The sequence below is a fragment of the Phaenicophaeus curvirostris genome, chromosome 2 (genome assembly GCF_032191515.1).
Source record: "Phaenicophaeus curvirostris isolate KB17595 chromosome 2, BPBGC_Pcur_1.0, whole genome shotgun sequence".
NCBI classification, from domain to species: Eukaryota; Metazoa; Chordata; class Aves; order Cuculiformes; family Cuculidae; genus Phaenicophaeus; species Phaenicophaeus curvirostris.
Genome location: NC_091393.1, coordinates 118,588,830 through 119,742,262, shown reverse-complemented (window position 1 = coordinate 119,742,262; position 1,153,433 = coordinate 118,588,830). Strand labels below are relative to the sequence as shown.

The 1,153,433-nt window shown below is 43.8% G+C and overlaps 9 protein-coding genes across 34 annotated transcripts; 5 read left to right on the top strand and 4 right to left on the bottom strand.

The window, feature by feature from the left end:
* The first annotated feature begins 9,128 nt into the window (after nucleotides 1-9,128).
* PINX1 (PIN2 (TERF1) interacting telomerase inhibitor 1) lies at nucleotides 9,129-73,200 on the top strand. 2 transcript variants are annotated; one of them, XM_069850719.1, is made up of 7 exons: nucleotides 9,129-9,167; nucleotides 15,643-15,752; nucleotides 18,186-18,278; nucleotides 19,010-19,088; nucleotides 22,645-22,737; nucleotides 24,759-24,835; nucleotides 71,822-73,200. In XM_069850719.1, exons 1-7 carry the CDS (start codon nucleotides 9,149-9,151, stop codon nucleotides 72,425-72,427), a joined length of 1,077 nt encoding a protein of 358 aa, XP_069706820.1. In that variant the 5' UTR covers nucleotides 9,129-9,148; the 3' UTR covers nucleotides 72,428-73,200. The 2 variants fall into 2 exon arrangements, with proteins under 2 accessions (XP_069706820.1, XP_069706821.1); XM_069850720.1 differs by lacking the exon at nucleotides 18,186-18,278.
* Nucleotides 73,201-81,857: 8,657 nt separating this feature from the next.
* SOX7 (SRY-box transcription factor 7) lies at nucleotides 81,858-86,460 on the top strand. Its single transcript, XM_069850575.1, has 2 exons — nucleotides 81,858-82,092; nucleotides 84,222-86,460. Exons 1-2 carry the CDS (start codon nucleotides 81,873-81,875, stop codon nucleotides 85,124-85,126), a joined length of 1,125 nt encoding a protein of 374 aa, XP_069706676.1. The 5' UTR covers nucleotides 81,858-81,872; the 3' UTR covers nucleotides 85,127-86,460.
* A 29,225-nt stretch (nucleotides 86,461-115,685) lies between these two features.
* RP1L1 (RP1 like 1) lies at nucleotides 115,686-159,098 on the top strand. Its single transcript, XM_069850914.1, has 5 exons — nucleotides 115,686-115,955; nucleotides 132,640-133,297; nucleotides 151,147-151,312; nucleotides 153,139-158,244; nucleotides 158,437-159,098. The coding sequence occupies exons 2-5, from the start codon at nucleotides 132,659-132,661 to the stop codon at nucleotides 159,096-159,098; spliced, it is 6,573 nt and encodes a 2,190-aa protein (XP_069707015.1). The 5' UTR covers nucleotides 115,686-115,955; nucleotides 132,640-132,658.
* Nucleotides 159,099-208,234: 49,136 nt separating this feature from the next.
* LOC138717264 (serine protease 55-like) lies at nucleotides 208,235-223,539 on the bottom strand. Its single transcript, XM_069850725.1, has 6 exons — nucleotides 223,480-223,539; nucleotides 222,865-223,051; nucleotides 221,744-221,991; nucleotides 219,976-219,984; nucleotides 219,259-219,398; nucleotides 208,235-208,537 (listed from the first exon to the last, which is right to left on the bottom strand). The coding sequence occupies exons 1-6, from the start codon at nucleotides 223,532-223,534 to the stop codon at nucleotides 208,235-208,237; spliced, it is 942 nt and encodes a 313-aa protein (XP_069706826.1). The 5' UTR covers nucleotides 223,535-223,539.
* Nucleotides 223,540-226,342: 2,803 nt separating this feature from the next.
* MSRA (methionine sulfoxide reductase A) lies at nucleotides 226,343-519,994 on the bottom strand. Its single transcript, XM_069850727.1, has 6 exons — nucleotides 519,862-519,994; nucleotides 405,209-405,277; nucleotides 379,786-379,905; nucleotides 340,794-340,898; nucleotides 322,418-322,524; nucleotides 226,343-227,197 (listed from the first exon to the last, which is right to left on the bottom strand). Exons 1-6 carry the CDS (start codon nucleotides 519,992-519,994, stop codon nucleotides 227,033-227,035), a joined length of 699 nt encoding a protein of 232 aa, XP_069706828.1. The 3' UTR covers nucleotides 226,343-227,032.
* Nucleotides 519,995-623,370: 103,376 nt separating this feature from the next.
* KIF13B (kinesin family member 13B) lies at nucleotides 623,371-768,104 on the top strand. 3 transcript variants are annotated; one of them, XM_069850600.1, is made up of 41 exons: nucleotides 623,371-623,482; nucleotides 637,250-637,343; nucleotides 682,387-682,402; nucleotides 684,375-684,435; nucleotides 686,345-686,437; nucleotides 687,095-687,275; nucleotides 687,675-687,762; nucleotides 689,423-689,557; nucleotides 690,826-690,938; nucleotides 691,369-691,480; nucleotides 697,133-697,345; nucleotides 701,118-701,228; nucleotides 704,285-704,419; nucleotides 706,421-706,551; nucleotides 707,936-708,022; nucleotides 709,026-709,216; nucleotides 710,048-710,258; nucleotides 711,724-711,886; nucleotides 712,970-713,116; nucleotides 713,617-713,766; nucleotides 714,569-714,697; nucleotides 716,516-716,686; nucleotides 717,629-717,786; nucleotides 719,460-719,592; nucleotides 721,431-721,577; nucleotides 724,059-724,088; nucleotides 725,848-725,947; nucleotides 726,262-726,388; nucleotides 727,937-727,992; nucleotides 729,354-729,478; nucleotides 730,582-730,758; nucleotides 733,133-733,225; nucleotides 734,145-734,297; nucleotides 735,280-735,357; nucleotides 736,016-736,069; nucleotides 737,035-737,055; nucleotides 744,550-744,667; nucleotides 745,224-745,357; nucleotides 756,906-756,968; nucleotides 758,483-759,503; nucleotides 763,008-768,104. In XM_069850600.1, exons 1-41 carry the CDS (start codon nucleotides 623,428-623,430, stop codon nucleotides 763,298-763,300), a joined length of 5,868 nt encoding a protein of 1,955 aa, XP_069706701.1. In that variant the 5' UTR covers nucleotides 623,371-623,427; the 3' UTR covers nucleotides 763,301-768,104. The 3 variants fall into 3 exon arrangements, with proteins under 3 accessions (XP_069706701.1, XP_069706703.1, XP_069706702.1); XM_069850602.1 differs by lacking the exon at nucleotides 737,035-737,055 and having other exon boundaries at nucleotides 682,390-682,402; XM_069850601.1 differs by lacking the exon at nucleotides 737,035-737,055.
* Nucleotides 768,105-771,771: 3,667 nt separating this feature from the next.
* Nucleotides 771,772-908,704, bottom strand: HMBOX1 (homeobox containing 1). 17 transcript variants are annotated; one of them, XR_011336835.1, is made up of 12 exons: nucleotides 908,445-908,704; nucleotides 854,655-854,738; nucleotides 839,803-840,282; nucleotides 837,792-837,877; nucleotides 826,955-827,065; nucleotides 819,816-819,969; nucleotides 797,801-797,883; nucleotides 794,343-794,438; nucleotides 792,406-792,500; nucleotides 792,072-792,203; nucleotides 787,078-788,280; nucleotides 771,772-786,712 (listed from the first exon to the last, which is right to left on the bottom strand). XR_011336835.1 is itself a non-coding variant. In XM_069850690.1 (12 exons), exons 2-11 carry the CDS (start codon nucleotides 854,675-854,677, stop codon nucleotides 788,143-788,145), a joined length of 1,398 nt encoding a protein of 465 aa, XP_069706791.1. In that variant the 5' UTR covers nucleotides 854,678-854,738; nucleotides 908,445-908,704; the 3' UTR covers nucleotides 771,772-786,712; nucleotides 788,113-788,142. The 17 variants fall into 17 exon arrangements, 16 of the variants coding, with proteins under 16 accessions (XP_069706791.1, XP_069706787.1, XP_069706795.1 ...); XM_069850690.1 differs by having other exon boundaries at nucleotides 788,113-788,280; XM_069850696.1 differs by lacking the exon at nucleotides 771,772-786,712 and adding an exon at nucleotides 791,377-791,457 and having other exon boundaries at nucleotides 788,146-788,280.
* Nucleotides 908,705-909,008: 304 nt separating this feature from the next.
* On the top strand, nucleotides 909,009-997,066 carry INTS9 (integrator complex subunit 9). Of its 3 annotated transcripts, XM_069850657.1 has the most exons (17): nucleotides 909,009-909,032; nucleotides 915,178-915,305; nucleotides 921,627-921,687; nucleotides 924,433-924,495; nucleotides 928,879-929,018; nucleotides 930,625-930,711; nucleotides 937,807-937,927; nucleotides 940,968-941,102; nucleotides 948,273-948,384; nucleotides 956,477-956,657; nucleotides 960,416-960,476; nucleotides 970,616-970,787; nucleotides 979,024-979,148; nucleotides 981,177-981,344; nucleotides 993,020-993,118; nucleotides 994,797-994,934; nucleotides 995,809-997,066. In XM_069850657.1, the coding sequence occupies exons 1-17, from the start codon at nucleotides 909,024-909,026 to the stop codon at nucleotides 995,983-995,985; spliced, it is 1,977 nt and encodes a 658-aa protein (XP_069706758.1). In that variant the 5' UTR covers nucleotides 909,009-909,023; the 3' UTR covers nucleotides 995,986-997,066. The 3 variants fall into 3 exon arrangements, with proteins under 3 accessions (XP_069706758.1, XP_069706759.1, XP_069706760.1); XM_069850658.1 differs by lacking the exon at nucleotides 924,433-924,495; XM_069850659.1 differs by lacking the exon at nucleotides 993,020-993,118.
* Nucleotides 997,067-1,002,045: 4,979 nt separating this feature from the next.
* EXTL3 (exostosin like glycosyltransferase 3) lies at nucleotides 1,002,046-1,132,909 on the bottom strand. Of its 5 annotated transcripts, none has more exons than XM_069850633.1 (9): nucleotides 1,132,756-1,132,909; nucleotides 1,103,562-1,103,636; nucleotides 1,057,475-1,057,574; nucleotides 1,033,542-1,033,656; nucleotides 1,026,879-1,029,502; nucleotides 1,008,448-1,008,575; nucleotides 1,005,350-1,005,494; nucleotides 1,003,643-1,003,771; nucleotides 1,002,046-1,002,610 (listed from the first exon to the last, which is right to left on the bottom strand). In XM_069850633.1, the coding sequence occupies exons 5-9, from the start codon at nucleotides 1,029,024-1,029,026 to the stop codon at nucleotides 1,002,401-1,002,403; spliced, it is 2,760 nt and encodes a 919-aa protein (XP_069706734.1). In that variant the 5' UTR covers nucleotides 1,029,027-1,029,502; nucleotides 1,033,542-1,033,656; nucleotides 1,057,475-1,057,574; nucleotides 1,103,562-1,103,636; nucleotides 1,132,756-1,132,909; the 3' UTR covers nucleotides 1,002,046-1,002,400. The 5 variants fall into 5 exon arrangements, with proteins under 5 accessions (XP_069706734.1, XP_069706735.1, XP_069706737.1 ...); XM_069850634.1 differs by lacking the exon at nucleotides 1,132,756-1,132,909 and adding an exon at nucleotides 1,130,553-1,130,633; XM_069850636.1 differs by lacking the exon at nucleotides 1,057,475-1,057,574.
* Nucleotides 1,132,910-1,153,433: the final 20,524 nt, after the last annotated feature.

The following is a 1,153,433-nucleotide window of genomic DNA, read 5'->3' as shown; positions in this document are numbered from 1 at the left end:
CTCGTGGAAAGTGATGAACTTTCCTTGCAACCATTTGCAAGCTCAAAAATATTTGATATCTGGGGCAGGAATGCTTTTTTATTTCATAGAATCATAGAATCATAGAATCATAGAATCATAGAATCATAGAATCATAGAATCATAGAATCATAGAATCACAGAATGGTTTGGGTTGGAAGGGACCTTAGAGACAATCCAGCTCCAGCCCCTCTGCCATGGACAGGGACACCTCCCACTGCATCAGGTTGCTCAAAGCTCCATCCAACCTGGGAATTAATTTTGAAATCCGAATGAGCATCTGCAGGAAATCCTTTCTGTTTCCTTTCCCATCTCATTCTGAACAAAGCAAGTGAATGTTTCATAGGATTAAATGGGGCACTTGAATATGCAGAAGAGTAAACTGCACTTTACGGAAGAGTAAGTAGCACAGGATTGGTTTTGTGGTTAAGACGTTACATTGGATCTGAGGAAAGATACGTTCTCATGAATCAATTCCCAAACTGATTCATAAAGTTTTAGACTGGAGGAAGTCACTTAGCTGCTCTCTCCATCCTGTCACCAGGTCTAACAGTCCATCTGTGACGAGTTTGACCATCATAAAGGCCAATTCCAACTCCCCTTACTCAGTCCCAGGTGTTCTGGTACTCAGCTTATTCTCCAACATGCTAACTTATGTTGATTTCTGTTTGTCCAGATGGCAGGGGACAAGGAAACCAATTGCTCACCCTCATCCCTAGCAGTCTACGCTTGAGTGCCTGTGTGCTTTTTACTTCTGGACCAAACATGTCCAGTCCCTCCAAGCGATTCCTCAGACTGTCTTTCCTAATCATCTAGTTGTGTCAATTCCTCTTCTTTGTGCTCTGTATCTGGCTCAGTCCTGATTTCCTTAAGTGCAGTGGCCAGATATAGACGTGGCATTACAGCTATGGCTTTTCCATCTCCAAGACAGGGAGCAATTATCCCCTTTCATCACAGACAATGTGGTCCACAAAGAAACTGGTCCTTTTGAATCAGCATTTTACTACACGTTCTTATCTCATCGGTTCTGTTTTAGCTGTGCTCTCTCCTCCTTTTTTTATTTCCCCACCAATATTGGTGCCTTCTAATAATTCCCAGTTTGCCTACATGGACCTGCCTGGAGGCTGGAGCACCTCTCATAGGAGGACAAGCCAAGAGAGTTGGGGTTGTTCACCCTAGAGAAAAGAAGGCTCTGGGAAGACCTTCAAATACTTAAAGGGGTCCTATAGGAAAGATAGGCTGGGGGGTTTTGTTAGGGAGTGCAGGGACAGGATGAAGAGGAATAGTTTTAAGCTGAAAGAGGAGAGATTTAGATTATATATTAGGAAGAAATTCTTCACTATGAGAGTGATGAGGCACTGGCCCAGGTTGCTCACAGAAGTCACGGATGCCCCATTCTTGGAGGTGTTCAAGGCCAGGTTGGATGGGGCTTTGAACAACCTGATCTAGAAGAAGATGTCCCTGTCCACGGCAGGGAGGTTGGAACTGGGTGATCTCTAAGGTCCCTTCTAACCCAAACCATTCTATGATTTCCCTGGTTAAATCCTATCCTACTGCTTTCTATCTTGTCTTTTTCAGGCTATTCCTCCACTCCAAAGTGATTGGTTGAGTTTTGATCCTGCTTTCCACACCACTTGCAGCCCTTCTACGCACGGTACATCAACAGATGGTCCGTCCCACACCAGGTCCTTCACAGAGTATCAATTAAACACATTGTGCACCCGTGCTATGGGGAAGCTGTCTGGAACATAAGTCTGCACGTGGGATGGTGCTGAAAGTCTCCTCAAAGACATTTTTTTCCCCTGGGGCTTCAGACCAGATTCATCCCATCACGGAGCCAGGGGACCATGAGGCACTCCAGACCTCTGCCATCTGTAGATGACTGCCAAAGTTCCCCTTATTCTCAACATTACGGTGTGCACCGTTCATCTGTGGCTCTTGGCTACACGAAAAAATCTTGCTCCCTTAGTCACCGAAGCCAGCTTTCTGGTCAGAGACAAAAATTAAATTGGTTTGTTAAGAATTATTCCCAGCAAGTCTTGTAGGCAGTTTTTCATCACTCTGTTGTCCTCCAGTGGCCAAGTATTGAACGAATTACATAAGAAATTCTGCAGTGTTTTCCTGGGGACTGGATTCAAGGTAACTGTCACAGTTTAGCCCTGGCCTGGGCAATTTCAGCAGCTAAAACTGAGCTATCGGGCTCTTAATTCCCTTCCTCCCCATCCCCAGAGAAAGGGGAAAAAGAAATCAGAGGAAAAGACTTTTGAGTTGGAAACTAAAATTAGAAGAGCTTTAATGAAATTATTATAACAATAATGAAGAAAATACTAATAAGAAAATAATAAAATATGTAAAATATACAAAATGCATCCCCACCCCTCAGTGACTACACGCGACCACAAATGCTGCAGAGCAAGCACTGTGATGAAGGTGAGTGGCAGTAGGGAGCTTGGCTCAGGAACCGGATTCAGGAATGCACAGATCTGGACAAGACAAGATTCTCACTGGACATCAGCCATAGAGAACATGGTGAGACCCTCGTGATCTCTCAGTTCAAAGACTGTTTCATGACATTTCTCAAAATTTCCAAGCTAAGTTTTACCCAAGTCGCAAACCTCCAAGCAGACGCATCAGCCTTTCTTCCTACCTTTGAACCTGCACTGTTAAATTGCGCTGAATATTCACTCAGGATTTGGGGGAATATTGAAACAAGAATCATGCAAATCCTTCAGTCTCCTGACACTGTTTCTCATGGGCTTTTTACCATCCCACCTACATTACAAGCCAGCCCAGACTGGCTTGTTCTCCTCTTACCTCTCCTGCACTGTATTTATAAAGCCTCTGTTTGCTGACAGTTGCACCCTTTCCTGCTGCTTTTGTCTGTAGCTGATGGTTTCTGAGGGTGCATCTGTGCAAGCTCTCTTGACCAGTTTGTAGATCTTGCAGTCCCTTCCCTGATCTACTCTCCTAGGTGAGATCAGGTTAGGTGACCTGAACCCAATCTGAGAGTGCCTGTCTCCCCATCAGCTCAGGTCAGCCTGGTCCTTAATGGTTTCTGAGCCTGCCTCCCGTTATCTCTTTTAAATTGACCTGTCCAAGGCTGTTCGCATCCCTGACCTGCTATCCGTGTTCTTGGGATCCTCATCTTCATCCCACCCATGGATTACACCCTGGCTTGCCCTTAAGGCCTGCTGGCTCTGAATTTTTGCTTTCTGACCTTCTTTGGACTGGTCCTCACCCTGCCTTGAATGCAGCTGAGCTATGCTTCCAACCCCAAAATATCAGTCATGACAATAAAATCCCACCAAAAAATCCATCCTGTGCCCATCAACATGAGTCTAATTCCTCAACAGCATCCAACTCTTTAGCACTCCTTTATATTTTAAAATATCTCCACAAGAAATGCAAGCTGTTAGTGCCTTAACTTTCACACCATGCCTGTACCTCAGTTTCCCTCTCTACAAACCACTGCTGCCTTTTCATCAGCTCCCTGCCTCCTCTGTTTGGATAACAACCTGCTTCAGTCTCACATCCCATAAAGCCCAGGCTGATGAAATAACAACAATGACAGCAGTAATAATAAAAATGCACTGTGCTCATGGAATAGAAGGAAAATTATCTGGATTTTCTGTCTGCTGCCTCCTTTGCCCATGCTCCCTCCAGCATCCCCCACCAGGCACTGCTGAGCTCTTCGCTGGTAGCACTTCTAGGAACATCACCCCCTTGCCTGGAGCCCATTTTCGCTCCTCGCCTGCCCCAGTAGCTGTTCTTTGAACCCCGCATCTCCTGGCTGCGGGCACTCGTTCTGACATCTTTTGCTCCATGGGTCAGACGTTGTTAATCTCTTGCTCCCTGCCTGGCACTTGATGGGCAGCTTCTCTCCTCCACTAATACAGCCTTATACCAGAGCTCACCTCTAATCCGTGTGTTCTCTCAAATCATCATCCTAAATCAAACCTGTCTTTTCATTTTAAGCTTTCCAGGCAGTCCTTGTCCCTAGTGCTTCCATCACACCTCTCCCAGGATTAGCTCAATAAGCATTTCCACTCTGCCCTCAGGCCATTATCGCACAACAGAGTCTGATTTGCCTCACAAATGACCTGTTGCACAGCCAGGACTCACATTCTATTTCATTACTTGCTTTACTTCTCCTATTTTCCCACTTCTCTTTTTCTGGCTGCCTCTCTTCTCCTTCCTAACATCTCCCTTGTTGATGGGGTATTTGTATGGGGTATAGAGAGGGAAAAATGGGTGTGTTGACTAACGCTGCTTCTTCTCGATTTGAACTTGGGCAATGCACCCAGATCTAGACATCTCCTGCAGGCATCTCGTGTTAGGAAACCTGAACCCCACCTGAGAGCGTAGGTCTCCCCATATCTGCTCCAAGGGGGTTATAACATGCTTATGGATCCCATCCCACTGTCTTCAGGGAGCAAGTGACTGGTGTAGACCTCTCTGTGGTGTTAGTCCATCACTGGTTCTCTTGGCTGCCCTTCTGCAGCTGCCGGATAGACAGGAAACCTAATTCCCCCTTCCATGGGTCTTCTCTGGTAGAGTGGTATCAGCAAGATGGGCATCAGGCTCAGACATGCTTGCAACCCTCCTCCATTTATCTGCTGTTTCAGTTTCTCTATACGGTTGGCTCTGTTCATCCCAGCTGGATCACTCCCTAAGACCCAGACACTTCAACCTGTGAGTGGCATCAAAGGAATTTCCCAAAGCCTGTGAGGACTGTGGAGCTGAAGCTGACAACACAGCACAGGCAGCAGCCACCCCGTGATTGATAACGATGTGCCAGGAGGAAAATACCCTGGTCAGACCTCTGAGTCCTAAATGATCTTTGCAGTGCTGGCTGTCAGGAAACACCTCCTTTCAAGTAAGACCCTTGGGAAGAATCACTGAAGAACTCCAAATGTAATGCCCACCAGGCATCTTTATCATTTTATTTTTTGAAGAAGAGCTACACTTCAACCATTCTGAGCACATTGGAAATAGGATTATAGGATTTTTTTTTTGAGGGCTATAATAATCCATATCAGCTGTTCTTTCTCTTGGAAGAAAATATATAAAAATACACTTATATATACACATACATTTTTCTTTCCTGTCACATCAGCTTTTACTTAGGTCTCTAACTGCTAAATAAAATAATTGCTTCTAGGTGGAATCTTCCCCTTTTGTGCCTATTACCTAATTTCACTGCCTCTGTGCACATTCATGTACTTAAATGTTTCTAGGATCAGTACCTTAGACTACTAATCTGCAAGAGTTGTGTCTATATCTGTGTAGAATAATTTGTACCTTGATCTCAAGCTTACTGTAAAGTAAATAGTCAGCAGGTATGATCTCATTTGTGTTTCGAGCCACGATCCTTTGCGAGCAGGGGAGTAAGACAGCTTTGGAAGCAGAAGTGCTCTGATGCAGTCGAATATTAAGTTGCAAAAACAAACAAGAAAAAAATCTCAATCTCAAGGCATCCTTTTAAAGAAATTATTTTCAATCTTCCACCTTCAGTTATGTCTTTATAGCATCTGACAACGGAAACGTGTGCAATGCTGCTACCTATTGGAGTGATCAAATACTGCACCCAGTTCTCAGCTAGAAGACATACACCTCTCCAGAAACAAAAATGGAAGCAGAATTTGGCTGGTGTGAAACGTCACACTCAAGTGAGCATTCCAACATTTAATGCATGGATGACACCACAATTTAGTTGATTGAGAGACCTAGAGACCTCAGAGGGATAATTCGTAAAAATGGCTATTACTGCCAGGAGGAGGACTTTGTTCAGAGAACACAGGTAGAAGGATGATTGAGGGGAGGATAATATCAATTTTTATTTCAGATCCAGTTGACAGTAAAGAGCAGCCACTGCTGAGAATCCTTGGGTGGTGATGAAAGGGGAGGAGGATCCTGGTGTGTGACTTGGGAGCACCAGAAAGCAGAGGGGGTGTCAGCTTGATAACTCACATAATCACAGAGCTTTTGGTGACATGAAATCTCATCTGGCCTCTCCTCCCTTAGGAAGAGAGCGGGCCTGATGGGATTCCACTACAGCTACGTGTAGAACCAGCTGGATATGGAAACTCCCTCCAAGAAAGATGGGCACCAGGAATTCTGGTTACTGACCTGCTTTATAGAATCACAGAATCATTAAGGTTGGAAAAGACCTCTAAGATCATCAAATCCAACCATCAGCCCAACACCACCGTGCCTACTAAACCATGTCCCAAAATGCCATGCCAACATGCTTGTTGAACACCCCCAGGGATGGTGACCCCACCACTTCCCTGGGCAGCCACTTCCAATGTTTCGCCACTCTTTCAGTAAAGAAATTTTCCCTAATGCCTAAACCAAACCTCCCCTGGTGCAACTTGAGGCCATTTCTTGTCCTATTTTCTTGTTAACTGGGAGAAGAGACCAACACCCACCGACCTCCCTACAACTTCCTTTCAACTGTAGACAGGATAAGGTCTTCCCTCAGCTTTCTCTTCTCCAGCCTATCCACATTACAGGAGGTGTGTTACACCCTGTTTAAGACCATCCCAGCAGGTCTTTGCTGTGTATGGATTTTCATAGATCATAGAATGGTTTGGGTTGGAAGGGACCTCAAAGACCATCCAGTTCCAGCTGAAGCTGACAACAGTAACCTTCCACTGGATCGGGGTGTTCAAAGCCTCATCCATCCTGGCCTTGAAAAACTCCAGGGATGGGCCATCTACAACTTCTCTGGGCAACCTGGGCCGGTGCCTCATCACCCTTACAGAAAAAAAATTTCTTCCTAATATCTCATACCTAATATCTTCCTTCTTTCAGCTTAAAACCATTCCCCCTAGTCCTATCCTTGCATTCCTTGATAAAGAGCCCCCACCAAGCTTTCCTGTAAGCAATTTTGTTAGGACAGGAAAAAAGAAAACAGAATGAAGGCTGTTGATTCTGATCTCCAGGGATTTCCTCTTGCAGAAAAACATTAAGTGAAAGCTTGAACACTCCTGCATACCTGGATATTTCCAGGTCCAAATTACGGTTCCTCTTCCTAAGGTAGGACAGCAGAGAAGCCAAAAAAAAAAAAAAAAAAGACAGATTTCAGGAGACCTCAGTAAGCTCAGAGCATGGCCAGGCAGTCTCTTAAATGGTTTATCAGTTAAGAATAGTCATTCCTTAATCTAACACTATTAAGCATGTCAATGCCTGACACCCAGCTGCAAGCCAGGACACAAGAAGTTAAAGCAAGGCCAACTAAGGCAGAGCCCATACAGGCATCAGGGTGAGCATGAGACAAATGAACAAATTGAAGGCACTGAATGAGATACAACCTGCAGCTGCAAAGCTTTATGCAGCGCAGCAGGCGTAAGAGAAAGACCAAAGGCAAGGCTGATCCGCTACACAGCAGAGGGGTTGGTGTGTGCGTGTGGGGGTGGTTCATCCAGTCAGTCTTCACTAAAAGGATTAGGTGCAACCAAGTGGCTAACACAATTAACCAGGGAGGCAAAGGGAAAAGATCTCTCTCCCAGGTAGCAAAGGATTGGAAAGTATTTACATGTTTTCATGTCAGTCAAGCTTGACAAATGTGACTTAGGAGTACACAGAGAACCGGCAAGAACACACACTGTGAGGATTTCTGGTGGATGGATGGGGGGTAAAGACTACAAAAGGACCAGCTTGGTAACATAGAATCATCACATCCCTAAGGTTGGAAAAGACCTCTAAGATGATCAAGTCCAACCGTCAAGCCAACACCACCATGCCTACTAAACCACGTCACAAAGTGCCACATCTACATGGTTTTTGAACACACAGGGCTGGTGACTTCACCAGTTCCCAGGACAGATGTTTCTAGTGCTTAACAACCCTCCCAGGGAACAATTTTTTTCATAATATCCAATCTGTACCTGCCCTGGTGCAACTTGAGGCAATTTCCTCTTGTACTAACATTTGTTACTTGGGAGAAGAGTACAACACCTGCCACACTACAGCCTCCTTTGAGAGAGCTGTAGAAAACAACGAGGTTTCCCTTCAGTCTCCTCTTCGATAGACTGAACAGACTCAGGTCCCTCAGCTGCTCCCATAATCCCTCTGCTCCAGACTCTTCTCCAGCTCTGTTGCCCTTCTCTGGATGCTCTCTCACCCCTTGATGTCTTTCTTGCACTGAGCTGACCAGAACTGAACACAGGATTCAAGGTGCAGCCTCACCAGTGCCAAGTACAGGGGTACAATCACTCCCTGTCCCTGCTTGCCACACCTTTTCTGATCCAAGCCAAGATGCCATTGGCCTTCTTGGCCACCTGGGCCACTGCTGGCTCATGTTCAGTCGCTGTCAACCAACACCCCCGGGTCCCTCTCCTCCAGGCAGCTTTCCAGCCAGACTTCTCCTAGTCTGTATTAACCTGCGTTGTACCAATCTAACTTTCCTGACTGACAGAACAGGCCTTCCAGAAGAAATTGTTTTAATTTCTGTTTTCTTAGTCTGTAAGTCCTTAGAGCCGGTCTTGCACTGTGTTCTCATAAACAAACAGGGAAACACAATCTAAATAAAAAAATAGAGAAGCAAAGCAATTTGAAAAGGTGAAATGCAGGCCTCGTAACCTGGTTGTCACCCAAATGGAAAGATGGATCCTCAAGAGTTGCGGGCAACACGTTCCGACCCTGGCAGGACTCAGTGCTCCCATTAATAACCTGATTTACTCCTCTCCCAGGATTCAGCTTGCCTATATCCCGCTGTTCTCAACCGCACACCGTGAGGCGACCGCAAGCGCTGCTGATCCCATCCCCTCAGTCCTTCCTCTCCCGCCATAACCCGCCCCACGACAGGCTCTGCCTGCGGGCCCCGCAGCTCCGCCCAGGATCAACGCTCTTCGGCTGCCCTCAAAACTGCCTGAGAAATATCCGCCTAAAAACGCCGCGAATAGCTCACATGCAACGTCTTACGCTTTTCTTGAACATTTACTTGAATATTATCAGGTATAAACACTCTATTTCTACTCGGCTGGCCGCTGCGCTCGTCTGGTTTAAGACTTTTAATCAGGCGTTTATTTAACGTCCTTTTTCTGCGCCCGGAGTAAGCAAAGGCCCCAAGGGGGGTGGGGGCGCGGTGCTGCTAGCGCGCCGCGGGACGCGGGAGGGCCCCAAGATGGCGATGCTGGCGGAGCGTGAGTGCTATTCCCTGCAAGCAGGAACCGCGCCGGCGGGGCCGAGGTGATCGGGAAGGAGCCGTTTCTCTGGGAACGTTCCTCCCCAGCCCTCCCCACTGCCCTTGGTGTCCCCCCGACACCGCCCCGGGGCTGGCGGCTCCGCGGTTGCGCGTTTGCGGGGTTCGGTCGCTTCCCGGCGCGAGGGGAGGCGTGCGAGGTCGTCGGGGAGGTTTCTGTGGCGCTTTTGGGGCTGGAATTTCTCTTTAGCCACGATGCTACTTTTCGTTGGTGTGTTAGAGAGCGAATCCCCCGAATCCCAGGGCAGGACTCGGCGGAGCCGCTTTAGTCCGCGCCCAGAGCGAGTATTTCTGGTCCTGCGTTTGGGCCTGAGTGTGAGCTAACAGCATCCTGGCTCGGATCAGCAATGGGGTGGCCAGCAGGAGTAGAGAAAGAGTCGTCCCCACGTACACAGTGCTGGTGAGGCCACACTTCGAATCCTGTGTTCGTTTTTGGGCCTCCCTGCGAAAGAAAAACAGAGGGACTGGAGCTTGTCTAAAGAAGGGGAAGGGAGCTGAGAATGAGGCTGGAGCTGTTTAGTCTGGAGAAGAGGAGGCTGAGGGGAGACCTCATCACTCTCTTCAACTTCCTGAGAGGAGGTTGTGGTGAGGTACGTGCTTTTCTCTTCTCCCAAGTAACAAGCATTAGGATGAGAGGAAATGGCCTCAAGTTGCAGCAGGGTAGATTTAGATTGCATGTTATAAAAGCGTCCTTCACTGAAAGGGTTGTCCAGCACTGGAACAGGCTGCCCAGAGCAGTGTTTGAGTCGCCATCCCTGGTGACATTAAAAGATGTGTGGTTATGGTGCTTAAGGACACAGTTTAGTGGTATACTTGGCAGTGTCCTAAGCAATTCTCCGATTCTGTGGTTGAGTTTAGCTCAACCTCTGGCCTGTATAGGGTACTTCAGAGATTAGCTAAGTTCTGGTTTGGGAGAAGTGAGAGTACAGGTGCTTCAGGTAAGGCAAATAAATCCACTGAACTCACAGGAGAACTCCAGGCAAGGCCATAGGCGTGTCTTATGCCTTTTGTGTAAGGGTGTTGCCAAGTAAATAATATTTGGATGTTTTATTATATGCAGCAAGATAATTTTGTTCAACCTTTTCTTGATATTCGCAACTTGTCATACTTAAAAAGGACCTACAGGAAAGCTGGGGAGGGGCTCTTTAACAGGGAGTGCAGGGATATGGCAGGTTGGAACAGTTTTAAGCTGAAAGAAGCGAGAAATGTTTTCCTGTGAGGGTGATGAGGCCCTGGCCCAGGTTGCCCAGGGAAGTCGTGGCTGCCCCATCCCTGGAGGTATTCAAGGTTGGGTTGAATGAGGCTTTGAGCAATGTGATGCAGTGGAAGGTGTCCCTGCTCATGGCAAGGGAATTGGAACTGGATGATCTTTAAGGTCCCTTCCAACTCAAATCATTGTGCAATTCTATGGTTCAAACTGTGCTTCTCTCTTAGCTCAGAGGTGGTGACTGAGGACTTGGGCTCCCTGTATTTAAAATAGCTGATTTAAAGGTTGGATGAATGTCGTGACTGACAACTCTTTCTCAGGCAAAGTTCCTCAGGTCAGGAAACAGAACTGTCTTGGAGCTGGCCAAAACAGGAACTAAAACTTTGCCGTCGTGTTTTCCAAGTTAAAGATGCATTCCTGCAAAGCAGCCTTTTCGAGTGAACGTTATGTCTAGTCTAAATCTGCCCCTCCAGCTTATACCCATTGCCTCTAGTACTATCACTACAAGCCTTTGTAAATAGTCCCTCCCTGGCTTTCTTGTAGGCTCCCTTCAGGTACTGGAGGGTTGTTCCAAGATCTCCTTGGAGCCTTCTCTTTTCCAGGCTGAACAACCCCACCTCTCTCAGCCTGAACACTCCAACCCGGCCTTGAAGACCTCCAGGGATGAGGCAGCCATCACTTTTCTAGGCAACCTGGGCGAGGGCCTCCCCACCCTAATCGTGAAGAATTTCCTCCTAATGTCTAATCTAAATCTTCCCCCTTCCAATTTAAAGGTTGAGTAAAAAGGCCAAACTTCTTAACTGTACCTTTGTATGCAGTGGGATTAATACACTTCAGTCTGAGTATGGTTAGTGGTTTGGGGAAGCTTTCTGGGCATCCTTAATGTGAGAGCACAAGGTCTAGTGAATTTATTTGCTTGACTGAAGGAAAGATGGACTTAAGTATAATGACTGATTAGAAAATGCAGTTTCCAGTGGAAGATACGTGTGTGAATGGAGGAAAACAAAATTGCATTTATATATGTAATTTTCTGATTGTTTTAGATGTAAACTTTGTTGGTATCATATTTCAGAGTTTGTTAATTATTTGAGTTCAACACTTCACATTTTAGTATGTGATGCTGTGTTAGGTTCCCTTCTGAATGTAAGGAATTCTGCAATCAATTGACTTAAAAACAAATCTAGTTGCCAAGAGCCGCGTTTGCAGAGCTGTGTGCCTTTGTTCATTGCCTTCTTCTGCAGTTAAAATTGTGAAGCCATTACTTCTGATGCTTTTATTAATACTCATCCTAAAAAAGAGTTGAGGAGGGTAAGTGGTTTTACTGCAGCTGTTTTACTGCACACATTTCAGGCTCATAAAATAACAAGAAGTATTGAGTGCAAATTTTAACACTGGAAATTCCTTTTTTTTTTTTTTTTTTTACTGTGAGGTGTGGCCAAACACTGGACCAAATTGTTTGGAGAGATTGTGGAGTATTGATCCATGGAGATAGAATCATAGAATAGTTTGAGTTGGAAGGGACCTTAAAGATCATACAGTTCCAACCCCCCTGCGATGGGCAGGGACACCTCCCACTGGATCAGGCTGCCCAAGGCTCACCCAATCTGGCCTTGAACACCTCAAGGGATGGGGCAGCCACGACTTCCCTGGGCAACCCGTGCCAGTACCTCACTATTCTCATAGAGAATGTATGGGTAAGTTTGCCTGTTGCAATGCCTTTCATGTAGCTGTTCCTTAGAATTCTACAGATTAACTGATGTTTTGACCCGATTACGTTATGTTTTATGATCTAATGAAAGCAAATTGTACGAAATTTCAGGAAAAATATGCCTATGTACACACTATTAGACAGTACAAACACACTGATGCCAACTATTTAAATGATTTAATTTCTAAACCATGCACTCCTCCCTGTATCCTGCAAATCATTATCCAAGCAATAAGAAATAATTTAAGCACACCAGGACTACTGTCTTGAGCTAGACCAACATACTCTGAATCTAGAGTTTATTTAAGACTTATCACTTTACAATTACAGCATCAGGTGTTGCCCATTTTGAGGAAAGACACAGCTTCCCTTCTAAGGAATATACAAATCCATTCTCAATACATTTAATCTTTGTCAGAGCTCAGTGCCAGACTGGACATGGTCCTGGGCGACCTGCATGGGTAGGACGTTGAAGCAGATGATCTGGAGAGATCCTTCCAGCTTTTGTGATGCTGCGGACTAAACTGAGAAAGGACAAAATTGATTTTTCTGGGCTTGTTTAGTGTGAATTTAAAAAATGTATCAATTACAGAAATGATTTGCCTTTTATTTTTCACTTATTTTTAACTCTTTTTAACTTTTAATAAACTTTAACTGCCTGTCTTACTGGTGCTTATTAGGAAAAATGACATATGTTAGTGATGGGTTTCAGAGCTTGTGTTAAATATAAAATCTCTTCTGTGGGCCATGTATTTTTTTCTGTTCATTAGAGAAATTTAACCTGTTTATAATTACATGTGTTATCACTGCATGTGGGCACACAGCAGGGATTTGGGTAGAACTGGTAAGGAACTTTTAGAAATTATGTTAAACTCAAATCTGTAGGCACAGACTTAGTCTGGGTAAAATGGTTCAGCAAGCAATCTTATTCAAGTTTTAGGATATCTAAGTGAGGAAGTATCTGTAGGAATGCTGCTTTTCTCCACTGGATGGTGCTGCTTGCCCACAGTTTCCTTACTATCAGAATCATTTTATGAGAGCAGCCCCGAAGATTGCTGTTAACTTCTGAGCTGAATTTTTTAGCTACATGGTGGTGTATTGTTTCCTGTCTCACTTTTAAGGCATCAGTGAGCAAATATTTCTGATAAATAGTTGACTAAACAGTCTTTTGTGTTGTTTGGAGAGGAGAGATGTTTTCATCGTTTGGGTGTGGCTTGAAGTTGTTCCCGGTTTTCTTGAACACTTCCCCAAAGTTGCTTTATTTTCATGCATCTAGCTTACTATATTTGAAAATAAGAGTGCATTAACCTGGCAGAAACCTGAGGATTAATCCCACAGCGGTGGTCAAATACCTGGACTGAAAGAGCTGGGAAAGGGGAGGTCTCTTAAAATTTCAAGCTTGAGAAATTAGGTGTCCTTGCATTTTGTCACTAGGGGTCTCCTGGGAGTGAAACATCTTGGAGCTTCTCTGCGGAGAGATTCAGAAAAATTAATAGAAGATAACTTCTAAAGTGGATTAATTGAACTACATCAAACAACTCCCGTTGGAAGTTAATTTAGATTCACATATTCAGTTGGCATGGATTTCCTTTACTCTGTAGACAAAACCTTGGAGACAAGGGGTGGCTTTGCAATTGGAAGAATTGCGTTGAATTTGTTTTCTCAGCGTTTGCAAAGTCATCAGCTGGGGAACTGGTTACAGAGAGCATCACAGAATATGGGTGCGCTTAAAATGTTTTTATGGTTAGTGTTAGAAAAAGGCATCGGACGCTTGAGTTGTGGTCGCTGAGTGGGGGGAAGTTGATGTTAATTGAGAAATTTTTAAACAAAAGGACAAATTAAGAAATGTAATTATAAAGGAGGGGTACTGCTCAGCTGGGTGGCATAACCTCTATTAAATTACTTCATTTTATTTTCATTTATGCTGTTTGCTTCACTGTTGGCTACTGACAAAAGTGACAGCCAGGGTGTTTCCTGGTTTTATAGGACTTAGCTTTTGCAGCCAGCTTGATAGCTTTTTAATTCTTTCACCTCACAAGCTGCTGGAAACTTGGATCCTTTGCATCTTGGATGAGGGAAGATGGCAAAGCACATTAATTGTCCCAGATTCCTCGTCAGTGCTTTGAAGACTGCAGTAAATGAGTGAAGTGAGCCATGCATTTAAAATTGCCGTCCACAGTGGTGCTTCCCCACCTTTTGTTAGTGGCACAGGTAGGGCTGGTAGGAGATGCTTCTCTGAAGGCTGCCTGCTGGAAATGAGTTGTTGTTTTCCTAGAGGGAAGTGAGCCAAAATGAGTGCTTGTCAGTTCCTCTCACAGTACTGTAAAATCTTTTTTTTATGGACTGTTTGGGATTTTATGGAATTTTTATCAGAGTATTATTTGTATGGGGCTGCGACACAGCACCTATTTTGAGCTTCAAAGCTTTGGAAGTATGCTAAAAAAAGCCACCATCATGCATAGTGACAGCAATGGTTCTTCTTTAAGAACAAAACAAAACTGGGCAAAAAATGAATCAAATATTCTGCCCCTCTGGCCCAAATCCTAAGCGCTGCGTTAGGGAAAGATGACTTCCTGATTACATTGAAGGTTCCTCAGTGGACTTGGCTTCTCCCTGGCTTTGCATGGCCTTGGGTTAAGTGGTTGGTTTTGATCCACAGTTTCCTATCGTGTTTAATGAAGTTTTGTAATCTTCCTGTCTCTCGTTCTTTGTTTGTCTTGTTTATTTAGGTTGTCTTCCTGCATGGATTATGTGCACGCTTAAAGCAACTGGTTAACAGTGCTAGCATTTCTTCCTTGATTTCAATGAAGTTGTTCCTGATGGTAGAGTCCCCTGCACGCATGTGTGCTGGAAGACTGTAGTTTCTGTAGCGCTGTCCTTAGGACAAAGGAACCTTGATTCTTGTCTGGATCTCTTACCACCTGCAGTAATTTCCGCTGACTACAGTATGTGAATAAACCATTCTGTGTCAAATCCCACTGGTTTGTCTCCTGTGATTTAGTTTCTTTGGTGACTTGTTTGAATTTTGACTTCGCTTTAGTTATGAAGGCAAATATTAAAACTTCTGTGTTCTGGTTAGAAGGAACACTGGCCAGTGGATGTTGTTCAGGACTGGGAAAGCCAGCACTGAAGTCTCATCCCCTGTAGATTTCATGTTGAAGCCAGATGTAAAACAAAATTGAAATAAATATGGAATTTATGTCTGTGCACCTAAGCGGTAATCCTTAAAGCCTTCCCTGAATTGCGGCTCATCCTTTGGGAGGACAACTTCCATAGCAATTTTACTTCGGCATTCTTCAGATTAATAGTTATAATTATTACTGGAATTTTTTTTTTTTTTGCAGCGTAAGGTTTAGTGAAATTAAATCTGGAGAATGTGTTTGCTCTGGCACAGATTCTGGGTTTTTCTTGCAATGAAGAGCTTTTCTTGAACTGATAAAATGCTGAAAACACTGTGGAAATGTAAAAAGAACTTGTTTGAATTTTTCCTCCCTGCTGTAGCCCGTAGAAAGCAGAAGTGGTCTGTGGATCCGCGAAATAGCGCTTGGAGTAAAGATGATTCTAAATTTGGCCAGAAGATGCTGGAAAAGATGGGCTGGTCCAAAGGAAAGGTATGTTCTAAAGGAGGGTTGTCTATCTGGAAGGTGGAAGACTGCAAGGGGACTCTTGACTCAGTGTTTAAGACAGCCATGTTCTTCAATATGATTTATTCTCTAAACTGCACAAAGAATTTGAGCAATAGTAGATTTCTACATTTTGTTACACAAGTACTTGCTTGCTTGTGCCTGTCTTGCTTTCCAGCTTTTCCCCCCTCTCTTTGACAAGGTGATGTCTCCACGTAAGAGCAGGGATTGGCTCTTTGAATCAGATAGTGGTTAGACAAGTTGCCTTTATAGAATCATAAAATGCTTTGGGTTGGAAGGGACCTTTAAAGGTCATCCAGTCCAACCCCCCTCCAGGGGCATCTTTAACCAGATCAGATTGTTCAGAGCCCCATCCAACCTGACTCTGAATGTTTCCAGGGACGGGACCTCCACTACTTCCCTGGGCAACCTGTGCCAGTGTTTCACCAGTGTTTATGCCTCCAGTTGTCTCTCTGGCTTTTGGTACGGCTTAAAGAAACTCCAGGGCCTGCTTTAATGTTTCGCTTGTTTTTAAAGGTTACTTCCGATCTGTTCCCTAAATGGCCATAATGCAGTGTTTTGCGAGCTGTGTTATTACTTCCCAGCCTGTACCTGTTGGGTGAGGTGTCCATGAACAATCTCTAGGTCAGTGCAGAGAGCTGCAGACTGCTCAGCTGCCTCTTAAAAGCAATTCAGCTTCCACAGAGGCACCTTAGAAAAGCTGAGATTTGGGCCTTAATATCAGCATCTTTAATGAAATGAAGGCATGCCACTTCCCACAGTATCTCTGTAATTCTTGTCCTTGATTTCCACTCCTAGTCTTTTTTTAAAGAGGAATAAAATTAGGACCATTCTCAAGTGTGGATACACTCAAACTTAGAAAAATAAGCCTACTCTTGGATTTCTCAGTGTAGCCTGCTGTTGCCCGAGTTGACTGACAGCACAGATAAATCTGGTTTCTAATTGCCTCTAATTTCATGAACAAGCAGTACTATCTGATTCAAAGACTGCTCAAGTGAAGGAACTGGCATTGGTTTCACTGGGCTTTAGACCAGGTTGTTAATAGTATGGAGCCTTAGTACTTTTTTGTGAACTTTATGCTTTAGCGTTTTATGTGTCCAAGATTAAAATAAAGTGTAAACCAGAGTAGAAAGAATGCCATTAAACGTTCTGATTGGATTTTAGGCAGCCAGCTTCTCTGTCCGTAGGTAACACCTTTGCCATTATGAACACTGTGTCAGGGTGAGAAAGCAAGACCTTATGTCATTTTATATGTCATCCGCTCCTCATCTTCACAATATTGTTTCCTACTTGAGTTATGGGGCCTTCCTTTGCAACAGTTACAGCTGTAAGAGAAGGATTTATATCTCCGTTCCACTACAAACTCAGACAAATGGAACCTTAGCTTGATGAAACTAATGGGAAAAGCCCATCTGTGCAGTGAAATTAAGCTGCTTACACTAGTCCTGTTATTAGTTGCGTTGGAATTGGGTCATGGCAGGATGTGTAGCCAAGTGTCCTGCTGGGTTCCATACTTTTTGGTTAGCAGAAGTTTCAAGGTAAATTTTCCACCCCACTGACCAAATAAACTCTAGTGTATTCACAATAGCAACAGCATTTTTCAAATGTGCCTAGGATATATCCACAGGGGTTCTCTCCTCCACTTCACCACATACGTGTTCGTTACAGCCATGTCCTTCAAGGATGGTTTGTTACTAGTGACAGAGTATGGAAAAAAGCAGGTAGATCCAGGAATACAGCTTTAAACCAAATGCTTTGTCTTTTTCCTCCCCTAATCGTATACTGAGGAAAGATAATACTGGGCCTCAAGATTGCTTCCCAGATTTAAATGATTATGGATTTTAGGATAGACAAACTCAATGTTTGTTCTCTCCAGTATCTTCATCAAATTGTGAGTGTGAACGAAGTGTAAGAAGTCCTTAGTGTCTTGCTAGCTCCAGGCTGATCCTCCCCATCCTCTGCTTCCCTCCCATATAACTTCGTTCTTTGTAGTACATTCCATGTGGCATCAGTCTTACAGCCGTCACACAGCTGCCTTCCCAACAACAGAGGTATTTGTGGTGAGAAGCATGTTCTTTTTATGTAGTGTCTTGTTTTAAAACTGTAAACACTTTGGACTTGCCTAGGAATGTGAACTGGCTTCCTGGTTAATCACTCAACTACTTAATGTTGTTGCTATTTAAGTGTTTGTAATACTTTGCTGGAGGCTTAAGTATTAAATCAAAAAAACTTAATATCTCGTGTGCTAATGCCTGTGAATGAATTCAGTTACAGGCAAGTAAATAAATAGCAAGTTGTAGTTTCTTGCTGTATTTCGTTGCCAACTGTCTTAGAGTACAAAAGCTGTAGCTTAGTCACTGCTGTAAAACCCTTACGTTTTTACCCTTAAATCCTTATTAGGGTCTTGGGGCTCAGGAGCAAGGAAACACAGAACATATCAAGGTTCAGGTGAAAAACAACATGCTGGGGTTAGGAGCGACCGTCAAGCATGAGGTGAGCTCTAGACCCAGGTAAGGAAATGGCTCCCATTTCAGCTAAGGCACTGCCTGAGTAATGGGATGTTAATGAAATCCGTTGTCCCATCTGGTGGCAGTATGCATCTCTGCAGACATCTCTGCAGAAACTCTTGACCTGGAGTTTAATTCTACTTTATTGAGTGTTCGAGGAGCAAGCACCTGCTTCAAATGTTACAATGAATTCTAGGAGCAGGCTGCTCAGGGATTTTTATGCTTCCAAGCAAATTTCCAAAATACTTTTTCTCCCTGTGTCTTCTGCCCAGTTTAGCTGTATACCATCTGTCACTCTTCATGATACACCTTTCTGACTGGAGTTTGGGTACATAGGCAGAGGAAAATGTGATTCTAAAGGTGCCTGAATCATATTGACATTTTAAATAACTCTGTTGCAAAAAAAATCACACTAGTATTTTCTGTCTGTTTTTGTAAACATCTTGCACAGACAGGGGACATATGGAGCAAACAGCAGCTCAGTTGTTTAAGGACTTGGGAACACAACTCTCATCGTTCCTATACTTTGTGGTGGCCGTAGGGAGCTGTTGTTAGCATTGCCACCTGTGGAGCTTCTAAGGGTCCCTCCTGCCCACAAGGATTGAGTATATGTAATTAAGCAACTTCCTAGATTGCAGAGCGTTAATATCTGTCTTAGCAAAGCTTCTGTTAGTTCTGAGATCTTTTGCCTTGTGTTTATGTGGGTGATATTTACAGGACAACTGGATTGCTCATCAGGATGACTTCAACCAGCTTCTGGCTGAACTGAATAATTGCCATGGACAGGGTGAAACAGGTAGGTTCATGCTTTGCTCAGTCAGAGGCTGGAAGTTTAGCGGAGTTTCCATTCTTCATTTTAAAAGGCCAGCTGGGGCCCTGTCCTTTGGGCTGCTGATAGCTGAGGCTGACGACTCCCCCTTCTTCCCCCAAATTAGTGGGAGCTGAAGAAACATGTTGCCATCAATGACCATGCTTGAGATTGTCTGCCTGGATGTGTGGATATTAGTGGATTGATTCTGCTCTCAATCAGGACTCTATTAAAGGCTTTCGTTGGGGAAAGCAAACATAAAATTTTGAACTTGTTCCTTTTATCCGAGACCATGATATAGGACACCTTTGCTGGGATGTGCCGTAGCAGTGCTTGTTTCTTTATAAAGCAACCAGAGCCGATATGAAGGCTGATAACATGATCACTCACCATTGCGATGCATTTGCCTTGCTTTCACTAATGAACTGTCACACCTGGCTTCCATGCTCTGGTGGTTTCTTAAATACCTACTTTTCCTGTCCTCAGACTGCTGCTGCTTGGCTTTTGACTCAGAGTTATGCATCTCTGTTTTGAGTGTGGTATGATGTGATTTATGTAGCCCTGATGTAAAGCACACCAGTGTGGAAACCACAGAACTTTCCCAAAAGGGCTATTTATAAAGTCACTTAATTTTGAAAAGCTTTGTACAGTTTCACTGTGATTTGTAAAAATAAAGTTATGCTAAACTGGCGATTGTGAGCTTACAGAAAGAATTGTACAAATCAAATGGTCTGTCATTTCTCCTTGAGTTAGACTGATGCGTGTCTCATGTTTAAACTCTTCTTGTATATCTAAACAGCTCTCTGTGGAGTGTTGTTCAACCAAGTCTTCTGTTTGAACACAGCAAGTCTGTCCGCGTGGTGCTGGTGGCAGAGTTGTCAGCTTAGTGAATTTAGCAGCTTTCATTCGTTCATTCTTAACATCTGAGCACAGGACGTTTTCTAGGAGAGGAAAAGGAGAAAATCAGTTAGCAAGAAGGATCAAATTCGGTTTCTAATCTTAAAAAAACTAGGATTAAAATTCTGAACCTGATGCCTTTTTTTTTTTTTTTTAATTCCTGTGTGAGCTATCCTTGTGCATCGGTGCCCTAATCATGGCATGTGCTAGGTACAGTAGTTGAAGTCCTCAAGAGGTAGAATAGCATATCGTAGGGAAATTCCAGAAGTTCCTTTCTACTTTTGTAACCAAATACTGCCAAGTTTCAACTTGAGCTATGGGAAGATCAGCTTGGTGTAACTGGTGGGAAACCTGCAAGCTGATGAGCAGAGAACTGAAAGGACTTGCCCAAGGACACAGTGAGTCAGCACAGAGGCAGGTTCATTTAGCGAAGCTGTCTTGTTTCCTAAATCTGTGCGGTATTCCCGAGGTCATCTGCACTGATGCAAAGTGGCCCCTGAAAACTGCATTTCTCCCTATTGTACTCATTTATTTTTACTTGATCTTTTTAGGGGCTGGGACAAGAGTTTTCAGTGACTGAAGACAAATTTGGATGCATGTTGAAAACTCTCAGTCAGAATCACATTTGGTGGTTTGCAGACTTCAAGCCATGCTCTGGAACTTGTTTTTTTGGCACTTGGTTAAGCTGGCAAAACTCATCCAGATACCTTTTCCTGCAACTGTGCTACAGGATCAAATGTTGCATTATTTGCCATCATCCAGTTTCAAATTGCATTAAAAGTCAGCAGGAAAACTTTGCTGTCCTTGAACAACTGGCATAGTTGCCAGAGTTGGAGGAGTGTGGTTAAAGATTGGGAAGGAAGGGTCTCGTGGTGGTTAGTATGCCAACATTCAACTACTCTTGATCTACATAACTTTTTTTGTTTTCTAGCTGAGCACCTAGTGAGGAGTTTTGATTCCTGACTCTTTTACTGGGATATGAAGTGATGACGACTGTGTCCCTTTCCCGTTTGTAAAACAGGATGCTTCGGAATATTCATCTATATACAAATCTGTATAGATTTGCTGTAGAAATGACACGTAGCTTTATTGCTATGACTAAATAGCTTTTAAAAAGCACATTAATACTCCTGCAGTGCTTGCTCAATTTGTCAGAGGATTTACCAGTCACTAGAAGACACAGGGATGTACCTACCTGTCCATTGCAAGTGCCTGCACGTTTCAGCAGTGAATTCCTCCTTGAAGGCACGAGGTGGTGCTGCTGCCCCTTTTGCTGTAAGAATAAAACCCTGTGGAAATCCTTTGCTGTGTGATGTTCTCTCCCATACAAGTGGATTGGCATCATCTTTGTTCAGGGTATTTTAGATGTGGTCCTTACTTTCCCCATAGACCATTTTTATTGAGGATTTTCAAGTTGACTGCTAACTCTAAAACTGGGTTTTTTAGTCCTTCTTCTTCTAATTAGGGCTTAGTGGGTAAATGGAAGAGTAGATCTGTGCTTTCTGGTAGTCAGCTCTCCCACTCCAGGCTGCGAGTTTCATTTTTAGGTCAATGACTCTCATCAGATGTCACTACCTATCAAGCAGTGAAGTGCTGTAATTCCAGTGTCAGAAAAGCTTGGTCTGCAGAGCTTTTAGGGGTGGGATTATCTGAAAAAGGTGACTCAACTTATCCCTCAGGGCATGGGTTCATTTCCGTACCCATCCCAGTTACCACTGAGAGGAAAAAAAACCACCTTACCAGAGTAGCCTTTTCTGAGGTTGCACAGTGGAGAATCCTGTGGTGCCTCTCTCTTGTTGGGACAGGACTAATACTTATTGACCAGACAGCAGATTACCTCCTCCTGAGAACTTCTTATAATTCCTGAAAATTTCTTACACTCTATGTATACAAAGAGTACATCTGTACCAGTAAAATAACCTGCCACAGCACAGGAACTTGATATCTCTGTTGTGAAGTAGTTAGACTAATCCTTCATGTGGTTGTGACCTGTACAAGCTAACATTTCTCCAAACAGCTCCTGAGTGAATTTGGGAGTCAGCCAACCCCACGACCATTCCCAGTGGACAGTTTGGATGTAGCCCCTCTTCTGGAAGCTAGGAAAAATAAATAATATGGATGTAGCTATTTGTAATACCTGGCCTTAGGGACAGAAAAGCTCTGCCACTGTTTAATTTCCTTACACAGATGCATCAGACTGTGTCCGGATAGAGGCACTTTGTGTAGTGTTAGAAGTGAAAAGCCTGTCTGTGGGATTATGTTTTCCCTTTTTTTTTCTACCCAGTCACGTTCGGTGTCTTATTTTGTACTATTTATGACATCTATCTCAGACTTTGGCATTGGACATATTTTGTAAAAAACAACACAATAAATCATGACCTGTTATTCTTTTCTTAGTACAGAAATGGTGTTAAATTAAACTTTGCCATTGACCTGGAGTACCTGTATCTGTCTTTTTAAATTATAGATTGGAAATGGGAAGGGAATGTGGCAAAAAAAATCAAGCAGTAACATGCTTCCTTCAGTAGGCAGTTGTGATACATTGTTGAGACTTAGTTTTGAGAGAGAAAATCAAATACACTGACGTTTGAATTTGGTGGTTTCAGTGCCTATAATAAAAGTTGTAATCTTTTTGGCATTTTCTTAGAGTCTGCTGTGAATAATCAGAAGGCGACATTCAGTCTTGAAGAAAAATCCAAATTGTCCAAGAAACGTGTCCATTATATGAAGTTTGCAAAAGGTAAGAGGAATTTTGTTGTTTCATAAGCTCTAGCCAAGATTAGGAAAAAATCCTGTGGGTCAAGGTGATCTGTTGCCTTCTGTGATCTATATTTGGCAAGTAAAATCTGGGGTTAGAAATACTCCCTGCAGCAACTTACTTAAAGCTATAATACACTGTTCCTCTTTATTTTGGACAGTTTTAGATGGTTTTAGGCTGCTGTTGAATAAAACAATTCCTGTCTGAAGGGACTGAAGGAGCTGAATAAAGAAACAGTGACTATTCTAAATGATCTGTGTGTGGGCAGGGGATAGGAGGGGGAGGCAGAGGTGATAACAGTTACTTGGGCATCCGCACTGTGCTATCCTCCACAATCTCCAGTAACCCCTGCTCAGAGATCATGTGGATAAGATCAGTGATCAGATTAAACCTGAATGCAGGAGGAGGAAAGCCCTCTTACATCTATCAGGTGCTTTATTGGATAAATCAGGACAGTGGTTGGTAGCCGCAAAAACTGTATCAAGAAGTCATGGAGTTTAGTGATTTGTTCCTTTCTTAGAATGACAACGTTATTTCAGCCACTCCTGGGTTTTGGCTCTTGACTGTTGTTTGATCCCTTCCTCTATTTCTCTGTTGGTTGCATTCCCCTTTCACATACCCATGTGCATGCAGTGTCTGTATTTGTGTGTTTCAGTGTATGGATGGGATTGTTTTCCAAGAATGGCTGATTTATTGTACTTAAAGCTCTGTGTAATGTTTTCTGATAACGAATGCCTCTGCTCAAACAGAAGTAATTAATGTCTCAGTTAAGGCCAAATTCTCGTATTGGGGATTTGGGTTTTTTGATTAAATAATTCAGGCTAGAAATCAAATGTGTTAACATGACCCTGCCACTTTACGCCATTAAGCAATTAAATTTGTTTCAGGGCTTGCAAGTACACAGGCCATGGCCTGTTTGAGGTAGTAGCAAAGAGGATTTTTCTTTTTATTTGGATTTAATCTTTTATGAAATATAGAGGAAAAAAAAAGTGTCTTCTGAGCCTATGAAATGTGGAACAAAGCTTCCATATTAACAATATCCCTTATTTGTTTGACTGCAGTGTTTCTATAAGGCAGGCCCCTGTTCATTTGTACCCTCTGTGGTCTAAACAGAGAAATTGTCCTTTTTCAGGGAAAGAGGAAAAGTTATTTGAGAAAGGCTGATGTTGTGGTGGCCCTTGTTGTTTGAGTCCGATCCTGCTTCCTTTCAGACTAAACAAGACGAGCTCACACAAAAGCAGGAGAAGGGAGCAGCAACGATAGAAAACGCGGCTTCCGTTTCTGATGCTATTTTGTAGCCTCACTGCTGGAGAAATGTAGGAACCACACATAGCCTTAGCAGCCACACTTGGGTCTGGGAGCCACGCAGCAGATGGGAATAATGGTCCTTCTGGAACTCAGAGGAATCTTTGCTTCACCCTTGAAATTGTTTTAAGCTGGAATAATCCACTGTGTTGCAGAGGTGGAGGTTTTGCTATTCAGAAGCAATTTCATGCGTCAAAGAAAAGCCCCCACTGAGTAAAGATGGATTCCATTTTTCGCTGTATAGAGGAGCTGTAACTCCCTAACTCTGTCAGAGGTGGAGAACTCTTACGAGAATCCCAAGATATGCACCTTCTCCTTGAACTTTTCTTGTCTGTAGGATGTTACAACTCTTCTTTCCTTTTAGCGTAGTACAGACTGCTTTCCTCGTCTTGCTACAACAATTGCAGTGTCAGGTGGGGAAAAACAAGCTGTTATGTGTTTCCTTGTGGGCATCCTCCAGCAGGCTGTGGTTCTCTCCTCACAGGCTTTTCCCCCTGCGCACACACACTTCCTCCTCTATGTGGGAGCCATGGTCAGCTGTGATTTAGTGTCTTTCATGTTCTTCTCCTGATTATTTTTTCACCTCAAAACCCAATTTCTTTATCTCCATGCGTCAGAATTTATGCTTCCAAAACATACCTGTTACCACCAGTTGTGAAGATTGTAGCGGTTTTTTTTTCTTCCCTTAATCCTTTCAGGTAAGGATCTCTCTTCGCGCAGTGAAGATGATCTGTCCTGCATCTTTGGGAAGCGACAGAAAAGTGTGAAGACAGAGGTAAACGTGAGGCTTCACCTTTCTCTTGTTTCCTTGCATAATTTCCCTTGTAACTGAACCATACTTGAATGTCTTCTGCTGAGATCACCACGTGTGCATCAAAAGCAACGAGTCTTCCGCCTGTGAAATTACTGTTGTTTCTGTGACAAGGCTGGAAGTGGACGATTGTGCTGTGAATCTGTGATGTAACTTCTTTGGAGTTAGGAAACTTCATTTTTTTGAAATTTTTATACTTGTTAGGTTATATGCATCACGAAGCAGATACATTTTCCTTGATTTTGGATATTTATGGATCTCTCAAATAGAATTTGGCATTCAGTAGCAACTGGCCAATCTCAGCAAATGCCCCTGTTTTCACAAGAATTGGGAAGGGCTGAGCAGCTGTGAAGTCTTGCTCATCTTTGAGCAAAGGATTCATAGAATCATAGAATGGTTTGGATTGGAAGGGAACTTCAGAAGGGACATAAGCAGGGACACCTCCCACTGGATCAGGTTGCCCAAAGCCCCATCCAACCTGGCCTTGAACACCTCCAGGGATGGGGTATCCATGTCTTCTCCGGACAGCCTTTGTCAGTGCCTCACCACCTTCAAGATGTCTTGGACACTGCTAAATACAATACTTAATGAGAAGACTTCTCCCCGGCTTTGTGTAATGAGATCAGGGTTTGTAGTGGCATTTATTTTATTTAATTTTATTTATGTAGCCATTAGCATTTTACACTTGCAGTGAATAGGCATCATTGAATATCAGTGTATAAAATATCAGATGTACACTGAAACACGACTAATGTACTCAGAAAAATTCTTTGGAAAAGGTAACATCAGGAAAAATCACAAATGAATAGGTAGCAAGAATTGCCCTGTCAATTCAAAGGTCTCCCAAGTTTCTTGTAGTTAGAGGGAAAGATGGAAATTGAAGGGAAGTTTCTGAAATACCCAGTTTGTATTTGACGTTTTGCTCCTTGTGCACTACACTTGAAAATTGGTCTGTAACGTCACTGTAGGTTACTGTGAACTGTGGGAGGAGAGGAATGGTGGGAGAAATGTGCTAAGAAATCCTGAGTAGTACTGAAAGTAATGTAAGGTTTCTAGCTATGTAAGTGCTAGGTGGAATGACAAGGGGGCTTGTGAAGAGCAAACAGCAATCCACTCGAGATTCATCACTGGAAAAAATATCACTGTAAAATAATGAATACTTCAGTGAGGTGCCTTGAATTGAGCAATCTGAAGCATTTGGTCTTGCCATTATCTACTAGTGTTTAGTCTGGAGAAGAGAAGGCTGAGGGGAGGCCTCGTCATGCTCTACAGCTGCCTGGAAGGAGGTTGTAGCGGGGCAGGTGCTGATCTCTTCTCCCAAGGAATAAGCAATGGGACAAGAGGAAATAGCATCAGGTTGTGCCAGAGGAGGTTTAGACTGGATAAGAGGAAAAATTTCTTTACTGAAAGAGTGATGAAGCACTGGAACGGGCTGCCTATGGAAGTGATGGGGCCATCATCCCTGGAGGTGTTCAAAAAGTGTGTAGGTGTGACACTTTGTGACATGGTTTAGCAGGCATGGTGGTGTTGGACTTGATGATCTTAGGGGTCTTTTCCAACCATAATGATTCTATGATTCTGTCCTATATAGTGTTATAATTTCAGTGAATATGCTGTAGGTTTTTAAGTTGTTGGTATGACAAAGAAAAATGTCAAGTGTTTTTATTAAGTATTGTTCTCTAAACTTCAAAGATACAGTTAATTAAACTGGGAGGTTAGAGGAAATTTAAATAAATGAAGAATTGTCCTGTCTTGTCTGCCACTGAGAAAAACTGTGAACCTTTGTTACAAGTCACATGGTTTGCCTTGAAAGGTAAGAGTTGGGGATGAGGCCATCAACCACAAGAGAACCCATCTTCACTTATTATTGTCTTGCAATAAGCATTTGGGGACATCTAGTACACGAGAGCTGTTAGAGGTCTCAAGTGCTGTAGGTAAACTTGCCCCATCAGAACCACCTTGGTGGACACTTCTGATCACCTAAATAAGCCATGGATCTACTTCTTAGATACCTTGTTGTCAAATCAATTTGAAGCAAGATAAACTGGGATTTAATGCAAATCAGCAGTGCTGTGGTTAAGGGAATAGCGTGTGTCCACCCAGGAATGGTTGGTCCTGTTTTCTCTGCATATCCTTTGTCTTTCGAAACTGAACATAAGTTTAGAAAATGCTGTTATTTTTTCCTACTCCTGCAGAGCATTTATGGCTGCTTGTGAAGGGTATGTAAGCTTGTGGATGCTTTTGATAATTCTGTCTGATGTACTAGTTTGATGGCTACACTGCAGATTTACTGTTTTCCCCTCACTGAACACTAAGCTCATGGTTCAAGGTTCTGGCAGAAACTCGATGAATGCTCCCTCTCAAGCACCTAGATTTCCACATGCAAATTGTGGCAGGGGGTAATGTAATTTGTTGAGCTGCATTGTTGTCTTCTAGCTTCTTTGAAGCACCCACAGGGAGAGAAAACTAGAGGCAGCACAACCGCTTTTTTATTTTCTTTTCCTCCTGTTTTTCCATGAATCAGAGATCTGTGGAGTTTGCATAGAACAAAAATGCATTGCTCGGGCCCTCTAGCTCTGAGGAATTTCATTTCATTGCACCCATGAACTCTCACGATCCCTTTCTGTCGTGTTGCAGAGCCTGGTCCTTAAGGTGACACAAATGCAACTGCCCCGTGAGGATTTGCAGTACTCTGTGTGTGTTTGCTTTCTGCTTTGAAATCCCACTGCTCTGGGCATTTCCATGATGTGGCAGAGAGCACAGTACAGGAGCAGGAAAGTGCTGTCATTCTCCTGGAAGTGAGTTGCTCATATCTGTCCTGTCTCTCTGTAGAGATAACGTAGAAAGAGTCCTGGTGTCCATCAGAGCCCTGGGGTATGCCTTCAGGCTCCAATCCCTTTTAATTGCAGCTCCTACAGCTGTTAGTTACAGTTGTATGTTGCTGCTCCTGTTCGAAGTAGATGAGAACAGCATCCCTGCTTCCTTAGGTGCCAGAATTGGTGGCCACCAATTGGTGGTAGCTGACCACCAATTATGATGATTGCAAGTTCCCAGCTGTGGTTGCAACTGTGATGACATATGAAAGTAGCTGTTACATATTAATCCTCTAGCTTGAAGTCCTATCTTTCAGGTTATTTCATAGGCTCAGGATGGGCTGGATTGGAAGGGACCTTAGAGCCCATCCAGCTCTGACCCCCCTGACATGGGCAGTGATACCTTTGACTGGATCGCATTGCTCGAAGACCCATCCAACCTGGCCATGAACACCTCCAGGGATGGGGCAACTGCAACTTATTTGGGCAACCTGTACCAGTGCCCCACCACCCTCACTGGAGAAAATTTCTTCCTACTGTCTCTCATCTAAATCTTTCCTCTTCCAGCTTAAAACCATTTCCCCTTGCCCTGTCACTACATTCCCTTACAAAGAGCCCCTCTGCAGCTTTCTTGTAGGCCCCCTTTAAGTACTGGGCGGCTGCTCTAAGGTCTCCCTGGAACCTTCTCTTCTGTGTAGGCTGAACAAGCTCATCTCCCTCAGCCTGTCCTCATAGCTCACTTCTCTCAGCCTATCCTCCTGCTTTCAGAGGTGTAAGATTCCTCCTCTTTTTTCAGAGCTACATTTTGAGCAGCATTCAGTACAGATTTGATTTGGACTGAATGCCCCATCCTCGCCTCGCAATGGAGTTGTCATTCTAATCTTGATCTTTTGACAAAGATATTCAGCATAATTCCATTTCCCATATTTCTAGATGTTTGCACCCAGGATCAGAACCATCTTGAGTATAACTTGGTGGAAGGGTGCTTTTTATGGAATCGCAGAATTGCTGAGATTGGAGGAGACCTCTGGAGGTCTCCAGATCAACCATCCAAGGTTGCAAGCACGGTAATCTACGGCAAGTTGCTCAGCACCTTGTCCAACTGAGTTTTGACTATGTTCCTCCCTTAAAACCTCCAATTTAAGCCTGTGGCAAAATTTAGTGGATGGATGAAAGAGAGGAAGGAACAGAATGTGGGAACGTTTTGGAATAAAACCCTTATGCTGTAGATGAACTCAGTTGGGTGGTCTTTTGCAATTCTCTAGGCATCAGAGACATGGTATAAGTTACGGAAATGTTGAAGGATGTATGCCATTGATAGCTTTATGGCTGGTTTTTTCATCTGAGTGAGTTGTGGAGCTTCTCTTATTCCTAACAGCTGTTGTACCCAAGGTCTCTGAGCTTTTCTGTTCCTGCATGTGGCGTAACATGCAGTAGATGATGGCAGGGGTATTACAGTGATGCTACTTGCCCCCCTTGTACTAGGTCTGGCTGGTTGGTTATTGTAATACCAAACTGTTCTTAAAGATTAGGAAAAATGAGGGGAAAAGCAAAACCCAGGAAACTCCATCTGTGCTTACAGTCAGATGGAAGCTAGTGGAAGGGCTCAAGGCTAAGAGAATGGTCTCTGGACCAGTAAGATAATCTGGACTCTACTGAAGTGCTTGTCAAAAATGCATCACCTCTGAACTGCTGCTGTGATAAATGGTGTCTCAACAAATCAGATATGTCACAGAGACACTGTTCCAATTAGTTGTGTTCAGTCTTTTCTAGTATAGTCATTTTATGATCTTGACCTGTGGAACAGCCTTTGGCAGAAGGTGTTTTGTGCTAGCTTAGTCTGAGCTGTCTTAGCTGTGGAGCTGATCTCAGACTCTCCTTTTAACTATCTCAGTAGCCTAGGACTGATCTGGCTAATGGATCTTTTCTTATTTCACACTGACACTACTCCTGTAAGTGGGGATGTTGAAATTTGGATTATCTCCCTTATCAAAGGAAGAGGGAGTTGGCTAGAGGATTGTAAAGATTGCAAAAGAGTAGAATTGCAAAGGATATGGAAGGAAATGCTGTTTGCCCCTAAGGGTCAAAAGGAGTTTCTTGAGAAGTAAGAAGACGGAGACAGTAGTTTAAGCTGTTGTTTTGATGGTTCTGGGATATGTGTTACTAATCATAGGCACTTGCAACCTTTAATTCTCCTGAATGTTAAACATAACGGTCCTTCTTAATTATTTTTGATAAATCATGTGTCCAACTAAAACCTCCTTAATAAACTACATGGGGACCTTTGTTTAAAAAAAATACAAATAAAAAAAAAAAAACCAGGGTGAAGAAAACAATGGCTGGGCTTCAGATTGGACCTAAATTGAAAACGTCTGCAGTTTTTCCCAGGGAGAGTAAGTAATCGAAAATATTGAATTGTAATTATGATGCTCTCTGGAGACCTGCAGTGAAGACCTGTTTTGCAGGGTAGGAGCTGCCACACTTCTTTTTTTCGCCCCCCTCCGATTTTCTTACTTAGGAACAGTGGGAGCTGGGGAGACAGAAAAACAAATTCCATTAGTTCCTATCTGGTTGAACTTCCTGGAACCCCCACTATTTTTTTTTTGCTTCTCAGAATTTCCTTCCTCCATCCAGCTGTGTTTCCTGATGAAGCCTTATCACTGGAGAAAATGCTCCTGAGTGAGCCTGAGGATTTGGGAATGAGTTACAGACAATCCCAACTTGGTTGCTGAACAACATGATTCTGGCACTGATTTTGCTTTGGGGGTTGGGGAAGCAGTTCTGAGCTACTGGCACATTTGTAATAACTCCGTTTGAGATGCATAGAAAACGGAATGTTTTGCATCCATCTCACTTCCACGTCTCAGGCCATTTGATGAGTAATCTGCTTCCTCCAAATTTTTGTAACTTGGATGTAAACCTGCGTAAGTTCCCTTAAGCCACCTAATCCAAGTAGCCCGAAAGTCTTGAGTTTGCAGTGATTTCTTCCGTGTTAGTCATTAGAAATGTTACTATCCACCCTGTTGCTTTTTCACTTTTATTTTTTTAAATCAGGAAATTGTCTTCTGACACATTTTGCAGAACTTCCTCAACTGACTTACATTTCCCAGTGCTTATCAGAAAAGCATGTTGGCTAATCTTAAGGGACATAACTGAAAATCCATTAAAGTCTGGCTCTGCCACTGGCCTCACTGAAGCTACGGGTAAACTGATGTCATTCCCTTCACCTCAACTTTCTCTGTGCAAAATACCGTTCATGATATTGATGTTTGTGTGGTTCATAATTGTGACTTTTAAGTAACTTGCTTTTTACTTTGTGTTTTTTTCACCTGTGACAGAAGTGTCTGTTGCAGAGGTAATGTAAAAATTAATTTTCTGTTCATTTTTTCAGCATTGTTGGGGAACAAAAAACTGCTGAAGAGAAAAATCAGTTAAAAATTAACTTAGATTTTACACTGCTTTGGAGACTGCAGTGAGCATGATGTCTTTAGGGCTGAGAAGCAGAACAGCAAAAAGACATCAAAAACCTGGAGAGAGTCCAAAAGGATTTAGTAAAATGGGCAATGGGGTTAGAGGGCATGTCCTAGAAGGAGAGAGTGGAGGAACTGGATACATTCATCTCAGAAAAGAGGCAGAAAAAGTTGACCTCTCTGCCTATAAATATCTAGGAGTCAGGGGGAGGGAGGAACAGAGGAAGGGAAGGGATAGTAATCAGGGTAGGCAAAAGCCAAGAATGGTACTGGGGGTGAGGACTTCAATTAGAAAAAGGAAGACACAACCTTACTTTTCGGCAGGCTTCCTTGCAGTGATGTCATCAGGGCAGTGGAAGAGTCTCCTAAGGGAAATCCCAGCTCCTTAGTAAATGACGCCAAGAAAAAAATGAATTTAACACTTTGAGACCCATTGGAATGGGCAAAGATGAATTATTTAAGTAAAACATCTCCCAACAAGTTGTTTCGTGAGTGGCTTCAGTAGCGAAGCTTGGTTTCCTGTTGTTGTGTTATGCTTGGATTTTATGTGACTAAAGGAGATGAGCTCATTCAAAAATCCCTGTCCATGTGCATGTTGATCTGTTGGCCTTACCTGTTCAGATGAATTATTTGAGAGTCTTAATATCTTGAAACCTCTGAGCTTCCATTGGATTGGGTTAAAAAGTCGTTGGAGAGAAAGACGTGCACGATGTACACGAATGTCTGGGCATAATGTTTGTTGAAACTTTGCTTCCTTAAGAAATCAGAATAAAAATGTAATTGCTGTCAGTGTGTCAGAGAAAGACAGTAGGAAAACACTGAGATAGTGTCTTTTAACATATTTCTTTATTTTTTTTGTTATACACTTATTATTCTCTCTGACAATTGCATTTTTAGAGACACTGAGTATCTTGTGCCTAGGTATTATTCCTAGGCTACAGAGTTTGTCAAATTTGTGATTAAAATGTAGAACTGCATAGTGCTATGATTTGACCATTTCAGCGCAGAAGTACGTAATGTGTTTTGTGTCTTTGGGAGGAGTGAATATACCATTTTACCAAGAATTGGGCAAATGAAAATATAGGTAACAGAAGATGGGATTTAATCCCATCTAACTTTATCGGTAGAAAATCTAGGTGTCTTCTTCAGACTCAAAAATCTGGAAAGGGTCCAAAAGGATTTAGTGTAATACATGATAGGGTTCACTGCTACTTTGACAAGCATGGCTCACTGAGGATTTTTAGATGCATGATCTAGGTAATCAAAGAATGGTTTGGGTTGGAAGGGACTTTAAAGATAATCCCCCTGCTATGGGCTGGGACACCTTCCATTGGATGCGGTTGCTCAAAACCTCATCCAACCTGACCTTGAACACCTCCAGGGACAGGCTATCCACGACTTCTCTGGGCAACCTGGGCCAGTGCCTCACCACAGTGACCTTACAGTGGCTTAGTTCTTGACCAACAGGAGTTTGCTGTGTTCTGCAGCATCAGTATTGGAGGATATCAGCAAGTTTTTGTGTTCATCTATTTTGGGCTGGTGGTTTTTTTCTGATCATTTGAATTAGATGTAGTAAAGTTACCATTAGAAGGGGCGTTGACTAGCATAGCATCATTTAGGACTAGCATTTAGGACAGGAGGAAATGGCCTCAAATTGCACCAGAGGAGGTTCAGATTAGATAGCAGGAAAAAATTCATCACTGGAAGGGTTATCAGGCACTGGAATCAGCTGCCCAGGCATGTAGTTGAGTCAGATAGACAAGGTGCTCAGGGATATGGTTTAGTAGTGGACTGGTAGGGTTGGACTTGATGATCTTAAAGGTCTTTTCCAGCCAAACAATTCTATGATTCTTAAAACCCTGTTGCTCTGAGCTGGTAACTTGTAACACCATGTACAGGAAGTCAGAAAAACAATGAATTAGGCTCAAGGTGTTAATTTGGGCTGTGTTTTTAATACTTCTCCATGCAGATCAGATTGTTCCAGGAGCACAGGTAAAAATCACTTTACCCAGCATGGCATCCTACTAGTACTTTTGATAAAAGGAAGAAGAGCAAAGTATTGATGTTTTGGTACCTGTTCTATAAGTACCTTGTTTATCAAGTAGGGATAAATTATTGCTGTTGAGTTAGCAGCAGGGAAACATCTCCTGATATGGGAGAAATGGTGCTTTTTCTTCTCTCTCCATTGGAGAAGAGCCTTGCCTCCAGTGTTAGTTCCTTGAGGGGGTTGTTAGGAAAAGAAACAGAACTGGGGGGAGCTCCTTTGATTTATCTTCTCTCCTTCCCTTTTGGTCACTTTGGTAGGCTTAAAGAGCCGAGTTGGCTTTAATGTGTTACCATTAGAGACCACGCATTAGCTGGAATAACCCATCATGCCTCACAGTGAAAAATATCCCTTGATTGGCTAATTAATCAGTCAAAGAGGAATGACATGGCCCTCGGCTTGAGGGACTCTGCTGCACAGGTAAACAGGTCATTGATAAATGGTTTACCCACAAATTCATACATCAAGAAAACTTAGTCATTTTTTAACTGTACTTTGTGTGAAAGCTGCATTGCATTTTTGGTGTGTTTTTGCTGCCCTTGCGTTTTGCAATGTGGGAGCTTTAGGTTGTGAAAGTTTTCAAGAGGAAAAGCCCAAACAGAACTTTGTTATAATTTTAGTTCTGTTTTCTGAATTGAAAAGAAAAACCCTTGGGAGTTTTTTTTTTATAGCCAAAGAGGGAGGGGAAGATCATTGTCATGGCTTTGTCTTGAGATTATGTGGATCTTTAATCAGAAAGACACGTAGCTTTTTGCCATTTTGCCTGTTCAGTGGGTTGTCTTCAATCCTTGGGCGCTGTGTGAATGAAGCTAGGACAGGCTGAGAGAGTTGGACTTGGTCAGCCTGGAGAAGAGAAGGCTCTAGGGAGACCTTAGAGCAACCTTCCAGTACTGAAACGGGAGCTACAGGAAAGCTGGGAAGGGGCTCTTTATGAGGGAGTGCAGGGATGGGATGGAATGAGCGGGGGGAACAGTTTTAAGCTGAAAGAGGGGAGATTTAGATTAGGTAGTAGGAAGAATTTTTTTCCCGTAAGGGTGGTGAGGCACTGGCACAAGATGCCTAGGGAAGTCATGGATGCCTTGTCCCTGGAGATGTCCAAGGCCAGGTTGGATGGGTCTTCAAGCAACCTGATCCAGTGGAAGGTGTCCCTGCACAGGGCAGGGGAGCTGGAACTGCCTGGGCTTTAAGGTCCCTTCCATTCCAAACCATTCTCTGTGTTCATAAGAGAGTTCATCTTCCCAATTCACTTAATGGTGGCTCTTGGCATCCATGGGCTGGATCTTGTCATCTGTATACTGTGTAACAATTTATCCTGAGAAGATGGTTTCCCAGTGGGATTCTTCGCTGAGAGAAAGAAAAAAACCCAAACAAAACCCCAATCCAGCTTTAGCTGAAATTGCATTAAAATGTGATCCAGAAGCACTTCTTGATGTGGGGTGTATAAATAGGGTTAAAGCAGTGTAACCATCTAAGGAACTGTAAAACAATGATGTTTGGCATAGCTGGGTGCACAAAACAAATCCTAATTGTGATTTTTTTTTCTTTTTTTTCTTTTTTTTAACTGTGTGAATGCTGTGAGAAAGTCACATTCCAGTACCTAAGAATATGAGCTTGGGTGCTAGAGGATGAAGTTAACCTCATTTTTGTCATATGTAATCCTGTCTTTCCAAAAAGCCCTTGTCATGGGCCTCTACTTTTATAGGACAGCTTTGTTTTGTTTGTCCTTTTAAAAATATTTGCCTGTTCAAAGAGCTTGCCTTAAAAAAAAAACCAAATTCCACTGCAGTAGTTCAAAACAAGGAAAAGTACAGTTTTTGATCCTATCATAACAGGATTTGTATATGGAAGTGTGAACTAAGCAGGTGGCTTCCTGTTGATTTTAAAGCCAGGTGGACAAGTTCTTGACAACAAGTTGATCTCGCAGGCTGCTACCTGCCCTGCTTTCTGTGGTGCCCAGGTATGCTGCATGCTCCTTCTGCCTGCTGGGGTAGCACAGAGCCAGGGTGATGGTCCTTTGCACGAAGGAGCTCACACCTCTGTCCATGAGAAATAGGAATGGTGTGAGGTGGCATTTGGGGACTGGTACCTTGTGGGAATAATACTGCTGTGGGAATGGGTGGAACATAGCAGTGTGTGTTCTCTCTCAGAAATCAGGGAATAGAGTACATTTTATAACCCTCTAAGAAGGCTGCTGGATCAACTCTAATGGCCTGCAGGACTGGATGTTCATAGCACAATCTTATTTTTGCTGACTTTTAGTTATTAAAGGGTGTCTAACCTTACTTCAAGTTTGTGTTCTGATTTTTGGCTCATCAAACTGATTACGAAACTGCTGGTTGGTTCAGGTGGTTTAAGCAAACCAGAAGTTGGAGGAAAAGAAATGATTCAAAGAAACGAGCTTTTCCACTTCCAGTCCAGTATTTTGAGCTCTCTACTGAATTGTTCTTTCTTCAGCTGCAAGCACTTGCTTTTTTTTCTCTCCTATCAGGAGAAATATCCAATGTTGGAGTGTAACTTACTAGTAAACTTCCCCATCGAGGTAACCCTGAGCGTGGGTGAGGTGGTACCTTCTCTCTGTGACCTCAGTTTATCTACCTGATGTGTTTGAGAAGTTTGGCAATTTGAAGTTCATTTGGGCTTATATGATATTTTTTTTAATGCAGTAAGACAAGGTCAAGAAATCAATTGTCTGTGTTTTTCCCCTATATCTAACAGCCTCACTCTGCCAGCTATCATCAATCCCTGTGTGTTTCCTTTGAACTGCGTGTATCCCTCAGTTAAGATAAGAGTAAGAGTATGATGGAGAAAATGATCACGCGTGGAATAGTAGGTACCTTCCTTTAGTATTGTCTTTAAAATGATATGTCAGTTGCTAGTATCTTAATGATTGTAGAATTATAGAATGGCTTGAATTGGAAGGGAACTTAATGCCCATCCAGTTCCAACTCCCCCACCATGGGCATGGACACCTTCCACTGGATCAGGGTGCTCGAACCTTCCAACCTAGCCTTGAACATCTCCAGGGGTGGGGCATCTATGAGTTCTTTGGGCAACTTGTGCCAGTGCATCACCACCCTCACAGGAGCAAAATATCTTCCTGTTCTCTAATCTAAATCTTCCCTCTTTCAGCTTAAAACTGTTACCTCTCGTCCTATCTCTGCACTCCCTGATAAAGAGCCCCTCTCCAGCTTTCCTGTTGCCCTCCTTTAGCTATAAGGTCTCCATGAAGCCTTCTTTTCTCTAGACTAGACAATCCCAACTCTGTCAGCCTGTCCTAGTATGAGAGGTGCTCCAGTCCTCAGATCATCTTCATGCTCAGTGTCTGATGATGTATTGGGGAGAGCACTTCAGATGTAGTGTTAAGGATCAATATTGTCCAGTTTTCATTGCTGAACCAGGTTCCACATTGTCTGTTCTTGAGGGGAGAGAGCAAGGAAGCAGGGATCTAACAGCTGTAGTAAAAGGGAACGGAGGGGAGCTCAAGCAAACCTGAGTTCTGCTGAGATGGAAAGTGTTTGGGTACTGTACCACACAGATTCTGAATTTTCTGTGTGGCTTCTGCACTCTTACCTGCACTGGATTAGGGAATGTGATGCCTATCGTGTGTAGATTGTTCTTTCTCTCCTTGGGTGAAATCGGTTGTGCACTGAAGTGTTCTGGTTTGGCAGCCTCTCAGCAATGTGAACCCAGTGGGTATTACTGAAAACAAGTTGAAGTGTGCTCTGGCTTTGGAGGAGAAGGTGATGCTGTTTATCCTAATTTGTTTTTATGGAAGTTTGTTGCACAGTCTGCAGTGGACCTCCAGGTTTTGCATTGATGAGTTTTAAGTGTAAATTTTCTGGGTAACCTGTTCCAGTGCCTCCACACACTCATGTCACTCGGTATCCAGGTTCACCAAGGCTTTTTTGGTGACCAGCTTTCACATATCTCAGATAAATTTAAGCACTAATACTCTTGTTGCATGGTCCTTACACTGAACTTTAAGCTCTTGTGAGAAGGACAAGACTAGTGTTGACTTGACTAGGGCTAGTAGACAGGAGAGAGTGGGAAGTGTGGCTGTCCACAAGGTTGAAGACTTCTAATAATTTTGTTCATTCTTATTATTTCTTTTTTTTTTGCTGGGGTTTATTTTAAATCTGCTCTGTTTCTTACCATGAGCCGCTTTCTTCTGAGTGCTGGGATACGTTGACAGCAGCAGAATTGAGCCCAGCTCAGGCTAACTAGATCCTATGTCTCCTGTGTTAGAGGTTGTTTTTTAACAAATGAAGAGAAGATCAAAAATATTGTCTGCCCTAAAATCCTGTTTTTCAGAATATTGGAGAATTTAAATGTCACTCGGTGCTTCAATACTTGAAAGGAAATTATTTATTCTCAATACTTTTATACAAAGAAATTTCTTTAAGCTTGGAAGTAGAAGAAAATTACTGTAGAACAGTGAGTTAGACAAAGGCTAATGCTAATTAGGAAATGTTTTCTGGTTCACAGAAAACATGATCAGTTTTCTTTGGAAGATTCCTAAAAATTGGTTTTTTTCATTTCAAATAGTCAACTATGTTTTGCAATGAATATTTGCTTTTGGAGAAGTAGGATTTGCTACAAACGCCTTGTTGTGGTTAAGTGCAAGCGTGCAGCTGCTTCTTTTGTTATTATTCCTGAAACCACTATATCTCGTAGTGGAGTAGAAGTCTTAGATGTGGAAAAAATCATCCAATTGTAGTTATTTCAGATAACCCTTTGTGTGTATATATATATATAATCATAGAATGGTTTGGGTTGGAAGCGACCTTAAAGATCACCTAGTCCCAACCCCTCTACCATTGGTGGGGACACCTTCTGCTGGTGAGGTTGCTCGAAGCCTCATCCGACTTGGCATTTATTTCTTTGATGTTTCATTAATGTGAATATGGTTCATATATTTCTTGCAAAAAAAAAGGGAAACAGTGTAAGTAATTAAGCAGGAGTTTTTTTTTGTCGATCCTCACCACTTCTCATCCACTGCCTTAACTGGATTCAAAAAACACTTTGGTCTGTACCAAACACTCGAAGGTACCTGGAACACTTTTTAGGTTTAGCTGTTATTCAGTAAAATGTCTATAAAGTCCACTATAGCAGCAGATGTGAAATTTCTCTGCAACCTCTATGTATTAAGCCACTAAGAAATTTGGTATGAAAAATGTCATAGCAAGCAACAAAGACAACTTCTTGAATTATGTTTCGATGCACAGCATAACAGGGGTTACTAACTATGCATGCCCCTCCTGTCGCATTCAAACAAAAGCCATTTCCTCCAACAAGTCTCAAATTATTGTAGAGCTCAAAGTCTTTATATACTTGCTTGGCACAGCTCATCCCAATGTCAGTTCCTTGAGCAGTCAGAAATCAACACATCCCAGTGGGTTATTAAGTTTTCTAAATATCTTCCTTCACTGCGTTCTCAATATGTCCAGTATTGGCGTCAGTTCAAAACTCAAATTGTTTCACGCAGACCACCATAATAGTCTGCTTATATAAAGCGTTCCATGCTACTCTGCTTGAATCTGGGGCAGTGATATAATGAAGCACATGACTGTCGGGTTATCCAGTTCTCAAGTTTGCTTCTACCTATAAAAATGTTTCTCCTCCTCAACTGAAGAATGAATGTTCTGTGGAGAGCGCCTCAGTGTTGGCCAAAGAGACCTAATTCCAGCCTCTTAATATCTGACTGTGTCAATGCTGAAAGCTTAGGCATTCATTTACATTTCATCTTAAAACCAGTGAGAACGTTGGGCCAAACTTTGAGGTGATGAGAGAAAATTGTGCAATCTTACACGTCAGCAAGCGACTGGAAGAGGAAGATTTTTGTTGTAACTTGCACAGTAAGAAGTTAGGAGGCACAATGTCCCTATTTCAATGTACACCTTGTTAAGCCTTCTGTTAATCACTGCTTTTAAACTCCTTTCTCCCGGCCCCTTTGGATTTGAGCATGTGCTTTGTCTGTAGAGGACATCACCCCTGCAGTGGATCCCAGGAATGTGGTTCAGGTGAGGCACAAGAAACCTGCAGTCAGGATTCTTCGGTTTGCTTATGCTGCTGATATGTAGACTTGGGTCAAGTTACTTCTCTGCATCCCAGTTTCACAATCACTAAATCTGGGGGTGATTTGCGGACCCCATGTAGGTGGTATTAGCCTAATTTGTGTTAAATGTCCTATGCAGGGACAGGAGTTGGACTCAATGATCCTTTGGGTCCCTCCCAACTCAGGACATTGTGAGATTCTAAATGTGTGGTTCTTTACAAAGTGCATTGCAATATTTAGATGATAAGTGAGATTCTTTAAGTGCAAAGTGTATTATATGTGTTCAGTTTCTCCTGATGGTTATCCCTGGAGAACTAGTAGAGCTGTTTGAAGTGTACTGTATGTGCTTACCCGTTTGCCTTTTGAACTTTACAGCCACAGTGCCTATAAAAGCTATATTGTGGGTTTGGGACATTGTAACTTAATTAAACTTTCAGAGATTCATGAAGCATGACTGTCCCTGTTTTTTTCTGAAATCCCTGCAAAAGCCAGGCTGTTTACATAAAATCTGAATGGGAGGGGGTTTCATGCTCCAGAACACTGAGTTACGTACACAACCCAGTGTGAGAGTATGTAACCCTGCAGACTTGTGAATCTTGAAAAGCTGAGGTCAAGCAAGGAGAAGAAACTATCTACCTGCAGGAGTGTTTGTTTAAATGGTTGCTTCTGGTCAAGTGAAGTAGCAGCCCTTGTTTTGACAGCTAGTACTTAATGTATCATTTGGGCTGCTGGTTCTCTGACATCCATTCATTATAGCAGACCTCCTCTGACCACTGCTTACCAACTACAGCACTGCAGGGTTGAGCTTTTTTCTTTTTTTTTCTTTTCCTTTTTAATAAGCCAAGTGTTTCTCAGTTACCAAATGGCAAAGGAATGCTGTGTGTAGCAACTGCAATGGATACCATCCAAAGGCACAAAATATGGCCTGTTTCTTTTTCCTTCGTTGTTGTAGGGAAGTGGGTGTCTCTGAGAGACACCCATCAGTATAGCCTTTGCTCTTCAGCAGCAAAAGTCTGGGTGTTCTGGTTTTAGCGCTTGCTACTAGAAAACAGAAATTTGTCACTCCTGGCAACTGACTTTACAAAAACACTGATAACAATAAAGGGCTTCATGCCCAGTCCTGGCTTGTGCTTGCTTTCTGGGAATCTTCCAAGGTAGTGGTGATGTTGCCCCTCTGCTTTAACCCACAGAGCTGTCCCTGGATGGCAGAGCTCACAGTGTGGTTTGGAGAACCTGTCTGGTCACAGATGCCTTCTGTACCTCAGTGTGGCACCTCTTTAGGCTTGATAGTATCTAAAGCCTTGCAGGGCTATTGCAGATACTGTTCAAATCACAGAATTAAATTTCATTTAGTATTGAAGCTACTTGCTTTCCTGTAAGTATTAGTGAAAGAAGCTGTTCTTTGCCTGAGCACAGAAGAGCTTGAGTAAATTTGTGAGGATATAAGATGTTTCTGTTCCCAGTAACCTGCCCTGCTGCAGTCAGCTGAAGAAAAACAGCATATGTATAACCCTCAGCAAAGAGATAAGGCAGTGAAGCTGGTGAAGGGTCTGGAGAACAAGTCTTATGAGGAGCAGCTGAGAGAACTGGGGTTGTTTAGCGTGGAGAAGAGGAGGATGAGGGCAGACCTTATCACTCTTTACAACTACCTGAAAGGAGGTTGTACAAGGTGGGTGTTAGTCTCTTCTGGTGTTAGTCTCTTCTTCCAAGTAACAGGGGGTAGGACAAGAGGAAATGGCCTCAAGTTGTGCCAGGGGAAATTGAGATTGGATGTGGTGAAAACTTTCTTCACCGAAAGAATGTTCAAGCATTGGAACAACTGCCCAGGGAAGTGGTGGAGTCTCCTTCCCTGGAGGTGTTCAGAAAACATGTAGACTTTGCACTTTGGGACATAGTTTAGTAGGCACAGTGGTGTTGGCCAGGCTTGATCAGGCTTTGAGCAACCTGATCTAGTGATAAGTGTCCCTGCCTAGAGGTCCTTTCAGAAGGTCTTTTCCAACCTTAATGATTCTGTGAGATGTGTAGAACTGGGTTTGATGGCATCTTCAACAGCAGGATTTGCCAGCATTGTCCCTCTGAAAGCCCTTGAACTAGAACTGAGCCCAGACCATTGTGGGGCAAAGTCAAAAAATACAGGTGATATTCCTGAAAGAAAGAGCATGGGAACATGGCAGGGATGCCTAAAGGGATGGGAACTGGTAGTGTCCTCAGAAGAAGCTTGCAAGGTTAGCAATGAGGAAAAATTATCTCAAGTTGATGTCAGGCAACAAAATATTAGAATTTTGTCATGACATCTGTAAATTTTTTTTTATTTTCCTCTTTAAAAATCTGAGGTCCTTGAAAGAAAACATGACATTGCTCTCAAGAGAGGATCTTGGGGTTTAATACCACTTAAGGGCCCTGACACACGGTCATACTCAGGGTGTCATGCAAGAGGTACCCACTTATCTTTCTTGTTTTGTCCTTCAGGATATCTTGTTGCTGTGGAGATTTGCTGTTAATGACGGAGTCAAGACAATATTCTGCACTTGTTTCAGAGTTAAGCTAGATGCCTAAAGTAGAGAGAGATTGATCCTAGCTGAGAGGTTAAATATAGTGATGTAACATGTAAGAAGCCGGGGAAGAGAAGTAAAGGGCCATTTAACCCACTTAAAGTATGACCCATGCATTTGAGGGTGACCTCGCTCCATTGAATATGATGATTTTGTCCTCCAGATTTAAAGCTTCCACTAAATATAAATATTTGGAATGGTTTGAGGTTTGGGTACAAAGCTCCTCATTTATATGCAAATATTGCAAATGCACAAAAGCTTAATATTATTTTCCTTTCCATATGGATTCTTAGGTAAGGCATTACATTTGGGACAGTTGCTATCTTGCAGATTTGGTACTACTAAAATGGTTCAGTACACAGAATGCTTATATAAGACCTTGAAGAACCTTGGAAGGAACCATGTGTATACAAATTATTCTGTAAATGAATGCCACTTCCTAACTTTACCATTGTCAAATTATCTTTTTCGCCCTCTTTCTGAATCACTTTCCTTAATCAAGGACCTGCGTCTGGGTCAGGGCAATCCCAAAGACAGTTACAAGCTGGGTGGAGAATGGATTGATAGTAGCCCTGAAGAGAAAGTCATGGGGATCCTTGTGGGCGAGAAGCTCAATGTGATCCAGCAATGTGTGCTTGCAGCTCAGAAAGCCAACCATATCCTGGGCTGCATCAAAAGAAGTGTAAATAGTAGGATGAAGGAGGTAATTCTCACCCTCTGCTCCGCTCTCATGAAGCCTCACCTGGAGTTCTACATGCATTTCTGGAGTCCTTAGCACAAGAAGGACACAGATATGTTATAGCAAGGCCAGAGGAGGCCGTTAATATGATCTGAGGGCTGGAGCAGCTCCCATACAAGGACAGGCAGAGAGAATTGGGGTTCTTTAGTCTGGAGAAGAGAACGCTTTCAAAAGACCTTCTAGCAGCTTTTCAGTACTTAAAGGGGGCCTACTGGAAAGCTAGGGAGGGGCTTTTTATCAGGAAATGTAGGGGCAGGATGAGGGGGCACAATTTTAAGCTGGAAGAGGAGAGATTTAGATTAGATATTAGAAAGAGCTGTTTTCCTGTGAGGGTGGTGAGGCACTGGCACAGGTCACCCAGAGAAGTGGTGGATGCCCCATTCCTGGAGGTGTTCAAGGCCAGGTTGGATGAGGCTTTGAACAATGTGATTCAGTGGGGGATGTCCCTGACAGTGACAGGGAGATTAGAACTGGATTATCTTTAAGGTCCTTTCCAATCAAAACCATTCTATGATTAATCAACTTTTGCAAATGAAAATATCTCTGTGTAGGAGATGGAAGCAGAAAGCTTTTGTAAGGCAGTAGCTTTGTATGTCCAGTAATTTATAGACACCTTTTCCCCAGCATAGCTGGTTCTTATTTAGGAGGGCATATCATTCACTTTTCTCTTAACATTTGGGAAAGCAGGACATGCTACTTATTTGAAAATCATACCCAGCTCCTTTATCACTGCCAGTCAGTCAGCAACGCTACATTCCCTGCTTGACACAAAGCAGGAGATTTGCCCTGAATAAATATAGTAGATAAATGGTCTTTCTGTTCCTGAGAAGAATTTGGGCCACTTCTCAAAGTTGGTGCCAGAAGTACAGTAGCAGAGTGGCATGGTTAAAGTTAATTGCACTCAGATTTTAGTTAAAAATCTAACTAGCTTGTCAGCTTTGAATTTATATTTTCACAGTTCACTAGGGAGTGATAATAGGGAGGCTTTGATGTAGCTTGCTGGTTTTTGCTTTGTACTGAATGCTCCAAAGTTTATTTACTAAACTTTTTATTATGGGGTGGGCATGAATGACAGCTTGAAGCCAGCCGGAAGAATCATGATGTACCCACACCAAGGGGCAGTGGGGACATTGTAGCTACATGGCTGGCATCTTCAGGAAAATTTGCATAGAGCACCAATTCTGAGCTCTCTAAGAAACAGCTCATCGGAGATTTCTTAATTAGGCATTACTGGAAACTTGCTGAAACAGTGAAGCTGTGGATGCACGAAGCATTACCTAATTAACACTTTAATATCTTTGTAATATATTTGCTACTTCTCTCCTGTCAGGGAAACTGAGGCATGCTGTTTTAATTTCCCACGCTTCCCAAGGCTGTCCTGAAAGGCAAGTGTTGAGACTGATTCAGAGCTCATAACATGGAACTGTGGTTTCTAAACCAAGAAAAGCCTCTATAAAGCAATTGTTTTGAAAGACGGGGGTTTTTGCTTTAACTGAAACCAAAGTATCTTTTAGGTATTATTTTTTAGAATTGCCAGAGAGAAAGGTTTGTGATGTAGTGAGCTGAATACTTGTTCTGCTGCTCTACGTGTTTTACCTGGTGGTGTGCAAGCAAGCTACTGGCTGTGGTTTTCTTGCAACTGTAGCCAGTTGTGTTTTCTTGGAGGGATGGATTCCATTGCCACGATCTCATTGCAACAAAGACCTTTGGCAGAAGTTTCCATCTAGCAGCAGCTAGTGTTTCCCTGCTGCAGTAGATACTAGCTGCCACAAATCTCCCCAGGGAAGTGGTAGATTCTTCTACACTGGACACTTTTAAGGCTCAGCTTGACAAGGTTCTGGGCCATCTCATTTTAAACTATATATTACCTAAAAGGTTGGACCAGATGATCCCTGAGGTTCTTTCTAACCTGGCATTGTGTGATTCTGTGAATGCTTCGCATTGGAAATCAATCTCTAAAATGCTTGTCTGATACTAAGGAAAGCTATGGAGTATCAAGTCAACAACCTTCAACACTCTCTTCTGTGGGCTACCGTTCCTTGGAAATCTGTTCACTGAGCTGCTCTTTTCAGTGCAGGTGGTTTTGCAAAGCAAGCTGGCTGCAGTCAGACGTGGAGATAAACTTCTGCCTTTGTACCCGAGGTTACACAAGCGTAGATTACCTCGGCCGGAGTCACAGGAATGTGGTCTAATCTTGTTCTGGCTAACCTCAGTGAAAATGGAGATGTGTGTTGCCAAAACTATTGGAGCATCCAGTTGATCCAAGGAGTCTTAACAGGCTACAGACAATTTTTAACCACCTGACTGGGAAGTGACTTTCTGTTTTGCAAGCCTCCCCCACACTGATTGCAGCAGTTGTCTGGATGGTTCGGAAGCAGCGTCATCATCTCAAGGAAGAGATGGCTTCTTTTTGAAAGAAAAGTTGAGTTTTGTCAGTTCTGAAGTGGAAACGATAAGACTAAAAGTTTCACTGCCTTCAGAAGATTCTTGAAGGGGCATTTGACAAAAAGAATCTGCAACAATAAGGCAAATGATAGTACATTTACTTGTAAAACCCATTACTCCTTTAACATAACATATAGAATGGCTTCCTAGATTTCAGTGCAAGCTGAGATATGTTGATATTTAACAGAGTGCTCTGACCTTCTTTCTATTTATAGAATCACTAAGGCTGGAAAAGACCTCTAGATTGTCAAGTACAACTGTCAGCCCAACACCACTGTGCCTACTAAACCATGTCCTAAAGTACTACAGCTACACATTTTTTGAACACCAACACCTCCAGGAGTGGTGACTATATACAATTCAAATGCTGCTCAGAAAACAGAATTTTGAATATTCTTTCTACATTGTTTTCTACAGTAATATTTACATCCTTTCTTTTTAACTTTTCCTCTGTGACCCGGGGAAGAGTTCAGGTACTTGTAGAGGACAATTTGTTACATCCTGAAGAAGGATTAGTCAAAATCTGGAGGAGTCTGCTAATTAAGAAGTATTTCCCCCTTACGTGTTCCAGTCCTCACAGTGTTGCTATGAGATGCAGAAGATAAAATCCCAATCTTTTGATGGACCACGGAGTGCCGAAACTGTATTTTTTATTAGTAAACTTAACAGGCTGGGATACCAGCCTACATACTACCCTCTGATTCTCCATGCTGTTAAACTGGAAGCACAGTCCCTGGCCAAATGATGGTTGCATAAAATGCCTTGGCCTGATTTAGGGAACTCGCGTGTCTCGGGATCTCTTCTGAAGAAGTAATGTGGGTAGTTTTGTAAGGTGCAGTAGGGATGTCTGATGTTTGGTTTTGATGTTTGCAGCTTGAGATAACTGTGACCTTAGCTTTATTTTGTTTTCAGGTCACTTCATGTCAGAGAGTTGCATGTATCCACAGTACTGCTACTCTTGACTTAAGAAAATCATGGAATGGTTTGGGTTGGAAGGGACTACGCAGTTCCAACCCCCTGCCATGGAGCGCAGACACCTCCCACTGGATCAGGTTGCTCAAAATCCCATCCAGTCTGACCTTGAACACCTCTGTGGATGGGGCTTCCACAACTTCTCTGGGTCAGTGCCTTACCATCCTTGCAGTAAAAAATTTCTTCCTGATATCTAATCCAGATTTCCCCTTTTTCAGCTTAAAATTGTTCATACATCTAAAGCTGAAAGGTCTTAGTTTTTCACTATTAGTTTCTGGCAAGAATAACTCTGAAGTATGAAAGAACAGCGAGTTTTCGATGTGAGCCCTGCTGCTTTGCTGTTCATTTGTTATACATAGAAATAGTTTTTTATCTGTCCATGTATTCCTGGATTAAAGAAATACACATTATTTCAGGTGATACTATTCATGACTGCATAGTGGGAAGTTATTGTTTTATTAGAGAGGCAAATTATGCCTCAGGGAAATATGCTGGTCAAATCACCTTTCATTTAGGAGGCTATTCTGCATCCGACATGTCTGATATCAAACATACAAATCTGGAATTTTTTTCCTCTTTGATTTAATTTTTGATACATTGACACATCTGCCTTTTTTGGGTTACAGCTTCTTATATGAGTACAGTCAGCTCACTCACAATGGAAGGTGATATAAATACCTGGGTGGAAACTCATCTCTGAAGTTGCTCTATTAATCCATGCCATCAGGATGCTTCTTATATATGTCACCTTGTGAACGATGCAGGTGAGAAAATGAGAGCTTTCCCTTCAAATAGCATTTTCTGTAAAAGCACTGGGTGATATTTTTAGATGCCTTTGGCTCTCTAACTCTTTATACGTGTTGTCCTTGTGTGTAAATGCACACATACCTGGTGCTTGCCCACCACTGCATCTCTGCCTGTGTTTGCCTGGAAGTGATAGTGAACACAAATATACAGACAGTCCAGATCTTGCTAGCATGGTTTATTAATTAGGTCTAATTCATTGCACTCATTGGGAATTCCCTCTGAACACTTCAAAGCACTCAATGCAGATATTTGCTTGCTAGCACGCGCTTCCCGGTGCGATAGTTACTGTCATGTGGCTGGAAGACTTCTTGAATCTGCAAAGTACCTCATTTGTGATGAATAAAGCTACACAGATACCAGAGTGTTTAGACACTGATAGCTGGTTGAGAACTGTGTTAATTGCTGTGTTACACTGGGGAAGGCAGTGCTTCTCAGAGCTCTTAATCAAAGAACCGTGGCCCCTTTGAGAGAAACATCCTGCAGACTCTCTTACCTCCAAGTGTTTGGCAGCTAGAGGGGAGAGAAGTACCAAAGCAGTTTATATTGAAGTAAGCAAAACCATATTATCTTACAAAACCCTCATTTTACTGTTTCAGTTAGCTTTTTAATTAGGTACTGACTGCTGTGGGGAATTGGTTCCTGCCTGTGTCTGCCTGCGTGCAGCAACTCGTCCCTGTCAGCTGAGTGTGAATGGATTGCATGGGGGCGTTACAATCGGCCAGTGGGCCACCTTCTAGCATGCTGGCAGTTTGGTTACAGAGCAAGTAAGGAGTCAAGCTCGTATTTTTATTCTGTTTTCATGAAAGATCTTTTAGAAGAATAAAAAGGAATACCATATGAAAGACAAGACTGGTTAGGAAGGCAGCAGCTTTTTTGGTGCAGTTGGGTTGCAGAGGGGAAGGTGTGCGTGCATGTGTGTGGACAGAGTTAGGAGCCTCTTTATACTCCAGTTTACATGGTTGCAACCAAAAACTTTTTCCAGTTTCCTACCTTCCCCGCAAGTGAAATGTTCCAGTAGTTTCTGACTTTTGCATTTAGTGTAAAACATGTCATATTTGTAGTTTAGCAATAAAATATAGTTTAGACCTGTCTGAAATACCTCAAAATGTCCTTGCTTGTGTATGCAGAAACCATTTACACATTGTTACTGTGGAGTATTTTAAGAGTAACAGAAAGAGGAGTATTTACAGGTTAGGTAAAAAGGTTTTGTGCTAAGACGCAGAAGCATCAATAGTACGTTAATGCTTTTATATTATGAGGCGCTTCTCCATCATGTCACATTGCTGTGACTTAAATTATACATTCACCCTCAGCATTACCGAGTCTACAGTATGAACTCTGTTTTGGGGGTGAGTTAGGGCAGAGAAGGAAAGCTTTGTGTTTCTTGGAGAGCTGTTATAGTTAATCCTGGAGAGCCAGAAGCTGCTCAGGTTTTCTTCCCTTCAGAGTGCTTCAGATATGTGTTATCACGCATTAACTTATCTTGATTAATTCTGCCAAAGATATGGAAGCCCTTCCCTTGAGTTCTTGTGAAAATGAGAGGGACGTACTATCTTGCCATCATCCTCTCTTGGCGTCTGAGTGTCTGTCTACTGGCATTACTTTAAGCCAAGGGAAATTGCTTGACATCACTTAAATTTCTGAATATCTAGACAGCAGGAGTTTGGCACTCTGAGGGCAAATTCTAAAGCCAATTTTATCCATTCGATGGTATAGATCATGTTGACACACATTCTTTAGTGCTTTTATGTAATTCTCAAGGTAGACTTCCCTAGGTGAAGCAGCAGCAATTTCAAGGCTAAGTACAGGACCTGCTTTCTGCTCCCTCCACCCCTTCTTTTTTTTTTCACAGAGATGGGCAGGTGCCACACTCCTATCTAAGTGCGTACTGTTTCTAAGCATAAGTTTGCGATTATGGTTACTGTAAGAGAAGAGATACAGATGTTTTTCAGAGTCCAAGGTAAATCCTCTTCTCCTTAATGTAGGCAAATTAACCTGCACTGTACAGAAAGTTATACAATTTCAACCATGATTTCAGTACACTGGTATCACATCCAGCTAGTAGGTCTAGAACTATATAAACTGTATGTCTTTAAGACAAGTTATTAAAATATGTCACCTTGGGCTCATTTTATTTTATGGAAACTTCCTTTTTTAAAAAAAATTAAATTGAAATAGCCTAGTTTCTGCTAGGGAAACTTTCTTTTGAGTTGAGCGTAATTTTTTTTTCCATTTTTTCAGAAAATCTTTCTCAGATGTGTTTCAGATGTGACTTTTCCTTTGATCAAGAAAGAAGTTGCCAGTCAGACTATTGAAATCTGCAAAAGACCCTATACTGCTTTTTCAAAGGAGACCAAGAAAAAATTGATTTTAGGAAGTTCATTCTGAGTTTTGTTTCTTCAGACACCAACTCAAAGCCCGGCTTTGCCAAACAGTTTCCCCCTGCAATGGCTGTTGTCTGTCCACTTTTTTTTGTTTTGCTTTTCATTTTTGTTGTTCTTTGACAAGACTATCTTAGCAGTGTCAAAAAGAACCTCACTTAACCAAAACAGCAGCAGTTAACAGTATCCAGTCTCTGATCAGTCTTTTCCTCTTGAGACCTGCATAAGTTTTTTTTGCCATTCTTGAGAGGTGGCTGCTTTTACAGTCAGCTCTGCCTTTGATATTACAGCTAAGTAAAGCTGCTAAATTTGTCCTGGCTGTGTTTGCTTTTTGAGGATTTTCTGAACAAGTGGTTCAGTTCTTCCTTTCCTGTTCTGTCTGATATCTAGGGATAAACACACCCGGACACATGCACATACACACAGAGGCTGTTTTAGCCAGAATGCTGTGCATAATGCGGTTTCATGTCATTAAGAGTTTTAAAATACTTGTCTAATTCCCATTTGTTTTTCAAAGGAATATTTGACATGTGTGATGCTATCACCATTGTTCTTGTCTTGCCCAAGGATCATTTCAACCTCTGAACCTGTGAGTGCACAGGCAAAATCTGTATGTGAAATGTTTATGTCTCATGAAGGCTTTGAGATTTGGTTGTGGGGACAAGTTCCTCTGCTAAACATCACCTTACTGTCTTCTTGAAGTGAGCTAAAATAGTTAGGATGTATAGAATGTATTTAAAAAAAAAAAGCGTAGCAAGATTTTCTTTCTGATAAACATTTTAACCAAATAATTAATTATTTTGATTTTATGTACGACCTTTTCCACATTTTCATATTGCAGGGGATTCAAACTAGTAAATTTTTCTTTATTGTAGTAGAACTTAAAGAGTAATGGCAGAGTGACTTAGGGAAATGCTAATGTATCAACATCTTCTTTTGACAACGTTACTGAATAGCAGTAAGAGTAACAAACTAAATTTTGGTGTTCTGTGGATGTAGGGAAGCATTTTTATCACTTTAATGAGGATACAGAGTCAGGTTGAAGGGTAAACACATTAATTTTAAAAGCAAAACTTTAGAAGCTTATTTGTTTACCTGACATGAAAGTCCTGCTTAGACTAAAGAACTAACACATGGATGATGACTTCAGTGGTTTGTGTTCATTATGGATCTCCAGATGTAGGTCTTTAAGTCACCTGGGAAGTTAATATATTTGAGAATCTTGGGTGCTTTTTAAAAAGAAATTGGACCATTCATCTAAACTTTATCCAAAATATCTTGTCTTAGAAGAAATTAGTAGCAGAAGTGAGTCTAGAAGTCAGGAGTCTTGAACTACCCAACAGCTTCCTTGTGGCTCCTTTCAGCGATAACTTGCACATCACTGAACTTCCCCCACTTGAATTTAAGGGGAGTTTGGGAACCACTACTGCGTCTTCCACAACACTAGAAAGAAACTTTTAACTTTTTAAAATTCCTTTATTGGAACAACATGCTACTGTGATGTTGAATCCCTGATATGTGTGGATGAGAATGTTTTAACAAGAAGTAACACCAGTTTTATACAGGGTGGAGACTGAAGTACCCATAAATTAAATCATATGTGGGCAGGTGATGGAAAGATAGGAGGAGATAAACCAAGGTCCTTGAGGAGGTTCTGTCTAGCCTGTACTCTGCACACAAAGAAACTGAGGCGGGAGGACAGAAGTAACGTAGAGAGAAGGAGGGAGCAGCAGAAAAAGAATGAAGTGCAAGAGATAGTGTGGAAGAGAGATGTTATAGTATCAACATAATTTCTGTATGCAAGATATGTCCTTTTGCCAGCTAATTGGTTTTATTTGCAAGGGGAATATTTCTATCTTTCTGTAGGAAAGACTACTGTTTAACTAATGAGATACATTTTAAAATATGTTACCCTGGGCATGTCAGAGGAGATCAGTTAATACTGAGGATACAGAAGATTTTAGGTAGTTTTCAGTGCTTCTGAAAATCCTAACATGGATTTTTTCCCAAACTTTGACCTTTTGTATTACAGTTATGAGAAATACTTGAGTCTTTTTTTTTTCTGTTGTCTTTTTTTTTTTTCCTTTTGCTTAAGCAACTTTAAATTTTACTGCCAGTCTTGGTGGTGTCTGTGCTGGAGAGTAGCAGGAAAAGCTGATAAGGGCATAGGACAGAAATCTTTGTGCTTATCACGCTGCAACACATGGAGCTGAGAGTGCATCCTTTTCCTGTCCTAGGACAGGAGACGTAAACTGACCATCTCCTGACAGCAGTGACTTCAAACAGAGCCTCTAACGTCTAAAGGGTATGAATCTTCTCTCAACTTCAGAGGCCAGCTAGGTGAAAGTGGGTCACTGGCTGTTTAGAAAGCTGGTTTTGTGCCAGCAAAAAAAAATAAAGCAGCCACATTTCTGATAACTGCTGGGTCAATAGACATCTCTGTAGACGTTGCAGTGTGGTGGGTTTTTTTGCAAAGGGCATAAATTCAGCATGACTCTTAATTATTTGTTTAGACTTCTACCAGAAGATTAGTTACATTTTTGCTTGTGTTTTTTTTTTTTAAAGAAATTAACTGTATTTTCTAAAACAGTTTTATAAAAATCAGGTTTGTGCTATCAGATTTGGAACAAAGGTCAGACCAAAGTTGTCCTCAAAGAAGGGGTTATTTAGACAGTGAGTGTTTTTATAGATGGTCATCAGAGGTTTTCTTTTATGTGTTGTCTTTATGTGACCTGGAAATGAAAGGTCTAAGTCAAAGGGAATGTGAATTGGAGCAAAGAGAACTTTCCACCAGGGCTACCTGAGCCTTAGTGTGACTGGACCTCAGGATCTTAGCCAAGGTCTGTGCTGTGACTTTAGGTTAGTAACCAATTCTTGGAAAAATATAAACAGAGTTTGAATTGTTGACACCAGCTCATTTCAGTTACACTGAATAGTTAGATTTAATTTCTAATTATCACCTTTAAGACAGGACCAAGAAGCCCCAGCTTGCAGCTGTCCTTCTGGCCACATGTGGAAATGTATCTCAGTGGCAGAAGCCCAGGACTAGAAATCCAGGAACAAACCCAGAGATCTCACATCAAACTTCGACGGTATACAGTTTGGGGCAAACTGCTTCGCTGCTTTCTGTTCCTATTGGTAGAACAGCCCAAGAACTGCATGGTAATGCCAAGTTCAACACAGAAGATCACAGTGGGAAAGAGACTTTAGAAGTGCACAGTATTTCTCTTTTAATTAACTGCCTGGCAACTTAGTACCTAATATAGTGACTGTGATCTGGAGTCTACCTTCAGGAAAGTGTGGCGCCAGGTCTTCAATTACCCAAAAATCCTGGGACGAAAGCAGTTTGCCCAGATTTGACGGCAGTGTAGTACGGTGCCACATCAGCTGAAGGTGCAGCATTTTTATTTGAACATTTATTTATTGCTGTGAATTGGCATGCCTTGCTAATGCAAGTCTCCTCATCTGTTTCATACGTTAACTTTGAGACCTCACCAAGGCTGAAGAAATAGGTATGATCTCATCCTTTCCCTTTGTTTCAGGATGCAGAACGGCTCCTCTGGATTGATTGATTTTTTTTTTAGCAGTCTTGGTAAATGTGAGAGCTGTATGAATTATTAGCATTAAATCTCAAAGCTTTTCAGCTCTAGTCTGGAATTTGAGGTTTGCTCCGGTCCTTAATCTCAGCTCATGGCCATGTAACTTTGATAAAGGTTGGCTTAACTAGAAAACCAGCAAACTTTTCTCTCTTCCCTCCTTCCACTCAGGTATGTTTCTGCCCCAGCAAACCTCAAAGAACTTCCTAAATGCAGCCCAGATAGTACAAAGCAGCTTTAGGACCCTTCAGCAGAAGGATGAATGGGATCCCAAGAGTCATATGATTAATCTCATTATAATCTCAACTTTCTAGTTCTCTTCCAGTCCCTATGAATCAGATGCAAATTGCACCCTGCAGAGTTGGCTAATCTGTCATCTCTAGCAACTGTCAGCTACCTATCCAGACTTTCTCTTGTAGTATTTGAAAAATCATCTTGGAATTTCATGTTATCTTTCTCACATGGTTTTCAGCTCTCCAAGATTATTGTTATTTTCAGCTCTGCTTTAAAGACAGAAACACAACTGCTGGTGAAAGCTGCAAAATATTTTCTTGAAGCTCTTTGAAGCTTGAGACTAGATTAAATTCGTTGAGACTAAGGTTTTTTTCTTCTGCTTTCACACTAGTGGTGGACTAGAGGCATAAATTATGACAGTTTTGGGTTCAGACTCCAAATATTGGGGTAGCGAGGCTGGCCATCTGAGAAGCAGAGCAGCTTGAGCTGGGAGTTCAACTCCAGGCTTATACCCACATCCCCTTTCCTTCAAGGCAGGAAAACTGGGAGGTAGTCTGAGCACTGGGTGTGGAGATGGCAGTCTGCAAGGGAATGTACTGCACCTTGTGCACGGCTCACCCTTCCCCTAGACTTTGCAAAATTAGGTCAGCTTCCTCTTTCTGAATCAATTTTACCTTTTGCAGCAGCACAGAGTGACACTGTATCTGGCTCGATGGTGTGCTATCAAGTGGGGCATAAAATGCAGAGACAGAAATTTGGGTGGTAATTCTACCCACCCTTTATTACTTGTACCTTTTTACTTGTATTTCTTTACAGGTTTCCCTTATTCGCAATAGTTCAGTCTTGTTTAGATCTAACACTGATAAAGCATTTTGATACTTTTCCATGGGAGGGATATAGCTTTGAGTTTTGAACTGGTCAATAACTCTTGTGTAAAGGAACTTTGCCATTTGCTTTCAAGTCTAAAGAAAAAATCCAAGTAGCTGTTTGTTCAGCAAAAGTAGCTGTCGTCTCCTGAGGAGCCTGAGCTGCAACTGTAATTTATCACCCATCATTCACCTCATTTGGCCACTGTCCGAAAGGACACGTTACCAATTTTCAGTAATTCCTGTTGCATATTGCACAGCTCTGGAAGGCTGTCACTCACCTTACAAACTACCCAGGCTTCAGCAATGTGGTAGGAACTATTGTTACGTGAGTCGCATCAGCTTTTCCGTGCCCCAGGACATTTGGGAAGCTAACTCCACCACCTTCCACCCGCCTGCCAGAGATTTCATGAGTGTCGGTAAATTCCTTAGTTACTTGAGAAGCCGTTGCTATAGAAAATGTCCTTTTATGCATGTTTGTACTGGCTTGTCTAAATGAGTGTCAATAACAGCATATGAGTGGGCAAAAAAACCTGTCAGTATCTGCCTTCCAATGTTAACATTGGCAGCAGCTTCTTGTAACTGTTGCAGGGAAGTAGCTCTGGTGGCCAAATTCTTTCAAAATTCAGATATTACCTTTTTGAATATTTAACTCTTTCATGATGTCTCTAAATCTCACCCTTTTCTGTTACCAAGCTGCTGTCCACTGGACGGAAGGAGATCTGGAACTGTTTTTGACTCACAGGATGCAGTTGTTAATTCCTCTCTTCTGTGTTTCTGTGCATTAGGTTTCTTTTTGTAGGAGGTAATTTATGAAAGGACGTCGAGGGCCCGTCAAATCCATCACCTTTTCTCTTAAGAGGGATCAGCTGTGGTCGCATGAGTCTTGACAGATAAACCACTAAGTGTGTGCCTCTCTTACATGAATTCCACAAACTCTGCAGTCTGCTATGTGCTTGACTAAACATGGAAAGGCTTTTCCAACTCTTAAAATTCGATCTCTCTTGCTAATATTTAAGGTTATTATTTCTTTACCATGGAGAACAGAACATGGAGATAGTACTACTGTTCTTTTCTGACCTTTGACATTGAAGTTGCTCTAGGAATTGTAAACCCCAAATCATAGATTTGTACTTGTATCCTTGAGTAGAGTTTTAATAGCTTCTGGCATGCCAGGGAGAGATGTGACTGGCATATTTTCAGGTTTTTTTAGTCGTGAGTCTAAATTACTGTCTTTCTATTTATGGCAAGTACAACCAGGCCAGACCTTAGTCTGAATCAGGGGAAGGTTCATATTTTCATTCTCTAGTACGGCATCTTAACCATTATCGTGATCCTAAACCACTGATTTTTGTGGTATCCAGCCTTCCTTCTGAACGTATTTTAGGGCATTGAATGATATTAAATGGCTTTTCCAGTCTAGAAACTGTGTGTGGGAAGTGGAAATGGGAATGTTGTATTGGGTAGGGCAGGTTGAAAGGGAACCTTGTTGTGGCTTTAGGTTAAGTTCTCTCTTGAGTTACTGCGTATGCCTTTGCTAATATGATTTGATACGCTCCCTCCTGGATTCCGGTGACCAGTCATCCATTGGGAGAGCTGGAGTTTTTCAGCCTAGAGAAGAGAAGGATCTGGGGAGGTCTTAGAGCAGTCTTCCAGTACTTAAAGGGGCCTACAGGAAAGTTCGGGCTTGGCTCTTCTTCAGGGAGTGTGGGAATAGGACAAGGGGGAAGGGTTTTAAACTGGAGTAGGGGAGATGTAAGTCAAATGTTAGGAAGGAATGTTTTCCTCTGAGCGTGGTGAAGCACTGGCCCGGGTTGCCCAGGGAAGTCGTGGCTGCCCCATCCCTGAAGGTGCTTAAGGCCAGGTTGGATGCAGCTTTGAGCAACCTGATTGAGTGGAAGTTGTCCCTGCAGGGGTGTTGGAACTGCATGACCTTTAAGGTCCCTTCTGACCTAAACCATTCTATGATTCTGTGTTTAAGAGGGTTCTGGGTGAGCTTTGCAGCTTGCAGAGAACTCTTCTCCTGCTGTTAATACTGTTACTATTTTAAAGATGGCTTGAATATACATACAGGAAAAGTGTAATAAGAAATCCCAGAGTGGCATACTATGGTGAACTCCTCCTGAACCAAAGCAGAGACATAAATCAAAGTTTGTGCTTTTTAACTACTGAAGCCATGCAGCATTCGTGGACAAGACTATTAGAGAAAAGAGAGTATGGTGTCTCTCTAGAGAGTTGAATCTGGCCTAGTGACTCCAGGCATAGCAGGATATACAAATGGTTCGATTTCACTGCTTTGTTTTAATGTTGATTTGTTTGTAGTCTGCCCAAGATACTAATTGCTGTTTTACAAGTATAAAGACAAAGGTGTCTGCCCTGAAGAACTCACTAACGAAAAACAGTACTCCACAGTGTTAATACACAGTCAAATTTTCTGCCTAATGAACCAATCGCTTTGATAAAATCTCTACCTCCTGGTGAATTCTCTGCTTTGATTTTCCCCTCGACTCCCATCTTCTTTTACACCTCACTTTATATTCTTTTTTGCTCTGCTTTAAATTTCAGGGGTAGTTTGTGCTTTAATCAACATTTTACAGTGTAGCTCCTTGAAAGGAAGTGAATCACCTCTTTCATTAGGAGGAAACAAAAGTTGGTTTGATGTTGCAACTATATGGACATTTAAGCTGAGGAATTGGAAGACCCCAGCCTGGCACAGGGTTTTAAGAGGAATGGTGGTGCGATGTTAGCTTTTAATCCCTTCAACACACTGTGGCTGATAACAGGTTGTAACATGGATGTTAGTGCCTGCATTTGCAATGTTCATATCCAGAATAATAATTGAACAATTCCTCTTTAGTGATGTGTTGGCTTCTTACCATCTATGACTTAGCATGGATTCCTTTTTTTCTTCAAGAGGTGTTGATTGCTGCAAAAATAGTCATGTTAATGGTTTGTGTCTGCACCTTACCCTCACTGCTTCACCAACTTGTGTGTTATTGCCCCTATTCCAGAGCTGATTTCTGCTGCAGCAGAGGTAGTGGAACAGACTCTGTGACCACTTTTCATCTGCTTCAACACAAAATCAGCTAGTTACTCTAGAATGTCTGTAGTGGTGTATTATGCTGTCATTGTTTTCCTATTTCTTATTGAGCTTCACTTCCATCTTAAATCAACACCTACCTTTTCGCACAAGTCATGTTCTTGTGTCGGAGAAACTGGTTTAAAGCTAGTATGAATGTACATTAATGGTAAGCACTGCTGGCACACTTTACTGTTAGGGACTTTGTGCTTCCTTAATCAGGATTACATAGATTTTTCTTCTGTATCTGTGTGGCATGCTGCTTTTAAAGTTGTCCAGCTACTGGTGTACACCACATTGTAGACATGCAGAGCTGTCAGTAGCAGGCTGGATGGTCTGCTGAAATATGTCCTAATTCTTATATAATATTGGGTTATCTTTCACCTAAGTGGATCACTTTATCAACACTGAATTTCTTCTGCTATCATTTAACTACTTATAGAGTACTACCTCATGTTAGCTTGATTTCCAGGTCAATTAATCATAGAATCATAGAATGGTTTGAGTTGGAAAGGACCTTAAAGCTCATCTAGTTCCAATCCCCTGCCATGGGCAGGGACACCTTCCTCTAGAAGCAAATATGAGTATTCCATTTGTGTATTCCATCCTCTCTCACTGATTTCAACCAATTTACATAGGCAGACAGCAAATTCACAAATAATAAGTTCCTACTCGTTGTGAAAATAAGTGGTCGCATAAAGAGCAAAGACAAATTGGTTTCCTGGCTAGGCTCAACTGTATTATTAGACATCAGAGAATCCACAGAGGAAAGTCGTTATGAATACCGTAACCACAGGAACAGCTTCTATCAGAACTTGCACTTCGTTAGATATGGGGTCATCGAGCCACAAGATGCAAAGCCACAGGAAGCCAAGTTGCTTTGCTTAGAGTTACTACAACCATCCTTTTTTTAAATGAAAACTGTAGCTCGGATCTTGGAGTAGCTGTGACCTTCATCTGGGCTTGGAATGACTTCTTTAAAATCTCTGTGGCTCCACTCCCCTGCTTTTCTTGTGACGTAAAGTGTGGGGTAATGAAGGGAAGAAATAAAACTGAGCTGGCATTGCTGAGTCACTGCCACGTTTTGAGACTTGTTGACTTGATGGTGAAGCTCTGCTCAGGATCAGGCGACCACCCAGCTTTTGCAGAGAGCAGACAAGGTTAGCATATGGCTCACTTGATGAGAGGAGTGGTAGGAAGATTGAAAGGAGGTAAAGCAAGAGTAGAAAGCAGCTTTTAAGGGTGGGTTGTTAGAGTTTTAATTGGAGGTAAGCAAAATCTTTTAAAACTCCTGTGCTCTTGCTAAATGCAAGGCCACTCAGGAGTGTTGGGCAAGGGTCTTTTTTCCTTTTCTCTCTTCACCCTTTTTGTGCTCAACATAAAGCAAGGATTTCCACGGTGTCTGGCATCTAGTTTCTCTCTGTTTCAATACACTTAGGACATCCAGGTGAACTGGTCAAAGCCTTCCACTAAGGATTTGGGACTCCAACCAGCACCACTTCTCTCTCAACAGAACAGCTTCCCATGACACAGCTGAGGGACTAGAGAGAGCAGCTGTGGCTTACTCTGTTTGCCTCTGCTTACCTGTAGACAGCAGTTTTAAGAGCAAATGAGACATTGGGAACAAATTGGTCTTTCCTTTAATCTAGCATTTCCTCCCAAGTCTTCTCTTCATTTTGCTGCTTATTCTTGGAGCAGTTGGCTGTTAATCTGTGATAAGCATCCCATTCCCACTCCTTTTTCAAAGCTCCTATGCCAGGAGACATTCTGGCTTGGAACACGCACGCTGCCTGCGGGATTGCCTGCCTGGCAATTATTTGTATTATTTTGTACCCACTGATAGCTTTAACCTGCAAGTCCCTTGAGGCACAGGTTGTGTGTTTTGTGTGGTTCACTGGGCAACCACAGAGCACTTCACTCCCCTTAGGGCATTACATAAAGTGTTAATAATAAAATCCTAGGAAATTTATTTGGAGTTACAAGCACGGGGATTTTCTCATTGTCATTTTTTCACATTACCACTAAATCTTTGTGCAGGACCATAAAGCTAGTACTTATCATAATGAAAGACATGTGTGTCTTTAAAATTCACCCAGGTCAAAATTGCAGAAGCAACCATCACAATAATAAATAAATAAATGGAAGATAAGGAGGGAGGGAAGTAGCCAAGAAGGGTGTGAAATGAATGGTGTGGTTTGCAAGGTGCAGAAGTCGAAGGGAAGGAAGAAAAGCAGAGCAGAAACACAAAGGTCATCTATGGAGAACAAGCCAAAGGAAATGAAGTCTGAGGAGGGTGTTGAAGGTGGAAAGTGAGGCCTTTTACTCCCAGGGGATGAAAGCAATGTAAACCCGAGAGCTGTCTGGATCGATACAGATGTGAAACACAAATAAACGAACTGTTTTCACCTTTAATACTTGGAAGATCAGAGCTGGATTGCCTCTGAGCAAAAAGCTAAAATAAAAGCCTGACTGTGAGGGTACAAACTGTCTCAACTTCGTATAGCTCTCTAGCAGGTTTAAAGCATAAGACCTGTCTTCTTTACTTGGATCGTTAAGATTTTCTTTGACATTGAAGCAGGCCTTGGTGATGTAGGTACTGTGCGTGCTGATCTCAGCTATTCTCACCTCAGATGGCTTGCTTGCATAGTTTAAAACAGATTAGTTGTTTTGCAGGTTGATAGAGCCAGAGTTCTGATGAAGATTGGAGATTTCACAAACTGACCATGAAAAGCCCACATTTTGTAACAGGTCACAGCATACACACTCTGCATAGGTCATACTGGCGCTTGTAGTCTCCAGGGAGTACCCATTAAATAGTGCTAACTGCTTAATGACAAGTTTTCCACCTGCCTTGTGGCTGAAGTAGTCTACTTACTGTCATGTTCTCAGTAGGGACCACCTTAATTTGGTGTTTCAAGACAAGATCAGCTATTGCTGGATCTAAAATCAGTGCAGCGTTTCATAGAATTATAGAATCATGAAACGTTTTGGGTTGGAAGGGACCTTTACAGGTCATCCAGTCCAATGCCCCTGCAGGAGCAGGGACGTCTTTAACCAGATCAGGTTGCTCAGAGCCCTATCCGACTGGACCTTGAATGTTTCCAGGGATGGGGCCTCCACTACCTCCCTGGGCAACCTGTGCCAGAGGTTTTCAGAATACAGTCACCATTACTAATATACTCAAGGGTAAGAAATGTGGAGATGTAATCACATACTTTCTCCCTCGTCTTTCCTAAGCGTTATTTTTCCTCTGTGCATCCCAAGTGCCATCTTCATTCCAATAACCACTCTGAGCTGATCCTTTCTCCTTTTCTTCCCTTCTTTCATCCTTCTTTATGCTTTGTTAGCTCCCCTAGGGCCCCATGAATTGGGAAATCTATTTCAGGCTTATTAGAAACCTTTGTCTAATTGCTATGGCACCTAATAGTCAGAGTTAGTTTTCAGTGCCAGGGGAATAGAGACAGCATTGAAGGGGTGCCCCAGACTCTTTACAGTTTCTTGCAAGTGTGCAAGAGGCTGAAATACCTGTTGTACAGTATGAAGCCTCAGGAATGAGAAATACTTTGTTTTCTGCTGAAATAAGAGGGAGTCTAGGCTTTCCCTGCTAGAAGAGCAACAATTGCTGCCATTCTGCAGTAGCTGTTGTGGAGTGTAGGGGTGAATACCCAAGAGAGGAGGTTCTGTCCTTGCCTTCTCCTCAAGCAGTTTTTCTGTACTAAATGATGTCACTTAGAAAGTTTGTGTTGCATCTTGCTCATGGATACAGTCATCCTGTCTTTCCTTCCTTTGATACTCTTGTTGCCAAAGTTAATTTGAAACCAAATAATAAGCCTTTTGCCTCAAATTCTGAGATTTATTAACTGTAGTGTTCTGTGTAAATACTTCCTACTGGTAATATTAATGAACGTGGAAAAATAGCAGAGCCTGCAAATCCAAATAAAGTCAGAACATCTTATGTCTCCTTTAAAGCACAGCATTCACCTCTGCTTTTGTGCTGCTTGGAATATGATATGTGCCTTCAGGAACTTGGAAGCTAACGCTGCAAGTGAGTACAGAACAATACAAGTCTCTGCAGAAATGTTGCTCTGATAACTTTGCCTTTTTGGCCTACATTTCTCAGTGGTTATTATTTGTTAATTATGTTATATAGTGCTCACATGTGGGCTAATTGCTTCCCCAGAGAGCTTACAATAAAATGATGGACAGAACAAGGGCAGGATGTTACACATATCAGATAGAAAAAGGGTAAGGTAGGACATGGGCAATAGTAACTCTAGTTAAACACTTAACGCCTGTGTTTGCACAGCATTGTGAAGCATAGCGTAGAAGAGTTGCATTGGTTTATGGGGGGAGAGAATGGGTGCTAATTTTAATTGATCTGCAGAGTTGATTTATCAAAATAGTTGTGCAAGGAAGCTCCAAAACTAAAGGCAGAAATGAAGAAAGAAATGTATAAAAGAAAGCTGCAGGGAAATTGTACCTGGCTCGATTATAGTTGCAGAGCTGGACTGTGTGAATTCTTGAAAACAAGAATCGAGTCTCTATGAACGGTGTGTACACTGCATGAGTGATATTCCTTGAAAAAAATAAAATCCTTTCCTCAACCAAACTCTTTTCTTCAGACCCTTCTAGATGGGAGAGAAGAAAAAAATATGCATACACATCCGTTCCTTTGTATTTCAGACTTCTCATTCTTGCTGTTTGTCTTGTTTTTCTACATCTATCTTATAGTCTGCACGCTTTCAGGTGGGAGGGCTCTGCTGGTGTTTTTGCTGCTCTAAATTGTAACACTGATTCATTTTCCTGTGCTGCGAATACTTCTTCACACCTGCTTGGAGAAAAGGAACCAAGTCATGATGAAAGCACACTTAAATAAGTGAATAAAAAGTGACACAAGGTATTTCTCAACAGTTCCTCAGCTACTGCTTGTGCTGAAAAACAGGAAATGTCTGTACCCTTGCAGAGAGGTCTGACTTGATTTTCATATGCGGATCAGCTCTCTAGCATGTTACGCTTTCAGAGCAAAGAAGCGGAAAAGTTTCAAGTGTGTGTTTTCCTTTTGAGAAGCATTTTCTAAGGGGAAGGGGAAAGGAGCGAAGGTTTGGCCGTTTCAATTATCTGCTTCAAATGCTCCTAGAAGCACTTTATTTATACGCAGAAACTCTTTTCTCCATTTATTATTAGGAAAGAGATAGAAGTGAAGCTTTACATAGACAAGTGTTATTTTCAGATTTCAATGTACATGTAGTTTCCTCTGCCAGAAGCCAAACTGTGCTGCTGACTGTGTTTGCTCTCAGAATTGCTACCAGAACTGCTTTCTGTCTCTCGGATACTTCCACGGATTTTTATTGCATGCTTTCTCTCAGTGGATTATCCCAGCGTCTTAAATCTTAAGAGCTCTTGCTGCTCCTCGAACCCTGCATTTGGTTTTAGGACCCTCACCTTACAAGAAAGACATTGACATGCTGGAGTGCATCCAGAGAAGGGCAACAGAGCCAGTGAAGGATCTGGAGCTCAAGTCGTAAGAGCTCTTGAGTGGCTGAGAGACCTGGAGTTGTTTAGTATGGAGAAAAGGAGGCTGAAGGGGAGACCTCATTGCTCTTTACAACTACCTGAAAGGAGGTTGTGGTGAGGTAGATGTTGACCTATTCTCCCAAGTCACAAATGATAGGATGAGAGGAAACAGCCTCAAGTTTCACCAGGGTAGGTTAAGACTGGATATTAGGAAATATTACTTCACCAAAGAGTTGTCAAGCACTGGAAGAGGCTGCCCAGGGCAGTGGTGGAGTCACCAACCTTGAAGGTTTGTGAAAAATGTGTGGATGTGGTGCTTAGGGACATGATTTAGTGGTGGACTTGGCAGTGTTAAGGGTTGAACTCAACGATTTTAAAGGTATTTTCCAATCTAAACTATTCTGTGATGTTACCTTTGCTTGTATTCATAATTCGACTGGCTAAGCCCGCTTGTTACTTCTCACATAGTCCACCCAGTTTCTTCTTTATATGTGGGGTATAGGAAGAAATCCTGAACTTGAGAGTCAAGGAGGCTTTAGTCTTCTGAAACCTGATTTGAAAAGATTAACGGCAGCTGCCTGTTCCGCACACATTACAAAGAGATAATGAAAAATGCCCAGGGAATGACAGGACAGTAGTAAACTACAATGTGAAGAAGGCTTGGCGTGCTTCTGAATGTGCCTTGCAGAACTACTGCCATGTGAAGACGACCTACATTACTGGGATGACTGTCCTGGGCATTTGAAGGCATTGATGCTTAGAGTGTGGATACAAGACGCAAAGACCATTCTGCACTGATTTAATTGTAGTCATGACCGTTCTTTTAGAATAGTAAATTTGAGAGTCTCTTGATGATTTGATTTCATATTATATCACAAAACAGACAAAAATTGTGATGCGTCTGTAAGCGTCATAGCTACATAGCACTGTCAGGTGAGTGGAACACCAGGTTTATTTCAGTACTTGCATAGTGCCCTGTACACCTGTGGTTCCTCTTTGAAAGATCTCAACCACTTAATGAAACTCTTAGCCCTGCTGTGAGTTTCGTACAGTTGATAAGGCGTTTTTGCGCTTCAATAGCCTGTGCCAGAGCTGGAGGGGATAACTTCTTTGCCAGGGTTTCCCACCAGCTCTGTTTTGTAGCTTGGAAGAGAACTTGGGAAACGTGACCTTCCCAGTCCTGTGCTCGCTTTGCCAGGCCATACTTCCTCTGTTATTCAAGGTGAGAACAGAACGGTTAGGATTGATTTAGGTGCTTCTGGGAAGATGAAGTCATTATGTTTGGATCTCTGTATCATGCCAGTAGAGAGATCCTAGGGGAAATCTCTTCCTTTATTTTTCTTTACATTCAGTCTAACGCACAGATGTAATTTGCAAGGAAATGCGAAGGAAGAGATGTTTTGCTGGCCTCAGCAGTGTAGCTAGAGTGAAATGAGACGTCACAAGGATATCTCAGTGTCTGTCTTTCAAGATATGAAAAGGATTTTTGTTCTCTCCAGTGGGCTGAGTTTTTTAACTCTTTCCCTATGTGCCTTCAGTCTTCTGCAACTCCTGTGCTCGTGGATTATACTGGCTGCCTTTCTTGGCACTTTAATAAATGCTTTATTTTTTTCCTCAAAAGTGTAAGAACAGTAGGAGGAAGTTTGTGCGCTCTGCGCGATGCGGTATCAGGGTTCCCAAGCTGACATTAGAAATACAGGTGTCGTCACTGCTAGTGCTGTAGGACTGACCAGGATCTGATAATGACAGCTGGAATGAATCCCCATGACTATCGTTGTAATCAAGTCTCTGGACAAAATTTAATCCCTTGCACTTTTGCAACCCTGTTGCTTCCTGCTTCACTGTTGTTTTCAGGCTGAAGGCAAAACCCGGCTGAGTATCACAGCTTGTTGTACAGCTCCCATTTCACTGATGGAAACAGGCTGGGATCCAGTGTATTGTAAACACTAAAAATGTATTGCTTATATGAGAAGCAAATGGCATTTTGGATACCTAGAGATTCCATTCAGCAAGTGAGATGCTGGCTTTCTATTCTAGCAGTGTGAATTACAAGAATAAATGAAAATGCTAAAATTGGCCACTTGTTGGGGGATGAGCTTTTGGCAAAAATATAAAATAGAATTACTAGACAGCCTGGGAGAATTTGAATGCAGTTTTATATTAGCACATCACCATGGAATTTAAAACTAAAATAAAAAGCTAAGTCAGCAGATACTATGTAAATGTACTTGAAAACCAAGTACCTCTAGATTTATCCAGTAGAATGAAATAGGTGCTATTATGTGGTAATCGTAGGACAGAATCATAGGATAGAATCATTAAGGTTAGAAAAGAGCTCTATCATCAAATCAGCCCAACACCAGCTGATTTACCAAACCATGTCCTGAAGTGCCACGTCTACCTGGTTTTTGAACACTTCCAGGGATGGAGACTCCACCAGTGCCCTAGGCAGCCTGTTTCAATGTTTCACCACTCTTTCAGGAAAGAAATCTTTCCTAATATCAAATTTAACGCCCCCTGGCACAACTTGAGACCATTACCTCTCATCCTATCACTTGTTATTTGTGGGAAAAGACCAGCACCCACCTTACTCCTGCTCCTGGCCAGAGACTGGCCTGTTGACCTCCAGAGGTCACTTCCAGTAAAGAATTCTGTGCCTAACCTCAGAATTATTCAAAGCAGAGGTCTACTACAATAAAATTCCTTGACATTTCTAATTGCAAGAGGAGCAGTCTGACTGCTTTTTCCTTTGTAATTGCATTAGTTATTATATTTCCTCACCTCTCTCCTTGTCCTTGCTGGTTAAGAGATAGAGCTGATAGTTCATGTGCAGTGTAGTAGTAAACATCCAACTGCAAGATAGCAGCTGATTTTTCAGTGCATTCTAGCACGTAATTTTTTTTAATGGAGATAAACAGGAAAGTGTTTCTCTATAGCGTTTGGAACTTGTGCTTTTAAAAAGTGCTATCATGTCGTACAGCCTAGCCAGGTATTAGACATTCAGGATTTTTGTTCCATTTCCCAGAATTGGATTCTTTGCTATATTGGCTCTCAGAATAAATAGCAGTACAATTAAAACTTGCCATGGTTATGTGAGGTATCCTGGTGATTAGAATACCAGGGTCCACAAAAGACGGAAATTGCGGGTGACCTGAATTTTTAGCATTTCTTCTTTCCAGGTTTTGTGCTTCTGCCTTTCAGCTCTTTCATTAAAAACCTTTCTTATTGCCAGAAGGTCAAATTATAGCTCTCTGTAAGGTTTTAAAGCATTGCAGGGCTGGAAGATGCTTCTAGAGTACACATCTTCCATTTTCCATTCCAAACAAGGATTAATTCTACCTAAGTACTACTAGTACTTAACGGGGGCCTGCAGGAAAGCTGGGGAGGGGCTCTTTATCAGGGAGTGCAGGGGTAGGATGAGGGGCAATGGTTTTAAGATGAAAGAGCAGAGATTTAGATTAGATCTTAGGAAGCAATGTTTTCCTGTGAGGGTAGGGAGGCCCTGGCCCAGGTTGCTCAGGGAAGTGGTGGTTGCCCCATCCCTGGAGGTGTTCAGGGCCAGGTTGGATGAGGCTTTGAGCAACCTGATCCAGTGGGAGGTGTCCCTGCCCGTAGCAGGGGGAGTTAGAACTTGGTGAGCTTAAACGTCCCTTACAACCCTAATCCTTCTATGATTTTAATGCTTTCCTGGTAGTTGTCTGAGTTGCTTTCAGTGGCTGAGACTCTCAGTGGTTGTGGAGGCTACACATATATACTGATAGATTTGTCCTGCTAACAAAGTTTCATGTTGTAATTTACATTTGCTTGTTCTCTGCCTCAAAAGCACAGGGAAAATTGTTCCCTTTTTACTTTGCAGCCCTTTCTGGATTAGAAGCCTGTTATCATTAGCTCTTCTTATGAGAGTGTATGCAATGTACCAATCATAATCAGGTAAATTGAAAGCTTAGAGCCTTCTGGGTAACCATTCTGATGCCAGGATTGACTTCAGAACTGATGGCCTTATTTATGCATGTATTTATTTTAATCCTGCTTAAACTCATCATGCTACAAGTCTTTGTTCACTCTTCTCTGTTTTATCTCAATCCAAATGTTTGTGTTCATATTTAACTTCAAGTTGTCAGCTCCTTAGAGCAAGACTCTGTTATCCTTTATGTCTACAAAGCTCCAGAGTGACTCTTCATGAATAGTCTGGGTTAGAAAGATAGAGGGATGCTCTCAGTTCTTGCCTGGCAAGTTTTGTGCACTGCATGGGGGTCAGACGAACACACCTCTGCAGTGAGGATCTGAAGTCGCAGAGTCAGAACTGGGTTATGTTAATCTTACTCTAATGGATTCTCAGCAAGAAAGTAGCTGATCACTGTGGTTCAGTCAGGCTGCAGAAAGTGGTTGTTGCATTTTAATGCTATGAATGATCATGTGATTGCCTTGTAACACAGGCTAGAGGTTTAGCCTCTGCTTACCTTGTCTAGCCCATTTTCTGTAATTTAAGTGGGAATCTACTGAAAATAGTTTAGCTTTATTCCTCCTTTATGCTCACCCCTTTTGTATGTTTCATTTTGTGCAACTTTTTTGAATTTAAGCTAACAAAGTTGTTTGTGAATTTGTCCCCCCTCATTTGCAGATGAGGAAGTAAAAGCATGTGAAATTACTTAAGTAACGGTAGTTCACATGTGGCAGGAATGGGACTGTATACTAGATTTTTTTATTCCCCTATTCTAAGCTTTAAGTGCTAAGAAAAAAACACTTGTAGTCTGAAGAGGAGGGAGACTTCACTGAATTAATCCAAGCTGCCTCTGCTGCTTGTGTGCTGGCACTCTTCATCTTTGTTGATGCATTGAATATCACTTTTCCTCCCGGAGTAACATGGAGATGCAGGTTTTCTTTGGGGATTTTAATCCTAAAGCCTAAGGTCTTAAATCTCCAAAGATTTCAAAGTGTTCTGTTCTGGGCCCCTCGCTACAAGAAGGATGTTGAGGTTTTGGAGCGTGTCCAGAAAAGGGCAACGAAGCTGGTGAAGGGGCTGAAGAATGAGTCTTACGAGGAGTGGCTGAAGGAACTGGGGTTGTTTAGCCTTGAGAAGAGGAGGCTGAGCGGAGACCTTATTACTTATTACCTGAAATAGTAATAAGGTAGAGAGGAAGGAGCTGGCCTCTTCTCCCAAGTAACAGGGGACAGGACAAAGGGGAACAGCTTCAAGCTCTACCAGGGGAGGTTCAGGCTGGACATCAGAAAAAAAATTTTCACAAAAGTGGTCACTGGACACTGGAACAGGCTGCCCAGGGAGGTGGTTGAGTCACCTTCCCTGGAGGGGTTTAAAAGATGGGTGGATGAGGTGCTGGGGAACGTGGTTTAATGGTTGGTAGGAATGTTTGGACTCGATGATCCTATGGGTCTTTTCCAACCTAGTGATTCTGTGAAGATGGGTTTCAAGCACATTGGATTTCATGAAGTATCTAAATACTTTCCACTCTGGGCTTCTGCTGTTGCCCAGTTGTTCGCACAATGCAATGTAAATTATTTTTATAATTGACCATGATCCTCTATTTTTTTCTTCACTAAACTGTGGCTGAAAGGTACTCTGAGAGTGTGATGCCTTAGAGATACAATCCTGATCCTTCAAGAAATCAAAGGAACCAGGATTTCATTCTGCAAGTTTAGTGTGCTAACGTAATGATTAAATCAGCATTGTATGTCTCCAGTGAAGAAATCAACCAGAAGAAAACCTGGTGGTACTTAGAGTACTTTCTGCACTTCAAATTATTTTCCATACATTTAACTAATTACATAAACAGATGATATTTACTGGAGATTTCTGGCTATAATTGACCTTCGTCCTTTCCTGTGCATTTCCCAGCCTCTCCTTGAATTTTCTATTGTTTCCTCTTAATCATTCCACATTTAACACCTTGTTTCAAGCAGTCCTTTTGTCTTGCTTGGGACCATCCTACCAATTCCCTGGAGGCCATCATTCCCTTATCTTTTTAACTTCATCTTCTCAGATTGATTTTGTTGGCAATTTTGGAACTCACAGTGTGGACAAACATATCTGCTCCCAAGCATCTGCTCTTCAGGCATCCCACCAGTTCGGGCACAATCATTCTTTTCCTTTTTCATCAGTTCTTTGGAGAAGAGGTGTTTCTTTCTGTCTTTTATATTGTGTAATAAGTTGGTTTTCAGAGGTTGCAGCAGCACAGTACACATTTAAGTGTGTGTGTATATATATATATATATCTTATTTGTCTTGGCAACTTTTGTATCTGTGTGTTGGGGCAAGCAGGGGAGGAATTGCATAAACTGTGAGACTCCTCTTGAGAGGTTAGAGAGAACCTGTGTTTAGAGTTCAGCGGTGTTCCCATGGCTACTAGGACAGGTACATCACAGGAGGGGGAACACTCCTGCCGTTTACCAGCCCTTCCAGGTGATTTATAGTTTCACATAAGCTTTTCCTAAACCGAGAGGTTTTCCAGAGTTGGCACCTCTTTGCTTGTCACCATGCCCTGTTAGTTCTGTGTTCAGTGGCCCGTGGTTATTAAAATTCTTATCAATAAAGGAGTTTCGGAGCAAGGTTCTTATTTTCTGGGATCATGCATACCTTGTGAACTCCTCAACTTAACCAAAGGAACTTTTTTTTTATGCTTAATGTATTTTATAAAAGTAATGTGTAGAGTTCAAGTAATATTTGCCTTCAATTACAGTAATTAAGTTGTCAGGACTTGAAGTCACCAAGGGAATGACAGAATCCTTTCCTGGTTGGCCGGGGGTAATTGGTGTTCTGGTCACAAGTACGTTTTACATATTGGGGTGGGGAGGGAAACTGTTCTGGTTGGCATCTGTGGCAGAAAGCCTGGGAGACTGTAATTTTGCAATACAAGGTGTCAAAATCCTGCTGTGGAGAGAAGGAAAAAGGAAAAGAAAGGGACCTACTTAACTCTGCTTTAGCGGGGCATCTATTTTTGGTTTGCACTAACACTGTTTCCTTGGATTGGGAGGTGTATCTTATTAAAAAAGCAGCAACCACAAACATATCTCAATCCATTTATTCTGTGGATTCTGTCTTGTCAACCTTCTGAACCTTCTGCTGCAGCTTCCCTTTCAGATGCAACCTATGTATATAGATGTGTGTAGACAGATACTTTTTCCCCTTCATGTTCAACATAGAATCATTTAATCATAGAATCAAGGTTGGAAAAGACCTATAACATCAAGTCCACTACCACCATGCTTACTAAACCATGTCTCGAATTGCCTCATCTACGCATTTTCTGAACACCTCCAAGGATGATGACCCCACCACTTCCCTGGGCAGCCTCTTCCAGTGCTTCACCACTCTTTCAGTAAAGAAATTTTTCTTAATGTCCAGTCTAAACCTTCCCTGGTGCAACTTGAGACCATTTCCTCTTGTCCTATTCCTTGCTACTTGGGAGAAGAGAACAACACCCACCTCGCTACAACCTCCTTTCAGATAGTTGTAGAGAGCACTGAGGTCTCCCCTCAGTCTCCTTTTCTCTAGGCTAAACAATCCCAGTTTCCTCAGACATCACTTTGCAGACTTCTTTGCCAGATGTCAAATAGTTTCAGTGACTTTTTAAACTTACCTGAAGGTGCACTACAAGGTATTCCTACAAGAAAAGTACCTAATTTTCCTAAGTGCCCACACAAACATTACTGGAATCTCAATTGTAGTGTTAACTTTCGTTCCACTGGAATAGCTCTCTTGAAAGCTGATGTATGAGGAAATCAGTACTGGTAATGTACTACTATGACACAGATTTTTGCATTCCTGCTCATGTGAGTAAAGGTTATGGATGCATAAGGAGTCAGACCTGCAAAACCTTCCTCACAAACCCTAATAAAGCCCACTTCAACTAGCTGGTTTAATGATGCCTCTGAAGAGAGCCAGATCACTTATCAACATCGTCATGCAATAACTGTAAAGTGTTGAGATAAGTGGTTTTGTATCTTCCAGTTTGCTGTTGGCCTTTACCCTGTGTATCAGTTTGGCCAGTGGAAGTGGGTGTGAAATATTGCTGCTCTGATTTGGTTGTGGTTTGGAGTCACTTCGGTTCACATATAAGATGCACAGGTAGAGAGGATGCTCTTATCTGTGCATTTATGAATGGCAAAAGAAGCTGAGGAGGGGCATTTTACAAGGGCCTGTAGTGATATGATGAGGGGGAATGGCTTTAAATTGGAAGGGGGAAGATTTAGATTAGACATTAGGAAGAAATTCTTCATGATGAGGGTGGCGAGGCCCTGGCCCAGGTCACCCAGGGAAGTCATAGATGCCCCAACCCTCAAAGTGTTCAAGGCCAGGTTGGAACCTTGAGCAGGCTGGTCTGGTCAGAGATGTCCCTGCCCATGGGACAGGGACATGGCAGGGAGGTTGGAACTGAATGATATTTAAGGTCCCTTCCATCCCAAACCATTCTATGATTTGTGACTTTTGCCAAGCACAAGGGTATGCCACAAAGGGTTATTTTTGTTTCAATATCCATGTAAACAAGTCTGAATTTCAGCTGCTTTTCCAGTTTGTTTGTTTTGTAAGTCACAGATTATTTAACAAGTTATGTATTTTCATCTTCTTGCATTTGTTGCTTTTTCAGAGTCAATTCTCTTCATACCATACATAATATCCAGCTCCAGAGCCATACTTTGCTTTTTGTTTTATATTTACTTTCCAAGTACTAGACTCTTTTTATAGATATTCACCTGCATCTGGAGTTCAGCAGCTATTTATTTTGTGTATGCATAAGCCTTGTAAGATCTAACCTGTGATGTTTTTGCCATCTGACAACATATGATCAAATGGAGCACGTTTAAATAACAACATCTAGGACACAATGACAGTAAACCAGCTCCGAAACAAACATTTCTAAAGATCAGATAAGATGGAAGAGATGTATCAATGCTGGATTGCTCCGTATATCATAAGTTCTTGCAGCTTGCTGTAGAGGTGTTCCAGGCATGGGATTTCCTTTATGCCACAGGCTAATAGATCGTACTGCGTTATTTTTCATGTTGCTTTATATCTTGTAGAGACATGTGCCTTTGCAAAGTGAGCGTAATACACCCGGTATGATAGTATTATACATAATCTGCGTGAGTTGCACAGGAATATGTAAACAGTAAGAAATTCAAAGCCATGGAGAATTGTCTTGATCTGTATTTTCTTGCTTTCTATACTGCTACCTCTTCCCCTGAACCTACACTGCCTTTTGCTTTAAGGGCTGCCTCTCGCTTCTGCCCAAGTCTATACTTTTACAATTAGTTTTCAGAGCAACATTTTTTTTGAAATATTTTTCGTATCAGTGTGCAAAAAAAAAAATTATCTTTAAAGCGGTTACTTCTGACTCTCACTTTTACTTGTCTTTGTTCACCTGCAGGAGGATATTACTGATCCCAGGACTCACGAAGAGAAGAAAAGAAACCAGTGTCTATCTGAGCCCGCAGGCGGTTACAATACAGTGAAGAGTGTTCTCACAGTACATGAATATTTTGCTAAGCGCATGGCAAAGCTGAAGGGATCCCAGAATGAAACAGAAACAGAGGTAGGCAATTCTTGCCCAACAGCTGATGAAGTTTTGGAGCCTGCAGAAGAACTGAAAACCAAAGTCAAAAAGAAAAAGAAGAAGCAGAAGAGAGATGAGGCAGAGAGTGCAGATAATTCTAAGAAACCAAAAGTGAAAGAATCTAAGATAGGTAGCCTGAATGGAAAGGAACTGGATGTTCCATTAAATGAATGTCACTCAGGAAAAAAGAAAAGGAAACAAAAAGAGCAGCACGAAGGAGAAAGCATCATTTCTGATGAAAATATGGGCAATGGAGAAATGTATACAGGAACATCTGATAGGGAAGATCTCAGCATAAAGGACTCTGAAGCAAAACAAAAGAAAAGTCATAAGAAGAAACATAAAACGAAAAAAGAGGAGACAGATGAGTGTATCGAAGGAGTACAGAGAAAGAAAAAGAAGCATTGCAAACACATTTAACCATTTAAGAGTCAGGCTGGGACTTCGAAGTGACTTGAACTTGAGTGTGTTAGAGGAGAAGTCTGGGTAAACACACCAGCCAGACATCATGTTGTAGTCCAGTCTTGAGCACACTGCTCTACCTCCAACTGCAACCACAGACTGTGTTTAAATGTAGCTCTTCCAAGGGAGAAAGTGGTGACAGACAGCTTCAGGGCCCTGTTGAAAAGGTCTCCGTGTGTAGGGACAAGGCTTGTATGTCTGCAAAGCAAGACATGATACAAACCAATTTGCCTCTTCCAGTATGGCAAGCAGTTTATCTTTGTGCCTTTGCAAGAGCTATGTTTGAACACCGCAGACCCTGTGCTGCCTTCAGCTCCGATTCACACTGGTACAACTCCATTCAAGTCAGATAACAGCAAGTGAAATCAGGCCTGGCTTTAACTGCTGGGGTTCAGACTGTGAAAGCCAGTGAGTTACTGTCTGCCACCATACTGACTGGCTTTTTTCTAAATCCAGGAAGAAAAAAAGTCACCCTACCAGTGCCTTTATTATTAAAGCCACTGTGGTTTTCACTTCTGATATCCCAGCTCTGCTTCTGCAAACAGGAGGGGTTTTGCAAAGCTGTATGTATTTTTCCATTGGTTTTTGCAGTTGATTCTAATGTTTTCATTGATCTCCTTCTATATATCCTATGATTGTTGTTTCTTTGCAAAATACTTAGTCTAACTAAAAGTTTACAACTGAGTGTCAGTACTAAAGAACGAAATAAAAACAACTCCCTTTGTTTCCTAGCCAGTAGGTGACTACTGTTAAATGATTGTAGCTTTGCAACAAAGCTAAAGGAACTGTGCCTTTACTAATCATATCTAAATCTTCAGATCCCAGGCAACATTCACGATACCTTTAGTGATGCATCTGGAATTCAAAAAGTTGTCCCAACTTAGAGCTTGTTTCTATTTGTAAACCTGGAAATCAGTAGTGCTGGAACTCAGCACTACCACTAGCAGTTTTGTATGAAAGCTTAAACATTCAGCATGGATTTTGTCATCTTGCTCGGCTAAGTGTCGTTGGAATAGATGAACTTAGAAGTGGTGGAGTGGGAAGAAGCATTCACCATCCTTGAATCTAGTTCTGATAAAGCTTTGCCAACAGCAAATGGATGGCTTAGCGCTGAAAGCCAGACAGTTATCATGTCATAATCTAGAGTAGCTGACCAGAATTCTGATCCATTAGCTGTTCCTTTGACTTTGAGCCTAGCTGCCTTTCACCAGTGTACATCTAAAACATCCCATTGGCCTGCTGTACTGAATGAAATGGGTACGGTTTTTTTCATTGTCTTAGCTCAGTTGAGTTGCTTAACGTGGTTTGAAAAGCATTGCCAAGATGCAAATGTTAATATGAAAAAAATTCCTTAAACAGCCTTTCTTGTCCAGCAGAAAAAATTTAGTCAGCAGCACAGTTCTTAGCCTTTACGATGCTGCTATGGCTGGGCTTGTTCCCTGGCTCCCTTAAGTGAAATAGCAACTAATCCCATGAGGTTGCTGTAGAGTTGTGAGTAAGCTTCTTGCTTGGGGTGGAAAAAATCATCTTTTCAATGGAGGCAAAATAATTTTTCTTGTTTTATTTGAAGTATCCTAAGTTCTCCAAAAACAGCCTTTGTAATTTCACCCCAAGTCTGGATTTTTGTTTGTTAGCAGATCCCAAAAGTCTGACTATTTCCAGTGATTTTTCTTTTTAAGTCTTAAGCTGCTAAACTTTACGGTGTCTCTGGGATTTTAGTTTAAAAAGGTGCTAATCAAGGAATAAGGTTTCCTTCTCCAAATACTGCTGGGCTTGTTTGTTTGTTCTCTGTATTAATCTTCCGTGAGTTTCTATGTGCTAATTCTTACAAGTGTTTGGCCAGATTCCAGTCTTAGTTATAGAAAAAGAAAACCAGGAATAAATCTTATTTATGGTGTTACTAAACTTAAGTACAGTAAACCTAAGCAAATCTGGATCAGATTGAAATATCAGCTACAAATAGAAGATTCTCAATTTTATGCGAGAAGTGGGATTTTCACTTTATGCCAGGAAATGTGGGATTTTAACGTGCCTTAAACTCAAAGAGAAATAGCAGGTGCAGAATAGGGGTTCTAGGAAAACAAAAATTCACAATAGACACATATTTGAAACAAGCAATTCCCTTAGCTGCTCTACTCTATGTGTGTCTGTGGTTGGCCAACTTTGCATCACTCAACAAAAAGATCTTCTACTGCTTTAGCAAAAAGGATGATTAAAACAACAGGAACATGTCTCAAAGTAATAATTTATATTTTTTGTTTATAATGGGTTGTGAGTCCAGTTTTAACCAAACTCTGGTTTGGCAAGAAGGTCTTCTTTCGAAAGCATAAAATAAAGAATTACATCATTACCCAAACAGTGAAATTAGCAGAATATAAGCACAAAGAAATTACTTAGTTTCATTTCTGTGGAAATAAGACTTTCGAACAGCAGGATCTTTTGTTATCATAGAATCATTGAATGGTTTGGGTTGGAAGGGATCTTAAATGTCATTGAGTTCCAACCCCCCTGCCATGGGTAGGGACACCTTCAACTGGATGAAGTTGCTTGATGCCCTCACCAACCTGCCATCAACATCTCCAGGGGTGGGGTTCTACATCTTCTCTGGGCAGCCTATGCCGGTGCCTCACAACTCTCACAGGAAAACATTTCTGCCTACTGTCTAATTTAAATCCCCCTCTTTCAGCTTAAAACTATCCCCTCTCATCTGTCCCTACACACTGTGATAAAGAGCCCTGCCCCAGCTTTCCTGTGGCCCCCCCTTTAAGTACTGGAAGCCTGCTATAAGGTCTCCCTGGAGACATCTTCTCAAGACTGGACAAGCCCAACCCTCAGCCTGTCACCCACAACATAGATATTGAAATGTTTTCAGTTTCAGTAATCCCAGGTCACCAGTGACATAGAATTTTCCTGTTCACACTGGGAGCCTGATGCTGGTGATGGTTTCTCATTACTTCCATTCTTTGTGGGTATAGTGGTGGTCTTTGCTTTGAACCTTGAAATTAACTGCTGGTGCAAAGGCCGCTAAGTGCCAAGCAATGTGATTTGCAATTGCAATTTCTGAACAGCAATATATATGCTTGACTTTTGTGCTTGTAATTACCTGCAAGCTCAAATCTGAAAGGAGGGACCACAAAAGAGTGGTCTGTTACCAGCACAGGACCAAAATCTGCATGAGCTTTATGGGCTTCAGCTGTTTTGATCTTGCTGTGTCCAGCTGCAGAACCTTTCTTGGAGCCAAGGAGGGGAGACAACATTGGTGCACACTATGTGACAGTCTGAATGTGCAGAACAAGCACGGTTCCTTCAATTTCTGTCCAAGACCTACTAGTTCTAGTGCTATACACACAACCAGTGTAAAGCAGGAGAAGTAACAGCCATGGTTCATTTAAAGGGGGGGGTTTAATGGGGGCTTCTGGTCAATGGCAAGTTGAACATGAGCCAGCAGTGCGCCCAGGTAGCCAAGAGGGACAACTGTGGCCTGGGGTGCATCCAGCACGGCATTGCCAGCTGGTCAGGGGAGGGGATTGTCCTGCTCTGCTTCACTCTGATGTGGCCCCACCTCGAGTACTGGGTGCAGATTTGGGCACCACAGTATAAAAAGGGTATAAAGCTGCTGGAGAGTGTCCAGAGGAGGACACGAAGTTGATGAAGGGTTTAGAGTGGAAGTTGTATAAGGAGTGGCTAAAGTCACTTGGTCTGTTCAGCCTGGAGGAGACTGAGGGGAAAAATCATTGCAGTCTTCAGCTTCCTCATGAGGGGAGGGGCAGGCACTGATCTCTTCTCTCTGGTGACCAGTGGTGGGACCCAAGGGAATGGCAGGAAGATGTGCCACAGGAGGTTCAAGTTGGATGTTAAGAAAAGGCTCTTCACCCACAGGGTGGTGGAGCACCTGGAACAGACTCCCCAGGGGAGCAGTCACGGCACCAAGCCTGACAACATTCCAGAAGCATTTGACCAACACCCTCAGACACATGGTGTGAATTTTGGGGTTGTCTAATGCAGGGATAGGAGTTGGACTCCATGATCCTTGTGGGTCCCTTCCAACTCACGTCATTCTATGATTCTATGAATGCATAGATCATGGAATGGGATGGGATGGGATGGGATGGGACGGGACGGAATGGAATGGAATGGACCTCAAAGCCCACCCAGTTCCAAGGCCCCTGCCATGGGCAGGGACACCTTCCACTTGATCAGGTTGCTCAAAGCATCATCCAACCTGGTCTTGAACACCTCCAGGGATAGGGAATGCATGCTTCTCTGGGCAACCTGTGCCAGTGCTTCACCACCCTCACAGTAAAAACTTCCTTCTTAAAATCTATACACATGATAGATGCATGATACTCTTCAAGTAGAGGTTTCAAGACAACCCGTTAAGATTTCAGAACCGCCTGTCCTTACATCTATGTGAATGTTAGTCCTTGAATATCTGAGGTGCTGCTGCTTTGTGAAATTTAAGAAATGCATCTGGGAACAGTTCAGCATCATGTTCAAATAATGCAGTTTTCTTTTAAGTGAAAGGTAGTTGTGGTGCTGACTCTTTCAGATAAGCAGGTCTTGGCAAAGAAAATTAGCTGAATGCACCAGTGTAATTAACAAATTTTTCTCCTGTTTAAACATACAAGATTGAAGTTCTTGAAGCATCCATCTTCAAAAGGCAGAATTTACGTCATGAAACCTCCAACTATGCCAGCGCTGAGAGGAGGAAGGAAGCTCCAAGAAGAGAGGAAAACCACACAAAGTCTATTGGAAACACTGCCTAGCATCACGCCAATCTTAAACCAAGATCTTATAATAGCGTGTCGTCAAATAGTGTGAGGATTGCAAGCATCCAAAGCCGCCCTTTGCTGAATTCCTGCTTGTTCCTGGGCAGTATGAAGTTTGCAGCGTGAAGGGTTATAAATCTCATCCACGCAGCGTAAGTGGGCGAGGATCTGAGCTCACAGAATCCTTGGACAATAACCAAGGCTCCATACCTACCCCATGCAGGGATAAGCAAAGTTTTCCTGGGATAAGCAAACTTTTAGTGATATGGGACTGGTCAATATGGTAAATGTCAAAAACTTAAGTGGTGACAGAAGTGAGACGATTGTTGCAATTGAAACTCAATTTCTCAGCAAGTCAGAACTTAAATTCTGGTTTGGGGTGACTCAAAGATTTTTATTTTCTTATCGAATCCATTTTTAGGAATTTCACTGTGTAGAGGGACTGGGTTTAGTGTAGACTGTGCTGGGACAATTCTGCTTTTCCATTTTAGCCTAAAGGACAGAAACGTATTTTTTCTTTTTTTTTGTAACTGTTAAAGCTGCATTTTAAAAATAGTAAGAGCAGAAATACTCCGCACCGTGACAGTGTGCGTGCTGAAATATTGAGCATCTTTTCTTTTTGTCTACATTTTTCCCTACCAGGTGTATAAAGTAAAAGCTCTGGTTTCTCCCTCTACCAAATAAATGCTCCCAGTAGTGGTCCCTGGGGAAAGGCTGGTGAAGCCAGCGAGGACGGGTGGTGAGCAGGGTTCTTTCTGCTGTCCTGTTGGCAAAGCAGCGGGGACCTGCAGCGCCGAGAGGCAGCTCTTCAGCTGGGAGCCCTCAGCTGTCTTTGCAAAAACTGCCCTCAGGAGACAAGTTCCATCAATAATTAAGGAACATGTGAATATTGAGCTAATTTAGGATTTGCACTTTCTCACACATTTTAATGTCTCTGAAGGGGTGGAGTGGGGATGTTACTTGGTGAAAATAGACCGAGTGAAAAGCCAGATGTCAGATCTACGCCAGAAGGGGATGTTTTTAAAGACTGGGGATGGTCTTGCCTATACGGGATTCAATTATGGATTTTCTGTGTGACCCACGGGAGTTGCTGCCACTGTTCCCCATCCGTGAAAACGGGGAGAACAAAGCTTTCTTCCACCCTTTGTCTCCTCGGTCTATTTTAGCTTGTAGCTTTTAGCCGTAATTTCCCTGTTCTCCAAGCCCTGTGAGAGCTCTGCTTCTTCCTGTGCCCCAGATACAGGTAAGCGTTGCACCAAAATCGGGAAGGTAAGCATAAAAAGTAAAGATGAGCTTTTCCAGACTGCTGCTAATTGCCCCGATACGGTCGCAATTAAAAGGTGGCATTTTCACATGGCCCCAGCTGCCTTTATGTAATTCAGAGCTTCCTACAGGACAGGTTTAACCAGCATTTTAGGTAGGGTGCAGAATGAAACCCATCTTACTAATGCAATCAGAATGCTAAAGGAAAGGGGGAGAAAAAAAAAAAAAGTGTTTATTATAGTTTGCACTTCAAATGCGGGGTGGGGGCCCTAGGAAGGTGCTGTCTTCCAGCGTGGGAGAAAATCCAAACGGGAAATATCTTGGAGTACTTCTGTGCTGCAACCGCACGGGAGTCTCATGGGGGTTTCTGAAAAGCCACTTGAGTTTGCCCCTGCAGTACCTGGGGGAGAGCAGGTGGTGTTACCCCCACGACCCGGAGGGAACAGCGAGGACCAGGAAAAGCCGGTGAGTTGCTCCAGGAGCCTCCAGGCAGAAGGTGGGTGCAGGTCCCGCTCCTGCCCAGCGCTTTATCCTTACCCAGGCTTTTCCTTCTGTCCTGCAAACCACACCTTGGAAACACAGTACAGGATGGAGGCACTGCCCCGTGGCGCGCCAAAGGGCTGGAGTGGAATTCAGCAGCTCCTTTTCCCTTGAGGGGATATATTGTGCTGCTACTAAAACCTTCTGGTTTCTGGGGCCTCGAGTATGAGAGCCGGTATTTTAACACTAACGAGAATATCCAGGCCCTGTGCATCCCGAGGGCTGAAAAATAACAGAGTGGTGTAACATCGCGTTCAAAATAAAACCTTTTAACTTCAGGCAGTCTCTTTCTCTGTGCACTTCAGCCCCTACTAAAGGGAAATAAGAAAGGACGTTACTTTTAATTCCCAACCTCTGCATCGACTCCTGCCTGCAAAATGCACCCAGGAGGCCCGTTGAGAGCAGGATGGAGGGACTGGCATCCTCTTGTCCTGCCCCATCCCGGCACTTCAAGGCATGAGACGGAGCTTGCGGAGAGAGCCGGAGCCCGCTGTGTAAAGCCTGGGACAGCACGAGCCGTCCCCAGGAGTGTGCACAGCTCCAAAACACAGATGAAAGGCAGTTGCTATGTGCTCGCCTGCGCGTCTGTGTATCTAAAGGGTTTATAAATCTGTCCTGAGACCAGGAAATCTCCTGCGCCTTTTAGATTTAAGAGAAGTTGCCTTCCTGTCGTATTCCCAGATAACGCAGCTCTGATCAAGCCCACTTGTAAATAGCTTAATAGATTTAATCAGTTCCTTTGGAAAATGTTGTTGCTTCCGCAGGGTTTTAATTCGGTCCCGGGGAAAAGCTCAGAAAGAGCACTTGCTGCTCCTGCTGCAAGCAAAGTTGGCAGCTTCCACCTATCTGATCCCTCAAATCGCTGTAACTGGTGAGAAACCAGAACCAGTCCTGCGCAAAGCAAGGGGAGAGACCAGGAAACCCAGGCGGATCCTGAACCCGCACAGCTTACATTTACATACCACGCTCTCCATCACTTGTAATCTGACAAGAGTCAATAGGAACACCCAGGCACGTGGTAAATCACTGCCTTACCTGCACAAACACCTCAGCCTGGGATCTGTGCTGGGTTTTTCCCCTCTGTGCGTGGATTAGATGGGATGGCAGTGGCTGACCCGAGGAAATGCCTTTCCATCTTGCGCCCCGGCTCGCCGGCTTTCTGGTAGGGCAGAGAGGAAATCCACAATCAGTCAAAGCCAAGTCGCTGCAGCCCCGCAGCCCATGTCAGGGGGTCAGAATCATAAAGGAATCGAGCAACTAAATATATTCCTCTGGGCAAGTTAAGGGGATGAGATGGGTGAGGGGGTTCGAAGAACGATTTTTGGTCACATCGCCTTCCTGGAGGTCCTTTATCCAAGCTGGGGGAATGCTTCTTGGGACTTTCTTGCCCCTATGAGCACCAGTCTGGGGTTGGTGGGAAATATTGTTGTGTGACAACGGTGCTTCCATAAGAGCCAGCCTAGGGCAGCTTTGCAGGACGGGGCAGCACTCCATAAAACGCAGTAGCAAGAAAAAAGCTGTAGAGCATAAAACCAGCCCTTTGCCTCCTGATGTTCCAGGGCTGGGCAGTGGGGACCGAGGTGGGGATGCTGCAGCCCCTCTGGGCTGTGTCCAGCCCCATCCCTGTCCCGTGTGGCCCCTGCAAAGCTCACTCAGGAGCCCAGCCAGGCAGGACAAGCACCCACCAGCAGGTTCACTGCATCCCAGTTTCCCTCCCCTACACGGACACCTGGGAATTTGGGGTGACTGGGTGGAACAGGCTGCCCAGGGAGAGGGTTGAGTCACCTTCCCTGGAGGTGTTTAAAGGACAGGTGGATGAGGTGCTGGGGGACATGATTTAGTGATTGATGGGAATGGTTGGACTCAATGATCCAGTGGGTCCTTTCCAACTTAGTGATTCTATGATTCTCTGATTCTATGAAAACACACACTGGGTGGCAAAGCACAGTGGTTAAAGCCAGGGGGTTGGGGTGGGGGCATGGGGGAAAGAAGCATCTGCCTGAAGGACTCGTGCCTTGATTTCCCCTTGTGAACAGGCACACTGCAGCTTGCCAAAGCCTGGGGCGGGGGGGATCACACCTTGTGTGGACTTGATGACCTTGGAGGTCTTTTCCAACCTCAATGATTCTAGGGAGGTTCAGGCTGAACATTAGGAAAAAAAATTTCACAGAAAGGGTCATTGGGCACTGGCAGAGGCTGCCCAGGGAGGGGGTTGAGTCACCTTCCCTGGAGGGGTTTAAGGGACGGGTGGACGAGGTGCTGAGGGACATGGTTTAGTGATTGATGGGAATGGTTGGACTTGAGGATCCGATGGGTCTCTTCCAACCTGGTGATTCTGTGATTCCATGGTTCTATTTTGCACCCCGATAGGGACTTTCTTTCTGGGCCTTTTTTTCCTTTTTCTTTCCAGACAATTCCCAAAAAAATCCCAATGCCCTTCTCTCTGCCTTGAAGTTTCAGGGGGTCCGAGGTGTCGGGGGCAGCTCGGGCGGCAGGGTCGCTTCCAGCAGGCAGAATAATAATAATAAAAGGGGAAGGGAAGCAGAAGGGAGGGGTTGGGGGGCGCTGCCCCCTTTCTTCTCTCCCCCAGGGGGTGCCGGGGCAGAGGGAGGGGAGAAGTTTTCTCCCCTCGCCGCCTTGGCCGGGGCTCAGGAGTTTGCAAACAAGGAGGAGCAGCGAGCGCCTTCGGTGTCATTGGAGGAGGCTTTTCCCAAGGAGCTGATAAATACGGGGGAAGGCCGGGCAGGAGGCTGGGACTGCGCGGGGACCCCGAGGGCAGCGCGGAGGATTGGAGTGGGGGGGTCGGGTCGGGGTGGGGGGTGGGGGGTGCGATGGCTGCGATGCTGAGCACCTACCCCTGGCCGGAGAGGCTGGAGGCGGCCGAGGGGCTGCAGCCCGGGCCCCCCCCGCGTTGTCCTGCCGGGGAAAAAAGCTCGGAGAGCCGCATTCGCCGGCCCATGAACGCGTTCATGGTGTGGGCGAAGGACGAGAGGAAGCGCCTGGCCGTGCAGAACCCCGACCTGCACAACGCCGAGCTCAGCAAGATGCTAGGTAGGTGACGGGCTGCTGGGGGGGCGGGGGGGGGGTGATGGATGCTCAGCCGGGCAGCTCCGGGGCTGCGAACCCCGCTCCGAACCTGGCACCGGGCGCTGTGTGCGCCCACCCGGGTGTCCCACAGGGTGCAAACTTTGCCCCGATCCGATAAGCCGGGGGGGCACCCATGCACCCACCCAGGCATCCCATGGGGTGTAAAAGCCTGTCCAGATTCACTGTCCCAGGTGGGCACCCATGCAAAAAACCGGGCATCCCCTGGGCTGCAAACTCTGCCTGGATCTAATAATCCAGGGGGGGCACCCATGCACCAACCCAGGCACCCCATGGGCTGCAAACCCTGAGCAGATTCACTGTCCCAGGTGGGCACCCATGCGCTACCCCGGGCATCCCATGGGCTGCAAGCCATGTCCAGATTCACCGTCCGAGGGGGAGAACCGACACACCAACCCAGGCATCCCATGGGGTGCAAACTCTGTCCTGAACCGATAACCCAGGGGGGCACCCACGCACCCATCCAGGCATCCCATGGGCTGCAAACCCTGAGAAGATTCACTGTCCCAGGAGGAGAACCGATGCACCAACCCAGGCATCCCATGGGCTCCAACCCCTGCCTGGATGGGGACCAGTGCCCCCTCCCTGCCCCGCTGCAGTTTGTGAGCCCTGCCCAGGTCTGGCACTGGCCCCCCGGCATGTGTGCCCCCTCCCAGCCACCACAGGCAGGTCCAGCAGGCAGGGAACCGGCGCTCACGCACCCCCATGGCCGTGCTGCAGCCTGCAAATCCTGCCTGGGTCCAGCATCCTGGGGCAACATCCCCTGGGCTGCCTTGTGGGGTGAAGAGACTGATGGGGCCCTGCATCCCAGGGAGCAGGCGCCCATGCACCCACCCCAGCACCCCACAGGGTGCAAACCCCAGCAGCGACCCACAGTCTGGGTGTGTGCACCCACCCTGCCAGCCCCCAGCATGCAAAGGCTGATGGTGTCCCCTACCCCAGGGCACAGGCATCCGTGCGTGCAGCCTGCCGAGCTGCAAACTTCTAGGCTGCCAGTGGCAGGGATCCCCATATGCCATGCAAGGAGGGACCCTTGGATTTCCTTAACCTCTCTTTGCTGTCCTGCTTTGTCCCCAAACTCGCTAGCCCACCCCAACACTGCATGGTCAAGCGGTGGAGAGGGTGGTGGTTGTGTTTCTACTTTCCTTTTGGTATTCACAACCCATTTTGAATACACATTCGTTTCCCACTCCCCATCCACTATTTCCCCTCTCTCCCAATCCCTATTTTTTTATGTGAAACCAAAAGGGCAAACAGAAATAACTCAGCCTGAGAAAAAGCTGCCTAAATTGCAACACAGCTTTGGAGTTCAGCCTCTTACCCAAAGTCAGTGTTTCTCTGGATCGTTTTGCGGTGTTTTCTTTGGTGGTTTGGGTTTTCTCCTTGCTGCTTTGCCATGCAGCATCTCAGGGTTATTTCTACTGTCTCTTTGGCAATGGGAAGGCATCAAACACTTTGATCCATGTCCTTATTTGATCCCCTTGCCCTGAGGAAGAGCCTGGGGTAACCTCACCGTGGAATATAACTCCCCAGGCTTGGGCGCTGCTTCTTTGTCCTGTGTCTTGGGGTCATTTTGTCTGTCTCAAGCAGGGAGCAGCAAGGTCTTGGTGCCCTGGTTCTCTACACCTCAGTGCAAGCCCCAGCAGGGCAGAAGCTGGGACTTGTCCAGGGCTGCCATGTCCTGACCCTCTGCTCAGCCAGGCATGGCCTCAGCCATCCCTGCTCTGCAGTGAGGTTCTCCCTCACGGAGAGGCATTGCGGGATCAGGCCATGGAGCTGGGGGAGTTTATTTGTCCTGATTTGTTTGCAGCGGGGCTCAGCTAACGCTTTTCAGGGACTTGCGATGGGCTGATGAGCTGATGGACCTACAGTGGCTTCAGTTCTCCCCTTCCTCACTTTCCCACAGCCATCTCGTCCTCCCCTCCTGCAGGGTCTTCGGGCTGCACCTTCCGCAGGTGCCAGCTCAGATACAGGGAGCCCCTTGGGTTTTGTGCTTGCAGACTTTGGCTGACAGCTCCCTGTACCCCTGATACGGTTGGTGCAGGTGCTAAAGGCAGCATCATTCTCCATTTCAGGGAAGTCCTGGAAGGCTCTGAGCCTCTCGCAGAAGCGACCCTACGTGGAGGAGGCTGAGCGGCTGCGGGTGAAGCACATGCAAGATTATCCCAACTACAAATACCGGCCCCGGCGGAAGAAGCAGGTCAAGAGGATCTGCAAGCGGGTGGATCCTGGTTTTTTGCTGGGCAGCCTGACGCGGGACCAGAACACGGTGCCAGAGAAGCGGACCTGCAGCCGGGCCCGTGGAGAGAAAGAGGGGCCAGGTGAGTACCCATCTCACCCAGGGCTGCCTTCCATCCGGGGATACCGGGAGGGCCCGGGCAGTGGCAGCAGCAGCAGCACCAGCGTGGACACTTACCCCTACGGGCTGCCCACTCCCCCGGAGATGTCTCCACTGGATGCCATAGACCCTGAGCAGAGCTTCTTCTCCTCGCCCTGCCCCGACGAGCACCACTGCTCCCACCTCACCGGAGCCACCTACTCCCCGGAGTATGCGGGCAGCTCCCTCTCATGCAACCACCATCCTCTCAGCCCCATGCCGCAGTCGGCCGCCTGCATGATCCCTCCAGCCTCCAGCTGCCCTCCCCTTCCTCCTCCTCCTCCTCCCAGCTACTACACGCCTGCCTTCCCCTCCATGCACCCCTCCAGCCTCCATGCCCACCTGGGCCAACTCTCCCCACCACCCGACCACCATAGCTTTGACACCTTGGACCAGCTGAGCCAAGCTGAGCTCCTCGAGGAGATGGACCGCAACGAGTTCGACCAGTATCTCAACAACCCCAGCCACAGCGACCACCACAGCAGGGTCTTGGTCAATGGACACGCCCCAGCAGCTGGCGGCTCCCACACCTCTGAGACCAGCCTGATCTCCGTCCTTGCTGATGCCACGGCTACCTACTACAATAACTACAGCGTCTCCTAGACCCCCAGCCAGGGCCACCTGGACTGGCTGAGGAAGGACCTGGCACAGTATTACGAGGCGTCGCTCCCTGGGGACATCGCTCAGCACCCCTCAGGGTGACCGATTCCGAGCTGCGAGGGCCGCGGAGTCTCCTCGGTGGTGTAGGTAAAGGATTTCGGTCATCAGTTTGCTACTGGTGCAGAACCTTGGGTGCTCTGCTCCGAACGAGGTCGTGGGGGATATTTCCCAATGCCAAAGCCCCTTGGCCAAGTCCCTCTTCCAAAGCAGAAATGCTCCTGGGAGCATGGGAAGGCTGCCCCCCCAAATTTGGGGCACCCCCAGCTGTATTTTGGAGTCAAGAGGGCAGCAGCATCCCACAAATGGCAGGTCTGAGGTTCTGGCAGGGGCAAAACCCCTGCAAGGATGGAGGGGAAAGAGGAGGTTTTGGTAAAAGGTCACACAGTCTGCAGGTGTGCTTTTCTCTGCTCTCAGCTCCCGGTGCTGGCATTGCTGTGGCTGCCCTGACCTGCCTGCCTGCTCCAGCATGGCTTGAACTCCCCCATCCTCCTGCCCCTCAACCATGAGTTAGGGGCTTCATCCCTCAGGAAAGAGGACGGGACCCAAGGGATGCTCCTGGGCTGGCCCTGGGGATGCACAGGATGGGATTAGGTGCAGGGAGGGGCAAGCCAGCCCTGAGGCGTTTCAGAGAAGGGTAAGATTAGGGTTTGGGAAGGCAGGATCTGGCCAGTATCCACCCCCTCCCATAGCTTCCCCTTGGCCTCCCAGCAAAAACATTCCCAAAGGGAGGCTGGTATGAGCTGCCTTCTCTGCCAGGCTGGGAACCATCCTGGGAGGAGCACTCGGGCAAAGAGATGATAATGTAGCAGACGTTTTTTTTATCAAACATCCTTTGAAGGCAAAGACATCACTTTTTGAGCCACAGCGCCCAATGACTCTTCTATCTCTGGCGTATTATTGCTTGTAATAAAGCTGTACATTGATTTATTCCTTCCATTATTCCTCCCCTTGGATTTTGTATTGCTCGAGTTCTCTTCCTTTTCATAAAGATGAAGCTTTATTTTAAATCAGTTATATGACATGGTTAATCTTAGTGTTTACTGTATGGCACTTGGTAATGATTAGTTAGTAGCGTGGCTATGATTTTCTGGTTTCAGTCTCGAACATGTATTAATAATAATTGCAAATAATACTTAACAACTCCCCCTCCCCCCAACTTCACAGGTTTTTAAGCTAATACATTCCATCTTTTTTTTGTGTGACTCTATGCATTTTGAATGAGTGTAGATATGAGTTTGCATAAAATATTTAATTTAAATAAATATGTTTTTATACAATGATTGTTTTATGGTTTAAATTGCTGTAGCTATTGACAAAGTTTTCAAAACAGAAACATTTCCTGTGTGAGTGCTATTTTTTTAAATTGTTGTTGGGGTTTTTTGGTATTTGCAGCCAAACTTTTCTATTTCCATTTTTTTTAAAATAAAAAAAGATCTGTGTTTATCTTTACAACTTGTAGACTGCTTTCTAACAAAACATCTCAAGGCATGATGTGTGCGTGCCTTCAATTTTCATGGTGTATCTTAGAGGCAGCAAATCACTGCGATGGCTTTGATCCCTCCTTCGCCACCTAATGAATGTGACCTTTGATATGTCAGTGAGCACAATTGATGTTGAATCGTAGAATGTCCTGAGTTGGAAGGGACCCACAAAGATCATCATGTGCAGCTCCTGTCCCTGCATAGGACAACCCCCAAATTCACACCATGTGTCTGAAGGCATTGGTCAAATGCTTCTTGAATATTGTCAGGCTTGGGGCCGTGACTGCTTCCCCAGGGAGTCTGTTCCAGTGCTCCACCATGCTCTGGGTGAAGAACCTTTACTTAATATCCAACTGAAACCAATCCTGGCACATCTTCCTGCCATTCCCTTGGGTTACCTATTTATGGAATGAGCGCCAGTGTCTGAAGCATGAGGTTTATTCACATTAAGGCTGTCTTTCACAGTTCAGGCTGATGCACTGTTTAAGATGCTCCACAGTGTGGTGACCACATCAAGGGTCCTTGGTGCAAATGCAGATCAAGGCAATGAGGTCTCAGAAATGTCATGTGTGTCGAATTTGGGATGCTGCATGATGGGTGATCTTGTTGGTGGATATTGAGTGGTGGCCTTTAGGTATTGCAAGCAGTGAGAAAAGCGTAGTCTTTCTTGCAGTCTGTGGACCAACATCACAGCCTATTCTTGCTAAACGTTAAAACAGGCTGTGTCTCTGTGGTCCTTGAGGTTGAGGCATGCACGTCTCTCGGAGCAGTGTCCTCTCAGCAAGTGTCCTCCTGTTTGGCCGCAAAAAGAGGAGGAGTGAGCTTCCTAATGCCCAGCAGCCCTCCTGTGCATGTTCACTGGAAAAGGTCTACAGAGGTTATGCAACAAATGCAACTCAAGCCTGCTGGGCTGGCTTGTCTCCCATAAATGATTTATATCTGACTCAGAGAATCATGGACCCAGAAGGGGAGAGGCTGTGTGAGTATTTGGGGAGGCACAAATATGCCCTTCCTTCATTTATACCAATTTCTTCCTTTGCCCATTGCTTAGGCATCCAAACCTACCCTTGACCATGCGGAAATGGTTTCCCCTTTATGGGAAGTAAAACAGATACCTCTGGATGTTCTGCTGGCACCATGGACTGTGGTGGCTGTGCAGCAGCCAAGCTGGAGCAGCATTGCTCTTCCAAGAGGATTTGTGAATCAACCCAGCGTGGCTGGAGGGAGGGAGATGCCAGGCGTATCCCATGTGGGACCGTGCCAGAAGCAGGATTAGGGTTGGAGAAGTCCTGCTCCATCTGTCTCTTGCTCTGCCCATGATCCCTTTGGTGCCCCAGGCTCATAACCTGCCGACAGCTCCATTCCAAATAGGTTCTCGTTAGAGGGGCCCCAACCCATGGTGTTAGCGGGGCACCCACCCCAGGGAGGTCTTCAAATGTCCCTTTCTGCCAAGTCCGCTGCAGAACAGTGCAACAAATTTTTAACTGCCTTAGTAAGGAAGCAGAGAGCTCAGCTGCCCTGGCCCCACAACAGGACCAGCTCTGGTTATTGCCACCAGCATGCCTGATTTGTGCTGTTGCATCCATCTACCCCATAGGACACTCTCTCTGGGACTCTGGCTGCTCTCACTTGTCGTGCTCATTATTCCCATAGCCCAAGCAGTGATGGGATCACCTACAATACTCCTTGACTCTTTTCATAGAATCATAGAATCACCAGGTTGGAAAAGACCCACCAGATCATCGAGTCCAACCGTTCCCATCAATCACTTAACCATGTCCCTCAGCACCTCATCCACCCTTCCCTTAAACCCCTCCAGGGAAGGTGACTCAACCCCCTCCCTGGGCAGCCTCTGCCAGTGCCCAATGACCCTTTCTGTGAAAATTTTTTTCCTAATGTTCAGCCTAAACCTCCCCTGGTGGAGCTTGAGGCCATTCCCTCTCGTCCTGTCCCCTGTCACTTGGGAGAAGAGCCCAGCTCCCTCCTCTCCACAACCTCCTTTCAGGTAGTTGTAGAGAGCAATGAGGTCTCCCCTCAGCCTCCTCTTCTCCAGGCTGAACACCCCCAGCTCTCTCAGCCGCTCCTCATAAGGCCTGTTCTCCAGCCCCCTCACCCCCTCCTTCCCTTCTCAGAGACAGAGTCACATTGGGAGTGTTGGAGACAGCCCACACCAGAGCTCCTGGCAGCACGTGTGATGGTGACCAGAGGCTGGTTCCCCCAGGAAAAGGAGGTTCTCTCTGTATCCCAGTCCCTAGCAGCTCGCCAGGCTGGGATGCATGGAGACTCCCACGAGCCAAGCCTGTCCCCACTTGCTCAACCTGGAGCCACGTGAGGAGAGGTGGGAGCGTGTCCCCATGCTCTTTGCACGTCAGGAACAGCTACAGGCCCCAACCAGGAGCTGGGGCCCCCCGAGGGCGTTGGGAGCTGCAGCCAAGTCGAGGTGCGGCTCCCTGGGAGCCAGGACTCGCCAGCCGGATCTGGGCACACGCCCAGTGCCGGGAGCAGCCAACTTCCACCTCCAAGGACACTGGCAGCTGAGATGAAATTCGGGAGCACAGCCATCCACTCCTGCTCTAAGTGGGATGGAAAATGCAGTGCTAGAGGTTGCCCCCACCTGTAGCAGCAGCTTGGTTATGGGATGCAGGGCTTGACTGCACCATCAGCCAGCAAACAAGTTCCGGACAGAGGTGGGAAGGAGCATTTTTCACTGGAGAAGTGGATACCCCTACGGAGGGCTGGTGGCCTGGGGTAGTTTGTGGACACTGGGAACCTGAAGGAAGATCAGATCAGGGTTGCAGGAAGGGATGAAATGACCTTACACCACGTTTTGGCTCCACTCAGGGGTGTCAGGTTCAGCCAGGGCAAGGGTGTCTCCTTCCCAGGAGGTGACCAGGGTGTGAGTCCTCTGCCCCTGGTGTCCGGTGGCCCCAGCCAGCCCTTGTCCCCCGTGGCTGTGTGGGTCACGGTGCTGAGTGTTAAGAGCAGGGATGAGGTCACCTTCCCGGATAGGGCTGCAGTTCAGGCTGGCCAGGAGCTGCAGCGTGTGTCATGCCCTGGCGCTCCCACGATGGGTGATTTCCTTTGTCTCCCTGGAGCAGGTGGTGGCTCCTCTCCATCCTCGCTACACCGGCCATGGCCACTTGTCCCAGTGTCACCAGGCAGGAGTGGACCCTGATGACAGGCAGCCAGGTGGCTGCTCTCTGCCTCAGTTTCCCTGTTTGTAAGACAGAGGTAAAACTTCCTTTCTCCCATTATATTTCCATCCAACAGACTTAGAAGGGGATCTTATTCATGATCTTAGCAAGACTGTGAACAGGAGCGAGTGCTTGTGCTGCCCTTCTTTCAAGGGGTCTCTACCCCATGCAAGTGCTCTGACTGCCAAAAATAGCTAGGAGATCACAGAATCATAGAATAACCAGGTTGGAAGAGACCCACCGGATCATCGAGTCCAACCATTCCTATCAAACACTAAACCATGCCCCTTAGCACCTCATCCACCTGTGCCTTAAACACCTCCAGGGAAGGTGACTCAACCACCTCCCTGGGCAGCCTCTTTGACCCTTTCTGTGAAAATTTTTTTCCTAATGTTCAGCCTAAACATTATTATTTTCCCTCCATCACTCTCAAAGCAGAAGGCATGGGAGGGAAGCAGAGGCAGAAAAGGAGGCAAGGAGACTTGAAATGAGATCACCCTACAAATCAGAGGTAGAGTCTCGAGGAGATCCTCAACACTGCCAGCTGCCATAAACCCTCTTTTGCTTCCATTAACCTCTTTCTGCTCATGAGCAAGCACCTTCCAGTTCCATCTTTCTTTGCTGGCACCTCACCCTGACTCCAAACCCCCCCAAATCCCACAAAGAGCCATGGTTTCTCCTGCAGGCAGTGGGAGGACAGGATCAGTCCCTCTCTCCAATCCCTCCAGAGGAGGGAATGAGACAAGCTGCTGAGTGGTTTCCTGCCCAGCATTGCCAATGGGAGCTGCTTGGGGTGCTGGGAGCAGGGGAGGATGTATCCGGAGCTGAGTGTTTCCTGGCAGATAAGGCCAGCCCCTCCTTCCGGATGTTATGAGTCCAGGTCCTACCTCCACGTTTCAAGCAAAGGGGCCGAGGAAAGGCTTGGATGTTTATGTCAAAGAAAAATAACTTCTCCCTCTGTGTACAATCCTCCAGCTCCCTCAGGGCTACGTGCCGGAGAGTAAATGCTGGGAATAGGAAAACAGGGGTGAGGGCATTGAGGTGGGTGATGGGGGAGAAGCGTTTGGGCCCAGGGCAGGGGGGCTGTGGGTAGCCTGGAAGGGCTGGGGTCTCGCCCTCCCTGCTGGGGCTGGGATGGTGGGGTGACAGGGATGAGGCAGGGGGAGCTGGGGAGAAGAGCGCGGGGCTGGATAGTGGCGGCTTGACCCTGTGCGCTTAGGCTCAGCATCAAGCCAGAAGCTCCTTGGTGGCAACGCTCTTGGCTGAATGCAGAATGCCACCTCTGGTGCCCACCTGGAGGAGATCCAGCCCCCAGTCAGGACCTGCTCAGGAGAGCCTCCACGAGCCAGGAGTTAAAACCACTCACGTCAACATTTGTGGCTGAAGATCCAGGATTGGCTCCAACCCACTCTGCCATCCAGGGACTTAGAGATGTTGAAAGAGGGAGGAGGATGGAAGAGCTGGGTCTAACAGCCCAGCAGCACCTAGCTGGCCAGGCAAGAGGGAGAGTTGTGCAGTGGTATGGAAGGAATAAGGTAAACATGGGTCTTCTCCCAGGGACAGATTTCTGTCTTTTTGCAATAAATCAGTAAAGTCCAGTGCTGGACCCTACTCATGTAGGTGCAGCTTGGGTTCTCCTGCAGCTTTCCTGGGAACATCCACAGTCTCAAGCCAGAACTTCCACAATCACTGAAGGCTGCTAGATCTTCAGGGAAAGGAAAAGGATACGGAAGATCCCCAGCCCTCAACAACAACTGTCCATACTGTGAAATTATCACAGAATAGAGTTGTTTAGGTTTGAAGAAAACTCTTAAGATCATAAAGTCCATCTGTAAACCATTATCCCAGTGTCCAGCGTAGTGATGCCCAGGCCAACAAGTCCTCTTCCTGCTCTGTGGTGGAGGTAGCGAAGGACATCCCCAGGCTAGTTTGGATGTGGCCACCTGATTTGAATGAGGTCAGACCAACCCAGGGACCTCAGGGCCAAGCAGGTCAGTCTGGGCACTACCAGAGAGTCTACAGACATTTTTGTTTTGCTAGCATTGGGCAACTTCTGGCTGAGAGTTTTGTCTTTGGCATCAACAGAGAGAAGTCTGATAACAGCCAAAATCTGGCAATCTCCTGTCCAGGTTGGTTAAAGAGAGCTGAGCTGTCTCCTCACCCCTGTTTATTCCCATGTCAATGCAACAGGGACTGCTGAGGATCCCCTGTTCCACCTGGTGGGGCAGAGAGAAGACTGGAGGACACCCCAAGAAGAAAGGAGAAAGGGGGAAGCCCCTTCCTTCTCCTCAGAACCCATTAGTGTCCCAATCTGCAGCTGAAGTGCATCCAAGGAACATTGCTGCATGCAGGGAGAGTTTGGGGTTAAAAGAGCTCATGCTGGAGACCTGACCCTTGTCCTCCTTCCAGCTCTCCCACTTGTTTTCTCTCAGCACCCTGTGTGCCCCTCCACTAACACTCCCAGCCAGCCGGGACGCACCCCGCCTCAGCAAGCCCTAGATGTTGTGCTTTCCCTTTGATTTCCAGGAGCTCCTGCTTGGCCCCCAGAGCTTCATGGCAAACAAAACATCAGAAACACAGGCTGGCTGTGCAGGAAGGAAACCTGCTCACGTGGGGGCTGAGTCATGATCCCACTGCTCCCTCCCAGCATCCTAAGGAGAGGGCGCCATCAGATACCGAGGAATAGCAGGTCACACTCCTCCCTGATCATCTAGGGCATCAAAAGTTCTTCTCCACCACCACATTGCCTCTCCCCACACCCATTTTCTTCTTTTGAAAAGCGAAACACTAGGTGTTCTTTTTTTTCTTTCTTTTTTTTTCTTTTTCCTGCAGCTTGCTTGGGAAAGGCTGCATTTACTTTCCTGGCAAGTGAAGGGCATTCTGCCCTTTTGGGCTTAGTCCAAAATCCAGGGAGGATGCTTAAAACTCCAGTTCTCAGTGCTCCTGACCTCAGAGCAACTATTTGGTTTCTGCTGTCAGGACCAGACTTCTTGTCTTGAGCATCGTATGATGCCATAAATATTATCACCACTTAGACTCATCTGGAGTAGCAAAGGTCTGAGGTCTAATTTGTCTCTGAAGCTAGAAGCACGATAAGGTCAGGTCTGGAAGCGCTGGTATGCCCAACTCCACTCCTCTGATCTACAGGAGAAATAAGATATATATGTATGTATGTGTATGTGTATATGTGTGTGTATATATATATATGTCTATGTCCGTATACATGTATATACACACACAAAGAAGAGATACATGACACACATGTATACTGTAGGATCATAGAATGATTTGAGTTGGAAAGGACCTTAAGAATCATCCAGTTCCAACCCCCCTGCCATGGGCAGGGACACCTCCCACTGCATCAGGTTGCTCCAAGCCCCATCCAACCTGGCCTTCAACACATCCAGGGATGGGGCAGCCACCACTTCTCTGGGCAACCAGTGCCAGTGCCTCTCTATCCTCATAGGAAAAAAAATTCTTCCCCAATCTGACCTAAATATCCCCTTTTTCAGCTGAAAATGTTTCCCCCTCATCTTATCCCTGCACTCTCTGATAAAGAGCTTCTGCCCAGCTTTCCTGTTGACCCCCTTTCAGCACTGGAAGGCTGCTCTAAGGTCTCCCCAGATCCTTCTCTTGTTTAGATTAAACCAGCCCAACTCTCTCAGCCTGTCCCCATATAGGAGGTGCTCCGACACTTGGATCATCTTTGTGGCCTCCTCCAGACTCACTCCAACAGATCCGTGTTCTTCCTGTGTTGAGGGCTTCAGAGCTGGACACAGGACTCCAGGTGAGGTTTCAACAGAGCACAGCAGAGGGGAAGAATCTCCTCCCTCACCCTGCTGCTTGCACTTCTTTTGATGCAGCCCAGGATAAGGTTGGATTTCTGGGCTTCAAGCACACATTGCCAGCTCATATTGAGCTTCTCATCCAACAGGACCCACAAGTTCTTCTCTTAAGGGCTGTTCTCAATCCATTCTCTATGTGTATATATACACAGGCTCCTTCTGCCCAGACCTACAGTCGATGCAGCTCATGATGTTGTTTCTGACCAGGTAAGGAAAACATGCTGGAAGTTGAGCATAACGATGAGGGAAATAAAGCAATCCACCCCAGCACCTCTCCTTCATCAGACCATCTGCAGCTCAGAACTTTGCAAGCTTTTTGTCTTGAGTTGCCCTCAGTGTGATTTTCTTCCATACATTTGCTCGGTTGTGGGTTTAAAATTTTAATACCCTTTACCACCCCACTCAGTGTGAAGAACCACCTCCTGCAGATTCTTTGAACCTTCCAGGTCTGTTTGATGTCGTATTTCTCCAGTTGTGTTATTCCCTATTTACCTTCTCTGGGCCACGTGTGATTTTGTAATCGTTTATCATATCCCACCCCTATAGCCATTTCTTCCGTGGTGTGGAGACCTCCAGTCTCCTTGTCTGGGTATCAGTCTGCCTTGGGAGTGCTGAGACTTGATTTGCTCATTATTCACATCAGGAATATTTGTCAACCACTGAGGGCAAGAGCTGCAGATGGACACTTATGTGTTGTGGAGTTTCAATAGCTTTAAACTATCATTATGCAGGGGGAGACTGGGTGGAGGAGACACCGAGGGATGGTAGGTGGGTGTGGGAATGGTGGCACGCACTGTGAGCAGTGAGTGGGAGGCTGGGGTTGGGACCCAGTCTAAGTGAGATCAGAGACAAAGGAGTTAGGGTGCTGCGGACAAGAGCGGATGGTGAAAGAGGCTGGAAAAAGCAGCCAAAGAAGGAGAAGGTGGGTGTGTGTTCCTAGTCTGGCAAGGAAGGGTAGGGCTGGGGAGAACATCACATGATTAAAAGGACAAAAGTTGGGTGGGGATCCAGAAGATGGAGGAGAAAAGGACCAGAGTGGAGGTCAGAATAGACATGTCTTAGAGACATGTCACTTGGTCTCCTTTTCCACAGATATCAGCACAGATCAGTGAAAGCCTCAGCTGAGTGCACGTCCCATGTGTCCTCTTCAGAACTGGCCCAGGAGAGGTGACAGCCTCCTACTGTGTCCTGGTGACTCATGTGGATGCATCTGTGCATGAAAATAAACAGGTCAGCTCTGAGACCAACTGGTCCATCCTTCCTACTAAACCCTCTGAGCCTCCAAAAAATGGGGGGGAGTTGGATTTTCTTTTTAAGTATTTTTCCACATTTAAACCTACTGTGAATGGCTTGTGGTCTTCACTCACCTTAAACTTTACCTGGGCATTTGTTGCACCAGCGCCACCTGACTGAGGTCAAAATCACACCAGGGAGTGTGCTGCAAATAATTTGAGGGTCATTCTAGAAATGTGTGTGCCCCTGGTCCTGGTGTTATTCATTTAGGAGAATAGATGCAGACCAGGAACCTTGGGTAATGCTGGACTGTGGGATTTTGGTGAACTTGGCTGTTGGGCTCTTACAGCCTTGAAAAACATTCCCGCTTCTCTCCCCAGTGCACAGGAGGATGGAAGAAGTGTTGCAGCTGCAGAGTCAAGTGCTTCAGGATTAGGAAATGCCAGGCTGGAGCAGGTTTGTGCAAACTCTGTGCTCCTTCCAGCTGCCAGGCATTGCAGAAGACCTGGAGTTGCAGGAGATGCACTGATGTGATCATGCAGTGAAAGGCACTCGTTGCATGAACACTTGGCAGAATCGTATGTGAACTTCCCCGCCTACCGCCTTGGACCACTGCCTCTTTGAGCTCACAGGCAGATTTGGATGCATGTACTCAACTTTTAACATTTAACTGAGCCTGCCAAGTCCCTCCCCAGTGATTGAACAGATCTGGGCAAGTCTGATCAGTGATTTAAGGTGGGATTTACTTCCCAAACATGCCCAGCTGTCTCCAGTGAGATCCTAGGGTAGCAGGGCTCCCAACTGGAACACTGCAGCAGAGGTATCATTTAAATGGCTGAAACTAGACCACAGTCTCTTGGTAACGAGAAGGTGCTGGATTCACATGTTGTCCAGCTTTGGGCCTTATTTTCTTCTTTATCCATATGCACTGCTGCAAAAGAAGAGGATTTGGGTACAGATGCACAAACTAAGCCATTTTCTTGGACCCCAGTGAAGCAAGGTGTTAGTGAGATGAAGTAGCCTGTCAATTTGTGATGCTGGATGCCCGCTAGCCAACCTTGCCTCAGCAACTCAGATCTCAAGACTCTGGTGTGCGGTAGCCTGGAGAAAAGGCAGATCAGAGATGTTATCCCTCTCCACAACTACCTGAATGGGTTGTAGTGAAGTGGGTGTTGGTCTCTTCTCCCAGGTAACAAGCAACAGGGCAAGAAGAAATGGCCTCAAGTTGTGCCAGGTGAGATTTAGATTGGATATTAGGAAAAATTTCTTCACCTAAAGGCTTGTCAAGCACTGGAGCAGGTTGTCTAGGGAAGCAGTGTAGTCACTGTGCCTGGAGGGATTAAAAAAACATATGGATGTGGTGCTTAGGAACATGGTTTAGTGGTAGGCTTGGCAGTGTTAATGGTTGGACTTAATGGTCTTAATGGTCTTTTCCAAAATAAATGATTCTACGTTTTTATGACAGAGTTCCACACAGCCTCACCTGCCTATGGAGTGCAGAAGTTGTATTGTCTGCTGAAAAGAGAAGGAACAGCCACAACTTCCTTGGGCAACCTGTTCAAGTGCCTCACAACTCTCACCGTGAAGAAATTCTTCCTTATATCAAGCCTAAATCTGCCTCTCTTCAGTTTATACCCATTCCCCCTCATCCTATCACCACAAGCCTTTATGAACAGTCCTTCTCCAGCTTTCTTGTAGGCCCAGAGCTTCCTGATGGAGCAAGGATTAACAAGTTCTTTGTGAACCCTTAACACTCAAGTCTTCAAATATACACAGTCGTCCTTCCAGGAGCCTGTCTTGATAATGAATGATACAGGTGAGGCCCAGAACTCATCATGACTGTCCCTTCCACACCTCTGAGGAAGACACTGCCTGGTCCCCCTCCTATATCTGTTGATTATAACCCTGACATGACTGAGTACACAGCAGGACTATATTTCTAAACTAGGATCTCTAGGGTTGCCTTGAAACAGATGGCTTCAAGTCTAATATTTTCTTCTGGAGTCTCAGCTCTGGGATCTCAAAGGCAGTCTGGATCTCAGCCTGGAAAATGTTATGCATGGATTACACTTTGCCACTGAACTCGTCTTTCATGAATCCTCCAACCTCTAAATGAGCAAACAGAAATGCAGGGAGGTTGGGGCTTCTCTTTTTGGGGTTTCTTCTAGCTGACAAACTGACATAGGCCCAAGAAGGTCTTTTCTGGTGACCATCTTTAAATTTACGTATGTGGGGAGCCTGAGATCTGGGTTTGCTCAGATTGGAGAAGACAAGGCTCAGGGATTTTTTTGCTGCTTTCAGCTACCAAAGAGGGGCTGGGAGGGGACTGTAGATAAGACAGAAAGTCTCTTGTGAGAGATGTGCAGAAAAGGATAAAATGCAATGAACACAAATTGCAGCAAGTGAAATTCTGGAAGTAGTTAAACCTGGGAAAAAGGTCTTAGAGTGACTATGGGATCTGAAGATAGTGAAAGTTCAACTCATCAAGTCACCTGTTCTATCTATGATTCTCCTTTGTAAACCTTGCAACTCTGTTCTCTCCCAGCATGTGGGACTTACTTTCCTGGATGCCTACGGAGGAGCGTCCCTTTCAAAAACGGATCCTTTCCATAAGGGATATCGTGTGGTAACATATCTTGGTGAATGCACAGTGTTGCAGTCCCTTTGGGACCCTGTTCGACAAGGATGGGTGATAGTCACATCCAGCACGGTGCAGCAGCTTCTCACAGAAATGTTTAGGTTGTAAGATGTCCTGTATGAGATCTATGACAGATCTTTTCTGAGGCAGAAGCCTAGTTTTGAGGCAGAAGGAGGTGGGACTCTCATGAGCTTGAATGGCCCTCTCCAAACCAGCATTACATCACAAAACAGCCTTTCCCTGGTGGCTGAAGAGAGCTTGGACAGGCCTTTCCTTGAAACAGAAGCCACATCTCTGCTAGGAACAAAATAGTGCCTTTCTCTGGCTGGTGGGTATCTGTGCACCAAGGTCCAATGAAGGATCCATGGAAGTCCCTGCTCACCACCCAGCTCTCCCAGAATCTGCCATACCAGAGCTCCCTCCAATCCTGGCTCCTGCCAGGAAAGCCACAACACAGACCACCACCACCACCCTGCCTACCTTCCATTCCCCAACCTCCTCATAAGTCCCAAAAGTGACTTAGAGAGAGTTTCTTCAATGTACGGGACTCATGTAAAGGACTTGAGGTAGTTAAATGACCCATTAGAGCTTCCTGGTTGTTCTTCCCTACTGCTCTCCTGAGTTCAAAAGGTGATTTAGGATGACATGCTCTGCTCTACATGAACTTGCCAGCTATTGCCAGAAGCATGATGAGACACCCCTTCATTGTACATTAATTCCACTAGGCATACGGCCCAGCAATCAAAGTGCCTCATTAAAGTTTAATTAAATTTCCCAAGTGATTTGCTCCTGGGCTGAGAACCTGTAATGCAAGCTGAGGCAGGTCTGCATGTGTATGTATGTGTGTGTGTAGGTCTGGGTTTTCTTTTTATTTATTATTTGAACATGTGTGGGGTTCCCCCCCCCAAGCATTATCAACAATTCATGTCAACAGAAAAACAAAAGTGGCCATTCGGTCCAGACTCTCTGCATCCACCACTCCTGTGGAGGGTGCTGTTCTCCTGGAAAATTAGCAGGATTTTGGACTGAAGTTCCCCCCAGGGATATGGAGAGGCAGTGCAGCGATCAGGAATTAGAAGTCACCCTCATATAGGTTCATTTCCACTATCAAATCTTGGCCAAAAAAAAAAAAAAAACAGGGACAAAGGAATTCCAAATTCAGCAGCTTTGGATGGCAAAGAAAACCACATCTCTTTACAGTAAATATAGGACCCTTAGTCTTACAGGTGAATAATGAAGAAGTAGAAAGGTCATAGAGTGAATTGGTGGCAGAGGCCTGGAGCCATCTCAAACTCCTTTAGTCTTCCCCAAGTCCTGTATCAGTAGCATCTCTCAGTGCAGGGCGGTTTTACTTCTTCTCTGGGTCTTCTAATGTTGTGAATGCTTTCTCCAGGATGGTGTCCTCCGCCCTCACTGTCTTTTCCAGAAGCAGCTCATAGCTGTGAGTTTGGGTCTTGGTGTCCAGCAGGGTAGCAATGTTCTAATGGCATTTTCCACCTCTACATCTATGCCATCATACAGTGGGAGGGCACATGAAGGCACACAGACCTCCAGGCTGGCACAGCTCTGCCACCACCGCTCTCTTGTGCCACAGCAAGAATTTTTAGAGTTGGAAATATTTGAAGTACATGTTGAGAAATTTACCACACAAGACACATCTTGAGTGGTCTCAGCTTCAGCTCACAGGGTGAGACTTCTTCTTAGAAGACTTGGAGGGTTTGGAATATGGTTAAACTTGGAAAGATATTCTAATGGCTCCTGAGGCTTGGATTCAGCCCAGTGAAGATAAACAAAGCCTTCCAAGTTTGGTCCTCCTGCTTTGAGTCCTTCCCAGCTTTCCAGAGGAGGTCATCTCTTTCCACAGGGTCCAGTGAGAGACTAGTCAGCTAAAATCCTTTAGGAACCTTAGCTATGTGACCAAAGTTGTGTGAAAGCAGGCCTAAATGAGCCTGCAACAATCCTGTAGTTATCAACATCCACTATTATGGTATTCTGTTTTTGAATAAAATAAAATATGCAGCTATTACCATCAACTGATGTTCGTGCAACTGGAAAATGTAGCTCAACGTCCTCTTTCCCATTATTATTACTGGCTGAGAGAGTTGGGCTCGTTCAGCCTACAGAAAAGAAGGCTCCAGGGAGACCTTCCAGCAGCCTTCCAGTACTTAAAAGGGGGCTACAGGAAGGCCGTGGAGGGGCTTTTTATTAGGGAGTGCAGAGACAGGATAAGGGGGAATGGTTTTAAGCTGAAACATGGATGCCCTATCCCTGGAGATGTTTAAGGACAGGCTGAATGAGTCTTTGAGCAACCCGATCCAGGGGGAGGTGTCCTACACGTAGTGGGGGAGTTGCGACTAGATGGACTTTAAGGTCCCTTCCAACACAAATTCTATTATATGATTCTATTATTCTATTATTATTATATGATTCTTTAAGTATTATTATTTCCTGCAATTCCTACCTGATCTAGAGTGAGATGGGTGGCTGCTGGTTCCAAAGAACTATAAAACCAGTTCTCGTTTGAGTATTTTTGAGGATAACCTAGTACCCTCTGCCTAGAGGATTTTGAGAAGTAAAGCAGATGGACAAGGATTTTGGTAGGACAACATTCACCAAAGAACAAGACCCTTCTGCTCCTTTATTCTGTGATATAAAGATACACTTGAGTCATTAATCTCAGAGAATGAAAAACAGTCTGTGATCATAGAATCATAGAATCACCAGGTTGGAAAAGACCCACCAGATCATTGAGTCCAGCCATTCCTACCAAATACTAAACCATGTCCCTCAGCACCTCATCCACCCGTCCCTTAAACCCCTGCAGGGAAGGTGACTCAACCCCCTCCCTGGGCAGCCTCTGCCAGTGCCCAATGACCCTTTCCGTGAAAAAAATTTTCCTAATGTCCAGCCTGAACTTCCCCTGGTGGAGCTTGAGGCTCCAAACCCTTCACCAACTTTGTGGTCCTCTGGGTCTGAGACAGCACACTCAGGCCAAAACCAAGCCAAAGGCTATGCTAACAACAGTGCAAATGACTGAGCTCTGATGGCTGGTCCATATCGAGATATATCCAGGTTGTCTCTGTTATTTCCTGCAAGTTAATCTCCATACTAAAATTCCCTGAAGACAAAAGGAGGAGCCAAGACAGAGGCCTTGTTCAAGGGACTGCAAAAACATCAACAGGCGTGGACTTAGCAGATCCCTGCACAGTGATCATGCCCTATAACTGCAAAAGGGGAGATTTTCCTGTATTTTTAACTTGGACTGGGGTAGGTGGATAGCAAACAAAAGCAAATAATGAAACACTTACTCATACAAAAAGAAGCATGAGCACAAAATCCAGTCAGCTCCTTGAAACTTCAAGTGAGGTGGGGATTTCCATGTATTGCATGTGTTTCCAGATCTAAAGATATGAGTACAGCTGGTCAAACATTTTCCATTGATGATTTCCTCGCAGAAAACATCCTTCTAAGGAGAAAAAAAAAAAAAAAGAAACTTGAAGAAACTTGAAGTAAATGCTGGGTTTAGCTTAGTTTCCCTTAAACACACTTAAAAAGAAAATGCATTTTATGCTACTTTTTCACTTTTCTTTCCTCTTTAATGGCCATCATGCACAAAGGAAAAATAAAAGTGATGACTGACCAGTTACAGCGAGATTGATTTTTTTTAAAGACATGACACATATATTTTAAAAAATAACATTTTTCATAGCAGCACCCAAACTCCTCCCTAACATCTATAGAAAATTAATTTATTTATTTCCATTAGCTATAATTAACAGTTTCTTAGTGAAGTTAGGCTGTATTAGCATCATCAGTTCTAACAGTCTGAAGGCCTATTTAGTTTTACTAGATTGAAGAGAGTATAATGAAAATACAAAATATCCAGACCTGAGCCTTTCTAGTTCAGAAGAAAATCTCAGTGTTAAAAAATAGTAAAAGTCTGAAGTGCTGTGGAAGTGTGACCTCTGCAATCGGACTATTTATCTGCATCTATTGTCCCCTCTCCTTTACTTGTTTTGGCTAGTCTCAATCTAATCCGAGGGCATGGAAGGAGTCTTGAAGATGCGAAGCTCAGATAGTTTTCATAGAATTGTAGAATCATTAAGGTTGGAAAAGACCTCTAAGATCACCCTGATTCTATGATTCTATGTATGTTTGAGGGCTGAAGGGAAAGAGGGACCTGCTTCCTAACCCTACAGTTTGTCTTATGTTAATGGCAGGCAGTAATTATGAATGAAGTGAGTCAGGACTCTGCAATTCCAGTCTTGCTTCTGCCACTAAATCACTGCAGCCCTTTGCCAAGTCCCTTAATCTCAGTGAGCTCTGGCTAACCTGTCTGCAGTACTGGAATGGTAATTCCTCTCTTAAGGGAGCTGGGAACACCCGTTATTCTCCGCAGAAACCTAAAAACCTGGTGAACACATGCAGTTCTGAGTTTCCTCCAAGGTGAAATTAATGAATTGGAGAGAGACTGGTGTCTTTTGGGAGAAATGTCTGTAGTAGTGGGCTGAGCGTTGAGATGTAAAATTGTTAGCATGAAAGTATTTGGCTGGGAAGGAAGATCCACAGCAACACATGGCAAAAGCACAGCCAAGCCCATTGGGGAACTGAGGTGAAGAAGTGTTGAATAAACTGATGCGGTGATTAAGTACAGAGCTCCCTTGATGCTTTTTCATGGGAAATATCTGAAGGAGTTTAATTACTTAAGGATGTAGGACCCCGATGCCCACTGGTTTTACCTGGAGGCACATCTCCTAGGCTTTCTTTAGGCTCGATGTCCAAAAATTAGTCATGTCGTGGGACTGTTGTTAGAGGGGTGAGACCAGGAATTGACTGTGTATGCCTCATCCTGCCTAGGCATGAAAATCTTTCAGGATCCTGTAGGATGAACACAAACAGATTACTATTATGCAAAGTGCCTGATTACCACACCAACCTTTTGAAAATACAGGTTCACGTGTAAAAGTGGAGCCTGCATCCTTTGTATCAGGGAGTGCAGGAATAGGATGAGGAGTAATGGTTTTAGGCTGAAAGCAGGGAAATTCAGATTAACTATTAGAAAGAATTTTTTTACTGCATGGATGACGAAGCACTGGCACAGGTTGCCCGGAGAAGTCGTGGATGCTGCATCCCTGGAGGTGTTCAAGGCCAGGTTGGATGAGGCTTTGAGGAACCTGATCCAGTGGAAGGTGTCCCTACCCATGGCAGGGGGTTGGAACTGGATGGGCTTTAAAGTCCCTTCTGACCTAAACCATTCTATAATTCTATGATCTGCTGGGTAGGGCGAGAGGGAGAGCACAGTCTGCTTCTAACTCCACACTTCCATGTCTTCCTTTAAACATTCAGTTAAAATGTGCTTAATCGCAGAGACGTATAACCCTACCTTTTCTTTCAGAAAGGCAGAAAAGGAATGAGTGAAGGTCAGGGAATGAACCAGAAATCTTATGTATCCACTAATTCAGACAGCTGCTTTTCCATGTCCTTACAGTGAGGCGTTGGCTGCTGTCAAGTTTAGATCTTTATGTGCTTTAGCTGGCTTTGCTTCTCTAGCCCCTGTGCTGGAAACGTCTTGCAATGAGGCAAGGCAGGATGAGCCTTTCTCAGTTCTAAGTAATTTAGGGTGGTTTAAAATTACAATTTAATCAAAGCTACACATTGTGGTTACAGCCATTAATCTCAGAGTTTCTCTTAAAAAAAAAACCCCTTCTAATCAGGGATAATTTCTAGGTTTGCAGAGGCAATATGAGAGAAAGTCCTCTTCATCCTGCATCTCCCAATATCTCATCACTCCTTATCCTCCATATCTTCCTCTCTCTGTCTCAGTTGCTCACATCTCAGATTTCCACCTTCATTGGGCTGGTTTGGGTTATGGAGGACCACAAGCTGTCTCAGGACTTACTTTCAAGTCTTAGTACTTCTGCTGTGGAAAGAGTTGGGAGAAAATGTAGTAATAGTGTAAGCCTAGAAGGCAGTTAATGAAATACCAAACCCCAATGTAACTCCAAATATTTGTCAGTAATTCACAAAGTCCTCAAAACTGTGTTTTCCCTCCATGCTTCTTCAACTGAACTGAGATTTGTTTTTATCTCCCTCTCCACCCTTCCTCTTTAAAAAAAAATGGTAGTTGTACAAGTACAGTTTGGCTCCTCCTCAGTACTTTGGACTGTCATTAACATCTCCTGCATTATTCCTTGGGCTGATTATGAATGATCATGAGCAGAGATCCCTCCTCTCTGAAAGCTGAGGAAAGCTGCAACTTCGCCAGGATGCCCCGTGGCCCTTCCTGACCTGTCTGACTGCAAAGGGAAGTTTAATTTCATAGTGATGTTTAATTAAAATGTAATTTATTTGTTAAGAAGCAGTAGTGTTCTGAAAAGATTTTTATTTAAAAGAGAATGCTTGAAAATTGATCTTCTAATCTTGTGTAGCATTGGGAAAGTAATAAATGGAATGTTTTTTGTAAGGAAGGTAGACAGATTCTAAGATGTGTGGGGCAAGAAGCACAGAAAGTTTTGGGGTGAATGTTCGTTCCATGATCAAAGTTGTATTGTTTACAAATCAAATAAGGAATTAATCATTATTAAACAACCTCTAACCATAAGGGTCAGCAAGATACAAAGACCCCCTTCAAATTATAAAGCCTGGGCTAAATTCTGCCTAAACCTAGCAATCTGGGAGCAATCATACAGTAAAGTCCAGCTACCTTTCTGGTTGTGCTTCTGGGGTGGGTTGGCCCTGGCTGGACACCAGGTGCCCACCAAAATTGCTCTGTCTCCTCCCTTCTCAGCAAGACAGGGGAGAGAAAATATAATTGGATGCTCGTGGGTTGAGATAAGGGCAGGGAAAGATCATTCACCCATTAACACCGTTACCAAGCTGGCTCGACTTGGGGAAATTAATTTGACTTTATTGCAAATCAAAGCAGAGTAGGATAATGAGAAATAAACGCAAATCTTAAAACATCTTCCCATCTCTCCCTCCTTCCCAGGCTCAACTTTACTCCTGATTTTCTCTACCTCCCCCTCAATGGTGCGGGGGTATAGGGCATGGGGGTTGTGGTCAGTTGATTACACATTTCCTCTGCTTCTCCTTCCTCCTCAGGAGGAGGAATCCTCACTTTCTTCACCTGCTCCAGTATGGGGTCCCTCCCATGTGAGACAGTCTCCACAAACTTCTCCGACATGGATCCTTCCCATCGTCTGCAGCTCTTCACAAACTGTTCTAGCATGGATCCCTTCCACAGGGTGCTGCCCTTCAGGAGCGCGATGCATGTCCCTCATGGGGTCACAAGTCCTACCAGATAACCTGCCGCAGTGTGAGCATCTCTCTATGTGTCCACAGGTCCTGCCAGAATTTTGCTCCAGCCCAGGCTTCCCATGGAGTCACAGTCAACTTTGGGCATCCACCTACTCTAATGTGAGGAACTTCATGGGCTGCAGGTGGACACCTGCTCCACCATTAACCTCTACAGGCTGCAGGGACATCCTGCCTCACCATAGGTCCCAGGGAAAGCCAAGCTCCAGTGCCCAGAGCACCTCCACCCCGTCCTTTTTCACTGACCTTGGTGTCTGTAGAGTGGTTTCTCTTACTTATTTTCACTCCTCTCTCCTGGCTGTAGTTGCACAGGGCTTTTTTATCCCAAAGGCACTAGAACCATCACTGATGGGCTCAGCCTTGGCCAGCACTGGGTCCATCTTGGAGCCAGCTGGCATTGGCTGTATCAGACACAGAGGAAATTTCTAGCAGCTTCTCACAGAAGCTAACCCCGTAGTCCCCCAGCTACCAAACCCTGTCACACAAACCCAATACAACTTCCCTTTTCCTCCTTCCTTCCTCTCAAATTCCACCCTTCAACAATTTCATCAGACTGAGATCTGATCCCATATTGAATGTGCTGAATGGATAAAACCTGCAGTAGAAACAAGTTGTCTGTGAGATTAATTCACCTCTGAAATCAACATTATGCAAACGGGACCCACCCTAATTTGTGTGAACAGGCTCTGCATTATCTTGTGATTAAACTGCTTTGGAAGCATCAAAATACCTAATCTCTCAGGCTTCCCTGTGCAGGGTCTTATCCAGGATGGACTGGTACATTTGCTTCAGCTCTGCTCTGCACCTTTGATATGATGCTTAGGACCCAGCGGGAAGAGGGTCCAAGCACTATTCAGACACAGGCACTGGCTCTGTGTGGAGTTGTGCATTACTGGCATCTTAATTTTATTTCACAGGTACCCTCAAAATCCCAGTGGGCAAACAAGTTTATTCCAGCATCAGTACCAAAGCTTGTTATCTCCCTTTGGTCGTGGACCACCTCCAAAACGTGAGTGAGGTGGGAAGCCAGCCAGCATATCATGCAAAATAAATGGGTGCTATAGTACCATTCCCTTTTCTCTCCCAAGAGCAAGAGATAGGCAGATAACTGTTTTTTCACCCAACTGTTACATGGATATTTCCCGCTGAACTGTGTCAATGTGGCTTTGCTGATGGTTTCTGTTGTTACTGGTTCCATTATTCTCTTTTCCAATGGAGTCTTGGCAGAGAAAGTGATCATCCTCACCTGTCTCTTAGCTTAAATCCAATTCTTGCCTTATATGCATTAATTCAGGTAAGAAAGAATTTCAAAATACCAAGTAGCTGGATGTAAAAACAGCCCAAGAGGAGAATAATACGTATTACACCTTTAGGAGTGTAAGAGAGTGTAATAGAACAGCATAATAGTACCACAGGACACCTGTTCTCCTTTGCATGGAAATATCTAGTATGTATAAGACACATCCAGAATACCGTGTCTGGTTTTGGGCTTTCTAGTTTTGTGGTTTTCCACAAAGAGGAGATTGACAAAGGGCAGAGTGTCAGGCAGGTCACCAACATGGTTAGGGGGCTATAGGGCAGAGCCTGTGGGAACTGGGTTTGTTCAGTCATAAGTGGAGATATCTAAGGGGGATATTATTGCTGTCTTCAACCACTTAATGGGAGGGTTAGAGAAGGTAGTGTCAGGTTCCTTGGATGTTCACAGTGGAAAGAATAGAAGCAAGGGGCTTTGATTGCAAGAACAGAAATCCTAGTTGGACATTGGAGGGAGGAGGGTGGTGGGGGTGAATCCACCATGGAGACAATAAAAAATGAAGGAGCTACGCAGAGAAGCTGGGAGACCTCCATCCTTGAGGATACACAAAACATTGCTGAATATGACTATGAGCAACGTGTTGTAACTTTGAATTTGAATCTAACTTCAGACTCATCCTGCTTTGAATAGGGGGTTGGTTGGACCAGAGATGTCCTGGGGTCTCTTCTAAACTGCATTGCTCTGTGCTTCTGGGAAGAGCCCAGAACAAGGTCCCAGCTGCAGATATTCTTCCCAACACTGGATGTATGGTAAACTTTAAGGAAGTTCACACCGGGTTCCACAGCCAAAAGTGACTGCCCATCACTGCTCAGAGCTGTGCTGAGTACACATCGGTCACACCCAGCGGTGTGAAGTGACTCTGTTATCTCATACACAAACAAGGGAAGTATTAAGTCTAATTTATTTCTTGGAAGCAAGTGGGTACAAGAAAGAAACAAACTGATGATGTTTATAAATGGCCATAACGATGCAGATACTTCAAAGCACTAAAGCACTGAGTGGTTTTGCCTACTCTGAAACCACTAAGACAATGCAAACTCAGGTTCTTGCAGGGTAAAGCCCTCAAGATACCTATATTTATATCCAACAAAACCACAAGCAACAGAGAAAGCATAAAGAAATTTATTGAAATTTCTGTAAATCAAACAGTGCCTTGTCCATTTTCTGGGCCTTGGCTCACCTGAATCCATTTGGCCATGTCCATAGTATCATATCCAGCCTTCAAAACAGGTTCTGTGCTAACTTTTGAACCATGCCTGGGAAACTGCTTTCATGAAAGCAGTTCAAGTTTGAGCTGAAACCCTGCCAGGGGGTTTACATTAGTTTTAGTAGCAGCAAAATGGCCAGTGACTTCAGTCTGAATTTCCATTTGCATAGAATCACAAAATCATAGAATCACAGAATGGTTTGAGTTGGAAGGGACCTTAAAGATCATCCAGTTCCAACCCCCTGGACATGGGCAGGGACACCTCCCAGTGGATCTGGTCTCTCAAGGCCCCATCCAACCTGGCCTTGAACACCTGCAGGGATGGGGCATCCATGCCTTCTCCAGGCAACTTGTCGCAGTGCCTCACCACTCTCAGTAAAAAATTTCTTCCTAATATCTCATCTGAATCTCTCCTCTTTCAGCTTAAAACTTAGCCCTCTCAACCTGTCCCTGTACTCCCTGATAAATAGCCCCTCTCTGGCTTTCGTGTACGCCCCCTTTATATATTGGAAGGCTGCTATATGGTCTCCACAGAAGCTTCTCTTCTCTAGGCTATACAAGAACAACACACTCAGTCACTCTTCATTCACGCCTTTTACTCACCAGTGCGTTCCTTTTGTGCAGAAAATGTCCCATTAAGAATCTTCACACCTGTCATTAAAGAGCTTATGAGGCCACGTCAGTGACGAGTCAGAGCTGGACAAGGCAATAATATGCCTACAGCAGCAGGAGGAGAGGATTAACAAATTGATATAGTGGTTTGGAAAAAAAAAAAAAGTTTAAAGCCTATGCTTGTTCACCAGAAAAAAAAACCCAAACCAACACCTGCACTGGGGTTTGCAGAACTGGCATAGACAGGTTTCTGCACAACTCCCTCCAGCAGAGCCAGTTTCTCATTCCTGGCTTGACTGTCATACCCAACATGACTGTAGTACTCAGCAGCAAGTAAGGGGCTGAATTCTGGATTCATTTAAATCTATAAGGCTGTAGTAGCTCACTCAAATTTAGTCTGATTACTCTAGATTAATACTATTGTGATGGAAAATCTGTATCTAGACCTTATGCCCAAATACATATATAAGAACAAAGCAGTATAAGATACAAGTAAAATCAGTAGCAATATCTTTTTCTACCATGCAAAGGACAGAAGTCTTAGTTTTTCTATTTGACACTGGCCAGGACCCCTTCTTACCTGCTGGCCTCAGGGGAGCATAGGGATGTTTACCATCTGCATTCAAATCCCTGCTTGGCATGGGATGGATGGATGTTGTCATCTTTATTACAAAACAGGGAAGCGCTTCAGCAGCTCACAGGGAGGTAGGGTGAGGGCATGATTTCATACCAATCACATTGGTATGAATACGCCAGCAACCCTACTAGACTTGTTCTGCCAGGCTATGCTCCCAAACATTTTGCCCAAAGCATATCAGAGCATGACTGCTCCTGGTGTCCCCAGCAACCACAGCTCTAACAAACCCTTCCCTCCTGGGCTTTTCAAGCCTGGGTCACCTCTAAGACTGCCATGGACTTTTCTGCCTGCGTTTACACACAATGCAAATTCTACTCCCTCTCTGAAACAACATCCACCTGCTGTGGCTCCCATGATCTTTATGGAAACCCTCTGTGGAAGCATCTCTTCCTTCCCATTGGCAGCGAAGACCCAAAGATTGCGATATGCCTTAATTATACACGCTGGGAAGGTCTTAAGTGTATGTGGGATGAACCTGGGGATGACCAGGTTGCAGAATTTAGATGGAAGTGTTGCAGGAAGCCCAGCTGGGGGACTCATGACAAGCTAGAGGAGACTTGGTGCTGGGCTATGCATGGGCTGGGAGGTTAGTTTTCATGTGCTAACCTAAAGGCATTCACCATTGCTTTACCCCAGAAGGGCTTGAGCTGAGGCCATTCCATGGGCTGGATCTGTCCCATAAGTCACCATGCTGTAGGAGTAAAAAAAATTGCTAAGTACTGAGATAAAAACTGTGCATCAAAAGTGCACAATTTGGGTTATTTATTGTCCTGCTGGTCTTGGGGTTCTGGTCTCCTTTCAGCTTCCCCTTGGCCAGGGAGACAGAATAGACAATCAGCTCATTCTGGACCACACAAACTCAGTCCTCCATTTCCTACCATCTCTTTGAGGAGCTCCTCTGTCTTCCTCATCACTGTTGCAAGGATGTCCAGGTGGACATTGTGCTGCAGATCTCAAATTTGATTGCAGAGATTCCGCCCTGGAGGCTCCTACGGGAGTTGGTACCCTGTCCCTCTGCAGTGGCTCCTTTTGTGGTCATGAGGGGTCTTTGGGTTCAGCAGGAGGGTTTGGGAAGCCAGAGTCAAGATTTTGTGCCGTGTTAGAAAAATGCTGACTCCCATTATTGGCTGTTTCCAGGGGAAAAGAGAGTGAATCAAACCTGTCCTTGAAGGTGGAAAACAAGGTTAGATGGAGGAAAAAAGAGAGAACACCTGAGAAGAGCAGAGCAGAAGTTTGGTGAAGTAGCTAACAGGGTAGATTTTATATCCCAAAAGGACATATGGCGTATCTTGTAGTGTTGCGTTGTTGGGGAATTTTAACACATTTCCATCTCTAAAGCAGTCTGGACATTCTCCAGCATGAGAAGGTGCATTTACCCAAAAGTTGCCTGGGATGTTCAAGTCCTACATCCTCTGGTTAACCAGGTGAACCAAAGCAAGAATTCATGTGCCAGTTTCAGAACATGTGCTCGAGCATTCAGAGTCTGTGGCACAGCCAACGAAGCACTGAAGATTTTGGTTTCCTACTCAGCAACATAATTTCCATCATGACTTTTTGGAGCTCAGTGTACAAAGTAACAAGTGGCTCCTGGGGTGAGTGACAGAGATCTCCCCATGTGCTGGTATGTCTGGGGCCAAATCTTCAGTTTCAGATTGAGAGAAAGATGCATCATTCCTCAGAGAGGAACCTACAGGAGCTTTCCATGTACAATGTCCCACCACCTCTACCTCTTCTGTGTGGTCTGAATTCTTCCCAGCAAAGATCTTCCTTAAGGAAGACCTCCATTTACTCTGTAAATGCCTACAGCTCAGCTGGATGATCGGTTGATGCAGCCGAAATTGTGGAAAAAAAAAAACTAGCCATGAAAGGTGTGCTTTGCAGAAAATACCTTTGGACTGAAGGCAAGATCTCGAAGTGGAAGTGTCATGGTATGGCTATAGGAATCAGTCAAAACTGCTTGCAAAACAGCTGATCCCTGCTAGGAGCTTGCATCACCTAAGGAGAAGAAGAGACATCAAGCCTGTTGGTGACATATGGCTGCATTTTAGTGTAGCTGCAGAAAATGATGAATGGTTGTTGGAAGGAACAAGGACCAGGCAAAAATGGAGCTGTTTAAAGCATGGTCATGTGGTGGGTGGGAGGCTGCAGTACTAATCAAGTCCCTAATGCTCTTAGTGCTAATACATTAATACCTTCGCATATAAGGCAGTTCTCTCTCATACAGATTTTTAGCACAAGGAGATTAGTAGAAAACATCTATCAACTCTTGCCCTTGTGTTCTGTGTTGCACTCATCATTTTCTGCATTGTACAGTCTGTGACAAGAGATGGCACCTTAGAGGGTGAAAAAATCCAGTCCTGAAAACCCTTGCCATAACCCACTGTAGGTGCAACTGCTGTAAGGCCAGAGACCATCCCCTCAGCCCAAGAAGGCTTGTGGTACTTCAGCTGCCTCCTAACAGCAACCTGAGATCCTAATCTCAGAGACCACTGCTCAGAAGAAGCGTGGTATAGGCAGGGGTGTTGGGCAAAGGCAGCGATATCACCCTGTGCATCTGCTAGTAGGCTCTGCCGGGTTGTGTCCCAGCTCTAAGATTTGAACCTGTGAAGATATGTCAGAGGCTGCCCTCCAACTGAGATAAGATAAGCACAGAAAAGTCTGGCAAAGCTCCAGCTCTCCTTTTGGTTCACTCAGAAGAGCTGCTGCTGATGGAGGGTCCTGCTCAGACCTCGCACCGTGGTTACGGGCCCACGAGAAGCCTTGAGCTGGTCTTAGAAAGGGGACCAAGTAGAAGGTGATGTCTGAGGAGATGCTCAAGCATCCTACAGCCATCTCTTATCTCTGTAACGAACCAAAGCAAGGCAATCTCACTGTTCTGTCAGTCAAATGCCTCCAAGGTGATGAGAATTTCAAGACCTGTGGTTTTGGCCTCCCCACTATGGACCTTTATGGGTCTAGTCTTTTTGGTGCCACTGGGCAGCAGAAGACAGTACAGCCATTCCCTGTGGCCTGGCTCGGAAGAGCCAGCTAGCTGGGCTCAGGAAGGTGCTTCCCACCTTAGGAGTAGCAATACTTTTGTAACGAACTTCATAGAATCACAGAATCACAGAACGGTTTGGGTTGGAAGAGACCATAAAGCCCATCCAGTTCCAGCCCCCTGCAATGGGCAGGGACACCTTCCACTGGATCAGTTTGCTTGAAGCCCCATCCAACCTGGCCTTGAACACCTCCAGGGATGTGGCATCTACTGCTTCTCTGGGTAACCTGTGCCAGTGTCTCACCACTCTCACAGGAAAACATTTCTTCCTAATATCTAATCTACATCTCCCCTCTTTCAGCTTATAAGTGTTCCCCCTTGTCCTTTCTTGGCACCCCCTGATAAAGAGTCCCTCCCCAGCTTTCCTATTGACCCCTTTCATCCAATGTGCTTCCCTTTACTTGTGCCCTTTTAACAATTTAATTTCTTCTGTCTCTATCCTGAATTAATAATATTAATCCCTTCAGAGGCTGAAGGCTAAATTCCTCCATCACCCCCAACAGTGCAAATCCAGAGCCATTTTATGAAAGTATGCAGAGGGGGAAAGAGGCATCTGTGGTATCTAGGACAGAGATCTGCCTTCAGTTGTATTTCCTAAGTTTCTAGACTCTTTTCATACAGTCTCAATAACACCTCAGCTTCATAGTCCTCCTAAAAATTGGTCCTCCACAGTTGGGATCATCTGAGCAAACCTGTCCTTCAGTACAGCCTGCTAAAATTATACGATATTGACGTATTGCCATACGTATGTGGACTGCAATGAGCATTATTAGTTCTGGGTATTATTTCAGTAAAGAGCAGTAAATGATAACTGAGACAAACAGGGAGGTCTACGCTCATTCTCTTCTGCTCTGCAGGCTGAGCAGCACAATTACCTCTTGATGAATACCTCTGGGAGGTCGGGACAAAGATCTGTTCACTATATGTAAAATTATGCTATATAGAGAAAACAAGGCTCTATTTAGCAGTAGGCAACCTAGGAGGAAGCTAAACACCTCCTGGAAACAAGGTACTGGCTTATATTCCTTTATGAACAGGGAGTAAATGATTTGCTCAAAGTAAACCCAATTGTACTATACTCAGGTTTTCTGAGTGAGACCTAACACCCCTGGCAATTTCAGCTGCTAAACATAAAATCTTTAAATAATGGATTAGAAACAGGTGCTAAGAATACCCAAACATAAGCTGGGTTTTACGGGAGTCAAAGAGCTTGGATTCTCCCTGTCTTTCAGTCAGAAAATTTTTCCTCTCTTTTGCTAAATGTCTCCTTGTGGGGTAAGTGGTATTTATTAATGGAGGAGGGGGACAAGAAAAGGGGACCCCTGGATTTTTTTGCAGGACCTGCTGCTGTGTCACGTTCAGTATGCTATTTCATCTGCCTTTCTCTGACTCTCAGCACCTGCTTCCTCACAAGAGGAATCTCCCTATAAGTATGAGCATCACTGCTCCTTCTTGGGCTCAAGAGCTTATAGGATTCTATATTCAGGGAGGAGACAGGGTCAGGACAGGCACTGTGGTGTGGGCATGGTACCTACAGCATGATTCTTAATTTATTACAAAGGCTGGTGTCTGGATGAATAGATATCCACCCTGGGGGCTTTCTCAGCCCTGAATTTGAGAAATGTTCCCAGCAGGAGTTTTCTCAAACCTAACATATTTACTAAAATGTCTCCTCCCTGACCCTCGTATTCTCCCCTAACACTTAATTGCAAAAATTCTCAGCCACCTCTACAGCTGAGTCCATTTTCATTAACGCCTTGAAGATGCATAGAGATTAAGATGCAAAACAGGCAAAGGAGTCTGCCAAAATGCAATTAATGATAATAAACAATTAATTATTAAGACAATCTTCAAGGAGAATAGTGCTGGGAATCTCACTCTGAGCGACTCAATGTGTAATCTTCTTTTGGAAAAAAAAACCAGTCAACAACAGCAGCATAAGGTCAAGCTGATCATGTGCAGCTTTAACAGATGAAACCATTGCACAGGGTGAAGCTGGAGAGATTCCCCTCATTCCCATGAGAACAGCAATCAATCCCTTGAGAGATTTAACATGACACCTGCCTGAAGTTACAGCCTGTAACATGTGGAGTCCTCACACATGTCTGAGGTGAGCCCTGTTTTCAGCTCCAGTCTGAACATCACTGCAGGTGTGATTTAAGTTTCAGATGGGACAGAGTGAGGAAGGAGGAGAGAGCATAACACACAACAAGAAAATCATTTTACACCTCTATTCTTGTGGCCTTGTGACTGCTGTTTTGGGCAAACCATGCAGAATTAGACCCTGCTCTAGTTACAACTGTTGAATAATACATCGCAAACAGCCTCTGGTCTGTCATCAGTGTGGCAATAGTCATTTGCAAGGATAATTCAGAGCTGGCTGGGGTCTCTGCCCATCTCCCTTTGTGCAGAGGGAACAGAAGCACCTGAAGGTAGGCAGTAATTTCTAGGACTATTTATTTACAGCTCATGTGGGGTGAGAATGTGATGCACTGTATAAACTCAGACATTGAACTGTTTATCCTTGTACTGTATGTGTTTTGTATATGATGTTGTTTCTCCTAGATGAGATATGGTCTACAGAGTCTGGGAAATAGTTCAGCTTATTTTGAAGTAGAGGGCCCAGAGGTGTCTGTCTTTCCCTGGGTGAAATTCCAAAATTTGCTGATATGTTCCCTAATGTTTTTTTTCCCCAAAATAAAAAAGTGTGCCAACTTCCAAGTGGGACAATATAATTTCTCGCCTGAGAACAAATCTAACTTATTTCACAGCACAGAGTGTCTTTTGCCTCACTTGTAAGAGAGCATTGAACCCCTCTTTGAGATGAGTGAGTCCAGAGGAGAGCCACAAAGATAATTAGAGAGCTAGAACACCTCCCAAACAAGGACAGGCTGAGAGACGTGGGGTTGTTCAGTTTAGAGAAGGCTCTAGGGGGACCTTAGAGCAGCTTCCAGTACTGAAAGGGGCTACAGGAAAGAGGAAAGACATGGGCGTCACCGAAGTTTATATTGGTAAAAGATAATGGAAACCATATTTGCAAATAGGATTCCTAGCCTCAACATGTGCTGAGATGATCATTAACAGGGGCTGCTGAGGACACCAGCTTTACTGGCCAGGCAATATTTTTCTATAAAAAAACATGAGTCTTTTGGCAAGAAAGCATGGTCTGTGGTGAAGGTTTTGCACTAGACATTAGGATATTTGCCCAGAGAAGTCATGGATGCCCCATCCCTGGAGATGCTCAAGATGAGGTTAGATGGGGCTTTAAGAAACCTGATCCAGTGAAAGGCATCTCGGCCCATGGCAGGGGGGTTGGAACTGGATGGGCTTTAAAGTCCTTTCCAACCCAAACTATTCTGTGTTTCAATGATCTGCACCTGGTCTGTCTGTGGAAAAAAGTACCAGAATTTGAAGATGCCTCTCTTCCCACCAGAGGAATACTATTTCCCCTCACCTCTCTGGGCTTATAATTTTTAACATTCCTTATCATTTATAGATGTCCTTTGATTGCCCTGATGGAATAGATGAAACCATGTCCTGCCTTCTAGGTTTTCCTTTTTGCTGTTCATGAGGGTCCTTTTCAGGCTGGGTGGGATCTTTGCAAGCATTTAATCTAATTTATTTGCTGCATGTCACAGGCTGGAGACTTTAAATATGGTCTTTGTCATCAGAAAAGGCAAGAAAGCCTTTGCCAGCAGGAGCTAGCTTTTCCCCTTCATTCAAGCTCATGTTGCAAATACCTGTGTACAGAGGAAAAGGAGGCATGAGGTCAGGTTTGTCAAGCAGCAGAGACCACGATGCACAGTGATGCAAATTTCTCAGGCATCAGATCCGTCTGACGAACAAGGAAAAAAAATCTTTAAAACCTCATTACTTAATTATCATCACCACAGATGGTGCCCAGATGTAAGCTCCTTTCTGCTGTTCTTAATCCCATTCTAACTGACTACTCTAGGCAGAAGAGTCCATTTGGATTTTTACCAGGAGAAGCAGTTGAGTACAGGAGTACATGGTGGAAAAGAAAGCTGCAAGAAGGGAAGAGATGTAAAGCTTTAGGAAGGGACATGGGAGCCCATGCCCCTGTGTAGTCAGTGAGTGAGTATAAGTGTTCTACCTTTCATTTGTAGGGTTGAGAAACGTAAACCAGGGAGATTTCTCTGCCTGGCTCTTGATCTACACTGTGAGCGCTCAAGGGAGATCTGACCTGAAATGGATTATTGATTTGAGCAAAGCTATGTACCTGGATTACCTTCACTGGGGTGAGTTGAACCTGCCTCTCTTTATACATTTGTGAATCAATACAGGGAAAAGGAGCAACAAGGGAGATAGTGGAGTGATGAAAAGCAGGCAGCAGCGGGACATCTAATGTTAGTATTGATTGCCTTTTCTCAGTAACTCTGTTGTCCTTCTTTCATACATTTTTGTTTCTTACTACAAAAGTGAGACGTGGTTGATGTACATGTAGGAAAAACAGATGCTTATGATAAGTAGGAGTTATACTTCAGCGAGAAGGTTGCTGATGTGATTAAGCCATAGCTGGTGGCTGTATTTTGCTCTGTTAAGCAATGCAGATGTTATTCCTCGAAGATTTCCAACGGTTGTTCCTGTGTTTTCCTGGGAGGCTTAGCAGTGGGCTCAGGGTCTGTCCTTATTGAGGCATTTCCCAAGGAAGTAGGTCTCCTGCTTGACTAGAGCTGGATTCCAGCTTTCCTGATATGACTTGCTGCAGACGCTTAAAGTCTCTGCTGCTATTCAGGGACAGCAGGAGATTGAGTCTATCAAGCCCATTAGAAGATACACACTCCTGTGCGTGGAGAGGGTACTCCTGCTGATTTAAGTCGTGCTGCCCAGGCAGGGAGCCAGGCTGGTCACAAGCTTGTTCCAACATGGGTCCCAGATGGGAGAGATTGTGACTTTCACCACAAACCCAATTGGAATCTAAACCAGAATTTCCACTCTGATTTACTCTGTAAGTTCTCAATAGCTCGCAAGACCACATTTTTTCTATCCTTTTTTTTCTTTTCCTGTTGTTGGCAACCCTTCAGTCTCCCTAAGTATAAGCTAAAAGGGGGCCTTGTGTTTTCTGGCTAATACAACCCCCAGGTCATTAACCCTTGACAGTTCTTCAGTGAATTGCTGTTTAAAAAATGAATTCATTTCTTGGGCTGAAGAGGGTTCATGAAGTTGATAACATAAGGGTCATTTAGATCATCAGATTTGACCCTTCGAATAGTATGGGGCACTGAACTTCATCTCGTTGTTCCTGACCTTTTATTTATGGTCTTTATACACCGCATTCGGAAACTCGTAATGTTAAGACTGCATCTCTATAGGGGCTGAATTAACACAAAAGGGAAGAAGAATACTGATAGCATTTTACCAGGAGGTCATAGATCAGCAGGCCAACCCATGTGGTTCCAACTGTCTGTTATGGAAAAATATTGCCTCGTGGCCATATTACTGATCTGGGAATTACTGCATCTCTGTGACTCTTCTTGTAGGTTAAGGACCAAGATTTGTATTTGCTTTAGAACATTTGAAACTACAGTAGGTTCTGGCCCGTCTGTTGTCACTGTGAATTATTGGTTATGATGGTGATTGATTGGTATTTATCTTCTATGTCTTCTACTCCCCCAAATTGCTCATTACAGCAACTGAGGGGACAAGATGATGTTTCCCTCTCTTGCTGTTTTGTTCAGCTGGTTGCTTTTTTTACCCCTGCTTCACTGGATCTCCCTTAGCTCCCTTTTGGAGGTTTAATAGTCTTTTCATCGTATCTTTAATTGGTTTCTTGTAATAATGGCTCTCTTCTTATTGTGCCTTGGAGAAATATGAATCATTGGCCAATAGGTGAGTTTTATTGCTATCAATTACTTTTACTATTAATTTGTGCCGATTAATGCAAAAGAGCGACAAACTAGAGTCAACTGTAATGTGTCACTTATACAGCTCAGGTGGTTTAAATATAATTGAAAATCAGTTTGGAGAGATAAAGGACAGATCTCTTCATCTCTTCCATTCACAATGCAATTTTTTCCCCCTAAAGTCTACTGTCCCTTAAAAAAAGAAAACAACTTTTTTATTCCCAAGTTTAGTTTTAAATAACCTTTGAGAAGGGACTTCCACTACTTCATTTGAGATTATTCCAATCTAAATGACCTCACTTGCTCTTTTTTTCAGTTTTATCCCATCATATCTATTTATACCGTCTTGCTCTACATTAAGTGGTTCTGCTGCACACCTGGGGAGAATTAACACCTCAACTTTTCAACCACATACAGAATGAAAAACGTAAGAGAAAATCAAGACCAAGGAGCAGCTAGTGCCAAAAATGTTGTTTCAGAGAGTACTTGATATCATCTATTCGTGTAGTGCCTCCACTCATCAGCTGCCCCTCAGTCTAACTTATCTCCTGGCTTGCAGCACGTAGTCATTTGTCATTGTTCACTTACAAGGGTGAGAGCTCTTAACAATGGAGATCCTACTTCTCACTTGGCTTTCAGTTCCCTCCTGCCTGCCAGCCCTTTTATTTTCCCTTGGGCATTAGTTGGCGAAGCAATGTATATTTAGTGCTTTCAATATTTTTATTCTCCCTCTTTCATCTAACCAACCCTCAATTGTTTTGTTGCTTTTCTCCAAACCCTCTCAAAATTGTTGGCATTCTGCAGGCTTGTGGCTCTCCAACATCGCCCTCAGTCTTCCTCCTCCTGCAGAGTGTGGAAGTTAAGTTTGCTGCCTGAATTTCTTAGGTGTTTCCACTGGTGTTGGTGCCCTGGGTTGTGTGAAAGAAGTCCCCTGTGTACTTAAAGGCTTAGTGGGAGAATTGGGCTACTGAGATGGCAATTTAACTCCTTCCATGATTGTTTGGGAGCAGCTCTCCCAGAAACAGTGCCGGGTCCTGCACTTGGGGCACAACAACCCTGTGCAGTGCTACAGACTAGGAGAAATCTGGCTGGAAAACTGCCTGGAGGAGAGGGACCTGGGGGTGTTGGTTGACAGTGACTGACCATGAGCCAGCAGTGGCCCAGGTGGCCAAGAAGGCCAATGGCATCTTGGCTTGGATCAGAAACGGCGTGACCAGCAGGTCCAGGGAGGTTATTCTCCCTCTGGACTCGGCACTGGTGAGACCGCTCCTCGAATCCTGTGTTCAGTTCTGGGCCCCTCACCACAAGAAGGATGTTGAGGCTCTGGAGCGAGTCCAGAGAAGAGCAACAAAGCTGGTGAAGGGGCTGGAGAACAGGCCTTATGAGGAACGGCTGAGAGAGCTGGGGGTGTTTAGCCTGGAGAAGAGGAGGCTGAGGGGAGACCTCATTGCTCTCTACAACTACCTGAAAGGAGGTTGTAGAGAGGAGGGAGCTGGCCTCTTCTCCCAGGTGACAGGGGACAGGACAAGAGGGAATGGCCTCAAGCTCTGCCAGGGGAGGTTTAGGCTGGATATTAGCAAAAAATTCTTCACAGAAAGGGTCATTGTGCACTGGCAGAGGCTGCCCAGGGAGGGGGTTGATTCACTTTCCCTGGAGGTGTTTAAGGGACGGGTGGATGAGGTGCTGAGGGACATGGTTTAGTGATCGATGGGAATGGTTGGACTCAATGATCCAGTGGGTCTTTTCCAACCTAGTGATTCTATGATTTGTCAGAAGCTGGTTTTCTCTCTTTCTCTTTGCTTTAATGAGGTAGTGTTAAACACTGAATTGGGACCAAGGAGAAAAAGGCTGCATTCTTAGCATTGTCCCAGTGGTACTGGGCAAGTGACTTGGTCTGTCAGTACCTCAGTTTCCCTTTTGTCCTCTTTTAGCATCTGCCTCTTCTCTCTGCTGCTCTGGGAACTGTGACTATCATTTAGGTTTGTTTCTATATCGCTCTGAGATGGAGAGAGAGCCTAAGCACTGCGGGCTTCCCAAGCTGCCTGCTTTCTACCCACCCTCTGTGCTGTCTGCAGGGGTTCAGCTGGGGCTTGACATCCACAACATGCTTGGACGGAGATAGGCTTGGAAATCTGGTGATGATTTAGAACCACAGAATCACCAGGTTGGAAGAGACCAACCGTATCATCGAGTCCAACCATTCCCATCAAACACTAAACCATGCCCCTTAGCACCTTGTCCACCCGTGCCTTAAACCCCTCCAGGGAATGTGACTCAACCCCTCCCTGGGCAGCCTCTGCCAGTGCCCAATGACCCTTTCTGTGAAAAATTTTTTCCTAATGTTCAGGATATATGCAGGACCGCCTGAATGTTGCCCATCAAAGTGAGGTTAGCTTGTGTTACAGAATCCAGAGAGCAGAGGTGACCTCCTTGTGCATGCATGCCTGATCGGAGTATGGTGACGGGCAAGTCTGTCCCTGAGAGCAAGCCTGGACCTGTGATGTCTGACAGCGTGGATGTCCTAACATGCGCGTTTCCCATCAGTAGCACTGCTGGAATCCAGAGGAGCAATGAACCTGTAGAAACGATAGCTGCTTACTCAACAGACCCAATGCACATCCCAGAGCCACATTAACAGGCTGCCCAGGGAGGTGGTTGAGTCACCTTCCCTGGAGGTGTTTAAGGGACGGGTGGACGAGGTGCTGAGGGACATGGTTTAGTGTTTGATAGGAATGGTTGGACTAGATGATCCAGTGGGTCTTTTCCAACCTGGTGATTCTATGATTCTATGATTGTATCAGCTCTACTCCTTAAGCAAATGTGGTTTTAGTCTTAGTTAGCCTAGTGTAGTCAGTAAAGCTGTGAGAGTCAGAACTGGATTCTTTGCTGCCTTATGGAGACATACAGGCAGGTGCCAGTTAACGTCCCACGTTGCACTGGTGGCACTGAGAGTGATAAAAGAGAAAAGCATTCCTCTTGAAGCCCAGAAAGCAATAAGGCTATGACAGGTAATAAAAATAACCTGCAGAGTTGTAAATCTAGAATATTTCAACTAGAGTTATTAGGAATAAGCATATTTACAGTAACTTTTGGTACTAAAAGTGCACATAAGAGTAATGAGATATATGCTAAACATGAGGCAACTGACAGCCACTACAGTTGGTTCCATAAATTACAAGTGTGGTGGAAATTTTTTTGTGCTACTTGAGGGAACATTCACTGTTACATCAACGTTTATTCGGCATTATCCCACACATACTGCTCAGAGGTTTCTTTCGCTCAGTGGCTTGGTTTCTTCATATTTGCATTCTTTTTGCATTAGCTGACCAGGCTTAGTCACCTGGTGTCATCCTTGTTGCTTGACTGCACAAGCCAATCTCATGTCACTGAGATTTGGCCATGAGGTCTTGCAAGGAGGTAGTTCTGACTTGCCCTCGGTGAACACCTCAGCAAGCCCATAAGCATGTTTGGCAGATGCCCTTGCCATTAAAGTTCAGGCAAAGTGAACAGCGAAGTCGGAAAAACGTGGCATTTGGCCAATCCACAGGAAAAAAACAGCATAAATAATCCTAGGTTTGTCTTGCAGTACTTTTCCAGACCTATTCCCTTTCTGTTGGGGATTCAGTTCCCCATTTCAACACGCTATCACTTTAAGCTTCCTCAAAGGCATGCAAAGCCTCTTAATAAATAATCTTGCTATTTCTTATCGTATCTGCCTTTGAGTGAGAGACAGGACAAATGGGACAGTGTTCGCATCTGAATCCAGGTCAGGATCAGATGTAAGCTGGGAAATGGTGGTGATGAAGAGCTAAGTGATGACTGTGATGTTATGTAAGTTTTGCATTAGCTCCTACATGTTTTAGAAGAGCTGTCATTTTAGGATGGGTATCAAGCCAGGGAACAGAGGTGCACAGCAGCAAGGGGCATTCCATCTCTCCCCACACTTTCACATGTCACCTTTTACCATAGTATCTGGATGGCTTCTGCTCCATGAATTGTGAGGCGTGAGCTGAATTGGCCAACTCTGGCAATCTTCAGGAAAGGAAGGAGAAAGAAAGGAGAAAATTAAGATCTTCATTGCTGCTGGGGGTGATAAAGGCAAATGTGAAAACATAGGAAAACAGGGAAACAACTAGACTGCGGAAGTGAAGAATCTTATAGGCAGGATTTTAAATAGACCTTGCACAGCATTGTGAAAGCTGTTGAAGTTTATAAAGGTTGAGATAGGTAACTCAGAAACAGGTGTTTTAGCAGGAAGGAATGGCAGGAGATTTTTGAGAGAGTCAAGAATCTAGGATTTGGCAACAACCCAGATATGAGTGTTTGGTGTGAAGGAGACGTAGGTGTTGGGCATGACATGGAGATTGTGAGTTTGAGTGTTATATGAGGTTATTTGCAGCAAGGAGGGCTGGGGGAGCGAAGAGTTTGTGGTGAAAGATAAGGAGGTGTTCTTTTAACCGTGATAAAAGTGTTGTCAGATCCACATCTAGAAAAGTTCAGAGGAAGGATAGGAGAGACCCAGCAGTGGAACCTTTGACCTGCTACCATGAATGTGGAGAACGATGTTGCAGACTGACATCACAGAGAGTACGATGACAACAGGAGAGAGAATTAGGATGAGGAAGAATTACCAGGGAATTTGGGGAAGGTGTGGAGGGAAGGCAGCAGAAGGTGGCCTCTCTCACAAAGTAGACTGAGGCTAACAAACATGGTGTCCATTACTGCAGAAGAGAAGTGGATCTCAACTGCAGCTCAAGTAAAGGAGGGGCAGTAGTTGCCTTTTTTATCTGTTTAATGCTAGGTTCAAGTGTTGAGTCTTTTAAAGGACCCAAACCATTCTATTCATGAAGTTTTGAATGTTCCAAAGTGATATTTCTACTTTTTTTTAACATTCAACTACTTTGAAAGAGTAAAAGGAAAACTAAGGTGAAGCTGAATTTTTCCCTGGATGTAAAACAGCTTTTTTACCTTCTCATATCTCAAAAATATCAAAGGAATGCTATTTGAAGGGTCAGTCTACGAGGAAATGTGGCAAGCTTTTTTAGCTCCCTCCACCCAGTATTTCAGGTTTCCATTTCTGGTAATTATTTTCTATCCAACTGAAAAAAAAAAAAAGCATTTTTATAAAAAGTTCTTTGAAGAGCCAGCCAAGGAGATTCCCCTACTTCCCCCTTCTTTGTTAGCAATTAAAATATTAATTTCTGGTAATTTAGAGCCAGGACACAAGGATTGGTACGCATGTGATAAAATAATCTGATTGTCATCATCTGTGTCCATCACCTTGATCTCCTTTTCTAGGCATTAGAAAGAAAGAATAGTTTCAAAATAGAGTTAGCTGTAGCCTGAAAGATGCTATATCTCTCTGGTGAGTCTGAAGAAAGGCTGGAGTAACAGTTTCAAGTACAGATGTTACAGACATTCCCATTGAGCATGAAGTATTCAGCTATGATACATTTGTCCCATGGTGCCCAGGTTTTGGCTGATCCTTGTCCCTCCTCCAGGTTGCACGTGATCTCTCCAACCTTGTTTGGAGTTGAACAGTTGAGTAGTCACTTGACTGTTCTACCCCACCACAACTTTTTGTTCTTCCAGAATGGCCCCAACACATCGGGGAAAGACCATACATGTAGGAAATACCCACTATTATCATGCAGCTAGTCAGGGAGAGAGAGCATTGTCCCTTCTGTGCCCAAAAGGAGCAGGTGTTCAGCAAGCACTAATCCCAAGAGATCTCATGAGCTCCAGTGGGTCCTGCCGCCTCATCTGATCTGTGGCACTGGCAGTGAGGTTCAATGGATTGGGAAAAGAAAGAACAGTTTATTGTGTTCCAAGTAACAAGTGAAAACTGCAAGGAAAAACTGCAGAAATCACCAAATTTAGACTTTGGCCAGCGTACCAGTATTACTAATGCTACCCTTGATGAGAGGTCAAAGTTCTGCTGACATGAATTAAGATCAAGAATAAGGAACACTGGAAAGGATGTAAATCTTGAGGGTAGAGCAAAAGTAGCAGAAAAAGCAGGACATTAATAAATTAAAAATGAAGACAATTATTCAAAACTGGCTAGGTTATTGAATACCTTAAAAAAAAAATCTCCTGAAGAAGAAAACTAGAGAAAAGCAGTTTGGATAGGATTTAAAGTGAGGGAAGTAGTCACTATAAAAAAAAAAAAAGGTAAAGAATCCTTGAAAATATTGCAGAGCGCACAGATTGACTTTGCTGATCACATTGGTGCATTGTACATTAGACAATGAATAGAGAAATCCACTGCATGACCCTCTAAAACAACTATTGCTAAATGGGATGAATAAAGGAGAAAGTTTGAGATTATATATGCCTGATTTTATTTTCCCCCTACTATTCAAAGCCAAAAGGAGATAGTCATTCCAGGTGAGAGCTTGTGTCTTCCAGTATAGCAGAAGAAATGTTAAAGCAGAAATAAATACACAGCTGTATGGCACAAGAATTTTAGAGACAAGGCCAAATAGACACATGATGACAGAAAATCTTGACTGCTTTGAACTTGGCTTGAAAAAATTATTTCAAAGGATTTTAGAAGACACAACGTTAGATGAGTAAAAGCTGTCCACAGATTCAGTAATCAACATATTGATAAAGTGAGAGAGTATAGCTGTTGAAATATAAAGGTATCTATATTTAATATATTTTAATATTAATTTATATTAATATTTTATATATTTTAAAATAGTTTGAAGAGTGCAAAATCCACATTATGAAACTCACAAATGATAATTATTTGGAAGGAACTGCTAGAAATGCGCCTAGAATTGGACCTAGAATTGTTAGAAAAATGAGATCCACACTGGAAAAAAAGTAAATGTCACATACTGAAGATTGAATAATATCAAGAAAATGTTTTGTTCGAAATGTGAAATTGGAAAATGATGGTGATATATTAGAAATTAACTTGTGCCTAAAGGAGGATGGGAACATTAGGATGCAATTCATTGTTTTATTGCACGTGTGGATATCCCAACATTGAATTTGGGAGGCATGAGCAGCGTCTGTGTATTTGCAGAGTTAGGTGCAGTCTTGAGGAAGAGGGGTTGGAGTAGGTTAGCATGGAAATTGGAAAAGAAAGCTTCCAACACCTGCAGTAGCTGGAAATTACAGTGAGTTTCTTCTACTCACACACAGCCTTTAGCTGCCATGTCCAGATTCAGTTGGAGACTGAAACATCTTCCAAGCTCGTAGTGGCTTTCTTGGTTAATCTCGCAGTAGCTGGCTCCTGGGTATCATGTTTTTTGGCTTGCCTTGCCTCAGGTCCTGTTTTTTAGGCATATTCCTAGTTCTTCAGCTGCTTCCTCCCAAGTGACAGGGGACAAGACAAGAGGGAATGGCCTCAAGCTCCGCCAGGGGAGGTTTAGGCTAGACGTTAGGAAAAAATTCTTTACAGAAAGGGTCATTGGGCACTGGAACAGGCTGCCCAGGGAGGTGGTTGAGTCACCTTCCCTGGAGGTGTTTAAGGCACGGGTGGACGAGGTGCTGAGGGATATGGTTTAGTGTTTGGTAGGAACGGTTGGACTCGGTGATCCGGTGGGTCTCTTCCAACCTGGTTATTCTGTGATTCTGTGATTCCTCTAGTCAGCTGGATGCTCACATAATCAGTTTTGTTCGGTCTTTTTCTTCATAGAATCATTAATGTTGGAAAAGACCTCTAAAATCATCAAGTCCACCTCTCAGCCCAACACCACTGTGCCTACTAAACCGCGTCCCAGAGTACCACATCTACACTGGCTTTGAACCCCTCCAGGGATGGGGACCCCACCACTGTCCGGGGCAGCCTTTGCCAGGGCTTCACCACTCTTTCAGTAAAGAAATTTTTCCCAATATCCAATCTAAATCTCCTCTGGCAAAACCTGCATCCATTTCCTCTCATCCTATCACTAGTTTCTTGGGAGAAGATACCAACACCCACCTTGCTCCAACATCCTCCCAGGTAGTTGTAGAGGGCAATAAGGTCAAAATGTTCAACCCCCCTTAAAGAGAGGAAGATGAAGAAGCAAAGCTCAGCTTGTTAAAGGGAATGTGTGCATATGAGTTAACTGGCCTAGGAAATCTCAACTGCTTCTCTATAAAACAACTTCTGTACCTGAGCTTTTACATCCTTCTTGGAGATCAAAACAGACCTGGAGTGAGAGATGGAAGGTGGAGGAGCCACTTTGTGTGACTGTGATCACATAATCAAGGGACATGCATACCAGACAGTCTTTATAAGAAAACAAAAGGACTATTAACACCCTGCTCAACCCACGCTTAATTCTTGTGATAAATATATGTTTCTGTGATCTTGTTCCTTTCATGTAATTAGTTGTGTCAGTTCTAGGTTTGAGTTTGGCAAGCTGCTCCAATCTTGTCACGTTGCCTCCTCCATCTGATGTGATAAATAGCACATCTGTTTATCAGTTTCCTGGCATAAACATGCAGATCAGCTTGAACATAAAACTTTGAGCTCACCTCAAAAGAAAATGCAAAGTTATTTTCCCCCAGTATAGCCAGAAATGTGAGCAAAGGGCTGTGAAGGTTACCTAAAACCCTGAATCTTTAAAACAGCAATATTCTTAGGAAATGCATGGCTACGGCACTAGAAATCCCCTCTGAAACAAAGCATTATCCCCAGCTTCTGGGGATATTTCTGAGCTGTTGCTGGAGCTGAACTGTGTGCAGTCTGAAACATCCAGATGCAACAGGCTCCAACAGCAACAGTCGCAGAGACGTGTAATCAGAGTTGTTACTATGAGAGATCACAACTGGGTGTGAATATGTAGCAGAACTGGCCTCTGGTTTTTTTAAGACCTTGGTTTCACTTTAGGAAAGACATATCCTACATTTCTTTAGCAAAAGAAAACCAATCCTCTGTGTTAGGGCTTTTCTGCTACCTTCAGTGGAAGAGTGCTTTAATTTCGCAGTGGCTTTTGACTAATGGCATCCCAGGGGAGCTGTCACAGTACAACTATATGGAGAAACTCAGAGCACTGATTGATGTGAGACAACAGGATCTGTAGGGGAAGGAATAACCAATGGGCACCATCATGTCCCTGTCTCTTTCTACTCACCAAGAGAACCTTACAGATGCTCCATGTGTCATTGACAATCTTGTTTTATTATATTGTACATGTTTGAGTGACGAAGCTGGTGAAGGGCCTGGAGAACAAGTCTTATGAGGAACGGCTGAGAGAGCTGGGGGTGTTTAGCCTGGAGAAGAGGAGGCTGAGGGGAGACCTCATTGCTCTCTACAACTGCCTGAAAGGAGATTGTAGAGAGCAGGGAGCTGGCCTTTTCTCCCAAGTGACAGGTGACAGGACAAGAGGGAATGGCCTCAAGCTCCGCCAGGGGAGGTTTAGGCTGGACATTAGGAAAAAAATTTTCACAGAAAGGGTGATTGGGCACTGGAACAGGCTGCCCAGGGAGGTGGTTGAGTCACCTTCCCTGGAGGTGTTTAAGGCACGCGTGGACGAGGTGCTGAGGGACATGGTTTAGTGTTTGATAGGAATGGTTGGACTCGATGATCCGGTGGGTCTCTTCCAACCTGGTTATTCTATGATTCTATGGTCTGTGGTCATGATCTTGTGACCAGATCTTTATGGCTCAGTCTCTACTCTCTGAACTGCTACAGATGCCATGAGCTTTGGTCTTCAGCTTCATAAATGCTCCTGTTATTTGCATGCGAGGGTGACTCTTGGCAAAGTAATAACATTTCTCAACTGTATTCTATCTCATATTGAAGGGATTGAAGTTCATAATTTGAGTCCATGAAGAAGATGGATGTAGCAGGTGTGGAGACATTGTCTATGGAATAAATGCTTTTAAAAATAAGAAACTTCGAAAGAAACTATTATTTAGCAATTCCATGGGATTTTATTTCTCTACATCTGTGCTTGATTGCTGAAAACTAATTAGATAACGCATCTAGAACGCCACATCTTAGTGCTTTACTATACACCTCTGGGAAGAGCCTGGCTCTCTATATACCATATATGTACCATGTCCTAGGTACTTATAGACAATTATATGAATGCCTCCAAGTCTCTTTTCCATGTTCAAGAGCTCTAGAGCTCTAATCCTCCCCCTCTCACCACACACACTGTGCTCCTGTTTTGTCCTGTCATCTTGGTGGCCTTTGCTGGACTCACTCCATTATGCCAGTATCTTTTTGGTACTATTGAGTGCAATCCTGGACACAGTGTATAAATATTCTCTCAAAAGAGGCAAACAGAAGGGAGTTATGACTTCTGTTGGCCTGCTTAGGGCGCTTTTGCCAATACATTGCAGTATGTGAGTGGCATTCTTTGCCATGAGGGTTCAATGCAGACTCTTGTTCAACTTCTCGTCCACAAGGACCCCTACATCTATTCCTTCAAAGCTGCTGACTCTCAGACTGTGTTGCTGCATGGAGGCTTATTGTCCCTTACACATGGTCGGTGTTTTCTTCTCTTGGGGGCCTTTTCAGCTAATTTCTCCAGACTTTCAAGGTGCTTCCAAGTGATGGTCCTGCCCTCCAGCATCTGAACTGCTCCCAGCAGTTTGGTGTCCTCATTGGTTATCTTTTCCCATACAAGTACTTGTAGCTACCATTTTTACCAAGTTATTTCTTCCACACAGAAATAGGTCAACATTAACATTTGGAATGGAGCTACTTAAAGAAATCATGAACGAGATTTTCATTTGAATTTTTGTCCCAGAAAAGGTTGGAGTTTCTGGCAAGAAAGATAAATCAATGTTTTGTAAGATGTAACTATGTTTCTCTAAAAAGTCTCATTTCAATTTGTTCTGTGCCCTTAAATGTTAAAGTGATCTTATTAACAAGGAGTGTTTCTGGTCTAACCGAGCCAAAATATTGTATGGAAAATGACAGAAGATGAGATTTTTGATTCATAAAAAGAGAAAAGCATTGAGTTGGAAGGCAACGGATCTATTTTCCTGCTCTTTGCCACTCAAGCTTTTGTCAGAGCTGGTGTTAAATACAAGCAAAAGCACCTCTTGGTAGGGACTTCTCTGGGCAACCTGTGCCAGTGTCTCGTCTCCCTCACAGTCAAAAATGTTTGCCTAATATCTAATCTAAATCTCTCCTCTTTCAGCTTAAAATCAGTTGCCCCTCATCCTATCCCTGCATTCCCTGATAAAGAGCTTCCCCCCAGCTTTCCTGTAACCTCTCTGTAAGTACTGGAAGGCTGCTCTAAGGTCTCCCTGGAGCTTTCTTTTCTCTAGGCTGAACAAGCCCTATTCCCTCAGCCTGTCTTTGTACTGGAAGTGCTCCAGCACTCTCTTATTTGCCAAGAGGAATTATGAAAACATGAAGGCTCACATAGGTCAATTATGACAAACAAGTTATTTCCCATTATTTCTCATTCAAAGGTTGCTTTCCTGTTCCAATTTCATGCTAAAATCTCAGTGATCCAAGTGTTAAACATTGATCTGAGGCTCTGATTTTGATATATGCCATGAATTCAAAAATATTTGGGTTAGGAGTCACCAGACTTTCCTGTTAAGATAACATTTCACTGAAAAATCGTTATGAATTTCACTCATCTATGTCCTGACTAAGTGACTATCAGCCAGCTGAGGACTAAGAACTTCTACACGTATCCTTAGGAGATACCATAATCTTTACTGTAGCAATTTCCTTGGAGTTACCCAAAAGACAAATCTGATTCCAAAGTATTGTTGAAGAAAGGATGGACTGATGAGATGACAGGTAGGGTGGCTCAGGAAAGTTTTCCAGACCTCTGCATGCTTTTATGCAAGAGAAAGATATTACCTCTTCGGCCTTGAATGCATTTTCAGTTATACTGGTGTGATTTGAGAGGAGTGGCACTGAGTCAGATTTATACCTGAGTTACATGGGCGCAAGCAAGAGAAGGATTGGGCAAACTAAAACCCTTTTCCAGCAGCTTAGGTAGCTTTTATTTCTATCCTTAGCAACACAGTCCTGATTAACCCTCCAAGCTGTGGTCAGTCATTTTGAGGACAGTTTGATTGACAGCATGTAACCTGCTAATGCTTTTTCCTGCGGTGTCTAATACATTAGATCCTGGAGGTGGTTGGTAGACTGCGTTGGGTTTTTTCAAATTATTTTGTTGATTTATTTGTAATCTCTTGGATATTCTATAAGAAAAAGTCATCTTGAGCAGGATGCATGAAGTATTTCAATGTAAGTACAAAAATATGCATTGAGATTCCTCTCTTATGTATCTATAAAAAGATGTATTTGGGTAAGATGACCATTTTTGTTGCCTTGCCAGATGTGTAGTAGAATACCTTTCCCATTCTGAATTTTCAAATGGATAGTGCAAAAATTCTCTCTGTGAAAAGTGTTTATATTTCATGCAAAGCTTTTGTGGAAGGCTCTTCCTTCATGTTACATACTGCTTCATAAGAGCATGACTTGGGTGGAAAACTGACTCTGTCACCCTGAAATTAAGGGACAAAGTTCCTTTACATTCATGGTCCCTTAACAGTCCTGTGAAACTATTCCCCAAAAAAGTTAGTATTGGGAGAATGTGTTATGATTTGTCCCTTATTTTAATATTTTGTGCTTCTTTCAATACGATTTAACAGCTTGAAAAAAGTAGAAAAAAGTCCTCGGGAAGCAATTAGGTTTCTGGGAGTGCAACCAGTATATTGGGGACCAGCACTGGTCCAGGGATTACAGTTTGGATAATGGGTTTATTTGGAAACTATGCCGCCAGTGTTTGAAAGCTCTAACGTGGGACTCATAGAGAAAAAGTTAAAAACGCCTTTCTGAAAGCTGTTGAAAAATAGAGAAATGAGATATTTTCTCCTGGAAGATAGAGTAATGGATTGACTTTAAAAGGGAAATGAATAAGTGAATAATTGTTTGGTGAAGTATGTACGTGAAATAATAAATCGTCCTGAAATCTTTGTCAGTGTGCATGGATATAAAAAAGCAGAGATTTGTCAAAATAATAATCTTTCAAATTGTGCCTAATGTTTTTTCTCTCCTAGCTAACGTTAAACTCCCATTTATTGCAGGAGTGAATTTGCTGCAGTACAACGTGTACAACTATTTAACTTGAGAGTAGAATAGTAAGAAAATATTGGCTTCATTCTGAAAGGTGGAGAAAATCAGCATTTTCAGAATTTTGAATGCAATCAATGTCAAAATTACTATTAATTACAATGGTCACCAAACCACACCTCCAAAGAAAAATTTGTCAGTAGCACGAGTATTTTCTTGAAACTAGAACTTCATTCAGCTGTTGCAAGAAGTGTAACCAGGAGCAAACTGAAGGAAACATGTAATTAGAAATATTTTTTGTTTGTTTTTTAACTCATTTGTTGAACCATAAAAAAACGTTTCTTACTTGTGAGGTATTTTTTAAAGTTGCCATAGAAAACAGTCAACTAAAAGCATCATTTGGAAAGTAATTTTGATGCAGGTGCTTGTAGCCAGAACAACCTTCTGCAAGCCGAAAGACAAGCTACTGCATTTCTTACTAAAATTCAAATGGTTTGCTGCCTATCTATGTGCAGTAACTTCTGATCAAAAGGTGACATATCTAAATGCTGGTTTGGGGGTCTTTATTTAAGTTTGAGTAATTAATTCAAAGTGAACTGTGGAATAGCTGTTCCTATTCATGAAACAGACATTTGTTGTACTCATTGCAGCCAATATTTCAGCAGTAGTACCTAGTGCAAGTTAATTTTTTTTCGTGTTAAAACCAAAATATCTTCTTATTTTGGCATAGGAGTTTCATTCTGTATGGGGTCTGAAGGACACGAATCTGTTAGAGCAAGTCCAGAGGAGGCTATAAAGATGATCTGAGGGCTGGAGCACCTCCTATAGGGGGACTGGCTGAGACAGTTGGAGTTCTTCAGCCTAGAGAAGAGTTCAGGGAAACTTTCTAGGATGAAGGGGAGATGTAGATTAGATATTAGCAAGAAAAATTTTCCTGTGAGTGTGGCGAGGCACCGGCACACCTTGCCCAGAGAATTCATGGATGCCCCATCCCTGGAGGTGTTCAAGACCAGGTTGGATGAGGCTTTGAGCAAACTGATCCAGTGGATGACATCCTTGCCCATGGCAGGTGGGTTGGAACTGGGTGACCTTTAAGGTCCCTTCCAATCCAAACCATTCTGTGATTCTATGAATTTTTTAGTGACTGGCTTCCAAGACAATACAATTGAGAAGGGCAAGCAAGCAAAGGTAGAGTCTAGTCTTTTTTCCACTTGTCTCCACCATGAGAAAGATATTAAAAACATTTGGGTTCCAAAAGGTGGTGTTATACTTAAACACCAAACTAATTTTAGCATTAAAAGTGAAGGACACCAACTGCTCTCACACAAACTGGGAGTATCATTTTTGCACTGTTTTTACCAGGCTCTTCAGCAGAACCTAATTTTGTAGTTCTATTTGAGGTCTTGTGCTATATCATACTGTTTTCTGTTTGCCTAACTAACACTGAGTTTCATCTGGACCTTACTTTAGCATGCTATGGTGTGACCATTTGCAGTGTTCTGAAACCAGGCTACCCTGCCTCTCAGTACACTCAGGACTGGTTGCATACTGTGATGTGCGATCACCACACGAACAAATTCAGCTTGGCTTTGTTTTTTTTATATGCTGCTTCATGAGGTTGAAGGGTTACATGAGAATCCCAGTGCTCTGCTTGCAAAAATAAAACCAAAATAATCACTGGCTCTGATAGTTTAAGAGAAAACCTCAAAAATATAAGCAAGGAAGACACAAAATTCAGAAGGACAACAATAAACAAATATCAATTTTTGTGGGTTTTGCTTGGGGTCTGACTCAATTTTTGTGCCTTAGAGGAGACCAACACTGACTGAATTCTCATTGGCATCTGTAGGACAAGGCTGGTTTAACTGCAAGGAGCAGGGTTATGGCTATGCTCCCTGTTGTGTTTCCTTGTATCTTCTTGAGCCAGTGAGTTCATAACAAAATGTTCGTAGAATCTGCTCTTGATCAAGCGTAGATGGCAAAACTCTTGTGAGGAAAACAAACTTTGCTCCCATGCTGGTCAGGCGTTGATTCTCCGTGACTCTAACAAACTCTACTCTTTTTTTGCTTTTCCTGTAGTTACCTTTAAGCAAGAGGGATGACTCAGGTGCCTGCTGACTACCTGTCGACCACCAGCTCCTTTAACTATGAGCAGCCCTTTCCCTCCGTGGCTCGGACAAGCACTGTCACCAAGGTACCCCCAGCCAAAAAAATAACCTTCTTCAAGAGTGGAGATCCTCAATTTGCTGGCGTCAAGATGGCCATCAACCAGCGAAGCTTCAAGAGCTTCAATGCTCTCATGGATGACCTCTCTCATCGGGTCCCACTGCCATTTGGGGTACGGACCATCACCACCCCACGAGGAATACATTGCATCAGCGAGCTAGACCAGCTGGAGGATGGGGGATGCTACCTTTGCTCTGACAAGAAATACGTCAAGCCTATTAGCATTACTTCTGGAGGACACAGACCAGGCCCTCCACGAAATGGCCGTCCCTCCAGTACCTTGAGAAGAGCAGCTCAGGAGGGCAAGATTGGAGATTATTCCACACCTTTCACTCATCATGGCCCCAGAATACCCAAGAAAATCACTCTAGTTAAGAATGGAGAAATCGGGTTTCGGCGCTCAATTATCTTGAACCGCAGAAATGCCAGGAGTTTCAAAACACTCCTGGATGAGATTTCGGAGATCCTGCAATTCCCAGTGAAGAAGCTCTACACTGTTGATGGGAAGAAGGCAAGTATCTCTGGTACTAGTTGCTGGTCAGATATTTTAACAAGCGTTATCACATCAGTGTTTGCATTCCCTGTGGAAAGAAATAGGCGCTTCAGACAGCTACTTTCCAAATTTCTGTCTAAATGACAATGGATATCTGAGATGAATTTGTTTCAGATTCAGCTACCTGAATGGCAGTGTCTAAATGTTTCTTTAAGTGACGTGACTATGCTCCTATATAGCTGTTGAGACTAAGCTGAGAGAGCATTGTACTTGGGGCTGGCCAAAGATAGGTTTCTAGAGGCCTCCAGAATCAGTTAGGTTCCTTTTTTCTCCAGGTTCCATCAATTTATTTGCAAGGTGAAGTCCGCTGTGCACCACAGCTGCAACAATACCGTTAATTAAAAAGTGCTAGAGTGGTATCGCATCCTCTTTTTCTCTATTCTGCTAAATTCTTAACACCTTCCCTGGTTTGGTCTTGAACCAGAGTGACAGCATTCCAATAGTTTAGATTTAGGGTCTAGGTCCACTCACCACAGGTTGTTTGGATGTGGTCAGCTTGCATTTCAGCAGCCAGGCTGCTTCAGTTGACCCCCATTCTAAAGAACAGGGTCCAGCACTGCTTGCTTTACTGCTAATAGTGCAGTCAACATGAATTATGAAAAAGCCTCAACAAATCCAACCCTGCTACCAAGATATGTTATAATCTATGGATAAGTATTTTATTTTGTCACTAATTTCTCCAGCTTTCAAGACCTGAACTCCAGTTCAGTAAATAATCTCAAGTTGTAGTAGAAACTCCCTCTTCGCTTTTTCAATTTTGCAGATTTTTTTGCCCATTTCTCTAAAGCAAAGATTTTCCTCCAACTACTTAGTGCGGTCTCAATGTTGTCTTTGTGATTCTTAAATGAGTTTCCCATAATTTTTGTTCCAGTCATTATAAAGCTTTGCCTCCATAGTCATTATGAACACTGATATTTTAGCTGCGATATACAATAAATATACTCTTAGCAAATACAATATCTTCACTACTATTCAACCTTTACCTTTCTTTCCATCTAAAGATATGCAGTTGTCATTTACCTTTTCAGCTCTGCAGTGGTGATCATCCTGCCTAAAGGTCTCTAATCTCCCAGAGCCTGATCTCATCCCAATGTGCCACGACCTGGCAAGATGCAGCTGGAATGACATGGATACTAACTGACCAGAAGTGGTCACTGTGGAGTATTGGAAGCTGATGGCACCTACTAAGTTTTGCATGCTAAGATCTTTGCTGACAGTTTAAGTGATAAGCTACGTAAGTCTCTTCAGGAGCCAATATGTCAATAGCTCTCACTTGTTTTGCATCTCCACTCCCAATTCAGTTTTTCTTTCAGGAAATGGTTCAGCCCAAGCTTCACACAAACATCACTTGAAAAGATATTGCTGATCTTTATCACAGCTAGTTTATCTTTTCTGGCATGCCACAGAGTTTAAGATTATCCTTTAAGTAGCAATAATGATATCTTCCACAATAAAAGCCAGGATTCTTTTTTCTAATATGAAAATTTTCTTTACCTTCTTGTCAATAGACAGTCTATCTTTCTTACTTTATTCATTTAATTTGCACTCCTTTTATTCTTGTCTAGAATATCATAGCGATATGTGACTAGGAATCTAACCTGATCAATATTATCAGCTTACACATAGCTTGGAAACATATGATTATTAATGACTTTTCTGAGAAATCTTTTATTTTGGGGGCATTCTTAATTTCAATCATTTACCTCTTTCTTTTTAATTGGTCATTACTGCTCATTCAGTGGTCGTTCCAGTTAAGACTTTCTGGAACTGTTGCCCTAATCTTGGGTGCAAAGCACTTAAACCAGAAAAAAAGTCACTCTGTCTAAATTTCCAATCTTTTCCTTTTATAAGGATTTTCTAAATAATTTCTGCTCTTCTGAAAGCAAAAAGAACTTCGAAGCTCTGTCTAAGTTTTCTTGCCATACATGTTCAAGAACTATGTTCCCTGTGCACAACTGGTTGTGTCCCGGAGTTTTCATCAGATATTTATGGTTTCTTTGAGGACTGAAAATAATGAATTTGTAGCACAGTCTGTGGTATTTCCTGAAAAACCTCCTTCCTAGTGTCTAAGTTTAATTTTGATGGTATATCTTGCCTTTATACTTAGATTTGCATTTTTTGTTAGAGACAATGAAATCAAGCCTCCATTATTTCATAGCTATTCAAGGGTGTCTGGATGCTTCATATTTCTTGGATGTTTCTTTGTTTCTCTATTATTCTTAGGGAATAATAATTATCTTTTAATAATTTTGTTAATTTCTTCTATCACTTGTCTATGTCAAGCCATATTAGAGGCCACTATTTCCTGGAAAGAAGATTGGGGGGGGAGGAATAGTAACTTTTGACATGTATTTTCAAGATTTGACAGATTAGAACAGTAAGATTCATTCCGAAGCAATATATCTGGACTACTGCCTAATTGACTTTGTATTTGTCTGTCTTAGAATAATGTTATTCACAGTGTGTAATAGCAGGGTCACAATGTCTCTTTTGCTGGCAGTTTTTCCTTGATCTCTTGGAAACTGAATACAAAAAAGAAAAAAGATCTCCTCTCCCACAGATGAATTGATCTCTTCCATCGGTGAAAGTGCTATTCATAAAGCTGAGAGTGTTGCCCCTTCAATCTGCTTTTGTTTTCTTCTACTACTACAACTCCAGATCTTAACTTGACTCTTAAGACAAACTAAATCACCTCTACAATATATGTATGGTTGACATAGACTGTCCTAGTGCCTCTGTTTTCATTTTTTTACCATTTTTTGTTGTGTAAATCCAGAACAGTTCAAAATTACAAGCCTTGTTTCCTATTATACCTTTATGTGTGTATAAACTTAAGACATACATGGAGTAGGCTTGTTGTTTCATATTCCTTTGGTTTAGAATTGATTTGAAAAGGCAGAGAAAAGTGGGGTTTTTTTCCTTTTGTCATTCGCCTAGTCAGCAAATGTTTCCAGTAAACCTCTAAATTCAGTTGTAACTCACAGGGAATTAAACTTTTTGCACTGCAATTCTCACTGGTTTTGCACAACAGCACGTTGTTTGTCTTCTCCAGGCAAAACTTGTATCATTTATTTCCACTGCCCTCATTTTGTCTCATTTTTTTCAGATTGGTTTTAGTTTAAAGTTTTACCTGAAAGGAAGAAATACAAGTGATTTCATTAAGTCATTGAACTGAACATTTTGCGCTTTTTTCTTGTTCATGGGAGAAAGTCAGAGGGTGGTCATGGGCAGCTATGCAGAACCCTAATACAGATGAAGTTCATTGTGAGGTGGTGTTGTAACATCAAGATCCATTGGAGGCCAGCAGAGCTCTTGTTTTTGTGGTCACACTTATTTTGCTGTTATTTTGTCTTTTCTTGCTCTCAGTTGTCTGCTTACTTTTGTCTCACATATTTTAAAAATTGTACTTTATGAATTTCCAAGGAAAGGTCAGTCTATACACAGGTCGTTTCTTCTGTGGCCCAGATCATGGAGCATTCATTGCTCTTGGACCAGAAAGCCTTTCAATGCTATGAATTCAGAATTAGCCTATAATAATTATGCAAAGCTCAGGTCCGTGGAAGCACTGATTGAACCATCTTGATACCAATATTCAGTATAAACCCTGTGTATTTACAAATTTGAATTTTCATTCTCACACCTGAAGCCCTGAGTGTGGTGAAATCAGCAGTTTTACTCTTAGGCTTCAAGCAGACAGTCTGCTAAGAAGGAAGAGTTATTTCAGTTGCAGCGATTTGGTATTTTAAGTACTTGGACAGGCTTAAGTGCTGTTTTCAGCAGTACCACAAGTCTCTCTTGCCAAACTAACCATGATTTTCTGTTGTCAGTTTCTAAAACAAAATAGTAATTTGAAGGCTATGGAACTGGAGAGAAATTTAACTTGATTTTAGCATAGAAAAATCAGTTAAATATTCAGCAAGTAAAAAATGTGAATCATAAATTTCTTTTAAGGTCAAGGCACTAGTTACTGTTTTCCACGCAATTAACTGGAAGTAGAGACCAAGTAGAGAAATTTATTATTTAGGTTAACATTAACTTGTCATTAACTTGCCAGTGAAACTCTTTGTGCAAATTTACGCACTAAGAGATAGTCAAGCCTGGATTTAATTAATCTAAATCTGATCAGCTTATGGGGCATTTATGGTGGGGGATCATTTTGCTTGTGGGAGGTGATCATCCCTCTTCATTGATTATAGAAGAAGACTGAAAGACCAAGACTAGTCAATTGAAATCAGGCCAAGATGTTCATACACTTGTTTTAAAGTACTACAGATATTTAAATACTAGCAAATGTAAGATGTGGGACTTTACATCTGAAGATCACTTAGTTGATGAGAAAATGACAGCTTACCTAGTTTTCACTAAGGATATCAGTTCTACACTGAAAAAAAATCCCAAGTGTACTACTAAAAGCAGGTATCTCAATCAAAATACCCCATCCTTGGAGGCGTTCAAGACCATGCTGGATGAGGCTGTGAGAGACCTGATCAAGTGGAAAGCGTCTGTGCCCATGTGAGGGTGGTTGGAACTGGATGATCTTTAAGATCCCTTCCAACCCAAACCATTCTATGATTCTGTTAAAAAGGTAGAGCAAAAATTTGTAGGTTATCTTCTCCATCAGAACGACTTTCATCTGTGTTCTAGGAAGTTCTTGTACAACCCAGTGGATTTTCTTTCTCCATGCTCTAAACCAGGGAAGAGTACACCTATTGCAAATTCCCACCACCTGCCTCTGGAGGGGGAAGAATGCTTCTAGGAGTAAAGAGGCAGATGATATAGGATCATGTGACAGCAACCGCACAGCAACAGAGAATTTCCTTTACAAATGGCAATAATCCAGGGTCCACCAGCTGAACGGTCGTTAAAACTTTAAGTCACAGGAACCCAGGAACATGACTGCTGTCCTGATTTCTGCACTTACTCTTGAATCACTAAGCCTTGTTTTACTGACTGTTTTAAACTAAAAAAAAAAAAACAACCCAAATTCCTCCTTAAAGTCCAGTCCTCCTCCTTGTATGGCATTTGAAACCACATTGTGTTATGGCAAATAGTCTACATAGTTTATGGCTACTAGTGGTAATTACTATGAGCTTCTCAAATGGGATTTATCAACCAACAGAAGAGTTTTCCAAGGGATGTGGCTAGTTTTATGTTTATTGGAGTCAGGCCAAGACTTAGATGGGTTTTTTTGCCTAGGCACACTCAAGGGTGACTGTAAGTTGTTATATTTAATGAGTGAATCTGATCCAGTCTGTCATGTACAAAAGCAGAGTAGGTGACCAGAAAGACTTTCTTTTGCCTTAGACTCTACCAGTGAGAACGTTGCAAAATGAGCAGTATACGCAACCAAATTTCCTTGAGGGATCAGGGAAATTTCTGTGTGAGTTAATCAGGGGAGCAATCATGAGTTAAGGAATGTCTCTTAAGGAATGCCTCCTGCGGAGTGCAAAGGATTAGTCATTAGAAACTCCTTGGGTTAAGGACCTTCATTTTTATTCTGTATTTGTGTACACTTTGGAATGAGACACAGTAGATGCTGTGGCAAGACTAACCATTGTGGGTCTAATCAAGACATCTTTGGCAGTGGCCAGTTCTAACAGTCTTGGAGAAAGACAGAAAGGCATATATGATGTGATTATTTTCCCCGTGTATCTTCCTAGTCTCCAGCAACCTGTAGACTAAGATCTTCCTCAGCCAGAAGCATTCCATGGGCTACAGTTATTCTAGTAGACTGAATAGGATCAAGGAACATTCATATTATCATAGAACCACAGAATCGTTTGAGATGGAAGGGACATTAAAGCCCATCTAGTTCCATCCCTTGCCATGGGCAGAGTCACCTTCCACTGGATCATCTTGCTCAAAGACTCATCCAGCCTCGCCTTGAACATCTCCATAAAAGGAGCATTCATGACTCCTCTGAGAAACCTGTGCCAGTACATCATCACTTTCATAGGAAAGTATTTGTTCCTCATATCTAGTCTAAAGCTCCCCTCTTTCAGCTTAAAACCATTCCCTCTCATCCTATCCTGATAAAGAGCCCATCTCCAGCTTTCCTGTTGGCCCCCCTTAAGGAGTGAAAGGCTGCTAGAAGATCTCCCCTCAGCCTTCTCTTCTTCAGGGTGAAAATTCTCTCAGCTTGTCATCATAGGGGAGGAGCTCCAGCCCTCGGATTGTCTTCATGGCCCTCCTCTGGACTTGCTCAAACAGATCCATGTCCTTCCTCTGCTGAGGGCTCCAGAACTGAATGCAGTACTCCAAGCGAGGTCTCACAAGAGTGGAGTGGAGTAGAGGGAGAAACTCATCTCCCTCAACCTGCTGGTCAAACTTTTTATTGCTGCCCAGTATGCAATTGGCTTCCTGGACTACAAGTGTTCATAGAATCAGAATGGTTTGAGTTGGAAGTGACCTTAAAGATCATCTAATTCCAACCCCCTGCCACAGGCAGGGACACCTCCCACTACAATGGTGCCTCATGTTGAGATTCTCATCCACCAGCACCCACCATTCTCTGACTTCAACATCATATGGCACTATCTAGACATACCTGTATTATGTAGCTTCCAAAATAGGGTCTACTCCCTGCAGCCTCCAAAACTGCACAGCCACATTCAAGGCTGCCTCTTAGTAAGGATCCCTGGGGTGTGCTGACTCTCACATCTCCCCAGGATTTTTCTAAGAGAGTGCCCGATGATCCTGGCTTTAAATACACCAAAGACCATTCTAACAATTTAACAGCACAGGCAACTCTGTTGCAGTTCTCTGCATCCAAAATTTTTTTAATTTAGTAGTAAAGGCAGAGCTTTTATTTTTGGTTGTTATCAGTAAAGGTATAGGCTCAACCATCATTACACAATCATTCTTGATAATAATGAATGCATTTACAGTGACTTTAGGGTGCAAGGCCAGGAAACAGGCTTGTCTGACATATTTCCTGACTAAGATTTATAAATCCATATAACCATTTCTAGGACATCTGTAGCCTGCCCGCAGGCATCCTCTAGGCCACTCATGTTTGGGCTGTCCACCAAGCTCATCTGTCTTAATGACAGGTGTCATCAAGACTCAAATAGAACTGTAAGATGGAAATGGCATGCAAAGAAGCAAAGAAGCTTGTTTAAAATATGGTGTATACAATAAGAGAAGAAAGGTGATAATTTCCTTCCTTGGGATAGTTCATTTTTCTGGTTCCATGTTGACATATTCACCATGACACTTGGGTTTGTGCCGTGTTCAAGTATGAATAACTGCCACCAATTCCAGCCTCTCATGTGGCGCAAACTGTTGTTACCAAGTGAGCTGCACCACTTTCCACTCACCATGTGTGTGACTCACAGGCTAAAAACAAACCACAGATTTCAGGTTCAATATTCTCTGATTCCATGCCAAAACCACAATGACTCCAATGAGATTTACATAAATGAAGTAAAACTTGTGTGAACCTCAGCAAAACTTTCCATGAACCTGATCCATAAGAAGACTCATATCCAGGTGTGTTTTATGAACCTTTAAAATGCCCTGAGATCATTTGGCATGTTGCCTTACAAATGTAGTTAAATGGACTCTGTGTGCTAGCCACTTTCTTATCTAACATACACCAAATCTAATACTTTCTTATCTAACATATACCAAATGCAAACAGTTCCCTTAGCCTGAGGAGATTTTGTTCTTTCAATAATAATGTAGGAAAGTGTAATCACTTTCTAATTCTTTTGAATTTAATTCAGGGCAAAGACATTTCCAATCATCTTATTGAGTATATGCAATAGTATTTGTGAACATGATGCTTCTATTTATCCATTTACCTAGAGTACAAAGAACAGCAGACTTCCACCCTCTCCTGGAAAAAATGTGAATTTTCTTTACTTTAACAGAAATTACTGTTTCTGCAAAGAATTTTTGCAGGAAAGGTTGGGTTTTTTTCATAGGGAAATACGGTTTTCCATATGCAAATTTTGGAGCTTTTACCAATAATAGGAGAGGAAAAGATAGGATGTTTTGCATTTTCATCAATTTGCTTCTTCCTTTTGGGCCCTGAGCTGAGATTTCAAAGGATTCCGCTGCAACTCTTAATAAGGTGTTCCAGAGAGCTACTTTTACTGTGTAGAAATAAGCAACTCTTCAGCTTTCATGTTTGTACTACGGACTTTGCAAATTGAGAGTGAAACCTGAAACACAATAACAAGAAAACTCTTCAATTAAACCAGGTTTTACAGAAAAAAACATATTTCTCCCTATGCTCTGAGCCACAACATACAAATGTTTAGGCTAAGAGACACATGGAGCAGTAAAACTGTGGAGCAATGCCACGAGGATCTATAAGCTTGATCAGGAAGCAGCAGGGTTTATATACCCAGTACAGATAGTTGGAACTCATCTATGTCATGCTTCCCTCTTTCCTCAACAGCTTCCAGCTACAGTAACTTTTCACCCATGATGTAGATATTCAGCGTGGGAAGGACATCGAGTTATTGGAGCAAGTCCAGAGGAGGCCACGAAGATGATCTGAGGGCTGGAGCACCTTCCATATAAGGACAGGCTGAGAGAGTTGGGCTTGTTCAGCCTGGAGAAGAGAAGGTTGCAGGGAGACCATAGAGCAGCCACTCAGTACTGAAAAGTGGCTACAGGAAAGCTGGGGAGGGGGTCTTTATCAGGGATAGGATGAGGGGCAAGGGTTTTAAGCTGAAAGAGGGGAGCTTTGGATTAGATATTAGGGACAAATATTCTTCTGAGAGGGTGGTGAGGCACTGAAACAGCTTGTCCAGAGAAATAGTGGATGCCTCATCCATGGAGGTGTTCATGGCCAAGCTGGATGAGGCTTTGAGCAATCTGATTCTTTGTAATGTGTCCTGGCCATGGCAAGGGTGTTGGAATTGGATGATCTTTGCAGTCCATTCCAACCCAGACCATTCTGTGATTCTGTGATTCCCTATATAAAAAAAAGAGTAACTTTCAAGAATTTCTGGTCACAAGGAAAAGCTTGAACTCATGAACCGTGTCCTTCCCACTGACTCAGTCACCACAAACTAATCACAAGAACCAAATGCTTAGTAATTTTTCAAGACTTGTCAGTTTCTAAGCTAATCCTGCCCTCAGAGAGGATAAGGGTAGGCTCTTGTTGAGGGGAGGATGTTAGCTGGACTCATCATTTTCAAATGCTGATGTTGGATGGACCAGATATAATGAACCAGGTGCCAAAGGAGCAGGTGGTGGACTTGGATTTCAGTGAGCAACTGGTGAGTGTCAGGTGGGAAATACCTGCAGCAAAAAACTTCCTGAGAAGTGCCTTCCTCTCTTCTATGTCAAAATTTGCACTCTTAATGGCAATTTTCTGTTTTTCAGAACTAGAACAGTCTCAGACCTCATTTTGAGCTGACAGGGTGACTTTGTAGGGAAAAGGCCATCAAAAGCTTACATATGAAGTCAGTGTGACGTGGGCATCTCCCCAGCTGAATACAGCTTTCAGTGGAAGTCCTCAGGAAGCCTCTCATAGACTTCATCAGAAACCAGCTCATATTCCAGAGAGGTATTAACTCTGGCACCCCTCATGTGATCCCAGCAGCCTGTTTTCCAAACTGAATGAGGCTGTGAGTAAGTTTTTCTCCTGCCTTTGTCCACTTCACCTATTTCTCAAAACCTTTTCTACTTTCTTCACACCTTTTTTCCTAGTCTTTCCTCTTCCTTCCCCTTTTTCCTTGCAGTGTTTCTTTCCTTCTGCTACCCAAATGATTTCCAATGACCACTGAACTTCTGATTGTAGTATTTCTCCTGGACTGCTGAAAGTCATGTTCATCCAGATTGTTTTTAGAGCCACACTCAGAACATTCTCTTTATGCATGTGCAAAGTGTCACACATGGGGAACAGGGATCTGTAAGTATTCTAGGAAAAACTGCCAGCAGTGCAACAGCTAAACATGATCTTTGCCTGTGGTTGACTGAGAAAGTAGTCCAGTGAAACATTCCTCTTATCTTTCACATATTTTTCTTGGCTGTTTGGGTGCTTCATGGCTTGGTTTCCAGATTACAACTCCCAAAGCTATTATTTTTCATGCAGCTTTACACAGTGGCCAAACCAGAAAACTAGACAGATCATGTTTGAAGAGATCTAGAAGATACTGATGTTTTTAGATGTGTTGGTGTGACAAATCATCTCATAGTGATGCATTTCAGCATCTGGAGCAATGGACTGCCCCGTATTCTCATGGCATAAGCATTGAAAAAAGGTAGTGGTGTGTAATTTAAATTTAGTGGATTACCTACTATTGCAGGAGCCTAGGACACTGGCATCTATCCTGCTTCCTGTGTGTGGGTTTGGGGACCTGAAGTTTGATATGATGTGTAGGAGACCGTGTGAGTTGTGGTGCGTTTTGGGAGAGGGAGGAAAGTTGAATACTCTTTTCTGGATTGAATGTTTGAGTGCTACAGTTTGCAGAGGATTAGGTCCACTTCCATTCAATAGTTCCCTACTTTAACTTCAACATTAGCTCTTGCTCTGCATTCCTTCTAATGTGATGGGAGAGCCTTCTGGCTGCTCATCAAATACACACCCTTGCCATGTCCACCAGCCTCTCCACAGTTGAAAAAAGGGGTGTTCCACTGCGTAGGGCGTAGGCAAGGTTGCCCATGCTGATGTTAGAGAAAGTGAAATCCAATAACTCACTTTCTTATACCTGCCACCTTCTTTTTTTTCCACTAATTTGCTAATATGTCTGTGGGCAGGGAGTGGCAACACCCAATGATTCAACGGCTGACCAACAGATTAGCATAGCTTTAAAAACAATGCTCCCCGGAATAACCACTCTCTAATTCCTCCAGTGTAAAGTTTTGGGGAGGGAAAGGCAAACGGGTTCTTTACATGAATGAAATACAATTTTTTTTAATTGTTAAACTGAGATCCCCCAATTCAGTGCCTGGAACCCCATGGACTGAAGGTAGTATGACTACAAAACTAAAGGTCTGTTTGTGCTCCAAAGAGTTGTAAATATGATTGAAAGACAAAAGAGAACAGATGAAAGAGCAATGAGTCAGCATGATAGACGATGAACTCAACCGGTTAGCCTTTTCTTGAACATGTCTGTTACAAGCTTTTCCTGTTTCTTTCTTGCATCTCTGTACTTCTTTGGGAGGTGGATTAGCTGATGGACTTGTGATCTCAACTACGTCTTGCTTTATTTCCCCATTCTGTCTTTCTCTCCCTGACTCTCAAATGTCTTCAGTTGGCTGGTAGCCAGCAGAGGGAAAAAGAAAAAATGTATCTCCTGATACTTTACCTTCATCAGAAACTGGGATCTATATTCAGCCTCTGAGGTGAGTAACATTTAGGAAGGTTCATTCATCTATGGGAAGACACAGAGGACAGTGTGTTCTACATAAGAAGCAAAGACATTCCTTATTTTTGAGACAGGATCTTTGTCTTTTGTTTAGGTGTTGATGACACTTCATTATTAATTGTGTTACAGTAGCACCTAGAGGTCCTTGGTGAGATCACACTTCGTGCTAGGTATTGAATAGCAACAATCCATCCGCCAATGGATTGCACCCAAACTGACAAAAGAGACATAGTTCAGAAGAGAGGGCATCCTCTCATTTCCACCCTGCACATGGTGAGCCTTACAGTAATGTCTATGAAACAATTTTAGTAGAAAGAACATTAAGAAATTTTTGAACCAGCCCATACGTGATGTATCCTATTTTGACCAGGAGTCAATGAAGCAGGGAAGTAAGCAAAGGTTTTACTGCTTTAAAAAAAATCACAATTTCTTCATCAAAATTATGAAGACTTCAATGAAACATGAAGGCATTGCTGACATTTCCTTGGAAAAGTCTCTGCATAAAGGTTTAAAGCACAGCAAACTGCATCTTTTTTTCACAAGGCAGCACACAATCTTGAAGGCATCATTGTTCTTTGTGGGCCAGAAGTTGGTTGATACAGACAAAAAATACTTCAACAGAGGCAAATATTGGCAAGAAATTTCTGCTTTCTGGTCCAGAACTTCACTCACAGCGTCCGTAACTCTTCTGGCTCATGACCCAGAGTTTGAAGATGTCAATAAGTTTCTCTCTATTGATTACAGTGAGATTTGGATCAGGTCTAACAGTAAGACTGAGTATTTAATTTTCAGGGATTACACAATAAAACTTTAATGGGAGTCTATCTCAGCACACTGAGTATAAACTAGTGATTGTTCACTGTAAATTTTGCTTGGTGGATTTTTTCTCTGAATTTCAAGCGATTAACTGTGAGAAACCCTTCACGTGAGTTCATATAATAGCATGATTACATTGAGAAAATTCAAAGGACCACTTGAATGGGGACAGAGTGATCCTGATGAACTGTTTCCTAACTCACCAAAGGTCTTTATCTTAAGTTGTTCATTTTATTCTATTTTATTATTGACTGTTCACTTATCATAGATTATAATGTTCCTGAAGCTGCCAGGTTTTGGGATTCAGTTTGCAAACGAAGACAGTTTTCTGTCTCTGTGTGAATATTCTAGATGTTTCAGGTGATATCAGGTGGGACACAGTCTTGTATTCTGCTGACTATCCTTACACGATACCCTAGAACACCTCAGATTGCTCTAGGTATCTACATTCAGACAACTACAATGAAATAATTTAGTTTCTCTCTAGTAAGTGAAAGAAGCAAGTGTGTCTGATGGAGGATTTACCACCTGTAGCAAGTGACTTTCCTGGGGTGGAATTACCTATCCCCCAGAAATATTGATTGTCCTCTACCAATATTCAAGAAGCCTAGATTGTAAAAGATGAGTTAGTTAAGTGTGATGAGTTAGTGGAGAAAAAATAGGGCAGGGCATTCCCTTTTCCACCACAAGTCCTTCAGGTGATCACTGGTTTTCAAGTATTCACAGTCAGTTGCCTCTGGGGTTTGTGGCTACTTTGGGCTAGGATGTGAATACTGTTTTGTAATACAGTATGCTGGCGTTAGTACTCAAGGATCTTGCTGTAGCAGCCTGAGGGAAGTGGGGAATCTGTTTACCAGAAGGACTTCCTTACAGGCTACTGCTCGGAAGAGATAACGATGTCTCTCAGCAATCAAAGAATACTTAAATGTCAAAAAAAATCTGTGCTGACCAACCAGTAACCACCATTTTATTTCACCGGGGTATTTTCAGATCTAACACCCACCTTAAAAGAAAGCACTAAATACCTGAGTTTTTATTGCTGCTTTAGAATGAAATACATCCCATCCTACTGGCATTTATTTTTCTCCAATGATTGTGACAGCTAAGGCAGATAAGATCATCTGCATTGGCAGTCAGGCAAATTCCCCGGAGACTGGAAAACAGGTAACATTGCACCCATTTTTAAAAAGAGTAGAAGGGAGGACCCTGGGAATTACTGACCTGTGTGTTGGGAATGATAAGGAACAGATCCTCCTGGAAGCCATGCTAAGGTACTTGGAGGTCAGGGAGGTGATTCAAGACAGCCAGCAAGGCTTCACCAAGGGCAAGTCCAGCCTAATCAACCTAGTGGCCTTGTATAGTTGAGTGATTACATCAGTGGACAAGGGAGGAGCTACGGACTATCTGGACTTCTGTAAGGCCTTTGACATGGTCCCTCACAACATCCTTCTCTCTAGATTGGCATGTATGGGTTTGAAGTGTATACTGTTCAGTGGATCAGGAATTGGTTGGACGGTTGCACCCAGAAGGTAGTGGTCAATGGCTCAGTGTCCCAGTGGAGATCCATGAAAAGTGCTGTCCCTCAGGGATCTGTACACGAATTGATACTGTTTAACATCGTCATCAATGACATAGACAGTAGGATCAAGTGCATCCTCAGCAAGTTTTCAGATGACACCAAGTTAAGTGGTGCAGCTGATGCTCCCAAGGAACAAGATGCCATCCAGACGAACCTCAACAAGCTTGAGAAGAGGACCCACATGAACCTCTTCAGGTTCAACAAAGCCAAGTGCAAAGTTCTGCACCTAGTCAGAGCAACCCCTGGTATCAATATAGACTGGAGGATGAAGGGATTGAGAGCAGACCTGCCAAGGGCTTGACGATGCTGGTGGATGAATACCTGGACATGAGCCAACCAATGGTATCCTGGGCTGCATCAAAAGCATTGTGGCCAAGATGTTGAGGAACATAACTCTGTCTCTCTACCCTGCTCTAGTGAGACCTCATCCGGTGGCCTGCATCCAGTTCTGAAGTCCTCAGCACAGGAGGGACATGGACCTGTTGGAGCAGGTCCAGAGGAGGCCATGAAAATGATCAGAGGGATGGAACACCTCTGCTATGAAGACAGGCTGAGAGAATCGTGGTTGTTCAGCCTGGAAAAGAGAAGGCTCCAGGGTGACCTTATTGCAGAAGGATTATAAGAAAGAGAGAAGGTGGGGAGACATTTTAGTAGGATCTGTAGCAATAGGACAAGGAGTAATGGTTTGGAACTAAAGAGGAGAGATTTAGACTAGATATAAAGAAGAAATTTTTCATGCTGAGGGTGGTGAAATAACCTGTTTGCTGTGCTGAGCAAACTGAGATAAACCATTATCCCACTCCACAGGGCAGGTAGTGCCCTGACCGAATGGATGTTGCATTAAAACAAATCAACATAAGAAAATTTATTTATTTAACGCTTAGGAAATATTTAGTTTTATTTAAAACTAGCAAAATGTTTCTAATAATGAAGAATTACAAAATGCTGATTTCCCAAATGTAGATGCATTTCTACAATTATTAATTTAAAGAGATTAATCCTGCAGGATATTAGGAAGAAAAGCTATCATAGAATCATAGAATGGCTTGGAAAGGACATTAAAGCCCATCCAGTTCCAACACTCCTGCCACAGGCAAGGGCACCTTCCACTCGATCAGGTTGTTCAAAGCTTCATCCAACCTGGTCTTGAACACCTCCATCAATGGGGCATTCACAACTATGTTATATATAAACACTGCTAAAGAGTTGATGATGTCAGAAATACTACGTGACAGACCCTTTAGTTTAAGTCACGTAACACAAGTGTATTCCATAAGAAAGGATTTGGTTTGTACAGTATATATAAATTAAATAACTCATCTAGCTCCGGTCCTTTGATTCCTGAAGCTGTGTCATTGACACCATCTATTTTCTGCACATACAACACGGCGGTGATGAGTGTGATTGATGTATCTATATACAGACACAGTAACATGTGAGGAAATGTCCTGGGAGAAAAACAGCTTTCACTGAAAATATGTCCTTTGCAAATAAGAATAGTTCCTAAACTTCGTTTTACATTAAGATCAGAAAGGATTTCACATCTATTTTTCTTTCTTCTGTCCTACTTTCCTTTTTTCTCTTTCTCCTTTTATACTCTTACCTTTTTATGTACTTGTATGAGGACACAGTGAAAGATATCACAAAAGGAATAAAAAAAAAAGAAAACAAACAAAAAAACGATTAGGAAAATAAAGAAGGAAAAGAAATATACAGGTGGCAAAACCCTACTCAACATATTGTTATTTATTAAATTATAGGTTTTCTATAAGCTTTTTGAGTGAGCTAGAAAGATGTTTCCTTTAGAAATATATGGACTAAATGTGGTTTTATTGACAAAGGACAAGCAGTGGACATAGACTGAGATATGTGGGTTATTTTCTGTTTCTATTTCATGGTGCTTATCACATCGACTCAGAAGTTTCTTTGCTTTACACACAGTGGTGCTTAATGTGAGCTTTAGAGAGCAGAGTCTTACTTACTGGGGAGGGGGGTATAGCACCAAACTCAATGGGCCTCATGTTCCAAGCATTGTCATAGTGCAAACAATAAAGTACAATGGGAAGATGAATGGATTTTAGCATCTTCGCACTGAGAAGTCAATGGTCTATGCTTTATAGATTTATAGTGTGATTCTGACTGTCTCTGTCTTGTTCTTTCACCTTCCACGTTTTTGCCCTCCTCTTATTTGCACAACATTCAGCACCATTATCTTAGTGTCTCTCAAAGTCCTAGTGGTGCTAACTAATCTCAGAAAAGCCCAAAGGTATTTCCCAGACTAAGGGCTTGGACTCTGAAAGGGGTCTGATTCTTCATTCCTTTGCTACAGCAATACTTAGAAAATGAGGTCCTTTCTTCATGCTCTGTTATGCCAGGCACATGTGACAACTGCAGAAATATCATCACAGCTCCCGTGAGAGCTGCTCTCTTCCATACTCAGTTCCTAGTTAAAGGGCTGATGATTAAGTGATACAGTGAGGTCAGGGTGGTCCTTACGGGTGAGACAGTGCTCAGCACACCACAAGCAATAGCTAATATCTTGGTAGCTTATTGTATGGTAACTTCTCATTGGTAAGTATCCATATGCTCTAAAGATATTCTGATACAGCAGTCTGAGGAGGAAGAGACATCCTAGATGGATTGTGGAGAACTCTGGTAGGACAAAACTGCCAGATGCTGGCTACTCTACAGTCTTCTCAGACAGCAAGAAAGCCCTCTAAGTCCTTTAGAAGACATCAAGTTTAACCTCAGTGTCACAAATAAGGGACTGCAGAAGCAAGATGTAAGAGGGATCAAGGCTTTGTCTAGTCTTTGTCTAGACAAATAGACTTTGTCTAGTCTATTTTCTAGACAAATAGAATTTGTCTATTCCTCAATTTGAGGAATTTGAGTCTTCTAGACTCTTTGTCTAGAAAAGTCTTGTGTCTTCCTCAACACAAGACTCATTCCTGCTCCTTTAGATCGTAAATAAATGATGCATTTGGGTAAAATCATAGAGTCATAGAATCATTAAGGTTGGAAAAGACCTCTAAGATCATGCAGTCCAACTGTCAGCCCACCACCACTGTGCCTACTAAACCATGTCATGAAGAGCCACAGCTACACATTTTCTGAGCACCTCCAGGGATGGGGACTCCACCACTGCCCTGGGCAGCCTCTGCCAGTGCTTCACCACTCTTTTGGTAAAGAAATATTTCCTAATGTCCAATCTAAACCTGCTGTCTTACAACTTGATGCCATTTGCCTCAAGTTACTTGGGAGAAGAGACCGACACCCACCTCACTACAACTTCCTTTCAGGTGTTTGGAGAGGGTGATGAGGTGTCCCCTCAGCTTCTTTTTCTCTAGACTAAACAGCCCCAGTTTCCCACAAGAAGTTACATTCTTCGACATCTAACTCTGCTCCCTGTTACTAGCTGCAGCTGATACAAAGGACTAGATGTGTAATTCAGAAACATATTATATGATGAAGATGAAGAAGCAGTGTGCAAGCCTTGGTTCTTGTGGATAAACAGAGTCCTTCACAGACACACTGTCACACACTGTCTAGCATTGAGGTAATTATTGAGGTAATATTTGGGACAGCATATCAAGTATTACTAGGGGGGAAAAAGTTCTTGTCCCTGCCTGAGCAGAAGAAGGAAGAGAACAAATGATCAGTCTGGAATGAGACACTTACCAGCTAATAATTGCTGTCCCATACAGGAATTAGAAGAATTAGAGTATAATTCTCTGTAACAGAAACTGAAAAGCCTTCAGTTGTACCCCCTTCCTCACTACCGCATTTATTATGCTTAAATCTTACCCAGAGAATGTAAGAACTTGTAATAAATGACGTATCTCCCCCCTTAGGCAATCTCTCCCACCCCTTCCGTATCATAGGAGATCTGATTAAAACATAGCAGGGTTTCTCATCAATGGTCGAATACTGCAACAGGTCCAGCCAACAGGCTTTGGTACATTCTCCAGAATGATGGTGTTTTTTATTTTAGCTGACAACTAAATGTCAGTTGATTCTGGGCCTGAAAGAGTCTAGCTCTGCTCTATCAGCTCATGGTGATTGACTTGCTTTTCTCTTTCTAGATCGACAGCATGCAGGCTCTGCTTCACTGTCCGAGCATGCTGGTGTGTGTCGGCCGGGAGCCATTTAAACCTGTGTTGATGGAGAATTTGAGGAAACACTCAGTGGAGAAGTTGCCTGACCTGGCTCCCCGTTCCAACGGCAACAATGCCAATGGAAACAATGAAAGTAAGAAAAACTCTGGGGCACATTGCACAGTCGCCTCCAGGCCTGTGTCCCGTAACATGGAAATTACAGACATCTATTGTGCAGCCTCAATGTGTAGATTTCATGTGGAAAATGGACTTCCCTCTTTCTGCCTCCCAGGCCTTTCCATCCTCCCCTTCTTTTTCTCTGGTTTCCTTCTAGGATTTCCTCCCTTCACCCTCCAGTCTTTCTTTTACATGTTCCTTGTGTCTGGCTGACTTCCCTTCCTCTTTTATATCTCTGTATCTCCTTTTCCTTCCAGAACTCCCTCCTTTCCTGTGTCTGCCTCTGAGACTCCCTAAACCCTTGAGATTTCCCACGGATTCTCTATTCCTTTTCTCTGTCTGTCATATAATGCCCGCACTTGTGCATTTGCCCGCATCAGAGGATGCCCTGGTTTTGTCCTGCAGGTTACAGCTGCAGTTCCAGTTGGAAACAAAACACCTTTTTATGGAAAGGTTATGTTCAGGAAGGAGTATATTACAGGTTACTCAGGATGATATTTCTTAGGCACTTCATCAGGAGTTATTTAAGGTCACAGGTAATTAAACCAGACACTTTTGGTAGACTGTGAAAAGAAACTTCCCATTTCCAGGGGGCAATTCATCTCACTTATATCAGGGACTTGATTTAGGATGAAATTGTGTGCTCTGGCGGTGCACCTCCTCCTCTCCACTGTCAATACCAGGAGCCAGGAAAGATTCACTCGTGTGTAGACAACTAGGTGTAGAAACTTAAGGACACTCATTGCCTGAGACACCAAAAATGAGAGGGAGCAGTGGGAATGAACTGAAGCTTTTTGTCTATTAAAAGAAACAGCAAACGTGTCAGTTCAGCTGCATAAGGTTGATTAGATAGAAGCTATTTCATGTGTTATTGATCTTGATTCACATGCTCTGTGTTCAATAGTTTCTTCCTAAAATGCCTCCCATTCACCTGCATGTCCATTTGCTTTGAGGCATGTGGTTGTCTAGATATATCAAAGTAAACTTTGAACTAACATATGTATTGTGAACAAGATAGATTCATATCTTGCAAGACAGCATGATAGCAATGTACTCCGCTTGAAATGAAAGGTCTACGACCTCTATAAATCTATGCATGTCACTCCATTGGGCCATAGATATGTGCTTTGGATTACAATTCTTATAATTCCCTTTCTATCACTAAGTTCCTCTGTAACTACCACCATCTCTCTTTGTAACAATCTCCAGCTTACAATTCATTTTGCCTTTATGTTTTAATGAGCATTATAATTATTTATGGTGGTACATCCCAGGGACTGAATGCTGTTGTGCCCTACATGGCCACATGTGTGTTTCCTGGCATGTGAGTCCAGAAATAGATGATGGACACTAAATGTGTGACACTTGACCTCTGCCTAAGGAAGAAGGTTACTTTTCCCTTAACTAAGTAAGAAGAATGAAAACGTGCAGTTAAATAAAACTATATATTTGCAATGTGATAAAATACAGAAAATTTGAGAGAAAGTTGCTTTGTGTATATGTATTTCCTTTTCTTCCTGGCATGCACATAATACAACAGAAAAAGTGTGTTAGAATTTCGATTAAAAAAATAATAGAATTAAGGTATAGAAGATTTTAACACAGGCTATTCATTCAAAACAACATTTATGGCCCTAAGTCAAAACTAAATTTTCAAATTATGCCAACTGACATAGGCTAAGGTTTAAAGTAATAATATCAGTATTCATTAATGTGAGGGTTTGATCTATATATATTGTGTCAACTTTATATGAGTTAATATTTCTTTCCATCTTTCTTTTCTTTACTAATTTCAAACTCCAGTGGACTTTGGACTGAAAGCCAGAAAAAGTGTTATCCATCCACGGTCAGCATCAAGTAATAGGTCCATGAGATTTTCTTTATCATCAGAAAAGTCTTATCCTAATGGTCTTGCTGCCTCTCCAGATAACGGCGCACCTTTCTCAAACAGTTGTTCACATCCAAAACCTGGGGACCTGGCCCATTCTTTGGTCAATGATGACATAGAAAAACGGGTACACGTGAACAAGGATGGTAGCTTGTCCGTTGAGATGAAAGTCCGCTTCCGCCTGTTAAATGATGAGACTTTGCAGTGGTCTACCCAGATCAAAAAGTCCAATCTGATGAACCAGATGCCTTGTGAAGCTTTAGGCGCAGAGGAAGACAGTGGAGTAGACCCCATACAGAAAATGAACCCAGAAGCCAGCTCAGAGGCAGATGAGTCATTATATCCCGGTGACATTGATTCTTACATGTCAAAACTTGAGGAATCAGAATGTGATGAGGCTCATTGTCATAGCTGCGGCAAGAAACATCAGGACTATGACATCTGGAAGAACCCCATGCACACCTCCCAGAGGGAAGAGCCCAGTGTACGAAGCACCTGGCACACACGATCATCATGTTCCAGCACATCTTCCCGGAGGAGAGTAGTCCACAAAAAAATGGCTTCTGTGGATAGCCTCCACACCACATCCAGTGAAGAATATTCTGAGCACATTGTTCAAGAGTCCTCATCCTACTCAGAGACTATACAGAACAGAGTGTCGTATCGATCTGTTAAAAAGTGTATGTGTCGAAGTGATTTGTCTACAGGTGCTTCCAATGGAGAAGACCAGCAAGAGTACACTCGGACAAGCACGAGCCATAGTAAGAGACCTTCATCCTTGGGTTTAATGTCACATTCAAGCTGTGAAAACAACCTGGATACTCAAGATGCCCCTGAAGACCATGAGGCCAGCAAAACAAGTTCACAAAATGAACAAGAAAATTGCTTTGAAGTTTCCTCTGTGAAGTGCTTAAAGGATGATGTGGAAGAGCTGGAAAGCAGCAGAGCTGGGAGTGCCATGTCAAGGTCCTCTCTGCAGTCCAGACAGAGCAAGAAGAATGGAAGTGAGGAAACTAATAGCGGGCGTAGGAGCATGTCCTCCTCCAGCCTCCAGAAGGCAAATCAAGAAGATAACACTAGGTGCTCCACTTCTACCAACAGTGCGCACAGTAAGTCTAGTAACTGTACTACACCAAAAGCAAGGAGTGAACAGAATGACCACTCTGATGACAATGCAGTGGTCTCCTCCTTCTCCAGTGAGTCATGCCCTAAGAAAGAGGCTGAAGAGGTTGAAGTAGAACAAGAAGAAAGTGAAATAAATGAAGTCAGCTCAGTGTCAGCAAAAACAAAGCCCAGCCAATCAGTTAGAGGTGAGAGCAGTGAAGGTGAACGATGCTCTACACAAGGAACTTCCCGTTCCAGAGCTAGTGACAAGAATAGCAAGAGAAGGGACAGTGATGAGATCATTCTGTGCAGTGCCTCTTGCTCTTCCAGGGGATCCAAAAAGAGCAAACACAGCCATGTTCATTTGGATGCAAAGTCCGAAATATCCGTGTCTTCACTTGAATCCACTCCAATTAAAAAGAAGAATTCCCTCCATGCAGATGATCTGAGATCAAGCAGCAGGGCATCTAATTACTCCAAAAGTTCATGTGAAATCAAGAAAAAATCTGTTGGAGACCCCACGTCTCATAACTCAGGATCTTTTCAATCAAATATTTCGTCTACTAGTGAAGCAGAGGCAATTGCAGGTTTCACTGAAGAGAAAAGCTTGAAAAGTACCACCAATGGCTATAGTGAATCTTCAAAAGGCTCAAAGAAGAGAAATCATAGAGAAGAAACTAGCAAGCCATCATCCGTCTGCTCAAGTGTTTCAAGCCCTAATGGAAAAGCTGGAGAAGGTCATTCCAAGATTAATTCAGAGACCCCTTCTTCAAGACAAGGAAGTATGAGTGAAAGTGTATGTTCAAAAGGAGACCACTCAGCTGAGACTGGGATTAGGAATGGAAATCCTGCAAGTGTCTCTTCAAGAGTCTCCTCGAAGTCTGAAGTAAAAGATAAATGCTTGTTGACCCAGATATCCCAGGGAAGTGATGACCGGCGTTCACAATCAAACATATCTCAGTCTTCAAAATCAAGGCGGATTAAAGCTAGAAATCTTCATGTGAAGATGTCAGACTCTAGCCAGGCATCATTGCCTGACACTCTGTCAGTACGTAGTCTGCATTGCCCTGCTCCTCCAAAAGGGAAACCAAAAAGCAGAAAAATACAGACAACCATGTTGAAAAATTCCTCCATTAGCAGCATGGGTACTGAATCAGTGTTGACCACAGGAAAAGAGGCAAAAGAAATCATAGATTCCTCCAAAGCAACTTCTTATGGGTCTAAATCAGCTGCAACCGAAGTAAATGATCAGAAGAATAAAGAGATTGATGACGCTTGCAACACAAATGTGGAGGAAGAGTTAGAAGGCACAGGCACACAGGAAAAAGGGAGTGATTTGATGCCATCTACTCTACCAAATACATCTCCAGAAGAAGTTGTGCAAGAATGGCTAAGTAAAATCCCTGCAGAAACACTGCTTATGAAATACGAAATGGAGGATGACGCAGAAGAAGAATGTGCAGAGGCAACCGCAGAGGTATCATGCTGTACAAACGCTGAGGAAATCTCAGAGGATGAAAAAGCTGAGCAAAAGAATGTGGAGGAGGCTGAAAATGAGGCAAAGGATGAAGCAGGAAAAGAAACAGCAGAAGACGCTTCTGTCAATGAAGAGACTGAAGAATGTACGAATCAGGAACAAGTCTATGAGGCTGTGTCTGAAGCTGCCAAGGCTGACCAGGCAGAATGCAGCCAGTCAGTTACCTCCAGCCAAAATAACAACAGAAGAGACCTGCCAACCTCTGTCCAGACTTCTGTCCAGATCATGAAGGCCTTGCTTAGTTCGAAACATGAAACAAAATTTGACCGATCAAACAGTTTGCCTGAAGTGTCCCCCACTATGGGGAGAAAATTAAGTAACTCTGCCAACATTTTGATTACTTGTCTTGCCAGTCTCCAGCTCCTTGATGAAGGGTCAGATGATCCCTCAGATAAATCAAAACGTTTGAATAAGCCAAGGTATATGGAGCTGCTAAATATTTTTCAAGCCCTGTGGTTTGGATGCACAGCTGAAAAAAGTGGTCCAATTTTAGGTCAAGAGGCAAGTGAGAAGGTAAAACCAGCCTCTGGGTTTAAAGCCCCAAAATCTATGGATTACGACTTCACTCCCATGTCCTCCTCTGGGGTTGACGTTAGCAGTGGTTCTGGTGGCTCAGGAGAAGAGAGTGCAGCCGGTGCCAGGGACTGCACTTTAGTGGCACAGAAAACTGCTGAATTCAAATCACCTGGACAAGTGGGAAATGTAGAGACTGGTACTGAACTAACTGAAGATAAGGAGCAAATTAAAGAGGAAGAACAGTCATCCCGACCTTCGACTGCCACCTCAAAATCAAAAGGTGAAGAAAAAGTACAGTCTACTAGAGAGGAATCTCCAATTCAGGAGGCAGAAGGAAATGAGGATCAGTGCAGTGACTGTGGAAATGGTCAAGAGGAAGGTGAAGAAAATGAAAATGAAGAAAATAGCAAATTAACTGAACAAGAAGAAACTGAAGCTGTAAATGATGAACTCACAAAAGAAAATCTTAATGAGAAAGCCGATCAGATAACCTCTACTGATGCTACAAATGTCAATGATGCCGATTGTGGGACAGAACTGAAAGCTGATTTGGAAGAGCAACTTGAAAAACAGTCACCAAATGACCCAAAGCCCAATGTCAATGTGGCCACCAGTGTAGGCACATCCCTTGTCCAGACAAACTCAGTGGATCCAGATCCAATATGGGTCCTGAGACTCCTCAAGAAAATCGAGAAAGAGTTCATGACTCACTATGTCAGTGCCATGAATGAGTTCAAAATCAGATGGAACCTGCAGAATAATCAGCAGATGGATGAAATGATACTGGAGCTGAAGGAGGAAGTGAGCAAAAGGATACAAAAAAGCATAGAGAAGGAGATGAGGAAGATCAAAACTAGAGCAGGGAAGAAGATTCCAAGACCTCCAGATGAACCACTGAAGCGTGAGTCAACCCTCCAAACTGAGCAGAGGAGACGACGATTGCAGACTATGCGTAAAAAGTCACTCTTTAGCGACAAGAATGGAACTCAGAGTAGGCTAGAGGACACAACAGAATTCTCATTTGAAATAGAGGAAGACACAGCATTTAGTGCAGCTTTTGAGGCCAGTATCAGTAAACAAACAAGTGAGGAGGAATACTGCCCGTGTGACTCTTGTGTGAGGAAAAAAATGGCTTCCAAGCCCACAAGAAACCCAGTGGTGGCCACAAATGCCCCAGTCATGAAAGCATTTGATTTACAGCAAATCCTGAGGTTGAAGAAAAATGATGAAGAGGCCTGTGTCTCAGAAGCAGCCCAGGACATCAAAACAACTCCCAGCAGTTCTGTGAAAGAAGCAGCAGAAAATGGCCATCCAAATGAGGAGAATGAGGAAGGTGAATTCCAGCCAAGTGAAACTGAAATGGAAGGCAATGAAGAAAAGGAGCCAGAATTAAATGAAGTGGGCAGCTCAATGTTGAATGAAGATGGAGAAGGACATGAAATATCAGAGAGTCAAAACTGTGACACAGAGGATGAAGTTAAAGATGAAGAAGCTGAAGAAGTGGGGGAAGATTTGAAAGAGAGACAAGAAGAAGAAGAAGCAAAAGAGGAGGAAGAAGAGAAAGAGGAAGAAGAAATCACGACAGCAGCTGAAGAGGAGGAAACAAAAGAGGAAGCAGAGGGAGAAACAGAAGAGAAAGATGATGAGGAAGTAAAAGAGGAAGCAGAAGAAGAAACAAAGGAAGAGGAAGTAAAAGAGGAGGAAGAGAAGGAGGAGGAGGAAGAAACAAAAGACGAGGAAGAGGGGGAAACAAAAGAGGAGGAGGAGGAAGTGGATGAGAAGGAGGAAGATGCAAAAGAGGAGCAAGAGGAAGAAGTGCAAGAAGAGGAAGAAGTAACAAAGGAGGAAGAAGAAGCTAAAGAAGGTGAGGAAGAAACAAAAGAGGAGGATCAGGAAATGGAAGAAGAGGAAGAAAACCCAAAAGAGGAGGAGAAAGAAGCAGAGGAAGGGGAGGAGGAAGCAAACAAGGAAGAGGAAGAACAGGAAGAGAAAAGTCAAAATGAAGAGGAGGAAGCTGAAGAGAAGTCCATAGCTGCAGATGAAGCTGACAATGAAGCTGAAGAAGCAGAGGAGCCAGAGGGTGAGGATATTGAGGCTGATGATGAAGAAGAGACATCTGAATGCAGAGGAGATGCTGATGGCTGTGGAACTGACAACAATCCTGAAGGAGATACTGCAGAAGGAAATGAAGAAGCTGAGCAAGATGAAGCTGAGGCAGTGGAAGGTGCAAATCCAGAGTCAGAACAGGAGGCATATTCAGTTGAGGAGGAAAACAACAGTGAAAGAGATGAAAAAAATGATGAGCAAAATGAGGAATCTACCAATGATGACCCTCACAAGGCACATGAAAAACATGAAACTCTGAACAAAGCAGCCGCCTTCTCTTGTTACTCTTCTGTGGGAAACTTCTCACAGGAATCCCAGAAAGGATCTGAAGATGAAGGTGATGAGGAATGCAAAGATGACAATAACCCCACGAATAACCACACTGATGGAGAGGTTCGCAATGATGAGAGCAGCAAACCCTCACAGATGTATCCTGACAGCGAGGAAGAAGAAGAGGACAAAGGTTCTTCGTGCACTGATCCTTTGGGAGATGAGGACCAAGCAGATGCTGCAGATGCAGATCCAAAGGAGGCAGAACACACTGATGAAGTCCAGGCTTCTAAAAAGAAAGAAAACTCTGATGAGATTGATCAGGAAGATCTGGACTTCTAGAACTGCTTATCAAAAACTGCTTTTTTTTCTTTTTTTTTTTTTAAGTATATTTTCATTACATATTGCAGTTTCTTCAGTGAGTCGAGCCATCATAACTGGCTTTTCTTCTGACTTAAGTATGATAAACTTGATCTTGAATCCTGTAAGTAACATTGCAATTACCTGCCCTCATTTCTAGAGGGCTAGTAAACTCATTAAGATTTAGCGGCTTCTATAGAAAAGTGGTACAAAGAAAGGGAAGGCTGTTGTAATTGTGATACTTTCTTGCTCTCACTCTTTAAGCTATTCTATTTGCTGCTTGAGTGGTCTGTGGCTCTGCTGGGCATCATCTCTGAATGACTTCAGGATGCCTTTTGTCTGTTGCATGCCATTTTCCTGGAAAGATTGCCAATCCACAGAAACATGAAAAAATCTGGATTCATTGCCAAAGTCTGGTCAGAGCCCACAGAGATGTATATTCATTTTCTCCCTACCCTACCCCACCCCACATGCTTTGTACCCAGCAAAGTGGTCTGAGATATGAAAGTCTTTCCCTGAATGTGATGGGTTGACCTTGGCTGCATGTCAGGTGCTCACCAAGCTGTTCTGTCGCTCCCCTCCTCAGCAGAACAGGGAGGGGAGAACATAAGATGGAAAAAACCCACCTTGTTGGACAAGATAAATGCAGTTTAATAAAGCAAAACCAAAGGAAAATGAAAGATTCATTTGCTACTTCCTGTCAGCAGCTGATGTCCAGCCGCTTCCTTGGAAGTATGGCATCGGTACACATAGAGGTTGCTCCAGAAGGCAAAAGTTGTAATAACAAATGCCCCTCCCGCCCTTTCTCCTAGCTTTTATTGCTGAGCAGACATCATGTGATGCTACCAACACCTTTCTGGTTACCAATACAAAGGACAACACTATGAGGGGTACTATGGGGAAAATTAACACTATCTCAGCCAGACTCAATGCAATCTCCACTCACTATTTCATAGCATCTGCATCATACTCAGGTCCTACATAATTTAATACACACACACACACAGAGAGACAGATATATACACATATTAACCACCATGTTGTATTTAATTCTCATTATTGATTTTTTAAAAACAATTGCAACTTAAACCATCTTTATACCCAACATACAGACTTATACATTCTCATTAACTACTATCTCCTGTCCTTTAATAGATATTACTCTCCCATTCTCTGGGCTTCCTCCACTCCTCCACATGTTTGTAAGAACAGGCTATGACTTGGACCCCATCTGTCAGGATGGATGTTCAGGTCAGGATAAGTATGTTTGGTTCAGGTCATCCATTGTTGCACTCATCTGATTGCTTGCGAAACAGTTCAGGTCATTCCTGTTATATTACTTCTTACGACATACAACTCACATCACAGCTTATTTTTCCACTGAAGTTTCTATCTCCTTGAGGTGCACACTGGGTCTCCCCATCCTTCTGCACTACCCACAAGGTACATCCAGGTCCTTCAGAAAAGAAATGTGTTTGCCTTTTCCCATGGGAGGAGAAATCCACACCACCTCCCCCAGCCATTTCCCTGCGTGCACAATGAGGCCCTTCTCTCTTCCCATGGTATGTAGGGGGGTTGTTTGGACAGGACCAGGACAGTTAGCAGATCCCCAGGTGTTAGCCAGCCAGATGGTTTCTGCTAAGTTTGCATCCCAGTGCTTCAATGCCCCATTGCTCAAAGCTCTTGACATAGTCTTTAACAGTCCATTGTATTTATCAATTTTTCAAGGGCCTTGTGGATGTTACGAGGTGTGAAATATCCACCCAATACCATGTTCCTTTGTCCAGGAGTTTATGAGGTTATTTTGGAAATGAGTCCCATTTTCTGATTCAGTTCCTTCAGGGATACCATGTCACCACAAAACTTGCCTTTCAAGGCCTAAGATGTTGTTCAGGGGACAGACATGGTTTACAGGATGCGTTTCTAGCAAAAGAGTAGATGCTTCCACCATGGTGAGTACATAGCACTTGCCTTGATGTGTCAATTTGCTGGGGCTCACCATATCAAAAATCCAGCCACTACACTCTATTCTAGGTATATTTCACTCATGTGGCTTGCTTGATTGCTGCACATTTCAAATTCATGAGTGACCTGTGTGATAGCATCCACGGTCCACCCCTTGATCACGAGCCCACAATCATTTAGATTATCATTATCATTTAGGTTGGAGAAGACCTTTAAGATCATTGAGTCCAACTGTAAACCTCACACTGCCAAGTTCACCACTAAACCATGTCCCTAAGCACCATATCTACATGTCTTTTAAATGCCCCCAGGGATGGAGACTTCACCACTTCCCTGGGCAGCCTCTTCCAATGTTTGACAGCACTTTCAGTGAAGCAATTTTTCCTGATATCCAGTCTAAACCTCCTCTGGTGCAACTTGTGGCTATTTCTTCTTGTCCTGTTTCTTGTTACTTAGGAGAAAAGACCAGCATCCACCTCACCACAACCTCCTTTCAGGGAGCTCCCCTCAGCCTCCTCTTTTCCAGACCTAAATAGCCCCAGTTCCTTTAGCTGCTCCCCATAACCCCTTGTGCTCCAGACCCTTCCACAGCTCTGTTGCCCTTCTCTGGACACGCTCTGACACCTCAATATCCTCCTTGTACTGAAGGACACAAAACTGAACCCAGGATTCAAGGCGTGGCCTCAGCAGCACCCGGTTCGCAATCCCTTCCCTGCTCCTGCTGGTCACCCCATGTCTGATCCACGTCAGGATGCTGTTTGCCTTCTTGGCCACCTGGGCCACTGCTGGCTCACGTTCAGCTGACAATCAACTAGCACCCCCAGGTCCTTTCCTGCCAGGCAGCTTTCCAGCCACACTTCCCCAAGCCTGGAGCGCTGCATGGGGTTTCTGTGACCCAATGCTGAGCCTTGCTGCACCCCATCCCATTGGCCTTGGCCCATCAATCCAGCCTGTCCAGACTCCTCTGTAGAGCCTTACTTCTCTCAAGCAGATCAACACTCCCATCCAACTTGGCATCAACTGCAAAGTTACTGAGGGACCACTCAATCCCCTCATCCAGGTCATTGATAAAGATATTAAACACGACTTTTCCCCAACACTGAACCCTGGGGTACACCCCTTGTGATGGTTGCCAACTGGATTTAACTCCATTCACCACAACTTTTTGGACCTGACCATGCAATCATGTCAAGAAGATGGAGCCAAACTCTTTTCAGTGGTCCCCAGCAACAGGACAAGGGGCAATGGATACAAATGACTATAAGAAGGTCCACCTTCCTCTACAAAAAACCCGTCTTTGCTGCAAGGAAGACAGAGCACTGGAACAGGCTGCTCAGGTGGACTGTGGAGTCTCCTTCTCCGGAGACAATCAGATCCTGCCTGGAAACATTCCTGTGCAACCTGCTCCAGGTGAATCTGCTTCAGCAGGGGGGTTGGACTTGATGATCTTGGAAGTCTCTTCCAACCCCAACCATTCTGTGATTCTGTGATGTTTTGTGATTTTCTTTACTATGTCAATGATGGTGTCTAAGCACTTTACAGTTATCTGGGATCCTTCAAGTAATTTTGTACGAGATCCTTTTCTGAAGCAAATAGGCTTTGTAATTGCTCAGTGGCTCGCCCTTGCAGACAACCAGTATTATTTAAACTAAGTTTAGCTTTAACACGGAAAAGGGTTGGGAATTTGTGCTGCAGCAAACAACTGGAAGAGCTCAAGCACTTATTGGAGAGTTGGACTTGATAAATCATGATAGAACTGTGAATATTATTCAACAACTATTTTCTACATGTTTACATCTTTTTTTTCCCCTGGAGTAATGTATAAATTTCTGAATAAATGCCCAACTAACAGCAGGAGAAGTCTGACGACGTCCCAGCTGTATACATGGGTAGACCTCTTTGGAAAACAGTCCATTTTATCAATAAAACTGCAAAAAACTAAGAGAGGATGAAAACAAAATGCCTTAAATGGTGTGGTTAAAAGTCTTTGTGTAGTGTTGTGCTAGACTTATGAAGGTGAATGCAGACAATAAAATAATTAATATAATTATCATTTTAAGAATTAATTTATTATAATCATAGAATCACAGGATTGTTTGATTGGAAAACACCCTTGGGATCATTGAGTCCAACTGTATTTGTCCACCGCTAAACCATATCCATAAGCACCTCATCACCCATCTTTAAAGTACCTCCAGGGATGGTGACTCAGCTGTTTCTCTGAGTAGCCAGTTCCAGTGCCTGAGATCCCTTCCAGTGAAGAATTTCTTTCCTAATATCTAATCTAAACCTCCCTTGGTGCAACTTAAGGCCGTTTCCTCTAATCCTATCATTTCTTATTTGGGAGAAGTTCTTAAATTCTTGGTTGACCTGTTGATTTCCAGAGATAGGATTTATTTCACTCCAGTTAAGAATTGGGTTGAACTCCAGATGTTCATATTTACTTTTAGGTGCTGAGAAATGGTAGCCTATGTGGAGTAATCAGTGGAGAGCAAGATCTCAGCTGAGGTGCCCTCACAAAGGCTTACGGTGCCATCTGAGATCCTCCAGGGAGTCCAAGTCAACCACGCTGTCCTCAAGACACAGAAGTTAAAAAAGACATGGGCCTTCCTAAAAAAAGGTCAACCCAATCTGCTAGCCTCATGTGGACACCTTGGGTTTCCTAGACATCTCAGGTGGGACTACGTCTCTTTCTAGATGCAACTCAGTGGAATCCTGAACCTACCTCAAAGTCTGAGATCTTGTCTTATCTGGCAGTTCCATGTTTTCTCTGTAGACTTCTCCAGACCTAAGACTACTACCTTTCAAACAGCTTCTGGTCTATGTAGTTGTTTAAACATGAAAAGTTAGTACCAGCTGAGAGAGCCTACGAGCTGCAGTATCACACCCCAGTGTTGCTCTGAAGCGGTGCAGATCTCTTGTAGGTCCAGAGTCACATCACAAGCTCCTTCTAAATGCCAGGGTTGCTCCAGGCCATCTTAAACTGCATTAGTCATGGCTGTGAAAAGCCCAAATCATAGGATCCACCCCTAAAATTGTGTAAAAGAATTTTGTCTCAAGAAACTGAACTACAAAGTTAAATCTAAATGTTAAAACTCAATTTGATTAGACGTATGGGAAAAAAAAATATTGTCCTCTGACACAGCGATACTTACGCATTTTCTGTGGTCTCAGTCTTGCACTAGAAGTCTAACTCCCATATCTAGAGTACATGATGAACACTAACCCTGCTCCAAGTCCTGTAGCTTCTGTACCATTAAAGCTCTTCAAGGTGATATTTGAAGGTTCAAGCAGAAACTGTTGTGTTCAGTGCTGGGCTTTGCACTTAAGTGAACATTGCTTGTATGAGCTGGATTTGACTGCAAATGCACAAAGCAGCCTGTTATTCAGTGCTTGTTAGTCCCTGCAGGAGGAGAACAGCTGGCTCAGCACGGCAGCTCAGTGGCCCTGCAGCGTGTGTCTCACCATGTTAGCAGTGACTGGCAGGTACAGAGTCGTGTGTAGAAGCATTTTCATTTCATAGGGAGCAGTGTGAAATGTCTTCTTTTTGAAGCGTCGATTCTTGCAGAAATGCACTGAGCTGGGTAGTCATAGCTCTGATCTTGGCATGAGATACACACTGGAAGAGAAATGCATTGACTTTAAACATTTCTGGTGAAGATGTCTCCTTCTGAGCCCCCCATCCAGGCTCCCATTATAACCAGCAGAGAGAGAGGCAAAGAAGTGCGTGATTCATCTGCTGTAGACATCTATGTTAGGAGGAGATGAATTACATTCTCCGCAGGTCTGTTTCTGCTGAGTGCACAAGGAATCTAGGCAAGTTGCTCAGATGGAGATGCCTCATACAGGAATACTTCACCCCTGCATGGCTATCCAAAAGCATTTTACAGTGCTTACAGTGGTGACCTCCAGACTCCACCAAGCAACAACTCAAAACAGTCATTTCACGGAATTTTTCTGAAATGTTTGTTGGCTCTAAGATCATCCTTCTCTGCTATTGCTAAAAAACACGGCTGGAAGTTAACAGGTTGGTGAAAGAGCAAACATTTCCCAGAATTTCTCCTCCAGCTGTCGACTTTGCTTATTTTAAAGCTGCTGGTGCATAGTCAACATCACACATCATCTGTGTTTAGTCAGTAAGTTCTCTGCTTGCACTGCCAGTAAGGAGAAATCAAATAAAACAAAAAAAAAAATGCAATCATCAAACCATCAAAACCATGACACCTGTCTCACTCATGTCTCTGTCACCTTCTGTGTTGGGACAGTGGCTCAGATGTGTGCCCATCCTTGTCAGGTCAGTGGGGCTTCTGCACCCATACAGTCTGCTCACAAAAAGTCTGATTCCAAGGGGCTGGGGATCAGTCACAGTGTTGATCCAGAAGACAGATGTTGCTGTTGCCTCTACTCTGCTCTCATCAGCCATATCTGAGAAATACAACTAGGGAAAATCTTGTATTTTCCATAATTTAAAAGAAGACTGAGAGCAGCAGTGTGAAGGAAATAATTCTACCTCTCTATTACACTCTCGTAAGACCTCACCTGGAGAGCTGCTTTCAGTTCTGGAGTCCTCAGCACAGAAAGGACATGAATATCTTAGAGCAAGTCCAGAGGGGTCATGAAGATGCTCAGAGGGCCTGAGCACCTCCCATACTAGTACAGGCTGAGAGAGTTGGGGTTGTTCAGCCCGGAGAAGAGAAGAGTCTGGAGAAACTTTTGAGCAGCCTTCCAGTACTGACAGGGGCTACAGGAAAATAGCGAAAGCTCTATATCAGGGAGTGCAGGGACAGGAAGAGGGGGGACATTTTTAAGCTGAAAAAATGAAGATTTAGAGGATATCTTAGGAGGAAATGTTTTCCTGAGAGGGTGGGGAGGCACTAGCACAGATTGCCCAGAGAAGTCCTGGCTGCCCCATCCCTGGAGGTGTTCAAAGGCAGGTTGGATGAGGCTTTGAGCAACTTGATCCAGTGGCAGGTGTCCCTGCCCATGGCAGGAATGTTGGAACTCAATGATCTTTAGTGTCCCTTCCAACCCAAACCATTCTATGATTCTATGTATTTATGAAGTAGGTATTTCTTTTCTCCATCAGTCTCTCCCAGGATCACCCACAGCATCTGTGAACAAAGCATGCAGCTGTAAAGAATCCCTCACAATTCCACCTCTCACACTTGCACTGCTTCCAAAGTTTACATTTCCCCTTGGCTGGTATGACTCACATGCCTGTTTGGTCTTGCAACTTCCCTCTCCCCTTTACAGCTCAGGAACACATGTTACCAGCCAGCTCCAGAGCTGTCACATTTTTACTGGCTGGGAAGATAATGCTTGTCACCACCTGGAGGGGATTACAGCTGCTGTCTTTCAGCAGAGATGAGGAGGAGGGTGAAGAGGCAATGTGAGACCTGCACAGCTGTACAGCGTGCTTGACTCTACGTAGCTGTATGGCATGTTTTGCTATGCATCTCTCTCTTTTGGTTTGGTTTTTTTTCAAATCAGACAAATTGTTTCTTGGTGTATGTTGGTTTTGTTTGTTTGTCCCTTGAATTGGAAATATTCAGTGAAAGATGATGAAGAGCGTGGTGAAAACAAAATTGTAAAACATTGAAATAAAAGAAATGAGCTTTCTAAAGCTGAGGTCTTTGAACAGCAAGCAGACACTCTTCCCACTAATGAAAAGCAAAAATCCTCCTTTTCTGGTGGGTCCTTGCTGACCCAGCACCATATTTACCTCCACTTGAACCCCAGCTACCTCACAGGAGGTGATCATTTGTTGTTATTTCTGACCTCAGACTCCTTTGTTAGACTTTACTCTGGAGGGCAGGGAGATTTTCCAAGCAGGCTGTGCATATGCCCTACAATGTCCCTGTTTTCTTTAATTGGAAGGTGGAGCACTTGCTCTATAGAGCTTAGTGGCTCCTTGATGAGTGGCAGGAATAAGTGGTCCTCCTAACATAAAATTAGGAATGGGATGGGAAAATTCACATCCATGCACACATCAGGCTCCAAAATCAGACATTCAGGAGCTGCATTATTTTGCTCCAAAAGCGCAACACTGCTTTCCTGCAGCAAGACTGACCTTGGGGGTAAGTCCATCGGTCCCATTAATCCTCTAGAGAGGTACATCCTCTTGGTTGCAGAAGGAGTGAACTGAGATAAGGACTACACAATAATGGTTTAAAGCATTGCAGCGAGTGTTTCATATGACCACGTCTTCTATCCTTGGCAGTAGTCAGTCTCTACAATTTCTCCTCCTCCAAGGTAGATAGATACCTTGAGTACATGGAAGATTAACAACTGGATAAAGGTAGCTAAGGCTTACAACAAACACAGGCTGTCCGGGGCTGTGGAGTCTCTCTCCATCTCTTGTGTTGAAGCTGTCCCACTTTAGGGAGAGCGGGTCAGAAAGACATGCAGGACGTACTCAACAGAGAAAGGGGTTCAGGTTCTGGGTTTCTGAATAGTGAATTATTCAGTCTTTTATGCCCCAGAAAATTGTCAGACACAGAGACATCTTCTGAGCTGTGACCACCCAACGTAGCCTTTCTGGGAAATAACTCAACTAGGGATTCCCTTATTGTTTCAGTCCCTGTTATTTTGCTATGGATAGCTAGGTGTAAACACATCCTCCATACGCCAGGGAAAGGGAGGAATTATTTAGGGAGGAATTCCTGATATCCCAATCCTTGTGTCTGAGACGGAAGGAGTGGTATTTTCTGTGGTCCTCTAGAACATGTGCAGGCTGGAGATGTTTATTTTCTCATGCCCCTAAGTCACAGACCCCATCACTATGTCAAGCTGAAGGAGCGATCTGTGTAACCCTGCAGTCAGTTCTAATTTTAACTCCATGCTTTCTGAGCTGAGCATCAGTGTTCCTGCAGCTCCAACAGGAAGCAACCCTGGTGACCTTTCTAATTTCAGAAGCATGATGCCTGCTTATCCCTGCAATCCACAGGAAAACACGTACCTAAGAGCAACCTGCACAGCCTCCCCCAGTTTGTACTGCATTGAATGGCATTTTGCATTTGCTGCAACTGAGATGAAACAGCCCTGTTGAGAGAAGGATATATTTATTCTAAGACTTATACTATGAAAATGGGGTTGAACCGTGAAGGCTGAAAGGGCAGGCTGTGGCAGGCTTTTGTTTCTTTTTCCTCAGCCAAAAGGGCTGGCTCCTCCTTGACCTATTGCCGAGTCCCAGCCAGCAAAAGTAACGTGTATTAACCTCTCAGCTCTTGCATAAAGGATGATGCTTGGGGTTCTTTTCCAGTCTTAAAAGAGCTGAGCAAGGCTCTTTCAGTCCTGTGACAGAGAGGGAGTAGGCGTAGGAGCAAGGTCACGACAGTGTTTCCTAAGGAGATGGAAAAGCTTCACCGTGGTGGCTAATTAGTCTGTTACAATGCAGAAATTCTCTCCCTTCACAGATCCCCAGTCTGGGACTTCTCTGCGGTCTCAGGTGGCAGGATTGCCTTAGGACAATGACTAATTTGGCTCCTGTTTTGGTATTCCTGATCCCTTGTGCCATGATACAGAACAGACTTACTCTAGGATTCTTGCTATAGAACCCAGAGGGGTAATAATTTTAAGCAGAAAAAGGGAGATTCAGATTAGATATTAGGAAGAAATTCTTTACTGTGAGAGTGATGTGGCACTGGCCCAGGTTGCTCAGAGAAGTCATGGTTGCCCCATCCCTGGAGGTGTTCAAGACCAGGCTGGATGGGGCTCTGAGCAATGTGATTCAGAGGGAGGTGTCCCTGCCCATGGGACACCAATCCAAATCATTCTATGATTATATAATTCTTCACTTTCCACTGCAAATGCTATCTTGAAGCAGTGGCTCTCCTGTCCACGACAGCAACAGTAACTGCTTAAGGCTAATTTGATATTTAGCATCACGAATGACGTGGGTATTTCTCTGGAATATGCAAAAATCTGTTTGTTGCACAAGAAAACATTTGAAGAATAATTTGCTGGTTGCTAAACATTCGTATTTCTTTATTTCTCTTTTAAGCATCAATTTGTCCTCAAATCTTTCAGAGCAGAGACTTTACTGAAGTGCAAAGGACTAATCCCTGATGTTGAGAGCATCATTGGTCAGGAGAAGAGTTGATTTCAGGAGAAGGCAAGGGATGCAGCCAGGTCTGGCTCTCACTGGTTTGTTTGTCCTGTGCTGCAGTCACTCCCTTGTCGTGCCCCCATGGGTCAGAAAACAAGATTCACCAAACTTCTGCACAACAGAGGGCGGTCACAGCCCAGTGCTGCAATCCCTGCAGGTCTTCATAGAATCATAGAATCACCAGGTTGGAAAAGACCCACTGGATCATCAAGTCCAACCATTCCCATCAATCACTAAACTATGTCCCTTAGCACCTCGTCCACCCGCCCCTTAAACACTTCCAGGGAAGGTGCCTCAACCACCTCCCTGGGCAGCCTGTGCTAGTGCCCAATGACCATAGAATGCACCAAGATGTTCTGGGGAAGAGCACCCAACCTGGGTGCTGTTTCACCCTGTGGGCTCCATGATGCTTGCTGACCCCATGCACCAACCATGGTGTGAACTGGGGAGTGTTAAGGCTTCCCTTCTTCTTTATGGTGTCATTAGGCATGCAAGGTTGGAATGGGCTGCTAAATCTCAAAGCCAGTCAGATGATGGAGTAGGCAAAAGAACAGAGATTCAACATTAACTTCTACAATGATTTGAAGAAAAAAGACTTTGCTGTTAATACAAGCATCTCTGTGCTTCTGAAAAACCCAGTTCATACTGTATAGCAAAAGCCTTGATCTCTTCTCTTGTCCCCCACGTTGTCTCAAACCTAACTATGAAAGAAATCCTATCATGCTGTATTTTGCTTGGCCTCCGAAGAAACCTGGAGAGTAAAAGCAGGACCCTAAGGAGTTCTGTGGAGACAGATCCACAAACTTGTCCCCAGAGCGAGGAAAGCTTCATTTAGATTTGGCACCATATTTCACACCTGAGAATCCCATCCCAAGAAGACAAGTCCACCGCAGAGAAGTAATATCTTGGAAGTTACCCATGAAGCAACTTAATTTTCTGAGCCACAGCCCTGGCAATGCATTTAATAAATATAGGAACTACAGGGATGAGATCAAATCAGCAAGGACAGTAATTCCTGGCAACATCAGTCCACAACAGCAACATGGGCAAGAAGGGAAGGAGAATGTGGGGAAGAAAATGACCTGCTGTGTGAGATCTTTATTAACTCCCACGGTTGCTGCCTACGCTGAACAAGTATTTAGTTACATCAGATGTCTTTTGGAGCTGACAGCCAGTCACAGCCAGGTACCTCATCTAATCTCATCAAGTTTCACCTTCCTGTGACATCCCTTGAGCAAGGAAAGAGGATTGTGCATCTCTGGCGACACCCTGGATTCATATCACGTGTGGGAGTGCTGCTGCTGGAGAGGAAGGGCAGAAGATGGGAAAAAGCTGAGCTTCCCTAGCTCCCCTTTCCCTCACTTTCCTGTTGCTCCTCCCAGTCTCTTCCTTTCTGGTGGTCCTGGCAGAGACTGCCCCTTTCTCAACAAGATGACAGGAATGCAAAGTTGCTCTTGGGCTTAGTGCTGTTCCCTGCCAGGGAGTCAGGGAGGGCACCAAGGGAAGGTGTGAGATCCCATGTCTCTCAGCCACTAAGGAAAAGAGGAGGAACAGAACACCCTTCCTCATACAGGGTTTTGGATATGTGAACGTGTACAGGTGTCTTAGAGTTTCTTTACTTAACCAGAGTGGTTCAAACAATTGCTGTGTTTGTTTTTGCTGGAACAGACCAATTTCCAGAAAAGGAAAAGGATGGGTTTGGATTAGTGTCACTAACAATCAAGAATTAGAATTCAAGCCTATACTAATTACAGCTGCAGATGATAAAATGGGAAGACATTTTACAGTGTCTCAACCCTCAGGACCTTAAGAGACAACTCCATAACCCAGGTCTCATAGAATCATAGAATGCTTTGGGTTGGAAGGGACCTTTACAGGCCATCTAGTCCAACCTCTCTGTAGCAGCAGGGGTATCTTCAACCAGATCAGGTTGCTCAGAGCCCGACCTTGAATGTTTCCTGGGCCAGTGTTTCACCACCCTCACTGTAAAAACTTTCTTCTTTATCTCCAGTCTAGTAGCTTCTTATCATTCTCTGTGGATCATCTGTAGAGAAAGGAAGACCTGCTTCCCTCTAGCATGGATTTTACAGACCTGCAGAGGAACTTTGAAACAACCATGCTGCCTTTCCAGGCAAAGACATGTAGGCATGGTGCTTGAACCACAGCTCTTCCCTTAAAATTTACAGCTGTCAAGCTAACTCTGCAGATACCTTTCTGGCTATTGATCATGCACAGTCATCCAAACCCTAGTCACACTGAGAAATGCAGTGTCAACAAGCTGGTATTTCTCCAGTCGTCATGCTCATTGATCTCAATCTGCTCAGTTTTCTCAGAACAGGCGATGCCACACGCAGTCAGCAAAAATACACACAGAAATTCTTTTTCATGTTCCGCTAATTTCTTTCAGTCAGGAGCATCAGTAGGGAATGAAAATCTCGAGTGATTTCAAGATCTCCCATGAGGAAGCTGCTTTGATTTGCATAGCATATCAGTGGAGAGAATATGGATTTTCAGGGCAATGCACTTACTGCTGAACTATGCAATCATTGCTATATACTGGTCGGGTAACTGTAATGGAAGGGAAACAGAAAACCATATTTAGTGTCCTTTCCTATAACATGCAAAATATAAATTCAAGCTCCATATGGATTTTTTTTGAACAAGGGTCTCCTGAAAGTTAGGGGAGAGGTTCTAACCACTAAGCAGGGAAGAGGTTACTTCTGCCTTCTTCTGCAATTTGTGCAAGGAACGGGTTGGAATCTTCTGAACACACTCACTCGATCAATCCCCAAAGCTAAGCAGGTAAGGACATGCTCAGCTGGTGAATCCCAACGAGGTTTTGAGGTGAGTAAGCACCTCACTGGTCATCGCTATTGAGACTAAGGCAGCTCCAAACATGTCCAGTAACAGAGAAATTCATATGCTGTGAGCACTGGACGGATGGGAATAAAGAGTGCCTGGTGCATCCTGGGATAGGGGTCTGCAAACTGAGTGTTTGGAGGATCACAAATGAAATGCATTAAAAGCAAGTTCAAAGGCAGAAGGTGGATTCATAAATGGTAGTATACTAAAAAAATTTGATTCATAAATGGTGGTGTACTAAAACAAGTAATCATATTAGAAAAAGTATAACACTTCAGTATGAACTGTGCAGATTTAAATTTTGATATAAGTAATTGTTTTCAGCCATTTATGTGCTTTCATCCATTGTGAGGCCAAAACTTTCCTAGATTTCTTACTGATGAATCAATATGAAAAATATTGATTGAGGCACCCAAATCATTATTCCTGCTGACTACTACTTTCTCCTTTGACTTACACCACTGTGAGTTCAGGAGAGGGTGGCTAGGGCTGCATCAGCGATGTAGCTTGAATAATGGAGTGAAACTTGTCTTATGGAAACAGGGGAGGTTGTAAAAGTGTTTTCAGAGATGATACTTTCATTTGGGCATGAAAAATTCACCAACCAAGACCTGGGTTTGTTAAATGCTATTAGAAGCAGGTGGAACAGGCAATAGATGTGGTCTCTGCTTGAAGCTTTTTGATATCATAGAAGCATAGAATCATAGAATGGCTTGGGTTGAAAGGGACCTTGAAGCCCATCCAGTCCCACCCCCCTGCTATGGGCAGGGACACCTGATGGTGTCCAACACTGATCCAACACTGGATCAGGCTGCTCATAGCCTTATCCAACCTGACCTTGAACACCTCCAGGGATGGAGCAGCCATGACTTCCCTGGGCAACGTGTGCCAGTCTCTCACCATCCTCACAGTAAAAAATTTCTTCCTAGTATCTAATCTAAAGCTTCCCTCTTTCAGCTAAAAACCATTACCCCTTGTCCTAACCCTGCACTCCCTGAACCCCCATAAGCTCCCTATACACTCCCGTTCAAACACAGAAGCAAGTTACTCCATGACAGTAAGATGAGGCATATGGATACTCAGGGAAACATTTTGGTGGTGCTATTCTTGGCACTCCCATAGATATCCCTATATGATTTTCAAAATCTCCATCACAAGGTCTTCCTAGCACACAGCTCTGTCTTTTGGAAATTAACTATTCTACAGATTTGCAACACTATGAAACCCTAAGAGAAATGGATAGTGCAGAGACCTTGTTAAGCTCAGGGAATCTAGAACAACCGTTTTTTTTAAAAGTCAGGCCACTGATTCTCTTCATCTCTAATGCAGAAGCAACTTGCTTAGTAGAACTAAGCAGAATTCAAAGTTTTGCTGTGGAAGTGCAGCTTTTCTTCCTGCACATTTCCCTGGTTGCTGTGAATACACATCAAGCAGAGTATGCTAGATGTTAACTTGGTAGAAACTATAGTTATAAGCTTATTATGTTCTTTGAGACAAGTATCATGCTGAGCATCTCTGGTAGCTTTCCACAGAAAATAAAGGGAGTATCTGAAATAACAAGCCTTTCCCTGACCCAGTAATTGTACAGCCACACTCAGAAACATGTAGGAACCTAAGTCCCACAGAAGTAAGTAAGACTTTGGACCCTACATATTTTTCTTAATATAGGTACCTCATTCCAATATTTCATAGGATCATTTAAGTTGGAAACAATCTTTGAGATCATAAAGCTCAACCATAAACCTAAAACTGCCAAGCCCACTACTAAACCATGTCCCTAAGTGCCACATCTACGTGTCTTTTAAAGACCTCCAAGGATGGGAACTCATCTGCCTCAGTGGGCAACCTGTTTGAAAATTTTCATCACTTTCTCAGATGGCTACAGAAAGTACTACATCAAATTCTCAAGAGTGCCATGGTGTTGAATGGACTGGACTTTCCTGTGGCAATGAAAGACTGAAGAGGTAGATAGAAGGGCCACTATAAAGGCAACTGAAGTCTTAAATGAAACCTAAGAATGCCTCCCAGTTTGGGGAATACTACACACAAGCTTGATGGCTGCTGAATCAAAACTTAATCATACCTTGTTGGGGACCTAAACAGTCACACTTCTGCAATCAACCATCTGCACATGCATACAGTAAGAAAAGAACAAAACAATCCTCTTCCTTGCCAGCTGGAAGGATGTGTGTCACCTCAGTACTATACAAACTCAGTACTATACAGACTGCAGCAACATTTCACCATTGCCTTGTACCCACAAAAGTGTGCATCCCATCCATTTCACTTCCATCCAGGGCTCTTGCTTAATGCCAAAACTGTAATAGCATGTATCAGAGATTCATTTTTTTGACTTAACTTGTGCTGCATTTACAAATCACAACTGTCACATTACGGACATGATGCCAAGCAGACTTTCTCCTGATACCTAATGGGTTTTGATTTCAGTGGACTCTGAGAAGTCCACACGTGATTGACGGATAGGATGGAAGACCCCTGCAAGACATTCTCCTCTGGAGTAGGAGGTGGGAGCCAGAGAAGATTATTTGGGACATTTCAGATGACATTTCATACCTCTTGTGGGCATGTGAACAAGTGAATGGAACTCACTTCCAGATCATGTGTATTTCTATGCAGATATCTCTGTGGGAATGAGACAACACTATAGTCAAAGAAGATTTAGTCAGTGCAGAGAGCAGAACCTGGAGAGCTGCCGAGCTCAATCTAAAGCAAACAGTGACAATTTCTTTTCTGAATATTTGTCTAAATCCCATTGACTAGATCACGTTTGCTAACTTCAAGTGGGTAGTTCAGATACCAAAGAGCACCTCAAGTTCCATTAGACTCCTATGCATGGGCAACGGACTGAGCCACCACTTCTCACTGTCTATATCAGGTGTTTAGATGTGGGGTACACCTGCAGATGCCATAAATTCAGGTACCCAGAAACTGAAGATATCTGTAAAGCAAGGTGAGGTGAATCCTGCCCTAAGCATTGAGGATAAGAGTCAGTTACTCACATAGTGAGAAGTTTTACTGTTACTGTGCCAGTCCATCCCAGAGCACCGGCAGAGAACTGTATTATGCCATGAACAATGTAATAGTTGCAGGAACTCCCAGATATATGAAAAAAAAATATATCCAAACATAGAAAATGAAGTTCGGCCCTGGGGTGAATTCCCTGCTGGTTTTGCCTTCTCCAGAAAAAAAAATGATTCATTTTGATCCAGCGCCTAGTGGTGCACCTCCCAGATGGAGGAATCCAGCTCAAGACCACCTTGTCTCCATGTTTGCAGCTCCTTCCTCCTTTGTGAGATCTATGTCACCATTCTCCCTTCATTGCCCCCAAAGAGGTAAGATATAAGCTCATATGATGGGATAGAAGAGCAATCAGGTAGCTGGACTGTGGTGTCACGGAAGGAATACCTGTTATCACATCCATTGCTTTTATTAATGGGAAGATGCAGATATACTAATTATGATAACCTGAAGGATTCACCTACACTAAGCACAAACAGGATCTTATGGCAGCCTTCCAGTATTTACAGGGGGCCTACAGGAAAGCTGAGGAGGGGCTCTTTATCAGGGAGTGCAGGGGGTAGGACAAGGGGGGAGGGTTTTAAGCTGAAATAGGGGACATTTGGATGAGATATTAGGAAGAATTTTTTTGCTGTGAGGATGGTGAGACACTGGCACAAAGGTTTGAGGGAAGTCATGGCTGCCTCATCCCTGGAGGTGTTCAAGACCAGGTTGGATGGGTCTTTGAGCAGCCTGATCTAGTGGAAGGTGTCCCTGCCTGTGGCAGGGGGGTTGGAACCAGATGGGCTTTAAAGGTCCCTTCCAACCCAACCCAAACTATAATACTACGAAGAGTAATGACAAGTTGTATCCCAACTCTTCAGAAATGAAAGACAGACTGAGATAGTGAAATGGGCTAAGTGGATTAAACCAAAAGCAAAAAAGAGAGTGTGACAAGACAGGAAAAAAATGCATAAAATGAAATGTTCCACTGTTGCAGATAGCAGCATAAATAAATCATGTGTGCCAGAAATAACTGTTACTACCATATGATTATCCAGTTCTGCTCCCTGCCTTGAAAGGCAGTTTCTGCCAGTCTTCTTGTCTGTGCATGTTTTAGATCTCCTAAGCAAATGGGTTTAAACCGTGGTGTATGTGTTTTCTTGGGTTATTCACACCTCCATTTAGTGAACTGCAGAAACAAATGCAGGTGGACAAAGCACAGGAATATGGTAGCAGGGAAGATGGGAAGAAAGAGTGGTGTAAAGGGAGGTAGAAATGTACACAGCAATGCAAAAAGGCAGCTGGGAATAGCTGGGGATCAGCTGTAAGAGGAAGGTTTCAGTTTGATATATGGTGCTGGAGACATTATTAATGGTTTGCTAGTTTTTACCTTTAAAAACTTTAGGTGGATTATTTATTATGTCACCACAGTGCTTATATGATCTATGAAAGGGGCAATAATATGTATCTGTTCCTGGCCTCTCAGATTCACTGTGATTTTAGAGCCTTTAATTAGGATTTAATTCTGCACTCCCAAACCAGAGAAAGAGTATCTGTTAGACTTGCAGCAAAAGGCAAAGAAGAAAAACACTTCTTCCTTACTTAAAATATCTGATATGCCTTTCTGATATGAATGATCAGCTCTGATGATAGTCACTGCAGCATATTCACAGACCAAAGGATTTATTTGCCTAGGAAAATAATGAATAATCCAAGGAAACCCAACTCCTGTGAGAGCCCCGACATATGCATCCTTCCATGAAGTCAACAAGTAAAGCACAATTTAGCTGGTTACTGAGCAGGGATCTCTGCAATAGGTGATTCTTCTGCATTTGGGGAAAATTGTCTGTGATATGGACATGGTGAATTGTTAGAGAAGGACAACTCAGCACTGGCACACCTAAGGGGGAGCTGCTGTTGATGAAAGCCAGTGCAGAGAAGGTGAGCATGGAATGCTTCTCCAAAAGCTTTGGGATGGCGTGTGGCTGGATCACAGCAGCTCTGGCTGGCACTGGGATCTGAGGTGATTTTTGAAGCTGTCTGATTGAGAAACACAGATTTTCTGTCTCCCTTGTAAACTGGGACAAAGGAAGTACCCCATGGTTCTCTTCACCCACTGAAAAATCCTGTAACTACTGCAGTATGAGGAACCTGCCCTTTGGTCAGGAGGAGGTTCAGAATTTGGAGGTCTAATGTAACCATGGTGCTAAGGAAATTGATACCTCAGCTGTTGTATTATTTTGTTACTTTTCTCCTCCGTGAGCAGAGCATCTATTCCTGGTGGTTTGGCAATAATAAAACAATCAGAATAAATATTCTGAATAGTGGGAAAATGCACTTTTAACCTGTTCTGTAGGCACACCTTCTGGTCTGATTCTTCCTCCCTTCAATGCTTTGCTGCTTGCCTTTCTTTGTCGATAGTTTTAATGCATGAGTGCGGATGTGAATGTTCTTCAATACTCAGCGCAGCTGCAAGGGGCATGTTTCTGCCTAGGAGAACCCTGTCCCCTCAATTATAGTTGCTTTGCATTTGGATGGGCTGAGACATAGGTGCTGGTGGGGTTAGGAGGTGCGTTATCTGGAGATTGTTGCATCATGATGATTGCAAGATTCTAATAGAGACAAAAGACCACTGTTCTCTGGTCTGAGTTTCTACATTTACTTCTCAGGACATGGGTTGCGTTATTCTTTCCTGCACTTGTGGATGAGATCTGCAAATCGTCACCCTGTGTGATCCCAGCATGAGGCTATGAAGAAAAAGGAAAAGGGATGGCCCATAGCAAGTGTCCAGCACTCATCTAAGTTGTTCCTTTAGCAGAAGAGTGGAGCTGCAGACAACAAATTGTGAGGAATAAAGCCCAGGACAGAGCTGACATGAGCTGTGACATGAATAGAGCCACGGGGAGATGGTGAGAAGGTGACAGGCAAAGGGAAAGATCAGCGCATGATATTATTATTGTATATTTTATATTTTTATATGCTGTCTTTATATATTATAGTATTATTTCACATGGCAGGGAGGTTGGAACTGGACAGCCTTTAGGGTCTTCTCCAACCCAAACCATTCTATGATTGTACGATTCTGTGATTCTATGATTATGTATTAATGATGCACACAGGAAACTTCATCTTGGGGAGAAACAGAAAGCAACATGCACTGCAAAACAGGAATGGTTATGTTTTACCGAAGAGTAATGGCAATTGGATGAGGAATCATTTATTACAGCATCTGACCAGAGGTCCTTCTAGCCCCTATTGTGTATGTGAAATGTTTAGCCATTTTTAGGAAGAGCATATAAGAAGCGTGCAGCATACAGGACACTTAGCAGCAAACCCAGCTGGAACCAAGCTAGAACTCATGGTCTTGCTGAGCCATTGCTGTAACTTTGTGTTTAACCCCTAGCTGCTCTAAGGATCTTTCAACAACAACGCAAGATGAGGTGGTTGAGTCACCTTCCCTGGAGGTGTTTAAGGGATGGGTGGACGAGGTGCTGAGGGGCATGGTTTAGTGACTGATGGGAATGGTTGGACTCGATGATCCGATGGGTCTTTTTCAACCCAGTGATTCTATAATTCTATATGCTTGATATTCTTTCCATTAGACTACAAGGAGGCATTAAGGAATCACAGATGCAATTTCTTTCCCAAACCAATGCCAGACACATCTCAATACCTGTCTTCCAAGTTGAACAGCCACCGTTTTCCACCCTATCTATAAGCTAAGCCTGATATCAACACAAACCCCAGCAGCTTCCAGGAAAACAAATAAACAAAAAAGGACTGTTTAGAAAATCTAGCTGACCTCAAGCAAAGCAAAAGCTCACTGGTACCCTGATGGAAAGGCTTCAACATTGACCTCAGCTGATGTTAAAACAAACAGATAAATGAGGCCTGATCCCAGTTTGCTTTAAACAAACATTTGCCATTTAATCATGTATCAGTTATTAAAACTCCTCAGAGAAAATAAACCAGGAGCTGCCTGAATTCACTTCAGTAGCTCTCTTTGGACCATTTACCCAAGTCAAGAGACTGTGAGGCTCATTTTTCAGTTTCAATCAGCGATGCCTTGCTGGGGATGATATAATGCTCTCCATAACCTCTCTGTCCTGGAAGAAGCCACGATCAGTCAATAGCCCATGAGGGTGACAGCTCCCAAATCCCATTGCAAGCTGTGATGGATTGTTTTGGTGTGAGATTTCATATATCTGCTGCTTTCAGAGGGGAGCTGACACAAATAATTGGTGTCACTTTTGCTGGGTCAGTGCCAAGTGCTGACAAAACAATTCCTAATCAGAAGTGCTGGTGATCTGCACTGGGCTTTACACTCTGGATAACAGGAAGGTGTCATCATGCAGCAAGCACGAGGGGCCTCAGTTTTCTGGGACACAGTGGCCTTTTGGACATTACAGAATCTCAGTGTTGTGAGGAGGGTTGGTGGCACAGCCAGCTTGGCAAGAGCTGTGGGGGGGCCTGGAAACATATGTTAAGGGTTCCCCTGAGCCCTGGAGAGCTCAGGAACTCAGAATAAAGGTTCTCAGACCCTTATCCTTCTGTAAAGCAACTCTTAAGGCTCTGCTGAAAAACCTGCAGGACGCTGCCAGGTAACAACATCCAGGATCGTGACAAGTTCCTTGCATGCATGGATGGGTGCTAGATGGTGCTATATCACCCTATTCGGTTCCAACTCTAAAAATCGGACTATTTCTAAAGTCATTCAGGAGTGAAGAGGGCCTAGTGATTTTCTCAATATCTGCAACCAGGGCATGAACCTGTATCTCCTACATCCCAGAATTCCTTTTCCTGCAAAACTCTTCCCTCACCTAACTCCCTGATGCTTTGTTGCAGTTACCTTACCCTATGTGCCTTTCACTGAGAAACATTTCAGGTTGCAGGCTGGAACCCTAATCTTAACTCTACCCCCAGCATTACAGAAACATAGCAAGGATATGTAGTGATGACCTGGGAAAATGATCCATCCTGATACAGAATCATAGAATGGTTTGGGTTGGAAGGGACCTTAAAGACCATCTGGTTCCAACACCCTACTGTGGGCAGGGAGACCCTCCACTGGATCAGGTTGCTCACAACCTTATCCATTCTGGTTTTGAACATCTCCAGGGATGGGGCATCCGTGACTTTCTGGGCAATCTATGCCAGTGCCTCCCCACCCTCTCAGGAAAACATTTCTTCCTAAGATCTCATCTAAATCTCCCCTCTTTCAGCTTAAAACCGTACCCCCTTGTCCTATCCCTGTACTCCCTGATCAAGGGCCCCTCCTCAGCTTTCCTGTGGGCCTCCTTTAAGTACTGGAAGGCTGCTAGGTCTCCCTGGAGAGACTGAACAAGCCCAACTCTCTCAGCCTGTCCTAAAATGGGAGGTGCTCCATCCCTTGGATCATCTTCATGTCCCTCCTCTGGACTCAGTCCAACAGATCCATGTCCTTACTGTGCTGAGAACTCCAGCAATGAACACAGTACTTCAGGTGAGGTCTCACAAGAGCAGAGCAGAGGGGGCGAATCACTTCCCTCGATCTGCTGGGTCAATGTAAGCTCCTGGGATAAATCAGATTTAACTCAACTAAGCCAGTGGGGGGAATGATACTGCAATACAGACCAGGTCTCATTGAAAGATTTCAGGTTATAAGGGAGATTTACCTACTAATGACACCTACATTTCTATGCTTAAAAAACTGGACTTGGTGACACATGAATAGAGGGAGGGTATTTTACATGTCCCCCGGCTTTCAAAGGCTGGTTAATTGTCCTTCTCCTCTCCCACTTTTCCTTTGCTGCATTGTTAGTGTTATCAACAATTCCCATGTGCTATACCACCATGCAGGAAAATAATTCAACACCTGGCACTGTACTTGTATCCTGTCTGCAGGGGCGGCAAGGCGAACAATTAGGTCTGGATCTACCGTATGGCACGGCACACGGCGAGCAGGGAAGGAAACCTGGAGCAACTGCACAATTGACGGGGAAGCATCAGCTGTGCTTGAAGGAGCAGTTGGAGGAATTGTTGGCGGCTATCAGATTTGCTGTTCCAACTCTGCGCTAGGGCTAAGAGACATGTGTGCATTGGACGCCCTCTGCTGCCTGCATGATAAATTCATCATATTTCTTTTTGATGCTGTAATTCATAGAATCATAGACTCATAGAATTACCAGATTGGAAGAGACCCACCGGATCATCAAGTCCAACCATTCAAGGCCAGACCCAATGTCTCTGGGTCTCAACACGTCTTCTTACATGAGCATGAAACAAAAAAAATATGGATAGAAAGGCCTTCCGGGCCATACCCTACTGCAAAAAAAAAAATCAGCTTTGTTTGAACTCTGATTGTTGTGATTGAGTCCACCTCCTTCTTAAAACTTCTTTTCAGAGACAGTTTCTTCCCTGCTCCATTCTGGCATTTGTTGTTCCTCTGCCAGTTTAACAGCATGGTCAGTTGACTTCAAGTGTCTGCATCCCAGCAGCACAGATGCAGCCATCAGCTCTGAACTTCTCAGGAGAGGGAAAGTGGGAGTTGTGAGGTCCTGACCACTGCTGGCATGATGTGTCACAGAGTTTCATAGAATCATAGAATAGTTTGGGTTGGAAGGGGTCTTAAAGATTATCCAGTTCCAATCCCTCTGCCATGGGCAGGAGCACCTTCCACTGGATCAAGTTCCTCAAAGCCTCATCCAATCTGGCCTGGAACATCCCCAGGGATGGGGCCCCCGTAACTTCTCTGATCAAGCAGGAAAATATTTCTTTCTCATGTGTAATGTAAATCTCTCCTTTTTCCGATTAACACTGTTTCCCCTCATCCTATTTCTGCTCCCCTTGTTAAAGGGTCCCTTCCCAGCTTTCCTGTAGACATTTTAAGTACTGGGAGGCTGCTCTAAGGTCTCCCTGAAGCCTTCTCTTCTCCAGGCTGAACAATCTGAACTGTCTCAGCCTGTCCTCATATAGAAGGTACTCCAGCTTGTTGATCATCTTCGTGTCCTTCCTCTGGACTCACTCCAATAGGTCCATGTCCTTCCTGTGCTTAAGACTCTAGACCTGGACACAGGGCTCCAGAGGAGGTTTCTGAACCTCTGAAGAGTCTGTTCCAGCTTTGGCTCCTGGGACCATTAGTTCTCCATCAGCAGAGAGCACAGCTAAAGTTGAGGAAGTAGAGCTGACCTCTCAGGCTGAATCTTCTTCCAAAAATTCTCAAAATCTAAATAAATCTATTCTTTCCAAGTACAGATATGGCAATTTTCTCCTTCAAGAATTATCTCTTTCTGCTCCAAGGGAGAATATATCTTTCTTCCTGCAGAAGAGCAGTGAGAGGGAAACAGCATCACAGGCTGATGCCCAGTAGAGGAGTGACCAGTTGGTTTCTTACATAATTTTGAATTAGAAAGCAGGTGTAGTGACTTGCCGAGCTTTTCTGCCAACAACTCCTGCACCAGGCTGGCACCCTCATGAGGTCACCAGGTCACTGGAGAGAGGGAAAATTCTCTTTACTAGGTATTGTGCTTTGTGCAAAGTCTCAGAATTACCTGAGTTAATAATTCTCCTTAGAGCAGAGGGTGATTTTACCCAAGCTGAAATATAATTATGTCGATACCAAGTGATATATGCAGATACAGAAAGCACACTACATTGCTAGAAAGATTCTTTAATTTGCAGAGACTTTTAAGAAATCCCTTTGCTAATTCAATATATTTTGCTGTCTGGCTGTGGCATGATCATGTAGCTTGGGCAGCAATCTGAGGGACCGTGTGTTCATGAGAGGCACCTTGAAGGTCTCATGGGAAGTCACATGTCTTGGGGACTGAATTCTGAAGACCTGGAGTGAGAAGCTGTGGCCAGACTGTGCTCTGATGAACTTTCAGAAGAAAAATGACCCTGTTTCAACACCGTGATAACTGGTGTCTGAAAAGAAAATGCTTGGGAAACACAGACTCCATGCCCAAAGTTTAGATACCACCTTTGTCTCCCTCTGAGCTATTTCGCTTTTGTAAAAAACCTTTATTGTTACCTCTGACTATCAATTAAAGCAGACAGAGGGACTAGGGAAGGCTCAGGTTGAAGCTCCTCATCCTAGAGGTGCTTCAGACCAACATCTCTTAACTGTGCTAAGGTATCGGGTACCTTAGAGCGAGTCAGGCTGTGATCAGAGGTATGTTACTTCACATACAGTGCTTGCACGGTTTTTGGACCATTCAGAGTGACTATCACTTGGAGGGTATTTGTGTAGGAGCTTCATTATTGTGTTGCTCTAAATAAGAGTTTAGGCGTCTACAGGGGACAATGGTTTTAAGCTGAAAGAGAGTAGATTTAGATTAGCTATTAGGAAGAAATAATTTCCCGTGAGTTTGATGAGGCACAGAAACACATTTCCCAGAGAAGTCATGGATGCCCCATCCCTGAAGATGTTCAAGGCCAGGTTGGATGAGGCTTTGAGCAACCTGATTTAGTGAAAGGTGCCTGTGCCCATGGTAGAGAGTTGGAACTGGATGATCTTTAAGAACCCTTCCAACTCAAACCACTCTATGGTTCTACGTTTCTATGACTGTGGACAAAGCTGCTTAGGACCTCCTCTCACTCAAATTTCAATACCTTGTGCCCAAACAGACCAACTGAGATATGTCTGCCCTTGCAAATGGTATCACCTGGATTGTATCTTGAGGCAGCTCACATGCGTTACTCATGTCCCCCAGACTTGATCCTTGTGATTTTGATGCTCAGGGGAGTCAGGAGATATTTGAGTCATTTGTTTTGCAGGTAAGGAGAGGCAGACACAGTTTTCTAGTAAGAAGTCTGAATTAGCCATCCCCTCTCTGCAGTGCTCAGGGGAAGCCGGATGCCTAACTTCATCTCACAGGGATGAAGGCACTTAAAAACTGGGTCCCACGAGGCTTGGTGTTGCAATGACTAACTAACTCTTGTGCTGCTCTCTCCCACGTCCCACCTGCACCCGAACATGGCACCTCTCCAGGCTCCCAAGCACTGATGAAAGTGTTGAGATTTAGTTTTAGCATTGGGAAATATTTTCATCTTGAGAAAACAACAGCCATATTTCCTGTATCTTTGCACAAAAGAAATAACAGGCATATGTGTATCAAGTGTATTTATCTATACAGGATTTTGCTTTACAAGGAACAATAGAAACTTGAATCTGTGCAGGCACCCAACCACAGTAGAGTGTTTATAATTTTTTTTTTGAGTTGTTTTGGAAAATATTGTGCATGCAGGAGTTCCTTAACACAGCAAGACAGCAGGCAGCTTCCTGTTATGAAAACAGCCAACAATCTGACATTCAGCAATCTGACATTCCCCGCACCCAACGTGATAAACAGGGCCGATAAAGATCTGCCACAATAGGTACAATAGCACACCCCCCCCCATAAAGGAATAGGACGTGGAAAGAGACTCAGTACACAAATATCCCAAGCGATCTCTTCCAGCTTCTTTTATACAGTAGATAATCTCATCCTGCTTTCCATATTTTCCCAACATTGATTCACTTCCCCTCAGGCAGGGGTCAAAGTAGGAGCGGGTGTTTGATACCACTTTCTCGTAGGTCTTTGTAGTTCAGAGGCAACACTCAGTTGTGTTCTGAAAACTGTTTACTGGGTTTCCCTTCCTCCTGCCATTTATGATCCATGCATCTAAACGCCACAGCTGCTGAACTCGTCTAACTTGTCCCCAAATTCACCTCCTTGATCTGAATTAAATTCCAGAAGCAAAGCAGAAAACAGTGGGAACCTCTTCCCCCTTCCTTGACCTTGGTAATGGATGCTGGTGCTCCCTCATTTCCTCCCTGATTCCACACAGTGCCCACCACAGTGGGGCTTTAAGCCTCTCTCTTGAGGCTGCAAGAGGAATATCAGATAATGTTAATTATTTCCCACCATCACCCTCCCAACACATAAGTGCAGGGTGCAGACTTGTTTCTCATTTGAGAACTGACTGCCAAATAAAAGAGGGTCATCTCCTTCAATGGTGCTCAGCTCCTCTCTTTTATAAGGTCTTTAGCCTTTTCCAGCCCATCCACAAACCCTGACGATCTTCAGTGGAGCATCTCCCAGCTTTTCTCCGTGGGCTGTGCTTCTTTTTCTGCATCCTATAAGAAAGTAGCACAGACTCAGCTGCTTTGTACTAACAGCCTTTTGGGTACCTCCCAAATAGCAGAGGCAGGAGGAAGACAGCTTAATCTTCATCTTTTAGCTCTCAAAGAAATTACAAGCTCTCCCTGTCTGAAAGAAGCCTTTGTGGAGATGAGGATACGCTCAGTAGCATGGAAAATTTTGAAGCGCTCCTTGGAGTCATGACTCAGTCCCTCTAGCCCTTGCCTCCGCAGCTTGCTCACAAAGAAGCTTCCTTTGAAGCTTCCTTTGAAACCAGCATCCCCATCTCAGCAGCACAGCTCAAACCACACTCTAGGAGGAGATGTGGAGGATGGACATTGTCCCATGCAAACTGGGTACAGGAAGTTTGCCTCCCACATACAATGCCTGACCAGAAGTAGCATTTATGACCCTAGAGGTGGCATTTATTATTTAATATAACATAATGTTTATTGCTTTTGAAAGGATTTGAGTTCTTTCTGACATTCTTTGGTAGAACAGCATATCTCAGGCTGGACTTTACGGTAGCTGGTGCACACAAGGCAAAGAGTTTGGATCAAGGCTATCAAGAGCATCAAGGAAAGAGCTTGTGTAGTGCCACCAGAGAGCTGAGGAGTGCCAATGAGATGGGAATGCACAGCCTAGAACTCCCATGATCTGCACTGCATGTGCCCTGTCTCCTAAGGGAAGCAAGACCCATTGTTTTATGTGAAAGTGCAGTCAGAGGAGGCACACCCTACCCTCCAAATAACAGCTTTGCAACCACACACTTGTTCAGCAGGTAACTTGTGTGCCATGAGGGCACTGAAGCACCTTCAGCATTTCACCTCGAGGCCAGAGCCTACAGGAGCTCTGCTCTGTTGTTAAGGCGCCTTTCCCTGACACTCATACCATGTTGCTTTGCCTGGGCTGCCAAACAAAACTCTGTTGCAGGAGGGATGGACTCAATGATCCGGTGGGTCTCTTCCAACCTGCTTATTCTATGATTCTATGATTCTATGTGGTCAGGCTAAGACATGAATGAAGAGATATGTAGGTCTCAGCTCCTTTTGGCAGAAAGGTGTACAAAGTTCTGTGCTTCTTGGTGCCAGCTGTTTTATTCTTTATCCTTTCTCTTTTAGAAGTGATATTATATTGCGCTAAGCCTGTCTGATTGCAAAATGAATATCTCCTTTCGTTTATTTTCCCCCTATCCAGAGTCCCTCTGGCATTAATATATATGAGATGTAAAAATAGACCAGAAACAGAGGAACCATTTAGAAAGTTGCACAGCAGCTCCACATGGTCACGTTTTTACTTTTTGATTAATACAAAGGTGGGATGGAGGGGAACTGTGTCTGTCGGTGGGATTCAGCTCCAGATTAGAGAAAAAGACTCAGTTACCTTAACATAATATTTTAGATCTCATTTGGGTCTGATGTCTAAACTGGAGGATCCCCCACTGCTGTTCCAGAGACGTGTACCTCTGACAGGTCTCAGGGCCTGTCATTAGGCAACTGAAGTCTTATCAATTTAGGTGTCTGTGTGTGACATGAAAAACAGGATTCAGTTATCTACAGAGAAGTGCCTAGTGCATTATGACATCTCTCAGGATGTCCAACCCATCTCCACAGGTCTAGCAATCATCACAAGCAGCAGTAGACATCTACGTGTGGGGAATTGAATTAGGTCCCCTCTATGATAATCCTAAGAGCTGAAGAAGCAAAGTACAACATATGCATTTACTCACCACAAAATGAATCCCAAACTGGCTATTACAGCTTCCTGACCAAGAGCTCAAGACATCAAACAGTTGTAGAGCAGGAGAATGTGTGGGAATGGAAGCAACTATGCTTCACAAAGGGCTTCTTTTGCAGGGTGTGTTTTGAGGCCACTATTTCAGGCTCCTCGCCAGGTGGGATAGGTGGGGATTGCCTCACTTTCAAGGCTAGCCAGGATGGTGGTGACTCTGGACATACCCAGAAAGAGAAAACAAGCACTAGAAGAACCATCTTGGGTAAATTCTGAGTGCCTCAAGCACTAAGTAAGGACAGACTGATGACTGCTCCTTTTCACTGGTGCATCCAGGGAAGGAAATGTAGTCAGACTGGACTAAAAAACTATTTATCGGAGTATCTTTCCCCTTGGAGTAGAATTATTCCTAGCCACAACTCTCCTGACACGTGTGACTACTAGCTTGGTTCTACCTCAATGGGCGGGTACTAGCTTTTTCATTTGCACACGTGGCCCTAGTTCTTGTCTGCACCATCCCATCTGTGGAACAAGGATGGGTGCTGGTCAAACACAGGTGCACATCAACCTACGCTGATGTTGCTGGGCAACAAGTTCTGAGATGGAGGAAAACCAAAAAGTCTGAAGTACAGATATCCTTTTTGACAGTGTAGTGCGGCAAGAAGACAAGCCAGTTAGAGGGTAATCCATGAAGGACCCTGACCTCCTGTGCTGCAAGGAGAAATGGGATTTACCAGCTGCCCAAGTTCAGGTTGCCCACAAACAGAAATATTAATGCAAGGCATCAGATCAGAAGCAACCCAGACTTCAATCTCTTCCCCAGCCTGGCCAGCAAAGATACAAGTTGCACATTGGCTTTCATTCTTACTTTTTGTATTGCTTTGTAAAACAGTGTAGCTGTCTTATGGTAGGAGTAAAACATCTTGTCAATGTAGAAAATGAGCTGTATATTCAACAATGTTCACTACTTATATTGCAAAGTATTAGGTGACATCTGGAAGTAGTCTTACCACCTAATAAGATCAAACAACAACATTCAGAAAACCATCCTAAAAGCCAAAGAAAGAAACGGGGAAAGAGAAAAATCAATCCCATCTGAACAGAGAAGTTCCTGTTGTGCCGTCATATTGCAGAAAGGACTTTCAGGGCTTTGTGTGTTGCACCTTCCAATGAGCTGAAATCGCTGTGTGCGAGGGCGAGAGCTGTGTCGTACCTCATGTCAGGGTGACTCAGTGTGTGACACCACCTGGAAATCACAAAGACCAACAGCTGGACCCTGGGGCAACACCTTCAAAAATCCTTAGCTAACACCCTGCGAGGGAAGAAATGTGACAAGCATCAAGGGCACTGAAAAAAGCAATGACAATCTGGCAACCAGAGTGCATTCTCCTTGCATAGAAATGTTATCTCTGTGGTAACAAATTCATTAAAAACAGGCTGATGCTCATTAAAAAATGGGCTGCATCTCTACCAACTAGTGCCAGGAGTTGCTGCCTGGCCGTTCCTCTGCAGTGGGTGCCCTCTAATCCTTCAGACAAAGGTCTCACACAAGATGGCCAGCAAATCTCTGGCCCGTGCTCATTCCCAAGCCGTTCCTGGGGTCAGTGTCACTGGTCTGGGCCAAAATGATGTCAAGAAATGCTCAGACAATTTAGCAGTGTGAATGAAGGAATTCCTGTCTGAGGTAATTTACTGGTATGATGCAGCCTTTGAGTCCTCTGTGACCTCATCTGGTCACGGTTTCTGATTTATGCCACTGTTAATTGCTGCAATTTACTATTTCCGCTGCAGTAGCAACATGGAGCTTCAGGCTGAAGAAGAAATACTTGCGCTGGTTACTGCTTAAAAGCATAGTAGGCCATGTCCTCTCTTAAAAAAGGGCTCCCAATTAAAATATAAACTGTGAGAAGGAGAACCAGCACCCAGAGGGGCAGGGGAAGGTGGCAGCAATGACAAGCTATGCTCAGGGCTGTGACCTCCTCATGGTGTAGAGGCAGAGGGATGGACAAAGGCATTTAAAACCAAGAAGGAGACTTTTAAGGACAGACCAGAAGGAGAAGGAGAAAAGGCTTTGTGTGCATTCACTGCAAGCTCCTTGCACTCACGCAGTGCAGGATGTTTGTTAAACAGAGGGCCCAGTGCTGCTTTGTAGGCAGCCAACCCAGTGCAGAAGCGGGGAAAACCTTCCCAGGGTACTGGGGGATCAGGTCACATCCCTTTTGCACAGGTGCAAAACGACCTGCTAAAGCAAATGTGTTAGTTCACAAGTGGCTTATTCGTTACACTTGGATTGTTTGCAAGCTTTTATGTACTTTGTACCTGGAAGATGTTAAGCTGAGCAGCTGTGTTTGATAAGCAAACTCTTCAGTGCCTCCTGGGAACCTCATCACTGGCTCAAACAGTCCCAGGATCAAACCCAAAAGGAGCTCTTAACACAGCCGTTAGCAACTAAAAGGGGTTTTCTCTCTCCTTGTTTTGTGCAGCTACAGCACATTAGCAATGGAGCAACTGTCATTGGCTTCTGCGTGCATCGGTGTGGTAAATGCATCGTTAATAGAAGTCCTTCTAACACTTCGCGGGTTTAGTAGGAATTGCATTAATATTTTGCATTTGTTCCCTGTAGCTGAGCTCCACCAAGAACCTCACTTACTTCCTTTTGCTCCTGGTTCCTTGAGAGGCACATTTTGTTAACACAGCACAAGCAGGATCTGCCTTTGTGCCCCGTCCAAGAAAATGAGGGAAAAATAACCCTAAACAATTGTAAAGATTTCATTTGAGAAATTAATCCACAAGGGAGTAAGGTTAAAAATAAAATTCTTTGGCCAGCGCCTTTATAAGCTCCAGCTATATTCTCTGGAATATAATTCATAAGCACAATATGTTTTTTGTTGTGAATGAGTGTGAAGTACCAGAAAAGGAAAGAGGAAACCCCTAATGTAGTCCTGAATAGACCTGTGAAAAAGGATAATAAAACTTGTCCTGGATTTCCTTTAGCAGCAGGTGCTTCCTTTGGAGTTTCTATTCATTCAGACTTTGGACAGGCACAGCCTGCCAATTTTTTTTTTTTTTTTGTAAACCCAGAGTTCAGTTGATCTGAGCAAAGGTGAATTTGTTTCCTTGACCACTGTCAAACTCATGGTCCCACAGCATGAACAGCAAAGCTTCTCCAAGGTTTTGTGGTAGATCCATTTCTGGCTCTTACACGCAGAAAGATGCTACCTCACCACTCAGAGTGGAAAGTTTCCCTGAGCATCCAAGGCTTTAAGGCCTTTAATTTGCATTTTAGGTAGACCGACCTTCCTTCTTGGTTAGCCACTGCTGAGACACCCATTCTTGCCCATCCACAAATTTCCAGCAAGATGCTACCTGCAACTGAGGAAATGCAGCTACTCAACCTCATAAGGTAGAGTTCATCTCTGTGGAAAGAGTGAGCAATATTAAGTGCTAATTGATGTCTATTGATTAGCCAGAGGGTTGAAATGCTATGTGCCCCTTCAGGATGTGGTTTGGTAGGCATGGTAGTGTTGGGCTGACGGCTGGACCTGATGATCTTAGAGGTCTTTACCAACCTTAATAATTCTATAATTCTGTGCTGTCCAGGGGGTCAAAGACACCCTTCAACTCTCAAGAGCTCTCCAGATGACAGCAGAAGCCAGCTTCTCCCAGTAAAACATGACTTCCCTCATAAACCTTTTCCCCATCCAAAGAAATGCCAACCACCACCAAACCTCCCCATCCCCGTCCCTACATCTTATTGAAGAACACAACTGCAATATTCCTTTTGGCCAGCCATTGACAGCTTCCACCTCCTGTGCTGGCTCTTGTAAACCCTCGTTATTCCAACCTCTGCCATGCACTACACACATCTCCCATGCTTTTTGCTCAGATTGCATCAGCCTTTCTTAGAAGTCCTCTTTGTTATCCACAACTTCAAGTTCAAATTCATCATCCTTGCCTTTAGAGCCCTGCAAGACGGTGCCCCTTTCCTGCTCATTCATCCTTCTTCCTTCCTTACATACAAGTGGTAAATGCCCTCTCTGAGCAGAAAGCTGCTGACAATGTCATTTTTGAGGGAAGGAGGCGACAAGTCTAGGAAACAACCACCAGCCTCTGCAGGCCTCTCATGTACAATTTGGACAGTGGTGTTGGCTTGAGTAAGAACTAAGCAAAAAATATGTTTATTTGTCCCATTGTTTGTAGGAATATTAAACACACAGCATGGAACGAAGTGAATCCCTGGGCAAATGCAGTCACCGTCAGGTGTTCCATGCCATTGTTACCACTGCTGGTATAAATCTGTGCCAGGTTTGGAGTGTTAAATATAGACAACTGGATGAGCTGATATTGCTGTCTTCAGTAGAAATGAGTTGAAACAGGCAATAATAATGTCTCACAGGACACAGAAACAACTGAAAAAAATAAGTATTTGTTAAAGCTACCCCATAAACAGCACTTTAGGTGCTTTTTGTATTCTCCCTTCCACCCATTAAGAATTATGGTCAATTTGGTACCTCGTGTATCTGTCAACTGTTTTGGTAATTTAGAATCGTAGATTCATAGAATGGTTTGGGTTGGAAGGGACCTTAAAGCCCATCCAGTTCAAATCCCTTTCCACTGGATCAAGGGTACTCAAATCCTCACCCAGCCTTGCCTTGAACACCTCCAGGGATGGGTATTCACAGCTTCCCCATGCAACCTGTGCCAGTGCTGCACCGCCCTCACAGGAAAGAATTTCTACCTAATATCTCATCTAAATCGGTCTTTCAGCTTAAAACCATTGCCCCTCATCCTGTCCCTGCACCCTCTGATAAAGAGCCTTTTCCCAACTCTCCTGCAGGTCCCCTTTAAGCACCTGAAGGCTGCTCTAAGGTCTCTCCAGAGCCTTCTCTTCTCCAGGCCGAACAAGCCCAACTCTCAGCCTTGGATCATCTTCATGGTCTCCTCTGCACTCAGTCAAACAGATCCGTGTTCTTCCTGTGCTGGAGACTCCAGAAATGAATCCTAGCTTCCAGGTGAGGTCTCACAAGAGTAATGTAGAGAGACAGAATCCCCTCCCCGAAACTGCTGGTCACACTTCTGATGCAGTCCAGGATTTCATGTGCGTTGCATGCAGACTTTAAGCTCCTTGAAGACTGCTTTTCTACTGTCTTTATACACATCTCTCACAGTCTTGATAGAAGTGAGAAGGAAATTATGGTATAAGCAATAGTACAGAGCAAGATACATCACAGAAATTATGTCTGGAATCAACCCCTGCTCAGCCCTAAGCAAGACTTGCGGTCCAGGTCATAAATGAGTTCACAGATACTTCTCCTCCCAGATACATTGCATCACGTCCCAGTCCAGCCTCCTCACCCCAGCTCAACACTTACCTCCCCAGACTATAAGCCTCCCTCCATCCTTTCCCATCCTGTGCCAGCCACTGTCTCCAGAGTAAGACTCCAAACCTACCTGCTGCCCTTACCCTCCCTTTGTCTCCTGTCCATGGATCCATATGCCCCCTAAACAGCGTCAAGTCTCTGGTCACGGCTGCTCTGAACCTCAGCAAACACAACACATCAGCCACAACATGGAGATATGTCACACACAGGTCTTATCACCACAAGGGTCATCATTTGAGGTGGCTCAACCCTTGCTATATAGCAGAAAAGGCATCCTACAGCTATACTGAAACACCTCATACAGCACAGTTGGTGATGGATAAGGTTGTAGGATGACCTGGTCATGTTGGACCTCTCAGAACCATTATCCTTCACTGCATGAAAAAAACCACGTTGTTCTGGGTCATCTATTCCCAGGGTTCAGCAAAGGTTTGTTTCCTACAGCCCAACCTTGTTACCGATATGATTCACACGATGATATTTCAATCACTTCCTCTGGGAGACACTTTCCAACAATGAGGATTTCTTGGCTTTAGAAGAATTCCCAGGGACTCAGCTTAAGTTTTCCTTCGCCCTTGCAATGCATCCCCTCAAACAGCTTCAAACTGGGAGCTACCTTGCTTTCTCATAACCCTGTTGAGGGCCACAGATTACCCCAAGGGCAGGTGCCAAACCCATGGAAAACCTGTGCTGTAAATCTTAAAAGAATCAGACCTAGAATGATCCTGTTATGGCTCAAGGGGAAAACGTAGCATGTTTTGTCCTTTTCATTATTTTCTAGCTGAGGGGTATTTATTTTGGTACTGATATAACCAGGGTGAGACGAAAAAAAAATTGTGATGGAACAACAGGATTGTCCCATTGCCTAACTTTTCTGTATATGCAGCCAAGTTCATACAGGAAGACTTCTGCTTTCAATCTTCTGTTGTTTGATAGGATGAAACTTTGATATGCTGAAGTTCAAGATGGTGGTGCTGGCTGCAGCTGAAATACGCTCTTGTACAGCATGAACTTAGAAATGATACCCTGCTAAATTTCTCCCTTTTTTCCCTTCCTGCCCAAGAGCTACATAGATCTTTTAGGCTGAACATTAGGAAAAAATTTTTCACAGAAAGGGTCATTGGGCACTGGAACAGGCTGCCCAGGGAGGTGGTTGAGTCACCTTCCCTGGAGGTGTTTAAGGGATGGGTGGACGAGGTGCTGAGGGGCATGGTTTAGTGATTGATAGGAATGGTTGGACTCAATGATCCGATGGGTCTTTTCCAACCTGGTGATTCTATGATTCTGTGATCTTACACAGAGGTCTCAAAACTCTTCCTTTTCCTCTGAAAAAAAATGCAACTTCATCAAAATATTATTCTTTTGGTCCTGGGCAGACAGGTCTTCTCCATTTTGTCAGAGCAGAGCTGAACACCCAGTCACAGATCTGCTCCTGGAAAGAAGAGACAAAGCTGCGGCAGGAAGCTTGGTGACCTCAATTGGATGTCTTTATGGAGGGGATCTCCCAACAAGGATTGCATTTCACCTGCAGGTGAAATGAGAAGTTTTTATAGTGTATGTGAGCAGCTGTGTGAGAGAGGGAGGAAGGGAAGTATTTGCCTTGCCTGAAAGACATGTTTATGTTATGCAGGTTATAATTGAAGCAGAAAAGTTCATTGTAGCTGGCTGAGTTTTCTTGCAGTACATTTACCTAATGATTTGGCCCACAGTTTTCCTCCCTCTCACAGTTCAGTCTTCCACAGTTTGTATTTCAGAGAATTTTCTCTCCCAGGAAATGGTCAAGCATTGGAATAGGCTGCCCAGGGAGGTAGTGGAACATCCTTCCATGGAGATGTTAAAAAAATGTGTAGCAGTGGCACTTCAGGACATGGTTTAGTCGGCACGGTGGTGGTGTTGGGCTAACAGTTGGACTGGATGATCTTAGAGGTCTTAGAATCATAGAATAACCAGGTTGGAAGAGACCCACCGGATCATCAAGTCCAACCATTCCTATCTTTTCCAACCTTAATGATTCTATGAAATATGAAACTGCTTCTCCCAGAAAGAAATTGTGGAAGGGACCCAGCAGACAAACAAAAATTAAAATAGAATTACATTGGTGGTGTTGTGAATACTGAACTGCAAAAAACAAGCTTTGTATTAGAATTATTTGTTCGTACGCATTGCTTGAGCATCTCTGAAAATAGCCTTCCTCCCCTGAGAGAGAACAACTCATTCCTTTTTATTATTTTTATTATTACTGCAGAGCTCAAGACACCATTGTGAAAGCCTTGTGGTATTAGATAAATTGTAAAAGATAAGCTCTTTTCCATTGTACTAAGTGATGCAGAAATATCATGAGCCAACTCCTGATGTTGCAAATCTACAGTTTAAGTAAAGTGAGTAGTTGAACACTGAGAGAAAAACAAGTAGGAAACTGAGGCACGGGGAATGAAGGTGCATTGCCCCAGTGTTGTTTTAGTGCTTTTGTGTAGGAAACCAAGGTTCTTCTGAGGTGTTGGATGGTTTGAGGTCATATATAGAAATCTTGTGGTGGATTCAAGAGAGCAAAAGCTGAACCAGCTTTTCCAGAGCTTAAATCCAGTGATGCATCCAAGTTGCTGAGACACGGAGAACAAAAATGCATGCGTTAGGAGAGTTACTGCTAATTTCTCTCTGTTTAGACCAAAGCATGAAATGAAGTCTTCTATGTGTCATGTGCATACTGCGATCTAGCTTCCTGCATCCCACCATCCCCTGCAGACCCTGAAGTCATTGCAAGGCACTGGAGGGAAACGCAAGGGTAGGGGAAGCTTCTGGTGAACAGCTGTAATGTGAGATATTCCCACATTTGAGGCAGAAAGCTACAGACGGGACCCATAAGTGTCATCCCAGCATGTGTAGATGACACAGGAGACTAGTAGGATGGATATGCCAGATGGGGATGGTTTGCTCAGCACCCGTTTAATGCCATCTGCCTTCAGAGCGCTCAGACTCTCCAAAAGGATCTTTCCTCTACGTCTCATCCCCTACATGCCACAATCCTATCATCACCCACAACACACAACCATCCATCCTCCAGGAACAAACATACAGCAACATATAGAAAACCCCTGTAACTCCAGTAGCCTCTCCCAGTGCAGGCAGAGGCACATGGACCCCCTGGACCTCATCTCAGGCTGATCCTTCTACACAGCTCCTTGCACAATCTGTAGCCTTTCTGTGGTGCTATTTCTCCACTGGTCGCACCAACAGCAGCAGAACCTGTGGGAAAAGGAAGCTGACCACAGGCTTTTGGGATCTGCTCCCCATGGGCCAAGGAAGGGGATGCAAATCCATTATTGTTGGATCAGGTTTGGTTTATTTTCTCTCTCTCTCTCTCTCTGGATCAAGAGCCCGCGATGAGGCAGGGCTGCTGCCGGCATGAGAAAGTGGGGCCATCCGTGCAGATGTTGCCCGGAGAAGACGAGGTTCCCACACCAAGTAGGAAGCGGGGCCTCCCGGAGCAGGGACGTGGACGGCAGAAGTGGCAGAAGGGCTGGACACCCCTGGCTGCTGATCCAAGGATGATGGGAGAGGAGAAGCAAAGTGGGGGGGGACGGGGACCCAGCTTGCAGGGAGGGCATCTATTCTTAGAGAATAAGGGGGGCCCTGGTGGGAGGAATTTATTGTAAGACTTTGTTTACACCCTGAGCTGAATGAATCAAATGACCTTGTTTATTGTCGGTCTCCTGAATGGACGACAGAAGGAGAGGGAGGAGGGATGGGGGGGAGGGCAGTATATTATTGTTAATTCTGCCATTCACAACTTCTTCTTCTTCTTTTTTTTTTTTCCCACCATGTATTGTTGCCAAGATAAAAGAATAAAAGGTGAAAATCTATTCCTTCCTTTCTCCATCTCCGCAGTATTCTCCAAATCCCCAGACAGGCATCTGTTGGGATGAAAGTGCCAAACCACGGAGCCACGTACGAGATGCAAGGCCTGATCCTGCTTATTCTGATCCTTCACCTAACCAGATCTGGTTTTGCATGGTGGGGTGAGGGAGCTGAGATTTGCCTCTCCAGGGCTCAGAGGGCAGGAAGGACACAAGGACACCAACCAGAGTCTTTTACCACCACCACTGGATGGATCCCTCTTTGCCCCTGGATCAAAGCAGCAGCTTGGCCACATATCTCACACACAGGGTCATTATCCACAGGAAATAACAACATCCAGGCAAAGATCGCTTGCGTGCCTGCAGTTTTTGGGAGCTGAGCTGAAGCCCTCTTTGCAGGACCGGGCTTTTCAGCTAAGCTCTTGCTCTTGATGCCGGCCGCATGAGGGTATTTTAGTGCAAGTCCCGATTACGGTTTGTTTTGCCTTTTAATTGGCCCCTGATGATCCCCATTGCTGCCTGATAACTTCTCAGCAGGAATCAAGAAGTTTTCAGGGCATTTTACTTTACAGAGCTATGAAGGTCCCTGCTTGAGGGGACTTGCATGGAATGGTCATTTTGGTTAGAGTTACAATAACTCTAACAGAATGACATAAGTTTATGTTGGTGTCAAAACGACAGTTTTTGCTCCTTGTCACCCTTAATAAAGCCTAGGATGGAGAAAAAGAGTGTAACATTTCATAAGCTCTGCAGCCCCTCCAGGGGCACTGGTCTCTTTCCCTTGGGGTGCCCTTGGTTCCACAGGGAATCCAACTCTTCTGCTGGGCCTAGTGTGGGTGATGCCCTCTATCCCTTCGCCACACTTCTCTTCACCTTCAGCTCAAGGCACTTTAATTCCTTCAGGATCATATTTTCATTTATTAATGGTTTTTGAATTTTATTAGCCTAGTGCCAAAGACTCTTAGCTGGGACAAGTCAAAAACTCATTCAGGTTTCTTCTCTCTGTCACACAACTTGCACATGTTGGTGGAATTTTCCTTACAAGAGAAATGAGTGCAAGCAGCTTTGATTCAGAAGCCATCCATGGATTTGATTTGGTTTTGCACAAATTCCCCTTTGCCACAGCAGAAACAATTGCAGTCAAAATGGCAATCCAGGCTCATCGTCCCGCTGAATTGTAAAATGTGTCTGACTTTTTAAAAATCTAACTTTTTCACCTTTTTGTTGTCCTTGATTTTAACTTGATCACTGTTTCAGCCAGAACAAGGCAGGAGTGGATGGAAAGAGGGGATAAAGCATGTCCAGTGGCCATATCACTCATCTTCAAATACCCTCTGCTCCACTGAAGAGCTAAGTAAGAGATGGAGCAGCAGCAGAATGGGCTGACTGTATTCCAACACACTCCACTTTTGCGGCTCCACTGTGTGTACACAGTGTCACAAGTGGGAATTAAACCTGTGTCTCCCATGCAAGCATTGTAGATAGTTTATTCAATCAGTCTGCTGGGAACTCATTATTGGAAACCTGATTTTTTAATTTGGTTCTTTAGACACCTATAGACAACTATAGACACCTCATGCTACGTGAGATGACAAAGCTTGTCCCACCTGACCTCCGTGTGCTGACACAGAAGACAGAGATCTCCCATGTCATGCTCACAAGGGGATGTAGATGTCTCAGGTACTGCAGAACAACTCAAATGGCACTGGGTGCCTGTGTGTGGGCAGCTGAATCAAGCACCTCATGTCTATAGTATAGATGTCTACATCCAAGGTAGATGTTTAGTTTCCCATTAACATCAATAGAAACCCAGCCAGCACAGTCAATGAAGCAAGTCTTCTGACCAAAAGTAGGTTTCTGGTATAGGGTGAGGTGAATTACTAGCTGGGATCATTTGTAGGGCTTTACAGGAGCCTGGAGACCTGATCAGCGTGTGCCATAGGCATCTAAAGAACAGTGAGATGAACTGTACTCAGCAACACCACAACTATCACTGGGCTGTAGCCCTTTTCTGTCTTCCCCATTGAGTAGAGGACTCCTTCTTACAGCATGCAGAGACCCACCACACAACATGGACAAGGGTCGTGTTCATCCACAAGAGCCCAAAGTGCTCAGACACTGAGGGCTGTAACACCTCAGGATACAAACATAGCATCTGTCTTGGGAAATGTGTCTTTTCCAAAGCAGATGTTCCAGGGAAATCCTGCCTCTGTGCTGGAACTGGGCTTAGCTGAAGTGAGCCACATCCTCACAATGTACGTGTTTCACTGTTGCAGCTTACAGAGAAGTAGAGAGATTTTCAGGAAACTCATGAGCTGCATCTACAGAGGAGCTCAGATGACAGTGAAACATAAAATCACAGGATGGTTTGGGTTGGAAGGGACCTTAAAGACCATTTGAATTATAATGGTCCATTCTGGTCATCAAAACAGTGGACTTACTAAATAAGCCAGCCTTCAAAAAGGCATTTGGTAGCCCTTTCCATACCTGCTTGCTCAGCCACAGGTAGAGAATGGATGGAGTCATCATCTGAAGCTGTTTGGCCATTCTTGTGTTCTTCCATCATATTCTGCCCTACAAACTTTCCCCCTGTTATTTATTCGCCTACCTAATCCTTTCTTGAACATGGACTCCTCACTAATTAATATCAAGGGTTATCTTTGGTTATTTGATTGATGCTGGGCTATAGTCACAGAACCACAGAATCATAGAATGGTTTGATTTGGAAGGGACCTTAAAGACCACCCAGATCCAACCCCCCCACCATGGGCAGGGACACCTCCCACTGGATCAGGTTGCTCGAAGCCCCATCCAACCTGGCCTTGAACACCTCCAGTGCTTTATTAAGGGTGACAAGGAGCAAAAACTGTCGTTTTGAAACCAACATAAACTAAATGACTCGTCACCAAAAAGCACTTGGACTTGACTGGCCAAGAGGACAGACAGTTGCAGTATGGCATAAGGTTTGCAGTACAATACGCATAAAGCAAATTCGTGGTGGCTTAGAGCTGGATGATGCCACACCACATGCTATAATATCTGCAGGCTTGGGTAAGGCTCAGTATTTATCAATTGATCTACGAGCAGGAAACAAAACCAAAAGAGGGAGTTCCTGCCATCTAGAGGTCATACTTTTAAATTACAACCAAAACTGAAAAAGCTAAACCATAATTTCATGTCTCTACCATATGCATGTAAACCTATACGTGTACACATATGTATATATATTTTTTTCCAAATAGAAAGCTTTAGAAGGTAAAAAGATAAACAACTCCATTTTCTCTATGAATTTGCAGCAAGACAATCCATATAATGTTATTCTTACTGCAATATCTTAGTATTTTATGTGTTAGAAAGGTGCTGGATAAAGCACATGCCAAAACTAGGTTTATTTTTTTTGTTTCATGACAAGGAGAAAAGTTTTTAGGCAAAAATCACAAAAAAAAAGGGGGGGGGGGGATAAGATAGCCAGCAGCATCATTAGTTGGTTTTATGCTTAACACTCACAGCTAAGCTCAGCCTTTAAAATAAATCAGCTTCTGTTTAAACAGTAAAGCAGTAGGTTGATATCTCAAGTGAGCCACACTCTTCATTGCTCAGGCATTATGGTGCAGTTTTTAGAATCTAAATAAGGTAGTAACAGAATAATTGTTTATTTCTTTATTATTTTTTGCTCTGTGCTATGCAGACAGACAATTTATATAAGAAGAGTTGCTTTGACCTGAAATTCCCTTAAAGTCTGGCTTTAAAATTCACAAATTAATTCAACTTCAGATCACCTCTTGCCATTGGGAACCATGCAGAAGAGTGTCTGCGAGTTTTCTGTGGCCGGTTGCAGAGGATAAACTGCTCCATCTGCCAGATAAGCCAAGAATTGAGATTGCCTCCTACCTAATAACATCATTGTTTAGACACAAAACACACATACAAGTTTTATGATGCAAGTCTGTGCTTTCTACAACCCTCTTTGGGGTCTGGTTCAGGTTTCATGAGCAGATGTCTTTGCTGCCCCTTCACTGCTGCAGCTATCTTAGGATTTTCCAAATTTCTTTAAAAACTGTATTAAAAATATGTCAGTCTCTTGCCATTTTATCCTTGCAAATAGTCATCTATATGAAGCAGAACAGCTCCCACAGAGACTCCCACCACCAAACAACCTACACTCTAGTGTTCCAGATCATAACTGGGGTGGAAGGTGATGTTCTTCTCACCAGACTGCAGTAAGTGAAAAAAGGGCTAAGAAGGCTTGAATCCTGCTTTGCAGCATTGTGCTTGGATAATATACAGTGGGTTTTTACCTGTAAAAAGCCTTAGTTTAACCACAAAGGACAACAAGAAAAATTCTCTGGGCTTCCAACATGCTCCCATGATAGGACACTCCTTTTCTACCTGTTTCTAATTGGGATTTCTCCTGCTGAAATCATTATAGGCTCATTATACAGCAAGGTGAAAAACTATTTACCTTTATTAAAGAACAGTTCTGTGGTTCTCCACAACACCACAGTGGGATGGTACCATTCCCTTTTTTTTTACCATATAGTTAGCCTGTAATTGTGCAGTGATTGCTTTGAAATCCTGGCAGCCAAGCTGGAATGTAGGTGGTATTGAAATTTTGTGATGCAATCCCTTCCCATAACGGCAGGCAGCAGGTTGGTCAAGGCCCTTTTCAACAGTGACTCAATGTGCCTCTAAACACGGTGGGAAAAACAAAACACCAAAACATATTTTTTTTTTAGCCCATTTGAAGATTTGAATAATGGCTTCATGACTCAAGTAAGCCTGCCAGGCTGGTAGGAGGATGTTTGGGATGGCTGCAGAGCAGGAATCATTGGCAGAAGAGCCGGGAAAAAAGCAGGGTTTGGAGGAGTGAGCGATGTACAAGCTATGGAGTTGCACGAGTAGGTAAAAAAGGGTCGAGCATGTACAGGAACTCTGAACCTGCTGGCCACGCTTTTAATGCAGCCCAGGATGCAGTTGTCTTTCTGGGCTGCAAGCGCACATTGCTGGCTGATGTTGAGCTTCTCATCAATCAGTACCCCCAAGTCCTCCTCCGCAGGGCTTCTCTCAATCACATCATCCCCAACCTGTATTGAAGCCCAGGATTGCTCCAATCCAGGTGTAGGACCTTGCACTTGGTCTTTTGAACCTCATGATGTTCACACAGACCCACTTCTCCAGCTTGTCCAGGTTCCTGTGGATGCCATCCCATCCTTCTGGTGTGACAACTGCTCCACTCAGCTTGATGTCACTTGTAAACTTGCTAGTGGTGCACTACATCTTGCTGTCTGTATCATCAATGAAATATTAAACAGCATTGGCCTTAATATGGACCCCTGAGGGACATCACTTGTCCTTGTCACAAATCTCCATCTGGACAACGAGCTGATAAACACTATTCTCTGAATGCAACCATTCAACCGATTCCTTATCCACCAAATGGCCCACTCATCAAATCCATAACTCTCCAGTTCAGAGAGAAGGATGTTGTAGAGGACTGTGTCAAACGCTCTACAGAAGTCCAAATAGGAGGAAGTCCAAACATCCATTGCTTTTGCCACATCCATTGATGTGGTCACCTCATCACAGAACGCCACTAGGTTGGTTAGGTAGGACTTGCCCTTGGTGAAGGTTGGCTGTCTCAAATCACCTCCCTGTTGTCCATGTACTTTAGCATAACTTCTAGGAGGATCTCTTCTGATCTTTTATTGTTCTTTGTTGGCTGCTAATCCAGTATCAGAAGGAGGCAGATCTTGATCAGGACCATCATACACTGCATACGGGGTCTGGTTGGGATGAAGTTAGCTTCCTTCATACTAGCCCATATGACATTGTGTCTTAGATTTGCGGCCAGAAGAGTATCAATAACACAGCAGGATTTAGCCTTTGCTGAGTGGTGCTTGCACAAGGCGTTCTCCGTTTCTCACACTGCCTCACCAGCGAGTAGGCTTGGGATGCACAAGAAGGTGGGAAGGAACACAGGTAGAACAGCCGACCCCAGCTGACCACAGGGATATTCCATGCCATGTGTCATCAAGTTCAACAATAAAGTCTTGGGGAAAGAAGGAGGGATATTTGGAGTTATGGCATCTGTCTTCCCAAATATCTTTAAACATCACTTTTATCTTGAGTCTCTGGCCAGTAAGTTGCAAAACAAGGGAAATTATTAGTGCATCCTGAAGTAAAGGAATATGTAGATCCATGATTCTGTTCAGACCAAGGTTGCTTCCAAATTTTTTGCTTAAGATGACATCTTCAGTGGAAACTCTTCCTTTCCTGCATTTTATCCAAATTCTTATGCATTCCAGACCAAAGCAATGATTTTCACCTTGGTGGTGAGAAAATTCATTCCTATATACGTCCAAGGCAGAAGCCCATTCAAATTATCTCCCATTGTGTTCAAAGGAAAGAGGACAAAGAGCAAAGCTTTCTTCTCCCAATAGCTCTCCAAAGGAATTTCAAGTGGCTCACAACTGATTGTCTCCATTTTCAAGAGCTCCTGCTCTTCATATGCAACCCTACGCAGCTCCTCTAGGGTCTCACAGGGTTGCTGCAGAATTTATGCTCCTCTGTCTGCATTCAGTGCCTAAGCCATCGTATCATCCTTTCCCTTCCAATTTCCCTAATCTGCAGGTACATGGGTTAGTTCTGGAGTTGCTTACATTGTGATTAATGTCTGCAGAGTTAGTGTTAAGACATAAATTCAAAAGCTTTGAGGAAGAAGAACTTTTTACTTTCCAGTGGTGTCTTGAAGCCCACCCTTCCTAGCAGAGGAGCCAAATGCAGTGCTTTTCTCTGCAATGACAACCTAAATCATTTAGTGGTCTGGGCTGTGGGAACAAAGTGAATTGCATATTAAAGAGCTCTTGAAGCAGTGAGTCACGATGAGACACGGAGAAAGCAACCAGTTGTGAATACAAAAAGTATTGGCAAGCACAAGACACGTTTCAGAAAAGGATATGGAAGGCAGATACTTTTGAACACAGATAAATGAAAATATGCAGTCAGAGGATGTTTCATGATACTGCAGGATGTTGTAAATTCAGTTGCTGCCAGCTGGTTGATTTTGCAAGCCGTAATAACTACCCGGAGCGGTGCACACCAATGTCAGAACAGCAAAGAAGTATGATCTGCCCAGAGGTGGCCAGGCTGCTGCTCTTAAAATACATGGGCAGCACAAGCATGACTCACAAAAGCTGCTCATGATCAGCAGTGTGGGCTGTCACAGGGCTGCCAGTGAAGCCAAAACCATAAGGGTTTTTCTGGCAATGAAAAGCTCAAAGAGCAAAAATGGCAACAGTGAAAAATCCTTTGAGCAGAATATGCGTTTCTTTAAGGTCAGCAAGCACAACCACTACGCAAAGGGTGGGCACCGCTCGACACAGACCCATCATGCTTGAGATTTCCCACATTGCAGGGAAAAGCGTGGTTGTACTTCTGTGGGGCATTTAGGGATGTCAGCAGCTTGGTTCGGCATGTCAAGGGCTGCCAGCCTCCATTCTGTATTCATCCTGAAGCCAAGTTCTCCTCCATACCACAATCCACCTACTTAAAGCAGATCTTCAGCTTAACACCAGAAGCGTTCAGTAGTTATTCAACAAATGAAGTAGTTCAATACTGTCAGTCCTGTTTTCTGTTCCAGAGCTACACTCACTTCAGTCAACAACAGTGATTAATCACTATTACCATTGGTGCATCCTAAGAAATGTCTCTGGCTTTGAATTATTCTTCTTACAGAAAGATAAACTTATTGTGAAAAGTGGCTTCTCCAGCAAGCCACTTGGGAAGTCACAGGGAAATGTGGGAATGGGTGCTGATCCTCTGCAGCATCCCATCTCCAGCTCTACTTTATTATCAACAAAAGACACAATTAAAGAGCTGACTAATGTTTTTTACCACATCCACAGGTGCTTTTTCACTCATCACCTGTTAGGCATCAAAAAATATGAGAGAGAAATAAACCCTCTGACATCTTGCTTGCATTGAAGGCAGGCAGCTACAGACACATAGAGAAAGTCAGAACACTGGATGCCAGTGAGAGCTGGATGCCAATGGTCCTGATCACAGCCACATGTACCATCTGCCTTCTCCTCAGAGGGACAGAAAGGTGACCAGGATACTAAACGGAGCAAAAGAAGACAACCCTATGCTTTTCATTGTGCCTACTCCTGAAAGGAAGCACAGGCTGGAAACAGAGAAAATGTGAAATCTCAGTCCCTCTAAAATGATACTACTGGGAACTGCTTTGTCCTCAGATCACCCATGTCACATCCTTGGAGAAGGAGCTTGGGGAGAGAGGTCTGGGATCATCACGCTGAATAAAGTTTGGATTTCTATAACAGTAGTTATCCGTGACCTTGGATTTATGACCTTCCAACCTTCCTTCTCTGAGGTGGACCCACATGACTCTCCTACTAACCTGGAGCCCTCTCAACCTGCAACCAGCTCTTGCTGCCAAAGTTACACAAACACCATCATCTTCAAACCTTCTATCTCTTTGCTCAAGCTTGCATGCAAAAACTCCTGCTGTGACATGAGAAAGAGTCATGGTTTTAAACTACAAGAGGGTAGATTTAGGCTGAATATAAGGAAGAATTTTTTTACAGGTTGCCTGGCACAGGTTGCCCAGGGAAGTAGTGGAAGCCCCATCCCTGGTAATATTCAAGGTCAGGTTGAATGGGGCTCTTAGCAACCTGATCTGGTTAAAAATGTCCCTGATTCTGCAGAGGGGGTGGATTGGACCTTTAAAGGTCCCTTCCAACCCAAAGCATTCTATCCAGCTGGGATGGGGCAGGCAGAGAAACACACACATATACACAGCCCTTAATTTCTGCAGAACTAAGCCAAAATTATTTTGGTATATTGCCTTTTAAATCATTGCCTTCGTTGCTCATGGGAGGTGCTTTCGGTTTTATCTCCTTAGCAAAACAGGCAAGCGAGGCCTGACTACCTCTTCTGTGTCTCCTTGAGTACCCGTATTTTCATACTTTTGTCCCTCGAATCTTCATATGGATGTTTCCATGGGTTCCTAAGCATTTCCATTGCCTAATTCTCTTCTGGTATTTGCTGCTAAAGCTGTAATGCTGAGAACAAGATCTGTATTTTGGTGAAATGCTTTATATCATCATGCTTCATACAGCAGTCTCTTGTTTTATATTGGCCAGCTCTGCTCACTGAGCAAAGGATATTGCAAGAGACGCATTTCTTTTGTCAAGATTGCTTAATACTCTCTATTGGGCTGACTGGATATGAGGAAGAAATATCTGGAAAGAGAGAAGGAAGTGAGCTGCAAATTAAGATAAAAATTGAACATCCCAAGCTATAGCCTGAAGCATAAAAGTTGAGGTAGTTCCATTTGGAAACTTTTCACTCAGATGATCTAACCCCACAAATACAGAATACAATACATAAGAAACATAGAATACCAATGTTATAAAGAAAATTAATTGAAAGCATGATATATAGCAAAGCTGATATAGTATATTTGTGACTCCAATATATTCCCATCAAATCCATTATCGAGAGTGATGAGCTGTCTCAAAACATAAAAGCCTTTGAAACAAAATACAATATCAACAGGTTGTCATAGAATCAGAGAATGGGTTGGGTTGGAAGGGACCTTAAGGATCAACCAGTTCCAACTCCCTGCCATGGGCAGGGACACCTCCCACTGGATCAGGTTGCTCCAAGCCCCCACCCAAACTGGTCTTGAACACCCTCGGGGTGGGGCAGACACAGCTCTGGGCAACCTGGGCCAGGCCCTCACTTCCCTCACAGGAAAACATTTCTTCCTAGGATATAATCTAAATCTCCCCTCTTTCAGCTTAAAACCATTCCCCCTCAACCTATCCCTGCACTCCCTGATAAAGAGCCCCTCCCCAGCTTCCTTTAGACCCCCCTTAAGTACAGGAAGGCTGCTAGAAGGTCTTCTAGGAGCCTTTTCTAGGCTGAACAAGCTCAACTCTCTCAGCCTGGCCTTGTATGGGAGATGCTCCAGCCCTCAAATCATCTTTGTGGCCTCCTCTGGACTCACGCTAAGAGATCCATGTCCTTTCTTCACCATACATACTTACAGCATAGAAATATTAAACACTCTGTTTCTCACCTGAATTACCGAACAGTGTAGCAAACCCAAATTCATTTTAATGAATTCTCTTCGCCCTATTTATTACTCTGCAGCTACATAGCTGGCCGTAATTTGCAGAACTGATGTTTCCACATAGCACTTTCATTATCTCAGTTTACAAGTAGGGAAACTGAGGCACAAGGCACAAACTTTCTTTCCCCAAGGCCATTGAGTAAATGAGTATCGGAATGGATTAAAACCCATAGCAGCAGTGCCCTGCTGTAACCACTTTGCAGCACCACTTCGATTTAACACAGACCATTATCACTTTGCAAATGCTAGTGATGGAAAAGACCTGCTGGGTCCTTTTGCACTTCCCTCTAAGTGCAGATGTTTTCCATGCCATGTGCTGTAGACAAGAGTACTTCATACAATCCCTACATTAAAATAATTCAAGCAGGAGGACATCTCTCATTTCCTTTGGGGGAAACAATTTTTTAGCTGAATAAATTGCAGCATTAGGAAATATTTCCTGATGTCCAGCCCCTGCCACAGCTTCTAGAATTTGTTGATATATTATTAATAGAAAGGAAAATAAATATAGGTATTAATGCCAGCAGACACTGTCTACTACTAATAGCTCCTAAAGTAATATATTCCCCTTGTTTTTAGCTTTTATTAGTCTTTTTGCAAAGGGTTACAAGACCCTTATGCATCCATTAGCCAGTCAGCCATGTGAAATTAATGTGGAGCAATTTTCATAAGCATTACTCAGAACTAATAATAATTAAGCATTATTTTCTGCTCAGATAACACAGAAAATAAAGTCTGACTTTTATGCCAAGATGGGTTTACATTAGCTTAAGGTAGATGAATTAATTCTCATTTACAAGGCTTCTCCACAAGCTAGCCAGAAAATACCAAGGTAATTAAAACCAATTTGTGAGGTTCTGTCCCATTGTACATTCACTGAGTTTTGACATTGCTGCAAATTACAGGTGCTTTTATGCTCTTCCAAAGGTGGAATATGAAGGATATCTTGCTGTTTGCTTCCTTCCACATCACTTCCAAGGAAAACAACCTCTTCGTGAAGACAAGAAAACATTTTTCAATGCACTTTGATGCTGGAGAAGCAACAAAGGACCATGCGTTGCATGAAAAAACAGCTCAGTCCCAGCTCAGGGTGGGATATGGATCTCTGAGCAAGACATGTAGCAGGCCTTAAAGGCAGAGAAAAAAGTGCTATTTACTTCTGATTTACTATTTACTTGCAAGGGTTTCATTTTGGCTAATTACTGAGCCGAGAGATTTCTATGGAAAGCATATTATGGATAGCTTAGAAACAGTTCTCTTCAGCTAGCCAGATTTTTCTCTCTTGCCTTTAACAACCAAAACCCAGCACTTACAATCCAAGTTAACAGTTATATGATGCCACACCTTCTGACACTGGCTAAAAGATTCCTTGCCTGTTTTCTATCTTAAGGAGATACTGAATTTAACAGGTAGTCATGACCCAGCAGCTTGACATATCACCTGGGCAACCACTGTGGTACCTATAGATGTTCTTATCTTGGCCAGCTGCAAGGTAGAAGATACATTAGTCCAGCTAATAATTCGCTGTAAGATATATTAACCCAGAGCTATCCTAACAACAGCTAAGGTTATATGCAACTAAACAAGCTAAGACCTCTCTTAGGGTTTCAGCTTTTCAAGGAGAGCAGCAGCTTCAGATGCCACTTCTTGACTTTGCATCTTAACTTACCAAATAACTGGGCCTGATGTGACCCACCAGTGTGGAAAATCTGTGTTTTTCAGAGGATTATGACCTCTCTTGTCTCTGTCCTTGATCTCTCATTTCTTCTCTTTGTCCTCTCCATCACTGCCCTGTCATCTCACTGTGGCATCTCATTTTGGCATGTGTCTACATCAGTGAGAATGAGCGGGTTGACCTGAGACATGACTTTAAGGGTCAGCAGCAAAAAAAGAAATGAGACAGTAGTTCTGACTTTATTATGTTTTGAAAAATATTCCCTAGAGTAATCTAATTGCTATTAAAGAGATAAATAAAATGAGACAATACTCAAAAAACACCAGCTGTGTCTCAGCCCTAGAAAAAAGCAAGTAGGCTTTTGGACTGTTATCCACACCTTCAAAGAAGAAAGGTTTCCCCCTCACGGCTGTCTCATTTTCAATCCAGTCACGGTAGTTGTAAACAGAGATTACGATCTCATGGTTTGGTTTTTCTATGCAATCTTGTCCCCAGATGACGATGCCAACCTGAAACCACCTCATGGTATTCCAGTAGCTGCAAACCAGAGGTCCCCCGCTGTCCACCTGTGGGATAAGGAAGATGTTATAGCAGGATCAAAGCTCAGTTGTCTCATAGCATCTGCATCCCACAGGCTGATTGGCAAAACCAAACTCTATCCCAAGTCTGTGAGGATTTGAGGAAGTAAGGAAATTTTGGACTCAAAATTTCACAGCTCAGCCCTGAGATCCTTGCAGAATGAACAGATAGAGAAGGTAAGAGGAGAAGATCGGTCACAAGCTCTGGATCAGAGCACAATGCCCTGTCCTTCTCAGCCTTTTTTCCATGTGTTCCTGTGGACCAAGGAGGATACCTGAATCCTGTCACTGAGAGACAACATCCAAGAGTGAAAAGGGACATCTGCTCTGTTTATTCAGTCATTGACTACTCTGCAAAACTGGGACACGTAGTTACTGGGTACCTGCCACTGCTAACTTTAGGAGCAGTAACCAGACAAAAGATGAACATTAATCCTGACAAATCCTTCTTGTAACCACGCCAACTGCACTGAAAACTTCCCTCCTGCTGCAAGGACAGCCTTCGCTCACCCAGTGCATGCAAGACTTCAAATACCCATTGCAGCCACCCTGCAAAGAGAAGCACCCTTCTGTTGGCTGCTGTAGCTTGAGCACAGAGAGTATGCCCAGTTGTCTCTACAACCTCTGTGTTGAATCTCTGAACACAGCCTGAGAGAGAAGAGAAACCATCGTAAGATCCAGATACAACACTTCTCTGATGTTTATGTACAGCTTAAGTGCTGTGCAGCCCCTTCTCTAAATAAAACAGTTCCTTTCCACAGTGGGTTTGGATCTTTTTTCTATCCTATCTCCAGCACGTCATGTAGCAAATAAGAAATTCAATACAAACCCATTTCCTGAGACAGTCAGCTTTCCTGGGAAATGCTGTCCTTCCCTTTTCATATGTTACTTTGGGAAATGTCTCTGTCATTAATGTATGAACCCCCTTCCCCCAGCAGCTACCCTGAGCTAACGCACATTAATTAATGAGTAAGGAAGTGGCTGTAGTCCCTTGTGCAACTCATCAGCACTCACTAAAGTTTATGGCAGAATTCCTACTCATTTCATTAGATGGAGGGGCCAGACCCATTTGTTTATCTTTTATCTATTTTTCAACTTGATTCGACATGCATAGAGAAGGGAAAAATTAAGATAAATACAGAGCAAATGTAGCTTCAGCATTCATAGAATCATTTAGGTTGGAAAAAAAACTTTAAGATCATCAAGTCGTACTGTAAATTCAATAATGTTTGCACTGCCATGGTGTTACTGTAGCTTTGTGTCTGCATCTCAGTCAGTGCTGCTAGATCCTCTTCAGACTCAGGATCTGAAGATGTTTCCCAAACCTTTTTCAACCAAGGATTTGAGTGAATCACACAAATGACCTTGCAGTGACCTTGGATCCATGTGTTATCAGTGTTCTTGGCGATGGCATCCTGTTTGAATGAATGAACATCCCAGCTGTAGGCACAATTAAATTACTGGGACTTTTACTGCTAATTCCCTCAGGGCAGGAACAGACCAAACATTATCCTGGTAGCGAAAGGCGCTTCAAGCCTCCTACACAAAGAAAATAAATGAAGTTGAGAGAGTGGGAGCCGTTCGCAAGCCAGTGACGCAGTCACAGCTGACGATCGGTGATATGTCACAGAATCACAGAATCACAGAATAACCAGGTTGGAAGAGACCCACCGGATCACCGAGTCCAACCGTTCAACCGTCCAACCGTTGTCGGGATGCATCGTGCTGGCATTTCCCAATAACAAGAGGTTTTCAGCAGTAGCGGAGCCCCTGCTCACCATCAGGGCAGATCAGGTTCAGACTGTCCAATTCGGAGGCTATTCACTCTTACAAAGGACCTTTCACCCACTACGCTTAGAAAACAGTTAATTCCTAATAACTTGCGACTATCCTTGGGGGAAAAAGTCTTATTGTATCTGATAGCTGAGAAAATCACAGCAGAAAAGGGATGTGATTTGCACAAGGCACAGCAGAACCAGGAATCCCTTCTAAAACTATGCATCATGTGATTTTCCTTTCAAATCATATCTGCTTTTCCTTGTTTGCCTTTAACCATGGTTCATTTTGTTCTCTGCCCAGTTGGTGAGGGAAGGGAGAGTTGTCTGCAGGGCTTGAGGGACTGTAAGCTAAGAAAAGTGATTTAAAACCTAGGCAGAGAGTGAGTTAGGCGATGCTGTGGAAACTCAGGCAGCAGTGGCAAATCCATATCTCTGATCACAAGCCCCGAGACCTAAATCTTGATTCAGATCACTTTCCGCAGAGGCTGAGTTTGTCTGCTCACAAATGCAACTTCTAACATGATGTTTCTCCTAACTTCAGCTATTTAACTTGATAATTTTATCACAAAGTGGGCTAAATCATGCTCTCCATGTGATAATCTCACTCACATAATTATATCAGCAGCTCAGATGAATCAGTAGCCTGTTTTTTACAAGGCTAAAGATACAAAAAATAAACTCAGTTCTTGAACACTTCTGAATATCCCCGTATCAACCTTAAGCTCTCAAAAACATTAGCCCAATGGTTTCCATCCTCGTGTAGGAGAGGGTGGGGGAGGAGTGAGTTTTTTAGCGCTGGTATAATTATCTCAGCTCTGTGATGTTTCCAGTAGCAATAATTTAATGAATGTGCAGGTTAATGACTCTGAAGATCCAAGAACTTATTAAGTGCTGCTTTGAGCTTCCTATGTCCTGGTGGTGAAATACTTCTGGTCAGCAACACACACTAGATAGCTGCTCATGATTTTCAGTCTCAGTGTCAAGGTTTTGAACAGAAAAAAACTCTTAAAATAGCATCTTGGCTTCTGCTGTCTGTTTCTTTGCAACTGGAGGGCAAGTGAAAAGCAACCACATCAAATGAGATCTGGTGCTGAACTCACGCCTTCCACATGCTAATCCTCCCATTAGGAGAGTTTGAGAGTAATGATATATTTGCTGATATATAGTTCTGGGTTATACAAAAACTGTCACTGACTAACAAGGGCTTTGTTCACTGAAGCTGATCAAAAGTTTCATCCTTTTCAGCATGGCCAAATCCTTTTGTTGAGCATGAGGAGTCATTCTGCTGACATTATTGGACTTTGAATCAAGGGTGTAATCGTCTTCATTTTGTATTTGTATTCACATCTGTAACATGGTAAGTAATCAGAACAAACATGTTTAGCTACATAAATCTTCTTTGGTGGGAGAAGCCTTAGGGGAGGGAGAACAACCCATCTGATAGTCGTTAGGTGGATATACGGTCCTTCCAAGTTATGACTGGTTTCATTTTCACGCTGATAATGTCTGTGCAAATTGGAGCAAATCAGCATGTGAATAACAACGTTTTCCATTAGAGCTGCCCTGGCTGCAGGTAGGAAAGGCCTTTGCAAACAGCTGATTTCTTCAGTTATTTCACTGTGAACAAGCTGTCTTTAGAGAAGGGTGGAAGGAAGGAGGCTATGGCTGTTTTTAGCATGCAGCTATCAAAAATGAACTAGGTAACAGAGTACCTGGACTCCGTTCACAGGACCACTTTAGGATCTCAGGTGAGAGCCTTCAGCTACTCTGTCCTTGCTGGAAAATAGGAGAATACAACCACTCTACTCCAACCACGTAGGTGTCAGCAAGGTCCACTATTAACTATGCACAGACTTAAGGGTGGCTATAATGCATCTGTCCATTGACCCATGTGGCCCAGACTCATGTCTCTGACAGTCATTTCTAGCAAGTACTCAGGGAAGGAGAATGAGAAACAGGACAAGTATTTACAGAGTTGCATTTACATCACAGTGGTTAATAGTCTTAGAGAGATCCTCATCCAGGAAGTTATCTAATTGCTTTTTGAATCCATTTATCCCTTAGGATGAATACCCACAACATCCTGATCAGAGACTTCCATAGCTTAATTGAAGAAAAATATCTTCCTTCTCTTTGTTTTAAGTCTGCTGCCCGATATGGCCATCTGACATCCTCACTTTAATAATGTTTTGAACAGTGAGGACAAGAAGACAGCTCTGACTGTCCTCTCCTTGCTGTTCCTGACTTCAGCAGTCTGTGTCAAATCCCCACCAGACGTCTCTTCTACAAGACTCAGAGTCCTGCTCTTTTATTCCCCTTTCTGCCAGAAACCATTCTGTGTCCCTGTTCATCCTTCTTACTCTGCTCTTCACCTTTTCCAAAACTACTGTCTTCTTTCTCAGGTGGGGTGTATGGGAATTGCACAAGCACACAAGATGTGGGCTCCCAAGAATAGTGCCCTGGCACAACATGCATTTGCTCTGCTATCTGTTTCTTTCCTAATAATTCATAATGCTCTCGTTACCTTTTTGACATCCACAGATCCTTGTGTTGATGTTTATGAAGGACTATCCACAGTTATTCCAAGATCTTCTTAAATGATAATAGCTAATTTAGAGCCTATTAGCACATGTGCACAGCTGAAATAGCTTCTCCCTATTTTCATTACTTTTCCTTTATCAACGATGAATTGCATTTGCTGTTTAACTTTCAGGATCTCAAAATAATGAGATCCTACTTCACCTCTGCACGGCCAGTTTTAATTCTGACCACTGTGAATAATGCTACGGCATTGGCCAACTCGGTCATCTCAGTATTCATCCTCCTTGAGCATCACAATTCCTTGCACAGGCTCCCTTTGTGAGCCCTTTCTCTGCTCAAATCCTTCCTCTATGTTGCCTCCCTTTCAAACCAAAGCCCTTCTACTTCATGCCAGTTCAGTTTCTCCATGAGCCTTTGGTAGAAATCTTGTTGGAAGAGTTTTGGAAATCTCAGCATGCTATATCAGCTGGATCATCCTCTGCTAGTTGACTCCTTCAAAGAATTTAAATTTGCCCATGAGTCATGACTTTCCCTTAAAGCTGTGTTGACTCACTGTAATTGAATGAGAAGCTGCTCCTCTGAGTCATCACACCCATTCCCCCACTCCAAGTGCAAGCACACAGGAGTTTTTTGTGTTCAGCTGGATCCAGAGATGTTCTGCTCCCCACAGCTTCGCTCACCGGGCACACACAGTAATGCTGGACCCTCTTGCTGCAAACAAAATCACTTCTGTTTGAGGCACCAAGAGCTACCACCCAGAGGAAGAAAGCAGGAGATATGCGACATCACCAGCATTCCAGGTCCTTGCAATAGGAGGAATGTTTTTGACAGATTAAAGAATTAAGCCACCACAGCCTGAATCTATTCACTTGTCTGCCCATATCATAAAATGACAAAATGATGAAAGCTCTATAAAACCACGGGACACGGGAAAGATGTTATAATTCTTACGAGTTGCACATCAAAGTACTCCTCAGAAGCAAATTTAAGAGACTGTAAATGCAGAAACGCCTCTCTACTGCTTTGTTCTGGGGCATCCCAGGATGCCTTCCTATTTAAACCAATAAGATCCCTCAGGGAAAAAACCCACTTATCGTGTTAGCAATAGTTCAGTGATGGAGAATCCATCACAAGGATGGAGAGTGGATCACTCGCTTAGATATTAAGATAAGGTAAAACAGTGATTTCGTATAGTTGGAAAGAACTTTGAACTGAAATGTACTTAGCTTTGACTCCTGGCCACCAGGAGACCTTTGTCTGATAGGCAGAAGGGCCTGTAACCTCAGCTGCTACAAACTGCAATCACATCATCATCTACCCACCTCCATTCAGATATTTTGAACAGTCTGAGGACTTGATCAGGCTTTGCTGGTTTGTGACCTTCGCCTTGATATATTCTATTCCACAGGTCTTCCTTTGCAGTTTGGAAGACACATTAGCAACAGTAAAAGGATGCAAGAACTTGTAAAAGGATGCAAGAACTTGTAAAAGGGTGCAAGAGCTTTTGTCATTTCTGCACGGTTTTAGCACTCATACACAGATGAAGTGAGGTTGTGAGGGGTGAATTCATCTCCAGACTGATCACCTCTCCCAGGTATTTCCAGTGCAAATGTCAAGCCCCCATTGCAGTCACATTACTGGCACTGGGGTATGGATTGAGGTGGGGGTGGTGGGATGCCTGGGGGACATCCTGGGGTATCTAAAACAAGTGCTTGAGACTTAGATCATAGAATCATAGAATGGTCTATGTCAGAAGACACCTTAAAGATCACCTATTACCGAACTCCAGCCATGGGTAGGGATGCCTCCCACTGGGTCAGGTTGCTCAAATCTTCATCTAACCTGGCCTTGAACACCTCCAGGGATGGGGCAGCCACAGCTTCCCTGGGCAACCCAGGCCAGTGCTTCACCAGCCTCACAGGAAAAAAATTCTTCCTAATATCTCATGCAAATCTCCCCTCTTTCAGCTTAAAACCATTCCCCCTTGTCCTATCCCTGCACTGCCTGATAAAGAGCCCCTCTCCAGCTTTCCTGTAAGCTCTCTTTAAGTCCTGGAAGGCTGCTCCAGGGTCCTCCTGGAGCCTTCTCTTTTCTAAGCTGAACAAACCCAACTGTCTCAGCCTGCCCTTGCATGGAAGGTGCTCTAGCTCTCTTTGTGGCCTCCTCTGGACTCACTCTAAAGTTACATTAGATGTAGGCAACTATCAGGTCTCAGAGCCATGTATCTCCCTGTGAGCTAAACACCTTGGACTTGCTATTACTTAATGGGGAGCAATTAGCACTCATGCATGGATTTATCTAGATTTAAAATAAGTGGTTAAAACATTCTCAATGAATCACTTCTCTGAAGTAGTTCTTTTCTCCCCACTGATAGAAAGATTATTTAGTAGATGCAGATGGCTGTAGGAGACACATTTGTATCTGGCCAGATAAATCCTGTCCAGGGCTGTGCAACTACTGTTGTCACTCCAGCTATGAGAGGTGAGAGCCCTGAGCATCCCAGATGCTGTAAAGGGCATTTGCCCTTTCCAAACCACTGACAGTATATGTGGGCAGGACGTATTACAGGTTAAGGAAAGAGGTCCTTCTCTGCTTTTTTTTTTTTTTCACAGAACTGAAGAAATTAAACCCCAGAGCCCTAGATGCCTCCTAGCATCCTTTCAGACATTTATAAGAGAGGGCCAAGATCACTTCCTATTACAGGTGAGGGAAGGGAATAGACACCTTCAGCCTGTTACTCAGATTATCCCTGAAGTGGGTGATGGTGTAAGGCACAGTGAAGCTGATCTAGAATCATCCCACTGCTTGTTTGTGGCCGTGCAATGATTCCTTCCCCTGAAAGTCAGGCCAGGGACTGAGCCCCCCTTATCCGCTGCTGACCTGAACTGTACGTGAACTGTGACTCCCAGCTGAACACACTCTGTCCTAATCACCACAGCACCGAGCTACCCCCACAGACCTCCTTTGCAGAAACTCTCTGAAATATAATTGGGCCATTTACTGAATATTGTCTGGACAGGCAAGACACTGAAAAGGCATTAGCTTTGTGAGTCCCTTATACTCTAATTATCGTTCAAGTTACCATTGCATCAGAGCCTAACAAAAGATGCTTAAGAAAGCAAGGAATTAGACATCAATTGTGCTTCATGGGGTCACGGAAGAAATGTACCACAGAAAAAAATAACACGTAGGCCATCTCTAGTGTCTGTTCTTTAGCACTTGTACCCCATGAACATCCATTAATGCTAATGTTTATGACTAAATAGAACTATAAGTCAATTACAGATCCTGTTAGTGTTAATTCACAGTCAATCTATATATTTGTCTGCAGAACCTCTAGGGAATTGGTACACAATAGATTTTTCTTTTTAAGTGAATGGATTTTTTTTTTAAAGGACAAATACTCAGGAGCTCTGCTGTTCAATTGAGTTATTGTAGGAATATGGTCAGTGATCCACAAATTAGACATCTGGTATGTGTATGATGGTAGCTGGTAAAAAGTCTGAGCCTTTCTACTCATGTCCACATGAGTGGGCGTACACACGGTGGTCTTAAGGCAGAGGTCAGCAGAGTAAAACTTGTATATGATGCACTTGCTCTAGTTACTCACACGAAACAGCTTGCTGCAACAAGAAAAATATAGCACGCAAATATCACACAGGTCAAAGACCCAGTAAAGGCTAATGTAAGGCTTTTGTCTACTTCAAGTCCAGGCAGATCATGCATCAGGGTGATGCATGGCTTCCAGGTTTACTGTGACCACATCTACACCAGCAAGTTCAGCACCTTCAGGGCTTGCTCCCTGACCAGGGGTTTCTGCCTTACCTGTTCTGCTGTTTCTTCCTGGCCTCTAGATTGGGGTGCCAGGATCCAAAACAATCCTGCCCCATCCCTGGAAAAATTCAAGGCCAGGTTGCATGGGCCTCTGAGCAACCTGTTGTGGCTGAAGATGTCCCTGCTCACTTCAAAGAGGTTGGAATAGATATCTCTGAAGGTCCCTTCCAGCCCAAACAATTCCGTGATTCTGTTGTGGTGGCTCCTGACCCATGCAAAAGCTTAAGCTGTGTCTGAAAATCATCCAGGAGACAGCTGGCTGGCGTAGACAAAAACTATGCCCAGGGCTGCTCTACCTTCTTGACAGTGCTGACTTTGTAGAGGATTTAGGTGTTTTGAAATCTGGCCTCATTCTCATTTGACACAAACCCCACTATCTTTCTAGACAAGCACAGCTCAACAGATTGCACTCTTTATAGTTTGCCCTGTAATTTGCTCAGGGAAAATTAATTAGGTGGTCCATGCTGCAGAGCAAACATCAAGTTCAGATCTGGCCTCCTCGTTCATTACCAAGCAGCCCACTATGGGCTCACAACCAGATTTCTGAACCAGCCTAGCAATGCCAAGATGTGCTCTACCCAGCTTCAATCGAGGCTTCCCAGAAAATCATCCATCGGCAAAATGCTTTCCCTGCAGTAAATTAGCAATTTCTGATGAAAAGTCGTGTCACCTTTTTCTCTTCTGCAGAACTCCTGGAAGACTCTAGGGTACAGTTTAGTCTTGCTGTCATTATTTCAGTTTGCAAGACATTTCTGGCTGGCCAAGCTTCCACTAAAAGTGGGCAGTTGCTGGTTTATGAGTATTATCACACATGCAGTCGATCTGTGCTTCTGCTGCTTGGAAAGCTCACATTTCTAGTTCATTTCTCAGATGACTCTAACATTATTGCAGATCGAAACAGCACCCTCATCAGCTTTTTGAATACAGGAGATTCATTTTTGCTGGCTACAAGTACTCTTGCTGTTTCACCAACATAATTCAGCTGCAGAATTTAAGGCTGAGCTGGGAAGTGCATTCTTTAATCATGTTAATGCTACCCTGTGGCAGTTTTCTTCTTAAAAATTTTGATTGAATTTAATGGAGGTGAAAGTCACTAGATGAATGGGTTTGGAAGCAGATGCTCTCTGTCTAATCAAAAAATGATTTTGCAAAGCAAGCTTCTCCTCTGCTGCCCAGCTACAGGCGCAGCTTTCAATAGCTCAGTAGAGGATGGAGACCTTTGTCCTGAAGAGGAGACTATAGGGAAAGTTCAGCCCTTACCAGGCACTCAGGGCAGAGGCTGGAGGTTGGGTGCTAGGAAAGCAAAGGTGGATTTTGGCTTCCAGATGTTATATGACATCTGGACAGTGGTCCTGCAGATGGAATGTGTTCTAAGGGCACAAGTTCTCATAGAATCATAAAGGTTGGGAAAGACCTATGAGATCATCCAGTCCAACTGTCAGCCCAGCACCACCGTGCCTACTAAACCATGTCCCAAAGTGTCACAGCTACACGTTTTTTAACGCTTCCAGGGATGGGGACCTCACCACTTCCCTGGGCAGCCTGTTTCATGCTTCACCACTATTTCAGTAAAGAATTTTTTTCTAATACCCAATTGAAACCACCCCTGGTGCAACTTGAGGCTATTTCCTCTCATCCTAGTGAGGTCTTCCAATATCTGAGTGAGGTTTTCCAATCTCTGGAAGTTCTTGATTTCATCTGCTGCTTGAACTTCATTATTTAGATTTAAAAGTCATCATCCTGCATCACTGTCTCCTCATAATAACATGTGTTTTAGTTCAGGCACCCACAGACCACCCTGCCGTATTATCCAAGGACATTTGGATTGGGCCAAGAACTCACCAAGAAAGGTTTCTAAATTAAAGATCCCTGGACTTTATGTCTCACCCAGTTCTTTTGCTTCGACTCTCCTGGACAAACTTTCCTGTCCCCTTTCAGTATTTAACCTGGCAGTAAGGGAGCACAGCCAAGCCCAGGGCTGAGGGAATACCAGGCAGGAGAATGATGCTGTCCATGTCACACTGAGCCCTCTCCACAGGGATGTGAGGCTTCTCCCATCACCCCCACCATCGCAACGCTTAGCCAGAGCAGACACAGTGGGGTTTAAATTGCTATGAGAGTCCAAATTCCTCTGCCCAGCACCACCCAAAACTGTTTCCTATCCAGGGGGACTTGTTGGGAACTGCTCTTCCCCTTACACTCTTTTTAGCTCACAGTTCCCCTTGCAGAGCTGCCGCCTGTCTTGCTACAGGGAGGGAATCAGGGCGGGGAGAGCATAAGGAGAAGCTCATTCACTGAGTGAGATGTTTTGTTTTCAGTATCCCCACTGCTTTCTGACCCCATGAGTCCTGCATCCCTGCTGCCTGGGTCAACATGCCTTTGCAGGCAGGTACTTGGCCCCTGGGCATCCTGCTCAGGCATCCTGCGGAGAAGCTCTAGCAACCCCAGGAAGCCATTGGAAGGACTGATATTCTTTCCCGAAGCAAAGAAATATCTCCTCCAACGCATCTGTGCCCCCACAGGCAGCATAGCCATCCAGCAGCCTGTTTACTTTACCTGGCAGGGCCCTTTCTGTCCTCTCTCCAGCTCAGCACACAGCATGTTCTCATCCTCTTCTACCTGTGGCATCTGCTCCAAGCACCGGTCTCTGCCGATGAGCTTCATCTGTGCTTTCTGCAGCACATGCGATGCTGGCACTGCAACCGTTAATCAGCAAGTCAGAAGAGAACAATTAACAAACCCACAGTGCAAACTCGTAGAGGTGAAACCACAGCCCTTGAGACTGCTCTCAGCTGAATTTGTAAAGCATCTCAGGGCAAGATGATCTCAGGGCACAACCATATATGATCTTGGAGTCATGGGTGCTTACAAGTGCTCTCCAAATATTAGCAAAGATAGGTTTGTGCTCTTGATTTTATGTCACAGGTAGGCAGGTAGGTAAAGAGAGGTGAGGTATCAAGAGGCAAAGCTGAAATCCTGGGGAATGGAGGCTTGCTAAATAGAACTTTTAAACAATCACTTATTTATATGTTTTTATACATCTGAAAGACTCCCAAAGGAACAGCTTATCCTGTTGGTCTTGGTGATGACCTGAGACAAGCTCCACTGCACTGGTTGGTTTCTCACTCATGGGGAACTCTGTTTCAGGGACTCTTCATGGGGTCCTGTGAGAGCCCTACAGAGGAAAGTCTACTGAGCTTTCCACAGAACAAATCCTCTTGTTATCCTCATGCCCTTTTTTGGGTCTACGAGGCCATGCCTCACCCAGAGGACCAGCAGCATCTTCCATAAAGTGCCTCTCAGAATGGCATCACTGGTTTATTCTTCCCTTGAGATGGAAAAACTGAGAAATCACAGCAAGCAACAGCAAACAACAAAAAGACTAAAATTATGAAGGGCTACTTGGAACCCCCCCTAATTTCACCCATGTTTCTCTTCAAAGTGAACCCGAGTCTGAAGGATAAAGCTGCCTTTTGGAAGATGTTGCTGCTTGGGAGGAGATCTACAGATTTCCTGAACCTCACTCTTCCCATATTTCATTGAGTTAAATCCCCCCAACACCTTCAGGAAGGCAGGACTTCAAGGTAAGATCTAAAACAGAAAGTTATCAGGTCCCTTTCCCAGCTGATACGGGGTCACTCTGTGGAAGTGCCCACACATTAAAAGGCTTAAATGGCTGCATCTCTGAGGAGGTGGCTCCACTTGAGGTCTAATTGACTGCAGTTGAAAGTGTGTGAGGCTAGTGCTGCCTAAAGTGCCAGCTGAGAGGTGTCCACCAAAGGCTGATAGAGATGAGAAATGTCCTGTTTTCCCCTGTCGAGGAACGGTGCCTTATTCTTTTTGGTCTGGCCCACATGACACTATTGCACATACCTCTAACCAAACTCAACTTTTCCTTCTGAAAAGACCCCATCCCTGGAGGTGTTCAAGGCCAGACTGGATAAGGCTATGAGCAACCTGATCCAGTGGGAGATGGGCAGGGAGGTTGGAACTGGATGGGCTTTGAGGTCCCTTCCGACCCAACCCATTCCATGATTCTATGATTCTAGGAAACATCTCCCAGACAGAAGGGGTGTATTGAGACTGAATGCATTCTCCTCCCAGTATGGTGCAATTGGAGAGCAGAGGCGATGTCAACTGAGCCCACAGCAGCATGAGACTGATCTTTGGAGGCACAACGTGCTTTTTGCAAAAACTGTAGGTAAAGAGAAATCCTGCCAAGCTGCAGAGTGACTCTGCATCAACTCCCTAGTTTTCTGTTTCTATGAGTACGTTACCTTGGTGAAATGGGAGAGTTTCACAACTATAACTAAGTGTTATATTGTATATTGCTGTTACTTGAGGCTAATGAAGCCTAAGAAGGAAAGTGCACGGTTTCAGAGAGGAGACGGTAACCCAACACAGCAGAAGAGCAAGGATTAAGTGAGACACTTACTACATCCTAGGAAGGACTGTTAAAGTCCCAAGGCACTACCCTGTCCACGCCATCCTGATTGCCTCCTTCCAGTAATGAAAACACTCATTAGCCATTTAGTGACATTTATTCAGGATAGACATTTTGGGTCACAATCATTGCTGGAGCTACTTTCATTAGGGCAATTAGCTGTTGCAATCTGCTGTTCTACATGAGTAAAGAAGACGGGTAGTTAGTACCATTGAATCAACCTGGATCATGGAGGCAACAGGGCAAAGACTACCCTAAATCACCATTTCCCTCATTCCAAACCACTTTAGACTTCACCTAACTTGCCCGCTAGGGTGGAGCTTGTCTTACACTGGATGCCAAAAAAAGGAAAGTGAGAGGTGGGCTCTAAGATTTCAGCTTCAACATACATTCAACGTACCAGGGACCTTGCTCTGGGGATTGGTAGGTAATGTGCAAGGTTGGCACTGAACAGAGAACTGGTGGATGTGCAGAGACTGTGAGGGCCTGGTTTATCAGGCTAGTAGCGAGTAGAAGTCAGTATGGATAAGCCCTCCTGGGAGAGAACACCTACTTTAAATGGTTAAAGTCAGCCTCCATCTCCCAACAGCATCTCACCTGCACGTGTGGTTCCCCAGCCAGCAACCCAGCAGTTTTGCCATGTATCAACGTCATGTATGAAGGGCAAGCAGATGGGGATTTTCTCATTGCTGAAGTTGATGGGAGAGCTGAGCAGGATCAAAGCAATATCATTTTGCATGCTCATTCTGTCAAAGTTTTCATGGAGAATCAAGCTGTCCAGCTCATATTCTTCCAGTGGGAGGCTGAGGTCAGTTCCCCCCACTACAACAGTTAGATCTGGTGGCCTTCTAAACAAAACAGAAGCAGTACAGACATAAGCAAATGTGAAGGCTTTGTGTTTCAAAGTTTGGTTCCTCATCTCACTAAGCAAGGTTACGGCTCAGCAAATTGCAGAGATAGGTTAGCTATAAAGATCACAGAAATCTAGCCTTACCCCTAGGCAAAGTTAATTTTGCAGAGGTAGAATTGAATGAAATCAAGTTATAAACAGCCCAGTCACTAACAAACAGAGTGGGCTGGGCCTTCAAGTCTGCTGTGTCCCACGCTGGATGCTCTGGACCATGTTGCCCCCAGCCAGCTGCTGCAGGTTGTGATGCCACAGGTTATTCGTCACTGAGTAGTCTCAGCTCTTGGACTTATCGAATTTTGGTGGGGGCTTGCAGAGGGCTGGACTCTATCCCTGGGCATTGCCTGGTTATGCAGATTTCTGCAAATTTCTATTGTCATAGTTAACCTCTAATAAAAAATGGGCCTCTTTTCCCAAAATGAGAAAATTCCCTTTTTTTTCAGGGCACTCTTTCTGGCTCAGCCACATATATAGAATCATAGAACCACCAGGTTGGAAAGGACCCACTGGATCATCAAGTCCAACCATTCCCATCAATCACTAAACCATGTCCCTCAGCACCTCATCCACCCGTCCCTTAAACACCTCCAGGGAAGGTGACTCAACCACCTCCCTGGGCAGCCTGTTCCAGTGCCCAATGACCCTTTCTGTGAAATATTTTTCCCTGATGTCAAGCCTGAACGTCCCCTGGCGGAGCTTGAGGCCATTCCCTCTTGTCCTGTTGCACTTGACTCCAAGGACACACATCTCCTACACCCATGAGGATCAATATTATGAACCCATTGTGTCCTCGCTTCCCACAACTACTCACACTTCTTCAAAGCAATGGGCTGCAGTTAAAATCCACAATGCACTGATTATGGTGCCTCCGCAGATATGGTTCCTGTTGCTCTGGATGCTCACATGCCATGGAAACTCCCCAGCCTTGGCATATCTTCCTGCTGTGATCCTTTTGCCAGTCCCCAGGAAGGACTCATAAGATGGTCGGAGGCCACACTCTGGATACAAAATGAGATACATCATCGTTCACGTACAGCAGTGCCACTGCCTGTGCTACTAATCTAGAGGGGTAGGACATCAGCTAAAGCACTCATCTATAATTACGCATGCTACTTAATCTCTACTAAAGCCCCTGGTGTTGCTGTAGCCTTTCCAAACCCACACTCTAACGAGCAGTGTCTAGGCAGTTTGGGGGCTAGCAGGGTCATAGACTGTTTCCCATAGGCAGGTTGGTTAAAATCCTTGTTTAAGCTGGATGAATGGAAGAGTTCAGCATCAGGCTTAGTAAAAGCCATATGTATATGCTCTCAGATACAAGGAGTAAGCCCAGGCCTATTTAATTTACTGGCACATGCATATCATCTAGGGCTACTAGTAGTCCTGCTCTGCTGGTCATTTCTGAACATAAAAAGTTGAGAAGAAAAACCTGCATGGATGCTGCTGATCAGAGACATCAAACAAAAGAGGGTAAGGAGATGCATTTCAATTCCAGTCCCGAACCAGCGCTCTTCAACAACATTCAGGCAATGACGCTTCTGCAAACACCTCAGGACACCTTCCCCACTCCATGTTCACACCAAAGTCAGCACACGTCTCTGCCAGGGGCAACCAGGATGTTACATCACACAATCGATCTGTTTCCGCTGACATCACATCTGGATCCTGTCCTTCCTAAGGCAATGAGAGAAAGCTCAGCAATTTCCAAGAGGTTTGGCATTTCCTTTAGCTAGGACAGGGGTATGGCTGCAATGAAATTCCTGCCCATATCTTAGTCTGGCTTTCACAGGGTATTGCAATAGTGGACTTCATGAGTAGGTTGTCACAGTCTTTTGGGGATCAAACAGTGTCAAATCAAGTATAGTATCAAACATGTTGAGTTACTCCCTTCTTCCCTGTGGACAAGTGTGTTTTATAAAACCAAATCCTGCTTAAAAAAACCTAATCCATAAGGTAGAATCATTATCATTTCACCTTTACAGTCCCACCCTGATAAGATGGGAGCATAATATTTGGGGGAGGGTCAGTTTTAGCATCAGCAGACCTATCCATGTGGATTTCTAAACTGACATATTATTTACATCAGGATGGGACTTTTAAAAAGCCTCAGCCAGCTTCAGACCTGACGTTGACTATATTAAGGACAGGATAGTGCTTTCTCCAAAGATTTTCCAGTTTGTGTTGAAACAATAAACACGGAGTAGGAGGGGAAGGAGGGGGAAGGACAGAATGGAACCAAGCAACATTCCATGAGCACCTAAATGATTCAGCATATGAAATGTTTTGCCTTGTACATTGGAGCAAATCAGGAGTTATCCTACTGAAGTCTGAATTGCACAGAGGTTGAAAATGCACAGGATGAAAGTCAGACTTTATTTTCCTCTTTGCTTTTCTGTCACCTCATGGAAAACAGATGAAAGTGCTGGTTTCCTTGGCAGTGAGCACTGGAACAATTCAGCGGCACAACACTTTAATGACAGGCGATCAGTTACCACAGCAACTGGAAATCTTGAGTCTGATGGGGACACATTTTGGGGCATCTCCAGAAAGAGCCTAGCATGGCAACCCTGCCAGAGGTAGCTCCTCTCAAGCTTGCCCCAGGTATAAATCTGCTAAGGGGACAAGTTTCCTCTGGCTTTTGAGAGTGGAATGAACTCACCATCAGTTAAAGAGCAAGGGAAGATGGGGAGCTAATTTCTCTGGCATAGTCTGTCTTTGGATAAAGACCTCTGCATGGATTTACAAGCCCGAAGACTCATTATCTTTTGCTTGTTTTCAGTTCCTCCAAGCTTAAATAGGATCTGGCCGGCAAAGTAGTTATAGGAGATGTTCGTGGAGCTGTTTTGGGCCTTTCTGAGTCTGAAACTTGATCTGCTGAGAAGAAAATCACACCAAGTGAATATATGGAGAACTATCCAAAAGGAAATGCTGTGCATGTGTGTCTCTGGGTGCCCACCATCTAGCTTTCAAAAACGGCTTTAATGTTCCTCTGCCCAAAACCATTACATCAAGGTGGACTCCTACAAGCTGTTCCTGAAGAAGAGCAAAGTTGCTCCTTTACACATCTGAAAGAGGGCACATCAATGGCACATGTTCTTCAAACTTCGTAGTTAAGACAGTTTCCAAAATAAGAAACACATGAAAGGCTCAAGCCCACACCTCCCACTGCTTTGGGAACTGCAAGGAGCAAGTCGGATGGGTGGGACAAACCCAACCCCATCTCTCCTACTGAAGCTCTTTGTCCTAGTAGGATAACCCATAGCATATATACAATTCCTATGCTCTTCGGCTGTAGCTTTTAGTCTTTACTCCAAGATCCCCATATTAAAATAATCCCTATGCTCTTTGGCTGTAGCTTTTAGTCTTTACTCTGAGATCCCCATATTAAAATTACGGATTATTTTACATCTTTCTGGCCGTCCTGCTGCTTTGATTGCACAGGCACTGGGGCCAAAACTGCCTGACACTACATTTGCACAGCACCTGTCATAATGAGCTCTGGTCTTGGTGGGGGCTCTACAAGCTATTGAAGTAGAATCATAGAATCGTTAAGGTTGGAAAAGATCTTTAAGATCATAAAGTCCAACTGTCAGCCTAACACCACTGTGCCTACTAAATCATGTCCCAAAGAAATGCCACATCTACGTGGTCTTTGAACACCTCCAGGGAAGAAGACTCCACCGCTGTCCTGGGCAGCCTCTTCCAATGGTTCACCACTCTTTCAGTAAAGTAATTTTTAATAATGTCCAATCTAAACCTCCTCTGCCATAACTTGAGGCCATTTCCTCTCATGCTATCACTTGTTAGCTGGGAGAAGAGACCCACCTCACTCCAACCTCCTTTCAGGGAGCTGTAGAGGGTGATGAGGTCTCCCCTCAGCCTCCTCTTCTCCAGATTGAACAGTCCCAGGGCCCTCAACTGCTCCTTATATAACTTGGTCTCTAGACCCTTCACCAGCTTGGTTCTCCTTCTCTGGACATGCCCCAGATCCTTAACGTCTTTCTTGTGGTGAGGGGCTCAAAACTGATCACAGGATTCGAGATGTGACCTCACTGGCACTGAGCAGAGGGGCATGATCACTTCACTGGAGCCACATTGCAGAGATAATAAATCATAGGAATAATTGTGTTACAGTGAGGCCAACATGAATTCTACTCCTCTGTACTGTTATGCAGGTTAACGCAGATTTAAAAGATGTTTAAATAACAGTTTTCAGCTTTTAATAATATTTGATACTTTTTTAGATCTACCCAGATATACACTTAGAAGCATGGAACACATCACAGACAACATTTTTCTTTTTTTTTTTTGTTATAATTTATTTTTACTGCAGGAAACAAGATTGATTTCTTTTTGTGCTTGTACACATTTTGGAACTGTCAAAAAGAAGTATCACATCATAATTTATACTTTTTCGTACTAAAATTATTTCTGAAAATAGGCACTATAGGTGATATTACATGTTACAGTGGAAGTGGAATTGTAAGACAATTGCTGATTTTAGAAATTCACCATTCTCAAAGACATCAAATTACAGGGTTGTGATAGTTCAGATGAGCCCAACCATGGCTCCGGCTCATAACACAAGCAAATTCATTAACCCAAGAAAATAAACATGTCTGTAGGCATTAGCTATGCAAAGCAGTTAGCAGGTGCAACCACCTCCTAATTCTTCCCTTTAATAGCATTTCAAGCCCAGCTTTTAGAATTTTCTTTTTTCAGATTACAAGATTGCAAGGAAACTCAGTGAGCTACACAGAGCAAGAAGCTACATTGGCCAACAGGTGCAATTTCTGCCTTTACTTTGGCTTCTAGTGTAGGTGGATGGGAAACTGCTCAGATTAAGGAAAGCTGCCCCAACAGGTTCCAGATCTTTATGCACGGATGCTGGGGGCATATTCTAACACCTACTGGGGCTGTTGGCCTTTTTTTTTTTCAAACCACTCCCTAAAACAAAGTGAAGGAGGTGGAAAAAGCACAGGCTATTTCTTGATCCCAATAGGGCAGGAAAGCCCTGTTCCCCCGAGGCCACAGTATCCACCAGGGTTCTTACTGAGGTACTGCTGATGATAATCTTCAGCGTAATAAAACTCTGGAGCCTCTCGGATTTCTGTTGTGATGGGACCAAAACCGCCCTCTGTCAATACCTGTCAAGAAACATGATAGAAAGCCATTAGTGGTTTGCTAACTTCTCTGTTGATGAATGACATTAGGTTTTTCTCTCAGCAGGAGACACGGACTTCTCTCAGCACTTGGACAATAGCTACAGCATATCCCTGAAAGACCTTTATCCTTGCCTGCTAGGGGAGGTTTAGGCTGAACATTAGGAAAAATTTTTTCACAGAAAGGGTCATTGGGCACTGGAACAGGCTGCCCAGGGAGGGGGTTGAGTCACCTTCGCTGGAGGTGTTTAAAGGACGGGTGGACAAGGTGCTGAGGGGCATGGTTTAGTGATTGATGGGAATGGTTGGACTAGATGATCCGGTGGGTCTCTTCCAACCTGGTGATTCTATGATTCTATGATTATTTTGTTAGGAGACACTGTGGGCACTGAAGTAGGCTGTGAGGAAAAGAGGTAGCGCACCCTAATGTTTTAATGGCTTGTTTGCTTAATTTGCTATGGCCACACATTTGTTCTCTCCTCTTAGTTGACCACACCAGACAAGGATGTGGTGCGACCAATGAGAGTGAAAAACAAACATGAAAGGAGCAGAGCACACTTTGATCAAGCCTGGACAGCTGCCTTGCAATGTCCAAGAATTTCCCCTGGCAGATGCCTCAGCTTTGGATTGTGATAACCACCCCAATGTCCTTATGCCAAGAACAATTTCCAGGTGAAATTTTAGCCCCGCTGATGTCATTGAGAAATAAGAGCATTAGTGTTGCTGTGATTCCATTTTTCAAAAAGATCAGTTCTATCATGACCAGAACTGTATTTTTAAGGCATATTATAACTCATTTCTGAAAGATTTCCCAAGAAGTGGACCACGAACAATAATCACTTAGCAGGAAAGGAAAAAATGTGGGTGGGGATTTTAAATTAGACTTTAATTTCTTTCTGATATCCCCTAACTGAGTTTGAAACTCCTGTAAAGCATCTGGCAGAGGGAATTACTTTTTAACATGAATTGCCATAACATTTTTCTTACTCAATTTTCCTTTTCTAAGGAAACTGGTAAGCACCAACATTTTGCAGCCAATTCTCATCTCAGTGGGTACACGACTGTGCTCACTGAAGACCGTGATAACCTCATAAGCACATTAATTGGTGTCAGACTGCTGCTGCAAAGTGTACTTGCAAAGTAGTGGACATAGATAGAATGATACTTCTATCAGCCAGACTTGACAATAAGATCAGCTGTAAGAACAAAGGGTCAGAATGTTCTCTCATCATACTAGTAAGTAAAGCCAATAAAAGGAAATGATTGCACAGAACCACAGAAACAGAGCTGGTAGACCTGTTGCAAGTCGTCAAGTCCAATTCCTTTCATTGTGATACAACAAACAATAGCTGCCTTACTCCCAGCAAACACTTGTTTAACCATTCCTGAAAGATCATAGAATTATAGAATGGTTTGGGTTTGAAGGGAACTTAAAGCTCATCCAGTTCCAACTGCCCTGCCATAGGCAGGGACACCTTCCACTGGATCAGGGTGCTCACAGCCTCATCCAACCTGGTCTTGAGCACCTCCAGGGATGATCTTCGGAGATGGAGATCCTCCAGTTTCCTCAAGAAGGTCATGCCAATACTTACCATCCTGCTAGAGAGTTTCTGCTAAAGCCTAACCCAGTTGAGCACGATACTTTTATTTAAAGCCACTGTTGTGGTTGTACTCATCATGGATGTGGAAAGGAAATCATTCCCATGCTAGGAAATAGTCTTCCACATACTTGGTGGCTGGGCAGAGAGAAAGACAACACATAATGGAAATAAGGCTTCCTACAGCATTAGCTAACACTTAAATAGCGGGTGACTATTTTAGATCAAGAAGTCTCAAGATTTCCAACAAGAATGTTTCCTAGATCATGCCTCAGCACAGCTGCATACTGACCCCATCAGTTGTTGGACTTTGTAGAGCATTAGTCTGATTTATTCTGGTAATTTCAGAATACATTTTGCTGTACTCAGTTTTCAGTCAGGAATGTAGTAATAATATTGACACAAAATCCATGACTAACATTTTTGAGGAGCCCCTGGGTTCCCAATCCTACACCAAAACTCTCAGTGCGGGTTAGGAAGAAGTTGACTAGTTAATTCATGGTATTTGAACATGGCAGGGTAACAAACCCAAGTTGACAGCAACCTGGCCTTGCTTCCCCATGTAAAGTCACCAGTGTTTTTCATCTTTGGGACAGGCTTTGTTCTGAAGGAGTTGGATTATTTACCCATCAAACGTATGAGTAAAGAAGATAAATGTGAAGGTATTTATCACAACACACTGGCAACAACTACCATAGAGGTAGCAACAGACCTGCTTTTAGAAAGCAGTTTTTCACTTACTTCCTAACCTTCCTAGCAAAGAAAAGCACTTTTAACATTATCTTCACTCCAGAAAGGTGGCACAAACTCTGTCATCATGGGCATTAGTCATTTGCTTGCTGCTGGAAATGCATGTAAAATTGGCTTCCCCCTCCTTAACTGAGTCATGAGGATGCTGCTGGAGGGATAGAAATTTTTCTACTGTGCAAACCAGTATTTGTTAAAGATTTTTACCTGGGACTTTTCCATCATTGGCCTAATTTAGTCAGTTAGAAAATCCATTCTGTTCAATAACATACCACAAGAGGGCATAAACATCATTTATCCCTTTCAGAATTACTAACAGTCTATTAAAACACTGCATGCTGAATAAAGCAGAAGCCCAAGACAACTCATTATATTGCACTTTGGTCATTAGCAAAAGATACCAGCACTGTTGTCAGAAGCAGCAGGAACCCCAGGCTCCAACACTCTGCCAAACGCTACCTTGAATGTTTTGATTTTAAAGAGGAAAATATTTTCCTCGCACTGACTGTGTTGATATGAAGATAAAAACAACGCTGGGAAAGATGATGAAGATCATGATGTGCTGGCTCCAGCAGGTGTAAATCAGCCCACTCTTGATTGATTTCCTGCCGCCGAGGCAGATATAATTTGATGGTAATCCTGTTCTAGCAGACTTCTTAGTCCTGGCTGTCTCAAAATTCCTGACCCATCCAATTTGATCTTCTGTAGCAGGACACCGCATTTTCATTCCTTCAGTAGCAGGGACAATTTAAATCACAGATTACCTGTGATGCCAGTGTAAAAGTAATTTCCAGTTTAAGTTCTTTTCTTCCAGGCAGTAAGCCAACCATGTTCTGGGCTGCATCCATGGAAGTGTGACCAGCAGGACAAAGGAGGGGATTCTGCCCCTCTGCTCTGCTCTCAGGAGACCTCACCTGGAGCTCTGCGTCCAGTTCCAGAGTACTTAGCACTGGAAGGACATGGCTCTGTTAGAGCAAGTCCAGAGGAGGCCACAAAGGTGATCTGAGGAGCTGGAGCACCTCCCATATGAGGACAGGCTGAGAGAGTTGGGCTTGTTCAGCCTGGAGAAGAGAAAGTTCTGGGGAGACCTTAGAGCAGCCTTCCCGTACTTACAGGGTGGGTACAGGAAAGCTGGTGAGAGGCTTTTTTATCAGGGAGTGCAGAAACAGGATGAGGTGGAATAATTTTAAGCTGAAAGAGTAGATATTTAGATTAGATATTAGAAAGCAATGTTTTCCTGTAATGATGGTGAGGCTCTGACCCAGGCTGTCCAGAGGTTGTGGATGCCCCATTACTGGGGAGGTGTTCAAGACCAGGTTGGATAGGGCTTTGAGCAACCTGATCGAATAGAATGTGTCCCTGCCCATAGCAGGGGGGTGAATGATCTTTAAGGTCCCTTTCAACCCAAACCATCCTATGATTCAATGAGTCTATGACCACCATCAGTTTGCACTGTTCATTTCAGTGATTTGCTCTGAATCGCTTCTGCTACAGCTGTTTGAGTTGAGACAGCTTCTCAAAATCCTAAACATGAATTGATGTGTGACTCAGCTGTGAAGAGAGACATGAGGAATTATGCAGCTTTCTGCTATGGTATTACCTAAGTCAAGTCCTCCACGGACAGCTCACACTTTGCAGATGCTTTATCTCCAGAACTGATTCTTAAAATGCCAGCTGTCCTAGGGAAAATATATTAGTGAATTGGTGAACTGGAGCAATTATTTTGGATGCTGATTTTCTTTTATATTTGGACTTGTGCAGCAGATACAAGCAAGAAGCAATATTCCTCCCTGTGGCACCAAATCTGGAGTTGTGCTGTGAGGCACTGTCTAGAGAATCCACTTACACTGTGGCTAGCTGGCCATAAAACAGAGCTATACACATGAACTCTGCATGTGTAGGACCAGGAACTGGCATAAATATCACTGTTAGATAAGATGTGATTTTGGATACACAGGCTTGGGTTCAGTTCTGGGTCCCTCACTACATGAAAAACATTGAGGTGCAGGAGCACATCCGAAGAAGGGCAATGGAGCTGGGGAAGGGGCTGGAGAACAATTCTTATAAGGAGCAGCTGAAGGACCTGGGGCTGGTTAGCCTGGAGAAGAGAAAGCTGAGGGGAGATCTTATTGGTCTCTACAATTACCTGAAAGGAGGTTGTAGTGAGGTGGGTGTTGGTCTTTTCTCCCAAGTAACAAGTGATAGCACGAGAGGAAATGGCCTCAAGCTGCAGCAGGGGAGGTTTAGGCTGGATATTCGGAAAAATTTCTTTACTGAAAGGATGGTGAAGCATTGGAAGAGGCTGCCCAGGGCAGTGGTGGAGTTTCCATTCCTGGAGTTGTTCAAAAAACATGTAGATGTGGCACTTTGGGACATGCTTTTGTAGGCATGGTGGTGCTGGGCTGATGGTTGGATTGGATGATCTTATAGGTCTTTTCCAACATTAATGATTCCATGATTCTATGATTCTATGACTACCAAGGAATAAACCTAACCAGTGTGACCACAGAAGGCTGCTCTTCATTTACCCCCAAGCAACTGTATTAAACATGCTCTGCTTCTGTGCTTTGGTTTGCCACCACCCTCCAAAATGACAGGAATTGCTGCTTCAGCTTTTTGTAGCTGGCTCATTATATTGAGCCAAAGTATGTCAAAATATTTAATCACTTGACATTACAGCACGGCAGTAACACATTCAAGGTGTTTGGCTTCTTTTTAATATTCAGATGGAAGTAGCTAATACTTGTGAAGTGCTTTAAGAATTTGGAATGAACTCTGCCAGAAAAGCACAATTCCCCTGTACCTCCAAATACTTGAAGGAACAGACTGGAAGCCACTGACACTTTGGTACGTTGTGCTGAAAACACATGGTTCATGGAAATTTAGAGAAAGAGTTGAACCCACTTATAAATTTGACCAAACACAAAAAGGGTTTAAAATTGATTTTGTTAAATGAAACTGATTAATCTTCTGAGCAGAGGCATTAGTAAAGCAGTGGAGTATTAATTGGTTTCAAACATTTCATGGCTTTTAATAAAAACAGCATCATCCTGTGCTTGATTCAATGTGTACTTTAAAAGCCAGCTTCCAGTTCATATTCCAGCTGCTGCAATGTCCAGCTTGCCTCGTGTCTCAGCAAGTTACATGAGGCTATGTTATTTCTAACGGCCTCTTTAAAATCACTGATGTTATTGCAGAAAATCTTGATGCTTGTGACAGCTACAGCTTGTGCTTCTGTATCATCATTCATCCTTGATATAAAACTGTAAGGCAAGTAATCTCACAATTCTAAGTGCCTATTTAAAACCTCTAGGGCTACCCCTTTATTATATTGACTATTCAAAATTTAATACCATCAGCAGCAACACTGAAATTCAGTTCTGTTTCCAAAAGCATTAAGAGTTCAAGGAGCTGCACTGTTTCAGGAGAGTGCCTGACTGCATGGACTTGATCCTATGAAGGATGGGAGTATGCATACCTTCTAGATACATGATTATTGGGACATTTTTCACTGGAAAACAAATTAACTGACTTTGCCAAGTCTGTGGATTAGTTGCTGGTAGACTTGGGAGCAGAAATCCAGCAATACATGCTCGCTTGTACTGAGGACAATCTATTTCCTACTTTGGTGCAGAAGAGCTAACATAATGAGTAGCATGAGGTCTAAATAATGTGTAATTAATCACAGAATGGTTTGAGTTGGAAGCAATCTTAAAGCCCATTCAGTTCCCTCCTGCCATGGGCAGGGACACCTCCCACTGGATCAGGTTGCTCAAAGACCCATCCAACCTGGCCTTGAACATCTCCAGGGATGGGGCAGCCACCACTTCTCCAGGCAACCTGTGCCAGGGCCTCCCCACACTCACAGGAAAACATTTCTTCCCAAGATCTAATCTAATTCTCCCCTCTTTCAGCCTAAAACCATTACCCCTCATCCTATCACTACACTCCCTGAGAAAAAATATTTTAATTTCTCTTCCATTTGCTAGGTGTCCTTTTCTGCAAGACCCCTGCTCTGCAGTATAACATCTCAATGATATGCTACTTTAAATTGCTTCAGTTGTGCTGCCTTCAGTTACCTGGAAGAACCTCACTGGTAAACACCCAACTGTTATTCTAGAGAATATTAAAACTCAATTTGCTGTGCTGAGTCCAGTCTCTCTATTACACTTACTGATGCCTGCTTTTCCAATCTAGTTGATGCCAACGAGCTCTACAGAGCCCTGGAATGGGCTGAAGTCTTGTCTAGCTGATAAATCTGGATTCACATCAATGCAGGTGCCATCCTTTTGGAAATCATGTGTTTATCCACAGCGAACCAGATGGGAAGAAGGATCCTGCCAAAGAAAAAGTGAAGGCAGTGGCTGGCAAGTGCTGAAGTCTACCACATTGGGCAATGGCATGGACTGGGACCAGCTATCCGCATTCTCCTCTTTCCATTTACCTGTCTGCACAATGGATTGAATGGTATTGATATATTTGATAGGTGCTGCAAGAATTGATTAGCTAATGTTTTGCACAGGACTTTGGAGTTCTACACAATTAGCTAATGCTTGCACAGGGTCCTGGAGTGAAGTGCTATCTAATTTCTAAGTATTATTAATAACCTTGCAGAGGACCTATCGAGTCTCGGAACTCACTTTGCAGCGTCTCCTGCAAATTGTGCAAGATTGAAACCAGAAATTATTGAACTATGTTGGTATAAACTCTGCATCCTGCATGGAGTAAGCATATGAATCTAAGAGCAGGAATGGTGAAACCCATTGACTGTAGAGCTTTCTTTGGTCTTTACTGTTCCAGAAAAAAAAGCTATGTATGTGACTACATTATAAATCTGAAGACATAAACATCCTACTGGGACTACAGAGAATGTGGTCAAAGAGGAGAAATGCTGTTACATGAGCCTGCTGGAATTGTTCCTACAAGTGTATTCTTTCAGTGCAGCACAGTGACAACACAGATAAGAAGGAAATACAATAGAAACTTAAATGATCTCGGTGCAAATCTTGATTCTCATCTGTAAAACTGCAAAATTGATTATGTCAGAGCTTTTGCCCATTGACAAAACTCCCACACACAACAGAGCACATCAGCTGAATTGCGTAAACTGAACCTTACTAGAGACACATCTTCATGAGCCTTAGGGGAAAGCTGTGTGTATATAGAGAGTCTGTTACGCTGGTTTGAAGATGTGCTTTCTCTGAAATGCTTTTCTCTCAAATAGTTAGCTGGAAGGAGGCTGTTTGGTCACTCATTCCTGCCAGAAGGAAAAGAATTGCTGGGCTCAGATATAAATCAGACCTGCCAAGGTAAATCGCAGTTGGCCAATAGCCTGACTATTAACATATCTGAGGCCCCAAGAGACTGTGCTCAGAGGGTCTATGAAGGATCAGGAGTGCAGTTAGTCTGATATTTCCTATTATTTTACATCTGAGTGTACTTCCTCATTGCCCACAACAATGAACTACGCCAGCTAAAATGGCATATTTATACAGACAGACTTCTTTGCACCTTCTAGCAATGGGGAAAAATGAACATTGTATTAATTTGTATTCAATGAAACTGACAGTGGAATAAAATCTGCAGTTCTATTTTTTTCCTGATGGATAGTGATCCTATGAACATGCATAGAAAGGAAGTTGTATCCTGCTCTTCATTATATCAATCTAATCCAGACTCAAAGCTTTTGCTCCAGATACTGACTGGTATAACAGGATCAACTTGACCCACAGTCTTTACAATCTTGACCTTCAGAACAGAGCTTCCTGAACACCTATCCTGTCTTCTCTTGAGGGAAGAAAGTTGAAAGTGGGGAATGACACCAGGGGGCATTTAGGAGGTATAGGAAGATAACATTAGCAAAGATAAAAGACATCTCGCTCAACTAGCATCTGGGAACTAATTAAGTGTTGAAGGAGCCATTGAGAGAGATGGAAATTCTGTTTGTCAAGCCAATTTTAACGTAGCCAAACAGCCTTTTACTGCACATCCTGCATGGATAATTTATGATGGCTAAGAAAAGATATGCCCTGTTCTGACTTTCAGTGATCTAAAGCTAAAATCTATTCCGTGGTTTGAGACAGCAGACTGTTCTTCAATAATCATCCATCCATTACTCTCATATTCCTGAAATGAAGTGAATGGTTGGGTCCAAACTGAGGCGGGGCCACTGATAACACCTAGTGCAGAATCTCCCAAGCCACTGAAAACCAGAACTGCTGTGTCCACATGGTGTGCGGTCCTGAATGATGCTGAGAAGCTAATTCAGGTCCAAAACCAGTGTAATGATAAGAGCAGGCAAATGCATGCTGCCTGTGAGGAGAAGAAAACACTTCATCTGTAAATACTGTATTGACAAGATTTTAACACTCTCATTAGGTCAGTTATCTCTGAATAGTGCTTTGTTGCAAAGTGCAGACTAGCATATTTTTCACATATTTAAGGTAAAGAGCTCAGTTCAGCTCTAGTATTACACTGCAGTCATTTTACTTTTCTAACTGGAGTCAACATATCAAATAGTTCTTCCATGATATATAAGCATGATAGTTTCTCAGGAAAACATATGATTTTTTAAGAGGAATACACAATGTATCTTTTCCTAAACTCATCCTGAAAAATCCAGAAATTAATTCTGTTGTGAACAAAGGGGGAAACTTTCAGACAGAGACCAAGCACTAATATTTACTTCTGAAATCATAAGAGCTGCTATACTGGCATACCTGAAAGAAGACCCTTATAATGGAAATTGTTGGGCAACATGTCATCTCTGCCACTTATTTTGCCTCTAATAAAAACCTCTTTTTTTCTATTCAACCTCTCATGACCATTTGTGTGTAATTCTAAACCATCTCACACCCAAGAAGCTGGGAGATTATTTGCACTGTGCTGTCAACCCCCCTTAGAAGACAGAGTTGTTTGTGGTGAAAGCCCAGAGACTACTTTTTAGAGCAGAAGGATTATCACCTGGCTTGTCTCAAACGTTCGTGGTGACTTTCAGCAAAACGAGTGTTCCAAATCTCTCTTTCTGCTTCTGTTTCTCATTCTTTAAAACAGCACTAATGCTACTCATCTCTTTTTTTCTTTATTCCAGCTCTGCAGGGCACGTGCTGTTTCTTACAATGGGCGTACGTGCACCACTCAGTGCAATGAGGATCCTGAACAAAGTTTCAGGCTCCAGTTGCCATAGCTATCACAAATATTAGTCAAGTTATCATACCGCATGCCTCGCAGCTCCTAGGTCAGCTGACACCACAGGGAAAACTCAGGCTGCACTGAGGTCAAGGGCACTTCGTCAATACTCTTCATTCAAAAAAGTTTCACGCAGCCACAGGATATTCTGGAGTGGAGAACGACTAAACTTGAATGGCTACCACTAGACTCACCTACTAAACTGGCTACTCTCAACACTAAAGTATTTACAGTCTCTATTGCTAGATTCTTACATAATGAAAGATCTCAGAGGGTTCTAACATAGGCCTAACACTCCCAGAAATTTGGAGCAAAACTATTTGTCATGCTATACATTCTTCCCAAACCGAATCACAGAATCATGGAATTGTTTAGGTTGGAAAAGACCTCTAAGATTATTGAGTCCAACTGTAAACCTCACACTGCCAAGTCCACCACTAAACCATGTCCCTAAGCCCCACATCTACATGTGTTTTAAATACTTTCAGGGATGGTGACTCCACCACTTCCCTGGGCAGCCTGCACCAGTGCTTGATAACCCTTTTGGTAATGAATATTTTCCTAATATCCAGTCTAAACCTCCCCTGCCACAACTTGAGGCTATTTCTTCTCATCCTATCTCTTGTTACTAGGGAAAAGAGACCAACACCTGCCTCACTACAACCTCTTTTCAGATAGTTGTAGAGAGCAACGATGTGACTCCTTAGCCTCCTCCAGACTAAACAGTCTCAGTTCCCTCAGCTGCTCCCCAGAACCCCTGTACTCCAGACCCTTCACCAGCTCTGTTGCCCTTCTCTGGATGTGCTCTGGCCCCTCAATCTTTTCCTTGGAGTGAGGGGCCCAAAACTGAACAAAGGATTTGATGGATGGGCTCATGAGATATCTCTTGTGCTCAAATGCAGCTTAAGGCAATAGTGTGAGAAAGGACTTAACTTGTCCCTGGGAAAGGAAAGAATCAACAATGTGCTCCTCTGGTTTTCTTGAAAAGTAGGATTTCAGCTAGGACAGGACTGTGTGCAAAACAGCATAGTAAAGTGTCTATAATTTCCTGGGTAGTCTTTGTCTTTTCCATGGAGATAAGCACAGAATGGGAGAAGAAGAGCAAAGAGCCTTGGCTAGCTCCCCTAGGCATCGGCAAAGAGAGAGGTGATGGATCCAGCATGAGACTGATGTAGACACCATTCATGGTCTGAAAAAGGCAGGGGGGGGACTTCTCAGTAGTAGATCTCAAGGATCAGTGCAGTTAAAGTTTTGTGGCATTTCCAACAAAAATCCCCGCTCTGTTTTGAAATGGAAACCTTACCCTATGGCGCTAAAACGTGTGTTGTCGGGCAACTGCTGCATTTCCAGCCTGGCTCTTTCTGACATTTGTTTCTGACCATCTGAGTTCAGTGGAATATTTTCTGAATTTTCATCCATGTAATAGGATTACAGATAGGTCGACGACTTTAAAGCAATTTGGATCCTTCAGGATGACAAATTGTTTCTGTTATTAAATATATGCATAATTACTACTAAAATTATATTTGAAATGCTTACTGGGGAATACAATTTTAGCCAATACCAAGGGCTGAAAAGTCAAGAGAAAATGAACAAAGCACATTTTAATCAGATGATAAGTAGTTTTCCAGCTGCTATAAATAGAAAAGGCTGGAAGAACACATTCGGCAAGCAGAAGAAAGTGTGAAGAGGGTAAAATTCCACAGTGTTTTGGCTTTGGACTTCAGAAGGTAGTGAGTATGAGATAGTGTGAAATACAAAGAAGCCTTTGTTGTTTACATCTGAAGTTTAAAAGTGGCACAGTGTGAATAAACAAAGGATGTTCCATGAAATACTGCAGCAGTGATGTACTCGCTCCATTTGAGTTCCAGAAACAGCATGTAAATAGAGGCATTGCCTTCTTGTTTAAAAAGAGAAGGAGGTAAACTTTAAAGCTTGCCTTCCAGAAAATCTCATTCATCCAGATCTTTAGGTTTTTGATAGGTTTTTAAGTGGTAGAAAACTCTTAAGCTTCATAAGACTAGGATCTGCATCATTTAGCATTTACTTTCAGGTTTGTTATCTTCCTGCCAACAATAAGAGTACACATGCTTTTGGAAAGCTGAATTAGCTATTTGTTACTTCTTCTGGAAAAAAAAATTGCTCTTAAGTACTAGGATAATATCAAGGAATTTATTTGTTGTGCAGACATGGAATAAACCCTACAGCCATGATAGTTCCATGAGTTAACTGATAATTTTGCAGGAGGATGCATTGTGATGCCATGGATAAGGACACAATCTACAGATACATAAGGCATAGATTGTTACATATTCAGAATTATATTTCATGTTGACTAGTTGTGTAGCATCAAACATGATTCCAGTTAGTTACCAGCATCTGTACATAACTTTCAATGAAAAGATCTCCTATATTTGACAAATCATTGATCAAATATGATTCTAATTCAAAATATTCTACCCTATTCCTATAGTATAGATAGAGAGTAACTTTTTATGAAGTTAAAAAATAAAAACCTTTATGGTTTGAATTTTTTGTGTGTAAGATCTATCTACACTGGTGCTAGCAGATGAAATCACCTTTTGAATAAGCATGGACAATCCTGAGAATTTCCATACAGATGAGTTTGGTTTTCCTTATTTGATGCCGACACCAACAGATTTCATAGCAGAAGGCAGGGTGATGCTGTCAGCTATACATTTCATTTGTACTGCAGTGAACTCTGTGAATGCAAGGCAGCTCAGGGTACCAGAGACATGCTCAGGAGGTTGGCAGTTCTGCTAAAAGATTGATAGGAACCTCTATCCCACTGGAATGGAATCTAAAGGCGAGAAGATGCCTCTCCAGGACATCACGAATGTCACCATGACACTTCCGCATCAGGGAACAGCCTTAAGCTCCAAGGAGTCAACCCACATCCCAGAAGACACAAAATTGACAAAGTACTACAGGGAAATGGACACAGCTAGGGTCAACCACAAGCTGGGGATCTACTATATCCAGTGTCACTCATTGCATCACCCTGGTAGGACCAGAGCTAAACATACATTCCTCTGAAATCAACTCCACAAAAGCTACCAAGGAAGATTAAACTGCTGGTGAGTTACTAGCACAGTTGCACATGACAAAGTAAAATACAATTAATCCATTTTCTCTAACACTTATCAATCTACAGATAGGCAAGATGCCCAAGACAGTTGGGCTTGTTTAGTCTATAGAAGAGAAGGCTCTGGTGAGACATTAGAGCAGCTTTCCAGTAACAAGTGAGATGAGGAGGGGCTTTTTATCAGGGAGAGCAGAGATAGGATGAGGGGGAATGGTTTTAAGCTGAAAGAGGGAAGATTGAGATGAGATCTTAGGAAGAAATATTTTCCTGTGAGGGTGGGGAGGCCCTGGCACAGGTTGCCAGAGAAGTGGTGGCTGCCCCATCCCTGGAGGTGTTCAAGGCCAGGTTGGATGGTCTTTTGAGCAACCCGATCCAGTGGAACATGTCCCTGCCCACGATAGGGGTTTGGAAGTGGATGATCTTTAAGGTCCCTTCTAACCCAAACCATCCTATGATTCTGTGAGTCTAACATCTGCAAAACCATTGATAGTTGCCTCCACAGAATCATAGAATGTCCTGATTTGGAAGGGACCTAGAAGGATCCTAGAGTCTATCTCCTATTCATGCATAGGACAACCCCAACATTCACACCATAATTCTACAGTACAGACTCTTTGATGCGGCTTTTGATATAGACTGTGGAAATCAGAAATTGGTTTCACAGCAGGCTGGTTCACCAAAGACAACTTAAAAACATTTGAGTTTTTCTTCAAGCTTTAATATCCACTTCTTGTGTGAGTGCCCTTGAAAGCAGATGCCTTCTGCTTGCAAGCCCAGAGACTGAAAGCACAATGATACCCCTGAAATCTGCAAATATGTGGCGAAGAAGTCAAACTTTGGATGCTAACTAGAAAGCTAGAAATATGACTTGTGCCCTTTGCAAAGCAGGTTCACTTCAGCAAGCCAAGCTCTGTGCATATTTATTCAACATAACTATTTTCCTTCTACGATTTTGAAAGCTGGTTACTTTTGCCTGCAGCAAAACTATTTTACCAGAAGAGGGGGAAAAGTGCATCAGCTGCAAACCCAGCACAGTTATTTCTTTCATGCCCTCTGGCAGCTGCCAAAAATGCTGAGAGTACAGCAGCATGCAGGGAGGGGTGAAAATAAAAAATCCTTTGTAAGGAAACAGGGTGTACCCTACGGTTCCAGCTCCATCACACACCACCCCTGAAGGAGCTTCCCCTGCGTGGCTCTGATCAAACTGCTTCTGAGCACAACAGAGAGTAATGTATTACAAGGGACATAGCAAGCTACCTTTTAACTCCATTTACCTTTAACTGACGATAGATTTCTTTCACAAGCTACAGTGCTTTTTATCACAAGCTATAGTGATTTCTTATTAAAGTAATGCACCTTAGACTTACAGAAAAAGACTAGTGAAGAAGACTTCTAGAGCTTCTTTATCTTATCCACCTGCCCCAAGCTCTACTTACTCCTTCCTGGAAGAGTTTAGATGTAAACTGCTCTCAATTTTGTGATTAGCAATCCCTACCACAAACCATCCCCACTGGACAGGCTTGGATGTTTGATTGAGATTCACAATCAACACGTTAATTTGTCAGTAAGCTTAGAAAATGCAAGACCACGTTGGACTTCAGGGTCAAATTCCACTTGTCATACGAGCCTCCCAGCATCGATGAAATGGATTTATGTGGCTGGAAAGGAGATTTGAATTTGGCCATTAGTAAAACAAAATACCGAACTGATTGTGGCTGGAAAGGAAGCAAAGAAAATGCAAGGAATGCACTTTACATTTCAGCGAGAACCTGGCATTTGCAGCACATCGTCTTCCTGCCAGCTACAGAACAGCAGTGACTTGGCAGAGGTTTGATAGCCAGATGTCATCCTCATCTGGTTGTCTTGGCTCAGGCTGTTTGTTTGAAATGAACAGCAAAACAGAGCGAGTCGGGGTCTTCCTGGTGCTACTTGCACAACAAGAAATAGAAGTAGAAAGGTCTTTTGGGCGACGCGTCCCGTCCTCTGAATCTGGCATTGCTTTGCATCATTCTGTCAAATTTACAGCCCTCACCAGGCAAAATATGGGAGGTGGAATCAGAGTTAACAGGCCAAGAACAAAACAGGATATAAGGATTTGTTTGACAGCTGCCTCTCTTCGGGTGATGAATACAGAACAAATGATCTTCCTGCTTACTCCCCCAAGGCAGCTTTGAACACATTTCGGCACTCAGAGTCCTGGGTACCTTTCTTGGTGATAAAGGGCTGCAGTTGTATTTCTTTGTTCAAATCCATTGCTACATCTCTCCTCCACTGTAAATTTTCAAGTGGTGGTTTTAAGGAGAGAGGTTCTGTAATTCTATTATATTACTCTAAACAATGACAAGGAGAATAACATCAGAGCCATCCCCATCCAAAACCTGCTGGCTTTCCAGTTCATTGTTTTTTAAACTAGTACAAGCTATTAAAGATGCACTGATAAATACAGAGGTATGCAGTCTAACATTACATGTCCCTCTGACCACATGGTCCTTTCGATGCAGCAGAAGAGTTGAACTAATAGGCAAATGTTTGCCAGGGTTTTGATGTGGCAGCTAAGTCACAAATGCCTTTAGATTCAAGACAGAGGAGACAGAAATACATCCTAGTCTCTTTAAGACCCCACGTGCCTGACCTTATATCAGAAGGAGAATTACATTTTAAACTGAAAGCCTGATAGCACGCGTGTATGTTTGTATACACATCAATATGTGTGATAAGAAGGCTGCTTTGTGGCAAAACCTGCCAACAAATCCATTTTTTCATCGCCATCTGCTAGGAAGAGAGCAAGCACCTGTTCGGAGCAGCTGCCTGAATGCAGAATGTAGGTAAGAGGAAAATCAGTTTCATTTTGGAGTTGGCCTGCTGCAGGTAGCACATGGCTCTCACCAACAAGGATGCCAAGTGGTCCTTTTTAAGCTTGTCCTAATTAGGAAGTGGCTAGCATTATGAACTCTCAAAACTGTTCATTTAGGTTATCACAGTAAGTAAAGAGAAATAATGGGGCTCCCCTTGCTGCCCCTGAAAACACCTCCACAGCCTCCTTCGGGGTCTCTGACCTTACCTCTGCCTCTTCCTCTTTTTTTGAAGCAAGGAAAGCTAATAGACCATTTGGAAATGTCACACATGACTCTGTGCCTCTCTTGGCACGGCAGGTTGCAGCAGGACATGTTGCTTTGAGGAATCGCAGCGTTAGCAACACCCCTCTACTCCTTCCTTTGGAGAACAACTGCTTCCTTTTTGGTGCCCTTTTACGTCCACCTCAGTGCGGGTCCTTTGAGGATGTTACAGAAAGGAAAAGAAAGGGCTCGGTCCAAGTGCTTGCTGCGATCAAGTCTACAGGCACCAACAGATGCCAGTTCTGCCAGGCTGTCATTTCTCCAGGGGTCCTACTATCTAGGCAACTTGAAGTGGGCAGGAGAGATGCATTAAAAGATTTCCCATACTCTTCCAAGTGATACATCCAAGATCAGAAGTCAGTGTGGCCTCTCCCACTATGCCTGACACCATGGATAGTCTCAAATCTGCTGCCCTTAATCCATGCTTATGGTATCTATGTTTCCACTGAAGGAATAAGGTCACCCAGTTAATTCTCTCCAATCTTTCAAGCATAGACTGTTTCTGTCTCATTTTCTCCAGATGGTGAATATAGGACCATGAAGATGATCCAAAGGCTGGAATACCTCTCCTGTGAGGACAGGCTGAGAGAGTTGAGGTTGTTCAGCCTGGAGAAGGCTCCAGAGAGATCCTATAGCAGCCTTCCAGTACTTAAAGCAGGCCTATAGGAAATCTGGGGAGGAGCTCTATATTGGGGAATGCAGGGATAGGACAAGGGAGAAAGGTTTTGTCCCTGCATAAGTCAACCTCAACATTCACACCCTGTGTCTGAGGGTGTTGTCCAAATGCTTCTGGAATATTGTCAGGCTTAGTGCCGTGACTGCTTCCCTGGGAAACTGTTCCAGGGCTCCATTACCCCCTGGGTGAAGAACATTTCCCTAGTATTCAATATAAACCTCCCTTGGCCCATCTTCCTGTCATTCCCTCAGGTCCTATCATTGGTCATCAGAGAGAAGGGATCAGCGCCTGTTCCTTCTCCCTTGTGAGGAAGCTGTGGATCATGATGAGGTCTCCCCTCAGTTTCCTCTTCTCCAGGCTCAACAGACACTGTCTTGAGAAACAAAGAATATTCCCAAAGTGGTTTTGAGGCTCCAGGCTCTGCAGTCTGCATTAGACTTCAGCTGGGCCAAATGATGGTCAAAAAACTCCTGATTCCTAGATGGAAAAAACACCTCTCCAGCTTGGGTTATGGAAACCAGAGCAAGTATGGGAGGCTGACAGAGAAATAACATTTCTTCTCCTCATGAAGGAGCAAATTTGGTCTTGATGTAATGAAACACATAAAATCACACAAAGCCATCCCACAGAGTCACTTCTCAGTGCAAAGCCACACTTTAAATTGTGTGTTTTAGAACAAATACATTCGGTCAAGCAGGATTTTTTTTTTTGCTTAATGCAGATTTATATCTGTAAGCACAAGTGTAAACATATAGTTTCATGCCTCCTGGGATATGCCTAATGGGCTCTGAATTCACTCTGGCTCATTTCTTTGTAAAGCGTTGGCTGTACAGTGGGAGAATTGAATAGGGTTTCTCACTGATGGATGTTTTTTCATTTTGAATTTAAATGTACAAACTGAGATCGTGGGTTATTATTGCCATGAGAAACAACAACAGAAAATGAGTTGTAGATTAAGATTTGTAGATTGAGAGTTGTAGATTAAGAGTTGTAGATTAAGGAGTCGGTGACACAAAAACATTCAAGAACAGAATGAGCTAATTAACTTTACCCTCTGCCCTCTAAATTAGTTATATATTTACTTAAGTGCTTCTGCTCGCCACTAGCCGAAGGGCAGCGATGCAGGAGCATGCAGAGCGGGTAGGTCCTGCTGTCCTAGCTCCTTTCAGCCAACAAAGCCCATGTGGTAGCAAAGTACATCTCCTTATGTTTTATATGCTGTGATTCATTGCTGGGTCTGGGCTGTCAGAGAGGAGACGGTGATGCTGAAAAGCTCAGAGCTAGCTTAGCTGTAGCATATAGAAGAGAGGGGGAAGAAGGGCGTTGAGCTCAGTGATACAGTTCATGAAAGCAGAAATCAAAGGTGTCTGTGCCCAGTCATGAGAGTAACACACCAGAGAAGCTTTCCTCTAGCTACAGTTAAAGAAATAGCTAAATCCATCCTTGCGAGCAGCCCAGGTGCCAGTGGAGCTCTACTACAAAGCAAACCCACTTGGGGCACCCCAAAATATTAAAATATTAATGTTCTCCACATTTTTACCACTCACATGCACCCAGGTGAAGAACCATCAAGTCAAGGAACAGCTCAGTCTTGCAAACAATCTGGTGCAAAGCCTTAACTTCCCTCCCTTTTCAAAAAAATTCCAGTGACTGAAAGGGAAAAAAAGAGGAAAAAAAGCCTTGTTCATTTGTTCATGCTGTTACAGTTTAGGAACTGCTGGCATCCCTGTCTCCGAAAGGAAAGGGAGCAGAGAGCTGACTGCTCAGCAGCTGAGAACGTGTGTTCTGGAAGCAGCACGTCTGAGCAGATGGTGAAATGATTACTGCCAGTAAATGTTAGAGTCCTTTTTTTTTTCCTTTTTTTTTTTTTAAAAAAAAAACAACTTGAATTCTGAACAACAGAGAAAAATAATTACAAAGAATCATGAAAGCAGCTTGATTTCTTTTTCCTCTTTGAAAGCCTGTGTGTCTTGTTCCTTTCTAATACCTAATGTTGCAAAAGTGGATGTTGACTGGGCTTGCTGGATTAAAATCTAGCAACAAGCACTTTGTTCTGGTGAGTTTAACACAGCCGTTGTCTTTAAAGCCATGTGTTCACCACGAAATAAAGAAGTGCAGGATCATGAGCTGTGTATAGGACCTTAAACATGACATACAGGGAAAAAGGGAAAGGCTGTAGCTGTATATTTTGCAGTCCGTGTATCAGCCTTTAGCTTCTGTGCTGGCTTGTGGTTTTATAGATAGTATTTGGGCTAAGCAAGAGGAATCACGCTTGGGCTATGCCTCTGCCTCATATCATCAGGTGGGTTTGATTTCCCTCTGAACCCTTTCTCATCCCTGTATCCCTTGCCAGCCCCTATCCAAGCTCTGCAGGCTGCAGACCCAGGTATCAGGGGGGTTCTTCCTGTCACGCTCTTGGTCCAAGCTCTCTCTCCAATGTGTCCGAGACATCTTTAATCATAGAATCATAAAATGGTTTGGGTCAGAAAGCACCTTAAAGCCCATCCAGTTTGAATCCCCTGCCATAGGCAGGGACATCTCCTACTGGATTAGGTTGCTCAAAGCCCCACCAAACCTGGCCTTGAACACCTCCAGAGAAGGGGCATTCATGACTTCTCTGGGCAATGAGAAGCTAATCCAATTAGCTCTCGTTTCCCCTCTCTGACCCAACTTATTCCTTTCTTTTCCCCTTAAAATCTGATTTATTTCATTTTTGCCTTCTAGCCAGGCAGCCTGTCCTTCCTCATTGCACTGGCTACCGTTGTTTTAAAATCTCAGGAGAATTCACTTCCCCAGTTTGTGAAGAACAAACATCAGCTGTGAAGGTAAGGAGCATCCCTGTCAGTCAGGTAGTAGTGGAAAGCAACCTGCGACAACAAGGTGTGCACAGTCACAGCAGCACAACATTTAACCTGCAATGTCTTTTGAAGGTTTCAGCTGTTAAATGTTGTGACATCTTTCCCAAATGTGCGGAATTTTTAAGAGCAATGCCTGTAAATTAAGAAAGCCTAGGGAAATTTCCAGTGGAAGGTGAAAAAATAAGCAGAACATGCACAAAAGACATTCCCTTACCAAATCTCAGAGCTCTGCTCTGCAGCAGGAAGGCACCAGGGCTCCTCATAGACGAGCTGGGAGAAATATTTTAGTATTGAAAACAACATGTTTTTCTCCAGCTTCTTTCTCTGAACGTTTTTGGCTGGATCTTTAAAAATATCCGTCTGAGGAGGCATTAAATTGGCATGGAAAATTTCACCCCCAAAATTAACGTTTGCTAAATTATCAATCAACCAAGGAAAAGACTACTGAGAGGAACTGTCAGACATGCCTAAAACAGGGAGCATCCAGCTTCACCTGCAAGAGTGAGGTTGAAATGATCTACTTCTCTTCTACCCATTTACTAGTTTAGCAGTCAACTCCTGTTAATACAGAAATGGTTTTTTAATGTCTCTCTGAGGAGTCAGTAAATGGTGACTGGCGGAGGGATGACTCCACCCAACTCCTCCACAGGAGACGTAGAAGCAGCTACATGCTCAGGACCTTCCACATAACCTGAACTTAGGAACATAGTCCACTGCACAGACAAAGTCAACAGATAATTACCTCCAGAGAGTTATTCAGTTCTTCTAATACTTGCCTTGCCACACAGAGGTGCCAATACTACTTAGCTGACTATAGAAGACCCCATCATTTCAAGATGGCACTGGAACAGGTTGTCCAGAAAAGTCGTGGCTGCCCCATCCCTCGAGGTGTTCAAGGCCAGGTTGGATGGGGCTTGGAGCAACCTGATAGAGTGGGAGGTGTCCCTGCCCATGGCAGGGGGGTTGGAACTGGACGATCTTTAGGGTCCCTTCCAACCCAAACCATCCTATGGTCATTATTATTATTATCCATGAAACTCTCATCTTTGAAAGTCAGGCATGATTTTTCAAGGTGAAACCTAATAGTAGTTAAACAATAAGATTTTAATTTCAGTTACAATAAATTTGAGGCTTTGCAGGGATATTTTCAATTACAATCACACCTCTTATCCTTTGATGGTTTCCAGGAAAGTAGAGAGAGGAATAATTGAAATGTTGCATCTTCGTTCAAAGACTGCACCACTTACCAAACAAAACCGAAATGAAGGATGCCAAGGAAGTCAGCAGTGGATGACTGCGTGAATACTTCTCTCCTTGAGATACAGCACTTGTATCAAGGACATGCACCATCACTAATGACAACAGCGGTATTTGTCTTTGCAATTTAACTGTATTCAGAGCCCGCTACTTCAAATGCTTGCTTAAATAGTAATAGCATAAATGGAGTCGGACAGATACTGGTCCTTGTAGTTAGGCGATACGAGCTTTTGAGTTCAAAGGCTGAGCTTTTTAGCTGTTTTTTTAATAATGGATAGTATTACAAAGTATTGCGTTGAAAAGCAAATACTCCTATAGACAGGAATACCCTGTTCCCACAGACCATTAATCTGCCTTTCTCTTTCTTCTGTAGTATATCACTGTGGCTTGAAGAAAAACACTTGTGACACTTGTGGGATAACACTTTGTGCTAAGTTACTAGGGAACAGGACAAGTTGGGATTGTTTTGGGTTTGGTTTTTTAATTTGCTATTTCAGCTAACTGAGGACATCTAGATTTAAAATTCACAGTGCGAAACCAGATAACATGGGAATACTTTAAATGCATATCTAAAATACCTGAGTATTTGTTGGCTGATCATTAAAATAAAAATCGATAGCAACTGAGGAAGGTCTGTTGAGCAACCTGATCCAGTGGAAGATGTCCCTGCCCATGCCAGGGTGGTTGAAACTGGATGGTCTTTAAGGTCCCTTCCAACCCAAACCCTTCTACAATTCTATAATCCTAATTCTAAAACAGATTTCATTCTGTTTGAAAATCCCACATTTTCAAGGCGATTTCCACATTCACTAGGAGCAGCAAAGAACATAGCAGGCCCAGAAGCAGCTCTGAATATCTGTTTTGTTATCCTGTCTTAAAGCACACCTGCTGCAAGCCCCTTCTCCCTGGCTATTAAATGCATTTTCCTCCAGCTACTGAAGGTTTCTCATTATTTTCTCCAAGCCTGGCTTTGCAAAAGGCAAATACCCCACAGTTCTTTCTTTATAGGGTTTATAAAGTGGTATCATGTTCATCAAAAAACAAGGCCGAGCTGTACTCTATGACCTCTGTATAACCCCAAAGGTGCGATATTGTTTTCATGATTCCCCTGAGTGCGTTCAGAAGCCATGTAAAGTAAATGTGCCTGCTATGGCTGTCTTTACAAGCACATGCTGTCTCGTGCCTATTTCATAGGATTACAAAGCAAAGATTACAGATCTTTAAAAAATCACCCCAAAAAAGTTTCTGTCAAACCCTTCATGGTAAAAATTAATCCAACAAAGTCAACACGATTTATGAGTCTGCACATCAGAGGCTGAGGCAGATCCCTTCTATGCCTGCACCTCTACTTGTCCACTTGTAAAGTAGATGTTACAACATCTCTACCTACCAAAGAGATGCTTCACAGCTAGATTGCATAACGTGAGAACTCTTGGGATGACCCTGGCTGGATGCCAGGTGCCCACCAAAACCGCTCTATCACTCCCCTTCTCAGCAGGACAGAGGAGAGAAAACATAATGAAAGGCTCATGGGTTGAGATAAAGCCAGGGAGCTCACTCACCAATTATTGTCATAGGCAAAGCAGATTCAACTTTGGGAAATTAGTTTGACTTATTACCAACCAAATCAAACTAGGTAAATGAGAAATAAAGCCAAATCTTAGAAACACCTTTCCCCTACCCTCTCCTCTTCCTGGATTCAACTTCACTCCTAATTTCTCTACCTCCTCCCTGCCATTGATGCAGGGGGCCGGGAAACACGGTTTGCAGTCAGTTTATCTCATGTTGTCTCTGTCGCTCTTTCCTCCTCATGGGGAGGACTCTTAACACTTCCCCTGCTCCAGTGTGGAGTCCCTCCCATGGGAGACAGTCCTCCACAAACTTATCCAATGTGAGTCCTTCTTACAGGCTGCAGTTATCCATGAACAGCTCCAGCATGGACTATTTCCACACGGTGCAATCCTTCAGGAAGAGACTGCTCCAGTGTGGGTCCCCCTTGGGGTCATGAGAACTGCCAGCAAACCTGCTCCAGCATGGGCTCCTCTCTCTCCTCTACATGTCCACAGGTACTGCCAGGAGCCTTCTCCAGCATGGGCTTCCCATGGGGTCAGGGCTACCTTCAGGCATCCATCTACTCCTGCATAAGCAGGCTAACTGCTGCAGGTGTATACCTGCTCCACTGTTAACCTCCATGGGCTGCAGGTGGATACCTGCTCCACCATCGACCTTCATAGGCTGTATGGGGACAGCCTGCCTCACCATACTCTTCACCACAGGATGTGGGGGAATCTCTGCTTCAGCACCTGGAGCATCTTCTCCTCCTTCTTCACTGACCTTGATGTCTGCAGAGCTGTTTCCTCTCACACATCACAGAATCACTAGGTTGGAAAAGACCTCCAGGATCATCAAGTCCAATCATTCCTATCAACCACCAAACCATGCCCTTGAGCAATATCCTCACTTGTCTCTTCTGGCTGATGTTTCACAGCACTATCCCCACTCCCCGTTCCTAAAAGCATTATCCCAGAGGTGCTACCACCGTCACGGATGGGCTCAGCCTTGGCTAGCTGCCAGTCCACTTTGGAGCCAGCTGGCATCAGCTGTATTGGACATGGGGGGATCTTCTAGCAGCTTCTCACAGAAGCCACCCCTGCAGCCTCCCTGATACCAAAACCTTGCCCTGCAAACCCATTAGAAGTGCACTGCTTGACCACACAAGTGCCTCAGCATTGTATGATCTGGTAAAGAGTTTCAGGAGATGATCAATAAGCCCATACACCTTTTTGCTGGAAAAAGTGATGATTCTCATGCCAACTTCCCACTCCCCTTCCCTCTAGTTAGGATGCATCCCATCTCCCATCATGACAGAAAACCAGAAAGGCTGAAGCTGAGCGAGCTGTGCATTAGAAAGGATAATCCTGTTACCTCTGCAGCTACGACTCCTAAGCAGCAGCTCCTGGGAACTTAAGGAGATATTTTAACTTTCAGTAGAGCTTTGCTCTTCACCTTTATCTAGTTTAGTGCTTCTGAAGTGCTTTGACAACCTAGGGCAAAAAGTACAAGATGAAGCGTAGACTAATTCCATGTTGGCCTGTTGTATCTGGCCTCTTAATGAATATAATTTATAGAATTCCACTAACATAAATGCATTCCAATCATCCCTGCCCCCCAAAAAGGAATCAATTGAGGGAAAATGGTCCATGACAGGAAAGAAAGAGAGATCGTTTAAATATTTAAAGTGTTACTGTAAATGAACAAGACGCACAAGCCAGGTCAGTAATGAGTTTCCATCTAAGCCACTGGGAACTTACATTAACGCTGCACTTGACTCCTGCAGGTCTCTCCCACGTGCCAGCAAAACTCTCACAAGTTGCCAAGCAGACGTGTCCTATAAAGTGGTGTGTTGGGCTACGTGTGTGTGTACGTGTGCAAGATGGAAATACAGAGACTTAACTGCTTCTGCACTTCCAGTGTAATAAAACAGAATAAGACAAAATCAGAAATAAGTTTCCTTTGGATCTGGGGCTGACTTCTAGCAACAAGGTAATTGAGTTCCCATAAAATATTCTGATTCTGTTAAAGGAATTCCATAAAACATAGAATCATATGGTTTGGGTCTAAAGGGACCTTAAAGACCATCCAGTTTCAACCCCCATGTTGTAGGCAGGGACACCTCCCACTCGATCAGGTTGCTCAAAGCCCCATCCAACCTGGCCTTCAGCATGTCCAGGGATGGCGCATCCACAATCTCCCTGGGAAACCTGTGTCAGTGTCTCACCACCCTCACAGGAAAACTTTTCTTCCTAATATCTAATCTAAATTTCCCTTCTTTCAGCTTAAAACCGTACCCCATCATCCTATCCCTGCACCCCCTGATCAAGAGATCCTCCCAGTTTTCCTGGAGACCCTTTCAGTACTGGGAGGCTGCTATAAGGTCTCCCCAGACCCTTCTCTTGTCCAAGGTGAACAAGCCCAACACAGAATAGAATCATAGAATCACTAGGTTGGAAAAGACCCACTGGATCGTTGAGTCCAAGCATTCCTATCAATCACTAAACTATGCCCCTCAGCACCTCGAATAAATGGATTATGTAGGTTGAGACTCCCTACCATTTGGAAAGAAGAGATGCTGGAATCAACACTCATTTCACTATATTTTTCCAAAGAAATTCATTACTTTTTGTGTGTAAACTGTGTCTAGACACAGAGGAAAGGTCACAAGAAACGCAAAATGCCCACCTTGTTACAGGTGATTAACATAGTGGCCTTGGCTGCTGTGATGTTTGTGCCTAAATCAGGCTACCAAACTGAAGAAACTACCAAATATAGGAGAGGTGGTCCTTGATACCCTAAATATTGAGCATACATAAGCAGACCTAACATATCTGATAGACTGTTAAAATACATCACTTTAAGTAATGTTAGCATCCATGGGAATTTCCAAGAATGGACAGAGGTAATAGCAGTTCTTAATTCTCTGGAACATTTCAGCTGAACAGCCCTGTTGTGACTTCTAATACTAGAAATTCTTAAGTATTTGATCCCATGCCAGATGGGAAACTATTTGTGATAACAGTAACGATGCTAATTAGTACAAAGACTCTGGCTAAAAGACAGATGACAGAAAAGCACTGGAGAAAGATTAAAACTAGAGTTCCTCAAGGAATATTCTTAGTGCTAATCCTGTCTCATATGTTCATTCACTGCTTTGACACAGAACAATAGAAATGAGTTGACAAAAGCATAGAATCACAGAATGGTTTAGGTATGAAGGGACCTTAAAGATCATCCAGTTCCAACCCTCTGCTGTGGGCAGGGGCACCTTTCACTAGATCAGGTTGCTCAAAGCCCCATCCAACCTGGCCTTGAACACCTCCAGGGATGGGGCATCCACCACTTCTCTGGGCAAAATATGCATATGCAGAGAGCCACCGTGGTATCACACGGTTTGCACAGACTTTTGCAGGTCATCCTACTGTCCTACAACAGAAGCAGCCACATATCCAGCTTCCTGATGGATATTTGCCGAATCTTTTCTCATCCCTGACCAAACTCTTATTGCTCTGCTCTACATCCGACCAGATGATCTCTGTTTTCGTTGAAGGATGTCACCCAGAACCACGCATAGCAAAACAGCTGCAGCTTTCTGAGAGCTGAATAAAGCAGATTTACTGTATATAGTGTGAAGGCTAACTTCATAAGTATACATCCTAGGATTTTTTTGCATATTTTTCCAAGAACACAGCATTATTGGGTCTCATTCTCACACTTATGCTAAATCTATTCCTATAAAATAGCTTCTCAGCCTTGCCATTTTCCACTCCAAATACAACCAGTTAAATTCGCTTGCCTAATCTGGAGCCCTGTGCCACTCCATTCCATGCATCTTTCTACTCTGATACAGAATTAATGTCAAAACTATTGCTAAATTCTCTGACTGCAGGTTTTCAGCATATTTCATATAGGAACTGCAGTATTTTTATGTAGACCTTGTTGCCTTAGCTTGCTTACAAAAGCGTCACGAAGGGCAGAGTCGAGAGCTTTCTAGCACAAGGATATATCACACCTACTACTTCTTGTCTGTCCACAAGGCTTTTTTATCCTGTTACAGAAGGAAATTAGATTAGTTTGATGTCATTTGTTCTTGACAAGTCATGTTCCCTGTGACTTCGCTCCTCGTTATCTTCTGGGTGCTTGCAAGGGCTTTGATAATTTGTGCCAGTATGTTTCTAGGAACTAACTTAGAGTGGTTGGTCTCCTCACTGTCAGGTTCTCCTTTCCCTTTTAGTACTAAGACCAAATCTGCCTTTTTCCAGTCTCCTAGTAGCTCACCTGCATCCTGCAAGTTCCAGCCACTTGTAACTGCTAACAAGTCTGAGATCAATACAAAGAGAACTGGAATATGATAGAAAAACAACCAACTGATCTTGAAGAGAGGCGCACTTAGAAATGGATTAAAATGGAAGCCTTCAAATTCAGACATGAAAAGCAAGATTTCTAGCTATTAAAAAAAAAGCTAAGGATAGAACCCCCTTTTTCTGTACCATTTGGTATGACAACCATGAGGTTATAACCACTCCCTTTGTCATCAGCCACATCTTCTCTAAGGAAACAAAGCACCCTTCTTTTCTATTTTTCTAATTAATTAACATAAAAAGTTACACTAAAAGATATTGTTCTCAACCTATACTTACCCTGAAGCACAATGTGTCAACCCAAAGAATCCCATTAGCCCCTGAAAGACTTTTATTCAATTATATCCGCAGAGCTAATAAAACATAACACGGCTACAGCCATACTAGTAAATTAAACCATGCCAGGGCATGGGCAGAGGAACTCAATCATGAGTATTGTTAAGCTTTTATAGCAGTGCAGGGCATGCTTTTATCCCAGACTGACTAACACTCTTTCCTACGCTTTCCAAGCGCAGTTGCAGAGAGTGCAGGCCAGGGATCATTCGCAAAGGCAGGCTGGAAGTGGCCACCCTGTTTCCAAAAGTAAAGGACTTTATTAGTATGAACGCAGACCCCATAGCAGGGCTGTTGGAACTAGATGATCTTTAAAGTCCCTTCTAATTCAAACCATGCTATGATTCTACAAATGAAGCCAGACTGCCCTTCAAGCTTTGCCCCGCTAACACAATGCACCTACTAATAAGACAAGTGCAATCCAAGGATGCAACCTTTCAAGAAATCTAGGAGAGAGCGAGGCAGGTTAATAATTTTCTCCCATGACATGCTAGTGTGATGGTCTAGAGCATTTCCTACATGGGTTATTCACATTACACAACTTTTACACAGCGTAATTGCAGAGGCTATTTTTGACCATCTCTTAATCCATTCCACATTAGCACTGCTGTGTTTTTTTTTTTCTTTCCACTTGTACATTATCAAGCAGCTTAAAACATTATTCCATTAATTTATCTGTGCTGATGACACGAGCTTGGGTAACCATTCTTAAGTAATTTTTCATTTTGATAACACATTGAGTCTGGTATTTACATCCCTCTTCTGCCATTAAATGATATTTGAAGCTAAGCCCTTCAAAATTACATGATTTCTACCTCCATGGTAACTATAAGTCTTATGAGCTGATGATCTCCACTGTTAATGGGTGCTGCTGAACCACAATCTGCATGGAATGTTGCTGACTTGCCAAGACTGGCTAACAAATTAGCTTTTTTGGCAAGCCAGTTGGACCTATCGAAGGATCTCATGGACACAGATCTGTTACAGCAAGTCCAGAAGACAGCTACAAGGATGCTCAGAAGGCTGGAGCACCTCGCATACAAGGACAGGCTGAAAAAGTTGGGGTTCTTTAGCCTGGACAACAGAGGGCTCTGGGGAGACATTAGAGCAGCCTCCCAGTACTGAAATGGGGCCTACAGGAAAGTTGAGGAGGGGCTCTTTCTCAGGCAGTGCAGGGACAGGGCAAGGGGAACAGTTTTAAGCTGAAAGAAGGGAGATTTAGATTAGATTTTAGGAAGAAATGTTTCCCTGTGAGGGTGGGGAGGCCCTGGCACAGGCTGTCTAGAGAAGTTGCGGATGCACCATCCCTGGAGGTGTTCAAGGCCAGGTTAGATGGGGCTTTGAACAACCTGATCCAGTGGAAGGTGTCCCTGTCTATATTAGGAGGGTTGGAACTAGACGATCTTTAAAGTCCCTTCCAACCCAAACCATCCAATGATTCTATGACCACTTCTCCACAGTGTTCTGACACTGACTCTCTCCTTCTGCTCTTTGGCAGCAGAACGGTTACTTTATGCTAGATCACTTTGTCCCATCTTGTTGGCTACTCATTGTTCCGTTCAAATATTTGAACTGTCTCAGGAAATCTGCAGCCTCACTTCTGCCCCAGCTATCAACAAGGCATAGAGCATCCTACCATATATTTGGACATGTTAGTTAGTGCCAACACAGATGAAAAGCTTACTCAAACTCCTGATATAAGTACATCTTTAACCCTCTGTGGTTTCAGCCTCACAAATTGTCTAGGATAGGCTTTGCTGTTTTGTGATTTTGTAGTCTTTGGCATAATGAATTAACCCAACAGGCAGTGATTGACAGCTTCCTTCTAAAAAAATTGCACCATCTGGCAAAGAGGAATTGCCATACCATGTTATCCTAGTCCTCTAAAGTGCTTTCGCACTCTGTCCGAGGCCAACAAGCACCAGCAGATGTGGACAAGGTTTGTGAGAGAATCTGAACACAGATGTGTCTAAACTGACCATGAAGAAATGCAGACTGTAAATCTAAAAAAAAACCCAAAACAATAAAATCTTTAACTCAGATAAATTAAGTTAGGAAATAGCCTCCCAGTGGGAATAACTGAGTGACAAACCTCACTAGATGTTAAATGGGACTCAATTCATTTGTGGGAAGGATTTGTTGGGATGCTTGCCCAGAATAACAAGACACCAGATTACAGGACCTACAAAATCCTTTCCAGGCCCAAGTTTCTGTTGTCTTTAAACTATATGCACAAAAAATGAACGTTTCTGTGAGGAAAATGTGTTTTCCTGTAGCTTTGACATGCATACAGGACTCTTTTTTCCCCATCTGCAGCAGTTCAGAGAGTTATTTAATGTGTTAAATGCTGCTAAACTATGTCACCTATGGCATTTTTTCTGCTTTCCAGTAGATGAAAAGGCTTCTGTTCAAAAAGAAAACTGCAATATGTGCTGCATGAAATGCCAGCTGGGGGTGGAAGAAGAGAATGTAGTGATGGCAGATACTTGATTTAGCTCTGCATCAATAAAACATCTAGATTTATAAGAGAGAATGTGATGGAAAATGTCTTAATGGAACAACATTTGTAAGAACACCTTGTTCCACTCACCTGTAATTACTCCAAGGATGCTCTGCTCTATTCCTTGTGACACCAGGAAATTTAACGTGGCAGCCTCAGTCATTCTTATTTAGCCACTAGCAAGTTCCTATATGAGATACATGCACAAGCTCTTCAACATAATAATGACTCCTTGAGCATCAACTTCATGAAATATCACAGTATCAATACTTACGCTCTGTGAATGCATAAGATTTTTTCTGAATATCTGTGTTAAAAAAATGGCATTTAACATTTATAAGTGATGATTATGGTGCTGGATAGTGTGCATTCTTACAAAGGATTAAGGGCTAAATCTTAGATCTTACCCATTCAGAGCTGTCACTGAAATCAGTATGTCCAATAACGAAATTAATGGTTTTCAGGCAAACTCCCATTAGATTCATTTTGGAAATAAAACCTGTAAGGTTTGGCCCAGAAACCATTTCGCTACAATAAAAGCTTGTCAAGAGCTGAGTGAGGTCTTTCATATTTGTCCCAATTAATTGGGTCAAATTTTCAAAATCTGTACTCATACTTCTGTATTTTTGTTCTTATTCACACAGTTACACTGAAGCCAAATGGGTTACATTCAGCTGGTTTTTTTACTGTTCATAAATCTGCTCTTAATCAATAACAACTATTATCAAGTCAACTGAATTGACTCTGCACCCTGTCAGTCAATGTGGATCAAAGGGCAGATAATAAATTGTTTCCTTTTGATAAACTCTTCCTTTGCCTGTACCCTAAGAATGATTGTTTCTCTTAACCACTGTCTGTTACCAAAAGCACATTTTAAACTTAAAACTTCTAAAACCTAATTCAGCCTCGATATCATAAAACAATAGAACGGTTTGAGCTGGAAGAGAACTTAAAGATCATCCAGTTCCAACCTCCCTGTCATGGCCAGGGACATCTCCCAGTGGACTAGGCTGCTCAAAGCCTCATCCAACCTGGCCTTGAACACCTCCAGGGATGGGGCAGGCACCACTTCCAAGGGCAACCTGGGCCAGGGCCTCACCACCTTCATACGAAAACAATTCTTCTTAATATCTCATGTAAACCTCCCCTCCTTCAGCTTAAAAACTGTTCCCCCTCGTCCTATCCCTGCACTCCCTGAGAAAGGGCTCCTCCCCAGCTTTTCTGGAGCCCCTCTCAGTACTGGGAGGCTGCTCTAAAGCATCCCCAGAGCCTTCTCCTGTCCAGGCTAAACAACCCCAGCTCTCTCAGCTTTGATCTCGTACAGGAGGTGTTCCAGCCCTGGGATCATCTTCATGGCCTCCTCTGGGCTTGCTCCAACAGATCCGTGTCCTTCCTGAGCTGAGGACTCCAGAACTGAATACAGGGCTCCAGGTGAGGTCTCACAAGAGTAGAGGGAATCACCCCCCCTTAGCCTGGAGGGTATCCTTAGAGATTAATGATGCACATTATGAGACACCACATTACTCTAAAATAAACATGTCTGTAAAGCAAGCTGAGCTGCTAACATTAGCTGAACAAAGTTGCAGATGCTGCTGTAACGTGCAGTCCTGCTCAGACCTCTCCCCATCACTCTTGTTCACACGCTCCTGATTTCTTCAGGTCAGTGTTTTTGCATCTTTTCCCTTCTGGTCAACTCAACCAGGGAACTGTATCAGTGGAAAACTAACCCACAAAAGAGTACAAAATATACTGCCAGTTTAATTCTCTGAAGTGGCTCAGCACAATCTCACATGAGTGGTGGTGAAAATGAAGGGGTGGAAGGGGAGAGCATTAGACTGCAGAAGTCACCATTGCCTCTTCTAATACCTGACGGTTGTGCAAGTTGCCTAACTGCAATATGTGACTGCACCTGAAGTATCTGTTCCTCCTCCTCTCTTCACCACAGCTCAGATGTGGGACGTTTGATGTTAACAGAGTTATTTTGGTGCTAACTAGGCATGAAGGGAAAAGAAGGCATGGTGTCCTACATAGAGGTCTTCTGGCAGAGGCAGTGATAGCACTGAAGAGTCCTGACTCAGAGACTCAACATTTCACATTCACAGAGATTTCTTCTCCAAGGTTTATATCATATGACAGCTTCTTGGCCTGATTATTTTGATAGCTGGCAATCAGTCTTTCCAGCTGCTGCAGCTACCCTTTTAATTGAAATTGTTAATGTAGCAGAAGACAATATCCAAGATTCTACCACTGACCAGAAAATAACTATAGCTTTATAAAAGAACTATTACTTTGTTCTTACTATATTTTAATAAAATGAAGTTATTGACAGTAGGGTGTTTACTTTGTTGTCACTATAGGGGTTTTGAATGTTTATGGTAGCAAAGTAAGCCTAAAACCTTCCTTTCTCCTCTACTGGCCACAGTCACATCCAAGCAGGGCTCAGAGCAGATGTTCCTCCTCTGGTTTGGCCAAGCTTCCCTAATCTAAATCTCTCCTTTTCCACGTTGTCAGCCACCATGGGGTCTTGTAAATCCTGCTGTGGAGTGGCACCAAGCTCCAGGTCCTCAGATTATGGAGGTTCCTCATCTTTAGCAGAAGCCTTGGACCTTGCATGTCCCAGAACATACTGTAAGACACCACAGCAATGTCCTGAATGGCTGTGATTTGCTAACGGGCACTTAGGCTGAGGGCTTATGAGTTGAGTACTTGGCCTGGGCAAGAGGTCTCCAACCCAACCTGGTCAACTAGGTGAGTACTCAAAGCCTGTTCCACTCTGCCTGAAAAGTGCTGGGGTCAATAGGATCTATGGAGAAGAGTCCTTATGCCTTCTTAACACTGCTCCAAATCTCCAAGAGAAGACCTCTTTTCTGACAGAAAGCAGGTGCTACATTTCTCAGAGCTGCCTTCCTCACCAAGGTGTGGCAAAAGGATGTATTTTGACCCACCTACTGAAGGAGTAGAATATGCAACTCAATGAAAGAAGAAGGGTGATAACCCAAATTTCACAATCTTCCAGTGCCTGGAGCTCATTCTTTTCCTCCTAATACCTTTGGGAAAGGAAGGATTGGCAGCCTGGGCATTCAGGCTCCCTTCCTAACGTGAAGATATCATCTCACAGGCTGCACCTTTAATCCTCTGTTTAGTTTTGGGTCCCTCACTACAAGAAAGAAATTGAGGGGCTGAAGAACGTGCAAAGAAGGACAACGGAGCTGAGGAAGGGTCTGGAGCACAAATCTTATAAGAAGCAGCTGAGGGAACTGGGGTTGTTTAGTATGGAGAACAGGCGCATGAGGTGAGACTTTATTGCTCTCTACAACTACCTAAAAGGAGTTTGTAGCAAGGCAGGTGCTGATCTCTTCTCCCAAGTAACAAGTGATAGGATGAGAGAAAATGGCCTCAAGTTGTGCCAGGGCAGGTTTAGATTGGATATTAGGAAAAAATTCTTTACCGAAAGGGTTGTCAAGCATTGGAAGACAAAGGGTTGGCACTCTGATAGGATCTTCATGGTTGCCTGGTACACAAAGGTCTGGAGGTGAAGAAAAAGCCCTGATGCTCTGAGAGCACAAGAATGAGAGTGTTTAACCCATTAAAAAAAGGAACATAGCTGCCACTGTAACTCGCAGTACCCAACTCTTCCATGTTCCAGCAGAGAGTTGCTCATGCAGCTGCTCCCCCCACAGCATAGAAAACAATTCACATCCCCAAGCTCAACTTTACAAGTCTGCCAGCGAGCACAGGGTAACAGACACCAAGAGTGACAGTGCTGCCATTATGTGGAGCAACACCTTGGTACTCCACCTCTGCCAAGTGCTGTGCATTGATTTCTGAATTTATTATTTAATGTGGATCTTCCATCTGCAAAGCTGTGCACACTTGTGACTTTTACACCTGAGGTGCTGGAGACAGAAGACAGTAGCACAGCCGGCAAAGCAGATTAAAGAGCAAGCTGGAGATGCTCCACCTAGGATGTCTGCTGTGAATTCACTTTTTTCTTTTATGAAGTTATAAGAGGAAACATTTGCAGTGTGTCTCAGCGACAACTCTGGGAATAATCCCCAATGAGCCTCTTCCCACTGCTTCTTAAAAAGCCGCTACCTACCCTTATGTTTGGAAATCTGTTTCTAAGCAGCTTTTGTAAGATAAGTCTTACTTTAATGGAGCTCCAGCATCCCCAGCAGCAAAGTTAATTCATTCTAGGTTGCTTCCCCAGATCATGTTTACTTCCCCATCCTAACCATTTGCTCCATGCAATCACATGTTCCAAAGCAGCAAAACAGCCTTGGCCTCTTTTTGTTTCCAAAGAGAACAGCCCTCTATCATATTTAGTTCATGTCTGCCAAAAAGCAGCATGTACTCCAACAATAATGCATGGCCCAATTTGCTAGTGCGATATTATAAATCAGAATTATAAATGCGGATCACAGCTGATGTCACTTCAATTCACATCATGCAGATATCATCAAAACAATGCATCTTCCGTGAAATAATTCAATAACCTCAAGTAGCAGGAAAGGGACTATTTGCTTATAAGATGCACCTCTCCTTTATTTTAATATAAGATTCAATATGCACAGTTAAGCACTCAAAAGTCAGGAAATGAGAAATGCAAGGCTCATAGAGCTTTAACTCTGCCTCCTTGAGGGTATTAATTATGTTGTCATCTTTTATCAGATCATTGCATACTGTTTCTTAAATAATCTTTTCCGCAACCTTTCACACATCTGTACATTCCAGAACAGCCTGGGATGGCTTTGCTGGAGACCACAGCAAATTGTAATGTTGAGAGGACAGGCTGAGGGATCACAGAATCATAGAATGCTTTGGATTGGAAGGGATCTTTACAGGTCATCTCGTCCAACCCCTCAGCAGGAGCAGAGACACCTTTAATCAGATCACGTTGCTCAGATCCCTATCCAACCTGACCTTGAACGTTTCCAGGGATGGGGCACCCACTACCTCCCTGGGCAACCTGTGCCAATGTTTCAACACCCTCACTGTAAAAAAAATTCTTCCTTATATCCAATCTAAATCTACCTTAGTTTAAAACCACTGCTCCCTGTCCTGTCACAACAGGCTTTACTAAAAAGTCTGTCCCCATCTTTCCTGTAGCCCCTTTCAGTACTGGAAGGCTGCTATTAGGTCTCCCCAGAGCCTTCTATTCTCCAGGCTCAACAACCCCGACTCTCTCAGCCTGTCCTCTTAGATGAGGCTCTCCAGCCCTTAGATCATTTTCATGGACTCCTCTCAACCTGCTCCAACAGCTCCATGTCCTTCCTTTCAATTCTGCCTTTGACTTCCATGGCTTCTCAGAGTTAAAACAAAAATGTGCAACTTAAAATACCACTTGTATGTTACTTTTGTTTATCCCGAGATCAAAGTAGCATTTCTTGTGCTGCAATCTGTTAATGTCTGATCTTAACATTTCAGATGTTGCGTGATTCTGAGAGCTGCAGTCCCTCTGCTCACACCCTGAGAAAGAAACGCTCAGAAACCAGTCAGGAATTTGAGTAGCACTCCTGGACAGAATCACAGAAATACTAGGGTTGGGAAGGACACCTAAGATCATCAAGTCCAATTGTCAGCTCAACACCAGGGCTGCTGTTGTAGAACAGAAAGCTGTGAAGGCATCAGTCCCTTTTTGTTTATGAATCTCCCTGTGTGTTGGGGAATGGACTGAATTTAGGATTATTTGTTATTTCGGAGTATTTAAAGAAAAGTAATTTTAAGGTTTCTCTCAAAATATTCAAAGTAGTCATCAGTTATCTCAGCATCGCACACACATAACGACGTATTTATTACCTTCAGTTGATCTTCCACTGTTATACCAGTAGGACAACATAATAAATATAATTCAAGTTACCAGACCCTTTAAAATCTCTTCTCTGCAATATTTTAGGCATTTCTCCACAACTTCTTTTTACTGTTGTGCTGTGCAGCTCCCAGTGAGAGGCAAAATGACTTATTTAGGTTGACCTTTTTCTTTTAGAATTAATATGACTGAAGACATGCCTCCAAGTACATTCAGGCTGCATCTAAATTGCCCTGCGATAACATCCTCATCCTATGTGCAACCACACTCCTCCGTCATCCACCCAGACAATTTCAGGGTGCTTGTAAGAGTACAGTAGGACCTTAGTCATCCCGTACCATGGGAACAAGGGCTCCAAGGCCTAAAGGCATCCCACAGAAAATTCACCTGGACCAAACTGTTACCTGAACCCTGCCTGAAATGTCCAGGCTATACCTAAAGTAGTAAATTGGGTTGGATACGGAAAATCCCAGGAATTCCTCTAACACCTCTAGCTGCTCATAACTGAGTCTGTAGATTATGGATCTGGTAGTTTGCACAACAAGGACACTTAAGTCTTTAAAAGCTACCTCCAGAGAAAATTAAAATGTCACACATGGTAGGTCAGTCTTGGAGTGGCCTTACTTGCTTTTGATACGACTTCCATCAGCTAAGAGATCACAGTCAGATTCATCACAATAAGCTGCCTCTCCCCCCTGGTAGAGACACCCATAAATAAACAGACCCTCAACCACCCTCACAGACTGTCTATTAACTGGGTCTTCAACAGTTCTCCACTTCTCTGTGGCTCTGCTCCAAAACTGATCTTGTACTCAATCAAGGAGCTTTCACGTTCCCCAGGTATCAGCAGCAAAGCAGAACATCAAGAATGGCCACTGGGGACCATCCTACATGTCATCCTGTATATAACCTACACATCCTACCCACGACACCCAAATATGATGTTCTCAGTAAGCACGTCCATCAGAATCACTTCCAGCATGAAGCTAGCCTGGAAATAACCTTGGTGTTGGATCTCAGGAGGATATCAGTGCTACCTCCTGCTATGCTAAGTCTGCTTACTTTCGACCTCTGTTGAGACTCCTGCTGCCTTTTTTCACTTTCTCACTCTTCACATGAAGCAACTTGGCAAAGCATGCAGAGACAAGGTCAGAGTGGATGTGGAGGAGTCATAGCTGATGTCCCTGATTCTCTGGGACAATACCTGGAGCTGAGGGCTACACCTAAGCATACTGAAAACCCAGGTGTGGAAATAGGGTACAACAGAACTGTTGAGTTCTGCTGCAGGAGTTTGTAGTGATAGATCACATCAGCACGTGGGGCTTTATCTGTGGTGCAACATGGAGAAGATTGAGGACTTCTGAATCCAGTCTTCAGGTCATTCAGTACAAATGCAGAGGTTTCCCTAACACAATTCCACTGACAATCCCTGGGGATACTTGAAAAAAAGCAGTGTAGACCTTGCTCTAAAGTCACTGCTTACTGCTGCTTGGTCAAATAATAGCCAGCTCTTATGCAGGAGAAACAGATTTTCACTTTCTGGAACAAAGATGATGAAGAATCTGAATCCACAGACAAGGCAACCTTTAGAGAACAGTAATTATAAGTAAGCACTTTCCTGTTTGCTAATAGCACATACTCATAATAAGCCTCCCTCAATGAGATTAATAAGCCAGAGGCATGTGTCTGTCAGGCTCAGTACTAAGTAAAAGAGAAAGCACTTAGCTAGTTAAGAAAGAAAGGTAGGGCATGAAAGCTTTACAGTTCGGTAATACTGTATATATAGTAACAAGGGTTAGCAAGCAATAAGCAAAGAACAAAGGCGAGGAAGGTAAAGGCAGAAGAAGATATGCCAGCCAACAAAAAAAAAAAAAGAAGTATTTTAAAGTGTGGAGAAGAAACAGAGGAAAATATAGTCCAGTCCTTGCATCATACTACTTTAAACAAATGGTCCAGGTTTCTACCGGTAAGCAAAATCATCCCAGAGGCCAGCTAGTCCAACTAAAAGAGATAAACATCCAGACCTAGCTTTGGGCCAAAACCATGACAAGGAAATCTGATAACAATTTCACAGCATGGCACATGTTAGGACACTCAACAACCTCAGGTACAGAGTAAGCCACAAAGTCCAGCAGGGTAAGGCACATCAGATGAGGGAGCAGCAGCACAGAGGGAAATGGTATCTGTATGCTGCGTGCCTCACTGCACTGCAGAGTTCTTTTCTCTTGGTTAATCATAGAATCATAGAATGGCTTGGGTGGAAAGGGACCTTAACAATCACCCAGTTCCAACGCTATGGCAGGGACACCTTCCACCAGATCAGGTTGCTCGAGGCCCCAACCAACCTAGCTGTGATAACTTCCAGGGAGAGCTCATCTACAACTTCCCTGGGCAACCTGCTCCAGTGCCTCACCACCCTCATCACGAAGAGTTTCTTCCTAATGTGTAATCCAAATCTTCCTCCTTCCACTTTAAAGCCATCCTCACTCATCCTATCACTACAGGCTCTAGTGAAAAGCTCCTCACCAGCTTTCCTGTAGAACCCTTCAGGTACCGAAAGGCTGCTCTAAGGTCTCCCAGGAGCCTTCTCTTCTCCAGGCTGAACAACCCCAACTCTCTCAGCCTGACCTCATAGCAGACTACTGTAAAGTTACTCTTAGGATGAAGTAATATTTCATTTTCTGCTGGTACAAATTCCTTCAGACTGTGCAATATTACTTGGGAACATTTCGTCCTTATCTACAGAGTTTCCATACAGATGTGGAAAGAAATGTATATTTTGCACATAAGGATGGATACAGAAAGGACTATCTTCAAGAAAGTCCTGGAAAATTAAATATTAATAATTCTACCTCCTTTTTGTTTCACAGTGACTTCTGAAGACCTGATCCCATCCCACTGATTTCCATAGGAGCTGAACTGTTCCCTGTGGAGCATCTCTATGGGAGCAGTAAAATTAATCCCTCTGTCATTTTTTTCTCTTCTGGTTGTCTCATCATTGAATATTTAAAGAATATACCACACGGAGAAAACAGTAACTTCCCACCTTTGTGTTGAACTTCGAGGTGTCATTAAGAATTATACACAGGCTTTTCCTCCATGTGGGTCCCAAACCCCAACATAAAGCTATGATTTGTATTTTGTAAAATATAAATGAGGAGGACTGTTTGCATGGTTGTAGGAAAAGCTGACAGCATCTGGCAGCCAGGTGAGGTCAAAAGCAGTTAGATACTCAAAATATCACTCCCTGCAAAAGACAGCTGCACAGCCTATGCAGATTTTTTGCTCCCTAAGGGGTGGGTTGGATGCCATTACATATAAGGTGACTTGTCATATGGCTGATTTTAAATAAGTGTAGATATGTGCATAAGATTAACTGCATTACAGCAAGCTTTCAGGGAGTTTCAAGTCACCATGACAACGCTGTTTTTATATGCAAGAGGATTTTTTATATATAGCAGCAAGGATGTGCACGGCTCGTGTCAGGATAATGAGGGCTGATGGGTCTCTGCCCCGAGGAACTTGCAAACTAAACCAGGCACCACAGGGCACAGAGTATGTACATGAGGGGCAGTTAGGAGGGTGCAAAACAAGGGTGCAAAACAAAATAGTTTCTCCAACAATTTAAAAACCTTAGCCAGATGAAACAACAGCATGCAGATGTGATTTCTTAGCTTTTACCAGGAAAAAACCCTACTCTTCCTCCAAATAATGCTGATCAATGACATTTGTCTCCCACAAACCCCACATATGCAGCTGAGTCTTGCAGCATGTTCTGGAGATTTGTTTATTGCCCCTGAGAGCAACATTTGGGTGGAGCACATTGCCTGTAGCTTTCTTCCAAGGGGCACACAGATGGGGAGCACCACTGGCCTCCGCTCTAGGTATGCAGCACAGATAAAAAGAGGTTATCTCCCAGGCAGGGAAATCCCAGGCCATTTCAATAATTTATATAGGAGCTCAGCTGAATGCATCTGATACGAAATTGTCACCGTCTGTTGAACAAACTGTGTTGAACTGTTGAACAAAGGGATATTTTCGCATCTGGCATTACACGTCAGAGGCCCCACACGAGCATCTGTGCAAAGCTGGGATTTGTAATTGTGTTTCATAGCAAGCATTTCTCCTGCTATTTCACTGCGCAAAGTATGTACATTACCCAGGCTAATGCTATTCTTGTCAATACCATGTGTAAAGGTAATCTAATATTTTTTTTCTGCAAAGAATTATTACAGGAAACCTTCTTTTGTCAGGGAAATCATAGTCCTTGTGCTTATCAATTCTAGTTCATAAAATGCACCTGAGACTGCTCTGTGGCCCAGAGGCTAAATGTTATGACACAGCTCGCATCCATCCTATTAACCATTCTTAGGCTCTAAATATGGGTTTCCATGTGCATATTACATACTGGGAATGGTTCTCGACCTGTGTTAGTTTGCATATTGTGGCTAGGAATTGCCCAGGCTCATGCCAGCTGGGGTGAGCTCCATGTGTGCCAAGGATGTGTGAACTAGTGACCAGTGTGGACAAAGGAGTTTCTGCACCTGCAAACGTTGCACAGCACGACTGAATACAAAAGAAGAGGATCAGGCTCTACTTTATGCACTAATCTACACTGGTCTTATTTTACACTTCTCACGCACAGCCAATTTCTGGATATTATAATTAATAATATCTGAATTCCTCTGATGTCTTTTCTGGGTGCTATTTTTTCCACTAATGTGTTAAACTGTTGAAACATTGCTGTTAGGGTGGGAAAACTGGGAGTAAAACTAGTTTAAAACTTAGCTATCATCTCTTTTATTTGCAATCATGGATCCGTTTTGCTTTTCATTTCTATGTACATCTCAGTATCCAGGCAGTTTGCCTACCCATCTGCCATGAGAAGCTGCAATTCAGAGAACGATTCTCATTTAAGATGGTTCCTTGCATAGGAAAGAAACACATACAATGTCTTACCCTTACGTTTTGACTTTCTATGTCCTTTCCTTTCAGATGAAAGCAAAGTCCTTCACCCTCAAAGGACACGGTTGTTCTTTATTTGTGCACAGACGAAGGATCTGTGAAAGGATCGTGCTCCAGCTCTGCCAGAAGTCATTTTTTGGCTGAAGGGACTACAAGGGGAAAATCTAAGACTTTTTTTATTTATAGACTTACTGGTCTTAACATCTTGGGAACATTTGTGCATTTTTTCCCCTCAGAAGACCCTGACCACAAATATGGAGACAACATCTGCATTAGAAGAAGTGTGACCGACAGGTTGAGGGAGGTGATTCTCCCCCTCTACTCTGCTCTCATGAGATCTTACCACGAGTACTGCATTCAGTTCTGGCACAGAGAAGTCATGGATACCCCACCCCTGGAGGTGTTCAAGGCCAGGCTGGATGGGGCTTTGAGCAATCTGATCCAGTGGAAGGTGTCCCTGATCCAGTGGAATGTGTCCAGGTTGGAAGTGGATAAGCTTCAAAGTTCTTTCCAATCCAAAATATTCTATTATTCTGGTCAGTGTTTCCCTTGACTTTCTGTGGTTGCTGTAAAACCTGAGAATACAAAAGGTTCTATAATGTTTGCAGCCTGGTCTGCCCAACCCTTGGACTTGATAGGGCACACAGTACTAAACTTAATATATTTTACTGCACTGCAGGTGCAGGTTGAAAAGGCAGAGCAATTCAAACTGCATATCCAATGTTGCAACATGGAAACGGCTCCTGAGAGACAGAGAAACTCTTCAAAATAGCTTCTTGATTCATTAGGAACAACAGCGAAGTTGACACATCCCCCACATTTCATCCCACCCATGGATTCATTACAGACGCAAGAGAGATGCAGGCTCTGAAGAACCAAACTCCTTCCCCCACCTTTCTTCCCCACAAAGCCTCTTGCTGGATTTTATCTGTAACTTCAGCAACAGCTTGAATTACTGTGTAACTTGACAAGGTGATTTATCATAGCTTGTTGCATTTTTCTCAGAACATCCCAAGCAGATGATATTATGATAAAAAGGGGGAAAAAAAATAAGATGTAGGCATTGTACATGACAAAAGCTCATTATTAGGGCATCACAAAAATGAAAAAGATGATTTGGGGCAGATAATGACATCCAGTGCTGAAGATAAATAAAAAAAAAAAAAAGAAAGAAAAAAGAGAAAAAAGAGAAAGAAAAAACCAGGCAACTGAATAAGCAGAATATTAAGGTAGGACTGGGAAAGACCTCTAACTCATCCTTCCACCTGAAGGCAGGCTCAGCTCTACCTATGTCAGTCCTGATGGATGTTTGTAAGTGATCGTCCACGGTAATAATAATGCACGGCGCTAAGTAATCATTTGCAGAAACATCAGTAGAATTACGAAAAGCCACACACTGTGCCATAACTGCTGATTAAACTAAATTTAAGAAGGAAGAAATGGCTTGCCATATTGCAAAGGAATAAAACCCCCTTGGTGATATAGAAAGAGCTGACTACATGCATTCAGGGGGCTTGGGGAGGGGGACTAGGAAAGAAGGTATTTGCTTTCTCTCCGAAGTATCTCTGTATTGCAATATTATTCTTGTCTGAGCTTGCTTGGAGACAGCACATGCTCATTACATCAGTTTGCAGCAGTACTTAGAGATAACAATACTGAAGATGAAAATGTTTTTTTCTGTTTTACACATCTAGAAGAGCCTCAGAATATGAGAGACAAAGACAAGAATTCTGAAAATGTCTTTAGAATCCCAGAAGTGAGGAGGGCAAGGTGGATTTGAGCTTAAAACTCAATGGGTTGGCTTATTTATTTCAGGCATTAGCGTAAAAGCAAGTTTCAGCTTCATCTGTTAGATCAGACACGGTACACAATGGTCTTCACTTTATGACCCTGACAGATAGCTTGAATCTATCTTTTATGAAAGCCTGGGAAATTATAGAGCTACAAGTGAAGAAGCACTTTAAAATCTGTAAAGCAGAAGAGTGGGTAGGTGACCTACAGTCTTCTTCTAGTGTTTATTACACCAATCAGTAGGAAGAGAAAAATAACTCTTTTCTTGAGCCAGTGATGAGTCACGATGAAAGAAAACAAACCCACCACCCTACAGCCTATCTAAAACCCACAGTGCTTGAAGATTAAGGTAGCCCTGTGTCAGGGTCAACGTGCCACCTGAATTCAGCTTCAATCCTCAATGGTGTCCACCACAGCAAGATGATCACAGAGCTACTGGTATGATTGATTTAAGACTGCTCATAAACCACATCCTCCATTTCATCATACCAATTCCATGTTGGCATTATCCACTGAAGCCAACGCAGCTCTGCAAAATGAAGAAAGAGGGCAGAGAAATAGCTAATCCATGGCTAGCAGCATCTCCTGTTGGTTAGGGTTGGCCTGCCCTGATATGCCAGAGTGCAGCTAGCAAATGTGAGGGAAGACAAACGTGGCATCTCTTTCTTACTGAAAGTATCTAGAACATCTTTTTCTAAATGAGGAGGACATGATCGGACACTCGTTAAAACAAAAGCAACATCTTTGATATTTGCACTGGGTGCTCAGTACTAAGAAGCTCTATCACCCATTTTCAGTCGTATATCTTGCTTTCTGTCTTTATCATTTGACTAGACCCACATTCCCATGCTATCTTTGACCTGCCAGTTCTTGTTTGGAGATAATCCAAAGGTTGGCTGACCTATTTCTGCACCTGTAGGCAGCTATTCAACAACATCAATGTTTCTTTTCTATCCCTTTCTGCAGGTATAAAGTCACAAACACTTCCTCGGGGTTGTCAGTGGTTCTTCAGGCAGTTCTACAGCAAAGAAAACACACTCCTGTGATTCAAGTCAGCAAAGAGCTGTAGTACGCTCACCCGGGGAATGCCTCCCCTCCTAGCCACTAAAAAAAAGACATGTTAACACTCTGTAATAGGTGCTTAGGAACACAGAAGTCTAGATAGGAGATGGTTTTTGTCCTACACCAAGCAAATACTTTCACTGAAGTGTTGGGTTATTATAAAATACGCTTTTTCCCCCTCTTGCATCTTATACACCTGTCCCTAAGCTCTTTAGGAGGATTTCTATACAGGATAAAGTTCTGGTCTGTGGCCTAAAGATCAACTCTCATGATCCTGTTTAAGTAAATACAACTAAATATGCCAAAACGAGTGCCCACAACCAATCTTCAATTTGGTAGCTGGCATGTGCTGACTCTCAGACCAAATTGGGAACGGCATAGCTAATGTGGCCAAAACTGTGTCAGAGGCTTTACTAAAGCACTTGAGCCAACATCTGAGCCCATGCCCTGGCTGTATTTAGTTTACTAATACAGATGTAGCTCATTAGGCTACAGCTAAAGCATATTAAAATGCCATGGGTTTCTAAAATTCAGCTCTGCCAGGACACACACACTAGGGTGGATTCACAATTGGGCTCAGCTCACTACAGCTGGAAATGGGTGATCCTTCCTGATTGTCAGCTCAGCTCATTTGGGTCTTCATGTCCATTTTATTGGAAGTGGAGTGCCAGTATGTGCTGCATATGCTGAACATATAATTATAGCCTCCTTCTTCAATTAAACCCTTTGTTTAGTAAGGCAGATTCCAGTCAAATCTCAGTACAACGCCGAGAAATGCATCTGAAAACGGGTAATAGAATTCTTGCATAAATGTAGTTCTTGTGAATTTGATTTCTTTCCCTTACACTTCTCCATTTGTACAGTATTCACCTCTAAGCCATGCCAGTCAAGACTGCTGTAGTCGAGCCAAGGCAGTGTGCTAGGTGTTAGACACATGCTGCACTCGCAGCTGAGATGCTCTACTTTTGTCTTTCTCCGTTCTTATTTTCTTTCAGATCCTCAGTACAAGAAAGACATTGAGGGGCTGGAGCATGTCCAGAGGAGGGCAACAAAGCTGCAGAAGGATCAAGAGCATGAGTGTTATGAGGAGTGGCTGAGGGAACTGGAGAAGAGGAGACTAAGGAGCAATCATAAAGTTCTCTGCAACTACCTTAAACGAGGTTGTAGTGAGGTGGGTACTGGTCTGTTCAACCAAGTAACACGTGACAGGGTGAGAAAAAATGGCCTCAAATTGTGGCAGGAGAGGTTTACATTAGAAAAAATTTCTTTACTGAAAGAGTGGTGAAGCATGGGAAGAGGCTGCCCAGGGAAGTGGTGGAGTCACCGTCCCTGGAGGTGTTCAAAAAACAAGTAGATGTGGTGCTTCGTAACATGAGGCATGTTTATATTGCGTTGATGGTTGGACTTGATGATTTTAGAGGTATTTTTCAACCTTAATGATTCTATGACTCTAGGATTCTTCAACTCTAAAGGAGACGTGCAACCAAAAGAATCCTACACCTTTCATATAGAAAATATCACATTGTTGACTGCAGGATACTGGGCACTCTTTGAGGCTCATGTCCTCAGGCCTTCCTCCACTTTCATTTGATGTCTTTATGATTTGGTACCTTATCACTGTTAACAGAATGGAATCAAAATCTCTTAATTATGGAATGTGCCTGAATGAAAATACCATGAACAAAACCAGTTTAGGAAAAGCCAGAGGGAGCTGTGTCCTTTAATCAGCCAGTGTATTAATAATGTAATAAATTCTCTCCAAGTACTCTCAGGGCTCGTGAGTCTCAGATGGAAGATTTTGCTAGAGTGGTGTGAAAGGATCTTGCACTCAGTCAGCCAAATTATGCTCAGGGCACTAGTGGGATGGCTACGGAAAAACATTTAAACTAGTATTTGTGTTACCTTTGGGTTAGAGATATTTAAGCCAAACAGAAATAAATTATTGCAAAACCTATGAGAAATGAAATCATAAAATAAATACATTGTGGGAACTAGATTTTTCTTTTGTTCCACCTTCAGATGCAGCACACTTTCAGGGATGTTCATGAAGCACTTCTGAGTTGCCCTAATTAAGCAAGATTAGGATGCGGCCATCTGTAAAGCTATTTTGTCAAGATCACAAAATGGGGAATGGAAAAGAAAAGAAAAAGCTTGAAGGAAGCACTTGCCTGAAAGCTCACTACATATACACCTGTTATCGTAAGGTTTTCTATAGCAACCATGCAAAAAGGGTTTAGAGCAATAGCATCACTGTACATAAATGCTAGAAATCATTATATTTTCTTGGGAAAAACGGGCTATGTCTGAAAATAAAAAATTCAGCATCAAAGCTGCATTTTATTGGCATATGCTAGCATATTCCTAAGAAACTACTAATTTTAAACTCCACTTTAGGGTTCTTCTGGTCTCCTGCATGTATCAGAATAATGTTCACCTTTGTCTAGCTCTTTTTTCCCTCTTTTTTCCTCCCATACCATCAAAAGCAAAATAAAGGTAATAAAAGATGGCAATGAAATAATGGAAAAGTATCAAAAAACTACATCCTTTTTTATTGTCTTACAGGGCAAAAGGTGGGAAAAAAAAGACTGTAAAGACGTGGTGATATCTAATTTCTCAAAGAGAGTTCTATGAACATTTCAATGGAAAGATTAGAAATTCCATTTTATTTCTGGAAAAACGCAACTTTGAAACACCAACATCTTCGTAACTTCTTCCTTTCCACCTCCCTCCCCCAAAACAGCTCAACTACGAACTCCTGGATCAAAAAGTTTTATGCTACAGAATATAATGTATATATGGAAAATATATATATGTGTGTGTGTATTTGTGTGTGTTTATACATATACACGCACTGAACATTTCTGACCACCTCTGATCATTTATGGTCTTCATCACGTTTCTCGCTATGAATTTTCTCTTTCTGTTGTTAAATTAGTTTATTTTAATTCAAGAATTTAATGGCCTTGAGGAAAGCATGGCAGATAGCAGGTGTCCCAGTTTTTCAAGGAAAGCATGGTGCAAACCATCTCCGAGAAGCAAGGGTTGAACCAGAGTTTCCCGAACTCTGAACCATCACGGAATTATTTCAAATTAAAAAGAAACCCAGTAATAACCCGTCAAAACTCTTTCTTTACAACAAGTGGAGTCTTCTGATCTGATTTCTGGTATGGCCTAATCAGCAACTTTGTACTGTAAACCCAACACTTAGCCATGGCATACAATTTACCTTGACAAACTACTCAAAAATGGGGCAAAATCTATGGCTGTCCCATAGAAGACATGGACATGAAAGCGTATTCCAAGTTTCTACAACCTTGAAGTTCAACAGTCTTCACTTACAAGAAGCATCATCTCAGATTTTGCCCAGTGTTAACTTCCAACCATTCTCTCTTATCAAGTCTTTGTGAGAAGGACTGGAATGGATCTATTAGAGCGAGTCCACAGGAGATAATCGGAGAGCTGGAGTATCTCCCATATGAGGGCAGGCTGAGAGAGTTGGACTTGTTCAGAATAGAAGAGAGAAGTCTCTGGGGAAACTTTTCAGCAGCCTTCCAGTACTTAAATGAGGCCTACAGGAAGGCTAGGGGTGGGGTTGGGGGGATGGCGATGACACACACTCTTTATCAGGGAGTGCAGGGATAGGATGACGGGGAACAGTTTTAAGCTGAACACGGGGAGATTGAGATGAGATCTTAGGAAGAAAGGTTTTCCTGTGCAGGTGGTGAGGCACTGGCACAGGTTGCTCAGAGAAGTGGTCGCTGCCCCATCCGTGGTGGTGTTCAAGGCCAGGTTGGATGGGGCTTTGAGTAGCCTGATCCAGTGGGATAAGGCCAACACAAACCACTACATGATTCTAGGGATCGTCCCTTATATGAGACTTTTTCCATGGTTAAAAATTTATGACTAATGGTAAAATTACCACTTCCCCTCATCTGCCCTTTTCTTTAAGCTGGAAACATCGAGTTTCAAATCCCTTTGTTTATAACCACTGCATGTGTCTAGGTAGTTGAACTAGATGATCGTTGTAGGTCCCTTCCAACTGAAAAGATTCTATTCTATTCTATTCTATTCTATTCTATTCTATTCTATTCTATTCTATTCTATTCTATTCTATTCTATATAATTTCCATTCTTTTCATTTTCAAATGTCTTTAAAATCACACGCAAACACACCATCCTTTACATGTTTCTACTCAGTACATGGCTCATACCATGTCTATTACCTCTGTGTCAGACACATTGAAGCACCTGGGTACACTAAAACATTTCTTTTAGATTCTGACCATCTTTCCAGGAGATTGTCCCCATAACCTGTCTTTTTTATTGAATCATAGAATGGGTTGGGTTGGAAGGGAGCTTATAGTCCATCCAGTTCCAACCCCTGTGCCATGGGCAGGGAATCCTTCCACTGGATCAGGTTGCTGAATCTCCATCCAACCTGGCCTTTTCTTTAAGAAAGCATCTTCCAATACCTGTACAATCTTTGTCTCAGCAAACTTTACTTGACATCAACTCTATTCACGTGGAGGCCAAGCTCTGTCAGATACAAACAGCACAAAACCTCTTGGAACCACTATAGCTACAAGCGAAGGTGGAATTTAGTTCACAGCCCTTGTTTCCATACAACAGTCAAACATTTACTGAATTCCACCCTTCCCACAGACAGCATCTTATGTGGGATGCAGACTCTGGGAGCATGCATCTCTCAGAGACAGATAAACTAATGGCTTTTCTCAGTCTTCAGAACATTCCTCTCTGCACATAGCAGAGATGTTGTCTAGGGTGAAAAAGTCAAGCAAGTTTGCATCAGGCATGAAAATGTACATGGGGAAAATTCTAGCGTCAGCTCCCAGGAAACATTTGCTTTGGAAAAATGAATTTTGTCTGAAAAATGAAAACTTCAGTGGTAAAGCTGCATTTTATTAAGATATTCTAGCTTTCCTAAGAAATTACTAATTTTAAACTCCACTTGGGGGCTCTTCTAGCCTCCTCTATGCATCAGAATAATGTTCCCCTTTGTCTAGCCCTTTTTATCATAGAATAATAGACTGGTTTGTGTTGGAAGGGACCTTAGAGATCATCTAGTTCCAACCCCCTGCCATGGGCAGGAACACCTCCCACTAGACCAGGCTGCTCAAGGCACCATCCAACCTGGCCTTGAACACCTCCAGGAAGGGGACATTGTTTCCTCACTTCTTTCCTCCCTTACCATCAACACTAATACCAAGGAAATAAAATATGGCAAAACAGAAACAACAGTACAAACGGGTAAAGATGCTTTCACTGGGAAGTAGTAAGGAGTGGAAAAAGAGTCGCACTGAACTGTTCAGAAAGCAATATGTATCCCCCACCTGCCTCACTCCTTTTTACAGACCTCTCTTTGCCTGCTGTCCTCAGGAGGCACAAGGAGCAGAGGACCTCCCAGGGCTCCTGATCCATAAGTACTTTTTCCTTTATCACAAACACCACTTTCCTGCTCCAGGAGCTGCTTTGCAGCAGGGGGCAGTTCAAGCACTCCCAACCGATGGATCGTTACAGCTCTGCGGACAAGGCATGGATTCAGCCCAGGTGCAAAGGTTCACTCAAGGTATTGACTCATGCCGAAGACAGATGCACTTTGGGTTTCAGACACACACAGATAGAGCCTGGAAGTCAGGGCTGAAAGCCACATCACACATCATCTCATCTGTGCCTATTTCAGGTTTGTCCTTCAATGATCCTTTCTCAATCATTTTAATGAACGTTTCTCCTGACTGCTTCTCAGTAACATCACTAAAGGCTCCATGCCTAAATCCAGCCTCAGTAGCTTCACTATTCCTTTGCCTAAGTATTATCTATTTTAGTCTTACAAATGGCCAATACCAAGATCTCAAATTCATTCTGACGTGCTTTTCTTTTTTCTTTTTCAGAAAATAGAAGAAACCATTTATATAAGGATAGATTGATCTTCCTAACAATTACATCCTTTGCAGCACTTCCTTCAAAAATGACATAATTCAGATGACAACACAGTCTGAAAGTCTTCCATTAATTAAGTTGGGAACAACATCAGGCACAGTACATAGTTGCTCATTAAGCCTTTTTCATAGAATCATAGAATGGTTTAGTCTCAAAGGGACATTAAAGCCCATCCAGTTCCAACCTCCCTGTCATGGCAGGGACACCTTCCACTGGATCAGGTTGCTCAAAGCCCCATCCAACCAGGCCTTGAATAAAGCCTTTTCTTTAATAAGGCATGTTTTTTTAACTCATCCACTTATCGTCCCTGTGTTTCCTTGTTTTCCTATAAATAAATAGTACAGGGATTATGAACAATAATATTTATATCTTGAATGTTTTTGTTTGTAAATTTCTTGGGGCTTTAAAAGATTTAAGTTATTTACAGAATCAGAGAAAAAAAAAAAAAGATGTCTGCGCTTCTGTGGGTGTTCTCAATCCTAAAGGCAAAAATATACTGTGAAAATACACTCAACCTCACATTTTTTCTCCCTAGAAATGTTTCCTTAATAGAGGAATATTAAGGACATTAGGAGTCAAAAAAGGATTTATAAAATTTCCCACAAACCTGAAATAGTTGGGTCTCCACAGTCTGAGCCCACCTAGAAAGTCCAGAGCAAGTGACTCACACCAAGAAGAGTATTTTTTGCCAGCTGCTAATTTTTATAGCATCTTTTTTCCTTTTCTGTAAGGCTGTATGATGTCTGATAATTCCCATGGTATCCTGTGAACAACATTTTGAGGTGTCTAAACTTCAACTAAGGCACAAAGGAGAAACCACACGATTTGCCAGTAAAAGCATTTACTGATAAATGCAAATCACAGAGCATGATCTAGTTCTTCATCCTTGATTTTCCAAAAGGTGACTGTTTCAAATGTTTCTGTGAGAGCTTAAGAGCATTGGATAGTTGGAATTCAATTCTGAAGAAATGTCTCAGTGACCTTGGACAAGTGGAAACAGTTTCTTGCTTCTACTTAAACACAGTTGTCAGGTGAAAGAATTGAGCTTCTCTGTGTGAATGAGGAGAGATGTGAAACATTAACAACTAGAAAAATGAAAAGTGTGTGTTAAGGCACCTCAGATAGCTTTCAAATCTCTAGTTTGCCTATGAGTAGCAAGTTGAATGGGCAGGCGTGAAGCTCAACCTGGGTAATTTTCCCTGTTCATGAATGATTTTGAAAGTAATTCAGGTATCAATATGCTCCACTAGTTTTTCTGGCCTGCAGTAAAGACATATCTACCAGCTTGACCCTTACCACCCCCAAGCCCTTACTAAAGGTATTTTCTTGAGTTTTACTAGTACTTTTATCATAAACTGTCCTTTGTGAGACCTTTGGGAGAAGAGGCAATGAAGGAAATTCATTGAATACCTCTTGTAATGGATCTCTGTTATCCTGTGTTCCCACCATCTGTCTCTTGACAATGCTTCTTACATCTCATCCTATTCATGAATCATAAGTGGTTTTGGAGACAGGATGATCTTGCTCTTGCATGTCAGTGTAACACTTTGCATAAGTGAGTTTTCGGCTTGTAGTGGCTAGTAAAACACAAGTATATAAATAATGCAGAAAGAAAGCTCCCAAAACAGAATCTGGGTCTTTGCCCAGTACTGAGCAAACCAAGGCACGTGCAGTGAGATTCAAGCTGCTTCAGGTCCCTACTTAGATTTTATAACACCTAAAATGCAGGTGCCTGGCATTAATTCAGAGTACTTCAATTAAGCACTCTGCAGATAATGCAGAGACTCAAGCTGCCATCCATACTGGCAAATAAAATGTGCCAGGTCCCATTTTCTGCCCCTGAGGCCCAACTAACACAGCACAGCTACATTTTCTTACTTCCCAAACACACCGGTTGCATCCATAGTGCCAACTGGGAATATTTCTTTGTCTATCCAAGCTTTCTAACCATGTCTGCTTACTATCCGGGACAGTTTCTGTTGCACCAGAACGGGCCAACTGAACTGGGAACCCTTACAGTGTTTTAAAAGTGTGGAGAATCTTTCCCATGCAAGTGCCCATGCCACGGCTCTGCTTACCTCTTCAACAAAATAATACTAACTTAACCCCAGGTACTCCAAAAGACTTATTTATAGTTAGCCCATTTGAAATCCTAGGCACAAAGATGGGTCAATCCACTTGATTTGAGGCTTAAACATCTGAATGAAGGGTTCACACTACTGGTGTCCAACCCAGCTTCAGAATATGAAGTGGTCTCCTGAGGCCAGACATTTAACTGAGAAGAGCTCAGTCTTTCAAAAATCAATAAAAAATAAATGATTTTCTAGAGCAGCTGTTGGGTTCTGGCAGAAGAAAGACCTAGTGTGCAGTTTCTGTAAAATAAAAACCAAACAGGATACCAAAATAGTAGGTGGAATCTATTTTAGTAGAATTAATCTAAAATATAGACGTGTAGTTTTAGCTAAGTCTTATGTCTCAAGAGAAAGGTGGGGAAAATTGCCATTGAGGTACGCTGACTCCAGACCTGTACTGGGGCTATAGAATTATAGATTTTTAAGGTTGGAAAAGACCTCTAAGATCACCCAGTCAAACCATCAAAAAACCACCACCATGCCTACTAAACCATGTCCTGAAATACCGCAACAACACATTTTTTGAACATCTCCAAGGATGGTGACTCGACCACTTCCCTGAGCAGTTTGTTCCAATGCTTCACCCTACTCTTTCAGTATTTTTCCCTAACATCCAGTCTAAACCTCCCCTGGCGCAGCTTGAGGACTTCTCTCATCCTATCACTTAAGACTTGGGAGAATGCATTGAATTGTTCCTGGAAGCATTCTTTCCACTGATAACGGAGGCAAACTACATGACAAGTTTAGGTTAAGGACATTAAAGCTAAAGTAAGGTAACAGTAATCTCCCTCTAAGTACTTAAGTAATCAAACTTATATGCTTCTGTTCTCTGGCACTAAACATATGTTGCATCTGAGTTTACAGATCCTGGAGGAGATGCTGCTGGAAAGAAGCATGGCTGGATATTTAGCATGGATTAAGCACCACAGATAAGCAGCCTGACTCTTATTCGGTGCCTTAGGCCTAGATGCAGACTTGTGATGATTACATTTGAAAGAATTAATGTGCTATTAACAGAAAGATATTGCTCAAAATACACCTTCCTACAGCCCTGGAAGATCACAGAATCATAGAATGGTTTGGGTTGGAAGGGACCTTAAAGACCATCTAGTTCCAACCCCTTTGCGATGGACAGAAACTTCTATTATACTGTATGCTGGAATATGCACTTATTTTCCCCTTAACAAGGAACTAAATAGACTGGAGATTCATCTTGTGGGATGATATTTCAACACATTTATTGGTAGTCTGTGTTCCCGCACCTTTCATTACTAAAGGCAACTAACCTAATTGGGCTTGTCACTGTAAGTGCATCCACATCATCCAAAATTTCTTCAGCAACGGAGCTATTTGCAGCATGTTGCCTAAAAGAAATCATCACACTAAAACATTTTCTAAGGCTCAAGATATTTCATGTGGAAGGTTTCAGAAGGAGAGAGTAAAATTAAAGTCTGTTGGTCTGTTTTACTTCTTTTCATAGCGGGCCACAGTTTGGATATACTGATGGACTATTCTAAGTAGAAATACATTGGCCAATATTATGTTTTAGATCACAGGAACAGAGGGACTGAATCAGTCAGTCAGATTCCTCTTTTATTCAGTGTTAGAAGAAAATATCACCTATGGAGACCTTCATCATAGGTGTACAACAGTGGGTGTTGCTTGAGTTCAGAACACCCATCAACTGCCTGACATAGTCACTGAAATCACAGAATTCTAGGATCATGGAACGGTTTGGGTCAGAATGGACACCAAAGCCCAACCAGTTCCAATCCCCTGCTTTGGGCAGGGACACCTCCCACCGGATCAGGTTGCTCAAAGCCTCATCCAACCCGGCCTTGAACACCTCCAGGGATGGGGCAGCCACCACTTCTCTGGGCAACCTGGGCCAGGGCCTCCCCACCATCACAGGAAAACATTTCTTACTAATACCTCATCTCAATCTCCCCTCTTTCAGCTTAAAACCATTCCCCCTCATCCTATCCCTGCACTCCCTGGTAAAAAGCACCCCCATCTTTCCTGTGTATCCTAAAACCTCATGACTAGAAATGTTTAATATCAAACAGCAGAATGTGTTTCTCATTTTTAGGAAACCTATTATTTTTCATCTTAATGACTGGGAATAAAGAGTAAGGCAAATCAGATTTCCACAAAGTTAATAATCCACTGCAATTGACTCATTAATCTACAAATCTCAAAAAAGAAACACCCAAAGAGCAGATCCCAGACCAGGGTACTCCAAGAACTTGTGAATACTTAGTGTGAAGTGTTTGAAGACAAGAGAAACTGAGTCTCAAGGAGTATTTGACTCAAGAAAAAGTCAGAGAGTACCATGTTCTGGATAGATTTAGATGAGATATGAGGAAGAAATCATTTCCTGTGAGGGTGGTGAGGCACTGGCATAGGTTGTACAGGGAAGTTGTGGCTGCCCCATCGTTGGAGGTGTTCAAGGCCAGGTTGGATGAGGCTTTGAGAAACCTGATCCAGTGGGAGGTGTTCCTGCTCACAGCACAGGATTTTGGAGCTGGATGGGCTTTAAGGTCCCTTCCAGACCAAAACATTCTATGATTCTATAATTCTATGCATAGAAACCAGTCCCCATTCCCCCCACTCCACTCCACCAGCTACCCTAAAAATTGCTTCCGAGTTAAGGGGATTGCGTTTGTTAGGTTAAAATTATCAGCCTTATCATCTCACCCAGATCAGGTAAATAGCAAATTAACAACTTTACCTCGCCAACTTTCCCCTCCTTCCCCACACCGATCCTTTTGGAGGCACATTTGGTACTTGTTTTTAATCCTGGCTGATTTTCAGTTTGCAAAACCTGATGCAGAGAGTTACTTGATATTCTGAAGGCGTTATTTTAAGATGAAACAATGTAAATTCTGATTCGGATGGCAGATGGCTGGCAGTTCACTGTTTGGCAAACCAACTGGTATGGTATGTTAGAAAGTCGGAGCAGCAGGTAGTACAGCTCAATTTGAAACGACCACAGATGCTCGGAGAGGCGCGGGGGAAGGGCGCAAGCTGGTCAGGAAATTAAGAACAGTAGTCAGAGCTTGCAGGGGAAAAAAATGGAAAAAAAATTAAAAAATGACAGTAATTAGCTGAAAGTTTTCTTCTCCCAATCAGCACTTTTTGGACACAAGTTATCAGAGATGAGAGCAAGGCCACTGTGATTCATGAGAATGCATTGCTTGGCCATTGAGGGCACATTTCTGAGCTATGCCCACACAGCTTGAAAGCCTTTGAATCACTCACATCACATGTGAGCAGACTGAGTTTATACAAGTCTTGTGCTGCTCTTTACAGAGGGATGAACTTCATTTGTGTTGTCCAAGTTGGCCTGGTGCTTGCATCCTTGTTGCATCCTTGTAGTGCACCCACCTCCATCCCCATCAGCTTCCCGCAGCAGGTATCTGCCCTCCCACTTGTTCCAGTGTGAAAGGGGAGTGTTCATCACCCACTGTCAGTCTTTCCCAAACTGGTAACTAAGTGGGATGAATTTGGAGGAGCCCAGATTTTTGCACTCCTGCAGGTTTCTGGTTTGGGAGCTTAGATGAGATGTCTCACTTTGTGGTGGCTAAAAGTGCTGGACCCTACTCCAAAGGATGGGAGCTCTAAAACAGAACTTTATTCAAACTGTGGACCCCAAGTTTACAACTCCACAACTCGCTAACCCAGTGCTGGAGACCAGCTGGCACAGTCTGGCTGTGTCCACGCTCTCCTACGCTCCAGAACTGGGTAGAAGCATCCAAACTGCCTTTTGGGAATGGTCTCTGGCAGGTGCCAGCTCCCAAACTGTGCTTGAGAAGTGCCTGAAAAGTTCATCAAGGCCAAAACTGCACCAGGACCACCCAAACAAGAAGAATGGCAGCAGTCTGGTGCCTGGGCCTGTGCCCTGGCAAAGTTTATCAGCACAGATATGTTTAGATATGTAAAGTTTATGCAGCACAGGCTGCATCCCTATAAGGGCCTCCAGATACCTGCAAATGTATATCCATAGCACCATGTTTCAAGCCTGAGAGGTGGATGCCTACAACTTCTATCCTTGCAGCAAATAGCACTGAAGCCCTCCAAGGAAGGATCTGGCTCCTCTAATTGCAAGATTAGTTGGGTAGACAGAGGCTACACACACGGCATAGGACAGATGATAATCAAGCTGTAACACAGAGCTACTCTCTCCTGCGAAAATACCTGCAGGGTCAGTTTGCTGTCAATCATTAGTCTTGACCTAACCTCAGTCTTCCCACAAGCAAACAATAGAAACTGGTTTTGAACACACACTTCGATTGTTCCCATCCTGCAGTACAGAAGCATTATTATTGGGAGAACAGTTCATTGCAGTGCACTACATGAATTAGCTGATCAAATAGTGGACTCAGGACCAGGTTTTCATATGTGATCACTTCCAGTCCTGATGCTTTCTCCAGGTATTACCACGGTAATCACAGAGTCATAGAATGGTTTGGATTGTAAGGGACTTTAAAGATCATCCAGTTCCATCCATCCTGCCATGGGCAGGGACACCTCCCACTGGTTCAGGTTGCTCAAAGCCCCTTTCAGTCTGGTCTTGAACACCTCCAAGGATGGGGTATCCATGACTTCTCTGGGCAACCTTGGCCACTGCCTCACCACCCTCACAGGAAAACATTTCTTCCTAATTTCTGATTTCCAGTTCCCCTGTTTCAGCTTAAAACCATTCTCCCTTGTCCTACCCTTGCACCTCCTGATAAAGACCCCCTTTTCAGCTTTCCTGTCAGCCCCCTTTAAGTACTGAAAGACTAATGCTGACTCTGGCATATCTCTGGGTGCTAATGAGCTCTGAGTGGTGTTCATTTAAGAAATTCCACTCTGAAACAAGTGTATTGAGAACATTACAATTAAGCAATCAACAAAATCAGGAAATGCCACAACTAGAGCTGCACCTGCACACTTACCCCTGCCCCCTTAGACAGTAGAGTGCACGTAGACAAAACCTTCCTTCAATCTTGCACAGATTTGATTCTGGTCTGACTCTTCTGAATTTAACCAAGTTATTTGTAGGAGGAGAGTTTGGATTATAAGGCAATTCTGCTGTTTTCTGCTCACTCTCATTTACATCAGATGCCCCATCCCTGGAGGTGTTAAGGTCAGGCTTGATGAGGCCTTGAGCAACCTGATGCAGTGGAAGGTGTCCCTGCCCTGGGCAGGGGGTTTGGAACTGAATGGGCTCTAAGGTCCTTCCAACCCAAACCATTCTATGCTTTTATGATTCTGTGATCCTATTTTTCATTTCACAGACCTCCCTACATTCCTTCATGGTATGCTTATTCTCCTTAACATGACATTAATCAACTTTAAAGGATCTTTCTTCTCTCTGAGCTACGCATTTCATTATTTTAGCGAGCAGCATTGTGCTACACAGAGCTCTACAACCCCTTTTTTGCATACAATATATGGAAATGAAGCAGTTAAACACAAAACCAATATACCTGTGAACACATGCAAATTGCAGACTGGCAGATGAGGCAATTAGATCCATAGTTAATTTATATGACAAAATGCCGGAGAGCTAGATATTTCCTCAGATGCACATGGTTACTTTACAACACTGTACCAGTCAATTGCATAGGAATATTCTATTGCTTTGCTTATACTGTGCTATAGAGTTTCTAAGCATTGTAGAAAATATACAGCACATTGCATTATTTGGAAACCAGTGTGCAATCAGGAAACGAAAGATGACTGTAAAACAAATGCAGCCAGGGGAAGCATTAGGGCTGCTTGTGAAATGTTAGCACTGTCACTACTCTAATGCCTAAAATGGCTCCTGACTGTTAAGATGTTAATGCAAGTTCTTTACGTTATTTATCGAGGGAATTTCATGGGGGCTTGGCACCTCAAAGTAGAGAGCCATAAAAAGTGATGATTATTATTTAACAGCTGGGGGAAAGGAGTAATTCACATCCCCCAGCCTCGGGCATGACATCCTTCAACAATCCGCAGAGAAAGGAGGCAATTCCGTGTGCCCAAGTCCTAGCCTTCTCTCTCCATTAACTACATTGGGAACAGGGGCAGACCAGCTGGCTAGGTCAGCTACAAATATTTGCCTCCTTTTTACCCTTAAGATGCTGCTTTTTTTTTTTTTTTTTTGAACTGGAGGCAAAGCAGGAGTTTATTGCACCATATTGACCATTAATAAATACCACAAGCCCTGCTACTCACCGTTCATCTGCACCACTGAGACTTATTCCTGACCATGGCTTGTTTCCCATTGGCTGTAAAGTAAACCATTTGAGCCATCTCCTTAGTGTTGCATTACCTCTTAAAGGCTCTGTCTTAGGTCTAACACTATTAAATATTTTTTATGGGATCTGGAAACAAATATAAAATTGTTGCTGATAACATTTGTGAATGACACAAAGTTTGACATCATAATAAGTATTTAGGAGAGCGAGGTAGTCATAAAATCAGCTTGGATTCCGTAGTACATTAAGCTCAATCAGCAAAGCCATATTTTAATACAGACATATTACTCTGTGTTCAGCAAGGAAGAAGGAAAGCAGGAACAGAGAGAACAAACGATTACATAATGGAAAAAAAACATCTGAAAGTAATTTAGGGGTCACAGTAGCCAAACAGCTTAGTCCTAACTCCCATTAGGAAGCCGTGATGAAAAGCACTAATGCAATCCATGGACGTGTGCATAGCAGAGTAGGAGTAGACACTGACTTGATTTTCATTTACAGCAGCATTGAGACTAACATTGGAATATTGAATCTGCTTCTGCCAACCACATTTTTAGAGGGCATTGAAAAATCGGGTATGGTGTGAAAAGGATGTACAGTAGTAATTTCAAGACTGGAGAGCATGTCTGTGGTTTCCAGGTGATTGGCTTCAAACTCTGCATATCCAGGGAACACTAACTCTTCTTAAGTGAAAATCATCATGTAGTCAAAGAGCTGTAGTGGCCTATGGATTTTTGTCAAGAGCTTCTTATTAATATGAATAAAACTATGGATTTTTTAAGAATGCCTAAAATGTGGTATGCTGCTTGGGAAGATAATTATACTAGCTCGCATGAGATCAGAAAAAAGAAAAAGTTTGATTCAACAGCCATCAGTGATTTTCAATGTCTGGGTTAAACCAATAAGCTTGAATATCGTCTGGTGGATACGAAGCTCACTATGAGCCATCAATGTGTGCTTGCAGCCAAAAAAAACCAACCGTATCCTGAGCTCCATCCAAAGAAGTGTGACCAGCAGGGAGAGGAAGGGGATTCTGCCCCTCGGCTCTCGTGAGGCCTCACCTGGAGCCCTGTGTTAAGTTCTAAAATCCAGCACAGGAAGGACACGGATCTGCTAGAGCAAGTCCAGAGGAGGCCACAAAGATGATCACATGGCTGGAGCACCTCCCATCTGAGATCAAGGCTGAGAGGGTTGGGCTTGGGCTTATTCAACCTGGAGAAAAGAAGGCTCCAGGGAGACCTTATAGCAACCTTCCAGTACTTAAAGGGGGCCTACGTGAAACCTGGGGAGGGGCTCTTTATCAGGGAGTGCAGGGATAGGATGAGGGGGAATGGTTTTAAGATGAAAGAGGGGAGATTTAGATGAGATATTAGAAAGAAACATTTTACTGTGAGGGTGGGGAGGGCCTGGCACAGGTTGCCCAGAGAAGTGGTGGCTGCCCCATCCTTGGAGGTGCTCAAGGACAGGTTGGATGGGGCTTGGAGCAACCTGATCCAGTGGGAGGTGTCCCTGCCCATGGCAAGGAGGTTGGAACTGGGTGGTCTTTAAGGGACCTTCCAACACAAACCATTCTATGATTCTATGATTCTTAAGTCTTGAGACATTCACCTTCTGAAATAAGAAAGCAGACCCGCAATAAACTCTGTACCAGTGGCCTGATTGTCTCCACCTCCAGAAATATGAAAGCTGTTCTGTTTTTATAATCTTCTGGGAATTTTATTCCTTTGAACTGATTCATGCAAATGGAAACACATATGAGACAAACCTTTCAAACCGGTATAACCTACAAAATGAATTTTAGCATGCAATGATTTTCTGCATCATTATCCCAATCACAGAAAGTACAACTGACTTAGAATTTGCCTTATCCCATTATGTCATGTTCATTTTCTACTGGGTATTAAAACCTAAATCCTTCATTTACTCAGCAACAGTAAAACTGTATGAAGACTTCACATCTGACTGGAGGTTTTCCTTCTTTAGCAACAATGAATACATGGCCCATACAGAGCTCTCACCCATAACTGAGTTTTTATAAGCCCATCTAAAAGTATCACATGTCTTCTGAGATACTTTTAGCTAATGAAATCAAAAACCTTTCATATAATTTTCTTCATTAGCAATGAACAAATTCTGCAACTAAGATTTATTTAAAGAAAAACACATCATAGGTTAGCAACATCTTTAAGCCTCTAGGACGGTGGCATTTTCAAGCCAGCAAGAGAAGGAATCCCAGAATGACTGAAACATCTTATCCTTGCAGCCCTGAGCAGCTGTGCAGAGCTCTCAATAGAATACATCAACCAATGTATATACTTGCTCAGTAAGAGGCCAGAGAACATAGAGCAGATGTTTGCTAGCATTTTAACTAGAACATCCACTTTTTTAATCTGTGCATTGGCACAGGTTGCCCAGAGAAGCCATGGAGGTGTTTAAGGCCAGCTTGGATGGGGCTATCAACAACCTGATCCACTGGAAGCGTTGTACCTCATGGCAGGGGGCTTGGAACTGGATGATCTTTAAAGTTCCTGCCAACCCAGACCATTCTATAATTCTGTGATGATATTTTCATGGAAAACACAGCAACTAGGTGGTCCTGTTAGGCCACATAACATTCTGGTTTCTTTTGAAGATACATTTTAAAAAAATGTTGAGAAACATTCCTTTTAAGAAACATTTGGTTTCTTTTTAACTTCTTTTGTTATAATCCTTTATCTGAAAGGATGGCATCCAGAAGCAAGACTCTTGTTTACTAAGAGTTATGTGTAACTTCTCCAATGACCACAAGTGGAACCAGGGACATAGATACTATATATTTTGTTCCCAAATGCCTCAGAGGGAAAGCTTCCATTGGCAGGCAGAGATATTGCCCAGGGTACAATTCTGTTGCCTGAAGACAAGCATCTAATGCTATCTGAGATGCCTTTACAGCATCCAAGACATCAGCAGAGGACAGAGAGAGGGCACAGCATCTAGAAGAGACACCTCTTCTGGAACACTAGTGCGGGATGCTTTGTGACATTTGTTTGCAGCTATTATAAATTTCCCTCTGGCAAAAGGAAAAGTGATTGATCTGTGCATACAAAGAAACTGATAATTTATAAGATTAAAAATCCCCACAACACTGTTGAATGTGGTGAATGATTATATGATCTGTCCCAGAGCTTGGTACTTCATCAATATCTGACCATCCAAATTCTAAAGCAACAGTTAATGAGGCAAACGCAAAACTTAATGTTACATGTATAAAGATGATTAGAATCAAATTATGTTCATGAAAAGAAACTGCCTCTGAAATGAGTTCTTTAAATGCCCTGAGGAAACCAGGGAGTCTCAGGAACGTTGTCATCTACTATACTGACATATGCTTTGCATTTTTAGACTGGCTTCCCGTACACTCTGTAGCTCTCAGGATTCCATGGACTGTACTGAGTACATAGGTAGCCCTTACCTGCAGGGACTTGATGCAGAACCTGCATATCATCATAGATATTCTTTCAGTTCAAAAGGAAAACATCCCAAACGTGGTGCATAATCAGATTTTATAAATATGGACAGTGGTTAAAAACAAAACTAAACCCCAGGACATTGCACCTAAAGGGAATCAAAGGTAGTCTGAGGAGAAGTACACACCAAAGGAAGCTTGAGATGGCAAAAACCATTTGGGTCAAGGATTCTGAAGGACCCTGGATAGAAGATGTGAAGGAAATGTACAGTAAAGAACTGGTGCCTGATTCACTTTGTTCTGTTAGGTCAAGCCTTCTCTAGTAGTAGATTCATACTGACAGCTTCCAGTAGCACCTAGAGAAATCTGACTATATCCACTTGCTTTGGTAAATAGTGTCAGTCATTCCTGGTTCAGCATTCTCAGATGCCACCCAAAAATACTTTGATCTGTTTATAATTTTGCAGTGAGCAGGTATTTTCTCTGAGCATATGAGTCTGCTGAATCTTCATTGCAAAGTCTGTCTGAGGTTTCCTCCTCAAGTTTGCTGAGAACCACTACAGCAGACCTGTGACAAAATGTTGGGCACCTCTGTGGGAAATTGATGCTGCAAAAGGACTCCATGAGGAGCTCCCAAAACAAGATTTTTTGGCTTTAGAGCCTGTACAAACAGTAATTTGTCATGCTTCATATCTTCCCCCTAGCAGTCCTGTGCTGTTCAGAAACTCTGAATAATGGAAGAGTAAATTTAGCTCCATCACGTATTTCCATAATCAGCTTCTTTGGAAGCAACATTCTGATTTCCTCTTCTCTTAGAAAACCTAAGATTTTAGAATCATAGAATCACTAAGGCTGGAAAAGATCTGTAAGATCATCCAGTCAAACCATCAGTCCAACACCACCGTCCCTACTAAACCATGTTTCCAAGTGCCACATCTACACATTTTTTGAACCCCTCCAGGGATGGGGACTCCACCACCGCCCTGGGCAGCCTCTGCCAGTGTTTCACCACTTTGTCAGCAAAGAAATCTTTCCTAATATCCAATCTAATCTTGTAGAGCTGTCTGTCAAGAGACTCACATGTGGAAGAGAAACTGGGGAAAGGATGCACTGCTAAATAAAGTCTGATCATCTATAGAAAAAGGACTAGATGACAGAATATTGTCTGCCACAACATAAGATTGAACTCAGAAGACATGAGATATCCCTTCCAATTCTACAGCCGTATTTTTTATTGGCCCATTAATAAAATCTTTCATAATAACCTAAGAAATACAGGTAATCTGAATAATATGCCCAGAAAGCACTGGGTTTTGCCATGAGCTTCTACCTATTTTAAGTCTTATTTGCAGGTCCTATGAGATTAGAAAACATTTTATAAGAACACGAGTATTCGCTTATCTTTCCAGGACTTGTACAATTTCAAAACTGTCTTACAAGATCTAAATTAAAATTGTTTGTCAAAACTCAGGATCCTCCTTGTTCATACAGCCACCTCTAGCACAGAAAAAACATCCATTTGGTTTCTTCCTTCCCATCTCTCTAATGCCATGAGCAAGCGAGCACCACAGAACAGGAACTCATGTCAAAGAGAGGCAGCACTACTATTTCGAGAACTGTTTCATACTGTCCTTAGCATAAATGGAAGGAAATACTCTTTTTTTTTTTTTCAGATGTATGCACTCAAAAGTAAAGAGAGGCTGAAAACACAAAGCACTGGATTTGTTTTCCCCAGTTATATAAAAAGCATCGCTTCTGGGCTTTGCAGAGTGCAGCTACCATGAATGGATGACACTCTGTGACATTTGTAGTTGGCAAAGTCGTTTCCTAAGGGGCAAAGACTGAGGAAGGGGATGAAGAGAGAAGGCAGTGGAAAGGATTATGTAAAAAGGATTAAGACAACAATTTTGTATGGGAAAGGAGCCCACGATTTTTCTGGTGAGACAGGGTGAACAACTTGTATTCCCATAAACTCACTACTCACTTTTGCTTTGATATATACATAAATGAAAGGTCTGATCATCACCAGAATATTATTGTTTAATCATAGAATGGTTTGGGTTGGAAGGGACCTCAAAGCCCATCCAGTTCCAACCCCTGGCATGGGCAGGGACACATCCCACTGGATCAGGGGCTCCAAGCCCCATCCAATCTGGCCTTGAACACCTCCAGGGATGGGGCAGCCACAACTTCTCTGGGCAACCTGGACCAGGGCCTCATCTCCTGCACAGACAGCGCACACCTATCTCGTTTAAAGAGACCCAGCACAACCCTCTGCATCCTGTGTGTTTCAAGTCCCCTTTCCCAGTCCAAACTGCAGAGTACAACTCTGCTGCACCCCCCAGTCAGGACACAGGTTTAGTTCAAGCAGTAAAGGCTCAAAACTCAGTAGTGACACAGGTGAGAACTGTTTAAGTAACATATGGGCAGGTAATACAGAAGAGACATTACTAGAACATAGAGCTAAGCTTCCATTTCAATTTTCAGCTCCCCGTGTACCCCAGGGAATGTATAAATTACCTACCCTGCTGCTAGCCATGCTAGGCACTTGCAAGAGATTTTTCTCTTGATTTAGCCTATTAGAGATACACAGGATTTAAAAGTCCAGAGTCAGCAGCTGGCTTTTGCAATTGGGCATTTATAACACACAGGCAATGGCCAGAAGGTAAGACTTAACAGTTAAAAGTAGAGCTAGTAAGAAAATTCTTTCCTTTTACAAAAAAAAATCAAATTAACTAAAAGAGGATCTTTGCATTTTAATCTGTTCTTACCACACAAGGGTTTTTTTTAACTTCTATGAAAAAAACCAAAAATGCAGATAATGGCTGTTTATATAGCACATACACAGATACATACGTCAAAATATATATACAAAATCAACAGCCTAAAATGGATTTCTTTAGATGCTTCATTATCCAAAAATAAAAAACCCTCATCTTCCTGTGAAAATTTTGCTTAGCTAAAATCACATTTTTGGTAAAGAAATATTTTTGTGCAAAAATTTCAGGGAAGTCTAATTTAGGCCTCTCATTTGCTGGCAGTTCAAATCCTTTTCAATCTCATTTCCCTGGAAATCATGGTTCCGTATGTAAAAGGGATAATAAGCCTTTTCTTTTAAAGAATATGTGTGGAGCTGAAAGGTTTAAATTTACATCTCAGTAGCTGTAGCACTACTCCATCCAAGAGATGCTCATGGTGCATGTAGCAATATGCAATTAGCATTTATCTGAGTAGGATACAGTGTCGACACTGGTTCAGCATTTCTTGCTTGTGACAGAGGTACAGAAAGAATATGATGCATAGAGGAAATGCGACACTTCCAGTGCAAATCTTCCCCAGCATCCTCTGATAGCGCCATATGATTTTAACAAAATAAAATAGCTGCAAACTGCTACTTAGAGGTGATGGTCAACTCCTACAAGTGCTGCGAAGCTATAGCACAAATGTTCAGGAGTCCTCAACACAGAAAAGACATAGATGTGTTGGAGTTAGTCCACAGGAGACCATGTAGATGATCAGCGAGCTGGAGCATCTCCCATACGAGGACAGGCTGAGAGAGTTCTGGTTGTTCAGCCTGGAGAAGTGAAGGCTGAAGTGGAGGTGTTCAAGACAAGGCTAAATAGGGCTTTGAACAACCTAATGCAGCAGGAGGTGTCCCTGCCCATGGCAGGTGGGTTGGAACTGGGTGGTCCTTAAGGTCCCTTCCAACCCAAACCGTTCTATGATTCTGTGATTCTGTGACCTGCCACTGAGCTGCAAAAGTAATCCATTAAGAACACAAAAGGAGACCTTTCTTTTTTTCTTGTTTTTTTATGCTTTTGCAGCTTTTATTTTTAACTTTAGAAAATGAACACAGCTTATATCTATTCCTGTAAGGATTGTCCAAGCACAAGAGTATGTACTCTCTCTTTGAGAAAAAGTCTGTATGCTTTTTTTTATTTTTTTTTTGCCTGTAGAGACTTCTGGGTTATTGATAATGTGAAGTAAGGTAAGAAAATAAAAGGTATTAATGCACCCCTTTGTATATGGAAAGACACAATGCATACCATGTTCTCCCTCTACACAAAAAATACACCCTGGAAAGTTCTGGATATATATTTCTACACATACTCTCGAAAAATAAATGAGACACAAATGCATTTTCAATGACTTTTGGACTTGATGTCACAAAATCAAAGTGAAAATTAGTTCAATAACATAGCCCATAGCCTTCTCATTATGTTGGTAGGGAACCATCCCTTGTTAAAGGACTTACACAGAGATGAGTACCCATTTAGACACCATTGTAAATGAAGACAATGCATTTATTTCATTGCTATGGTTACTAAATCAAGTATGAAGTATAAAAATACGATTCACAAGGAGAAAAGGATGAAGAAAAATAAACAATATACTGCTTTAGAAATGCAGAAGAAGGATCAAACAAATAGGCTGCACAGTTTAAGAAACAATTAATTATTGGAACTTTCACAACGCGTTTGATATAATCTCATTGTAACCTGATTGCAGCTATTCTTATACCAGTGCTATCTCACTTTCTTTATTTCTACCCATCATGCCTTTTACATTGCTGCTGTGGCAGGGGAAAAGCTAGTACCTTTTATCTGTGATACTGGGGAAAAATAATCTATCACCGCAAGCCTAAAGGCTCCATGCAGTGGCTTCTGCTAGGCATAAAGCTGGGTTCGGATAGACCCATCCCTCTTCTCCAACACCTTCTCAGGACCTGTTTGACATAAACAGGCTGGCAGCTCTGCTAAATGGTTGCTCATATCCAGCAAACTGGAGAGCAAATGATCACCTCAAATCTCTGGACACAGAATCATAGAATGTCCTGAGTTAGAAGGGACCTGATGCAACATGGATCATCGAGTCCAACTCCTGTCCTTGCACAGGACAACAACACTCACACCACGTGCCTGAGGGCATTGTCCAAATGCTTCTGGAATATTGTCAGGTTTGGTGCCGTGACTGCTTCCCTGGGGAGCTGTTCCAGTGCTCCACCAACCTCTGGTGGAAGAACCTTTTCCTAGTACCCAATCTAACCCTCCCTGGCACAGCTTCCTGCCATTCCCACGGGTCCTTTCATTGACCACCAGAGAGAAGAGATCAGCACCTGCTCCTCCACCCCTTGAGAGTAACTTAGAGATTGCGAGGAGGTCTCCCTTCAGTTCCCTCAGCATACACATAGCTGACAACTGACTCCTGCCCAGCAGGTTTGGTTTGGACTGTTCCCCACCAAAGGAGCAGATTTGGACTAGTGAGGTGATCCAAAAGTACCAAGATCAGGAGAACAGCCAACAGAAATAGTCAGCAGCACATTCTATTGCTGGGAAATGTTGTAAAGCTGCAGTCTGTGTATCGTCCAGTCAGGCTGTTTAAAAGACTTTGTGACCCAAAATGAAGAAAACTAATGGCTCAGACTATAAATCTCTCTCTCCTTTCTTTAATAACACATGGTCAACAATTTAATTCTACTCACTTACTGACACATCACTCGCTCCAGAGGCACCAGTCAAATTGAATTTGGTTCATGTGAGCCTCATCAGAACTATTCAAAATCCAGGGCTAAAAATGCTGCCATCAAACTCCTGGGCAAAGTGAATGGGAGGCAAAAGTAAGACACTCCGGGACAGGATGTACAAAAGCCAAAATTAATCTACCTGACATCTGCTGCCGTCTCAAAGCAAATCCAAGCAAATTCAGCACAATAGGTTCAGAAACAGTCTCTATCATATTTAGGCAAAGCCAGCTATTCAGTCACTTTATGCACTTGGCACACTTAGAAATCACTTTGCCATAGCCAATTAGGAAGAGATCTGATTAATTAGGACTTCATCATCCTTTTCTGACCAACACATAGCAATGGATTATTTAACTGCACTAAATGGAATTCTTCAGATACACTGTCTCAAAAAAGACCTCTTCTAGAGTCACAGAATAGAGCCAAGAAGATCCAGATGGAATTAAAGTATTTAAATTAATACTGTTCCCACATATGCAAGTGCAAGTGCACAGCTGTACTGCAGTCGTATTTATAAAGGGAGACGGGCTGGCTCTGCCCTGTCAGTTAATATTGTGCCATAGCTTCATGACACAGTGCGTTGGCATCGCTCTAGACGCAGTACGTTGGCATCGTATGTGACAGTCATTGCCCCTGTTAGCTTTCAGCGTAACATGTTTGAAAGCCCCAAAGTGACTGAGGAGCCTGAACTTTGCTGAGTTTATTGGGACTGAGCCTATTAAACCACCAAGGGGCTGTAGCAAAGGCTATGTCCTCCTCTGATAGGTATGCACATAGCTAAACAAGACAGCCAAGGGTAGAAAAGAGGAAGGCACAGAATAAGAGTAATAACAAGGAGACTAGTACTGAATAAAATTCCTTCTTTTTATTCTGTGACATGGGATGCAATTTCTGAAAGGAAATTTGAACAGAAAAAAAAGGCAAGTGCAGGTCTATGAAAATAACTTTGTTTTATCTGCTATGGCCTCCCGAGATCGCTGGTCCTAGAGATTAGGTAGTTATAAAGTCTCTCTCAGAAAATACAAGTAAGCCTAACAAAAAACAAATTGAAAACTGCTTTGCTGTGGTGCTTCTATCTCACTGAAAATTGCATCTGACCACATAATTTCCATGAAACAGCAAATAACTGTCTGGCAGATCGCAAAGAGGGGAAGTATGAAACTCAAATACCAAAACCTAATGGTTTGGATAGTGGATGAACCACAATGCGCTTCAGTGCTGGGAGCTGTGCTAGATCAGGTTTTGGTGTGCTTTGCTGCTCACGTTAAAGGCTCAGGAAGCCTTCGACTTCTTCTCAAGGTAATGCAAAGTCAAGTGTTGTAACAAAAAGAACCTTTAGTTCTTTTTGAACAAAAACTACTAAGCTGTTCCTCATCTCTGCTAAGACTTGCTGTGAATTTTGTGCACTCACTGTGCAAAGAAGCCATAAAGTGAGCATAAAATCATTAACATCATCATAGAATCATACAACGGTTTGAGTTAGAAGGGATCTTAAAAGATATCCACTTCCAAACCCCCAGCCATGGGCAGGGAGACCTACCACTGGATCAGGTTGCTCAAAGACCCAACCAGCCTGGCTTTGAACACCTCCAGGGATGGGGCAGCCACCACTTCTCTGGGCAACCTGTCCTTCCTGTGCTGAGGACTCCAGAACTGGATGCAGGGTTCCAGGTGAAGTCTCACCAGAGCAGAGCAGAGGGGGAGAATCCTCTGCCTCACCCTGCTGATCACACTTCTTTGGCTGTAGACCAGGATACAGTTGGCTTGCTGGACTGAAAGCGCACATTGCCAGCTCATAGCTTCTTGTTCACCAGTACCTCAAGTCCTTCTCTTCAGGGCTGCTCTCAACCCATTCTCTTCCCAGCCTGCATTTGTGCCTGGGTTTGCCCTGATCCAGGCGCAGGAACTTGCACTTGGCCTTGTTGAACTTCATGAGCTTTGCACAGGCCCACCTCTCAAGCCTTTCAGGGTCCCCACTGGATGACATCCCTTTCCTCCAGCATGTCAACTGCACCACACTGCTTGTTGTCATCGGCAAACTTGCTGAGAGTGCTCTCAATCCTATGTTCCATGGCTAAGATGTTAACACCAGTACCAATACTGACCTCGGAGTAATGCCACTTGTCATCGGAATGATGAGGAGCTTAAGTAACAGGCATGTAACGCAAAATGAATCACAATTCAGAACTTAATTAACATCCAAGGTCCAAAGACTCAAACTCAAATATCATAAAACTGAAGGGGGGAAAGCAATTCTACAGAAAAAGAAATCAGTGCAACTTTGAAACATCCTTTAATAGAAGATGACAAAGAATCACCTTGTCCTATGGAAAAAGTTACTCAAAAAATGAGCTATTAGTCTGAAAGTCACCTGCTTTCTTGCGCAAATGAGTATGAAAGTGTATTTCGCTTCCTCGAGGTGGGAGAAAGGAAGAGCCAACAAGCCTACCGAGAATTTTGCAAAGGCTCCAGTACAAAGTACAGAAAAAAGAGACTTCTTTGGAAGGTAAACTTCATTTCCCAAAGGGGATGAGTAAGCAGTCATTTCCCTCGAAGGCAAATGAAAGCAATGATGAGCTTTCAAAGATGTCATTCACAAAACTGCCCTTAATGGGAGAGCAGAGTGACTGAATCCAGGCAGGAAATTAAGAGACAGAGTGGGGACGGTCATTTTGATGAGAAGACTCAAAGATGACAGAGAAAGGAAACAAGGGGGCTGTGCAGGGCTGTTAGCTCCTTTGACTTGGTCCCATTAGCACAAGTCATTTAATAGAATAATGAAAAGAGTGAGAATCTTAAAAAAAAACCCCAACATTTTCAAAGGCCTAGCCCTGTTTGAGTTTAAGATTTTTTCTTTCCAAAAATGCCAAAATACATCCCAGCAGGACAGACAAGCTGATGCTATATGGATTAGCTGGTGATAGGGGTATTGTCATGGAAACATGATCTTTGCTCAGAAGTGATTACTTTCTCCTGCTCCCATTCCCTTCATATATTAATAATAGATTTTTTTTTTTACTTTTTTTTTTATTAAGTTAGTGATAGACTTTAGACCCAAATCTTCTCCTGTCTCATGTATGGATTCCATCCTGGTTTTCAGTTGTGTCATTTCCCATTTACAGGCAGACTGCAGAGGTGGCCTACAAGCAGTGCCACATCCCCAAGGAAAAACTAGCACAATTCCCCACCCAGGGACTGCACCTGGCTTAGTGAGTAGAGGCTGTACTCTGTCTTTTACAAAGATGGACACAACTTTTAGACTACAAGCCACTGTATACATTACAGATACGGAGAATAAGACTTCATACCTGCCACCCCAGGACATGTAACGAAACAGGTGAAATGGGATTCTCCTCTGGAAACTTTGACTTGAACATTTAAAAGAAGGTTTCTAAGATCACTTTAAAGAAAATAAAGTCTTACTGCATGATATAGTTGCCTCAACATAGGCATCCATAGGCATTATTGAAGATACCACAAGGAATCTTGTCAGTCTCGGACTACCATTCCCATGGCTCAAATATCCTGTGGGTACCAAGTCATGTCTGCCAGCTTGACGTGGACATCTCAGATATCTGAGATCGTCTTTAACAGCACTTTACATATATGTGCGGGCAACTTAACTGAGCCCAGTGGGGTCCAGAGAACAATTCAATTCCTCCTAAAGTAAAAATCTATCGATAGTCAGCAGAATTGCTCTAAAGTGGGTTGATGAGGGCTCAATTCAGTTGCCTGCACACAGACATCCAGCATCCAGGAGATACTCAGGAGAGTGACTGCTGTGCTGGGCATAGCTACTTCTGAGGTACCACTGAAGTCTACAGGAAAGCTGGGGAGGGGCTCTTCATCAGGGAGTGCAGGGATAGGATGAGGCAAAATGGTTTTAAGATGAAAGAGGAAATATTTAGATGAGATATTAGGAAGGAATTGTTTTCTGTGAGGGTGGTGAGGCACTGGCCCAGGTTGCCCAGAGAAGTGGTGGCTGCCCCATCCCTGGAAGTGCTCAAGACCAGGCTGGATGGGTCTTTGAGCAACCTGATCCAGTGGTAGGTGTCCCCTTCCTTGGCAGGGAGGTTGGATCTGGATGGTCTTTAAGGTCCCTTCCAGCCCAAACCATTCTGTGATTCTATGAAACAACTCAAACAATAGGGACAGTGGCTGCGGCACTGCCTATTTTATGACTCTGGATATATGTTCTTTCAGCAAGCTCGCAATAATTTCAGTTCCCTCTTGCAGATTTTTCCCCTCCTGATGTTAGGAAAAGAAAAATTTACTGAAGTTAGGAATAAGCAGATGTTTGCAGTGACACAGATGGCCTATTCAAAACAAGACAACCTTATATTAAAATTGTGTAATACGTTATTATAAGGATTGAGGCTGGAAAAAAATAAACAAAGCTTATATGCACATCCATTTTGACTGTGCAGAGTACCCTTTAGCCCCAAAGGTTATGTTTATATAAGTAAACCAAGCAGTGACAGGACACGGTGTCAGGCACTGGTGCAGCTGGGTAGCCCGTGGCATCTTGCAGTCCTCAGTGCCTCACCAAGCACTGCCTGTACCAGGGGACACAATGCGCCTAGGATTTACTTCAGAATACAATATGGACTTAGCCACCATAGTTTCTTTTCACTTGAGCAACTATAAGAATGTGACAACTTGGCCTCAGGTTCAGAAAATGTGCCCGTTACTGTTTTTTTTTAACCACATGTGGCCAAAGTACCCTGAATTCAAACCTTCACTTTCTCCTAGGCAAGAGGCTTCCTATAATTTAATAACAGTTCTTTTTCTGCTACTTTTTCACATTCAAACTTTCCTGGATTTATGTGTCCATGGAATTCCCATGGACTGCAGCTGCAATACCCATGTATGATCATAGAATCATAGAATCACCAGGTTGGAAGAGACCCACCAGATCATCAAGTCCAACCATTCCTATCAAACACTAAACCATGCCCCTCAGTGCCTCATCCACCCGTCCCTTAAAAACCTCCAGGGAAGGTGACTCAACCACCACCCTGGGCAGCCTGTTCCAGTGCCCAATGACCCTTTCTGTGAAAAATTTTTTCCTAATGTTCACCAATCTGTCATCATTCTCTCCCAGTAACATCATTCACACTGGTTGTCTTCAGCCCAGTCACACCTGCCTGGCCTGTACCTATCACTTCACATCATTTGTGGGGAAGAAAATCACCCCTCTAGACTTTGCAGATCCCAGTGGAAAGGAACAATATATACATAGAAAAGAAAAAGTGTTCCATATCAGGAACCATATTCCCAGCATGCTTCTCCATGCTCCAGTCTATGTGATTCTCAAGCTTATACAAGGGCTAATAGATGAAAAATTATGAAAACACGATACAATGCAGATGGAAGGAGCCAAAGGAACACGACAATGAACTCATAAGGTTATACAGGAGGAGCTTGCTGACTTGCAATCAAATCTCAAAATATGCGTGGCCTTAAAATTGGCTCTTCCCTCCCTGTAGGACCACCCAGCTACCACTGCAACCTCTGACAGATATGAGCTTGGAGGACACGAAGGTAGAGCCCGTGAATAACATGTACAGAAGAGGCAGGAAGAATGAACTCTGGAAACATTCAGGTGAGAAACATAAAAATATCATAGAATCATAGAATAGTTTGGGCTGGAAGGGAACTTAAAGACCATCCAGTTCCAACCCCTTGCCATGGGCAGGGACACCTCCCATTGGATCAGGTTGCCCCAAGCCCCATCCAACCTGGCCTTGAACACCTCCAGGGATGGGGCAGCCACCATTCCTCTGGGCAGCCTGGGCCAGGGCCTCCCCACCCTCACAGGAAAAAATGTCTTCCTAATATCTAATCTAAAATCTCCCCTCTTTCAGCTTAAAACTATTACACCTCAAATAAAGGCTGCCAGGTTGGTAATCAGAGTAGATTTCAGATGGAATCAAGGTCTCCAATTACAGCTCCTTCTTGTTCAAAGTTTTCTATGAAACACAACAAAATCTGACCAAGTCATGTTGAAACAAATGAAAATGCTAATGAATGACATCATTGCAAACCCAGAAAAAAACAAGAAAGGCTGCTTAGATTTATTTCCTATAGACAACTGTGTAGCTGCATGCTCAAAAATTCAGAAAAACAGAGTCCTATTTAGTCGTTTGGTACACAAAGTGGTTGGGATGACAGGTACAATGACTTCAACGGCAGGTGAGCACCCTGAAAGTTACTCACATGGTCACTGATGAGCCTGGAACCGAGTTTTACAATATTCTGATATTAAACTCCAGAATGTGTTGTAAAGCAGAAGTAATGTTTAAAAGGAGTTAAATCTATAGTAAACTCCTCTCTTCCTTCTCCCTCCACCCCCAAGCCCCTCAAACACTGGGTCTGGCGGTTATTCTGATCCCTGGAGTTTGATGCATGTTTGATTCACAGACTGCAACATGTCTGCACCAGATGGCCCCGAGTTAATGAACACAAACTCATCACTTTTACTCACGAGGGAAATGCACAGCTCAATCTGATTTGTACTCGACAACTAAAAATATTTTAGTATTTTTAGTGAGCATTTTACTGTTGCAAAATGGCATTTGAGGAAAGCATTAAAAGAACACAGCCTACCCAACAAATGTACTTCCACAGATGAAGACCAGCGCTGCTGCCTTTTCCCCTTCTCATCAGAGCTAAGTTAACGTATTCCCAAACCTTAAAACTACGAGCAGCACATAAAGAAATCTATAAGATCTGGGGCCTTCTCAGGCACCATTAAGCCGTTTGCAAAAAGTCTCCTGAGCTTGCTGAAAGCAGGACTGGGCTCTGAGGTTGTTATCACTGCAGGTTTGAAAGGATACAGGTCATATTCTCAGCTAGAATAAAACAAAGTGGATGCTTGGAAACCACCAGAGCTGTGATTATTTATACCAGCTAATGATGGGTCTGCATGGGGTCACTGTGATTTTCACATGTAGCGCACAAGATGTAACCGCACAAGAAGATAAAATGCATAAAAACCCAGCATTACACTGCCATGATATATGAAAGATTTTCCCTTAAGGACCAAGACACATTTGTTACAAGATGAAAACCATATCTCCCAGTCTACAACCCAAAATGGGATTAATTACTTCCCTTGGAGTCAACAGGCACAAAGTCATGATTGCAAATGCATGGCAGGAGCCACATTCCCAGAATTTAAAGGACTCTCAATCTCGCTTTTCACTCAAAAAGCTGTTGGGCATGCCCAGATTTTAATGCCTGGAATGTGAATTACTTCCCACTCTCAATGATATTACATGCTTGAGTGTGATACACACTACAAGATCATGAGATGCAATTCTTAAAGAAATAATATAGTTTACTTAACTGAAAACTTGTTCGAGGCATTGCATGTTGATGTAAATATGCAATATAGTTGAGTTTTCTGCTCATTGTAAACAGTTTTTGTGTTATTCTTCGACTACAGCGATGCATTCTCTACCCGGGAGATTAAGTAAAGACTGCAAAGAATAAATCAGATATAAAAACAAAAAAACAACAACAACAACAAAAAAAAAACCAACTGAGAAGAAAGTAATGTGCTAACCATAACTCAACGCAGCATTCTTCAAGAAGCAAGCCTGGTCACATAAGAACTGACTCCCAGATGCCACGGATAAAACAGTCAGAGATGGGCATCTGGGTCTTACAGCTGCCAAAGTCGTACCAGTGGTAGCACCTGCCAAACCAATCTACTGGAGGCAGAACACATTTCCCATCCCCTCCAAAAGAAAGAGGCAGTGCCAGGAGGGAGTATTATTGTATAATGGCTTATTTCTTACAGATGTAGAAGGCAAACACATAATGTGTGCAGTACAAGCTCCACAGAAGTATTCCCACAGAGCACGTGGACTGTTTGATGGCCTATTTACCTCTCTAACTACAAATTTTCACAACTGCACCCATCTCCACCACAGAGTTACAATAAAGCTATTCATTATTAAATAGCAAAGTACCAATACAACAGCACCTCACACAAAGATCAGTTCTCAATGGTTAAGTTGATAAAAAGGAGGAAAACCAGAGGGTGCTGAGATGTCATTGTGGCCTCCTAAACCACAGAAGAATGAGCTGCGGGAAACACTCAGCAATCATAGAATCATTAAGGTTGGAAAAGACCTCTTAGATCATTCAGTCCAACTGTCAGCCTAACACCATTGTGCCTACTAAACCATGATCCAGAGTGCCACAGCTACAATATTTTCTGAACATCTCCAGGGATGCTGACTCCACCACTTCCCTGGGCAGCCTCTTCCATGCTTCACCACTATTTCAGTAAAGAATTTTTTTCTAATACCAAACCTCTAAACTTCTCCAGGATCAACTTGAGGCCATTTCCTCAAGACCTGTTACTTGTTACTTGGGAAACAAGACCAACATCTGCCTCACTATAACCTCCTTTCAGGAAACTGTAGAGAGCAATAAGGTCTCACCTGGGCTCACTGCTAGCTCATGATCAGCCACTGTCGATCACCACCTCCACCAAGATTGCATTCATCACTAGATGTTGGGAAGAAATCCCTGACCAAGCTTTGCTTCCTGCTCTTAGGACTGCTTCCTCCCTTCCTCCAGCTCTCCACTAAAGCACCATTAGACCAGAACTGAAATACTTGCTGTTTGCCACAAAATCTTCTGATCTTCAAGATCTTCTGAGGATCACCTCCCATCAGGTGATAACAGCATGTCCCTGCAACGTGGCAGAGATCTCAACTCACCTGAATCATCAAGTAATTATCAAACAGGTGATCCCCATCCCTGGGAAGCAATCTCATAGCCATCATGAACTAGGCAGCATCCACAAAGCCCCCCGCTCTCAGGATATGTCTGTTCTTTCAAACACACACAGAAAAACCAAATAATTTTTTGATTTGTTTAAGTGTGAAACAAAAGAAAGCACATAGACCTTGAAAATCTTGATGTTTCCTAAGAAACAGAACTTGTTTTCTGCCCTTCCCTACATAGTCTTTAAAGTATAATTGAAATGTTGGAAAGAAATCTGTTTTACTTAACTGAAGCAGTCAAAATTCAATTAGGAATGAAATATTAATTGCAACTCTACCTCTGCAATCACTCTTGTTTATATGTATTACTACGTACTGAAGCTACAACCTGAACACATCCTCTGCTTGGAAATCTTTCATTCAGACTCCTGTAAGGATCGAAATAGCTCTAGCAAGTGTGTCTTCAACTCATTAATCTCCTCTCCAATACAAACTTTCTGATGTGCAAGCTGTTCACTCTCCCCATCCTTTACAACTGAATATAAACAAGGGATGCGCAAGGTCTTTGATGGGGAAGCACGGGCCATCTATCACCCATGACAAGCCAGCACAGTGGGAAAGACATCGCTTCTTTCCATCTGATGTTCCAAATTGTGACTTTCAAACCAACACGAAGAAACACACGCTCCTCTTCCATGCTGCAAGGGAAAATGCTGCTCTGATCATGATTGCTTCTGGTTTGCTTCTGTAGGGGTAATTAATACGTAAACCATTTAAGTATACAATAATAGAATGCTTTGGGTTGGAAGGGAACTCTAAAGCCCATCCAGTTTCAACCCTTCTGCAGGAGCAGGGACACCTTTAACCAGATCAGGTTGCTCAGATCCCCATCCAACCTCATCTTGAATGTTTCCAGGGATGGGGCACCCACTGCCTCCCTGGGCAACCTGTGCCAGTGTTTCACCACACTCGCTGTAAATAATTTCTTCCTGACATCCAGTCTAAATCTACCCTCCCTTAGTTTAAATCCATTACTCCCTGTCCTGTCACAACAGGCTTTGTTAAAATGTCTGTCCCCATCCTTCCTGTAGACACCCTTTAATTACCAAAATGCTGCTCTAAGGTCTCCTTGGAGCCTTCTGTTCTCCAGGCTGAACGAGCCCAACTCCCTCAGCTTGTCTTTATGTGCTCTCGTCTTTGGATCATCTTTGTGGCCTCCTCTGGACTCACTGTAGCAGATCCATGTCCTTGCTGTGCTGATGACTCCGAAAATGAAGGCAGTACTCCAGGTGAAGTCAGGTGAAGTCTCCCAAGAGCCGAGTAGAATGGCAGAATCACCACTCTCAACCTACCGGCCTTGTACAAATTAGGATTGAGGAAGCCTACTGTTAACGATGCCTTGTCCTGCAGCTGTAATGCCATATTATTAGTGATGGTGACAAAGGTGCCACACAGTTACTAACGTTGTATATGCACCAGCTTTAGTTCCTCACAGAGCAGTACTGCTCTGCAGTGCTGGACCGATGCAATCAGGAAACCTCAGCACATGCTTCTAAGGTAGATTTCCCTGTTCACCTTCTCATTCTTCCTTATTTTCAACCCTCTTAAACATAAGCCAAGGTAACAAATAATATTTCAGACTATGTCCATGCACCATTAAAAATAGGCAAGCAGCATTTCCCATGCATAATTCATTCTTCCTGTATTTCCAGTCAAGACGTCTTCACTTTGCAAGCGTAAAGTGACAATTCTTGCAGATTTGGGAAATAATCTTTCACATCTGTTACAAGCTAGCAGAGACCATTTGGCAAGTGTTAAAAAATACCATATAGGACCGGGAATATGGCGTTCTGTTTGGTTAGAAGCATTCTTCAACTAAAAGTCAGCAAGAAAAAAACAAGATGACTTAAATGCTCTTTCCTACTAACAGAAATATTCTAGCTTTTTAGCCATTTATCTGTTGCCTTTGTGGCTTATGTCCTCCTTCCTCCCTACTCTTTTCCTTTTCACATGCACCCTTTCACTGAATTATCTTGGCTTGCAAATATTGGGGGTTTTAAAGTTATTTTTTCTTTACTGCTGATGTTTCAGCCATCTTTATCATGAATAAGCTTCAATTGCCCTCCTGCTCAGGTCTCTCATGCCCTGGTTCACATAGCCTGGGGCCTCTCCCCGTCTACATTCACTCTCTCCCAGCCTTTTCCACCACACGACTCTTTTCCATCAGCCCAGTTCCGTCTCTACCCCTGCCTCCATCTCTCATCCACCTAATCTAGCTCTCTACTTTTAAGACTTATTAGTCTTGGATCAGAAGCGCGAAGAGTAGCGCTGTCATAACAAAGAGAGGGAGAGCTTGTAGGCCCACTTTACAGAGTGATTTAGCAGGGCGAGGAGCACCTTGCTGCATACTAATGTTGTTTTAATAATGCTGCCCAAACACCCCGATGACTGTGCTAACAGTATGCAGGCTCCAAATAAGCTGGGAATGTAATTTATGTGCACATGAGGAGTTAAGATAATGGGTGAATGCACATTTCAACCAAGTTTGCCATAAGCAGTTATATCCCCAAGACTCAATTCTTTCCTCTGCGTTTCATTTAGATGTTTTCTCATACTATAATACCATCCTCTGCTCTCTCCACTTAAACACGCTCCATTTGCATTCCTGCCTTTCATTTAAAGAAAAAAATTCAACTGTTGATACCCGTATAGCTAAAGAAAGCAATATATATTTGATTAAAATTATGCTGACAAGGCAGCTATGTTCACAATTCACCACTGCTTTCGCACCCACTTGCAAAGATGGTCAACAAAAACATCTGCAATGCTGCAGGGACCCAATCCTGCCACTTCTTCTGAAATTGCAAACCTCCTTGAGTATCTCCCTCAAAAAGAGCTCTGGCATGCATCGGGACTTGCAAGTGCTGCCTCGGGCATGGCTGGAGGGCATCCTCCGGAGCACGCACAGACAAATGTGCTCGAGTGTATTCGACACATCCTCAGCACCACTGCACAAGGAAGAATTTGCTTTTACTGGGCACATGCTGGCAAAAAAATCTAGCAGAAATACACACACAGAGTAATAACCAAGTGTTTATTTAATCTGTGAAGGAGAGGAAATCAAGTTCCCAAGTTTGTTTCAAGTCGCAGAGGCGAGAACCTAAAATATCAGATTTTTAACATTATTAACAAAACAATAAGAGGAAAAAACACTGTCAGTGTGTCTTTTTTCCAGGCAGCATTTTAGCAACTTTAGAAATGCTAGATGAACTGTATTGATTTTTCTATTTGTGGCTTTGATGGCAATTTAATTGAAAAAGCTCAGTAAGTTGGGTTTTGAAGCTTGTTTCCACAGAATGTTCCACAATAAAATTTTGAAAAAAGGTAAAAAAAACCCCAACAGCACGGTTTTGTTTTGTTTTTTTTTTCTGGTCAGTCAGAAGAGGCAGTGACAAGAGACCTGCTACATATTTTACACCCTTATCTCCTGGAGTTTGAAATCACATGCACTTTATTCATTGCAAATAGACAGACATCACATTTTGTCAGTACAGCTCATCATGAAAACTAGGCTGCTGGCAATTCATTTTTCTTCTTTTCTTTTCTTTTCCTCCTTTTTATGCGATTAGAAATGGTCATAAGGATTTCCATCAGGATCACTTCAATAAACTCAAAAAGGAGGTGACACCCTGGCCCTCTCCTTTATGGTCTAATAGCTTCATATTGAAAAAATCCGATAATTCTGAAGTTGTTACGTATGCATCTTGGGTTCAAATATCTTTTATTGTTTCTGGATCAAAAAAAAAGCCTTACGGAGCAATAAGTAAGTGACGGGGTGAAATGGCATGTGAAGACATAGAGGCTTCTTTTTAGGACTTAATAAGTGAGAGTGACACATCCTGCAGTTTTCCTCTACCTATTTTTCAGGGAAAAATACCTGCAAGAGGCTTTGGTAGTGTCATTATATTAACTTGCCAATGTGTAAAATGATCCTTTAATTCAGTTCTAGCCCGAAATGTGAGGTTTTCCCCAAACTTTACACAGCAAGGATCTTGAAACTTTTCCCACTGGCTGCAGCCCTCATCATAACTAAGCTGGTTATGGCAATGTATTTTGCCATAATTAGAGCTCAAGCTCAATTAAGGCTCAAGCAATTGCTAGTCAGTCAAGAAAGGTGATTGTCTTGCTCTACACCACAACTGTGCAGCCCCACCTTGAGTACTGGGTGCAGTTTTGGGTGCCACAATATAAAAAGATAATCAAGCTACTGGAGAGTGTCCAGAAGAGGCCACAAATCTTGTGAAGGGTTTAGAGGGAAAGACGTATGAGGAGCAGCTAAAGTCACTTGGTCTGTTCAGCCTGAAGAAGAGGAAACTGAAGAGGGACCTCATTGCAGTTTACAGCTTCCTCACAAAGGGAGGAGGAGGAGCAGGCACTGATCTCTTCTCTCTAGTGACCAATGATAGGGCTTGAGGGAATGGCAGGAAGATGTCCCAGGGGAAGGTTAGGCTGGATATTAGGAAAAGGTTTTTCCCCAGAGGGTGGTGGAGCACTGGAACAGCTCCCCAGGGAAGCAGTCACGGTACCGAGCCTGACTATATTCCAGAAGCATTTGGACAATGCCCTCAGATGCATGGTGTGAATGTTGGGGTTGTCCTATGCAGGGACAGGAGTTGGACTTGATCATCGTGGGTCCCTTCCAACTCAGGTCATTCTATGATTCTATGATACATTTGCATGTTCATTTAGTGGTATTTCCACAAATTTGTGGTTTCTCACCTGGAATTATTTTCAGGATGACAGTTAAACATTCGCCATTAACTTTGAGGTGTTCAGGGCCAGGTTGGATGGGGCTTTGAGCAACCTAATGCAGTGGGAGGTGTCCCTGCCCATGGCAGGGGGATTGGAACTGGATTATCTCTAAGGTCCCTTCCAATCCAGACCATTCTATGATTCTACGATCTGCAAAGATGCATTTATGCCATTTTCCTTGTAATACAGCAACAGCAGCCAGCACCAGAAGACTTGATGTCACAGCTTCCCAATGCAAAGAAGAAGAGAGTTGTTTCGTGGTAGATCTGAGGAGAATCCTTAACAAAATGTGTGTATTTTAATCTGACGGTAACACTCTATTTTTCCAAGTGCTCTCAACTTTCAAAAAACCTACTGGCTAACTGCTGGACACTCATTACATGGAAATAATATTCATTAAACAGGTGAGATATGTCAGTCAGATGCACCATTTTTGTCTATTTGTGTCACAACTCTAAGCTATGCACGAGATAATATCATGTAACTCACAGCCTAATAGAGTGGCACATGAAGATGCAATTGCATTACAGTGCAGTACAACAATATGAGTAAAGTCATCACATGACAAGTTGTCCCAGGATGATAGTATCTGTCCCACACTATATTATTTTGGGAATAATAAACATTACATGTAGGAAAATAGTAAATGAAAATCAGCTTGGTCATCCCACAGAGCTTGTGACAGATGGCAATTCTAGCTCCATAATCAAAGCAATAATTAACCTAGTATTTTAAAAAAATAAAATCAAACTATGGTTGCCATCCAGTTCTACACATCAGGGATATGCTGCAATATTTGGTAGTACTTTCAGATACACTGATCACTTGAATTAAACATGGTTACTGACAGGAAACCTCTGGTGCTACAGGAGACACTGTAAATCATCAACATAGAATCATAGAATCATGGAATCACAGAATCATGGAATCATAGAATGGTTTGAGTTGGAAGGGACCTCATAGAGTATCCAGCTCCAACCCCCTGCCATGGGCAGGGACACCTCCCACTGGATCAGGTTGCTCCAAGCCCCATCCAACCTGGCCTTGAACACCTCCAGGGATGGGGCAGCCACCACTGCTCTGGGAAACCTGGGCCAGGGCCTCATCACCCTCACAGGAAAACATTGCTCCCTAATATCAAATCTAAATCTTTCCTCTTTCAGTTCTGGAGCCCTCAGCACAAGAAGGACATGGAGCGAGTCCAGAGGAGGCCATGGAGATGATCTGAGGGCCAGAGCACCTACCAAGGTGTCCAAGGACAGGCTGAGAGAGTTGGGCTTGTTCAGACTAGGGAAGAGAAGGCTCTGAAGAGAATTTATGCTAGCATTCTAGTACTTGAAAGGAGCCTATGGGAAAGCTGGGGAGGGGCTCTTTATCAGGGAGAGCAGGAATGGGACAAGAGGGGATGGTTTTAAGCTGAATGAGGGGAAATTTGTCTGATTTAGATTAGATACCAGGAAGAAATTTTTGACCGTCTGGGTGGTGTGGCACTGGAACAGGTTGTCCACAGAAGTCATGGATGCCTTATCCCTGGAGGTGTTCAGGGTCAGGTTGGATAGGACTTTGAGCAACCTGATCCAGTGGAAGGCGTCCCTGCTCATGGCGGGAGGGGGGTGTGTGTGTGTGACTAGATCTTCAGAGTCCCTTCCAATACAAACCATCCTGTGACTCAAGATGGCTCAGCCAGCCCCAAGCACAGGCATTTACTGTGTTTCTACACAGAAATAAAGGTTTTGGGAGTTTCACTTGGAGGCAGCATGGTTAAGGCTATGGTGTTAACAGCAAACACAGCTTCATCAAAGGGATAAGACAGGACGTTCTCCACTCCATGGACAATATCTCAGACTACAGTGGAAATGAAACCTGCTTACCAGTATAAATAGATTTTGTGCTTTTCTGATCAGATACGGAATTATTTCATTTTTGCGGTTTGCATTGTGAGCAAATTCCACATTAGGAAAATAGGAAAAATAAAGGCATTTTATTGCAGGCTGTATTTTTATATTGAACCAGCAGCATTAATAAACACTGTAGAGCCCTGTGAGGGGAAGATTTCACAGGCCTTCCGTGCTCTACCTCATTACCTTTTCATTTTGTTTTGTTTGCTTCTTCTGTCAGTATAAACATGACGCATTGTCAGGCATACAGCAGGTCAGGTGATGACATTTTTTAATGTTCACATAACAGCCTGACCTCCTGCCCACATTCACTACAAAGAAAATAAGGAAGCCCCCTGTTTTAAGCTTTAAATGCTAACTAGGTTCTGTATTTGATTTGTTTTTCCTTCTCAGCAACACTAATTTCAAATTGAACTGCTGACTCAATTAACAAAATGTTGAAGTTGGTAAGACCTTGTATAATATTATGTTCCATTAACAAAAATGAAGCCAGTAGTGTTTTTATGCCAGTAACTAAATCCAGCACCAGCATTTTAATGGGCTATTTTAATTAAACAAATTAAATTAATGGTGGCCTCTGCAGTATGATGAATTACACTATTTAATATATCACTGCTATGTGCTAATCCCATTTTTATTATTATCCTTAAACACTGATCAATGCGTAGACAAATAAGTCAGAAACTGACTGATCTAAAGACAAAAAACCAAAACAACTGCTGCAAAAAAACCCTTAGAAAAATGTAAATATAACAACACCTCACCTGCAGCCAAGATGTCATGGGCTCTAACAATGATAAGAGACAACCTTTCAGTATATATTATTCTATTAGCAGCTGTATGAACTATATATATTGAAGTAGTAGCCAAAAAAGCAATGGAAAATGCATGTAAAATGAAAGCCATGCTAGGCCTGAGGAACTTATTATAGAATCATAGAATCATAGAATGGTTTGGGTTGGAAGGGACCTCAAAGACCATACAGTTCCACCACTCTCTCACTTGATCAGGTTCCTCAAAGCCTCATCCAACTGGGCCTTGAACATGTCCAGAAACAGGGTGTCCACAACTTCTCCAGATAATCTTCATCAGTGCCTCACCACCCTCACTGGAAAACATTTCTTCCTAATACTTAATCGAAATCTCCCCTCTTTCATCTTTGTCCCATGCTCTAACCCTCAGATCATCTTGGTGGCCCGCCTCTGGACTTGCTCCAACAGATCCACGTCCTTCCTGGGCACAGAACTCCAGAGGGGGTCTCATCAGAGCATAGACGACTGGCAGAATACTTTCCCCTACCTTACTGGTCACACTGGCTGGCTCATGTTGAGCTTCTCATCCACCAGTACCCCCAAGTCCTTCTCTTCAGGGCTACTCTCAATCCATTCTCCTGACACGACCATAGCGCCATGCATGTAAAATGAAAGCCATGCTTTGCCCGAGGAACTTGCAACAGCATATAACTCACAATTTGAATAAATCAGGTGTGTGCACAATTGCAAGTAGCCCTTGACTTTGGGATATTTGTCATTTGTCTTACACCCTTACTAATCACAATCATTTTCTTTCCAGCACCATGGTAGAAGATGATCTTAACCTTCTCCAAGTAACTGCTCAGGCCATCACTCCTCTCTTGATGTGGCCTCTTCTACAAGCAGAATTCATGTTCCATCTCTCCCAAGTGGACTACAGGATCTGTGACCATTCAGGGCCAAATACTGTAAAACATGGGATGATCCATGCAATGACAGCCACTTAAAACAGACCAAGTGGGATCTGAGATCTGGCAAACTGATCAGGAGTCAAGGAAATATTATATAGGGAATAACAGACAAAATGGAAAAGATTCAAGGCACAAACAAAGGTAGATGATACAACCGCAGAAAGTATAGCAGGCATGCCTGAAGATGTAGAATGTTGTTCACATAAGACTAAACACTTGGCCTCAGCTTCCTGAAATTCTGAGTATTAAAGAAAACGGAACAAAAAAAAGAAAGGAGTTTTCAAAGAAAAGAAGTAAAAGCAGCACAGACATGAAAAGGATTCATTCATCTGCTATAAAAAACACTGTTCAGAGTTCTCTAAAGCACATCCAACACTAACTTCAACCCACCAAGCTAGTAGCTGTCTCTCTGAAGACATGCCAAAGCCTGGTGTCATCCATGAACTCACACCACACGCTGGCATGTGACACATGCCCTTCGTTACACCAGACACAAGAAACAGGAGTGATATTAATCCCTGTCAACCTTTCCTCTCACATTTGCCAAGTTAATATTAATTTTACTAGAGACTCCTAGCTCCTGCAGGCTTAGTCTCCCACGTAGGAACAGCAGTAAAATAAATACATCTTTATAACAGTAGAACACAAGAACATGGATTCCAAACACAGGATGGTTCATAGCAGTAATACCTCGCAGTAAATGGTGCCACAAGAGCCATGACATTGCAGCCTGAAGGACAATCCTCATGGTTTTTTCAACTGAGAAACACAAATCATATTCTGATTCCATTATGTAATGTTTTTTTTAAAATGAAGAAGTGGGCTCTCTACTTTCTTCAACCTCACTGTAAGCCAGCTCAGAATGCCAGTGTTTATACCTGGGGGGACAGAGGAGCAAAGAAGTCACAGACAATATAGCCGGATGCTAATTCAGGCGTCTTAATGAAATCAGAGCCAGAACAAATCAAAAAATTGTGCTAAAATAATAATAAAAAAACAGCTACAGGTGTAGATTCTGAACTGGCACTATCCTCTCTTGTTTAAAAAATGGCATGGTAATTCTAATGACAAACTATGTTAAAAATAGACACTTAATTATAATATCTTAGGACTAGCATCTGCATTTTCACCATATGAAAGGCAGAAGCTGAAGACTGTTTGCTGCAAAGTTGGAGACCTTAATCAAGACAAAAGGAAATAAGAAGTTCAACCAAACTCCGCAATCTGCTGTTCTTCACATCCTCCATTTGACTACTGTCCTTCAGCCACTTGACACTGGAGGAGAAAGCAAATGCCCCTGTCCCTGGATGCCCCAATCGCTGGCTATTGGAGAGACCTGCTCTTGTAACACCCTCTCTGAATGCATCCCAGCCTACCAGCTGAGGGCTAACAGCTGTGGTGCACCCAAATCCAGCCGCTTTGGACTTTTTCTTCCTCCTCTCCCCATCCCAGTCCATGGGTCCACTGGCTACAGCAGCTACCATAGAAACCAAAGTGCTGCTCTGCAGCACACAGAGCAGATGTCACACAAAGCAAGATGAATGAGATGTGGTGAGGGGGGTGGATGTAAGAGGAGGAGGGAAAGCAGCATCAAACGTTCAGAATTAAATGTTCCCACCAGAGGGAGTGAGTCATTTCTGAAGTAAGTGCAAAGCTGCAGTACTTTTTTTCCTATGCTGTCAATGCGCATCCGCAAACACAGACATACAAATAAATGTGCTTTCATCTCTTTTGCACAGGTGCTCAAGTTGCCCGTGCTTCGCTCTTTAATGAAAGCTGTGATTTTCTTGTGATACAAAATTAATGCCCATCCTAAAACAACTATCCGAGCCAGTGCTGTCATTCCAGAAGTGCACTGTAAAGCTTTTTTCCTTCCTGTCCTTCCAGGATAGCACAGAAATAAAACATCGTATAAAGTCAATATATATCAGACAGGCATATTTCGGCAAGAAGTCACTCCATTTTTGAGACTAACAAGTCATAATTCAGAAGCGCACTAACTGAAAGTAAAAAAACAGTAGCAACCGGTCTGAAGCAGTGATTGATTTCCTCTGATCTTACTGTTCAAAATTAATATCTTTGCCTCAGATTTTGTTTGTGGTTTGGGGTTTTTTCCACAAAAGGTCATTCTTATTAATAAGATTTTTTTCCTAAAATAATCATTATTCCCCCTTCTTCCTTCACTCAGTATGTCCTGTACATATCTAATTCACCTAATGCACCTTACTAATATATTTGTTGAAACATCATCTCGCAATTAAACTGGGGGAAGGGGAAGTCACATTCTTTCTCTTTGCAAAATGAGAATTAGATCCCATCAATTTCTGTGGTTTCTGTCTAGTGTCAGGCAATGAGTGTGACAACTCTGAAGATCTCACTCTGAAAAGTGCTGAGTACTCATGATTTCTCTGGCTATCAATGTGGTTGAAGTTGCTCAGCAAGTCCAAGGCACCAAACCATGAAATCTCATGGACCTTCAACATCTCTGCACCTGCAAGTGGACCCGTATGTACCCAGTGATCAGCTCCCATGGGTGCCAATGAAGATTTCCATTCCAAGATGGAAGGATAATTTTCATATAAATGGGATGAAATATTTGCCAAGCCCTCCTTCAGCTGGACTGAGTGATAAATTCACAATTATACTCAGCAACGCAGCAGAAAATAAAGTCTAAACATGATATCTGCTTCTGTGGACTGTATATATTTAAATCATGGGCCGGGATAAATGAGTGTGCCTCCTAAACTCACTTGGTAGATAATGTTCATACATCCTCTTCTTCTTTTCCATAGCAAAATATAAAAGCCACAGAATCCTCAGTTGTCATCATTTACAAACACCAATAAGATAATTCTGCTTTATCAAATATATAAAATACTGCTTTGTCGTTTACCTAAATGTGGACAAACAACTTCAGGAGCCCCAGATGACGAGAAACCCGACAGTTTGTGTTGCACACAAAGAGAATGGAAAACGAGCTCCTGCGTTTTATCTCATTGCAGGCGTAGTACGAGGCCACTAGAGGGCAATGAAACAAATCAGGTTTTCCTCCAGCCCTGTTAAAACCCCCAATTTCCCACCGAAGATTTTTCCTATAATAATATACCATGGGATAACGGGGAAATTTATTTCCTATGATTGTTGGCAGATAAAATAGCAACAACATATATATACACTAGCAAATAGTTCTGGATGGAAAATAATCATCCCTGGCATAATCAGCTGATTGAGATAAAAATAAAAAATATTACAGAAAGTAAAATGAGGGAGATGGCATTAAAAGCTCACATTTGTGTGTGTATGCGGGGATGCCATCATCATAGTATCACAGACTGGTTTGTGTTAGAAGGGACCTTAAAGCTCATCCAGTTCCAAATGCCCTGCCATGCCAGGGACACCTCCCGCTGGAATAGGTTCTCCCTGCAGGGAGACCTTAGAGCATCCTTCAAGTACTTAAAGAGGCCTACAGGAAAGCTGGGAAGGGGCTCTTCATCAGGGAGTGCAGGGATAGAATGACGGGTGAATGGTTTTATGCTGACAGAGTACAGATTTAGATTAGATATTAGGAAGAAACATTTTACGATGAGGGTGGTGAGGCACTGGAACACGTTGCCCAGAGAAGTGGCGGCTGCCCCATAACTGGAGGTGTTCAAGGCCAGGTTGGATGGGGCTTGGAGCAACCTGATCCAGTGGGAGGTGTCCCTGCTTATAGCAGGGCGGGTGGAAATTTAAAGGACTTTGAAGTCCCTTCCAACTCAAACCATTCTCTGATTCTCTGATTCTATGACATGTTTTCTTTAAGGAATGCAAAACCTGAGCCTTGAAGTTGACTGCTGAGGAGTTCTAATAAACACAAAGTTGTCTAATTCTTCAACTTTCTACAAAAACACAGTTTTCACAATCAGTGGATGGTATTGCAAATTTGTAAAAGAGGGAACCAGAACCAGTTTCCTGCACCACTTCAAAAGAAACAAGACAACACATGCAACACTGTGCCAATTTGTACTTGGTTAAAAACAAAATCAAATGGAAAAAACAAAGCGATGTTCAAATGATAAGGAATCTAATTAGTGCCAATCAATATGATTTGGTAGAAAACAGGTCATATATAGACACAACATCTTTCTTTGATGAGATTACAAGTTAAACTGAGAAAGGAAACTTTGTAGATACAATACAGATAAAATTTCATGTTTGATTTAGTACCTTCAAACTATTTTAATAAAAATGTGCTACATGTTATCAATACAGTAAATGATAACTGGATTAAGATGGACTTTCACCAGAATTCTGATAAAGCACATTGATCATTGATTCTGTCTAGAGAAGGGCAACAAAGCTGGTGAAGGGGCTGGAGAACAAGTCTTACGAGGAGCAGCTGAGGGAACCAGGGTTGTTTAGCCTAGAAAAAAAGGAGACAGAGGGGAGACCTCATCACTGTCTACAACTACCTGAGAGGAGGTTGTAGTGAGGTGAGCGTTAGTCTCTTCTCCCAAGTAACAAGTGATAAGATGAGAGGAAATGGCCTCAAGTTGCTTGCACCAGGAGAGGTTCAGGTTGGATATTAGGAAAATTTTCTTCACTGAAAGGGTCCTCAGGCACTGGAACCCTGGGAAGTGGCTGAGTCCCCATCCTTGTAGGTATTTAAAAGATGGGTAGACAAGGTGCTCAGGGATATGGTTTAGTAGTGGACAGATACCGTTGGACTTTATGATCTCAAAGGTCTTTTCCAACCAAATGATTCTATGATTCTAAGAATGAAGGCCACATCTACAGAAACACATGCATATCAACAGCAATGTGTCCAGGGAGGTAATCTGACCTTTATTTACGTCACTGATTTAGATCATTCTGGGTTATTCTATCCAGTCCTAGTATCCATGTTTTAAGAGAAAAAAAAAAAAAAAAAAAAAGAAGAAGCTGAATTTTAAAAGAAAAAAAGTTCAAGAAAGTTCAAGACTATACTAAAAAATCTTTTAGGTGAAAGTCACTGACACAAGAACATTGGTGTGTGAAGCTATGATTTTGACATTTCCTGATGCAAAATAATAATAATTACAATAATTATTATAATAGAGTAATACTGACTATTCTCCTGAAGAGGTGGTGGATCCATGGCTTTCACCATCAGTCACCTGCTGTTAAAAATATATGCCTTCACCAAGTTGAGGCTTCTGGCTATAAGTCTCCATTATGCCTTTCTCTGCCAGCTTAGAAAGTGCCTATACGTGTAAAAGAGGTTTTTCTTTTATGAACACCTTAAACACAGTCACTTTAAAAATTTAAAAAGACATGTTTTAACTGAGTCACTAAAAATATCCAAAGGAAAGGAGAAAGGCCCAGCCAGAATGGAAACATATTAACCTCAATAATCCATAGGAAGCTAGTTGCTTGGGGAAAGGTCAGGACCAAAAACTACAGAGCAAAAAGTCCAGGGGACTGGGAGCATGGTGTCACGAGATAATTTCTCAGTTCTGAAGGACACATCCTTACAATAAAAAAAACTCATACCTAATATCTAATCTAATTCTCTGTTCTTCTTGCAATCTAGCTCTTACTGAAATCAGCAGACATCCTGGATCTAAAAGAAAAAGGGATTAGTCTACAAGCAACCTGTCAAAGACCATAAAGGGGAAAAAGATCTCAATGCAAAAAGATCACAAGATCAAAATAGGCATGATAATACTGCTTGGTAAACCATGCTCTGATATCTTTTTCCTGAAAGTATTGTTTTCCCAAAAGCTAAAAGTGATCTTTTACTGAGTAGCACACTTCAAGCAGCAAATAATACACAGAATTCTTCAACAATTTGTTGGGGAACATGGGAATAAAAATGTTGAATTTAAAGAAACTCTTGGGCCAGATTTTTAACTCAATTGTATTACTAGAAATTCAGAGTAATTCCATTGATTCTAATTGTGTCTCTCTGGATTTGCAGCTGCACAGCTGATCTTCATTAGATCCTGCAAGAAAATCTTCAGAGGTATCTAAACAAGCTGGGCTGCATCAAAAGAAGTGTGACCAGCAGGATGAAGGAGGAGAATCTCCTCCTCTACTCTGCCCTCACAAGACTTCACCTGAGTTCAGTTCTGGAGTCCTTAGCACAGAAAGGACATGGAGCTGTTGGAGCAAGTCTAGAGGAGGCTAGGAAGATGATCCAAGGGTTGGAGCACGTCCCATTCAAGGACAGGCTGAAAGAGTTGGGCTTGTTCAGTTTGGAGAAGAGAAGGTTCCTGGGAGACCTTAGAGCAGCCCTCCAGAACTTAAAGGCGGCCTACAGAAAAGACAGGGAGAGGCAGGGACACCTTCCACTGGATCAGGTGGCTCAAATCCTCATCCAATCTACCCTTGAATTCTGGACAACCTGGGCCAGTGCCTCACCACCCTCACAGGAAACAATTTCTCCCTAGTATCTAGTCTAAGTCTCTTATCTTTCACCTTAAAACCATTCACCCCTCGGTCCTATCACTGCACTCCCTGATAAAGGTCCCTCCCCAGCTTCCCTGTAGAAACTATTAATGGCACCCAACTTCATGCCATTAAAACTTTATTCTTGTTGCCAGTGTCGTGAAGAAATGCAGTCAAAAATGTGTCTTAATTTTTATATATCTTTATGCTGCAAGGTGAGCAAATTTTCCTGGAGTGACAAGGAAGTCAAATTTTCTGCGGTTTAAAGTAAAATGAAAAGAGGTAGCAACTGTTCACGCAAAACCTCCTCATCTGTAGCTGAATGCAGCTTTCTTAGAGAGGGATGAACATAAAAAGAGTACCTCTGTAGTGCAGAGGAGTGATTACAAAATAAATAATGGCTTAGCCTACCAGAACAGGTTTGCTTATTTTCATAAGAACTACCACCATCAATCAGGAATCAAGTAGCTACTATTCACATCAGAGTGAAGCAAAGATAATTTGATACGTAAAGCTCTGAAGTAGGCATAATTTGAAGAGGAGTAAGCAGGTGGGTTTTTTTTATCAACTCTATTGTATTGCTTTAGTAACAACAATCTACTTTTTAAAAGAGCTATTTAACTTTTCCTTGTCAAAAAAACATATGAATCTCCCAGCCAAAGCATGTTCTAAACTCACTCAGCACACTGCATAAAACCACAGATGAATGTTGTGAACTCAGTCCACAAGGCATTTCTTCATGCAATTTAAACCTCAGAACGGTTGATCCTGTAGGTCTATGAACAGTCTTGCCTCCCATCTTGACAAATACAATCCCAACCACTGCATTTCCTTGCAAATTGCTGCCCCAGGACTCATTGCACTGGCCAGGAAAGTCCAACTCTTAAATCTCTTTTCACAGAATCATAGGATAGTTTGTGTTGGAAGGAACCTTAAAGCCCATCCAGTTCCATTGCCTCTGCCATGGGCAGGGACACCTCCCACTGGATCAGGTTCCACAAAGCCTCATCCAACTCGGCCTGGAACACCTCCAGGGATGGGGCAGCCACCACTTCTCTGGGCAACCTGGGACATGGTCTCACCACCCTCACAGGAAGAAAATTCTTCCTAATATCTAATCTAAATCTCCCCTCTTTCAGCTTAAAATTATTCCCCCTCATCCCTTCACTCCTGTCCCCTTGATCTCTTACTACTCTCTCCAGATTACAACTATGAGAGCAAATGACAGCAACACTTGCCACCAACTTCTCTTGGCTATAACAAATCAGGACCCACTCACATCACCCAACATCTCAGTCAAGAGCTCAAAACTTAATTCACCCATAATTATTCACAGGGGCCTTTTAGTTGCTATGTGGAAGAATTGTCTTTTGCCAAATATTTGCCTTTCTAACAAAGTAATAGACCCATGTTTTAATCTCTGTGCACACTATATTCATTGTCAGTGCTGTCTTACACAGGGCTGCAGAGATGCTGGAAATTTTGGGATACTTTAATGTAAGAAAAACGTGGGGTGAAGAACTCTGTATTCTTGGAGCCTGAAAACCCAGTGTTGGTGCTTGACAAAACAAATGCAGGCTCTGATTCAGAAAAAATGCACACAAAATTCCTCTCCCCCTGATTTCACTATTTGGATTATTGCCTAGATAATCCATTTGAAAACCAAATCCAGCCCAGCAATTGTCTTGAAAATTGAGTAACCTCAGGTTCAACTGTATTAAAAAACCTCAGCTTCAGGCAAAACTGATGGAACAACTCATTCACAGTACTTTCACCAAGCCCTAGCCCTCATTTTATGTTTTTCTGATTACACTTACATTGTGTTACAATTTACCGCCAGCATTATTGTATTATAATATATATAACCACTAGCTGACTCCAACTGTACACATTCAGCTTCATCAACAGCTAAAGACGTATGGCGCAATGCATATTCATTGCTGTATTGCCACTCCTCAGCTGTTAAAACAGCTGCGCGAATCAGCAACAAGTTTCACAACTTAAAATAGATATAACCCTGCAAGATACTTGGGCTCAATGCACTTTACAATTCTCACTCATAGCCTAGCAGGATTTAGGGATGTGTAGCGCTTAACTACAGCGCTTGTCCACTGAAGCATAGCTCTACCCTAAAAGTTTAAGCTACGTTAGCATTTCAGTTTGGAGCAGAAGTGTGCTTTTGTAATAAATCTCCTGATCATTGTCACTTATCAAGCTTTGGTTCACTTCACCGCATGGTCTCGGGATGAATGAACCCAATTCCTTTTGATGGAGCTAAACCAGAAATGCACCACTGACTTCCATCTGCTGGTGGCACACGGTTCAGAGGACCAACCTACTGCTGCTGTAAAGCAAACCCTCTTAAAATGCACACAGTGTGTTCTGGGTCCTCAACACAAACTGGTTTGTTCTGCAGATCTGCTCCTCTCAGCCCATGCTGCTCACTAAAAGTAAACAGAGCTGAGCGCAGCTACCTGGCTCGTAGACAGGAACAGGCACTTCAAGCTAGGCTGTTATGGAGACAGGGATTCATTATATATCCTTGGGGTTGGATGGCTTCAATCTTTTTTTAGGATGAGAGGAAATGGCCTCAAATTGCACCAGAAGAGGTTCAGATTAGATATCAGGAAAAATTTCTTCACTGAAAGAAATCATGCATTGAAAAAGGCTACTCAAGAAGGTGGTTGAGTTCCCATTGTTGGAGGTATTTAAAAGATGGGTAGATGGTATGCTCAGGGATATGGTTTAGCAGTGGGCAGGTAAAGTTGGACTTCATGACCTCAGAGGTCTTTTCCAAGCAATTATTCTATGATGGTATGATGATCCTCAGTGAATAAACATGTGTCCTTTGAGTTAAGAATCTTATCTGGCTTTATGAAAAAAAAAACCAAAAGCAAATAACATCTAGTAAACACATAATTTTCTGTTTGGAGGACATTCTTAACTGTCTTGCAGGCCCTCAGCTCAAAAAGACATCTAAGAGCATATTCAGTCAACAAGTAAATAAAATAACTTTTCTTTTATTCATTTGCTGTACCAAAAACCTGTACAGTCATTCATATGTATTGCAGTTATTGTGCTTCTAATATTTGTTAGTCCTTCCCCTGTTTATGCCATCCCCACATGCTTTGATCTGCTATTACTGGGCGCAAAGATATGGATGTGTCACTGCCAAAAGAAAATCATAAAATCACAGAATGTCCTGAGTTGGAAGGGACCCACAAGGATCATCAAGTCCAACTCCTGTCCCTGCCCAGGACAACCCCAATGTTCACAATGGTGTTTGAGGGCATTATCCAAATGCTTCTGGAATAAAATCAGGCTTGGTGCCATGACTGCTTCCCTAGCGAGCTGCTCCAGTGCTCCACCACCCTCTGGGCGAAGAACCTTTTCCTAATACCCAACCTAACCTTCCCCTGGCACATCTTCCTGCCATTCCCTCGGGTCCTATCATTGGTCGCCAGAGAGAAGGCATTGGTATTTATTTTAAATTCCTGAAACAATAAGGAAAATGGTTGCATTACATTTACACTAAAATCATGTCACACAAAACATTTAATATGAAAAGGGATTCCTGAACATGTTGTTTGCTCAGCATGTTTCCCATACAACCATTCTACTGCCACTGCAGTACCACAGCAGATAATATTGTAGATTTGTTGTTAATAACACACAGAAACCACATATCCTCTAGGAATTTCAGTACATGTTTCCTTAGTTGGCATCATTCCCTTCTTTCCCCCCTGCTTCAGTGCAAAAACAAACTCTACATGTGATCGCTTACAGAGTTGTGCGTAATTATATAAATGTACTAATTATATCCACTTTTTAAATGGCGACAGACTTCAAAGTAGGTAAATTTTAAATTGTGCCATTAAAAAACCTATTTGATGATGGAAATGTCTGTAATATCATATTGCAATCTCCTACATCGTAATTTTGCTTTCAAGTCAGTATTAATTTAATGACAAATAACAGCAGAGAATAATAGAGTTGGGAAAGCAAACTGAAAGCTGTAAGACTTACAGAGTGATATTGGCCAGCAGATTCTAACAGAAAGGATCAAAAACACTTGGGAAAGGCAATGGATCTAGGGTAAACAATGAGTAAGAAGTTCTGCATGATAGAAGTTAATACCAAACATTCAGAAACTACTCTGTTAACAGATAAACACCTGCAAGACTGACTTATCCCCATGTGTTCAGCTACTCATGAGAAAAAATATATTTATGTCATTGAACACTTAATTTACATGCACAGTTATCACACTGCTAGGAACGAATTGCAAATTAGTTACTTGCAGTTCAGAGCATCTCTTTGCATGCAAAATAATGCCAACTGCATGTTCAAACCAGCCCTATAAATGCACACATAGCTCAGCCCACCAATGTCACACATGCATTTATGAAAACCAAACTGCCACACAAGACTTCAGCACGTACACCTCCTTTTTGGACCTTGGGACACACCTCTGACAGATATACCCTCACTCTTCAAAACACAGGTATTTACCTTTAACATTAGATATTAGCCAAAATACCTGTTTCTTCAACATAACACCTAGGTGAAGCCATTGTATAAGTGAATACATGAAAGCTCATATTCTTTTAGCACTTCTTAACAGTTACTCTATTGCCCTGGTATCCTAGGTAAGTGGTTTATTTCATACAAGTTATAGGAATTTATATATCTCCGCTGTAGAATCTGAAACTTTCATTTACAAAACCACTAAGCAGATCAGACAGCAATTACAATGCAGCAACACTACAGGACACTAATCCCTCTGCCTTTAAATAATGGCTTACATGGCAGGGAAGAGGCAGAATGCATCTGACTGAAAAACAAGACTGTATACAGAAAGAGAAATGGTCGATCTTCTCTCACGCAAATCCCAGTGTCAAAACACTCTTACTAAGCTACTTTTAATGAAAGACATCTACGGAACAGGAATGGCTTGACAGAAGCATCTTAGAAGCAGCAGTTGGATGATCCTGAGTTATAAAGCTCAAATATTTATCAGGACTCTCCCCCAGGGGTCAAGAATTCCTAGGTCTCAGATTTTGGTTACACCCTTCAGAGTATGGGGTCCACATACACTTGAATAGCTTTAAGATCACAGACTTCTGCTCTGATGCACCCACATAGATATATCTTTAGAAGAGCTTAAAACTATCTCTGCATAAGTAACTGTTTTTCTTTCTGCATAGTTATAAAATGACTCACATACAAAAAGAACATTTTACAAAAGCTGGAATTTAAAGGAAATATGATGCAAGTTCAGTATTGGAACACGGAGCTCCAGTAGCAATGTGGAGACAATGCACAGCACAAGAAGTGACTTTGTGCTAATTGGTGTTGTCTTTGACCTCCACTCACACGTAAAGCAATTCTATGCCCTGCCCAACATTACCTTTTGATATTCCTCCTTAGATCTCAAGGCAGCTTCCATCTGTTCCTGAGAATAGGTGTAGATGGCTGAGCGATACTGTGTGCCGAAGTCATTACCTTGTCGCATTCCTGAGGAGAGAAAAAACACAGTACATCATGATTAAGTTCAACAGATCTGATTTTAGGACATTCCATACACCTGGATTAATGTGGTGGCTTATGTGCATACCCAGTAGGTATTTTTGGGAAGTCCAAGTCTTCCTTTTGTTAAATAGTCCTGAAGAGATTCAACTTTGATATCTCCTTTTAAGTAGTATAAAAATGAAATGTGAGCATTTTACATCTTGGTAAATCACACAGTAGTAAAATACAGATGTAAAACCCTAAATAAACAAGCAATTGTTACTGTAATCAAGGTAGTCTTAAAATATTTATTTTGAAACATGCAAATGGCTAAAAAAACAGTTGATTTTACCAAGTGCTTAAAGATTTTCCTGTGCTGGAGGGGTATATCTTAATGGAGGAAAGGTTCAAAGTCTCCTTGGAGATAACTAGCTCTTCTCTCTTCACAAAGCAACGACTTTGCTAAAAGACTAGTATGCACATTGTACTGAATTAACTCTGAAGTTATCAGTTCCTACCACCATCACTACTTGCTGAGGTGCTGGAGTAGGTCCAGAGAAGGGCAACAAAGCTGGGGAAGGGTCTAGAAAGCAAGTGTTATGATGATCAACTGAGGGAATGAGGATTGTTTAGTCTGGAGGAGGCTGAAAGGAGAGCTTATAACTTTCTACAGCCCCCTGAAAGGAGGTTGTAGTGAGGTGGGTGTTAGTTTCTTCTCCCAGCTAACAAGTGGTAGGATGAGGAAATAACCTTCAGGTTGTACCAGGTGATGTTTAGACTCGCCTGGATTAATAGGAACACTTTCTTTACTGAAAGGGTGGTGAGCCAGTAGAAAAGGTTGCCCAGGCAACTGGTGGAGTCACCATCCCTGGAGGTGTTCAAACACGATGTAAATGCGGCTCTTCAGGACATGGTTTAGTAGGCGCAGTGGTGCTGGACGGACAGTTGGACTTGATGATCTTAGAAGGCTTTTCCAACATTAACGATTCTATGATTCTATAATTCTAGTTATGGACAGAAGCAATGACTCTTGTGAAGCTCTTAAATCTAAGCTCCAAAGAGAATTCTGATAGATAAATAGGCTAAGGAGAAGGTTTGGAGAAAGTCTTGCTGCATTAATACTGTAACAGTGTGAGTAGGCTTAGGAACAGCAATCATTTCACAAAGTTCTTGAATTTGGGAGAAGTAGAAAACAAAGATATGTATATAATACATCTATATACATTTGAGTTTAAGCATTAGCATTCTACAAATCTATTTGTTGCTGAACAAACTATTTATAAACCAGCAGAGATTACAAAAATCTCTTTAAATAGAGGATCACTATAAAGTATGGCAATTTCTAACCTGCCCTTCAAGAGCATGAGTTTAGCATGAGCTCATGTGCATGGTGCTCTAAGTGAGAAGACAAACAATGTAATTCAATATACCTACGTGCCACATATACATATATAGTAATAGGGAAGTGGGCAACTTAATTAATTTATTTAAGAGAAGGTTAAGAGGAGAACTGACTGATTTACAGAAAGTTATATAGAGAAATAACCTGAGAAATAAGGCTCTTTAGTCTTTCTAAAATCTCTTAACTAGATACAGCAACTGAAAATAAGACGTGTACAAAATCCAGATGGGAAATATGGCTGTGTTCAAATAGCAGAGAGCACTTTGCTCTGGAACAATGCACCTAAAGCCACATTCCTTTCCTGAGGGGTTCACATCATAGAATTGCAGAATATTTTGCGTTGGAAGAAATGTTAAAGCCCATGCAGTTCCAACCCCCTGCCATTGCCCAGGGACATCTCCCACTGGATCAGGCTGCTCAAAGCCTCATCTAACCTGGCCTTGAACACCTCCAGGGATGGGGCATCTGTGACTTTTCTGGGCAGCCTGTGCCAGTGCTTCACCATTCTCACAGGAAAATATTTCTTCCTCATATCTAATCTAAATCTCCCCTCTTTCTGTTCCCCCTTGTCCTATCCCTGCACTTCCTGAGAAACAGCCCCTCCCCTGCTTTTCTGTAGCCCCCCTCGATGAACTGGAAGGCTGCTATAAGGCCCGAAGGATACACATTTTCTACCAAGATATATCAAAGTTCGAAGACCTGTACAAGATCAGTGATGAAATTACATAGTTAAGGAGGAGTCAGGTTGTGTGATAGTAACAGCCTCTCCTAGCACTCAAACGTTCACTTGCAGTGCTAAACCCTCCACTAGCTGAAATAAGACTCCCTAAGTATTGTAAGCATTACCCCAAAGTGTAGCTTTAATGCCATCAAGCACTGAAACTAAGATGTTCTTTATTTTTACTTATATCAGTTTGCACGTAAATCTCCCACAATAAGTAGCTAATACATTATCTAAGCCACAAGGACTACAAGATAATAAAATAAAATAAATTACATGTGTATAGACATAATCAATTGCCACTGCTGCTGCTGTTATTTGTAAGGTACTTTACATGTGCAAACTTACTTCTTAAGGATCCATCACTGATTTTTTAAAACCCTCTGGCAAGTCTTACTTGTTGAGATTCACGAACTCAATGAGAAGCAAACAAGGCAAGAAATTTAATTTACTAAACAAAGGTGGTAGGATAACTGAGCTTAACAATTCTGTCTTTGTCTGAAAAAAGAAATAAGTCTACGAAATAAAAAATGATCTCTGCTTGGCTATCTAAAAATTCCACAAAGTCATCTGTATTTAACTTCCCTTAATTCTCTAACTCGTCTTTCTTATCTTGTCTCTCATGACATTCTGTCTCTCTCTGTTAATATGACACCATCATTATACACATTAGGCCTCAGATAAGAACGAGAAAATATACATAATGCAATGAAGATGCTAGAGATATTGTACACTGCTAAATCAGAAGCCATTCTTACAAGGGATTGTCAACATTGCTGCTGTTGATCTAGCTACACTGGATGCACATTGAACTCTAAAAAAAAAGGCTTCTGCTGAGAAAACGAGCCAACCTCTGATCTTCAGTGCACCAAAATGGTTCCACTACAGCCAAGGAATCTCTTCTAAGTTTATAATACAAATAAAACCACAAATAATCTCCACAGGCTTCATGTCATTCACCCTGCAAGTTTCCAGGTAATTAAATAGGACTTGCACACATTTGGTTAACACCCTTCAGCATCTATTGCAAATCAGACATAATAAAAACACTGAGATTTGGAAGCACTTTGAATTACCATTGTCTTTGTTACATTTACACAAAAAAAAAGAAAAAGCTCTTGGCATTCCGGACTGGACAGATTAAAGCAATATTTGTTACCACTAATGGACATACTTCAGGTTCAGATTTCTAGTAAAAAATCTATACAAAGAATTTTATCAATATAAGATTTTTTTTTAAGAGGTGCATTTGATTTTGCTTAAGTTCCAAACTAAACCAGTGAATCAGGTTTGTCTAAATCATAACTATTGGAAGAAGAAAGAATTCCTACAGAACGTCAGCTGCAAATCTTCAGAGCAGCTGGATCTTCTAGACAGGAAAACGCAGATTGCTTACAACTGTTCTTCTCCAAGATACCTTAAAGCCACTCTCTGTGTAAAATCTGCCAAGTTAGGGGTAGAATTTAGGGTAGGTCCAGAAGATAACTTCTCTTCAAGGCTATAATACATAGGGAAGTCTGTCTGTAGGGCCTGATTCATACAATCATAGAATCTTATAATCATAGAATCATTAAAGTTAGAAAAGACCTCTAAGATTAACAAGTCCAACTGTCAGCCTAACAACACCATGCCTACCAAGTGCCATGTCTACATGGTTTTTGAACAACTCTAGGGATGGGGTCTCCACTACTTCCCTGGACAGCCTGTTCCAATGCTTCATCACTCTTTCAGTAAAGAATTTTTTCATAATACCCAATCTAGATGTCCCCTGGCACAACTTGAGGCCATTGAACCTCCTTTTCATTCTAGGCCGAGATGCTAACCGAGATCCCTCTTAAAGCTGTTAACAAAGTATTTTAACACTGAGGAATGAGAACTCTGACAGGAAGAAAGACGTTCACCAACTCTATCAGGAACTTTCCACAGAATGAAACAACATATAAAAAGCCTCCTGTACAGCTGCAATGCCCAGCAGACACACTTTGAGTGATCTCAAGCCCATTACTCTCCAACAAGTAGTTTAAGGAAAAGCTTCCAGAGGCCTAAAAGCAGAATGTCATCTTGCATGGCCCATCAGCCCTGCTCCACTTTGTCGCAACAGCACACTCATAGGACTCTATCCCAGTGTTGACCAGAATCTCTATAACTAGAGACAACCAGGCAGAGTTTCAAGTGGTACCCACTGTCTCTGCCACAACACAGAAGAAGCCAAAGCCTAAGTTATTTCCATGATTTCTACCTGGCGTTAGAAAGTTCAGAGTAGAAGCAGTTCCTTGAACTTCATTCAGGTCCTCCGGGATTCTGACACCAGAAGACCCTTGGCCAGCCCAGGGTCTGCAAAACCACCCCACTTCATCTGGCCGTACTTCACTAACATTAATGGTGTGAGGCAGTAACAGTCAAAAAGGCAAATAACTGCCTTCCTGATGAGGTGATCAGGAACACATCTAACAGTTACAGGAACAAATATGACCTGGAGTCAAAAGGGTGGCACTTGATGTTAATGCCTGAGACAACAAAAATGGTCTACGACATTGATAACAACCATACTTAGATAGAGAGGCTAACTTCAGAACTGATAGAAAAGCATAGAATTTTCACCTATCTGGCAAGAAACAAAAATATGTGGTTTTGAATACGCTGCATAGGGCCGAAGAGTATAAGCCCAAAGCCAGTCTTTGTAATCTCTTGTTTCTGAGGAACAAGTGAGAATGAAGCCATCTGGAACACTAAATATGTTTAGATCTTTGGGCATGGATCATATTTAGGAATTTCACTTTGGCCAACCAAAGCACCTCAGGGGTTCTCAGCCTGGATCACTCTGGACAACAGAATTTCCTCACTGTTCCAGCAGAGGCCGGAACACCAATCAATCAAAAAATGCCCTCAACAGCTAAGCACTTGCTCTGACTTACATGAAATAGAAATTTGTAGCCACAGAATGGTTGATGGAAAGAACAAGGAGCTGTGATGCTTTCTGAGATCCTTCAAGAGGTACAATTCCCAGGTGGAGCTTGCAATGCAATAGAAACACAGTGCCACTGGAAAAACTATTATTTGCCAAAATGTAGATAACAATCAAAGAAAAGGATGTACAAAATCCTCTAACCAATATTTTCATATTTTCTGATTTACCTGGGTTGGAATTACTTAGTTTTGGCCTCCCTCATATCCTTAGCATCAAAATAGTAAATACTAGCTCCACTTTGACTGGAATTGGTGGATGAGAAGCTCAACCCAAGCCAGCAATGTGCACTTGCAGCCCAGAAAGCCAATCATATCCTGGGATGCATCAAAAAACAAGTGTGACCAAAAGCTCAAGGGAGGGAATTCTGCCACTCTACTTCGCTCCTGTGAAACCTCACCTGGAGCCCTGCATTCAGTTCTGGAGTCCTCAGCACAAGAAGGACATGGATCTGTTGAATCAAGTCCAGAGGAGGGACATGATGATGATCAGAGGGCTGGAGCACCTCCCGTATGAGGACAGGCTGGGACAGTTGGGCTTGCTCAGCCTGGAGAAGAGAAGGCTCTAGGGAGACCTTAGAGCAGCCTTCCAGAACTGAAAGGGGCTCCAGGAAAGCTGGGAGGGACTCTTTATTGGGAAGTGTAAGGATAGGACAAGGGGAAATGATTTTAAGCTGAAAGAGGGGAGATTTAAATTAGATATTAGGAAGAATTCTTTATCCTGTGAGGGTGGTGAGGCACTGGCACAAGTTTCCTAGAGAAGTCATGGATGTCTCATACCTGGAAGTGGCTAGGTTGGATGATGCTTTGAGCAACCTGCTTGAGTGGAAGGTGTCCCTGACCACAGCAGGGGAGTTGACACTGGATGACCCTTAACTTCCCTTCTAGTCCATAACATCACATAATTCTATGATTCTACAAATGAGGAGAATATATTAAATCATCCCTGCTTCTGTTCATCTGTGTGCTACTTCTTCCTTCATAGCTTCCATAACTTGTCAAAGCTCCAATGTCTTCTTGACCAGGGCAAAGAGTTGCCTCTTTAAAGCAATTACACAATTATTATGCTACAGTTTGAGTTTCTGTTGAGATGCATCTCAGATAGGTCACTGTTCTGCCTAACTCCACGGTATCTAGAGGTCAATGAGAAATCAGAATAACCACAGCATGAATAAAAACACATTTTTCCAAGTGCTGTACTTTTGTCTTTCTTTAGAAATTGCAAACAAGCAGATTTGTTTCAAAATGGTGATTGTTTAATATATGACCCACAGAAGGCTAAAAGAAAATACAATTTATTTTTTTATTGGCCAAATCAGGGATTTCTTTTGAAGACTCGACCATCTAATGACTTGAAAGTTGTACTTGAACAACACTCCTTACCTTCTCTCCATTTAAAAATAATAATAATAAAAAGTAATGGCATTATTTGTCAACCTTGCTATTCTCAGAGGACCCCAGGCTTAATGGAGACAAATGGCTAAGGTCTGTTAGACTTTTCCGTGCCACCCAGTGATATTTTAAAGGGCAGTTCATAGCTTTTATTTTTATCATATTTTTTTTTCTGTGATTTATGGACTTTTCTTCAGTTGTCACTTATTTTCTTATACCCGCAGAAACCTGATACAGTGATTGGTCATTAGCTTTTCCCCAATCAATCCTTGCTGAGTTCAGACTAATAAAACTCCTTTTTCCAGCTCATCATATAATTATTTAGTAAAAATCAATTGCACCACGTTACCCTGGTTTGATGCCATCACTCACTGTAATGATTACATCTATACTGCTTAAAAGTTGCCAAGGGAAAGTAGAACTCTTTATGGCATATGATTAAAGGAAAAAAATGTTAATAGAAAAGTTAAGGTGCTGTGGATTGAGAGTTCTTGCTGATTTTCAAGGTGTTGGTGTGAAGGGGGGATAAATGAAATATGAAAGAGTTTCTTCAGAAGGCTGCAATACATTAATGGGCTTCTATATATTAAAGAAAACTTTTATACTGTCAACAGAACAAAAGGTTTACGAAGCTTTCAATATACTTGGTTTTCAGTGTCAAGGAGGAAACTACACTTTTTCTCTTCCCTTTGGGATCAAGGCAGCAAATACTAGCTTTCCCTATAATTTCTGACTTGCACATATACTTTAAAACATCATAGCAACAGCAATGTAGCAGCTGAAAGAACTGAAGTTGTTTAGCCTGGAGAAGAGGAGGCTGCGGGGAGACCTCATCACTCTCTGCAGCTCCCAGAAAGGTGGTTGTAGTAAGTTGTGTGTTGCTCTCTTCACCCAAATAACAAGTTATAGGATGAGAGGAAATGGTCTCAAGATACTCTTGAGGAGGTCTGAATTGGATTTCAGGAAAATATTCCTTTACTGAAAGAGTGGTCAAACATTGGAACAGGCTGCCCAGGAAAGTGGTGGAGTCTTCATCCCTGGAGGTGTTCAAAAACCATGTAGACATGGCACTTGATGAGATGGTTCAGTAGGCACAGTGGTGGTGGGTTGACAGTTGGACTTGATGATCTTAGAGGTCTTTTTCAACCTTTATGATTCTATGATTTAATATTTTTAATAATTTCCTTCAGAAAAAATGTCAGGTGAAAAGTACTTCTGCTTAAGTTTTTTTGTCTTTATTCACCAAACTACCAGATTATAGGTTTTCTCGTGTGGCTTTGAAACTAAAACAGAATCACAGGTTGGCTGAGGTTGGAAGGCATTTGTGGAAGTCTCTAGTCCAACCCCACTGCTCAAAGTAGTGGCAGCTACAGCTGATTGCCCTGGGCCTCATCCAGTCCGGTTTTTATATCTTCAAGGACAAAGACAACACAAAATACTTCCTTAAGATTTCCAGTGCTGGTGTAAATGAGCTTGTTGACAGTCGTAGGAGCTGAGACACTCTATGCCTATGCAAATACCTAATTTTGCATGGCTTTATTTCAGCCTTTATCCTGCCTGACACGACCATGCTAGTGAGACAAATCTGACTGAAGATTTTGATAATTTTCAAAACCAAATAAATGAGTAGAGCAGGAGTGTCTGGAAGAGACTGGAGGACATGACACAGGGTAGAAGGGAGCCCCATATTTTCTAAAGCACAAATGGAAGACTGGCAAAATGCGCAAGAGGATCTGACATGGCAAAAGATGTTTCTGTTTAGGCATCTGAACTGAGCCTTCACAGCCTCTGTTCTTCATGGACTGGCTGTGTCGTGATGCTTACAAAAAGCTGGACAACTACTGATCATGCGAGAAAATATACTTAAGAAATAAAGCAATTCACATTAGCTACTGCACAAATCTCAGCTATGGAATCACATAGATTTGGTGTTCTTTTCTTCATGTACCTTCTCCTTTCTCATTTATCTGCTGCTTACTAGTGTCTTGCCTACATTTAGGTATGTGTTAGTGCTATGTGTCTATACCTAGTATGATCCACTAAGTGTAATTGCAATAGTAATAAAAATCATTTGTGATAATAAAAATAACAGTGTTGTCATTTATTTTTATCAGCAAATAAACTCATGGGATACTGTTTTCTCAAAACGCAGACAAGTATGTCCTTATAAATATGCAAGAGGAAATTGCAGGCAGAGGAACACAGTCATTCACTGAAAATATTGTTGTTTAGAAGAGAGTCGGCTTTGACCTCTTGTACCTAATTATACACGAAAACAAAGATTAAAAGCCTACTAATAATCACCATAAACTATGATTAATGATGCCATGCTTTAGCACCTCAGATTTCACTAGTGGGTTATTTGAAGAAGAAAAGAATATTTGGTATTACTTTGTTTTGACTTTGCCTCTTGCTATCCTTGTAAAAAGATCAGGAACAGTCCATCAAAAAAATCTGCAGAAAAAAAACTTCTAAGGTTGCACTTTCCTGATTCTATAAACACACATGAACATCTAGATGCTGTTATTCACACCACTTATCCATTGGCTTCATGGATATCTGAAAGCTACTGAAGGCAGTCCTAAGCACTGAAGTCCAGATTTTCCTTTGGAAGTTATAAATCCACAAGCCTGAAACAAAATGAAGATTCCTTTCCGCATCCTTCCTTCTTCCTCTCCTCAATTACAAACAGAGCTATGCTATAACTATAAAATAACCCAGAAAGCAAAAACATCTTCCAATGTTGTTCTTAGCAGATACAGGCATTATGAACAAAAGGAATCACAGAATGGTTTGGGTTGGAAGGGACCTTAAAGCCCATCCATTTCCAGTACCCCTGCCATGGGCAGGGACACCTTCCACTGGATCACATTGTTCAGAGCCCTGTCCAACCTGGCCTTGAATGTTTCGACCACCTGTTTTGGAAAACTGTGCAAGCCCTTACCACCCTCATTATAAACAATTTCATAGAATCATAGAATAACCAGGTTGGAAGAGACCCACTGGATAATCGAGTCCAACCATTCCTATCAAACACTAAACCATGCCCCTTAGCACCTCATCCACACATCCCTTAAACCCCTCCAGGGAAGGTGACTCAACCACTTCCCTGGGCAGCCTCTGCCAGTGCCCAATGACCCTTCCCGTGAAAATTTTTTCCTAATGTCAAGCCTAAACCTCCCCTGGCGGAGCTTGAGGCCATTCCCTCTCGTCCTGTCCCCTGTCACTTGGGAGAAGAGCCCAGCTCCCTCCTCTCCACAACCTCCTTTCAGGTAGTTGTAGAGAGCAATGAGGTCTCCCCTCAGCCTCCTCTTCTCCAGGCTAAACAACCCCAGCTCTCTCAGCCGCTCCTCATAAGGCCTGTTCTCCACCCCTTTCACCAGCTTTGTTGCTCTTCTCTCGCTCCAGAGCCTCAACATCCTTCTTGTGGTGAGGGGCCCAGAACTGAACACAGGATTCGAGGAGCGGTCTCATCAGTACCGAGTACAGAGGGAGGATAACCTCCCTGGACCTGCTGGTCACGCCGTCTCTGATCCAAGCCAAGATGCCATTTCTTTCTTATAGCTCATCTAAATCTGCCCTTCCTTCAGGTGAGTGGTGAGTTCATGTTTCCCACAGCATAAGAGCCACAGCATCATCTTCAATGGCACAAAAGATTGATGCCATGGCTTTGTTTTTTTCCCTGTCTTCAAGGAACTATTTTATAACTGACTGTAGCAATACTGAAAGACAAAGTCAATTTTTTAGTAGTTCTGGAGAAGTGGTTAGCACATCATTCTCAGATATAAAATAAATAGGCTAGCAGTAGTTTAAAAGTAAGAAGATATTAGAGCCCAGAAGGGCTTTTGCCTTTGAGCCAGAATTGATTCAGCACCACTCACTTCATAATGCAAACTATTCAGCCATCTCAGCAACCACTGCACTGGCTAATAATCTCCTTCATTAAAAAAGATGCAGAGTCAAATCTCTGTGATATGGAAAAACAACATCTCCTAAATGGGAAATATAGGTCAGAAAAAGTCTATTCTAATTTATATGGATAAAAAGAGTCTAATATGCAAATTGGGTCATGACAGCTAAAATTCCTGGGGACGCAAATCAGCCTAATAATATGTATTTATTTTTAATGCATATTTAGTTCCCAAGAAAGGACAAAGAATAAGAACAACATAACATTAGGCATTTCAGCTCATGAAAGAAATGAAGCTGCACTTTCAAAGCGCAGGATTGGTTAAACATCACTGGCAAAGACTATCTATCTTTGCTGCTTTGCAAAAAGTATAGACTGCAAGTATTTATGAGGTGGTTATGGGCAAGGGACCACTAAACTGATTGCTGGTGGGATGGGTAGACATCAGTCAACTATGTCCTACTATTGGTATTTCGTTGGAAAGAGCAGGAATTAGAAGAACCTGAAAGCCACAGAAGACAGTCTCCTATCAAACTACTCACATAGTGCATATTCCTATTTTTGAGTCACAAATCCTGCATGAACCAATATATATTTATCTTTATTGTATCTCAACATATAGATTTCTGTGTTTGTTTGTTCTTTTTTTAATCTATCAACACGGAGCTGTGCTTTATTCATTTTTTCCAAGAGCCTCCCAGCAATGTCTTTACCACAGATTTAATTAGCATCCCCTCCACTGTATCCTCCAAGTCATTAATGAAAATATTGAAGAGCATTGGACCAAAGATGGCTCCCTAAGGGGTCAGTAATTCTATTTTGAATATATTTAATATGTCTGGTGACAACAGATTTTGTATTTCTACTGTTCTTTTGTTACACCTTGTAATAATGCTGAAAACATCAGGACTCTTAATAATCTTTGAAACAGAAGACAAAGGTGCTCTAAGCTTTAATCTGAGACTTGCAAATTTCATTCAAATTAAAAAGGGAAGAGAGTTACAGAAATGCAAAGAAAAAATCAAAAATGATTATATTTTCCACGCAGACATTACTTTTTTCCCTTTAATCTCTAAATGAAGTCAGAGGCCCGTAGCAGAATACATAATGCTGGTTTAGGGTCGCTGTAGCGTTTTTTATGTGTACAGCTGTTCTTCCACTGGTATAAGTAGTCACATCTGCTCATTAGCAATACAATGTCATTTCTAGCGTCTAATTTTAATTATTTGCAGATGATAGATTCCTTATGCAATGTCTAAAAAAAGTACAGTCCTTCAAAACTGGTGAGAAATAAATATACCCTCTGCCACTAAAATGGGTCAGCACAATGGAAAACAGATATTAATCTGGAGAATTCACATATCAGCACTAACACCAAACACCAAAATGTTTGGAAGGTCACAGAGAGGAGAAACAACTCATAGATCTCTTCTTTATTGTGGATACACAAGACATATGGACTAAGAGATGTTCTGAACAAATCTGGCAGGTGATGAGTTTGTTGTGGCACAGACAGTCTTCAACGGCTGGAAAAATATCAGTTCTGCTTACATTTCCTGTGCAAACACAGGCAAGATAAGGCCTTCTTCATGACAGAGAGGAGGAGTGAGATTACTTACCAGTGAGTTTGGTTCTCTGTATACTCCTACTCAAAGAATTAATAAGGCTAGAAGCAGATTTACAGAAGCTCCTGGGCAGCTATGGCCATGGGTGCTTTTGCCCTTCACCCCGCTATCAGAGTACGACCAAAGCTATGGAGTGTTGGCTTCTTGTCAGCTCCTTACACTAATTCAAAAATCCAAACAGAAAGCCAGAAGAAGCAAAGAAAAGGATGGGGTTTGTGTACAACAGGATCTCACACAAGTGATTGGTGGTTGTAGCTCAGTTATTTCTTATGCGCTGGAAAGGATTAGGTACTCTTGACAAACGTAGGGAGAAGAACTACCAGAAAAATCATCCATTTTGTATCATTTTCAAGAGAGAAAAGAGCTAAAGAGGGTGAGTGGACTTTTTTCATTGCCCTAAGCATGTTCTAAAGAGAAATAAATAGTATTGCTGTTCTTATCTTCTGACCCAACCAACAAGGAGCCTTTCTTTAAAGTTGCCTTGGACTGGGCTGAAATCTCTGACACACAGAATCACAGAATGGTTTGGGTTGGAAGGGATCTTAAAAGCCCATCTAGTTCCAACCTCCTGCTATGGGCAGGGACACCTTCCACTGGATCAGGTTGCTCAAAGCCTTGAACACCTCCAGAGATGGGGCAGCCACCACTTCTTTAGGTAACCTGTGCCAGTGCCTCACAACCCTCATAGGGAAACATTTCTTTCTAAGATCTAATGTAAAACTCCCCTCTTTCAGCTTAAACCTGTTCCCCACTATCCTGTCCCTGCACTCCCCAGTAAAGAGCTCCTCCTCAGCTTTCCTGTAGAACCCTTGATGTACTGGAAGGCTGCTAGAAGGTCTCCTTCTATGAGAAGCCTTCTCTTCTCTAGGCTAAAAGAAGCCCAACTCTCTCAGCCTGTCCTCCTATGGGAGGTGCTCCAGCCTTCTGATCATCTTCTTGGCCTCCTCTGGACTCGCTCTAACCAATCAATGTGCTTCCTGTACTGAGGACTCCAGAACTGAACACAGGACTCCAGGTGAAATCCTGTATAACTTCAACCACATACAGGGTCAGGAGAATTATGAGCAGCAGTTTGCTCTACAGGAATGACATTTGCACAGTGAGAGACTCCTCTGGTAACGGACAGATTTTTCCAAAGGTTGTGAGAAATACTTTCTGACACCACACTAAGAGTGGCCAAAATTTCTGATTAGATAAAATATGACATTTTCCTCCCTGAGCATAAGCACAGTTGGGTTTTGCAATTGGCTCACACATGTTAGGACAAAGCTAATGCCAGAAGGGTGGCCCCACTAGCAGTCATGCTTCTGGCAATTTAAGTCCTGGCCGAAAATTACATTTCACTTTGATTCATGCAAGGTTAATTTTCAGCTTGATCAGAGAATATTGTGATTGCCAGCGTCAACACAAAGAAAGTTTGTCCCCTGCAAAGATGTCAGGGAGAAAGAAGAAAATTACCCTTCTCCCTAATAGCTAAGTCCAATATTAGCTATCAGCGATCATGAAACTACAGGCTGAGGCACAACACAGACAAACAATGGTCTGGAAGTCCACATCCCTCTAGACAGACAGCAGAGGCACTGGCAGAACCATTCTCAGAGTTCAATTCTAAGGAGAGAGTCAAACTTATATCCTATAAATCTGCAAGGCTGTAAGGATGGCCCCTTTAGTGTAAAAACAAGGCTATATAGAATCTAGCCTATACCTCCATACACTTTAGAAAAATAAAATCATGCACAAAGTGAAGAGCCATAATATTCTTTTGCGGTGTTTTCAGCATATCGCATTCATACTCTTTTTCTGTCTCAATGACAAGGAAGCAAGCACCTCAAGCACTTATAGAGTTGCACAGAGCAATCCTCTTATAGATAAGATCATTCCTAGGAGAGAAGCAATGCTGATCCTTGAGTTAGAGGCAGAACAGAGATGACAACTGCATGTCACTCGGTAGAAGTCAGGGGCTTGTTTGTTGCTTTTTAAGTATCTCGAATGTAATGAATTATAAAATAGAGCCAAAATTAACAGTCAAGGAGGACTTTATCAGGGCCCCACACTTTGGAGATGCTCATCTGGGAGAATCTCTTTTAACTCCTAGACTGGTTGACTTGATCAAAGGTTCTTGCTTTTCAGTAGTCTTCTGTATAATACTCAGACTCAAGAGCTTCACATTACAAGAGCCAGGCTGCCTCTCAGAGAAAATTCGAATCCCAGTGATAAGTCAGTCTTATCTTGAAGACAGGAGGCCCAACTGTTTGGAAAGCAGGAACTTTTGAATATTAATATGCTCAAATAATAACAAATGATAGGACTGCCAGCAACTCTTTAGCAAGTTGGTACCATCTAGATAGATATTTCACAGGTCTGTAACTACAACAGAATGTACATATTTGACATTTAATGACAGAATAATTAGACAAGCCCATTATCTCTGCTGGGGGTGGGAGATCTGGGTGTTAACACAGCTTCTGGAGAGAAGGTAAGACAGTGTCACAGACAAAGCTCTTTTGAGTGATGACTATACTCAAGAAGTCCAGCAATTGCTGATTTCATCCAAAGAGTGTGCTGAATTTAATGAATAAGAAATATTCCTAATTTATCTGCTAAGAAAAAAACTTCCACAGACTGAATCGTGCATGCCCGTAATCCTGGCTAAATAAGACTTACTGCACGCAGATAACTGAACCTCAGCAAAGCTGAAAAATATCATAGGTTAGAGAGATAATTCCCACTTTCTGTATATTCACAAAGGATCATACAATCATAAAACAGTTCGGGCTGGAAGGGCCATTAAAGCCCATCCAGTTCCAAACCCCCTGCCACTGGCAGGGGCATCTTCCACTGGATCAGGTTGCTCATAGCCTTATGCAACCTGGTCTTGAACACCTCCAGGGATGAGTCGTCCATGAATTCTCTGGGCGACCTGGCCCAGTGTCTCACTACCCTCACAGGCAAAAACCCCATTAAACCATACTAAAAACCTAATAATACCATAAAAGCATAAAGCCGTATTTACCATAGCAAGCTAAAAGCAGGGAGTAGATACAAATCAAGACAGATAAACATTTCCACCACAGAAATCATCTATGGCTAACTGCTCAGACTTGAAAAGGTATCTAAGCATACCGTCCCTATCCTACAAAACACAGAAACTTGAAACTAGGACATTGTGGCTTAGATTTTCCTCAGATCAAGAAAGATGGTAGAGATGTGATGAGCTTTGCAAAGTTCTTGAACAGCGATTAGCATGAAGCAACCATAAAAATACATAGGTAAAGCATCCTATGCAAGTCTGGGTATGCAGAGTCTTCAGAGAGGACTGCCATCTTCTCTGAGGATGAAGTCACTCTCTCATTTCTGACAAATTGTTATGGAAGAACCATTTGGAAATTCTACTGAGCCAAGCATAAATGAAGGCTTGTGTGTGTTTGCGCCAAGCACTGCAGTGCCACGTAGACCAAGATAACTGTGAATGACTTGGGTATCTACACAGCGCAGTGTCATGAAGAGATATTAGCTCAAATCCCTGAAGGAATACAGGCACATTAGCGTGGCTCTGTGCCCGGGCTAATTAAGTGATGGTTTCCCAGTTGCCAGAAATCAGAGTGAATCATACATCTGCCAGCATCCAACCTTCTTCTGCAAGCACAGACTGGAACTATTTTGAACCTCAGTTAAGTGAGAATGAGAGGCAAATATAAAGACATAATGTCATCATTTTACTTTGTATTAAAGCCAGAAGGAATCATAAATTCATCTGAACCGACCTGTTATCACAACTACTACACTTCACCCACATCGCATTGTGTCCTGCATATGAACTTCAATCAGCCTAAAGTAGATACTGACCTACTGTAGGTGTGTCATATGCAGAGTCCAACCATACGCTATCACAGCCAGAACCACAGACGTGGCAGACAACTGATTAGGCAGTAGTTGTCCAGATTATTTCAGCAGAAATCCACTCCTCATACTGCTGTATCCACTCCTCTCCTGTCCTGCCCATTAGCTCCCAGATCTGGCAATCAGGATGAATCCCAACATGGAAGCACGACACAGGGCCCAATTATCCAGAAATAGGATTCTCTGCTGTATCAAAACAACCAGTACATTGAAAAGAAGCCAGCGTTTGATCATGGCCAGTCTCTCAGAATCCAAAGGAAAAAGAACAAAAAAAAAAAAAAGAAAAAAAAAGACCTAAAAATACCTACTGGTAGGGCAAGGGGAAAACCCTCCTTCCTGACCCCTACAAGCAAATCTTAAAGGTCCTGGAGCAAGATTTGAAGATGGCTACTGTCTTAATGTAGAGCTGGAAATTTTTCAAGGATGGTGCCATCAAATTGCTCTGAACACAACTATAAAGGAAGGAACTGAAAAGGGAGACTCATAAATCAACAGATCCCAGTATAGGCCACAATTTCCGACACACAGACATAGAATTTCTTCTCATGACTGGAATCAAGCGCCTCTTTTAAAATGATAAATGATCTCATCGTAAAGACTCAGAAGGATAGTGATGGAAAAAGACTCCAATATTTAATTACACTGAAAGCTGTGAAACTATTTTATTCCAAGGTAGAACTTTTCAAACTTTAGCTTCCATCTACTGGAGCTTGTTATAGCTTACCAAAGGCTGGATTGTCAATCTCACTGTGAGATCTCTGCTCCTCATATTAAGTACCTGGAAAGATTACTTCATCATATTGTTATGTCTCTTCAAAAAGATGAACATGATTATTCACAGCACCAGGTCAGTCTTCTAAGCTCTATATCCCTAAGCTCTGTCCCTCCCTTGAAGCCCCAGCAATATCTCTGTATAATTCCTGGTATGTCAACACAGAAAATGTGCAAAATCTCTGACTCATAGAATTATAGAATGGTTTGGGTCAGAGTGACCTTAAAGATCATCCAGTTCCAATCCCCTGCCATGAGCAGGGACACCTCCCACCGGATCAGGTTGCTCAGACCCTCATCCTGCCTGGCTCTGAACACCTCCAGGAACGGGGCAGTCACCACTTCTCTGGGCAACCTGGGCCAGTGCATCACCAACCCCACAGGAAAACATTTCTTCCTAATGTCTCATCTAAACCTCTCCTCTTTCCTCTTAAACCCATTCTCACTCGTCCTATCACTGTTTTCCCTGATAAAGAGCCCCTCCTCAGGATTCCTGTAAACCCCTTGCAGTACTGGGAGGCTGCTCTAAGGTCTTCCTGGAGCCTTCTCTTCTCCAGGCTCAACAAGCCCAACTCTCTCAGCCTGTCCTTGGATGGGAGGTGCTCCAGCCCTCAGATCATCTTCATGACCTCCTCTGGACTTGCTTTAACAGATTTATGTTCTGAGATTTTTACTGACTGTGCCTACAGAAAAGAGCTTTCATGCTCCTGACTAAGGCAGGAGTTGCAATAGCCATTTTTGTCTTTGTGTTGTGCTCTGGGCTCACTGGAAGACGCGTATCCACAATAATCTCTGTATCTTTCTCAGAATTACTGTTCCTTTGGTATCATATTTTGAAGGTATCATCATCTGCATTTTTTGTTCCCAGATGTAGTAGAGAGTGGCATAATTATGATAGCTGTTAAAATACTGAAATTAGCTACTTCCTGTAATATTTCTGGGAAATGGTAGAAAGGGTGATGTTTATTGAAACTATATAAACATACAAACTGTTTTCTCAACACAGTTTCACATTTATGTTTGCACAGATGTGTGTAATGTCATCACGAAGCGTCTTCCAAGAAAGATAAATTAAAGGAAAATTTTGGATAAGGCAAATAGCATGAATGCTTTGCTGGTGACTCTACATGCCATCTCCTACCTCATTATGTTTTTCTAATCATAAAAGATATTCCCTGCCACTGAAAAACATAAAAAAACACCCCAAAATTATATGAAAGGTAAAGGTCCTTATAAAAAATAAAATGACCAGCTCTAAAGTTGCGAAGAAATATGCTTTAATTTAGGAGACAAAAGATAGCATTACAGAAGAAATTGTCACAATCAAAGTTGAAAAAAAATGCTCTATTGTCTACTATGTCACTCTGTGGGAATTTTCCCAGCACAGACAGCTGTAAAGGAGGAGGGGGACTGTGAGTTTCTGTACTCTCATTCTCTCTCTCCCTCTCTTTCTCTGTCAATAAATGTCTGCAATCATATTCTCAAGCTCCGGTGTGATTTCAAGGTTCATCTCTTCCATGCAGCTCCAACACTAATTATCCCAGCTGTAATTAGTAAGGTAATTAAATACTGGCTCACTCATCACTCTACCTTGTGTCGGGTCATGGTTCTCCCAGAAGACCTTGAGCAGTTTCTCAAAGCTGATGTTTTCTGGCTGATATACCACTCGAACAGCCTCTGTGTGGCCAGTTTTACCTTAAAAGACAAAATAAAATCAGGTGTCATTAGTGAGAATTAGCTTATGCATATCTCGTTTTTTATACCTGAGATTCAACGCATGATCCTTTGTTTTCATTTTCTTTCCCTAAAGGTCTTTTGATTTGCCATCATTTATACTTAACACTTTTCCCACAATATTTTATATACATACCAACTCTACAATGACGGCTACTTTGGACAAGGCCATCAGAAAATAAATTATCCCAAGTGGCAATAAGGTAAGATAGTGAAGTTATTACACTAGTTCATCTTCTTAAATATTTGTAACTGAAAACTAAAATATTATACATTCAACATTTAAATACAAAAACTTGCATGTCTAAGTTGTCTTGACAGTGTAAAAATGGGCTTCATTTCCATGAGTTAAGATATGGATAAAACAATTGATATAAAAACAAATTTCAAGGATCACAACAATAATTTCAAACTATCTCACGTAATCCAAACCACTGATGTCAATGGGCTTCTAAAAGAGTCACAGGGAGCCCTACTGAACTTTGTGACAGGAGGCAAACTCCAAGAGGATTAGCAGGTGTTAAAGCCCATTAAAACATATTATTCCTATTTTTTAGTTACATTATGGGTAGGATTTTTTCATAGAATTCTTTGTGTTGGAAGGCACATTTACAGGTCATCCAGTCCAACTCCCCTGCAGAAGCAGGGACATCCTTATCTAGATCAGGTTGCTCAGAGCCCCGTCCAACCTGACCTTGAATATTTCCAGGGATGGGGCCTCTTTTTCCTTCTTTATGTGTCTAATCACTCACAACATTATTGAAAAATCCAGATGCACAAAATATAAAGTATCTGGCCACGTAATTCACTTTGATTGTACTAGTTAGGCATCCTGTAACAAGGCAGGCTGAAAAAGTTGGGCTTGTTCAGCCTAGAAAAGAGAAGGCTCTGGGGAGATCTTAGAGCAGCCTCCCACTCTCATCAGGGAATGCAGGGATAGGACAAAGCTATCACTGAGCTAAAAGAGGGAAGATATAGATGAGAACTTAGGAAGAAAAGTTTTCCTGTGAGGGTGGTGAGGCCGTGGCCTAGGTTGCCCATAGAAGTCATTGATGTCCCATCCCTGGCGATGTTCAAGACCAGGTAGCATGAGGCTTTGAGCAATCTGATCCAGTGGGATGTGTCCCTGCCCATGGCAGGGGATTTGGAACTGGATATTCTTTAAGTTCCCTTTTATGATTCTATGATATGAGTGCTCAGACATCTCAAGGTGGAAGTCCACTGCACTGAATGCCACACAAGCATTTCATATTTTATATATATTAACTGTCTTACAATTATCATCACATGTATATGAATGGGGGGAAAAGAACTTCTACTTCTTAGGTAAATCATTATAAGTAAATACTAAATAAACGTAATAAGCTCCTTGATCACAATAGACAAGGTTTTTATTTCATTTATGACAGCATAAAGTTCACACTTACTCAACTGACTTCAACAAAACTGTTGAACTTCATGCTGTGCTACAACCATCTGAATCTGGCCTAGGGATGGGTTCTGAATTAGCTGTCACCAAGCAAGAAAATTCAGAGTCTGTGAGTAACTGAGGAGTGTTCAGCAGAAACACCAATTCAGTTGCAAGAGAAGTTTTAATTAGAAAAAGTACAAAGAAATAAAAAGATGTTATGATATATTAAAGATAATAACAGAGAAAAGTATGGCAGCATTATATCAGTTAATGGGGTGCCTGAAATGAAGAAAACCTAAATGAGGCACAGAGGGGTAGGCTAGCTATTCAGAGGGATTTAAAAGCCTGGGATTAAATTTAGTCTAGAATGCAGAGAAGAAAAAGGGGACACATCTGGGATATATGTAATGAAAATTTTGATAAAATCAATTTGATTCCTATCTAGTATGCTTCACAGAATCATTCACAATACAACAAAGATAAGCTAACTGAGATTAAAAGACAAAAATGTGCAAGTTTCATATAACCTATAGCTAAAGCCAAGCCATCCTGTCCACCAGGGTACTGTCCAGGCAAAGGATGGCCCAATTCCTCTTTCACCTCCATCCACAGAAGCGACTCATTATCTGAAGACAAATTCTCATGGTAGGTTAACAGAAAGGGTTCATACACTCAGTAGAATAAAAATACAAGACACAGATAATTGGTTTGATAATGAAGTGAAATGGTCTTTCTGTCTTATGGCATGAACTGATGTCCAGCTTAGATCAGGGGTGGAGTTTATTCCAAATTTCAGAGAATCATAGAATGTCCCGAATTGTAAAGGATCCAGAAGGTCATCGAGTCCAATTCCTGTCTCTGCATAGGACAACCCCAAAATTCACACTAATATAGGCTAACAGTCAAAATAAAGGAGTTTGCCCCAGCTGAAGCCCAGGTCGGGGATTTTATTGTTGCTTGAGATAAGGAAAAAGAGCAAATGGACAGCTGTCTGCCCAGCTGCTGCAAACCTATATCTTATAACTAAACAGAGCTTAAGGAGTAGCTTCTGACTTTTATTCTTTACTTTAAGCCAATGTGAACCTTATGAAATGTCCTTATCACTCAGCAGCAAATTGCTTGTATAAAATGACTGGCTTTAGATCACAAGAGAGTTTCTTAAAGAACTTCAAAACAACAGAGGCATTACCTTTCCTCTCTACTGAAGCAGCAATTACATCTTGTCAACACTGTCTGCTCTGACTAATCCAGAAGTTCAAAGAATCGGCTTTCTTCTTTCCCTCTGAATAAGGAAATAATGGGGCTACTCTGAGAACTACAGCCTGATCTCAAGAAAAAAATCATCAGATGTGTGGCTAACAGACTGGTTGAAGCGAGAGCAGATTTAAAATCAATATTCATCCACCAAGGAAAAGCAACGAGGTAATGCTGCTGGTCCTATCGGATTCACCTCTAATTTTCCTCAAAGCCTTCCCACAATCTAGTGGATTTTCTTTCAGAATATGGTTTGGGTATTTCTGCAAAGAACAATCTTAGTAATTTCCGGTGAGTGCTCCTATTTTCCAACAATTTTAGTGGAAATGATACCAATCAACTGGGTACATATCAGCAAACAGAAAGGTAGAAGACTATACACAAGATTTCCTAGAAGAGGAACAGAGAGAAAATAGCAACAGTGACAGGAAAAGAACCAGAGCAATCTCTCTGCAGGTGCAGTGTGCCTCACAACAAGGAATCCAAAAACGTCATGAGGTTACCCTACGGAAACTACCAGCTCATCGGTGACAAACATGACTCAGCTGCAGCCGAAGTGGCAGAAGGGAACTTATATTGGCCTCTCATTTGAATTGGGAAGGACCTTAAAGCCCATCCAGTTCCAACCCCCCTGCCATGGGCAGGGGCACCTCCCACTGGTTCAGGTTGCTCAAAGCCCCATCCAGCCTGGCCTTGAACACCTCCAGGGACGGAGCATTCATGACTTCTCTGGGAAATCTGTGCCAGTGCCTCACCATCCTCACAAGAAAATATTTCATTCTAATATCTAATCTGAATCTCCCCTTTTTCAGCTTAAAACTGTTCCACCCCATCCTATAACTGCACTCCCTGATAACAAACACCCTCCCCAGCTTTTCTGCAGGTCCCCTTTAAGTGCTGTAAGGCTGCTCTAAAGCCTTCTCTTCTCCAGGCTAAACAACAACAACCCTCTCAACCCTGTCCTTGCATGGGAGCTGCTCCAACCCTCAGATCATCTTCACGGGCTCCTCTGGACTCGCCCCAACAGATCCATGTCCTTCCTGTGCTGAGGCTTCCAGAACTGAACTCAGTGCTTCAGGTGGGGTTGCATGAGAGCTGAGGAGAGGGGAAGAATCCACTCACTTGCCCTGCTGCTCACACTACTTTGGATGCAGCTCAGGATACGATTTGCTTTCTGGGCTGCAAGTGCTCATGTTGAGCTTCTCACCTACCAACACTCTTAAGTTCTTCTCTACAGGGCTACTCTCAATCCATTTTCTTATTGCACTTTTCATAGTAGGCTTAAGTTAAACTTTGAAAACAGAATAATCACATTTCAGTGTAGGTTTCGCACATTTGATATAGTGCCACATCAAAAGAACAGAGCAGGCACAGAACTAGCTGACCACTCCTCTGTATTGTAAAAAATATCATTGAAATATTTCTAATCAAATCTTTTCTGTAAGATTTCTTAAAATGGTGATGTAGTAATCAAAGAGAAACAATAAACCTACTTGTTCTCAAGAAAGCTGCATGTCTTTTAAGGAGAAATTTAACAGGCTAGCACTTAACAACTGAAACCATTTAAAATGATCAGTGATAGACGCTATTCTTTCAGTGATATTCAGTTCCACACCTCAGTGCTTCTTTCAGAATTTCTCATGAAAGATCCATCTATATTAAGTCAGAGAACACTGGTGTCCTCATTTCACCTACTGCTTTTAATTAGCTGATTTTTAATATTCCAAAGCAAAAGCTCACTTCACTTTGACTTCCAAAAGTTTTAACAAGTATGAACATTTCTAGAAGCTTTCTCCCCAGAAAAGCTCAAAGTCTGAATCACTTTTTTTAAATAATTTATTGAATCACTAAATATAATTTCATTTGCTGTTAACTGTGCAAATAGAAATCCTTTATTTATAGGTGCCATTATCGGATTTCCAGTTATGGTGCTCAGTTCTCCTTCAGCTTTAGAAGGAGCTTAGCCATTGAAGAACCTCGCTGCAGATGATAAGACTTTATTACACCCTGGCAGAGAGGGCTGTGTGCCAACAGCAGATTGTCTGTTTATCCTATATCCATTTCCCACTTAGAAAACATAGACACTCGCGGAGGATTAGCTACAGCGAGCTCTTTCATTGTCGATTCAAACTCTGGCAAAAATGTTCCTGTAAAGAGCAATAGAAAAAGACATCTGAGTGACACCTCAGTTCTCTTTTTCAGTTTTTTTTTCTTCCTAATAGTGTTTAGATTTTCACCTTCTTAATCACCTCCCAGGTGAGTGCCTAAGATAGCAGATTAGAGAAGGGAACTCGTTTTTTTTAACTTGCCGTATCCAGTAAGCATTTAATTATTTCTGGGAAAGTGGAACAACTTCAAAGGGTTGGCTTGAGAGCACCTCACCTGTGAACATCTAGCCACCCAGCAGCTCCTACGTGATATGTGGGCTCCATCTGTAGCTAGTCCAGCCCTGGGAGACTCAAACTATAAAACTCAAGCGATGCCATAACTATTCCCTCATGCCTCACATTGATAAAAAGGGACATTTTACTCATGGAAAATAAATAGCCTAAAGGACTTCCTGAAGAGAAGGACTTGAGGGTTTTGGTGAATGAGAAGCTCTAATGTGAGCCAGCAAAGAGCACCTGCAGTCCAGGAAGCCGATCGTATCCTGGAATGCATCAAAAGGAGTGTGACCAGTAGGGTGAAGGAGGGGATTCTACTTCTCTACTCAGCACTAGCGAGACATCAAGTGGAGTCCCGCGTTCAGTATTGGAGTCCTCAGCACAGGAAGGACATGGATTGATTAGAGTGAGTCCAGAGGAGGCCACAAAGATGATCCCAGGGGCTGATGCACCCTCCATACGAAGACAGGCTGAGAGAGCTGGGCTTATTCAGCCTGGAGAAGAGAAGGTCCCAGGAAGACTGACTAGAAGTCTTACAGTACTTCAAGGAGGCCTACAGAAAAGCTGGGGAGGGGCTCTCTATCAGGGAGAGCAGGGACAGGAAGAAGGGGAATGGCTTGAAGCTGAAAGAGGGGAGATTTAGATGAGATTTCAGGAACAATTTTTTTTCCTGTGAAGGTGGTGAAGCACGTGCTGCCCAGAGAAGTTGTATCTGTCCCATCCCTGAAGGTTTTGAAGGTCAGTAGCCCATCTCTATGCATTTGCCTCCTGCAAGTCATGGTTTCCTGACTGCTTTTCAGGGTGATTTTCCCAGTGTTCATAAGAGACAGTAAAATACTTCACGTATACAAGGGCATGAACATGTGGCTACTCTTTTTTCACATTCTGCTTTATATTTTCAATAACTTTAATGACTTTGTTAGCATTGAACTAGAAGATAATGCGTGGTTTATTATCCACTGTGAATTTCTGCTTTATAAAATATAATGCTTTACCTTCTCAGTGTGATTCACACTCTTTTTATACACTTATATTAAAACATGTCAATCTTATACAGCAAGAAGCCAATTTATCCCTATGGGCCAGCGAATCCTGCAGCTGTTAATCAAAATAAAATTTTCCATAAATTCTAGAAATTTCTCTTTGAAAGGCAGAAACTTCTGCCCAGACCACAGTAAATCATGCCTCTTCTAGTGCCTGCAAAAAGCAGCACATACCACAGCTAAAATGTGCTGCATAGATCTAAAGAATTTTCTTCAATTGTATTTATTTGTTTTAGTAAAGGACAGATAAATTACACAGTAAATGAAAATTTAGAAAAGATGAGAAAATTTGCTTATTGAACCATGAACTGCTATAAAATGCATTTCTGCTGACTGTTAGAATCACTTAGGGTTTTACCCCATCAAATCAAAATTAAGAGAACAAAGGTGACAATGATAAATGGGGTACAAAACGCTGTTAGCTATATTTTCACAGAAGTTGAGTCATATTTTTCAGCAAAACTAGCTGAATGAATATAAAATAAAGCAGATTATCAGTTTTAACAAAGAATATTGTTTAAGTTTTCCTAAAAATCTCCAAAACAAAACTACTAGATTAACTTGTTTCTTACTTGCAAGTATTTGAAATTTCTATGGAACAGATATAAAAAATTCTTACTTTTGTCACTAAAACCCTATGTATTCTTCTTAAGCTGAAAGACAGAAGACTTAGATTGATATGAGGAAGAAATTGTTTATTATGAGGGTGGGGAGGCCCTGGCCCAGGTTGCCCAGAGAAGTGGTGGCTGCCCCATCCCTGGAGGTGCTCAAGGCCAGGTTGGATGAGGCTTTGAGCAACCTGATCCAGTGGGAGGTGTCCCTGCCCATGGGAGAGGGTTGGAACTGGATGGGCTTAAAGTTTCCTTCCAACCCAAACCATTCTATGATTCTTCAGCAGCAAATTGGTTTTGAGAATCAGATGCTGAACAGGATATCTGAAAGTAAGACCACTACTATTGACACTTTTTCTATTCCTGTACACTGAAGGACCCATAAAAGGAAAAGAAACCAAGATTACATAGTCTATAGGACAAAAGGAGACAGCAAAACTTCACTGTTTTGTTCATGGGTTCTGGTCTCGTTAGGGTGAATGTCCCCACCACAAGCACTTTGGGAGGGATTACTTTGGGCTCACACTGGAATGACTGCTTTCCACAGTTGGAGAGCATTAAGTGTGCTCCTAAAGAATATATTCTGATTTAACATAATTCAAAAGGATTCTCTGGTTCAAAAAACATCCCAGTGGATTTATTGCAGATGTCAGTGGAAAGGTGCTTTAGCAATCATTTGGGGAGAAATATCTGCATCCTAGGGAAATCAGTTTGGTGGCGATATGTGATACTAGATATTTCTGTGTTGAGTTGTGTCGCTTTGCCAGTCAGGGTACAGCGGAGATCACAAAACTGGATGAAGCACATACTCCTAAGGATTAGTCTGACATTGCTCCTGGACAATACAAGAGAACATCTCATGCAGCATTCAACTGAAGAAAAACTGTTGAAGATAGGCATATAATTAATGCCAGTCAACATGGTTGTATGGAATATAGGTCTTGTCAGCCAAACTCGATTTCATTCTCTCATGAAATTACAAGTCTAGTTGTAATAAATGGAGGATGTAATAGCATGGATGTAATAGACTTAGAGTTTATTAATGCATTTGACTCTTACTTCATGACAGTCTGATTAAAAAATTAGCACTATACAATATCAATACTGCACATGTTAAATGGATTAAGAATTATCTAAATGACAGTTCTAAAAAAATTGTCTACAGGGAACAAGCATTGAATGGCAGCATTTTTATCTGTCCTCTGCAGGGATTGGTACAAAGTCTTTTGCTGTTAAAGTCTTCCATAACTAATTTTAGAGAAGCAAAAAGTCTCAACTTATAAAATTTGTGGATAACTCCGATGAGAAGGCTGATAGAATGGTCTGTAAAGCAATTACTTGCTGTGCTGGGCTCAATCAGAAATGTATTAGAAACAGTCGTACATAAAATCTCTAATTATGGGGAAAAGTGACACGCACCATATCCATGAACAGGGAACAATCTCTGAGGAAAAGGCAAAAGTGATACTAGACAAGTAAGCAAATACATTGCACTAAAATGGAAAAGTGACTGAATGGGGATGCCTAAATAAAAGAAGAGGTTGATAGGAAGAGCACTGGAGAGATCTATCCTGACATGGATTCATGGCTGCCCCATCCCTGGAGGTGCTCAAGACCAAATTAGATGAGGCTTTGAGCAACCCAATCGAGTGGAAGGTGTCCCTGTCCATGACAGAGGGGTTGTCACTGGCTGATCTTTAAGGTCCCTTCCAACTCAAACCATTCTATGATTCTGTGATTAAGCATTTCCTCAAAAACAGTTTCAGTGACAGCCACAATGAGCATGGTATGTTTAGCCTTTCAGAAAAAAAGACCTAGAGGTTTTTAATTAAAGGATATAAGCATCTTCTCAGGAAGAGATTGACTAAGTGCAAAAGAGCTCTTTTAAGAAGCAATGAAATGGCATATTGAGGCGTTGGAACTGGGTGATCTTTAAGGTCCATTCTAACCCAAAGCATTCTATGATTCTGTATCAAGGGCTCGGGGTAGAAATGGAAAACAAGGAAATTCAAATGGAAATGCAGCCACTGTTTAGTTATCTGCTACAAATCACTACACTGCTCAGTTACACCACTGGATCATTCCATACTCCTATAAACCTATATGTCCTATAAACCAAGGCAAGTGGTTGATCCTTCATCTCCCAGTGTTTCCAGATTAAGTCAGATTTCTTTCTGGGAGAGACACGTCAGACAAACATCAGTTAAACTTAAAGGAAAAATTTATAGTTCTTAATAAAACAGTAACTGGATGAAACTTAATGACCTATGATATAAAAGATGTCAAATTAAACAATGCACTGAGCCCTTACCAGACTAAAATGCTGTGAAGGCATGAGTGAATTCCCCCTCTTTTTCCTTTGTTCACTTTGCTTTAACAAAGCCTTGCAATCCCAAACACTGTTCTCCGTACAAAGAGTTGAGACTTCCGTATTATCTTCTTTTAATCATGATTGATGAGGTAGACTAACCCAACTACAATTTTTATATTATTTTTATATAAAGATAAAGTGAGTTACAAACTTTCAGCTACAGTGTTGGGGACAGAAAGACACGGTATTGCCACATCTACAAAGTCTTCATTTAAAAGCTGAATTTAACCCTAAACTATACATAAGATGGAGTGACTCTTTACCTCTCAACAAATCATGTTTACCGACAAATCAGTTATGCTTGGCACCATGGAATCTCTTAGAATGGTTTGGGTCAGAAGGGACATTAAAGCCCATCCAGTTCCAACCCCCTGACATGGGGAGGGACACCTCCCACTGGATCAGGTCACTCAAAGCCCCATCCAACCTGGCCCTGAACACCTCCAGGGATGGGGCAGACACCACTTCTCTGGGCAACCTGGGCCAGGGCCTCACCATGCTCTCAGTCAAAAATTTCTTCCTAAAATCTAATCTAAACCACTCCTCATTTAGCTTAAACTCATTCCCCACAAACCTATCCCTGCACTCCCTGATAAAGAGCCCTCCATTGCACTGGAAATGTAACATCTGGCCTCTCTGAATCTCAACACTAGAACAGGACAATACAGTACAAAACAAGTGCTCATGCAAGTGAGAAATGGTAGCTATAGGCTGGATCACATTAATTATGAAGTTAATTAATTAAATGAAGGATTAAATATGGAAGAAGTAAAAAGAATTGCAGAACCTTAGCCTCATCACTAACTGCAATCTTGTATTATTGACAGCAGCCTACATTGCCATGGATCCATGAATTTGAGCGTAACTGGTTTATAATGTATGTTTTCTGTTAAACTGGCATGCTAAAATAACTGTTGCTCTTAAAAAAACTTTAAGCTTGGCTCTTGGATACAAAAAATAGTATCAGATTATTCATATTACAGGAAAGATTTAGTGGTCCACAATTTTAGATTTCAAACTACTCAGCTTAGATTTCTATTGTATACTTTGGATTGAGTGAATTTGTTTTCCTCAGAAGAAGAAAATGTTGTCATTCAGAACTTAAGTCCTTGTATTCTGCAGTCCTATCCGTTCACTTCCCTTCAAATTAATTCCTGATCTGACATACTTTTTTCTTGTTAGGTTAGAGACAAAAATCTCTATTAAGAAATGTAACAAGGCTACTTTAATAAAGCTGTGGCAAACAGAAATAACATAAAAGACTGCCTTTTATTGATATGTATGCTTTTTTATACATTAGAAACACACTGATTCGTTGATTAGTATTAATTATACAGGTCACTCTTGGACAACATAAAGAAGGAGTATGGCAATAGAAGAGAAGCAGGGACAGATCACAAAGTGTAAGACATTGGGGTGTCTGACTTAGACTCAATGCCCTTTGCTTAGAGCATAAGACCGATATGGAACTGCAACTCAAACTGTGGCCACTAACTAGAGCAGAGAAGTCATTATCCCACTGCATTACATTCCACGCAGCATTAGTCTACTTCTTGTATCATTGATTTCTGCTGTCTTTCAGTTACGAAGTAGGTAGCTCGGAAGTTTGTTTCAAGACAAATCTCCTTTGAAAAATTAAATTGATGAAATTATGTTGATATTTTTTATCAAAACAGATAAACTTTGCGAATAAAGATCTGCCCAGAAAATATATCCTGTTATCCATGGGAACAAAAAACGTGGAGGATAAAAGATTAATACCATGTCACAGTTGCACCATGCCTTTGTCCTAAAGGCTTCAAAGTACTTTCTAAATTTGGATTTCATTATCCCCATTTTGCAGAGCATAAGCCACTATTACATTGTGTTTGTCATAATTGATTTGCCACATATTCAACATGATTTCTCTAAATACTACAAGCCCTGGGATGACAGCGTTTCTGTCCTTCTAAAACCCAAACACAAACATTACCTAATACAAATATTTAGGGAAACAATATTGGCACACTTAGAAAATAAAAAATTCAGTTTTGTCATGATATGTGGAATTTATAAGGTGATGCAATTTTGATTTCCGGTAAGAATTTCATATGTTAAAAAACTTGGCTATACTACTTACGATTTATAAGCAAAAAAGTCTTTTCTGACAAGCTCAGTAAATATGGCACTATCTTCAGCAGCGTGAAATAAAGACACTAATTCAGTTGTGCCATGAAAGCATGTCATTTATCTGAGATTGCTTAGGACAAATAATCTGGACCTGAGTTACACTCCAGAAGGTAACTAAGGTAAGATCTCCTGCACACCTTGTGAGAATTTTTCAGCCCAAATGGATGTCTCAGAGCATCTAAACGTTTGTCCTTTTAAGAAACTAAACCATTCCTTACATCTCTGTTTACTTAGTTGTGAAATCCACAGGCACAACAGGTTGCCCAGAGAAATCATGGAAGCTCCGTCCCCGGAGCTCTTCAAGGCCACGCTGGATGAGGCTTTGAGAAACCTGATCCAATGGAAGGTGTCCCTGCTCATGGCAGCAGATTGGAACTGGATGGGCTTTAAGGTCCCTTCCAACAAAAATTAATCTACAATTCTATGATATTGCAGCCTTCTGGCTCTTTTGGACCAGACACTAAGATATATGAAGTTGTCTCCAAATACAACCCATTGCCATAGGTGAGGTGGCAGACTGTGATCATTTCAGAAATGGAACCATCTATGACTTAATCCAGACTGAATTATAAAAATGCTGCCTCAGTTACTGCCTTGGTGGATGTGATTTCAGACAATGCTTTAGGACTTGTGTCATTTCCTTCTCTTGCCAAAGACAACATGAAGTCATAATACAAATCACTTGCAAAGTGAAGTACCCCAGGACAAGATGACCGCAAAATGAGAGAAAGTGGCTGAAACATTGACATTGTCCATAAAGAGCAGTCAATAAACCAAATGTTAACACAATCCCCAAAAATCTCTGAGACAGGGCAACAAAATACAAGCCTTTGAAGAGCAGGAACCTTCTTATCACTGCATCTGCCCCAGCTGGAGGCAGCTTATTGCAGAGAGCAGAGAGTGACTTGAGAGGGATTGTCCAGAGCCTGTCCTAGGAACAACCTCACAAATTATCAGGAAGCTGAGACTAGATTGCATTTTAGTTTGCTTGAATATTTATACCTTTTGTAGCTCCTAAAACAAAACAAACAAACGAAAAAAACCCAGTTGTGTTTAAAAAAGTCAAAGAGTAAAAACAATGTCAATAGCCTGAATATTGCTGTCACATATATAAGGCTCCAGGGACACCTTATAGCAACCTTCCAGGACTTAAAGGGGCTACAGGAAAGCTGGGAAGGGGCTCTTTATCAGGGAGTGCAGGGATTGGATGAGGAAGAACAGTTTTAAGAAAGAGAAGAGATTAGATGAGATCTTAAGAAGAATTGTTTTCATGTCATATTAGCAGAATATATGTCCAATATTTTACTTAAAGGTTTACAGCTTTTAGTTGTAAAGTCTCTGTACTGCAGTTATGCAACACAAAAATTTCCTTAAACAAATGACCATAATGAAAGACATAGGATAACAAAAATGGGAAGAATATGCCTTGAACTGAGAACAACTCTGAAAAGGGATAAACAGAGGTAAATAGGATACCTGGGGACATCTATTCATAGCAAGATCAATGTAAGGAGCTAGAAAATGTTGAATAATCTGGAATATTAAAAAAAAGAGGAAATAAGAGTAAGATATTCTAATATCTAACCTTTTGCACTAGAATAGCTACTGTAGTTTTATCCTTTTCCCTCTAGAGTGATTTCAGTAAGAGGTTACCACTGTGAGGAGATGTCTGAATGCAAGGTTAGATTTCTGAAATATGCCAATTCTCAGTCTTTGTGAATCTGAACACCAGTGTAGGGCTTGAAAGAAAACTGTGCCTACTGTAATACCTGAAAATTATAGTCTAGAATGAAAAAAAAAAAAGATAATAGATTCTGTATTTGCACTCTGGAAGCTTCTCTTTCCTACTTAACTTCTATAAAACTAATCTGACAGCTAGCTGATATACACAAATGTGATCTGGATCATTATTTACATCATGATTTCCTTGATTTCACCAGAGACCTCTCACAGACATCAAACTGAAAAGAGACAGCACCAGAGCAGAGAACTGCACAACAACAGACAGACATTCATGAGCTTCCAGTAAAAAGAGGACTAGAATGAAAATTCAGAATTTATTTGTACTAGACAGTTTGAAGTCCACCAAAACTAATAAAAGATTTCCAGAAAGTTCTAAAAATGCCCAAGCAACCTTTTTTTCCTGCAAAAGTCTTTAACAGAAATAAACTCTGTAAGTGGGTATAAGCTTAAAAAGATAAAATTTTGATCATTGCCCATGAGGGGCATGGTTTGACAGGAATGGTTGGACTCAGTGATCTGGTGGGTCTCTTCCAACCTGGTGATTCTATGATTCAAAACACAGCCATGAGAAAGATGGGGAATGAGTAAGTAGACATTGCATGGGCATGATGAAAGACCAATGGCTGGGCACAGACACAAGGAGGCATCTTACAATAGGAAAGCAGACTACAGAAATGAGAGAGGAATTGTGGAGAAGTATCTTTCAGCCTAGAGAAAAGAAGGCTTCGGTGAGACTTTATACCAGCCTTCCAGTGCTGAAAGAGGTACAGGAAAGCTGGGGAGAGGCTCTTGATCAGGGAGTGCAGGGAAAGGATGAGGGGGAAGGGTTTTAAGCTGAAAGAGAGTATATTTAGATGAGATTTTAGGAAGAAATGTTTTCCTGTGAGGGTGGTGAGGCACAGGCACAGGTTGCCCTAAGAAGCTGTGGATGCCACATTCCTGGAGGTGTTCAAGGCCAGGCTGAATGAAGCTTTGAACAACTTGATCCAATGGAAGGTGTCCCTGTCCATGGCAGGGGGCCTTAAGGTCCCTACCAATCCAAAAAATTCTGTAAGTCTATGATTCTGTGATATTGTGAAGAATAAATCAGTAGCTGTTCTGGCATTAAGCTGGCTCAAGGCAACTCTTTGTCCACCATGAGGGGGCTAGAAATTGTTCTTCATTAACTGTAGATGGTATTGAGGCACACTTAGGAAAAGCTTTTATTTTCTTAGTTTTAATTTCTTAATCATAATTCATAATAAATTCTTTTCTTTAATCATCAACTAGGTAATTTTTAAGGTCCCTTCCAACCCAAACCATTCTACGAAGATAAATCCAGTGACATTGGTAATGGGCTTCTTGCAGTCCCAGCTCCTCCGGGGGACCCTACCACATGTACAACAGAGCAATGAGTGGTCTTCAAGCTGTAAAATAGAGTCTACTCCCTTTCCTGCCTTATTTCATTATTATAATACATGGATATTACATTGCAAATTGTAGCTGCCATCTCACTGTGCACAGTGCTGTGCAAATACAGAATAAGAGACAGCCCCGTCACCTGCTCGATCTGCTGGAAAGAATTAACGTTTCCTTGATTGCAAGTTTATTTTTCACAGCTATCCTCATGAAGGTCCCTACACTGAGAAGAGGGGCTCGTTCCATGGCCAGCATCACCTGAGATTGCATGAATATTTTAGAATATCTCATTTTTTATGATGGTGAGTCAAATTCTTCATTCCTAGAATGTCACTTTCGGCATAAAACCCCACGTAGCAATGACAAGCATGTTCTTAAGGATACCCTAAGAAATATGCTACATAGTGTCATAGGTTTGCCAAAGACCATTAACCGCTAGGAACAGATCAAACACCAGCTATTAGTTTTCTACAGCTGCACAACCCATATCTGAGATCAGGTTTAAAAAATAAAGGCAAGTAGACCAATCATCACTTTTTGTGGCAAGCCTTTTAGATGTTATTAATTCTCACCCCAATTTTAATGAATGGCTGTGCTGATGCTTAACCTCAAGAAGTCACATAAAATTAATTATTACTCATGATTAATTACGCTGTAATAGGCCAGTAAGAGTAACTTTTATTTCAGGCAGTGATGAAATTAATTAGAACTGACTCTAGTAAGCAGTTTACTGTTTATACTGCTACAGGCATATCACAAAAAATATTGTTTTGCTGAAATGTAAGCTATACTTCACATTAGGCTACTGAAAACCTTTACCTGCTGCTTAAACTTAATGAACATTCATTGAATCTGTCTATCCATTATTTCTGTTCAACCAGTCACAACTGAAGAGTTTTAAATTACAGGTCACTCACATCTTTTCTAAAAGTCCCATTTAAATGGTAGCATTTAAGATTATAATTCAAGCGAAATGAGTGTTCCTTTATATTAATTCATCCTAAAAGAAATGTCCAGTTTGGGTGCCCAAAAATATTCAGAAGAAAATGAGAAAAAAACTAATTGTTAATTTACTTAAAACAGAAAACAAACCCAAACCAAAACTGAAGGAAATACTATTTATTTCAAAATAGCCCCAAAACTGAAGGAAGTAATCTATTTAAATAAAGTGGACCACTGTGCTCACATTTATGCTTGTTGTACAGCACCTAGTACTGTGAGATACTTTTGCATTTAATAACACCAAGTCTGGCAAAACGAGGGGAACAAATCTCTTTCTAACAGATGTCACTCCTTGGAGATACTGTTTTCTCATATTGGGAGGAGCTCCAGTCATCCTGAGAGAAAAAGGTACAGCAGGACGCTGTGGCTAAAAGCTGAGGTTACATAAATTGGACCTGTAATAAAACGAAGTTTCTTGACATAGAATCAGAGAATGATGGAATGGTTTGAGTTCAGAGGAACCTTAATGAGCTTTCAGTTCCAACACCCAACATGGACAGGGACAACTTCCACTTGATCAGCTTGCTTAAAACATCATCCAACCTGGCCTTGAGCAAACCCATCCATGAATTCTCTGGACAACCTGGGCCAGGGCCTCATCACCATCACAGGAAAACATTTCTTCCTAAGATCTCATCTTAATTTCCCATCTTTCAGCTTAAAACCGTTACCCCTTGTCCTGTCCCTGCAATGCCCAAAAAAGAACCCCTTCTCAGCTTTCCTGGAGACCCTATCAGTACTGGAAGGCTGCTATAAGGTCTCCCCAGAGTCTTCTCTTCTCCAGGCTGAACAAGCCCAGCTCTCTCAGCCTGTCCAGCCCTTGGATTATCTCTGCGGCCTCCTCTGGACTTGCTCCAACAGATCCATGTCCTTCCTCTGCTGAGGACTCCAGAAGTGGATGCAGGGCTCCAGGTGAGATCTAACCAGAGTGGAGCAGAGGCTCAGAATCCCCTCTCTTCAACCTGCTAGTTACATTTCTGACGCAGCCCAGGATATGGTCCACCTTGCCAGCTCATAAGGAATAAAAACATAATACTATATATCTTCTTAAGGTATTATCAATCCAAGCTTCTGTGCTGAATTTTATGGTGTGCAGATGTAGGAGGTCAACAGGAATGGTCATGGTGATCGTACACAGCACCAAAATCAATGAATCTATGGCTCTGTCCATCATTCCTTTCCTTCACAAGCTTTACTGAGAATATCGCCTTTGTAAAGCCCAGCACCCATAATAGTTTTCCAGCTTTCATTAAAACAATTATTATAGTCAACTCTAACACTATGAAACTTCCACTGCTCAGAGAATAATATCTCCCATGTTCCTCTCTGTAACCATAGAGAGGTATTTTCTGTCTTCGTCCCATTTTTGCCTTCCACACGTTCATTTGCAGTGCGGACGTGATGGCCAGGTACTCTGCATCTGCCTTAAATAGTCCACATTGCAGATGAAGGAAAAGGAGGAGATATTTCTCTATGACAGATGGATGACTAAAAATTTTTGCCTTCATCTCTCACTTTATCTGCAAAAAAAAAGAATAGCTTTTATCTGTGATCTTCTAAGAATATTTAGTGAATTCTTCAGTCACTACTGAGACCTTTCACATTGAGTGAACTTTTCCATTGCCTGCTTCTTGTTTATGGCATGCAGTACTACAGTTACTTGAGCTCCAACGTGGAAATATGAGTGAATTTTAGAAGCGTTGTCATAGTCTGAAGATTAGATTATTTGGCCATTAACTGTGAGGAACTGTAACTACACACAAGATGACAGTGACATTTACGTTGTGCTTTTTTTCTGCATGAAGAAGGCCAGATTGTTCACCAGTTGAAGGCAGTTGAGAAACTAAGTTGGTCCCCACAAAGCTACTACAACAGCTAAAGGGAAAGCTAATTCCAATCTAGAATATTTGATGGGAAGTTACAGGGATAATGTAAATAAATAAAGTCTTCTTTTTTCAGCAGTGATAGACAATATAGTTCATCCTTGTAGCTTTTTCTGACTTAGCTAGATAAAGCCACAGATGACCTGATTAAGTGTTGAAGATGGTCCTGCTTCAGATGAGACTTTGGAGTCAGGATTTCTGTATGTTCCTTCCAACCAGTGTTTCTATGATTCTACACCTTGACTATAATCATGGTAATAAATGACAGGTATTTCTCTTCATAGAGAAGACATTCTGGATGAGACAGCATAGTTTGAAGATGCAAAGGAACTTCAGTATGTTTGTTACCTTTAGCACAATTTAAGACTATGTCTACACTAGCAAAACAGTACAAAGGAACATTTCCAGGGAGCGAGATGATATCTCTTCTATGATAAATAGTTAGAATAGTCACCTCCATGGCACTGGGTGATACCGTAAATGTCTCTCTCCTCTGCCAATACATGTGTGTGCATGTATACATTTTCACATATATAACTACTGAGTTGGGAAATAAATAAGGACAACCTGAATCGCCCCCAAAAATGAAGTTTAAGCATGTGAGCAACGGATTCCCTGCTTTATAGGTGATATGTGTGCTAGCACACACTCTTTTATACCTATAATGATTACAGGATAAGCAATATGTGTCGTTGGAGGATGCACAGATATATATACCCACATAAAATTAAGTTCTGTCACATCTTATCTTTTCCTAAGCCTGACAGAAGTCTCAACTCCACTATGTGCCGGACCAGCTGTTATTATTCACATGAGAGACTCTCCTTTATAAACCCACTGATCTTGTATATCAAATGCAGACTTAAAGACGGGATTAAAAATAATAAAAAAAAATTACTTTCATTTAGCAAGCTTATATTAAAAATTAAAAGATGTTAATAAATACTGTGTCTATAAGCTGGTCTAAATCTATCTAAAATGCCCCACAGTGAAGTCTTACATCAGTTATTATTGAAACATTAAATGCTTTTCTTACAGGCTTACAGCAATCAATTTAACTTTCAGTCATCTTGTACCCATATGCGCTGCTCCTGTTGATGAAATGGCTATTAATAAAGGAATAGATGGCTATGAATTAAAGCAAGCTCTACTTAATCACATTAATCCAGAGTATGTTAAAGGCTTCAATTTTCTAAATAATTTTGGGCTTAATGCCTCTGAGATGGGCAGACTGTTCTATTGATGCAGCATCTGGTCCAATTTAAGCTGCATTGTGAAGGAGGAATTGTTAGGCCCTTGCAAAAATAAGGAAGACTGACAGTTTTAAGGATGCAACCAAAACTGCTACAGCTGAGACAAAAGATACTGCAAGATATTGAAAAAGACCTACAACAATTAAAAGGCAGCCCACTGCTCTGCAAATGCAACTCTACTGTTCAGTGAATTGTATATGATTAACTTACTCTTACTGACGGGATGAGTACTCCATACACTTAACCATCACTGTATTTTCCAGTCATTGAACATCCAACAGCTGCTGCTGTGAAATATGTTCACTTACCCATTACATTGGGTTACCAATTAGAGAGGAATTATTTAAAAGGGGATGGCACAACCACTAACACTACCCTTGCATAAGCAGTAATTTCTGGCTTTGAGGTTTTTTTCCCCCAAGGGTTTTTTTTTATTATTATTTTGGTTACGTCAAGGAAGTTGTTCTACAGTGAAAAGATTTACCTTGGCTTGTAGCAATGAAATACTACTGCATGCAATTAAAGAGATACAGAAAAAGTAGTTTAAATGCTTCTGGGGGAATAAAACCTTCATAGGAGAGCTAGGGAGTTTTAGTACATTTCTGCAGGAGATTTTTTTTTAAATCCAGTCTGCATAGGAGACTTTTAATGGAGGAGACAACATGGAACAGTCCATCAACCAGAAAAAAAACCGCCTAATATTACCTTTGCTATTACAATTCTGCTACATATAATATGTCAAAATTAAAAAAGTTTAAGATCTTTTTGTCAGTAACTTCATTATTAATGAAAACATTAACTCCAATCAATTTAATGTGTTTGCACAATACTTAATAAAGCCATCGGGTCACATTCTGCAGAGCTGTAAAAAACTCTATCTAAAAGCTTATTTTGATTAAAAGTTATGTTTTCGTGAAATTAACAGACTAGGTCTGGGGGAGCGATATTGTGTATAGTACATATTATCACATATTGTAACATTCGGGCAATTATAAAGTGCCCAAAGAAGATTTTATATGATACATTAGAGTACCTACTTCTGCATCCTACAGGGCTAGAAAGGAATCAGAATTTTAAAATGGAAATTAAAAATCATGTTTAATGTAAAATGTCCAGATACGTAGTTCCTTTGCAGCTGAATAATTTATATATATAAATACCTAACTATATCAGCTGAAATTCTCCACGACTGCAGGAGATAAAAGAAAACTTTAGATTTCCTCTTGTTACCTATGCTTTCCTCCTACACTCAGTACAAGAAAAGTTCACAGAGCTGTAGATTTCAAAATGCTTTACAAGATAAGAAAAAGCATCTCCTCTTTTATAAATGAGGACAAGAGGCATGCAGAGCTGAAAGTCATCCAAGTCAGCCTCGGAGCCAGGAACAGAAGGAAATCAGCTGAATCTCAAGGTAACAGCCCAGCTGAGGTGCTCCTCCTTTCTGCAAACATTCTGCTCCAAGGAGTCACCAGACAAAGTCCAGCATTAAAACCACTGCTGAGGAATACGAAAGGCAAGAGCAACAAAAGGGAAGAAAGCACCCCAAAGCCAAGACTGTGGGGCTGCATAATAGAAGGTTCTGCTACCTATTTTGAGTACAAGTGTAACTAAATGGGAAGGATCTTCCCCTACTGCATCCTGGGAGAAGTGTCATTTCTAGGAGGGGTTTCAAAAGAGGAGAGGAAGGTTGCAAAGCTGGTGTGACAACTGCAGTTGTAGTTTAAGGATTCTTGGAAAAGGTGAGAAAACAGGGAGTTATTTTCTCTTGACTTTCTGAAAAAATGTTACCTGAAAAAGTTTTACCTTTGCTGGAGCACCTCCCCTTTGAGGACAGGCTGAGAGAGTTGGGCTTGCTTAGCCTAGACAAGAGAAGGCTCTGTGGAGACCTTAGAGCAGCTTCCCAGTACTGAATGGGGGGCTACAGGAAGGATGGAGAGTGACTCCTTATCAGGAGTGCGGGGATAGGAAGAGGGAGAATGGTTTTCAGCTGAAAGAGGGGAGATTTAGATTAGATTTTAGAAAGAAATTTTTTTCCTGTTAGGATGGTGAGGCACTGTCAGAAGTTGCCCAGAGAAGTCATGGAAGCCCCATCCCTGGAGGTGTTCAAGGCCAGGAAGGATGATGCTTTGAGCAACCTGATCAAGTGGAAGTTGTCCCTGTCCATGGCAGGAGGTTGGAACTGGATGATCTTTAAGGTCCCTTCCAATTCAAACCATTCTATGATCTTTATCAAACACAATGGAAGCAGTAGTTCTAACAGTTAAGTAGTTCCTCAAACTCTGGGTCATTCCTCTAACAATGAGCTATTAAATAGACCTAAGTACAAATAAATAATCACTTAGCTTGACAGTGATATAAAAAGAATTCATATCTAGGCATAACACTATGTCAACAGCTTTTGTAAGACACTCTGACACTGCAGCAGAGCTCCTGTTTGACAATTCAAATGCAGAAAGATGAGAATAAAGGAGGCAAAAAGCAACTAAGTGATATCCCTGCTCATAGCTCAATTGTTTTGATTAATTCTGCCCTCACACGTTATATGAACATATCATGTGTAGACAAATTCTATTTTGTGGTAACAATGAGTGTGCATGGAGAAAAGTCTATTATCATATTGGAAATAGAGGAATTAGAAAAGAATTGAGGGTGGTAAATAGATGAATATGCAGTAAGGCATTTGGCTTTTTACTCAATTGGTCTGTAGAATTTGCCTTCCGTATCTGTTCTGACAGTATTTCTGCACCTTTAGTAGAAGATCAAAACTCCCTATTTCAAGAACAGTATCAACAGATGTAGTTATGCTGCAAAATTTTTCCCTTTTTAAGTAATTATTTTCTATTCCATAGCTGCCTGAAATAGTCATCCTTCAAGCAGGCTTTAGAAATAATTCTCTTTATTATGCAAAGTTCCTTAAATCCCCACAGTATCCCCAAAAGATACTGTTAATCATTGGAGACTTTGGGGAAGTTCAGAGTGTGTGAATCTCTGGGAAAGACCAGGAAGAATATTTTCCTCTTCGTAGTTAATTAGATCTGAAGCAGTGGGAGGTGGTACCAACATACTGCACGCCTTTGGTGTGATAGCCCTCGGTTCAAACACCTGCTCAGGAAGTTTGATGCTTGGATCTCAAATGACTCTCAGAATAAGAGACATGCATCCCCAGACAGCATCCTGACTATGAGGAGAGAGGATACGCTCAGGAAGTACATTCCTGTTTTGTCCTGATGAAGCATGGCTGCTGTGTAGCCACAAATGCAAGATTCATAAAGCCAGACTGGAATCTTGTTTCCTTCTGCTGGGGCAAGAAGGAGAAGGGGAGAAAGAAGGGCAAGGTCCTGGAACATATTCTTAAGGTTAACATCTTTTTATATAATTTGTAACAGTTAATCACATAATCATAGAATGGTTTGAGGTGGAAGGGACCTTAAAGATCACCCAGTTCCAACCCCCTGTTGTGGGCAGGGACGCTTTCCACTGGATCAGGTTGCTCAAAGCACCATCCAACCTGGCCTTGAACATATCAATATGGTTTAGTAGTGGACAAGTATGGTTGGACTCGATGATCTCAAAGGCCTTTTCCAACCAAACAATTCTATGATTCTATGATCTCCAAGGATGGAGCAGCTGTGACTTCTCTGTGAAACCTGTGCCAGTGCCTCATCACCCTCACAGGAAAATACTTCTTCCTAACATCTAATCTAAATCTCCTCTCTTTCAGCTTAAAACCATTCCCTCGTACTATACCCGCACTCCCTGACAAAGAGGCCCTCCTCACCTTTCCTGGAGACCTTTTCAGCACTGGAAAACTGCTCTAAGGTCTTCCCAGAGCCTTCTCTTCTCTAGGCTAAACAAGCCCAACTTTCTCAGTTTCATGCCGAATACACTATGGAAAGGTGATCTGGCATCTCTGTCTTTTTCCTGTGCAAGAGTCTCATCTTGTTTGTTTCTGTACCCACTACATTTCCATTTTGGATCACAGGTGGCTGCACATTCAGAAGCAGAAGGAAGAAGAGGCTACCTCCCCGTCCCAAATCAGACCTACTTAATTCATGAAAAGCGGATTCTACTTCATTTGCACTTTCAAGCTAGGTGCCCAAATTCAGCTCATAGACTAAGGACACCAGATGCCAGTCTATATTTTCTCATTTAATTTTAGTTTCACTCAAAGGCTTCTGAATGGATCACAAAGGCAGGCTGGGACATTGCACTGTGACTGGAGAACTCATTACAGATTACTCCTGTCTTTGAACACCTGCAGAAGGGCTAAACTGTCCCTGAACAGACAGGAATGAAGCAAGAAATAAAATGAAGCCATTTGTTAAACCAAAATAAATGAGGCGGTGAAAAATAATGGTCCCAGCTGCACTTAATACTGGTTCGGGGTCAGTTCTGCTGAAGACAAGTGCATTGCCAAAAACCAGTAGAAGAGTAGAAGAAAGAAATAGAATCCTGACTATTTTCCTCACTATACACAGTCCATTCAGAAAATCATAATAATAACAACAATATTTAGCACTCTTGCAACATTTTGTAGGTTCAAGACATTGCACAATCAGGGCCTAATCACTGAAGACCTGTTTGCTACTTGGTAGTAATTTTTCTCTTCTATCTTATCATTGTATTAACTAACCAAGACAAATTTCTTCTTGATGTAACATCATTGACATCAGCAGAATTATGTCTAGGATCAATCTGGCCCAATTTCTTACTTTCTTAATACATGAGAAGAGGATTATAATGGTGTTCCACTTGAGTTGGAACAAAGAATTTTCCCAGCATTCAGCACACATAATGACATGATTAAACTTTGTATCTTTTCCAGGAAACCTAAAACACTATAATTATAACACAAAAATAAAAAAAAATAAAAAGGGGGGGAAAAAATAAGTAAACAATGTGTAATCACAGTAGTTGATGGTAATACAAACTTTCAGCTGAGAACATAGTACCTGTCACCCTTCCAGTATGAATAAAGGAAAGTTATGGCCAGAATAAATTATGACCTCCTTAATAACAGAAGTCAGATCGCCCCCTTTAAACTAGAGTCTCCTTTTGAGGAGGAAAGCATCCTTTCATATCAGTGAGGCAAAAAATTCATGGCTAAACTGAACATATTTTAGAAAGTTAACCAAATCCTAATGCAAATCTTCACAGTGACGGCAAATTTTTACCTTGTTTTGGAATCTTTTCTAACCTTTATAATTAAGGAGATGCATCTTAGTCAAGGCTGCCAGCTCTAACGCATATTTTAGCCTCAATGAATGTTTCTTGTGTTTAGCTCATTCCTAAGCTGAACAGAATGGTTGCTCTGCTTGCAGAGAAGAAAAATAAAACAATTGCTACAGCTCCCTGCAGCAGTCTGATGCATGAGTACCTCTAAAGTGCTTGAAAGGATCTCCATTTCTTCTGCCTCCAGAAGGATTGAACCTAAAAGAAGGCACAACAGGGGAGGTAGAAGTGTTACGACAGGGACATGAAGAGCTCAACAATGCCTGTGGGCCATGAAACTTCCTTCCCAAACAACTCTCCAGAGTTGTAACCTGCCTAATGTACATAACTACTTGCTGCTTCCAGCAGCCTCCCACTTAAGATGAAAGGTTCCAGCCATCTATATCTAGTTGATCCTGAGAACTTTCTAAACTAAGCAGAGGCATAGATCACCATCCCATTCACAGAAATCTGTCAAGTCTCACCCATTAAGGCTGATCTTGTTCCTTTGACTCCTTCAAACTGACACACTGCTACCTAACAACAGCAACAGTCACCTCTCCAGAGGGACAGCGAGCTGTCCTTGTGCTTCTGGTGACCTAAGTCCTCTTCTGCCTACCTCTCTCAGAGGTGCTACGATGGATGCTACCATATGTCTTACTACTAGGTAACAGGAGCGCCATGCTATTATTCATGGCTGATGAGATTCCTGAGAGGGACCATCACAGCCTGCATCACACACCTGTTTAAAACCCAATAACAGAATCATAGAATGGTTTGGGTTGGAAGGACCTTAAAGATCATCCAATTCCAATTCCTATGGGCAGGGACATCTTCCACTGGATCAGGTTCCTAAAAGACCCATCCAAACTGGCCTTGAACACCTCCAGGGATGAAGCAGCCACGACTTCTCTGAGCAACCTGTGCCAGTGCCTCACCACCCTCACAAGAAAATATTTCTTCCTAAAAACCATCTCAATCTCCCCTCTTTCAGCTTAAAACTGTTCCCTGTTTTGTCCTATTCCTGCATTCCCTGATAAAAAGCCCCTCCCCAGCTTTCCTCTAGCCTCCTCTAAGTAATGGAGGGCTGCTATATAGTCTCCCTGGAGCCTTCTCCAGGCTAAACAAGCCCAAATCCCTCAGCCTGTCCTCCTATGGGAGGTGCTCCAGCCCTCAGATTATCTTCATGGCCTCCTCTTGCTCTAACAGATCCATTTCCTTCCAGTGCTGAGTAACTGCTCTCTGTTCACTTACTTTCTACTTAAAAACAGGCATGTACGTACTGGTATGCTAGGATGATGGCTTATCATATAAATTAAAATTCACTTACAGTTTCTTTTGATTTCTCCAACTGTTTGCAGCAATCTGCTGTCTTTTCTCTAAGTCTTATATTGAATGTTTTAGGAGGAAAGGACCTGATTTTTTCTGAGCTTTACCCAGGAAGGTCACAGTCTACACCAAGTGTAAAATTCAAAACATTAATGACATTCTTTTAGTATTTTTGTTCTACTGCTGTACTGTATTAGCAGAAAGCAAACTGTATAGACTTTATGGAAATGTGACATTAGAACAGAATCACTTGAAGGCATTTCAGCTACAATTAACATTTTTCACTCCTCAGAAAGAAAATAGAAATAGTTTCTAATTGAATCACTTCACTGAACAAACACTGGATAAGAGAAAGTGGGGAACTAGCAGACAAAAAATAAGGTTAGCCACATGTCGAGGTTGGGGTTTTTTTCCAGGCAGATTTGATCTGGGTGCTAGCACTGTGGGCATGTGTATGCAAGCACTACCACGACGTATTTTTCCACTCAGTAATAGTTAGAGAAGTATCTCCAGGCGTGCACCACATGCAGAGTTGAGAAGGCAAAGCTGGTAATTCCTCCTTGCTTCTTCTCAGCCTGAGAAATCCTAGGATCCATCGTTTTAAAGGGCTGATTGTGAATCACAGAATCACAGAATAACCAGGTTGGAAGAGACCCACCGGATCATCGAGTCCAACCGTTCCTATCAAACACTAAACCATGTCTCTCAGCACCTCGTCCACCTTAAACAACTCCAGGGAAGGTGACTCAAACACCTCCCTGGGCAGCCTGTTCCAGTGCCCAATGACCCTTTCTGTAAAGAATTTTTACCTAATGTCCAGCCTAAATCTCCCCTGGCGGAGCTTGAAGCCATTCCCTCTTGTCCTGTCCCCTGTCACTTGGGAGAAGAGGCCAGCTCCCTGCTCTCTACAACCTCCTTTCAGGTAGTTGTAGAGAGCAATGAGGTCTCCCCTCAGCCTCCTCTTCTCCAGGCTAAACACCCCCAGCTCTCTCCGCCGCTCCTCATAAGGCCTGTTCTCCACCCCTTTCACCAGCTTTGTTGCTCTTCTCTGGACTCGCTCCAGAGCCTCAACATCCTTCTTGTGGTGAGGGGCCCAGAACTGAAAACAGGATTTGAGGAGCGGTCTCACCAGTGCCGAGTACAGAGGGAGAAGAACCTCCCTGGACCTGCTGGTCACGTCGTTTCTGATACAAGCCAAGATGCCATTGGCCTTCTTGGCCACCTGGGCACACTGCTGGCTCATATTCAGTCGGTTGTCAACCAACACACCCAGGTCCCTCTCCTCCAGGCAGCTTTCTAGACAGAATGTTAGTATAGACAATACACTTGGAAAAAAAATCAAAACAAGGACAGGGCAGTCCAAAGAATCCACTGAGTTTCTCAGTGCAAAATATTTGTTAGTAAATACAACAGGCCTAGGATTACTCTCTGGCTGTTCAGCAGTACAGAACATATCTAGCAACTAAACTAAACAGGGTTTGTGCACCACACTGCTTATTGAGTTTGGATATCGGTCCCATATTACCCATCAGTTGTGTCTAGGAATTGTACAGGATAGGCTGCTGGCCTGGCTACAATCAAATCACCTTACATCATATACCAGGACTTGTGCAAAGCGTTTGGCACTGTCCCGTGTGGTATCCTTGTCTCTGTCTTGGAGAGATATAGATGTGATGGATGGACAACTCAGTGAAATGGTTGCACTCATAGTCAAAAGCTTGATGCCCAAGAGGAGGCCAGCGATGAGTGGTGCTCCTCAAGGGTCAGTACTGGCATCAGCACAGTTTAGCATCGTTGCTAGTGACACAGACAGTGGGATAGAGGGCACTCTCAGCAAGTTTGCTGATGACACCAAGCTGTGCAGCGCTATCAACACACTGGAATGGATTAAGAACAGTCCTGAGGAGAAGGACTTGGGTGGTGTACGAGAAGCCCAATATGAGCTGGCAATGTGCACCTGCAGCCCAGAAAGCCAACCTTATCCTGGGCTGCATCAAAAGAAGCATGGCCAGCAAGTTGAAGGATAGGATTCCTTATCTCTTCTGCTCTGGTGAGACCTCATCTGGAGTCCTGTGTCCAGCTCTGGGGCCCTCAACACAAGAAAGACATAGACCTGCTACAGCAGGTCCAAAGGAATTTGAAATCCAATACAATTTGAATCCAGATGAATGAAGATGAATGACAGCAACTATTTTACCTGTGGGGTAAGAAAAAACACCTCCTGCCAGCAGGATTGTGCGTGAAGCACGCCAGGGAGGCTGATGCCATATGATGTGCAACCATGAAGAAAAATATCCTTCCTGTTGCAAAGTGAAAGCCTCCAAAGATGTATTACAGAAGCGTTTCAAAGCAGGAACTGTTCAGAAGAGAAAAAAAGAATCGTATAGTTTCAAATCTCCTACAAGGGATCTGCTGTTTGCTTTTTCCACATTATCTTGTGTGTTCTCGAATTCCCAGCTTACCTGTTTCTTTGAGCTCTGTTGATGATACAGCACGTCACTATGGAATACTCATTAATAAGGCAAGCTGTCAGTAAATCAAATGAACCTCTTTTTACTTACTCCTCAGAATACTTCATTCCCAGACAAAGAGATATCTACCTGCCACGGAAAAGCCTTTAGCAAAACATTGTTTAACTATAGCAAGTCTTGAAACGTTCCACACAGGCTCAGCACTAGACTTAATGAAACCATGATTTTCTCCTCATATTTGTGAATGCAAGAAATAAAATAACATTTAAAAAAATAGACAGACAAATTAATACAGAAAAGATCATCTGTGATTGTTAAATACTAAATCATAAATACCTGGAAGCTGTGAGGTACATGAAAACAGAAATGACACTAATTTTCATAGAAGTAGATTGTTAGGCTAAATGTATCCTCAGTGAGAAACTACTCAGCAGTTACATTTGAATTAGCCAAATATGTTCCCTTTACTCCTACATTTTCAGGGGACTGTGTATCTCAGAAATTTTGTGGAAGATAGCTTAAATAAAAAGAGGATTAATTTCCTGAGTGGAGACCCAAATAAACCTTTGACTGTCCCTGTTAGTCAGCAAGGGCTAACATTTCTCATTAAACAAACCTTAGATTTTGGAGTCAAGAAAACAGCCCCACATGAGAAGACTCTTGTTTTTTTCAAGGATCTTGAACCATAGAATCACAGAAACATAGAATAGTTTGAGTTGGAAGTAATCTTAAAACTCATCCAGTTCCAAGTCCCCTGCCATGGGCAGGGACACCTCCCACTGGATCAGGTTGCTCAGAGCCTCATCCAACCTGGCCTTTAAGGTCCCTTCCAACTCAAGCTATTCTATGATTCTATGATTCCTATGCTGAGGATTCCAGAGCTGGATGCAGGACTCCAGGTGAGGTCTCATGAGAGTGGAGTAGAGGGGCAGAATCCCCTCCATCACCCTGCTGTCACTCTTCTTTTGACGCAACCCAGGATATGGTTGTATTTTTGGACTATTCATAATGAAGTCTTTTTATTCTTTTTTTATTTCAAGCCCAAATGCCTTTTTTTATATGGTTCAATTACCTTAATCCTTCCTAAAAATTCAGGAACATTTGAAACAAAGTCAGTGGTCTGCTTGGTCCCAATCTCTTAATTTCTTTTGGTTTTCTATTAGCCAAAATTCATCAGGAAAAAAATTGAATTGACCCAAGCATTCTCTCTATTTATTTTTTTCAGTGTATCCAGCTAACTGAAAAAAAAAAAGTATTTTGTTAGCAACTGTCTTCTCTTTGTAATCAGTAATACAGTGTAGTTGCCTCATCCTATGTATTATACTCCCAAAGGGATTTGTATGATATTTCTCAATTTTTGTAAGCAATTCCATGAACTCCATTGAGCTCTGGGTTTCCCCAAATCCCTCTCAAAGCATCCTTTATCCTGCTGTTACTTTGCATCAAATGCAGAAGCTCTCGCAATAGTGCACTACAGCCATGAGGACCCCAAAGGTTCTGCCTCTCCTATCACTGGACCAAATTCTTGTCTCACTCCTGGAGCTAATTTTCCTCACCTGGAGAAACTCATATGAGATTGCATGAGTCTGCAAATGGAAAAGCAGAACTTGACCATCACAATTTTGTTTATTATAAACTGAGATAAAATACTCTCCTTGGGCACAGCTAAGCAAGAAGAGGGAAGTTAAAGTCTTGTAATTAGGATTTTCATCAGTCATTCAAGGCATAGAAACCATGCAGGTCACTTGTAAAATTATTAAAAATCTTAATTGTCTTGGTGAGAGAGTATTCAATTTAGAAACTTTTATATGCTGGCATCGGAACACGTTGCATAAAGGGACTAAGTCAAAATGGGTTCTGCGAATGCAAAGTAATTTCAGGAAAAATATATTCCTAGAAATATCTATGTTACCCCAACAGCATTTCAGTCATGTGCCACTAAAGGAATGAAGATTTCAGCTTGGGGAATAAGCAGCAGGAGAAGCAAAGTAACACAAGTACATCATAATAAACAAGAAATACAAGGAAAATGCAAACATGTTCTATCATTTACTTCGAGAGCAATGCTCTCCCAACAGTCATAGCCTCTCCCTAGTTTCTTCCTTCTCCATTACTTAGCCCTCATGGCATTCTTTTTGTTTGTCATTTTTCCTCTTTCTTTTGACTTGTAGTATCAGTTTATGCATACTTCAAAGAATACATACCAAGAATAATACAATCATAGAACATCTTGAGTTGGAAGGGACCCACAAGGATCATTAAGTCCAATTCCTGTCCCTGCACAGAACAACACCAACTTTCACCCCATGTGTCTGAGGGTCTTGTTGTTTTATTTTCTTTTCAAGTGTCTCCAGTGTAAAAAGAAAATGTAAGAAAACCCCACTAGCCATAATAACAACAGTGAGGCCCTTGGTAATATCCTCTTTGTCGCAAATATACCATGATCCCCTGCCTCAAATGAGAAGCAGCTTCCTGCTTCATCTTCTTCTGGTTTCAGATGCAGTGACATGATGAACAACACAGTCTAGCCCTGCATGGAGTCTCTTCTGAAAATTAAGGTCCTTTGCGAACTTAGGGTAGGCTCCAGGTCAGAGGATTTTGTCTTTGACTAGTTCTGTAATGGTTCTTTCAACCTCCAGGGCTATCACATTTTCATCTTATATATATCTCTAATAAAACCAGGAGATGAGAAAGACAGAAAGAACGCATCTCAGTGGAATACAATTCAAATAAAGTTGTTAATAATAAATAATACATTTAGTATTTATACTGCTCCTAACACCTAAGCCTGTGATTACAGGCAATGCTGAGATAAATAGATAAGAAGAACAGAGGACAGCAGTGAGGCTATTAGGATTTCAAATTTGCCAGAAGGCACAATCAGCTATCTAAATAATAAATACCAGTTTAATTTCTCCAAGCCTGAATTGGCCAAGATACTAACCCTGAGAAATCAAATTCTGGAATGGAAACATAAAGGTAACCTTGATTAAAGATGTAGCAGAATCCTCTAAGCAGAGCAGCTACCATCCCTTGTGGACAGAGAGCTTTTTGTTTTTCAGACAGTGGTTGGTAAAAATATTTATTCTGTCATTTATTTTTAAAATATTAATCTACAGAACATATTTCTGTACCCTGGTGTTCTAATGTATAATGAAGTTTTCTTGGTCAATGAGAAGCTCTTCTGTTGAAAAAGAACATGTCAGTAATGTCAACGTAGACAATTTTCTAGGCAGAACTGCAATATAGCAGGTAACTGAAATTCAATGTGTCTGTTATATTTCTTGTCGCCAAGGTTTTAGTGTTGCAGCAGCATCTGCTATCACCTTTCCGAATGATTTTTTTGAAGAGAAATTGGTACATTCATTTTATTTCATGACTTAGCCATTGCATCAAGGGCAAATTACAGTTTATAGGGTTACATCAAGGTTTTTTCTGTGCATCTAGGAGGATTCTGAAACTATTGTCTCACAATTACAGAGACACAACTTATTCTAACTCTCGTCTAGTTAATAAAAACTATATATTTCCTAAAAAATGATATTCAATTGCTACAAAAACGTAAAAAAAACCCACTAATATTCACAGTACATGACATGAACTGTGATCAGTACACTATTTTGTACTTAGACTGGCTGACCTTTCCTTTCTTCCTCATGGGTCAACTTGGCAAAAAAAAAAAGGGGAGAGGTGGAGCAATTGGCCAATTGTATCAAGGCATGTTGTACAGATCAAGGGCACAGTGAATACTGATATTCTTCACAGAATCTATAAGTCATTAAAATTCCTGTATCCTGTTCTTATCAGAAAAAAAAAGAACAGACAAAGGCACAACAGGAATCTATTCTCTTGACAGTGATTTAATAATAAAAGAAAATGTTCTGAGACATTCTCACTACGGCTTGGAAACTTTAATCTTATGGACTCAGTTTCTCTTCATTAAAACCTTCAGATCCCTTTATAAGCTACAGAAAATGAAGAGAATATTTGTAGTTTAATTACACATTTAAACATTTTGCAGAGTCAGACCCACTTTGGAATAGTGTTGTGATGTCTAAATGATGAACATCCATAGAATCATAGAATCATTAAGGCTGGAAAAGGCTTTACGATCATCAAGTCCAACCATCAGCCCAACACCACCATGCCTGCATAGCTCAAGTTTGGGACTGAGTGGACTTTAAGATACTTTGTAACTGAAACCACTCTATGATTCAATGATTCAATGATTCAATGATTCAATGATTCTATGATTCTATAATTCTATGATACTATAATTCTATAATTCTATGATTCTATAATTCTATGATTCTATTCAGAAGTCATAGAATCATAGAATCACCAGGTTGGAAGAGACCCACCAGATCATCGAGTCCAACCATTCCCATCAAACACTAAACCATGTCCCTCAGCACCTCGTCCACCTGTGCCTTTAAACACCTCCAGGGAAGGTGACTCAACCACCTCCCTGGGCAGCCTCTGCCAGTGCCCAATGACCCTTTCTGTGAAACAGTTTTTCCTAATGTCCAGCCTAAACCTCCCCTGGTGGAGCTTGAGGCCATTCCCTCTTGTCCTGTCCCCTGTCACTTGGGAGAAGAGGCCAGCACCCTCCTCTCTACAACCTCTTTTCAGGTAGTTATAGAGAGCAATGAGGTCTCCCCTCAGCCTCCTCTTCTCCAGGCTAAACACCCCCAGCTCTCTTAGCTGTTCTTCTGAATGGCCTTTGGAATCCTAGACATTTTAGGGAGAACTGTATTTCTACAATTAAGAATCAGTCAAAAGACTAATTGGTATGCAAGAGGCAATACTATCTCTCAGTAAAACATGAGTTTGTTGAGCAGGAAATGTGAAACAACTTCACAACCAAGTATTTTATGTAACTCCATGCAGAAAGTAAGTCCACGTGGCATACTTTTATATTGCATTAATTATTAAGAAATGGGACTCGTGTACAAGATGATAATCTTCAGAATGGTACTGAGAATTGACTAGATTATAAATTGATTTAAGTAACAAAATATACTATTACATTCACTATGCCTTCTAACTAATATTGAATAATAAACAGGCTTTTTCATTTATTTTCCTTACATTAAAGTCAGTGAAGATAAACAAAGGAAAAAAACCCCAAACAGAATAAAATGACCTGCTTAGATGTTAACAGCTTGAACCATAAGCCTATAAACTACCCTGTTTTTAAGAATATCATCGTTAGCTGCATATTTTATATGGTATTTGTACATAACCAGTTTATGAACAACAACAGCAGAGTTTTTCCCTTCTGATTTCAGTGCCACTTGAGCTATGCAGATTTCAAAATGCTTATGAATATACAGATAAACAGAATTGTTCTGAACATCTGTAAGCAATATATGAAAAGATGTTTCATACTGAATGAATATCCTGGGTTGTCTAATGCTGGCCGAAACCGGTGTATTAATGTATTAAGCTAATCCACCCAAAATAGCTCCAAACCCTTCATCTCCTCCAGAATACCTTTTCAGATTTTTATCTGTATGGTTGTCACCAAAAAATGTAAAAAATATTTTCCAGCACTCTATCCCTAAGCTTCAAAGTGATTCAAGTGTCTCTTAAATATCAATCAACAGGAGAATCTTCAAATGACCTGCCCCACATCTAAACAGGATTACGGTAATTGGACCATTTCAAGTAGAATCATGACCTCCTCAACAGAGAGGTGAATCATGCTGCTCTTCAAGGCTTATAAGGTTGAAAGTTTGCCTTTACAGGGTTAAGTTTCTGTGGGGTACCAACAAAATTTTGTGACAGTAGAGCTATCACCTTGGTGCTCTAAGAGAAACAGTGCCCCCTTACACAGCTTGATATTATGTCTGTAGATTATATTTGCTTCCCAGTAAAGTTCATCCAATGGAGATCATGGTGAAGACTGAAACACCATCAGTATGGAAACCAGACCTGCATTCAAGTGAATAGAATCATAGAATCATAGAATCATAGAATAACCAGGTTGGAAGAGACCCACCGGATCATCGAGTCCAACCATTCCTATCAAACACTAAACCATGCCCCTTAGCACCTCATCCACCCGTGCCTTAAACACTTCCAGGGAAGGTGACTCAACCACCTCCCTGGGCAGCCTGTTCCAGTGCCCAATGACCCTTTCTGTGAAGAATTTTTTTCTAATGTCCAGAAGAGGTAGAAGAATTAGGAACAAAGAAGTGAAGTAGATTCTGGTGAGAAAGAGTGGGGTAAGAGAAAAGTGTTTTCAGTTTTGCCTTTGTTTCTCTCTATTGTAATCTAACATTTTTTTTTTAATTGGGAATAAATTAAATTAATCTTCTGCACATTAAGTCTGTTTGGTCTATGACGGTGACTGGTGAGTGATCTCCCTGTCCTTATTTCAGCCCACAAGCTTTTCAAACTAATTTTCTTCCCTTTTACCATTGAAGAGGGAGAGTGAGAGAGCACCTAGGCGGCCACATGACACTCTGGCAAGATCAAGACATCACAGAAGTTCATAATTTTGTCACATCATATGAGTCCCTATTCCCAGTTCTGCTGTATTACCTGCCAGATGAAGAATACATATTCTTCATACTAAAAGTATGAAGAAAAGAAAGAAATATTATTTTCTTGTTTTCTATAGAAGATATTCAGGTCTAACAGATTTAGTGTGAAGAGTGAAGTAGGATATCAAATTGCAATCAATATGCTCCAAGCCTCCATCTCAGTAATTCCTTAATTTACAGGTGTTTAAATACATATGTTGGTGCCATGTTACTGCAGACTTTAAGATCAATGGTATTTAAGGCAGTATTATCCTCAAAGGTCTCCAAACAAGATATGATTTTAAATCATTACGGAATATCCTAAACAGACAAAAGCATTTGTGGGCTTTATGACACAGTGTACATGGAACACATTCCTGCCCCTATTGACTACTGGTACATCAGTGAGCAGGAACTTGACTTCTTGCAGTGTGAGAAAGATCAGCTTTCCAAGCAGAACACCTAATGATTAGTCACCTGACCAGTCTGGTGGCCTTCTCACACCACGGAGTGACTGACAAAGTAGATAAGGGAAGAGCATCTGATGTCATCTGTGTTGACTTCTGTAAGGCCTTTGACATGGTTCCACGTGACATCCTTGTCTCTAATTTGCAGAGATATTGGACTGCTGGGTAAGTTATTCAATGGATAAGGAATTGGCTCCATGGTCACATCATAAGTGTTGCAGTCAACAGCTCAATGACCAAACAGAGATCAGAAACACATGGGGTCTCTCAGGGGTCTGTAGTGGGATCGGCACTGTTCAACACCTTTATTAATGACATAGACAGTGGGACTGAGTGCACCCCAGCAAGTTTGCAGATGACACCAAGCTGAGTGATGCAGATGGTGCCTGAAGGACAGGATGCCATCCGCGGGGACCTTGATAGGCTTGAGAGGTGAGCCTGTGCGAACTTCATGAAGTTCAACAAGGCCAAGCACAAGGTTCTGAATAATCAGGACAATCACCAATATCAGTGCATACTGAGTGACAAATGGATTGAGAGTAGCCCTGCAGAAAAAGATCTGGGGATACTGACAGATGAAAAATCAGACATGAGCAAGTAATGTATGTTTGCAGTCCAGCTAGAAACCAAATTGTATCCTGGTCTGCATGAAACGAAGCACGGCTAGCAGGTCAAGGGAGGAGATTCTGCCCCTCTACTTTGCTCTTGTTAGATTCCACCTGGAATACTGGGTCCAGGTCTGGTGTCCTCAGCTCAGGAAAGACATGGACACATTGCAGCAGGTCCAGAGAAGGGCCACAAAAATGGTCAGAGGGATGGAACACCTCATCTATGAAGAAAGGCTGAGAAAGTCACTTTCAGCCTAGAGAAGTGAAGATAAATAGATTTCGCACTGTGGATACTGTTTAGGTGATTCTGATGTCTTTTCTAGACCTGGATTTAGAGGACATGACTGTTAAGTGTTTACCATAGATATGATCTTGCCAGAACATATGAGAAATGAAGTGACAATCACAAAGTGTGTAACGGAAGTCCACTATTACATAAGAAATGTTCTTCTCAATGAAAACTATGGCAACTTGAAGCAGTCACGTGGCAATATCTTAGGGGAGCATGTAAGAACTCTCTTTAAAGAGACTTCCCAAAAGTATGTTAAAAGATTAAAAAAAATTTGCCAAAAAAGGCAGAACAAAATCAGAATAAAATAGGGCTAGAAGAAGCTAAATCTGAAAAAAATAGCATGCCAAAATGAGGAAATTCTCCAGCTCAGCTCAGCTGCACAACAAGAACAGAAACATGTAGTATATACACATTCCATTTACATTCTCATAGATGAGGCTATCAAATATGTGCTTATGCTTCTGGATATCTCACAGCAAAAAAGTCCTCCTGTGTCCAGCATCTGGAGGCGTATAAACATCCATAATGCAAATGTGTACAAAAACAAGCACTAGAAAAATAACCTCAGCTGTGTTTTTGCACTACAAATCTAAATAAAAATCTATCAGAAAAGAGACTTCAAATTTTTTTCCCATTTCATTATTCCAGGAATCTTATTATGTAATTACCTTTTTTATTTTTGTTCACTGTAGTTCACAGCTACGAAAAGCATTGAAACTATCTCGATCGAACACAAAGCCCACATTACTTGGGAGGTACTCTGAAATATAAAACCACCATGTATTGCACAGAACTGAAAGAGATGGCACCATTTTTCTACTCCCATGGCTACACCATCTTGTCCTGTGCTCACATATCTCCTTGGCCAACAGAATCACAGAATCATAGAATGGTTTGGGCTGGAAAGGACCTTAAAGCCCATCCATTTCCAACCCCCTGCCATGGGCAGGGACACCTTCCACTGGATCAGGCTGCTAACAGCCCATCCAACCTGGCCTTGAACACTTCCAGGAAGGGCACAGCCACAATTTTCCTGGGAAACTTGTGCCAGTATCTCCCCACCCTCATTGTGAAGAATTTCTTCCTAATGTCTAAATCCTCCCCCTTCCAATTTAAAGCCATTCGCCCTCATTCTATCACTCTGTGCCCTTGAAAAAAGACCCTCCCCAACTTTCCTGTAGCCCTTCAGGTACTGGAAAGGCACTATAAGATATCCCAGAGCCTTCTCTTCTCCAGGCTGAACAATGCCAATTCCCTCAGCCTGTCCTTGTAGCAGAGGTGCTCCAGCACTCAGATCATCTTTGTGGCCTCCTCTGGACCCGTTCCAACATTTCCATATCCTTCTAATGTCGGGGTTTCCAGAACTGGACACAGTAGCCCACGAGGGGTCTCACAAAAGCAGAATAAGAGAGGGAGGATCACCTCCCTCAAAACAGCCGGTATGTTCGAAGAGACACTCAACTGTCCATCACAACTTCCCTCAGTGAACCATGACTGCGTTAGGAAAGAGAAGTTGTGCTGCACATTGCTATTCTATATAAATAATCTAAGTGTTTAATACCCAGACATTAAACAGAGTGGACAATAATTATCAGACAGAACCATATATGCTTGTAAAAATTACAGATAATGCAGGCAAATGTTGAAAGTACAAAATACAAGATCGCATAAGTATTAGGAAGTAATGGATCATTTGTACAAATAAGACAGGCATCACTGACCCTTCCAAAGATGATGCTTCTCATTGCTGTTACAGGAGTTCTGGGTACCTATGCAGCAGCTAATGCTAAAGGCCTGGTGCCCTTTATTTTGTTCTAGATATTTTAAAATCTCTATACACTAAACATTTGCAGTCAGGAGCATTTCTACTGCTATATGTTCTCACCAGAAATTCTCCCCAGTTTATATTTTCTTTACCATTTGTAAGGAAATTTATAATTAGTACAGAGTTGTCTGTAAAATAGAGACATTTGGACAATGTCAGTCGTACTATGCTTCAACTTTTTGTCAGCCCTGAATTGGTCAGACAGTTTGATAAACAAAGAGCAATGAAGCTGGTGAAAGGTCTGGAGCACAAGTCTTACGAAGAGAGGCTGAGGGAAATGGGATTGTTTAGACCAGAGAAAAGGGGCTGAGAGGAAACCTTATCATTGCCTACAATTACCTGAAAGGACGTTGTAGCAAGTTGGGTGTTGGTCTCTTCTCCCACATAATAAGTGATAGGACATGAAGAAATGGTCTCAGGTTGAGCCAGGGGACGTTTAGACTGGATATTCTGGATATTAGAAAAAAATTCCTCACCAAAAGAGTGGTCAAGAATTCAAATAGGTTGCCCAGGGAGGTGGTTGGGTGACCATCCTTGGAGGTACTTAAAAGATAGGTAGACAAGGTGCTCAGAGATACGGTTTAGTAGTGGACATACAGTTGGACTCAATGATCTCAAAGTTATTTCCAACGAAACGATTCTATGATCCTATGACTCTATGAGACGACCATTGTAGGTCCTTTCCAACTGAAATAGTCTGGTCCAGTCTATACCACCTTAAAAGACCTCTTTTCACATTTTTAACTATTTCCAGAAACTTTCTGCTTTTTGGGGGGATGTCTTGCAGCACTTTTCACAGTTGCAATTGTCCATTACTCGTCTATGCTATTGACTTTTTCAGACACTCCAGATGTGACAGATTGACAGTGAGAACAGCTCAACAGCTTCAGTATTTGGTGAAAAAAAGAGTTAACAAGAAAATAAACCAAACCAAAACCTCCAAGCTGTTATCCACCAGGGAGGAGAGGAAAGTAAGAATTTGCCTTAGCAGCAACATTAGTCAGTTGGCTGCCAGTGGGTCTATGTTTTAGATCACGGAAAGAAACTGTATTGGGTTATTAGCACTGATGAAGGATCAGTATGAGTGCAATGAAAAATAAATGCAAGGGTTTGACATGGAAATGATAGGTTGCTCTGCACTGAAGTGTATAAAAATTTTAAAAGTTATTAGTAATAACGCAAAGGTGAAACCTCTTCGTTGTATGAAAAGAAAAAGCAAGAATGTGTGTTTCCTAATTCTTGTTCATACTCAGATACAGACAAATGTAAATTCAAAACTCATGCTTTTCCTAAGATACACATTTGCATACTTTGAAACAGAATTCATTTCCTGAAGAAATTATTTTTTCTTTTTGCTCAGAATATTTGCACACACATTAACTCATTAATCATCAGGAGATGACAATGGGATAAATCAGGAGCTAAATTGAAAACCATAGTTTTCATCACAGTTTAAGATGCACAGCTGGTACTATTGTTGACTAAATACACAATCTCCTTAGCTGCTATAGTCACTCATTTTATGCATCATTGTCACTGATGATCTCACAGGATTCTACTCACAATCCTTAAAAACGAAAGAGAAAGACTTACCTGAACAGACCTCTTTGTAGGTAGGATTTGGAGTATGACCTCCTGCATAACCCACTTGAGTGGAGTAGACTCCCTTCTGTCTCCAAAACTTCCTCTCAGCTCCCCAGAAACAGCCCATACCTGAATATTGCATAAATTACATAGCATGATGTCAAAATCTGCTCAATACAAAATCACTTCTGCATTAATTGACGGAGTCCATAGTGGAAGTAACACCAACAGCCAGCACATCATAGTAAATTCTTTCCCAAGATTATACACAGAGAAACTATACCCAGAAATCTATTCTGCATCACAGCACAACTCAAGCAAATCTTTATTTATGCTTCTAAATAGTAACATATCACAGAGGACAAATCCTACAAGGGTTCAAAGACCCAAACAAGAATTCATGCACATTAAAAAAAGTTACTTAAAAGGCCATTGCACTGTTTGTACAGCACCATTTCACTATAGTAGATTAGCAAGCTGTCAAAACACAATAATTTGTATTAATGGCAAACAGTTATTTAATTTTCTGCTTTCAGGCATATGCAGTCTTTAAAGGTGGCAGTAATAATGGATTGAATAATATGCTATGGAGAAGGAAAAATGCTTTGGTTTAACAATTTGTGCGTGCAGATATTTGATATTTGGACAAAATTTTGGCAGTCATTTCCCCATGCGGCCGTTTATCAAAGGGCAGCAGCCTGTGTACAGGTGTAAATTAGCAAAACTCTCCAGGAATCAAGCACATTGTATGAAACCCTGAGGGAAGGAACAAACGAGAATAACATTCACAATTCCCTGATGGCTTAAAGAGTTAAGATATTAGCTGCAATTTGGAGGACCTCTAAAACTAGAACATACCATGTACACTTTAGTATTACTTAGCTTATCCTTGATTTTCTCTTTCAGTGATAACATATTTGCTTTTACTATTCACTTACTAAAACATTTGAAGTAAAAAGCAGTAAAAAATAATCTAAATATTAAATACACTTAGAGATCAATGATCCACGATGGGGTTTCTATTGATAATGCTATAGATATGATGAGTTTAAAAGTTATAGAAATGTTCCTTCAAAGTACAACTAGAAAAACAAAGCAGTCCCTTCTGTCAACTATGATAGCTCGCAAAGGCATTGTCTCTCTTTGAAACTTAGGAGATAAACTTCAAGTTAAAGTTGTAATGCACGAAAAATTACAGAAATAATGACCCAGATTTCTCCTTCTAATCAGGTGCACAAGCAAGCTGCATAAACTAGGAGGCCAGTCTGCTCCAGGAGACCATGGAAAGGAGCAGACATCTCCTGAAGACAATTCAGCCCCCAGAAGATCTAAATTGCTGGTCAACTTACAACCATTCTCCCTTAACTACAAAGACAGCTATGGTTATTAGATTTGGGTTCCTCAGCTAAATTCAGCTGTTGGCAAACTGCTGTAGGATCTCTCTTGAAATTCCCTCCCAGTTTTGCAGAAATATATCAACTATATCAAGTCTATCACAGGTTCCAAAAAAAAGTTCCATTCCATTGCAACATAGTGAAAAGTTGGGAACACAGCTTTTCCACAGCCATCCAGTCTGCTCTAAAAGACATTGTTCCTTCTAATAATCATAGAATAATTACGGTTGGAAAAGACCTCTAAAATCATCAAGACCAACCTGTAGGGAGCAATGAGGTCTTCCCTCAGCCTCATCTCCAGACTAAAAAGACTCAGTTGCCTCAGCTGCCAGCTTCTTCGGGAGAATGGTATGGGAGACAGTGTCAAATGCTTTACCAAGTCCAGGGAGATGGTCTTTAATAATAATGTACTTTGTCAACCAAAGAAAACTTTGTATTTAGATATGCAACCCCAAAAGAGAAAGGAGGCAGGAGCCACTTAAATCTCATCCATCTTAAATTTAGATATTCAACCACACACACTGCCCAGTTATTCTGCTTATTTTTAAGACTGTCTAAACTTGGAGGTCTCGTGAATCATTGGGTTCTTCTCTACTTCCAATGACAGTGCTCACCAAACATGTTGTCCTAAAAAAACCCTGCCACTTTTCAGTAGTTTTCTGGTGGCTGGGTTTAGGCGTAGAGCAGAAGAGGGCATCAGAATTTACACAGAAGTGGGCAGGCAGGCTATATTAGGCTGTTTCCAAGGGTGCTCTTAATTTATTTTGTGGGTTGGTTGTTAGATCTGAAGTCTGGAACTGTATGTGAAGCACAGAAAATAAAACTCAGCCCAACAATAGTATTTCAGTGCTGAGCATCCTTAATGTTATAAGGGAAGTTTGAGTTCCAGCTGCCTAAAACCCCAGCTGCATCTGCAGCAGGTGATGCTGAGACCCTTGCAAAAAGGACTCTGTAGCCAGTTTATCAAACTAATATTGACTGGAAAAGCACATTGTGATGTGCTGAATGAGCTATTTCATCTATGCCACAGAATAATTCCGACCCAACACTTTCCCCGCATCATATTCCTAGGCCCACATGTGAGTGCCAATGAGTAACTCCAAGTTAAGAACACAACACAAATCCAAGTTTGAATCATAGAATTGTTAAGGTTGGAAAAGATCTCTAAGATCAAGTCCAACCATTAACACAACACCAACATGCCTACTAAACCATGTCCTGAAGTTCAGATAGAGGCCTAACTTCAAATGCAATGTAGAAATGTTCACACTTTTTCTTTTTATTTCAAGAATTTCAATGCTTGATAAATCCCTAACCACGCTGCCTGAAAGTACTGGTTACCAGGATAGCTGTTTCCTATCAAATACAGTAGTCCTTGAGTAGGCAATAGTTTATCTGTAAAATACAGGAAAGAACAGTAAAATAGAACACTTTCTTTTTATTAGTGGCTGAAGATTTATTTTCGGGAGAAAGAGAATTCAAAGATGTTCAGTAACTTCTTTAGCGTCTGGATGATGCTCTTAGTCATATGGTTTAGTTTTAAGTAGTCTTATATGGAGCAGGGAAGTGGACTCAATGATCCCCTGGGGTCCCTTCCAATTTGAAATATTCTCTGATTCTCTGAGGAAATGGCCTCAAGTTGCACCTAGGGAGGTTCAGATTAGATATTAGGAAAAATTTCTTCACTGAAAGGGTTCCTAGGCACTGGCAGAGGCTGCCCAGGGAGGTGGTTGATGCACTGTCCCTGGGAGTATTTAAAAGATGGGTAGATAAGATGCTCAGAGATACGGTTTAGTGGTGTACAGGTATGGTTGGACTCAATGATCTCAACGGTCTTTTCCAACCAAACAATTCTATAACTGTTATTTAGGACTCTTTCATTGATAGGCCTCCTGACCTGTTGATTTGACTGAGTGATCTACAACCTTGTCACAGTTTCTTTTACTTTTTCTTCTCCCACTTTCTGTCTGAATTCATTCTACTCTCCTTCCTCTGAGAGACAGACATTTTATTCTCTCAGTGAGCTATTCTCATCAGTCCTCAAGTACACTGGCACCTTGCGCAAACGATAAATCCTCACATCCATGAAAACAGCTAGAATTGAAATCTTTGTCATAATAAAATAACCTGCTAGTAAAGGGACATAATTTACAACAATACAATATTAAATTGCTTTCCATAGTATTAACACATTCCGTGGTTGATGTTTGTTATTCTGCTAAAGTGGTGCCACATTCCAGAGAGAAATCGTCACAAGGAGAGAAATATTAACAATAAAACCCCACATCATATTCCGGAGTTAAGAAAAATCAGCTCATGGAATACCTGTTCTTCAGAGCATTGGCTGCCTTAAGTCATGTTTAACATGAGCAACAACTGCTAAAATAGGGAAATAACTGCAGCTCAAGACCTCAAATGCTTTTGTAGTACAAAAAAAATTTACTTTCTCTAAGTATTAATACTCTCCTTAATTATTCCTACTCTCCACAATTACTATTACTCTGGTGAGAGAAAAACAAAGGAGTAAAAAGATAAAATAATTAAGTTAGTTAAATAATTAAATAAAACTCTGAGGGAAAGACTTTAGGAAAAGAAACATAAAAGCAAAATAAGCAACCCGTATTATAACTTGAAACTTGAAAACAAGAATGTGATTTTAAACTATTCATGAAATAATTAGCATAATCCCCAGTACTGGTGAAGTGAGTGCAACTATGCAGTCAGATAGAGAGCATCCAGAGACATTCCTAAGAGAAAGAGAAAAAAAGGAAATACTGGGGAACATACTCATGCTCCCAAAAAAAGTGTTATTTGAACATAATGGGTATTACAGAAGACTGTTTAAGCATTGAAGATATTTGTCACTTTTTAATTGCTAATTTGTAAAACAAAAGCTATTCTTTCAGCGACGGGTTTTGACTGATTCCTAATTGGAATTTCAAAAGGCATTTAAAGATTTTTTCACTTTTAAACTTCAAAACCAAACAGATTCAAATGGCAATCTTTAAAGGTTCATTCATCACTATAAATAATATTAATCATACAATTTGGGAATAAATGCTACTATCGCTATTCCTTTCTAGCATCCATATCTATTTTCTGAAACTATTCTCTTTACATATCCATACACTTAGATATCTTCTGAACAACTCTTTTTGAACACAGCCTTGCGCTCAACTAAGGAACATGTGTTTCCATAGGCAACCCAGATCATTTGCATATTTGTAAAAAATAGTTAGCACAAGTAGAAGTATTTTTCTAAAATAATGAAGGCCAAGTGTTGCTCTGATATGAGAGATAAACGTCACATTCTTAAAGATAACCTGTAATAATTCTGAAATATCCACAGGGCAATCCCAGGTTTTTCCTTTCCAGCAGGATGAGCTCCTTTGCAGTTTATGATAACTGCATTTACTGGGTCTCCCTTGACTGCAACAGGAGCTCGGGGATTAATTTGTTTGCCTAAATAGAGACAGCCGAGGTCATCTGAGATGCCTTGAGATATCCAAGGTAAAAATGATGCCGGATCCAAGAGAGGCACGTCCATTTTGAAAGGCATCATGTAGCCAGGATGCTCCTCAAAATCTTAAATATAACTGCTTGCATGTTTTAAGGCAAGAGAAACAATCCCATACCACATATGCAGACAGTAGAAGGACAAGGAAGTAATGGTTTTAAACAAAGAAAGGGTACATTTAGACTGGGTATAAGAAGAAATTCTCTACAATGAGGATGGTGAAACACTAGAACAGGTTGCCCAGAGAGCCCCGTTCCTGAAAACGTCCTTTCCAGCCCAAAACATTCTATGATTGTATGGTTCATTACAAAAACCTGGAAGTCTTTGAATCTGTAGTTGAATCAAATCTCCAAAAATACAGTGATTTGTGTCTGAAACTTGCCTGCTTCTCTTCCACAAATATAAAATGAGCCTAGCATTACTAGCTCACTTGTAGAAGTCTATGCTGCAGCATAAGCTAGATGAGCCCTTAGCCAAATTACTAATTACAAAGTTCTTGATCCCCATAATAATATCTGTAGCTTGTAATATGCTTAGATTCTTTATTTTTTGTACTGCATGAAATAGCCATCACACAGAAACAAACAAAACAAACAAACAAAAAGACCGGAAAACTTGTTTGAAAATTCTGCAACGATCAAGACATGTTCTCCACTTCTCCACTCCTACACCAATGTCGTCTCCTGCATGATCCTGCTAAGGTAACATTTATTCATCATAGAATCATAGAATAACCAGGTTGGAAGAGACCTTCATTCTGATCCTCTTCTCCAACATCTGTTCTTATTACATCTTTGAAGAATGATAGAATGATAGAATCACAGAATGGTTTGGAAGAGCCCTTAGGTAACATCCAGTTCCAACTGTCCTGCCATGGGCAGGGACACCTTCTACTGGATCAGGTTGATCCAAGCCCCATCCAACTTGGCCCTGAACACCTCCAGGGATGGGGCAGCTACAGCTTCTCTGGGCAACCTGGGCCAGGGACTCACTACTCTTGCTCGTAAAAAAATGTTCATAACACCGAATCTAAATCTCCCATTGCTCAGCTTCAATCTGTTCCTCCTTATCCTATCCCTGCACTGCCTGATCAGGAGCCCCTTCCCAGCTTTCCGGTAGCCCCCTTCAGGTACTGGAAGGCTGCTCTAAGGTGTCCCAGGAGCTTTCTCTTCTTGAGGCTGAACAAGCCCAGCTCTCTCAGCCTGGCCTCACTGAGGAGGAGATCCAGCGCTCAGATCATCTTCATGGCCTCCTCTGGACTTGCTCTGACAGATCCAGGTCCTGCCTGCGCCGAGGACTCTAGTTTCTCAGTTTCCATGCAGGTTCCCTAATGTAAATTCCTATTTATGACTCTGTTATGTAAATTGGCACAAGCAGTAAATTTGCATCAGAAGGACATTCCTGATTCTAATGAAAACCTCACAAGATGCACCCTTTCTGTACTAATTAGTTGCTAAAGGAGGTTAATGCTTCAGGGACTCTCAGCTTTCCATTTAAAGATCACAGCAGGTATATCAGTTTTATATATTAGCTAATTTTATTGTTTTCAGTCAAACACGTACACATATATGGTATTTTCGTGTGTGGAACTTTTTTTTTTACTGCCTTTGTCCTTCACCTTTGTGGCATATCCTTCTCCACTGGGCATCAGGTGTGCATACAACCTGACTTCTGCCTGACTACCCAACGACCTTTCACTCCTGCCAGCTTTATTTACAAGCCCTCTCTCTCCCCTGCCCTCCCAACAGCCCAACAGGACATTCAGAAGACTCTTTTTGTCATATTCTGAAGAACGAATGCATTATTTCATTGGCATGCCAAGTGTCTTCTGGCCAACCGCCGGCAATCCCTACACCCACACTTCCAGGCACTTTTCCATGCAGCGGATTAAGAAGCTGCTTCCATGCCAGGTCAGTAGGAATGCTTCACTGCAGAAGATGAACTGCAAAGGATATGGATCCTGCTCCTCCTTCTCTTAGCAGGATTTTAGAATGTATTTTTCCACTAAGGAGGGGGAAATGTCAGGTTTAAATATACATTCAGAAAAATAAAATGTGCTGGTATGCTGTGAGAACAAAGACCAGCGTGCCCTGGAAACCTCTTCGCTAACCTCAGATCAGAGTAAGTAGCAGGATAGGATCTATCCAAAGCTCAGGAGCACACTAGCAAGAGGAGACCAGCTCCTGTGCCAGCTTATGTTCTGAAACCCTAGAAATAACGATTCTGCCAGCTGCTCAAATGCGACAGTACCCAGCCAAAAGTAGCTGGGGGCGCAGGCTGCTCCTATACATCGAAGCAGTAAAGGACAGCCAGCAGTACATCCCACCGGCCTACCTCAATGCATCTTGCTCTAGCCAGCATCTCTCTGGGAGCTGAGGACACAGCTGCCAGCATTCCCGCTTCTCTTGGCCAGTATAGGACTTGGCCCCGATTTTGAATACGATTTAGTTACCTCTATAAAAGCTGGAGAAGGAAACGTTCAGCTGCTTTGAACTGAAATGATTTTTTTTCCCCCCAACTGGAAGGAATGAATTGAACCTCACCAAGTTATATACCTATATAATAATGCACATTTCATACATTTCCACCAAATCCTGAGTGTGGTTGGCACTTTCCTCTTTAAAAACTGTGTGGAGCAGTTGGTACAGCTGATTGATTGAAGTCAGTCCAAGTACTCCTATTCCTAAGGACTGAGCCAAAGAGAGATTTATTTATGCTGTGTGCTCCAAAAATGTGGGGACCATTAATTTTTAGTACCTCACAGGTTAGAGTAGGTACTCTGGCTTCACCACAAAAGGTCAGGATGAGATCTCGGTAGGCACCATTGTGTTCCCTTCCCTAAAGAGACAGTCAAGCAGGTAACAAGGAAGCTGCGATGGAACCCAGCAGATCTCCCTGTTTGGACAATCGGATCACGATGTCCTGGGAGCCCAGGAGAATATCCAGCCTATACACAGTAGTTGTATGCCTGGTTATAACAACGTTTCTTGACTTTAAGTAACTCAGCACTAGACGTCCAGAAAGTTAAATTTTGTTCCTTACAGGGAAATATGCCATTGCCTTTGTCTTCACTGTGATTTTGGAGACAAATCCAAAAGTAGAAGTGGATCTCACAGTCACATGTAAAGTGAGGGAATACAGCTTTGGGGAACACTTTCACACTGCCTGTGCACTTCCACCACAGTTAATAAGGGCCTGAAAACCTAAAATGATCAAAGCCTTGTCCTCATAGGGGCTAAAATAAAGATAGAGCATGAATTACTGAAGAAGCTTTGTTCTGATTTTTTTCAAATTCTTGTGGGGAATCTGGAAAGAATTCCAGATTCAGATTGAAATGCAGTATCACCTTTTACAGAACACTGCAATATGTAGGGCGCTTTGGTGAGCCATCTGGATGCATATAGGATTAACATTATCAATCAGGATTTAAAGTAAAATTGTATTATTGATGTCTTCAGGGGTTTAATGCGCAGCAACCATCGAATATTTGAGCAATCACAGAATATTTGAGATCACTGGAAAGCAATCAACTAAGAAATGGTTGGGAGGAATATAAAAAAACCTGAAATGGAGAACAAGCTCAGCTGAAAGAAATAAAACTCCTGATGACAGATGGCATTAAGCGGATGATCTTCCTAGATAAGCGTTGGCTCTAATGCTACAACAGGGTTGATAAATATGTTGAACAGCTTGCCTGGGGCAAGTCAAACAAAGCCCTCGGCAAGAAATTTAAAATGCAGTTTGCCTAACAGCGCAACTAAAGAGGAATTTCTTGGCTCACCATTTTGCCAAGATGTGTTCTGTTCACACTGCATGAATTCCCAAAGAAACTGTTGGATTTGCTTCTTTTTCCATAGGAGAAGCAGAAGCCTCATGTTCATTCAAATTAACAAATGCCCAGGCAATTCATTTATGCCCGTATGGAAGCTGCTGACATCCAAAGTGCATGTGGGCGCATGTTTGTGTATGAATGTATGTTTGTATAAAATCTGCACAACAGATTAGAATTATTGTAAAAGGAAAAGCAGACTATCATAATAGAAAAGGAATATTTTACTGTAAAGAGAAAAACTGCCATGTTTTCAGCATGAAAAGTATGCATAACATATCATAAGTATGACTTTTGAAAAAGCCTATAACGCAACAGCAGTCAAACTGGGAAAAGCAACAAAGATAGAGAGAAAATTATTCTTAAAAAGTGTTTATTCAATATATCATAAAAGCATGTTACTAGGTATAAATAATACAAAATCTACTGGATTTAAATAAATCTGAAGCCACTAGCAAGAATACTAATAAAACACAAACTACAGTTGCTCTAAAGTTCACTGTTACAGTGCAAGAGGGTGCAGATATTCCTATTTAAATGCAATTTTGATCTTAACCAGCAGAGAGCAGGGATATACACGAGTCAGTGTATCAAAATACTTTCAAAGACGGCCTTATTCACTGCCTCAGTATACTTTCCCCCCCCAATAAGCAGGAATGTATCAAGAAGGTCAACAAAACTGTTGACTGGTGAGTCCCCATAACAAAATTCTATCATCAAAATCCTCTGTTAGAAAACTTAGAATCATGGAATGGTTCGCGTTGGAAACCAATGAACACATGTTTTGGGAATGCAATTGAATCAATGCTCATGGCTGAGAACAAACAACTGAATCATATAGAGAAGAATACTGCAACAAAAATGGATCTGACCTGTAGAAAAAGTGCAGTGTTCACAAAGTAAGAACAATTAGTCCTTAAGTGCAAAATATTTGGATTGAAATTGCAAGTTCTTCATGTCTAATCGATCAAAGGACAGTCTTAAGAAGTACTGTAGGGGCCTGCTTTTTCTTGGCCACAAAGATGATGACTGAAGTGTCCCAAGGAAACAGGAAAAAAATGTCAGGGTTTATGGTCAAAATTCTGTTTCCTTTAAGTATTTACTCTTTTTGTTTTCTCTTAGAAAATAAGCTATTGGATCATGAGTATGAATAAAAGCATCAGAAGCTCTTTGCACACATCTCAAGTGTCCAAGAACAGAACCAAACCTTAATCTCAATTAACACAGCAGAATGCTCAAGGATACAGTCAATAAAGAATAAATTATGCCAACTTGTGCACAGATAAATTCAGTCCAGCCACTTTTCTATCTCCTCTGAAGAAGGGAGTAGTTTGTTAATATATTACCTTTCAAAAGCCTGTTAAGGATAAAAAGAACCTCTGGTACAACAATATGTGAAAGAGATTGAGATAGAGCTACATGGTCCTGCCACCAGTCTGATTATTTGCTTCATTGCAAAGCATCACATCTTTAGTTCAGTCATTGATTTGAGGCTTTCAAATCATTTTGTGATCTTCCGTTGCTCTAAGCATTCCAACACTTTTCAGAAATTCATTTTAGATCATCCCTGGTCATTTGACACACTTTAGTGCTCTGCTACTCAAGTAGAACTTGATGTACACATAAAATAAGAGATGTCATCAGGGCTGTGTAATCCATTTGATTCTCTGTATCTTTCATACAAATTCATCTCTGCAATAATAGCGAAGCCTCACCCTTGTCTTCTGAAAATCTCTGTAATCTCTTGGCAACCTTAGGGAGCGTGAAATATAGAGAAGCAAAACAAAATCTATTCGACTGTTATAAAAGCAAGGCACCACAAACATTTTGTTACTGGCAAAGTAAGAATCACTTTTAGGGCTATGCTGCAGAAAATAATCACTTGTTTACAAAGTTTGTTTACTGCAAGGAATAGACATCTTGCCTTTTCTTTCTGGTTTTTTTTTGATAACTATTGCTAAGTTAAATTAACTGCCAGACAAAGTATTTTTATTACTTAACACATTCAGAAAAAGTAATCTCATATTACTTATTTTATTTATAACCTTAGATTTTAGACAACAATAGACAGCTGTTGGCACCCTGGCAATTATTTAAACTTACAATCTATAATTGCTCAGGAGGAAAAATAATTACATTCAAATAACAAACCAATTCAACAATCAGCCTTTTCGTCCTCCTTTCCCCAGCTCCACAGAAAAATATCCTTAACCCTTTTCCATTAAAAGCCCAAACTAATAAATGCCTTCTAAGTGTACTTAGAAGATCATTAAAATTTACCTATTTTGGACCACAGTTGTCCTTAATGGAAATACAGAATATCTAATATATATTTTCTCATCTGTTAACAGCCAATAAAATTATGGCATGAAGAGAATAACTCTTTCCTAACCACTCCCAAAAAGATAATTACTCACAAAAATACCAGAAGAGATTGCTATAGGAAAACTGATTTCTATCCAGAGGAACAGGCAGAGGCCAAACAGCTACGTGGTTACTCATGTACCATTCATGCCTTACTTGACATGCACTCATTCCAAAAACATGGTTTGTCACTGTTGAAAATAAAGTAACTATAATAAGTGCAGAGGCAGAGAGTCTGCACTGCGCTGACAGCTTGACAAAGGAAATGCCATTATGCACAACAAAGCCCGTGATCAGCTCAGTCCCCAACCCCCTGGCTTTCTTAGACTCCCTCTAAATGTCCTGTGCCCTCTGTCCGCGGTTGGCAGAACATCCAGCCAGAGAGCATCAAGAGGCACAGAGCCTCTGGCTGTTCGAAGGGCTGGAATAGCATGCTCCTGCTCATACAAATCACCTCCCTAACCTTGAAGGTGGCTTTTGGAAGAGCATAGTAATATGCTATAGACATCCACGATGTCTTTCATTAAAGCAGCACCACGACAGCTGTACAGCTGCCATCTCAGGTAGAAATTCCCATCTTTACTAAGCAGCTGGATGCGGTCATTGTGCATCAATCCTTTGAACAAGCAAAGATACACTTATTTTTGTGTGCAGCAGCACTTTTTCTTCACAGGCTTCAAATCAGCAATTATAAAAAAAATTTAAAAGCAATACAATATGTATTACTGCTGTCCACCACATTTAAGAATAATGCAATAGTCTAAGTGATACCTGACAGACAAGCCTGAGATGCAACAGCATGAACACTGAACCAGATAATAAATCAGCTTATACAAATCATCGTCAGAGATCTTTGTACAAATGGATTTTGAACAACTGTAGCCAGCCAACCAGGCTTGGATAACTCAGGTACTGCAGCCACAGAGATGGAGCTGTGCTGCCATGGGGCCCAAGCAGTAAGAGGTCCCTCCATGCTCTGCCTTCAGCCCACCAGCTTCCCAAGCACAGAGGGACATCTCTTATTTCCATGCAAAGCTAGACAGTGAATGCAACCAATCATTTTGCCTTCTTTAGGGGCTGGGAGGGCAGGGGATGGATGGACGGACTGACAAACAGCTTTAGAATCACAGAATGATTTTGGATTAGAAGGGACATTAAAGCTCATCCAGTTCCAACCCCCCTGCCATGGCAGGGACACCTCCCACTGGATCAGGTTGATCAAAAACCCATCCAACCTGGCCTTGAACACCTCTGGGGATGGGGCAGACACGACTTCTCTGGGCAGCCTGTGCCAGTGCCTCACCATCCTCACAGGAAAACATTTCTTCCTAATAGCTAATCTAAATCTCCCCTCTTTCAGCTTAAGAGTATTACCCCCTGTCCTGTCCCTGCACTCCCTGATAAAGAGTCCCTCCCCAGGTTACCCATAAGTCCCCTTAACTTCAAAGCAGGTTAGGTGCAATTACTAGAACGCATATCAAGTTTGCAAAACCTGCCCAACTTTGTTGTCCAGCAGAAAGATTCACATGAATCTTTAATTTATTATTTCTCATTCCAAATTATTCTCCATGGGGAGCTAATCACAGCTGCCACTTGCATTTGCATGGTTTTCAACACCATTTTCAACAATGACTCCTTTATTTTCAAATCAGCACACAGGTTCCAGTTATGTGAGTCCCCCAGCTTTAAGTAATTAATAAGAGAAAAGCAGTTGATGTGAACTGATAGGTGACATACACATGATGTATGCGACCTATGACATACAGTATACAGCATAATAGGGATCCATCTCATAGCAGACAAAAACAGGCACTCGGGGAAGAAGTATAATAGAATCATAGAAAGTCCTGAGTTGGAAGGGACCCACAAGGATCATTGAGTCCAACTCTGTCCCTGCATGGGACAACTCCAACATACATACCATATGTTTGAGGGCATTGTCCAAATGCTTCTTGAATATTGTCAGGCTTGGCACCATGACTGGTTCCCTGGGGAGCTGTTCCAGTGCTCCACCGCCCACTGAGCAAAGAACGTTTTCCTAATATCCAAACTAAACCCCCCCGGCACATCTTCCTGCCACTCCCTCAGGGAAAAAAACAGATACACACGATATTTGCCAGTACTATGGTCCTAGTCTCTGACTTGCAGGATTTTCTGAGGCTGCTACAGTTGGAATTACTCTCAGTGGATCTCTCTTCCAGCTATTTCTCCTGGCCTGATTTCAACCTGAGAAATCTTCTGTTTGCAGAAAATCCTTTGGCAAGGAGATGAACAGTCTTTTATTTTATTCCAGCTCTTCCAATTTATTCTGAAACCAGCTCCCACTTGCATCCTTTTTTCTGGTCCCTCTTTCTTAAATGGGGAAATATTCTGCAAAATCAATTCCTTTTTACATTTCCCATGCCTATCATCATTCTGTAGATCTCTCTCATGCCCCCTTGAGTTATCTCTTTTTTGCACTGAGTAGTCTTAGCGTATCCTGTTGTTCCTTCTACAGAAAATGCTCCACAATTTTGCCCCCCAATCTTTTTTAGTTCTGCTAGATCTCTTGTGACCTCAGTGGCGCAGAAATGCATACAGTACTCACCACATGGGAATATCATGAGTTTATATGCTGGCATAATGATGATTTATCTCTGTTCTTGTTCTCTTTTCTGTTCCTATTCCACTTTGCAACAATGAGCATTGACAAAGAAAGGAATTGCATGCTTAGGCATTAGTTAAAATCCATGTATTTCCCTCCTCCTAAAACTATGTATAAGAAGGGAGTCTGGGAGCAAAATATGACTGATGGAGTTATCAGTAAAGCGCCTCAGACTCCCAGCAAGTTTCAGCCAGGGAGAACACAACTGGCTGAGATACAAGATATGCTTACAGCCCCAGATTCCAAACAACATAGAACTTCTGTAAGCTCCAGTACATGCTTCAAAACATTTTGGATCCATGCAGTACCTTGAATTCTTGGGAAATTATTTGTATAGAGTCAAGAAGTCTGTTAAAGCAACAAAACTATGACAAGATTATAAACATCTTTGTTTTACCCCTGGGGTTGTTCTACAGCATTGTAAAGTGTAAATAATTGTAATCTGGAACAAACAACTGGAGGAGACCAAGATTAGTTTTAAAAGGAGGCAAGGCACAGTACGGACCTGTTAGAGTGAGTCCAGAGAAGGCCATGAAGATGATCCAGGGGCTGGAGCACCATCCTCCCCTCTGATGAGCTGAGAGAGTTGGGCTTGTTTAGCCTAGAGAAGAGAAGGCTCCAAGGAAACCTTATAGCAGCCTTCCAGAACTTTCAGCACATGAAAAAATCTAAATCTTCCCTCCTTCAACTTAAAACCATTCTCCCTCATCCTATCCCTGCACCCCTCCAGTTTTCCTGCACTTCCCCTTTACGTATTAGAAGGCTGCTACAAGGTGTCCCTGGAGCCTTGTGTTCTCTAGGCTAAAAAAGCCCAACACACTCAGCCTGTCTTCATATGGGAGGTGCTCCAGCCTCTTTGATCACCTTTGTGGTCTCCTCTACACTCCAGGAGAAGAATCCAGGTGTGAATTTCTGTAGTAGACTAGAAATAATGACTGGAGCCAGGCAGCACACCACACAGTGTTTTGAAGAGGGACCATTTTAGCTACCAAAAGACCTTCTCCATTCAAAAACCATGTCCAGATCCTTAATGTAGCAGCACAGGAAAATGATCTTGGGTTTACTGGTCTCCAGAAAGAAAAGCAGTTGATAATCTCCTTATTTGCCACAGAGATAAACACCATCACACTTGATGAGTCTGAGTATAGCCATTTTGATACTTAAACCCCTACGTTTGCCCTCTCTTGGCTTGTTAGGTCCATTCCACTGAATACTACTGAGTTACTCCCAACCTGCTGTGCAGCTAGACTATATTATCGTCAAGAGCTTTGGGTCCTATTGAGCTCTTATCAATTAAGAGTCAAAAGATGGTGCTAATAGGATACAAGAGAGTGATTCAGAGGACAACATTCAATCACATCAGACTTTCTATCCTAGAACAATCTGTCAATAAAGAGCTGGATGACCACTAGCCTGAGTCTGCAGCGAGGTTCCATGTTACACCTTTGGATACACAGAAAGACACACCTTGTCCTTTCTGCAACCGTGCGTCTTTAGATAGCGTACGCAACTGCAAATATATTTCAGCATTTCACTCAAGTTATATCCTTTGGACTTGAATGCGTGACTGCTACTACATAATTCATAACATGAGTCTCAATGCTTTTCAGTCAAGGTTCAAGCAGAAATGTGTCACACTAGGATTATATTATTTATGAGCATAATGTTGGATTTAAGCCAATGACACACCAATAAATTTTATCTCAAAGCCTGACATATTGCATGCTGTTTTCCCTGGCTCACAAACAAATAACTATGGCTGTTTCAGAATTACTTACAGTTCAACTCAAATCAGATTTTTTTCATGATTAGTTCTTATCTGATTTGAAATACTGATCATATTATTTCTTCTTTTTAGATGTTGAAGAGTATTTTTTCCTTCATTTCTAAAGCGCATTCTGCACAGAGAGCAGAGCCAGGTGGTATTCCAGAAGAAAAATCTCTAACGAAATGCTGTCTGACTGTCTTAAAAGGTGGAGTTTTCACTCTCTTCTAAAGACAAAAGACTTGCCTGTGTGTCTCCCAGAATGGGCAGAGAGCCTGTACTAGCTCGCATAATTTGCCACTGAAAGTAACCTTAATAATGTGGACATTACCCTAACCACAAGGGTAACTAACGTGCCTAGGACATACTGGAATGTAAGGGCAGAAAATACAGAAGTTATTCTTCCCAGCTAACCTCAGACACTAGAAGTAGAGAGCTCTACAGTGTGATTCAGTACATGAACTTGAGCAACTACATTTAGACCTCAAATTTAGATGTACAAATAGGTGCTTGTGTGTGGCAAAAGATGCCCAACCTCCCACGACAGTCAGCGGAGATCTGGGGTACAGTACTAACGAATAAATAAAGTTATTTGGAGTTACCTGACATGCACAAGAGGGACACGCTGACAAAAGGCAGACCTATGTCCTTGAAAGCTGGAGATCAAGGATAATGTCACATACATGTTACTTTAAATGTCTTTATATGTGCATTAAATCCCTAAAGAAAGGCTTCTAATATCATATGGGATGTCCTAGATAAACCTATCTGGCTTTCATCTCCTAGATCAGAAGAGTATATATCTCCTGTGAGACCTGCATCATCCCTCCCAGCCCCCTGCGGACGTTGCAAATGCCCTAGGACACCTCAAATGGCATTCAGCATTTGCAACATATTTATGCAAATGAATTGGTTCCCCCTAGTCTGAGCTGGTTGTTTAGATAGCGTTTGACAGAAGAAGGCACCTACAGAGGGTGATTCATTCCTTTTTCAGACAGCTGTAATGAACTGACCTCCAAATGTGTTTTCTCTGACTAAGAAGAAATTCTTGAAGACCTCTTTAGATTCCATGTCTAAAACCTCTTGAAATTAATTCCAGCCCAATGAGTTGAAAACACCAATATAAAGATTCTTTGCCCCCCAAGCTTAGGGAGCATTTCTGAGGAAGTATTTTAAAAGAAGATGAAGATTTTTGTATCATTGATTTTAAGCAAGGTATCTAATGATACATTTTTTGAGATCACCAATAACTTCATCAAGTGAAAAAAACTCCTGAAAATCAGGAAAATCACTCTAAATCATCTCATACAGAATAACCTGATAGTAATTAATTCATATTTTTTTTAATACAGGACCCTATTCACTCTGTCTTATGTCCTCCATTCTAATATTGTTAGTCTGTGACCGCAGTGCTGTAAAGGTAAATCCATTAGGATGTTTAAGACACAGTGACAATATCTTCTGAATGTCACAGTGTGTCTAAAATTATCAAAACAACACCATTTTATCCCTCAAAAAAACTCCTTATATGTTTTTTTCTCTGTTGTTGCAACTAATTCCGATTAGCACTGCATTTTTCATGGCTGGATAGAATAAATCATAACCCTTCTGTATGTTTTATGATGACATACCACGCTCTGTGCTTTCTTAACAGGAATCAAAGGATGAAGGCTGATGGTAAATGCGTATGTGTGTATATCCTATATCCCAGCACATAAACACACACACATCTATCTCCCACAAAGCAGCATAAATCTGAGGAGGGCAGCCTCTAGTCATTAACAGGATAATTTACTTCTATTTCAAACTTAAACTACCTCAGAATGATGCCAAGCATATGTTCATCCTAGTCACTGATACATCCCTATTTATCACTGGCAAGAAATTACTTCTCTGCAAGGCTTTTGCTTTGCTAAAGTAATCCAGGTGCTCTCGCTGGCTCTTTGCAAAGAAAACAAAACCTATGTTAGAGACAATTCCTGCCACTGGAAATCATTGAGCCTTATACCAAACCCCACAAAAACTATGTCCCTTCTACTCTTTTCAGAGGGCAAGTCCCCAAAACATAATTAATAGCGAATGATGTTGACTGAAAAGCTGTAATCCAATTTACTTTTGAAAACCTCAGGATCTTCACTAATGTCACTAATGTTCAATGCACAGTCTAAGTGGAAAGTCACACAAAGCTAAATTCTTCATTACCTCAAGAAAGCTAAATTAACATTAAGTCCTTGATGGAGAAGGAGAGATATTGTGTTTGAAGGCCACACTACTTTTGTTTCCAGAAGCAAAAAAGAAAGAGAGATGTGAATCCTTTGAAATAAAAGAATGTTATGAAGGGTTGTGCTGATCAAGGACAGCTTTCACTTTGCATTAGGGATATTTTATTGTCCCTTATTAGTGTTTATAAATGTCAGGAAATGTCCTTGGCAAAGACCAAGCAGACTGCAGCATTTTGTGTTTATCTGGCTCTGTCTTGCATAGTCCTCTGCAATTGGGCCACTTACCCACTATGCTGATGCACAACTCTATCAAATCACATCACCAGCATTTAATGCACGATGCCCATGAGATGCTATAGGAAATAGATATTGAATATTAAGATATTTTATTTTCAAAAGGTCCTGGAATTAGATTTATTTCTGTGTTTATCACCATATTTTACAACAGCCTTAGGGGAAACTTTTCAATTCAGGGGTTCCTTGGTTACTCTTAAATCCTAAACAGAAAACGTTCCCTGGTAATTGCTTGGAGCTGACATCATAACCCCTGAAGTTTGGACCAGTAAACCAGAGTATCAGACGTCAGGCAAGAAGAGAAGGTTCAGGCACTGGTGCTAAGTAACAAGTCATAGGATGAGAGGAAATGGTCTCAAGTTGTGCTCGGGGAGGTTTACATTAGATGATAGGAAATATTATTGAAAGAATGGTGAAGCATTGGAACAGGCTGCCCAAGGCAGTGGTAGACTCACCATCCTTGGAGGTATTCAAAAAGCATGTAGATGTGGTGCTTCAGGACATGGTTTGGTAGGCACAGGTGATGTTGTGTTGATGGTTAGACTTAATGATCTTAGAGGTCTTTTCAAACCTAAATTATTCTATGATTGTGTGGTGACAATAAGGATCAAACAGGACCAGAGAGCAGAGGCAGGGAACTGAGTTGTGTTTCAGTTCTCTGGAAAAGGCACCAAAAAGACACCGGCAATAAGTCAGTATCTGGAAGATAAGAAGGTAAGATGGGAAATATGGATGCATTTCTTCAATAAGTATACTGCAAAGGTAAGAATATGAACATAATGTGGTTTAGGGGTAGCACCCTTCAGACAGTCCCTTTTTGCTTTGCAGTGTCCTCATAGATTTATTTTCTCATTCCAGAACCACAGAAAGTTCTCTGTCCATTTCTACATCACCTTGGGAACACAGGACAGCATTAACACTTTAGTATTTAACAAACCCAGGCAGTTAGTACACCAACTTCCAAGATGCTGAGATAGAATTAGCATGAGAAACAGGAATCCCTTCTGAAAGACATTCCCTCTGGCTCTCAATGCTTCCACAACGTGATCCTTTTAACATCTGGTAATATTGCTGTAGATGTTTCTCCTACAATTTGGGTCATAGAACTCACACCTGTTTCAACGAGTCTTATATTCTCTTCTGATAGAGATATAATATCTACTGACACATAGCATGGTTTAAAATTTTCTTCCTTTTCATTGAGCAAAAGGGAAAAATTGTTTGGATTTTTTTTACTGTTTACAAAAATAAGCGTTTCTCTTGGGGCCCAAACTTTGTTTCTTGTGGTTTCCTTTTCCCAGTGGAAAAAACAGAGCTCATCATAAAAACGCAACTGAGTCAGACCAAAACATTTTCCAACAGATTCACAGGACATAGAATCATTAAGGTTGGAAAAGACCTCTAAGATCATCCAGTCCAACCGTCAGCCTAACACCACCTTGCCTACTAAATCACATCAGTAAGTGCCACATCTACACATTTTTTTAACACTCCCAGGGATGGGGATTCCACTACCTCCCTGGGCAGCCTCTGCCAGTGCATCACCATTCATTGAGTAAAGCAATTTTTTCCTAATATCCAATCTTAACCTCCCCTGACACAACTTGAGACCATTTCCTCTCATCCTTGTTACTTTGGAGGAGTGACCAACACCTGCCTCAGTACAACCTCCATTCTGGGAGCTACAGGGAGCAGTGAGGTCTCCCTTCAGTCTCCTTTCCTCCAGACTAAATAACTCCAGTTCTCTCAGCCGCTCCTCATAAGAATTGTTCTCCAGACACTTCAGCAGTTCCATTTCCTTTCTCCAGACATACTCTAGCACCTCAATGTCCTTCTTGTACTAAGAGTCCTAAAACTGAAGACAGTACTCAAGGTGCAGCCCCAAATACTCATTCCTGAAACAGCTACTGGTAGCCACATCAGATAAGAAAATTTGAGGCTGCACCTTAAGTTTGAGGAGCTTAGCTTTTCATGAGCATAAGCCATGTATAACGGTACAGTGTGATGCTGCACTGCAGAAGCAGATGAATGGGCCACGTGCAAAGGCAAAACATCCCCTCGCTCTGCTGGGGCCAATCTCAGTGTAATCCTATTTTAGTTTTTAAATAACCTTTGGAAGCAGTGGAAAACATAGGAATGCATAAGGTACATCTGAATCTCAATGGGACATAACAACTCCGGCAAAGTACAACAATAAAATGACTCTATGGAGTTACCAGAACATGCCACCATCTAATAAGTGCAGAGCAAAAGGTGAACAAGCTTGGGTCTGCCTGCCAACCCAGAAATGTCTGTAATTAGATCCTATTAGTTACTTAACATTCTGCTTCTGTCTATATATTGTTTACATCAAGAAACCAATTACCGCATTACTAGCCAGTATGTCAAGCAAATGTAACACAACTAAGTCGTAACAAAACCTAAGCCCACTTTAAAAAGTGTTGTAATTAAAAATCTGAACTACCGCCGGACTTTACTCAAGGTAAGAGCCCTTCTATGAAGTCCACATGCGCAATGCTTCCTCTTAGAGAAATAAGGTAGCATTTAAAGCATGGTGCATACTTCGATACTCTGGGATACACTGGAGTCTTGCAATAGCAGCAGTTGTTTAAGAAAAATTACACGCTTAACATTCAGAAACATTGACCAGAAATAGATCTGAGCATAATACAGCAGTGTATTTAAATGTGTTTAAAATATGCAAAGCATTACAATGATAGTCATGGAAATACTCATTTATTGAAAATTGCCTATATTCTGCAGCTTTGAACCATTTCTTTTCATTTTCTACACCTCTGTGACAAAGGTGATTTTAGACCCTAAATTGCTTCATTTCAAAACATTTATTTTGACTTTATTGTTCTCCGCAGTTCCCTGAAAGGAGGTTGTAGTGAGATGGGTGTTTGTCTCTTCTCCCACGTAACAAGCGATAGGATGACAGGGAATTACCTCAAGTTGTCCCAGGGGAAGTTTAGATTGGACATTAGGAAATATTTCTTTACTGAAAGAATGGTGAAGCATTGGAACAGGCTGCCCTGGGTACTGGTGGAGTCCCCTTCCCTGGAGGTATTCAAAAAACATGTAGATGTCGTACTTCCTGACATGATTTAGTAGGCACAGTGATGTTGGGCTGACAGTTGGACTGGATGATCTTGGAGGTCTTCTCCAACTTTAATGATTCTATGATTCTATGATTATAAACCCCGTAATATATGTTCAGGTTTTGTCTTTTGGTTTGATTTTTGATTGAAATCAATCACTACAGGAAAATCTCTTTTAACTAAAAATAATCTAGAGCCACAAAAACTACAAGAAATCTTTCCAGAAAGGCATTTATTGAATAACTTCACTGTCCATAACCCAAAGGCATAACATCTGGAGTTTCATCTGTTTCAGTCACTGGACTTAGGAATACACCCCTTTCTTTAGTTCAAGGGACACAATGATTTTTGACACAGCATTCTAGTGTCTCCAGCAAGACCATAAGCAGTGCCTACACATCTCCTGTGCTCTTAGTGCTTCAATATTAGCTGGATTAAGAGGTCACTGGATGGTTAACATTAAACATTTCCATTAAAGAGTCACCCTCACACTTGAAATCTAGGTTTTTCACCACTGTAGAAACAAGGACACATTTCTTTATTCTGATGAACAATAGGCGTATCTTAGGCAGCTGGATAATGATAAAGAGACAAACAGAGAATCTCAAGATCATTTAAATAGTCTTTTGAAAACTGTGAGGTTCTGTTATAAATGGGAAAGCAGCAGGAACAATGACCCGTGTACATTCACCCTGTTCCTTGATCAAAACAAGAAGTCATATCATAAAATAAATAACGCAGCATTAGTAAGAGCATCTGAAAAAAGGTTTTGGAGAAGATGGAACTATGTAATGCAAGCTAACTGCATTGTGCAAGCAGGTAAAAGGATTAGTGTTTACAAACCAGAATTATATTTGATACTGTTATTTTCAGTGGTGAATCTAAAACTATCCAAGCAGCAGGAAAATTCATGGCAAGCAGGCTGTATCTACAAAATCACAAGGTTATTCACCATCATTTAGCTGTTATAAATGTTTCTAAGGAAGAGGGATTACTTCTTCACAACTACTGCTCTTCAAGAGACCTCATGCAATCCCAATTAAAGGACTAAAAGATGCTTCTGGAGTAGAGGTTTAAGGAGCCATCGCTTGCTAAGGTAGAGTCAGAGATACTGCTAAGACAAACAACTAGCTCAGTAGTTTCCAGAGTCCAAATATACAAAGGACTTGCTGTTAACAGGAGTATACATGGATAGGATGAGTAATTGTCTGAGGAAAAGAATGATTAACAGATAATCTTTTCCTTGAGTGCTTCCTTTCATTCCCATTCACACGGGGCCAGCAAACGCCGCCCCATTGGAGGCAGCAAAGCTGAACTATCACTCCATTTTTCCATACGACTTATCAGAATGGGATGCCAATGCCAACAAATGACAACAATTGTCATCAGAGTCATGTTTGTATACTATTATCTTTCAGGTCTAATAGTAAACCTAAGAAGATGCAGGTTTTCCATTTATTCACAGCACAGATGGCAGCAGCAGGAGCTTTTGCCACATATCCCAACATTTGCAATCACAATCTTGTGTAAAATCTAGGGCAATTTAAAAATTATGGAAGTTACCAAGCTTGATAGGAATATAACAGAGTTCCTCAGGAATGATTCAGAGTAGGATGTTTAATAAGATTTTGTGCTCTCCCAATTAAATTCTTTACATAGGATATTACTTTCTGTGAAATGTTACAAATCATGCAGAATCATCACTGACAGGATCAATACAACCACTCACACAACACCCACCTCAACCACTGGAAAACTGATCCAGCCATTACAATAAAGGAAATAAAGAAGAGGCTTTAACAAAACATAAACACTGAAGACCGTATCAATATCAGATTGCACCAAAACTCCCTGAGTCTGTCTGCTGTAAGAAATTGAAAGAAGAATGTCAACATCCATCGTAACCTTGAAATTCAAAAGATAGCATGCCAATATTTCCTATTAGAATCATAGAAACTGTTGGAAAAGACCTTTGAGATCAAATCCAGCCATACCTGTCCACTACTAAACATATCCCTGAGCACCTCATCTACCTGTCTTTTAAACACTTCCAGGGATGGGGACTCAACCACTTCTCTGGGCAGCCTCTTCCAGTGCCTGATAATCCTTTAAGTGAAGATTTTTTTTTTTCCTAATATTCCATCTAAACCTTCCTGGTGCAACTTGAGGCCATTTCCTCTCACCCTATCACTTGTTAGTTGAAAGAAGAGACCAACAGCTGCCTGGCTCCAACCTCCTTTCAGGGAGCTGCAGAGAGCGATGAGGTCTCCCTTCAACCTCCTCCAGATTAAACAACTCCAGTCCCCTCAGCTGCTCCCCAAAGCCTCCGGGCTCCAGATCCTTCCCCAGCTCCTCTGGCCTTCTCCAGACATGCCCCAGCCCCTCAATGCCCTTCTTGTAGTGAGGGGCCTACAACCAAACCCAGGTTTCAAGGTGTAACCTCACCAATGCTGAGTACAGGGGAAGGATGACTTCAAAATTAGCTCAAAACAAAAATATCAAACCAACTCCCATTCCACCACTTCAAGAATTTCTTTATGTTCCCAAAATTTGAAGAACTTGAAGAAATCATAACAATACGGGGACAGTCACCCACTATAAGAGGCTGATACTCATAAACCATATCTCCTCTTCAGCCATGGTAACTACAGAAACATGAGCTCCACCAGAATTTTAAAACTTATTAGGACTTTTCTCAATAATCAGTTGAAAAGATAATTGTTGGAGTAACAAATGAGTGCCCATGGATAACTTAGCCCTTTCTGTTCTACACAGGATTGCAAAATAGTTCAGATGCAAAAACAGCTCTGCTTGGAAATAGATTAAGATCAACAATTTGTTCCAGACAGATATGTGAACTGTTACTACAAAAGAAATTTCAGACACTGCTCAGGTTTTTTAAATACTTATGCTACGTCTTTTGTTTTTATATATTAAACCAAATCCCCATTGCTAAGCTCAATGACGGAGATAATGCCATATTGACATAGCTGTGAAACACAGATCCTTAATCTTTAACCTCTGAAGGGATGATTAGGGAAGGGAAGCTGTGGATGCCTCCTCCCTAGAAGTGTCCAAGGACAGACTGGATGGGGCCTTGAGCAGACTGATCCAGTGGAAGGTGTCTCCATCCATCCAACCTCACCTTGAACACCTCCAGGGATGGGGCATCCTACATTAATTATTTTTGTTATACCATGCTGGGCATTTATATAGCTTTGCTTCTCGGAATCACTGCTTTACAGGGAACATCCTCTGGTTTTACATATTTGTTGTTACACACATTGGCTTGTGATTGCCACCATTTAAATACGTGTTATTAGAGCAGGCCCAGGTCAAAAATACCGATGGCAGCTTTATATAACTGACCTGCACTTACTATGATTTGCAACTCCATCAAGCTAGATCATATAGCAGGTATATCAAGAGCAATATAATATTTATTTCAACATCCCAGACACATAAAAATTTAACAGGATATAATAAATTTCCTAAGGCACTTCCATACCATCCTGTAGAATTTTGTAGGCAATTATATCCTTTTTAAACAATCCAATCTTATGTTTCAAAACAGGATTAGGAAAATTTTCATTCTCTGGAACAATAAGTTTTAAGAATAATTGTCATAGAAATTGACTTTTTTCTTCCCTAGTAAATTCCATAGGCTTGGCCCTAAGGATTAACATTAGCACGTCCTGGAATGACAGCTCTAATGATTCCCAGATTTCGGTAATGTCCGTATCTTGGTAAAAAGCTGGTGATTCTGATTTACTTTAGGATGTCTGCTTCTTCCAGAAGTGATTCATTTCTCTAGAGAAACAACATCCAGCACGAAGTCTTCGGGACCACTCATAAAGGGAAGTTCAAACCAGCAGGTTTGGTTTGGGGAACGGAAATGGCAAAAACTCTGCAAGAACAGCAGATAAAGCCTTCCACCCAACAGTCTGAGATTCTTGTATGACTTCAGGTCTGGACAATCTATGGATCATCTCAGATTTCCTTTGAAATAATTAATAATTTTACAGGAATTTTCATAAATAAAAAGCTACTGTTTTGGAATTAGTATGGAACAAAACAAGGGTGTAAATTCTCTGTTTGTATAAGTCAGAAAATTACTTTTAGTATGCTTTTGGGGTATGGACATCTCTCAAAACAATCAGTGGCTTTTGCTGATTGTAGTAATTAGAAAATGGCAAGAGCTGCCCCAGTTCTAAAACTCTAAGGACTCGGGCTGAAATAAGAAATTTGGCATTAAGTAACACTATATAGCTTAGAGCTATTACTTTAGAAGTGATGTCTTACCGAATACAGCCATCTGTGTTCCCTCTGGGAAAGGTTCTACCATTCTATTTCCATTGACATGGTGTTTATCTAGAAGGGAAAAAAAAAAGTCAAAATGTATTAAAATATACACTTTGCATGAAATCAGTTGGGTTTTTTCTTACAATTTATAGAATCACAGAATCATCAAATGGTTTGGGTTGGAAATTACTTTAAATCCCATCCAGTTCCAAGCCCCTTGCCATGCGCAGGGACATCTTCCACTAGATCAGGCTCAGAGCCTCATCCAGACTGGTCCGGAACACCTCCAAGGATGGGGCAACCATGAATTCTCTGGACAACCATGACTTCTCTGGACAACCTCGGCCAGTGCCTCACTACCCTCACAGGAAGACATTTCTTAACTAAGATCTCATCTCAATCTCCCCTCTTTCAGCTTCAAACCATTCCCCCTTGTCCTGTCCCTGCCCTCCCTGATCAAGAGCCCCTCCCCAGCTTTCCTGTAGCCCCTTTCAGTACTGGAAGGTTGCTATAAGGTCTCTCCAGCGCCTTCTCTTCTCAAGACTGAACAGCCCCAACTCTCCCAGCCGGTCCTCAGATGGGAAGTGCTCCAGCCCTCAGATCATCTTTCCTCACTCCTCACTGCTGTGGCATGTTTTGCCCTTTCTTATATATATTTTGCCTAATATTTGCTACCACCAGCACTGCTGAGTGGATCACCTGTGTCCTGTGGTGGGGCCATTGCAGAGCTAGCTGGAAGCTGCTGTGTCCAGCATCAGGGGCAACCCCTGACTCTCCTCAGAGAGGCTTCTGCACCCTCCTACTACCAAAACCTGAACATTTAGCCTGTAGAAGAGGAGGCTGAGGGGAGACCTCACTGCTTTCTACAACTACCTGAAAGGAGGTTGTGGAGAGGAGGGAGCTGGCCTCTTCTCCCAAGTGACAGGGGACAGGACAAGAGGGAATGGCCTCAAGCTCCACCAGGGGAGGTTTAGGCTGAACTTTAGGAAAAAATTTTTCACGGGAAGGGTCATTGGGCACTGGCAGAGGCTGCCCAGGGAGGTGGTTGAGTCACCTTCCCTGGAGGTGTTTAAAGCACGGGTGGATGAGGTGCTAAGGGACATGGTTTAGTGTTTGATAGGAATGGTTGGACTCGATGATCTGGTGGGTCTCTTCCAAACTGGTGATTCTATGATTTTACACTCAATACAATCATCAAATCATAGAATCTCTATGGTTGGAAAAGACCTTAAGATAATAAAGTCCAACCATCAGCCCAACACCACCGTTCCTACTAAACCATGTCCCAGCAGTGTTGGCTAAAATGAATATTTATCCAACAGAGTGATGCCACATCCACTCACAACAGACCACATAGTTTTTCCTTCGCAACCATCACACCTGGGACTGTTTTAGCACCACTGAATTACTGCTGCCACTGGAAGCCACTGTAGGAGATCAAATATAACTGCTCTTACATTGACCCACACTGAATCAAGAAGGGGAAAGGAGCATGAAATGCAAACCAAAATCCATTGTGCAATTTCCTTCAGTGACTTGCAGTTGGCAGTGCCAGCACCTTCCAGCTCCCATCAGGTCTCCATAATGGAAATGTTTTTCATACAGGACATTTCTACACTATGACCAAATTTCCCCCTTTTTTTTAGAAAACTTGATGCATGACACAAAATTAGCAAAACTACATCTGCTGTTCTCATGGAAACTGAAAATCTAGTCTATTTAACTAGTGACAGGACAAGAGGAAATGGATCCAAGTTGCATCGGGGAGGTTTAGATTGGATATTAGGAAAAATTTCTTTACTGAAAGAGTAGTGAAGCACTGGCAGAGGCTGCCCAGAGGAGTGGTGGAGTCACCATCCCTGAAGACGTTAAAAAAAAATGTAGCCATGGCACATGGAGACATGATTTAGTACGCACAGTTGGACTTGATGAACTTGGAGGCCTTTTCCAAATTTAATGATTCTATGAGTCTATGATTTGAAGCTTACTTTCTTTAAACAGTCCTTTTCTTTCCACTATGGCTACCCACTCTCAGATGAGAGACTGTTTTCTCTAGAGAGGTGCTGAGGAAGCAGGCAGATGAGCCACAGCTATCATGAACTGCAGTTGAATACTAAGTCATGCATCCTTGCACAAGTATACAGGAGGACATAAGCAGAACACATATACAAAGCCTTTGCATGAAAGCCAAATCAACACTGAGGCTTTCAGTCTCAAGTAACACAAACAGGACAGTGCAATATTACAGCATCACACGTGCTCACATGGATTATTTCCACACAATAAATACTAGAAGGCTGGCTTTACTCCCTCCATGACAAGATAGCTCCCAAGGGCTAGAAGCTGCTCCATTTCCAAGCTAAACAATATATTCTTCACATCCTAATGTATGTCTCTTTCATCCCAAAGAACCTTCCTGGGCATAAAGAAAAATCTATTCATTGTGATAATACAGGCTTGTCACTGGTGTGTAACCAGAGTTGTATGTATAACCAGGAAGGGTTGCACATATAACCTGGAAATGAGCTCTGCAAACTCAAATAAAATAGAATACACAGATCCCAGACAGAATATTTCCAGTCTCATTCACTTGCATCCCCACATTCATTTGTTGATCTACTAAGACTCATTGTCAACAATGGTGGAAAGAAATAAAATTGCCTGAACTCAAATATACAGGTTTCTGTTCACAAAATACTTTTCAGGGAGAAAGTTAAGAGAGTTTCTCCCTACATGCATTATTTTACTTCCTGTAGTACAGAACCTGGTAAGGAATAAACCATACCGTATTAAGAACGTGGGACTGCCTCTCTGAAAGCCGTATTTTTGATTAGCAGGAAGGCACAGCACAGTACTAATCTCAGCTGGCAACAAACATCTATCAACAGTCAATGAGAAGGGAAAACCAGGGTTATCTGCAACTGGAGTGAGAGGTGCCATGAAGTCATTTGTTTGCATTCGGGAAGACTGAACGCCCTGTGCCCCGCAAGTGAAGAGCAGGGCATTGTTGGAAATTGTTGGGAGGTTCCAGTGTGAGAGTAATATGACCACTGCGGTACAAGGTTTCAACCTCATTAGCTACAACTTGTGTGACTAACATGATCTACAGCCACCAGAGACAAGCCAACAGGAAGAAAAATTAGAAAACATCTAGCAAGATCAAATAAACCAACCCTGCTCTACTTCTGATATCTTTCTTTATTTAATGAGTGAATGACATATATGATGTATGAAGTGGTTGTCATTTCAAATGGTGAGGCTTTCTATGTATTAAAATTGAACTTTTAGAGGTGAGATGGGCTTAAGGAAAGCAATATTTTCACAGTGGTCAAGCTGTCTTCCAATGCCTTCCTACTTTTGTCTCGAAGATCTTAGTCAAATAAAATAATTCATTTTCTTTCATAGTTCGTCTTATACCCACCTAAATGGACTAAATTGTAAAAAATAAACAAAATTTACAGGGACTTTGACAAAAAATGTATTCAACTTTAGGAAGAAAGTAACAATGTATAGTAAGTACAAAGAGCCCCTCCATATATATGTTATCCCAAGAACATTGCAGTTTGGGGCTTTTTAATGAACGCTTTTTCTTATGAAAACACAAGCTTTAATTCTCAGCTACAAATTGGACTGAGTAGCTCCAGAAATTCAGAAATACTTTGTCCCCATGGAATTAGAAAAAAAGAATTAGAAGGACTCTCCCTGTAACCTGCCGACAGAAGGAATACATGACTGTTTGAAGCTCACTGTTATTCCAAGGGCAAGGGCTTGCTTAACATAGGATAAAACCTGTTGTTACAGAGACATGGAACAATTATTAGTGAACACTGAGTTGGCTATGAGAGATTAACTTCAGCATCCTAATGGTGAAAACAATGTTTCACCTTGATACTGTCACTCATAGAATCACAGAATCATAGAATGTCTTGAGTTGGAAGTGACCCACAAGGTTCATCGAGTCCAACTCCTGTCCCTGCACAAGGAAAACATTCACACCGTGGGTCTGAAGGCGTTGGCCAAATGCTTCTGGAACAGTCAGGCTTGGTGCCATGACTGCTTCTGTGGGAAGCCTGTTCCAGCACTCCACCACCCTCTGGGTGAAGAACCTTTTCCTAATATCCTACCTAAACAACTCCGGCACATCTTCCTGCCATTCCATCGGATCCTATCAGCAGTTATCAGAGAGAAGAATCCTTCACTGGACTACAACAGCATTCAGGCACTTCGAAAAGTAGAATTGGGAGGACATGGATGTCTTTATGTCATCTTCTTGATCTTCCTGATCTTTGGGATTTCAACGGAGAGCCAATCGGTAAGGAATAAATTTTTATTGCTGTTTTATGGATATTCAAGCTGTCAGCATTTTCATGAACATAAATTCACAAGCAAACAACAGGGGACTTTCTCTCAGAACTGACAAATCCTGCTCCATCGTCGACTGCAAAAACTCTCAGTCATTTTTCAAACTAAGCAGGAGGGAGATCTTAAGAATACTTTGCTCCCTGCTGAACAGAACTAGTATGCACTGAAAGCAACACCTACCCTTGAGGTCTTGACATTCAACTTTAGCTTCAGGCAAAGTCTACTTAGACAGGTGCCATGCCTGGCCTGTTCTCCTTTGATTCCCTGGATTTTTATAGAAATAATCCTTCACAGATCCTCTGTGAAAAAGTGGAATATATGGAAGTATAATCAAAAACTGCTAAAGAGGCCCTCAATATTTCTTTGGCATTATTCAATCTATCACTCAATAGCTTCTAACATGGCTCTACAATTGCCCTTCGCTGAACATGCACTAACTTCAATTAATGTTCAATCCACACATGGAATAGGCTTGATCGGTGCTGGTAAACCACTAAAATAAACAAGTCCCATCCAGAAACTACTTCAGAAAGCGTTAATGAGTCTAGCTGAAATCACAGTAGATCCTATCCTAGCAATCTACCAGCGCGAACAACCATGTTGCAGTGCCTGGACCTGTTCTTTGGCACATTTTAATTTATTAGTATACATTTAATTTATCTTCACAGTTCTATGTATGTCGATGTTATCACACCTGTAATAGATAAATTTAATAATGAATGATGTTCAGATGAGAAAGTTTTGTAACAAATGTTTCCTTTCAAACTAGCCTGACTTGGTTCTAAACAGATTTACTGTTCTGCTATAAGCCCAGAGGAAACTGAAAGCTCAGCTAAATAAAAACTCTCTGCCATTAAATTAGATTCCTAATAAAGTCATAGAAACACGGAATCACTAAGGTTGGAAAAGACATCTAAGGTCATCCAACCCAATCATCAGCCCAACACCACCATGCCTACTAAACCAAGTCCTGAAGTGCCACATCTACACATTTTTTTAACAACTCCAGGGATGGGGACTCCACCACTGCCCTGGGCAGCCTCTGCCAGGGCTTCACCACTCTTTCAGTAAAGAAATTGTTCCTGATATCCCATCTAAATTTCCCCAACATAACTTGAGGCCATTTCCTCTCATCCTATCACTTGTCACTTGGGAGATCAGCAACCACCTCACTATAACCTCCTTTCTGGGAGCTGCAGAGAGTGACAAGGTCTCCTCTCAGCCTCCTCTTCTCCAGACTAAACAGCCTGAGGTCCCTCAGCCACTCTGTATAACACCTCAGCTCCAGACCCTTCCCCACCTCCATTCCTCTTCTCTGGACACACTCTAACCCCTCAATGTCTTTCTTGCAGTGAGGGGCTTAAAACTGAACACAGTGTGCGGCCTCACCAGAGTCAAGTCCAGGGGAGCGATCTCTTCTCTGCTGCTGCTGGTCACCCCATGGCTGATCCCAGCCAGGATGCTGTTGGCCTTCTTGGCCACCTGGGCCACTGCTGGCTTAAGTTTAGCCACTTGTTGACCAACACTGCCAGGTCCTTTTCCTTCAGGCAGCTTTCCAACCACTCTTCCCTAAGTCGTTGCCACAAAATTTATGGTACTGATCAGACCTTTAATGGTATTGACCTTGCTTTTATTAGAGGCTGAAGTCTGTGCTTCTTTTTTAAATATGCAAAACTGAAGCACTGGTCTAACACAGAGCAGCCAGTCACTCAAAGGCAAAATCCTCAGAAAATGCTGACCCAGTGTCAAGTGAAAATCAGAAATTTTCTGGTCTCACAATATTCAATCTCAAGCAATCATTGTAAAGATTTGAGAACATTTATTTTTTATTAGTAAGATATTCGCATGTTCTTCATGTTTATCTTTTGATTTTCAAACCATTAGGGAATATTTAGACTACATATCCAAACTTGTTTTATCAGAGCAGCCAGAAAGTTATTATTTTTAAATGAAAACTGAGATTCTCACATAATTAAATTAATCCAGGAGTAGGGGTCATATTTATACACAAGGACTGTTAATTTGCCAGGGTAAGCACAGCCAGGAATTGAATTGAAAATAGCTGATTAGCCAATTACCATGAGCCTCCTCCATCTCCTACCAGCACAAACATGATGGGTACATAGGGAGAGGAGAAAGAAAAGGGATAAGGAGTGATGAGGTGAGGGAGAAACTCCCTAAAGCAAATCAGCTATTGCTCAAATGACTCTTTTCCCCTTTCTGTTTTGTTTTTGACACCTTTTCCTACACCTCCCATCACACTCCCATGGTGGAGGCTTCTCCACCAAACACTCACTGTCAAAGCAGTCACAAGATCACGAAGGGGCTGGGAATTTCAGACAGACGGAAAAGAAAGCAGGTCAAGGGATACAACAAGTTTGTAAAACAGTTATAAAATTAACTCAGAGGTTATTATTTCCAAAAGTGGCATACAATGGCATGTACTTTCTGTATGTGACAGTCACGTAATAGTACGTGGCTTTGTCTTCTTGAAAGCAGTAAGTCTGGTATCGTAGTTTCATCGAATCATAGAATGGTTTGGGTTTAGAGGGACCTAAAAGCCCATCCACTTCTAGTCCCCCTGCCATGGGCAGAGACACCTCCCACTAGAACAGTCTGCTCAAGGCCCCATCCAGCCTGATCTTGAACACTTCCGTGGAGGGAGCAGCCACAACTTCCCTGGGCAACCTGGGCCAGGGCCTCGCCACCCACATCATGAAGGATTTCTTCCTGATGTCTCATCTAAATCTTCCCCCTTCCAATTTGAAGACATTCCCCCTCATCCTATCACTACAGGCCCTTGTAAAAAGTCCATCCCCAACTTTCCTGTAGCCCCTTCAGGTACTGGAAGGCTGCTCTAAGGTCTCCCTGCAGTCTTCTCTTCTCCAGGCTGAACAACCCCAACTTTCTCATAATATAGACCAGAAGAGTTGCAAGATGGGCCCTGAAGAATCATAAAAGCACTCCTCCCTTTGTAGAGTGGTAGCTGTGTGTGGCATGTTCATATAATATTTAGTGTAGTCGCCATATTCATTTTAAATAGAATTTTGGAGGCCATAAAGGGATAAAAAACTTAGAGCCAGGCTCTAAGTGACAAAGGCTGCTTTCATCAAAATAAAGAGGGGTGAAGACAAACGTTCAGCATTGGTAAGTTATTTAAATGCCTCCTAAATTTTGGATGTGAGAGGAGGATGTCATCCAGTCACAATCCCACCTCTCTAATGCAAAGTAATGAAAAGCAGGATGACAGACACCATTTGAAAACTCATAACATGGAGACAGCCTGACAGCATTTCAGTGTTACCGACAGCTGCTATGTTCTTTTATTTAAATATCCATTGAATGTGAAGTTTAACATCGGTGTTGGAGTTTGCGCACTCCAGAAAGACCACAATAAAATGAATGTTAAAATGAAAAGACATCGGAGTCGTGTTCAGTGATGGCTGAGAAAGTTTTACTGCTTTAGAAGAAGAGAGGATTATCAGCAGTCTTAAAACTGATGTAACAACAAATCTAACCCATAGCGCAAGGCAAGTGAAGTGCTTTGTGAGAAGCAAGGCGTTCAGAAAAAGCTCCTCGTGACATGATTGGTAACCCACTGCGAGATGCACGGGCTATCAGGGCTGATCATCCCCTACTGCTTTTTCATATAACACTTTTTACTGCTGGGCTTCATCAATATCCAGTACATAATTGAAGGCCAGTGGGTTTCTTTTCTGTCTTGTAAACAAGAAATTATCTAATTTTTGTTTCCAGTAAAAGACTGCAACATTTAGGAAAAATATGGTGCTGGTGGAAGTTTGGCAGTGCAGTTTTACCATTTAATACACAATGAGTAAAAGGTCTGTGAGTGTCACCAAAGAGAAGAAATCCTAAACTAACAATGGCTAAGTAGTGAAATAAGGAATACATTCCCCTCGGGTAAAAGTTCAACACAGGGGACACATGAAACCTCAGTTCAAAGGCAGTAAAATTAGCCTTACTTACCAGTACTTTCCAAATAAATATTTTCCTTTTAACGTAACCATTTCATTTAATCAGTAGATGTCAACAGGCAATGAACTAGGTACCTGCTCATTTTTTCAAGTAGTCATATCCTTTATAGTAACTCTATTGAAGTCTACAGGCAACACTTCATACATTAACAGTGAACTAACTCTACTAAAATCATAGAATCATAGAATGGTTTGGGTTGGAAGGGACATTAAAGCACACCCAATTCCAACACCCCTACCATGTGCAGGGACACCTTCCACTCAATCAGGCTGCTCCAAGCCCCATCCAACCTGGACTTGAACACCTCCAGGGATGGGGCAAAACCCACTTCTCTGGGCAACCTGGGCCAGGGCCTCATCACTCTCACAGGAAAAAAATCTTCTTAAGATCTCATCTAAATCTCCTCTCTTTCAGCCAAAAAACATTCCCTCTTATCCTATCCCTGCACTCCTTCATAAAGAGCCCCTCCCCAGCTTTCCTGTAGGCCCTCTTTAAGTACTCTTCCATCAGGGTATGTGGCCTGCAGAATTAAAAGGCTGTAATAAAAGTGTCATTGATATTTCAAGTGTAAAACTTACTCAGTATCTTTAACACATAACTCCATTTTGCTATATTTACATGGTATCTGATGAAAGCTACATTGCACTTCATCCACCTGGCTTAGAAAACCACTATCTGACCTTTATTGTACTTGTGCCTAAAATAAGGCACCTGAGTAAACTACATGATTCTAAAAGCTTCTGAGCCTTCAGAATTCCTATTAACTTCACTGAAAGCCACAACTGGCCAGTACTTTTGAAAAATAGGTCATTCATTTATATTCCTGAGTACAAATCTTGACGTATAACTTTTTAAACCAAAAAAGGTAGGGTTTTTCCCACTATATCTTACCCTGTTAATTCTTCCAACAGTAACTGTTAAATCTTTTTATTTTTTAAAAAAATGCCAAATCTGTGATAAATCTTTTAACTATTGATTCATCCAATTCAAAGTTAATCTGATGAAATTCTGGTTTGAAAGCCTAATTGTCACAGAGCGATAATATCTTCTTTTTTTGTCCTCTCATTCTCAGTAGGCACGGATTATACTTTGATCAAAACAGTTCTTTGGATTGTTGTCTCAGTTACTCTAGGAGGAAGCTTGACTGTTCTTTCTGACAAAAGCATAAATGGGAAACTTTTCACCACTTACCTATTTCATAACCTTGAAAAAAGGGTTTAGTTCTCTAATGTCGCATCTGATGTGCATGCCAAGAGTTATGCCTGTACTACGTACCAAATCACATCATATATGAGCATATTATGAATTGTACGAGTATAGAATTGTTCCAGTCATTAATATTGAAGCAGATCCTTACTTCTTCAAACAATGAGAGGGGAAATCCTTCACCTTATTTATAACTGTCCTTTCTCCCAAGACATCCTAGATATCAGAAAATGCTTTTGAGATGGTTTCAGGGTAATCCGGAAGGGACAGAGTGGGGAAGACTGACTGTTAAATAGAAAACTTGTAGTTAGTGCTGCTGAAGAAACAGAAGTAGTACACCAAATACCCCCATTTTAAACCTAAACTGTCTAAACCCACCCATTTCATCCTTGTTCCTAAAAGCGGAAACTCTCCACATAATCTGGAGGATTTCAAAAAATGACTCAATAGAAAAATCCATGAAAGCAATAGCTTCACTGGGGGCACACTCTTAAGGGAGGGCTACAGAGCGACACAGGACTGGGGGTGTTGGTTGACAGCCGACTGAACGCGAGCCAGCAGTGGCCCAGGTGGCCAAAAAGGCCAATGGCATCTTGGCTTGGATCAGAAACGGCGTGACCAGCAGGTCCAGGGAGGTTCTTCTCCCTCTGGACTCGGCACTGGTGAGACCGCTCCTCGAATCCTGTGTTCAGTTCTGGGCCCCTCACCACAAGAAGGATGTTGAGGCTCTGGAGCGAGTCCAGAGAAGAGCAACGAAGCTGGTGAAGGGGCTGGAGAACAGGCCTTATGAGGAACGGCTGAGAGAGCTGGGGGTGTTTAGCCTGGAGAAGAGGAGGCTGAGGGGAGACCTCATTGCTCTCTACAACTACCTGAAAGGAGGTTGTAGAGAGGAGGGAGCTGGGCTCTTCTCCCAAGTGACAGGGGACAGGACAAGAGGGAATGGCCTCAAGCTCCACCAGGGGATGTTTAGGCTGGACATCAGAAAAAAAATTTTCACAGACAGGGTCACTGGGCACTGGAACAGGCTGCCCAGGCAGGTGGTTGAGTCACCTTCCCTGGAGGTGTTTAAGGCACGGGTGGATGAGGTGCTGGGGGGCATGGTTTAGTGTTTGATAGGAATGGTTGGACTCAATGATACTGCAGGTCTTTTCCAACCTGGTGGTGATTCTGTGAAGAGGGAGAAGATTGCCCTCCTTCAGGCCTCTGCAGAGCTAATACTGAGATTAGATGTGTAATTTATGGCAGAATTTTATCCATAAATTCTTTATTGCTGGTGATGAAATAGCAGCTCTTCTTTATTTTCAGGTCTTTGAGCAGAACTGTCAGTTCTGCAAGCTCCTGTGTAATAATAAAATCTAATGTCATATCAGATGAAACCCAAAGTGTTATCTTTCAAATCACTTTGACTCCCAAAGGATATTTTCAGCACAGGGACGTTACTGCCCAAACCCACCCATTTACGTTTCCAACTCTGACAAGGCAGTTTGGTTCTCAGCACCGGCAGAGAGGTGGCGTACATGATCTACTGGGTTTCTTTCACCTCTCAGTTCTCTGGTTCCATCCTCTGTCAGTCAGTAAAGATCAGCTGTCAACTCATTACCAATTAAAAAGAGATGTCAGCTACTTAACAGTAATTCACTACCTACAGCTACTGGTTGTATTGTCTTATTGTTCTCACATAGTGGTTCCCAATTACTAAATTACTTTTTTTGTTACTAAATACACATGATATCATCAAACGAAAGTTATGAATTTTGTCAAAAAAATATTATTAAAATAGGTCAGGAAAGGAAGAGCAGTGGCTGAAAACAGTTTTGAAATGTATTCTGGAGGTGATGTCTCCCAATGTGACACACTGTGTTCTGCTGCATCCATTCTATCAAACAGATTACAGCACAGAAACTGATTGATGCTACCAAATGTGATGCGTCCTAGCACAGCATGTCAGTTCAGACCCCAAAACCCACAGACTCCTCCAAAAACACAGGCTCTGTTTAATGAACAAAGGCGGGATTATTGCACACTGATTCTGTTCTGCAGTTCTTACTGGGAAACACACCAACAGGAATGACAGGAGAATAAGTTTTTGAGAACGAAAATGAATTTATTTCTTAGAAGAGGGTAGGGGAAATGCAAAGGAGGAGAAATAGCGGGTTTGAAATCTCCAACCTACTGGGGTTTGCAGATCTGTGGCTGAACAGCTGCGCCCGTGGCTGTGTGACTGTGCTAATAGGAAGCTGTATGTCATCCAGCTCGGGACCATGAGGGACGCAGGCTGCGCAGCGCGGAAGGGAAGACAGGCTGCAAGGTCAGAGGAGACTGCGTGGGTGAGGGGTAAGATAGGCTACAGGAGTATGTGTAGGTCAAGAGGAAAAGCTGGCTGCAGGGCTCTGCACAAAACCAGAGAGAGAACAGATGCACATAATGATGTGAGATAGTTGGTTCCTGGCAGCTGGAGCAGAGGATGGTGAGGGGTGGGGGTAAAATATGGGGATCAAGGATATACTGGCGGTATGGTGAGAGGAAAGTATCCTAGAAACTTGGGAAACTTGAAACGTATCCTTCCAGTACTTAAATGGGGCCTACAGGAATGGGGAGGGACTTTTTATCAGGGAGTGCAGGGATAGGAAAAGGGGAATGGTTTTAAGCTGAAAGATGGGAGATTGAGGTTAAACACCAGGAAGAAATTTTTTACTGTCAGGGTAGTGAGGCCCTGGCCCAGGTTGCCCAGAGAAGTTGTGGCTGCCCCACCCCTGGAGGTCTCTAACACCAGGTTGGATGGGGCTTGGAGCAACCTGATCCAGTGGGAGGGGAGGTGTCCCTGCCCATGGGAGGGGTGGAATTGGATGGGCTTTAATGTCCCTTCCAACCCAAACTATTCTATGATTCTATGAAACTACAATAATGGACTTACTGCTTTCAATGAGAGAAAGCCATGTACCATTATGTGACTTTCACAGAGAGTACGAGACCTAGATGACACTTCTCACATCCTCAATGTACCCACAAGTGCTGCTTGATGTGTTCGACCAGGCATTTAACTTTCGAATTCTGGAGTAGATAAACTAAGGTTAAATTAAATACACTTAAATTGGATTCATGCCACTTGGCTTTAGTCATTCACAATGGATACCTACATCTGAGTCCTCAGCCTTGGATCCTTCTGTACTCTGGAAAGAACCAGACACTTCAGTAGTGATTCATCTGACATATTTGGGATGTTTTCTTCAGGATAAAATGAATCATATTTTTAAATGTCAGTTTCTGAGCACTGATTATAAAGAAACGAGTGACAAACTCAGATGAATTCCACCTATATCACTTGCAGTAATATCACTGAGATTTATGATCTGTTCACTGGGAGGTTTATATGTAGCTGTGTGTACATACAGATTTATTAAAATATGGCCTTGATAACAACAGAGATTCTGGGTTATGAACCAGGACAAATGTTAACAGTAAAACATACAACCAAAATAGCAAAGGAAACAATAGCAGAGGAAAATACTAATCCTGTCTACAAGGGCTACCAGAAGGTTGTCTGTTTCAGAAGCAGTTTTGTTGCTGTACTGCAGTAACAGAGCTCTAATCAATACAGTGTTTACCCCACTCAGACAGGTAACACAGACAGAAACACAGTAGGTATAGAGAGTAGTCAAGTCCTGAGGCACTTTCGGTATCATCACATCATTTCACTTCCCAAAGTACAAATTCATGGAGTTATGACATAACATGAAAATCTCAGTTTTCATTTTTAAAACCCAGAAGAGCTTTTTAACCTGCATATTGAGAGATTTAAAAAAAAAAATGAAATTACCTACACTCAAAAATTAAGATTTAAACAAGAAATACTAATACAATTTCTCCTTCTATGAAGATGCACAGTGTTCAAATGTTCAAGACTTCATCTTCGTAATACCTATGCACTACGGCTCCACTACCTACACGTACATATAAATCCTTTGATTAGGTTCTTATCTCACACCTTGATTGCTAAAACACATTTTGCTTGAGACATGAAAAAGCCTCTCTGGAACACTGAAATCCCCCAAAATATTGCTGCAGAAAGCACTGTTATAGTCCATCAGTTTGACAATGTCAATCTCCTTTTCACGTTCCTTCTCTACTGCACCAAGTAGAAGTTGCTCATCTACTTTCAAGGACCTCCAGGTCGAGACTACACTGCCACCCATCTTCCATGCACCCATGCACATTATGTCCCACCTCTGACCACTCAAGAGACAGCAGCCATCACTCTTCACACTTTCTAGCAAGTTTCCTCACTATTTCTGTGGTGCTCCCCCTTACAGAAGGGAGGAGACCTCCATAAACAAAACCAGAGCTACCTCCTTATCTCCTCTCCTTTATGGAAGTATAGATTAAACACCTGACACTAGCGAATCTGCTTGCATGTGATGTATAGTCGATTTGTCAGTATAAGGTCCGACATGAAAAAAATAAGATTGCCTCTGTAGCTCAGGAACCAAGAGTGGGAAGGGAGAGATAAAGAGAAAGTTATAGAATATGTTCTAATCTCTCATAATGAGACAACTCTCAACTTGATTGCTTCACTCAGTATGAGTGGATGCGTGTTCAAATGTATGATGTCCAACACAAAAAAAACCCCAAGACTGGTGCCTGTAAGTCTTTTCATTTGAGAAATCAAGAAGATCAACAACCATCATCTTCAAAACAGTTCCCTTCTGAGCTGACACACAGCTGCATATGATGCTGCCAACACTGAAAGCAATTCCACCAACCATTTTCTGAATGGCTGTTGAAGATCTCTGCCGGTTTTGCTTTCACATCTTCTACTAACAAAAACATCATTTTGGGGGTCTCTTCACCATAAGTCTCAGCCAATAACTGAAAACTTTCCATTGCTGATTTCTTCAGTTTCACAGGAAACTTGATGTTAGCTCGCTCGTTCATTCTTCAACTCCAACTGAGGGTAGGAAAACATCTATAAGTATAGCAGCTTACGACCTTATTTTGACTCCCTATAATAATCGTCAATGCACTGAATGCATAGAAAAAGCCCTAAACTTGGAACAAAGTGTGGCATTGAGTTATCCATGTAACATGAATAATCCACACCACCTCTTCCATCATTGCTTCTCAGGCAGTGCCAGTAGCATCTGGTTGTTAGTGTATTCATTGAATGAAGGTGATAAAATACACCTAGACTTTATTTCAGAATTAGAGACGGTACCTTTCAAACCCCATTTGAAACGTTTATTTAAATCAGTTTGGGTAAGAATACTATCAGACAGGCTGGAAAACCAAGAGATCCAAACAAAGGAGGATGATAAACACAGTGTGACTGAGTTGGGAAATGTCCACTGGGGTGTGGCAAGGAGGATTGTTAAACCTGGGTTTATTTAGCAGCTTTATTAATGATCTCAAAGAAGGTGTGAAAAGCACATGAATAAAACATGCATTGGATGCTCAACTGGGACATCGTGTGTACACCATGAAAAATGGAAACTAGCACAAAGCTCTAGGCAGAAATTCTGCAATGAAGCATGGAGAGATGCAAAGTAGCTCCAGGAACACTACTGTTTTCTGATTATGTTAACAAGAGCTTGTGGCCTCATTTTTTTCAGGGAAAGAGAGGAAAGAAAACTACCTAAAAGGGCAGGAACCACGGCCTAAGGAAAGGACAGGAGATTCACGGAAGAAATAAACCCTTACAATGGCCAGACTCCGGAAACACATATGCCATCAGCTTCTGTTACAAAGCCTGCTGCTGGGGATATAATCTCTGTTGGTAGGCTTCCTGGCACCGCTTGGCTCAGCATCTCTTTGCTTGTGAATCAGCAGTGCAATCCAAGTGCCAGATTCTAGGCTTGCCTATGCAAAGAAAAGCAAGGTACCAAAAGCAGTGCAGGCATCATGGTAAAACCCCCAAATTTCATTTAAGTAAATTGCTTTTTAATAGTAATTTCCTTTTACACATTGATATTTACATAATCTTCTAGAGTGGCTTATGATTTAGGATGCTCATTTCTGAGGGTTCAGCCTGAGAACATTTAGGTTTTGCATCAATCGACACTGGCTAACTTAACACCAGCAAGTTACTACTGACTTTTTTATATTCGCAGCTTCTCTTTGGATATTAGGAAAAATTTATTTACTGAAAGATTGGTGAAGCGCTGGCAGAGGCTGCCCAGGGCAGTGGTGGAGTCTCCATCCCTAGAGGTGTTCCAAAAGCATGCAGACATGGCACTTCAGGACATGGTTTAGTAGGCACGGTGGTGTTGGGATGACAATTGGACCTGATGATCTTAGAGGTCTTTCCCAACCTCAATGATTCTACGACTCTATGATTCTATGATTCAAAACCAGACTGAAGATAATGTTTGCTGGATATCCACATACACATTCAGAGTGGGAGAGTCTCTTTTAAACCCATGGCTGGCCATAAATTTGTAGAGAAAGATGAGAGCAGTGCTTTTTCATCTTTAAAAACATAACATAGAGAAACGACTCACACATTTTTTTTTTCCCGAGGAGAGATTACTAAAGAAACACTGCCTCTCCAATGTAGACTTCTTTGTGTAATACTATAGTATGCACATACCGCACTAATATATGCCAGTCAGGCTGATCTGTTCACCCTACATGTAAGTTCCTTTATTTTTCTGAAATACATTATGGAAGAGCTTGACCCAGGAAAAGATCCTCTTAAATAAAGCACCCGGACTAATGGGTGGAAATAAAGACTAGTGAGTGATTCACCCACTTTCAGGCACCTGCATACAGAAGAGATTAATCTGATCCTACAGGTAAGTATTCTTCCCCAATTACCATGAAGGATCCCACAATGGTTTGCTCAGATAAAGATATGGATACTGGATTAATTCCAACCAGACTGTCCCTTTTCAGTCACTTACAGAAGTAAAGAAAAGCCACTTTCATACTTTTCCCTGTCTTCTTGTTGATACTCTGCACTTCTAGGGTGCTTAATTTTTCCTTGCACAGATGGCCTGTTTTATACCAACTTTGTATTTATTCTCCATGCAAATGGACAAAAATCATTTTGAAGATCCAAGCCAGCACATAATGAAGCCTGATGTGATTTTTTTACATAAATAAGTCTAACCAACACGTGATATTAAAATTTCACAATATCCCATAAAAAGTGGTAAGGACCTGGCCCAGGTTGCCCAGAGAAGTGGTTTTTGCCCCATCCCTGGAGGTGTTCAAGGCCAGGTTGGATGGGGCTTGGAGCAACCTGATCCAGTCAGCAGTGTCCCTGCCCATGGCAGAGGGGGCTGGAATTGAATGGGCTTTAAGATCCTTTCCAATCCAAAGCATCCCAGGATTCTAGGATTCTAGGATAGCAAAATGACAGGTTAAAGGACTTCACAACATCACTGGTAAAACATGTCTTGATTCCCAGTCTTTTTGCACCAAAGTGTTTGACCCATTCCCTTTCCGTCTACTTGGAAAAGGGTGGTTTTTGGGCTAACAAAACCCCACAAAGAGAATTCAGCAGTCACTCTCTATTAATGCAATAACATCACTCAGTCACCTACAATTTAATTTTTCTAAGGCCCTGAGATTTTAATTTGAGTAATGCTTCTATTAATTACAATGTCTAATAACAATGTCTAATTCAGACATCTGTTAAAAGTATGCAATGTTAATTTATTGGAAAATCTCCAGCAGTGCTCAATTAAAATGTTCCTCAGTTAAGTTAATGCATATGATTTGTAAGGAATAGCAAACTTAGACACTGTTAATAAAAATATCAGCAAATTAAAAACAATAAAACCTTGAGTTTAAGATTGATACAATTAAAGATGCAGAATTTCTCCGTAGGCAAGAATTTTTGAAAACAGAAGATTCTCACATGGCTTTGGGAGCCTCTGTTGCTCTGAATTAGAATGACAGAATCATAGAATTGTTTGGTTGGAAAAGACCATTGAGATCATTGAGTCCAGCCACACTTGTCCACTGCTAAACCGAACCTCTGAGCACCTCGTCAACCTATCTTTTAAATATCTCCAGGGACTGGGACTCAACCACCTCCCTGGGCAGCCTCTGCCAATGCCTGAGAAACCTTTCCGTGAAGAAATTTTTCCTAATGTCTAATCTGAACCTGCACTGCTGCAATTTGAGTCCATTTCCTCTCGTCCTGTCTCCTGTCACTTTGGAGAAGAGACTGGCACCCACCTCACTACAACCTCCTATCAGGCAGTTGTAAACAGTGATAAGGTCTCCCTTCAGCCTCCTTTTCCCCAGGCTAAACAATGCCTGTTCTCTCAGCTGCCTCTCATAAGGTTTGTTCTCCAGCCCCTTCACCAACTTCACTGCCCTTCTTCGGATTCACTTCAGCACCTCAATGTCCTCCTTGTAGTCAGGGGCCCAAAACTGAACACAGGATTCAAGGGGCAGCCTCAAATTAGCACCTACAGGAAGCATTTGTTGCACAAAACACTTCAGGAAATAGTATTAAACCTTACTTATTTGATCTTTCTTGCTTTAATTTCAGTTTTCCCTCACAAAATGTTTTCCCCATTCCTTAAATATGGAGTCTCACTCCAAGGTCTACATTGGGCAGGGTGGATTTTGCTATTTTTAAATCATTATGCTGCTTTGCAGCGTATCTGCAGTCCTGCGAATTAAATTGAGAGGTGAAACAAACAGCGCTTTTTCTCATCTGAACATTGTCATCACATTATCATTTCTGTGCCTGACTGCATGTCTCCACTACGCCGTTAATCTGTTTTTAAAAATGGATCTACATGAAACCATGGAAATGAGGTACAGCAGAGCTTTCGCGGAGCTTCACAATACACCCCGGTCCCTTAAAGCCCAACTGACATTTCTTTTTTTGCCTTGTGAAGATGTCAGTCTCTTTGAGCACGAAGCAGCGTGCAGGCTGTGATAGAGTATCTCTCGCACGCACATTCCCCCTCGATGGCAGATTATCTGCTCGGAGGTTGCATTAGGCTGCAGTCAGCTGTCAGTCAGCAGATGAGCAGCAACGGTCCAGCGCTTCTTCCCCCCCCTTTGCCCATCTGACAGTGATAAATGACCAGACCTAATGCTCAGCTAAGCTTGACAGGTCCAGGCCTCCCCTCGCAATCTGTTTCACACGAACATCAGCCTTTTTCTGGTAATATCCCCTGTCGGCACAGCAAAGGCAGCATCGGGGAGCACCAAAGTGAGGCCAACCTGCTTTGCTCTTTCAAAATAATGGGGATTGTGATTTTACTGCTTGAAGAAGCTCATAATCTGATGGCAAAAATAAAGATCAGAACAGCGTTCTAAAGCACCACAATGCGCACAGCCATCAATTAACATCAATTGTGTCTCACTCAAAGCTTCAGAAAGGCACCTTAAACATAGAATCATAGAATCACAGAATCACAGAATGGTTTGGGTTAGAAAGGACCTTAAAGATCATCCAGTTCCAACCATCCTGCACGGGCAAGGACACCTCCAACAGATCAGGTTGCTCAAACCCTCAGCCAATCTGGCCTTCAGCACCTCTAGGGATAGGGCATCCATGACTCCTCTGGGCAGCGCAAGAGACTTTAGCTCCCTTATGCTAAATTCAGCTTCTTTATGCTGACGTTAACTTCTATATGCTAAAGCTTGTTTCTATGAATAGCCCTGCAAATCACAACAAATTTCAGCTGCAAGCTAGAATTTAGTTTGAAAATCATCAAAATGAACATTTTAACCCATTATAGCAAGAGATACAAACAAATAAAGCATGTAGTGTTGCAGGCTGGTAATTTGAATATGATTCATTTCATCCTAAAGCCACCTTCTAAAATAGTTGAATCATACCTTGAGGACCTTTACCTCCTCAGTGCCTGTTACAGTCAATGGTGACTACCTCAGATAGCAACCCCTACACTGTAAGCACCTGAATTTTGGCCAAAGGAACCTAACATATTTTACTATTTGCCAAGAAATTATATGTTATCTCCACTGTAAAACTTAATTTCAATATAATTTTTCAGGGAGTGCTGTATTCCTAAAGAATGTCACTCTTGTGAGTTAAAAAATGAATACATCAAGCTCGGTGGAAGGGCAAACTGTGTTATTACAGAAGCGTTAGTTGTACCCTGATATTTATTCTGCTAGCAGATGCAATTCCATAATTAACAGCAAAATCCACTTTCCTTATGTAGCAGGAATTGAACTTTTCTTCCAATTAAGAAAAATAAATTATACGTAATCAAGATACACAAAACATTCTTTTGAACTCTATGAGGGTGGGGAGGCCCTGGCCCAGGCTGCCCAGAGAAGTGGTGGCTGCCCCATCCCTGGAGGTGTTCAAGGCCAGGTTGGATGGGGCTTGGAGCAACCTGATCCAGTGGGAGGTGTCCCTGCCCATGGCAGGGGTTGGAACTGGATGGGCTTTGAGGTCCATTCCAATCCAAACCATTCTATGATTCTAATATAGAATTAATTTTCTAAAGATTTCCTCCTCTTTCTACTAATAAAGCTCTAATTAATAAACTGCATCTTTTTAGAATTTTAGCATTCTTTCCAGTCCTCACTTGCTTTGAACAATCTTAATAATAGAATTTGAATCTTCAGATCCATTATGCACTGAAATTAATTGACATATTGAGCTTACATTCTAATTGAATAAATTAGGGTGTAATGAATTTATCCAATATTGTTTGAACTACTACATATAAACCACCTCAAGCTCTCATCCACAGCTCAGAGGATGGTTGCACTATGTGGTTTTAGTACGACACACAATTAGGTGAACCACTATCATTCCTTTACAAGTCACTTACAGGTAACAATTTACAAGTTTTAATGTATGAGGGATATGGGAATATTGCCTGTGTTGCATCCCTTCCTTCCTGGATGAGTTTGCTTGGCTCTCATTGATTCTGAAACATCCCATGTCTGTGTATCTTCTGCTTCAGTGTCTGCTCACAGTATTCCTTCCTCAGTTAAATTGTGAAATAAAAGAGAACTGCTGGGGAATCCTGCCTTAGAATTTTGCCAGTCACTCCTCACAGAATCTTATGAGTAATGCATGCAAATGTTTGTCATTTCATGGTAGATAAAGCAGATTTTTGGTGGCTAAAATGGATGTGGATTTTTGTAACATTTTTTCCCTTCATAAAATGACAAAACATAATCACGGTTTTAGTACTTTAATGTGTCTTGATTTACCAGAAGTAAATATAACATCAAGTATCCTGAGTTTATAACGCCTCGTTTGCAGAAAACTACAACACTCCAACAGTATTTTTATCTTTGTATGCTGAAATAGTGTTGCAAATGTGACTCCAATTTTGCACTGCTTTTTCTTGCCACATGGCTTACAAGCAGCTGCAGTTTATGGTGCTACATAATCAAGGACAGCTCTTCAAAATTATTCAATAGCTCCCATCGAACTGATGCAGATTTTCATAACAGCTCAGCACTTAATACTGTAAGATTGTCTAAAACTCTGACTCCTGTGTATTATTTCAACTAGTATTCAACAAATATAATTAGGTTATAGAAGAGCTGCTGTGCATTTAATCGCACAGCCTGAGGAACCCGTCTCATTGCCTCTTTGTCACCAACAAATCTGTGCCAGTTATTCAGCCTGTGTGAATAATACACTGGGTTTGGGTTTTTCTCTGGAGTGTCAACTCAAATACCAGCCGATTCCCCTGTTTGATGCATTTGACGAATCTACCAGGAGAGTAAGAACCAACAAAAGATTATTAACTTCTAAGGCTTTAATTGTGATAACAAACTAAACTGTGGCAGAGTCGCATGCGCTGGACCACAATGCTCCACCTGATCTTCAGCATGATTTCATGATAGTTCTCTAGCACTGTCCCAGGGAATTCACAGCGAGGTTCAGGAGCTAGAGCAGGTCAAGGCTGTAGCAGGGTGAGTGTTGGTCTCTTCTCCCAAGAAACAAGCAATAGGAAGCCAGGGTAGGTTTGGGTTGGATATTAGGAAAAAATTCTTTACCCAAAGTGTGGTGAAGCACTAGAAGAGGCTCAGGGAAGTGGTGGAGTCACCACCCCTGGAAGAGTTCAAAATTGTGGATGTGGCACTTTGGGACATGGCTTAGTAGGCACAGTGTGTTGGGCTTATGTTTGGACTTAATGATCTTACAGGCCTTTACAACCTGAAGGATTCCATGATTCCTGCCAGGCAGTCTGGACGTGTCTGTGATGCTTTGGAAGATAAAAGAGTTTAATAGCATGAAGGTGGCCAAACCATCCCAGGCACCTGAAAGCCAAAGAATAGGCCTTGACTCTGCTCAGTTCACTGATACAGATGTTGCCTGAAGGCTTAAAAGGTTGTGGAGGTTTTCCAGTTGTCATGTGCTAAAGGAATTTGGACGCTGCTCCTCAGGATCACCACAGTAAATCGATTTCATGAGGTTCAAGCAGCTTTCTAAGAGGCTACAAACTGTCATAAATGTAGCCATATGCAAATTTTTACATCAAGAAAATCACAGGAAGAACTGAGCCTGGAAATTACAGTTCCTATTTATTTTTTAAATGTTACACCTGGAAACAGAAGTAGTCTTTGTATTTATGCAAATGTAGATGGAATAGAGTTGAGATGTTGCTAAAATTCTGGTGGCAAATTTTGCCTACTACTGTCTATCGAAAATTAATTTGTAACATCCACAAATGAAAGGTTCCATAGGACATGATCAGAACTCAAGTATCATAGAATCATAGAATCATGGAATGGTATGGATTGGAAGGGACCTTAAAGATCATCCAGATCCAACCCCCTGCCATGGGCAGGGACACCTCCCACTGGCTCAGATTGTTTAAAATCCCATCATACCTGGCCTTGAACACTTCCCAGGCTTCCACGGCTTCTCTGGACAACCTGTGCCAGTGCCTCATCTCCCTCAAAAATATCAAGTTATTCAGTGAAAAAAACCAAATATTAAGTTTCTCTGACATTCTCACATTGAAACCTTGACTATTTCCAATAACAATAACTAATTATGTTTTTCTCAACACTTTATACTACCTTTCAAAGTAAGATAATGTTTATTGCTCTAGATCCATAAAATACTCTAGATTCAGTTTAACAATCAGTGAGGGAAAAATGAAAACATAATTGCTGTCTTTATTAAAGAGGTTACTGCTTGACTTTATTTAGCATTTGAAAACTGGAAATATAAGTCATGTGTAGAATATATAAAAAAAAATTCAGATGATGATTTACCAGGTAGGCTAATAAAACAATGGTGAGGTCAGTGGTGACCTCTGGGGGATTAGGACCTCTCAAGTAGTTCATCCAAAATAGGGTGGTCAAGTGGAGAGGTTAAAGAAAGCACATGTAACTTTAATTATTATAACAGTATGTAGGTACCGCTCTTTACTTCAAATATCACTGCCTTCCTCAAAGTGAAACAAAACTGCATTAATATTCCCAAAACAGTATTAGATGAATACTTACTGGCAATAAAGCAAAAGCATTTTCTAATGAATATCATGCGTATTTTGAAATTAATTTGCTTTGACCATGTTTGTTTCACTTTTGCATTTGCCTTCTACAAATGCTCAGTGATTGAATTTTCCTGCTGTAACAGTTCATGGGAAAACAATTTTAAAAATCAGATAAGCAGGCATTGAAGAAGCAGGATTTAAAGCACATCCTTCCACTTGTCTCAGGTACTTCAGAAGCCTCCATATCATCTCATAATTCATAGCTTTTAATGACATTATTCTTGCCACCCTCAGAAGGGCACAATTACCTGACTGCAAAAGAAGCCAGCAACAGAGAAGGAAATCAACACGCATGTCCAAAGGCCTAAGCGACCTGTACTAATGATACCATCAACTTCAGCACAGTAATAGAATCATAGAACCATAGAATGGTTTCAGTTGAAAAAGACCTTTAGGATCATAGAGTCCAACCATCAATCCAGCCCTGCTAAGTCCATCAGTAGACAATGTCTCCAAGAATGACGTCTACTACATTGAACAGTAAAAAAACCTGAAAGATGAAACGATCACAGCTAAGCACTATAATTTGTATTCCAAATTATTGTAAACAGCAGGTAAACTACTGGAAAGGGGTCAACAACTACTGTCCTACAAGGACAAAAGTATTTGGTAATGCAAGTACAAACAAGACTACCTTGCAAATTCAAATTAACTACCCTGCAGATATCCATATATCTACATTGATGTTAGACTGTAAAAGTTCAGTAATTAATCTCAGTTGCAATTTCCAGACAGAAATATGATTAACTCTGTAACTTTGAAAATAAGGTACTGATTTACAGTGTATTGTTTAGATCTTATTGTATAGTCTGCATCTACAGATACTTATCTACCCAGAGGCAGCTCAGATTTCTTGGCATGAAGGAAGTTATGGGAGGAGTTAATGTAAACTGAAATGCTTGGCTAAAACCTTCCCAACCCCCCCACACCCCCTAAAAAAATAAATAAAATAAAGCAGGAAATATTTCTTGATACAATAAGCAATAACCACCTGCCACAGCAGGCAATGAATGGCCTTCAAATATCAAATGTGGCCTGATATGACAACTCAATAGGGAGAGAAGAAACCAAGTTAGCTGCTCAGTTTCAGGCTAGGATTATCAGAAGTGTTATAAAAACAAAGGAGGAAAAGAATCATAGAATTATAGAATCATAGAAACACTCAGTTGGAAAAGACTTTTGAGATCATCGAGTCCAACCACACCTGTCCACTGCTAAACCGTATCTCTGAGGACGTCATCTACTCCACCTCCCTGTGCAGCCTCTGCCAGTGCCTGAGAACCCTCTCAGTGAAGGAATTTTTCCTGATGTCTAATCTGAACCTGCCCTGGTGCAACTTGAAGCCATTTCCTCTTGTTCTACCACCTGTCACTTTGGAGAAGGGACCAACAATTTTAACCTATTTCAGTCAGAAAGCACTCAATGTAGCCTTGATGTGAAACCACTTTTTAAATTAATATATGCTATTTGAACAAGACCTGTGTTACAGCTCATTCAACATTTCCATAAAGATGTTGTACAATATCTAATATTGCCTTGCAGATCCCAGCAACACAGCAGACTTGAATCTTGATATTAATTCACATCTACTGCATAACCATCATTGAAGGATTCGTCTGTTTGCAAGATGAGAAAGGAATAAGGTAAAGAATCCTAGAATGAGTTGAGATTCCCTGGGATTTATTTGACATTAAAAAATATTCATGGTCATAACAGTGGAAAGGACCTTCTGAATTCCAGCACCACTAGACAAGTCCAGTCAGGTATATATAATGTTACCCCAGCATGAGGGTGAATTTTAAACAGGGTGAAGAGCAAACCTTAAAGGATCAAGTAACACAACACAAATCTGCTCTTGGCTTATTTGAAGGGAAGTTTTCTCTTATACTCAGAAAAACTATTCAAGAGTCTTTCAGACTTGATCTAAGAAAATGACATTTCAAATACTGTTTACTGAAAACATGAGATTCAAAGAAGCATTTATTGTTAACTGTTAAAATAGCTCGACAGCATCATCAAAATGAGAAGGTAGAGAAAACAACAGGCTCTTTGTTTCAGAAAGTATTATGTTGAGCTTTTTGCGACACTGGTGCTCAAAACATTATTTCATATTTCAGGTAAAGATCATGGAAACAGAGTCTCCAAACCATCCTCTGTGGTAAACCACACAGGCACAGCAAACTGCTTCCCCAGTCACCAGGGCTTGCCATTGGGCTGGGTATTAACAAGCTGTCTCATTTGTTTAAAATAACAGCACATAAGGATCTAAAGCAATAATGGAGTTTCTCATTTTAGTTATAGAATCACAAGATCACTGCGGTTGAAAAACATCTAAGATCATCCAGTCCAACCATGAGCCCAACACCACTGTGTCTACTAAACCATGTCCCCAAGTGCCACAGCCACATGGTTTTTGAAGACCTCCGAGGATGGGGGCTCCACGACTGCCCTGGGCAGCCTCTGCCAGGGCTTCACCACTCTTGCAAGAAAGAAGTGGTTCCTAATATAAAATCTAAACGTCCCCTGACACAACTTGAGGCCATTTCCTCTCATCCTATCCCTTCTCAAGAAGAGACCAACACCCACCTCACTACAGCTACCTTTCAGGGAGCTGTAGAGAGCAATAAGGTCTCCCATCACCCTTCTCTTCTATAGACTAAACAGCCCCAGGTCCCTCAGTCGTTCTCAATAAACCTTGTGCTCTAAACCCTTCCCCAGCTCTGTTCCCCTTCCCTGGACACTCTCCAGCACCTCAATGTCTTTCCTGGAGTGAGGGGCCCAAAATTCAACCCAGAATTCGAGGTGTGGCCTCACCAGCACTGAGTCCATGGGGATGATCCCTTCCCTGCTCCTGCTGGCCACCCCACGGCCGATCCAAGCCAGGTGCTGTTGGCCTTCTTGGCCACCCAGGTCACTGCTGGCTCAAGTTCAGCCAGCTGTCAACCAATACCCTCAGGTGCTTTTCCGCTGAGCAGCTTTCCAGGCACTCTTCTTACATAGCATCATTACACTTCCACTTTGGATGGTTTTGTCACAAAACCTTTCTTCTTTTACTAAAGAAAAACACATTGCATACAAACGTATGCTTTCGTATTTGTAGTGATCGTGTAAGTTTTACTTCATTTGTTCTTGGTTCTCATTCTCTCTTTGCTCTGATGTCTTGCTTATGACTGTATTTATACAACTGGTTCACTAGGAAAATGAATATTGTAGCAGGACCTGTTAAAAGTTCAGGGAAAACATGAGGCTGTGAGCATCTGCAGATGACAGGTATTATTGCAAGTATTCTCATCCTTCTACTCTTCCTTCCTTTGCTTTGCTATTCACAGTTGTTATAGCTACTCTTAAAGAAGTTTACAATCCTGAGCACAGAGTCATGCCTCTTTAGATGTTCTACGTTAGCCTGAACAATAGAGCACCACTTCCCTGATTGGGCTTGTCAGGTAACACAAATTGTTATTGTTACTTTATTTAGCAACACAGCTGCAGACCTTTTAATAAGGGACTTTTTGTGATGATTAATTAGAAAATTACTTCAGTGGCTCATGAAAGGAAGCCAAGTCTTCACCTGCAACAATGCACTCAAGTTTAAAGACTGGAAAATGGAACGTTCTATCAATTTGAAGAGAAAAAGAATAGAAAAGAGCAAAATATCAGTGGCCATTTCATACAGGTTACGTTCCCTTACACCTTTCCATCCAGGCACTCAGCCATCTGAACTATGGGAGGTAAAAAGATTTAACAGGGCTCCAACCCAGAACGCCTGCAATTCTGAAACTAAATTGGACCTGGTCCTGATCATCCCAGTGTGGATGAGGGAGGAATAGAAGTGTTTCTGAGGATACTTTCAGACAATTTAAAGGTAACGCTTGTCTGGAAGACATAAACAGGTTGCATACATTTCTTGCTAGGGAACTGAATATCTTCTTTCAGATTTTCTCATAAAAAAAGGCAGTTTCAAAACCATTTTCCTTTTATCGTTTTGTTAGGAAAGACCACAATCAGTGCATTTTTACTATGTTTACCTCTTGCGATGTCTTCTTTTGACAACATGATTCATATAACTCATTTTAAACCTTTCTATAACAATATTTTATCTTCCTGCATGAAAAAAAAATGATAAATTCAGACATATTTCTTTTAGACTCTAAAATTTCTGCATTAAACACAGATTTCCATTATTACTGATCTAATAAGTCCTATTCTCATCTGGGCTATCAGAAACTCAATAAGTAATTACCATTCACCTTAGGCTGTTCCAGTCCATTAGACCAATACTGATGACTCAGGGGAGGCAATAAATGAAGAGCACAAAGCTGATGAAAGAACAGAAAGTGATGTGAGAAAATGCTGCAGCTGTAACTCATGCCCCATTGCTGTGTTTACTGAGAAATGTTCAGATAATATAAGATTGATGCAATCAAACATAGAATAAGTTTGTAAGTTCAATGGTTTATTTCCTTGCATGGCTAAACATAAAAGCTGTTCACTCTGATGTTACAGAGGAATACATCCTGAATTTATTACCAATCTAAGCACAATAGAGACTACTGGAAGCAAATAGCACAGTTTCATATGTACAAATCACAGGCTCTTCTCTCTCTCTGAAGTTTAAGAGCTGCTTTGTAAGTTAAGTTGACTCCAATTCTTTTCTCACCTAGTCCAATATAAAATAAAATCACAGAATCATAGAATCATTAAGGTTGCAAAAGACCACTAAGATCATCCAGTCCAACTGTCAGTCCAACACCACCGTGCCTACTAAACCATGTGCCAAAGTGCCACTACCACACGCTTTTTGAACACCTCTGGGGATGGGGACTCCACCACTGCCCTGGGCAGTCTCTGCCAGGGCTTCACCACTTTTCTGGTAAAGAATTTTTTCTTAATATCCAATCTAAACCTTCCCTGGTGCAAATTGAGGCCATTTCTTCTCATCCTATCACTTGTTACTTGGGAGAAAAGACCAACATCCACCTCATTACAACCTCTTTTCAGGCTGTCGTAGAGCACAGCAAGGTGACCCCTCAGCATCCACTTCTCCAGACTAAACAGCCGCAATTCCCTAAAAATCCAATCTAAACCTCTCCTGGCAGAGTTTTTATGTAGCTACATAGTATACAACTAATACAGAAGAACAAACTTTATAATACAAAGTTTTTACACCTTGCATCTACTAAGATTCATAAAAGCTTGGATTCACAAATGTCATACGTAGTGTCTCGTTCTTTAAACCTGTTCAAGCAACAAGTGCAGCTTCCCAAAACCAGTGAACTTACCTAGACATCTTTGCAACTCTACATGTACCCCAGTTTCAAGACTTTATCAGGCTATGTAAGAACTCCCAAGTAAAGGAAATATTATATCTCCATTTTACAGACAAAAATCTATGGAAGTTTACAGGACCAGTCAAAAATACTATACAGCCTTGCTGGTGACATGCACAAGAAAAATTTTAATGAGCTGATCTGTAAGGAAAAATGTCTTTATTAAGATGTGTTGTTCCTCTCTCAGTGGCTAAATGACTGTTTCCAGAAGCAATAATCAGCTACTGATATGAAAGCATCCAGTTAATTAGCTAGGGTTATACTATTCGAAGAAGCTACATTATTCAGTCAACCATGGGAAATAGTTTTATTTTACAATATTATTAAATGCAGCTTTTGTAATTGTTTCGCTGGTATTGCAGTTCTTGAAAAATGCCTTTCACTAGAAAAATATCTTTGTTGGGTAATAACTGCAAAAGAAAACACACAAAATCTAGCAGCTATGCTGTTGTGCAGCAGGATTGCTTCTTTTTATTGCTTTTCAACTTTTAATTATCATAGTAGAGACTACAATAATCTCTAATAAGCAACTATATAAAATTATTGGACACAGAATTGAAAATCAAAATGCAATTAAAGTATTTGCCTTGTTATATTTCTTGTAGAAAGTGGTGTACAAAGTGTTTTTTAACATGGAGACTTTGGAAACTACAGCAAATCACTAAGGTGTGCCAAAGATCAGTAATAAAATTTGGTTTAATTACACACAGAGAAAGTGTACACCTGCTAAGTCATCACTGCCATATGTAAGGGGGAGTGTTTTGTTCATTTACTCAAAAAAAAAAAATCTAGATCATCAACTGATTGAAAAGCAGGAAAATAAGACCTGTAAATTTTAACTATGAGATTTATCTAATCTAATGTACCAAAACGTCTCTAATGAACACATTAAGTACTTTCTGTGGGCAATGAGGAGAAAGTAGCATCCGAACTGAAGAATTCTCCTTATCTACTTGAAACTGTTTAGTGATGGAATCTAAAGATGCCTTTTGGCAGCCAATTATATTGACTTTACAACCAGCCTGGACGGTAAGTTTAGCTTGGACGCCTTTTATACTAAAGCTAGGGAGGAACTCCAAAGTGGAAATTTGTCTGTATAGCCTCTATTTCAAACGTAAAGATGGATCTCACCCACTGTGAAGAGTACGTTTGGAAGTGAAAATGATTTTACCAGCTGTTGTTTAAAATACTGGCAAAAGAGTTGGTAGACAGCCTGAACATTGAAAATTGCTTGACTCATAGAATCATTAAGGTTGGAAAAGTCATCTAAGCTCATCCAGTCCAATCGTCAGCCCAACACCACCATGCCTACTAAATCATGTCCCGAAGTGCCATGGCTACACATTTTGAAACACCTGCAGGTATGGGGACTCCACCACTGCCCTGGGCAGCCTCTGCCAGTGCTTCACTACTCTTTCAGTAAAGAAATTTTTTCTTCTGTCCAATCTAAGCCTGCCCTGGCACAATTTGAGGCCATTTCCTCTCATCCTATCACTGGTCACTTGGGAGAAGAGATCAGCAACTACCTCACTATAACCTCCTTTCTGGGAGCTGCAGAGAGCAACGAGGTCTCTCTCCTCAGACTCCTTTTCTCCAGGCTAAACAGCCCCAGGTCCCTCATAATACTTGTTCTTCAGACCCTTCACCAGTTCCATTGCCCTAGCTGAGACCTCTGTCTCAAGGTTCTTTCTAAGTGACACTCCCACGGAAAACATATCCTGCAAACAAACCTCTTAGAAACTGCTCTCTGTAAACACTGATTTCTCAGGAAATCAGTGGAACAGGGAACTGCTGAAAAGGACAAAAAAACCTGTTCCAACAAATTAGCAAAGAAATTTTCGTAACAGATGTTACAATTTGGGCCCAGGCTGGAGAAAATTATCAAAAGCAGAAAAAAAAAGTGTGAAAAGGGGAGTTTGGTTCCTTGATCAGCAGGAGAAAATTTTGCATTTAACTTCACTCAGGCCGGGACCATTTACACGAGGTGCCCTGTCATCAAGCACAACAGAAGCCTCATTTCTTGCAGAGCTATTCGGGAATTGCCTAAGAAAAATTAAAAATAATGGAAGTTTCTGCTCTGGAGCTCACCAAGAGAATGCCTAACACAGGACGTGAATTCTGCAAGGGGAGATCTGAAGGTACAAAGGTAAGTCAGTGATGACACAGACAGACAAGTTATTTCCCTACTGCAGTGGCATGACAGCAAAGAGAAAAGGAAGCATTAAAAAGGCAGAAGTGAAAAAATATCATAATCTCATACCATACACCAAAGGTGGCTGGTAGTTTGACTGACAGTTTCTGAGATCTCACAGTTCAACAAGTTACTGGGAGTAAAAGAGGAATAAAAATAGGAAAGATGAACACGAATAGACATTATGTAAGTTCCATCTTTTTCTGTCCTGCCTCCTCATCCACATCAGACATTTCTCGTGAATTTCACTAAATGTAATACATGAAAAGATAAAGGAAATGTAAGAAAAGATGTTCATGGAGAAGTGAGGATGAGGAAACTTTTGCATACAGACTCTAAATTTGGATTAAGGAAGCAGCCCTTTCAAACACAACACTTCCAGACACCGGTAAGAAAGGATCTATAGTGACAAAATTACATTTTGATTACAGTTAACTGAGAAGAAGAAGGATCTCAACACAGTTCATGGTAGCAGGAAAATGTAGGTATTGGAAAAATGCCAAGCCATTTAATTTTGAGCTAGATTATGCCACCTTCCCCTTACAATACTCCACAAACAGCAGAGCTAAGATAAGGGGCAAAGTACTACTTAAACTGTGAAGGGTGACTTGATTTATTTTAAAATTCTGGGAGGTTTCCAAGTCTGAAACAGTCTGTCAGCTTGTTGATGAATTACAGAACATGATGGGCAATGTTTAGTTTGGGACCTGTTCTCAAAAATGCCTCCTCCTCTAATCTCTCTCCTTCCTTTTCACTAATTCTGCATCACCATTACCAGAGGCATAAAGAGGTTTTAAGAAGCTTTCTTTAGGGCCTTCATTTTAGGTATCAGTCAAAAGAGTGTCTCAAAAGCAACTCAAGGCATCGTCAGAAACCTCCAAGAGTTTTAGATAACCTTCCAGTTTAGTTTCTTCTGAAAAAAGTCAATGGATTGACTAGCACATTCAGAGGAGTGCTGAGTAAGCTCTCCTAATGCAAAAAGAAAACTGAGATCAACTGGGGAACTCACATGTATCCTGTTCAGAAACAGCAGTCACATCTAAGAGGTGCTGGGCATGGGCACCTAACCTTGGAAGATACAATACCAGATGGAAGAAAGAGAATTGCCAGAATCATGAAGTTAAATTATGTGCTGCAAGCAATTGTTTTTCAGTGTTAATTCAGAATTTGGGCAAGATGCTCAATGCTGCTGTGCCAAATTAAAGCACCAGCAAAGACCCCACCCTGCTGTTTGCATGATTCAAAAGAGCCAAGACTCAGGCAATTGGTATCTATATTTCTAAATGCATATTTAATATACTAAAGCAAATCATAATGCAAAGGAGTCACTATGCTCTTGTGACACATCTGGAAATATTCAAGTAGTTAAATATAGCTAATGCTACTTTAGATGCCTAAGGTATCTGAGATCTCCTGCACTAAATGGTAGAAGGAGAGTGACATCTTCGTAATGATGTTGTGGTTATTATGGTTCACTGCACGCATACAAATTTTATATTCCCAGTACCAAAAAGCCACTAGAAAGAGGACAGGCTTACTGAAGAAAAGTAGAGTATAAAGGGACACTATTAAAAGCACCAATTTAATGATATTCAAGCTCAAGAAGAAAGACCATGAATGAAAGAAGTCCTGTTTAGGAAGAAAAGATCCATAAATTTGTAACCATGAGAGCATCTAGACTGATTAATTAGTAGACCATTACATTATATTCATTTATTCACGCAGTCTCCCCCCTATTAAACCCAGCAGCATAATTTTTACTACCATCCAAATGGTATCCATCCACCTTCCCAAGGAGAAGTCCACGGGTAAAGTTAGGACTGATGAAACAGGAGGGAAAAGTGTGGACAGACCTCAAAGTTAATGAGTGTAACTGGGAAGAGACAGGGCTCGCATTACCATAAATAAATCGCTGTACCACCAGCAAGGAACGACTTTGAGAAACAAAAGAAGGAAGGAAAAAAAAACCATCCACCCTTTCCTCATGCAAAATTGCTGTACTAGGAACAGGTTGTGCCCTGAGAACATCTAGGCCATAGCAGATCCATAACAGTTGGACACAATGATCCTTGTGGGTCCCTTCCAACTCATGACATTCTACGATTCTGTGATCCACAGTGCTTACAACCTCAGTCAGAGGAAAAGCTGCAAAACAGAGCCATTAATATTTGTGCTTGATTAGTGGGTTTGATGTTCAAATCAGTATTAAATGTTAATGACATAATCAGCAACGGAAAGAGATATAATTTGAATTAGTGGTAGTTCTTGACAAGTCAAAAAAATTAATACGGGGAAATTAAGTGACTTAAGAAGTCACAGTAGGTACAGTCATGGATCCAAATTGTGTGAACCCTAAGTTGGCTGAAGTCAGATTCATAAGATTTGGATTCAGCCGTTAAATTTGCCACAAGCCTTCTGAACCAGGAAAGGCAAGTTATTCTCAGATTAACACTTTAATATGGGGATAATATTTCAGAAGCGTGAGAGACAAAAGCCCTGGAAAGCAGAGGGCAAGATCTCCGAGACACCTTTGACTCAGAAATGCAAATCAATGGGCTGCACACCCCAGGCTTGTACACATGAACCAAACCAAACCATTTCTCCAGTCTAGCTGAACTTCATTATAAAGCACACGTAATTGATAACAGGTTCAAGCCAAACTCATTTATCTCATTATAAATCTCAAGACAGTAACTAAGGATGGAGAAATATGGCCACAATAGGTATTACTCCTGCATTCTTTTATTGCGTGTAACACATGTTAATGTGCAGGTTCTCAGCTGGGTGAAGGACACCGAAGAACAAACAGGCTCCTGGGGGTCAGAGTCACCCTCATTAGCGCTGCTGGGCAGCCTGCGTTAGACAGAGCTGATCTCAAAATGTATTCCTGCAAAAAGCTAGGCTGAGATTTGAGAAAGATGAAAACCCAAGAAGCTGCTATATTTATGCCTAAGCAGCACTTATTCTGCAGAAACGTGCTCATGAACTGTGCTCGCACAGTACTACAAATTAATCACCCAAGATCTTATTCAACTGTACAATCTGCCAGGAAAAGGTGTGTCACATGAGTAATAGTTTGCAAAATTAAGGTCTGTATTTGCTGACCAAACTTCAAACTATGATCAAATAGCAAAATATTAGAAATCACTCCGAGAAATCAGAATCGTTCATTAAGAGGGAAATATGAAAACAATGACCAGGATGTTTTCAATTAGAAACTCAGCGTGTGAGCTGCTCTGTTAATACACTTATAATTATGCTTGCCCATTGCTCACAGTAGATGTGTTTCACATTGACTATGAAACTGCCAGACTTCCATTGCTGGGAGAGAATTTTCCCAAAACAATCTCTATATCAATTCAATCTTTAGAAATTCCAGGTAACTTTAACTCAGCCACTTGTTAAAACAACTTTAAGATAAAATAACTTATTTCTTTCACATAAATATGCATTTGTTTAAAATAAAAATCTTTGCAATCCTTTAATTATAGAGTTCCAGTTCCCGCTCTGTTGTGAAAAAGGAATCTGAATGTAGATCTTGGCTTCCTCAATACAACATTTCATCCTTCGGACCTCTCAGTCTGGAGCAGCAGCCTCAAACAGTGGGATTCAATGACCTCAAAAGTCTTTTCCAACCAATGATTCTATGAAAGCTCGTTGCTTTCCTAAGTCAAACAAAACGCTGTCAAAATCCACCAACAGTCTGTTCTATCTTAATGAAGTAGTGGATGCTCATAATACACAGCGATCTAATACCTCTACCAGCTATTTCAGTTGGCTTGCAAAGCACACGTAGCATTCCCTGAACCTGCACTCCTTCTTCCTGACTTCCATCACAATCAGGTGTGTTCTTTAGGTATTGCCTGGGCTTAATCTCAAAGCACAATATTGGCACAAGTTAGAAAGTAAAAGTTTGTCTAAGACATTTTCAAATCACAGAATCACAGAATCACAGAATGCTTTTGGTTGGAAGGGATCTTAAAGCCCATCCAGTACCAACCTCCAGCCATGGAGCCTCCACCTCCCACTTGACCAGGCTGCTCAAGGCTGCATCCAACCTGGCCTTGAACACCTCTGGGGAGGGGACATCCACAACTCCCCTGGGCAACCTGGGCCAGGGCCTCACCACCCTCATCCTGAAGACTTTCTTCCTAATGTCTAATCTAACTCTTTCCCTGCCCAGTTTATAGCCATTCTCCCTCATCCTGTCACTACAGGTCCTTGTAAAAAGTGCCTCCTCAGATTTCTTGTAGCCCCCTTCAGGTACTGGAAGGCCACTATAAGGTCTTCCTGGACGCTGCTCATCTCCAGGCTGAACAACTCCAACTCTCTAGGCAATTCACATTGTTTTAATCTATGTAATGAAATGAAAGGGGACCAGCTGAAACTAACTGGTAGGGGGCAACTAGGATAGAGCTTGGCAAATTCACGTCACAGCTCAAGCATCGGAATCTTTTATCCTTCACTGGCAGATATAACTTGCGCTTACTCATGTGTCAGTGTCTTACCTTAACTCCCAGAAACACCCGTCTCAACCATTTGACTTGGGAGATTTTAAACAACTAAAACTCATAATACACAGAAGATAAACAAGTTTCAAGTTTAAGCTGATGGAAATTCTTGTCTTAGACAGAACTATGTAATTGAGTACACACAAATAGCTTTAGAATTAATTTTTATACAATCATAGAATGGTTTGTGTTGGAGGGGACCTAAAAGATCATCCAGTTCCAACCCCCTGCCATGGGCAAGGACACCTCCCACTAGATCAGGTTGCACAAAGCCTCATCCAACCTGGTCTTCAACACCTCCAGGGATGGGGAAGCCACCACTTCTCTGGGAAACCTGCACCAGGGCCTCACCACCATCACAGGAAAACATTTCTTCCTAATACCTAATCTAAATCTCCCCTCTTCAAATTTAAAACCATTTCCCTTTGTCCTATCCTTGCACTCCCCGAGAAAGAGCCCCTCCCCAGCTTTCCTTTATGCCCCCTTTGAGTACTGGAAGGGATTATAGTAGTTTGATATGACAGCTTTGCAGTTTCTCTACATTATTTTTCAAAAGGAAAAAAAATATAACAGTAGCACTTCCCAGCGCTTCCCTGAAGGTTGTTCTGTTGTGGTTTGTTTTATTTTGGTTTTAATTTGTAAAAAGGTTCAATTCTTTGTACACTGTAAATCAAATTAAGGCCTGCCTGGGGACTCATCATCCCAAGCATCTAATGAAGAAAATATATCAGGGCTGATGCAAGTTTATTGCATGACTTCTGCACAAAGGAAACAACAAAATAGCCAAGAAGAACCACATATTAATGAGGAAACACAATATTTAATTAAATATATATTCTCGGCAATGCTCCAAGGATCGAATTATATGGGTGGGGGACAGCCAAATTTTGAAGCATGTTACTAAGATTTAAACTACATTGCTCATTGTTTTTCTGTCTACATATAGAGCAAACATACCTCAGAGACAAACATTTCTTAGAAATCAGGCATCTAAAAGCACAGTACTATCACACATTCGCTACTGATGTTTAATTAAGAATTTCCTTGAAAAAACATCTATTTTTGTTAACTCTATATTTATGCTTATTACAAGGATTTTCATTCCTCCCATTAAAATAATTAATCAAGTTAAGTATTATGATATTTATTAATGCAATCTTAAATACTACACTGAAAATAGGGTAGAGAATTTTAAGAATTACTTATGTGGAAGGCAAATTGGGGGAGGGGGGCTTTGGTTAAGAGGCACCCTTTTTATTTTATTTGGGAATATTTTAGGAATAGCAAAGCAAGGTAACATGCTGGCAAAGCACCTGGGTTGTATGTAGGCAAGACAGAAGAGTAATTTTCTGTTTCAGCTGACTATGGCTGAGTCTTGCAGCCAAGAGGTTACAGATACAGACCCATGTAAAGGTTCATTGAGGTGAACTTGCACAATAGCAACTGAAATTCTGTTGGTCCTCATCTGTATCTGTTTCAGTCTTGGACTCCCAAGAGGAAGCAGTTGTAGCAGAATCATCGTCTCCACAAAAAAAAACCCAAAATGTTTAGTATAATTAGTATAAATGGATCTTTGTTATGTTTAGTGGGTTTTTTTAGATATTGTTTTATTTTAATTAGTGAGATGGAGGAAGAAGAAACCTTTAGTCAATGACTATAATGACTGACCTCATTGAAGATAGTGGGATTTTAGTCATGGACTTCAATTAAATCCTACTTTATTCCTAAAGCAAAACCAATAAAAGCACAATACTATTTCTACTGAACTTTCACCGCATGCCTGTACCATGTGGTTTCTCAAATCACTTCCAAATTGTGAAGAGCATGAACCATCACAGATTCATAGAATCATAGAAACATTAAGGCTGGAAAATACCTCTAAGATCATCCAGCCAAACAATCAAGACAACACCACCGTGCCTACTAAACCATGTCCCAAAGTACTATGTCTACGCACTTTCTGAACACGTCTGGGGATGGAGACCTTGCCACTTCCTTGGACAGCCTCTTCCAACTCTCAACCACTCTTTCAGCAATTTTTTTTTTTCTAATATCCAATGTAAATCTCCCCTGGTGCAACTTGAGGCCATTTCCTCTTGTCCTATCAGTAACGGCTCAACAGCTGAAGAGTCACCTGTGCCCATTATGGCAGCCAGTCATATAAGTAAAGTGACTTCTTTAGTGCAATTAACATCTCAGGGAATTCTCCAAAATGCCTGTTTCACTTCATTGCTAAAACATGCCTTTAACAGAAATCAATAATATCTTCCATTTTCTTTTAACTGAGTTAGTAGTTGGGAATCAGACTGAACTCAAGTCACCCAAGATCATTATTTAACATTTTGAAGTACATACTTGCAGTCAATAGCACTCAAGTGGTACCTAGATACTGTTACGAAACCTCTACCTTCTAGGACTTCTGACTTTATGTGCAAACTGTGGCCTCAAGGAACAAAGGTCACAAAGACAGAATGTGACTTTTTTACATCCCAAAACCCACTGGTTAAGTTTACAAGAGCAAGTAATTTAGTTTCACCAAAATAAATCAGTAAACAAGCAGTGATGGCTGAAGTCCCTATCTGTACATAATATGCAGCAAAAGATGTTAATTAGACTAGGCTTCCTCTAGTCCTCTGACTGCATAATTGTACGAAGTTGCCTGAAGGTCAGTCACGAATTCAGACTTTATTTTTCAATATGATGACTCGGTTTAGTTTCCTCCAAAAGGAGTCTTAGCACGTACATGCATCCCAACTGATCCACCAAAGAGAGGGACAACAGGAGGATTCAGCTGAAAACGACACTAATGCCACAAACAAATCTTAGCTGTTCTTTTCTCTCCTCATTCATCTGACAACCATTTACCAAGAGACAAAAATCCTTTTTTCATGCAGATGAGCAAACTTTTACTATTAGTTTCATCCTAAGTTGCTTACGTGTTCATTAGCAGATTCGTGTTTATGAGTCCTGTCAACTAAAAAAAAAACAAACTGCAGTCCGTCATGTGTCATGAAGATTTGTTACAGTAACTCACTGAAGAAACAGACTGTATGTGTTAATTGTAGATAAAAGGAATCTTGGAAAAGTTATCAATAAACTATCTAAGAAAATGCAAATTCTAGTTTTCATCAGTATTAATCATTGATGTTGGGCATGCTCTTCCTCAGAGCTAAGCAATCTGGCTCAGTCAGTAAAGCATTTAAGCATTTTCTGATCTCTGTGCATTGAAATCAATATTACTATTCACACAGAATCATAGAATTGTTTGGGTTGGAAGGGACCTTAAATCCCATCCAGTTTCAACCCTCTTCCACGGGATCAAGTTGATCCAAGCCCCATCCAACCTGGCCTTGAACACTTCCAGGGATGGGGCATCCATGACTTCCCTGGAAAATGTGTGCCAGTGCCTCACCACCCTCAACATGAAGAACTTCTTCCTAATGTCTAATCTAAATCTTCCCCCTTATGATTGTTAAAGTTGAGCATGCGTAAAAGAGCAGCATGTTCAGCCTCACTCCAGACTGAACCTACCAGAAAAGCACAGTTAAAAGAATACAGAAATATAAGAATAAAATCCTAGGCCAGAATGTTCTACAGATTGAAATAACATTCTTTTTTAAATAGTTCTGTTCCTCCAAGATCTGCTCCATTTCATCAGGATGACAGTATGATGGTATGTGTATGTCCAAGACAGGAGAAAGATTAGAGGATTACAACTCAAATATTATCTTATAATATTTACCCCTATATCATATAAAACTATTAAATGCTAGGGACTCACTTCATGCCTGATGTAACTCTGGCTGAAATCAAAGAGTTGCAGCAGAGATGAAATTGGCCTCACGCCTGTGAGAGAGTGTGCTTTTTCAGTAGATGTTGCCAGACTTCAGGATGTTAAGCTTTTGTAAACCTCCATTAAAGAGCTTTTATGAACTACTGTTGCAGTTTCCATAGAAACAAGAGATCATAATTTCTGTGAGAATATAAAACCTTTTTCAACACTTTTGATAGTAGTTTTCTCCAAATGACCTCCAGGTAATTAATGTGAGAGCTTGACCCCTGCCTTAACGTTATTTTCTAAGAAACAAGCTGTATTGCTCCTTTACAAATCTGAATGCATTGTTCATACCAAGCCCAAAAGACCTTGAAAGTTTGGGATCTACTTAAGCAGGTATTGTGTATGTGGCCAGTTCATGTTTCTGCTGCTTTTAACACAGACCTTGTGGAAGATTACATCTATGTGTATGACCTCTGTGCCTTTCAAAATTAGCAATGAAACCAAATAAAAACTGGGTTGTCCACCTGTCTGACTCACATCAAGAAACCCTGCTAGAATACTGTCAGGCTTGGTGTCATGACAACTTCCCTGGGCAGCCCATTGCAGTGCTCCACTATCCTCTGGGTGAAGAAACTTTTCCTAATATTCAAACTAAACCTACCTTGGAACATCTTCCTGCCATTCTCTCAGGTCCTATCATTTGGTCACCAGAGAGAAGAACTCAGCGCCTGCTCCTCCCCTTGGGAGGAAGCTGCACACTGCGATCAAGTCTCCCCTCAGCCTCCTCTTCTCCAGGCTGAACAGACCAAGTGACTTTAGCTGCTCCTCCCACAACTTCTGCTCTAAACCCTTCACCAACATTGTGGCCTTTCTCTGAATACTCTCTAGTAGCTCTAGATCCTTTTTCTCCTGTGGCACCAAAAACTGCACACAGTATCTGAGGTGGGGCCACACCAGTGCAGAGTAGAGCAAGACCATCACCTCTCTTGACCAGCTGGCAATGCTGTGCTTGATACACCCTAGATGATATTTGGCCCTCTTGGCTGCCAGGGCACTCTGCAGGTTCATGTTCCCATCAACCAGAACCCCCAAATCCCTTTCCTCAGAGATGAAAGATGAGAAGAAACTGAAGTCAAACAAGACTTCACTTTAACCCCACATACCCAGCTGAGAATGAGTACTTCCTATCAACTTCAAGAACTGATGAGAGTTTGGTTCAGGTGGTGGCATCAGACAATCACCATTGTGGAAAAAAGTTATCAAGCTTTGGAATTTAACCTTAGAAATCTGTTGCTGAAAGTCTTCTCTGGTTGTATTTATCCCAAATCTTTGTTTATCCTGATCTACTCTCTTAAACTGTAGGACTGCATCATGTTTCTTTCTCTCTGGAACAAGCTATCCAGAGAATTCATGGATGATCCATCCCTGGAGGTGTTCAAGGACAGGTTGGATGGGGCTTTGACCAACCTGTTCCAGTGGGAGGTGCCCCTGCCCATGGCAGGGGGTGGTGGAACTAGATGGGCTTTAAGGTTGCTTCTAACCAAAAGCATTCTATGATTCTGTGATGGTTTTCAATATCGCGGTTTTGTTCTCCTTTCCCAGCTGAAGCATTTTACTTGATGGTGCTCTCCTTGTTTGCTCACAGTTCTGTATTTGTAGTTCTATCATCTTTTTGTTTCCATGAGCAGACTTCATGGATCATCTGTCAGTTTTCAGAGACCCCTATCCTAGTACTATCCATATGCACTTCCACATTTTCATTTTTGCACAGAATGGCATCTTTGTTCAAACATGAGTAAATGTAAAATAATTGAATTAAAGGACACTGCTTTCTATGACAAAAATATAAAATCCTTCTCCAAATGGGATTACTTGCATATGCTCAGCAATATCTGAGCGTTCCAGCTGATTAAAAGTATCATGGAAAATATATTGAACAGAATATCTCCTCAAACAAGCTGGACTACTTGTATATTTATTTAGACATATATATTGAAGTACAAAACAGACATCACTGTTTCTGAGAGGATTAAACTGTGCAGAGAAGCAATCAGACTCCAGTATCAGACCCACTAACCGTTCAGTTCACATGAAAGCTTATTTTTCGTTAGGTTCTGTTACTATTGGAAATGCTGCTGTTCTCAAGGCCAGAATTTTAAAATATAGGTATAAGTATTTGCCACATATCTCTGAAATTTCTGTCTAGTAAAGAAGGAATTTTCTTCATGTGGAATAGAAACTGTTGGGCTGCTCTGGATTGTTTGTTGCTTGCACCAAGAACTGACTATTTTTTGCATAAACTCCTGACCACCTTTCTCTTTAACTGAGAAGACTTTCCTTTATGTACAACTGTATTTACAAGGAATAAAAAGACACTCGTATGAAAGCTATAAAAGCTATTAAAGCTATTGCTGTTCACTCCTGGGCAGAAAGAATGTTTCTCTTTTATAAACAATTCAGTGTTTTTCCCGTGGTTCTCAGGATTTGACCAAAGTTTCCAAATATTCAAATAGGTTCTTCAGCCTTGGAGTGTAAACCAAATGTACAACCTCAAAGTGGCAGTGTGACCCTAGGGTGATGCTCGTAGGAAACCAGTAGCAGCATGAGTGAACAAATCCAGATTTGCCTCTCTCACACAACAGGGTTCGGTGTTGTATTTCCATGGAGAAGGCAAAAAAAAGACAAAACAAACACCCCTTGCCTTTTCTTCTTGTATTCTGCATGACCTTGTCAGTCTGCATTTAACTTCATCCCTTAGCTGAAATTACTAACATAATTCCAGTTTTTTCAAAGAGGCCCTCACCACTGTCTTCAATCCGCTCTTATCTCATCTGAATATCCACTCTTTTATTTACTTCTTTTTCCCCACTGACTATTTTAAAAAAAAACAAAACTGGTCTTTCCTAGAACTTTACATACTAGAAAAATCATAGCCTCGAGTTTGATACTCAAGGTATTATTGCTAAAGGATACAGTATGGTTGGACTCAATGATCTCAAAAGACTTCACCAACCAAGCCATCCTACAATTCTGTGATATTGGATTGGGGGAATTGGCTGCCAAAAGCTGCCATTATCCTCTCCTACGCTGAAGGATTGTCCTCTTACCCTTGAAGAACTGCAATAGGCACAGAAGTCTTGTAGAACCATGAAATCACAGAATGGGCTTGGTGGGAGGGGACAGTTAAAGGTCATCCAGTCCAAGCTCCCTGCAGTGAGCAGGGGCATCATTTTATTTCTCATTCAGGAATATAAAGCAAAACATGCTGCACACACATGGACACAACATTTTGGTTAAATATCACTCAGAAGTCCTAAGCAAAACCTGATAAAATTAGAGTCAACAGTCAGAAATAAGAAAAAAAAATAGGTTTGCATAGATGGATTACTGTCAGTGTGCAATTTATATTTAAGGATTAGCAGTTGCGATGCAGGGTATATTTGAAGCTCTGACAAATTTAAGCCTTCTGACGAATTCATCTCATCGCACGGCTAATATCTGGATTCAACAGGCTGAAAGTTTATCCTAAAGAGCAGAATTTCAAGTCCACAAAATAACAATATAATTTTGTAATAAAATTTCTTTATGTGTTTTCTATAGACTCATGTACTTCAGCTTCCCTTTTACCTTGCTGTGTATCTTTGAAGATCTACACCCTTTTTTTCCTGCTTGCTTTCACATTCCTGATCATTGGCCTGCAAATTCTCATAATTACAGTCACTAAAAAATGTATTTTAGATCATCTAGTAATAACCTCTTCTGGCATCAAACTGTAGAGCACTGGATTAACAAGGCACAGCTTAGATTGATTTTAGGACACTTGGAGTGCTCCTATGGAAATGGGACATTTGGGTTTCTTTCTCTGCTACAGTGAATGTTTCTTTATAAAATAGACAAAGGGTCAGAGGCCTGAAAATTACCTGAAAAAAAATGTTTCTTTCACCGCTTGAAGGTGAAGTGAATCTCTTAGAAAGCAGTGGAAGACTACTGAAAATCCTGTTATGCAAAGGGAGGAGCTGAAAGATGGATTTCATACATCCAGTGAGAGCATCCACATCCCTAAATTCTTGGGTAAAGTTCAGCTTCTTCTTGCTTTATATCTTCTAAGAGGTGTCCCAAATGGAAACATTTGGTTTTAAACCAAAGGACTAGTTTTACCCAGTTTCCTTGGTTTTCAACAGGAAAATTCTAAATTCTTTGAGGAATCTGATCCAGGGGAAGGTGTCCATGCTTATGGCAGCAGGGTTGGTACTGGATGCGATTTGAGGTCCCTCCCAACCCAAACCATTCTATAATTCTGTGGTTTAGTAGTGTACAGGTACAGTTGGACTTGACGATCCCAAAAGTCTTTTCCAACCAAACAATTTTATGATTCTATGATCTCTAAAGCCCCTTCCAACTCAAACCATTCTGGTTTTATGAGTCCATGACAAAATATTCAATCACACCCTCTAAGAGGAGATGAGAGCAACAACATTATAAAAATGAGATGGATTTTGCAATATCATCTTGAGGGCACCCTAGAACCAGGATACAGTAAGCCAAACATTAGATAGATATATCTAATAATAATAATATATATATACACACATACATATACATAAACATGCACATAAACACACAGAAAGAGATGAAGTCCATATCCTTACTAAGAAAATGTTGAAAAATGGCAGAAAATTACCACTGTTTCTTGATAACCTCTTTCCAAGATCATTTGAAATGATCATGATGAACATGATTACTTCAAGTTTTTTTACCTGCTTGAATATGATGTAATGTATCAACACATTAATTGAAATTTTGGTCACAATTAGCATGTATTAAACTCCTGATTAGTTGTATGCATTTAAAGCACTTTAATTGGTTTGTTTCCATTGATATAATGCAATGTATTTCCAACTATGTAATTTAGAGGTGTGTATTTAGTTATCATTGATTAGCTAATCAATAGTATTGTCACAAGTGTATGAATGCTGGGTTAATTATGTCTGAAACTCACATTTCTCAGGAAACAAGTGATATAACAATTTTCCCTCTGGCTGTATTAGCACATCATTTGCTTCTTTTATTAAGACATGTGGATACTCACATGAGTTTGCATCCTCTCACTTCTTTTGTAAAGCACTTGAAATGTCTAACAGTTCTATTCCTCTGATTAACTTCTTTTAAACTTGTGACTCAGTGTCTTATAAGGTACTCAGGAAAATATTTACAACCCCAGTGAAATTTATAATTCTAACACCACAAACAGGAAAACTTATCATCCTCTCTAATTACAAATTCTGGTTTGCTTCCTTACTACCAACTTGTGAGATCTTTATTCAGACGGAGGAACATTTGGTACCTACTGTCATCAACAGCAAGGATGCCAACAGCCTCAGCATGCCTGATGTGGCTGCACTGTCATTATTGAGAGGAACTTCAGCTTCAAATGGGTCAGTAGAACTAATCCATGTAAAACATGAATCATCAGGACATGCCACGTAGCCCTCGCGTAAGTATGTTTAGATTTTTGGAATTTGGAAATGTGAAGTTGAATTTTTAAGATTCATTATTCATTGGATTAGGATTCTCTAAATGACACATAAGCATATTAATATATACATATATATATAAAGACCTACCATATGTTTTTCTCTCTCTTTATCTGAGCTCATCTCACAATTCAAAATCCAAAACTGCTTTCCTCTGTCAATTTGTCCCTTTCCATTTAGTAAGCTTGCTTTTTATTCCGGTTTCAAGGGAACTTAAAAGTTGTTTGTTTAATAGTAACTTCAATTGTTTGAGCTCTATGTCATTTCAAGATGTTCTTAAACATCATTTCAAAAGCGATATTCACCTGTGAGAGATGCGTTTCTTAGAAAACTGATACAGTGACAGTACAATAAGCATCTCAAGGTTGTACCAAAATATCAGCAAGAATTCACTACAATGGATATAAAAGGTGTATTTCAGAACTACCAAGTTCACTTTGCAGACCTCAGGCATAACGGAGAACCAAACCATGCTGCGTTATTTTCCCTTTCCCCATGGCTCCTGTGTCATAGCCAGTACAGAAGTGATTACAACTGTGAGTTATAACCCAAGAACATACTAAATATTCCTCAAAACCACCACAGTAAATTTTCAGGCATTAAGTTTAATGTTTTGGCCTCACAGTCATATCACAGGCCACGGCAGCTTAGAAATTGCAAAATAAATGTTACTCAATGCCAGATATGTTTCCAGTGGGAGACCACAAAGTTATATCAATTCATCTGACTACCAAGGGCTTTTTCCAAGTCACATAGCAAGGCAAGGGCTTAATCATAGAATCACTGAGGTTAGAAAAGACCTCTAAGATCATCCAGTCCAACCATCAGCCCAACACCACCATGCCTACTAAAACATGTCCCAGAGTGCTACATCTACATGTTTTTTGAACACCTGTATATATGGAGACTCCACCATGTCCTGGGCAGCCTCTTCCAACACTTCACCACTTTTTCAGTAAATAATTTTTTCCTAATATCTAACCTAATCCTCCCCTCGCACAATCTGAGGCCATTTACTCTCATCCTATCACTTGTTACTTGGGAGAAAAGACCATCACCTACCTCACTACAAACTCTTTTCAGATAATTGTAGAGAGTGATGAGGTCTCCCCTCAGCCTCCTTCAGACCAACATCCCCAAAGCCCTCAGCCACTCCCATAACCCTCGCACTCCAGACCTTTCCCCAGCTCCATCCCCTTCTCCAGACGCTCTGCAGTCCCTCAATGTCTTTCTTGTCATGAGTGGCCCAAAACTGAACCCAGGATTCGAGGTGTGGCCTCACCAGAGCCAAGTGCAGGGGGGGCCGCAGGGGGTCGATCCCTTCCCTACTCCTGCTGGCCATCCCATGGCTGATCCAAGCCAGGTGCTGTTGGCCTTCTTGGCCACCTGGGCACACTGCTAGCTCATGTTCAGCCACTCTTGACCAGCATCCCCAGGTCCTTTTCCGCCAAGGAAAAAAAAATAAAAGGGTTTTGTTTATTTCAGACCATCAGGAGACTCACGTTACAGTTCACATTTCCTTCCATGCTCCCGTATAGCACAGCTAAGTGCCTCGTTCAGGCTAAGATTTGGAAGAGAGTTAGCTGGCTAATCATGGATGGAGCATCTCACCGTTTTGCTAGAAAGAGGTGTTCATGCTCACAGTTAGTACTGGGCACAGGTGGACATATCAGGTTTAATCTAGAAAACCCTTTGGTTCAAGACCTTCTGACACTCCTCCCTCTTTCTCCCTCTATCTCCATTACTGTCTGCACTGAGTACTGCAGCACTAAAACAATTCAAACAATGGAAATGGGTAATATCTATTTTAGTAATAGCTATCTTTCAAATTGTCGTTTCATCTCTACATGGAACTATTCAGGAAAGTCCAATCAACTTAAATAGTCCAAGACAAGCTTTAGAATTCAATTTCAACCACCTGGAGTAGATGAAGAGACAAACTGTAGGTAAATGGTGGAGTTACCATCCCTGGAGTTGTTAAAAACATTTGTAGACATGCCACTTCGGGACTTGGTTTAGCAGGCACAGTGAGGTTGGTCTGACAGTTGGATTTGATGATCTTAGAGCTATTTTCCAACCTTAATGGTTCTAGGTTTCTATACTAACTACATGATCTATACTAACTAGTAGTATAGATGATCTATACTAACTAAAATACAAGATAGTCAATATTCCATATAAACCTAAGAATATCTACACTGGATCTAACCAAAAGTATATGTGAGTCCCATTCTTTGGTAGTGCTTTAAATCATAGAATCATAGAATCATAGAATAACCAGGTTGGAAGAGACCCACCGGATCATCGAGTCCAACCATTCCTATCAAACACTAAACCATGCCCCTCAGCACCTCGTCCACCCGTCCCTTAAACACCTCCAGGGAAGGTGACTCAACTGCCTCCCTGGGCAGCCTCTGCCAGTGCCCAATGACCCTTTCTGTGAAGAATTTTTTCCTAATGTCACTCATATTTCCTCATACATTCTCTCACTTCCTGTTATCTGCAATAAAAACCACTCACAGGAGTTATATTTACTTTTTAAGACCTCTTCATGGATTTATCTTCTCTAAATTTCTCTAAGCACCTCCTGAGCTCCGGCAAGCTCCTGATAACAGTTTTTGCCAATGTGGTCCACACAGGCTGTGTCAGCCACTGAATCAAGGGACCAACTTTCTAACAAAGTAAACAGTGCTGTTTTCAAGTATCAAGAGGTCTCTGAAACATCAGATGTCATAACTGACTTTTTAATAAATAAGCAAGATATTTCATTCCATTTTAGGAGCATTTCAGATTGAATTAGTTGTACTTACCATGTCCCTCTGTGGCTGATGCAGTTATATTAATTTAAGTAATAATAAAATGCTCAGCATTTCAAATTAGGAACATAAAATGTGCAACACTTCGGTAAGAACTTTCTGCATGGCAAGTGTCATCTAGCAAATTCATGCTGTTGTGGTAGAAATCCATTCTAAATGCTTGATATGGATGTCCTGTGCATCTCACCCACTATTGTGCCACTCAGAAAGAACATGGCCAACTCGAGTTCATGCCAGTAGAATTGTTATGTATCATCACGCACAGCTCATGCTCTCTTCCCGCCGCTCTCAATTGTCCCTGCAAACCCAAATGAATCTTGATCTTTTCCAAACTCCAGGTCGATTGTTTTAAGAATCAGTCAAAACAATTCATATTTATTTCCACCCCACCGAAACAGAGGCAGTTAAAACAACGCATCTGTGACTAATAAAACTCCCATCCTAGGAGTCACAGATACTGAAACATTTAGAGGTTCAGGCACTCAGAGAATACAAAATGAAAGATTTTCAAACTAAGCGAGCAATGTGTTCACATCATCAGAAATTGTAAACAACAAAAACACAACAAGGGCACTTGCCCTAGACATTATCTGATAATAAGCATGCATCATCGGAGGATGCACAGTAGCTGAAACTGGCAATGAGCTATGAATTATGCAAACAACTAATAAAAAACTAGTATATTTTCAACTCCAAAACACAAACGTACTGAGTGAACTGGATGCTGCATGAGGATGGATTAAGTACGCGGCAATTTGCTTTTGAGATGTGTTTATTAAACTCACAAAGAATAGCATCTAACCTGACTGTTTTGTTCAGCAACATGCCGGCTTTGCCTTACCTCCCAACTAATAATACATTTTGGCAGAAGATATTTATTCATTTAATTTTTTGGTTTTAACCACTGATAACTGAAACGGGCTAAAGAACAGTTGCTGAGAATTACATCATTCACTTCTTGTATATGATATCCCTTCCCCCTCCAGTGTCACTTGATTCTTGACTGAGCTAAAGCACTGAAAAATTAGACTTCATTTCAGTATGCTAATAGCGATCTATCCAAAACAATGTAATCAAGGCCTCATGTGCTCCTATAATTTTATTCCTGACAGAAGTCTGACAGCTATTTATTGTTGGAGGGAACTGTGGGGAGGGGAGAAATTCCTGTAATTTCCCCTCCCCCAACAAACACAACAGCTTTGCAGTTTAAAGCAGTATCTTTGTGAAACGCACAAAATGGTAATAATCATGGGGTTTACATATGTCTTGTCTTAAGCAATCAAGGCAGGGAGTTAACGGAGAGGCACATTCAGATGTGCCAATTCCCAAACTGGCCACCTCTGATGAGCCAGCTGTGAGCTTCAATTGTCACATTATAATTTAGGCAAGGAGGAGGAGGGGGGGAGAGAAAGGCATCCAGCTCCACACTGGATGAACATAATTATTCACAGCAGGATGCTGCAGAATTAATTTAGCCAATCAGAATTATAGTGGGGGTTGGGTATCAGCAGCAGCAAATGTGTACAAGGAGAAAGAAGGGAGAAAGAATATCAGGAAAGGGATCAAAAAAAAAAAACCGTGACTAGCACCTTGCTAATATTTTGATATTGCATCCCTCAGCGTATTTGAGCACAATTAAGTGAAAACAAAACTGTTACATAGATGTTCCTGGCTCAACGGGGAAGCTGTGAATTTGGCACATCAGGAAAAAGCCAACAGTCAGAGGGGATTTGTCAAATATCACATAAAATGCTACCTGGCTGTATCATATGGAATAATATACTGTCAGATAAACATAAATCTGGGGACAATGCTCTCATAAGACCCCCACCTGGAGTACTGTGTCCAGTTCTGGAATCCCCAGCATAAGAAGGATATGGAACTGTTGGAACAGGTCCAGAGGAGGCCACAAAGATGATCCGAAGGCTGGAGCTCCTCTGCTATGAGGACAGACTGAGAGAGTTGGGTTTGGTCACCATGGAGAAGAGAAGGCTCCGTGGAGACCTTAGAGCAGCTTCTAGTACCTGAAGGGGCTACAAGAAAGCTGGGGAGAGACTTTTTACAAGGGCATGTGGTGACAGGACGAGGGGGCAGGGGTAAGATTTATATTAGACATTAGGAAGAAATTCTTCACAATGAGGGTGGTGAGGCACTGGCTAGGGTTGCCCAGAGAAGCTGTGGCTGCCCCATCCCTGGAAGTGTTGAAGGCCAGGCTGGATGCAGCTTTGAGCAGCCTGTTCCAGTGGGAAGTGTCCCTGCCCATGGCAGGGGGTCTGGAACTAGATGGTCCCTTCCGACCCAAACCATTCTATGATTCCAATTCTGCATTGTTCTGGAATGGCCTCAAGCTGCATCAGAGGAAGTTTAGATTGGACATTAGGAAAAATTTCTTCATAGAAAGGGTTATCAAGTACTGGCAGAGGCTGCCCAGGGAGGTGGTTGAATCACCATCCCCAGAGATGTTTAAAAGGCGGGTAGATGAGGTGCTCGGGGATATGATTTAGTAGTAGACAGGTATGGTTGGAGTTGATGATCTCTAAGGTCTTTTCCAACCTAATGATTCTATGATGCTATCATTTGGCACTTCAGAAATTCTGACAAAACTCCACTTAAACAACAGAGGAGCGATGAAAATAACCCCCAGCCCAGTCTGTACTTAAATGACAATATCCACAGAATTTTGTGTGGACAACTTTTCATTGCGCAAGCTAAAGGAGGTGACCAGGGGAGTCAAGAACTGAAGCTGTGGCATTACAGGTCAGAGCTTGGGACAAGCATTTTGTTTAATGATTCCACGAAACCTATCACTGGCGAGCACTGAACAACATTGGTCATCACTGTGCTTCAGCATAAAACATCCATTGAGATGGATGTTTTTCAGGTTTTCTTTGAATTTCGAGTGCAGCATTTCATCTGTTTACAATTCACCAACAGCATTTTTCAGAACCTGAATGGTATTTTTGGTAGCAATGAAACTAGTAAGATACACAGAAAAAAAAAACAAGCAGAAATGAGTATTTTGGTTACTTCAAGCTGTACAAATACTTCAGCCTAGATCTTCAGGGCTCGCAGAGAGTATATTTGGAGAGAAAGAAATTCTCCTTCCCATTTCTACTCACTTTACGGAGAACAGACCAGGACCACAGAAATCAAGCTCCTTGACTCTAGTATCCTCCTTTAACCTACACAGCATCAGCCCCATTGTCCCTATTCCTGCCACAAGTCCCTTTGCAGAGACAGCTGTAAGACTAGAGGGAAGATTGAAACAATGCAAAATATTTACACTGCTGAGAGAACTAAACTTCCAAGTGTTGAATCCACCTTCCATACTTGTGGAAGTCCGGTGAGGTTCCCACTGACTGGAAAAGGGGGAAACATAAATCCCATCTTCAAGAAGGAAAAAAGTGAACCTGCAGGGAGTTGGAGGCCAGTCAGTCTCACCGCTATGCCCAGCACAATCACAGAGCAAATTGTACTAAAGCATACAGAAAATAAGGATGTGATTGGTGACAACCAGCATGACTTCACTAAGGGCAAATTGTGTCTGACAAATCTGGTGGCCTTCTGCAATGGCTTTACAGCATTGGTGGATAAGGGAAGAGCATCCGAAGCAGTGGGACCAGCAGGCCAAGGGACGCGATTCTGCCCCTCTGCTCTGCTGAGATTCCATCTGGAGTCCTGAGTTCAGCTCTGGAGTCCTCAGCACAGGAAGGACACAGACCTGTAGGAGCAAGTCTGGAGGAGGCCATGAAGATGATCTGAGGACTGATCCACCTGATCCAGCAGAAGGTGTCCCTGCCCATGGCAGGGGATTGGAACTGATCTTTGAGGTCCCTTCCAACCCAAGCCATTTTATGATTCTATGATTCTACATTTCTATAATTTTATGAAATGCAAATCCCTCTGTCTTTTCATAATACAGGGACAAAAGTTCTTAAGTTTCGATGACCTTAAGCTCTAATTCTACCTTAAGAGATGGCTAAAGAAACAACATGTAGAAAACGTATCTCCACAGTACTCGATTCATTTCCACTTAAATGAAAATATTGAATGATTATAATGCAAGGCAGAAGCTTCCTTATTTTTTTTAATCTTTTCCTGGAATTGTACAAGCACGACAAATGCAACTGGAGCAGAATCCTCGAGTTCCTGTAAAAGTTAACTTCAGCTTCTGCTCTCTGACTGTGGTAATGGTGAGAAAAATGACAGGAAGGTTGGTCAGGTTTTATTTCGGGCAATAATGTTTGATGTACACCACTGTCAGTGAGAACCATGATTTAATCTGTAACGATGTAAGGCCTTGTGGTAAAAATGGTACAACTACAAATCCTGACTAACAATCACTGCAAAAGTAAAACTGGTTCCCATAGCAACAAGACTAAAATTATACAACAAATGGCAATGCCATATCAGATAAATCACTCTATGAAATGTCCCTTTCTGGAAACCATTTGGCTTTCTGCTACCTTCCTCTTTAAGGACCTGCAAATATTACTTTCGGTCTCTTGATCTTCACTGCTCATCCTCTAAATTCCATCATCATTTGTTCTTCTAATAACCAAGGTAAAATTATGAAAGAAGTAAAAGGACAATATGGTATTTAACACCTGAAAGCTCAGTCCAGATCCTGGCAGTTTAAAAAAATACACATTCCTATGTATGTTTTTTTCTCTTTTCATTTACTCTCTGTTTATTTTATAGTATTTCCATAACTTCAGTTTCCAAAAGCAAATATTCATTTTAGATCTTTTGCAGTTGCAAAGCATAGGACTGTGGTCACCCTCTTTGTGTGCACTGCTTATGGAGACAAACTGTAACCAAGGAAGACATGGCTATAAAAGAAGAAAATAGCACTTAGATAAGGAAGTTGAAATTATATATTAATCACTTACGAACTACAAAAAATCTCTTTCAAACTGCATAAAGAATGACTCTTCGATTTTAAAATTATGTGATTCCATCTACATAGTCCATGTGCTGTCCCATTTGGTGAAGCTGTTATTACAAAACTGCTTAAAGAAGTTGCATATTGCCTGCTGCTTTAGGGAAGCACATGCTATAATGATTTTTTTTATATATGTGTATATATATATATACACACACACACAGGGCTACCAAAATATAGATAGATAGGCAGGTAAGTACATAGGTAGGTTGGTAGGTAGGCAGGTTGGACAAAGTCATATATAGTGTATCAGAATGGTTAGAGGTCTGGAACATAGGACACATGAGGGGGTGCTGGAAGAATTCAGTTTCATGACATTTGGAGGAGAAGGCTAAAAGTCAGTCTTGCTGCTGTGTATCTAACTGAAGACTGTAGGGAGGATAAAATCAGCAGGTGAAAACTCAAATGACAAAAGGCAACAGACTGAAGTTGAAATACGGGTAACTGAACTCCAAATAAGAACAAATAATGAATTTATCTTAGACCTAGTCAAATGCTGGGGAAGGGCTCAGAAAGACAGTGGGACCTGTCTAGCCCTTTAATTGTCAAAGCCCTGAATAATCTGTTCTAAAGTGCAGGATGTTGAACTGAAGACCTCTGGAGGTCCCTTCCACCCAATGGGGTCCTAGGATTCTGTATCCACTGGGCCAGGGACAGCACTCATCCCTTAAATTTTAATGATGCTTCATTCAAACAAAAACGTCTTGAGTAATTCTTTGAAAAGAGCTGGAAGAAATCGGTCCATAAAAAGGTGAAAAGCCTCTTGAGTCTCTTACAGTCAGAAAACAAAGCAAGACTATTATAATAGAGCTGAGAAAGGGGTTTCTTTTCTAACTGAGAGGCCAGCCAAGACTAGACATGGCTGTACCAAGACAAAGAAGAAACAGCATCTTTCAGATAACAAAACCAAAAGCTGCAGAAGGAGGACCCTGAAAACTTAACCTAACCTCAATGAAAATGAAGAAAGTGAGATTTGAGAGGGTGATCAGAATTTACTGGCTTCTTCTGGACTTGTCTACCTTTCAGGCATGTAAACACTGTCTCTTTACTTAGACCATCACAAGTCTCTGAATTAGAAATGTACAGCCCTGACATGATGGAAGTGCTTGAAGATGGAGAGTTTACATGAGTGAAGTTCAAATAACTGAAGATTTAAATCACCATGTCTCGGCTCTTCAAAGAGAGAGAGAAAGAGCAGACCTGCTACCCCAGACTATGCATCAGCTTCCAGAAGCAGTTCCTGGGATCAATTTAAATCCCAACCTTCAAGATGTATAAAGCGGTCTCATGTAGATCCATTCAGGTATGACAAGAATCAAAGAACTCGGCAGAAAACAATGCTGTTGAAAAGCAAAGTTTCACAGAGTGTTAACTAGGAGTTAGCATCAAATAAATAAACTTAAATGGCAGCCAAACAACTTTCAGCCTCCTAAGATAAGAAGACTTCAAAGTTTACTTTGTCCAGCTATTATTATAGCTGAACAGGTATGAATAAAAGAGAGACAAAAGCTTTTGAAAGAGATATTTATTGCAACTTGTTCTGAAAACCAGCACCATCATCTAAGCTTGAAATGCTCTTAACATTTCTGTGCAGTACTACTAGTGCAGAACAAATGTCACCAAAACCTGGAACATATATATTCAGGTAATCTTTTCTCTGGGGCTCATTTGGGTACTAGAATATTTAATCAAGAATTTGATGAACATAGACTGCAGTTTATAGACTGAAGTTTAGCACAAAAATATTTTCTGTTTATTCCTCCCGATGCTGTAACTTGAGTCAAGAAAGGAGGCTGATAAGAAAGATGGGAAAAAACTTCTATCAGGACCTGTAGAAACAGGACAAGGGGTAATGGATTTAAACTAAAAGAGAAGTTTAGACTAGATATGAGGAAGAATTTTTTTACGCTGAGGGTGGTGAAACACTGGCACAGGTTACCCAGAGAGGTGGTGGATGCCCCATCCCTGGAAACATTCAAGGTCAGGTTGGATGGGGCTCTGAGCAGCCCAGTCTGGTTGAAGATGGCCCTGCAGGGAGGTTGAAATAGATGACCTTCATGGTCCCCTCCAACCCAAAGCATTCTAGGATTCTATGAACTCAGGAAGTAATTCAGAGAAGTATGAGCAGAGAAGTGACCGAAATAATTTATGTTGGTCAAAGTAATCTGTGAGAATTATGAAATATAAAAGGTACTTTATTTTGATGAGCTATGTGAAAACGGCACCAGAGTTTTCTGTCCATGATGAAAACTGGACTTCTCAAGGAATCATAATTATGTGGTAGTTGTTTGTTTTATTAACTAAGGTCTTCATATGAAACTCTAGTGATCACAAATTATTTCATCCAAGATGTCTATCATAAGAAACAGAATTTATGAGCATCATTGTCTACACAGGAGACTTTTTGAACATATACGTTCCTTGTTAGAACACTGGTGATAAGAAGAGATCTCTATGACATCGCTCATGCCCATCATCTCTGCTCCTCAATGGAGATCAAATTAGAGGAAATGATCTTACGTGTTAATCACTGTTATTAACCAAAAAATATCCTTGATAAGTCCACAAGCCACAGAGCTTGCTCAAGAATTGACCTGTTTGGACTTCAGCAGTTGCAGTCAGGATAATCAGGCAAGCTCCTAAGCTAGGAATCAGTTGATGTAAATCAGTGCAGCTCCATAAAGTTAAACATGGCTATGCTACAGTATACAGAGCATGAGTTTCAGCTCTCAGCAATTTAATTTACTAGCATAAGCACTGCCTGCTTATTATTTTTTATCTCTTTCCATTCTCATACTTCTGCTTCCCTTAGTACATCCGATTTGCAACAGCAACCATTTCTCCTCGTATAGATATATATGCAGCATACAGCACATCAGGATATTGCACCCATACTGATGTATCATTTCTAAAATCATATTTTCAGAAGCGATGCTTATTCACAAAAATAAATAACTCAAGCAGGAATGCAAAGTGGTACAAAAGTTTGACTCAGCTAAGCAGAATAAATATATTGACAAAGTTCTGCCTCTTTTCCCACAGTTTTAATGCCATTTTCCCTGCTCAAACTGACTATCCTAACTCCTTCAAGAACATTTTGTCCTCTAGTTTGGAATTCGGTAGTTGTTGCAGACATTGAGACAGAAAAGCACATGACAGAATGTTCCTTATTGACTTCTGCCGTGGAAAAAGAGTCCTGCAAATAGCATTTTAAAGCATTAGTCCAACATAAATCTAATTAAAGTAATTCAGAAGATTACATTAAAGCACTGAAAAGTGAAAATAAAAATTGCAGAGAGCAATGAAGTGATACCAATTTATACCCCAAATACTTCATCCTTAAATCATTACCTTGCATATATTTCCAAGTTATTTATTTAGGTTTACAAAAATAATATTGCTGCATATTCATTTGCTCCTCTTGTCTGGGACAGAACTCAAAATAAGTACACTAAAAGATCCCCTCATCACGACTTTACAAGTGTTCTTTCTGTAAAATCCATCAAATTAGGGAATCCTGCATTCATCTGTTTACCTGTAGCAATTAATTTCAATCCTAAGACTCGGTTTTTTTAAAATCTCCAACTGGTTTAAAATGTCCATCCCCAAATTGAAAGGAATCTCAGATGCACTGGCCCAGTCCTGTTCCCATGAGAATTAAAATGAAACTTTGCCTTGACTTTATTGAAGTGAGATTCAGTTTTAAAGCATTCTTCAGAAAAATAAACATTTATAGGCACAACACAGTATATGAGAATAAATGTGAAACACTATAAAAGAAGACGATTTGTTTTTCTAAAAGGAATTTTTACATAAACAGCATATAAATAATTTTGTCAATACAACAGAGTGATTAATTATCACCCTATATGGAATAATAATGTTTTTCACATCTTTAAAATATAATCATTTTTCTCCCACTTATTTCTTAGGCAAACTAAACAGAACATGCCAACAAAACAGAAAAGCAATACACATCACATACAATACAGTATTTCCCTATAATTACACTGGGTCAAATTTAGAGAATGATGTGCTCAGTAACACAGATGCACTGTAAAAGCAATAGAAAATATATATCTAAGAAACTGAACTTCAAATTTCAGTCTATTTTTAGCAGAAGGCACAAGTCATTCTTCATTCTACTAACATTAAATCTTCTAATATGACTTTGTATCTTGCTGGTACACCTATCTCCAGCTTTAAGCCTGCAAGCTGTCAAAAACTCACAACTGATAAAAGGAAGAGTCAGATCAGATCCGTGGTCCTGGAAGTTACGCTCAGATTTTTTTTTAAGTCATAACTTGTACTGAAGACAGGATTATTTATTATGTCATATCGAAGAGACACAGACCTTTATACAAGCTAAAACCACTGAAGTCAATGAAGTCACACTGGGCTTGCCATCTTCTAAACATTCTGGTTATCTGGTATTTCTTTTCATGTTACAGTAGCTATCAAAGTTCACGTGCTTTCGCTGTCACCTGTCTATATCAGCAGTGTCACTCATGAGTTCACACTCACAGTTTTTACTACAGAAGAAATCTAGTACTTTCTCTGTTGTTTAAAAAAACTACAGTCTTCCCCTTGCAATTGGGAGGGAATGTGTATGATTTTCTTGATTCTTTTTAACTGAGGGAGGGAGGCTTTTATAACATACAGGGACAGGCTTTTTAAACAACAGAGTGTAGAGAGAGAATCATAGAATCAGAGAATCATGGAATGGTTTGAATTGAAAGGTACCTTAAAGTCCATCCAGTTCCACCCCCACTGCCACGGGCAGGGACACCTCCCATTACAGCAGGTTGCTCAAAGCCTCATCCAACGTGGCCTTGAACAATTCTAGGCAAGTAGCATCAGCAACTTTCCTGGGCAACCTGTGCCAGTCTCTCATCATCCTCATAGTGACGAATTTCACAGTAGAACAAGGGGGAATGATTTTAATCTAAGACAGGGTAGATTCAGACAAGATATAAGGCAAGAATTGTTTCTGCTGAGGGTGGTGAAACACTGGAACAGGTTGCCTAGAGAGGTGATGGATGTCCCATCTCTCAAGATGTACAAGGTCACATTTGATGGCGCTCTGAGCAACCTGATCTGGTTGAAGATGTCCCTGCTCACTACAGGTGGCTTGGACTGAATGGGCTTTAAAGGTCCCTTCCTAACCAAACCATTCTGTGAATCCATGAACTGTGTTATTCTTTTGCTTTTTTTGATACTAACTGCTTTGCTGATCCGCAGCTTCCTTTTTGCCTCCTGTAAGAACCCTAACCCTAGTGCAGCTTGTACTGCCCTGTGACTCCAGCTTTAGGGGACACATCATTCGCTGAGCCACCAATGTTCAAAAACATTCATATGCAGCCGAGCAGAAGCTCAACCCACTCACTACAGCCTCATGGTAGACATTTTATATACAGAAATGAAAATAGTTTTATAGTGCTGTATCATTTCCTGGGGCCAGCGTGTCTGCAGTGCAGTTTATTTTGCATCGGCAATATGACTTTTATGTATGACTTAAAACAATGCTATTGTCATGTTGATACTTGGGACTCCAGAAGCAATGAGAAGAAACCTTAGGCAGGGTTTCTGCACATCAACAATAAATTCTCATCTTGCTATAGACTTTGGATGGCTTTTTGCTACTGCATAAAGAATCTGACAGTGCTGATAACGACACAATCCTGTATCTTGTGGTGCCTTTGAAAGCTCAAAAAGAAACTGTCAGTTCAAAAAGAAAGAGAGAAAATCATCTTCTGACTTTAAATCATCGAATGAAATCAGTGCATCCACTAAAATAGAGGAAAACACCTCGAAAAGCCTTTGAAGGAACAAAGAACTAGCAATAACAACAAAAAAGAAACAAAACTCTTGCTGCTTCTTAGGTGACATACACAAAATCCAGCAGTGCAGAAGTCAAAATGTTAAAATTTGTGCTAGTGCCACAGAGAACCCTGAGGGAGCTCACATTAGCACAACAAAAGTTTGCATACATAAGCTTTGATGAAATGAGTGCGCACTGTTCTGCACTGAATATAAAGTTACAAAAGGTGTCAAAACTGCTGTGAAGACTCTCCTGATGATGCCTTTAATGGAACAGGGAAAAAAATTATTTGCTAACATTTTATAGCCTCGTCATGTTAGAGAGAGCTGCATGGAAGAAAGAACAATAGCAGATCTTCCTATTGGATAGAACAAAATCTAAGTACAAGTCACTAACTCCCCAAATCAGCATGGAGATACAAAAAAGCTCATTAAAAAGAATGCTTAGGAATAATTCACATATACCTGTGCTATTTGGGGCTTGGCTCAAGTTTGGCTTGTTTAGCCTAGAGAAGAGAAGGCTCCACAGAGACCTTAGAGCAGCCTTCCAGTACATAAAGGGACCCTACAGGAAAGCTGGGGAGGGGCTCTTTATCAGGGAGTGCAGGGATAAGATGAGGGGGAAGAGTTTTAAGCTGAAAGAGGGGAGATTTAGGTAAGATATTAGGAAGAAATTCTGTACTGTAAGCACCCCCTATTCCTGCTGGCCACACCATTGCTGATGCAAGCCAGGACGCTGCTGGTCTTTTTGGCCACCTGGGACTGGTAGGGACTGGCTCACAATAGTCAGCTTGATCCACCCAGTGCAAACTGAACTCTGCATCACTTAATGGTCAGCAATGCAAAAAAAAGTATTCCATCAACTTTATTAAAAGTAATAGCTTTGTGAAAATAAATAAATAAATAATTGTATTATATTTATTATTCAAGCTGTTTTATCAAACAGCTTGTTCCCACAGACTTCCAAGATCAAAGTCACTTGCAAAACTTTTCTGAGCACAGGACGCAAGCCAGGCTCCACAAACTACTAATTGGATCACACTGCAGATACTCAATAGCTGAAATGCAAGCAACATTACATTTTATCTTGCTAACTTCTTGACAAATACTTGCCAGCATCCAGCAGCCTAAGGACTGAGTTCAACAGAGAATGTGAAACTTAAAGATATCAAACTGGGTTTCTTTCTTATTTGCATCTTATATAGAATCATAGAATCACCAGGTTGGAAGAGACCCACTGGATCATCGAGTCCAACCATTCCCATCAGTCACTAAACCATGTCCCTTAGCACCTCATCCACCCGTCCCTTAAACACCTCCAGGGAAGGTGACTCAAGCCCCTCCCTGGGCAGCCTGTTCCAGTGCCCAATGAGTTGAAAAAGTGCCGTTCATTTTGATTCAATGAATAAACAGACATTCAAGATTCAGCAAAAGTGGGGTTTAGGGCAGGACGGAAGTTCAAGGCACTTACACAGCACAGTTCCATACTCCGTGTTTGAGAAAGGAAGATGTCAGTAAGAGAAAAGGAGACTCAAGACTGTCAGATAGTCTCCTTTGAGGAGAGGTAGGTTAGGAATGGTATCATGGTATTGGGGCAGCTGCCAGTCCCGAATGCAGGACAGCAGTAGTTTGAAGCACATGCTATGACTCCATCCAACCACCCCTTGACTTCTTTAAAGTTGTCTACAGGACTGGAGGCAATTAATGAGAATTGTCATCGTGTTCTCAGAAAATTATAGGTATATTATGAAACAGCCTCAAGTTGCATGAGGGGAGGTTTACATTGGATATTAGAAAAAAATTGTTAACCAAGAGTGGTAAAGAATTTGAACAGGCTGCCTAGAGAAGCAGTGGAGCCCCCATCCCTGGAAGTGTTCAAAAAGCATGTAGATGTGGCACTTTGTAACATGGTTTAGTAGGTGTGGTGGTCTTGGGCTGACAGTTGGACTGGATGATCTTAGAGGTCTTTTCAAACCTTAATGATTCCATGATTATATGAAAAAAAAATATATAAAACCATCATGAGCTCCAGTCTAATGTTAAACGTGCAATCACATTTTAAATGCATCCACTTTACAGCAAATGCATAAATATGCAACGTAATCCATTTTATAAGGTAGGTGGCAATGTACAAGTTTGCGTCTTAGGAATGGTTTTCAAATTAACTTGTCATTTTTTCAAATTACAAACAGTTGTATATGCCATAATTTAGTATACTACAAAGAAGACCAATAGCATCTTGTATCAGAAACAGTGTTGCCAGCAGGACCAGGGAAGTGATTCTACCCCTGCACTCGGCATTGGTGAGGCCACATCTTGAATCCTGTGTTCACTTTTGGGCCCCTCACTACAAGAAAGACACTGAGGGGCTGGAGCACATCCAGAGAAGGACAACAAAGCTGGTGAAGGGGTCGGGGAACAAGCCTTATCAGAGGTGGCTGAGGGAAGTGGGGTTATTTAACCTGGAGAAAAGGAGGCTGAGGGGAGACCACATCAGTGTCTACAACTGCTTGAAAGGAGGTTGTAGTGAGGTGGGTGCTGGTCTCTTCTCCCAAGAAACAGCCAATAGAACAAGAGGAAATGGCCTCAAGTTGCACCAGGGGAGATTCAGATTAGAGATCAGGAAACACTTCCTCACCAAAAGTGTTCTCACGCACTGGCAGAGGCTGCCCAGGGAGGTGGTGGAGTCACCATAATGGAAGGTATTTAAAAGGCAGGTAGATTAAGTGCTTAGGGATATGTTTTAACAGCTGACAGGTACAAGTTGGACTCAATGATCTAAAAGGTCTTTTTCAACAAAGTGATTCTATGATTCTATGATTCTATGATTCTATGATTCTATGATTCTATGATTCTATGATTCTATGAATAGGGTATCTAAATAAACATTTGGTTCCTATCTAAATATGAAAATAATACTTTTCCTATCACATAAAACTAATTACTGTGGTTTTGCACGGCAATTTTTTTCAAAATTGCATCATTAATTATTCATGATATTAATACAATCATTTTAACGATAATATCTTATCAACAAAGTTTTTTAAGAAGTATTAAACACATCTTTAAACAAAAGAAACAAAGACTTCCTAGTTAAAATAATACTCTCAGTGGGTGTAGAGAGATTAAAGCTACAAGCAAATAGAAACTTAGTCTCTTCAAACCCAGGCAGTTATTTGGATTCAGGGTGACACTTCCAGCCACAGTAAATTAACATGTAAAAGCCATGCTACAACAAATGCAGACAGTGTTTGAGCAGAAAAGTTTCCTTGGAAGTACAATGTCGAACGGTCTGGGTGTCAACTATTTTTACTTCCACTTTCCCAGACTTTTTTACTATTTTGTTGTACAATGTATGAGAATAAGGGGGAAGTGGGCATTTGGGTGAGTGATGGTGAAAGGGGGCAAAGAGAGAAGAATTCCCCTATATCACAACGAACTTTCACAGCTTTATTAGGAAAACACTAACAGAGAAAGCATGGTTTGACTTCACGCACATGGAATGAAGCAAACCCTCACACCTGAGGAAACCACAACTTGTCCACGCTATGATTGGATCACGTGCACATTAACACACTAAGTCAGTATCTTTTGTGAAGAAATGAAGCCAGCAAAATCTGGTTTCTTACAGATTTGTAAACTGTGCTCCCTCCATTTTCTCACTGATGACAGCTCCTCTCCAAATGTCATTTGACTCTGTTCTTACTGCTGAAGCGGCACATTGAGGCTAGTTTGAGGCCATGCTTCTGCTGATTAGACAGCCACAAGGACCTATCAATGGGCTTGGCAACTACCACTAAAGCAGAAGAAATGAATTTCCCTGTGCCTCTCCATCAATGTGAGCACTCACTGATCTTTCTCCTTCATCCTTCCTTCAAACTGCCAACTGATTCAGAAGTTACTGTGTATAGCACAGTCACAGAAACTTTGTTCAGTTATAACACAGAGATATTGGCTGGAAGTCTTTTTCCTTCCTTGGGCAGAAAGAGGTGCAGAAGAAATACAAGACAAACATATGTCTAAAATGCTCTCGATAGCTAATGTCTTCTCCAAAGTCTTCTCAGTCTTCAACCAGCAAAATAACTACAGGACAAATTAATAGTTTTCAGGACATCTTACCAAAATGAATCTTCCATTAGGCTCCAGTGATCAGTGAGAGAACGTTACCATTTCCCCGCTGAGAGGAAAAGAGGGTCAGATGGTCACACGTATTCTCTCCTCCTCTGCAGCAGTGATTCAAGAAAGCTTTCTGTAATCAAACTGTCTAGTGTTTTTTTTTCTTTTAATAAAAAGCCTTTTTCCTCTATTATTCCTGCAGTTGAATATATATAAAAGATCAAGATACAAGGATAGCAGATTGTATATTATCTTCTGTGTCATTATACCAGATCTGTCTATCAAAGTTCTTCTTCACCTCTCCCTTGTCACAGTTCATTATAAGGACCTGTTCTTTTATGACTAAATGATAGAGTAATATTAATCCTTACCAAATGTAAAAAAAAAAGAAGATATGATAACATGAATTTAATAAAAAAGCTTTCATCCACCAAGGCATTTTTCTGAGAACATAAAATGGAATAGCACATCTCAGGCTCTGTATGAATGGAAGCATATTTTCCTGAATGAGTTCAAATTTTATCTTCAGCCCACAGTTGTAGGATTCGTAAAGGCTGGATAGTCAAACCATTTTCAAAAAAAAAGGCAGATATTACGATAAACACAATTCACATTCGAAGCTATTTAGTATTGTAAGTTATAGTCTAATCGTTATTCCGTTAGGAGGAACCATCTGGTTCACTGAGCTCAACCCCAAGCTCTCAAAGAGACAACGCTCATTTAATTCGTACAGCACTTAAGTGATTTGCCTTATTACTGCCATTAGAAGGCCATTCCAGGACTTGATGTTTCTAATTTTTAGAAATGGTCTTCTAATTTTCAGGTAATCATACCCTTGGTCACATTATGCCACAAACAGTGCCTGTGTCCCTAGATCAAGCTACAGATATCCAATATCACAGAATCACAGAATACTTTGAGTTGGAATGGACTTTATAGCCCATCCAGTTCCAACTCCTCTGCCATGGGCAGAGACACCTTCCATGGGATCAGGTTGCTCAAAGTCCCATCCAGCCTGGCCTTGAACACCTCCAGGGATGGGGCAGCCACCACTCTGGGCAACATGGGCCAGGGCCCCCCCACCCTCACAGTACACAATTTCTTCCTAATATGCAGTCTGAGTCTCCCCACTTTGATCTTATAACCATCCTTCCTCATCCTGTCTCTGCACTCCCTGATCAAGAGCCTCTCCCTAGGTTTCCCGTAGGCCCCCTTGAAGTACCAGAAGGCTGCTCTAAGGTCTCCCCAGAGCCTTCTTTTCTGTAGGCTGAATAAGTCCAATTCTCTCAGTCTGTTCTCATATGGGAGGTGCTCCAGCCCTCAGATCATTATTGTGGTCTTGCTCTGGACTCATTATACTTGTTACAGTGTGTATAATATTCCTTATAATATCTTCTCTCAAAAATTCTTTGCTTCTCTTCTTGAATAATTACTGAGTAATTAATGTGGACCTACAATGGCATCATCCCAAGGCTTTAGTTATACCCAAGAGTGCAAAATTTCAGCTTAGCCTGTTCCTCTTCAGACGATATAAACAGTTACCTTAGTGATTCTTCTCTTCATGTCGTCCATGTGACATTTCCATGAAGTAGCCAAAACAGTGATTGCACAGGTTTTGTGGGTTAAATTTTCTTGTGTGCTTTTAACAGCATTAAAACTGATGTAAAGTAACTTTGTAGAAAGAACCTCCTGGAGTTTAGAATTCATTAGCATGCCAAAGGAACTTGTTCCAGCAAAGATGATTACACACATGCCCCCTGTGAGAAGGGGAAAGTTCTTTGAAATGTCTCTCATGGTTCAAGACAGCATCTTATAAAGTGTAGATAGATTTCTGAACTGCCCAGATATGCAGAACGAATGGATTCTCATATAGCTTGTCCCAATTTTAACAGTGTAACTTGGTACCCTTACCTAAAATATCTTTAGAAACTGCAATTTTTTACTGGTAGAGAGAAAATCAATGTATAACATGTAAATAAGGACAAAGTGAAATTCCATTAATTAAAAAAATTTCTCTCTGAATCAATAAGTAGTCAGTGTGTCTTTATTTAAAAGAACACACAAACGCAAACCAAGACCAACCAGCCCGACTAACCAAGCACGACATGAAATGATATGAAGCTGAGATCAAGACAATGTTGCTAGCATCCCAGTTTATCAACAGTTACTTTTTAATTATCCTCATATACCAAAAGCTTGCACTAACTACAGCTAACAAATGAAAAGGTTATGTCATCTTAGGTGTTTCTTCTGCTTAGCTTAAAACAGTATTTGCTTTTAAATGCAAGTTTTAATATTAATGCTTACAAGCATCGATGATGCTGGGATCATGTATGAGTTAGGAGGCAAGAGTGAAAACAAATGAGGTAGATTGGGCCAAACCTAAAATCCTAACAGAGTAATGGAGTAGTAGAAATCAATCAAATAAATGAAAAGATCCATAGCAACAGTGAGTCAGAAATAAAATATACAAGGACATTAAAAGTCACAGGCTTCCCGATACTGGAAAGCTGGGAGGGGCTCTTGATCAGGGAGTGCAGGGATAGGACCAGGGGAATGGTTTTAAGCTGAAAGAGGGGAGATTTGGATGAGATCTTAGGAAGAAATGTTTTGCTGTGAGGGTGGTAAGTCCCTGGCCCAGGTTGCCCAGAGAAGTGGTGGCTGCCCCATCCCTGGAGGTGTTCAAGGCCAGGTTGGATGGGGCTTGGAGCAGCCTGATGCAGTGGGAGGTGTCCCTGCCCATGGCAGAGGGCTGGAACTGGATGGGCTTCAAGGGTTCTTGCAACCCAAACCATTCTATGACTCTATGACTCTATGATTCTATGACACCTAGAAGCTTTCTTTTAAAAAGTGATACTGGAAAAGAGGCTCTTTAAAGCCATGCAGTGGTGTGGGAAAAAGAATTCTGGAGCTGTGCATAGGTTCATTTTTTTTTAACGCATTTTATACTTTAAATACACTTTTTTGACTCTCTAAGAGTTGTGCCATTACAACAGAGACAAACAATGCACTGGTAGCCTTTTATCATTAAAAGCAAAACATGGTAACAGTAAATGGCTTTGATTTTTTGCAGACCCATGGGCTACAGTGCTGGCAATGTAACGTGCCACAGGCAGCATCATCCCTCACTCCTCTTGTCCACTTCAGTCATGCTCGCACAAACTCCAATCATTGCTGCGAGCAGTATCAGAGTCTCAAAGGCAAGATGTTCCTTATCAGCTATAGATTAAGTACTTTACGTCCAGTGGAAGGGGCACCTGAACAGAGGCATGGAGACCTCAATGCTGTTTCCAGCTGTGAGGGTGATCTCTTAGATAGCTTTGGGGAAGGAACTTCTTGTCGATACAGAGCATGAACTCATCCATCACTGACCCAAGTTACAACCATCACCAAGAGAAAACACAGCGAGGGATGAGCTGACACATGATCAGCACTGACCACTGAAGATGGATACTCCCCAGCACAGAGGGAGTGTTTATTCTTGGAGTTTGTTTCACCCTTTACAACATTAGGATGACCTGACAGCATGGATGACTTCGTATTATGTTGTCAAAACACTGTGCTTAAGCTCAACCTTGTTAGCAAAATTCACCATGTCTTCCTGTACAGCTGGACTGCAGGGATCATAAAACAGAAACTTTGATCATTTCTCCACTAAAAAGTATTGCGAGAAAATACATAAAGTAATAAGGAGGAAAGACTTGTTTAAAAATTTGGCTGCACTTTTTTTCAGTTACTAAGAGCTTGAAATTAGTAAGTAAGTAGGGAGAAGTAGATTTTTCCACACTTAACCACTTTTTTTCAAATTTTCCTCTCTTCTGTTGCTAAGAGACTACAATCCCAAAGTATTAATAATGAAGGACATTATATTAAATTCATCTTATTTTATTAAAGAATGGTCAAAAGAATTTGCACCTTAACAAAAATGCAAACCAATCTCTTAACTCAGAAAAGTTCTAACACAGTAACTCAATGTCTTCAAGGCTTGGTAACCACTTAAATGCTTAGCAATGTACAGCTGAGCAGCATTTCAAAACAGGTCCGGCATATTTATCATACAAAAATACAATAAAAGAGATAATAAAAATGGGTGAGAGGTCTGTATCACCCTTCATCAAATAAAGCTTCTGCTTTTGCCCGTTAGAGATGGACTGAGTCAGATGATCCTTGTGTTAAACTGTCATCTAACCAATCCAACAGGATTATAGGATCATGAAAATGAGATGTAAGGGCACTTAGAAATAGGCAGCAATGAAAAATTGTCACTCTGAATCCCTAAGGGCACAAGAAACCAAGCTGCTAAATAATCTCAACAAATGCAACCTCAAGCTGCACCAGGGCAGGTTCAGATTAGACATCAGGAAAAACTTCCTCACCAAAAAGGAGATCAGGCACAAGAAGAGGTTGCCCAGAGAGATGGTTGAGTCACCATCCCTGGAGTTATTTAAAAGTTGGGTAGACAAGGCGCGCAGGGATAAGGTTTAGTAGTGGACAGGAACAGTTGGAGTTGATGATCTCCAAGGTCTTTTCCAACCAAGCGATGCTATGATTCTAAGAAGGATCCAACAGAAGCTTTGGTAAAACAAACTGCAGTGCTATAGATCATAAAGCAGAAACACATAAAATGCTTTTCTGAATATGATACAGTACTGATATTATTTTTGCAACCAACATACCTCACAGGATTCTTTATTTCTTGGGTGGATTAATGTTGTAGTAAAGTTTCATTTTTAATAACAATACATAAACCTAGACTTCTGCATTTTCAATCTAAATGCACAGAAAACCCAAAAGCTATTAAATTGTGCATACCTATATTAGAATTATGTATGCAGCTGTAGCATTGAAACTAAAATACTTTTATCATCCATTTCTGAAAAGTTGGTTTCTGCAGCTAAACATCAAAAAGATTTTTTTTAAAAAAGGCACATAGAGGCATGAGAAGGATTACAGGTATTGGGGAAATAGAAAGTAAAAATGAGAAAAGTGGTGTTTCTTGGGGTTTAATGATAAGTCTGTGAAGATTTCTTTTAATTCAAACTAGAAGTTTCTCTTACTTCTAGTCAGGAGTCTTTGATCCAACTGAAAGCAATTAAGGCTAAAAGAAAGGATGGGTTGATGTTTAAATTTTATCCTGCTTTTTTCTAGCAGCCAAAACTACTGTGGATGTGTGGCAACATAACACTATACAAATACAAATCTCAGCTAAACAAATAAAAACTGAGAAACAACACCACGAGATTTCGATGTGCTTGCCACTCTAAGTGAAAACCAGAGGGAGTAATGCAAAGTACAAGCCCAAGCCCAAAACAAATTGGGTGATTTCAACTTACTCTTTTCTCAGCCCCTGCAGAAGCTGATAAGCATATTTGTCACGTAGAAGCATTAAGTCATTCTCCAGAAATATCTACCTCCAAGAAGGAGAACCAGACATTTCAGTTAAATTTGCTGGCATGGTCCCTAAAGGTCTTCAGAGGTGACTGGTTCCAGTGATGCTGTGACACCTGGCTAGGGGGCACCTCGAATCACAGTGGCATGGCCACCTATTTTCTTTGAAGTGAAGTCACATAAAATTCTCAGAGCAAGGAGTTTGCTTACCATCAATGCCTCATACATGTTTGATCCATCATTCCTGAAAGGCAGGGCTCCTGAAAACTGGGGGACTGTATGTACTCAGCTACTACTATCACCCTAGACTGCGACAACTTTTTGCCAAGGATTCATAGAATCATAGAATGGTTTTGGTCAGAAGGGACCTTAAAGATTCCAATCCTCCTGCCGTGGGCAGGGACACCTTCCACTGGATCAGATTGCTCAAAGCCCTTTCCAACTTGTCCTGGAAAACCTCCAGAGATGGAGCACCCATGACTTCTCTGGGAAACCTAGGATTCTAGGGTTCCTAGTAGACAGTCTGGGAACCCTTACTAAGCTCAAATGCCAACAGCTTCCTATTCTCATCTTACACTTTGAATATTTTCATCTTTATCTTTGCCTGAATTGGCAACACATGACAAATCTACCAGAGGTCCCCCTTGCCTGCATTTTCAGGATGCACGTTCAGGGGAATTGAATATGGTCTTCACTGCGTTCAAGCCTGGAAAAATTATGTGAGTACCAGTATAACCAACTACTACACCATCACCAGGTAAATGTCAGCATTACATTATGTTATGGCACCTGTACTTTTGCTCCCAAAAGTAACTCTGGCAGAAGGCAAAGTTCCAAAGCTCATTTCAATACAAACAAAGCTCCTACATGGCTGTGTTTTTCACTCTAGCAGCTTTTGGACACAACTTACCATAGAATCACTAAGGTTGCAGAAGAACTCTAAGCTCATCCAGTCCAACCATCAGCCCAACACCACCATGCCTGCTAAACCATGCCCCAGAGTGCCACAACTGCATGCTTTTTGAACACCTCTAGGGATGGAGACTCAACCACTGCCCTGGGCAGCCTCTTCCAACACTTGACCACTTTTTCAGTAGAGAATTTTTTCCTCATACTCAGTCTAAACCTCCCCTGGTGCAACTTGAGGCCATTTCCTCTCATCCTCACTTGTTACTTGGGAGAAGAGACCAGCACCTACCTCACCACAACCTCCTTTCAGGTAGTTGTAGAGACTCGTAAGGTCTCCCCTTGGCCTCCTCTCCTCCAGACTAAACAACTCCAGCCAGAGTTGTGGAGGCTTATGTCTCTCTGATGACCCTAAGGTATTTTGAAGATACTTAGAAACATCATGGGCTTTTATCAACAAATGTAGCAGAGAAGCAGGCCTGAGCCATGGTTGTGGGTTCTTGAATAGTCCCATCAAGGAGAGGTTGTGTAGTGAGCTGTGTAGTATAGCTAAAACCCCTCTGGAGAAGAAACAGCAAGAACATTCCTCTGACCAACGAATCATAAGCTTCTCTGGTGAAAGACTGAACTAGAAGCATAAGCATCTCAGCATAAGCAAGAACAGAATTAGATCTGGCAGATATCCACCAGTGAAAATTTTTAGGTAACACAGCATATCTTTTGCTGTCCTGATGGATATTATCCTGATATATATCAAGGGGACAATGGTCATTTTAAATACAAATTACAGCAAGGTGATGAAAGAATGGTTTTGCCATTTACGGATAAGATGAAGCCACTTCAAGGCTGTTTAAATTGTCACAACCTCTATATCATAACTGTAGGCAAGGAACTGTGTGCATTTCACAACAGAAGAAATAAGGTGGGCTAGCTTGCCAACAAGGATAAATCAAGATGTATATACAGGTAATGAAGAAATAGACCTCTTAATGCCAGAGGCTTCACTAGAGCAAAAGCCATAGGGGATGCCATTCGTGCTGTGCATGACTGTTCTTGGGCTGAATAATGAACATCCTTGGTGCAATGGAGCTGGTTTACGGTTCATGGAAGCAGTTGCTTAGTATTCAAATGCAGTATTTTACGCAAGCCTTAAAAGAGTAAGAGTCTTTTCTCTTCACTTTTACTCAAACTTCTTGATGTTAAAAACATAGGCATATCATGTCCTGATTTGGTAAAGCTCTGTACTAATGTAAGCTATAAAATAAAACCTTTCTGCTCATTAGGATTACACAACCTGTTAGTATATTCATTCTCTCCCCAGCATGCTCGGTGCAACGCGCCGGGAATCTAGGGATACTGCCAGCATGGAGACCCACAGAGGGTTAACAGCCTCCGCTGGGAACCACTCTGCTTGTTTGGCAGTCAATGGTAATGAGGCAGTTTGCTGGTCACCTTCTTTTGGGGGGTCTCCTCTGTGACTCACGACCTTACAATGAGTCCCCATGAAATTCCATGTCTCAATCCCTCTCTACATAGCCATGTCATAGTCACCTCAAGAACCATAATTTCTCATGCCTCACTTCAGTTCTCCTCTGCGAGTCATCCTCCTTCCATCCCTTCTCTGACTCATACATTCCAGTTGCCTGGGGATTCATTTTTATTCCTCTATTTCTGGTCCTGTTGGCCAGCCGGACCTTTGGACAGTAAAATACTGTTGCTGAACCTTTGGAGAGTATAAAAGTGTTGCCTTTGTTCTTGAAAGAGGAAGAAGAATTATCACAGCTTAGCCATAGTCTGCATAGCCACACAGAAAGTGCACTTAAATTAAGTGTACTGAAAAATACTTCTTACCATTTTTTCATTCTGTCATTGAACTTCTGGCCACCAAAACCTCTTTTAAGAGTGACAGCTCAGAAAAAAAGTGAGTGGCAATCTGGTTTTACTTCTCAATCAATAAAGCACTACATGAGCCATCTGTATTTTGACAGGCAAATAACGTGACCTACCTCAGCTGACCCTGTTTAGAGTGGGAAGCTGGACTACAGACACCCAGAGGACTCACCTAAACTACATAATTCTACAATTATACAACACAAAGCAAACTTTTGCATTTTAGTTTTGATTTCAAAACCTACAGTATTCTTCCGCTACACTGACATTAAATCATAAAATTACAGCTGGATAGGAATCGATGATCTTCTTCAATAGCAACCACCTGTATGGCTTACATTAAAAATGTGCTGGAAATAATTAATAGATTGGTTTTTGTTTTGAAAAAGAACTGCAAATATTTCAGAAGTATTGAAACATTTAGTTGTGTATTTTTGAAACAAAAACATCAGCAGCAAACAAAAGTCCAGCTCCATGCAAGGAAAAGATTTTTCACAACAGAAGCAGTTAAGCAGAGGAACATGGTGCCTAAAACTGTGATGAAAGAATAATAGAAAGGTTTGGGTTGGAAGGAATCTTAAAGACCATTCAGTTCCAAGCCCCTTGCCATAGGCAGGGACAGCTTCCATTGGATCAAGTTGCTCAAAACCTCATCCATCCTGGCCTTGAACACCTCCAGGGATGGGGCAGCCACAACTTCTCCAGGAAACCTGGGTCACTGCCTCATTACCCTCACAGCAAAACATTTCTCATCTAAACATGTCTCATCACAATCTCCCTCTTTCAGCTTAAAACCACTCCCCCTCGTCCCATCCCTGCCCTCCCTGATCAAGAGCCCCTCCCCAGCTTTCCTGGAGCCCCTTTCAGTACTGGGAGGCTGCTCTAAGGTCTCCCCAGAGCCTTCTCTTCTGTGCTGAGGGACATGGTTTAGTGATTGATGGGAATGGTTGGACTCAATGATCCAGTGGGTCCTTTCCGACTTAGTGATTCTATGATTCTAGGAAGTCCAACACAAAAAAAAACCCCACAAGACTATGCCTGTAATTATTTTTTTTAACAAATCAAGAAAGGCTTCTGATAAGCTGTTGAGGATCGCCATTGGTTTTGCTTTCACATCTCTTACCAACAAAAAATGTGTTCCTTTAAGCACTGACTTGAGTTTTGGGATCTCTTCATTGTAAGTCTTAGTCAGTAAATGACGTTTCCATTGCAGATTTCTTCAGTTTCACAACGAACATGCTGTTAACTCACTGTTCACTCTCACACTCTGACATTTTCTGACTCAGGGTAAGAAAACGTCTGTATTTGAACACACATCCACTCATACTGAGTGAAGCGATCAAGCTGAGCCTTGTCTCCCTGTGACAGGCTAGAACATGCTCTATAACTATCTCTTCGTCTCTCCCCTCCCACTCTTGGTCCCCGATCCATAGTGTTAGTCTCGGGTTTTTTGTGTCAGACCTTGTATAACGCAAAACAACTACTACAGGCTGAAATAAAAGTCAATTCAGAGCCTGGATCTCCCTCCAGCTGAAGAGCACAGAAGCAGTGCAAGCACATATCGGCAGCTGTCTAGAATATCTGTCCAGCTTCCAGGGGCTCCCTGGCCCAAAGGTACTGCATTCAGTATCCCTCAGTGGAATTTTCTTCTATGATTTTGTCCAGTCACTTTTAGGAACGTGTACATTTCTAGCTCTATTTGAGATTCACATCCTCTGTCCTTCACAACTTCAAAGAAAATGTGTACTAGGTTGATTTTTACAAATACTAAATAATAACTAAATAAAAAATAAAAGCTTTAAAAGAATATTTTTCTTTAGTACTAATTTAGTGGGTGGCTTAATATAAGGAGGTGTAAGATCATTTTCCCTCCAGCAGTGATGTCATTTACACTCTTCAAAAACCTATTCTAGAAACCTGCTGTTGGAATTTCTCTCATTAATTGAGCTAAATAAGTCCCTGAAAGCCTTTGGTAAAACAGACACTAGATTACATTAATTAATCATTTAAATTTTCTTCTGATTTTTCCTCGACTGCCACAGGCAACCCTGACTCTTCAAAGATAACTGCAATGCAAGAACAATAACTATAGTTCACAAGGGCAGCAAGAGATTTGAAGCAGGGGTACATGAGGTGAAAATTTAAGCCAATTTATTTGCATCATATATCCTACCAATTAAGTTGCTGACTTGTGTTCTGACTTCATTTGCACAAAACAATAACAAACTAGGGGGTGGGGGTGCAGAAATATATTTCATTTTTAAGGAATACCTCTCTTGAGTATATGTAGAGGGAAGACATTTATTAACCTGAATGTTCAAAATGCAGGTGATAGCCCATGAGGACTCCTCTTTGTAAAATTAAATTGGCCCTTCATTGTAAATCTTTTCAACCAAACCCAGCCTTTCAGCTCTCTCAGTACACAGTGACTTCCTCCTGCTTCTAAAAAATCATCCCCCTACGTTCTGTGCTTTTTCCTTTTAATTCTATTCATAACTAAATAAGCTGTCTGATAGTTAAGTATGTTTGTCCATTATATTCTAAATTTAGTAAAAATAAAAATGCACATTACAAATTATTAAATAATTATTTTCCATGCACCATCTAAATACAACAATGTTCATCAGTATGCAGTGATAATAAAAAATCCTTTTTATATTATAGGTGAAAGAAAGGAGATCTAGGTTAGATACTAGGAAGAAATTTTTTACTGTGAGGACGGTGAGGCACCAATACAGGTTGCCTAGAGAGGTGGTGGCTGCCCCATCCCTGGAGGTGTTCAAGGCCAGGTTGGATGAGGCTTTAAGCAACTTGATCCAGTGGGAGATGTCCCTGCCCATGGCAGGGGGTTGGACTGGATGGGCTGTAAAAGTCCCTTCCAACCCAAACCATTCTATGATTCTATGATTCTATGATGCATAGGTAAAGTGAGAGAGTTTCTTTTATTTTATGCACTTTTGTTCATAATATTCAAGAATCGAAGACCAACAGCCGGCAGCATTGATCACTTAAATCCAAGAAGTGAAAAAACTAATTTCTTGGTTGAGCACAACTGTTACCATTCCATACAAAGAACTACAGACTCCACTAAGCTTTCAGTACCCAAAGCATTACAAATTTCAAGAAGTATCATGGTTTCCCCAAAAAATTAGATTGTCAACCAGGCGCCCACAATTCACTGTCACCATCGGGTGGTGAATTATCCACATGCCTGATCTCAAACAAAAGGCACCAGTGGGGTGCAGTGATTTGTCTCGTTTATTTGCCTATAGCATATATTTGTTACTGCATGTATTTATAAAAACTATAAATGCAGTTCATAGAACTTCACAGTGAAGCCTGCAGACTTCCTTACTGGGTGAGAAAGAGGAGCTCATCCCACTAAAAGTTAGTAACTTCCTTGTAATTCATGCAAGCGCAAGAGAGATTCTTGCATATGGCGTGTCAAAAAAAACCAGCATCTCTTAGCATGTAAGGTCACTTAGCTGTCACGAAAAGAAGCAGAAGCTGCCTCCTAGACAAACAACAGACAAGAAATAGTGAAGCTGAGTAGGAAAGGAAAGTGAGGAACATCTTAATTTAAGCAGATTTAAACAGGATGTAGTGTATGCACTGAGCCAGCAGTGGCCCAGGTGGCCAAGAAGACCAACAGCATCCTGGCTTGGATCAGCCATGGGGTGGCCAGCAGGAGCAGGGAAGGGATCGTCCTCCTGCACTCAGTGCTGCTGAGGCCACACCTTGAACCCTGGGTTCAGTTTTGGGCCCCTCACTCCAAGAAAGACACTGAGGGACTGGAGCATGTTTGGAGAAGGGCAGCAGAGCTCAGGAAGGGTCCGGAGCACAAGGATTATGGGGAGTGGCTGAGGGACCTGGCGCATCATTTATAAGAATACGATTCAGAGTTTTCTTCAGCACAGAAATTACAAATTATGCTGTAAATCCTATATTGGACAGTGCCTATCAATCCATAAGCCTATTTGACAATAATTATGCGCTGACTGTCCATCTAGAATACCTGCTTTTCAGAAAACGTCATGCCAGCAACCACACAGTCATGGCTGTGTCTGGATCCTTGCTATTTCAGGTATTTCTGGACTATTCCTTACCATTCCCAGAAAGTCTCAGGAAGAAGAATAAGACTTAACAATTCTCTGGAAGAGCCCAACAAGGTCTGTTAACAATAGGCAGAGGGATCAGTATATGCTGAAGTGCTGATAAGGACAATATCTTGATGGTGACACTATGAGGTAGCAGCCCAAATTCCCAGATCAAGCCTAAGAAGATCCCAATCTTCTTAAAATTCATTTGGGTGGTACTACTTAAGTCACTTGCTAACATCTACTTATTACTGACTTACACGTCCCAGTATAGAAAATAAGCGGATATGTGACCTAAAGTTGAGCAGACTCCCGTGGGGAGGAAGGGGATGCTCACCAGCACTTAAAGACTCTACACCCCATTATCTCAGACTGAATTAATTCAGTGAAATTTAGGCAGGCTGAATCTCACTCAGACGCTGTTCCCATGGAGGGCACTGCGATTCACATTCACTTAAAGAAAATAAATGTATAACATGCTTATACGGAAGCTCCCAGAACGGAGATGAATGTTAGAGCACCACAAATCAGGCAGAACTCAGCTTTTAGCTGTGAATTCTCTGAACTCTAGGTGAAGCCGTGAAGTAAAGGAACAAGAATGCTGTAAACCAGAAAATACTCTGTGACTCATGATAGGCGAAAATTTATAATTAATCAACAACAGGAATGCAGCACTGTTTTACAAGGCAATAATCCAGCTCAATTCCCTAAAGTAAAGCCTAGGAGAATGAAGGCCAAGTAGTTTATTCAAACAAGGCAACTGGATTATTGCCCCATAAAACAGCATGGCACTGTGATTATTACCTTTGTGTTACATGCCCTTTTAAAATGGTTCTTTCCCATAAATGTTTAAAACCTAAGAAGCAAAAAGATCAGGAGACAAGAAGAGGACACAGGGTAGTAGGTAACACTTTTAATATTTTCTTCCATTTTCATGAAAATGTATCAAGTAAGAAATGTAAAAGAAATGGTTTCTATCAGGGTTAATATAAATAGCAGCAATAAATCCTATTAATAAGCAGCACACTAAGATTTTCTGTCTCTCTTATTCTTCACATGTATGTTGCTTTCCCCTTCTGCTAGTGTCCTCCCTTTTCGCTCTCACAAGTGCATAAGTAGTTTTTGTTCACCTAGAATTTTTCCTAAACCATTTAAATTTCCCATTTCACTGGTACAACACATTTCACCAAACCCAAAACAAGGCAAAGACTCAGATTTATTGGAGGATCTTATTAGTAATAGCTCATCAAACCATATCCAGCCTTCATCACCTCCAAAGGTATTGGCTTTATTCATGGTAGCATTAAATATATACAATTCAGTGAATAAGAACATGATCAAAGCAAGAAAATTCAGCAGACTCTTAAATCATTTGTTTCTGGTCTTATCCTTAGATGCACCACATCTGCCTCACAAGTTTAACATCTATTCAAAGTATTGAATTTAAAAGAAAATAACAAATGGAACTTTTATAAATATTTCATCTCTAAAAACTCTCCTTTCTTCCCTTCTAAAAACTTTGTGATTCCTCTAATAAAAATTTCTTTATAAAGGCAAACAACCAAAATAAATATGATTTCAACCGATGTTGTTTTGAAAACATTAAATCGAATCCCACTGGGAAATTAAATAGAAATGTCATCTCTAATAATGGCAGAGAATGATTCATGGATAGAATCTAACATTTTAAAATATGTTACCTACGTAATTAGAGGCGCCTGATTTTCCAAAGGGCCAGTTGCTCACACCTTCCAATAAAATCAAAGACTAAATACAGACATTGAAAGCCAGTTTCAACATATGCGCTTGAAATATTTGGCCACGCTGCAGAAATTAGATCTGCAAAGACCTGAAAGCACGTTCCTGCTACCTAAGGCATGGAACTCGCTGGGTTCCAACTGCTTCATGGATGTCTTTTCAGAATCAGCAAGGGCAAAATTACAGCTTGATTTCAAAATATTTGAACGACAAAATTTCTGTAATCGATTTCCGTCTTAAAACAGCTTAACCATAAGCTGTCCATTTAAAAGTACTGGGACTTAGGAATATGCAATAGATTGGCCAAAAAGTCTTCAGATAAGGAATTACAGGAAAGGTGATGCTTCTGAGGCTGTGAAGGGGAGGAAAAGGATTTACTTTCACTTACTGTCAAAAAAATAAAGTCTGGGTTTTGTGTAATACAGGCAGAAGGAAGCAAGAAACTGTGTGCGCACAGCAAAGGTTCAAGTCCCAGGATGACTTGTGACGTGGAAAGTTTATCCTTAGCCAAAACAACATATGCAAAAATTTCTATGGGCTACTTCAATTGTATATAAAGACAATTTTATCTGAAACTGCTAAGCAATATTCTTGGATTACTAATAAAACTATTTCAAGGACACTGTAGGGAGCCTGTTTATGAATTTTGAAGTCAGTGTAGCATTACACTGCCAGATAAAGCAGATATTTAATAAAAACTCTTAGCGAGAGTCATGCAATTTTTTGTGGGACAGGTTTCCTTTAACACCTAAACAATGAAAGAGCAAATAAAAGTAATTTAAAGTGTGTGGACAGAAATACATGGCTACATATTGTGTTTGGTACCATCAGCACTGGTTTTGTTCCTGATGTCACAGCAGCAGGCACCAAGCCTGTGGATCCACATGGGAGTAAAGTAAATGCTTCTGAAAACGGAAAGATGTAAGCAGGATGGAAATAGTGAGCTTTATGCAGAGCCTCACAGCTACTCAGCAACATGAAGTAACTTTACATGCTCCTGGCATCTCAGGGGAGCTCAGGGAGAAGGACAGGAGCTTTGAGATGCAGGTGTTAGCGGGGTATTACATGAGATGAAGTTACAGATGAAGAACTACAGCCAGAAGTCTCCGATTCAGGCACACCAAACAGCACACTCCTGTGTAGAAAAAGGCAGGAGAAAACCTGAGTGCTCTAGCAGAAAACCCAAATAAAAGAAATGGTATTGGTCTCCTTCAGGGTAGCAGAAGACACTATTTTAGACAAATCAAGGTTCTGCTTTTCAGCTCATTGGTGTTTCAGATCATAGGAAGCACACTCCAAGTTTTACATCAGATGGTTTGACATTTGTGCCTCAGAAGACTTCTGGTCTCATCCTGAAAGATATGCTAATACCATACCTTATTTTTACGTGTCTCTCCAAAAGGCAAGTCATGCATCCCGCATGCCCTTCCCCTGCATACATAACTGCATTACGCAAAGGACTGCCTGAAGCCCAAAGGCACATTTAAAACCAATAACTGTGTTAGCTACTAAATCTATAAACTTCTCATACATAAAAAAGAAGTGACTTGTAAAGGAAAAACAGTGAATTTAAGGCAACATAAGAAACTCCAAATCCCAGCACAGGCAGTGAAAAGGAAATGCGTTACTACAGGGCAAGCAGATGAGGACTTTCCACACTCATGCCTCTGCTTTATCTATTACAAATGAAATTAAAAGCACAGAATCATAGAATCACTTGTTTGGAAAAGAACTTCGAGATCATCGAGTCTAACTGCACCTGTCCACTGCTTAACCACGTCTATAAGCACTTCATCTACCTGTCTTTAAATACTTCCAAGGATGGTGATTCAACTGCTTTTCTAGGCACTCTCTGCCAGTGCCTGAGAACCCTTTCCATGAAGAAATTTTTCTTCCCTTCCAATCTAAACGTCTCCTGGTGGAAGGAGATTTCCTCTCATCCTATCACTTGCCACTTGGGAAAATAGACCAGCGACCACCTCACTACAACCTCTTTTCAGGTAGTTGTAGAGCCCCATAAGGTCTCCCCTTAGCCTCCTCTCCTCCAGAGTGAACAACCCCAGCTAGACTTGCGTAGGCTCATGTCTGTCTGACAATCCTAAGGTATTTTCTTTGTACAGGCACTCTTAGGAATAAGATTGGCACAGGCATGCTAGATCTGTGTTAAGGGAAAAGAAAGAAAGAGAGAAAAAGGAGGAAAAAGAGAGAAAAGTACAAGGACACCACCTGGGCTCCCTACCTGCTCTTCTCTCTCCCAGGACAGTGCACACACTGCTGCAAATGGCCCCTCTTCCAGAGTATTATTTACAGTTTTTGCTGGGCTGGCACAGCGCTTCTTCTAGGAAAGTTCTGGAACTGAGTTTGGGGGAGCTCCTGGGTCCAAGGTGAGTGCAAGGTATCATTCTGTCCCCACCCTCCCTACGAGCAAGACAGCAGCATAACTTCTCTGGGCAGCAAGTGCAGCTGGGCTGCTTGCATGAATGAGATAACATTGAATGACGCTGTCTCTGCTGCAGTCAAAAATAAGTAGTTTAAGGCAGGAAAACAAATGGTATAAGGTAGTCAAAAGAAATAACTCTCTTACATCCCCCTTCTATTACTTGTTTTTCCCCCTACTGTTTCCATCATTTTCTTTGGGTTTTTTTCACTATCTGATTATGTTAAAAATATTTTTTTATTTTAAAACTACATTTGGCTGCTGAATACCCAGAAGATTCACTTCAATTAGCTCCTCATAAAGGAATCCACAAAGCAAACACAAGCCTGGCCACTCCAGGGCACAGTGCCATGCCCTTTCATTACAAGACACGGTCAGCTGTAATGTTTTTTGGTTAATAACACGTATTAATTCCTGCCAGTGGGAATGTGCCTGATCCCAGAGGATGAAACAGCTGAGGGAAAATACCACATGCAAAATTCACCACTTCTAACACACAACTCAGAAGCAGGCAACATATGCAGTAGGGACCAGAGACTGTGGTGATAATAATAAACAAGCTATGCATGGAACATGCAAAGGACAACAGAAGATCCACTTTCCTTTTCCTAAGCAAAAATTAGAGTAAGAAAACACGTTGAGAGTTCACAAGGGAAAGACTGGCCAGAGCATCATGAACTTCCTTGCACTACAATGCCATAAAATCCATTTCATACAGGCAGACGTGCTTTTCTTCCACACAGATGGCACACGGGTTAAAAGATTTAACCCACCTCTCTTTTCTGCCACAAAACTGCTTCAAAACAAGAGGAAAATTAGGAAAATAAGGAAAAATATTGAAATATTAAACAAGACCTTCCATGGATCAATCGCCATCCCTGCTGAGTGAAACTCAGGCCATGGAGCTGCTCCAACCTCATCTCCATCTCACTAAGGATTTGGCAACCATTACCAGTCACCATCTATATTTGCACCCTCATGTTATTCAAATTTTGTTAGCCGTCCTAACCAAAGGGATCAGTTTTGGAAGTAGAACAGACTGGGAGTCCAACTAATGGAATGTTGTTTTTAGAGATGTTGGGGTGTTCTGTTGAAACATCATCCTCCTGTTTGGGACATTTTATCTTTCTTTCTTCATGTATTGCATGAATAACCATAAAACCAGATTTGGAGGCCCTGAAGAGAAAATGTAGTCCCTCAGCCTGTCTCAAGTCAGGACTGTCAGTTGTCACCTCTGAAGGCTGTTTGTCAAACCTGATTTTAAAGACTGGTACAGCTGGATACTCCAAGACTCAAAGATCATGTATTCCAGTACTGCTCTATCTATACCTTTAGAACAAGCTAACCCAAATCTCTTCTGACACAGTTTAAACCCACTATGTCTTTTCTGAGCCACCACAAGCATGGAGAACAGATTACACACTCCCATTTTGCATCAGCCTTTTATACAGGTTGTCCAGAGAAGTTGTGGATGCCTCTTCCCTGTAAGTGTTCAAGGCTAGGCTGGTTGGGGCCGTGAGAAGCCTGGTCCAGTGGGAGGGCATTTGGAATTGGATGGGCTTTAAGGTCCATTCCAACCAAAACCACTCTATGATTCTATGATTCAATCACTGAATAGTGTTATCAAATTCTACTTCAATCTTCTCCTTAGGCTAAACGACTCAAATATGCTTTCTCACTCATTATATTTCCTAGACCTCCAATCACTACCATTACTGCCCTCCAGACTATTTCCAGTTGGACCATAGTTGTCTTGAAATGCAGTGCCAAAATCCTAAAATGTGCATGACTCCAGATTGCACCATACCATGAGAATGGCAGGGCAAATGATGGAGAGAATGCGCCACACGGACTCGGACAGAGCCTCTTCTGAAATACCTCCCATGGGACAGAGCAACATGATGGCATCACCCAGAAGATACATACACATGCACAAAGTGCTAGATGCAATTATGAGCTAAATACAATTATGAGCATACAAAGAATTATTCATACTGCTAGTAATTTCCAAAGAACATTTATCTGCTCAAGATTAGGACAGCTGTGCCAGCAGTGTGCCTATGTAGCCAAGAAGGCCAGCAGAATCTTGGCTCATATCAGCAACAGTGTGGCCAGCAGCAGTAGGGAAGGGATCACCCCCTTGCACTCAGTGCTGGTGAGGTTTAGTAGGCACAGTGGTGCTGGGCTAATGGTTGGACCTGATGATCTTAGAGGTCTTTTCCAAACTTAGTAATTCTATGATTCTATGATGTTATGATTGATACACTCACTGCTGATGAGCACTCAGACATAATTCAACAATGCTGCAAGCAAATGTATTAGAAGATACTGCGTATCACTAGAAACTATTCCACCTGAGGCCCCAATAGCACTGTTTTATATAAAAAAGAAATTTGCCTTAAAGTCCCTACCTCTGACTGCTGACTGTGAAGGAAAATGGGAGTACTGAGTCCTACATACCTACACTGCAGATATTGATCTTCGCCCAGTTCTCTCATGAGAGTCTAAATAGATTGTTTCAAGTCAAAATCTAACTGTATAACAGCCAAGACCACATGGAAATGAATTCTAGAAGTTGTTAACTGATTGTCCATAAAAATATTCTCCCTTTCCATCAAAACACATTGGGCAGACAAACTGCATCACTCTCAAAATTGCTGTCTAAAATGTTATAAGGGCTAAAGAGAACTGACAAGATAGTTGGGCATTTACATTAGCATAAACACATCAAATATTCATTACAGCAGAGCACTCATTATGTCAGCATCTGTACTAAATAACAAGAAAAATGTTTTCCAGCTATAAAAGTAAGCACCATGATAGCCTTCCACAACACAGCAGTTATAAAGAAGAGACAGTGAGACAACATTGCAGGGAATAACATTGCTCTCTCCACTAAAACTGGTTCATTCAGTACAAATGCATCAGCTTTCACCATCGCCCTTTCAGATGAATTTACACAGAAAAAAAAAAAAAGTAATTATATTGTACAGCATGAATCTATATGAAAGGAAGAACATTACACTGGGGCAATGTGTCATATTTCAGTAGCACAATGTATCCTAAATGCAAGATTACACCAGTGCTATAGTTTTATGAGTTTAATCGTAGCAAAAAAAAAAAAAAAAAACCAAGAAATACAACAGACATCAGATAATTTAATATATAAAAATTTACTACACCAGTTGCACAAAAACAGAAAACAACAGCCATAAGTGTAACAGCACCAGAACAAAACATCCCAAGTACTTAAAAAGCATCACAACTGTGTATAACTAATAGAAAGGCAGATGTATTACATACATGGAATTTCATGTCTTCTGGGGACCATAAACCTCTTACCTATCAATTATAAAGGTGGGTTCCCAGGTCGCTACCAAGTGCCCATGCATTAGATCCTCGGACAGTGCCACAAGTGGATACACAGGTCAGACCTATGGGATTACTTTTACAATGTTCTTGCTCACTGGACAAATCTATGGACAAAGTAATAAAAGTGCTGCCCACTTTGTAACTGCAGATATGAGCCAGCATTAGTTTTATTTGCAAACAGTGCCAGTTTTCTTTCAAAGAGCAAAGTACCTGCAGTAATCCACTGCCACTGACAGCACTTTGATTATGGCACTTGCGTGTACCTCACTAATGAAGCCACCTCTGCCTTCTTATCCTGAAGCATCACAACTGTCCAGCTGCCAGACACCCTCAAAGACAGACCTGCTATCGTCACTGACTCTCTTCCAAAATATCATCTGGCTGGAGTCAAGAAGTGTGGCTTGCTGTGACTTTCACAACCAAGGATTAGGTGTCTGTTTCAGTCTCAGAACCACACACATCAGGGCACTGGGTAGTGGGTAGATTCATGCAAGACAATATCATCTTGTATAAAGACAATACACAAGTAAATAAAAAAAAAAATCAGGATATCACACTTGCTATTCCAGCTTCCAAACTGCAGATACCTGACATCATCTAGAACTCCAACTAAGGAGAGAACAATGCAACACGCTCCAACTAGGAACAGGATAAATATAAACTGATGGGCAAACACCATGCTGTTCTTTACAAATGGGAAAACCACCTAAAACGAGCCTCCAATGCAGTCATAAACTTCTTAGAGAAGATTTTATCAGTGGATATTGCCTACTTCAGTTCAAAACATTCCACCTTATAATGTTCAATTACAAGTATCTCTATCAATATAGTACAAACAAACTATTAAGATTTTTCTGAACATGCTTTTCCTGAACATACACACATATACTTTTTCTCTTTTCATACACTCTCCACAAAGTCACTGCAGATGTGTTAGTCTGGGCTGGAATCCGTATTACCAACATCCCTCCCTGTGGAAAACAAAAAATCGAAGCATCATATCACTGTTCTATCTATGCAGAAGTAAGGACTCCAGAGACTTCTTTGATTTTACTTGCCTGTGTATTAGATGAACAAGCAAACTAGACCATATTTCTATTCCTATTTGTAGGAATGGAAAAAAACACAGCTATGGGGCATCCAAAACAAAACCCACACAGAAGCCTTTCATCCTGTACACACACTCTGACACTGCACATTCAGCAATGCGCTGAGATGTAAAAGAGATGACGGCGTGCTCTGTAAAACCCAACACAAATGCAAACCTATCAGTGCTGAAACCCAAAGTCAGTGTTTTGCAGACAAGGAACTGGGCCTAAAACCTTGTTACATATCAGGAATAAAGCAAGAAGTGTTCAGTGCATTATATAAGAAGATGGTCAAGGAAATAATCCAGTTTGATGTAATCTCAAAGACAATGTTTTCTGTATGCCTCCTCTCTTATTCTACTAATTTTAATTTCTACAGAAGATTAGATCAGTCATAGTACAATATATTATTAGCCCAAATAACAGTTTGCAAGTATGGAATCCCCACCTTTTGCAGCTGTCTAGACAAGCAGCATGCGTACTACCCACATATCAGCAGAAATATGTGATTCTATATCCTTACGTGGAGGCAATAATGGTGTAGAACAGAGAAAACCTACTGACTAAAGATAAATCAGATCTGTTCCCAGATACGCCATGCCACCCACACTGCTCTTCAGGAGGAACTACATCCTAAAGCACTTAAAACATCAGGGAACCAATCCACTTTTTAAACTGCTTGTGACAGGCCCACTCTGTCTTACATAAGGATAACATAATCCTAAAGAGCTTCTGTGTATTAAATCAAGAGTTCACTAATAGCTTCTTCAAGGATCTGCATGGCATCTATATATCTTCTCACTGTAGTTTAGTGAAGTCAAAGAAATCCTTTCTTCAGATCTTCCAAATTTCCTTTCAAATTTCATAAATGTATTACTAGAGAGACACTCCTAGAATCATGGAATGGTTTGGGCTGCAAGGAACTTTAAAGATCATCTGCTTCCAACCCCCTTGCCATGGGCAGGGATACCTTCCACTGGAAAAGGTTGCTCAAAGCCCCATCCAACCTGGCCTTGAAAACCTCCACGGACAGGGGCATCCACGACTTTTCTAAGCATTCCTCCTGGGAATATGATTACCTCCTAAGTTGTGGAACTTTTTATAAGCATCTTATAATTGGTGAAACACTGACACAGGTTGCCCAGGGAGGCAGTGGAGGCCCCATCCCTGGAAACGATCAAGGACATGTTGAGTGGGGCTCTGAGCAACCTGCTCTGGTTAAAGATGTCCCTGCTCCTGCAGAGGGGCTGGATTGGATGATCTGTAAAGGTCCCTTCCAACCCAAGGCATTCTACGATTCTATCATTCTATGATCTTCCTGAAGTGTCTGAAACATTTATCTGTCACAACTGACTGACTTCCTTACAGCAGTGTACACATGTGGACAGAGTGTACTCTAAAGTCTTCACAAGTGTTCCATCCAGTCTCATCATAAATAAGGAATAAGGTGAATATGACATCCATTTCAGGACTATGCTCTAATTTCTCTCTAATCAATATGTTTCATTACCAATTTGTTAGAACACACGAGGCAGTCAGTGTTGTACAAACACTGTCTACTTCAGCCTGGAGAAGAGGAGAATGAGGGGAGACCTCCAGGCAGTCTACAGCTTCCTCACAAGGGAAGAAGGTGGAGGAAGCACTGATCTCTTCTCTCTGGCGACCTATGGTAGGACCCAAGGGAATGGAACGAAGATGTGCCAGGGGAGGTTTAGGTTGAATATTAAGAAAAGGTTTTTCACTCAGAGGGTGCCAGAGCACTGGAACAGGCTCCCCAGGGAAGTAGTCACAGTGCAAGCCTGACAATATTCAATCCGCATTTGGACACCGCCCTTGGACACAGGGTGTGAATGTTAGGCTTAATGATCCTTGTGGTTCCCTTCCAACTCAGGACATTCTATGATTCTACTTTCTATTTTTAAAAACCTAACAGTTCATGCTACAGAGGTTTCAGCTTCAGACAAACCAACGGTTTTCTACAGGCTTAAGAGGTCAGCAGCAATAAGAACTTAGGAGAAAAGATGGCATCAAGACAGTCATCAGTTCCAGCCAGATATTTTCCCTAAGCAAATCAGCTGTCACACTGATAAGAAATGGTCAGATCTTGCTGTCGTTCAGAATCCAGCTTACCAAAGCAGAGAGAAAAAATACACCTCCTGGTATCTAACTAATGCCAAAAATTGTACGAAATATGTTTCCTACCACACCCAGAAAGCATATCCTTCACCCAATTAGAACCTTTGCTCTAGGAAGCAGTCACGGCCTTGGTTGAATCAAAATAGTTTGGGGAATCAGAGTCCACACTGTGCTGTTCTGTAAAGTCTTTAACACAGCCCCCACAACATGCCTCTCTCTAAATTGGACAGATACGGATTTGATGGGTGGACTGTTTGGTGGAAATGGAACTGGGTGGATGGTCACATTCAGAAAGTAGTGGTCAATGGCTGGATGTCCAGATGGATACCTGTAACAAGTGGTGTCCCTCAGGGGTCAGTACTGGGACTAGTGCTGTTTAATATTTTCCAGCTCAGGAATCGCCAACATAAAAAGGTTATGGAACTCTTGGAACAAGTCCAGAGGACTGGAGGTGTTCAAGGCCAGGTTGGATGGGGCCTTGAGCAGCCTGGTCTGGTGGGAGGTGTCCCTGCCCATGGCAGGGGGGTTGGAACTGGATGGGCTTTAAGGTCCCTTCCAACCCAAATCATTCTGTGATTCTATGATTCTGTACTATTTCCTCATTTTCCCGTGCCACAAGGATCCTAGTCTACACACATGCTAACACGTATGTTTCAAGCCTTATTTTATTTTTGTGCTTTCACGTACTACACCATGAATTGCCCTGGAACCACAAATATCTCTGGCGGGTGGCAAAGAATGGCTTCAGAATACAGAGGTCCTAAATCAAGTCCAGTGAACTCAAACACACTTTATCTACCTTTTGAGATTTCTGAAGAAGAACAAACTTAAACGTTAACTCTTCATGTGGAACAGGCAGTAGCAGGATGCCTTGGTAACCCTGTGTCCCTCACTGAGAAAGAAATAGTTTTCTCAAAAAGGACTCGTTCAGTGTGGAATCCCTGAGAAATAGGGAAGAATGGAGACATAGCAGAAAAAGGCAAAACAATTAAAATAAACTAAATCAGTCATCTTGGAAATGAACATTTTAGGGATTAGAGAAAATGAGACAGGTTCATGAGAGAAAGAAAAAGGACCTGGAGATACTTCGAACAATAAATCTTAACACACTAGTGTTAATATGCCAAGATTTAATACTACAAGGACATGTCATAAGGCATCCAGACCCTGTACTCATGAGTTTCTTTGTCATTACTCAGGAGACATATTATTTGTAGGGCCTTTGTCCTTTGCATGACATAATCTGACTTTGGAAATCAAATACTTGATAGAAAAACAATCTCTGCAGAATGTCTCTAGTCTTCATCGGTGAAATGATAAAAAAGAAAGCAATTCCAAACGTCCGATACCTTTTCTGATGCCCCCACCTGGCTGCAGCTGTGACTCCCCCAGTTCTCCTGTATACCCTGTCTCCTGCCAGAATTATCAAGGTAACTCAGACAACTTCTAACGGCTGAAATAGTACGTATATACTGCATTTTGGCACCAAAACTCCCCAGGTGTTCCCAGAAAATATATTCTATGTCCTTAAAAAGCTGCTTTCCTATCCACCACTATCGGGAGAATAATGAAGATGGCATCAATATGAACCTCTGGTAAGCAGCTGTTTTATGGTTCATGAAAAGAAAATTCATAGACTCTTCAAACAACTACTGAGCAAAGATTATCCTCTCATATAGACCTGGGAAAACTAGTTTGTATATGAATAACTAGAGAAAAAATCAAATTGATTTATTCCAAGATACTTATGAATGTGGGAAACATAAGTGTCATCAAGCATCTTCAAGGATATAGAATCATAGAACGGTTTGTGCTGGAAGGGACTTTAAAGATCATCCAGTTCCAACACCCTGTGTGGGCAGGGGCAACTTCCAGTGGATCAGGTTGCTCAAAGCCCCATCCAACCTGGAGACCTCTTACTTTCACTGAAAAAATACAGAGGAATTTCATTTTTATTAGGAGGTGGCAAAGGCAGAAGTCACTCTGCAATTTAAAACACTAAACAAGATTCAAGTGTCTTTGTCTTCACAATGTTTAAAACCAAAGCAGACGCAGAAGAGAAGTTAACCTTTGTTTTACTGTGACATCAAAATGAAGCCAGCTAGGAAATTATAGCCTTGTTCTGCTTGATCCTGGTAAACTTACAAAAAAAATAGTTGATTTAACAAATGTAAAGAAGGGACAGTAATGGGAATTCCTTGCAAGACCTATAATTCATCCACTTGTAATGAAAACAACACCAAATCCGGTCATATTTCAATCCCAACTTCTCCATGACTTCAATGAGAAAATGCACAGTAGCAAATTCATTTGTGTTACTTTTTCTAAACACAATAAATGCCACCTTTATGAACATGAGAGGATGTGGCATACTCAATAAGACCACTAGAGCTTTCAGCTACAGTAAGTGGGTGGTCCCTGTCTATTCCAAGGAAGAAACACACAATTTAAACTTCCCTAGCATCAGCCAAATATGGAAAAAATGCTATAGTGACTCAGGGACACAGACATCTACTGGCTGTAACTTACAGGAAAACAACTGGAAAAATATGTCCATAATAAATATGTCCATAATCAACAAGAACTTCCAGAAGTTTATCCTAATCTGTCAGGCCCTAAACCACTGTGGATTATTCCTTACCTATAAAATAAATATGAATATAGAATCATAGTATCATAGAATCATTTGGTTGGAAAAGACCTTTGTGATCATCAAGTCCAACTGCACCTGTCCACTAAAAAAACATAACCCTTAAGCACTTAATCTACCTGTCATTTAAATACCTCCAAGGATGGTGACTCTATTACTTCCCTGAGCAGCCTGTGCCAGTGCCCAGAACCCTTTCAGTGAAGAAATTTTTCCTGTCTAATCTGAAAGTGTGCTGGCACAACTTGAGGCCATTTCCTCTCATCCTGTCACCTGTCACTTGGGAGAAAACAGCAACACCTACCTCTCTACAACCTCCTTTCAGGCAGTTGTAGGCAGTGATAAGGTCTCCCCTCAGCCTCTGTTTCTCCAAGCTGAAAGAGCCCAGTGCCCTCAGATACTCTTCATAGCACTTGTTCAACCCCTTCACCAGCTTTGTTGCTCTTCTCTGGATGCCCTCCAGGACCTCAATGTCTTTCTTGCAGTGAGGGGCCCAAAATTGAACACAGGATTCAAAGTTTGGGGAGGGGGACGACAATCACTTCCCTGGTCCTGTTGGCCACACTGTTTCTGATACCGGCCAAGATGCCACTGGCCTTCTTGGCCACCTGGGCACACTGCTGACTCATAGCAAACAATATAGTTATCTTAAGACAACTAAAACCACTACAAATTAATGTTCTTATCTCCTTATCATTTGTTGTCCTGTTTTCCTATTTTCTTAATCTTGAAATTGAATATAGCAAATACTGCACTGCAACAGAGTACAACCCTGCATAAGTAATCACTGCCATTTTGCATTTTAAAACTTTCTTTTTGTAAATTATCTCATTAAGAATTTGATGTTCATAGAATCATAGAATCCTAGAATCACAGAATAACCAGGTTGGAAGAGACCCACCGGATCATCGAGTCCAACCATTCCTGCCCTAAGCCAGCTGACTTCATGGTCAATAAAGAGACTGAGTCACAGGATCGAAGCGACAGCCATCTAAATCACCTTCTCAAGGTGTTTATTCCTCCACAATGATCACAGAAGTTACTTAGCTCATTTGCATGCAACTTTAACAGTTATGCTGGACAAATACTATCATTCTTGCTTACAATTTCTATTGCAGAGATAAAGATTGTGGCCTGTACCTCCAGATGGAATAAAGGAGTGAAATTCCACCAAAGACAATCCTTCTATGCCAATCTGCACTGCTAATCATCACATGAACACAAAGTACTGGACAAATTATTTTAACCAAAATGAAGAAAAGTTCTATGTCTGTTTTCATGAGCGAGAAGAAATTAACGATGAATTATAATAAGTTATAGTTGATAATAAATAAGAGAATACTACTTCTTCCTTTACTTTCTCAGGCAGGTTTCCACCTTTGACTAGGTTGGACTAACAGACAAAAATATTCGGAATGCACTTATGGTTTTATACACATCATTGTGCACAGAAGCAAGATCTGAAGAAACATGCACTACAGTTTATAGAATAAAAAAAGTTGCTATTCAGAAATAAAATACCTCACCATGTAGCAGGATACAAAATAATCAGCTCCATCCCTGGAAGTGCTCAAGGCCAGGTTAGAAGATCCATTGGAAGATGTCACTGCCCATGGCAGGCGGTTGGAACCCAAACCAAATGACTCTTATGAATTGCAAATGGTAAATGGTAAATAATGGCAAATGTTAAATGGAAAGAGCCCTAACACAGCTTTTTAAAAACAACACTGGATACAGAAGATGATGTTACCTCAGCAATGGCAGAATCCAGAGTTCTACCATGTGTAGCATATCAAGGTAATCTTCCACATTTTCCCTGCATATCGGCATGCGAAATAACATGCAAAATCTGCCTACACTGTATTTTATAGTATTGTCCTACAGCCATATTTGGGAAAAATCACACTGAGAACTGCTTATCTCTTCCTTGTCCAATGAACTTATTGCTTCACAATAAGCGCTCATTCAACCTTTGTATACATCTGTGTTAAAAATGGTTTACATATATAAATATAAAAGGCACAAACTAAGCCATTATAGCCCCATTTTGATCTCAAGCCACTTTGATACTGCTAAAACCAGAAGAGTAAACCTCAATTTATGTATTGTTAATAAATACAAGTGAGATCAGACACAGGCCCATCACAGCATCAAACACAACAGTCTTATGCGAAGTAACATTATGTCTCTGTAGTTTAATGAGAAAAATCAATTTAAACCCTAAACACTAATCCTCACCTGCACTTTGAAATACATCACATTAAGGAATGGTCCAATCCGATAGAAAATATGCATTAATGACTCATTAAGTATTAAACACAAATTGCCCATTTATGAAGTTGTTGAACATCACCAGTAACTCAGGATCATAAATGAATGGTGATAATGAATAATCTGACTAAAGTATGCAGAAAACTCCAAATTATTATACAGGTTTCAATTAAAATATATAAATAGATAAAACACATCAAATTACGCTTAGAATTTGCATTTTCACACAATCCAATCAACATTCTGGAACCAACCGTTTCAACCACACAATTCAAATTTTATCTTAACTTGCCAAGTTGGGATATTTTCCAAAAATAAGCACTTAGACAAACTCTTAAAAGTGAAGTGTTTAGTAAAACGAAAAAAAGACTTTCTTTTTTGTGTAGGCCAGAAGAAATCTGCAGTGGAGTCAGTCTCATTTAGGAAACCAAAATCATTTCAAAATTTCAAAGATAAATATTTTCAAAATTGTAGTAACTGCTTTCAAAATAACTTCAGTGTCAATATATGTTAAAATATTTGTACAAATATTTCTATCTGTAAATGTACTGCAAGGAGCCACATGTTGCTCGTGTTTAAAACCTGAGAAAACATTTATGAAATTATGTAAGCACTCAGGAGAGAAATATGGTTATTCTGACATTCAGAGCTTGTTTTCACTTAGAGACACCACGATAAGTGTTTTCTGTTGTTTTCTGATATTTAACAGGGACACCCATTAAAAATTTGGTTTGAAATGCCGTGGTTAAAGAAAACAGCCTATGCTGTGAGACTGCACGGTATTTCTAAGGAATACAGGGCACTCATTCAGAAGATGCACACAGACAGACAAACTTACTACACTGTTGTGACTGCAAACTCACACCCATCACCTCCCTCTGTCTCTGGTCACACCACATGTTAATGCCTGTGCAGGAATGAACAACATACCAGCTAACTACACAGAAAGCACCACTGAACTCCTTCCTTCAAATGTCTCCTTTCCACTGGGGATCACTCTGTAATCTGTTGCGGGATTCCTATTTTACCACATAGCCAGTGAACGCAATTTTTAATGAATTAGATAGAAAGAGTTGCTATTTTTGTAATATCATTTTCAAAAATCACTAACAAACCATACTAAAATGTTAGCACATCAATGGGAATCACAACAGCATCATACCCACGACTTCACTACAGCATCTTTCGAAAGGCTCACCGATGTAGCAAAAATCTGACATATTTTGCTACAAAACCAATTTAATGTAATATTAAGTAACTCAAGTTCTTTTACAGAATCAAAAAGGCCAGTTATTTCTCAATCAAAATGCCACGATGTACAGTTAAAATAAAAACACATTCCTGTTTAAATGCTTTTCATTAATATTGTTTGTTACTTTCCTACAGCATGTAAGGATTAGGGAAATTTACTTCTACAGCATGCCAGAAATTACATGTCTTACAGGCTGAACAATCCATTCTTTAAGGATAGTATAATACTTACTATAAGTGAAGGCGATCCATAAAAATCTATGCTTTACAGTTACTCTCTGAAATAATGATGCTGATATTGCCACAGCACAAGCATAATCCAACCATATCCAGGCCTAATAGGCAGCATGATCGTATTTGTTCCTATGAAAGCAGAAATAAGGTACCTGTCTCACCGAAAATCCAGGCACCCTTGGAGAAAACAAACAATGGATTTTTAGGTCCTTAATTTTATTGAAATCATAAGACATCCACGCTTCAGTCGGCACAGGTTTTTTTAATCCACGTCTGAGAAAAGAGCAGGTTTTTTTCACAATTTACAGCAAACAGGTACTGTGACTACAAATAGAAGTTTCTAAATCCAGTGTCATCAGTTCAAATCCAGCTCTGACATCTTCAAACCTTCCTCGCTTGGCAGAATTCCGTATTTTCCCATGCATTGTTTTCTCCAAAAGTAGAAAGTTTAGCAATTTCATCTGCTTTCTAGTGAGATGCACTGGAAGAAATGTTTCAGAGCAGTAGCAAAATAATCATGTCCCATTCCTTGTTTTGCCCTTCAGGCGTAGTCGGGGTGTCTTCGGCTTGCCCTGCTGGTCTTCAGTGTTGTCACTAATAGCTGAGAGATGGAGCTAGGACAGCACAAAGCAGCAAAAATAAAGATTGTTGCTTTAAGAACATACTTACTTTTATGTTAAGATGCCACAACTTTCTACTCTTACTTCATTGCTGGGTCAGATGAAATCTTTAAGCAGGTTCCATTAAAAGTTCAAATCTGTACCACATATGAGCGAAACGCTGAAATTCCCATTCAGAACATATTTCGAAGGAGGTCAGGTTTGGTTTTAAAGCATATTCATGTCGATGAAAACTTTTTTGTTGTTGCAAAAAATGAAAATTCTCCTTTTTATTTAAGTATCCCCTCTGTAATCCTCCAAGTTACTCGGCTCCCTCACAGTTTAATTAGACATACGAAAAAAAAAAAAAGCAAATATCGTATTTCCCATATGTATAAACTGACATTGTGGAGGCTTCATTAAAGAAGTCTTTTATTTCTCTTATCACTGGTAACTGAATGCCATTTAATGTACCACCACTTTCAAACAGCCCAAGAGACTTAAAAAGCTATCTAAGTTTGAAAACCAAAAAGTTGTGAGTTTTTCTGTACCCCAGGACGGTTTTCTTTCCTGAAGCTCAAGCCGAGAAAGCAGACAAAAGAAGCTGATTTGACTGAGCCGTGCCAAGTCTTGCCTTTTTTTCTTTCCTCGTCTCTCTCGCTCGCTCTCTCTCTCGCTCGCTCGCTCCCAGCATGGCAACCTTCCCGAGCAGTCTTGGCGGAGCTCCAGCCTGTGCCAGTCTGTCTGAGTTCTTGTTTTCCAAAAGATGCTCTTTGCGAATCAATTAATATATTTAAAAACAGGAAGCTGTGGGTCAGTAACCAAATCTTGGCACCAACAACCACTTCTTCTGCCAAATCGGCTTATAGATTTCATGGTTTCCTACCTTTTACAATGGATATAACGTTTTTGCTCACCGATCGTGGAGCACTGGAAGCCATTCACTGTTCACAGTGATAAGAAATCTGTTCTCTAAAAATGTCCGCATGCGACACATGAACAACCTGCAGTAAATCAAGACTCTTTTGAAGGCGGGCGTATGTGCAATTTTAATAAGCACCAAATACTCCTTAAAATAATATGTTTTCCTTCTCTCCTCCCAAGAATCGCGGGAAGATGCCAGGAGCAGGAGACGTATAGATTTGAATTAAGATCATATTTGAATAACATGCACATTTTAAATTTCTAAATTCCAGCCTGAAAATCAGCAGTTCTTATCAATTCCACCATTATTAAAAATCAGCTGAAAATTAATAATAACTCTGATACCAGCTAAAACACAAAAAAATCTTCATCGATCTCCACACATCCATAGATGTCAATGATGTCATCCATTAATTCAAAAGCACAAGTTCTGGTTGTGGTATTCACAGGAGAAACGGCTCATCTTTAACAGTTAACTTTGGTGGAAATGTTTTTGATATGCTGCAAGACTTTAAGAACAGGAAATTACATGTGGAACTTCATTCAGGAGATTCTAAATGGCAGGACTTCATATGAGGAGAATTAGAGGAATAAACTTTCTTTTATCTTCAAGCTATTTGCCAAGGCAAAATGCCAAATTTTTAAAACATATGCATTACCTTAATGAACAAAATAGATTATTCAGGGGGAAAAAAACTTCCCTAAGTGTATAATTCCACAAGCTGATGGTTACTGCTGTTTTTTGATAAGAGATCTAAAATAGAGTCCCAGATGTTTTCAGGCTAAGTTGTTATGTGGGACTTTGTGATACAACCTTCCCAAAGGCTTGATTCAGGGACAAAGTTGGCTGAACAAGGAGGCAAAACATTGTTCTTCATTCTAGCACGCTTTGTTTCTCAGGCTAAGCAAGCCTCGGAGTTTTGAAAGTGTTACTTTAAGATCCATGTTTGTCAAAGGTCTCTGGAGAGCAAACTAATACCCAACGAAACAGCCAGGTGAGACTGGTTCATCCAACCTGGCCTTGAACACCTCCAGGGATGGGGCAGCCACCACTTCTCTGGGCAACCTGGGCCAGGGCCTCACCACCCTCACAACAAAACAATTCTTCCTAAGATCCCATCCAAATCTCCCCTCTTTCAGCTTAAAACTCTTCAGTCATTCAATTTCTATCTGTCCTGCCCCAACTTTCCATAAGATACACATACGGGAAAACCTGAGCATTCCATTCCTGAATCAGTATTTCTTCCTAGCATATCCATCCACAAATTTTGTTTCCCTCGCTCTCCCCACCCATTTTTTTAGCCTACAACAGAAGCTCTCCAGGATTATGATTCCATGGAATATAGTTGAACCTCACGCACCCAGAGTGCACTGGGATACTTGTAGGCAAATTGTCTAAGTTTCAGGTCTGAAACCAGCACTAAATCCCACGCTAGAGCTATTTAGCCAAGAAGAAAACAGCCAGCAGCCTTCAAATACCTAAAAAGATAGTACTAAAAGGGAGAATATCAATTGTTCCATGCGACTACAGTGAATAGGACAAGAAATCAAACAAGTTAAACCAAAATTATGAAGAGCTAACCTACGTCTTCAGAAAAAACTGTCTAAAGATAACAAATGCTACAATCTGCGAGAGATTGTGTAATCTTAACTACAGATTTTTTTTAAAAACAGGTTAATTATCTGACCTTCAGACAGGTGGATAAATTCAACATACTCCCAAGGTTCCCCTTGCCTTGTTTCCAGTGACTGTAACTGACCTACCCATGTTTTTCCCAACAGTCTCCCAACTCCAGAAGAAACACCAATAGTTTAAACTCAAATTTTTGCCTCAAAATATCACACATCCTATCATTTCAGTTAGCATCAAGCATCATCATGACAGGCCAGCTTGGGAAAAAAAACGCACCTCTGTATAATTTTTCTATTTCTTTTCTTTGTGCACTTGACAGAAAACTCTAATGTCAGTTTTCCATTCCTGAAAGACCATCAGGCATCAGCATGGGAACAAAAAAGATGTCCTAGAAATTGCTGTCAGTGGAATTACCTCTGAAAGCCTACATGACTTCAGCAGTTGTTATGAGAAACTCATCTTTTGATTAGTTTTCCTCCCAAAACTGTATGTATTGAGAACAGAGTATTTCAGCTATATTCTATATATGATTCCAACAGGGATGAACAATTTTTCACTATTCCTTCATTACCCTTACTGAAAGTAAGTCAGGAAAAACAAATATATTCCCCAGCAGCCAAACGCTTTCCTGAAAGATGAGACTTGCTAACAGGATGAAGAGCCTTATTTTATCTCTCAGCATACACTGTTCCAAATACAGTGGATCTCATTTGCAGAAATGAGTACCCTCTTCTCATTGTAAGGCATTTTTTTTAAATGTGCAGTTTACTGTAGCTCTCCTAATTCCCTCTCTCTTCTCTTAAATATGGGGTAATTGCAGTTCAGCTCCACTCCACTGAAATTGCTTACACCACCCTCAGCGACACCTTCCAAGATGCCTCTTCTTCCAATTTGAGCTGTCAAAATCTTTCCATGCAACCAATTTCTCCTCCTTCCCATAAATAAGTTTCCAGCTCAGATCAATCTAGCATTCCACTTAATCCAATATCTTCCAGATTGGAAGAAAATACAAAACTTTCTCCACACATTGTGTTTGGGGATGTTTTTTCATGTTCTCTGTCTGTTTTTCACCTTCCTCCCCTACTGGCTTCTCCAATTTGCTTTTCTCCTTATCGTCGCCTGGATCTCCCACAGTTCTGATGTCAGTCCTTTCCTTTTTCCTTCTTGCACCAAGACCGTGGCCTTTCCATGGGAGGCTGCAGTAGTCCAGCACTCAAATCCCCAGTAACCTGACCCCTTCTCACAACGTTAGGCTCTGTATCTATAACTCGATAAAGCACTTTTTGACTCTTAACATTTTTCTCTTGAACACCCTCATATCTCCAGCCATCCTCCTGGTATTTTTTTGCTGTTATTCTCTTCCACTGCACAAAACACAGAGAGTTGAATTCCTCACCTTTCTCTCTGGGTATTCTCCTATCCGTCTCCAGTCCAAATAAGACCATCCTCATCGCTGGCAGGTTTGCCATCACAGAAAAACATGGAAGTCTCTCCTTCAACACTGTCTACCACTCTATGCTCATAGAAAAATCCACACATTTCTTCTTTTTCAATATCTTAAGACATCACTTTGATCTTCCTTTTATGAATTAGGAAAAAGATAATAATATTTAGCTGTGCCCCAGTCATCACTCAATTCAAATTCTTTTTTCCATCTTTTACATAGTTCACCTTGATGCTCCTCCAATTTGTTCATTTAAAATTCTCCATACAAAAGCCTCTTGATGTCTACTTATTCTGCCTTTCCTCAAAATCTTTTCACCTCACTCAAATGCACCTGAGTCTCGCAAAAATAGTAAACTTGTCAACTAAACATGATTTCTCACCTCACAAGTGGAAAACATAGAAATAGAAGAGGTAACTCATTCATTTAAGCCATTATATCTGGAATCACACACAGACAAGTTCCGCAAGACTGGCTCCCCTTTCACACACAACCACAGCTTATTTTCTTCACTTGCAGGGAAGGCAAATCTACCAGGCAAGTTTTATGAGAAGAATTAACATAAGAAAATGATGTAGAAAACGCAGAAACACTTACAGGCCTACAGTTGCTCATGAAAAACAGTAAATGCATGCCTAAATACAGAAAACATAAACTACAAATTTCAAAAAGTATTTGCACATGTAAAGGGCCTTTATTCACTGGAAAACTCACCAAGGAGTTTCAGCCCCAAATAGATACTTCTAAAACTTTAATGTCAGCTATACTTCCCACTTCCCTTGTGTTTTCCTTGACAGAACATGAAAATGCTACAGATCAATGAAAGGTGTGTAACACTTCATCCTGACCACCTGGTAGGAGAATATTGTTCAAAAGCACCGTGCACATGGTATTCCCCAAAGCATTTAATTCTTAAGAATAAACACATTCTTGACACGGCATGTGTGGCATGTCAGGGCTAACTCTATGAGCTTTTCTGCTATCACACTCCTATTACCATGTCTGGGCATTCCCAGTAGAGACAGGTGAAGCCAATCCCACTAAGAACAAGCCACAGGTGTTTTAGGTGTCAAATTTTGAGCCAGATGCTTTATTGATTTATTATTTCAGGGTGAAAGTACATTATATGACCAAAAAAAGAAAAAAAAAAGGCTACATTTACTTGAGCTGTTCTTACAAAAAGATGATGACAATGAATTCCTAGAATCATAGAATCAGAATGGTTTGGGTTGGAAGGGACCTTAAAGATCATCCATTTCCAACTGCCCTGCCATGGGCAAGGACACCTTCTAAAGGATCAGACTGCTGCCTAATGATGCTCCACTTCTCTGTTTTTCATTTATTACTAAACAGCCAAACACTGGTGAAGCTTCAAGAATCCATGAATGAGTGAACATAGCTCTGACATAAAGATTAATATAAAAAAAGTGAATATATATGAAAAAGTGAAAAAATAGGAATATTGCAGTCACACAAATGAAGCAGAGGAACAGCTGACATGGACATTCCAAGATTCAACCTAAAAAAAGGAAGAAAAACATAGAACAAAACAAGAGTAAAGGCCTATAAATGCATGTTCAGTCTGAACATGAAGGACTACATCTGCAAGGACCTCCAGTGCACACCTCAGGTGCCCCAGAGGCTGAGAGTGAGCAATCAATAGACTGATGAGACATCTCTAGCAGGGACCACCTACCACAGCTCGGTTTGTGTAGTTGTGTATGTAGCCAATTAATTTTCCTACAGGATGGACTGTCTTTTCCTTGGCAGCTGACCACTCACCACCTTCATTTATCATTTATCATTCTGACAATATAATGTATGCATGACTGTGGCCTGTTCCGTGGGAGGCTGCAACAGTCAAGCAACGCTGAGGAAAAGGATTAGCACCAGAAATGGATTGTTCCATTGAACCCTGTTGAAAATCAAATCTGCATGCCTGAGCTATGCCGCAGTGCAGTGGGTTTAGAGCTACCACACTGACACATTGTTGAGTGGAGTTCTCAGCTTTGTGAGGCAAACAAATTGCAAGTCCAAACCCTATGGGAAGCTATCAACAACTTCCTAAATATTCCACGCTCAAGGTCAGGTTAGATGGTGTTCTGAGCAACCTGATCTGGTTGAAGATGTCCCTATTAACTGCAGGGAGGTTGGACCAGATGACTTTCAAAGATCCCTTCTGATCCAAACAATTCTATGATACTATAACGAGACAATAGAATTTGAAATGAGGAGCGGCTGAGAGAGCTGGGGGTGTTTAGCCTGGAGAAGAGGAGGCTGAGGGGAGACCTCATTGCTCTCTACAACTACCTGAAAGGACGTTGTAGAGAGGAGGGAGCTGGCCTCTTCTCCCAAGTGACAGGGGACAGGACAAGAGGGAATGGCCTCAAGCTCCGCCAGGGGAGGTTTAGGCTGGACATTAGGAAAAAATTTTTCACAGAAAGGGTCATTGGGCACTGGAACAGGCTGCCCAGGGAGGGGGTTGAGTCACCTTCCCTGGAGGGGTTTAAGGCACGGGTGGATGTGGTGCTAAGGGGCATGGTTTAGTGTTTGATAGGAATGGTTGGACTCGATGATCTGGTGGGTCTCTTCCAACCTGGTTATTCTATGATTCTATGATTCTATTCTATGAAATTGCAAAACATGTGGGTTGGTCTCCCTTAAATGTGTTCTTCTTCAGTTTTTTGAGAACCAGATATTTTTCTGAGTATATCAAACTGAATTTGCATTCATAGGCTAAAACGTTTTTCCATTCTCTTTGTCCAGTACCACCCTGAACACTTTAGGTACATGCTTTATATCTGTGAAGTGCCACGTTGAAGTTTAAACACTAGTTTGTACCCTTAACTGCCTGTAATTTCCTTTTAGATCTCAGGAGAAAAACAGATGCTTACAAAAATCAAAATGTTAGGAATCCAGCTTCACAGGCATTTGTGGCTGTCATTTAGAAAAGCGCTTACAGCGTGCAACATGAAAAATATATGCATAGCACTTTAGGTAGAAGTAGTTACTCATAATGGGATCCACTTACAGTTAACTTGGGTTGCATGAAAACAGACTTGTGATGAAGTGGATAGAAGCTCTCAAATATCTTCAGTGATTATGAAAAAGGATGCTTTGAAAAATCAAAAAACTAAGAAAGAGATTTAATCCAAAATATGATCAGGTTAGCCCCTCATATTTGTCAGTCCATGTGAGAGGAATAAGAATATATTCTTTATTATGCCTCTGGCAAGGGCTTTATTGTAAAAGCCAGGTATGTAGTGCTTTATTTTGTGTTCAACATCCTCCTCAACAATTACATTTTCACAAATTAAATATTTTAAATGGTTCTACAGAGATTAATATCTCAGAATTCCTCACCTGCATCCAGTCATCAGCCCAGGGAGTGCAATTTTTCACTCATTTTCCACTACCATTATAATTAATAACATTTTTACAACAGTAGTACCTAGGAAATGTCTGTGCACAGATACCCACATGTACAGGATACATGTTTGTTGATGGCTTTTTTTTCTCTCTCTTTCATTCAAAAAGCTTGCTTTTAATTGTTGTAAATCAAATCAAACACTGAGTAGGTCCCAACTGGTGTGCAAAATGCTCAGCACAAGGATGGCTCCTTAATGAGGACTCAAGGAGAAATTTAGTCATTTAAATGCAAGAGGGCACGTCTGGAAGTCTGTGATTCTGCACCACCAAGGGCTGGAGAGACACTCGAGTTCTGCTGATGGCTAATTCATGACCACTGGTCCCATCCTCTTGTCCCATCCTCTGGACCTGTGTCAACAGCTCAGCCATAGCCACATCCAAAAAAAGGATGGCTGCATCAAATTGTAGACCAGGAACAGTTCCCAATTTGTGCAAAATTCTGAACCATGTCACAGAATTTCAGAGTACTGGTTGATCAGGGCAAAGGCAGACCCAGGATCTCTCTAACAATTAAACAGAGATGACCTGAGCGACCAGCACCTATAGAGCTTGGTCCCTCATACAGCTCAGGGTACTGGCACAGAAACCACCTACTATGCTCATTCTGGGTACTTGGTGATAGAGATTGAATCCAGCTTTTCCTGAGTGGGATAGCATCCCACTCCAGTAAAACAGAAGATCCCACACATAGTTTGAAAAGCAATTTGATGACACAGAATGGCGCAGGGGACCAAATTAAATCAAATAGCAAGTAATACAGACAACTTGGTAGGAAAACAAGTGCATTAACCCACTCAACACTAAGATACAATGGATAAGTTCCTACCCCAAATCCCTTCACTGATCAACAGTGTTTTAAACAGGAACCATGTTCAGCTGCCAACAACATCAGAAGACATGTTTCAGAAGCAGAATGCTCCACTTCTGAAGATGTGAATATGGCAAAGAGGTACTCCGTTACCTACTGCGTAATTTCAGAAGGTGCTGCTGCACTCCAGAGCGATTATACCCAAATCACTGAATTTATGATTGGATTTATGAGAGAAATGATAAAAAATGGAGGAGGGTCAGAAAGTTGTAGAATCACACACACAAGAAAGAAAAGGATCATTACAGAATCACAGAATTACTTCAGCTGGAAAAGGCCTTCAAAAACATCGAGTCCTACCATAAACCTAACACTGCCAACTCTACCACTAAACCATGCCCAAAACAACTGTAAACATATCTCTGGGTCAGCTTATTGATATTTCTCTTCTTCATATAAAAAATATTAGTACATTGCGCTTGAGAACCCACCCTCTACGTCTGGTTTGCCTGCTAATATCTTCTCTTTCCCATTCCTTTTCTGAGTAGAATCTTTGAAAATTGTCACTAAAGATACTACTAGTATTAAGTATTATTACTCTCTGAGCAGTTTTTTTCATTAAAAGTTGTCTGAGTGTGAGGTCCTGCATGTGGGTCAGGACAAACCCAAGCACAAATACAGGCTGGGTTGAAAAAGGATTGAGAGCAGCCCTGAGAAGGAATTGGGGGTGTCAGTGGATGAGAAGCTCAACGTAGGCCAGCAATGCCCAGAAAGCCAACCACACCCTGGGCTGCACCAGAAGAGCGACCAGGAGGACGTGGAAGGGGAGAAGCCTCTGCTCTCGTGAGACCTCACATAGTCTTGGGTTCAGTTCTGGAGTCCTCAGCACACTGATCTGTTGGAGTGAGTGCAGAGGAGGCCAAGAAGATGAACCAACGGATGGAACACCTCCCATATGAGGACAGGCTGAAAGAGTTGGGCTGACAGATGAACAGAGTGAAAGAAAAGACAGCTTTTGATTCAGGGCAGCCAGAAAAACTCTTTGGGCAAGAAGAAATCTTCAAGACTTTACACTGAATACCAACTACAGAGATAGGTCATTAAATTACATTATTGCCTCAATTAATTCTGGTTGCGTTGTTCTGGGGAAAAAAAAAACAGAGAAGATACAAATCATTCACAGAAACAAAATTCTGCACAAAGAGGAGAAAAGAACACCTTTTTGGTTTAAGTGCACTTTTTTACCCTGTAACACAGCTTACTTCAATGAAACTGAGACAGACTACTTTGCATTCACTGCACAACAAAGGCATCCACATAGGCAGCTACCTGGAGCAGTTATGATGCTGTAAATCCACACCTGGCTTACACTGAGCTAACCTGTGCATGTAACTGTACTGTAAAACCTGATCATGTCTAGTTTGGATGAGTCTGCCTAGCACTTACCCTTTTCTTTAAGAATCCTATATGTAACAGAGCTCTGCCATGCTGAAAAGTAAGGTTATATTTTTTTTAAAGTCATCTGTTTTATGAGGAGATATTAAAACAGCTTTACTCCTTAACAGAGCACAGAAGAAGGCAGCATGAGACTGCCGTACCATTTCTCCGAAAATGGAGAGATGCTAAATGACTATGTAGACACAAAAAGGGATAAGAAGAGCAATAACTTACGGAGTCAACATTAAAAGAGCATTCTAGGTAGTCAAAGTAGTTCAAGCCAGGGGAGCTTCAGGCTCGACATAAGGAAAAAATTCTTCCCTGAAAGGGTCATTAGGCAATGGAACAGTCTGCCCAGGGAGGTGGTTGACTCGCCTTCCCTGGAGGTTTTTAAGGTGCGGGTGGATGAGGTACTGAGGGGCATGGTTTAGAGATTGGTGGGAATGGTTGGACTCGATGATCCGGTGGGTCTCTTCCAACCTGGTGATTCTATGATTCTGTGATTCTATGATGCTAAGCCTGGAAAAGTATCCCAAATGGAAGACTGGGATAGACGTGTCAATGGTATAAAGAACATCAAACAGCTACATAATTGAAGTACAAGTCAGTGGGCCCATGGAAGATTGTAGAAGATCTGCTTAAGTCCACAAAAATAACCAGAGGGCTGGAACATCTCTCCTATGAAGAAAGGCTGAGAATGATGGGCTTGTTCAGCCTGGAGAAGAGAAGGCTCTGGGGAGACCTTATTGCAGCCTTCCAGTACTGAAAGGGGACTGATAAGAAAGATGGGGACTGATAAGAAAGATGGGAACAGACTTTTTGGCAAGGCCTGTTGAAATAGGACAAGGTTTCAAACTAAAAGAGGGGAGATTTAACCAGATATAAGGAAGATATTGTTTACACAGAGGGTGGAGACACTGGCACAGTTTGCCCAGATAGGTGGTCAATGCCCCATCCCTTGAAACATTCAAGGCCAGGTTGGACGGGGCTCTGAGCAACCTGACCTGATTGAAGATGTCCCTGTTCACTGCAGGTGGCTGGACTGGATGGGTTTCAAAAGTCCCTTCCCACCTAAACTATTCTATGATTCTCTGGTTGCCTAAGACAGCAAAGACAGGCTTCCTGTCATAATACTTTAGCTGGTTATAAGACCAATGTCTTCATCTGAGCTGATCACTGGACACTCCCCTTAAAGCCAGTGGAAGAAACAGGCATTTTAGGGCACCATTCACCTGTTTTAAATGTCTTTTGACATTTACTGTGTAATGAATTAATCATGCAACTGCATGTCTTATCTGTAAAAGCAAAACTCTGTGTATTGTTGTACCAGTCCTCACTGCAGCAATTCAACAGCACACATTCCTTTCCAATTCTCTATCCCAGCTCTGCACCTGGTAAAATGAAAAGCCAATACAAGGTGTTTCGCCCAGTACTTTTCTGTCTGCTGTGGAAAGAGAAGGAGAAATGGGCAACCATATCCCATGTTTCTACCTGTAATATACTTTGATCAAATGAGCGTTACTGAGGCACCAGTGCAAGCTGGGGCACAACCTGATCTACACCTGGGTTGGGACAATCCCAAGAAAAACTACAAAAAGTAGATTGGAAGCAGCCCTGACGAGAAGGACTTGATGGTGCTGGCAGGTGAGAAGCTCAACATGAGCCAGAGATGTGCGCTTGCAGCCAGTAAGCCAAACCATGTTCTGAGCTGCACCCAAAGCAGCGGGACCAGCAGGGCGAGGGAGTGGATTCTGCCCTTCTGCTCTGCGCTGGTGAGATCCCACCTGGAGCCCTGCATTCAGTTCTGGAGCCCTCAGCACAGGAAGGACATGGATCTGTTAAAGCAAGTCCAGTAGAGGCCACAAAGGTGATCCAAAGGCTGAAGCATCTCCCACATGAGGACATGCTGAGAGAATCAGGATAAGACCTTATACCAGCATTCCAGCACTTGAAGGCACCTACAGAAAAGCTGGGGAGGGGCTCTTGATCAGGGAGTGCAGCGATAGGACAAGGGGGAACGGTTTTAAGCTTAGAGAAGGGAAAATATAGATGAGAGATTAGGAAGAAATGTTTTCCCATGAGGGTGGTGAGGCACTGGAACAGGCTTCCCAGAGAAATCATAGCTGCCCCATTCCTGGAGGTGTTCAAGATGAGTTTGGATGGGGCTTGGAGCAACCTGATCTAGTGAAAGGTGTGCCCACCCATGGCAGGGAGTTGGAATTGAATGGGCTTTTAAGGTCCCTTCCAACCCAAAACATACTATGATTCTATGATCTCCTACACAGTATTTTAGCGATGCCTACTTTTAAGTGAATATCTGCAACAGCCCATCATATAAAACTAACTTAAAGTCTTCCCATATATACTAACTTTGTGCTACTGTGACTATGTTGAAGTCAGGCAAATATACTGAAGAAGAAGAACATTTGTTCATCCAACTTACACAGACACAACTGAAGACACAGCTGGTGCCACAGATCTTCAGCATCTAAGCACCAAAGGCTTCTACATAATAGCATGGAGGCCAAATAAACTGAAATGTTTCTGTCAACCTTCTTGTTTTCTGAGCCAAAATCACAACACTACCTAAACATCTGGTCAATGTCATTCATGCAAGAATTGCATGAAACATAAAAGGACTCCATTAGGCAAAGAAGTCCAATGTATCCCAGGATTCACACAAAATAATATAAAAAATTCTCTAGTGAAAAAAAATTACCTGTGTAAATATAACCCTTGTGTTTAGTTCTCATAACTGACAGGTTTGTTTAACAACACAAATTTGGCAAATTCAGACGTTACATCCCTTTTCAAGAACCAGAAGCTATTGAATCGCGTGTACCACGCCGCTACCTTTTATTAGAAATAATTATCCTCTTTTATTACACAACTTTGAATGATTCCTCAGAGCAGCATCCACACATAATCCTCTGAATAAAGAGCCTCTGGATTCATTTTTCATTTCAGAGAGAGAAATTACAGTATCAGCAAGAGGAGTCTCCTTCAAGCCTTATTTGCATTCAAGAGGCTGCCAGTTGGGTAAAGTTTCTCCCCATTTAAGTAATTCTGTTTCCCAGCAACCCGCGCTGTTGCCAAGAGAAACCCCGGGGAGAGCTTCCTCCGCACCCGCCCCGTCGCAGTCCTGGGGGTACAGCTTTGTGCAGCGCTGCTTCATGCCAGTGCACACACCCGACTGTGAGCGGCATGCTAAGTAGCCTGCCAGCAACTCCAGGGACTCGAACAAGAAATTTTTTATTTTGGAGAGGGCTTAGTGATGAATGACATAGTCCCTTCTGTCGCAAGGTAGTCAGAGGTGATAAGGCAGTGCAGGGTTTTTCAGCGGGGTGGTGTTACCTTGGGAGCAGCGTTTGACAGCTGGATGTGCAGCTCTGTAAACATATTTCCTGCATGCTCTTAATCTATCAAGCATCATGTGTGCATGCTAACTTCCTTTTTGTTGTTGTTTTCCAGCTGCCACGAGCAAAAAAGCACGTGCAAACAACAAAAAAGAAATCCCTGTAGACTGACTTAACCTTTGCTTCTCCTTGCAACACCTCTGAAAATGTAAATGTAATGGGTGGTTAAAACGTAATTCCTGTTTTTTCCAATGACAGAACAAAATTAAAGTTGTGCACTTGGCTTGAAAATCAGCTGCTTAGAGTTGAGATATAAACACCTGACAAGATGCAAAAAGAAGAGAGAGAGAGAAAAAGCCATGGCATGTCAGTTCAAACGGGATTTTCAAGGAAATTCATCTCACACCTACTTGTAAAGATGTTGTAACCACAAAGTTCAGAAGTTGTCTTTCAGATAATAAACAATTACTGGAGGTGAGGTGCTTCTGCAAAGAAACGTATTCTGCTTTACATCCTTTCTGGTTTGAATCTTGCCATATGCAAGGAAATTGTAATGAAATTTAATAATGTAAGGAAATCGATGGCACGAGGGCATTTGATGCAAATATTGCCTCTTAGAATGAAGACGTGAGTAATTAACTCTTGTGAATTGGAAAGGTAAATTGACATTTGAGAAATGCTGGACCACATATGACATTGCTGCTAAACATGTTCCTGAACTGTAATTCAGTGGAAGGCAGATCTGACTTTTTGTGGCCCGTATTCCATATAAATGTCAGTAAAAATGGGAAAATAGTTAATACTTTATGAAAAACACAATATCAGGTAAATAAAGTGACGGAAAACTTTAACAAATTAATCCTTCTAAACCTTAAGAGAAACTGTATTTCTTTCATAGGCTTTGTTCTGAGTCATGATCTCACTCAATAATCTCTGTTTTAGACACATAATACATCGATATTAAATTCATGCCTGAAAAAAAAGGTTTATATTTGTGATTAATATTTTAACATTTAAGGAAAAATATCTAATATTTTTAATTTTATTCCTTATACCCTACTGAAAAAAATATGTTAGAAAACATTAAGCTTACATTTTAGCTGGCAATTCTATTGTGAAATCTTGTGGCTTGCACAATCCAGCAAACTGTCAGAATATTAGAGAAAACCTGTTTAAAACTTTTCAACCTAATACTGCGTACATATTTTGGCACGGCATAAGCATAGGGTACCAGATTTTTTCCCTAATTCTGCACAGCACGAAGTGGCTACAAACCCACGGAGATTCCCATAAGGTACTAATTCTCCAGGACCCAGGAATGGGGCTGTTCCATTCTGCAGTTCACCATGTTGCATTCGCTCTTGGTAGGGATGTGCTGATGATTCAAGAATAAGTTATTCAGTGATCACAGCTCAGTGGTATCCAGCACGCTTTGTCAGTGCAATGCCTCTTATAGAAGTCAGCATAATTTAAATTTTAATGACAACATGGATTCATCAGCTGTTGAGAACATTATTGGATAATGCCCATGCCTGCAAGGATCAACTTCCACCGGGAAGTCTCTGTATCAGGCCAAGAACATGCTTAAGAAAAGTTGCGGTCCTACAGCATCAGCTCCTTTCATGTGCTCAAGGCAGCCTACGTAGACCAAGCAGACGCCTCTTCCAATAGTAAGGAATGAAAAAAATGAACGTACTAGACCACAGGCCATGAGTTTGATCACAATGTTTTTTGTTTGGTGCTGTAAGAATGGTAAAAATGACTAGCATGGACAGAAATTCTACTAAAACAGGCACAGAAGCAGAACAATTTAAAGAGGTATTTCTGCTTCCAAATGTTTATTTATTTCTACTGTATTTGGAAACTATTATTGGAGGAATGGCCAAGAAGATGATTTGAGGGTGCAGCACCTCCCATATGAGGACAGGCTGAGAGAGCTGGGCTTGTTCAGCCTGGAGAAGAGAAGTCTGGGGGGAGACCTTGTAACAGCCTTCCAGTTCTTATCCTGCAGGGAAACTAGGGAGGGGCTCTTCATCAGGGAGTGCAGGGATGGGATTGAGGGGGAATGGTTTTAAGCTGAAAGAGGGGAGATTGAGATGAGATCTTAGGGAGAAATGTTTTCCTTTACGGGTAGTGAAGTACTGGCACTGGTACTGGTAGTGAAGTTGCCCAGCGTAATAGTGGCTGCCCCATCCCTGGAGGTGTTCAAGGTCAGGCTGGATGGGGCTTGGAGCAACCTGATCCAGTGGAAGATGCCCCTGCCCATGGCAGGGGTTTGGATCTGGATGGGCTTTAAGGTCCCTTCTGACCCAAACCACTCTATGATTTTATGAGACTGCTATACAGGCAGAAATGCAAAAGGAGCACGGCCAAAAAGAGAGCAGACTGGAGGGTCTGACCCTAGCCTCCCGCAGTCACTTAAACAAGTACCAGCATCCCAGGAATGCTTTGGCTGGTCATTTCGATATATCTGCTTATGATACTAATTCAGCCACAGAGGAGGATCGTTAAGAACCTGTGGGAATTCTATAACTGCTGGAGCATCCTAGAAAACACGGACATGCTGATATCCCCACAGTTACAGCAAAGAGAATTTACAGAGCCACAGCACAGCTGAAGTTGGAAGGAATCTCTGGAGGTCAGCTGCACCACTGAGAGCCAGATCAGCTGGAGCAGGGTGCTCAGTACTGCATCCAGTCAGATTTTATATCCAAGGATGGAGAAGCTACAACTTTTCTGGCCAACGTGTTCCACAGTTCAACCGACCTCTTCTCTTAAATGGAATTCCCTGCATTTCAGTTTGTGCCTGTCACCTCTTGTCCACCCATGGGGCACCAAAAAGATGAATCTGTCTCCATCTCCTTCACTCCTTTCCATCAGTTATTTATACACATTGATATGATCCCCCTGAGCACCATGCCCCAGATTCACTGAATTCAGGCAGAGCCATCCTTTCACTGAAAGACAGTGTATTTGTTTTAACAATACCAAGGCAACTGATCCTGCTACATCTGAAGACAACACTAATAATAAAGTAATGACAGTGAGACCTATCAAAATCTCTATTTCCTATGCTCAGTAGCCACATTCTTCTCTAGATGTCTCAGCAAAAATATGCAGTGCAACTTTTTCTTGATTTCATAATGCCAAGTTGAAGTATTATACTAATTCCACACAGAACTGAAATGCATTGTTGTGTGAATTTAATGTAAAATATATAGTCTTGGATTAAATCAAATAGCAGAAGCAAATGCAGATCAATTCCTAAAGTTAAAAATCTATTTTTAACAGATACTATTTTTAATCAGACACTGTACCAATGACCTGCAAAGCTCTTGGGTATGCAAGAGATGATCACTTAAACACAAAGCTCCCAGCGCAACACTTCAACCCAGAATGTTAGTTATGCTTTAGTACACAAACAGGAAAATACTGGGTAGGAAGAAGACTAGAGCTGACGCTAACACTGTCACTAGTAAAATCCTGTGCCTATTTCTGATACCCAGAACTCAAGGAAGACATTAATTAATTAATTAATGGCAGTTTAAGGAAAAGAAACAAAAATGAATAAGTGCTTGAAAATGTGACTTCTGCTGACAGAATAAAGATTCACTTTGCTTGGGTTTTGTCTGGGTAAAGTCTTTGGTATTTTTTTTTTTAAAAAACGGGTAACCATCAATTTAATTATGATTTAAACGTATTTCCTGAAAACTAGAAAACACAGACCCGTGGTTTGCCTCTTTGTTAAGGAAACTGTTCCAAGCTGCAATAGTTGGAAGTTGAAACATAACAAAGTGATTCAAAATATGCACCTTTTCAGTGGAGAGAGTTGGGAAACATTGGAACAATTTGTGAAATTCTACAATGGATCCTCTGTCAGATGACAATTTTAATCAATGTTTTCTTTAAAGAGCATAATCTGATTCAATCAAGAATTAATTCATGGAAATGCTGTGTTCTTTCTTATACGGAAGGTCAGACTAAAGTTCAGCATGACCTCCTCCACATTCGTAATTATTTCCCCATTAATCTCTAAATATAAAGCTAAGAGGCTTAATAGGTTTAAGCAATTGTAAGACTGTCTACCCATGAGCTGTATCTTTACTGCCTAAAAAAAAGTTAGCCCACTACAGATCTGTATGTCACAATGTAAGTACCTCTGCTAGGAACATAGCTGAGATCACAAAGAGGTTTTCTCACACTACTCCGTGGAACAAAATACCCTTTTAATTTACTACACACTGCTATCTCAGGCTATCTACCAGAAAAAAACTGTATGTGCATATATGTGTTATTATACAATGTCTTGCATAGAACGTTCCCTCTACAGTATTAGGGCTCCTTGACTAGTGCTCCTACCACTATCATAAAATAAAATAGTCAATTAAATATAAGCAATATATACTCACAATCTCATAAAACACAGGCAAGTTTCAGCACTAATGTAACCAAAATTAATTCTGAAAACTAGAGTTATAGTAGAAAGGTAGAAGCAATAAATGTGGTTTTACTATAAAGCATGCATTGCATCATTATACAGAAATCACAGGAGGGAAATTATTTTCCAAAATTAATGCTGGTCTACTACAAGGAAGGAAACAGCACTACAAACTCTAGTTCCCAGATTACGGAATTTGTTGAAGATTAGATAAATCCAACTTGATTGAAAGAGCAAGCCAAGCTTACTGATGTTTGCGTTGTGTTCAGCTCACACTGTATTATTTTATCCCCATTTAACTGACTTCCACAAACTCAACCCTTTGTAGGACAAAACAAGTTCTTCCAGTCACTTCACAGAAATCCATGTAAGATACATGGTTTAACTGCATCATTTTCTTAGATTCATATCCTAAACCAGTAATAACTATACAATAAAACAAAAAAGAGCTACACAGACAAGGTCAAGTCCAACATAATTCCGTGGTCAGCAAGTTAGAAAGTAACAGGAATGCAATTTAGCTTTTCACATGCCTAGGTTAAATGTAGCTTTCAAGTTGAAGTTGTCACTCAGCTGCCTTTGCCTCTCCTTTGGACTGCAGCAAAGGAGGAAGCAGTCTGAGCTGGTCTCTGTACTCACAAGATCTGTGAACGACGATCAAGAACCCTCAGCATGAGAGGTTCCCTGCCAAACAACAAATGTCACTGAGCAGCAGAACACATTCATGCCCACTTCACGTCCAGAAAGCATCAGGAACTTGGAGGGTTGAGACCAGGATGCACAAGCAGGTGCAATGCAATTAACACAGTGTGCAGGAGGCACAAAGAGAGCCCAGAAGTGCCACTCACTGAAGAAAAAACCTTCAGCTAATGAAAACACCTTCCAGGACACACAGACCCGACCCAGACAGCACTGCCATCTCTGGTACTTCCAGAATGAACTCCTGCGAGTGGTCTCAGGTTGTGGGGAGAGGCAGGTGCTCCTCCACAGGGATGGCAGCAAGGGCAGCAGCCTCACCTTTGAGAGCTGCGCTCTGGCAGACACAGTCACTGAAGAGCAAAGGAAGGAGCTGCAAGAAGGAGTGAGCACATTATATTGCATTGGAAATGAGGAGCAGATCAACAGGATCTTCAGAGAGACCACAGAGACAGGAAGCTAAACACCCTGCAGCTCAGTTAGAGGCCCTCAACACCATTGAAGATGGACAGGGTGGACATCTTGGGTCACTGGACTAGGATCAGCACTAGTTACCACTTAAAAGAAAGGTCTGGCTGATGTTTTCTTCAAGTGTCTGCACACTCAAGCAGAGTTTAGTTCACAAAAAAAGACAACTCAGATGTCCAAGCGTGGTCACAGACCTATAACATGATCAGAGCTGGAGACCAGGCACAGCACACATAACTCAAGCAGTGTCATGAATAAAAACAGGGTATGTAGGAAGGATTAGCAGAGAAGAACAGGATGGGGAGCTGCACTCTGTGGAAACAAACTCCTTGACAGAACAGAGCTCTAGTGTGAAAACGAAGCCATGTCTGCTGAGAGCCTCTGAGTCAAGGTCAGAGGGGAAACACTGGAGATGGTGTGATTTGGGGTCTGCTATTCAGCAGCTATACAAGAGAAGGTAAGTGCATGAGGGCTTCTACACAGCTAGTGAAGTCTCCAGACTGCAGGCTCTGGTCCTCCAGGAGATTTCAGCTCCAAGACAACTTCTGGGAGGGTAACGTCACTTGTCCAAGCCATTCGGGAAGCTGCAGTAATGACATTTTTATATGGGAAGTGCCAGAGGGACCAACCAGGGGTAACAGCTGGTTGCTGACTGGCTGTTCAGAAGCAGGGAAGAGCTGGTGGCACTGCAGTAGCAGATGGCAGGGAGCCACAGTGACTCCAAGATGACGGAGTTCAGTATCCAAAGGAAGGCTAGAAAGGTAAACAGGCAATTCATCGTGGACTTCCATAGCGCGGATTCTGGCTTACTTAGGGAACCTGTGAAAGCCCCCGCAAGCCTGTCAAAGGGAAAAAGTGGTGGTGGAAATTCAGGGTGGTCTGAATTTTGGCAAAAACTTTCCGAGAGAAGTAAGGAACAAAATATCATGCAGAAAACCTGGGAACTTCACCACAGGCACAGAGCTGCTTAATGAACTAAAATGCAGAGAGCATACAAGAAGCAGAAACAATAACAAGCAACAAAGTGTATCAAAGCATCGCCTAGGCATTGAGGGACACAATCAGAAAGACCAAAGCTGGAGTTAAAAGTAGCTAGGGACATAAATGGTAATAAGAAATGATTCCATAAAAGCAATATAAAGAAGCTCAGAGAAAATCTAGGTGCATTGATGAATACAGAAGACAGCTGAGAAGTAGTACAGAAAAGAATAAAGCACTCAAAACCTCTTTTGCCTAAGTCTTCACAAAACCTCTGCAGGCACAGACACAGTCAGAAAGCAAAGCAACAAACAATGTGAGGAAAGATGGGTTATGACTACTTAAAAGAAGCTAAGCCACATGGAGTTTCTTCAGGACTGTGAAGCAAGCTTGCTGGTGCAACCATCAGAACGCTGTGACAGATCTAGTTACAATGATATCTAGAAAAATCTCAGGGATCAGGTAGATCTCTGATGAGGGGATATGGGCTACAGTAACAGGCATTTTGAAGGAAGGTAAAAAGAGGACTGAGGAGAGGAACCACAGGCGGCTCAGCCTTGGCTCAATCCCAGGAAAGATTATGGAGTACATCCTCTTAGAAATCATTTCCAAACACAAAGAGAACAGGAACACTCAACACATTCACCAAAGGCAAATCACAACCAGCCAGGTTGCTTTTTATGATGGAACTCGGCCATGCAGATGAGGGCAAAGCAATGGATGTAATATATGTTGGCTTTACCAGGGCTCCTGACGCCATCTCTTACAGCATTTGCCTTTGGAAGCTGAGAAAGTACTGGCTGGAAGAGCAGGCTGCTAGACACTAGACACATCAAAAATCGGCAGGACCACCAGAATCAAAAGGCAGTGATCAATATCTTGATGTCTGCTGTGTAGCAGGTTACCCCAGGGGCTGATGCTGGGGCCAGTATCATTCAATATCTTAAACAATAACATGAACGATGTGACAGAAAACATGCTCAGCAAATTTGAGGGCAATGCTAAACAGAGGGTGAGACAAGCATGCCAAACAACAGAGCTTCGGTCCAAGAAGATCTGGAAAAATTTCAGCTCTGTGTCACCAGAAACCTCAGGAAGGTCAACAAGGAGAAGTGCAAGTTCTGCATCAGTGCAAGATAATCACAGAATAGTTTGAGTTGGAAGGGACCTTAAAGATCATCTAGTTCCAACCCCCTTGACATGGGCAGGGACACCTCCCACTAGATCAGGTTGCCCAAGTCCCCATCCAGCCTGGCCTTGAACACCTCCAGAGAGGGGGCAATCTCAGCCCTGCTGGAAAGGACTTGGAATTATCACAGCTCCATGTCCTTCCTGTGCTGAGGACTCCAGAGCCGGATGCAGGGCTCCAGGTGAGGTCTCACCAGGGTGGAGCAGAGGGGCAGAATCTCCTCCCTGGCTCTGTTGGTCCCACTGCTTTGGATGCAGCCCAGCACATGGTTGGTTTCTGGGCTGCAAGCACCCGTTATCAACTCATGTTGAGCTTCTTCTGCCCTGGCACCCCAAGCCCTCCTCCTCAGGGCTGCTTTAACAGGAATACAACAGGAAAATTCATACGGCAAAGGGGAAAACAGGCGCTTGGCTGCTCCAGGTAGGGATTTATTCCTGCTCTGACAACCACCAGGTTGCGCAGGACAGGACACTGTCTGGGGTCACCAAACAGGTCATAGAATCATAGGATGGTTCGAGTTGGAAGGGACCTTAAAGATCCAGTCCCAAACCCCCTGCCATGGGCAGGGACACCTCCTACTAGATCAAGCTGCTCAAGGCCCCATCCAACCTGCCTGTGAACCTCCAGAGATGGGGCAGCCACCATTTCCCTGGGCAACCTGTTTCAGCCTCATGGTGAAGAAATTCTTCCTTGTGTCAAGCCTAGATCTGCCCCTCTCCAGTTCATACCCATTGCCCCTAGACCTATCACTACAAGCCTTTGTGAGCGGCCCCTCCTCAGCTTTCCTGTAGCCCCTTTCAGGTATTGGAAGGTGACTTTAAGGTCTCTCTGCAGCCTTCTCTTCTCCAGGCTGAACAACCCCAACTCTCTCAGCCTGTCCTCCTACAGGAGGTGCTCCAGCCCTAGGATTATCTTTCCAGCCCTTCTCTAGACTCACTCCAACAGATCCATGTCCTTCCTGTGCTGAGGACTCCAGAACTGGACATGGGGCTCCAGGTGGGTCTCACCAGAGCGGAGCAGAGGAGCAGAATCTCCACCCTCACCCTGCTGGTCCCACTGCTTTGGATGCAGCCCAGGTCACGGTTTGGCTTTCTGGGTTGCAAGCGCACATTGCCAGCTCACATTGAGCTCCTCATCCCCCAGCACCCCAAATCCTTCTCCTCAGGGCTGCTCTGCCCTGCCTGTGTTTGCGCTTGGGATTGCCCCGACTCAGGCGCAGGACCTTCCATTTTGATAGGAACGGTTGGACTCGATGATCCAGTGGGTCTCTTCCAACCTGGTTATTCTATGATGCTATGACCTTGCACTTGACCTCGTTGAACTTCATGAGTTCCAAGTTCAAGCCGTGCAATCCACCTCCTCGGAGGTTTGCAGCACTGAGCTGGGCAAGGCTCTAACTTTGAAAGCAGCTGCGCTTAGAGCAAGGAACCAAACTGGATTACATAGTTATCCTCTACTAGATGGGAGGTGCTGCAGCTCAGCCCCCCCCCACCTCCAGCCTCCCCCACCCCGCCCGCTCTGCGCATGCGCACACCGCGCCCCCCCGCCCCCCCCCCCGGGAGCGTCGCGCGCCTGCGCACGTGGCCGCCCGAGGCACCGGCTTCTCCGCCTCGCCCCCCCCCACCCCCCACCCCGACCGCCACCGGGGGCCAGGGGGGTATAGTGGGAGCGCCCCCCCCCCGCACACAGACAGAGAGCTCGTTACCTGCCACCGGGATGCGCTGGGTCCTGCCGGGCAGCGCGTCCTCCTTCCGCGGCAGCCGGGAAGCCGAGTCGCCCATCCTGCAGGTGGAGCTGCGGAGCGCCAGGAGGAGGAGGCGCCGCGCGGGGACCGGCATCGCGCGGGGGGGGACGGGAGCGGCGCGCGCCCGGGGCGGGGGGGGCAGCGGCACGCGCTTCCCGGGGCTGGGCTGGGGGGGGGCTGGAACGCGCTTCCCCGGTGTGTGGGTGGCGAGGAGGGGGCAGCCTCCTAGAATCGTAGAATAACCAGGTTGGAAGAGACCCACCGGATCATCGAGTCCAACCGTTCCTATCAAACACTAAACCATGTCTCTCAGCACCTCGTCCACCCATCCCTTAAACACCTCCAGGGAATGTGAATCAACCAGCTCCCTGGGCAGCCTGTTCCAGTGCCCAGTGACCCTTTCTGTGAAGAATTTTTTCCTAATGTCGAGCCTGAATCTCACCTGGCGGAGCTTGAGGCCATTCCCTCTTGTCCTGTCCCCTGTCACTTGGGAGAAGAGCCCAGCTCCCTCCTCTCCACAACCTCCTTTCAGGTAGTTGTAGAGAGCAATGAGGTCTCCCCTCAGCCTCCTCTTCTCCAGGCTAAACACCCCCAGCTCTCTCAGCTGTTCCTCATAAGGCCTGTTCTCCAGCCCCTTCACCAGCTTTGTTGCTCTTCTCTGGACTCGCTCCAGAGCCTCAACATCCTTCTTGTGGTGAGGGGCCCAGAACTGAACACAGGATTCGAGGAGCAGTCTCACCAGTGCCGAGTACAGAGGGAGAAGAACCTCCCTGGACCTGCTGGTCACGCCGTTTCTTTTCCTACGTGCAGGTGACTTGGGAGGGGCACCTGCTTCCCAGGAGTGCATCCCTTGGAAGGGGCACCCCTTTCCCAGAACTAGGTCCCATAGGAAGAGGCACCCACTTCCCCAGTGTGCAGAAGCTTTGAAAGGGGGACGCACTTCCCACATGTCGATGGCGAGGAAAGGGCACCCACTTCCTAGGGGCGAGTGCCTTGGAAGGAGCAACCTCTTCCCAAATATGGATGCTGCGGAAGAGGTACCCGCTTTCTGGAACTAGGTCCCATAGGAAGGAGCACCCACTTCCCCAGTGTGGATGGTGAGGAAGGGGCACCCACTTCCCAGGAGTGGATCCCTTGGAAGGAGCAACCTCTTCCCACATGTGGATGCTGCTGAAGAGGTACCCACTTCCTGGAACTAGGTCCCATTGAAATGGGCACCCACTTCCCCAGTGTGGATTCCTTGGAAGGGGCACCCAGTTCCCGGGGCTAGGTCCCATAGAAATGGGCACCCACTTCCCACATGTGGATGGTGAGGAGGGGGCACCTACTTCCCCACTGTGGAGAAGCTTTGAAAGGGGTGCCCACTTCCCATGTGTGGATCAGCCACTTCTCACATGTGGATGATGCGGAAGGATCACTCACTTCCCACATGTGGATGCTTTGGGAGGGGTACCCACTTCCCCAGTGTGAGTGTTGTCGAAGGGGCACCCATTTCCCACATGTGGATGGCGTGGAAGGGGCACTCATTTCCTGGTATGGGTGCTGTGGAAGGTCATCCACTTCCCCACTGTAGCTACTGCAGAAGGGGCACCCTCTTTCCAGATGTGTGTGCTGTGGAAGTGGCACACAGTTTCTTGGAGATGGGCGCTGTGGAAGGGGCACCAGCTTCCTGGAGCATTCTTCCCGTGATGTGACTGGGCATGTGTGCTGTGGAGAGGCACCCACGTGCCGGTGTGTTCCCCCCACGGCTATACCCAGGGGTGGGTGCTGTGGAGAGGGCAACCACTTCTCAGTGTGTTTCCTCCACCAATGTCCCTGGGGGTGGGTGCTGTGAAGGGGGCACCCACCTCCCTGTGCCGCAAAGCAGGCTGCCTTCTGGCCCATGTGCTCCCAAGGATGCAACCACCTCTTGGTCACACTGCTGTCCCTCACTCAGGGTTTGGCTGCTGTGATTTGCATGTGCCCTACCCAACCATAACCCATAACTCCGCCTGCTGATCTTTGTCCCGGGCCTTGCTCTTTGAGCTGTGACGTCTCTGTGCTGTGCTCCTTGCCCTGGGGTCGTCTGCACCCAGTATGTTTTTCTATGGGTTCTGCTGCTGGAGGAGTGTTTGTACGCAAGCAACCCCTCGGAGTATTTATGCATGTTACTTCCACCCTCGCTTGTTGTCCGTGCTCCCAGGTGTGATGGGACAAGGTTGTTGTTCAGCAAAACATGCTACACAGATGCCTCACTCAGTAATATGTTTTATTATACAATAATCTCTTCTTTTTTCCCACAGAGTTTTTTGTTGATCCGTGCAGCCCTCCCCAATGTTAGGTTTATCCAATATATTGCATCATGCCAACCTTCTGGAGTGCTTTTTGTTGGAAGATGCTCTAACTAGCATACATCTCCAGAGATCAGTGTCTCTACCGATTAAAGGCATCTTCCAACCTAAACAATTCTGTATGTTTGCAGTAAAAATATAGAAACAAAAAGTGAAGAGAATGTAAGTACTTGCGGAAAATACCCACCCACTTTGGAGGTAATGCAATGCATATTGAACATACGACAGTACCAGGTTTCTAATGGAGAAGATATAGAGAAGCTAGAACAGTGGTGGTTTGTGTTTCAAAGAAGTGAAGCTCATTCTGGGCATAGAGTCATGGTCAACAGATGGAACAGAAATGTGTACAAAGCTGTCACAGTTTAGTCCTGACCTGGCCTGAATTGGCAGCTAAATGCAAGCAGTTGTGGCGGTCCCAATTCTCTTCTCCCACATAAAACATAAAAATTAATTCGTATTTATAAAGGAGTTGGATATTTACAGCAATACTGGGAATTCTCAGATGTTCCTAAAAGAATTTGAAGAAACGGGAATTTCATATTTTAGGACTTAGGCTTTCTTTAAAATTAAGAATTCAGATGGGAACCTGAGGCGCAAGCTGTCCCTTTGCTGTTTTCAGATTCACTGTTCCTGTGTTTGAAAAGTGAACAGCAGATCTTTGAGCACAACTTGTCCCAAGATTGCAATCAGTTTCTCAAGTTTTGTTGTATTTTGATACAGTAAGAATCACTGTGATCAGAACCTGAGAGGACCTCAGGTGGCCTCCAGAAAAATTCTAGCAAGAACCCAAAGAAAATATGTTAAAGAAAGAAAAAGCGAATATAGCAAATGCATATGATAAATAGCTGTGATATTTTGACAGTACAAGTTAGTAAGAATCATAAATGCTCGATAACAAAATGTAAATTTCATTTAACACGTTCACCTAATTAGCTGTTCTCTCGTTTACAATCAGGCTGACATTTCCCAGTTCTTTCTTACTCCGTTAGAGGCCACTGAAGACAGTGACATCAGCTGGTTTGATACTGACCGGTAGTGAATAACTGCTTTCCTTTTTTTCTCTTTCACTGTGTGTATCGGCACTCACTCTGCTGTCTGTCCAGAGTGTGTTTCTAAGAAACACGCTGGTTAATGACACAGTGGATAGCAGTGCAATTTTCCTGTAAGAGTTGACGCATCTACCTGTGAGCCTGAATGCCCAGCCTGAGTCTTTTACTGCAAACATCCTTGCTGCCGCTTTGTGAACTGTTACTTTATCATTGCCGTCTCCTTTGCATGAATCGAGGTCGGGCAGAGGTGAAGGGCAGAAAACCAGGTTGCTGTTTGGCTCTTCAGCCTTATGGATGAAGTGGCCGAGGTCTTCCAGAGCTCCAATGTTCTCTGAAATGCCAGCTGCTGAAAAGTCAGTATTGTCTCCGCTCAGATGATCCCAGTGAACCTCCGTGCCATCCACGCTGTCCCCATGTATTTATATTGTAACTCTTAAATCATAGATGTCCTTGCCAGTACATCAATTCTTATGGGAAAAAAAAACGCTTTGTCACCTATTGCATTCAGCTGCTTCATTTGTGAGGCTGGTAACAACAGAGCAGGGCACTGCAAGGTTGGTGGGGGGACTCCAAAGCAGTGATTAGAGCGAGGCTGTTGATGCATTTCAATTACAGCTATTACAGGCAGGAAAGAGCCTTTCATTCTGTGTCCGTATGGCACTTCACACACTGTGTTCCTGCTTCGTAACTGAATCCAAAGTATTAAACAGTAATAAGCCATCATGACACTTAAATAAAACCTGCTGATTTTCAGAAGTGCTTATTGCTTCTTGGCTCCATGGAAACAGAATACTTTTAAAATTAGATAAATCCCACTTACATTTCAGGAAAGTGTTGGACCATCCTCTTTTCCTGACCCATGGGTTGGGGTCTGGGTGGGAGAGTCTGAAAATTACATTCCAACTTTTAAAAGTTTTCTTCGTACAGGTTTACCTGTGCAAGCAAGCAGCAGGACCTGATTATCTTTTTATTTATAAGGTACTGCTTCATCCTTAAACGTGGACTTTATACGTACTAACACATAGATTGAATTAAGAAGTCTAACAGGAAAAAAACATAAAGTAAGGCACCTACGCCATGTTTGTATTCCCATATAATAATCACAATATTTCAGGAAAAGCAGTTTTAGAGCACATGCTAAAAATCTTCAGGAAACGAGCATGAAAAAGTAAAAAAGAGAGGCACAAGGGAGAGAAAGCAGGCAGCAAAGGGATGTGGCTTACCTGTGTCCTTTCAGCCAGGAGTTTACACAAATTCTTGGTCATCTGGTCCGAGGAACTCACTCAGAATGTGCACAGTTCTTTCCAGGTCTTGACATTTGCTGTACATAAGCCTTTCCTAAATTTCCTGGTCTTTGTGGTTTAGGATAGATGTGTTTTTCCCACGTAGTGAAATTCGCTGTATCTTGAAAGCCATAAAGCTGTAGGTAACCACCTCAGTAATGACAGACTGATGATGAAGCCAAGTTCGGGCTGCAGCGTGCATCTCCTGGAAAAGCAATCGCTGTTTTTATTCGAAAATATACAGTGAAAGAAGATCCTCTACAGGCGTCAGTGGATTGTTTAGTGATTGATTACTGTTAAAAATATCCACCTGATTTTCAGATTAGCTTCTTCTTTCACCCATTAAACCTTAGCTTATCTTTACTAGAACTATGAGATTTAAAATCATTAAGGTTGCAAAAGAATTTTAAGATCATCTAGTCCAATTGTCAGCCCAATACCACCATCCCTACTAAACCATGTCTTGAAGTGCCTTGGCTGCACATTCTTTGAACGCCTCCAGGGATGGGGACTCCACTGTTTCCCTGGGCAGCCTGTTCCAGTCATTCACCCCTCTTTCAGTAAAGAAATTGTTACTAATAACTGATCTAAACCTCTTCCCCTGGTGAAACCTGAAGCCATTTCCTCTTCTCCTGTCACTTGTTACTTGGGAGAAGAGAGTGACCCCTGCCTGGCTCCATGCTCCTTTCCAGGAGCTGCAGAAAACAATGAGTTTTCCCCTCAGCCTCTTTTTCTCCAGCCTAAACAGCCCCAGGTCTCTCAGCTGCTCCCCAAACCTCTGTGCTGCAGACCCTTCCCCAGCTCTATTTCCCTTTGGACATCCTCTAGCCCCTAAACCTCTTTCTCGTCTTGAGGGACCCAAAACAGAACCAAGGGGGACAATCCCTTTCCTGCCTCTGCTGGCTACACCATTTCTGATACAAACCAGGATGCTGATGGCGTTTCTTTTATCCAGTTTTTGTTATCTGCTCTTATTGCCATAGAGTGTGGTCATTTCTCAGATAAGATAAACAAGACTCTAGAAGTTCATCACCAGGAAGTATGTTTTCTGATTCTGTGTACCCTCTCCAGGCTTTCAACTGATGTATTTTCTCTTTTTTTTTTTCACTTTGTGAAGATGTGGTGATGAATTGCAGTGTCCTGGTGCTGTTCACAGCAAATCAAGTGCCAGCGTAACATGGTTTCCTCATTCCTGCTTGCTTTTGCATTCATCTGTCCAAGGGCAGTATTGCACCTCCCAGCCTCAGAGGTACTGTTGTGCTTCCCAAGGGCTTTTGTATTTATTGCAAAGGTACTGAAATATATAGATGATTATGGCAGGTAGATAGAAAATGGTGTTCTGTGCCCAGTCCTTGGCACCATTTAAACCTCTAGTATAGATTTGTACCAGTCCCTTATCATTGTCTCTGCCACTCCTGCCGTTCTGGGGTCAGCTATTAGCAGTTGGAAATCATTTTCCATGTTCTTCTCCATAATTGATAAAAATGTCAAATAATGATGCTTAGGACTGATGCCAATGTGACTTCACTGTAAACACTCTGACCCTATGATGATTGCCTCCTTGCAATCACATTTTGTGACTGGTCAGGTAACGCGATTGCTGAAAGAGCAATTATTTTCATCAGAACAAACCCACTGCTTCCCCAATTTTAGCAAAAAGGCATGGACTGGTTCTAAGCATTTTGAATCCAGGCAACCAGAGACTTAAAGTGCCACAATTTGTTTTGGAAAGAGAGAGACCTGAATTCCTGTGTCAACAACTGTATCTGTTACCCAGAAGGACAGCAAAGAAAATAATACAGTAAAGCAATCTAGACGAGATGTTTTTCTAGAGAGAGGCAGGAAGATCAGTCACTCATTCATCTGCTTTCCATTTGGGCTCTAGAGCAGCATTTAGATACAGATTAAGCTACATAAATTACACTATAAATGGAACTGACGTAGAAGAGCTATCAGCACTGTACCTCAGAATAATGCAGTGGTTGGGGATTTTCAAAGGGATGGGTAAAACAATGGGCAATTCAATGGAACAGTGCCAGGGAGAAAGCGGAAATGCAGGATATGAGCAGCCTCTTAACAAACATTATTTATTTTTCTGTTGCACTCTAACAGTTTCAGGGAAAAAAGCGCGAGTGCAATGAGCAAGCTACCTGCAAATTTTTTAAACGGTAGGTGTAACCCTTGGTTCTTTCTTTCCTTTGCTATAGCTTCAAGGTACATCTTTATAACCAGTCCCTGCAGGTTCACACAAGCCAAGGGGATATAGACACCTGCATTCCCATCCATCTGTGTGAATCAGGTTCCGAGCTTTCACAATAGTCGCTGAAGAGCTGGTCAATGCGGGACTTGTTCTTTCTGCCTACACAAAAGAGTGTAGCACTATTTGTGGTGTCCTGGGGTGCATCATCTGCAGTTCAGGTGTTCCTCCAGGTTGACATTGGTCTCACAAAGATCTTGTGTCATGTCTACAAGCTCCACACAGATGTCTCTGATGCTGTAGAGCATTCAAGGGGCTTTCAGAACCCTCGTGGGTACAGCTGAAAGAAGTCCGACCAACAATGCGAGGAGAGCAGTTCAGCTGCAAAATGATCACTGGTTTAGGAGGTCACCCACTCCAGTTTCCAGTGACCATAGAATCATGGAATCATTAAGGTTGCAAAAGACCTTTTAAGACCATCCAGTCCAACTGTCATCCCAACACTACCATCCCTACTAAACAACGTCCCCACGTGCCATGGCTACACATTCTTTGAACGCCTCCAGGGATGGGGACTCTGCCACTGCCCTGGAAACACCTACTAGAACTGAATAAACTCTGTGCAGCCAGGTAGCTGGGACCACAAGAGTCAGCAGACGTCTCCTTCAAACAGTGAGTCTCCTCACAGCTCCATGAACTTCCTCAGCCTGAGAGAATTTATCAGCAGCTGAGGCTCAGCCCTGAGGTTTTTGAATCCAAATTTCCCACTGTGGTACCAAGTAGTCTGTAGAAAGGTTCCTGTTTATAAGAGGACAAATTATTAGGCATCTGAGTGGCTGGTGCTGCATGCGTCAGGTTAGATTGTTGTTAGCATCAATCCCTGTCTAAAATCTGAAATTTTCACACAGATTTCACCGCTTGTAAGTCATTGTGACTCAGCCCTTTTGATAAATCTGTAACTTTGGTAATAAATCTGTAACTTTGGTAATAAACTTTTCAATAAATATTTTCTGTACAGTTGACTTTGGGCTTTCTGAGTTTTTATCACCCTGAACTTGTTCTGCAAGATGGACTGGATGGATAGAAATACATCGCCACAGTGACAGCAGAAAAAAAAACAGGCTTGGGTGAGACTGGTATCACTTAACTTTAGCTGTTTACAAGTAGAATGATAGAATCATTACAATTGGAAAAGACCTCTAGGATCATCAAGTCCAACCATCAGCTCAGTATCACTGTGCCTAATAAACCATGTCCCGAAGAGCCATGTCTATACACTTTTTGAACACCTCCAGGGATGTAGACTCCACTAGATATATGGGCTGCCTGCTAGTTCCCATAGCAAACAAAGGAAGAGTAGTATCTTCAGAACATAATTCATCCAATCTTAAAATAGGAGAGTGGAGCAGATAGGTTGGACTGTTCTCCAGGGTGGTTTATTTCATTCAACTCACATCAAGTGCCCTGATGAGTAGTTTAGAGTTGATAGCCTGATTTCTTTAGATAACTGAAATTGGGCAAAAATTGTTTCCTTTATGTACCTAGGAAAAACTGCAGAATTTTAAAGCAAATTTCAACCCCATGAAAATTTCACACATTGCCAAGCCATTCCAGAATTCTCTCCAGCACAATGTCTTTCATATTCCCCATCGTAACTAGTATTTTACATTCCCACACCAGATTTTGCTTACTGACCTCGGAATCCTCAAATTTATTCTCTCCCTAACTAGGACCCTTTCTCTTCCCGAACCCCAAATTTGTACGTGCTACAGTATTTGTCTTTCACAGGTGCTTCCAAGTCATTGAAAGTCATAAGTAGTCTTAGAATTATAGAATCGTAGAATGATTTGAATTGTATGGGACCATGAATGTCATCCAGTCCCACACCTTGAAGCGAGCAGGGACATCTTCAACCAGATCAGGTTGCTTAGATCTCCTTCCAGCCTGACCTGGAATGTTTTCAGGGATGGGGCATCTACCACCTCTCTGGGCAACCTGTGCCAGTGTTTCACCACCTCAGCATAAAAAGTTGCTTCCTAGTATCTAGTCTAAACTTCTTTTCCACTTAAAAACCATTACTCTTTGTCCTTTTGCTACAGGCCCTGCTAAAAAGTTTACACTATCTTTCTTATAACCCCCCTCTAAGTATTGAAAGGCTGCAATAAAGTCTCAGAGTCTTCTCCAGGCAACAACCCCAATTCTCTCAGCGTCTTCATCTCTCCCATAAATCCATACAAGCAGCTAAACTATATTAAGGACTTTTATTTATTTAAACTACCTACAGTGGGGAAATGAGCAATGATAACATGTAAACTGTCCCTGTACTTTGGGGTAACGTTTCACCAAGGCAACTACACAGCATGCTGCTCTGCTGGAGAGACTGATACAAATAGGAATAAATTTCGTATAAGTGGATTTCCTTTATAATCTCCCGTAATAAATTCTGCAGATGACACAGAATATCTTCAAAATCTTTAAAAACATCACTTCTGTAAATAAAGCAGGGTTGTTTTTTGCCTAGCAGGCTGACTTGTTAAAGATTAGATAGTGGGAAAAGTATTATCTGATGCGAACATGTATTTTTGACAGCGTGTTTTGCTTGTATGCATAGGTACACACTTGATGAAAATACTGTGCCTTTCTTTGTGATTCTATTTTCAAAACTGAACAATAATAATAATAGTAGTAGTAGTATTAATAATAATAATAATATTTACTTGAATCAATTAAGTTTTTTGGTGGAAAATTATGCAACATGAACCTGCTCCACTGATGGTTTTAAATGCATTATGCAGTGTCTGGTAGATTCCTTGGCTTTGTCAGTCAGCACGGGTTTGTATGCAGTGGCAGTGATGACTTTACAAAAACAAATGACAGAGTTGTTTACACTGCCCTACTTAAGGAAATAATCATATTTAATAGCGCTGGCTTCCCATCCAGGGCTAAAAAACAACTCCTGTGCTATGTGCTGTAATAAGCTTTTTATAAATGTGCTCGTGTGGTGCTCAGCAGAGCCTGCTGTGCCGGTGCTATAAAACTGAAAGGGACCTTCATAAGCCTTAAGTGCTATCGTATATTATCATACAGCAACATTCCCCGTTATTAATAAAGCCTGTAAGAAATACATCGGCAAAAGATTAAAAATATGTGTATGATACTGTCCACGCTAATAGCAGCTGATGTTCTTCAGAGAGCTTGTTTATTTACTTGCCCTATCTGAGATGTTGTAAGGAGTACAGTGAATGTGATTGAACAGATGAGCTTTCCCTCCGGGCCCTGCTTCGCCCTGCCCTGCATCTTCCCAAGGATGCTGGTCCAGGGATGCAGGCTGCTTCCCTGAGCCCTCTCGTGGGCTCCTTCCTCCACTGCAGCAGGCAGCTCCCCTGAACCAGGCAATTAGCCTGCTTCGGGATGATCATCTTTATGAAACGTGAGCTCTCTCCTCATCTCCATGCATGCGAAAATAAAATAAGACTGGTGTTTCATTAAAGGCGACGAGGAATTTTCGGGGCTGTGACCACAGATATCTTATTTTTGCTCTGGCATCCAGCAGTAACAGCGATTTGGAATTACAACGCAGACAGCTCTTCTGGGAATAGATACACAGCACAGCCTGTCATCACTTGGCAAAATGCACTCAGGTGCTGATGTAAGGGGAAAGGTTGTATATTTGAGGTAGTTTCATTGGAGAAGTCACAATAAAATGGATTAAGAGACACCTGAAATGCTTCTCGGTTTTAAACAAAAATATCAGGACATTTCCTGACAGCATCTGAATTCTTAAGGGAAATTAAATGCCAGGTAATACTCTGTTTGGAAGAAAATAAATGAACAGCATATGTAAAATATATCTGACTGCCTGTTAAGTTACCTTCTTTATCATCCAAATGATGCACTGACTTTGATTCCATTCTTTATTGGAATTGCTGCGCAGTATGTTGCTCTGCAGTATGTACAGGAAAGCACAGCTCCAGATCATCAAAGATACTTTGGTATTGGCATTCTACTGGATATTTTAGATATTTTAGTCCCAGGGGAATCAGTGGGACTTTTGTCGCCTCTTCTGCCCCCCAGGAAGTTACATTCCAAATGAGACAGAATATTCCAAAGCCATAAGGAGCCCAGCACGGGTGCTATGTTTTGAATATATTTTTTCACCATGATGGAGGTAGAATCACTAGGCTACTTTAGAGAGAGTAGTGTGAAGAGGATTATAGTACAGATCATGCACAGAAGAGTGTCTTCCGACAATTGTATGGTATAAGATATCAAAATGAGTGTAAGAGGGTTGCAAGCTACACGGGTTGCAAGCAACACAGACGAGTGATCTATTGTAGAACCATATTATAGAGAGGAGTAGAACAGTGGAAAATGAGATATGGATAGCTACAAACCTGGTGTAAGTTTTTAGGTAGTCAATAGCAACACTTTTTATGGACAGAGCATAATTTATAAACAACGTACATGGATTAAACCAAGGTTATGACTTTCAGCAGCACTGTTCTTGGACGATGAAGTGTCCTACAGCTGGAGTCATTAAAAATTCAACATTTGTCAAATCTCTGTAATTGCAGTCCCTTGGTATCCTCTATTCTGAGGTGGGAGGTTATAAATATTGTTGATGACTCAGCATTTGCTTTAGACGGCTTGGTCTTTACTAGTCATGTTTGCACTACTTATTCGTGTTGTCACCATTCTCAAGGTGAACCTTCACCCAAGTGGAGGAGATTTATAATGAAGCCTGGGGGACATTTACCGTTAGTTCAATTAATGCCAATCTGGACCTTTCTTTTATAAAGGCAATTTGAATAATTCCTTTCCCTTTTCATTAAAAGATGCAAAAGAAGAACACGATGGTACAGTTTTTACCTCTCTTTGGGATGGACGTGTTCTTTCAAATATTTTCCAGGATAGCTCAAAGGATACAAAAATCCTGGTTTGGGGATGAGCAGTTCTGGCACAAATACCAAGAGACGACACTTCCATCCTTAAAATAAGCCCCCCGACATAAGTGATAATTTAATATACATCATGCCATCTGCTTGCAGAAATTTGCAAGCTGCTCCCAGAGAAGTCAATGGGAAAAAGTGTTTTTCCTATTACATTAAACATTCCAAGATCTAACTTGTTGTCACAGAAGCATACAATAGTCACCTTTCCCCAAAGACAAATACAGCTTGTCGCTAGAGACAATAACAACCGCTGCAAAATCCACCATTTCTCCTCCTCCCTCTGCCCTTCACAACCTGCTGGATGAAAATACAGGCATTGCAGAGCCCTCTGCCAGTTTTAAAAAGCAGATGGGAAAGGGAGAAGGTTTCAGAGCTACAAGGCACAGGGGCCCTGGCAGCAGCTTTTCTCTTTATCTACCATGAGCTTCCATCTTGAACACTTTTACTGATCTTGACTTCACCTACACAAATGTGTCAGCAGGCAGGATAAGCGCTAAAGCATGCGAGCAGCGTTGGAGGCCAGAGAAAGGATTGAGCTTGCTCTTTCCCCTGTATACCAGTTTATACAAAATACTAGGCTGGGCCAAGCTTTGCAAGGGTATTTTTACGTCTACCTCTTGTACAGCTTTTCTCCAGGCTCACTGGAGCACAGGTCCAACTTTGGCAGGACAACACGGACTCTACTAACAAATCTCCTCTTTCCAATGAGGCCACTCACAAGCACCTGCAGAGGCACCATGGTCTATAGACGTGCAAAGCAATCCTAGAATTGTAAGTGAGTTTGGTTAGAAGGGATCTTTGGATATCTCCACTGAAATCCTATGCTTAGAGTAGGGGCAGCTTAGCCCAGGTTGCTCAGGGTCATGTTCATTTAGGTTCTGAATACCTCCAAGGATGGCAGTTGCACTGCTTCTCTTGGGTCATCGTCCCAAGGTTTGGCCACCCTCATATGGAGATCTGCTTCCCGTATGTCTAGCCAGAACCTCCCTTGTTACAGCTTGTGAATATTTGAATCTTGTCTTTTCCCTGTGCACCTCCAAGAAGAGTTCTGTTCCATCTTCTCAACATCTTCCTTTAAGATAGAATCATAGAATGTCCTGAGTTGGGAGGGACCCATAAGGATCAAATTTGACTCCTGTCCCTGCAGAGGACAACCCCAAAACTCACACCCTGTGTCTAAGGGCGTTGTCCAAATGCTTCTTTAATATTGTTAGGCTTAGGGCTGTGCCTGTTTCCCTGGGGAGCTGTTCCAGTGCTTCACCACCCTCCAAGTGAAGAACCTTTTCCTATTATCCAACCTAAACCTCCCCTGGTGCATCTTCCTGCCATTCCCTGGGGTCTTGTCATTGGTTGCCAGAGAGGAGATCAGCACCTACTTCTCTTCCTCCCCTTGTGAGGAAGTTGTAGGCTGTGATATGGTCTCCCCTCAAATAGTTGAAGGTGCCAATAAAACATCCAGCCTTTTCTTCTTAACACTGGACAAACCCAAATCCTTCAGCCTCTTTTCATATTCCATGTGCTCCATTTTCCTAAGAATATTGACGGTGTCAATGGATGGACTCACTCCAGTTTGTCAGCATGTTTCTTGCTGACTGGGTAGTCTAGAAACTGGAAACAGTTCCCTATATGTGATTTTATATGTAGGTGAAATGATTCTTTTTCACTTCCTAGCAATTCCTAATATCCAATTGTTCATTTGGAGGGGAAAAACATTTTTTTTTTTTATTTCCTGCTGGGCAGTGGGTTTTCTGACATTTTTGTGGTCCATTTTTGTGCTATAGGTCTAAGGTCTCATCTCCACTGACAACACCTCATTTGGCTTCAGTAGCTGTCAATGACTTAGAGTTGGGTTTCCCCCTGTACTTCAGTTTGCTGTGGTAGACGCTGAATCTCAACTCCTGTTTTATTATCTAGCCTCTCAGTGCTATGAGGTTTCTTGCAACTGGTTTTCATTTGCACAACTTCAAATGATCCAATATCATCAGCAAACACGTCCTCCAGCAGCATGAGATTTGCTCAGCAGTCCGCTTCCCAGCACTGGGATCCCGTTAATGATCCCCCACTCCTGCAGAATGCTTTGTTGCTTGTCCTTTCATCAGTGAAATCCACACATCCCTTACGCCACCTCGTGCGCTTGGCAGCTCGCTCCTCTTGGCAGCCTTTGGAAAGGGCCTTTGAAAGGTGACTTACACCACACAACTGGATTGATGTACTAGTTGGTGCTGGTGAAGAGCTCTCACAGTTCCGTTAAGACTCCAACCTGCAAAACCCATGTGGACACTTCCCCAGCTTCATGCACTTAATGTTTCTGTTCTCTGTTATAGCTACAAGTCATTTCCTCTGCACAGACAGTTCAGATTCAAGTTCCTTTAGTGTTCTTTGATGCATACGCTACGGCTTGCAGATCTGCAGTTATTCACCTGGTCCTCTGCTGGCCCTTCGTGCTGCCTGGCAGGCTTCTTAATCCACTCATGTTTGGAAAAGGATTGATAATTTGTTCGTGCTCTTAGCAAGTTCTTCTTCAAATCTTTTAGTCTACCTTTTTAATAGAATGTATGTTCTCCATTTTTTCCTTGTTTGAACATGAAGTTTTCTTACTTGTAATAGCCTCCTTCGCTCTGAACTTTAATTACAGTAGCTTTCTTCTGGTCTTTTTAAAGCCTTTTTTGATACACTCAGTATATGTTCTCTGAGCCTCTAATATGGTGTCTTTAAACATCTCTGCTGCTTGCAAACATTTCACCCATTCATTGGCTCTTACTAATTTCCTTTTAACAAGTTGCCTCGTTTTTCATAGGGCTCCTTTTTAAATCCAAGACTGCGCTGGTGATATTTTTGGCTTTCTTGTTCCTATGACAGTATTGAAGCTACGTTATGGCTTCTCATACAGACTGTCTCTTTGATTATACCATAGTGAAGCTGGGCTGCATCAACAGTTCCATCTCGACTGTCATCCTCTCCAAGAAGCAGTTGTTCACAGGTATCTCAGCATCATGTTTGGACATCATATTTATCCAGTGTCCGTGACTCTTCCCCTTTTTATGGCATCTTGTACACCCACAGCATCTCTGGTCCCCTGTAGGACATCTCAGGCAGTGTCACTACCCTGGCTAAGCTCTCCTATAGTTCTCTTAGATGTGATATTTCAGCCTGTTTGCATTGGTGTTAACTGTTGATACATTTAACTTAAGTATCTGATATGACTCTTTTCTTTAACTGTGGTTTTATTTATATTCTCTGCAGTAATTTGCTGCAATGCCTGTTACATTCATATCTGCACTCAAAAGCAGACTGTCCATCTCATCTGTCTGGTCTTTTATACCAATTGTATTCATATGGGGAGCACATCAATGTACGATGAAGTCTGACACAAAATAAATGAGGCTGCGCCTGTAACTCTTTTTATTTAACAAATCAAGAAAATTAACTACTGTCACCTTTAAAACAGTTCCCTTCTGAGGTGACACACAGCTGTGTACAACGCCACCAACATTCTAGGCAATTCTGCACATCGTTTTCTGAGAAGCTGTTGGGGATCTCCATTGGTTTTTCTTTCTCATCTTCTACCAACAAAAAACGTATTCCTTTGAGCACTGATGTGATCTTTGGGATCTCTTCACTGTAGGACTCAGTCCATAACTGAAAAGTTTCCATTACAGATTTCTGCAGTTTCACGAGAAACTTGATGTTAACTCGCTGTTCACTCTCGCACACCGACATTTTCTGACCGACAGTAAGAATATTAACGAATTACTAACCTGATCGCCTTCTATGACAAAGTGACCCGGCTACTGGATGAGGGAAAGGCTGTGGATGTGGTCTTCCTGGACTTCAGCAAAGCCTTTGACACAGTTTCTCACAGCATTCTGCTTGAGAAACTGTCAGCCTCTGGGCTGGACAGGCGCACACTCTCCTGGGTGGAAAACTGGTTGGCTGGCCGGGCCCAGAGAGTGGTGGGAAATGGTGTGAAATCCAGCTGGAGGCCAGTGACAAGTGGGGTTCCCCAGGGCTCAGTGCTGGGTCCAGCCCTGTTCAATGTCTTCATCAATGATCTGGATGAAGGCATCGAGTGCACCCTGAGCAAGTTTGCGGACGACACTAAGCTGGGTGGAAGTGTCGATCTGCTGGAGGGTCGGGAGGCTCCAAAGGGATCTGAACAGGCTGGACCGCTGGGCAGAGTCCAATGGCATGAGGTTTAACAAGGCCAAATGCCGGGTCCTGCACTTGGGGCACAACAACCCTATGCAGTGCTACAGACTAGGAGAAGTCTGTCTAGAAAGCTGCCTGGAGGAGAGGGACCTGGGGGTGTTGGTTGACAGCCGACTGAATATGAGCCAGCAGTGGCCCAGGTGGCCAAGAAGGCCAATGGCATCTTGGCTTGTATCAGAAACGGCGTGACCAGCAGGTCCAGGGAGGTTATCCTCCCTCTGTACTCGGCACTGGTGAGACCGCTCCTCGAATACTGTGTTCAGTTCTGGGCCCCTCACCACAAGAAGGATGTTGAGGCTCTGGAGAGAGTCCAGAGAAGAGCAACAAAGCTGGTGAAAGGGCTGGAGAACAGGCCTTATGAGGAGCGGCTGAGAGAGCTGGGGTTGTTTAGCCTGGAGAAGAGGAGGCTGAGGGGTGACCTCATTGCTCTCTACAACTACCTGAAAGGACGTTGTAGAGAGGAGGGTGCTGGCCTCTTCTCCCAAGTGACAGGGGACAGGATAAGAGGGAATGGCCTCAAGCTCCGCCAGGGGAGGTTTAGGCTAGACGTTAGGAAAAAATTCTTTACAGAAAGGGTCATTGGGCACTGGAACAGGCTGCCCAGGGAGGTGGTTGAGTCACCTTCCCTGGAGGTGTTTAAGGCACGGGTGGACGAGGTGCTGAGGGATATGGTTTAGTGTTTGGTAGGAACGGTTGGACTCGATGATCCGGTGGGTCTCTTCCAACCTGGTTATTCTGTGATTCTGTGATATGTCTCCCTTTGAACAGGCATCCGCTTGTACTGAGTGAAACAATGAAGTTGAGCCTCACTGTGACAGGTCAGAACATGTTCTACACCCATGTCTTTGTCTCTCCCCTCCCGCTCTTGTTTCTCAAGCTATAGAGTTAGTGTGGGGGGTTTTTTGTGTCAGACCTTATATGCCCAGCTACCTGTTTTATGTGCCCACTGAAGTAGGATATGAATTGTCCAAAGAGACCTTCAACACTTCCAACTGTATTTTTCTCACCTTCAGTTGTACTCTTCACTCCAGAACACACAATTCTTGGCCTAGAATCAGTTTCCAGACAACTATCATCCTTTATATTAACACTGGTAGAGCTAGAACAGACAAGCTGAATGTCAAGAGAGCAAATTCACAGCTGGGTGATTGAGTTTGGACTTGAGGTGGGGAAAGAACATTGCTTTGAGGGTGGGTGCTCCTGTTTCTAATGCTGTTTATGCTCTTCATTTAATGACCCTTAAACTGGATAGGCAGAGGACTTATCTCCCACCTGGCAGCACCCACCTTTTAGAAGTCTGCGTTCTCCAGTGATAGCCCTGTAGCTACACCTGCACATTGCTTCTTCATCATGCCCGTAGTGCTAGTCAACACGTTATCTAGACCTTCCCCATGGAAAAGTTGTTTTAAACCATGTTCCTCTATGGAGCAGAGACATCTTGTACAATTCTGCAGGACTTTTCCATACTCTTGTGGTTTGCAGGCTGGAAGCTCCCTCATATGCAAACACAATGCACTTTCATCTAAACATTGAGGAAAGGCACCCTTTGAAAACACAAGAAGAGCAGTGCTTACTGCTTTTCGTTAATAGTCGATGGGGTAGAAGCATCAGCCAGCTCACAGCAGACCCACGTTCACTACAGTTTCAGAGGACTTGAGATTACATCTGTGTCTTGAAACCTTCCTCCCAGACAGAGCCCACTGGGAGAACTGGAAGCACTGGAACAGGCTTCCCAGGGAAGCAGTAATGGTGCCAAGCCTGATAATATTCAAGAAATACTTCGATAATGCCCTCAGACACATGCTGTGAATTTTGGGATTGTCCTGTGCAGGGACAGGAGTTGGGCTAGATAATCCTTGTGGATCTCTTCTAACTCAGCACATTCTGTTTCCATGATATTATAATAACTCAAAACTTGTTTTTCCCCCAATCCACGTGAGATTCAGACACAAGAAAGGTGCTGAGATGATCAGCCCTGCAAAGGACACTTTAAATCACTATAACATTTACCGAAGTCCCCCTTTCCACAGCTTGTAGGTGGTCTTTGGACTTTTTATACCAAACAAAGACGTGGATGGCCATGGGTTGATCCAGATCACGAAACTGATTTGGATTAAAATAAACTCAGAAAATATATATGCTCATGGTTTAGGCGGTTAAATCTTTTCTCAGTCCTGTTCCTGAAAGTCTTTGGAGAAGACAGCCACCAAAACCCAGAGGCACTGTGAGTCTGCACGTTCTTGACCAGCATAAGGCTCTGATGGGGTCTGGGCACTGTCTTCTCCCTCCCACGAGAGTGGAGCTGCTGATCTGGAAATGGAGTTGGAAAACATTCAGATGCTGGGTGGTGTGCATGCTTGCTGCAAAGCTCTTACAGGTGCACTAATGAGAGGCAGCGCTCGGCTCATCAAAAGCCTGAGACCTTGGAGAATATTAGTAAAAATGCCAATTTGTATGTCTTGGGGTTAATTGAGGAAATCTCTGATGGAAAATCTTGCTGTCACTTCTGAAGCCTGTTCTGAATACAAATTGTGTGTCTCCATGGGATATTGTGAAAGCTTTTCAACTTCTCCGCAGACCTGTAGAAACAAGGCAGATTGTTAGCTCCCAGAGCTCACAACAGAAGTTTTCCTAAAAATTTCATACTCACTTTTTATCTGTGGTGACAACATGGGACTATTAGGCCAACGCATGGAGAATACGTGAGATCCTCTACCAAACAAAGAAAAAGGACATAAATATTTCCTCAGGTATTAGTTAAGCCACATGTTTTTTCTAAGGAAAAGAGACATTTCTGCTTGCAAAAATACTTCTTTTCAAGTGGGACAACTCCTTTACTTTATGCTTTTACTCTATGCCAAAATGAATATGGTTCTATGGTCATTGAGTCACAGAACCACAGAACCACAGAACCATAGAACCATAGAACGGTTTATGTTGGAAGGGACCTTAAAGCGCATCCAGTTCCAACCCCCTGCCATGGGCAGGGACACCTCCCACTGGATCAGGTTGCTCCAAGCCCCATCCAACCTGGCCGTGAACACCTCCAGGGATGGGGCAGCCACCACTTCTCTGGGAAACCTGGGCCAGGGCCTCCCCACCCTCACAGAAAAACATTTCTTCCTAAGATCTCACCTCAATCTCCCCTCTTTCAACTTAAATCTTTATATATCTTATATTAAGCTGATAAGTTGTTTGACAACATTCAGTTGTCTCCCTGAGAAACTTAGGAAAGTGTTGAAGAAAAGAATCAGTTAATTCGCCTGATGCTGATGAAGAATCAATGGAGATTTCTATTATTCCAGGCTTACAATGTGTTTCTCATGACCTGATCTTCTGGCAGGGGGGGATTCTTTCCTTTAACAACTCATTTATTATATGCCAGTAGAAGATTACCACCGACAGTGCAATTCACAATTAGAAATCCAGAATATTTCAATATTTTATTGAAAATGCTTTGTGATTCTCTGATCATTCGATCAGCTGTTAGGGGATTTTATAAATGTCTTGCTCCACGTTATCTCTGTATAATTAACTGCCTTTGTTGAAGCACCTAATTTTCTGAGGAGGTTATGGAGAATACTAGAGAGAGGCATTAGTTTGATGCTGATTTAAAATGAATTATTACTTGGTTTTCCAAGTTAGCTTTGACATTCAATCCTTTTTTTTTAAAAACCAGCATGTCCCATGGAACAAAAAAGACAAAAAATAATTAAAGAAAGCAAGAAAAGAGCCAAAAGACTCAATTTTGCCTTCAGCAAGAGTTCCATCAAACCAAACTGAATTCCTGAATCTCCATGAGAACAGCAAAGTTCTACCAGATTCCTCTCACTCACATTTTTCCAGTTTTCTCCTTCAAGCATTCAGACATGTCTGGTTTCAACATGTCGCAAAGGGTATAACTAAAAGCAGAACTCTGCCTTGATTGTTGCACTTACTGGCAGTCAGAAGATGATGAGCTGATAAAACCATAGAGCCATGCGAACTCTTACAGGTGATGTGCCCTCGTTTGGGGTGGCTTTCTTATTAGCGTCACGGAGGCACCGATGAAGGGAGATCTTAAAGTGGAAACCCCAAGGAGGATGATGAAGCCATGTGTGTGTTTGGTGGCATCATAATACCTCTCCAGTGCTTTCTTGGGTGAGTACCAATTTGCCACATCAATGAAGTGCGGACAAGCCCGCACTTATACTTCCTTGTGCAAAAGCAAGGCACGTAGAGAGGATAAATTAAATCAATTAGTGCCTGAAATAGTAACGATACATACTACAATGGCTGAACAATGAGCACAGGTTTTAAGATCTGTCACAAGCTGTGGAAGGAGAAACAAAAATCTATTTTTTTCACCAGTGCCAACAGGGGAAAAGCAACTCAGGCAGTCAATTTTGAAGTGAAATTAGGAACAAAAGAGAACACGTGTGGTAAAATGTTATAATAGTCAGAGTCAGAAGACCCTGTAGGAGGAAAGTCACTAAGAATTGGAAAGGGGGAAGCCCACATGATTAAAAGAAGATTGTCTTCTCTCTGACTGACTGTGCATCAATGCTATTCGCTTTTAAGACAGTCAGGTTTGCAAGGTAGTACAATCAAGCCAAATGTAAAGCAGCAGAAAGGAACAATGACTGGCAGAGAGAACATCAAAGATTTACATACTGGTGTAAGAAAGTCACAGAAAATTGAATCTCAAGCGGCAAACATGGTTATGACCCTTGCTAAGGCTGATCAGAAAGACCAGACCTAACTATGAGATAGAAATCAGCAAGTTTTCTTTCTCAAGGGCCTGGAGAACAAGTTTTATGAGGAGTGGCTGAGGGAACTGGGATTGTTTAGCCTGGAGAAAGGAAGGCTCAGGGAGACCTTATTGCTCTCTACAACTACCTGAAAAGAGGTTGTAGCAAGGTGGGTGCTGGTCTCTTGTCCCAAGTAACAAGTGATAGGATGAGAGGAAAGGGCCTCAAGTTGAGCCAGATGGGATATTAACAACAATTTCTTTACTGAAAGAGTGGTTGAGCATTGGAACAGGATGCCCAGGGCAGTGGTGGAGTCTTCTTCTCTCAAGGTGTTAAAAAAACATGTGACCATGGCAGTTTGGGACATGGTTTAGTACAGACAATGGTGTTGAGCTGATGGTTGGACTGGGTGATCTTAGAGCACTTTTCCAGCCTCAATCGCTCTATAATTCTAAGTGCAAGACTGGAAAAAAGAGGATGTTGTGGGTGCATTTAACATGTGACATACGTGATTCTCACAAGGTGTTGGGCTCCATTTCTTACCTTAGTCACAGGGCGGGTATAAGCCTGGTAAGACCATGGCGAAGTTGCTGCATCCTGAAGTTTTATGTTATAATAAATGTTTTGAAAAAGACGTGGTTCCCTATTTACTCTTTTTTGTGGAATGACTTTGCTGCTTCAATGATTTTTTGGGGTGAAAAGTGTTTATATAGATGTGTTTACATATATTCATGTAAAAATATGTATAAATATATACATGTACTCACATCCATATATACTCCTATATACAGCCTTGTCACAAAAGCGTATGAAACATATGGCTGGGACATACGCACTGAACTCATTCCCTTGCCAGGCCGTGACCTCCTTTGACCACAGATCTGTAATTAAATTTTCTAACATTGAAACTAGATTTTGAAAAAATGCTTGGCATGTTTCAATACCATAAAGCCATGAGCAAGGGCTGTCTCAGCACTTTAACGAGCTCTGTCTTCTGAGAGCTGCAATGGCTCATACCCCTCCAGCGGAGTGGAGCTGGAATGGGCAGCACCAGCCTCTGCAGCCTTCTCCATGGCATCATAGAAGTGCTTGATATTGCATATATTTTATAAGGGCCACCCTCCCTTATAGGTTTCATAGTCCTGCTCCTACTCCGGGTGCTCAAGACTTTGCTTTCAAGAAAAGGAGGGGTCTTTCTTGTCAAACTCACCGAGCAAGTGCTGTTACAGTGCATCCACCCATCAAAGCATTCACAGCATGTGGCATAGACAAGCAAGACCTTTTCTGCTTGGAGCAGACCTGTCCTCCTCTTTCCTTTTCTCTGGACCTAGTCACCTGTCAGGGAGGAGATCATAGAATCATAGACTCACCAGGTTGGAAAGGACCCACCGGATCATCGAGTCCAACCATTCCCATCAATCACTAAACCATGTCCCTCAGCACCTTGTCCACCCGTCCCTTAAACCCCTCCAAGGAAGGCGACTCAACGCCCTCCCTGGGCAGCCTCTGCCAGTGCCCAATGACCCTTTCTGTGAAAATTTTTTTCCTAATGTCCAGCCTAAACCTCCCCTGGCGGAGCTTGAGGCCATTCCCTCTCATCCTGTCCCCTGTCACTTGGGAGAAGAGCCCAGCTCCCTCCTCTCCACAACCTCCTTTCAGGTAGTTGTAGAGAGCAATGAGGTCTCCCCTCAGCCTCCTCTTCTCCAGGCTAAACACCCCCAGCTCTCTCAGCCGTTCCTCATAAGGCCTGTTCTCCAGCCCCCTCACCAGCTTTGTTGCTCTTCTCTGGACTCGCTCCAGAGCCTCAACATCCTTCTTGTGGTGAGGGACCCAGAACTGAACACAGTATTCGAGGAGCGGTCTCACCAGTGCCGAGTCCAGAGGGAGAATAACCTCCCTGGACCTGCTGGCCACACTTTTACCTCCTGCTGAAGCTGTAGAGATGGATCCCTAATGCGCCATATGCTCATTGAGCTGCTGTGAGAGACCTGTGACCCAGACCTTGCTCCATAAATTAATCCCTCACTTTCACACTAACAAACTAAACATGGTTTAGTGAAGACAAGAGAATGGCTCTTTGCCCAGAGGCCAAGCGGGATGGCTAAGCTCGCTGTCCCGAAACAAGAGTGGCCATGTCCACACTATTCTCTGGGAATGACCCCTGATTCAGGCCATACCCTCTGCTGTACCTAGGGGTTATTTAGGTCAATGTTTGTTGGTGCAGATCAAAACTCTACCAGGGAACACACTGGCAACTTAACACTGCCCTTACACTCTTACAGCTTAGCACCATGGGCATAACCTGAGCCTCTTTGCTCTTCCTCTCTCTGCTACAATTAATATTTAAATGCCACGTGAAGCTGTAGAGCTTCCACTGAAGGAATATAACACACCTACACCTCATCCTGGGTTCACAGTCTAGAAGCTTTGCAGAGAGATGGGGCTCAAACTTCAGAGGAATGAGGGCAGAAACCGCTGGTATCCAGCATCCCAACAGAGAGCCCCATTGCCAGAACTAATGTAGAAGAACCAGCCCTTCATTGCTGTGTTTTGTGTGTCCTGGCTTGCTAAAACTCTTCTACCAGATTGAATCTCTGAAATGGAATTAATGGAGGAAACATAAGATATGAATCATCACAGGTTCAGTGTCTAATAGCAACCCCTAGAACTGTTTAATACACTGGTATAGAGGCCACTTACATGCTTGGGAATGCAAATATTCCTAACCTGAGCTTCTCTAAACATCAGCTACCTCGTAGGTTGTACAGAAACCTGACTGGGACTCTGATAAACCACATTTAGGAATGGCACATCTGGCACAACCATTCGACCCATAAGACCTACCCAAATCCCTTTGTGAGTCTTGCTTGTAATGTTTCTCTGCCTTTTTCTTGTCTATAGAAGGAGCCTCACATTCCCCCTACCTCTTACACACACATACACCCCTCGCCCCCATAAGAGTGTCATGAAAATAAAGATCTGGAATTGCTGAGATGTTGTATAAGTAGGCAAGTGGGTAGGGGAAGCTACTTGGATGGAGAAAGGAGGTATATTTGAAAACAGAGGAATGAATCAAAAAAAAAATGACAATTCAGTGCAAACAGCACATAAATCATCTCCTTTATTACTTTTTTATTTTCCAATACCAAGAGATTGCAAATGGGTTGGAATAAAGCCAGAGCGGCTGCTGATTCTCGCCGGGGGCAGTGAGGATCAGCCAGGATGATCCCAGCATTGTGACCACTCTCATGAACCCTGGTGACACCAGTGGCACCATCCCCTGTCACAAGAGCAGCTCACTCTGGCTGCCCAAGACTCCGCTGACTCCACTCTCCACAGCTAGTGACTCCCCTATCCCCTTCTCCAGGGGTAACACCCCTTTGGCGGCAAGTCAGGGCCAATGAGTTCAAGAAGGACTCACGGATACAGAATCACAGAATTATTTCAGTTGGAGAAGACCTTTAAGAGCATCAAGTTCAACTGTAAACCTAACACTGCCAAGTGCACCACTAAACCATGTTCCTAACCTTCACATCTACGTGTCTTTTAAATAAAATAAATACAATTTAAAAAAATAAATAAAACCTCCTTTCTGGAAGCTGCGGAGAGCACTGTTCAGCCACTGTCAACCAGCACTTCTTGGTCTTTTTCCAATAGGGAAGCTTTCCAGCCACTCTTCCCCAAGCCTGGAGCACTGCATCATGCTGTCGCAGCCCAAGTGTAGGACCTGACACTGAGCCTTGTTGAAGCCCATACGGTTGGCCTTGGTCCATCAATCTAGCATGTCCAGATCCCTCTGCAGAGAACCCTTGCCTCCAGCACATCAACACTCACACCCAGGGGGTGTTGCCTGCAAATTCACTGTGGGAACACTCGACCCCTTCATCCAGATAATTGACAAAGATATTGAACACTGTTCCCAACACTGAGCCCTGGGGAACACTACTTGTGACCAGCTGCCAACTGGATTTAGCTCCATTCACCACAACTCTCTAGGCTCAGCCATCCAATCATTTCTTTACCCAGTGAAGATTAGGGTCCCACAAATAAAGCAGTGCTGATCCTTGCAATCCTTGCCTACTTTGGGGCTTTAGTGGTACCTGCTCTTCATGACCCCACCAATGGCCTCAAGCTCCGCCAGGGTAGGGTCAGGCTGAACATTAGGAAAAGCTTTTTCACAGAAAGGGTCATTGGGCACTGGAACAGACTGCCCAGGGAGGGGGTTGAGTCACCTTCCCTGGAGGTGTTTAAGGGACAGGTGGATGAGGTGCTGAGGGACATGGTTTAGTGATTGATGGGAATGATTGGACTCGATGATCTAACGGGTCTTTTCCAACCTGGTGATTCTATGATTCTGTGATATACCAATGTATCCCACTGCAGCCGCGGAAACAGCTTCTCCAGGCGGTCCTGGAGCAGTACTTAAGAGGGGCAATAAGCCACGATGCCTACCTGCCATATGGTAGAGGCAAGAATGTTGTAGGGCACCATATCAAAGGCCTCACAGAATTCCAGGAAGATGACATCCACAGTTCTTCCCTTGTCCACTGATGCAGTCACCCCACCAAGGAGAAACACTAGATTAGTCAGGCATGATTTTCCCTTGGTAAAGCCATTCTTTCTCTCTCTAAAGAGGCTGCTCTGCTGTTGTCTTTCTATTTTCTAGCTCTGCAGTCACCAGTCGTGAAGCATTTATGGCTCTTGGTCACTATTAATTTACGAAGTGGTAAAAATGAGCTCCCTAAAGCAAAATCATCTTTCTTGGTAAACTGCTTTGGCATTTTATTTGAATCAGGTTTGCTTTTCCTGCTTATGTGCAAATGTGCTACATCTTGTGCTACAAGATGTAGCACAAAGACGTTCAAGTTCCCGCTTGCCTGAAATCACTTTTGAATTCAGTCTCTCCAGTAACACCACAAACTGATTCACTGCACACCAGATCTCCTACAACATCTCTAAGTGAAAACTCTGCCTTTGGTCTTTTTCAATGTGCCAAGCTATTACCTATTGTTTTGTTTCACACTTCTCATAATACCAGGGAATGTGCAATGCTTTTTTTTTTTTTTCTTAATATATTGCTGCCTATTGTCACTTCTGCAATAGTTTCACAGATCATAGCATCATAGGGTGGTTTAAGTTGGAAGGGACCATAAATCCCATCCAGTTCCACCCCTGCCATGAGCAGGGACACCTCCCACGGCATCAGGTTGCTGATAGCCTCATCCAAGCTGGTCTTGAGCACCTCCAGAGATGGGATTCTGACCCTATACTCTGCTCTCCTGAGACCTCACCCAGAGTACTGCGTTCAGTTCTGGAGTCCTCAACACATGTTTTCAATGTTTCTGTCACTATTTGTTATAATCACCAGATTTTCTACAGAATAGCCCATATACATCGACAGAATCACTAGGATCAAAACTGTCAGGAATGCTCAACAAGTTCAGACGTTCAAGTGTGCATAACTTACATTCGATATCCCCCTACCTAGTCTGAAAATCTGATTCCACATGAGAAGCCACATGCTGAATGAACACTACTGAAAAAGTTCATTTTGTACAGAAAATTCTCTGTCTCTCTTGAATAGCTTACACTGCAGACCTAATGTGCCTTATACCTTATGTGATATAACTCGTCTGTTCTTGGTGTCCACAGTCATTCTCACGTGTGATGGAGAGCAGAGAAAAATGTTGTAGCCTAAGACCAGAACTGCAGAGCTTATGGCATAGGCACAGGAACCAGCATAACATTGTTTCTAGGATGATGCAGCTGCTCCAGGACCCTTCTCATTAGGAGTTTTTGCTCAATTGATTGGTTGTTTTATCAATTTATATAACTTTCAGCAATGTTAATTCCAATGGTGAGAAGTCATGACATTAGTCCCCAGTATTATATGGTTACCTGAGGTAAGGACAGTGTTAGTTTGAATGGCAAACAAATGTTTTTTATTCACCCCCTGGTTCTGCAACCTCCAGGAAATAAACACTTCCATGAGAAATTAAAGTTGGTTTACATACTTGATAGTTACTGGGCGATGACTCAGGATTATCTTTAAAATTGTGAGATTTGAGATAAAATCATGACATTTGTGACAAAGTCATGAGTGATAATGACCTCACATTTCTGCCTGGGTGTGACAGAATCACAGAATCATTTGGTTGGAACAGACCTTTAAGAACATCAAGTCCAACCATAGGCCTTGTGTATTTTATATCCTAAGGTACAACAGTCGAATATTTCCAAAAGAAAATATATGTAATGTATTCATAATTGCTAATGTGATTGAGAATGTACATTTAAGAAATGTAATGGCATAAACCTGAAGAAATCTAATTCTGAAAGGAAGCTGTCTAAATTTAGAGTGATGTAGTACTAATTAATCCATTTAGCATTCCATGCTGCTTTCAGCCCCAGGAATGACTAAACATAGGACTGCCCTGGCTTAGGAGGGGCAAGGAAAATGAAAAAGGTTGGATTTTTTTTTTTGCTGTCAAGTCAAAATTGATCAACTCCAATCATCTCAGTGACAGAGGTATTTTTTTTCCGGGTCAGTTTACACGTGCTAAGGTTGGATGGAAATGCTTTCTAGCAAAGTGAGGGCCAAACTTGTTGGATTTTATGCAAGTAAAAGCCACGTCTGCTTCAGTAAGCATTTTATTTGCATCAAGCCAGCAAGGCAGAGCCCTGAAATGATCATTGGTCTAGAGATGTAGATACGGTATGTAGTGGTGTGTATATAGAGTGGGTTAGAAGGCACGTTAAAGCCCATCCAGTTCCATCCCCCAGACATGGGCAGGGGCACTTTATGCTGTATGAAGGTGCTCACAGCCCCATCCAACCTGGCCTTGAACACCTTCAGGGATGGGGCATCCACCACTTCTCTGGGCAACCTGCGCCAGTGCCTCACAGACACCCAAAAAATCCAGGGACTAACTAGACACCATGCCAACCCAAATATTTCCATCAATGCAATATGCTTGGGATAAAGATCTCCAGTTACCTGCTTAAAACCTTCTTATTGTACCTACATGGCATAAGGTTGAGCATCATATCGAAGGTTCAAGGGTGGAATGGGATTTTTCCCTCCAAAGATGGGTTCACTGCACTAATCTCCAGGCCCAGAAAGGTATTGGCTGAGTTGTAGCTTTCCAGAAGAGAGAGGCAGTAAATCCATGTGGTGGTGGCATGGGGAGGACAGCGTCTGGCAAAGCCTCTGCAGCAAATAGCCCCAGGGAGTCCATCCTGTCCTCTTCCAAGAGCGGGTCAAGGATTAGAGGGTTTAGGGGTTTCACTCTTTAAGCAAGAGGGAAAAGATATTGAGATTATGTGACATGGGGACAGGACTAAAATCCATGAAAAAAACCTGGTATTTGGACCATAACTTCCATGTAAACAATACAGCAGAGAGATTCTTATTGCTGAAATAATGAGCAATGATTAAATTTTCTCAACTGAACTGTTATTTAACTAATTTTGTTCTTATTACTTGGTTTTAGACTTTGTTTAGTTTTCCCTATGAGAAACGTTACAATTGTCTTCAAAACCTACTTAAAGAGTGAACTGTGAAGTTAAATCAATGTGAAATCTCATACATCTCTTAGGTTTACTCATACAGCTTCATTTTCCACGAAGGATGCTCTGAAAAGTCACAGTATTTGTCAGCTGTTGCCAGTGTTGCTGGTCACGGGTCCATACTACTCTGCCTAAAAGACAATCCAGATTTCTTTATTATTATTGCTGCTATTAAGAAGGAAGGAGTCAAACCACAGGACTGAAGATAGTGCATCTTTTGAGTGTCTTGGTCCAGAGAACTTGGTGGAGACTTCACCTGACTTAAAAGCTTTAGGAATCAAGGGGCATTACACTGAGCTATTCCAGGCAAGGATCTTTTCTTTCCCATATTGGTCAGACATGGATAACCATGATGCCTTGGTCCAGGCATGCAGGACGAGGTGGTGCATAGCAGTCGAGCTACACTTCAGCTTTCACTGTACCTGTATGGGAGATGCCACACCATGAAATAAAAATCTTTTGGGATCTAGGCATATGCTTGCATGAAATACCCACTGGGAATTCCCAAGACTAGGATCACGTTGGACAGTGTGTCTGGGAGGTCCCTGGGGAGCTGTGATGCTCCCTTGGGCACGGCCCTGACAGAGGAAAAAAGAAAAAGGCTTCTAAAACCAGAAAATAAAACACAGACACATGCTTCCATATCACTCTGTTTGTATAAATAAGGTATTTTTTTTGTGCTAAGCCCTTATATCATACCTGGCTTGGCCTTCAGGTGCTCTGAAGTGATGGGGAGACCTTATTGCTCTCTACAACTACCTGAAAAGAGGTCATAGTGAAGTACGTGCTGGTGTCTTCTCCCACGTAACAAGGGATAAGGTGAGAGGAAACGGCTTCACGTTGCACCAGAGGAAGATTAGGTTGGATAATAGGAAATATTTGTTCGCAAAAAGAGTTGTCAAGCATCGGAAGAAGCTGGCCAGGGCAGTGGTGGAGTCCCCATCCCTGGAGGTGTTCAAAAAACATGTAGCTGTGACACTTCGGGACGTGGTTTAGTAGGCATGGTGATGTTGGGCTGATGGTTGGACTTGGAGGTCTTAGAGGTCCAAAATTAATGATTCTATGATTCCATGTGCCATGGTTGAACAAGCCCTACTGGTTTGCACCACCTCAGGAATTTACAGTTGCATCTCTCTGCAAGCAGCTGAGCACATGAAGCCATAGGGGAAAGGAGCAGCAACCAATGCAGCTTCACTTCCACAGATTCACTGGAATTACGTAATTACTTTCTTCAAGCTAAAAGTATTTCAAGTGTTTAATTGCCAGTGCTACATAACAATCTGGAGTAATTATATAATTAGCAAGAAATTGCAGCTCACGTTAGGTACTTAGAACAAGTCAAATTTAGGACTGATTTTTTAAAAAGGTGGGAAGTTGTGCACATGTGGAGTTTTGCATAATGATATGACCTCGAAGAAGTGAGGGAGTAAATTTTTTTTCCTTTCCTTAAATGAACATTTCAGTATTCATTTAGAAAGCAGTTTGAGTAAGACTCGATTGAGAAATCTGGTGAAACTGCTGTTTGAAAAGTTTACTGGGATTAATTGTTTCCTCACCAGAAATCTTGCCAGGATAGGTAATACTGGATTTCAGGATCACTTTGAATGGACAAAGAGAATTGGACCAGCTCCAGGGACAAAGTCTTGCTAGGGAGAAGATGGGTGAAGGAACCAAATCTGACACTCGGATCACAATTCTTCCTCTCTCATGAGAGTTGCCCTCTGACACAACAGTGTTATCTGGTACTTTATAACCAGGACTGGAGAAAAGGGTTATCGCATCCATGCCATATTGCTGATCCTGTTGTTCAAGTGATCAACATTGCATTCATTAAAGCCATTGGAGTCTTGCCATCCATACCAGCCAAATTTCCTCCCCGAGTGAGCTTCCAGCTCTCCCAATGATAAACATTTTTATCAAAGAAACAATGCTGTGAGCCATTCGGACATATAGGCAGGGGGAAAAAAATGCCTATGCATTTTCCACCCACATGTGTAAAATGAAGATCCTGCCTAACTAACCTCTTTTAAAGTCTTGAGCAGGGCCCAGGAGATATAATTGATTTGGATTTTTTAAAAGCTGTTGCCAATTTCGTCAGAAAGATGTCTTGTGCAGCTAAAACCCACTGGGAGCCGGCATGAAATAATGGAATGGTTAAGTAACTTATTACAGGCAGCAAGGAGAAATTGTAGCAGAAACTGTAGGCATGTCATTCTGGTGCCAGGTCAGAGAAATCACTTAAAAAATTGATTTCATTTGGTGGTGACACAAAAAACAAAGGTGCCAGACAAAGGGAGATCAGGCAAATGTAATATTACTGTTGCGACACCGAGCCTCTGAATGGAGGGAGCAGTAAAACAATGGAAGAGGGGGGAAAATGGTACAAAGAGCTGCGTATGAAGACTGAAATTATACTGCAAACTTTGGAAGCTGCTTTGTCACGTGGAGAAGTAATTTAATAGCCAGGCAGACAGATAGCTGTGTCTCAGCTAAATGCAGGGCTGAGCAAACCTCATTGATTTCCAGAGAAGGCAGCGGCAGTCGGGGGCAGATCCTGCACCAGGGCCACAGAAATACCTTGGCACAGTGACAGGGAGAAAAGCAGCATCTCAATGCCATTCAGGTGTCATCAAGCCTTCGACCCACCAGCAACCTCCCTCGTGCGGCAGCTCACGGCAGGGACGTGTCCGCCCAGGGCTGCAGGTATCCAGGATGGGAACTGCCGCTGCTCCATGCACCCAGTGCTACAAGCAAATTTTACAGCTGCCTCCTAAGCAGATAAAAAGCAATAAATTATCAAGAGGGACAAGGAATTTGATGGTGGAGATGGCAAAGTGGGGAATGGGTTTTGGAGATAACTGGTGTCACGCCGTAGTGGATGTAAATCCCTACAGTCGGGTCTGGCCATTTACACCACGAGGATCCAGCCCTTTGTTCCCCACAGACTCTGGGATTAGTGGAAATGAAAAGGATAAAGAACAGACCTCATGAAGCTACGATTCACCCGAACATTAATGTATGCGCATAAAAGGAATGGCCACCCGAGCCAGGCTGCGGGGAGAAAAGATGCTAAGGTCATTCAGGAGCAGATGTCACCTTAGCAGAAAACAAAGCAGTAAAATGAACAAGCCTCAATGGACCAAATGCCTTTTCAGGCAGGCTCCAGAATTCATGTTCCAGTAACAGAAATAAATGTACAGGGAAATGTGTGTGTTTGTTTCTTTCTTTTGCGGCAATATAATCACATACCCGCGTCTGTGCAGGAGCTACTTGAAATAAAGCTAGAACAAGGCTTATCTCTTATCAGCACTCGGGATTTGCAATAATGAAAAGATTTGCATAACAAATGCTTCTTCTCCTTGTTCTGGTCGGGATGGAAATATTAATTTCCCCTACCTTCCTACCATATTTTTTAAAAATACATCCACCTTAGAGTCAAAACCACAAACCCTTCTTCTTTTTAACTACTGCCTAAGCCCTTCTGTTTGCTACTTTCTCCTGCTGCTGTCTGGGGATTGAAATAAATACGTTTGTGCCCTCATTTGTATCCTTACAGGCTCCTTATGGCTTTTCTGTACTTTCAGAGAAAATAAAGACAAAAGGCCTCACTCATCCCTTGCATGGCTCAGTTTTACACCCTTGTCATTCTGCAGGCTTCTGCAGCCCTATTTAGAGCAAAGAACGTGAGAGAAGGATCTGCCCCACATAGTCAATTAATTATGAAGTCAATCAGGAGGTAAATATATGCATTAGCATCAGCAAGGGCTGGAGGGGATCTCTTCTGCTGCATCAGACCCTCTTTATGCACATCAGCCTGCTCTGCCCTTTGATCATTTATGCTCACAGCCATGGCCCCTCCTGCATGCTCGTGTTAGATCTCCTGAGCTTTGTGCCTTGGCCGGGTAGCAAGGGGAAATGCTTCGTCGTGTTCTGAGCGATGGAGGCCAGAGGGATGGATGGACCTCCAGAGGGATGGATGGACCTCCAGAGGCTCTCCCAGCTGGCACTCAGCCTCCCCTTGCACTGAGGTGGGGTGAAGTAGGCTCAGTCTGCTCCTGGCAGATATTTGACTCATCCCTCTAATCCAACAAAGGCTCTCAGAGACCTTCCCCAAGCCAAGCATCAACATAAAAACAGGACAAAGCGCTCACCTGCAGCGAGGACCTGTATGAAATGTGATGTGAGTCACAAAGGGCTGCCCAGGGCAGTGATGGAGTCATTGTCCTTGGAGGTGTTCAAAAGAGTTGTAGATGTGTTGCTTAGGGACATGGTTTAGTGATGAACTTGGCAGTGTGACGTTTACAGTTGGACTTGATGGTCTTAAAGGTCTTTTTCAATTTAAACTATTCTGTGATTCTGCATTAGACCTGTGAAGTTCCCTGTTCAAGCCAAAAGTGCTCTTATTGAAGAGGTTACCATCATACTGATGCATTATTTTTAACTTCCTTTTCTGTCTTCCAAAAGGTCTCCTTCCACTCTTAAAGTGAAACAGTTTTCCTATTATTTAGCCAAAATCTTTCTTCCCCCAAATAAAGCCTGTTTCTTCCAGTCCTCTTATTGTGGAGCAACCTACATTTGCTTTGGAACAGTCTTTCACAAAAGCATGTTCTTCTGACATTCCATCATTGTATTTTCTCTTTGGCAGCAAAAAAAAATCCAACCCAAATCCAGCTTTCTTCTGTTTTTCCCTTTATCTTTACACCTGAGGCAGCAGAAAGCACACAAAACACACCAGAGCAATCATCAGCCCAAGTGCCTGACTAGGTCCTGTTTGCAGCTTATCCTGTCTCTTCAGGGTGGCTTCAGTTCAGGGTTTGGGGAGGCTGAGGAGAGACCTCAACTACCTACAACTACCTAAAAGGAGGTTGTGGAGAGCAGGGAGCTGGGCTCTTCTCCCAAGTGACAGGGGACAGGACGAGAGGGAATGGCCTCAAGCTGCACCAGGGGAAGTTCAGGCTGGACATTAGGAAAAAACTTTTCACGGGAAGGGTCATTGGGCACTGGCAGAGGCTGCGCAGGGAGAGGGTTGAGTCCCCTTCCCTGGAGGTGTTTAAGGGACGTGTGGACAAGGTGCTGAGGGACATGGTTTAGTGATTGATAGGGATGGTTGGACTCGATGATCCGGTGGGTCTCTTCCAACCTGGTGATTCTATGATTCTATGATTCTATGATTCTATGATCTCTGTCCTTGCTGCATCCATGCCCTTGGCTGGAGGCATCGCAGCAGCATGATGTCCAGCTCAGATGTTGGGATAGGCAATTCTTCTTTCAAGACCCTGCCATGAACCACTCATCCTGGCTTGTGTGGAAGAAGTGTGCTTGCTCTTTCATTTCTAATCCTCCACTGAAACCTTGCAGGGCAGTAAAAGGCTTTTTTTCAGCCTAAATAATTCCTTGGATAAATCTTCCTTTTTTTTTTAATATAACAAAGAAAGATCAAACAATTATGTGTCCATGGGTGGCTGAAAAAATGCAGTGTGTTACTTACAGTGTGACTTTCTGCATATAAACTAAACTCCAAGCTGTTTTCCTTCTCTGCTTTGAAAAGACAAAGTGTGGAAATAAGGGTTAGACCAGATGCTTTCAGTCCTATAGCAAACAGCATGTGCTCCTTTCCACAGCAAGTGTCAGATGGGACTACATAGCCCACAAGTAGAAGGCAGAAAAGAGAAAAGACACATCAATTTTGTTGTTATTCTTGCATTCGTTCTGTAAGATGAAATATGGGGGCTGGAACTGGATCCAGGGGGCTGGAACTGGATGATCTTTAAGGTCCCTTCCAACACAAACTATTCTATCATAGAATCATAGAATCATAGAATCATGGAATCATGGAATCGTGGAATCACGAATGGTTTGGCCTGGAAGGGGCCTTAAAGCCCATCCAGTTCCAACAACCCTGCCATGGGCAGGGACACCTTCCACTGGATCAGGTTGCTCAAAGCCTCCTTCAACCTCACCTTGAGCACCTCCAGGGATGGGGCAGCCACCACTTCTCTGGGCAACCTGTGTCACTGTCTCACTACCCTCAGAGTAAAACATTTCCTCCTAATATCTCATCTAAATCTCCCCTCTCACAGCTTCAAATTCTTGGTGCAAGGGGAGCTTCTATGACTCTAACATTATTAGCAAAATAAATTTAAGCAGGAAAATGAAAGGCTGAGAAAATGAGCAAATTCCCTTGCAAACTTCTGAGTCCATTTTGCTTCTCACTTTCACTTGTGCCCAGTTTTAGGATCACTAATCAATGAAAGCTGGGCTAATATCTTTTTTCTAACTCATCAGTGTAATTTTCATTTCTTTGTAAACTACTCTTGGAAAAAACAGTGGCAAATTTGGATAAAGTTGGGCTCATCATCTCATAAAAAGCTGAGTTACATTTGTAACTTACTGCAAAATCATGGGTTTGCTACCATATAGAGACAACTGTTTAGTAGGCATGATGGTGGACTGGATGATCTTAGAGATTTTTTCCAACTTCAATGATTCTATAATTCCATGAAGTGTAGATTTATCGCCCAAGCGCCTGTTTTTATAACCAAGGGTGACCAAGCTGCCCACTGGAATTTTGAGCCATTGTTAGCTCCAGGTCATTTGGGAAGAGCCTCCATGAGTTTTCTCTGGAAGACTCGTTAGAGTTTGCTGCATGATATTGTTCCCCGAAGTAATCAGCCTCTGTTCTGACATGCCCACAAAATCCAAGATAAAGTCCCGTTTCATGTCAGCCAGAAGTCAGTGCAACATTAATATGGTAAAGCAACTATTTCTGCCGAAGAGAGGAAATTAAAAATATTACCATTATTTCCAGTTCATTGTGCTGGAACAGTCCGTATTAATGATATCCATGGGTCAAAAAGGAAGAGTAGGATGTTTCCTCTTTCATGGGCATTATGTAGAAAAATTAACAGGCCCCTTACTTCTTTTTCTTTATTTAGGACATTCATGCACAGCATCTCTTATTTCAGGGCACTGTGCTTTTTAATTAGGACATAGGCTTTGGAATAAGCACATTTAAGAAGAATTGCTAAAGAAATAAAACCTTAGGACATTAAACTAAAATGACAAGGAATTAAAAATGCATATGATTTTCCTGATTTCTCCCCCAGGAATCATTTTGAGATTGTTGGGTCACCAACAATGGGTTTTTTTGAAACTTAAAATAGAAGAAATTTTGGGTTCTTTTCCCTATTATCTGCAGCATAAGAAATTATTCTCAGATCTCAAAATTCCACACTTATGTAAAGTCTAATTTAGTTCAGTCTCCAGCCGCCATCATGCCGTGACAATGTCTATAACTGACTTCAACATTCCTAAGTACTTGGGAGAAAAAAGTCAAGTATTGCATTTTCATTCCAGCTCTTTGGTCATAAAGAAATGATGCTTGCCTTCCTCAATTTCTCCTCCTGACAATGAAGCACTAAATGAAAAGCAGGAACCAAAAGGATAAGCACAAAAAGGTAATGCCATAGGATTCGGCTTTTGCTTCTCACTCACAGGGGAAGAATTACAATGTCAGGTGAATTGATCTGGTTTTCCTGCCCAAAGATGGGTGACAAGTGCAGGGAAGCTATGGGCAGCCTAAGGATCTTCTTGCAGAGGCCTTTGGAGTATCTGCCTCTCTGCCCTAAGCAGGTAAAAAGAACAAGTGTTTTAGGAAAGAGGTAAAATTTAGATGTGGATCAAGTGTTTGTATTGGGTAGATTACATCACAGACTCCCAGAATCATGGATTGAGTTGGAAGGGACCTTAAAGCCCAACCATTTCCAGCTCCCTTCCATGGGCAGGGACACCTCCCACTGGATCAGGTTGCAATTAGGTCTAAACCCAGGGCTGACCCTGCTTTGAGCAGGTCGTTGGACTATAGGCTTCCTAAGGCCCCTTCCAGCCCAAATTCTCCTACAGTCTAGTAAGACAACGCTACCTTGTTAATTTTCCTTTTCTTGGCTTGAATTGCTCATTCTCAGAACTGTTCCCACATTTAAACGAGGGTCTCTGTTTCTGGTTGATGACCTGGGACATCCCACTTCAGTCCCTACCTCAGGCAGGTTTCCCACACGTCTCTCCGTGCCTCTGATCTCAGTCTGCAGAACGGAGGCATCTCTCTGTCTGCAAAAGTCAGCTGTGAGATTAAATTAATTAGAGATCACAGGACCCTAAATTCAGTGGTAATAAGGGACGTAAGACAGACAAAATACAGGGTGGGAAAAATCTGACAAGCTTTTGATATCTGGTCTAGTTGCCTGGATACTCTCTGCTGGCACAGAAAACACATATGCCACTGCCACCATCACATGGCTTGAGCTCAGAAGTTGATTCACTCCAAGTCAGGATGAATAAACAGAAAATAAAATGCCTTCCATGATCATTGCAGGGCCAGAACATCAGCAGTTATAAATTGCTGGAGATCTCTACCTTTCACACCTAAGAGTACCTTGGTTGATGTAGATAAAAATTTTCTTCTTGTCGCAAGGTTTGGAGCATCCTGTGGTTGTGTTGTGTCAGGAGCATGATTTGGGAACTGGAGTGTGTTAGACAGTCAAGATCTGCAGCCTACTTCCATATGGTCACATTAATTTCATGGCTTCGCCAGCAACGATGCGGAGAGGAAGACAATGTGCCTCCCACTATCCTTGTGGAGGAGCAGTGCTCCTGCCAAGCAGTTTGAACAGGACGACAAATCCAAGTACTCGTCCCCTCCACATGGGACACCATAGGAGCTTTGGATACGGCTGCTGAATCCTCCCAATGCTTCTCCAAACCACAGTGACAGAGTAAACCCTTGTAAACCTCTTAAGAACCCAGTGAGTCTCCTTTCCCCACATCACAGCAGAGTGGAACAAGAAAATAAAGAGAAATAACTTCCCTTTGCTGAGGAAGGAGAGAGTACATGACTGTGGGACTTGAAAATCTTAATGAGCACCCAAAACGTAAGATCTGGAAGTACAGAGAATACAGAGAGACCCTTTTAAGGATGTTATCATATTTCATGAGCAAGAAAAATAAATGTAGGTCTAACTTTAAGACCTCTCACTGCAAGCCGTGGGACAATAATAGTTCTGGAGCACCACTATTATGGAGGCTTATTCCATCTGTAAGTTGGTGCACACCTGCTTCGGCCAAGGAGAGATACCAGCACACCATATCTCATGAAGCTATTGGGTTTGGATGATTTGTTTAGTTAGGAAAACCTTGCAGGAAATGGGTTATTGGCACAGCACTTTTCCTCTGGCAGGCTGGTGCTGTGGGCATTTACCTGTGAAGAAATTAATTCTTCACCAACTCTTTTCTTCCAATTTATTCGGTTAGGATTTCTTAGCGAAAATTTTGATTCCCATCAGCTTGGCTCCAAATGTGAAGCTTTAGCTTGGAGGTTTAAAGTTTGGGATCCACAGTTAGTGCAAATATCCTGAGAAAGTCACTCCCACTTTTGATGACTGAACAAGAGGATTTAACAAAAGTATTTTTTAACAAAATAAGTTTATTTAGTATAAAGGTCATAGAATCGTAAAATCGTAGAATGGTTTGGATTGGAAGGGACCTTAAAGCCCATCCAGTTCCACACCCCTGCCATGGGCAGGGACACCTCCCATTGGATCAGGGGCTCCAAGCCCCATCCAACCTGGCCTTGAACACCTCCAGGGATGGGGCAGCCACCACTTCTCTGGGAAACCTGCACCAGGGCCTCCCCACACTCACAAGAATACATTTATTTCTAAGATCTCATCTCAGTCTCCCCTCTTTCAGCTTAAACCCATTCTTCCTTATCCTATCCCTGCATTCCGAGATAAAGAGCCCCTCCCTAGCTTTCCTATAGGTCCTTTCAGAAGACTTTGTGAAGAAGTCACTATTGCATACAGCTTGGCTTAAAGTTTAAGGTCCCACAAAATACGTGCCAATTAATATCAGCAGAGCAAAGGGTGGGCATGAATGCCCATAAATATGATGCTCTTGGAAATATTTAAAACTCCAAAGACTGATCAATTTAATAAGCTTTAAGGGCTATACCTAGAGTGCCAGCTGCCAATCTGCGGGCACTGCAGCGAGCATTAGATGCTAACGTGCTTGTGCTTGACTGCTCGGGGTTACAATTGCAAATGGACTATTCTGCTGTTTCACAACATTAGCCTAGCAACAAATGAGCAAGAAAAAACATTTACTCTGTAGCCCATTTGAAAAGGCATTTCATTTGCATTTAACAAACTGCCCAATGCAAACCTTACTCACAGGAGCTACCTGCTGTGTGGGAGATGCTCTGAAACCACAGACACCCAAAACATCACAGAGGGTGGCATGAGCACGTCTGTTTGCTCCCTGGAGTCCGCTCTTCATTGTGAGACTTGTCTTTTGTAGATGGATGGATGGATGGATGGATGGATGGATGGATGGATGGATGGATGGATGGATGGATGGATGGCAGGAAGACAGAAAGTCAGGAAGGAAGGAAGGAGAGGAAGGAAAACTCATGTCAAAACCCAGGTTTCAGCTTCTGAAGTTAAATGCCCAGGGAGGTGGTTGAGTCACCTTCCCTGGAGGTGTTTAAGGCATGGGTGGATGAGGTGCTGAGGGACATGGTTTAGTGTTTGATAGGAATGGTTGGACTCGATGATCCGGTGGGTCTCTTCCAACCTGGTTATTCTATGATTCTATGATTCTATGAAATTCTACACTAATCTTCCTTAGCTCAAGTTAGATCTTGTTTAAGGGAAAAAAAAAAAGCAAGCAAAAGGAAACCCCTGTTCCAGGTAGTTTACCATCTAAACCAGAAGGTGATATTAGTCTTTTAAGAGTCTGGGTTATCACTAACTGAGATAGCAATTAATTTTCTGGCAGACTACGTGATAATAAAGTGTTAGGTGCCCAAATTAGACCTGGCTCTTGGTAATGCTAAACAATGTACTGATGTTATTGAAAGGCCGGTTATCATCGGGTTTGTGTTCCCAGATGACAGCACAGGACAGCAGGAGCAAGAAAGTGGAAAGCAACCAAGGGATCATAACGACAGGAGAAATATATTCTTGTAACACTAGTGCTGGTTACAGCCCCTGCCCAAATAATTGTTCAGCTGTAAGAGCAGCTCTGATTAAGAGGTTTATAAAAATTTTTCTGACAAGGAAGGAATTTGTCCTCGTCTACTGATAGATGCCTTGCACCTTTCTCTGACATATTTAGTAGACAACATTGCAGGGGTCAGCTTCAATCAGATAAGATAGCAGATATTCCTAAATTGAAGTCCAAAATAAAGTAGAATGTTTCCTCTTGATGTTCACCCAGCGGATAAAATGAGGAGAATAAAACAAATGAAATTCACTCCAGCTCTCAAAACACTTATCTCTCCAAAGTTCTGTGAAAGCAATGGGGTGGGGGGTGGGGGGAAGGTGGGATAATAAACCAGCCCATCCTCTGTGGGACTAAAGTCAAGGCTTTTCTTTGTGTCAGACCTTGTGGGAGAGCCAAGAGGCCTGGATACAGAAGAGCAGCAAGTGCAGGCAACGTGGTGTATCCCCATCACTGTCGAGGTCTTCTGAGGTGTTGTGATCCTGAGCTCAAACTGACAGCTGGACACTGTGAATGCCGCCACCACAGCCACTTCTCTGCCTTTTCCAAACACATTGTCCCAGGCATTTGTGGCAGAGCAGGATGCTCACCCTGCCGTGTGTTTCCAGTGGCTTACTGGGACCTGTGGGACCTTGCCCATCCACCTGGCACAAGAAGCAGGCCAGTAGTTTGCAGGACCAAGAGACGTGTTTCTGCCATAAACCAGTTTATTAATGAAGGCTAAACCCATGTTCCCATGGGGACTGCTCACAGAAGAACCACAACCCCACGTTCTCCCTCGTGACTCCCTGGAGTTCAAGCCTGACCATCAGCCATGGGGTTTATAAATCAAATCTTCATGAAAGGCCTGTATTGGGTGGACGTACCTCCTTCTATAGACAGTCTCACAAGTCCTGGCTGGACGTTATTTGGATCTGCGTCCTCTGGCTGACAAAAAATGTCACAGATGGACTTTCCCTTCTGTGGTTGAATGGTCCTGGGTAGGTCCACGCTGCTGGTGGCAATATCCTCCAGAGGAGGAACCGAGTTTGGCTTGTAACTATTTGTTATCATTTATAGTGCCAGCACACGTTTTGATTAACAGAATTAAGTCCAGTGCTCTGGCCAAGCTCCAACCTGAATAATTATGATCTGTCCTAGAATTTCTCTATGACACTTGAACTCAGTTTGCTGCTCTCGTGAAGAAGCTGTTTTTCATGAGCATGTGGAATCCCGTCTCATGGCTGTTCATACGTACCTTCCCATCATGAATGACCACAAGCTTTCTTTCAAAACTGTATGGAGATGGTAGAGAAAAGAGCTGTATTTTAGCCCTAAGGTAGCAAGGAGTCTTTATATCTGTCCGCTATGTATCAAACAGCACTTTCTAAGTCACTTGCTCATTTGATGAATGCAGATCTCTGAGGGAAGGGGGGGTGGAACGGGATAATCTTTAAGGTGCCTTCCAACACAAATAATTCTGTGATGCTATGATTCTAAGGTCCAGGAACTACAAGAGTATAAGTGAGAAGACACTTCAATGCACTTTCTTTGATTAATATTTGTGAAGGACTTTGAATAAAGGTACAGCAAGAGTGTGAGGCATGCAGCACTGAGGATGGTTATTCTCCCAGTCATCTGTTATTTGTATCTTGAGCTTTGATTGTGTTGCTGTGCCACAAAATCTGCAAGCATCTTATTGAGCTGGACTTGTCAACTAAATGAAGCAACGCTGAGCAGCCCCAGATTGTTTTGAGCTTCTTTCCAATGAATGTGGGAAAAAAAAAGGATAGAATCATAGAATGGTTTGGGTTGGAAGGGACATTAAAGCCCATCCAGTTCATCACTCTTGACTCACTGTCCCATCCTCTAGTCATCAGGATGGGACCTAGCATGGAAATCAGAGTTGCATCTGCTCAGCTTCGGGGTGGACTGAGGAAGGTCACCTTGATGCTGAAGGTTTGTTTCCTATTTTTCCCTCTAACGCTCTAACTGTCCTTACTGCAATTCAGTGCTTTCATTCCTATTCATAATTTCTTGGCCTGTGGAAAAGAGGCACTGATCTGCCTCTATCCTTCTCATCTTCTCTGCATTTTTCTTAAAAGCAAAGTCATAGAATCATAGAATCACCAGGTTGGAAAATACCCATCAGATCATCGAGTCCAACCATTCCCATCAATCACTAAACCATGTCCCTCAGCACCTCATCCATACGTCCCTTAAACACCTCCAGGGATGGTGACTCAACCCCCTCCCTGGGCAGCCTCTGCCAGTGCCCAATGACCCTTCCTGTGAAAAATTTTTTCCTAATGTCCAGCCTGAACCTCCCCTGGCGGAGCTTGAGGCCATTCCCTCTCGTCCTGTCCCCTGTCACTTGGGAGAAGAGCCCAGCTCCCTCCTCTCCACAACCTCCTTTCAGGTAGTTGTAGAGAGCAATGAGGTCTCCCCTCAGCCTCCTCTTCTCCAGGCTAAACACCCCCAGCTCTCCCAGCCGTTCCTCATAAGGCCTGTTCTCCAGCCCCTTCACCAGCTTGTGGTGAGGGGCCCAGAACTGAACACCGGATTCAAGGAGCGGTCTCACCAGTGCCGAGTCCAGAGGGAGAAGAACCTCCCTGGACCTGCTGGTCACACTGTTTCTGATCCAAGCCAAGATGCCATTGGCCTTCTTGGCCACCTGGGCACACTGGTCCTTCTCAAGAAGCAGCTCGTGCTTGCAGGATGTCCTAAAAAGACACACTTATCCCCAGAAGCTACTCAGCATGCACAGGCTGGAGACTGTCTCCAGGATGCCACATTGCTTGGAAAAGCCCAGCTGGGAAAAGTCCACATTGGGACCTTGCCCCGCTGGGGTGAAGGTGTTGGGTTCACTGGGAGTACTGGGGTGGCTGCCATCCCTGGCATGGAGCAGGGCATCAGCCGCCCGCTGCTTCCCGCATGCCAGGGCTCAACATGCCGAAAAGAGGAGAACGAGCTGCTGCCGCCCTCTGGGAGAGCCGTCAAAACATCTGTGATATTTGGGACTGTTCCAGGATGAGGGAATCAGAAGTGGATCCTGGAAATCTGCCTATTATCCTAATGAGGACGTTTCCGTATCGTGGCAGACCATTCACACACAAGCCGGAGAGGTGGGTGAGGGGGGAAGCTTGGTCCAAGTGACCTTCTGCTTCCCCAAAGGGTAGCCAAGCACAAGGGCATTTCTGTCCTCCCCATAAGGGATTGGTTACTGGTTAGTGTTATTGCTTGTGGAACTTCAGTTCCCAGGAGGATTTTCCCATTAAGAAAAGAAAAAAAAAAAAAAGAAAAAGCTTTGCACGGGCTTTTAAGCAAACAAAATGTGGAACATGTGTGCACACAAGATTTCACACCCACGCACAATTTCCCTTCTAACACTGCAAATGGCTCGTGCGTGAGGACCTGGCATAGTGCAATGGGTCAGCGTTGCAGGCTGGGTGCGGTGGGAAAAGCAGGGGGAAATGAGAGTAAGAGATGGGCACCTTTCAGTTATCGCTGCATCTGAGAGAAATCGTGTAGGTTTTTAGCAAAAACAACCCCACAGTCCTGCTTTATCTGATGTTTGATCAAGTTGAAAACCCCTCGGCATTCCCTTCCTACACACTGCCATGAGGGTACTGTAAAGCAAATAAGGATCTGAAAGAATAATAACAGATCTGGGGTAGCAAGTGACTTTATTTAGCATTTATTGCCATCAGTCATTCTGGGTTTGCTAACCCTTTTTGGACTCCCAAGTGAGTAGGGAGGACTTAGAGTTACAATCGTAGCCTGGATTGTAAGGCAACAGCCTGAGAAAGCTCCTGAATCATGTTTAAAAGCTACCAAAGACTTAGCGAATGGCAACAAGGAAGAAAAATCCTGCTATTCTGAAGATCTTGAATGAAAAAAACCCCAAGCAATATAAAGAAAATCACAGTTTTGCCATTCACATCTGACAGAGGGCAATTTGCAACCTTTCTGAATCATAGAATCATAGAATCATAGAATCATAGAATAACTAGGTTGGAAGAGACCCACCGGATCATCGAGTCCAACCATTCCTATCAAACACTAAACCATGTCCCTCAGCACCTTGTCCACCCGTCCCTTAAACACCTCCAGGGAAGGGGACTCAACCCCCTCCCTGGGCAGCCTCTGCCAGTGCCCAATGACCCTTTCTGTGAAGAATTTTTTCCTAATGTCCAGCCTAAACCTCCCCTGGCGGAGCTTGAGGCCGTTCCCTCATAAAAAAATACCATAAAAATTCCATCATAAAAATACTCCAGTGGACCCTTTTTGTACTTTACTAGTGAAGCTGGTCACACAGTAGAGATGACTTTGCTCACCTGTTCACCAGCAGTAGCTCTTGCAGATATAATGCCCTGAGCTTCAGGATGCACATCCCTCAACTCACAACTGCTGCTCTAGAAGCAAAACCATCCCTGCACACAACCCTCATGTGCCTCTCCTCTCTTCACTCCACCTGTACCTAAAAATCTGGCAGACTCACCAAGACTGGTGGTGATTTATTCCCACGGCCTTTTTTGTCAGTGCAGGTTTTCCATCAAATTATACACAGCATTTGGAGAAAATCATTGTGGTGCAATCCCATTTGCAGACAACTGTCTAAAACAAAGTCTTGACCAGGATTCAGGAATCATACAAGCAGGTCAAGAGCATGCAGTGTTAATATTGATACAAACATCTACATGGTGTCACACTGAATCTGGATGTGTTGTCTATCACCTGGTCTATTATGATGGCCACGTGGACACCGCTGACTGCATTAGCAGGGGACCATCAGGACACACAGGCATGCTCTTCGACACTAGCTTTCATAGAAGCATAAAATGGTTTGGGTTGGAAGGGACATTAAAGATCATCCAGTTCCAACCCCCTGCCATGGGCAGGGACACCTCCCACTGCATCAGGTTGCTCAAAACCTCATCCAACCTGGCCTTGGACACCTCCAGGGATGGGGCAGCCACCACTTCTCTGGGCAACCTGGGTCAGTGCCTCCACACCCTTGAAGGAAAATTTTTCTGCTGAATATCTCTCCTCTTTCAGCTTAAAACTGTTCCCACCCCATCCCATCCCTGCATTCCCTGATCAAGAGCCCCTCCCCAGCTTTCCTGTAGGCCCCATTAAGTCCTGGGATACTGCTCTAAGGTCTCCCCTTTCCTGGCACCAGCTTGGGTCACTGTCAAAACGTTGCAGTATTACTCCTTATCTTCTCAAAATCAATTTCTACTACGTTCATTGAGTGTCCGAGTGCCTCCTCCCCACTGCATCGGAAACACAAATGGGAAACACGTGCTCTGCTTCATTAAAAATTATGCTAATAGGAGGCATCATTTAAATTGCTAATAGGGTCGGCTGTTTCTAGTAAGACATGACAAACTGTCTGGAAGGAATTTTTGCATTTTTAAAGATCCCCTTTATTCCCAAAGGGAAGTGAGTTGTTTCAGAGGGGAAAATATATATATGTATTTATATATACACATGTGTGCGTGCACATAAACACATACACATATACAAATAATTTTTTTTCTCCCTAAGATGCAAATGCTACAAAACAGCTTTTCTTTTATAGGTGGGACTCAGAGCACCAGGTTGAATCCTTTTTTGGCTTTGACCTTGGGAAAGTGGGTCTTCGGTGTTGCTGGTGGCAGGAGCCTGGGTAGGAGCTGCTGGGAGGGTGCCGCTTCCTCACCCCAATCACCTCCCCACACTCCACATGCACAAACTACAGATTAGCAGCTGCTCTTTGAGAGAAATGCTGATTAGCAGCAGGCAGGGGATAGAAAAGCCACGGGGATGGATAAAAGATGAAGCCAGAAGTGGAACCAGGAGATTTGGTCTTCTGCTCCCTCCTGGGACTAGATCATCTTGGAATAAGTTATTTTTATGAGAGACTGGAGCAAACGCTCCAGCAGAGGGGAAGCCCCACTCTGTCCACTGTGTCTTGACTAGGCAGGACGCTTGGCTGTCCAATGGTTGGGCACGATTTTCAGGTGCTTGCATCCTGCTGAGAGATGTTTGCTCCGCTCAGCAGCCGTTAGAGGGAAAACCTGACCCCTGGGAGTGCTCAGGAAGCCCATCCCAAAGTGGTGGTGCCTCTGGGTTGTGCCAGTGGGAGGGGGGACAGATGGCACAGTGGCCGCTGGGGACAGCCCCCATAACACCATCAATCTGCCAAAGCAAAAGGGATTCCAGCGGAGAGAAAAAGAGTACAGAGGAGCAGTCAGAGGCGAAGCCAGGAAATAATGTCAACTGAGGACCGCTGGCAGGAGCAGGCAGCTGCCAGGGAACCACAGCTGATTTTCTCCAAGGGATCTGGGTAGTTTCCACAAACTTCACAGTAGCTCTCCAGCCAAGAGCATCTCTGTGTTGTTGAAGTTGCTGACATCAGTAACTGAAGAAAATATGTTCTTTCTACCTGAAAAAGAGGGGTTTTTTTTCATCATAACCTAAACCATCACTTCCCCCAAGCCTGGGTCAGGCTTCTCAGTGGCAGGTCACAAACAGTCACTGCTTAAACAATGCTGTTGGTTGTCACTTCGTAGTTTCAGCAGTTATTAATAAATCTGAGCAGTAATAGGGATAGCCATGTATTTACTTTTATTTTTAGTGGCGTTTTTTAAAAGGCATTTACGCTGAACATATCTGATTCTGCAGTGGTTCCTTTTAATCCTTCAATTTAATCTGTTCTGACTGAGAGCTATATAGTAAAAGCAGGAGCAGTACATGGGTTTTCCTTGTGATTCTAACTCTCTATGCAGATTTGGAAAATGCACCTTAGCCTGGTTTTTCACTATGTGGCTTCTTGCGGTTTCTATGAGTATTTCAACAGAAATGAGTGCAGACAGATGTATATTCATCACTGCTCTGAGCTGATCTGAACTGGGCAGGAAGTCTGGCTATGGACAAGGTAGAATCATAGAATCACCAGGTTGGAAAAGACCCACCGGATCATCGAGTCCAACCATTCCTATCAAACACTAAACCATGTCCCTCAGCACCTCGTCCACCCATCCCTTAAACCCCTCCAGGGAAGGTGACTCAACCCCCTCCCTGGGCAGCCTCTGCCAGTGCCCAATGACCCTTTCTGTGAAAAATTTTTTCCTAATGTTCAGCCTGAACCTCCCCTGGCGGAGCTTGAGGCCATTCCCTCTCATCCTGTCCTCTGTCACTTGGGTAGTGTGGACAGAGGAGTTGCCCCTAAACAGGGTAGTTCTATTAAGAACAATCTCTAACCCGTGTTTGGGGATTATTCCAGAGAATCATCAAAACATAGAATGATTTGGGTAGGAAGGGACCATTAAAAGTCATCTCGTCCAACCGTGTTGCAATGAACAGGAACATCTTCAACCAGATCAGGTTGCTCAGAGCCCTCTTAGCTCAGCCCTACTTGTTTCAGGTCAAAAACATACCAGGGTCATGCTGGCAACAACCATTGAGCTCCAATATCCATTAAATTCACTGTTTCTGACAGAACGTAACACGAGATGCACGCTAGTCCCCAAGGATGTGACGCTTGGGTCTTACATCCAATTTGTAGCTGCTGGAGGCAGAAGGCAATGGAGATGGAGGTTCCATACCCACATGAGCCTGTAGGTGACGGAGGAGTAGAGTCAAGTGGCAGTGAACTCAAACCGATGGCTTTGGGGAGAAACACAGGCATTGACAGTTAGGTTAATCAGGCCTTTCCACTTGAAAATACACCAGGGTTCATTTGAGTGTTATGGAAAGCACTGAGAAAGGCCTTGATATATGTTGAGAGGTTTTTCCTATATGGAAGGTATACATTAATGTCAGTATGAATATGATATGCACTTCATTAAACATGTGAGAGTACTTTACTTGCTACATTTCAAGGGAATTTTGTAACAAAATGTATTTATTTATACAAAGAGGCTGTTTGGGAAGATCTTGTAGCCTGTGTTTCTCATGAGAGAAAAGTGAAGTGTCAGAGCCAACTGCAAGGTTCACAATAGGAGTAACATGAAGATGGGAACATAGTGTTTAGCCTCCATTGCACGCAGAGGTGAAATAAAGAAACAGCATAGTTCCAGGTAAAGATGGTACTCAGTGTTTTATAAGACTGAGCTCAAAAGGATTAACTCAACTTTGGATTTATTTCAGGTGCTAGGTTGTAACAATACAAGCTTATACCAAGAGTAGGTCCCAAAGGAGTGGCTTTCTGCTATTAAAACAAAAAAAAACCATCCAGCTGCAGTCCTTTAAAAAGATTTTTGGAGTCACTAAGAAATGTGCACCTTCTCAGCTCCTTTTTTCTTCTTTTTTTCTCTATTGGCATTTGGAGATGTTTCTGAAGTGTAACTGTATATAAAGGCTGCAGCAGCACAAAAAGTGAATCGAAGAGATCTTTAGGCAGAAAGACAGAAGGGAATCCCAGTCGTAAGGGACAGCACAGGAATTCAGGAACAGATCCTTCAGGATGTAGCTGGAAAACTCAAACCCCACCTCTGTCCTGGTAGGTCTTACAGAGGCAGAACATGGGCTTGCTCAGAAGGACAAGCACCAGTCCCAAAAGGCAGCTGGGATGTGTCCACCTGGTTTTGGAGACTCTAATATGGACATGGCACAACTCTGCCAGCTGGATCCTGTGTTTAGTCATGATGTTACTAGTAAAGAGGTAGCCAAAAATTCAGAGTGCAGCTTTTCTCTGCCATGGAGTGTCTGTATTGCATTGTTCAGGTCACCTCCTCCACCACTTTGCAGTCCACTTAGATCGCACCATTACATGGGGCTAGGGTGCCTCAGGATTATTTGGGAGGGGGAATAAAGCATTAATACACTAAACTCTGATTTCGGGGGGGCTCCTAGTCGTGGAAGTGATCTCATGTTGGGTGGCTCCACAGACGTGGATGAGGAGCTTGTGCCTAGTGTGGAGCAAGATAAGACACTTCTATGGGTTTTAAGCTAGATAGCTTCCACCTGATCCAGTGGAAGTTGTCCCTGTCTGCAGCAGGGTGGTTAGAAGAGGATGATCTTTAAGGTCCCTTCCAACCCAAACCCTTCTATAATCCTATGATACCATAATAGACACAGAGGAAAACATAATTGTGCTTTGTAAGTAATAGACAGAATTTGTGGATGCAAAGGAGAACTCAGCAAGGCCAACAAGGGACACCAGCAGTGATCAAAACAAGAGTCCTCAGCATTTTTCCATGGCTCTGCCTCCAAAAATAACCTTCAGCATGCCACGAGGGCTCGGCAGCTGCATCCATGTTCAGCCAACTTGATGCGGCGCCTTGAGCAGCAAAGGGTTGCGTGACATCTCATGCCCCTAGCACAGAGTTGCCAGGAAGATTATGCTATAGCTGGCTTTAACAGGACCAATAAGCATCTAAGTGCAGCTGCATGTGACCATCCACACGTCAGCAGCAATGGGAGGCTCTTGCTCTGGCTTCACCAGAATCAGCAACTCCGTCAGTCATCCAGGGCCACTTGCCGCCCCTCTGTCTAAAACTCAGAATCAGGTAAAACAAGAAACAACATCAATTGGAGCTGTTTGCATATGGGCCGTGCAGTAATGCTTAAATTAAATGTAAATTAAGTTTAAATGAGAGTCAGTAAAAACATGATTGTCTTTCAGCCTCCACCAAGCTCTCACCATATGTTATAGACCCTCCCTACGACAGTCTGCAAGGAAAATTCAGCCACAGATGACAAGCACTTGGGGAAATAACCCTCTGCAATTCAGCATAGCCATTGCCTGTGGAGTCTGTCAGTGGTCCTCAACCCAATCCAGCAGCTGAAGATCCATATGGTGCAGGAATCGTTTTTATCTTGCCGTGAGAAAGGCCAGGATAGACTGTGTGGCTGTGACGTCCTCTAAGGTAGGGAGAAATACTCAGCTCCCAGCACTGGATAGGCTGAGGGTAGCCACATGTGGGAGCCAGGAATCATAGAATCATCAGGTTGGATAAGACCCATCGGATCATCGAGTCCAACCATTCCCATCAGTCACTAACCCAGGTCCCTCAGCACCTTGTCCACCCGTCCCTTAAACACCTCCAGGGAAGGGGACTCAACCCCCTCCCTGGGCAGCCTCTGCCAGTGCCCAATGACCCTTTCTGTGAAAAATTTTTTCCTAATGTTCAGCCTGACCCTCCCCTGGTGGAGCTTGAGGCCATTCCCTCTTGTCCTGTCCCCTGTCACTGGGGAGAAGAGCCCAGCTCCCTCCTCTCCACAACCTCCTTTCAGGTAGTTGTAGAGATCAGGAGCTTCAAAAAGCTGGTGCCCTCCTCTTAGGATTGTTTCCTCTTCCCTTCCCCTCAAATTGACAGTTTTTTAATGCATCCTTAGGAATGATATCAGTGTTCATCTATAGATTTTTTTTTCCTTCAGGAGGTCCTTTAATCCCCAAAATCAATGGAGCAGCTGAGGCCTGAGGAGCAGCAGTTCCAGCACTCATCTCCACAGAGTACCTCATGTGGGGATGATTCTCTACTTCATCTTCACCTCCCACCTCATCATGACTACGTGTTTCCCTGAGGTCTGGATACCTCATCTTGTGACTCCTGACTGGATTCAAGAGGGAGGAGTGGGCTGGCAGAAAACAGTTTGAATAAGTGACTTTTCACGGAGTGTTAAAAATGTGTTAGGAGGAATATGAGTTGTTGTGACTGATATCAAAGGGGAATCTCTGCTTCTTGCAGTGATACTCAGCTCATATCAGAAGCAGACTGATGTTCATATATTATATTAATGGGCCAGTATAGGAACCTAAATGGGATTAGCTGAAAAAATGAAAAATTTGGGTCCAGATGAAGGAATCCTGCCATATCCCATGTCTCTATGGATGACAGACTTAAGCTGCTTTGTTTGGCTACGTTTATTTTCAGAGCTTGTCAGAAATGCTCGGAAACATATTTCCAAAGATGTGTTAAAAGGAAGCAAACTAAAAAAAAATACATAAATCTATATTATCTTTTGAAAAAGGCTTTTTTTTTACAAAACAGAAAAGAGATTGGAGGGTTTTTTTCATATGCAGTTTCTCTTTCTCTTTTTGCCCAGCGTCTTCACTGAAGAATGATTTTTTTTTACTAAAATATGTATTTTCTGTGGAAATTTGCCCTGGGTCATTAATTTTAAACATACATATATAATAAATGCAGTCTTAGTGGCAGCGCTTTGGCTGACTCAGTCTTGCTCACAGTTTGCATGACAAGGTGAGGTTTGAAATCAGATATACATCTTAAGCTACCGTAACTGCCCCTCGCAGCTGTTTACCAAGGCACACGAGTATTTCTCCGTCACTCACCAAGATTACTCAGGATATTTAGATTTGACCTCAGCAGACCTGTAAAGCTGCAGGCGGGCTGCCCGGCAGGATGACACAGGGATAGCTCAGTGCACAAGAGATCATGGATTTACTCAAAGGAGCTAAAGAAGCAGCTCCCTTCGTGCTTGCAGCTCATTGGCTCAAGCACAGCACAGATGAGTCGCGGTCTACATGATGCCTTGGGTGTGTTTGTTCCATACCCACAGTGGCTCTACAGCGACTTGTCACTACAGGCCTTTTCTAGGGTTTTCCCAAAGCACCAAGTAGCCTCATGGGCTTGTTCCGAGTTTTCATATAAATGGCTAAAAAGAAATGTCTCATGACCTCAGAAGCTGGTAGTTGTCAAAGGTGCTCGCTTGGAAGGAAGCTGTTTCGTGCAGAAGACAGGCAATGCCAGAGGTCAGCTCACCCTATCCTATGTTAGCTAAGAAGAATTTCACTGTGTGAGACAATCTTTCTCTCCAGAGGAGTCCTGAATTCCTAGTTTGTAGCATCGTGGAATCATAGAATGGTTTGTGTTGGAAGAGACCTTAAAGATCATCCAGTCTCAACCCTCCTTCCAACACCTTCCACAGCATCAGGTTGCTCAAAGCCTTGTCCAACCTGGCCTTAAACAACTCCAGGGATGAGGCAGCCACACCTTCTCTGGGCAACCTGGGCTAGTGTCTCACCACCCTCACAGGAAAACATTTCTTCCTAAGATCTCATCTAAATCTCCCCTCTTACATCTTAAAACCATCCCCCCTCATTCTATCCCTGCACTCGCCGAGAAAGAGCCCCTCCCCAGCTTTCCTGTAGCCCCTTTCAGTACTGGGAGGCTGCTCTAAGGTCTCCTCTGAGCCTTCTCTTCTCCAGGCTGAACAAGCCCAACTCTCTCAGCCTATTCTCATACAGGAGGTGCTGCAGCCCTCAGATCAGCTTTGTGGCCTCCTCTGGACTCGCTCCAACAGATCCATGGCCTTCCTGTGCTGAGGACTCCAGAACTGCATGCAAGGCTCCAGGTGAGGTCTCATGAGAGCAGAGCAGAGGAGGACAATCCCTTCCCTCTTCCTTGTAGTCACACTGGTTTGTGGGCCATCGGCCCCAGAAGCCCTGGACCATGTCAGAACTAGTGTAGGGCACGAGCTGGTGTCCAAGTTGGACGGGACACCTCAAGGCACAGCACAAGGACCACTCTTGTGGATGGAGAGGATGAGTCCAGGCTCTCCTGGAGCAGAGGCGGAGAGGTTAACTAACCCAAGAGTGCATGGCGTGTGGCTCACTTGCCCTGACTGCTAAGTGCACTCTCCTGGCTTCCTTTTTTGTTGCATCTCACACTAATCCTTCCTTTTGCATGCCTTGCATAATCTCTTCAAGCTTTTCCCCTTATTGGTTGGTCCCATTTAATCCTATTACAGGGATTGCTATTTTAAAAGTTTGGCTAACTGATGCTCCAAGCCCTGGCCGATGTTTCACCTGTTCCTGAGGTTTGCTGAGGAAATCACTGACCCGTTGGCAGTGGCGGCAGCAGTTCATTCAGGGTGATGCATTGCAATACTATTTCTGAGATAAAACCTAAATCACCCAGCTCTTCTTTAGCCCTGGCTCAACACATCTCCTCATGGGGCTTGTCCTTAGACACCTCTGCGTCACTGGGGACATAAAGAAAGAATTTAATACTGCACAGTCAATTGTAGGCTGTTTTACTGCGATGGGAAAGAATTACGTATAAATACGAATCAGGATCTCTGATGGTAGAATCATAGAATCATGGAATGGGTTTGGTCAGAATGGACCTTAAAGCCCATCCAGTTCCAAGCCCTCTGCCATGGGCAGGGACACCATCCACTGGATCAGGGGCTCCAAGCCCCATCCAACCTCATCTTGAACACCTCCAGGGATGGGCCATCCACAGCTTCTCTGGGAACCTGGGCCAGGGCCTCCCCACCCTCACAGGAAAATATGCCTTCCTAATATCTCATTTAAATCTCACCTCTTTCAGCTCAAAAGTGTTGCACCTCATCCTGTCCCTGCATATAAAGAATCCCTCTCCAGCTTTCCTACAGGCCTCCCTTGAAGCACTGGGAGGCTGCTCTAAGGTCTCCTCTGAGCCTTCTCTTCTCCAGGCTGAACAACCCCAACTCTCACCGTCTGTCCTTGTACAGGAGCTGCTCCAGCCCTCAGATCATCTTCACGGCCTCCTCTTGACTCACTCCAACAGATCCATGTCCTTCCTGTGTTGAGGATTCCAAAATTGAATGCAGGGCTCCAGGTGGGACCTCACAAGAGTGGAGCAGGCAAAAAAACCATCCTAATCTATTTTTGCATTTTGGGTTAGACCCATTCTCATTGCATCTGCTTTCCCCAGAACTGGAGAGGGCCTTGTTTCAGCTGTCATACCAGCCACTATGCAGCTTACATGATGAAAATGGCCTTATGAGAAACGGCTGAGAGAGCTGGGGGTGTTTAGCCTGGAGAAGAGGAGGCTGAGGGGAGACCTCATTGCTCTCTACAACTGCCTGAAAGGAGGTTGTGGAGAGGAGGGAGCTGGGCTCTTCTCCCAAGTGACAGGGGACAGGATGAGAGGGAATGGCCTCAAGCTCCTCCAGGGGAGGTTTAGGCTGAACATTAGGAAAAAATTTTTCACAGAAAGGGTCATTGGGCACTGGCAGAGGCTGCCCAGGGAGGGGGCTGAGTCACCTTCCCTGGAGGTGTTTAAGGCACGGGTGGACGAGGTGCTGAGGGACATGGTTTAGTGTTTGATAGGAATGGTTGGACTCGATGATCCAGTGGGTCTTTTCCAACTTGGTGATTCTATGATTCTATGATTTTTCATTTGAAAAGTGATCTCCAAATCTATTGCCCTTTCCTGCCTGCTCTATAGGATGTCAGGAGATAGAAAGCTGTGAGACCTATGCCACATCTTCTAGCTTGGCCCTGAATCTGGGTACTTCACAGTTTTCTTTCACTTTCCTGTTGCTTTCTGGGCAGTTAGGGATATTTCATTTACATTTGGAATACGCCAGACCCACCCGTAAATACCTGTGTAGGTACAAGTCTCATCTAGGTGAACCTTGTTTGGAGATATGTAGTAAAGCCTCCTCATTACCAGCCTTTTTCACGTACGTAATTATGAACAATTCACAGGCACCCAAAATTTCAATTCAAGAAATACATCTGTATTTGGAGACATTAGGTTTCGTGTGAAAGGCGCTGCTGTCACATCCCACACAAATTCCCTTCCAAAAAGCCACTGATTTCTCCCTGTTCTGTGGGGAACTGTAGAAGTGAAACATCAACTGCTTGAATTTCCCTGTGTGTTTTTCAGCTAACAACTGATTTCCAGGGCAGAAATAAAACCCCAAATACTCACCAAATTTACCTCCCACGTTGACTAATTTTCTGCTGACATTTCTTACTTTTTCAGATTAGTGATACTGAAAATAGTAAAACTTCTAATCATATAATCCAAACAAGACAGGTTTCATCTCCTCTTGCTATAGATTTTCCTCCTGGTCTCTCATTAGAACCTGAATTTTAACTAGTTTGTTTGCTGGAAAATTCATTCCTACTTTAAAACCTTGATGTGATGCTTGTTTGGGCTCACAATGGTGGTTTGTTCATTATCCTTCTACATGCAAATAAACTGACCTGTGGTTAAGAATGGCAGCCAGGAGAATTTCCTCCTAAAGCAACAGTTAAAGTGTTTTTCAAGATAACCTAAACCAGAGCAAACTTAGGTGAATGCACCTGATGCAGTTGTAGCCCACCCTGCCCCAACAGAGCCCATGCGGTCCCCAGGAATCCCGTATCCATAACTCAATGCCATGTTCTCTCTCACCCCCTGAACCATCCAATATCCCGCCCCCAGCCCTGATTCTCCTTCCAACTGCTGAAAAAAACAAAGCAAGGCTGGAAACCTTTTCCTTTGAGCGTGGACATCTGCTGCAAAGCTTTTCCAGCTGCCTCCAGGGGCCAGGAGTTTTCCACAGTGCTCAGAGACATGACATGTCCCTCCATGCAGAGCCATGCAGCTTAAAAATAGGCTGAATATATTACTGATCAAAACACGTTGTAAATATTAAACTCTCCATGTTCTCTGCTGACATATTGAACTCCGCTGAACCAGCACAGCATAGCGAGGGAGTCTTCATTTGCAGGTCCACGCTCCATGGTCCACAGTTCAGCCGCAGGACTGGAGGATCCCAGCTCAATTCCAAGGTATTAACAGCTTTACCAGAGTGGATTTCTGAGTTTCTTCTCCTTCTCCTCAGGCTTTAGAAGAAAGGAGAGAGAAGGAGCACTCCGTCTGCTAATGAGCTCCTTCTCTTCTCTAATCTCCTCTCTGCTTTCTTCTCTCCTGTCCCACCAGAGAATCCAGAGAAGTTAAATCTAAGAGGTCCTATGAGCATTTCAGCTGCAAAAAATGATGCCTCTTGCCACTAAACTTGGCTCCATTAGCAGAAGTGCTGCACACAGAGGACGAGGATCTGGAGAGACAACATGGTCCAAACGCATCTCCCCATCCTGTTGGAATGGAACTACTTTTCCTTTCTGTGTCACTACAAATCATGTACAAAGCCATGAAAGAACATTAATTTCAGATGAATGAGGTTGTGTAAGTTCATTAGCATCACCAGTGGCAAACACTATCTCTCTTCTTTCTTCACGGCTCATATGATTGACTTCAGCATTCCTTCTTCCACAAGCACAATGCTGCTCCTGGACACAGTCTTTCCTTGGTCAGATACAGCTTCTGCTCATGCTTTGACCCAGCACAGGCACTGGAACAAACTGCACATTGCAAACGTTCCTCAGACATGCTACGAGTTACCATGCATGACTTCTGGTCATAGGGCCAAAGCAACCAGCATTTTGCAAAATCAGACTTCAGGAACTTCTGCTCAGAAGAATGAAAATATGAATAAGTCTTGATAGAGAAGGAAGAATCAATTAGGGTCTCTCCTGCTTCAGGAACCAGCACTGGTGATTAAATTCTGACAACCAAACTCAACCTATGGCCTGGAAGAGGCAGAAAGAGAAGAGATTTTGATTTCCATATGATCTGAAGGGGAGCTTAAAGCCTTGTAGCTATAAAGGGGCTTCTTTGAATTCAGCTGATCTAGAACTATTGGGGACCATCACCAGGAAACCCCATGATGCCTTTTTAGCACCATTTCAAACTCCAGCAAGATCAGGCTTCCCATGCGTAATGAATACCCCTGGATCCATGGAGTGCCAGAGGCTGCTCCTCCACCTGCTCTTAACCCATCGTGAACCCAAAGCAACCCCAAAGCACTTGCCACATTGCCCTGAACAAACATGCCCACACCTATGCAGAGCGCACAGCCACGCTGCTGCTGTTCCTGCTGAACCAGCAGAAGAGATGCCAGATCATAAGGAAGAATTTCTTCATTACAGGAGTGGTGAGGCATTGGAAGAGGTTGTCCAGAGTTGTCTACAACTACCTAAAAGGAAGTTGTGGAGAGGAGGGTGCTGGCCTCTTCTCCCAAGTGACAGGGGACAGGACGAGAGGGAATGGCCTCAAGCTCCACCAGGGAAGGTTCAGGCTGGACATCAGGAAAAAAATCTTCACAGAAAGGGTCATTGGGCACTGGAACAGGCTGCCCAGGGAGGGGGTTGAGTCACCTTCCCTAGAGGTGATTTAAGGGACGTGTGGACGAGGTGCTGAAGGGCATGGTTTAGTGATTGATAGGAATGGTTGGACTCGATGATCCGGTGGGTCTTTTCCAACCTGGTGATTCTGTGATTCTATGATTCTATGAAGTTGTGGCTGCCCCGTCCCTGGAGGTGTTCAACGCCAGGCTGGATGGGGCCTTGGGCAGCCCAATCCAGTGGGAGGTGTCCCTGCTCATGGCAGGGGGTTTGGAACTGGATGATCTTTAAGATCCCTTCCAACCCAAGCTATTCAATGATTCTATAATTCTATAACTTGATGACACAACATTTTCTACCTGTTTAGAAATGCTTTCCTCATTTTCCATGTTTTTAGTGTTTCCCGCTTTGCAGTTTTGTTACACAGTCTCTCCAACACGCTTCACTTCTCTTGGAGGACATGCAGGCTTCTAGTCCAGCTTGCAAGCCACACCATGGGCCTGCTCCTGAAACCCACCTGGGGATGGAAATGCCAGACAGGAAGCCAAAATATCAAAGAAGATTTTAACTGCATACCTAGGGTGAGATTTTTGAGCTTGTTTTCTGAATTTTGCCATTTTATATCATTCCTTAAAATAAAGAAATGTCCTAACCACCGAGAGGTGAAGGCCAGTATGATCCTCAACCTGAACTTGGATGAGCCCAGTGAGAAGTCACCTCTGTGACATCTCCACGGCAGCATCTCTGTAATACTTGAATGGGGACAGTCCAGAACAAAACCAGCTTTGGCTGCATCTGCTAACAGGGAGAATATCTGTGGGGTTTTTTTTCTCTCTGGCACTACATTCAAAAGCCTGGAGCAAAGGAGCATTTGCCTTGTTGCAGAGTGCTCTGCACATGATGCTCCTCTTTGACCAGCTGCTCCCTTGCCATCACCACCCTCAGAAGGAAAGCTCCTAGGAATGGATGACAAAAAGCTGTGATTTCAAAAGAAAATGCAAGTTTTGCAAGAAAGCTCGCAGAGCCCACAGGCATGTCCTATGTCTCCTGGTATTTCTGCCTATGGGAAGAAGATGGAGCTGCTGGAAACAAAAAAAGCCAACCTCATTAGCAAAAGATGGGTTAATAATGTAAACTTACATTAAAAGAGGGGAGATTTAGACTAGATAGAAGGAAGACATTTTTTATACTGATGGTGATGAGATTGTGGAGCAGGTTGCCCAGAGAAGTGGTTGATGTCACATCCCTGGAAACATTCAAGGTCAGGTTGCACGGGGCTTTGAGCAACCTGACCTGGTTGAAGATGTTCCTCCTCGCTGCAGGGTCTTGGACTAGATGGCCTTTAGAAACCCCTTCTAACCCAAACCGTTATATGATTATACAGCTGCATGAATGTAATTAAAATATGGAATATACTGAACCTTTCCCATGAGCTAGTGACCATGGTCCACCCTTAGGGTAAGAAAGATGTTTCCATCTCCCTTCTCCATGTGGGAGCAGTGTCAGTGTGCTGTACCTTCACAGATGAGGCTGCGGTGACACACTCAGCCCTGGCTTATTCCTCCTTTAAGTCCCTTTTATATTGACAGTATGGAGTAAAACCTCCTGACTGTTTCTGGTGACAGGAAGAAGGGGTTTAAACCACCTGGGTTTAAAACCAGCACAGCTAGAACAAATATTTATTTTTTAAAATCCAAACGTTTCAAGGTCAGGAGGTGCTGAGAGACTCAGCACCATTAAGTAACACCATAACCAGGAGCCTGAGATGCTTAGAAATTCACTTGTTTATGTCGGTGATCACCAAAGTTGATCTCACGGAGGAGCACAAAATATGCCACCTACATCTCCAGCAGAATGCTTGCACAACATGCTGTTAAATTTCTTAAATGCTACGTTCCATGGTGGTGGCATAAATAGCTTCATAGATTTGCATCTGGGGTGAGCAGCCAGCATGGTGTGGTTGTATGGAATTGTAGAATCTTTGAGGTTGGAAAAGCCCTCTAAGCTCATCCAGTCCAACCATCAGCCCAGCCCCACCATGCCGACTAAACCATGTCACAAAGTGCCACAGCTACATGTTTTTTGAACCCCTCCAGGGATGGAGACCCCACCACTTCCCTAGGCAGCCTCTTCCAGTGCTTCACCAGTCTTTCAGTTAAAGCCTTTTTTCCTAATACCAAATCGTAGCATGGGAAAGCAGCCCCAGCTAATTCAGTTTCCTGTATGCACCCAAATCCTTTAGGTAAAGTAAAACAGGAGGATAAAGTCAAAGACATGCTGCCCTGAAGAAGAGGTATTCCAGGTTTGCTAATGGTGCTTCTGGAACATTGATGTGAAACTGGAAAACGAGTCAAAAAAGCCCTATATTTTGAAGACTGTAAGGGTTAAACAGCTTGTGCTGAGCCTCAGTAGCTAGAAAAGAGTGATCATCATATACAGCAGACTGGACCAAGGGCTTCCTCAAGGAAACTGGCACAGTTGTTGGGAGAATACATGGGATGCTCTGCTATAAAAGCTGGCTGGGATCTTGCGAGGTGTCTCTGCATTAGCGGGAGAGCACAGTTAATAGTAGAAACAAGTGCTGGTATTTGAAGTTTGGCTGTAAATTGGTTAAATAAACAGGCCTGCTTTATTGGGTTTGTCTTTGAGGGGTGTAACGCAAAAGCGCGCTCAACAAATGGTGGAGGAATAAACCTGTTAGAAAGAATTAATGTACTTCACACCAAAGCTGCGCGTTTCAGAGCTCCGTCTTGCACTGCAAGAATTGATTACTGGAGAAGTAAGCATTACCAATCATGTAAATCTCAGATTAGACTGTTCGATCCAGCTGAATTATGTCTGCATAACACTCTTTAAGCACTCAGAAAAAAATTACAGCTCTGGGATAGATCTTGCCATTAATTTTAAGATGCTTTAAGGAATCTGTGTGTTACAACTCCTTCTGATTAGCCTTGGCTATGCGAGATTTGTCTGATCAATTGGCAATGGTTTTATATAGATTTTCAGATTTATTTCTAGGTTGAAAGCAAGCCTCGTGAACCAAATCAGTCTGCTGAATAGGTGAGTCTTGAATAATATCTCATGCTCTGCCTTGTGGAGGCTACATGCCACAGTCCCCTCCCGTTCAGCAGCAGCAGATTTTCATTTGCTGCACTCAGCACTTTCGCACTGGTGCAGCAGTCGAGGGAGGGACCATTTCTGCTTCATGCAGTGGCATCTCAGCCCCGAAGAAAGCAGTGCCCAGGTCTCAGAATCACGGAAGCGAAGAATGGTTGGGGTTGGAGATCTCTGGAGCTCACCCAGACCAACCTCCCAACTAAAGCAGGGTGACCTCAAGCAGGTTGCACAGGAACTTGTTCAGGGGAGTTGAATATCTCCAGAGGAAGAGAATCCACAACCTCCCTGGGAAGCCTGTTTCAGTGCTCTGGCCCTCTCACAGGAAAGAATTTCATGTTCAGCTGGAACTTCCCATACTCCAATTTGTGCCGGCTGCCCCTCATCCTGTCCCTGGGCACCACTGTCTGGCCCCATCCTCTTGACACCCACCCTTTAGATATTTATAAGCACTGATGAATTCCCACTTCAGTCTTCTCTTCTCCAAGCTAAACGGACCCACGTCTCTCAACCTCTCCTCATAAGAGGGTCCCCAGGGTGATGAGGCTAAGGGGGTGCATAAGGCAGCAGAGCACTCAAAGCGATATGGGGTTTTCCAAACCGTATCAAAGTGTGGGTGCATCAAGAATGGGAAAATATTCACATGCAATCTGTTTTTTCTCCTCCAGTTAACTGAGCCAAGATGACATTGAAGTAGGAACTGGAATAAATATATGCAAGAAGTCTTTTCACAAAGTTATTTAATTCAAGAGAAGGGACACTTAAACATACAGCAGCACCTTATGTACGCTGAACTACTCTTTATGCATCCTGTAAACATCAGAAGCAATTTCTAATAAATCATAATCCAGGGAGCAGCAAATCAACAATATCACCTGAGTTGCTTAAACGAATTCATTACAAAATATATTGCCTCTTTCCCCGTGACTTTCTTTACACTGTGTTTGAAAGCATTATTCTTCTGAGTTTTCTTTTCAGAATATATATGTGCAAAAATACCTCCAAGCAAGAAGAGACTGTATTTTAAACTTTATTGCCCTTGACCTCAGATCCTTTTGAGTCTATTGTATCACAGCCTTTCTGGTATCACCATCGCCGGCGACATCTAACAACAAGCAGCCCAAACAGCAGGTACCAGCTAATTCAAATTGAGATCACAGGTTCAGCCATGTAACAGTTTGATAAAGAAATCTTTAAAATTTCTATAACCTCTGGGCTTCTCTTTACCAGAAAAGATGTTCTCTGTGAAGTTATAGGAAAATGTAATATTGTTTGCCAGTTTAATTGGATGTGCCCCTGCCCTGTTATGAGAAGGATTGTCTCTTGCTGACCATGTATAAAACATAGGATTGAGAGCTGATGCTGGTGGTTTAAAATGAAAAGAAACCCAACCCAAACCAGCAGTGATATGATGTGACAGCAACTGGGATATTTTCCTGGCCTCCATTTCAAACACGTAAAGAGGTTCTTCAGAGTGGATGTCATTTTGGTGGAGGATGGCTCCATCATACCCAAACCTCTGCCTTATCGACAATGTGGTCCAAGGCAACCACAATATCACAACTCATAGAATCATGGAGTGCTTTGGGTTGGAAAGGACCTTTACAGGTCATCCAGTCCAACCCAGGCACAGGAGCAGGAGCACCTTTAACTAGATCAGGTTGCTCAGAGACTCATCCCTTGCATCCTGCTCTGCTGGCAACACAAAAGCCACTTCAGAGTGGGACACGGATTTTGGGGGTATGATGGAGAGCAAAACAAGAGGCCCTGTGGTTCTGTTTTTGCTTACCCTTCCCACACCTGGCTGCTGTTTGTTATGAAACCAGGAGTTGGAAAAGAGGTTCTAGGCAGAGAAGGTAAAGAAGCGGGTCCATCCGTAGCAATAAAACCTCGTCCTAGTGGTCCCACAAAGCTCTTGTAGGCTACAAATCTCTGGTTGGAGCAGTTCAGGCAGCTACCATCTGCCCTGCTTTCTCTCTCCTCATTTACAGAAAGCCATGAGAAATATTTCATCCTATTTGCTGAAACAGTTTCCTTGCACTCAGGAAGCCAGGATGTGCGCATTTATGCCCTCACTCCAGAGCTTGCTGATGCCTGGAGGAGGCAGTCAGGGGCTAGGATTGGGCTTTTTACAGCTTCAGAACTCCAATGGTGAAGGAGCTTTCAGTTGGGTGAGAATGAGGAGAGGTCTCTCATCAAACAGCAAAGTGCTGTCTGACCTCAGCTCTCCTCCAGAGCAACCACAGTCACAGAAGGCTTTCTGCCATGGTGAGGTGGCCTTTCATTACTTTGGAGATGTGAAGCTACAGGTGCGTGAAGCCTGGGGAGACTCTGGACATGAGAGCAGATGGAAAGATTTGCTAACGCACCTTGGTGGTCCCTTGGGGCTTGCAAAACCCTGACTGTGGTGACTATCTTGGTGATATCCCTACTACCAGAACGTAGGGAGCTGAAACAGAATAAAGATCCAGCTGAGCTGCTGAGGCAGCACAAGCTAAGAACCAAAAATGTCCCATCCCTGACCTGAAAAAGCTGGACTGCTCCGTTTTCCATCCCTCATTCACGCTGCCCAGGATCAAAGGAGATATGCAAACACTTTGCAGTAAATTGTAGAATTTAGCTATGCATTTACTAATAAATAAATCTGTGCTGGAGCCTCTTTCTTTCACCTTAAGGCCATGTTTTTGGGGTGGGAGCTGTGACCATGTGGAGCTTGTGCAGTTTCAGCCTTTGCTTGGTGGCCTCAAATTGCTACCAGCTTCAGAGTCACCTCAGAGCAGGTCTGGGCACTGGGCAAAAAGCAGCTGAAGTTTGGAGAGGTGAATCCCACCCCACTGTGAGCAGAGACCTGGGTGATATGTAGGTCTTGCTCTTCCCCTCTATCAAAGAGACGAAGCACATTCTATTATCTATGGTCTAGCCAGGGATTTCTCTGCTCTCTCATGCGATGCCAACAGCAACAAGCCTAGCCTATACTCCACAGCGTTGATGTAAATTCAGAGCCAATCCACCAAATCCAGTAGGGTCCCTCTTGGTTTCTTCAGCCATAAAATGCTTTACGTAGTCGCAAATAGTGGAAAAACCCTACAGTTTGGTGCATCTCTGCAGCCAGCCTTCCCTTGAGACAAAAAAGTAGACTTTTCCTTGGATACAATTATTTCCTTGGCCAGACATCCCACGGTAGACTGGCACTTTGCTCATCTCTCCAGTTCCTGCACCAACTGCACGTGTTGGCACGTCTCCTGATTTTTGGAAAAGGTACCATTTGTTCCACCAATCTTTATTCGCTATGAATTGTTGTGTTTCATTAGTAAACTATATCGGATCACCAGTGGTTTGATTAAGGAGAAGACTGGATAAGGCATGGCCAGAGAGGAGGGCTCAGACTGTGAAGATGGGGCTCAATTCTCAGTGGACTCCCTGAGCCACCCTCATTAAGGTGCTTCTCTCCCCGTGCCTCAATTCTGCATATGCAAAACAGAGCTAATTCTCTGTACTTTACTCAGCATGAGAGTCTTAATTAACGTTTTTGAAGAAGCCCTGGGAAGACCTAGGACGGGGAGTGTTTTTTTGCCATATCTGAGCAGGCATCCTTCCAGGACTGGACCGGCAGCGGCAGCTGGCTGCCATCCAACCTCCTTCCACTCACTGTGCTCCGGGTTTGTTAACATCCCAATCAATAACACCATGACATAAAATTCAGCTTCAACTTTTCTCTGCAGATTCAGCTGCAGTGCAGGGTTTGTTTTTTTTTTCTCCCCCGAGCTCGCACCCTAAATCCTGTTTTTCCAGCTCCTTTGAACTGGGAGGTATTAAGGTATTATTATTATTCCCTATTGCTACAGGGAACGAGGTGAATGCTAACGAGGGAGATGCACATCCCGTCCTTTCCTGTAAATCAGTTTATCTTTTCTTACGCCACCTCTCCCACCACTACGAGCTTTTAAAAGTAACAAATTGTGGGTTATTCTTCCTTGCTTTGGGAGATTGACCTTTAGGGTTTGCATCGCACGGCTCTGATGGCTAAAAAGAAAAGGAACGCTGCAATTGTCTCATGATCACATGATGTTAAGAATTGGACCTTTAGGGGAAAAAAAGAAAAGGCTGTTGAGGAACTTGATAAATTTAAGAGCTGGCACTCGCCCTCCTCTGGAACGTGAATTCACCGTGTGCAGGTTAATTCCTGCTGTGCACTGGTGCAGAGGCCAGTGGGATAAGGGATGCGGTCTAAGGCGGGCTCGTGCAAATATTATCCTATTAATAATCAATAACTGCTAGCAGGGCGCGATGATTCAGGCCAGATTGGTATATAATTGCTATTATTGCTATTCCGGTTTAAAACCAGTTCCTCTTCGCTACTGCCACAAGTGATCTGAAGCGATGTATTTTTAATTCGTTCGCAGGCACGGCGCAATCCATCACCCAGCGTTACACCGGCTGGAACCAAATGCCAGCGCCGAGCCGTGAAACATTTTTGTTATTTAAGTTACTGTATGCTAAGTTTATGTTGATTGCTCTGAGTATCATCTCCGAAAGTTAACTAGCGTTAAAGTGTTGATAATGTCCCACTTCCGCAATCATATTTGCATAGTGCACAACAGAGTTTAGCAGAAAAAAATTAGCTTAAGTGCTGTTTTTCATCAGCCCTGTCAGTCTCATACTGTTTGCTTCATCTCGGTACACGGGGCATTTGGTGACAAATGGTTATGACATTTTTCATCTAAGCATCACGTTATTATATAATCGCCGTCTTCTGTCTCATGGCTGTATCCTTGCCACACAGCAAGAGAGGGAGAGAGGAGGAGATGAAAACAGGGGCAGGGGAGAAAGAATTCGAATTTCTTTTAATTATTATTTAATATTTCTGTTCTCCTCTTGCCAAAAAGAAAAAAAAATTATTTTCAACCTCTCTCCCTTCCCCCCTGCCCAAGGCAGCATCGCCAGATATATTCCCGTGGGCAAATGGAAAGCATCCTGTTCCCATTGAAGTCAGCGGCAAATCGCTCGATATCCGGGCCCCGTATACAAATAGGGGCAACCTCTCTTTGTTCGGGGTATGCGCGGCAGAGCGAGGAAGGACCACTCTGCCCAGAGGCCTTCTCCTCCCTCCCAGCATCAATGCAACCCTGGTTGAAGCACCCCCCACACTCCGATTTAGTCCTGGATAAATGGTGGAGAATCTGGCTTTAGATTTTTACTGCGGCAGTATTTTTAAAAGATAATTGAAACATTTCCTTGACTCAAAAATCAAATCCCCAGAGTTCAGGAATAAAGCAGGAGTAAGAGATCTCAGTAGCAATTTTGGGTTGGTTTTGGGGGGGAGGGCATGTGCCAACCCCCCACCTCCCCCCATTTACTTTTCATCTTGGTTTTGTAACCGAATTTAGGAGAGCAATTTATTCCTAACCTGGATCGTTCAGAAGTTTTAACCTGCGTTTTGCAGGGCATTATGGTGGCAATTTCTCATTCTGGGCTCTGTCATCTCGTGTGCATGACAAGCTTTACACTTCTATGGGTAAATACAGCAATAATAAAGCTTAGCATTATTACATTGTGTTTTTAGCCTGAGCACCCCCTCCATACGTTAAGTAATTCATCCCTATTGCCATTAGGAATTCAGATGCTATTTTACAGAGGGGGAAGGGAGCGATGTGTGCAGAGTGCAGCTTATATTTTGCAGAATGGGGTTTTTTTTTGCTGTGCAAGTTGCTGATTTACGCTAAGAAACCTCCTGGAGAAAGACTTGAAGGGAGCTTTATCAGGAAAAAAAGAGGGATTTTTAGTATCATCCAGGCTTCTCCCTGCTAACGTGCAGCTCTTGCTGCCTGCCTCGCTCTCTGGGTGTGCAGTGCGGTATAGGATGCGTTCGCCTTTGCATTAATAATAGTCCAATAAAACCAGACAATATCCTTGCTTAAATGCATTGAGTTATGTAGATCCTAATTCTAGCACATAAGCAATGAAAGAAAAGCAGATATTTTGTCCTCGCAAAAAAACAAATTCAGTGATACAAATGCAAGCCGACATATGGTAAAAATTGCCTGCAGCCCTGCTGATTTACAGAACTGTTTTCGCTCACAGATAATTCATTAAAAATCATTTCATACTGGCTGTATATACATAAAAAATATTTACTTGTGTAAATATCAGTCATGAAGGTATTGCTTTATTTTTTTTCTCTTTTCTCTTCTTCCTCTTTTTTTTTATTTGACAGCTGATGGGGGGTGGAATCCGAGGATATACAATCGATGTAGGGAAAGCAGAGGTATGCATACACCCTGCAATATAGGTCAGGACTGGGGGCTGGCTGGGACAGCCTTGAAATCCACTACCTGGACCATCTGCTGTTCAAAGCCAGTTGAATCTGCGTATGGGAAACGCGCACTAGGCAGACATTTATATTTGTGGCATACGGCACAGAAGGGGCTAGGAAAGTGCTTCTACCTGATTCAGGGCTCTCATGCTGACCTATAGAACAATAGGAGCCAAGATAATGTATACGCCGGGAGATGGCACCGTAAAACGGGAGCTGCAGGGATTTCAAGGCTGTTGCTGCTCTAGCAGAGCAGCTCGGAAAATAGAAAGCAAATTCCAGCAAAGCAAGGCAATTTTTGGGTTTTAATCTGCTTTGCAAATCCTCATAAAATGACAGAGGCACAGAATGCGAAGGGGACAAATGATACAGTGGGGTTTGGGGCTCCCGAACACAAACAGCCTGGGTATATTTGAAATGAACCCTGAGATCTCACTACTATTTATTCTCTAAACTATATGTTCCATTACTCAAAAATCTTAACAAGGCTCCAGCCTGGCACTACGTCTTTCCTCTGTGCTTACTCCAATATAATTTGCTTAAATATGATGCATTATTTTAAACCCTCAGCTTGGAGACCTTCAGATGATTTCTCCCCCCCTGAGGAAAATTCTGAAATAAATCACAGAGTACAAGAGATTTGGGATTCTTTTTCCCCCCTATAGCCAGTGGATGAAAAAAATACTATTAAAACTGTGGAAGGGAATAAATACTTGGGGTAGGGATCTAGTGCATCAGCTTGGATTCTGCACAAAACCCAGCAGTAAACAAAGCAATAATATTTGGGGGCTTAGAAAGGGCTGTTTTGAGGGAAAAAGTGGGGGGTGATTAAGATGAAATAGCTACATGAGGAGGGTGGAGGACAGCCCGGCTTGTATCCCATGCCTGTGCCTGACAAGGCATCAAGGGAAGAAAGTTTAGGCCTATTTCCTATGGAAATCAGAGCGATGCCGCATGCTGCAGAGCGGGAGCTGCTACCTCTATGGGAAATTTTTGTATTAAGCTGAACCTGAAGGGGACGATAAGATAAACTCTCACTTCACTGTCGGAGCGTCTACATGGAGAAAGCTTCTCCTGCTCTATTTATATGCTGTATAAATCAGTCTCCAGACTGTTACCATAGATAACAGAGCTTTTCTTCTGCTGTTGTCTCTAACAGCTTCTTTTTTCCCCCACTATATATTGTGTGATTCCTACCTATCACCTCTGTGAGTAATTTTCCTGGTTTAAAGCAAATTAGGACTTGGGAGCAAGCCGGGTTTTTCAGAGAGGTTTTTCATCCCCCCTCTTGCTGAATTTCGCTCCCAATTCCCTGTGTAGGCACGAGAAATCCTGCAAAATGGGGAGCAATAGGTGACTACATCTGATCCCGATACGTATTTAACCTTCTTCCAGTCTCCAGGAATTAACTATTTAGGAGGTGAGCAGCCGACACAAGCATCACACCAGAATAACAGGGTCAGGCTGCACGGCAGCAATGCCGATGCTTTCTACAAAAACCATCCTTAATACTTCTTGCAGAGCTTCTGCGGGAGATATTGCCATGGGCTGGGATTTTTAGTTGAAATAACTAACTAAATAAAATGCAGAGGGTCCCTATTTCGGGGACTAGTGGATGTGGAGTTTCCCCTCCCAGGGATGGGGAGTTAATGGGATTTGTTGCTTCTGGTTGGGGGATGAGGGGAGTTAATCCCTTCCTTCATGTATATCCCGGCTAAGCTGGTTTAGGTCGTGGTTAAAGTTATTTGGGGTGGGCTCTGTCCGTTGGTCTTCGCAGTGCGGGGCACAGGGCTGGACCCAGCAAGGTGCTGCCAGCTCTGGCTCTGGGAGCTTTGCCCCCTCGCACCTCCCGGCGCACAGAAACTCAGGTGAGCCCCAGAAAAAAAAAAATAAAATTAAAAAAAAACCAAAAAGAGGTTTAAATTTCACTAAAGTGGTGAAAAACCTTGTAAATGCTTTTAGCAACACTGCCGTTGTCGCTGAGGGAAAGCTCCCAGTGAGGCCCAGAGCCTTTTGTTTGCTGCAGCGTGATTTATCGTGGCGTGAGGAGGGCAGAAAAGGGCCTTTTCCCCCTAGCCAGTTGCTCAGCCCCCACCTGCAGGGACCCATTTCCCCAGAGTCACCTCTGCCATCAGTTCCAGCAATTGTTAAGCTGATGGTGGGGATGTAGCTTTGGGATTTGGGCTTCTTTTAGGACGCCATCCTGCAAAACGTTCAATAGCCTCGCCTGACCTCCTCCAGCAAAGCTCTGCATCCTTATTTTGGGGCATGCATCACCTCTACAGTTTTTCCTCCGGCGCTGGAGGTGGAGCAGAGAAGTGAAATGTCATGGAAAAAAAAAAAAAATCAAACCAACTCTAAACCCATCTGAATTTGCCTTGAAATCCTTTCCCCATCCCAGGCGATCCCGAGCGGGGCGCGCAGGAGGGCCGGACACATATGCCGTGCCATATGGAGCAGCGCGATTCTGGTCAATCGGATCTTTAGGAGTTTTATCGTTTAATTTCTTAATGTGCTAATAGTGCAGAGGGAGGGAATGGATCATCGGTTAAGTCCAAGGATCTATGTTTTTAAGGGAGCATGATATATTTTCAAGCACGTTGGAGTGGGCTTTAAATACCCCCAAGAAATGTGATGGGGAGTGGGAAACAGTGTGAACTAGGAAAACCCTGAAAAATCCCCTTGGGCGTTAATCAAGCGCAGGTTCATAATGCGGCATCCAGCTCCTGAGCATCAGGCTGAAATTCAGGCTGAAAATCCATTTTGAAAAGACCTTTTGCCCAGCACTGAGGGCTGCAGGCAACACGAGCCCTGATCTGGGTTTGCATCTCCAACTGTCCACAGAGTTTTCAGTGCCTTCATCTCCACATCGTGGCTCTATGGGCACCCCACTTGCATTCAAAGCCGCAAAGAACGGACAAGAAAATGTCCCGGAACCCCCTCAATCTTTAGTTTCCCCATTTGGGAAAAGGGGGAATTGCATCTACCTCCTTCAAATGGCCAGTTTGGATAGGTGCTCAAGGGTATTCCCAAAGCGCTTTGGGATCCTCCAAAGGAAGGTGTTCTGAAGAGATAAAGCACTGTCACTTATTTAAAAAAATATATAAAAGTAATTTAGCAGGGATGCAGAAATTACAACTTTTCATCTCCAACCACGCCACCTCCCATGAAACACGTATATTTATTTTCAGCTCTTCATCAATCTCCAGGACAAGGAGGAGATAAAGAACGTGACGCTGCTGCCGGTGTGGTCCCCATCGGGCAGCTGCCTGCCGGGCAGGGGCTGCTGCTCCCGCATCCCGTGGCTCCAGCTGCGGCTAGAAGCGCGGTGGTCTCCGAGGGATGCTCTGCCTGTTGGCTTCTGTCAGCGAGACCTTTAAAATCTGTGCTATATGAGTCCTTATTTGAATTGCAAACCGTTTTGAGGAGGTATAGGAGAAGTTGCTCATTCAGGGTAAATAGGGTTTGATTTCTTTTAAGCAAATAATATTATGGCATCTGGGTTTTTTTAGGGGGGGGCGTTGTAAAGGGCAGGCGGGGACATTTTTGTGCTTGAGACGGTGACTGCCCCAAACGATTTTTGACGTCTAATTTCCAGTATTTCCTTGAAAACTCCTCGAATTTGGTGCATCAGATGAAATGTCATTAACGGAACGGAAACAAAACGGTACTAATGTTAAACAGCAACGAGAAGAAAGGTCCAGGGCTCTCGGGCGTCTCAGAAGAGTTTGAGAACCTCGGGAAGGGGGGGCCCGATGCGCACAGGGCCCTTGCGCTTATTCCGAGCTCCTGTCTGTCTCTGAACACACACACACACATAGAGACACACACAGTCTGTGCTCGGGGTACAAACCGCGCTATCGTGCTTCCACGCGGGTTCTTTTCCCAGCTACTTCTGGGCCTCGATCACGGGGTGGGGGGAGAGCAGCACGTATTTATTCGCCTCTGTGCAACGGGAAGGAATCTACGTGCGATTGCGGCGCGAGACGTCGCTGAAATGATCTCAACGGCACGGTAGCCGCAGCTTGTGCAAAGGGATCCCGGGAGCGGGACATGCCCTTGATATAAAACCGCTGGGTGAGTAGAAATAAAGGGTTTCCTGCCTTCAGAGCCTGCTCCAGCCAGGGGTTTGCTTGCATTATGCTGCACAGGGCCCTGACAAGGTTACAGGGTCTAACCGGGTGCGCAGTTAAGGATGGGCGATGCTGGGAATATATAGATATCCCTGGATATAGGTTTATAGATAGCCATGGTGTGCGTTTCTTACTGGCGATGCTGGGAATATGCGGATATTCCTGGATATAGATGTGTAGATTGCCCCAGCGTGCGCTTCTTATCACCAGTATCCACCAGAACCTCACCATAAACAAAAAAAAAAAAAAAAAAAGCGCGCCCTTCTCCTTGAAATTCACCTTGAACACAGTGAGACGGGGTGGATTTGTTGGGGTGATTTTTTTTTTTTTTTTTTTTTATTATCTCACACACTCCCCCCTCCTTTTTCCCTGACAATTGTCAGCAGAGAGCCTGCAAAAAAAAAAAAGCTGAGGAGCCACTGCAGCCCTGGGAGCTGTCAGCTCCACGCCACTGCAGTGATGTCAGCCGCAAAACACAGCGGCTGCCACCCCCAGCCCCTGCTCATACGCACACACACAAGTCGCAAGAAGAAGAATTTATAATTACAGTAGCGTAGCCATGAAACCAGCAGTATTTGGGGGGGGGAGGGTGAAGCTTTATCTAAAATTGGTCCTTTATTATTTTTTTTTCTCTTTTTTTTTTTTTTTTAATTGCAAAAGCTCTGCAGCATCTTTTCTCCGCAGCAGCGGGGCTGGGGGAGGCCAGGGCAGGGGTTTCCCCCCCCTCTCCCCATCCCTAAACCAGGTGGAGGATGCGGGGGGGGCTGCGGGCTCTCTCCCCGCGGGTCTCTCCTTGTTTTAAAAGGCAGCATCGCTGCGGACAAACACCCGGAGCATCTCTGCGGGAGCGGGGCTGGGGGGCCAGGGCTGCAGCCGCCTTGTTTTCGGAGTCAGCAGCTGTGATTTCTTCTTTTTTTTTTTTTTCTTTTTGGCTGAATAATCCTTTACGGGGAGGGGAAAAAAAAAAAAAAAAGGGGGGGGGGGGGAGCTGGGGGGAGGAGGAGGAGGAGGGAGGGAGGGAAAGTGGATCAACATCACCGAAGGAGGACAGCGAGCAAGATTAGGGCTGGCTAATGATAAATGAGAAGGCGCCGCTGACAGCTCCTCTCTCCGCGCAGAGACCGCCCGGCGGCTCCGCGCTCCCTCCGCACCCCTCCAGCCGGCCTGACTTTATCCCCCCCCCCCCCCCCACTTTTATTTCCTTTTATACATACATTTTTTTTTATTTATTTTTATATATATCTATAATTTTCGCCTCTCTCCGCGCATCGCGGGGGGCACCGCATCCTTCTCCAGCGCCTCCCGCGGGGATTACGCGCCGCCTGCCGCAGGAGGGACCGCGCAGGGGGTATATCGCCTTCGCTCCTCTTCTCGGGGTTCGTTTTTTGATGGGGTGTCGGGGTCGGGAAGTGGGGGGGGGGACAGACGCCGAGGAGGAGGATGCTACGCGGGGTGCGCACCCCCAGCCTCCTCCAAGGCTTTTTCTTCCCCTCCTTGGAGGGATGGGATGGGGGGGGGGGGCTCTTCCAAGCTTTTTCTTCCCCCTCTTGGAAGGCTGGGGGGGTCTGTGGGGATGTGATGGGGGGTGAATCGGTGATGGGGGTTTCTGCCCCCCCCCATCGCACCCAGGTGACCTTTCCCTGCTGGTACCCAGCGAGGTGCCTCGGCCAGCAAAGGGCTGGGGGGGGGATGATGGGAAGGGGGGAGGATGATGATGGGGATGGGGGGAGGATGATGATGGGGAGGGGGGGAGGAGGGTGATGAGGAAGGGGGGAGGAGGATGATGGGGAAGGGGGGGAGGATGATGATGATGAGGAAGGGGGGAGGAGGATGATGGGGAAGGGGGGGAGGATGATGATGAGGAAGGGGGGGAGGATGATGATGAGGAAGGGGGGAGGATGATGATGAGGAAGAGGGGGAGGAGGATGATGGGGAAGGGGGGAGGATGATGATGAGGAAGGGGGGGAGGAGGATGATGAGGAAGGGGGTGAGGATGATGATGGGGAAGGGGGTGAGGATGATGATGGGGAAGGGGGGGAGGATGCACCCGGGCTCTCCCCCTCCCTCTGCCTTTCCCCCTCCCTCCCTCCTCCCTCGCTGCTCCCTCCCCTCTCCCCTCTCTGCTGCATTTTGCATGAGCTATCTAGGTCATTAGCATTTTAGCGTATGCAAGACTTGACAAAGCTGATGAGAAGCCAGATGGGCCCCTCTCTCTCTCCTCTCCTCTTTTTTTTTCTTTTTTTTTTTTTTTTTTTTTGCACCACTTGGGATCTGAGCGCAAGGATTGACTGCAGCAGGCGAACGGGGGAAGGTTTATTGCGCTCCTCCAGACACCCCCCCCCCCCCCGCCCCCCATAGCATCGCGGAGGAGCTCGGGGCCGGCGGCAGAGAGCGGGCAGCGCCGGGCGGAGACGGAGGGCAGGTAACGGGCCTCCCCTCCACCCCATCCCGCACGGATATTTCCCTCGGAGGGGGGTCAGGTTGCAGTTTTATCCTTCACCCTCTTACCCCCCCCCCCCCCTCCGCCCATCGGAGAACAAAGGCTGCGGCTCCGCGGGGGCGACCCCCCTCCCACCTCCATCCCCAACCCTTTTCTTTCTTTTTATTTCCGCTAATTTCTCCCCTTTTATCATTTTTTTTTCTTTTCCCTTTTTTTTTTCTTTTCCCTTTTTTTTTTTATCTTTTTTTTTCTTTTTTCCCTCCCGAGGAAAGGCCCCTCTCTCCGTGTTCACAGCGGACCTTGATTTAAATGTCCATACAATTAAGGCACGCGGTGAATGCCAAGAACGAGGCTGACCAGCATCGAGCCGAGGCCGGAGGAGGCTCCGAGGCTTCTCCGCACCCGCGGAAACCCCCGCAACCCCCCCCCTCCCCCCCTTCTTTCCCCTTCCCCATCCCCATCCCGGCCCGGGGAGCGCAGGCACCGCGCAGGTGGGACCCGCAGAGAGGATGGAGGGGGGGGGAAGCATCTTCTGGGGGGTCCCTGGGAAAAGGGAAGGGGGGAGGGAAGGAAAAAGGGGGAGAAAAAGGGAGAGGGGAGGAAAGGGGAGAAGGGGGGATAAGGGAGTAAAGGGAAAGGAGCGGGGGGAAGGGAAAGATGGGGGAAAAGGAGGAAGATAAGGAAAAAAGGGAAGGATGGGGGGAAAGTGGAAGGATGGGGAAAAAAGGGAAGGATGGAGGGAAAAAAAGGAAGGATGGAGGAAAAAAGGAAACATGGGGGGAAAGGAAAAGATGAGGAAATAAGAGAAGGATGGGGGGAAAGGGGAAGATGAGGAAAAAATGGAAGGATGGGGAAAAGGGAAGGATGGGGGGAAAGGGGAGAGATGGGAGAAAAAGGGAAAGATGAGGGGGGAAAGGGAAAGATGGGGGGAATGAGAAACATGGGGGGAAAGGGAAAGATGGGGAAAAAAGGAAAGGTGGGGGGAAAAAAGGGAAAGGTAAGGAGGAAAGGAACGGGGGGGGGGGAAGAGGGAAGGAAAAGGGAAAGAGGAAAGGGAAGAAGGGAGAAAAGGAAAAGGGAAAGGGGGATCCCAGCACGCACACGCACCCCGGGAATGAAATCTGGAGCTGTCACTCCAGGGTGACAAGGAGGGGCTGGGGGGGGCGCGACCAAGGCTGCTGCCCCCAGGGCTGCTCCGCTTTGTGCTTTGCCCTTTTCTCTCTCCTTTTTTTTTCCCGCAGAGCGATAGGGCTCCCCCCCACCCCCCCTCCTAAAATCAAGTGCAGGTCTTGGGGTCACAGGAAGGGGGGGGGAAGGCTGGGGCAAATCCCCTTTTTGTGTTTATTTTTTAAAGCTTTACTATCTATATATTTTTTTTTTCCGGTGGCTGTGTGTCTTTCCCCCACCCCCCCCACCCCCCTTTTCCTTTAATCCTTATAATTTAAATCAAAAGTGCCGGGGAGAAGCAGGGGGGCAGCGCTGTGTCTGCAGGGCGAGGCCGGGCGTAAATCTCTGGGAGGGATAAACATGTCATTTGTTCCCTTTGTATGGTAATGCTGCCCCCCCCTCCCCAGCTGCCCCCCCCTAGCAGCTGCCCTGGCCATACATCCTCCCTACAAAAGATCCCAATTACCCATCGGCTGCCTCATTATACCCCTAACACAGCCCCGGCGAGAGAGGCGTGTGTGTGCGGGGAGCCGAGGGGAGGGGGGCTGGGGGGAGAGGAGGGGGGGGGGACTGGGGGCGAAACAGCACCTGAATTATTCAGAAAATTAAAATAAAATTCGAGGAGAGGCGGGAGGGGATGGAGGGGATGCTGCGACCCCGCGGCCTAAGGCAGAGCGGGTGAGCGAGGGATGCTCCGCCACCACTGCACCGTTTCGTTCCCCCCTCTTTTTTTTCCCCCACGCTTTTATTTTTTATTTAATTTTTTTTTCTCCATCTTTTTAGCCAGAGAGGTGCCTGGGAGCCCACCCCTCAGCGCTCTTCTCCCATCCTTCCTCCTCCTTTCCCTTCTCTTCGCAGCCGGAGGCCAACCTGCCTCGCATCCCTCCATTCCCGTAGCATCTCTCCATCCCTCTGCTCGGCCCAGTGCTCCCAGCAGGTGCCTCGCACTGGGAAAGAAGGGGCTTTACTGGAGGGGACGGTCCCTGACCCAGCGGAGCTGTGCCCGGGCTGGGGGACCCTTTGATGATGGCCTGGGGGGTCCATCTCTCTTTGCAGCTCTGCGCGCAGACCCTCACCTACGGGACAGCGCCTGCAGGATCGCTGGCAGCGGCTCGGGGGCCCTGGGACGCAGCTTTGCACCCCCCATCCCGGGGTGCCGCAGGTATTTCTGGGCAGCCCTCCCTGGGCTTGCATCCCGCTAGTGCAGATGCCGCAAGGATCCCGTCGGGTCATGCCAATAAAGCTCTTTCGCTGCGGGCTCACGCATCCTCTCCTTTGTTCGCGGAGGTTTCTTGCCTGTCCCCTTTCCAGCAGCGGAGACAGGACCCCCCACCCCACTTTGAAGGACTCGCACTCAGCACCAGGTGGGGGGATGAATATTAAAACCACCCCAAAATAAAACCCTCCGTTTGGCACCCGCTCAACCCTGAGCGGGTGTCTTCGCATCCTGGACCTCCGGGAGAGCCTGTACTGCCAGAGGGCCCCCGTGTAGTGAATAAAAAAGGGAGAAAAGAAAGAGATTTGGGGTCCCATCTATTTGGGATCCTCCAGTCCCGCAGGCAGATCCCAGCCCCTCCGCACCCTGCGCAGAGCATCCCTCTGCAGTGCCGCCAGCCCTCGCCCGCAGAGCCAGCCAAACGGCTTTTTCCGTTAACAAACTGCGGCACAGGAGAGAGGAACAAGATCTAAATAACCCCAAATAAATAAACAACCCATATACTGCTTGCAAAACAGCTGGGATGAAGAGATGCCATCACCTGGTACCTGAAGGCCTGGTTCCCCGCCGGGGCCTGGCTGGCTCCCTCGTGCTCAGCTCAGAGGGATGGAGAGGAGGGGGGCAGGAGGCTCTTATTAATATTAATCCCAAGAAATATTGCTATGCTCTGAATAAATCAGGCCAGGGGTTTCTCAAAGACCTTTGCCCCCATGAGATGAGCTGCAGCACAGCCCCTCCTCTTCAGGGTGGACGCTTTGGGTAGGGATATGGTGCTGGGGGGTGGGGGGGTGGACAGATGCGTTTGATTTTTTCGCTGAGGGATGGAGGAGGAGGTGGCACAATTTTATTCCAAGCACGTCAGCTCCCCCTGGTCCTTGTCCCCTCCTTCCTCCCTCCACCCGCAGTCTGATGTAAACATACCGGCTAGGAACCTGCCAGGCTCCATCCCCCGTTGGATTATACGGGGGGAATTAAGCAGCTTGTGCGAACGTTTGATTAAGACAGTGATGCCCCCGCACAACCTTCAGGCGTCTGGCCTCAAGGTCATGCACTGGAAAGGGCCAATGACGCCGAGGAGAGGGACCCTCGGGTACCCACGGTGCGGGGAGAGGAAAGGGATGGATGGAGCGGAGAAGCAGGATGCGCAGCTCCTTCCATCTGCAATTTTATGCCATTTTTATTTCTCCCCGCCCACATCCACCCCCAATCGATCCGCTTGCGACTGCAGTGCTGGTTTGACTGGAGATGCTCTGGCGCTGGTGGGGAGACAGGAAGGAAGATGTGGGAAATTCCTCTATTTCCCTCATTTCCCGGCTCTCTGTCGAGTCCCGGCCCTGTCCAGCTCTGCTGCTCACCCAGACCCATGATGCATGATGGTCTTCGCGCGGAAAGGTCTTTTCCTCTGCATCCCTGCAGCATCCAGCTCCTTTTTTTCAGTTTATTTTTATGCTGCGTGCCTCCTCGAACTACAAACCAACGTCTCCTAGCAGCATCAGTCAAAGTGGGCATCTTATTGGGAAATCTAATCAGGATTCGAGGGGAAAATCCTTTCGTAATATCTTGGCTAAGCAACAAGCTTGATTAAATTGCTTAGACTATGAAAAGGACCGAGAGCCTCATTTTTTCCTTCCCCTCTGCTCTTCCTGGACAGAACTGTCATCTCCACACACCACTTCACTCTCTTCAAAGCCCTAACAAGCCTCAACGACAGAGGATTCACATGTCATTCCTCAACATCCCCACTCCCCACCTTCCCCCAGCAACAGAGTCACAAATCATCTCAAATGCTCTAAATTTAGACCACCTGCAAGACCGCAAACTGGGATTTCGGTGACATCACTGCTGGAAATTAAGGGGTCAAATAGGGAAGCTGAACGCAGCGCCCCGTGGAGCGGGAATGGTATTTGATTGATGCTTGCGCACATTACAGCCATTCCATTTCTCCTATTAAGACATCTCAAATCAGCCCCTCAAAATGTATTTGTCCCATCACCCAAAATATCCAGAATCAGACCAGTAATTAGATTAATTCCAATCCGGAGCTATGCTTAAAGACCTTGGGGACCCAATGGATCAGCACTGCCGAGACGCTCGCCGTGACCGGGTTTGCTCCAAGCCCGCAGGCGATGAGCAACCAAATGAGCAAAGCCAACGAGCTTTGCCTGGCGCAGAGGCTGGGGAGGAGAGGCAACTCACATCCTCTGCTGCCCTGGAGCTGGAAGGCAGATCCAGCCTTTGCTATGTGGCTGGTGAAGATGGAGGATACGCCGTTATCATGGCACTTACACAGTTGTGCGTGCGTACGGTCCCCAGGTCGTGCTGCAGTTACAGGGCAGCGATGCTCCTATGGTACCTATAGTGCTTTCAGCAGGCTTTGCTCTGCAGCCAAGGGTCAGAGTCAAAAAACACTGGATGTTGGGAAAGGAAACCACGGTTGGAATGGGGCTGTTGGGAAGCAAGAGGTCTGGTATGCCAGGGGCAAATAAAGGAGAGGGATTGTTATGGCTCCTTTTGAGCTACAGCTGGAGAGGCAGATACTGACATCCTTAACAAGATCAAGTGGATTGGAGCGCAAGAGTTTGTTAAGAGGAGCTCAAGAGGCACAGAGCATGCAGAACCTCATCCAAAAGTTTAGCAGTGACATGATACCCAGGGAGATCACAGTTCTTGAATCACTATCAATGCCAGGAAAGATTTGAATGGTACCACCCACTCTTCACGTGAACTTAGACATCATGCTACATAAACACACCTATACTGGTCCCAGAAACCCTGATCCCCCAAATGTCCATCATATTGCTCAGTACAAACATCCTGATTTGGGGACGTGAGGCTATCCCAGCTCTAAAAGTCACATAACCAGGAGCCTGCACCCTTCCTATCCTACATCAAAGACGCTGTGTTTTCAAGTGATAAGGGTCTCTCTTAGGGTGTTTTGGGACCATTTCAGTGAAAGTGGAAGATGGCAAGAAGATAAAAGGTGCCAGCAGTTGGTTACTAAAGGTGGCCAGCAGCAAAACCCCTCCCTAAACCCAAGGCAAGCTCTGAGCAGCCTAGCTAGAAGATTTATCCCCCTCTTGGTGTCTCTCCTGAGGGTGTCTGTGGAGACAGGGACAGGCTAGAGGTTCAGTGGAAGAAACTCCTCCTATAAATTGTGGTATTTTAAGTAGAGTCTGGACCTCAGCAAGTTTTTTCCAAGGGTCCTAACCTCTCTTCAGCAGCCTTTAGGTTAGGGAGGCAGAGCAGATGCAGAGGTGGGATTCACCCTACAAAATGCCCCATCCCTGGATGTGTCCAAGGCCAGGTTGGACGAGGCTTTGAGCAACCTGATCCAGTGGAAGGCGTCCCTGTCAATGGCAGGGGCTTTGGACCTAGATAAGCTTTAAGGTCCCTTCCAACCCAAACCATTCTATGATTCTAAATCTCAGCTACCCAAACTTCCTCTCGTGCCTGTGAATCACATTGTGTGAACGCCTATCACTGACCAACAGCCATCCCTCTTCTCCAAGACAAACCACCCCCTAGAGCTACCTGTCTCTGCCCATCTGGAAAGCTGGCCAGCAGATACTATCTATGTGCCTTTTAGATGGCTGAAATGAAAAGAGATGATCCCCAGAATATGAATATAAAGATTGTTTGGGCAAGCAGTAGAGACCAAGAGCCCCAGGACTGCCAAGTGAGATACTCCTGGCACAGAATACTGCTTAGGGGGCCCTAACCTCTTACAAAACCTGGTGACATCCAAGAGAGGCTGAGATGATGCTTTTCAGAACCTACATCCTTTGGTGGCTGGTGTCTCTTCGCTGCCCTCCTGCTTCTGCTGCGCTTTTCAGCAGCACAAAAAGGTTGGGAAGCGCTGCCTTTGCCCTTTGCATTTCACCTTGCCCCAGTGGTGACAAATAAAAAATAAACCAACAGACTGATCTCCCCTTTGGCATCATTTCCTCCCACAGGCACAAAATACAACGTGGTGGGAGAGAGGGAGGAGTTTGGGGGTGGAGAGACATCAGCCACTAATGCCTAAATCTGATTTAAATTGCTTTGACCATGGCAGCATGGGAGGATTTCTCTATTGCCATTACATAGTGGCAGTTTGGTGAACGTTTGCTTATTTGGATGGGATCTTTTTTATTTTAAAGGAAGATGGGCTGAAGTGTTTCCACGTGGCACCAGCTGCAGAGATGAGTGAATGCAAAGCTCAGTCGTTTCCTTGCTCACTCAGGTTCTTCCTCTGCAGTCATAGTCACACTGATAATATCTCGTATAAGGAAAGACAAAAGTAATGCGTACGCATGTGTAATTTTCAATGTCAGTGTGTTCAACTGTGAGCTGGAATCATAAAAGTTATTTCATTTATTACAATCATACATAAAGCCTCTTAGAGCTGCAGACTTGGAATAGGCAATTATGCCCATAGGTTAATAACATACAGTGATTTGACTGACAACTGGAAGTAGTTTTAAACACGGCAGAGTGGCATGCTAAAGGCACTTTATTAAAACTGTGGCTGGGGATTTGTTCAAAATATCAGTCGCATACCTTTCTTGGTAAAATATTTATAGATAGCACTATATCGTGGCCTATTATATTGCGTTTTCTTCTCCTTTTCCCTACTAGTCTGAGTTCCACCTTACAGCAAGGGATCGAGCTGGTCAGATTTTCCTGGAGGGAAGTTCAATGCCCTGGGTTGCTTTGCGCAGGGTGATGGGATGGGATGTGATACGCAGTGGGAAGGGGCCATCCGCCAGTGTTTGCCTCTGTACCTACAAGGGACCTGAATTTACCTCTCCACACCATCTCCATATACAATCCCCAGCGCAGCATCCTCTTAACTCTGCCCTCCTTAGCACGAGGTCAACAATACTGATAGCCCAGACAAAACCAGGAGTCAGTTACCAAGACAGTAAAATAAATGTTGTTTGATTCAGTTGATAGTGTGCATTTTTCTCATTCTGCTATTGGGAAAGTTTGCTCTCAGGAGGTTATTTTAGTGTGAGGATGGATTGCCTGCAGCTGAGGTGGACTTTCGCTCCTAGGAGGATTTAATCATAGAATCATTAAGGTTGGAAAAGACCTTTAAGATCATCAAATCCAAATGTCAGCCCAACACCACCATGACTCCAAAACTATGGCCCAAAGTTCTACATCTACACGTTTTTGGAACTCCTCCGGGGATGTTCCTCCTCCTCCTCCACCACTTCCCTGGGCAGCCTCTTCCAGTGCTTCAGCACTCTTCCAGTAAATGTGTATTTTCAACTATCTAATCTAAACCTGCACTGGCACAACTCAAGGCTATTTCCTCTCACCCTATCCCTTGTTTCTTTGGAAAAGAGGCCGGCACCTACCTCACTACAAACTCCTTTCAGGTAGTTGTTTCTCCCAGGGTAGAAAAGTGTGTGTCAGGAAAGACATAAAAAATACTTGGCCCTGCCTTGGGAGTTAGAGCCCAGTATTTCACACTTTTTTTTTTAAAAAAAAGGACCAGCAAAGCTTCTGGGGCTGGACCAAGTGACATCCAAAGGTCTCATTCCATGACTGCAGCTGAGTTCTAAATCAGGATTAAAATCCCTAATGTTCTTTGTGTACCATTGCCATCACTTGCAGCCAACAGAAAAGACAGGTCGCACCTGAAATGCCAACATGAACTTTTACTTTCCCTTTCTTGCTTTCTTGCCTTATTTGCAGTGTTGAAAATCTCTATATAACAAGGGCTGGTTTACAGCATAGTCCAGAGCAGCAGCCGTCCAGGGGCCTCCTGATCCAGATGTGCTGTGTGTTTAATTATCTTTAAAATTAGCAAGACAAAAGCCAACAGAGGAGAAAGGGCAAGATGTTCTCCGGAGAGAGAAAAGAGACAGTCCTTGCTTTTAATCCACTGAAGTCAGATGATCTCCAAGTAGATCTCCAAGCTGGTGGCCAAATTCCACAATGTATTGAGAGGGTTACAGGTGTGTTTGACAAAAGGAATAAGTTCTCATCATTGGCAAGCAAAGTGTATAGTCCAGATCTCTGGACTCCCTTTCTTCCAGAACAAAACCTAATTGGGTAAAACCAGACATTAACAGAGAAGGTTTTCCTTAGTTTCAAGCAAGGGGAAGCTGGAGGTTGCTGAAAAGGGAGCTGGAATCCACCCCTCCATCACTGCTCCCTGCTGGCATGAGCAGGTGTCCTTGGTGTCCAGGATGAGGAATGGGTTCCAGCAAAGCTCTAGCTCCAGATGTTGGTCCCACAGAACTCTCCTACCAACCTGGACACCCAAGCCCTAACTTCAAAGCCCTTATCTCGACAGTTAAAGAAAAAATGAAGCCTGAGAGCACCACTTATAAAAAGATTAAAAAGATCATCCCGATGCTGCTTATGCATTAAATATGAAGGCTCAGAGCCTTCCTGTGATGCCACGGCAGGCAGGCGAGCAGGTCTCAGGGCTGAGATTACCCAGCAGTGGTCCTGATGCTGCAGCCTTTTCTCAAAGATCAGCCTGTTGAGCAGCTCCCCACGGGGTCAGCAGTGCCCCTGGCAGAGATGGCACAGTCCCCGAGCACACAAACACCCGCACATGCTCTCCCAGAAGCTTTTTCCAGCAGATTTATGGAGCCAGGGTGCGGATGGCAGCTTTGGAGGAAGAAGTGCCAAGAGATGAATTAACCAGAGGCGTGTGCGGGGGCGTGAGTTGGGCACAAACTCAATCCCGGGGCAACTCGCTTTGTTAAAATGCCCATGGGAGAATGAGCTGGGGTTTTTTTAAGCTGTGAAAGATTTATAATATTTTATGTCAGGTTCTCCCTCCTATCACTGATAAAACTCATCCTGGCATGACTTCAGCCCAAGATCAGCTTTTAAAGCATGGCAGAGGAGACCGCTGTGATTTAAAGCAGACATTCAGTCCTTGGCCATAGCCCAGTCCAAATTCAGGGAGGCACCTAAATATTTCAAAGGGGAGGGAGGGGGTGCGTGTGAAAACCTCCAGCAGGTGACATGCAGGATCAGGGCTGACAGGGCTCGATGTAGCTGATCCAATGTTTGGCCTCTCATCTTAGTCCTGGGAAGACAAATCATGGTGCATTGGGTGTAGGTGGTTTGTCCCCCTCTCAAAGAGATTCTTGTGACAGTGAGGTTGTGTTGCCAGCTCATGTAATTTTACCACGCATCTCATTTTATGAAGGTATAAATATATGTAGGAATACATATACATACATATATGTTGTTTTTCTTAAAGCCTCAGGCCCTGGAGGCAACTGATTTTTTTAAAAACCTCAATTTTCAAAAGGTTTGGAGGATGAGCTGAGTTTACTCTAGCAACTAAAAACCCAGAAGGTAAATTCAAAGCACATTAGGAAGAGTACTAAAAATACGATCAAGAACTTCGAAACAATTTTGTGATCTATGGGTTTCTGGCTGTGATTTCTGGGCATTTGGGGTTGGAGATAATGGAACCGAGAGTGGAGGGAGGCATGGTTTTATTTCAGGATCAATATCAGGGTGGAGCAAATGGTGTATTTATCTGCTAGCACACACAAGTCTTAAAAGGTCTAATTGTGCCCTGCTTTACACTAATGCAGCTCTGTGGCACTGCCAGTGAGTACCAGGGTACCCAAAATGTGCTCATTTTCCAGTCCTCCCCTGTTTTTTGTTGTGTGTTGAGTCCTTCTCTGTTTCACTCCACCATGCCTATCATGTTTTATGGCTTACAGCGAGGATCCCCAGATCTGCGCTCCATCCCTCAGTCATCCCTCAGGGTGAAAAAGGGACCAACATCACCTTGTAGGAGTTCCCCTTAGGAAATAAGGCACAGATGGATGATCTTCATTGAGGGGAGACTTCAAGGACGTACCTAGACCAGCAGAACTGTCCAGGAACACTAATTGCTCAAGGAGCCAAGATTTCCAGGGAGACCCAGCCCAGCCCCACAGACACAAAACCACAATTGTCATCTGTGATAAACAACAGAGAGTGGAACATACAGGAAACAGCAATTAAACCATTAAAGTCTTGGGCAGCTTCCCAGCAACCGGCAGCCTTTATCTATATAAATATCTCACATGGCATAAAAGGACCTTCTCTCCCCGTTCTATGCTCCCAATGACCTTCAGGAGTGACAAACAGGTAGAGATTGTCTCCAGATGCACTGAATTGGAATCTTCTGCTGCATCTGAGGACGGACACAGCTGGAAGGGCATTTAGTTCTCTTTGAATGAGGATCTCCTGCTCCCCTCTGGCAGTGCTTGGCAGTCCCTGTCTAAGTTAAAATTATCCTCTAGACTAATTACTGCCTAGATCTTCTACCTATAGATGCGAACTTCCCACAGCATAGGGAACCCAACACCTGTTTATGCAGCCAGTGTTGGGTGGTATCAGCTTCACTGGTGATGGAAAGCATGAAGGAAGGCAGTGGAGTTCCTCTGTGAGCTTGAGAGGTGGCAAAGGTGTTATTATTAACATATCTCAGTGTTAAGACAGGGATTTTCAGTGTCAATCTGAGTAGTACATATTCCTGTTTTGTCTCATGTCTCGAACACCCTGAACCTCAGCTCATCCCAGCCTGGAGCAGATATCATAACACCTGCTATAATGTACATCATCATATATATCCATCATATAGTTACACCCATGCACCAGCGTATAAGGAAATATTCATAGACTCATAGACTCATAGAATCACAGAATCACAGAATCATAGAATGGTTTGTGTTGGAAGGGACCCTAAAGATCCTCCAGTTCCAACACCCCTGCCATGGGCAGGGACACCTTCCACTGGATCAGTTTACTCAAAGCCTCATCCAACCAAATATTTGTAGAGCCAGAAAGAAATGACAGCTTTCATTCCTCTCTTACCCTGTGCCATGTGCAGAGGCCAACTTGTTCTCCTGCACTCTCCAACAGAGACAACTCCAAAGAATCTTCAAGGACAGGGTCATGCCACGCGTATAACATCAAAACCCCAGCTCCTGGATTCAAGGGATAATTTCTACTCCTTTATTTTGCTTTTTTAAGTTTCCAGTCCCTATCACAGCAGGAAAAAGATGCAATAAAGGGAGATGCAATAAAGGTTCCTCAAGCAGAAGCGGAAGGGAAATCAAAAGAAACTTCTTTTCAAATAGATAGTAAAAAGCAGTTCCTGTGCAGGAGCAGGGGCAGCACGGGCATGGGGCTGTTCCCAACAGACATTTTAGATGCAGCTACACTGCTAGGAGGGGAGAAAGTTTAATAACCTCATCCTGGGACTGGTTAGTTTATTGGTTGATAACTAACTAGTGTAGATGTAGCTTCAGGAGAACTAGCACTTGGGCTTTGCCCTACCTGCTCCTGAGCAAGGCAGAGGTACCCAGAGCACAGAAGTTTGACTCATTTTGAACCTAATTCTTTTCTTGACACTAAACAGAGAACTCTCTCATAAGAAAAAAATACGTAGGTATTATTTTTTTAAAAATTTGTGTGTTCCTTGCAGCAACAGACACTCAAGCATAGCTTTTTGCTGGTGTCTGAGAGTCAGCAATAACTAGGAAGTTTTTCAGTTTATTTTAATAGTAGTCAAGCAAGCGAAATACAAAATAATTTGATGACTGCTCAAAAGTTTGGTCAGTACTTACAAATGTTGGTCCAGGGGAACAGTCCCCAGACCATGACTGGAAATGAAATAATCCAGGGAGGAACCACGATCATAAAAGACAACTACAATTGAAGTTTTCCGGAGTCAGAAATCCTTCGTGTTATTTATCAACATGACCACACGTTCTACTTGTTGAGAGTGCAGTTTTGGGGATAGATATCAAGACTGAATGCTTCATTCGATTTGGAATGGTTTTGTTAGAATCATCAACAGAAGGTTTAGTAGTGTTTAAATAGTCATCCTGGGTTTTTGAGGTAACTATGACTGTCTGAGATGAGTGATACTACGTGCACCTTTGCGGCACCATCCAGGCACCAACAAGACCAGGCAGATACTTTCATACCAGGTAGTGTCAGATGTGCTGTGCTGCTTGTACCTGAGCCAGGAGGAGTAGCTGCCTTGGACCCCTGCATTAGTCTCATCTTCCCAACATCTACATGGGATGTTCCCATTGTCCAGAAAAAGCCTATTAGGGATTATAGGTACCAGATTTGGTTGTTTAACCCCAAGGATGGCTGCATCTACAGTTATATTGACTGAGCTTCATGGTAATGGAGAAGTAGAGATGTTGATGGGAGTCCTGCATGATGGGTAGCAGCACTTTTTCATCCGCACCAGTCTTGGAGGTATTCACTGCAGTTCCTCTTGCTGCAAGGAGTCTCGCTGCAGCAAACAGCGTGTCTGCAGGATGACGAAACACAGAGGAACTGTAATGAGATCTAAAATAAAACCAGTTTTTACCCTGGCATGCCTGGTCTGGACGAATCCAAGATGTTAGCAGTACAAAATCCACGAGAGGGAGAAGTGCCCTTGAGCAGATGCGCGGTGAGTTCCAGACGAGAAGCCTGTCACAGCTCTAACCAGTCACTGTCTTCTCTGCCTGGTCAGGAGGACAAATCCTGGTGAGGGGACAAATTGCTCTCAGCCCATCTAAATCAAGGCACAGCAGGGATCAGTGTGGCCAAAGCCCATGCAATGCAGCCAGGGCATGGCACGAGTGGTGCTGAGTCTGGCTTCCCAGCCTACAGGAACCGTGATGCTCTGGCAGATGATCTGGTTTTGGCATTGCTGTCCATTCCTGAGCAGAGCTGAAGCATGCAGCGCGCCTCTTGACATTGCAGTGCGGCAGCCACTAGAGGGAGGGTTCAGTGCCGTACATCCGCAAGCTCAGTCCGGGAATGGGACTTGGAAAATCCCTGCAGCCTTTCGGAAGGAGGAGCAACGCAAAATTCTGCTTGAAGGAAGGCAGAAGGCCTGCAAAGAAGGACCGGTGTAAGCGATGCACAAAGGAAACCACATCAAACTGCCTGTATTTTTCACCATCGCGCTGTCTCCAAGCAATACAGCCATTTGTTACATATTCGCGTGCGCCTTGGCAGAAAGCAATACCCCTCTAACATCACTGAAAAGCTGCACTGCTGGGAGGAGGAAGGAGAACGAAAAAAATGAACACATTTTGACAAGCTGAGAGGCTTGGGGTTGTTCAGCTCTGCAGAGACCTTGTAGCAGCCTTCCAGTGCTTAAAGGGGGCCTGCAGAAAAGCTGGAGAGGGGCTCTTGATCAGGGCATGCAGGGACAGGATGAGGGGTGAATGGTTTGAAGCTGAAAGAGGGGAGATTGAGATGAAATCTTAGGAAGGAATGTTTTCCTTTGAAGGTGGTGAGGCACTGGCCCAAGTTGACCAGAGAAATGGTGGCTGCCCCACCCCTGGAGGTGTTCAAGACAGGCTGGATGGGGCTTTGAGCAACCTGATGCAGTGGAAGGTGTCCATGCACATGGCAGGGGGCTTGAATCTGAATAAGCTTTAAGGTCCTTTCCAACCTAAACCATTCCATGATTCTATGAATTTTTCAAAAGAGAGAAACCCAGTAATGATTTGCTAGTTTTAAAGCCATGACTACATCCCTTTAGTCAAGTCTTTTGTTTTCTATGGAAAAAAAAAGAAGTCTCAGCAATGAAGACCTGCCAGGTCAGCCCCGTGTTTAGGATGCTGTAATTGAAAAGCCTGGATGGACACAACTAACATCTCAGCTAAGTCAAGTGAGGTCCATCTGCCTGAGAAGAGCCCATGCTGGAGGGTTTGTGGGGAGCTGAGCAAGGTGATCCCCCCTCCAGCACCCACCTTGTCCCTGACTGACCTGCCCCATGCACTCCCCATCACCCCAGACGGCCGCACACCCAAACCCTGGGTGTCATCCAGAAGCTGGACCTACAGATATCCCATATTGCTCATGCTGATGAAAATCCATGCCATGCCCAAATGACCTGCTGTGAGTGAATGCAGTGGTGCTCCATATAAAGACCAAGTCTGTCCATCATTTATCTGCTTATACACCTGCGTGTCTGTGCAAAGCTGTGGACAGTCTGGGCTAGAGGGTTAAGGATGGGTCTTTCTCAGGTGCAATAGCTGCTGCAGGACACAATGGTACCCGAAGGATCCACACCACATTATGGTGGTGATGCTGCTGGCAGCTAGATGGATTGAGGTTGCTTAGCAACTTCTTAGCACTCAGAAAGAATGCAAGAACAGGGCTGGTGTAGAGGCAGTGCTGTCTACCTGAGGGGTTGGGAAGAAAGGGAGCACCACTACCACTATTGTTTGTGGGGCCAAACACCAAGTTCCCCGAAACATCTAAGACCTTCCTACCAAAAGGCTCATGATATTGTTGTGCAGCATCCAATGACTACCCTGACAGTAACTTCGTTCTTAACATCTCGTCTAAGTCTCCCCTCTCTCAGCTTAAAATCATTCCTGCTCACCCTATCCCTGCACCCACTCCCTGATAAAGAGCCCCTCCTCAGCTTTCCTGCAAACTTCTTTGAAGTGCTGGAAGGCTGCTAGAAGGTCTCCTTGGAGCTTCCTCTTTTCCAGGATGAATAACCCCAACTCTCTCAGCCTGCCCTCGGATGGGAGGTGCTCCAACCCTCGGATCATCTCTGTGGCCTCCTCTGGGCTCGCTCGAACAGATCCGTGTCCTTCCTGTGCTGAGGACTCCAGAACTGAATGAAGGACTGCAGGTGAGGTCTCACAAAATCAGAGTAGAGGGGCACAATCCCCTCCCTCGGCCTGCTGGTCACACTTCTTTGAAAGCAGCTCAGGATACGGCTGCTCTCAGCGCATTCTCCACCCTGCCTGTAATTGTGCTTGGGATTGCAAATCACTTACAGCCATTCTTAAAAACAACTCTGTAAAACTTTGCTGGCTTAGCTTAGAGTCTTGCCCACACAGCTCTGAATTTCCTAAAGTGAGTCCTATAGAGCTCTGCTGCTGTAACCTCCTGTTGCAAGTGCGCTAAGGGTACAAGCAGAAGAAAACGTTCAATATAACCTGCAAAGCTGCAAATTGTTGGGTAATGGAGAATGGGGTATTACTGTGCTGTTAAAGAGCTTCCCCCTCTTTCAGGAGAAACCTGAAAAACTGTAGCACAGAAATTTTAAAACACACCCAAGAAAATGCTCAGCCTGAATCTTGTCTGCTTCTCCAAGTCTTCCACTGCCCAGGTTTTTCCAATTTTTCTTGAGTAGTGAAAATCCAGCTCTTCTTCCTCTCCATGTGGGAAATGTCTCTCACTTTCCCAACCCATTGAAGTATATGCATGGTAATCATACCTCCAGACTGGGAAGCAGGATGATATACACATGCACTGTTCTTCCACTCTTACCAGGACACCACTTACCAACACTCTTGGAGACAGAATCCCGGGCTTGATGGACCTCCAGCCTCCTCTAGGACAGCCATCGCCCTGTCTAGTACCTATCCTACTGGAGGAAGAGGCAGCTCATCTATAGGCTGTTGCTCTTTTTTACTTACATTTTAATATCATGTATACATTATTCTAAGGCTGTGAAGGCTTTAAACCATGCAGTCTTCTCACAGTATACATTTAAGTATTATTCATGATGTTTAGGTGAATCCCCAGGATCTCTCTTTCTAACCCAGAATTAATACACATTTTCTAACAGCAAAAGCAAATAAATTTATGCCACTCCAGACCAAAAATCTACAGATTTCTTAAATATATTTACCTTCACAACATTAACCTATGCTCTTTTTTCCATTTTTTTTTCTTTGATACAGTTTTTCAGATTCCTTCTGAAAGTGGCAGAAGCTCTTTAACACCCCACTCTCCATCACTTACCTACCAAATATTTTGCAGATTCACTGTCAATCATTTGATATCCTGCTCTGCTAACTGCTGTAATTAGACTGTTTGTCTGTCCTTCACCCTCCTATCACCAAATTATTTTGGTAAATACATTTTTCTGTCCAGTATTACATCTGTTTGCATTAAAATTCCTATGATACAGCTGTTGTATAGTTGTATAAAATACCTAAAATACAGTTGTCTGCAGCACATTTTAAGTAATTCAATATTATGTTATTTGAGTATCACACCAACACTATCATCTCGTGCCTTTATTTGCAAGTGGGGTTTGGATATGAATTATTTTAAGCTGCAGGATAATGTCCCTGTACATTTCAATTGCTCTATTATATTAATTCTTAAGGGAAAAATTGTTTTCCTGTCCTCAAACCACTAATCGGCACACTTTTCAGGACCGCTATCTTGCTGTTCAGTGGAGTTCCTCCATACTAAAGTTTTCATATAATCATAGAATGGTTTGGGATGGAGGGGACCCATGGGCAGGGACACCTCCCCCTGGATCAGGTTTCTCAAAGCCCCATCCAACCTGGCCTTGAACACCTCCAGGGATGGGGCAGCCACCACTGCTCTGGGCAAACTGTGCCATGGCCTCCCCACATTCACAGGGAAACATTTCTTCCTAAGATCTCATCTCAAACTCCCCTCTCACAGCTTGTAACAGTTCCCCCTCACCCTGTCCCTGCACTCCCTGATGAAGAGCCCCTCCTCAGCACTTTTTGAAGGCCCCTTTCTGTATTGGAAGGTTGTTCAAAGGTCTCCCCAGAGCCTTCTCTTCTCCAGGCTGAACAATCCTAGCTCTCTCAGCCTGTCCTCGTACGGGAGGCCAAATGTATGGTCTGTTTTCTATCATAAATTTTGCCTTTCAAAACTTTACCTTTCCTTTGCTGTCTCTATACCTACATGTAGAGCTGCCTTTTATTTATATTTTTTCCTTTCTATCTCTCTGAATTCTGGTTCCTCTGCATCTAATCTAATCAGTACAATAGACTCGGACAGATTTTCAGCCTTTGAACAGACATAGCTGATTATATTTTGTATTCTCCAAATTCTCACTTACAGTTTTAAGGGCGTTCCTACCAGTGTCTAGCTGAGATTGCCATCTCCAGCTCCCACTACAACCTCAGACTCCCATAACTCTCCAAACCTATCGTGAACAAAATTTATAACATAAAGTTGACGTCTCTTAGGAGTATCATTCCTTCCAGTGGTGTGTTCTCATTGCATTTCTGCAGCACAACTTGCTCTTTTTCATCTAAGTGGAAACTATGAAACAAACTAATTCCTTAGATGTATAATTGTTTTCAAGTACAACATTTTTGCTCATCACCCATTTCAGCAGCACAATTTTCCCTCTGGAAAAGATAGGATTCTTGCTTGGACATTCCCTCTCTGTGGATTTTGGCTGTGTCCATGCTGCAGTGAACTCTCCCTTGTGTTGTCCATTGAAGAGGGCAGAGCAATCAGCCAGGATGCTCTGAGCTGCACAGTGTTCAGAACAGCCCATGGGCATCATCAAAATGCTCCTCTGTTGGCTCCATCCTTCCATCCTCACGAGGACATCAGGCAGGAAAAATAACCTAGGCTCCTTCCTTACATGAACCACATAATCACTCTTAGAAGATCCCTGATGTTGCCTTTGGCAAGAGCAGATGAGACCTGGGCACAGTCTGAAGGTGAAAGCAAGTGCAAGATAAAGCCAGTAATGAAGTTCATCTCCCTCAGAGCTCATAGAAATTCAGAAATAACCAGCAGATTGTGTGAGGACTTCCAGCCCAGGTTAGCTTAACGCACACTGTTAGCCACTTCCTTGAACACAAGGAAATTCATGAGCAAAGGACTGCTTTAATGTCATCACTGCATCTAAGCAGTTTTATTCGCACAGCTAGGAGAATAGTATAAAACCACAGTTATGACTAATAAATCTATCTAGGCCAACATATACAGGATTCAACACAGAATCAATTAGCCAGGTGGGAAAAAAAAAATCACTTGTACATATGGTGTGTGTTAAATCTAACCTGAGCTTATATTAATGAAACATCATGCTATCACAAGTTTTAGAGCCAGAATCTTTGCTTGTGTCATCCTCGAAAGTATTAATGGCAGCCAGCAGGTAGGTAATGCTGCTAAAGGATAGCACAGATGGTGTTAAAGCCATGAGTTAAATGTACCTGCTTGCTTTCAAACTCATCAGAAAGAGGAATCAAAACCTTTCTTGGAGGAAAAGTAACAAGAAACTCATCCACAGTTGGATATGATGATCTTCAAGGTCTTTTCCAACCTAAATGATTCTGCTATTCTGTAAACTGCGGAGGTCTTCAGAGCTGAAATGGGCTTGTGAGTTTCCCTGGATGCATGTGAATAGACCAAAATGTTGGTTCTAGGATGGAGAAGGTGCAGTGATTGAAGGACATAACGGTGGTGTGCCTGGGAGCTTCTGCACTGAGGAGGGCGTTTGGGTATTGACAAAAAAAGACTGTGCAGTGTGTTTTTTGAGTTTCTCATCCTGATGGAAGTAGCTTATAAAAGCCCAAAGCTTGTTTAATGGTGTAACACTCATATGCACCTTAGGAAACATCTAACATGCTACTTCTACACAAATAAGCATAGCAGAACCATACAGATGACTGACTTAGTTTCCCAGTGGGTATGTAAGTAAATTAGCAAAAATAAATGTCATGCAGATATGACTTATTCTGTTTCTCAGGGGTTTGTTTTCCCTCTGTATTTTTGTTTGTTTAACCAATTGTTCATTAAATTCAGTTTTCTAGCATTTGGAGTAACATGATGACATATGAGAAAGTTGTTTAGGACTCAAATCTTCCTTGATTTCTTATTGTGGTAAAGGAATAGATAACAGTAATCTGGACTCTATGAGTCTGTTTTCCCCTCGTTGTATGCATCTGTAACACGAACTAAGCAGAAGCTCTCACGTTCAAAAAATTCCTGCTGATTTGATGGCTCTGTATCACTATTTTGAGATGTCGACACACAAAAAATAATGTATGGGCTCCCCCTTCTGCCTGAGAACATCAGTGCATGAAAAGGAAGGGCCAGGGTGATCTTCTGAAGCGCTAAGTACCGACAGTTCCTGTAAAATACACCGAGAAATGTGTTCAACAACTCTGGGAAGCAGGAACAACCTGTTCCCAGAGTCACACGCCTCTTTGTTAGGCATATCAATGCTGGCAGGGTAGGGGAAAAGCAGCTCCACTGATTTCTGCAACGCTTGGAAAGACAGCAGTGAAGAGAACATTGCAGCTCCCCGACCTACAAAAGGAAAAGAGCCACCAAGGTGTTTGAAGTGGGATCCTAATGATATCCTTTTGATAGGAACGGTTGGACTCGATGATCCGGTGGGTCTCTTCCAACCTGGTTATTCTATGATTCTATGATTCTATGATTCTAACTAAAAGTTAGGTCCTCAAAGTCTTCACCCAGCAGTTCAACTCTCCCTACCCAGTCCAGAAAGGGGCGAGGTCCAGCAAAAATGTGATTTATTCCATGTATCTGACATCAGTTCTGGAAAAGGAAAACTGTCTTCCAGGCACGTCTCTCTCAGCTGCAGAGACAGGATAGATAACTAATGTTGATTGGATGCTATATTTTTAGGAGATGAAGTAAGTGAGAAAGGTGCTCTCCGGTTCCTATGCAAGTTTCAGAGCATCCCTGTAGAAAAAAAGCACAGTGTGGGAAGCAAACAATCTCATCTATTTAAAATACAATTTAGATCATGAGGGCAGAATGATCTGAAGACTGGAGGGGAAAAAAAAAATAAAAGGTGACTGGAACTGGACATAAAGCACCAGCAGGTTTAACTACAGAAAAAATTGAAGATTTAGGGACAGAATCAGTGTGCATATTCATGGTTTATGTGGTGTAGAGGAGCTGGAGACCTCAGTGGTCTCTCCTGGATGTAGGATATATCATTAAAGGCAAATTCTGATATGGAATAAATGTAGTTGTGCCCTGTCAAGTCTACAAGCAACCACTCCAGTATCTCTGGTTTTGCTGTGAATTAACGTAAGCGTGCTCCTTGTGCGGGGTAATTTGTTAAGCTAATTCCTGTGAGTATTTAACTTATAAGGGTCTACTTTAATCCCAGTACTGCCTCAAATATGCGTACTGCATCACCCATGAACTCAGATGACTTGGACAGGGGGGAAGTAATGGATTACTTCTCACACAGCAGAGCAGTTAAATAAGGGTTGAGAAAGGGATGTGAAAAGTTGAAAGTAGAAGATCTCCCATGGGGAGGCAGTGGAAAAAGATCACGGAATCATTTCTTTTGGAAAAGACCTTTAAGATCATCGAGTCCACCCATAAACCTCCTGCTCCCAAGTCTACCACAAAATCATGTCCCTTGGTGCCACAACTACATATCTTTTAAATCCCTCCAGGGATGGGGTCTCCACCACCTCACCAAGAAGCCTCCTCCAGTGCTCAACAACCCTTTCCATGAAGGAGTTTTCCTTAGTATCATATTTGGAAATATTTTTATCCATATAAAGAAGAAAGCAGAAAGAAAAATAAAATGGACATCAGAAAAATCACATTACTGAAATACATCACAATACTGAAATCCCTGGCCATGGATCCTTTGCTTGTTCTCCCCAGCTTCTGTTTCAATATCAAAGATCCCACTAATCTTGTGGTTAGCAAGACGGCTTTCCTTCATTTTTTTCAATACTGACAGTTATTTGTCCATATCCCAGGAGCAGTTTAGCACTCAGAGCACATACAGTGAAATGTTTAATGTTACATGAGATCCCTGAAATCATTTGAGACAGCAAAGGCTGGCTGCGTCTGGCAAAGCCCCGAGCACATAATTTCGATGGGAGTCCCCAGACACAACCATCATGAAACATCTGTATCAGCCTTAGGACTTGTTAAGCGGTTGATTTTTCCTGATGCTGTACATTTTGATGCCTTTATTTGGCTTTTCATTATTTTAATCTCATAGAATCATTAGGTTGGAAAAGACCTCAGAGATCATCAAGTCCAACCGTACCTGTCTACTACTAAATCATGTCCCCAAGCACCTCATCTACTCACTTTTTAAACAACACCAGGAGAGGTGATTCAACCACCTCCCTGGGCAGCCACGAGGGAAAGAAAGAAACAGAAAAACTCAGAGAACTGAGGTTCTATATTGAGTCTCAGACAGGATTTCTGCATGACCTTAGGACTGTGCATTTCTGAGATAAAGATTCTAAAAACTCATGTTTTGCTACATCTTCATCAGTAACAATGAGGGGGGAAAGAGAGATGGAGGTGGAGGAGGGAATGGTTAAGAAGAGAACACCACAGGGCAGCCTGTTGCAGAAGAATCATAGGATCATTGAATGGTTTGGGTTGGAAGGGATCTTAAAGCCCATGTTCTTATTCCAGAACCACGTTCTTCAGATGCATTTTTTTTATCCAATTTTTGCTAAATATGAGAAACAACATTGTAGCTACGAAGGTGCTTGACCATGGAAGAACCTCTTTAAGAGACGACATCTACTACAGGGAAACAATAAGCTATGTGCTATACAAAGTGATTTTCTTCATATGTCTGCAAAGAGCTTGCCTTTGAGATGAGATACGGTGGAAGAGGTGGCTTGGTCCTTCTGGCAGCTATATGCATGCTTCTTTGGTTGCAACGGCCTTGTCCTATGCTCTTTACTCTTAATGTGATTCCTTGCCTTTAGAAAACTCTAAAAACATGTTGGCACAAAATCAATGCTTCCTTCCATCCCAATTATTCTCATTCAGGAGAGATGTTCCCAGATTTTAAGAGAACATATCATAGAATGATAGGAACATAGAATCTTAGAATCATGGAATGGTTTGGGTTGGAAGGGACCCTAACGCTCATCTGATTCCAACCCCACTGCAATGAGCAGGGACTCCTCACACTAGACCAGGCTGCTAAAGGCCCCATCCCACCTGACCTTGAACACCTTCAAGGAGGGGGCATCCACAGCTTCTCTGGGCAACCTGGTCCAGGGCCTCCGCACCCTCAGCACGAATAATTTCTTCCTAATGTCTAATCTAAATCTGCCCACTTGCAATCTAAAGCCATTCACCCTCATCCTATCACTTCATGTCCTTCTAAAAAGCCCCTCCCCAGCTTTCCTGTAGCCCCTTCAGGAACTGCAAGGCCACTGTAAGTTCTCCCTGGAGCCTTCTCTTCTCCAGGATGAACAACCCCAACTCTCAGCCTGTTTTCCGTAGTAGAGGTGCCCCAGCCCTCCGATCATCTTTGTAGCCTCCTCTGGGTCTGTTCTAACAGTTCCATATCCTTCTTTTGTTTGGAATTTCAGAACTGGACAGAGTACTCCAGGTGGGGTCTCACAAGAGCAGAGTAGAGGGGGAGAATCTGCACCTTGACCTGCTGGCCACGCTTCTTTTGTTGCAGCCCAGGATACAGCTGGCCACCTGTGCTGCAAGCACAGGTTGGTGGCTCATGTCAAGCTTCTCATCAATCAGCACCCCAAGTCCTTCTACGCAGGGCTGCTCTCAATCACATCATGCCCCAACCTATATTGAAACCGCAGATTTCCCTATGCAAGCGTAGGACCTTCCACTTGGCCTTGTTGAACCTCATGAAGTTCTCACAGACCCACTTCTCCAGCTTGCCCAGGTCCCTGCCAGCACTTGACATTTTATTAAAGCTTCTGAGTGATGTAATTACCTGGGCACGTCCATTTTCATTTTTAGTAAAGTCCAAATAAAGTACACTGAAGATTACTACCTTAATTTTTTTTTACACTTTCCTTGAGGTAGTTAACCATCCATAATATCCACCAAAAATCACTTAGCTGAAGGTATTAGGATTATATCCACAGTGGTAGTCAAAAATGCTGTTTCATTCTTTTTGCCATGTAATCTTTGGCGTGTGCTAAGCAATACCCGGTAGGCACATAGAAAAAAAGGACACACATCCCACAGTATTTACCTCTCTCTGAAAACCTGTGCTAATGAGTTTTTTTGCCATTTTAGCTGAAACATCATTAAAAGAAATACCCCCTCGTGCCTTAATGTGTGAAAGCCCTGAGTGTGGGCAAGCCCTGACCCTAGACAAGTCCTGGGAAGGGCCACATAAGGGCTGTGACAGGATCACTGGAAATTCTCTGCCCAAATGTTGGGTGCAGGACCACACCTGCGCCTCTGTTCTTCGCTGCGGTGTTTAGGAGCCATGGGAGGGCTGCCAACATCCCCTTGGTCTCCTGATGTCACCCCAAAGGAGCTGGTCCAGGGGAATGGGTGCCATCAGGCCATGGGTCCTCATGCTGTAAGGGGTGGAAATACTTCTCTGTCCCAGCTCTTTCTTTGAAAGCAGCAGAAGAAAATAAGGAAAGGACAGGAAAGGGGAACATGATTCGACCTAATCTTATTTTGCTCCTTAGCCACCGGGTGTCACTCTTGACTGTAGACTCAGAAAATAATTTCTGGTTGCTGTTCAAATCCTATTTCATCAATAAATTCTGCAGCTCCCAGCAGTGATAGCAGCATCTCCATTTATCACAGTTTCCCAGGTTTCAACATGAAATCACCAACTCATTAAATCTGGGGGTATCTGGAGCTGGTATTTTAGCCTGCGGTGCTGTTTGCTAAACACAGGCAAAACAAATTAAATTATTATCATGTAGTAATAATAATTATCATTATTATGGCAAATGCAGCTGGAAAAATTGGTTCTGGGTTTGGCTTAGGAGCTCAGCCAGTATCTGGCAATTTCTGGACCACTATGACAAGCCTTGAGGCTGTAGAGCTTCTGGAGAGAGAGAAGGTGAAGAGAGAAGGAGTGAATGGGTGGAAAAGCAATAAAATGTGGCTTTTGCAGAGGTCTCCTCTGCAGAAGTGGAGTGAGAACAACATGATTCAGCAGATGAAGCGATAACGTATTTCAGTCTTTGAAGTCAAAGCAGTTCAGCTTTCACAGATCATGTATCTCAGAAGTACTAGGAGATAAATGCTGCAAACGTGGCACAACTCACTATGCATTCTTCAGAGTATCAGTCACTGCAATTGTACTGGGGTTTTTTTGCTTTTCTAGGACTACAGACTTGTCTTGCAACCACTAAACATATTCTTGGGCTAGCTTTTTATTTTTCAAATTCTCTAGAGATTCTCCATTTTCTCCAAAGACAGAAAATCAATTTCATTTTCAAACAAATGAAAACCAACGTCAAACTTCTATCTGAAGAATGATCTGCTCAAATGAAATGCAACACAGCTGGTAAAACCAGTTGCTTTGAAACATGCTGTATCAGCAAGCTGAACAGCTGATAAGAATAATAAAACTTTTTAGTCAATAGGTCTGTATCCTGGGCTGCATCAGAAGTGCAACCAGCTGGGCAAGGGAGGGGATTCTGCCCCTCTGCTTAGCTCTTGTGAGACCTCATCTGGAGCCCTGGGTTCAGTTCTGCAGTTCTCAGCACAGGTAGGACATGGCTCTGTTAAAATGAGCCCAAAGGAGGCCATGAAGATGATCTGAGGTGGCTGGAGAACCACCCATATGAGGACAGGCTGAGAGAGTTAGGCATGTTCAATCTGGAGAAGAGAAGGCTCGAGGGAGACCTTAGAGCAGCCTCCCAGTCCTGAAAGGGGCTCCAGGAAAGCTGGGGAGGGGCTCTTGATCAGGGACTGCAGGGTTAGGATAAGGGGGGAAGGTGTGCAGCTGAAAGACGGGACATTGAGATGTGATATTAGGAAGCAATTATTTCCTGTGAGGGTGATGAGGCAGTGGAACAGGTTGCCCAGAGCAGTGGTGGCTGCCCCATCCCTGGAGGGGAGTTCAAGGCCAGGTTGGATGGGGCTTTGAGTAACCTGATCCAGTGGGAGGTGTCCCTACCCATGGCAGGAGGTTGGAACTGGATGGGCTTTAAGGTCCCCTCCAACACAAAATTTTCCATGATTCTGTGAGGAAATTCTCATTGGGAGCCTCATCCTCCCAGCACGTAAATTGAAACGTTACCTGGCCCTGCGTTACTGCTGGAGGTACGAATTTGTATTGAAATCCCTCTGTGGGGGAGATGAACCTCAGCCAAAGTGTAGCTATAGGAAATCTCACTGCCATAAACAGGGCAGGTGTGGGACTTAGGGGGTGATCAGAGCCTGGCTATCAATTTGGGATTCTCTCTGGGTAATATAGGAAGGAATGTTGTATTCTCCAATAGCCTCAGATTTACGACCAGGATTTTGACCTTTGGAATAACTTTTTTTTTTATTATTAAAGGGTGGGAGGGGGTTATCTCTAATTGCAAAGTTTCTTCTAGGCATTACCCTGTGTTATAATTGGAAGTAGACTTCAAGAGTTCATTTATTTGCCCAGGGATGGTCTTCAGAGGGAGGGCAGGAGGCCACACTCAAGTACCTCTAAAAGACCATTCTGGGGTCAGTAAAACGCAGTTACAGATGACTCTGAAAATGATCAGCCTTTCAATTTTACAAAATTCCTATTAAAACAGTAGGGCATAGAATGTGTTTTGTTAAGATTAATCCAATTCTCCTCAACCTGTACATTTGTACAAAGTGTTGCGTGAGGATTTTTAGCAATTCCTTAAAAAAAGAAAAATACAAAATAAAAAACTCCACAATTTTGAAAACAAGCAGAATTTTGACACAACTGATTTGGACAAATTGGTTTTCTGCTTTGTCCAGATTTTTTGATCTGTTCTTGATACTGATTTTCCTTTGTGCTTTCTTTCTCAATTATAGCTGAAATAAAGGTATGACAAACCTGCCTTCTGTTTTTGCCTGTTAGTTACAAATTTCTACTACATTTACATATGTGTATCTTCAGAATGAAAAGGAAGATAAATCCAAAGATAAGATTAGCACATCAGAATAAAAGTTTTTACCCCAGGGACTGGCGAAAACAAAAATCTATGGAAAAATGTATGACAGTAACAGGTCTTATTAGTCAAATACTTTTGTGCTGAGGGCCTGATCACTGAGGATGTGAAAGAGCTGCTGAATTCCCTGAATACTTCCCAGTCTCTGACTGGGACTGTCCCAGTTGGTGCTCAGCTTCTTGCAAAAGTGGACCCCAGTGACGCTTAAGAGTTTACATACAACTAGCTAAACACTGATAAGATCCTCTGTTTTCATTTTCCAATGCCTGAATGATTTATGTGCAGAAACTGGGTCTACAGCAAATTCATAATTGATGCACATCACTTGATAGGCAGTCTAACAAATTAAAACATTAATTTGAGATATGCTTGATTTGTTGTTTGTTATGGTTTGGAAGAAGACACATCCAAAAGACTGTTGTGTTTTCTGGCTTGCCCTGAGATTAATTATATCTAGACGATCTGAGATCTAAATCATTTATACCTTCATCTAGATAAAAAAGAAAGCCAACTTATTCCACTCTAGCCTCGTGATACACACACACACCAGGCATCCCAGTTATGCAGGACACGTGAAGTCCTTTTGACTTGGTAACTTCCAAACAGTCAATAGTATTTAACTTCTTATAAAAAATAGACGAAGGACCTGATTTTCTCTCCTTCTCATCACTGCTTTAATCCCTACTATGACCAGGTGGGTATAGAAATAACTGTGACTCCTCAACCTAATGAAAATATTGTTGCATTAAGAAACTCGAGAAATGAATGGGAGGGACAAGTAAAGCCTCCCCCCACCAAGTATGTTTTGTTAATTAAATTAGCATTTAAATAGCCAGAGCTAATCTAGGAAGTCAGCCCCTCATTACAGTAACTAGGAAGGGGGAAAAGAGCTAGAGACAATTCCCTACAAGATGAGGTTAAGTTGGCGTTTCACAAACTGTTTGCCCAGCCTATCCCTCCCAAGTGAAAGCTGCCACCCCCCTCCCCTTTCCTCCCAGCATAATTAGCATGTTCCAATGCTGTGAATGGAAACAATATCCTCCCTCCAAGCTGTGCCCCTCCAGGGAGATGCTTCCCACAGATTGTGGAGCACCGAGCCAGGGAAAGGGCTTGTTGAGGAATTCACAGTGGGGTAATTACACTGAGGTAGCTTGTGCCAGTGCAAGAGAAGTTACATCAGTGTAATTTATTGCAGGAGACAGGGGCTTGCATAGAGGAAAAGTCCAGAGGCAGGACTGCAGAGAGCCATGAGAAGTTATTGCTCCCGTGTGCTTTCCGGGAGCCCTGATAAAACCCGATGCTGAAGCTGAGCATGGTTCTTTGGGCTCCAAGGATGTTTCCATTTTCGAAGAAGTTAGCAGAAAGTAGCAATGATGATCTGTGAATGTGGTTTCTCTTTGGCAATTAGAACTGAAGTAAGGCTAAAAGGGTGATTTTTCAGTTTTTTTAAATAAATTCTTCATTACGACTAGAAAACCAGAGCAAAGATGACAAGAAATGTATGCTTAAGTTTTTCTCCATGTTCATGGCACTTAAAACACACTGGCACCTCTTCCTATCAAATAAAAACGTGGTATATGATCCTTTCCCCAAAAGACTTATTGTTAAATTTTATATATAACGGAGTGATAAATGATAACCAATACCAGAGGAGAAGATGCAGGAGGAAGGATTGGATTTGGGTGACACCTGCTCTCCCCAGCAGTATGCGCATGTGGCAGGTTTCATTCCATTTATTTAATTCAGATTCCAGGTGACTCAACATGACATAACCTCCCCACACCCTTCACCTGCTGCTCATCGTGCCCAGCTGTAAAGTGGGGATTATATTTATCTCCATCACGAAGTCCTCAGTTTCAGAAAACGCTGGTGCGGTTTGCCAACGCCCCAGCTGTAGGATACCACAAGAAGTTCAAAGCCTGGTTTCATCCTGTAATTGGATCCTCGAGTTCACAAGTGTGAGAACCAACTGTGCAGGCTGAAAGCTGGTCATGCCCTCTCCTGAGAAGAAACCCTCCACAGCACAGGACCACAAGTACAGCATGGCGTGGACCCAATGCTTTCTGGTGCTACAGATAAAAACTCCAGTTTTGTTTCAAGCTTTTGCCACCCTGCTTGAACTGACCTGCTGTTATTTAATTTTTTTTAACTTCAAGACAACTTTCTAACTCAGGATGCTCTGGTGTTCTTCTTAGGAACATGGACGTTAATCCTAGTGTCACTTAAATGCCAACTTAATATTTGTTTTCTCTCTCCCTTGACAAGATATTCTTCAGGTCAGGCAGGCATGAAATGATAGATATTGAGTGCAATTCTTCTGGGCAAGAAGTGCTACCTTCTGAAATCTTATCTCAAACTCACTTGGAAATGTCTTATTTATTTATTTCTGTCATAAAACCCCAGTCAATATTAAAGGACCAAAGGAGTACAATTCTGAATTTGTTTTTCTCCCCTGTCCTTTCAAAATAACGGAGAGAATCCTTGTTTTGAACTAAAACAGCATCTACAAGGGTTTTTAACCGTGACCATTTAAATGAGAGGGGGTTTTTGCACCTTTGTATTATAGTTTCATTCTCAGTCTTTGCAATTTGCACCTGCGGTTGAGCAGTTGAGTCGTCAAATGAGGATAAATTGTAATACTGTTCAAACCGTCTTTGATTATTACCCTTGAGATTTCACTGAGCCGCCCTCATTAAGGAAATTGCACTGGGCCTGTTAATGAAGGTGTGTTAACAGAATTGGAGGTGCTCTGTGGATCCAGTTGGTGCCCGAAACCATGACCTATACATTGAGTTATGGTTCATGATCATCATAGGATCATGGAGTCATAAAAAGGTTTGGATTCAATGGGATATTAAGGCCCACCCAGTTCCAACTCGCCTGCCATAGGCAGGAACACCTTCTACTGGATCAGGTTGCTCCAAGCCCCATCCAACCTGGTCTTGAACACCTCCAAGGATGGGGCAGCCATCACTTCTCTGGGCAACCTGGGCCAGGGCCTCCCCATTCTCACAGGAAAACATTTCTTACTAAGATCTCATCTCAGTCTCTTCTCTTCCAGCTTAAAACCACTCCCCCTTGTCCTATCAATGTCCTCCTTGAAAAAGAGTCTCTCCCCAGCTTTCCTGTAGGCCCCCTTCAGGTGCTGGAAGGTTGTTCTAAGGTCTCCCCAAAACTTTCTCTTCTCCAGGCTGAACAAGCCCAACTTTCTCTGCTTGTCCTTGAATGGGAGGTGCTCCAGCCCTCAGATCGTCTTTGTGGCCTCCTCTGGACTTGCTCCAACAGATCCATGTCTTCCTTGTGCTGAGGACTCCAGAACTGAATGAAAGACTCCAGGTGATCTTATGAAAGTGGAGTAGCAGAGTGGAGTAGAGGGGCAGAATCCCCTTCCTCATCCTGCTGGTCACATGTCTTCGGATACAGCCCAGGACACAGCTGGCTTTCTGGACTGGAAACACCCATTGCCTCCAGTGTGTCAACTCTGCCACGCAGCTTGTTGTTGTTGGTAAACTTGCTGAGGGTGCCCTTAATCCCACTATCCATGTTTGCGACAAAGATGTTAAACTACACCTGTCCTAATACCAGCCTCTGAGGAACACCACTCGTTACTGGTCTCCACTTAGACTTTGAGCCACCAACCACAACTCCTTGAGTGCGATCATCCAGCCAACTCCTTATCCACCAAGTGATTCATCTGCCAAATCCATATCTCTCCAATTCAGAGACCAGAATGGTGTGCAGGACAGTGATATTTATCGTGATGTGATCTTTAAAGTGATTTCTAACACACAGATGCCGCAGACTGTGTTGGTTTTTACTCCCAGAGTAACTCTTGTGGTGATGTGAGGATTTTAGTCTTAGTGGTGATGCTGCTGTCTGCTCAGCATGACATCCCTTTGTGAAAAACACCTCGATCCTAGGAGACTACATATCTCGGCATGCGAGATCATGCACCGGGGTTGGGGCAACCCTCAGTGTTGGTACAAGCTGGGGGATAAAGAGATTGGGAGCAGCCCTGCTGAGAAGAACCTGGATTCCAGTTGGATGAGAAGCTGGACATGAACCAGCAACGTTCACTTGCAGCCCAGAAAGCGAAACCATGTGCTAGGCTCCATCCAAAGAGTGGGACCAGCAGGGTAAGGGAGGGGATTCTGCCCCTCTGCACTGCTCTGGTTGATCCTACCTGGAGCCCTGTGTCCAGTTCTGGAGGCCTCAGGCTCCTTCCACATCCAGGAAGAACGTGGATCTGCTGGAACGAGTTCAGAGGAGGGCTGGAAAGATGATCTGAGGACTGGACCACCTGCTATATGAGGACAGGCTGAGAGAGTTGGGGTGGTTCAGCTTAGAGAAATCTTTGCGCTGAGATTGTTTAGCCTGGAGAAGAGGAGGCTGAGGGGAGACCTCATTGCTCTCTATAACTACCTGAAAGGAGGTTGTGGAGAGGAGGGAGCTGGGCTCTTCTCCCAAGTGACAGGGGACAGGACAAGAGGGAATGGCCTCAAGCTCCACCCGGGGAGGTTCAGGCTGGACATCAGGAAAAAATATTTCGTGGAAAGGGTCATTGGGCACTGGAACAGGCTACCCAGGGAGGGGGTTGAGTCACCTTCCCTGGAGGTGTTTAAGGGATGGGTGGACGAGGCGCTGAGGGACATGGTTTAGTGATTGATGGGAACGGTTGGACTCGATGATCCGGTGGGTCTCTTCCAACCTGGTGATTCTATGATTCTATGATTCTCTATGGAGACCTTATTGTGGCCTTTAGATACTTAAAGTGGGTCGATAAGAAAGATGGGGAAAAACTTTGTGGAAGGGCCTGTATCAACAGGACAAATGAAAATGGTTTTAAACTGAAAGAAGGGAGAATGAGATGAGATTTTAGGAAGGAATGTTTTGCTGTGAGGGCGGGGAGGCCCTGGCCCAGGGAAGTGGTGGCTGCCCCATCCCTGGAGGTGTTGAAGGTGGGGTTGAATGACGCTTTGAGCAACCTGATCCAGTGGATGGCGACCCTGCCGGGGGTTGGAACTGGGTGTCTTTGAGGTCCCTTCCCACCCAAGCCATTCCTTGACTCTATGACTACATATCCCAGCATGCCACAGAGGGGCCGGGACCACGCCTCCCGGCGTGCACCGCGCCGCGGTGCGTTCTGGGACTTGTAGTCCGGGGGGTTGCACTGATGCCGCGAGGCCCCTCCCTCCCTCCCCGCGCCCCGCCCCGCCCCGCCCTGCCCCGCCGGCCGCCAGGCGGAAGCCGCGCCGGGAGCCGCGAGCGGCGCGATGGGCGACTCCAAAGTGAAGGTGGCGGTGCGGGTCCGCCCCATGAACCGCCGAGGTGAGACCTCGCCCCTCGCCGCGGGACGGGGACGAGGGAGTCCCGGGGCGGGGGTCCCGCGGCGGGGGTGGGCTGGGGGGGGACGGGGGTCCCCGTGCCCTGGGGGGGTGTTTACAGGTGTCTGTCTGTCTGTCTGTCTGTCTTTAGGTCGGTTCAGCCGCTCCCACGGAGCGGCCGTGTCTTCCTCTCCCCCCTTCCCTGCTTCTTCTCCCCCCTTCCCTGCTTCTTCTCCCCCCTTCCCTGCTTCTTCTCCCCCCTTCCCTGCTTCTTCTCCCCTCTTCCCTTCTTCTTCTTCCTCTCCCCCTTCCCTTCTTCTTCTTCCTCTCCCCCTCCCTTCTTCTTCCTCTCCTCTCCCCCTTCCCTTCTTCTTCCTCTCCTCTTCCCCCTTCCCTTCTTCTTCCTCTCCTCTCCCCCCTTCCCTTCTTCTTCCCCTCCTCTCCCCCCTTCCCTTCTTCTTCCCCTCCTCTCCCCCCTTCCCTTCTTCTTCCCCTCCTCTCCCCCCTCCCTTCTTCTTCCTCTCCTCTCCCCTCTTCCCTTCTTCTTCTTCCTCTCCCCCCTTCCCTTCTTCCTCTCCTCTCCCCCTTCCCTTCTTCTTCCTCTCCTCTCCCCCTTCCCATCTTCTTTCTCTCCTCTCCCCCTTCCCATCTTCTTTCTCTCCTCTCCCCCTTCCCTTCTTCTTCTTCTTCTCCTCTCCCCCTTCCCTTCTTCTTCCTCTCCTCTCCCCCCTTCCCTTCTTCTTCCTTACCTCTCCCCGCTTCCCTTCTTCTTCCTCTCCTCTCCCGCTTCCCTTCTTCTTCCTCTCCTCTTCCCCCTTCCCTTCTTCTTCCTCTCCTCTCCCCCCTTCCCTTCTTCTTCTTCCTCTCCTTTCCCCCCTTCCCTTCTTCTTCTTCCTCTCCTCTCCCCCCTTCCCTTCTTCTTCTTCCTCTCCTCTCCCCCCTTCTCACCTCTTTTTTCTTAAACTCATCTTGTTTCCATGGCTTTTTGTGCCCCCTCCCTCCAGGCACACCCCTCTCCACACCCCTTACACCTGCATGACAGCTCTGTGCCCTCTGCCCTGCTGGGGCAGCTTTTCCTTCTTCCTTCTCTCAGGGTTCAGGGGGAAATCGCCTCCCTTTCGGTGTCTTTTTTCCAGCGGTGATTCAGCCCTCAGCTCTGTAACCTCTCCTTCTGAGTGGGACAGACTTAATTGGGTAACAGAGAAGAAGAGAAAAGAAACGGGCAATAAAACATGGAAGAGGAAGCTTGAATTGACAAGAGAAGACTTTTTATCGTTGGGTTGGGTTTTTTTTTCCTGTCAGCGAAACCTGCCTGAGGGTTATGTTAATCAGACTGTGGTTCGGGCATCTGTTTAAATGTTTATACCTGTCTTAATTAGAAAAACTTGCTTCAGATTAAGAGGAAGCAAGTAAGAAGGAAGGCAACTCGAGCCAAGAAATTGGAAGTAAAGAAGGGCAAAAATCCAAGAAGCATGTACGGTGGTTTTTTTTCCCCACGTTCTCACAGGAGCATAGCAATAATTCCTTCTGGGGAAAGGGAACCAAGTGAAGTCAGCTGAATAGGTGAAGCCCTTTATCTACCATGTGATTTGAGACAAAATAACTGTTTAATTCCTTTCAGTAAATAAGGAGAAAACGGATTGAATACAGTATTTCTGTATCCTTTAAAATTAAAGAGAATGTCATTGTTCCTCCAGCTCAGGAATGGCATGGATCTGTTAAAGTGAATCCAGAGGAGGCCACTGAGGTGATCTGAGGGCTAAGGTGATCCAAGGACAGGCTGAGAGAGTTGGGCTTGTTCAGCCTGGAGAAGCAAAGGCTCTGGGGAGACCTTAGAGCAGCCTCCCAGTACTGAAAGGGGCCACAGGAAAGCTGGGGAGGTAGTGCAAGGAGAGGGCAAGGGGGAATGGTCTTAAGCTGAAAGAGGGGATATTTAGTTTCGATCTTAAGAAGAAATGTTTTTCTGAGTGAGTCACTGGCACAGGTTGCTCCAAGAAGTGGTGGCTGCCCCATCCCTGGAGGTGTTCGAGGCCAGGCTGGCTGGGCCTTTGAGCAACCTGATCCAGTGGGAGGTGTCCTTGCCCATGGCAGGGGGATTGGAACTGGAAGATCTTTAAGGTTCCTTCTGACCCAAATCATTCTATGACTCATTGGGTTCAGAAGAGCTCTGAAGTCCCACAATCGAAACAAAGGAGACAGAGTTGGCATCCTCACATCCTTGACTCTTGGTGGGTTAGGGCAATTGAGGACATTTTGACCAAAATCTGCATTTTCTTACAGTTCAGACAACAGTTCTCAAAACTGGGGAGGACCCATCCTTGGGCAGAGATTGAGGGATAGTTTGGAGGAACTGAGATGGAAAAAAGCTGAAATGTGGTACCCTGTGGGTTTTCTTCTTGCTTATGTCTCTTTCCTGTTGTAGGTCATTTCCTTGGCTGTGTCCCAGACAACTTCTGACTGTGTAGTGCTCTTTACCCCTGGGACTATACAATAATTCAGGTTGGAGGGACCTCTGGAGGTCTCTAGTCCAACTCGCTGCTCGGAGCAGGTCAAATTAGATAGGGTTGCACAGAGCCTCATTCAATGCAGCTTTCAGTCTCCAAGGATGAACAATGCACCTCCCCCTCCTGCCGTATATTCTATGTATGTTCAGCCCCAGTTTGTGTGTGCATAGTGGTCTTCAAGCTGTTTCCAGGTGGAGACTGAATTCTGCAGAAAATATGTTTCGGGAAGAAGGGGTGAAAGTAAAGGGGAAAAAAATAATGGGAGATAGTAGATTTAGAGCAGTACATCTGTTTGAAGCTTCTGCTTTACTGGGAATATCCTAGCACTGAGCTGCATGACTCTGTGAGAATAACTTTGTTATCAAAGCTGTTTTATTCTGCATAGATTTAAAAATGTTATAGAGTGGAGAGGATGGCTGTTCCCTGGTTGTTAGGAGGCTCACTGAGGTGTGAGCAATGTTTGTGTATTTTTCCTTGCTGTTCATCAGAGAGAAGAGGGACCTGTGCTCCTGGTGTGTAGCTTGGCAATTGGGGGCCTACCTCCCTCTATAAGAATTGCTTTGCAGTTATTAACCATCTTGTTGTTTTGTGAGTGACACCTAAACCCATGTAAGTCTAGCCTAAAAGATCAATGTCACCTTCTCCCTGAAAAAAAATGTCCTGGAGTTGGATTTTTTTTTTGAGTGTGTTGTTTGTCACAGTCCAGATGTTTTGGTGAGTTCTAAACAATTGATACCTGCATTCTCGTGCTTCTAGAATTTATGGGAACAGTGATATGAAGCCTAGTATTTTTCTTACCTACTTAATGTTAAATTTAAGAATCTATGTAACTGTTTTTCTTAAGAGTCATCCAGTTGAAAGACTTCCACAGCTTTGCTTTTTTAATAGGCTTTGAGGCAGGAGGTGGCTTTCTTGGACGCTATCTAACATGCACTTTGTTCTAAGCAGTATTTGTATGAAGTTCTGGGGCTTTGGACCTGAAGCAAGTATTTGTTTTCTTCAGGATCACGAGTAAAGTTCCCTCTGTACCAAAGGGCTTAAAACTGCAAACTCGTCAGATGGTTACAACTGTTGAAATTTAAGCTTTGAAATGTTCTCAGTGTTTACTTGTGGTGGTGGTGGCTCTCTTTGGTGTTTGAATTATTAATTTCTTAAGGCGAGGGTTTATTGGGTTAATAAAAGCAGTATGTTTAACTGCTAGTAATTTATACAGCTTATAAAAGCATAGGAGGTTTCTTGCATGCACATCGAAGGGATTTCTACAGCGAATAGTTGGTTATTCATAGTGCCAGCATTCCAAGGGGGTAGTATTGAGGGTCCCACTTCACTCTCATGCAGTCACCATCTATAAACTGAGCTTCTAGTACTAATTTTTAGTAGTGAGGGGAAGCATTATACGTAGGTTTTTGTTTGCATCTAGGTTACTTTTCTGCATCTTGCTTCAGATGAGACCCCAGTCCCGCACACTGTGTGGAAGCCAAGCTTCTGTAAAACAGCTTCCACATCAACACGCAAGCAGCTTTGCGTCCACAGTCACAGGCTCTGCTGGGTAGCAATAGTGGGGTTGTAGCAAGGTGGGTGTTGGTGTTTTCTCTCAGCTAACAGGTGATCGAATGAGAGGAAATGGCCTCAAATTGCACCAGAGGAGGTTGAGATTGGATATTAGGAACAATTTATTTACCAAAAGAGTGATGAAGCCCTGGCAGTGGCTGCCCAGGGCAGTGGTGGAGTCCCCATCCTTTGAGGGGGTCAGAAACCCTGTGGCCATGGCACTTTGAGACATGGTTTAGTCGGCACGGTGGGGTTAGGGTGGCAGTTGGATAGGATGAGCGTAGATGTCTTTTACAACTTTAATGATTCTATGATTCCTTCTTTGAAGGTTTTCTGCTTTGCAAACTAGAGTCTTGATTAACATGCTATTATGAATTAAGTAATTGAGCACTGCTTTGTTAAGACTCTTGTTTGTTTTTTCTTGGGTTTGTTATTCAGGAAAGTATTTCCTAGTGCACTGCGTTTTCAGATGGGTATTTGATAACAATCACTGAGTTAGTTTGCTGTTGTATTTTACAGTTGCAGTGGATTTGCTTTTACAAATGCTGTCAGTGCTTGACTTCACTTAGAGAATAGTCATTGTATTTCAGGTAAAAGCTGTGTGAAGCTCAAGCCCTACGGCTGGAGGCTTTTATTTCTGTGGACACCTTATAGCAGCTTTCCAGGGGGCTACAGGAAAGCTGGGGAGGGGCTCTTGATCAGGGAGTGCAGGGACAGGACAAGACCAAATGGTTTTTAGCTGCTAGAGGGGAGATTGAGATGAGATCTTAGGAAGAAATGTTTCCGTCTGAGGGTGAGGAGGCCCTGGCCCAGTTTCCCAGAGAAGAGGTGGCTGCCCCATCCCTGGAGGTGTTCAGGGCCAGGTTGGATGAGGCTTTGAGCAACCTGATCCAGTGGGAGGTGCTCCTGCCCATGGCAGGGGGGTTGAAACTGGATGGGCTTTAAAGTCCTTTTTAACCCAAATCATAACATGGTTTTATGCATTAAGATTTGTCTTACTGAGTATTTTGTTTTCAGGTGATGTTGGTGTACAAGCATCCCATAAGTATGTTTAAATCCTTGTGTTTCTCTGTGCCTTTTGAATCACTTCAGTGATTCAGTTAATTAAAATATAAAATCTCAGTACTAAAAGAACCTGTCTTGTGCTCAAGGGTATGGCTGATGACACCTCAAGCCAATCAAAACTACTGCTGTGGTGTTGCTACATCTCATTCGGGTCAGTTCTTTTCTGTTTGAACAAGAAAGGCAGGAAATAAACTGCAAAAAAAAATCATGTGTTTAATGTCTGGAATTAATTTATTGAGGAGAAATAAGCAATAGCGGTGCTGGCACAGGGCTGGGCAGGGTGGTGGCGGTGCAGCTCAGGTGGGGACCAGCGATGGGGGTGTGCTAGGTTAGGGGTAAACTGTACAAGAGCACAGCCTGCATCTTGGCAACGCCGCCCAGTTGCACTGCTGGTGGGATGCTGGTGGGATCCCTGTGGCTTCCAGTGTAAATATCTAGGCTGCCTGCAAATATACATTGTGTTAATATATTGATCCAGAGTGGGTTTTGTGTTCAAACAGGGATCTTATTGTGCTTTAGTGATGAAGATTCTGTTCCCAGTGCTTGTAAGGAAGGAATTTGCTCATGTATCTGCGCCAGTTTCTGACCACAGTATTGGGCGCTGATGTTATGTTCTCCTGCTCTTCGAAGGAGGCGATGTTTCCAGTCGCTTGAAATGTTTTTGGGGTTGGGGTGGGAGCTGGGGCTTGTTCTTGTGGTTTTGTTTGTTTGTTTTCTACTGGAGATTACAACAGAAACAATTTATCAACTGGCGTTTGTGCAAGCAAGTCTTAGAAGAGTAGTTATGGTATTGGAATGAATGAATCATAGAATAACCAGGTTGGAAGAGACCCACCGGATCATCGAGTCCAACCATTCCTATCAAAATTTTGAAGTTTTTCCTGATGGCAGTATTCAAAGCACAAGACTTCTCTTCACCATTACCCCTGTTGTACATGAGTGTATAGAGTTTTCAGTATTTCCTGGTGATTGTTGATACCCTATGAAACAGTTTTTGTAAAATGAGCAAGGGTAACCTAGAGATACGGTGACAAATGAGGAAAGCATGTATGGGCAGTGTTTCACCTGGTGTTCCTCATCGAGGCAATTGTGTTTTAAGAGCTCCTATGGTGTTAGGAGCTTACTCCCCACTGCCAAAGAGCTAGCCAGTCAGTCCTACGTGGATGCCGCAAAGGCAAGCAATTCTTGTGCTAATTACATCTTCAGAGCTAGCCTAAAGCACGGTGTGAGGTTACCTTGCTGCTCTGGTTTCACGTGTACTTGCTCCTCCTCAAGTCGACAGAAGATCAGATAAACGCACTGTGAGTAGTTCTGCCTTGGCTCTTGGGTGGTTGGAGGCAGAACAAATACTATCGCATTTCATTACTGTTAACTCTGAAGCCTGAAACAAAGCACAGAGCTGCGTGTGTGGAACTTTCTTAGAGCTCTTGGCTGCATCAGAAAGTCACCAGACTGATGAATTTACTCAGTCTCTGTAAGCTGAGCAGCACTCGCAGCAGCAGAACTCTGAGTAAGGTTAATGTCCAGCTACATGGAGTGCTTTTACTAAAGCCATTTGGGAAGCTCTTTTCTTGCAGAAAGTGAAACAGAAGACAGAATGTATTTTTTTACTACTTAGACCATGTAGTGTTGCATGTGAGGAGAGCTTGCGTTCAGCGTGCTCATGGGTTTGAGTTGACATGCGCCTCATTAAGATTAGACAGTATTATGTGCTGTGCCTGATGCACTCGTACATATTTAATGATCTTTAATTGCTGCAAGCTGAAAATTTAATGAACGATATTTGTGCAGTTCATACATATAGCAGAGGAGCTTGAAAGATGCCTGTGTAGGCTTCATGTTGGTGAACTCAAGGGACAAGTCAGATTACTGTATTTTTGTATGTCTTATAATTAATGCCCTAAAAGTGCTGTTACACTTACTATTTTTTTTATTTAAGCTCTTAGCATTGTTATTTGGGTGTAAGTTATTTTCACGCTATCTCATATAGTAAGTTAGTTTTTCCTTGACTTCTGTTGGCTTCTACATAGCATTAGGAAAAGTCACTCTAAGGTGACAAACATTGGCAAGGAGAACATGAGGACCTGTTCTGTTTGAATGTGCTTTCAGATTTCTTCCAGCTTTTTTTAGGTATTATTTGATTAATCTATGTGATAAATAATATTTAAAATATTTTCAAGTTACTATTAGCAGGGATTGTTTAGTCCAAAGAAAAGGAGGCTGAGGGGAGACATTATTACTCTCTACAGCTGCCTAAAAGGAGGTTGTAGCAACATGGGGTTTGGTCTCTTCTCCCTGGTAGCCAGTGACAGGACAAGGGGAAATGGCCTCAGGATGCTCAGGGGAGATTTAGTTTGGATAGTAGGAGGAATTTCTTTACTTGAAAGTAAAGGGAGGTGGTTGAGTCACTGTTTGTGGAGGTGTTTAAAAGATGGGTAGACGTCCTACTTGGAGACATGGTCTAATGGCGGACTTAGTGCTGGATCCATGATTGGACTCGATGATCTTAAAGGTCTTTTCCAGCTGAAACCATTTTGTGATTTAAACATTTCTCAGTGTTATTGCCATTTGCTTTTTTAGACCAAGAAAGGTGCAAGAAAGCAACTGTAATTACTCAGAGTAGTTGAAGGCTCAGGCCTCAACATTCCAGTTCTAACCTTCATGGGAATGTTAATCTCCTGAAAATCTACTGGCAATTTAAAATATAAAATGTCTATCGTCTCAGTCTTTACAGGAGATTATTTTGAGCTTTTGTATTTGGGGCCAATTTTGGCTTATGAGCTTAGCACATGCACTTTAAGCCTTTCACATTTTATTTTTTATACTTCAGTTAGCTTTTCTGAACTCTGCAAGAGCAACTGTGCCGGTTCCCAGTCACGCTGTTGAACCCTACGTTCTGGCTCCAAGGGGGCCTTGGATGTTGATGAAGTTGCAGCTGCCTTAATCATAGAATCGTAGAATAACCAGGTTGGAAGAGACCCACCGGATCATCGAGTCCAACCATTCCTATCAAACACTAAACCATTCCCCTTAGCACCTCATCCACCTGTGCCTTAAACCCCTCCAGGGAAGGTGACTCAACCCCCTCCCTGGGCAGCCTGTTCCAGTTCCCAATGACCCTTTCTGTGAAGAATTTTTTCCTAATGTCCAGCCTAAACCTCCCCTGGTGGAGCTTGAGGCCATTCCCTCTTGTCCTGTCCCCTGTCACTTGGGAGAAGAGGCCCCCACCCTCCTCTCCACAACCTCCTTTCAGGTAGTTGTAGAGAGCAATGAGGTCTCCCCTCAGCCTCCTCTTCTCCAGGCTAAACACCCCCAGCTCTCTCAGCCGTTCCTCATAAGACCTGCTCTCCAGCCCCCTCACCAGCTTTGTTGCTCTTCTTAAGCCTGGTGGTGGGACCAGGAGGAATCTGTCACAAACTTTATTGGACCTGTGTTGTAACACCAGGTTCATATCTTTGTTTCAGTAGCGTTTGGGATCAAATGGTGTTTAGAAGGGCTGGAAAACTGGCAAACATTGGAAACTAATTTCTTATAGCAGACCTCATAGCAGCCTTCAGTACTTAAAAGAGGATGAGAGAAAGCTGGGGAGGGGCTCTTTATCAGGGCATGCAGGGATAGGACAAGGGGAAATGGTTTTAAGCTGAAAGAGGGGAGATTTAGACTAAGTAGTAGGAAGAAATGTTTTCTTGTGAGGGTGGGGAGGCCCTGGCCCTGGTTGCCTGGATAAGTCATGGATACCCCATCCCTGGGGTTGGATGAGGCATGGAGCAACCTGATCCAGTGGGAGGTGGCCTTCCCCATGGCAGGGAGATTGGAACTGGGTGATCTTTAAGGTCCCTTCCAACCCAAACCATTCTATGATTCTACTCTATGAAATTGAAATCTAACGGGAAAATTTATATGGAAATAAATGGGCTTGATGAATTGGGAAATGCTTTCCCTTGTACAATGTGGAAAAAAAGAAGAGTGTATAAACAGGAAAATATGGAAGGCCAAGTAAGTTGAGTAAGTAAGTAAGACTTTTTAGCTTCTGTGGCTATTGTACTTAAAGCTACTACGATGCCACAGTCCCAACCACTGATATTAATAAGTCACAGACAAACTTGTTTACCGTGTCATCTTTCATTTTACGATTATTTCGAACTGCCCTGTAAAAGCTATCTATTAGGATCTTTTGTTTGCTTCTCAAATACAGTAACCTTAAAGATGCGGTGACTTTTTAGGGTAGTGGCTGGAAAAGCTCTGGTATCATTGCATGGCAGTTCTGCTGTTTTTGTTACGCCACCTGATGCTGCTGGGTTTGGTTCAATTCCCTATGAAACTGAACAAGTTTGGAACATCATTATGAAGTCATTGTTGTCGTTACTTGCAGCTCATCTATGAAGAGAGTTCCCAAACCGATCCATAAATGAAGGTGGAGGTTTCCCAGCATTGCAAACATTGTGACACTTTTCAAAATGCTTCTACTCTTCCCTTCCTCTAGGATTCATGTACACTCTTTGTCTCTGCCCCAAACCCCTTCAGTACATTTTAAAATTACATCTCTGCTGGTGTTTCCTAACACTGTTATGGAAAGTCTGCTGTGTTGAGTTTATGATTACCAGAGGTGTGACTGCTATTACAGAGGGAATGCCTAACAACTCCTACCTGTTAGGAGTACAGCAGTGCCTGCTGAATCCACCATGGCATGCGGTGGTACGCTGCTCCTGGTTTTGCTTTTCCTGCTGTCTGTCTTACTGACTTCTCCACTCTGTTTGAAACACGCTGAATCTCTTAGGCTAGTGGAAAGCCCAGAGCTTATATGGATGTTGTGAATTCTTTTTGCAACACCCATAAGTCCATTATCAAAGACACAATCATTTAGGGTTTACACAACTGTGGCTTCAGCTAAGATCTGCACTGTTTGAGTCACAGACTTGATTGTCTCAGAAAGCTTTTGTGCCGGGTGGTAAAGTCAAGGGAAGTGGGAAGGGCCTCCTTCAAGCCCCGTCTTCCAGTTTCACAAGTGAAATAAGAAAACATCCAAGAGAGTCTTTATAAGTAGCTTGGATGCACGTGACTTAATGATTGTTGTTGTGCTCAGCCCACCTTTGCTTAGTGCTTCTCCAGCTATGAAGTGTAAATGTGGAAAAGCTACCAAGATATGTGTTACCCTCTTATGATGGATGTCACAGCATGCTTACTCCACAGCCAAGAAAGAAGCTTTCATTCCCTCCAGTAAATGTTTCTTGTTGAGAGTTTGAGTTTTAATTTTTCAAAATTTCACCTCAAACCCTGGGTTCAGTTTTGGGCTCCTCACTCCAAGAAGGACGTTGAGGGGCTGGAGCACGTCCAGAGAAAGGGCACAGAGCTGGTGAAGGGGCTGGAGAAACAAGCCTTAAGAGAACCAGCTGAGGGGGTTCGGCTGTTTAGCCCAGAGAAAAAGAGGCCGAGTGGAGACTTTATCACTGTCTGCACCTCCCTGAAAGGAGGTTGGAGCAAGCTGGGTGTTGGTCTCTTCTCCCACGTGGCAGGCAATAGGGCAAGAGGAAATGGCCTCAAGTTGCACCAGGGCAGGTTCAGATTAGACATCAGGAAAATTTTCTTCATGAAAAGGGTTCTTGGGCACTGGCAGAGGCCCCCCAAGGCAGTAGTTGAGTCCCCATCCCTGGTGCTGTTTAAAAGACAGCTAGATGAGGTGCTCAGGGATCTGGTTTGGTAGCGGAGAGGTATGTTTGGACTCAGTGATCTCAAAGGTCTTTTCCCACTAAGCGATTCAATAATTCTGTGGTTCTATGAAACAGCAATTGGCTGATTGGTTTCCTGGTTTGAGATTTTCAATCTTGTTGAGCTACAAGATTTGTGATAAATTTCCAGAGTTTGATGGTGAGCCACTTTTATCATCTTTTAACTTCTAAATGTTTCACTGCCTAAGAAAAAATACTGTGTAATGGAAAGAGTAATTCCAAGCCTCAACAAATGATTGCTTCTGGATGTGCGTGCATATTTTCTCTTGATGCATCCCAATTTTGCTTGTTGTTCAGGAGCAGCGAGTATACTGCTTACCTGGGAGATACTGAAACTGCTAAGAGTGAGGGTGGAGTACTTTTGCGGTCCTGTCCAAAAGAGCAGGAGGATAATTTGTCCGTAAGGCTAACCTGCTTTAGTAATATTAAACACTTAATGAGGTGGAAATAATGATGGTATGATTTTCAGAAGTGGCTGATATAAAATTCCTCTCATTCTACTGGAAGCATTAAAGAAATCAGTCAAAGAACATGGTTTGTAATACAGCCAGTACGTGTATAGTTGAAAATGTATGATGGACTGTTAAAACAGAATTTAAACTATTTCTTCAGCTAAAAGGAGATGAAGTCTTTTGCCAAGGTAACTGGAGTCAGTAGCCTTAAGGCTGTCGGGATACATAACCCAGGCTGAACATAACTGGTTTTTAGGGGGTTTATTTCATGGGACACCATGAGCTGATGTAGCAGTTCATCTCTGCTGAGAGGTCTCACTCCTCCGCCTCCTCTCTTCCCCTCTCTACAGATCTACCCACTCATTTTCATGGCCTTTGATGTTCTTCAGAGCTTTGACTGGGCCGATGTGACTTTCTGTAGTGTCTGAATACATCAGTTTTTCATGATGGGTAGTTCTCTGGCATTGAAGTGACTTTGAGGAGTCTGCTGAGCATGGTAGTGGTGAAACGTGAGCAGCAGGCACAGGTAGCCCGAAGGACAGACCAAGATTGCCCTGTTTGGCCTTGACTGTTAGGTTGACTCAGCACATCTGAAACAGTGTTGTCCCCTGTCTGCAGGACCCCTAGGTGGGGGATTTTTAACATTACCTTTGTGGTAATGGTAATCAGACAAGGTGTGTTGTACATGACAAATTGGCTTTGAGGGCATATGACTTTAAGGAACTCTTCTATCCTCTCTGTGTGCTTTCTTAAAGGCCTTTCACAAAGAGCAGTTTGATGAATACTTGGAAGATCTTGAGTTCACTGGGCACCCGTGGATGCCAAACCTGCCACCAACATTCACTCACAAGAGAAGGATTAAAAAAACATGAGGGAGACCGTGCCGCTTATATACCGAGTGTGCGTACCTTGTGCTTTGCATGAGGGGAGGTAGCATGTAAAAACCTTCAGTAGTTGAGGAAAAGCAGGTCACTGCAATTCAGAATGTTAATCACTAACCAGCCCGACCAAGATAAAGAAGCTTGTCGGATATGGGATGTAGGAAGAATATAATTTCATCTAAGCAAGCATTTAGCATATTAATGATAGGTAAATTGACTTTCAGGGTGTGGAGAGACATTAAAATAAACACTAGCTTCTGAAACTTGTCTGTCTCTTCCTTAGGCAAATGCACGGTTTAATTAAACAGAGGAGTAGTTTTGTTCCGGAGGATTTCAGTTTTGTGTGACTGCCTGCTTGAGCTTTGGCTTTCTTTATTGTGTCCCAAGTAGCAAAAGACTATAACATTTCTTTCAAAAACTGTAAAATTAAGAAAATTCCTCTTATTATGTTATTTAACAGCAGCAAGAAGCCTGCAAGGTGCTGGGCAGTAATTAAGATCTGCAGTCTCTGCCTGAGAGATTTTCAGTTTGAGTTTATAAGGTTCTGTAAGGTGAAAGAGCAAGTACAGGTGACAGAGAAGGAAAGAGCAGGGTTGAAGGAGGATGAGGATTATAATTAATGTGATTAGACAGGAGCATGTTTGGGTGATTCAGCTGAGGTGCTGAGCCCTGTTTGGAGGTTATTCAGTGCAGCCCCTCGTCATCACTGCATGCGAGAGTGTTGCAGAGTGCATGCTGTGTGTGATTGGTGTGTCATGGTTATAGGTATCTGCATCTGGGGGCACTTTCCAGGTTTAGCATTAGAGTGTGAGAACACAGGACTGGACGTGTTCATGTCCCAGCCGTGACTTTGATTGCAAGTGACTGCGTGCTTTGCTGTATATCTGACTCCATTTGTCATCGGGCGGATACCTTGGATGGTTGTCAGTGTTATCTGAAGCCTTTATTTTGTTTTCCCTGCCTCTGCAGCTGAGATTTCTCATACATTCCAAATATTCTTATTACTCATAGTATATACTCAATTGCTTAGCGTCATTTGGAAGAGCTAGACTTCCTAGCTGACTGGGAGCCTGTGGGGAAGGGTAAGCCTTTTTCTGCACTCTTGCTCCTAAATTATTTGCGATGGGACTGGAATTTCTTCAAGCAGGTGCCCCAGGACTGGCAGCTGGCATGGCGTGCGGCAGTATCACCACAGCGGCTGGGGAAAATGTGCTGCAGATGGCAGGGGCAGCTTTCCCTCTGAGCGTGTCAAGCATTGAGGGAGCAATAAGAAGAGCTGTCAAAGTGGTACCATGCCTAATGGTTCTTTTCCCCAGAAGAAATTTCATACTGCCTTGTGTATGCTGATTGTCCTTCAGGAAATCCAAAGTGCTCTTTCTTGTTTTGAAAAGAACGCATGTTTCAAAGCTGGACAGGATCCATCCCATCAGAATATCTCTAGAAGGGGAATTTGGCAATAGTCCCGTTTCTATTCTCTTGCTGATGGGTGGCTGTCAGACCGCATGAATAAATTTGGTGTGTGGAGGAAGTAATGGTGTGTATAATCCTACTGCTTTAGGGGCAGCACTTGACACTTTCTCATTTCTTTATAGAGCTTGATCTGCATACAAAATGTGTGGTGGATGTGGATGCAAACAAGGTTATTCTTCATCCTGTAAACACCAACCTTTCAAAAGGAGATGCCAGGTAAGATTTTTTTTAATTAGGAACGTCAGGTTTCATAAATTAAATATGAGGCTAACAGCTGGGAAATGCAGGCCTTCATATATGGCTTTCAATTTAAAAAATAATATATATTCTTTTTGCAGTATAATTGCCATCATCTATAAAATAAGGCTGATTTTATGATGTTGGGAAGATGCTTTGAAAACCTAGTGCTTACTGTATTTGCTTCCTGCTCTAAGCAACATGTTAGCAATTAATGAATCTGTGAACCGTTTGATTTCTTCTTGTATGTTATTGCGGAACAGGAGGAATTTAAATCTGCAAACTGATTTGCACGGGGCACGGATTGTTATTCTGGAATGAAGTTAATTTTCACAATTATTTTCTCATAATAAGCTTGTATACATTGTGTAAGAACAGGAATGGGAACGTGCCGAAGAGGTGTAGCTCTAGGAGTGTCTTGACAGTGGGGCATTACATACATCAGAAATACTTGCAGAGGTGGATGAGGGTTGGGACTCGTATTAATTTGTTAAAATGTTTTGAAACTGAAAAGTCCTGTAATAATTTATAGGGTTAATGTTGTGACATCTTAATTTATTGCTTTTTTGCAAGGAGAGGGGAAATGAAAAAAATGTATGCATGAAACAAAGTAACAGGTGCAGGAAAAGGCAAAAGCTGTTACTGGACATTGATAGTTAGTCTTGATCAGTTTTCTGGAGAAAAAGAAGTGGTCTTGAGGGTGATGGAAATGAGAAAAAATCAGTTAAACACATAGAAGACTTTAGTTTAAATACAATTTATCGTAGCTTTTTTATGTCAAGCTGAACTGTATGACAGTGGTCCTTGGAAGTATTCTCTACCTGATTTCTGGTAAGTTAAACTCCTCAAACCCAAGTGACAGTAAATGGGAAAGCAAAGAGCTTGTCAGGTGCAACACATGCTTTCTGCTGTCATCACCTGAAAGGCTGGGGGACTGGAGTTAAAATGATTTTAAGTGACTTAAAATCAGCCAGGCTGTGTGTGGTGGGGTGGTTTTTTTTGTATCGGTATCTGCCTCCTGCAGAAACACATGTATTGTTTAGCTGCCAAATACCTGTGTTGATTTGAGCCTTTAGAATTGCTAAAAATGGCAGGGGATTGAGATTCTCGGGAGCCCAGTCAGCCAGAGCTGCATTAAGAATGTTATGAATAACTTCTCTAAAACATGGCAACCGATCAAATGCTGCATGGTTTATAGTCCCAAATACACGTTTAAAAAATATGTTTGTACTGTAGCCATGAAGGAATACATCATGCAAATCTTCTGCTGCCTGGCAAGGGAGGGATCGGTTGGCAATTGCGGTGACATCCCAGACAAGATGGTGAGCCCAGTGTGAGAAACCGGAGTGCCAGACGGAAGAATACTTCATTTGCATTTTCACAAATACCCATTGCTAATCTGAGCAGGAAGCATAGTAAATTTATATGGGGTGATCTAATAGGAGAGGGAAAAGTGGAGGCCCGCCAGCTGTGGTAAAGATTTCCCTGCAAACAGTGAGACAGCAGATCTCAAAAACATAGTTGGAATAGTGAGGATTTGGGAGAGGGTCCTATCTAGAATGTAACATCCTTGAGAGAGGCTGTCACTGAATTGTTTTGGCTTCTGCAGCTCTATCAGAAGAATCTTACCCATCAGCTCAAGGAAAAGGTTAGTTTTAGTTGTATTTTTTCCTAAGTTTGAGGGTTAGTTTATAGTCAGGCTCTGCTTCTGCTTGCAATTCCACCATCAACAACTTTGCCTTGTGCTATAAAATCATTCATTTTGATTTCAGACTTGTCTAGTGCCTAAAGTGAGCTGAAGGAATTCTGGCAAACCTAGACTGCTTTTACTTAACAAGAGAAAAGAAAATAATAGGGTAAATACACTCTTGAGATGCTTGCAAAGCAGGGTGAATTTGAAAATCTTAGGAGCTTTGCTGCATTTCTCATTAAAATGCCAGGTCAATTTACAAACTTGGAAAAGAATGTTAGAAATCTGTGCTGTCACATCCCCACTTGGTGTGACTCAGTCGTGCTCTGGCAGGGAGTGACATTTGGAAAAACAAAATGATGACTTTTGGAAATACACATTTTTTTTCTACTTCCCTCCTCTGGTAAAAAGCAAGTCTGAGAGATGGATAGATGCAGGCTGGAGAGATCTACATGATGTAGGTTGCCTACATGGAAAGCTCAGGAGGGGCTCTTCATCAGGGTGTACAGGGATAGGATGAGAGGGAATGTTTTCAAGCTGAAACAGGGAGATTTAGATGAGATATTAAGAAGAAATTGTTTACTGTGAGGGTGATGAGTCACTGGCCCAGGTTGCCCAGAGTCATCGTGGAACACCCCATCCCTGGAGGCGTTCAAGGCCAGGCGGGATGGGGATTTAAGCAACTTGATCCCATGGAAGGTAACCCTGCCCATGGCAAGGGAATTGGAGCTGAATGGAGCTTCAAGGTCCTTTCCAACCCAAACCGTTCTATGATTCCGTCTATCTGTCCATTTGCAGAAAATTTCTGCCAGTCAGAGCAGTTAAAAGGTCAAATACCTGACCTGTTTTCAATTTGTCTCCGAGTTAAAGAGGAGAAGCAGGCTTTGGAGTCCCTAGGTGGTAAACCCACCTATCCTTCTGATTTCCCATGGGACCTGGGAATGCATGTTGACAGAAAACGTCAGAAACTTCCACTGTATGTGTTTCTTATTTTGACAGATACACAACTTGAGGTGTGTGGGACCTGACTCTCGGAAAGAGCAGACTGTATTCACATAATTGTTGCTGCAACATGTTTGGTATTCAGAAAAAGTGTCTCTAGCTGTTTCAGATTTTGCATCAAGTAATGTTTTGAAATTCCAGGTAATAGAATCATAGAATAAAATAGAATCATAGAGTTGTTTGGGTTGGAAGGGACCTTAAAGCCCCCAACCCCCCTGCCATGGTCAGGGACACCTCCCACTGGATCAGGTTGCTCAAAGCTCCATCCAACCTGGCCTTCAACCCTTCCAGGGATGGGACAGCCATGACTTCTCTGGGCAACCTGGGCCAGGGCCTCACCACCCTCACAGGAAAACATTTCATCCTGAGATCTCTTCTAAATAACTGATCAACCTCGCTTTCTCCATCATCTAGAAAAAGAATGTAGTATTTATGTGTTTCGCTACAGACTTGAGTATTAATAAATCTGTGTAAAACACTTGCTCTCAGAAAAGAAAGTCTGTTTTCATGCAACTTCAAAAATCTGGCATCCTCCTGTTAGTTATTCCTTAACCAAAATATGACCTTTCCTGAGACGGAGAGATGTAGCAGTTGTTTTACTGAGCTATCCTTGAGGGGGCTATGCAGGTTTCAGTAATCGAGTTGTGTACAAAAGATCAATTTTAAAATCTATCAGATGACTTCTGAGCTGGGTACGCCTTGTTACTGACCCTGGGAAGTGGGTTTGGTTGAGTCATGGCTTCTTCTATTAAAATGAACAGTGTGAAAATGGGCAACCTTTTCTTCAGTCACTTTCATGAAATTATTTGCTACAGAGACTTGAGTTTCATCACAAATTGCCCCAAATGACCTCTTTAAATCCAAATCTCCTCTTTCAAGGATGTGTGAACCTCCAGGGATTTGCTGGAAATGACTGGTGCCCTTAGCAAGGCTTGTTGGCGTTTTTACTTGCATTACGTAGCTGTCTGTTCTCTCTGTTGCAAAGGTCAAGGCTGAAGTTTCTTTATCAACACATTTACCGTGTGCTGCAAAGATTAGTCATAGTGTTATTACTTGGTGGCCTGGGCTTGAAAGAGGGTGTGAACTCATTTTGATTGAAGTGAATAGATAAGTCCTAGGCAACAATTGGAATGTTTATAGGCATTAATTTTTTGGAAAACCTCCAAATAGGCTTTAACTACTTTAGGTTCCTTTATAGCCCCCTTTTTTTTTTAATAACTATCAATTTGCTTGTGCTGGCATTTTACATTTCCCAAACAAGACCTATTGAAAAGACTTCTGAAATTATTGCTTTTTACAGGTCATACAGAGGAGTTTTATTATAGACTGCAGACATAACTGTATGTGATATGTAATGCTACAAGCTCAGAAATCAGTTGTGGATTAGTCAGGCACAGACCTACGAATGAGCCATAATAGTTGTAAAACAAAGTGTTTATAATATTGCATATTATGTTATGTAGTAATGGGAAGATCATGGAACAGATCCTCCTAGAAGCTATGCTAAAGCACATGGAGGACAGTTAGATGATTAATAGCGGCCAGCATGGCTTCCCCGGGGGTAGGTCCTGCATGACCAACTTAGTGGCTTTCTATGATGGGATAACCACAGCAGTGGACACGGGAAAAACAATGGATGTGATCTATCTGGACGTCCGTGAAGTCTCTACTTATAAAGGAATATTTTATAAAGTATATTAATTCCTATTTTCTTTCTGAGGTGATTGACAGCCCTGAAAAAGGTGGTTGGGAGAAAGGAAACTAGTCCAAAAAACTTCTCATTAAATCAGGATCACCTTTCAGAGCTGTAGGTAAATGATGATTACCTTGTTGTGGCTAGTACTAATAATATTTCCAAAGAGAAATTCCTACCATAATGAATTTAAAGATTTTTGAAACAATAAACCAGATACTTATATAATTTAGTGAAAAAGAATGAAAGAAAAATCCTACTTATGCAGTGAGTAGGTAACAAATTGCTGATTTCAGATGAATGATGGTCTTCGGGCAGTGGTTGTGTTGAAATAAACAGTCCAGCATGTTAAAATTTTCCATAGCTCATCTTCGGACTGAAGGGATTTTTTTCTTCTTATAAAGCTGAAGAATCACTTAGTCCTTCTGAAGAAGAAATGAAGGTCAGGCCAAAGACAGATGGGACGTTGTCAAAGATTTAGCTATTGAAAAAATGGTACTGGAAAACAATTATCCACGTCTCGAGGATGAAGCAATGTTAGTTCACCCCTTTTGAAGGGTTAAATGGGAAGAGAACGAATGGTAACAAACAAATGCAACTTCTAAATTTAAAGAAAACCAAAGGATTGGAAGGGCTCACTGACTGTAAAACACTAACTGTGGTCCTGGGAACAAAAATGTATGTACTGAGCCAGGTTTTGTATTCTGCAACACTAAGCACCCTTATGGGAATGAAAATGTATCTACCCAGGCAGGTTTTGTGTTCTCCTTTAAGGTGGAAGTTTACAAAATGCTTAGATACTGTGTTAAATAATAGGTAAAGTGCCCAGAGCTTTTGCCAACCTCAGAGAGTATATTTAGAACTAAATATGATCTTATCAGATTCTGTTTTCATTTATTCTTTGCTCATTTACTGAAAACTAGAATTCAAGGTTTGTGCAAGCCCCTAGAAGATCCCTCTGCCTGCTCTCATTTCACCATAAACCTGATGTGGAGGCAGCACTAGCGAGCGTGCAGAGAGGCTGGATAAGCTCCTGAGCCATTACACAATGTCAGGTCTGCACAGAGTGCAGGTGAAGCCGGCTTTCATGTGGCTACTCTGTGTGTGCGACTCCTTAGTGTGACTTTAGAGCACCCCTTAAAGCTGGCTAAAAGCTGAAAATAAGGTGTGGCTTATCAGCTCTTGCTGTGTGGATATTACGGATCTCGTGCTCTCTTGATGAAATGAAAAATGCTAATCTTCCTGTAGCTGGCTCCATGGGAAAAGCCTGGATAATGAGGTGGTAAAACTTGCACATAAATCACTTTCTTTTTGCTAAAGTGTGAATAGGGAGTGTGTTGATTGGGCAAAATGTATGTTAATTAACCAGTGAAAAAATGCATTAACCAATTGTAAATAAATAATCTCTTTGTGACGTGAAGAAGCGCAGGTATTATTTGTAGAATTCACTAAAACATGGGATATCTCTGAAATGGTAAGCAAAAATCCTGGTTAAAGGAAGGTTTGGTAAAACTTGAAGATACCATGATCCTGTTTATCTAGGTGATATTGGCTTACAGTTTTTACTCAATTAATTGATTCTCCTTGTATCTTCCAGAGTAGCTTGCGGACAGTTGGGATGCCTAGAGATGTAATGCTGATGTGTTTATATATATATATATATATATGGGCCTTTCTTAAGGTTTAGCTCTGGCCTGGCCAATTTTGGTAGCTAAAACCCAGCAATTGGATTCCCAAGGGAAAGGGAAATGAGAGGAAAAGACTTGCAAGTTGGAGAATTTAAACTACAGTTCTATTGAAATAGTAATAATAATAATAAAATAATAAAATATATTCAAATTAATGAAATCACACCTCCCACCCCTTGATGACTATGTCACCACAAATGCTGCAGAGTGGACACGAGGAAAAAGGTCCAAGGCTAACAGGGAGCTGGACTCGGGAACTAGATTTGGGAATGCACAGATGCAGGATCTGGGGCAAACATCCTCACTGGATGTTGGACATCGAAGGACAGAGCGAGACCCTCGTGATCTCTCACCTTTACACAGAGTATGACATGTGTGGCATGGAATACTGTTAGTCAATTTGGGGTCACCTGTTCTGTCTGACCCTCCCTGCAGGTGCAACCCTTCTTAGTCTTTGACTTAGAGCATCCACCAATTCAAGGATGATCTTGGTTTCTACAGGAATAAGTATAAGCATTGGCCCTTCTGCTTCCTAGTGCCATGTGTTATCACTTCTAGAGAGAAACACTGTCTGAAAACCATGCAGTTAACTTGCAGAAAATGAAATTACTTAGACAAGACTGAGCTGAAGTTAGAAAATTATTCTACTTTAGCTCAAACCAGAATAGCCTTCTTGTATGCATGTATAAATATGAACTGGAAAAGCAGACTTATAGGAGTAGCCAAGAGGACTTTGACTTTTGAAAATAATACCTGATAGCACATAGGGATGCACAGCTCACGTTTTCTACCTTGGGAAAGAATACGCCTGATCAGAAAATGAGGAAAATGTTTGAAGCAATGCTATATATGGAATTAATCTACAGAACTCCTTGCCCCAAGAAAATGGTGAGAGGCAATTACTGAGATATAGTCATGGAAAAATGCACACATTTTCTTGAAAATACACCAGGATCCTGCCTGATGTTGGGTTAGAACTGCCTGAGGAGCTGTCATGTCTTGGGCAGTGTTTTATGTATGTGTCCCCAGTTGTTCATGCGTTTTACTTAGAAGGATCAGCTGTTGGACACAGCCAGAAATTGAATATTGAGCTTGGTGGCACATTTGCAGGATGTGGTGCAGTTGCTATTTGACAGCAAAGCAATTTGAAGGAAGAAATATTGTTATCTTTGGAGATGGGTGAAAACAATTGGATCGCATGCGCCTTTGCTTCTCTGTGCTTCTTTCCTGGCATTGTATTAATTCCTGCTGTGTTAAACTGCTTAGGAGAGGAACAATTCAGATTTGGGTGTAAGTGTGTGGAGATAGCAGTAACTGCACAGTTGACTGTGTTATCTGCTTATGCTGAGAAAAAAAGGCTTGCGCTGTGGGTATGGGTTCGTCCTGACGTATAAATCTCTAACCAAGGGTGAAATTTCTGGGCTAGATGTTAGTTCAGCTTTGTCTTACAGGGAACGCATTTATGCAACACTTCAGAAATGTTCCTGTAAGTTGTTGGGGGAGGCAGAGAGCGTGTTTGTGTTCCCAAGACTGATAGCTGACATTCAGGAGAAAGGGAAGCCTGCCTCTCAGCACCCATATGGGGATTTTGTGGGCACAAAGCAGCTCACAGGAAATTCACGTTTGCAAAACCAGCGCTATGAGATTTTCCTGTATTGCCCATATAGCTCTGTTGCATCTCTGTATGCAGCTCTCACTTCAAGCATGACCTTCTTCTGTAAAATGATGATTGTTTCTGGTGGGCTTCCTCAGCTGTGTATTGCTGCTTTTTATTGATCAGGTTGCAGAACAGCCTAAATAAGCTTAGAGAGGAGAAAAAAAAAAAAAAAGCCTTACCTAAAACGGAGAGAGTAATTTAATTGGTTGCATGAAATTATAGAATCCTAGAACCATAGAATGGTTTGGGTGGGAAGGGACCTCCAAGTCCATCCAGCTCCAACAGTTCCAACCCCACTGCCCTGTGCAGGGCACCTCCCACTCGATCACGTTGCTCAAGGACCCATCCTACCTGGCCTTCAACACCTCCAGAGATGGTGTAGCCACAGCTTCTCTGGGCAACCTGGGACCTCCCTCACAGGAAAGAACTTCTTCCTAACGTCTACTGTAAATCTTCCCCCTTCCAGTTTAAAGTTATCCTGTCACTACAGGCCCTTGCAAAAAGTCCCTCCCCAGCTTTCCTGTAGCCCCTTCAGGTACTGGTAGGCCATTCTAAGGTCTCCCTGGAGCCTTCTCTTCTCCATGGTGAGCAACCCTAACTCTCTCAGCCTCTTCTCATAGCAGAGGTGCTCCAGCCCTCAGGTGATCTTTGTGGTCTCCTCTGGACCTGTTCCAACAGTTCCATGTCTTTCTTATGTTGAGGATTCCAGAGACGGACACAAGGCTCGAGGTGCGGTTTCACAGGAGCAGAATAGAGGGGGAGAATCCCCTCCCTGCACCTGTTGGCCACATTTCTTTGGATGCAGCCCAGGATACAGAAGGAAGTCAAAGTAAACCTATATCACGGAGCACGCTCTGTACATATGCATTAAAGCTGGCCTGCATCCGGCTTTACGTTTTATTAATGTTTTACTGTAGTCATTAACCTTTTACTGCAGTACATCTTGTGACATAAAACTTGTCTAAGTACTTCTGTTGAGCTGCTGTAATGCCTAGAAATCATTTTATTTCTTAACCGTTTGAAGGTGGTCTGTTTGTTTGTCCTGGAAAGGTCTTTGAGAAGAGTCAGGAGAGGCAAAGGATGGAGTTGATGTCTTGAGGACAGCAGGGTGAGCACACAAGGCACTGGTAATGTGTGCGTCCTGAGTCTTTGATCGCACAAGTAAGGGATTGTATTGCACAAGGAGGTGAATGCTTCCCATAATAAACACTTGCGTAAAACTGAGAAGCAGGAGTTCTGCCAGGGAAGAAGGAGGTTGCTGCACTTCAAGTCGTGATGTTGAGGAAGTGTATTTGCTGCAAGTCGCATGCATTGACTTGAGCAAAAGTGAAAATGCAAGATAGAAACCCTCCACAAATTCTTGTCAGGGACAAAAAAGTCAACAATACTTTGAACTGGGCTTATGTGTGTCAGCATCCTTAAAAAAGACCCATATCCTATTCTGTATTGCTTAAGGAACTAAAACAGTGAGACTGTGTTAACAATGTTTTTTTGTAGACAATTGCCTTCTCAGCAATTCAGTTACACCTATTTACTTCTATCCTTTTTATGGCTAACTTATCCATAGTAAATTAGAGTAAGCTGTTATTTATAAACTCTTTGTCTATATTGTAAGTGCAAATTACTTTTAACATGAGTCATATCCTTTTGAAATGAGAACTGAATGGCCACGCCACCACTAGAAATTGTCCTTGGCCACCTTATATTCCTTAGCTGATCACAGACTTATAGAATGGTCTGGGTTGGAAGGGACCTTAAAGCCTATCCAGTTCAACTTTTCTCACAGTCTTTTCTGACTTTGTTGCTGATCTGGCCAAGTTGTTAATAAACTACTGCACATGAGGGAAAGAGTAAAGATCACAGATGAAGAATTAATTTATTTCACATGGAACTGGATGGGGGGAAGGGGTAAACTGAAAGAGGGGAGATTGAGATGAGATCTTAGGAAGAAATGTTTTCCCGTGAGGCACTGGCCCAGGCTGCCCAGACAAGTGGTGGCTGCACCTTGCCTGGAGGTGTTGAAGGCCAGATGGGATGGGGCTTGGAGCAACCTGATCCAGTGGGAGGTGTGCCTGCCCATGGCAGGTGGCTTGGAGCTGTATGGGGTTTAAGGTTCTTTCCAACCCAAACTATTCCGTGATTCTGTCATGCCATCTGAAGTACAACCTTCACATTCTGTGTTGTGAACTCCTAATTTAAGGAAACTTCTTAAAACCTGCTACGTTTGTAAAGTACCTGCAAGCTTAATTCTTTGCTAAATTGAAAGCGTTTAATAGACTACGTAATCTAGTAACAAGTTCTGGAGTACCCTTAACATGGTTGACCTGCTCGGGAGCAGTGTTTGGAGGTCGGGAGTGACAGTTGCTAAGCAGCCAGTCTTTCCTGCACACTTCTCTGGAGTTGGCAAAGGCCTCCATGGGGCCTTATCTAAGGAGTGGACTTGAGCTGCAAATAGAAAGTAATTTGTGGTTGCTTCCCACGGCAAAGCAGTACCAGCAGTATGGGCCAAACCCTCTCTTTGTGACATATTGAAGCCATGAGACCGAACATGTTAAATATTTGAGTGGAATGTAGCTTTTATTTAGATCTCTATAGCGATTTTGAGAGTGCTGTCAGCAGTTCTTTTTTTTAAAGCCCACCTGTGTCTGAAGCTGAGAATACCAGGCTGCCTAAGCTTCAAGGAGACTGTGATGTGTTAATTGTTTCCTTGTCTTATTAAATCTGCAAATAAAAAGAGACAAATCCATTTGCTTTAAGAAGAGTTGTTTGGAATTTGACTCAGTGTCGGTCTTTTTCTGGACTTCAGTTTCAATGGAATTAGGGTTTGACCTGGTGTTTTCTGATTTAGCCCAATGGCTTTTTTTGACTTTGCTGCATTATAGGTTGATCTCTTATGAAAGTAGTTTAAAAGAGCATTACATTTAATTTGATGATGGTAGTTCTTTGAAATGGTAGAAGTCAGGTCAAAACTCTGTCTGAATGTATAAAAATAAAGAAATTACACTAACAAATTACCCCATCCTGTTCTGACCATGTGAACAGAAAGAAACAGTGGACATGTAATGAAAGCTGAGCTTTAAGTTTGAAATATTTATTTCTATGTTGGTTGAATATGTTAAGAGAGGAGTTAAAGGCTTTGAAGTACGTTTCCTCTTAACAAATTAAGAGAGATTGGGACTTACCTGTTGGCCATAAAGCATGGGAAGAAGTGACCAAGGGTATGGGAGCAAGCTTGGTCTGAAGATCTATCTTCAGTATTTGGCATAAAAGTTGCACAAATGAGTACTTAGATGAAATTATTCCATCTTTATTATTTAAGAGTTGAAAATCATGCTTCCTGAGGTAAGACTATAAAATAGATTTAGTGGTCAGGATGATTTTGAATAATGTTCCTGCAGGCTGAAGGATTTTTTCAGTGGCTGGAGCTGCTGGATTCTGGGGACGGTTAGAGGACAGTTCAGGATAGCTTTTTTTTCTAGTGCGAGGTTTCCCAGCCCATGGCAGGTGCTTTGGAACTGGATGATCTTTAAGGTCCCTTCCAACCCAAACTATTCTATGATTCTGTCTCTGAAACTCATTTGAAATAAGCGAATCTGAGTGTTGGGTTGTTGAGTATCTCTGGCAAGACAGGCCTTGATGCTTTCCTGAGGAGGTGGTTAAATGCCTTGTGATGTTATTACTGATAGAAACACACAACTGGAATACATATGTAGATAATACCACTTCTCTTCTGAATTCCTTAGAATTTAGAAAATGGAATATAAAATCTGTCAGGTTTTGTTCCCTAAATTATTTATGGGCTTGTTCTGAAAAGTGAAGAAGAAACCTTGTATCTCTTATTGGCTTATAGTCATTGTCCTGAGGAACTTCAGACAAGTTTTTGGAGTGTTTTGTGTGCATCAGTTTGCTGTAACTTGTCCTAGTTTTGTTGTGGAGATAATTTTGGAAGTTCAAAAGATGACACTGTTACACTTGACGCACCATTTCATCTGAAGGGGTTAGCCTGGTTCTGCCACCATCTTATAACTCTGTAAAGTCAGAAATAACATTACTGAATGCAGAGGAAATTGGTTTTGATCTCTTTCAGTAAGAAGAGAAACCTGTAATTGCTGCACCATGTCATGATTTGCTTTAATATTTGATATTCTTTTACACGTTTTAATTTCAGTAGACAGGAAGGAGGTTAAAGGACTGTTTTGTTTCTTCTCCTCTGAGGAGGAGGAGAAATCAACAATCAACATCTTGTAGGTATTTTGGGGTTTTTTTTGGTTTGCATGAGCTAGGTCTGCAGGAATGCAGCATCTGCTGTATTTGCATGGGCAGCACCCTTCCCTCAAGGCTGGAATGTCTGTCCTTCATGGAAAGAAGCTGGGGAGGGATGGCCGCTTAGGGCCTCCTTCTAAAAGACAAACTGAATTTGTTGTTGCAATGTGAGAAGTACCGACCTGTTCTCTCCTGGTTCTAATATACATTAAAATAACTTGTGTCTTAATCCATTTTTTTGGTACAGAGCAGGACAGCATCTGGTCACATAAACCTTGGCATCCTGAGCGCTGCTGTGGTGATGGAGTATGAACGCTGCATTTGGTGCTCTGGGAGCGTGTAAAATCAAATAACAGCATTTTAATTAGTACTTTGTCGTTCGTGGCAGCTTTGATCAGCAAAACTGTTCTACAAAAGTGCGAAGTCTAATTGTTGGATGAGTGCTCCTTTGAAGAGAGAAGCAATCAGGTTGAGTAGTGATTTTTTTCTTGATATATGAATGTAAAGGACGAAGGCTGAACTTAAAAGGTGCCTGAGGAGACTAAGAGTGGACATCTGGGAAGGGCAGGAGTAGGGAGGTTGAACTGGATGGTCCCTTCCAATGCAAACCACTTTATGAGTCTATGATTCTATGATATGACTGGAACTAGGAAGGATGTAGATCAATTAGAGCAAGTACAGAGGAGGCTACAAAGGTAATTCAAGGGCTGGAGCACCTCCTCTACAAGGACAGGCTGAGAGAGTTTGGCTTGTTCAGCCTGGAGAAGAGAAGGCTGTGGGGAGAACTTAGAGCAACTTCCAGTTCTGAAAGGGGCTACAGGAAAGCTGAGGAGGGGCTCTTTATCAGGGGGTGCAGGGATAGGACAAGAGGGAATGGTTTGAGGCTGAAAGAGGGGAGATTTAGATGAGATCTTAGGAAGAAATGTTTTCCTGTGAGGGTGGGGAGGCCCTGGCCCAGGTTGCCCAGAGTAGTGGTGGCTGCCCCATCCCTGGAGGTGTTGAAGGCCAGGTTGGATGGGGTGTTGAGCAACCTGATTTGGTGGAAGGTGTCTCTGCCTATGGCAGGGTGGTGGAACTGGGTGAACTTTAAGGTCCCTTCCAACCCAAACCATTCTGTGATTTGGGTTTTGTCTCAGCTCTGCAATTCACTTCTTGTCTGACTGTAGGACAGTCACTTCGAATTCATGTTTGCCATTTGTAGCCTCTGAAATAGCATTTTCCTCATGTTTCTGGTTGCTGTCTACTGTAAGAAGGGGTTTATTCTTTGGGGAGAGTGGGGTTTGGGTTGGGTGCTTGTTGTTTTCTTGAGGTTGTCTTGTGTTTGGTTGGGGGATTTTGTTTTGTTTTGGTTTGGTTTTTTAAGCAGGAAGCTTCCTGTGCTGGTATGTAATTATTGAGGGCACGCAGCTCTGTTGTACCAAAACTTGTGGTAGTGACAAAAAGATACCCTATATTTTACTGTGGTTCTCTGAGGTTCTTAGTCTGCTTACTTTCATTTTCAGCCTCTTGAAAGCACAATAGCATTTTCTTTCTTTCTCCTCAGGGTTTGTAGGCTGTTGCCAGCATTTTTGTTCTGTTCATTTTGTTCTAATCAGATAAATGAAGAAACAGGATATGTGAAGCCTTTTCTTCCTACTTTACTGAGCCCTTTAACCAGTGTTTGCCACCAGCAGCCTTCATCGTACAGTTCTGGCTTCCTCCTGAAAGTGCAGCTAGAGGTAATGACTTTGCAGAGTTTGCAGCTGTGATACCACTGGAAGGGAGGAATGCAAAGTGCTGAGAAGAAACACAAGTACTTCAGAGGTGTGAAGGAAAAAAAAACCACAAACTAACAAAAAAAACATAAGACAAAGAAAAAGCATATGCAAATTCTGTGGCGGAGAAGACAGAAATGCAAGGGGTGGTTTGGAGAGGAAGCAATTATCTGGTGGTTTTGCTCGTCTGCTGAAGCCACATATGTACCAGCTGAGACTTGCAAGCATTTCTACCACTTACAAGCCATCTTGATGCTTATGCTGCCCACAACAGCAAATAAGTTGTGCAGTAACTTCGTGTGAAAACCTTACATCCTTGCTTCGCTCCAGCCTGTGCAACTGCTCTCTGTAAAGTTTTCACACATCTCTCTTCCTGGTCACCACTAAAATATCTTTTTTTTGCTGCTGCTAAGAGTTTAGTGGAACTGGAGGAAGAGTGCTGGCCAGTCATTTAAAACGTACCTGATGTGGGAATTATGCCAGGTTAGTGGAACCATGACCGGTTCACACTGTAATGCGGGAGTATGAGCCACACTCACACTTCTGCTACTGAATCATCGCTGCAGTGCTCTGACAGAGGTGTGAAAGTAGGCAAAGGACAGTCCTTCATGACCAGTCTCTGGTGACAATAAACAGTCTCCTGGTTACATAATGAGCCATTTTACTTGTGAAGGTGACAAAAGATGGAATTGAGAGCACTCAGAAATATCACTGAGGGAGACCTTGTTGCTCTCTACAACTACCTGAAAGGAGGTTGGAGAGACATGAGTGTTGGTGTCTTCTCCCAGGTAACAAGTTACAGGATGAGAGGAAATGGCTACAAGTTGTGCCAGGGGAGGTTTGGGTTGGTTATTAGAATAAATTTCTCTACTGGAAGAGTGGTGAAGCCCTGGCAGAGGCTGCCCAGGGCAATGGTGGAGTCCCCATCCCTGGAGGGTGTCAAAACCATGAGGCCATGGGACTTTTGAGACACGGGTTAGCAGGAACACTGGGGTTGAGCTAATGATTGGACTGGATGATCTTGGAGGTCTTTTCCAACCCTAATGTGATTCTATCATTCTGTGTAATGTATATCACAGCTTCTTGTGAAATGGTGCTGCCTTTTGAGCTAAGAATATTGCATAGTTTGTAAGCAAACATTTCCTCACACTTTTATCTTTCTAGTCTGTACTTCTAGTCCCTGCTCAGGTTACCTGGGTGATATCTTTTCCCATGTAATGTCATGCCAGCAACCCCCTTCCAGAGGACACGGCAGAGATGCTGTGGGCTGTGCACTGGCCAGTTTGCTCCGTAGGGGTGTCATATGCCTGCCTCCACACTGGAGATTTGAGAGGCTATGAGCTCCCAAAATATTTTGGAATTGCCCTTGTATTAAGAGAAGGCTTACTCATGGCAGACTTACATGTAGTAATGTATGTGTAGAGTCAGTCACAGGCTGGTGGAGGCTGGAAGGGACCTCTGGAATCTTCAGGTCCAACCCTTCTGCTCAAGCAGGATCTCCTAGAGCTGGCTGCCCAGCTCTGTGTTCTCATGGTTTTTACTATCTCCAAGAATAATTCATGTAGCTCTGTATGTGAATAAAATCATAAGTTGTTTGTGTGCTGTTGGAGAGTGACCTTATTCAGAGTGGTAGAATTTGGAAAACACCTCACTGAGATGTGGTAATTAAGCTGGCAGTGTTCAATATAAATACTAGCTGTCATTGTATAATTGTATCCATAATTAATAGGTTTGAAAGCGAGAGACAGGTTCATTTTCAGACAGCAGTGATGTCAGCAGTGAGTTGGAAATTAATTTGTGAGAGGTTCTTGGCAAGATGCAAGTCTTTACTTTTTAGTATGTTATAGTTAATATAATAATAATAATGTAATGTATTCCAGGGGGTTGGAACTGGATGACCTTTAAGGTCCCTTCCAAGCCAAACCAGTCTATGATTTAGCAGAACATCCAGAGAGAAACCAAAAAAAAAAAAAAGTCAGTTATTGAATGCTAATCTTGAATAACTGGATTTTAAATGCAACCTTAGTTTGTATCTCATACTGAAACGGGACCTAGAGATACCGTAACTTGAGCTGAATGGTTTTGTGTTGCTTGTGTTTTAGCTGTTGGCTGCTTTGGCTTCTGTATAAACAAACTTTGAAAGATGTCAAAGGTTTCAGCCTCCCTAAGCACTGGAGATAGGGCATAGATCCTTTGCTGTTTTCATCATGTATCCTATGACCAATGCCTTTGTGGCAATGGTCTGGCATTGCAGTATTCTGCAGACTTGGCTGTGGAAGCATCATGAAACCTGGTTTTCAGAGGCTGGACAAGACTGGGTGCTCTGGATATCATGTATGGTAACCCTGTGGTGAAGAGGCTGAGTTTCCACATGGGGAGTAGGTGGAGCTGTGGTTTTTTCCTCTATCAGTAAATGTAGATGTACCTTCAATTTCTGGAGGGCAAAAATAAAATTTCTTGTTTCTTCACTGCCTCAGTTCTTGAATTCAGTTGACTATCCCTCTGCTAAACAAAAATCATCTTCTGTAGCACTTCCTGTAAACGGCAAGTAGTCTACTCTAATAAAAATCACCAGCTGTGAAATGGTTAATCCAGGTGTCTTAAATCTGCTCCTGAGCTTCCTTCAAACATTTGCATTTGGAATGATGATATTGCTGATGGTGCCATCTGGGTTGGGCATTAATGACAGGCATCCAAGCTTGCCTTTCCTATGTTTATCTCATCTGCAAACCCGTGCTGCCCTGCTGTGTTCTCGCTTATGATTTTACCCTTGCCAAGGTGTGTCTGGGGTAACTCCCATCATCCTTTGTCCTAAATAATCAAGGATTATTTTATTCCTTTTAGTCAGTTGCTGTTCGGGGTATTTCTGGGAGGTTCTTCAATACATTAGTGATTGCAACCTTTAGCACTCCAGGTTACCATGGATTTTGAAACACTTCATGTTTTTCTTTGAATTTTGAACATTAACTGCTAGTTGGATCCTTGAGCCTTGACAGTGGCAGATGATGGTAAAGTGTTTTTCAAGTGATAGAGCCGCTCAGATGGATCTTGCAGAGTAACAAATACATCACATGACAGATTGAAACTGCTTCCTTTGTATGAACAGCTAATTCAGAGGTCTGTTCAGCCTGGAGAAGAGGAGATGGAGGGGAGATCTCATCACAGTTTGCTGCTTCCTCACAAGGGAAGGAGGAGGAGCAAGTGCTGATCTGTTTTCTCTGGTGACCAAAGATAGGACCTGAGGGAATGGCAGGAAGGTGTGTTGGGGGGCAGGGGAGGTAGGTTGCATATTAGGAAAAGGTTCTTCACTCAGAGGGTGGTGGAGCTCTGAACAGGCTCCCCAGGGGAGCAGTCATGGCCCCAAGCTGGACCAGTATCCAAGAAGCATTTGGACAATATCCTCAGACACATGGTCTAAACGTTGGGGTTGTCCTATGCAGGGACAGGAGCTAGGCTCAATGATCCTTGTTGGTCCCTTCCAACTCAAGTCATTCAATGATTCTAGTCTATGATTTATACAGGATTTTACGCTTCCTAAAGTATCCAAGCTGAACAACCCCAACTCTCTCAGCCTGTCCTCTTAGCAGAGGTGCTCCAGCCCTCGGATCATCATTGTGGTCTCCTCTGGACCTGTTCCAACAGTTCCATCTCTTTATGTTGGGCATTCCAGAACTGGACACAGGGCTGCAAGTCGGGTCTCACAAGAGTGGAGCAGAGTCGGAGAATGACCTCCTTTGACCTGTTGGCAATGGTTTTTTTTGTGCAGCCCGCAGTATGGTTGGCCTTCTGGGATGTTGTCCCCATCTGTATATGGTGGTTTATAAAATAAAATGTCTTTGCTGTTTTGCAAATGATTGTGATTAGGATCATAACTGATTTTTTTGAGCAAGTTTTTAATCTGTGCATTTGAATAGAACTATAATGAAATATGATGAGGTTATAATGAGACATGAAAATCTGTTTGTGTGAACTTAAAGCAGAAAAAATCTTATGCTGAAACAATTACTAAAGAGGTTTTTAATTGTGATTTGAAGAATGCCATTTGAAGGCCTTGTAAAACCTGTTTTACAATTCAGACTCTTTTAGACTACAGTAACAAAGGCAATGTGTAAAATGTGATCATAGTACAGTACAAGATCTTTGTCCTTCCTTAAAAGGAGATCTCTGTTTTATTACTGGAATTCCAAGCTGCTGCAGCCTATTCTGATGTGAGTCTTTCCATTTCTGCTTTGTAGAGCATCTTTTTCATTGATAAAGGAATTCAATTTATTCAAATTACAGCTTCTCTGATAAGGGGCCTTTGTAGCTTTTTTTCTATTAAAGCTAAACATGAGGGGGAAAAAATCATGCTGACAGTGCATCTGAATTTGGGAGGAGGGAGGATTTCCTCCTTGTCTCAAACCCTCCCTCTCACTCGCTTGAGAGTGACCTTGTACTGCTGCCATGATTTTGTCTTTGGCCAGGAAGAGCATGGTGACCCAGACATGCTCTCAGCACAAGCAAACTTATTGAAATGGGCAATTATCTGTGGCCACATGTTCTGTAGAGATGGAGAGCCTGTAGTTATCACAAAGGATAAAGAAAAACCCGTCGTAAATTATTTCAGTGCTTGCAATGCAGACGCTTGTTCAGAAAGTACCTCTCTTTCTCTTCCCAGTCTTCTCCTTTCCCTTTCATCCTGGTGATGTGATGTGCAAACATGGGAAAACAAACTTGTTGGCTTGATCAGCGAGGAATATGGAATTCTTCGCATTGCATTTGTGCATAAATCCACGTTATTTGAACTTGTGAAGATGTGGGAATTGTCAGGAAAGGCAGTAGATGGTGTTAATTTTTTTAATACTGCTCCTGGTGTGCATCAAGTACATCATTGCCAGCTGGTCAAGGGAGGTGATTGTTCTTCTCTGCTCTGCTCTGCCCTGGTATGGTCACACCTTGAGAACTGGGTGCAGTTTTGGGCATCACAGTAGAAAAAGCATCTAAAACTGCTGGAGAGTGTGCAGAACAGGCCACAAAGTTGGTGAAGGGTTTAGAGGGGAAGCTGTAAGAGGAGTGGCTAAAGTAATTTGGTCTGTTCAGCCTGGAGAAGAAGAGAATGAGAGGAGACCTCATCATGATCTACAGCTTCCTCACAACGGAAGGAGGAGCAGGTGCTCTCTGATGATCAATGATAGGACCTGAGGGAACGGCAGGAAGATGTGCCAGGGGAGGTTTGGGTTGGTCATTGGGAAAAAGTTCTTCACCCAGAAGGTGGTGGAGCACTGGAACAGCTCCGCAGGGAAGCAGTCATGGCACCAAGCCTGACAATATTCCAGAAGCATTTGGATAGTGCCTTCAGACACATGGTGCAAATGTTAGATTTGTCCGATACAGGACAGGAGTTGGACGTGGTGACCCTTGTTGGGTACCTTCCATCTGAAGTCATTCTGTGATTCTATATTGTGTGTCACTGATTTCATGCTGGCAGTATTTATTTTTGATGAGCCGAGAGCAGTGGTATGGATGATGGTGTGGGGTACTCGCACTGCGGGTATTGAAGATGAACGACTTACAGATTTTGCAGTATCTTGGGCAGCATGGTTCTCATTCCTACTGAAAGAATGTTCTTATCTGGTAGATCTGTTTGCTGAAAAGCAGCTGAGTTAGATGAATTACTAATTTTATGGGTTACAGTCAGTAGTTGCAACACCAGGCTGGTGTGTGAGGCTGTGATTGGGAGGTTTGTACATCCCCCAAACTTCAATGGAAGCAAATGGTCTCCTCTGTTTTTTTGTGATGGTGCTGGGGAAGATGCCTGTTGAGGGATGTAAAGACTGAAAAGAATGTTCTTGTTAGGTTTTGTCTTACTCAGCATCAGCAGTTCTCTGAAGTCTGGGTTCTGTCCATTCCTGTGCTGTGTGGGATGCTCCACGCTGACTGAGAGACGTTGCTGTCGGGGGGTGTATGCACATGTACACTCACTATATCCCTCCAGATCCTGATTTATGGTGCATCCTGCAAATATGACAAGCTTCTTTGTCCTTAATTGTGTCACTGACTGTGTTTTTCCACACTCTTCTGAGTCAAAGCCAACCATGTCCTGGGCTCTGTCCGAAGTAGTGCGATCAGCAGGTCGAGGGAGGGGATTCTGCCCTTCTGCTCCACTCTGGTGAGACCTCACCTGGAGTCCTGCATTTATCTCTGGAGATCACACCACAGGAAAGATATGGATTTGTTGGAGTGGGTCCAGAGGAGGCCACGAAGTTGGTCTGAGGGCTGGAGCACCTCCCACGTGAGGACAGGCTGAAGGAATTGGGGTTGCTCTGCCTAGAGAAGAGAAGGCTTTGGGGAGACCTTATAGCAGCCTTCCGGTACTTAAAAGGGGCTTATAAGGAAGAAGGGGACAGACTTTTTAGCAGGGCCTGTAGGAACAGAACAGGGGGAAATGGCTTTAGACTAAAAGAGGGGAGATTCAGACAAGATATAAGGAAGAAATTGTTCATGCTGAGGGTGGTGAGGCACTGGAGCAGGTTGGTTAATCACTGGGAGTTCAGATGAGTCTCTGAGCAACCGGATCTAGTTGAAGATGTCCCTGCTTGCTGCTGAGAGGTTGGAACTGGTCCCTTCCAACGTAAACTGTTCTGTGGTGCTCTAAGTCACCATCTTTTGGGTTTTTTTTCTGTCCAGTTGACTCTGAGCAGCACTTTTCCACCCCTGAATGCAGCATAGGGATTTATGTTACAGAAGGCCAGCCATGCCCTTGACCACTTCCAAGGAAGCATCAGAAAGCAGTGTCTCTTCTCTTCCTTGGTGACTCTGTTTTTGGAGAGCACAGTTTCTCTGCAGGCCTGAGGTAGCTGCCTTATGTGACCACAAATGCTATTGATTTTGTAACAGTTTTGAGGTCTCACACAGCTATGAGTTCCTGCTTGGAATTCATAACTTGGAGTATTTGCTGGAGTCAGTGGTGCAGTGATTATGTGACAGTCTTGTCTGCTGGCTGATATTTCTCTCTGTGACCCTAAAATAGCTGCAAGTCTTGGTGTTTTATTCTACCCCCTGGAAGGTTGCTGTTGCCCTTTAACAGTTGAAACAATGCAGCTATGGAGGTTCAAAGTGACTTTACTTCAACAACAGTGAGATCCAGGCAGAGCAGGTTCCTTCCTGTAAACCTGCACTTTCATGGCTCAAATTCTTTGTTTTTAAGCCTTCTTTATTAAGAATTTCCCATTAATGCTCTACCCAAGAGTTTGGCAGTGTGTGTTATCCTCCTGGGTTGTGCTGTGGATAAACTGAACTCATCTTTCCTTGTACTTAGAAAATTGGATAGGCTGGATTGAGTTGTTTTTACATTGATTTTTTTAAGGTCTGTGTTTTGTGTCATCTTATTCCTGGTAATCAAATGTAGGCCTTCCACACAGAACCAACAACGTATCTAATGTGTTTATCTCATAAATTGCTGCTTCAGGGTAGCTTGTTCTGTTTCATCAGGTGTTTAGTTAGCAGTGGTTGAGGATGTGATGTGGGTAGGAACCTTATTTGTTATTATCTACAACTGCTTATCACAGTGGAAGATTTACTGCTGACCTCTACTGTGGTATTAGCAGCAGAGTGATGCTGGTTTAACATTGCTCACGTGAACTGTGAATCTTGTGAGCTGAAAGGTAAATATGGGGCAACTGCGTTGTTTGAAATACAGAGGTGGTTTTTAGCAGTCTAAGTGATGTTGATTAATTATATTCTGTTTTATCTGATCACATTCCTGTACTGATATTGTGTCCTGATCTGCTGGCGCTCAAGACTGTTTTGATGCCATGAAGACTTTGGCTCAGGATTTGGGCTGCTCTCATTTGGGGTTCTCTGCTTACATGGAGTGTTAGTGTTGCAGTTTCCTTGATAGACGTGTGGAGTGCAAGTTGACTGACTAAGGCTTTCTATTTAGCTAAAAAGATGTAATTAAAAAGAATTTTTACTTCTGTCCTTTGGTATTTGAAAATGAGGGTGTTTTGGTTTCTTTTGCAGTAGTCATTCTGTAGGAGCAAGCCCATTTTCCATGCTGTAGCCTTGCTCTTTCCTGTGGTGTTTTTCAGCCTGGGATTTTATTAGAGTCACTCAGCAAAATATTTGTTCATCTGATGTAAAGCAGATAGTCTTTATCACATGGTCTTAGGTTAATAGTTTGAAATGGCTTTAGATAGTTGTCCTTTGTTTATTAATTTCCTTTGATTTGCTTGTTGATGTGGAGAGTTCAGGGAAAGGTTTGGAAGTGGAAGACAGTATAGAACTGAGTATAAATTGTGATAGTTTGTGTGTAAGATATACACCACCAGCAGGTATTTGTCTCATTAATTAAATGACTTTGGTTTGCTCAAATACATCTTCATGCCATAGACATTAGAGACTGAAGGATCATAAATGAGGAAGTACTTCACATGCTGGAGCTACCACATGACTGCCGTGCATGGTAGAAAGTGCTGTCATCATCTTGGAAACTTGCATTGTAAGAAGGGAAGAGGATCACAAGGACTAAGGGTATGAAAGCCTGGAACTAGAGAAATAAAAATCAGGGATTTGTGTGTACGCTTTTTAATGGCAAAGGTTATGAACTGTTGAAGCAAACTATGACAGATAGTGGTGGGCTCTTGTTTTCAAGTTGTTTTTCAGAAGGTGCTGTGATGGCCCAACACACGTTGATGGGTGTGATTGTGTAGCTGCTGCTACAAAGTCAGGTTAACGGTTCTTTCTAGCTTTAATATCTCTAAATATCTAGAGGACATGATGGTAAGACTTAAAGTATGGTGCGTGGTTGTATTACAGATATAAAGCATGAATGATGTGTTGAATTTATTCAATTTTAATGTACTCTACATTGTTTGCAGTTGCCTTTAATTCAGGTTTTGCTGTGTGACAGTGTCTGATAACCTCCCTGCAGTCTCTGTTTATCTGTATTGAATTCACAAAGCTGGTTGCATTGGCATGAGCAGCTTCGAGAACAAACCTCTGTTAATTTGGTGGCTGAAAGGAAGGTTTGATCTGGAAAAAGGCAGGGCAATACATTGCTATGAGGTCTTAAGAAATAGTCTCCCTCCTCTTGGCTTCTTTCAAACCTCTTAGATGCTGGACAAAACAGCTTGTGTGGTGAAACCCTCTTGCTTAGGTTGGTGTGACAGGCAATAAAACATGGAGCAGGAGGGGTATAAAGAAGGCTCTGAGCTCTGCCTCTGCTGCCAGCTCATGCAGCCTTGGATAAGTCACTGTTCCCCTCGATCAAATCCCTACAGTGGGAACAATGCAAGGATTTTAGAGAGACTTTTGATGCTTTTATCTTATTTAAAAAGAAAAAAAAAGAAAAGCTTCCTATTTAAGTAATCTTTTTTTGAATCATCTGTGTGGATTTTGTTGATAGCAGAAGTAGCTGGGCTAATGCCATTGCATCATGTGACAGATGGTCCTGATCTAAGGTTTATAAAATCTTAATGTCTGTATGTTTTACGGCTCTATATGCTGCAACGGGTCAATAGGACATGTTTAAGAGTGTAATGCATTACATGACAAGCAAGCAGGCAAGCTCGCTGGGCTTGAAGGACTGCCTGCCTCATTGTATGTTGCTGATGGATAAACACAGTCTCTAGGCTCATTAGTTAAACGAAGCAGGGTTATTTTTAATGAAGGTTTTCTTCACATGATGTGCAGGAATGTTTAGCTGTGCACTTGCCGTGGGTTTCTCTTTAATGAACTTGTGCTGTGAAGGGTTATACGTTATTTGGAGAAAATACATTTAGCAGTTGACGTTAGAAACCATTTTCATTGGAGAAGAGTAAACAGCTTGGGGAAGATGTTAAGGTATCTGTGGGTTTGCTGTTGATTTGTATTGGTTTCGCTTGGTGATTCTATGCAGATGAACTCCGTTGCCTGATTTCTGAATGCAGAAGCCACACAAGCCAAGACCTTTGAAAGTCTTAAAAAAAAGTTTGAGAGTTTTAAAATCTGTCTTTTGGTAAGCTAAAAAAATGCTAAAACTATGGCAGCTAAAGAATAATAATGGGTATTCCTCAAGTTTATAATGTGTATTTATTACAAAGAAGCTGCGGGGAATGCAGCTTTGGCAGCCTTTCAAGCCATCTCTTACAATACAACTTTATGCTCATAACATATTTTGTCTTCCTTTCTTTTTGCAAGTCATGTTTTAACCAGATTTCCCTTTCAACTCTGGAAGGCAAATGTAATGTTTGAAATGCTGTGTTGTACTTGGAGAGGCTCGATTTTCCTCTCATTCTGCGGAACAATAAATGGAAACTTTAATGTTTGGAACTGCAAAACCTGGCTCTTCCTCTGGGAGCATTCAGTCATTAAATTCTTGATGGGAAAATCAAAGTTCAAGGGGGAAAAACAGAGGCGTAAGGAGGGAGATGTAAGCGAGGGAGAGTCTCCACAGGTACTTGATTTTAACACACAACCAAAACCAAATTGTATTCTGAAGCTTTTCTGCGCGGGGTAAGTGTCGGAGCTTTTTCCAACTCCAACCTGTGAGAGTTTGTTTCATAAACCCTTTTCCATTCGGTGTCACAGTTCTACCCGAATTCCTATGGCACTACGTGCCTGCACAGTCATACCAGCTGAGAAGGTGAAGCTGCATTCCTACCTGCTGCTCCGATCTTGTGTAAATGCTAATTCATGGATTGTATTCTGAGGGCAGAGGAAGAGAACTGTACGGATGCTCCCTCTCTGCCCCTTTGATTTATAACTGTACCACTTCTATAAAGTGTTTTATTGACTGGAGACAATTTCCTGGTCGCTGTAACTAGCACAATAGCAGGAGTGTGTTTCTCTCTCTCTCCCTCAAACCAACACTACAATAACTGGAGTCAGGACATGTTGCAAGGATAAAAACCCTCTGCTCCTTTTATACATATTCTAGCCCTGAAAGACTCATGTCGGTAGCACAAATACTTCAGATCAGGACAGCAAACTCTGCTTTGTGCTGCTGTTAAGCAAAGCACAGCTAGACGCTGGTATTGATTGTTACTTAAGCAAAAGAAATTGGGTGTGATGACTTAACAGTGACATTTGAAATATCCTTTCTTCACCCTGTGCTTAAAATAGTGCTTTAAATTTCTGTATGACTTTATATGGGAGCCAGTTATGAAACCATGGATTACATATGCGAAGAGCAAGGGCAATTCTAACATGGGAATAACTGTTGTGGCAATACCTGTATTGAGGAATTTTGCTGGTGTGTCCTCTTTTTGCAGCATCAAGTGACAAAATTGAATATCCAGCATCTTTTCTGTGTTTGTGGTTATGCTTGGGCAGGCTCATTTAATCAGCTGCATGAATGAGCACTCTGGGATTTTATGAGACAGACTGGCCAAATTATGGTAATTAGACATCTTGTCTCTGTTACGCTGGCTGCAAGACAGTAATGAGGTTAAACGAATACGGACAAGTTGATGAAGGTACAAAACTGTCATACCTAAAAGCTGCCATCATTCTGCTGTATTTATCTGAAGACTGTGATTTTAGGGTGTTCTTTCTGCAACATATTTAGCTTAGAGGCAGGCAGAATGGTGCAAATGTGTGGCTTACTGTGGAAGCTTATTTCTCTGATTTTTCATTTTTTTCTCTTTTAAAAGGTGACAGTTTCTATAGTTCAGTTTGTACAATAGGTCACCAATGCTGGTTCTCGAAATGCAGCATTTCTCATTCTACTGGTTCTAGCTATCACAGAATCATAGAATGAGTTGGGTTGGAAGAGACCTTAAAACCCATCTGGTCCCAACCCCCCTCTCTCAGCCTGTCCTTGTATGGGAGGTGCTCTAGCCTTCGAATCATCTTGGTAGCCTCCTCTGTTCTCTCTCTAACAGTTCCATGTCCTTCATGCATCTCATGTTACAGAAAACTGAGTGCATAGAGAAATGGATAATTTTTTTAGAGTATTGCTGCTTGTGCATGCTGTTGTCATGTATACGCACTTTGCTAAATGTGTGCACAACTGTCATAAGACTAGTTTTATATGAAGAAAAATAATTATTTTTATGTGGGTGAGAATTTAATGCTCATAACTAATGGTGCTGCCAAAAAAAAAAATACCCACAACAAAATTCCAGCTGGAAGAATAAAAGCAAAAATGGGTAAATTAGGTCATCTGTTAAAATTAAGCCTGTGTTCTAACGGAGCTTGTACTGAGGATGAAAAGGCAGTGTGCTGAAGCTTGATTTTTGAGGAACTCACTCAGCTGGAACATGTGATCTGATCTTTATATGAATATCCCTTTGCTTCTCTTCCCTCTTATGCAATTTGTCATCTGTTATATTTAGTTCAGTGATATCCGTGGGCTTTTATCTGGAAGTCTGATATTCATTTCACATGTGCTAAGTGGGTTTTAACAAAGCAAGCTCCTAGGTCTGTTCCCATTGCAAATAAATGCTGAGGGGAGGCCCTTCTTTACCCAACACCTTCAGGTTTGTGTTTTGAGGAAAACAGCTGTTAACAAATTGTTTCTTTCATAACACAGGCTTCATACTAGATCAGCTGACCTTGGAGAATCTCCCAACCTGCATCCGACCAGCAACTACTTCTTTCTCGATTCCTGTGGGCAGGAGGAGTAGGATAGACTTGCATATCCAAAGGGGCTGTTGCAAGCCGTGTTTGTAGGACTGACTGAGAAAAGACTGAAAAGCATTTTTAAATGGTATAAGAGTTTAAAAACTATTTCTCACTATGGCTTGCATGACACTTTTGCCAGCCAGAGCAGAGAATCTGAGAAAGGGAAGTGTGTGCAGGGCTGTTTGAAGTGATTTTTCCATGTTGTCTACATGTCTATTCAATCTCAGCCCCAAGCGCCAGATGAAATAGGCAATGTGGTAACTCTCAGAGATCATTTTGGGGGTTGATTTTCTCTCGCCTGTTCAGTTAGGAAATAGGCGCTACTTGTCTGTCTTTTCCCTTGTGCTGCATGTTTTCAGTTTGTCTCTTTAAATATATGCTATCTCGGGATGCAGAACGAACTGCTTTGTAAATGAATCATAGTTTGGGTTGGAAGGGACATTAAAGCCCATGGAGTTTTAACCCCCTGCCATGGGCACGGACACCTCCCAGTGGATCAGGTTGCTCCAAGCCCCATCCAACCTGGCCTTCAACACCTCCAGGGATGGGGCAGCCGCCACTTCTCTGGGCAACCTGGGCCAGGGCCTCATCACCCCCACAGGAAAATATTTCTTCCTAAGATCTCATCTCAGTCTCCCCTCTTTCAGCTTGAAACCATTCCCCCTCATCCTATCCCTGCACTCCCTGAGAAAGAGCCCCTCCCCATCCTTCCTGTAGGCCCCAGTTTGGGAATTACTTTTTCCCTTTCAGTTATTTCATTTATGAATATGTGATAGTTTATAGGTGTCAGCAAAGCATGAGCTCTGTGGAACAGCTAATCTGCAAATACCCTGTACTTTATATTTAACAGCACTACTAGTACATTTTAATGCAATGATTCGATGATCCGGTGGGTCTCTTTCAACCTGGTTATTCTGTGATTCTATGATTCTATGATCTTCTCTCAGAGAGCCCTCTTTCCTGTTCCTGCCACTAACTTGCAACAAAACAGAGGTTAACCGTTGTGGACTGTGTTTTTTTAAGCAACTTAAATGTATGGGTTTGGGTTTTTCTTGTTTTATAAGGAAATAACACAACCGAGTTGATACATCTGCACTGTTTGGGGGAGTCATAGTCAGGAAAGCATCTGCATGGGAAGGAAGGCAGTTCAGTTTAACTGATGTGCGTGGTCTAACTGTAAAGAATTGCAGCTGCTGCCCATTTGAGTTTCTCTGCTTGCGCCATGTAGCATTGAAGCTTGAATATCATCCCTCTGCTTCACTGGGAAAGGGGTGCAACCATTTTGGTTACAACTGGATTGTTTGTTGTTGCAAAACATTTTATATGATAATGATAAAACAGGGAGGAGAACAGCTGACTTTTAAATTCCCTGTTGAGTTCTGTTCCCAGTCAGATCATTGGGTTTTCTCAGTGTAACTATGAAACTGCTTTGTGATTTTGCATGGAGTATGAAGTAATCAGGGAATCCAGCAGTGACATTTTTGGAAGAAGAGTACGTTTGATTAATGATTCTTGATTTGTCATCCCATATGAAATGTTGTGTTTTAGGAATTAGATGTAGTATTAAACTAATAGAGAATTTAGTATTTGGCTTTCAGCTTCTCAAAATGATCTGATGTCTTTTAGATTTAGTGAAACAAAGTATAGGTGACTGAGGACAGTTGTTTCAAACTGCTTGAGAGTAAGTCAGATCTGTTCATCTGATAAAATTTCTTCCTGTTCCTCAGCATAGATATTCATAACTGCTTTCTGTGGTTCAGGATTAAATGCAGGTATTGTTCAGCGTGTTTCTAACCTTTAAATTTTGTTTAGCATTAGCAAAAATAATGCTTTTCTTGGTCATGTGTGTGGTTAAAATAATTAAAAGGGGTTCTTGAGATACATGTAGAAAGATAGAATGCTTTGGGTTAGAGGGGACCTTAAAGTTCACCCAGTTCCACCACACTGCCTATGGCAGGGACACCTCCCACTGGACCAGGTTGATCCAAGCCCCATCCAACCTGGCTTTGAACACCTCCAGGGATGGGGCAGCCCCAGCTTCTCTGGGCAACCTGGGCCAGGGCCTCACCACCCTCACCGGAAAATATTTCTTCCTAGGATCTCATCTCAGTCTCCCTCTTTCAGCTTCAAACTGTTTCCCCTTGTCCTATTCCTGTACTCCCTCATAAAGAGCCCCTCTCCATCCTTCCTATAGGCCCCCTTGAAGTACTGGAATTATTGAAACATCTTCTTTTGTTGTTTCTAGGGGTACTGCTGTGTGCAGCATTAAATCATGGTTGAGTCATATGAAGCGCCTTTGCATCTGCTGTTCCATATGAATCGCAGTCAAGCAGGCAACAAGTTGCATCTAAAAGCAAGATGTTTCAGTTAGAAGAGACAACCAGCAGGCAATCTGGAAGTTCAAAGTTAGGATTCAGCAGGAACCATCGTTTGGCTCCTTTCAGGACACATGAAAGCCTTGCATCTCATCTCTGATTATGGATACCAGCAAGAGGCTGTGTAGCCTATATTCACAGACTTAAAATAGCTTCTCTGCACTACGCACTTGGCATCGGGAACAGACAAGTTTGTTTGATATCACCTTGATGTGTTTTCTTCAGGAAATGAATGGCTTATCTGTGCATGTGAGCTATCATGGAAATAATCACTGAGATCACAGAATATTAAACACTTTTCCACATGGGATGTAATACACTTTGTCTCTCAAATCGATTGTTGGAAAAGGAAAAGAGCAGTTTGACTGAAACCAGCTGCCTGCTGCTAGCAAGTGTCTAGTGCTGGTGGCTACTGTGGAACAAAAGAACAGTGTGAGGAGGTAGACACGAGTTCCAGTTTTAGACTGGAGTTTCTTTTTTTCCTCTTTAGCTTATTTTAGGTTTTTATACTTCCAGAATTTCAACTTTTTGGAGAGAGCACTGTGCCCAAGGTATAACAGAACATACATTGAACATAGGCTACATCTGCATTCACTTCATAAAGAAATTACACAGCATTTCCTTACAGTTATGGTCTTCTGGTGACGGTAGAATATTTTTAAAAGTTGCATATTTAGGTAGAGAATTTAGAAGTATGAGCAAGAAATTTCATCAGACTACAAAGAAGAAGTGTGATTGCTTTTCTGAGTTATTAAGTTCGCCCACCCCTTTAGTTACAGTGCTTTATGACAGAATTGACTGGTGACAGTTCACAGAAACTTTTGCTTTCTAAGTTTTATGAAAGTGAAAACTGCTCCTGTACCACCAGGCCATGAGCTATGCTGAGAGCAAATTCTTCCAGAACACTGGTGTGACTTTAATAAATTAATATTTTTACGAGGCTACAGCACAGGGTGAGTGATGAGATCGGAGCTCTCCAGCTCTCCATTCCAGCACACGAAGGACATGGATCTGTTAGAGTGACTCCAGAGGAGGCCACAAAGATGATCTGAGGGCTGGAGCACCTTCTGTACAAGGGCAGGCTGAGAGAGTTAGGGTTGTTCAGCCCGGAGAAGAGAGGCTCTGGGGAGACCTTAGAGCAGCGTCCCAGTACCAAAAGGGGCTCCAGGAAAGCTGGAGAGGGGCTTTTGATCAGGGAATGCAGGGGTAGGATGAGGGTGAACAATTTTAAGCTGGAAGAGGGGAGATTGGGATGAAATATTATGAAGAAATTTTTGATTGTTAGGGCATTGAGGCCCTGGCCCAGGTTGTCCAGAGAAGTGGTGGCTGCCCTGTCCCTGGAGGCGTTCAAGGCCAGGTTGGATGGGGCTTGGAGCAACCTGATCCAGTGGGAGGTGACCCTGCCCTTGGCAGGGGGATTGGAACTGGCTGGAATTCAAGGTCACTTCCAACCCAAAGCATTCTGGGTTCTATTTCTACGTTACTGCAGTACCTGAGTGTGCATTTTGTATTAATCATTCCTGACAGTGGGAAGCAGCACAGAAGTCTCGTCTCTGGGTGACTGATGCTCTGTTCACTAGGACTTTCTATAAAGCACCAGTGCATTATGGATAAACTTGCAGAAACACTGAATAACTGTTGTCATCCAGAGTGGACGCCATGGATGCTTTAGTCCAGAAAAAAGGTGCTGAGCTTTGCATTTACAACTAACATAGGATCTGCCCTGTAGTTTTTAGACGTTTATTCATGGTGGCTGCGTGAAGACTCATTCGTACACAGAGCCTCCAGCACAGCATTTCTGATTAGCCAGCTCTGCGGTTCCCTGCTCTGTGGGCTCTTTTCCCTATTTTGAGGTCCTTTATCTTGTATAAGTGAGGGGGTAGGAACTTAAATTACTAGACAGGTGCATTCTTGCAGCACAGGACACTTGAACGTACAATGAACTGGCCTGAACTGCCTGTAATGCAGCACGGGTATAGTGTCAAAAAAAAGACTTTTTTTAATATCTACAATAGTTACAAGATTTTACTCTAGAAACAGTGTTGCGAAAGGGCTTTAGGCTGCTTTTGGGGTTGCCTTTTGGGGTTTTGTTTTGAAGGGAGAGGCGTTGAAAGGGATTTCAAAAGAAAAGGCTTGCTGGGGAGATAAGCAGCTCTGTGTTGAAGAGCCCTGCAGGAAGCGAATGGATGGCGTTAGTTGTGGGAAGCTCTTAGGAGCAATTAGTGATAAGAGTCAAGAAGGAGGAAATCTGTTTGGCAGCTGCTGCGCATTCGGCAGAGCCTCTGACCTTGGCCTGGAGGTGCTTCGGAGCTGCTGGGGAAAGGTTGGCTCTGGAGCTGAATTCCTCTTGAAATAGTTACTGAAAACCTGCAGGGTGTAAGTTTGCATTGTGTCTGAAAGCCCTGCATCCCTTGTTCAGACGTGGCTTAATATACGTGGTATAAGCTGGTGACAGACTGGAAGACTCGTGCTAATAAGAGTGCTAGCAACAGTCTCCTGTTGGTGTGCTGTAGGGTGGGAATTTTATCTTTCTTGCAAACGCCTCTTTGCGCTGCCATGGGACAACAGGAGAGCTGGCAAGAGCCAAGGAGACCTTGGCCAGAGTCCAGAGCCCAGGAGATTGGATGGCAGGGAAGTGCATGGTGGGATTTAGCCTGACAAAATTTATTTGGATAGAAGGGATAACTGAGGTGTATGGAGCGTGTTTCACCTTGCTAAATATCTGAATTCTCTTGCCAGAGCTGGGAAATGATCACTTAATCCTTGATCGCTCCTTACAGTGCTGCAGGCCATAGTCTCCTGAAGAATCTTTTGTCAGCCAAAATATATCTATAGTTCTACCAACCAACCTCAGGTACAATGCCTTTTCCAGCGAGCTAATTTCTAAATTAATTTGTGGCCAGATGCTTGTAAACCATCTACATTTCTGCAGTTGGTACCAGGAGTCATATAACTCTGCTAATGCTTGTTACTGATTCTTAACTTTTTTTCCAGCATGAATAAATTACCAACAGGAATGTAAAAAATGTTAAGCATCTGCCAGATTTGGTTTTGGAGGTGATGTGTGTTGGAACAAGTGGTTAATGAATTTTTTTTTTTTTCACAAGAATAAATTAAGGTCATTGGAACAACAAGGGAATAAAAGCTGATTCAAAATGACTTTCCTCTCGAGGAGGGCAAGGAAGATGATCCAAGGGCTGGAGCACCTCTGCTATGGGGACAGGCTGAGAGAGTTGGGGTTGTTCAGCCTAGAGAAGAGAAGGCTCCAGGGAGAACTTAGAGCAGCCTTCTAGTACTGAAAAGGGGCTACAAGAAAGCTGGGGAGCGAATTTTTACAAGGGCACATAGTGATAGGACAAGGGGGAATGGCTTTAAATTGGAAGGGGGAAAGATTCAGATTAGACATTAGGAAGAAATTCTTCACCACGAGGGTGGTGAGGCCCTGGCCCAGTTTCCCAGAGAAGTGGTGGCTGCCCCATCCTTGGGGCTGTTGAAGGCCAGGTTGGGTGGGGCTTTGATCAGCCTGGTCCAGTGGGAGGTGTCCTTGCTCTTGACAGGGTGGTTGGAACTGGATGGCTTTATGTCTGGATGTGACATACATAAAACTAGTATTTAACGACTCGTTTTATCATTTAGACCTTACAGATATTCAGCCAAGTGCCAGCATGATATGCTCTTTTCTCCCCTCAAAAGAGATAATAGCATCCTGTATAGCACAGAAAATTAATTACCTACTCGTTTCATACGAATGATGGACTTTAAAGTCCCTTCCAACCTAAACCATTCTGTGATTAAAACCCTTGAGGATTATCTGATTCCCTAAATGAGAGCTTTTAGCTGGAACACAATAGGCATGACAGAACTGCAGTTTTTTAAAAATGTTACATGGTGCATTGACTCAAGAATAGCTTTCAAAATATTTCCATTTAAAAATGGCCACAGCGATTTGCTGAGGTGTCAGGGAGAAGAATAGACAAAGCAGATGCAAAGTTTGTCATGTGGATAAAGGATAGATTTCGGAAATGGAAGGGCACAGAGGAATGCTGCAGCAAATCAGCAGCACTTCTTCAGGCAGCAGTAGTTGACACTTTACTGAAGAAATCGGTATTTTGCAGGGAGAAGGAAATGGAAGTGCTGAATACGCAAGCAACGTTGCAATCCTGTAGCCAAGGTCAGGTGCTGCATCTTCAGGCTTGTCCCTTGTAGCTGTACATTCAGTTGCCTCTTGGCTTTATGATTTGCATGGTGTGCCCACAAGCTTTCCTTTTCAATCCAGAGATGAGGTTTTTGCTCAGAACAAGTTCTTGATGATGCAGATCTATACACTTTCATGCAGTTCTAGGTTTAAGCAAATATTTCATTCTGCTTGGAGTGCTGTGGCATTTTTTCAGCAGTCCAGAGCCATTTGTAGGGCGTATATGGGACATGGGAGCTGAGCTGTCATGGTGAAGGCTTGCCTGTAATTTTCATAATATGCTGTATTTTCGCTTTGCTCCTAAGCAAACAGGTTAATTATAGCTTATTTCTCATCCGCATGCTGGGAAAATAACAGCTGATTTGGATGGAACAGTGAGGAGAGGGGTTTCTTTTCTAGGTCAGGCAAAGGAGCAGCTTGGGGCAAAAACATTATCCTGAAAAACAGCAGACAGAGGGGCTGCAGTGGGATCTTGGCTGCTTGACTTAGTGGTTCTTTATAGTCTTAGTTTCTGTGGAAGAAAGATTTTATTTATTTCCTCATGCCAGCTACTCTGCTGGTAAGATTTGAGTCCTTAGAGCTCATTATGGCTTGGAGAAATGACAACAGAAAGGAACACCTGCTTTCTGTAGCGGGGGTATGGGTAGGTGAGGAAAGAGTCTCTTCTCAGCATTGCTTGTAATAGATCTTGCAGCTGCTGAACTGCTTGAGTGGGTTTGCATAAATATAGTGCTGGGTAAAAAGACTTGAAATAATTGTGAAGAAAAAGTCATGCATCAGTGTATGCCAAAATGCTTCAAATTTCTGTTGACATTCAGCATACAGCAAATGTCAAAGTGGGTATTGATTGCTGCCTGTTTTCAAATCTTCATATTATCAGCTGAGTTTGCTGAAACAGGTTGGAGGAATATAGATAGCATTGAAAGAGTTGATGGGGGGAAGGTGTCATCTGTGCTCTTGGGAAGAAAGAGAGAGACAGCATAACACATTTTTCCCTTTTGAGAGATATCGGTGATTTTATTATGGCTGAGTGCTTGAGGCTTCTAATATATTTCAAGATATTTTTGAAGTGCTCTTTTTGACAAGCTGCCATTCTTGGATTCTTTTCTTACTACAGTGGTTCACAGGGGCTGTGCTGTTCTTTCACCTCCCAGGCTCCTTGGACGTCAATGGGAAGGTTGAGATGAGAGTAAATAGGTATTGTGCAACAACCTCTGGTTTATCGCTGTGATCATGAGACGTGTACATGCTGAATTAAGGAAATTCAGGAAGTTATTGAACTGTGGAAGAAAGACGAATAACATCTATGCTAATGACCAACCCTTCTTGCCTGCAGCTCTTGTCATTCCTCGCAGTACGCAACTAGATCATCATCGTTTGTGGTTTCTAGTCTGCATGTAGTTTTAAATACTGCTTGAATTCCTAATTTGGAGTTGGATCCCAAACAGGCCATGAATAGACTTGCCATGTGAAAATAATACTTTGATTGGCAGCTGCCTAGTTCTGGAGGCACCAAAACTGACTCTGAGGTAGGGAGTTTTGCACTATGTGCCCAGCCAAGAACTTCCCTCTTCTCAGGGATGCTCGGTGATGCTGAAATTGCACTGAGATTCAGAAAGTAACTGGACACTGCATCCAGTGACATTCCCAACCTTGTAAATACACTGTGTGTACACAAAGCACAATATTAAGATAGTTTTCTTTACAAAATGTGGCCACAGCAACGTTCTTCTTTGAACTGCAGCTGTTTCAAGTACTACCTCCTTGCTTAGTGGCCTGTGGACTTACAGGTCAGAGAACTTGAGTCCATGCATCTCCCCAAACCAACATCACCCTTTACAAAGAAAGGAGGATGTTACTCTTCACTTGAAGACAAGACAAATTTGTGGAACCAGAAAACAAGGTGAAAGACATAGTTTCACTTATTTAGAACATCAAGCTGGAAGGTGTCTTCCCAGCTGCTGTCTTTGTGATTATCTAACATAAATTGCATGGACAGTCATGAGATAAATCACTAATTTCTTTGGGGATGTAGTCATTGCAGAAAATATATGGTAGCAGGTATTGTAATGTAGAGCTTCTTTATGGCCGAAGTTATCCATTGGGAGGAGGCTTAGGAATAGGGAATTAGCAAGTACTCAGAGACAATTAAGCAACTGAGAGGCACATCTTCTGTGCATTATGTTTTAAGGGAGTTAGGGCATATTAAAAAGAAATAGAAAATATTACTAGATTTTTAATGCTCTCAAAAAATTACTTGTTCCCTGGGTTGAAGAGTCCTTGGAGTAATTTCTGTCTCTTCCAGTGACTGCCTGCTTAATTATGAGGTTGAAGGGCCTGTGGACTCCTCTTAGGATTTGGAGCCTTCACAACTGCAGATTCTTTCATACGAGATGCTCTTTATCATGGACTAATCATTTTCCCTCTTCCTTGTTTGAAGCAGAGAGGTGCTGAAGCAGGTTAAATTTTTTGTTGGCTAAGATTGCGTGCATGTATTTGTGTACGGGTACAGTTTGTAAATATAAGCCAGTCTGCAGGGAAAAATCAGCTCTCCTCCAAAATGATTGAGTGATGTATTTGTGTTTCCAAGGGGTCAGACAAACTCTTACTGGTTTAAAGTAGAGAGTCTAATGAGTTTATGAATTGGATGATGCTACCTGGAGTCCTGTGTTTGGTCCTGGAGTCCTCAGCATGGGAAGGACATGGACCTGTTAGAGTGAGTCCAGAGGAGGCCACAAAGATGATATAAAGCCTAGAGCATGTCCTATACAGGGACAGGCTGAGAGAGTTGGGGTTGTTCAGCCTGGAGAAGAAAAGGCTGCGAGGAGACCTTAGAGCAGCCTCCAGTACTGAAAGGGGCCCCAGGAAAGCTGGGGAGGGGCTCTCGATCAGGTAATGTAGGGATAGGATGAGGAGGAATGATTTGAAGCCAAATAGAGGGGAGAGTGGGATGAGATCTTGGGAAGAAATGTTAGATACCAGGAGGAAATATACGATGAAGGTGATGAGGCCCTGGCCCAGGTTGCCCAGAGAAGTGGTGGCTGCCCCATCCCTGGAGGTGTTCAAGGCCAGGCTGGATGGTGCTTGGAGCAACCTGATCCAGTGGGAGGTGTCCCTGCCCACGGCAGGGGTGTTGGAACTAAATGAGCTTTGAGGTCTCTTCCAAACTAAACCATTCTATCATTAAACTTGTATGACAGTGGCTTGGCTTTTTAGCCCCTGCCTTAAGTTAGAGGCTATACTGGATGAGACTGCTGTGCGAACAGACACCTACTTAGCAGATGCTGTTGAATAAGGTTATTGTACGTGTTTGTGTACAGCTATGCAGACACTCACATGCTGCTCTACCTACCTCTTCAGGAGCTCGTCATGCAGCTCCTGGGCTGGCTGGAGATCACATTTAACTACAGCAAGTCACGCCATTCTCCCAGAGGCAGAGCAGGTTTTCTGCCAAATCCCAGGGCTAAAACCATCGTGTTTCCATCAGGAGATCTGTCAGCGGAGTTAATAGGTTGGAGAATCCTAAGTGGGCTTTTTTTTCCTCCTGCTCATGGTTGTAAAGTGATAGCTACTTTAGGATCTATTAAAATATATTGCAATTCACAATAGCAATAGAAAGTTTGGGTACTGGCTGTTCACCAGACATTCTCTAGAGAACAACAGTATCCCCACATCCGAGTGTGTACAAACAAAAGGATAAAGCTGTAATCTTCTTGTCATAACACGAGCTTTCTGGGATACATACACTACTAGAATGTGGTCAGGACTAAGCAGATTATTGCACTGGGACCAACAATACAGAAAATTGAACTCCAACTAGAAAACAGCCCGAACCCACAAAGCTGCTGTTCTGCCCTTGTTTTTCTGGGGGGGGCTGTATTTTTGGGTTTTTTTTTAATTTGAATGAGCTGGCAAAAATTGTTTTGTCAGTAGAAACTAAGTAACCACCAACTATGCCTGGAATGCCTTGGAGCACTGGAGGAATTTTCCAAGTAACAGTGATTACTTTTGTTCCTTTTAGCTGTACAAGTTTCATCGTTGAACTGTGTATGCTCTTTCCCACTTTTTGTGATGTATTTGAGGATTTTTGTTTTAAAGAGACTTTCTGCTAGCGAACAATTTTTTGCTCTAATAGGAGCTCAGGATTGCTGTGGAGGTAAAAAAAAGACTTTGTAAGAACAGTATTAGTGGGAGGATGATGGATTCTGGGTGATAATCCAGAAATTGGAGCCTAGTAGAACCCAGCATTTTGATAGCACTTGATATACATGTAAAAATGGGAATCATAGAATCACTTGGTTGGAAAAGACCTTTGAGGTCATAGAGTACAACCGTACCTGTCCACTGCTAAATCAGATCCCTGATCACCTCATCTACCCATCTTTTAAAGAATTCCAAGGATGGGGATTCAACCACCTCCCTGGGCAACCTCTGCCAGTGCCAGAGAACCCTTTCTGTGAAGAATTTTTTTCTGATGTCTAATATGACCCTCCCCTGGTGGAACTCGAGGCCGTTTCCTCTTGTCCTGTCTCTTCTTCCTTGGGAGAAGAGACCAACACTCACCTCACTCCAGCCTCCTTTTAGGGAGTTGTAGGCACTGATAAGGTCTCTCCTCAGCTTCCTTTGTTCCAGGCTAAACAGCCCCAGCTCCCTCAGCTGCTCCTCATAAGGCTTGTTCTCCAGCCCCTTCACAAACTTCGTTGCCCTTCTCTGGATGTGCTCCAGCTCCTCCATGTCTTTCTTGGAGTGAGGGGCTCAAAACTGAACCCAGGATTCAAGGTTGTGGCCTCACCAGTGCTGAGTCCAGGGAGACAATCACCTCCCTAGTCCTGCTGGCAACACTGTTTCTTATACAAGCAAAATGAATTAAAAAAAAATAATAAAAAAAAGAATATTTATAAACTGTTAGACCAAACAACTTTAAGTACCTTATCTTCTGAAATATGCTGCGAAAATGGATTTCTAAGTATTGTAGGATAAAGAGCCCTGAAGTGATCAAACTTGATTTAGTTGGCATTTCCTCTCATTGTCTACCTGCCAGCAGCAAAATGTGTTGCAAGTTGTAGTTGAGAGGAAACAACCCCTCAATGAATTCTACTGTTCCTTATCAGTTGTCATACCGCTGTCTTTCAATTCTGTCTGTGCCAGGGAAATAAAGAAATGTATTGTCTACATTTTACTTCATCATTGGCTGGCTTGCTTCTATGCCAGGAAAGAAATTCTTTAGCTGAAATTTAAACAGTAAAACGCTGAACATTGCAGTGTCTCTTCTGACTAACTGCCAGCTCTTCAAAACACCTTATTCTGGATCTTTCAGATAGAAAGAAAAATGCTGCCAGTTAAAGGACCTGCATCAGAAAGATTGCAGGGCTCCTGAACTTCAAACAAATGCAAGATCTTCCTGATAGGTTTTTTTGTGCCCCCATCCTTATCTGGCATGCCTGAAGATGTCTCCTTCAGACTTGCTGGTGCTAGAGCTCCTCAGGAATTCCTGTGAAACATATCAGCTTCTCCCCAGTTGGAAGCTCCTCTGGTACAGTGGAAAATTTACTTGCTTATTCGCAGTGGAATAGAAACTGAAAAATTGTAAGTCCTATTATTTCAAAGTGAAAGACTGCAAAGGAGTGGTTTGTTGAATCCTGCCTCCCATTACAGGCAGGTATCTGCTGCTGAGGCAGAGGAATCGATGCACACATCCTTTCAAAATTATGCTCTACACCAAGTATTTGCCCTCCAGGATACAGCTGGGGGTTTAACTCAAAAGTCTTGTTTGAAGGCTGAGTTTACTTGCACAACCCTTCAGTCCGTCCATCGCTCCTCAAACAAAGCTGCCTACATTTGCTGAGTAAAGCTCTGCACTAAGTTTATATGAATGTGGTATTTGGTTTTTCTGAGGTGCTCCTAAGCATCGTTATCCTGCTGTGTCTTTGGAGGGTTTCCCCAAAGGTGATGGTGAGAGTTTGAGTGGGGAAGCTCATGGCAGGTGAGTGAAAAAGGAGCACTATGCAAAAGCCACAAAAGCAATTGAGCATTATGGTTGGAGCACCTCCCATGGGAGGACAAGCTGAGACAGTGGGGTTGTTCAGCCTGGAGAAGAGAAGGCTCCAGGGAGACCTTAGAGCAGCCTCCCAGTACTGAAAGGAGTCTATAGGAATGCTGGAAAGTGGCTCTTTATCAGGGAGAGCAGGGATAGGATGAGGGGGAAGAGTTTGAAGGTGCAAAAGGGGAGATGGAGATGAGATCTTAGGAAGAAATGTTTTCTTGTGAGGGCTGGGAGGCCCTTGGTGGATGTCCCGTCACTGGAGGTGTTGAAGGCCGGGTTGGATGGGGCTTTGATCAACCTGATGCAGTGGGAGGTGTCCCCGCCCATGGCAGAGGGGTTGGAACTGAGTGATCTTTAAGGATCTGACTCAAACCATTCTAGAATTCTGTAATAGTTCAGGATTTTTCATACAGGTGCTGTTTGGGGCACACTTAAGCAGGGAAGGAAGGAGAGAGAGATTACTAATTCTGCTCAGTGTAGCATTAGTTATTTGGTTCCAGGGAACAGCTGATATATGGCGCAGTAGTTATTGTACTGCTTTTGTCTTCAACAAATCCTGTGATGCTGTGGCTTCATTAATAGTGGCTGAGGTTGGAAGGGAACTCTGGAGGCCATCAGATATTAGTCCTTTTGGTGCTACACAGAAGTTTCTTCCCATTGACACGGTATGGAGCCCAGCTCTGGGGCTGCCTGTCCCCTTGTGCTGATTGACATATGTGTTAAGTGACAATGAATGTGTAGTTACAGCATTGAACTTCTCTTCCTGATTTCCTTGGAAGTGTGGAGCAGGCATCGTGCTTGTGAGTGTTGCAACAGACTCTGTGAATGTGGGCTGTGAGCTCTGTACACTTGATACTGGATTTAAGGAGTATCAGAGGCACAGTGGTTGGCACTATATCTCAGCCTTGAGAGGAGAAGGTTTAGGGGAAACCTTATTACCATGTGCCAGTACATAAAGGGTGTCTACCCAAAGGATGGAGGCTCCCTTTTTACAAGGAGTCACGTGGAAAAGACAAGGGATAATGGGCCTAAGTTGCTCCTGGGGAGATTCCAATTGTATTCCAGAAGAAAATTTTTCACTGTGAGAACAGTTAAACATTGGAATAATCTCCCCAGGGAAGTGGTGGATTCCTCTACACTGAACGTTTTTAAGACTTAGCTTGACAGAGCATCTCATTGAAACTATAGATCAGCTAAAAAAAAGTTCGGCCCAGATGATCCTTGAGATCCCTTCCAGCCTGGCATTCTATGATTCTAGTATTCTGTACAAAGAACATGCTACAAAGTGGAGTTGGTCCTGTATCCAAAGGATAAATTGCTGTGACACATGATGCGAACTTTACTTTTAATAAAGTATATGTGAATACAAATGGACTTAAGGTAAGCTAACTCATCTGGGAGCATAAAGATGTGGTCGTACAGAGTGATCGCTGGGAGACACCGATGCCTTTATGCTGCTGAGCCTCAAGTTTTTCTCCATCGGTATCTTTTTCTAGTTGGGTTTTTAGCTACTTCCAAGGGTTTATGCTGAGCAGTTCCTCCTGAAGGGCATAAAATAGTGCTAATTACACTGGAATTTGATATATATTTGGTTTTGCAGTGGTTGTGGAAGATTGGAAGTGGAAAGCAATAAACATTTCTGAGAATTTGCTGGGACCTCCCTAATTCATAGTAACGGTTGCAATTGTTCCCTCTCTCGTTTTTTTGGGTTTTTTTTATTAACCCACACATTCTTTTAATATTTTGCTTTTCCAGAAGATTCTGCAAATGATAAAATTATATGTTTCAATTCCATATATCCAGCATAGCCTTGTGCCGTTGAGCAGTATCAGCAAAATGAATAGTTTGGATGATGTTGTGGTCACTGCTGGCGCAGTAGATGTTCTTTTTAAGAAAAAAATTGCCTGTCTTGTCAGATCAGCTGCAGTCTCTGGACCTCTATTCCCTGCTTTCTGCCTCGTTGCCTCCCACCTTCTCCTCCTGTTTGCCCCAGCTGCCTGTTTCTGACTGAGACAAGAAGCAGGATGCACTGTGACTGATTTAGAGCATGTGCTGATTTGCCAGCTGGCTGCTATCTCTGTGCTGTGGGGCAGCCAGACAGAACAGATAAGGCCAGATAAGGCCTGAGCTCTCCTCACCTCTTCCTAGTTTCACCTCTACTCGTTCGCTGTGGTGTTTTCCCCACAAGATTTGAAAAATCGATAATATATTTAAGGTCAGTGTCCCTTCCCTCTCCTTTTGAATCTGGAAAGCCGGAGTAAAATCTAATCTCAGATGTTATTAAAATAGCGATAATAACTTGCTGAACAGAGTGGTTTATTGCGCTTGAATAGCTTCATCAGGGGGTGCAGGAATAGGGTGAGGGGGAGTGGTTGTAAGCTGAAACAGGGGAGATTTAGATTAGATACCAGGAGGAAATTCACAATGAAGGTGGGGAGGCACTGGCCAAGGTTGGCCATAGAAGTGGTGGCTGCCCCATCCCTGGAGGTGTTCAAGACCAGGCTGGATTGGGCTTGGAGCAACCTAATCCAGTGGAAGATATTCCTGCCCCTGGCAAGGGCTTGGAACTGGGTGGTCTTTAAGCTCCCTTCTAACCCAAACCATTCTATGATACGATTAATTGTTAGCAATTCTATTATTTTTAATGAAATAGAAGCAGTAGTGATGTTGGATATGTACTGATGGTCTCGGCTGGGAATTGCTCTGGTTTTATCCAGTGTTGAAATTGTGCATAAGACCTGTGAAATCACAAGCATTTTTATATGAAAGCAAATACGTCCTCGTCAAGAAGCTTGTAACATGTAAGAGCTAGCTTAAAAAGAAGTGATTACGCAGGGCTACATGTCTTCTTTCATTCTTGAAACAGCTTATATATTCGCTTGGCTGTAACAAATAAAATAGTAATAAATGTAGGCAGTTGTTTTAGAGTATTTTATTCCTCCTTTTTTAATTTTAGAACGCCTAGATACATTAGATTCCCCCTACTGCTGTTTGACATTGAGTTGAAAAGAGATAAAAGAGGCGAGCTGGCGAAGGGCGATCCTGTCAGTCTGGATTCCAGTGCAAATCTGTAGCTGAAAGCATCTTGGTGACACCCTTCAGTAGCTGAAAGATAATTTTTCCCTTCGTGTTTTGGACCGTTCTGCTGCATTTGAGATGGATGGGACTTACTGGCTGTCAGCCAGGGAGAGACAGTGACTCCTGCCTGCACCTCTGACATGGCAGCGTCCTCAAGGACCCTATTGTGTGGCTTCTCTAACACTACTACTGTGTGCTCCCTTCCACTCATAGAGTGGTTTGGGTTGGAAGGGACCTTAAAGCTCATCCAGTTCCAACCCCCCTGCCATGGACATGGACATCTCCCACTGGATCAGGTTGCTCAAAGCCCCATCCAACCTGGCCATGAACACCTCCAGGGCTGTGGTGGCCATAACTTCTCTGGGCAGCCTGGGCCAGTGCCTCCCCACCCTCACAGGAAAAGATTGCTCTCTAATATCTAATCTAAATGTCCCCTCATTCTGCTTAAAATTGTTCCCCCTCATCCTACCCCTGTTCCCCCTCCCTTGTAGACAGTGGCTTGGACATGAGGTTTGGTGTCAGCCGTTTGCAGGTGACACAACTGGATGTGTTTTTTCTGCTTTAGAACTACTCATGATTCATTCCAATCTGTTGAGTTGTCAATATTGGGATCCACTGGTGGGGTTTTTTTTGCAAACACTAGCCTTAACCGTAGGAAATGTCCTTTGCATACTTTGCCATCATCCATGTTTTGTTGTAGGAGATACTTCGATGCTCTGTAGGAGATGCTGTTGCTTGGCATTTATGATTTTATCACCTCTCATACTTTGGCATGGAGACTCCTCTAAACACCCGGCACTGTCGGTGTGTGCTTGTAGCTGCCCAGGCTGCTCTGGGTGCTGCGTCTCCATATCTATTAATTTCCCAAAGGATTTCCGATCAAGCTGAAAACCTTCTGATGGGTTTCTGGGCTCAGCTGTCGCAGCACACGGCTGCAGCGCTAATGGGTTTGGATGTGCACAGCACAGTGCTGGGTAATATTGTATATACCCTTAATGTTTTCCTTAGGGAAGCATTTGTCAGATTTATTCTCCTCTTGGTCCAAAGGTCACAGATGAAGCTACAGCTCTACGTACCTGTGCTGTATCCTAAGCGCTGTGCGCTATGTTTCTTGGATGTAGGTTTTCCATTTGCAAATGTTTGTATTAAGTGAGGCTGCAAGTGAGACACAGTTTTGTGTGTTTGTGCAGCTCTTTACCAAATGAGATACTTATGTTAAGACCTCTAGTCTCACCTAATCTTGAGGATTTAAGTAGCCTAATATATAATCCATCGTCTTAACATTGTACATGTGATATGACTGCTGAGATGATGTCGTTGTTGCTGCTTTAATCTAAATACTTGATATAATAATATGTGCTGTATTGAGGGCTGGAAAGGTCATCTGCACTGTTGTGATATAATCCTGCCTTGGAATGATGCTGGGGAATATGAGCATAACTGTGTGCTGAATTAAGAGCAGTGTCACATCTCTGGGTGCTAAACTCAGACTTAGGATCCAGGTTTGCTGTTTTCTTTAGTTTACAATTAGGATGATCTTCCTGTAGGAACAGGAACAAGCAGGAGAACCCCTAAAGGCCACTGAGCATTTTCTAGTGAAGTCCTTCAGTAAAAGGTTCCAGTAGCATTTCAGACCAGAAGGAGCCAAGAAAATGCTCTTGCGTCTCTCTTGGAGTAAACCAGAAGAGCTGTCTGCTCTCTTCTGTGTCTGGATCAAAGTCCTGGGGAGGGAGGTTCCCTCATTACGCCTCCATCTCTCTGACCCACCCCAGACCAACAGCTGCCACAGTCAAGAGTATGCTCATGAGGACTTTGGGAGAGCTTTTATTCAGACTTAGCCAGGTGGCAGGGAGGAAAGGGGTCGTGTTGTTATTATTGCTTGAATGACCCTGGAACGTGGCTGTCATGGAGTAACCTTGGCTTAAATAACCCCCCAGCGTAGCAAGTCGTGCCGACTGCTGTGGTCCAGAGGCACTGTTGTTCTCTTGCATCACACAGATATGCGTGTTAAATCTAAGCCCGAGTAAAAAGAGATGGTGGAGGCTTGTTTAATAAATAATTGTTTTTGAGAGGCAGTGCTGAGAAGTTACTATTTTAAAACTTACTTCTTGACCCGTATGAGCAGGAAGAACTCAGAGAGTGGTCTTACACGGCTCCCATGTCCTTCTCCTGCTCTGTTCAACAGAAATCAGTGGTGCTTGCCGCAAGGCTTTACTTGTTACTGATGTCAGGAGATTCCTAATCTCATGTGGAAGGTCCAGGACAAGGAGAATATTGGTTCCTTGTCGTGAGTTTGCATTTCTCCAGTCCTGTCTACATGGGAAGGCCGTGTAACCTGCTGGTGGGGCACTGACTCGTGCTTCCTCATTGTTTTAGAGTTCACACCAGTATTTACTGAGTTGTGTAAAAGAAACTTTTAAATTATGCACATAACAGATTAAAGGAATTGTTATTCTTCACTCGTTCTTTTAGGGACACAAATGTTTGCTCTGCTGTCCCAGCAACCATGAGGGAACTGAGTTGGGCACGTCCGAGGGCTGGACTCTGAAATTTCCTCTTGAATAACTCTCCTGAAGTTCCTGTTTGAGTGGTTTTGGAAATTTTTACGTTGCTTGAGTACTTTGTTTTTAAGAGACAGTGACACCAAACTGTAGAGAGTGGTATGTCAGGAAAAACAAACTGGGAGAGATTGAGCAAGAGCTGGTGGCAGAATGAGGAAAAACAGTGGCTTTGAATTAAAATCAACTTGTTCAGGGCAGCATCTCAGATTTTACCCTGAAATAAGATAACATCAGTTTATAAAATGACTTGGGATCTGTAAGCAAGGGGAGGTCTGAGGAAAGAAATGAACATTTTAAGTGCAGCATTCCAATAAGAAGGTATTAATGACGGAGAATTAATCTCAAATCACTACAGCTAACAGTGTTTTTCTTTTGTCTTTCTTTTTCTGACTCCAACCCTTACAAAATCCTTTCTGCTCCTGATGCTTTGTGGAACAGCAGGACTCAACCGAAGGTAAGGACTTCTATTGTGTGTTAAATCAGAGTGAAAAGTTGTCCTATCGCTTATTCAGTCTTGAATTATCCAAATATTAAAAGCATTTTGCAAAACAGCTCTGTAGTTGATCAGCTGTTGAGCAAGAAACTTGAAGAATCTCCTTGCTGCAGAAGAGCACTGTACAGCCTGTGCCAAGAACTGAGTCACAGGAACAAATGAGAACACACATACTCAGCATTACAGGCTGCAAGTGGAAAACTGCTTGTTATTTGTGGGCCTTTAAAAGCATTTTCTGGTATTTGGGATAAGGCAAACTCATTTTGTTGTTGTGGCTTATGATCTTGTGACTCTGGTGCACAGATATTTGTGTCTATCCTGACTTATCAGTATTCAGCTTTATTGGTGTGTTCTTAGAGCCCATGATGATTTGTTAAATGCTCTGTTATAATAACGTGCTTAATTGTATAATAAATTTGAATAACCAGAAAACCTTAATTTTAAATAAGCAGGCTGTTGTTTTCTTGATCAGAGGGTGTAAAATATCCACTTTTATCTTTTGAGGCTGAGACATTAATGTGGTATATCAGAAAAAAAACCCAACAGTGTATTTTTGAAGAAAAGCTATTTAGATTTCAAGGATTTTGCTATACTAAGCACTTTTGTAAACACAGATAGTAAGCTTGGATGTGTTGGTAGTATGGATTTTTGAGTCTTGCATATTTTTTCTAATTATTTTAATATAAATAATTGAGGAAGATTTGCTTCACTGCTCCTTAAACGATTTTTCAGATTCCATTATATGATCTGTTAGGAAATGTTATAATTGAGGTAATTCTTTAGAGACTCAGTATTTCTTTTTGGGGTTTTCTCATTATCATTATAGATACAATGCAACACTTTTTGTTCCTGCAGTCTTTGCTGGTTAAGAAATGTTTGGTTGGGTGTTTGTGCAGATGCTAGTTCAGGATTGGTGCCCGTAGCACAGAGACAACAGACTTCACTGAAATGGAACATAGAATCACAGAATGGTTTGGGTGGGAAGGGACCTTAAAGCCAGTTCCAGCCCCCTGCCATGGGCAGGGACACCTCCCACTGGATCAGGTTGCTCCAAGCCCCATCCAACCTGGCCTTGAACACCTCCTGGGATGGGGCAGCCACCACTTCTGTGGCCAACCTGTTGTGTCACATCACCCTCATCGTGAAGAGAAACTTTTGCCTTTGTGAATGTAGGTCAGATATTACACTGTATAGTTTGGTTTTTTTCTTACGTATCCAGGGAAGTTGTTTATGCACACACCTGGTTTTGCAGCCTGAGGCCCTGAAATGTTCATTGTCAGCTTTGAAGGGTATCTGGGGACCTTTAAATGGATTTGCCACAAAATTAAAAACCTCTCTGTTTAGAAAGGTTATAGTGCTGCACTTCTCATGATAAAACTGATTTGCTTTGTGTTGTTCTTTACCAGTATTAGACTTCGGTGATGACTGCTGTTTGTCAGCAGTCTTTAAAGACATTCACCTCATGGACGAAAAGAGATGCCTATCCTAAGGCATGGGCTTGATTTATGGAGATGGGAGACACCGCAGATGGTAGGCAGGAACAGCCAGGGGACATCTGGCAGGGTGCAAAGTAGAAAATGTTGCAAAACAATTGAGTGCAAAGAGGGATTTAAAGGAAGATAAGGAGAGCTTCTTGACATGCACTCCATTGCCACGTGAAGAGCTTTTGGAGAACACAGAGTAGGATTCACAAAGTAGAAGGAAAAAATGAAAGCAAGGAACAAATAAAAGCCAGGAACAGGCTTATATGTAGGAAGATGCAATGTTTGTTTAGGTTTCACACAAATTAATAACTCTGTGGGCACGTGTGTTATGTTCAGAATGGCCGCAAGGCGCGTGATGTTAACCGATATAACACAGAGCTGTCAAAATTTTGGTAACGTGTTTGATTTGGCAACAGGTTTTATAAGGTGTTCTGCTTGTCTTCCTGCAGGTGTTTGCGTACGATCACTGCTTTTGGTCTATGGATGAATCGGTCAAAGAAAAATATGCAGGTAATATTTACTGTAGCTTTGTGCTCGTTGTCTCCAAGTGCAAATGATCTGATTAAACTACAGTATTTGCTACAGGGGACAGACCATCTGGCGCAAAGGGCCTTCCACTGCATGACTGCTTGGTGTCAAAAGCAAGAGGAAAAGCTTCCATCATTCCCGTTTCTCCTTTCCATAGATAATGATAATAGTGTTAGGCATCACTGACCGTTTGCAGCATGGGAAATGGAGAAATTCATAGAATCATAGAATGGTTTAGGTGGGAATGGACCTTAAAGCCCATCCAGTTCCAGCCGCCTGGTCATGGGCAGGGACACCTCCCACTGGATCAGGTTGCTCCAAGCACCATCCAGCCTGGCCTTGAACACCTCCAGGGATGGGGCAGCCACCACTTTTCTGGGCAACCTGGGCCAGGACCTCACCACCCTCAGAGGAAAACATCTCTTCCTAAGTTCTCATCTCAATCTCCCCCCCTTCTTTCACCTTAAAACCGTTCCCCCTCTTCCTGTGACTACAATGGGTTACTCGTATTTACATCTTTATTTAAAATACTGTTCCAAGTCCATTATTTTAAAATAATCAATTTCTTTTCAGGATTTGTGGAACATTGCTATATGTAATTTCATGTTTCTCGGTGCTGATGGGAGTTTGACATCATATTAGAACTTAATTATGGAGTATTACATATAGGGGTATGTGAATTCCTGTGGTCTGGTGAGAATGTGTACTGTATTTAGTTAAAAGTTTTGTGTGTCTTGTTATGACAGATTTTGGCAAACGATCATGGCAAAATATGAAATATAGTTGAACTCTCTGCTCTTGTGATTTATTCCTTTTATGCTAGTTGTCGCTTAAAATCGGGAATCAGTTAAAGCTTGTTTACATTTATTTTTTAAAAAAAAATCAAGAGAAAAATAAAAGGTTTTAGTGTCTCTAATAAATAACCGTTGAATGGTAATTTATGGAGGAACTGAGAAAACCATGACACTTGCAGCTGTACACATTACAGGCAGGTAGAGTTTTTGTTTCCCAAACTGATGGATACTCATGTGTCACTTATATTCTGGCCTCTCATACATAGGAAGCGTTGGGTCCAAACCTATTCTGCTGTGCTTAGTTATTAGTAGTATTAATTATATTCCTATTAATTAGTGATTTTCATGAGGAATTCTAAATTCGGAGTGGACTTGAATGCGAAAGGGAAAGGTTTTTCAGGAACATTAATGTATTTGAGAGAACTTTTCAGTCCATGAAGTTCTTTCATGTGTTGCTCAGACTTTAGTTTCTCTGATTGATTTTGTTTAAACAGAAAGTACCAAAATATATTATGCTTTTTTTCCTCCGCTTGGAAAAGGAGCCAAAAAGCTGTTCCTACAGATCAAGTTCAATTACAAAAGAAGGGATATACACTGTGTTTTGCCGAGGTATGTCTTGTGCTTTACTACCTCCCACACAGTTCTGATTCCTTCTCTGCAAAATCTCATTGTGATATTAGTTAATACCTTGTACATATACAGTAAAATTATCTAGTGTCTACTAATTGCTCTAGATTAAAATCAAATGGCAGTTACTGAAATGTATGGGTTGGGTTTATTTTGAGGCAGTGTCATTCACTGGTAGATTTTCTGCTGATAAAACTTCTCGGTGTGACCATTGATAGGACATAGTTTTAGTCACATGCAAGCATATGTATGATAACCACAGCACGTGCTTCTTCCAGCAGCGTGAATCTGGAGGACGTCTACTGGGTGATGGCCTTGCTGTTCTAGAGGGAGCGAATACCACATGCTCTTTAGGCAACGGCAGCAGGAAAGCACAAACTGCTTTTACATAATTTTTGAAGAGTCCGAGTCAAGTTAAAAACATCTCTCTTGCTTTGTTACAACATTAACTTGTGTGTTTTATTTCTTAGGTCAAGATGTTGTTTTCAAGTGCCTTGGAGAGAATATTCTTCAGAATGCCTTTGAAGGCTACAACGCTTGCATCTTTGCCTATGGGCAAACTGGTAAGTCCTTTCTGGACATAAGAGAAAAAAAATCTTGTTGATATGAAAGCTTTTACGTTCTGCCCAGAGATTCTTTTCACAGCTGTTGTGGCATTGTTTTGGGAGAAATGCCCTGTGGTGCAGATAAGAAGTGTTTTTCTTTTATAACATGAGAAGTGAGGTGGATGGGATGAGAAATAGGATTTTTCTGTTGCTGCTGGCTACCCGTATTCCTCACACCTTAGATTATAATCTTTAGAGTGATTGTGATCGTCCTTGAGTTGAGTGCATCACGTGTACTTGCCGCTCTGCAGTTAGAATAATATTTAATTGTCCTTTTAAATGTAATATGCAAAAAGCATATGCTTGTGCAATTGATTTTTCTCGTTGTGGCACATATACGGGTGTTAGTGAGTTGTCTTCTGCAGCCCTACTGCGTCTACCTGAAAAAGTCTTCTCTGTCAGGTTGAACTAAATTCCTTGTTTTACTTTTCCTTTTAATTAAATAGTCTTTAGCTAAATCGTGTTTTGGCTCCTTTGAAATAAAAAACTGCACAAATATCTTTCACTGAAATGCAAATTATGGATTTTATTACCTCTTCTCTCTAATTCCTTGCCATGTTCTTCAAAGCCAGGTGCTTTGTTGCATGAACACTAATCATAGATTGAATTGCACAGGGTCTGGAAAATCGTACACGATGATGGGCACCGCTGACCAGCCTGGGTTAATCCCTAGACTTTGCAGTGGACTCTTTGAAAGAGCACAGAAAGAAGAAAATGAAGAGCAGAGTTTCAAAGTGGAAGTATCCTACATGGAGATATACAATGAGAAAGTCCGAGATCTTCTTGACCCAAAAGGGTAATTTATGCATCAACAGCACTGTAATATGTTGTCGTAGACTCTTCCTTTCCATAGCCAGTTTGCTTTACTGGATCCCGCCCAAGGCATTTGCATAAAATGGCTTTTGCTTCTGCCTGATCTCAGTGTCCTTTTTTTAAAATCAAAATGAACTAGTAGGACTAAAAGCGTGGAGTAAATTTGCCCTAACAGTAGCTTTTATGAAGTGACAAAAATGTCTATGTCAACATTTTACGTGTAGACATAAGGCTTTTTGTTTGCATTATAGTCCTTGTGCTGTGCTTTATCATGGCATTTGTTAGACCATCGTGTCTAAGATCTGTCTGTGAGATACAGACTTTCTATAAATGTTGTCTTAAGTCAGTCATGCTTATAAATAACCTTTTTTTTTCCAACCAGAAGCCGTCAGTCATTAAAAGTTAGAGAACACAGTGTTTATGGTCCTTACGTAGATGGCCTGTCCAAACTAGCTGTTGCTAGCTACAAGGTAAGGATCAATTTCATGGAAGGCTTGTGTTGACCTTTTAAACACTAGGTTCTGTCCCTGAAACAGCACAAAATTATTCAGCTGCTCCTGATTGCCATAGTAACATGGACTTTAGAGCAAGAGAGCTATATGATTGTTGTATTGTGATCATTGGGAAGAACAGTTAAGAGCAGAAATTCATCTTCATCCCGTACCATTAAATAATTGTGGAAGTATTCAATATAAATATAAATATTCAATCACAGAATGGTTTGAGTGGGAAGGGACCTTAAAGCCTATCCAGTTACAAACTCACTTCTGTGGGCAGGGACACTTCCACTGCATCAGGTGGCTCGAAGTCCCATCCAAGCTGGCCTTGAACACCTCCAGCGAGACTTCTCTGAGCAACCAGTTCCAACCCCTAGCCATGGGCATTGCAGGGGAATAGCTTTCCTCCCAGACTTAAGATGAATGTGTGCTGTACCCATGAGAAAGTGTTCCATCATTAATTACAGAACCAGGATTTAGCAAAGATGGGCTTTTAATGCTGTACCTTGCCACTTTTTGGCTGTCATGCTATTGCCTGGTAACTTCACTGAGCAGTGGCACACAGACATGCTGGAAATACAAACTCATGGTTTTTTACAAAGCAGGTACTTGAGAACATTGCATGAAACTTTCTTGCTGGGTAGTGAAGGTTTGTGTATGCATTTACAAAGTGCCCTAATAGCACCAATAAGCTGCAGGACAAATGAGCAAATATGGGATGAAGTTCTAGCATCTTAAACAAAACATGAAAATGGTGCAGTCCTTCATATTTAAGTTTCTCTAGGTGTTCGTCTACCTCTCTTTGCTGGTTTCTGTTAAGACAAGACACATCGCATGCTTTTCCGTTACGTGTTGCCCAGCAGCTTTGTGTAATACAGCATGCAGAGTCCAACTGGTCTTGTGGTGGTCTTCTGTTTGATTGGAATTCTTAGCATCATCCAGCTAGAGATGCATAAATAAAAGTTAAGCCCAACACCCTAATATTTTAACAGTTTACAGGATAGGTGTAAAACCCTGAAGCAAAGGAGCTGTATATTTCTTAATATCAGCTTAACCAATCAGGCGACTTTATAAGCTTTATGTAGGAGGAACATAATGACCTGTTCAGTGTGTTTCTGTTTTCTAAAGCTTTGGGCCTTTACAGTTCTCAGAAGGTGTTTTTCACAACTGAGGCTAAAATGTTACTGTGTCCAAACATGAATTACTGTTTCCTCACTTTTTAATGTGCCTTTGAGTGTTGCTCTGTGCAGCCAGGTGTGTTATTTTTGTTGATAATTTAATACCTAAGTAGAAGTAATGGGTGAACATGGATGTCACAACATGGTGCAATTTCTAGTCTTTAAAGGGGAGATAACAATTTTTTTTTCTCACACTGTTTATAGAATCATAGAGTGGTTTGGATTGGAAGGGACCTTAAAGCCCATCCGGTTCCAATCCCCCTGCCATGGGCAGGGACACCTCCCACTGGATCAGGTTGTTCAAAGCCCCATCCAGCTTGGCTTGTTACAAATAAAGAGTGGGAAACTTAGTGGGGAAAATACTTGCTGTATTTTACCAAAATGAGATTATTTTGGTAGATAATTGGAAAGCATGTTAATGCAGATGTGCTTATGGCTGTGAAAATTGTATCTAGGACATCGAGTCCTTGATGTCTGAGGGCAACAAATCTCGAACAGTGGCTGCAACCAACATGAATGAGGAGAGCAGTCGGTCCCATGCAGTCTTCAAGATTATCCTCACCCACACACTCTACGACGTACAGTCAGGAGTAAGTAAAACAAGTTACAAGGTCATTAGCAGCAGTTAATGAGCTGTCCCAAAATATTGTTCAGGTATGATGACTTTCAAAGCCAACAGCTGTAGAGAGCCTATACCAGGAAATGAATCATAGAATAGTTTGGGTTGGAAGGGATCTTAAAGATCATCCAGTTCCAAGCACCTGCCATGGGCAGGGACGCCTCCCACTGGATCAGGTTGCTCAAAGCCCCATCCAACCTGGCCTTGAACACCTCCAGGGATGGGGCAGCCACAGCTTCCCTGGGCGACCTGTTCCAGTGTCTCACCACTCTCATAGTGAAGAAATCCTTACTTACATCTAGCCTAAATCTGCCCCTCTCCAGTTTATACCCATTGCCCCTAGTCCTATCACTACAAGCCTTTGTGAACAGTCCCTCCCCAGCTTTCTTGTAGGTGCCCTTCAGGTATTACAAGGTTGCTATAAGACCTCCTGAGAGCCTTCTCTTCTCCAGGCTGAACAACCCCAACTCTGCCTGTCCTCATAGGGAAGGTGCTCCAGCCCTCTGATCATCTTTGTAGCCCTCCTCTGGACCCATTCCAACAGTTCCGTATCCTTCTTATGTTGAGGATTCCAGAACTGGACACAATACTCCAGATGAGGTCTCACAAGAGAGGAATAGAGGGGCAGATTCACTTCCCTCGACCTGCTGGCCACGCTTCTTTTGTTGCAGCCCAGGCTATGGTTGGCCTTCTGGGCTGCGAACACACACTGCCAGCTCATGTTGAGCTTCTCATTGATCAGAACCCCAAAATCCTTCTCTGCAGGGCAGCTCTCAATCACATCATCCCCCATCCTGTACTGAAATCTGGGATTGCCCCAACCCATATGTAGGACCTTGTACTTGGCCTTGTTGAACCTTATGAGGTTCTCACATCCCCACTTGTCCAGCCTGTCCAGGTCCCTCTGGGTTACATCCTGCCCTTCTGCCGTGGCAGCTGCACCACTCAGCTTGGTGTCATCTGCAAACCTGCTGAGGATGCACTCAATCTCACTGTCTGTATCATTGATGAAAATATTAAACAGCACTGGTCCCAATACAGACCCCTGAGGGACCCCACTTGTCATGGATCTCCATTTAGACTTTGAGCCATTGACCACTACTCTCCAAATACAACTGCCCAACCAACTTCATATCCAGCTAACAAACCACCCATCAAATGAAGCTTGATTCTGATTTGAAAATATGTTAACTATGTAACAGTGAACTAATGGTAGCTATTCTCTGGTTCCTCCTGTAGACATCGGGCGAGAAGGTGGGCAAGCTGAGCCTGGTGGACTTGGCAGGTAGTGAAAGGGCAACTAAAACTGGTGCTGCAGGAGACAGGCTGAAAGAAGGAAGCAACATTAACAAGTAAGACTTGGTGATTACTGATTTCACTTTTTTTCATCAGTAAAGTCATGACTGCTAAGTAGAATACACTTATTAAATAGGATAATATCAGCATAAGCTCTCATAGCCAGTTTTCTTCTTCCCTTCTATCTACTTTTCCTTCAGACATACAGTACTCTTACATGTGTGAATGAAATCTCTCCCTGTTTAAAATTATTGACGATTTTCATTCAGTACTTGTGTTCCCACAACTACAACATAATTGCATTAGGAAGACATGATTATTAAGGCTGAAAACAAGGAGCAGAGCTTTTGTGACAAAAGAATGATCAAAACTGTACTGAGATCTTTCTCCCTGAAGGTCATATTTGGAGAAAAAGAGACTGTCTAAATATGCATTTGACTAATGAATATTTGCAGATGTTAATGATTGCTTGTGTTCTCTGCACAGATCCCTCACAACTCTTGGTCTGGTTATTTCTGCCCTGGCAGATCAGGCTGCTGGCAAGAACAAGAACAAATTTGTTCCTTATCGTGATTCTGTGCTCACTTGGTTACTTAAAGTAAGTACTTGGTTCATTTTTTTTTTTTAAAGAGAAATGAAAGAGACGAAAAGGAGAGAAGAGTCCCATTTAATGAAATAAAACACTGTTCTTCTGTCTCATTTTCTGGTTTGGATGCTACCACAATTGTCTTTGAAAAATTAGGTGGATATAAGCCATTAGTATCTCTACAAACTAAATCTGCTCCCTGTCTTCTGCTGACCTGTAACAGCCTAAAAAATAAGGACCTTAAAAAAAATTGCAATAGAACCCCCTCTATTTTATGGGTCAGTTTGATACAGCTTCACACACAACCTTGGAGCTAATTTAATTTGGACTGTTGCCACATGCGACTGAATTTTACATGCTGGCATGGTTAGCTTTGAAGATTTTGATTAAGACAATTACCTTTTCCTAATTGTCTAATATATTTGCTAATATACTCTGCTTTTGTCAGCTGAGTATAGTTGCAGAGCATTATCCCAGTTGCAGTCTGAGGAACAGGTCAGAAGACTTTGTACATCATATTCATGTGAAGTGAGCAGTTAATTAATTTTCTGTGCTGCATAGGATTCTATTATCTGCTTTGAGGAGAGAAAAGAGCGTATCGTGCTGGCACTTGGATGAAGATCTGTAAGGTCTAAATGAAAAACAAGTTGTTAAATAGGAGTTTTATGTATGTCACATTATCACAGAATCATAGAATGGTTTGGGTTGGAAGGGACCTTAAAGATCATCCAGTTCCAAGCCCGCTGCCATGGGCAGGGACACCTTCCATTAGACTTGGCTGCTCAAAGCCCCATCTGACCTGGCCTTGAGCACTTTCAGGGATGGGGCAGCCACCACTCCCCTGGGCAACCTGGGCCAGTGTCTTACCACCCTCACTGTGAAGGATTTGTTCCTAATGTCTAATCTAAATCTTCCCCGTTCTAATTTAAAACCATTCCCTTGTTGAACTTTATGAGGTTCAATTAAAAGGGAGGCTTTTGGTTTTGTTGTTCTTTCTACTACCTACATGAGTGGCCATAAGGTGCAGTAGCATGATGACAAAAAATATCTTCAGAGTACAAGTCTGGTTTTAGGTGTAGCCGTCACCTGGATTTCTCCTTCTTTCTGAATGAGGAGCAAACACACATGTAGCCCCTTCTGTCTGTAAAATACTCATCTGCTAGTAAAGGTAACTTTTCTTTCACTTTCTTATCTTGCCTGGCACAGTTTGGGTGGTCTGGGTTGACTTGGATTTTAAAGAATTATCAAATTAGGTGTCACGTGCAGCTGAGTTCTGTTTCATTTTTGTAACCTACCATTTTATTAAGATTTATCTCTTTCATCATTTGATTGCCAGGATAGTTTGTAACCATGTCTCACAGAAATACTGTCTTACCAAGTTTTCATTTTTCCCCTATGCTCTGTTTTATTGTTATCAAGGAGCAACTAAAATATTTGTTAGAAAGTATAATTTGGGAAGAAACTGACTTTTGGCATCACCAATCTTATTTGTCCTCTTACTTTTGTAGACTCTCTGTCTGGATTTTGTTGTCTTGAACACTGCTTTGCCTCCTCACCCATTCTTAGCAATGTTTTTAGATGTTGTTTGAAATTTATGCCCCTATTTCCATGTGGAAAGGAAGAGTTACCTGCAGGTTATACAGATGTGTGGAGATTTAAAAAATATATTTTCTTTTAGGAGATTTGGAAACAGCGTTGACTTCAATGCTTTAAAATAAAATCTGTACTCATGTAACCCCTTGACACCACAAGCCTTCATTTTTCTCAGTGCTGTCTTTTAATGAAGCTTTCAGCATGACTACTGCGAAACAATTTACCCCTTCTTCCCTGTGCAAACACCACAGATACTGGACATCAAATTGTACACTCACGAGGGCTGCATAAAAATCAGTATGGCATAACAGAAATAGTGTCTAGGCTTTCCCACAGTAGAATAAATCCTTCTGTCAGTGTTCCTTGTGCTAGGGCTTTTTTACTGTTTAAATATATTTTTGCCTCTTTATATTTACACTGAGTTTTTAAAACAAGGGCTTTCTGGCTCTCTGCAAAGAAGGGAACAAAACCAGCATGCAGTTTGCTTCAGTTTCTCCAGTGACGTTTGTGCTTTGGCTTCTGGTGCAGCTGAGGAAGCAGAGTGGAAAGTTTCCTAACGAATTTCTAGTGTTATTGATAGAATTAGTTATGCTGTTCTATTTCTAAACAAATCTAGCAAGCAGACTGGAATTCCTGGTTAGCACCTGTCCAACGCATTTTAGCTGCGTTGACGATGGCCACGCACAGCACAGGCGTCAGCTCATAAATAGAGGCCCACTTTTGTTCTGCCTTCTTTCAAGCAAACCTTCTTTGTGTCTTTAACATCCAGCTATGTTAAGTGCAAACAAAAGGCTTGGGGCTTTTGGAGTTTTTACAAACACACTCACTGAGGAGAAGCTTTATTTTGAAAGGGGAATATTGAAACATTTTTTTTAATTAAAGATCAAAGGAGGGTTTTATTCATTCAAAGAGGCGTGTTTGTGGAAGCCATGAGATGGTGGGCTATCTCGCTCTCTAGCTTTCAACATCTAATTATGATGCCAAATTGGAGTAAATGTGTTCTAACACGAGGAATATCTGTCATATAGAGTCTCTCTAAAAATCTGAGAAATCAGGGGAGTCAGGAGACCTCAAGATGCAACACTTCATGTTTAATTTGTTGAGGACCTCTATATGAAAGCACCAGGTGAAAAATACTATTGCAAGAGGAGGCTTAAGAGTGGTATCGAGTTATGCGTGGGAAGCAAAACAGCGTATCAGCTTTCTAGCCTTTTCATAGGATCCTAAGATGGTTTTGATTGGAAAAGATCTTTAAGATCGTTGAGTCCAACCATCAATCCAGCCCTGCTGAGTCTGCCACTAGACCATATCCCCAAGTACAACATCTACTCATCTTTTCCAGGCTTCCACAGGTGGTGAGTCAACCAACCCCCTGGGCAGCCTATTCCAATGCTTGACAACCCTTTCAGTAAGGAAATTCCCTCCGACAACCAAGCTAAATCTCCCCTGGTCCATCTTGAGGCCATCTCCCCTTGTCCTGTTGCTGGCTACCAGGGAGAAGAAAGAGACTCACCCCCATCTCACTACAACCTCCTTTTAGGTAGTTGTAGGGAGTGATAAGATCTCCCATTAGTCACCTTTTCTGGAGACTAAATAACCCCAGCTCCCTGAGCTACTCATAAGGCTTGAGTTCAAAACCCTTCACCAGCTTTGTTGCTCTTCAAAAACTTTTTTGGTTTTATCTAATTCTCTTGATACAAAGATCTCATTTTCTCATTTTAATCAGAAGTCCAGTGTGCTTTGCTGATGGCTGCTTTAAAAAATAGAATTACGGATCTTTACACTGCAACTTCTTTTCACAATAATCTTGATGCTAGAGAAGACTCTGCCAGTTTAGTCTTAGAAATAAGTAAACTTATTTATTTCCACCCTTGTCTCTCTCTATCACGTGCAATCCCAGCCTTTACAGGCAATTTGCAGATGCTGTCTTCGCTAATGAGAGGCTGGCTTAGTATTCATCCACCTTTCTTGTTTAACATTAAAGAAACTGGTGAAATCAGCCCAACCGTTTTATACATAAAACTTTTATGGGACAGTCTGCCACTGGGCTTGAATAACGACAGCACAAGAGGAGCTGTACCCAGCTTATAATGGGTGTTTTGTGAATTACGGTGTGTCACTGTAACGGCCTTCTCAGCTGTTTGTATAGTGGAGTTGCAATTCACATAATGAATTAATCCTATTTTGGAGCTAATTAGTGCAGTGAAAGAGGTTTCCAAAGTGCAAAACTGTTAAGGTTTGATTTGGAACTGAAGTACCTGGCCAGCTCCCTGATAAACTTTGTTTTATGCAGAACAGGGATTATGGCTGCAGAATGTTGTTCCTTATTTTCAAAACCCGTTAACAAATGGAAGAAAGCTCCTCGCTTCTGTAGAGCCAGAAATGAGTCATGTGCTCTTGTTACTGTTTTTAAAGTTTTCAGTAGATGCTTTGGAAAAACATTTGTGTGTTAGAAAGTGGATTCTCCCATGCCATGTGATTATTAGAGTAATAAACTCTAATAAACTGGCTGGTCCTCAGATGAGGGAAAAAGTCAGGGCTGTTATTTTTTACTGACTTCTCCCCTGCAAGTGCTAACCATGCTGGTGTGCCTCACTGTGCCAGACACCATACAAATGAAATTATATCCTCTACCCATTGTCAGGGCAGTCCCAAGCACAAATAGAGGCCGGACAGAGAATAGATTGAGAGAGAAGCCTTGAGGAGAAGGACTTGGGGTAGTGGGGGATGAGAAGCCCAACACGAGCCAGCGATGTGCAGTCACGGTCCAGAAAGCCAATCGTAGCCTGGGCTGTATCTAAAGCAGTGGGACCAGCAGGTCTAGGGAGGGGATTCTTCCCCACTACTCCAATCTCATGAGACCTCACCTGGAGCCCTGCAGCGATGTGATCCAGCGGAAGGTGTCCCTGCCCATGGCAGGGGCATTGGACCTGGATCACCTTTAAGGTCCCTTCCAACCCAAACCGTTCCATGATTCTATGAAAGAGCTGCAGCCCTTTTGCATGACCGGAGAGCAGAGCCCTCCCAGTGCAGCAGCGAAGTGGCTGCATGGCTGCAAGGTCACTGTTTGACCACTGAAGCAGACAGGCTACTGTCAAACTGATTTTTGGCATCATGCAGCAACAGGGAGAGTCTTAAGGAAATACTTAATACATTTTAATGATTGCTGGGGAAAGCTGCACGTGTGCCTTGTAACTGAAATGGTTAGAGAAGCAGCTAATGTAGTTGGATTGTTGTAATGGTAGTGCCTGACCTAGATTTCATGGGTTGTTGAAGATGAAAGTTAATAGCATGGTTTGTCTCAGAAAGGGATTTTGGGTAAAATACAAACAAACAAAAAACCCCAACCAACCAAAATAGATTTGCTGCGATATTTAAACCAGAATATTATAACTTTTGCAATTAATAAAAGGATTGAACGCTTCCTCCCTTCCTTCCCCTGCCTTGCAGGAATGTGGTTGCACACCCTTCTCCTGTCAACCAAATTCCAAACGGGTAATTTCTTACATAACTCGATTTAAATTTGCAAGCTGCGTAAGTGGGGGAAGGGAAGGCCCCTTGTAAGAATAAAATCACCTACATTGCTTATGAGGAGATCTTCAAGTAATTTAAATTAGGTACTTACTGGAGACACCTTGCTTTCAGTCTTTAAAATAACGTACTCAGAATTCATCATGTTCTTTCCTGAGGATCTTCAGTAATATCTGAGATATTTAATGTTGAAATGCCTATTTATCTGGTTTATAAACCTAAGCAGAAAACATAAAGTAAGCCTTTGAAGCCCTTACTAAGCACCAAAAAAAGGATTGTTTTCATTCTTATTTAAACTAAAACTGATTCTGAAAGCCAAGAATGATGTTTCCTAAGTATGCTTTTAAAAAAACAACTTTCCTAGATTTACACAGCTTAACATATAGATTTTGAACTCTGAAGCTCTGACAAAACTGTTTCTGTTATTAGTTGTCAGCATTTACTCCCAACTCTAGATTATTATTATTTGCTGCCTAAGTTCATTGGCTGGGTACAACGAAAGAAACCTATTTTAATTTTATCACCTCTATCGCTTTCCAGGACAGCCTTGGTGGTAACAGCAAGACTGCCATGGTAGCAACAGTAAGCCCAGCAGCAGACAACTACGATGAGACCCTTTCAACACTGAGGTATGCAGACCGGGCCAAGAACATTGTTAATCACGCTATTGTGAACGAAGACCCTAATGCTCGCATTATTCGGGAGCTCCGTGAAGAAGTGGAGAAGCTGCGGGAACAGCTCACAAAAGCAGAGGTACAAATTTTAATCTTTAACAAGCCAGTAAGTCCTATAAACCCATTGTCAGGACTTTCTTTTCTGGCACTCAAAAATAAACACCACAACGATATACTGCATGGTATCTATGAGAAATCTCCCTTCTTTCCTTTTTTCTGTACGTCAGCCTTGAAGCACAGGTGATAATGTGCTATACCAGGATCTGTTTGAACACCTGGTGGAGTAATCTTGTTTTATTGCAAGATAGAGATAAAAAGCAGGAGGACATGGAGGCAGGAGTAACTGTTCTCAACTGAGTATCATAGAATTGTAGAATTGTAGGATTGTTTGGTTGGAAAAGTTCTTTGAGATCATCGAGTCCAACTGTACCTGTCCACTAATAAACCATGTCCCTGAGCACCTCATCTACCCACCTTTTAAATACCTCCGGGGTGGGGAACTCCAGCACTGCCCTGGGTAGCCTCTTCCTGCGCCTGAGAACCCTCTCAGTGAATAAATTTTTCCTGATATCCAATCTAAACCTCCCCTGGTGCAACTTGAGACCATTTCCTCTCATCCCATCACTTGTTACTTGAGAGAGGAGACCAACACCAATCTCACTATAGCCTTCTGCTTTCAAGTAGCTGTAGACAATGATGAGGTCTCCCCTCAGGTTTCTTTACTCTAGACTAAACAATCCCAGTTCCCTCAACTGTTCCTCATAAGACTTATTCTCCAGCCCCTTAACCAGCTTCATTGCTATATATGGACACGCTCCACTGCCTCAATGTCCTTCTTGTGGTGAGCCCAGGATTCGAGGCACAGCTGGTTTCACCAGTGCAAAGTACAGGGGCATAGTCACTTTCCTGCTGGCCACGCTGTTTCTGATATAGATCAGGATGCCATTGGCCTTCTTGGGCACTTGGGCCACTGCCGGCTCATGTTCAGTTGCTGTCACCCAAGACCCCCAGGTCCTTCTCTGCCTGGCAGCTTTCCAGCCAGTCTTCCACAAGCCTGGAGCATTGCAGGCTCTAGGCAATATTATGTGTATCTGCATTGCTCCCTCAATGAAATTGTGAAAGGAGCATGGTCTAAATGTTAGATGAAGGCCCAGAACTAGTGTAATTCTGAGTTCTGTTCTCAACTGTGGCAGAGGAATGGTGATATAATCCATCTGTTCTGCAGTTAAAGAAAAAATATGATTGCAGTATTTGCCTCATGAGGTATGCAGGGAATGCTGGCTATGCTGTTAGAAATGACTAGTGAATTTTGGACTGTTCTCATTTCAGCTGCCTAAGCTAAGCATCCAAAAAGTGTATATCAGCTTCTTTAAGATATCTTAAGTTAAATACCTAAAAATTCCTCTAAAATAAGAACCACGATACTCTGAGAGATGCAACTACTCCCCATTTGTTTCATTTGTGAGCATTAATGCCAGAATAATGGCAACTTTCCAAAGAAATGAAGTCGTGTTTCCTAAATATGAAGTAATAAATATTTCCTTTGCCAAGTGTTAAAATCCCACCCTAGTTGTCATCTTAGTGGTGTTGACAAAAAGTATGGAAAAATGGTGTAGCTGGCCATTAAGAGGCTATGCAGTAAAGGTCACACCTCACATCCGTTGTCATGTGCTCCTCTCAGTTCCTTACATTTGTAGCCCATCTAATTGTTCTTACAGAAATGTGCATAAATAACTTTTAAAGTGAATAGAAACATTGACCTGTTATGACAGTCAGGTTACATTTTCAAAGCTCATGTCTGAATATAGAGGTAACTAAATTGTGGCTTTGGGTTTTTTTTTCCTCTTGGTGTCTATATCCTTTTCTCTCCTAAGCCACCAAGGGAGAACAGAACCTGACAGCTTATTTTTCACCTCCCCCTCCCAGAAGAGTAAGGGGTTATCCTCTTTTCCCCATTTTTGTTTTAGTCCATACATTTTGATCTTTTCTTGTCAAAACTAATATCACATGTTTTAATTTACCTGTGCCAAGAGCACTAGCTCATCCTTCCTAAGCTGGGAATTTAAACTAACTGTTTTCACAGAATCGTTTAGGCTGGAAAAGACCTTTAAGGTCATTGAGTCCAACTATAAAGAGAAGCACACCAGCTGGTCTGGTGGGTGTCTGAGCCCACACAACTGGTGATCTTAGAAGCGTCGTAGGGAATGAGGAGAATTACTTACCTTATTTTGCAGTTGAAGCATGTGAAGATGTTCAGTAATTTTGCCCCAGGCCCAAATAAAATAGCAAATAAGACTTAGACCGGTGAGTAACTGGGCTTCATCTTTCTGTCCTGCTCCGTGGAGTCCAGTGCCTTTGAACTGATCATGTTTTATGAGGTATAATAAATCTTTGTTCTGGAGATTGCCTTGATTTTGCTGTCCTTCTGTGGTGGAATTCATATTCCCTTTTACGTTGTATTTAGGTATTTGAGATATTCAACTAGAAAAAGACCTCATGGGATACATCAGCTGACAGTTCCTAGACTGTTGTGTCTCGAGGCAGAGGAAACTCCTGTCTTAAAACAGGATTTTCCACTACTGGCGCTTGCTCCTTTTCTTGAATGAGCTGCAGTGTAATGATTTGGATTTGGATTCCAGTAAAGACTTCGGGGTTTTGTGGTAAGGAAATATCTGATGGAGAACGATGCTCACATTGTTTAATTGACATTGCATAAGTCCCTAGCAGCCAAAAGCATTTTCTTCATGTTAGCAGTAATCATAGAATCAAGGAATGGTTTGGGTTGAAGGGACCTTAAAGACCCCAGTTCCAACCTCCCTGCCATGAACAGGGACATCTCTGACTGGATCAGGTTGCTCAAAGCCCCATCCAACCTGGCCTTGAACCCCTCTGGGGATGGAGCATCCAGCGACTTCTCTGGGCACCCTCTTCAAGTTCCTCACCACCCTCTCAAGAAAACATTTCTTCCTGAGATCTCATCTAAAGTAATGGAGTAACGATATAAGGAGAGACCACGGGGTTACTGTTCGGGATAGTACAGGAGAAACATGACAGTACCGAGACTGGAGGCAGTCCACATGTGTGGTATGAAAATATTGATATCTCTTCAGTTTTTGGAGCATCTGAGGGGTGATGGTGGGGGTCTCTTCTTCTTCTCAAGTTGGTCCTTTTGTGGAACATGAGCCTTTCACTATTTCACAAAAATAAATTAGAGATGTGATGGATTAGAGAGAAAATCAAATTCCTATGTCCAGCAGCACATCATTAAGCTTCTTCTACTACTTCTTTTGTAAAATGCATATGCAGAGGTTGGGTAATCAGATATCAACATCTCAGATGCTTTGATATTTGCAGTAGAAAGGAAAAATCACACCTATCAGACCATGTCCAAATGTAAAATAAAAATATTTTGGTGACATGGCAGCTCAAGTGATGGAGACATTAACTGTTATTTTGAGGGACAGCAAGCTGTGATGATGGTGGCAAGCCATATCAGCAGCTGAGAAACAAGCTTGGTTTGCATATGAGTTCTTTGGGATACTTGTATTGATATAGAAATGAGGTTAGTTTGCATTTGAATATCTTTGTGCACATCTGCAAGCATCATGTAATTGGTTAGCACTGAAGTATATAAACTCAACTTTAACATCTGTACTTGAAACTAATTAAACTAACTTTTTGATGGATTCAGCATTTATATGCAATATGTATTTTAAAAATCCCTTTGCTTACTGGTAAGTATGCCTTGGAAATGAGTAAAGTTATATTTCCTTTTTTCCCATCTGTGTGTCAGCAATGTGAAAAAAATAACGCAACAAGCTTTCTTGTTTAATTTGCTTTTCTTTCTGCAGGCTATGAAATCACCAGAATTAAAAGAACGATTGGAGGAATCAGAAAAGTTGATTCAGGAAATGACTGTGACCTGGGAAGAAAAATTAAGGAAAACTGAGGAGATAGCACAGGTTTGCTGCTTTCTTCCACTTCCTTCCCCCGCTTTTTATGAAAAATAGGTTTGTTTCCTTTGTCTCTCAGTTCCTAGCGATTGTCTGAGTCTCTCTCCATGTTTATGTGTAAGTAGGTCAAGCTTACTGCCCTTCTGAAAAGCTTCACTTAATTCCTTTGATAGCTGGGTGCCTCCCAGATTGCTGTTCCAGTGACAAGACTAAATTGTCACTGTATGCAAATAGAGAGGTAATTTAAAAAAATAATAATCTGTGGATGAGAGGATTACATAGATTTTATATTCTTCAGACAGTGAGATTGTTGTTTGTGATGAAAGATGAAATTCGAGAGCATAAATGCAACGTAATGTACAGTGTGCCTTGACAGACAAGGCAAAGGGCATTTGGAATTTTAAAGAATAGAACTGTTCGGGCTCCCTGTGCTTTTTAATACCTCTTACACTGATATTTAGGGTCTTAAATATGAGGGTTGTATTGAAAAATTGTACAGGTCATCATGGTTATCGCATGACGCTTTCAGTTCTTATCACACAAATGCTGATGTGTACATTTGCAGTACGAATCTTTTGAGAGGGAGGACAACCAAGAGGTTATGAATAGTGTGTAATAAATAAGAAGAAAGCAGAGCATCCAATACAAAGCGCTCTTGTAGATGACAATCAGAATAGACTGTTGACTTTTGTTTTAAAGATCCGTTGTCAGAAATGCTGCTTGTGTCTATGAAGGCTTCCTGGCTTTCAATGCAGATGCATAGCATGGGCTTTCTCCCTGTGTGTGAGGGTGAATAGTAATCATAGAAGAAATAATAATAGAAGAAATAGTGATAGCAGTAGTAATTATAATAACAATCAATAATAATAATAATTTGTTATTGTTATTATTGTTATTATTGTTGTTATTCTGCTCTCATCGTACACAGTAGTTTCTCAGCACAGAAGCCCCGAGTCATAGAATCATGGAATGGTTTGAGTTGGAAGGGACCTTAAAGCCCATCCAGTTCCAACCCCCTGCCATGGGCAGGGACACCTCCCACTGGATCAGGTTGCTTCAAGCCCCATCCAACCTGGTCACAAACACATCCAGGGTGTGTGAGGAGGTTGAAAAACTGGAGTAATAGGCTCAGTGCTAAAGACTAAATCTACTTTGATGTTTGCACGCAGCTGCTCACTTTAGCTCTCTTCCTCTTTATCTCTGAATTCTCTGCATGTTATGATGTTTTAGAGCTGGGAGTTTCCTGATCCTTGCAGGTGTAGAAAAGATGACCTTTTTCAGAGGAGGGGCAAGGAGTGGCATTTATGCAGTATAAAGCTGTTTCAGGACCACTTGGAAGCCAGTGGAAAGAACTTTCTGCCATCTTCAGTAGGTTTACAGAGGCCCAAAGTTAAAGGCACTTCTGTCATGGCTTGTCAAGTGATTTTATTATTGGCCAGCATCCATCTGTCAAATTGTAGCAGTGGGTAGAATGGAGAAGTAATTGTGACTCTTGGAGGAAAGGATGATTCCTCATAATGAATTTGGGCCATCAAAGAGGCAGTTTATGTAGATGGAAGAACTGTAAGGGTTCAAAGCCTTAAAGACTATGTGAATAGGCAATTTTCCACATTTTCTGTGAGTGTTTGACATACCTTTAATGTGTTTAGAGTGTTTAAGTAAATCAGCGGTATGTCTTGAGCAAAACTTAACAGCAACTGGCTCATTTTCTTTAAGTTGATCTTATGAGATTTAGACTGCGAGCCAAGTCCTCCTTTTGGCAACACATTCCCTATTCTGTAGATAGTAAGGAATTGCGTGAACTTCAGAGCCTGGCACAGAGATCTTTGACATCACACTGCCATTTTTCCCGTTTTATTTGGTTTTTTTTCCTCTCTCTCTCTCTCACACACACACACGACTTCTCCTTATGAGAACGTTATGTTAGTTTTGTAAGTATGTGGATTGAGAAAATCAAGAGTGAGTTGTGCTTGCTATTATTTGCAATTTTAATCTTGATTAGACTTTGTACAGCTCCAACCCTGAAGAAAGAAATGCACTAAAGAGTATGATGTGCTAAGTTTTCAAATTCAAAGCAAACTTGTATGTAAAGGTCAGAACCTTAAGAAACGTTCCAGCATTATTCCTCCATGATCTCTGCTAATTTTTTTCCCGAAGTCCCAGCATCACAGGGAAAGTGCTGTAGGGCTCTTCCATTTTTTCACTTACTTGTTTCGCCCTCCCTTGCTTCTCCTTCCCCCTGGTAATTCTAAGAGAGGCTGTCCATATTTCTTTTAAAATATTTTTTTATGTTGTGGATAGTGAGTCTTATTTCTGTGTCTGTTTCTGATCCTGGGAACAATCCTCAGCATTTTTATCCCAATGTTTTTCTGTAGAAGAATCCCTTTCTGTTCTTAAGTCAGAAATGTTTAATGTTCCTCTTTCACTGCTCTAGTCTTCACCCAAGCACTTGCCTTTGAAAGATGTACGTTTTTACACAGTGATGCTTTGTTGTTGGATTCTATGAAGTCTATTGACAAGAACAAAACACCATCCAAAACACCACTATTCTTGTTCAGCAGGAAGTGGTATTTGCATTACTTAAATAGCGGGTTGCCAATATTTTGTCATTTTGATTGCTCTGGAATAAAAGATAGACATGGAGCTTGACTTGGCAGGGATTTAACTTTAACTTGTTGCTTTTTAGCTCAAAAGAGAAAATAAAGGCCTCTAGAGATGTCTTTGTGGTAGCGTTTTGCTGTTCCAGTGAGGTCATGGAGAAGCTCCTACAGTGCCACAGTGTGCTGCTCTCCGCTGTTTTCCTTTTTAACTGGGAAGATGCAACTCTGTGAGACCACGGCACGTAGCCCTCCGAGACCAGAGGTGGAAGAAGAGAAATTACGGCTCCCATCACCAAAGCTTGATATAACTAAGGCTTTTGTGTCTTATCTGTCACAGAAGAGAGAGTTACCTTTTTCCGAAGTAGCTGACCGTCATTTTGTCTTGTGGCTTTGGCAGATAGGAATGCGTTTCCGAAGGGCTGTACATCAATCAGCTTCAATTTTTTGATGGCTACTCTCTTGCAGGAGCGTCAGAAGCAGCTGGAGAGCCTTGGCATATCTCTTCAGTCTTCTGGAATAAAAGTTGGGGATAATAAGTGCTTCCTGGTTAATTTGAATGCAGATCCAGCTCTCAATGAACTTCTGGTATACTATTTAAAGGTAAAATAAATATTCTAATATATATATATATAAATAAAATTTATAGTTTTTAAACAGAAGTGGGCCTCTCATGCCATTGACAGAGGTGTACTTAGGGGATTTTATAAAAGCTGCATATCTAAAGCATTCTCCGATATTCACTGCTTCATTAAAAATAATGAGTACAACATTTTTATTTCAAATTTAATTCTTCATAGCAGACAATGGCTTGGGGATTTCATGGTTTGGTTTTGTTTTGAAAGAAATTTAGAGATGTTCCCTTTGAGAAATTGTCTCCTTTTGGTTTTGGTTTGTTTTTTTAATGCCCACTTTCACAAGGTTTTATCCAGCAAATTGTTTTATACGAGGATTGGGCATATCAGTAATCAGCTTGCTTCTACTTCTGTAGTCCAAATTCTGACTACTGTCTGCAGTTTCTACAATGCATTTTTATTTCTCATGATGCAACTTGCCAGGAGTGAAAAGCAAGTTCTGTTCTGCCTTATCACTTCTGCCGATGTGCAGTCCCTGGTACAGATTTTAAACATAAAACACGTAATGTGACTTTTGGACTCTGTACTGAAACTTTTGAGCTGTTTACTCTGGTTTAACAAACTGTAGATGTGATCTATAATCCGGAATAGAAATGAGATTACAACTCCTTTTAAGCCACATTTTAGAAGTCCTAAAAATTTAGCAGTGTGAGAACGTCGGCAGTTTGAGCTTCACCTTGTATCATTTTCTTCTCTCTGAGGTCATCTATAGTAACTCCCAAAACAGCCACAGAATTGGGTTGAAAGGTGGTTTTGGGTTAGTTTGTCTTAGGAAATAACGTGATTTTCTTTTGTATCAGACATTGTCGCTCTGTGATATCTCAATGAAGGCAAGGGAAAGAACGCTTTTCGTTGTTTCAGAATAGAAATAGAAATGTTAAAAAGTAATAGAAATATTAAAAAGGATGGAAAAAAGGCTGAGCTGAGGTTTTGAGAAAAGAATGAAATCCTTGCACGTAGGTGTCCAGAGTGTGACTGAAGTTGCTGAATCAGCCCCAGCACTGACAACTCTTGAGGCAGAGCTGACTTCTGCAGTGTTCATTGCGAAGACATGACTGGAGTACGCTGAAGATTACGCCTGCTCTGAAAGCAGGCTTTGGCCTATCGGTACCAGCAAAGCGCTCTCAGGCAACACTGAGCTTTTGTCCTGGTCTGGAGAAAGCTCCGTTGCATGGGACAGGTTTTGTGTGTTTCAGTTAGTCTTTAATTGCTATTATTTTTTTATAATGCGAATTTGTTTTGTTAGTTGAGAATTTTGGTGTAGAAATCCCTGTGCTTTGAAGTTCTTTTGAACTGACTCACACCTGTTTTGGCTAAAATCCTGAGGTTGATATCTCTTGCTTCTCAGAGTAGATACCTTGCCTGTGTTCTCTTTAACACTCAGCTGCTCACTCTGGCTCTCACAAGTACCAAAGTAGCAGTTTTTGTAAGTACAGAAGGACCGTTTCATTTGACTTATCCAAACTATTGTATCTGCTCCTCAGAAATTGCTCAGAGATGCCTAAAAAAGGAAATAAATGAACTGGGGTGTATGTGGAGTGATCCTTCCTCTGCCAAATCCCTCAGGCCTTGAGTACTTCAGGGATTTCCTAATCCATTGGATGATCTCGATGGAAGCTGTGTAGCAGCCACGGATCTAACCACGGCGAACCTCTCTTGATCCCTCCTTATACTTCGGCTTGTACAACACCCCGAGGCACTGAATTCCACAATTAAGTTACACAGACCTCTTCATCTTTGGATTTAGCTGTTGCCTGTAAAATTTCCTGAGTGCTCCCAACTTATAAAACAAAAAGCTGAGGATTTGCTTGCAGTGTTTCATTCACCTTTTTCCCCCTCTGAGGGAAGCATTGAACTGCTTTCAAGTTTTGGAGCTAGATGGGAAGATCTATCTAGAAGGCAAATGGATGTGTTAGAACTAGAGAACTTCTGTAATCCATTGCTAACATCTTGATTATTTTTTTCCCAGGAGCACACTTTAATAGGCTCAGACAACTCTCAAGATATCCAGCTGTGTGGAATGGGAATACTTCCTGAGCACTGCATTATAGACATCACCCCAGAAGGACAGGTTATGTTAACACCTCAAAAAAATACCAGGTAAAGGAATCAAATACAGCTCCAGTTGTGTAATAGTTGTAGTTTTATCTAGTATTTTATGATTAGTGGTGCAAAATGAACTTTTTTCCAAAGAGACCTTAGAGCAGCCTTCCAGTACTTAAAGGGGGACTACAAGAAAGCTGGAGAGGGACTTTTTACAAGGGCCTGTAGTGATAGGATGAGAGGGAATAGCTTTAATTTGGAAGGTGGAAGATTTCAGTTGGACATTAGAAATGCTTCACGCTGAGAGTGGGGAAGCCCTGATGCAGGTTGCCCAGGAATGCTGTGGATGTCCCCTCCCTGGAGATGTTCAAGGCCAGGTTGGATGCAGCTTTGAGCAGCCTGGTCTAGTGGAAGGTGTCCCTGCGCGTGGAACAGGTGAAAGTTAGAACTGGATGGGCTTTAAGGTCCCTTCTGACCCAAAGCATTGTATGATTCCATGATTCCCGTGTAGTCTGAAGTAAGAAAAATTCTACTTCTTATATCCTCCTTATACGTTTTGTTTTAATTGTCACCTACTTCTCCATTAACTCCTATCTTTCAATCTGAAGATATTTCTCTCAGTGGTAGTATTTGTAGTCTAAGTTGTCAAAGAGCCAATCAGTAAATTGTGTGTGTTTTCAGCAAGTCGATGCTCACTGATTTGCAGCTGTTACTATCAAAATTCAAATTAATTTTCTAGAAAATCTGTTGATATGCAAAGAGCTGCTGGAACATTTGTTGCTTTATTTGATTAAGTAGCAGTACTTGAAAAGCAGATGGTATATTCAAATTGAGCACAATATGGCATGCATCATCAGCATCTCCAATAATTTATTGTTAGATACACCGGATTCAAGAATTTCACATTTACCCTGGTTTGTAGTCAATCCTGCTTTGAGCAGGAGGTTGAATATCTGAGGATGGCATCCTGAGATTCTCTGCAAATTTGAGTTATCCTGTCATCCTCTTTTCAAACTTAATCTGACTCTGAAATAGAAGTAGTTTATGGTTATTCTAATTAGTTTGTCTTTACGCTATTTACATAGCAAAGTTCTCTGATGCCGGATTCAAATGTTTCTGATTTATATCTATTTCAAAGCATGTGAAAAGTGTTTATTTCCAGTGACACCACCTTTATCAGGCCCCTCATTTTTAAGGTCTAATTATACTCCCCGGCCATAGCTGTCATAATATCTGTCCAAAAGTACTGAACTCAATAAGCTTAAGCAATCAAAAAAAGCTGCGTTTGCAGAAACAGCACAGGGTAGGTGAATGAAGTTCTTGTGGCTATTTTGCCTGTTGGCAATCTATAAACCTGTTCTCCTACCTTAACTGGTTACAATAAATAAAAATATTGAGGCCTGTATAGATGGATTTGCTTTATATTTCTGCCTTTTCACAGGACGTTTGTAAATGGTTCTGCTGTCATGGGTCCTATCCAGCTACATCATGGAGACAGAATACTGTGGGGAAACAACCACTTCTTCAGGTACAAAAGATATTAAAGAAACTCTTAAGTTTGTGCCAAATTTCTTTTATTTGAAGGTATAAGGAAAATGACAGAGGAGCCTTTAGGCTGCAGGAGAAGATGATTTCTTTTCCATTGGGATTATGAAGGCAACGCTGATGTTAGGCTGTTCTTGAATGCTTGCTGTCATAGTGACTCTGCCTAATTTTAATTTCAGAGCAATAGATTGACTTAACTTCTTGTGTTTTTCAAGGGTCTGCACCTTTGCTTATGCAGTCCTTGCTGTAGTTATCAGTACTGTTATCTCACTGAAGAGATTTAATTTTTAAGCCGGTAACTCTAATGTGGTTCAGTACCCCATTAATACTAAGTACTTTCTCTTCCACAGTGAGGATATTACATCCAAGCTTTGACTTGGATAAGTTGCTTTTTAGATTTTACAGCTAAGGTGTTAGATTTTTTGACCCAAGTTATACAGTGATCTGGGTCTTACAAGGGCACTGTGTTCTCTCTTCCCTGGAGTTCCAGCTCGAGCCATATCTGTGACCTTCCTGTATCAGGCGGAATCACTGCGCAGGAATGTTTTGTGAATGCCTGTGTTCTTGAAACCCTCTGTGTCTGCTCTGAAATACTTCAGAGATAGTGGACTTAGATGATAATCTAAAAATTAATTGTCTTCTTTTGTGTTTGAAAGAAGAATCTTCCTAAAAAGTTGGATATAATTTCATGGTTGACTCTAAATTATTTATATATAGAATGACTGAAAAAACTCACTGTTTTCTAAGCTACGTGATGACTGATATCAGGTACTCTGTATTATTAAAGCATAGAATGAATTAGTTAGTTTGCCTTGAACTCCCCTGTTTACCCTGAGGAAAACTACACTCATGGGAGATCAACAAATTTCAAAAGGAGAAAAATCTACCCATTTGGATAATCTTCATTTTAATAATCTTTGAAAACAACTCATTGTTTCAAAGCTGAGCAATTAATAGTTCTTTTAAAGTTTTCTCCTTCTTTAAAGGCTGAATTTGCCAAAGAAGAAAAAGAAGGCAGATCATGAGGATGAAGAGCGAGACAACTCTATGAAGTGTAGTAATAGTATTGAGCAGCTGGACACCGATGGAGACAATTCCAGTGAAGTTTCCAGTGAGATTAACTTCAGCTATGAATATGCCCAAATGGAAGTCACTATGAAGGCACTTGGTAGTAATGGTAAGAAGCAACAGAAATTTTTGGAAATAGGGACAGAATATAAGGTTATATCTACTCCTCACCACAGACTTTTTTCCCTTCTAACTCCCTACTGGAGAATATTTCTTGCAAATGACTCATTTTAGCACTTGAGGGGGGAAGAAAATACCGCAGAATGTTTTCTTTGGCGGTTCTTGTTGAGGAAAAAGGCAAAACTGGAATATTGGTGGAAGTGCAGCCTAAAATTGCAGTGTTCTCACTTTGTGGTTTATTTTCCTTCTGTTATGTCCCATTTGGGCTTTAACTGCAGTGATTTCTGTGTCTGAAACCACGTTCCTTAGGTTTAATAGTCTCATGTAACTGTCCTAGAATGATATCATAATTTTGGGAAACAGGAAGAGGGTTTTTTCAGCTTTGTCTTTCTGTTTTCCATCCAGTCTGATCTGTAGATGTTTATTTTACCCCACAGTTCAAAAGCTTTTTCTTAACATGCATTACAGCAAAAATATAACTTCTTTCTCCTTTTATCTGCTATGTTTACTCTCTAGGACATTTCAGTAGCTGCTGCAGCCCCTAATCTGGGTAGCTGCAAATAGCATAGAATCATAGAATGGTTTGGGTTGGAGGGGACCTTAAAGATCATCCAGTTCCAATCACCCTGCCAAATCATGGTAATTTGTGCCTTGCCCAAGGTCATATGGCATATCTGTAGAAGAATGTGGGAAACATCTTGTATTTCTGAGTCCACTGCCTCTGCCCCATATATGTTACTGCTTGTTTCCATTTAATTTTATGGTTACCTGGTATTTGACTCCAGAAGTACTAACTACTTTGTTTTCAACATCTTCTTAGATCCAATGCAGTCAATCTTGCAAAGCCTGGAACAGCAACACGAAGAGGAGAAGAGATCTGCACTTGAACGACAGAGGCTGATGTATGAACATGAACTGGAGCAACTGCGAAGGCGATTGTCACCAGAGAAGCAGCATTTCCGCAGCATGGATAGGTTCTCCTTTCATTCTCCCAGTGCTCAGCAGCGCTTACGGCAGTGGGCGGAGGAGAGGTGGGTAATCAAATCTGACCATCAGGAGTGTTCATTTAAAATTCTTCAGTGCTAATAAATTTTGCAGGATTTTAATTGCATTGCACACTTCTGCCAAATTTCTGAGAAGACCCTTGTGGCGGGTAGGGAGAACATGACAAAAATGTCAGTCTAACGACAATCAGACCTGTAGAAGGAATGAGTGCCGGCTTTGTTGCTAAGGAGAAACTCTATCCTGATCCACAACAAATTTGCCTAAAGACAAGGTGATTGCATCAAATTTTGGGACTCCTACTTGAGTTTGCTTTGTGGATCATCAGTCTGCTGCTGGACAGGGGTGAGGCACTGGCACAGGCTGCCCAGAGAAGTCTTGGACACCCCATGCCTGGAGGTGTTCAAGACTAGGTTCCATGAAGCTTTGAGCAACCTGATACAGTGGGAGGTGTCCTTGTCCATGGCAAGGGGTTGGGACTGGATGGGCTTTAAGATCCCTTCCAACTGAAGCTCTTCTATGATTCTGTGAAGGTTCCTCTTCACTCACATCCTTCTAGTCTGACCTGAGCAGGTCCTGGCAACCAGCAGGGTACAGAAAGAAAAGGGAGTAAGAGGACGAATCAAAGGATTTTGATACAGAGCATTGCAAAAACTGTTCAGTAACCACAGAGGGGCCATTATCCTCTTTCTGTCTTCATAGACAATGGCATTAAGGTTATTTACATCGGCCTCTAAATGATCTTTTCCAGTATTACTGTCAGAAAGAGCAGATTCAGGAGGAAGATGACAATATAACAATGAGTATGGCAAAGACAATGTAATGAGAAAATACAAATATATATGGCTAAACAAGCAGCTTTTGAAATAGAAAACATCTGAGACAGTTTAACAAGCTGTTAGCTATGTGTCTGGAATATTCTGTGGTACCAGATTCCTGTGCTCTTTGACACTTGTCAGGGAGGCCAGTGAGCAAGTGGGTCGTGGTGTTGGAGTAGACCTTTCTCTGTAAGAAATCCACATCTGTGGTGGGGAGACTCTGGAATAAGCCACACAACACCAGAGCTGACTTTTAAGCAGATGCATGGAGAAATTTCCATAGCCAGCAGTATGCCCATGTTTGTAATCTTAAAATTCATTCAGATAATATGAATTCCAGTACCTTAAGGGGGCCAATGGGGAAGCTAGGGAGGATCTCTTTTGTCAGGATGAGGGATAATGAGATGGAGCTTTGAGCAACCTGATACAGTGGAAGGTGTCCCTGCCCATGGCAGGGAGGTTAGAACTGCGTGAGTTTTAAGGTTCCTTCCAACCCAAAAGATTCAATGATATTTTTTTTTTCCTCCCAGAAGAAATGCAGTGTAATTCACATGATTTTTGTGTTAAAAAGGTCTTAAGACTCCTTCCTGTCAAGTGATCATTTGTTTTGCTCTCATTTTCAATGCTTAAATGCTGTAATTTTTCCTGTCTCCCCTTCCAAATACCCTTCTTTTAGAGAAGAAATGTTGACCCACAGCCTGAGAAAGCTGCGAGAGCAAATTGTTAAAGCAAATTTGTATGTGAGAGAAGCCAATTTTATCGCAGAGGAACTGGACAAGAGGACAGAGTATAAAGTTACCCTTCAGATCCCAGCTTCAAGCCTTAATGCTAACAGTAAGGTAAGGTGGCCCTAATGGAACTACATCATTATTCAGTAGGTTTGCTCCTTGGTGTTCCTATTTGTTGTATTCTGACTTTAATGGTCCTAGGTAGTTCGCCAGTCTATTTGTGTGCATTACATATGGTTCCATTAGCACATGCTACGTCTTTATCTTATTTTTTTACCATAAAAAACTAATAATGTGAATGTTTTCGCAGTACTCAGGCTGTTATCAGTACAGGAGAGGTATTCTATTCCAGGATTAGAATTTTTATTACATGCTTTCAAGGTTTCTCTCATCTGCGTGTTTTTCTTGCGATCTTCTGGCACAACCTGAAACAGGGTGTAAAAGAGGGTTAAATGTCTGCACTAGTCAAAAGCTGCAGACAGCAGAAACCTAAGCTGAAACTTCAGGCCTGCTGTAATGTGAGAGAGTGGGGATTGTTCAGCCTGGAGAAGAAAAGGCTTTGGGGACACCTTAGAGCAGCCTCCCAGCACTGAAAGGGGCTACAAGAAAGCTGGAGAGGGGTTCAGGGGGCAAGGGGTTTTCAGCTGAAAGTGGGGAAATTTAGATGAAGTAATAGGAAGAAATAATAATAATAATAGGGCGGGGAGGGCCTGGCCCAGGCTGCACAGAGAAATGGTGGCTGTCCCATCCCTGTAGGTGTTCAAGGACAGGCTGGACTGGGCTTTGAGCAACCTGATCCAGTGGGAGGTGTCCCTGCCCATGGCGGTGGGTAGGAACTGGGTGGGCTTTCAGGTCCCTTCCAACCCAAACTTTCCACGAGTCTAATATTCTCTGGTATTTGGGAAAGGCTTAAATGTTCCTATTTCTAACACTTATATAAAGTGAAAATCCATGGAAACTAGTGCCTGTTGTTGTGATTAGACTTCTTAGTTATACTGAACATGAATGTACTATGACAGCCTAACTCAGTCGTTCATGCTTAAATTTGGTTACTTAAGCTAGAATAAAAAAAAAAAAAAAAGAACAAAATCGAGACTTTTTCCAAAGATGTTTCCAGTTTTGTGTTGGCTTTAAACTATGTTTTTATTGTTGTTAACACAATTCCTTATTGATACATCTTTAATTGTTTCACAGAGAGGTGCACTTCTCAGCGAGCCTGCTATTCAGGTGAGAAGGAAAGGAAAAGGCAAACAGATTTGGTCACTGGAAAAGCTGGAGAATCGATTGGTAGATATGAGAGATCTTTACCAGGAGTGGAAAGACTGTGAGGAAGACAACCCAGTAAGTAAAAATTACCCCGGTTTTGTGCTGATGGAATTACATCCCTGTTAAAGTTTTTGTTCAAGTAGATGCGAGAAAATCTTCTGGTTCAGGAGGCAGAGGAGGGAGCGAATATGTAAAGAGATAAGTTTTCCTGAGCTTTTGCTTTTTGTAGTACTGAAGTGATATTCACCTTTTCTTTAGCACTTATCTTGTCACTGGTGCTTGTTTGCATGCACAGTTTGCTGATGGAACCAAGCATACAATAGGAAGCACTAAGTAAACACAACAGGAGTTTACATTCAAGCTGACTTGTCTGAATCTGACAACTTTAAGGAGGACTCGCTGAGGACAGGCCTTGTCCTCAGTCCAAAGTTAAATTCAGGTTTTCATTCATTTTGTAATCTAATCTGACCTCTTGCTTGAGTCCGTTTTTCTTGCACTGGGCTGCTTGTGCAACACTTTGAAAACAGTTTCATGAAAAGTTTGTTTTTCTTACATTATCCTGAATTTGATTGAAGGTGATGAGAGCTTACTTCAGGCGAGCCGATCCGTTCTACGATGAGCAGGAAAACCACAGCCTTATCGGCGTAGCCAATGTTTTTCTTGAGTGCCTGTTCTATGATGTGAAGCTACAATATGCTGTTCCAATCATCAATCAGAAGGGAGAGGTTTGTCATTCTTCTCTAATCTGTCCTTACTCAACTGTCTAATTGCAGGCTGTGGATCTTATTACCAGTATAGGGTATTTTCCAGTTATATGTGCACAAGCTCTTTGCTAACAATTTGGAATTATGCAAATCCCATAATACCTTACTGGTATTGTTTAGACAGCTCTGAATCCCAGCATAGTGATTGTGAAAGGAGAAAGCTTTGTGAGTGAAGCAGCCCGAAATACTTAGTAGAACAAGTATGAGCTGTAGCTCCACTGCCTTTCACTGACTGCCGTCAAGAGCAGGCTCTTAAATTTATATATGGTAAGAACAACTACAAATGCAGGTTAAGCATTCCATGTAACGTTCTCTGTGCTCTATATCACATCTGCACTTCACAGACTCTCTGAGACTGCAGTGTGCTGTTCCCAAAGTTGCTGTTTTCTGTATGTTTTTACAACATAGGCTCTTAAGAATAGTAGGATCATTAAAGTTGGAAAAGACCTCTAAGATCATCAAGTCCAACCTTCAGTCCACGCCCCTGTGCCTATTAAACTGTGTCCTGAAGTACCATGTGTACACATTTTTTGAACACCTTGAGGGATGGTGACTCCACCGCTTCCCCCTGGGCAGCCCATTCCGGAGATTCTTGCTCCAAAGAATTCATCTGCTTCAACAAATGCACATTGCAAAACAATAAAAAGAAATAAAACATTGTCTGCTTGCAGACTGGAAGCAGCAGTAGTTGTAGTTACCTGAAAAGGGATGAACCTGTTGCTGTTTTCTGGTACAAAAGTGATTCTTAATCCTTTCTTATTAGGTATCAGGTCGTCTCCATGTTGAAGTTGTTCGAGTGAGTGGAGAGATAGATGACAGGTTGGTTGGAGGTGAGGACAGTCCAGACTGTTCAAGTGAAAATGACACTCAGGAGAGAAAACTTGTCTGCCAGGTGAGTTCAGATATGTTTCAACCTTCTCTCTTTCCAACCCAAGTCTTAAGATAAAGAAGTTCCCCCGTGCATTGGCTTCTGGATGTCTCTTTGTAACCTCGTGTGCTGTGTTCACTTCTAGTATTCAGCTACCCAGGCAGAGTCTTATCTTTAAACTCATTGATTAATTGCATGAAACTTGGTTGATGGCTCAGGATTTTATTTTTAAAAGTAAATAATTTGTCTGTACCAAATCACTGAATTGTATGTACAGAGTTTAGTATTTTTGCTGTATTTGTTTTCATGGCCCTGGGTAGTGTCTCGGTGCCCAGTATTTGTCTTGAAACACTGCTATGTTGTCTTTTCTCATGATATTTTGTTTCTTGAGTGTCTGAAATAATGCAAGAAAACTAGATGGGGGTTTGTTCCTTTCAGTCTCCATGATTTATTTTTTAAAGTTTACAAGGCATTCATTAAACTATATATTTGTTTGCATACAGTCCTACCCTAGACAGTTTATTGTAGTCTTGGAAGATATGGAAGATCTGTGTACTATGATTGGAGCTACAATATCTAATTCAGAAGGAGTCACAGAATCTGCTAAACTCCTGTTGTTCTATGGATCATCTTCTCTCAATATTTCTCTTTAAACATTCAGTATTTTATGAAATATAAGCAGTTATAATAGAAAGAAAACTATAGAGTCATAGAGTCATTAAGGTTGGAAAAGACCTCTAAGCTCATCCAGTCAAACCATCAGCCTGACATCACCGTGCCAACTAAACTATATCCCAGAGTGCCATGACTACATGTTTTTTGAACAGGATGGGGATTCGACCACTGCCCTGGGCAGCCTCTGACAGGGCTTCACCACTCTTTCAGGAAAGAATTTTTTCCTAATATCCAGTCTAAACCTCCTCTGGCACAACTGGAGGCCTTTGGGTTTTAGTTTCCTTCCAAGTTAGCAGGAAGGATTTACTAGCAGTTCTGTGGTGTAGTAAAATGCAAGATAGGCCAAAGCCACAGAAAAAAAAAAGAGGGAGGCATAAAGCACTAGAGGGAGTGGAACCCAGACTTTGCTGGCTTCTGGACAATATGAACAATTTAGGAGCAGCAGTATTGATTTTTAATTTTTATCCTGCCCCACATAGCTCCATGTGCTTGCAAGAAGCGCAGGGCTTTGCTGCAGGAAACATTCTCCAGAGGATCTTTAGTGGTACCTTACCACAGGAGTCTAATTCATTAGAACTTTATTTGACAAATGGCAAATAGAAGTTTATTAAATGATATTTTTAATATATTGGCTGTGTTTAGATCAGAAAGTGCATTCAAAACATTTTGTTTCTATCTGGCATTGATTTTGAAAAAGAGGAGACAAGCTACTTTTGTATTGTTTGGGTGATGTTTGTATTGTTTCTAGAGTAAAGAGAGAGAGACAAGAGCTTTGCAGAATAAAGGGGCCAGTTTTTGTAGAAGTATGAAATTTTTATCGTATTCCTCTCCACTCATAAAGTCTTTTGGCACATCTGACTGGTAAAAATTAACAAAATGTTTTGGTGCACTTGTAAAATCCACACCAATTCCACTCCCAAGAAATGTGTGTATGGTGGCATCTAGTGGCAGTGTTCAGCTGATGCACTCAAAATACCGTCTCCAATCTGTATTGATGCAGAAACACATATTTTGTAAAGTTTTTGGTTTGCTTCTTTCTTTTTTTTTTATATCCTTTGCAGTGGAACGGAATAATATTGTTATAGCAGAAGCTACTGTTAATTCTGTTTGTAATGAATTTTGTAATTCTGTGTGTAAGTTCTTTTTGTTTCTCATCTTTCTTTCTAGATTAAAATACTTCAGGCTACAGGTCTGCCACAGCACCTCTCCAACTTTGTGTTCTGCAAGTACACGTTCTGGGATCAGCTGGAGCCAGTTAGTGTTGCACCTGAGGTGGATCCTTCCTTATCTTCCAGCAGCAAGGAACCGCGGTGCATGGTTGTCTTCGATCACTGCAATGTAAATTTTCTTTTCTATTTTATTAAAGAAACATTAAGCAGGGAGGGCAGGTTTATGCTTGCAGGACAGTTTTAGTTGGTGCTTTGCTCTCATAATTTACTTTGTAAGGCTGATACCCTAATACCGTTTTTAATAAGAATTTGAAACATCTTCAGAGTCCATCTAAGGCTGATTGCACTACAGGATTGATCACTTGTGCAGAAGCACAGAAGGTGAAGAAAGTGAAGAGTGGATTAATAAACAGTAATCTGTTCAGCAGGGAGATTTACATTAGAGTTTACCCACAGTAAAAATGCTCCTGAGCTTGTGTAGAAAGGTGATACTTGTCTGAATACATTCAATGTCTGTGTGTGACCTGATTGCTCTATACGTTGATGTGGTGGTGAGAAATGTCCCGGTCCTGGGACATGATGCCTGCTATCCTGAGGTAGATGTTGAAGTTAGGCCTTGTATCTTAGAACAGACTATTTCTTCCCATTGACTTTTGAGCAACTGCCTGAGTGGAGGCATCTTTAACCAGAGGTTTCTAAAGTCATCTTAGATTACTCCCATCCTGAGCTCTCATTGTGTTCTTCCTCTCGTTTGTCATTACACCAAACAATTTATTCTACTTATCATTTGTAAAGTAAGTGTGATGCCTTCTGTGGAGTTTTGATATTCTGATTCCGAGCATGAGAACATGTGGTTGGGTGGGGATTTTTGTAAGCCATTGGATCAGGACTTGGAACAGCTTGCGGTCATTTTTCAGACTTTAATCTTCAGCAAATTTCTATCTGCTTTGCCTCCTGATTTCACAAACTGAGGTGACAGTTCTTCCTCTCCTCTATAATCTGTCTTGGGGACCAGTGTAACGACTCTACAAGCTTATATGAAAGTGAATACAGTAAATCTCTAAGCCTAAGTTGTGTAGTCTCAGTCATCCAATTTTTCGCTTGCATACAGGAAGTTTCTGTAAATATTTCTGAAGACTTCATGGAACATCTTTATGACGGTGCTTTGGCAATTGAAGTATATGGGCACAAGCAGAGCGGTGACCGCAAAAATCCAGCCCTATGGGATTTGGGAATAATTCAAGCCAAAACACGCAGCCTTCGTGACAGGTAAATATGGAAGATAGGTCTTTGGCTTAGAATTCTGGAAAATCATTGTCTGGGATGTCCAATTTTGAAGCAAGTTTGGGTTAAGCAGTCAGATTCTGGACAGAACGTGTATTTGAGACTGTATCTGTTAGACTATTATAAGTATACTTCTGGAAAAACACCATGTGATATGTCAGTAGACTTGAAAAAAGTGAAACAGGAGAAATGCACGTTTCTGTTTCAAATTATAAGTGGTAAAAATTGAAAGACTTTGAAGTCCCTTTTATTCAGGCAAACTTAAGGGCATAAGCAGTGTTTTACAAAAGAGCAAGCTGATTATTTTCCTTTACTATTACACTGGTCTGTGCCGGAAATAGCTATCAAGTCTAATGGCAAGTTGTTGTTCTGACTAAACAGTGGTATGTTTATTCAAGCTCTGACTCCAATTCATTCTTTGCCATGCAATGTCATCTCTGTAATGCTTCCATTGGAAGAGCTGTATTGCTAATTACTTCCACTGGAGTAAATATGAGGCAGTGCAGTAATTTAGACTGAAGGGGGTTGCTTTTTTAGCTGGCAGACATTTGTTGTCCCTAAAATAAGCTTAGCAGTATTTTCTTAGACGTAAGTTGTTTTGCCGCTCCAATTAGAAGATAGCTCTGCACCTTCATTTATTGGCAGATATTTCACTTTTTACTTCCAGCCTAAGCTTGTTTTGAGCATGTTGAGTATCAAGCTGTCTGTAGGGTATTTAAAATACAGCAAAGAAGAGATGGAAAAAGGGTGCTATAAAATAGTGAGTTATATTTGGTAGCTGGCTAGTATCTCCTTCCTGTTTAATTTTGAAGTACTACTCTTGGAAGAACTGGAAAGAAGGCACTAGTATAATGAAATTCAGGGAAGGGCAATGGAGCTGGAGAAGGGGCTGGAGAACAAGACTTATGAGAGGTGACTGAGAGACCTGGGGTTGTTTAGCCTGGAGAACATGAGGCTGAGGTGAAACATTATCATGGTCTATAGCTGCCTGAAAGGAGGTTGTACTGAAGTGGTTGTTGGTCTCTCCTCTGAAGCGACAGGCAGTTGGACAAGAGGAAATGGCCTCAAGTTGCACCAGGGGAGGTTCAGATTAGACATGAGGAAAAATTCTTTCACCGAAAGGGTTCTCGGGCACTGGCAGAGGCTGCCCAGGGAGCTGGTGGTGTCCTCATCCCTGGAGGTATTTAAAAGCTGGGTAGATGAGGTGCTTGGGGATTCAGTTTAGTAGTGGACAGGTATGGTTGGAATCGATGATCTCAACGGTCTTTTCCAACTAAGTGATTCTACAAAGGTGCCCTGGACTTTGAAAGCTTGTGAGACAATGTCATATTTCACTCTGCTGTCTTCTGTGTGGATCTGATTGCACTGACAACATTGGGCTTCTGTGGCAGTGGTTGAGAGCAAAGCTTAAGTGTTAGAATACAGAGAAATTGGATTTTGTATTGGAAGCAAGAAAAGTCTTATTTCTGAAGTTTGACTACGGTAGTTGTCAGTAGAATTTATAAGAACTGCACAACCCTTTATACTCACAGAAGGTGCATCTGTTGAAGCATTCCTTTACTTCTTCAGTCTGCAGTCTGAGCTAAAGCTTTGGGTTTTCTTTCTATTTCTTTGGAGGAAAATAAAAAAAAAGAAACAGCATTTGACATGTTTTGCAGATGGAGCGAAGTAACCCGTAAATTAGAACTCTGGATTCAAATTCTCGAGCTGAATGAGAATGGGGAATACTGCCCAGTCGAAGTGACTCCAGCCAAGGACGTGTGCACAGGAGGCATTTTCCAGCTCAGGCAGGTGAGGTGGCATGGACAGAATTTCAGCTCTAAAAAGAGCCTGCGGAAAGCTAAGAAGTTTCTGGTTTGTGTGGTAAAGGGATAGTGTCCAAAAGACTGTCAAGCTTAAACACAAAACATGATCTTGTGCAAAACAGGCAGAAAGGGGAAGAAAGTGTAGTCCCTCTTGTGTTTTGTGAAGCTGTGTAAGCTGAGCTCTAAAGGCAGTCAAGGGCTTAGCGGGGATCTTTTTGCAATGTTCTGTTCCCTGTTCTGTGATAGCACCTGGTAGAAAGGACATCAATCTTGACTGAACAAAACTACTTTTTAAAGAGGTCCAGAGTTCCTCTTTATTTGATCCTTCCAGCCAACCACTCCTTTGTTCTTTGAATTCTACACGCATTAAATTGTTAATGCTTAACTGAATGGTTAACATTTTTAAGTAATGAGCCCAGAGAACACTAAGAAGGAGTAAAAGTTGGATACATTTTCCCTACAGATTTTACTAAAGAATGGTTACTTTGCAGCACTGATAGCATCAGTGGGTGAGAATTTTCTGGTCAAGGAGACCAAAGTCAGGAAAAGTTCTGTGAAATCCCAGTAGTTCACTACATTAGACTTATTTTCTTTCCTCTTCTGTAGGTGGGGAAGAGATCCCATTTTTTGCCTTCAGAAGTGTTAAAACCAAAATGTTTTGAAAACCCACCAGAATAGTAAAATGGAGAATTGCTGAATGCTGAATTTTTTTTTTCTGTAAATACATAAATCCTGTAAACATAAATCCTTGCAACAGAAGTGGAATCGCTTGAACACTGGGTCACTGAGGTTGCAGTACTCACCACTTTGTTCACAGAATCACAGAATAACCAGGTTGGAAGAGACCCACCGGATCACCGAGTCCAACCGTTCCTACCAAACACTAAACCATATCCCTCAGCACCTCGTCCACCCGTGCCTTAAACACCTCCAGGGAAGGTGACTCAACCACCTCCCTGGGCAGCCTGTTCCAGTGCCCAATGACCCTTTCTGTAAAGAATTTTTTCCTAACGTCTAGCCTAAACCTCCCCTGTCGGAGCTTGAGGCCATTCCCTCTTGTCCTGTCCCCTGTCACTTGGGAGAAGAGGCCAGCACCCTCCTCTCTACAACGTCCTTTCAGGTAGTTGTAGAGAGCAATGAGGTCACCCCTCAGCCTCCTCCAGGCTAAACAACCCCAGCTCTCTCAGCCGCTCCTCATAAGGCCTGTTCTCCAGCCCTTTCACCAGCTTTGTTGCTCTTCTCTGGACTCTCTCCAGAGCCTCAACATCCTTCTTGTGGTGAGGGGCCCAGAACTGAACACAGTATTCGAGGAACGGTCTCACCAGTGCCGAGTACAGAGGGAGGATAACCTCCCTGGACCTGCTGGTCACGCCGTTTCTGATCCAAGCCAAGATGCCATTGGCCTTCTTGGCCACCTGGGCACACTGCTGGCTCATATTCAGTCGGCTGTCAACCAACACCCCCAGGTCCCTCTCCTCCAGGCAGCTTTCTAGACAGACTTCTCCCAGTCTGTAGCACTGCATAGGGTTGTTGTGCCCCAAGTGCAGGACCCAGCATTTGGCCTTGTTAAACCTCATGCCATTGGACTCTGCCCAGCGGTCCAGCCTGTTCAGATCCCTTTGCAGAGCCTCCCAACCCTCCAGCAGATCGACACTTCCACCCAGCTTAGTGTCATCCGCAAACTTGCTAAACTTTATTTTGTTCTTCACAAAATAAAAAGATAGTATTGCTTGCAAATGACTGCCAGTAGAGGTCTCTCTGTCATTAAGCTTCCAGCATTTTATATTCTCTTTTCCAAACGTTTCAAATGGTTCTTTTGGACAGGGGCAATCTCGGCGAATTCAGGTTGAAGTGAGATCTGTGCAGGAATCGGGTACTTTGCCGCTGATGGAGGAATCCATATTATCTGTTGGAATTGGCTGTGTCCAGATAAAACATGTCAAGTCACAGAAAGTCCTTGAAAACTATCAGGTAGGAGTCTGAATATTTCCTGTCAGCTGTGTCTACTTCCAAGACATGTAAAAGCATGAAGTGTTGTCCTAAGTTTGTTGCAGATGGAGGCAACTCCATTGAGTTTTAAGGTTTGGTTTTGGGATATGTTTTGAACCTCCTTCTTAAATTTACAAAGCAGTGACAAAACAAATTGTCACAATTGCTTTGATGATGGTTTTAGGGATTATTTGGGATAGTTTAAATCCAAACCTTGGTCATTCAGAAGGTGTTGTGGAAGGTATTCCTCTTAAGCAATAATCATTTTCCATGGCAAAAATCATATTTATAAGAGTACCTTCTGTATCTATTCCAATTTGGGATTTTTTTCCCCTATTCTTAAAAGCAGCACAGCCTTCCCACACCATTAAAAGAAGAAAAGAAAATGCTAATGTTTGTAAAATTCACTAGGAGTTTGTCCAGTAAATTTTACTTCAAATATTGGATGTGGCAACAATTTTAAGTAAATATTCAAATTAAAATAAATCAATTCCATGCATATTCAAATAGTATTGAGTTAACATGATAGAATTCTTGGGTTTGGCCCATAGTCTGTGTTGGCCAGTTGTCCTCTGACTTCAGAAACACAGCATCTCATCCTGAAGTGCAAGTAATATTGATCTGGTTTTAGGGATTGTCTTCTTACGATGCCTCTATCAATTTCTAGCACAGTTTGACTCTTTCCCCCCCAACAGCTAAATAAAAATTTACTCGTTCCTCTGAGTTAGCAAGTCAAAACCTGGTGCAACAGAACAAGCAGGTCTTTCCACTTGCTTGATTAGCTGCCCTACTTGAGACAAGGCCAGCTAAATGTCAAGTAGTTTTTGGGACATCTCCCAGCTTCCTCTGATGTTTACTCTGTTGACAGAGTGTGATTCAATGTGTGTGTGCTCCTCTTTTTTGCTTAATCAGTATTGGTTTTCCCTTTGAGATCTGAAGCAGTTGGATTTTTGTTGTGTCCTAACCTTTGCAGTCCCTTGCCTCTCATGTGTTGGGGGTACAAAAGAGGGATTTTTTTCCTGCCTTTGCAGAAATCTCACTTTTCAGCATCATCTGAGGCAGGTTATTGCTTTTGTTCCCCACTATGCTTCTGCTAGCACCCCTTCCTGAAAGCTTTCTACCTATCCTTCCCTCACAGCAGTGCCCTATACCAGTTTTCTTCAGAGCAGTTATAGTGTTGTTTCTCCCCTTCTTCTGAACGAAACAAGTTTCTTGAGAGACTCTTCTATCCTGACCCAGAAAGATTGGTTCTCATGCATTTTACTGGAAAGCCATTCCACGCCTACAACATTCACGTGCCACTTTTAGCCTGTTTATAAGGGAGATAAGTCCCAGGTGGGCATCCTCTCTACCTCACCCTGTTTCTCCTGCAGTGAATTTCTGATCTGTTGAGCTGTTTCAGCCGTGTCTGACAGAGCTGGCCATCCATAAAACAGTAAATTTTTTTCCAGGAGAAATATTTAAGCTCTGCTTGAGAGAGAGACTAGTGAGTTGTGTCTGACACTGATATCCCCCACGTGGGCTATTGAAACCCACGTATTATTAGTCCTGGTGCTGACGATAGCCTTCTGAGGGGACCATCTGCATTTTCAGTCCCCTTATTAGTATTTCTCTATCTCAAGCAAATCGCTGTCAGTGGAATGTGATTTTCTAAAGACCTTGAACTAAGAAAATGCCTCTTCTATATGGCTTTTTAATTTAGGTTAGCTAAGATTTTTGCTTTCATTACTAAGATACAAAAGTAGGCTCCAGCGGCTTGTCATTACTTAAATAGAGAAGTAATAACTCAATGGGGATTGGAGTCCTCATTGCTTTTCCACTCACTGTGCAGGAGTGGCAGTTGTGCTTATGCTGTTGTGAGCAGCTCTGCTTGGGATGCATGGTGAGAATGAAAGGGGTGTCTCCCATCAGAAAATAATAGAATTCAAACCGTTGAAGGTCTATATTGCGACACATGCTCTGGCAGAGAGTGATTCTAACTCCCTAACAATCAGCTTAGGTGTTTACGATGTTTCTCCTCTAAATGCTGCAGCAAACTCACCTCAAATCCTTCGTGTCAGACTTCGATTTTGAAAGTCTGCTCTAACATTCATACTTAACTCTTCAGGTAAAACAACACATTTTTCTTTCTATCCAGGATCAACGGGTTTCAAGTTGTTTCGCTATAACTCCTTTTTATTTCTGAGGACAGTTTAGGTATTCTACCTTCTTCCAGCTATAAAGAATTCTAATAGCTCTGTTTCTGTGACATTTTTCCATTGCAACTGTTGGATTATTTTAGTTTGCATTTAGACCAGCTGATAGAAGCAAATCTTTGGGATGGAAATGTGATTTAATTCTGTCGTTTTGCCATTGCTAAGCTCAGATTGCTCGTGTTGCTTCAAACAGTTACAGTTTTTGCATTTGATGTGTTTCCTGCTACCGAAAAAGTTTAATGATGTGGTTTTGCATGTTTTGGCCTAGGAAGAAGAGGATGAAATGGACAGTTATCAGGTAAAAAAAATAAATGCTCTCATTTTACAAAAACAGACATTTTCAGATTAAAACATGTTAGAGGAGGATCAGCATTTTATCTTTGGTGTACTGGTTGGATATCCAGAGGCTCTGTCTTCTAAAGAGACTGAAAGCTTAAGAATTGCATGGATTGTTAAGCTACAAAACCGTATGGTGGATTAGAGAGGTGGAAGGAAACAAACAAGATGCCTTTCATGTCTGTTACTGAAGCAAGATCCAATTGCTTTTTGGTTTGGAAGGCAAACTATGATTAGCTTGAGTTTGTCCCCATTAAGAACAAGAACAGTCAGTCATGGTGTCATTGAAAGATGTAGCAAAAATACTTAGAGTCATAGAATTGTTTGGGTTGGAAGGGACCTACCTCGACTCCTAAGACAGCAGATAAAACTACTGACATCAGCATGCTATTTTTTTGTATCTAATGTCACATTAAGGTGAGGCTTAAAGGGGAACTGATGAGGTACGATACCCGTGACACATTTTTCATCTCCTTGCGAATGACTTGAAGAAAATCACATCATCATCAGTGTAGATTGCAACTTTATGTAATGCGAGCAATCAGAGATTCAGGTTTAATGATCTCTGCCAGGTCCTGGCATACTTGTAGGGTCTGCGGGTGCATAATACAACTGTGGTTTATAGTCTTGCATCCACCCATTTTTCTTGACAAAGTATTTGTTACAGTTTGATGTGGAATGAATCTGAACTGCTGTTGCCATCGAAGAGGCCTGCCTGAAGGCATCCCAGAGCTGATAGCTCATCTTCGTGGCACCCAACATGCTGCATGCAGAGCATCATTCATCATTTCTGAGCATTTCTACACCAGAGATAAATGAACAGCATGTTCTTAAAGATACTGAGGTCTTTTTTTTTTCGGTTGAGGAATGTCAGCACTTCAGAAGAAGTAGTTAAAAGGCTCAGTTGCAAATGCCATAACTAGGGACAGTGGCTTGATGTGGGGCAGGGATGGATTCCTTATAGGACACTGCTAAACACTGAGTCATAGTGAGTCATGGATAAGGACTAGTGTTTCCAGCTTTGCCGTAAGGTAGCAGTTGGTGAGTTTTAGACCAGTTTAGGGGCAAAGAAGGTATATGAAGTGAAGTTTGTTCCATACAAACTAGTCACAGCTAGAGAGATGCCTCAGGCTGATAAGCAAAAATACTTCAAATAAGTTGTAGAAAGTCAAGGATTTGGACCTGTGAAGAAGGCTGAGTGAACAGGGAGCCTTAAGGAAAAGAAGAGTCAGGCTGGATCTTGTCAATGTATGTAAATGGAAAGGGATAAAGAAGACAGAGCCAGGCTCTTCTCAGTGGTATCCAGTGAAAGGACAAGATGTGATGAGTCTCCACTTCAACACAAGAAGAAACTGTTCTGGTTTTTTTTATGGTAGTCGGGGAACAGTTTGCCTGGCGAGGCTGTGGACTTTCCATCCTTGGAGATATTAAAACCCCAACTGGACACAGCCCTGAGCAAGCCACTGTAGTTGACCTTGCTTTGTGCACAGGATGGAGTTGGACTAGACAATCTCCAGAGGTCTCAGCTGTTTTGTGTTTCTGTTGTCCTGTGCAAAAGAAAATACAAGAGAAGAGCCAAGTGATTTCTTGGAGGTCTGCTCTGCCTTATCTGCTTCTTGGGAACAGGATAAGCAGAAGGGTTGAGGAAATGTGTAGGCCACAAATAGGAAGCTTTGGCTTTCCTGGGTCGATATTTAACATGCCTGCTTTCCTCTTTACAGGATAGGGATTTGGAGAGGCTCCGTCGGAAATGGCTGTGTGCCTTAACAAAGCGTCAGGAGTATCTCGATCAGCAGTTGCAAAAACTCGTTGGGAAGCCTGGTAAGCCAAATGCTATTAAAGGTAACAATGGCAGTATGTTGAGGGTGACATACACCCACGCTTTTTATCGTAATATATTGTAAAAATTAGACGAGAAGATAATTGGGGAGTTGAATCTCTGAGTTCAGCAGTAACTTGCTTTCAATGCGACTAAAGTTAGAGAAGCCTGTATAATACTATTCATTGTTCTTTGTGTGCTGAATTTCTGAGCAGAGTGGGTTTTATTCTATTATGGATGGTATAAGATCATTGACACGTGATAAAGGCACTAAGAAATGTTCTCTGTTGTTCTGACTGACATCCTGCTTCTCCAGATAAAACTGAAGATGATGCAGATCGAGAGGCTCAGCTTTTAGAGATGAGGCTAACACTCACTGAAGAAAGGAATGCTGTCATGGTTCCTTCTGCTGGCAGTGGGATCCCTGGAGCTCCAGCAGAGTGGTATGAACATATATGCCATATGCAAGAACGAATGTAAAGATGATGCATGGCCTGTTCCTGGCTTGGATTGTTGCCATTTTTTGCTTTCCGTAATCTGGCCTCTGTACCCTGTATGAGCAAAGTTGTTAAAATTAGGCCTCTTGCTTACATTATTGTATCTGCTGTGTGTCTGAAATCCAGAAATGCTATTTAGTAAACGATACTGTTATTGATCAGAGTGTAATTATGACCTACTGAAAAAAACAGAATCAATATTTATTACTACTGCACTTACCATTTAAAAAAATTAGCTAATATGTTAATTACCCAGTTCATTCACTTAAAAGGCTGCTCCGTCATAATAAAACTGCATCTATAGGAGCATTTTGTTGCGCTCCTGGTTTGAATGCCAAGTCTGTTTAGTCAGCAAGCATTCCATGTAATTTTTTAAACATTAAAAATAGTAAACTACGCTAGACTGAGGTTGCTGTACTGTAGCAGCTGGGAGTAACGACTGCAGATAAGGAAGCAAGGTTGTTTCACTTCAAACCTTGTCTACAGTTGCTTTCAACTTCCTGAAATTGTTTTCTGAGCAAACCTCTGTCAGTATTCACTGATGAAATTGAGCGTCATGCAGTTTTAGGCTGAAGTTTGTTAAAGCAAGTACTTCTGAAACACAAAAAATGGTAAATGCTTGTTGGAAACATCAACTTTTCACATCAAAGTTTTGACTAGGCTTGAAAACAGTGGAGCTGCAGGAAACTTACTTGAGGAAGGGTCTGGTTTTGCACACATTTGCACCAGAGGACATGTTCAGTATGATTGAAGCACTTTATTTATTACATAAGACTTAAGCCTGCTCTTGATCACCATAAAATTCATGAAGTCTTAAGTTTGTCATGAGATGGCTACTACCTTTTTCTTACAAATAAGAATGCAACAAGCAGTCTCAAAGTCTTGTTCTTCATGTTACGTCATTAGTACCTTGTTAATTTTATGTAGCTTAAAAGTGCTAGGCAATGGAATATTTCATTTTAAAAACAAACAAAAATGACATCTCTGTTACCCTTTCTTCCATTATCTGAAAGAGAGGTCATATATGGCAGCTTTGATGCTCGAATATATATGTTTTACAATAAAGAGTAAGAACTGTGTGTTGTGGCAACATCAATATTAGGGTAGGAACTTGAGGTTTCTGACTCTCACTTTGCTGTCTTCACTGCCATCTCTAATGCAGAGGGGGCTGCATTTAATAAAAGTGCGTGTCAGGGTAAATAAACTTAATTTTTGCTGTTAGCATTTTAGAGGGAGAAAACATTTCTGAAAGCAGAGGTCAAAGAATGTAATAATTGCAAGAGAGCTGGTATAAATGAAATACCAATTCAGTTGAGTCTCTCTGAATCTGCACAGTAAATTAAAATAAAGTTGTTTGCCAAGGTTATCAATGGTCTGGCTTAGAATTGCAGCTGTACGGAATGTAATATACTGTGGGCTTGTGTCATAAGGTACGTGTGCTGGGTAAATCTGCATTAGTTTAGATGTTGCCATTGTTCCTTTCTTGCATTTTAGGACTCCTGTGCCTGGTATGGAAACTCACATTCCTGTTATTTTCCTTGACTTGAATGGTAAGTGTTTCTTAAAATGACAAAGCACTTTGAAACAAATTTTGTACAATTGATGACATTATAGAATTTAAGCTAATAAAATGAAGAAATGCCTGGAGTGGCAGACAGAATAATTTGAGAGTGCATGTTTTTCACTGAAACCTGTTGTTTAATGTTTCAAACTACACGATGTTATATATGGAAGGATCCATAGGTTTTAATGATCCCAGTATTTTGCAGCTGTTTAGTAAGTTAAATAGAAATAGTACAGTGAGTAAAGAAGCAAGAGAGTAAATGGCAAAAGCCAGTGTAAAGGAAAAATTATTGTTGGGAAGGTGTCCATATGCATGGCAGGGGGTTGGAACTGGATGATCTTTAAGGTACCTTCCAACTCAAACCATTCTGATTCCATGAATGTTTTTCCTGAGGTCTCACAAGGATAGCACTGATGCTATATCCTATAACTTTTATTGATGACTTAGAAGAAAATATGGAGTCACTGATAAAAACATCTGCATAGCAAAAAACATGGCATGATAAACTCAGGTTAGTTTAGCTCGAGAATGATTGTATGTGTTTCTTTAAACAATGTATGTTTCAGTACGTCAAACACAAGATATGATACAAACAATGTATTTGTCAGATGCTTCTACCATTGATGAGAAATTGTAGCCAAGTAAGCGGCAGCCCCAGAGTAGTCCAGGGAGCCAGCAGTGCCTCATCAGTTGAGCAAATCCTCATTAAGATGTTTAAAAGGGGGTTAATACTTGGATTAGAACCATCAGGTGAGAGTGGGGAGGTGACATTCAGCCTGTTGCGAGCAGGCCTTTGCTGCAGTGGTTTTGTCACCTCAGAAAGCACATTTATAGATCAAACGGCTTAAGAGAGGCACTGGTTAATAATTCATGGTGAGGGACTTCAGCCAGAACAGCTTTAGCTTCTTCTCACAAACCAAATTAAGGATTTCTTTAATAATGATCTAAAAGTACTGAATTTGTACCTGTTCAACCAGCAGCTCATCTTTAGTTAAAAGAACACACAACACCGAACTACTGCCAAGTGAGCAACGTACTTAGTGCGATTGAGCAATAGAGCTGAAAATAGACCTGTGGGTAAGGAAGGAATGTTTACAGCTGGAGCAGCTTCCTGTACAGCAGAGGACTTAATAAAGAACACTTAAGTCTGTGTCCCAACATCTTTGTGCACACTTTCTATATAGAAATGGGATGCTTTTTGAAGTGGAACAATGCAGGGAGCTTTTCTAAGTAGGGTGTAAGTAGCTGACTTGGTGATGAAAATATGAATTCATGCCTTGCCGGATGCTTTTAAGAAGGATAATTGCTTTGTTTCTGCTCACCTTCTGCATCCACTTGTGCTTCTAGCTGATGACTTCAGTTCTCAAGATAACCTTGATGACCCAGAGGCGGGAGGGTGGGATGCTACTCTTGTGGCAGAAGAGGAGGAGGAATTCTTTGAGCTGCAGATTGTGAAGCATCATGACAGTGAGGTAAGAGAGGTACAAACCAGGGTATTTAGTTTAGGAGATTTTTAATTGTTCTTTTAATGCATTAAGATGTGGAAATAATGCATCGAAAATGGCATACAAAGGATGCAACACCTGTTTCTTGCATGACTGGCTTTGTGTTTTGAAGGAATATTTCCTAGGAGTTGAACCGTGATTTCAGCAATAATAAAATTAAAATATCTTCCTTCATCCAATTCCAAGCATTACAAAGCTTGAGATTCTGAGTTAGTGTTTTAAAAAAAGAAACCAGAGGAAATTAGAGTACATAAGCCCCCAGCCAAAAAAACTGACAATCTTAACTGTTGCTATGGTTAACGTTTACCTCTGCATTGTAGAATTCAGTACACTCCATTTTGCCACATGATTCCTGGTTTATAATTTTTGCTATTAGGTTTAGAATCATATTTGATTTAATTTTTTACCTTAAAATTTTGTTCCTCACTCTGAAAATTATTTACTTTGATATTCTTAGAGGAGTTTGATTCCTGCTGCTTTTGGTAGGTTTTCTTTGTTCTTTTTTGGTTTTAAAGCCTGGAAAGATGGCTAGCAGGCCATTTTTCTTATGGCTTGATGATAAGCCATTTAAATCCTCAGTAATGCTTGTATTTTGACATTCAAGAAGAGAAATTTCAGGTTTTACAGTATTGCCAGAAATATTTCAGTGAAGTTGTTACTCAAATAAAGATTGGAGAGTTTGTGTGGTGTGATGGAAGATTGTCACTGCAGTCTCTGTTGCTCTCTGCTTTATCTTAATAAGTTAGGCCAAATGGTCCTGTAGTTTTGCATATTTTATAATTTATTCACAGTGATCCTGGGTATTCAAAGATCCCTTTTTTTCAAGAGGAAACGTTCCAGAGTTTGAGCAAGTTGGCATTTTTAATCCCAACATCTTCACTTGGCAAACTAATCTTGATTTTTAAATGGCCTCTTCTAAAGTGCAGGGATATTTCTTCATAGGGAGTGAAATGGAGAAGCAGACTCTCAAAATTTATGTATTATGTATTTTTGTTAATTATGCTTAATTAATTACAGTTAATTATACACCTAATTATGCTTATTAGAGGATACATTTTTTTCCTTTGCAGGTGAAAGCAGAAGCCTCATGGGATTCCACAGTCCACGACTGTATCCAGCTCAGTAAAGGAACAGCGGCAGATGAAAGAGTTTACCTCATTGTGCGAGCCACTGTCCAGCTCAGCCACCCTGCAGAAATGCAATTAGTGTTACGCAAGCGCATTTGTGTTAATGTGTATGGCAGACAGGTAAATATTTTATAATCCTTCAGGTCTTTGCTCTGCCCCATATTTATCACTGCTCAAGGAGGGGAATGCTGTGATTTGGGTGATCTCTTGCTGCTATGACTCTTATTTTCTTAGCCTTCCTCTGCCCACTCAGGTAGCACTGTGTTAAAGGCATGCATTGAGACTTTAGGCTGCAAAGTAATTTTCATAGTCTCTTACATATTGTGAGTAATAATATGACTTTTTTAAAGGCTCAATGATGTCTCTGAGCATGAGAGATTCAGTATTGTTTGTACTAGAATCACAGAATCATTTGGTTGGAAAAGGCCTATGAAATCATCTAGTCCAACCGTACCTGTCTACTACTAAACCGTACCCCTGAGCACCTCATCTACCCATCTTTTAAATATCTTCAGGGATGGGGACTCAATCACCTCCCTGGGCAGCCTCTGCCAGTGCCTGAGAACTTTTCAGTGAAGAGATTTTTCCTGATCCCGATCTGAACCTCCCCTGGCAGAACTTCAAGACATGTCCTCTGCTCCCATCACTTGTTACTTGGGAGAAAAGACCAACACCCACCTCACTCCAACCTGCTTTCAGACAGTTGTAGACATTACAGAATCACAGAATCACAGAATAACCAGGTTGGAAGAGACCCACCGGATCATCGAGTCCAACCATTCCTATCAAACACTAAACCGTGCCCCTTAGCACCTCGTCCGCCCGTGCCTTAAACACCTCCAGGGAAGGTGACTCAACCACCTCCCTGGGCAGCCTGTTCCAGTTCCCAATGACCCTTTCTGTGGAGAATTTCTTCCTAATGTCCAGCCTAAATCTCCCCTGGCGGAGCTTGAGGCCATTCCCTCTTGTCCTGTCCCCTGTCACTTGGGAGAAGAGGCCAGCATTGATAAGGTATCTCCTCAGCCTCCTTTTCTCCTGGCCAAACAACTCCAGTTCCCTCAGCTGCCTCTCCTAAAGCTTGTTCTCCAGCCCCTTCTCCAGCTTTCTTGCCCTTCTCTGGACATGCTTCAACACCTCAATGTCCTTGTAGTCAGTGGCCCAAAATTGAACCCAGGATTTGAGATGCAGCCTCGTTATCTACGAAGTGCTGTATCCTAAATCACTGGAAAAAGTACAGTTAACTTCTTCTGAGCTTGTAGTTCATCTTTTGCAAAAGCTTTGCATCAGAAGACACTTGTGTGTTTCCCTACTTTGATAGTATGTTCACATATTACTGCTAACCATTTCTATTTAGGCATCCTGATATTTAGAGATAAACAGGCAGCAGTTGAAGCAGAGGTCCCCTTGTGTAATTTGTCAAAGTTAATCACTCTTGGTCTTTCATGTTTTTCAACTGTCTTGAGCTCTTACAATAATGTCTAGGTGAGAGCAGTGTGTTTGATAAATGAAAAACAGAAGGTTATCATTCCATTTGTAGTGTCATGTCCTGAAAAATATGTAATCCTTGAGAAAGGTGGTGAGCAAGAGCTTGTTCAGCATTGCCTCAGAATCCAGCTTCCCCTAGCAATGAACATGACAAAGCAGAAAGCCTGAATTGTTATTCTGTTTGCACATCTGTAGTTAAAATCTGAACCAAGAGCAGAATAGGTGTGGTCACACCCAGAAACCCTACAGGCAGCTCTAAACTGCTGTTAGGCTGGGAACAGAGCTCCAGCTCTTAGTTCTGTGATCAAGCAAAAGCTTTTTCTCAGAAAGGGAACAGTGAATTTTTTGTCATATAAAATGAAAGAGTGTAGTCAATAGATAAATTGATCGTGCCAGTAATTACAGTTGTGTTAAGTCTTCATCAATTCTCTTTTCTACAGACTTAGTCAATGATGTTTTTTATTTCTATTCGACACACAATCCTTGCCTTTCTAGCTAGGTTTCTGAAAGTCCTCGTCAATAACCTTTCCTGGGTGTTCGGCTCAGCAGCATCTTTGAATGACTCATCTCTGCATTAATTCAACAGTCCAGTTCTTAACCCTGCAAGGCGCCAAGTCAGCATAAACAATGACCATGCCCCCTTAAATCATTCTTCATAACGATCTCTTTGGTCAAGAATTTAATGTCTGTACTTGTCAATATTCAAGACAAGTCACCTAGGGCTCTATCAACAAAAAAACCCTGCCTCTAGAACTAGCAAATGCTTTGTCTGCTGGTTAAGCAGTCACCTTGCAATGAGGGAAGTTAATCCTTTCTCTCTGTTTAAAACACAGACAAGCAAATGGTTTGTCTCCGAGGTAAAGTCATTGACTCTTACTTATTTATTGGCTAGTTTTTTGGATTTGGAATTCTTTTATTTTAAACTATATTTATTTCAGTTGAAATACACTAAACCATGCTTTCCTTAAAACAAGAAATATTTTCTTTTTTTTTTCTGGTCTTCCCACAGGGTTTTGCACAGAGTTTCCTCCGAAGAATGTCTCACCGAAGTTCCATTCCTGGCTGCGGTGTCACTTTTGAGATAGTCTCAAATATTCCAGAGGTAAATAAGGAATCAGAGTATCTGAAATTGGCCAAAAGCCTCTAACTTTATGATTTTCCCTTATTTCAGGCATGCTGGCTCTTGCTGCCGCAAGCATTAACTATGGTTCTTATAAAAGATTAAGCATGTTCCTTTGCATGCTGTGACTTAGCAACAACCTATGCCTTATCAACATCACTGTGAATTTCGTTGAGTGAGCATCTGTTTACTCAGATCCTTGAAGAAAGAAAGAGAAGAAAAAAGAGGAGTAAAGATGAGGCGAAGTGCTTGATGTAGGGATCATGAAAATACGTTAAAAAAATAACAAAGTGGCTTTTTCTAAGTAATGTCTTTAATGCAACTCTTGATTCCTGAGTATGTTCATAGTTAAGTGCTAATCCTTTCTTTCCAAACAGATGCTCTATCAGAGCACTTGTAAAAACATTAACACGTGAAGAGCCAAAAGTCTGATTGCTGACAGACTCTGTCTTTTATTTTCTGCTGTATTTAGCGCTCTGCGGCGAAATGTTTCTCAAGCAATGTTCTATTTCTTTTTCTTGTAAGTCATTTGTTTTCCTTGGAGGATAAGTAATGCCCTGAATGTATTTAAGCACTTCTTAATTACAAAAATATCTGAATGCAACCCTTTTGCTAATTGGTGACAATGTCTCACCGTGAGACTTTCAAAACCCAAACCAAAAGAATAATCACCACGTATAGCTTGAGATGACTGTGACAGTGGTAGGAGCACCCAGGCAGTTTGCATGGCACAAGTTCCTTCCATGTATTTAGAAACCTCTACCAAGACATCTGAATCCTGAGCTTAAGGTCAAACCATGCTGAATCTATCCTGTGTGTTTTAAAAATGTATTTTTTCAGGACAGGTATGGGAAATTTTTACTTTGTTTTAAAAGGATGGCGTTTCATTTCATCTTCCTAGGATGCCCAAGGAGCTGAAGAGCGGGAGGCACTAGCCAGAATGGCAGCAAATGTTGAAGATGCAGCTTCGGCTGACTCGGAAGCCTATATTGAGAAGTACTTGCGGAGTGTGCTGGCTGTGGAGAACATTCTCACCTTGGATCGTCTGCGCCAGGTCTGTTTTTAAGGCTGTAGCAGACAGCAGAGCGTGTGCTTACTGAGAAGAGCACATGGTGATGCAAATGTTCTCAGAAGTGCATGCAATGGCTAACAAACCAAAAACACCACTTCAGTGCATTCCCCAGCCCTACAAAGTGTGTGTGTGGCAAACATCCAAAGAAGCAAATGTAGCTCTCTTTACAGAGACATTCTCACTCAACTACCTGCAATATGGGTAGATGGGAGCTTTATATCAAATGTGCTCTTATGGGATCCGTTTGTTTGTTGTTAAGACCGTGCATTGCTAATTATGGTTCAGAAGTAGTGGCGTGGCATTAGCCTTTGGTTTCTGAAACTTGGGCTTTAGTAATTTTCTGAAGTTTCTAGTGGAATTCTTGTCGTTTTGCTAATATTCTACCTTGAAGTAACCCTACCTGTTCTGTCAATAAATAAGATATAGATTGATTTAATCATAAATACTGCTACTTGATCTGTTTACCAGGAAGAATACAGGAGAGAGGAACATTTGTTGAAAATTGTTCTTCTGGATATAAATTATGCAAGCACAAAAGAACGTTATGCAAAACAAGCTAGAGTATGTGCCTGCCCACTATAAAATATTAGTGAAGTGTGATGCACTCTAAGTACGGAAAGCAAGTTCCCTGACTTTATTTAGTTTAAAGTATTAGAATAGCAGCTGAGCTAGGAAAGGGAAACTTAGTCTTCACATCTGTAACAGTTATCTCCTAGATTTTACTAGTTGTAAAATCCTATGTGTGCCACTCAGCAAAATGCTAGATGTTAAAGTTTAGCCACTCTTTTCTAGCCATGCTACATGCAAGTTTTAGGCTGCAGTAGACTTCACAGACAGGAGCCTGTGCAGTAAGACTATTTGGAAACCTTTTTCTTGTATAGACAAAACTATCCTGGGATGGTTGGAGCTTAGATGCTTGCAAAACATGCATATATTCTTTGTTTGGCTTCTCTATGATTGGCAGGAAGTGGCTGTAAAAGAGCAGCTAATGGGAAAAGGGAAACTCTACCGCAGGAGCCTGAGCTCTCCCAATGTGAACCGGGTGAGTATTCCCTGCTGGTGTCTGCAGCATCTTGAGGGCAGCAGGTCCAGTCTTTCAATTACCGTTCCTTATGATGCCAGAGTTATAGACTGTAGCAATAAATTCCCTTCTGTTTGACCCTTCTGTTTGTCAGTACTATTTGTGAGCATGTGAATTGCTAAGCAGACACAAAATCTGCACATATTCACGCTTTAACCACACAAGCTGGTGTGCTTGTAAGCATCCCTATAAATCCAGACTATCTGAAAAAGCAATGTAAAAAGAACTTCCTTCTTTTTTATTTCTGAACGCTGGAGGTTTTTTAATCCAGCTATCAAGTTGAAGTTTTCTTTTCTTTAGAAGATTTGAAAGCAAATTACAAGTATTTACTGAACTTAAACTTTGTAACAGTGTTGTAGGGACATTATCTTTTCCTGTTTAGTGCATAAGAAAAATAAGACTTCTGTTGTCCAAAATCTGGAATTAAATGCTTTGGTAGACCTGGTAATCTGACTTGACAGATTCTGGCTCCTCCCAGGTCAATAATTGGGATTTCACCTTCCATCTCTTGGATTTCAGTTCTGCTTTAACTGCAGATTTCTTTGCACTCTTCCTCATGTTTGTATAAGTTGCTTAGGTTTTAGTTAAGAAATAATTCTGATTGCCTCAATTGTTTCAGCTTTCTGGAAGCCGCCAAGATTTAGCACCCCCCTATAACCTGAGCAGTAACCGGGTAAGTACCTGAAGGTCTCCTGGGAAATCTGCAGAAAAAAGGTAGCTGTGGTTACTGCACTATTCCAATTAACAGGGGCATGAGTGGGAAGTGTCTGTAAAAGATGGGGCACACCCATATGCTCCTCATATCCTTGGGACTGCTCCTAGGGCATATACTAGCTTTGGATGTGCTACGTTAGACTGCTCTAGGAGGGTTCCCAGGCCTTCATCAGTCACATAGTGCTGCTGCCTGCTGCTGTGGGATGTACCGTGGCAGACCTGAGTTGAGCAGACAAGATTAAATGTAACCATCCATCACACAGGAGTTCACTTGTCAGGGGACATTTTCTCCTTGCCAAGCTTCAGAGCTCTTCCAAAGCTTTTACCTGGGTGGATGCAAAGCTCTGGGGTAAGAGACACATTTAGGTTTATATGTAAGTTCAGGTCCTCCTCTAGGACAGAATAGAGGCCTGTTAAGAGAGTGTCTGACCTTCAGAGGGAAACCAGCAGTCTTAAGCTTGCGGTGTGCGATAATTCAGCCCATTACGTTCCTTAAAAATAACAGTATAGATCAAAGGTATTTCTTTAAAAAGTGAAAGATTACATTTAAACTTGTTTTCCAAAGCCTAGATAAACTGAAGGGTCTTCTCCTGATAGATATTCTGCCAGCGAGTGGGTAGTCATTTTAAAAGGAAGAATCTAGTGGTGACAAGGCATTTTAATGCATAATGTCATTGCACAGAATAATAGAATTTTGATGTAGTACTCTAGCAATGCTTGCTAAATCTGCTACATCTGATCGACAAAGAGAATGCTAAAATATGTGCAGGTGATAAAGTGCTTATAGCAACTTCTATTTGGAGAGAACTGTGGGATGTTTCAATATTGGAAGATTTTAAAGCAAAAATTAAAGACTAGAGTTCTTAACGATTTCTGTTTTTCTCCTCCCTTCCCCTCGGTGATTTCTCTCATTGCATGTTTCAGAGTCCAAAGGTCCCAGCAGAGGTAACGCATTAGGTCCACCTAATGAGTGGGATAATAATTTTATCTCACTATAAAGTTTATTTTGCTCACTTACACGCTTTTACTTTCTGCTTTGAAGATGCTGCCAGCGGTGTCTCATGTGCATAGTACATAGCAAATGAGTTTTTCCATTGAAAAGCCTGTCATTAATGCAGTGTGAAACTGGTACAAATGAGAGAAGTTTCTCCTTCTTGGATGCGTCTTATGGTTTGTTATAGAGCTAGAGCTATTAAAGGCCATTTCTCACAGTTCTTTGGACAGAGAGAAGTTATTTCAGGAATGACCTCATCTTGGCTAAAAAAAAAGATAGACATGAAAGAAGCAAGTATGTGCCACTCAAGTACATTAGCCTGGAGAGGAGAGAAACGTTGAGAGTTTCTTCCAAATCTTACTCAGGCTTTATGGCTTTCAATAGTTCAATGTTAACTCCTGATTTCTGTGAAAGAATGACTTAATACTAGGCCAGTGGAAAACCATGTTTATCCTTAGTATCACGTTCACACTCTCGGAGTGACCGTCTGCCCCCTTAGTTGTGCCAAGCTTTGGTTAACCAGAGTCAGTGGGTTGTGCTTTGCATGGGGCTCTGCAGCTCCTCACCGTGGTTGATGTAGCCGCTGGCAAATGCCCTGGGCCACCTGAACGTGGAGCTGAGATTGCATTTCTCGCCTCTTTGCTTGCAGCATGCTTCGCTTCAAGGCACTTGTTACTCAGGACACTCCTCTCTGAGGTTTTTCTGATTTCAAATGGATCTTTTGTTCAGTTTCCATAGGGAGAGGAACGAAAGGGTTTGTAATCACAGTGGAGTGTTGAACAAACCCTTGAATGTTCCTGTAGCACACAGAAGGCATCAAGCACACTGGTGGTATCAGTCCTATCTACCTTTGCATAAAGGATCTGAGAAATATTTTACCAGGAATTTGGGGCTTTTTACAAGTGACTGTAATATACTGATCTCAAACGTGTGGTTTAGTATAACATAAGAAACATCAGTCACAGGATAGTAACGGCATCCTGAATGGGGCACAGAACTAATCTATCATGCCCACATACTTAAATATTGGTGGAAGCCCTCGGCACGTTTCAGAATATACCTCTCCTTAACTTCTATTTCATTACTTCATTTTTCTCTCTAATTTTAACATTACTATTTCTTGCATTCCTTTCATCTTTACCATGGAGTCTGAGCTTAGTGGAAAGGGTTCTTGAACCTCATTCCTGTATGCGAAGCATCGTTCACACAAATAAAACTATGAACTATGTGGAGTCTGCTCGATCCTTCAGCACTATGAATAGCCAAGATTCTCTCTCCTGTAAAAAAGAATATTAAACAAGTTAGAATAAGAAGTAAAGATGGTGTGTTGGTGCAACTGAAGCGTGCGGATCAGGAGTTTCCAAAATTAGGACCCAGATTCATTTTGCAGCCATAGCTGTATCTTTGTTTTTATAAATACCCCCGTGAGAAGCTAGAAAAGCCCTTCTCCAAGCCTGGAGCAGCAGAGAGGCTTTGGCACATTGTGAAAAAACATTGAAAAATATCTCTGTACTGAAACCACAGAGAGCTTGCAAAGAGCAGGATGACTCTCACGCAGAGATAGGCATTCATGTGAAATATTTAAGTCGCTGTTGGAATTTTTTTAATAGTAACCCATAAGATTAAGCTCCCTAACTGGCTGAGAAGGCAAGACGGTGCTTTCTAAATGTATTTCAGAGCACAGTCTTATAGATGTTTCATATTAGGTTAACAGGACTGCATTTGGTCTCACCTCTAAATCCTATCTGCTTGCTTAAATGAGAAGGCAGTAATCCTGTTATCACTACAGATCTGGTTAGAGTTGGGTGAGATAAATTTTATTTCAGATTGCACATCAGCATATCATGGAATCATGAAATCATTCAGTTGGAAAAGACATTTGGGATCATCGAGACCAACTGTACCTGTCCACTACTAAACCAGATCCCTGAGCACCTCTTCTACCCATCTTTTAAACACCTCCAGGAATGGTGACTCAACCACCTCCCTGGGCAGCCTCTGTCAGTGCCTCAGAACCCTTTTAGTGAAGAATTTTTTCTTACTGTCTAATCTGAACCTCCCCTGGCACAGCTTGAGGCCATTTCCTCTTCTCCTGTCACCTGTCAGGTGGTGCAGGAGTATAGTCTCTTAGTTATGATAGAAGATATGGAGCTGGATTTTCACATTCCAGGGCGTTTGCCTTGGAAGTTTAAAAATTCGGTTGACTTAAACTGGATGAATCAGATGCGCAAAGAATGGAAGCACCTCTGACTTGTTTTACATTTCATCTTCAGACTATAACCACATACTAGTGACAAATGTCATAAGTTGTTCTTAAAATACCTTTGCACAGTAGTCATCCTTCCTGTCCCAAAGGTCCAGTAGCTCAAAAACCTTGTATGCAAAAGCCAAGTAAGACAAGACTGTGCCCCTTAACCTTCAGGTTTTACTAGGAACCAGAGTTTTTTCATCAGATTGGGACCGTGTAGATGAATTTGGATAATCTCGCTGTTCATGAGAACAAGTGCCTTTTGTCCCAGCTGCATGCTTGTATTTAAGTGCTACATGGTCACCTTTTCCTAAGCCTTTTCTGAACTGCTAAAATAATAAAAAGCAAGAACTATTTATTTCTCTTACCCAGTGGCAGCATTTTAATGGTCTGTCAGCTTCAAGAAAAGAATTGTCAGGTAAAGCCTACAGATGACTTAGGTAGCGATCACCTGTATTTGTTCTAAAGATTTTGTGCGTGTTGGTGCTGACCTGAAATAGAGTCCTCTGGTGTTTTTTGTAGAGGATATATGAAAGAAGGGAAGGCAGAGGAGAAGAAGGAGAAATATAAAACACTTTATAAGTGGTTCTGTATCAAAATACATCAAGGGATATCTGTTCTTCCAGTGGCTATTTCTGATTTGTTAAATTAAGTCGCTTGACCTCTGTTTGGTCACTTGGCAGAGACCAAATATATTCATGAAATGATGGCTCTTCTGGACAAATGATTTACAAGCTTCCTTCTTTTCTCTTGCCACCCTTCTTGATACAGGGAAGATTCACAGTGCTTAAATAATACCATTTGCTCAGACTTAAACTTTAAGTGTTTCTGCTAGTGAATGCACAAAGTAATCATGTGAGAGTGCTCTATAACATGCGTAGGTGAAAGCTGAGAACTTCATCAAGTTAATATAGTTAATATTTCTATTTTTTCTTTTTTGTGAGATTGAGATGGGTTATTGTTCAATCCAGTTTAGTAAAATCAATCATTCATGGAGTACCTTTTGCCTCTGCAGATTCTTCACATGATAGTTGACCCTTTCAGTTCCCGTCAGTGTTTTCTTTTGCAAGTGTTTCTCCCCCTGTTGCCCTGATTTACCTGCTTTTTAATGGTTTGCTGTCATCTCAGAGTTGAGGCTCGCATGGCCTCTAACAAATATGAACTTCAGTCTAAAACAATGATCTTTCCACTCCAAAGCAAATGTTATTTAAAAACCCAACACCCAACATACTTCAAGTACATGGCTAGACGAATCCTGTTCTCGAGTGCATATTCCTGTTCTTGGACCTGCATTTTATTGAACTTGGTAAAATGTAGAACATTGATTTAAAATTAAGTGGAAATCCTGGTCATCCTTAATATTAAGACTGAAAAAGAATTTCCTGAAGATCCTAAGAAAAAAAGTTTTTCCTAAGGAAAGAGTCAATAAATCTTGCCATTCTCGCTGTGCAGGATGAATATTCTGAAAGCAATTTGCTCTGTTTCTTACCTACTCTGAGTTTGGAATCATTCTCCAAACACATCTAGAAAGTGAGAAACTTGCCTGAAATGACTTTTCTTGGAACAGTTGGTGAAGGACACTTCTGACTCAAATTCTGATCAGAAAATTATTTGGTTGCTCCTTACCTGCATTGAGTCAGTGTTCTAGTAAGCTAGAAAACTTCCCTGTAATGGTCTTACTGTTTCTTATGTCTCTGTGCTCTCCAGAAGCACTTTTTTTTGCCCTATAGATAGAAGTATTAAGACGTGTCATTTTTGTCTATTTGTCTTTAGTAAGTGGATCATTATCCTATGATCCAACAGTAACACTACACAAACATCATTGTGTCCTCTTATAAAGAAGTCTTGGGATGCTTTGCATTCCTCAAGAGTTTTTTTTCTTAACCAATACCAAAACAGAATCGTGGAAGGGTTTGGGTGGGAAGGGACCACAAAGCCCTTCCAGTTCCAACAAGTGTGCAGTGGGCAGGGACACCTCCTACTGCATCAGGTTGCTCCAAGCCCCATCCAACCTGGCCTTGAACACCTCCAGGGATGGGGCAGCCACCACTGCTCTGGGCAACCTGGGCCAGGGCCTCACCACCCTCACGGGAAAACATTTATCCCTAATATCTCACCTAAATCTCCCTTTTTTCAGTTTAATGCCATTCTCCCTTGACCTATCCTTGACCAAGAGCCCCTCCCCAGCTTTTCTGTAGCCCTTTTCAGTACTGGAAGGCTGCTATAAAGTCTCTCCAGAGCCTTCTCTTCTCTAGGCTGAACGAGCCCAGTTTTCACAGCCTGTCTTCTTATGGGAGGCTCATAGCAGGCCAAACCAGAAGACAACAAAACCAAACAGTATTTCAGGATTGTTTGAGTCTTGTTATGACTTCCCACCAGATAGTTTACTTTTTTAAGCTCCTTCAGCACCAATGAGCTGGTGCATCTAAAAAATACTGAATTACACCAAGATACTTTCCGCGCCTGGGTAGAGTATAAAGTTTTTTCTTGTGTTTTGGTTCTTCTCCTGCAAACTAACCCATCAGTGGGAGCCAGAAAAGGAGACTTTGGGAAATGTTTGAGCATAGTCTAAAGTCTTTGTCTGTTTCCATGCTGGTTTTCAGTGTCTGCTGCAGGGTGTGAAATGATCAAAGTGTCAGGATAAGGAAGCAGTTTCTGAAGCAGTAGTTTGAATGTAAGTGGGGCAACACAGCATGTGGTGGAAAGGAGACCTGCACTGGTGAAAACACAAGAGAGCAGAAGCCTATGTAAGAGTTTCTGTGGAGTGATAAAGGAAAGAAGCATTTTGTAGGAAGAATTTTCTAGACTATGCCTGGCTTTTTGATGTGTCTAATAAATAAATGAGTTATGGGTCAAAGATGATGCTGAAGTTGGGGGCTTAATGTAGAACAGCTCTGTCATCCACGCTGATAGAGCAGGAAGCTTTAAAGAAGGGCTTGAACACCAAAGTCCTCAAAAATACAAGACTAAACAAACGCCTGGTGTTACTGCAAGTCCCAGCCTGGGTTACATCAGATTTGACATTCAGGATGGCTGCCTCCAGTCAACCCAGACAGCAGTTAGTCTTTAGGTATCCTGAATGTTACTTCACAGGAAAAACACGGGTTGTCTCTACATCTGATAATACAGATGTTAGCTGGTTGAGGTCTGCAGACAGGTGCTGCTCTGCAAACGTGCAACTTACTTGCTATTCAAAGCAGGAGAGCTTCTATGGGACTAACTTATAGATCCAAATGGAAACGATTTTTGCTCTGGGCTGCTCAGTGTGACCTTCAACCCATTGGAGAAATCTATTCCTCCTATCCTGGCTTATTTATTATTTGTGAAACATTCATGACTTCAAGTTACAGTTAAGATTAGTTTAGCTGCCTGTCATTTTTCTGTTCAAGGTCAGATTATTTCCTTGCATCCGACAGCGAGAAGCTTCTTAAAAAGTGCATTTCCCCCAGCCTCTTTCCCCAGGATGTGGCAATTCCATCCATCCTTTGTGACTCCTTTCTAGTATGTTTGCTATACCATCTTGTTGTAAAAGTATTTCTCTTTCTGTTATGTCTTTTTTAAAGTAACTAGCAAGCTTCAGATACAGATGCAATATAATCCCAACAAGTACAGATATTGTACCAACCATAGCGTAACGGTTTGCCAGAAGTGGGATCAGACTTCAGTTTGTATTGGTTTAGCTGCTGCATCCTGTCTTTGCAACCTCTGTTTCTGGAAAAGTGAAACTTCGTAAGATTGTCACTCTGAGGGCTCTGTGCTACCTGAACAGGACAGCACTTTCCCACAAGACATGGATACTTCTTGTAGTGGTTGAGATGAGATTTTTTTTTAGCCCACGGACTCTTAAACAGATATTGAATGCCCTTAGAGTGTCCTGTAAATTAAGTTAATTAGTACCATACAGCTTTATTAGAGCCTACTCTTTAGCAGTGCAAAGGAGCCACATTGGAAGGCATTCCAAGTGCACCAGTATCAGAAATCTGCAGGACAACTACATGGATTTCAGTGCCTTCCCTTCAGCTCTGCACACTTAATGTGGTGCTCAGTTTGGAATATACTCTCTGCTGTCAACATGGAACTGTACAGTCTTGTATCAACAGAGACCCTTTGGCCAGTCACTTACTGTAATCACTGCAGTCAAACCCTTGAATGATTTTACATACCAAGATGATACAGTGTGGAAAAAACAATTTGGCCACGTAGATTCTTGACACTCATCCACTGATATGAAATACCGGCTTGGAGATTCTCCTTATTAGACAAGAGCCAGTTTCTGAGCCCTAAGGTTGAGATGAAAGATGCAACACTGGACCTTTATAAAAGTGAGAGAAATCACACCCCGGGTGCAGAGCAGTTTGTATCCATTTGGATCCACATGAAGACCCAACTAAGGAATCCTTGGGAAGGCAGATGGCCTACTGCTTTCTCACTTGCTGTTTCTTCCTACCTCATGTACACCTGGGCTCTTGCAGGTCTGAAAATCATCTTGCTTCATCTTCCCCAACCATGTCAAAACTCTCACCTGTCTTCTCTTACCTGGAGCCAAGAAAAAGAGTATTTGCAGCTTGTTGTTGTGTACTCCATCTCTCTCTTTTCCATGCTGTTAGAAAAATTGTGCTACCACAGTTGCTTTTCCTGATCTGATCTGTTCATCCATTATCTGACCCTAGGCACTAACCTTTAGGTCTAAGATCCCAATTTTTTTTCTTATTCAGAGCTCTGTCTGTCCTCACACCTTCTTTTTGAGAGATGTAGAATCATAGAATGGTTTGGATCGGGAGGGACCTTAAAGATCATCTAGTTCCACCCCCTCGCCATGGCAGAACTTCACTCATGGCTGCTTCCAGAGTGGATACACAGAATATTTGAGAATTTTGGGCAGACAATACTGTTTTAGTTTTACCTACTTGTAATATACTCAGCTTCCAAAACACAGCTGCACCATTGAGTGAAATATTATACCTTTAAGGTCTATTAAGTAGCTTTTTTATGTGGCTTGATGCTGATGGGAGCTGAGGGTGCTTATCTTTGCAGAACTGGGTATTTCAACAGAAAGTGCCTCTGGGAAGGGTCTTTCCTCAGCTCTGTGCATTCTGAACTTTGCAAGGGGGCTCTGCGGGCTGGCATGGTATGTAAGTAAGCCTGAACTCTTGCTGGTGTGCTAACTTTGAAAAATACAACTTCTTGTTTTCATTAGGGCCGATGGGAGAGTCAGCAAGATGTATCCCAAGGTGCCACAAATTCCAGTAGAGGGATTAGCCCATCTCGTACCTCACTGCCAGGCTCTGGACAGCAAAACCACTCTCCAGATCCAGGTAAGGGCTTTCGTAAAGCTAAGACAACTTTCCTAAAAAATGGGGTGAAGATACCGTAGCCCCTGAATGTCACGTAAAGCTGAGCTGCTTTCAGAGATGCAACTTTCTTCTTCAGAGCAAAGTCCATGCAGTTCCCTCTCTGAGAATGTTTAATAGTTGCAGTGAAGCTGCTCAGAGTCTAGGCAACTCTAACCAGCCTCTTCTTTAAATCTGACGATAGTTCTGCCAAGAGGTAAATGCTGCTTTTAAAGTTATCTGGAAGTGCAGTCTTGACCTCAGTTGTATGATTTCTAAAGCTGAAAGTTAGCTGGGTTCTGAATATGCTATCCATTACGTGAGCAAAATAGCAAGGTTGCTAATGTTTTAGACAAGAAGCAGCACTAGAACTGGATGGAAATTTTGCAGCTGAAGTGCCTAATATGTAACTGAGAGTGCAGAGGTATGTAGTAGTGATGCTTTCTATGGCTGCCTTGGTTTTCGGGGGGGTTGTTTTGATTTGGGGTGGTTTTCCTTTCTCCAAATTGTAACTGTTCTCATGTTTGAATTTTTCCAACAGGTATTGGTAGCCTTGCTGCATCCTACCTGAATCCTGTTAAGTCCTTTGTGCCTCAGATGCCAAAGCTGCTGAAGTCTCTCTTTCCTGTTAGAGATGACAAAAAGGGATGGCAGGCCTCTCCTCTTGCACAGCAGGTAAAATATTAAATCAAATAGGCTTGCAGTAATATTGGTGAGTGTTGTTGGACTTGCTGGCAAAGTGCTATTTTAGATGCTGTTGCAGCGCAAACCAAGCTTTTAGTCATAGTAAAGCCTTGTGATGCATTTCCCCTCCATTTTGTCCAGAGATAGTGGTGCTGTTTAAAGTATTGATACACTCGGCCCACTTGGCTTTTTTCAAGTGCCAAGTGCACTACCAGCATGATTTATGGTAATACCACTTGCAGCAACAATGGTAGAATTTATGAAGTGCACTTAGTGTTGTTTGTGTGTTGCCAAGTGGAAAATGTGATTCTATTTTTAATTTGTTATTTCCTATACCATTCCCCTCACCCCTCACCCCAGCTCATAGAATCCTAGAATCATAGAATGCTTTGGGTTGGAAGGGACCTTAAAGCCCATCCAGTTCCAACCCTGCTGCTGGATCAGGTTACTCCAAGCCCCATCCAACCTGGCCTGGAACAGTTCCAGGGATGGGGCATCCACAACTTTCCTGGCAACCTATTCCAGTGCCTTACTGCCCTCATCATGAAGAATTTCTTTCTAATGTCTGATCTGAATCTTCTCCCTTCCAATTTAAAGCCATTCTGCCTCATCCCTTGTAAAAAGTCCCTCCCCAGCTTTCTTGTAGGCCCCCTTCAGGTGCTGGGAGGCTGCTCTAAGGTACCCCTGGAGCCTTCTCTTCTCCAGGCTGAACAACCCCAGCTCTCTCAGCCTGTCCTCATAGCAGAGGTGCTCCATTCCTCTGATCATTTTTGTGTTCCAGTAGTTCCATATCCTTCTTACGCTGGGGATTCCAGAACTGGACACAGGACTCCAGGTGGGATCTAACAAGAACGGAGCAGAGGGGGAGAATACTCTCTCTTGCCCTGCTGGCCATGCTTCTTTTGATTCAGCCCAGGACCTTCTGGGCCGTGTGCGCACTTTGCCGGCTCATGTTGAGCTTCCCATAAGCCGCCACCCTCAAGTCCTTCTCCTCAGAGCTGCTATCAGCCATGTTGTCTCCCAGCCTGTACTGAAATGCAAATTGCCCCAGCTCAGGTTTAGGAACTTGCCCATCTTCTGTTCTGTACTTTGGACAGTTGCTTTTGTTCCTTCTCTTATCTGTTCCACATGTCAGAGAAGCATTTGATTTTTTCTGGATGCTGTGCTGCAGAACTCCACCTGCTCCAGATGTGGCTTTTGTGCTCTGAGCAGTGCACGATGCATGGTCAAGCAGATTAGAAAACACTGCTGTCTTTTAAAGAAAGGAGGTAAAATACAGAATCCCACTATGTATAATATGCTCTCATTCATTTGAGAGTCTGTAGTTTATTTATGAAGGACTAATCCTGTATAGTGTAAATCTGAAAGGTCTAAAAAAACAGTGTGAAGATAAATCTGGAGCCTGATCTCACTCACTAAAGTTTGTGGAAGTCTGTTCTGTCTGTGCTTTGTTGACCGTCCAGCTCACTCTGCTCTCTTCTCATTTACTTATCTGGAGTTCTGGAAGCACATTACCTGTTAACTTAGACCTTTCCATACCTCGTCACATGCAAACAAATGTTTTAAGTGATGTCTTTCTTAAAATAAAGCAGAACAAACCCTGAATTCCCAAAGCAAGTGTTTTCTCTGATTGGATCCAGACATTCTGTTCCATTGTTTGGTACAACTGAACTTGGCATTTCAAGAGTGCCTGAGGATTACAGGAAGTTGTTTTGTCATTATAGAAGTACAGTGAAATAGTAAATAAATAAGTAGACGAACATTAAATGCACTAACACTTCAATACTCGTAAAATTAACATATGACAAACCTGGCACACATCAAAATAAGGCAGATTTAAAAGAGAACAAAATTGTAGTGAAAGTATTAAACGGAGCAAATTTTGCTCCCAAATCTTACCTAATTTAATGCTTTACATTTTCACGTTGCCGTTTGCTTACAACACCCTTAATGTTGAAATTATAACCATACTCATCTATGAAATTTAGAGAATTAAAATTAAGACAGTGGCTTTCTTAAAGGTATTCGGGTATCAAAAGATGCAAATAGGTGCTCTTTACAATTGCAGTGAGAGCCTTTCACACCTTCTTGAATCGGTGCTGAATCAATGAGAGCTGAGATTAGCAGGGAGGCCCAATTTCCTGCCTCTAGTCTAACCACCTGTTCCCACTCCTTCCTGCTGCTCAAGATCAGTCTTGCATTATTTGTCTTGAAGTCAGTTTTTAAACTACAAAGCCATCTATTTTAAGATTTTTTAATTTATGTTATGGATTACTATGGAAACTCAAACAGTCAGATCATGATCGTGACAGTTTTTAAGAGGAGAGAACGCTATTTCTGCTTTGTTTTTAAAAAAATGCTAATATATTAACAGGAGTGTGGGATGTTTTAATCATAGAATCATAGAATAATTTAGGTTGGAAGGGATCTTAAAAGATTATCCAGTTCCAACCCCCTCCTGTGGGCAGGGACACCTCCCACTGGATCACTCCAAGCCCCATCCAACCTGACCTTCAACACCTCCAGGGATGGGGCAGCTACGAATTCTCTGGGCAGCCTGTGCCAGGGTCTCACTACCCTCACAGGAAAACATTTGTTTCTAGTATCTCATCTAAATCTCTTTTTTTTTTTTTTAAAGCTGAAAACTGTTTCCCCTCATCCTATCCCTGCACTCCCTGCTGAAGAGCCCCTCCCCGGCTCTCCTGTAGGCTCCACTGCTTGGTTGCATTGGAGAGCAACCTTATGTTTTTCCATGACCGCTGGATCTGTATAACAGAACAGAAGCTTAAATTATTTGCTAATGGTTTGTAATAGAACAAGTCAATTGTCTTAGCGTTGCAACTCTTAGTAAGGAAACAGGGCCTCTTCGCTCCCACCAGCAGTGACAGCGCATCGAAGAGAGAGAAAAAATGGAAGGAACTGCTACAGAGGTAGCTACAGCTTCTCTTGGGCAGGACAAAAAATAAATAGGTGCTCTTGTAGCGAGACTGGCTTTATGACCATTAATATTATGTCTCGTAATCTTTTGTGCTGTTTCTTTGTAATGGCCTGATGATGCAAATGTAGCCAGAAGAATTTAAATGGTGGTGGTGATGAATGGCGATCGTGCTTGCTGGATGGTGGGGCTGCTGTGGGGGTCACTGTTTGGCAATCAGCTTTAACACCTTATCGCGCACCTGCCGGAGCGAGGCAGCGGGCTAGTAATTCTTGCCTAACTGTAGTAACCTACTGAGCGGAGAGGACACAAAAATGATATTTCCGAGTCTCAGAAAATACAGAACAATGCATCTTAGTTCTGTTGAGGAATATCACCTCGATATAAAGTGACAGGGGACATAAATGAATGTGCAAGGTGAGAGTAGGTGGTAAACTACAAAAAGCGTAAGAGGGAGGTGAAGCCAAAAGGCTATTTTAACTGTAATTGCAAAGGAATTTGACCCCTAACCAGGAACTGATGGACTTTGGTTGTCATAAACAACAAATTGAGAGCGCTAGGTTACTAAAGAGGGGGCTTTACAAAGCAAATGGAAAGATCTAAATCATCCTTTCCTTTGTTAAAAGCAAACTAGCAGATATGTAGTAACACGTTTTTGAACATAAATACCAAAAAGGAAAGTGCATCAGTTTATTACTTTCCCCATGTTCATCAAATAACTCCAGTGAATTCCAAAGTTCTTGTCAAGCTCCCTTCTCAGTTCATGTCTGTTATGTTATTTGAGGGTACTTTATTATCTAGTGACATTAAAACCTGTTCTGGACAGATGCTGGTAAACTACCTTGAGCTAGATGGCTGGCTCAGCTGTTTTATTGAATCTCCAGTATGTTATAGTTAAATTATCAGAGCTAGATGGCTGTACATCTCTGCAGAAAGCGTCAGATTTGTTTCGTTGTGCCTTGTAAGCAGGGTCTTACAGCTAAGTTGATTTTAGTGCTTCTGGGTATCATTTCCCAGGGAGAAGTACTTAACCTTTTTCCTAGTTTGTAACTGCAGTGAAATTCATCATGACCAAGCAGCTCTCCAAGTGGACGCGTTACCAAATCTCTGACTCCGTGCGAGTAAACAGAAGATGCAGTTCTGAGTGCTCATTCTGAAAATACCTTTTTTTTTTCTTTTTATTGCCCCTTGTGTACTGCTTTCAGTTTTGGGCCCGTCAGTACAAGAAAGATACTGAACTGCTGGAGCATGTCCAGAGAGGTTCAGCAAGGCTGGGGAAGGGTCTGGAGCACAGGGGTTATGAGGAGCAGCTGAAGGAACTGAGGTTGTTTAGCCTGGAGAAGAGAAGGATGAGGGATGAACTTACTGGTCTCTACAACCACCTAAAAGGAGGTTGTAGCAAGGTGGGTGCTGGTCTCTTCTCCCAAGTAACAAGGGATAGGATGAGAGGAAATGTCCTCAAGTTGTGCCAGGGGAGGTTTAAATTGGATATTAGGAATAACGTCTTTCCTGAAAGAGTGGTGAAGCCCTGGCAGGGGCTGCCCAGGGCAGTGGTGGAGTCCCCATCCCTGGAGGGATTCAAAAAACTTGTGGCCGTGGCAATTTGGGACATGGTTTGTTTGGTACAGTGGGGTTGGACTGACAGTTGGACTGGATGATCCTAGAGGGTTTTTCCAACCTTAATGATTCTATGATTCTGTGATTTCAAACATGTCATTATTTAGACTGGCACGAACCAGTCTTAAAGTAAGCGTGCACATACAGAAGTTATCTTTGCTTAGCAAAGTGGTCTTTCCCAGTGCTAGTTTTGTGTATCATCAGTGGTTGCCCGAGTTTTAAAAATGCAGAAGCATTCCAGTCAAGGTGGTGGCAGCTAACAAAATTGCTGTCTTTGACCTTCTGATGCAAGTTTAGTAACTAATCTGGAGAATAATGAACCGCAATTAATGAAATCTGCTCTCGTATTCAAGTGTGTTTCTCAGACAGCACATAAAATAATTGAAAGAACTTCCTGCTCTCTAATTAGTTAGATTGAATTAATTTGGCATAATAGGATTCTTTATGTAACTATCAGAACAGCTTCCGATGAAGCTGTTTATGTACCTAAAAGATTGGTTTCTGATGAAGCTGTTTATATACTTTTAAGTTGGAAAATGCCTATTTTCTCCTTTATCTGATGCCTTTAAATTAATTGTCAGTAGTCTGTAAATAAAAAAGAAGCCAACAATTTAAACCTTTTTCGGTTACCAGAATTGCTTTTTATTTTCCTAGTCTTTTCTTTACAAAGCTTAGTACCACAGCGTGCAAGATTTGAAGCCTCACCAGCCCTTATTGCTGATGGGGAAAAGTTTAAACACTTGTGTAAAATATGCAGGTGGATGGAGAATCAGAGTTTCATCTGTCTGTGCTTAATTATATTATGTACATGCTCGTGAAGCTTGTCTTTTTTATTAGCATGTCAAGGCTTTCATAGCATGCACCAAGCAGAATTACTGCTCTTTACCTTCTGATCCCGTTGATCTCCAGGACCTGCCCGTGTAATTACATTTTAGGGCATCGTTGGGTGCTGACGTTAAAAATGTACATATTAAATTTCAATTTCTGATTTTTTGACATTGCTGTGGCAGAACCACCGACCAGTGTGCATTTGGTAAGTGGAATTTGGTCACCTTCGTACTCAAGAACCATGTTGGATGCTCACATGGCTTAAATGAGAGATCTTGAGTCACAGATGTCTTAAAAACAGTAAACTCTTTCAACTTCCATGGGCTAATATAATTTATTTGTGTTTTGTGGTATGGAAATAGAGACATGTGAGACATGGAGAAGGCAGCTCTCAATTGGTTATCTTTCACCTTCTGATGCTGATGTACTTTATCTTAAAGAATAATGAAATGCAGTTAATGAAAAACTATCTAAATAAACAAAAGCCTTTTCTGGCAGCGCATTAAAAAATAACAGTTTTGTGGATGTACATGGCACGTATTATAATTGTGAAAACTGGTATTCCTTAATCAAATGTAAATAATGTGGCCTCAGAGAACCTTCTTAAAAATCTCAAAGGCTTTATTTCAGAGTTTCAAGTAAAGAATCACTTGGATGCTATAATCAGCACAGCTCCACAGATCCTCTGTGGCTGGCAGAGCTCATGTGTGTCTCACTCTTGTGACTGAGCTGTTAGTGTTTTGATTTCTTTCTGAGTTCAGTTTTTGCTGTCATCCTCAAATGAATAGTTTTTATTGAGAATGAGTGTGGAAAAGTGGCTTTTGAAGTTCTTAGAGCAAACTGCTGAAACTTCTTTAAGAACTAACTTGAAAATGGTTACAAATTACCCTTTTAATCTGCCCAGACCTATGAATGCAGTCATTTAACAGCATAGAAAATAGTATGGTTAATTTTGCAAAATTATATTAGAAATGTGGAATTCAACAGTGTTATTGCGAACTGAAGTGTTCCACATATGGAAGGTGGAATAAGGTGAAATTGTTGTAAGAAGGTTGAGGTTGATCTCCTCTCCCTGACAGCCAGTGACAGAACAAGGGGAAATGGCCTCAAGATGCGCCAGGGGAGATTTAGGTTGGATATTAGGAGGAATTTCTTTACTGAAAGGGTTGTCAAGCAATGGAATAAGCCGCGCAGGGAGGTAGTTGAGTCACCATCCCTGGAGCTGTTTAAAAGATGAATAGATGTCGTACTTGGGGATATGGTCTCATGACAGACTTAGCAGGGCTGGATCGATGGTTGGACTTGATGATCTTAAAGGTCTTTTCCAACTGAAACCATTCCTTGTTTCTAAGATGGTTTTGTTTGGGTTAATTTTTAAATGCACAGTGTCTTTAACAGAAGAAAGCCTACAAACACCTGAAACTAAAAGCAACCAAACTTGTACTGGGGTTCAGATCTCCTTTTGGAATACAGGGCATATTATATTTGAATGATTAATGACCTTCAAATGGTTTTAAAATTGAGGGCAGATAGGAATATTGCTGGGGGGGTGGCTTTTTACAATGGATTCAACTGTTTTGGGTGTGTATGGGGGATTTGGAATTGTTACTGCACTGCTATGTGTGTCTTGCAAAAGTTTTTTATTGAGTGCTCAAAACTGATTTAAATCTACATTTAATGAAGCAACTGTTACGCCCTGCTGCAGAAGTTTCCAATAGCTGCTTTTAAATGGTGATGTGAACATAATACTGTCAGCATGGCAGTCCTTGAGTGCCGTCATTCCCATCTACGGATTGTAAAGCAGAGACGAGCAGTGGAATTTTTTTGGTAATGCCCTTTTGGGATTACATCAGCTCTAACCTTGGCCAGAGGATTTCTGGAGCTTGGAGGATGGTTCCTATATACCCTGGCCCAGTCTGTACTGTTGACTGCACTGAACTTACTGGGTTATTGGGTGTTAACATTGAAAGATTTTCATCCAGTGACACAAAGTCAAAAGGCTTTGTATTGAAGTCATCAGTGACCATTGTCACAGGCATTTTAAAACATGTTAACGCCGTAGAAATACGAAATGTATTTTTCTGCACTCATTGAAGAAGTTGCCGTTATATACATAGAATCACAGAATCACCAGGTTGGAAGAGACTCACTGGATCATCGAGTCCAACCATTCCTATCAAACATTAAACCATGCCCCTCAGTGTGATATATGTGATAGATGGTGTGGAAGAGTTCATTTAGGATTCATTTTGGTGCCTCTGTAAGTGGATGAGATCACAGAATCATAGAAGAGTTTGGGTTGGAAGGGACCTCAAAGCCCAGCCAGTTTCAACCACTTTGCCATGAGCAGGGACACCTTCCAGTGGAAGCTTAAAACCGTTTCCCCTCATCCTGTCCCTGCACTCCTTGATAAAGAGCCCCTCCCCAGTTTTCCTGGAGGCCCCTTTTGATACTGGAAGGGTGCTAGAAGGTCTCCCTGAAGCCTTCTCTTCTCTAGGCATTTGCTTTTCCTGCTAAGCTCACCAATGTGCCAGGTTGCTCTCCAGATTACACTAATCACTAGTAACTACATGGCTTTTGGTCACCTCAAAGTATGTGCAAGCCGACCTCTCATCTGGCCAGAAAACACTCACTCTTGGAAATCCTCACAAAGACACTGCACAGAGTAGCAGCTCTTAGAAAAAAAGACAATTTTTGTTCTACAAAGATTCAAAGATGCTTTAAAGTAAATTGCTTTCATGTTCTCTCTTACTCTGTATTTTGTCAGCTCGCTTGTAGAAATTGTGCCAAAAATTATCTCTGCTAAAGGGTCATGTTTTGCCATTGGGTAAATATATCGTCTATTTACGCTGTCGCTATCTACAAATGTTTAATGACAGAACTTGGCTCTCAATCCAGAAATATTTTTTCATCCAGTAAACATCTTCACAGATAGGAAAACACATTGTTTTCGGCACCCCCCCAAAGTAACTTGACTGCATTTCATAACAATGATTTGGTTTAGTAACCTTGCTACCCTGATGAGGGTGTTTTTACCCATCTGTTTCTTGTCGACACCAAAGTTGGGCAAGTGCCACTTCTCATAATTGCTTCTTTCTCCTATGTTTTTCTAAACATTGCTTGGCAAAGTTATTGTAGTTTTGGGATTCGTCATCCTTTCAGGAGGAGAACTTGATGAGGACTGATTAAAGTGTAGCGGATTTATTTCTTTTGCTATGTGATATCAGCTGGATTTTAAAGATTTCATGGATTTACATGCTGGAAGAACGGAGGGTTTTGAGAGAGAAAAAACCAGCACAAAATAACATTTTCCTCTGTTTATTTGTTTTAAAGGGAGGAAAGGAAATCAAAGGAACTGGAAAATATCTTCAAATACTTTTTCTTATTACAATTCCGAGTGCTTGTCTCTACGTAACCTCAGAGCTCATCCCAGAGATGGCACATATACTGGGAGAACATGGGGTAAAAAGAGTGTTATGGGGCCAGCATGAGAGCCTGGAGCTGCCTTTAGCCCCTGATACAAGCTCTGCTGAAAAAGGCTGTTTCTGCACCGTGTCAGATCACAGACAGCCGTGTGACAGCAACAAGGACAGTGTTTTGCCTTTGTGCCACCTTTCTGAGATGCCAAAATGCAGCGCTTTTAGCACTGGAGCATAGAGATATTTAACTAGGATAATTTGAATCCAAGACTCTTGGTTTCTCACTGAGGTTCAGCTGCACCTCTGCAAAAGGTTTACAGTGCTATATGAGTGCCTGGCTAGGGATTAGCCCTAATACCTTGTCACTACAGGTGAGTTTTTTCATCAAAAGGTGATATTGAATAGCTTGGCTTTCCACTTCCAAGAGGAACTGGACCAGCCCATGGTTCAAAGATGGTTGAACAGGAGCATATGCATTCTGCCAAATACTCTGCCCCTGTTAAGGCTGTGGTAAGCCTCTATTGAAGCTAAAATTTGCAGTGTTGTTTAAAAAAAGAAAAAATAGGCTGAGAGAGTTGGGCTTTTTCAGCCTGGAGAAGGCTCCGAGGAGACCTTATATCCTTCCAGTGCTTAACAGGGCCCTGCAGGAAAGCTGGGGAGGGGCTTTTTATCAGGAAGTGCAGGGATAGGATGAGGGAGAACCGTTTTCAGCTGGAAGAGGGGAGATTTAGATGACATATGATGAAGAAATGTTTTCCTGTGAGTGTGGGGAGGCCCTGGCCCAGGTTGCCCAGAGACGTGGTGACTGCCGTATCCCTGGGGGTGTTGAAGACCAAACTGGATAGGACCTTGAGCAACCTGATCCAGTGGAGAGGTGTCCCTGCCCATGACAGGGGGTGTGGATATGGATGATTTTTAAGGTCCCTTCCAACCAAAACTATTCAGTGAATCTATGATTCTGTGAAAAGAAAATTAATCCCTCTCCAGTCTTTGTTAAAGTGAAACACTCGATTGTCTTGACAGTCAAGTTATCTTTGGGCATCTGAGTTAACACTTTGAATGAGTCAGTTCCTCTGCACCTCACTCCTCCAGCTTTCTCTGGACCAGGTCGCAAGTCAGTACTGCCATTTGCTTTTAGGTTATTACTTTTATCTGAGGAGACTGACACTTCATCTCAAAGGAAGCTGAAGTTCTGGTGTACAAGGTATCTGCAAACCACTGGATCACGAGCCCTAAAGCTGTGTTTATTTTTAGGCTTCATTGACTTTTTTTTTGTGATTCAGGACACCGTCTGTTTCCTGCAGCGCCACTGTATGTCCTAGTAAGGATCTCAAAACGCTCATTGTGCACCTGAAACAGAGCCAGCTTGCTCTGAACCCCACTGCAGTGGTGTACTTTCAGTTAGCAGGTTTAATGAAGGCAGGAAAGGAGGGGTTTGTTTGTCTTTTATTGAACTGAAGCTTTAACGTCCTAAAAAAATTTATTTTGATCTACTGTGAACCTGTTGGGGGTTATGTCTGTCTTTTCTCTTTTTATTTTTCACCTTGAACAACCATGTTTTATTTAATTCCTGGCAATCTCTTCTGTCTTCTCTCCCATGTTTATTACTTTTGGGGACAGAAATAGTCATATTGCTGCTTTACTGTGCTTAGAAGTGATACAAGAGACGAGTATCTTAACACTTCAGCTGGAAAGCTTCAGTTCTTTAAACAGATTGTCAAATTCTGGAAATAGCTGTCTCAGAGATGAGCACTGCTAACACGTTCCTACTGAAGGAGTTCTCAAGTCCCTTGGAGAAAAAGCTAAAAAAGCAGTCTGCTCCGAAATCGTATAATGTGTCGTGCTTAAGGAGCTCTTTCCCTTGAAGTGTGAACCTGAATTTGCAGCACGTTATTCAGCAGTGCTAAAGAGAGAGATTTCTGCCTTTTTCTCCTCTGTCCTTTTCTCAATGCTTCACTTTCCCAAGGTTCTCTGTTGAACTGGTTGTCCCTTTTCCTCTTGTGTCAACAGTGGTGGCAGCCCAAGTTAAAAGCTTAGCCCAAGATTTATCGTCGTGACACAGTTCACTGTTACAGTGTGATTATTTCAAATCTTTAACATAAAAACTTGAATAGGGAGCAAGTGAGAGACATTTATTGTCAGTGCCTTTGTATTAAGACCCATCCTATAAAACAGAAGATACTGTCTGAACGCAGAAGTGGTTCTGGCACAGGGCCCGTATATTGCGATCAGCAAGCAGTATGTGTAGTCTTCACTCTAGCAGGCAGCGGTGGTGCCCTCTTTGAAAAGAGGATGCGCCAATCTTGCTTCTTGCTGTCTTTTTGAGTTAAAGTGAACAATGCTAAAATCTAAACTGAATTAAGATACTGGAGGTGGAGCAGGGGTTCTCGAGATGGACCAAAGCTGAGGATTTCACTAGTCAGACCAGCACTGCTTCACATCACTTTGTCATCTCGTTGCTCATTGGGCTGGCTTTGGCAAACGGCACAAAAGCAAGCTTTGTACGCTATGGATTTGTACTTGTGGCTGCTCATGTGTTAAAATTCAGGGATACCTTGATTAAGGTTTTTATCCCTTCAGAGTACATCATCAGAATGCAATCTAATAGCTATGCTCTGTCCTTCCACAACAGAGGTTTGTTTGTGATTCCAAAATTTCAAATAAAAGTTTTAATGTTGACCAGTTTAACAATATTTAATCCTTTAAGTGACTGACATTCTGTGTTTTTTCATTCCTGCAGGCTGTCCCACGAATTATGGTTCAGTCTGCTAGTATTGATGCCAGTGCTGCAAAGATAAAACAGGTAAGCACTTGCCAGGTTGTGATGATACAGTTTTCATATTCACATGCCTGGAAACCAGAGGTGACAAAAGCAGGTGCTGAGTTATCTACTTAGAACCTCTTGCACTTCTACTGTTGCTTCACTGTGAGACAATTAAACACAGTGTGTCCTGCTGTGTTTTCTTAGGTCCTGGTAAAACCTCCCCTTCTATTGCTGGGGAAATATTGGAAAACCTGGTTAATCATATGATTGCATTAGCTGTTAACTAATTAAAATTTAGGTGGTTTGCTGCTTTAAAAGGCAAATTGCTAGGCTCTGATGCTTTCTATAAATGGAATGTGTCTGTTATTGAGTGCAAAGTTTAATTCTCAGTTTTACATTTCAAGCCAATTCGTGTTATTGGCGTGAAAGAAAGGCTCTTGCTAAGCTGGAGGGAAAATAGACCCTATGATCTCTCAGTTCAGCAGAACTTCAGTCTTATGAATAGCAAAGAAGCTTTCTCCCACTGGGCTTTTATTGTCTTAGCAAAATGTGTGTTATCTGAACACTTACAAGGGAAAACCCAAAGAAATAGCAGAGCTCCAGAGTCCATGTGGACACTGTCCTCTCCACAGAAAAACTAAAAATATGTCTTTAATCCACAGGAATATTTTAAAAAATCTTTTCTATATTACATTTCACTTAGCAATAGCAGGCTACCTTTTAGTTCTGAGATTCCTGTGATTCAATCGAATCCCTCTTTCTTGAAATGCTGCTTATGTTTCCAGTGGAAAAAGCACTTCCGAATAAGGTGAAAATCCTGTATTTGGGACACTACATGGGATAAACCACAAATTTTGACCAGTAAACAAAACTGTACACCTTAGAGCCAAGATACATACAAATCTGCCACCTTTCCACCCCCTTCATATTAGCAGCCTCCCCCCTCCCTCCCAAAGAGATTTAGAGACATCCTAATCTTTTAGAGTACATGTGCTGGCAAAGATATTGATCTATCAGATTTAGTAAACTTTACAGCCAAGAAATACATCACTAAAATGGGCTGTTAATCTCATGAGGTGCAGTTAATTTCATACTCTGAAAGCGTGTGGTGCTGGCGGCATTGAGGTGGGAATGGCATTTGGAAACAGGGACATAAATGACAGTTTAGTTGGAGAGGCGTGATTTATCAATCCTGAGAGTTAAGCCAAATAACTGTGAGAGACTTATAGATCGTGGCTGTTTCACACTCCGTATAAATCCTGCTATTCAAACAGCAAATGACCATTCCTGTAATATAAATAATTTTTCAGTAAATATTGGGGAACGTATTTCTTTTAGTTGACACTTTTTTATTAATGGAAGAAATGAGCTGACAATCCTACCATGTTTGCAAAGCTGACTCCAGATCAGCTTGCATCTCTTGGGGATTTCAGCTACACAGGGATTTAGATAAGCTGAAGGCCTTAGTACTTCCCAGAGGTCTTGCATCTATCCTTTTAGCCCAGATATTTCATATAACGAAGCTCCACAGTCTCTATCCTCTTCTGTTTCAGATTAACCAAGAGGAAGTAGGGAAACAGCCCTTCGAAACTGCAGTGCAGATGTCCAAGGAGGACAAGAGTCCAGAAAAGACACCCAAAGTGCCTTTGCAGCAGCCCACAGGAGACACCCAGGCACAGGACTCCCAGGAAGGGCCTCCAAGTCCTCTGAGTGAAGCCTCCAGTGGGTACTTTTCTCACAGTGTCTCGACAGCCACCCTCTCTGAAGCTCTTGCAGCAGGAAACGATGCTGTGCCTCAACCAGGAGGTCAAATGGCTGCAATGAGTGACTTCCCAGCTCCTGCTGTGGCTCAGGCCTCTTCTTCTGACGTGCCAGGGCACTCAGACAGTTCTTCAGAAAGCTGTCTCAGTACTAAGAGAGAGAGTCTGCCCGCCTTTAGTCTTCAAAGTGCTTATGCGAGACCTAGAGACAGCACTGAAGTGAAGGGAAATGATTTGAAATCAAAATCTTGCACATCTCCTGTGACTCAAAGCGAGCAAGCAAATGATGCCTCTGTAGCCATTGATGCAAAATCCTTTCTTTCTACCTCCGCTCCGAAGAAGGAGTTGTTATCCAAACAATCAATGGAGTCAGGCGGACAAGCTAGGAGAAAAGAAACGGCTTCTGGGTGTTCAGAACTGGTGTTTTCCAAACCACAGGTTCACCCTGACCAATTGTCCCAGCCCAGTGCTGCAGCCTCCCCCTTCAAAATCCAGAAAGTCAAGACATCAGAGCTTAAGTCTTTTACAAGCATGCTGGGGACAGATCCCAGCTGTTCACTAAACACAGAAGAGCAGCCAGAAGGAGAAAAGAGCACGTCTGCCACCCGGGGACTGAACCATAATGGGTCAGAGATGGCAGAAGAAAAACTGGAGGTGACTTCTGACTCCGAAGACGCCAATGAAATTCCCGAGTGGCTGAAAGAGGGAGAATATGTCACAGTTGGCGCAAATAAGACAGGCATCGTTAGATATATCGGACCCACAGACTTTCAAGAGGGAACATGGGTCGGTGTCGAACTGGATTTACCTTCAGGTAAAATATGATCTAAACCGGGTGTAAAGCAGACAGCATGTTAGAATTTGCAGTGTTCGCTTTAACGCAGCTTCATGATGAGGGAGGAGTCATTAGCTCTTACCAGGTGCATTTTGAGAAGGGGAATACAAAAGACCTTTCCCTGCTGTAATGTTTTGCCAGTCTGCCTTTTAGACCTAGGCTCACTGACCTCTGAATTGGGTCCCTTCTCGGTTATTTCACTGAATTCTTACAACAGAGGCAGGAATCTGGATTGCCTTTACAAGGCAGCTTGGTAAGTATGTAGTTTCAGGAGACAGGCCTTGTGTCCCTGGAGTTCTCTTGTGGACTTCTGCTCTGAGGATAAGTGTGTCAGAGTGCAACAAGTGTCGTGAGATTCGAAAGAGCCAAGGAATATTTAGGCTAAGTAAAGTGCTTAATTAGTAAGATGCTAAGTAAGAGTGTTGGGCTTGTTCAGCCTGGAGAAGAGAAGGCTCCAGAGAGACCTTCTAGCAGACTTCCAGTACTGAAAGGGGCTCCAGGAAAGCTGGGGAGGGGCTCTTGGTCAGGGGGTGCAGGGGCAGGATGAGGGGAAACAGTTTTCAGCTGAAAGAAGGGAGATGGAGATGAGATCTCAGGAAGAATTTCTTTACTGTGAGGGTGATGAGGCCCTGGTCCAGGTTGCCCAGAGAAGTCATGGATGCCCTGTCCCTGGAGGTTGTTGAGCAACCTGATCCAGTGGGAGGTGTCCCTGCCCATGGTAGGGGGTTTGGAACTGGACAGGCTTTAAGGTCCTTTCCACTCCAAACCGTTCTATGATTCTATACCAAGTCTCCAAACAGGTTACCTAGTCTCTTACAAGCTATTTTAAAATAAGCTGTAACATTACAAAAGACTGTTTATGCATGTGTGTATATCTATATACGTGAAAAGCAGTAGGAAATATTCATACATTAGCCACCAAAATGTACAGATGATTGAACGTTTCTTTCGGCTTCTGGTTTGCCTCATTCCTGTCTGACTCTTTCCTGTACAACTCTAGGTTTCCCAGAATTTAGGCTCTAATACACTTGGGAAACCAGGCTGTTGTTTCTGCTCTGTTTGTATGTTCCATTGTAGCATGATGCAGAAAAATAGTGACCTCAGCACAAGAAAGAAAGTCAACGGCTGGTGTGTGTTCTCTGCTGGAGCCCCAGGCTTCCTAACTCCATTTGTCTGCAGGTTCTTGTCCACTTTCATGGGACTCTTTCTCTCCAAGAGCAGGCAGGATTGGGGGAAGACAGGGCATGCTAGTGGAAAATCCAGAGGACAAGCTGCTGCCTTTGATAGTTAGAGGGTTTGGTTTACCAAGGGCACGTAAAGCTTCTTAGTGAAATCCCTTTAACCAAGCTGCAGCATTCAGGTCTGCAGTGCAGGCTCTGTTTGGTGAATCAGCACGTTCCAGGGAGTTGCCCATGCTCGTCTCTGCTGCCCGCTGCCCTGGGATTGGAGCTCTTCACCAAGGTAAATACTGTGTCAAGGACCCAGAACTCCCATTAAATGAGCGGTTATCTTCCCTCTGCAAGATGTGCTCATGAAAGCTAAACTGGACAGTGTGTTTTCAACTGCTTTCAGAAAACCCTCTGGAGTTTTCCATCCTGGAAAGCAAACTGTAGCTTTAATACCTTTGAAAGCTGTAGACCCGCTTCTCAGTACTGAATTCATGCCTTATTTAAAAAGAAAATTTAAAAATAAGTTCACAGACTCATTTCAGTTTTGAAAAGTCACCTTCCCTCCTGTCTGGCTACTCTGTTCCATCGTGCGAGTTCTCTTAAGCTGTTTGCACATGCCCAATAAGCATCAACTTTGCTGTCCACCAGTTAAATGGCTACGAGATCTTTGGTCTGCTGGGGTCTCAGCTGCTGATGTTACTGGATACCTTTTTTCCATCGGTTTCCACAAAGATTAAGTCCCTGATTTGCCGGCCCATAAGTGGCTTCTTACAAATCTGAAGCTTCACTTGGGAAGTACAAACATCTATCTTTGTCATGCTACAAACAGGGGCAGAAGTCCAAGTCCTTGGCCACGCGAGGGTGTATCAGACCCAAAGCTGTAACAGTGGTAGAGAGAAGGAAATGCTTCTAACACAAAAGGGGTGACTTGGTCATTTGAAGAGCTGTTGTATTTTTCGGCATTCCCTTTGCAGGTGGGAGTGGTCTCTGTCCTGATTCTCAGAACAGTGTTCATGAGATTTTAAAATGCACTAGAGGAGGAAAGTCTCCGCTCCTGCCCAGGGCAACGGTGGAGTTCCCATCACTGGAGGGGTTCAAAAAATGTGTGGCTGTGGCACTTTGGGACGTGGTTTAATAGGCACATTGGTGTTGGCCTGATGGTTGGACTGGATGATCTTAGAGGTTTTTCTCAGCGTTCATGCTTCTATAAAGTGGATCTCAACTGCGTCAATGTAAAGAAATTGTTCTTTATGTTCGATGAAGGTTTCATGGCAAGGAAACAGTAACTCTTCTCAACATCAGGCTCTCATCAATTCAAACCCAAAAGCTCTTTTAAATGTTGGTTTGGTTGTTTTTTTCCTTCCTATTGCAGGCAAATGCAGCTATTATTGAACTAATTATTTTAAACTTTGGGTGAAATTAAAGAATTCTCATTAGAATCATAGAATCACCAGGTTGGAAAAGACCCACCGTATCATTGAGTCCAACCGTTCCTATCAAACACTAAACCAGGAGGAAGGCTAGGGTGGAATGTCCTGTTCGGTTGGGCAATGAAACATACTGATCCAGTACTTAAAGGGGGCCTACAGGAAAGATGGGGACAGGCTTTTTAGCAAGGCCTTTTGCAGCAGGACAAGGAGTAATGGTTTTAAACTAAGGGAGGGGAGATCTAGTCTATATATAAGGAAGCAATTTTTTACAATGAGGGTGGTGAGACACTGGCCCAGGTTGCCCAGGGAGGTGGTAGCCCCATCCCTGGAAACGTTCAAGGTCACGTTGGGTGGGGCTCTGAGGAACCTGATAAGGTTGAAGATGTGTCTGTTCCTGTAGGGTGGTTGCATTGGATGAGCTATAAAGGTCCATTCCAAACCAAGGCATTCTATGATTCGATGGTGCTGCTGGAGCACAAGCCTGCAGCCAGGAGCCCAGCCTTCTGCTGTTGCAGCCAGCTGCTTCCTCCACTCAATTTTATAAGGTTTGGATATAAAACCAGCTGATGGGGTGGGTTTGATCTTCACTCCTGTGGGAAGGCTACTCCCACTTCTCTACTCCTCTAGCAGCTGGAAAGCTTATATCACTCAGTTGGAAAACCTCTCTTTATATCACTAAGTGTGTTGATTTCCAACTGATACTTGTTTGTGCCTGTACCGGCTTTGTCCTCTAGTGCCTACAGTGCTGTTTCCTTCTGGGTGTTTACCTTCACAGTGTATTTATAGGGAACAGTTTTCTTCATCCCAGAATTTTTCCACGTGTCCTCCTGAGAGCACTCCGTATGCCTTTTTGCCCATCATCTCTCTTTCTCTTCTTGTCAAAGGTAAAAACGACGGCTCAATCGGTGGAAAGCAGTATTTCCGATGCAACCCAGGCTACGGATTGCTCGTGAAACCAAGCAGAGTTAAAAAGGCCACGGGATCAGTGAGACGGCGGAGCAGTGGCTTGAGGTTGCAAGGAGGAGCCGCCGCTGAGAACAGGAAAAGTGGAAACTTCTCCGGGTCAGCCTCCAACCTGGCTTCACTCACAGCCTTGGCAAAATCAGAAGGAGGATCCACGCTGCGACCCGAGAAGAGCCAGAAAAATGCAGAGAACAGGAAATCCTGGGCAAACTGAGGCAGCCCTGCCCGCCGCAGCAAACACCGAGCAATGCAGCCAGGGGAGCTTCTAGCATCGGGAAGCTAAACCAACCACGTGAACTCTTAGTTTGTGGCAAACACTAATGAAGGGTTTTCTCTCTGCTTTGGGTGATTGACATGTTAATTCTTTGCCTTGTCACGGTGCTGGATCTACGTCCTTCGTTTCCTGTTACAAATTGTGATGCTTCAGGGTGTGACTGATGGCAGCCGGCGAAGGCTCGTGGCGGTGGGTGGGTATAAGCTCTGCGCTCTTCTACCTTTCAGAGAAGAGATGCGTAAATTGTTCAAATTAAGGGATGGCTTTCCAAGAGCTGCAAAATTCTACCCACACACCAGTGCTTCTCTCGGTGTGACTGGTAATTCTAAAAAAAAATCCCCACAATAACAGCTCTTTTCTAATTTCCTAAGAGCTGTGTCCACATCACATAATATATGTTGAAAGGGCAAGGTTAAAATGATTCCAGACGAGTAGGAAAGTGACCGTAAAATTTCATTTGGATGTAAAGAATCTTAAAACCCCTGTTATTTAAAAAGCAACAGCTCTTTGTTTATGTGACCTGGGACCAGTGCCCGTTTTGATGACTGGCCTGTTGTGCCTCTCTTCTTCTGTGGTAATCAGCACGATCTCTTCTGATTTGTTGGCAATGGGAGAAGGGCCCATGACCTGCTTTCTGATATTTTTGATTCCTTTTTAGGAAAGGGGGGAGCTGAGCAAATTTGCTGTCTATTCTATTTAACATGCGCTCTCACTATGACAGGATCCTCTCCCTCACTTGCCCCAACATGGCAGGACCTTCTTCTTTTTTGTTCTGTCCTTTGTGCCAAGAGGTTTTTTGCGGAGGTACCAGCACTTCCATGCTGTGATGTTCCCCCCGCCCCCAGCCTTTGGAGACACTTGGTTTTTTATCAGTTACACAAAGCAGAGGGTGGCTGCCTTTGGGATGGGATTGATCCAGTCTATTTATTTTTATTTATTGTTTTAAAACAAGAAATGTTTGCGCTTTACAATCATCCACTGGCTGATGTTGCACAGAGGAGCTCTGCGAGCACCGGACCAAGCGTCGGTCCAAAGAGGAGTTGCCTCCGTCGCCAGCTAAACCCTCCCAGCAGCACCTGGAAGCAAATTCAGTTAAAAAGCTGAAGAGTTGTCCCCGAAATTAATCTCTCATGAAAGTGGGAGGTTTGGGCTGGCTTTTATAAAACCTGGTTTTATTTTTGGTTACCCTTGCTAGTTTTTAACTGCCTGTGGCACTAATTATACGTTACTGTACATGTGTGTGTGTTCTCATGTGCACATATCGGCGTGCACGTGCTCTTTTTTCTAATGCTTCCAGAAACGTCACAGACTTTTATATCCTGAGTTGTTTATGTCTTGTTCAGTCATCATGGGGGGATTGGACAGCTTGAGCAGTAGACGTTTTATCTACGTGGGGAGTATTTAGGATGATAAATTCATGATTAAACTTTAATACGTATCTAGTCGCTGCCCATGCTGCATGTGGGTACCTAAGTGCCTTAGCCATCTGGTTCAGAGGTCCAAGGGAAAGATACATTGTCATCAAAGGAGAGAGGGATGCTTAGCGAAGGAGATAATTATGCTGATTTACTGTAATTAATATCATTTATGCAGAAGGAATAAAATTAAAATAGAAACTAATCTGTAGCAGCAATAAGCGGGCTGGGTTACAGTGCAGCATGCCTAGTGCTGCCAGGGATTTCTGTATCCTTCCAGCTTTGTGTACCTACTGTTTCCTACATTTTCCTAAAGAAATCTTAATATAAAATGTACAGACCAGCTTTTAAAGATATTTTTAGTGTACAGATTTTCCTCCTTTTCTTGCCGAAAGCTCCTGTCTACTCAAGCCAGGGTGATGGGAGACATTTAGTAGTGAAGCATTCAGACACTAAAATCGTGAGGTTTAAAATTGTAGCTGTTCTTATAGACACGACTCATGCAACAAAACGATGTTTTGGGGCATGGTAAGTCTCGCTGATGAAAGACCTCCTGCTCATTAATCTGAAGCCTCTTAAACTGCCTTGCAAGTTTTCTAAAATGCGTCTTCACCATTTTTTATAATTGCACTTTGTTACGATGTGCTGCGGAAAGTTAATGTGAAACAGCCCCGACCAATAGTTGGTTTTTAGTCTCAGCATTTCATTTGTTGGGTTTAGGGATCTCTTTAAAATTTCTTGACGTTCGCTAGGTGGCCCCTTTGGGGGAGATATGAAGGGAAGAACCTGTCCAAGTCCTTTAGAAGCCTCTTTTCTTGCACCGCTGTCTCTCAAGACTCTCCAGTGCTGGTGTAAAGGTATCAAAGTCACAGGAGTGCAGCGGTCAAGCAGAAGGCAGCTGCATTAATAGTTCACTGTTTATGCTACCCACTATAAATTCCTTTGCCTGTGTTTGTACTGTGGCTCTGACCACCTCAGGTCCCATTGCAGTGTTTGCACGTCTGGACCACGTGGTTGGAGGCCACAGTTGACTGATATGGGGTGGATTTCTTCCAGCTACCCTCGGTCGTGTTACAAAACCGTGCTGTGCATATTCCGAGGGGTGTGAAGCCCAGGTTGAATCCAGCATGCTCGCTGCCTCGTCTGGGACAGCTTGTTCTGGAAGTAAACTTCTTAAAATGTGGCTTTTATGTTTTGAATCGTCAGTGGATGACTAGCATGACAAAAGGGCTCTGTTAATGGAGCGCCTGGTTGACTTGGGAAGAGGGAGGATTTTACTCATACCTCTATTGGATTTACTGTCTCGCTCAACTTTTCAAACTAAACCTCTCCTCAAATCCCAGCCTGACACCTGCCCCAAACATGAAGCCGTCTTGACCGACTCACCCCAATGTGGCGCAAGCTCTAGAGAGGCAAACGCGTCAAAATCAGCTGTGAGGACGATCTTCAAGGACTTCTCTGACTCCCTCCTGCTCACTCCAGCTTCCCTGGATACGTGAGGTTTCTTCTAAAGGTTTTGGCACAGTGAGCGCACATCCTTCTACTCAAAGCCATCTGTTTCTTTGCACCAGCTAAACCAACTAACCAGTTTAAAACCATAATGAAGGTTATAGAGAGATGTATTATTGATAGCATTAGAAAAACTCTATACTCAGCCTAGAGGAGGAGGTGCTCAACTGGAACTGCCCAGCAACTGAGGCTGGCGCGCTAATAGCTATGCATATTTTCCAAGATTTTCATGCACTTTATGCAAGGGAGAAGGAATATTTAATGCAGGAACTGTAATCTGTAGCAAGTGTCTCATCTCCTGTGTCTGCTCAGTGGTGCAGGTTTGCTTTCTGTGTCCCTGAACTGTGGATGGGTCTCAGATTCTGAGTGTGGAAAATTGTGTTAGTGGGTAGGAAAGTTAATGGTCCGAGTCTGTGTCTGTAGCTTGGCAGGTCCTTTCCTCGGCACTTCCAGGGCTCTAAGGAGCGCTGTTATTGCTCCGAGTCAGCCAAGAGGATGCTTTTTGGAGGGACTTTTTGAGGTTTTCTCAAACAAGCCAAGCCTTTTTCCTGTGTTGCGTTCAGCTCTCTCGTGGTGTTTCAGTCTCTGTGTCCAAAAATAGTACCTTTTTGGTTTGAGGGCCTTGGCTCTTTCCTGTTTAATGATGTAGTTTAGTTGAGGAAAACTAATAGAAACGAGTTGTGTGCTAATACCGCCTCAGTCCTTAAGAAGAGTTTTGTCCGTGGTTGAGGTGGCGTGAGGCGGGATGCTCAGCACCTCTCTGCTCTCCTATGAACCAGGACCCCCCTCCTTATTCCTGCTTATTGGTCGTGAAAACCTGTACGGAACGAGCTCGGGTGTTGCACAGACCTGCTAGTACGGGGACGGAGCTGCCGAGGAGTCTGTTCTGTGTTGGCACTTGTCGGCCTTATGCTGGTACTGCCGGTTCTTTGCACAACAAGTTGGGTCTCGCGGTGCCTTATCCCGGGGTCACAGCTGATGCCGCGAGAGGCTGGGATTCCTACCGGCCTCTCACAGCTTTTAGGAGAGGAAAGACTGTGATGAGGGAAGATGCAGACTGGTGACACTACAGAGCTGGGGTCGCAAATAAGTGACTTGTTCCTCTAACTCCTTTGTCCACCTCTGCTTTGCTTTCTGCACTCTCCTCCCACCCCACCACCGTGCTTCCCGCCCCAAGCGAAGGGCTCGGGTGCCGCTCTCTGCTGTGAGCCCCGGCAAGGCTGGGTTTGAGGGCAGTGGAGCCTCCTGGCCAAGCCTCGTCCTGGCTCTGGCATCCAAATGCTGCGGCAGAGAGAGCAGGAACGTGGCTTGGGGCGCCTCAAACCCGAGACATTAAGACATTTCCCTTCCCAGCCTTACCCGCTTAGTTCTTTGCTTGGCCCAGAGAAGGCAGCTGCTCTCCCTTCGCTTTCCAAATTGATTTAGAAGCTGATAGAGGAGCCAAGCAATAACTGGCAGGGTGTCCCTCGTCTTCAGTGCCGTTCCCACTCATCCCACGCCCTCTCGCTGCAGCCAGTGTGTTTTGCTTTTCTAACACCGTGGAAAAGCGATTTGGTTTCCCCACGGCAGCCCCTGCGCCTGGGGAGAGCCCTTCCCAGCTCGCCCTTCTGCTCTCCGTACGTGTGCTGTTTCTCCGTATGAAGAGCGGCTCTTTGTGGCGTCACGTCCCGATTGGTGTCCTTTAAATGAGCTGAAATCCAAAGATACTTTGTAATGAGCTGTAAAGTTTTTAATTATTTCTGTACAATACTAAATTACTGTAATATTGTATTATATGCGCAACGCAGCCTGCAGTACCTGAATAAACATCATCTTCAGAGCTGGAAAGTCTGCGGCTTGTTCATCTGCTCCCTGTCACCAGAAGATCGAGCGCAACCTCCCTCAGTTTGCTGACAACAGTGAATGGAGCAGGAGTGTTGATCTGCTGGAGGGCAGGAAGGCTCCGCAGAGGAACCTGAACAGGATGGAGCCAAGGGACCAGGTCAGTTGTATGAGGTTTAACAAGGCCAAGCGGTGGGTCCTGCACTTGGGACACAACCCCACACAGCGCTCCAGGCTGGGGAAGAGGGGCTGGAAAGCTGCCCAGAGGAAAAGGCCCTGGGGATACTGGTCAACAGCGGCTGAACATGAGCCAATGGTGGCCCAGGTGGCCAAGAAGGCCAACAGCATCCTGGCTTGGATCAGCCATGGGGTGGCCAGCAGGAGCAGGGAAGGGATCGTCCCCCTGCACTCAGCGCTGGTGAGGCTGCACCTCGAATCCTGGGTTCAGTTTTGGGCCCCTCACTCCAAGACCTTGAGGGGCTGGAGTGTGTCTGGAGAAGGGGAACAGAGCTGGGGAAGGGCCTGGAGCCCAGGGGTTCTGGGAGCTGCTGAGGGCCCTGGGGCTGTTTAGTGTGGAGGAGAGAAGGCTGAGGGGAGACCTCATCACTTTCTGCAGCTCCCAGAAAGGAGGTTGGAGTGAAGTGATGCACCAAGCAAATGCTGGTTACTCAGTGAAGCTGCCTCGTGCTGCCATCAGCTCCTCTCACTGCTTGCTCCATGGGTCGAGCTGCCTGGGATGATGATGCAGGTTCTCCCTTTGGGCTAAAGGCAGGTGCTGGTGCCTGAGAAGGGGCCATGATGGTGCCATGGGACCTGTCACGCGCACAGAAGTATCAAGAGGGTCACACCAGTGCTTTATGGAGCCTCTGGACTACTACAGCAAAGCCTTTGACAGAGTTTCTCACAGCATTCTGCTTCGGAAACTGTCACCTCTGGCCTGGAGAGGCGCACACTCTCCTGGGTGGAAAACTAGTTGGCTGGAGGGCCCAGAGAGTGGTGGGAAATGGAGTTAACTCCAGCTGGAGGCCAGTGACAAGTGGGGTTCCCCAGGGCTCAGTGCTGGGTCCAGCCCTGTTCGATGTCTTCATCAATGACCTGGATGAAGGCATCGAGTGCACCCTTAGCAAGTTTGCGGACGACACTAAGCTGGGTGGAAGTGTGGATCTGCTGGAGGGTAGGGAGGCTCCAAAGGGATCTGAACAGGCTGGACCGCTGGGCTGAGACCAATGGGATGAGGTTTAACAAGGCCAAATGCCGGGTCCTGCACTTGGGGCACAACAACCCTGAGCAGCTACAGACTAGGAGAAGTCTGGCTGGAAAGCTGCCTGGAGGAGAGGAACCTGGGGGTGTTGGTTGACAGCGACTGACCATGAGCCAGCAGTGGCCCAGGTGGCCAAGAAGGCCAATGGCATCTTGGCTTGGATCAGAAACGGCGTGACCAGCAGGGCCAGGGAGGTTCTTCTCCCTCTGTACTCGGCACTGGTGAGACCGCTCCTCGAATCCTGTGTTCAGTTCTGGGCCCCTCACCACAAGAAGGATGTTGAGGCTCTGGAGCGAGTCCAGAGAAGAGCAATGAAGCTGGTGAAGGGGCTGGAGAACAGGCCTTGTGAGGAGCAGCTGAGAGAGCTGGGGGTGTTTAGCCTGGAGAAGAGGAGGCTGAGGGGAGACCTCATTGCTCTCTACAACTGCCTGAAAGGAGGTTGTGGAGAGGAGGGAGCTGGGCTCTTCTCCCAAGTGACGGGACAGGACGAGAGGGAATGGCCTCAAGCTCCACCAGGGGAGGTTTAGGCTGGACATTAGGAAAAAATTTTTCACAGAAAGGGTCCTTGGGCACTGGCAGAGGCTGCCCAGGGAGGGGGTTGAGTCACCTTCCCTGGAGGTGTTTAAGGGACGGGTGGACGAGGTGCTGAGGGACATGGTTTAGTGTTTGATGGGAACGGTTGGACTCGATGATCTGGTGGGTCTCTTCCAACCTGGTGATTCTATGATTCTATGATTCTCTTGATGAGCACCAGCCATGTTGAGAGGCACGAGTGCTGCCAAAGCCGCATCTTCACTCCCAGAACCGATCCAGTGCATGGTGGAAAAACTCTCTCCTTGTATCCCTGTTCTGCCTTGCACGGAAATGAGCCCTGGGTGCTGCAGGGGGGTTGCTCACGGGGTGCCCAGCTGGCGGTTTGGGAGACATGGCTCCGCAGGTTCATACAGAGACAGGGGGGTCAGTGCCGCGGGGACCCTGCAGCCCCAGCCCTGCCAGCCAAAGGAAACCTCAGTGTGATGAGAAATCTAACCACCTGCCAACATCGGGGCAGCAGGATGCCCTTGAAACTCCCTCCTGGAGTCACATCATTCTCCTTCTCTTCATTGGGCACTGGCAGAGGCTGCCCAGGGAGGGGGTTGAGTCACCTTCCCTGGAGGGGTTTAAGGGACGGGTGGACGAGGTGCTGAGGGACATGGGTTAGTGATTGATGGGAATGGTCGGACTCGATGATCCAGTGGGTCTTTTCCAAGCTGGTGATTCTATGATTCTAACAACATTTTTCTCCAATTACTTCGTGTTTCAAACACCCGTCAGGGTGCGACCCGATTTTTTTTTGGGGGGGAGGGCGAGTTTGTTTTATTTTGTGGTTTTTTTTAAAGCAGCAAACGCTGTGTTGATGCCACAATCCCTGCTGAAAGTCATTTAGCAAAGGATATTTTTATCAGTGTTGTCTTGCAATCAGTGCACAAAAATACAGCTGCTTTTTTTTTTAAGCCACTTGCCTTTAATGTTTTAACTTCTGAAAAAACCCACCCACTCCTTGGCTGAAATGCGGGAGCCTTTGAAGCACCAGGACTTTGTTCAAGCCTCGCTCTTCCCGGAAGGTGCTTGTAACACCCTCCTCGCACCACAACCTTGCGCCACCTTTTGTTCTTCAGCCCAAGTTGGTTCTTAAAAGGTGTCGATCAAAATGAGCAGGAAAATTAAAAAAAAAAATAACTATGAAGAGCATCACTGACCCCCCGAATTTTTCCTGCAGTTTTTGAGCACCCCTAGGGATTCAGCCTGAGCAGCCTCTGCCAGGAAAGGAACGTTCCCCAGTATCCAATCTAAACGTCCCCTGGCACAACTCAAGGTCATTTTGTCTTGTTCTATCGCTTGTCGCTTGGGAGAAGAGACCAGCACCCACCTGGCTCCAACCTCCATTCCGGGAGCTGCAGAGAGCAATGAGGTCTCCCCTCAGCCTCCAGGTCCCTCAGAAGATTCTCCTCAGAAGTTCTCTCTTCTCTTCAAGCCCTTGGCCACACCATTCGTGCGGAGACGGCACTAGTGGGTGCTGGTCTCTTCTCCCAACTAACAAGGGCTAGGATGGGAGGAAATTGAGTTGTGCCAAGGGAGGTTTAGATTGGATATGGGAAACAATTTCTTCTGTGCAGGAGCAGTGAAGCCCTGGCAGAGGCTGCCCAGGGCCGTGGTGGCCGTGGTGGAGTCCCCATCCCTGGAGGGGATCAAAACCTGTGTGGCTGGGGCACTTGTTTCAGCTGCCACGGTGGGGCTGGGCTGGATGAGTTTGGCTTTTCCAATATCAATGATTCCATGGCTCTATGATCGTGCCCAAGGCTTCTCCCAGGCTTTCACACTCAGCCAACTTTGCACAAGAAGGACTCTAGGAAGAGGCATCGGTGTTGTTATACATTTTTATTTTCTAATAGGTACAATACTAAAATAAACACAAATTAAAAAAAAGTTTTATTAAAACAAAACTGTACAAAAAAGCAGTTATACTACATTTTAATTACAGAACAGTCTACTGTCCAAAAGGCACTAATCCAGAATAGGAGATACAATGATACAGGACTCATTTTTAACTATTTTAATCAATACAATAGAGCACTTGTTTCTCTGTCCATTCACATATAGAAACAAGGACTTCTGCTACAGTCATTACACATTGTTATAAATATGAGCCCTACATGGAAAGGTGCAGGATCGCTCTCCCTGGGACAAAATTCCATTCAAACCATGTTAGAAATCAAATTGAAAAGAAAAGAAAGAGCTCAAAGGACCCAAGGGAAGGTGTCACTACTTCACGCTCCTGCAGTACCTGCATCCGAGGAAGCCGTGATGGACGGTGTTGCCTCTCGCCTGCATTTCAGAGAGGGGATTGCAGAAAGGACTGTTTGCCTCAAGGGTTTGCAGCAAAACTGGAAGGTGAATGCCCATCAGTTCCTGCCCTAAGTTTTGCATTAAGTTTTTCCACCACCTCCCATTTAACCCTGTTCTACTTTGACACCCCCCCTTCCCCCTGGAGATTCTCCACTCTCTAACACAGAACTAACAATTCCCGAGTGCACCGAGGGGGAAAAAAACCCCATTTGCCCCTTGCAGCAAACGATGGAGCCGACCCACTCAGCATCTTGCAAACACAGTGATCTGGAGAAGATTTTACAATATTCTTCTTAAAAATCAGCATCTTTTCTTAAGAATGGTGGCATCAGGCCATGAGAAGATGGACTTCATCGCATAAGAGGCTGCTACGAGTGTTCTCAGAACAAAGGGCCAACCTGTCATGAAGCCACCAGAGGTGCGCGGTGTGTGTACAACTCTGGGGATGGAAGGATGTGTCTGAAAGAGAAGTTACAACCTTCCGACTCGCCTTCCTGAAAGGAAAAAAAAATACCCTTTGGCAGCGTTCAGACAGCTGTGGGGAACACAAGCTTCCCACGGCACCTTCCTACAGGGTGATGGTACCTGAGATTCACTCCCTGGTGACACACAGCACAGCTTCTTCCATAAGTGACTTCAACACAAAGATCTGCTCCTCCCCTCTCCCAATCTACATTACTTCACTCCCACTCTCCCAAAATTGCAGGCTGAGGACCAGCAGCAAGGACACTACGGACCATGGGGTGGGCAGCACGCATGGAGAACACCGGTGGGAAAGGAATCACCTGGCGTACGAATAGTTGACGTTAGGATTAGGAGCAACGATAGACGCATCCGACAAATGCCAGCGTGAAATACAAAATCTCTAAGCTGAACAAGCAGCCCTTGTTAGGATCGAGACCGAGGCAAGTCTGGGGGTTTGACGATGAATGTGTGTCGCTGCCCAGCTCTGTTCGTGGCGGAAGAGGTTTAATGCACGGGTGGGAGAGCGATACTGCACCTTTCAAACAGTGTCATACACATAAGACAAAGACAGGCATCTGGATGTTAACAAAAATAAGTAACAAAGAAATATGATTAAACAAAATCTCTTCTCACATCATCCTATACTACATCCTCCTTCTGCTTAGCAGAAAATTGTACGTACACAAAAATACAAATACACAATTTTGTAGAACAGTCTGATTTTAATATATTTATATATATTTATATTTATATGAGTGGCAGGTTAGTTCATTATATAGAGCTTTTTGCACTTTTGGCTCATATGCAACAAGGCTTTATAAATTCAGCTTTAGCTTTCATTCAGGTTTTATAGCTTCTTGAACATTTGTTTTCACATTTAAAGCAGCATCCAATTTGCAAGAGGAGTTGGTGGTGGCTACAGCAAGGATCAGGTCAAGAGGTTATTTGGGGCAGGGGAGGAGAATATACATTCCAGTGTGTGTGTGCGCGCGCTAGTGCTCATGTAAAAAAAGAAGACCAGACTGTGAACACACGACCCTAGGAGACCATGTTTACCTCTTGAGGTAGGCAGAACACCTACAGCAGATGAGACACAGGTGCCGTTTTCATCGGGGCACACGGCGGGAGAAACGAATATGCGAGCAGAAGATGCCAACAGAGGGACATACGGACACGAGAGAACCTGCTGGCGAGGAATGGTGACCGGCAGAGATAGGACACGGCTCATCCTGTACTGCTGATGAGTTTGGTAGAGACAAAACGTCACCGTAGGCGACTACCAGCCGTCCAACACACACAGCGCTACCACGACAGCCGTGCTCACCTGCCCTGACCGGGGATACGAGCCCCCGGCCCCGAGGCAACGCGACAGCGGAACAGCATTAAGACACACAAAAATCTGAAATGAAAAACACGACTCCCTGGCGCCTTGCGTGGGGGTTTTTGCTCCTCTTTGTGTGCCTCCCATACCGTTCCGCTGTCTCTTCACTTCTAGGCTTGCAACACTCACTACTACATTAATCTTCTTCCAATTACAACCACTGTTATTGACATTCACTCAGTTCAGAAAGAAAATAATCACGGTTTAAAAAAAGGCATCTCTGGAGCAGGGTGAGAGTACAACACCGAACGTGTGTGTGTTACAGGCACCACGAACACGTGGTTTTCATTAATACCCCAGCAACAGTTTCCTGTTTGATCATTGCTGATATCAACACCCATCAACATCCTACAAGCTAATTTTTTGTTCTCTGCAAAAGAGATGTCCTTACAGCTTTTCTTGCCAAGAGTAATTTCCTAGGCTTTCCCAACTCATATGTTATTAAGTTGTCAGAGTGAAAACAACATTTTGTTACTAATGAAAAATAAAACATCTACATATGGATTGCTTTCATTTTCAGAATCCTTAAGTGGCACTAATACATCTTAGTAGTGTTCTGTGATTTCCTTTCTCTATGGTCAGAAGAAATTCTCCTTTAATGTATTTTTTTAAGCTAGCATTGATATCTCTTTATTTTTTTACCTCAAATAAAATTCTCCCGTATGTTTACAAAATTAGAGCCCCCCGCTGATAGCCACAACAACTCTGACAAGATGTTTAGCGGCTATCATTGTTATAAACCTAGAAATAATTAAGAATACAGGAAGAAACTGCCTCTGTGATTTAAAAATGGGCGACTAAATATGCCCATTAGCTTTTTCTATCCAGAGTCTCACGTGTTTGGTTACCCGGAGGTGCATGTTTAATGCACGAAGCTATTTGGATCGGCAGTCCAAGAGGCAATTTCCTACCAGATTCTGTTCAAGCTCCCCTTCTTTATCGGCCACTCCAAACTGGAGATTGCTAAGGCCTGGTTGAGAAATGAGGTTCATTAGGATCCCCACCAGCAGACTAAAAACCAAGGGAGTGGCATGACAAAGGAGAGGAGATTCCTTCCCAGCCAGATTCTGTGGGGCTCCGGACTCCCACCGCTCGCCTGGAGTAGCACGTGCGGAGGGCCAACGGGGAGGGCTCTTTTCTTAAGAGGGAAATGAGGTCTAATCCTATTCCTCCAGCTCACTCTGGAGTCCTGTTACTCACTTAGGCACTTTTTAAATTGACACTAAGAAAAAAAATAAAATTAAAAAAGTACTGCACATATTTCACACTTCCTGGGCTGTCATCAGCCTTGGGAAGATCATAAAGACCAAGAGGGAGACAGCCAAGGCGATCTGTCAAGAAAATAGTGCTCCCCATGGACACGACTGACTTTTATTTGTCACCCTTTGATAGAACTGCTATTGGACTAAATCGAGTTTAGATTTGTTACTCCTGTATTATCTTTAAGGTAAAAGCCTGTCTTTCGGTGGTTCTGTGGCACCATGATATCACTTTATCCTATCGGATTTGACTTCCAAAGAGATGCAGCGTTCTCCCAGCGCCGAGCGGTTGTGCTGCTGAATGAAGCGCTGCCTGGAACCCACAAGAACAACCCTGGCAGCAAACTAAGGAGGGTTTCAGAAAGAGAGATTCAGAAAGACATCATTAACAGCATGGCTAGAGCCAAAAGCAAGGCAAAAAGAGTTTTTGCTTCTCAGTTTGTATTGCAACGGGTGATGTAATGGGAAACCTCTCCCTCTCGAAAGAGCAAACAGGGCTCTGACCCCCAGAGAGGCTAGGAACAAGTCACAAGCTTCGGTTCAGCACAAGATGACATCTTAATTTACACAGAAGTCAAAAAAAAAGAGGGAATTCAGTGAATGACACTGAAAGATGGGAAGCTCAGAATCCAAACTCTGCTTTCATTATGATTTTTCATAATGTTTTTCCAGTCACCTTCAAATCTAAAACAACTTAAGGATAAAAAAGCAACTCTGGCTGCAAAAAGTGATCCCAAAGCCTGGGTGAAGGATGTGAGAAGCGGAACTGGTACACAGCCTCCTTCGGTAAAGCTGTGCCCATCCACACATCCTGTCCCAAAGCCTCACATTAGAAAAACAAGCAACAGGACCCTAACCAGGAAAAACAACAGCACCAGCTGAGGCAGCTTCCAACTCTGAATGCAAGCAAGGCAAAGCAAAATGAAAGAAAACAAAGCTACTACTTTGTCCCGCTCTGGTAACCACGGTCCAACACCTTGAACTGCCTTATTTCACACTGGAGGTTGCAAGTGAAGAACCCGCAGTAAATTGACTGAATTTATGAGCTAATTTTTCTTAAATGGCCAGAATAGCAAAATCTTTCATATTTATGCTACACTGTGGACAATATGTATTTGGACTTCAAGTAAGCAATTGATACGGCATCGTCTAAGATGGAAAAGGAAAGCTGAACGCTTCTTGACTTGGACTAAAGTAGTATTAAAGGAATTAAAAGACATCTAACCATACATACGCTGCTTGAAGGTGCCCATGCAGGAAAAAGAGAAGCCAGAGAAACAGGAGAAAGCAGAGAGCAACAAAATGAAAATGGCATGAGTCACTGAAGGCTAAGAAATGGGAGAAAGGGTGTGGAGACCAACAAGTGAGCCCTAACAGGAGCGGGAGAGGCAGCAAGAGCACAAAGAACTGAACAGATAAACCTGAGCGCTGTAATTGTGTGCAAGAAACATCGCGTTAGTCTGTTGAGAAGCACTGTTGTATTGAGATACATCTTTATTTTTGCAAGTAATATTGAGTGGTACCGGGCTGCCAGAGGAAAAAAAGATGGTCTGAGTAGTAATAAAAAAAGATTATACTTAAGAGATATTATTTCCCTAATTTTCTACTCTAAGCATTAAAACGAGGGAAGAGAGGAGGGCTGCCAACAAACAGTGCCAGAAAAAACTCAAGGTCTTTTGGATAGCAGAAAGCTCGGAAGATTTCATAAGACTGAAGCAAATCTAAGTGTCAGAATTACACTGGTTTGATTTAATTAGGATGGAAACAATATATATTCCTTATTTAGAGACTGTAAGAACAACAGGTTCAGGTCAGAGCACTTCAGTATGAGAAAACCTCTGTCGGAAGAACTGAAGTGTGGGAGAGTAACGTGTGACAAATCCAGTACCGACGAGAATCAACTTCAGAGGGAAGTGAGTGGCTCAGAGCAGTTGGAGGAGGTATAGCTTGAACACTCATCTGGAATTCCTTCAAGGAAACAGAGGCTTCGTATAGGAAATATGAGGAGACATTAGTTAAGAGGACTTCTGCTGGCTGTGATATTTGTTGAAGCACTCTGGCAATTGATGAAAGCATTTGAAAGAGTTGCTAGAGGCACTGCAGCAAGAGGAAGTGGTCATGACTTATCAAATTTTAACCACATCGAATGATTTTCATGTTGAAAGTTCTTGGGTGACGGTAAAAATCATTGCAAGGTACCCTTAACAACCAGAATTCACGTACCTGAATGTCTAATGTCACAAACAGCAACAAAGAAATCAGCATTAGAAAGTCAGACTGACCCAGGCTTTTGGTTAGGGCATTTCTGTTTATTTTAGAATAAGAAGTAAAAATAAGAGTTGAACAAAATCCTGGTGTTCCAGAGCTACTGCAGCTGCTCAGCAGTGACTGGTATGGAAATATGCATCGCTGTGTTAGTAGAGAGACAGAATCAGTGAGACACTGGAGCAAATCGAAGCAATACTGCAGCACACGGAAACCACCTGCAATCACAACTGCTTTTGTTCGATTCCCGTTACGGCAGAAGTACAAAGTGTAAAAAGACCCTTATCATACACAACTGGAATTTCACGTGGTGTGGAGACGTAAGGCACAATATGTTCTCTAATGGAAAGTTCTACTTTTTAAAGAAGTTCTCACTGCAGAGAACCTCTCTACTACTCAAATCTCTATAAATTATTAAATACTATGAACAGGTTATAACGGCAAGAGACAAAGCTACCTCTTTGGAATCATAGTTTTACAATTAAGGCCAGAAGGGACCAGTCTATCACCTACAAGAAGACTGTGAATATTAGATGGCCTCTCAATTTGTAACGCGAATGTCCTGTTCTATCATCTACTTCATCCAACTGGATGAATGAACCATCCTGCCCTTCCAAATGCAAAAAACCAACCCCAAATCCCCTAACGGACAGTGTCTGCCTTTTCCACATAACTCTTTACGAATTTTACCATTTGCACCCAACGGAATTATAAACATAAGTGGAATAATATATCTTTTTTCTCAACACATGTACAAATACCTTCTTAACATCCAGGGATGCTTCACTGACTCTCTACTCCTAACCAAATGTTTAATTTTCAAGTCTATTCCATTGAACTAAATTACTGGCAGTGCAACTTCAGGACTGTTTCATTCTTGCTCAGCTACAAATCCCAGCATTAATAAGCATTGTGGAAATCTAGGGGCAGATTCTCAGCTCTGATAAGCTCTGCGAATGACTGGATCTATTCCCTTATCTCAATAGTGTTAATGTTCTCCACACACCTGGAGAAAGAGGACTGTGACTTAAGAGCTCTAGAGACAGGAAGAGCTGCAGAATTAAACTGCTACTGCCCAAGTAAATGCTTAGATGAACCGTCAGGCAACTATCCCTGCAGCAAACCGAACAAAAGCATGCCTCAAATTTCAGCAACAACTCCTAAATGAATTTTATAACACTATATGGGTGTCATGAAGACACGCTGGCATAAAGAAACACGCTGGAGATCTCAGAGCGTTTCATAAACTGCTTCAACTACCTCCTCAATAAAGCATCCCAGATATTTATGCTCCTCAAGCAGCAATTACACAGTCTGTGCAAGTCCATTTGTGCAAGTACACGCAGCAGCAAGATGTTGAGCTGCTTCTTTACCATTCTGAACCCAGCGTAGCTCCACCTACCCTCAGCCCACTCCATCCAACACACAGACCAGTGAGATGCTCCTGCTGCTACTTCACACTCCAAAATTACAACAAACCTTTTGAACAGAAGAACAGCTTGCACGGGGCAAGGGAGAGTCTATGTCACTTTGGTCTTGGAAAGACCTGTCTGCTTGTCATAGTGCATAACTGAAGTGGCTTGCATGCTGGGATAGGAAAAACTGGTCAGTGAGTTGATTTTCTGAGTTCTTGGCCCTGCTTAGCTCCTGACGGGTATTTTCAGTACTGTTACTACAGTCCTGTCAAAGAGAGATAGCAGCAACTTTATCAGCAGGCAGACTTTTAAAAAAAAAAAAAAATATCCAAACTCAAATGTGCTTTCAGGAATGGAATATACGCTTAACATTCATAATGGAATATACTGGGTGAGAAATACCAATTAATAATTTACTTTCATTATCTCTCTGTCCTCCTTGAGTGATTTGACAGATAAACTTTGTAAGTAAAGCATATTTTTAAATTTCAAATTATGCAAAATACATCTCAGAAGGCTAAAGTCAACCTCTTAATTAAAAAGGCAGGTTATTTAAGCTACATATGCCTTCTTGCCATTACATGGAAGACTTTAGTTAAGGAGAAGGGGTGGGAACAGGAGGATAGGAAACTGCATTGAAGCCAGTGACAGCAGCAAGTTAACATCTAAAAATATATGTTCTAGAAAAGAAGTTGCTACCATTGCTTCTGTGAGTGTAGCACCACCAGTGGTGACCATGCTGGAAGAACTGAAGTACCAATGACCCTCAGGTCTGTTCTGAACCACAGTGATTTTGGATGGGATTCACACAAGTGTTTCAGCATAAAGAAACTGAAAAGTAACTGCAGGATAGAAGAGGCTAAGGAAGTTCCTAACTTCTTCAGCAGATCTGTTGGAGTTAGGAACCTGCTGACTCTTTTGAATTTGAATAAGAGTCTCTGTACACCTCTGTGCATACCAAAAAGCTTCAGAAACTCATCCGATAAGTAACTAAAGCAAGAGAACAGCACTAAAGAAAACTATAGCCAAGAGGCGTAAGGACAACAATGGAGCACAGGGTCTGCAGTGCACAAGACTGGTCAACAGAGAACATTTCTCACAAACCCACAGAATAAAAAGGCACGTAACACACTGACAGATCATTTCTGAGAATCTAGCAATGTATCAGAGAAAGACTGCGATGTTACGTTAGCTCCACACCACACATCCTCTCCTGCCGTGAATGGCAAGCAAACTGTCCAGCCACCTATCCAGTTGCAGGTTATTTTGAAATTTCTCAAGAAAAAGGTGACTTATCTCCTAACACCACAGTTATTCAGCAACAATTCAGCCAACAAGGCTTCCAAACTGAGACACTACAAAGGAGAACTTGGAGCGGCTCTGCCTCAGGAGCGGGAGGACAACAGTTTCATCACTTCCTCTGGGCAGGGTGAGAATACAGGATGGGTAACTCAGTGGAGCCCTGGATCACAGCTGATCTTCCTCAAGTCTGCAAAACAAACCAAAAGCAGCAAAACCAGAGCCCTGGGTAATCTGTAATCACGCCGTCACACATAACTAAATGTCTGCTCTGCTTCTAAACCTCATGGAGAAGCAATACATACTGGGGGCGGGGACCGGGACATAAAAGGAAGAGAAGCAGCTTTGCATAGAAAATTAAAGCGGGTTTCAGTCTCTGCTGTTCTAAGTTACCATTAGGAACAGGTCATCGTTTAAGTTTACAAAGTAGCTGTTTTCCAAGTGTCACGAATAACAGTGGTATTGAAGAGAATTAGGGGGGCGGAAGATCTTCTGTTTTCAATCACAGAAAAGACAGAAATCCTTTTAATTATGACCATGCCAATCCGCATCTTTCTAAAGCAGCTAATTACATGTCAGGAGGACACCCAGTCATTCAGAAGAACTGCCATCACTTTTACTGCCACACTCTTCTGCATTTATCCTACCCATCCCAATTACCCTGGCTCCAGTCTGAAAGGATTTAGCAGAAGTGTGCTGGATGTTTTGATCAGCAGAATACACCCGCTTCCATTTAACAGCGGAGGGAAGAGAGGGAATAAATGGCAGAGCGAGGCTTCTGCCAAGCCATCTGAGTGAGAGACGCACTGTACATACAGAAACATCAAAGGCCCATTATGCAGTTCACTCCAGTTCAATGGGTTTAGTTCACTCGCGCTTCGCTGTTGGCCAGAGCACTCCAGAGCTTACTGGAAAGAATGGGGAAGAGCACAACATCACAGGATTCAAAATGATTAGTTAGTTTTCTTCATCAGCCCCATTAAAAGGCGCATTTGAAATATGTTTTGTGAATTTTTCCCCCGCACCCACAATGGCAAATCTTTTTCTATCTCCATGACATAAGCTGTCAATATAATCACCTGGATACTACACCAATAAGCACGTTGCAGGCATCACAGAACACATCTTCAAAGAGAAAAACATATTTGTTTACTTCTTCCAGCAAGCTCAAGCTAAACTATGATACGGATTTTGAGAAAGGGAGTGTGATAAAAGAAACTTAACACAAACAGACAGTAGTTGGTACTGATCATTGGAATTGAGTCGATACCATCTTAGCTCCAGCACTGCCTGTGTTCAAACGATGCCAACGTGAAAGCTACTTTTAAGGGATAAAAACTAAGGCCAAGGCTAGTGATGAACAACTCTTTGAATTTTTCTCCCCAAATCTTTCTTTCACTGGTGCCACTGAGTTTACTGTCATCGATTTGGCTTTATTAATATTTGTTGGACAAAACCCAACATCAAAACGCTGTCATTTTCCTGACAGTCCTCAAAACAACCGAGTCCACTTCTCTAGTTCTAAAACGGTTCTGACACAAGAGAAAAATAATTTTTTGGATATTTTAGATTCAAATTTATAGCTGCCACCTCTAGAATGCCTCTTTTTTCATTAATGTGCAACATAATTAGACAACATAAATTAGAAAACAGTAACAGATGCTAAAATGAAGATTTTAGGGCTATGCTTTTCAGCTGGCCTGTTGGCCAATGATCAATTCGATATCCTGAGTAAATATCCCAACTACAAAAAAGCCCAAGTGGGAATGTTTTACTTTGAAATGTCTCTACAACTCTTCTTGTGAACCGCAAGGTACGTTTTTGGTCAGGCCATCAACCTTCCCTTCCAAGAAATCACAGTGAAAATGCCTGACTCCACAGAACTCCAATGAATTAGCTGGGATCATGATATAACCCTGACTATTGCTACTAAAACACGCACACAAGATGTTCAACTGTCTAATAAGAACGAACACATTAGGTCACTGACACATAACACAGTTTTCAAGACCGATCCTGCCAACAAAGGTTCCTGTCAGACGATAAAAGCTACGCCAAACTCAAGATTATTGCCTACAAGCTGAAGACTTTTATTAAAATATTATCAAGTCAAATAACTTCAAAGAGTGCAAGAGCTGCTTGGGAAGCCTTTTCAAGAGTAAAAGTAAAGTTTATTTTGACAAACCCCCCAGAAATTGCTGATAATTATCCAATGAACTTGGAAGAAGCTGAGGAACACTGGGGAATTAGGTCTGCACAGTTATGTAGCTGGGCTGGGAGGAGGAACATAAACCTTCTGGTTTGAAAATTATTATCTAAAATAAGCAGAATTCCAGGGATAAATGGGAGAAAAGATCTTGAACAGCCATAGCTCACAGTACTGTGAGCAGAATCTCACCCTGAATCTTAGCAGTTTGCAGAGAAAGGTGTGAATACAGCTTTGCATGAGAGTTAGGATTACACGTAGTGAAACAACATCCCATGTTAAGTCCTTTAGGAGAAACAATTCTGAGTTTTGAAGGCTGTTATACCAATTTTGCTGCATTTATCTATATGAAAAATTAAAGAATTGTTTCCTTATGACACCCTGTTACAACCACTGCATCTCCCAGTGACACAATTTCTCTGGCCAGCAGGATGCTTTCACTTCTTTGCAAGCGGCATCTCCTTGTGAAAGAAAACTTCTGTAGCACAGAGGGGAACTCAGCATGTTGCTGAGCTCATCTCCATGTTCTTACACATTCTAAAGGCAGAAATTAACACTTGAGAGTCTAATTGACCCCATGCCAGTCTTTACTAGCAAACATCACTGTTATTTCTCTTCAAAATAACATCCAAAACGGCCTCAAAGTCTGCCTCGTGAAGTAGAGTTTTTTTCCTAGCAGTGGCCCACAGTGAACACTTAAGGAAAGAAGAGGATCCAAGCGAGTATGATGTGACTCTCTCCCAGCCATATCCTTTCAGCTTCTGATAATCACCAGTTAAGGATTTACTGAACCAAACATTTCTAGATTAGCATAGTAGTCACCAGTGGGCTTAAGTTAGCCACAATTTTTTGTGTAATATGTTCAGCTATGTGAAATTTTTCAAGTCTGCACTCACAGCAGCAAGACAAGGATAAACCCTCTCAAATGAAGGCAAAAACTGATCTGCAGCACAAATGTTATGAAAACATGGAGAACTTAGCAGTTTGATGTTAGCTAATGAAACAAATAGAATAATTCAAATATCCCTGAAGAACTGTGTAAACAGAGCAAATAATTAATGACATTTATTACTTATGGCTTGATAGGAACGTGGAGACAGACCCTGCAAATAGAGCTCCCCTCTACTAGGAGAACAGAAAGATAAATTTTTATGAACAGCAAAACAAGAAAAAAAAGCCAACGAATTAAGAACATTTCTTAATAGAAGTCAACATGTATAGATCAGAACTAGGAAACACCTCAACCTAAGCAGGCTCGTACAGAATCACAGAATAATTTAGGTCAGAAGAGACCTCTGGAGGTCTCTGATCCAACCATGCCCAGTTGAGTTTTGACTATCCCCCAGGATGGGGTTGCCACTGCCTTTCTGGGCCACTGTTCTACCACTTCGGGTATGAAAATATTTCTCTGAATATTCATCTGGGATTTTCTTTAATGTAATTTCAGCCCACTGCCCTTCAACTTCTTGCTAGGCAACTGTGAGAAGAGCCTGGCTGTCTCTTCTCTAAACCCACCAGTTAAGAGAGATGAAGAACTAAATAGAAGACACCCCCAGAGCCAGCCTGGACAAACCCAGCTCTCACACACTCTCACTACATGACGTGTGCGCCAATCCTATAACCTCAGCAGCCTTACAATGGCCTCATCCCCACCCAGCACTGCACACGGTGCTCCAAACGTGGTCTCATAGGTGTTGAACAGAGGGGACTAATTGTTTTCCTTGACGTTCTGAAGGTTCATCCTAATGAGGTTCCTTAACTGAGGCAAGGGTGCACTGCTGACTTGCAAACAACTTATCTGCATTTAACGTATGAGTAAGGGGCTTACCCTAAGTATGTTTACAGAGAATTTAGAAAATGTCTCTACAACGTCAGGAAATCAACGGATAAATCTGCTCATTGCTTAGTTTTATCGACAAATGTTTTTGCACAATGTTTTTGCAAACACCTGGGTTCTCATACTTCAGGAAAAAGGTGGGGCAATTAAAAACTAAAACTAAAACAATAAACCCCAAAACAACCCAAAACTGAAGTGGAGGTAGAAATCGTTGTTTTAAGAAGACAGTAAGAGATGACTCAAGTATAAAGACTTCAAGAGCGCCAAACTAACAGCCAGAACTTAGTCTACAAAGTTAAAAGCCACCTGTGCCCATCACAGAAGAGGGGCATCCCAAGTAATTTCTTCTCTACTCACAGAACAAAAAGGTAGATCCAGTCTGCCACCAGATCAACTTCAAGGGAATCCACACGAGAACAAACTGCAGCAATTCCAGATTGGTTACAACAAACTGCAACCAAATTGCAATGCTACAAAAATGAGGCTTAGTGTACAAGAAAATCCAGAAACAGAAAGGCAAAGACGACTCCCATATTGCAGAAATCCTGCCAGAACAAATGCTGAATTCCATAACACACCATCAATTCTTTCCCTGACACTTCTCCTGAATACCATCACACCAGCACCTATTCCAGTTTAGCTCATTCATGTCAAACCAAAATGTTATTAGCCATCTGCAAATTGTTCATTATGAACTTTCTGAATAAAAGGAATGGAGTGCCATGAGCATCCTGGTAACAGCTTAGGTCTTATTCTTTCCTCATACCTTTCGATGGTCAAAGAAAAGCCCAAATAGGCAAGGGCAACCCAAAAACTAACACCATGGAACTAAGTGTCTGGTTCCCCAGTTAAGCCATTTGTTATTTTCTCTGGTGAGAAGATATTTTTACCAGGAAGCTACAGACAAGAAGCATCTGCCAATCTCCAGCTGTTCACAAGGGGTTTTAACTATTTAACCTTCAGACTGGATATTGAAGCAGCTACCCGATTGTGACAAACAGGAGTAACACCAGATTATCCTACGCTAGATGGTACAAATATGCAGTTTTGGTGGTGTTGCTTTGATCCTGCATCACACAAACCTGTAAGCAGGATAGAGAAGTTCTAGTTCTATTTTTATTCTTCCCTAATGCTTTAAAAAGGCGATGCTTGAAACAATGACTTTTTTTTTTTTTAAGATGGCATAGAAAGCAATATTTCTTTTAAAATTGCAGCTGTCCAACAGTTTGAGTCTGTTCTTTTTTAAATGAAACAGCCAGAACAAATGGCGGTGGCAATCCCAACGTAAAGAGGCCATCGATTATTAAAATCTCCTTACTATAAATCGTGGATGTTGCTTGTCAGCTTGGTGTGTGACTGTAGTATGAATAAGTAGGTAAAATTCCACTAAGGCTATAGTTTGCTCGATCATTCTGCTGTGCAAAAATAGAAATAAGAGCTCTCCCCGTCCTTTCACTCCTTAGTACCAAAACATTCATACAGACATAAAGAAAGAAACTGCAGTGGTGCAATGGTTGCTGATCCAATTCCTTTCTTTCCTGAGTCTGCCCTGATGCTACTTATGAATTTGCCTACACAAGAAATGCAATAAAACAGAAAAAAAGACGGCTTCATTCTGCTTCAGTGATCTATATCTAAAGAAAGCACATAAATTTTCCAATGAAATCCATAAATGAAAGACGAGGCCAAGCCCTACCTATATATCTTCAGCATTACAGAGACAAAGAGGTGCCAGCTCTGTGCCCTCTGAAAGCACAAAATCTCCTCCACACTTACCTAAGCAATTTTCACAAGATTAACACACATAAAGATGATCTCGTTAGCCCAGGCCTTGCAGGGGTTTAGGCTGGCTAAAATCCTGCTGAGAAGCCACAGTTTAGAAGTTCACAATCGTATCTGATAGTTAAGCATGAGGAAGGGATGAGAACAAGCCAAACAACTTCCCTTTGTTCCCTCCACCTTTAGAAGTGGAGGGGAGAAAAGGGAAAACCACCCTTCAAACCAAGCTGTTTTCCCCTTTTTAAGCTATTCCCACATAAACTGGGAAGATAAAAATGGAATGTCATGGAAACACGATGCAAATTTTTATATATCTATATAAAAAAAGTTTACATAGGTTTTTAATTCTTATTTTTAATGTAACACAGCCCTGCCCGTCTCTAACACTTCCCGTGCTGTTTCCATTGAAACGTTTCCTCTTACCGGCAGCAACATATCATTTTATCAGGATGCCAGGAGATCATTTCCACACAATGCCAGCAGATGTAATTTTCTTAGATGCACACACAGTTCATCATTTAGATACTAGATGACAAGGTGATCGCAGGGTGACTCTGTAATACAAGTTTGCTGTTTGGTATTCTGAATTCTCAAATGATTAAAAAAAAGACTTATCAAATATAAATATCTTTAAGAAAAAAGTAACAAAAGTGCTACATATGATCAAGGAAAACAATTCCATTAGTTTCTGCTACTTAAAGTAGGTTTGCTTTACAAATATTACCACATCCATTATCAGTATGGCTTCCAATTATTAATTAAATTGCTCGTAGCAGTATAGCTTTCTCACATCTTAACAAGGACAGAGTAAAGAGAACACAAAACATTCACACCCCATTTCTCAGGTAAGAGATCCTCCTGCCTCTAAACAAAGAAAAATAGTTCCTATTTAGGAGAATATTTATGCTATGATGGTTACCTAGCAAAGGTCAGATGCAAAAGTTCTCCAATAACCTTTCAGGCTAGTCAGGACGTAGGCATTAGTTACACAGACGTGTAAGAATCCACTCAACCACTTTATGACCTTAATGCCTTCCTGCAAAACATTGCTTTTGAAAGTGGCAAAGTGGAGAGAGGAGTAGGGTGGGGACACAATAGGTGAGAGGAAGAATAAAAGGTGGAATTGTTAATGACCGATCAATAGAGTCTAGACCTCTCCTGAGCAGGCACTGCTAGCCATGCCAAATCGTGAATAGTGGTTTTGAGAAGTGGACTGTTGTCCATTACACATTCAGCTCATTTTTCATATGATCCCAGGCTGGGTTTCAATCATTGTCCCAGAGGCAGAAGGCAGAACTTATCCACTAAGCCACGCAGCTTTTGATAGCAGAGGATGTCTGTGTTGAATATGTGAACACCAACTGAAATATGTGAATGTGTTTCCAATGGACATTCTCAGCACAGCACCCAAAAGTATATCAAGTCACTGAATGACCAGTGAGGCACAGCTTATTGCAGCTGGAAATCATTTATTCCCATGCTGAAGTGGGGTTTCTAGTGTTCTTTTTACTCTCTGTTGATACTCCCGATCTGGTGTCCATCGACCCTGTGCCACTACCTCAGCTTGCATCCTTTCAGTCTCAGAGAAGGAAAAGCTTACAGACTATTTTGTTTTAAACACGCTCTCTAAGGGTATCCAAGATTTTAAGTGTAGCCTAAGACTTGTAATTGAGGGCTGTCTAAAATACCTGGAAGCACTTCGAATGCTAAGACAGAGCAGCAAGATTTTTTCTAGCCACTGGGGCTGGGAGAGGGAGGTTGGTTGGTTGATTGATTATTTATTGGGAATTAATACTGAGAGAGTATATGCAAAGGCTGAGGGCACCATGCCATCTTCACAGAACAAGACCCTAACAGCTAACTGACGTACAAGAAACTGCAAAGTTATACTGTAAGAACACATATTAAGGACCGAGGAAAGTCTGCTAAGGTGCTACGTCTAAAACTAAGTTACTTCTTGCTTTGACCCTCCCCTTTCTTTGTATCAGTCGTCGTCTAGAGCCTCTGTCTTGATCTCGTTGGCTCCTTGCCGGGCCAATGCCAAGATGGTGTGGTTTACCGCTGCCATTTCCACGGCTAATGAAATGGGGTCTTGGTGGTCACTATGGCTAGTGCTGTCATCCTGCGCATGTGGAAAGGAGAAGAGAGAAGCATCGTTACTTCATCAGCACGAAACCAGCGGGTAAAAGTACTGTGTGAAGTGATGGGCTTGGGGCAGCAAACCGCACGCTCATTACAGGGGGAGAAAGCGAAAGGAGTTTACAAAACTGATTTAGGATTGATTTCCCTCACTGTGCAGACAAAGGTAAGCAAGGCAGGGAGTGGCATATTCCATTTTGCAGAGAGACATTTGAGGGGGATGGGGAATAATCTAAAGAAAATATTAAATGATAAAGATAAAAGCAAGAGCAAGGTATGACAGGAAACCAAACTAAGATAGGATCTTTATCCACTGCACAAATTCATGCTGTTCCTGCATTTTGAATACTGTATACAGTGCTGGTCATCCCACTTTTTAAAAGAGGACGCGATAGAACTATAAAAGGTAGAGAGAATGGCAGCCCAAGGGAAGAGAGGCAGGGGTGGCTAAATAGACTCAGGCTTGTCAGCTTGGGAAAGAAATGGCTGATGGTACATATGGCAAATGTTTATTACAAATAATTAGTAAATAGGTAAGAAGTTTTCATGGCTTCTGATCTAATAAGCAAGGGCACTCACTGAAATGACAACACATTCCAAAGCAGCAATGGGAAGCACTGCTTCACTTATCATCGTTCAGTTATAGGACTTACTGATTTATATATCAGAAAAAAGTGAATATGGCTTTAAAAGGAAGGGTGGGGATGTAGACAAGCACAGGGAAAATTAGCCTACTAATTAGTCTACTAAATAAGGCCAGGCTGGGTGAGGCTTCGCACAACCTGATCCAGTGGGAGGTGTACCTGGCCATGACAGAGCATTGGAACTGGATGTGCTTTTAACCCAAACTATTCCCTGATTCTATGATTCTATACTAGGAACCATGAAAACTGGAAGTGGATACTGTGCCTGGCTCAGGATGCCTCTTGAACTCCTGACTTGCAGCAGCTGGCAGCTGCTATAATAAAATCATTCTATATATTATCACAGAATCATAGAATGCCCTGAGCTGGAAGGGACCCACAACAATCACCAAGTCCAACTCCTGTCCCTGAACAGGACAACTTCAGGGTGTTGTCCAAATCTTTCTTTTTCCATAAATGCTACTACTGATCTCACTCAGAAAAAGAATACAAACCTAGACTAAGTCTTGGTCTGAGCCACCATCCTGTGATGAGACTGAAGTCACACAGGTATAGGGAAAAATGATGCTGAAAACCTCCTAGACTGCTAAGAAAATCAGAGCAGTGATTTTGGGGGACTGGAATTTCAAATATGAAGATTCAGTTTTCCAGCTCACTGAACTAGGTGCCACATGTTTTTCAGCCTGTTTTCTGAAAGGCAAAGTCTCTCAGCCCTAAGAGGACCACTGTGATGATGGTTGTGACGGCTGGAAGGCAAAACTAACACAGAGAAACTGCTGCTACAGGACTGCAATAAAACTTAAAATCAATGAACAAGAAGGGCTGCCTTCTACAGGTGTGCAAGGGCCAAATGACAGCAGACTCAGAAGCCTGACAACTCCAGCATTGATTTTAGAGTAAGAAGTGCACGTTTATCAGTCCAAATCAGAAACAGAGCCTGGTTTTGAATGATAGGAAGGAGAACTAGCAATATCTAACCTCTAATTCCACCCATCAATTAAATGAATATGACTTTTTTATTATTTTATTTAATTTACACAATAAGCGTTTATCAGTCTTCCAACAGCCTTGAAGTGATCAACTGGTGAAATTTAAAGTTTAAAATGTGTATTACACATTTTTAAATTAAGATGAGAGAAGGACAATGCTGAGGGGGACAGAAATCCCAGGATTTAATAAAATCCTAAGGTTATTTAAAAGAATGCATTGATTTACAACAACTATCAGGCAAATACTGTGATGTGCACACACTCCGGGGGCCTCTCAGTAACCTTTAGTATGGTAAGAAACACAAAGTCCTGACTTTGGGACTTTTAGGCACTTCATTAGTATTTGGATGAATTTTATGTTTTAAAGTTTCCTAGAATTCAAGAGTTGCTGTGGAAAACAGAATTTATGGTTTTAACACATAAGGGGTGTTCAACGTTCATCAGGAGACCTTGCCATTTAATCTGCTTCGCTGCTAATGCCTAATTACACCTCATAGAGGAGCCCAGCTAGATTACTGAGAAATGTAATTTTTAAGGACGCTATACACAGACCTTTACATTTTAATAAACCTATTTATTTATATTTTCAATGTATTTTGGTTAGCACCCAGAAGAAAAGCACTTTACCCAGAAGAATAACACTTCATCTCAGTATTCAGGTCCTGTACCTGACTGACAAGGAATTCTCTCTGCTCGGTAGAAGCTTCGAAGTATTTTATAACAGTCAGAGAGCAGCCTCTCATAATCTAGAGCCAGCAAGGCTGGTTCCACCAAATCTGCTGGTGACGACCTATAAGAAGGGCCTTAATACCCAGCAGGAGCAGAGTGGCTGGGAATGCCTCTGCCAGATATCTGTCGTACTGGGCCCCAGCCAAGTCTGCCAGGGACTCATTCCAGGACACTCAGCTGCTATTACACGCCACCAGCAGCTTTTACAGAGGAAGAGCTACCTACTCCTTCCAAATGAGTCAATTAAAAGTGATCTGCCCACCCCAGATGCTGGGCGTAGCACAGAACACAGCTCAAATCCAAACCAGAAAGGGAAGCTGGGGAGGGGCTCTTGATCAGGGAGTGCAGGGATAGGATGAGGGGGAATGGTTTTAAGCTGCAAGAAGGGAGATTGAGATGAGATTTTAGGAAGAAATGTTTTCCTGCGAGGGTGATGAGGCACCGGCACAGGTTGCCCAGAAAAGTTCTGGTTGCCCCATCCCTGGAGGTGTTCAAGGCCAGGTTGGATGGAGCTTTGATCAACCTGATCCAGTGGGAGGTGTCCCTGCCCACAGCATGGGGTTGGAACTAAATGGGCTTTAAGGTCCCTTCCAACCCAAGCCCTTCCATGATTCTATGATTCTGTGAAGTGAACTGTTCAAGTCCACACATACACAGCCCTGGGGAGGGGTTGTCAACACTGACACCTGAAGGAAAATTGGGAAGGGGATGCAATACCTGTCAGGAAGGTGTGTGAAGGAAGGGTCACCAACTTTAGGGTAGGTGAGGGCTCAGAGTGCGGGAAGGGGTATTCTTTTGCTAGAGAATTTAAAAAAGAAGTTGCTGTCAAGGGTTAAAAATAACCAAGAAAAATAGAGAATAGGCAGAGTTAAAAAAAAAAAGACAGATGCTACGTAAACAATGCAAACAGTGGCACATGGTTGCAGAACAATATGATACAGGTATGGGGCCAAATAATGGATTTAATCAAATCCTTTCCCCCCACCCTTCACCTTTAGTCAGCCTCTTAGGGACTGATCCTGAGACATTCCTGAAAGGTCCTCCCACAGACAAACTGAGGGAGCTTGGTACCTTAGAGAAAGGTGCTCAGTATCTTGCTGGGCAAGGTTGATAAAAAGTATTATACAGTGTACAGGGCAGAGGTTCAGCGCTGTGCTTGTCTGGGTGCCAGATAAGCCACTCACAGGGTATAGTGGAGACGTTTCTTGCAGAAAGAAATAACAAGTGTAAGAAGAACACACATGCCTAGTTTTGCGGGGAAGAGTGTTGGCTCCTGATATATAGGAGCAACTGTTAAAGACCTATACAACCTTTCTGGAGAGTGGACAACTAGAGCAGTAGCAGGGGTAAGGAGAGCGCAAGTTAGGCATGGTGCGCTGGGTGAGTTAACACTCTCCTAACATTTTTCATACATTGCGTGTGGCGTGAATGGTGTAACTTGCTTGTTTGGAGCAGATCCTCCTGTCTTCTTCTACCTTCTCTGCTTCTCTGCCTCCCTCTGAACATCTTCCCTCCTCCTCCCCATTGCGTACTTGCCAAGTGTCCTGTTGTATGACAATAAATCCGTGTGGGTGAATGCTGGTTGCTTAACACATACAAACAGGGGAGCTGTGCTCTTCCACTTTCCCCATTATAATTACATAAAAGCAAAACAAAATCAGAGAGACCTCCGATACACAAGAGGCCCCTTCACGCGTTGCGTGGACTCTCCCTTTTTGGGCTATGCAGCTAAGCCACGATGCTTACCTGCTCTGAGTAGTCATTGCCATCAACGTCGTCGCTGTTGGAATGACCTCCCGGACTCTGTACATCTATTCCATGGCTCTCCAGGATTGCTGCTTCTTCGAAAAAAGCAAATGGATCCCTAATTTATCTGATGCATTATAGTAATTAAAAGTAAATATTTTTCTTTTCCCCCAAGAAGTTAAAATAACTGGCAGAACAGAGTTAGTTCATAGCCTCTTCCTCTTCACTCTCCATTATTCGGGAAGACAGCATTTTTCATGCCTGAAGCCCTCCCCTGCCAACTAACAGGTGTTTATAAGTAAGAATCCTTGTTTTCCAGCCAGTCCTATCAGAAATCAGCTTGATTTCTAGTGCACTGGAGTGGCAAAGGCACTCCCTGTAGATCTCCCCACTGTCAGGACTTGACAGGGGTGGGAAGTGTCTGAAAATAGACAAAGGTATTTTTTAAAGTACTTAAGGGATTTAAAAACACACATATCTTTATCTTCCAGCAGGATCCATGCATCTAAAGCTCCCTTTGGTTTTTTTTTAACTCTTTCCAATCCTCCTCCCCATGCACGTCAGCTACAGCTGTAACTCCACCCACCTTGGACCAACTTTGCTTTGTTCCCCTCTGCCCTACAGCAGGTTTCATTTTAAAAAAGATTCAAGTTAAACTTCAGTAACACATCAGATGCTGTAAAAAGACTTTTTCTTATTCACAAATATGGCAAAAAGAAGCAGACAGCAAAGCGGCACAACACGCAACATCTGCAAAAACACTGGTAATAGGCAGGTACGGATTTCTGCTCACCTATAATTAGGTTAGATCTGTATTTAGATTAGATTGAGATGAAGTATTAGGAAGAAATGTTTTGCTGTGAGGGTGGTGAGGCCCTGGCCCAGGTTGCCCAGGGAAGCCACGGCTGCCCCATCCCTGGAGGTGCTGAAGGCCAGGGTCGACGGGGCTTTGAGCATCCTGGGAGGGTGGAATTGGATGGACTTTAAGGACCTTTCCAACCCAAACCATTCCAAGATTCTATAATTCTATGATATAACTGCAAACATAACTCTGCACAGTATCTAAGGGCATAAAATCTTGTATGCACTGCAGAACTTTGCTGGCCATTAATGTGAGTTTATTCTTAATAGAATGTCTTGTTTATTCAAACTAAAAGGTCTGCTTCTTCCAAGTTCAGAGCCGCTTCTGATTTCCTTACGATCAGCACACAAAGAACCAGCCAGGCTAACTCTCAAGTGTTTTACCCTGATCATCAAGAAAAATTGTTACCTTGTTCCAGACTCGTGTCACTTTAGAACCCCTTGGAAAACAATAAGGAGGGCAAACGTAACCAGAATAAGAGGTCTACTTGGAGATCCTTTGGTCCTCTCTGAGACGTAAACCAATGCATCTGGACTCTGAGATCCCTGTGGGGTCTCAGGGATGACAGTAAGAATGACATCCCCAGGTTTGGGCTGAGAGAACAAGCCCATTTCAGTGGAATAGAGCCACAAGGGAACTTATAACCAGATAAAAGCTCTTCATGACAGTCACTTTTCATTTAAGCAGCATGCCAAGGTTGTGAACTTGCAATTGTCTCCACTTCCCTTATTCCCAATGCAGATATTTTTTATTTTAGATTTTATTTGTCATACCCAAAGGAGTCTGAGCATAGGGAAATACAATTCTCCTTCCATCAACAGAATTCTCACTTCAGTTTGTAAAACTGATCGTTCAGTAAAACTTCACAACCGCATCATTTTTCCTGCATTGATGATGGAATTCCATAAATTAAATTCCTAGCCATAGTTAAGAAAAAAACTGGAACAGCAACAGACCAATTTTAAAAATTGCTCCACATTTCTATTAAGAATGTCAGAACCGCTAGTATTTTCATTAATATAATCTTACGTAATTTCCATCTCTATATATGAACACAGGCTCTGTGATACATTACCAATATTGGCTCTTCTCTTGATTTCCTTCCTTCTGTTGGCAAACCAGTTGTACACTTTAAGGGATGTAACTCGCTCCAAATCCGATAATTTTTTTCCTGTGAACGTAACAGGGGGAAAAAAACCCAGCATTGTTACTCCCTGGGTTGCACAGGTAGGGAAAAGACCCTCACACAGTGATAAACCCTGAAATACAGGCAACACTGAAAAGTTATTATAACTGAGAATAAAGTGAATTTTATGTGAATCAGAGTATTGTGCCCAGATGCTATGGTAATAAATGCCAAATATCTCCCTATAAACAAAGTAGCTTTTCTTCTTTTTTTTCAAATCTGAAATACAGGAATTTCATTGCAGCTTCAATCAATGAAATTCAGAGCCATGGGAGAATAGAAGGCTGCTTTTCTAGTTCAAGCATAAAACTGAGACTCTAACCACTCCAATTCAATTCACAGCCCTAGCACGAATCGCATCCCCTTGGGCGACTGACTTCTCTTTGCTCTGTGAGGATATAGTTCAATGATGCATTTTCTTCAGCAGCCAAACAAATGAAAAAATTTTGTGTCATCCTCTCCGATCTGCTTTGCTCCCTCTCTACCAGCAACTGCTATTGTGCTCCCACAGCACTGATCACTCTCCCCAAACCGCAGCAGGACACTTGTGATCTTCTGGGAGAAGGGCGGGGGGATGCTAGAAACGAGATCACTGGAGTTTTACACTGAAACCAGGCAAAAAAATCCCAACAATGAACAGCCAGCTACAGAGACAATCTTTTCTCCTCATCAACAGTGTGAAAGAGGGATGACTGGAGGGATTCAGCATCACAGGGACAGCATGGAAATCTCTTCCGCTGACTATTCAATGTGGCTGCATCTCAGGTGTCTGCAGGCTATATGCAGATGAAACTCCCCTGCCTTGAGCTATTTCTATAAGTTTATTTATTAAGGACACAAAACATCCGAGTAACTGCAGCAATCAGCAAGCTTAAATAAGTCAGGAGAGTGGAGACAAGTGAAAGAAAGACAAATCTGGAAATAGATAGCCATACTGTTTCTTAATGTTAGTACCGTTCACAAAATTCTATCAATACCAAGATGCAGTGTTTAAGCAGTTTGTTCAAATCACAAGCATTTAAGTTAGAAAAGACCTTGAAGATCATCGAGTCCAACCCTTAACCTCACAAGGCAAACTCCACCACTAAATCACTAAGCACCACATGGCTTTCAAATCCTTTCTAGGACGATGAGTCCACCACTTCCCTGGGCAGCCTGTTCCAATGCTTGACAACTTCTCCTGGGAAGGAATATATCTTAATATCCAATCTGAACCTCCCCTGGTGCAACTCAAGGCCACTTCCTCTTATCTTATCACTTGTTACTTGGTAGAAGAGATCAGCACCCCCCTCACCACAATTTCCTTTCCAGAAGCTGCAGAAAGCAATGAGGTCTCCCCTCAGCCTCCTCTCCTCCAGATTAAACAGTCCCAGGGCCCTTAGCTGCTCCCAGAACCCCTGGGCTCCAGACTATTTCCCAGCTCCATTGCACTTCTCCAGAAAAACTCCAACCCCTCCATGTGTTTCATGGACTGAGGGGCCCAAAGTGAACCCAGGATTCAAGTTGCGGGCTCACCAGCGGGGAGTGAGGACAATCCCTTCCCTGCTCCTGCTGGCCACCCCATGGCTGATCCAAGCCAGGATGCTGTTGGCCTTCTTGACCTCCTGGGCCACTGCTGGCTCATGTTCAGCTGCTGTCGACCAGCACCCCCAGGGCCTTCTCCTCCAGGCAGCTTTCCAGCCACTCTTCCCCAAGCCTGGAGTGCTGCGTGGGGTTGTTGTGACCCAAAAGCAGGACCCGGCACTTGGGTTTGTTAAACCTCATACAATTGGCCTCAGCCCATCGATCCAGCCTGTCCAGATCCTCCTGCAGAACCTTCCTGCCCTCCAGTAGATCAACACACCCACATAACTTGGTGTCATCTGCAAACGCACTGAGGGAGCACTTGATCTGCTCATATAGATCTTGGACAAAAATATTAAACGAAACTGGCCCCAACACTGAGCCCTGGGGAACGTCACTTGTAAACTGGATGTAACTCCAGTCACCAGAACACGCTGGGCTCAGCCATCCAACCATTGTTTTACCTAGCATCACAACCTGTTGGGTCCAGTCAACAGACAGTTTTTTTTACCATGCATTTAATTGAAGTTGCTAAACCAACCAACAGCAGAGTCAGGAATAAAATCCCCAGCCTCCTCAGCGTTCTCCCTACTAGATCATTCTGCTTCCACAAGTAAAAGACAAGAGGCAATACCTAAAAGTTTCAACAAGGGAAATTCTGACTAGGTACTAGGAACAAATATTTTGCCTGGAGAGTACTCAACGCTGTGGAACAGGGGCCCAGAGGAGGGAAAACCTCTGGGCTCGGGGATATTCAAAACTGAAGAAAGTAAAGCCCTGAGCAACCTAATCTAAGCTGGTCTTGCTTGACCAGGTGATCTCCAAAGGTCGTTTCCAGCCTCAATTGTTTTGATTAGTGTTTGATGGGAACAGTTGGACTCGATGATCCGGTGGGTCTCTTCCAACCTGGTTATTCTGTGATTCTGTGATTGATTCTGTGTGAATCTGTGCTATCCTGGACTGTTCCAATGTTCATGAGTGATGCCTTAGCTTTCTTGTGCATTGTCTTTTAGTCTAGTTACAAAAAATCTCAATATACCCAAAACACAACTTCTGAAAACTATGCAAATGTTGGGTTAACAAAACTAAGCATAGGCAGGTGTGTCCACTAATACTTCACTGAATATTCATGTTCCTCTCCTAAGTACGACTTCTCATGGAGCAGGGAAAATGCAACTCATTGATCCAAATACAAGGTCTCCATCAGTGCACAGGTTCTCATATAAGACCCCTGTCTAGAAGCTCTAATGCAAACTCAAAGATAGGAAAGCAGAGCTCCTTACTCCTCCAAGGACCTGCTGTATGATCTCCGGCAAGCCTCAGGGTGAGAACTTAAGGTTTTTCATTTCTAAAATGGAACCAGTAAAACCCAGTTTCGTGGAGCGTAATAAAATTCTTGGAGTGTTTGAACTGGTGCTTTGAAATAACTGAACGTAAAGAATGAAAACCTTTCAGGCTTGTTGATCTTCTTAGCAATTCCATTTACCAGGCTGCATAAGTGAAACGTTCAGATGCACAACCTGTACTTCATATCTCAGCTGGTGGAAATTTAAGTTGCAGACATCGGCATTTAGGTTTGGAAATGGTATTGACCGTCACGTTCATCCAAGGATGGCAGCTCTGAACAACCCAGCCCATAGAAAGCTCAAGAAGAAACCTACTATTAGCAGGGAGCACTGCATTTGTTAGTAAGAGCCATACAATGAGATTTGCTGAATTAAGCAGGAGATGGTGAAATCTAATTGCAATTGCCTTTGGAAAGGACACCACGAGCAGCTCCTCACCTGGCTTTTGTATAACTGCATTACAGGCGTTTGCAATCTCTTCTCTCTTTGCCTCGTCTGGATATTGATTCTCATTGAAGTAACTGCAAAGTGAGAAAAAAATACAAGTTGTTTTTAGAAATCAGAGCATGAAGGCTCCAAAGCAGTTTCCCTAAAAGGTGTCAACTGCTGGTTTATGCATCACTTACAGAGGTAACACAGATGCAGTAAATGTTACGTAAACCTGTATATGCACACAATAATACCAGCAAACACTCATATCCACAGAGAGTGGATAAAGCTTCCCAAATGCCTCAGATAAATGAAAAGCATCTCAGCAGATGCAGCACCACCTTGGCATCTGGAATATTGCACTAGGAGATGCAGCAAAGTAGGTGATGCTATGAATATCAGAGTTAGAATGATACAATGATAGAATGTACTGAGTTGGAAGGGATCCACAAGGATCAAGTCCAACTCCTGTCCCTGCATAGGACAACCCAATATTCACAGCATCATGTCAGAAGACATCGCAGGCTGTGCCTCTGCCTTTGTTTATTATCTTTTAATTGTCTTTTTTTCCACACGCTCTCAAGCTTAGGCAGCGTCCTATGAATGAAGGAGCTGTTCAGTATTTATTTCAGTCCCTGGGTTAAAATATACACACATACGTCCATGTATATATATGATCACAGAATGAATCACAGAATGGTTTGGGTTGGAAGGGACCTTAAAGCGCATCCAGTTCCAAACCCCCTGCCATGGGAAGGGACACCTCCCACTGGACCAGGCTGCTCAAAGCCTCATCCAACCTGGCCTTGAGCACCTCCAGGGATGGGGCAGCCACAACCTGTTCCAGTGTCTCACCAAATTATGCACAAACATACACAAATCTTGCACACTTCAGACCAATATGATATGAAGATGGCACAGACAAAATCACACAGTAATACAATGAGATTTGTGGAGTCAGAGTAGCTTTTTTTTTTTTTTTACCATAATTTAAAAATTTTAAATCTTCCCCAGAGCAACATATTGAGGATAGCATATTTTAACAGTATTTTTTTCTGAACAATCATGATTTTATTGTACTTTATATGCAGTAAACATCCTGTAAAAGTTAAACTGTTTTCTCGCTTACTTCATTTAAGAGCTTTACAAATTTTAATGAACTAATTTACATTCTACAGAACTTATCAGATCTGCATCAAACCAAACAAAAAGTCCGGTTTACTTCAATGGACTCTGATAAGGGTGCCATAAGCAGGGACTCCAGTATTTTCTTCTGCAGATTGTTTGTAGCACATAATCCTAACAATTCTTTGATCAACTTCGATCAGCAGCAGGTTGAGCTGTTGGACAGCTACTCTGTACTTGAAAATAAGACATTTCCTTTAATTATGAATCATTTGGCAGCAGGAGATTTAGGCATGTTTAGGGAATTATTTGCCACAGTCATATTTCTCCTCCAGTGGATTGGCCCCAACACAGTTACTTTATATGGAAACCTGGGTTCTGTCCCACAGAACAACTGTTTCTGTCCAGCCTTCTTTGGGGTGAGTGGTATTAACACAGATCTCACGATTTCACTTCCAGTTCAGATCGCAAATACCAATTTTAAACATTCATTTTGAATTTTAGCTCCTTCTTCCTCCGATTGTGAGCAGTGTTGTTTACAGGTGCAGCTATGCCCACGACAGAGTCCTGCTCTGAAGCTGCTACTCGTTGACTAAGAGAACACACATTAGCACAGCTAAGTCGCGTTGTTAATGCGCTTCCACTTGACTTGCTGAGAGAGCAAACAAAACTGCAGAAATAGCTCCATGTGCACTAAACGAAGGGTCGGCTAAGTCTATACCACCGATCTGGGCATTGGAGACAAACACACGTACAAGTGAACACCCACTGCTACTTCCCTGGACCTCAGAGTTGCTCTTATGCAGCAAATATGGAGAGACAGACGGATCATAACTGCAGTTTCCCTAGGCTTGAACCTACCCTGGAAAACAGGTGAGACTTTGCGGCTAGATCATAGAACGGTTTGGGTCGGAAGGGACCTTAAAGATCATCCAGTTCCATCCCCCCACACTTTTACACTTACTTTCTGGGAAGTACATAGCGCTGTCAACTCTGGCACTGGCACCAGCAGGAACACTCCCTGAATTATCAGCAAGAGATCTTCTTCCCCCGTCACAATCAGCAGAAGCCCCAGTCTCTGGGGATGGTACTTTTAAAGCATATTCTTTCCCATTCCAGACATGTCATCTTTTGTACTGCCATATCATTTTCAGTGGTATGTGCGTCTCTGTCTTAACAAATTTCTTCCCCAAAGGGTTGTGTTATGTACAAAGTTTTTTTTCAGAATGGAAAGCTTGCCAAGCAGACTATAAACTACTTTTCCTAGTATTCAGTCATGGAAACAGAAACTCGGGATCCCTGTCCAGCTGTCTCGTGACTGCGTCTCAGCTCTCCCACCTATAAAATAGAGAACTCTGCCCAGAGCCAATAGCTATTTCCTCTTCCAAGTGCCAAGAGATAAAGGAACATCAAGACATCATAGCTGAAAGTTGCTGCATTATTTACATGAATATACAGAATCATGGAATGGTTTGGGTTGGAAGAGACCTTAAAGCCCATCCAGTTCCAACCCCCTGCCATGGGCAGGGACACCTCCCACTGGATGAGGTTACTCCAAGTGCCATCCAACCTGGCCCCTCCAGGGTCGGGGCAGCCACGACTTCTCTGGGCAACCTGGGCTAATACCTCACCAGTCTCACAGGAAAATATTTCTCCCAGAGATCTCATCTAAATGCCCCCCTTTTCAACTTCAAACCGTTCCCCCTCATCCTATCCCTGCACTCCCTGATCAAGAGCCCCTCCCCAGCTTACCTGTCGGCCCCCTTTAAGTACTGGAAGGTATATCATATGGCCTGCAGTCCTAATCAGGAATCCAGGTCATCACTAGGTGTACAAATATTAACCTGATGGATCTACTTGGTGATGTGCCAAAACCAGAAGGTGAAACCCTGTTATCATGCGATTTTACGGATCCAGATCACCTGTGGTCACAGACCTGCTAGATAATGTGTAACTTTATGGAAGAAATTATGGAAGATGTAAACTTAAATCGTGTATAATTGAATCGCCCATTCTTATGTTGATGCAAGAAACTGAGACATCAATTAATGAAGAAAAGACAACACAAGAGCCACTAGCAATCCTTCGCTTGGCACGTAACTAAACACCATCTTGTTAGCAAGACACTGACTGCCATACGCTTTTGCTGGCTCCAACAAAAACACATTTTCTAACAACCGCAAAAGTCACTGTGAGAGAGGAAACTTCCCAAACTGGACAATAAATAAGACACCTCTTCTGGCAAATGAGAGAGCTTTCTTTGCGTAGTCAAAACCATTTTATGTTTTATATTTACTCTCCTCTGAAACAGTTATCCTTATCTTAACACATTTTACAACTGAATAAGCTATAAACATTTTCATTTGATTGGATCAAACAGTATTTTTCATCATTCTGAAACATTTTCTTTAAATTCTAACACAAACTTCTTATCTCTTAATGTAAATGTCTTAAAGTTTCTAGAAGAAAAGTGATTCCCACTTGAAAATCTGAAACTCCTTTCATCCTGAAAGCACGTTTTATGAAAAAAAAACCCACCAAAAATTGGAGATGCTTTCAGGCAGCTCTTCTGGTAAATGAGATGTTTTTATGTAGATCATAAAGCTGAAAAGGTACCAGAGAGGAGCTGGAAGGGAACTAGTCGAGTGGTTCAACTCAGTTTCTGTAGTTGACACAGTAATTCTAGTACCTGACTCTCCTTCCACCAGCTGCCTCATTCCTTGTCCACATTAAAGATGTGCCTTCTCCTTCCCTCACACATTCAAGCTGCCTGTGAACTTGTCCAACCCTAAACCTGTGCTTCCCAAAACCGTATCTTCTTCTCAGCTTCTCCTGATAACATTCTACTCCATCACCATATTGTGTTTTCACCTTTGACAGAGTGCAAGCAGGTTTTATCGGGCAAGAGATCATACTCGGGTGTTTCCAGTCTTAAAGGAAAAGATCTCATAGCTACAGGTAACCTAAAACATATGACCTCAACCTGACTTTCACACTCAGCCTCCAAGTTCTCTGCATACACACTCTACCAAACCATTCATGTTTCATTCCTATCACTTCTCCAAGTTCTTAATGGGACTGGTGAATGAGATAACATGATGAAAAGCACAACACAGAACCGCAGAATGGTTTAGGTTAGAAGGGACAGTAAGGCCCATCCAGTTCCAATCCCCTGCCATGGGCAGGGACACCTCCCACTGCATCAGGTTGATCAAAGCCCCATGCAACCTGGCCTTGAACACCTCCAGGGATGGGGCAGCCACCACTTCTCTGGGTAACCTGGGCCAGGGCCTCCCCACCCTCACAGGAAAACATTTCTTCCTAAGATCTCACCTCAGTCTCCCCTCTACCAGCTGAAAACTGTTCCCCCTCTTCCTATCCCTGCACTCCATGTTCAAGAGCCCCTCCCCAGCTTTCCTGTAGGTGAAACTCTTAAAGCCTCCCAACATTTCTGGAAAGCAGGTGAGAATAACTGAGTTTCAACACAGAGAAGCAATGGAATTCAAGACTTCTTCTCTGACTGGTTTGGTTCACTCATCTAGAAGCTGTGAATTTTTTGGCTATGGTTCTTCTTGCAAGCAGAGAATTAATTAATCTGCCTCCAGTTCTGTTTCTTATCAGCCAGGTCTACCCTCGCTAAGGGACAGGGAAAGAACACAAGATGTCTGAATTTCTCTTCACAGTCACAAACCACAGCCTGTTCCCAATCTGAAAAGGTCCTGAAAAATACAGATGAGAAATACAAATCAATACAAACTTAAAAGGGGGGAAGGAAAAGAAAGAAAAAGGAAAAGAGCAGGCACAAGTAAATCCTGCAAAGGCACCCTGCTTTCTAGACAAAGGGCAGCTGTCAGCTGAATACCTTCAATGAAGAAACCAAATGATCTCTTTTGTGGAAAATGACAGTGGAGGATTAAAGTGAAAAGTGGCCAAATAATTTACATGAGATGAGAATCCATATGATGGTAAAGAATGTAGATATCCTTGAAGCGGTTTCATTTCAATAACACTGAAGCCCAGAAAAATTGCAGATTCAGAGAAACCCTCTTTCTTTCAGGGATAATGTGCTTAGGACAATGATGGAGAGAGAATCCATCTCAGCCCCAGACTCTGTAATGGGAGTAAACGCATTCCCCCGGCTCTTTACCAAGGTGCCCCTATCTGAATTCCTGCAATAGCTGCCAATCTTTTTTTGCTCAGCTCTACGGCTTCTGTTATCCAGGCTGAGATATCAGATGCATTAAGCAATGCCTCAGTAGCGTCCCTGATAATCCACAGTGGAAGTTTTGCTGCTTCGTATCAGCTTTGCAGCTGCCAGGGAAGTGTTTGAAGCGACCCAAGCTAGAGAGCTGGAGAAGGACGGGCAGGTTTGGTACTTTCGCATGGGCCTGGATGTCAGACACAAACCGATAAAACCCCAGCACTGCTCAAAAGACCCCAGGCTGGGGAAAGGCTTAGTTTACAGCATGATGTAATGGTTAGAGCTTCAAAGTGTGGAAGTGATTCAAAGTAGAGAGGCTCAGATGTGCTGCAGGGTAACAATTCAAAGCAGCTCAGCTGCTACCGCAGAATAACACACACTCAAGGTGAGGCAGCTCAGGGATGTCTACATCAGGGTAAGCTCACTGGAAGTAGGCTGATTTACCTTGCAATTAACAGGAGGCAAGAATCATAGAATCATTTAGGTTGGAAAAGACCTCTAAGATCATCCAGTCCAACTGTCAGCCCGACCCCACCGTGCCTACTAAACCGTGTTCCGAAGCATCACAGCCACACAGTTTTTGAACCCCTCCAGGAATGAGGACTCCACCACTGCCCAGGGCAGCCTCTGCCAGGGCTTCACCACTCTTTCCATGCAGGAATATTTCCTCATATCCAATCGAAACTGTCCCTGGTCCAACTGGAGGCCATTTCTTCTCATCCTACAGCTTGTCACGTGGGAGAAGAGACCAACACCCACCTCATTACAACCTCCATTCAGGTAGTTGCAGAGAGCGATCAGGTCTTCCCCTCAGCCTCTTCTCCAGCCTAAACGATACCAGGTCCCTCAGCCAGGAAGAGACAGATAGATATTTACTGAAGAACAGTAGACACACTGTAAGTTCACTCCCTCTCTTAACTTCATGTTTGCATCTCTGGGTTCCCACTTCCATCAGCACGGGACGCACCGGCAAGTGAAACCCCCAGCACTCTTGTGGCGTTCTAACTCCTCTACCAAAGACCATCCTTCCCGAGACTAGGGCTGCAGTCCAGCTGAACACCATTTAAGCACAGACTGAAAGGAATGGTCCTTCACTCCCTTTCTGCAAGAAGGTTTTCTGCCTGACTGCTTCTCTGGCCCAGCTTTCCACACAGGCCCAGAGCAGTAGATGTGCAGCCAAGGAAGGCGGGCAGGAGGTGGCTGAAACACGCAGCTGGGACCAGTTCCTTCAACGGCAGCTCACGCACATCATCACAACCGATGCAAAAAGCAAAGCCTGAGCAACAGGCTCAGCAACTGGCCCAGGGATGGAAAAATAGAACTATTTTTCCCAGCTCCCATCTGACCCCTGTGGATGTACAGAAGATCTTGCTGCCACCAGACACTCAGCTCCCTGCCAAACCCTCCGGTGTCTCAAAATACACGAGAGTGCAAGCTGCTCTGTTGTCTTCGATAAGGCTGCCTGTAATTTCAGCTCCCTATCTAGTTTCCTGTCGAATGGTCCCTCTGCTTTCCACTGACAAGTTACATAAAACACTCAAATAGTGTTACCTACTTTCTCATTAGTATATTTACCAATGTAGTATCACCTAGGAGCAAGAGGTCATTGTCTCAGTCTTTGTGGTTTTTAACAGAACTATTATTCCGGCTGTCAAACAAATGGAAATATTTCTGAAGGCAGACTGTCATTTGTGCCTGAGATCCTATCACCATGTGGCATGAGACAGACTGTCAGAGAAGTGACATTCAAAGCATAATCTCATCGGAAAGTGTAATGACTAGTTTATTTCCCAGTAAATACTGGCCAAGAATATCACTAATGCCATTTTCAGCGAGGTCAGCAGATGACACCATCCATTTTATCTACTGATATTTCTACAGATTCTATAATAACGGCATGCATGTCAACTAAACCGCACACCCCACAATATATTGTAGTCGTTTCCACTCTAGACAGCAAAATTAAAGCTCAAAGATGTATCCTCCACAGATAAACTCTGATGGAGTGGAGAATTACACTGAAGACGCCATCTTCTCTTTCCCCTGAGACTGCTAAAGGCAACCCCCACTTTAAGTGCTACAGGAAACATCTGGTGAGCTACTGTGGCACCCGAGATCAGCCAGGGATGAGAACTGCAGCTCGCTGGATGTGAGGAGACGAACTTGAGTCTAGACACTCCTGAAGCATCAGCTCAACTAGACCTTCCATCCAAGCAGAAGACCAATATAAATAAATCCCAAACCCAGAAAAATACAATTGCTACAGCTCTCTACTGTTTTCCCTACAGCACTATCATTTAGCATGGTCTCTCATTGGTCTGTGGATTTTAAGGATGAAGAAATCCCTGCAGGACTCCAGCGTGACCTCTTCTACTGCACCGACCAGAGAGTTCCCAGCAATTCTGGCATTAAGCCTAGACCTTCTGTTCAACCTACAGAGATATCCAGTCCCAACATAAAAATTTGGGATTTTATCCAATGCAAAATCCACAATAACTTTAAATAAAATTTGGAGCCAAACTGTAAAAATTCTCATTCTTTGAAAACCATAGAAAGGGTTTGATTGGAAGGGGCCATACACACCATCCAGTTCCAATTCCCCCGCAGACAACAGGGACACTTACCGCTGGATCAGATTGCTCCAAGCCCCATTTAACCTGGCCTCGAATACCTCCAGGGATGAGGCAGCCACCACTTCTCTGGGCAACCTGGGCCAGGGCCTCCTCAGCCTCACAGGAAAAAAATTCTTCCTAATATCTAGTCTAAACTTCTCTTTCAGTTTAAAACCATTAACCCTTGTCCTATTGCTACAGGCATTGCAAAAAGTTCTTCCCCATCTTTCTTATCAGCCCCTTTTAAGTACCAAAACGCCACAACATCATCTGCATCTCATAGAATCACAGAATCATAGAATCACCAGGTTGGAAAAGACCCACCAGATCATTCCTAGCTTGAGCTTTCAGCCCTGGGGTATTGCCATACTCGCTGTCTAGAGAGAGAACAGGTTTTAACTCACTCACACTAAAAGACGTTCCATTCTTGTACTTCTTTTCATGGAAGTGCAATCAGCAAGACTAGATCACTTACAGCACCATATATATAAAAATTGTAACTATTTGTCTCGTCAGTATGTGTTTGTGTACATAAACTGCATAGTCATTTCAGTACACATTAAAAAACCTTGTACAATAGAGCTGACTTTCCCTTCTGGTTTTACAAATCAGTGCCTAAACTCCGACACAGTCATTTAACTGATGTTTCTTAGCAGGAATCTACTCTGCAATGTAGATTAAAATGCCAAAAATACACCTTGCACTGGAGTGCGTGGAACCGTATGACCTTCAGAGCTACTAAAACATTATCAAGTTTGTAATTTCTTTAACACCATTTTCTCAGTATTTTGACAGTGGTCTCAGGCACCAACACAATCCTATCAGCTGGTAATATTATCCTAAAATTTGTTTAAGAACAGAATTAATTGATAACAGTTCTGAAAGCCTCATATTCGCAGAAGATAATCTATGCCTCCTGATCTACAGCACCCTACCGGTGAGATAATTAACAATTAAAAAAAGAATAGTTAAGACATCGGAGGTGGCAATTTACTCTTCCTTGTAATTGGATTTGGTGATAAGAATATTTTTGTAATTACACAACACCTCTCTTCTGCATAGAAGGGCTTGGAGGTTTTAGCAATCTAAAACACACATGTACTTTCGGCTTAAGGCACCTTGAAGACACTGACAGCAGACAATGACTAAAGTTTTATGACAATCCTTGAGCTTAATGGTATTGCAGGCTCTCAAAACTAACAGAGTTAAACTACGATGTTCACTAAATAAAAGGTGAAAAAAAGAGACGGAAAAGTTTTGAAGCCAGCAAGCTGTTAACACATCAAGACATGATAAAGTGAGGATTGTTCTGTAATACTTTAACAGCTGGCTGGTGGGAGCATACAGCACCTTCAAAGTTCTTTCTAACAAGGCATCTAAGCATGAATAATAGCATCTCTTGTTTGCCTTTGTTTACTTGCAATATTTAAATTGAGTCCTGCACACCATAGGAAGTTTATTTGCATTAAATCATAGAATCACTGAATGGTTTGAGTTGGAAGGGACCTTAAAGCCTACCCAGTTCAACCCCCCCTGCAATGACAAGGGACACTTTCCACTGCAACAGGCCACTCATAGCCTCATCCAACCTGGTCTGAACACCTCCTGGAATGAGGCATCATCCGGACTTAACCGACTGGTAAGCAAGATCTTTATCAAGACAAATGTAAAACAAACCCCTCGTCTATGTTCTTTAACTTTGTACAGGTATTTCAGTTACATCCTCTGCATTATCTGGTTGTCACAAGGCAAGTAAAGGCAGGGTCAGTCCATGGATGAAACATCTCCAAGAAGGGATAAGATCCTGGAGGAATCAGCCCAAGCACTTCAGTAAGAACACGCTCGTTCATAAGGGCTGTTTCGCTCCTCACTGATCCACCTTTCCAATGAGATGCACTGTAATGAACTGCAACACGTAACTAATAACTAGGCTGAAAATTTAAAGGAATGCCTTGGACTATGGCTATCAGTGATATTCCTCATGGCTACACCTTCCCCTAAGACTGAGAATTTAACCTATTTCTGAAAAGGATACAATGAAGGTTAAAAAAATAAAGAGAAGTTAAACATGGAACTGAAGTCCCAGTCCCACGCTCTTGTGATTAAGAGAATAACAAGGAGCATTTAGAAGCTGAAAGAGTGTCAGCCTACATGCATAATAAGCAACAATTCAGATAACTTTTTCTATATATTTGTGCTTACGTACCAAATTTTCTCCTTCTTTTTTCTTTATAAGGAAATTGTATTAAACAAGCTCTTTCGAATAGGTCCATGTCTTCTATTCTGTTGATGGAGTTCCCCACAAACAGCACAGTATTCAAAACAGATTAAAAAACTTATGCATGTTCCAAAGGAAAACAAAACAAAACAAAAAGGTCAATTGTGCTATCCCAGACTACAAAAAAAAAATGGATAAAAACCAATCTAGGATGTGGTAGTGACATTTGTGGTTAAAGCCTATATGGCTCTCTGATAAAACATTCCTTTTAGTCTGTTTAAAGTGTTCTACCCGCTGACCAAGAACCCATAAATACATGATGCAACATCTTACGAGTTTTACTTAGGAATTTTGCTCCCTCACTTCTACTTGTAATTACTCTCTTTATTATTTATATAAAGACCTCACATCTGTTACTACATGGCAGAGAATTTCCTCACTGAAGTAGGTTTGGACTCTACTCAAGAGCTAAGCTGCTGTGAGAGTTCACAGGAATACTTTGCATACTTCCAGAAACCAGGAATGGGTAAATCCAACAGCACTTGAGCAGGATGGTGCTCACATATATTCCATGCAGAGAGCTGGCTGCATCAAAGCAAGAGGTGACAAGGTGCCAACCTGACTACTGATTCCTTCCGAATGCTTTCCAGATTGCTCAAGAAGTTAATTTTGTAATTCACTTAGTGGGTTTATTCCATGGATACTATTACATACAGGTCAGGTAAATCCCTCTGTGAGCGATGAGTATCCATTTCAGCTGAACTTGGACATGAACTCAGACACGCCCTTCCCTCCTTGGAAGGAGAGGCCCATCTAGTTCCTTCTCAGGACTTTAGGAAGGCTGAAAAACAGCCAAAGGGGCAATGGTCACAGCTGTATGGTCACTTGTGCTTGTCATTGCCCAGGGAGCCATTTGCTGCCGCCTCTTCTACTCAGCTTCCCAGAAGTCTGGTGACAAGGAGAGAGTAGTCTCTCCAGTCTTGTCCGAAGCTCCTAGAGTACAGGCACAGAGATCGTGGAGTAAAACTGTTACACCTTGCACCAGAGAACATCCAAAGACACATCACCTTTAGACAGGCTGTAAACTGTCCTGTGTTGTGGAGTCCTCAGCACCGCAAGGACGCGGATCTATTACAGCAAGTCAAGAGGAGGCCATGAAGATGATCCAAAGGCTGGAGCAGCTCCTGTACAAGGACAGGCTGAGAGAGTTGGGGTTGTTCAACCTGGAGAAGAGAAGGCTGCAGAGAGATCTTAGAGCAGCCTTCCACTTCTCAAAGGGGGGTACAGGAAAAACTGGGGAGCGGCTCTTGATCAAGGAGGGCAGGAATAAGATGTGGGGGGATGGCTTTAAATTGGAAGTGGGAAGATTTAGATTAGACATTAGGAAGAAATTCTTCCCACCAAGGGTGGTGAGGCCCTGGAATAGGTTGCCCAGAGAATTCGTGGCTGCCCCATCCTGAAAGGGTGGGGTTAGGTTCAAGGCCAGGTTAGGTGAAGCTTTGAGCAACCTGATCCAGTAGGAGGTCTTAGAACTGGATGGGCTTTAAGGCTCCTTCCAACCCAAGCCATTCTGATACTACGATTCTGTAACAGGATCAAGAAATTTTGTTCCAGGCAGTGGACTGTCATTATAGAACAGCTACACAAAATGCAGACTGAATGCGTCAGGGTGCAGTTCACACAGTTGCTGTGACTTGTCATGACTTTCCCTGCCTCCTGAAATCATGCTAATGGGTAGGAAAATAACAATGTAGCTAATTAATGTGAGCTTTTTGTCACTATTCAGTTCTGCATTCTTTAAACAGAGCAGTCATAGGAAGAAGAACACCACGAAGGATTACAGAAAGTCTGCTGTTGTCACAGAAGCTCACAGGGGGATAATCCACAGCACCAGACTTACACTTCTACACTGTCCATACAGCACGCAGCATCTAGAGGTCTTGCACCATGGGAGATTCAGATTAGACAGCAGGAAAAAATTCTTCTGAAGCACTGGCAGAGGCTGCACAGGGAGGTGGTGGAGTCTCCATCCCTGGAGGTTTTTAAAAGATGGGTAAATGAGGTGCTCAGGGATCTGGTTTAGTAGCAGACAGGTAAGGTTTGACTTGATGATCTCACAGGTCTTTTCCAACCAAACGCTTCTATGATTCTATGAACATGATTGCAGAGAGCCCACAGCACCAAGATCTACATATGAACAGAACACAAGCCCTTGGCTCAGAGAAGTTGTGACCTAAAATGATTATCATTAACAGTTACATTAAACAAGGTTTGGGAAAGTGAAATATTTATATTGGATACAACTGAAGCAGATATTTTTGAAATTCACAGCAATTCCCTAAGCACTCCCACAACTGAATTTCATTTGCTATCTTTGCAAAAGCAGGATAATGCACATGGAAAAGAGCAATTTCAAACTCCTCACATCCATGACTTGCTCCAAAGTAGTTGTAAGTGTTACAGAAAAGACACACTTTGTTGTGCACTACTCATACTCTCAATCAATATACAAAAGTGATCAGCAAAACCAAGATGCTAGGCTGGAGGTCAGGGAACAACAGGAATCGGATTCAGCTGCCTGTATAAGCTGTAATATTCACCCTGGAAACATGGCAATCAATGTTCTGCTCCTGTCCCTACTCACCTACCCAGGGTCACTAAAAATTGAATGTTGAAACAGAAAAGGTCCAGAGGAGAGCAACAACAAATATTATTAGAGGCAAGGGAAGACTTGCCACCTGAGAAGAGTTAAGAGAATGGCTGTTCAGTTCAGAGAGGAGATAAATAAGCAGCACATTGATAGCAGTAGGCACAAGAAACGATCATGGGAAGGTAAATGCAATGTTCTTATTCTTTCTCAGGATACTCAGACAGAAGAGACTTCCAACTTTTTAAACACATTTTAGCACGTAAAATGAAATGAGGTATAATTAGTTGTCCTGAAGAACCCTGAAGACTTTAGCAGAGTTTAGAAGGAATTACATATTTATGTGAACAATAAGCATGTCCACAGCTGCAACAGCAGGATTTAAAAAAAAATCCAGAGGGCAGGAGATGAGAGCTTCCATCCATATCCACATGGCTGCTAACCACATGTGAACCAGTCTCAGACTGGAGTGGGTAGCTACTATAGAAAGAACTACAAACACCATCATCATCAACCCTCTGAATGGAGGTTGTGATGAGGTGGGTGTCATTCTCCCAAGAAAAAAATGATAGAACGAGAGGAAATGGCCTCAGGTTGTGCCAGGGGAGGTTTAGGTTGGATGTCAGGAACAATTTCTTTACTAAAAGAGTGGTGAAGTACTAGAAGAGGCTGCCCAGGGCAGTGGCGGTGTCACCAATCCTGGAGGGCTTCAAAGAATGTGTAGACGTGGCTCTTTGGGACATGGTTTAGTAAACAAAAGGTTGTGAGATAAATTTGGTCCTACAGATACTCCCCCACACCAATGCTACTGGAGCCAGCAAAATGACATTAGCCTGTACAGTAAGAACAATGATGGCTGTTTGCATTTTCACTGAAAGTATCTCGGCACTTAGATTTCCAGTCCTGTATGTATTACAATTGGTTTGATGATATGAGAAGGCAATGTTATAACTCGGCAAGAGAGCCTACTTCTCGCCTTCACAAGCAGAGAGACAGAATACTGACATTTCTCAACTGGTCCTAGAGAAATGCAGGAGAGTTTCTAGATTAGAGAAAAACTCCCACATTCTCCCACGTTTCTAGATTAGAGAAAAACTCCCACATACTTAAAATGTGGGTTTCTTGCAGCAGAGTGCGGTGTTGCAGGTCAGACTAACAAAGCTTCTTGTGCAAATGCTGACTTCAGTTATTTTGACCTTGGCAGATACAAAAATTCTATGTGAAGTCTGCCACAAGGAGTTGCCCCTCCCCCAGATCTCTTTTTTATTATTTAAAAAGAGAGAGATTAGAGAGAACACAAAGATACAAAAAGCACCTGAGCTCCCTGAAAAAGGAAAATAACTCATTAGGTGCTGGATCCAAGAGATCAGAGTTGAGCACGCACTTTGGACACAAATCCTAGCATTATATTTTACTGCATGTAAACTGACAAACAACTGGGATTTGCTTACAGCGGATCAGAATAGGAAGCTTGCATATTATGCATGTCTAAGAGGGAACACGGCTCGATCTAATGCAAAATAAGAAAGGTACCGTGCAGCAGGCAGAAAATGGCTGCTCTTGCATTTTATGAAGACGTACAGCAATGACCCTGAGCCAAACCACTTGAACTTTCAGACAATAAAAAGATCTTGCCGGTGTCTAAATTGCAAAGTGAACTTCACTGAATGCCTTTGCAGAAGTGCCTGCACTTGCAGATCTCAAAGCATTTCACAAGCATAAAGAGCCAACAAAGATGCTCCAAAACCACTCCCTCCCTACACCTCAAAGGACTTAATGAAGTTCACCCTCCCACTGAAAGCTGCTGACAAACACCTTATGACAGAATAAAAAGAGCTGGAAAATCACGTAAAGAAAACACCTGATGCTTCCCTCTGCATTAAGATCAAGTATATCAGAACCATCCTGATAGATTTTTGTTAATTAGCTCCTGCAAAATGTTCCCCTGTTTCTGTAGACAACCAGCTTAGTGCTCAACCGTTTCTAAAGTTAGAAAGTTTTTGCTAATGCCTAACATCACGCTTCACGGACTCAAAGAATGGATTGGGTTGGAAGGGACCTTAAAGCACATCCAGTTCCAACCCGCTGCCATGGGTAGGGACACCTCCCACTGGATCAGGTTGCTCCAAGCACCATTCAACCTGGCCTTGAAGCCCTCAGGGTTCCACAACTTCTCTGGACAACATGTTCCAGTGGGAGGTGTCCCTGCCCATGGCAGGAGGTTGGAAATTGATGGACTTTGAGGTCCCTTCCAACCCAAACCATTCCATGACTCTATGATTCTATGAGGGTCGCACAGCATAACTCGCAGCACTCCACCTCCCAGTGGGCAGTGAAACAAACCCAGGGAAGATGAGCAGCATTCCCGAGGCAACCGGTGGACATTATATTGATGAGAAACTGATGTTCTATTTCTAACAATGTACAAGCCTAATGGAAGAGGCCAAAAGACATTACTTCCTGCTCTGTTGTCAGCCTGAAAAGGGAGAAACGCAATGAATCCAAAACTTAAATCTCCTCCAAAGCCTCGCACAGGAAACTTAGATCCCCTATGGGGCTGGTATTAAGGCTCTGCTAGAAGACATAACTAAGAGTAATGGGATAAAATTAACTAAGAAAATTTCCTAACTGAATTTCAGGAGCTAATAGAGCTCTCATGCTCCCTGGGGAAGCTGTGGAAGCCCCAGCACTCGGGAGAGCTGCAGTAATAGCGCTTTCACAATCGGAAGAATTTCTAATAACGCATGTCAGGACTGATATTGCTCAGGGCCAGAACCATGCACAGGGCTCGCTGGCCCAGCTGGCTCCAGCTCGCTGGGGTGGCTGCAGAACGTGCTGCTTTGAGAAGGGGGGATGATGTAAGACCTTCTACAGTGTAAGTGTGCAGCTGAAGGAAATGCAACAGGGCTTGGTTAGGCATAGAGTTGACTTTCCCCAACCTGAGTCCACTTCAAAAGGGGAACAAGAACACAACCTGGTCAAATCAGACCAGTTTGGCAGTGATACTGGGGTAATACATCACTGCTCCCTGGGAAAAAAATCAAAGGACACATCTTCCATTATAGATTCATGGAATGGTTTGGGTTGGAAGGGGCCTTAAAGATCATCCAGTTCCACGACCCCCACCCCCCTCCATAGGCAGGGACACCTCCCACTCGATCAGGCTGCCCAAAGCCTCATAGAACCTGGCCTTGAACACGTCCAGAAAGGGAGCAGCAACCACTTCTCTGGGCAACCTGGGCCAGGGCCTCCCCACCCTCACAGGAAAACATTTCTTCTAAGATCTCATCTCAATCTCCCCTCTTTCAGCTTCAAACCATTCCCCCTTGTCTACCACAACTGTCAGCATCACCAAGCTTTTAAACTAAACAAGGAAGTCATCCAACTCAAACTAAGCGAGAAAAACAAGCAGATAAAAAAAAAACAACACAGAAAATGTGTCCATCTTTTTGTTAAACCTCCCCTTCACTGTGCTCAATGTTGCACACTCCTGTCACTTGCCCTGGGCCAGCTCTGGCACACCCTCCCTGCATGGAGAGCATGGTGGCGGAAGAAGGGAAACCAAGGAGGAGGAACTGAGAAAGGTGATGAGACAGGTTAACACCTAAGGATGAGATGGTGACAAACTGTTAATTTAGGACTGCTGTATCATGAAACTATACCCTCAGTATCCTGAGAAATATAAACCCATTTTCTTATGAATAAAGTTGCTTTGGATCACAAAGTGAAACACCTGACTGTTTTCCCATCTATGAAATGGAGGTAACAGGTATCTAGAACTATCAAGGCATTAAGCAGCCTGATCCAGTGAGAGGTGTCCCTGCCCATGGCAGCAGGCTGGAATTGGAGGGGGCTTAAGGTCCCTTCCAACTCAAACCATCCTACGATTCTACGATATCATCTGGTCTTATTAATCTAAACACACAATTACAAAAGGATGCTTCAAGAGCACAGACAAGTGTTAAAAATAAGAACACACCCATAAAATCAAACCAAATAACCCTCAACCAGACAGCAAAGTTCCTACTCCTGGAACAAACTGAAATACTTTCAACTGATGAATTATTCATTTTATTTAAAGCAGAATTTACAGATATTTTAATTCAATCTTTGGATAAAGCATATACTTAAAAAACAGCACTCAATTCACCCACCCTCGTCTTTAACGTCACTCAACAAAAGTGCCTTAAAATGGGTATAAGTCATTGATTCTGCTGCCAGTCTTAGGTATCTTTTTTGCCTGAAAAAGAAGATAAATCTAAACTCCGAGTTTTAATTAGAGAAGAAGTGCAAATCACTAAAAGAAAAAGATAGACAAGACAACACAACTTCATTAAGAAAGAAAAAACCTGAAGGGAATTTTTTGTTTCACAGTTGTAATAAGAGGGGTTGAAAAGACAACGTAAAAGCAGCGAAAAGAGAAAAAAAATTATCTTTGGGACAAGATGTAAGGAAGAACAACAGGAAATTGAACCATAAACAGACTTTCAAGTTTAACCTCAGGTTTTCAGAGAACGGACTTAGCTCTGTTCCCACAGGAGGGTAAAGCCACACGGCAGCATCACCGCACACAAAACTCAGCATATTTCATGAGCAGGAGGCTTCAAGAGGAGATCAGGTCAAGGTTGGTATCACTAGCACAGCAGCGAGAGGGAGCTGGCACTGCAGTTGTCTGAACCACACCTAGTCTGCAGTTAAATATAGAACTTTACTTTCTGGAACTATTGCTCCTCTTAACCTTCAGAGCATAAATATTCGGAGAGATAGTTAAAAAAATAGAAAGGAGAGAAAGAGACCTGAAGCTACTGCCCGAAATCTAAGCCTAGTGACTAATAAACTACCCTGGGAGGATTTCCAAAAACACAGTAAAACCTAGAGAATTGAATTACTGAAACCGCAAGCAGCATTCTGGAAACCCACTATAAACCAATTAGTTTCTTTAATACACATACCTTGTATACAGGCATTTATGTACATTAGTCATTGAAGTAGATGAGCTGGCCCTAATTCTATTCTTAATTACATCATGTTTGCATCAATATAATAATTAATTGCACTGGAATTTTTGTTTATTTAAATCTTTTTAAAAAGAGAAACTGGTCCTTCAACCCTTACCCCTCTCATTCGGTTAGAATCATAGATCATAGAATTGTTAAGGCTGGAAAAGACCTCCAAGATAATCCATTCTGGCAGATCACCACCACCAAGCCTGCTAAACCATCTCCCAAAGTGCACATCTACACGGTTTTCAAACCCCTCCAGGGACAGAGACTCCACCATTGCTCTAGGCAGCCTCAGCCAGTGCTTCACCACTCTTTCAGTAAAGAAATTTTTCCTAATATGCAGTCTAAACTTCCCCTGGTGCAGCTTGAGGCCATTTCCTCTCATCCTATCACTTGTTACTTGGCATAAGAGTTCATGGACCAAATCCTGACTGGTGCTGTGCAGTTACCCCTGGAAAGCCTGCTCCTAGAAGGGAATCTGTCTAATTTTTGCAATCAAATCCATATTGTTTCCTTGAAGTGCTCTCAGCTGGTTTGACTTTTAGCGACTTTCAGTGACTGCATTTCTTACCAGCTGAACCCAAGTCAAATATACATCCCACAAGTAAATGATACAGCAGCCCAAGACTTTGATCCTCATCCAAAAAGTGTTTATACAGCTTTGCAGCAACATTTCAGAAGTTTCTAGGAAGAAGTAGCTCTGCATTACCTACATAAGTTTCCATTAACGTCTGGATTCCACCCTCTTATCTCCAGGCACTGAACTAATCACTGAAGTTAGGTCTAATTGCAGAAGGCTCCTCTTTTACAGCCAGAGAGAAAGGTGCATATAGTGTTCATATGAGTAGCATTAGTGGGATGGAATTGCCTTCTGAATCTCTCACTGCTGAATAGATTGAAGCCCAGATGGTCAAGCAATTTACTGGGGTTCCTAAATCAGAAGCTCAAACCCAGGTGCCTAAATCCCTGTGTGCACCAACAGCACGTCAAGATGCTGCAGGACACACAAACACAGCGCAATGCAGCTTGCATCTAATTTAGGAAAACAGTCCATTACACCGAGTAAGATGTCCCCACTCACTGTCAAAACTTAATCCTTCAGAGGAAAATGCAAATCACCAGATAAATGGCACCAGAGTGACCACATGCAATGCCAAACACCATTTTAGTTGGCCAAATGCTTGTTCCTGACCCTATGGCATGAAGTGAACCTGATCTGCTTGAACCAGACAGGCAGGAGTCTGGTTATCTTCAACGGCGCTGCTGTTATGAGTCATATTACAGACAACTTGGAAGACTCTGGTGACTTGTAAGTGAAATTAGTTAGCTTCCTCCCAGGGCTCCCAAGAGAGTGTTTTCCTCCCACTCTTCCACAACTTGTCACATAAAACAGCTCCTCCTTACAGTTCAACTAGGCCTCTTAAAGTCTAACAGTTAAACAATCACACTCCCCACTTGCTTTACGGTGTATTCTAATTATGTGTTTCAACTACGTCTCGAGTTGACTGCTCTTGCCTCATGTAAAACTGAGCCATCCTTCCAGTACCCACACACAAGGCTGCAAAATTCAGTGCTTGCAGTGACCCAGCAAGAGCTTCACAAATTGATACTAAAGCCAGGATTAAGGCAATGTGACCAAAGTCTCCATTTATCGGCAGAACAAGAAGAAAAGCCCAGCAACTAAGACCTTACAGAGCACAAGACACGGCACATGAAACAAAGAACAATAAAGAAAAAGGGTAATGAAAAGAATAGATTAAGTGGTTATAGAATCATGAAATGGTTTGGGTTGGAAGGGACCTTAAAAAGCCCATCCAGTTCCAACCCCCTGCCATGGGCAGGGACACCTCTCATTGCATCAGGTTGATCACAGCCCCAGCCAGCCTGGCCTTCAACACCTTCAGGGATGGGGCAGCCACAACTTTTCTGGGCATCCTGGGCCAGGGCCTCAGCACCCTCACAAGAAAACATTTCTTCCTAAGATCTCATCTCAATCTCCCCTCTTTCAGTTTAAAACTGTTCCCCCTCATCCTATCCCTGCAATCCCTGATCAAGAGCCCCTCCCCAGCACTCCTTGGGGCCATCTTGAAGTACTGGAAAGGCTGCTTGAAGGTCTCCCCAGAGCCTTCTCTTCTCCAGGCTGAACAACTCCAACTATCTCAGCCTGTCCTTGGATGGCAGGTGCTCCAGCCCTAAGATCATCTTCGTGGCCTCCTCCGGACTTGCTCTAACAGATCCATGTCTTTTTTATGTATTTGCAAACACAACTGGATGATTTCCAGTGTCAACACTGACTTGCTTCTTCCCATACACAAATCCAGATCTCACAGCTTTCCAAGAGACACATATCAAACCATTACAGGTTGTCTGACTTTGTGAGTGTGTCACAACAGAGACTGGCTTTAGGGAGATGTGAAGGAGGAAAGGGTAGTTTGCTTGCTTAGCTTTCTCCTACTGCTCTGCGTATCTATCCATTGTACCTAGCACGAAGGAGTCTAATGCAGTATCAGGTTTCAAAGAGCAAATAATAGCAGTTACCGCACTTTACGCCTGACAGAAACAAAGGAGGGAAACACCCATGCCCCAAAAGCTCTAACTACTTCAGAGTAACGAAATATTTCACACACAGAGGACTAATAATGAGATGTTCCTGTCCTGAAAGTACACAGAGCTGTAATGTTTTTGTCATCCTACAAATCCTGCAGGTGCTCAAGGCTAGGCTGGATGAAGTTTTAAGCAACCAGATCCAGAAGAAGCTGTTCCTGCCCATGACAGGGGGGCTGGATCTGGATGGGCTTTAAGGTCCCTTCCAACCCAAACCACTCTATGATTCTATGATACAGCAATCAGGACACTCATACAAGCAATTTAAAGTGCTAAAGATCTTGTACTGCACCTCATACTGCCTGCGTGGACTGGGACACCAGAAAAACCCAGTCCCCTGTGCTATCAGATTTTAGGATTTGCATTAGTTTGGTCTAGCAAAGCAGAACAGACTTCAAGCATTTACACTATTTCCTTTGGGGAAATGCACAGCCAAAGCTGAAAACATCAGTGCAGTTGCCAGGACTGAACATAGAAACACTTAGTTATTGGTCTCAGCCCTGGAAAGCTCCTGTGACGGACCAGGGTCACACAGTTACGTCTATCTTGTGTGTAAAACAGCTTGGATCCCGAGGGAGGTTGGTATTTTGGTCCTAGCTTAGCCAAAAGGAGACACTCTCCTGCTCCTAACCAGTCCCAAAGACCCTTGGTGCAAGCAAGAGGAAAGAGAAGCTTTACAAGAAGGGGCAAAAGCACGTCCTAAAAACCTGCTGGCCAAGGCCTCAATAAAGTTCAAAACAGAGAGGAAAACAGCACAGAGTCAGCCGGTGCTTTCATGGAAAGGAGGGTCTTCATGCTCTTGGAGGGAAGAGAACTCCTCCCAGCCATTTAGCCCTTAACAGCAATGAGCATTCATTCCCAAACTACATTTAAGTTTGCTCGCCCTTTTCTATTACACAATATTATCCACAAAAGAGACATTACTGAGGGAAAGGCAAAGCACACAGGCAGCCAGGAGACCGGGCTCAGACAGTTCTTCATCTCTGCTCGATGAATCGCTGGGAGCTCTAATGATCACCTGCCACTCTGCATATGTATTTGAAAGATGCATTTTGCTCTGTGCTGTTCCCAGCTCATGCAAAAAGGTTGTAAAAGCCTTTTTGGACAAGGAATCTACTGCTTGTTAGGCAAAGATCTGCATCCTGTGCTGCCGAAATGCCAGTATCAACTATAAAATAACACAATACAAATGAGTAAATTCATCAGTAAACTGGGAAAGTAGAAATGTAGAATGTAAAGAGCATGTAGACACCCACCAAGACAAAGCCTGCATTAGGCTAGATGGAAAGGTTTCTGCAAAAGCAACAGAAGAGCTGAATACCAAGACTCATATTGCACTACAGACAAGATGTCTTAGGGGCTACAAAAATTGAGATATTGTCCAACTTCTTGAACAACAAAAGGGGTAAAATAGTTCCTCCTACTTCTTGAACAACAGAAGGGGTAAAATAGTTCCTCCTACTCCACCACCGAGAATCAAATTATTACACGGTTATTAATTTGCATGAAGCTAAAGCGGATCCATGAAAATGAAGCCAATATTCACTAGGGCAGGAAAAAGGATACTTGTATTGGCTTTAAAATACCCATCTCCATAATCCCAAAATGACATACCTTTCCATAACAGCCAGGCACTCCTTTCTCCATGTGAACCGACTGCCTCGCCGTAGTCTGAAGGTCCCCGAGGTAGCTGTGACTGGGGGAGGCGTCTGTCTCCACTCTGGCTCTTCTACTGGGATAGGAGCAGGTCTCATGCTTAACGTAGCTCCTACGAATAATAAATACTGTGTTTCCTAGTGGATTAAAAATCATGCCAATTTTCTCACTCCTGCTCATGAGAAAAAAAAAGACAAGACAGATGATGAAGCCATTCAAACTGAAAAAGTAAAGCATTATCAAACAAAGACACCTTAAAGATACTCAAAGCCAGCTAGAATTCCCACCCCCAACCTCTGAGCCAGAGAGGCATCAGGTGACCACGGAAACCTAAGGGAGACATAGTAAAGCTGACAGACAATTCAGAAAATCTATCCTGTCTTCATCAAGAGAAAAAGGGTTGTATGGAAAGGGTGAGCCACGCCCCAGCTGGGATTTATTTAGGTAGCGCTGCTACCTCTTCAGCCCCAAAGTAGAAAATAGCAGGTTTCTATTTAATTGTACAGCAATTTCAGGAAGCAAAATGTAAAGTTATACCAAAGGTATTTCAACGTGTCCAAAGAGCAGAGTTAACACTCCACCAACAGGAACCCATCCTGTGACCTGTGCAAACGCAGACTCCCAAGTGCCAGGCTGCCTGAAAAAAGTCACTGAAAGCAGATTAATATCACACCTTTCCTCTTCTGTCTCCCCTTCTACGGATGTATTTCTCCTTTCAAGAAGCCTGAGCTGGAAAGCATCAAGCAAGAGACAGGACTTGGCAAAATGCCTTCAGGAAAGGCCCTTTGAAACTTACCCCTGATTCTTTCCATAACAGCCTCGCAGTTAATAAATCAAGATAAATCAAGACAGACTGGGAGTCTGATCTTTCGAATATCCCTTAGTGAGGATGGGAACCTTGTACAGGACATAAGTACTGAAAACAGCGTATGTTCTGAAGGACAGCTTTGTGCTCAGTGACTTCCCCTGGAGGGAAGAAATGGCTGTTCTTGTGTGCAAAACAAAATAAAGAAAGAAACAGTCATATGGAAAGACAAATCACCACCTCTATCCCATACGCATACTCAGCTCAACTGGAATTCACGCACTGAACCAGCCCAGAGAGATCCAAGAGAAGCTCTGCTGACTGGAATACAGTATTGTGCACATGTAAAAGCAGGGCTGAGACAGCAAATCCCTCTGGGTATGCAGACTTGCTCAGAACGGTGAGGATTTAATCATAAAAACATACCGTGTTAGTGAAAAAAACACTGCTTCTCTAACATAAAACAGAGTCAAAGGGTTAAAGGAACTGAAGAATTTAACCGATAAACAAAATCCTACAGTTAAAAAGCAAGAAATTAGCTACTTCGGCATTTGGCTGTGTTCCTTCCCAGAAATGCTCAAGGAATTTTTCCTTACTGCCAGGGGTTTGTATCTGTGTTAGGTGGTGGGGTCCAAAGGAATTGAAACATTTCACCTGGCAGAAGTCTAGGGGAGTGAATCCCACAATCCCTGCCTTGCAAGCACAGAGGATGGTGATTCTACTGGGCCCCCACAGATTACGGGGTTATATTGACATACGAAATAATCCTTATATTGCCAATTGGGAGGCCACTTACTAGAAGTTCCTTACCTACTCTTACCAGTAGTTGCACAGTTTAGGGGTCTGGGTCAGTATCCAGGCTTTAAATACACTTCAAAACCTAGAAAACTTTAAAAAAATAGGCAGGGGAGAATAAGACAAGTAATCAGCTTTCCCTGCATTGTCTTAGAAACATACTTTCCTTACCTGAGGATTTCACTTCACCAGGAGAATACGGGAATCTTGGGGATGACTAACATCAAGGGAGGAGCCATAGAGTGTTTCCATTAAAGTTACCTGAGATTTTTCAGACAGGGGGGTCTAAAAAAAAAATCTGCATTTAAAGCATAAATTTGCTCCTGCCACCGATATATTCAGGGAGTGAACAGAAGACACAGTTGTTTTGTTGTAGGAGCTTTCCTACATCAATCTACCTATTTCTCTTTACTATGGGGCAATATCAATAGCAGCAGCAAGTAGAGAAGCCTGCTGGGAATTACAAGCAAATTCCCTCCGCTGGTTGTGCACCCACATAAGGACGGAAGCACACGAATGCATCAGAGCCCCAAAACGCGTCTGGATCTAACAGTGGCAAAGGTGATAGATGGATGCATCAATGCCACATTTGAAAAAGTAACTATGCAGTTTTCCTTCACCCTCCTCAATTAAGTGAGCACTTTGGGGAGTCGTTTATTCTGCTGTTCTGATGCTTCACTGCCATCTTCTCTCCATCCCACTCCACTTCTTTACACCACTGTGAGTCACCTCCTAGTTACTAGGTCAGAGTCTATTTACAAACGCCTCAAAAAGCTTTTAAGAAGTGAAACTTTTCTCTTGAGCAGAATGAGGAGAGCAAATGCGGTACGAGATTTTCATCTTTGTATATGCATCAAAAAGCAAGACGTCTATAAGGGTATACAGGTGAACCAGCTGGGAAGTACTCCAGTCACAGAGGAAAATGAAAAGTGACATCTCTCACTACCTGCCAGTGCTCTGTACCTTGTGCAACCACAAAGAATTTTCTTAGTGCAAGCCAGCGCTTTTCCAAACGTGGGTATGACTTTGGGGATGCTGCAGGTGGGTTTCGAGGAGAGGAGGCAGGAGCGGTGCTCTCCAGCTGGAATGCAGCTCTACCCCTGAACTCAGAATTCCCCATGGCAAAGGCCTAACTTCTCAGCACACCCCAGACACCATCCTAAAGAAAAAGCACCGCTCTTGAAAGTGTCACATGCAAGTGCAGATCTGCATCATGCATCTTGGAGAGGCTCTGCCACAGAACGAGCAGAATGGCTGGAGGAAACCTCAGACCCGCTCTGAGCTCCAAGAATCTATTTGGTAGTAACTCTGTGCAGCAAGCACCTAACGTATATTATACTGATAAGAACAGATGTCACACTTTATTTTTAGTCAGCCTGACCTGCGATCACATGGCAAACACCATTGTGTGAGTAACGAGCCAGGCTAGATTGGAATCAGCAGCCTGCACAGCAAAAGGTTCCCTACAGAGCTCACTGCCTGGATGGGAAGGATCAGAGCAGGGTCTATTTTCTCTGTAAACCAGTAATCACCAACAATACGGTTCCAGAGAAAATCTCATAGGATATCCAGCCCCCGATATTTTTTTTTAGGCTTCTCTTTTATAGCTAAAGAAGGATCGCTACAGGAACAACACAAGAGATGTTACAGCTTGATAATAACTACCATCTTAAAGGCACATTGTTTTCTCCAAGGTGACCACAGCTGCCTTCCTGTTAGAGAAGACTGGCAGAAAAAAACATCCAGCCTAAATAGAAGCAATCTGTACCAATCTGGAACTTCAACATATCATTTCTACATGCCAGCATCAGTTTGCAGTACACTGGGAAAAAAGACATCCTGAAGTTACTCCATAACAAACTCCCCACATTGCCCAAGACCAAGTGCCAGCCAAACTAATCAGACTGACAACTACTAATGTAAAAAGAAATATCTATTTATTTATTTATTCATTCATTTATTTATTTAAAGCCAATAGGCTCTGAAAAAAAATAATCAGAACATTCTAGGACTCTATGCATTCTACATTGGCTTCTGAAACATGAAGTATTTATCTACTGCCCAAATGTTCTAAAAACCCCAAAAGGTAGTGATGCCTGCCCCAAAATAGCTCAATCAAAATGAAAAGCATCCCTATTAATTGGATTAAAGACTTTTCAAACACTGCCATTTAGCACTGACTTTGCCCCTTCACCAAAAAAAGGCCTTTCACCCTATTTGGCAACTGTTTCCAGAAGAATTTCCAATCACCAGTATGCTGGAATTTGCAGCATTGCTATTAACTCTGACATCACCCTTACCTGGAAAATGTTGATCAAGACATTTATGAGCAAGAGTATTGCATATAGTAGGAAAAGTGGCTATTTTTTTTCCACTGATCCATGAGACTTCAGTGTCTTTTGCAGCGTTCTAGCCTGCTGTTGCCTGACCAAAGATTGGAGAAATATAGAAAATACCCATGCAAATAAGCAATCAAACCCATGTGAATAACAAACAGCATATTCAAGAGACAAAGCAAGCTGGCACGTAACAAACGTGATGGAATTGCTGAGTTTCTTCTGCATCAGAGCAAGAGCAGCAACATCTCAACAGCAGCAATGTCTCAAAACTGCCCTGCGCCTCCACCACACAAAGTCCTTTAGTTCACAGATGCAGGACTGCTGGTGGAAAGTGTTACAGAGCACCATTAAACATTTGAAAAAAAAGAAAAATAAAAGCTCTTTTGATGTATTTTTAAGTAATTTTCTGTCCCCTACGTTATCAGACACACCTGGCTGGGTGCAGTATACAAGCACAGTGAAAGCCAGTCCCTGCTGGGAGGACCTTACGGCAAGGCAGACACAGTCTCCTCCTCTTTACGCAGGAGATGGGAAAGTGAGGTGAAAAGGTGAAATCATCTGCTAGAAGTTGTGTAGAAAAACTAGCAGAGCCAAGGAAAGACTACAAGTTTACCAAGTGATTTCCAGCCCTTTCCTCACAAAACAACTATTCTTTCTTTAAAGTTAATAAATTGATTATATTTCGTGTCTTAGTCCTTCAAAACGGTTTAAAATCTAAGCAGAAGTTTCCTTTCCATTATTACACAAGCAAGTTCAGTCAGAAAGTGGACTTATTCTGAAGATCCAGTTTCCAAAATAAGGAATTAAATAAATGTAGGAGCTAAAAGTTCCCGAAGACCTCACCTTGCCCACTGGCAACTCAAAACATGTGGATGCTTCCGCACAGACAGACTTGACTGTATTACTCAAAGAAGAAGGATCGAGATTGTATTTTAAGCAGCCAGAGCTGGAAAAGATGGGATATACGAGAACATAAAGCCAAATGTCACTTCCTAGTAAGTAAGTGAATAGAGAAAACACATGCCAGTTTTTAATCTCTTTAGTTTCTTCAGAGAACAATCTTTTATGTTGTACAGTGCAGTGACAGCATCACTTCTTTGTGAACATGGCAGTAGGCTCTACTGGTTTCTTCATTTTCTGACTCCAAAGAAGGCAGCAGAACGGCAAGTCAAGTCTACTGATCACAGGATACTGTAAGTAGCATCCAAAACTTAGGCTCCAAATTGGTTTATAACAGCAAGTTAAATCCAGGATGCTTTGGACAAGGTTGGTACCTTCCTTAATATGCCATATAAAGTTGCGCATCGGCATGTTAGTTATCTCTTGGCTAGCCAGTCTGACCTGCAACATCGTAGACTGCAATAATTCAAAGCAGCAGATTATCCTACAATAAAAACACAATCATATTCCTCATTAGATTGTTCCAACAGCTACAGGAAAACTGAGGATTCCTTCCCTTTACCTCAGCTACTAAAAAGAAACCAAACGTTACTTGGTTCTAATGGGCATTTAAATGCATCCAAATAACCCCTTGGCATAGGCAGAAGGTATGACTTCTTAAAAACAACCTTATGATCCCTTATTTGAAAAAAGGTTAAACTCAACCAACCACTCTTCAAGAACTTATTCCATGTGTGTGTAAAGAAAAGTGACCAAGACTTCAGCAAGACAGTGTGCCAGAAAAGTAATTTCAATGGTGCTGGCCTTCCTTCCTTCGACACTTCTCAACAGCACAAGGACAAACAAGATGTGAGCTTGTGGTGTGGGGAAGGAAAGAAGGCTAAGAGGAAGAAGTAAATATTTCAGTGCTAAGTTTCACGAGGCTTCTCTTATCCCAGCATAGAGCATTATCGCTTAAAGAGCTCTAAATGATACAGGAAAGAAAAGATCTAAGGCTGCAAGAAAGATTCACACGTTTTCATCATCAGCAGAGGACTTTGGGTTTTAATCCAAAATACCCCTTCCAAAAACCTTTCTCTCCACCGGTTTGGAGGCAATGCCTTCCATCAAAGGGAATAGCTGAGAGTTACTTTGTAGGGTACAATGAGAGGCTTTCAAAGCAGCTGATACTGAACGGTTGTATCCAGTAACTTCACTAGTCCTTAGAACCACAGTCGAAGCCACTGCAAAACCAAAGCTTCTCAGCCAGCCCTGCAGCCTGTCAGCACTTCACAACCCTCGGGAGTTTCATTCCTTAAAGCAATCTTCTAGATGCTTAACAAAAGGACAGTGGGTTTGAACCCACCTCACTTTAAACTGAAGTATTCTCAGACCAAGTGACAGCCTCTTGATTTCCAGCTTACACACAAAGCAGAAGTTTTGAGGATTATTTTTCACTGGAATATTTCTTAATAGAATTCTAGATATCATAGCCAAGTTCATATTAGAAAGTCTCAGTCTTAAATTCCCTAAGACAATTACACAGTTAATTTAATCATGCCATTGTTTAAAAGAAATTAAATGTAAATATTTTGATCTCTACAATAAAACCGCTAAAAGGAAAAATAAGAACTGTGGTCAAACAAAATCTATGGAGAATAACAACACAAGGAAATTAATTCAACTGCGATTCTGAAGATTGCTGGTTAGTTAAAGATAATGAGGAGCTTTACTTCTCTTTTTATATTTAAGATCCATTTTGATATCTGGAGAAGCAGGTGGGATTTGAGAGACACATCTCCAACTTATCACTGTGAATATCAACATCCCATCCATAAGCTTGAGATCCAATCCCAAACCTTCTGAAAGTTATCCCAAAGAAATGTGGGCAGTTTTGCTGCAACTTTATATTCTGCAGCCATTATTAATGTTTTCTATTAGTTCACTCTTAAGTGCCTTAGCATATATTTCACATTAGCTGCCTACAGCTTCACTGACTGCTTCTGATTCCCAGAGTTACCTAGCGGCAAGACAACAGGGCAAGTAGCTGTGATCGAGGAGCCAGCCAGCCAGCTATGGATGAGTTAGCTCTGGATTATTTGCTGCAAAGCAAAGCCTGGATTTGTTCCTACGCTCCTAAAAGGTGAACTGGTCAGAGGGAATACCTGTTCGATACACCAGACCACAAAGTGAATGATTTGCGATAATAAAGATCAGTGACAAAAGGCTTCTTTTCCATACATAAAACAGCAGGAGATGTTTAGGCTGTATTTGTTTACCAGGATTTGTCTTCTCAAGCTGGTACCATCTGTAAAATGCCCTTTTCTTTTGTTCACTTAGGTCCGACCCCTGCTGCAACAGCCAATGGGAGATCCGGCTCTGACTGATACCTGCAAAAAAACAGAACGGAACAAAAAAAAAAAGAGAGAAAGAAGAAGAGAAAGCCTGTTCTTTTTAAAACATCTTTATATGTCTTATATACCGATAAAAAGTATTGTCTTACAAAACCCAAGAACTCATAACATTTCAGTCACAGCCAAAGGAGAGAGTTCAAGCTTCCCCGTCCTTAACTGCTTTAGCTTCTCTCTGTTTTTATTTTCAGCCTTACTCAAGGTCCATCCTGGAACCAGCACAATCGACCTACAAGCATATGGGACACAAACTGGAAAGCCAAATCTACCACTGACTTGAAATGTCCACAACTCCCTTGGTTCTTAAATTTCTTCATCTGTGAAATGGGAACAAGCGCCTTACCCATTCTTATATATAAATAATGATAGTTAGGAGATCACTTATCGTTCAGCACTTGAATCAGAAAAAAGATAACACAGTTTATGTGATACAGATCAAATCAGCCCAGAAAGTAAGGAAGTTAACTATCAGCAGCTACAGTGGCCAGCAAACGAAATAAAGAGGGCATCTATCTGTCAGCAGAGCAGGATTCAAGCTCTAGGTATCCAGGGAAGATTAGGAACAAAAAGTTCCAGTTTTTTTAAAGAAAGACTTCTAAGAAAACATTAAAAAGAGAAAAAAAGCCTAGAAGTTAACACAGCTGTTTCCAAAGCACATTACTGAATGAAGAATCAACGCAGTGAAGGAAAAGAAGGAGAAGAATCAAAAAAAGCAAGAGGTTTAGCACCAGGAGGTAGAACTGTAGGTTCACTGGAAAATCATAGACTGGTTTGCATGGGAAGAGACCTTAAAGCCCATCCAGCTCCACCCCCCTGCCATGGGCAGGGACACCTCCCACTGGATCAGGTTGCTCCAAGCCCCATCCAACCTGGCCTTGAACACCTCCAGGGATGGGGCAGCCACCACTGCTCTGGGCAACCTGGGCCAGGGCCTCACCACCCTCAGCAGGAAGAATTTCTTCCTAAGACCTCATCTCAGTTTCCCCTCTTTCAGCTGTAAACCATTCACTCTCATCCTGTCCCTGCACTCCCTCATCAGAAGCCCCTCCCCACCCTCCCTGTAACCCCTTTCAGTACTGAGAGGCTGCTCTCAGGTCTCCCCGCAGCCTTCACTTCTCCAGGCTGAACAACCCCAGCTCTCTCAGCCTGTCCTTGCACAGGAGGTGCTCTAGTCCTCGGATCATCTCTGTGGCCTCCTCTGGACTCACTCCAACAGATCCATGTCCTTCCTGTGCTGAGGACTCCAGAACTGAATGCAGGGCTCCAGGTAGCAAATAACTAAATATATAATTTGCTCAATAACTAAAGTAGTACCTCAGGTAGGAAGATTCCCTGAGCTTTCCACAAGGCTTTTTAGCTATCACAAAGGGTTAACAGCATCTCAGCTCTACTGAGAACTGAAGTATTAGGAGGTACTCCAGGTAACAATATACTGTTGAACACCAAGGCAGGTAGAAGGCTGGGATTCATACAGAAACCCTACCACCCCTCCTCTCTTGGGATGCATCAAGGTTTTAGAAGATCTCATAATCCTATTTAACTCACACAAAGCAATCCTCTGTAGCTTTACAACCTCCAAAAGACGTTTCTTTACTACACATTGAACACAGAAACCAGTTAACTTCCAAATGATTACATTTGATTCTCAGGTGTCACATTCAGAGGGGTTTGCTCCGACTAGATTTTTAAAACCATAGGGTTTATGCTCTTAACTGTTCTTCCCTACAGAATCCCAGAACCTATGAAGTTTTAAGTGTCCTGGGGAAAAGAGACAGGTGTGTTTTGTTTCGACTACAGAAACTGCCTGCTATTAAACAGAGCTCTGCCCACAAAACATACCCTCACTCAGTTTTGATCCCATACAGCTACTGATCTTAATGCCCATTCCAAGAATTTGCCTGTGCCCCACAACTGAAAGAGTTTGGAAGCAGCTGGGGCAGTCAAGAGTTGCTTATCCCCAGGGTCTGCACTGGGCTATATAACTGAGTTTATACTACTGGGGAAGTAGAATTATTCAACCAAACACAAACCTTAGTAGATTCTGCCCAATTAAATCAAGGGACTGTGGAAACACAGAAGTTGATACTAGAAGAAGTCAATGTAAGTTGAGAAAACTCTCCAGTCCAAAATAAGGCTTCAGCCCAATCAAGATCATGCAATCCAGACACTTGATTGTCATGAAAAGACCAAGGTTTGAAAATGTACAGCTTCCCATCTACCACTATAATTTATAAAACTTCTTCAGAGCACAAGTCTTATAAGGAGCGGCTGATGGAATTGGGATTGTTTAGTCTAAGAAGACGAGGCTGAGGGGAGACCTCATCACTCTCAGCAGCTCCTGGAAAGGAGGGTGGAGCCAGATGGGTGCTGGTCTTTTCTCCCAAGTAACAGGTGATAGGACAGGAGGAAATAGCCTCTGCTGCACCAGGGGAGGTTTAGATTGAATATTAGGAAAAATTACTGAAAGAGCGGTGAAGCCCTGGCAGCGGCTGCCCAGGGCAGTGGTGTAGTCTCCATCCCTAGAGGGGTTCAAAAATAGTGTAGATGTGGCACTTTAGGACATGGTTTAGTGGGCACGTTGGTATTGCATTGATGGTTGGACTGTATGATCTTAGAGGTCTTTTCCAACCTCAGTGATTATTCTTTAACACAGTGCTATGGGACACTAATGTTTGTGTCTCACTGCTTTTGGCTGCAGGGCTCCTATTAATCAATGGATAACAGCACCATTAATTTAGTTGCTTACTACAGTCCACTTACACTTATTGCAGTGAATTAGCACTTGTTGAGTGTTTGGATAACAACATAAGATATAAATGCAAAGCATTATTAGACAAAAATTATAAATAGAGATTAAGTATCTTCAACAAGAGCCATATAGCAGAAAATTCACATTGTGCTCAAGAGGCTCCCTGATACTGTCATAAAGTGGTATAGATGTTAGCCTCTTCAGACAATGTGCTTGAGACAAAGCAAAGGAGCTGAAGCCAAAAGATTCAAGCTGCATCGCCACGTCCGTGTTTGACTCACTGCAAGTCCTTGCGGTTTATGAAGTCACTTCTGCAAAGTGGAGCTTTATAAAGGACACTGAGGGTAGACTGAAATGAGATATTAAGAAGAAATGTTTTCCTGGGAGAGTGGTGAGGCCCTGGCTCAGGTCGCTCACAGAAGTCGTGGCTGCCCTGTCCCTGGAGGTGTTCAAGGCCAGGTTGGATGGGGCTTGGAGCAACCTGATCCAATGGGAGGTGTCCCTGCCCATGGCAAGGGGGTTGGAACTGGATGGGCTTTAAGCTCCCTTCTGACTACGGTAGCTCGTAAATGGCTCTGCAGTCCATAGCGTTTTTTACACTAGCAAAAAGCCCACAACCCATTTTGCTCTTCGCAATGCTGCAAACCTGGAGACCATGTCAAGTATGGGTTAGGCAAATGATCTGGGTTTTGGTCATAGGAGTGTAGTGGATGACCTCTAGAAGACCCTTTTAAGTCCCACTTCCTACAATTATTTTCTGGTTTTTATTATTGTTTTTCCTTTTTGTTTTCAAGAGAGCTGAGCTTCTTGATCATGCCTAACCTGATCTCCTTCTACGACCTCTTAGAGGATGAGCGAAAGGCTGTGGATTTTGTCTACCTCAATTTCAGTAAAGCCTTTGACACCATTTCCCACAGCATTCTCCTAGAGAAGCTGGCAGCTCATGGCTTGCACGGGCATGTTCTCTGCTGGATAAAAAACTGGTTGGATGCAGAGTCCCAAGAGTTGTGGTGAACAGAGCTAAATCCCGTTGGTGGCTGATCACAAGGGCTCAGTGCCAGGGCCAGCTCTGTTTAATATCTTTTATCAATGATCTGGATGAAGAGATTGAGTGCTCCCTCAGTCAGTTTGCAGATGACACCAAGCTGGGCAGGAGCATTGATGAAGTAGCTAAGAAAGCCAACGGCATCCTGGCTTGGATCAGCCATGGGGTGGCCAGCAGGAGCAGGGAAGGGATTGTTCCCCTGCCTTTGGTGCTGGTGAGGCTGTACTTCAAATCCTGGGTTTAGTTTTGGGCCCTTCATTACAAGAAAGAAGTTGAGCAGCTGGAGCACATCTGAAGAAGGGGAATGGAGCTGGGGAAGGGTCTAGAGCACAGCGGTTCTGGGAGCAGCTGAGAGATCTGAGGCTGTTTAGCCTGGAGAAGAGAAGGCTGAGGAGAGACTTCATCGCTCTCTGCAGCTCCCAGAAAGGAGGTTGTGGTGAGGTGGGTGTTGGTCTCTTCTCCCAAGTAAGAAGTGACAGGATGAGAGGAGATGGCCACAAGTTGCACCAGGGGAGCTTTAGATTGGATATTAGGAAATATTCCTTCACAGAAAGAGTTGTCATGCACTGGCAGAGGCTGCCCAGGGTGGAATCCCCATCCTTGGAGGAATTTAAAAACTATGTGGATGTGGTGCTTAGGGACATGGCTTAGTGGTGGAGTTCGGAGTGTGAGGTTTACTGTTGGACTTGATGAATTCAAAGGTCTTTTCCAACCTAAATGATTCTATGATCCTTAAAGGTTTCCTCTACCTATACCACTCCTTCTCTTTTTGTTTTTAAGGTAAAAAATATCTTTCATCTGTATATCAGCTTGGTTTAGAGGCCCAAAACCTGTATATTCCAACTGCCTGACTCATTCAAGGTCATGTGCAAAGTAACCAGCAGAAGCGCTGATGCAGGATCTCCTAGACCCCAGTAGAGGTCTTAATCACAAAGTCATTCTTCACTCCCACAATTGAAAAATCCCCAAACCTGTCATGTTAGTTTCTTGCATCACAAGTGGGTTTTGTGCCGTTGACTCATAGGGACAATGAGTTACTACCACCAGTACCATTCTGTCACACTGTCTGTAATCATGCTACTTTAGGAAATTGCACTGGCAGGAAAAAAGAAATCTTCCTGCTGCCAGAAGCAGATTAATGAAGTTCTCCGGAGTACTGAAAATCCAGCTGTCTTGAGGAAATTCACCCTCAGACTGAACCACGGACCTCAAGGAAGACTGCATCATCTGGGCTCTGTACCAGCAGGAATACAAACATATTGCAATAAGCATGACTAGTTTCTCTCAGCACATCATAGAATCATGGAATGGTTTGGACTGGAAGGGACCTTAAAGCCCATCCAGTTCCAAACCCCGCTGCCATGGGCAAGGACACCTTCCACTGGATCAGGCTGCTCAAAGCCCCATCCAACTTGGCCTTCAACACCTCCAGGGATGGGGCAGCCACCATTTCTCTGGCCAGTGCTGAGAAAAGATGCAGTAACCACAAAGGATTATGGCAATTCAGATGTTGACCTGAGGCACTGACCCAGGCTGCACCTGATCCACATCACTCCTTCCCATAGCAGGTTACACTTTCTAATTATAAAGCAAGTGGAGATGACATTACACACATGCTCTTCCGGCCATCCTCACTCTCTCCTACATAAATTATTCGGGGAAAACTTTCCCTTTCAAATACATAAAAGAAACAGCAAAATGCATCATCAAGAGAAGGCAACTGGTATCTGCAGTACAAATCTGCTCATAACCCTCAAAACTGCTGTTCATCAAGTCTTTGGTAACTGGTTTTCACCTTCAGAGATAGATTTATTCAGTGACTCTGCTTTGCATTTCTTTCATGTTTCCTTCAGGAGAGATTTTCAGAAGCACCTGGAATGCGTCAGATTTGGAGAAGAAAGTGACTGACTGCGTTTTAATTCTTCAGTTTGTAAGCTAAGTCCTATATTCATGCAATACGTGCTTGCAAAGGACAGCTATCAATTTAGGAGATTAGCAGAGCTTGTTTACAGAAACCCTGCAAAGATCAAAATCATAGAAAAAACAACTCTTTCCCTGTGCTGTCATGAGTATAAAAAAAAAGACAGAAAATATTTTTCAAAATCCAGTTTCTTGCCATTTCAGATGATCAGTAATTCAGTAATTTTCTGAATTCACAAAAGAACTCATTAAGCTTCACTTTGTATTTGCATTTGCTCGGTACCCCTGTGTGTAGGTTCCACACCTTAAGGCATTTTATTTATGCTACAGTATTGCTTCAAGGCTGCCTTCCACCATGCCTGATGCTCTGTGTGTTCAGCACAACCTAAAACTAAGTCCTGAAGAGCTCATGTCAGTTCAGACTGAGACAGCAGGACAGGGCTGAATTGTACCCGCAGGATAACTGGGGAGATGAGCAGAGATGCACATTAGAAAGTTCAGTTATGTATTATTTTTTTTATTAAATGACCTCTGCATTTAATTGTTGGGTTTTTTAAACAGCAGTTTCATTGTTATGGTACTAGCCTAACAAGTGAGAAATCTGAATTCAAATTCCCACTCTGCAACAGGCTATCACCTATGCAAAATAAGTTTTCCTTTGTTCATTAACCCTCTATGTGTAAAAAATGGAAAAGGTAACATTTCCAAACCTGCATCAAAGCATTCAGCCTGGCAGCAAAGGGCTCCTCCCTGTACTCCCCACTCTCTCCTTACTGGAGTATCTAACAGAAAGACATTGGCTTCTGAAAACATTCCCCCTCCCTCCATCCATTTGGAACCTAAGAAACAGCATCTCTTGGTAATAAACCTAAGTTTATTTTTATCTTTTGCCTTCTGACCATCACTACTTGGTACCCAGATGGAATTCTGGTGGCAACTAAAGAAAACTGCAGCACACAACTTCAAATTACTGTTGATAAGAATTTGGCATCTCACCTGCCACACAGAGGGCGAAATCCCTACCCCCAAGTAAGCCACAGCTTATGTTAAAAGGAGCTTCAAATAACCAGATAGGAAATTCAGCAGCAACTATTATTAGCTCCTGTTTATACTGTCATTTTTCTTATCAGTAGGAGATTATTTATACGGAGCCCAACCCAAGTGCTTCTTGTTTATCTTATTACAGACACCATTAAAAAAGTTTCTATAAAAAGCAGCTCCTGCATTTAGGACCTGCACTAATAAGTGTTATGATAGGGTTTTGCTTCTTATCAATCATTCCTTTATTTTCAAGTCACCATTTAATACTCTGTTGCTATTTTCCAGTCTGCCTTCTTCTCTCTCCTACTCAAGGCAGCCCTGTAGAACATCTTCCAGATTTACATTTTCGCTGTCGGATTTATTATCTAAATGACTTTCCAAGTTTCTGCTAATTTTATAAAGACTAAAAGAGCCTAAAAAATTCTTCCACTGCAACAGCTGACATTAACCTTCAGCTCTGTGTTTCTCTCTCACGTACAGCCTCTCTCTCCATCACTTCCCATACTCTTGTGCTGCAGCACAGGAAAAACAAAAGGAAAAGCTGTTTAGTGTTGCGCAGTCTGTCGATACAAGGCTGCTCGGTATGCTCTGGAGGATTGTGGGTGGTGTAGGAATGTGCGCTCTGTTGCCATTGTCACGGCAATATTAGAATGAAGATGAGAAAAAAAAGAAAGATATTTCTGAACAAAATTCTAAGTGCCTTGAAGAAGTAGGAAAATAAGGGGAAATGGAAATTTCAAGTAGAAGTTGGGGTTGAGGTTCCTGCACCAAGGACAGAACATGACAAGATACAGAATGGGGATGAATATGGTCATGAGGAACCATTACACTCTCTGATGAGCTAATCCAAGACCTGCAGTTTGAAGACATGCAAATATATTGGTTTAGCTTAAGTTAATTGCTTTCATGTCCAGTTTGGCCAACTTCAAACCCAGCCATAGCGAAGAAAAGGAAGCATCTACCTTCTTGTGGGCTCCTCTGATTTTAACCCACAGGCACTCAATCTCCTCATTGCCACAATCAATCTCGATGGTGCCCAAGTCCTCCCTTACAAAGAGGGCTACCCCGCCTCCTCTCCTACCCTTCCTATCCTGCCAGATGACTCTGGAAGTGGGAGCCTGGGACAATTGCTTTCTGCTCTGGATCTCTGTCCTGAGCTATTTTCTGTCACTCCTCACCACACTGTGCTTTTGAAGGGAAGCTGAAGTTTCTCCCTAGTGGTGCTGAGCACACTCATTAACCTGGTTCCTTTAAACATGTCTTTGAGATTCACTATTTCTTTTAGATAAGCCGTAACTATGTACTTAATCATGGCACCTAAATCCTAGGCATCTGCTTACACAAGGCTCTGGGCTATATCTAAAATAAATGGGCTCCCATAGACCTTCCCACTAAGCATATGGAGGACAACACAGCTCAGCTGCAGAGGGCAATGGGAGGAAGAGATGGGTGCAAGGCAAGCCTTGCAGCCATCTCTGAGAAACTGCATCACATGCAAAATATCGCTTTCTTTTCTTGTTTGAAAGGTCCCTGGAAACACTATTGGGTCAGCTGCATAAGGACCTTTATGTCTACCTGGTTTTGCATTGATTTGGTTGGAAAATAAGATAACAACACAGAGTCATCAGTTCAGTCTTTGTTCTGTCCCACTGACAGGCTCAAGAGAGACATCTAGTAATATTTTCTGCGATCACTGTGCGAGTGCACTCTGGATTCCACTCCCTGTTACTCAGGACAGTTGAGTGGGATGGGTGTGAAAAAAACCCTGTATGCAGTGGATGGTGTAGTTTACTCACAGGAGTAACAGCCTGGCAAACAGTGAAAGCTTCCAAAGGCTAAATGCCAACATAACAAATTTAACAACTGTAATCCAAGACTGAGGATGGAAGGAGCAAAGTGATCAGGTGAAGGGGCTGGTCCTGACTTTCCTACAGTCTGCCTGCAAGGGTATCACGACTGCCCCATGACACTGATCTAATTATAATCAGATCCACTCTTTTTACTGATGCAGACTGTCTTAGATTTGGTGTGGTGACTCTGATTCAACAGCCCTGCATGCAGTAGTCTCACTAACCAAAAAATAACGACGACTTGTTTTGGAAAGACTTTCTCTACATTTTTTTCCCTCTTTGCATTAATTCTCTTGCTGGGGAACCTTGTTGACTTGCTGGTAGATATGAAGGGTGTTATACAGAGCTTGATACAGAGACCATTTCAGGACTATATTCAGGCAAGGACTGTGAACAAGTAGGAGAGAGGGAACTTCAGAGTTCAGACAATTTAAGCAACTAGACTTAACATTAGTACTTCAAAAATTAAATGCTAACATCTTATAAGGTTATAATAGAGTTTGATAAAACATTACTCTCATGATTTAACAGGTGAAATTGAAACCAGGGAAGCACAAGTAATTTTTCTTAAGATCACAGAGAAGAGCTGGAGACGTGCAAGGAATTCTTGGCTTCATAGCTCAAGCACCCATTTCTGCCTTCCTACTTCAACTGCTAGCACGTCTGTGAACCTAGAGCTCCCAGACAGATGGGTTCTTATGATGTTTCGTATATGGAAATTATCATAAAAGAACAACTTCCCTCCTGCTGGTTTGACATTCCTAGTTATCAACGAACTTTAAAAACAATCTACTTCAAGATCTTTATTCAAGCTTGCGTTAAAAAATGAATAAATGTTATAGGTATAACACGGGATTGAGCTATCCGTATTTTATCATCAGGTCTTCATCTTAAGACACGGAGGTGCTGGAGCATGTCCAGAGAAGGGCAACAGAGTTGGGGAAGGGTCTGGAGCACAGGGGTTATAAGAAGCGGCTGAAGGAGCTGGGGCTGTTTAGTCTGCAGACAAGGAAGCTGAAGGGACACCTCATCGCTCTCTGCACCTCCCTGGAAGGAGGCTGGACTGAGGCACATGCTGGTCTTTCCTCCCAAGTAGCAAGTGACAGGACAAGAGGAAATGGCCTCAAGTTGTGCCAGAGTAGGCTTATATTGGGTTTTAGGAAAAATTTCTTCACAAAAAGGGTTGTGAAGCAGTGGAACAGGCTGCTCAGGGCATTGGTGGAGTCATCATCCATGTGGTGCTTAGGGACATGGTTTAATGGTGGACTTGGCAGTGTTAGGTTAGCAGTTGGACTTGATGATCTTTAAGGTCTTTTCCAACCTGAATGATTCTGTGCTTTTAAACACGCTACCAGCTATGCTGTCCTGGACAGGCAGCTTGAACCTGTAAAGGAGCACTAAGAACACCCCACCCCATGGAGAAGCAGTAAGGCCTCGCTACTCTTTGTGTAAAGCTCTGGAGAGACATCTAAGAAAGAAATTATATCACTCTGTTCGCTCGTCCTGAACGTGGAAGAGAGAAGATACAGCACAGAGGGCAAAAAGAGAACTACTTTTTCTAGGTAAAATCTGAGCTGATATGGTCATTCCCTCAACCTCACCTGATTTTCATTAATCGTAACTCAAGGGCAAGTGATTGAAAAAACACAATCTGACTCCAGGATGTAGCAATCCCAGCTATAGCTATGTCCCTCACTATTCATACCCATTTCGTAATATAAATACATACCATATATCTCTCTCTGTACTCAGAGATGCAGATATGCATCTATTTGCTGCATTCAACAAACAATTTAAGAATTAAGGAAAAGCATTCTCCTTTTAAGATAAGAACTTTGGGCTTATTATAATGCTGTAAAATAAAATCTGCTAGCACAAGCCGCAAAAAAAAAAAGAAAAAAGAAAAAGTGATTCACTGGGGAAGTTCCATGATGTGCAGGACAATGGGTCTTAAATCAAAGGCATACATTATCATGACTAAGCTGACAGATCTGCACTGCAATGCAGAAAGCCAAGCAGTATTCCCACATCTGCACCATGCACAGACCTGCACTCAGCCACAGTTCCCCAAAGTGTAGAAAGGACTCCCCGAGCTCTTACCTGTTACCTGTGCAACAACTGCTTGGGAAATTCTCCGATTGGCTAGGAAGGCTTTGATTTCCTCCTTTATCACACTGCTGTCCCTCCTACCAAAACAAAAAACCAGAAGAACACACAAAAAGACAGACAGACCGAAGTGCACTTTGAAGATGCAAACGGCTTGATTTCCTTTATTTTTAGGGGACGAGGAATGGAGAATGTAGGCATTAAAATAGTCAATGTGCCTCACCAGTGGACACTTCTTTTAACAAGTGTCACGTTTGATCAAAGTACACCAGCAGCGGAATGGATGACTCATGTCCTATATAATTCATATTAGGTGCAGCGCTGCCATATGGAATGTACAAAGTTTCATTACACAGGGATGAATAAATCTCTCATACCAGCATAAAAGCCTCAGCCATAAAAATGAGGCACAAAAATAAAAAATAAAGGATAGCATGGTCTGCATGGTTAGCTCCACAAGTGACTATTCACATACAAACCTTCTCCAGCCTTTCAAAGAGAAGGCCCAAAGTAGGAAAGATCTGGCAACCTCTATGACCCCCACTCCTACTTCTTAGCCCACAGCTTGCACAGAATGACCAAGCACCAGTTATTTAAAGCCTTTGTATGATTTTCACAAAGTGTGCAAAGACAGTTTGGAAGGGACTAAAACTATGCTAAAAAGGAATTAATTTGGACGTTGCCCAGGGACTGTGATATGTAGCAAACTGCAACTGCAGTAAATACATACCCTTCCCTATTCTTCCTCCCTCCCTTCCCCAGAAGGGCAGATAATTAAACCCAGACTTTATCAGGCTTTACTATTTGCTAATTTCCCTTCCCTGTCTCCCCTCCTGCTCCAGCAGCATTCAAGGCAGATTCAAGCTTGCAAATGCAAATGCAAAATAAATGCTATGTTGTGGGTTCATTTTTATTTCTGTACTCAACATTCATGCTCTCTACGCCTGCAAATAAAAGTAGTTTCAGTTTAAATAAGCACTAAAAGCATTACCTGAGACTTATTGCATAGGAATCAAAACTCAAAGGAACGATTAAACTCCAGCAACGGGAGCTGCTGCACACTGCTATACTCTATACTCCCCACCTTCCTGCATTACCCCATTATCCTGCAGCCAACAGTAAATGAGGTTGATCGGCTTTTCTTACTGCTCATCTCTAATCCTCCACCCCAAAAGCCACACCTTTACCCTAAACTTCCAAACTATTTCAAACATATTTTCATCCTGGAACTTATGGACCCTAGTTCTCTTACAGGTCCTTCAAAAATGTTGCAATTTGGGGGAAAGAAAAGACATTCCAACATTATGACCAAAATTGTTTTGAGACATTTGGCCTTTCTGCTTATTTCTTTCTGCTGTCAAGGCCACCGACTCTGACTTTCATCCTCACTGGTATAATCCCCTCCTTTAATCTTTGCCATAATGCTGAAAAGGAAGCGGTTAGAAGTAAAGGAAGGTCAGTCCGGAATAAAAGCCCCACAAACCCAACAGGCTCTCACTGAAGACTTCTGCTTCTTCTTTATTATCTGTATTTTCCTGTGCTTGAGTCAGCCAGAGAGTAAATACATACTATACATGCACGACAGATCCCAGTGGAAAATATTAACCAAGCCAGTTCCCTACTCCTCCTATATATGGAAGGAAATACAACTGGTATGAAGTAGTGGAGGAGTCGCCACATGAATTGATACTCAGTCAAAATAAGAGTAGCGTGAAAATTTAGTGCACTAACATGAATTTCAGTTTTAGGTACAGCACAGGATAAAACAATTTGACAGCAAAAAAAGCCTGTGGGATACCCACGCAAGGCCGGGGGCTGTCTATGCAAGTTTAAGAGAGGTGAGAGGCATTGAGATAGTGACCATTAGGGACCCAGCAGGGTCTACCACAGTTCCCACTTTCCTGGTACTACCCATCACTACAAGAGCAGTCCTACAACACGCATATTTCTTCTAATGGACTTCTCACTGTGACTTTCCCAACGTTTTACAAAGACTTCTACTAACCTCATCAGTTCCTCCACTTTGTCATCAATGTCCAAGTCCTCTTCGGAAGCTTCAAAACTGTATGACCTTTGAGCCAAGCTGTTTGCAAGTGGGTAGCGAGTAGGTGACATCTTCCCGTTGAATGCAGACAACCTCTCGTTACTCTCCCTCCCGTTCTGATTAGTAGTGCAAGGCTGTGGGGAGGTGTCGTAACTGTTGCTCGGTGATGGGGACATCCCAGAATGCTGGGTCTGTGTTGAAGCTGTGGCTGTAGAGGAAGATGCTGGGACATTGTTGGTACTGTTGCTGTAGGAACCACCTCCATAGCTAGACCTTCTTCCAAATTTGTCACTATGCTCTTGATCAAGACGATCCAAGGTTTCCAGTGCGTGGAGGATTTCATGTCTGGTCATTCCTGTACGTCTCAGGCGCTGAAGCAGGTCTATCTGCTCTATGGTAAATCTTGGTTCGTCTGTGTAGTGAGACATGGTTTCCAGCAGACTAAAAATAAGGTAAAATGTAAAAGCAAACACTTCAGTTCAATAGTTCTTTATGGTACCTGGGAAGTACCTTATACTCAGGGAAGATGAATTCTGGTCCAACACTCTAAGTCACACACATGACAGAGACGACAGACCAACAGTCCATCTCCAAAGCAGCTCAGCAGGCGACCTCTTTTGAGTTCTAGTCTCACTGTGTGGCAGAAGGGCTTATTTTCTTTGAAGTGCTCAAACAGCATTTTTCTCTTCTACCTGCAATCCCTGCACTTTCTACAACAAACATGCAGTTCATACCCCCTTCTACTTTTTGATAAACCTCTGCTACAGAGAGACTAGGTTCAGTTTTGGGCTCCTCACTCCAATAAAGATACTGAGGGGCTGGAGCACATCCAGAGAAGAAGAACGGTGCAGAGGAAGGGTCTGGAGCCCGAGGGTTCTGGGAACAGCTGAGGGCCCTGGGCTGTTTAGTCTGGAGGCTGAGGGTAGACCTCATCAGTCCCTGCAGCTTGCAGAAATGAGATAGGAGCAAGGAGGATGTTGGTTTCTTTTCCCAAGTAGCAAGTGATAGGATGAGCGGAAATGGCCTGGAGTTGTGCCAGGGGAGGTTTAGATTGGATATTAGGAAAAAAGTCTTTACTGAATGACTGGTGAAGCCCTGGCGGAGGCTGCCCAGGGAAGCTGGGGAATCTCCATCCTTGGAGAGGTTCAAACAACATGTAATCATGGCTCTTTGGGACATGGTTTAGTAGGCACAGTGGGGTTGGGCTGATGGGTGGACTGGATGATCTTAGAAGTCTTTTCCAACCTTAGTGATTCTGTGACAGTGGTTGCTTAGTAATTAAGGCTGCGACTTAATTTCAGCCAGAAATCCCAAATTCCAAACCTTTTGGGCTGAGGCTAGAGGTTGAGAATTTGTGCGTTTTTTTCCTGAAGAAGTTTAAACCAGTTATGACATGTGATTTAGGAATCTCAACTCTTTCTAATCTTAAGAACGAAGAGTTCAAGTTGCCCTAACTTTTTATTCCTACCTTGAAAAAAAGAAGATAAAAACACACCTAGCGGAAATACGAGTGGCTTGCAGGACCAAAGTTGATTTGACTGAAGTCCCATTTCTGATGACAGTAACTTTTGAACCTGGAATGTTCTCACAGATCGCCTGCCCTAACAAGGAAAGTGCAGCACATCCAATTACTACTGAGCTTTCATTTAAAGAAATAAGTCCACAGCCTTTTCCCCTCCAAAGGCCGGCTTCACATGTAGCTCAACTGTCACGGTGGCTCATCAAAAGCATTTTTAACTCCTAAACTTCCCAAGGTGCCAGAACAACGAACAACCTAAGTATTCACTGAAAAGCCCAGAAATTCATTGAATAGCCCAGAAAATCACAATCTGCTCCAGTAATCTCTTTTCCTTCCTAAATCTCCTCAATGAAGATACAAATGGCATAAAACCAACCAGATCACCTCCTTAAGGACTCAAGATCTTGAGAAGAAGGGACGGCAGATGGAGGGCAGACAGAACTTGGCAAAGAGATACAGGCATTTTCCATCTTTCTTGTGAGTCAAGGGTTTATTAAAGTTCCTGCAGGGAAGCAGGGTGAGGAGATCACTCAAACTCCAGGAGATGTGACAGAGGTAATGAACAATCCCTACAAGCAACAGCAGACAAACAGCAGCCTCAGGAAAGTCAAGTAAGAATTCCAAGGACCCTATGAAAATCAAGAGGGATGACTCCTGTCACAATTATGCTAGACCTCCCAGGTACAAGGTGGCCTATCTCCCTCCTCAAACTTTGAAGATCACTCTTCATTTCCATTTTAGCACCAGCACAAAGTACCCAATGGGAGCCAGAGTTACAAACCTTTTTCAATTGCTGAATTCAGGGGTTTTTTTTTCAGAGACATGAAACAGAGTAAAGTAAACCACATCCACAGGTTTGCGGGGGCGTAGTAAGGAAATCTCTTCAGGTAAGTCTCACAACACAGACCCGACTAGGCAATGGGAACAGGCTTGTCCTTGTTGGTCTCTTTGCCCAAGTAACAAGCAAAAGTATGAGATGAAATGGCCTCAAGTTGCACCATGGGAGGTTTAGATTGGATATTAGGAAAAATGTCTTTCTGAAAGAGTGGTGAAGCTCTGGCAGAGGCTGCCCAGGGCAATGGTGGAGTCCCTGTCCCTGGAGGTGCTCAAAAACCGTGTAGCCATGGCACTTGGGGACATAGTTCAGTAAGCATCAGTTGGGCTGATGGTTGGATTTGATGGTCTTAGAGGTCTTTTCCAACCCCAACGGTTCTATGAAAATAGTAGCAAATTAAATAGTGCCCAGGAAGAGGCACTGTAGCACCTACCCACAGTCGTCTGCAGCATTGTTAAAACACCATAACTCTTAGGCACAATTTTAGTCCAGAACAACCAGTGCTCTCCTGACCAATTTGCAGGCTTTTATCAAGATTTTGCATGGAGCAGAAAGTGCAAACACTTTGGATGCAGCCACTCAGTCTCAAGCCTAAGAGTGTCTGGTAGCTTGGATGTAGCCAAGTGGCCTCAAGGCTGAAGAACAGCACGGAAAACTGGCTTACTTAGTAGAGATGTAGATGTAGCGTAGCTGTACAGACATGGTGCTACAAAGCCAGGATGCGTGAAACCACAAAAATGGCATCTGCAGCCCAGAACAAATGGGCAATGTTTGAGAAATGAGAAGCTCCTGTCTGTGGCCTCATCAAGCAAATACTGAGCCCCTTTCATTGTTTCAACAGTGTGCACGTAGGAGAAGGAAGCAGGAGGACACTGCAAGGGGATGACTCCCATCCAAGAAAACGACTAAGAGACAGACGGACTACAGCCACATAAGCACTTTAGTCCAACAGGAATGCGCTGTCCTCTGGACAATTGATTACTGCAAACGTACAAGCCATTTTAAATCTTAAAAGACAAGCACCCAGATGATTCTACTAAAAGGAGGGCAGAGCAGCCAACGCAGCAGTAGACTAGTGACTGACTGGAATTGTAACAACTAAAATTTGGAAGTCACAGCTCAGACTGAGACGTTCCGAGCTTGACAAGGAGCATTTGGAAGCAGACATTGTGTTCTAGGTTTGACCTCTGTGGTGGGGGAGGCAGGGCTGCTCAATCCTGTACTCCAAGCTCTGTGACAAGCGTCACACTGACTTAGTGACTTGCACCAACACCTCCTGCACAGCCCAAAAGCCCCTCAAATCAGCTCCAAGTGGTGTGGTTTTCAAATAGAAGATCTCGTCTTAAACATCTGGCCTTGGGTTGTTTTTCACTACATAAGCCAGCTTGCCCTTCTCTAGACATTAAGCGATTTTTGTCTTTTCTTCCTTGTATTTCTAAAGTCATTTATCAGTCAACACCACATTTCACGTGCTCCAGTGCTTTGCCAAACTGGAGAATCTGATTATCCGGAACTTCCACCTAGAGTTACCTCTACTCAAAATTCCTACTTCATTGATGCTTTGATGTTTAATACTAAAACTTACTTTACATTATCTCATTTAATCTTTAGTTTCTCGCAGACCTGGAAACCCACAGCTTTTGTCCTTCTAGCCCCATGAACCAAAACCCACACCTGACAAAGGCATGATTTTCCAGATGGCTTCAAAAACATCAAGCAACACAGAACTCACCATTTCCTGCAGCAGTTTGTTGCCATGGACTGTCACCCCCTTTAAGTTTTAGGTATGATCCCTAATTTGTGTATTATGTCAGGGCTTAGCTTCTAGATCTGTGTTCTCAGGCCAAATTAATATCCTTCAGTGAATCCTAAATGACCCTTAGTGAAATGCACATAATGAACTGCAGTTCTTAGATGTAAGAGAAATGGTTGATCTTCTTGTCGTACATGGCTGTATGTGGGAAAGAGATCCAGCCACCAGTTTGTCCCGCTTTGGTGCAGGAGGGACCCACTGTGCACGTGCAGGAATTTCAATTGCACAGGGATACAAGGACTGCTGCATGAGGCCATCCTCTCCTGGGAAAATGAGATATGCAATGACTTCCAACTTGTGTTCCAAAAAGTCCTGTTTATCCATGGTCTGCTCCTTAAAAGGCTTGTGGGAAGTAACCCAAGAGTAGCAAACCTACTGTCAGATTATTTAAAATCTACTGGTTTTAAGCTGAAAGAGGGGAGATTGAGATGAGATCTTAGGAAGAAATGTTTTTCTGTGAGGATGGGGAGGCCCTGGCCCAGGTTGCCCAGAGAAGTGGTGGCTGCCCCATCCCTGCAGGTGTTGAAGGCCAGGCTGGATGGGGCTTTGAGTAGCCTGATCCAGTGGGAGGTGTCCCTGCCCACGGCAGGGGGTTGGAATTGGATGGGCTTTAACTTTCCTTTCGACCCAAACCATTCCATGATTCCATGATCTGCTAGTGTTGAGGAGATTTTGCTGTGCTGGCAGCAAAGTTCGGCAACAGCAAAACAATTGGTCACAGTCTTTGTTCTCAGGAAAAGTATTGCTATCATTCTTTTCTACGGCACACCTCTAGTCATTCTCCTGATCCTCTTATTCTGCTTCTTGTTACTTTTGTCATTTGTGTTTTACAAGGAAGAAGAGGGGGAAAGCAAATTAAATTATAGCAAGCCAGAGGAGTTCAGGAGGATAAGAAGCTCTTACAGTAATATGGGGGGGATGAAGTAGTAGAGAATATCCATTAACTAATGAGGTGAATGAAGTGATGATGATTCTAAAACGGTGGATTTACTTAACTGCTTTGTAAATTGATCTTTAAACAGGGTAAGCCTATTAAAATGTTTTAAGAAGGGAAAATAACCAAAGCCTTGTTGAAGTACCAGTTCTAAACAACATTGCTGTAGTTATTCATTAAAAAGCAGTTGATAGTAGGCAATGTTGGAACATGTTCAATAATACCAACTTTTGCAATATTTGTTTTGGGTTTTTAATGGAAAATTCCAAGTTCCTGCAGTTGTTTTCAATAGATAAACTTCAGAAGCATTGTTTCTAGGTTTCACGGCTGAGTAGAAAAGCATATGAAAATGTGAACAGGAATTCAAAAACCCGAAGACTGGTAAGAAGTGTGGTAGAGGCAACATATGCTGTGTATGTGGGTATAAGTAAGGCAGTTTCACAGATGTGTTTGAGACCAGCAGTGAGATACTGCAGCTGGGTTTGGTGTTTGTGTCCTCTTAAGCACTGAAAAAAAAGGCAGAAGCTGGATGAAAGGGTTGGAGTGCTGGAAGAATACCTTGCATAGACACACACTGCTGGGATCACTGACTTCAGTTATCTCGCTTTGAAAGCAAGATCTACGTAAAGTACTAAGTAAAGCTCAAAACTAAAATGGATCAATTTTGTAAACAACCAAATCTGGTCCTTAAAATTAATCAAGATTATTTAGATTCTGACAGAAAAAAAAGGTAGCTTAAAATTTCAAACTGATTTACATTTACTCTGTTAGGCTGGCAGTAAACCCCAAGTAAGATGCCCCCATTCCACTTACTGACTTTTGGTATCTATAAAGCATTGAAATTCCATGCTTATCTTTTGTGGGTCATCCAGAAGGAACCAGAGGTACCCAAATATAAGGAGCTAAATAAAAAAAGAACTTATTTCAACTCCCAGATCCCCAGATATAAAATAGCCCGTGGGTCTCAACCAGCCAGATGCAGCATCGCTCTTTCTCACTTCTTATGCCGCTTTTTGGAGGAAAGGCTGTTGAGGGGAATAATTGCTCTCAATCCCATTGCTTTTCTTTACTACGCCATCAAGACTTATTCAGCCTCTTATTAATTTCCCCCTTTGGATATGGGTTTCCCTCCCTACTTCAGAAGGAGTGGGAGCTCATGGCCAGATACAGAGGTGTTCTCTCTCATCTCTCATCTTCTTGCACTGCATAGAGAAAAGGAAGGAAAATCACAGCAAGGATTTCTCACCAATCATAGCCCAAGCCCCCACAGATATAAAGAATCATTTACCCAACATTAACTTTCTAGATGATGGAACACAGCAGAATAATCCCATAAAACCAGCTACAAGCTAAGTCCATGTCCAATTGAACTTGCAGAAGTTCAAAGCAATTCAATTATCCATTTGGGAATAAGGCCAGACACCAGCCTTAACACCTCTAACACTTGAGAAAATGGCTCTGGACTCTCTAATGATCACAAGAAATCATTTCTTCCACTCTTCTACTCAGTATATACGAGTAGGAATCCAGTATCACTAAACAGAACCTCTCCTGCAGAGGTCCTTCTCCAAACTGCCATTAAAATTCACTGCTCTATCCAATAAGCTCTGCAAAGCTCCAGTCTCACAAAACAAGTTGTGCTTTTTGATACAAGACCTGTATTTGATATAATCTGCATAATATGGATGTGGGCTAGAGCCAAAGTGTTCAGAACAGGATCTTAGGTCTCATAATTGGGTTAAGAATGATTCTGATGAAGTCACATCAACTGTGGCAAACAGGATGGAGAAGAGATGCAACTTCGACCCTTCTCATACGCATACGCTGCTGATCCTGGCTAGGGCTCTAACGGCACTGTGCTCCCCTGGAATGAGTTTGTACTCTTATCTTTTATAGCAACATTTTTTTGCAACATAACATGCATTTTCTTGGTGTCACTGAACACAGCCTTGTACTTTAAAGGAAAGAGCAAAACTGCGAGGTAAACCGGCTTTTCAGGTTATCCCAAAGTATACAGCACAAAAATTACTTCCTACAACTCGTTAACTAAACAAGTGTGTCAACTGTCAGAGTCTTTCTCACTGCTTGAAGTCCTTAGCCTGCCAGTTTCTTCCTGCGTTTAAGCGCATACAGTACCAGTAAGAACTACTCTTGAAACAACTGTGGAGGTGGATGTCCTCCAGCTATTAAAATGTACAGCAGAAAGAGCACCTGGCTTGGCTTTGCCTGCCCAGTTCCCAAAGCAGACACCACTGTAAGGATCTTTGTTCAGTATGGCTGGGCTCCTACACTTCCCTTGTACACAAGGTCTCTATTCTAGACAGCGAGTTAAAATTGATATTAACATTGCTGTTTTCAAACGCAATATAACTTGCTTATTAACTGGCCTGATACTCAACAACCTAATAACATGAACTATTTCTCCAGCTGCTTTCCATCAGAACCAGTGACTACAAAAACTACTTCTAGTTGCCCAGTCTGTTAAGTTTTCAACCATGCTTTATATTATGCAAGCATGTTTCTCTCGCCATACATTTTTATGAGACACAGGATCCAAGCAACGTTTCATTCACTCTTCTTCCTTTTTCTACATCTCACTCTACTGCTACCCATCCCAAAGGATGCAGCTGGTTCTTAGAAGATGTTCAAGAGAGGGATATTCATTCTGATCTATAGCTGTTCCACAGAGTGGCTGATGTATATCGCGGAGTCCAATGGTGCACTCATGTTCAGAGGCAAAGACCCATCAAGTGCAGCTCTGAGATGCTGTTGGAACAAAACTGGGCCTCTTAGGGCATAACACTATGTAGTCTTCTGAAATTCAAGGTTTGGCCTTCTCAGTTCTTACTGAAAGAGTGCCATCTCCTTTTATCCCCAGCCAATTTAAACGTTTCAGAAACACCCAGAGTTTTGTACTGTATTAAGCAAAGCTGCCTTCAAAACAGTAGTTGATGCTATGAATTCTGGGGCGCAACAGAGGATTAAGGATCTGACTCATCCGAGCCAACACTTATGCTCATCAGTTGCAACTCCAGTATTTTCAGTGGAGTTGTACCAGTTTTTGAGAGAGAGAAAAAAAATCAGGCCTCAAGAGCTCATCATGTCAACGAACACAGAACCATCCTTACCCATACGTTAGCATAATCATCTCCTGCCGCTGCATCTCTTAGCTCTGATTTTCAAAGAGGACTCTACTCCCATTCATCCTGATTCACAAACAAAATGTAATGCTTGTAATGACTGCTCTCATCCCAGGGAAACGAAAGCCTCCCCTTGCAGCAAGGAGCAAAATCAGACTACGAGCTGATCTATTGAGGTTAAACATCACCGGGTCTGTTTATGAATGCAAAACATCGCCTTATGAATGCAGAATGCTGCCATACGCTTTCGATCAAAACAGTGACAGTTAATAAGAGCAGCCTGAAACTTCTGAAAATAAATCCAACGTAATCAAATACTCACCGCTACACAAATTACACAAGGCAAGCTGAGAGCAGAATATCAACATATCATTTCATCATGAGGCTTCAAGTTTCTGGGCTAGTTAAAGAGCCCCAAACCCAGATTTGCTTCTACATAAGCTGTTCTTCCATTCAGTCTTTGAAATTTTCCCTGCTGATAAAATAGTTTTTACTGGATGCTGGCACACAGGCAGTAAGCAAACGCTAGCAGTTCTGCCACTGATTCCACTTGGGTGAGTAACTTACTCTGCTTTATAGTATCCTCTTTGGGAAAGAGAGAGAGAACTTGAGATCGATCTTACAAGGCAAAAATATAATATAAATGCCAATTACTGTCATAATCCAAGTCTTACAAAAGTGACTGACCTCTGACTAAGCACAGGGCTAGAAGCCAGACACTTCTGAATTCTGCTCAAGGCACAGACTGATTCACACTGACACCTTATCTGTCTAACCCTAACCTTCTTCTTTCTTCTAAAATCAGGGTTTCCTAGTATCGTCATGATTCTACAGAAACGAGGCAGGAATTTAAACTCTTAGGTTGGATTCAAGGGCAGAATGAGGGATCAGAAGGACTGTCAAACACAGAGAAAAGCTGTAGTGGCAGCTGAAGTGCCAAACCAGGGACCAAAGCCCGAACTTGTGCCAAGAATAATCACAGAATGGGTTGGGTTGGAAGGGACCTTAAAGCCCATCCAGTTCCAAGTCCCCTACCATGGGCAGGGACACCTCCCACTGGATCAGGTTGCTCCAAGCCCCATCCAGCCTGACTTTGAACTCCTCCAGGGATGGGGCAGCTACCACTTCTCTGGGCAGCTTGGGCCACTACCTAACCACCCTCACAGGAAACAATTTCTCCCTAAGATCTCATCTCAATCTCACCTCTTTCAGCTTAAAACTGTTCTCCCTCATCCTAACCCTGCACTCCCTGATCAAGAGCCCCTCCCCAGCTTTCCTGTAGCTCTCTTTCAGTACTGGGAGCTGCTCTAAGGTCTCTCCAGAGCCTTCTCTTCTCCAGGCTGAACAACCTCAAGTCTCTCAGCCTGTCCTTGTATAAGAGGTGCTCCAGCCCTTGGATCATCCTCATGAACTCTTCTGGACTTGCTCCAACAGTTCCATGTTTTTCCTGATACCACGGTCCTTGCTGATACTGTCCTTCCAAATACTTGAAATTCATCTTTCTGTAGAATAATCCTGTGAGGCAGGGAGGTAAAACTTTTGAGATCAAGAGCTTGCAGAAATCTTCAAATATTACTTCTTCAAAGCCACACGGCCATTCTCCAAGCAGGCAGACCAAGTGCCTGGCCAAAGTGTGAGTGTTTTCTCACCACACACAGCCACCCTACAGGGTCTGTCTACAGCATCGGATATGACAAGGTGTAGGACAAGTTCCAAGGAATGTCATCAACAGGATTTCCACGTGTAAAGAGAAAGAAAAGTTCTGAAGCATTTCACACACCTTCACTTCCTCTCAGGATCTCTCATGAGTAATAACAATCAACACACTTTCTTAAAAGAGAAGTTTGTTCGTATAGGAAACTAAAATCCAAACTGAGCACACAACTGAAACTCACCAAGCCTTAATTTTGTGATTAACTACAAAGCAAAATATTATTTTCCCTACTAGAAACCAGTTAGCAAATGTAGTTTTACCAGCATAGAATCTTAGAGAAGACAGAGACTGTACCTGGAAAAAACTCTGGAATAACAGTGGCTCCTTGAAGGTTATAAATCATAATGGCAAAAACATGGACTTTTGGCCACAGCTGCTTCCATACTGAAGTTTTATGTTACTTAAAACATTTCAGAAAGAAACACGTGTCCTAATTAATGCTGTTAAAGCAACAAACATCTCTTATTTAGCTCAGACCTGAACTAGAGAAACTTCCTCTTGCATGACACAGAGAAGACACTGCCTATATTCTCAGGGCAAGTTCAAACCTTCCTGTGCCCTCCTTGAAGCAGGAGGAGAACACCTGCAGAGGCAAGTCCTGAGGCTGCAGATGCATGAGAGAGGGTGAATCGACCTACAAGCATGCCATCCTGCAGCAAGGACTGGTGCTGCTCTTCTGTTCTTCTTCACAGCTCCAGGACAGGCAACACACTGGAAGGAAGGGATGCCAGAGAGATCTGGACTGACTGGAGAAGTGAGGTTCAACAAGGCCGAGTGCAAGGTCCTGCACCTGGTTCAAGGCAATCCCAAGAATAAATACAGGCTGGGGGATGATGTGATTGACAGCAGCCCTGAGAAGGACTTGGGAATGCTGGTGGATGAGAAGTTCAGCATGAGCTGGTAATGCACACTTGCAGCCCAGAAACCCTATAGCGGGAGGGTTGGAACTGGATGATCTTTAAGGTCCCTTTCAACTCAAACCATTCTATAATTCTGATTGACTCTATATGCTCAACAGACGGGACAGACCAATGTGGCCAAAAGCAGAACTAGGCCTAAGAGGCACGCGTGCAATGAGATTTCTTTTAGGTCCCTTCCAGAGTGTCTTAGCAGCCCACAAAATAATGAATTAACTCACCTGGTTTATCAGTAAAACTGAGGTTTCACACACGACATTTCAGTTAAAGAAGGTTAAAATGTCAACTGAACATTCTTAGTCACCAACTATTAACACAACAACTTAACACTCAAGACAAGAAGAGCAATTTATGAGAGTCCTCTTTCACCCAAGTTTAACTAGCATGTTTCATGTCACGTTTCAAGTATGCTACGCAGTTTACACAGCTCAGCCTTGTGGTGACTTTCTAAGCCACTGTAACTCCATCATCTATTCTTTGATTGTGCGGCCTTTGGTGTCATTCAAATACTCATTTCTTTTTCTGTTGTTTTTCCTAGATGATGACAAGGCTTTATGGAATCATAGAAAGGATTGTGTTGGAAAGGACTGTGAAGGTCACCAAGTTCAACCACCCTGCAGTGAGCAGGGACATCTTCAACTAGATCAGGTTGCTCAGATCAGATCAGTCTAGTCCTTTTTCATCTGCATTACTCACATGTTTTTTTCTTCCGCTCAGCAGGTTTTACTCACACCCAAGACAGCTCTGTCATTGCTGGCACTGGCCTGGATAACTCAGGTAAACTTTAAGTGATAGTGTTTAAACTGCCTACTTCTACCAGAAACTACATTTTGAGAGATAGTTTCACAGAATCACTAGGTTGGAAAAGACGTCTTGGATCATTGAGTCCAACCATTCCTATCAATCGCTAAACCATGCCCCTCGGCACCTCATCCACCCATCGTTTAAACACCTCCAGGGAAGGTGACTCAATCACCTCCCTGAAACATGAAACACAAACACTGATGGTCATAGCTAGCTATTAATACATATTAATTTGTAGAAACATAGAATTGCTTGGTCGGAAAAGACCTTTGAGATCATCGAGTCCAACCACACCTGTCCACTACTAAAACATATCCCTGGCCTCTTCTCCCAAGTGACAGGGGACAGGACGAGAGGGAATGGCCTCAAGCTCCACCAGGGGAGGTTTAGGCTGAACATTAGGAAAAAATTCTTCACAGAAAGGGTCACTGGGCACTGGCAGAGGCTGCCCAGGGAGGGGGTTGATTCACCTTCCCTGGAGGTGTTTAAGGCACAGGTGGACGAGGTGCTAAGGGGCATGGTTTAGTGTTTGATAGGAATGGTTGGACTCGATGATCCGGTGGGTCTCTTCCAACCTGGTTATTCTATGATTCTAAGATCTACCTGTCTTTAAATCTCTCCAGGGATGGTGAATCAATCACCTCCCCATGCAGCCTCTGCCTGTGCCTCAACCCTTTCAGTGAAGAAATTTTTCCTGACGTCTAATCTGAACCTGCCTTGGTGCAACTTGAGGTCATTTCCTCTCATCCCACTGCCTGTCACCTGGGAGAAGAGACCAGAACCCACCTCGCTACAACTTCCTTTCAGGTAGTTGTAAACAGTGATGAGATCTCCCTTCAGCCTCCTTTTCTCCAGGCTGAACAACCCCAGTTCCCTCACCCACCTGTCATAAGGCTTGTTCTCCAGCCCCTTCTGAGAACCAGCTTGGTTGCCCTTAACCAATACTGCCGTGAGTCTGTGACGTACAATTACACCCGCAATACACACGGAGAACCCAACAGAGATGGATTTACATTGGCTCCAGAAGGCCTTAGTTTCACATAAATAACTAATTCTTGTGAGACCAAATCAAGAATCTTGTGTCCACAACATGCCTCGAATTCTTCTAGAGCATGGACTTCCCAATCAACTGTGGATAAAAATCAGGTAGGTAAGATGGGAGCAGCATCCAGCTGCCTGCTTTGTTCTTCTGACACTGCCCCATGGAGGGAACAACCAACCTACTCTCTAATCACGGTATTTTTAAGACTGTTCAATTTTAATCTTATTCAGTATTTAAGTTAAAGCATTCTTTTTTTTTAAAGACTCCGTTTTCTTCTTTCCCTTCTGAAACCACGATGCCCACTTATCGTTTTTAAAGATATCTATGGTTTAATCTGGAAACTTTATACCTAAATGGGTCATCTTGGACCATTTCCTCTAACGTAATACTCTCTAATCCCCTCCAAATAGGTTCACCCCACCTTTCACTCAGTAAAAAATCATTCTCCTATACTTACACTGCATTCTCGACGACGATATTAACTGCACATACACTAGAATCAATCGAAAAAGCTGCTCCTTAGCTGATGGAGGGTGGCAGCTGATTAACAGGCCACATCTATGCACCATGACAAGCAACAGAATAACACAATATCCAACTACAACTGCACTGGGAACGGATACAACTGAAATCCAGCTACAGCACAGGGAATTAAAACTCTGTAATTCCGTCTGGAAATTTATGGTAAAAGCCTGACACAAAGTTAAAGCTGAGAGAATGCCTTTGTGTTCACACAAAGTGCAGAGGAGCTCTAGGACCACTCTGCAAGCTCTGAATTACCAGTGTAATAGAAGATGCACAGGGCAGCACGGCCTTACCTCCAGACTTCTTTCCTGCTCTGAACCAGATCTTAATAATGTCAAGAAGCAATTTTAATACTGAAATCCAACATATTTACAGTTAAAAGAAAGAAGAAGAGGTGGCTCAGGGGACTCACAATGAAGTAGGAAACCACTAGCTCTGAAGAAAAGGATAAACCATCAGCAACAGAAAATAAATAATTAATGGTTGGATCAAGAACTCTTCTTGAAATACATTGGTAGTGCAGTTTCCAACACAATCCCCTCTCAGCCACTGTTTTTTGCTCTGACTCCTTCTATGAAGCCTGTGACTGCACTGCCACTTGCACTAAGGATGTCCACATGCTAGATAAATAATATTCATCCTTGAAATAATCCATCTGGGAAAATCTGACTGCTTTCACAGCAGCCCAGGTTCTTCCTACCTACTCTGCAGACAGGATTTCTCTTTCCAACTCAGCCTGACAGGAGGCACAATCAGAAGTCAAGAGGACAAAGTATCTCCAGATTTGATTGCCATTGGACAAGCATTTGGTTGTGCCTATAAAAGAGGAACGGAAACAGTGATGTAGGACTGACCAGCAAGAGAGACGGATGACAGCACAGTACAGGTCAAGCCTTTCCTTTCAGCCTGACAAGCTTCAAACCTTGAATTCATTTGCTTATTTATTGAAGAAACAGTGCAGGTATCTATTACATTGAAGATTCGTGACATAAGTCATTTAAAAAACCCAGACCAATAGGCTCAAATACAAGGATGAGATTTAGATAACTTTGATTCATACTGGGTGTCAAGACAGAGCTGTGGTTGCTTGGACCAATGCATCCAATTCTAATGTTTGGTCAGGTGCCATAGGTTTCCTGCCTTTGCAATATAGCGTTATGTTAATGGTGTGCTCATCCCCTTTACCAACTCTATAGCAGTGTGAAACTCTTTTGCACCGCTCTGGTATCCCTCTAGTATGTTCAGCAGAGGTATGGAGAGCTCTCTTTTAACACTACCTTGCCTCTGATCTGGGCTGAGTTTCTAAGAACGGCATGATTTTCCTTTTCTTTTGGTGTCAGAACAGTAGCACTAATAACATACCAGCCAGACCAAGCGAGAAATTCAAGGCTAATGTTCCCTGGTTTAAATGCCTAGCAAATACCAAACCAGGACTCTCTGATTTAGCAAACTGCTTATCATAGTTGTAACCATTTCTCTACTCTTTGTAGGCAAATTAACAGAAAAACACACAGAACAACTCTTGAGCTCTTAATAATGGATTTTTGAAGGTTTTTTAGCTTGTACTTACACTACTGGAAAAGTTCTCAGCATACTTTACATGGAGATGGGACGTTATAAAGCCTCTTGGGGGTCTTCAGTGTTATTCACCATTCTGAAAGACACAATTAAAAGATACAAGAACGTTAGAGATTCCTACGAAAGGCAAATACTTCTTGAAATAAGACTTATATAACATATATAAGTTTTATATATATAAGACTATATATATTATACAAAAATATACGTAAGTCTTGTATATATAAGTATATATAAGAATTATACAGCCATTTTCAGAGGGCAACCTCAGGACAGTCCACCAGGCAGCAGAACTAAATCACTTCTTCTAAAAAAGACAACAACAGGCACCTTCAGGATCCTTCTCAATCACCCAACCCATCCCTCTACTAAAAGGCAGCAGAATGTACATTGATGACTGAATACAGCCAAGGTTGAAGGGAGGTCACAAAGGTGATCCCAGGACTAGAGCACCTCTCATATGAGGACAGGCTGAGAGAGTTGGCTTTGTTCAGCCTGGAGAAGAAAAAGCTCTGGGGGGACCTTAGAGCAGCCTTCCAGTACTGAAAAGGGCTACAGGAAAGCTGGGGAGGGTCTCTTGATCAGGGAGCGCAGGGATAGGATGAGGGAGAACTGAAAGATGGGAGCTGAAAGAGGGGAGACTGAGATGAGATCTTAGGAAGAAATGTTTTCCTGTGAGGGTGGGGAGGCTCTGGCCCAGGCTGCCCAGAGCAGTGGTGGCTGCCCCATCCCTGGAGGTGTTCAAGGCCAGGCTGGATGGGGCTTGGAGCCCCTGATACAGTGGGAGGTGTCCCTGCCCATGGCAGGGGTGGAACTGGATGGGCTCTAAGGTTTCTTCGATACCAAACAATTTCATTATTCTATGAAATGCTCCCTGGAACCACTGAACCTTCTTATAGCAACTCTAAATTTATTGTTGTTTTGAATAGCCCGTTACAGCCTCACTCTTTTCCTTCCCTTCACCTTCAAAGGGAGCTTTGACATGGTTTGCAACAGGCCCATGGTCTTAAAGTCTGGCAAATATTCTTTTACTTCCCAATATCCTACGAGTTATAACAATTCCAAGTTTTTAATGGCTACTCCACAGATCTAACCAAGGCCAACCAGCTAAGTATTCTGAGCTTGTGTACGCCCATAGGTTAAAAACTGGAGATGTTCCATATCATTAACCTGGAAAATCGTTAAGTAATCCCAACCCATATATCATCGAGTCATAGAATGGTTTGGGTTGGACCATCCAGTTCCAACTTCCCTGCCACGGGTAAGGACACCTTCCACTACAACAGGCTGCTCAAAGCCTCATCCAACCTCGCCTTGAACACCTGCAATACAGAATCACAGACATAAACTTCAACTCACACGGTAGATTCCTAGGAAGAAAGTTGATGTCTGGTACTGTAATCAGTCCAGAGACAAAAATTTAAATTACAATTGATTTCTTTTGGCCACAAGTAAATTAATCTATGCAATCATTTAGCCTTATGACAGGTACCCACCCTTTTAACTCACAAAAGCTATTAAAAGGATTATTTGGCTAACATCCGCAAAGAGCTCAGAAGACAGGTACTATGTTTTGAAAAGGAATGACCTAATAGAATTTTCTTTAGCTATCACTGCTGATGTCTTTCTTGACAAACTAACAAGGACTGAAAGTGCTTCAGAAGCCAAACTATTAACCACCAGGAAAGAGAAATGCAGGGTATTATAAGCAGGCAGATGCAGAAAGAACTAGAGAGAATATTTACACTTCAGGCTATGGGTGTATGTGAGCTGGAATAGAAAACAAGTGGGTAGAGCAGCACACGGATTGCATGAGATAATTTACTCCATTCCATGACAAAACAGAATCATACAATCACTGAGGTTGGAAAAGACCTCTAAGCTCATCTAGTCCAACTGAAAGCCCAACCCCACCGTGCCGATTAAACCATGTCCTGAAGTGCCATGGCCACATGATTTTTGGGCACCTCCAGTATTGGGGACTCCACCACTGCCCTGGGCAGCCTCTGCCAGGGCTTCACCACTCTTTCAGTAAAGAAATTTTTCCTTATATTTTGGCTCTTCTTGGTGGTTAAGAGTGGTCCAGATCCTGTATCACAGCTCTTATTCTATCACACGTGCCAGAGGCTTTGGGGAAGAACCGCACCTATTCCAGATGGAGTCCACTGGGCATACACAGACAATACCATAATTTATGTGGCTATTCTTCTCTTTTTCCTTTGTGAAAAAACTCAAGAACTCTCAGGGCAAAAGGCTGGGCTGAATAAGCCTTTCCAGAAGCTGCAGCAGTCACCCTCTGGCCAGCAGCTTTCCCTAGGGGTTTAAGCCCACTCCCACTCCGATGTAGCAAACAAAAGTGCTGGGTGGTTTTGGACAGGGAACCTGCAGAGTAAAATCAACTAATTTGGCCCACAAGTAGGCCTTGACTTGCCTTTTTCATCTCCAGGAAATATTTTCAATATCTTCATCGATAATCTGGATGAGGGGATTGAGCCTCCTTAGTAAATTTGTGGATGACATTAAGCTGGGAGGAAGTGTTGATCTGCTGGAGGGCAGGAAGGCTCTGCAGAGGAATCTGGACAGGCTGGAGCCATGGACTGTGACCAGCAGGATGGGGTTCAACAAGGCCAAGTGTCGAGTCCTACCCTTGGGACAAAACAACCCCACACAGTGTTACAGGTTTGGGGAAGAGTAGCTGGAAAATTACCTGGCAGAGAAGGACCCGGGGGTGCTGGTTGACAGTGGCTGAACATGAGCCAGCAGCGGCCCAAGTGCTCAAAAAGACCAATGGCATCTTGGCCCTCATCAGAAACGGTGTGGCGTGCAGGACCAGGGAAGTGATTGTGCCCCCATACTTAGCATTGGTGAGGTCACTCCTCAAATCCTGTATTTACTTTTTGGCCCTTCACTACAAGAAGGACATTGAGGGGCTGGAGTATGTCCAGAGGAGGGAAGGATCCCCTTGCTGGGGAAGGATCTGGAGAACAAGACTTACAAGAGGTGGCTTAGGGCACTGGGGTTGTTTAGCCTGGAGAAAAGGAGGCTGAGGGGAGACCTTAGCAACCTCTACAACTGCCTGAAAGGAGGCGAGGTTGGTGTTGGTCTCTTCTCCTGAGTGACAAGATGAGAGGAAATGGCCTCAAGTTGCGCCAGGGCAGGTTCAGATTAGACATTAGGAAAAATTTCTTCACCGAAAGAGTCCTCAGGCACTGGCAGAGGCTGCCCAGGGCAGTAGTGGAGTCCCCATTCCTGGAGGGATTTAAAAGATGGGCAGATGAAGTGCTCAGGAATACGTTTTAGTAGTGGACAGGTACAGCTGGACTCAAAGGTCTTTTCCAACCAAGAGATTCTATGATTCTATGAAAGGAGATCACCAAGAGCAAGTATGCCAACAAGATGAGTGGTCCCAGCAGCCAGTCACAGGTCGCACACTGTGGCTTGGGAGAAAAACTGTGACATGCAAATACTGACAGCTGGAAGAGGTAAACACACAGGTCCTTGCAGTCAGCCACCCCATGCCTTTTAAAGACAGTCCTGCACCGAAACACTTCTCTGTTAAATCTTTTGACTGCATTTAAAATGTTTTCCCTGAAGCAGTCACGAAAAAAATGAGATCATGCTGTTGACTTGTGGCCAAATTTTGAGTTTAATAGAGAGCTGGTTTGTTTTCTAAAGCGGAACAAATTAGACTTAAATATATACAAACTTTCTGAAGGTCAGGAATGCTAGAGAACTGGATTCCTCAGAGAAAGATCTGCTTCCAGGGTGGGGAGTGTGGAAGAAGCAAAGCACAAATCCCACAAAGGAAAGAAAAGATCGCCTTCTGTCATGGTGAAATGCTGTATCAAAACTGGAACACGAGGAAACAAGATAGAGAGCCAAAGAAAATGCTGCAGTAACTCAGGTGTGAGATAACAAAGGCAGGACAATGTTACTAGCGATACTAATAGAAGAACAAGAAAACGGTACTGACCTCAGATGTTACAAGTTAAGAGCCATTAGGATCTAAACCAAATCTGGGATGTGAACAGAGGAGGAGGGAGGAACTTTTCCAAGAGACTCCAGGTCTGTGAGTGCAGATGCAAGATGACAGCATTTCAGCAGAAATAAACAGGAGAAAGTACTGGAGGCTGCCCTAAGGTCCCCCCAGAGCTTTTTCTTCTCCAGGCTGAACAAAGCCAGCTCTCTCAGCCTGTCCTCCTATGGGATTTGCTGCAGCCCTCGGACCACCTTTGTGGCCCTCCTCGAGCAGCAGTGCTTCCTACAGTTGATGCCAGAACAGAACGGCTACAAATCGTCTTTGACTCAACCTTGGGCTGAAGTTCAACGGCACCAAAACACCTTCCCTGCCCTGACACGCACGTAAAGGTTGCTTAACTGCTTTTGTAATTTAAGAGCACACTAGATGGGAACTAACACCAAGAATTTTCGCCAGAAAAGTTCAGCCCTAAAGAATGTTAACTTCTGCCACCAACAAATGATGGATCTGAAATAGGAATCCATATCCCGCTTTCCCTCTGTCTCCTTTTAGCACACACTGAGGCACCAGTCCAGGTTTGACCACAGCAGCAAAAGCGGGCATTACCACAAACTACAGTCGATTTGCAAGTAAGAACTTGCAAACCTTTGCCCTTTTCGCATTATTCATTAAATAAATTATCTGCTAACACCAGGAAAACATGACCAGCTCTCCCTTCCTATTTCTGGTACAGACAATAAAAGACAATTCAATATCAATATGGAAATCATTTCCAGAGTCGTAGAATCAGACTAAATGAACAATCTCATCCCCAGCTTAAGTTGTTATAAAGGCAGCTTAAATTTACAATGGATGAGTCTACATGGCAATCTGTTTTTCAGATATTAAAAATCTCATTTTCTCTGTGCGAAGGACAAGTGGAAGTGTGAAGCGCTGGAGTATCAACTCTGCATTTGTCTCACTTGACATGAAATCATTCTCATTTTAGTTCAGATTTTTAATATATTCTTGGGATCCACTTCAGTTTTCCTAATTTCTCACTGCTGCAATTAAATGTTTTCAAGTACAGTTCATCCTGATTCCCAACACTCTGCACAGAAAGGAGGAAGTCACTTGGAAGAGATGAGGCTGGTACCAACCATTAGGAAGAGAAATTAATTTTCCCCTTTAGTTTCTGAGTCAGGTAGTAAAAAATAATGCCATTACTTTGTATTTCAATAACACCTTCCTTGGTTGGATCTTAAAAGGGACTTCACAAATAATAAATAAAAAGCTTTTGTCCTTGGGGAAGGGAAATGTCACCGTTCTGTCAAAAGTCAAATATGAACAGAGGGGCTAAATTCTTGGCTTAAAGCCACACAGGATGGTATCACCAGCTGAACATGCTTGAGGACACAGGCCTCACTGCTCCAATGGGACTCCTACAAAATCAGCTACTGAAATGCAGAAGAACCAAGTCTCAGCTTCCTGATAAAGCTGGTGCACTGGATGGTGAAGAAAAGGAGTAAATTCAGCCCTGAGAACTAAGTTCTATGGATTCACAAATATACTACACTACACAAATCCCTTCTGAGAAATAACGAAAAAAAGTCAAAATTGAATTATTTTACTTAGCATACAGCTTAAGGTCTGTAAGAATCAACAGATCTTCTGGTTGGACTCTGACTGTGTCTGTGCACATGTCTATAAAAATGGCCTGTTATGTTTCATCCACTTCACAGAATCATAGAGCACAGAATCATAGGATGGCTTAGGTTGGAAATGACCTTAAAGCCCATCCAGTTCCAACCCGCTGCCATGGGCAGGGACACCTCCCACTGCATCAGGTTGCTCCAAGCCCCATCCAACCTGGCCTTCAACACCTCCAGGGATGCGGCAGCCACCACTTCTCTGAGCAACCTGGGCCAGGGCCTCATCACCCTCACAGGAAATCATTTCTTCTTAAGATCTCATCTCAATCTCCCCTCTTTCAGCTTAAAACTGTTCCTCCTTGTCCTACCCCTGGACTCCCTACACTTCAACTTCCCTATACTGAGACCAGCGTAAGGTTAAGCCAGTCACTGGTTTGACTATGTCCAGAAGACACCTTGCCTCAAAAGCAGGACACCAAGAACCCATCCACTCTAGTTCATTCCAGTGGTTAATCACCCTCTCCGTTACAAATTCGTACTAAGTTTCTGTTTTGAATGTGTTTGGCTTCAGATTCCAGACACAAGCTCCTGTTAAGCCTTCCTTTGCCAGCTTGTAGTCCCTTATTCTTGGGAGATGTTCAGGCAGACTGTTGTTTACCCAACACTTCTAAATCTCTAGGTCGTGCATGTGCATCAAAACTTAAAGATAAATTCATCTGTGTGCACACACAAAAGTAGGACTAGTGTCCAAAATACTAACACTAATCTAGGACTCTCCAGCCCATTTTCCCAAAATAGACCTACTAGGGGAAAAAAAAAAAAAAGAGAAAGCTCTGCCATATGACTTGAGGATGTGTTACATTTGTGCCCTGGAAAGCAAGGTTAAGAACCTTCTCTATGAGCTGCCACCTGCTGAGCACACACCATGGCTTGGTGATGTGTAACATCCAGTTTCATGTGATCACCGTACTGCAACACAGAGAGAACAGTTACTGAAATCTGCAACTCCAAGGTGTTTAAACATGGAATCATGAAATGGTTTGGGTTGGAAAGGACCTTAAAGCCTATCCAGTTCCACCTCCCTTGCAATGGACAGGGACACCTCCCACTGGATCAGGTTGCTCAAAGCCTCATCCATCCTGGCCTTGAACACCTCCAGGGATGGGGCAGCCACCACTTCTCTGGGCAACTTGGGCCAGTGCCTCACCACCCTCATAGCAAAACATTCCTTCCTAAAATCTCATCTTAATCTCCCCTCTTTCAGCTTAAAACTGTTCCCTCTTATCCTATCTCTGCACTCCCTGATGGAGAGCCCCACCCCATCTTTCCTGTAGCTTACTTTAAGTGCTGGGAGGCTGCTCTAAGGTCTTCCTGGAGCCTTCTCTTCTCCAGACTGAACAAGCTCAACTCTCTCAGCTCATCCTCACATGAGAGTTGCTCCAGCCCTTGGACCATCTTTGTGATTTTCTCTGGACTTGCTCTAATAGGTCCATGTCCTCCACATGCTGAAGACTCCGGAACTGAACACAGGACTCCAGGTGAGGTCTCATGAGAGCAGAGAGGAGAGGCAAGTTGATCTGTTCCTGACCCTCAAGAAGGTGCACAAAAAGTCCTCATGATGTTTCACTGCTAAACAAGAATCACTACTGCATTTGTGCAGCATCTAGGTTACCTTGAACAGATGTTTGCAAGGAGCAAGTTGGCTCAGCCACAAGTTAATAAGTCATGTATTGCTATGGCAGAGATCTCATCTTAAGGGACAAGCAGTGACCTCCTAAACCCGGAACAGTTAGGGTTGGAGGGGACGTCCAGGGGTCGTTTTGACCAACCGCCTCCTCAAGTAGGCCCCCCAGGGTCGGTTGCCCAGGAGCACATCCACATGGCCTCTGAATATCTTCAAAGTTTTGAGACTCCACTACTTCTCTAGGGAAGCTGGACCAGTGAATCAAAGGGAATAAAAGAGCAGACTTTTTAGAAACACAAACATCCCTGAAGGAACTGTTCAGAAGTTACCTCCAACAAATGCTGTTTTCAGTCTTACTGTGACCATGCTGGTCTACCAAACCCTTTACCAGTTCAACTCAGGAGAAAGTTGTATTTTAGGATTATGGTGAGGGAATACAGTAGCATTGTGGCAAGCTTACAGCAGACATTCTTTGATGGGAATCTCTTCTTCCTCAGAACGCTTTAACAGAAGGGCAACTACCTCACCAAGCCTTTTCCACTTAGGAAAACACACACCTTAATCCTATGATAAAGCCACAGGTGGTTAAATTAAATAAGCAAGCAAGCAAGTAATTGCCACAACATGCCCTGTAGTAGATCACCACAACAATTAGCCAAGAATTGATTGCAGTTAAAACTGTTTCTCTCTTCTTTGCCCTCTCCAACCCTACACAAAAGAAACCTCCTTATCCAAATTTAGTGGAATTGCCTAGCATGGAAGCCAAAGGCCAGGCTCCACTTTGAAGCAGTGAGACAGGTTGCCCAGAGAAGTGGTGGCTGCCCCATCCCTGGAGGTGCTCAAGGTCAGGCTGGATGAGGCTTTGAGCAACCTGATGCAGCGGGGGGTGTCCCTGCCCATGGCAGGGGGTTGGAACTGGATGGGCTTGGAGGTCTCTTCCAATCCAAATCATTCCATGATTCTATGATTCAGCAAAGTGGATTAATTACAACAGCCCATGTTAATAGATGCATACACATGTGCACATACAGTCACAAGAGTCCAGGCAGAAGACCTGATCATTCTTACTGATCTAGCTGGGCTTTAAGATCCCTTCCTACACAAACCATTCTGTGATTCTATGATCCTCTCTACAGGAAGGCTGAGGCCTCAAAATCACGAAGTTTCCCAAACTCACTGAAGCCTTCTGGAAAAGCAGACAAGTTCCTCTGTGTTTCACTCAAAAGGACCCCAAGTTACTCCACAAGTCTCAGAGATGCATAAAAGGCAACACAGTCTCAGTAAAAGGACATAATTTAGTATTGTTTTGTCCTGGGAAATGAAACAATATCAAGACACAGCTGCTGACACATTCCAGCAGAGAACCCTCCCCGGGGTTGCATTTTCATTATTGCTTACAAATGAGCTTCAGGTCTTAATGTACCAAGCACCTACTCTGTTGTACCTCCTGAATTTCAGTAGGTTGTCCCCTCCAATCATGTCTAAAAACTTGCCTGAAACCAAAGGCCAGACGTGAATTAGCTTTTCTGGCTGAAATCGCAAGTGAATCTCGACAGCAGAAGACTGGGAAGCATATGAACTCGTGGCTGACAGCGATAGTTAATGGCTCCTACAAAGACCACTTCCTTAATGATCAAATAGGTTCTCTTAATCTGCTTAGATCAGTTTGAGCACTGACATGGACGAGGAAGAGTAAGACAATCATTCATCCGGGACAGAGAATTTAAGATGGTGACCCTCAGCTGAGTGGTTCAGTTCAGTGTTTTGACGCCGCATTGCAACAGAGCAGAAGCTGTCATGAAATGAGTAACTGCAAGGCAGAAAACAATAAGAGGAGAGAGGTGAAGGAAGTCTCCTCCCTGGAAGTGTTCAAGGCCAGGTTGGATAGGGCCTTGAGCAGCCTGGTCTAGTGGGAGATGCCCCTGGCCATGGAAGGAGGTTGGAACTGGATAGGCTTTAAGGTCCCTTCCAACCTAAAACCATTCTACGATTCTATGATCGTACCTAATTCCTATAGAGCTACAAGGGGCAGGACATACCCTGACGAAGAATGAAGATTTAACACACATTTGCATGCCAACAGCAGGGATTATACCTTGAATTCTGTGGATATGGACACTGCAAGGCATATACACTCATCTGGACAAAACTGCAGATGGGCGATTGCCAAGTCCTCGAGTTCCAGCCTGGGCCAAACATACAACAAATAAGGGGCTCATTCAAAAAAAGATCCTAATTAACACTAATTACCTTGACAGTTTTCTGCTAGGAATACAGTGACATAGTAGCACTGGATATGCCAACTGAAATGGGATCCGATACTGCCAAGCATAACGTGTGCACGCTGCAAGTACGCCTCCACTGCAGAATATTGTTAGCTCTGAGCACCTCTGCTTACAAAGTCCGTGCAGGGGAGCTCACGCACGGTCCCTATCTATGTGGTTAAGACCATTTAGGGCCACAAAGTTGGTGACAGCTTTAGAGGGGAAGTTGCACAAGCAGCAGCTGAAGTCGCTTGGACTGTTAAGCCTGGAGGAGACTGAGCGGACACTTCATCACAGTTTACAGCTTCCTGGCAAGGGGAGGTGGAGGAGCAGGCGCTGACCTCTCCTTTCTGGCAACCAATGACAGGACCTGAAGGAATGGCAAGAAGATGTGTCTGGGGAGGATTAGGTTGGATATTAGGAGAAGGTTCTCCACCCAGAGGGTGGTAGAGCACTGGAACAGCTCCCCAGGGAAGCAGTCACAGCGCCAATATTTAAGAATCATTTGGTCAACGCCCTCAGACACATGGTGTGTATGTTGAGGTTGTCCTATGCAGGAACAGAAGCTGGACCTGATGATCCATGATGATTCTGTGTAATACTGCTGCAGTTGAATTCCTTACCAACTGGAAATGGTTGAACAAATTCCTATGTAGTGAGCTGTGGAGGAACTTGACCTACTGAAGGGCCTCAAGCTTGCCATCTCTCTAGTCTAGCTAGCACCAAGTATCGGGTCTGGAACAGAGGAATGAATTATCCTGTTTGAAAGCAATTAGGGTGCAATAGGATGCAGACGAAGCAGGAAAGAGAAAGAAACTATTTTTCTTTCAGGAAAAAAGAAAGAAACTACTGCTATTATGGCTTCCAGGTCTCAGTGAGGAGCTCACTTGTGTTAGAGGATAACCTGATGGAGTTGTCCTGCACATCACACACAGCAAGAGGTACCCAACTGATGGAAAACCAGCAACAACAGCAGCAGCGCAGGATCCCACAGGTCTGAAATGGTCAGCAGTGCCTTCAGAACACTCACCTCTTACATAAAGCTTTGACAATCTAATCTCAGCAGGCCAGTGACAGGACACACGAAGATCAGAAAACGCATTAGTTTCTCCAATGTCTAGAGAACAACTGGGGTTCCAGAATCAGTGTTTACAGAGTTCAACTTTTGATCTCAGTTGTGCAGGTTTAGATGTTGTACTTAAGCAGTCTTTTAAAAAGCCAGCCTGTCAATTCCAGCCAGACCTGCAGCCTGCTTGTCCCAAAGAGCATACGGATGTCCACCCTGAAGACTAATGCTCGGCTGCTAAGCAGATCACAGCCAGTGACAGGCAAGTACAAGAGAATGAACACGGGAGGCACTGCAAAGACATACAACAGCCCCAAGGGAACAGAGAATTCATCTGACTTGGCAGGCCAAGACTTTCCTTCACCCATAGATCTCCAGGGCACCCCCCATGCATCTCAGTGGATGCCACCAAACCTTCTTTAGCAGAATTACAGAAATCGTACTTGAATCATGGAACCATTAAGGCTGGAAATGATCCCCAAGATCATCAAGTCCAACTGTCAGCCCAACCTCACTGTGCCTACTAAGTCATGTCCCCGAGTGACAGCCACATGTTTTGAACCCCTCCAGGTATGAGGTCTCCACCACTGCCCTGGGCAGCCTCTGCCAGGGCTTCACCACTCTTTCAGGGGTGACAGTTTTCCCAATATCCAACTAAACCTACTGTGGCACAACTTGAGGTCATTTCCCTCTTGTCCAACCAACTGTTACTTGAGGAAGCAACGAGCACCCTAACAGCTACATCCTAGCAGCGAGCACACTTCCATCCCATCTTCCCCTCTAGCCTGGGCACCATGCCCCAGGTGGACATTGCTTGCTGGCTAAATATTATACTTGCCTTCTCCGGCTTAACATATTAGCGGGGATTTATAGGAGCAACTGTCTGGAACACTGCTTAACAATGCTAACAGCAGAGTTCCAAGAAATCAGTAGTTTGGCAATTACAAATACGGCAATCCATGCTGAAATATGTGCTCCTTCTTGCTAAACCTGTCATCTGACTTTTCTTTCTCTCTTTTTTTTTTCCCCTCCCCATAATAAGTGGTTTAAATTTAGTAGCAGTGATTCACTCAGCCCAGGTTTGCTTGCGTTATTTATTCTTTCTTTTTTCTTTCTTTTTTTTTTTTTTTTGTGTGTGTGCTTGGAATCCACCTTGGATGACATCCACCAGGAAGGTTGGAAGAGGGAGGTGGAATCACAGAATCACTAGGTTGGAAAAGACCCACTGGATCATCGAGTCCAACTATTCCTATCAATCACTAAACCATGTCCCTCAGCGCCTCGTTCACCCGTCCTTTAAACACCTCCAGGGAAGGCGACTCAACCACCTCCCTGGGCAGCCAAAGCTGGCATTCTGAAGAAAAGCCAGCCCAGTAAACACAGCATCTTCCTTAATTAGAACTGAAGTGTCTCTATAGCTTCGCAATTTCCTTCTGCAATAAAGAACAGATACAGACCCTAACAGTATTCGAGTGCTAGTTTTGCTCTACACTGTGTTCAGGCTAAAGAAGGTGCATTCCCTATGGTCTTAAGATATACCCCATCCCCATGGGGTCTGCTCCAGCGTCGTGATCTAACCGTAGGAGCCTCCTGTGCTGCTCTCAACCCAACCAGGCTTATAGGAAGCAGGTTTGGAGGTAAGGACTATGCACCTGTAATGGAAGTCTCCAGTTCTGCTGGTCTCATCCATAACTTTGAGGGCTCTTCCTAGAACTCACGGTCTTGGCTGCAGCCACAGAGGAATCAATCCAAGTTTAGGGAAGCTGCATTGCCCAGCCAGCAGCACACAGGGAGGACAGGGCTGTTCAGCTCCTAACTCTACATACTACCAAAGAAGAGTTGTGCTGGTGGCAGAAAGCCTCGACCATAGACGCAGAACTCTGGCGGGCGGCTTTTGATGCACAGAAGGTAACTGGGAAGGAGGTAGGCAGAAGAGCAGGTGACAGCGGAAGCTCTGGGACAGCACTGTGGGACTTATGGCAAAACTTTGCTAAAAATACGCACAGCGCAAAGTAGGTGGGTCAGAACATACCTCCAAGAGAAATCCGTATTTGGAAGCACAGCTCAAGTGGCAAGCGATAAGTTCAAAGTAGGTATCAGCACAAGCATAAGGGCTTTAAGCAAGAACACTTGAAGGATTTAGAGTTTCCCTTCCCCCCTCACATATATATATATTCAGACAAATGCACAAAGCCAGCCTGCGATGTAAAGCACTCTTTAGGAACCAGGCCAGAAAAATAAACAGAGGCACAGAGAGGTGAACTGACCTCCAGCCTCAAATGAAATTATTTAGGAAGCTTGGAAGTCTTATGAGCAGTGGCTGAGGGAACTGAGGTTGTTTAGTCTAGAGAAGAGAAGGCTGAGGGAAAACCTCATGGCTCTCTGCAGCTCTTTTCCAACCTTAATAATTCTATGAACCAAATAGAGACTCCGAGTTACCAGCCTGCATTTCTTGCCTGTGACTGAGCTGAGACTCATCAACTGAGTCCACACGTGACACAGACCTGCTGAACTGTAAACAGGAGATGGTTATTCCCTGAGAGCACAAAGCACCCTCAGAACTGTATAAAACACAAGACTAATTCCAATGTTAAGTATCCACTAAGATGAGGACAAAAAGTAGAAAATAGATAATTTTACTATGGAGAATTCTGAAAACCTGATGAATTTTGTTTAGCTGTGACACAGTTGTGCTGAATTCTCTTAGAACAGGAAATCCAGCTTCAGCTGTGGGAATGTATTGGAAGTGTTGATAAAAGCCAAAAATTGCAGAACATTTGGAAATGCATAATTTAGTAGAGGACATGCAGTACAGATTCATAAAAGGAAGGTCATGCCTGACAAATCTGCTGAAATCCTTTTTATTATACGACCAAATCGTTAGGCTAGACAAGAGTGAAACAGTGGACATAAGTTATCAGGATCTCAGGAAAGCATTTGATTCTGTACCACTCAGACTGATTTACAAAGTCATAAAGCATTGTGTGGGGAAAAGGAACTGAATGTATTAAAGAACATTTTAGGGATAGGAACAAAAACGATGCAGTGAGCGGACGGAGTCTGAAACAGAGAAGTGTAAAGGTCAGCCTGGTGTTAAATGCCTAAAAATGGGCTCCAAGGTGGGTCAAACTTCAGCTTCACTACCATTTTACAGGCAAGAAGAGCTGAGTCTGGTGACAGAAACGCAGAATATTATTTCTAGTGGGGGGTACATCTGTAGGAAACCAGGGGGAGAAAGACAGATGAGCCAGACTTGACTAAAGGACATAAGAGGTACTGCACTAACCTGTGGGATTCACTTCTACCAGAGCTGATGTGTGCAAGGACCTTCTGGCTGGGAATCTGCATTCATTTGAAAGACGATTCAATAATTTTATGGTCATTAATAAAATCTGCAGCTATGCATGTTGTGGTAATGATATGGGTAATTAAATCTGAAGCTTCTGGGAATTAAGCCGATAGCCTGAAAGGGTCAAGAAGAAAACTCCTCTTGTACTTAATCAGGGGAATAGCTTTGCAAGCTGGATAGGTGCATAAATTGGCTGATACTGACCACTGCTTGACACACAACACATCAATGGACCTCTAGACTGATCCAGCCTGACTCTCCAGAAAAATGACTGAGATTGCTGGGAGGACACACCAACAGAAAGAGCCTTTTTTGGACTTGCACAAAATCAGTCTGGTTTGGTAGCTCCTCTTTGACTATTCTGCATGGACAAAGAGCACTTCCACTTATTCTGGGACTTTCAACGTGCTGTTTGTAACATCATCTCCTGAAAACCGCCCATTATTCTCATCACTGGGAGACTGAAGGTGAGGTCTGTCGCTTGATGACAATGCAAGAAGTTTTCATCCTTGCCTTTTCTTTCCTAAGAGAGTAGCAAGCCTTTGCAATGTCCTCAGGAGCTGGGGTAAAATTCTCTGCAGAGAACTGAGCCTCGGCAACATGCAACTTGGCCCAAGGTCACCTGTTATAAAGATGAGAAAAGAATGTGGATCTTCGGATTCCTACTCCTGTGCCCTGAATTCCAGGCCGCGGTGCTGCTGCCACCACCTATGGGGACAGCCTTTCAATCTCGAAGGCTGTCAAATCCCAGCAGCTTTTATGAGCACTAAAATTCACTTTAAATAAACTTCAGTTTGAAAAAAAAAGTTCCAGGAGAACAGGTGGACTCCTGCGACACCAGAATTCTTCAATGCACAAAGAATCTTTCATCTTGCTGTTCTACATGGCACCTTTAAATATTCTTCTACATAAAGGCACGATATGCAAGAGCAAAAGAATACTGAGAAACAGTAATCCCTAACAGATCAACTGTGCTTTATCTACACAGATTCTGCTTTCATAAAAGCACAGAGGAAAGAGGGGGGGAAGAAGAGTACATTCTTATTGTTTTCTGAAGCTTAAAATAACCACAAAGTGAGAAAAATCAAAGCTGTTCTGTAGAACAACTAGGGAAAAAAAGTCTCACTGAGCGTTTGAGAAATGACAGAAGATGGAATGAGAGATTTAGCGAGTGCTGTGGTCACCAGGCTTAGATCCTAAATTTGGTCTATGCTGAAACCAGTGTGGTTTAAATGGGAAGCGTCTGCTAGAACGTGTGTGCCCCATATATAACTATAGCTGTTGCTGGCAGAAAAGGCTATGGTTACGGCCACCAACCCGCACCCCATTTTCACCTGCAAACTTCTCCGAAAACTTTGGTTTTTTGAATAGAATGCAACTGAATGCAGGCAATTGCTGGAGGAAATGTGCTAACGGTGAGAGAGACAGAAGGATGAGAAGCATTAGAACAAATCATCTCTACTGAAGATGGGCAGAGTAGTCATCAATTTATTCTCATAGCTGATTGTTCATGGAGTTTTTCCACTTCCAGAAACAAGCAGAAAATGCATTATGTACTATAGCTGGTTTGGAACCAAACAACACTTGTGCTTGGCTTTAACACAGGGTCCAGTCTAGTGCTAGGGGAAGCAGTGGGAAAGTGGCCAAAATGATAGCTCACAGAACAGTCATTTACTCCTCACATTCAGACAGTTCCTAGAATTTTCCAAAGTACTGAGCTGTTCTGTAATATCCATGGGCTGTAGAGCTATTTCCCTTTGCTCCTAGAACCAACAAGTGCCGCAGCCAGGGTTTGTGCAAACCCTTTATTCCTCACTCTGCATTATTCACTGGACTGACAAAGCAAAGATAGCTCTGAAAACCCCACAAACCTAGAATCACAGAATCATTATAGTTGGAAAAGACCTCTAAGCTCATCCAGTTCAACCATCAGCCCAACACCACTGTGTCTACTAAGACATGTCCCAAAGCGCCATGCCTACATGGTTTTTAAACATTTGTAAGGATGGGGACTCCACCACTGCCCTGAGCAGCCTCTGACAGGGCTTCACCACTCTTGCAGGAATGATATCATTCTTAACATCCAGTCTAAACCTCCCCTGGCACAACTTGAGGCCATTTCCTCTCATCCTATTGCCTGTCACTTGGGAAAAAGAGACCAGCACCCACCTCGCTACAAGCTCCTTTCTGGGAGCTACAGAGAGCGATGAGGTTTCCCCTCAGCCTCCTCTTTTCCAGACTAAACAGCCCCAGAGCTCTCAGTCACACCCCACAGCCCTTCCCAAGCTCTGTTCCCCTTCTCCAGACGTGCTCCAGCCCCTCAATGTCTTTCTTGGGGTAAGGAGCCCAAATCTGAACCCAGCATTCAAGGCGCAGCCCCACTAGTGCCGAGCCCAGGGGACCATCCCTTCCCTGCTCCTGCTGGCCACACCACGGCTGATCCAAGCCAGGATGCTGTTGGCCTTCTTGACCACCTAACTTTTCCCTAACAAAAAAACCTGCCATGCCACCATGCAGCTTATTTTCTAAAACCCCTTTACACAAGCACTGTCTTGAGCTTTTTTCCTGAGCTGAGCTCTCCACCCTTTCATGAAGTCAAGCAGTCGTAAGCTACCTAACTTTGCTTCTGTCTAAATGGATCAGGCGCCTACCAGTTCCAACAGCGGTTCAAAGATTGTCTCAGAGCAAAGTTGCCTTGCTTTCAAAGCTGCAAACCATTCTGCTGTACAGCAAACATAAGCCATCTGAAGAAATATTCTAGCGCCGACTTTCATAATTTCTAGACGTGTCTTTCTGTTACTCTGTCTCCACTCTACAACCTGCATTTTCAAAGATCAGGGAAGATTGTTTATAACTTGCCATTCAAACTTCCAGAGGGGTTTTTATATCTATGTCTTTTTATACACAAACATGCACTTTATTTTAAACCAAATAAAAGACAGGGGCTGAAAGAGTTGGATTGTTCAGCCTGAAAAGAGAAGGCTTCACGTAGACCTTAGATCAGCTGCCCAGTACTCAAAGGAGCCTACAGGAAAGCTGGAGAGGGGCTCTTGATCACAGAATGTAGGGATAGAAGGTGGTGGGATGGTTTTAAGCTGAAAGAGGGGAGATTGAGATGAGCTCTGAGGAAGAAACGTGTTCCTGTGAGGGTGGGGAGGCCCTGGCCCAGGTTGCCCAGAGAAGTGGTGGCTGCCCCATCCCTGGAGGTGTTCAAGGCCAGGTTGGATGGGGCTTGGAGTAACCTGATACAGTGGGAGGGCTGGAACTGGATGGGCTTTAAGGTCTCTTCCAACCCAACCCATTCCCTGATTCTATAGTATTATCGGCTTCACTCACAAATGTGGCCTTCCCTAAGGGCATGTATGTTGCTCAGAGAGATAGTCAACCCATTCACAGGTATACATACCAAAATTGAAATGGGAATGAGCACAGAGCCTTTCCTATACACATTTTTAGACCTATCATACTTGTTATCTTACCATTTTCCTTTGAGTTGGACATATACTATTTTGGAAATTTTCTCATCCCATCTGAGAACTGACAATTGTGACGCAAGTTACTCAGCAAAAGTATCCAAGCCTGGGAATTGGACGCCCACCACAGGACTGGAGAATATATAAATGAACACATCCGTCCTAAAATGTAAAAGCTACTGTTTAATGCAATATGCCAGAAATAAAATGTGAGTTCCTCTAGACAGACTGCAACAGGCAATTATCTATAAAACAATTTTTCACAAAGTTCTGCACATTCTTGCTGACTAAAAATTCTGCTGCCAAACACAGGAGACTGTGGGATAAATATTTGTCTTCTTAGTTAGTTCTAAAGAACGTTACCTGAAATACTGACTTTTATAAAGGAGAACTCTCAACTTCATTAATTACACAGATTTTTTTACGATTCTTTCCAGTTGATAATGCATTGGCACACTTATCTGTTACATAAATCGCTGTCCCATCCACATAAGGATACTGTGTCAAATTTAACCCCTGTTTTAATAGGACTTACCCTTGAAAACACAGCTAAACTCCATGTCTGAGGATAGTCATACAATTTAAAGAACTACTGGAACATGCACAGTTACAGCAATAAGGCTGCTGCAAGATCCTTTAGAGAACAGAGCAGGATAGAAGCCTTTGAAGGCACCTGGAGACTATGAGCAGCAACCCTCCCTCAATTGCCACCTTTGTAAACAAGTCTCTCACCCATTTGTTTTCAGGATGTGACTGCAAGTTCTCTGCAGGCATCAGTTACGAGATCTCACTCATCCAACAGACAAAACAGATGGATCTTTCTAGCTTCACTTTACATTAAAAACCTCTGACTCTTTCTAGCTAGAGATAGCAGAAGGGTCAACATGTCCCTGTAAAGAGATCATAGAATCACAGAATGGCTTGGGTAGGAGGGGACCTTAAAGTCTACCCACTTCCAACCTCCCTGCCATGGACAGGGACACTTCCCACTGGATCAGGTTGCTCAAGGCCCCATCCAAACTGGACCTGAACTCTTCCAGGGATGGGGCAGCCACAGCTTCGCTGGGCAACCCGTTTCAGTGCCTCACCAATGAGAAGAATTTCTTCCCAATGTCTGCTCTAAAACTCCTCCCTTTCAGTTTAAAGCCCCTGTCCTATCGCTACATGCGCTTCTACAAAAGCCCCATCCCAGCTTTCTTGTAGCCCCCTTAAAGTTTTGGAAGGTTGCTGCAATGTCTCCCCATTCTTCTCCAGGCTGAACAAAACTCTCCCAACCTGTCCTCACAGAAGAGGCGCTACAGCCCTAAGATCATATTCACAGTCTCCTCTGGACCCATTCCAAGAGTTCCAAACGTTGAGGATTCCAGAACTGGACACAGGACTCCAGGTGGGGTCACACGAAAGAGAAGCAAGAGGGAGAGAATCCCCTCCCTCACCCTGCTGGCCACACTTCTTTTGATGAGGCCCAGAACATGGTTGGCTTTCTCTGATGTGAATGCACACTGCCAGCTCATGTGAAGCTTCTCATCAAGCAGCACCCCAAGTCCCTAAAAGAAAAATCCTGGTGCTAGGGGAATCCAAACCAGTGCGCTCAGCAAGTATTGTGACAGCCAGCGTGTGCATGCTATGACAACCATAGAGCTAAGATACCACTTGTTCAGAAATCCAACAAACTCCTTTTATGATCTTAGCAAGCAAACAGAGTGGGAGAAGTTGTGACCCAATATCACGTAAGCCTCAAACCTGGGCCTCTCCACTCTAGGAAATTACCATTTTATATTACCTAAAGTGACATAAAGATACTTTCATTGCTATTAATACAGAAACAGGGCAACAAGTGCACTGACGGAAGCAATCCTTCACCATGTCAACACTGTCCTCTGGGTAATATTACTATTTCAGTAGGAATCATCCCTCCTTTCCATCATCACAGCTACAACTTTTAAACACAGGCCACCAGCTCTATTCCAAGACCTGAAGATGATGGTTTTACCTTTTCCCCTCTTGCTGGATTTGGGGTGCTTGAACTACACATAGAATCATAGAATAACCAGGTTGGAAGAGACCCATCGGATCATCGAGTCCAACCATTCCTATCAAACACTAAACCATGATGAGGTCTACAACAGAGGTATGATGCGGACAATGAACTACCTGGATCATTGGAAAGGGTTAATGACTAGCGAGTGCTGGTTGATTCCCTGCAGTTCTCACCAAGGATTTGCACAAATGAAACCATTTAAGGATTTGAAAAAGAAAAACAGAAGCAGAATAACTTTGGCAGTCTCCTTTTTGAGGATTTTCTTTAGAATCCAAATCGGAAATTGAAACATCTTAGCCATTCTCCCACTGCCCTCACATTCACAGTTCCCATTTGCTCTTCTTTAAGCTCCAGCTCCTGGAGTCAAACAGTAGAATGAAAAGTGGAAAAAGAAAAGCTGAGGAATGTAAAGTGAATAAATACATCTCATGCCCTTTTAACAGAATCGACTCTCTCCCTTTACAAACCCTGACTTAATAACTTTTTAATATATATATTTGATGCTGTAAATAACAAACATCAGTTCACGTCAAAAGGCTGCTCACACCTAATACTTGGGAATATAATGTTCTTGGCAAAAAAACAAACAGGACTGGTCTACAAACCTCTCTTAACCTGTAAAAGGGAGTCTGGGGCCCCTTTCACCAGTGACTGACACTGAGCAGCCAAGAACCAGCGTGTGGCCTTGTTGAGAAGAGCTGCACAGCAGATGAGCTGCAGAAAGCGGGTCAAGTACACTTATGGGGAATACTGGCAATGGAGAGAGGTTTGGGAAGGGAAGGGACACTTGAGGGCTTCAGCTTTGTCAATCATAATATACGAAGCTGAATCCCTGAGTGTGGCTTTTGCCACTTCTTCAAGTGCAAGACAAAGGCTGAGTTTCTGCAAGTAGTGTTTTTACTGTCATAAGAGACTGACCACTGGGCTAGTCTGACCGAGCCTGCAGGGAGATTATGTTCTTAAATGGCCTGGGCACAATTTATGTAGAGCTGTTCCACAAGCCGAAGAGCGTTAATCTATTGTTAAAACACAGAAAAGACTCTACATCTACAAGGAGAAAACTGACACCATAAGTCAACATGCAGTTGGCTGGGGAAGAAGAGGGGGGATGACACATGCATGCATATAAATGGATTAGATCACAGCCTCACAGATGCTCTAAAGTATTCCAGTAAGATTTACCTTTAATATCCTTAAAATGTTTTTATTTTTGAAATACAAGACATGAAAGTGCCCCATTTTTCACTAGCTGAAGTGAAACATGAAATATCAGAACAGTCTGAAGTAGTTAAGAGGCTACAAAGCTCACCATGACTTCCAGTCAGCATTCGAGCCTTGCCCAGTAACACTGTGTACCCATTAACTCCAAGTCTACAATTTGGCCAGAATTTGTTTTGCTGCATTACAGCCAAATCACTTTTTGTGTCTGTCTTCCTCCTACGTGGGATTGCCTTAGCAGAACAGGATGCCAATACTGAAAGCACTGACTGTCTCTGACTTTACCATCTTTGATTAAGAAGGCCCTTTTATTGCCGGATCACTTCGACTTCACAGATAACTGTTGCTGCATTGAGATGAAGTTACTGGCAGGGAAAGCCTACAGCGACTCAGGCAAGAGCACCCAGAATATTAAGCCTCCCCCAGTGAGCTATTCCACAAGTCCAACACAGAAATTAGATTCTTAACATCAACTTCTTGCTGAAAATTAGGTCGACTATTTCTCATTCTCCCCACAGCAGATGCAACAAACAGTGTATTCCTCATTTCCTTATAAGAAACTTTCACATTGGGTTTGAACGACTCCTGGCAAGTGCATGGGTTATTGAAGGTTCCACTTTGAGTGTCCTTGCCCTTTCCTTCCACTGCAGGAATCGTCTCAGAACTCGGCTCTCCATCCTTTTACTGCTGCAGGTTCAGCTTCTACTGTAGCCCCAAAACAGTCCTGTTCCTGCCCCACATTCCTATCCCATTTTTGCTTGCCTGTCCAACTGGGCAAGAGCCAGTCAGGAATGGCTTTTATGTGGACAGATAACAGTGATTGAAGACTGAGAATCCACATGCCTGCTTCTATGTCCACATTTTTGAGGGGACAGATACATAACAGCATCAAAAATCAGGTGTTTCACAGCAACGGGCAAGAAATCCTCATGTTTCATCAAGGCTGGCACATATCCTGCCAGATATCCCTTCCATACCATTTCACAGCAGCAGTCCATGCATTATCAGACTGGGTAAATAGCATCCAGTTTCTCTTTACCATCTGATATTTCTATTCTGTCTCACGATGTTTTTTTTTTCCTAAATGGATATCCTAACACATATAAACTGGCTAGGCCACCAGCTTATGCTTTGTATTCAGATATGTGCAAAGTTTTGAGACAGGGAATTAAAAATCTAATCTAGGATGTGGGACGCAAGCATCCAAGGATGTAACAACAGATGTTTCCAGTTTATCGTATGGTCAGATGTACCATTATTTCCTCCTTCCAGTTTTACAGATCTGACCAGCAACAGTATTTTGTGTTCTTATAAAGGCTTGTTTTCCCATCAGAAAAAAAAAAAAAAGTATTTTCTTACTTATTAAACAGAGCCCAACATATGAAAGAACCTGTTGGAGACATTGCTTCTGTCATTTCCAGCAGTGGTCACTGGATGACAGAAGGTAAAGCCATTTATCGCAGCATCACCGCGGAACATGAATGGCAGCAAACGAATGACCTGACAATACAGAATCAAGTGAAACTGAGAGGCAAAGTGTTGGGACCTCACTCTGCACCCCAATTTACAGTACAGCACATTCAACAAGAGAGTGCTGGGAAAACAAATGCCTCACTGTGTTGATTTAAGGCAGTACAAAAGGAGAAAAGCGCATTCTAAAGAAATAAATATATCTTTCAAATTAATATCTCATTTTCTGGAAAAAAGAGAGGCCCTGCAGCACCTTCTGGCCAAATACAGACATAGTTTTCAGCAGAGTACAAGCACTGTACAGGTTTGATACTGTTGAAGAATGGGAGGTGTCCCTGCCCATGGCAGGGGGGTTGGAACTGGATGATCTTTAAGGTCCGTCCCAACTCAATCCTACGATTCTATCATCAGCTTCACCCACAACTGTTGCACTTCTTCCTAACTGCAAATATTCACACAGTGCCTGAGACCGCAGAGCAATAAGCAAATAGGTAATTACCAAAGGATTTAAGGTGCTCTTTACAGTTGAGACTAAACTGCCATTATGTCATCAAATTTAATAAAATAAATGTACCAGAAAATCTAAACAGAGCAGTATCTCTTGTCTATCTCAGCTGATCTTCAGTGTAATTGCTTGACAGCTTCAACAAGTCTTGTGGTCTAGGAATAAAATAATAAAAGTGTAAGATTTTGTTTTTAATCACAGGAAAACAGAACTGCCTGCTTTGTTAGCTTTCTGAATTTGAACAGTGACCAAACCACCTGAAGTCGTCTGCGAGACAGACACACTAGGCTAAAGATGAAAAATCTGCTACTAAAGTCCTTCAGAGGAAAAAAACCAAAATCAAACACAAACAGGAATTCCATATGTATTGCATGCTGAGAACTAGCTTAGTGTATCACTTTCACCTTGATTACCAAACCTAGACTGCATTTCCCAACAGAAAACTGCTAGGAAATTATCTGCATTTGACAAAGGGAAGATTGGGGGGTTTGAATTACAGTTTTAATAAGACTTTTTAAAAAGTTCTATTAAATTTTTGATCAACTATTCCAAAGCATAAGCTTACTATAACATTATTTAAAATCATGGAATGGTTTGGGTTGGAAGAGACCTCCAAGCCCATCCAGTTCCAACCCCCTGCCATGGGCAGGGACACCTCCCACTGGATCAGGTTGCTCCAAACCCCATCCAACCTGGCCTTGAACACCTCCAGGGATGGGGCAGCCACCACTTCTCTGGGAAACTGGGCCAGGGTCGCCCCACCCTCACAGCAAAACATTTCTTCCTAAAACCTCATCTCAATCTCCCCTCTTTCAGCTTAAAACTGTTCCCCCTCAACCTGTCCCTGCAAGCCCTAATTAAGAGCCCCTCCCCAGCCATCCTGTAGGCAAAATCACACGGAAAACATTGAGCAGCTTTAGTTATTGCTGTATTTTGTGGGGGCTGGGAAGGAAGGGGAATAAATCAGACTCCTAGACTGGGGAAAGGTATAGAATAAGCACCTGGAAGGAGTCTCAAGTGCTCAACCACTTCTGCCCTCTTTTGCACATGTAAGGAATACTTTGTTCATTTTAGTGTCTTCATCTAATTCAAATCAATGACTTATTCCTTCAAAAGCTGAAAAACCAAATGGGAGTTTAGAAATAAGAAATATACAAAAAAAAAAAAAAGAAAAGGCAGCAGGAAAGCTTGTTTTCCTCTTCTAATCTGTGAATAATAAAAGAGGTAAGAGAATAAGATCTGCCAGCTCTCAAACCTTGAAGGACATGGTATCCTGAAACAGATCAGTTCATTAACTGCACATAATGCTCTCTTTGTTTAATGAATCAGTTTTAAAATGTAAAACATTTCTGAGATGTTTTTCTCTTTTTTTTAAACAATGCTGCCTTTTTAATATTGCTACATTTAAATACACATCTCCAAACAGTGAGGGTTTTTTTTTTTTTACTTTCAATTCCAGCCTTCATCAATATAGAGCTCACTTGCCATTTCTAGAAAATGTAAATTTTTAAGAATTCAAATTCAGTGGCCCAAGTGTTCAAAAAAAGGCCAACAGCACCGGGGCTTGGATCAGCCATGGGGTGGCCACCAGGAGCAGGGAAGGGATTGTCCCCCTGCACTCAGCTCTGGTGAGGGTGCACTTCGAATCCAGGGTTCAGTTTTGAGCCTCTCACTGCATGAAGGACATGGAGGGGCAATGAAGCTGGAGAAGGGTTTAGAGCACAAGCCTTATGAGGAGCAGCTGAGGGAACAGAGATTGTTTAATCTGGAGAAAAGGAGACTAAGGGGAGCCCTAGAGAGAGATAATCTCTCTATAAAACTACCCAAAAGGAGGCTGTAGCAAGGTAGGGGTTAGTTACCCTGGTAGCCACTGACAAGACAAGGGGAAATGGTCTCAAGATACACCAAGAGAGATTTAGGTTGGATTAGGAGGAATTTCTTTACTGAAAGGGTTGTCAGGCATTCGAAGAAGCTGCCCAGGGAGGTGGTCGAGTCACCATCCCTGGAGCTGTTTACAAGACAAGTAGATGTTGTACTTGGGGACATGGTCTAGTGGTGGACTTAGGGTTGGATTGACGGTTGGACTCAATGATTTTAAAGGTCTTTTCCAACCAAAACCATTCTGTGGTTCTGTGTTTCTGAGAAACAAGGACTTGTTAAATTATGTACCTGCTTAAGGACATATTCCTGCCCCAGTTAAGCATTCCCCCTCCTGCCCAAAGAAAGAAATTAACTAAGAGCTACACTTGTTTGCAAATAAACACACTTCAAACAGTTCCCAGCCAATGAAAATCAACCTGTCTGTAGGAAAATAATGAAAGTACAATCCCAAAACAAGATTAAAATCAATGATTTAAATCAAAGCTTCCCTCTTGCCGATGTAAATCAAAGTGATTTAAATCACTAGTTTTGATCAATTCACTCATTTGCATAACCTTGATCATTTATCCCTTAAAATGCCATTGAGGGGCCATAGTTAGTTGGATATTTCTCTACATCTCAATTCACCCAGCACAAACGGGGCTTTTGTGCTGTTATTTAAAAATTTATCAAGTTTGCTACCAGCTAATACATTTCCATTACTGATGCCTAATCCTTTCTGGGATGCTGAAGTGGTTTAAAAGATGAACGAAGGCACATTCCACAGTAATCCCAAGTAAAACCAGAATTACATTACAGCTGACGGTGGCTCTGTAGATGTCCTTACTAGCAACAAATAAACGAACCTGCTGATGGGACAAACAAATGTTTACAAGATCCCCTCAGCCCATCAATTACCTTTAATACAGTCGGGTAGCTGGGGGGCTATTGATCTACAGCGGTAAATTCCCACATTGATCTTTGGGCCAAGACAAGGATTAACATAGTGGAAGAGCTTCCTCATTAAAGGAAAACTACCTTTTCTAAGGGCAACAAAAACGTAGGCTATTACTGACCAATCTCAGTGCTTGCAGGAGCTGTATTACCATTCCAGTTCTCCCTGGACTGCTTTGATGTTTCCTACAGAAACTATTCCTGATGTGCTCAGATTACTATTACTATTATTACCATTATTCTTGCTTCATTTCCTTCACCCTCAGACTCTTCATCTGAGCTTCCAAATGACTCTGATGCTGGCCAAATCCTTTGCCAAGCCACCAACTTTTCTCCAGAGTTCTAGCTTGTCTCCTGCAGCCTCCAGTACTAGGAACAATGAGGAAAAAAACTGTTGGAGAGACTGGAAGGAGGTGAGGGCACTAAGGAAACCAACAAAGTCAGGATCACAGATTCATAGAATGGTTTGGGTTGGAAGGGACCTTCAAGATTATCCAGTTCCAACCCTCCTGCCATGGGCAGGGACACCTCTAACTGGATTAGGTTGTATGATCAGGTCAGGATCATACAAATTAAAGAATTATCAAGCACACTGGGACAGCACAGGAATCTGCTACTAAGAATTCTGATGATGCTCTGCAAGCACAATATTTTATACAAGTTACAACTCTCAAAAACAAAGAGTAAACTTTCTGTGCTTTGCCTTTTTAATTGGTACACATAAAAGCAAGACTGGGTCAAGTACCAAGCAGGATTTTTTTAAAATACAAACATTTAAGGCAGCAGCCCAAAGCTAATAACTGTATCACGGTCATTTTGATGCAATTAAGATACATTTTAGTTTAAAGTATTGCAGTACTTTAAAAATTAAATAATGCTACAATATTAGGAAGATATTTTTTCCTGTGAGGGTGGGAGGCACTGGCATAGGTTGCCTAGAGAAGTCATGGATGCTTCACCCCACGAAGTGTTGAAGGCCAGGCTGGAGGAGGCTTTGAGCAACCTGACACAGCGGGAGGTGTCCCTGCCCACGGTAGAGATTGAAACTGCATGATCTTTAAGGTAAAACCATGATTCTCATACAAAGCCACCACTCTAAAAAGTTCTTGGCCCCAACCACGTCAGCTTTTCCACTAAGGAGAGTCAAACTGGATTTAGTGGGATTACTAGCATACTTCAGCATTTTCAGGATCAGAGTTTAAATGGTATCTCCAATACACACACGAAAAAAAGAAGTGAAGGAGAAAAGAATCTGCTCCTACGAAAATCAGGAAGCTATCGATCCTGAGCACCTTTATGTTTTTGACTTCAAACTAAGAGGGAAGGAATGAAAATCAAATACTCTATATTTTATTAAACAAGAGTCTTATCTAAATCCATATATTTATAATCTAAGCATTTATCACTGATTGGTAAACAGAAAAAATACACAATTGGAAAAGACACTTTTACATGACAAAACTCAGATCATTCTTAAGGCATTTATTTATTCCAAAACTGAACAAAAAAGACAAACTTTACAAATATTAAATTATTATGCTGAGCCCTAAAACACCCTGGCGGGATGAAACAACAACCCCTCCTTGCTTAAAATCCCTGTATGCAGCAAAACACCATTTTTCTCAATTTTAACAAGTAGATAAGAGTTTAGCTCCTATCAGGCAACCAAATAGTCCAGACCCAAGGAATAGGAATAATTAATATCCCAAAAGGGGAGTGAAAGCAGCTGTGTATAGATATTTCCTGCCTCTACATCTCAGAAAGTCATTCCCCAATGCACTCAGAAGACCAGAGTTGCCATAAACTGATGCCCAGATTTGTTTCCCAGCTTTCTTTTTTTTTTTAAAAAACCTCACAATTTATTTTTAACTCCCACACAGAACTCGCATCTGTTGAGAATGCTCATTTCGCAAACCCAGCTCCTGCTCTTGCGATCGCAGGGCGATTTTCCCATCTTGCCTTCAGCAAGGTTCAAATCATTTCTTATTCTTCCATACGTTAACTCCAATTTTAGCAGTTACAGGCTGCAGCTCTGCCGTCCGCTCAAGTCCCACTGCTCTTTGAGTAGGACACACTGCTGCTAGCTTTAACGTCTCACGTGAGCTTGAAAGAAGGATTTAGTAGAAGTAGATGGTCTATGTTTAACTTGCATTTAAAGCCTTTAAAAGTGAAAGGAGTACTATGTATGATGCCAGGGCAAGCATTATCTAAAGAGATAAACAAGCCCAAAATAGCCAGCAGAGAACCCTGCTACACAGCGAGCATCCTGCCCTGATTGTACAGCCTTCAGAAGCATTTTAAGCAGTTCCTTTCCAACCACCTTCCAAAGGCTCATCCTAAAAACACAGGGGTAAGCACAACAAAAATGCTAAACCAAAGGCTACAGTTTCAACAGTTGAAGGACTTCACTGAGGCGTTATCTTATAGAAGAGCTCACTCTTAAGCACGTTACTTGTGGTCACTTCTTTCCTGAGCCCAGCTTTGCAGCTCGCAAATAGAAACTCTCAGGCAGAAGGTTCTTCCCCGAGGAGGGAAGTCCCTACACGGGACTCGCAGCTGGACAAGACTCTGAGCACAAGTCCCCACCAGGGGACACTTCTCTGCAGCGCCAGGACAATACCACTTCTTCCCTTGTGTCTGGCCCCACGTCCCACTGGAAGGCTAACCACAGATCATAGAATCATCAAGGTTGGAAAAGACCTCTAAGTTCATCCAGTCCAACCACCAGCCCAACCCCACTGTGCTCACTAAGCCATGTCCTCAAGGGCCACAGCCACACACTTTCTGAACTCCTCCAGGGATGGGGACTCCACCACTGCCCTGGGCAGCGTTTGCTGGGGCTTCACCACTCTTGCAGGACAGACATTCTTCTTAATATCCAATCTAAACCTCCCATGGTGCAACTTGAGGCCATTTCCTCTCATCCTACCCTTTGGTACTTGAGAGCAGAGACCAACACCCACCTGGCTCCAACCTCCTTTGCAGGAGCTGTAGAGAGTGATTAGGTCTCCCCTCAGCCTCCTCTTCTCCAGGCTAAAGAGCCGAAGGTCCCTCATAACCCCTGGGCTCCAGCCCCATCCCCAGCTCTGTTCCCCTTCTCTGGGTGTGCTCCAGCACCTCAACATCCTTCTTTTACTGAGGGGAAAAAAAAAAAAATAAAAATCGGGATATGAGGCCAAGGAGCAAAATGGACACTGTAGTGCTGGGCTGCATGCACATGAGGTCCCTCAGCAGCAGAAGACATGAGCTGTCCACCCAGCATTCAGCTCCAGGCTATGTGCAGGGGCTGGGTCTGCCGTTACACGTGCCCTTGGCTTCACAAACACAGCTGCAACCCTCGCAAGGAAAGGTGCATCTGCATCACTGCGGAGTCATGCAGATTAAAAATAAAAGCTTTAAAATTACTTTCCAAATTAAAATGATTTAAATTAGCAAAATGAGTTAAGATGCACATTTAGCAAAAATCTTCCAAAAGAAAAAGCAAATGAAGGCAGTGAACTAGTGGAAGTCACTTGGTAAGCATTGGGAACTAGCAGCTGATTAGGTGCCAAGCCATCTTCCAAGCAGTATCCTTGTCTGCAAGTACAAAAGAACAAACATTTTCTCTTTACTTTGCTTATTTAGCTCAGTTCAATGAATACCACTTTCACAGTCAAGAAATCAGTTGGGAATTCAGAAAGTAGGAAAACCAGTTTCTCGCTTTTAAATGCAGAATAAGGTAAACTGATGAGCTCTGCCAGTTTTGTGTTTTTGAAGGGCAAGGTAACCAGAAATTAAGCGAAATATACCCATCCAGACAAGATTCTCTGTATTCAGTAAGTGTATTTTAAAAGAAAAACCATATTTTGATGCAATTGTAACACAGCCTCAGCATCAAATAAAACTGCACTTTCAACTGAATTCGAGTTTCCATCCAAAAAAATGACATTTCAGAATCAACTGGGAAATACGCAGAGAATTAATCATTTTCTAATGCAGACCGTAACAAATGGATAGGAAGGAATGCAATTCCTTTGGTTACTTCTTGACACCTGTCAGAAAACTATGAAGTTATCAGCAGAACCTAAGAAATAAATGTGCAAAACAAAACTAAAGATCAATTATTCAAACCAAAGTTTCCTGCCTGCTATTTAAACCACTTTGATTCAGATCAATCCACATGCTGCAGCATTAATTCTGACGATTGACAGACACAACCAACCGCCCTCTGAAGCGGTATTTAGGTTAATACAGCATCTACGTAATGCATTTATTGGAGATAAGAGAACTTCTGGGACACACCTAATGGATCTGTTACCTACCCAGGAGGCAGTACTATTTTCACCCTAGGCAGCTAAAGGAAGGGGAGCAAAGGAAATTCTGGGAGAAGGCAATGGGAAGACCAGAGGCATTGGGTCGCAGAGCCAGTCCTGAGTGGGTTAGAGCAGAGACAAGAAAACAGTTTCCTTCTTCCAGATGATAGAAGTCCTCTACAGGCAACTTAAAACAGGAGCCTAATTACAGACCCTATGTCTAAGACTTCTGTCTTCCAAGATGCCAATGGGGCTCTTCATGGCCAACACTCCAACGAGGAGGAGCCAAGAGTCAGCACCCAAGCACAAGGTTCTGCCTGTAACTGGAGGGAGAAGTGCTGCAACGACTAAGCTGGCTGGATTTAAAGTCTCTGCACCAGGTCTGACTGTCAGACCAAGCCAACAAACGTACCCATCCTTTACGAAGAAACACGCAAATTAGAGCCAAACAACCTTTCCTTCAACCTCCTAAAAATGCAAGCTGGAAGGAGCTGGGACGATCAGTTTTGTATTCCACAGGACATAAAGGAAGTGCACAAACACTTCTAATAAGCTGGTTATTAACTATCAGACTGTGCTTTGAGCAGGCAAAGTTGGTTGCTACTATTAGAGGAAGCAGCAAAAGCAGTGTCAAAACTTTTAGATAAAGATTTATGCACTGACAAGAAGCGGAGAAGGTTTCCATCCAAATGAGAAATGAAGTGATTGATGGTATTTTATATCAGACCTACTCAAGACACTCAAGCTGCCAACACTACCACAACAGGCACCTGGAGTGCCAAAGCCATCCAGCAACCACACTGGCACACGTGGATGAACTTGAATTTTGTCCAAAAAGCTGCTTCAGAGGGAGTTTTATTTTAAAACAAAGGACCAATAATGTGCAACCTTTCCATCCATGCCTCATTAAACGTGAAGCAGCAGATCCTATGATCACGTAAACCCTGCAGCTTTGTGTTGCAAGAACTATGTTTGCTGGGACATCATGCAGTCAACGCCTCCTCTCCAGATGCAGGAACTCTTCTAAGCACAGCAAGGCAACACCCATGAATTGACCTCTAACCACTACCACACATGTAACTGTATGAGATTCATATCTGGATGTAATCTTACCCACTGTAAATTACATACAAACAACCATAAATTGTGTGTAGATGCAAATGTATTTATGTACATATAAATATACCAACATAAACCACCATTTGTGCTCCAAGCCACTCAATAATCTTCACAGCAAAAGCCAGACACACTTTATATTTTCATATAGTCATCAACTAAACCTTAAAATAAATAATAAAAAAAGGTCGCAATTCATCAACCTGACATCAAATCAGCAGATTGGGATTTCAGTGTATCAGAGTGATGGATATAGACTTGTTTTAAGTATGGTTTAGTTTGCATTATAACACAGCATTTATTGTTGCCTTTGAGATTGTTTCCTTTCCAAAAAAGAGCAATGCTTTTTTTCCCTTCACTGCCTGGATCCAAGTCCACTATTCAGCATAAAAGAAAAATCAGTATCATAGAATCATGGAATGGTTTGGGTTGGAAAGCCCATCCAGTTCCAACCCCCTGACATGGGCAGGGACACCTCCCACTGCATCAGGTTGTTCAAAGCCCCATCCAACCTGGCCTTGAACTCTTCCAGGGATGGGGCAGACATGATTTCTCTAGGCAACTTGGGCCAGGGCCTCACCACCATCACAGGAAAACATTTCTTCCTAATATTCAATCTAAATCTGCCCTCTTTCAGCTTAAAACCATCCCCCCACTCATCTTATCCCTGCACTCCCTGATCAGGAGCCCCTCCTCAGGAACTCCTTTCAGAACTGGGAGGCTGCTCTAAGGTCTCCCCAGAGCCTTCTCTTCTCCAGGCTGAACAAGCCCAGCTCTCTCAGCCTGTCCTCGTATGGGAGTTGCTGCAGCCCTCGGATCATCTTTGCGATCTCATGTGGACTCACTCTAATTGAATAAATTGTCCCCCCAAAATCACGACTAGGGCAGCAACAGGACAGAGGTGCTAGACAATGCTATTCCTTGTTTTTCCTTACTTCCTGTTGGTTGCTAGGTCATCTAACAACCTCTTTGATGGATCAGGAATTAAGCCTCTCCTAGGAGCAAAGTCCTTCCTAATAAACCACCAACCACTATACCACCTCTCCATCGCTGCTCATCACTGTCACAGTCTAGGGCTGCTGGAGCACTATCATCCCAGGTCCCGCTGCTCAGACTACGGATTGCATCCAGTCCCCACAGCACATTCATCTGCATTATCGTCCCACTTCCAGCTGCTCACATCAGTGTCTACCTGCTCACCTTGATCCATAACCACCCTCTTGCCCACTTCTCTCTGCTTTTGATAGAGTGAGATAAAAAAAACCCCCTTGCTGGTGTCCCCATAAACTCCAATCATATATCAAATGCTATTCAGTAAATGAATACCCATTTTCAGTAATGAGTCACACACATACATATATATATTTCCATCACCAGAGCACACTGAAAAGTATCAACTCTTCTTACAAACCTAGATGGTGGTAAAATGTATGAATTTTGTAGATGGTCCAATTCAGCAGGATGGGTCTGTTAACCACCTAGGATGTGCTGTGCAACCTGCAGGCTATACACAACTGCTTCCCTTCACCTGAGGCTACAAAGGTCATGTTTCTTAGCCTCAAAAAGTCCAACTTTTTTGAAACAACTCCATAGCCACCCTGCACCCCACTAACACTAAGGTATACGGGAACATTAGAGTCATAAAACCAATAACCATTTCAGTAAAACATTTTCTTAATACTGATGAAAAAAACCCTGTATCCTTGCAGCTTTTGTTCTGAGACAATGCCACCAAGCACTGCCAGCACCCAAGAACATGTCTGTAAGTAAAGTCTGGAACATTTAATTTTGCTGCAACTATTTCAGGGACCCTTCTAACACCCTATAGACAACCAAGAGTTAGCAAGTTGCTAAGAACAATACGGAAACTCGCTGTTTGATCCAAATTTAAACAAGAACTCCTTGGTTTTTGATCTGTGCTCTAAATCGTGCTTCATAAGCAGAACTGGTAATCAATTTGGAAAAGAAGAGAAAATGTAAAAGAACAAGTTATGGTTTCTATCCATTCCTCTTGCTCCTTCTGTCCCTCATCAAAGTTCTGCACCCCTTCTTTGAGCCCACTTACACAAGTGATCAAACCAGCACAGCACAGGAGATGAAAAACCCCTCGTAGAGAAGAACGGACAGAGGATGAGTGGCTGACAGCGGAAAACATGGACAAAGACTGTGCCAGGGTTGATCATTAGGACATGCCCCCATCTTTCAGGTTGTTTGTACCACTTCTTTCTTTGGCACAGAACTGAAGTAATTCATTGTGTTGTTATAAAGGTGCAAAAAGCTGTTTACAGGCATGGGGGGATATAGTTTTCAAGATAAAAAAAACCCAAACACTATCCAACCAAGCATTTATAGCAACCTTGGATCTGACTGGACCATTCTTGTGAGAATAACAGATGTATATGGAGAATATACATATACGCACAACATACATGCACATATATTGTATATTCTTCATTTTCATTGTCTTTAGGACAAGAAGAAATGGCCTCAAGTTGTGCCAAGGGAGGTACAGATTGGATATTGAGAAAAATGCCTTTACTGGAAGAGTGGTGAAGCCCTGGCAGAGGCTGCCCAGGCAGTGGTGGAGTCCCCATCACTGGAGAGGTTCAAAAAGCGTGTCCTGTGGGACATGGTTTAGTCAGCACAGTGGTTTTGGGCTGGCAGTTGGACTGGATGAGCTTAGAGGGCTTTTCCAACCTTTATGACTCCACGGTATTTATAAATAGGCCTGGTTTTATCATCTACACAAGCTAGGAAGTTCTCTCACTTACACTGACTTCTCTTCCGCTCAGGATGGAAGCTCATACATAAGAGTTCCCTGGTTTGAGTTTGTAAATAGAGATATGCATAAACAATTGTGCAATATGAGGCCATAATTCCATCGAATGAGAAAGCATGAAAGTAACCCCAGGTAATGTAATTGTTTATACATATTCACACAAATAATCTTAGCCTGTGTCCTGACACTAATATAAGAACACAGTCTTCTAGAGCTTGAAATCTCCCCCTGGAGAAACAGCTTTGCAAGAGCAAATGGAAGAAAGCACGCTGTGTAGAAAAGAACGCTTGTAGCTTTGCTGGCTGTTTAAACCAGTCTGATTAATCTTTAAGATCTATCAGCTTTTCACATTTTTGCCTTCCTTCCCTCCCTCCCCCATTTTACCAGCCTTTTTATCTGTGCTTTAAAGTAACAGCACGCCAAGAGCCAAGTTATACCCAAGACTGCACACACAAATCCCATCAAGTGAAAAAGAAAAACTCCTTTAAGAGCTCAGAAACCACCAAGTAGCTGGAGAGAGAGGACAGGTCAGATGTGTAACACAAAGCAAGGAAGAACTGGCACGTAGGAATCTCAAGGAGACGCATGAATAGAAGCAACTACAGCCCTTTAGAAACCATGCAATTACAGGTTTTTCAGTTGTCTTCTCAAGCTGGAACCATCAGGCTTCGCGTCTGCAAGCTTTTTGCTGCTGAAGTGAGATCTGAGGTGCTGCTAAAACGTGAGATTGTTAGATTACATGTAGATTCTCAAAGATGAATCATTAAAAACGCAGCCTAAAATTTGATATAAGCCACCAACATTTATAGCTTGCTTCTACAAGGTAGGAATAGAAAACAAGAAGACATTCAGAGAAGATATATGAATGCACAGAATGCATTTATCAGAAGCCTGTTACCTGGACCAAGGGCTGTCTTACTCTCTGTGACAAACACACACACAAAAGATTGGTCATCCCCTTTCTGGAAACCACTTCAACTCTAAAGCCTGAATTGTGACACTCTGCTCCACCACGCAAGGTTAAGCATCTACATAAGATGCTGGAGCATGTCCCACACAGGGACAGGCTGAGCAAGCTAGGATTGTTCAGCCTGGAGAAGAGAAGGCTGCGAGGAGACCTTTGAGCAGACTCCCAGTACTGAAATGGGTTCTAGGAGAGCTGGGGAGGGTCTCTTGATCAGGGAGCGCAGGGATAGGATGAAGAGGAATGGTTTGAAGCTGCAGGAGGGGAGATTGAGATGAGATCTTAGGAAGAAATGTTTTGCCGTGAGGGTGGTGAGTCCCTGGCCCAGGTTGCCCAGAAGAGCTGTGGCTGCCCCATCCCTGGAGGTGTTGAAGGCCAGACTGGATGGGGCTTGGAGCAAACCGATCCAGTGGGAGGTGTCCCTGCCCCAGGCAGGGGTGTGGAACTGGATGGGCTTTAAGGTCCCTTCAAACCCAAACCCTTCTATGGTTCTATAAATATTTTCAGGTCTAGCCCTTAAGAAGTGAAGAGCAGCCCAAGATAGCACTGCAGCATGCCAGCAGGAAACAGAGGTTATGCAGAACACAAGAAAACAGGTGGAAAAAAGCTCAGTATGAAGCACACTAGAGATGATTTCAACTAGGAAACAGGAACAACACGTCAGGGGTGATCTTTTTTTTCACAAGAAGTTACTTGGAAGATAAGGAAGGTCGACTGAGAATCAGACCAACATTAATCACTGGGGTACTACCCTGGTTTGCCACATCTCAGGCTGAACTTCACAAAGTAAAGGCCATCTGCCTTTGCTAGTACAAAAATTCCTGCACCAAGTGTATGGATGCAATACATATGTTCCTCAAACCTCAAGTTTACATAATAAAGAGCATATATATTTGCTTTGATCTCAAGTTGCCCCATAAATTTTTTAACAGCTGTAGAACAGAAATCTTTGGATATAAAGCAGCAGCAATGAAATTTAAGCCAGCTACTCATTTCAGGTTAAGAAAACACATTTCCAATCCATTCCTATTAAAACCAACTTCTTGCAAGGAGAAATGCAAGTGTCATTCACAGCCATTTACTGCAGATTATTCTCTTCAGCATCCTCTCTTCAAAACTCAGGGTGTAAGAGACCATTCAATCTGTTTTGTCATCTTTGTTCCTATTAGTGGAGACAGCATTAAGTTCAGATATTGTGGTCTTTCATGTTATATTTCACTGGAAGGATGTCTCAATCTTTTTCCTTCCTCTACAGAGAAACTGTTAAACCAAAAGTACTAAAAAAAAATACTTTCCTACTCCACACCACAAATAGATTGCAGTTTCTAGTTCAAGTGCAAAGGGACAAAGAAACCAAAACCTTTTGATATGCATACATTAAAATAAAAACAGGAAACAGATTAACATCTGGAGAAAAACACTAACCCTTATGCTTTCAATGATGCAACTCACAGGAACTTCAGCTGCAGCACTGTTGCCAGACCCTTTCCCCACCTCAATTACAGAATTAGCACTGCTGTACAGCATTTGAAAGCATGTTCACACGTACCCTGTAAAAAAATAAGGCTTTTGTTAGGAAGGCAGTCAGGGTCCGAAGAGTTGAGGCTATCAAAATACATATCTATAAAATCTACATGTATTGACACAAACAAACAATCTGCACTTACAGCCCAAAAAGCCAACCGTACCTTGGGCTGCATCCAAAAAAGCACGGCAACAAGGTCAAGGAAGAGGATTCTCCCCCTCTACTCTGCTCTTGTGGGAACTCACCTGGAATCCTGTGTCCAGTTCTGAAATCCCTGACATAAGAAGGATATAGAACTGTTGGATAAGGTCCAGAGGAGGCCATGAAGATAATCAGAGGAATGAAGCATCTGTGCTATAAGGACAGGATTGAGAGAGTTGGGGTTATTCAGCCTGGACAAGAGAAGGCTCTCAGAAGACCTTACAGCAGCCTTCCAGTACCTGAAGAGGACTCCATAAAAGTTGGGGAAGGACTTTTTACATGGGCCTGTAGTGCTAGGACAGGGGGTATGACTGTAAATTGGAACAGGGAAGGTTTAGATGAGACATTATGAAGAAATTCTTCATGATGAGGGTGGTGAGACACTGGAACACGTTGCCCAGGGAAGTGGTAGCTGCCCCCATCACCTGGAGGTGTTCAAGGCCAGGTTGGATGAGGCTTTGAGCAGCCTGATCCAGTGGGAGGTGTCCCTGCTCATGGCAGGGGCTTGGAACTGGATGGGCTTTAAGATCCCTCCTGATCCAAATCCCTCCATGATTCTATAAAAAGAAATTAAACAAGAGAACTTTCTTGTTCGAGACTTGCAAAGATCACCATAACCAAGAAAATGGCCTCATACAATGGCATTTTATAGGAAGCTTTTTAGAAAACACAATAATAAAATAGAGAGATTCAACAGTATTAGGGGGCAGAAAAGAGGAGAGATAATTGCAGTGCAATAGAACGAGCATGAGAAAGAGCAAGCTAATGGGATATAAAACTGCATACACTGGAGACAGCTTTATAAGTTAGAAAAATGACAGCTAAATAGCAATCATACCACACCAAAAAGGTACCGACAAGCCAGAATGAAACCATCATTTTAAAAACAACAGACTTAGTCCTCACGTATGAAGAGTACACAGAGCTGGAGTTAAACAGTAACTTGATAGTCCTATAGATGTTTGTAGATGACCTAAAATGGAGAGAAGTCATTCGTTGGCCTCATTCTGCATTGCTCATGCTGCTCTGGACATGGAGGGATGTATTTTTCTGCAAGCAGGTATATCAGTAGACAGCTAACCCGTGCGTGCCTGGCCTCTCCTGCCCTCACCTCCCTGCCAGGAGTGGGCACTAGCAGCATCCTGCTGGCATAGGACTCTGTGAGCGCTCCCCCAAACCACCTTCAGCAGAACTGTTTGGGCTAGATCAAGCATGAAGTTACATGTAACTTTGTGTTATCTCAACCAGTTTTCATCTGAACAGAATGAGTGGTATTAAACAAGCAGCCCTGTCAGCAGATGGGGGAGGACAGTGATGCTGAGGGGAGAGAGAACCATTTTCTGTCCAGCACACAGAATTTAAGAGATGGTTGTTAGCTTAAGGCACCGGACAGGACTGCTCAGGCATGCCAGAAAAAAAAAAAACAACACAAATAAAAAGAAAAAAACCAGTTACTTAGTTTATAAATTAGGCTGTTTGCTCACTATGAACTGAACTAAAAAGAGCTCACTTCACAAAGGCTACCTTGCCTGCAGGTATGGGACATCCAGCAGGTGCCAAACTGCAGTGGACACAGCTCTGGAGGCAGCTTGTCCAGACTAATGGGCCATTACAGATTTAACATACCTAGACCTCACTTTAAGTAGAAAAGATGGGACACAAAAGACATCCCAATGCCTGAAGCACACATTGAGATCACCTGCAAGTACATGTTGGGGAGGTATTGAAGTTTGCCCTGTTCTTACAGGCTTTCCTCTCCATCCAGGGCTGCCCTTGTGCCAGAGACAGGGCAAACTTCTGATGTTAACACTGTAGTCTTTCACCGATGACACACGATTTTAACTCAACTTAGTCTCTATATTGTGTTTTGTAACTCTAAGTAAACCTGATTTTATAGCTGCTTCTATTCCGAGGTACAAATCAGCACAGCTCTACTGCTACTGCCGATCAGAGCCCAGCTTCAAGCAATATTTTCATAACATACATCCATATTTTCAGAAGTACTGGGTGCATGCACTGCTGCTGCTCTTTAGAAATAGAATCACTGATCTCACAATTTCAACATCTACCACGTGAAACACCAATTAAACAACTGGCTTCTAACCCTCCCTTGTGCCAACCGAGTGAGAGCAGTGTGTCTCCAGAAACTATTAGGAGTTGGACTCAGTGATCCTTGTGGGTCCCTTCTGAGTCAGGACATTCTAGGATTCTGTGTTTAAGAACTATAAAAGCCTCAAAAGGTCCACCTTTCACAAATAAGGAGAGAGAAAGAATGGGGGCAGGATGAAGAGCACAAGGATGTGTCTACATGAAAACTCTTTGTTTAATTTCCCGATCTGCACACAGTACAGACCCATGGAGGCTGGACGGCACCTCTCAAGCTTGTCAGGTCTAAGCTCCCTGCACGTGCAATTTTCCAGCAGAAGCTCCTCTAAAAATAAGTGCACCGGCACACAATGATCCAGCTAGATTCACGTTGGTGCTGGGATAACAGCTGGACTACAAGACAAAGGAACTGTCTTCTTACAAAGAAACCGTCTCAGAGTTGTGACACAGGGATACCCAGTGGTTTCAGAAACATGAGAGAACATTGCTTGATCCCTTTTGCTAAGTGGCTGACTGAGGCCAGGACTGAAATGTTAGTTAAGACAGGCTTTAAGCTAAGTTTATAATTGGAAACTATTACCACAACAAGCACAGGAACAGGTAAGAAAAAGATTGTCAACAGGAGTGGGGAAACCAGGCAAGGGAGAATCAAGATGCAGGGGCAAGCAGAAACACTATTTGCAAATTTCTGGAAGCACCAGATATGGTGCAAAACTCTCCTCATTGGGTGGAAGCGCAGAGAGCTCACACCCAGCACATCAAAATGAATGCAGGAGAATTTAGGAGGTTTGCCCAAGTAATGTCTCCATACAATTGCACCTAGAATCATAGAACGGTTTGAGTTGGAATGGACCCTAAAGGTCATCCAGTTCCAACCTCCCTGCCATGGGCAGTAATGCTTTCTGCTGGATTAGGTCACTCATAGCTTCATCCAGCTCGGTCTCACCTTCAGGAAGTCACAACCCCTCCCTTTGATATTTAAGAAAGAAAAATCCCATTCACAGCCAAAATGTACTGACAACACTGCAAAGGCAGTAGAGCCCTGAGCCTGCAGCCTTTTCTCAGAAGTATTCTTCACTAGGAGAAAACGGAAGGATCATCCTCTTTATTCAGTTATTTGCAGGATGTTTAACACATGCTGTTATTTCCAAGAGCATGCAAGGGAAAGAAGTGTGTTTCAACCTCAACACTCTGCGGGTTTTTCTCTGTAAGAGACAGAGAACATAAAAAGCAGAGCTAGGAAGCAGCACCCAGGAGGACACCAGGGGCCAGTTCCTACCATGACAGGCTGGGGGGGAAGGCTGCACGTAGCAAATTGTTTCATCAAATAATTGGAGGAAGGACCAATATCTCCTTTGGAAGGTTGACAGTAAAAGTCTGTCAAAAGCAAAAACAATGGAGAACTAATTATTCTTTAAGTACGAAAGGACCTAGGACTCAGGGATCTCCTGTTAATTAGAAAATATCCTTAATATAGTTCCAGTTCAGTCCTTGTGGAAGCCAACAGAGAGCACTCCCACCGCCTGGAACGTTACTTACAGCTCATTTTAAGGTCTTACCCTTTAAAGGCACTGAAAATTAATGGAAATTGCAGGTATTCAGTACTATTTCTATTCCATATTCAAATATCTGAGCTCCCATAAAATATCTAAGAGAGTCTTCATCAAATAATTCTATTTTAACAGTTCTGAAAATAACTGAAAAGTAGCAAACTAACTAAACTTTATTAGTTTAACGGAGCTCCTGGAAGGCAGCTTTGAAGGAGTTTAAAGACGTGATGTTTCATTCCTGTTTTAGCTGATCATCCACCACTTAAGAAGCAGAATGCAGCTCTGACATGCAAGGAGCAGAATCCACGAGGTCTGTAGCAGTCACAATTTATCCTTTCTTCCCCACTTCTACTCCTATGTAGCTTGTGCCTCCTGGGAGGGAGAGAAGACAACTAAGGCTTCTCCAGCCTACCTTTCGCACAGCATTTTGCGAAACAGGGGGGTAACACAGACGTTCAAGATAAATCAGGAGCTATGAGCATCCTGCTGCATCTGCAGGATCCAGAGTGTTTCATGAAGAGCTCTCTCCTCATAACGTACACAAGCCATCTATCAAAGCATCTACAAAACTCTGGATGGGAAGCCATCTAAAGAAGAAACCTTAAAGCCCACTCAGTTCCATCCCCATCCCCTTTCCTCATCCACCATGAGTAGGGACACCTCCCACTGGAACCAGCTGATCAAAGCCCCATCCAACCTGGCCTTCAACACCTCCAGAGACAGGGCAGCTACCACTTCTCTGGGCAACCTAAGCAAGTGCCTCCCCACCCTCACAAGGAAACATTTCTTCCTAAGATCTCATCTCAATCTCCCCTCTTTCAGCTGAAAACCGTTCCCCCTTATCCTATCCCTGCACTCCCTGATAAGGATTCCCTCCTCAGCCTAATATCCCAAATACAAGAATGTGCCAACAGTCTTTACTGCCAGCACTGAGCAGCAGCAAGTCTTTCACAGAAAAGGAGAAGCAGAGGTGATGGCCACGACTGTGTCATGGTCACCGCCTTCCTTGTGCCCACCAGCTCGCTAGCAAACACCTCTAAATTATGAGGTGTTCAAGGCCAGATTGGATGGGGCTTTGAGCAACCCGATCCAGAGGAAGGTAACCCTGCCCATAGCAGGGGCTTGGAAGTGGATAAGCTTTAAGGTCCTTTCCAACCCAAACCATTCTAGGATTCTGTGATTCTATGAATACCTTGTGGCTTGAACCTGCCTTGTAGAAAAATAACACCTCAAAGTGCCCTACAGCCAGAAAGTCCCTGGATACCTCCGGGGCAGGAGATCTTATTTCTCCCCAAACCTTTCTTTTCACACTGAATTTCAAAAGAGACTGGAGTGAGCTTCACACCCGAGCAAGGAGAAGGCCTCAACAGCATCCCTGCATTTCAGTTTCCACCCTGGGTTACTGGCTCGACTGTTTGTAAAGCAATTTTAAAATGGCAGCTTTTACAGTTTTATAAATCTCAAATGATGCATTGTACATTCTGGATGCATAAAAGGGTTATGGAAACACAGTTTGCATTTTAAAATGCTTTGGTGAACACAAATGAATTATCTTTATTAAGTGAATTGAACCTTGTTGTGTCCTCCACTGAAAGATTTCAGTATTAGTGAATCTCTTTCCTCATTGTTCTTTTTTTTTTCCATCTTATGTCAGCAGAGGAAAACAAGCATTTCTGCATTTACAGCTCCCAAATGGCTTCTCAAGTTTGAATTAAATAGTCTGTGATCTGAACTATCTGAATATAGTGAAATGAAGAAAATATTCTCTATGCACATGCACAAGAGGCAACTTCTGTCAAAAGCTGGTTCACTGCTTTATCAGATTCTGGTTCCGCTCCTTCAGCCAAGAGTGACCATCATCACTTCACTGGTTGGACTTTATTGGAGATACAGGCAGTAAAAACACATTGCCTAGGTTCCATTTAAATACATTATAAGAAACGCAGGCATTACACCAGATGGCTTAGGCTTAAGAAAAAGGAATGCATATGTTTTAACCTATTTAAATAGAAAACATTTAACAAAAAAACCAATTTTGAATCCAGGTGATAAACTGAAGTTTGTTAGAGCGTAATGGCAAAGAGAGGGGCAAGATGCTTTGCTGCTGGGTTTACTAACTAACTTAGCCAAAAAGCAGCTTTGATTCTTATCAAAAATACAGATGCATCCATTTGCTATTAAACAGACCTGTTTTCCACAGACTAGATGTTTCCTCCAGGCTCCAGATAAGCAGCAAACCTGGCCTGCTAGCATCCTGAAGCATTCAAGTACAGGAATTTTAACACCTTCCTGTAGCAGTATTTAAACTGATCACCAGAATAAACAAACACAACCAGAATGAACCGTCTGGATGGGCAGTCAGCTCTCTGAAAGCCCAGACTCCCTCTTGTCTGCATACCTGTGTACTGGGCTCCGGTGAAGCTCTCAGACTGCAACCCCTGTCACTGTAACCTTCACCTGAATTATTTTATCACTAATTTATACCCAAACTTAACCCAGCTAAACCTCCAAAAAAGAATGGAATCACTATTTTCCAGTTCTACAAAGTTCAGGGTGTTGGGGGGAAGACGGGAAGAGAAGATATCACCTAAACAACTAAACACCTAAATGTTCCAAAACCAAGGTCTTATGGAGGAAGGGGAGGTTGGAAGAAGAGAAAGAGGGATAATCTTTCCATAGCACCACAATGCCAAAGGAAAGCACCACATTTAATGTAATCAAGTTCTACATCGCAGCCATATGGAAACAATTTCAGTCAATAAACAACCCCCACAAGAAGACAGCAGAGGAACAGAAAAATCGGATACTGATTTAGCTAGCAGGCAGTAAAGCCACCAGCTGAACTCTGAAGCTTGCATTATAAGAAATATTTGTCCAACAAAACAGGACACATTTTTGTGTCTCTATTACTTGCCTTGGACTTCCAGTGTCACAGCTCAAACTGCTAGCAGCGGGAATGGCATTTCTTCCACAGTGTCTTTTCAAAAGATCCTATGCCTCAGTCCTCTCCTTTCCCATTCCCCTTCCTCAAAGCCTATCGCTATGGCAGATTTCCTACTGGGTAGCCAGAAAGGAAGCAGACTTCCCAAACTCTAGACACTCGCCCAATCTTTTTGCATTTTATCTGCCTGGAATTTGCAAGTTTCAGAACAGGGACTTTCTCATGGAGCAAGTCCTTTCAAACACCTATCTTAACAACCCAAACCACACCACACTTCTTCCTGACAGCGTGTCACAGTTTAATCCCAATCGGCAACTAAACACCACACAGCCGCTCACTCACCCACAGTGGGATGACAGAGAGAATTGGAAGTTTAAGACTGCAGGAGCTAGAGGGTTGAGATAAAGACAGTTTAATAGTAAAAGCTGCACGTATCACAAAATCACAGAATCGCTCGGTTGGAAAGGACCCCCTGGATCATCGAGTCCAACCATTCGTATCAATCACTAAACCGTGAGCAAAGGAAAACAAGGAACTGATTCACCCCTTCCCAGTGGCAGGCAGGTGCCCAGCCATCTCCAGGAAAGCACAGTTCTATCACACATAATGGTCACTTGGGGAGACAAACTTCTTCACTCTGAACAATCCTGCCCCTAGCCCCCTCCTTCCCCCAGCTTTATACACTGAGCATGACATCCTATGGTGTGGAATATTCCGTATGTACAGCTGGGGTCAGTTGTCCCAGCCATGTTGCCTCCCAGCTTCTTGTGCACCCCAGCCTCCTTGCTGGTGGGGCGAGGAGTAGGAAAGGTCTCACTGCTGTGCCAGCACTGCTCAGCGATAACCAAAACATCTGTGTTATTTAGGCTTTCCAGCAAATATCCAAACCTAACCCCATACTAGCCACTATAAGAAAAGCAACTCTATCCCTGTTTACTAGAAGGTATCCCTGTCCATGGCAGGAGGGTTGGAACTGGATGATCCTTAAGGTCCCTTCCAAGCTAAACCTTTCTATTATTCTTTCCCAGCCCAATCCAGCAAACAGTGGTATTTAAATGAGGTTTGGTTTCAAGATCCCATGTTACACAGCATCCTAAAAATCAACAGCAGAAATACTGCCTCTCCTACAGACAGAGTGAAAGCTAAACCAGTTTGGGGTAGGAAAAGGGAAATTCAGGGAACAGCCAGCAAGCGAAGGCAGCTGCATTCTTAAAGAAAAAGTAAGAAGGTACATTGCTATGAATAAAACAGAATTTACTTGAGTGTGACAGAGGAGCGACGCCAGTATTTATCAGAATTACGCCCGTGAAATGAACTGAAGGATAATTCACAGGTATCTCCAGAAGCAGCCGCTTGCAAAGGTTAGGAAGGTCTTCGCTTCCACGAGGCTGTGCAGCCTGCCAGCAGACACACCACATGGCTGCCCCAAAGCATTTCAACTTTATACTATCAGACATTCAGGAACATAAGGTCCTGGGATCTTCCTCTTACTAACCAAAGCGCAAGATTCAATATGCACAACACACAAAAAAAAAATATGATAATAATAAAATTTTAGAAACTTTCTAGGGGCAGGGAGAACCAGGATTACTGTGAACAGTTCTCCATTAGACTGGGGCAACATGCTTGCATCACACAAAGTATCTTCTAATTCACCAGTAATAAAAGATGATTTAAGAGCGAAAAATTTTAAACTGGCCTGCAAAACATTCACCAAAAGAGGGATTTTTGCTATCTTGTAGGGTGAGGGGTTTTGCTTTTTAATGAGGGCCTCTCTAGAAAATGAAGACAAAACCCCAGGCCAGGTGAACATTCATGTTATGCTAACAGGATGGAACAAACTTGAGAGCTGCAGGGTGGTCAGCTAGGACCAGGCAAACCAACAGAGAAAAAACAAATTCCCAGTAAAAAATTAGACAGCAGGGACATCAGTAATGCCAGTCAGCATGTTTTAATAGCAAATGTCTTGATAAAGAACTAACTTTGTGATTACAAATGTGGTTGAAGAGAAGAAAGCCTGTGCAGAGAGCGTACTTTGGTTCTAGTAGAAAGGCACATCAGCTCTCCATATCGACTGGTACTCTGAGAGCTGTCAGTTAGCCAGTTCTTAATCTACTTCCTGGGATTGCATCATGCTAATTTTTTGTCACTAAATTTAAGGTCTGATGCAGTTCCACATTTTTATCGCTGCAGATAAAAATCCGTGACTGATACTGGGACTACAGGAACAGGACATTGTTATGAGGTCAGGGCAGCAAAAGAAAGAAGCCTGAATACCTACCTTAACTCAGCTCAGGAAAGCAAACCACATCTGAATAGAAAGGCACATGTATAACCTCAGAAATGCAGACTGCAACTGCTAAATGGCAGACTTTACTAGAAAGGATCTCGGTGGCGGAGCAGGTAGGCTCATGAACAGCATTTCCCTAAGCAGAAGGGCTACTGTGAACCTTGTAAATGGCCACTGCACCTCGGCATTCAGTATGGATCAGACACAGGCTGGAGCATTTTTCGTTTCCACAATGTTAAAAATAAACAGAGACCATGAAGAATCACCAGATGATCTGAGTGCTGGAGAAAATGCCTCAGAGTCAGACTTAAAAGCTCAACTCTGTTTCCTTATCAATTGAGTAACTTGATTAGAGAGTTTAAGTACCTCCATGGCAAGAAAGCAGCGGGTACTAAAGGGCTCTAATCTTGTCAGGAAAGTCAAATTCAAATTAGAAATCAGCCACTTATTTTTAATAGTGAGATGGCACAAACTACCGAGCGAAGTGATGAGTCTGAAATTACAAGTGATGGACACTCAATGCTGGAAAGCTTTCAAATTGTTTTTAGCCAAACATCAGTTACTGGTTTCAGTTTCAGAGCAGATGATTAAAATTTAAAGGCTTTGTGATACAAAGCATATAAAATATATCAGAGGAGGCAATTTAATAGTCTGTTCTCGCCTTAAATTTTATGAATCTCCAATATCTTAACATCATTCGACTTCTATCGGTGAGGAAATTATAGAGGGAGGAATAAGTTTCAAGTTCAGCTGTACTTCTCACCAAACAGCACTGCTCCATCAAACAGATAGAGCCCCCATGAAATGCAAGCAGGCAAGAGAACGACCAACAATGTCTGGAAACCACGCATCATGCAACTTTGTAGAGAAAACTGATCAAGTACTTACCTCTCCCACCTGCAGCGCACACACACACACACACTAAAAAACAGTATTAGCTGAAATAACTAGTTCTTATTCAGTGTAAATACACTGCTGATATTCATGTTTACACTGCTGAGAGCAGCAGCACGCACCATCATCCAGCCAAGAATCTTCAAATGCTTTCAGAACGTGAAAGCATCTCAACAGCCCTCAAAGGATTATTTTCATATCACACGCTGGAACACAGGCGAGTCAAGAAGCTTGCCCTGGGTCATAAAGCAAGACCTATGGCAGAGCCCAGAAATGATACCCAATGAGATCTCGCTGTTATGAAGAGCTTCCCTTCTCAACACTGGAGCACTACCGACGTGTCAGAGCTGCTGCACACCCAGTTGCTCCAACTCCCAAACCCTGCCAGTTAACTCACAAAGAGATTCCTAGTGAAAGCTGACATTGTAATCAAAGAATCTGATCATGGCAGAGAAACCGTCCAAAATAAAGGTTAGAATAAATATCCGAGTAGAAACAGCACTTGTATTTTATGAACTAACTAAATGCTTTCTGCTCCCATTAGTATTACAATACCACTGGAAGAACAAAAAGCAGATTCAGTGCTTGCTTCAGAGCTCGTAAGAAATGGGCAGCTCAAAATGCAGGAAATGACGATATGCTGCACTTCCCAATTGATAGGGCATAGGCTTATCAGAAGAATGAAACTGGCTGTTCACAAGGCTCACTGAAAGCTCAGCCTACAGTACCAATTCAGTAGCAGGAATTGTTTTACTGCTGAACTGAACATTCAATAGGGTTTGTTTCTTTTTTAAAAAAGTGAAAAGATAATAAGGCTTCTTAAATATTAAGTTCAAAAGAGGGGAGAAAACCAATGCCAGGAATTCAGGGCAAGTGAGATTCAGCTGGGGGTAGAGCCACACATATTTAATGTATTTTGTAAACTAGTTCCTTAGCTCAGTATTAAGACCTCACCTACCACCACACCGGCGAATGGGGTTCACACAGATTTAATGCAGCTTAAATACAGGTCATGTATGTATGAAGAACAAAAGCAAGTCACCTCCATGCATGAAGCAGGTAATAAATGATTCTACTTAATGACTCCATAAAATTTGTTTCGTCTGGCTGCGAGAAACTCGGAGATCTGGAAACAACATCTCGCTCATCAGGCACTGGAAGAGTGGTAGAAGCACTCACTAACATACCACAGGCATACAACATAAAGTCAGGTCTCCGTCAAGTCACATCACAGAAGTCATGTTGGTGCATAGAACCTGATGGAGAGCCACGCTTAGTGCTAAGTTCCACACTAGTAATTGCACTGAAATCAACATGAAATCTTGAGGTAAGCACAAAGAGAGGAACTTCGGAGGAGGAAGAGTTAACTGAACTTCCAGACCCTCTGGTTGGCTGCAAGGAAAGATAAAGCCGAATACACTTTTGTCTGCAACTACAGCAGCTCCCAGTTTTCCAAGCAGTCTTTAACTCCAGACTCTGCATGCAGTTTTGATTACGAATTGGGGAACGGAATCTTGCACGCAGCCAGGTAGAACAACCAGGTATAGATTATTTTTTCCATTCCTAAAAGGCGCATCAGAACAATAACTGTTCAGCCCCTTGGTGTCTACATTAACACGGCGCTGAATCAAAACAAATAGCAAACATGCATGTGCATTCCTGAGATAGATTTGAAGTCCAACACAGAAGAACTCCCACTAAACAAAGCAAAAGAAACGCTATGCAAGAAAAAGGGGCATCCCTTACAGTTTTGTGAGAAAGTTTACCCCAATAGTGCTTTTGGCCAGAGGGGTGGAACTCTAATGGAATAAAAGCTATAAAAATAACTGAATAAATAAGGCTGTCGAGTGTCAAACCACAGAAGTCAACAGAACATGGGAAATCCTCCCATTGCCATCAAAAAACCTCATTGACTTAGGTATTCTTATCAAGCACATCAGATGATCAGCCAATAAATTTCTTACATTGTTTATATATATTAAAAACTACCAGCAGTGTAAAAGTGCAGTAGATAGGGAACAGACAGAGCCATGTTCAGTTGCCACTGACTCGGTATGTGACCCCGAGCAAGTCTCTCAGCCCTTACCCTCAGTTTCACTATTTGTAAAGCAACAAAACCTCCGTAAAGTACTTGAAAACTTACAAATGAAGGTACAAAACATTATTTTATCACAGAGAAGTAAAGGAGGAGGACAGTGGCTCGGCCATGAGGAATCAAACACGAAACATCAGAGCTGTACTCCCCTCACACACCACACAAGTTACGGCCGTAAATCGATCACTTCTGATCAGGTTAGGCTTTACGATGCAGTAATTGTAATAGCAGCAGTTTCATAACTGTGAAACCAGCACTTTGCTCACCAGTGCATTATGTGGGAAGCCTGCACCACCAACAACCTTTTGGTAAACCCAACTGCAACAGCAAAGAAAAGATGCATCCCAAACACAATATACTTTTTAAGGTTATCTATCATACGAGCTTCTCCTCACGCTTTCACGGTCACAGGCTCACCCTGTTCAAGCACCGGGTCGAGTGGGAGGAGAGGGGAAGGAAATCAAACAATGCCATGTTTCTAAAAAAAAGACCAGATTTCAAGTGAATACATCTCTTTTTTAGCAGGCACAACATAAAAATAAATGCCTTTCACACAGTTACAAGATGAAATTTTCAGCTGGCCAGTGACTACAAAGCTGATCCTCTACTTCTTGCTGTTGACCACAACTCCCCCAACACACAAGAACACTTTCTGTGCCAACTTGCAATGAAGACCATGTAGTTAATCGTTTGCAACCTCCTTTCCCCTAGAAGATCTTCAGAATTGAGTAATAAAATTCCTCACATGATTTCAATGAGAGGGTTCACTTGTCAGCTGCTGTTTCAAGATCGTATCAGATGTCAGGGAAGTGCTGTGCAGACGAAGTTCCCGACCCTGTGTTTTCAAGACTTGACTGAAAATGAAAACCTTAAAGCTATAAAAGTTTGAAACTAGAAGAAAGAAAAATAATCTCTAGACTTTTTTTTAAAATGTGTAAGTTAGCCAGTTAATGAGGGGACAAAGAAAAAACTCTGCTTAAAGTCCTGACAAACCCTGGAGATCACAGACTGACGACTAGTTCTGCCACACTCCACATCGGAATCTGAGCAAGTTATTCCCTCTGCACCTTGGTTTGCCACCTGCGAGATGAAAAACAATGCTTTCTTTTCATATCCTGTTATTCTTGCTTATATTGTTCCCAAAATTAAAAGCATTTGTCAAGGGTTTATCTTTGGCATTAACACTGGAAACTGTATTCATAGCTAATATACAATCCCTTTACATGAGCAAGAGTTCAAATATGAACTCTTAGTATAACCCAGTTATCCTGATTTTATATGTCAGAAGGAAGCTTCACTCAATACAGGAATATGAGGATGCTAAAATACAGTTCAGTGATAATCTGATGTATAAAACCAGCTTGAGTGATGTGAGTTAAGCCCCAAAAATTCAAATTCTCCTCATTATCTCCTAAAAATCCAGCTATAATCATGACATTGGTCTCACTTCATTGATAACCCACAAGATAATACTAAGTCAAATCCCACGAGGGATCCAATGCCTGCTCCACTAAAATCAGTATAAAATGAAATCTACTCCAGTGACTTTAGAAGAAGTGTCAAAGCTGCATTAAGTTATAGGTAGAAGAAATGAATGCATGGGGTTCCACAGTAGAATTCTTAAGCTTACAGCATCCGTTCAAGTGTTTGATTTCAAATCCTAAACTCTGCAGCAGATGAAAAACAGATCCGAATGCTGAAACACGTAATTCTGTACTGTCCCTAAAAGCTCTACACAAAAACCACTGTAAAGCATCAAGTTGCTTTCTTCAGCTTAGAATGTGCTGTCATTTCATGCAAAATGGTTTATTTCCTAACATATACAACCAAACAGCTTTGGAGATCCCTTTATGAAAGCGAAAAAGCAGCATTATTCCTTTCTTGTGTTCCAGTTTCATTAATTCTTCCAATTCCCCTCCCAAAGATCACATCCTAAAGACCAAAATTTCACCACTGCCCCACTGGCGTCCAACAAAAAAAAAAAGCAATCCCAAAAGTTAATACAGAAACAATTCTTTAAATTCACGCTTATTAGGAATAATTTTGTTCAAAATAAAATAAAAGTTTAAAAAGCAAATGTCAGAACCCCACTGATTTCCCAGCTCCAGATACCAAGGAAAAAAACATATCCAACACTTCCATGAACTTACAGTTTGTCACTATAAAGTAAACATTTCCTAGTAATTTAATTTTCAAAACACTGGACAGCCATGAACTTTTAAGACCCCTTTGAAAGAGACCAGTAAGACCCAGAGAGAAGCTGCCTTACAAGTAAGTTTTCTGCAGCTGACACTGGGTACTAGTTCTGTGGAATTATTATCAGACTCACACAGAGATGCACGTTTTCTAGACAGGTCAAAAAACAGAAAGCAATTGCTCAGTAAAGTAGTTCTAGAGATAAGCATGCCTCATCCACACTGGAATTTCTTCAAGATTTCCTTACCGCTCTTTAAAAATCCTGCAGGTTCACCTATGGGACCATTCCTAACACACAGCTGGCAGTCTGCAAACCACAATGTCGTCTAGACCTGCTCGGAACAGTTGGATGACACAGGAGTAAAAATGCTGATGCCTGTTCTGGTGCTAAAGGAATGAGAGGAGGAAGAATAGACAGCGCTGAGTAAAACCCAAATTCCTTGTTCCCAGCCTCCTGCCCGGGCTCGTCAGACAATTCTGTCAACCATACAGAAAAAGTTGTGGCTAGGGGAGAATCCTCACATAAGGGAAAAGAGCGTTCCCTGACTCCACTTTTCAGATGCAGCATCAAACCCGGCTCTTTCACAGAGCCCGCTGCTCACAGAACATGCAGATAACAAATGCGTCCCTGTGCAGATAACATATTCCATCCCTTTCTCACTTCTCCCCTACTCCCCTCCCCCATCCAAATCTCGGAGATGTTTTCATAGCAGTTTGGAAGAAAAAAATGGCAAGAAGGGAGATGCAAAACACAGAAATAAATTAAGTTTGCTCTCTGCTGTTGACAGATTTGGCCCTAAGATGATGGGATAGAAAAAAAAAAATGTTCAGAGTGATAAATCCATATATACCCACTCCAAACTACACCCAACATCCCAAGGGACACGGTATAATGGTAAATAAATATAGATGCAGTTCCTACTAATGAGGCAGGGTACAGCAAGGCCAAAGAAAATGCAATCATCTTGGGGAAGAAAAACTGCACAGGACTCCTTCTCTCCCATCCATGGAGGAAATCAAATGCCAGCTGTACCGTCCCAGGAAGGAAACGGAGCCCATACCTGATGAGCCCTGCAGAAATGATCTAGTCATATCACGGGAAGATCATATCACAGGACGCAAGCAGACACTTCAGGGTTCAGCCAGCCCTCAAATCCTCTGCAGAGCACACCCCCTGTTTCCCATGCGATATATTTTACATGGCATCATTCACACAAATCATGTTTTTTTCCCCTTTTCCTCCACCCCCATCAGTCCAAAGCAGGGACACACCGCTAGCATCTATCAGACGCATGCCCTGCCTATCAGTCCAACACTTTCCTCCCTACAAAGTTCAAATCCTTCCAGCTTTTGTTTATGCACATTTTGTACTTAAAACCCACTTATCCATAGTCCCAGGGTTGCCTGAGCAGGAGAACAAGCCGAGATACACCCGGCAAACCACAAACACGCTTACAGGCTTCATTTCCTCTTCCTTCTTCCCTCCCCACCCTCAAAAAAAAAGGCATTTTTCTTATCCCTAACACTGAGGGACCGGGAAGAACAGCTCACACGGTCAAGGCTTTTTCAGGAAAAGCCGTTTTTGGAAGAAGCAAACATACCGAGACGCTCTCACAACTGAAAAACCCATCAGACCGACGGAGGCTGGAGAACTCGGTCTGCCTGGCGTGGGTGTTCTGCACCTAAAAGCGCTCTCGCCTCTTCTTGTTTTAACCCCGAGCCACAGGAAAACAGTCGAGCGGCATTCCCTGCCGCTTCCTCCAGCCGCTCCTGGGGTCAAACACGCTGTTCTTCCGAAAAAAAAAAAATAAAAATAAAAAATAAGATGCCAGCACGGATACAAAAGCCTCTCCCTCCCCTTCCCCGTCTCTTCCCGAGAAGTATGAAGCAAACAAGGCTGTGACACCCCACCCAAGCTCTCCTCGCACATTTTGGGAATGATTTCCCTCCGGGTCCCCCCCAATCCATTCGCAAACTCTCCAGCGACAACACCCCCTTTTTTTTTAAAGGGTTTTGCCCTCTCTCCAAGCCCCCGGAGCCGCAAACACATCTCGCCCTCCTGGTCGCTTCCCAGCCCACCTCCAGCAGGCACAGAGGCTTCCCCAGAAAGCACCATCCGGATGATATCGAAAAAAAAATACGTACTTCTTGTTATCACAGAGACCTCGCAAACCCCTCAGTCCCACCCAGCCGGAGCAGAGCTCCAGCCTCGCAGGGTCGGAGCCTCCATCCTCGCAGGGCTGGAATGTCTTCCCCCAGGAGAATCCCGGGATCCCGAGGACAGGGAGCAGGGACCTCTGCCCCCTCTCCACACCCTCGCTGGGGCTCAGCCCCAAACTCAGCGGCGAACAAACCCGAAACACCCCAAAAAAACAACACCCACCCGCTGAGGGGACTCAGCCATCACGGGTGCTTCCCCCCCCACCACCCATCCCAGACCAGCAGGAGAAGGATGGAAAAAAAAAAATCAGGATAAACAAACGGCAGGAAGAGGGATGAAGGGGTCTTCTCGAAATCCCAGCGGCTGCCCTGCCCTCCCGCCTCCGGGAATCTGTGGAGCCACCCAAAGCCGCCCCCGAAACTCTGCAGAGAGCGGATCCCGGGTGAGGGGCCGTCCCCGCCTCCCCCCGGTCCCCGTTAAGCGGCTGCTCCCCTTCCCCGTTCCAAACCGAAGGGCAGCCCCTGCCCACCCTGCCCAGGACTGAGGGGCTCCCTCCTCTCCCAGTCCGAATCGAAGCGCTGCCCCTTGCCCACCCAGCCCAGCCCGAGAAGAGGGGCTGCCCCTCCATCACCTCAGGCTGAGGAGCTGCCCCTGGCCCCCTACTCCATTCCAGACTGAGGGGCTGCCCCTTGCCCATCCCAGCCCGAGAAGAGGAGCTGCCCCTTGCCCCCCTATCCTGTTCCAAACTGAGGGGCTGCCCCTGCCCACCCATCTCAGCCCAAGAAGAGGGGCTGCCCCCCTACTCTGTTCCAAGCTGAGGGGCTGCCCCTGCCCACTCATTCCAGCCCAAGAAGGGGGGCTGCCCTTGATCGTCCCCGTTCCAAACTCAGGGGCTGCCCCTTGCCCACCGGAGCCCGAGAAGAGGGGCTGCCCCCCTACCTGTTCCAAGCTGAGGGGCTGCTCCATGCTCATCCCAGCCAGAGAAGAGGGGCTGCCCCCATACTCTGTTCCAAGCCGAGGGGCTGCCCCTTGCCCATCGCAGCCCGAGAAGAGGGGCTGTTCCTCCTCGCCTAGGCGGAGCTGCCCCCCCTACCCAGTTCCAGCCCTCGGGGCTGCCCCTGTCCCCCCGTGTCCCCGCTCCCCCTCTCCGCGCCCGGCTCCCCCCCGTCCCCGCTCACCTCCGGGTGCCGGCGGCGCCGCCGGGTCCCCCCGCCCGCCGCCGCCCCAGCGCGGGGGGAGCCGAACGGGGGCGCAGCGGGACGAGAACAATGAGGGGGGGGGCGGGGGAAGACGAGAGGTGCAGCGAGCCCCCCAGCCCCGCTCCGCTCCCGCCGCTCCCTCGTCCTCGCTCTGGGTGGGTTTTCTTTCCCTCCCTCGGCTCAATCACACCGGACTGACTGTCTTTGTCTGCCTGACAAGCGCCATGTTGATATCAACATCCGAGCTCCCACCTGCTGCCGCTGTGAGACCCTGGGACTTGTAGTTCCCCCCTCCCCAGGGTGAAGGGGAGAGCCGGCGCTCGGGGACTACGACTCCCAGCGTGCCCCGCGGGCGCGGCACGCCGGCGCAGCGTGCGGCGGGGCGCCGGGTGGACTACAACTCCCGACGTGCCTCGGGGCGGCGGGGCGGGCTCGGCCATGACTTCATCCCGGGGGTGGGGCGCGCGGCGGGACTACAAGTCCCGTGATGCCTCGCGGCTGAAGGGCTCGGGGGCGGGGCAGGAAGGATTCGACCCGGTAAATAGAGGCGGGGGAAGCATGAAGCTGGTGAGTGGCGGCGGGGAGCGGGGCAGCAGGGGGCCAGGGGCAGCCCCCACACCGAGATGAAATGAGTTGAGGAGGGGGGGAGCCCCGGCAGGCGGCTCCCCACGCTGGGAAGGGCCGTGCGGCCGCCAGAGGGGTCCTCTGGGAGTGGTAATAAATCCTGGGATCCTGGAAGGGTTTGGGTAGGACGGGACCTCAAAGCCCAGCTAGATCCAACCCCTCTGCCAGGGACGCCTCCCACTGCATCAGGTTGCTCCAAGCCCCACCTAACCTGGCCTTCAACATCTCCAGGGAGGGGGCAGCCACCCCTTCTCTGGGAAACCTGGGCCAGGGCCTCCCCACCCTCACAGGAAAACATCTTAAGATCTCATCTCAATCTACCCTCTTGCAGCTTCAGACCGTTTGCCCTTCTCCCATCTCTGCACTCTCTGATCTAGAGCCCCTCCCCAGCTTTCCCGGAGCCCCTTTCAGTACTGGGAAGCTGCTGTGTCTCACAATTTGTAATAAATGGTTTTCCATCATATTACGGTGTCAATACAGGTAGCAGCTGATAAGGAAATCAACCTAGAATAGCTGGGATGCGCAATGCTTCTGACAAATTGTTTGGTCTTGAGGCTACAGTCTTCTAGACGGAAAGTTGTCAGAAAATGCATTGCCTGTATGACTGGCCTCCTCCCTAGGTCTCCTTGGTCTCCTCCCTAGATCTCTGGTTTTTCAGCTCTTCCAGTTTCAGAGACCTTGGATTCAGCAACTACTTTAATTTCCAGGAAGAATTTCCCTGTTTCACATAATGCACTTGTAATCCTTTGGAGATAAAAGTCACGGCAGCTTCAGGTATTTCAAAATACCCGATACACCATCATTAAGTGTAAGATCATCTTTCGGTGTTGAGATGGAGCAGCTTGAATTAAGGAAGCATCGTGGATTTGAGCTTGGATTCTGGGCTTCTTTGGAGACTTCCAGTGAATCCCTGTCTGAGGTGCAGCTGTCTAGAATTAATTTGGCAGGCAGGTGGCCGACAAGCTTGATCCTGCATAATCTTAACATATGCAGTTAAGTCTCTGTGCGTGGATGAATTCCACCAGTGGGGCAAACTGTGCAAAGCTAAGCATTTCTGGATGTGATTATAAAGGCCAACCCTAAAAAACAGGGTATCTTTAAATGAAGACCATAGTGGAAGTGCAAAGTTCTTTGTTATGCCTAGAGACTTGCATAGGCATAGAGAGAGGGAAGGGGTTTGTGGAGAGGGGAAGTAGAAGCTGTCTGAAATTTGTATTGTAACAATTTTAGACCTGTGTATGAATCTGGGGATCACAAGACTGGATTCTTCATCTTATGATTGTCTGGAGATGTGTCTGAATTTTGGGATTGGAAGGAATGGGTGGGATCATGGGATCAGAGAATACTTTGAATGGGAAGGGGCCTTAAAGCCCATCCAGTTCCAATCGCTTGCCACGGGCAGGGCCACCTCCCACTGGATCAGGTTGCTCCAAGCCCCATCCAACCTGGCCTTCAACACCTCCAGGGATGGGGCAGCCACCACTTCTCAGGGCAGCCTGGGCCAGGGCCTCCCCACCCTCACACTAAAAAGTTTCTTCCTAAGTTGCTATTTCATCCTCTTTCCTCATCTATTTGGGTTGAATTCAGAAGATCAAGATAGAGGTGGACCTGATTCAGAGTCCAGTGAAGATGTCAGACTCACGGAGTGTGCTCTCATTGCTAATTCCCCCCCTAGAATTTAAGCTAGCATGTGATATTAATATTGCAGTATTTGTTGTCTGCAGTTGGAATTCAAAGCACTGCCTTTAACCTGCAAAATTGTGAATGTTTCGGACCTGAAAGCCTGAGACATCATCTCTTTTCTCTGTCACGTTGCCATCCATGAGCTCACTAGAGTCACTCTGAGCTGGCAAACGCTCAGCATGAACCAGATGTCTGCTGAGAACCTGCCTCTTCCGAGTCTCAGTATCTGGAATTAGTCCCTCACATTCATCTCTGTGCCCAGCTCTGTCAAACTTTCATCCCATTTACAAAGCCCGCCAAGAAGGCTGTCAAATTTACATCTTCTTTATGTTTTTGTAATTTTTTCACATTGCTATTTTTTAATCAGGAGGTGAGGCACCTAGTGTTTTAGCTGCCTTGGCCTTTTGCCTTAAGGGAATAATGATGGAAGCAAACAAATATTAGAAAAAAACGGACTTGCATTTTAGTCTGGTCAGGAATATTTGTGATAATATTGGTGGTATTTGAGATTTCTGGATCTGTTTTAAACAGAACAAGTATGAACTGTCCTCAGTTTATGCCGGGGGAGGTTAGATTGGATATTAGGAAAAATTTCCTAACTGGAAGACTGGTGAAGCCCTGGCAGAGGCTGCCCAGGGGCAGTGGTGGAGTCCCCATCCCTGGAGGGTTTGAAAAATCGTGTGGCTGTGGCACCTGGGGACGTGTTTTAGTTTGCATGGTGGGGTTGGGCTGGGGGTTGGACTGGATGAGCTCAGAGGTCTTTTCCAACCTTTATGATTCTATGATTCCATAAGATGATCGCATTTATAATGTGTCTGGAGAGGTGTATAGCGCAAACACCCAGATTCTTGTATTCCTAATCTAAAATTCTAACAGGTACAGGCCCCAAATTGTCCCCAGTGCAAATAGCTGTATAGCATACATGAATTGCTTTTTTATTTTTTGTCACTTTACTTGAATCTGGTAGAAAGAGTCCATTGACTCCCAGGAATCCATTTACTGCAGTGTGACAGCCATAGATATAGATTATTTTAGATGCTTTTAAAGAAGAAAAAAGGAAGTTTTTCCAGTCAGCCCATAGATGCCAGGGTCATGATCCTATTCATGATTTTGAAAAAAAGCAAGAAAGTGTTTTGCTGATAAAAGTGGTGATAGTTCATTGCCTTTTAAAATTACCAATAGTTTAAAAACTACAAAAATACTTTAGATCATATTTTTTCCTTCGTTTCTTTCTCTTTATTTGGATTTATAGCTTCAGTTGTCAAAGTTCTGGTCTGACAAGAACTTAATATTACAGGCATATTTTACATTTGCGAATAAAACAACTGAATTCATAGAACTATAGAATGCTTTGGGTTGGAAGGGACCTTAAAGCCCATCTAGTTCCAACCCCCTGCCATGGGCAGGGACACCTCCCACTGGACAGGTTGCTCCAAGCCCCATCCAACCTGGCCTTGAACACCTCCAGGGATGGGGCAGCCACCACTTCTCTGGGCAACCTGGGCCAGAGCCTCCCCACCCTCAGCGTGAAGAATTTCTTCCTAATGTCTAATCTAAATCTTCCCCCTTCCAATTTAAAGCAATTCCCCCTCGTCCTGTCACTACAGGCCCTTGTAAAAAGTCTCGCCCCAACTTCCCTGGAGCCCCTTCAGGTACTGGGAGACTGCTCTAGAGTCTTCCCAGAGCCTTCTTTTCTCCAGGCTGAATAATCCTAACTCTCTCAGGCTCTCCTCGTAGCAGAGGTGCTCCATTCCTCTGATAATCTTCATGACCCTCTTTAGACCTGTTCCAGCAGTTCCATATCGTTTTTATGTTGGGGACTCTGGAACTGCACTCAGGGCTCCAGGTGAGGTCTCACCAGAGCAGAGCAAAGGGGGAGAATCTCCTCCCTTGCCCTGCTGGCCACTCTTCTTTGGATGCAGCCCAGGATACGTTTGTCTTTCTGGGCTGTGAGTGCACATTGCCGGCTCAGGTAGGGCTTCTCATCCACCAGCACCATCAAGTCCTTCTCTGCAGGACTATTCTCAATCTGTTCTTCACCCAGCCAGTACTGAAACCGCAGATTGCCCTGGCCCAGATGTCCTTACTCACTTCTCACCAGCTTGGCTTACTTACTTGACTTACTCACGCGTTTCCCAGATGTTCCTTACTCACTTCTTCTCCACCTTGGCTTTTCATGCTTTTTTTTAAACTGCTGATCACAGGCAAAATTTAATTATGCTCCTTAATAATCCAGGCTTTGTGAAATTAAAACAAAAGTCTTTGTGATATTTTTAATTTAATATTTGGGCCTTAGTAGCTTTTTAATATTTAAATATAATGTTAAACAGGATTTCTATGGATTTATGTAAACAGACTCCTTGGGAGCTGTTAATTCAGACAGTTGCAGTCCTGTGTTAACATATTGTAAGCAGAGGTAGAAAATGAAATTATTAATCTACCTTCTTTCTGTTTCGTACAGTGAAGTGTAGAAAGCAAGCATAAGGTGGAAATGACTTAGAAAATTACTGACTCTGTTTCCAGTGCAGTGCATTGGCCAAACAGTTGAGATTTTTTATCGCAATTGGCCAAAATTTGAATTTAAAAGCTAAGATTTGGCTTGAGCATTGCTGTGCTGCCAGACACCCAGATTTCAGAGATGCAAAAACTTGTATTCAAGGTGGGAAATCTCCTGTTCTTGCAGTCCCCAAGGAACCATCGCATCTTTCCTCATGGAAGGGAGGGAGGAGATGACCATGCTCTATTCAGACATTTAAGTTTCTAATCCTGCATTTTAAAGCTGGCATTTTTATTCACTTCTCTTCTTATTCAAGACTTAAGCTGCTCCCATGCCTTGTTAAATGCATGCCACTCTCAGTGCAAGAGGTGACTGCATCTCAATGATGCTGAAGTGCCCCTGTCCTTAACCTGCTTACTGGCTCATTAAGCTTGCAAAGCATTTGGGATTTCTCAGTCCACAAACCTTTCCATTCAGATTGTCCATTGTCCATACACTCCTGTTTCCTGTTTTCCTTTAGCCAGACAAAAAGCAGGTGAGAGCAGTGCCCCAGAGCTACTGCACTGCCCCTCTCTGCGCCCAGCAGCCACTGAAAGTGTCTATCCTCTGCACTGCTGAGAAGACATTGACCCTTTCAGTGAGGTTGCTGCAATTCCCCGGGAAGATTTTACTTTGTTTTTGTTTTGACACCCTTTTCATCCTATTAGTAAATGCTTCTGGGATGCAGAGATGCTGGATGCTAAAGCCTGGAAAGTGGTAGCCTCGATCTTCCTTGTGGCTTGCTGGGCTGGGATTCAGCTTGGGGCTGAGTGACTCCCATTACATTTTGTACGGTGTCTACACCATATAAAAAGCCAACCAGATACTGGGCTGCATCCAAAGCAGTGGGACCAGCAGGGCGAGGGAGGGGGTACTCCCCCTCTACTCCACTCTCATGAGACTCTGTCCACTTCTGGAGTCCTCAGCGCAGGAAGGACATGGATCTGTTGCGGCAAGTCCAAAGGAGGCCATGAAGATGTTACAAGGGCTGGAGCACCTCCTGTATGGGGACAGGCTGAGAGAGTTGGGGTTGTTCAGCCTATAGAAGAGAAGGGTCTGGGGAGACCTTAGAGCAGCCTCCAGTACTGAAAGGGGCTCCAGGAAAACTGGGGAGGGGCTATTGATGGGTGTGGGGAGCGTAGGGATAGGACAAGGGCGAACAGTTTGAAGCTGGAAAGGGGGAGATAAAGATGAGATCTCAGGAAGGAAATTTTCCTGTGACGGTGGGGAGTCTCTAGCTCAGGTTGCCCAGAGAAGTGGTGGCTGCCCCATCCCTGGAGGTGTTCAAGGCCAGGTTGGATGGGGCTTGGAGCGACCTGATCCAGTGGGAGGTGTCCCTGCCCATGGCAGGGGGTGAGAACTGGACGGGCTTTAAGGTCCTTTGCAACCTGAACCATTCTATGATTCTATTTTATTATTCTAAGGTGTGGGCTGCACCTCTAGGCAGGTTTCCTAAGGAAAGAAACATTGTGTTCCTTCAGGGATTCTCTCCCTCCCTTTCTACCCCAAGTAATTTTCAGATTTGCCAGCCTGTTTCAGCCAACTTTTGCCAGCAGGACTGAATTTTAAAGAAATTTATTTTCTCATATTTCTGTGAAAATGGGTGGTTTCTCCATGTGTCCTGAAGTGGAGAGAAGACCTATGTCATCCTCTCGACCTTTGTGATCAGAAAAGCTTGTTTGAGGAAAATCTGCCCCTGACATGGGGAAGTCTCAATGAGCATGCACTGCTGTGAGATGCAGAGTCAGAGGAAATCATGTTTTCTTCTGGTGTGCGTGAAACTACATGTTTAAAAATAAGGAAAGAAAGGCAATTTTCAGGGGCGCTGGTGTAGTTCAGGAGTAACTCATTCTCATTTTCTTTATTCAGTACTGCCTGTCGGGGCATCCAACCTTACCATGCAACGTACTCAAGTTCAAATCCACCACCATCATGTTGGACTGTGGACTAGACATGACATCTACCCTCAATTTCCTCCCACTGCCCCTGGTTCAGAGGTACGTTTTGTGGCCTGCAGGCACTTAGCCTGTGTCGTCTTGGGTTACAGTGGGAGTGCTCTGCGTGGAACAGTGTCTTGGAAGGAGAGAGGGGATGAGTACAGATGAACAGCATCATCCGATATCATAAATAGACTTTGTTCACTTAAAAATTCTCTTTATCAAAATAACGTCCTTTGGCTCAGTAGACGGAAGACATTTTATGGATTTATTGATTGGTTTTTCTAGATAATTTATTCTAAGCTTCAGTAAAGTATTGCTGCAACTGCTCAGCACAAGTGAGGTCACATATCTGTCATCTTTCTGGCTTCTTCATGCAAGATGAGATAAATGGGTAACTGAGATGGAGTGCATGGAACCCAACAAGTACTGTTTAACCACTGTCTTCTCAGGCTTTTCTTCAGAGCACAGACTAATGCAAGGAAACATAGCACTTAACGGTCCTCGTCAGTCAACGTGGTGGTGTAATTGTTCCCTTTTAAAAATTAAATAAATAAGAGGGCAGGGCACAGGAATGGAACAGCAGTGAAACAGATGTAGAGCGTGGAAGAGAATTCTTAGACCGAGACTCCCCTTTCTGTGCCCTAGCTACAAAGTTGTATTTTCCCAGATTTTTAGATGAGTTTGGCTATCTGGTTAGGGTGGCTTATGAAAATGGCCTCAAGTTCAGATTAGGTACTCGGAAAAATTTCTTCACCAGAAGGGTTCTGAGGCACTGGCAGAGGCTGCCCAGGGTAGTAGTTGAGTCCCCATCTCTGAAGGTGTTTAAAAGATTGGTAGATGAGGTGCTCAGAGATCTGATTTAGTAGTGGACAGGCACAGTTGGGCTCAAAGATCTCAAAGGTCTTTTCCAACCAATCGATTCTATGATTCTATATCTTGTATAAATGGAACAAATTATGAAGATGGGGAGTTGGAAAAGTGGCAATGAATAAGCCTCGGTGGTGGAAGCAGTAGGAGTTAATCACAAAAGCCATTCAGTAACTTTGATCCATGAGGAAACACATTCTGGGTTGAGGGGAGGTTTGATTGAGACAGGCAGAATATGATTGGGAAAGGGAGCTTCCTAAGGGACCTAAAGAGGTTAAAGCAGTTTGTCCAGCACTTCCTATGTTTTGTTATTTTTCAGAGAGGAAAAAATAGGCAATGGATGCATTGTTCTGCAAGAATGTGGAGTTTGAGAGCTGCTGCAGGGCAGGCAACAGATGCTGTAAGATGGATTGGTGTGGTAGTCAATGCCATAATGTAATTGCTAATTACGATATGTAGAAGCAATAGTGCAGTTAGAAGGGATCCAGGCAGTTTGGGAAATCCAGGTGCAGAGAGCGTTGCTTTGCATTGGCTTCTTCCCACCCCACAAATCAAAAGGAAATAGAGGGAGGAAAAAGTAGCAAAATAAGGTGATTGAACAAAGGCTTAAGAGGTTCTCTGGAACTGCAGGCATCAGCGCTCCCCGAGGATACACCAGCTTTGTCTGCTGATAGCAGACCCTGGGAACGAACAGCCAAATTGCAGGTCACAACCTGGAATTCCCCAGGTACCTCCAGAATGTCTGCACTAAAGTGACTCAAACTCAATAAGAAAGGATGTCAGATTTGACCCCGGATGGCCCAGTGGAATCAGAGCAAACAGTTGGATTTAAATCCAATCAATCTTGTCGGCAGGGTGATTGAACACCCCTTACAGCAAGGATTGTCCTAAGCGCATGGACTTGGGCAAGTAATTGATCTCTTCAGTACTCTAAAAAACAGATGTCCTGCAGGGAGTTGTGGAAATGAGTTCGAAACTTGAGGAGGAATGTGGCTGCCACTAAAAGGTCCTTATCTCTCTACAGTGTTCATAATGGTACCATTAAATATCAGGTCTCTGTTACCATGATATGTAAATATCTCTGAAATTCTGGTGCATATTATCAACATTACATGACCAGGTGATGTAGAGCTGATGTTATCACCAGTTCCTGGGTGAGACAAGAGGGACTGACCGCCTGAGGTCCTGCGGGAAGCGTGTAACAGAACAAGGATTTGAACACAGGCCTGTCAAATCACAGAATGCCCTGAGTTGGAAGGGACCCATGAGGATCATTGAGTCCAACTCCTGTCCCTGCACAGGGCAACCCCAACATTCACACTCTGTGTCTGAGGGCATTGTCCAAATGCTTCTGGAATATTGTTGGGCTTGGTGCTGTGACTGCTTCCCTGGGGAGCTGTTCCAGTGCTCCACCACCCTCTGGGCAAAGAACCTTTTCCTAATATCGAACCTAAACCTCCCCTGGCATATATTCCTGGTGTTCTTAGTTCCATTCTTAACATCTTAGGTTATCACCAGCTGTATGTCCTCTCAGAACCAGAAGTGCTGCTTCTTGCAGGTAGGCTGAGACGGACCTGTATGAAACCTCAACCACAGAGGAGCTGTGCTTCTCTCTGCTGTCTTTAAACCAGAGTATAAACCATGAACTGCTTAGGTTTTGCGAGCGTCAGTATGTGGTCTGCAAAGGTGCCCTAATTTTCACCTCTGCAGAGTGTAAAGGTTTGGTATTACAGAGGATCTTTGCTATGCAGCTAAATCCTGTGTCGTACCTGGCATGAGACTCTCCTTGAGCAAACATTTTAGAGCCTGTGCTTTAATCGATAAGAGAGGAAAGTGCTGTAATGTTTGTGTCATTAAAGGGACTGGACATTTTTTAGAGTTTTTTGCTCTTCAGAAAAGCTCTTCCAAAGGTATTTAAATTCCACCTTGTCCCAGAAATGGCAGTCCTTGTTCTCACCAGCCCACAGAGCATGTGCAAAGTACCTGTGGCTGCCAAACACTTTTGCCAGTGTTTTCATTATACTTTAAAGGAGGTTTGTCAACTGGAATTTTCTCCCCTGTACCAAAGTCAAATGCAGAACGGTAAAACGAACATGTGGGAAGCTCTTAACCTTTCCTGTCTAGCCATGACATACTTGCTCATGTTATTTATGGGACAGTTCTAGCTATTTTGAATTAATCAATCACTCTATTACAATGTCAAAACTATGTCGGCAGGAACTGTGTTACTTCTTGCCTTCAAGGTAAAGAGTCCTTTCTGTCCCACGTTACTTATTCCATTTTTACCCCCACACAAGGCCTATCTGCTGATTCCACCTCTCTTGACAGGACTGTAAACTCTATAGGGGATGCCAGGTTTAGTACAAGTGCTTCCATCAGGAGTAACGCAAACCAGGCGCTAGGCTAAATTAGGGGGAGTAGAGCAAGCATAGCAAGGAAAGTTTATTCTGCTGTGCATTTTGCTGGAGAAACCATAAATGGATCCATGTTTGGATTCCTAATTGAAGAGGGATGCTAAGAAACTGGAGAGAGTGTTCTGAGGGCTCCAAGACGGGCGGGGTCCTGAGTCCATGACTACATGAAGAGGTTGAGGGAGCTGGGCTTGGTCAGTCTGGCAGAGAGGAGGCCAGATGAGGAGCTACAGGCAGCTACATCTGCCTGAAAGTGGGTTACAAAGGCAACAGAGCCAAACTCTTCTTGAGGGGCAGTATAAGGGGCTAATGCCCACAAATTGTGTCTTGGGAGGCTCAGGTTGGACGTTAGCCTGCCAGTGATGAAGTTTTTTTAGCACTTTCACCCATCCCCAGAATGGTTCTAGAATCTCCTGCTCCAGGGATTTACAAGACAAAGCTGGACAAAGCCGTGGCTGACCTGACCTCATGCTGGCTTTGAGTTGTTTGACTGCAGACCTCCAGATGTTCCATCCAACTCAGGTTTCTGTCCTCTCCTCCCTTCCCTATCAGAGTTGTTACATATCAGAGTGGTTTGTTCTTGCTTTTTCCCTGCTTTTCCCATAGTTCTTCAGCCTCTGCACCAACCCAGCCCCCTCGGTCTCCAAAATACTGCCCTTGAACTGTGCTTTCAAATACATCAGTGGGGAGTACGCTTAGCCACCTCATCTTTTCTATTGTCAGACTTACTCTTTATCCTCAAAAGGGGGTTGCACTCCTCTGACATAGCTTCTCAATGACACATCCTTCTGCTCTCACTTCTTACCTTCTGTCTTCGCTCCTTGAGTCTTAGATTTCCCCTTTTTTCCTTCCTTGTGACTTTCTGGAGTGCCAGGTAGGAGTTGTTCCTTTGTGCTGATGTTACTCTGAACACCGCATTCCTCTGAGCCCTTGAGTCACTTCCTGTTTTCAAGGTACTAAATTTGAAAGCCCTTATAGCCTGTCTGTAAAGCTTAGTGCACAACACTTGCACATTTCATTGTAGCCGCGTTCCCAGGTTCTCTAGACCTCAGTTTGTCACAGGGCTTGGTTCCAGGCAGGTTCAATTCTCTTGTTTCCTCAACTTTTCCTTTGTTTTTTGATTCTTTAGGTACTCTTGAATTTAGGCAGACAGTGGATTTTGAGTTGAGTTGTAGGCTCACACAAAAATCAGATGTCACTGTGAGGTATGAGTAAGTCTCTCAGTTACAGTAGCAAGCAATGCTGCAGCAATTGCCGCTATAAACTCAGGATTATGATGTCTACCTTGTAGTTTCTTTATTAGCATGTGAAGCAATTAAAAAGTGGACCCTACCGTTGCTGAATGGTGCTAGACCTGCCAGCTTCAAACGTGCAGTTCACAGCAAAGCCTCCTCTCCTCTTTGTCCTTCCAACAGGTAAATGCACTCTACAGCTGTTGTATGGGTTTTAAGGGTGAGACCTAAGCATGAAACCATGGTTTATGTGGACATAAAATCGCAGCCTCTGAGTCTATAAATGACTTACCCCAGGGCACTGGTCTTTCCCTGCCATTGCTAATGGGAATATTTGTCTGTCATCTTCTGTCCCAGAGCAGTTTTGCGATGGTTTTCTGTTGTCTCAGGCATAAAGTTGTCGCGGTTTAGTCCCAGCCCGGCCAATTTTGGCAGCTAAAACTGAGCAGGTGGGCTCCCAATTCCCTTCCTTGCCCTCCCACCTCTGGGAAATGGGGAGAGGGAGATGAGAGGAAAAACACTTTCAGATTGGAAACTAAAACTACAGTTTTGATGAAAATAGTAGTAATAATAATGATGATGAAAACAATAAGAAGGTAATAAAATATATACAAATATATGAAATCGTGCCCCCACCCCTCTATGCAGTGCTACAGACTAGGAGAAGTCTGTCTAGAAAGCTGCCTGGAGGAGAGGGGCCTGGGCGTGTTGGTTGACAGCTGACTGAATATGAGCCAGCAGTGTGCCCAGGTGGCCAAGAAGGCCAATGGCATCTTGGCTTGGATCAGAAACGGCGTGACCAGCAGGTCCAGGGAGGTTCTTCTCCCTCTGTACTCGGCACTGGTGAGACTGCTCCTCGAATACTGTGTTCAGTTCTGGGCCCCTCACCACAAGAAGGATGTTGAGGCTCTGGAGCGAGTCCAGAGAAGAGCAACAAAGCTGGTGAAGAGGCTGGAGAACAGGCCTTATGAGGAGCGGCTGAGAGAGCTGGGGGTGTTTAGCCTGGAGAAGAGGAGGCTGAGGGGAGACCTCATTGCTCTCTACAACTACCTGAAAGGAGGTTGTGGAGAGGAGGGAGCTGGGCTCTTCTCCCAAGTGACAGGGGACAGGACGAGAGGGAATGGCCTCAAGCTCTGCCAGGGGAGGTTCAGGCTGGACATTAGGAAAAAAATCTGAGATCTCTCAGTTTTATACAGAGTATGACGTATGTGGGATGGAATTCTCTGTTGGTCCGTTTGGGGTCACTTCTGTCTGCCCCTCCTTGCAGGTGAGACTTTTTTTTTACCAGTTTGAGGATGGCCTTGATTTCTATAGGAATAAATTTAAGCAATGGCCTTTCTGCTTCCCAATGCCCTGTTTTATCACTTCTAGAGAGAAACACTGTCTGAAAAACATGCAATTAACTTGCAGAAAAAGAAGTTACTTAGACTGAGCTGAAGTTAGAAAACATATACCACTTTAGCTCAAACCACAACACTGTCCCGGAGCAGTTTTACAGTGCTTTTGTATTGTTTCAGGCGTAGAGTTTGCTCCTACTCTAATTCCTTCTGTTTACACAGCCAGTTTCACTGCAGGGCAATGTAAGCAGCATGGAACCTTTTTGAAATTCTCCCTGTACATGACTAAAATCAAGATCCCTGCATGCATCATCCTCATTTCCTTTTTACTTAGAAGTATCATAATCATGATTTGTAAAAGTCATTTCAGTGAACACTTAAACACAGTGAAACTGTCTGGCTGCTTTATTGAGATTGTTCATTCCCTGAGATGGAAATGGGGGTCTCTTCTGTCTGACTCCAAATAAAGGCCTATGCTTCACCACTGGTAATACAATTCATACTGCAATCATTTTTTCCCTCTTTCTGCAGCCCCAGGCTGTCCAAACTTCCCGGCTGGGTTTTGAAGGATGGAAGCACGTTTCTGGACAAGGTACTGTACTGCTGGTTCAAATTGTCTTGCCGTGGAAATAGCTACCTGACAGGTTAGGAGCTCGCATTGCAGGAACAACGCTCCCATGCTGACTCATCGCAAAGTTTCTGTGTGTACCCTTACTAGCCAGGATGTCCTTGTAGAGCAGAACGTTTTGAAACAAAATGCTAATAGCAGCTCTGAGGCTTTCAGTCTTCTGAGGTACCCAGCTTTTTAAAAAAATCCCCTTAAAATGCAGAAATCATCAGCATGAATATTTCCTTATTTCATTGAGCTCCATAAATAATAGTGCTTTGCCTTCTTAGAGTGCCTTTTATTCAACAGCCTTACTTTTCTGACACTAAAGCTTCATAGCATGCTTACAAATGAGGTTGGTATCGTACCCTTTTTTTAGGCAGCAGAACTGTGAGAAAGGGACTGCTTTGCCCATGGGAGGCCTCTTCTAGAGGAAAAGCACGTCTTCGTTCTCTGAAAGCAACATGTGTTCTGCTGCTGGACATAGCAGGGAGGGTATTATCTTCAGCCTCCTGATTCTAAGACACGGGACTTACTCAGCTACATGAGAGACACAGAGTTTTTCTTTTTTCCTCCCTTTTCCTTACATTACTTTTGTAGGCAGAATTTTTCTGAGGTTTCAAGTGAAACTGGGCACTGCAGCATCCAGCTTGATCTGCCATAGGGGAACAATGAACGCAAAAATATGTCAGATGTTAGTCAAATAGACAGGTACATTTCAAATGTGTGCAGCAATAGGTATCAGTGGAGAAAATACTGTTTTAATAGACTATTCTCTGACTATGTGAACATTAAAGGCAAACAGTAATAATAGTTGCTTTTGTAGGGGACTTTGAGGTGGACAAAATGGATTGATCTGATTTTTACAGGCAAGGGAACTGAAGATCACAGATAAAAGACCTGATTTTCCTTCTCATTGGAGACAAAAGAAAGTGTATAGGCAGCGTTTCTGTTAGTAAAATAGTAACAACTCTATTCAGAGCCCATGCTAACTGGCAATCGCTGAGCTACAGAGGCTCAGCAACAGGAATGGATCTGCCCAGCTTGAATTCCCTGGAACTTGTTTCTCCTGAAGCCCAGCCCTGGGCTCTGTTCTGTCCAAAGACATATATTTTGTCTTATATATTATGTCCATCACATACATTTTTATATGTGGTGTATTCACATTTCTGTGGTGCTGCTGCTGCAGCGTGTGTTTGGGAAAAACGTTCAAACTCGCACAGCGTCGATGGAAATCATGTGTTAAAAATTCAAAGGCAGCATCTCTTACCTTCACCTTGACCATTGTAACTGCTTGGAATGGTAAATTCTTTGACCCATGCTGGAAAAAGGCAAGGGAGGGAGTCAAAGGGGGATGTTTTATCATGTCAGGTGGACATTCCTGTTATAGCACTCTCTCGATGACAGTTATAAAACCTGAGTCCTGGAGAGGCACTGAAATTTGCTACGATCTAGTTTTAATCATTTTGAACTCCCTTGAGATGAGGTTAGGAGACTTCTGCCACTAGATGTAATTGCTCATTCGTTATTAGTTGGCAGGTGCACTGTAATTATGAAGAATTGGATTCACTCTTTAATTCTGTCAGTCTGAAGCTGCCTGAGACCACTCACATTGGGACAAGCAAGAGAAGCGTCCCCAAGAGAAGGCAAAGTGGCTGATTGGTAGCCGGTGAGGTGTGCTAGGACAAGAGTTGGGAATGTTTTTGTTCTGTACATAATCCTGAAGAATGTGACTTTTCCTGTGACAGAGATTTCTGGTGTCAGCCTTGAAAAAGGAGGAACAAAATAAAGAACTAGAGATCCAGTAGAGATAAATCTAACACTAAGTTAAGTGCCACATGGAGCTTAGATCCCCAAAAGATGTTGTGTCAAATTCTCTGAGACAGGGCCTAAAAATTGTATTCTGCTCCTAATGAAGCAGAAAAGGTTTGATGTTACTGGGAGCCAAAACTAAATTCTAAACTTCTAAGATAGCCAGGGCCCTATAAAGTCGCTGTGCACGTCTTCCAGGTCAGGAGAGCAGCTGTTCCAAGAGGAGTGGTCTTCATGACTTGCTTTTTAGTTCATACCTCTCTTCTGACTCTGGTAGACAAAGTCACCTTGTATTGTTACAGAATTACCAGTCAACACCTCTGCAATTAGAAGAGCAGAGAAAACTCAGCTTCATGGGACAGTATCTCCTTCATGGCCCCGGCAAACCAGCCAGTCGTTATCAGGGTGTCTTTCCTCACTGGCCAGAGGATCTGATCTCTGGAAGTACCAAGCAGCTTCATCTTACATGAAAGCAACTCTGGGAGTGCAGGGATAGGATGAGGGGGAATGGTTTGAAGCTGAAAGAGGGAAGATAGAGATGAGATCTTAGGAAGAAATGCTTTCCTGCAAGGGTGGTGAGGCCCTGGCCCAGGTTGCCCAGAGAAGTGGTGGCTGCCCCATCCCTGGAGGTGTTCAAGGCCAGGTTGGATGGGGCTTTGAGCAACCTGATCCAGTGAAAGGTGTCCCTGCCCATGGCAGGAGGTTCGAACTGGATGGGCTTTAAGGTCCCTTCCAACCCAAACCATCCAATATTTCTAATTTCAGCAGATCTGCTTACAGCAAGCAAATTGTATCTAGAAAGGGGATAGACATAATGTAGTAACAGGTGGAAATTACTTGTGTTAAAGAAAAGGTTTTGAAAGTGAAAAAACTGCTGTATCGGAGTGACATTGCATTGTATTTTTGCTTTCCTCATAGGAACTAAAGGAGTGCTCTGGCCGTGTGTTTGTAGACTCCGTGCCTGAGTTCTGTTTACCAGAGGTGAGTTTATTCCAAGCCTTACTGAAAAAATGGACTCCATTCAATCATGTAGTAGAAACCTGCTGAATTTGTATTATCAGATTCATGCTATTACTGCTCATTGGACAATGCTGCTAAAACGTCTGTGTTCTTAAGGTGCTTCTAGTATCTATAACACTGGAAAAAGGATAGGAATAGCCCTTTTCAACAGTTTTCTTGGGGAGAACTGGAAGGTCTCAAAGGAATAACACTAAACTGTCCCTTTTTGTGGACCTTCCAAAGGGCTTGAGCTGGGCTCGATTATGACAGGTTACATGTGCTGATCTAGATAAAGGCAGAGAATGAAGGTAAGGAAAGCTGCCTGTCTTTGACCACTGATGCATGGCCGGCCTGGTGGTGCGCCCATGGGGAGCCAGCTGTGTGGTTAAGCCACTGTTTGATCCTGCTGGGCTGCAGTCAGACATGCTGTACTGCTGGCAGCAAATTTAGGTTAAAAAGTTTTGCTGCCTTCTTAGCCATTCATCACTGCCTCTTTGAGGGAAGAACTGTACCTTCCTACCCCCTGACAGAACTGAAAGTAGCTGCTTCTCAAGCTGTTTTATTCAAGAATGCCTGGGTTTAAATAAAAGTAAGCAAGACTATTGAAAATGTTTGAATTAGGCTTACCTGACTGATGAGATGAATGGTGCATGTAAGAGAGCTAAAGAAGGAAAAAGCTGAGCAGGGAGTGGTGATGGTGAATGGTGGGGAATAGTCTGGCAGTAGTATCCTCTTCCTGCAGCTGTGTTAGGTCTGTGATAACATCGGTTCTTTCATTTCGTGTTGGGATGTTTTCTTTGTCATTCAAAGAGAGAGGGAATTGCTTTGGGGCAGTTATTTTTTTGTTCCTTTCTGCCTGACCTTGTTGATGGAAAGTACAAAAAGCTCTTGGAAGGTTGTTGTCAGCTTGCTGGGGTTCTGTCTGTTCTGAAACTCACTTCTTGCCGCTTCTGACTCTCATCATCTTGATTCGTCAAAGCAAGTTGGCAGCTCCTGGTACTGGTTTTGGCAAGTCATATCAACAGATCTGTGTGCAATTCCTTAGTTTCCCCAAGGAATGGATATAATCCAATCACAGAAAAAAAACCCTAGTAATTCTGGGTTCTTGTGTGCTTTCTGGTTGCTGCCCAGTGGAAGGGAGGGATGTAGGAAGCTTCTGTATGCCTACAAATTGCCATTATGTCCCAGATATTGAGTAGGATGGAGTTTACTTTCTGGATTCCCTTTGGAATTGAGGCCCTGCACAGGAATGATGAACTGCTTAAGTTTAAGGTCCTTCAGCTAGGCTTTCTGGTTATGTCGTTGGTCTGGGAGATACCCACGTGTGTAGATGTTATTATGACTGATGAGGAGCTGCTGTATCGTTGTATCAGTGTCACTGCAGAATCCAATGCTGTTTCCCCACAGTCCGTGTTACAACTAGAAGGCAGCAATCAGCTGCATGTGCCACTGTTGTAGGGTCTTTACAAATGATCTCTCAAGTGCTTTGGTTCCCAAAGTTCCCAACACGTGCCAAGTCTTCCCTGTGAGCACTGGGAACTGATTCTGTTTATCACTGTCTACAACTACCTGAAAGGAGGTTGCAGCGAGGTGGGTGTCAGTCTCTTCTCCCAGGTGACAGGCAATAGGACGAGAGGAAATAGTTAGCCAGGGCAGGTTCAGATTAGATGTCAGGAAAAATTTCTTCACTGAAAGGGTCCTCAGGCATTGGCAGAGGCAGCGCAGGGCAGGGTTTAAGTACCACCATCCCTGGAGGTGTTTAAAAGACAGGTAGATTAAGTGCTTAGGGCTATAGTTTAGTAATGGACAGGTACAGTTGGACTCAATGATCTCAAAGGTCTTTTCCAACCAAGCAATTCTATGATTCTCTAGTGATACAGAGTTTGCATCTCTAGCTTCACAGGTTCCCCTGTCCAGGGGATGGTTCGGATGTTATGACCATCCAAAGGCATCATCAGCATAGAAATTTTGCTGGTGTTTAGCAGCACAGTATCAGAAGGAGCTTGTGTGAGAGAAGCATTGTCTTCTTGTCTCCTTCCACACCACTTCCTTTGAAGAATTTTGTCTGCAAAAGCAGTTAGTTTGAGAATCACACTATCGTTTCCAGGAAAATTGTTGCCAAAGAGAGCCAAGTTTTGAATGTAATCCAGAAGCCACAAGGTGATAAGAGGCTGTCTCAGCAGCAGAGTACACTTCCACATGTCAGAGTGCAGGGCACAGCCCTCTCTTTGTTTGGCAACCTTCTGATCTATCTCACTTCACAGTCAGGAAACATTTTTAAACCTCTTCAGTTCACAGGCGCTTTCAGTGAGATTGCCGCAAGTCCCAAGGAAGATTTTACTTTGTTTTGGTTTTGACACCCTTTTCATCCTATTAGTAAATGCTTCTAGAATGCAGAGACGCTGGATGCTTAAGCCTGGGAAGTGGTAGCCTGTATCCTCCTGATGGCTCGTTGGGCTGGGATTCAGCTTGGGGCTGAGTGACTCCCATTAGATTCTGTGTGGTGTCTACACCATACAAAAAACCAGCTGTGTCCCAGGCTGCATCCAAAGCAGCAGGACCAGCAGGGTGAGGGAGGGGATTCTCCCCCTCTACTCCACTCTCGTGAGACCTCACTTGGAGTCCTGTGTCCATTTCTGGAGTCCTCAGCACAGGAAGGACACGGATCTGTTAGAGTCAGTCCAGAGGAGGCCATGGAGATGTTACAAGGGCGGGAGCACCTCCTGTATGGGGACAGGCTGAGAGAGTTGGGGTTGTTCAGCCTATAGAAGAGAAGGGTCTGGGGAGACCTTAGAGCAGCCTCTCAGTACTGAAAGGGTCTACAGGAAAGCTTGGGAAGGGTTCCTTATCAGGGAGCGCGGGGATAGGATGAGGGGGAATGGTTTTAAGCTGCAAGAGGGGAGATAGAGATGAGATCTTAGGGAGAAATGTTTTCCTGTGAGGGTGGGAAGGCCCTGGCCCAGGCTGCCCAGAGAGGTAGTAGCTGCCCCATCCCAGAGGTGTTCAAGGCCAGGTTGGATGGGTCTTTGGGCAACCTGATCCAGTGGGAGGTGTCCATGCCCATGGCAGGGGGTTGGAACTGGATGGGCTTTAAGATCCCTTCCATCCCAAATCATTCTATGATTCTATCATTCTATGACACAGCTGAAAACCAAGCCATGAAGGGCCAGCAGCGTGGTAGGAGCAGGTGTCCACAGACTCTTGGATACCATGTAGTAAGGGTATTTCGACCTGTCGAGCTTAGCAAGACAAAAGGATGTCCTATCATGAATCTGAGGATGGTGTTTCACTTGCTGTAGTAAGCCTGGAGATCTTGCCTCTAAAATCAGCTGTCATCATGTGTTGAAAACATGTATGCTTAGCTGTGAGTTAAGCACCTTGTCACCACCGCACTGTCAGCCCTTGGAAAAGCCAAGTGACCTACTTTCTTGCCTTTTTTATTCAAAATGCTGGACCGAGCCTTGTAATCAGATAATATGTGCTTGATGAGTGTTGAATTCCATTAGCTGCTCTATAATAACTGAGTTAGAGGTCATATATCTTGTACATTTCTGACTTGACACCATTTGTGTTATAGCATTACCAGTAAATATTTCTAATTAAAATTGCTTTAACAATGTGTGAAATCTTTTTTCACTCTCGGAACTGCTGTCTTAACTGTCACATCAAAACAAATTGGACCCACCTGTTTGTTTTGCTGTATCCTATGAATGAGCTTCATCTCCTGCTGTAAGAAATTATGAATGGTGAAGATGCAGGCAGTTAGTGTGGGAAAATATGAGAATTATTTTAAGCATTTGAATAAATACAATCTACATTTATCTCTCACTCTCCTGGGGAACAGTACCATGGGCCACATAAAAAATAGGCGACACCCTGCTAAACTGCTGCTGAAGAAGTTGTGGTGTCTGCGCAGCGTTGCTGCCTGAGGAAGTGCACACATCGGATCTTTGCCGAAAGTGTAATCATGCCTCTCAGAGACAGCCATTTCATTCCATGAAGGACAGAAACATCCAGGACCTGGTTTCCTTTTCAGATCTGAGAAGGGAGTAGGTTTAGGGGACTTTGAAATAAATCTTTTTAATTTAAAGGAAATGGAGATATGGTTTAGTAGTGGACAGATACAGTTAGACTGTATGATCTCAAGAGTTTTTTCCAACCAAGTGATTCTATGGTTCTTAAATGAATCTTTTTAGTGTAAAGGAAACATTAATCTTGCAAGAGCTAAGATTTATTTTTTTTTTTGTAAACTGATTATGTTCCTGCAGCATGAAGTTTAAAAAATCAAGAACAAGAAGTTTTTCTGGCATTGCTTGAAGTGCATGAAAGGGTTATGTGTTGCTTTTCTCTCTCCTCTGTTTTCAGACTGAGCTGCTTGACCTGTCCACGGTCGATGTAATCCTGATCTCAAACTATCACTGCATGATGGCACTGCCCTACATCACAGAGAACACAGGATTCACTGGAACGGTGTATGCCACTGAGCCTACTGTTCAAATTGGCAGGTAAAAAAACCCTTAATATTCTCTACTCCTCTTTCATCGCTGCTAAGTAAAAGGTGTAAAGGACAATATGGGTAGAGGAGCAGTGTCTAATGTTCCGAAGAAGCTCTTAGGCAGTAGTTGAATGTTAGCCAAGTCCTTAGTGCTGCAAATGTGTTAACTCAATGTTTCCCAGACGCTGTTACCATCTGTCTTCAACATTTACTGCAGGTGTTTTGCATTTAGTCCAGGCAGCAGATGTGGGATAGGAGATCTTGAGTGGACTGAGACACCTTGAGCCACAATTACTGTCTAGCCAACTTCAAACCTTCAAAAACCATGAATCAAAGGTCTCTCCTGCTCCTCTCTTCTCCTCTTAAACAAAAGAGAAGTCACCAGTATTTTCAACAATAAGTGACTTAAAGATTACTGCCTTGTAGTTTTTCAGCATTTGAAATTCATATAATCACACTTTCTTCATGGAAGGGAATTTAAGAAGGCTTCATCTCCAGCAGCAGCTGAGATACATAAGCTCTGAACTCCAAAGAGAAGCACGAGGAAAAACAGCAGCAATATGAGACTGAAGTACAAAATGTAAGACCTGACAACACAGTCAAAAACTTAATATTTGGTCATCAAACTTGGCAGCCTTTTCTTATAAAGTTGCCTGTTGGTTGGATAAGTCAGTACCAAGGGCTGCAGGTCTGGCCCTCAGTGGAATCCAACCAGACTCGTGCTGTGTGCTTCTCTCATGCAGAACAGCTGCCATGCTTAGTTATTAGAAGGCAGATTAGACTGTGGTATCTGAACTACTTTGTAAGCACTTTAGGGCAGGAATCTTTGTCTGTGCAAACTTTCCATGCCAGAGTAATTCCCCCTTTGTGTAAAAACAAACAGAAACTGAAGGCCCTCATTGGAGAGAGGAACTGAATAAATATGAACTGGTAGTAGGCCTCTGGGGTATTACTGGCCCATAGCTGAAGATAACAAGCCTAGTCTCGTTGGAGAGTACACTGGTGCAGTTCTCCTCACTCCAAGTAATTCCAGATACCATTCTTCTGCAGTTAAATCTGTTACTTCCTACCTTCAAGGGGAAGCACGCGTAAATTACAAATGCTGTTTAGTTTGGGACAGTGAAATCTGTAGTGCCAGTTTGTAATACCTGGCATATTTTTCTGTCTCAGGTGCTGTACTGAGCGTTTGGAGATGAGGAGGGTTCACTCTGACAAGGTGCTTTGGCATCTCTAAGTGACAAACAGGCATCAGATAATGATTTTTCTTCCTATATGTTGTCTTATTCTGTATGACAAGCTGTCAGCGACATGGAAATCGTCTCGGACAATAGGAGAGAGATTTAAGAGTTCCTCTTGTCCCACCACTTTCCACTGGCCAGGTCCTTTGTTGTTGCAACCAGGCAGACAAAATTGAAGTAGCTTGAGCTTGACGTACTCATTGGGAAACAGGGTTTGTATTTGAGATGGGTAATTGCTGCGATGTCGCTATGGGAAAAACCTCTCTAAAACTGCGTTACTAGTGTTATAATTTGTGTGATAATTTGGAAGCATTTGGGAAAAAAGTTCTCTCTTGTGCGAAAGGCTGCAATACTAATTCAGTTATGATGACTTTTCAGACTTCTGATGGAAGAACTGGTGAATTTCATTGAACGTGTGCCAAAGGCTCAGTCTGCCTCCATGTGGAAGAACAAGGAGGTACAGAGGTAAGGACCAAAAAGTTTAGAATTCACTGGGTCAGCTGCCACCATTTGAGATTTGCCACTACCATTAAAAAGGAAAAAAGGCCTAAGAGGATTACAGCTATGAGTCTGAGACAGTTCTTTCTTTTAGGGGGAGTCCAGAGGAGGCCATGAAAATGATCCAGGGGCTGAAGCACCTCCCATATAAGGACAGACTGAGGGAGTTGGGGTTCTTTAGTCTGGAGAAGAGAAGGCTTCAGGGAGACCTTAGAGCAGCCTCCCAGCACTGAAAGGGGTTCCAGGAAAGCTGGGGAGGGGCTCTTGATCTGGGAGTGCATGAGGGGGAATGGTTTTGAGCTGAAAGAGAGGAGATTAAGATGAGATCTTAGGCAGAAATGTTTTGCTGTGAGGGTGGGGAGGCCCTGGCCCAGGTTGCCCAGAGAAGTGGTGGCTGCCCCATCCCTGGAGGTGTTCAAGGCCAGGTTGGATGGGCCTTGGAGCAGCCTGGTCTAGTGGAAGGTGGTTTTGCCCATGGCAGGGGAGTTTGAACTAGATATCTTTCAGGCTCCCTTCACACCCAAACCATTCTGTGATTCTAGGATTTTCTTTTGCATATCATTGTCCTTCCAAACAACCATGTAATTTGATTCTTGGAGGAGGACTTAGTAACAGAAGTAACGCAAGTTACTAAGACTTGTAACACAAGTTACTAAGATCTCCCTCGATCTCCCCTCACATAGTGTAGTTCCTTGATGGTAGATAAAACCAGCAGATTTTTGTATTAACATCATAAAAAATTGTGGAAATTAGCAAGCTATTTAAACCTAATTATGTTGTAATGGAGTATTTTTAATTTAAAATTATGTTTACGTTTGTTTTGGCTGAAATGCTAAGAAAGTCAAGACACAACAGCTGGAGGTCAGTGGTGGTAGTGACAGAGCAGCACTACCTTTCTCAGCAGGGCAGCACCCACTTTTACACTTGACCAGCAGAGATGGTTTTTGGCTTTTTAAAGCTTAGAATAAAATTGTAATCTGATTAACAAAAGGTTAGTTGCAAACTGCACGTCCATTATTCTATCTGTAAAAACAAGGTGCTCAAGACTGAGGTCTTCTACATCTAAAATTTTGAAAGCCTATGTAATCTAAAAATTATCCATGCAGTTTACTAATTGCAGATAATGCTTTCCTTGGAAATAAGAACAACTTTAGGTGCACAGCATGTTCTGTGGAGGAGACAGTTTTGGTTTTAGCACATTTTAAAGATAGAGCTGGTTGATTAGAAAGTTATTTTTAAAAGCTGCTTTGTGCATTTTTAATTCATCTCCCATTTTCTGCTCCTAATTCTTAACGTGGCTTGATTTAAAATTTTACTGAAAATGAATTATTTCATACATTATAGAAGCAGTCTTGTTATTTTCTAAGCTCTCAAAGCAAAGAAATTAAAAATCCAAATTAACATATGTTTAGCTATATATCATATTCCGCTGCTTGGCTTAGGAGCAGTCTTATCTCAGCACTATGGCTCTCACTTCTGAAGAAGGCAAGTAAAACACAGATGTAAAAGAAAGCTAAAAATTATGAAGTTGATCAGAATTTAGTGTTAGTTGATTATACACTGATCAGAATAGTGTTATTTTAATTCATTTGGGAGTCTGTTGGCCTGACCAGAACCACTCCTGAAGCTGTCAGTGATGTGAAGAGAGCTAGTGGGAGCTGTTATTCTCATCACGCTGCTGCATGTGCTTTGTATGCATAGTTTAAAGGAGGATCGTATATCTTGGAGCTCATTTAATGTCACTTTCCTGGTGGTCATATTTTAAAAAAAGTGCTGTCTGGCACTTTGCGTGCTGTTGACTATTCCGGAGGCGAACACAGAGAGGTGATCTTTTGTTCTGATTCAGCAGCTCTAGCAGGCTGGAGTCTTTATCTCAGAGCAGTATTTAAAATACATTTTTTCTGTCTCATATTGCTTGGGAAGTACCCTGACACTGATAGTTCCTCCTTGGTGCTATCAGATAGCTGTTGTAATGGGGGGTACCAGTGGAGGTGGGAGGGAGACGTAAGAGCCAACTCGCTGGGGACAGACAGCATCCTGTCCCACTTACAGGACCTCTGCAGAGCACACCGCACTGCCACAGCGTGGTACATTGTTGGAAACCTCAATCAGAAGGCAGATTCCCAGGTTTCATAAACTGCTCACCCTGTCCAAGTATGAGATAGAGGCAGAGCAAAGAAGTGCTGTGCTAGTGGGGACAGCCAGACAGCGTCTGGCAGCTGTTTATTATCATGTCATAGAATCGTGTAATCCTAGAATGGTTTGGGATGGAATGGACCTTCAAGATTATCCAGTTCCAAATCTCCTGCCATTGCAGGGGCACTTTCCACTGGATCAGGTTGCTCAAAGCCTCATCCAACCTGGCCTTGGAACACCTCCAGGGATGGGGCAGCCACAACTTCTTTGGGCAGCCTGGGTCAGTGACTCACCACCCTCACAGGAAAACATTTCTTCCTACTATATAATCTAAATCTCCCCTTTTTCAGCTTAAAACCATTCCCCCTCATCCTGTCCCTGTACTCCCCGATCAAGAGCCCCTCCCCAGCTTTCCTGGAGCCTTCTCTTCTCCAGGCTGAACAGTCTCAGCTTGACCTTGTATGGGAGGTACTCCAGCTCTCAACCTGCTGGCCACACTTCTTCCTGTGTATCATAAACTCTGCCTCGAGGCTGGTGCGAACCAGTGTTGTCTGTGAGCTGGAACAGGGGGACAAATCTGAATTCCCTTTCCAACTGTGCCCTGCCTGTGCTCTGAGTTTCCCTCTTCACCTACTTACATTTCTGTAAAGTGGAGCTCCTACCTACCACAGAGGGTATACAGGGGCTTAATTAATGTTTGGAAAGTGTTTTGAGATTCATGGTGACAAGTGTCATGCAAGCGTGAATGGAACTGATTATTATAGCATGTAAGCAAATATCTACTGATCCACAAATTAACACCTGGCTAATAGCACATGCAGGGTTGAACTGACATCCATTATTTAAGAAGATGTGATCCTTGGTGAATTGTTTTTGAATACTTGGCTGTTGCTAGAATGGAATACTTAATACTTCTGAGCCTAACTTTAATTTTTCAGGCTGATCAATCACCATTACTGCTTTACAGTTCAGCTAGTTCTACTCTAAATAGTTAGTATAAAACACGAAGTATTATCGTCTTCATTAGGTAAAGCACTGAAGCATTTAAAATGCAAATACTGTATAAAATATAATAAGTTCATTCTAGTGGCTTACGTTTTTCCATTATCAGATCCAGTCTGAACTAATTGCTTAGCAAGTTTTATTACCAATGGTTTTCATTTTAAATGAGCAGTCTCATAGTAGCTCTACAGATGCTCAGCCAGGGTTTCTGTCACAGTGTTTAGGATTCAGGATTTGCCTTATGAAAGACACTTTGTCAAGTACCTGTCTGATGGTTTCTTATGTCTTTCTATAATGTGTCTGAGACATTTTGAATCCTGAGACAGACTAGGGGACAAGAGAGGCCAGCATTCTGATCTAATTTGGTGCTGCCATCCTCCTCTCCCTTTGAACAAGAACATGTTATAGAATCATTAAGGTTGGAAAAGACCTCTAAGATCATCCAGTCCAACCAGCAGCCCAACACCACTGTGCCTACTAAACCACGTCCCAGAGTGCCACAGCTGCACGTTTTTTAAACCCCTCCAGGGATGGGGACTCCACCAGTGCCCTGGGCAGCCTCTGCCAGGGCTTTACCACCCTTTCAGTAAGGAAATTTTTCCTGCTATGCAACTTAAACCTCCCCTGGTGCAACTTGAGGCCATTTTTTCTCATCCTAAAACTTGTCACTCGAGAGAAGAAACCAACAACCACCTCAGTCCAGCCTCCTTTCAGGGTGCTGCAGAGAGTGAGACTAACAAATGTTATCCTTTGCAGTGAACGGGAGGGAATGTCTCTGTGTAGATGCCCTGTTAAGAATACAGGCCTCTGAGCTTCTTAAAAATATGTTTTTGCTTCCTAACCACTGGCCCATGCTGCTTTGCAATCCCTTCCTGTTTGTGACTGTAAGTTAGCTCTGTTGGAAACCGACCACATAGATCTAGTTGTTATGAGGTGATCCATAATAGGATGCCATCCAGAGGGACTTGGACAAGCTGGAGAAGTGGTTCTGTGCGAACCTCATGAGGTTCAACAAGGCCAAGTTCAAGGTCCTACCCCTGAGTCAGGGCAATCCCAAACACAAGTACAGGCTGGGGATGTGATTAAGAGCAGCCCTGCGGAGAAGGACTTGGGGGTGCTGATTGATGAGAAGCTCAACATGAGCTGGCAGTGCGCGCTCGCAGCCCAGAAGGCCAATCGTATCCTGGGCTGCATCCAAAGAAGCGTGGCTAGCAGGGCGAGTTAGGGAATTCTCCACTTTTACTCCACTCTTATGAAGTTCTGTGTCCAATTATGGAATCCCCAACGTAAGAAAGATATGGAACTGTGGGAACGAGTCCAGAGGAGGCCACAAAAGAGGTCTGGAGCACTTATGCTGTGAGGGCAGGCTGAGAGAGTTGGGGTTGTTCAGCCTGGAGAAGCGAAGGATGTGGGAAGATCTTTGAAAACTTCAAGTACTGAAAGGGGGCCTACAGGAAAGCCTGCGTGGGACAGACGTTTTAGCAAGGCCTATTGTGATAGGAGAAGGAATGATGGTTTTAAACTAGGGGAGGGTAGGTTTAGACTGGATATGAGTAAGAATATTTTTACAGTTAGGGTGGAGAGGCACTGGCCTAGGTTACCCAGAGAAGTCATGGAGGCACCACCCCTGGAGGTGTTCAGAGCTAGGTTGGAAGGGACTTTGAGCAACCTGATCTGCTTAAAGATGTCCCTACTCACTTCAGGGAGGTTGGACTGAATGTTATATAAATGTCTTTTCCAACCCAGAGCATTCTATGATTCTGTGTTGCTGTAGTGTTCATAAATACCTTTAATATAGTGACTTTCTCTACACATATTAAAAACGTAGGTTACAGGTTGAATGCCAGCAGGAGCACTTTTGAGGGACCAGCAGTCCTTATTGTCTCTTTGCTCTGCTCATCAAAGAGTGAAAACACTAGAGACCGGTGCTGCTGATCTCCGTTAGGGATCAGAGTGTATTTACAGCGTAGCCATAGAGTCCCAGCTAATAGAAACTTCCTTCAGTCACCAAGGATGATTCCCCACTTTTCTCCATTACCTGGAGATAAATCCTCCTCTTCCCAGAAGAGAAGTTCCTGAAAGCATCCAACACTAAATGCTTATTATGGTAGGTTAAAGGCTTTTACAGGCAATTTGCTTCAGGGCAGTGGTGGACAACTATCCACATTGTTTGGCCTTTTGCTGCTTATGATTTCCCAAAAAAGACCTTGAATGCTTTGTTTGTTTCCTTAAGCGCAATCTGCTTTCAGCCAGCCTGTGCTGGAATTACAGTTATCGCACTAGACCTCTACAGCACTCTTGGCAATAGCTGGCCTGAATCCTTTCTTCAGTATCTTAAATTATGGAGGAGTTCACTGACCTAGTAGATATAACAATAAATTAACTTCCTTTAAACAAATTGATCAAAGAAACTTGACCAATTTCCATAAATCGCTGGAAATTGGTTTGAATTAGCCTTTGATTTAGCATTGGTTTAATATACAAGGAAAAAAACCCCTATCCTTCTTATGCATTTGGCAGCTGTGCTGCTTCCTGCCTCAGTTCATGTTGCTGGGGAAGATTTATTTCCCAGAAGTTAGCCATCTCTCTCACAGCCCATGACATTACAGTTCACTTCTTCCCATGTCCAGCTAACTCGCCGTGTCTGTGGAGAGCAGAATGGATGGGATTTACTTCGGTGTAAAACATCTTAAATACTTCCTTGTAGGAAAACTGAAAGAACTGTGCAGTGTCAGCTAATGTATCTGTGCCGGGACACTCAAAAGGTGGGTGGGGTGTCTGAGTAGAAGGCAAAGAAGCGGAGGTGCAGAGGCAGGGCAGTGGTGACAAAAATGAGACCAGAGCCAGCCTTTGGCTTTGGTCTGGTACCTGTATTTAACCAGAAGGTTGTGGCTTACTTTTGGATTTACAGTCTTAGGATATGCAAAATAGACACCGATCTAAGATCCCAGGCATAGAATCATAGAGTTACAGAATGGTTTGGGTTAGAATCATAGAATCGCCAGGTTGGAAAAGACCCACCGAATCATCGAGTCCAACCATTCCTATCAATCACTAAACCATGTCCCTCAGTGCCTTGTCCACCCATGCCTTAAACACCTCCAGGGAAGGTGACTCAACCCCCTACCTGGGCAGCCTCTGCCAGTGCCCAATGACCCTTTCCGTGAAAAATTTTTTCCTAATGTCCAGCCTAAACCTCCCCTAGCAGAGCTTGAGGCCATTCCCTCTCGTCCTGTCCCCTGTCACTTTGGAGAAGAGGCCAGCACCCTCCTCTCCACTAAGAGGAGAGAGGCCTTAAAGCCTGTCCTGTTTCAGCACACCTTCCGCTGGATCAGGTTGCTCAAAGCCTCATCCAGCTTGACCTTGAACACCTCCAGGGATGGGGCAGCCACAGCTGGGCAACCTGGGCCAGTGCCTCACTGCCCTCACAGGAAAACATTTCTTCCTACTATCTAATCTAAATCTCCTTTCTTTCAAGTTGTCCTCCTCATAAACAGTAGTCTCCAAACTTCAGTGGCCCACTGCTTACCTTCACAGTAAAAAAATTCTTCCTAATATCTAAGCTAAATCTCCCTTCTTTCAGCATCTTTACCAATTTTAGTGGTGCATTTCGTCTTGATGTGTCAGATCAACCAAAGTCTTTCATCAGTGGTGAAAATGCCGCTTGAGTTGCTGTAACACCTACTCCTTATTTGATGAAAGGGCTGATTAGGAGCAACAACAAAGAGAGCAGAAGGAGAGCAGCCTTTGGGGTGAAGCAAAATGGGCCCTGTGGTTCGGCTCCTCAACAGGCAGAAAGCCTTGCTCCTCGCTTTGAAGCATAAATAAAAAGAGAGGTTCTAATGTTTGGAGAATATAAATGGGAATAAAAGCTGATGGTCCATCAGGAAGTTCAGAAATGCGCATTCCTTGTTGATTTTGCAGGTTGCTGCCCGCTCCTCTGAAGGATGCAGTGGAGGTGTCTATGTGGAGGAAGTGCTACACCATGCCAGAAGTGAACGCTGCGCTCAGTAAGATCCAGCTGGTGGGCTATTCCCAGAAAATTGTGAGTACCTGTAAAGCTGTCCTCAGGTCAACTGTAATAACTTGTTGTTTCCCAGCTCTTCTCTGGAAATGTCCTTCCTTTTCTGTGTAAGATGTAGTTACTCTGGCTTAGGAAAGCAAAACAAGATTATATCAAATATACCTCATTGCTTCCTGGGAAGGATTCTTGTTTGGTGAAATCCGGGAGTATCCATTTGTTTCTCATCTTCCTTGGGGAGGCCAATTTTAGGGTGGCATACCTTTGAATTTGAAGTTGATGGCTGGCCCGCTGAGAGCTGGGAGGATGTACCAAATGAATGTATCCTCTCTGTCTGTAAGCCACATCCTTCTGAGTTACTGTATCTCACTTCTGGGAATCTTTTGAGTGCTTTAGCCTCCACTTTCTTTTATACAGCAAATTAGGGATTGTAAAAAAAAAACCTAATGGTTCGACTTGAACTTCAAAAACTCCTTTCCCAGGGTTCCCAGATAACATTTGTTGTTTCTAATGCTGTTGATGATAATCCAGTGTCTAGAAAGAACTGGATTAACAGATCAGTAGATGGCACATACACTGTTCCCTTATGGCTCATAAGCAGCGTGTGGGCCATGATACCTGCTCAGCCATAAGATATGAAAAGATGGATTAAAGCAAGTTGTGTACCCAAAGCTCTTTATTTACTCCCTTTTGTTAAGCAGTGGGCCACTAAAGTTTGGAGACTACTGTTAATGAGTAGGGCAGACTGAAAAATGGGACATTAAGATGAGATATCAGGAAGAAATGTTTTCCTATGAAGGTGGTGAAGTACCGGCCCAGGTTACCCAGAGAAGTTGTGGATCATGGAATCGTAGAATCATAGAATGATTTGGTTTGGAAGGGACCTTAAAGCTCATTCAGTTCCAACCCCCTGCCGTTGGGCAGGAACACTTTCCACTAGACCAGGTTGCTCAAGGCCCCACCCAACCTGGCCTTGAACATCTCCAGGCATGGGGCAGCCACCACTTCTCTGGGCAATCTGGGCAGAGCCTCCCCACTCTCGGTGTGAAGAATTTCTTCCTAATGTCTAATCTAAATCTTCCCCCTTCCAATTTAAAGCCATTCTCTCTTGTCTTGTCACTGCATGCCCTTGGAAAAAGTCCCTCCCCACCTTTCTTGTAGCTACCTCCAGGTACTGGAGGGCCACTCTAAGGTCTCCCTGGAGCCTTCTCTTCCCCAGGCTGAACCCAGCCTCAACTCCCCAACTCCCTCAGCCTGTCCTCATAGCAGAGGTGCTCAAGCCCTCAGATCATCTTCATAGCTCTGCTCTGGACCCATTCCAACAGTTCCATATACTTCTTATGTTGGTTGATGCCCCTTCCCTGGAGGTGTTCAAGGCCAGATTGGATGAAGCTTCGAGCAACGTGATCCAGCGGAAGGTGTCTATGAAAGTCAGAATTGGATGACTTTAAGGTCCCTTCCAACCCAAACCATTCTGTGATTCCGTGAATGGTGACCGGTGGTGCTGTGTACTAAATTCAGTGGATTTGGATCTGTGTGGTGCTGCATTACAGCTGGTAAAAAAAGACCCTAAGCCACCACTAAGATGGCTTCTGACATAAGTGACAACTACAGCTCTGTCTAGCAATGTGACAGGTTGAGGGCATTTGAACTTCTTCCATATCCTGAGGTGGTTACTGTTCATTTTCTCACAGTGTGGATGTATCTCACCTAATTTTAGATCTGTGCATCTGAGCAATCACTCTTTTATAGTTACTGGGAGAAAAAAGACATTTGTAGAGCATATTTTATCTCTTCCCGAAGAAAGCTTTTAAAATAACCAGACCCTAATTAGTCAGTTAACCCAAGATGTGGCAGCATCAAGAATGGTTTGGTGTCCACTCTTCATGTCTGCGTATCAGCAGAATCTGGAGCCTACGTTTACACCCTCTGAGGGATGGAGATCCTGTTTTGTTTTCCAGAGGATCCAAATACATATTGGGATGGTAGAAAAATCATTAGTATTGCATGAATCAGATGCTTGTTCTATTATTCAGTAACCAGAAAGTAGATCACATTAGTGAGGCATACGTGGAGGCTTATTTTCCTTTCTCAAAACAAGTGTAACACATTACTGCGTGCAGTTAAAGCAGTGCACTTTCTTTTGATGCCTGGAAAGGAGGCAACTGTCGGGTTGCTTATGCTTGAAGTTGAAACTGAAATTTGGATTGAATTGTTGGGGTGTTGTTTCTAAATCACCACTAGACAGCATTTAAAACCAAATGAAGTTAGAAAGTGAGTGAGTTAGAAGTTAAGTTTATGTCTTCCACAGCACTGTGTAACGTGAACAGTTTTATATCAGTCCAGAGCTACTTGTACTTTTTTCTCTCGTGCTGGCCAATGTCAATACAAGTTGACTAGGAGAGAATAGAGTCTTCAAGGCAGTAAAGGTCCTACAAGCTTCTTCAGTAAGGCAGAGGCAGGCAGAGAATCAAGACCCCGGTGGATTCCTCCATTTACGGTTATGTTTCAGTGTGAATTCAGATGCCATAGAATTCACATTGAAGAGAGAATTTAGAATCATAGAATCATGGAATCATTAAGGTTGGAAAAGTCCTCTAAGATCATCCAGTCCAACCATCAGCACAACACCACTAAGTGTCATCTTAGTGCCAACTAAACCGTGTCCTGAAGTGCCACAGCCACACATTTTTTCAACCCCTCCAGGGATGGGGACTCCATCACTGCCCTGGGCAGCCTCTTCCAATGCTTCACCACCCTTTTGGTAAAGGAATTTTTCCTGATATCCAATCTAAACCTCCCATGGTGGAACATGAGGCCATTTGCTCTCGTCCTATCACTTGTTAGGATGAGAATATGAAGGCTTTACCTCAGGAACACATTATGTCAGAGCATGTGTCCTGATAGACATTGGTAAGTAAAACCAGGAGACATAAAGCTTGGGTAAGTAGCTTCATAGAGGCTTTGAATAGCAGAACTACTTTTAAAATTGATATCACTGATGATAAAATGATCTGTTCTGCATTCTCTTGCTCAACTTAATATCTCTTACTGTGTTTTTCAGGAGCTGTTTGGTGCTGTGCAGGTCACCCCTCTCAGTTCCGGCTATGCTCTTGGAAGTTCCAATTGGATTATCCAGTCACACTATGAAAAAGTTTCTTATGTTTCAGGATCTTCTCTACTTACAACACACCCTCAGGTACAGTCTCTGACTTTTGTTAGTCTTTTACAGGAGGAAGTGTCTTTGCCCCCCAAAAACAGAGGGAATTTTCTCAGCTGGGTTCACATATAACATGGAAGTTGTACAAAGGTCCCTCTGTTAGTAATTAGCTAGACTTTCAACAAGTGTTGAGAAGACATACCACCATGATAAACAGAGAAGTATTGAGGACTGGAGCACCTCTGCTATGAGGACAGGCTGAGAGAGTTGGGCTTGTTCAACCTGGAAAAGGGGAGGCTCTGAGAAGACCTTCTGGTACCTGAAGGGGGTTCAGGAAAGCTGGGGAGGGGCTTTTTACGAGGGCCTGTAGTGACAGGATGGGGGAAATGGCTTAAAATTGGAAGGGGGAAAATTTCGATTAGACATTTAGGAAGAAATTCTTCACGCTGAGAGTGGTGAGGCCCTGGCACAGGTTGCCCAGGGAAGTTGTGGATGCCCCTTCCTTGGAGGTGTTCAAGGCCAGGTTGGATGGGGCTTTGAGCAGTCTGGTCTAGAGGGAGGTCTCCCTGCCTAAGGCAAGAGTACTGGAACTGGATGATCTTTAAGTTCCCTTCCAAGCCAAACCATTCCATGATTTTATGATCAACAGTTACCAGGGAAAGACAACTAAAATTCTTTGCTGTCGAGGATTTGATGTTACCTTCCTCACCAGCTGGGATATCCTTCTTCACCTTAAAGCAAGAAATTTTCTGCAGACTTGAACAAAAGAGCATTAGTGATTTTTTCTAAAATCAGTATTTCACTGAAGAATCTTTACAGGCAGTTCACAGGCTGCTTCTATATCACTTCTGAAACATCCTTCCTTGGGAGAAATGATAGCTAACTGGCTGCCAACTTTTCCACCCTGCTCTGCTAAGGGCAAAGTCTTTATAGTGCTGTAGATGTAATTTCCAGTAAATTAATTCTCTCTAGATACATAAATTCTTAGTGTGAAGAATGGCTTGAAGTTTTCAGTCTTGTGTGCTTCAGAAGTTGTCAAAATAGTTAAAAGCAATCGAAGCAGGAGGTATTTAAAAATAATTGAGAAAATGTGTCAGGTTCATGATCAGTAAGTGTTTTCCCTCAAGGTGAGTGTCTTCTAAAGAGCTTTGCTTCTGAGCATACTTTATTTAAAAGCTTGATCTCAGGAGCTGAGGAACTACAGTAGATAAACCATCCTTAATAGTACAGCTGTACTTAGCTGCGTGCCATGCTTTAGAGTCTCTAAATCCCTTTTTCTCATCAGCCTCACAATGGCCTGGGTTGTGCTCCATAGTTACTTTCTAGAGGAGGGGCAGCAGCACTACTTGACAATATGTGAATGGAATATTTCTGTGAAAGAGGAAGTTGTGCTATAAAAAGTAGTTTGGTAACCGAGATTGTTTTCTCTTCATTGCCCCTTTGCTCTTGTGAGACTTCACCTGGAGTTCTGCATTCAGCTCTGGAGTCCTCAGCACAGGAAAGACGTCTGTCTGTTGGAGCGAGTCCAGAGGAGGCCATGAAGATGATCCAAGGGCTGGAGCGCCTCCTGTATGAGGACAGGCTGAGAGAGTTGGGCTTGTTTACTCTGGAGAAGAGAAGGCTCCCAGGAGACCTTAGAGTAGCCTTCCAGTACTGAAATGGGCTCCAGGAAAGCTGGGGAGGGGCTCTTGATCAGAGAGTGCAGGGACAGGATGAGGGGGAACGGTTTTCAGCTGAAAGAGGGGAGGTTGAGATGAGATTTTAGGAAGAAATGTTTTGCTGTGAGGGTGGGGAGGCCCTGGCCCAGGTTCCCCGGAGAAGTGGTGGCTGCCCCATCCCTGGAGGTGTTGAAGGCCAGGTTGGATGGGGCTTTGAGAAACCTCATAGAGTGGGAGGTGTCCCTGCAGGCAGGTTGGAACTGGATGGGCTTTAGGGTCCTTTCCCACCCAAACCATTCCGTGATTCTATGATTCATGTGTGGCTGGTGGCCACACGTGCAGTGGATAGCTTTTGTCCTTGGATTAATCCCTGTGGACACTGGTACAAACTCCTACAAGATGATGCTTCTATAAGGACTAGTGGATTTTGTGAGCTGCCAACCAGCTTTTCATCTGTTTGATGTTTGATAGGCAATGTGTAATGATAACAATATCTTGAGTGGCACAGAGTCAGAATTGTGTTCCACACATAAGTGTTTTTAAATCAGGGAGTGAAAAGTTGTTTGTCTGACCTGTTTCTCCATAGAATCCTGGTGAGCTGTCACACTGAAATTCCCTTCTTCAAGCAACATATGAAACCAGTCACTGTGTCTTGTTTTAAAAGTGATACCCAGTTCATCAGTGTATCTTTATGTACAAACATAGAATCATAGAATGGTTTGGGTTGAAAAGGACCTTAAGGATCATACAGTTCCAACCCCCTGCCATGGGCAGGGACACCTCCTGCTGGATCGGGTTGTTCAAAGCCCCATCCAACCTGTCCTTGAACACCTCCTGGGTTGGGGCAGCCATGTCTTACCTGGACAACCTGGGCCAGGGCCTCACCACCCTTCTTGTGTCAAATTCCATCCTAATGTCTAATCTAAATCTTCCCCCCTCCAATTGAAAGCCATTCCCCCTTGTCCTAGAACCACAGGCCCTTGTAAAAAGTCCCTCCTCACCTTTCCTGGTGTGCCTTCAGGCACTGGAAGGTCACTACAAGGTCTCTTTGGAGGCAACTCTCTCAGCCTGTCCTCATATGGGAGGTGCTCCAGTCCTCGGATCGTCTTTGTAGCTTCCTCTGGACCCATTTCAATAATTCCATATCCTTCTTATGTTGGGGATTCCAGAACTGGACACACTACTCCAGGTGGGGTCTTATGAGACTGGAGTAGAGGGAGAGAATCCCCTCTCTCAACCTGCCGGCCAAATTTTTTTTTTTTTGATGCAGCCCAGGATACGTTTGGGTTTCTGGGCTTTGAGTGCACATTGCCGGCTCACGTAGAGCTTCTCATCAACCAGCACCACCAAGTCCTTCTCTGCAGGTCTGCTCTCAATTACTTATCTCAATCACATATCATAAGCTTTTTGAACCATAGCATGAACTTAGCACTTTTCCAGCCTTCTGGAACTGCCTCTGTAGTTACTTAAAGCCGATATCAATTTACCAGGCTGTAATCAGCCACTTCTCTTACGGTGACGAGGCACAGATTATTTGGATGTACAAAGGGAATAATGCCTCTTCCTCTTACATCTTGTCTAATATACACAGTAACAGCCTGAAAAGCATTTCCTTCTTTCAAGGTGCAAAGAGGATAAGGATCATATCACCTATCCAGAACTGGTCCTCCCCAGTCCTTCCCAGGGTTGCTCAGGGAGGATGGTGGTTGCCCAGGGAGGTAGTGGAGGCCTCATCCCAAGAAGCACTCAAGGCCTGGTTGGATGGGGCTCTGAGTAACATGTTCTGATTAAAGATGGTTGGAGTAGATGACTTGTAAAGGTCCCTTCCAACCCAAAGAGTTCTATGATTCTATTCTATTCTGTGAGTCTTATTTTTGCCAACACTGGGATTTAAGTGGTGACATAATGGAGATGGCAGCACGGGTGGGAATCAGCACTCACGGGAAGAGAGTGGGATTGCTTCTTTGGTATAAATTACAGCTTAAATGTTTCTTGAACCGTTAAGTTGCATCTAGGTTACATCTGTTAGGGTACACCTGTAATCAGTCCCTCTCTATTGACAACAGGTAGGAGGTGAATCGGTTGGCTTAGCTCAGATATAGCAGATCAGCTGAAGCTGTGGGCAGTGAATGCTGGCAGATGGGCTGATCTTGGATGCAGCAGCAGAAATCTCTTGTGGAATCCTCAGCGAGCCTGCAGGGAGTGCAGGTGAAGGGTTCAGCAAGTCTGTATTTCATAGAATCATAGAATAACCAGGTTGGAAGAGTAGCTGCTGAAAGTAACTGCAGAGCTTTAAGGAGTTTGTTTGAGAGTTAGGTCTGGCACCATTAATTGTTCCCTTAACTTCTGCCTTCTGACAGATGGTTTCTATTGAAAGTTTTGCCTCGCCTGCTTCTGAGGCTGGAACTGACACCGTTGCCACTGAATGGAGAGCGGGAGTTGACAGCAGAGGTTCAGATGTGTCACTAAAAGCCTTTTAAGACATATTCCTTACATTAACCCCCAAAAATCAATGCAGGCCCTCTCAGTGCAACTGCAGCTGAAATTATGCGTATCTAATATGGCATAATCATTATGTACATTACCACAGGCAGATTCGGTATTATTTTTTATTGCATTATTGGCGTTTCATTTCATGGATACACTATGGAGAGTCAAAGATGGCAATAAATCTCATGTGACAGGTCTGGTCCTACAAGGTGGGGCACAGCGTAAACTTCTGTCAAAGTTGATATGAAGTTTTCCTGTGTGTTTAACAGAGCAAGGTCTTTCTCAGCTACCTAAGGATGGCACTGAGGGCCTTTGAGCAAGCACCTGTAGAGTGCTCTTCTAAGTTCTGTAGAGGAAATCTCTTCATCGGGCTCTTTTGGTAGGAGTCTTCCCTGGTTGATGAGACTGAAGAGGGTCTATTGAGAATAAATAAGCATAAAATGCCATGCAACTGGCTGCATTGCCCACCTTCACTTGAATAGTAGCTGTAGGAAGTGCATTCTAGCCCATAGGGAAGCTGAAAGTTAACTTTTCACTATAGCTGTACTGCATCTGCAGTGAAAAAAGTGAGTTTTTCTTTTTCAAGATTGAATTATGCTAGATTTTGAGTGTCAAGAATATGTGTTTAGTATATACAGGGGTTGCTACATGGCCCAGTCTTGTTCAACATATTCATCAGTGACCTGGATGAGGGGATGGAATTTGCCCTCAGCAAGTTTGCTGATGATACAAAACTGGGAGGAGTGGCTGATTCACTGGAAGTCTGTGCTGACATTTAGTGAGACCTGGATAAGCTGGGGAGTTGGGCAGAGAGGAACCTAATAGAGTTCAACAGTGGCAAATACAAGGTTCTCCACCTCTGGTGGAACAACCGCATGCATGAATACAGGTGAAATACAGTTGTAAAGCAGCTCTGCAGAGAAGGACCTGGGAGACCCAGTGGACAAGCTCACCCTGAGCCAGAAATGGGTCCTTGTCACCACAGCAGCCAGTGGCATCCTGGGGTGCGTGGAGAAGAGTGTAGGGAGCAGGGCAAGGGAGGTTCCCCTCCACCTCTGCTCTGCCCTAGTGAGGCCGTACCTAGAGTCCTGTGTCCAGTTCTGGGCTCCCCAGCTCAAGAAAGACAAGGAATGACTGGAGAGAGTCCAGCTGAGACCACAGAGATGTGAGAGCACCGGAGCATGTCTCCTGTGAGGAGAGGCTGAGTGAGATCAATTTAGCCTGGAAAAGACCGAGAGGAGCCCTGCTTATCAGTGTCTGAGGGGCAAGTGTCAAGAGAATAGGGCCACACTCTTTTCAGTCATGGCCAGTGACAGGACAGGGCAATGAGTGGAAACTGCAGCACAGGAAATTCCACCTGGTCATGAGAAAAAACTTGTTTCCTGTGAGGGTGATGGAGCACTGGAACAGGCTGCCCAGACAGGTAGTGGAATCTCCTTCTCTGAAGATATTTAAAGCCACCTGGACGCGATCCTGTGCAACCTACTCAAGGTGACCCTACGTTAGCAGGAGAGTTGGACTGAGTGAGCTCCAAAGGTATCTTCCAACTCCAACCGTTATGGGATTCTGTATGAGGTCACAAGTGTAATTTCTGAATATCTACTCTTATGTTTGCTAATGGAGAGAAGTAGGTATGCATTTTCATTCTGCTTTAATAAAATGCCAGTATAAAATATGTCGAATGATTCACCTCAGTGAAAAAAGCGTGAGCCTTTATGCAAAGTTGAGGCAGAAGCAGCATTTGCTTTAACATTACACTGCCTGCCAGTGGCCAGGTCACCACGCTTGTTTCTTTGCACTAGGGGAGAGGGCTAAGCCAAGTTAGATTGGCTTTATTGCTTTAGCTCTGGTCTTGCATCGGGAGCACTGCTTTTTTGTATGGATTTATTTTTATGCAGTTGAAACTGGGATTTTTCACCTGTTTTCAGCTGCTGACTTTTAAGGAAATACTTGTCTGTTTGGCCTGACGCTACGGTTGCATTACAAAAATTAATATTTATGATTACTTCTTAGATAAGTAAATAACATTTCTTGGTTTCTAAACCATTTTTTTTCAACCAGCAGTAGCTGTTTACCATTTCACAAAACCAGGTTTCTAAAAATGCCTGTGCAAACAATCTGAAATCAGTATTTGAAAGTCATGGCTATAACGCTGTGGACCGAAGAGTGGCCTTCACAGTCAAGGGAGAGCCTTATACCACGTTCAGATTCATACACAAAACTGAAAGCTTCGAGCCTAATGTCCTTTGCTGATCTCTTCCCTTTCAAAGAGCAGCCTGATGCAGTGGGAAGTGTCCCTGCCTATGGCAGGGGCAGTGGATCTGGATGGCCTTTATGGTCCCTTCCAACCCAAACCATTCTGTGATTCTATGAAAAAGAATCCACTGAATGGCTAAGGGAAATGTTACTGCCCCCTGCAAACAGTGAGCCCTGGAATCAGGGCTGACACCTCAACTTGCAAAGGGAAGCGAGTTGGGAACCAGTGCAGCCATAGATAGGGACACAAGTGTTAAACCCTTCTGGAATGCATTGCCTCATCCTAAGGAAATTATTGTTTGGTAAGCGGTCAGCTCCTCAGGCCATGAAATTATTAGTCCACGGACACTTCTTTGAGGTGGACCGAGTTATAGTTCCATTGTTTCTTTTGGGCTGTAGTATGCAGGTATCATAGAATCGCAGAATCATAGAATGGTTTGGATTGGAAGGGACCATAAATCCCATCCAGTTCCACCCCTGCGATGAGCAGGGACACTTCCCACTGCATCAGGTTGCTCAAAGCCCCATCCAACCTGGCCTTAAACACCTCCAGGGATGCGGCAGCCACAACTTCCTTGGGCAACCTGGGCCAGGGCCTCCCCACCCTCAAGGTAAACAGTCGTATGTGTTTATTAACTCCAGTTACATTTCTACAGGTGAAGGGATGTTAAGTTTAAAGTATTCCATGTGTTCTCCTTCTTAGTCACTGTATCTGCTATGTGTTGCAAACCTCTTGGTGCAGAGGAGACAAACCTGTGTTATATCTCTCATGTTTTTAATTTTATTTCTCTGTGCTCTCTTCCAGCCCATGGACCAGACTTCTCTTAAAAATAGTGATGTTCTCATCCTGACAGGTCTTACGCAAATCCCTACTGCAAACCCAGATGGCATGGTAGGAGAGTTCTGCAGCAACTTGGGTAGGTCGTTGGAAGAAGTCTTTTGCCTGTTTTATTATCTTATTCATTGCTTTGGGTGGGAAATAATTCTGAGATTCCTGGAATTGAATAAGTTGTCCAGCTATTGCTTCTGGCATAAAACTAGCTGTTTAGATTTTACGATGTGCTCCTGATGTCATTAATACGGTAAGTGCTTGGAGAGACACAAGTTGTACCTAAAATGTTTTGGAATGGAACAGGTATAATGAGATTTAATCATCTGCTGCTCTTGGTTTGCTAAGTATATCGCTTAGCTGCCAACAGACTACATGTTGCCTAGGTTTTGGATATTGTTCCCTGCTGAAATATTACTATTTCCTTCCTGTATATCAGCTGGTGTAAAATCTTTACATGGTTTTTTATGACTTTCAGTTTTGAAAACAAGCACATCTGCTTCCCTTCTTACACCTGATTTTTAAATACATCAAAAGCAAACAGCACAATCTCTGTTTAAAAAAAAATATCAAGATATATTTATAGACTCCAGAAATATAAAACCTAATCAGACGCTTTCACAGCTGGAAAAGCTGATAATTGCAAAGCTCTGATATCAGTGTGAATGGCAGCATTTTTCAGCCTGTTTGGAATGTCACATTCAGTGCTGTTCTCTTCTTTTCTCCCCTTCCCCCACCTCAGTTCCTCTATGCTCTCACCCTTCTGTCATCAAACCCCTTTCTCGTGTCTGTCCTGTTGTGTATTTATAGAATGGTTTGGGTAGGAAGGAACTTTAAAGCCCATCCAGTTCTACCCCACCTCCCCCCACCATGGGCAGGGACACCTCCCACTGGACCATGTTGCTCAAAGCCTCATCTAGCCTGGCCTTGAGCACCTCTAGGGATGAGGCATCCAATCTAAACTTCCCTTGGCACAACTTGAGGCCATTTCTTCTCATCCTATAAGTTGTTATTTGGGAGAAGAGACCAACTCTGCCTCGCTACAACCTCCTTTGTCTCAAAGCAGATGAACCCTCAAAAAACTCCTAATTTCCAACAAACTGAAGGCTTCAGTTTTACAAGTGTCAAAAAGAAAGGACTTTTTCCTTAATTGAATATCTGTGTAGTGTCTCACCATCCCAGTGTGAGCCTGCCATGGCAGTGGAAGACAAATAATACCAGGGATGTGGTAGGTTCCTCCATCTCTAGATCAAAATCAGATATCACTGTTTAGAAAATTTTCGTTTCAAGCAGGAGTCATAGGTCATGTTGTGCAATTTACAAGATAAAATTACGTGGAATTTGGGGTTTCTTTATATGAAAAGATGGGTTGCAGGGTCAGGATGATTCCTTATAGTGTAAGTACTGGTTAATAGAGTGTGTTGCGGCGTTTTATAAGAATGATAATCTTGGATTATACCAGAGGTCCTCTCTGCTAGCATCCTGGCTCCTGCAGGGCTTATGAGTAGAGGTCTAGAGAAGTGCAGAAGAACAGGATGAGACTATGAAGTACTTTGCCCTCCTAATCTCATAGAATCATAGAATCATAGAATCACCAGGTTGGAAGAGACCCACCGGATCAGCGAGTCCAACCATTCCTATCTCATCACCTTCTACTATTTTTATTTCATTAATTTCCTGAATCAGATATGGCTTTTGTGTAGACAGTAACATGCAGGGGATTTCTCTTCCAGGAACTTGTTCAACCTCCCCTTGAAGCTGTGTTAATTCCAAACACTTGTGACTTCCTTTCCTGAGTGGTGCATATGTTTGTGTGTTATGGTCTGTTTTCATTGTTTTCAAGCATTGTTAATTTTATTACCCCATGAGCTCTTGCAGTTAAGCTTTGGTGACCTTGTGCCAGATCCAGATGTGCTGCCCTTCTCTGTTCCTTATGGACATTTATGGGGGTTACTGTCTCCCTGGCATATGGTAGCACGATTACAACCTATCATCTTACCCTAAACCACGGAGGAAGCTGAAATTTCTGAGCTGAAATGTTAGATTTCCGTAACATCATGGAGTGGTTTAGATTGGAAGGGGAAGGGACCTTAAAGCCCATCCAGTTCCAACCCTCTGCCATGGGCAGGGACACCTCTCACTGGATCAGGTTGCTCAAAGGCCCATCCAACCTGGCCTTGAACACCTCCAGGGATGGGGCAGCCACCACTTCTCTAGGTCACCTGGGCCAGGGCCTCCCCACCCTCACAGCAAAACATTTCTTTCTAGGATCTCATCTAAATCTCCCCTCTTTCAGCTTAAAACCATTATCCCCTGTCTGTCACTACACTCCCTGACAAAGAGCCCTTTCCCAGCTTTCCTGTAGGCCCCCACTTTGTGCCGGAGTGGCCACGGAGAGCTACATGCTGCCCTGCTGCCAGCTCTGCTCCAGCAAGCACCTTGGTGGTCACTCCTGTCTTGAGCTGCAACAGCCATATGCTAAGTAAACAAGAGCAAGACCTTTGTTAATTAAACTGCTTTTAAAAATTAAACAAAGTCTTAGAGGTGTAGCTTAGGCCAAAGCAAAATCCAAATGCTGAATGCATATAAATAAATGTGTTACATACATAGGTACAGGTGGCTGTTTATCTGCACAAGTTGTTGGGGTTTACAGAAACATTCTAAACTATTTTGAGGGGTTTGTGCAAGGTCTTCAAGCCAGCTTCTATTTTGAATGAGACAGATTTGTTTGAGCAATTGTCAGGGCAACCCCAAACACAACCAGAGACTGCACAGAGATTGGGTTGAGAGTAGCCCTGAAGACAAAGGCTTCGGAGTTCTGGTTGATGAGAAGCTCAATGTGAGCCAGCAATGTGTGCAGCTGAGCAAGCCAACTGTGTCCTGGGCTGCATCCAAAGCAGTGGGACCAGCAGAGCGAGGGAGTGGATTCTGCCCCTCTACTCTGTTCTGGTGAGACCTCGCCTGGAGCTCCGCACTCAGTTCTGGAGTCCTCAGTGTAGGAAGGACATGACCTGTTATAGTGGGAGGAGGCCACAGAGGTGATCTGAAGGCTGGAGCACTTCCTGCTATGAGACAGGCTGAGAGAGTTGGGCTTGTTTAGCCTAGAGAAGAGAAAGCGACAGGAAGACCTTAGAGCAGCCTCCCAGTACTGAGGTGAGCTCCAGGAAAGCTGGGGAGAGGCTCCTGATCAGGGAGTGCTGGGATAGGATGAGAGGAAATGGTTTTAAGCTGAAAGAAGGGAGACTTAGATTAGATATAAGGAAAATACTGTTTGCTGGTGGTGAGGCCCTGGCCCAGGCTGCCCAGAGAAGTCATGTCTGTTCCATCCCTGGAGGTGTTCAAGGCCAGGTTGGATGGGGCTTCGAGCAACCTGATCCAGTGAAGGGTGTTGCTTCCCATGCTAGGGGGATGGAACTGCATGGGCTTTAAGGTGCCTTCCATCCCAAACCATTCCATGATTCTGTGATTCTATGAAACTCAGAGAAATTAGGGAATTATTAAAAATGAAAGAGAGATACATGCTTAAAATGATGCCATTGTAAGAGACTGGAATTTGAGTGGTATTTGCCAAAAACACAGTGATCTGAAGAAATAAAATGTTTATATGAATAATGTAGTGGTAGAGCTGTCTTTTACATGACATCATCAGTATTTATCCATCTACCCCAGCATCAGGAGTAGTAAATAGTAAATCAGTTTTCTTTTAAGCGTGTAAAGAAGTCCAAAAAGCATCAGGTTGCTTGGAGAAGCAACAGAGTAGGTAAGCTGAGTTTTTTGGGGTTTTTTTTTTGAGTTTGAAAACAAGAGTTTTCATGTATTTTTCCTGTTTCCAAAACATTCAGAGAGCTCTGGGAGAAGCTCAGAATGTACTAGGGAAAAACTATAAAGCAGAAACTGGAAAAATGAGGGAGGAATATGTTTGTGAGTAAAAGTTGCGAAGCACAGAAATATAAGTGTGAAAATTCCACCTTGATCTCTGTTTTCACCCCAGTATGCAGAGTTGCAGAAGCTGATTCCCATTATTACCAAGTCACAAGCATGATTTCTTCCCCGCATTGTGTGTGCAGCACTGAAGCCATGCTCTGTCACTTCTCCAGGTTATTCACCATTTACCCCAAACCCCTTTTTCCTGTGCTCAGCACTGCAGCACCAGCACTCTCCAGCTCAAGAAAAGCAATTGTGTTTTTACGTTGCCTTGGGCATCATCAGCAAAATTGCCAGACTGCCTGTAGGGACAGTTTGTGATATTTTGTGTTTATGCGCATGTGTTTATATAAAGCTGAAAAGAGCACAGTTTGCTTTTTAGGTGCCAACTTGACCTTGTGGTGGCAGCTGTTCGAAAAGCAAGTATCTCATTGTGAGTTGTGAATTGAACAACTTGTTATGGAGCTGCTGAAAGAGACTAAATTTGAAATGCCAAGATTATTATACAGCTTTGATGAAGAGAGTGCATCCGTCAGTCACAGAGATTAATTGGGCCTTAAACAGCTTTCAAATTATTCTACCACTCTACTCCACTCTCCTGGGACCCCACCTGGAGTCCTGTGTCCAGTTCTGGAATCCTCAACATAAGAAAGATATGGAGGAGGTCCAGAGAAGGCCACAAAGATGATCTGAGGGTGGGAGCACCTCTGCTATGAGGACAGGCTGAGAGAGTTGGGGTTGTTCAGCTTGGAGAAGAGAAGGCTTCCGGGAGACCTTAGAGCAGCCTTCCATTATCTGAAGGGGCTCCAGGAAAGCCATGGAGGGACTTTTTACAGGGACATGTAGTGATAGGAGGAGGGGAAATAGCTTTACATTGGAAGGGGGAAGATTTAGATTAGACATTAGGAAGAAATTCTTCACACTGAGGGTGGTGAGGCCCTGGCCCAGGTTGCCCAGAGAAGTGGTGGCTGCCCCATCCCTGGAGGTGTTCAAGGCCAGGCTGGATGGAGCTTGGAGCAACCTGATCCAGTGGGAGGTGTCCCTGCCCACGGCAGAGGGTGGGACTGGATGGGTTTTAAGGTTCTTTCCAACCTAAACCATTCTATGATTCTATGAAAGTTGTCGTAGTGGTGCAGAGAGCCAGACTGGACCAGCTGCTTGCATGGAAAGCGATGTGCTTGTAAAGCTTTTCATCCCTGTTCTGGAGAAGCTGAGAGGTAATTCTTATCCCTTTATAGAACTGCTTAAGAACGCCCTCAAGTAGTGCCTGCTGTGCTGATCACCGCATGTGCCGATAAACTTGCACGGAGGCATTGAGTGCTATAGTCTAAACTGAAAAGCTGTCACATGGAGCCTTGCCAGTGGTGTAATGATAGCTGTGTTTCTGGCCTTTCCTGGGCACTAGGAATATTCACCAGGCCACTTTCAAAATTGTGTCACTGGGTACCAGGAACATGATATTAAAAGGGCCAGCAACCCTGGGTCTATGGCTGAGTGAATAGGACAGCTGGCTGAAAGCATGGTCTGCTCCTTGGATTGTGATTTTATATTAATTATTGGTAACCAGCTCTCTTGGTAGTTCAGCCAGTATCCTCATTTGAAGCAGAGGCATATCCTTTTCCTTAGCATTTTCCACTGACCACTATTGTGCCCCGTACTCTGCATTCCTTTCCTCTTCCAGATGCAGCTGTCTAGGTCCTTATCTTTCCTCTTTGCAGAATTTTTGGATGCATAATGAAGCAGTGCAAATTCCAGTTCTGGAACCAGAGGCTTGGCTTTCAACCCCCAGATGGCTTTGAAGATATTGTTCTTAATCTCCTCATTCCTCTCTTCACATCCTGTTTACAGATGGAACAGTTCAGTCTTACACATGTAAGAGAGATAGTTCTGCACATTGCTGGGATGTTTTGTAGCATAGAATCATAGAATGGTTTGGCTTGGAAAGGACCTTAAAGTCTATCCATTTCCAACCCCCTGTTATAGGCAGGAACACCTCCCACTAGACCAGGCTGCTTAAAGCCCCTTCTGACCTGGCCCTGGACACTTTCAGGGATGGGGCAGCCACCGCTTCTCTGTGCAACGTGGGCCAGTGCATCACCACTCTCAGCAGGAAGAATTTCTTCCTAATGTCTAATCTGAATCTCCGCCCTTCCAATTTAAAGCCATTCTCCCTTGTCTTGTCACTGCATGCCCTTGGAAAAAGTCCCTCCGCAGCTTTCTTGTAGCCCCTTCCAGGTACTGGAAGGCTGCTATAAGGTTTCCCCAGAGCCTTCTCTTCTCTAGGCTGAGGAACCCCAAATCCCTCAGCCTGTCCTCATAGCAGAGGTGCCCCAGCCCTTGGATCATCTTTGTGGCCTCCTCTGGAGCTGTTCCAACAGTTCCATATCTTTCTTATACTGGGGATTCCAGAACTGGGCACAGGACTCCATGTGGGGTAAAGTATTGCTATTTGTAGTCACAGATATTTTGATGGTATTGTTTGTATGTGACTTGAGAAAACCTAGGCTATAAATCCACTGCACTGCAGTGATAACATAACTCTGATACAAAAGGTGTCTGACCGCTGGCTGTTGTGAGCAGCATGTAAAGACAGTGACTGCTAAAAGAGTTAGGGACCTAAATGCATGTGAAAAATCCTACTATACAGTTTGCATTTCCCTAGACTCAATAAAACCTTTAGACATTCAGCCACAAAAACCTTCCTTGAGCATGTAGGTGGGGTGAAAAGCCCCTTAATGTGCTAAATCTGTACCCCATCAAAGGCTGTCAATAAATTGATGTGAAGGAAGTGATTATGGTGGGACGTAATATGTGCGTTTTCAGACTCTTTCACAGCTTTTTGTGTAATGCCTTGTGCATAATGTTACTGCTGCTGCGCTGCAATTAACAGCAGTAGATGGTTTTACCCATCACCACAGATGAAATCCTAGTGAGGCAGCAATTGCTCCATGAGCTGGACAATATATTTCCACTTTCCCATAAGGAACAGCATTTTTGTAATTCATTCTGCCAAAAGAACGAGGCGTTTGCTCTGTGCTTGCTTTTGCTGTTGTACTCAGATCTTGATTACAGAGTATTCCTATTTTTCCTTTTTCCAATTTTCTCTAGTCCTGAGATGACTGCCATTCATAGAGGTTTTAAATCGTTCTTGTTATATTCAAAGAACAGAAATATTTAGAGTTTTTAAAAAGGAAAAGCACTCCAGCACCCAAATCTGTCTTTGAGGGCTGTTTGAAGTAACCACATCGTCAGCCTTTCATTTGGAGTACTGAAAACTGAGTTCAGAACTGTTTACCACATGTAATGCTTTCAGCTGAGGCTCGTGAACTGTTGTCCTTTCCCTCTGGTGGACAGCTAATAGATGGAGCAGGTTTTATTTTGATGGTAAGGTGTTTTGTCTCACTCATTTATCCTTATGTGCTGGTGCAAGATCGCCATCTCGTGTCAGGAGTTTTGCATGTGTTCAGTCTGTTCTGAGCCCCCCAGCTAGTGGAGTATAATCCTGTACTCCGCTAAGCCTGGAGAAGGCAGTAAATCATAGAATCATAGAATGGTTTGGCTTGGAAGGGACCTTAAAGCCCATCAAGTTCCAATCCCCCTGCTACAGGCAGGAACACCTCCCACTGGATCAGGTTGCTCCAAGCCCCATCCAACCCGGCCTTGAACATCTCCAGGGATGGGGCAGCCACCACTTCTCTGGGCAACCTGGGCCAGGGCCTCCCACTCTCACAGGAACACGTTTCTTCCTAAGATCTCATCTCAATCTCCCCTCCTGCAGCTTCAATCCTGCATACCCCCAATCCCATCCCTGCTCTCCCTGATCAAGAGCCCCTCCCCAGCTCTCCTGGAGCCCATTTCATTACTGGAAGGCTGTTCTAAGGTCTTCCTGGAGCCTTCTCTTCTCCAGGCGGAACAAATATAATTCTCTCAGCCTGTCCTCATACAGGAGATGCTCCAGCCCTCTGATCATCTTCGTGGCCTCCTCTGTACCTGTTCCAACAGTTCCTTATCCTTCTTATGCTGGGGATTCCAGAACTGGACATGGGACTCCAGGTGAGGTCTCTCAAGAGCACAGTAGAGGGGGAGAATCACCTCCCTCAATCAGAAGTGTTTCTCCCAATTCACGTGCATAATGTGTTCTAATTCATGTAGTAGCTTCTTTACATCCCTGATGTAGTATTTGGAATTAAGGAATTCTATTGAGAAGTTTAAATATGAGCCCTATTAACTGATATTTCTCTTTCTCTCTCCCTTAGCTATGACTGTCCGAAATGGAGGAAACGTGCTGGTTCCCTGTTACCCCTCTGGAGTGATCTACGACCTGCTGGAATGCCTGTACCAGTATATCGACTCTGCTGGCCTCTCCAGTGTCCCTTTCTATTTCATCTCCCCTGTTGCCAACAGCTCACTTGAGTTCTCCCAGATCTTTGCTGAATGGTAAGTGTTAAAAGGCTGCTTCATCAGCCTCAATTCACACACTCAGCTGTGGCAAATAGATACATTCAGGTCATCTCTACTTGGCATATTCTCACATACCCTTGATTAGAAGTGTGAACACGTTTCTTGAGTCACAAGGGTGTGCACACGTGTGTAAGTAGATGTTCTATAATTAGGGAAGCATCATTTCCTGTAGAACATGCAACCTCAAATAATCCGTCCTTTTTATTACTTGCAATAATGATTAAATGATGTACTTTACTTGACTTGAGGGAACTTTAGCTGTGCCTGTTTGCACATCTTATCCCGTGTCCAAAATGATACCGTGGTTTCCCTGTAGAAGCGAAATAGATTTTTCAGGGTTAATTTTGCTGAGCCAGCAATGTATTTTGATAGAACCATAGAATGTCCTGTGTTGGAAGGATCGTTGAGTCCGTCTCCTATCACTGCGTAAGACAACCCCAACATACATGCCACGTGTCTGAGGGCGTTGTCCAAATGCTTCTGGAATATTGTCAGGCTTGGTGCCGTGACTGCTTCCCTGGGGAGCTGTTCCAGTGCTCCACCACCCTCTGAGTGAAGAACCTGTTCCTAATATCCAACCTGACCCTCCCCTGGCACATCTTCCTGCCGTTACCTCAGGTCCTGTCATTGGTCACCAGAGAGGAGAGCTCATACCTGCTCCTCCTTCCTGCTTTGTGAGGAAGCTGTAGAACACAATGAGGTCTCCCCTCTGTCTCCTCTCCTCTGGGCTGAACAGACCAAGTGACTTCATCTGCTCCTCAAATGACTTCCCCTGTAAACCATTCACCAACTTTGTGGCTTCCTCTGGACACTCTCCAGTAGCTTTAGGTCCTTTTTATACTGTGGTGCCCAAAACTGCACCCAGTGCTCAAGGTGGGGCCGCACCAGAGCAGAGTAGGACAATCCCCTCCCCTGACCAGCTGCCAATGACGTGCTGGATGCACCCCGGGACACGACTGTCCCTCTTGGCTGCCAGGGCGCACTGCTGGCTCATGTTCAACTTGCCGTTGACCAGAATCTCCAGATCCTTTTCTGCTGGGCTGCTCTCCAGCCTCTCGCTCCCCAGTCTGTACGGACGGCCAGGGTTGCTGTGTCCCAGGTGCAAAATCCAGCACTTGGCCTTTTAACTTTGTGTGGTTTTTTGTGGCAAAAAAGGCCAACAGTATCCTGGGCTGCATTAGTCAGAGGATCAGGTCAGGGAAGGGGATCCTCTCTGCTCATTGCTGGTGAAGCTGCACAGAGAGCCCTGTGCCTCCCTCCAGGCTCCCCAGTACAAGGAGGATATGGGCTTACTGAGGTGAGGCCAGCATGGGCTGCAAAGGTGATCTTCCAGATGAGGAGAGGCTGAAAGAGCTGGGACTTTTCAGCCTAGAGAACATAAAGCTCCAGAGGATCTTATGAGTGTTTATACTTGATGGGAGGAAATGAGGATGAGGGAGCCAGACTCTTCTCAGCAGTGCCCACTGACAGCAGCGTGTCAAGACGCACTAATTAAAACACATAAATTTCATCTGAACAAAAGAAACACTTGTAGACTGTGAGTGTGGTCAAACACTGGACTAGGTTGTGCAGAGAGGTGGTGGAGTCTCTGTCTATGGAGATATCAAAACCCAGCTGGACACAGTTCTGGACAACCTGCTTTAGCTGACAGTGCTTGAGCAGAGTGAAGAACTAGATCATCTGAGGGGAGATCTTATTGCTCTCTACAACTGCCTGTAAGGAGGTTGTAGCAAGGTGGGTGCTGATCTCTTCTGCGAGGTAACAAGGGATAGGAAGAGAGGAAAAGGCCTCAAGTTGTGCCATGGGAAATTTAGACTGGATATTAGGAAAAATATCTTTACTGAAAAAGTGGTGAAGCATTGGAAGTGGCTGCCCATGGAAGTGGTGGAGTCATCATCCCTGCAGGTGTTAAAAAAATATATAGCTGTGGCACTCTAGGACATGGTTTAGTAGGCACGGTGATGTTGGGATGATGGTTGGACATGATCCTAGAAGTGTCTTCCAACCTAAATGGTTCAGTGATTCTATGATCTCCAAAGGTTCCTTCCAACCTCAGCCATTCTGTGACTCTGAGCTGTGGAAAAGAGAACCCAGCAACTTGTAACTGGTCCTAAATTCTTACAAATAGAGAGGTGCTTTAGATTATGAAGTAGAGTAAGTTAGTTTTTCCTTCCTTTCTTCCAGCATTTTAGTCTAGAGTTCAGGAAAAAAAAAAGAGAGGTCCAGAAAATCTTAGGTGCATCATAAAGAGGATTGAAATCTGGTGGATTTTAATTGCATTGCATTCAGCAAAAGTAGGAAAACCAAACATCACTGAACTGGTCAGTCTTCTCTGTGCTCACCAGGATGTGTTGACTCATAGTTTATAGTTGAACAATTGTTAAGGTTGTATTTATGTGGTCATTTCATTGCAGTAGCCACTGAAGTGGTAGCTGCACAGTTCTTGTTGCAGTAATTCTTTGGGTTACGTATTGCTGTCAAAGTAGCAAGAATGAGACGTGTGCCAGTTGGGTCTTTTGATTTGCTGTGTCTAGCTGGCACGGTTCAGCACACAAGTGTTCAAACACCATGTTTTTGAATTCTACTTTGCTGTAGTGGCTTCCATTTAAAAGTCAAAACCAGCATGAGCTGCTCTCCAAACACTTACGTGTAAGGTAAATGCTTGACTTGGGTAGAAACAGAGGTGAAGGTTAAACATCTGTAAAACAGAAGTTTGGGGTCAGAACAGGGGCTGAAATTCAGGGATTCCAGCCCTCCAAATCGACTATTTAGTCAGCTAGAATAAATGCCCTGCTTTTAGTATCTCTTAGGCTTTGTCAAATTTAGTTTGACTCAGGCTTATTGCTTTATAATAAAGTGAAGAAGTATGAGGTGGGTAGTGTTTCCCAGAAAAGGCCATCAGGACAGTGTCACTGCAGGTAATTGTAACGTCACACAGGCCTCCAACAAATGTCTCTGTAATAGGATGAATCAGGAGTCTGGCTGGAGCTCATCAACAACTCTCAATATATATGTTTTAAAAATAAACGATTGATGGAACATACCAGGGAACAGCGAGCATTATGCCATGGTGAGAAGCAGTTTACCAACACTGTAGCTGTGACAGTAAAATGCACAGGGGAATTAGACTATAACAAACGAAAGGACCAAATCATTGCTAAGAAACGGGATGAGGCAATTGGAATTTCTCGTAGAATCATGGCATGGTTTGGGTGGGAAGGGGCTTTAAAGCGGCTCCAGTTCCAACCCCTCTGCCAGAGGCAGGGACACCTCCCACTGGATCAGGTTACTCCAAGCCCCATCCAATCTGGCCTTGAACACCTCCAGGGATGGGGGAGTCACAGCTTCTTTGAGCAACCTGGGACACTGCCTCAACACCCTCACAGGAAAACACTTCTGTTGAGAGGTGATTTGGCTTTGCAGCAGCTGCTTAAGTCAGGATATGAAATGATGGGGATGCTGAGTTACAAATTTGTCTTCAGCAGCACAGGATTTCTGTTATGTAGTGTGTACAAAATTACCTCAGCTTTTTTGCACCATCTCTAAGTGATCTCACTCTGACTGAGCTGTCCTGTCCTGTAGGTGTTGATCCTCTGAACTGGGAAGCAACAAAACAGCTCAGTGATTTTGCACCCAACGCTACTGATAGAAATGGCTGTGACAGTAGATGGCAGCAGACACTGCTCGATGTGCCACAGCTCGCTAACCCAGCTTATTTTCCTTTTCTTTTAAAGGTTGTGTCACAACAAACAAACAAAGGTTTATCTTCCAGAACCTCCTTTTCCCCACGCTGAGGTAAGGAAACCACGGTCTTGCTCTGTTTCCTAAGATCACAGAGTGAGCCGGTTTTCCTGTTTGGCTGTTGTTTTTCTGGTGCACATTTCTGCCGCTCTGTAATACTTTTGTGTCATTATTCATACAAGTTTGGTTTTGACTTTGCTTTCTGTGATTAATTTGGGAGCATGGGGGAGGAATGAATAATGGTGTTCCCTCAATTCAGAAATTATCATGGTGTTTATTTCAGCATATAACTTACATATGCTTGCCTGGTTTACTTCTTCCCCCGCAGAAGGCTATCTGGCACGCACATGGCTGAGTGTTTTCTCTTATCAGGCTGCAACCACAAATATTCCCTTTGTCCAAGCAGTTTATTTCAAAGTCTGTAAAACTAAGAGCTTGTTATCAGGCACAGCTTAGTCATCCCAGCTCCTACCTCTCTAGCTGAAATAGGAAGCATGTTGTCTGCTGCAGGAGAAAAGGTATCTTCAAAGACAGGTTTGGTATGACAAAGTTCAAGCTTGCAACACTGAGTGCTCTCACTGGTAATTTTAAATGAAAATACTTAAGCTGGCATCTTAATGAAACAAAGGGGAATAAGGTTCCTATCTTTGGGGGGATCACCCTGCAATGTATATTGAGGGGATCTTCCCCACAGCAAAATGTGTGCTTCCAGCTCAGAAAACCAACCATATCCTTGGCTGCATCCAAAGAACTGTGAGCAGCATGGCGAGGGAAGGGATTCTTCTCCTCTACTCGGCTCTTGTGAGACCTCACCTGAAGCCCTGCATTCAGTTGTGGAGTCCTCCACACAGGAAGGACATGGAGCTGTTAGAGTGAGTCCAAACAAGGAACACTATGATCCAAGGGCTGGAGCACCTCCCGTACAAGGACGGGCTGAGAGAGTTGGGGTTGTTGAGCCTGGAGAAGAGAAGAATCTGGGGAGACAGGCTACAGGAAAGCTGGGGAGGGGCTCTTTATCAGGGACTGCAGGGATAGGATGAGGGGAACCAGTTTTAAGCTGAAAGTGGGAGATTTAGATTAGATGTTAGGAAGACACTTTTTACACTGAAGTTGATGAGGCACTGGAACAGGCTGCCCAGAGAAGTGGTGGCTGCCCCATCCCTGGAGGTGTTCAAGGCCAGATTGGACGGGGCTTTGAGCAACCTGATCCAGTGGGAGGTGTCCCTGTCCATGGCAGGGGGTTGGAACTGGATGGGCTTTGGGGTCTCTCCCAACCCAAACCATTCTATGATTCTGTAATTCACACCAATAAATCAATTCCAAAGCCTGATCACTCAGTCCAACACTCTATAGCCATGCTGCTGGCTATGCTTTCTAATTTCCCCTGCATCTCTGCTTTCTGAGGTGTCCTTGTTGATCCACAGCGTCATGGGTTTCACTGACAATCTGTTCTACCAGTGGCATCACTTAGAAATTTTAGTTCACAATATGCACTGTAACTGGCAGGTTTAAGTGAAAGCCCTTCCAAAAATTTGAAGCCAAACGTGCAGCTGTCAAAGGCAGGATTAATTAACCTGTCTTACATGGTGGGTCTTTGTGTTTGTAGAGCGATAACTGTGTCCTCTAATTTTTAGGACATTTTCTGTTCTCCAGAGGCCTGGTGATAATGCAGTTTTGCCAAATTATTGTTTAGCTGTCAAGCCATTCACCTGTGCTTCATGTGCTGATGAAGGTAATTGTCTAGGAAAGCCCCACCACAGTGGATAACAGATCAGTTCCTTGTGGCAAAATGCAGTGCACAGAGGGAGTAATTTTCCTGCTACTGGCTTTGGCTGACGAGGCCAAATCATACAAGTTATCGTAGAAGCATAGAGGTCGTAAAAAATCTCTAAGCTCAGCCAGTCCAGCCATCAGCCCAGCCCCACTGTGCTGACTGAACCGTGTTCCCAAGTGCCACAGCCGCAGATTTTCACAGAATCACAGAATCACAGAATAACCAGGTTGGAAGAGACCCACCGGATCATCACCCCTCTGGGGATGGAGACTCCACCCCTGCCCTGGGCAGCCTCTGCCAGGGCTTCACCACTCTTTTGGTAAAGAAATTTTTCTTAATATCCAAAGCTAGAGACATTTTATCGTGAGATGCGCAGGCAGCTGCCATTCTGAGGCTTCTTACAGGGTAAGGATTGTCTTAAATGTGCTAAATGACATCATAAACCATGTGTGCACATCCCAAATTACGGAATGGCTGTAGGCTTTAGGCATTTCAGTACCGAGTGACCATCTACTGCACATTTCACGGTACCTCATCTAACACAGCTAAAACTGTGTTCGGCTGTTCACTTACAGCTGCTCTACAAACATTGGGAAGTGGAGTAAAGAGTGAGAAGTGGAGAAAACAGTGGGAAGTGGAGGAACCTGCACAACCTGCACCCCATGATGGGCTAAATGGATCTTTTCATTGCTACGTCCTGATACATATTGGGTGTTTTGCAAAATCCGTTTGTATGGTGGGAGGCAGCAGCCCTGGGCATATAGCAATACTCTTTCAAAAGCCTGACTTAGCAGCAAAACCAAAACAAAGTCATATCCAGACAAAGAAAGATTGAGGCTGCTGTTTCATTTAGTGTTTTTCCTGAGATCATAAATCACTGAAGTTTACACATGCTTGAAGGCACCAGATTGGATTGCTCCTTTCTGTTCTGTAAAGTGCATGGGACGTTTTAAACAATCAAAGCATGTTGGGATCTATACGATGACCGATATCGAAGGTAGCCACGCTCACCAGCACAGTGCCCAGATGTCCATGTCAGGTACTCTCTGCTCATCATGTGCCTTCAATTCCTTGTTGCTGTCCTCTGAGGGACAGCTACTGACATCCTTTTACTCCTGTAATTCTCAGCTGCCTTGGGCTGCATTCCAGTTTTAGCAGTACCTACAGATGGTTATGGTTTAATGCTGTCATGCTGTTCCTAAGGCAGGGGAGAGGAGCTGGGCTTGTTTTTCTTCTATGAAATATAGAGTTGGAACAAACAGTGTAAATGGAAGACAGGCAAAATCTTGGAGCTGACACTGTAAATGTAACTCATAAAACTATGAAACATCCATATGGCATCCAGAGGGGCCCTGACAGGCTGGAGAGGTGGGTCTATGCGAACCTCATGAAGTTCAACAAGGTCCTGCATTTGGGTCAGGGCAGTCCCAAGCACAAGTACAGGCTGGGTAGAGAACCAATTGAGAGCAGCCCTGAGGAGAAAGACTTGGTGGTGTTGGTGGATGAGAAGCTTAATGTGAGCTGGCAATGTGCACTCACAGCGTAGAAAGCCAAACTGTATCCTGGGCTGCATCTAAAGCAGTGGGACCAATAGGGTGAGGGAGGGGATTCTGCCCCTCTGCTCTGCTCTGGTGAGACCCCACCTGGAGCCCTGCATCTAGTTCTGGAGTCCTCAGCACAGGAAGGACATGGATCTGTTGGAGTGAGTCCAGAGGAGGCCATGAGAATGATCTGAGGGCTGGAGCACCTCCTATATGGGGGCAGGCTGAGAGAGTTGGGGTTGTTCAACCTGGAGAAGAGAAGGCTCTGGGGAGACCTTAGAGCAGCCTCCCAGTACTGAAAGGGGCTCCAGGGAAGCTGGGGAGGGGCTCTTGATCAAGGAGGGGAGGAACAGGATGAGGGGGAATGGTCTGAAGCTGAAAGTGGGGAGATTGAGATGAGATCTTAAGAAGACTTTTTTTCCTGTGAGGGTGGGGAGGCCCTGGCCCAGGTTATGCAGAGAAGTGGTGGCTTCCCCATCCCTGGAGGTGTTCAAAGCCAGGTTGGATGGGGCTTTGAGCAACCTGATCCAGTGGAAGGTGTCTCTACCTGTGGCAGGTGGTTGGAACTTTATGGGCCTTAAGGTCCCTTCCAACCCAAACCATTCTATGATTCTATGATATAACCTCTTTTCAGTAGAATCTTTAACACGTGTGCTCTTTATTCCCTGGCAGAAACCCTGTTAAGCCTGCCAGAGTATCCACAGTTGGCTCAGTTGCTGTGATGGTTTGGTATAAATTTACCAAGCCAAATAGTCTTAATACAGACCTGGCCTGAGTAACCTGTCCGTGGCCATAAGATCAGTGTAGCTAGGAGGGAGCAAGGACTTGGACTCAAGGCTTCCAGTTACAAAGTTAGAACCTTAGTGAGCAGCCAGGTGTTTTACTTGGGTGGATACTCTCTTTCTAAACCTGTGACTCCCTGACCTCACAATCAGGAGCTCTGCTTCCCTGTACTTAAAGGAATTTTTAATGAATATCAGAAACAGACATTGAATGATCGTTTCTATTAGATAGGATGTTAGTGGAGAATTGCCTTACTTTGTTCGAAGTAATGGTAGGCTTGTGCAATGCAAACTAGACGGAAATTGCCTATCATGAAAGACGTGCTTAGCTGCTCAATTGTTGGAAGAAAATGAGGAATTACTCAGAAATGCTGCTTAGTTATTAGCGAGCATTAATAACATTCCTGGCATGATACATCAGAAAGGGACAGGCCAGGAAATAAGCTTCTAATTATCTACAGAACAAGTCCAGCCCAGCACGCTCTCTGGTCCTGAAATTCGATGTTCCTGTTCATTGTATAAACACCAAGACTTAAAAACAAACAAGGCAAAAAATAGCGAAATTGTTGATGTAGTCCCTTGCATGAATGAGTTCCAGTGGTGCCTCATGCATAGTATAAAAAAGTACTTCCTTTAATCAGTTATAATTGTATTTTGTGCTTCACTTAACTGTCCCTTTATTATTGTTACAAGAGGATAAATAAAAATGTCTTAGAATTGTAGAATCACAGAATGGTTTGGGTTGGAAGGGACCTTAACCCCCTCACCCCTTCCCAATTCCACCCCCCTGCCATAGGTGGGGACACTTTCCGCTGGATCAGGTTGCTCAAAGTCCCATCCAGCCTGACCTTGAACACCTCCAGGGATGGGGTAGCCACCGCTTCTCTGGGCAACCTGTGCCAGGGCCTCACTGCTCTCATTGTGAAGAATTTCTTCCTAATGTCTAATCTGAATCTTCCCCTTTCCAATTTAAAGTCACTTCCCCCCCAATCCTATCACTACATGCCCTTGTACAAAAGTCCCTCACCAGCTTCCCTGGAGCCCCTTTCAGTACTGAAGGCTGCTCTAAGGTCTCCCCAGAGTCTTCTCCAGGCTGAACAACGCCAACTCTCTCAGCTTGTCCTCGTAGCAGAGATGCTCCAACCCTCAGATCACCTTCATCTTCTCTACAATTATTCTTTTTGTCTAACTCTTCTCTCTATACTAAGTTGTTTGAAGGTTTTTCATTCTGTTTGCATGGAAATTTTCCAGGTTTGTGATTTATGTTACCTGGTTTGAACTCATTCCTTGTTCTGCTGTACTGAGAAAAAAAGACATTCTGTTCAACTCTTCAGAGAAACTCCCCCCTTGTTACTTCTACTTTAATGTAGTATTAAGTGTTCATCATATCTCCTGCACCATCGCAATTCATTATTATTGTGCCTTGGGGTGGCAGTTTGTTTCCTAGCATCCAGTCAGAGTGAGTGGTTGATTTACTTCCCTTCCATTATGAGCAAGGCTTGTGGTCTAAAGTGCTTCCAGCTTGTAGGGGGCACTTGGACATCAATTCCTACTAAAGTTAATGTGAACGGAGTGTCCAGATTCTTGCAAAAGCTTTTGAAGTCTCATCTGCAACCTTTTATCTTCTTTGTAAAGATTTTTAAAGCACTTCTTTTTAAAGGTATTGGTCTGTGATTGCTGGGGTAAGAGTTGCTGTGGCTCTGTTGGAGAGAGTTTGCATCTGGAGCAGGACTGATATACATTCCAGGCAGTGATTTCTCAGGGGGAAACCTGGGAGGTGGAGTAGAGAAACAGTCAGGGAAGGAGGGTATGGCTTGCTCTGCAAATGGCTCTCCCCTATGCTAAATCAAAAGTGCTAATTCAGTTTTACCACCAGCACTTATTCTGATGGGGAAGAGAGGAGAAGGAGCACAAACCGGTGCAACAGAAGTTTCTGCAAAGTTAAAAACTGGGGTTTCCAAATGTTTGTGAATAGATCAGGCTGTCTGAGGGAGGTAGAGGCTTTCACTTCCAAGGCAGTTATATTCTAGGATCAGCTGTCTAAACAGGCTTAGATTTAAGCTCCACAATGTCTGGCTGAGATGCTGGGGAGCATAAATCAGTAATTTGTTTTGCTTACTAATGTTTTTCTGGTATTATAGAAACTTGCAGTGTTTTACCAAATTCTTTGAGCACATGGGAATGTCCCATCCTAGTGCAGCCACAGCTGAGGAATTACCCATCTCCCCAGCCATTTCAACAGGAGCCATGGATTGTACCCCCTGCACCATCCCTTTGGTAGAGGTAGAGGCCTTATAAATGAATAGTTGAATTGTTAAAATCGTTGAATTGTTTGGCTGGGAAAAACCTTTGAGATCAGAGTCCAACCATACCTGTCCACTGCTAAACCGTATCCCTGAGCACCTCATCTGCCTGGCTTTTAAATACATCCAAGGACTGGGACTCAACTACTGCCTTGGGCAGCCTCTGCCAGTGCCTGAGAACCCTTTCTGTGAATATTTTTTTCCTAACATTTAATCTAAACCTCCCCTGGCACAACTTGAGGCCATTTCTTCTCATCCTATCACTTGTTACCTGGGAGAAGAGACCATCACATACTTCACTCCAGCCTCCTTTCAGGGAGTGGTAGACAGCGATAAGGTCTCCCCTCAGCCTCTAGGCTCTTGTTCTAGCAAGGCAAAATGAGAAGCTTTTGCCCCTTTTCCTTTCTGCTCAGTCTTTACAGAGACAATTTCAGGCTGTAAGAAAAGTGAATCCTGACTTCTTTATATGTCCCCAGCAGAAAAATCTGAGAGGTAATATACAGTGATCAGTATTTGCTAGTGAAGGAAGAATTCGGGTTTGCTGCTCTCATATTAAGGATTCTGCTAGCAACATCCAAGAGAAATGGCTACAAAAAGCCTCCTTTTCTGACGGAAAATACCCAGGATGGAAGTAATATTCACTCTGTGGACTTAAGTACTAGCATTTGTCTTCTTCGTTTTTGCTTCCCTCCTCCATATACCTCCATATATGAAACATATTCAAAGCCATAAATGCCTGGAAGCAGGTGATTGTTTAGTGCTATCTTTTGTCTTATAGCATTATGAAGAATTGGGCCCCTGTTAGTGTTGGTCCTTATGCAGGGAGTGAGGGAGGTGAAGTGATAAATGCATCACTCATTGATTCTGTTCAGAATTCTGGATACAGAACATACACATATACACACACAAAACTACATAAAATAAATAGCAATGTATTTTGGCTCACTTCAATAAAGGGTACACGGAGGCTCTGGAGATTTATCCTGTTTATAGCAGCAGTTGCTGACCCTGTAAATCAACTCTACTGCTTTAAAGGGAAGCAAAACCATTTGGGATTTAAAAAAACACAGCTCTCCTCAGTTTTGGTTCAGTGCTTTCCCATCCACTGTCTCTTAAGCTTTCAGTAAAAAGTATCTCTCTCTGTAGAAGGATGTTCTGAATGTGGTTTCCTTTCCCCAAATCAGTCTCCTTTTGAAAATATTGGTAGACTGCGTGCCAGGCATTGTTTTCATACAATGGTTTGCATTGGAGGGGACTTTAGAGCCCATCCAGTTCCAACCCCCTGCCATGGGCAGGGACACCTCCCACTGGATCAGGTTGCTCAAAGGCCCATCCAAACTGGCCTTGAACATCTCCAGGGATGGGGCAGCCACCACTTCTCTGGACAACCTGGGTCAGGGCCTCCCCACCCTCATTGTGAAGAATTCCTTTCTAATGTCTAAACTAAACCTTCTCCCTTCCAATCTAAAGCCATTCCCCGCATGTTTTATCACTACAGGCCTTTGTGAAGAGTCCTCAGCTTTTCTATTAGCCCCCTTCAGGTACTGGAAGGCCACTCTGTAAGGTCTCCCCAGACCCTTCTCTTCTCCAGGCTGAACAACCCCAACTCTCTCAGCCTGTTCTCGTATGGGAGGTACTCCAGCCCTCAGATCATCTTTGTAGCTTCCTCTGGACCCGTTCCAACACTTCCATATCCTTCTTGTATTTGGGATTCCAGAACTGGACACAGGACTCCATGGAGGGAGATCTCAAAACCCAGGCTTGGTGCAGGCTGGAGATCTGAACATGACACAGGAGTGACTGTTGTGCTTATACAACCCATCTCCTCTGTAGATATAAAAGGCCTCTACAAATCATTACAAATTTAATCTCCTTAGAGATTTGTGAGAGTCTGTTAGATCTGTTTTGCAAGTTCAGCTCTGTATATTTTTGATTGGGTAATTAGAAAAGACTTTGCTCTAGATGCTAAAATCTACGAGCCGTTTTATCACTGGAGGGAGTAGAATGTCTCTTAACTTGTTTTTGTAGCCTTTCACTCTTGCTATGTCCAGCTGTGAGAATCAGACTGTCACCTAAGGTAGGGAGCTTCAGTAGACTTACCATAAAAGATCTTCCAAGATAAAAAAACCACCTTGGGACATGGTGCTGAGGGTTCAGCATGTGTTTCTTTTCGCTCCTGAGTTGGCTTCCCAGTTAGAAGCCGTGTACCCCAGCATTATGGTAGGTGTTTCGTTGCTGGAAGTGAAAAAGTATGATTAAAAAAGAATGACACACGCAAAACCCAAGGTCCTGAAAACTGTGTTAGAAATCCTGTGTCTCTCTGCAAAGGAATAGAAAGGGATTTGAAGAGAATACGGCTTTTATGTGTGTAAACAATGAACATCTGTGTAAGTGTAGCTGTGAAATAAGCTGTCAAGAATGCTTTTACACACTGAGTGCTGCTCTCACGTCTTAGCAAAGATTTGAATGCCCCTGTGTACTAATACACATATAATCCTAAGGAACTAGTGAAATGGGATGCTGGAAGAACTGTTTGCGATTTTCTGAAGTGTGCGACATAAATGGTAGCTGTGGAAATGTCCTTCACTTTGCTACTCTGCTAAAGATTGACTCTGGAATGTCACGACTACAGGAAAGCTGGGGAAGGGCTCTTTATCAAGGATTGCAGGGATAGGATGAGATCTTAAGAAGAAATGTTTTCCTGTGAGGGCGATGAGGCTCTGGCCCAGGTTTCCCAGAGAAGTGGTGGCTGCCCCATCCCTGGAGGTGTTGAAGGCCAGGTTGGATGGGGCTTGGAGCAACCTGATCCAGTGGGAGGTGTCCCTGCCTATGGCAGAGGGTTAGAACTGGATGGGCTTTAAGTTCCTTCCAACCCAAACTATTCTATGATTCTATGATATCATATCCAATTTAAGATTTGGAGTAGAAATTGTCCCCTTCTTCCACTTTACCCATGGAAATTGCTTTGCAACTTCCATTTTGAGGCTTTTGACTTCCTTCAAAAAAGCAAGGAGAAAGCTTCATGAGGCCATTTCCTAGCTGTTCTTTTAAATGCCAGTATTTAATGGGATCAAATTTGGGTTGTGCATTGTCTGCTAAATTGCAGTTTTTATTACTGAAGCTAAGTTTAGATTCTAAATATTACACTCCAGATGTGTTAATCAGAAATCATTACTAGTCTTAATTGCAGAGATGTTTTCAAGATTCAGTGCATATTTACTGTCTGAGCAGTTAGTGGGTGTTTTTTTTCTAATTTCTCTCTTGAAGATTAAATAGGAGTTGGGTATTGCTAGTGAGCTGCACGAAGTGTAGTTCCCTAGCTACTTCCTCCAGGATCCATGTGTTGTGTTTACTGGACATCCCTCTCTCAGATTTGGGGATGTGGTTCATTTCATTTCCCAGTACTGAAAGGGGCTCCAGGAAATCTGGGGAGGGGCTCTTGATCAGGGAGTGCAGGGATAGGACAAGGGGGTGGGGTGGGTGTGTGATTTTAAGTTGAAAGAAGGGAACTTGAGATGAGTTTTTAGGAAGAAATGTTTTGCTGTGAGGGTTGTGAGGCCCTGGCCCAGTTTGCCCAGAGATGCAGTGGCTGCCCCGTCTCTGGAGGTGTTCAAGGCCAGTTTGGATGGGGCTTTGAGAAACCTGATCAAAGTGGGAAGTGTTTCTGCCTGTGTCAGAAAGGTTGGAAAAAACACGTTAGAATATTTCTGATCTCTTGTAAATAAACACCCTGAACTACAGAGCATGGAGACATGAAAAATCTGTAATGCCTGGATTTTTTGTTTTATTTCAGCTCATTCAGACAAACAAATTGAAACATTATCCCAGCATCCATGGAGATTTCAGCAATGACTTCAAGCAGCCGTGTGTTGTGTTTACTGGACATCCCTCTCTCAGATTTGGAGATGTGGTTCATTTCATGGAATTATGGGGAAAATCCAGCTTGAACACTGTTATATTCACAGGTAAGTACAATGTAGTTATCATTATCAAATTAATGATAGATTGTGCTCTCTGATTAAGTGTGGCCACATCCTAGAGGCTTTATTCATTTATCCTGGGGCGGAAGTTCCTGACTTCAGTAGGAGCTCATCTAAATTAAGACCCTAGGATTCACTGTAGGGATAAATGTAATTATTGTGCCATTTAATTCATTTTAGCCCTGCAGAGCCAACCTTTGCCGTGCAGAGTCCATTCCTGCCATTTCTAAGCACAATCTTTATTATGTGCAGCAGTAAATGCCTACAGGAAATTAATTTTTGGATTAAAAGCAGCTGGCTGCAAGTTAAACCCAGGCAAGTTCTAATTGATGCTGGTCAGAAAGGAGGAACACTTGTCTGGATTCCATTGCAGTCACAAACTCTTTCCTTGTCCTTTCTCTCGCCCTTTCATCAACACCTCAAGCAAACAGCCCGTTTCTAAAGATGTTCCTGTCATCTCTGCTGTTTCAGAAGTGCTCACCCCACACGGACCTGGCAGTGATGATCTGTGCTATTGCTGCCTTTTGGCTCAGGGTTTTTTTTAGACGCTTTTTTGGCTAACAGACACATTTGTATTTGAAGCTGAAGGTCCAGCTCTAGCTCATACCCTCGAGAGGCATTTCCTTTCTCAATGACTCAGGCTGCCAGGGACACAAGAGGCCTTTTAAGTTCCTCCACTGCTGCCAGGCTGCCTCTAACACTGACTGTACTTTTAATGGATTTAATGAATCAAGCCCTATCCATCTCAGAATGAGCTGTGGTCTGAGATCCACAGGGCTTCTGTGTCACTGGACCAGCCAATCATTAGAAACAAAGTATTTAAGAGAGAACATCAAGCTTTTGTGGAATCTAGCAAAGGAGATCTCTTCCGGAGTTTGATCTCCTTTAAAAATACTTGAAGGCCTTTACTCAAACTGATGTTTCACCCAGCTGCCTCATCTTTATACCCAGTGTGCCATCCATACAGAACCCTGCACTCTTCAGGGAGAACTCTTCAGATTTGAGAAGGGAAAGAAAGGCCATTGCTAATTATTTTATGTATAAAGAGCTCTGGTTTAGCTGGGAGATCTGTTATATATAACCCAGCCAGATTAAAAAGGTGTGGATTTTGGACTAGGACAAAGTATTTAGAAATGGAAAGGAGAATACTGATTAACTAATCAAATCTACTCCCACAGCAAGGATGTGATGGAGTCCCACTGTTAAGCTATGGGGTTATTCAGCCTGGAGAAGAGAAGCCTCTGGGGAGACTTTAGAGCTGCCTCTCAGTCCTGCAATGGGTTCCAGGAAAGCTGAGGAGGGGCTCTTGATCAGGGAAAGCAGGGACAGGATGAGGGGGAATATTTGAAGCTGCAAGAGGGGAGATTGAGATGAGATCCTAGGAAGGAAAGTTTTCCTGTGAGGGTGGGAAGGCCCTGGCCCAGGCTGCCCAGAGAAGTGGTGGCTGCCCCATCCCTGGAGGTGTTCAAGGCCAGGCTGGATGGGGCTTGGAGCAACCTGATCCAGTGGGAGGTGTCCCTGCCCATGGCAGGGAGATTGGAACTGGATGGACTTCAATGTCCCTTCCAATCCAAACCATTCTATGATTCTATGATTTTCCTCCTGTTTTTAGTGAGAAGCACATAACCTCCTAAAGCAAAGAGGATTGGGAAAGGTTATTGCCTTCTTTCTTTGTTTTTTTTTAACTGTAGACTTGAGGCTAATGATGAGCAAACTCCTTTGACTCTTTCACAATATTGGTTCCAGGAAGGGTCACAGTATCATGATACTGTTAAACCAATTTGGGAAAGTTTAAAGAAGTATGTAATTATCCCTATTGCAAGGGAAGACAAGATACAAAGAGGTTCCTGCTGAGCAGACAAGACACTTAAATCTGTTTGTGCTGGGAAATGGTGCATGGTACCCCAGCACTAACGTCATATCTGTTGCAGTACCCATCACTCCTGACCTTTGAGGTAACTTCAGGAGATATGCCCTAATTACAGTAATTGGTAAAATTACATTATAGATATCCATTGTCTTGGAACTAGTGAATTCTGCTCCAGATGGGACTTCAATTAAAACTGGAGCCCATACACCCTCTGCTGGGTTGCATATTTCATGAGTCCCGAGGAAATCAGTGGCATTAATCACGTTCTGAACGTTCTACTCAGCATCATCAAGGGTGTCAGAAACTGGCCGTTAATGGCAAGAACTCATCCTGTGTCTTCTTTTAGGGAGTGGTAGTTAACCTTTCTGTATTAAAATGTGACCCTTCTGTGAAATGAGGAAATAGAGCAGACTTCTATTAGAATGTGGCCCTGGGAAGATGCTAAGGCATCTGAATGGCAGTTGTAACAGCACCTTAGGTCATTATGTTTGATATTCATTCCCAGTTTATCCTTCAAATGAAACTCCAGTTGACATATGCTCTGGTTCTGCTGACCTTGGAGTGCACAGTGATTCCAGGAGCCTGAGGTGGTTTGTTTCCTAAATTGGTCTATCCATGGCTTTTAGACTCTGCATCTGTCTGCAGGCATAGCCACCTGGCAGGATGTTCCTACTTCCTTATGACTGTCAGCAGGAACAAAGACATCTATGTCTACAGAAACTCCTACCAGATTAAATTCTTTTGTTCTTAGTAACTCTGGTGGAAATCTGAAGCACCTCCACTGATGCCCAGCATTTTTATTATTTAATTATCTTGATTCTGCTGTTTAAAGATAAAACCTCCTGTAGTTATGTCCTGGTTTCAGCTGGGATCAAGCAATGGAAGCAGAGCCACTGGCAGTGCAGAGTCAAACCCATCAGGGTTGCAGCATTGTGGCAAGATACTGCTGCTTGGTAGAGAATCTGACTGGAAAAGTATGTCACGTATGTGCTCACGTACCAGAAGTCAGACCCCTGAAGAACATCTGGGAACAGGCCCTGGAGGGGTTAAAAAAATGTGTAGACGTGGCAATTCAGGACATGTGTTAATATTGTGTTGATGGTTGGACTTGATGATCTTAGAGGTCTTTTCTAACCTTAATGATTCTATGATTCTATGGTCAAACCATCCAGCAGATGCATCAAGGCTGCTGAGATTGAAGTGGCTTGGGTGGATCTGGACTGGGCTGCATCCAAAGCAGTGGGACCAGCAGGGTGAGGGATGGGATTCTGCCCCTCTGCTCTGCTTTCATGAGACCTCACCTGGAGCTCTGCATCCAGTTCTGGAGTCCTCAGCACAGGAAGGACATGGATCTGTTGGAGCGAGTCCAAAAGAGGCCACAAAGATGATCTGAGGGCTGGAGCACCTCCCCTATGAGGACAGGCTGAGAGAGTTGGGGTTGTTTAGTCTGGAGAAGAGAAGGCTCCAGGGAGACCTAAGGGAAGTCTTCCAGTACTTAAAGTGGGCCTACAGGAAAGCTGGGGAGGGGCTCTTCATCAGGGAGGGCAGGGATAGGATGAGAGGGAGTGGTTTTCAGCTGAAAGACGGGAGACTGAGATGAGATTTTAGGAAGAAATGTTTCCCTGTGAGGGTGGGGAGGCCCTGGCCCAGGTTGCCCAGAGCAGTGGTGGCTGCCCCATCCCTGGAGGTGTTCAAGGCCAGGTTGGATGGGGCTTGGAGCAACCTGATCCAGTGGGAGGTGTTCCTGCCCATGGCAGAGGGTTGGTACTGAATGGGCTGTAAGGTCCTTTCCAATCCAAACCATCCTATGGTTCCATCATTCTGTGAAACAGTATGTGATAGCAGGTGATGTTCTAGCTTTTCCTGTGATAGACTCCAAGTTCCTAGTAATTAGGACCTTTAAACTACAGGCCGTGCAGCGTTGTTAATGATGACACTGCTTGTTCAGTCCCCAGGTGCTATGTAATCTCCATCTTTCCAATTTGTAGTGTAAAAAACAACAAGAGAATATAGACTGAAACAGCAGCTGCAGACGATAGACGGGACACCAGCTGTGTGTGAGACGTGGTGCTACTCTCCTTGCTTGTGTCATCTGCAAATGTTAACGCTGAAGCAGCGTTGAAAAGATTATTGATTAAAATACTGAATACCACTAATCCACAAAGAAATTGTTGGAGAAAACATGGTAGAAAGAAGTCTGCTGCTTGCTCACTCTACAATAATAGCAATGCTTTAAAAACTACCTCCCTAGGAGATCTTAAAACAGCTCATGCATGCCGCATTAGTGCTGTACAGTTCCAGCCTTTAGAACTCAGTGTCATATAGCAGTAAATCAGATGTCCTGGTGGAAAAGCTATGGACCTGTAATTTTATGTGTCCGTGACAGGTGCTGTCTCCCACCAGATGGATGACTTCTGGGTTTTGGTAGTTTCCAGCCAGCTATCCCTGTCTGTGGCATGAGTTCGCTGTGAGACTTGCTCAAGTTATGGTTTTCACATGTTATAAATCTTCAAAGTCCTGTGTGAGAATTCCTTCATTAGAATTTCTCACTTTTCCAAGGCTCTTATGTTTTTAGTAGTTGTTCAGAGAGACTATAGACTGGATGCTACTTTGGATTCTTAGATCAGGAAATCCACATCTGTACATTATCATAGAATCATAGAATGGGTTGGGTTGGAAGGGACCTTAAAGCCCATCCAGTTCCAACCCCCTGCCATGGGCAGGGACACCTCCCACTGGATCAGGTTGCTCCATGCCCCATCCAACCTGGCCTTCAACACCTCCAGGGATGAACCATCCATGAATTTCCTGGGCAGCCTGTGCCAGGGTCTCACCACCCTCACAGGAAAACATTGCTGGTCCCACTGCTTTGGATGCAGCCCAGGACACAGTTGGCTCTCTGGGCTGCCAGCACACATTGCCAACTCATGCTGAGCTTCTCATCCCCCAGCACTGCCAAGTCCTTCCCTCCAGGGCTGCTCTCAATCCTTTCTGCACCCAGCCTGTATTTCTGTTTGGGATGAGCATGGTGATGGCATAAGCTTTTCCACACCGTTATCTGAGCCTACTGATTCAAACTCACATAGTCTGAGTAGGTGCTGCCTCATGGCATTCTTGGGAACAAGTAGTCCAGTCTCTATCCACACCACCAAACTGGATGGAGAAGCTCTCTTCTGGTAACTTCTCAAACCTACTGTTTGCAGTGTCATTGTACATCTCTAGCAGAGGACCTGTGCCTGACATAAGTTTTCTGATTTTGCCCTGTGAGTTTTAAAATGTCTTCTGATTCAACTTGAAATGACCACTGATCTCTCTTCAACGAGCTGCCTTCTCAGTGGTGGTATTTTTAAACTTCTATTCATTGCTATAAAATTTAACTACCATTAACTCCCACTTTTTACATTGATATTTTTAGGCTTTGTTTCATAGCCACTAACGCATCTGTTTTTAACTAGCGTGGCTTTTTGCCCGACATAATTTTTATTCCATGTTTGTAGATTCATGGCTTTTTGGGCATCTATTAAGATGTTCTTCTACAACTATCATTTTTCATTGATATTTCTCACTTTGATGTTCCCAGGCAGCTATCCTGACAATTGCTTTAAACTTAGGAAAATTATCCCTTTGACAGTTCCAAACATATGTATCGTTGGCTGATCTTATTCTGTTCTCACAGTGCAAATATAACCACAGGATGCTCACTGATACTTAGCCAGCAGCACATTTTCAGGCTAGCAATTAACTTGTCTTTATCAGTAGAATGAGGCCCAGTGTTGAATGTCGGATGCCATGCTGAGTGCCAAACTTCCTGTGGTAAAGTTTTAAGGATGTTTTTTCTTCCTGTTCACATGAGAAATCCAGCCATTGGTCCCCCCATGGTGACGTAAGAACATAGAAGAAGGTGTGGTGGTGGTGGTCTGATGGTCAGACTGGATGATCTTTCCCATGCTTAATGATTCCATGAAGGTTCCCTCAAATTAATCCTATTACACAGCCTGAGCAGATACCAGAGAAATTACTTGTACCATTTTCTAGCAAGGCTTGGTGCATCGCAACTGTACTTCCCTCTACTGGTTCTGCTTTGAGGCCTGTAGTTCAGAATAGTCCACCAGTTAAGTCTTTCATGCATCTTCTTCTCTTTTTCCCATTCTCTTCTTACCAAACTAATAGCAATTTTTCCTTTTAGCTTTCCCTTTATGTGATCTGTCCCACAATCATGTTGGGTAGATAATGATGACATAAGCTTTTCCACATCATTAGTTGGTGGCCCTCAGAATCAAGTGACTACCCATGTCCTACACTGTCACCTATGAGACCCAGTCAGTTTGCAGATGACACCAAATTGGGCAGGAGTGTCGATCTGCTCGAGGGCAGGAAGGCTCTGCAGAGGGACCTGGACAGCATGGAGCCATGGGCCCAGGTAGATACTATGAGGTTTAACAAGGCCAAGTGCTGGGTCCTGCACTTGGGTCACAGCAACCCCACACAGTGCTCCAGGCTTGGGGAAGAGTGACTGGAAAGCTGCTCATCAGAAAAGGCCGTGGAGGTGCTGGTCAACAGTGGCTGAACATAAGCCAGCAGTGGCCCAGGTGGCCAAGAAGGCCAACAGCATCCTGGCTTGGATCAGCCATGGGGTGGCCAGCAGGAGCACGGAAGGGATCGTCCCCCTGCACTCGGTGCTGGTGAGGCTGCACTTCAAATCCTGGGTTCGGTTTTCGGCTGTTCACTCCATGAAAGACCTTAAGGGGCTGGAGCATGTCCAGAGAAGGGGAACAGAGCTGGAGAAGGGTCTGGACCCCAGAGGTTACAGGGAGCAGCTGACCCTGGGGCTCTTTAGTATGGGGAAGGGGAGGCTGAGGGAAGACCTCATCGCTTTCTGCAGCTCCCAGAAAGGAGGTTGTGGTGAGGTGGATGTTGGTCTCTTCTCTCAAGTAACAAGTGATAGTGAGTGGACATGGCCTCAAATTGTGCTGGGGGAGGTTTAGATTGGATATTAGGAACAATCACGCAGTCAGCACGGTGGGGTTGGGCTGATGGTTGGATTTGATAGTCTTAGAGGTATTTTTCCAACTTTAGTGATTCTATGTTTTGTTTTTCATTCATGAAAACTGATCTTTTTATGTAGTCTCTTGATGTTGTATAAGTCTCTGTGTGAGCAGCAGTCCATTCAGTGCATGACTTTTCCCTGGCAAACCTCTAATCTGTTTTTTTAAAGTCAATAAAGTCAATAAAAACAAAGGGAAGTTGAGACTTGCTAGGTCTAATAAAGATAACAACTAATAAAGTTATCACAGTCCATTTCTCCCTCTGGGTAGCCCTTGCCATGAGTACCCTGCAGTTCATATTAGCCTGAGCCAGAACTGCTCTGCTGGCATAACAGGAAAAAAAGTAAACGTTTCTCTCTTTAGCAGGAGGGCTCCCTACAGCCCTCTTGGATTATATTGGAATTCGGACCCACCAGTCAAAACCTGGAACTTAGATTATAAAAACCCCACATGTATGACACCAAGCTGAGTCGTGCAGTTGTCACACCTTGTTGCTCTCTACAACTACCTGAAAGGAGATTGTAAATAGGTGGATGTTGATCTCTTCTCTCAAGTGGTAGGCAATAGGATAAGAGGGAATGACCTCAAGCTGCACCAGGGAAGGTTCAGATTGGATATTAGGAAAAATTTCTTCACAGAAAGGATTCTCTAGTACTGGCAGAAGCTGCCCAGGGAGGTGGTTGAGTCCCCATCCCTGGAGATGTTTAAAAGGTGTGTAGATGAGGTGCTTAGGGATATGGTTTAGTAGTGGACAGGTATGGTTGGAGCTGATGATCTCAAAGGTCTTTTCCAACCTAGTGATTCTATGATTTCATGTTTCTATGAAATACACTGTAAGGAAGAAGGGGAGTTGGGAGGCCATGTGTCTGTAGCAGAGGACGCTAGTACAGGTTTATCAAGATACAATCTTTATGCTGCACATTTATCATAGTGAAAAACAAGCTGATGTTTGGGTTACGTTATGATACCAAAAATTTATACATCTTGCCTTCTTTTTCAGGATCTGATTAAAAATGAGAGATTATGTTTTTGTCTTGATTAAATTTGTTATAAAAGTCATGCAATAATGTGTTCAAATGAAGTAGTATTGCTCTGTTTCTTGATTAAGGTAAGACTAATTGTGGGCATAATTTCCATCAAATTAACTGAAAATAACGGGTGGAGGAATGAAGGAGAGAAGAGAAATCTGTATCAGAATTAACATTGCTGAACAACAGCTTGTCTAGACTAGAAATGGAATTGGGGAAGAGTTGGGACATCTAGGTTCTTAACAGGCATTCAGTGTTTACAATGTTTCTCTTTTCAGAACCAGATTTCTCATATCTGGATGCCCTGGCTCCTTATCAACCATTGGCAATGAAATGTGTTTACTGCCCCATAGACACAAGGCTGAATTTTATTCAGGTGTCTAAATTACTGAAAGAAGTCCAGGTAAGGAATTTCTGTTGCCTTTTTTAATGTTTTTTCACACACCTGAAACAATCAGGTTGATTCTGAACAGTTGTCACGTTAAACAATAGCATAACCAAGAGGAAATCTTCTTCATTGTTACTGAAGTGTTACTTCCCTGGCCAGCAGGACAAGGGAAGGGATCGTCCCCCTGTACTCAGCATTGGTGAGGCCGCATCTCAGATCCTGGTTTCAGTTTTGGGCCTCTCACTACAAGAAGGACATTGAGGGGCTGGAGCACGTCTGGAGAAGGGAACAGAGCTGGGGAAAGGTCTGGAGAACAAACCTTATAAAAGGCGGCTGAGAGAACTGAGGTGGTTTAGCCTGGAGAAAAGGAGGCTGAGAGGAGATCATATCACTGTCTACAGCTGCCTGAAAGGAGGTTGGAGTGAGGTGGGCGTAGGTCTCTTCTCCCAAGTGACAGGTGACAGAATTGAGAGGAAATGGCCTCAAGTTGTGCCAGGTGAGGTTCAGATTAGACATCAGGAAAAATTTCTTCATTGAAAGGCACAGGAAGAGGCTGCCCCGGAAGGTGGTTGAGTCCCCATCCCTGGAGGTATTTAAAAGAGGGATAGATGAGCTTCTTAGGGCTCTGGTTTAGTAGTAGACAGGTACAATTGGAGTCAATGATCTCGGAGGTCTTTTCCAACCAAGTGACTCTGTGATTCTACCTGAGCATAATTCTGTTTCCATACAGTTTGCAGAAATACTCTCTTGTCCTCTGCCTTCCTTAAAGCCTGCAGAGATCCTTGTGGCAACCAGCCTGTTCATGCTTTGTTGCTGTATTACTGACAGGTCATGAGATCTCAGTGTTGCTTATGGAGCTACCTTTTTGTGTCCTTGCATGTTGAGACATCTGCCTCACCAAATGCTGTTTTGGGATGGTCTCCACCATTACTGGCATTTGCTTCCAGTTTCAATGACAAGGATGAGGAAGAAGAGCAACAAGAGACAGGATGAGAAGAAATGGCCTCAAGGTGCACCATGAGAGGTTTAGATTGGATATTATGAAAAATTCCTTCACGGAAAGGGTTGTCAAACCCTGGCAGAGGCTGCCCAGGACAGCGGTGGAGTCCCTGTCCGTGGAGGGGTTAAAAAAGCATGTAGATGTGACATTTCAGGGCATGGTTTAGTGGGCACAGTGGGGTTGGGCTGATGGTTAGACTACATGAGCTTAGAGGTCTTTTCCAACCTTAATGATTCTGTGATTCTAAGGAAAAGCTATTGAAGCTATTGAAAAAAGCTTTTTTCTCTCCTTTCGGCAGCTAACACGACTGCTGATACTGAAGTGGTGATTATGACGTAAATTAAGATCATGTCTCTCTGGACACTGTTGTGTATAAAGCAAAGTCTGCCTGCTCTGTGAACTATTTGCTCCAATACTGACTGAATCTTCTGATTGCATCTTTGGGATGTTGTTTTCATACAAATAATTTAGCTTGATAACAACAATCTGCAAACCTCCTTATGGCAACGATTACTGTTGTAGGGCAGCACACAGAATAGAATCGTAGGATGTTTTGGATTGGAAGGGACCTTAAAGCCCATCCAGTCCAACCCCCTGCCATGGGTAGGGATACCTCCCACTGCATCAGGTTGCTCCAAGCCCCATCCAACCTGGCCTTGAACACCTCCAGGGATGGGGCAGCCACCACTTCTCTGGTCAACCTGGGCCAGTGTCTCACCATTCTCAGAGGAAAACATTTCTTCCTAAGGTCTCACCTCAATCTCCCATCTTGCAGCTTCAAACTGTTTCCCCTTGTCCTGTCCATGCCCTCCCTGATCAAGAGCCTCTCCCCAGCTTTCCTGAAGCCTCTTTCAGTACTGGAACGCTTCTCTAAGGTCTCCCTGCAGTCTTCTCCAAGCTGAACAACCCCAACTCTCTCAGCCTGTCCTCAACTGGGAGCTGTTCCAGCCCTCGGATCATCTTTGTGGCCTCCTCTGGACTCGCTCTAACAGATCCAGAATCAAACAGACGTTTCTGTAATTCACCACTCTGTTCTTTTCCAGCCTCTCCACGTAGTTTGCCCAGAGCAGTACACTCAGCCACCACCCACCCAGTCTCATCGCACGGATCTTATGATAGACTGCCAGCCCCCACCGATGTCCTATCGCAGAGCAGAGGTGCTGACACTCCCCTACAAGCGACGCTACGAGAAGATTGAAATCATGCCTGACGTGAGTAACAGAATTAGGAAAAAGGTGGTGGCTTCTTGCTCTTACAGTCAAATTCAAGCTGTTGCTTCTGTAGCCTCTTTGACTAAAGACACCTAGTGGCTATGATTTACTGTTGGCTGTGATCATGTAAAGCATTTTCTATCAAATAGAGGGCTAAGAGAGAAGGATTTTTTGATAATCATATAATCATTGAGTTTGGAAATGACCTCTACAATCATGAAGTCCAGCCATCAAAATTTCACTGTGTAAATTAATGGGGATTGAAAACAACATGATGGGTAAAGCAAAAATATGTTCAGATTGTCCTTTGTAAAGACGTATCGCATCACAAAATACAGAAGAAAGAGCAATCTCTGCCAGCCAGGTATGAGGCAAGACAGTCACCTCCTGTTTAATTATGAGTAAGCAGAGACACTGCAGTTTGAATTGGTGCCCAAGGGCCATGAGAAGGATCCAGAGAATCTGGAAGCTGGTAGCCGGGAGTTGTCTTTCTTCTTCCTCAGCTGCACCTACTGTGAGAAATACCCACTCCGTTGAGGAGCAACATTATAGAATCATAGAATAGCAGAATGGTTGGGTTGGAAAGGACCATAAAGCCGATCTGTTTCCAACCCCCCTGCCATGGATAGGGACACCTCCCACTGGATCAGGTTGCTTGAAGCCCCATCCAGCCTCACCTTGAACACTTCCAGGGATGGGGATGTTTCAGTTGTACGTTAAAGGCATAGCAGTGAAATGGCTCATCTGTATTTCAACAGTTTCAATAAACAGCTAATTCCTACAAACTGCTGAAGTCCAGCAGGTTAATGGGATGCTTGCAGCGATGTATAACGTGGACTACTTGTGACTGTAACACCTATTAATAATTTATTAACCCCATAAACCAAATATAAATGTACCCCTAATACAAACAGTGACCCATATTCTAAGAGGTATGATCTTAAAATACTCGTTTGGCAATCCAGTCAGCACAAATGTGTCCTTGGATCAAAGGTGACAGCGGCTTTTTGCAAGCGGGCGTTACTGCCATTTGGAAACTGTGAAATATGAGAGTCTACATTGAATCAGAATGTAAACAGAGGAAATACCCTTATTTACACTCAATATGAAGCACAAAACTGATGCCCATGGAATAAAACCCCTCAGCCAGTCCTCAGCACCCATTTCTACCATTTCATGTGTGTCTGCCTCATGCATCCATTCTGTTAGGAGTCTTCTCAGTCACTGCTTAGAGGGCTGCCAGAGACAAGGAGGGATTTTTTAATTAGAAAATATACTTGGATGCAGCTCCATTGTGGCGTGTGTATTTATTGGCTTGAAAATTTGCATATTTATTGGATCCCATTAAACCTAAGACTAGTAAAACATGGCTTTCGTTCACCAGCATGACCAAAATAAAACTCGAGCTCTGAGTGCAGAGATCCTGCATGCACCTTACCTGTTATTTAGATTCTGCTGAAGCTTTGGGTTTTCCCCTAAACCATGAGGGTTTAAGCAAGCTTTTGTACGCGAGCAATCCCTCGTGTCAGCCCTGTGGATACCAGCTTTCCTGGCAAGCAGAATGCAAATTAGCACAGGTGCTACAGGTAAATATTTTGAGGTTCCTGTCAAGGGGAAGGGCCATCTAAAAGACAGCTAGCCTGGTCCATGGGAGTCACAGGTTTGGTTCCTTGCTCTGTTGGAATCTTCCTTTATGATCAGCATGTGTTCATCCCATCACTGTGTGAGGCTAGTTTTTGCTTCTGTCTTAATCTGCAGAGTGGTGATAAGGCATGGGAGGGATGGTATGTTGTGTCCCACCCTCTCTGACCTCGATTTTTGAATCTTGGCAGGACAGCTGATAACTGCTGAGAAGTGTAGCTGTGTAATCTCTCCTACTCTGTGTAACCAGGCACAACAGTTAATCCCAAAGGATCATTGTTCGGTTTTCAAGCAAATGGAAGAAAGAGGAAAAGACTGTCTTTTTCCAGGGCCTGCACTGCTAACCCCCTAAATGAGCACATTCCCTCCCTAATAATTTTTGTGTGCCATCTGCATGGCTTGGCTCATTGCCTTTCCCAGCAGAAGAGCCTTGGCTCTCTGTCCCACTGTGCAGAGCGGTCATTAGCGTGTTGATTTTGAGAGAGAGATGCAGAAGGGCCTTTGGTTTCAGGCAGGATTTACATCACGGTGTCAAGAAATGGCTGGAACATCCCCTTCAACTGGGCGGGGTTTGCAAGACAGGATTGCAAGTATGGTAGGTGAATCTCCCTGGTGGGGAGTGTTTGCTGCTTAATGTCCTGTTTTCTGTAGTTTCATCCAGGAAGACTCTTCAGTGGTGCCTGAATATAAAGGGATTTCTGTACTGCTTTCCCGTATTGAAAGAAGGCCTGCAGGAAAACTGGGAATGGGCTCTTTATCTGGGTGTGCGGGGATAGGATAAAAGGAATGGTTTTCATCTGGAAGAGGGGAGATTGAGATTAGATATTAGAGAGAAATGTTTTCCTGAGAGGGTGGTGTGTCCCTGGCCCAGGTTGCCCTGAGAAGTGGTGGCTGCCCCATCTCTGGAGGTGTTCAAGGCCAGGTTGGATAAGGCTCTGAGCAACCTGATGCAGTGGGAGGTGTCCCTACCCATGGCAGGGGTTGGAACTGGTGGGTTTTGAGGTCCCTTCCAACCCAAACCATTCTATGACGCTATGATTTGTTTCATGTGGGCTACCACCAACCCCGGGGTTCTGCACAGGGTCAAGTGGCAACTGGAAAGGGTATTTTATACCTCCTAGTAAACATTGCAAAGGTGTCTTATTTATCAAAACCGTGTTAGCTAAAAAAATGGAATGATGAAATCCACCCTGGTGAAATAAGTAATTGCTAGATCTACTCCAGGGCTGGGACTTGGATCAACAGTATGGCTAAAAACCTTATAAAAGAATGCCTGCTTCATAAAGTCCTGCCTGGGGCCCTGCCCTCGCAGCCACAGTCCTTTCTCAGAAGCAGCCATGTGCTCAAACTTCTCTCTCTATTCTTAAAGCCTTAAACCAAACAGTTGGCTCAGCATAGTTTGATACAGGCTGATGGTGTGGCAGCCTGAGAATTCCTTTCCAAAACTGTTTCAGTGGTTCAGATTCTGGCCTGTCAGATGGATGTGCATTTACCAGTGCTGCTGGAGCTTGTCTACACTGCAATCGCTTCACCAAAGAGCAGAGTCAGGTCAAGCAGGACTGTTGTATGTTAATGAGATTTATACTCTGAGCAGCCTTTGTTTAGAGAGAGGTTTTACCAGTCCCAAGGCACCGGGCTGGAATGGCTCCCAGAGGTATTGTGGAAACCTTTGCGCTTTAACTAATTTGTTCTTCTCGGCATCTGCCTTTCACTTTAAAAAATAAAAAGAAAAAGACGGCTTCCTGGAAATTGGTTAAGCATTGTCTGTTCACATGGAGAAGATGGGAAAATGGAAAACACCTTCTGGAGCAAACAGATAAATTAAACAGTGGTGTCTGAGCAAATAATGTGCCTCCAGTTTAATTACAGCTGAACAATGGTGCGGATCACTTGAATTCAGCAGCAGGCTGACTTCAGTGAGGGCTCTGCGGTTTTCAGATACTCTTATTCGCAAGTTCTTCAGGACCCAAGCCAGTATGGCAGACTGTGAGTGTGCAATGCACAGCCTGACTGGGAGTGAAATTATAAAGAACTATTGCAGAGAAGAATTAGGGCAAAAGCCACCTGGCAGCCCATCATAATTACGTAGTTATCACACCTTCTCCTGTTTTGACTATTTTACAACATAGGATCTTGGCAATTCCCTTTTGGAGTGAAAGGGAGGCAAAACATGGCTTTCGTCTTACCTCTCCAACTTCATTCCATGTTTCAGTTTGATTTTTGTTGTCTTCTCGCACTTGACTTATTTTGGTGACCTGCCATTACCCAGTCTCTTGATCTCTCCATTCATTCTTCTCTGACTGTTCCTCCTTGAATGAAAATTCCGTAGGTTCGTGTACCACAAAGTAAATGAAATATAACCATCCTGCCAGCTTCTGCTGCTATCATTCCTCCCTTCAGCTCAAGCTCACTTGAATCCATATCGCTGGAGGTGTTCAAGGCCAGGCTGGATGAGACTTTGTGCAGTATGATCCAGTGGGAGGTGTCCCTGCCCATGGCAGGGGGCTGGAACTGGATGGGCTTTAAGGTCCCTTCCAACCCAATCCATTCTATGATTCTATGATTCTATGATTCTATGTTCCACTGTCTGTAAAACTGTCTGGAGTCCCTCCCTCATTCTAGCACAGACCCTCTCCTTTTGGTTTGTCAGTGCATCTATTTCTGGTTTGATCTCCAGACTTCGGGGGTAAGGTTCATCGTGTTGAGCCAAAGCCCTGCTCCATTAGTTGAACACAGTAAAGAAGAAGTTTGTTTCATTGCTCGGAAGTGCAAGACTGCCAAAGAATCATTAAGGTTGGAAAAGCTCTCTAAGCTCATCCAGTCCAACCGTCAGCCCAACCCCACTGTGCCGACTGAACCATGTCCCGAAGTGCTACAGCCACACAGTTTTTGAACCCCTCCAGGGATGGGGACTCCACCACAGCCATGAGCAGCGTCTGCCAGGGTTTCAGCACTCTTGCAGGAAAGAAATTTTCAGTAATATACAGTCTAAACCTCCCCTGGCACAACTTGAGGCCATTTCCACTCATCCTATCCCCTGTTACTTGAGAGAAGAGACCAGCACCCACCTGGCACCAACCTTCTTTCTAGGAGCTGCTGAGAGTGATGAGGTCTCCCCTCAGCCTCCTCTTCTCCACACCAAACAGCCCCAGGGCCCTCAGCTGCTCTCAGAACTCCTGCACCCCAGACCCTTCCCCAGCTCCGTTCCCCTTCTCCAGACACGCTCCAGATCCTCATTGTCTTTCTTGGAGCAAGGGGCGTGAAACTCAACCCAGAATTTGAGGTGTGACCTCACCAGCGCTGAGTTCAGAGGGACTGTCTCCTCCCTACTCTTGCTGGCCACACCATTTCTGATATGAACCAGGCTGCTGTTGTGCACCTGGGCACGCTGCTGTCGCTTCTGCCTGTCTTGTTCCTCTGCTAGATGTTGGTTTTGTGGAACAGAATAGCTAAGATGTAGGCATTTGCAAGCAATAATATCAAAAACTTCATGTATTTATGGTATGATTCTTCATCCACTGAGGTTAATGAGACTTTAAAATCCACTCCAGAGAGAATTGTAGCAGACCCACAGCGACTGAAAGATATATTAAGTTAGCATTAGTTTAGCAACTTAATCATCCCATTTAAAGCACTTGGATACTGTAAAATCTGAGGTTGAAACCCCAACAAGACACAACTAAGATCACCCACTAAGGATTGTATAGATGCCCTTAGTTCTAGGATGTTTGTTCTTCTCTGTTGGAAGTGCCTTTGTTCCTTTAAGTCTCATTAGAAAGGTTCCCCGATCTCCATCCTTCTGCACATCCAGCCTGCAGCATGCTTGTGCCTTGTTTAATAGGCTTGCTGCTCATCAATGCTTAGTCCCCAGGTGTATTTAAATCTTTAGACCTTTCGCCTCCGGTGCACATGTTTGACCACACGTCTTTGTGTTTCCTCTGCACGATCTGATCCTTGCATACTTCCTGCACTCAGACTCTGCCTGATTTAGCAGGTGGCACAAAGCCAAGGCTGAATCTGCTTGAGACTTCTGCCCACACCATAAAAATCTCTTGTACGTGTCTTGTGCGTTTCTGTGTCTGGTTTCGAGTGACTTGACCACAGAGCTCCTGGTACTCAGATAGTGAAGGGATAAGAGAAAGGAGGGAGGTAGGAGGTGAGGTAAATTATCTTCCTTTCTTAAAATTGCCATCCATAGAGTCATTTGATTGGAAAAGGCCTTTGAGATCATAGAGTCCAACCATACCTGTCCACTGCTAAACCAGCACCTCATCTGCCTGTCTTTTAAACCCCTCCAGGGATGGGGACTAAACCTCCTCCCTGTGCAGCTTCTGCCAGTGCCTGAGAATCCTTTTGGTGAAGAATTTTTCCTGCTGTCTAATCTGAACTTGCCCTGGTGCCTCTATTTACAAAACTGACTATACAGATCATCCCTGCTTGTGAATGGGCTATTGCACAGCTTTTAAGCATGTGGAATATTTAGGACCTCTTTTCCTGTTAAAGGTACACTGGGAAGATGCTTTTCTCCTGCCCTAATCTACCCTTCAGTGTATATTGAACTCCAATTGCCCACAATTTACAAGTAGTTCAGGTGAGATCTCACTGGGCCAAATGCAATGGCAATATCTCATCTCTCCTAGAATTACCTGATATTTTCTGGAGCTGCATTTAGCTTTTTGATGGCCGTGTCATATTTGTGACTCTTAGTTCTCATGGGATGGACTAATAGACCTGGCCCCTTCACCTCTGTCATTTCCAGCAGCTGCCAGCTCAAAGCAGCCCAGCTCCTGGCCTTGCAGTTCATGCTATTGAATTTCATCTTGTTTTTCTCACTCTGGTTCTTGAGGTCATCTAATTCTCCTCTATGATAGCCTAGTCTTTCTTTTAATAGTGCCTCTACAAGGGCCTTCTGAGCACTCTCCTCATTCTATACTGAGGTCATTAACAGAAATTGGATGGGAGTAGGCTCAAGACTGATCCTTCAGGAACTGCAGCAAAAGCCTAGTAGTTATCTGAGGATACCTTTGCTTTAACCAGCACTTTCCCCACCTCAGGACTGCTGTAGAAATCCACAGTCCATGTGGTAACTTGCCAGTGCATCGTAGAAACACAGAATTGTTTGGTTGGAAAAGACCTTTGAGTTCATTGAGGCAAACCATATCTGTCCACTGCTAAACCAGATCCCTAAGCATCTCATCCACCTGTCTTTTAAATACCCCCAGAGATGGGGACTCAACCACCTTCCTGGACAGCCTCTGGCAGTGCCTGAAGCACAGGCTGTGACCACACCAATTCCTTCAACAGAGAAAGCTGTTGTGTTTGTCGGCTGTGATCCACTTCTGCTGAGCTTTTAAAATCTTCCTTCCCTTTACAATATTCCTGTAGTAAAGCAGTGTGAGCAGTGGACTTCTTCGTAGCATTTCTGCCTGGTAGGTGTTGCCCAAACACTGAACAAAACTGACCTCTGCCCCAAGGAGTGCATTGCAACTTTATTCTTTCTTTATTTTTCCTAGGGACTTGCAATGTGTTGAGTTCATAATGGGTCTGTCCTGGCCAGTGGTTTCACAGCTCTGTTTCAAGTCTTTGATTTCTCTAGTTTGGTCCAGAGTCACCTTCCCTGGAGGTGTTTAAGGCACGGGTGGACGAGGTGCTAAGGGGAATGGTTTAGTGTTTGATAGGAATGGTTGGACTCGATGATCTGGTGGGTCTCTTCCAACCTGGTTATTCTATGATTCTATGATTCTGTGATTCTATGAGTTGCAGCTCTGGCTCCTACCACCAAATCAAACATCATAAGAATCCTAGAATGGTTTGAGGTGGAAGAGACCCATCCAGTTTCAACCCCCCTGCCATGGACAGGGACACCTCCCACTGGATCAGGTTGCTCCAACCCCCATCCAGCCTGGCCTTGAACACCTCCAGGGAGGGGTAATCTACCACTTCTGGGCAGCCTGGGCCAGGGCCTCAATACCCTCACAGAAAAACATTTCTGCCTAAGATCTCATTTCAGTCTTCCCTCTTTCAGCTGAAAACCATTCACCCTCATCCTATCCCTGCACTCCCTGATCAAGAGCCCCTCCCCAGCTTTATCACAGGCCCCCATTAAGTACTGGGAGGCTGCTCTAAGGTCTTCCCCCAGCTTTCTCTTCTCCAGGCTGAATGTGCCTAATTCTCTCAGCCTGTCCTCATGTGTGAGGTGCTCCAGCCTTTGGATCATTCTTGTGGCCTCCTCTGGACTTGCTCCAAGAGATCCATGTCCTTCCTGGGCTGAGGGTTCCAGATCTGAATGCAGGACTCCAGGTGAGATCTCACCAGAGGGGCAGAATCCCCTCCCTGGCCCTGCTAGTCGCGGTTCTTTGGGCGCAGCCCTTCCTTAGAAGCAGATCAAGTTTGACAAGCAGCAGTCCCTGGGCTAGCATTAGTACGTGTCAGACCTCATTTTGTGGTGGTAAATGCAATCCTACGCTAAAAATTCACCTGCAGTTTATGGTAATGATGTCTTTACTCTGTACAAGCATAGATGGGCAGCTTAGACTGTGGGAGCAGAACTTCCCAAGCTGACTCCTCTCTCCCTCAGCTCTTAACAAGGTTCACATCCGCGCTTGCAGTTTCAGACCCCCAAGAGTCACTAACTTTTGGGTTTTGGTTGATGTCTGTTTTGAACTTCCCTTAGCAGGAGGTCTTTAAAAAAGCAAGATAGTCAGTACACATAGAGACACAAGTTTGTCTTAAGGCAGTCCAAGTGCTCATCCATAGGCAGGGGACTGATTAATACGATGTTAGTGCTCAGTGCCGCGCATCTCTGCTTTTGTGACTTCCCCAGTGTCAGCATGTGGCATTAGGCTTGTGATAATGACTGGAAGGAAGAAACATTTATTCCTGCGTAGTAGGGGGCTTTTCAATCACGCAGACAAAAGCATAACAAGATCCAGCAACTGAAAGTTGGACAAATTCAACCTTGAAATAAGACACGGTTTCCTAGCTGCAAGGAAAATTAAAAGTTTGGAACAGCTCGTGAGAGGAACTGGTGGAGCTGCTGTTGCTTGGAGTGCAGACAAGCTTCGCTATCTCACTGAAAAGGGTTTCTTTAATCCAGCTTTTTGGAAGAGTCCTGAGATTTGTGCGTGCAGGAGGTCAGTCAGAAAGGCACGGAGCAGCGCTGTCTGGCCTTGGTGGGTGAATTACTGGATGTGATTGAACGACCTTTTCGTTTTGGGTCAGTGGGCTTCTGTAATGAAAGGATTGGCTGCAACATGGAGAGGGTTGCGAGACGGATGAGGCAGTAGCTTAGAGAAAATAAAAATGAATGTCTGTCTTGCTGTCTTTTTGACTGTTAATAGTTAAATTGTTGCCATTTACCAACTGTGTGGTTAAAACCTGCATAAATGTTAATATCAAAGCATTTCAGTGGTAGAAGCAGACTTTGATTCTAATCAACTCTGGTTTTTAAGGCTCTTTCTCTTTACAATGTTTGTCAGTTTGCCATGTGTTTTTCATTAGAGCCCATTTTCTATTGATCCTCCTCTGGAAGCTGGTGGGAATGGGAAGCGCCTTTGACCACTGTGAAGTGCAGCGTAACACACTGCTGCCAGTGTCACTATTTTTAGGTCCCAGGGGGAATTTGAAGAGGTAATTATCATTATATTTTCATTCTCTTAGCCTTAAACAGCAAACTCTAAAGGTTGTATTCAGATTGTCTTCTTTAAAGGTCTTGAACAGAATCCCAGGGAAAGAGCAATCTGAACTGCTCCATGAAATTTTGATTTGATTTAAGGCTGCATTCAAATCCCCTACGTTTGCACATATTCAGTTTTATCACCAAGTCTGAATGTGTGCAAAACGTAAGGGTTTTGAGTGCAGCCTTAAAATGTCTGTGTCATCTATCCAACTGTTTTATTTCAAGGAGGTGCTCTCAACATGCTCCTGCAGCTTTAGCAGTGGTAGGCAAGATTTTTCAGAAGTTCTTAGAAGTAGGTGAACTTTGCTGCCATTGAAACCAACAGCAAAGCTTTCTCAATACTTTGATGGCAAAAGGATTATGCCACGTTGCAAGAGCTTTTTGAAATCAAGTTTGGTTGTTTCTATATTCACAAAGATTAGAGCTTTGCAGTAACAGAGCAATCACCTACATATTCATAATTTACAGCAGACCAGAGTACTCAGCTGTAGAGTTTTGGTGCCTGAAATTTCATAGGGTCATAGAATCATGGAACAGTTTGGGTTGGAAGGGACCTTAAAGTCTCCCAAGTTCCAGCCCCTCTGCTATGGGCAGGGACACCTCCCACTGCATCAGGTTGCTCAAAGCCTCATCCAGCCTGGCCTTGAACACCTCCAGGGATGGGGCAGCCACCACAGCTCTGGGCAACCTGGGGCAGGGTCTTACCACCCTCAGTGGGAAGAATTTCTTCCTAAAGTCTAATCTAAATCTTCCCCCTTCCAAGTTAAAGCCATTCCCCCATGTCCTGTCACTACAGGACCCTATAAAAAGTCCCTCCCCAGCTTTACTGGAGCCCCTTTCAGCATTGGGAGACTTCTCTAAGGTCTCCCCACAGCCTTCTCTTCTCCATGCTGAGCAGCCCCAACTCTCTCAGCCTGTCCTCATATGGAAGGTGCTCCAGCCCTCACATCATCTTTGTGGCCTCCTCTTAAGAATTTCTCAAGAAGCAGCAGGGTTCAGTTGTTCTGCTCCATCCTTCCCCTGGTTTGGATCCTGTTGAAAATTCACTTGATGGTCTTTGCCAAGGAACTGAATCTTTGCTTCGGGTGCACTGTCTCCAAAATGCGAGTAACCCGTGCTTGTCCAAATTCCATGCAGATTCTCTTCCGGCTTTTCATGCATGGGAGCATCTGGCAAGGGAAAGAATTGTCATTGCCTTGCTGTGATGAACAGCTGGTTCTCCAGAGTTCTGCTCTGCAGAAGTACTATAGTAGATGGCTTAAGTTTCGGAGCAACTCCTTTACCTGGAGGTTAACCTCTTCTTAATATCTGGCTCCAACTGGAGGTGCCATGTGTTTGACGATGAAAAGGAGTGGATTTCAGATGAAGATTGTTTTGCGTAGGCTCTTTCTACATGAGATGGGTTGATGGTGCAACTGTTGGGAGAAGCAGCAAGGTAGATTCTGTCCCTTTAGGTGTTACTTGTCTTCACAGCTGAGAAGTCCTTCCATCCAGGGTTTAATGCACGAGCAACCTTGCCCATTCTTGTTTTGTTAGGCACCTGCAGAGCTTCTGTGCAGACACAGGGCACACTTCACGCATCCTCGCTTTTTATCTAGCTTGAGATCCTGGCTGCAGCCATGGACAGGGCACCCGGTGTATTGTCATACAGAGCTTCTTGGAGGGAAGGAGGGAATTATATTGTCTTCATGAGCGGTTTTCTGCAGTGGAAACCTGGCTGAAAGAGGTGTTTCTATGCTGGCCAACTTCCACCGGTCTCAGCAGGTACAGAACTGCCAACACCCTCAGTGCTGAGGATCTTGGGAGGTTGGCACTGAATTCAAAGTTGGAGCCAAGGCTAGAATTTGTCTTTAAGAGAAGGCACTGGAAGGGCTTCTGTGCAATGTTGTAAGGAAACAATTCAAACCAGTCAACAGAGACATTGGGTTTTTAAGAACAAACCCTTTTCTTCCAGCTATTCTGCAGCCCCAATGCACAGCGCTAGGGAACTGAAAGGAATCTGGCTTTGATTTTCATTGTCCGTCAACATAACACACACAGTAAATAATGAGATTAGATTGAGTTTTACTACTCAAAATTATTAATAGTCAATGTCTTTTTAAGCAAAGGTTCTCTTGAATTGTGTTGGTTTTTGAGACTTGCCCCAGTTACTGAAAATGCCACTCTCGTAACAGTATGAAACTCTGCGAAGGAGAGCTAAGCAGGTAAGAGGAGTGCTTTGTCTTTGTATCAGTGGGTTTGTGCTTACAGTTTGTTAGTCTGTGTTTAAAAATACCATGCTGCTAATTTAAATCACAGCTGGATTCATACAAATTGAGATTATCTTTGCTGAACAAAAATCCTTCTTCTGCTTTAGCTTGCAGATTCGCTTGTGCCCTTGGAGATTAAGCCTGGTATTTCCTTAGCAACAGTTTCTGCCGTGTTGCATACTAAAGACAACAAGCATGTGCTGCAGGTACAGTATAATGGGAAAGGGAGAAAAATATCTGTACCCTGGGTTTTCTGCCATCTGGGGCCCCAGCTGTTCTCATGAAGCAGCTTCTCCAGCAACTCTTTCCCCACAAGAGCAGAGTCCTTGTCAGATGCTTTGTCCTGGTGTGTGTGAGTGAGGAATTACACACAGAGTGGGATGCAAATAAATCTCTCTGCCCTTTTTTTCATTGGCCACGTGCCTGGCTAAGATAAAAGGGGAAGCAAGATTATTCCTGAAGAGGTGCTACAACTCATACTGCTCTCTCCTATAACTCGTGTGTCAGGATCAGCATCAATCAGGCTCTTGTGTCCTGAGAACTGAGGGTCAGAGGCATGTGAAGGCGCAGCCACGGCCTTCCTTAAGTTGCCCTGTTTACCAAGAAGCAGATTGTGCGTCCTGGAACAACGTAGGAGCGTGTACGCTCTTCCTACCACCTCCTTTAGGCTCTCCAAAGGGTGATGGTATCCGATGGATCTGCTTAGCAGCAAGTGCTGGCACAGGATACATAGACTTATGTTATACAATGGTTTCCTCACTGTTCTTTCTGTAGGAATCTGGTTTTCACCTCTATGAAATGCACTTTCAGAAGTGCTCGGTTAACCCCACTCCTTGCCCACCCACACAGCGCCAGGTCAGCTACCGCTGCACGTGCTAAGCCTGCCTCCCCCTCCCTGCTGAAGGAGAAAGATCTTGGAGTGAGTTAAGGCAGAAGATCTTTCTGCAGCAGCAAAAAGTACACCCAGATCATGCTCCAGAGAGTTTTCAGGCACTGCAGCATCTCTTGTGCCTTCTTGTCCATATTCAAGTTCTCCCTAAAGACTCATTTTCTGAGGCCAGTAAGAAATAAGAACTGAATTCGACAGAAATTTTAAGATAATGGAGATTTGAACTAATATTGCTGATTTCATAGAATCATTTGATTGGGAAAGGCTTTAGAGATTGAGTCCAACCATACCTGTCCACTACTGAACCAGATCCCTGAACACGTCATCTAACCATCTCTTAAATCCCCCCCGGGATGGGGACTCAACCACCTCCCTGGGCAGCCTCTGCCAGAGCCTGAGAACCCTTGTAGTGAAGAATTTTTTCCTGCTATCTAATCTGAACCTGCCCTGGTAGAACTTGAGGCCATTTCTTCTCATCCTATCTCCTGTCACTGGTGAGAAGAGACCAACACCCACCTCGCTCCAACCTCCTTTCAGAGAGTTGTAGCAGTGATGAGGTCTCCTCTCAGCCTCCTCCAGGCTAAACAACCCCAGGGCCTCTCATAAGGCTTGTTCTCCAGACCCTTCCCCAGCTCCATTCCTGTTCTCTGGACGCATTCCAGCCCCTCAATGTCCTCCTTGGAGTGAAGAGCCCAAAACTGGACCCAATATTTGAGATGCAGCCTCTCCAGTGCTGAGTACAGGGCAACAATCACTTCCCTGATCCTGCTGGCCATGCTGTTTCCGAAACATTTATTTCCATAAATAGTGGTTTGTGTGTGCAGAGCTGCACTGGAGCCCAGGGCTTGGTTTCTCTTCACCTCTTCAGCACCGCAATGCTCCCCCTTGGTCAAACAAAATCTGTGTTCCATTTGAATCTCATGCTTGTTATTCCAATGATGTTACCGGGAGCTGATGTGATTCACCGCGTCATTGTGCGCCTTCTCACCCACCAGCTCCCTCCGAAGCCCCCACAGCCTCCCGCCAGCAAGAAGAGAAAGCGAGTGAGTGATGATGTGCCGGAGTGTAAACCTTTGAAGCCATTGCTGAGCGGCTCCATTCCTGTGGACCAGTTTGTGCAGACACTTGAGAAGGTAATTATTAAATCTTCCGTGGCAAGTGAGGTTCAGGCAGGTTTCTACCAATCTCAGAAAGGGGCAGGTTTGTTAGCAGAGAGAGGGAAAATAGTTTTAGTGTGGCTTCCAATGGAGAAGGGCTATGGAGCTGAAAAAGCACTTCAGGGAATGAGTGTCCCTGCGGTGAGTATGGGGGGAGTAGTTCCCTGGGGAGGCATCTCCTGATATCGGGGCTTCGTGGCAGTTGTCCGCTCCTGGTTTCCTATGGAAGCAGAGTTTTGGGGCTCGCTCCAGGTGAGTGAGTTTCCCCCATGTAACTTTTGGACTCATCAGCTGATTTCCAGTAAATTTGAACAATGGGGAGGAGGTCTCAAAAGTATTTTAAGTTCCTACCAGTTTTGTGAAAACAGGGTAACGTGAGTGAGGAAGGGGATTGGAACTGGATGATCTTTTAAGGTCCCTTCCAACTCAGACCATTCTGTGATTCCAAGAAGTGACCCTGGAAATGGTTCCACTGATGGAGAAGCTTTCTGAGGACCAGGGTCTTGGTGGCTGAACTTGCAAGCAGCTGTTTACTGCTCTGTGGAGCCCTATTTTCCTCCTGTGTGACTCATTGGAGAAAATGGAGAGGGAAAAGGGCAACTGCAGTGACCTGGCGTGGTGGGAAATGCTGGCTTGAGCCTCCCTGTTCTGTAGTTTATCCGTCTGTGTGATAATCCACACTTGGCTTATCCTATGGGTGCTTCCTCTGCTTATCCCAGAGATCAAGGATATCTGTTTCGTAGCCATTCTCCCCTCTCCTCCCCCCGTGCCCTAGTCTTTCATCTCTAGCTCTTCTCCTGTGCTGCAGTAACTTCTCTCTCTTTTGCTCCCTCTCCAATGCTGCATCCAGCACGGTTTCAGTGACGTGAAGGTGGAGGACACAGCCAAGGGCCACATTGTCCTCCTCCAGGAGGCAGAAACCCTCATTCAGATCGAGGAGGATTCCACACACATCATCTGCGACAACGATGAACCTTTGAGGGTGAAACTGCGTGACCTGGTTCTCAAATTCCTGCAGAAATTTTAGCTCATGGACATCAGGCAGCTCTGCCAGGAGACGCAGCAGAGCAAAGAGCTTTCCAGAGGGAGAGAGAGAATTTCCTGATTCACAGAGACCAGAAACCACCTTTCTCTTCAAGGAGAAGCAAGGGAGTATTTTTTTTAATATCTATATGTTTTTACCTGTTATTTTTAAGCAGTTTTTGAATATGTTGGGGGGGATACATGTGCTGTAAAACCAGGAGTTGGAATCTTACAGGAGAGTAGGTAAATAGTGTCTGTCTACCAGGTCAGGGTGAAATCGTGTGCAGATAAAGACGTTTCTCTGTGTGACCCGCTCAGCAACATGTGCCCCAGTCCTTTACCTGAGGCAGCACTACAAGAATATTGAACCAATGGCCTCGGATATTTTTTATTCCGGTATTTTTTATTCCGACTGCTCCTTCCCAGTTACCAGATCCAGTTTCCTGTCTGTCCTCCATTTACACGCTGCCTGTGTGTTTCACTGGCTTGAAGAGGAGCAGGAAAACTGGTAAGACTGAGGTTATAAAAGTAAAAATAGAAAAAAGGAGGCTCTGCTGGACATGTAGAATCATTTCAAAGCAGTGAGAGCCTGGCCAGTCCTCGCAGAAACCGAGGGACTTTGGAAAAGCTGTGTTAGCAATGGTTATTGATGCTGCACCTCACCCCTTATGACAAGAGTTGTCCACCCAGCTCTAGGCTCTTTAAGACACACAAAACCCAGGTATCTCCTGGGGATAGTAGCTCAGGAAGATCCTTCCTAAAGTATATAAAGCAATTAAACTCATAATGCTCACAAAGAACCTTTGAGAGTTAAGTGCCTCTTGTTTCTCCCTTCCAGAAAACCTTCAGCCCCCACAGTCCCAAATCCTGGTTGAAATACCGAGTCATTTGTCCAAAGCCACCTGTACTGCAGACCTGGGGAGGCTTTTCACTCCCAGAATCATCTATTTGGGGCCCAAACTTAGTTAATAGTTTTGCTTTTAGAAGCGATTGATTTCTCAGATTTACTGCTGTTTGGGTTTTAGTGCATTGTTTTCTATTTATTTGGTGTTTAAAATAAAAGGCACAGTTCAGGCTGCCAAGGAGGAAGCACGTCCTGTGGTTTGTAAGAGCATCTACAGGCTCATCCCACATCTGCCTGCGTGTTTACGTACGTGTTTATAAAATATAACAACTCCTTCATGGAATGTCAGGCTGGAGGGGACCTCAAAGACCATCTGGTCCAACCTTTTAGGTGATTTATAGGTGGCCCAGCACCCTTTCGAGCTTTTTGAGTGTCCAGGGTAGAGGAGATGGCTTTGTGGCTTTGGGGAGATGAAGGCAAGGGAAGAACAGCTCTGTGATAAACTATTTGCTAGTGCAGTTTTCATATTGCATTTTGTACACATTAAGGATTCCCAGGCGATGGATGCGCCGGCTCCAGCAGCCGTAGCTTTGCTGTGTGTGTTTGTCACGGGTGTGAGAGAAACAGTCTCGTTAACGTGATGATAAACCTGTTGCAGAGTCATTGCTCCTCGTCAGAGTTTAGTGTTTGCAGTAACTCAGCTCCTTCATCATCACTTCAAAACAGAATAAAAGAATTGGATGTATTTCAACTTGTAATTAAATCTCAAAAAAGATTATTTTATTTGCCCAGAGAAGCTGTGGCTGCCCCATCCCTGGGGGTGTCCAAGGCCAGGTTGGATGGGGCTTGGAGCAGCCATTCTATGAATCTTCTTAACACCCAGAGGCCATGTGAGAAACTCAGCAGAGCTGGGAGAGAGGAGGGAAGAGCGCGCCAGGAGTATGTGAGTCCTTGAGAGCTTCTTCCTGCTCGTTACCTACAGCGGCTCCAGCACTGGGCCCTGGTTTGTTCTGTGAATACCGAACCACAGAACGGTTTGGGTTGGAAGGGACCTTAAAGCCCACCCAGTTCCAACCCCCTGCCATGAGCAGGGACACCTCCCACTGCATCAGGTTGCTCAAAGCCCCATCCAGCCTGGCCTTGAACACCTCCAGGGATGGGGCAGCCACCACTGCTCTGGGCAACCTGGGCCAGGGCCTCCCCACCCTCATGGGAAAACATTTCTTCTCAGTCTCCCCTTTTGCAGTTTAAAACTGTTCCCCCTCATCCTGTCCCTGCCCTCCCTGATCAAGAGCCCCTCCCCAGCTTTCCTGGAGCCCCTTTCAGTCCTGGAGGCTGCTCTAAGGTCTCCCTGGAGCCTTCTCTTCTCCAGGCTGAATAACCCCACCTCTCTCAGCCTGTGCTCCTATGGGAGGTGCTCCAGATCCCTGGATCATTTTCGTGGCCTCCTCTAGACTTGCTCCAACAGATCCCTGTCCTTGCTGCACTGAGGGCTCCAGAACTGGACTCAGGACTCCAGGTGAGGTCTGACAAAAATGCAATAGAGGAATTTAAGTGTTTCCAGACCCTGCCCTTGATCTGCTGTCCTTGCTGGATGTCGCCACTGCCACCAGCAGCCCCATGTCACTCTGGTGGCTGGGATGCAACATGCCCTGAAGCTACACGAGGGCCCAGTGACCCTGGGGTCAGACTGGGGGGTCTCTTGGCCCAAGCATGACTTGTCTAGGGGGGCAACCGCCTTTAGCAGCTGATGCTGCTCTTCCCAAGGGGTTTCCACCATTCCAGAGCAGCTCCCTTGGGATACCCAGGCCTGGAGAGATGATTGGTTTGGGGGGGTGCCTTGCGACCATGGAGCAGCCCCACTGCTGCCAGCACCCTTCTAGTTCCCCCCCTCTCTCCCAGCCCCGGCAAAGCAGGCACGGAGTCGCTCTCAAGTTAAATCTCCATTTATTGGATCCTTTTACAAAAGAACTCAACATTGTGCTCGTGTGGAAGGAGGTGGGTTTTTTTTGTTTTTCCTCTCAGTTTTAAACCCGGTGCTCACGGAGCAGTCGGCACAACCACGGTGCGGGGAGGGCAGGGGACACGCCGGGGGGGAACGTGTCACCGCAGACGATGCTATTTACAGCCAGCGTGAGAAGGACCTCGCTCTGCACCCACCTGCGCTCCTGGGGAAGCAGCAGGAAGGGAAAAGGCCTTTCCCTTGGGAAAGGTGCAGCCACCAAGACACATCCCGGCTCCTTGGGGCTGGGGGGACCGCGGGCCCCAGGCTGCTCCGCGCTGGAGCTGGGAGATGAATCGCAGAACCTAACCTGAGCTTCGGATTTAACCTGGGACCTCCTGAAATCACAGGAGAGCGATGGGCAGGGAAGGAGGGTAACGGGGGTGGGGAGAGGGGCCGGAGTGCTCCCAGAAAAAATGCCCCTTCAGATCCTGGGAGGGCTCGGGAGCAGAATGTCAGGATGTAAATGGCAAATCCGTACTCCAGAGGGGGTTGGGTGGCTCTTTGGGACAATTTATGGAAGAGCCACAGCAGCAGAGGAGCAGGAGGGAGAGCAGCAGCCCTGGGGGTGCAGAAGGAGAGGATCCTCCTGGACTTTCCTGCCCTTAGGGCCTCGCAGCGACTGCTGCCTCGTCCTTCCCCACTCAGGAGTCGCAGCCAAGAGGAAACTGTCCTCCCACACACACAGTGATCCCATCGTGCAGACTCTTCCCCCACAGTCACAAGGCTCCAAGCCTGACCCCAGGCATCCTCCGAAAAACCCAGAGCTGAGGGTGTCAAGAGCCTGGGCAGAAGAACAACTTGGATTTCCACCACTGAGCTTGGAATAAAACACATGATGGAAAGGGAGAAACCTCTGTCCTGGCGTTGGCCCTCAGCTCTGACTGCAGCCGAGCAAGGAGGCTCAGCGAACCCCAGGTAAAGCTCCCATCCCTTCTGCATTTTCCAAGCTCTCTCTCTTCCAGCCTCTCACTAGAAAAAGAACATTTCCCCTGGGATTTTTGACAGCTGGCTGGGGAGCAGCGTCTCTCTGGTATCTAAAGTGCAAACCACACCTGCACCCACCCTCGCTCCGCTTTGACTCCGCAGTGCGGGCAGAGGGCTGGAGAAGGCAGCGCTGCCTCCCCCTTAGCCCCCCCAGGGACCTTTCAGTGACCCCATCGCTGCTAACGAACCACCCGGTAACGAGGGCAGCATCAGGCCCTGCAAGGGAGGCTGAAGCCGGTGCAGCTGTGGGTGATGTTTCCACTTCAAGCAGGGGCTGAAAATGCTTCCAGGGCCTCGCAGGAGCCTCCAGTCACATTTTTAAGAGACTGAGTTTTCGCCTGCTCCGCTTGGAGCACAAAAAGAGTGGAAAGGGGGGGAAAAGCCATACAGAGAGGAAAAGGTACCTTGATCCATACTCTGACCAGGGCTGTGGTGCTGGTGAAGGCAGGAGCCGTCGGCTGTACCCAGGATGGGCTGCACTTTCCTTCCTTTTCCCATGGAACAAGCGACAGTGACTCCCAGCTCTGGGCTGCTGGGAAACCAGCTGGAACAGGCCCAGTGAGGCCACCGAGCGGCTGGGGCTGCAAGAGAGGCTGGCGCTGCCCTCGCCAGGGAGCCCAGGAGCTGCTGACAGAGCTTCCCTTCTCCCTTTTTGGGATAGACCAGATGGAACGAGGCCGGAACATCCATCTGCCGCAGGGTGCCGGGATGCTGAGCTGCAGCCCACCTCAAGGGCCAGAAAAAGCAGGGATTTAAGGTGAGTGACACGAGTTTTACCTTCCCCTCTATGCAGCAAGAGCTTCTCCAGGCTACCCTTCAACATCTGGGATGTGTTGGAGGAGAAAAACATGCAAGAGGGTGATCCGTGTCCTTTCTTCTGGTTACGGGCTGTGATGGAAGCAGAACGGAGCAGGGAATTGAGCGATCGCCCAGACGTAGCAGCGTTTCCCTTCAGTGGGAGAGGAACTGACTGCACAAACGGCCCCAAGAAGGCCATCCCAGCGACGTTCCCCAGTTGATGTGAAGGAAAGGTGGTGGTGGGATTCCCCCGTGGATGCAGCTCCCAGCCACGAGCGCGGGTGGGACCGGGGGTTAAGGCAGTGATGCTGAGGCCCACAGGCAGACTTTTTGCTCTGTGCTGGGGGATGAGGGACAAGGCGGAGCAGGGAATCCAGCCCCGGAGCAGCCCCGGCCCTGGGACATGTGGCTGGGCTGGAGCATCGCGCTTCAGCTCTGCTGGGCTACGCATGGATGAAGGGTTTGCGTCTTCTCCTTCCTTCACTCCGTGAAGCAATCGCAAGAGAAGACTCCAACTGCACCCTGAAAGCTGAACGACTGCCTCCATCCCTGGGGCCAGACCTTCATCCGCTTGCCTCCACGCGTGCGGGAAAGGTTTATTTTATCGGCTGATCTCGGGGAGCAGCTCTCCAGGGCCGGGGAAGGAAGGGGCTGGCGGACAAGCCCCAAAGTGCGTGTGAAGAGGCCAGGCTGGGCTCCCAGCCTCTCCCCAGCTGCCTTCGGCGCTGCAGCAGATGTGGAGAAACCACAGGCCACGGCCGCCTGCTTGAACACAGGAGCCTGGGGTGCTGCCAGCCCCTGCTGAGCTGCAGATGGATCGTTCCCAAGCCCCAAACACGCTCCCTGTCTTTGGAAGTTTTAACAGCGCCTGCGGTGTGGAAAAGGATACAGAGAACGAGACCGCGGCCCTGGCACGGTGGTGGGAGCTGGGGAAAGACCCTCCAGGGCCAAACCTCTTCCCTGCTCGCGAGCAGAGCAAAGAGCTGGTCACAAATGACACTTCAAAGTCCTCAGTAGTCGCCAAAGGGCATGACGAGCCAGGACGTGCGGGAGGAGAGGAGAAGGGCTGTCCCAAGCAGAAGGGACGGGGACAGCAGCAGTGGCCTGAGCTGCCCTCATGCTGGGAATAACCTTGCTCTGGCTGAGCACTCCACCCTGGCCTTGCTACGGCCCCCCCTGGAGCCGGCAGGGAGGTCCAGAAGGGGAAAAGAAAGAAGAAGAAGGGGAAAAGAAAGAAGAAGAAGGGGAAAAGAAAGAAGAAGAAGGGGAAAAGAAAGAAGAAGAAGGGGAAAAGAAAGAAGAAGAAGGGGAAAAGAAAGAAGAAGAAGGGGAAAAGAAAGAAGAAGAAGGGGAAAAGAAAGAAGAAGAAGGGGAAAAGAAAGAAGAAGAAGGGGAAAAGAAAGAAGGGGAAAAGAAAAGCCTCACGCAGCAAATCTAAACCACTTTCATTTTAAATAACAATAATTATAATTAAAAAGAATGGTTGCCTTTGGCTAGGGAGGGGGCAGAGCCACTAGCCAGCGTGCCATTCCTCAGTGTATGATCCCAGGGAGTGACTTTACAGAAGCCACGAGGTCCTGTTCCCTGTCTCTCAGTCCAGTCGCTGTGGGGAGAGCTGGAAGGGAGGGGGAAACGTGCCCGACTGAGTCCCGAACGTCCCTTTCGCCCCGTGGCAGGAGGCCGGAGTCAATAGCGAAAGGCGGTTTGCACTCGCAGCCCCGCCAAGAAAAGCCACCTCTGCCCTCACCCGCCTCCGGGTGACGCTTGCTGAGCCGAGGGCACCTGCTCCTAGATGAACTTGAAGCATTTTGTCTTGTCGTGGGGCAGGCGGGTCTTGAAGAGAACCGAGTCCACGCGGAACTGGGTGTAGAGGAGGGGCATGTACCCGTACACCTTGACAAAGAAGTTGATGCACTTGTGTCGCTCGTGGAAGTGAGAGTCGTCGTGCGAGAGCGCCTGGGGGCAGCCGGGGCAGCGGAAAGTCCAGCGGGAAGTCACCTGCGGAGAGAGGGACAAAAATGGTCAGTGCCAGCTGCTCTCGGCAGCCACGTGGCCTCCGGGCAAGGAAGGACTCTCCCCAGCTCTGTCACAGCCAAGACATGAAGGAGGGGGTGACAATCTGCCACTGCTTGGTTAGTTGTTGCTTGTTTAAGGGTTGAGAAGCTGTTTCAGAAATAAAAGGGCTTGAGAAAGTTAATCCTTTCCTTTCACCGGCTAGAGAGGAATCAGCAAGTTGGGACACCCAGCACAGCCTCTGGAGGGGGATCCCTCCCACAGGATCAGGTTGCTCCAAGCCCCATCTAACCTGGCCTTGAACACCTCCAGGGATGGGGCAGCCCCCGCTTCTCTGGGCAACCTGGGCCAGGGCCTTCTCACCCTCACAGGAAAGTATTTCCTCCCAAGAGCTCATCTCAATTTCCCCTGAAGAGCAGTTTGCCAGGAGCAATAAAGAGCAGAACAATCGGCATCCAAAATTCCTGCTCCAATCTGTGACATCCATCCTTTATCACAGGGCAGGGCAAATTCAGCTGGGCTGCAGTGTCTGCACTACAGACCCTCTGCACATCGTGAGCCTAAATGTCTCTGAAAAGGTGCACAAAATCAGCAAGGAAACCATTCCTACTTGTGTCACGTGTTTTGGAAAAAAGGAAATCTGTCTTTTTGTGAACAGTAGCTTGGAAAGGCCTTTGCTGATCCAGGTACGTTAAACCCCAACGCATCTGCTCGCTGTTGCGGGGATTTGGCTGCTTCTAAGCAACTGTGGTGAGTTCTCACACTGCTGTGAACACGCACTGCATCTCCTCTGGGCCAGGCAGAGGACATGCTGACAGTCTCGAGCACGTGCAAGGCAGCGCTTCAGAGCCAGATTTTGGTAAGGGAAGTACATGCTGCATGGTCCTGGAAGGAACTGGGTTTCCCCTGGAGCGCAGCAGCTTCCTAACACACCACTTGCCTTTTGAAGGCATCAGCCAAACCGCTGTTTCTCTGGAAGCACGAAGCCCACCACGAAGCTTCCCCCCAGCGTTTTACCTTTATAGGAGGTTTTCTTGTCAAATGAGAGACCAGGAAGTTCATGGCGATGTCCTCACAGTTGATGTATTCATCCACCATGTCACGGATTGCTTGCGGCATCACGTAGGAGTACAGGTAGGCGTAGTACTGGAAAGGATAAAAAAAGCACAACGTTGCTCAAGGTCATCCCAAGCAGAGAGACTCCCCATAACAGCCTGATCCTGCACCCAGGAGATCTGCTGGAGCTGGAGAAGCAGCCAGCACCCTGACCGAGCTCCAAGGCTCCTGCAACCTCAGAAATCGAGGAACGATGATTTCAGCCCCTTCAGATGTTTTTGCTGCTGCAGTCAGTGCGGCAGCAAGAGCTGATGTGCAAACTTCCCAGCACGATACGATGGCTCAGGACGTGACCCTCAGGAGAACATCCCACCCTTTTCTCAAGGCCTGTTTGCCTGCTGTTGCCTCCCCATACCCAAAAAACCATCTACCAAAAGAGGTTGTAGCGAGGTCTCTGCTCCCAAGTAATAAGCAATAGGATGAGAGGAAAAGCCTCAAGTTGTGCCAGAGGAGGTTTAGGTTGGATATTAGGAAACATTTCTTTACCAAAAGATTGGTGAAGCCCTGACAGAGGCTGCCCAGGGCAGTGGTGGAGTCCCCGTCCCTGGAGGGGTTCAAAAACCATGTGGCCATGGCACCTGGGGACGTGGTTCAGTAGTCACAGTGGGGTTGGGCTGATAGTTGGACTGGATGAGCTTAGAGAGCTTTTCCAACCTTTGTGATTCTATGATTCCATACAGAGTCACACAGAGCCCCTTTCTGCACTGCTCCCTTCCAATATAAACCAGCCGCCTCCTGCATGTACCAGCCACGGGCTGCAGAAATCCATGACTTCCCTGCAAATAACCCCTTGCAAGGCTTTCAGTCCGTAAGACTAACGATGCTACAGTAAAGACACCGGCCAGCCTCACCCTCATCCTCACTGACTGAGAACATCACCAAAATGTGCTTGCCCCACGCTCCATTCACCTGCTTCAGTGCCACGGTGCTTCCCACAGGGCACGAACCTCCTCTCCTCAAGGAGATCACTCGGTGGGACATGGAGCAGTTGCTGGCTGTGTTTCAGTTTGGAAGAAATGAGGAAGAAGGAGTAGCACACTCCAAAATTTGTTCTTTAAAAAAACCCCACCCCAACAACATATAAAAACTGGTTACTGTGAGAAGGAAGGGAAAATCATAGAATCATGGAATGGTTTGGGTGGGAAGCGAACTTAAAGTCCATCCAGTTCCAACCCCCCTACCATGGGCAGGGACATCTCCCACTGGATCAGGTTGCTCCAAGCCCCATCCAACCTGGCCTTGAACACCTCCAGGGATGGGGCAGCCACCACTTCTCTGGGCAACCTGGGCCAGGGCCTCCCCAACCTCACAGGAAAACATTTCTTCCTAAGATCTCATCTCACTCTCCCTGTCCCTGCCCTCCCTGATCAGTAGCCCCTCCCCAGCTTTCCTGGAGCCCCTTTCAGTGCTGGAGGCTGTTCTAAGGTCTCCCCACAGCCTTCCCTTCTCCAGGCTGAACAGCCCCAACTCTCTCAGCCTGTCCTTGGATGGGAGGTGCTCCACCCCTTGTGCTGTCTTCACGGCCTCTTCTGGACTCACTCCAACAGATCCACATCCTTCTTGTGCTGAAAACACAAAGCTCAGGGCTTTGTGGCCACGATCTCTCACCTTGTGGAAGAAGGCAGCACCAGTGAGCACCATAGAGAGCTCGCAGGAGTAGTTGGAGTTGTAGAGCCAGGACTGATGGGGAATGTCCCACGCGTGGTAACGCCCTGGGAAGCCAACGATGCGGTCCCTTGCCTCCCTCCAGACACTGCAAACACAAAGGCTTTTGTAAGACTCAAATATGGGAGCTCATTTGGAGACGAGCACGGCTTTGGCTGAGAAGCACAACGCAGAAATCTCAGCTTTAAATGACAGGCAGGAGGCGTTGACCTCCTCTTGTTAAAGGTTAAACGCTGTTAGATGTGAACTGAAGCGTCCCTCAGCCAAACACCGGCTGTGAGCACAGACCAATGCTGCTCAGTACCAAAGCTCAACTTCTCACCTCAATCCCCTCTTAGATGAGTTCCTTATTCAAAGGGAAGTGTTCTTAACTCATAAATAAGGGATTTTCTCACTTATCACAGCTGTCGTTTAAAAGAAAACTAACAAAAAAGCCCAGTGCCCCAAAATTAGATCCTGAATTACAGAGAAAACGGACAACTTACAACCACAGATGGGAAGGCAGAGAAAGGGGCAGTGAAAGCCGATGAGATGGGAAACTTTTCCAGTTTCCCCAGCTTCCCCCAGCCTGCACGGGGGCATCGCTGCACAACACATGCACCAACGCTGCCTCTCATTGCTGTCTATAAAAAGACCAGAGCAGCCAACCCTGGGAGGAATCCAGCATCTCCTGGCCTCTTCCCCCTCATCCCTGGGATGTCTCCCAGAAGCTCTGTAACATCATCAAGCTCCCTTGGGGAAAGCTGCCAAGACATCAAAGGCCCTGGTGTCTCCAGATGGAAGACCTGGAGTGCCAAACTGCCAGCTTCCCTTCCCAAATCAGCACCTGGTGGCTTCCCAGGCTCTATCCATACAGGAAAAACCACAGGGGCCATAAGCGCATCCTTCACTTGAACACACGCTCGCAGTCAAGCCATAGGGAATGAAACCCTGAGGTTCCCATGTGAGAGCGTGGGCTTGCTTCGCATTCTGCTCTCATCTGCAGCTCACTCTCCTGGAAAGAAATCCCACGGGAGAGCTGCAACACTGACAGGAATAATGAAGAAAAACATCAGCGCCTCGCACCTAACCTGGGAAATAAATCCCAGCTTCCAGGGGCAGAGGTGCTGGCTTCCTTCACATCATCCGATCCCATCTCCCTAACGGTTTGTGTTCCCTGCATGTTGGACACAGAAGGGTTTTACCTTCTCCACAGGCACAAAATAAGGGAGAAAGTGCCCTTTTTGGGTTTTATTTTTCTAGTGTGGATGCGAGTTCCTCCCACAACCTCCCGTTCCTACAGATCTATGAGGTGATGGCTGCAGGGCGATCGCAGGCTGCTGAAGAGACCAAGTTTCTGAGAGCTCTGAGCTTCCATCACACTCACCAGCACAGCCAGGAGCAAGGAGGTGTTTATTGTCATATCCTCTACTCAATCTAAAGAAGCTCTGATACAATCTGGTAATGAAAACCTAGCGATTAGCACCACAAGCAGCTTTCCCGGCACCATCCACCCAGCAAGCACTCATTTGCTGCAGATCCTGCCAATCCAGTGGGATTCTTTTGAAAAGCCAGAGTCAAACCTACTCGTTCCCTTTCACTTCTCCCACATTTCGCCTTCCTACGAACGCGACACTGTTCTCTGGAGAATCGTCCCTGCTGTGCTCCTCAGACTCTGGGTGCCCTCGTCCAGCTCGCTCCTGAGAAGCGAATGGAGCAAGAAGAGGCTTTCGGCCACCAAAACTGCAGCACAAAGCAAAGTTTCAACCAAACGCAGTTGCTAGGGGCAGAGGTTCACTCCGTCGCCAAGGCACCATTTCTTTTCTTCCCTGGCTGAAAATGCTAACACAGGGAGGCTTTGTGGGAACAAGGTGCTTGTAAGCAGGGACATGAGTGAGAATAATACCCAGCACAGTTTCATTTGATGCTCTCCAGGTCTCACTGGTAAAGCCTGGACCAGCCGCGGCATTAAAGCAAAGGGAAACAGAAATCAAAGAAGGGGAGGAAACATCCAAGACCCGATGAAGAGTCTGAAACAGGGCAGGGAAGGGAAGCCTGGAGCCCTGCCGCCTCCTCCCCTGCTTTAATCACTTCAGCACCTCGTTTCTCATCTTCCAGCATGAGCTTGTTGGGTTTCCAGGCATTTTGCGCCTTTTAATCTTCCTCCTAAACATGAGCCAACACTTTCTGGCGCTGGTTCCGGTCTCCTGCCCCCCAGCCAGCTGCTGGGAGCTCTCGGATTGGCAGTCGCAGCTCCCACTCCCGGCCTGGCAGACTGACGAGCCACAGCCAAACGAGCTCCAGCGCTCCCTCCTCATGCATCTCCTTGGCAGCTGGTGAGGCTCAGCTGTAGGAGCTGCTGGAGCAGCCTGCCGAATCCTCCCACGGCAGGAGCCCACGTAGCTGCTTGCTCCCGTTGCCCTGTACTCCAGCAGCATTTTACCAGGGTAAAGTAAGGGGAAACGTAGATGTTGGAGCAGAAGGAGAGTGGGAATGAGAGCAGAAGTGACAGCAACCAGCACCAGCCTTTGCTGTAACATCTGTCTTCCCCACGCTCTCCAGAAAACAATGCAAAATAGCTGCCACATCCCGACGTGGCACCAAGCAAAGAGGATGACGTCCCACCTCAAGCACACCAGCATCACACCTGCCAGGGCTGTGAACCCCCTGGCCTTGCCAGCAGCATGTGAAGGGTGGAGCGCGATGGTTTATTGGATTTGTTTTCCTGTTTCCTTCCACCCTAGGAAGTCACGTATCCCCAAAACAATTAAAGGAACATTTATCAGAACAGCGAAAGCTGATGAGTTGAGGTTAAGAAGCATGAGAATCAAGGTTGTCTGGACAACCTGACATCAGCCCACTCATTGAACAGTTCATTAGCACATATTGCTCCTACAAGAAACTGAGTTGGAAAGCCATGGGTTGGAAAGCCATGGGAAGGGACGTGCTCATCCTAATTCTGGCCCCAGATTCATCCACGAGGCCACACCACATCTGAGCAGACCCTGGATGTGGAAACTCACAGTCTGGCTCCAAAGGCGAGGTGTGCGGAGGCTACTCACCGGAAGCCAAACATGATCTCATCGTGGCGCAGGTGAGCATCATCGTCAATGGACAGGATGGCCTCCGTCTCGATCTCATCCCACGGCAGGAACCGGTTGTTCAGGCTGTTTTTTTCTGTGCGGACAACCTAAGAGATGAACGAACACACGGTAGTTAAGGTGGCTGTACCTGCACAAAGAAGGGATTTAGGGGCTGCGCACTCCAGCTGCGGCGGTCCAGGATTTCGGCACTGCTTCATAGACCCTGTGACAGCGAAACACATCTAAGAAAACAGCAATCGGCTCTCTCTGACACCATCTCTGGCTTCCAGCCCTTCTCCCTGCCGATATACAACTGCCAACACTGAATTCAAACCTGAAATGCCAGGGACCAGCTTTAACAACAGGGCTTGTGGTCAAGCATGGAACAGTTTGGGTTGGAAGGGACCTTAAAGCCTCCCAAGTTCCAGCCCCTCTGCTGTGGGCAGGGACACCTCCCACTGCATCAGGTTGCTCCAAGGCCCATCCAACCTGGCCTTGAACACCTCCAGGGATGGGGCACCCACCACTTCTCTGGGCAGCCTGGGCCAGGGCCTCACCACCATCCAACAGCTTGGACACAACTCACTCACAACTCCTCTCCAAACTCTTCCAACTCTCCCACAGGGCGATTTCCCTTATCCCCAGCCATACACATGCAAAAGCACAGAATCATACAATAACACTATACTTTCATCGAATCATAGAATCATTTGGTTGGACAAGACCTTTGAGATCACTGAGTCCGACTGTACCTTTCCACTACTAAACCAGATCCCTGAACACTTCATATACCTGTCTTTTAAATACTCCCAATGATGAGGACTCAACCACCTCCCTGAGCAGCCTCTGCCAGTGCCTGAGAATCCTTGTAGTGAATAATTTTTCCTGATATCCAATCTAAACCTCCCCTGACACAACTTGAGGCCATTTCCTCTCATCCTATTGCCTGTCACTTCAGAGAAGAAACCAGCACCCACTATGCTATGGCCTCCATTCAGGTAGCTGTGGATGGTGGTGAGGTCCCCCTTCAGCCTCCTTTTCTCCACTAAACAACTCCAGTTCCATCAGGTCCTCCTCATAAAACCTGCTTTCCAGCTCCTTCACCAGCTCCGTTGCCCTTCTCCAGACGCACTCCAGCACCTCAGTGTCTTTCTTGGAGTGAGGGGCCCAAAACTGAACCCAGGATTCGAGATGGAGCCTCACCAACACCAAGTACAGGGGAAGAATCACTCCCCTGCTCCTGCTGGCCGCGCTGTCTGATAAAGGCCAGGATGCTGTTGGCCTTCTTGGCCACCTGGGCCACTGCCGGCTCATGTTCAGCCGCTGTCAACCACCACCCAGGTCCTTCTCTGCCAGGCAGCTTTCCAGCCACGCTTTCCCAAGCCTGGAGCGTTGCGCAGGGTAAGGGCTTCACACAGAATTTCTCCCTCTTCTTGCCTGCACCTTCCATGCTGGACCCTCTCTCTTCCTCACTCTTGCACTTTTCGCCTGCCCTGATCTACAGTCACACCGTTCATCCCACGCTTCCCATCCCATTCAATCCCTCCTGCTGTTTCTCCTCTGAACCATCTCTCTTAATTTAAAAATCAAAGTCCAGCCCAGTGAAAAGAATAAGGCGTGGCAATAAAATCCCATTAAATAAGATTATACTTGATCACATAAAACCCCCCACACTGAAACCATTACCAGAGGAAAATTTTTGTACAGGGGATCTGTGGGACAGCTGGTCCGATTAAATTCCCATGTAAAACCAGGGATGGTGCTTTCATCCGTCAAGAGCTGCTGGCGGGGATGGAACATTCGACAAGAACGCAGAAAAATATTTCATTGAAGATTCATCAAAAAAGCACCAATAACTTACTGCAGGGAGGTGAACAAATTAGGCAGCTCTGAGGTACGAGGAGCGGAGCCAGCAGCACCCCCACCCCAGGAGGGCTTCGACACAATTAGTGCCTGAAGCAGAAGGCAAAAGCAGGGACAGACAACGCCCGTGCAGGAATTTCTTCCCTATCTCCCTCCCAAGGTGGAGAAGCATGGCAAAAACCAGCACGGCGTCTGCGTTTGCTGACAGAGTTAGCATGAGGCAGCAGATGCTCTCAGGGATAACTTCTCTATCTGGGAATTGCTGGAAAATAGAGGTTGCAGGGATCACCGTGGGAATGGGTGATGAGGAGGGAAGCAGGAGAGACAAACTGCATGCAGCGATTCAGTGTGGAAGCTGGAAAGACATGAATAAAAAAAAAGGAGGAGGTTTGGAACAGCATGACCCTAAGGCACTGGCACTGGAGACCAAGGAAGATCTGAACATAAGGAGGTCAACACAGGCTTCGAGAACATCACCTCCACAGAAGCATCACCAAACCCAACAGGCTGTGGGCATCCTCTGGATGCATCAATCAGGAAAGGAGAGGAGCCAAGAGCAGGCCCCAGACTGACAACAAGGAGAATTTAAATCTCAGAACCATTAAGGTTGGAAAAGACTTCTAAGATCATCCAGCCCAACCATCAATCTTCTCCTGCCTTGCCACGGCTGTACCTGTAAGTGGCATTAGCAAACCCAAGGCTCCTGCAGCAGCACCAGGAGATCCAGGCTTGCGAGAGGACATGGTTCTAGATGGGACAGCTGTGCCACACTATGAGATGCTTTCTGGAATAGAAGAGCACTTTGGCAAACCAACGTGACAGCAAAACCAAGAACATTGCTCAGGGCAGCAAAGCAGATGTTGGTTGGGGCTCCTGAATGCCTCTAGTGGGATGCAAGCACTTCACCTCTTAATTAAAAGCCATTAGCCCCTATTTCAGCCCTTTTCTAATCAACCACCCAGTGCATTGTGCTATTTACAGGGCCAGATTTTATTAAGGGGGTGGTTAAATGCCTTAGGAAATGTTCTGCCTCCCACATGTGGCCGGCTCCTTTCCCGGTCAGCACATCCCACGCTCCAGCTCTTGATTGCTTCATGAAAACTTCAGGACTGGCAGCGATTGCAAAACCCACCCCAGAGTAGCTTTCATGTTTTCTGACACAGGGAAGGGCCCCACCAGCAAATTCCAGCCTGGACCAGCTGGGAACTGGTCATCGTTCTCCCCAGCTTGAAGGGTTTCAGCCCTTCAGCAGCGCCGTTTCTCTCAATGAAGTTTTGTGACCACCAACAACTCCTGAATGCCCATTTTTACCCGCTCTTGCAGATCCCACATACTAGGAAGCTTGCAAAGTTATTAAACCCAGCACCGATGCAGAATTTAGCCCTCCTGCTAAAGAGCGTGTGCCCCACTGTGTCCCTGCTGTTCTGATGGTGCCTCCTCAGAAAGCCCGGTCTCTTTGAAATCTGTAGGTCTCTTATTAAGGTCAGGAAGTTGGACTGAGTCCATAGTAAATTGATAACATGCTCTCCAGGTCCTGCCTGGCCAGTTCATAGAATCATAGAATCCAACAGTCCTGGAAGACTGGAGAAGTTCCACTGGACTGGAGGCTGATGTTGTGCCCATCTACAAGAAGGGTCGCAGGGAGAACCCAGGAAACTACAGGCCTGTCAGTCTGACCTCAGTGCCAGGGAAAGTCATGGAGCAGGTGATCTTGAGTGCTATCATGAAGCACATGCAAGAGAACCGGGTGATCAGGCCCAGTCAACATGGGTTCACAAAAGGCAGGTCTTGCCAAACTAACCTGATCGCCTTCTAAGACAAAGTGACTCGGCTGCTGGATGAGGGAAAGGCTGTGGATGTATCTTCTTGGACTTCAGTAAAGCCTTTGACACAGTTTCTCACAGCATTCTGCTTGAGAAACTGTCAGCCTCTGGCCTCCAACCTGGTGATTCTATGGTTCTATGAATCAGTAGGCTGGAAAGGACCCAACGTATCATCGAGTCCAACCATTCCTATCAAACACTAAACCATGCCCCTCAGCACCTCAGTTGAAGATGGTGGGGTGGATAAAGGACAAAAAAAACCGAGCAAGAACCACAAACCTGAGCACAGAAATCCCTCTCTGCCTCACTGATGTGCTGGGAAGAAGGTAGCACTTTGGATTTCACAGAATCAAAGAATCATGGGTTGGATGGCACCTCAAAGCCCAACCAGTTCCAACCTCCCTGCCATGGGCAGGGACACCTCCCACTGCATCAGGTTGCTCCAAGCCCCATCCAACCTGGCCTTCAACACCTCCAGGGATGGGGCAGCCACCACAGCTCTGGGCAACCTGTGCCACTGCCTCATCACCCTCGGTAGTCCCATCCAACCCAGTCCTGAAGCAATTCAAGGTCATTCTGTTCCACAACACAAGGCAGGGGTTGTCTCAAGGAGCACAACGTCCCACAACTCCACGCAAGCCCATTTTCCCCATGGTGTTTTTTCATAGCTATGCTGGCCAATCGATCTTGAAGATGTTAGAGAGAACTAAATCAGAGTATAAATCTCAGGTCTGCCCAGCAATAATGCCCTGAACCAATACTTTATCAAACGTTTTTATACATAAACACAACAATGCAGTAAAATCAGTATCTTCCAGCAATTCCTGTGCTAGTGAGGCTTTATGCTTACAGTTTAAACTAAGTGTCACATATAATTGGAGGGTGAAAACATGAAGGATGTCTATGCCCTTGGAGAAATTTTGATCGGTCAACTTAATGGAGCTGGATTGATTTCTGGGCAAAGAGCAAACTCTGCAAGAAACCAGGAACCTCATTTCTTGTGTCAAGTTTTTAAGAGAGAAAAGCCCAAAGAAAGCATTTGGAGAGCTGGATAATCCTGGGGGACAAAGAACAATGTCTCAGGTAAAGGATTTGTTTCCATCATTCCCAAATATGCACCAATTCAGCCCAAACAGGATAAAGAAAAGTAGCACTATAGTCAGAGCAGGGATGGAGACACCATGTGGTCCCTTTCACCATTCAGGTGAGAATTACAGCACTGAAGATGCGGAAGCCAAACGCATCGGCTGCTTCCACACGAAGAGTTGACCTCCATCTATACTTGGAAGAAAAAAGCCAGGAGATCCTGCCAGCGCAGTCCTCCTGGGAGGATGCAGATTTACAACCCTGTCAATCCCTTTTCTTGGCAACTCCGAACAGTTTATGAATAAGATTTAGTGAAGCAAGTCTCCTGTGCTGCAGGGGAGCACTCTAGCCAGAGGCTCCAGAGTTTTGTCCTTTTTGGTCCCAAGGTCTGATCTGCTGGACCAGAGCAAAGTCCTCTGCAAAACTCAGCGTAGTCTGATGGGGACAGCACCAGCATCAGGGCTGGGATTTGCACAGGACCTCCCTGGGGACAAAGCTCCCAAGGACCATGCTGTCCTGCTGCACATGGAGGAACAGGTAGGAGTTCATAGCCTCTCTGCATCTCCCAGACCGTGGGTGACCACTTGGCCTTGGCTCCAGAGGTGCCACCATTGTCATCTCCACCAAACAAGGAAGATGAGATTTGCACATCTGGGAACCGATGATCTTCATCCCACCCACATCACACATCACGGAATCATAGAATGTTTTACAGCACCCTGTAAATATCCCCAGCACCCCCTACACATCTGAGGGTCTCTCTTTTAAAGACATCTTTGATCCCAATTTCTCTCGTGTTTTGTGTTATCATTCCTGTTTAGATGAGATCTTGGGAAGATCCAGTGAGGTTGGGGAGGCCCTGGCCCAGGTTGTCCAGAGAAGTGGTGGCTGCTCCATCCCTGGAGGTGTTCAAGACCAGGTTGGATGGGGCTTGGAGCAACGTGATCCAGTAGGAGGTGTCCCTGCCCATGTCAGGGGCTTGGAGCAACGTGATCCAGTAGGAGGTGTCCCTGCCCATGTCAGGGGCTTGGAACTGGATGAGCTTTAAACTCATTTGGGGTCCCTAAAACCCAAACCATTCTATGATTCTATGATTTTCAAAGGACAGAAATCCATCCAGTTCCTAATAGCCAGCACCCTGCTTTCCAAAGCCACACAGAGAAGCACAGATCCAGGCCTTGAGCTCAGCCAATAGTCCAGCCTCACCTGACAGAACACGATGCTCCTCCTGGCACTCAGTCAGGCTGCCGGTGCTGTGCAGGCAGGCAGCAGGCAGAAGCTGGGAGGCTATCACAGCTTTTCTATCTTAACCAAGCCCTCGAGATGTTGGATGTCTTCCCGACAATCACACACTCATTCCCAGCCCAGACCTGAAAACTTGAGGAAACGAGTCCAGCACAACAGGGGACTAAGGGGCGTTGCTGGCATTTCCCGAAGAGCTGCAAATCCAAGAGGAATTGCAGCCCTGCACGTTGAGACACACATAAACATGATGTTAAAGCTCCTTCCAGAAGCATCGTCAGCACCGCAGATCTTAGCAGACTGGTATTTTGTAAAGAAATGAATATTCTTTTGATTGTCAGCGTTTATGATAATTAATGTTTAAAAAATTTGGGATGCAAAGGCAAAATCATAGTTGCAGAAAGCAGATCTTTTAAAACCTCTCTCTCTATTAAGACAATGATCTTTTGCCATTAACCTATGGTTAACACACTCAAATCCAGAAGATATCCATAAATGGAGTTGGATGAGATCACAGCTCCTGAACAAACCCCATCACCCTGGCCAAAGCAATCCTGGAGAGAGATCCAAGTTGCTTGGAACCACCTGCAGGCAAAGGTGCAGCTGTGAGGGATGTGCTCCTCTCCTGACTGGTCTCTCCTCGTGGAACAGCCTTGCAGTCCCCAGCTGGATTCCTGATCTGCTCCATCTAGTCTGTATGAGGCCCAGGCCATGTAGAGCTTGGCTCCGGTCTGTGCCGCACCAGCATCAGCTGCAGCCAAGCAACGAGAAGAGCAGACAGGAGAAAGGAGACAGCTTTTCTCCACCATTGCTCGTTCTCAGACCTCTTCCATCTCAGTTCTCACCTACCTCATACATACTCCCTGGCATCTGCAAGGCTGGATGGAGCACCTCCCGTACAAGGACAGGCTGAGAGAGTTGGGCTTGTTCAGCCTGGAGAAGGAAGGCTACAAGGAGACCTTAGAGCAGCCTCCCAGCACTCACAGGAGCTCTAAGAAAGCTGGGGAGGGGCTCTGGATCAGGGAGGGCTCCTTATCAGGGAGAATGTTGCTCAGCTGCAGATGGGAAGATTTAGATGAGATCTCAGGAAGAAATGTTTTCCTGTGAGGGTGGGGAGGCCCTGACCCAGGTTGTCCAGAGAAGTGGTGGCTGCCCCATCCCTGGAGGTGTTCAAGGCCTGGTTGGATGGGGCTTGGAGCAACCTGATCCAGCGGGAGGTGTCCCTGCCCATGGCAGCGGGTCGGAACTGGATGGGCTTTAATGTGCCTTCCAGCCCAAACTATTCTATGATTCTATGATCTGCTCTCTTGCTGATTTGATGGCACTGGCACAAAAGCAGTCAGTCATTTATCTGAACATCCACCCAAAACCAGCTCTTCCAAAACACTCCTAGTGGGATGTTCCTTTGGTCAGCTCTTGCCTGATGAAATGTCCCTGGTTTTCACAGTAGCTTCCCCTGACAATTTTTCATTTTCTTATTTTCCCTTTAATCTTTTTGAAAGTAGATTGTAGTGAGGAGGGTGTTGGTCTCTTCTCTCAAGTAACAAGCGATAGGGCAGGAGGAAATGGCCTCAAGTTGCACCAGGGGAGGTTTAGATTGGATATCAGGAAACATTTATTTCCTGAAAGAGTGGTGAAGCCCTGGCAGAGGCTGCCCAGGGCAGTGGTGGAGTCCCCATCCCTGGAGGGGTTCAAAAGATGTGTAGATGTGGCACTTGGGGACATGGTTTAGCAGGCACGGTGGTGTTGAGCTGACAGTTGGACTGGATGAGCTTAGAGGTCCTTCCCAATCTTAATGATTCTATGATTCTAAAGATGGATTGGAAAGTTACTTTTATCCCCTCTCACGCATATTAATTATTATCTCCAGGGGGCTGGAGAACAGGCCTTATGAGGAGCGGCTGAGAGAGCTGGGGGTGTTTAGCCTGGAGAAGAGGAGGCTGAGGGGAGACCTCATTGCTCTCTACAACTACCTGAAAGGAGGTTGTGGAGAGGAGGGAGCTGGGCTCTTCTCCCAAGTGACAGGGGACAGGACAAGAGGGAATGGCCTCAAGCTCCACCAGGGGAGGTTTAGGCTGAACATTACGAAAAAATTCTTTACAGAAAGGGTCATTGGGCACTGGAACAGGCTGCCCAGGGAGGTGGTTGAGTCACCTTCCCTGGAGGTGTTTAAGGCACGGGTGGATGAGGTGCTGAGGGACATGGTTTAGTGGTTGATAGGAATGGTTGGACTCGATGATCCGGTGGGTCTCTTCCAACCTGGTTATTCTATGATTCTATGATTCTATTCTGCTCCTTCCCCAGTGCCTCCTCCTCACCCTGAACCACCTGCAGCCCCTCTCCTTTATTCCTGGCACCTCCAGACTCCCCTGCTTTGCTACCTTCAATTTAAGGTGTTTTCAACATTGGAATGAAAAGTATTTATAGACTGTTTTAAGACTCGTCTCCAGATGTATGGAAAGAGTTTCACTGGAAAGGCACTTAACTGCAAAGCCATCCAGGGCAGCACATACTGCATAGAAACTGGTAGAACAGATGTGTTTTTAAAATACATATAATTAGGTAACGCAACATAAGCCCAAGAATAAATCATGCCCTGCTGAGAACAAAACCACATAGAAAGATACGAGTGGATACCCTTTTGTTTTAAACTGATACTGTGTCCGTGGACGTATATTGCAAACACTCGGGCTCTCTTTAAACAACTCGCCTGCTATCAGTGGGTTCCTCATCTCCGAGATGAAAAAACAGCTTGCAACACAAATAAAACTGATTATTTATTCCTTTTCATATAAGAGCAGCTGTCGCATCTGTCTGGAAAGACTGAAGGAGAAGGGTGCTTATTTTAACATTAAAGGCATCTAGACACTCACTTGTCTTTATTCTCTCTGTGCGTTGCTGTTCGTGGCTGCACAATTAAAGACGCACGTTGAGTTTGCTGTCCAATTAGATTTATTTGGCTATTACTTGTAATTATTCGGCTCCAAAGAACATCCCTGGGATCACACGCTGTCCCTTGCTGCTGAGGCATTCAAATACCTCATCTCCCATTGCTTCACCTCACACCCTCCTCAACTTTCTGACACTCAGCTCTGGGCTTTACGTGAAAGCTCGCAGGGAAAAACTGGGTGAGAGAGGATAGAAAACCTCACAACCCAACTCCCATTAGGAAGTTTGGGATCACAAGGCAGAGTTAGAAGATGCTGTGAAACAGAAGTCGTTCAAGAAAGGGAGATCTCACACTTAGAGTTTTGATACTGATAACCCCAAGTCTGGGTTTAGTGGGGTTTGTGTTTGTGTTTTTGCAATGAAATAGGCAGTATCCAAAGATGTGATGTTCCAACAGGTGTCACGGTTCTTCATCAATGCTCTTTCAAGTTGCAGTGCTTCTCCAGCCCTGAGAGGGCTCAGCCTTATGCATCCACCCGCTGTTTCACCACTTAATTGATGCTGCGCTCCCAGGCACTGGGTGAAATGCGTCGCTTGTCATGGCTTAGAATCTGAAAGGGCAATATTCCTATTGTATAGGACTGACCATGGCAAATCCTTGAACTGTTTTATTTCCATCCAAAGGTCTTTGAGTTGTTAGCAAACATCTACCAACATAACAACTGCCCTGGAAAACAGGAAAGGATAGGTAGCACTGGTTCCTTCCGACCCAAACCATTGTGTGATTCTGTAACACACAGTTTCAGGCCAGGTAGAATCACAGAATCATAGAATAACCAGGTTAGAAGAGACCCACCAGATCATTGAGTCCAACCATTCCTATCAAACACTAAACCATGCCCCTTAGCACCTCTTAGGTACAGTCTCAGTACGCTGTTATCCTTGGAAGAGTCATATAAGAGCTGAAGAAAATGCACAAACTGCAACTCCCTGACCTTAGGATAACAAGCAAACTCTAAAAACTTCTAAAAGTACTGAAGCCCAGCTCTCTCTCAGCCCTTCCCTCTTAGGACTCCACTAGTTAATTCGTGCACTTCTAATTTCATTGGAAAAGACAGATTGCTGGTCCCCTGGTCCCTTCTGAGAAGTCTGCTAGCAAACGGACTGAGGGCTGCGGGATGGATCTGAGAGGGGCTGTCACATCTCATCTGTGAGACAGAGAGCATGTAAAAGTCAGCCTGATGGTTCAGAAGCACCCTTGAGGGATCCTCTTCCTGCCAAGCCATCAGCTGCCGTGCAATACCAGGTCATCAGCATTAATGTGATGGAATCGCAGCAACATCCGTCTTGGAGATAGAGAAGTGCACAACACAGAGCATCTCCAGGGGAAGAAGAAAGTGCTGGAAACCCAAGGGATGTGGTCCCAGGGGAGTATTGGAATTCTGTTTGCTAGGTGAGGCAGAGCTTATCTTCCCATACTTTGCTCTTTGGCTGACAGCCCAGCTGCTTCAGTTAACAGAATTAATTAACAGAGCCTTTCACCAGCGCAGACCCTCAGTATTGTTGTGCTTCTTCAGCAGGTTCCTTCTCTTCCTACTTGGTATTTGTCACACAGGATCTCCACCACAGCAGTGAAACTAAATGTTTGGCAGAGCAGGGGCAGTTATTTTAGAATCACAGAATGGTTTGGGTTGGAGGAGCCCGTAAAGCCCTGCCAGTTCCAACCCCTCCATGGGCAGGGACACCTCCCGCTGGATCAGGTTGCTCAAAGCCCCATCCAACCTGGCCTTCAACACCTCAAGGGATGGGGAATCCAGGACTTCCTTAGGCAACCTGTGCCAGAGCCTCCCCAGTCTCAATGTGAAGAATTCCTTCCTAATTAAGTTTGTTAAAGTTGGGATGTCTCATGGTTTGGAATACATCACACCCAATGGTGCTCAGTGACTATTCAGCATTTAAAAGCTGCTGTGTCCCATCCTAGAAGAGCCGTAGCGCAGGCTCATATCTGGGGGCTGAAGGCATCAAAAAAACCCCATTATATCCCAAATAACGGAGGAGTGAATTGGGGTCAGACTATCAACTCACTGAGCAGCTGGTATATAAACTCGATATGGAAGCAGAGACAAGAAGGCATTGAGTTTACAGGCAGGTTATTTTTCTGATGGGAAGAGGGCAGAGGATTTATTAATGCTTACGTGGCTGGGAGCAGCAACCATAAAGAGCACTCAAGCACATAAATCCACTTTGGGCTTCCAGGTTTATTCCAGACTGGAAGCTCTCTACAGACCTCCAAGATGAGAAGTCTGAGATCCCTCTGGGCAAGTCTTCTGAAATGAAGACAGCTTTTTGCCACTATGACTGTCCTCAATCCGTTATCTTGAGATGAGAGCTGTTTTGTATTGTTAGATGAAAAGAATGAGCAAACCAGTACCATGATTCCCTAATCAGGATCCTATCTCTTGTTTCATGAGCACAGCTCATGGAGAAAAGCAATTTCCATCAGCTCAAATAGCAGAGAATAGGGTCAGGATAACAGCCTGAATGCGGTCAAATAAATGGGAAAAGGCATTTCCACCAAACACATAACCTTGGCCCAGGTTGCCCAGAGAAGTGGTGGCTGCCCCATCCCTGGAGGTGTTCAAGACCAGGTTGGATGAGGTTTTGAGCAACCTGCTCCAGTGGGAGGTGTCCCTGCCCATGGCAGAGGAGTTGGAACTAGATGGGCTTTGAGGTCCCTTCTGACCCAAATCATTCTATGATAATGTTCAATATAGAGAACAAACCGCATTTCCCTTCCCTACATGAACCCCCAAAACCTCGGAGTACAATTCAGATAAGCTTTCAGAAAGCTGAAGACTTTGTTAAACCACGTTTAGCTGACAGTGTTAGCTGGGAAACTGAAGAACACCTTCACTTGATTTCCCACCTTTCTGCTGCTGGTAAATCTGGGAAACCAGCTTCCTACGACATGCCTGTGAGCTTACAAGGAGATGGACAGCTTTTTGTTCTCTGTTCCTCAGTTTCCCTCTGGCTCATCAGCAAGATGCCCTCAGCTCATTGTTTCTGGTCTTTGTGCCACTTTAAGGACAAGGGAAATATTCCTCACCTTCCTTCACAGGTAATACAGATTTTCCTTATTGAACTCAAGGCTTTAAATGGATGGAAGTGACTTAAAACCACTGCTTTTACTCTATAAATCTTTTATCATATAATCATGGCATGGTTTGGGTTGGAAGGGACCTTAAAGCCCATCCAGTTCCATCCCCTGCCATGGGCAGAGACACCTCCCAGCAGACCAGGCTGCTCCAAGCCCCATCCAAACTCGCCTTGAACACCTCCAGGGATGGGGAATCTACCATTTCTCTGGGCAACCTGGACCAGTGCCTTGTCAACCTCATCGTGAAGAACATCTCCCTGATATCCAATCTAAATCTTCCTCCTTCCGATTTAAATTCATTCCTCCTTGTCCTGTCACTACAGGCCCCTGTAAAAAGTCCCTTCCCAGCTTTCCTGGAGCTCCTTCAGGTACTGGAAAGGTCACTATAAGTTTTCCCCAGAGCCTTCTCCTCTCCAGGCTGAACAACCTCAACTCTCTCAGCCTGTCCTTACAGCAGAGGTGCTCCAGCCCTCGGATCATCTTTGTGGCCTCCTCTGGACCCATTCCAACAGTTCCATATCCTTCTTATGTTTTATGGTCTTTCAAGGAGCATCCCCACTCAGTCGTAACAAAGGAAAAAAACCTCTCCACTCTTTTTGAGTACTCGTAGCGAAGCAGGACCAAATCCAGAGACACAGCAATCAAGACAACGGGAAAACAAACTGCAGCCCTTGGTTCTGAATCCAGCTAGTCCATCATCTTTGTGCTTATTGATTGCTTCTCACAGGAGATGAATCTCCTCCATAAGCACAGGAAGGAGCCAGGCACTGCTTTTTTGGAGAGGGGAACGCTCCGTATGCGCTGCACAGCAGAGAGATCCGTCGTGCCTTATCGCTAACCGCAAAGTTTGATTTTGAGCAAAGTGAAGAGGAAGCATCCATCAGTTCGATAAGGGAGAGCAGCATCTGCTTCCTCACTGGATACCGGCAGGAATCGGGGGGGAGAAGGGGAAAGAGACTGTCCAGGAGGTGAATAATATTGCAGCTGCTGTGCTGCACCATTGTCAGCCCACTGGTAAACTTGGGAATAAGTCACTATCTTCTATTTGAGAGCTGCAATATCTTTGCTGATCGATCCCACAGAGCTTGGGGAGGCATCTGTGAGCAACACCAGACAGGTTAAGAACAAGCAGGGTGATTAAAAACTCTCTCTTGTTCCTCATCTCTTTCTCTAACCCTGCATCCAAGAGTTACTTCCCTCTTTATCACCTTCTCATCTCCTTCACAGTTGTCTCCTTGTGATGTCCCAGTGCCCTGCAAGGTCCTCCCTGTTACAGCAAACTTTAACAACACAGATTTTCTTTTGTCCTATCTATTTAATACCCACAAGCCAAAGCCAAATCCACTATCTCAGTGCTTACAGCTCGCTCCTTCTCTCCTGCACCTTGGGGCCCATCCAGCTCTTGTGGCACCAGATCAAGTTATAACTGCTCTGGGAGACAAGACTGTCTTCGCTTCACAAATAAAGCAGCCTGAACAGAATGCACAATCAAATCATTTTGCACAGCAAAACCAGTTAAAAGCGTGAGAAGAAAGGAAATGCTGATACCTGGGCCCTGGGACTTTATTAGAAGAAGGGCTTAGCATGTAGTGGATGTCACCACACGATGCCATATGAACCAAGTAAAATCTGCAACAATAAAGTCACATAATATGAAAAGAAGGTGAAAACAGAAGGAAAAGAGTAGAGAAAAACATCGACATGTTCAGTTCCAGCCCATGGTTGTTCCAGGGACATTGAATAGCCTGTTGTTGCTTAAAAAGGAACATGAGTGCCACCATGCAAGCCCTTAAAGCAGCAGGAATCCAGCCCTGGAAAACCAATGTGATGTCTTGCTGCTGCACTGACCACAGTGCCAAGTCCTATTGTGCCACTTGTGTCCCCTGCTGCTGTGCCAGAGGCTGCTCCAGAGCTGGGAGCATTTTAAAGACACACGGACAGCTTTCGTGTTGGTGGTTAAAGGCTTCAGCGCAGGGTGTTGGCACTCATGACATCTCCAAGCTTTCATGGGTGAGAAAGCCATCTGATTATGTTCTCTGTAGGGTACAAGGATGCTTCCTTCCCATGTTTTTCCTTTCTGGTGCCCCAGAGTAAGGCCATCCTTCTGGTCATCAGGCCCAGGAGCTGCACCCTCAGCCAAGGGAACCTGGCGAGCTGAGGCTACAGGAACATTTTGTCTACGGAAAAGCTGTTACAAACCAGTTTCAGAGTTAATATTCAGAACACAAATCTCTAAGAAGCCGGCGCTGCTTGTTACCTTATCAGCGTACATTCACGCATCACCGCACCTTTGCTCAGGCCTGGCAGTCACAAGCACCTACGTTTTAGCATCGTAGCTGAACTAAGCAGCACATTTGCTCCTTCCTCTTCTGCTACACAATGGTAAAAATATGTATCAAGAAAGCAAAACTAGCAGGGATTTGGGAACCGATCCATGTCCTCAGCAGTGCAAGCTCGGCAGGCAGCAGGTGGTGCTGCGTACCCGGCAGCAGCATTTTCGGGCAACATCACCTTAAAATATCACTCTCATAGAGACAATTAACTCCTAAACCTGTGATACGAGGCTTTGAGCAACCTGACCTAGTGGAAGGTGTCCGTGGCCAGGGCATGGGGGTTGGAACTGGATAGGCTTTAAGGTCCTTTCCACCCCAAACCACTCCATGACACTACGACCCACTGCCAGTAAAGCTGGAGCATCAGACGGGACCTGTTTAACCCACTCAACGTGCAAACCTCTTGTGTAAAGTGACTTAGTGCTCAGAAACATGGTGATTTTGTGATGGAAAGCATAGCCTGAACTGTTCCTGCTGGAAGTAAACCTGTAGCTCCCGTTCCCTTATGCAACCCAGGACCTGAAAGTAAAGTTGGGTTCCTCCTTATTTCACATACAAGAGGAAGGGAAAAGCAGTACATGCTCAGTGTGAAGCTCTGACTCACTGAGGAGCTTCAGCAGATGAGCTGGTCCAGCAAAGCCCAGGCTACATCACCAAGGAGGGGTCGAGTATGTACTTAAGCATCCATCTGAGTCTGGACCAAGCAAACACTTACACAAAGCTCCCAGGAGAAAAAAGGATCAGCTGAAACTGGTGTGATGAGCATGGAGTTTTATTCTCCTGTTTAACTCACAGTCCTCTCAAGGACCTCATCTTGGCTCACGCACACTGCTCCGGATTAGCCCAAGTGACAGTGCAAGCTCTTAATTTGCAAGGTTGGCTTTGCTCTTACAGGAAAACCAAACACAATGTTAAAGAACAAGCAGCAAATCTCATGCTGCCACCATGGCACTCTACACAATGAGGTTACAGTCTGTCCAGCTTCTGTTCCTCCTTCTCTTAGACAGAAACCTCACCTAGGGACCTCCTTGTGCTCTTTAAAATGCATATAATGGAATCACGGAATGGTTTAGGTTGGAAGGGACTTTAAAGCCTATTCAGTTCCAATCTCCTGCCATGGGCAGGGACACCTCCCCCTGGATTAGGCTGATCAAAACTCCATCCAAACTGGCCCCATCCAATCTGCTCCAGATTAACAAGCACCATTTCAAGGGACACAGTGGCCAGCTAAACGGGTCTGCAGATGGCAGCAATCCTTCCGGATTAGACAATTCCCAAAGATTATTCCTTTTAAAACAAGCAGCTAAACTGAATGAGGCTTCCCAGCTGGCCACCAAGCCAGCCGAAAAAGATGTTGTGCCGCTGGAAGTGGCTGCAGAGATCAAAGCCAGCTACTTGTGCTGTAACGAAGCTGAAAGAAAGGATTAGTCACTGCCAAAAGCCACGGGAGCTGGCACTGGCAGGGAACCCAGCTAAACGGCTCAGAAATGTTTGCAGGCACACACACACCCTGGAGGAAGGGGAGAAAGCAAACGGCTGCTGGGCTTTTACAGCCACAGCTCAGTCAGTGCAGGACAAGGAAAAGGAGTTGTAATGTCCAAGGGAGAAAACGAGTAGGAAGTTCAGGCTGTAATTTCTTAGGAGATGAAAACAGGAGAGCTTCTAGCAGCAGTGTATTCATCTGGTCTAGATATAAATGTGTTGGCATAGACAAGCACAGCTCTCTCAGCCTGTCGTCCTATGGAAGGTGCTCCAGTGCTTGGATCATCTCCATGGCATCCTCCAGACTCATTTCAACAGATCCATGTCCTTCCTGTGCTGAGGACTCCAGAGCTGAACACGGAGCTCCACGTGGGGTCTCACCAGAGCAGAGCAGAGAGGGAGAATCCCCTCCTTTGCCCTGCTGGTCTCACTGTTTTCAACGCAGCCCAGGACACAGTTGGCTTTCTCAACTGTGAATGCACATTGCTGGCTCATCTTGAGCTTCTCATCCATAGCAGATCTTAGGACCTGTTGCTCTCTGCTGAAGCTTGGGTAAATTTTCATATTGCTACCACACTAAACCATCCATAAAGACGAATACTACAGACTCCCAACAGGATTTAAATGCTCAACACGAGCAGGCAATGTGCGCTGGCAGCTCAGAAAGCCAACCTTACCCTGGGCTGCATCCAAAGCAGTGGGACCAACAGGGCCAGGGAGGAGATTCTGCCCCTCTGCTCCACTGAGACTTCACTTGGAGCCCTGTGTGCAGCTCTGGAGTCCTGGATATGGACCTGGCAACAAGCACATGATGGGATAGGAGGCAGTTGAGCCTCCTATGGGAGAACCCAGGGGATTCGGGCTCTTTAAAAATGGGAGTTAGAAAAATGGGAAGAAAGCACACCTATTATCAGAAGATTAGGATTCCTTTGGAAAGACCCTGCAGAAGCTTGTTGTGCTCCAGCCATTCCCCAGCACTTGGTCATGAGAACAATGTTACCTGCCAGCATCCCAAAAAAGACAGAAGACATTTCCTTCTCTTGAACAGAGTGGTACTGAGCATCCCCCGTGGCACACAAACCCCCACGAGTGGCTCAAAGGCAACAGGCACGTGTACGTGTCAAAGGTCCCCCAAGGCCAGTGGGCCTCCAACACAACAGATGAGAGCAAAGCAAAAAAAAGCCATTAACTTCCATCAACAAAACTCTATTTTTCTTTCCCAAGTAACACCCATCAGCAGCTCCAAGGAGAACAATCCCCTCTCCTCAGCTCAGGAGGGGCACACAGGTTTTCAGCAGCCACAATGAGAAGATTTTGCAGAATTCAGGCATTCAGCTGGACTAACGTGAACGATTAGTTTACAATTATCTGAGTAATTTTCTCCCCTCATTGTCCCTGGACCATAAGGGCTTTTAAATGGGAGCAGAAGGATTTATTCATCACAATAATAATAAACCGAAATATTAAATCAATGAATCCCTTTGCATGAAGCACAAAGCTCACGGCGCTATGAAGCTCAGTAGCCTCCTGTCACATAAACCACATGCAGTTTGCATACTTAAGTACCATCTCATCTTCTTATTTTTTCCCTTCCCTAATTTGTAAGGCATTATCTTGCCATTTGTCCTCTAAACACGACCAAATTCAGACAACACAGCGTTGCTGCTTGTTAGCAGCTCTATGCCCACGCTCTCCTCAGGAGGGCATGTGGAGATCTGTATTTAATATTGATCATCAACAACGACCAGAGGAGAAAGTTACACTGGAATGACAGAGAAGTCCTAAAATAAAGGCAGCCATGCAATACATCAGTAATAAATAGGGAGCAATCTGATCCAGGGGAAGGCGTCCTTACCCTTTGGTTGGAACTGGATGATCTTCAAGGTTCCTTCCAGCCCAAATCATTCCATGAATCTATGAATTTGCCGCTAACAAACAACACTGCCAATATAATAGAATCATAGAATGGGTTGGGTTGGAAGGGACCTTAAAGCCCATCCGATTCCAACTCCCCCTGCCATGGGCAGGGACACCTTCCACCAGATTAGGTTGCTTGAAGTCCCATCCAATATGCAAGCAAGTAGCTGGGCATGAAGAGATGTCGCTTTGTCGCAGAATCAGAAAATCACAGAATGGCTTTGGTTGGAAAAGACCTTTAAGATCATCAAGTCCAATCATTGATCCAGCCCTGCTAAGTCTGCCACTAGACCATGTCCCCATGTACAACATCTACGCTTTTAAATACCTCCATGGATGGTGACTCAACTACCTCCCTGGGCAGAGACCTGAATAAAACTCAACTACAACCTGTTGATCATGCAAATACCTCTAATGGGTCAGATGAGTCACACCAGTCATCTCCCTGTTTTTCTCTGCCAATAAAGAATCCAGATCAAGTGGAAACATCTATAATCATGAGATGAATGCTGTCCTAGATGACTTAAGCCAAGCTGACATGCTACAGAAGAGCTACAGACAATTTTAATGCACAAACCCCACCAGAAAGCAAGATCATAGTAGCTACGTCTTTCTTACCATGATTGGGACGCCAATGTCTGGCCACAAGAGATCCTCAGAGGGAAGCTTGGGAGAGTTCCACACTACCACAACTTTATTTAAGTACGGGAGACCATTGAGCCTTTCTAGGGAGTTCATCAACACTTCCTCCCTCTCGTAAGTCAACATCACTACTGTGAACTGCTCCCGGGGGACGTTGCCACCCAAAGCAGCCTGGAACTCCTTCCCAGAGCCACCTGCTCCTCCACCAATTGGTCGAAATCCAGTCCCAGACCCCAAAAATTTTGCTTCTGATGGTAAAACAGGGTCAAAGGGTGTGTAGGGGAAGAGGTGGAAAGGCCCTGGAGCAGAATTCCAATTCCTGTAGATGTCCATTGCTGTGAGGGTGAAATTGCGGAGATATTTGGGAGATGCATAGGGTGGTTCTGTTTCCACAGGCCCCAAGTCCAGGTCACCGTTGTCTGCCATATTGGGGTCTGTACCAGCAGCTTTGCCAGACCGGTGGGGAATCTCCACGGCTGTCTCTTCTCGGATCGGAGCAGCCGGGATTTGGATTCGAGTCCTTATGATAGCTAAGACTGTGCTGAACACGTTGTCAGAGGTGGAGAAGTAGGTCTCCCACAAGAAGCGGCCCTGCCTCCTCATGGCAAGGAGATCGTTGTCAGAAATGCTTCTCAGAAGAAAGTGCACTTCTGTGATACGTGGCTTTGGTATGATTAAGGCTGCCTCGTTCCACCGGATCACGTCGTTATAGGGTAGCTGGACTTGCTCTCCAAGAACCACCGGGATGGCTCCAACTTCCAGAGCCTCAAACAGTCTCATGGCACACCCAGCGGAGATCACTAAATGGGTGTCCCCTGGGGTGATTATCAGTGCAAAAGTAGATAGCTTCAGTAGCTCTAGTCTGTCATCCCTTTCTCCACACAGAGCCCACTCAGTGGGCAGACTCGCCTTAGGCTGGTTCTTACATGTGAACTCCACCAAAACAAAGTCCAGCTTGCTGTCCTGAACAGCCTTCAAGGTGGTGATGATCCGATCGTCATAGTCAGCTGGTGCGTTCCCTTCTATTTCCTCTTCGAAAGAGCGAACCTCTTGCAAGCTGGATCTGAGAGACTCGATCTTCTCCCCCTGGAAACTAAACAGATATTTACGCTTGACTGGCACCTGGGGTGGGATTTCTAGGAAATTGGGTTCAGACATCGCATGGACCAGAGGCGACACCACAATATCGAATCCCGGTCGATACTGCACATCGTAAAAGGTGGACTGGGCAATCATAGCGCGCCCCGTGCTGATGTTGTAAATGAAGTTCTGAGTTTCCGATTTCCTTGACAAATTGATGATGAGATGGTTATGTCCATCAGCCCTCCAATATGGCAAAGAGTGCAACTGTTGCTCTAGTTCAGTAGGTTTTGGCATTATGGGCTCTTGCATCTCCCCCACTAAAATTATATACACACAAGCAATATTTGCATTTTCAGTAACATAAACATTAGTTCTGACAGTCGCCTCAAAGGCTTGTTTAATTAAAGGGTCTAAGGAACTACCAAAAGGGTAATCGTCACTGTTGTAGACATAGACTGGAAACCCAGATGTCAACGGGCAACGCGAGTAGTCAAAGCAGTTGTGTAGTCTGCAGTTCCGGTTGGATTTTGGCAAGGGGAGGGTCGCATCATCCTTGTCTGGCAGCAGCCGGATGGGCAAGGAGAGCTTGGGCTGGTTCTGAGCCATCAGCTCTTTGTAGGAATGCTCAGTCTGACTGATGACGTTCTTTAGCTGCAGCAGGTCCTGCTTGGCATTTTCAATGCTTTTCTTGCAGGCCTCGATCTTCAAGTTGAGCTTGGTGATCTCACTGTTGAGCTCCTGCCGCTTGGCCTCCAGCTGGAGCAGCTCCTCGCTGACCGACTCACGGATACGGCAGAGATCTTGCACATGCTTTACCTCACACAGCTCATTCCCTGTCCGAGGGCCAAAGATGCGCTTGCCGGCATCGTCTGCGTCATCGATGGTGGTTAGGTAGTAGTGGGCAATGAGGGGAAAGAAGACGAGGATAATGAAGAGGGTGAAACTAAGCCAGGTGAGCCGGATACGACTGGACCATCTCAACACCCACGGCTGGCCTCCGTTCCCCACTCCCCCATTCCGCAACATCGTATATCCAGTCATGAGTTCGAAAGCCGCTGCGCGCCCAATCACGTCGGATCAGTAGCCATAACCAAAAGAGTTTTTATAGCGAGCCTCTCGGAAAAAAATGTTATTGTGCCTGCTCAGCGAGAAGCCAATAGAAGGGAAATTTCATCTTCTTTGTGTGCCAATGGCTTTTCTACAGTCACTTTGCTGCAGGCACAACTTTTGATCCTGTTAGACTCAACCATTGACCTTCTCACCCACCCCCAGCCCACCCTCGGTCTGCGGGAAACGTTGCTGGAAGTGTCACACCGTTGTCATGGTGATTCCAAGTCTCAGATGGCAGAAGGAAAATACAGTGGGATCAAGCCAAACTCTGCCGCTGATCTCGACATCCTGCATTACCATCAAATGAATATGCAGAGGCAGCAGCTATTGTGGAGAAGGAGCCAGAAGAGACTCGTAGGAAGGTCAGTCTTGCTCATTGCTGCTGCGTGGCTCATGCGCTGCCATTCCTGTGAAAGAACAATCACAGATTAAGATAATACGAACAAAAGAAAGACAAGATCACACTGAGGGGCTGGAATGCATCCAGAGAAGGGGAATGGAGCTGGTGAAGGGGCTGGAGAACAAGTCTTAAAAGAGGCAGCTGAGGGAACAGGGGCTGTTTAGCCTAGAGAAACTGAGGCTGAGGGGAGACCTCATCGCTGTCTACAACTCTCTGAAAGGAGGTTGGAGCGAGGTGGGTGTTGGTCTCTTCTCACAAGTGACAGGAGACAGGACGAGAAGAAATGGCCTCAAGTTGTGCCAGGGCAGGTTCAGATTAGATGTCAGGAAAAATTTCTTCCCCACAAGTGTTCTCAGGTTCTGGCAGAGGCTGCGCAGGGAGGTGGTTGAGTCCCCATCCCTGGAGGGATTTAAAAGACAGTCAGACAAGGTGCTCAGGGATCTGAGTTACTAGTGGACAGGTACAGCTGGACTCGATGATCTTCAATGGTCTTTTCCAACCACACAATTCTATGATTCTTTGACAATGACACCTTAATGACCTAAGACAGTGCCGCTTTCAAAAGCAACTTTCCTCTCTGCAACGGAGCAACCTTCTACGTGTCAAAGACCTCTGGGGTAAACAGTAAAACAGAGAAAGTGAGGGGATTTGTTAGATGCAGACACATGTCTTTCTCGAGCTCTCTCCTTTTCATCAGGGCTTCCATGCTTCAGTGGCCAGACTAGAAAAACCACTGCCCCTGGCCCTGCTTTTCAGTTCCTTGCTGGTTAACTTTGCAAAAGCTGCTTAACATCTGCAATGCCTTGTCTCCTCGTGTACAAGACAGGGATATCAACATACACCTGCTCTCTCTGCTCGCCTTTTCACAGTATGTTGTGATCCCGGGACACAGCAGCGCTGTGGGTTTGTACTGCGTAACTGACTGTAATCACTAGTGTTCTGCTCTAGTGAGCTGAGCTACCGAGGAATTTTTAGATGAAGTGTTTGGCTTTCATTTCCTGCCAGAAAATTTTGATTCACTGCAAGAGAAGGTTTAAAAGGAATGTAGTCGTGTTGGTTACTATTCCCTCTGCCAGCTGTTCCCACTCACGCGGGCATTTCTGGTGAAAAGTGGAGAAGTCTACACTGCACGTTAAAGCCAAGATGGGGAAGTGAGGATCCAACAGGTACTGCAACACCCAGCAGTATCAGCTTGCTTCGAAAGACCTTTTTGCTTGGAAAACTCTGCGATGGCACTGACGGCCCACAGCATGGGCATAAAAATCCATCACGTGGCAAATTCTGTTGGAGAGAGGCCAGAGGAGGCCACAAAGATGATCCGAGGGCTGGAGCACCTCCCATGTGAGGACAGGCTGAGAGTGTTGGGCTTATTCAGCCTGGAGAAGGCTGCAGAGAGACCTTAGAGCAGCCTCCCAGTACTGAAAGGGGCTCCAGGAAAGCTGTGGAGGGGCTCTTGATGAGGGAGTGCAGGGATAGGATGAGGGAGAATGGTTTTCACCTGAAAGATTGAGATGAGATCTTAGGCAGAAATGTTTTCCTGTGAGGGTGGGGAGGCCCTGACCCAGGTTGCCCAGAGAAGTGGTGGCTGCCCCATCCCTGGAGGTGTTCAAGGCCAAGTTGGATGGGGCTTGGAGCAACCCCACAACTACAGCCCCACAGACACTAAAAGCAGCCCCAAGGACAATCAGCTGAGAACGCATGTAAATCTTGTTTCTTCATAGTTGCTTTGCCCATTTATGAGCCCTAAGCAGTAATAAAATGGCAAACTGGACTCCCTGAAACAGCAACTGTGGTGCTTGAAAAACTAAATCCATCACCCAGCACACGATCCTCCACAGCTGTTTTGCCACCTAATCCTTCAGTGCCTCCTCCAGTCTTTCCATTCAGTTACAGGACAAACTTGATCCTCCTGACCTAGAAACATGGGCTGTGAGTTAAAAAAATCCATATGCTCAGAAACCTGAAGCTGACAAACTGACTCTGCTTGGGAAAGTCCATAAGAGAAAGATGAGAGCAGGCTGGGAGGGATTTAAAATGCAATGCACGTGGCTTGGGATCAGTTAAAAGTATTGACTGTCAGCATGAAATATGTGCTGGCGATAAAGCGAGCACTTTAGACACACTCTTAGAGTCTTCTTCATTACTAAGACTTTATTCTTCATCAACTCGATAGAGCCTGAGGTTGTAACACGTCGTTATTAGGACTTAAAAAATCCCCAAAGTAAAACCCAGTCTGTGGGTTTACCAAGAGAGGCTTCAGTGTTGAGATCAACAAGCAGCCCTGACAAAAAAGGTGCTGATTTCCACAGCTCCCAAAGAGGAGTTTGGGAGGAGGATAAGGTGTCAGTTGCTGGGCTCTCCAGTCAACCCATTCCTCTTGCTCCCGAGACATTTAAACTGATTGAGCCCCAGGCTGAGCAACTCTCGTGGACATGAAACACAGCGTCGCTGCCTGATAGACCTATTGGTACAAACACACAAAAAGAGGCAGGAAGAGCTCCTGGGAAGTCAGAAGTTCAATTACAACCATAGCCTCTTCCCAAATGGCAGTCTGACCAATCTCTCGGCACGACAGGTTTGCGCACTGCAGTTCCTTCTAAGGTGTGGGGCTGTGAGACTAAATTGCTGTTTGGGCACGTTGTCACACCTTAGTTTAAATCCCAGGCTGCATTCCCAGTGTTCCTCAGCTCCACAGTAGGCACTCCTCATGACAGTGAAGGTAGCAGAGAATCACAGCATGGTTTGGGTTGGAAAGAACCTTAAAAATCATCCAGTGCTCTAGGCAGGGACACCTCCCACTGGATCAGATTCTGCAAAGCCCCATCCCACCTGGCCTTGAACACCTCCAGGGATGGGGCAGCTACCGCTTCTCTGGGAAACTTGGGCCAGAGCCTCACCAACCTCACAGGAAAACATTTCTCATCTCAATCTCCCCTTTTTCAGCTTCAAACTATTCCTCCTCATCCTATCCCCACGCTCACTGATCAAGAGCCCCTCCCAGCTTTCTTGTAGGCAAATGGGCATACCTGAGGTTCTCACTCATTTTGCATTTCTAGCACCAGGCAGATCCAATCTGTAGATGCTCATGGAGTCATTACCCTGCAAATCAGCAAAAAACATTTCACGGAAAGAGCCGTTGGGCACTGGCAGAGACTGCCCAGGGAGGTGGTTGAGTCACCTTCCCTGGAGGGGTTTAAAAGATGGGGGGATGAAGTGCTGAGGGACATGGTTTAGTGATTGATGGGAATAATGTGACTCGATCTGGTGGGTCCTTTCCAACCTAGTGATTCTATGAATTGTTCAGCCACCAAGGTCCTCCTGCAAACACCTGAGCACATGTATTCCTCCCTGCTTATACCTCCCCTTTGCCCATCTCCCTATAAAATTAGGGAAATTTTGTTCCTTTCTCAGCATATTTGTGAGCAGAGCCAGGGAATTGTAAAATTCTAGGTCTCCAGGGCCCTAGCACAGCAACAAATAACCATTGGGAAAATATGGTAACCAGACTGCACTGAACTGAGGGGAGACCTTACACTGCCTACAGCTCCCTGAAAGCAGCTTGGAGAGAGGTGTGTGTTGGACTCCTTTCCTGAGTGACAGCGACAGGATGAGAAGAAATGGCCTCACTTCACATCAGGGCAGGTTCAGATTAGACATCAGGAAAAATTTCTTCACCAAAAGGGTTCTCGGGCACTGGCAGAGGCTGCCCAGGGCAGTGGTGGAGTCCCCATCCCTGGAGGGGTTTAAAAGCCAGGTAGATGAGGTGCTCAGGGATCTGGTTTAGCAGTGGGCAGGTATGGTTGGACTCGATGATCTCAAAGGTCTTTTCCAACCAAATGATTCTACGAACTTCCCAAGAGGAAAATCCACAGGGATCCTGCATCTGCTACGTTCCAGCCCCTAGACTCTGTCAGTATGCACCCATCCACGTCCTTACTTTCTTTCCTCATCAAATAACAGGTCTGCAGTGTTATCGCTGCTGTGTTCCCTCCACAAACATTCTGTGGTGCAAGCCCTCTCCATAAAGAACAAAACCCCACACCCACCTTGGCACGCAGGCTCCCTTCTGACGATAGCAAAGGACATCGGGGATTGTGCTCCTGTGCTTGACCTGTTCAGTCTTGAGACAGTTTCTATTGCCAAGCTGCTTTTTCATCAGCACTGAAAATGAAATCAAAGAAAAAAATCTCACATTTTTTACAGAGTTTAACAGCAAAAGCAGAAAATTTTGCTAAAATAGGGAAATATAGGATATGACACCCTTCAGAAAAAGAGTTTGAGGTGAAATGGAAAGGAAACCAACACACACCAGCCCTTCAGCGATGGTAACCTTCTGCTACTTTACACTCTCAAAGAAAAGGATTACACCCCAAATCTCTGATTGCTTTGGGAACAGAAGCATTCAGAGGATTTTCCTTCTGCGAGGAAAATAAATCTATTAGGTGTGTGCGCTATAAGAAATGTTTGAGAGCAGAACTTTCAAAGGAGCAGATCGAAAATGCACTCTGAAATGCTTCACATGCGACATCCGTAGTGATCAGCATGAAGGATTTGTACTGTCTCGAGAGCTCAAAGGCACAGGGAAATTCTCCAAGGCAAAGATCAACGCTGCTGCACACACAACCGGTAAAAGGCCTTTAATCTGTCAGCTAAGGGAATAAACTGCATCCTTGACTTCAGGAAGCTTTTATCTAAACCAAGGAATGTTCATCCCACAGTACAGGCCCAGGTTGCCCGGAGAAGTCATGGAAGTCCCATCCCTGGAGGTGTTCAAGGCCAGGTTGGATGGGGCTTGGAGCAACCTGATCCACTGGGAGGTGTCCCTGCCCATGGCAGGGGGTTGGAACTGGATGGACTTTAAGGTCCCTTCCAACTCATCCAACCTGGCCTTGAACACCTCCAGGGATGGGGCACCCACCACTTCTCTGGGCAACCTGGACCAGGGCGTCCCCACCCTCACTGCAAAACATTTCTTCCTCAGATCTAATCTCAATCTCCCCTCTTTTAGCTGAAAACCATTTCCCCTTGTCCTATCCCTGCAGTCCCTGATCAAGAGCCCCTCCCCAGCTTCCCCACAGCCCCTTCCTGTTCTTGCTCCACTAGAGCCAGAAAGCAAGTGTGCTGAAGAAGGCAGCAGCTGAACAATAGCAGAAGCACCACGTACATCCACCCTGTTCTTCTCTTCTTTCCCTGCGTGCTCTGTTGGAAACAGGTCCCAGACAACATGGATGCTGACTCTGCACCACGCTTGCTACCTTCTCTCCAGCCAGATGTCCTCCTGCCCAGACAGCACAGGACCAGTGCCCCCAGTACAGCATCACCTCATCTTACAGTCTCCACAAACACGTCTCCTGCAATTCAGAAATCCTTAGTGGGAGCAGAGAGAAGACCCACTGTATGTGCAAGCTGCCCCAACAGCTCCATCACGCTCCTCAGCTGAGCTCAGCCGAGTGGTTCACGAACGTTCCTTTAGTCTGATGAAATCCTTAAGGCAGTAAAACCACATCCAGTTTTCAGAGAGCAGGTAATGGAGAAACAGCCCAAGGTCACCCTAGAAGCTTGGGATTCACTCCACATCTAATTGTCCTGTCCACAAGATCGTCCATCTTCCCAGCCTGCCTTTTCCCAGCAGTTTCCTTCTCTGATGCCTTCTTGCTATCTGCATAACGCATTGCAAGATCCGCTTTACATACAGAGTTTCTACTTCTCCAATTTATTATTTAGTGTTGTTTTCTGGTAATAAAGCAGCCACATTGTTTTATTTATTCTCCAGAGCTGCACACAAGCACTTCTCTGCACAAATACCCAGCGTACGAGCAAATCCTTTTCTGTTCCGTGGTACCGAATGGCAAAGCACCCTGGATGCAGAGTTCACCCCCTCTCCACATCCCAGAGCAAGGGACCACAGGGCAGATGCTTTACAAGGAACCTGGTAAATCCATACCACAATCCATACCTGGTAAATCCATACCTGGTAAATCCATACAACCCCGCAGAGGCTGATGCTGTCCTGCTCACCACATGGCCATTACAAAGAGGCAAGTTATTATTTGGGAAGCAAACCAGGGAAGCAGGTGCTTTGCTCCATTGTGTGCAGCGGCGCAAGGAGTCAGTGTGTGGCTGATTTTTTATTCACCACTAACAGATTTAAATCAGGTGGGGGAGGAGGGGAAGGCTCATTTTGTCTTTGCTTGAAGCAAGTCATGAAAAAGAACTGTCTTGAGGTAAAACTGCAGTGAAGAGACAGGCAGTTCGTGTCATAAAAAAGAAGGATGCAGAGGTCAGCTCCAAATGGGAGGAGAGGGCTGGCTTTCCAAACACTGACTTGGTACAGAAGTACAAGACAGTCCTTGCTATTCTTTGTGGTTTTCAACCCCAGACAGCTCAGATAGATAGCACGTAATTTTCCCCAAGGCAAAAACACAAACCTCTCTCAAGTCTCAAAACACCATCATTACCACTTACTCTGTGTCGTCACTACTTCTGCAGCATGGTAAGGACACGGATCTGTTAGAGTGAGTCCAGAGGAGGCCACAAAGATGATGCACTCTTTTGGCTTCCCCCTGATCCTATCGCTGCACTCCCTGATCAAGAGCCCCTCCACACCTTTCCTGGAGCCCCTTTCAGTACTGAAGGCTGCTCTGAGGTCTCCCTGCAGCCTTCTCTTCCCCAGGCTGAACAACCCCAGCTCTCTCAGCCTGTCCTTGTATGATCCAGCCCTCAGATCATCTTCATGGCCTCCTCTGGACTTGTCCCAACAGATCCATGTCCTTCTTATGTTAAGGAACCCAAAGCTGGATGCAGGACTCCAGGTGCGGTCTCACAAGCGCAGAGCAGAGGGGCAGCTACACCTGAGCAAGGTGTGGTGACACTAAATTCATCACTGTGAGATGGACTCATTAACTTGGCTAATGAATTCCAAACGCAACTTCCCTCCCTGTTCAGCTCTTTCACCTGCTCCCTGACTCCCCATTTGTACCTGTGCAGCTGCGAGTCTGACACCAGCTCTTCCACTCCCCTTGGAAAAGCCCGTGATGCACAGGGCAGGCTGCCGCTCACTCTCATTAGCAAGCTGATGCCTTCTGCACTTTTAGGAGGACGCTTCATCACAACATAAGTGGAGGCCGCTCCCTTCCCGACAGCCCCACCGATGATGCCAAATAACTAAATTACCTGATGCGCCATCATCACCCATATTTATACAGTGGGCAGAGACTTATCTGACACAGTTCATTACAAAGCAATCGAGGAATTCAGATGCACAAACATGACTCTTGCCAGGACTCTATTAATTTGGACTTGCTTTAAAGAGAGTCCGATGGGTAAAAACCCCTCTCTCATTACCCCTCTCTAGTTCCAACCCCCCACAGTAGCGGGGTTGGAACTATATGATCTTTAAGGTCCCTTCCAACCCTAACTATTATTCTATGATTACCAGACACTCAGTCACACAGTCCCAGTTAGGAGAGGGGCACTAGATGCCTCTGCTATACTCACAGGCATCCAACTCAGCAGGAACCCAGTGGCCCAGCTAATCTACTTCTTCACTGACTGCACAAGTTTTAGGAGAAAGATGTCACCATGCCTCATGCCATCATAACACGACCTCCACTGTGCTTGTGCGAGAGCTGTCCCCTAACTGTGCAGCATCCTTGCCCCAGGATCACTGCTATGCTGGCAGCTCAGAGCACTTTGGCATGGACAGACTTCAGACTGTGCAGATTCATGTAGACTTGGCCACATACAAGAGTGGAAACAAACTCTGCATACAGAGGTGGAAGCGCAGTCGCGGCTTCTGGAGGAGTCACACCTCCAACAACAACCAAGACATGCTGCAAAAATACACCCAAGGATATACCTCGGACTGAGAGCAGCCCTGAAGAGAAGGATCTGGGGGTGTTGATGGACAACAAGCTCAACATGAGCCGGCAATGGGTGCTCACAGCCCAGAAAGCCGACCACATCCTGGGCTGCATCCAAAGAAGTGTGATCAATAGGACGAGGGATGGGATTTTGCCCCTCTGCTCTGCTCTGCTGAGACCTCACCAGAAGTCCTGCATTCAGTTCTGGAGTCCTCAGCATGTGAAGGACATGGATCTGTGGGAGAGAGTCCACAGGAGGCCACGAAGATGATCTGAGGGCTGGAGTACCTCCTGTACGAGGACAGGCTGAGAGAGTTGGGATTGTTCAGGCTGGAGAAGAGAAGGCTGTGTGGAGATCTTACGGCACCCTCCCGGTACTGGAAGGTTTTCCAGGAGAGCTGGGGAGGGGCTTTTTACAAAGGACTGTAGTGATAGGATGAGGGGGAATGGCTTTAAATTGGAAGGGGGAAGATTTAGATTATACATTAGGAAGAAATTCTTCTTATACCCTTCTTCTGCTGGGGATAATAATGCAGCTTTGTGTCAGTGGTCAGGCACCCAAAGGAGGCTTCTGCTCCGGATCAGCCCCCTCCAGCACTGAGCATCTGCCCCTGCTGAGGGTTCCAGCAGGGCTGCTCCCTCCCTGCAGCTTCACCACTGCAGCCTAGGCAAGAACCAGCCCAATCCAATTGGCTCCCTTTTATCGTTTCTTAATATTTGAAACTTAACAGCAAAAAAACACCAAAACCAACAACAAAACCGTTAATAGCAAAGCTTCCGAGTTTGATGATATTCCTGTCATATAAATAATTCACACATTAGTCCATTTTATTTGGACTTCCTGGTTCCCAGCTCCCACCCGCAGCTCAAGAGGCATCAGCACTCACCATATTCTTGGAAGAAGTGTTATCCCCTACTCAATCTGACTTCTTTTGCACTCCCACGTTACGCAGCGCATTCCTCACCAAACCGCTGTTTCCCATCTCTGACAGCCACGTTTGGGAAATGCTTTGGGATCCTTCAAAGTAAAAGGTGATTCTGCCAGCTCCCAAGGCTGGGAACCCAGGGATATTAGGAAGACTAAGGGTTGTTTAATAGCTGCAAACTTAATGATCAAGCACAGCACTTCTTCTGACCTCAAAAATTAAATTTTAAGATAAAAAAGAGGAGGTCCTAATCCAAAAAAAAAGCAGGATGAGATGCTTCAACCAATGGCACTGTCACATGGAGCCCGTTCCTTAGCATTCCAGAGCAGATGTGCTGCACTCAAAATGTCTTTGTCTATTAAAACTGTGTCAGCTTCAGAGACTCCAAACCTCCCTGTGGCATAAACAGAATTCCTAATGAACAGCTGCAGGAGGCAGGAGTAGCCACGCAGAAGACAGCTGCTGAGATCATTTTCTTTGCCCCTTTCTCATCACCTTTCCTCTCCCGTCTGAATCCCATCCCTCCCCGAGCTGGGCCTCCCCTGTCCTGCCTCTCCAACAACTCCACTGCTTCACCATATCCTCTGCAAGCTCCTCAGACGAGCACGATCAGCTCACCTATTTGGTCCATCCATGTCCTTCAACACACTTCCCAGTGACCCATCCACATCCTCCTTTGCAGCAAGTGAGAAAACGACCAGCAGTTTGAGGGCAGACACCCAGCGCTCTATTGACTCCATCAGCTGGAGCATCCAGCTCTGGAGCCCTCAGCACAGGAAGGACACAGAGCTGTTAGAGCAAGTCCAGAGCAGGCCATGAAGATGATCCTAGCGCAGGATCCCATACAAGCACAAGCTGAGAGAGTTGGGGTTGTTCAGCCTGGAGAAGAGAAGGCTCCAGGGAGACCTTAGAGCAGCCTCCAGGACTGAAAGGGGCTCCAGGAAAGCTGGGGAAGGGCTCTTGATCAGGGAGCGCAGGGACAGGAATGAGGGGGAACAGTTTGAAGCTGCAAGAGGGGAGACTGAGATGAGATCTTAGGAAGGAAAGTTTTCCTGTGAGGGTGGGGAGGCCCTGGCCCAGGTTGCCCAGAGAAGTGGTGGCTGCCCCATCCCTGGAGGTGTTCAAGACCAGTTTGGACGGGGCTTTGAGAACCTGATCCAGTGGGAGGTGTCCCTGCCCATGGCAGGGGGTTGTATCTGGATGTGCTTCAAGGTTCTTTCCAATCCAAACCATTCTATGACATTATGGTTTACTTTTTCCCGAAGCCTGCGAGTGCCATGCAGCCCCTAAGACCACATCGCGCCGTGCCCACACACCTCCTGGTCCAACAGAGCCACGTTCCATGCAAGCCCTCGAGCGCTCTCCTGCCTCTGCAGAGTTTGCTGCTGTTTTGCTCACACTGAGAAAATGCAAAAGGGAGAAACAGAGAGGAAAAACGTTATCACGCCAAGGCCTGTAATTGCACAGAACATGAGCGATCCTTGGGGAAGGATTCAGCCTCAGTAAACTGAAACCCACTAATAGAGCTTTTAGCTTCAACACTGCCTTCCAGGCCAAGGCACTAAAGTGTTGTCTCCTTGTGTGAGCTGTGCGTTGGGTTTGTTTAAATCCTCTGCATTTGAAACCCCAAGCCTGGTCCAAAGGTAATTCCCAACAGCTGTCCTAAACCTAACAGTGTCCTGTTCACTAGCGGGAGAAACATCTGGAATGATTATTAACTCAGTCAGGCACTTGTAACGGCTCTGGCAATCCTCAGCACTGTGCTCAGAGAAAAACAGAAGCTGTTGTCTCAACGTATCCCCAATAAGGACTTCTGAAAATATCAGCCCAAATGAACCCTAAATTCTTACTGCTTGATGCCTTCAGGCTTCCGTGGGGTTCTCCACTATCCTGTAAAGAGCCTCAATTTATATGGAGCTCATTCTTTGGTGAGCTCTGTCCCTCTAAGACCCCACATGGAGTCATGTGTCCAGTTCCAGAATCCGAAACATAAGAAGGATATGGAACTGTTGGAATGGGTGCAGAGGAGGCTATGAAGGTGATCCAAGGGCTGGAGCACCTCCCATACAAGGACAGGCAGAGAGAATTGGGGTTGCTCAGCCTGGAGAAGAGAAGGCTCCAGGGAGACCTCCAGTACTGAAAGGGACTCCAAGGAAGCTGGGGAGGGGCTTTTTACAAAGGACTATAATAGAAGAACAAGGGAGAAAGGCATTAAATTGGAAGAGGGAAGATTTATATTAGACATTGGAAAGAAACTCTTCACGATGAGGACGGTGAGGCCCTTTCCCAGGCTGCCCAGAGAGGTGGTGCCCCATCCCTGGAGGTGTTGAAGGCCAGGTTGGATGGGACCCTGAGCAACCTGATCCAGTGTATCTGGATGGGCTTTGAGGTCCCTTCCTACTCAACCTGTTCTATGATTCCATGATTATTACATCGGACAGTCTGTCTCAAAGCCACGAGGTGTTTAAAACCACGAGGTGTTTAAGGCCTGTGTGTTCAATACCAGTTAATAAGGTATATCTAATTTCTCTGGGCAACCTGGGACAGTTAGTTACTCTGCACCATCACAGGAAAACATTTCTTCCTAATGTCTAATCTCAGTCTCCCCTCTTTCAGCTTTAAACCGTTCCCCTCACCCTATCCCTGCACACCCTGACCACAAGGCCCTCCCCAGCTTTCCTGGAGCCCCTTTCAGTACTGGAGGCTGCTCTAAGGTCTCCCTGGAGCCTTCTCTTCTCCAGGCTGAATAAGCCCAACTCTCTCAGCCTGTCCTCGTATGGGAGGTGTTCTAGCCCTCTGGATGTCCAAATGTCCATTCACCCACTGCACGGGCGCTGGGGCTGCTACCAGCACTCAGCAGCTTCAACCAGCCAAGGTTTTGCAAAGTTAATGGCTTAACAGCTTCCCTGGCTGGGCAGCAGGATGTGCAGGACAGATTGGCCTCATGGCAGACAGGGCTTCAAACAGTTAACGTCAGCAATGCGCTTCCATGGCCCGAGGGAAGAATTCCCAGAGAAATCTTGTGGATATACTCTGTGCCCAAGTAACCATCACCATGTGCAGTCCTGCCTGCCCGTTCCCAACAGGAGCTGAAGAGAAGACAAACATTGGCAGAGGGGACACATTTGGGAAGGTTGAAGCTACTTTGGCAAGGACACACCAGGCTTAAAAATACTCCAGGCAGAAATACTCCAAGACCCAACAGCTATTTTTGCTGGGTAAGGGGGGCAAATGTCCTTGGAGCAGCTCAGAAATGGGCAGTGGGACACTGCCAGCACAGCGCTCATGCAGATGAAGCAATCGATTCCAACACAAGCTGCCGCCTCCCAGCCATCATCCCAAAGATCAGACCATTTCCAACTCATGCCAGCTTCAGAGGCCATTTGCAGAACAAATGCCAAGAGATCCTAATGGATAAGGAAGCCACAAATGCCTCTTCTGTTCATTTGTACTAGTAATTATGGACCAAAGAGTAAGGTTGAGCATCTCCCCTGCTGAGCCACCTCATTCCCATCTCACTGGTCTGAGCCATGAAAGACTGAGATCGCACAAAAATCACAGACTCATAGAATCATTAAGGTTGGAAAAGACCTCCAAGGTCACCAAGTCCAACTGCCAGCCCAACACCACATGCCTACTACACCATGTCCCCAGATGCCACATTCACACAGTTTCTGAACCTCTTGTGGGATGGCAAGTCCACCACTGCCCTGGGCAGCCTCTGCCAGGGCATCACCGCTCTTGCAGAAAAGAAATATTCCATATTATCCAAAGCAAAACCTCCCCTGGTGCAATTTGAGGCCATTTCTTCCTGTCCTATCCCTAGTTACCTGGGTAAAATATCACAAGGGATGGCACAGCTCTCCCCCTTCGATTTTTAATACCACAACGGACAGGCTAGAGCTCAAGTTAACTGCTGTCCATCCACTGGACAAACACTCATGCCCACAGTAAATACCTGGTGCCAAGCCACGGAAAGGGGAGGTGTTCCCAGAGCCTGGGAAAGCTGCCGGTGAACAGATGCTTTGAAGGACGCAGCAACACAGCCTCCAACTCCCCTGCGAACGTGCCCTGCAGACAGATGTGAAGGTATCGGCGTGCAACCAAGTCGTTAAGATAGCCACAAAATTCACAACTCAATTTGACCACTCTATGGAATCCAATAAAAATAATAAACCCCCACGAGGATGGCTGTATTAGATCAACCCAATGATCCGTCCACTGCAGTCCCTCACACCCGAGTGCTCATTTCCAGCTGCTTTGGTGCAAAATACTCATAAATCACAGGCAAAGAACAGCTTATTCTGAACAATTTTCCTCTAACCACTAGCAAACAGCAGTTGCACGAGGCCTTGAACAACAGGTGCTGCCCACCAAAATACTTTTTTGAAGCAATCGATCATGCACATTCTCTTCTGCACAAAGTCTTAATTGTTAAAAAAAAGAAAAGAAAATGACACCAAGCACTTGGTTTCACAGCTTCTTGCAGCTGAGCTCTGCAGCTGAGCTCCACAAGTGATTTCCTTAGAATCATTGGATCGTTAAGGTTGGAAAAGCCCTCGTTAAGGTTGGAAAAGCCCTCTAAGCTCATCCGCTCCAACCATCAGCCCAACCCCACTGTGCCAACTAAACCATGCCCCAAGTACCGTGGGCACACAGTTTTTGAACCCCTGCAGGGGTGGGGACTCCACCACTGCCCTGAACAGCCTCTGTCAGGGCTTCACCACTCTTTCCATGAAGAAATTGTTTCCAATATCTAACCTAAACCTCCCCTGGTGCAAGTTGAGGACACTTTCTGTCATCCTGTCACTTGGGAGAAGACATCAGCACCCACCTGGCTCCAGCCCAGGACCCAGCCTGTCCAGATCCTCCTGCAGAGCCTCCCTATTCTCCAGGAGATCAACACTCTCACCCAATTTGGTGTCATCTGTAAACCGACTGAGAGAGCACTTATCTCTTCATCCCAAGGGAATTATCCTTCTCATCCCTTTCACCATCTTCAAACACAAACCCTCCTCATTCAGCCTGCGCCCTCTTCTCCAGCGTTTCGCACCTCAGCAGTGATGCGTGCAAGAGGACTCTCACCCAACTCACTACAGACCCAGAGAAACAATGAGAAAACCACCAGAACAAGAGCTGCCACCGTACCATCTCTGAGCTGCCTGACATCCCATCACGTGCTGCTCTCGACATTAGGCAGTTATTAATGTTCCAAATCCTTTCGATCATCAATCATAGAATCATAGAATAACCAGGTTGGAAAAGACCCACCAGATCATCGAGTCCAACCATTCCCATCAGTCACTAAACCATGTCCCTCAGCACCTCATCCACCCGTGCCTTAAACACCTCCAGGGAAGGTGACTCAACCACCACCCTGGGCAGCCTCTGCCAGTGCCCAATGACCCTTTCCGGGAAAATTTTTTCCTAATGTCCACCCTAAACCTCCCCTGGCAGAGCTTGTCCTGTCCCCTGTCACTTGGGAGAAGAGGCCAGCACCCTCCTCTCTACAACCTCCTTTCAGGTAGTTGTAGAGAGCAATGAGGTCACCCCTCAGCCTCCTCTTCTCCAGGCCAAACAACCCCAGCTCTCTCAGTCGCTCCTTGTAAGACTTGTTCTCCAACCCCTTCACCAGCTTTGTTGCTCTTCTCTGGACTCGCTCCAGAGCCTCAACATCCTTCTTGTGGTGAGGGGCCCAGAACTGAACACAGGATTCGAGGAGCGGTCTCACCAGTGCCAATGTTGGCAGAGAAGCAGAAACACAAGGATCCCCCTGCCAAGGGATAATTTCATCGCAAATTTGTACTTTTGCTATTGTCTCATCCTTCCTGATGGACATTCTGGTTCCCCAGCACACACGGTTTTGTGGAGAAGCCCTCCCTCTCTTTTATCCAACATCCTCCCTGACATCAATGTTCTGTTTCCGTTCCAGTCATTGCCCAAATTTGTGCTGAGTTTGGGTTTTTTTAATTGCTCCCAATATGTCACTCTTTATTATTCAACAGAAGATTTATTTAAATGTGTCAATGCTGTTGCTTAGCAGATCTGACCGTGCTTTACAATTTAAGCCTGCTTCAGAGTCATGTGGTCCCTTCCCAGTGCTCCCCGGCAAGGCTGGATCATCAGGAAATTTGAGGGAAATAAAGAGAAATCTATCTCCAAAGCCACTCCACTGGTGTATCCAGAAAAGCTTCACTAAAGATCCTTCAAAAAGCAACCACCCCCACCAAGAACAACCCTAGAAGAAGAGGAACTGTGCCAACAAAGACCACCCAACTTATCTTCTCAGTCAGGAAACGCTACAAGGCACAGAGAACGGATGGTGAGCAGTCCTGAGGAGGATTTTGGGGTGCAGGGGGAGGAGAAGCTTAACATGAGCCGGCAATGAGCACTTGCAGCCTAGAAAGCCAAACTGTGTCTTGGGCTGCATCCAAAGCAGTGGGACCAGTGGAGTGAGGAAGGGGATTCTGCCCCTCTGCTCAGCTCTGGTGAGCCCGAGTGGAAGGTGTCCCTACCCACGGCAGGGGTGGGGCTGGAACTGGATGGGCTTTAATGTCCCTTCCAACACAAACCATTCCATGATTCTATGATTCTATGATTCTATGATTCTAATTGTCTTCAATTTTCTACCTTGTACCTATGAGCTTCAACAGGAGCCCATCAAGTAAATGATCACCAAGAGCTCTGAGAAGAGTCCTAATACAGAGCTAATAGCAGCATGTCCCAGGCCCCAAGCTCATTTTAGGTAATGGCCTTCACCTGCTCTACAAAAGGCCTGAAACACCCAAGTGAGTGCATGTTCTGACCTTTGAAATTAGACTTGAGTCTTTGCTGAGCAAGAGAAGGTGATGTGCAACTAAATCACATACGTAATGTTTTCTGCTTGTGCTTTTCAAGCACGCCAACCAGCACTGGTGTCAGTTGAGTCGTTGTCCTCACAAACTCCCACGTACACATTCACAGCCAAGGAACCGGCACCTAACAGCTCCGCGTAGCATCAGCAAGCTCTGTGCACAAACTCATAGAATCATAGAATTACCAGGTTGGAAAAGACACACCGGATCACTGAGTCCAACACAGAAGCTCTACCAAAATGCTTATGGAATAGCTTAGGCAAACCCAAGAAAATATCCTCCTTTGGGCCAGCACTCTTTCATATCTTCATAAATGACCTGGATGCAGGACTTGGAGGTTTACTAAGTCAGTTTGCCAATGATAAGAAGCTGGGGGGAGCTGTTGACACTTTTGAGGGCAAAGAGACCCTGCAGAAGGATCTGGACAAACTAGAGAGTTGGGCAATCACCAACCACATGAAGTTCAACAAGGGCAAGTGCTGGATTTTGCATCTGGGACACAGCAACACTGGTTGTCCATATAGACTGGGGAGTGAGAGGCTGGAGAGCAGCCCAGCAGAAAGGGATCTGAGGGTTCTGGACAACAGCAAGTTGAACATGAGCCAGCAGTGCGGACAACCGTGCCCTGGGGTGCATCCAGCACAGCACTGCCAGCCAGTCAAGGGAGGGGATTGTCCTGCTCTGCTCCACTCTGGTGTGGCCCCACCTCGAGTACTGTGTCCAGTTTTGGGCACCACAGTATAAAAAGGATATAAAGCTACTGGAGAGTGTCCAGAGGAGGCCTAAAAGTTGGTGGAGAGTTTAAAGGGGAAGCCATAGGAGGAGCAGCTGAAGTCACTTGGTCGGTTCAGGCTGGAGAAGAGGAGACTGAGGGGAGACCTCATTGCACTCTATGGCTTCCTCACAACAAAAGGAGAAGGAGCACGTGCTGAGCTCTTCTCTCTGGCGACCAATGATAGGACCTGAGAGAACAGCAGGAAGATGTATCAAGGGAGGGTTAGGTTAGAAACCGGGAACAGGTTCTTCCCCCAGAGGGTGGTGGAGCACTGGAACAGCTCCCCAGGGAGGCAACCACAGCACCAACTCTGACGATATTCAAGAGGCATTTAGACAACACCCTCAGACACATGGTGTGAATGTTGGGGTTGTCCTGTGCAGGGACAGGAGTTGGACTCAATGATCCTTTGGGTCCCTTCCAACTTAGGACATTCCATGACTCTATGATTCTGCTATCCTCCAAAGGAGAATAAACACAAGGACATCGCCCGAGAGCACACTGAAACCCGGCACTACCAGACACCCAGGGCTCAAACTGTGAGGCCATCTCACAGGCATGTCTCCACTTGAGGTGTATTTTACATGTTGCCCCTAAGCTAACCTCATCTTCTGCCCCAGAATCTCCAGCTCAATCATTACCCCACATCCCTCCGAGCCAGCCTGTTTGAGGGGGTATTAACTCCCGTAAACCAATACTGTCAAGACAGTCTCCAGCAGGTGCCAATTCCAGACTGGGACAGCAAATCACACCCAAGAAAGCAGGTTCATAGCCTTGGGAACTGATGCCACAACCTGAGACAGCCCAACCAACGACAGGACCTGCTAGAATGCCTGCTGACGGGCTTCCAGAAATAACCCAGTCCTGATGTCCATTTACTTCCAGGCAACTAAAAATAGCCCTTCTCATTTGGATCGATGAAGAGAGCTGACAGAAGCGAAAGACGCTCATCACTCCTCATGCACAGACGAGACTAAAGCAGATAAATCACTTCTGAAATGCAGAGTAGCGTACAATCCCGCACTGGCCCCGAGAGAGCCAGCTGGATGGGTCTAATGCTTCTTCTCCAGCACCAGCTGTGATTGAGTTTATTTCCATTTTGTGTGATTAAAAAGAAAGAGACGGATAAAAGGGAGAACAAAAAGTCCAAGATTTCAAAAGGCACTAAAAATAAAACAGCTTGCATTCATTTGGCATCATACCTTGCCAGTGCCTTGTACACAATGGCCAAGAGTCCTCAACAGCCCAAAAGGAAGATGCAAGTAATTTATGGGCAGGGAAACCAAGGCAGGGAAATGTTAAAGAAATGACTCAATAAATGTCAATAAAATCAACAGCCAGAGTAGGCATAAAGGGCAGGCATTCCTGGTGCACCTTCCAATATCCACGCCCTAAAACCCCTCTCCATTAGGCTTGTTCAGCCTGGAGAAGAGAAGGCTGTGGGGAGACCTTACAGCAGCTTCTAGTACAGAAAGGGGCTACAGGAAAGCTGGGGAGGGACTTTTTCAAGGTCATAGAGTGACAGGATGGGCGGGAATGACTTTACATTGGAAAGGGAAAGATTTACATTAAACATTAGGAAGAAATTCCTCACGATGAAGGTTGAGGAGGCCCTGGCCCATGTCCTCCAGAGATGTGGTGGCTGCCCCATCCCTGGAGGTGTTCAAGGCCAGGTTGGATGGGGCTTGGAGCAACCTGATGCAGTGGGAGGTGCCCCTGCCAACCTCAGGGGTTGGAACTGGATGGGCTTTGAGGTCCCTTCTAACCCAAACCATTCTATGTTTCTGATTTATTCTTCACGGAGCCAACATAATTGTTTCCATTGCCTGGCAAGTGTAAATTGATGCCGAGTAGTTCAGCAGCGCCTCATGAGTTCCAGTTCATTTAGCTGATAAAAGTTAACTGGTTTCCAGAGCCCATTTGTACCATTTGTACCAGGGAAAAAACACTTCTTCAAAATTCAAACACACAAGTTCAGCAGCAGGAGGCCTGAAATGAATCCCTGTATTCGAACCCCAACGACTTTAAGTGTCTCTAAGCAATTGTAAAGGCTTTATGAGCTGAGGCAATGAAAGCCCACGAGCAGCCAAGTCAAGACAGAGCCAAGGTTGTCGGCTGTAAGTTTCCAAGGATTCACTTGACAACACAAACTCACTCTTCAGAGTATTTGTTCCTCAGAGGCACAAATAAAGAGCAACCAGAAAGGCTGCCCTGCTGCCTGCACAGCATTTTGAAACACAGAACCATAGAATGTCCCAAGTTGGAAGGGACCCACAAGGATCATCGAGTCCAACTCCTGTTTCTGCACAGGACAACCCCAACATTCACACCATGTGTCTGAGGGCTTTGGTCAAATACCTCTTGAATATTGACAGGCTTGGTGCCATGAATCCTTCCCTGGGGAGCTGTTCCAGTGCTCCACCACCCTCTGGGGGAAGAACCTGCTCCTGATTTCCAGCCTAACCCTCCCCCAGCACATCTTCCTGCCACTCCCTCAAGCCCTATCATTGGTCACAGAGCTGGAGCAGAAATCTGTGGGAAGGGAGGGTGGAGCAAATCCCCCTGGAAGCCATTCCCAGGGCAATGAAGGGCAAGAAGTTGACTGGGAACAGCACTGATATATTGTGGGAAAATTGTACCTCACCGATCTGTCTTCTTCAAGCAAGTGACTGGCTTGGTAGATGAGTGGACAGCAGTTGATGTTGATTACCTTGACATCAGCAAGGTTTTTAATGTAGTCTCCTATGACTGGATATACAGGGGGAAAACAAATGACTGGAACAGAAGCCCAGAGAAGCAGCAGACCTTCCACCCCAGCAACACTCAAACCTCAACTGGACAAAGCCTTGAGCAACCTCATCTGCCTTTGCGGATAGCTTTACTCATAGAATCATAGAATGCTCTGGGTTGGAAGGGACCTTAAAGCCTGACCAGTTCCAACCCCCTTGCCATCACCTTCGTGGCCTCCTCTGGACTCGCAGGGGATTGGAACTGGATGGGCTTTAAGGTCGCTTCCAACCCAAACCATTCTATGACTCTATAAACTCACAGGAGGCAGCAACGCGCCCCCTCCAGAGGGCAGCTTCTTCCATGCTATCCAGAGATGGAAAGCAAAAGCAAGCTACTATCTTCAGAGGCTTGACAAAACACTAACCCAAATCAAATAATGGTTTAGTAAGAGGTAATCCAATCGTTTCAGCTGAGCAATTGTTTGAACAGGCGCAGTGTTTCTGTACAAAGATAGGTTACATCAACAATTCTGAAGTCCAGCACAAGTAGATCTTAAACAAATAGGATCCAAAACATTCGTTTTCCTTCACCACCCAGCAAGCTCAGCCCCCTTTCCACTGCCTAATCAAGCAAATGTGTCTGTGCCCCAGACCAACCAGCAGTGCTGCTCCACGTGCCACTGCGCTGACTCTGTCAGCTGAACCGACAGCCCCCAGGCTTGTCAAAACAAGTCAGTCGCTGTACGTGCTGCTGACCTAAGGAGAAAACATCAGTCACAGCTGGTAATTCGGGCACTGGAAGCAAGGAAACTGCTTCTGAACTGGCTATAAATAGCACAGGGACTGGGGGTATTTTCCTTCTTGGTCCCTCACCACAAGAAGGATGTTGAGGCTCTGGAGCGAGTCCAGAGAAGAGCAACGAAGCTGGTGAGGAGGTTGGAGAACAGGCCTGATGAGGAGCGGCTGAGAGAGCTGGGGGTGTATATCCTGGAGAAGAGGAGGCTGAGGGGAGACCTCATTGCTCTCTACAACTACCTGAAAGGAGGTTGTGGAGAGGAGGGTGCCGGCCTCTTCTCCCAAGTGCCAGGGGACAGGACAAGAGGGAATGGCCTCAAGCTCTGCCAGGGGAGGTTCAGGCTTGACATCAGAAAAGTATTTTTCACAATATTGGGTCATTGGGCACTGGAACAGGCTGCCCAGGGAGGTGGTTGAGTCACATTTGCTGGAGGTGTTTAAGGGACGGGTGGACGAGGTGCTGAGGGGCATGGTTTAGTGTTTGATAGGAATGGTTGGACTTGATGATCCTGCGGGTCTTTTCCAACCTCGTGATTCTGTACACCTGCCTGCTCTGCTTGCTCGAACCTTTTCGGAGCTCATATCAGCCTGCACTCATCCTCTCATGGTTCAAAGCAGGAAATGGGAGGGGAAAGGGTTTGTTCAGGAAAGCCCAACTTCTCTACCTTGGGGTGGGACATCCTGCAAGTGACGCCGTTCCTGGGTACTCAGCCAGAAAGCTCTGGGAAAGGCAGGTGTTTGTGGGAGAAGCACTGGGTGACTCAGCTCTCACTTTTTCTTTTCTTCTTGTCAACATTTCACCAGCACAAGGCAGCGGTGGTACAGGGATGAGAAACGGGGACTCGCTCACCATGTGGAATGGGAAGTCAACAACCCAATCATCTCTGATTGTTAAGGATACTCATTTCTTCATCATCATTATGTTTTGTTGTAACAGCCACTTTATGACTGCAGCTCATCTGGGATGCTGAGTTTCATCTCTGCCTGGGAAACCATTGTTGATAAACAATTATTAAGGAAGAAAATGAAAAGTAAGAGGCAAATGGAAACCAGGGCTTCTCCTCCAGCCTCCAGAGGACCCTTCTGCATTCAAACCTGCTTTGGCCACAATGTTTTAAGTGGGACAGTTTGCCTGCAGACTATACACAGCACTTAAAGTATCACACCATAGCACGGTGTCACTGCATGCAACTAAAACCCACCAGCTTTCCAGTCAGGGCTGGTTTTCAGTATCATCATCACCAGAAAAAGAGGGGCTCCGAGGTTTTGGTTTGGGCTGCCGTGGCCCTGAGGCTGCTCCAGGACATCTGCCTGTTCTCTGGCTCCGAGTCCAGCTGGTGCAATCCAGCCACTTTCATGCTCTTAAACATTTTCGCTTTCCTGGACACAGGGGCCACATCCCACCTGCCTGAAGGGTTCAGCTCCTGGCTGTGCCACCTTCTGGGCCAAGACCGCACATTGCGTGGGTGCTAGGAACTCACTCACCTGGGGCTGAGGCCACTGTTGGATGGGCTACATCCTAGGTGAGCAAGACCCAGCGGCCAGGAGCATCCTCTCACGCCCTGGTGACCAGGCTTCCAACACAGAGCTGTGCCTCCCAGAGCAGAGCCCATGGCTGGGGAAGGGTTGGGAATCCTGATGTGACACTAGTTCACAGCATTTAATAACAAATAAACACTCATGACACTCCTGGGAAGGGTTATTTCTTCAGCACATATAAAAGAGATGTTGAAGTGACAGGGAACTTTGCTTCCCACCTTTTGAAGGGATAACACAAACCAGCTGAGCAGAAAGAAACCCAAAACATCATTTATCAAAGCAGCAACAGGATTTTCTGTCAAAGAGAGCTTTCACGACAAGGATGCTTTTAGCATGGGTGGAGGTGCTCAAGGCCAGGTTGGATGGGGCTTTGAGCAGCCTGTTCTAGTGGAAAGTGTGTGTCCCCCAAGAGGGGTGTTGGAACTGGATGACCTTTAAGGTCCCTTCCAACCCAAATCATTCTAAGTTTCTATGATTCATGGCAAAACAATGAAGCAACGCGAACGACAAGTGACCATTTCTTTGCACTAAGCGCCGAAAAGCTATCAGAAGCTTCACTGAAATTAGAGCTACTTATATTTAAGAGCTCAAATGAAAAGGTGGGGAGGGAGTGCAGCTCTCTGGAAGCAGAGCTCAATCATTGCACCCAGCAGGAAACATGCTCCTCATCGAGCGCTCGCAGCACCTTCCCTCCCACCAAGCCACAGGCACAGGGGAGGCTCAGCAATTTGCAGAATTGGGTCCTCACTTCTGTTCCTCTCCCTCCCCACATCCTCTCCATCCTCCCTGTGACACACACAGATAGAAAGGCTGATGATAACACAGCAATTAGATTATTTGAAGCCTTGCTAGGAGCTGCTCTAAATGCAGGCACATGAAGCAGCGGGATTCTGCCGGTGACATTTGGGCCACAAATGAAGTCCCCAAGAGTAATAAACAATCAGGTAAAGAAATCTAGAAAGAAATTACCCAGCACACCTCGTCTTCTTGGCCCCCACGAGATCCATATAAAATGTGTTAATGCATCTGATTATGATCTAAATTATGTACAGAGGCGCCTGCCAAGCACTCTGAGAAGTTTCTTTATTGTTCAGTTGGAAGCTGTTTAAGAACAGGCCAGTCATCGTGTTTCAAATTAGATTTGGGAGAAAACATTTTCCTACTTTATTGCTGGCTCAGAACACAGATTTGCAGGAGAAAGTCGATGTGTGGTTTTTCTCTGCTGAGGAAAGAGCAGGAGAAGTGGTGACAGAGCAAAACAAGAGCCAGTCCATTACCTGTTCTTGCACCACAACCTGAGCTACGGGCATCTACTACACACAGCCAGGCCACAAAATGACTGCAGTGCCAGCGAGCTTTCTCAAGGTGTTTTCTCTGTGCCAGCAAGAGTAGGGAAGGGATCATCCCTCTGCAGTCAGCGCCGGTGAGGCTGCACCTGAAATCTTGGATTCAGTTTTGGACCCCTCACTCCAAGACTTTGCGGGGCTGGAGCACATCTGGAGAAGGGGAACAGAGCTGGGGAAGGGTCTGGAGCCCAGGGGTTCTGGGAGCAGCTGAGGGACCTGGGGCTGTTTAGTGTGGAGAAGAGGAGGCTGAGGGGAGACATCATCGCTTTCTGCAGCTCCTGGAAAGGAGGTTGCTGTCAGGTGGGTGCTTGTCCCTTCTCCCAAGTAACAGGTCATAGGACAAGGGAAAATGGACTCAGATTGCACCAGAGGACGTTTAGACTGGATATTAGGAAAAATTTATTTCCTGAAAGAGCGGTGAAGCCCAGGGCAGTGGTGGAGCCTCCATCCCTGGAGGGTTTCAAAAACCATGTGGCTGTGGCACTTGGGGACATGGTTTAGCAGGCACGGTGGGGTTGGGCTGACAGTTGGATTGGATGAGCTTAGAAGTCTTTTCCAACCTTAATCATACCATGATTCTATAAACACAGGTTCCATGGACTATAAAACTCTGAATAAAAGGATTTGATAAGAACGGCTTGCAAAGCATCACCCAAGACTTTACCCAGGTCTGTGAAGGCTGAGCTGTCGCTTACTCTGCCAGCAAATCACTTTGGAGACAGGTAAGAAAGCCGGGTTTCTCCCCTGCATGCCATACCAGCTTTTAAAAAAAGATAAAGACGCACCTCTCCCAAATATATATTTGATAGATTAATAAATACATAAATCAATACATTGTTATATTCAATCAATAGAAGATAAGGAGAACTTGACAGATTTACGCTGCAGCCCTGACAGCCCCACTCGTAGTTAAAACTCCAGACCAATCCAACCTATGCTTTAACTTCTGCTGGCGGCTGACCGAGCCCTCACTGCACTAATTTGCGTCTCCTCCCCACCGCATTGCTGGTTTCCCAAGTTAGAAGCAGAGGCAAGGTCACCTTGCTTCCTTTTTAAAAGGAAGGTCCCCGTATATTACAGGTCTTCCTTCTATTACCTCTGCCCTTCCAAACACAGCGCTGTAGCAACAACTGCATAAATTCACACTAAGCACGGGCCTATGGAAGACAAGTAGCATACAGGAGCTCTCATATATCTATTTTGTTCCATGCATACCTGACATCGAGGGCCTGGAGTGCATCCAGACAAGGGGAACAGAGCTGGGGAAGGAAGGGTCTGGAGCTCTAGGAGTGGCTGAGGGGCCTCGGGCTGTTTAGTCTGGAGAAGAGGAGAGTGAGGGGACACCTCATAATAAATATAAATATAAATATAAATATAAATATAAATATAAATATAAATATAAATATAAATATAAATATAAATATAAATATAAATATAAATATAAATACTTTAGAGTTACCTTCCTATACTGAAAGGGGCTTCAGGAAAGCTGGGGTGGGGCTCTTGATCAGGGAGCGCAGGGACAGGATGAAGAGGAATGGTTTTAAGCTGAAAGCAGGGAGATCAAATGAGATCTTAGGCAGAAATGTTTTCCTGTGAGGGTGGGGAGGCCCTGGCCCAGGTTGCCCAGAACAGTGGTGGCTGCCCCATCCCTGGAGGTGCTGAAGACCAGGTTGGATGGGGCTTGGAGCAACCTGATGCAGTGGGAGGTGTCCCCATGGCAGGGGGTGGAACTGGATGGGCTTTAAGGTCCCTTCCAACCCAAGCCATTCCATGATTCCACGATTCCATGATTCTATGAAATATAAATATGCTGGATAGTTGTCTGCACCCCCTTCCTCCTAAAGTACACAGCTCATCTTCGGTACAGGGCTTAACGCTTTATCATTACATTGGCCAGTAACAGGCGTTTTATGGTATCAACCACATCAGCCCGTCTGGTATGTCAAGACAGTCATTTGATACGCACAGCAACTGTTGGGTACCTTTTAAACTGCTCCATAGGATGATGCTAGCAGTGAAGCATTAGAAATCCACATTTAAGGCAAGTCTTTCTCGTTCAGTGTGAATCAAGCCTCACTCCCACCTCCAAACACCTCCCAACTCCAAACCCCTTGGAGTTGGGCAGCCAGGAAAACAAAACGCAGAGATTGAGGCAGATGTTATGCCTAAATGCTGGTCCTTGGCCTACCTGTTAGCGTTTGTTCCTGAAAACACCAAGCCGGTAACAAGACAATTATGGCAGCAACCAACACTCCTGCCTGTGCAGAAACTCAGAGCAGACAAAGACTGAACTTGGGAGTCAGCGCAGGTAAAACGAGCCAGACCTGCAGGAAATGAGGGATCAGAACCATTTCTACCCACCATGGTGACGAAGCGGTTTAAACACCAAAAATTGCTTTAATGTAGGATCACAGGCTGGATCCCAGCCAACAACACCACTTTGAAAGGAAATATTTATCTCTATGGAACACTAAAAAACATACCAGGTGCTTGAAAATAAAACCTTCGCTAAACAACCAGATTTTAACCTGAAATTCTGCACGTTGGCATCCTCTGCTGCCGCAGGTATAAGCGATTCTCTGACACCACACGTGTAATTTCTCTCTTTTTAAGATGGAAGACCACAGCCTGGCCTCAAAGATGTGAGATCGTTTGAACTCTAAGTCAGGAGGCTCTCACGGGAGCTGAGCTCAAGGGCTGCTCTGGAATAAATCAAAAGGGATTGACTCTTTCACTTGAACAAGGCAGAAAAACAACTCAAAGAGGCAGAGATCCATGGCTGGGGGTGGGGAGACAGCTAACAGAAATGTAAAAAAGCAACTTTTAAAAGCGTCATTAGAATTACAGAATAATGGAACGGGTTTGGTTGGAAAAGACCCTTAAGATAATTGAGTCCAACCATCGATCCAGCCCTGCTACATCTCCCACAAGACCATGTCCCCAGGTACGACACCTACTTATCTTTTAAACACCTTTCAGGGATGTGGACTCAACTACCTCCCTTCTCAGCCTCTTCCACTGCTTGACAACCCTTTCAGTAAAGAAATTCATAGAATCATAGAATAACCAGGTTGGAAGAGACCCACCAGATCATCGAGTCCAACCATTCCCATCAAACACTAAACCATGTCCCTTAGCACCTTGTCCACTCGTGCCTTAAACACCTCCAGAGAAGGTGACTCAACCACCTCCCTGGGCAGCCTCTGACAGTGCCCAATGACCCTTTCCGTGAAAATTTTTTTTCTAATGTCCAGCCTAAACCTCCCCTGGCAGAGCTTGAGGCCATTCCCTCTCGTCCTGTCCCCTGTCACTTGGGAGAAGAGGCCAGCTCCCTCCTCTCCACAACCTCCTTTCAGGTAGTTGTAGAGAGCAATGAGGTCGCCCCTCAGCCTCCTCTTCTCCAGGCTAAACACCCCCAGCTCTCTCAGCCGCTCCTCGTAAGACTTGTTCTCCAGCCCCTTCACCAGCTTTGTTGCTCTTCTCTGGACTCACTCCAGAGCCTCAACATCCTTCTTGTAGCAAGGGACCCAGAACTGAACACAGGATTCGAGGAGCGGTCTCACCAGTGCCGAGTACAGAGGGAGAAGAACCTCCCTGGACCTGCTGGTCACGCCGTTTCTGATCCAAGCCAAGATGCCATTGGCTTTCTTGGCCACCTGGGCAAATTCCTCCTAGTATCCAACCTAAATTTCCCCCAGTGCAACTTGAGGCCATTTTCCCTTGTCCTGTCCCTGGCTACCAGGGAGAAGAGACCAAACCCCACCTTGCTACAGCCTCCTTCCAGGCAGTTGTAGAGAGCGATGATGTCTCCCCTCAGTTCCCTTTTCTCCAGACTAAACAGCCCCAGTTCTCTCAACTGCTCCTCATAAGGCTTATGTTCTAAATCCTTCACCACTTCTGTTACACTTCGCTGGACATGCTCCAGCCCCTCCATGACCTTCTTGTAGTGAGAGGCGCAAAACTTGGGCTTGGTTGCCACAATCCCAAAAGTTGCATGGTTGGATTTCCTGGAGGAAATCACCAGCACAGTTGCTAAGTCTGCTGGAAGTGGTGCAAGCCAACTATATACAGAGCAGACGCTCCAAAGATGATGCTTGAGGACACAGTGCTCCTGGAGAAATATCTTGACAGCAAGTCAAAACAAGGGCTTGAACTGGTCACGTGTCATTAGAGACGCAGCTGTGATTTCTTCACAGATTAGAGGAGTTCAAGGCCAAAAGGAGCCTTGAGAGCACCTCATCTGCTTCTCACAGTTCAAACTTCATCCAAGTTTTCCTAAGAGCAGGAGTTAGATCTGGCAGCCAGATCCAAACTTGAGTAACTGTGGCAGCTCCATATGCTCCTCCCACTCAACTCATACTGCCAGAGTAGTTTTGCATAATACGAAGCCACCTCTTGGTGCACTTGAGTCCCTCTGCTAGAGGACGCCGCCCTCTGGCAGAGGCAGGAGTGACTCCAAGATCCAGCCACTTTGCTGCATGCTTGACACCTTCGCTCAAGCCCAAATTCACCAGCAGTTTTGACAACGCTCCAGAGTTTGCCTGCGGGAGCTCAGTGCAGGGCACAAAATCCCATCCTTGGACATATCACCTACATGGTGACCCTATCTTGGTTACAAAGGGTTTTGAGAAAAGAACCTACCCAAGAATGATGCTAAAGAAGACACTTTTAGATCACGGACATGGTTTCAGAGTCCAACTGCCCCAGCTGAGCCGTGGGCGGGGATCTGCATCCCAAGGCCTCCCAGACACTTGAGCAGGCAAGCTCAGAGCATCAGTGACATTCAAAACTGCTTTTAAAACCAGAATGTAAACTGCTGCAATAAGAATATTGTGAAATACTGCTTTCTCGCGAGCAGCCAGCTAAAACTTTTGGACAACAAGATCCGACTAAATAAGAGCTGATGGCAAAAATATGTGTACGTGAATCTTCATTAAGACTCCATGGTTGACCATGTACTGGTGCTGCTCAACTCCTACAAGCCTTCCCTGACTCACCATCACTTTAACTTCACCGCAGGGGGAAGAGAGAGAGTTGCTAGAAGAGTGGAGAGATGTTTTGGCAGACTGCATTAAAACAGAGCAAGGGGAGAAGCGATCTAAAGCCAGACATGAAGCAGACTGACAGCACAGGGCTCGATTGTGCTTTACCTTCTACACCTTGGATCCTTGGCTCAGACCCGTTGCACATCACATATCGACTCCTTCACCACTTGCCTTCCTTCTCCCAGCACTGATCTCAAGGGTTCTCCTGTTTAATGCAAAAACACAAACAAAACCACATGTACTTAAGAAACATCACCTCCAGGCATTGTGCGAGAAAGGCTGCCTGTTAGCACGCTTGCTAAAAACGTGAGACTCACAACATAGTCAGGCTTGAGCCTGAAAGCTCCCACGGGCTTGACAAGCTGGGCTGCTGAGAAGTACCAGAGGCTGGAGGACACCAGCTGAGGAAACTGGCACAGCATAAGGCCCAAGGCAAAGGACACCCCTTTGGGTGCTAAGATACCAAGAACAATCATAGAATCAGAGCCGTTTCCTCCCACCCTATCCCTTGTTACCTGGGAGAAGAGACCAACAACCCACCTTGCTCCAATCTCCTTTCCAGGAGCTGCAGAAAGTGATGAGGTCTCCCCTCAGCCTCCTCTTCTCCACACTAAACAGCTCCAGGTCCCTCAGCCGCTCCCAGAACCCCTGGGCTCCAGCCCCTTCCCCAGCTCTGTTCCCCTTTTCTGGACGTGCTGCAGCCCCTCAAGGTCTTTCTTGCACAATGAGGCACATTCTCAGCTCCTGTGCATTTCTCAGACTCACAAGGGCAGCACTGGGCATCCACAACAAAAAGCAAACTGGCCAGAATTCCCCAAGTAAAGTTTTGATGACCTGGACTCCTGAGCTGCTTCCATTGCAGGAAGAGCAGGAAAATGAACTCTGAGGCTCCCCTACCTGAATTTGATGCTTTGGCTTATGAGGGTGGTGTGCACGTGTACAGAGACAGCAGGTTCAGATGAAGGACACAAGATGCTCTCGGCTGCCAGCCCCACCACCAACTTGCAGTTACTTTCACCCCACCAAGCCCTGGCCCATTGCCTGAAGATGGGGATGAGGATACTTTGCTCCCCAAGAGCCAGCACAACCTACAGCAACAGAAGTGCAGTGGGAAATGATCAGCATGCTTTCCCAGCACTGCTGCCGCCACTTGTCTTTAAACAAGACAACCTGGAGAAAGGAGATTTCAAATGCTTTGTATCTAAATGGGATGAGATGTGGGTCACCACCTCTGTGCTCCATCAGCTCCAAGCCAGCTTGCAGCCATTCCCGTCTCCCTTCGTGGAAAACATTCCCACTACAACACCAGGCAACTGCTATCCCTCAGCTCATAAAACAATCACCTACCTGGCTCAGCAAGCGCCAAGGTCAAAGAGGACCACTGTGAGGCATCCAGTCTGACTTGTTGAGTGACCCAGCACCAGCTCCACCCACCACTTCTAGCCTCAAGCCCAGAAACTCACCATGATTTTTCACCCTGCTTTTTCCCCAGCTCCAATCCTCTCTCAGACATGGTTCTGCTACAAACAACTGTCTGATCTCAGCAGTGAAGCACTGAGAAAACTGAAACCAAATACCTTTGCCAACCAAGGTACAAGGCGTCAGGGCTATCATTCAGCAGGCGATGTCTCTGCTGTAGGTAGCGTTTCCTTCTGTTCCAGAATAAAAAGTGCTGCACATCAAGGCTGTCCACATCCCTCCTTCCCGCTCCTACACAGCCTCCTGAACAGTCCCAGTTTTGGTGGGCAGCACAAGCAGAGCGTCCCAAGCCTCCCTCTTCCCACCCCTACTCTTCCTAGTGTGTTCCATATCCACAGCCTTTCACACAGTCCCAGCTCTGCCGTTGCTCCTGGCAGGGAGCTGCCGCTGGGCTCTGGCGACAAGGTTTGCAGCTGCTTACAAAAGCTGCCTCCATCCTTTGCACTTCGGCTTGCAAAATGTTTCCCAAGTGCCTACATCTCTAGGCTACGAAGAAGGAAACACATCCAGAACGCAGCTCTTCTCTCTTGGCAGGCTGCAGGAGATGGCACGTTTCCATCTGCCCAAGGCTCCGAGATGTTTGCAGAAAGGAGAGTGAAAAGCCATGACCCCTCTCCCCCTCACTCCTCCCCGCACTGCACAGCTCTCTCCAGAGTTCTCCAGGAATCAGGAGCGAAGACGTTACTCAACAGCCACAGCTGAGGGGGGGTTCATTTCAACATGGCCCACAACGTGCACGTTTCCACTCTCATCTCAGCATCTGTACACAACCCTCGCTGGCTCTCCAAGATCATAGAATGGTTGGGTTTGGAAGGGACCATAAAGGTCATCCAGTTCAGCCCCCTGCATTGAGCAGGGACGTCTCCAACCAGATCAGGTTGGTCAAAGCCCCATCCAACCCGACCTTGAATGTTTCCAGGGATGGGGCATCAGCCACCTCTCTGGGCAACCTGAGCCAGTGACTCATTACCCTCACAGGAAAACACTTCTGCCTAATATCTAGTTTAAACTTCTCCCTTTTTAGTTTAAAACTATCACACCTTATCCTATCACTACAAGCCCTGCTCAAAGCTTTTTCCCCATTTTTCCTATCAGCCCCCTTGAAGTATTGAAAGGCTGCAATAAGGTCTCCTTAGAGCCTTCTCTCCTCCAAGCTGAACAAGCCCAGCTCTCTCAGACTCTCTTCATGGGGGAGGTGTTCCAGGCCTTTGATCATCTTTCGGCCTCCTCTGGAACTGTTCCAAGAGCTCCACGTCCCTCCTGTGCTAAGGACTCCAGAACTGAACACAGGGCTCCAGGTGGGATCTTACTAGAGCAGAGCAGAGGGGCAGAATCCCCTCCCTGGCCCTGCTGATCCCACTGCTTTGGGTGCAGCCCAGGACACAGTTCGGCTTTCTGGGCTGTGAGCGCCCATTGCCTGCTCATGTCAAGCTTCTCATCCACCAGAACTCCAAGTCCTTCTCCTCAGGGCTTCTCTCAATCTCTTCATCCCCCAGCCTGCATCGACCCTGAAGATTACCCTGACCCAGGTGCAGGACCTTGGCCTTGGCCTTGTTGAATGTTACGAGGTTTTCATCAGCCCATTTCTCGAATCTGTCCAAGTCCCTCTGGATGCCATCCCATCCCTCAGGGGTGTCAACTTCATCATTCAGCTTCGTGTCACCTGCAAACTTACTGAGGTTTTCTTTGAATGTCAGGAATGTTTTATTACAAACTTCAAAGGTGTGTAGTTTACAAATCGAAAAACCACATAGGTTAATCCACAGGGATCAGGACAGCCTTGAGAAGTTCAACAAGGCCAAGGGCAAGGTCCTGCATGTAGGTCAGGGCAATTCCAAGCACAAATCCAGGCTGGGCAGAGAATGGATTGGGAGCAGCCCTGCAGAGAAGGTCTTGGGGTGCTGAGGGATGAGAAGCTCAACATGAGCCAGCAATGGGTGCTCACAACCCAGAAAGCCAAACCATGTCCTGGGCTGCAGCCAAAGCAGTGGGACCAGCAGGGCCAGGGAGGGGATTCTGTCCCCCTGTTTTGCTCTCATGAGACCTTACCTCAAGCCTCACATTCAGTTCTGGAGTCCTCAGGTCAGGAAGGACATGGATCTGTTGGAGCAAGTCCAGAGGAGGCCACAAAGATGATCTGAGGGCTGGAGCACCTCCTATCTGAGGACAAGCTGAGAGAGTTGGGGTTGTTCAGCCCGGAGAAGATTTTTTTTCAAAGTCACAAATTATTCTTCATCCTCAAGACAAAGAACTGGGACAAAGGACCCGAGGAATCGGAGCACCTGGAAATGGGATGCCCACATTTGCATCAGCCAAACAAACCACTCTGCTGAAAGCTTAGGGTTTTTTTGAAAGGTAATTCTAATGTAAGGTCTGAAAAGCATGAGGGTGCTCATGGGATAAATGCTACCTTATGATAAAAGCAAAGCTCCTTCTCTAATAAACACAGAATAACTCACATAATGTAAAAATTACACCTTACATTACATTAATGACAGTGATCAGAATAGAATATTAACAGCAACAATAACAACCCAGCAAAGGCTCCTGAAAGGAAAGGTGGTTTCCTTCTGTCCCCATCAGAGAAGCTGTAGCAAGGAGCTGCTATGGCTTCCTTTAAGTTTTCATTAATTTTTACAAGCCAGCTATACTGAAAGGTTGCAGCAGTAACTTAAACTGCACGTGTCAGCAGAAGTGAAGGACATTGTAGGATGCATTTTATTGCAGCTCTTTCATGGCTTAGGTCCTTGGAGGGATTCAAGCAGCTTAAGGATTTGAGACGCACCATCACAACAAGATCATAGAATCAGAATCGTTTGGTTGGAAAAGACCTCTGAAACCCTCTGAAACCATCGAGTCCAACCATATCTGTCCGCTACTAAACCAGATCTCTGAGCACTTCATTTGCCCGTCTTTTGAACACCTCCAGGGATGGGGACTCCACCACCTCCCTGTGCAGCCTCTGCCAGTGCCTGAGAACCCTTTCAGTGAAGAATTTTTTCCTGACGTCTAACCTATACCTGCCCTGGTGAAACTTGAGTGATTCTATGATTCCACGACTCTCCCTCCCATCGGTAGGAGCTGGCAGTGCTCTGGCACACATCTGCTGTGACACGGCATGCAACACACTGCTTCACGTCCCTAGGGCTAAAGCCAAACGCAGTAGCACGCGATGGGCTCTCGGGGGATGGAGCGCAACCCCTCCCACCATATCAGGTGTGGAAGGAGACCTTGTGCTAATTTGCTTCTAAACAAACCTCTCCTTTGCCCTCATTCCTACACACAAAAATGAGCCGATCTCATACACGCAGTGACGAATGGAGGCTCAGTGAGGCACTGCTGGCACGCACGGGGGCTGCAGTGGGTACCTCCTCCAGACCGGTCCCAGGAGATGGAGAGCAGACAGCGGGTATCCCCAGGTTATTTGTTTCACCATGCCCAGCGCTGCCCCATCGATCCAGGGCAGGCAGTGCTGCTTCCCTGCTGTGCCAGCCCCTGACGGGGAGAAGCGGAGGAGCGGCGCGCAGAGCGGCTGGCACAGCCCCAGCCCAGAAATGCTTCAAACAGTGCCGGTAAAAGGAAGGATGTTTAGAAGATTCCCAAGACAGTAGGCATCTGCTTTTTGTCCAAGCACCACCCGAGGGTTCTGCTGGATTCTTCTGGACAATCAAAAAGCAATTAAATTTGCATCAGCTATGAACTGGCGCATCAACCCAACTGCTTCTCTCTGCTAGACTTGGTACGAGACACTGGTCTACGTCCCTGAGCACCATGAGGCAGGAGGGCAGAGAACATCCCATTGGTGAGATATCACTCGCAGCTTACGGAGCAGAGGACTTGCTTCCAGATCTGGTTATAAACACTATCCCGGAAAATGAGAGGGGAACGTTACTTTGTAGAAGAGTAGAATGAATGGGGGCATTCCTGGTCAAAGCAGTGTGCAAGTTTGGGCACCGGAAAAATTAGGATCATAAAAAGCTTTATAGGTCATCTAGTTCCAACCACCCTGCAGTAAGCAGGGACATCTTCACCCAGATCAGGTTGCTCAGAGCCCCAACCAACCTGGCTTTGAATGTTTCCAGGGATGAGGTATCTCCCATCTCTCTAGGCAACCTGGGCCAGTGCCTCAACAACCTCAAAGGAAAACATTTCTTCCTAAGATCTCATCTCAATCTCCCATCTTCCAGTTTCAAGATGTTCCCTCTCATCCTGTTCCAGCAACCCCTGATCAAAAGCCCCTTCCCAGCTTTCCTGTAGCCCCTTTCCGTACTAGAGGGCTGCTAGAAGAACTCTCCGCAGCCATCTCTTCTCCAGGCTGAATAATCCCACCTCTCTCAGCTTGTCCCTAGATGGGAGGCGCTCCAGCCCTCGGATCATCTATGCAGCTGCTACAACAGGTCCACATCTTTCCTGTGCCGAGAATCCCAGAGCTGAATGCAGGGCTCCAGGTGGGATCCCACAAGAGCAAAGCAGAGGTGCAGAATCCCATCCCTTACCCTGCTGGCCACGCTACTTTAGATGTAGCCCAGGATACAGTTGGCTTTCATTACTGTGTCACATCTAGCTTGTCATCCACTGAAACTCCCAAGCCCTTCTTACAGGGCTGCTCTCCATCCTTTCATCCTCCAGCATCTACTAATACTGGTAATTGTCCCCCACCCACATGCAGGACCTTGCACTTGGTCTTGTAGAACTCCATAAGGTTCACACTTGCTCACTCCTCAAGACTGTCCGGGTCCCTCTGGATGCATCCCTTCCCTCTAGTTTATCAGATGACAGACGATGCTACATGGGAATTACTGGATAATGGGTCATTCTCAACTACCTGTTGCTGTGGGTCCCTCCACATACCCCTCAGCACATGCAGACACGATGCTAGGAGAGCTCCATGTTTGCCAGAGCAAAAGCTAAAGATGCCCCTGTGCCAGGCGTGTCTGTGAAGATGAGCATGACTTACTTGCAAAGAATGATCTTCTAAGGAGAAAGATAGCTCTTGGAGCTGGACTTCAGGATTTTTAAGTTTGAGAGCTTTTTTTAATTTAATTTATTGAAAAACTTTTTTTTTTTAGGTCACCTTCAATGCAGAGTCATCTAAAGGGAGGCAGCTGCCAGATGCGGCCTCTCAGCAAGGGAGCAGCTGTTCCCTGGATATGGACTCAGAGCCTTCTGAACTCCCTTTGCCATCTGCATATTCCATGCCGGCACTCCAAGCCCCACGGACACCTCTGAAGTGGTGCCTTTTGGTGAAGGAGAGCTCCCAAAGGACTCTTGGGATCATAGAATGACATGAAGTATTGGCAAGATAAGGACCTTCCATCCTTACAAACAGTTTGTTGCAGCCGTCTTTTAAAGAGCATTTAAATTGCATTTTTCACGTCACTTTTGTCTTTCATCCTTGCTTCTCTTCCTCGGCATACAGGATTGCAGCTGGCACAGACGGAGCAGAACGGTGCACACGCTGCAGAGACAACGTTGGCCAACATCTGCTGCTCATCCCCCCGCTAACTGCACGCCTTGGTGGTGCCGCACATCGGAGAGCACCAAGTGAGAGATGCTGCAGCACAGACCCTCTAAGAGCGCGTCTGTGTTGGAACCATTTGAGAAGTAAAATGGAAACTTTGCCCTAAGCAACCACACCAAGTGACTGAGCTCAGCACCAAGAGATAGAGATGGGCTGGGCTGCATCCAAAAAAGTGGGAGCAGCACGGCCCGCCAGGAGGTTCTCCCCCTCTGGTCTGCTCTGGTGAGACCCAGTCTGGAGCCCTGCAATGAGTTCTGGAGTCCTCAGCACAGGAAGGACATGGAGCTGTTGGAGCAAGTCCAGAGGAGGCCACAGACGTGACCTGAGGGCTAAAGCACCTCCCTTACAAGGACATCCTGAGAGAGTTGGGGTTGCTCAGCCTGGAGAAGAGAAGGCAGAGGGGAGACCTACCAGCAGACTTCCAGAACTGAAAAGGGTTCCTGAAAACGTGGGGAAGGGCAGGGAGTGCAGGGATAGGATGAGAGGGAATGGTTTGAAACTGCAAGAGGGGAGACTGAGATGAGAGCTTAGGAAGAAATGTTTTCTTGAGAGGCTGGGGAGGCCCTGGCCCAGGTTGCCCAGAGAAGTGGTGGCTGCCCCATCCCTGGAGGTGTTCAAGGCCAGGTTGGATGGGGCTTGGAGCAACCTGATCCAGTGGGAGGTGTCTACTGAGCAGGGAATGGAGATGAAGAATTTGCAGCCCCAAGTGGCCTGGAGGAATCCATTTAGTGGGGGCTGGGAAGTTCCTCAAGTTGAATGCAAGGCACTGAATGCCATCTTCGGATATTTAACTCCATGAGTTTTCTTTTCTGACCTACTCTCTGCACTAAAATCTCTCCTTTCTCCAGCTAAATCTGTCCATTTTCCTTTGCTCATCACCACGGTGCCCATCAAAAAGTTTTTTTCCTTTTCCCCTTGGTCACAGAAACATCAAAATCTGCTTTCATCTCACCCTTGACTGACAATTATAACCACCTGCTTCCCTATTTTCTGTTCTTTCGAGGCTCTCATCAATGTTGCTTTTATATTTCACTCATCTGCTGCAAAACCATCATTATTTTTCACGTTGTCAGGCGTGTTATTGCCAATCTAAAATTTGTTTTCAGTACAGTTATTTAAGCTCATTCTCCTGCACTAAGAGAGACAAATCTCACAATGTAATACAGAAATATGGCCACAGCAATTTTCTTGTGATAGTGGTGAGTCCCTGGCCCCGGTTGCCCAGAGAAGTGGTGGCTGCTCCATCCCTGGAGGTGTTCAAGGCCAAGCTGGATGGGGTTTTGAGCAACCTGATCCAGCAGGAGGTGTCCCTGCCCATCACAGAGGGTGAATTGGATGGGCTTTAAAAGTCCCTTCCAACCCAAACCATTCCATGATTCTATCAAATCAGCTGCTTCAAAGAAGCGCAAGGGACACATTAGAGTCTATCTCTGCACAGAATTCCTTCCCTTTTCCACAGCAGATAAAATACACAGAAGTAACAATTCCCTTTCAGAAAATTGTCCTCAGCTTCCAGTCCAATGCAGAATTTTATTTGTCAGGAAACAGTCCAGGCAAGACCGTCCAGCATTTTCCTGTGTGCAACGAACCTCTGTTTTATGATGGCATTTTGCTTTCACAGCAAAAATGGTGCTGTGGGATTTTAACTTCAAGAAAGGGAACGGAGACACCCTTTGCTCAATGCCATTAAATCAGTGTCTCTGCATCCAAGCTCCATCCAAAGAGGCAGTGAATCCATTCCTTCCTGGTAATTTCATAGAATCATGGAATGGTTTGAGTTGGAAGGGATCTTAAAGCCCATCCAGTTTCCAACACCCCTGCCATGGGCAGGAACACCTCCCACTGGATCAGGTTGCTCCAAAGATTAATCGCAGCCTGTGTTTACAACCTAACATCACCTTCCAAAGAGCTGCTATTTCTCACCGTTCTGTCTGACACTCAGCAGCATCCAGCACCCTCTCCTCACAAAAGAAAGTCAGACACATTTCAGTCTCTCACCCCCCAAACACAGTGGGAGATTTAAAATGTTCCAAGTCTAGATACTTCTCCCCGCTCCCACTACTGCCCTGCTGCTCCTTCCGAATGCTCTCCACCCTTTTCCCACGTCTATTTAAAAATATCAGAGCTAAATAAGCTATTACACCAGTATTCTCATGAATGCAGTTTTGGAAGTAAAACCACCCTTTGTTCCTCCTTCCCAGTCCACATGTCCATAGATGGCATTGAACACTTCTTACTGCACTGCCACTCTGGGAATTCGAGTGGACTTGGCTGCCCAGGACAACTCCAAGCACCTCTACTTCTCCTCAGGCATGGCCCGCGCCGTTTGCTCCTCCTCATCCAACTTCATCATGGGTCATTCCATGCAGGAATGCAGCTTATGAGTCATCTGCATTACTCCAAGTCATTTATCATGTTCTCAGAATGGTTTACTATTCCATCAATTCGGTGAAGTCCTCAGGTATCACAGAATCATAGAATGGTTTGGGTTGGAAGGGACCATGAAGCTCATCCACTTACAATCCCCCTGCAGTCAGCAGGGACATCTCCAACTAGATCAAGTTGCTCAAAGCCTCATCCAACCAGACCTTGAATGTTTCCAGGGTTGAAGCAACCACCTCTCTGGGCAACCTGAGCCAGTGCCTCACCACCTTCAGCATGGAAGATTGCTTCCTAATATCTAGTCTAAACTTCTGTTTTAGTTTAAAACCACCCCCTCCTTGTCCTATTGCTACAGGCCCTGATAAAAAGTCTGTCCCCATTTTTATCAGCCCCGTCCAAGTACCGAAAGGCCAGTGTCTCTGTACTCAATGACAATCACAGAACAGTCAGGATGCCACTATCCCCAACAAACACTATGATCACATTTAAAGCTTTATTGCAGCCTTTACATGACTTTTATTTCCTACATCAATGAAAAACAAGCAGAGATACGCGTTTCCCCTGTCTTCATGACAGCTGGGACACTGGCTGCTCCTACAAAACTGAACTCCTTCAGCGCAGCGTTTCACCATGAGCTCACAGAGAACCCACCCCTAACTACGAGTACTCAAATTGCACTCAAATTTCTTTTCACTATGGACAAGGGAAAACTGATTAAGTATGAGAAGTCATCCTTAAAAAATGAATCTGTTTATCTAATATCAATCAAATAAAAATGTCTTGAAAAACTGGCAAATGTAAGTATTTGCTCAGGAGTTTGGATGCATACATCCTTCTATGACTCTCACACTTTTGTCCATCAGTCCTGTACACCTAGAAACACAGAATCATGGAATAGTTTTGGTTGGAAGGGACCTTAAAGCCCACCCAGTTCTAGTGCCCCTGCCATAGGCAGGGACACCTCCCACTGGATCAGGTTGCTCAAAGCTCCACCCAGCCTGGCCTTGAACATCTCCAGGGATGGGGCAGCCACAACTTCCCTGGACATGACTTCTCTTACCTATCCCAGGTAAAAACCTGCATTGATCCCCTTGCAGAGCTCTTTCTCCACCTTTCTCTGCTATTTCTTTTTGCTGCATTATCCAATTTAGACTGCGTACTCCTCTAGAATAAGACTTCAATGTTTAATTTGTCCATAAAAGTTACTCAGCTCACTCACACACATCGATTTTAGCCATGAAGGCTCCAGCTCTACACGGGCATCCTAACACTGGCGTTTTAAGCTACATTCTCTTTAAAGCGCCTTCTTTTCATGCCTGGGCCACCAGGGTTTCCAAGCAGGCAGATGAATGCATTTGTGATACACAATTAACATTTCCATAATCAGGATTTCACGTTACTCAAAAGCAATTTGGTGATGGTTTGGGTTTTTTTAAGTCTCCGGCAATCCCTGAAGCAAGCATTGCTTGAGATGAAGGGATGGAGGACAGGTACAGCCTTGCAGGTCAAGCTGCCAGACACCTTTGCACAATCCCTTGCCCAACTCTGCTTCTCCATCCGGCGGGTCTCTTCCAACCTGGTCCATTCTATGATTCATTCTATATTCAAGCTGCAAAATATTCTGGATCACAAGAATGAGATGGCATCGTAACCAAGGCCACCAAGAGTAACGAGGAATCAGAAGGGAATGAGATCTATGCAGGATGCCGATACAATCTGACACTGCCGGTCTTTTCAGCTCATTACTTCTGGCAGCACGGGCTCCCCATGCGGTCCCATGGAACAGGAATGACTTAATCAAGGGATGTCCCCAGGGGGTGAGGGAGACGCACAGGCTCTGTCTGGCTCATGAATAAGAGCATCAAGTCACAGTCTGGGAAATCAGTGTTGCCTTATGGAAAATTGACAGTATTCGCTGGTAAATCCTTAAGTTAAGTGGTGCCTTACTCCTGCCCTTGCCCCATAAACTGAACTGGACTGAGCAGAGCAGGAGACACAGTGAATGCTAAAAGCCCAGTCAGGGAACTGCTTTCCAGAAGTTCACAAAAAACTGATCAACACATTTAGAATAGAATTGTTTTGTTTAGATTGGAAAACACCTTTAAGACCACTGAGTCCAACCATTAACGTTACACTACTAACTCCACCACTGAACCCTGTCCCTAAGCACAACAACACAGCTTTTTGAAACCCTCCAGGAATTGGGGCTCCAACACTGCCCTGGGCAGCCTCTGCCAGGGCTTCATCACTCTTTCCATACAGAAATTGTTCCCCATATCCAATTAAAACCTCCCCTGGTGCAGCCTGAGACCTTTCTAAGAGCTGCAGAGAGCGATGAGGTCTCCCCTCAGCCTCCTCTTCTCCACACTAAACAGCCCCAGGGCCCTCAGCCGCTCCCAGAACTCCTGGGCTCCAGACCCTTCCCCAGCTCTGTTCCCTTTCTCCAGATGTGCTCCAGCCCCTCAAAGTCTTTCTTGGAGTGAGGCGCCCAAAACTGAACCCAGGATTTGAGGTGGTGAGCGCAGGGGCACAATCCCTTCCCTGCTCCTGCTCGCCACCCCACAGCTGATCCAAACCTGGCTGCTGGTGGCCTTCTTGGCCACTGCTGGCTCACGTTCAGCCACTGTCGACCAGCAGCCCCAGGCCCTTTTTGGCCAGGCAGCTTTCCACCCACTCTTCCCCAGCCTGGAGCACTGAATGGGGTTGTTGTGGCCCAAGTGCAGGACCTGACACTCATTGCTCTGTACATCCTTGGAGTCCACTTCATTTTCAAGCACAAGCTGACAGCATCTTTATGGTCACTAAGCCACTCGTGCGTAGCAAGTGCTGCAAAATCTGCAATGACTCCAAATTCTTTACTGTGAACGCTTTCTCCATATTCATCTTCCCCAAATGGTCCATATTGGAAATTTATGCATGACCCTGTGTTCAAACCAACAGTAACGATCTCCACGAACACATCACGGAGCTTAAACCCATGGCAGCAGAGCATCTTAAGAGGCTGGTGAGAATCATTTTCTAGTACCTTGGAAAGGACAAACCGCTACAGCTTATAAGTGTGAATTTTCAAACCTGTTTATTCAAATTAAAAATGAAACAGTTCCCAGGTGGAAGCTCTACCATTCCAACTAAAACCTTAAAAATATCTTTTTGTAAGAATCCCCCCCACACACAGGGAAAATATTAGAAACTTTCACTCCACAGAAAGGCTGACAGTGGCTTGCGCTGCTCAGTAAAAAAAAGCCTTGAGATTCTGTTGATCAAAAGATTCAAATAACAAGGAAATAGTTCCAAATCGGCAGCAGCGCAGTTTGTCCTTAATTCCACAATGTGTGCATCAGACTGTGGAAAATGGCTTTACAAAGCTCCAGGCATCCGCATAGGCAGCTGGAATGGGAAAACGATTCCCTTGCCCACAGTGTGCTTATCCACTGCCTCTAAGTAGCTTTCCTGCTGCAAATCAGTATGCTTCATTTTTTCAAGTGTCCAATAAAGCTGTGACATGGCCCAAAAACTCTTTCCAGCTCCCAGCACCTGAAGAAGCAACCTCAAAAGCTTGGATTAGGCTTTTAATTTGCATCAGCAATATCTAACACTGACAATAAAATTGTGGAATGGGTTGGGTGGGAAGGGATCTTAAAGCCTATTCAGATACAGCTCCTGCCATGGGCAGGGACACCTCCCACTGGATCAGGATGCTCAGAGCCTCATCCAATCTGGCCTTGAAAATCTCCGGGGACGGGGCAGCCACCACTTCTGCGGGCAACCTGGGCCAGGGCCTCACCACCCTCACAGCAAAACATTTCTTCCTAAGATCTTATCTCAATCTCCCCTCTTGCAGTTTTAAAAAAATGTTCACCCTCATCCTATCCCTGCACTCCCTGGAGCCTTCTCTTCTCCAAGCTGAACAACCCCAACTCTCTCAGCCTGTCCTCATACCAGAGGTGCTCCAGCCCTCAGATCATCTTCGTGGCCTCTTTTGGACTCGCTCCAACAGATCCATGTCCTTCCTGTGCTAAGGACTCCAGAACTGGACACAGAGCTCCAGGTGAGGTCTCATGAAAGCAGAGCAGAGGGGCAGAATCCCCTCCCTCATCCTGCTGGTCCGACTGCTTTGGATGCAGCCCAGGACACAGTTTGGCTTTCTGGGCTGTGAGCACCCCCTGCCAGCTCAGGTCCAGCTTCTCATTTCCCAGCACCCCAAGCACTTCTCCTCAGGGCTGCTCTCAATGATTTGGAAGAAAGCATCGGCATCTCAAAACTGCCACAGGGTGAGAAAGTCATGCTGCAGCCAAAACCAACTTTCTCCTTGCCCCCTTGCATTCCATGCACAAAGACAAGGGCTCTGCTCACTGAGTGATTTCAAGCAAGATGTAGAATTCAACTAAAAACAGAATGACAAAAAAACCACAAGCCCCTCACCCTGCTCAGTGCTCAAAATGCCAAAGAGACGCTGGCTGGACTGCCCAAGACTCACCACGCAGAACATGCTCTTCTGGGAGCGAGCAAAGCTAAAAACAGAAGGGAAAACTGAAAAGCTTTCCAGCGTTGTGGCAGCAGGAGGCATTGCCAGGGATCTCACAGCCCAGCTTCAGGAACCACATTGCTGTGCAGGGAACCGTGAAGCTCATCTGGCCCCATAGCTTCCTGGAGAAAGCACCACAGAGAGCAGAAAAGAGCAGCATAAAGCTTACGGGGCTCGAATGCCTATGCCTCAGGTATCCTGATGCTCCCAACACCCTGGAGACAGAAGTAATTAATTAATAGGGAGTCATGGGATAAAAGCGAGCAGCTAGATATTTAGGAATAATTTAATTACTTCAGTGTCAAAGGCATCCCAAAATTACAGCAGCAAGAGATTCTCTTCACAGCATCCTCCCAGAACAGCACTCCGTACTACCTCTACTCCAGCTTCTGCTGCAAGTCCCCGTGTCTCCAGCAGCAGGAATTTCCTTGGGAGAGGTTTCTGACAGCCTGGCTGATTTTCAGTGTTGGGATGTAATAAAAAAGGAAATTCATGAATTGGCTGCAGCAATTTGAGGGAGATTTGTGGCCATAGCAACATTACTATAATCCATGCTGTGGGGAACAAAAGCTACTTTGATCACCTTGTCCCCAGCCCTCCAGACACCGTCCAGACCCTCTCCGGCCCCTCAGATGCCCACGTGTGCTCTCCCACTTGCTATTCCCAACATGAAACCACAGAAAAGGGGCCACAAAGGGACTTGGAAGATTGTCCAGCACATCCGCCACCCAGAAAGACTCTGCTCAAGCAACCACTCTTGACAGACCACACTCCTGGGCTGGTTTAGGAAGGGGGCGATACCTGGCTTTCCCCATTGCCCAGCAAGCACCAGTCGTTCCATAGTGCTCCAACAAGAAGAGCTTGTAACAGCGACAATTCAGCCAAGGATGAGCAAAGGACTCTAACTGTGATGGTAACAGGTAATAAACAACCCACTCTAGGTTCACCCGCAGTCTGCATCACACGGCAGCCACCTTCTGCTTCCTTTGCTGCCCTTGATTAATCTGAAATCCATCTACAACATCTCTAAGCTTGGACAGTCTTGCAGAGGTGCTGTGATGTCCTAACATGGGATCTGAGCTCAACTCAGGCCTGGGGCCACTCCTGTAAAACAGTCATAGAATGGTTTGAGTTGAAAGGGTCCATCCAGATCCAAACACCTGCCATGGGCAGGGACACCTCCCACTGGATCAGGTTGCTCAAAGCCCCATCCAACCTGGCCTTGAACACCTCCAGGGATGGGGCAGCCGCCACTTCTCTGGGTAACCTGGGCCAGAGCCTCCCCACCCTCAGGTGAAAACATTTCTTCCTAAAATCTCAACTAAATGTCTCCTCTTTCACCTCATAATGCCCCCCCTCCCCCCTCTATCTTATCAACACAAACAAAAGAATAAATCAAACTGCTGAGAAACAAACCTAACAACCTGCCAGCCTCACCCAGGCCATGTGTCACAACAAAGAGGCATCCAGTGAACTGTATTAATGCTCTCACTGTATTTAGCTTTGCAAATCAGGGGTGACTGACTTGCGTTTCCTGCCCCCGACACAACATCTGGGCTCTTTATGGTCATTTAAGAGCTTTTCCCACAGTGCAAAGCCTGGAATGTGGCAAGGTGGAGCACTGTAGGGGAAGAGGCAGCAAACTTTCCAAATTAGTAGCAAAGAGCAGAGGGCTGCAGGAATTCCACAGCTGGGACAGCTCAGCAGCAATTGCAATCTGCCACTTCTTTTGGCCCTGCAGTTTCTGTTTGAGATGCAGCAGGAGGAAATTCTTGTACACAAGTTAGAGCAAGGGACGGGGTGTCGGGTGGCTGGGGTTTGATTCCCAGCTGGATCTCAGACCTTCGCAACCTCAGGGAATTTGCTTCATCGCTGGTTCCCTCACGTGCTGCATTACTCAGGAACTCGCAGGGGTCTTGTGGGTTACAAAGACCAGAAATAGAATCAAGAGGAACTTCCTGTTCAGCAGGATGTACAGCATCTTACAAACCTGCTCGTAACAAAGCGAAAAGATGTAACCATACAAATCTGATCCATCTGCACCCTCCAAACTCCTCACTTTTACAGGACACCCTCACTTTTTACAGGAACACCCACATCGAGCTACCCATAGCTCCACGCTGCCAGGGACATTATTTGAGGACATGCCTTGATGGTTTCAAAAGATGATCCTGGGAGACAAGAAAGATAAAGCACCTTTCACCACACTGGCTTAAATTACTTCATAGCTCTGACTCTGAAATAAAACCTGAGCGTGGGAGCGAGACGTGCCAGAAACATGCGACAACTCTTAGTGGAGTTCTCCCAGCCCCTCAAATCCAATCAGATCCAAACATCAAGATAGACGAGACCATAGAGAAGCCTCCTAGTACTCAAAGAGGCTCCTGGAAAGCTGGGGAGGGGCTCTTGGATCAGGGACTGCAGGGATAGGATGAGGGGGAACAGTTTTAAACTGAAAGTTAAACTGAAAGAGGAAAGACTGGGATGAGATCTTTGGAAGAAATGTTTTCCTGTGAGGGTGGGGAGGCCCTGGCCCAGATTTCCCAGAGAAGTGGTGGCTGCCCCATCCCTGGAGGTGTTCAAGACCAGGTTGGATGGGGCTTTGAGCGACCTGATCCACTGAAAGGTGTCCCTGCCCATGGCAGGGGTTTGGATCTGGATGGGATTTAAGGTCCCTTCCCACTCAAACCATTCTGTGATTTTACAATTCAAAAAGAGAGCCAAAATCAACCAGCAGTGCACCTTCCAGTTCGCAACTGATGCACCACATCCACTGTGAATCACTGAGTGCATTCAATCCTCAGATCTGCTTCAATGCCAGGAAAACAAGCTGGGGTAATTTGTAAAGAAAAGATGTATCAGGAACTGGTACCTCTCATCAGCACCTTCCCCCACCTCTTTTTGCGCGTCCATCCCTACCTGCAGCACAGTGAGCTGATTGGTTAATCAGAACGTCTGTGTTACTGCATTCACAGCTCAGATCTCTGGAAAAAAGGAAAGCACCACAGCAGTGCTTTGCATGGCTTTAAATCATCCTGTGCCAGTTTGAAGGCAAAACACGTACCGCTGAATGAGGCAAAGGGCCAGAAAACAGACCAGCAGCTATGCTCTGCTTTCAGGGTGAAGTGGTACTTGGTAACATTGATCTACTTATCCCTAGAAAAGGGCTGCACAACTCTGTTTCCTGCTGTACCCAGCTCCTCCTGCTCCAAAATCTCTTTAGAAAATCCACTATAAGGTACACAGCATGGGTGGGACCTTCTGAGACTGCTCAGCTTACACAGAAATAACTGCTATTTTTGTCACCGTGTTGTGTGAGCACGGCATCAGAGCAAGGCTGCCATTAAGGAATCCTACTCTGTAACTTGGCCTTCACAGAATCATGGAATGGTTTGGGTTGGAAGGGACCTTAAAGCCCATCCAGTTCCAACCCCCTGCCATGGGCAGGGACATCTCCTACTGCATCAGGTTGCTCAGAGCTTCATTCAACCTGGCCTTGAACATCTCCAGGGATGGGGAATGTTGCCCACTTCTCTGGGCAACCTGGGCCAGTGCCTCCCCACCCTCACAGGAAAACATTTCTCCCTCCATCTCCCCTCTTCCAGCTGAAAACAGTTCCCCCTCATCCTATTCCTGCACTCCCTGATCAAGAGCCCTTCCCAGCAGCACCTTTTGGCAGATAGGTCCCAAATGCTAAAAGCCCTCTGTCATCTTTCTGGGATGAAAGGGCAGTCAGACTTCATTTTTTTCAGGATGAAAGCTTTCAAATCTGCAGGAGTGCTTAAAAAATGATCACTCATGCTCACCAATCCAAACAAAAACCCCCACACAAGTACACAGGAATGCGAAAGAGAAACAGCCCACACAGCAAGCGGCACTTTACAGAGATCTACAGCCCCAGCCAGCCGGGCAACCTGCTGCTGCTCGAGCCATCGCTTGACTGACACACACGGAGGCAGAGTAAAGCCATGGGAAACCGGAGAGTTGTTGACTGAGAGCAAAAGACCCAAAGCCCAACACTAGATAGTACACAAGCAACTTCTGCAAGCAGGATACCACAATGAACCCAAATTACTGCAAAGGTTGAGGAAATTGAGGTTGTCAGCCTGGAGAAGAGAAGGCTCAGAGAGACCTCACAGTGGCCTTGCAGTACTGAAGGGGGCTCCAGGAAAGCTGGGGAGGGGCTCTTGATCAGGGAATGCAGAGGTAGGACAAAGGGCAATGGTTTTAAACTAAAAGAGGGGAGATTCAGATGAGACGTAAGGTAGAAATTGTTTACGCTGAAGGTAGTGAGGCACTGGCACAGGTTGCTCAGAGAAGTGGCGGATGCCGCTGGAAACGCTCAAGGGCAGGTTGGATTGGGCTCTGAGTAACCTGATCTGGTTGAAGATGTCCATGCTCACTGTGGGGAGATGGACTGGATGGACTCTCAGAGCTCCTTCCCACCCAAACCATTCTGTGATTCGATGACCAAGCCTGACACCCCTGTGAGCTCTAAAGTTAGGGCTTTACTTTCAGTGAAACCTTTATTTGTGGCTTTATTTTGAGTTATGTTTGGATGTTCAGGTATTAAATTATACTTTGCAAAGAGCAAAAGAATAACTCGATAACAATGAAGAGCCAAGAAGATACTGGTTAAGTTACAGGGCCTTGCAGGGCAGCAGCTACATGAGAAGCTGAGAGAACCCAGGACTCAACCCCTCCTTGGGCTCACCCCACTGCTTGAATCACCAATCCCTTCCTAGGAACAGATTCTGCTACACAGCATCAGCTATGAGCACAAGACTGACAGCCCAGCAGGATTCTCTTGTTTCATTTGCAAGAAAGAACTTCAGAAAACTCTTCAAATCAGAGTTTCTTGAACACTAGCCACGACTTCGGAATCAACTCTGCGGTAGCAGATTCCTCCTCTCTCCCAGCTGATGGTGTGATGTCTCTTCACTTGCCAAGCACCTGCTCATCAGAGATGAAGCTCAGCACTTGGCAGCATGAAACAGACGCTGCAAACGGACAAACTAACCATGCAAATGAACCGTTTGCTCAGGCTTCACACCCAGCAGCTCCTTCCTCGACAGAACTGCCAGTCAGGCCAGCAGTGAGATGCAGCCCAGGCAGCTCGTGGGGATCAGCTGGAGCCGGAGAAGCACAACCAGAGCAGCAAGAGCATCATTTGGTCACTCAGCCCTGGAATTTTCTAAATGCTGTCCCCTAGTGAGCTGTTCTGATGCCTCCCAGAACCAAAGACAGAGCTATCATTAGGGAACAAGAGCACTACAGACAGTGCACACATCTGAATAAACATTCAGGAGTTGACAGAAACCCTTAATGTCTTAAAGACCTGAGACTTTGATGACATTTGGCATTCAGCTCCTTCAGTCTGCCACAAAGCATCATGAGAAACACATATGCGCCATTAATGCCAAAAATCGCTGTCTTCAATTAAAGTGCCTCCATTCTGCATGGCACAAAGAGCTCTGTTTCTACTTCAATTCTGCACTGTGCACTTTATACATCACAGACTTTCCAAAGCTTCTGCAAAATTTCCCTTGTGTTGAAGGCAAACGTAACCTGGTAAACTTTCCAGGACGCAGACATTTCAGCAGAGGCAATCATATCATAGAATCACAGAATGGTTTGGGTGGGAGGGGACCATAAAAGCCCATCTGGCTCCAACCCCACTGTCACGGGCAGGGACACCTCCCACTAGATCAGGCTCCTTAAAGCCCCATCCAACCTGCCCTTGAACACCCCCAGGGATGGGGCAGCCACCACTTCTCTGGGCAACCTGGGCCAGGGCCTCAACACCCTCACAGGAAAACATTTCTGCAGAAATTTGCATCTCCATCTCCCCTCTTGCAGCTTAAAACTGTTCCCCCTCATCCTATCCCTGCCCTCCCTGATCAAGAGCCCCTCCCCAGCTTTCCTGGAGCCCCTTTCAGTACTGGAGGCTGCTCTAAGGTCTCCCCACAACCTTCTCTTCTCCAGCCTGAACAAGCCCAACTCTCTCAGCCTGTCCTCGTATGGGAGGTGCTTCAGCCCTCGGATCATCTTTGTGGCCTCCTCTGGATGAGCTCCAATAGATCCACGTCCTTCCTCTTCATCCCAGCCGAGAGAGAGCCCAGTCCCTCAGTGCAGACCCTGAGTTTCCATCTGCTTCTCCAGCCACCCTCCCCTGCACTCTCAGCCCTGGGCCACAGCCAACTTGTCACCTGAACTTGTAGGTAAAACCTTTTTGTGGAACAGCTTGGATTTCCCATGTTTTCATTTAACATTAAGGAGTGAACACATAGGAAGGAGAGGAAATTTGGCACGATGACACCAATATATGAGGGCAAAAGACCGATCAGGGAATGACTCTGTGTTGTAACAGGTAATAACGCCACAAAACCAGAGCTTTAAGGCTGCAAACAGGACTACAGGAGAACTTTCTAACAGGGAAAAACAAAGCAACACTTTTCATAGTGAAGTCAGGCAGAAGGAATTAGAATAGGGATGATCCACCCATGGGAAGACACAAGTATTACCAGCAAGTTTCATGGCAATACTGTTGTGCACTACCACAATGTGAACAGAGATGGTCCCAGGAACATGGTCGTCATGTGCCATCCTGGAGGAGAGTCCCTCATTTGGAAGAGCTCAGTCCCTAAAAAGAGACATAGCAGAAGAAAAAACAGTTGGTTAAATTACATGGACTGAACCCAGGGTGTGTGCCCATAGGAGCGAGTTCAACCGTGCCAGAGCGGGCCCAAGCAGCTCCACAGACGGGTCAGGAAACAGCAGAGGCTGGGGACCGTTCGTTCCCAAAAGAGCTGGGACTAAGCCGTCCACATTTGGAGGCTGGAAGTTGAAAAGTGTGATCACACCCATGCTGCGACAGGTGAGCTGAGGCAGAGAAACAGGCCAGGAACGCCACAGCCTGACCGACAGTCCTGACATTGCGGTGACAGCAACATTGCAGTCCCCAGGGCTGCACCTAGACAGAGCCAGGGATGGTATTTACCAACCTTATTGACTTTGTAAGTCTAGGTATGTACTACCAGGCTGAAATCAATGCTGAGATGATAATTCCTGATGCAAATCAACGCTCTTCATACAAATCACAAGCAGGTGAAGTCCCAGCTAATGAAACAGTCATCACAATCAAAGTAGATAATTCGTTACGATGAAAATGCAATATCATAATTCAGGTAGAAAGGATGGCTACTCAAGATAAAGCACACGAGGTGTCAAGTTAGGAGTGTGTATAAAGCGTGTCTTTATGAAAAGAAATTACATTTAACCTGTCATGCCTGAGAGGACTTGTAGAATCATAGAATCACAGAGTCATTAGGATTGGAAAAGTCCTCTAAGCTCATCCACTCCAACTGTCAGCCCAATCCCACCGTGCCGACTAAATCATGTCCCCATGTACCACAGCCACATGGTTTTTAACCCCTCCAGGGATGGGGACTCCACCACTGCCCTGGGCAGCCTCTGCCAGGGCTTCACCACTCTTGGTAAAGATTTGTTTCCTAATATCCAATCTAAACCTCCCCTAACACAACTTGAGGCCATTTCCTCTCATTTTATCCCTTGTTACTTGGAAGAAGAGACCAACACCCACTGGGCTCCAACCTCCTTTCCAGGAGCTGCAGAGAGTGATGAGGTCTCCCCTCAGCCTCCTCTTCTCCAGACTAAACAGCCCCAAGTCCCTCAGCCACTCCCAGAACTCCTGGGCTCCAGACCCTTCCCCAGCTCCATTCCCGTTTTCTGGATGTGCTCCATCCCCTCCATGTCCTCCTTGAAGTGAGGGGCCCAGAACCAAACCCAGGATTCGAGGTGCAACCTCACCAGTGCTGAGTGCAGGGGGACGATCCCTTCCCGAGGTGTGTTACAATGAAAATGCAGAAACATAATTCAGGTAGAAAGGACAAGTACTTGAGATGAAGTACAAAAAGGCTCAAGTTAAGAGTGTTTACAGATGCTTTTAGAGAGAAATTATATTGAACCTGTGGCACTTGAGAGGACCTGTGGGCCCCTCTCTGCTGCTTCCGCACCTAGCAGGCTTCTGCTGGAGTTCAGTCGAGTGCCATCATTCCCCTCCCAGCAGATGCTGGAGAATGAACAAGATTTTACAAGTCATTCCCTACAAAAACGATGGCAGCTTGACATGAAGAACACTGCTTAGATTTCATTCCTCCCAAGCATTTGCCAAAGCACCACCTCTCCCCACTTAACTCCGAGATCTTAGTGCTTGTTTTTCTTCTTTATCTCCGTTTATTGATTTTACAAGGAAAAGCAGCACCAGTGTGTTTCCCAGGAAGGATGAATGATGTGCATAGACACAAGAGGTTTAAAAGAGGCTTGCCCTGAAATCTGAGAATCCAGTTCTAAGCAGGCTTATTTAGCCTTTACTAAACTCCCAAGGGAAAAGCGTTTTCCATGGGAAAACAGATTCATGAGTTGCCAGAGCTTTCATTTGACAGTTTTTCATTTTTGGAGCATCTTTAAAACCTTCACATTTCACAGACACATTCATGTTTGCATTTCGGAAAAAGCATAAACAACAACTGTAATTTCATAGAAGTATTGAGGAAGCTTTACTGATTTATTGCTTTACTGCTCAGGAAAACAGTACTTCCTTTAAAACAAATTTAAAATGAATACTGCTCTGCTAGGCTTGAGGCATCTGCATAGAAAGTGATGAGTGGAGTCCCTCAGGGGTCTGTTCTGGGACCAGTGTTGTTTAATATCTTCATCAATGACATAGTGAGATCAAGAGCACCTTCAGCAAGTTTGCAGGTGACACCAAGCTGAGTGGTGAGGTTGACACCCCTGAGGTATCAAGAGGGACTTGGACAAGCTAGAGGAGTGGGCTTGTGAAAACCTCCTGAGGTTCAACAAGGCCAAGGGCAAGGTCCTGCGCCTGGGTTGGGGCAATCCTCAGTATTGATACAGGCTGCGGGATTAAGAGATTGAGAGCAGCCCTGCAGAGAAGCACTTGCAGGTCCTGGTGGATGAGAAGCTTGACATGAGACAACAATGGGCATTCGCAGTGGCGAGATGCAACTGTATCTTGGGCTCCATCCAAATCAGCAGGACTAGCAAGGCTAGGGAGGGGATTCTTCCCCTCTGCTTTGCTCCAGTGAGACCTTACTTGGAGTCCTGCATCCAGCTCTGGAGTCCTCAGCACAGGAAGGCCACGGATCTGTTGGAACAGTTCCAGAGGAGGCCACAGAGATGATCAAAGGAACAGAGTACCTCCTCGATGAAGAGAGGCCAAGAGAGTTGGGGTTGTTCAGCTTGGAGAAGAGAAAACTCTGAGGAGACCTTAGAGCAGCCTTTCAGTTCTTAAAGGGGCCTGATAAGAAAGATGTGGATGACTTTTTAGCGGGGCCTATAGTGATAGGACAAGGGGGAATGGATTTAAACTTAAAGAGAAGTTTAGGATAGATATTTGGAAGAATTTTTTCATGCTGAGGGTGGTGAGGTTGCCTAAACAGGTAGTTGATGCCCTGTGCCTTGAAAAAATCAAGGTCAGGTTGGATGAGGCTCTGAGCAACCTGATCTGGTTGAAGATGTCCCTGCTCACAGCAAGGGGTTAGGCTGGACGACCTTCATGGTCCCTTCCAAGCCAAACCATTCTGTGAGAGGCAAATTTCACTCGGTGACGCACAGTGGATTTGCTGTGCACAGAGAGAACTCGGCACATACAAACACATGGTAAGTGATACGAAACATCTGGTCCTCAGCCAGCAGCCCCACATCAAAGCACAAAAACAGGGGATGAATAAAAGCAAGTCAAAACCTTTGACAACATCAAGAATTCCTGGGTTCTAACTCAGTGCTGTCTTTACTGCAGGACTACTCAGTGAAAACGGCTCTATTTTAACTAAAAGGGTATTACGACGAGCCAATTAGTTCAATCACACTACACCTCTATTTGCATAAGTGACCTTCTTTCAAATCAGCCTAATTGGACTCCAGAAGTAAATTAAGATGAACCTTCAGGCAAATTTCATTCTGAGTAAGAACTAAATTTCATAAACTTCAAACAATTGAAGCACCTGAGAAGCTGAATCCAGATTACTTTGCATATCCATATGCAAATTCACCACGAGTCTCCCAGTGAGCCTTCCCAACACCCCGCAGCAGTCCCAGCCTGACTTTCTGGTCCCAACCTAAAGTGCTCTTCCAGGTGATAGTCAACCTTCTGCCTTCCACGTGGCTGTATTTCCACAGAGCTGTGAACACATCATTGTCTAGAGCTTTGCAATTCTGGAAATGGAAAGCATTAAAAGATGCTTAACCCGATCAACCATACCCTGAGATGCTCCAAAAGAACTGTGACCAGCAGGTCAAGGGAGTGGATTCTCTCCCTCTACTCTGCTCTTGTGAGACCCCACCTGGAGTCCTGTGTCCAGTACTGGAATCCCCAACCTAAGCAGGATATGGAACAGTTGGAACGGGTCCAGAAGAGGCCACAAAGATGATCTGAGAGTGGAGGCACCTCTCCTGTGAGGACGGGCTGAGAGAGTTGGAGTTGTTCAGCCTGAAGAAGAGAAGGCTCCAGGAAGACCTTATAGCAGCCTTCCAATACCTGAAGGGGCTCCAGGAAAGGTGGGGAGGGGCTTTTTCCAAGGACCTGTAGTGATAGGACAAGGGGAAATGGCTTTAAATTGGAAGGGGGAAGATGTAGATTAGACATTAGGAAGAAATTCTTCACAATGAGGGTGGGGAGACACTGACCTAAGTTGCTCAGAGAAGTGGTGGTTGCTCCATCCCTGGAGATGCTCAATGTCAGGTTGGATGGGGCTTGGAGCAACCTGATCCAGTGGGAGGTGCCCACGACAGGGGGTTGGAACTGGGTGGCATTTAAGGTTCCTTCCAACCTAAACCATTCTATGATTCTATGCTTAAGGCTATTACATTTGTGCATTGAGCGCTGGAGCCATTAAGAGCTTCGTATCTCAATTTTTCTCTTACAAAAGAGCTCAGTGGGAGCTTTCTGTTACAGAAAAACAAATATGGGAGCCACGGGAGTTAGAAAAAATTAAGGAATAACAAATCTGTTTTCTGACTTCATTCTACTTTAACTCTGTTGAAAGACTGCTTAAAGATATGAACCAAATCAATCATAGCAGCTTAGGGAGAACATGACACTGCAGAGAGGGGGAATAACTCGCTCACCTTTGGAACCCCAAGTCTGCTGGAAAAGGGACAAAGGAAAAAGGCCATGGAGGCAGGAGGGCAGCACAGAGGTCAAAGGGAGGAATGGGTTTCCTCCCAGAAGGGAGAACTAAATACCAGCTGAAGTTCCCAAGACATGGCTCGCTGATTAAATTTAGCTCAAAAGGAAAAGCCTACAGTAGGAGAAACTGAACAGGGCAGAGATGGGAAAAATCCCTCCTCTCAAGTGCTGTAATTAAGGAATATGTAAGGAAACAAATCACAGCAAAGTTGCTTGCTGATCTCTTCTGCCGCAGGAACAGAAGAGCCCCAGAGCGAAGAGCAGCAGCTGAGAGAGAAGCACGTGCTGATGGCTCCCTGTATTTGAAGAGCGGAATTATCCAGCAATGATACACAAGGCTGTGCTTGAAATGGCAGAATTACAATTTGAGAGATGTAATTTTAAGCTTTCTTCAGACAAAGAAGCTCTACTGCAACATCAAAAAGTCCCCTAAGAGGACTAAAAGTCCCCATTTTTCAGCAATAAAACCACAAGATGATGCACAGCAGAGCAGCAGTTTGGTTCCTGGTCCAGAGCTATGGCTTGACAGCCTCCCTGGTTGCCCATCTCACTCCATTTGTCCATAGCCAGGAAGATCATTACGGCACAAAACTGCACGGAATCAGAGTTCAGGGTTACAGACACGAACATTGCACATGCGGTTTCTGTACTCAGCTTTGTTTCTTCTTCCAAGTCACCCCTCAAAACTACTTGCCCTTTATCCCCTCACCCAGGGGTGCTGGTCACGGACAACCAAGTTGCCACAAAAGATGTGTGCGTTGCCACAGAGAGGGCACTTGGTTGTGGGATGGGAAAGGAGCTTAGGAAAAGGGAAAATCCAGCCTTTCCAAAACAGACAGTGGAACAAAATGGTTTCCAAACACCAAGCAACACTTCTCAATAAAACATGGAATCACAGAATCATTGAGGTTGGAAAAGACCCCCAAGCTCATCCAGTCCCACTGTCAGCCCAACCCCAACGTGCCAGCTAAACCACATCCTCAAGTGTCACAACTACACATTTTTTGACTCCACCACTTCACCACTCTTGCAGGAAATAAACTTTTCATGATATCCAACCTAAACCTCCCTTGGCACAACTTGAGATCATTTCCTTTTGTCCTATCACTTGTCACTTGGGAGAAGAAAACAACACCCTCCTCCCTACAATCCCCTTTCAGGTAGTTGTAGGGAGCAGTAAGGTTTCCCCTCAGCCTCCTCTTCTCCAGGCTAAACAATCCCAGTTCCCTCAGCTGTTCCCTACAACACTTCTTCTCCAGATCCTTCACCACCTGAGAGAGCATCAAGAGCTCTTTAGCCAAAAAGGTACCTGCAAAGCCTGCCTGGCTGGAGCAGCATTGGGAATACCTGTCTTAGCACAGGGGAGGTGGGAAATGTGCCACCATCAGCTGAAACCTCAGCAGCTGCATAACAAAGCAAATAATAATGAGGATGCTCAGACAAGATCATCACTTATTCTAATCAAACTCACCGGTTGAGTCATTATTCACTTGAAGATCTTCCATTCCCAAAGCACAGGGATGCAGTGGTGGATTGCATCTGGGCTAGTGCCACCCTCACCCAACACATCACAGGCTCCAGTAAGGAGTGAAGGGCAGGCAATGCACTAAGATCTATCAGTTTGAAAACCGTCACTGACACGCTTGGCAGAACCCAGGATCCTCTTCTAGGGAGAAGAAACTTGCTTTATTTTACATGCGAGTCAGACATCTCTACTCCCATAATGAAGTTCACACTGACAAACAGACACAAATCTTCATGAAGTCGCACAACTCCCTCACCCTTAGTGGGAACCAGGGACATTCATTTCAATTTGGAGCATCAAATCCCTCAAGCCAGACGCACCAGGCATTGAACAACCACATCCTGCTGTGTGCACAGCAATGCACGACACGGGATTTGCAGAAGGGAAAACAAGTTATTGCACTAGATTTTATTCTTCTGGCTCGTAAACCATTACCAACAATAAAAGAATTTGTCACCAGAACCAGTCTGCTTTCCAAAAATTAGAATCATAGAATCGCTAAGGTTGGAAAAGACCTCTAAAGATCATCAAATCCAACCCCTCCGTGCCTACTAAACCATGTCTCCAAGTGCCACGGACACATGGTTTTTTGGACTCCTCCAGGCACGGTGACTCCACCACTGCCCTGGGCAGCTGATGCCAGGGTTTCACCATTCGTTCAGTGTCCACCCATGCTTTTAATTCAAGATTAATGAATCCTCACAAGATACTCACAAGAGTAACAGTTACAGCCACAGCTCCCCAAGTGATAGGCTTGTGGTGGTGCTTTGGGGTACCCAGTTCACCCAAAACCCAGTTCCCCATCTCCGTAGTATTTCTCTTCTAGGCACTCCGTGCTCAGCCCCCGTACAAATCCAGCCAGCCAAGCACGACCGCCCTGACGGTGCTGCCAGGGCACAGTGGGGAGCATGAAGACAGGGCACGGGGCCCAGCCCCACAGCAAGCATCAACAACAGCGAAGACATGTAAACCAGAGGCTTTTTCCTCATCGACAGGCTTATGTTCTTGTAGAAAGGCTGAACCTCAACCTGAGTTCATCCTGTAACTGTCTAATCTAAAAACTGCTAAGCTTAACGTTATTCTCTTGGAGACTCGAGACATACAGAAGCCTTCCTTTAAACATAAATGTGACTGATACCAATTTCTTTATCAAAAGGCTTTCGCAAAGTCCTGTTGACAATAAAATCACCATTTGGGAGAGCAAAGCTGTACTTTTTAACTCCCAAAATGCTGCCAGAATGAGCTCAGAGGGACCGGGTCCAGGGAATGGAGGAATTCAGCTGGCATTTCACATGCACCTTAACATAAGAAATGACAACACGTGGGCCAGCATCATCTCTGGAGTGACTGGGATTGAATAAACTATGGAAAAAAAAAAAAAAAGAAAAAAAAAAAAAGACACAAACAAAAAAGCACAGGATAAGATAGAAATAGTTTGTGGTGGAAAGGAATCCATTTCATTCTCTTCCCTGGATTTGGAAAGCATGCTGTATTTTATGTAGGAAGTGTAGGGGGAGAGAATATTAAAATCAAAACAAGTCACAAGGCCTCAACAATCCCTTGCTGACAGGAGAGCAGTTTGTGTTGGCACAGCTCACGACAGCTGGAGGAATAATTGCAAAGCCAAGCGAGAACGCCGAGAATATGTTTTGCCTTTAGATTCCCAGATGAAAGATGCAATCCACAAGCATTTTGCAAACATTAATTAAACCCACACAGCCCCTTTGGGTAGATCAGGAGGTATTTATCCCTATTTTACGGAAAGGGCAATGAATATCTCAGGGACTTCAAACACCAGGTATCTACTCAAGAAGCACCCCATAGATAGACACACCATCAAACCACAAATTAACATTTCCAGACCAAGAGCCTTCCCAAACCCGCAACCAGGAGAAAGCTGATCCCTCTTATCTCCCTCAAACTGCTGCTGCAACAGGAACCCTGACTTCGTAGAAAAACCAAGCCAGCTCTGGTCGTGCTGGTCAGAGATGAGTGTGAGCACTACAAACCTGCTTTAAAGCACTGCCATTCTTTTAGGAGTCGTTAAAATCAATTCAATTGCTCTTCCTTTGCTTTTCTTCATCAAAGACAATGCAGCCTTTCCAGGCTGACTGGGCTTAAGCGGTGAAATGTTTCCCATATTTGAGAGCTGCTTGCTGCAGGATTGCTGCTTCTCAACACCGCTTTATAGACACTCACCTTCATAAAGCCACCGTCCAGGGAGATGTCACAACCCCCCTTCAGGCCTGGAAAGCTGCCTGGTGGAAAAGGACCTCGGGGTGCTGGTCGGCAACAGCTGAACACGAGCCAGCAGTGGCCCAAGTGGCCAAGAAGGCCAACAGCATCCTGGCTTGGATCAGCCATGGGGTGGCCAGCAGGTTCATCCCCATGGACTCAGTGCTGGTGAGGCAGCACTTTGAATCCTGGGTTCAGTTTTGGGCCCCTCACTCCAACAAAGACATTCTGGGGCTGGGGCACATCTGTGGAAGGGGAATGAAGCTGAGGAAAGGTCTGGAGCCCAGGGGATCTGGGAGCAGCTGAGGGCCCTGGGGCTGTATAGTCTGGAAGAGAGTAGGCTGAGGGGAGACCTCATCACTCTCTGCAGCTCCCAGAAATAAGGCTGTAGCAAGTAGGGTGCTGGTCTCTTCTCCCAGGTAACAAGTGATAGGACGAGAGAAGATCAGAGGAAATGGCCTCAAGTTGTGCCAGGGGATGCTTAGATTGGAATTAGGAACAATTTCTTTCCTGCAAGAGTGGTGACGCCCTGGCAGAGACTGCCCAGAGCAGTGGTGAGGTCCCCATCCCTGGAAGGGTTCAAAAAAACACGCATTCATGGCCCTTTAGGACATAGTTTAGTCGGCACAGTGGAGTTGGCTGGAGATGGCTGGACTGGATGAACTCAGAGGTCTCTTCCAACCTTAATGACTCTGTGATTCAAAGTCCCAGGCTCTTGGACCACTACCTATGCTCAGATCACACAATGCCAATTCAAGAGCCCCACCATAGGTCAAGAGCACATCCTCATTAAGCTCAGCAACCGCTTGCCCTAAAACCAGGTCTCTCTCCTGAGAGGAAAAACACTTCTACAATCTCCCCAAAGTGATGTTCTGATCCAGGACTTAGGTCCTCAGCTTTTGGCTGAGTTTCTCCTCGCTGAGGCCAAGAGGAGTGTCTGCACACCGAGGCACACTCACATTTCATCCGTCCTCCCTCTAATTAGATGTTACATTAGCACAAATAAGTATTTCAAAGCAGCTTTACGCCCAGCCATCATCAGCTACTACTACCATTCCAGACAAGCTTTCTACTCCACCTTACACACATCGCTCTCCAGTGCGATAAAATAAAAAAGTATTAGTGTAAATTCCATAGAGCCATTGAACGGTTTTGGTTGGAAGGGACCTCAAAGGCCACCCAGTTCCAACCCCCTGCCACGGGCAGGAACACTTCCCACTGGATCAGGTCGCTCCAAGCCCCATCCAACCTGGCCTTGAACACCTCCAGGGATGGGGCAGCCACCACTTCTCTGGGCAACCTGGGCCAGGGCCTCCCCACCCTCACAGGAAAACATTTCTTCCTGAGATCTCATTTCAATCTCCCCTCTTTCTGCTTCAAACTGTTCCCCCCTTGTCCTATCCCTGCACTCTCTGATAAAGAACCTCTCACTAGCTTTCCTGTAGATCTAAATTTAATCCAATATGCTGAGTTAAAGCAGAGAGAATCAGTGGAGATAAAAAGGAGCAGTGAAATATTTAAAGCACAAGAGCCGTGAAGTATTTAAACCACCTACACAGGCAGGGCAGTCACACCACTGTCTTCCGTGAAACAGAGCTTATTCTCAAGATAAAACCAGCCAATTGTTTGCTAAATCAACATGGAAAACTTATATTAAAAAGGAGAAGGGTCAGGTTGTTGGATCCACAAGGAGTAGCTGAGAACATCTGCAAGGACAGGAAGAACACCCATAAACACCTAAAAGCCCTAAACACACAGTAGTGGCCACTGCTTGAAATCTTACCATGAAACAGAGTGTATTTAGAGTTCTTCCTTGCTAAAAAAAAATGCCTTGAGGCAGCTGATTAAGTAGGTATTTCAGTTGGATATACACTTGATGATGCAGTTGGAAAGGAAACCTAGGAATAAGTGGAGTGCACTCAAAGGCTTAAGACACTAAAAAGGCATAAAATACACCAGTTCTCAAAATTCTCACCCCAGCACACATACAGCCTAGAAGAAGCTCGGACAGGAACATAATCGTGCAAAGTATGTTGTTTAAAAACTTGTTTTCATTCCAATTTCTTGTCTACCACATTCTGGACAAAGACCCCTGCTGCCTTACACTCTGAAGTATGAAAGGAGGATCTCCGCAGCAATGAGGACGTCTTTTCCCCCAGCAGCTTGGTGTTGAGCGATGCCCACTGCCAAGCAGCTGGACAAACACAGCTCCCTCACCTGCAACAGCAAAACCAGATGCCTACGTGCAGCTGAGTCTGTCTCAGACCCCTCGGACACGCCAGTTCAGCAGCAATTCAGCATTTCCCATCCCTAGAGGCATTAAAAAACATGTGGCCGTGGCCCTTCAGGACATGGTTTTGCAGGCACAGTGAGGTTGGGCTGATGGTTGTACTTGATCTTGGAAGTCTTTTCCAACCTCAAGGATTCTACAAGCGTACAAACTACAGGCCCACTGGTTTCATATGCAGTTGAGTGCACTGAGTTAAAGTATTCTTCAGCCTAAAGGAACTATCAAGAACGTAAGACCCTGGGGATACAAATCACCCTGCAAATCACCTACTCTTACGCTCACACTCCAGACTCTCTTACTCAAATTCAGTGTCATTCTGGCTATGCTTTCTTACTGCAGCAGAGGAGAGGACATTTTCAAGTTGTCCATCATGTCTCCAGCTTCTCTCTGACGCCCCTTTTCCAGACAACTGGGCCAGCCCATCTGGCATGAAAACCCACCTCCTGCGTGGTGATCTTATTCAGATATTACCATCCACCAGGAATATTGTAGGACACTTCCTTCTGCAGAGCTCAGATCCCCAACTAGTTATACAAACATAGTAACTGATTATATATATATATAATTTAGATTCCATCCATGTTTCTAGCTTCACACCACATGCCCCACAAGGCACAAGACAGGTTTCACCACCATCTGGCTGCTGTGCTCAACAAGACAGGGGACTGTCCAGAGCTGCAACCAGCATTCAGACTAAACACAAGTGATGGAAAGCTTCCCCTAGCCCAATTCAAGCTTCCTTTGGAGCTTGAATGGTCACAGCAACTTCCCATGGGAGCTGCAAGGTACGGCTCGCAACACAAGGCTACTACATGCCATAGTGAGGCCACTACTGATAACTCACCTCTGTCACTGCCCCACGCAGATGGCCATCATCTTCCTTTTGCTAATCCAAGGCAGAGGCAGCTTAAAAGACCCAGGAAAACCTGAAACACAGCCAGGGAACCAGGCAGCTGGTTCTGCAATCCAAGTGTCACATGCGCTGTTGCAACCTGGCACTGCCAGGAGACATCATGAACATTTGGGCTAGAGTCACACGATGTTTGGTGCTCTGTTTAGTTACCCCCTCTCTGACTCCTCAGCCCCACCTGCCAGATCCACTCCGGGCTCACGTAATCACTTGCTTCCTTTGCCATCCAGCACAGAGCTGCTTCTCCAACCTGCTCACACAGGATGGTGGTGATACAGGGGTTAAAATAATGCATCTCAACCTCATCTATTAGTTTTTAGTGTAAGAGTCAGGTTTTTGGCTTGCAATCTCATCTGTGACCTTGGCTTCAAGTTAAATTAAGACTGCCCACAGCAAGATAGATATTGAGACGTTATTAAGGGTGTCCATGGCATCCTGAGCACTTCCTAGCACTTCCTGCAGAAGTATTTACACTGCACTTTGTCTTGATGACAACTTTGAATCAAGGCAATGCCAGGAGAGCTTGGAGGCTCAGCACACAAGGCTGCAGGAGGTGCCCTTGTGCCTACACAGGCAAGCAGCAGGGGCCAGGCACTGTTATTTTGTCCTTTACAATAAGAGGTTGGCTTTCCCACACAAATCCATGGGTGCACGACTGCCAACTCTTTATCATTTCACATTTCATTTTATTGGCTGATTGGTTGTTTTTAACTTTGCCCAAGGTTAAGTTCAGCAAAGCAACCCTCAACTGTCCTTCAAGTTCAGGGATTTTCCAGGGTGCGATAACACCTGTATGAGACATTTACAGAGAGATATAGCAATCCCTCCCCCCTCTGTACAGCATCCCAAGCGCATCTGTGTTACCACCCTGCAGTTGCTCAGGGATGGCTCACAGGACCCCTTTTGCTGCTCCCACGTCCAAAAACATTCCACACTTCAGAGAAGCGGCAGTTTCTTATGTGGCAGACTCTTCCAGATCATCCTTCACTGAGACTAATGACTCTGGAAAGATCCCTGGGGAGGGAGCTCATTACTGCCAAAGAGCTCCATTAAGTATCCAACAACATCCAGCAAGAAACAGCAAAACATTTTTCAAATCATTTTGCCAAGCTGGCTGTAACCCAGCCCATCACAGAGCGTGCACCGCGTACGTGATCTGATCGCAATTCTCTGCGCTGCTTTGGAGCAAGGTGGCTGTTGGCATACACAGCTCTTTTCAGGAGAAGTAACTTTAGCCAGGCTAACAGTAACCCGAAAGAACTGCTTTTAGGATGCCAGCCCCACACACCTCTTACCACAGGGGGAAAGCAGAACAACCACAAACACCTTTCAATACAGACACACGCTACCAGCACGAGAGACTTCAATTAGGATGTGGTTTTGCACTGTTGCCCAACTGATTTAATGGGCTGCGGCTGCCGAAAAGGGAGCTCCTGCCCCAGCACCCAGAGGAGGCCACAAAGATGATCCCAGAGCTGGAGCACCATCCAAGGACAGGCAGAGAGTGTTGGGCTTGTTCAGCCTGGAGAAGAGAAGGCTCCAGGGAGACCTTAGAGCAACCTCTCAGCACTGAAAGGGGCTCCAGAAAAGCTGGGGAGGGGCTCTTGATCAGGGAGTGCAGGGACAGGATGAGGGCGAATGGTTTTCAGCTGCAAGAGGGGAGATTGAGATGAAATCTGAGGAAGAAATGTTTTCCTGTGAGGGTGGTGAAGCCCTGGCCCTAGCTGAAGTGGTGGCTGCCTCATCCCTGGAGGTGTTGAAGGCCAGGCTGGATGGGGCTTTGAGCGACCTGATCCAGTAGAAGGTGTCCCTACTCACAGCAGAGGGGTTGGAACTACATGGACTTAGAGATCCCTTCCAATCCAAACGATTGCAAGCCTGAATCCACAGTGAGCTGACAAGAGAGTTAAGCTGGAAGGAAAGTACTGGGAAGGATGGAATTAGATCTACATCAGCACAAAAAGATCAGTGAAAGCACAATGCTGGGAGCAAAGCCTTTCTGTGGGGCACCAGCTTGACACCAGAGCAGTTCAGCTACAATACACAACTACGGCCTAAATTTAGAAAGCTTCAGAACTCTAAAGCTGTATCTCACACCCAGTATTCCTCTCCCAACAAAGGAACGAGCTTTCAGATCACCATAGCACCCTGCACCCTACAGGAGCGCACATCAATTGTGGATAATGTGGTTCAGCTTTTGAATGTAGACAAAAACAAGTAATCACTAATGGTGGTGAAGGACAGATTGCCTGGGGAGGGAAATGATCACAGCTTTAGGAGGAAAGGAGGAGAAGTCTCAGACGTTTTACCTGTGCTTGGGCCACAGCTCATTAATGCTAAGAGGAGAACCACAGGTTATAAATAATGCTGCTCTTGGCTTGCTCCCTTATTATCCATCTCAGACAGCATCCAGGACCCTTTCACACACATAATCTAATGGGAACACTTACTCTAAATAAAATGAACATGAGGGGAAAACCTGACAGCCTCCTTTTGAGCAAGAAAGTACATTTGGAGACCCAGCAACAACATCAGGTTCAACCACTTGCTTTTCTTAAGTTGCTCTGCATTTCCACCTTCTCCAAAGAAGGGAAAGCCTCTCTGAAAAACTCCAGGCTGTACAGGCAGAGCCAGGGTTGTTTCTTCCTGTAGATATTTCTCTCCACCCCCTGCTGATCTGGGATTACCAACAGGCTTTTTAAGAGCTTGACTATTCGGGCTGTGCTCCATTTTAAGTTTCTGGAGAGAGTGAACTGTGTTCAAGGCAACTTTTCATTCCAGGAAAAGCTCCTGATCAACAGCAATTCCTTTCCTAATTTCCTTTTTCTTTCTAATCATGGCATGAAAACACGCAGTTATAAACAAATACTTTCTCTTGTAAATAGTTTAGATTTTCTTTTACTGTATTGAAACAAAATTCAACATCAGAAAGCAAAGTAGAATCACAGAATTACAGAACGGTTTGGGCAGGAGGAACCTCAAAGCCCACTCTGTTCCAACTCCCCAGCCATGGGCAGGGACACCTCCCACTGGATCAGGTTGCTCAAAAGAAACCCAACCTGGTCTTTAGTACCTCCAGGAATAGGGCAGCCACCACTTTTCATGGCAACCTGGGCCAGGGCATCACCACCCTCACAAGAAAACATTTATCTCTATTATCTCATCTCAATCTCCCCTCTTTCAGCTTCAAACCACTTCCCCTTCTCTGGTCCCTGCACTCCCTGGTAAAGAGCCCCTCCCCAGCTTTCCTGGAGGAGATACCGCTGTGTATCGCCCATCAAGGCTGGCAGGGGCAGATCACTTTTCCCACACCCTTTCTAATCTCCTGCTACTACCACTGACAAAATAAACTAATAATAATTATTTAAAAGAGCTTTAGCCTTAGAGTTCAAGGTTGAAAGAATCTACAACTTGCTGAGAGAGAACAAAACCCAACTTTGACCAGAAAGGCTAAAACATGCAATTTCAGCTCAAATACTTTGTCAATTCTCCCTCCCCTTCCTGCTAAAGGTCCAAACCCATGAACTGTGCAGTTCCAACCCTACAGAGAGCAGCAGGCTGACACTTCATCTCACTTGTATGAGATCTCAGAGGCACAAGCATTCAGAAATAAAGACACACTTGGCTGGCCAACCTAAGAGTACTGGTACAAATTAGCTCCCTAGAGACCCAAGGGAAGCTTCCTGTCCTCCTCAAAGGCATCAGCTCTGCGATGCCTCACAGTGAGTGCTCGAGACAGAATTAAAAGGACTCTAAATTTGCCCACAGGGAAAGGTAGCAGCTGGATCAGGAGGCTGAAGCAGAGGATCCGCGCAGCCCCATACAGAAGATGAGAGGAATGGGAAGAAGTGCATCCTCCTTACCTTAGGGGCAATTTCAGTGCAGCAGAGCACTCACCTCCCACTCCTTCGAACTTAAATCTTTCTTCTGACAGTGCTTTCTTAGGAACTGCCTTAAAAGGCCCAAATCTTATCGTCTCAGATCAAAACCGCACCGGGCAGCAGCAACAACCACTGGGCACTTGGGCAGAGGGTTGAGGCACAGCACAACACATCTCAGCTCATTCCAGACTGACTTTCACAGAATTGCAGAACCATGGAATGGTTTGGGTTGGAAGAGACCTTAAAGCCCATCCAGATCCAAACCCTCCTGCCATGGGCAGGGACACCTCCCACTGGGTCAAGTTGCTCAAAGCCCCATCCAGCCTGGCCTTGAACACCTGCAGGGATGGAGCAGCCACCACTTCTCTGGGAAACCTGGACCAGGGCCTCCCCACCCTCACATGAAAACTTTTCTTCCTAAAAACTCACGTCAATCTCCCCTCTTGCAGCTTCAAACTGCTCCCTCTCATCCTATCCCTTCACTCCTTGATCAAGAGCCCCTCCGCACCTTTCGTGCAGGCCCCCTTTCAGTACTGGAGGCTGCTCTAAGGTCTCCCCAGAGCCTTCTCTTCTCCAGGCTGAACAACCCCAACTCTCTCAGCCTGTCCTCCTATGGGAGGTGCTCCAGCCCTCAGATTATCTAGCCTCCTCTGTACTTGCTTCAACAGATCCATGACCTTCCTTCCCCCTCTCTTTTGAGCAGCGTAAACACTACTATGCAAAACAATTACGTGACTTTTCATATATTCGTAAGAATAAAGGTTAAAGACTAAGATTTAAGCTTTGGGGTGAGATTTTCTGCAGCACCATCTAACACAGGTCCAGGCTGATACCTGTTCAGAGAGATGAAACCCAATCTGCCCAGGAGCCTTCACAGTAGGCTAAGCTTTGCTCACCGCTCTGGACCAAGATAACCTCTTCTCAGACTTCAAGCATCACCTTCACAGTGAGATGCTCATGATTTCCACTCCAGACTTCCTGCTACCAGCAGAAGGTACAAGTCTTGGCCTGCCCTTAGCTCTTATGTTACTTTGGAGGCGGCAACTAAAGAAAGGTCTGTAAGAAACAAGTATCCCCCAGCCATCAGCGTCTCCAGGCAGCAGCAGGAAACACAAGACAAAATCATTTCTAAAAGTGAAAAATTTAAATAACCTTCTTTTTGTTTTTCCAAAACCAACAATGCTGATTCCCACTCGTCCCTTGATTTGCAACAGGAGGAAGAAGGAGCGAGAAACACATTGTTTAAACAATCACAGTTATTACATCAATACTAGCATAACGGAGTCACAAGCATCCTGTTCTTGTCAGAGCAGCCCTTGGCTAAGCAAGAGCTCTGCCTTTTGAAGAGGACTTTATAACCTCAAACACAAATGCTCAGCTATATTTTCTTCCTAATCAGAAGTCAATGATCCTGCTGAGTGATGACAGGACAATTCCATAAAGTAAACTCTTTTCATATCAGGCAGGGCCTTCTCTGATTGCTTTGCGCTGGGAACTTCCTTGCTCCCACAAAAGCAAGGAGGATTTCACTTGCACTTCCCGTAATTGTTCCCTGGGGCCTCGCTCCGAACTGCCAGGGGAACCTTCAGCATAGAAAAAAGCCTCATCTGACAGCATGAGCTAATGCCCTTTTATCCAAACTGTCAATCCTTTATCAAGTCTGAGGCTGTCGAGGAAGTGTTTGTGTCCAGCTGTCTATGGATTTTACTCACAGAAGCAAATTAGTGCTACTGGCAAACAGTGTTCCCTACTTCCATTACTATAGTGATGCAAACCTCCTGGAGAGCCCCTTTAATACCCTTTTAACCATTCTGGAATAACTTTATTGTAGTAAATAATTACTGCTACATTTTCATGTTGTCAGGCTTTGTAATACCCGGGAGTATTCCAGACTCCAACACCATTCCCTTGTCGGATGCCAAAGGCTAGATACATTTAAAGTACTTCCAACAGCACAGGCTCCCAGTACCTGCTTTGGATAAGGAATAATACTGCAGGAGAAACCAAGGGAAGCGAGAAGTGCCTAAATCAAACTGAAATCTGGCCACTCCCCAGGGTTACCAATCCCATTCTTAGAATCATGCAACGGTTTGGCTCTGAAGGCACCTCAAAACCCATCCAGTTCCAGCCCCCTGCCATGGGCAGGGACACCTCCCACTGCATCAGGCTCCTCCAAGCCCCATCCAGCCTGGCCTTGAACACCTCCAGGGATGGGGCAGCCACCATTTCTCTAGACGGTCTGGACCAGAGCCTCATCATCCTCACAGGAAAACATTTCTTCCAAAAATCTCGTATCAATCTCCTCTCTTTCAGCTTAAAACCATTACCCCTCATCCTATCCCTGCACTCCCTGATAAAGAGCCCCTCCCCAGCTTTCCTGTAGGCAACAGAGTCTTTCAATGAGCACAAATGGTCAAGGCCTGTGCTTTACAAATTACCCAGAAGCTGATGCTTCCCACAACGCAGAGCCCTCTCATTCCTGACTGGCACAGACACACTCCTTAGGAGTGGAAGTGCCTCCAGAACTGCCACGTATCAATGCTACAGTTCCTAGGATGTTTGATGGAACAAACCAGAGCAGAGCAAAGCAAAAGAACCATCAGGCCAGATCCACTGCAGATTGTCTGACTACAAAGAGGCAGCCACTGCAGGCTCAACTCCTTAACCTCCATCCAGCTCCTGAGCCGATCCATCATCCACACACAACATCCTTTTAGCAAACTTGGGTATAATTTGAATTCAGAGTTATTTGCCTGGGCAGGAGATAGAAGAGATAATACCTTAGCTCTATCCTATTTTGCAGAGAAGATCCCAGTCACCCCACAATTCTCCAGGCTGGCAGAAGCTCTACTTCCAATTCATTCTGTAAACGGCTTTAGGGACCCGTCCCAGCAGGCTACCCAGACTCCAGGTGACATCGTGCCTCATCAGCTGCTGTTGTCTCTCAAGCAGAGAGCACAGGGTCAGAGTGTGGTCTCTACAAACTATACTTGTAGATTAGCATGAAGAAAAGGCAAGAAGAAAACGCTCCCTCACAGCAAACACGAGGAAATCCTGCAGGTCCTCTACCTCAACATAAAAATTCCAAGCTACAAGTCCAGGTAGTCTCTGCCTGTTTCTCTCTCCTCCTTCAAAAACGTCAGTAAATGTTTATCCCTGCTTCAAAAGGAAGTCCCGCATGGTATTTCTGAGCAGGAACGAACAGATTCTCCCCACTTCTTTTTGGATGGGGGTAAATGATATCAGCGGAGCAGAAAAACCATCCCAGAGCCTTGTATCTGTAGTAAAGACAGAATGAAAAACGCAGTGAGGAAACCCACTCAGACACCTCCCCAGGGACAGTTCAGGAATGAACCCACAGAACAGCCTGGAGAAGAGCAGCAGGGGAGCTGGAGGCACAGCCCAATGTGGGATGGCTGAGCTTTGTTATTTAATGCTGAAAAAACAGCAGCACCACAAGGATAAGGGGGATGGATAATTGCAAATCTGCATTAACAGATCACGGAGGATCTTGTGTGCAACCTGATGGTTTTAGTTCACTCGAGTGCTCTTCCTCTAACCTGCCATGTGATTCAAGAAGAACTGCAGGCAGAAAAGACAAACACACAAACAGTGACTTATTCTACCTAAATAGGAACCAGTTCCTGGAGGGGAAGGGAGAAGAACAGAAACCGAACTGATAGTACAGGCTGAGCAAGCAGGAGCACTCCAGCGCATACTGCGGGCTTTGTAATCGTGCCACAAAGGCAGCCTGTTCCAGCTCTACCATGACAGCATTGTCCCCCGCAGCCGCAAGGCTCACTTTCAATGGCTCTATTAAATGGAAAAGTCCCCTGGGTGAAGGCACTCGACGGCTCCTTGCAGCTCCCCATTTATAGCCTACCACTTGCCAAGTGTAGCCAGAACCCAGCAGGGATCCCATCAAGGTCACCAAGCCTTCCCTCACCCCAAGGTAACATGAGGTTTAACCTACATGGAGTCTCGCCACCATGAAAGGTTTTAAAGCCCAGAGCAGAGGTCCAACACGTCACTCAGCGTTTTACAAGCTCTTCCCACACTGGCTTTATTATTCAATGTTCTAAAAACCCATAAAATAGGAATAAATAGACTTGATATTCCACCACTGTCCAGGAAAAGCTGGATCCTTCATTCACAGAGATCGATGTCTGGCACATTTACACCCTCCAAGGTCTGCCCAAACGAAAATAGCACTGAAACCAACAGGAGAAACAGCCAATTCAGCTGTTCTGATCCCAGACATAAAAATTACTCTCAATTTACTATCTTACGGAACAACATGTGAAGTTGTTAGAGCAGGCTGTCTGTGGGCTGGCAGGCTAGCTACATGCAACTTCATATAAGCACGCGTAAAAAGAATGAGAAAGAACCATAAATACACATTCTTTACGAAGAAGGCAAGGAAAGAGTGAAAAAACCTCACCTCAACAGTCCTGAACTTCAGACTAACAGGGGCTGGGACACCCTAGGTAGCAACAGCCTCCAGATTGTCCTACAGTTTCTGGATGTTTTTGTCTCCATCCCTCTTCCTCCTCCTGTCCAGGGGGACTCCACAGCTTGGCTTCAGGACTGCACGGTTGTGCGAGGGACAGCTCAGTGGGCCCAGGGTGACACATCTTGGCAGGCCAGGTGATGCTTTAAGGAGCTGGTGTTTCATTACAGTGCCTGGATAAATTCATGCAATGAGAGGATTGTACATTTGTTGACAGGCTGAGAGAGCTGGGTTTGTTCAGCCTGGAAAAGAAAAGGCTCCAGGGAGACATTAGAGCAGCCTCCAGTGCTGAAAGGGGCTCCAGGAAAGCTGGGGAGAGGCTCTTGATCAGGGTTTGCAGGGGTAGTACAAAGGGAAGGGTTTTCAGCTGAAAGAGGGGAGATTGAAATGAGATCTTTGGAAGAATTGTTCTCCTGTGAAGGTGGGGAGGCCGTGGTCCAGGTTGCCCAGAGAAGTTGTGGCTGCCCCATCCATGGAGGTGTTCAAGGCCAGGTTGGATGGGGCTTGGAGCAACCTGATCCAGTGGGAAGTGTCCCTGCCCATGGCAGGGGCTGGAACGGGATGGGCTTTGAGGTCTCTTCCAACTCAAACCATTCCATGATTCTATGATACTTTCCTGGACACAACAGCAACCCTGGTCTCTTCAAGAGAAAACTTCTATGAGGACTGGGTCTGCGCACATCTGTGGGTCTCATTTACAGTACTGTGATACCACAGGCTGGCACCGAAGAGGTGGCATCAGCCTCCAGCTGCAGGGCTTTTGGCACAGTACTGGTAAAGAAGAGACAGTCAGCGGTGCCCAAACCATACCCGTGCCCTGACAGTGAAACAAGGGGTTGGCTGAGGCTGATGGAAACCAGGTCCTTTGGCTTCTCTGAACAGAACAAGAGTTGCCAAGAGCACAGGCAAGCTCGAACAACTGTGTGGGTTCTTCGGGTTTAAAAGCAAGAAGGAAGCACAGGGAAAGGTGGCAAAGAGGAAAGAGGAAGAAAAGCCCAGTGGTATGAATAGCCGAGGCGTGTGGGAGGATGCCCCAGGACTCAGAAGATAACCTCCACAGGGAAAAACTGCTCTGGATGATCCACAGAACTCTGACTCAGTGCTGAGGAAGAGGCAATTACCCAAGTGAGGCACAGGTTTCTCAGGCTGCCCACAGGGCAGGACTTCAACCAACCTTGTGATCCACCTCAGGGCAACACAAAAGCCACAGGTATGAGTCAGGGTAGAGACACAAACCACAGTCTTGTTGCAGCCCCAGGTGCCTCAGTGTGCAGCCCAGCACCACAGACCACAATCCTGGATGATCAGATTTTAATCACACTCTATTCCAGCTCTACTTTTTTGGACACCACAGCACTAATAAACTGTTATGGGGTGGAGAAGCATGCCTTCCCCTTGCAGAACCAGTACCTGTTTCATGGTGCTCTCTTATATTTCTCTCAATAAGAACAATTATCTCTGTCGATACTATTTCTACTCTTACCCAGTAGGGACGGGGAGAAGGTTTAATATCCAGAGTGTCTCTTGTTCCCATTTAGAAGGCGCAGCACACACCAGCAGCACTTTAGGCTCCCGAAACTGCTGCAGATACAAAGATACATCTCATATCCTGGCTGACAGCTTCAGCTTAAAGCTACACGTCTTCCAGAGCTCCTGGTCAAACACTATTGTTCTGCTGACTTCGCACACTAGAACACATCAGGCTTGTTCACAGCTTTCCTGATAAGAGTCTTTAGATTAGACGCATCAACCTCTTCTTGGAGGAAAATAAGTTTAAGTCTTATTATGTAGAGCATACAGAATTTCTAGCTTCTTTTCCACAATTATAAAGACAGAAAACTGAAGCAAAGGACAGATGGTCAGAACCTGAATGGTTGTTTCTAATACTGTAGAACATTTGAGAGCAGAAGAAAAAGAGACAGGCACAATGACCAAAAGCTACCATGAAAAGGAGAGAGGTCAGAAGAGTAGTGACAATGGCCAAAGACACAGAACATCTTCTCTAAGAAGGGGAGTTGAATTAATTAGGCCTCTTAGTCTGGAAAAGAGACCTCTGAGAGGGGACACAGATCTACAGAACCCAAACCAGCATGGAACTGGCAAACATGAAACAACAATTCATCGAACCATAGCATCATAGAATCATTAAGGTTGGAAAAGACCTCTAAGCTCATCCTGTCCAACCATCAGCCCAACCTCACCGTGCCAACTAAGCCATCAGCCCAACTGACATGACTGCAAGGCCTTTAAATCCCTCCAAAGGATGGAGACTCCACCGCTTCCCTGGGCAGTCTATGCCAGGGCTTCAACACACTTGCCGGAAAGAAATTGTTTCCCATATCCAATCTAAACCTCCCCTGGTGCAATTTGAGGCCATTTTCTCTCACCTTATCCATTGTTACTTGGGAGAAGAGACCACCTCCCACCTCACTCCAATTTCCTTTGTGGGAGCTGCAGAGAGCAATGAGGTCTCCCCTCAGCCTCCTCTTCTCCAGTCCCAGGTCTCTCAAACGCCCCCAGAACTCCTGCGCTCCAGACCTTTCCCCAGCTCCATTCCCTTTCCCTGGATGCGCTCCAGCCCCTCAAGGTCTTTCTTGCAGTGAGGGGCCTAAATCCGAACCCAAGATTCAAGGAGCAGCTTCACCAACACCAAGTGCAGGGGGACAATCCCTTCCCTGCTCCTGCTGGCCACCCCATGGCTGATCCAAGCCAGGATGCTGTTGGCCTTCTTGGCCACCTGGGCCACTGCTGGCTCATGTTTCAGCTGCTGTCGACCAGCACCCCCAGGGTCTTTTCTGCGGGGCAGCTTTTCAGCCACTCTTCCCCAAGCCTGGAGCACCCGCTGTGTGGGATTGTTGTGACCCAAGGGCAGGACTTGGCACTTGGCCTTGTTGAACTTCATCCCACTGGCCTTGGACCATGGATCCAGCCTGTCCAGAGGCCCCTGCAGAACTTGGCTGCCCTTCAGCAGATCAACACTCCCACACAATTCAGTGTTATCTGCAAAATGACTGAGGGAGCACTTGATCCCCTCACCCAGATCATTAATAAAGACAGCAAACAACACTTCCCTCAACAGAAGCTTATTCCAGTAAACTTGTTGGCAGCGGGTTCCATTACCAGGAGAAAGTGGCTCATTGCACAAGTTATAGTTCAACTTTGAAACATGGGATAGCAGGACAGAGGCCAAGAATCCACATGGGTTCAAATACAAGCTAACTAAACCAGCGTGAGATGAAGGCCGTTTCTGCTGGCCATTGCTGGAGACAGAACAGACCTCTGGCCCCCAAACTTGGTTGCCAGGTTCTGAGTTTTTAATAAAGTAGGCAAAGGTCTGTGGTCTCTTCTGAGAGGAACAGCAGCAAGAAGCAGGAATCCACAGGAGGATGGTGGGCAGGAAGCACAGGCAGCACAAATCCCCCTTGCAATCTCAAAATAAGCACTCTCAGTTGTGAGCAGACAGAGGCCACATGAGCCTGCACACAGCTAAGCTCCCTGCTTGCACAGGAACCATCAGACCTATCCTCACATCCACAGAGAGGATGCCCCACCCTCCTAGGAAGGGACCTGCAATACAACCTGCTGCGCTAGTCAGCTCTGCTAACAAGCCTGGAAGCCTCAGGTGATGCCTGAAGAGGAGCATCCTGACGATAGTTTTATATTCCAGCTGCAGCCCAGTTATTCAGGTATTTAGTGCTACAGAGACAGTCTTGAATAAGAATGACGTCTAAGGACTCCCTGGAAATAAATTCTTTTCCCGTTCTGCTCCATGGCAATCATGGACAGACCATGATTCTCGTGTTTCCTCTGTTCCAGCTCTCTTCCAAGTGCAGCCCTTTGCTCAGCTATCTCCTACTGATCTAAATTCATACATACAGTCTTCTTGCTTTAATCACAGCCTTCTACCCTACTAAAGGACTCCAAACCCAAAATCCTTGTCTCCTATGTTCATCCTTCCAGCCATCAGGCCCACAAGTGCGTAACAGCTTCTGAAGGTCAATGCTGAGCCTGCTGCACACGACACCAGCCGTAATAAATGTTCTGCAGGCCAAATTATGCCCTCAGGGAAGCCTACACAGCCCCGTAGCCGTCTGTGGATCGCACAGCTGTCAGGCTGCAACTTACTACGTTCTACTTAAGATATGCAAGGAGAAAGAGAATTCAATGCTATCGACTTATTTTAGCTACTGAAGTCAGCACATCTGACTCTGAACACACATTGGGATTAGATCTGTCGATTAAGACCATGGCACGATGGCACCGTTGGTCAATAGCAGCATCATTTGCTCTTCATATGACCTCTGTGCTGCTTTCAGTTTTATTATTCATCACCCTGTTCACCACAGGAGCTGTGCTCCAGCCGAGAAGAGTCTTTAGTGTTCGGTATGTTACAAAATTAGGGCAAAAGGACTGTCCTGAATCCCGCAGCACAAGCTAAAACGCTGCTGTTATATGTAGGAGCAGAACATCTGAACCAAGGACATCCTGCATCTCACGCTACCCTGGTCAGACATGGAAGTTAAGAAGCCATCGGCAAGTAAGCCTCCTTTTTTCCCTTCTTGCACCGAATTCTCTGCCCTTCTCCCAGGATGTGTTTAAACTAACCTGCTGCCACGCTCCAGTCTCAGTGTATTATTTCATCCTTGTCTTTCATTAACAAACACTCTCAGTATTAAAATTCATGAACCCACATCAACCAGAAGGGAGCTGCCTGCTAGGAATGTTCCAATAAACTGAACTGTGCGGTGGTCTCAGTCAATCAGGGCAGCTCCCACACTCACCTGCTGTGGCTGCGCCTGCATTTCACACCCAGACACGATGTCCTCCCACCTTTCAGACCCTGGAGTAACATCATCCTGCCTTTCACTCACCCCAAAGGGATGTCTCCCACCTCCAAGACGCCTACAGCAGCATCTTAACTCCTTCAGCCTGGTCATGCCATGGCACCGGACGGGCCACAACATTCCAATTAACCAGTACTTACTATGAAAGTACCATACAGTAGCAAGTTTAAACACGTTTGTAGACACCTCATAAAGCATGGGCTCATTATCACAGCCCATTAGCATGCATGCAAGATATTTTAATGTGTAAAAATTCCCCATGAAATAATGATTTTCTCCTTCATTTTCAGAAAAAAACTGCCGTCCTTGCCATGAACGAGACAACACTTCCCAGTTCTTTTGTCTTACCCGCAAACCAAGCCTCATTTGCCCGATTTCATAGCAGGGCTTTATGAGTAACCCCTGCGTGTGCTGTGGCAGGGCCCTCACCCACCCTCCTCTCCGGGTTCAACACGTCCGACAAGGCTAGAATAGAGGAGGTGAACCTTTGCTCTCCTGACCCTGCAGCCTCCTCTGCTCCAGAGCCCAGGAAGCCACACATGACACATTGCTAAATTATGTGGCAACACCTTCAGTGTCGATTCCCTGAAGCGCTGAGCCAGTACAAGACACAACTGCATCCGATCTCTGCTCTGCAGAAACGTGCACTCTACTGGCAGTGGGATATGAATAACATTTACCACTTCAGACAACTGGAGCTGAAGCCCACTTCTTCCAAAACAAGACTGAAGCCAAAGAAGCTTGTACTTGTACAACATTGTCCAAGCATGCAGATTTGATGCTGCTCCTCAGGGAAGTCAATTTCAAGACAACACTAGGCGCTACAGAAAATCTTATTCCTGAAATGTGAAGGTACTCACTGTACAAGGTGATCAACAGGAAAACTGGAATCTGTTCCTCTTCTGTACTCAGCTCTCTACACATTCATCTGGAGGCTGTAAGAGCAGAAGAAGTTGTAAATACAGACAAAGTGACAAAAAAAGAAGTTAAAAAAAAAATTTAAATCTAGAGGTACGCCGGCTGAGCAAAGAAAACAGACAGACAGACACTCCCACACTGAGGTGAAGAACTGAAGAGCTTGCAAAATGCACAGCCAAGTCTCTTAAGCAAACAAGGTGATGTCTGAGCCTCTGGAGGCTCTCAAGAAGGTCAGACCTGATTCAACTCAAGAGTAATGAAAGATCGTGGAACAGTTAAGGTTGGAAAAGGCCTCTAAGCTCACCCAGTCCAACCATCAGCCCAAACCCACCGTGCCCACTGAACAGTGTGCCACAGCCACATGTTTTTATAACCCCTCCAGGGATGAGGACTCCACCACTGCCCTGGGTGGCCTCTATCAGGGCTTCATCGCTCTTGCAGGAAAGTAGTATTCCTTAAGATCCAATCCAAACCTCCCCTGGCGCAGCTTGAGGCCATTTCCTCTCATCCTATCACTTGTTACACAAGTAAAGAAGTAGCAGCCACAGCTACACAAACCCAGTTACTACCCAGACAGGGAATCACAGCTCTTTTTATAGAACCATGGAATGGCTTGAGTTGGAAGGGACCTTAAAAGCCATCCAGTTACAAGCCCTCTGCCATCGGCAGAGACACCTCCCACTGGATCAGGCTGCTCAAAGCCCCATACAGCCTAACCTTGAACAACCCCAAACATTTTTGGCCCATGCCGATCACCACAACACACCTGGTCAGTAGCACTGCACAAGGAAACAAATTTCTCCTTACCAGCCATAAAAACTACTTAATCAAAAACTTCTAGAAGCATTGCGTGGGATGTAATCCAGTGTGCACCAAAGAAGTTCCTCTAATAGGCTTGTTGCTCCAAAACACCAGCCTAGAAGAAGCTGCCCAGGGCAGAGGTGAAGTCTCCATCCCTGAAGGTGTTTCAAAGAAAAGCAGATGAGGCTCTCAGGGATCTGGTTTAGTAGTGACAGGTACAGTTGAACTTAGTGACCTCAGAGGTCTTTTCCAACCAAACAATTCTAGGACCCTCTTAATAAGGAGCCACCCAACTTCTGCTTAAACCTGTTTTGATTCATCACAATTACCCACAGAGGCGTACGGGGATGCAGACAAAAGGAACCCATTGCTAGACATACATGTTAGTAACCATCACACACAGACCAAGAGACATTAAACCCCTGTTCAGTTAATAGAGACACCTATGTAAATGAGCACTAAGTAATTCCCTACGATGTGCAAAGACAACTGGCTACTGCAGTGAACTGGAACAGAAGCAACTCCACATCTCCCCAACAACAAAATCCCAATCACAGTTAGCCCTTAGAAGAATAAGGGGTCAGGCAGGAGAGATGGGGGACAGGAACGTCACCGCTGCAGAACTATTGTATGCTTATATTGAACACCCCTCAACAGAAAATTAAATGAAATTGATGCCTTTAGTGTTTATCCACAACGGAGCTAAAGTTTTTTATGTAAATGCCACTATTTTCAGGCAGGTCTGCAAGAGACCCAAGCCTCACAGCCCCATCTCCCCTTGCAAGTGACTCCCCTTCAGGCAGCCAATCTAAATGCAAATTATAATCAAATGGCAAAAAAACCAAGAGTTTTGGGGATGATCATGGAGACGTAAATCTAGGGGCAAAGCGCACAGAACAATCATCCTCTTCTAGAACTGATCTCACCTTGCTTTTTCATCCTGAACATACAGGAAAATTAAAGTACACCGTGGTTCTCATTCACAGCTGTATTATTTACCTCTAGAGCAGAGTAGCAGCATTTTCCACTAAAAAAAGGGCAAGGAGGGGACATCTTTCCACCAAGGACATCTCTGAGATGTGACATCCACAACAAGAGCATCCCAGCAGCAGGGATATTAAAGCAGAGCAATAATAAAGCCCCAGTTGGTGCAGAACAAATGGCACTTCTACGTTCCCAGGAGGAAATTCCTCCTGTGAACGGAGTTGTGTAAGTCAGGGTGAGAAGGTGTTGGCACAGGATGCTCATTAGGAAATAGGGATAGAAAACTTGTCGGCACAAAGAACACCAATCTTGTAGCGTAAAAAGCTTTTTGAAGACCACCTAAACCCCAACCTGTAGCTCACATTATCGGCACTGATTAAAACAGAGCATTAATGGCAAACCTAAGCATCACCGATACCAGAAACTGCCCTGTTCTGTCAGTGGAATGCAGAGAACAGAAACTAATTATTAAAACCAAGGCCAAAACGCTGACAACCTGTCCACGGCACAAGCCTGCAAGGACATTCTGCTCTCATGAGATCCCATCTGGATTCCTGTGTCCAGTTCTGCAGTCCTCAGACTAAAAGAGATACAGAACTGTCGGAAGGTGTCCAGAGGAGGCCACGAAGATGATCTAAGGGTGGGAGCACCTCTGCTATGAAGACAGACAGATGGCTGGGCTTGTTGAGACTGGAGAAGAGAGGCTCCAGGGAGATCCTACAGTGGCCTTCCAGTACCTGAGGGGGCTACGGGAAAGCTGGGGCGGGACTTTTTAGAGGGGCACGTAGTGATAGGACAAGGGGGAATGGCTTTAAATTGGAAGGGGGAAGATTCAGATTAGACATTAGGAAGAAATTCTTCAAGATGAGGTTGGTGAGGCCCTGGAATGGGTTGCCCAGAGAGGTGGTGGCTGCCCCATCCCTGGAGGTATTCAAGACCAGGTTGGATTGGGCTTTGAGCAACCTGATCCAGTGGGAGGTGTTCCTGCCCATGGCAGGGGAGTTGGAACTGGATGGGCTTTAAAGTCCCTTCCAACCCAAACCATTCCATGATTCTATGGCCTAACTACTACAAGCAGCTAAACACCAAAACTGCTGCTCCCCACAGGGCCACGCGTTCTCGGCAGGATGCAGCTCATTACCAAGCCAGCGATACACATGCTCGTTACAGGGGCGAAGAGCTTAGCACTCAATGTTTTCAAAGCACATACTATAGGAACCGTCAGAGCAGAACCTTGCTAATGAACACTAACAAGAGAGAGACCCCTTCTGCACACGGCTGGGGTTTGTGAATCAGCCAGCGAGAGGACATGCAAAGCTGGGAAGCAGAGACAACGCGGCCCAGCAGGCACCTGGCTCGCTGCTTCAGAAATCTGCAGTTAAATAACTATCAACATGCCTCGAGGTCTGTAAGTGAACATGCAGCCTGTAAATAAAGCACCTCTTGCTATGTAAGGCCCTGCTACATCTGATCAGCAGTGTCTGACTGCCCCTCTGAAGAGGTCAGTGAGTTAAAGAACACAATCCAGCCACCCTCTCTCAGAAACTTTTCATCTGGGCAAGCATTTCAGAGAACTCAAATTCTTTTTCAGCTGTTCTGACATGCTTTGGGGTTAAACAGTCAAGTCACGGAATCACAGAACTGCTGAGGTTGGAAAAGACCTCTAAGGTCATTCAGTCCAAGCCTCAACCTCATACTGCCAACTCCACCACTAAACCACGTCCCTAAGCACCACTTCCCCTCATGAACCCCTGCAGTGATGGGGACTCCACCACTGCGTTGGGCAGCCTCTGCCAGGGATTTACCACTTCAGGAAAGAAATTGTTCCTCATATCCAGTCTAAACCTCTCCTGGCACAACTTGAGGCCGTTTCCTGTCATCCTACCCGATGCTCCTTGGGAGAGGAGACCAGCACCCAGTACAACTCCAGGATTTCCCTGTCTGCAGCTCCTGGAGAAGAGGTTTGAGAGAGCAATGAGGTCTCCCCTCAGCCTCCTCTTCTCCAAACTAAATAGCCCCAGGTCTCTGAGCTGTTGGCCTTCTTGGCCACCTGGGCCACTGCTGGCTCCTGTTCCGTTGCTGTCACCCAGCACCACCAGGTCCTTTTCTGCCGGGCAGCTTTCCAGCCATAACTCAATGTTACTCACAGAGTTATTGCTTTATACGCCAAAACTCTGGCTTTCAATCCTCAACCACCACTGGGAATTGCCAAGGCTCCCATCTCCTCCTTGCCCTCCTTTATAAGCCCGGGGAAGCAAGTCTTGGCGTGCAGCCACGTGGTGGATCTGCTCTAGCAAAAAAGAGACTGGGGCCCCAACTTAGGGCTTGTCACCACACTGTCACCAAATGAGAACAACCTGTGAGCAGTGAAAAATTGAAGAAGTCCCTCCAGAACAGACACGTCTTCTCTTTTCCTGATGCGGGCATTTCAGCAACGCAGTGCACCGTACGAGCCCACGAACAGATGTCCTGGCAGAAGCAGTGAGCAGCAGCGCTGGGAGACAAATGAGCATTCAGGCACGGAAACTGAGGGAGATGACTGCGGCTCCGGAACACGCGCTGTGCAAGCGCACAGCAGTGCGGCGCTGGCGGTGCCGCTCAGCCACCCGGGATTTCACACCCAGCCACCACGTGCAAGTGTAATCTGATTTAGCAGCCGTGTTCCGACTTCAGCTGTCAGACCACAACCACGGTACATTTGCTGCAGCAGTGTGCGCAGCGATGAGCTTGCAAAGCAGAGCTGTTCCTGGAGCAAAGCTCTTTCCTCCCAGAATCGAAGGCTGGAAACCAGAAACGGCTTAATCATACATACGTGCCCAGCCTTGCCATGCGCACCCCAGCAGCCACTCACACTGCTGCACGCAGCCTTGACCTCCGGCTTTAACCAAGAAGTCAGGTGCCAGCCATACAAAGAAGATATCTTCTGTAAGGCAGAAACTTCCAACAACCACTTGAATTTTCCCATTTTGCAAAGGGAAGGAACAAAACTGGGACTATTTCCTCATTCAAACTGCTTCCTTATGGCTCCTGTTCTCAGCTGTACAATCCAAGGCCACGCTGGTGTTGGGCTGACAGTTGGACTCCATGATTATACAATCATAAAATCACGTGGTTGGAAAAGACCTTTGAGATCAGAATCCAACAGTACCTGTCCACTACTAAACCACATCCATGAGTGCTTCATCTACCCATCCCTTAAACTGCTCCAAGGATGGGGATTCCACCATCTCCCTGGGAAACCCCTGCCAGTGCCTCAGAACCCTTTCTGTGAAGAAGCTTTTCCTGATGTCTAATCTGAACCTCCCCTGGTGCAACTTGAGGCCATTTCCTCTTGTCCTACCGCCTGTCACCTGGGGGAAGAGACCAACACACACCTCACTACAACCTCCTTTTAGGAAGCTGTAGACAGTGATGAGGTCTCCTTTCCGCTTCCTCTTCTCCAAGCTGATCTTAGAAGTCTTTTCCAACCTCAATGACTCTATGCTAAACACTTTTTACCATCACACGCGCTCACACACAGCCTGTGGGTTCCCCCAGTACAACTCCAGGATTTCCCTTTGCAAGAGTCCACGTTTATGCACACCAAATGGGGCTGTTCTGAGCCTTTTCTTACCGTCTTTTGTGAGAGGCTTCATGCTATGATGGATGTGTGGAAATGTAAAGCAGAAGTCCACACAAAAAGAAGCCAGTGTGTGAGGTAGTTTTGTCTTAAAAAGAGAAGAGGCACGAATGACTTATTGCCTTGTTAAAAGAGCTCCAGTCTGCATTTTTATTAGATATATTTAGACACCAACAGTTAAGAGGAAAAAGAAGAAAAAAACAGTTATAGTCTTAACATATGGCCCTGGATCAGTCACATGGATAGAAACGAAAATAGGCACAGCAGATTCTCCAAACACAGGCAGGGAAATCATTTTAATGGTGCACATGACCTAGAAAATGTCGCGTAGTACCAATCCACACTAAGGTGTGATGGGATTTAACGACTGCAGTGCTATGGCTTTCCCTGTTCCCCTGCATCGTGCACACCTATGTGTATCACAGATACTTCAGAAGATGGTAAGAGGGGGGATGAGTCACTCCCACTTGCTCCTAATGAATGTGCACACACACACACTCACAAACCCTTCCTATTCTTTGTTCTTCGGAAAGGAAACTGTTCTCAGTGCTGAACTGTGCAGGGCACGTATCTAAGGCACCTCAGTGCTTGCTTGAACATGGCTTGGAAACACAATGACACCAAGATTGTCACTGCACTCAGATCTCACTACACCTTGCACCTAAGGGATTTCTCCAACACTCAGATTTGTCCATTTTCTGGCCTCATTGTGCAGAGTTTTGTGAGTTTGCAAGCTGTCCAACACAGTGAAAAGGCAAGTCACAGGCTCATTAAGGCTGGAAAAGACCTCTAAGCTCATCCAGTCCAACCATCAACCCAACCCCACCGTGCCGACTAAACCATGTCCTGAAGTGTCACAGCCACATAGCTTTTGAACCGCTCCAGGGACAGGGACTCCACCATTTCTCTGGGCAGCCTCTGCCAGGGCTTCACCACTCCTGCAGGAAAGAATTTTTTTTTCCCCAAATCCAATCTAAACCTCCCCTGGCACAACTGAAGGCCATTTCCTCCCATCCTATCACTTGTTACTTAAGAGAAGACACCAGCACCCACCTCACCATAACTTCCTTTGCAGGAGTTGCAGAGTGCTATCATGTCTCCCCCTCAGCCTCCTCTTCCCAGGCAATATTCATTTTTCTAGGGCAGAAACTGAGGCACAGAAGAGGCATATTTTGCCTAAATTAACTTTCTGTCTCAGCAGCAAACTGGAGCTGCTACCCCAGCCATCAGCCACTTCACTGCTGAGCGTCCTACTGCACTGCTAGAGCTCGGTGCATCCCTGGGAGCTCCCTCCTCACGCTGTGGCCTCTACCCTGCAAGGAACACACAGCTCCAAGAAAGAACTGATTTCAAGATCAAGAATCAATGTACGTAATACTGACCTGCACAAAGCACCGTTTACTAACGGAAACGATATCTCCCTGGCTTAATGGGAACAATAAATTATGGCCAATGACATATGTGGACACTTGCACTGAGCAAAACGAGGTGGCACACCCAGAGCAAGCACGCCTTGCAACCACTAAACACACATTTCACTGCTGTACGTGGGCAGCAATTGCTGTCTGGAATATTTTAACAGCAGAAATCGCATTGCTTGCTCTAAGGAAAAGAAACACCACCACCACAACACACAAAAAAAATGAATACATTCCTTCTCAGTCAAAGCCAGAACTCAAGAAACAAGCAATATAATTATTTCCACACAACAAGGAAAAGAAACCCAAGAACACACGGGCGGAACGAAACAAGCCTCTGAAGCAGGATTTGCAAAAGAGTTCAGGGGTCTCTGTGCAGGGCTACAAACGCACAGTGGAAGGCAGGAAGAGCCAGGTAAGCCAACCTCAAGGCTGACAGGTACCTACAGGGCCCAGAGCACCCTCTCCTCTGCCCCTCCCCTTCAAAAAGACGCCAACCACCCTGCCCTGCACCTCAACAGCATTTGAGATCTTTTCTGGCTCCATCTCTGCCCCGTCACAGCGGCGCCTGCCCCGAGGTAGCACCCCAAAGCCAGCACAGAGCCTGCAGTAGCGAATGCCCTAAATACTGCACATCCTTCAGTGTGTGACCGAGTTTCAGTGTCCTGAAAGTTACCCCTTCCAGCATGGCCTCTGTTACGAGCAGAAAGGAAAACATCTTCCTGAATTTGCACCCGGATGAATGCCAGTCCATACCCACCTGCCCAGAGATCCTCATCCTGGAGAGCCACACCATTCCCTCCATCCCAAGAGAGCGCATTCAGTCCAGTACCAGCCCCAGTTCCTCAGCTGGGATAGCGCTGGACCCAAAATCCTTGAAGGCTGCAGGCAAACCAACCTTTAGCAGGAGAAGAGCAGGGCTCTCACCCCGCTGTCCTGCCTCCACAAGCACGGCTGGGACACACTCACTCTACACAGACAAGTAAAAGCACTTTAAGGAGGGCTTTTTTTCCCCTCCCTTCACTTTGTTTTAAAGGGCTGAAGAATTTCCTCTGTGAATACTCCCAAATGTGGCTCACGCTGAGTTATTTTTAAAAGCATAGAAGCAGATTTTCAAGACCCTGAATGAGGAAACACAAAGCTTTTATTAAGCAATAATAGCGCAGACAATGGTCACAATTTCCCAAGGGTCTGAACACGGCAACTGACAATAAGCTTTATCCCTCCACAAAACCCCCTTCACAGGCTTGGAGGGTTTGCTTTGTATGATCTAGGCTCAAGTTAGAGATCTAAAACGAAAGGCTCTGTCGTCATTTTTGGTGTGATTTCCTTCATCAATGCATGTCTGACCAGAGAGACAAAAATCACTGGGAAAAGACCCTTTCATTGTCTGGTTCCCTTCTTTGCTGGTGCAGGGCCACTTCTCTGGGCAACCTGGGCCAGGGTCTCCCCACCCTCACAGCAAAACATTTCTTCCCAGGATCTCATGGAAATCTCCTCTCTTTCAAACGAAAACCATTCCCCTTCATCCTATCCCTGCACTCCCTGATCAGGAGCTCCTCCCAAGCTTTCCTGGAGCCCCTTTCAGCACTGGAAGCTGCTCTAAGGTCTCCCCACAGCCTTCTCTTCCTCAGACTGAATAAGCCCAAATATCTCAGCTCGTCCTCATATGGGAGGTGCTCCAGCCCTTGGATCACCTTCATGGCCTCTTCCGGACTTGCTCCAACAGATCCACATCCTTCCTGTGCTGAGGGCTCCAGAACTGAGTGCAGGACTCCAGGTGAGGTCTCACCAGAGCAGAGTAGAGGGGCAGAATCCCCTCCCTGGCCCTGCTGGTCCCACTGCTTTGGATGCAGCCCAGGACACAGTTGGCCTTCTGGGTTCCAAGTGCCCATTGCCAGCCCTACATTGAGCTTCTCACCCACCAGCACCCCAAGTCCTCCTCCTCAGAGCTGCTCTCATTCCATTCTCTGCCCAGTCAGTAATCAAGATCCAGTGATCACATCAGCTCCTCCTGCTTCTGCGAAGGAGAAAGTTACAACTGCAAGAGCTTGTATCGCCCCCATAACTACCCAGCACCCAAGGTCTGGCCGTGCCACTTCTCAGTCAGCAATGTGTTGCCGTGGGCCACAACTGGTTACTGTTAGACCTAAACTAGCTGGTCTGCTGGCCTCTCCAGACAGCAACAGCAGCAGGCACTTCTCGGGCATGTAAAACTTGATTGGTTCAAGATCTCTACTGAGACAAGATGAACTGCGGTACAGAAATGGTTGTTTTTTTACACTGACTATAAAGCAGACCTCAGAGAAAGGAAAAAAAAACAATCACAATTTGTAGACAACTACATCTGTACAAAAGGAGTCCTAACCTAAATGTCCCCTACTCAAATACTGCCATCCCCTTAATCAGCGAAGGAGCTAACTCCACAAAACCTTTACTCTCAAACCAAACCAAAAGAATTTCTACCCTCTCTTATCTCCTACGTCCCAGTGAAAGCACAGCATGGTTGCACAGCAAGCTGAAGTTACATCTAACCTCACAAACAAGAAAGGAGCTTAGATTCAATCCAATCACTTCCCAATCTGGTCTCCCCACAATCAGGAGAGACCACAAGACTTTTTTTTCCAGCTTACCACAACTTCAAGGAGTTGTGAAAATATTTCCTAACCTTCTGAATCTCTGTCACCCTATAACAAACGGAGCTTGTGCTGAAAAGGAGACAATGCTTCACACCCTTCACAAATACCTGTAAGACTCTAGCTCCTTCAGCCACTCCTCCTAAGACTTGTCCTGCAGCCCCTTCACCAGCTTCGTTGCTCTTCTCTGGACTCGCTCCAGAGCCTCAACATCCTTCTTGTGGTGAGGGGCCCAGAACTGAACACAGGATTCGAGGAGTGGTCTCACCAGTGCCGAGTACAGAGGGAGAAGAACCTCCCTGGACCTGCTGGTCACACCGTTTCTGATCCAAACCAAGATGCCATTGGCCTTCTTGGCCACCTGGGCCACTGCTGGCTCATGGTCAGTCACTGTCAACCAACACCCCCAGGTCCTTCTCCTCCAGGCAGCTTTCCAGCCAGACGTCTCCTCTGCACAGGTTTGTTGTGCCCCAAGTGCAGGACCTGGCATTTGGCCTTATTAAACCTCACGCTATTGGTCTCAGCCCACCGGTCCAGCCTGTTCAGATCCCTTTGGAGCCTCCCTACCCTCCAGCAGATCGACACTTCCACCCAGCTTAGTGTCGTCTGCAAACTTGCTAAGGGTGCACTCGATGCCTTCATCCAGGTCACTGATGAAGTTGAACAGGACTGGACCCAGCACTGAGCCCTTACCAGACATAAGGTAACACTCTCTCGTCTTTTGTCTTTTTATCATACATTTCAAGGACTCTTAATCCAATACAATCCCTCAAGATGGCTTAAAATGCTACTGAAAAGTTATTAATCACCTGCCTGTCTATCAAACAACTATCAACATTATATGTGCAAGCAACTGCCTACTCCGGCTAGAAAAGCATACAGAAATTCAGGCTACCTTTAGAAAATGGATGTACTCAGGAACTGAGGATGCCAAACACGCCCAGATATTGCCATTTAGAGAATTCACAGAAGCACTTTTGCACAGTTAACATCTGTAAATCAAAGCATATCATTTCCCACCCTCTTGATTATGAGATTTGCTAGATTATCTAGAGATCTGTCTGATCATGGCAGACAAAGATGTTGCACCTCATGCAGCTGCCTGAAACGCACACTCGAGCAAAGAGCTCGCTTGTGACAGTGAACAATAAATGTGGCCCCTTCAATGCTCACTTCCAATTAGTACAAGTCTCGGTGCAACAAGGAAAAAGCTCATCACAGCAAGAGGAGTGGCCACAGGTGACAAATGTGCACGCCAGCAGCCGCTGCTTGGCAGCCGAAGCGCCGTCCCTGTCTAATAAAGTGAGAATCAGAGGCAGACCGCAGTCAGTGCTTCAGCTGCAGTCAACGGGAAGCCAGAAAGGCTGGAATATCGTTAGGAAGACAGACAATGGAACTTAAAAAGGCAGCCTTGACAGTGAGCGTAGCTTCAATTAACAAGCTGTATTCACAAGGCCAGGCTCCAAAACGCTCCTCAGCATCCAATCAGCCAACTGTTGCTTAAAGCCATACTGCTACGAGGAAGAATGGGGTATCAGGTGGCTGAGCAACTCATCCGAGACAGCAAATAGGTCATCCCACACCATTCCGAGTCCTCCAGAGGCAAGCAGGCATGCACCACTGCTCATACACCTGTGAAAATGGGTTAAGAGGTTCCCATTTGCCAAACAATCCTTCATTGCGCGGCAGAGAGGAAGGCAAATCTCAGCTCACCTCGCTGCTGAGAAGCCTTTTCGTTCCTCTCTTTCCAAGCCATGTTATGCAACAAGTAATTCACTCCCTGCACACGCAGGAGCAAAAATGCCCGTCAGCATTAATAACAATTCGAGATTACTATAATCATAATAGAAGTAAGATCATGGAGATTTTATTACACAGCTCTGCAAATTACTTAAATCAAGCACAAACTAGAAGGTTAAATTAAGACTCCTTTCCTGCTCTGCCCTTCAGGCAGGCACGTTAACTTCTGGATGCAGCAGAACAGCTATTTATTCACCTATGGAGCATCCAGGCATATACCTCAAAAGGACTGTGCCAACAATAAGTAATTCCAGGTACTCTAAGGGCCACTGCTCTCAAAAGAGAGTGATGAAGATACCATCTTTGGCAGGATTCAGGGTTGTATTGTACCCAGCCTTCATTGTTGCCAATGACCTTTACAGGAATATGATAAAATATTTTAGCATATAATGAATTTGCTGCATTATATTTGTTCTCTGGGCCACTGAAGATCTGATAAGAACTGATCAATCGCAGGCAGAAAGCTCCCACAAAGCTGAAAAACTACCACGGAGACCTTACTGCCCGCATCAAAACTGCAGCAAAAAGCTAGAGAGACAAAGAAAAAAGGCATCCAAGATGAAACAACCTATGAGCTCACCATTTACATAAGCTTCCACTTCAGATTCACTCATGCCAGCAACAAAACTCTCAAAGATAACCTCGAAACCCCACAAGCTCCCTCAGAGTTTGAAGGCCAGGCTGCACGGTAGCTGTGAAACACAAGGGCAGTCCATGTCTTAGCTCCAGTTCTGCCATCAGCTCATCCAGATGACTCCTAGGACACCTTTTTGCACCTCCATTTCTTTGTCTGCTTGGAGCCATCAGAGCTTTGTCCCTTTGCAGTAACATCTCCAAGCCATATGGAGTTGCCCACAGGTCCCCAACCCAAGAAAAGGAGATTCCATGGTTTCTTTCTAGACACCCATATTTCTACAGAGGGCAAAGCTTCCACAGAACATGAAGCCAGCAGGCAACAGGACTGCATCTGCTGATCTATGCAAAACCTCAGCCAGCCAGATTGTCTCATTTTTTTGGGTCTCATTTTTTTGGATCTCATTTTCAACAGATTAAGAAAAATTATCCCACAGGTATGGCAACGGCCCAGAACACAGGACATCATTTCAAGACATCTATAATAGCATATAATTAACAACAGCTCCTCAATTTTGTCTTATGACCTCACTCATTAGGAAGAGTTTATCACCCTCAAATAACATCTCTACACACACTACCCCCCTCGCTGCCTCCACCGAAGCCTTTCCATTCTGCCATTATAAGCCCGAGGCTTCTCTTTCCTCCCTTTGAGTTGGAGTCAAGGTAAGATCTTCATTTCCTCCACCATCTGCAGTGAAACTGCCTATCCACAAGTGCCAAACAAGCTAGAATTACACCATTAATTTTAGCTTAGTCAGCTCATGCCGCTAACTGAGTCAATATTTGACAGATATTTAGTAAGGACTACAAATTATTGAAATTCAGTGTGCTGTGCCCCACAGGAGCAGATACAGCAAAGTCTGAGAGCCAGCAGGACACACCGCTTGGGATTTGGGGGGCAAACAAAAGGCCAGGTTGGATGAGGCTTTAAGCAACCTGATCCAGTGGGAAGTGTCCCTACCCATGGCAGGGGGTTGGAACTGGTCCCTTCCAACCCAAACAATTCCATGATTCTATGATAAACACAAATTTCTTTTGGCTGGAGATCTCCTGCTGTCAAAAAAAAAGGGGGGTTGAGGTCACAGAAGAACCAGAGTCTTGTGAGATCAGTCCTCCAACCCAGGCCTGTTTCAGGAGAAACAACCAGCCTTCCTGCAAACACCACCATGTGCGGAGCAAGAACATCTCCGCTTTCAGAGAGGCAGCGTTGCTAAGACAATCAAACAAAAGGCCTGTTGTCCACACCAGCCCACAATTCCTCAACACATCCCCAACACTGCTGGCTATGGGGCAGTTCAGCCCATACAAGGAGCTCCAGCTAAATCCAGACTCCATTGCAAAACCACACATCTCCGAGCAGTTCTTAAGAGCAGAAATGTTTTCTGGTATCTTCACAGCTGCTCCACAGCTGGCAGAGAACAAGGAAATTTTGAGGAAAGGGATTTAAGTGAGAATAATGCCAAAGAGGAGGAAGTTGTGTCAGCAAGCAGAGTGCAAGGAACAAAATAACAATAAAAAGAAAAGATGAAGCACAATTCCAGCATAAATTGCAACCAGCTCACTACTCTTACTCTTGCTTTTCCAAACAAACCACGGAAAAAACAAGAAAACCATCAATCACAGGACAGCCTCTCAGCTCCCCACACCCCCCCCCGCAATTTTTTTAAAGCTTCTGAAATCCAGTTGTTTAAAACAAGCACATCCCAGCAGATAACGATGCTGTGAGTCAGCAATGTCTCCTCACAGATGTGATCGCTCCCAATGCGACTGTTTTCCAGAGCAACAGCTCCAGAGCAAGTGCAGCATCAGTGCAACTCCCTCCCGGAGGAAGAAAGGCTGCAGCAACCACCCAGCGTGCCAAGTTGGTTCATGTGAGACCAAGGGAATAGGTTGACCCCAGATTGTGTCAACTTTCACATGCTCCAACTTGGAAGACCGACAGTTTTCCCTTTTCAAATATAAAAAGCTAAAGAATTGCTTCTATTTTCTCTAAGTTGCCACTTCAGTTTCTCACGATAGCTTCATCTCCCTCCTCTGTGATTGCCGGCAGATACCGAAGCTCCTGGATCTCTCTAACTGTGGTTCATCCTGCCAGTTGGCAAAGTTCCCAAGGCTCGTGTCAGCAAAGAAACCATGCCAAAATTGAAGATTAAAGGAACAGGTCAGTGAAAAATCCCAATAAACAGACTACTCCAGGGGAAATAAAAAAAAAAAAAGTAAGTGTTGATATCAACCTCCCTCTTACCCAACCAACCACAGCAAGTCCCCTCCTGTCAGCAGACATGAAGCATTACACAGGTCAGAGCTGCTACGGACAGTGAAAGCTGCTCATAAAAAACAAAGCTACAGGAGGGAAAACTTGTTTTGTACATAACTGTCTGGGAGAGGAGTGTCCAAACACCAAGCAAGCAGCCCAACCCAGCTGCAAAGTGTGAAGCCTCCCGCCCCGCATCCCTGGGACCGCGCAGGGAGCTCATCTTGCTTGGTCAAAGGAAGGCGGCTGCAAATTGGCAAGTTCCAAATTCAGCAGAAACCCCATTTCTCAGGCTGCAGCTCTCCAAAGGGGAGGGTTTGGGTTTAATTCAAGGGTGGAGTAAAACTTAAAACTGAAAAGCTAAGTAGCACGGTTTATAGCAACATTTCCTCTCTCTCCTGGACAAACTCTTTAGCTATAGGCGCTGAAGGAAATCACATTGACAGCAGTGGACACACACACACACATCCCGCATTTGAAACCACAAAGGATAAAGCTCGGGTGAATCTGGGAATTAGAAAGCTTGACAGACCTAACTCTGGTTTATCCCCTGGCAAATTAGCTACTGTTTAAATGTGGGGCTTGGGCATTACATCATCTGCTTGCAGGGGAGTTGTTAATTAATTGTCTTTTTTTCAAGCAAAACCATTCTTGTGTTCACAGCTTGAGGAACAATGTTCATTCCTCACAGGCTCAACAAAGTGAAGGAGTGGATCAAGCTCTGTGTGGGAGCACCGCAAGCAAGGAAGCCCACATCTCAACTGCTTTGCAATCTCCAACAGTAGCAGATCTTACCTAGAATTTAGCAGGAAATACTGAGTGCCCCTCAGGTCTGACTGTTCAGATTCAAGGATGAAAAACCCACTTTTTCCAAGTTACAATATGCAAACCCCAGCATGATCAGGGCTGAAATCACACACACAGTTCTGCTCACCCAGCTCCAGCCAGCGTGAAACTAAGAAGAGGTGTGGTTGGGTCCCGTCTCATTGGCCCAGAAAGCCAAATGTATCCTGGGCTTCATCAAAAGAAGTGTTGCCAACGTGCAAGGGAGGGAATTCTGCCCCTCTGCTCTGCTCTTGTGAGACCCCACCAGGAGCCCTGCATCCAGTTCTGGAGCCCTCAGCACAGGAAGGACATGGATCTGTTGGAACAGTTCCAGCAGAAGCCACAGAGATGATCCGAAGCCTGGAACATCTCCTCTATGAAGAGAGGCCAAGAGAGTTGGGGTTCAGCTTGGAGAAGAGAAGACTCTGAGGAGACCTTATTGCAGCCTTTCAGCACTTAAAAGGGCCTGATAAGAAAGATGGGGAAGAACTTTTTAGCAGGCCCTGTAGTGATAAGACAAGGGGGAATGGATTTAAACTGAAAGAGAGAAGTTTAGACTAGATATTTGGAAGAAATTTTTCATGCTGATGGTGGTGAGGCACTGGCCCAGGTTGTTCAGAGAGGTGCCTGATGCCCCATCCCTGGAAACATTCAAGGTCAGGCTGGATGGGGCTCTGAGCAACCTGATCTGGTTGAAGCTGTCCCTGCTCACTGCCAGGGGGTTGAACTAGATGATCTTTATGGTCCCTTCCAACCCAAACCATCCTACAAATCCATGGTTCTATTCCCCACCCATTTCTGTCATCTCCATACATAACTCCAGCATTTCAGTCCTTCTAGACACCACGCTGCCTTAACAGATCAGATGGAGAAGCAGGGAAGGATAAGCTGCAAACTAAGCAATGCAAGGTATTTTCAGTGCCTGTTTCAACTTGGACATTCCTTTTGGAGACCGATTTTTCCCTTGAGAGACACAGATCTCTCAATTTCATCAGCACAATTTTGTTTTGAGAAATGTGGCAGAGCCCTACTTCTGCAGCACCTGCTCTTCGACACTGGTTTCACCAAACATTCTTTGGGGTGTTTGGAGGACCAGGCTCTCAGAGCCTCGCCAAGCACAGCTTGGGAAAACACACAGTGCAATGGGCTCTCACGTGAAAACTCATGCACTGATCTGACCTGAGAGGTTTCACACAATCTGGTTTTCCAATCCTTCTGTATTAAGAGTGGTCAGATCCTAGAGAGGAGAGGGAAAGAATGCCAGAAGAGATATTTTGAAAGGGCGCAAGGAGGAACCACTGGTCTCAGCCCAGAGAAGAGGTTTTGCACTGACACAGTTTGTGTGGAGCAAGGTCCTCTAAGACGCTTGATGTTCTCCCATACGAACCTACCATGGGCTGTGACCACAATCCAGTGACAATAACAAACAAGACTGCAAAAGACTTTTGATAAAATCTAGCAAAAAAAATACTAAAAGGGACTTTTTGCCCCTAAACCTGGTAAGGTTCTCTGACCTCACCAAATTACAACATCTGAAGTTGAAAAAAAGCAAAAACAAAAAACAAAAACCCCAAAACCAAACCAAAACCCCAAACAACCACAGCCCTTTCATCATCATACCTCTAGACATCCAGAAATATAGTGAGAATTTTCTTCTTAGATTAATAAATAAATGAAGCTTTATTTTGAAGTAACACCAAGGACAAGCAATTTTTGCTAAAATAAAACTAACAAACCCAACCAAAAACTCAACAAAACCCCAAAAAGTTTCAAGAACCACAACTGTGGAAGTCCTGTTAAAGACAGCGTAACCTTTAGAAAAGCCAGAATTGTAATGCACATGGAAGAATAGGCTTTGCTGTCAGAATGCAATTAAACCACAAAACAACTCAATTCTGCTCTGTATCGAGATAGCCAGGAGCTGATCTGAGAGACAGTCAAGCAAACAAATTTTCTCTCCGAGATTGCGAAAGGTCACTGCAAACAATTACCAAAATACAACGCTGAAAACAACATATGCCAATTCTTTTTTTTAATTTAACAAGATATCTTTACTGCTCTGGTTATTACTTGGAATGAACAATAATCCCAGGGATCGCATAGCCAGTTTAATTAAACGAATACCAGGGAATCATTAAAACCACATTTCAAAGCAAGTAGGCTACACAAGTGTTTGTTTCCTCTTCCTCTCCCTCTGCTTTTGCATAATGCAGTTCCCAAAACAGATCTCATCCCCAGTTAAACTTGGGCCAGAATGAAGGCATTCCTTCCCATGTATGGGAAATGAGGGAGGTCATTAATTTCACTTACAACACAAGAGCAGGAGTCATAGTGAGAATAAGAATAAAGACTCAGGCAATAAGAAGAAGTGCCAAGTCTGAAGAGATCTGTACCAACACCACGTCTTTCCAGTTGTCTCACTGCCAAGCAGCCATCAAAATGGGGCATTTTCTTCTTTCAGCACAACTCCAGTCCCCATTAACAGAACTGCGTGTGTCAGCACAAACCTCGGGTTCACCTGGCACACGTAGGAACAGAAAAATGAGTATCCTATCCCAGTGACCTTCATAATCATATACAACAGCAAACCATTCTTGTCCATTCAGCGTCATCATTTATAACTTGTCCCTCAGCTTCATTAAATTACCCTTGTTGGCCCTGAGCAGACTCTGGAGCTGCAATGAAGATAAAGGAGCGCTGGAGCAGACCCCTGATATAGCCCAGGAGCTGTGTCACTGTCCCACCACCTCTTCTGTGTCTGCCCAAGCCTTGTGATGCTAAGTCACTGGGAAAAGGCCAAGCAGTGACAAGCACAGCCCTCGGTAAACAGCAGGCACCCATCCCAATCATTCCCTCCAGCAGCAAGTCCAACTTCTTGATACTCTGCCTCTCACTTTGCCTTTTCCATAACAGAAGCAGGCAGTTCCTCCCAGGCTTCTATCCCTCATTGCCTTGGGGCAGCAAAATTCAGAGTGCCAGGGCTGGGTCAAAATACCAAAACATAGAGACACCCCCTGCCAAGGGAACGGATCTGCACCTCAGCACTGCCAACGCTCCTATCTCACATCTCGGGAAAAGCGGGCTGGACTCAAGATGGAATATCTTAAGGCAGGATCATTAGGACAGCAAAATAACAGTAAGAAAACATGAGTCAGCAATGTGTACTTGCAGCCCAGAAAGCAAACCTCATCCTGGGCTGCATCGAAAGCAGTGAGACCAGCAGGGCAAGGGAGGGGATGCTGCCCCTCTGCTCTGCTGAGACCCACCTGGAGCCCTTGGGTTCAGCGCTGGTGTCCTCAGCACAGGGAGGATATAGATCGGTTGGAGCAAAACCAGACGAGGCCACAAAGATGATCCAAGGGCCAGAACCCTTCCCATACGAGCACAGGCTGAGAGAGTTGGGGTTGTTCAGCCTGGAGAAGAGAAGGCTGCGGGGAGACCTTAGAGCAGCCTCCCGGTAGTGAAAGGGGCTCCAGGAAAGCTGGGGAGGGTGTCTCGATCAAGGAGGGCAGGACTGAACTATGCAGAACAGTTTTAAGCTGAAACAGGGGATATTTATATAAGATCTTAGGGAGAAATGTTTTCCTGTGAGAGTGGTGAGGTGCTGGCCCAGGCTACTCAGAGAAGTGGTGGCTGCTCCGTTCCTGGAGGCATTCAAGGCCAGGCTGGATGGGACTTTTGAGCAATCTGATATAGTGGGAGGTGTCTCTGCCCATGACAGGGGGGTTGGAACCGGATGGACTTTGAGGTCCCTTCCACCCCAAACAATTCTATGGTTCAATGAAAAGGGGAGAAGGGGGACCCACCAACCTCTCCATAACCTTACCACAACTAAGGGAACCCCTCACCTCTTCCAAAAAGCCCCCAGGCAGTTTGCAGTTGGGTTGTCAAACCGAATCACATCACATAAATGACATGGACTGCAGAGCTGAGAGGGACTGAGACCTAGGCCATCACTGCCAGCAGCGAGCTACAATATCAGTTCAACCTTGTCACAAATCCCAAATCCAAAGGTCATTATCATCAAGTACTGGGCAATAAAAGAGAGGAGGGTGATGGCCTTTTCTCCCAAGTGACAGGGGACAGGACAAGAGCGAATGGCCTCAAGCTCCACCAGGGGAGATTTAGGCTGGACATTAGGAAAAAATTTTTCACAGAAAGGGTCATTGGGCACTGGCAGAGGCTGCCCAGGGAGGGGGTTGAGGCACCTTCCCTGGAGGTGTTTAAGGCACAGGTGGACGAGGTGCTAAGGGACATGGTTTAGTGTTTGATAGGAATGGTTGGACTCGATCTGGTAGGTCTCTTCCAACGTGGTTATTCTATGATTCTATGAATACTTCCATACACCACAGAAGCCCTGCAATGCACTAAGATATTATGGAAGCTTTAACATCTGTTTCTTATGGATTTAGAAAGTGACAGAAGAGTTCAGGTGTAATCCCTTCCGTCCCTAAAAGGCTCTGCACAAACACACAGATCGGTTGCATGCGGCACGAGTTAACACAGCGCTCCCTCAGCGCACATGCAACAGTTTGGGGTAAACAGGGACAGCAAAGCATCCAAGCAAGACACCTCTGCAAAGTAGCACCAAGCTCACAAGAACTATTGGCAACACTGCTGTCATCAGTCGTAAGAGGAAATTCACTTATGTTCTTTGTATGATGCCTCCTCTATTACATTTGTTGAACAGCTGCCACTTTCTGTCCCTGATGCAGCTTCCTTCCGCGGTAACCAAAAGGAACGCTGTGCCTGTGCGTGTATTATATATCAGAGAAGCACATTAAAACAGACTCGAGATCCATCTCGAGATTACGTGTCACCCCTTCCAAAGTAATGGAATTACACAGAGATGCAAGTTAGTACAAAGCCCAGGTCGTAGTTGTATAAACCACTCTGGAAGATGCTCTGGGCCTCGCTGCCTGAGGAACGATGGCTGAAATGCAAGCTCAAGAAGACAGACTGATGCAAAAACATCTTCTTCCCCGACAGCTCCCATGACAAGGGGGAAATAACTGTGTTGCTCGTCCTTTCTAATCAAAATCATCATTGTCCCAGCAAGGCAAAAGTCAATTCCAGAGAAAAGTAGGTCTGGCTCCTGAGGGTTGGGGAAATAAGCCTCTGTACAACAGCCTTGAGATACCTTGCAGCTCCAGCTCAGTCCTTACTCCTAACTAACTGCACCCTTGAGACGCCTGCAAAGGGCTCAGTGCTATTCATCACTGCCACAAAGCAAAAACAAAGACAGAAGACCCAGGAGGTAAACGCGAGAAACCAACTGCAGGATTTCTTTGCATCTTTTTATCACTATTTTCATTGAACCTCAATGTTAAGAATTCTAAGATGAACAACAACTTTGCAGGTGTTACCGGTTCACTGCATTCTCACAAAGGTAAGGCAGCCTCAAACCTGTTTTATGGTAAGAGATGCAAAAAGCTTGCAAAGCCAAACAGCAGAAACACAAAGTTCTCCTGGGTGCATCAAATCCTACCTGCTCCACTAGTGAGGAACCATGCCAGGATCAGCTCCATGTTCTGCTTCCAGTAAGATCAAGAAAACAACCACCACCCAGAACTGTTTTTACAAGATCATTACAAGGACAGCTCTCGCCTTTCTCTAGGTCCTTGTTTTCATTTGCTGTTGCAGGGTTGAGAATTTGCAAGGAAGGGCTTACCAACAGCTAATTGTCAGACGCAGCAGCAATTAGTGGCAACTTTCCAATGCATCCATCTCTGGCTGCTCTTCCGATAGCTGGCTCCTCCTCAATCCCCACATGAGAGTGAAGGTACACAAGGTAGGCGGCAGATTCATTTACAAGTATCAAGGTCTTCCCAGGAGAGATGCCTACAGAAAGAAATATCTTCCCTACTCCATGCACAGGCTGGTTTTTCCTCTTCCCCTTTGCTACAGGACTGCTATCTTTATTAATCATCCGAGAATGATGCTAACCTGTTCAGTGACATTTATTACTAGCCATCCAATGCACTTCTGGAAGGCAATGGGCTCCTGCTACCTCTGGCCAGCGAATTACCTCTAAATGAGGGAGCCAGGATCACACTGTCCTGTCTTCTGCCCACCAGCTGGTTACAGATGACACTTTTAATGTTCCTACTCGACTTATGTCAAAGATTTCCAGACTATTTTAGTTGCAGAGCCTTACAAGTTTCCCTGCAGACAGAAAGGTTCCCAATAGCAAATCAAGGACTGCTTTCCTTAGACTTTTCAGACCCCTTTGAAGAAACCCACAGAGCAGCGGCTCACACCATTATTCTATATATTTAGTCTCTGCTCTCAACACGGAGGCTCTCCACTTGTTTGGCAGCTCTTCTTCTCACCAGCTCCAACACTTTGATGCCAACCTTTTCCAGGCATCATCCGCATGTCAGCAGCTCTCCACGGCACATACTCCACTCAACACCAACACAATCCAGAACACATCGCTTCCCACTAAGTGCCTACACAGAGCAGGCCTGCAGTATAATTACTTCCTCGTGCCCATAATAGAAACATTTAAAGACGTGTACAAATTTCATCCCGCATTACATACGATGCGGAGGCATTTAATCAAGGGAGGAGAAGGTAAGAAAGTCTTTCCCACATTTAGTGACGTATTTAATTCCGTCACATTCAGATCTGGACTCACGAGGCGGGGTACATAGGGATGAGGAAAAGAAAAGCTTATCTTCCCATTGCAAATTGAGACGTGTTGATGGGATCACATAAGAAGGCTGTTGATGGATTTCACTGTGCTACTTTTACATAAGCAGAGAACCCAATTTCCACACCAAGCTGCCAAACTTGAATTCATCACCTATTTGACTGGAGGTAAAAAGTATTTAACCTGTTGAGAAGTGGCCCCTAAGGAAGGCAACACACACAGAGAACAATTTATTTCTTGCTCTACAGCATTTTTCAAATAAATATAATTTGCTTTCAACTTAATTCACAGATGGCAAATACACTGGAATCTAGAATTGAGATGACTCCACAGTCAGTAGAATGGTTTGGGTTGGAAGGGACCTTAAAGCCCATCCAGTTCCAACCCCCTGACATGGGCAGGGACACCTCCCACTGGATCAGGTTGCTCCAAGCCCCATCCAACCTGGCCTTGAACACCTCCAGGGATGGGGCAGCCACCACTTCTCTGGGCAACTTGAGCCACTGCCTTGCAACCCTCATTGTGAGGAATTTCTTCCTAATGTCTAAACTAAATCTTGCCCCTTCCAATTTAAAGCCATTCCCCCTCATCCTATCACTACAGGACCTTGTAAAATGTCCCTCTCCAGCTTTCCTGTAGCCCCTTTAGGTACTAGGCGGCTGCTCCAAGGTCTCCCCAGAGCCTTCTCATCTCTAGGCTGAACAACGCCAACTTTCTCAGCCTTTCATGTTACACAAAACAGGTAACACCAAACAGTAAAAAAACCTCATCCTACAGAGCCAGAGGTCAGAAAATGCACTTTAGTACAGCACCACTTGCTCCAAAACGCAACAGGAATGGAAATAAAAGTCAGGCTACCTGCACTGCCACTGTCCCTAAGGAGAAAGTCAGAATCCGTACATTAAAAAGGATATAAAAATGGGACTTGTACAGTGGGAAGTGTTATTATCATTTTGTATTAGAAGAAACTTGAGAAGGTTTCTTATATTCATGGGTTAATGCCACGGTCATTTGCATCAGAGAAGTGACAGACACTTTCAGGCACCAAAATTCAGAGGGAAAGGGGGAGGGCAGGGGAAGAGCAGGGGACAGGCATTGAAAGCACACAGGTCCAACCCCAGGGAGCCAGATTCCAGCCACCTCAGACATAGACTGTAAGGCCAGAGAGATCTCAACCACCTCAGACACGGACTGAAGGGCAGAAATTCTGAGACGTTTTAAAACACGCACCTTAAAAAACATAGAATCATAAAGGTTGGGAAAGTCCAACCATCAGCCCAACCCTACCATGCAGACTAAACCATATCTCCAAGTGCCACATCTACACACTTTTTTGACCCCTCCAGGGATGGGGACTCCACCACTGCCCTGGGCAGCCTCTGCCAGAGCTTCACCACTCTTGCAGGAAAGAAATATTCTGTAATACCCAATCTACACCTCCCCTGGCACAACTTAAGGCCATTTCTTCTTATCCTGTCCCTAGTTACTTGGAAGCTGGGAATTGTCATGCCTTGCTTCAACCTCCTTTCCAGGAGCTGCAGAGAGCACTGAGGTTTCCCCTCAGCCTCCTCTTCTCCAGGCTAAACAGCCCCAGTTCTGCCAATACTCATTTACATCCATTAGCAGCTACAGATTACCTGTTGGTTTGGAGTTCTAAGATTCCCCCCCCTCCTCCACCTACAAGCATAAAATATCGATTTGCTTGATTTACAAGTCTCGATTTTCTGTATTCATTTGATTTTACCAATGAAGGGCAGGTCCCTTTGTAGCAGCATTGGTTATGCCAGCAGAGCCGTGAGAAACCAGTGTCCCCTCAGCCCAAGTTAGCAGGGCACAGTGAGTACAGCACTGCTCACATCAAAGACATGCTACCTTCAAATGCCTCAGCAAACACTAAATTAAACAAAAAAGAAAAAAAAATAGTGGAATTCGCATGAAAATTTCTAGAGTCATGTAGAGAACGTCTGGCAAGCCAAGCAGAAGCTATAAACTGTCTTTTCAAATCCCTCTGTGATAGAATGGTCAGTCTCTAAACTGCTCTTGCTGTCAATTAACTCATGGCAATGATTTCACAAAATCGGGATTTCAATTTGCACTTCAAAACTGGCCCTGCAATTGCTGAGTGATAACATCAATTTACCTGGTCGGGCAGCACAAGGCTTCCTACACCCAGGCAATCCAGGGGTCGATTAGCTGTAAGCCGCAGAGCCTGCTTCTGGCTTTATCCTTCCTGACAAACCCCAAAACAGCCTCACGTTTGCTTTGCATCTCTTCTCAGGCAACATCCACCACCACCATTTGCATTCAAAACAGCCACCTGAGCTGTAGGAGCCAAACCCAACTGTGCCAATGCCCAGTAAACGGTGTTTCCAAGCGTCCTCCAATAAGAAAATGACAGCTCTTTGCTTTTGAGGATGTGTCTAAACTGTGACCACAGAACTGCAAGCATACTCGTGCTCTCTTCAGCCCAGCAAGCACAGCCTGTGTCAGCACAGGTTGTGAGACAACTGGAAGTCCCAGGTCTGCACCCCAAATCCCGCATGAACGCTTCCCCTACTGCCTATCCGCTCTGAGATGGCCCCTATCCAAACACACCAAAGAGGATCACTTGCCTTTTTCACAAGGAAGAAAACCAAACCCCTAAATATTGTGCTTGCTGGGTGGCTAAGACACAGAATCCTGGTCTGGTTTGGGAGTCCCTCAGTACCAGCAAAAATTCTACTCTGAGTTAAAACCCTGGAGTTAGGGATTGCTTCAAAATGTTTCTGTTCCTGCCCCCAAAAAGGGGTGCTTAGCAGAGATCACACACAGAGAAGAGAGACAGCAAGCACTGGGAAAGTCTATCTACTGATGAGACAGGATCTAACGATCAGGAGGTCCCTTCTAGTTCAGTGTTTTTAAGGAGTTTCCAAAGCAGAAAAAAACGCCCCCAGACTAGGAGCGGATTCATATTCAACTGCTGTGATCTTGGCTTCGAACAGCCAGCATATGTGGTTAGCTGCATTTCCCGTCCCGGTGAAATCATTATTGTGGGCAGGAGGAGGAATATCCTGAGAAAACAGGCAAGGCATCTGGGAGAGGTGGCAGGCATCAAACAGCAACGGGAAAAATCAGGCAGGAGACTGAAAGGAAGAGAATAAATACACAACACCAAAAGGAGAGAGAGAAATTCTAAAAGCTTAAGATGACAGTATCATGGCATTTCAAGACCTCACAGTCATGGAAAGCAGACTCAAGATCATAGAACGATTTGGGTAGGAAGGGACCTTAAAGCCCATCCAGTTCCAACCCCCTGCCATGGGCAGGGACACCTCCCACTGCATCAGGTTGCTCCAAGCCCCATCCAACCTGGCCGTGAACCCCTCCAGGGATGGGGCAGCCACCACTTCTCTAGGCAACTTGAGCCACTGCCTTGCCACCCTCATTGTGAGGAATTTCTTCCTAATGTCTAATCTAAATCTTCCCCCCCTCCAAATTAATGCCATTCCCCCTTGTTCTATCACTACCAGGCCCTCCCCAGCTTTCTTGTAGGCCCCAAGGTGGGCTCTGGCTCTACACTGGAAAGCAAACCCTGGGAATGCAGCCCCAGAGACCCACACTACAAATATTCAAGGGAAGATGGTGATGATCTTTCCCATCCCACCTGAACAGCACACAAACAACTGTGATTTTGCTGCATATTGTTGAGAAACAGTTTAAGCGAAGGCAATTCAGCATCATGTTTTTCTTGTTTTGTGTATTTGCTGCCTTTGCTCTGACTTGACAACCACCAAAATCGATCCTGATATGCAAATAAACATGAGAGCTCACAGTCTCCACTTCAAGAATTAGACAAATTCAAAAAACTCTCTTGGATTTCCTTTCTGCAATAAGACATCAAGAAGTTCAAGAACTGTGTGTGCCCCACCTGAGCTGCCAGAAAAATTTGGCTGTACTGCGCTCAGTCAATCACCCATGTTCTAGCATCTCTTTAATCCTGACCTGAACTGATGCAAACTCCTGTTTCTGGAATAAAAACCCCCAAAGAGGAAACATCCCAAAGCCGTGAGTGAATACAGATAGAGCTACATGGAACAACAGGATTCTGAGATGATACATGAAGGGATACCTTGATAAGGGAGCTGGAGTTGTTTAGCCAGGAGAAAAGGAGGCTGAGGAGAGACCTCATCACTGCCTGCAACTGCCTGAAAGGAGGTTGTAGTAAGGTGGTGTTGGTCTCTTCTCCCAATTAACATGCGATGGGATGAGAAGAAATGGCCTCAAGTTGAGTCAGAGGAGGGTTAGATCAGATATCATAAAAAATTTCTTCGCTGAAAGGGTTCTGAAGCACTGGCAGAGGCTGCCCAGGGGGGTAGTGGAGCCCCCATCCCTGGAGGAGTTTAAAAGACAGGGAGATGAAGTGCTCAGGGACACAGTTTAGTAATGGACAGGTACAGTTGGACTCAATGATCTCAGAGGTCTTTTCTAAGCAAACGATTCTGTGACTCTATGAAGTTAAGGGATTTGCTGAGGGGGAGAGCACTTCCTCTTCCCCATCACCACATAATCAGGCTGCGGTTAACTGCTGACATTACTTCTGCTTAGAAACAAGGTTAAGATTACTCGTTAATTGATAAAACCTGACAACAGGCAAAACACACTCAGTGTTCCAAGAACCTCACTATCTGAAATGTAATAGAAACACTGATCAAAATACATCCGTAACGCCTGGTTTAAGCATTCAACGTCTCTCATACAGATTCTCCACAAAACCAGAAATCTTTGTAAGAAAATCACCTGCATGTGACTGCCCATTCAGGAAAAATTATTCCACGCTACACTTGCAGCAGGGAAATCCAGAGATTTTAAATCTAAGCTGTGATATCGGGATATCAACACACATACACACTTTATCAGGCACACACATAAGCAACAAGTGATCACAAACTCATCAATGAGGCTCTTAATGTTTGAATCACAATACACAGAGCAACAGAACAGCACATCTAGGTGCTTCTCAGTATCTCAGCAAATCCTTAATACCATTTTAACCATTCCCAGCTCCTCCAGGCTCCAAATTGTTTGGGTTTATGCCAGCATGGTGAGGTGTTAGGCAGCCAGCAGCAATGTATTAGCCTTGTAAAGGTAAAATATTTGATTGAGGAATTTGTTTTTGAGCAAGAAGAGACCTCGTGTGGGGAAAACAGCTGGGGGAAAAACATAACACAAACCTCAACTTCAGCAAACAATTCACAGGGGCACAGTATGAATGTACAAGAAATGCTGAGAAGCCCAGAGACAGCAGCCTCATCGTTTCTGTCCTCACCATCTCACAAGGCAAAACCCCAGCAAGGGGGAACAGGGAACAGACGCCAATACAGGGCAACTGGCAGTGGCGAGTGCAAGGGCTTTATCAAGTTTCCAAGACACAGGACAACCTTGCAAGACAGCGCTGAGCACCTAGGGGTCTGGGTCCCACATCAAAACCTGACTGGAGGTGGGAGGAATGGGACAGCAGCAGCCATGGGGGAAGTGAGGGCCCCGAGATGCCGCAGGCAGCAGGAGCAGGGGGGCTCAGGCCAGTGTCTCCTCTTGCAGAGTAACCTGAGAGAGGCTGGAGCCTGTCAGCAGCGCCTGGGTGCTAGGTGCCATTGCAGACCTCCGGCCATGAAGGTCCCCAGCCTTGCAGGACCCTCCCCACCCAGTGTCCACCACCCCGTGAGATCCCCACAAAGCTTCTCACGCTATGAGGGACACCCCCTGCAGCATCCCCAGCCCTGAGGGATCCCCTGTACCACGGCACCAGCCTTGTGGGGACCCCCCTGCAGTGTCCTCAGCCCTAAGGGGACCCTGCTCCCCACCAGAATCCCTCGTCCTGCGAGACCCCCACTACACCTCTCACATCGGAGGACCCTTCTTGCAGTGTTCCCAGCCCTGAGGGATCCCCCTTTTGCAGCATCCCTTGCCCTGTGAGACCCCCCGCCAATGCCCAACACACTGAGCAACCCTCCTTGTAGTGTCACCTGCCTTGAGGAATCCCCCCTACCGTGCCCCCAGCCTTGTGGGGACCCCCACAGCAGCTCTCACACTATAAGGGACCCCTCCGGCAGCACCTCCAGCCCTGAGAGGACCCCCTTTTGCAGCAAACCCAGCTCTGTGAGACCCTCACATCTCACACTGTGAGGGACCCCCCCCTTCAGAGCCCCCAGCCTTGAGGGGACCCCCCTTTGCAGCACCCCCAGCTCTGTGAGACTCCCACAGCACCTCTCACACCATGAGGGACACCCCTACCACATCCCAAGCTCTGAGGGGACCCCACTTTGCAACATCTCTTGCCCTGTGAGACCCACCCCCAACATCTCAAGCTGTGAGGGACCCCCCTACCACGTCCCCAGCCCTGAGGGGACCCTCACAGCACTTCCCTTGCTCTGCGAGATGCCCCCAGCACCTCTCACACTATGAGATATTCCTCTTGCAGCATCCCCAGCCCTGAGGGGACCCCTTTTCACAGAGTCCCTCATCCTTCGAGACCCGACAACACCTCATGCTATGAGGGATCCCCCCGGCAGAGCCCCTAGCCCTGAGGGGACCCCCTTTTGCAGCATCCCTCACCCTGCAAGACCCACCCCAACATCTCAAGCTGTGAGGGACGCCCCTACCGTGTCCCCAGCCCTGAGGGGACCCCACTTGGCAGCATCTCTCACCCTGCGAGACCCCCTACCACCATCTCAAGCTGCAATGGACCCCTCTACCACGTCCCTAGCTCGGAGGGGACCCCTTTTTGCAGCAATCCCAGCTCCGCGAGCCTCCCACAACATCTATCGCTGTGAGGGACCCCCGTGCCATGTGCCCAGCCCTGAGGGGACCCCTCTTTTGCAGCACCCCCAGCTCTGTGAGGCTCCCACAGCATCTTAAGCTGCGAGGGACCCCCCTATCGCATCCCTGCCTCGGAGGGGACCCCTCTTTTGCAGCAACCCCAGCTCTGTGAGCCTCCCACAACATCTCAGGCTGTGAGGAACCCCCCTACCACGTCTCCAGCGCTAAAGGAACCCCCCCCTTTTTCAGCACCCCAGCTCTGCGAGACCTCCCCCCCCTCCCCAGCACCTTTCACACTATAAAGGACACCCCTACCGCTTCCCAGCCTCCTGGGAAGCCCCTGCGGAGCCCCCAGCCTTGGCGGGACCCCCCCTTTTTGCAGCACCCCCAGCTTTGCAAGACCCCCCCCCAAACATCTCACACTATGAGCCCCCCCCCCCGGACTGTACCACTCCGCCACTCACCCAGCCGCACGGGCTCCCGCGGGGGTGCTGGGGGGGATGTGGCTGTGCATGTGTGCTGCCCCCGCCGCCCCCCCCAGCCCCCCGTACGTGGTACGGTCCGTCCTACCTCTCAGCGCCCTCCCTTCGCCCTCCCGGCGGAGCCGCGGACCCGGCGAGCGGCGCGGGGGATGCGGGGGGAGTCATCGCCGCCGCCTCGCCGTCCCCCCCTGCGTGCGCCCTCCCCTGCTCCCTCTCCACCCCCGCACACACCCGCAGTTGGTTCGTTCCGAGAAGCCGGCCGGTCGTCTTCTCCTCTTAAACCGGTGCCTCTCGCACGTCTTCGGCCATTTCCGACCGAACCGGCGGAAGTTGCCGAAGTGGTGGCGGAACTTAATGGCCCCGTCCGAAGGGGGGCGGCGGAGATTGCCGAAGGGGGGAGAGGGGCGGAGATTGCCGAAGGCGGGGAGAGGGGCGGAGATTGCCGAAGGCGGGGAGAGGGGCGGAGATTGCCGAAGGCGGGGAGAGGGGCGGAGATTGCCGAAGGCGCGGAGAGGGGCGGAGATTGCCGAAGGGGAGGCGGAGCCGCTTGGCCCCGGCGCCTGCCGCGAACGCCGGAGAGAAACGTCTCAAGCAGCCCCGAGCTCGCACGGTCACCACACGCCCCCTCCCGGCCCTGCGGCGGGGAAAGCGAAGGGGGAGGTGCCGAGTCCTTTTAAATGGCGGAGGGGGCGGAGCAACCGCCCCGCCCCCCCCGCGCGCGCGCCGCCGCGTTTCCCGCCAAAAGCGGCGGCTCCGACCGAGCGCCCTCAGCGAGGCGGCTGAGGGAGTGCAGCCCCTTCCAGCGCTGCCCCACAGCCAGCCCGTCCTTCCAGCACTGCCTTACAGCCGCCCCACCGCCAGCCCGTTCTCCCAGTGCTGCCCCACAGCCGCCCCACAGCCAGCCCGTCTTTCCAGTGCTGCCCCACAGCCGTCTTGTCCTTCCACTGCTGCCCCACAGCTGCCCCACAGCTGCCCCATCCTTCCACTGCTGCCCCGCAGCCGCCCTGTCCTTCCAGTGTTGCACCCTAGCCCCACAGGTCACACCACTACAGCAGCTGAAAAGGTTGCCAGAGAGGTGGCTCCTGGGAAAAGGGGTGATGGAAACAGCTGTATCCAGCCCTGAGAAGAAGGACTTGGGGTGCTGGGGGAGGAGAAGCTCCACATGAGGCAGTAATGGGTGCTTGCAGCCCAGAAAGCCAAACTGTGTCCTGGGCTGCAGCCAAAGCAGTGGGACCAGCAGGGCCAGGGAGGGGATGCTGCCCCTCTGCTCTGCTCTGGTGAGATCCCACCTAGAGCTCTGCATTCACCTCTGGAGTCCTCAGCACTGGAAGGACATGGATCTGCTGGATCATAACCAGAGGAGGCCACAGAGACATCTGAGGGCTGGAACACCTTCCATACAGGGACAGGCTGAGAGAGTTGGGCTTGTTCATCCTGGAGAAGAGAAGGCTGCAGGGAGACCTTAGAGCAGCCTCCCAGTACCAAAAGGGGCTCCAGGAAAACTGGGGAGGGATCTTGATAGGGGAGTGCAGAGACAGGACAAGGGGAAACCATTTTAAGCTGAAAGAGGAAAGATTGTTACAATGAAATGTTTTCCTGCATGAAGGTTTCCCAGAGAAGTGGTGGCTGCCCCATCCCTGGGTGTGTTCAAGGCCAGGTTGGATGGGGCTTGGAGCAACCTGATCCAGTGGGAGGTGTCCCTGCCCACGGCAGGTGGCTTGGAAATGGATGGACTTTAAAGTCCCTTCCGAGCCAAACCGTTCTATGACTGCAGATTTTTCTTACAGGAGGTAAAATACCACTACAGATTTGAATTTGTTATAAAATCACATCAAGATCCGACCTGGAGGATTTGCATTAACGGCAAAAATTATCACCCATTCTGGACATAGCACTTCTAAATACCAGAGAGGAGTTAATGTCATTAGTGATTAAATCTTCTTACCTTCTTCTCCCAGGTAGCAAGCGATAGGATGAAAGGAAACGGTGTCAAGTTGCACCAGGGAAGGTTTTGATTGGATATTAGGAACAATTTCCTCACTGAAAGAGTGGTGAAGCCCTGGCAAAGGCTGCCCAGGGCAGTGGTGGAGTCCCCATCCCTGGAGGGGTTGAAAAAACATGTGTCCGTGGTGCTTTTGGACACGGTTTAGTAAGCACGGTAGTATTTTTTTGTTACGATTGTTTAGGTCTTATCCAACCTAACAATTCTATGATTCTATAAATGTCGTTAAGTCACAGCAGCTATGTAAAAGTTTGGTCAACAAGTAGCGAACATACCATGGAACAGATGGTGATGGAAGCAAAAGGGGAAGAAAGCACGCAATGGGCAAATAAAGGGTAGGGAAGGCAAGTACTGGTGCCAGCATCTCCTCACAGCAAAGCCAAGTCAAACAGGCTCAGTGCTCTGCTTCTTTGCTTTATGCACTTTAACTGTACTTTTGTAGTATTTTGAGGGCCCCATGAGAGGCATTCGTATCTATGGGAATCAAATCTCGCCCCAAAGCTCACAAACTGACAACTTTTGGGGAGATCAGAGAGTTTTCACAGGAAGAAATAGGGTTTTACCTCTGTAGGAGCGGAGAGGGTGGGAACAGCAATGTCTCTCTGTCCACAAAGCTCCAGGAATCTCAGCTTTAATAAAACATGAGCACTTCAAACCTGCAAGAAACCACTTTTCCACTGCTCTGCACTTTTTAACAGTCATTTATACATGTGTAAAGAATGCAAGGAGAAACTAACTTTTGTATTGACATGAAAAAGCTGTGGGTGGTAGGGAGGGGGGCACAGGTCTAAGCTTTGATAAACAATACAAAATCCAATCTCACAAACAGGGAACGTGCTGCACTGAAGGGCAGGAATAGGCACTGCAGGTTCAAAGGCTCCAAGAAACAATACTTCATATTTTTCAGGGGGAAAAAGAAATCAGACTATGACTGCATTGCACAACATAAAGACAAAATTAACATCCCAATCACTGAACACACCCACGTTCTCCTAGCACACACATCTACTTTCATTCCACCACAGCTTGAGGTTTTGCTGTTCTACCCTGCTCTACCTGGAGCTCTGCATGGAGCAACAGGGAGACAATAAGTTCCCCCTAGGACCCCCTAGGTCCCTAGGACCTCACTGAGGGAGAAATACAAACGGAGAACATGCACTTCAGGACACAACTCGAGAACAATTCTTCTCCTAGCTCCCAGGAAAAAAAAAAAGGTTTCAGGATCAGCAGCCAGCCTGGCAAGTCTTTCTTTCTTTTGGAATGGTCTGGCCCTTGGGTCACAACAACCCACACAGCTCTCCAGGCTTGGGGAAGAGTGGCTGGAAAACCGCCCGGTGGAAAAGGGCCTGGGGGTGCTGGTCAGCAGTGGCTGAACATGAGCCAGCAGTGGCCCAGGTGGCCAAGAAGGCCAAGAGCATCCTGGCTTGGATCAGCCATGGGGTGGCCAGCAGGAGCAGGGAAGGGATCGTCCCCCTGCACTCACTGCTGGTGAGGCTGCACCTCAAATCCTGGGTTCAGTTCTGGGCCCCTCACTCCTTTGGGCTGGAGCGTATCTGGAGAAGAGGAACGGAGCTGGGGAAGGGTCTGGAGCCCAGCAGTTCTGGGAGCGTATGAGGGCCCTGGGGCTGTTTAGTCTGGAGAAGAGGTGGCTGAGGGGAGACATCATTGCTCTCTGCAGCTCCCAGAAAGGAGACTGGAGTGAGGTGGGTGCTGCTCTGTGCTCCCAAGTTGCACTAGGGGAGTTTTAGATTGGATATCAGGAAAAATGTCTTTCCTGCAAGAGTAGTGAAAAAGAGTGGTAGAGTCCCCATTTCTGGAGGGTTCAAAAGCCATGTGGCCATGACACTTTGGGACATGGTTTAGTAGGCACAGCGGGGTTGGGCTGATGGTTGGACTTGATAATCTTAGAGGTCTTTTCAACCTTAAGGATTCTATGACTTTGTCAGTATTAAAGGGGGCATTTCAGTTTCCCCTCCTCCAAGTCAAAAATCCACAGTTCATCTGCCTTCTGTGTATCCCAACAGAAAAATTAATGTGTTCAAATGTCCTTATTTCCCACCCTTTCTGCTTTATCTGGGCTTTTATTTTCTCATCTACAGTATCCAAGAACAGACATAAAATTTTCATGTCAGAAGCAGGGCATAATGGGCAGAGTCCATAACCTGGGATGAATAATAGTTTAAACAAGAATGTAAGTAGTGTAGGAGGTTCCCTGACTCCTCTCCTAGCAAGGAGAAGCCTTTTACTCCTACCAGCTTCTCAGCCTGGCTTCCCAAAGGAGGAAGCCTTAATGCAGAGTGCCGACTGCCCCCCCCCGTGCCAGTCTGTTAGAGATTTTGAAAGTCCTTTGCGACTTTTAGTCGAACCTGACAGAGGGGCAGAAGTCTAAAAATCCTAGGTCTGTGATTCGAGAGCATGCAGGTACGATCCAAAAGCAGGAGCAAGTTGAATCTTGCCTCTTGTGTTCAATCCACTCACCAGCCGAGCAGCCTGCTTGTGCTGACTCCCACCCAACCATCCAAGAGGGGTATTTCCAGCCAGCAGGAAGATGTGGGATTCAAGGGGTGCCTGGGGCTTCCAGGGAGGCAGTGATAAAGAAGGATCTGGGGATTTAGAATAAGGACAAGAAGGAGGGAGGTTTAGGGGTGGTGAGAAAAGGAAATGGGGTGAGGGCCTGTGATGGCACATCCCCTAGGAGACAGAAGAAAATTGGCAGTCAGAGGCTATAGGGACAATAAAAAATCTAAGAAAAACTGGCTTCATGAGTCCCACTGCTCACAGAACAAGTTATTTAAACACCTCTGTGTGATTTCATGCTGGGAATCTCCCTTAGATTAGCTTTTAAGTTGCATCTGAATACTGCAAATGCCATCACACCTGTGTATCCTCCTTTTCTCTATTTGAAATGGTCCCTGCTTTCTCTCTTTTCTTTCCCTACACGAAATTGTTCTTCCTTATCCCACTTACTTGTAAGCATTTCTCACATCACTCACACTGGTGTCTCCAATCCGCTATGAATTACATCGAGTCATATCAAGTAGGTAATGAAGAACTTCAGAGCCAGCTAATGCACAATTCCATGGCATGTTTCCATGGCCTGAAATAAACCTCAGGAAAACATCCATCTCTCCTCAAGGAAACAACAGTCTCTGGGGCATACCTTGAACTTTCATCTTTTCTTTCTTGCAGTCCTTTTGATAAATCTTCTTTAACCTCTTTCTCCTCCTTTCCACAAGAGACAGCACCAAGGCCAACCCATCTGCGGATTTTACAAGTTTGATGGAATGTTTTCAGACCACACTCTTAACCTCAGACACTCCTATCAGATTTCATAGGATTCAGTGAGTATTTAGCCGCAGGGTGCTGTAGGTGCTAAATAGATAATAGACATCTCGCAGCCACTACGGAACGACCGCATAGCAAAGCTCAGTTTTTAAATACTGCTGTCTGCTTTCGGCCATCAGGTACCCCATGGTTCACAAGAGAGGAAACGTTAATCTGGAATGCTGGCCAAATTCCAGTTTAGGTAATTACATTTTGACAATTTACATTCTCCCTGCAGTTTTTAATGGATATAGATTTTTTCTTTTTCTCCTTACTTTATGTCTTAAAAGCAGCGGCCCGGTCCTGCTCCCGCTGTTAGAGCAGCTGCCAGGCTTTGCAGCCTAAGTTGCTGCATTTCAGTGGTAGGTGACAGCATCCCGGTACATTTAAATAAAGTACTTTGAAGACCCCATGGGCACAAGGAGTATTGTAACAATCCATCCTACTGCTGGCCATAAAGCATAGCAAGGGCTCGAGCATGAAATGAAACACTCAGCGGCAATATCCGCGTTGGAAAAGAAAAGTTTGCTTAAGAACGGACACATGGACATTAAGGCTTACCCCTGCCAAATACTTATTCTAGTCTGGACCCGGTGCAGCCCCAGCTGGGATCCAAAGAGCGAGTACAATGAACTATCGGCATCCTGCATGGGGGAACCAGATCTCATGGCAGAAAAAGGATGCTTTTAAAAGCAGTGAAAGCTTGTGGTGAGATGCTGGAGGACACTGCCTGGTAGTTAAATGGGGTGAGGAAAAGCAATGCACAATAGAGGCACAGTTTGTGTTTCTTTATTTTACCTCCCTATTTGAAAGAAAGATCATGAAGCAAGAATCATAGAAATACAGAATGGTTTGGGTTGGAAGGGACCTTAAAGCCCATCCAGTTCCATCCCCTGCCATGGGCAGGGACACCTCCCACTGGATCAGGTTGCTCCAAGCCCCATCCAACCTGGCCTTGAACACCTCCAGGGATGGGGGAGCCACAGCTTCCCTGGACAACCTGGGCCAGGGCCTCCCAACCCTCGCAGGAAAACATTTCTTCCCAAAATCTCATCTCAGTTTTCCCTCTTTCAGCTGAAAACCGTTCCCCCTTGTCCTATCCTTGCACTCCCTGATAGACGAAGAGAAAAATAAATGGGATAGAAGGTTTTGTTTTCAGGTGGAATATTATGGATCACTTTCAGAGTATGTTGAGAAGCACTGCCATGCATTTTATTAAGAACAAGCATTGCAGATAAATTAATTAAATGACTGTATTACACTTTGTTTATAAAATCACACATAACCATACTACGTTATTTTCTTCCTGAGAACTGCAATGCCTAAAAGGGTAATTTTCATATTTCAGCGACAGTGAAGTTAAGAGAGATTACGGCCATGGTTACAAATAAAACCATGACAGACCAGATGGCTCAAAGGATGAGTAGAGAGACATGCAGCTTTCCCTCCTTCCCCAATATGTCCGAGATCATTAGCAACCGAAGGCTGTTACTAGCACTGGGTGAATTATTTTTCACAAATAGTCTTATAGAATCATAGAATGGTTTGGGCTGGAAGAGACCTTGAAGTCCATCCATTTCCAGCCTCCCTGCCATGGGCAGGGACACCTCCCACTGGATCAAGTTGTTCCAAGCCCCATCCAACCTGGCCTTGAACACCTCCAGGGATGGGGCAGCCACCACTTCTCTGGGAAACCTGGGCCAGGGTCTCCCCACTCTCACAGCAAAACATTTCTTCCCAATATCTCATCTCAATTTCCCCTCTTGCAGCTTAAAACCATTCCCCTCGTTCTGCCCCTGCACCCCCTGATCAAGAGCCTCTTCCCAGCTTTCCTGGAGCCCCTTTCAGTACTGGGAGGCTGCTCTAAGTTCTCCTTGGAGATTTCTCTTCTTCAGGCTGAACAAGCCCAACTCTCTAGTTTGTTGAACAAAATGTGAGCTACCCCATCTCCAAAACTACCAGCAAACCAATCTTAGTATCAGAAGTCACTCCCGTCTTGGGGGAGGAAGACATAGTGTAAGCGGGCAAAGGCAGAGCAAGTTTTCTTCCCCTTGTGTCTGCAACCACCCACAGCAACTCTACAGCAATTCTGTAAACCTAAGCCTCACTGCCTTCAGTTTTTATAGTTACCTGAAAACCGAAATACTTTGAGTCATGCTGACTCATTTTGTGTGTGTTATGTATCAACCCGAACCAGATACATTAAAAGCAAGTTGTTACCACCAGCACCTTCACCAGAACAGGGCAATCATAGAATTGTGGAATCATTAGTTTGGAAAAGACTTTTGAGATCATTGAGTCTAACCATATCTGTGCACTACTAAATCAGATCTCTGAGCACTTCATCCTCCCATCTTATAAACACCTCCAGGGATGGGGACTCCACCACCTCCCTGGGCAGCCCCCCTGAGAACCATTTCAGTGAATAAATTGTTCCCATTATCCAGTCTAAACCTCCCCTGGCACAACTCTCATCCTATCGCCTGTTACTTGTGAGAAAAGACCAATAATCAAGCTGCTACATGGGTGGCTTCATGACATAGCAGCTAAAGAACCAACCAAGCTGCTGTTTGAATCCTACAGTGTCATTGCTCTCCATGCTCGCCTGGGCCCTTGCAGGATGTACAGTAGAGAGAAAATATGTCTGTATGTGGTATTTTGTTTCTCTTTTTTAGCTAGACTTAGTTCTGTCATTCTGAAAAAAAAATATATGAGTCACCCAACATCAAAAAAAGTAATCTAAAACAGATCTAAATAAAATTTATCTATAGAAAATAATAAAATCCCTCCCAATAAGAGAATTCCATATTGCCGCAGTCCTGGAAATTTCAGTGACTATTAAGACATGCTCCAAAGCAGGAAGCAGCAGCCCAGCCTGCTGACAGCCAAGCAAAACTGAGTAGAACTTGGCAATGACTTGAGTAATGGCACAAAATGCCAGCGCTGCCTCTTTGCTTAAGGCTCCTTCCCCTTCCAAGCCCTGCAACGTTGAGGAATCGGCTGCATTTCTGAAGAATTCCCTGGGATTCCTGGAGTATTACAGCTAACCATGCTTCCCCTTCATCTCAAAACAGATGTTTTGAAGATTTCCAGAGCTACCCAAGAAAGAAGACACATCCCAACAACCCCCAAACAACCCTCAAACTCCACCCTAGAACAGATGGCGAGGTTGTGAATACAAAAGCATCTGGTAACCGCTGGTATGTAAAAGCTGGCAAGAAATGGCTTATTCTGTCCTACTAAATATTCCATAATTTGAACTATATTTAAACAGAGTTAAAAGGAAACATTTGTACAGGACATAATCCCCAAACACCTACACGCTGTAACTGCAGCACAGCTTGGGCATTACGCTCCTGTCTACCAAAAGTGCTTTTTTTAATTAAGCATTCAACACCGTCTAAGTTTATAATTAAAAGTGGCTGCAGAACAAGCGAGTCCGTAAAGCACAAAAGCATCGTTTTAAGCATGCACTTGGTTGCATCAGACTCAAGGCTGCAAGTTTCCAGGACTTCAGCTCACCCTCCGAGTCCACGCGATTCGAGGGGCCTTGACAACCTGCCAGATTGCCAAGGGTGCATGAAAAGATGCAAGACAGGGAACACGGGCTCCACTCACAGAGACCCATGTGCTTACATGAGCTGTTTCATTTGTCCCCGAGTTCAGTCACCACAATGTAAAGTGGGGATAATTTCTTCCTACACAACTGTCAGAAACACAACCTGTTAGAAATCATAATCATTGTGCAATAAAGGAGGCCGGTAAGCACGCACACCAGTGGTAAAGGGAAAAAACCACCCTCAAAGCCCCAAACCAAAGCCAAACCTGAGCGTGCACGCTGCCCACATAGCCCCAAATCCACTGCCAAAACTCTACTTAAATAATTCTGTGGGACACTGCTCCGTGGTTCTTCCTGTGATCCGAGTGAATCATCTCTGTTTGCTAGAAATCCAAAGCGATAGCACGCATAAAGCCATCGCTCTGGATTAAAGTCACTTTGGGAAAAGACTTTAAGAGGCTGTCTGCTGGGATTGTGTTAGAGGTCCACTGGAGACCCCACAGCTGGATTTGGATGTGTGCAGAGAGCTTTTAAAAATGACTAGAGAGAGAAAGAAACGCTCTTAGGAACTGGCTGATAGAGAAGTCTCCAATTCCCAATACAGAAGGAAAAACAAATACTAACAGCAGGGCCCTGTAAGTCTGGGATGTAATTGCTGACAGACCTCTTTAGAAAATAGGGCTGAGCAAACGAGAGGTGATTCTGCTGTAGACTTTCAGCAAATAGTGAGGATGTTGTAATAAAAGCTGCTTGTGATCACTCAATTCGTGCCTGTCTTCCACAAATTGGTTCCATTTAAGCAAAATGAAAGCAAGTCTGTAAGGTTTTCCATTTTAAACAGAAAAGCTGAGGTAATTAAGGGAACTAGTTTGTGAAGCTGATGTGGTTGGATGGCTGAAAGGCTCCAGTGGGGAGACCTTGAAAACAAAGACGAAAAAACATCTTCCATTTGCATCCTGAATAGAAGAGGCAAATGAAAAGCACAGGTAGAGAAGCAATGAGAACATGCTGGAGACTGGAGACAGTCAAGGTCAAGCCCTCAGACCGAATACAGATGCCCCTTTGCAGCTGGGTAATGAGGAGAGCATAAAACAGGGGAGAAGGCAATGTGGGCGACAAGAAAGTCTGCCTGCAATTACACCAGCCAGGGGAAAGTCAACTGTGGGGCTGGGTGCGCTCTGATCCAGGCTGCTGACTTGTCACACCCACTAGCAAGGACTTCTTACAGGCCTACAGAATCATAGAATGGGTTGAGTTGGAAGGGGCCTTAAAGCCCATCCAGTTCCAGCCCCCTGCCATGGGCAGGGACACCTCCCACTGGATCAGGTTGCTAACCGCTCAACTAAAATTCAGAAATCTTCATAATAAAAGCTTAGAAGTGCTGGAATGAACCTCTTGGTCCCACAGCCCGTGTCTGAAAGTGCTGATGTCCGTGTCTCCTCTTCTCGTGTTGCCACCTTACATCCCAGCTTTCCCAGGTCCCAGCGACCACTACACACAGTATCTTTGCTTAAGAAATAACAAAATCACAGAATAATCAGAGGTTGGAAAAGACCTCTAAGCTCATCCAATCCAACCATAAGCCCAACACCACCGTGTCTACTAAACCATGTCCCAAAGTGCCACAGCTACGCATTTTTTAACTCCTTCAGGGATAAGAACTCCACCACCGCCCTGGGCAGCCTCTGCCAGGGCTTCACCAAACTTCAGGAAGGACGTTTTTCCTCATATCCAATCTAAACATCCCGTTGCACAACTTGAGGCCATTTCTTCTCATCCTATCCCTTGCTCCTTGGGAGAAGAGACCAACACCCACCTTGCTACAACCTCTTTTCCGGGAGCTGCAGAGAGCAATGAGGTCTCTCCTCAGCCTCCTCCAGACTAAACAGTCCCATGGCCCTCAGCTGCTCCCAGAACCCCTGCACTCCAGACCCTTCCCCAGCTCTGTTCCCCATGTCCGGATGTGCTCCAGCCCCTCAGGGTCTTTCTTGGCCCAAAACGGAACCCAGGATTCGAGGTGGGACCCCATCAATGCTGAGTGCAGGGGGACAATCCCTTCCTTCTTCCTGATAGCCACCCCATGGCTGATCCAAGCCAGGATGCTGTTGGCCTCTTGGCCACCTGGGCCACTGCTGGCTCATGTTCTGCTACTGTTGACCAGCATCTCCAGGTCCTTTTTCACCGGGCAGCTTTCCAGGCACTCTTCTCCAAGCCTAGAGCGCTGCGTGGGGTTGTTGTGACCCAAGTGCAGGACTCATCACTTGGCCTTGGTGAACTTCATACGCATGGCTCCAGCCTGTCCAGGTCCCTCTGCAGAGCCTCCCTACCCTCCAGCAGATCAACACTCCTGCCCAATTTGGTGTCATCTGCAAACTGGCTGAGCGAGGAAGGAAGACTAGAGACAGCAGCACACAGGGAAGCCACAGCTATCACTTGCAAACAAGACTTGAGAACACAGTCTGAATCAAAACACAAAAGGCACCAAAATACAGAGTGTAAATTGCCCTGTGAGATCAAAGTTACATCGTGCTGAAATAACTCAGCACCCATCTTGGATAAAATACCCAGTTTCTTTTGCCAAAAAGGCAGTCAATCTTATTTACTGAGATTTTAGCAAAGCAACAAGAAAGGCGGGCGCTATTATTAAAGGGGGGAGATGAGGATCAATACGGAGAACGTTGAGATCCATAATAAACACTCGCGTGCATTAAGTGCTGCAGTTTTTTTAAAAATCATCATTACAAAGTTAAATAAGAATTGTCATTGTTTTGAACACAATCTATTTCAAAGCCTAAAATTTACTATAATGTACCAAAATGCTTAAAATTTTAAAAAAATACATAGCTAAGTAGTCCAGGCCTGCTGCCAAAACCGACCACTGAAACAGGGCAACGGTTGCCAGCTGCTGCTCTTTGCCAGTACCCAAAGGATATTTCCTTCTTTCCACAGTTCACTCAATTCAGTTCTTAGAGCATTAGAAAAGGAAACCAACTCAAAGCTTAATCATTATGAAAATATTTCTGAAAATGAAAACTTGCTTTGTTATTTTTCTCATACCTGCAGGATTCTTAAGGGTATTTACAAAGCACAGGACTGGAAATCCTGCATCTGATCCCTTAATACTGAAGTCAACCGCATTGTGTAATCCCATTAATACATTTATCAGGCTCCATCGTCGCAGTAATCAGCTTTTTAGCCCGTTACACAATCCCCATTAGAAGGCTATTCAAGAACCTCACTTGGTTTGAAGCCACGCTGCTCATTCCCAGCCTAAACTTAGTCAGAGCCATTTGTTCTTGTGCCAGAATTGTCATTTAACTTAAATAACTCTTCTCCCTCTCTGGTATTTATGCTGGTGCATTTATAGAGAAGGAATATAATTTTTCTATGCCTTTTTTTCTGTCACTGTTGTACCATCCAGGCTCCTTTAATCATTTTTTGAGCCATCTCCTCGCTTCTCCAGATCATTTCTAGCAGACGCCCTCCCCTGCACTTTTTACCTTCGAAAACAGTCGTTCCCTTATGTGGACAGGGAACTCATACTACATTTTAAGTAATGCCTCTGTTGCAGTGCCCTTCACAGAATCATAAATGTTGGAAAAGACCTCTAAGATCATCAAGTCCAACCATCAAGTCATGTTTCCTTGTCGCTAGTGGGACTAGGCTAGTTGACAAATGTGATCCCAGTATGTATCTCTGTCACAGAGGCATCAGAATTATCCCATGGTTGATTAATGCATTCCAGTTCCAATACAGAAACCCCAACTTTCTCGCAGAGCTTGCATTACAAGAGCTTGCATTTGCTTACAGGCAGATATTCCTTAAGTCATTCGTTCTTCTGATGGGATATCCTGGTTCTTCTCTTTTGATGACATCTCCCACTCCCATTAATTTCTGCTATATGAGTGCTGTACTCAGCACTAGTGAGGCTGCACCTCAAATCCTGGGTTCAGTTTTGGACCCCTCACGCCAAGGAAGACATTGAGGGGCTGGAGCGTGTCTGGAGAAGGGGAACAGAGCGGGGGAAGGGGCTGGAGAATAAATCTTATGAGGAGAGACTGAGGGACCTGGGATTGTTTAGTCTGGAAAAGAGGAGGCTGACAGGAGACCTCATCACTCTCTGCAGCTCCTGGATATCAGGCAGGAGCCAGGTGGGTGTTAGTCTCTTCTCTCAAGTAACAAGGAATAGGATGAGAGGAAACGGCATCAAGTTGCACCAGGAGAGGTTTAGATTGGACATAAGGAAAAATTTCTGCACCGACAGGATTGTCAAGCACTGGAAGGAGCTGCTCAGGGCAGTAGTGGAGTCCCCATCCCTCAAAGGGTTCAAAAAGTGTATGTCATGGCACTTTAGGTCATGGTTTAGTAGGCGCAGTGATGCTGGGCTGACGGTTGGACTGGACAAGCTTAGAGGTCTTTTTCAACCTTAATGAAATATCAGTAAAATGATCAATACTTAAAAATGATCAAAACTTAATACATTGATTAACACTGGTCCTAAGAGAAGTCCTTGCAGAACACTATTGCTAACTTGTCCACCAGTCTTCTTCAACCTCTTCTTCTGCGACTAAATAATTTATTGATGCAAAACAGAGAGCAAAATACTTCAATTCTGATTGATTTTAACTGTCTTGCTTTGCATTTTTTTGTCTTTTTTTTTTTTTTATATTAACAAAAGGCTGAATTTGCTGGTGGAGAACAACAACAGCATATTTCTCCATAAATCAGGCCTTTAGCTAAACTGGAAACCTGTCCTATTTTTACAGTTGTAAAAATTAATAAACCATGCAAGTCAACACTTTTTATGTTATAAATGGTAAATGAAGTTTCTTAATGACTATTCTGATTTTTTTAATTGTACTTAGGATTTATGTCAGAAATTTAAAAAACAATTAGAACGCAGGAAAACGGCAATGTAAAACTTGTAGTTAAATAAAATTAAGCTAAATGTGCTGAATACATAGTATTAAATTAAAACAAACTGGTTTATTGAACAAAGGAATTCTGCAGCCTATAAATAGAACTAATTTCTATCTATTCAGCATGTCTTCAGGTTTTCAGAACTTGAAACAAAATTAATTTCTATTCTCATGCAAAGGAAAAGCTGATGCTAAAGTAAAACCTCCTTCATTAAACGTTTTCTTTTAACCCAGGTCATTTCTGTAGTTCAGTTGCCTGGGCTGCCCCGTGTTGTTAGCAACGCTTTTGTTGGCAGAACAAAGGAAGAGCAACCAGAGCGAGCAAAGGTGGGCAGGGGGGGAGCAGGACTGCTTCTGCTCCTTGTACTCCTGCCTAAAATGTTTGTGAAAGTGTATTTGCGGGTGTCATTTTGGGGTAGGCTGTGCTCATTGCAGTCCCGTGAACATCAATGGGCAGCGGCATTTGCAGTGTCTTGTGTTGGCACTGGGGATGGCCAGACTGCAGAGCAAGAGAGATCAAGGAGTTGATCTAAAACTAGGTGTGCCAAAGAAAGTGATTTCTTTCCTGGTTTTGCCTAAGTGTGAGCCCACACATCCAGTGATGGGCGATGGGTGACTTCTCAACGTGAGCTGACGATGAGCACTTGCAGCCCAGAAAGCTACTGTATCCTGGGCTGCATCCAGAGCAGTGGGATCAGGAGGGTGAAGGAAGGGATTCTGCCCCTCTGCTCCACTCTGGTGAGATCCCACCTGGAGCCCTGCATCCAGTTCTGGAGTCCTCAGCACAGGAAGGACATGGAGCTGTTGGAGCAAGTCCAGAGGAGGACACAGAGATGATGTGAGGGCTGAAGCACCTCCCATCCGAAGACAGGCTGAGAGAGTTGGGCTTATTCAGCCTGGAGAAGAGAAGGCTGCAGGGAGACCTTACAGCAGCCTCCCATTACCTGAAGGGTCTTCAGAAAAGCTGGAAGAGGCTCTGGATCAGGGATTGCAGGGATAGGACGAAGGGGGACAGGTTTCAACTGAAAGAGGAGAGATTGAGATGAGGTCTTGGGAAGAAATGTTTTGCTGTGAGGTTGGGGAGGTCTTGGCCCAGGTTGCCTAGAGAGGGGCCTGCCCCATTGCTGGAACTTGTTGGACGGAGACCCTGGGAGGAGTAAGATAAGATTTTTGTTTAGAAAGGCTGGCTCCGTGCGGATGAGCACGGGTGTCTGTGGTTGCTAAACAGTGGCCTTGATGAAAGAAACTGCTGCTGTTGCTAAAGCAAGTAGATGTTTAAAAAAGGCTCATTTGTATTAACCAATCCGTGATTGCTTAGTGTATTGTAAGAACCAATTAGTTTGAAACACACTTCTTGTAATCACCCATCCCTGGAGGTGTTCAAGTTGGATGGGGCTTGGAGCAACCTGATGCAGAGGGAGGTGTCCCTGCTCATGGCAAGGGGCTAGAGCTGGATGGGCTTTAAGGTCTCTTCCCACCCAAACCATTCCATGATTCTATGATTCTTTCATTTTGTTATTACTTATTGATCTCCTTAGGGGAGGGGAGGGGGAAATGCCCAAATGCTTCTTAAACACCAATGGGCTTGGGGCACCCACCACCTCTTCAGAAACCTGTTCCTGGGTTTGACTGCTCTCTCTGTAAAGAAATACTTCCCAAGCATGTTGACTTTGACAACAACCAAGTCAGTAAGACTAGTTCTCAGCAGAGTCTCAGAGAGATGCAAGTTGCTTGGACTTAGTGGAAGAGAGGACTGTGCGCTCACACAACCCCAAGCACACACACGACCCCTCCTTCCCTCCTTATAAATTCATGCCTATATGCAAGAGCTCTGCCGAAACAAAAGGACTGACAACAACACATCGGTCCGAAGATTCATCAGCTACAGAACGAAGCAATGATACTTTTTATAGTGTTAAGTGCAGAAAAGCAAAGGTCAATGAGAGGGGCAAACCAGAGAATAAACATGGAAACCACTCCAGATGGTGTGGGGAGGGATTTGATCCAGCGCAAAAAGTATGCTGCTATGGATCAGGAGTTGTCCCCAGCAGTCATTACCTCAGCCTGAGCCCTGGAAAGTTGCTTCAGTTTCCTCATCAGTACTGGAAGCAAAGACATTCTCCAAGTCTTCATTCGTCAGTCCTGAAGTGCTTTGAGATCACCCAACAGATGGCAATACTTGTGTTTAATCAATACAAGCACTGGCTCCCAAGACAGCAAGAATAAACAGTAATTTGCCCTTCTGATTACAGCAATGTTCTACTAAAACCACTCTGTCAAGCTTTGAATTCGATCAAATTTAAGATTAAGAAAAATCCACCCTTTCCCATGACAGAACAATGCTACCCTTTTTTTTTTGTAATTAAAAAAATAGGTTAAACTTTTGGAGCGTTATTGTACTTGAAGCCGTAGAATCAGCTGAATAAAGTGCATCCTAAAAAGATGCCACTGGGATCAGTTAAAGCCAACAAAATTGAAAACCTTTAGAAGGAATGAAGCCAAAAGCACAGAAACCAGGTTTAAAGGCAGCATACGCTGTGGCAGGAGGCTGGGAGAAGGAGGAGTAACAAGCGGGAGGGCTCCCTGCTGCAGCCCACGGATCAGGTACGATGGGCCAGATAGCCAGGTGTCAGCAGCTGGCACAGCCAGGGTGAGATCAGCGAAGCGATGCCTCGTTCAGTGTGCTGAGGATCCGTCGTGGCATATCTGAACTCAGCTGTAAAAAATTTTCCTCATATTAAGCCACGCCATTAATAAACATTGAGCTGTTACACACCACTTCCCATCTTCAAAGAGCATTAAACCCAACGACTAATCCTCACGGCCACCTCCTTAGGTGCAGGAGTTGTTTACAAAGATGGGAACAAAGGCAAAATGGTGAAGTGTCATTGGCCACAGCTCCTAAAAGTCAGTTCTTAAAACCAAGTCACACTTGGCACTGGTGAGGTCGCACCTTGAATCCAGGGTTCAGCTTTGAACCCCTCAGTACAAGAAAGACATTGAGGGGCCAGAGCATGTCCAGAGAATGGGAATGGAGCTGGGGAAGGGGCTGGAGCCCAGGGGTTCTGGGAGCAGCTGAGGGACCTGGGGCTGTTTAGTGTGGAGGAGACTGAGGGGAGACCTCATTGGTCTCTGCCATCCCCAGAAAGGAGGTTGTAGCCAGGTGGATGCTGGTCTCTTCTCCCAAGTAACAAGTGATAGGATGAGAGGAAATAGCCTCAAGTTGTGCTAGAGGAGGTTTAGATTGGATATCAGGAACAATTTCTTTCCTGAAAGAGTGGTGAAGCCCTGGCAAAGGCTACCCAGGGCAGTGGTGGAGTCCCCAACCCTGAAAGGGCCGAGAAAAATGTGTAGCTGTGACACTTTCAGGACACTGTTTAGTAGGCACAGTGGGGTGAGGTTGGGCTGGTGGTGGAACTGGATGAGCTTAGAGGTCTTTTCCAACCTCTATGAATCTGTGTTAGCCCCTTCACTTGTCAGAATTTCCCTTTAGTTTCCTCGACAGTGCGAGACACGTACAATCTAAAGTACCTGGCCCCTAAAACCTGAAACTTCATATATAAACTTAATTCTCAAGTGGGTGTAAGACTGACTGTGTACGTTCTCTGCAAAATCAGGGATTAGCAGAGCAGCAGAGGAAGTAAAATGAGTGAAGCGATGGTACGATGGAGATCAACAGGAAGTCTTGGCCACTAACTTGCATTTCAGCTGATGTGGTTTTACCAAGAGAAGAAAAGGCAGCTGAGCCTACTCACTAGAAGGTGATTCAGGCTGAGAGAGTTGGGGTTGCTCAGCCTGGAGAAGAGAAGGCTCTGGGGAGAAATTAGAGCAGCCTCCCAGTATGGAAGGGGGCTCCAGGAAAGTTGGAGAGGGTCTCTTGACCAGGGAGTGCAGGGACAGGGTGAGGGGGAGTCATTTGAAGCTGTAAGAGGGCACATATTTAGGTGAGATATGAGGAAGAAATGTTTTCCTGTGAGGTGGGGAGGCCCTGGCCCACACTGTCCAGAAATGTGGTGGCTGCCCCATCCCTGGAGCTGTTCAAGGCCAGGCTGGATGGGGCTTGGAGCAACCTGATCCAGTGGGAGGTGTCCCTGCCCATGGCAGGGGGTTGGAACTGGATGGACTTCAAGGTCCCTTCCCACCCAAACCATTCTGTGATTCTGTGAAAAAGATGAATCATATTTTGAATCAATTTTAAATCATTTTTTTAAATTATAGTTGAGTTAAATCCTCTAAACACCATTTCCTTCTCTCCCTTAGGAAGACCCGAACCATTCTATGATGATTCTACAAGGAGGAGGAAAGCCAGTGACGCATGATTCCTAGATTCTCTTCTCCATCTCAGCTTTTCCTCCAGCAAATAAAATTACCCTAAAAACTACAAAAAACTGTGAAAAAGTCAGATTTATGGCAAATTCATGGAGGAATGATAATAGGGATGTACAGAGCATTTCTACTTCTAATGCTTTGCTCAGCAGAGATCTTCAGAGGAGACTAGAACTGCAAAAACATTTTAACAAAAATGCCAGAAACAAGAATAAGTTACTAACAGGAGAATAAACCCAATGCACTCTTGTTTTTAAACACCTCAAAATGTTGTCAATAAACTCAGATGCATCCTTTCCACAACTGCAGCAGCGACAATTGACTCAAATGGATGACACTTCTCTAATGCACCTGTTTTACTCTCTGAGCTGAAGCAGAAAAAAATTTAAAGATTGGGCTTCCTCAGTGTTTGCATGTTAATACACACAGCTTCAGGGAAATTGTTGTGACTCAGCCTGCAATTCATTCTGTGCAGTCAGTGACATTCAAGTACCCAGCAGCAATTTTCATACCGCTCGCAGTGTATCTTATAGGCTGTCATCAATCTGATGCATTATCTTTTCTGCAAAATATCTGTCATGAGCACCAGGCAGGCTTCCCCTCCATTCAGGCAGGCAGGAGCAGAGCTGAACTCATCCTCTTTTCCCCCTCCCTCCCCCTTTCATCCTTATTTGTATTGTCTCCCTTTCAATTTAGTTTTCCCTTGTTACATGAGTAGAAGGGGCCTGCCTACATGTATGTATAATGACCAGCAGGTCAAGGGAGGGGATTCTCCCCCTCTACTCCACTCTTGTGAGACACCACCTGGAGTCCTGTGTCCAGTTCTGGAGTCTCCAACATAAGAAGGATATGGAACTGTTGGAATGAGTCCAGAGGAGGCCACGGAGGTTGTCCAAGGACGGGAGCATCTCTGCTACGAGGACAGGCTGAGAGAGCTGGGGTTGTTCAGCCTGGAGAAGAGACGGCTCCAGGGAGACCTTATAGCAGCCTCCCAGCAGTGAAAGGGGCTCCAGGAAAGCTGGGAAGGGGCTTTTTCCAAGGGCCTGTAGTGATACAAGCGGGAGTAGCTTTACATTGGAATTTTAGATTAGACATTGGGGGAGAAATTCTTCATGCTGAGGGTGGTGAGGGTGGAAGTGCTGGCTGCTGCATCCCTGGAGGTGTTCAGAGACAGGTTGGATGGGGCTTTGAGCAACCTGGGAGGTGTCCCTGCCCATGGCAGGGGGTTAGGAACTGCGTGGGCTTTAAGGTCCCTTCTGACCTATTCTATGATTCTATGATAACGTGTGTGCATGTACAAGGGACAGACAGAGGAAGAATGTGGCTTTAATCTCTTCTTAGTCCTCTTGCTAACAGTTGCTTTTTTCTTCTTGGAGATATTTAGTAATAAAGTCAAATGAATTCTTCTTTTCTCTTGCTTTAGTAGGTAGAAAACAGTAGGACTTGTGAGAAAACCCACCTAGGAGGAAATGTTCACAATCTGGAGTCCCTGGACCTGCTGAAGGCTTTTGCTGTGTTTCTATAGAAAGTGGGCAAGCAGCTACACCTCACACTGAGATGAAGGTTTCCCCAGCACCAGCCACTTTCTGCCGGGGCTAGTTTTGCCCAAACCACCACTGCGTTTAGACTGAGAAGACGTTTTGCTGCAAATAAGAGACCACCATCCCCACGCCTTGGGTGTAACAGGGCAACAGAGGGGCCACGCTTGGGCTCCACTTGATAGATCTCATGACTGAAATGGCTGGAAGATCTCTCCCCTGTGAGGACTGTCTGGCATCTGCTCGTGCAAGCTGGAGCTGCACCTCTCCCTGAGGCTCTGTAAGTACCTGGGCTATCCCTCATGCCTGACTGCCTGTTTTTCATTAACTTATGCAACCTTAATTACCCTCACAGACGTGTGTGTCTCTGCCAGCTGCGACTGAAACAGACCAACAAGTTCAGAAGTTATTTGGGTGGCGCAAACTTACGTACATATGTGGTGATAAGAAACCTGGATGAGACTGAGTCTCACCTCGTAAGAAAAAAAACACAGATGTTGATCATAAGGGCAAAACAAGGAAACACCATCACAGATCAGAGCAGAGATCCCAAGCAGTGAGCTGCTCGCAGTGAAGCAACCTAAAGATTTAGGTGTAGCCACCTGGAAAAATCAGTATTTGTATATACTCGGGAATCATAGAATGGTTTGTGTTGGAAGGGACCCTAAAGTCCATTCACATCTACCCCCCTTCTGTGGTCAGGGACACCTTGCACTGGATCAGGTTGCTCCAAGCCCCATCCAACCTGGCCTTGAACACCTCCAGGGATGGGGCCGCCACCACTTCTCTACGCAACCCATGCCAGTGTCCCACCACCCTCACAGGGAAATAATTCTTCCTCATATCTTATCTTAATCGCCCCTCTTTTGGCTGAAAACCATTCCCTCTCGTGCTACTCCCGCACTCCCTCATAAGGAGCCCCTCCCCAGCTTTCCTCCAGGCCTCCTTTAAGTACTGGATAGGCACATGTCTAAAATATCACATTCATAAATAAACCTCTAGCTCAGCTTCCCCCTTCAAGACCAAGGAAGGGCAGCACCAGCCAGCACTAGAACAACACTGCCAAGGTCTCAGGCCGGCGGCTGCCAGGCAGGAAATCTCAGAGTTTGCACCGAACTCCCAAGCTGCTGGGAGCTTGGGGTGTGGGCTGAACCACAGAAACACAGGAAGAACAGGGTTGAGATGGACCTGAAAAAGTATATACTTTGCTCCAGGCTGCACAGAGTTTTACTTAAGTCGTT

What these genes read in the sequence shown, in the direction of transcription:
- PINX1 (XM_069850719.1), top strand. An exon ending in TGGGCTGGTCCAAAGGAAAG is followed by an intron (nt 15,753 to 18,185) that starts GTATGTTCTAAA and finishes AATCCTTATTAG; the next exon opens with GGTCTTGGGGCTCAGGAGCA. An exon ending in AGAAAAGTGTGAAGACAGAG is followed by an intron (nt 24,836 to 71,821) that starts GTAAACGTGAGG and finishes GTTCACCTGCAG; the next exon opens with GAGGATATTACTGATCCCAG.
- SOX7 (XM_069850575.1), top strand. Translation starts at nt 81,873, where the DNA reads ATGGCTGCGATGCTGAGCACCTACCCCTGGCCGGAGAGGCTGGAGGCG. An exon ending in CGAGCTCAGCAAGATGCTAG is followed by an intron (nt 82,093 to 84,221) that starts GTAGGTGACGGG and finishes TCTCCATTTCAG; the next exon opens with GGAAGTCCTGGAAGGCTCTG.
- RP1L1 (XM_069850914.1), top strand. Translation starts at nt 132,659, where the DNA reads ATGACTCAGGTGCCTGCTGACTACCTGTCGACCACCAGCTCCTTTAAC. An exon ending in ACACTGTTGATGGGAAGAAG is followed by an intron (nt 133,298 to 151,146) that starts GCAAGTATCTCT and finishes TTCTCTTTCTAG; the next exon opens with ATCGACAGCATGCAGGCTCT. An exon ending in TGCCAATGGAAACAATGAAA is followed by an intron (nt 151,313 to 153,138) that starts GTAAGAAAAACT and finishes TTCAAACTCCAG; the next exon opens with TGGACTTTGGACTGAAAGCC.
- LOC138717264 (XM_069850725.1), bottom strand. Translation starts at nt 223,534, where the DNA reads ATGCATCTCCTTACCCTCTTTTGTTTGATGTCTCTGATCAGCAGCATC. An exon ending in GATCAGCAGCATCCATGCAG is followed by an intron (nt 223,052 to 223,479) that starts GTTTTTCTTCTC and finishes TTTTGTATCCAG; the next exon opens with AGTGTGGCCTCCGACCATCT. An exon ending in GACAGAAAGGGCCCTGCCAG is followed by an intron (nt 208,538 to 219,258) that starts GTAAAGTAAACA and finishes CTTATCCCACAG; the next exon opens with GTGGACAGCGGGGGACCTCT.
- MSRA (XM_069850727.1), bottom strand. Translation starts at nt 519,994, where the DNA reads ATGCCGGTCCCCGCGCGGCGCCTCCTCCTCCTGGCGCTCCGCAGCTCC. An exon ending in CTACAAAGAGGTCTGTTCAG is followed by an intron (nt 340,899 to 379,785) that starts GTAAGTCTTTCT and finishes TTGTCTTTTAAG; the next exon opens with GTAAAACTGGCCACACAGAG. An exon ending in GAACCATGACCCGACACAAG is followed by an intron (nt 322,525 to 340,793) that starts GTAGAGTGATGA and finishes TTCTCTCCTCAG; the next exon opens with GAATGCGACAAGGTAATGAC.
- KIF13B (XM_069850600.1), top strand. Translation starts at nt 623,428, where the DNA reads ATGGGCGACTCCAAAGTGAAGGTGGCGGTGCGGGTCCGCCCCATGAAC. An exon ending in CCGCCCCATGAACCGCCGAG is followed by an intron (nt 623,483 to 637,249) that starts GTGAGACCTCGC and finishes ATTTCTTTATAG; the next exon opens with AGCTTGATCTGCATACAAAA. An exon ending in ACTGTGAGGAAGACAACCCA is followed by an intron (nt 713,117 to 713,616) that starts GTAAGTAAAAAT and finishes ATTTGATTGAAG; the next exon opens with GTGATGAGAGCTTACTTCAG.
- HMBOX1 (XM_069850686.1), bottom strand. Translation starts at nt 854,677, where the DNA reads ATGCTGAGAACTTTTCCAGTAGT. An exon ending in CTGAGAACTTTTCCAGTAGT is followed by an intron (nt 840,283 to 854,654) that starts GTAAGTACAAGC and finishes CCTTATTTTTAG; the next exon opens with TCTGCTGGAAACCATGTCTC. An exon ending in CAAGAGAAGAGCCAATATTG is followed by an intron (nt 792,501 to 794,342) that starts GTAATGTATCAC and finishes CTTTTTTCGAAG; the next exon opens with AAGCAGCAATCCTGGAGAGC.
- INTS9 (XM_069850657.1), top strand. An exon ending in TACTTACAACACACCCTCAG is followed by an intron (nt 941,103 to 948,272) that starts GTACAGTCTCTG and finishes GCTCTCTTCCAG; the next exon opens with CCCATGGACCAGACTTCTCT. An exon ending in AGATTGAAATCATGCCTGAC is followed by an intron (nt 981,345 to 993,019) that starts GTGAGTAACAGA and finishes CTTCTGCTTTAG; the next exon opens with CTTGCAGATTCGCTTGTGCC.
- EXTL3 (XM_069850633.1), bottom strand. Translation starts at nt 1,029,026, where the DNA reads ATGACTGGATATACGATGTTGCGGAATGGGGGAGTGGGGAACGGAGGC. An exon ending in ACATTGGCGTCCCAATCATG is followed by an intron (nt 1,008,576 to 1,026,878) that starts GTAAGAAAGACG and finishes TTCATCTCTTAG; the next exon opens with GTTGTCCGCACAGAAAAAAA. An exon ending in CAAGAAAACCTCCTATAAAG is followed by an intron (nt 1,002,611 to 1,003,642) that starts GTAAAACGCTGG and finishes CTCTCTCCGCAG; the next exon opens with GTGACTTCCCGCTGGACTTT.